The sequence below is a fragment of the Radiomyces spectabilis genome (genome assembly GCF_025331425.1).
Source record: "Radiomyces spectabilis strain NRRL 2753 chromosome Unknown BYT42scaffold_8, whole genome shotgun sequence".
Classification (NCBI taxonomy): domain Eukaryota; kingdom Fungi; phylum Mucoromycota; class Mucoromycetes; order Mucorales; family Radiomycetaceae; genus Radiomyces; species Radiomyces spectabilis.
The window spans coordinates 371,575-1,264,660 of record NW_026251933.1 but is presented as its reverse complement, the minus strand read 5'-3'; the positions used below and the strand labels follow the sequence as shown (position 1 = coordinate 1,264,660).

The following is an 893,086-nucleotide window of genomic DNA, read 5'->3' as shown; positions in this document are numbered from 1 at the left end:
AAAAGATTTTAGCCAATAAGATGACCAAAAATTGGATTTGTTTTTTAACACCCTTTTCGTCGCCTACCCATTTCACAAAAAAAGGCACACCATTCAAGATTATTGGGGACATTGAGATGCAACAACTGCACAGCCCATCTCAAGGAGCTATGACACGTAACCGTCGCGTTCGTTTCTTGGAGTTCCTTGAACCGTTTCGAGTTTAGCATGCTTCAATTTCGCGATGGTTTCTTTTATTCAATGGATAGTGAAAAAAAAAAAACTCAGCTTCTTTGTGTATCCTATGAAAAAAAAAACCATCGCGAAATTGAAGCATGCTAAACTCGAAACGGTTCAAGGAACTCCGAGAAACGAACGCGACGGTTACGTGTCATAGCTCCTTGAGATGGGCTGTGCAGTTGTTGCATCTCAATGTTCCCAATGATCTTGAATGTTGTGTTTCTTTATTGTGAAACGCTAATAGACCAAAGGAGAAATAAAAAAAAGAAACTACGCTGTGGGAAGAATTTAGAGCCATCCTATTGGCCGAGAGTTATTTTGCACCTTCAATTGCAGTGAGTGTCCTGAGCGCTCTTTTGCATTCAAATCGGCGAAACATAGCCTTGAAAAAACCATTGCTAGTTACAAACGATTCAAGGAACTCTGAAGGACGAACGCGACGGTTACGTGTCATAGGCTCTTGAGATGGGTCATGCGATGGTCGAATGTCAATGTTCCCAAGAATCTTGAACGTTGTGCCGTTTCCCGTGGAACAGGTCCCAACCGAATAGGAAAAATTGAGGCTAATGGTATTTAAGGGCGGGTGCACCGAAATAACTGTGCTGCATTTGCATGAACCCCGAGGGATCACTCCGTTGCTTACGGCGATCCGCTTTAAATAACCATGTTAACAATAAAAAGTGATTAAACAACATGGTCAACTTCCTTAAGCCAAGCAAAAAAATACTTTTTTACGTTCATATCGTGTCTCGCGTCCAGAATTTTTTTTTTTTTCGACGCGTCGAGCGGCATTTCAACGTCGTTTTTTTTTTTTTTTTTTTTTTTTTTTTTTGTAATTCTTCATCTATACAGACATTTGGATATCCACTTCTTTTTCTTTATTTTTCTTTATTCTTTATTTCCAGTAAGTAACTTTTGATTGTTGAATCTGGTTTTTCTGAGTGAAATTAACCTCAGTTTTAGAAATGTCGACTATGAAGAAGATGTACGACAAATCACAGGGGAATCCCAGCGCTTACCCTCAGTCCGGGACATAATGCGCCCAACAATCCCACAAAGACGCAGGACTCACCAGATCCCGCCGTTCAGTAAGTTTATTTTTTGGGTTTAGATTTGCTTGTTGTTCTAAATCTTGTTTATTTCTGATGATAGCTCCTGAACTGGCCAGGTACGTTCTGGCGGATCAACGACGGATGGACAGCCCTGACCGTGAGTATTCAGTTTGATTTCTATACATTGATGTTATTGATCATGTTTTCTGCTCCAAGGCGCACGATTGCGTCGAGAACGAAGATTGTGACGACGCATTCATGAAGTCAGTTGCCAGCCGCTGCCCACTCCCCTTCCTTCGCCCGGTGCTCCACCTGTGGCCGCGCCTGTTGTTCCTCCTGCTGTCTCGCCTGCCTGCTGCCTTGCCTTCGCCTCCTGCTTCTCCTGTGGCCTTGCCCGCTCCCTTGCCGTTGTTGTCCGTGTCTTCTTCTGCGTCTCCGTCTTCCTCTTCCTCTTCGGCGTCGTCTTCCGTCTCGTCTTCTTCTTCCTTTGTTTCTGCCTCCTCATCCTCCTCCAAGGTAAGTTTCATAGATCATATATATAATCTGGCCAGCTGTATATTTCCGGATACTAACCATCAGTTCCACGTTTAGCATCTCTCCCTCGGGGCCATTTGAAGCAAAAACTTTGAACAGTTTAAGACGCTGCTGGTAAGTGTTATAATTCCTTCGATTCACCATGCAGTTGTTCGACTTCAAATTTGACAATGATTAAAATATCATATTTGTTTCTGTAGGATAGGAGTAGACTAAATAGGAACTATTGGGGCGAATGATAGCTTATCTGGATATACCAAAAGAACGATCTGTTGCAGCGAATAAGCTTCGGTCGATCGATCATTTTTACTGCCATATGATCCTGATACTGTATTCTTCAACCTTAAAACCATCATATCATTATCAGCTCTACATATACCTCTGAATCGTTTATTCAAGACCATATCAACCGTACCGGTTGTCTCGGTATCTTACAACGGGGGCCCATGCTTGAATACAAACTGTTGCAAACGTCACGGAGATCTCCAGTTTTTTATTATTATTTTTGACATCGCTCAAAAATTTGCCGTGTTCTATGAAAGTACCATTGTTTATTACGAATGAGGACAAAATGTAGGTTGGAGTTGGAAAACCCGTGACAAGGGCAAAAATAGCTAAATACAAAATTGCATATATAGAAGCGGAGAAGCATAGGTTGCCCTGGATCTTGGCATCAAAACAAATTTGGAGTCTATCCCGATGCCTGCAGAAACTAAAGAGAATAATTCACGTGAACAAATATTATCAAGAACAATATAGTCATCTATTCATTTTTGAAGACAATACCATGTTCAACTAGGGGAACATAACATAGAACCATTTCGACAGAACGTATGCTACTTGGACGAGAAAATCTACAGTGGCTCTCCCAATTCATTTCCTCCGACTCCCTTTAACAGATCAACAGTCGATCCAACAAAGCGACCAAATGGTGCTACCTTTGTGATTTATGTAGAGCGGCCATTCTGACATGTGAGCCTCTCCCATCCATGAGCAGCTCGGAATAGTGAGCAAGGTAATATTGCGACACTTGACCAAATAAGTACGGTATCAAGCCCAACTGAAACCATTCGAGTCATTTATTAGTGAAATATTCGTTTCGCACAGATAAAAGGGATTCTGTGATAAACAGTTGCACAGACATAACACAGGCAATGTCAAAATCAAAATGGGTACTGTATCCACTTTATCTGTTCGAAAGCCTTGAATCTGTTGCAAACACAAGAAATCAGAAGAAAAATCTAACGTAAATCAACCTAATTACTTTGCTGTGTACTAAAGATCATTCCGAATTTGACGTCCAATCTCTTCAAATAAAATTTGCGTGGTGCCCGGGCATTCACGCTCCGCAATCTGAAATGCTCTTCGTAATGATTCCAAAGCGGCTTGACTCTTGTGGTTTCGACATCCGGATTGAAGCTGAATAGAAAGCAAAAAGAAAACCATATCCGAGTCAGTTAACACTGTGATTATACACATGCCAAGTAACCTTTTCGCATGATAATGCACTCACCTTGGCAAGCAAAGGCGTGAGTGCCTCTTTGAGGATAGCTTCACTTCGAGCCGCATTAATGTTTCTTGGAGAGAATGGCTTCACTGACGACGCCGCTGTTGCTCCTGGGGCACCTCCATTGGGGGGATGCATGGACGATGCATGTCCGTGATGAGGTTGATGTACACCGTTTTCTGGCCCACGAACCGATGGACGAGTATACTTGTCCGCAGCGCGAATTGTGTCTTGATTGAAGTTCTCACTCGGACTATTTCTTAAAGCCAAATTTTGCATCGTCGACTACAGCAATCCGGGATCAGTATCTATCTTTATCAACCATGATGTTCCCATCCTTTGCTTGAATGTCACACGAATGACTCACCGTTATCTCACTTGAGCGGGCCATGGGAGAAATTTGGTTTTTACTTGCAGATCTTGGAAACTGGCCACCTCCAAGATGCTGTTGTTGCTGCTGATCCATACGACCATGCTGCAGTTGCTGAGGCGATTGTTGTGATTCATTTAAAGAGTATCGACTGTACGTCGATGGTATCGGGGCTGCTTTGGGAGGAACCGGCGCTGAATGACGGACGGTGCCAAAATCCCAACCACCATCATCCTCTACGTCAATACTATCCGTTGTTTTTAACATACGCCATGACATTAAACCGGATAGGGCATTCGTTACTTACTTTGATTCGTCTTCAGAAGAATCACTGTCTTTTCCATTTCCCATGTTGACCCATCGTTCATGTGCTTCAATAAGTTCCGTCAAATAGGCAATCTTCTTTGCGCTCTTTATGAACTTATGCTTTAAAAGATCCTTTGCCGTCGGCCGCTACAAATCATGTCAATCAGCCGCCTTTCGTAATGGGTAACCACGCCCTCCTGTGGGCTGATTTTACATCATTTTGTCAACTTACCTGGGCGGGATCCTTTTGTAAGCATGCATTGATAAAGTCGCGGAAAGTTTTACTGTAAGAACCAGTCAAGGTGGGCGGCTGGCTCTTGGGTATAAGGAATAACACTTTCATAGGATGCAGTTCTGCGTAAGGTGGTTCTCCTTTCGCTAGTTCTATTGCGGTAATTCCCAACGACCAAATATCGGCCTAGTAATATTATGAATTAGGAGATCCGCAAAGTCAGCAATCGAAACAACCCATGTCCAAGCGACCAGAATTTGGCTCTGCTTATTACCTTGTAATCATATCCCGATTGCTTAATCACTTCAGGCGCCATCCAAAACTGTTGATCATATAATCAATATGGAGTTTATCCCGCTTGGTCAGAAATGTCCTTACCGGCGTTCCAACAAATGTATTCTTTTTCGTTAAACTTGCTGTAATCTGAAAAGCGAACTTGATCAATTTCCGCAACTAGGCCGCATCATTTCATAGTTTCACTCACCTGTCCTGACACACCGAAATCCGCCAGCTTGACTATAGCAATAACAATAGAACAAATGCTTGCTTAATGCCCATATCATATGCTGCGATTATCAGTGATATGTACCTTCACCGTTGGCACCGAGGAGGATATTGGCCGCTGTGAGATAAATGTCAGCAATACGATACTTTGGCGAGGTCTGTATTCTATTTTAATAGCGACGTCTTTACCTTTGATATCTATCGAAAAAGGATGAGTCAGTTGAGTTTTGCTTAAGAATGCGCCATGCAAAGTCTGTGTCACCAAATGAAACCTTACCTCGATGTAATTTTCCTTCTGTATGCAGATAATCCAATCCTCTAAGCAGCTCTCTCAGGATGATGGCGATGTATTCCTCTCGAATCACGCCGGCTTTCATCTACAAGAAATAGTGAAACCTGCGATTCAGTTTTATCATATTCTGGATGGTTATATATCGTTTTGCTCGTAGTACCAAGTCACTGCATGATCCACCTGAACAGTACTCCATGATGATCCATAGCCCAGCACCTTTGAGATAGGAACCATAATATCTGCACATGAAAATACACGATCAGCGCTTATCATAAATATGAATGACCCGACAACGGTTCCTTTTCATTGCTCTTACTTTGTAACGTAGGGCGAATCCAACTGGGAAAGGATGGCAATCTCCTGCTGAATATCGTCAATCTCATCTTCGGCGCTTTCCAAATCGATGATTTTTATCGCAACAGGCTTATTCGTTCGTTTATCAATGCTACAAGTTTCCCCGTTCCTTGTCAATACAATAAAGAGCATTTTTTTATCAATCCAATTATCAAACATACCCTTTAAAAACTTCGCCGAAAGAGCCCTTGCCTTTACTGATGGAGTGAGTACAGGCTGCAGATGAACAACATTCCACACAATTGTTTACGTACCAATGCGCTCTTGCTTAATGTAATAATCTTCAGGATCCGCGGAATGACGAGCGACGTTCTAGTATAAAAAGAACCTATCAGTAAGGCAAAGGAGCGGAAGTTGAAGGTCATATGCAAGTGAATATTCGACCTACCATGGTTTCGATATGCGTTTGTTTGACAAGTAGTACGATAATAAATTATAATACGAAAAAAAAATAGAGATCGTGGTTGATTATGGATGTATTTTTTCCTTTTTGTTTTCTGTAAAAAGTCAAAGAACGAAAGACCAGTAAAAAAAAACAGTATGAAAAAGGGACAAAAGAAAATAAGCGATTAAAACAGGATGCTTAAAGGGAAACTACAAATTTTTGAAAAGGAGACAGAGGGGCAAGGAGGAAACTGAAAGTCAGCCATCCAAAAATGGTTATTGGTAAACAGCACATCGTAGCATTTTCGGTCAAGGCACGTGCTTCCAACTTGACAGGCTGCCACTAGGCGATTTCGGCAATCAGTTTTGAAATAACAGACTCGCTGCCAAATCAGGGTTCCCTCCGGACATCTCCAATGCATGGATCGCTTCCTGTAAATACCGTGCGAATAACGTCAATAAAAAGAAAACGCTTACTCAATCTTTTTTTTTCATTTGCAGAAAGCGTGCATACCTGTCGACTCACACCAAGATTGACCAAGACATTGATATCACTTTCTGGATATCTTGTAGTGGTTTGAGATGTGCTCGGAATCGTGGTTCCCGTCGGTGGCTGCAACGTCCCTTCTACACCCTGCGCCGCATTTGCAGCCGCTTGCGTTCCTGCAACTCTTGCTTCACCGGGCATTTCGTCCTCCGCACTTCCATGGACCTATAAAAAAACAACGATAAAAAAAATTGTCATCATCTCCCCGTCTTGCTCGAAGAACCCATTAACTTTTTTTTTTTTTTTTTTTTTTTTTTTTTTTACCTCAATCATGCGTTGTTTTTCAGGAAGTTCATGTTCATTCAAAAATGGTATATCGGCATCATCAAACGTCAGTGCATTTTTCCGAAGATCGATGCATGCCTATATTTGGTACAAGGGTGAAAAATTTTCATTCGATCAGTTCACTGCGTATGGAATGATAATGGACAAGGGATGCCTTACTCTGTGTCTTCGTAACATATCCAAACCAAATAGTAGTTCAGACCCTTTGCCTTCAACAACTATAAAGGAACAGGCCAAAAATAGATCTTTTGATAATCGCATCTGTGCGCTGTGGATGCGACCGACAATTTTGGCGGTACCTACACCCTTTGCAATACCATTGAATCGTGTATCCACTAGACGCATCAATCCACATGTTTCCGCGGTTTCAGGGCTAACTGTGAAGTCTAGTCAGTACCCAAGGTTTTTCTCTCTTTGCACCGAATTCCCCAAACTTACTAACGGTGCTTTGTGCACCAGAGTCTACAAGCGCCACAAGTTTATGCCCATTAATTTCGACATTGATATATAATCTAGTCACCTAAAGTAACGTTGTTATTAGTCATCGCCCAAGCTTGACCATCAGTGACGTTGATATAACTAACTCTAGCGAAAGATTCTGGATTGTATTCCATGGCCGCTTCCAAGTTGGCGGCAATATTTTGTTGACGGATGGCGTCTTCGATGCGCTTTTGTGCTTCGACATCAAAAGGATCGTCATTGGCTGCGACCTGATACAGATCATATTGCATTCTCTGTTAACCTACAATTTTTCCATCCATGGCAGGTTTGAAAAAAAAAAAACAGCATTCTTGGCTTACCAATTGTGTTCGTCGCTGTTCAGCTTGTCGACGACTTTCCTCAATTTGTTGCACCATTGCCGAGAATCGGGCAGGATCGTTCAGAGCTGCTCTGGCCAGCTCGGGATTAGTCTATGAATGATAGTATCTTATTATACCCGTCCCATTAATTCCATCAGTGTGTTCTTCGAATTGTATATTTACATTTGCAAGTTGCTGTAGCAGACGTGGATCGCGTACGACATGTTGGCGCATAAGGTCAAAGTTTGGATTTCCGCTGCCGGCACTAACCATCAGTCAGAACACACGGCTCTTTTCAGCGAAGAAGTCTTCACATCTATTGCCTTTTAAAACACTTTAACCTACTTTGCATTGATGGCTTCCAAGGATGATTTCTGTCGCATGAGGATCAATTCGTCTTGGGTTACGCCATATTCCTCCAATGTCTTTTTAGGCTCCGTCAAAGGCTGCCCGTTGTGATATAGGATTTGCTGCTCGGGAGAGGTTCCTGACTAAAGACATATACATGTACAGAAAAAGAAAGAGGAATGGGCGGGGGGATAAAACATGGTGAGTATATGCATGTATACATGGCCACCACCGTATTTAATCATTGGACCAAGAATATCGCATAGACAAGGTGTTCTCCTAGAATCATCGTACCTCGACTTCGAGCAATGCTTTCAAATCCTCAATGGCCATTTGAGCATCTATTTCTAGATTATAAATTTCGTCGGTTTCGCTAGTGACAATGATTCTCATATTGGAAAGTTTGAATGAAATAGGGATGAAGGAAAGAGACGTCGTCGGCTGTGCCAGGAGAAAACGGGCTGAAAGAGGCCGTCGGAATTTCATCTCGTGACTTGCAAAAACCATCATCAAACTGTTCGGCCTCTGCAGCAGTAACAAACAGCACGTTGGTAGCCAACAGAAAGATGGATAATATTCATAGACACGCTCTGGATTTTTCTTGTGTATCAGTTTACAGTTTATATAACTTTAAGGGTTATGGAACTTGATTATAAGGGTAATAGATCAAATCAGAAGAGGTAGAGGAAATGAAAGCAAAACAAGGGGGATACAAACGCAAGACAGTGAATAGATAGCAAACTTAAATGAAGTAACAAGGGGAGGACGGAAAAAAAAGAGTAAAAAAACAGAAGGGTTTAGAACGGATCAAGCATGAAATTATAAATTTGACCAACGGAATGAGTGAACTTTTGGACGCGGGGTTCGTTGGTGGATAACGTGTAGAGCGAAGACAGCATATTGGTTAATCGGGCGGGAAGAACGGAGGTGACGGACTTGACAGCTGAAGAGGGTATGAAGTCCGTCAACGGTATTCGTACAGCAGTTTCCGTTACGGGACGTGGCCGCAAGACACGGCGTTTGCGGAAAACATCGACCACCGACTGATGTCCCGCTTCCACAGCTAATCGTTCGGCCGTCTTACCAACATGGTTCCGGATCTCCAAATTACTTTTACCAATCAGTATCTTTACCAGCTCCAGTTTGCCAGTCCAGCTCGCAAAATGAAGAGCAGTGAAACCATTGTTGTCAGCCTTATTCACATCGCAACCCAGTTTGATCAACGCCTTCACCAGTCGCGCATAGCCGCAAATCGTCGCCAAATGTAGCAAGGTATGATGATTACGGTTTGTCAGCGTTAAATCACACCGATACCGTGTCGGCATCACCGTCACTGCAACCAGAGCCGCAATGATCTTCTCTTCCAATCGAGGCAAACACAGCGTTCGCGCATTGTAATAAGCCGCCGAAGCCGCTTGAATGGTCAGCATTTCCCGGTAGTCCAGTTGCAATCCTGCGCGACCAAAACTGGTTGTTCCACCTTGTCCTTTACGTTCGCCTTGACCGCTGTTGCCACCACTGTCACCTTGAACGATTCGCATAGCAATCTGTCTAGCATCTTCCACTTTGCCCATCGTTTTTAATCCCACCACTTGAAGAGCCAGTTCCATCAATGCTCGATCACTTTCGTCAAAGTACGTGAACAGGACCACATCTTGACCTTCCAGCATTAGCGGATGCTCTTTGAACGACACTACCACCGGCCCCGCCGTCGCCGCCGGAGGAAGAATACATAAAAGGGTATTGGCACTCCAACAGTGGGTCGGCACCGCCGGATTTTCGCCAAACAAACACGTCAATCCTTCATAGAAATTTGACCCCAACACCGTGACCTCGGCACCACCATAAATAGGTCCCTCGGAAGGAATTAGACGATGAAGTCGTGGTAAATTCGTTGGTTTCCTTTCATCTGCCGCGGCTTGTTGTTGTCTTTGCTGTTGCTGTTGGATTTTCGCGTATATGTTTTGATTGTTTTGCCAAGACTGTTGGGCACCTAAACCACTGCCACCGAAGCGTCGTCGATATAATGCGGTTTGCATAGGATTTTGATTAAAATGAGATAGTATCTGTTGTTGCTGTTGTTGCAAAGTTGCAAGAGAATTTTGCTGATTTTGCTGCTGCTGCTGCTGCTCCTGTTGTCGTTGTGGTTGTGGAAGCGTAGTGGGCGATAGGGATGTCGGTATCATACTGGCATTGGCCATTAATTGTTCCATATTAAGATCGTTTAGGTTTAAAGAGCCGAATAGACAGTCTTGTTGCAGCTGTTGAGTGAATGTGACGGCATCCTGTGCCTGTTGACCAAGATGCGACAGAAGGTTTTTGGAAGACGACGGATGTTTTTCCAGCCCCACCCCTTGTGACGAACTGGGATCCATGGTTTCGTCAAAGGTGGTGGTTGCAGTGGACGTCACTTCTAATTTGGTTGGCAACGGAGATTGTTCGTGAGCTCCATCTTCCCCTTGAGACGTAGGCGTGGCAGGCGTGGACGCCACAGGGCTCGAAACACCAGAATCGGTTTCACCATCAGCGTTGCACATCAGCATTGTACTTGCTTTTCGTTTGGTGTTGACAGGAGGCTCCATTTCCACCGGTGAACCTTCGACTTCGGCTCTGCTTCGCTTTTTACCAGTGGTTTGCACTTTCGAGCTCTTGTGATCGTCGGTAATCATGATAGGTGGGGATCGTCCAGTCGCAATTACTTGATGATGATGATTCTTCAGCGTAAATACAATCCTGAATGCAAAAAAAAAAAAAAGATGAATAAACCGGAACTGATGTGACTAAACAACGGCTACAAAAGTGTACCTGAATCCAACTTTTTCGCTGTGATGACGACAGTAACATGTGACGCGCGTAGGCAAGGTTGCTTCACCACCGTTGAATTCCACGTACTCGGTGCAATTGAACAGTAAAATCTTTCGCCGTTCTTCTGCCATGACTGCCTCGTCCTCCAAATCCGGTAAATCATTGGCAAACAAAGCAGCTACTTTGGCAGCTCCTCCTTCTTTGTTAGCCGCACGAGCTACTTTATTGTCACGCTTCCTCTTTAACCGTTTGCGCTGCAGAGAAGAGTAAAAAAAATTAATATCCTACCATGACAAAATAAAAACGAGAAAGTCTTTTTACCTCTCGATGAACACAGCTGGTGCACATGATAATTTCGTTGTCAGCATGACTATCACAGACCACGGCGGCATCCAAGATCAAGACTTCGGAATCGGTCAATGCAGGTTTCTCTTCCGTGCCGTATTTGGTGTTTTTCCGCTTCAGTTTTTCTTTGGCAACCATATGCTCGGGCAGTTTTAGATGGGACCAATTGGTCGCCAATTCGCCTGACGAGGTGTGAGCCAATTGCAAGCATATCTTGATTTGCGTCTCCACACGAGATTTGGCCCCCGAAGGTGGAAGACCAAGTACACGAATGTGGAACTGACTTTCATATTTGTTCCTATGCAAAATTTCGAACACGTTTTAAAAAACGACTGGTTCCAGCATGCCAATAATTTGGCACCATAAATAACATACATCACCGATCGCTCTTTGGAAGGATCGAGAATCAATCTGTCAGCTGTGCCGTAGTCGTCATTACCCGAGTCCCCGTCCTTGGGACCTAATAACACATTTTGACTACAGCAGAAAAAAACCAGAATGCATGAATATATAATGAATGTTCCCTCATTCATCGCATAAGCATTCAATGAAAGCTTACCCAGGCACGGCAGTCTGTGCCAAGAAATCTTCAAAATTGAGGCAATTTCGGGCCAAGATGGGAATAGCATGCAACAAAGGATTGGTGAAAACCTGCAAAGATTAAAACAATAAAAAAAGCGTCAGTTTTTGCATTATTGATACCATAGCAACATGAATGATTACCTGAAGCAATGAAGTAGAATCTTTGGACTTGGCTTTGCCGTTTTTCTTGGCCGCTGCATTTCCGCCATTAGCGGACGATTGTCTGGCAGGCACCGAAGGGGTTGAAGAAGAAGCGGATGGGGATACTTTCGGGTCTGTAAAATCGATAAATGGTTGAGCGTCGTTCATTGTGAGTTGTGAAAAATCTCGAGATGCTGTCTCCAACTTGGGTCGCTGCTGCGTTTGTTCCTGGACTGCAAGTAGATAAGAAGGATCCAAAACTAAGAAAATTTGAACACAAATGTGAGCGAAGGAGATCGGAAGGGTAGGAAAGGGGAAGAATGGCAATGCCAAAGACTCGCATACCTTGGGGGTTGTGAGGGTCTGCAAGTTTATCATCAAAGGAAAGTTGTTGAGCATTATACTCGGCGACTTGATTTAAAAAGAAGTCCATGACATCGTCGTTGGCGGGGTTGTTCCCGGTAGGATCGGGCTGTTCATGACCCAGCGGATGAGCGGCGGGAGAAGAGAATAAGCAGTCGCGATTATTGTTATCGGCACTGAGGGATCCTACTTTGTCTTGTGACTCCAATGAAGGGGGCATGGCCGTCAAGTAGGATTAGAGTGTAATGGGTGCACAGGATTTTTAAGGAGGAATAGCTGGTATTCGAAAGGCGGCAAAAGTCGTTTCGGTGCAATAAATGTAAACAATGTAAAAATAGATATGACAAAAAAGTTTAAAAAAGTAGGGAAACTATCAAATAAAATGGGATATATAGAGAAAGCCAAAGATGGATATAACTGGCCCTCGTTGCGAAACACTCAAAAAAAAAAAGTTACAAAAAGAAAAAACACTTTTCTTGTGCACAGCCTGTGAAAACACACAATTTCCTGTCGGAGTTTAAATGTCTGGATCGACGTCATTCTAATGGCTCGATTTGTGCCACTCCCTTGACAGAGATGTTTCTCTGGTTATTACAAAGCAATACATTTATTACCACTGTCACGATGCAATGCTACAATAAAGTGCTATTCATTTATGACTGAAAATACGTCTATTTTACGATAATTGAAATATGCTTGGAAAGGTTGGTTTGTTGTGTGCAACCCAAGCATATGAGGACTCATGATCGCATAGTGAAATTTTTTAATTTGCAGTACCTGGTTACCATCTAATGAACACGGCACAGATTGGTTACGCTATGCCGGAAAACTGTTATTTTTTGTTCATTGAATGAAATTCGGATAGGAAACGAAGAAAGCTGCTTGACGCCAATAAGCGACTGTTTTGTTAGAAAAGACTCATTTTGAAATTATCTGAAGCCATCTTACGCTAATCCTATTGTCCCTTGAGATAGCAATTTTCATATGATCCTCACCATTAGGTCAGATGGATATAATTTAATGCCAGCTTGAAATGTGATGACATTTGAAGATTATTTTGTCTCATACGATTTGAAATGAAAGGTTGACTATACAGTAACTGCACAAGTCCAACTTGCGATTACCATTTTTTTATTTCCTTTAGGAGAAACAGACAGTTGACTGCATTCACATCAAATAAAACCACTCTGAATTGGCGAATGCATCAACTTTCACCCATACAGCTGTATGATATACACTGTAATTGACTTGTCATCGACTCGTCAATCATTTGACAACAACAACGTACGCAAGTCCTCGGATAATCCATGAAAAATTTAAACAAAGAGAACCGTGATGTGTCCCCTTTTGGGTGTTTCTGCGCATGAAATTTGAGTCGATGAATTAACTGATGTGATTTGCACGTTAAAGACTTGGATTGGCTTTTAGTGTGGATAACAAAAAAAAAAAAAAAAAAAAAAAAAGAGTAGAATGAGAGAAAAAAAAAAAAGATATTCAAAATGCTTTGTTATTATAAAATTTATGTGCTGCGAGCAAATTCGACCCTCAGAATGAGATTATCATAACCACGACCATTCACAGCGCCCTGAGCCTTTTCAGCATCATCTCTATCGGCGAACGAGACAAAAGCGAAACCTTTGCACAATCCAGTATCGCGATCGCGAGCAAGGAAGACACGGGTAATATGACCGAAACGACCGAATAATTCGCGGATATCTTCTTCCATCACATCTTCCGACAAGTTGGTCACACGGAGCGTAGCGGTGTCATCACGCTTCATATCGCGCATCGATTCTCCCGCAGGAGCAGCACCACCCTTGTTACGCAAATGAACAGGCACGTATTTGCCGGATCCACCAGCAGCAGCGGCGGCGGCACCAAGACCACCAGCGACATCGGCAGTGGCTGCATCGGCCGCTACATTCATCACAATAATGTAAGCACCACTGGCCATGTGAAATATATCCCATGTTTTTCTCATGTTTTCTGTTTTCCATCCCTCTTTCTTACCTTCCAATTTCACAGCCTCCAATGAAGAAGCGATTTCGTCCAATGGTTGTAAAGTATCCTTGTAAGGACACTTGGATGTAAAATGCTCGCCCTTACAGATACGGCACATAATATTCTTGGTGGGTTTGAGTTGTCTACGGAGTTTGTCTGCTGCTTCTTCTTCTGCCGCGGCATCGACGGTCTAATATCACATGCCAATATATCAGTGAATCCGTGCACAACAAGCTCCCCGAATGGAATGTCACTGTTTCCAACGAATATTTTACCTTGCCAGCGGTAGAACCGAGCTTCAATGGGATATTCTCACCAATAGTGGTTGTGGACATGTCGGGACCGGGTTTGTTGCCTTCTTCTTCACCGAATTTGGCCCACTTCTTTCGTTGAGCAACAGCCTTGTTCACATGTTCGGTTACGAGCTTGGATCGGATTTTGCGGGTCACCTTTTCGAACAAAAAAAAAAAAAGGCAATCACATTAGCTATCCATCATTATGGGCCATGCCGTAAGCTACTCATGATCCTACTTTGACTCTCTTGCCATCGTCGTTTTCTCTATAGTCAATGATGGTTTTGATACCGTTTTCGTCAGTGAAGACTTGAGTCTGATAGGCATCTGTATAAAGCAAGTTAGTACGAGACGTTTCGAATAGTGAAAGATCAATCACGGAATGGCGCACACCTTCTTCATCTTCAATCTCGTCAGCCCACGATTGCTTGGACGGTGCTCTATAAAAGCAAATAAACGTTAAAAACGACAATTTGAACAAGGATTGATGGAGTAATGCCGAGTAAAAGAAACTGCACTTCAAGGATCGCAGGATGCCATATCAACGTACCCTGTATCTACAGCCATTATATAACAAGCGTCGTTATTGATCAAAGTCGTGTTCCTGCTGGGCGTATCAAATGTGCTTTTTTTTTGTGATCGAAAAAATCAGAGGCTGAGTTGTTGATGTCATCAATTTGTTAAATGTCCGACTATAAGTCTACTTTCATACTCCGGTTTTTGTGCTTGGTCTTAATGAGCTTATTTCAAAAGCCATATGAAAGCCAAGGCTGGACATGCCAACGCTGACGATTAATCAAGGGAATTTGGTGTGAACTCTTTTAAGATTGTATTTTCTATGGTCTTTATTTCGTACAGAGCATTGATGATTTGATTGAGCAGCATGCCTCAAGAGCAGCAGGTTTACAGTATGCAACCGAACTTGACTCAATTCAACCAACCACCAATATTTGAGCATGCTTTGCTTTCACCACTGTTTGCAAGAGGAAAAATTGATATAAAGCACGATTGGAGAAAATTCAATGACAGATCAAGAAATGAAAAATATAAGCTTTTTACGGGTGTGTACAATTCGGACGTGATGATGTATATTTAAAAAAAATTTGTACAATGGCGTACATTTACAAACTGATAGTCTGCTTTCAGGACTTTAAGGCTTCCAAAGCTTTTTGAGGTATTCATCTAGGAGAGAAAGGGAGAGAGTGATATAATCTAAGGGCATGGGATGATGGTGCTGAGAATAGAGAGAATATGGGCATCGTTGACGTTCTTGGTCTGGTCACAGAGAGCTTTGAAATCTTCAAAGGCCTTTTGGAACTCGGTTTCCGCCAAATGACCGTAACCAAGCTCCTTGCATCGTTCACGGAAGGCATTACGGCCAGAATGTTTACCAAGAACAAGAGCGATATCCGTAACACCGACAGTTTCCGGTGTAATGATCTCATAGGTTTGTCGGTTCTTGAGCACACCGTCTTGATGGATACCGGATTCATGAAGGAAAGCATTGCGACCTACAATGGCCTTGTTGGGTTGGACCATCATACCGGACAGTTCCGAGACCATGCGCGAGGTTTGATAAATGAGCTGTGTATTGATGGTGTGATGGACAGGGAAATAGTTGGGATGGGTATGGATTGCCATGACCACTTCTTCCATAGCTGTGTTGCCCGCACGTTCACCAATACCGTTGATCGTCACCTCTACTTGACGAGCTCCATTCTGAATGCCAGCCAGCGTATTGGCCGTCGCCAAACCAAGATCGTTGTGACAATGGGTAGAGAAACGAACCTAATTTCAATAGAGACGAGAAAAAAGTATAAGATACTGTTTGCCATGGCGCTTTTGCAAAAGACTCTCGTTGTCCTTTCGTCACGTCTTCCCATTCTCCATTGATTTTGTCCGATACCCTATCCAATCCCCTCCCCTCCCTAGTGGGGCCCCTTTCCCAACAAATCCAGTGCATGCTCTCACGTATAGTTTGCATGTCAAAACCGTACCTTGTCTGCGCCAGGGGTGTGTTCCACCAAATATTTGATGAGGGCGCCATATTCCTCAGGGGTGTTATAACCAACGGTATCGGGGATATTCAGAGTAGAAGCACCGGCTTCAATGACTTTACCAAGAACATGGCACAAGAAATCACGATCGGATCGACCAGCATCTTCAGGGGAGAATTCAATATCATCGACCAGCGATTTACCCAGAGTGACAGCGGCAACGGCGCGTTTCACACATTCATCTCGATCGATTTTCAGTTTATATTTCAAGTGGAGGTCCGAGGTAGCAAGGAAGATATGGATACGTTTGCGGGGAGCGTCGGCAATCGCTTCGGCACATTCTTTGATATCGGTAGGTACGGCGCGTGCAAGACCACAGATAGTCTAAAATGCAACCCCATCAGTAAGTCGAATAGAGTCACACCAAGGCAACATGGCAACACCATCGCATTTCCTTTTTGGGGGATTAAGATTTGTGCCCATTAGTTACTCACCATAGGTTCGCCAATCTTTTCGCGGTCGACCATCAGGGGACCGACTTCACGGGCAATCCGTTGTACTGCTTCAAAGTCGCCCTTTGAAGCAACAGGAAAACCAGCTTCCAGAACATCAACACCAAGACGGGACATTTGCTTTGCAATCTGAATCTTTTCGTCTGTATTGAGGGTAACACCAGGTGACTAATATCAACATAAAACCACCATATCCAAGGTTAGTCAATCCATCTTTCAAGTATTTTCTCAATGAGAACATTCGAGCAATAATACTAAAAATTCTCTTCCCATTGACCATTGCAAGAAGAAAGTGTGGGAAAATAGAATCCATCTATATTCCAGTACCGAAAACCCACATCATTTCACCGCCAAACACCAAAAAGCTGGCCATCTTCCCCACAATCGAAGAATATAATAAAATAAAATGCAATTTCTTATCGTTGCGTTGTTCGTACCTGTTCACCATCGCGAAGACTTGTGTCAAAAATGATCAATTTTTCGGTTTGTGCAGGCATGATTGAATTGAGGGGAGTTGTAAAAAATAGAGTAGCTCAGTTAAGGAGGAGAATTGGGGGAAATCCGAAATGCACAGCAGGAGTAATCAATGATATATATATACTGCGAATAAATAATTCAAATAACCAGGGAAATCTGATATGTAAAGAATAAGACAGAAAAGGGCCGAGGAACCATGGACGTTATATAAGAGAAATGGTTTCCCAGAAGATTTTAGAGTCTTCTTATCACAGCCAATCAAATTCAAGGATCTGCAGAACACAATTGTACTCATTTTGGGTCCACGCATGATACGGCCAGCCATGATTCGATATTTCGAATTTCCACCAATCACAATCGAGTTTTCGTCTGTGACATTGTGTGTCAATTTTTTGGCAGTTGAACGCTGGGCATCATCAATAACTTGACGAACGGGGCGATCAAGCTTTATCTACTTTTGGAAACTCTTTCCCATTGGTGCATGAAAAAAATAGTGGGATTATCCATATTTGCTGTAACCATGCCCACATGCCTCACCACACCCGCCCTCACGGAAAAAAAAAAAAGAAAGTGAATTTTTATTTCATGGTGGAGAGTAAAAAATGACTATTTTAGTATGCTAAGCCAAGGTTATCGTTTTGCTCAGGTCGCTAGTGAACGGATAATTGAATTGAAGGAAAAAGGGGTGGTTTGGATACTGTGAAAAAGTAGGTTATTGGGGATTCACCTTCTTTTTTTTTCAAAGCGTGAAGATATCTACCATGGGATGAACTCGTTTGCCTTGTGAACCTCTTCTAGAAACTTTTGCAGAAAGCACTTGTAGAAAGACATAAAAATTAAAAAGGTCAAATCCAACCAAAAGAAATAAAATAAGGAATAAAAATATACTTTTGTTAGTTCTTAAAGACTCTCCTAAAAGTCTTCACGCTATTGTCTCCTTTTTACCAATAAGAAAAAAAGGAAACCAAAAAATAAAAGAGACTCTCTTTTGTTTTTTATCGCTAACTATTCTTACTTTTTCCTTGAACATGCTCCCTAATTCTTTTTAAATATATCGACAGCAGCAAAAGTAGCCAGAAAAGAAAAAAAAAACGTCTTTTGCTTTACTTTGCTTTGCACTATCCTTTTTTATTTCCGTTTCCTGTTGTATACATTCTTTCTTTTGCTTTTCCACTTTTTTTTTTGTTTTTAGCTGCTTAAGCTTCACCTTTGTTTCCCTTTCCTTTCGTTTTCCTTTACGATCCTTTCAATTGCTCCTTTTGCTCTTCTTCCAAGGTAAATTATTACGAGAACAAATCATCAAATTCATTCAAGCAAGTAAAAGAGGGAAAAAAAAAAAGATCGATCCAAACAATTCCTGCTCCACACCTTTTTTTATTGCTCCCCTTATTTCTCTATTAACGCAGCTTGATATATATTTTTTTTCTCTTTGTCTTTTTTTTCTTTTGCTTCCCTTTATATTCATTATTCTATCTGTAAAATCAAGTAGGAGAAAGTAATTGATGGCTTCAAAAACGATGTCGAGACCCAGCTCTTTTCTCCGTCGAGCGTCTTCCCCGTGTCATATGCCTCAGGAACCATCGGTCACCATGGCCAGTACCTCCGTGGCAACTCCACCATTGCCTAGCAACGCCGGTATCGGTAGGGACAGTGAAAATAACCACAGCCGTCCTTCGTCTCCTGCGCTTGTATCGACTGGTAAATCGCCTCTGCTTTCGGTGCCTCATCTCGCCGATTCATCCGGCGCTCGTCGACGCAGCAGTAGTCCTCACACGAGCTTGGAAATTACGCAAGCTTCGTCCATCACTGGTACCTCACCGTCGTCATGTAAACCCATATCTATACGCCCTGCTCGCTTCATCAAGGCAGCCAACATGCCTTCTTCCACTACCCATTTATCCGAATCGATGGCTTCATTTGTGCAAAGTTTCGAGGCTTACTCACACAAGCTGTACATCGAAGGGTACTTGATGCGGCACAACGATCCTGGTAGTAACAAGAAACGCACCCGATGTTTCGTGGAATTATCCGGTCCTACCTTGACCTTGTGGGATGCGGAGCTCCAAATGCCCAGCGTTATGCCGCATTATGTCAATGTGGCCGACGCAAATGTGGTGTCCCTAAAGGAGGGAGAAGTGAAAAAGAAACACGTGTTTTCACTCCAACTCAAATCTCGTACCATCCTCTTTGAAGGTTCGGATGAATCGACATTGCAACGCTGGATAGCAGCTATTCGTCTAGCCGGATATGAATACGTCAAGTTTCATCAGCTATTCACGCATCGCTTGCTCAAGACCTTTCCACCGTCCCTGACCCCAGCCACGGGCACCACTACCACATTATCCGGTTTTCTTCAGGTTCGTTCAGCCGATACAACCGAATGGCAGCGCTACTGGGCCGTCGTTACCGATAAGAAGGACGAACGACGTTTGTTCTCCTCAAAAAAGAGCGTCGTCGCTTCTTCGCCGTCTCCTTCCCTTCACGGTCATACGGCCACCCCGACCCCTTCTTCATCATCTTCCTATATCTCATCCAATCTGCATCACCAGTTACTTTTATACGAGACCAAAAAATCCAAACAGCCCTTAATGACTCTCTCCTGTATCTACCAAGCCTACGCTGTTTACCCCGAAGCACCCCAACTTATCGAAAAATCGTCGATTATGCGTGTCGAGGACCGTGATACCCACCTATTCCTCATGGCCGATACGAGTACGTCTATGCAGCAGTGGTTGCTGGCCATTTACGACGTGTTCAAACTTCACGGTCGTCCGCAGACATTGATGGATAACACCACCGACCCTGCCGCTTTGAACTTTGCTGAACCTATCCAGGGACATGCATTTCCCCTTCAAGCCGACGATGCCTTGCGAAATATGAATACCCACGACTGCCAGTCCCGGCTTGATATTGAACAATTTTTCAATGACTGCCTTCAGTCCAAACTTCAGCAGCCGCTCATCGTCACCTCGCGACCTTCCGCCAACAGTCGCGCTAAAAGCTTGCCCCTTATTACCGTCGCCTGTGAAGGAAACTCTGTGCCCGAATTGGCCGGTCAACCGGATCCAACCGATTCGAGCCAAATTCACCCCACTGATCCAGCCGCCGAAGTCGCTGGCACCACGATGAAATTTGCTCGTCAAGTAGCCGATTCGAGTGATGAAAGTGATAATGATACAGATGAAGAAGACGAAGAGGAGGACGAGGATGAACAAGACAGTGACGATGAACCCATTGGTAAAAAGCAGCCGGGGATGGATCATCCTCTGTTTCACTCCTCTAAGACACCTTCGGCATCCTCGTCCTCCGCGCTGCCAACCAGTGCGGCCGACTCGCTGATTCCCGATTTTGATTTCGGCAATGGCTTTGATGTGTCCGCCGACGAGCGATCGCGACATCGGGCCAGTTCCACCAGCAGTTTTGCCGTAGCCACCACGACCAGCAGTGAGGACGATACACGTAGCAATGGACGACAGCCATCCATGTCGGTTAATCACTCGTCGTCATCGTCATCGGCCGCTTCCACCTCCTTGTTTGGCGATTTTAGCTTATCAACTGATTTTGGAAAGTACCTCGATCAGCCTACACTTCGCAGAGAGTTTCATCGACGACCCTCGGGTGAACAAAGCAGCCGTCGCAGCAGTTCTGGTCACGCCATGTCGTTTGATCGTCGTCGTAGCAGTTGGGCGGCAGCTGATTACGATGGATGGCATGGAGATGGTGGGGATGAGGAGGAGGAAGAAGATGAAGAAGGAGAAGGAGAAGGACATGCTCGTCACCCTTATGACGACGACGAACACAGTTATGAAAGTGATTTTGATGGACCTTTAATTCCTTCGTTGGGCGATCATTTTGCACCTCAAAATTCACTTTTGGACAATTATCTGGGTGAACAATTGAGTGCCAAAGAACAGATCGAGTATGCGCGTGCAACCGGCCAACCGTTGATCCAGGTACCAGCCAAACCAAGTGCTCCCAACGCTGGACTCGTGGGCATGATCTCGCAACGTGAAAAGAATCGAAAAGAAGGAAATGGAGCGCGTGTCAGTGAGCGTGTCCAACAACATCAAGCCGAACTGGGCCACATTCGATTTGAACGTGAAAAAGAACGACGTATCCTTGAACAACGACAACAACAATTTATGAAGCATCAGGTAATCTTATTTTGCCATCTTTTTTCTACGGAATTGTTTTAATTGTGTTCATGCATGTCATCAATTTTCAATAATGGGGCTAACACAAAAATGTAACCATTAGATGATGATGTATGCCAATGGATGGCCTCCTATGGCCATGATGCACCCTGCGTATATGCAAAACATGCCCATGATGCCGTTAGTCGGTCCACCGTCTCCAATGTCACCTGTACCGCCTGCCAATGCAATGATACCATATGCTCCACGGCCAGTGATGAGTCCTTATCCAGCCAATGGTATGAGAAGTCCTAGTTTATCTTCGCCCGTGAGCCCTGGGATCGGTCGACGATTATCGAGACCTTTGGTGATGTTGGATGACGACGAGAATCCTCATTATCACCCAATGGGACGCACCTCGTCGCCAACTTTTCGAAAATCCTCCATACCTTCACCTTCCGGAACCTCCAGTCTTCGTCTGTAAAACCCCATGGTGTGCTAATAAATGAAAAAAAAAAGAAATCGCACACATAATGGCTCCCGATTGTTACATTATTCCTCTCACATCGTTATCCCACTTGAGCCAAAAGCGCTTTTTTTTTTTTTCTCTTTTAGCTGTTTTTTTAATCTTTCACTTTTTTTGAATTTCAAATTATTTTGCGACTTCAAGCTCAAATAAACTATGAAAGTAAACAAAATTCCAATAGCAATAAAAGGAGACGATGGTGCAAACAATTTATTTAACATGAAAATGAAGCATAGCTGAGAGTGTGTCTACCAAGTTATTCGTCTGTGCCTCGTCAAATGAAAAAGTGCTAACAAAAAAACGTCAAATGCGGTAAAATTCTATTTGCTCCGCGAAAATTCGAGCCATTGCGCAGCTTCATTTTGTTTTTCCTTGGTCTCATTTCTTCGTGCTCAAACACGCCGATTACTCCTTGTTTCAGGGAACATTTTTCAAAAATTCACTAGGTCCAAAGTCGTGTGAGCACAGTCAACGGGGTCATGGTCGAATAATGTGTAGTTTCGTGGGGCTTCATGTCCCATAATACAGGCAACCCCTCACTGAAGACGTAAAGGAACAGGCGTGCTTGATGATACAACGCTTGCTGGCGACCAGTTTTGCAAGATCGACTTCAAAATTTAAAATTCACCAAGCAAAAGGTGAATACCGAACTCATTCATATATTTTATCCAGTGACTAAAGAAAAAAGGACGACACATTGCACAGTAACAAGAAAAAAGTCCTTGACAACCATCTGCTACATCGGTAGACGACCAATTTAAGTTTGGTTGTACCATGTGCATCAATGATTTATGGTGCTAGTCGACAAAAATAAAAAGATTCAACCCCAAGGTGAAAGGAGCTAAAAAAGAATCCCTCAAGATTTGCTCATGTTGCGGCACAAAAAAAGCTCAAAAATCAAAAGCCCCTCTTCAAGGTTATTCAATGTAGCGCATGTAACAAAATATTGGAGACCGAGACGTGAATACCAGTCGCAGCATACTGGCTTCATGGGCAATGACAAGTCCATCCATGTTCACGCGGCAAAACAACAAACAGGAAATCCAGTGATGGTGTTCACGCCTGGGCGATACAATGCCTCGCGGTAGGTAGATAACTGTGTTATTGAAAAAAAACTTATTCGGCCTTGGCTTCTGATAAAGTGCTAAAAGCAAAAGGTTCGAATGGGATACCATCACCCATGTAGAATTTGCCATCGAATTCGACCCTGTAAAAAATTGCAAAGGTTTGAGTAAGACCGACATTGGAGAAAGATAGAAAAACATATTTACCAGTGAAGACGAAGCGCGTGAAGGAAAGCAGATAAACCTTCCATCGCCAGCAAAATGCTGAGGGTCAAGACAAACCACATAGAGAATCCAATCACTAAACCAATCACACCAATCACCCCAGTGAAACCGAACCAAATCTTCAAGGTCATGTCCCACAAAACGCTTGACAATTCTGTAATACGTGTGTTAGTCCCGTTTCATTATGACAATTTCAGAAAGTCAAACTTACGGGCGTGAGCAAGCGACAAGGCCCACAAACGCAAATACGAAGCAGTATTGGAGATACAGTTGAGACAGAATTCAATGGTATGGATTGTTTGATGGATCATTTCTTCGCCAAAATCAAACTAGATAAAAAACAAGAGCCGCATTTGAGCAAGTGATGATATGTATATCATTGTGTGCAAGAACTTACTTCTTCTTCTTCTTCATCGTCGTCTTCTTCAGCGACCGTAGATCCAGAGACAGCACGACCGGCTTCATCACTGTCATGATCCTCGTTGCCAACGGATTCATAACGATGCTGACTGTGCTCTCGCTTCAAGTAGTAAGGCTTGGCAAACCACATCCACGGCACGCAGACGACCGCAATCAAAATCAAGACTGCTTGAACAGGACCCTATGAACCAAAATGTCAGTCCCGTAAAGAGCCTTATCATCCTAAATGCGGGCTTACCTGGCCAGGGTACAATTGTTCCTTGGGATCGACTTTGCCGGGCGTCAAGAACATGTAAATGAGCATATTGAGAAGATTGGGTGGAGCATTATGAATGTGATGACCATTTTCATCCAAAGCCCACCAATCGACACTCCACTTGTACATGATACAGAAGATCAGATAGCCGAAAATGCACTCCATGAACAGGATCTGAGGCAAGAATTCAAGCCAAATAAAGACCTTGCGATTGTAATGGATATGGTTGAATACGTTGAGACAAATAGCAAAGGACATCTGTAGGTGACAAAAAAAAGGATATGTCATGTCAGTCCGACAAGAGTATCACTTGCAGAAAATTGTTTGACACGAGACTTACGTGAACCACACCCAAGATGATAGCTTGTTTCATTTTGTACGAATTGGTAAATAGAAGGAAATTTTCAGATCCGTGCCATGACTAAAAGATAAACACGTAGTGAGCAAACTGGGAAGGTCTGTCAAAGAAAGGGTGAATTTACCGGATCCAAACCAAATGCATAGACGTTGCCATTCGGTACACCTTCCACAACGTCGGTCGAATTGTACTCGGTCGGCCAGTCAAAGCCCGACTTGAACATGTTGAGACTGAGCGAAAAGATATCGTTGTAGATAAAACCGGTGAAAATGGAAAAGATGGCCATCAACAACATCATGTAACGACCGGCAAAGAACATTTTAAAGATCTGAAGATGATCAAGAGTCAGTATACAAGCAACCAAGGAAAGAACAGTATGATTTTTTTTTTTTTTTTTTTTTACCTCGCCATTGTTGCTTGCCAGTTTCTTTTCATTCAAAACAAGATACAGGGCAAACAACAGCATCAGGAAACCGTGCCCGATATCACCAAACATGACAGCAAACAAAAACGGGAACGAAATCACGGTGAAAAGACCCGGGTTCACTTCGCGATAACGGGCGGTGCCGTAAGCATTGATGATACTTTGGAATCCTTCCGTGAACTTGTTGGTACGGTGGTAAGTCGGAGGCTTCTTCTTGGTACGAAGCACAGTGAGGATAGAGGGTAAGTTGGTACCAGATGCATCCTAAAAAAAATTGAACGAAGCGAACAGTTTTAGAGACGCCGAGTCAATGGGCAGGATGGTCAAAACTTACAGTAGCATCCTTGAGTGCATGTTGGATTAAAGGGATATCATTGGTTGGGCACCATCCTTCAGCAATGAGGCACTTGCGATTGACATCGTAGTTGAACAAGTTCAATGTATGGTATATGGCCTTTTCCTTGCGAACAATCGTAGTCCAAGCTGTCAAGTTTTCGGAGATCTTGACAAGCTCGGAGCGGCGGGTTTGGCTGGTATTCGACAAGACCTAGTATATGGAAAAAAAAGAAGCACTTCTCAATATGACATTGCTTAGGCGACGAGATGGAGATGGTTTCTTTGTTTCTTACGTTGTTGAAATCTTCAATTTGATTAGTGACTTCCAACAGAGCATCACGACGCTTATCCAAGGAATCATCGATCGAGTAAAGCGTACCGCCCAAACTCTCAGAGATCTTCTTAATCTTGGCAATAATTTCACGGCCGTGAGCAAAGATGGCAAACACGTTCTTGTCCACCACTTCATCGGTCACAGGATCGACAATTTGTTCATCGATTTCCGCCGAGTTCATGTAAAGATTACCACGCAGGGAACGCCACAACACACGTTCAAAGGTCTGCATACGTGATCGAGCAATCACACCGGTCACGTAATTCAAGTTCAAATGGTTCAAATCATAGTGAGCTTGCTCTTCCACATCATGGTCCAATAAAGGTGCGGTAGCATCGTTCTCATCAATGGAGGGACGGATCGTATCTTGTCTGGATTCCACCTAGAGTTCAAAGCAATACTGTCATCAGCAACCGAAAAGCTCAAAAGCATGTTGTTGTTCAGGGGAAGGGATGAAGGATGTCTAAAAGAATGACAAGCCCAAAAGATTGATCAGTGTTGTATTTATCTACCTCTTGAAAGAACACGTTGGTCTCACGCAAAACGTGTCGGAGTTCGGTCAACTGGAGGTATCGTCGTTGAAGCGTTTCATAAGAGCTGTTCATTTGGGACACTCGGATTTCATGCTCTCGGAGTTTCTCTTCAAGGTCATCAATCTCTTGAGCCGACCGCGCGCGACTCATGGATGTTGCTGCAGTCAACGGACGCTGCGGGATATCGGCTTTCGTGATTTGGTTTTCAAAAAAGCCTACAAAAAATTTAGAAACCAAAAAAAGTTTAGCGGGAACTCTCCCGTCATTCAAAAGGATTCAAAGTGTTTCACGTACGACACTGGCGTTCCATTTCGTCCAGTCTTCTAATCTCGGATACAAACGAACGTTGGAAAGCATTGACATCCGGATTAAGCTAAAAAGTGAAGGGTTAGATAAACAAGCGTCAATGGAAGGTTTGCAAGACTGTCTTGTTGTTACAGGGAATAAAAGAAAAAGAGTAATGAGAGATGTCTTACGTCTCTGAATTGGACTTTGCCAAGTTCACCCAACTCGGCAACACAAGGTTGAGCGACCTCTGCAGGAATATAGAGTTGTATTAGCGACATCTCTTCCGAGCGGAAGAGCGTACTCGTTGCTGCCATGGTCAAAAGTAGCAAAAAGATAAGAAAAAAACGGTGCTCTTTTGAGAAAGGGAAAAAAAAAGGGAAGCGAACTATCGACAGCGCCCCCACAGGCACCGAACGGAAATCCAGCGTTTCACTCCCCGTCAGCCAACCAACTCCTCCGAACTCATAAACCATACGTCATCATCTAGAGAAGGCATGTGCGGGCCCACCTGAAGAAATCAGAATGGGCTTGTTCAAGCTTGCTGGATCGACGCGGGATATTCATTTCTTACCCACATTGTACGCTCGATTGACACGCCATTACCAATGTATAATCGAGAAGACAACCAATCTTGAACATTGGGATGCCTGTACCGTTTTCGTGTTTGTATGCAGTAGACCCCATTTCCATCTTCCCAAGAATGTCCTATTGTCTTTTTCTTTTTTTTTTTCACAGACGTTGCGGTCGACCCTGGCAAACGACGCACTGGTGCATCAGGGATGTGAGGTGTTGTTGTAACAGTCGCACCAAGCAAAACCGCGTATCATATCGTAGATACTCGTTGAATCATTTGCGCTTTGGACTTGCCACTTTGACTTGTTTGTGTTGTTCTTGGCAAGGTGTTGTTAATTGATACCATGAGGTAGTTTTTATATCAAGCACTGTGATTGACAATGTGACAGTAATTTTATCAAGTTGTTATGGATGGGTTAAAGAAATCTGGTGTCATACATGTTCTTGGCAAACCATCGATTTAACAAGCCGTACGCCTGCTGTGCAATGGATGCCACCTGCTACTGGACGTCGGCCCTTTACATTGAGCGACATTCGTCAGACAAAAGCCTAACGCAATACGGCATAACCTGGGCGGGACTCTTGGTGGAAATTTGGTATATTAATGTCAATACTCTGGCATACCGTACAGTCATGATTTCCAAACATGTGTGCAGCAGGACTTATTGAACCCCTCAGTCCCGTCCCGCCCAAGGTTATGATGAATGATGTGTGGGAATGTTGGGTATTCAAAAAAATGAGTTAGTAAGCTCTTTGATTGATTCAAATGTCGTCAAGATATTTTACCTTTTTGTTATTCGATGCAGCAGATATCGAGAGCTTCCCGACCGAAAAAAAGAAACGATACAAATATATATATAAAAAGTAAAACAGTAGATGCGTCTGTAAAACCCCTAAAAACCCTGTGGGGAAAAAAAGGAGGAAAAGACTGCAAGAAGGTCTATCGAATAAAATACAAAGTACATACTACAAACCACAAACCACAAAGTAAAATGGTCGGGAAGTAATCCAAAGAAGAGGAACCTGAGGAGGACGGGTAAGCGTTACCGATGAAAAAGAGGGTCACACCACCGACGATGCCCTTTGACGACAAAATCGGATTGGCCACATTTGAGCGCGAACAATGTAGAAAGATTTGGAGGATCGATGGCTTGCCAGGCGAAAAGAAAACGGGTGAGAAAACCAAAAGCTAAGAAAGGATAGAGAAAAAGGACAGGTAAGTTTTTCTTGTAAGAACGGATAGTCACATCACACAAAAGGTACCTTTTTGATATTTACAGAAATCGACTTGACTAGTTACAGATACACGCGCGATAACCATAGTCTAGATGATGCATGATGCATGATGGATGCGGATGCGGGTGAGGATGCAATGATAGTGAGAGGCTTTTCAGGCAAACGGAAAAAAGAGAGAAAATCAATGAAAGAAATTGGGGATAAAATATAATGAGTTCCCATGATGAAACAATAGTCACCCTTATTGATGAATGATGGGCTACACAGATCGAAGCATATTATGTAAAACGGCACACATGTTACTGACAAAGTCAAATTAAATGATGCTACAGAAGAACGCCAGATTGACGTTGACAATAGCCCTTTACAGAAAGCTCTCCCCTTCCATTGAACTTTTCCATAACCTCCAATCCAACATCTTTGAATGAATAAATAACACCAAGCGAAGGAGCTGCCAAATCCATATGATGAAAAGGAACACCATGTGGCTGTTTTTTAGCTCGCAAATTTTGGCGTGCGGCGACTGGTTTTTAGTTTGGCAAGAATTTTAAAACATTAGAGATATGCTCTGATAAACAACCATTTTTTAGCACATTATGCATCTATTGATCTCACTCTTCTTATTAAGGGCTTGGCATTCAGGCAATCATATGTCATTCATCGGCTTGTCAGATCGGCCATCTCACTGATCAGACAATGACTTCAATTTTGTTTTCTGTACTCCTTTTACCTATTCCGATATGTATAGTGGCATTTCCGTATTGCCGAGGCTTCTCCAACATGGAATAGTCTCTTGTGTGCAGCCAACACGTCAAAAATGTGGACATGATCTCTCTTCCTTGTTTGAAGACATGAGACCCCGGCAATAAAGGGTTCTGAGAGAGATGTTGCTTGTATGTATAACAGAATCTGCATGCTTATGCGCAATGTATTTAACCAAATTCGTCCATCACATTATTAAAAGAACGATATCGTGTTGCAAACGTGCAAATACTACAAAGTATAAGGCACCGTGATTTGGGATCGTAAAAACAAAGCCTGTTTGAAAAGATGCATTCAATCATTCAACTGGATAGGGCCACTTGATTGTTTTTGACGAATAGACAAAGCACGGTTGCATCGTAGTCAATGTGCCTTGACGCATTCAGTGACAAAGTTTAAATAGTGCGATACAAATGCCAATTCATGACCCCAAAACGCGGATTTCTTACGATAACTCGTATTTACAGTTTTCTCAGGTTGGACAACACACAATCAGCACGTAGCATCGGCTCATCTGGAATGCCAGATGAAGGAATGCAAACTCATTGGTGACTCAGGATGACATCAACTAAATGATCTTTAGAACAGATTGTACTGAAGAGGAAATGGGCAAAAGCGTGGATTAGGGAAAGCTGTCTGGTCAAGGAAATGCTGTTCAGGGAAATATAAGCAAGGAAGATGACGATGACTGACATTGTTCACTTGGCGCTGTGTAGCTTGTTATCAACTAACATATACGCTATGCCCTATTGATGATGGTCTTGACTGAATGTGGGTGCTCAATAGATTGCTTTTTTTTTTTGTTTTGGTTTTTTTTGATCTGTCACCAAGGTACCACGCGATCCATAGTCTTTTAAAAGCGGGTTGGAGGCAATGCAGTGCCCACTGCATACAGAAGAAGAGGGTACAATATTATGATGCAAGGAAAAAGGATGATCTGATGCTTCTTATGTAAGCTGGGCAGCCAAAGGATGTGGATGAACCATGGTTGGTTTCTTTTCTCGGGAACTTTTCCGCATTTAGTTTCCATGTGACGAGTGTTTCTGTAATTTTTTGGTGGGTTGCTTTTTTGGTTTTTTTGATCGTCCTCCCATCCCCGATCGGCATTAGCTTTACTTATCTTTCCCTTTTTCTCTTTCTCTTTCTTTCCAACCTTTTGTTGGTTCTTTTTTCTTTCCAACCTTTTGTTTTTCATCGTTTTTCGCTTTTCTTTGGATATTTAACGCCTATTCGCGTTCTGCTTAATCGTCGTATATGATCAAAAACTTTGGAAAGTTCAAACAGGTAAAAAGATGGATACAAAGGAGACGCTGGAACAACGGCCAAAAAAATCACTGTGGATACGATCTTGGAAAGAGCTCGTTTGGATTCATGATCCCATGTGAAATACAAGAAGAAGGGACTCTACCATACATACACATCACGAGAGTGTGGTATATTTTTTTTTCTCAGCGGGATTCTTTGGAAATGGAAGAAAAGAAAGTCGAACGGGCTATTTTTTTTTCTTTCTTTCTTTGTCTCGCCCAGTGGTGTCGGAGTTCCCAAAGGCTCGTTGTTCCAGACGCCCCTAATTTAGATCTTCTCGAAATAACTTTTTTTTTTCATCAACTCATTAACACTCATCTCCTTGATGGCTGTTTTTTTTTCTCGATGTGTAGTGGACCGGTGAACGGTTAGGTGGAGCGAAAACCACTCTTCAGACTGAAGATTTTCAACAATTGGAGAACGAAACGGAAGCACGTCGTACCGGGTTTGAAAAGGTTCATGATGCCACGGTCCTGATGCATGCGCAGTTATGCAAGAAGAAACCGTCTCCGGAAGATGGTAAAACGAAATGCTCCCCCATGGCCGCCGTTGCGAACTGCTGGATCAGCCACGGTAGTGCCTTTCCGGAAGATTCAGCTTTAGGTAAGCTTTTTCTCAGATATCTGGGGAAGGAAAGGAGAGGGGGAGAGAAAGAACGCTAGCCACATATGCTGTGCATCTCGATAAAATATGACCAAGGAAAAAATGGAGAGACCGAAAGACTCCAAGGGATACGAAGCAAGTGATTTGATGTATATTGATGTGATTTGCATACAGGAGTTGCATTGGTAAATTACGGCCAAGCCGAGTCCCAAATTTCAATGTTGGGCGATGAATTTGCAAATCAAGTCAAAGACGGTTATATGGCTACCCTGGAACGTGGACTACAAGAATATAAAGAATACTTGTCACTGAAGAAGAAACTGGAATCACGTCGGTTGGACTATGATGCTAAACTGAGCCGTCTCCAGAAATCCAAAAAGGAAAAGCCCGAGTTGGAACAGGAGACTCAGGCAGCCAAAATCAAGTACGAAGAAATTGAATATGACATCATCCAGAAGATGGCCTATCTTCAAGAATACGAGGTAAGCAATGTGGAAGTGGTGGATCTAGGAGCGTGCAAGGTTCGAAAAGCTGATGGGGAACAAAATAGGATGAACACTTTGAAGCGTTGACGCAGCTATTGGAAGCGCAATATGCCTATTTCAGTAAATCGGCCGATCTATTGAATGAAGTGCGTTCCACGTGGGGTCAAGGTGTGGCTTCGGCACCGATTGCTCGTAATATGATGCATACAGTGTTATCGAGAACCTCGAGCTCTCATTCAGCCATCGGTGGGATCGGTGGCATCGCTCCAGTGGGCCGTTCGAGTCGCCAAGGCAGTATGGATGACTACTTTGGCCAAAACAACGATGTCTCCAGCCACGGATCACGATCGCCTGGTAGTCTGCAACAACGTCGCCCTAGCAGCCGTAAACCTAGCTCCGACAGTCTTAGTGTAGGTGGCCCACCTCCAAGACGCATTCCCAGTCGCACCTCCCTTCGAAGCAACCATAACAACAACGATGATCTCATGTCGTCTGGATCCCGTCTTACCCCTCCTACCATTCCTCGACGTCAATGTAAGCAGAAAGAGAGAAACAAAAACTGACGTGTTGGCCTTTAAAAAAGTCATACTCATCATGCCTCTGTTTATTTTATTTTTTTCTTTGATGGACTAGCTCAAGCATCGATTGGGACCAAAAAACGACGCAAGGCCGTGTATGATTTTGAGGGAGCAAGTAGCGATGAGTTGTCATTTGCGACGGGGGATATAATCACTGTCATTGATGAAGTGGATGAAGGATGGTGGTTGGGTGAGGTGGATCACGGCGGTGCAACGAAACGTCAAGGTATTTTCCCGGTGAATTATACCGAAGAATTGGTCGCTCCACCTATGCCTGCCCGTCCATCCACTTCCACCAGTCATACCTCCCAGATTCAAGAATATCCTGTGGAGGAAGCCATGGCCGAAACCGAGTCGCCTTTTGCTGATCATATGACCAATGGAAACACCGATTACGGTTATCAGCAGTGTCATCATACACCTACACGGACGTTATCGACTCACAGTTATACCAGTGCCGCCCCATCACCACCTCCATCCAGCTCGCTTCCGCGTGGCAACTCTGGTGTTCCCGTGAATCTGGCTTCCAAACCGAGCATGCGAACACCTCCACCACCTCCAGCGGCGCGTCAACGTAGCATGTCCAACACACCCAAGCTCGTTCGTACTGCTCCTCCTACGCCGCAATCACGAGCCGCCCCAGATTACTTCCAAGCATCGCCTGTCGCACAACCGGATTGTCAAGACTGTGGGTGCAACGACTTTAGCGCTAATCTTTTCAAAAAGGGCCACTGTAACAACTGCTTCCACAAACACTTTTAAAAAGAAAAACAAAAAGAATCGATTTAGAACAATTTTGTGCAACATTGACCATAATCGCAAATGCACTCATCCAATTGTGTCACAATGTAAACATTAACATTGATATAACAAAGCATTCCCTCACCCCTCCTCTTTTTCCTTTTTCCCGCTCATTAAAGAAGAAGGCCCAGGCTGTCTCGCGAATAGAAAGGACCCTCTACTTACCCCTGACAATTTACAATCACTTTGTCTCTTACCCCCTCCGCCAAGCAATTACACAGCACATTACTCATTTCAACCCGCCTTGATTGCAGTAAAAATGACTCGGAATTGATTCGTTACTCATTCTTTTCGATCTGAGTTATTCGCAACGATGGACAATAACATAATTGATCCAAAGTGAACGTGTCATTACTGTCACAAAAATGTCAGCCGATGAATGAGAATATTCTAGGTGCCTAAATCCTTTTAGGAAATACAGCAGCTCGTGTGTAAACGGTGAACAGCACACTGTTATCCAAATGGATTTCACACTATTTTGATTGCTTGCTGAATCTATAAATACATCTGCAGATAGCGATCGATGCATGGTACGCCAATCGCCAACCGACGGGAAACCCCTAAAACTGAACCAAAAATGTATTGTTGTTTCTGAGCATCCTTAGCTACAACATTGCCTTTACTCACCAACACACATCTTAGTGTGGGGTATGTGAGTGCAAGTGTGAGCAGCAACGACAGGCATACTAATGTTGCAATCAATCCCGTGTCAGTTCTAGCTTTCCATGAACTTGCAATCACTTTGTTGATGTTGTTTCCAAGATGTCAGAACGTATCCACGATATTATTGAGCCATGCACTGATGTTATGAGTATCTTGTTTCCTGCAAAATTGGTGTTTTTTTTTTCCTTAAGTTCTGCTTCATCCACTACAACCAATAAATGAGTGCTCATCATGTGACTGATGAACAACAAGATATATCATCACGTTTTGAAGCACGGCGTTGAGAAAAATGAATGACTAGTAAGTCTCTCATTATGTGTCTTGAGAGGTGCTCTCCGTCTATCGCCCGTGAACCATACGATCGTCCTTTACTAAACATTGGGTAACTGATGGGAACACATTGAAGCCGATTCATACATGAGTACTTCATTAGATTGAAGGAAAGCCAACACCGATCATAAAGTAGGATATGAAAAGTCTCAGGGTGAAAAGTGGCCCGAGCTAGTGACCATCAGTTGAACAAACGTGTGGTGATGAAGTGACAGTGAGGGATGAAAAGCATGCGCGCAATGTGTGACTTAAAAGATCACGCGTCGGTCCTATCCCATCTTATTTCTTTTGTGTAGCCTATCCTTGGTTGAACAATAATAAAAGATTGGGAATCAATAATCACTTTTTGCATTCTTGTCCTACGCTGTAATTCTTTCTGATTCCATGACAGGTCCAGTCCGACCACTGCGCACAATAAACAGACATTGAAAGCGACAGCCTTGCGATTCGATGGAAAAAAGAAAATAACTCACATAACGAGGGATAAATTTTTAAGGAGTTCAAGTAAACTTGCCAGCCAACCATGAAGCTGCAAAATACTTTCGTTAATGTACACATGACAGATAAATAAAAAGGCTCCTTGATAGTGAAGGAGTGAGGCTCTCTGTGCAACCTATCCATGGATACCCTTTTTTGATATTTCGGCTTCTACCAGTAAAGCGATGTGAATGTCGCGCAACTGAGAGACAGCCAAAAAAGACAAAAAAAAAGACAATGACTCAGGGTGGGATAGGGTCACGCATCGTTTCTTAAGACAGGCTCAGGTTTGGGTTACAGGTGTCCTGCATACAATCAACCTATTCCTTTTTCCATCGTGTCACCGCACTCACACAAGCAAAAGAAACAAAGAAGAAAGCAAGGAAAAACAAAAATAAAAATAAAAAGTTAACCCCAGATGCTTTGATGCGCTGGATGAGGAAACGGTGCTCATGACAGAAAACCAAATAAAAAGAGGAAGTTGACGTGAGATGGAAGACTTGACTTGTTGCTTAAAAAATTTGTTGTGCTGGCAACAGCCGTTTCCATGGATGTCAATTTAACGGGGAAAAAAGTTGGTGCAGCAGGCGCTATGGTTATTAGTTGTTGCTAGCTGATCACTATGGCGTGTGAGAACCAGACTTTTTTTCATCTCAAACCAAAAATTTTAGTGTCAAATGGCGAGTGATGTCATTGAAGCTGGGCTTCAATTGGCGGATTCGGGCACTCACTTTTGAGAGAGAATGGGGGGGGTGCGAAGAGAGAAATGAAGCACAGATTGCCCGCGGGGGAAGGGAGAAAAAAAAAAAGAGAGCGTGTCGCGTTCAATAGCAAAGAATCTTTTTTTTTTTTTAGGTTTTTCTTTTTTTGCCGCTCGAATTCTTTTCTTTCCATCTTTTTTATTCTTTCTTTTGGCTTCTGTAGTTTTTTGCTTTGACTTGGGCTTTCTTTTTTGTCTTTTTGTAATGACGGAACGTTTCGAATTTCAACTACCTGACAATATGCCTGCGATACGCACGTCGATTATACGGCGAATTCAGAAACGTAAAGCTGGGTTGAACAAGACGGGATCCAAACGACATAGTTCTGTTGATGGCCATCTCGATAATGGTCTTCCTTCTCCACCCATAGAGACATGTACTTTTGAAGAAGGCCATGCCTACCCACCCTTACTAGAGTCTAGAAGTATGTCCAAACAACCACAGCCAAAAGAGCCATCCCCACCAGCACAGACGTCCGACGTGCACTCGTCTTGTGCTTCACCCAACTCAAGCACCATCTCCCCTCCTTGTTCCACCTCGAGTGAATTAGATCAAGAGACTGTGCGTCAAAAAATTAAGCAACTGCAGGAAGAAAAGCATAAACTATTCCAAATCATGAAAGATCTGTTGTCACGCCCACCTGTTGCTTCCAATCCAGCACCGGCTTCGCCTGCCAGTACTACCACCGCCACGGCGACGCATTCTCCCACCATGGATACCACCGCGATGACTCTTCAATCTCCTCCTTCTCCTTCTCTTCCTTCTAAGGATACTGCCGTGGCTACGACCGTGACCACACCGACCGCGGCTACTGCTCTTGCTGCATCTACCCTTCCTCCTTCGTCCCCCTCCTTGTCCTCCGCTTCACCCTTGCCGTCTCCTGCTCAGTCCGAGCCTTCACCATTCAAACGAGAACGTACTGTTTCTGAAAAGATGGAAGACTATCGGCGTTCCGTGAGTCGAGACCGTCGTCACAGTCGATCCCATAGTATGAGTCAGTATGAATACCGATTCTCGCCGTCATCATCGTCCATGGAGGGGTCTTTCCACCCATTGCCATCTTCCCCATCCCAACGTTATCACTACAATGATCGTTCACGCGCACCTTTAGCATCGTCAGCTTCACGTTACTATCCAGATTATGACAATCGAGTGCCGGGTGCCAGTCGCTATTCTCCTTTACATTCTCCCAATACGTCCACTTCCCATGCTTGGTCAAATCCCGCTTACATGGTATGTTGTTATAACCCCCAAAGAAAAAAAAAAGGGAATAAAATGGTTATGACTAACGTCTATTTTTTTCTTCTCTCCTTTTTCTAGTCTCGTCGACCACCTTCGGGCTTCCCTCGGTCCGGCAGTGGTCCTATTAGAAACAACTTCCGACCCTCCAGACCCCTTGCCGATAGACACATCCCACGTTACTAAACAACAACAGCATGGATTTCATGACGTTTTTCCTTATATTTTGTTTTCTCTTTGCATCTCATGACCTCTATTTAAACATTGTGCATAGTTCCGATATACCATTTTTATTTTACGTTATCAAAAAACTTTGAAAAAAGAGAAATCCTCCACACACACACTCCCCAATTCTCATCCTTTTTTTTTTCTTTGTCGTCCTATAAATAGTGTACATGAGAAACCTTTTTTTTTATCTTCATGGGCGAACCATGATGTTATCTCTGTGAAACGAGTCTCGCTTCGTTTCGTTTTTTAATGATGGTGTCTTTGCTTTCTTTGTTATCATCTCAGTTGAAGGATGACAGGTTTGGGCGGAAGTCGATTTTTTCATGGGGTTTTCCTGCATCGTATCTTTTTTCTCATCTTTCAAAAAGACGGATGAAAAAAAAAAAATCAGACGATTCTCTTTTTTTTTTCTGCACAGTGTTTTTTGTTTATAAATTTTCGTGTGCGACGGTGATGCGTTTATTCCAAGCTTCTATTGCTTTGCTACTTTTTTATTACATGTACAATCGTTATCTTTCCATGACTTCTTCTCCTTCTACCGTGGCGGTCATTGGCAGCGGACTCGCCGGTCTTTCCGCGGCCATTCAAGCTCATGAAGCCGGTCATGTTCATGTGGTCTTGATTGAAAAGGAAAAAAATATCGGGTAAGCAGTACTAAAAAAGATTCGCGCCTTGCTTTCTAGCTGGGAACGCCATGCGAATGATATGATTTTGTTATTCTTCAGTGGCAATTCCATGAAAGCGACGTCGGGTATCAATGCCGTTGAACCTTTATCGAACGATACCGAACAACTATTTGTTCAAGATACACTTCAATCGGGAGGCGGTTTATCCAAAGCAAATCTAGTGGACAAACTCGTTCATGAGAGTGAGGAAGCGGTTGCTTGGCTCAAAGCACACAGTAACGATCAATCATTGGATTTATCGGTTCTGTCTCAATGCGGAGGTCATTCGCGTGCACGAACCCACCGTTGCCCACCGCGACCGGATGGTGGACCCGTGCCGGTGGGATGGAAACTGGTTGATACATTAAAAGGCCATCTTTTATCCTTGGACCATGTGAAAATCTTGACAGAAACGAGAGCTTTGGAACTGCTCAAGTCTGAGGATCAGATAAGCGGTGTCAAGGTAGAAGATGGTCACGGTCAGCGAGAGATCAAAGCCGATGCCGTGATTCTGGCGAGCGGCGGTTTCGGAGGGCAAACAGCGACAACACAACCTGACCAACGACCATCGTTGATGAAAACCTACGCACCACAGTTTCTCAATATCGCCACCACCAATGGTCCATGGGCCAACGGAGACGGAATTCAACTTGGTTTGGGCGTCGGAGCCGCTCTCCGAGACATGGTACTTTATCCTAAAAAAAGGAATATGGCGTGGGTACTGGCAGCAACTGATCAAAATCGTTGTTTTTAGGATCAAGTGCAGATTCATCCTACAGGATTCATTGACCCTCAACATCCCAATGCATCGACAAAATTCTTGGCCCCCGAAGCGTTAAGGGCTTACGGTGCGGTGTTATTGAACGGACAAGGCCATCGGTTTGCTGACGAATTATGGCGACGGGATGCCTTGTCTAAAGCGATTTTTGATCAAGCCAATAAAGTGACTGAACGACCGCATAGTTGGATGACAAAGTTGTCGCTGACAGTTCCCGCCGCCTACATGGTGATGACAGACGAAGCCGTGGAAGGGTTTGGAAAATCGACGCTCGGGTTCTATGCATCCAAAGGATTCTTTATCAAACACGACACCGTGGCATCGCTAGCGACTCAGTTGGATACGGATGCGCAAGAACTACAGCAAGAGTTTAAAGACTACGACGAACATTTCGAAAAACAAACGGCCGACGCGTTTGGAAAGACTCGGTTTCCGTGCCGTTTGTTGCCTGCTCACGGAACCACGTACTGGGTGTCGATGGTGACGCCTTGTGTGCACTATACCATGGGAGGATTACAAATTGATGAAACGGCCCAAGTCATGAATGACAAGCAGCAACCCGTGGTTGGATTATATGCTGCAGGTGAAGTGACAGGCGGTGTTCATGGTCACAACCGTCTGGCCGGCAACTCTTTATTAGAATGCGTCGTCTATGGTCGAACGGCCGGCCGCTATGCCGCCAACCATGCTAAAAAATCCCATCAATCCCCCCAATAATCCCCCACTGACCGAAAATCATACTCATCCTTTCTTATCATTAAATTGAACCTCCACCTTCACAAATGGCTTTTTGTTATATTTTTTGTCCTCATCCATCATGATCAAGATGGTGACGATATTGATAATGTTGATGCTGCTGCTGCTGAGTTTTGGTTAACAATAAGCCGTATCACCGTCCAATTATGATCGAGATAAATGATGACAACACATAATTTGGTTATGCCGAGTCAACGGAAACACGCCTGTTTCAGTCCAAGCTGCGAATGGCGTGATATTATGTTCAAAACTCGCATGATTATTCCATCTGATGACAAAACTCGGTGCTATGTCTGGTAATCTGTAGATACAGTGAGGAAGCTTTTGTGCATGGTTTTCTAATGCATGGATTCGTTTTATCAGCGTAATGTGCCACCTGTTGATACTGCCTTGATTTGTCTAATCAAAACGAATATTCAGCAAAGTCTCTTCTGGTTGCTTGGTTAGAACGGGACCCGGCAGTTCTCCTATTTAGGTGTTATGGTGACAAGTGGTGTCACCAAGTTATATAACAAGTCATTTATTCAGGCACCCTCAAAGATCCCCATACATTTAGACAAGAGTCGTGACATGTCATTCATATTAATGGCCGGAATGAAGGATACGAAATATAACCTTTTTTGAGTTCCAGTGAGCCATTTTAGCAAGTTTGTAAGCAACAGTCATAGTGCATTTCCCTCGGATAGCTAACGACACAGTCATCAAATCAAGTGGAAGCAGAGGTTTCAAAAAGAAAAGTGGACGGAATAAGTTTATATACAATGGTTTGTTACCAGCAAAAAGCGGTGTTATTGTTGGCACGAAGAGAAGAGAGGATCAAATTGTCGTATAATTGCTCTATGGCAGATGGTATCGGTTCAGTGGACGGGGTATATGCTTGATTGGGAATAAGATGTTGATGTTGCACCAACCATGCCAAGGTGTGGCCTGCCAACCACATCATGCTATGTTGATCTGATGCGCTGGGAATAGTAACGGGCTTGGTTTTTTGTTGGATAATTTGATCGATATCCCAGTGAGGCATGACCACGTGTGAGACGAGGATGGAATAATCGGGACGGTAGGTTTCGCTTGGTTTGGACCCACGCACACTGAGATCTTTGTGGAGTGGCGAAGCCATGCGTGGCGAGGAAGGCGTCGCTTTCTGCAGCAGGAGTTGATTCTGCCGTTTCAACGTATCAACTTCCGATCGTAATTGTTTGTTCTCTTCTTCCAGTTTCTCCAACTGATTTCCAAGTTGCTGAGCGTGCTTCTTGTGATCATCGACTTGCGCTTCCAGCGCCGTGATATACTCTAATAGAAGTGTTCGGAGAAAATTAGTGTTTTTGTTTTGACAGTCAGGGGAAAAAAGTAGAGAGGCAATCAGTCATCAAGGGAGAGCGGCAGGGAAGTAGAAAGAGGGAAGGATATCAGGGGAAGGTTTTGGAAAAATGCGGGATCATCATGTATATTTTTTTTTTAGTTTATGATGCCATGAACTCTATGAAACTTGTCTAAAATGAACTATACTATACCCTTTCTACGAACTCTAAAATTGCGAGCCGAGATCTTGTTTCGTAGTTGCCGGCGTTCTTTGGGTGTCAGTCGTTTGATGTCGATGCCGTCCGATTCAGCGTACGCTTCGAGAGACATCATATCTTCGGCCAAGGTCGGTTCCTGTTTGACCTTTTTATCACAGGTAGATATTGACGAGTCAGAAGAAGGACAGGGCGAGGACGGGGGCGGGGATGACTTGATAAGTGATTTCGGTGCAATGGTCTCTGGTAGGGAGGAATCGGTCGCCGGATGGTCGGCGTTGTGAAGGAAAAAAGAGAATGACTGCATGTCGGGGCTGGGGTCAACGGAAGAATCCTGGGGCCATTGTGACTGAAGTTGATCACGCAGAGCCAAGTGCTGCCTCGCAATTTCGATGAGACGTTTGATTTGATCAATGGTGGATAACGACAAATGGACGGGTGGATACATGTCCGTTGATATGGGCGAGTCTTGCTGACCTATGGACGATGGCAAGCTGGATCCTTGGTCGGGTGACACAGCGGAGTCCAACGAAGAAGACCCATGCGATCCAGTGCTGAAATGGTCCCCGTAAAAAGGATCATCACTTGAAAACACGGTATAAGTCGGTTCTTCTTTGATGTACGGTGTGGTATGTGTGCTGGTTGTATGGGCATTGACCCATTCCATATCAACAAGATCTTCAAATTCCATGACAGACCGGATAAGCGTGCAATAAAAGAAAGGAACAAGAAGAAAAAGAAGCTGTTAATGGTACAGTTGACAGAAATAAGGAGACACGAGTGACGATAGCCTGGCCGTGAGTGATACTGGACTCTAAACTAATCTAATAATGAACAGCAAATGAGGATATGAAAATAAGTACCAAAGGAGGTAGAAGAAAAAGAAGAAGAAGGGAAAAAAATTAATCAGATTGGGAACAAGAAGAAGAAAAAAAAAAGGGGGGGGGTTGGGGCGATGAACTACAGAAGGCAAGAAAGAAAGAAAAGAAAGAAAGAAAGAAAGAAACAAGCCAAGCTAGAAATGCAAAGGATAAAGACCGTCGCACACACAAAACAACCACCCACGCACGCACATACACAAGGCACATATACACACGCCTCATCGCTACACGTTTAGTCAAAAACCCCCTTAAAAAACTTTCTTCTCTCATCGTTGCTCTGAAACCATCATCACATTTTTTCTCATCGGATTTGCTTCTTTTTAGAATCATATCGTTTTCTAAGCGTGATACCTTGTAAACCTTGCAGTTTGTATACCATTTCTTGGATTGCCATGACAATTTGATCCACATTATGTATAGAAACGGTTGTGGTTTTTGTTCGGGTCAATGCTGCATGTCCTACCATATCGGTCACCCACCGCCCCACCATCGATCGGCGGGATCGGATGGCGGGGCGGTGCTTTGATTTTTTTGAGTTTTAAGTTGGGTTCCTCTCACGAGTTAGGTTGGGCTGTTTGTCTAATTCCTTTATTTGGGAAGGAAAGCAGTATCAAACAACAGCAGCGATCATGGCGGTAATGCTTGTGCTTGTTGGATTGCCAGGCTCTGGTAAAAGCACCTTTTCCAATAAGCTCATCCAATGTCGACCGGTAAAAAAAGCTCAAGATTTTTGGATACAAACCGCCAAAGGACTGGTTCCGCTCACCCGTTCAATTGACAGGAATGGCAACGAGTGAATCAGGATGATCTCCGATCACGCAAAGCTTGTGAACATGCTACGCGGGAATATCTCAGAAAGGGATACAATGTGGTGATTGATCGTTGCAACTTTGATCCCAAGCAAAGACACACTTGGGTCGCCATTGCCAGAGAGTTTAGGATTCCCGTCTATTGCCTGGTTCTCACCACCACCCCCATGGTAAGTTTGATCATTGGGCAACCCCAACTTCTTTTGTTTTCCTCAAATTAACCCACAGTTACTTGTGTCTTAGGAATGTACTGAACGGATTCACGTTCGTGTGGATCATCCTACCGGCGTGATGGGGGAAGAAGGCGTATTTATTATGCAACGGTTTTTGAAAAACTATATACCTCCTACCGAAGAGGAAGATGAAGGATTTGAGCGAATTGCTTATCTCGACCCAAGTGTTGACATTGAATGCTCGGTAGAACGAATTGATGCAGCTTTACATTTACTGCAGTTGTAAATATTTCAACAAGAAAGGGTTAAAGAATAGAAAATTTCATACCACCAGTTATTTCATTGGCAAAAGAGAGAGAGAGAGAGAGAGAGAGAGACAGAGATGATATAATACAGTTCAGAGACGATGGGTAAAATATTCGAGAAGAAGTAGAAAAAAGAGAGACGGGACGGATATTCAAAAAAGAAGAAGAGTTGGGATTTGTAGAAGGGGGCGCATAAATTACAAAGGAGTCGGTGTGGGTGCCGTCTGGTTCTCACCGACCACGATATTTCCGTCACTGTCACGCAACACCAAATCGGCTTTGACGAAATCTTCAATGCGTGGATACTCTGCTTTTTCATCCAGTTGTTCTTGGCTCCACGCTAGCATTTTCAGGAGATTCGGTAATCTTGGTTCGTTCTCTCTTGACTGGCTCATGAGAATCGCCGCGTTGAGTTCGCCGGCCGTTTTTTGACGTTGACCAGGATGAAGCAAGTCAGATACAGGCGATGCCTGGATATCCTGAAAGGCAAGCAAAGCCATTGTTCGTTCCAATTCTTCCAAGAACTCGGGATGTTCCTCTCCACGAGGCGCCATTTCCTCGGCCGCAAACTCTAAAGCAGCCTCATACTCTCCCTTGCGAATCAATTCAATCAATCGCTGCTGCTGCAAGTGAAAGAACAACTGAGGATTGGTATCTAGAATCTATCAACAACACCGACCATGGTGACCAAATTTAATAACCAAGGGCGTGGTTTGGCGATTACAATAAGACAAGCAAACTTACTTCGGGGTTCAGATCATTGACAAGATCAATGGCAGTGTCTACGTCTCCCGATTGAATAGCATGACGAATATCCATACGATCCTGAATGGATTGAAGATCCACCGAAGGTGTTAACCCGCTTTCCAAGCTAAACTGTTGTGCGGCATCCTTGTAACCTTCCACTACAAGGTAATTCATCACCAGTTGATTGAGATCTCTAAAAAGAGAATTAATGAGTCTCGCGCCCACTTGCCGTAGTAGAAAAAAGGGCAAGAGCATAAACAGTGGAGATGGAACGAGTGCTTACTGCTTGTTCACTTTGACTTTGGCAAGTCGTTGTTCCCATTCTCCCATGCCGATAAACTTTTTCAGGGATGGCGTCGTTAAATTGCTCATTGTATGAACTGAATGGATTCGTGTGCGTCTGTCTATATGAAGTGGCGATAATGAATAGACGGAAAACCCGTTTGATAAATAACCAAGATGTGTGTAGGACTTCACAAAGACCCGGACGAGAGAGAAGCAGAAAAAGAGAAAGGGAAAGCGGAAATTTTTATGCTTCAGTCTTTTGGGGTATGACGGTTTCCTTATTTGGTCAAAACCTTGCAACCCACCATTCAATGGGGGACCCACACGATATGGAGCTTGGAGCCAAATAAATGAGGGATCAGTCAAAGCAAAATTATACATGACATGGTGCATGTTTTCATCGTTGTTTATGAGATACTTTTTGGGATTCTAAATGTTCATATGCTTTTTGAAATAGTTGATGAAAAATGTGGGTGGTTAAGAACGAAGTAGAAAGACAGATTAATAGAGAGGATTAGATCATTTTTTCGGGATAGCAGAGGGTCAAGTTGTCTTCGCCATTGTTGCCGATGACGGTGACAGGTTCGGAATCTTCGGCTTCCTTATTCTTCATGGCAATACGTTCATCACGCGTCAAAGGTCTTGCTCTACCGCAAATCTTGGCACCGACCCATCGCATCCAGTATGGTAATAAGGGTCCGGACAGAGCTGCGGTCCACCAATCTTCGCGTGTGGAGTAATCGGGATGGATACGACCGCCGCTGGCTTTATCGATCAGGTAGACGAGACCATTGATGATCACATACGAAAAGATACCACCAATCACACCATAAGCAATAGAGTAGGTGAATGGCATGACGGCCAACGTAATAAACGCCGGGATCGCATCGCCAGGATAATCCCAGTTGATGTTACGGATACTGCTGGTCATCATGGATCCCACCACAATCAAGGCCGGACCGGTTGACCACGGAGGGAAACTGGCGAAAATCGGAGAGAAGAAAATCGAGATGAAGAAACCAAAGCCTACGGCCAACGCCGTAATACCCGTGCGTCCACCTTCGGCAATACCAGCGCCGGATTCCACAAACGCGGTACATGAAGACGTACCAAAGCACGAACCGATCGTTACACCGATAGCATCGCAAATGAAAGCGTACGTCGAGTGTTCAAAATCGCCCGTCTCGTCCGTGAAACCACCATAATGCGCCATGGAATACATAGTACCCGTCGTATCGAGAATATCAACATATACCAAGGTCACCAAAGCGATCCAAAAATCTTTGGTCGACAGGTCGAAATTGAATCTGCCCAAAACACTGGAGAAAAAAATATTCAAGTTAACATCCATTGACATGCGCATCCCTTTGTCATTGTGAGCACATACTGATCCATTTTGTGTACGGTGACAACCTTTTTGAAAAAGTCAAACATGGTTTGACCCGTTTCGGTGTAGGGAAAGTAGGTCACGGCATTGTTACGGGGCCAGGAAGTGATGGCAATGAAAATAATAGCCAGCAAAATGGCGCCTCGTACACGATACATCAACAGCATGCACATGACAATCAAGCCAAAGATTCCCATATACATGGTACCGGATTCCATGTGACCCCATAAGCATACACCATCGGCGTCTTTTGCTTCGGGAGGACATCCACCTAAAGAGCGACACACGTTTGTCAATCAATTATTTGCTGCAGAAATTTTTATTCTACCGAATCAAACAAGCTCACTTACCCAGTGTGACAAGTGTGGATTTGTCCAAGCTGACCAAGCCAATACCTGCGGACGATTGGAGACCGATAAAGCATAGATATAAACCGATACCGCATCCCATGGCAATCTTGATACTCATAGGAATGATCCTTGCGAGCCATTGACGTAAACCGAGCAATGACAGGAGCAAGAAAACAAGACCTTCAATGAAGACAGCAGATAACGCAGTTTCGTAGGACACTTTGCCGGAACCGTGATATCCCACCACGGTATAGGTGAAATAAGCATTAAGACCCATACTATTTACATTGAAAAATCACACTTTCAGTGAGTCATGCTGTTCATTCGTTCAAAATTTTCTTTTCCCGACCGAGCCCGAGAAAAAAAAAATCAAACAATAAGGAATTTTTTGGATTTAAACTTACCCAGGTGCCATGCCGAGAGGCAAGTTGGCAAAGATGCCAATGAGACAACAAGAGATTAAAGCAATAATGGTGGTGCCCATGATCAGATCGAGTTTGACTTGGTACACACAGTTCATATAGTCCGTATTGAGATCGCACAGTGGGTCGTCGGCGGTGCCTTCGCATACGCAAGTGCCACCACTTTCGCTGATAATCGACGCATTCACCGAGATAATATAAGCCTAATGAAATAGTCATTGTGCGTCAGTTTAAACAATCCATTTGTTTTTATGTGGATTTGCAGGTTTAGAGAATACGGTACCATGGCGAAGAACGTCGTCAGGCCTGCTCGAATTTCGGTCGAAAATCGGGTACCTTTGCGTTCCTTCTTGTGACCCGAGCCTTCAAGCTGGAAGTGTTTGCCGACGCGCGAACGCGCCACAGCATCATCCAGTCGAGCGATCCAACCCATTGCCGTTATGCGTGCAAAAAGAGAGCGAAAAAAGAAAGTGAGGATAAAAAAGCGAGAAAAGATCAAAGAGAAGACATTAGATGTCTAATTTTTTCTTTTTGCACCGAATATAAAAGGTTTAGCTTCTTTTGTGGTACAAAAAATTTTATCGGGATATGTTTATCGCTCAAGTCTGTGTGGGCCCATTTAGCTTATTTTTTGCCACAGACCACTCATGATTGGTTTGGCCGTGATTCATACCCAGATAAAAATCATATTGACGCACAGTTGGCATATTTACTTGTCCTTCTGATAAACATTTGAAAGTCTCAATGGCATGACAATATAAAAAAACAAAAGAGCCGTTACTGTAGCTCCCTTGTGGTTTCAGTTCCACAGCAATTAGATTTACCTTGAATATTTTTTTTAATTCTTTATTATTGTTTCACCAGATGGATCTTTTTCCGTTATGAAACTGGATGCATCGCCGCTCACTGACCGCTGTGAGTAATCCGTCGCTGTTATTATTTTCGTCCTGTCCAATCGACGATGCCCGATAACCGGGTATGGCTTGGTTTCGGAGCCACGGTCCCTACCACGTTATGACTTTTTATATAACAGGTATAGTTAATGGATGGTTTATGCTATGCGGCATTGTTGTCAACCCTCATTCGTTGGAGCATAAGCTTCCACAATTCTCCAACAGTTTATCAATTCATGATTTCGTAATCCTTTCAATTTTATTAAACCATCACTTCACAGGGAAAAATTTTTCCAGATCTGTGATTTTCACTGGTGGGCGGCATACGAAAATGGAATTCGCTTTGAAAATCAAAAACATGGAATCACCCTACAATAGGTAAAATAGATCTTGTCAAAGGCGCCACAAACGCAAAGTGACACCAGGACGTACAACCACACCGCTTCGGTTGCTCCTCGCTTTTCAGTAGATGGTTATCGAATCATCGAAACCGATACATGGATTAAGGAACCCCAGCGACATAACATATGATAAGCAGTAACAATAACTCTGAACACGTGCGCTTTGACACTATTTTCTCAAACTTTGTCAACTTTTGATCTGTCAAATATGCACCTGTCAACGTTCGAAAAACATATCGAGAGTCCAGCGATGATGACTGTAGCATGCTCTATTTAGCCAAGTTCAAAATGGGGCTACAGTGAATGAACCCTTTCCATATATACCTATTTGAAAAAGACTTTCAACGAACCTATAATTTATGCGCACTGTCAATGTCTTACTGCAATGGTTAGTCTTCCTAACGATATTGTCATCCACTGTGGGTTCTCACTTGCTTCTTTTTTAGAGGATCAACGCGAAACTATTTTTTGAAATGCTGGATCGTGCCTGAAAGCTCACATGATCTATCTTTGATTTCATGCGCCCTGGCTTTCTTAGAACTCATTATGCTACTGGACAACGATCCGATCGGTATACTGAATATGCAGACATGGGTCACCCCTCTTTTGGTGAGTTTAGCGGAATAAAGAAGGCATGATTGACGGTTTCACGGTTAGTCTGGATCACCAAAAAAAAAAAAAAAAAAAAAAAAATGGATCATTTTTCATGTCGTCAAAACAATGCCAAATGTACCCTTTCTTCAATTCGATAAACATCATGTTTTCACCCTCCGCTTCGTTGCTTAGAAAAGATAAATGCACACTAATTTCCTCGGCCATCTAAAGGAGGACAACCACGTTCATCTGCACAGCTCAGCCGAGGATCCCGTTGCCTGCATATAAAACAATAGCGTTTCATGAATTCGAAAAACTAGTGGCATGGTGCTACCATGTCGATACTTTTAGTATAGCGCCGGCTTTCATTCCTGCGGTAAACTGATGGATGCGACCGAGTGGTTTTGAAATAGGAGTTTTTGGTTGAACAATGAATAAATTCCAAAATAACATCGTCGCGTAATGGAAGAAGGAGAAGAACAGTAGGAGATGGACGGTTTAGTTCCCAAGCTTTCAACCATTCAAAATTTAAGGGAACAAAAAATCGCAAGCCAAATCTCTCCGTGTTGGCCCACCCAACGTTGGTTCCCCAGAATCCTCCAAATGAAACAACTAACAAGACGTTTCTATTCAAGATGGGAGAATGGACAACAATCGCCTTTGTAGAGGTTATTCGGGGAACCGAACAGCGCCAAATTGTAAAAAATAAAAAAAATAAAAAGACAATCGAATTAGTTGCGCATTTAAAAAAAGCTGAACGCGATAACACCATTGCCATATAATCCTTATCGGAAATAGATGGATTACTTGGTGTCAGGAAAAACTTGTCCGTTGGATCCAAGGCCATGAAATAGGCATTTCAGTCGAGGAGGTCAAACAACATGCGAATGGAATTTCCAATCAGGCACTTTCGACATATATACGGAACCACTGCGCTGCCAACTTAAACCACGCAACAAGCATCAAGCACCAAAATTGCCATGGTCCATTAATTAACCGAATAGGAAATCAAATTCATTGATCTATCTGGAACAAATTGCCTAGAATCAATATAAATACTTGCAAATCCGTTATTGACTTTAACAGCATCAATTTCCAATATGGTGCTTCAAGGTATAAAACCATCCTCGAAAGATGGATTGCAAAATTCTATTGTGCAGTATATTGTTGTTCGGTGGCAAAAAGTACGGACAATATCGCATAGCAGCAAGAAAGAAGTCATCACCGGGAGATGATCGATGTAAGATCGGCTAACCATGTGACTAATGATTTACGGTTCTAATCGATATTACACTTCATTGCAAAGGGCCGATTTTGGCGCTCGGTGTTTCTGCAGTTTTTCCCGAAAATTAACAAGAATTGCTCAGACAAGTCGAAAGAACGGCCAGCTTGTAGTGTTGAGCATTCATGGATATAATATATCAAATTCAATAAAGAAAAACAAGGGTCAACCTAAAAGCAAGCTGAAAGGAGCTAAAGCGTTATCCTTTTAGGTTTGCTCATGTTGAGGCACCAAAACCCTCGAAAAAAGGTCAAAAGCCGCTCTTCAAAGTTCTTTCGGTGTAGCGCACGTCACAAGATTGGGGACCCAAATGTGAATACCTGCCGCAACATGCTGTCTATCGCTGTTTCTGGCTTTATGGGCAATGTTCGGCCATCCAAGTTTATGCGACAAAGAGAAACGCGAATGGATGTGTTTACATCCGGGTCGTACAATGCCTCGGATGGCACATAGAGATTGTGTTTCTGTGAAAGTACAAATATGTGTGCATGGACAATCTTTTGGATGATCGTTTGATTAGTTGTTGGTCGTTTTCTAATCATGGATTATAGGAGCTCTTAGGAGCTGTGTTGTTAAATGAATCCAAGCACCAAGGATCCTTGGGTTTCCCCTTTTATCATCCATTTTTTCCCCTCAGTTCCTTTGCCGCCCTAGTCAATATCGGCCTTGATTCGGTCATTGTGCTTTCTTCACGCACTCTTCCGTTGGGTGTTTCTTATTTTTTATTTCTCTGTCTCTCTTTTTTTGTTGAACGTTCTTATTGTTTGTAGAAAATTCTTTGTCAATATAAATTTAGCTCATCATGGCTGATTCGCCAAAGACGGACCACAGCTATGGCGATGAAAGCGATACCGTCTCTATTAATACCAAACGTCGATCATTGGACGAATCGATTCATTCTACTGTATCCACCACCAGCTCTATTCTCAGTTCGGCCAGTAGTAAGATGGCGCGATTCCCTCATGCGGTGAAATCCACCATTGTGTCATCGGTGAAAGGCATGGTCCAACGATCAGGACGTACGCCATCGCATAGAAACCGACTATTGTCTTTACGACCTCACTCCATGGCCCGTCGTTCCGACGATAGTATGCATCAATCCATGGGATTACCCTTACCGAGATATATCCGTGAGAGACATATCAGGTCTTCCGATGATCAGAAATTTCCTTGCCAACGATCATGCAGTGCCCAACAGCTTCGTACCTTGTTCGCCACTTCACCTTGTCCTTCCATAGATAGTGAGGATCCTTTGGAGTGTGTCTCTTCTAAGAGTAGCATGTATGATCTCCATCTATCAGCTTCTTCCGACGACCGGCTGCATCAAAAGAGTCCTATGGTTGGCCAATTACTGTTTGGAAAAGAAATTGATAAAACCATGGATCTACTCGAACATAAATTCGTGCTCACGCCGCCTTCGCCTTCACGATCATCCATCAAAAGCCGCAATCTACCGAACAATGCATCCTCAGCCGCCGGGGCCCATCCATCTCAGGTACGATCATTTTCATTTTGCTTTTGGTTTCTCATGTTGCGCAATTTGCAAGTACCCAAATGAGAAACTGGAAGCGCCCGGGTGACACCGTTGACGATATAGTTAAGTATCTTTTTTACAGCATCGCGGTCTCACGGTATCTTCCAGCACGGTATTGACGGCAACACTTCGTACATTGCACAGCAAACTGTTAGCTGACTGTGATCAAGTGCGGCTCGACAGTCGACAACTTCCCGTCAAATCTGTCCAAACCATCATTGATCATGTGCGAAAAATGCTGGACATGGTAGCGTGGTCTCGCCACGAAAGCATCTCCACTAAGCAATCCATGCTCGATGAATTGAGAAGGCTAGAATCCTGGATTCGGTTTTCAAGTTCAATTTCGGTCGATGAGCGCTATACCATTGCAAGTAGATCTCCGTGTTTTTCTTTTTTTAATCAATGTGGACAGTCTGAAAATACCAGGGAAAAAAAAATTGAAAATGAGAGACAGACAGACAGAAAGAGACAGGGAAGTGGAATCCTTGTTATCTGGAGGTTCTAAATAAGATTGTATGGATAGATATCTTCGCTGAAACATTTGATCAAGCAATGTTTAATACAGTATTATGAATCGCAAGAACGACCGATAATCGTTGCATGTCCAGACTATTGGGTGGAAGGAAACAACGGTGCGTCGACATTTTTTGGGGCTCTGGATCGTGACCCGGAATGTTATGAACAATGGGGAATCGATCATCAGGACCCACACGCACATTGGTTCAAGACCTATTTTTCCGGTCAACCTTACAGTGCCTATTGCGGCTACAGTGCCTATGGCGAGCCGGTATTGATAACCATGATCAGAGAGAACGACGTCGACCGGGTCATTTTGCGAACCACTCAGGTAAAAATTAAGGCTAGCGGATCCCCTTTGTTACAGAAACACATAGATAACCATGATGGAAACTACAGTCTCCTGATCATTGCACGCTCGCCCATCACGCCAGTTCACATCAAGAAATCCTTGAAGCTGTATGCTCCATGTTGTCCTTTCAACATTTACGCCGCATGGACGTTTCCGAGTCAGTTGAAGCCGACATGATCAAATTGGACGAAAGCACGGTAAACAATCTCCTTCAAACCCTCCTACTGTGTAAATACGAAACGGTACTCAGACCATCGTATTTCCATGTTTTCATCATTTTCTCTGTGGTTGGGGACTGGACGATGGATGCGTTTTTTCTTTTTCTAGGTTCACTCGCGTTACAAATTCGGCGTGTTGTATGTGAAAGCCGGACAAACGAAAGAGGAAGAATGGTTTGGGAATGACCATTCCGACACCTTTGACCGGTTTCTCAATATCATCGGCGAAAAGACCCTACTGCAAGGCTATACAGGCTGGGCCGGCGGCCTTGATGTGAAGAGTATGCATACAATAGCCTGGCAAAAAATCTGATTCCAAAACTCATTCGTGTGTGCTGTTTTAGGTGGCGATTCCGGAGAATACACCTACACGGCAACGTGGAAAGAGAATGAATTAACCTACCATGTGGCGACCTTGATCCCATCGAAAACAGGTGATGTTCAGCAAATTCAAAGGAAACGACATATCGGCAATGGTAGGCGGTGGGGCGTAGGTATATGTTTTTCGCAATAGTATACCAATCCATTTTCGAGTCTAGATATTGTGTGCATCGTTTTTGTGGAAGGAAAACAGCCATTCAATCCGCAAGCCATTCGATCGCAGTTTCTTCACGTATTCATCGTTGTCCAAGAAGATATCATTGAGAATCGCACCGCCTGGAGGTAATATGACATTTTTCAATGGTCTACTTTGTTTACGTGTGGTTCCTGATGACGATTCCCATGTTTTTTTTTCTCGCTGGTGCGATAGAGTTGAGGTGGTTGCAACCAAAGAAGTGCCTATCTTTGGGCCGCCGTTACCGGAACCTGCCATTTTTTTCGATGCGGTTGAACTGAGATCGTTCTTGCTTGCAAAATGTGATTATGAGTCCTACTATCTTTTTTTTTCTCCCTTCACTCAGAGACTGATTTGGATGATTTTTTGCTCGGTAGTGGTAAATGCAGAATATGCGGCTTTAAAATCGCCCAAGTTTGCTCAACCAATGTCGAGAGCACGTGAAGGCATTCTTGCGAGTATTGTACAGCGAGCATGGAAGACTGATCAAACGACAGCGCGCGATATCAGCTGGCCTACCGACCTTTTATCGCCCATGCCTTCCAGATCCAATCTTTATAGAGACGCGGGGACGCCTGGCCACGGTACCCTCAGCGAAGGGAAGGAAAAAACAAGATATCTTGAAGGTATGGCTTCATCATGATGCCAAAACTTTGACAACACAGTTCTGACGCCTACTTTCTCAAGGTGATTCCTATCTTTTGGAGGATGACGCTAGCGATGTGAACTGCACTCGACGACTGACCGCCTCCCAATCCAGTGGTGCGTTACTGAATATTGACAAACCAAAAGAAAGTAAGCCGGTTTTGATTCCTCCATGGTATACACAAGTGTAATATGTACTGACTTTTTTTGTACTTCTGCACGTCCAGAAGGTCTTCGGCAGCGAGCACACAGCATCTTGTCATCCTTTTCCCATACAAGTACACTGAAAAAAGCAACGGAATAGCCTTCGTTATATCAACAAACAGAAATCTAACCGATTTCAAACGTATCATATAAACTGATAATTTTAGAAAGATTACTTGCTAGAACATAAATAGAATATTAGGCACCTTCCGAAAAAAAAAAAAAAAAAATATTAGACAGATGAAAAAGCAGACGATGATTTAAATACAGATGAATGGATGGATAAAGTAGGATAGTGAAAAAAAAAAAGAATCAAAAGTGAAATTAATCAAAGATTTCCAACGGCATGAGCTTATCATGGCCAAAGACGAATTCGTTCTTTTTGTCTTCTTCTTCCAGGAACTGATTGGGCCAAATGACCAAATGTCCCTGAATTTGTTTCAGCAAATCACGCACCGTTTCTCCTGTCTCGTACATGATAACGGGTTCGGTGGTCACCACGGCAGCGGCGGCGGTTGCCTTGGTACCGTCCTTGGCGTCTTTTCTTCCAAGATAGATTTTGGCCATTTTCAGGAATTCGCGATGCTGATCCCAGGAACGTACATTATTGTCAGGTACAACAAGGAAACTTTGACGGAAAAGGTGGGTATTGCGACGCGCAGTAGCATACCAAAAATCTTGACACGCGTCGCTCAGAGGATCCACGAGAAGATTTCGGATCTCCGACGCTGTGTATTGCATGGCCAAACTGTCCACGGGAACACGGCTGTAGGACGATTCGGGATCCACGCCATCCCCGTTATTGTCCGTGTCACAATCCAAAGTTGTCCAGAACGCCGCATGCTGCTCCTTGAGGTTTTTGCGTTTCTTGGACCCAAACATGGACGCGCTGGAATGACGATGTTCTGATTCGGATTTCTCCTCTTCGGGTGAACTGGTACTGTCGCCAGTTTCTTCCCTGGTCACAGCATTGGTTTCCAACGTCGGTGAATTCGGCTGGGCGGCAGCCCCAATGGTGCAGTCAGCGGGATCGTCTACCATGTATTTGTCGGAGGGTTCCTCCTTTTCGGAAAGCGGTTGAACAATGGGCGGGATCGGCTTCACGCGCGATTTGTCCACATGCTTTGTAAACGCGGGCGACGTCGATGGGTCGTCTTCCAGGGTATCCACATCGATTCCCACATGCTCACACATGAGTCGCAAACGCAACGTGTGAGCGAATTTACTCACTTGAGCAGGTTTCCCGTCCACCGTGGAATCGATCATTTCTTGATCCTGCACACAGGCGGCGATTTCCGAGTCTCGGGTGCCGAGCTGCGATCGTTCATTGATATTGGCGGATCCCATAATGACGGTGCGATCATCGACAATCATGACTTTGGCATGAATGTACACTTGTTCGGTGACAAACTCGTTATTCAACTCTCCCCAGTTGCGAAGACCAAAGAAGTTGATGTAGTCATGGGTCCGCTCTATGCCTGCCGCACGCAGTCGGCCCAGAAGCGAGTCGGGCCCACGACAAATCGACAAGAATTGGCAATGCATGATAAGTCGTACCGTGGTAGCCTCAGTTTCTTCGACGTTCGCTTCAAATCCAGGGATCAGCGGAATCACAATAATGGCGCGCCATCGCTTATTTTCAGCCTTGGCTCGAAGGATCCGCTTCACCAACGCATCGCCAATCTTGTTCTCAATGACGGTCATCCCACTCTTGGTCGACGTGACAAAAAACTGATTTTCTAAAAGGGGGAAAGACGGATGAGGGATCATGCAGAAAAGAAAAAAGAGATGACCACGTTGCCTTACCGATATAGACAAAGTGTTCCGAATTTTCAATGGTATCCACGTAAGCGCTGTGAATGGATTGTTCCACATGGTTGAGGTTGCCAATGCTCCATTCAGACACACTACGAAGAACCTGCACGTCGCATTGCCGTGAAGTGTGAGGGTGACAGAGCCGTCGATCGTTCGGATCAATCGTAAACGATGACGGAAGATCCGGTTTAGGCACCAACAACGGTGTAGGTCGTTTTGGAGCGGACGGTTTTCGGCGTCTCAAGAAATTCCATCGTTGAACAAAGTGACGAGCAACATCTCTGGCTGACTGACCGCACAATCGCATGGACACGTCATGCCATGGCATGCGCGGCAATTTGGATCGATCCATATTATCTTCAAATGGTCGATCGAGGGTATGAAAATCGAGAATGCGTGGATTCGAGTAGTCTTTGCCGGGCCACATTTGAGGGTGTCGGTTGTTGGGATTCAGCGTCGGATCGCCTTCATCGACCACGGCATGTGTGGCGGTATCCCATCGACCAAAGCAAAGATCGATGCCTCCAATATACGCAATGTCATAATCTATGACACAAATTTTCTCGTGATGGGCCCAGAAGAAAATGTTGCTTTTGTTGAATATATCCAATGCACGCGATGGATGGCGCTGGACATGGATATTATCCGACAACGAAAGCAAATGCTTCTTGGCGTAATGGGAATACAAAGGAAGCGCCATTGCCACCTAAGAACAAAAAAAAAAAAAAGGAAATCAAATAGTCAATATCCAAAAACAGTAACCTCGATTTTCCTGATATCCGTTTATCACATTCCGCTGCGTACCTCTTTATACATCACAATGTAAATCTTCACGCCTTGATCGGCTTTACGCTTCAACAATTTGTCTAAACGCCATTGGAGATTGTGGGCTGCTGGACGGCGAAGATACTAGAATGCATATCGACCGACGTCAATACTTTATCCATCCGTCTTTTTCAAATGATTTTTGAATCTCACTTACCAATTCGGGGGACTGCAAAGAGCAGAAAAATACCAAAGAAAAATATAGCCATGAATAATAGAACAAGGGACGATGGAAATTCTTTCAACTTACCAGCCACCAATCGTGGATGTAGATGCATTCTTTAGCATTATCCAGGGCTACTGACACATCCCACAGATAATCGCGACCATCAACAAACCATGTGGCTTGAATGTTTTTTCGAATCGGAGCAAAGCTATCGAATCGATGTTGCTGGCACCAAACAGACGACATCATGCGTTTGATGGAATCCTCAAACTGTTTGGCCAAGGTCTCATTCTTGGCTCGTAAATACCATAATCCATGCAAATTCTTCAAGCACAACGTGGACCGGGCGCCTGTCCAATGTCGATTCGAAATCAATTTTGTCCCCACTTGCTTTCCTTTCCGGATATCCGATCGCCACTGCCGCAGGGCCTGATCACTAAAACTCATTCGAGTCACTTCAAATCCACCATCGGCCAAAAACACGTCAAACAAGGTATCCTAATCCAAATAAAAAAAAGGGTATTATGCACCATGAATACAGGTAGTCCATGATAAAGTATCAGATTTTTACCTCGTGAGGCCCTTCCACACAGACTATGTAGCTTTCGCGAACAACAAACCATTTGGGTCGATGCGACGAACCAAGATGTGTGGCAACGACGCGGCAAAGACATCCTTCGGCTATCGTATCGGCGAATTGACGCGAGTGTTTGGGAGCGTGATCGGAGCGAGTCACAATGGTTAGATATCCTTCTTTGCCATGGTACCCATCCGGATTGGTGGCGGCCAACTGAATGCCAATGGTTGAAATTTCCAGGAATTTGCATAATCGATTAATGTATCCCGTAGGCACGACTTTCTGAATAAGGAGTTGAAGATACTCTTGCAAGACTGGTAAATATTCGGTATTGGGTTCGACAAGGATATTCGAGTTGGAAGCTGGCTTGTCCAGCTGAGGAAGATGAATGTCGCTGTCGAGAACCGAGTCCATATGAGACGGTGGACGATCGTCCAAGGACTGATCATCGCCTTGGCCAACCTTTTTCTGCCCAGCATGACGAATGGGTAAATTAGGAAAATGGGGTATTCGGGTTCGCACAATATCATGGCTGCGGTAACGATAATGAAGCTTGACGAAATCCCAGTACCGTCGATGCACCACCCATTTTAGGTTAGGACCGTAAGCAACCGTAATTTTGTAAGTGGTGGGACGTCGTCGTTTTCGAATGGCTGTCATGCCGCGCCGGATTTTCGGTCGTTGCACCGGCGGAGTTCCGTCATGCGGGTCATCGTAGGATACACTGACGGCAATTTGCGACAACAGAACGGGAACACGGGGATTATCATGTTCGTCTCGTTGCAACGAAAGAGCCAAGATCATGGCCGGCAGTAAATTGGCTTGCGCTTGAGCAATAAGAGTGTCCGATTTCGGAAGACCTCCACGATGAGGATCTCGTGGTTGACCACCTCGATCGCGCAATGCCAGCTTCTTGATTTTTTGCCATCCTTCGTAAGGAGCGGTTTCAAGACGGTTGATGACGCGAACCGCCGGTCGAGTGGTCCGTTCCCGAAACGAGGGTTGTGGCGCAGAGAGTTTGGTGGTGGCGGCCGATTGTTGACGTTCACGGAGGGTGGTCGGGAGATTGTCGGTATCACGCAGATCAAAGTTGGATTGGGACGATTGACCCAGTTCAGGTTTGTTGGGATTGATGTTTTTCCACCACTTCAAAAGAAGTGAACTGTTGGAACTGCTTTCTCTCTGTTGCATGGTGGGGCGAGGCATCCTATCCATTGTTCCGTCCGGTGCCTTTTCGTCCTTTACATTCTGATCATGATCAGTAGATATCACTTTCGTATCAGTCGTCAACGTCATGAATAATGATGATCTATTCGGGATCAGATCCGCATACAATACAATTCAAAGAAAAAACGATGGAAGAAATAAAACTACGAAAGAAGTTAAAAAAGAGAGAAGGAAGAAATAACAAATAAGGAGAAGATGGTGCAAACAAAAAGAAAAAAAAAACTAGAACAAAGAAGAGCGTTTAGAGAAAATTATCAACTCCCCTCTAATCATAATCGCACATATTCCCACATTAACACAGGCTGGTTCACCATGAGACTGATCCACCCCGGAAAAGAGAAACACGGAGCATTGCCCAAAGTCACTCTTTTTTTTTGTTGTAGTGCCTTATTTTACTGCCGCCAATCCATCAGAGGGTGGATTTTCGAGTGGATACCAACGAAGTAACATCACATCATCAATGCACCCTGAATGGTTAAATGTTTTTTGTTTTTGATATGATGCCTCTAGGCATGTGAACCTTTAATAAAATGAACGCTTGAAAGGTCCCAAAAAATCTCTCAACAATGACGTTATGTTCGTTGTGTCACAAAAGTTCTTACTCAGACGGGACAGCCAAAACAATGGGTTTTTGAAAGGGTTAAAAATAAACGGAAAAAAAGAAACAAACAGAAGCATTCATTCCTAGTTTTAAGATCGTCGTACCGTTCAATCGTGGCTGTCAATTTGTTTCCTTTTTGTATGACTCGAAAAGTAGTTTTGTTGATAGAATCCATGGCGAGGTGAGGTGAACTCTAATTCACATTGTATCCGGGGAGCCCAGCCATTTGAAACCATCGAAAGATCGATGCACTTCAATGACGAGTCATCGATTGACAGTCATGGTAATGCAATCATTCACACGTCTCTTATTGTTTATCTCTGCAACATAAATCATCCGTGAGTATCTCAACATAAGTTAGGCTTACTTTTACTCAATGAATGGCCTTTTTCGTTGGGCTGGCAACCGGATGGTTCATTTGGTTCGGAATTTGGAATATGAGGTTCTTGCGTTGTCCTGGAAATTGGCAGCTTTTGAGCTCTGGCTTTTTTTTCATGCTTGACGCTTATTGGATGAACCCGTTTGGTGCGCCATATTGGTCCAGGGGAGACCATTGAACCCTTTTTCGATTGGGTGCAGGTAGGATAGCAACCTTACTTCCGTAGCCTGGATGACAAGGAGAAGGTAGGATTCTCCGTGTTTCCATGGAAAAAGGTAAGTTTTTAATTTTTTAGGAGAGGCAGACATTGTCTGATTTGATTTTCTGTAGACTGCACAAGACCTCATAAGGAACGGTTTGCTTGTCATGAAGGCAGAGAGAAGAAAAGAAATGCAAGTCCGCTCGATCCCTTTTTTTTTGTTTTTTGGCAAATTTTTTTTTCTGGGTCAGAAAAAATAAAAAGGCTATTTTATAAGCTTTACCGCGTCTCCAAAAGGACCTTTTTTTTTATTATTGCTATCGTGCGTGTGCGTGAGCTACTGTGTGCGTCTTGCGTCTGTGTGTCTGTGTGTCTATTTCCCAGCGCCTTTTGAAAAGAAACCCTCCATACGCATTTCCTCTTTTTTTACCTTCTTCTTTTCTTATTCCATCCGTCGTCATGGATCAAAACGCCGTTTATCAGTTGTTCGTCGCAACGTACCATCCCGATCCGAACGTTCACAAACAAGCCGAACTCAATATCAGAAATGTAAACTGTTTGTCCTATTTCCCTCACAACAAACGAGTTTCTCCACTTTTTGCCAGTCAATATTGATGCGCCCTTTTGATTCTGTAGCTTGAAACTCATAATGGCTTTGTTCCCGTGGTTTTGCAAATCCTCGCTTCTGAAGAACTCGAATTGGGCGCTCGTCAAGCTGGTACTTTGTTTTTCGCTTAATGGTTCATGTTATTTGATATTGTTGTCATCTCACAAGAATTTTGTCTTGCTTCTTGATAGCCGCCATTTACTTCAAAAACCGTATGAATAAGGCTTGGGATCGATCACGCACAGCCACCATACCTATCAATGAAGAAGATCGTACCATGGTTAAACAAACCATTCTTCAAGCTCTCGTCACAGCACCTAATGCCGTAAAGTAAGTCATGACAACGAACGGGGACTATGGAAGATAAGGAGGTTTGATTCGGTAAGAGTCAGAGTTTCAGGGTAGCTGACCGAGACCTTGTAGGGTTCAATTGACTTCGTGTCTCAACACGATCTTGAGCAACGATTTTCCCGACCAATGGCCCAACTTTGTAAAGGAATTGGAGACGTTTTTGACTTCCTCGGATGTTCGTCTTGTCTATGTCGGTTTGTTGGCTTTGCGTGAAGTGGTCAAAGTGTACCAGTAAGTTGACGGATGGAAATCGCAGGATACGTTGATCAAGTTACTGAGATTGGAGTTGTTGTTTTTTTTGGTGTTTTTTTTATCACAGATGGAAATCCATGGAACGACGAGAACCTTTGCAGCACATCATTCAGTTGACATTCCCTGCCATTCAATCGATCTGCAATAATCTCGTGACCTCGGACAGTTTGGAAGCGGCCGAGATGCTCAAATTGGCTCTTAAAATTTATCACTCGGGTATCCAGGTAAGATCGCCGTTGGTTGTGCGCGGCTCAATGGTATGTGAAGGATGGTGAGGCTGATTTTTTTGGTGATGATCGTGACAGGTGGAACTTCCCAAATGTCTTCAAGATCCTTCGTCTTTGGTGCCCTGGGGCACTTTGTTCTTGCAATTAGTAGATAAGCGGATCCCCATGGAAGCGCTTCCTGCAGATCCCGAGGAACGCGAGAAATACCCATGGTGGAAGACCAAGAAGTGGGCTTATCACTGTCTGAACCGTTTGTTTACCAAATACGGTAATCCTGCCTTGCTCCCTCCCAGTGCGTCCAAATACACAGCTTTCGCCAAAGGTTTTGTTGCCAACTTTGCACCCAATATCTTGCAAACGTATTTGAAACAAGTGGAAGGCTGGATCAAGAAGGAATTGTGGATTTCAAGCAAATGTCTGGCTTTGACAGCCGCCTTTTTTGATGACAGGTAAAAATCGGGATTCATCCGTTTGTTCCCATTTTTCATGTGACTGACAAAATGGTCTTTTTCTTCTTCTTTTTTTCTTTCTTCCAGTATCAAGCACAAGACGACGTGGGCCATTCTCAAGCCTCACACCGAAACCTTGGTGGCACACTTTATCTTTCCTCAATTATGTTTCTCGGCCGAAGATGAGGAACTGTGGACAGAGGATCCCGTGGAATATGTGCATAAAAAGGTGGACCCCTTGGAAGACTTCCATTCGCCTCAGACGAACGCAACCAACTTTTTGATCGATCTTGCACGTGATCGCAAGAAGCATACTTTTATGGGCATTCTTGGATTTATCAACAGTGTACTCAACAAGTACTTGGAAACCCCCGAAGAGCAAAAGGACGGTCGTGAGAAGGATGGTGCTTTGTGCATGATTGCTTGTCTTTCGCATCAAGTCTTGAAGAAGAAATCTCCCGTCGCCAACATGATGGAACCATTCTTTGTCACCCACGTATTCCCCGAATTCAAGAGTCGCTTCCCCTTCCTTCGGGCCAGAGCTTGTGATATGGCCAAACACTTTAGTGATTTGGACTTTGCCAATGAACAGGTAAGCCCTCAGGTAACAGGTATAGGAGGATATATCGTTTTTCCAACCAGAATATCTGTTTTTTGCAGAATCTCGCCATTTTGTATCAAAACGTGCTGGATTCACTTCGTGATACGGAACTTCCCGTCAAAGTGCAGGCGGCTTTGGCTTTGCAACCCATGATCCGTCACGAAAGCGTTCGCAATGCAATGGTGCCTAACCTTCCTTTCATCATGCAAGAATTACTCAACTTGACCAACGAAATCGACATTGATACCTTGGCTTCGGTGATGGAAGAGTTTGTGGAAGTGTTTGCCGAGCAGTTGACACCGTTTGCGGTTCAGCTGTGTACGCAATTGCGCGATACGTTTTTGCGTATTATGGAAGATTTGGCGCAAAGCAACCAAGCCGAGGATGATGAAGAGTTCACAGGTGACATCGACGAACTGAGTGATAAGACGATGGCGGCCATGGGCGTTCTCAAGACCATTGGCACGTTGATCTTGAGCTTGGAAAGTACTCCGGAAATTCTGCAACAATTGGAAAACGCGCTTTTGCCCGTGATCACGTACACTCTGGAGAACTCGATCCTTGACATTTACGATGAAATCTTCGAAATCATTGATTCTTGCACGTTCTCGGCCAAGCGAGTCACGCCCACGATGTGGAGTGTGTTCGAACTGATCTACAAGGCATTCAAATCAGAAGGCATTGATTACATGGATGAAATGTTGCCTCCTCTGGATAACTACATTTCCTACGGCAAGGATGTGTTTATCAGCAACGAAGGTGTTCAGCACATGATGTTTGACATTATCGACACCGTCATGAAGAGTGATCGTTTGGGTGAAAATGACCGTGTCTGTGCTTGCAAACTAATGGAATCCGTGTTGCTGAACTGCCGAGGTCATGTGGATAGGGTAAGTGATGCGATGGTGGATTCTAGGCATGCTTATGTCAGTGATTGATGACATGGATGTTTATTTAGTTGGTGGCGCCTTTCCTCAACTTAGCTTTCCAATACATCTTCACCAACGAGATGAAGACGGTGGAGTTCAAGGTGCACTGTTTGGAAGTGGTCATTAACTGCGTCTACTATAACCCTGCGCTGACCCTTCGCCTGTTGGAAGAAAACCAATGGACCCAAGGCTTCTTCACCATGTGGTTCAACACATTAGACAAATTCTCAAGGTCAGTGAGCAAAGCTAGAAAAATTGAAACTGTTACGATGGAGACTAATTTGGGTGTTACTTTTTTTAGAGTCCACGATAAGAAGTTAGTGATTGTTGCCCTCTGTGCTCTGTTGGAATTGCCTGGTGATCAAGTCCCTGCGTCTTTGCAAGCTGGTTGGTCCCAGATCTTGGCAGGCATCTTGAATGTATTCAAGAGCTTGCCCAAGGCCATGGAGAGTAAGTCTTTTTTTTTTGTTGGCGATTCATCATTTACTTAAGTATGATACTCTATCTAGATCGCGCAAGCATGGAAAAACTGTATGGTGATTTCGATCATGATGATTTCGACGGTGAAGATTTTGATGCCGACGAAGACGAATTGGAAGAAGGAGCAGGTGAGCTTTTTTTATATCTTACAACGAAGATCGACTTTTTCTTCGGATCGAAAAAATAATAGGAGACTTTCTTACATGATCCAACTTTAGATGATGATGATGTGCCTGATCAGGACAACGAGTATTTGGAATATCTCGCTCAACAGGCCGCTACCCATGCGGATGACGATTTCGATGAATACGAAGATGAGATGGAGGAAGAGATCCTGTTCGAATCACCTTTGGATGAGATTGATCCTTACATCAGATTCGAACAAGTATTCCGAACCATGCAACAAAGCAATCCTTCGGCGTACACGCAACTGACCAAGGATCTGGACGCGGACCAACAAAACTATGTCATGTCTGTCTTATCAACGGCTGAACAGCATCGAAATCAACCTGCCGTCTCTACCAGCGCAGCTTAAAAAAGCGACGTACTCCATTTCGATGTTTATTTTTTTTTCTCTTTGTTCCTTGTTCTACATTTGTACGTGTGTGTTTGCTTTAAACGTTTTATAACCTTTCCTTTTTTTTTTTGGTCTTTTGCATTTCAACCTTCCTGTGGCCCATTGAGCCATCTCATGTCTTTTTTTCTCTTTCTTTTCCTTTATTACATAGAGTAGTTTTATCGCATTGAATTTTTCTTCCTTTTTTCTTAGTTTAGTTTCTATTATTCTCGATTCAAATGATGTTAAAAAAATAGTTCTGCCTCTTTAACACTGTAAACGTGATTGCTGTATACTTTTTGGCTTCTTACATTTATGCACAATCAAAGTTTGCGATGCGTTTGCTTGTAAAGAGTACCCACTTTGTTTGAAACTCTCATTAGCTTAATTTTCTTGTATAGAATGCAAGAAGTGTGTTCACTGATGATACAATATTAGGAGGTTCGAATGGCGGTGCCTCTCACTATTTACTTTTTATTCTCTATTGAAACATGGCTTTCTTCAGTCACTGGGATTTTTGAGCCGAAGGTAAGTTTCTCAAGTGCATTGGATGACCTTTCTTTACTGTGCTAATGATACGTAAAAAAATGAGGCATGACCTATCATAACATCTTTTGTGACATTTTGCATGTCAATATATCTTTAACCAGGGTTGTCGGCCTCTCCCCTTTGCTATGGTTCTTTCTCTGTTGTCTGTATATATTTCACCGGTTCAAGGTTCCTTTCTGTTGAGTGCTCTAGCATAGTTTATTGTAGTTGTAGTCTAGTTTGCTTGACTGCCTTTGAACTCTGCTGCACTGGTCCTTCTTATACAATGCGGGGGTTGAAATTGAAAGATGGGGTCTCCTTTTTTGCGTCCACCAATGTGTCATGGTATATAAACATGTCGAATGGTGTCCGCACAGAACAACGATAAACATGAGCGATGAATATTTCTTCTTCTTTTTCCTATTTTTCTTCATCACCACTCTCCTCATCATCATTACCCTCAATAGAGAGTCTAACTGAATTGGCTTCAGCGACATCGACGCTTCCGTACTTTCCTTTCCCACCTATCGTAACCGAGACGAACCCTAGCGGTCCGCTCGACACCAACTATCGTTACGGAGGACCAGCCCCAGTGTATCCACGTAAGTACGCAATTTGGGTTCCTCTGTAAATGCATTCTAAAAAATCCAGGTCATGGACAGCTTCGGTGCCTGGTTCCACGGCCAAGCCGATCCAACCGCTGAGCAGTCCCGGCTTCAACTATTTTTCCAATCATGGTTGCCATCCCACTTATTCCTGGTCAACTATTTCTTTGTTACTGTGGATACTTGTCAGTCATCAACTTTCCAGATCTGTACAACTATTACTATAAACTTAGAGCGCAAGCTGCACTGATTACAACAAGACAAAAAAAAAATTCCGCTTTTGTGGGTCAACGAAAATAAAGGGTTATGAATGATCAGCAGCAAAAAAGATCGAGGTGTGAACCAATAGATTCAAGAAAAAAAACAAGCGACTTTAATGTTGATAATGCTGCATAGCTCGGTTTACTTATTCGATGCACTGCAACTTTGAAGGTTATGACGTGCATGAGAGTAAAAAGATGAAAGAATTTCTAGTCCAAATTGATACACGAGGAAATCACCGTGAAGAAAAAAAAAAGCACCACTGATATGATGGATATTGTCTTTACATGCCTTTGATGAGCATCCAATAGATTAGTTAATGATGTCAACTTTTGAAAGATGATTAAACAACGATTTATTTGATATGTACGTCGAAATGCAGTAGAGCCGAACAATGAAAAGCGTAGAACGTTGTTTTTCTGCTTGTTTTCATGGCTGAAGTTGAAAATCTCCTTTTTTTCTTTTTGTGTGTGTGTGTGTCTGTGCTGTTATTGCATATTTTCAGCTCTTTTTGAATTTGTGTGAACGTCGTTCTGTTTCAACTCACTTTCGCAGAGAATCCAAGCTCCATGCCTTCAGTTGATCATAACGCGATGGAAGAGTCTTGGGTCTTTGACTTTGAGGCACCCGGTCAGGGTTTCCTCAATTTACCGAACAGTGTGATGGAACGCATCTGTCGATCGTTGCCAAGTCAACAGGACAGATTTACCATGTGCCTTGTGCACTCTACATGGGTCACGGCAGCCACGTCCATTCTCTGGGAAGCACCCATCTTCCGTAACCCGCAGTCGTTCAATCTGTTTATGAACATCATTCGAACTCACCGACGATCCGCCCTTTTAGTGCGTCACTTGCGCTTATGTGTCCACGATGCTCAATATGACACCATCTTCCAACCCATCGTACACTCCACCCTCCCACGCCATAATATGAAAGCAAGTATTCTTGCGAATCCGCAAGTCATTCTCATTCTTTCGAGGCAATGTGAAAAGCTTCAAAGTTTGACCATTTACGGTTGGCGAATCGAGCCTGTGCACTTGGAACAACTGAGCAGCATTCTCTATGATCTTCGAGGACTACATATCATCGGAAGTAACTTTTCTCGTACCAATCCATTCACCATGAATCGCATTCTTCCGTCGTTAAAGTCCCTTTGCCTCGATGGCAATTTTCAGCTTTCCCGAAATTTCATGTCCATTCTCACTCACCGAGCGCAGTCATTGACGCATCTCCAGTTATCCTTGGAAGGCATGGACGCCGATGCTTTAGCCTGCTTATGCGACGGCAATCTGTACTTGCACGAACTCACCCTCACTCACGCTGTTCATATTCGCGATTTACACATCTCCAGACTCCTGCAAACGTTTCCCAAACTTACGACTTTCCGCCTTGAAGGTGCAGCCAAAATCACCCCGCGCACCTTCTCCCTTGCCTTGGCCATGTGCCCAAATTTGAAGGACTTGGAAATCCGGTCTTCCCCGACCGCACTGGAGCAACCAATCGACGATTCTTTTGACGTATGGAATGGCGATCATGTGCCTCCTCCATTGCAACGATTGGTCCTGGAAAACATGAATGTCAATGACCAGCTTTTTACCGCAATTGGACATTTCTTCTCCTCCTTAAAGACTCTCGGCCTGAAACAATGTCCACGCCTGTCAGACACATCCATGGATACAATCATCAGAGCAGCACTCGGTCTTCGTGAACTCTGTATCATTCAATGCCCATTTATCGGCTCAGGCACCGTCCAATCCCTCGCTCTGTATTCTGCTCATAGTACGCTCACTAGTTTGTACATCGAATCGTCGGCGCAAATCGGTCCCAGAGACGTTCACGATCTCTGTTGTGCCGGAAGTGATCATCGTCTCAAGCTTCTCCGTCTCGTTGGTTACAAAGATCTTGCTACATCGGTGATTGGCAGCTTTGCCGTTGAACGTTTGGATCGTCCGGATGTGCAACACGCGCATTCCAGTGCATCAGCCCAACCGTTTACTATTACCCTGGATGAAACCGTTATTGACGCTGTGGCCAACCTTGATTCCGCCAACGAACCCGATCTGATGGTGATTCCCGAAAATCGATACCTTTCTGGTTTGCACGTCATTGCACTTGCCAAGGAACTTGGCTTATCGCTCAATACGCTCGAACAGCTCCTAGATCGAATTCAGGTAAGTCGAGATTTAAAAATGCATAAAACCAGCACAGAAAAGGTTAAATCGCTTTTTATTTTAGAAGGATACGGCATATCAGGAACAAGTAAAAGAACCACAACACGCTGTCCCTCCGCGTCTCAATCATGTCACCCCACAACCATCTCTGGCTCCTCCTTCACGTAAATAATATAGCATCTACCTTTGATTGCAAAATTCACTCATTCTATATGGCTTTTTTTTTACATATATATACAGATCAACCTGCGGCTATGCCGAAGAAACAGGATCCACGATTGGCAGCGTTGAAAACTCAGTATCAAGCACGACCTACGACGCCAGCTCTGTGGGCTAGAGCGGATGAAAGTCTGGTAGAGAATTACCTTCACGGCATTGGCAATGGTCCCGTTACGGCGACGGTTCCAGCGATGCCATCTCCAGTGACGACCGTCTCTCCGGTCAAATATGCCGCGCCAATCTCCGAAACTTCGTCTCCGGCACCTTACTCTGAAGAAGAAGAAGAGGAGGAGGAGGAGGAAGAAGAGGATCGTGAGGAATACCATGAGGAAGAGCATGAGCATGAAGACGCAGGGGAAGTGGAAGATGAATCTGAAGTTGGTTATGAAGAAACAGGCAAAGAACATGAGTCGGCTGAAGAATGGCCGGCCGTCGGACGTACACCTGCCAAACCCATTGATCTCGGCGGCTGGGGAACGACCCAAAGTGTGCCTTGGTCGAAAAAGGTGTCTCCTACAACGACCAAGCCAGCGGTGAAACCGGCCCAACCTTGGGCGCCGAATAACCTCGAGCAGGCATGGCAACAGATCCCTCTAGAACCCGGCCAGATCCTCCCCAAGAAGCAGAAAGGTACCAAGGTTTTTACAGTTGAAAACAGTAACTGGGGTACGCCGAAAGCATACGTTCCTTGGGACGATCTTCGAACGCAAGGTTTCGCCCATGATGTCTTGGAAAAACAAAAGAACACTGTCTTTTGGAAATTGGAAGACGGTGTGTGGAAGAAACTGTCAGCGAACGAGACGGTGGAAGATGTCATTGCGCGTGGAGGAACGACCAGTTCAGGAAACGATTTTACCCATCACGTTCCCGCCAAGCCCGCCACGTTCCATCGACCCAGACAATCCGAATCACAATCGCAGGCACACAGCAGCAGCTTGAGTTCCGATAATGAGAGCATTGACTGGGATGACGATGACGGGGTCACCATCATTACACACCCGCAACCGCCCCCCCACGTTGGAGGAATACCCGGCGCCAAACCTCGTCACCGATCAAAGCCCGTGCCATCCACAGGTAAAGTATAGACCTTTCTTTCTTCGATGGTTCATGATATGATTTGACCGATGGTCATGTTATGATGTTCATCTTTTTTTTTCTCAGCGTCCTCAGAGGCGTTACGGGGGGTTGTGGAACATCCTGGTCATCCAAAGTGGCTCCCGCCGGATGAGTGGCGAAGGATGCGGGAGACACGCATCGTTGAACACGGTTTAGATGCGTCCCCGGATTTTGGTCTTTCCAGTGAAGGGTGGGAAAGCGATCATGGTAGCCAGGATGACCAGGATGGTCGGGAAAAGGACCATACTGGTACTGCCAAAGGAGCCGAGGCATTGAACTTTTGGTCGGTTGGGTCAACCAATCAAGTTCACAACGGTCAGTTTTAGTTTGCCTATTTATCAACATCATTTGGTATCCCCTTCTTCTCTGTACCATCCCCTTCCTCTTCTGCAAACCCCCCCCCTTCAAAAAAAAATAGATATGTATGAGATTCTGGTACTGATCGTTTGTCTTTTTTTTTATTCTGTAGACTCCAAGAAAGCAGCTCCCAAATCTCAAGCACCATGGCCCAGTGTCACGATTCCTTCTTCCAGTGAGCACGTAGAGACCTCGTCTTCGGCGACAGCAGTGAACTCTTGGCACGATTTCACAGCGAAACTTGCCAAAGATAACGCGGCGACCAGCCCGATGCCAACCGTGTCTCGTTCGACGCAGTCTACCGTTACCACTAGAGTGGAAGAAACTCGCGTGTCAGTTCCAGAAAAGAAGTCGGTCTCCAAGGCGCACTATGTATGGGATGAGGCTGACGACGAACAAAGTGCTTTAACCACACCCAGTATCTTTGATTCTTCTCCTCCTCATCAACCACCACCATCAGAAAAGAAATCCGATTTGCTCATCGATACAAGCGACGTCGTCAGTCCACAGTTTTTCTCTAATCCCCCTGCGGAAAAGAAAATGCCGTCCATATACGATAATTTGTGGCAATCGATTTCCAGTCTCACACCGGCAGAAACGGAGTCACCCGTCATATCGGCTGCTGTCCTGGAATATACCGACGCGGTGGATGAACAGCAGAAAGAACTGGTGCAAGAGCAAGCATCCAAACTAGCTGTGGGAGACGTTGATAGACCAGAGGAAACCCCTAAAGAATCTTCTATTCCATTGGCCAAAAACGACCATGATGATATGAAGGAATTGAAGGAACTAAAGGAAGAACCACAAGAGGAAAAATCATCATCCATCGATTCTCCCGTTGACTCTGCAACCGCTCCTTCCGCTGCAACACCTTCTGCTACTACATCTTCCGTGGCGACCCCCATTGCCAGTACGCCTGTACCTACCGACGCCGATACAGACGTATCAAAATCGAATGATCCAGGTAAAAAGCTGGTTCAGGTACACATTGAAACATGTAAATACGGTCATCAACCTCTTCGTTTATACGAGGTAAGTTTCATATTTTGGCCAACTTTTTTGCATATTGAGAACTGAATTATTGATATTTCTTGGATATAGAACCGTGATCCTCGCGAGGACGTACAAGCCTATTGCGAACAATACGAGATGCTTGAGCATTACGATCGAATTTTAGAAGCTGCGCTGGAAATATACACACAAAAGAAGACCAAGCGAATCCTTGGCAAGAAGAAGAAGAAGCGAGCCGCTTCCAATGTTTCCACTCCCACTTTAGATGATAAAAATAACTTGCTTTAGATCTGAGGGAAAAAAGGGAAAAGCATAAACCAAAATCATTCATGTATATTATAAAAATTTCATACTTCACCTTCCATTTCAGAAAGTAAAATAAAATCGAAAACACAACACAGCCCAAATACACATAGTACAGTCAATCTGACCTCTTTAAAGAATAAGATCCATGGTAAGTCAGCGATGTTTCGAATAAGCCACGCACCGATTTGGTCTTTTCGTCGTCCGATGGGTGATGTCATTGAGGAGTTGGTACTCCGAATATAGACAACAAACCTAACAGCGGCAAAAATCTCCCTTATTCGTCATTTTTCTTTCTCTTGTGCATTTTAACCCTCAACATGCGAACGACTCTTTTTGTTGCCGGCTTTGGTTCAAGAATTCGAGCAAGAGATCTCGCTTATGAATTTGAAAGGTACTTGCAGAAACGATAATAGACGGAACGTCGGTCGAATACGAGCGTGCTGGAAGTGGTAAATAGAAAAATGAATGACGCGGCTTTTTTTTCTCCACGTTGTCCCTTTCTCTCTTTATTCTTTTTCCCTTTCATCGGTGGGTCCATGGGGTCATCCTATTCGGATAAACCTTGTGAAAGAAAAAGTGGGACGAAAGGAGGAGAAAAAAAAAAGAAGTGAGAAGAGCTGTAAAAAAAACTCATTTTCACATCGAGAGAATGGTCTGCACGTGTCGATCGACGACGAAACGGATTCCTGATCACAACGACTAACGAACCTACTCTCTTCCTCTCCTCTACTTTGACTTCTTTTTGCGCGTTATCCTACGGTATTGCTTTTTGTCATATTTTCCCGTCAACCTTGAACCCTTTCAAAAGATATGGTCGTCTAGTCCGTTGCGACATTCCGGCTCCCAAAACCTATTCATCCAAACCGTAAGTACTCGCTTCGTTGGACCCATTCTCCATCTTCCACCGTCAATTAGCTCACCTGTTATATTTCGGTGGATTCAATAGTTATGCTTTTGTTGAATTCGAAGACCCTCGTGACGCCGATGATGCCTTTAACGAGATGCACGGTCGACGAATTGATGGTTATACCATCAGTGTTCAGGTACTAAAAGAGGCTTGCTTCTTAAGAAGAACATGTGTACTAACAACAAAAAAAAATCACACAGTGGGCTAGAAACGCACCCAGTGCTTCATGGCGTTACGATCGTTCTCCTCGCCGCAGACGTTCCCCCAGCCCTCGTCGACCTATGCCACGACGTGCTTCGTTCGGACGTAGTCGCAGCCGATCTCGCAGCCCTTATCGTGGCGGACTTGATCGTCGTTCGCCTTCTCCTCGTGGTCGATCGCCTCCTCCACCCGGTTATGAACCTCGTCGTCCCGATTCTCGTTCGCGCCCTTTGAGAGGACCTGAAGAAGCCGGAGGTTATCCTCTTCCTCCTCGTTCGAGATCTCGTTCGCCTCTTCCTGAACCTCCTCGTCGCGAATCTCGATCGCCGTCGCCGAGAAATAACCGCACTCCATCTCGTAGCCCCGAGCACTAGATTTGTCTTTTTTTTACATCGCCGGATTTCTAATTGTTTATCTTCTGCATATTATCCTTTTTCCGAAACAAAAAACTCTTTTCAACCCGATCTTCGACGTTCCTTTTCAGAAATAAAAAGCAGAATCCCAAAACGAGACAAAAAAAAACATTATCCACGCACCGCTCCGTCACTTTTACGCGATAGTTCTTGACATTCGACCTCTCGTCTTGTGCAAATCACCTGCCTCCCTCCTTCCCTCACTCCCTGTAATGAGATAAAGAAATACCATACGGATCTCTCTGTTGCGAATAAAACCCTGCATCCACTTAATCCATTCATTTCCCATAAAGTGTTAGGCTCTCTCTCTCTCTCTCTCTCTCTATCCGCTTCTACACAATGCAAATCATTTTCACGTGACTCAGATGATGAATAAATCAAGTTATTTGTTGTTCTTCTTCTTTCCAGGCACAGTCGCTTTACATCCGACGGCCAGATCCACAAAAATTCAGAAAATATAAAAATTTCGAATCGTATGCGTAAGAGGCAATCATGGTTGTTATTTTGTTTAAATCATGGTGATTATGGCCTTAACGTTGGAAACGGAGTGTCTATGATACAAAAAGAGGAGCGTAACTAGCAAAATGATGAGTTGAAGAAAAAAAAGTTAAGCGATTACAAGTGTTTGCTCAATCGTGCCAGATGGTAATTGATGGTATTCTGGCTCTTTGTTTTCTTGACCTGGATAAAGCAAGTACAAAGCAATGGATGAGTACACCAAAGTAAGTTGCTTGTTATTTTTGGGTGCAATCAAACTTACTGGTTTGGCTAAGCAGTCCGTCAGTGATTTGGCGGTGGTCATGCATCGTTTGTCGTCGATACCGGAAACTGCCCAACATTCGAACAAAGCCCCCATTTCCACAAGGCAGGGGCTAGCTTCCATGATCTTTTTCGGTCGAACCTTGAGTTGCTTCAACTTCATATCGGCGGCAAGTAAACAGAAAAAAGCGCTTTCTTCAAGACGGCCCACCCCCAACTACACTCTCTTCTTCTTTCACCAACCCCCGGCATGACTGTTGAACCGGGGTGTGGCTTAGGCTCCGTAGCCCCTCCCCTTTTTCAAATTCAGCCATCCTTTCGGCTTCGGGAAGCCCTGATGAGGATATCAGGACACCCATCATAACCCTCATTAAAAAAAATCACCCAACGTGTGTGACTCTTGTATGGATGTTTTGATGAAATCTCAGGCCTTGAATACCACCAAAGACTAATCTTGAGATAAAGTTCTCTCAAGTGCGCACCTCATGTCGCTGCCGCAGACGCCGTTGCCTTGTCAATACTGCATACAGCGTATCTATTTTATTTGTGGCAATGCAGGTTATCAGTTCCCCTTTGCAATGTTGCGTTGAAGAGTGGCGATCAGAATATCCTCTTCTTTTCCACAGAACTGCTCATTAGTACTCTTGCACTTTCCCTTTTCATAGTTTATGTTTCACGGGGGCAATGAGTCAATCGAAAAGCAGGTAAAAAACAGTTTGCCCTCTACCGATCGGCGAGATTATAAGACGCGAACAAAAAGTGAGAATCTATTGAATTCGTAAAACGTTAAAGACAGCATTGCGAATGACCGTTTTGAGTTTTGTCTAGAAGGGTTTCGGCATTTTTCTGGGCCAAGACCGGTTCCTGGGGCTCATTTACGCTGGAACCATGGAGATAAAAATAGCAGCAACGGGTTGCACAACGTTTTATGGAATTTGTTTCTTTTGATGATGGGATCGGTTCACTTTTTTTTTTCTGTTTCCTCGTCTGGTCAAACAAGAAACAGCTAACCATTTTTTCATTATCAGCACCACGCGGACTAGAAAAAAAAAATTGGCCATCTGTAGATCACTCCGACTTATCTTATGCAACAACAACCTGATTGTTTTTCCATGTTCACCATCGCTTTCGTCGAGGATCGACTTCACATCACATCAGATCACATCAATGGGTATCATTGTATGCTTGAAAACCACACGGAAAATAGGCTGCATGGCTTCATGTGATGCCTGGCCTCGCGATGCTATTAATGAGAAATCTGTGCAGTTTCTGTTCTTCTATAAACCTGTTGAAAGATGACTGTAAAATCGCAGGATATCTATTATTGTAAGTAAAAAATACTCAGCAACCATTGTATTTAGCTCTATAGTCCTCTTTGAATGCAATGCTTTTCACCCTGTGGATGATTCACTGTCCAAACAAAATCCCCTGCTAAAGAGAGAGCTAACAAACAAATCTGATAACAAACTTTATTCAATGAGCGCACTAACTTGACTTGCGTAATCAAATGGTTTTATATAAAGTGCCTTCTCTACGATGCTGTATAGCGCAAAATAAGATCATCGACCTCAAGGTTTGATGGACACAATCCGGTTGACGAAAAAGTTTCTTTTTTCCACCAAACTTTCAATGGTGCCTGTCCCAAATTAGGATTTAGATCGGTGGCGGGGATTTAAGCTATTATTATTGTCTTGGTGACCCGCGTTCTCCGATGTCTTTTTCCTTCTTTGCAACGCACATCACCGGACAGTGTATTTCTCCATGGTGATCAGAGTTAATCGGGTTACATCATCAATAATGGGCCTTATAAAAAGAAGGCACTGATAAATAAAAGAGGAGAAGGAAGAAGAAGGCTGGTTGTTTTGCACTTGTGTCAAAATAGCATATTCGAAGATGGGATAATTAACGCGGTACACCCGCTTTCTCATGTCTTGTGTCACATTAACCTCCTCTTCCCCTTTGGTCATTTTTTCAGCCCCCTCTTCTTTTTTTTATTTTATTTTTATTTTCTGTTTCCTCTTTCGCCTTCTTTTCCTTACTTTTATTCTTTCTTTCCTCGGGTCTTGTTAGCCTTCCACCTTCCCTTCGTCATGAAATTCTCCCTTGCTGCCACCTCTGCCCTCTTATTGACTGCTTTCGCCACGCTCGCCAAAGCAGACGAATACGCCGATGCCATGAAAGAGTGGTGTGATGGTTTGTTGTCAAACTTCTTGTTGACTTTTTTTACTTTGGTTTTCTTACGCCAAATACTTTTCCAATGACACTAGGTTTGACTGTCACCAAGCCCGATGATCAAGCCATGATTGCTGCTGGGGCTGAAACCGATGTCACCGTCAGTAAGTAGCTGCTGCCTTCGCAACTAATGAAATGAAACGTTTGAACTCCAGCCGTCTTACTCATTATTACTTCACGATAGCCCGAGTCCCTAACGACCATCAAAAGACCATTACCGGCCTTGATGTATGTTTTTCCCCTTACCACACACACCCTGTTGTCCAAACCTAATCATACTGACGTGATGTCATTTTGGATATCTAGTTATACTCTGTAGATCAAAACGGCAAAGCCAAATACATCAAGAACGTGTGGCATGGATCGTACGAACTCAACCAACAGTCTACTATCAAGGACACTATCCCCAGCAATGCCACCGCAGGTCTTTACTACTACCGGTATGTAGGCTGTGAACCAATCAGATGCGCGACGCTAAACCATTTTCTGATTTTTTTTTTTTGGATTATAGTGTCTGGGTTACCAATCAAATTAACGGCATGCACGGTCCTGATTGTCTGGAAACTTCACATACGTTCAGAGTATCGACCGCTTCGCATCAGAATGCTGACGGTTCGATGTACTACGCCGAAGATCCCGACGATGTTACCTTTTATCATCCCGAACATTTCAAGGGCTGTTTCGGCCTTTCTGTTGAATATCCTCAAGAAGGCGCTACCGTGAAGACAGGCGAGCACGTCCGTATCAGTGTCAACCGTGACTCCGCATCACAAACCGAGTCATTGCTCAAGGTCGATCTGTACAAATCTACTGAAGCCAACAAGGCTGAATACATTGACACTGTCTGGGAAGGAAAGGAACGTTTCGTTGACGCCTTCACTCTCAAAGATCATCTTTCCATTCCCGATGGCCAGTATGATGCTGATGCTACCTACTATTACACGTATGTTTTTCAGAACCTTATCCTCTGAAATTGGTTCGTTATCGATGTGTCTAATATTTTTGTTTTTTTTTTCTTTTATTACAGTCTTGAGGTTACATCAAACAAGGTCCAGGATGAAACTTGTACCTTCCATTCCCAAGGTTTCAAGGTCCAGAAGAACTAAATCCAGTTGCTCTGTTATCTTTGTTCCTTCCCTTTTAACCTCATGATCAGTAGCAAAAACAAACCCAAAAAATACCACAACTTTTGACCAGTGTTTTTCTTTCCTCCTTTTCTCTTCTATTTTTTTTTTCCTTTTTGTCGTATTTTCTCCTGAATTCTTCTCTTGTATTTCGTATCATTAAATGATGTATGCACCCACAAAAAAGAAAGCCACTTTAGAATCCACGTCGCCCAAAAAGCAATGCAACGATTCTAACCCTACAGTCACCCGAAAAGAAAAAATTGCCATGCTGGCTTACTTTTTTTTCCTGGAATTAGCCTTGGCCTCTTTTTGATTGAATAAAAGTCTTCAAAATTATTGAGCTGTGAACCTCTTGTTGCCGGTCTTTCTTAACGCCGGCCAGTAATACTGTTGGAGTAATTCAATGTATGTGCCGGTTGGCATTATGGGTCCCGTTGCTATAGTGTAAGAGAGCTTTTGGCAATTGCAAACTTTGCAACGTTTCACCTTTGCCTTGCAAGCGTAACTGTTCCAAAATTTCAGACGGCACCGAGAAAGAGCTAAAAAGAACTATTGCTGTATCGCACTTTCTTTAAAAACAGGAATCGATTCAGTCGACAAGATCACCTTAATATCATCAAACCAAGGAGGGTGCAACTCGATGCGATTCCAATTGGTATAATGTGTTATCCACCTCGAAACGATGTGTATCCAAATAGAGAACCGCGTTCAATAATAGGGATATACAATATTCTTTGTATGCTTCTATCTAAGTATTTTATCCGGTATTTTTCACGGGGTCCGTCCCTCTTGGCTGCCTGGCAGAGACCTCTTATTCCAGCTTATGTTTCCCTGGTTTGAAATCATCCATATTTACGAAAAGAGAAGTAAAGATCGCCTCTTCCCTTTCTCGCCCAGTGGGGGACTCACAACCATCCTGATATCATAGTTGCTCCGTGATTTCAGTCCCAGTAGTCCTCTATGTTCCCTTCACCGTTTTCGGCGTTGTAGTTCAATATCATGTCTTGTCTGTACCGCTCCTTTCGGACGTACGAGCAAATAAAAAACTGAGGGCAAGTCCTCCCTACAAAGAAAAATAGATGTATATCCTCAAGTTTAGAGAAATTTTATCTCTCCTGAAATCTAAATCTATGTCTTTGTCTTTATTCTCGATTCCCCGGTTCTCGATTCTCGATTCTCAATATCAAGACTTATCATATAACAGTTCAAGTTGAAAGCTTCTAGTGACACGGTGCTGTTCCGTGCACCATTCACATTGTAGTGGGCAGATCATGCCAAGATGGAAAATATAAATGGCGACTAAATCTACTCATTTCCGGATACGACTATTAGTGTTACAGAGCAATTATCTCTTAACAAGGGCTCCAACTTGCTACGATCTAGAATATTTCCATGCATATTCTGAAGCAATGAAAGCTACAGCTGCAAGCAATGATATTCGCCAGTCGTACTTGCCAGCTGTGCGCTCATGCAATGGCTATTCTCGGCGTTAAAAAAAAGGTTGCTTGGCAGATCTATCTTCTCCTTTTCCTTTATTCCAAGTGGAATTACAGTTCCTTGGATCCATCTTACCCACAAGGCAAGTCTTTTGACCTTATTACAGAGTCAAGGGCCAGAGAATCAAGGCGTCGCCCGAGATTCCGGAATTCCGAAATTCCAAACACCACATTGCAAAAAATTAACGTCATTGCAGCTGCATCCTGCGATAAAAAATTAACATTTTGAAATTTTACCACCATTGTTTCAAACTTGCACTATTTATCCAGCGTTTAACATGTTCATGCTCAAGACCTTTAGACCTCTGTATTTATCGACACGTCATGTCTCTTCGACTGGCTTGCCATTGCTTGCACGCGCTCTCGCCACCCAAGCGTCATCGGACAAATATGCAGAAATTCTGGCCGCCAAACACGACGAACTCAAAGACATGGATAGGTAACTTGCGAAAGTGTGCATGCCTTGCAATTGGAATGGCTCATTCCGCGTGCAGAAAGGAAGTAGAAATCGATGGCCAGAGTATCATGCTCTCGCGACTGAACGGTCGCTATTATGCCACATCCAATTTCTGTACGCATTATGGTAAAATATCTTTTACTCCTATGGTTTGGCTCCTCTATGTCTTTTTTTTTTCTTCTATTGCCTATTTCTTACACCTTGTTACAGGAGGAAAATTGTCAGAATCACCGCTAGCTTCTGATGGCCGTGTGACATGGTAAGCGTCATCGCCACAAGTTTGCGATGCACCGGCTTTTAAGCGACCTAACATGGCTATATTTGCAGTAAACTTCACGGCGCGTGCTTCAACGTAAAAACCGGTCGAGTCGGTGAGTTTGAGTTGGATTCATTCATGATGTATGCATTCATTCATGGTTGAACAATTTAGAGGATGCACCGGCGTTGGATAATCTTAATACGTATGAAGTGTGTGTCAAGGATGACGGTATTTATGTGAAAGCGGATCGCAAAGCACTCAAAGAAGCTCGCCATCTTCCGCCTTATGCCAAACGCGACAGTGAAAGTAAAGAGACCGTTGTTATTATTGGCGGTGGAGCAAGTGGAGCCTCCGCTGCACAGAAACTTCGCGAGGTTCGTGGAACCAAAAAAAAAAAAAAAAAAAGCAAGCCAAATGCCCGCATCTGACCCCCCCCCCTTTTTTTTTTGGTTCAGGAAAATTTCCGAGGACGCATTCGCATCGTATCGCGCGAAAACTATCTTCCCATTGACAGGTATTTCCCTCCTAACGGGTTTTTATTGCGAGTTACTCTGCTCACCCTCTTCATTACTTTTATTCAAGAATCAAAATCACGAAGCAGCTCGGTATCAACGACGTTAACGCTATCACCTTACGATCGCAAGAATTTTGGGATAGTTTGGATATCGAGTTCCAATTGAACACGGTAAGTTCTGCGACCGTCGACTTACACGCTCGATGGCGCATCAAACCTCCATAGCAAGAGAGCATGGCTTCTTTCAAGAAACATACTGAACTCAACAGGTCTCTGTTAGGATGCTGATTCCGTGGATACACAAAAGAAGCAAGTTTTGCTCAATAACGGCGATAAGTGGTCTTACGACCATTTGATCTTGGCATCCGGTGGATGGGTAAATATCAGCCGCTCGTATTTTCAAGCACTGATTAAGCTAATGCATGCTGTTACAGCCGAAAAAACTGGGTCTGGAGGGAGAAAATCTGGGAAACGTGTTCACCATGCGCACATTGGACGATAATCGGAACCTTGGAAGAAGTAATAAGCTTTACAATTATGTAGCATGAGAGGATAAGTTATGCTGACTGATATCTCTGTCATGAAACTTTAGCCATTCACAGTATCAAAAAGACGGCAGGACGAAAACCTCGCGTCGTCATTATTGGATCTTCTTTCATTGGCATGGAAATTGCAGCGGCTATCAGTGGGGAAGCCCAGGCGACGGTAATTGGCAAAGATGCAGTGCCTTTTACCAAGATTCTCGGGGAGCAAATCGGTCAAGCGCTTCAGAAAAAACATGCTTCCAAAGGCGTTCAGTTTATTATGGAAGCCGATGTGAAATCTTTTCAACCAAAAGGTAAGGATTACCGGTCGATCGTTGCCTATTCTGAACCGCTGATTCAAACTATTTTGTGAAACCACCTAACAAGCGGACGATCCCTCCAACGTGGGCAGTGTCATTGTGGATGGCAAAGGAGAAATTGACGTGGATGCCGTGATTGTGGCCGTCGGCGTGGCACCACAAACGAATTATCTGAGTACAACGGATCTTCCAATGGCCAAAGACAAGAGTCTCATTGTTGACGAGTATTTCAGAGTCAAGGGAACCGACAATGTATATGCAACAGGTAAAAAAAAAAAAAAAAAAAAAAAAAAAGGGAAACATACAACACCACGTTTTCTATGGTAACTGAAAAAGGACACATGGTGCGCTTTTTTTGCAGGGGATATCGCCACTTTCCCTTATCAGCATACAGGCGAGCAAACAAGAATCGAACACTGGGGTTATTCCGAGAATACAGGACGAACCGTAGCAATGAACATTGCCAAACACAATGACAAACATCCATTCACGCATATCCCTTATTTCTGGACAGTAAGTACCGCCGGATCTGCAATATTTGTTGATGAGCATTGCTGATCTCTTGCTTTTTACGCTGCTTTTGACAGGTTCAATTTGGAACGACTTTACGATACGCTGGACATGCAAAAGCATTTGACGAAGTCATCATTAACGGAAATATCGATCAAGTCGACGACTATTCTTTTGTGGGATATTACGCGAGTATGTTGAAATCGCTAAGCATCAATCTTGTTCCATGAACTGATTATTTTTGTGCTTTGCGGATTAGAAAATAATGAGATCTTGGCGGTTTCTTCTTATAACAAGGATCCGGTCGTGAGTTACTGTGCTGAATTGGTAAGCTTTTCCCCAAAAGCACTTTCTCTTTCGCCAAACAAAGATTGACTTCCTTGTCTGATGTTAGCTTCGTATTGGTAAAATGCCCACCGCCGCTGACATTCGCAAGGGTATCGATCCTTTGAAAATCCCTCTTGTCGTTTAAATGATTTGTCAATGTTTTCGCCTCGGGAGACTAGGAGATCTGCCTTGTTTGCCTCACACGTAAAATTCTTCTTATTTATTTTCAATACTCGTAACAGCTGTTGTGATGAACCAAATATACATGTACATATTTTTACCGAGATAAAGTTGCGTCGTGTAATTGTATTGAATCCATCCCCGCATCAAAACACATATTATGCGATGCTGTTTTTTGGTGCTGTGATAAGGACGAACGAACATCGCTCATTTCAACCTTGTTTATGGAATCTTCAAGCGACATTTTCAAATGCATTGCCATTAAAGAATTAGTCATTTCGGTACACGATGCAACCAATCAAGCAGACAATGCGTGCCTTTTTCTCCCTACGCAGAAAATTGGTTCTCCAGCTTTTAGACAAATAAAAAAACACATTCCTGTTGATGTGCATCGTATTCTCTCTCATTCTTTTCGGTCTTTTAGCGACCTATCACTCAATAGTAATGTAAATAAAACCAATCGACACTATAATAGGATCACGAAACAGTTGTTAAAAAAAAATCACTCACTTTAGGCAATACGCTTTAAGCCTCTTGGTTTGCATAAAAAAAAAGCTGAATTTACAGATTTTTTCTTCTCTTCTTCAAAAATCACAAATTGACAAGAGACAATACACTTACATCTCCACTAATAAAGTCCATACCTTACAGCATATTAATGCAGCTCTTGAAATAGGCTATAAAGAAGCAATATCAAATAGTTTTTGGGCGCGCTTAATAGTGGTTTTTCTAAAATTTGCCAGTGATTTTTGCCTTGACTATGTGATGTATTGTCAACCAAAATTTTCAACTTCCGCGCAAATAGTTCAATGGTAGAATTTCAGCCTTCCAAGCTGAAGGTCGGGGTTCGATTCCCCGTTTGCGCAGCGTTTTGCATTTTTTTCTCGCGGTGAAATATTTTTTTTTTTGGATTTGTTTCTGGATTGAGCATATTTTTTTGAGCGGAAGCTGAGAAAAATAAGATGTGGGCAATGCAAATCCGTTTTGAAGAGCCAGCGAGACAGATTTATTGGGAATGTCATGCATGACACTGATTTTTTTTTGTTGGAAGTCTATGCGGTAACTGAAAATTAACAAAAAGGCAGGTAATAAGCTTGCAGATGCAAACAGACTTTTATGTTCCGCGTCAACTAGAGTGAGACGACTGTATGATACAGCGAAGAAAGCACGCATATTGAGGACCATCAAGCTTTTACCGATAATTGTAAAGCTTGCTTTATCGTCCGATGTACAACAAGAACCATTGTCTCTACTCTCGAAAACTTACCCCCCCTTGGTTAAATACTGTATGTTTACTATAAATTTCACGGTAGCTGCAGATTGCGCATGAGTCCATTGTTCGATTGTTGCTGTGTTTTGTCTGTAGCTGGCTTTTCCATTGGCATGTCAGGCACACAAGGGTTGGCGGGAAACGAATCAGGTTGTGCATCGGATGAGGGATGAAACACCGCCCAAATTGCATCAAATGTTTGTGCCACTGTTTGTGCGTCAACAGTAAATAATAAAAGGACGAGTTTGAATGACTCGGTTAGGCTGAAGCATCGCTTATCTAGTAGCTTGCATATCGCTTTGGATAGAGCCTCCTTTTTTTTTGATTTCTAGTCGGGTTCCTTTCACCCAGCAACGGAGGGTTTTGCCATAGAAAGCTCAAGCATGATCTAAAGAGGAATCTGCGATTTCAGGCACGTGAAAAGTCCACGGACGATGGACAATGGTCTGAAGTGGTCTGCTCTTTATACTATGTACTGCTGACATGTTGTGTCTGTATTCCATATTGAAGATCGATCACATTTTGGGATTCCTGTGGCAAAACGACGCGCTTTGGATGCTGCTACGGATGAAAGACCGTGAGTAAAAGACGGAGAAAAAAGTAAAAAGATCGAATGGCTTTGGAATTGTAAGTCAAAAGTTTTTCATCGTATGTCACACCAAGTTGCAACCAAATTGTTTAAATTCGGAGCAAGCAGCATCCCGGATGCACCAAGTAAAAAACGAACCTTTCCTTTCCTTCAAGCTTTTCCTCAGTCCTTTTTCACTATGGCGGAACTACCAGCTTCGGCTTTCGAGCCTACTTCCTTCCAACTCGACCAAAATGTGGCGGAACTCAAGATATCGGAACCCAGAACTTCCATGCCCGATAACGCTTCTACAAGCAGCGATGCCAGTGATCCGGCCATGGAGAAACCACCTCATCAGGAGCTTAGCATGGTCATTAGTGCGCTTCAAAATACGGTAGAAACCAACAAGGCAAAAGTAACCCCGGAACCACAGACTGGCGATGCAGAAGATCTTCATACTGGTCTTGACTTCAAGTCAGATGGCGGAAATGACGCCGAATCCCTAACTTATGTTCCAGCCGAACCTGTTAAAGAGGAAACGGTTCTTAAGCCGCTCGATACAAAGAGTTCCATGTCTTCCGTCCCACAGCAACAGCAACAGCATACCAATAAGGAAGAAGAAGAAGAAAACGAAGATATTGCTCCTCCGACACCGGGACCTGTGCCTGATTCCCACGTGGACTCCGGTCGATCCAGTGATGATTACGGCGATATGGCCACTTACAGTGCCAATTTGATCGAGTTGTCTGGCCTCGATCTGAAAGCGATCCGAGAAAATCCTTTATATCCGCGGGAACAAGAGAGAGCAGGTAAAATAAGGGTGGCGCAAACGGGTTCTATGGTTCGAGCGAAAAACCTTATCCATCTTTTGGTTTTTAGATGAGCCTGTTCTTCGTGCAATTCGCCATCTTTTCAATAACCGCTTTATGAAGGCGAAAAAGTTGTTTGAGCGCTATGCTTCATGGTGAGAAGAACACAGGGAATGGGAATGAACGACAATTGCCATCAGAGGTGCTAAATCAAGAGATTACAGTGATCCTTTGCATGCTTTAGGTCTTGGTTCCATGGCTTTTTTCAAAGCAGTCATGGTAGGTGGTGCAAGACAGCAGAAACAAGTCAGACAAGGAAAGTACCGATGACTGAAATGGAATTTTTATTAGACAATGGATGACAAGGTGTCCAAACATGCGATTAGCGTTCTCACCGCAACTTATGGGCTCGCCAGTGCTCAAATCGATGCGGCTACCAAGAAATCCGTGGGCGATTCCGTTGTTCAGTATTTTGCTTCTTATTATCAGTACATCAAATATTCCCGCGGAAATGCATTACCAGCCAGTCCCAAACCCGCCACAAAGGATGCTATCAGAAAGAATAATATCACCTTTGTACCCAACGGCGTATTACGTGCTCACGTAGCCAAAGCTGAAGCCTGTCTACAAATTGCTATTTTGAATCTCCTGCAAGAATCGGTTTTAGGCTATATCAAATGCGGATTGAACCTGCGACGAGGTAACTGCAATCAGCTGATCTCGCTCTAGTCGTCTTTTTGTCTTGCTAACATGCCATATCTCTCCCCCTACCGCATCCTGCTCTTCCAAAAGCATACACCAGTTACAGTCTGGTATGGCAAGAGTACAAACGCATGGGTCAACTTTACAACGATTACATCGATCGAGATACAGTATCCGGTATTCAGTTTGGGTAAGGGGGAACTTGCTTCAATCCGGCTTTTTTCTTCTGCGTGTGATACATCGGACTCATACGTGTGGATGCTACGGTTAGTATTGGTGCCGTGCATTTAGTGTTGTCGACGCTACCTCAAAAGATCTTGCGTATCGTGTCCGCATTTGGATGGAAAGCCGATAAGCACCTTGGATTTGCTTTATTAAAGTTGTGCTTGGAAGGACGACGTATCCGGTCCCCCATGGCCTCGTTAACGTAAGTCATCACTTTGAATGGATTGGTTCTTTTAAACCATGACATATGACTCACGTCAAGCCACCCATATTAGGTTACTCGCTTATTATACTTTCCTTACCTCTTACTGTCCACAGATACTGGCGGATGAATTTACACAGCCAGCTATTGAAGTAAGTCGAGCAGATATATACAGGAACACCGAGGGAGGCATTTTGGAAACCGATGGGGAATGGGCGACTGATACTCTCTACTTGTACAGACATTACTGGATGCTCAACGTGCGTATCCGAATTCAGCATTTTTCCTTTATTTCGCCGGTCGAACATCACGAGCAGCACGTAATCTCACGCTTTCTAATCAATCGTTTATTTACGCCATTGAAACAAGCAAGAACGAGTGGGCCGAAGTAGAAGTCGCTCATTTGTGTAGCTATGAGATCGGATTCAACTATATGATGCAGCACAACTGGGAAGAAGCGATAAAAATCTTTGAGATGCTGCGAAAGGAGCGATATTGGTCGCCGGCGATTTTCCGATACCTTGAAGGCGCGTGCTTGGATATGATGGGCAAACGAACCGAAGCCATCCTGGCGTATGCTGATATTCCTCAGTTGACGGGATCGAAAGCAGCAGGAACAGTGACTATGGAGCAGTATATTGTGCGCAAAATCAATTCCCTACAAGCTTCCGGATACCAGGATATGGACATGACCTTGTGTGCCTTGGAATACTTGTGCCTGTTCAATGCTTTTTCATTCATGGATGCACCACTCCTCGAGCAGAATCTCAAGAAAGCGGATCATGCCCTTGCTCAGATTTTGGAAGCCGAAAAAATCGAGTATGATATCCGCACGCAGGAGCTCCTGCCGGAAACCCCGCCACCGCAGTATTTTGATCAACGAGGTACCCTGTTACTGATCAAGGCATGCATCCAAAATGCAATGGGCCACTACCGCGACTCGATTATCCACTTGAACTGGATTATCGATCATAAAGATATGATTGTGCATGACAAGTGGATTGTTCCTTTTGCCTTTTGGTAAGTCGCCTAAAATTTGGTATACAATATGGTTGGGCATTTAGGAATTGACCGTTCGTCATGTACGGATCTTTAGGGAAGCCGGTGTCACCTCGTGGGGTTTAGGCAACAAAGTTCGCGCACGCTATTTCTGGGAAACCGCGCTTGGATTCACGAAATATGACTTTGAATACCGATTAGCTGTGGTGAGTATCGTTAATTTCGATCACCTGCACTTGAATAGCAACGATGGCTCATCTAATTGATAACTTATTGTATTTTTGGTGGCTTTTTTAGCGGGTCAACTTGGCTATTACCAAAGCTGAAGAACTTGGTGTCGTGTTGCCTGATAAAGAAAACCAGAAGCAACCTCATTCACCAAAACAGGAAATGATGTCAAGCAAAGCATCGTTACCTGAGGCGGAGACTCGTTTGAGTAGCGATTCCGTCACGTCCCCCACGCCGGGTATGAGTTCAAACACCATGCGAAAGCAGTTCTTGCATACATGAAGAACTTGATGCAATAACCGATAATCTCCCAAAACATGAGCTAGAATGCGATAGCGCAAAAGAGAGAGAAACTAAGATTTCTCCTTTTTTTTCCACACTATGATATCATACCATGTCAGGGTCTAATTGGAAAAGAATGGAAAACTCTTGTACTGTATTTTCTTACCTCTAATAAAGATTGATGTGTTCTTTATTTCATTGCAAGGTCATTTAAATTAGTGGATGTTTCTCCAGAGCGATAATATAATAAAGAAGAGAAGCAAAGCAATGATTGGTTGATGCACAGAAAGAAATTCCTGAACCTGGGGTCGTTGTTGCTTTTCCCTTTTTTTTTTGGTCAAGTCAGTTACTTGAATGTGGGATGGGTGATAGGTGTTACATAGTTTATTCTTTGACTAAGCAAAAGCAGCTAGAGCCATGTCTTGAACTCTTTGCCGAAATCTAAAAGGGCCAAGTTGTACACCATCTTGTACACATCATGGTCAGTGTTTTTTTTTATCAAACATTGGGGTATGTCCAAATCGGGTTTAGAGTAACACGGTGTTAATCAATGGGCGAATATGTGCTACCCTGGCGAAACCTGTCATCGAATATTTGGAAACTCTATCTAAGATCAACAGAAAGCGAAATTCGGGGAAACAGAGAGTTGAAAAAAAAGCTAAACTTCGACAAGCTAGTGCTGTAAACGATACTCATGGGTTGAAGTGGAGAATAAGATTACGCAGTTCTCCGATTTACTGGAACCGTTCCCTTAGTCGAAGCTCCATTTTGAGCTTTTCTGTCAACCGTGTCTTGCGATGGTAAACGGAATCCCTCGTGAAAATTGGAACGAAGACTTCCGATAGGTGCTTTCTCTCGGTAAACATGGGATTGAATCGGTGACGAATTCCTACTGGCAATTTCCGATCATTGTTTTTGAACTGAGTTCCTTTTACCACAAGCTGGTAAGCTGGTAATTGAAGCCATCTCATATACTAATGAGAACTAGATTTCGGAACTACAACTGTATAGGATAAACGTTTAGTCGCTCTAACATTTTTTTTATTGCAACTACAATCATGGCAACTTTTTGAGGAGGCCACAAAGGAAATGGATGATGTGTATTATGCTGTTGTTGTCTTTTTGGTTTTTTTTACATAAAGTATTATTTACAAATCATACTGGCGGAAACAGATACTCGATCAACGAAATATCGGGGAGATGATTGAATGACTGCGATTATTGTTGTACAGGAATACATTCAGGAGCGGGGGCACTGGGGGCGGGATGAACCCAAGAGTTGATATTGACATAGAGGGTATAGATCATGATACCAATACCCCAGATAGTGAGGATCACATCGCCGGTTTTCTTCCAACGATTATTGGCCACTTTATAGTGGAACATACCTAAAGAAACAATAGGTTAGAATGATGAGAAATCATGAGAATACAAATGTTGGCGAGTATATTCTCAACTTACCAGGGAAGATGAAGCAAAGTGGCATACAAGCTACAGAGCCGACCAGCGCGACAAACTTGTTGAGACTATCTGCACCGACACCGAAACTGACGGCGGCACAAACAATGGCAATCATGGAACGAACAAAGTTTTTGCCCCACTTGTACTTGAGGGATGTGCGACCGCTGCGGTTGGGACCATAGATACCACGTTCAATGATGGTCAGAGCAGGATACAACATACATGGACAAGTAAGGATCATGGCTATCGCATACAACAGCTGGACAGTGACCGACAACGGTTGTCTGGGAAGATTGGCCACCACGCTGGCTTGAGTATTTTCACCATAGGCAACGTAACCGATGGTGCCAATGAGAATGAAAATGACCGCGACAATCACCATACCAATGTTTAAGACACGAGGGAATTTTTCGGGTTCCTTCATACCTTCAACGATAGGCACGACTAGAGAATAAAATAAAATAAAAGGAATTCCTGTTAGATAAAAGTATGGTAATAAATAGAGCGATTTAAAAAAACTGTGAGGCTTACCCATGCCGACGCCTTCGAAAGAGAACACGGCGGTACCAATCATGAGAGCAAAATCATTTGGATTAATGTTTTTAATATTGGGGCCAGGACCGTTGTGAGCGATTTGAGCCGAGCAGAAGTACAGGACGCAGATAAGACCGAAAAGAATAAAGACATCGGCAATGATCGCAAACCAAGACAGTCGGACAATCTTACGAGTCCAGGTGACAGGGATAACAATGGCAATGACCATCCAAATGTAGTATTTAGCCTCAAAAGGCGAATAACAATTTGACAAGGTTTGGACGGCGAGGCCAATGTTCTCAGAAATGAAAATCAGATACGATGCGACGAAACCCATTTGCGAGAGACACAAAAAGAACTGGACGCAATAACGTAGCCAAGGACCGTAAAGCGCATAAGCAAGGTCACCGTACGAACCGCCCATCAGGCGTTGCACCTTGACGAGAAGCTGGAAAGCAACAAGACACAGACAAGCAACGAATACCATGAGACAGATGGAAAAGATAAGACCACCTGAAACAAATCTGTTATATAGAAAAATTGATGGAAAAAAAAAGATTAATATACGCGAATCAAAGTCATTTAGCTTAAAGTTTTTTTGTTTTTTGTTTTGCTTTTTGTTTACAATAAATCGAGAAGGGAATGAGGTTTACTTACGAGCCAGGCAAGAAAATCACACCTGTACCGACGAAAACCTTCAGTAACATAAACAAGGCTTTGGAGGGCGATCCGGTGCCTTCGGGAACATGCTCAATCTGTTCTTCACTAAAAGATTTTTCACAGTCGGCGGACACTCGATCGTCTTCTTGATGGTGTCGCTCAATTTCTTCTTTTTCAGAGGTCGGCTTGGATCTAGCTGACAGATAACTCTCAATTTGGTGATTACTCTGGACAGTCGGTCGATTATTGGGTATGGATGACATTGTTTTAGATCAGTTGAATGGTTACGCAAGGAAAAAAGGGAAAAGATTACAGGATATGGAAAATAAAAAAAAAAAGTTTCTTTCAAGTTGAAGTGAAAGAACAACAGTCCAAAAAAAATTTACTAGGAAATGAGAAAGGAGCTATTCAAGAAGGGTTTTAAAAGTTCAGGCAAGGGTGTTGTAGGGCTTATATAGAAACAGAAAAAAAAATGGCCCGAATAAAAAGCAGCCTAAACAGCCGCCAATTTTTTTTCAGGCACATTCATCACCGTCAACCCAGACATCTTTTCGTCATTTTTTCTCGGCCGCGACCAACTCCGCTCAGCGAATTACCCGTGGGAAACTTTGGCGGGCTGAAAGCGGGGAAAAGGAAAACAGTTGGAATGGCTGGGATATCCAGAAAAGATTAGAACGGAAAGACGGTAACAAATGATTAGTTTATCATAACAGCATGTGCTGCTTACTCTTGGCAACCTAGGTTACCATGTACGAGAAACATATGCAACTCATATCAGAATACAATCTGAAAATGTCATTTGATTTGCGACATTGAGAATTATTGAATAAGAACAAAGGTGCCTCTTCGGCGGCAGAATTCGTGGTTTGCTGACATTTGAATCCATCATCAATCCGCGGAAAGTGGTGTAGGATGAAATGGATCTTCACTTTATTTTGTTGACATGCCGCGTCTCGGTTTAAGTTGGTTCCATTTCACCAATGATTGGTTATTTTGGATTCTTACATTGGCGCTTAACATATAACGCAAAGAGGCGACAAGTTGCCGGTTTCCACCGCATCCCCCCTCTTTTTTTTCACGATTGTCAGTGATATTACGTTTCACAGTGGCTGCACTATCAAATTTGTGCTAGGAAGGTGCAGTATCGCGCTTCATCCCGGAAAAGGCATCTGATGCATAAATGTATTTCAATGTAGGGCGAGCGAACTAGGATTTCCTAATGTTCTTCATATTCTGTGTCCATTGGTGTTTCGCTGTTTCTTTAACAATCATCAACCAATGAATGACAAGGCCAAATCTGAACGTCTTTGACCATGCTTCAAGCTAAAAATAAAACCAAATGATCTCACTTGAATAAGCAAAACAAAAAAAAAAGCGGAAAAAAAAGACCGAAAAAGAAAAATTGTGGGGAATAGGTAAAGGGACCAATAGGAAATATTATCTGAGTCCAAGTTCGTTTGTCTCAAATGGGATAGGCAAAAAGGGATGCCAGTGGCACATGGACCAAACTGTATCTGACTTTTTTGGGGGAAAGAGCCGCGGGGGGAAAGCAACGGATGTCGAAATCCCCCGATTTGAATCCGTTCTAAACTTTATTTGGAAATTTCTCGCTCCCATATCGTGACGAATCCAACAACACTTCGTTACCCAAATGCAAGGACCTTGTGGGTGGCAACCCACTCCTGCATGAACTCAGAAAATGTGAGCAGAAAAAAGTGGCAAAACAAGATTTGGCATCATTATCAATGTCTAAGAAAAAAAAAAGACATGTTCGTCGCATTCAGGGCTCTCAGATCTTCCCTTTCTGTCGTGGATAGAGACTAGGCGTGGCACAAGTAAACAAACAAATAAAAAGGAAGCAAACATCTTGTATCATTGATCATAGCTTGCTCAATCTCAACATCCGTGCTTTTCTTTTTCCCGAAATAAATTCGATTCGAAAAAATTGTATTAGATGGTAGTTGAAAAAATCACAAAAAGACAAAAAAGAATAAAAGCAACAAAAAAATGGTTTAATTCTAAAATTTACAATGATAAGGGAAGAAGAAGGAGATTATATCTTGCGAAAAAAAAATTACTCTTCCAAGTATTCCTCAGGCGAAGGGCAAGTGCAAATCAAGTTACGATCACCATAGGCATCATCGACACGAGAGACCGAGGGCCAGAACTTCTTTTCGCGAAGGTGAGCCATGGGGAAAGCAGCCAATTCTCGGCTGTAGGGTCTGTTCCAGGTGCTGGCGGTCAAAACTTCAATGGAGTGAGGCGAGTTGCTGAGGACGTTGTTGTCCTTGGGCACCTTCTTGTCAATGACTTCCTGGATTTCTTGACGGATCTGGATCATGGCATCACAGAAACGGTCCAACTCAGCCTTGGATTCGGACTCGGTGGGTTCGATCATGAGAGTGTTGGCAACAGGGAAAGACATGGTAGGACTGTGGAAACCGTAATCCTGAAGACGCTTGGCAACGTCGATGGCTTCAATACCATGGGGAATGAAAGGACGGATATCAACGATGAATTCGTGACCACACTTGCCGTTCTCGTTGGTATACAACACTTCGTAGTGAGGAGCAAGACGGCTCATCATGTAGTTGGCGCTCAACAAGGCAGTCTTGGTGGAATCGGTCAAACCGTTACCACCCATCATCTTGATGTAAGCCCACGAGATGGGAAGAATGGAAGCCGAACCGTAGGGAGCAGCAGAGACGGGACCAGTGGCGTTTTCACCACCAGTGGCAACGAGGGGATGGCCAGGAAGGTAAGGAGCCAAGATGTCGCGGACACCAATGGGACCCATACCGGGACCACCACCACCGTGGGGAATACAGAAAGTCTTGTGCAAGTTCATGTGGCAGACATCAGCACCGATTTCGGCGGGCTTGGTAAGACCGATCTGAGCATTCAAGTTGGCACCATCCATGTAGCAGAGACCACCGTACTTGTGAATGACTTCACAGGCTTCAGCGACACCGCGTTCAAAGATACCAAAGGTCGAAGGGTAGGTAATCATGATGGCGGCCAAGCGATCCTGGTACTTCTCGGCCTTGGCCTTCAAGTCATCCATATCCAAGTTACCCTTGTCATCACACTTGATGATAACGACATCCATACCGGCCATGGCAGCCGAAGCAGGGTTGGTACCGTGAGCGGAGATGGGGATCAAGCACACGTTACGCTTGGAGTCACCGCGAGCTTCGTGGTAAGAACGGATGCAACGAAGACCAGCGTATTCACCCTGAGCACCGGAGTTGGGTTGCAAAGACACAGCATCGAAACCGGTGATTTCTTCCAAATCCTTTTCCAATTCTTCCAACATGATACGGTAACCTTCAGTCTGATCAACAGGGGCGAAAGGATGGATGTTGGCGAATTCGGGCCAGGTGACGGGAATCATTTCAGAGGTGGCATTGAGCTTCATGGTACAGCTACCCAAAGCGATCATAGAGTGGACAAGAGACAAGTCCTTACTCTGGAGGTGGTGGATGTAACGGAGCATTTCGGTTTCAGAGTGGTGAGTGTTGAAGATCTCGTGTTGCAAGAACTTGGAGGTACGCTTCAACTGAGGAGGGAAGGCAACCATACCGTCAGCAATGACCTTGGCAGCTTCATCAATAGTCACGGCAGCATCGGTCTGGAAGACGGAAAGCAAGTCGTTGACGTCGTTCTTGGTAACGGTTTCATCCAATTGAACAGAAACGGTGTGAGCGTTGATGCTGCGCAAGTTGATACCCTTATCAAGAGCCTTTTGAATGATAGCAGAGGCGCTGTCGACCTTGATGGACAAAGTATCGAAGAAAGCACCATCGTTTTCGATGGTGAAGCCCGACTTGCGAACACCTTCGGCCAAGACAGCAGTCATGTTGTGAATGCGCTGAGCAATGTCTTTCAAGCCCTATGAATTCAAAATAAATTTAGACCCATGAACTCCTTTTGTGATTTTTTCCCTTCTCCAATGCTTACCTCAGGACCGTGGTAGACGGCATACATGGCGGACATGTTGGCCAACAAGGCTTGAGCGGTACAGATGTTGCTGGTAGCCTTCTCACGACGAATGTGCTGTTCTCTGGTCTGCAAAGCCAAACGGTAGCAAGGGTTGCCACTGGCATCCTTGGAGACACCGACGAGACGGCCGGGCATGCGGCGCTTGTGTTCTTCCTTGCAAGCGAAGAAAGCGGCGTGGGGACCACCGAAGCCCAATGGGACACCGAAACGCTGGCTGTTACCCAAGGCAATATCGGCCCCAAACTCACCGGGGGCCTTCAAGAGGGTAAGGGCCAACAAGTCAGTGGCAACGGCGACTTGACCACCAGCCTTGTGCACGGTGGCGGTCAAAGCTTCGTAGTCCTGAACGGTGCCGCGGGTGTTGGGATACTAAATTTGTCCAAAAAAGGCAACTCGTGAGTCAAACCTTTGAACTCTGATGCCATCGTTTCCAAGAAACCCAATGGTTTGATCGCCGCATCAAAAAACAAGTTTCGATGGCGAGCGACTCTAACAAATGCGGATAGGGAAATTCTCTCTTTGCTTACCTGCAACAAGACACCGCAAAGATCCTTCTTGTTTTCTTCCCACTTGTAGGTAAAAGCATCAGCAACAACGACGTTGATGTTGAAAGATTCGGCACGCATCTGGACACAAGCGATCGTCTGGGGATGGCAGTTGACATCAACGATGAAGGTGTTCTTCTTGCGGCGACCGGCTTGCCAGGTCATCAACATGGCTTCGGCAGCAGCGGTACCTTCATCCAACAAAGAAGCGTTGGCAATTTCCATACCGGTAAGATCAGTGACCATGGTCTGGAAGTTCAACAAGGACTCGAGACGACCCTGAGAGATTTCGGGTTGGTAAGGAGTATACTATAGATGGATAATTTTCGTCAGCAACGCAATGTCAATCATAAGTCTATTTTTTTCTTCGCTGTGCAAGAGCATGCTTTTGTTTGACATACCTGAGTGTACCAAGCGGGGTTCTCCATGACGTTGCGCAAGATGACATTGGGCACAACGGTGTTGGTATAACCAGTACCAATGTAGGAACGGAGGACCTTGTTCTTGGAGGCGACGGCCTTCAAACGTTCCAACAAATCACGTTCGGTGATGCCTTCACCGATAGCCAAAGGCTTAGGAGAACGGATGGAAGAAGGAATAGCCTGAGCGAGCAATTCATCGACATCCTTGACACCGATTTCCTTCAACATAGCTTCAACATCAGCACCCTTGGGACCAATGTGGCGACGAGGGAAAGTATCAAGAGGAGCGAACGTTTCCTTGGCAGCAAGAGGTTTGGTGGTGTGCTGAAGACGAACAAAGGTCTTGGTGTAGTTGGCAGTGACGGCGCGAGTAGGAGCGAGAGACACCAAGCGTGGTGCTTGCACGGGCATGCGTGCAAGAGCACCCCTTGAACGTAAGGCGATACGGGACAGCATAACGAATGTGAAGCCCGGTATGAAGAAGAAAGAGTGATGAAAAGAAAAAGAGAAAATCTTCAGATCGGCTTCAAGACGGGGATCCTTATATGAGATGCTAATCTACGATTGGCTCCCCGCGTGGAGATGGTTGGCTTCATTGAACTGCCATTACAGGAAGGCCTTGGTCCCGAGTCAATCCACTCTGTCAGAGTAGTCACGGTCAAAAAAATAAAAAAAAGTATGTATTTCTAAATACAGATTCGCTCCTTATAAAATCGACGTGATGTTCAACACATAAATGGCAACCGCCTATTTTTTGTCACTCGTATATTTGTGAAAATTGTCGGCCGTCCGAAGAAAAATCTTTGATCTCATCTTGTATTCGGAAAACAATAAAAGTTTTCATGCAAAAAAAAAAATAAATAAAAAAAAAATAAAGAGGAACCCCACTTGTTTTATTTTGCATCACCATATAATAGCGAAGATCACATTCCCTTTCTGTCTTGTTCGCCTTCTTTATCAAAACTTCGCTTCTCCTCGGGCCTCTTTTGCTTAGACTGACTCATTTCCATCCTCCACTTGTTATTCACATGAACATCTTTTTATTTGTTTATTTGCTGTGGACAAATGTCATGCATTTAATCCACCATGGGTTTTTTTTTTTTTTTTTTTTTTACATATTCCCACCTCTTTTTTTTTATGATCCCATTTATAGGAACATAAGAGAATAACTTAAAAAAGAAATCTAAAGCAAACCGTAAAGAAGGCAGAAGAAGGACCACTCATGGTCCAGTAACTTGGAGGTTCGGAATTCAACTCAGAAACAAAAAAAAAAAGTAAAGATTTCCATTTTCAGGCAGCCGAGCCCTGGCAAAAGAAGACCCCCAAAAGTTACCGGCACATTGTCGAACATTTCCGGTCCGGACTCTTGAGTATAAATTTAAAAAATAGCAAAAGTCGTGCCCCCTGGCTGGATTGAACAACCGACCTTCAGTTTACAAGACTGACGCTACTACCACTGAGCTAAGAGGGCTTTTTTGTAAATTTTACGAATTACGATGATAGCGGAAAATGTATTTTTCAAGCTCCGAAATTGCGCATTACTTGGAACTTACATCCACACCTCTAAACGATGCATCCGTCAACCAAAATTATGCATCCCTGTTTGGTAGTATTCACGCTACATGCTGATGGTTTGGATGCATGTGTAATAATAGAAGTTGAGCGTGTATAGTCGATTTTGTTGTGGCGGAGTTTGATCTTTGGCTGAAGACTGAATGTCCGGTGCGCGAAGCTTTGCGAACGCGAGGGACGTGCAAAACCACATATCATGATGCCAATCTCTTCTTTTTTGAGCGTCTAAATTTCCATCTTTCATTGCGTAATTTCTGATTTAGGACGTTAAATAATAATAATAATAATAATAAGAAAACAACTATGCTTGTACTAATTCTCAAAGTTACGGAAGATTTCGTAAGGAAAAAAAAATACAATTTTGTGAGGAATGAAAAATTGGTAACTTTATTCCCAGTAACCCCAGAAGTTTATCTTCAGGATTATCATCTTTAGCCTTGTAGCGTATTTATGCTTGCCTTTCGGACCCCTACAATATATGTTCGCTTAAATTCCGTACGATAAACTGCGTTATTTACCGTAAATCATGCTATTTCAAATCGCAAAGTTTCTAGACATACATGCGCCAGCGATTTTTGTCTTGTAGAACATTTTTGCGCAGGACGTTGCTAATTTCTCTGTCCTGGTAGCAATTTGACCATAACATGGCTTTTTTATCCACGAGTTCGATGAATCCAAGCTCGCATTTTGCTCCGATATATCTTCAAATACTAGAAAAATGTACATTAATTGTTCTCATGTATTTGATTAAACATTCATGCGTCATTAGGTTCTTTGATGCGTAATTTCTTGAGCGATATATTTTAAAGTCGTTGAGTTCTCTTGAGACACGTTCAACCACGTAAATTACAAAAGAGTACACATATCTGGAAATACCGAAATGCAAATTAGACGCCTTAGAAAAATTGGTGAAGCGCAATGATTTTTTCTCTTGAAAAATTATGCAACGGTCGATCAGAAGGTATTATAGCCGTTTTGTCCTATGGTATAACATCGACATTCGGTCATATTTGGTTTGTCGACTATTTGTAAGCGATGTCAGTGGATCCAATAGCAAATGGCGCAAAGAAATCACAATCAAAGATCACTTGATATGATTACTCCCATAAACTTAAAAGTATGGCGGGCATGATGGTCATCAGAAATAATATCCAGTTGCAGTCTTTTTTTCCGTCATATCTAATTGATTATCGGTATTGTAAGATAGGCGGCCATTTATTTGATAGACCACCGCTAGTTTTTCATGCTCTATGTTTCAACTAATTGTGTAGCAATATTTTGGAATCTGCGAAAAAATACAATGAATGGAGACCGAGGAGCTGTTATTGCGAAAAGTAAGAGCATTATAGTAGCCAATACTCAATACAGAGGGTCAACCTATAGCACTTGACGAACGTCATTAACAAAGTTTTTGACGCTGATCGGCAGTTGTAATGCAAAAAGAAAACGCAGCATGGGATGTTTGGTTAAGCTTTATCCTGCTGCGGCTCAATTGAGAAACAGCACCTTTTTTGTCTTCGCGCGATGTTGCGGAGCCCAAAGAGCCAAGAGTTTGAGCAATTTCAGCAGGAAATGTTATTTCGGCCCTATGCAACGTAGGCAGGCTGCTCCCAAGGTGTAATTGCGTCGGTAGTTCTTTATGCTCTGCATTACAAAGTCTTTTAAAGCACTCCACCTGTTCTGGCGTCTTTCTATTTTAGGACACGGTTCATAGAGTTTACTGCGGCAAAATGGCCAATGCCTAAAATAGCAAATTTTTCTTTGAAGCCATGCGCAAAAAAAAAAGACATGCTTTGACCCGCAGAAAGCCGTCACAAAATCAGGTTAAATGCGCAAAGCGGGTCCAAGCGTTGTGGATTCTTGTTTTCGACCGCAGTAAGAATCTCACTGCAAGCAGCCCACCGCCATGCCAGCCGTTACGCCTGCTCAATTAGCTGTATTGCAGAGAAATACCAAGAATATCCGAAATATTTGTATCCTTGCTCATGTTGACCATGGCAAGACGACGTTATCCGACTCCTTGTTAGCCACCAACGGTATTATCTCTACCAAAATGGCAGGCAAAGTCCGTTATCTAGATTCCCGAGAAGACGAGCAGGAACGTGGTATTACCATGGAATCAAGTGCCATTAGCTTGTATTTTAAGCTTGTCAAAGCAGCGGCTCCCGTTGAAGGCGAAGGTAAGTTGGAGACTCTTTAAAAGCAGTGGAGCGGCATAAACGGTACAGCTTGAACTAATCAATCAACCCACTTCTTTCAGACAAACCGAAACATGTGACGAGCGAATATTTAATCAATCTCATCGATTCACCTGGCCATGTCGATTTCTCTTCCGAAGTTTCCACTGCATCCCGACTGTGTGATGGCGGTCTGGTGTTGATCGACGTCGTCGAAGGTGTCTGCACACAGGTACCTCTTTTCTTATAATGGTTTACATAGTTGGACGTGCGCGGCCCCTCCATACTAAAAATCTCTTGGTAGACAATTTCTGTACTGCGACAAGCATGGATCGACAAAGTACGACCGGTTTTAGTGCTCAATAAGATGGATCGTTTGATTGTCGAACTGAAATTGACGCCGCATGAAGCGTACCTTCACGTCAACAAGATCCTCGAACAAACAAATGCGATTATGGCTACTTTCTTTACGGGTGATCTGATGGCTGACGAAGCTAGAAAAATGGAACTTGATAAGCTTAAACGCTCTCAGGCGGATGCTGAAAAAGAAGATACAGAGAACACAACTTACGATTGGAGCATGGAAGAACGAGATGATTCCGATATTTACTTTGACCCTGCAAGAGGCAACGTTATTTTTGCCAGTGCTATTGACGGTTGGGCTTTCCGGTAAGATCACTACACCATGTTCAGATGCACATAATGCTGATATGCCGCCAATTTCTGATGACAGGGTCCAACAATTTGCTGGTTTGTATGCGAGAAAGCTCGGCTTCAAAGAAGCGGCGTTGCAGAAATGTTTATGGGGCGACTTTTATTTTGATCCCAAGACGAAGCGTGTATTGCAGCACAAGCATCTCAAAGGAAGGAATTTGAAGCCGATGTTTGTTCAATTGGTGTTGGAAAATATTTGGGCCGTCTATGACAGTGTGGTGATTGAACAGTAAGTTGATGCTTGATGGGTAGGTATAAAGATACAGATAGCTTTTCTGACACAACTTTCTGATTAGGAATCGCGAACGCACCGAAAAAATTGTAGCTGCTTTGAATATCAAAGTATTGCCCCGTGATATGCGATCACGCGATACACAGACGCTTTTGAGCGCCATCTTCTCCCAATGGCTACCTCTTTCCACTTGTATATTACTTTCCATCATTGGCCAACTGCCTCCACCCAAAGATGCCCAGCGTATCCGCTTACCAAAGATGCTCCATCCCGATATCCAACAAAAAGATTCCGAACCCCTTGAACCCCAGAATGAAGTGGAACGAGCTCTATACTGCTGTGACACGTCGTCAGACGCTCCAGCCGTGGCGTACGTAAGCAAAATGTTTGCTGTACCAATCGAACTTTTACCAGAGAACCGACGAAAGCAAATGACGGCTGAAGAAATGCGAGAACGCGGTAGACAGCAACGGGCGCTTCGAGCCGCCGCCGCCGCAGGCAGCCCTATCTCGCCCAATGGCTCTGACGATAGCCACGGTATTCCATTGAATCTCGATCAAGCCACCATTTCAGAAGAAGACGATTCCCCCTCGGAAACATCGCCAAAAGAAAAACTAGAGGGTGAAGAGCTCATTGGTTTTGCTCGTTTATATTCGGGTACGATCCGTGTAGGACAAAAATTATATGTCCTTGGACCCAAATATGACCCTCAATATCCTGACAAGTACTGCTCCGAAATCACGGTCGAGAATTTGTATCTCATTATGGGTCGTGAGCTTGAAGCCTTACCTGAAGTGTCAGCGGGTAACGTTTTCGGTATCGGTGGATTAGCGGGACATATCTTAAAAAACGGTACCTTGGCAAGCACCAAAACGGATGTGAAGAATATGGCAGGCGTCGCCATGGAATCCTCTCCCATTGTCCGTGTCGCTTTGGAACCTGAAGATGCAGGTAAGTCAATTGTTCCTATATCTAGTTCTTCACACTTTTTTTTTGGGACTTGCGATGCTAATTAAATCTCTGCAAATTATTAGCTGATATGGATAAGCTCGTGGAGGGTCTACGCTTATTGAACCAAGCTGATCCATGTGTGGAAGTACTTTTGCAAGAAACCGGCGAGCACGTTATTTTGACAGCTGGTGAATTACATTTGGAGGTAAGTAGTAAGCTTTTCGTTTTTAATGTAGTACGTATATATTCAAGCATTATTTTTGTAGCGATGTCTTCGCGATTTGAAGGAGCGATTCGCGAAAATTAATATTCAGGTATCGCCTCCTATTGTGCCATTCCGTGAAAGCATTGTCAGTGCAGGTACAGTTCCTAGTCGTAGAACCCAGTGTTAAAGATGTGACTGATGTTTAACAACACTTCACAGATTTGCCTTTGACTAAGCAAAAGGACGAGATAACGATCCCTCGTGGCACATTGGAAGTCCCAACCACTTCCAAATACGTCAGTATCAAACTACGCACGGTTCCCCTTCCTGCAAATGTCACGGAATTCTTAACGCAGCACGTCAGTACGATCAAATCGATCATTGACCAAAAGCGAGCCAAAAGAAAGCAAAAGCACTCGGAAGATGATAAAGAGAAGGAGGAGCAAGAGGGTCGCACGGATGCCAGTATCATGGGCCCAACTGATAAAGTGATTCTGGCCGATGAATTCCAATCCATGCTCGAAAAGGAATTTGAAATAGCTCGTCAATCGGGCGGTCCCTTTGCACACCTTTGGGATGGCATTGTATCTCAGTAAGTGATAAAATCGCAATGACCAATTTTATCGTACGTTCAAAGACTGACTTAGATGAAATAGAATATGGGCATTCGGTCCTCGACAGATTGGTCCTAATCTTTTGGTGAATCGTATACCGGGCTATATCCGAAAATCGTTCTTTGACATTGGTACAACCAACAAGAGCGACGCCGCAGCAGAAGGGGTATCTGAAGATCACGCAGATGAAGTACTGAAAGTGATTGTGGAAGAGGATGGTTCTTCTAATAACTCCGCGCTCAACATTCTCGATTTCGACTTCCACATTCATACTGGTTTCCAGTTATCGACGCTGACCGGTCCTTTGTGTGCCGAGCCCCTTACAGGGGTGTGCTATATTGCGGAAGACTTCATCGTGAACCGTGAAGAGATGGTCAACGCTGGTGGTGAACCGATTGATGGTAAAATTATTGAAGAACATACAACCAAAGCATGGTGGGCGAAAGACTAAGCATTGCATAGTACGAAGCCGCTTGGGATTAATTCAAGGACAAGTTATTTCGGCCACGAAAGAGGCATGCCGCCAAGGTTTCCTTGATTGGTCACCTCGTCTTTTGCTGGCCATGTATACCTGTGATATTCAGGCTTCTGGTAAGCGCGTAAACGACCATGCAATATCCGCATGTATTCATATCTCTCGTGCTATGTAGCGGAAGTGCTTGGTAAAGTCTATGGTGTGATCTCCAAACGCAAAGGCCGAATCCTTTCCGAAGATCTGAAGGATGGTACTACTTTCTGGCAAATTCGTGCGCAACTTCCAGTGATTGAGAGTTTCGGGTTCTCTGATGGTAAGATCTAGGAAGGAATAAGGGAATTTGCACAGTTTGTCTCTGACATGTATGTCTTTGCACACAGAAATTCGAAAGAGAACCTCTGGAGCAGCTAGTCCTCAGCTTGTTTTTAGCGGGTATGGCGATGATAGGATATATCGTATTGTCTGGGTTGTTACTAACGCGCTTTCGGGTGATGCTAGGTTCGAAATGCTTGATCAAGATCCATTCTGGGTCCCCACGACCGAGGAAGAATTGGAAGATCTCGGTGATAAGGCTGATAAAGAAAATATTGCCAAGAAATACATGGATACCGTGCGAAAGAGAAAGGTGAGCTAATTGTGACTCCTCATTGCGCAAGCAATCCCAGCTAATGTGGAAAATCTGCGTAGGGTATGTTTGTGGAGAAAAAATTGGTGGAGCATGCCGAAAAACAAAGAACTTTGAAGAAGAACTAGACCAGACCGGAGAAAAAAGACTATAGAAACCTACGCAGCAGATCACTGTCGGCTTCTCCTGTAGCATATATACAGTTTATTCGACTTGCAGCTATAAAAAATAAAAATAAAAGTCCACTGACAAAAACTGAAGGTGCAGCATGCCAGATATGAAAAATCAGTGATTGGGGCTGCATCAAAGGAATGTCTCACTGAGTTTCCTCCACAGTTGACATTTTTCCTCTGCTGTTTTAAATATAGCGGTTCCCGTAATACTGCACAGAAAAACATGTGTGGGCGTTTCGCGTGTTCACTATGTCCGGAAAGACTCCGAGCAAGACTGAAAGAAAGTGATATGAGCTCTATCAAGGAGACATGGATGGACGAGGATAAATTCTATCCTAGTTATAACGTCGCACCCCGAAGATGGGTGCCTGTGGTTCGTCAAGATGAACAAGGTGAATGCATTCTACAGACTATGGTGAAGTGACACAAAACCTCCTTTATGCAAGTCGTTCTACAAGCTCATGGTCCTGTTTGTGTACAGAAATGGGGCTTTATTCCGTGTTGGGCCAAGCAGATACCAGATAACCAGGTACTACTTAAGGATACGTTTGGTCCCAGCTGAATCTCATTGACCCATGCCTAGCCGATCAATGCACGAGACGATCGACTGATGGAAGGTCAGTCCATGTTTGATGCGGCCAAAAACAAACGACGCTGTATGGTGGTGGCAGAAGGGTAAACGTACACAAAAGATCGATGATGGAAAGATCGATATTCCTGAGCTGAAAGATACCGTAGATTTTATGAATGGCGAGTGTTATCGGGCGGCAAAAAGATTCCGTACTACACGAAACGCAAAGACGGGAAATTGATGTTATTCGCAGGATTGTACGATGTATCTCATCTGAATGACGGTAAGCAAGGACGTACCGTAAATAGGTCGCATAATTTGGGGGTTTGGAGTTGTATGGAAATGCATCATATTCGCATGGTTCATATCCCTCATGCCATCAACTATCAGAGAAATTGTACACATGCACCATTGTTACCACCAGCCCTTCGGCGGAATTTTCATTTCTGCATGATCGTATGCCTGTTATTTTGGAAAATGGATCAGAAGATATCGAAACGTGGCTTGATCATTCTGAACCATGGGGAAAGAAGCAAGTGAGCATTATGCGGCCGTATTCGGGCGAGTTGATCATGTATGCTAGTGTTTTCCAAAATGAATTTGCGTGATCTCATACTTCTATTCGTTAGCTATCAAGTAACAGACAAAGTGGGTCCGGTCAAAAACAATTCCGCCGAGTTTGTGGTACCTGTGGACGAATTAAAAGGATCAATCTCCAACTTTTTGCAGAAAAAGAAACCCGAAGCAACCGCATCTCCTGTTAAAAAGGAGGAGCCTGATGATGAAAAGAAGCACGAAATCCTTACTGCCGCAAAACGAAAAAGGGAAACTTCGCCAGCCGCCGATGAGAAACGCGATACAAAGCCTGCTTCCAAAGATCCACCTCCAAGTGCAAAAGTTCAAAAGGTTGTTAAAGATGAAAAGGAAGCGACCGATCAGCCCAAAAGCAAAATTACAAACTTTTTCCCCACCAAGAAAGACACTTGATCAAAGCGATCAAAAAGTCATGACTCGTTCACTCCAAATAAACGACACTAATGCACAAACCTTTATTTCTGGGGTATCAAATGGTCTACAGAGTGTCCCAGTAATAATGGTCCATCGTCTTCACATCCTTTGACTCCTCAACGTTCCCCCTGCATTTTACCATCATGTTAAGGCTCTATTGTTGTTTGGCCTAGATCAATCACTGAAGTACGGCGCCACAACGGCTGAGCCCGACTTTGACCAGTTTGCAAGAATACATTGTCTGCTCTCTCACTTGTAAAAAACGGTATTGTGATTTATGGATTTAAATGGAATTTGGGACCTTTGCATTGAATGTATCACATAAATATTGCCACTGTAAATGCTCCTTCATTGCGTATAACGACCTTGCTATTCACAAATGAGTTAATACAACCATAGACGTGTTTTCCTCTTTTACACATTCGACATACGATTCCTCATATTCAACTGTGATCGTTGGGTATTGTGCATTCGCGTCGGGCTCTCCCTGATTGTTTAGTTCCTGCGATGTGCTTGCAATCGCAGCAATGAAGGCTGCTGAATCTGGTTTTGCAATTCCTCGTGCTAGTTTATTGCGTTAGAAACTTGTATATTATCAGCGTGCTTCCGTGATTCTACCTCCAAGACACAAGCCCATGTCGTCAGCCAGCAGTACCCCTTTCACGCCATCTTTATCAGCGCTTCAACATGCAAAACAAAACGGAATGAGTTATTGTAAATATTTCAAAAGCAGAAGCGATAAGAGGGAAACAATGCTTACATCGTATCAAGAAGCGATATCAACCCGGCTTCCATATCAAAAAAGAACGTGAAAAGAAAAAAAGGCAGACTTTTAAACTTGAAGACGAGAAACAAATCGTGTGCATTGCTCACAGTCACATAAGCCAATTTTAATAAACCTCGCCGCAAAAGTTGAGCAAAAGTCTACAGTATCATTGGATCGAAATACACAATACGGTACAGAGCCAACCATGTTTTGCGAATATTCACTGATTTGCATCTTTGGCTTTCCATTTTAGCATACAGTTCAAAAAGAGTGAATATAAAAGAAAAACCTCACATTAACCAATCCACAAAACGTAGAACACGCACCATGTCTCTAACGAGACCAAGACTTATACCTTAAGCACAACTATAACCGAATAGGATAAAGTGGCGGTGAGGTTAATTAAACTCGCTTTAAGCAAACGGCTGGCAATATCCCTTTTCGCAACACCCGATGGCACATGGCAATCATGCATCATTCATCTCCCGCTCGTGTTTTATTGGGTGGATTGGCGCTGTCCGGCCCGGAAATTGATGTAAAGCAGTCACAAATATGAGCCGACACATAAAATTTTTTGAAAATTTCCAAAAAAGGCCCTCTTAGCTCAGTGGTAGTAGCGTCAGTCTTGTAAACTGAAGGTCGGTTGTTCAATCCAGCCAGGGGGCACGTATTTTGGCAGTTAATCTTTTTGTTTTTTCGTTTTTTTTTTTTGGATTCTGCAATCGACGAAGAACAATAACAACCATCATTGGCGGTCTTTTTTTGTATCGCAGATTCAATGAAAGAGGCGGCGCTGTAGATAAAGCATCGAATTGGTACCGTAAAAGTGATAGGAAACCCCAATGATTTAGAATCGTAGCAAATTTTTATGCTGCCCAGTGCATCTTAAAAGAAGTCCGTAATTTTGATGGGTTCTGTCAATGTTTCTTTATCTGTCAATGGGTTTGAAGGAGCTCTGTCTGAATGCAGGACGGGATATCAGATTATTTTTTTCAATAATAGATAGAATAGCGCTCGAAAATCAGTCGATGCACGCAGTGCGATTAATCATCCGCCATGACTGTCGCTGCCATAATGCCAGATATTGACCATGGGTGAACGTATTTCTGTACCTTTGAGCTTCATGTAAATAGATAATAAAACAAACTGCGAATTTTTTATCAAGCGGTATCGGTAGGTCACTTCCCATGGCGCTCACGCCGGAATGAAGCAGCGGCACGATAGATGCAATAGTGTAAGATAAGATTTTTCTAAAAATTACCATCAACCCCATAAGGAAACATGCATTTCTATCCAGTTACTTTTTACGTGCTTGTTTTTATTTGCGGGTAAATCTTCAGAGTCTTAAAAAGATTTCAGGCAGAAGTACAGACATTGATGGAATCGATATGGATTATCCGTGGTTCATTGTATATCTTTTTATTTGCATAATCAAGGTGCCGATGTGCTTTTTTAAGCTTTTATTGTTTGGGCTGAGGTTCCATGGATGAACCCCCTTAATTTGTATGGTGTGATGTATTTTAGCCATTCGGCTAAAACGCAGTATACCTGTTGTCGTCGTGTAAAGATAAACTTTCATTTATTGATTAAGGAGGGTTAGAGATGGTGGTGGAATTCAACGAATGATGGAACATCAATCATGCATACTGCAGTAGGTTAGAGAATTATACTATCCATTCAATATTTGCTAATCATAGGATGCTCTGATCGCAGGCGTGCGCCCTCAGGCAGGACAGTAGAGACGGTACCTTTTCCCCCTTGTTTTTTCCTTGATCTCTTCCCCTAGCTGTCAATTCCCAAAAGAAGTGCTTTTTAAAAAATCCCCTCTCTCCTTTCAGCCAACAGCTCCTCCTCTTAAGACTTAATTCGTCGCGGGATCACTTCTCCTTCTACTGTCATTGCTCTTTCTTTGTTGTTGTCTGCCTTATCATGGAAGCTACTATCAGTGACCCACCAATCCATCCTTCGCTTTCTTCCACGGACACTCAGGAACCAACCTCAACTACCAACTTACCACCTCTGCAGACCGCCGTGTTGCAGCTAGATACTTGCGATGTGACAATGAGTAGATCAAGTGAAAGCAGTAGCGATGACGGATCTCGTCAAGGCCATGGTCATCACGAATTACACTCTGTACTGAGCGCGTTGAAACACAGTCTCTCGTTAAAACAGCAAATACAGCCCGTTGTCATGTCGCCTGCAGACAGTGCGACTGATTTGCGAGTCTGTCACGCCGATGATATTAGACGACCTTCCGATGGCACTTTGGGCGATACCAGCGAATCCGACGGCCGGTTATCCTTGGAAACACCCAGCTCCGGCCACGGCAACGATTCGTCAGAAACAGAAGGCACAGTAGTGGATGAAGAGGTTCAGCCTATCCCCGATCAACAGAGTGTTTCCAATCCTGGCAAAGCCCAGGATAAATACGAGGACGAAATCCTTGATCTGCGGTTCAACAATGCCAACTGTGTAGCGCTCCGATCAGTGGACCTGAAAGACGTCGAGCCCAACCTTCTCAATCCTCGAGAGCAGGAGAATGCCGGTATGGTGATACCTATTTTTTTCCATCTGTAGTTTCTCTTATGTGTAAGCTCACACTCACCATGTATTTTTAGACGAGCGTATTTTGGTCGCCATCCACCACTTGTTCAACAATCAATTCACGAAAGCAAAATGCATGTTTGACAGACAAGCAGCCACGTAAGTGCTTACTTGGTATGACCGCGTCTTTGTTTTCCCAATAACAAATCTTCCATTTAACGCGGATACTATAGCGACCCTCTTCACGCTCTTGGTTTGGGATCCATGGCGTTTCTTAAAGGTAAGCGTTCTTCATCCCTGAATATGTCATGCGATACTTATACCTCCTTGTAGCTGTGATGGCAAGTAAAAAGTAGATAGCACGATATAGCAAGGAGCCAGGGCTGATATAACAATAGACAATGAATAACCAAACAACACAGAATGCGATTGAAGTGTTAATGTCAGCTTACGATGTAGCCACGGCTCAAATCAATGGGGCAACCAAGCGAACGATGGGCGACACCGTCGTACGCTATTTCACCAACTACTACAATTCCATCAAATTCAATGCCAGACGCACAGGCCTTCCAGCGAGCCCCAAGCCGGCTACACACACCAGCTTGGAAAAACACAAAATCACATTTATTCCCAACGGCGTGCTTCGTGCTCATGTTGCTAAAGCTGAATGCTGTCTGCAAATGGCTATTCTGAATTTACTTCAGGAAAACGTCGTCGGTTACATCAAATGTGGCCTTAATATCAAACGTGGTAGGTTAAAATTATTCGTCTTATCGTAGGAATGGATCTAGCTAATGTATCCCATCAGCCTATTCCAGTTACAGTGTTGTGTGGCAAGAGTATAAGCGTATGGGCCAGTTATACAATGATTTCATAGACCACGATACGGTGTCAGGCATTCAATTCGGGTAAGAACCTTTTTTGATGTAGTCAGAAAAAAAAAAGAGCAGCTTATTAACGTGAAATATGTGATAGCATCGGTACGGTCCATTTAGTATTGGCCTCTTTACCACAAAAAATTTTGCGTATTGTCTCCTCCTTTGGTTGGAAGGCAGACAAGCATTTAGGGTTCGCCTTATTGAAACTTTGCTTGGAAGAACGACGTATCAGATCGCCTATGGCGTCGCTCATGTAATCATTACACTTTTTATAAACCAAAAAGTATTTGATGGTCTTTTTTTCTAACGGCGTATTGCGCCATATTATTAATACAGGCTCCTCGCATATTACACTATCTTGACCTCACACTGCCCGCAGATCCTGGCTAAAGAATATACCCAACCTGCCATTGAAGTAAGACCGAAAGAAGGCCGTGTATATTGAATACATTTCATGATGTGCTTATTTTTCTTTTTTAAAGACATTACTAGATGCACAGCGATCCTATCCTAATTCTGCGTTTTTCTTGTACTTTGCTGGGCGCACATCACGCTTGGCCCGCAATTTATCGCTGTCGACGCAATCCTTTATGTACGCTATTGAGATTAGCAAAAATGAATGGGCCGAGGTCGAAGTCTTGCATCTCTGTAGCTACGAACTGGGTCTCAATTATATGATGCAGCATAATTGGGAAGAAGCAGGAGTCCTATTTGAGCAGTTATACAAAGAAAAATATTGGTCGCCTGCGATCTTCCGATATCTGCATGCAGCTTGTCTCGAGATGGTCGGTCTCCACACAGAAGCGATCCTTGCTTTTGCCGAAATCCCTGAATTGGTTGGAGGAAAGACAAACTCAAGCACTGCTGCCACGGAACAGTATGTGCTGAGCAAGGTCAAGACTTTCCAAGCAAGCGGTTATCAAGATATGGACATGTCCCTTTGTGCTCTGGAATATCTCTACATACTGAATGCATTCGATTTCATGGACGATCAACTACTGCAACAGAGCCTGGCACTCACAGAGCAAGCGCTTAATCGCATTCTTGAAGCGGAAAAAATGGAGTATGGTATCCGTACACGAGAGCTCTTACCAGAGACGCCGCCCCCAGAATATTTTGATCAGCGCGGAGCCTTGCTTCTATTGAAATCATCTATCCTAAACGCAATGGGCCGTCATCAAGAATCCATCATCCATTTGAACTGGGTTATTGATCACAAGGACAAGATAGAAACCGATAAATGGATCGTGCCCTTTGTCTTTTGGTAGGTCACGCGGTGAATCTGTATCTATTTAAGAAAGAGTAGCTGCTTACGGTTCGTTCTTGATATTCATGAAAATTGGTGTATAGGGAGGCGGGTATCACTGCATGGAGCCTGGATAACAAAAGTCGAGGACGCGCCTTCTGGGAAACGGCCCTCAAATATTCCAAATATGACTTTGAGTATCGACTCGCAGTGGTAAGGCAAACAAAGAAAATGATGAAGAAATCATTCCCTTTGATACTAACCATCCTTCCTAGCGGCTCAATCTTGCGCTCACACGAGCTAACGAGCTCGGCATCTCATCCTATGAAACCACAGCATCTCCTTTGCAAATGAGAGACAGCAGCGTATCTCAGCCCAACGAAACTGAACCAAGTGAATCATAATTTTCTCATCACTAATAATATTTTACAATATGTACGATAGACATTCTGCATAGGATCTGTTCTTCCTATAGAGAAAAGGAACACATTTTATATACGTTTTTCAGCATCAAGCTTTTTTTTTTTTGGATTACACCATGATATTAAAGATGGAGATATTGGTAATTTCTAAGTGACGAATCGTTGCCAGTGTATTGGTCTTGATGGAGTTTCTAAATGACGCATTTGGTTCAAGGAGGCTAAAGGAGTTATGGATGGTCTACTCAAAAAAGTGTTAACCAAAGACCGCGCCATAAAAATACCCAATGTAGTCTATTACCTGCCATGAGCACATTGAAACGGGAATTGGCATGCTGCCAACGCAGTAATTATATGCTGACAATCGCTTAAAGTCAGCAGATCATTAAACATGATGGCACCTAAAGCCGCATGAGACAATCGCAATATATCCACGTATATTTTCATTGGAATTACCTCGGCAAGCTTTGGATTTTAGGATTTCCATCATACCGTGAGGGCACATCTGCATCGCCATATCTGGAAAATCGTGACCTTCCAGCCAGTAAAGGTATTCTTTGATGAGATCGGCCAACATGTCTTCATTGATGATACATCGATCAGCCACAAGTTGAGGCAATTGCTCTATATAGATCGTGTCCTTTCGACTGTCGTTCACACTGAAATGAGGTGAAGCTTCCGAAGTAATAAAATGACGCGACTGAGCCAGCGAAGTGCGGGAAGTTGACTTGCGAAAGTGGCATGAAAAGTGGATGCCCCAAGTATGCAGGTAGGGCGTAAAGCGTACCAACAGCTCATATTCATGAGACGTCAGCTGAATCTTGATGCCGGGATCAATATGTACAGTTTCTATAGGATCCATTCTGGCCAACATTTTTTCCAGCTTGATTCTTTCATCGGCAGCATGCTGATCCACAATCACCAGATTTTCTTGGCCCTTTAATAAAATAAACTTGCCATCCACTTGACCAAGGACATCGGCTTTCAAAAGATCTTCCCGCGACAGTTTGATAGGCAGTTGTATGCCTTGGAATATCTGTATCAGGTTTCAGTTACTGAACCGCTAATATCAGCAGCATGATGTACCTCATATCTCTCATCCCTCTCATCCATAGTCTCCATAGAGCCGCTCTGAGGGGCCTCTTCTAGCACAGACGTTCTATATGTAAAATGGAAATAGCGAGTCAGCAATACATAACGGGTCAAAACTCATACGCAACAATTGGCACCTATGTTTGACATCTCCCCTTCCTGAGCGTAACGTTTCTTTTCTACGGGGGCATGCGTTAGTGTGAAGAGTCATAACTGCTTTGATGACATTGAGTTGTACAAACATGGACGAAGGAGTGGTTGTTGTGAATTTCTTTGTTCCTTCATGATCATCTGTTGACGATGGGTATCGTTCTACTTGTTTATACTGGGCATCAATGGTTTTCACCAGCGCACGATAGCTGCTTTTGTCAAGAAGTTCAAATCTATGCAAAAAAGAAGCAGTAATACGCTCAAGCAAGCGTTTCAAAGTTGCATGAATCTGTCAAAAGGGTCAATTTTACTTTTTTCATACACCGAAATAGAGGACATATATTACCTTGTGTTCGGTCGTCAGTTTTTGGTAAAAGGATATATCACAAGTTGTCATGGAAGGGTGGTCGATGAAAATGAGAAACATGGGATGTTGTGCCATGAATCGTCCTTTAGCTTTGCATCAGTGACAAGTGCGATTTATCAATCCTTTACTTTGTGCGTTACCTCGTTTTTTACGGCTATCCGACTCGTCATTGTCTGGCAACTACAAACTGCAGGTTGATAGGAAGGATCATCCATGACGCACGACACGCAATTATACCTGTGAAGTGTTACTCGAACTGTAGTTCCATATACTGGTTATCGCTTTGTACAGTTCCGCGGTTGAAATCCACTGTCGATTGATATCTTGAAGGTCATGAGTCAATATTTCCCATAAAAATTATGATGTACTACTTGCATATATACTGGTGGATCTAATAACTGATGCATGAGTAACTCTGTAATACAAAAAGAACCCAACTATCAGAATCGACAACCTTTGTCGGTACGCCATGTACTCCAAAGTATGCATGTATTTTTATAGCATGGTCAGAAAGTGTTATCAACTGCAGCGTCTAGAAGTAAGATTGGTAACTATGGCCGTGAACCGTGATCCATCACAAACATACCCGTGAGAGACTGTCACCAAATACTTGTCGAAAAACATCAGCACTGGAGCCACACTAACCAGAGAATCAATTTCATGCAAGTTCCAATGCAAAGAAAAACTCGTCTTACTTTTTTGACCACCAGTAATTTTGTATTGCGCGATAAATCAGTCAGTGAAAAATTGATTTCGGGATACGGAAGTACGATCTGGACCATGCTTCTCCTTATGGAATCCATAGTAACCTGTGCATTAGATAGATCCAGGTTTCTCTTCCGACGTACAGGGTACTGATGGCACGTTAAGCACAGCAAAATTTGAATCGCAGGATTTCATGGTCGTGGTTACCTTGTAAAACAGGTCTTGCACGGTCACGATTGTTCCTGATCGATACCTAGAATCCAAAGTCCCTTTTGTCTTTTGCATAAGCGCCCCTCCCTGTAGAGTGGCTTTAGCTGCCGTGCTAACCAAAAGTAGAATAATAATGCTAGGATGGTACCTTCCACAGCGCCATGTACGCATCTTTCTCTGGGGCATGTCGCGAAGTGATCTGTAAAATGCTTGCTTCAGCTATGCTTGCTAGAGCTGGAAAAGAAAAAATTATGAGTGTGGCTGCCAAATCTCGCCATTACGCATAATACCTTCGCCGCGGAATCCAAAAGAGTGTGTTGACTGCAGATCCGCTATTGTATGGCACTTGGAGGTGACTGTGCCCATGGTTACCTTGACTGATGTGCAGGATAAATTGTTTACTATTGTTCACGTACCGTATCGTGTGGCAAGCTGATCCAAGTCTTGAGATGGAATGCCCACGCCATTGTCTGTCACTCTCACAAGGTATTTGTTGATATTGACCGCTACATCAATTGATGTTGCGTTGGCGTCCAAGGCTACTTTACAGGTGAGTCGCCTGGCAGGATAATGAGTTTCTTAGAGGACTGTATACCGTTGTAGACGAGTTCTTGTAGACACGCTTGAAGCGAAGTAATGACCAGTGATCTGAAATTGTGACAAAAGTCAGCATTTCAAGAAAAACATATATTCTTTCCAGGTGTTTACGATTGTATTTCGCGGATAACCGAAGGATCAAGATGCCGAACGGATGTCATAGTTGCTACATCATGCTTGGTGCACTTTCCTCGCTGAAGACGATTCACCGGGAATTTATTCAATTCCAAATTGATATTCCGCATGTCATTGCATAGGTCACCCATTTACGACGGTAATCTCTTCGATAAAGACAGGAGGTAAAAAAGAAGGTGTTTTATTATTAGCTTTTTGATTTTATCATTACGTTCACCATTGCCTTGCTACAACAGTTTTGTATGCCATTTAATTATTTTTCAGTGTAAGCTGTGGTAACCATTTAAATGACAACGATAATGTTTGACCGTCTTGCATTGCATAAGTGAGACGTTGCGTCCTTTTTGTGTGGATTCATGTGTCCAAACGAAAAGATCAATATCGAAGCGGTTGACGCTGGTGGTAAGTTGCTGTTTACGGGTTATACCTCCGGGGTATCCACAGCAATGAGCTTCTCGCAGATGGTTTCCGAATTTGTGAAAATGGCTACACTTGACTGTTGCTCATTGTTATCATCCTCTGTGACACATCGTTCTTTGTCGTCCATCATGGTATCGTCCAAATGCAAATAAAACGAGTAGCAAATCAGTAAACCAATAACCTATTAAAGCAGCAGTTAGGAAAGTGATCTGATGTTGTTGGTTGCCTTTTCCGTTTTCATCAAGATGAAATCCGATTTTTTACCTGAATGAATTTCAGTGCCCAAAGAGCAATCCCCCATCGATAAATTGGTTCAGCAAAGGCTTTGGCCAGTTTTGGAAAGCAGGGATGATCATAGCTGGACGAGGTTAGCATTGAGCGATCGGAAGGGGAAAGGAATCCTTGACAGTGCCATTCGCTTTCCAGGTGGCTGAGAACGGATGACTGATCGTACGCTTGTTGCCATGATTGGTTCAACTGATCTTGAACATACATGTCTTTATCCAGTAATGCCCATGTCGCTCTTGATACCTGAAAGCTGATCAATGCGATCAATGGTAGAAAGCACTAAACATAATTCCGTTAAGTTGCCTTTTAAGGAGTAATTAGCTATGTGTGAGAACATACCCAATGCACATGTTTGTTTGATCGTAGACTACTGAGCCCTGAAGCGTATAGTGCTATGGCCAGTAAATGAAGCCATTCCAGTTTGAAGGCGAAGGAAGGGATAATCTTGATATTGTCAGAGGTTGATTCGAGTCCTGACAGTTCTGTCAGGAAAGAAAATGCGTTATGACAGGTGATGTATCGGATTATGAAAGGGATCAGTGAGATGCCGATAAACTAGAGAAAATAGGTTCGCCATTACATTGTGGTTTACGAAGCTTGGTCACAGTTATCAGGATTACCATGGATGTGAATGTTAATATAGGGAGCCATATTCGGTGCTTGGTAGATTTTGTAAGAGTCGATCCAGAGATCTCTTCTTGATCATACGGAAGCCGTATCTTTCCTAGTTGCTGCGATATCATCCTTAATATTTGTACAATCCGTTAAGGAATGCAGATTGGCGAGAAAAGTCCATTTTGAATGATGGAATGGCTTTTATAGTAAAACTTTTTTTTCTCTTTCGTTCCCCTTATCTGAAAAAAAAAAGATCAAGCATGTGCATGATAAAAAAAAATTATATGGAAGCGATCAATTGGATTCAAAGGAATTTACGTCGTTTTATTTTACCATGATTCAATTGATTGATTGAAAACTGGGGTTCTTCTCTTCTTTTTTTCGTCACACAGCTTAACTTAAACAACTCATCCACGTAAATAATACCACAATGGCAATGGAAGATCTCTCCCATCTACTGATCTTCCTCCGAAGCAGGAAGATTCACTTTGGGATTGAATAAAAGTGCTTCACGTCCCCAGAAGAAGTCCTATAACAAACCATCAGTTCGATTCGTCATATGACATCGATCCTCATAACTATTTTTTACTCACCCTAGCTCGCCAATTGATATACTCGTATTTAACCCACTCCTTTGGATGATGAGCAGCATGCTCTTGATGCTTGCGATACAAATTATAGGCGTTGATACCAGAGGCAAGTAGTCTAAAATAGCAAGACGGATTTAACAGCCATGATTTCAAAAACTAACAGTATTATACCTACGCAGGAATGCAAACGAATAACGCAATTTTTCTCCAAGTCTCAGCAGCGTCTAAAGAGATGGTACGATGAGTGAATGGGGTACAATGAGCAATGACGATCAGAAATCATCCTAGCCGCTTTACCTGCAGCGTGATGCTTGATAGCTTCGCGCTCAGCTACGAAATCATTCTTGGCAAGGTTGGTCTGATAACGAACACCAAAACGGCGAGCGGAATGGAGTTGAGTAGTGAAGAAAGCACGCGAAGCCATATTGCAAACTGACAGAACGGAGTGAAAGGCGCGGTGATCCGATGGAGAAGAACAGCGGTGTTCGTGTTTGTATCACGTGGGGAAAAAACCCGAGTGGCTGCGCTGTTTGGCATATTTTGAAACCGCCTTGCACTGGACGCTGAGATTAAATCATTATACAACCAATGCATTCCTGCAACGGAAACAATGCAAGTGTGGAATCACCCACTTGCTTTTTTTTTTTCTTCCACCTCAATCTGAAGCAATAATATCAAATGGGCATTTTTTCTAACAGTCATTGTACTTCATTATTGTCAGAACAATAATGCTCAATCATCAGAAGCATCTGTATCTTTGCTCCCTTCGTTTGAGCATTATCCGACTTTAAAGGGGGGCATATTCGTCTGCTGAATCATCGTCTCAAGCTCTGTCACTCAATCTGGCAAAAAAAAAAGAGTGTATAGGGGACTCAAATACGCTTAGATCCGAGTATCATTGGCACCTCTTTTTATAGGAGTCAAAATATCTGAGGTTGATGAATGGAGAAAGGATCATCTCAGAGTGAAGAACGAGGTCGTATGCTCTCTCGGCCGTTCTTCTATCAAAGTGACATAGAAAAGAAATTCCAGGCGCCCAAACGCTGCCTTTGTGCACAAACTTCTTGCGCTTTGGAGTATGAAGTAGTGTTGTTGGAAATGCCTTGTGACTGAAAATTAGCGCGCATAACTCCCAAACATTTTAATAATGGTAGGTATATGCTCTGTACTTCCAACTGGTTCTGTGCTATTTGTGCAGCATATCCCACTGGTCATATGCCAACAATAATTTAGTCATAAACAATATCGCATAGAATATGACAATTGCAAGCATGAATAATTACTGTGTGATAAACGACAACCTGCAATCGCCTACGTATACCATTCGTTAATTGGCAAAAGGAGGACGGATGGTAGTTATGTTATGCATGAAAAGCGGGAAATCTAGTGCCATCGCTGGTGATCTTTTTCTTTTTTTTTCTCACGCTTGGCATCAATCCCGATTGATTCGGTGGCGAAATTTGAATATCGGAGAACGAATCTTTGGAAGGTCTTAAACAACAACAGTAAAACTTTGTTGGCAAGAGCTTCCTCGATTGGGATATAAATGCTCAGGTGCAAAAAGCAGTATGTGTTATTTTTTTCAAAAAGGATTGAGTATTCTAACTTCAATTTGTGTATTGTGATTTGTGAGTTGGTTATCGCTGTTTCATTCCGGTTTCGGTGGCCAGGAGATAGCCAAAGGAAATGCAAATATGATTGGGTAAAACGGTGGCTTTGATTTTTTCAATGATTCATGGTGAACTCCGTTGCTCGGGAACTCTGGTGCCTGTGCGTTTGGCTTTTCTTCTTTCCCTTTTTGATACAACTAATCGATAATATGGCCACAACTGCCACCGAAGCACTTCCCGTAGGATTCGCGATACCCAAAGTTGCCCAAGATCTCGTTGCTGGCACCGTTGGTGGTTGGGCACAAGTCGTGGTTGGTAAGTTACCGAAGCTTTGGAACTTGAATCTCGGTGTTCCGTCCCGGGCATCAACGACATAGCTCATTCTTATTCTTATAGGGCATCCCTTCGATACCTTGAAGGTGCGTCTGCAAACCCAACCTTCACCACCTATTTATCGCAACGCTATGGACTGTTTCCGCCAACTGGTGGCAAAGGAAGGAGTAAGTGTAGACAACGGTAACGAGTGTCAAAGGCACAGGAATAATAACTTGTTTCAAAGCCCAAAGGTCTCTACCGTGGTGTCGCTTCTCCGCTAGCTGGTATCGGTTTTTGGTAAGTCATCCTTTTTTGTTGGATCAAATGCTCCTACCCAGGGAACCTGCTGATCTAAATATCATACTTTCCCTTTATCAGCAATGCGGTTGTTTTCATGTCCAACGGAGAGTTCCGTCGTATATTGCAACAAGGAGATGCCAGCAAGGTGCTATCATTGGGTACGTAACTCGCTATCATGGAGCGAAAAGGGGGAAAAGGATCGTTAAACAGTGGAACTTTGATATGATAGGTGAGATCGCTATTGCAGGCTCTCTAGCCGGTACAGTGATGGCCTTCTGCAACTGTCCCATTGAGTTGTTGAAGGTGAAGCTGCAAACGCAGGATCCGGCTGGTGTCATTGGTGCTTCTGGAAAGCTTGAACCTCCTGTGAGTTTTAGATTTGCTGAGTCATGGGTCTCGAACTAATTTTTCTTACTTCATCTTTTTGATCCTGATAGTATAAAGGAGTTTTGGACTGTGGTATGCGAACTGTTCGAGCCAACGGACCTCAGGGCGTGTATCGTGGTTTGGGCATCACTTTGTTGAGAGATTCTCCCAGTTACGCTTTTTATTTCGGTACGTAAAAATAGAGTGCACTATATAGCCGCAAGCTCACCAGTTATCCTTTCATAGTCACATATGAAGGATTGAAGCGAGTGTTCCAGTCCATGAAGTCTGATCCAAATGCTGAACTTTCGACGTTGGATCTGTTAATGGCCGGTGGTTTGGCCGGTTTCGGTGCATGGATTCCCGCTTATCCTCAGGATGTCATCAAAAGCCGTATACAAAACGACGTCAGGTAAAGGAAGAAGGAACTTCGTCTGCTTTGGGGAGTACTGCAGAATCTTAACCTAAACCATAGAATCAAATCGGTGTCAGCCGCTGTGCGATCGTTGTTACGAGAAGGTGGTCCCAGGGCATTCTTCAATGGCGTCGGCCCTACCATGGCCAGAGCTTTCCCCGCCAATGCAGCCACTTTCTTTGCATATGAAATGACCATGAAGGCTATGAGCTAAGATGCCGTCGACTAGGATAATAAAATATTAGAATATTTTGAGCTTATATTGCACTGTTAGATTTGCGGTAGTTATATTTTCATTCGTTTGTAACATAGCATCTATAGAACTGAACATCACATTTAAATAGAGATTACCTACCATTCATTACCGTCGATCCCGATAAAGTACTCTGCGACGACCGTTTCGAATGCGGTGTCTCCATGCTTAGTGGCAATATCTTGATAATTTTCCTTACGTCGCCGGGTCTCCGTACTTGGTACTGGCGGCCTAAAGAACTGATCATTCTGGGCGCATGAAATCAATATATGGGAACTGACTCTGTCCGTGATCAACAGATGTTTTTGCATTATAAAGCTTTTAATTTCCATGGCAATACAATAACTCACAGCATGGATGCCACCCACAGCTAGTTGTAAAATATGTTCTAATTACTAGCATGAGAAGCAGAATATTGTGGATGAATATTAGCTTTGCAAAACGACGCCTGAAAGTTCTTTTAGCAGCCAAATTATCATTATATGATTCTCCATATTGTTAGTCGCATGAAGAACCAAGGTTGAACAAAATTTCATCAGGAACATTAGGGATTCAGTCGAATCTTGAGACAGAAAGCGTCGATGACTGTCGCATCAGCATAGTCTGTCGTCAGTGCAATTCCACGACAGGGCAAGTACGAAACTAACAGTCGCGTATATAAGCACGGGCAAGTTCATATAACTTATCAAGGCTAATGTTTAAATTGATCAAGATATATCAGAAAAAGGGGAAGACTGAGAGGCATCGATAGGAAGCTAAGACCGTTGCCTGGATTGTGAGGGTAATAAAGCCGGTTACAGTTCCGAGTGACCAGCAAAAAAATCCCTGAGTCAGCTTACCGAAGGTCTCTTAGATCTTTGAAACAATATCAACTGTGTAGACTCCTGCTCAAAAGTCACCGTAGGAATTTCAAAATTTCTAATTTCCAAAAATAATAATCGAAAATGCAATGATATGTTTCGATGGACAGCGTCCATAATAAAAGGCCATCCGAACAACTCCAAAATTTATAGTTGAGATATCCGATAACCTGTAACAAACAATATTTAATACAACGTTTGACCGCCTTCTTTCTCTATTACAATGCGGCACCTATGGGGCATCTAATCACTACAGAGCTTGCAGGCTTTCTGGTCCTGTCCTGGTGAGGATGTCTTTTTGCTGGTGGCCCCCGTCACGAAGGTTTTTCGTTTTTTTTTTTTTTTTTTTTTTTCCGTTGTCCGCGTTGCTTGCCTGCCCCTTCGGCGTTGCTTCTGTTCCTTCCGGACAACTTTTTTTTTCCTGACCTTGTCTCCCGCTTGTGTCCTTTTCCGGGTGGTCGTGCTTGTGGTCGTGCTTTTTTTTCTCTGGCGTTCTCTCCTGTGTCCCTTCGGTTGGACGTCTGGTTTTTTTTTTTTTTGGGGGGGGGGGTGTTTTCCTCTTGTCGTTCCTGGATGTTTCTTGGTTTTTCCTCGCCTCTCCTGGGCGGTTATCGCCGTCCTCCCCAGGATGCGGACTTCTGGAAGAGGTCCAGAGGTTACGGTAAGTTTTTCAATGAAGTAAGAAAGCTGTATAAGATATACTTTCACTGACGGCTCTTGTTTTCTTTATATCTTCTTCTCTCCCTAATCTGGTCATTTTCCAACACGCGAATTAATTATCTTTTATTTACTCTCATCATTTGATGTTTATGCTTTTTTATGTCTTTTTCTTGTATTGCCATTTCTCTTTTTTCTGTATCATTAGTTTGCATTTTACTTTTATGAGTTTCAAATTCCTACGGTGACTTTGAAATAAACAGTAAGAAGTCGCATTCAGCCGCGAGTCGAACTTTAGATTGTTTGAGAAGAGACGCTCAAAAGACTAGATTTCCAGACCAAAAGTGAACTGTCGTTTATTCATGGCAAGTTATACTTTTGTCTATTCTTCTATTTGATCGGAGACTATCATGAGGCAGGGTTGTTATACTCTGGTAGGCGATAGTCGGAGCTGTGGCTTGGGTTCAGATCCCGATGATGACGTTGATGGGTTCACGACAATGCGACGAGCGCGCATCCCAAAAACGTTTTGCAGAGAAAAGATAATTTGCCGTGATGATGTCACCTTCCCATTTTTTTTAATGTGCAACTTTATGCATTTGGGAAAAACCACAGGATCCTTGGCAGTGGTGCCAGTGTTTTAATTTTTGATTATATTACTTCTTTTCTGATAGCATCTTGATGCGGTTGTCTCCTGCAAGTCCAGAGTATAATGGCATAGCAGCTCTTAATATTCTTTACGAGGCTGGTTCGTTAAAATTTTTGTCCATGCTGGCTGAGTATACCATGGACTCATTTTAATCGCATACGAACGAATAGGCCTAGATGAAAACAATAGACCAATTGTAGTTTTGAGCGCTTGCAAGTTCCCTGATCCTGATGTCGTGGATTATGACCTCATTTTAGAGTAAGTGCTCCGAACTCATTCTTCTCAAGTACAGGAAACTCACATTGGCGCGACGGCAATCAAAAAGCTACCTTATGCAGCGATTGTAGGTCATCTTTGCCTGTATTCGACTCGCTCGGAACCAAAATAAGCCAACTTTAATGTAGGGATCATTTTGTGGAAAATGATTACGTGCTTGTTTTCTTCTCGTCACCCGCTCTCTATCGACCGTCGTGGTTTTGGCTGTTGAAAGCTTATCGTATGCTGGATCGCAAGTAAAATTTCTGAGTGGGAAAAGAAAGAGAGAACGCAAAAAAGGAGAGCAATGGGCTTAAAGTTTTGAAAACTTGCAAAGGTACAAGAAGAATCTCAAGTCATTGCTGGTCGTCCATTTAACTACGACTTACCGAGTTATTTTTGATTTGGCCAATCGAATAGCAAGGTAATTGTACTACTGTTTATTATTCACTTGGGGAGAATGCTCGGGAAACATTCACGCTGACCATTGTCTTCTGATAGTCCGAAATTTGCTCGCAAGTTGCACTACATCTCATCGCTGCAGGAACTTGATGCAATCATCCCCTTGGGGCAACTGAACATTCCACAAGCGGTTGTTGATTATGAACTCCAGTTATCGCCTGTGACCACATCCGAGTCTTCCCGTTCAGGAACCAAGCGCCGAGTCCAAAAGAAGGTGGTAACACCTTCAGTGGCCTTTGGACGATCTTTGGAAGATCTAGCCCAATTGGAAGGTTACACTGCACATCCCTCCGACGATGATCCATTTATTCCTGAATTCGTGCGTCGGATTATCCAGCATCTAAAGGCATCAGGTAACGTGATTGCTTGCTTTATTTTTTGGTTTTGATCTTTAGTTTTATTGCCTTTTTCCCTGTTTGCAGTTGGCTAATATTGAATAATCAGGACTCCGTCAGGAAGGATTGTTTCGCATTCCACCTTCCGCCTCCGAACTGCAGCAAGTGAAACAAGCTTTCAATCGAGGTATGCATTGTCTCAAAACGATAAATGGCATGTGGAACTCTGGTATAAAATACTGCCAAAAAGCAATGCCACCAAGAGTTATTAACAAAGGAGAAAACACACAGTTCATGTGAAAATTATGAAACTCATGCTTAATATTTTTTTTAGGAGAAACTGTGGATTTAGCGAATTACGATATTCATTTATCAGCCGCTTTACTGAAAGTCTTTCTACGAGAGCTTCCCGAGCCACTGTTATCCGCTGATTTGGCCGATAAACTAGAGGATTTGACAGGTATAAAAAAAAAAAAGAAACAAAGGGTCCCTTTTTTAGACGGCGTTTAAACCGACTGAATTTTTTTAGACATGGATTCGTATCCCCAGGAGCTTTTGAAGCGGGTTCATTCGCAGGTGATGGAGGACTGTAGCAAAAGAGCGCATGTTGTGGGATTTTTACAGTATCTCTTCAAATTCCTGAACGAGGTAGTACAGCATTCGAACCGCAACTTGATGACAGCCCGAAATCTGGCCATTGTATTTGCTCCGACCATAATCCGTGCTGCAGGCAGCGACGGATCTCCCGTACCCACCACGCAGGATGCGGCGATTGCGCGTGCTGCTGTTTACATGCGACAAGTGCAACGCGATATGTGTATTATTAAAATACTTATTCAAGAATATCACGAACTATTAAAATGGTGAACAATTGTTTACATCGCTTATTTCCATCCGGTGCTTGTTCCCCAAGAGGGAAAAAGCCAAATTCAAAAAAATGTATACTTTTTTTTTTCTTTTTCATTTTAAAAAACCGCTCTTGGGGGGATTGAAATGCCGATCAGCACCGATGTTTGGGAAGCCTAAAGTTTTTGACTTGCTTTAGGCATCAAGGTTACAATTGTTTTTTTATTCTTCTTTCTCTTCGATTTGTTGTTCAAATCCTCTTCCACTTTTTATTCCTTTTTCCTTGCCTTTTTCCGGTCGCCTCCTTAATTTCCTTTTCTTTATAGCAACACGCTTTATCTTGCCATTTCTTTTTTCATCGTCTGAAATCTTTCTTTTTTTTTTTCTTTCTTTCTGAAGTCCTCTATACTTCTCCAATCTCTTTCAAAGCAACAAAAAAAAAAAAAAAAAGACCGTGAATAGATTTCATCATGGAGCCTTCATCTCCGCCGCCAAGCCAGCAACCCCAGTTGCAAGAGGAGGCCAAGGCTGCTCAAGCGGTAGCCAATGAGGCCATCAAAACAAGCGCTCCCGACAGCAATGTATATACGTTTGATGCAGAACTGTCTCCTGCTCAAAAAGAAGCCCAAGCCGAGAAGAAGGCCAACCTGGGTACAATCGATAAACAGGCGCAAGAAAACAAAGCACCGCCCTTGGCCACGGACCTTGATACTGCAGACACGTCAGATATCGCCGCTGCGATTTCATCGGCTGGAGCCAAAACCGTAGCACCCGCACCTGCAAAAGACCAAGACACGTACGATATTCCCGGTACTTTTACGGAAGGGTACCGCAAAGGTCTTCCAGATTGGTATAAAGTAGGCTGGACCGCATTTTCAGCCTTGCCTAACCCGGGCGATGAAGTCATGATGACCAACCTCAGTCAACACTTGGATGCAGATGCATTAGCTGAAATTTTCAAACCGTCGCGTACAGACAGTGGCGAGAAAACCGACGATCTCATATCTCAGTTCCTCAGCGAAGCTTATTACGGTGAATGGTATCATAATACGGCGGCGATGATCTTTGCCGTCTTCTTCACATGGCTTCTGACTCGATTTGGGGCCGGTTTAATGGGATGTCTTGTCGTGGGTGCATTCTTAGGTAAGGTGTCTGGAGGGGGAAAATAAAAATAAAAGGAAAATAGAAAGTACGGACGTGGATGGAAGGGCGAGATCTATTCCCTTTTGGGAAAGACGTAGCGTAGGACAAGAAAGAAAAACGAAACAACGGTCTTGGCCTATTTTGAGATGGGCGCCATCATTCATGTTACTAATCTTTCCCAAAACCTTTTTTTGCAGCGACGTACTACCAAACATCTATCCGACGACTCCGACGTAATGTTCGTGATGACTTGCAGCGAGAAATGATGACCACCAAGTTGGAAACCGATACTGAGACCGCAGGATGGATTAATCACTTCTTGTCGCGATTCTGGCTTATTTACGAACCGGTATTATCAGCTCAAATCATTGGTATCGCTGATGCCATTTTGATTGAGAATACACCTTCGTTCCTCGATTCCATTCGTCTCAGTGCATTTACTTTGGGCACCAAAGCTCCCATTGTCGAAAGCATCAAAACTTATCCCAAGACAGAGCCCAACGTTGTGGTAAGTGGTTCAAAATCCTTTTTTGTAAAGTGTTGCTTGAAGTTTCAATTGCAAGTGTAACTTAAAAAAATTCTTGGGTTGCCCTTTTAGTGCATGGACTGGAAAGTCTCATTTATTCCCAACGATGTACTGGATCTGACCCATCGTGACTTGCAATCCAAAGTGAACCCCAAGATTGTCCTGACCATTCGCGTCGGTAAGGGTATGATTGGTGCTGGTATGCCCGTTCTTCTTGAGGATCTGGCCTTCAGTGGTACCATGCGTCTGCGATTCAAGCTGTTCAATGAATTCCCCCATGTCAAGACCGTTCAAGCCTCCTTTTTGGAACCTCCCCAGTTTGATTACTCTCTCAAGCCTGTTGGCGGTGAAACGTTTGGTTTCGATATCAATAACGTAGGGCTATTGATTTTTTGGATATGCACAAATGTCCTAGGTTCGCTCAATGCTGTTTTTTTTCATTAGATTCCCGGATTGCAGACTTTTGTCCAAGAACAAGTGCATGCTACGCTTGGTCCCATGATGTATGCACCTAATGTTTATACTCTGGATGTGGCTGGTATGATGGCCGGTACCACTGATCTAGGTAAGCAAGCTTGTGTGAGATAAAAAGTGTCTTTTTTTCTCGATGATAGACTTACAAATGTCCGTTTCGATTGTTAGATTCCGCAAACGGTGTACTGGCTATCACGGTATATTCCGCCTCCAATTTGAAGGCCTCTGATTTATTCGGTACCTTGGATCCATATATCACTTTCCATATCGGCAATGTGCACAACACCGAGTTGGGTCGTACCTCAGCTCACGAAGATCAGAACAATCCTAAATGGGATGAAAGCCATTTCGTCCTACTCAATAACTTGAATGACTCTATTTATTTGCAAGTGATGGATCGTAATTCGAATCGCAAAGATACCCCTGTTGGCGTTGCCACATGCGATTTGAAGGATCTTGCTGAAGCCAACAACGTATTGGAAGGATTGAATCTAGTGGTACTCCGTAATGGCAAGGCGGTCGGAGAAATCAAATGTGATATGCGCTACTTCCCCGTGTCACGACCGGATAAACAAGAAGATGGCACCATCATCCCTCCTGCTGAATCGAACAGTGGTATTTTACGGTTTACGGTCCATGAATGCAAGCAACTCGGTGGAGAGAAGAAAGGCGGTCTTAGCCTTCCTTTGGTGGGAAGCTCGGATGTCAATGCTTATGCGATTGTCCGTGTGAATGGCCAAGAACGTCTACGCACCAAAGCGTTCAAACGTAGTATCAATCCTCGCTGGGACAAATATGTGGAAGTTTTCGTCGCTGATAAGACCATGCTGGATCTTGGTGTGAACATCGTGAACAGCAAAGAATTCAGTGAAGATGAAGTCATCGGTCGGTGGCGCTCGAGCTTATTGGATATGGAAGAACAGTTAGTGAAGCAAGGTTTAGACTGGTGGAGTCTCAAGGATGGCGCTGGCAAGATTCATCTCAGTGCTGTCTGGAAACCCGTCGTCATGACAGGTTTTGCTGAAGGATTGGGTCATGGTTCTTATCGTAAGTATCAGTAGTCTACGTTTCGTTTGCCCCTCATCAGAGGAGCGATCAACAACCTTTTCTACTATATGTCTGTTTGAGCATTGATTGATTGAGGATTGCGGGGTCAATCTTTTTTTGTTTAGGTTCGCCCATTGGTGTGGTGAGAATTAAATTCTTTGGCGCTAAAGATCTCAAGAACGTGGAAGCGATGACGGGTGGAAAATCGGATCCGTATGTCCGTATCTTATCGGGAATGCAAGTTCGTGGACAAACCGAATATATCGACGACAATCTGGACCCTACGTGGGATACGGCCCTCTACGTGCCTGTTCACTCCATTCGGGAAGACCTTATTTTGGAAGTCATGGACTACAATGAGTTCCAGAAGGACAAGACTTTGGGTCAGGCTGATTTGATTCTCAAGGACATTATTCGGGAAACCACCACGCCTGATGGCCAGAAAGTCTATGAAGGCGTACATAAATCACCGCAGGATCGGTAAGTGAAAGGAGAAAACACAACGTTCACCGTTGATGAATGGGATTTTTTTAACATTATTCATAGTCACGCCGATTTACTTAACCATGAGCGTAAGAAGGGCAAGGGTACTTTGCATTATGAAGTGTCATTTCATCCTACCTTGGAGTTGGCGAAGAAGGAAGATGAAAAGAAGGATGAAACTCAAGCTGCTGAAGCCCCTGCAGAACAAACTAATGGAACTACCCCAGCTCAGCCTGACACTGAGACCTCGACTGCTCCTGTAAAAGAAGAACTGCCCGAGAAAGATTTGCATGGTGAGCTTATCAAATATACCGAAGATAAACGAATCGATTTATTGGCCTACAACTCCGGTATTCTGTCCGTCACCATTCACGCTGCTCAGCTGCCGGAAAAGGAAAAGGTGACGGCTGACATCTTACTGGATTCCAATGATGCCCAGTACCGCACTGCCCAGGTCAAGGGTCGCGACTTGCCTTTCAATGAGACCGGTGACGCTTTTGTCAAGGAACTGGACTTCTCGCGCCTAGTGGTTCGTTTGAAGCCCGTCAAGGATAACGACAAGGAAGATTCCTATGTCGGTTTTTGGACAAACCCCGTTCGCGATATTGTGAAGAAACTTCAAACCCGTTCGGCCGAAGAGCAAGAACTGATTGAACTCAAAGGCGAAGAATTCAAGTTGTTGGAATGTCCTGGTGGTACGATTCGCTTGAGCTTCGCTTACCGACCCGTCATCCAGTTTGCTTTGGACCCCAGCGAAAGCCTGGAAAACCAGGGTAACCTCACGGTCACCCCGTTGAAAGCAAGCAATTTGCGTGCAGCCGATCGTTCAGGTACCAGCGATCCCTTCGTGGTCTTCCGTTTGGATGATATCAAGGTTCACAAGACAGAGGTGTACAAGAAACAGCTTAACCCGGTATTCAAGGATGAAGTCTTCACGGTGCCTGTTTTGCGCCGTATTGGTGCACGACTGACCGCTCAGGTCTATGACTGGGACCAGATTGGCAAGGATACGTTGCTCGGTGAGGCGCAAATTCCATTCATGGCGGAGCAACTGGAAAGTTTTGCTGCCAAGGAAGTGGAAGTGGACCTTGGCGAGGGTGCCACGCTCAAAGTTCGCTTATTATGGCAACCACAATTGTTGGCCAGAAGACGTACCGGTACTTCCTTGCTGTCGGCAACCACACGTATGTTTACTAGCGCTCCCGGTGCGGCACTTGGTGGTGCCAAATCCTTTGCTGGTGCCGGTCTTGATGCTGGTCTTGGCGCGGGAGGCAAAGTATTTGGTGCTGGCGGTAAAGTGCTTGGTGGCGGCGTGTCTGTCATTGGTGGCAGTGTATCCGCTCTTGGCAGTGGTATCCGCGGTATCGGACGTCTCGGCAAGAAAGAGAAACCGTCAGCCGCCGATTCTCCTGTCACACCCAGCCCTACCAATTCCTCTATCATTGCTGCCGAAGCACATCCCACTACGAACGGTCAGCCTCTCGTTGAAGCTGCCTCGCCCGTCGCTCCTGCCCCAACGCATATCAGCCGATCGACGAGTTCCAATCTTCAAATGGACCGAAAAAGTATGGATTCCACTATTAGCGGAACAGCGGCACGCTCCATTGTGAATACAGACAGCAGCGGTAAGTAATGGATATAATGTCACATACATGCAGCATGTACCAGAGAAAGGGAAGAAAAGAAAATCTCATTGAGTTTATGGATGATAGATGGGTCTGCCGGTCGCGACGGCACCATCCATGTGACGCTTTCTTCGGCTCGAAATTTGAAGGCCATGGATAGAAGCGGTACCAGTGATCCTTATGTTCGTGTCCGTATTGGCAACAAGGTGGTTTACAAGACCAAACATATCAAGAAGACTTTGACGCCAGAATGGTAAGTTTCAATCGGTCACATCAACGTTTCTGCCGCAGAATGTCTCTCAGCGACGGTGCACTAAACATTGCTCTATTATAGGAACGAATCGTTCTCTTACAGAATCGGTTCCGGAAAATCCGTGATGGATATCAAGGTGAAAGATCACAACACATTGAAAGATGATGTGGATATTGGTGAAATCACATTTGATGTCTGGGAGCGTCTCCAAAATGGACAAACCGCTTTTGATGGTTGGGTGCCTTTGACACCTGAAGGCACGGGCGAACTTCATGTTCGTGTGGAATTGAGCGACAGCCTGGAAAATGGCAGCTCAGGTCGTGGACTGTTTGGCAAACGCATCTAATCTCTTTTCATCCTATTAATGTACTATGGATTTATTATCTTTTTTCTTTCTCTACCTAAAATTTGTACTCTCTATTGGATTATTTCTCTGTAAAACGCAGCCATATTTTGGCAATGGATCTCCAATAAAAAACAATATGATTTTGCGTTCGAGGAACCTTAGGCCTTGAAAAAAGGCAATTCGAAGACCGCCATGGGCGACTGCGTTTTTTTTTGCGCTCACTGTGAATTTCCTTGAAAGCCACCTACATTTTCAAAGATATCCAATTGCAGCTGGTCATTGCTCCACTGAGGCTTTGTTACCAATGTTTATCCTTTCCGAGATTGAGGACACAGTCAAGGTTGAACCCAACGATTTCCGAAAGGATAATCACATTGCCATTACGGATGTGCTGAACGAAAAATACGCGAATAAGGTCGGTAGCGTTAGCAACAGGCCCTTGAAAGCTACTTCAATAGGTTGGATGTCAATATTCCGAAACTAAGCACAAATGACGAACAGATAGTACAAGAGGTTGGCTTGTGCATTTGTGTGTATGATATCTTGCATGCCTCCGATGGATTTATCCTGTATGGTGATGGTTGTAGTTACATCAAAGGTAAGAACCTCGAGCAAGTTTGCATCGATGATGCAAAGTGACAAGACGGTTGGCTGACAGAGTGACAACAGTCCTTTTCCGCGTTGTTGTTTTCCGCCCTTTTGTGGGTGAAATTTTAACAGGAAAGATCAAGAGCTGCTCACCGCGAGGTGTCCGAGGTAAATATTTTCAGAACTGATCATGATGTTGATTTGGTGGTGGATATTGAGTTGTTTTCATTCAGTGACTATGGGATTTTTCGATGATATTCATATTCCCGGAGCGGCATTGCAAGCAGGATCCGAGTTGTAAGTGTGGCGGCAAATAGATATGAATGAAGGGGTTCGTGTTCCTGACATTTTTTTTTTTTTTTTTTTTTTTTTTACTTTGTTTGTCACAGTGATCCGGCTGAACAAGTGTGGGTATGGAATTACGACGGAGAAAAACTGTTTATGGACATTGACGAACCGATCCGATTTCGTGTATTGCGAGAATTCTTTACCGATACAACGCCTACCGTGCTTCCAGCCTCTGGATCTCAACAAAGACGCCAATCCATTGCTGATACCTCGGCAAATAGCGATTTAGTAGCGAACTCCACTAAAATACCTCCCTATTCCTTAACTGTAAGTGAAGGGCAGTGTTGAATCGAGAGGATACACTGGATGCTAACGTCATATCCTTTTGTAGTGCACAATTCAAGAAGATGGTTTAGGCTTATTATCCTGGTGGGGAAGCTAAAAATTGTTTAAATTTGATGTTGTCCTGGTCCTTTCTTCATTTTTCCCACCTTAATTTTGTACATTTAGACATCATTTCTGTTGTTCTTTTCTTTCTCGATCTCTTCATATATCATAATGTAAATCATCTTATTCACCACATGAATATTTAAGCTGTGACATGCACGGACTTATAAATCGGCTTCTTGTGTTTGTGTGTCAAAATACAATGCGGGCTTGCATGGTACAGATCAATATTAACCTGTGGGTTATTGATCTGATCGTTGACTTTTGATAATATTCAGAAAGAAATCTCAAAGTAATTACGAACGACAGCAGAATTGTATGAGCCCAACCCCCTGAACAACACGGACGACCAGATAAGCTGGTTGATCAACAAGTCTTGTCGAAAATCCTACTTTCAAAGCTACACTTGTAAATCTTTAGTCGATTGAAGAAGACAGGCGACAATAACCAGACAGTCTATGGGCGGACAAATCATACAGAAGATTACTGCAATTCATAGCGGCGAAACAAAAACGTAATTGCAAGACTTTCGGTGCCACCTCTCAAAAAGCCCCCCGTTAAAGATTGGTATCAAAACACGTTCATTGGATTTGCCTGGGACTCAAGGCTACGGAAACAACCTTGCAGACCGCTGCTTAACATGGCTCTCAATGTGTTTTCACATCCAAAAGCTGGGTTGTATACATCATAACAATGGGATAGAGTGCTTTATTACAGCATTCAAATTGATTTTGAAAGCACTCACTGCAGCAATTCTCCTATTGACCAAAATGCAGCTTCATTTGCTTTTTGCAGTGAAATCAACATAAGTTCTAAAAGCAAGATCGAGTTTCTTCGATATGAAAATGTATGTTCAATGGATCTTGCAAAGAATAATGAAGATACTGTATTGGATGGTTGATTGTTTCGTTTTATTGTTTTTTTTTTTTTTTTCCTCTGAAATAAAGTTAGTACCGGCGATTGTTGATGATGTTACTGTACAACAACAGACGATCATGTATCACAGAGTCGTGCAACCACTATTAAATGTGTCTTGTCTTTGACATTTGCATCAGAACAAGATCCAACACAGTCATAGTGAATCTGCAGTGGATCTATCCTATGGTTCTGGCTCTCTATTGCAAGTACCACGCACACAGCCGTTCAACAGCAATCCAACCGGCTGAGCCATCCGCAGCAGTACATGTGTTTCTATTCCTGACAGATTCAAGGCAGAATAACCACTTTAGGTTTAATGCTGTTGCACCGGCATATTAAATCAATTCGGTATGCCGAAACTGTTCAGCAACCTTGTGAAATGCCATATCATTAATTTCATACAGCGTCAAAGAGTTGTTTTTTTTTCTGGGGAGAGGGGACGATCCACCAATGGATATTTTCTTTTCCATTTGCCGTACTCTTAATTAATTCTATTGTGCCTTATTCAAATTTCGCCGTTTATTAGCTTATACGGTTGATCCAAATACTCGGGATCAGTCAGCACATCTTCTTGATTTCAGACATCCGGTTTCTGACGAATTATCGGAAAGAAGCAGTATCTGATTTCATATTTCTCAGTGACCGTCTTCACCAGAAACGCGATTCGTAATGACGACAACGAATGCAGGATCGGATCATGGAAGCGATGCTGAGACACGCAAGATTGAGCCTCAACGACATGACTCGGATATGAAGGACCGGTATGAAGTGCCAAATTTGACGTGCGATCACGGTCAGCCATCAAAGAAGGCTTTACCAGCACCCACCGCCAGAAAAAGCCATTCAATGACGGACGTTTATAATGTACCGCCATCGACCTTGCTTTCACTATTTTCGCGCAAGAAAGTTGCGTTAAACAATTATTTAGGCACCACGACATGGACTTCGTTACTGGCTTCGCCCAACCAAGCGTGTGCTCACGAGTTTTCAAGGATAAATGACTGTCCTGCAGGTCATTTTTGCGATGCGACGATTCAAACGTGTGTACCGCAGCATGGGCTCGGTGAACAATGCACACAAAGCTTAGAATGCGCGTCGCATTATTGCCATCACTCTCGCTGTGCATCGCTTGATATCGATTATACCAATAACTTGAAGAGTGGCCAGATTGCCGGCATTGTGATTGGTGTGGTGGCCACTTTATTCTGCTTCCTTTACTTTCTTTTATGGTGCCAAAACAAACAAAGTCGGTTACGACTCCAACGAGCCAAGCAATTCCAGCAGTTTCATAATATTGACAGTGAGCTATACCCACGACGCAAACATGGTGCTAGTACCGGCCAATGGGGCTTTCTTTCCCAGGCTTTTCGGAAACCGGCCGGTTCCAGTGACCCCGAGAACGAAGGTATTGTTCACTCCAACGAGGTGTTAATGCCCGACACCAAGAAAAAAACGGAAGACGAACAACGATCCATCACAGACACAATCTCAACCTATAAACCCATAATGCCACAGTCCAAACCTTCAGATTCTTTTGCATCTGACGTGTACAGCAAATATCAAAACGGACAAACAGCAGCAAAGCATACGAGCATCATACCCATTGGGCAACCGCTCAAACCCACGACCGCCAATACCCCGCCAGAGATGCCCCAGCCGCTTAAAAGACAGAGTTACGACCGACAATCAACCTCCAGACATAGTATCTATAGTCAAGGGTCGTATACAATAGGGCGGCCTGTCCGGCAATCGATGGCCAGCAGTGTCTCTACGATCACTGAACGGACCCTGCATCAAGGCGGACTTTGGGACGATGGCTTGGTTTCCAGTTCAGGGTCCGATCGGCATTACTCACGCTATTCTTATCAGAGCCAACAGCATTCGGTGTGTGCGTACGACGATTGGAGCTATCATGAAGGTCCTATATCGCTTTCTTCTTACACGAGCGATCATGATTTAGCATCCATAGCCAGAAATTCCATCGCTTCGGCAATTACATACCATCAAAAAAGGTACTAAAATCCAATAAAAAGAAAACTCGTTCACATCATCAGTCAAGTTGCACAAGAGGTGACGAAAAAAGAGAAACCCAAAGCAACCAAAACCTAGCACCGAATGAACATGGATACACGGAACACCGTCCGGTGTTTTTCGCTACTTTGGGAGCGAACGCCGAAAAAAACAAAGGAAAAAGCCATTTTGGCAAACGCTCTTTTCTGTTGTCTATTATACGGACGTGGCTTTGCTGAACTATTCAAGCTTTTCTTATTGACTTGTTACTTTTTTCTTTTTCTGTGTTGCCTCGTCATTTCTCGTTTATCGTTTCCATTTCTTCATATACTTCATGAGCGATAGCAATTCCACTTCTAATCCGTTCGGTGGCAATCCGTCTGAAGCGCAAGGAGGGCTTTACAAGGCGATAGGTGTCACCTTAGCTGTAGCAAGCGGTAGCGTTGGAAACATTGACTAGAGACCTATTTTCAACATACTGATATAATATGACGTCTGTAGGGTTGTTTATTGGCAGTAGTTTCGTGTTCAAAAAAAAAGGTTTATTACAGTCCATCGAGCGTTCTGGTAAGTCAGCGTATTCACCGAAAGAAAGGGCAAAATGTATTTTTTGCATAGAGATTAAATACTGGTTTCTACTTCGAAAAGGTGGCATAGCTGGTGAAGGTTACAGTTACCTTAAATCGGCGATGTGGTGGCTCGGCATGATACTCAGTAAGATTGATGAATAAGATCCCGCAACCACATATAAACTGCGCCATAATAATAACGGGCACTATTTTCCTTACTAGTGGTCGTTGGGGAGCTATGCAACTTTGTAGCTTATGCTTTCACGCAAGCCATCTTGATCACACCTTTGGGCGCATTAAGCGTCGTTATCAGGTATGAATATGGCACCGTCGGATTTTGAAACGTTTTCTTTTTTGTTTTGACGATCTACAAATACGGCAGCGCGATATTGTCCTCCATTTTTCTCAAGGAAAAACTTAATTTTCAAGGCAAAGTCGGTTGCCTGCAATGTATTGTTGGGGCTGTGGTTATTGTGCTGCATGCACCGGAGCAAAGTGCTTCAGATACTTCGATTGACACATTTCAGCATCTGGTTCTTTCCGTTGGTAAGACTCCCGACCGTTTTTGTTTTCATTATCCTGTTATGTGTATGGTTCCGTTCAAGTCGATCTGGTCGCTTATGTAATTGTCTAGGTTTCCTGGTCTATGCAGGAATAGTTACGCTTATATCACTGGCGCTTGTGCTGTATTGTGGGCCGCGATGGGGCAAAACGAATATGCTCGTATACATTTCTATCTGTTCGCTGATTGGCTCGTTATCGGTTGTATTCACCCAGGGCCTGGGATCCGCCATTGTTCACTCGATCACGATCAGCAATCAATTTACCCACTGGTTCATTTACCTTGTGATTGCTATTGTCGTTGTTACTCTCATTATTGAAATCGTTTATCTCAACAAGGCGTTGAACCTATTCAACACGGCTTTGGTGACGCCCACTTACTACGTTATATTCACGACGTTGACCATTGTCAGTGCTTCGGTGCTTTATCAGGGATTCGATGCTTCCGGTGCTGATATCGCCACATGCGTTCTTGGATTTATATCGATCTGCTCAGGTATAGCGCTTCTCCATCAAAGCAAGAGTGCACCACCATCCAATGAGAACGTCTCCCTGGGCAAAAAGAAATCCATCCTGCGCATGTTTGATGTGGAAAAGCAAGTGACCCCGCTCGATGAGAAAACAGAGATTGAAGATGAAGGCATCGGTATTGATAAACCTGGTTTGGCTGAATTGTTCCCCGCGCCTTTCACAGGCATTGGCAGATATGCCAGTACGACCAAGAATCGAAGCCGAACAATGTCAGGTTGCTTGCCAACTAGATCACGCACATCTCCGTTGGACGATTTCACAACACCCCATTCAGATACTCCGGACACAGATTTTTACAACGCAGAGGAAAATGTCAAAGAGAGTTTAACATTGGCACAGCCCTCTTCACCATCCAGCCTTGAACCTCTGACTGTCCCCAAATCACGCCAAGGTAAACTGAAATAGAACGATGGCGTTACCAAGCATATTACTTACCAAACGTTCATTATTTTTGATAACAGATGCTGATCACCGAGCCTTTTCGAGCAGTAAAAGTTACAGCCAACCATTACTTCAGTACGAATCAGGCACGTTTGGTCGCCAAGTCACCGATACTTCACCAAATACTCCTGTGACCGATGGTCACAGACCCAAACCATCCAATAGTTACTCGCGGCGGACCCAGCATGATCTCAGCCTATTCAGCTCGTACAGAATGGGTCTAATGGATGAAGATGCTGATGACAAAGAAAGCCTCGTCAAGCATGCTTAGATCGAATGATGTCTTTTCTAGATTATTTGTATTATATTTGCTATATATTTGTATTCTGTATTATTGGTTCACTAAATAGGTGCTCTTCTATGAATGTTAAAGTTGACCCTAGTTGTCACGTCGAATCTCACATATATACCGCTATCTATACACAAAGGAACCATAAAATAAGATGTCGGTTCATCTGATATCACAAAAGACCAGGCTGTGTTTATGTGTGTTCTTGCTCACGTTGGCAGCATTAGTCAGTTGGAACACGAAATTGGAGCGGAACCGGGGTTTTGCTTGTCCAGTATACGTCGTTTACTGGTGGAATAGGGTCGTACAACGACTGGGGACTTGGACATAAAAATCATAACTGATTGGTTGATGATTTGAAATGGAAGCCCACACGACCATGTCCTTTTTTTTTTTTTTTTTTTTTTTTTTAATTCGACTTTCCGACCTTTTTTTCTTTTTTGTGGAGTTTCCAGATCTAGTCCTGTCACCTTTTTCTTTACGATTTCATAGAATTTCTAGATTTATGTTGTCACTCCTCCCAGTCGTACAACAGCTTGATTGTTTATCCATTAAATGTATGGTATGATCATCATTCAACGACTTGTTACACCAATATAAATCGAACCATGTCATCTTATCAGATCAATCTTTAATCATCAGAAAAACTCAAGCATGCCTGATGAAAATAGTGCTCATCATGTAGCGGTCAAGATCGTAGAATGAATCCAATGAAAATATATGAATCAATCGCCGATCCGCGGTATGCATCTGTGTGTTCTAGCGTTTCTTTACAATGAAAGATCCAGGACATTTATGGAGAAAGATATACCCTTGAACAAAATATGACAACTTATGATCTTACTTTGTTACGGTCAGTCGACATTTTTGGTCGTATTTGAGGCGCATTGGATACTACCTAGGTGTTCCATACTTTACTTTTTCTCCTCTTTTGTATACTTCGATTTTATTTTTCCCTTTTGGGGCGGGAATGCGATCTTTTGAGATAACGCTCCATGTGGCGCTGTTTAAGGATGTACAATGTGCGTCCATGGCGTGCATACAAATGTTGACAATCAGATGTCCGTTTCCCCAGCCCTGGAATATAAACTCAGTTCACCGGTGGCACCAGTTGCCTAATTCAACAATACATTTGAAATCATCAGATCCTCGGGAATGCACCATGTTCGCCTGTCCAACGTATCTTAAGTACAGAAAAAGGAAAAAATGAGAATTGAATGGAAATATGTTATCTGATCCTTTTCAAAGTTAAAAAAAAAAAAAACGAATAAGGTGTAATTTTATTTTTAGTGTATTGGGATAAAATTTCTCAACACAAGTAGTATGCTAGTTATTATTGTAATTAAGCTTTGATATTCATAACTTCGTCTATAACTTCTTCCTTCTTATCGCCCTCGCGGTTGACTTGAATAGCACCCTGGCTGTCAACGTAGTTCTTGGCATTTTCAAGTGCAGCATCACCGTCGTCCCATTCACCGGCTTCGGCTCGACGGATGGCAGCGCGCTGGTCCTTGAAATAAATGTAGACGAGTGACAAAGCAACAAAAAGCCAATAAAGACAATAACTGATAATAGTACCAATTGTGGCAGTGTTGTTCCAACCCAAAATGGAGTTGAACACTTGACTAAAAAAAAAAATGGTGTCAGATTTTTCCCTTTTGGGCAGCTTAGTACCAAATATGACACTTACTATCCACCGGTGGCACTTGTCTTTTCTTCAGGGTTACCCCAGGACACATGCCAAACTGTAGAACATCATGATCAGTCATACAAGGAAAAAGAGATCAAGTGAGTAATGAAAAATATTACCAGCTGTGGTGACCTTGTAAGGAATGACGTCGCCACCTTCTTCTGCGGCTTCACCGCCAATGACCTTGTTCCATTCGTACTGTTCAAAGAAACCAACGGCTTTGGCCATCAGACCAGCAGCCACAAGGTACAAGATGACCGTGGAAATAATGAAGAACCAACGTAATCTGAGCATGGAACCACCACGGTAAAGGATGTAACCCACAAGAGCACCACAGATGAGACCCATAATAACAGGGATGGGAATGGCTTTGGCTTGAACGTTAAGTGATACCTAGAAAGTAAACGCGTTGGATGATAAGGAACACGTCGTGTAATGACCATCCACGGTGACATTTTTGCGCTACTTACACCACCAACAAAGACGACAGCTTCCAAACCTTCTCTGAGAACGGTCATAAAGGGAAGAATGAAGAAAGCATAGCGTTGCATCTTGAGCTTCCACGATGACTTTTCTTTACTGTCTTTTTCCATGGCTTTGGCCAATTTGACCTTCCACTTTTCTTGCATTCGTTCGGTTTTCAGCATGGCGATGCCCATAGCAGTGATCATGATGGTAGCGACGAGGGAAAAGATACCTTCCCAAAGATCTTCGGATTCACCCCACACGTCGCGAATAACCGTGTACCAGACAGCAATGAAAGCCGCACCAATGCAAAGGCAGATGAAGAGTCCTACCGCTGAGCCGATCCAGACTTGGTTGCGGAGACGCTTATAGATAGGCGAGCTGGTTTCAAACATCTTTTGCAAGAATGACAGCAACACGGACACGATGATGGCAGCTTCACATGTTTCACGGAAAATGATGAAGAAAATTGGCACGTCAAACAAGTCTTGACCCATGATGAAGAAAAAGGTTCAGACAAAGAACGAATGAAGAAAGAACAGCAACGGAAAAAAAAAAGACAAGTTGAATTGAAAGTATAAAAAAAAAAAAGACGGATCAAATTTTTTTTTTTAAACCAGCATGTATTTTGGTCAGTAAAAAGATGCGTTCCTGATCTATGAATGGTGATGATTGTGTACGTGTACCTTGTCGATCACCCAGCCAAACGTACCCCGACAAAAAATTCAAAGTCGAGTCAGCCAATTATCTGATGGAAACGGCGGTGTTTATCTGATGAAAAAAAATCTAGATCATAGGTTACACCATCAAAACACAGCCTTTTTTCCCTAATTTGACAAGGACCTGGACTTTGTACTACACGACACCTAGCATTGCACCAACTAGAGATCATGTCAACGTTACAATAAAGATTGACAAAGATAAAATGACCATATTTCTTTTTTTCCGATCCACGGCCATCCAGCGGATCAGATTACAAACTGCACGACTCGGTACCACCTCCAGTCCCATCATCTTCTTTTTAGGAAAAACGAATCGACAAATTATTTTTCCTTATATTTAATTTTTTTTTGCTTGCCTTGTTTATTTTTCTTATCTTTCTTTTCATCAAGGTCCAGGTGATCCTCTGCTAATATTTCTTTCCTGATGCGATCGTTGGGAACAGTACTTCTTGGTTTGGCCTCGATCGGTTTGGCTCAAGCCGCTCGCGTGGTGTATGACTGGAACATCACCTACACGACGGCGAATCCCGATGGTCTCTTTGAACGACGCGTCGTTGGCGTCAACGGGAAATGGCCGTAAGTACCTTAAACCTCAAAGAAAAAAAGGCACAAGAGAATATTAACTTGGCTTTGTATTTTAACAGTCCACCCCCTGTGGAAGCCACCCTCGGCGATACTTTGGTGATCAATGTGCACAATAGCTTGGATGAGCCTACCGCTCTCCACGCGCACGGCATGTTCCAAAATAACACTGGCTGGATGGATGGTCCCTCCATGGTCACTCAATGGTAGGTGTTCCTGAACCTGTTTCATTTTCAGATCTTGTGTGAATTGACATGTATTTTGCATGCTCCTGTTAGTCCCATCCCTCCAGGTTATGATTTTACCTATGAGTTCGATATTGTTCAACATGGCAGCTACTGGATTCACAGTCATTACATGGTAAGTCATCGAATCGGCCCATGTCAACCCTGAACTATCATCTCATCCGTCTTTGGTAGGGTCAATACATGGATGGTCTTCGTACTCCTTTCATTCTTCACAGCAAAAACGAAACATACAAGTATGATTATGACGTTACCCTTCCTCTTGAAGGTTTGTTTCAAGATTTTCTCTTTTGATTTATGCTTTTTTGCCTTTCACGGTAATTTTCTCATTCATATTTGTCTTTCCCTATTTGGCGTTATTTTTCTTTTTCATCACAGATTGGTACCACGGCCAAAGTCATGATAACCTCGCTACTTTCTTGAACGTATACAACCCTACCGGTGCTGAACCTGTCCCAGGTACGTACTTCTGCAAACATGCTTCATTCGAGAACGTGAATGTTTATTCTTTGTTTCACAGAGTCCGGTTTTATGATGCACAGCGTCAACTCAAGCCTTAACTTTGTCCCTGGCAAGACTTATCGCCTTCGTCTTATCAACATGTCTGGTTTCTCCATGTTTTACTTCAGCATTGATGGTCACGACCTTGATATCATTGAAGTCGATGGCGTACGTATACTGACTATTGCCATGGTGGCGAACTTTTTTTTGTCTCGTTTACACTTACACATGTTTTCCTATGACAGATTGAAACGAAGCGCAAGACCGTCAAGAGCGTTTACTTGACCGCTGCCCAGCGTGTGTCCGTTTTGGTGACAGCCAAGAACACGACCGACTTCAACTACTACATGCATGCTGACATGAACATTGATATGTTTGACCAGTTGCCTCCCGCTTTGAAGACCAGTAAGTTTGCCCACCGAATGGCAATTATGGAAATTAAAAAAAATTTGAAACTCATTTCTTGTCGCTGTTTAGATTTGACGGCGCCCATTTATTATGATGCTTCCCACAGCAAGTTTGCTCCCAGCGAAGATATTGGCATGGCCAGTGATTTCGACGACCTTGACCTTCCTCCTGTGTTGGTTGAGGCCGCCGTTGAGCCTGATCATCAAGTGAACTTGACCATTGACTTCCAAGTCACCACGGATGGTATCAATCGCGGCATGTTCAACGGCTTACCTTATCTTTTGCCCAAGGTGCCTACTTTGAACACTATGCTTAGTCAAGGTGAACACGCTTTGAGCACCGAAGTGTATGGTCCCCAAACCATTGCCCACGTCCTCAAGCATCTTGATATGGTCGAAGTTGTCTTGAACAACTTGGATGCCGGTGCCCATCCTTGTAAGTCGTGTGTGACGTTATTAAATCTTGTTGCTTTTTTTACTGACGATCACCATTTTTTGGCCTCTAGTCCATTTGCACGGTCACGTTTTCCAGATTGTAGCTCGTGGTCCAGGTGTTTATACTGGTAACCGCAGCCAGGCAGTGTGGTCCCTGGATAATCCTACCCGTCGTGACACCGTGCAAGTCCCTGCCGAAAGTTTTACCATTATCCGGTTCCGCGCCGATAACCCCGGTGTCTGGATTTTCCACTGTCACATTGAATGGCATTTGGAATCCGGTTTAGCCGCCACCTTTATCGAAGCGCCCGATGTCGCTCAGCAACGTATGAAGCTGCCTCAATCCTTCAAAGATCTGTGTGCTGCCAGCAATATCCCGGCTGAAGCCAATGCGGCCGGAAAGCAAGGCTTGGATCTCAAGGGAGCCCCCAGTGGCATCGAATTGATTCCTGATGCCTTTACCGCCAAAGGAAAAGGTGCCCTGGCGGCTTGTGTTATCGCTGCTCTTATTGGTATGGCTTCCATTGTCTGGTTTGCTTTTGCTGATCCGGAAAAGAAGGCTCGCAATATTATGGCGGCTAAACAGCAACAATCTTAAATTGGGTCAATCATGAATGTATGCTTGTACCTTTTGGTTTTATTAATTCTTTTTTCTTGTTCATCTGCTTCCCACTTTTAGACTCTTAATTTTATACTCCATAATTTTTTTTCGTTATAGCTTCATCAATGTTGTACTTGGAGCAAAACCAAAGTCCACGCAATATTACATAAAGCAACTCTCATTTTGTTATCTTTTTTCTTCGTCTTTTTGAATATAATTATTCATTTTATTTAGTCTGTATTTGGCTTGTATATACTATCCGTCATGTAGCGAATTCTCATGTTCAGTCTTCACACGACTGGAACTTGCATTGAAAAAGACGAAGCAGTGAAAAAGACGAATCGGCGAATTAGCGCATTACATATCCCACCGTATGACTGTAGTTCACAGCAAAAAATGCTGGGCATAAACTTGTTACAGCTTGCATAAGCACCAGGGACATCAATAGGCCTCTTGTACACCAAATGGATGCAAACAGCAGCGAGTGATTTTTCGTCGTTAAACATTTAGGCGGAAAATCAGTAAGGGTCATCTCTTGCGTGAACCGGTTACTTTGGTCATTCCGCGGAAAGGATCCTCACATCATGCGTTTCCATTCAGAAAAAAGCTAAAAAAAAGGGAAGGCCGTTCTTTATGGAACCATGTTACCATGACAGCACAGGGTTAATTGACAGTGAACTGCACATGGTAGCCGGCATTGACATAGACGGAAATACAGGCCATAATCTATTCCTGGAAAGGGTATTCATCAATGAAAAGGAAGATGTGGAAGGTTTTTGCGTGATAACAATGAAGAGACGGATACATTGGGAATTTTTCCATTTCATCCGCAGTTGGTGGTTATTGGTTACAGAGTGACCGAGGTTTCACATGCATGGAAGCCAACAATGAAGGAAAAAAAAAGGGTCGAAAAAGGGTCCACTTCTCACGCCTCCGCTGTTAATGCAGATCATCACCTGACTAAATGGTCTCTGTTGTCTCGTTGGTTTGTCTGCTTGCTATTTTGCCCACAGCTTACACCTATTAGGTAATATCATGGATAAGGTGCAGCCACATTGTTGCTATCATGACAATCAATAGTATCACCAGAGGAACAATCGTAAACGGATTTCCAGTGTCTTTGTAAAGACCGATAATGAGTGCCCAACGCATGTAGAAAAAACGCTGGGCATCTGCCAATGGATGGTATGACGCTCCAAAGGAGAGGGCATAAGCGGATATTGAAATCATTTGAGGGTGGGATTATTTTACAGCAGCGATGGTTATGTAAGCTTCTGGGAATTTTTTATTTTATTTTGGGTCGGGGATTTGGGGGGGGGAAAACCTAAAGTTTTCCCTTTGTGCGGCTATACGATGGAAACCATGCCACGTTAAATGTTTCAAAAAAAAAAGTGCAACCAAGAAAGGTTTGGAGTCTCTCAGGTTTTGCTTATGAAATCCAATCGCATGGTGTGTTCTTTCCCCACAGCACGAGTATTTCACTCATGTATTTGCAGGTCAGCTTGTGGTACGACGTCGCCTCTCCCACATGACCGCCCGTAGCCCTCTTCTTTTCCGCCCTCCTCTCAGTCAGGCTTTTGACGAACCCAAAAAGGTGAACCACATGGGGATGAGTGCAACTATGGTATTTGCTCATCAAGCTAACGGGGGAAATTGGTCACAAGGCGAGGAAATAAAAAAAGAGGCAACAAGTAAAAAAAGAGACGAGACATTTTCCTTTTTCGCCTGTAGTGTGAATAAATGGGTGGGTGAAAACGGGACATGCCGTAACCCGAATGAGACCTACCAACCATCAATGGATGATCATGAGACATATAATGAATACCGGAAATCGGACGATGAGGAAATAATCCAATGAATGATGGGCTCAAAGGAAAAAAAAGAAAAAAAAAGGGTTCAAGGCAAGGGTCCACAAAGGGAAGTGGATGGTTTGAAATGCCGCTCAATTTTCTTTTTCTCTGGGACGATTTCCCCGACTGAAAAAAATAACCAGAGCGATTTCCATTGGACCGAAACCGTTTGGGTGATTTTTTTAGGCTGAACGAACGGTTACGATATAAAATAAGAGACATTTACGCACCGGTTCTCCCTTTTGACCCTTGTTTTTTCCTTTTTACTTTCCTTTCCTTACCGACAACCCACATTCTTTTTTAAACTTCTTCAGTCATGTCCGCCGCCGCTGACGCTCTTTTCAAAGATATTGAGAGCCAATTTTTGCTCACCAGAGATCAACTGGCTCCCATCATCAAGGGATTCATTGAAGAATTTAAGCACGGTCTCAAAACCCCTTCCAAGGGTCTCGCCACCATGATTCCCTCTTTTGTGACCAAATTGCCCAACGGTAATGAAACCGGTACTTTCTTGTCCATGGACTTGGGTGGTACCAATCTCCGTGTGTCTGCCGTGCAACTCCAGGGGGATGGCCGTGTCGACGTTCTCGAAGTCAAGCGTGCTGCCACCACCGAGCTCAAGACTGGCAAGGGTTCCGTCTTCTTTGACTGGATCGCCGACACTGTGGAAGAACTCATCACCAAGAAGGCTCGTCACTTGTTCTCCGAAGAAGAAGTTTCCGCCAAAAAGACCCTTAACCTTGGTGTCTGCTGGAGTTTCCCCGTAGAGTAAGTTATATCCAGATATGCTAGCCCAATATTTTCTGTCGTGATATTGAGGCCGAGAACGTTTCCAATGCTAACCTTGTCAATGTTTATAGTCAAACTGCTGTTGATCGTGGTACCGTCCTGAGAATGGGCAAAGGCTTTACTTTGGAAGATGTTGAAGGTCATGACCTGGCTGATTTGATGCACGCTGCCTTTGAACGCAAGGTAAAGTATCTAATGAGAGAAGTAAAGGAAAAGAGAGAGAGAGAAAGTGTGTGTGTGTGTGTGTGTGTGAGAAATAATATGGCGATTGACGAATCAAATTACTCATTAATCATTGGTTGGTTTTTTGTGCCTATAGGGATTGAATGTCAAATTGAACGCCATCTTGAACGATACTGTGGGTACCCTTGTGGCTCATGCCTACTCCAACCCTCGCACCCGTATCGGTTTGATCTTCGCTACAGGCATCAATGCCGCTTACCCTGAACCTGTTGAATCCATTACGAAGCTGTCGAAGGAAAAACGTGATTCCTATCCTGCTGGTACAGAGATGCTTCTCAACACGGAAATCGACATCTTCGGTGGTGACTGGTATCTTCCCTTGACCAAGTACGACAAGATTTTGGATGACAACCATAACCAGCCCAAGTTCCAGCTTTACGAAAAGATGTTGTCCGGTGCCTACATGGGTGAACTGACTCGTCTGATCGCCCTGGACTTTATCAAAGCCGGTGCCTTGTTTGGTGGTCACATTCCCGAAGGTTTCGGTGAAGCCTGGTCTTTCCCTACCGCTAACATGAGCATGTTCGAACGTGATACCACCGTCAACCGTGAGAAGAGCATGGAAATCTTGAGCAACTACCAGTTTGTCAACTCGCCCACTTTGGAAGACATTGCCATCTTGACTCGCATCTGCCGTCTCGTGGCTACCCGTAGTGCCGCTCTTGCCTCGGTTGCCATTGCCGCCATGATTGAACAGCAAAATCTTCACAACAAGACCAACAACGATATTATCGTCGGTGTCAATGGTTCCACTTACGAATTCTATCCTTTCATGGAAGAACGTATGCACCGTGCCCTCCGCGAATGGTTTGGCGTCGAATTGTCTGACCGGATCAGACTCGAAATTGCCAGAGAAGGTGGTAGTGTCGGTGGTGCCTTGATTGCCATGTTGTGCCGCGATTAGATCGGTTCCCTTTGGGTTTCCTTTTTTTTTTTTGTGTATCATTTGTTATTTTTTTACCTTTATCTCTCCTTGTTTTGGTTTGTCTTATTTACTGTAGATAAAAAAGCAAAAAAGAAAAGCATGGATCATAGACAAAACCATGTGTGTATTTTTATACTCATCTCCATGTTTCCACCCTCAATAAATCTTTTTACCATCCTATAATTGATCCTAAACTTTTGGAGTTTGGTTGACTTTTCCGATTTCTGCTTCGATGTTGTCTGTCTTGATGTTCACTCAAGAGACGCCATACAAGAGGTCCTTCAAATCACGGATTCACAAACCCACGTTATGACTCTTCACAGATCGCTAGGGAATCTTTTGCCTTCATTGATCACCTATTTTTTTTTTTTTTTTTTTTTTTTTTTTTTTTTTTGCAGGAGCTTCTTAGCGTCAGGCCACATCGATAGGTGATGGGTGCTCAAAATTGATCTGTTATGATGACCTTTACACTTATGACAATGCAACAAAATGCAAACCACACGATTTACTCCCAAAGTATGATAAAACTGTTAGTATGGTTAGTTGTAAACTATGCGCGCGTTAGTGCGTAATGAATTTTTTTTTCTGGGTTCATGCATGAAAAGTTGGCGGGAAACGGGTTGCCAGTCACCGTTTCCGTGACTCTGAATGGCCGCTTTTTTCCCTTTTTTCCCTTTTACAAGTGTCTTTCCCCCTCCTTCACTGTCGTTTTTTCCTTTTTTTTTTCCCACCATTTCGTCATGTCGTCTCCACAAAGTCAAAATAATGTATTCAGACAGCAGCAGCATCTCTATCGATCCTCCCATTACCTTGCCAAGTCCAAGTCTCCTCCCGTATATACACCGCCCGTAGCCAGTGAAGCGTCATCCGACTGGAATAAAGGTAAGCTTTTCGTCATCCGCTGCGGTCCTCCCCTTCTGCCCCAAAACGACTCATCCGTGCCGTCATTTTTTTTTCTTAGGTCGTAAACGACGTGTCTCCGAGGATGAGGAAATGGGGGGACTCTCCAACGACCCTTCTCCACCTACGGAAGACCGCTCGCTTCTGGAAACTCGTCCCACCATTGATCGTATGCTGCACTTGACAAAACGCAATCGATTAGGCGTTCAGAAACAATTTCCCATCACAAAACTTTTAGGTAAACGGAAGATAATCTCAACCGAACTTACGCTCGTCATTGGGACACTGAATATTAAATCTTATTCTTTTTTTCTCTTTTCTTCCCAAAAGCAACGTTGAACAAGGACAAGCTGATTGAGCTCATCAATGACTTGGTGGATTCCAACCCGCATCTGCAACGTGAAATTGATGCCCATATACCACCTCCTACTACTCAGTCGGTCTCTCTTGTCATTGGCAACCTCGAGAAAAAACTTGCAGACAGCTTTCCGCTAAATAAGAACCCCCAAGGTGGAAAAGACGATTACACGTTTAATCGAGTCAAAGGCCCTCTCATGGACGTTGTGGTAAGCAAGCAAAGTGAAGCAAGGCAACCAACAGGTTGCCAAGATTCGGTTTGGATACTTATCTTCCAACTTGAACATAGAATGCATTATTGGAATATGCCGATCATTTCACCTCATCTTCGGATGAATTTCCTACTACGATCTTCTCCTACCTTCATTATGCGACATGTGTCGCCCATCGACTACCGACATGGGATAACGATGGTACGTGTATAACAAATCTGCTCTTCGAACTAAAGATTGGATTGAATGGCAATCCCTCATGATACACTTTCAAACAGCACATAACCAGATTAAGCGGGATCTTTATTCGAATCTTGTTTCTTACTGGAAAAAAGCCATTGATATCGCTGCGACAAAAGCACAGCAGGGTAAAATTTACGGTCAGCAGATGGTGACAGAATGGGCTAGACAGTAAGTGGTGTTATAAAGATTTATGTATTGAAGAGAACTTGCAGCATGCTCGCCTTAGATAATGAATGCAATTGCTTAGGTTGGCAAGTCATAATGCAGAAACGCAAGGTCTTTTTGATGACGTGATACATGCATTCACAGTTCAACTGGGATGGATCATCGGTATTGAGAAAGGCGTATCGGATCATCATTTGTTTCGCGCCGGTGGCGGATCGGATGTTTCCTCTTCCCTACGTCGGACAATGTCGCCTTCCAGTACTTACACCCCTTCCCATCACTGGTAGCTCACTGATCTTGTTCTCAGTGACTTTATACCTTTTTTGTCTGTACTGTATCCGCATGGTCTCCACACTCTTATTGCTCACCATTACTATGTAGCTTGTAAATAGAAACCACTCTTTATCCCCTTCCGCCATCTCCTCGTTTCTCACAACTGTCACTTTCCAATAATAACACTTTTTACATCTTCAAAATCTTGACAGAAAGAAGTAACAACAGTACACATGTTTAAGACTCAGGATTGATTTACCTTGTTTGTGCGCATGTTAATGACAGACACGAAATAAATAATCCTTGAGTTTTGCCTCATGTGTTGTTGTCCTACCTTTTGATCCTAGAACCAACTTACAGAATCCGTATAACGGGCAACGATCTGATTGTTTCATTATGTGTCCATAGCAAATAGCAAAACGATATCGTTCCAAATGATAAGAAAGCAAGCAAAACTCAAGCAAAATGAACATTGACTGTTCCCTCATCCCAGCATGAATGTCGGATCGTGAATCTCGGAAAAGCGAGCAGTCATGGAGAGTAAAAAAAAAAAAAATTTGTCGCCAGGAAGCCCATTGATTTGAATTAAAAAAAAAGTGCGGTATTTCCTTTGCTTTTTTGCACGCATTTTTTTTTTCTTTTTTCTTTTAAAGCATAGGTCTTATATCTATTCATGGGTGCGCCAGAAAAGTCATCCAGCGACAGTATCACTTCCTGGCTGAGTTCCAGTCGTCCTTCCTCTGACAGTCCCACCAAATCCAGAATGGCTGTCAAAGATATCTTTAAAAATCGTCCTACCCCATATACCAGTGTTACGGCAGTCAGTCCGTCGCGTTCACCGGTTGCTGCCGATCGTTCACCAGCAAGACAAGCATTACCATTCTCTCTGGGTTCACCGCGCAATATGTCATCCTTTGCATCTCGATTGTCGCGTTTCCGTTTGTCAGAATCCCCCACTTCGTCCCCCACACGGTCCATGTCCGTCGACTTGAACCGTGACGATGACGACGATCGTTCTTCTGTCGATTCCAGTTCGCCAGTGGTGACGCGAAAGCTGCGTGAGCGTAAACCGCGACAGCCGATCCAGTTTTCCGATGATTCGGACGAAGATCAAGAAGACAATGTGTTCATGGAAGCGCCGGCCGACGACGATTCTGACGATCAGGCGATCGGTCCCGCCAGGCCGCGACGTAAACGGCGACATATCGCTGACAGCGATGAGGATATGGACGATGACGATGACGATGACGAGGAGTATCAGGAATATGTAGACGATTCGACGAAAAACGAACGCGCGCATGAAGCGTCGACGGCGTGCGATAAAGCTGTGATGCTTCGCAGCATTTTCCCTCATATTAGCTTGGATGCCATCACTCGTGTTCTCAGAAGTACCAATGGCAGTGTAGTGCTTGCCAGTCAATTGCTCGCCCGCAATCCAAGCTTAGCCGCCACGTCACCGGAAGGAGCGTCTCCTGACCGCCCCCGGCCGAGAAAGCGACTTCTTCGAAGGCAGATCGATTTATCGTCGGATTCCGAAGAGGAAGAAATCCGTACGCCGGCGTCATACGATCCTGTTGCAGCGCTTGGCGAAGCGAGAAAAACGGCCCAAACCGTGCGTTTCTACAATAATGCAACGTCGCAGGAAATTCAGGACGTGACAGGCTGCAAACCTGAGCAAGCAGAACGACTCATTACCAAATTACGTCCATTTGTGGACATGGAAGACTTGCGCGAAAAATTACGTCAAGAGCGGGGATTGAGTGAGAAATTCATTTCGGCGTATGTGGACATGATGGATGGTTACTCGGCGGTGGATCAAATCATTGAAGAGATCGAACATGTCGGAGGCAATCTTCGCAAGATCATTGATGTCTGGGAAGACTTGCAGAAACGCAGCCAAAGCGCAGATAGTAGTCGCCAAGGCACACCTTCGTCGGATGATGCGGTGGATGAATCGGCAGGCACACATCTCGTGGAGCTGCCGTTCGCAACCGACGCTGTCGCGGACGTCAACAGTGATGTATACCGAGATGCCATGGACGGGTTCTTGACACAACAGCCCAACTACGTCAGCAAGACAATGCAGTTGAATAATTACCAAATTCTTGGCGTTAATTGGATGCTCTTGTTATATCGCAAAGGGTTATCGGGAATTCTTGCCGACGAAATGGGACTGGGTAAGACGGCACAAGTGATTAGTTTCTTGGGTCGACTGTACGAAATGGGAGAAAAAGGCCCTCATCTGGTGATTGTGCCGGCTTCCACGATTGAAAACTGGATGCGTGAATTCCAACGATTCTGTCCGAAATTGCATGTCGTCGGTTATTACGGGACGCAAGCAGAAAGAGTGTATCTTCGCGATGATTTGTTGGAGAGTCGAGATTACCAAGTGGTCGTGACCACCTATACCATGGCGACGGGCGCGCGTGAAGATCGCAGCTTTTTGCGAAGGTTGGGATGCAAATCGATGATCCTTGACGAAGGACACATGATTAAGAACTGCACTAGCTCTCGTTACACGCATCTCATGTCGCTTCGCACGCCGTTCCGGTTATTGCTGACGGGCACCCCACTTCAAAACAATCTGCAGGAACTGGTGTCTCTGTTGACCTTTATTATGCCCGACATGTTCCTCGGCAACGAAGAAGAAATTCGCAAAATCTTCAAAATCAAAGCCATGGCCACCACATCGTCCCGACAACGCCACGATTCAAAACATTCTGATACAGGTAACATTGCTCAGGTCCTGTCTCGACAACGAATTGCTCGCGCCAAAAAAATGATGACTCCGTTCGTGCTTCGTCGACGCAAAGCCGATGTTTTGAAGCATCTGCCTCAGAAATTCCAAGTCATTGAACGATGCCCCATGACCGCCCTGCAGAAAGAAATGTACGACCGCATCCTGAAAGAATCGCAACGATCTTACAAAGAATCTCTCGATGCCAAAGCAGACAAAGCCAAAGCCAAAGCAGCAGCTGCCGCCGCCAAACGCGCCACGTCGTCTCAATTTGAAAAGTTCTCCAACATTGTTATCCATCTTCGCAAAGCCGCCGATCATCCACTTCTCTTCCGAAACCTCTACACGGATAGCAAAATTCGTACCATGGCCAAGAAAATCATGAAAGTATGTACCCTTCTTTCTGTGGTTTTTTCTTACAGTCCCCGCTTACCGAAAGAATGTACCATTTAGGAGGAGCAATATTGGGATGCTAATGAGGAATATATCTATGAGGTAAACCTTGGAAACTGTGCGATGTTGGCATTATCCACTCAAACTTTTTTTTTTTTGCCATGCTGCTTCTTTAGGATATGAGTGTCATGTCTGATTTCGAATTGCAGCGGCTATGCAAAGAACACAAGGTACTGCCTGCGCGAATGTCAGCTTGTATGTATCTGTTAGTAATACAGTCTTTTTTTTTTCCAGTCGATCCAATCCTATGCGCTGAATAACGAGGAATGGATGGACTCTGGCAAAGTTCAGAAGCTAAAGGAATTATTACCTGATCTCATTCAAAAGGTACCGTTTCTTCCTCCTACTGTCGCTTGAAAAAAGGAAAAATTGGGCTGATAGCACTGATGGCAATTGCAATATAGGGAAGCAAGGTGTTGTTGTTCAGTCAGTTTACCCGAATGCTGGATATTCTGGAACTGGTCATGGATACCTTGGGCATGAAGTATGTTCGTTTGGATGGTGAAACCAAAGTGGCCGACCGACAGCCTCTCATTGACGAATTCAATGAGAATGACGACATCCACGTATTCCTGCTAAGTACCAAAGCAGGCGGGTTTGGCATTAACCTTACCTCTGCAAAGTAAGAAACCAGACACTTCTTTGATCCTGATATTGCTTAGTTGCAATGGACTGACCCCTTCCTTTCATTAGTGTGGTTATTCTCTACGATATGGACTTTAACCCGCAAAACGATAAACAGGCCGAAGACCGCGCTCACCGTAATTTATCATTCCATTAACTGTTCAAGCTATATGATCCCTGTGTAAACTAATACATATCATTGAAATAGGTGTGGGACAAACCCGCGACGTTACTGTCATCAAACTGATCGCTGATCGTACCATTGAAGACGCCATCCTGAAAATGGCCGAAATCAAACTTCGTCTGGATCGCAGCGTTTCCGGTCTCGGCGACGATGACGAAGATGAAGACGAACGAAAAGAAAGCGTACACACTTTGCTCAAGAGTGCGCTACTGACCTCGGCATAGTCAACAAAGAAAGGAAAACAACAAGCCAATCAAAGCATTATTTATCCCAATTTTATTTCTCACATCATACATTGATCTTTTTTCATTTCATTCATTTGATACATTTTTTTTCTTTTTTTTTACATTTAGCATGATTCAATACATTTGTCATTTACCATCATAAACATGTGTCTAATGATTCAGAAATGGCAGATATCGTTTACATTCGTCGCTTTTCTTCTTGCAAATCGTTGATGGCAGTTTGGATTTGTTTGCTGAACCAGACGCGAGTCGTTTCTTCTTCGATAGGAATCACGCGAGTTCGAGGTAATTTGAGATGCAACAGGACACCGTCAATGCTTGATTCGCATGAATCCACGGTTTCCAGGGGCTGCTGCCATTCGACGCTCAGTTTTTGAGTTTCCAGTACAATCACACGATGGTGCGTCAGTATCGCGACATTTTCATCATTTTGAATCGTACAGTGGGCAAGGTAAATCTCATGGAAATATTTGCCCCCTTCCAATTCCTTCAGCCAGATCTGTCCCAAGGCTTCGCGTTGTGAAAACGGCTGTCAACAAGATATCAGTCATACTGAACAGTAAAATAATCCACACGTCATGACATCTACTCACCACAAGGATATCGTCTTTGCCAATATACCGAGGGAGACGTTCTCGACCAATATCGCTTGCATCAAAAATGGTGGTCGTCTCGCGAATACCGGCCGTGACATTGCTAGCAAAATCAAAAAAGCCCACCACTGGCTTTGTCACCATGCTAAATACAAGCGGTAGAGACATAAGTGTTTCTTGTACTGGACGAGAAATTTGTCACTAGCATTCTTACCCTACGACTCCTTTGCCGAGACCGGCTGCAAATCCAACCACTCCGCCCGTCTCTGCACCTTCCATGGGACGTTTCTATAATATGAGCAAGCAGGGATTAGTACATATTTTGACATTGCCTTCTATTCTTTTTAACAGTGCATCGATTCATGCCCTGGGCTACTTACTACCAGACCGGCCACTCCACTGGCAACGCTGGTACCCAAGTAGGTGACGCCTTGGGTCACACCGTACATGGCGTGTCGCGGCTTATTGCGTGTCAAGTTCATGCGACGGCGATCTTGGAATTTCTTATCCATAGTTGCTGCGGATAATCCTTTGCCGAGACTGCCTGTAATCCGGCTCACGCTATCTGTCAAACCAAATACGCTCTTCTTCATGAAGCCGCCTACACCCTAAATATCATGTGTATATCCCGTGAGTTTATCAATGAGGTAGAAAATGTTTCTTTCAAGATGATGTTTACCCTTGCAATGCCAATGCCGAGGTCCTGAGGTCGATCGCTCATGATAAATCCTTGATATGGCTCGTAGAACAGTTCGCCAAATCCGGAACTTAGGTTGCTAAACAGACCTACGGGGTTACCGAGGAAATCGGCGCTGCCCAGGACTTTATGCACTTGATAAATGACTTGATCTCGATAATGGAGCATGATACGGGAAGTTAAATCGGCCGAACTTGCACGCAAGTTGTCTACCATGAGTGCGTTCAACTTGATAGGTGCATCCTAAATTTTGGACGGTGAGCAAACATTCTTTTGCCGCAAATCCTCACGAATTCCTCATTTACATTCACATTGCCGATCGTCATGGTGAAAATGTTGAAGACGTAGCTAAAAGGAGATCCACTTGCACTTTCCCTAGAAAATTCGTTTGTTCCCCATCAATACCCCATGACTTCTGGCAAAAGCTCTATGTTTCCTCTTACGTGGCTTCCATTGCGTTCACTCGCTCTGTTCGCATAAACGAAAGATTTAACCGCATGGGCTGGATACAAAACTCTTCGAAATAGTAAATCGCTTGTCGCGCTCCGATCTCCGGTTCAGGTATCGCTTTGGAAAACACCAATGCATGGCTAAAACAAAACAAAAAAATCAGTGAATCCCCGAAAAATGTCATTCGTTTCATGAGAGTCTTACTTGTCTGGCTGCTGTTGATTTTCCACCGTAGGGAACTGGGCAAATTCCAGCAAGCCGTACAGGAAATCTTCATCCATTTCAAACGTCATTTCTTGCAAAAGGATGGAAAACAGTTTGAAATAAAGTACGCCATGCACTAAGAGTAAAGTCACCATTGAGTCCATGCAATCAATCGTGGAGTAGTTGGTTGATGTTGAACTTACTATCATCCTTCACTTTGTCGAGCGCCATATGGAGTGTGGGATGTACAGAGGCATTGTTGGCATGTTTCGGCAAGGTGGTGGGGAAGAATAAAATTGGATAAGTGGAACCGTGGAACTGGTTATCGATTTGTAGCCATCGGATACTGGTACGGATCGATTGATACATATTGGAATCGGTATACTTGAAGTCGACATCTTTCATGGTCGCAAACGCGATTTCCTATATATAAGAGAACCGTGAATAACCTTAGGGAACACGTACTCGAAAATCATGCTCACTGCTATCCAACGTACCTGAACTTTTTGGTTGACCACAGAGAGACCGATACCGGCCAATTTCAATTCGAATTCAAAATTGACAGTGTGTTCGACATCGACCGTTTCAAACATATCGCGTACGCTTCCTTCTCTGGAACTGGAACCGAGCGTGGACGCCGCCGATGATTTGAGACGGAATAAACTTTGCGTGGGATCGAAATCCGTCAAGACAAGGACTAACGAAGCCTCCCATGCGACAATATCAATCGATAAAGCTCCCGCGCCAATCACCACTCTACCAGTACTGTCCCGTTGTTTCTAGATAGAGATCCGCTTTAGTTTAATCTCATAAGCGACGTAGCATCCTTTAGAGACTTACCCGGTAACGGAAAGGAATCTGGGTACCGATTGCTTGGAAATTGATACTGCGTTTCTTACCGTTGACTTCCAGCATCAACCGTTTATCTCTGGAGATAGGCATATCCCATGAATATCTCAAAGATCGCCCGGGATCTAAGCCAAGTCGTTTGACCGTGCCCAACGCTTTCTTTTGCTTGTCTTTCAAATGATATTCTTCGAAACCCAGCTCCTGGAAAAAAGAAAATTAGAAGCTCTTCCAAGCCTTACGCACACAAACGGAAACTTACCTCTTGGAAAAAGGATACAGGAACGCTGGAATTGTTGATAATCATATAGGGCCATTCCTTGGTCTCTTGGAAGGAAATAAAAAGCGTAGCGTCTTGAAGATGAATGTTGATTTTCACCAGCAAAGGCTCCGATTCGCCTCTGTCGACTTTGATGAAGCTGTTGCCGATTTCTTGCAAATCAAACGGAGCGGACCATGCATAATCGGAATCCTTCAAATGAAGACACAACCATTTGATGGCTGTTTTACTCATATGATACAGTGGCATCTTTTGACCGGGATCAATAGGATGGTTTTCCGTTGAACCAAACTCGCGATATTCAATAGGCAGCGACAGATTATTTTTCAGGATGAATCGAGGCGCAATGGAAACCAATTTGGTAAGCCAGTACTACAGAACGAAACATATCTCTCTAAGCATACCATATTGCACCATGATCTTTTTTGCATAAAGTACACTCACCATGCCTGTTCCTTCTTCAACACGAATACCGGCGTGAATTTCCGAGACATTGCCATCCGTAGCCAAAGTGACTTCTTGTACACTGCCTACGGCTTCAAAGCTCAACGGCTGTCATCGGTAGATTAGAAAGTAAAGTAACAGGATCAGAAAATGTAAATTCTTCTGCATTACCTGACTCCATTTCGATCCATCCATCGACAGCAAGGCGCGATTATGACGATTGAGTTCCGGATAGGAAAACATAATGGGCACAATCTAATATCAACCATTCATCTTAAAGTCAATTCACCGGGAAAAAGTTGGACTTTTTTGACGAGGATGTCCTACCTCATCTGATGCAGAGCCAGCATCATGTATCTCAATGATCGATTTGGCGTTTCGACGTGAGGCGCGAGGTTTAACGGTGAGCGGTAGAGATGTTTTGTTAAGGATCAGGTACGGCGCAAAGATGGTCACCTTTAAAGCGTCGCTCGTTTTTGTCAAACGACTGTGCCACAAAGAGTTGTAAAGTATATTAGAAGTTGAGCTCTCGTGGAAACCAAGAAAAATGACTTACGCTGTATTCATGCATAAATACCACGGTCTTTTCATGTTGTCGAATAGAGTTAGTGGTTGGGCCATGGAAGCGTCGTACGCTTTAGTTTGGATATCAATGGAACCATGAATCTCGTCATCTAACAATCCCATCCGTCAGTGAAGTCAATGAATATACCAGATCTGAAGGTTTTCATTTACCTCCGCATTGTACTTGAATATCGAAAGAAATGTTACTGCCGCTTGTAATGTGGTACATGTGGGTTGTTTCGCCTTTAGGCACATTGGCCTCATAGACACGATCAATATTTCTTTCCTTGAGCTTCAAATCAAGACTGAAGGGTAACAAATTTTCAATCTGAATAGGTGGGCTCAATTGCACAGTCATGAAAGGATATTGCCTAGTAAAACAATGAGCCCCAAAAGTCCCCAAGATATGCCAAGGTCACAAAAGGCAAAAGCAAAGGACCCTTACCTTGCAAGCGAGCTTTTACGATCAAACTTGCCGTACAGCTGAAAGTAAAAGTTGGGCAAATTTGTATCGTGGGGTTCACATACAATGTACTTGGGACACTTTGGATGTGTAATATCTGACCACTGCAGTATTTGTTTGCTCCAGTGATATTCGTCTGTTATCAGTAGAGTCGAGTTTAACAAGGATTTTGGGCAAGCAAGCGAGCGATTCCTCTAATGCTGTACTCACCTGAAGGACGAACAGCGAACCAGTACTCATAAACCATGCCAATTGGCACCGCAAACTCGTCGTGTGCCTCTGATTCATGTGCAACATTATCAGGATTTGATACTCGCCCCGTGCAAAAGAGTTTTTTCGTCACTCACCAATGGTCCAGACCGGCGACATCATTTTGCGTTTGGCATTGACCAGGACCAACTGCAGTGATGCTTGGGTCTGATTTTGAAAGACAAAGCCGCTGCGGAAAATCACCGTTTTCACATGCTTGTCCAAACGAATGTCGACCACTAGACGATGAGCGATGCCGTGCACTTCCGGTTGAATTTTGTAGGCGTGTTCACCCTCTTTATCCACAGCAATATGAGTGAAGCTTTCCCAACCAAATTGTTCCACTTGAATGCCGAGCAAGTTCTTGCCAACATTGATTTTCTATCGGATTTTCATTTTTTTGTCAATAGGTTAATTTTCGCCCCAATGCGCTCACTCATGTTTTTCCAACATGTACCTCTCTGCGTTTCTTCCAGTCACGGAAAGTCCACGGCAAAGACTGGCCAGGATCTAATTGCACAATGCGTGTATCACCTTCTTCAGCATCGTCCGACATGTTCCACAAGCGCAACGGATACCCTGTATAGTTTTTCAAAACATACGGTCGGACCTGTTTCTGAGACGTTTCACGCAACGGTTGCACATCGTTTAGGGTCTCCGAGATAGCCAGAATACTCTCCAGGAACACATGGGTCAAATTCAGATTGAGAAGCGTTTCTGATTCCAGGTTCACGTGCATCGATCGCAATGCAGCATCTTGCCTCAACTTTAGCCCAAAACCCCAAGGCTCCAACAACGGTTCCCAGTGTGAGTTTTTGAAATTAAAGTTGTTTGCATAAATGGAGAAATCCACGTCGGCCACCAGCTAATTTCAAGAAAAAAGCATCATTCAACACGATTGGCTTGTTTCAGTGTCCCCGATGCAAATTAATACTTACTGCTCTCGACCAATCTTTGACCTGAACAGTAAAAGGCTGCATGACAAGATCGATAAACGGCAAATCGTGCAGATCTTCAATAAGGACCAATTGCAATCCTTGGAAACGGGCAATCAACTAAAATGACAACAAATAAAATTCAACAAATGAGCGATGGGCATCGTTTTCAATCCTCTTTTTTTTTTGCGAGCTTACGGATTCTTTGGACATGACAATGTAGGGGGTCACTTCACGCGATCGGCGGGTCGACTGAATGAGTTCCGACGAGTTGGCACCGACTTGCAATGGTGAACGTGGATCGTCGTGAGGGTAATCGGATCCGGAATCACGGTGTTGTAGACCTGACACATCATCGTCATTCATCGATTCGTGCAGCAAAGGAGGCTGCCCGGATGGCTGACTAGCAGCATTGCCCATCAGTTCCATGGCTTTGTTAATAATTTCCATGATCAACAGTGTGTCATGGTACGACAGGCGCAGGATAATGGGTTGCACATCCAGTTGGATCACCATGATATTGTGACCCGGGGTTGATGCGGAGGTTTCCAGCTTCAAGCCCACACCGAACTCTTCCACAAAATGCGACGTCGATTCTTCACGAATATCCATTCGACACAAGACCATACCAATACCAATAAAATCAACACGCAAATCTTGTTGCTGAACAATCGACAGCTGGTCAAAGGAGAAAATCACCGCTTCTGACGATCGTTGCTCGGGTTTGGCCAGACAAATGACTTCCACATCGACAACCTGAACACGGTATCGCAGTTGGGACGCATTGGTACTGGACGAGGGATTGGAGGCCGCACTGGCAGCGGATTGCTGTTGACGTTGTTGAGCCGTTGCCGCTTTCACCTCGGCTTGTTCGGCGGCACGGGCACGGCGAACGGACGGGGTCTCGAGTGCTTCTTGGCGGAATTGTTCACGTTGCAATTCGGCAAACCGCTGCGCATCACTGCGTACGGGGGATTCATCGACAAACGGGGTCATGAAAAACTCTTTAAGCAAGAACAAATAATCGAGCGACAAAACAATTCGAGGGCTATCGACGGCCACCCAGATATCCATCGTCGGTTGGCCGTTTTCCTTGGCAGATATCAGCTTAAACTGAAACTGAGGTCCATCCAGTCGATTCGCCGGTAAAATGTCCCTGAACTGCGAATGCGAATTAACACGGGTATCGGAGAAATTCATCGATAGCATCTGCACTTCCAACGTCATGGATGCATCCGCCATGGTTTGAAGTTTCATGGACGTGTCATTGAATGACAATCTCGACAGTTTCTGTTGATCACGTTTCTCCAGCGGTAATTCAGGTCCCGTCAAGGCTTCAATAGCAATGGTATCGACTTTGACCACCATCTCTAGCTGAATTTTATTGCCATTGTCCGGTTTCGCGGTCGTCGAAGATCGTCGCTCGTCCGAGTCTTGCCGCTGATACGTGCGGCGGGAAGAAGCTCGATCGGTATGCACGCTATGTCTTTCCTGGTCCTCTGTCGTCGTTTGATCTTCCTTGTTTTCTTTTTCCCTGGACGGGAACAAGAAATGCATGACTCGATTGTAAACTTTCAAAAGCGAGCAAAGTTGGTGCTCCGTCAAAGCCATGCCGACATTGGAAACGGTACCCAAGATGCGCGTGGAGGGACCGGGCGCCTTGTCCGATTGCTCACACGTTTGGATGTGGAACGTCAAATCCAGATCTTCAAGAATAGGCAGGTCGCGAACGATCATCGATTGGTTCTCCTTTTGAACGGCGTGATGCGAACGAAGACTGATGGAATAAAGACCACACTCAATGACATTCACTGGCACCGAGACGGAGTGATAATCACGACGCTCTAACTGCTCAATGTCCTTGAAACTGTTCACGGCCCGGATCTCGCCAAGGTAAGCAATGATGGTATCGTCCATGTTCTCATCATCGGCCACAGGGAAAACGACCACGGGACTCTTCACGCCAATGTCAAAGTGGAATCGTGTACTTTGTTCCTGCAACTGCTGCGCTGTCTCGGCCGCGGCGCCTCGCGCTGCATCGTACACCGTTTTCATCTGGAGGAATTCGGACAAGAAATCGAGCGTGGTTTTCGCCGAATCAATGAATAAAAATCGGAAAGATCCCATTCGCATACGGAACTGTTGGTGATAGCCTGGGAAATCAGGCGCTTCAGCATCCAAGGTCTCGTAAGTGAAACTGAGCAATTCGTCGCCCTCGATACTAAGAATATGGGTCTGCGAAGGACTGTCGCTGGTATCGTGATTGTTGGCGTCAATGTCGGTATCATCGACCAGTGAGAAACTTGAGAACTTGCCCATGACTTTCATGGTTTTTGGGAATAGTAGAATGGTAAGATGACCATACGCCAATTGACCTGTCCCCAGTCGCATGCCATTGTTGTTCAGAATCAAATCCAAACTGTCCATCTGCAGGTTCACTTTGATAGTGCCTTGATTCGCGTTGTTAGCTTTTTGTGGAGGTGGTTTTTGTATGGATTTCGGTCTTCCCAAGGACAAACGGCGAGAAAAGAGGCTGGAATGGTCATCGTGTTCGGCGTGCTCGGCGTCTTCCTGGGATGGTGGAGGCGCCGTAAATGTGTTGAGAATCCAGTTATACAGCGTCAGAATGGAAGGACGCGTTACAATGACATTGAGTGTCGATAGAGCGACATCGACCGTTTGATCGAACCCGCCAAAAGATTCTTCGTACAACGGATGCGCCGGGTTGACACGCAGGTACTTGACATTGACGAGATTGTTCTTGGTTTGCTGGGCCTCTCCGCGATGATCAACGACATCCGAAGTGACCAAGTAGTGAAACTCGTCACCGTGTTCCATGTGATCAATCACATTCAAAGTACGCAAGCACACTTCCACTTGCATGTCGTAAGGTCGCGACAGAAACATCAAATCAAAGTTTTCCAACACTAGTTGGCACAGTAACGTATCGGTGGTGGTGGTATCGTGAAACGTCGTCTCGTGAACAAAAGCCGACACTTTATCCACCTGAAATGTAAACTTGAACTGCTCTTGCTGTGATTTCAAGACGGAGGCATTGGACACGGTGGATTTATTCGTTGAATTCGTCGACGCGGCGGTGCTGTGATGACTACGTTCGGTGGTGAAACTGTCTGTATCGGAGAGCAGGAGATCATGCATATCGCTGTTTCCCCACAACCGTTGCGCAAGGGCATTTTCATTTTCGAGGGGGGATTTTTTGGCGACATCTTCACCGTCAGTGTCCAAAGACGAAGTCGGTGCGACAAAAAGATCAATGATCTTCATCAACGTCTTGTACTTGCTGTCCGAGAAATTGATGGATAACAAGGGCAAGTGGCCCGATACTTTGAACTTTGTAAACTGCGTAGCGCCAGGGAGAATGCACAACTCCACCAAAAATTGCATGTCAATGCGTTCAATCACATGGGATTTTCTACTCGTTTCGGTCGGCTGGTCCAATTCCGTCACACATTGCTTTACATTTGTACCGATCAGGACTTTGGTCTGAGTCAAATGAACATTGAACTTGTCATACATAAGCCCTTCCAATTGGCGGTAATCTTCTTCGCTGTACTTTTGATCGCCTTTGGCTTTGAATTCATTCACAAGCTCCTGATTCGCAAGATCACTGTCCACGTTGATATGGCCGGCATCTATCATCATAAAAGGCGAGTTTTCATACATGCAACTAGGGACATGGATTGACAATAGACGATTAGCCATTTTTCTATGGCTTGGCTTAATAAAAGCATGGTCATCGTTGTTACCTTTCGGGTATAATGATAATGGGGGCGTCCATATTGATATCCAATTCGATGGTGGTGTGTTTTTCTAAAGCGTATTCCAAACCGGCCCTGGTTTGTCGTTTAAACACTTCAATTGTATCGCCAGCCACCTCCATCAAAGCATTAATGCTTTCCATGCGAGTTTTGGGGGGTTTGAAGAAAGCAAGGATGTCCATAATCACGGCCGGATTGTATATAATTTCCAAATGACGCATGGTCACCGAAAGCGCATTATCAGCGGTCTTTTGGAGCGGGCGTTTTTCAAAAATGACGTGGAGGAACGGCTCGGTATGGCCCTCCGTGCCTTGTTCAGATGGCGGCGACCGCGCTGCATTTCGCCCAAAGTTTGGCATCTTTCTTGTCTGCAAAATAGATAGCCTATATTTGTAAAAGCTTCCGTTTATACCGTAGCATTTTTGAGCCCTTCAACCAAAAAACTTACTGGTCCTGCGTGGATTTTTTCACACCGATGAGTTGCGGGTACAGTGTATCCTTGGAGGCCCCATCGTACAATTGGATATCGCCAAGCCCGGCTGCTATTTTCAACGATTCGACGTATTGAGTGACACCCACCGTCACCGTGTCAAAGACGATGGAAGCCAGGTTTTCGGGATGCTCCGCATGGGGTCGACGTCGAAGCGTAAAAGAGCCTCGGTTCAATTTGGTATTCAAGATGAATTTCATGGTCTGTTGAAAAAAAAAAAAAAAAAAAAAAACAATTGGCTCGACAAGATTGGTCGCGGGCGGGTGGGGAAATCATCGAGTATTAGTAAAAAGAGACACCTACATCTTTGGGTATATCTACAGTGGCGGCAATGGCCGCCTTTTCTTCATCGTATTCTATTGCGTCGTATAGTTCCCGTTTTTGCTCTTCCGTCATGACCGGTGCATCGTCATCCGTCTAAAGGTTGCAAAGTAAAGTAAATACATCGCCATTCATGGTTTGCATCCAACAAGAATTGGGCACACACCTGCTCAGTATCTGAATCGTTTTTACTACCACTGGACCACCACGAGCTAAACCAGCCTTTGCTTTGTTGCGATTTCTTTTGTTCCGCTGGCACAAATGAAGATTGAGAGTCAAAATGGTGCGTCAATTTTACGAGCAAAAATGATTTTACCTATTTTAATCTTTTCTCTTTTGAGCTTATTCTTGGCGATGCTGCGATAAAAACGAATATCTTCAAAGCTGAGTTGACGTTCCAATTCGTCCAATTGGGTGATCTGCTCTTGAGTGCTTTTCTGAAGTTTACGAGCAACGTAGCAATCAATGTAGGTCAAGCGTTGATCACGTCGTTTTCGGAAATGATCCCAGCTCCACTTGTAGTTTCGTTCATGGATCTCGGATAACACGGCTTTGGCTGCAAATTGGAAGTATTCGCGTGGATTCGTCTTTGGCGTCATTTCTTTCGGCGGATGGAGTTTTAAATACTTTTTTAAACCGTCGCTTCATTAGAAACTGGTCAGTGATGTGAAAGCAATGGGGAATGCTTGCCTTTTGTTTCTTCAGATTGGCATGAAATAAATCGAGCATGAGAATCACATCTCGATATTGGTCATCATCCAAGGCAAAGTCGAGCTCATTGAACAGCAGAGTGACATTAAATTTGGCGGTATCGCGATCGAATTTTTTGTTTAATTGAACCTAAAAAAATGAAATGAGCAACGCTCGTTGATCGAGTGGCCGCAGAGAACGCAGCGTCCTCTTTTCGTATATTTACCTTTCCAGCTCCCGAGACAGGCTTTAGTATGTATTGATGATGTAAAGAAGGGTCATCTTCTCCTGTGGGAATCTGCAGAAAAGACCATTACCCGGTCAAAGTGTCAATATGCAATGTGATGACAAGCCTTGAAAGAGAGAAAAAAAATAACTTACCAAATCGGTAAACACCTTGGAAGCTTCTTCATGCGACTTGCCTGCCAATGACGTGGTATCCGTGTTCCAATACACCGATAAAGATTGGAGGGTAGTGAGCTACGAGAGAATTTACATCAGTGTGAGTGGGGCTAGCAAAGCCGAGCCAAAAAGCGGGATTCTTGAACAGTTTCTCACTTTGTGAATGGTATTGGTGGCCTCATTGATAAAGGTGGGATTCCATTCTCCGTCAGTGGAGACGGCACTCAATTCTTTTAAAGTGATGCCGGCAGCAAAAGGATGACCAGGATCCGAGATACTGTCTTCGTAGCGAATGTGGATATTTTTCATGGAGAATTGCAAATTATCGACAATTTTGGTGGTCAATTGTGATACAAACCCGTCATCTTGAGGTTCGTCTTGATCTTTGGGTGTTTTCTTATCCTTGACTTGAGAACTTTCCATCACTTCGGCCGTTGCCAATCGTCGCATTTTCAATTGTTGCGCTCGCTCTTCTTCTTCTTCCACCGATGTCTAATTGGGGGTGTACGACGATCGTTAGTTTTTTCTGCTGAGACATATCGAGACCCGGCCCATCTTTTCCCCATATCACATACGTTGGCCTCATTCTTTGGCGCCGCAAGCAAATAAACGTGGTTGACAAACACTTTGACGGGCTTGCTCTTCAAATTGGACCAAGGAATACTGAGGGTCAATTCACCGAGATAACCTGGGAACAGAAAAGGTAAGATTTGATTTCATTTTCACGGCACTATTTCGGTAGGAACAAAGCTGAACGCGACAATACCTTCAATGACATCGATAGGAAGGTCCAATTTATCCAAGGCTTCTCTTCTCAGTTTTAGATCCCGAAGGTTTACTTCGCCTACGGTGGAGGTTGGTCATTATCGGTTTAAAAAAAAGAAGTCTACGTGTAACGCCGACATTATGCAAAAACGAGAGGTGGAAGAAAGTATACCATTCCAAATACCAATCTTTAGCTGGTCATAATTGAGGTTGGAAACATAGTTTCCTAGAAATCGATTGAGAATGGAAGCGACAAGCGATTCCAACATGGTAAATGAGGGATGACAGTGGAACCCACTTTTTGGATAGAAAAGAAGATGTTCCTGCACAGACGTCGTTCAAAAAACTGGAAGCGAGCTTGAATTGAATGAAATGTGACGTGCATTGAGCGAGACTTTCCATAAAAGGAGAAACGAACGGTCCTTGAAAATCGACGACCAGCGATCAAAAAAAAAAAAAATACCTTCAAATGAAGACGAATGAATCATTTCTATTGTTATTTTTCTTTTCCTCTCTAGTATCTCTTTTCCTCTACTCATCTTTATATACCTGCTTTTATTAACTTCCCAGTTAACTTGAACGCCTATCTCTATATTTTACGTTTGACTGTTCTATTACATCACAGGCAATGACAATGAATGAAACTACTGCAGCAACGCCTCTGCAACAAGACGCTCTCCGGCAGAGCAACACACAAACTTCTGCAGCTCGTACGTAAGATTCCAATTGCACAGTTGCCTGAATATCTTTGCCTCTCTTTCTCTCTCTTTCTCTCTGTCCCGAGCAATCGACTAATGAATGATATTATACGAATAACCGTACCATTGGAAAATTGGTCATTTTATTTTTCCGTTTTTATCTTTCTTTATAGGCCATGAGCCTTCTACGGCCGATCTGTCGATGAACGAAGCCGTGAATCATGCCTCAAACGAAGATGCAAAAGTGGGTCATGATGATGAAATGTCACATCCAGGCAATGACGACACGTACGGAATTTATCCAAATAAGGAAATGAGCAAGATTTATGGTTTCAGCTCAGCTAAGGTGGCAAATCCCCAATTTTGTTTAGGATCACCCAAGTGAAAGGGTTTCTTCAACGGTTGGGACTCGGTCCGTTGCTGAAATCCGAAGAACAGCGAAAGACGGAAAAAGAACAGCATCGTAAGGATGTTATCGATGCGTCGTCCGTCCGCAGTGTTAGTTCGGCGACTTCCGGTAGCAGTGGAGATTCGTGGAGTAGTGAGTCAAGTAATGCCGAACCGGTCGCATTCACTTCGTCGTCGGAACTCGGCCTCAAGTATCCGACCAACACCCCGATTCACAATGTCCCGTATGTCAAGGTACGACATTTTTAAGCGTCCGCCTCACCACGATCACTCCGTTGATTAATCATCTCTTTTGTTTTTTTTTTTTTTTCTTCTCACGCAATTGGAATCAGATGAAGTCTCACAATAAAAAGAACCGCGCTGGTCTTTCCCGTCTCGTCCAGGTTCAAACATTATCGACGGAAACGGAAACAGGCGAAAGTGATCACGGAGCGATTTGGTCCATTGAATTTAGCAAAGATGGAAAATACATGGCGGCCGGAGGTCAATCGCGCGAAGTGTTGGTGTGGCAAGTACGCAATGCCGACAATCATGACGACAAAGATGCTCCCGACGTAGAAGATTCCATGGACGTCATTAATGAAATGCCCATTGCCCGATACAAAGGTCACACAGCCGACATTCTCGATCTCAGCTGGTCCAAAGTAAGTAGTCGTCAACGTAAGCACAGAGAGTCTTTGAGCCTTTTTTTCTGACAGAATCTCCATAGAATAACTTTTTATTGTCAAGCTCAATGGATAAAACAGTTCGGTAAGGGTCATGAACATGGGACCTGAGTACGCAACAACCGTGGAATTGTTTTTAAATAACAAGTGTGGATGAAAATAGATTGTGGCATGTTTCCAGAAAGGAATGTTTATGCGTTTTCCGTCATTTGGATTTCGTTCCCTCAATCGAATTTCACCCCAAGGTAACAAGACTCAGCCGCAGAAACCCTGCCTGCACACATTAGAAAATCAGATGAATTAAGACATCAGCTTCATAGGATGATCGTTACTTCCTTTCTGGATCGCTCGATGGCAAGATCCGTGTGTGGAGTATTCCTGAAAAAAAGGTGGTGTTCTGGAACGAGTTACCCAAAGAAGATATGGTGACTGCCGTCGGGTTCACATGGGATGGCAAGATGGTTTGCGCGGGTACCAATATTGGCAATGTTTTCTTTTATGATACACACGAGCTGAAGTATCACACCCAAATCGCAGTCAAAGAATCTAGTGTCATTGGCTCAAGAAAAGGACGAAAAATCACCGGCATTCGCGCCATGCCCGGCATGCTTCCCGATGAAGAAAAGATCCTTGTCACCAGCAACGACTCTCGAGTGCGTCTCTATAATATGAAAGACAAGAGTCTCATGTTCAAATTCAAAGGCCCGGTATGCCAGTCCATGCAAATCCATGCCAACTTTAGGTAAAAAATTAGTCAACCTCCATGAAAGTAGTTTTTGGATGAAGCTAACCAGCTATCGTATTGCTCAGTGATGACGGACAATACATTATCTGCGGATCCGAAGATGGCGGTGTTTATTTGTGGACGTCAGAACAAGTGAATTTCTCGCCATTTCATCAGTTGCGAGATAGTCGAATCAAAGCGGCGGCGGCTTTGGGCAACTATGGGGAACAATTGGTCAAGACAGCGATGCAAAGTACGACCGCGGAGGGACAGCCGACGCGTTTGTCGGTATGGTTGAAGCGTGGTAGTGATCGATTGACGAATCATAACGAACACTTTGACGCTCACGACGAAGCGGTCACGGTGGCCACGTTTGCTCCTACGAAAACGCGACAAATCCTTGCACGATCGGGTCGTGATATCATCTACAAGCATACACCGGTTTACGTCCGTGTGGCACAGGATGTCACGACCAAAGTGGATGAACACAACTATGTACACCAGCAGGATTCACTCGATAACTATGTGGAAGCCGACGAAGAAACGCGTAGAAAATACACCTATCCTGACGGCCACATTCTCGTTTCAGCCGACTATCGCGGCACTATCAAGATTTGGCGCATGGATTCCGGTATCTACGAAACCACTGTGGCCCCTGCAAATGATACAGTGATTACTGCGGTGCCTGTCGCGGTGAGCACGCACTCACTGAAATCCAAAGATTCGGATTCGAAAACTCGATTGAGCGGTTTGTTCTCTTCCTTCCATCATTGAAAAAAATCCCCTCGGTTTACTCTTTAGTTCTATTGTTTATTCTTGTACAGTTCATGCTTTAATGATTTTATGAAAAATGTAGCTCTCTCCTTATCCTTTATATACTTTCGTTGCAAATAGTTGCTTGTCAAATAAATATCTGTATAACACATTGTTTCCCAATATACTCGGCCATCTATTCGACGAGTCAATGTGAAAAAATGGTCGCCAACGGCATGATTCACTACTTCCAAGTATGACAATGTCGAAAAGGAAGGTTTGGAAATCGAGTGCTTGTATAATTGATATCAAGTGAAAAATAAAAGAGCGTTCAGTTATAGCCTGGTTTGATATACTCTGGTCAGGGTTTGCCCATGTGACCTACCGTGTTGCGTGGTCATTCCTAGCACAGATTATCATGCAAAAAAACCAAGTATTCCAAGATTTGCAACTCAGCCTAGGGCGCAACTGAGGCACATGGCTTAGGCTGGATTATTGGTTCTTTATGGGGCCCATCGTTCATAGACAGGGACAAAATACTGTCAATAAAAGCAGATATGGTAGAGGAAGATAGTTTGAGGAGGCAGCAAGTGTCATTCTGTGCTTGCTTCTTTTCTCTGCTTTTGGTGAAGATGACCTTTGTATGTGACAAGTCAAGGTTGGTCATGGAGATAATGAATATATGATTTATTGAAATACAATATGGTTGAAAGTGATTTAAAGAAAATAGTCGTTCACTTTCTACAAAGAACGAGTCGCACATTGTAAGCTCGTATATTGGTGACATTGATGTTCATATAAAGATGTACCAGAAAAGAACAGAAACAACGGTGGAAAGTGCATATGGATGAAAAAGCAAAAGGTATAAAAGGAGATGGCAAATGTTCTAAGCAAGATAAAACAGCAATCGAATGTGCTTTATAAAAATGTGGAGTGCATTGAATTTGGTATGATTTGGTTTTCCTTTTTTTGCTCTGTGGTTCCTTTGAACTCGCGGCAAAGAGGGAGGAGACTTAGTGGGCGTCGACCCATTCCCAATCGCTGAATCCGTCGCGAATGAGATCAGGAAAGTTGGAAGGATTGGGGTGGGTGAGGCTGGCGATAATAGAAGCGTCCTGATCCACGAACCATTCAGTGTCCGCCAGACGATTCAGTGGGTTCTGCTTGTGTTTTCCTTGGATAGACACACTGCCACTGGGAGTTGGTTCACCGGTGGAATCCTGCCATATTTCGTCGGCATCCTCTTCTCCGTCGGTTTCCGATGCATCCGTCTCGCTTTCTGCCGTGCCAGTCTCTGTTGGCCCTTCACACCAAACCCATTGGGATTGTTTCCGTCGTTTATTTTGTGCTCGAACTCTTTTCTTGGCAACAATTTGAATACTTTTCTGCAAGATGATATTGGTGTCTTCCAAAGCTTGTGTTTCTTTACGTAAAGAAACGATGGTTTGCCGCAACTCTTTCAGGGTGTCGGATGGCGGAGAGTCGACGACCTCATTTTTGTTTGCGGGTTCTGAAGCATGCACTGTGACGTCCTTGGCATGGGCGGGATGGTTGTCATGAAAATCCGGTTCTTTTTTCACCCACGCACCAGGGAGTCCCCGATCGTCGTTGATGCTACTACGTTTGACAAGAAGACTATCGGCGGGACCGGGAAATAAAACGGAAGAGACAAGTGCCATAGGCGACACGGATTCGGTGATATTGTCCTCCCACTGTCGGTTCTTGGGAATACCGGCATAAGAACCAGGAAGGTGATAGTCCTCGAGAGCTTCAACGACACTCATGCTCCGTAGTTATGAAGAAAAAAAAATAGAAAAGAGTTTCCAAGTACCGCAAGTGCAGAAAGAAACCGAAAAAGAAAGAAAAAAAAAGTGTAGACAAAACAATCAAAAGAGCAAGAGGAAAAGAAAGAGAAACAAAGGAAATCCCAATTACTTTTTTGCACACAAATCAAGCACCAGTCATGAACACGTTGTTCTCAGGAGAAATGGAGTTTTTGTCCAAGGATCCCGTGCCACCCCACTTCAAGTCAGGTGTTTTAAGTAGAAAAAAAAAAAGGGAGGATCATATGGCTCGGACATGCAGTTACCAAAAGATATTTATTTGAATTGATTGTACGCCGCCACTAAAAAAATTCAAACCATTCCGGGATGGGGTTCTTTTTGAGACTTTTAGTTGGCTTCCACTGCGGGGGCTTCAGCGGCAGGGGCAGGGACACCAAAGTCCTGGGCAGAGGGTTCAGTGATGACGGACTCATCCTTGGGTTCGAGGATGGTGACGATATCGGGAAGGGTCTGCTTGGGACCGTTGCGACCGGTAGGATCGCTGTCCAACATGATCTTGACCTTGATACCGAGAACACCCTGACGCATCATGACGTGACGAACAGCGGTGGTGATGAAATCGCGGGTAGGTTGACCAGAGTGGATCATGAAACCATCGCTGAACTTCATGGCCTTGGCACGAGCGGCACGGAGCTTGCCAGAAACGACAACTTCGCAACCCTTGGCGCCAGACTCCATAACGAAACGGACGACACCGTAACAGGCACTATGTGACCGGTCAAAAATCAGTCACTCAAGTTTTCCCCTTCTTCAATCATGAACTGGATTGTGTTGTGTAATTCTTACCGACGAACAGCCAAACCGTTGAGAAGCTTGAACTTGACGGACTCGCACTGAGCAATGGCGCAAAGACCACGGTTCTGAACACGTTCGGCGTAGAGTTCAACCGAGTTCTCAGAGAACTTGAAACGCTTCTGGACAAGGAAGGTCAATTCTCTGATGCGGCGACCCTTCTCACCGAGAACGTTCTGGGTGTGAGTGGCACGGATGATGATTCTAATTATGAATTGAATGATAAGCAAACATCGCCATGTATGCCGAAGAATATTGCTCTTCGTCCTTCCTTTACTTACTCAGTGCGTGCAGGGGTAACACGGACTTCGACACCAGCATAGCCATCTTCGGCAAGCTCGCGGGTGAAGAACTCGTTGAGTTCAGCATAGAAGACACCGTCGGCGACCTTGAAAAAAAGAAGTTAGTCTATCCATTCAAGGGACGTTTTTAATGACATTCATGCCGTTACTTACGAACTGTATAGGGAGGGAAGGAAAAATAGAGTCGAGTATAAACAATCAAAGATAGGTCCATCGTCGAATAAAAAAAGAGGTGCATGCAGATAGGAAGTAGAGAAAAAAAATAAAAAAAGTAATGGTAAGTATATACTGTGCTTGCGTACGGCGTAGTTACACTCTCTCTTCCGCTTTTGCCATTCGACGGTGCCCAATGTTTTTCACACAATTGTATTTTTCCTCTATGTCGGTTGCCGCATCGGTATAAGGATGATCACTGGTATTCTTTATGACCGGCTTCAGTGTAGTAGGATCAATCCATCCATTCCCGATCCATCCATCCATTGGGTGTTTATTTTCGAATCCTCTTTCTCGACGCATCCATCGTGTATGTGTGTGTGTATCCATTGAGTCCATCGTTTGGCAAAGCGTTCACGCACCTTTCTCTTCTTGGAAATTTGAGCGGCCATATTACGAAAGAGGAGGTCTTCTGAGGATCGCAGGTGACCAGGCCACTTGAGAGCGGGCCGTAGCGTGCGTCGTGTGACGGCTTTTTGGCCGCGCTCTCTTTCCGATGCTCTCTGGGACAATTGAGAATCCCAGTGGTGGCTGAGTTCGGTTTCAAATGGTTGCCACCCAATCCATGTATGAGCTGTGCGCGCCACAACTGTTATGAGCCATGGTTGTTATTCCATGTTACGCTTTTGGACAAATTATATTACACGATGAAGATGACTTGAAATTGATCACGATTATTCTTTGTACGGTAACGTATAAGCAAAAAAGCATGAACTCATACAACAAAAAATAAAGAGACTTTTTTTTTGTACACGCTGAGAATCATAAATTTAGCTTTTATCAAAAATGGTACACGACAGTATCAAGAAAGGAGAATTCCACAACAGCATTTGTATTTCTGCTTGCCCGTTGGGTAAAAAGTAAGCTGTAATATTAAAGAATGCTTGCCAACTGGAGTCCATACGCAAAAGAATTGGAAGCACCAAATAAACGAGTCATCAATTTGCAAGTACCTTTGGCGGTGCAAGTTAGCCATGAGAAGAATGAAATCTCGATGCATTGAATGCAAAAGTAACTGCAAATATAGAAACCGATGGTATTCATAAAATGGTGGCGCCCCAGAATGCATCAGCTCGCAGAAACATGGCATCGGATCTCAATTTTTTCCAAGGTGGTCATGCATGCATCGAGGTGCTTTGTTAAACTTGCATATATCCCTTCTTTTCTTTTTGGTTCTCTCTGAATGTGAATAAGCAATAGCCTACCATCAAATTTTGGGAAGCCAAGGAGAAAGATGGCATTCATCGGAAACAAAAGCCCCCCTATGACCCCTTCGGCTACGTTTTTTCTCTGTTTGATGGTATTCTCCCCATTTTAGGGAAACGGGATAAGTCCACTGCAAAAGAAACTTGCAAAACCATTTGTGGAATTGTCGATCACATATACTACACACACTGTTGATCAAATTTCTCACGACTTGCATCTACTTTCATTCTCGTTTCTACTCCACATGAGATTCCATCATAATGAAGAGAGCATAATGGCATTGAATGAAGGACACCTAGCAGTTCAAGTAGTCTCGTTTTTCAGGCAAATGAATTCACTGTCGCAAAGGAGTCTGCGGTCAAGGCCAGGCCTCGGCGGAGTTCCTTTTTCTTTTTTGGCGCGATGCGTGGGCGAGCAAACAGGTGACTGAAAAGAAAAATGTTAAACAGACCACATGGTTGCTTTGTCGGTTGTGGATTTGGTAACTAAACGCCCAGAACATGCTCGCTCAGCATACCAAAAATGGCCTAGATGAAAAAAAGCAATCGTTGAAGCGACAAGCTATAAAAAAAAAAAGAACCGAATACTGTGATCACTATCGCTTTATTTGCAAGACGGCTCAACTATAGATGATTAATATTAGCATAGCATATCAGTATATTGCCACTCTCGTGATAAAAGGAACAACATTGAAGTTAGTCAAGATATCATACAACTGATAATCAAAAAAAAAAAGATGGGTTCATGTGCCCCTCCCACTTTTAGACGTATCTATTTTTGTACAAACGAAATGACGGTTCCTCCAAAAAAAAAATCAGCGTTTATCCATACTGATCCCATCTGTTTTGAAATCAACTCGGTTAAATCGTAACCTATATGGTGAAATATACGATCCATCCAGTCAATCCATGAGGGAAGTATGAAGGCCTCATATAGTGAACCAAATCTTCAATCTTCTTTTTTTTTTCGTGGTCATTTGAATCACTGTGGTAAAAAAAATCCCATCATTGGTCCTAAAACAGCCTATATTCCGCTGATTAGATGTTAACCAATTTACATGGTAAATGAACCATGAATAGGTCACTTGTTCGGTCCTTTTAGGGGGAAGAAAAGGGGAGGATTTATTGAAAAAAAAAAAAGAAATCCATTAAATGTCGGGCAACATGAAAAATAAAGGAATTGACCGACCTCTCAATATCCATGGATACCAAAAGTGTCAAGCCAACTCGATTGTCAAGCCAACTCGATTGATACAGAAGAAAAAATAAAGGAGGACATGACAAATGAAGGAAACAATGGTCATAACGATGGACTGAAAAAAGGAAAAAAAAGAATCAATCCGATGGAGCATCCATAAACATATGACAGGATGTAATACGCTCATCGTTGAAACTGACAAAAAAAAAGAAGAAACGTAAAGAAAGAAAGAGAAAAAGATATGATACATCATCAAGAAAAAAAGAGAAACAAAACGCAGAACTGTACAATACTTTCAAAAAAAAAAAAGAAACCATTTCTGGCTTCACAGATCCAAAGAAAACAACAACCGAAGAAATAGAGTAAAAATACACACCGTAACTCATGTCAAGATAAAAAAAAAAGCATCAGCCAAAAAGAAACCCCTCCTTTCAAGAAAAATGGGACAATGTAGAAACAAAAAGCAAACAACAAATATACAAGAAAGAAAGGGTATTTGAATCATGCAAAAAAGAAAAGAATAAACCAAAAAAAAAAAAGAAACCAAAAGAATAATGAACAAGACAAGTTTCGGTGGGTAAAATGGCATGTGAAGTCAAGAAAGGATTCCCAAAAAAATAAAAAAGATATCGAAACAACTCGTACGTCTTCCTCTTGTCAAGGTGAAGTGGGTGCCATTTTTTTAAGTGGCGGCCACTTGAATATTCAACATCGATTGTAAACCACGCTGGATTTCCGTGAGATGATGGTGTTGATGCGATTCGATATCAGGAGCGGTCGCCATTTTGGAAGGAAACAAGGGCGTGGGATGAGTGGAAGTGGAGGGAGAAGAGTAAGGCATCAAGAGACTCAACAAATCCTTGGATTGATGTTGAAGCGAGGCAGAGGAGGAGAAAGAGGAACCGGAGGACGAAGAATGGAAAGAGGGACTGGTGGTGGTGGCCGGTCCAGAATAGATGAGGGAATCCAAACCAGGGTGATGATGGAGAAGGGAGACAGTACGGGGACGGGATGACACCATGGGAGAAGGTGAGGATGAATTCGAGGAGGAAGTAGTAGAGGATGAGAAAGGATCACGGAAGGCAGGAATGGGCAAAGTACTGGGAGCAGGAGCGTTATTAAACGTTGGACCGGCATACATGTGGTCCACAGCGCTATTGGCCCGACGACGTGAACTAGGTGAAGGTTGTTGTCTGCTAAACCGAAAATGGGGAATGATCAATAAGGGATGTCCTTTTCTCTTTTTTTTTTTTTCCTTCCCCGTTTCTGCTTGAAAAAAAAAGGCTTAGGGGATATAATAATATTTACCTCTTCAAGTCCAAGGAAGATGAAACGGTGTGAACGGATGCGGCTTGAAGGGAAGAAGTCTTGGGAGAACCCTTGGGGCGTTTCGACTGACGACGTGAATGCGATTTCTTCTTTCCGGTATCAGAATCCTCAGTCTCAGTTGTCATGGACGACGAACAACCGGAACTAGTATCCGACTGCATGCCGTCGGGTTCTTGTTTAGTGCGGTCACTACGGCGACTTTTCTTCTTTGACTTGTCCTTCTTTTTACTCTTGCCGCTCTCACTGTCCGAACTCGATGATGAGCCAGTCTTCTTTTTATTGGATTTGTTGCTGGACTTGTTCGAACGGGTGGATTGCTGTTGCTTGGGTGACGACGGCAACGGTTGCGAGGTGAGAGACTCTTTCTTGGGATGAGCGGACTTGGAGGAGGAGGAGGAGGAGGAGGGTAGGGTAGGGAGCACCACTGTTGTCGTGGGAAGGGAAGTACAAGCACTGGTCTTTGGCTTGCTGCTGACGGCAGAGGATGACGATGAGGTAAATGGTGAATTAGGTAACATAACGGATGAACAAGCCATGATATGTGTGAAGAAGTAGTTTTTAGTGCTTAGTTGTGAATAATGCGTAGGCTCTTATTTTTTTAGGGTTTTCTGGAGAAAGGAAGAAGAATAAAAAAAAAAGAGGAAAGGATAAAAAAAAAGGAAAAAAAAAAGCTGTATAAATGATAATGACCAAATAGAAAATAAAGGAAGAAAAAGAAAATAAGAGCAAAAGCAAAAAAAGAGAGGAGGTTATAAATATGCTCAAAAAAGGAGATTCAACCAAAAGTAAAACTGGGCCCACCCAAGCATGCAATAAAAAAAAAGCTTAGGGATTTTTTTTTATAGAAAGCAACGTGCTTTCTCTTGTTCCATGAATATCCCAATGAAATTTTCAAAATTGCTGCGTCCTTATTGGTTCATCAAAAATGGAAAACTGCAATGACATCAATCACAGCAATCACTTACAGAGTTCTATCTCCGCCATTTTTCAGTCCCAGCGGATGAATCAACGTCATTTTTCCCACTCGCCAAACGACGGACCCATCCAGAAAACGAAGACCGATTACCCAACGGAATGAAAGAAGGGTCGCAACTACGTAATAACAAAAGCACATCAAAACGCGCTTTCACGGTGTCCCCTAGTCAGGTAAACACACAGAGCAGTTGGATCGGCATAGAGTATGTAACATACATATTTGGAGGCACAATGAAAATTGGGCTGCACTGGTGATAAAGATATGGTTAGAGTAGGCAGCTGTTTAATTTTCAAGGAGAATCTATAAAAAAAAAAAAAAAAAAAAAAAAAAAGTCTAAACGTAGATCATCAAGTTCTTTATCATCCGTCCACAAGGGAAGAAAAGGGGATGATGGGAAAAGAAAGGACATGCGCACATTCACGCCGATATTACAGAATCATGGAGAAAAAGACTAAAAATGATGGGACCTTTTGGTTCATCTTTGGGTTGGACAAGGAATCCAAAGTGCCTTCTTCATAAAATTGAGGTATGACAATAAAAATATAGTAGCCTTTCATTGCACACCGTTCAACCTAAACTCATCGCCACCCATCACCTTTTTTTTTGTGCACACACACACGCGCAAAAAAGAGAAAAATGAACCCAAAAGAAAAAAAGACCAGACCAGGAAAACAAAACCAGCTTATGCCTGTAATCAAATACCGCATGACCTCCCAAAACTGGATCTTCTTTCAACTCTTTTTTTCACCTTCTTTTTTATTTTTATTTTCCAACTGTCTACTTCTTTAACATTTTATTTTTCTTTTTCCTCTCTTTTCATCCATTTTTCTTTTTCAGTGTGATTTCTTTTCTTTCTTCTTTTTCTTCCCTTCTTATACAGTTGTCTATCAGTGTGTTTTTATTTTTTCTCCAAATCGCCGTTCAACGCCCCCCTTTTCTTTTTTGGTAGTTTTGAAATACAATGTCTAGGTTACCTAGTGCTCCAGGTGTATCCACTGGGATACCGCCTCCGAAATCCAGGTTGGCTCGACAACGGTCCCTTGACTTGAGACATCGCAAGATGCAAGATCAAGCCCCCCCTCCATTGCCACCATTAAAGTCGTCAAAATCAACCAGAGCTTCACTTCGTTCGCGCGCGTCACTTTCTTCTTATGAAGAAGCCGAATCACCCAGCACCTTATCACGTTATTCTCTCTCATCGATCGGGTCTACGCAAACCGCTCTTACTACACCGCGCTCTTCTCTGACGTCTACGAAACCACCCACCAAGCGTCTTTCGTCTGCCAAACCGGCCTCGTTGCCGATGCCACAACAACAGTACCAACCAACGCAGCAGGTCCCACTCAGAATCACAGAAACACCTACCCCCATGTCACTACGTGTTGGTGAACGAGTGGCGGTCGATTCACTGGGCATCGTAGGCACCCTGAAATTTTTGGGTACCACCCAATTTAAAGTTGGTACCTGGGCTGGCATTCAACTTGATATTATCGGTACAGGAAAAAATGATGGCTCAGTGGCAGGGTAAGATCCAACTCAGTATCTTTTCATTTTTTTTTTCTTTTTGGGCTTGGTCTGGCCTATATTTCTTGTTCTCTGCTTTTGCGCGATCGTCATTGCATGCACGGTTTTATTGCGTTGCTGTCACGAGCTTTTTCGCTTCTCCCTTTTTCGCTTAAGGAATCACCATGGTCACATCGCTTGATTACCCTCTAATTTTTTGTCAGTCTTCCTTGAAAAATATCATATGATTTCAAAGAGGAAGTGTTCACTAGTTCCGCTTGTCTGACCTGATTTTTTTTTTTTTTTTTTTTTCAATGACAGCATCCGGTATTTCCAATGCCCTCCTCAGACCGGTTTATTCATTTTGGCGTCCAAAGTGACATCGCTGGATCGGGATTCGGATTCGGTCCGATCGTCCTCGCCAATTTCGCCACAACAGCCTCGTCCAAGATCCGGGGCCTCCAACCGCGCTTCCATGTCCAGTATCAGTTCAGGCTCAAGAGCAGCACGTTACATCGGTATGACCGCTTCTCAGCTTACCCAGCGTCAAGTATCGACCAAAAAGGCAACACGTACACCCTCGATGCAACCCGTGCCAACCCATCCGACAATCCCCCCCGTTCGTCAGTCTCATCCGTCGTACATGGAACCGCCCTCACCCTATCGTAGTCAGGGATCCACCACTTCCCTTCCAGGCGGCATCCCGTCTCCTGCAGTCACGCCTACCAGTAACAGCGTTCACGATACCGATGTCGATGATTACTGTAGTCAGGAACTCTTGTTGAACGGTCACACCAATGACGGAGCAAATCAACCCATGCTCACAGACACACCTCAGCCAATGAATCTGGTCACGTCCAAATCAAGCGTTCCTTTGTTGGGAAGTGAAGGATCTCCTGATCCGGCTCAGCTACAGCAAGACATTGGCCAAGCCATAGCCAACGCCCAGGATGCTACCACCTTGCGTGTGCATCAGTTACGCTTGAGGGTCGAAATGCTCGAAGCCGAAAACAAGTACCTTCAGCTGAAAAATGCGGAAAATACAACGGCAGAACAAATCCTGGAACGGTCCATTGTGCTGCGTAAAAAGAGAACCAAAGGGGAAGGGGAAGCGGACGACGAGGAGGAAGTGGAGTATTTCACCTTGGAAGGTCATAAAGCAATTGTCCAAGAGATTAAGCAAGAACATGCCAATGCGCAAAAGAAGTGGGAATCCGATTCGGAAGATTTGCGCACCTCCGTGCAACAATTGGAATCGCGCGTGAAAGAATTGGAAGCGGAGCAAGCCAATTTGATCAAAGAACGGGACGATTTGTTGCAACAATTCAACGACATGCAAAGCCAAAAAGCACAGATGGAGCGTAAATTGCACGAGTACGAAGAAAAGATTGCCATTGCCGAAGCCAACGCGGCGGCAGCTCAAGCGTCCCGGGCCGTGTCCACGACGACGTCGAATTTCTACTCGGAAAATCCCGAAGAAATGCGCGAACGTCAGATGCAGATGGAAATGGAGATGGAAGAAGTTCATGAAAAACTCGCTTCGCTGATGGAAGCCATGCGTGCCAAAGACATGTTCTTGGGCACCTTGTCGGAACAAGTCGAAACGCATCGCAATGCCGTTGAAGAAAAGGAACGAGAAATCCGTCGCACTCGCGCCGATGCCGATCGTCTCATGCGGGACAAGGAACGGTTGCGCGAAGAACTCAACGATCTGGAAAAGAAGTACATGGAACATCAGGATTGCATCACTCGTGACGATTACGAAAAGATGAAACGCGAAGTGACTCAAGCCAAGGATCAGCTCGCCAAAGAGACCCACGTCGTTGAAGAGTATCGAAAACGCATCGAAGGTCTGGAGCAATCCGTGGATGAACTCAAGCGCGCAGGCATGGAAAGCATTGAATTGTATGAAAGCTCGGTGGAGCTCCATCGCGTTGACATGGAAGCCATCAATGCCCGTTTGATGGATGAACGACGCAAAGTGAGTGTCTTGGAGACCGAGCGGGAAGATTTGCGCAAAGCAGGGTTGGATGCCATTGAAGCGTATGAAACTACCATTGAAGAACTGAAAAAGGAGCAAAATTCCACCGCCGAAGACCATGCCTTCCGTCACAAGGAAATGCAGTCCACCATTGATAAACTCAAACAAGAAATCGCCCAACTGGTGAATGCCAGTGATCACACCGAAGAAGTGGAAAAGATTAAAAGCGTCTGGGAAAGCGAACGCCAACGGTTGGAGGAACAGATGGAGGCCAATTCGCAAGCATTGACCCGTGAACGTGAAGCGCAAGAATCGCTCAAGCAAGAAACAGAAAAGCTCAAAGAGCAATTAAAGGAAACCGACAAGATGACCAAGGAAAAACTCAAACTCGAAGAACGACTCCAGCGGTTGCAAGCCGACTACGACGATCAGCTAACCAACCGCGACAAGTACTTGGACGATGTGCGTCTGGCCGTGGAAAACCAGAAAAAGACGGAAGGCGATTTGCGTCGACTCACGGAAGCCAAGGAAAAAGCCGATCGCGAATTGGCCACCGCTTTGGAAGCACTGAAGCGCGCGGAAACGGAAATGGCCAGCTTACGTGAGCAAACCCCCGTGGATCATGATCTGTTGGCCAAAGAGCGTCAGCAACACGACAAGGATATGGATATCCTTCGTCACGAAATCGAGAAACTGGAAGCCGAGAAAGTGATGCTAATCAAGCAAAAGGAGCAGGCAGAACTGACGGCGGCGCAAACAGCACAGGAACAGGCCAAGACCGACACTTCAGAGGAACTTGCCTCTTTGCAAGCTGAAAATCGCCGGTTGACCACCGAGAACGAGCGGTTGCTTGAATCACAGAAGCAGGCGGAAAATGAATGCTTAAAGTTGATGGAAGAGGTGGAAAAACTTCACTCTGAAGGCGTGCTGATACAGGAAAACAGTGACTTGTTGAACTGTGCTACGGATGATGAACGCATTGCCACCTTGCAACAACAACTCGGTGACGCGAAACGCCAGTTGGAACGGGTGCTTCTCAAACACACCACGGAAACCCGGCAGTTGACCGAGAAGCATGCGGAAGACGACCGAGCCCGTCAGCGAGAAATTGCCGCACTCAACCGCGATGTGTCTGAATTGGAAAGCTTGATCGAGTCCAAAATCTTCAAGGAAGCTGACCTTGAAGAAGCCCTGGAATCCGAACGCAAGCAGGTGAAACGGTTACGCAACGAATTGGGTGATATCAAGGAGCAATTGGACGAATTACGTCGCGACAGACAAGTGCAACAATCGTTGACGAGCAGCAGCACGAGCACCACAAAAAGTTCTCAGGAAACCATGGCAGGTCAACCAGAAACAAAAGACGAAACTAGTGGGTCCACCAAAGAGTCGCTTTACTGTGAAATCTGCGAGGTGTCTGGTCATGATCTGATGAGTTGCAAAGCTGTTTTGACCGAAAATCAAAATGTACATGCAAGCAATGAGGAGTCTCGACCTGTAAGTGGCGATGCATCGACTGGTTCTCTGTAAACGTTGTTTATTGATTGATTGATTGATCTCTATCAGTACTGTGAAAACTGCGAAGAATATGGTTTCCATACCACTCAGCAATGTCCCAATCAAAACGAAACCTATTAAGTCTACCTTGGCTTGAAAAAACGTCCCCTTCCTCTCCTTACCCTATTTCGTCTGTGGCTATTTTCCTTTTCGTGTCTTTATTATATCCCATTGCTTTGTCTGTTTGCTTTTTATTTACCCATCTTCTGTGATATCTTTTGTATAATTCGATACCCCTCGTCCCCCCCCCAAAAAAAAGATGTAGACTTTTTCTTCTTTGCTACATATCAATTTTTCCTTCCCTCCTCGCCCTTGCTTTTCTCTGTATACATCTTTTTTTTGTTTCATAATTTTTTTCCGCCGTTTTTATAAAGCTACTTTTCAGAGTCAAATTCATCATTGTCGACAACTGCTTGCGAAATTATAAACTTGGGTTGCTGGTCCCCTCGGATGTATCTTTTGCTGACTGTATCATGGAGCATGCACATGCCAATATGTAAATACAAGTGATCCATTTTAATTCTTTTCTTTTATCCATACACACATATACTCTATTGAATCATCAAACTACATCAGTCGTCTCCATAAGTCGACCTCTCATATCAGCTGCATCGGCCCAAAAAAGCGAGACACTGCCTTAGCAAACGAATTGGAGGTCCACGTCAATAGGATGAGATGAGCTCAGTTGAGGTCGTTGAGAGTATTTGTCGCGCAAGATATCGCGAATGGTATTCAGCAATTGCTGGTATGATTGATGTGGATTTTCTCGCAGAGCCGCTAAAAAGGATAAAATTATTTCTGAGCTCACCCACAGTATCGCGCTACCCCGCAAGCAAAAAGACTTACTTGTGAAAGCGTGACTCATGGCCCCTGTCGCCTTGCCTGCTTCCTGAGCATCGGCCGAAGTCTGGTCGTCCTTGCATCTGTGGAATAACAATGATTAGCATGACCACGAAATACGGTATTGGCTTTTCCTATTGTGACTAAAGCGTCATTGGCTTTTTTACCCTGAAAACATAATCACATCGGCCGGCGAACTGTTCTTTTCCCTGTTTTCTTCGGCTACATCGCGAGCACTCATCAATTGTTTACCAAGGGACATGATGGATGATAAAGCGCCTTGCTTATCGCCCGTCACGTACGCAAAACCAGCGGATAGTAAGCCAACCCCAGCATCCTTGAACAGGTTCTTTTCTTTGATGACACCTTGCGTAGAATATACATAGGGCAAATCAAGGGCCGTGCCTGAATGACAACTATCAAAAATGGCCGTCAATCGACAGCCTTGGCAGAGGGGTTTGACCAACAGATCATGCATATCCTGTGGATGGAAAAATCAGTTCCAACGATCGATTTGGATTAAAATGCGATTTCATCCAACATACATCATCGATCAGCTGTCCTGAATCCCCTTCGTAATCCGTAAAATCAACAGGATAAATGGTTTCGTCAAATCCATCGTCTTCATCCCCACTGGTATCATGAACCTAGACATCGGCTACGTCAACCACGTCGTAGCGTATAGCATTGTTATTCTCATTGCTTACTCGGCCACCGTGACCACTGTAGTGAAAGAAAAATCTATACAGTCCCGTCAGTGTATCCGTATATCTGTTGTGCCTTTTTTTACTTTCACATACGAATCATTGGGTTGGCAGTCATGCACCAGCCATTGCATTCCTGCCACAATATTGGCGCGAGTGGGAATAAATTTCGGGTCCGTTTGATCATCGGTTAGAATCACCATATCCGCCTAAGTTGCAAAAACATCGTTCCACTTTTGTGTTACCTTCAGCTCATTGACAGACACGAGCTTATCACTTTTTCTGCCTTTTTACCTCGTCAAACCCATACAGGGTGGTCAAAAACTCTTTTACATTGTGAACGTCATTGATACAACCTACGGTTCATCCATCAGTCCCATGCCCAACCTGTTGGTTCTCCTTGCTCTGGGTGTTCTTTTTACCATTCAGTTCATTTGAAGTGCCGAAGTAATTAATTCCAATCAGCAATGCACGCTTCTTTCCTTGACCTGGTTCATACACAGACAACACCATTCAAATTTCTTGCGACGGACAAACTCGTTTGTAGCCATCTCACTTACAGTTTGACAAGCGGAAGTCTGGTGGCGGTTTATCCTTCAGAGCCGGGTGGACGTGCAAGAAGAATTGGCTGTTTGAAGCGTCAGTTTGTCCCTCGCCATATGGAACTAAGTGTCGTTGATATCGGTTTTTAGAGTGGATGACGAAGGGCGCAGACAATTTTCCAAAAAGTGTCACCAGCTGACTTGTGTCCTTTTTTCTTCTGATCTTATTTTTTTTCCACCCAATTTTCCTTTTAACCGACGGGTTTAAACTTACCTGGATATGGAGCGGGATTATGAGCCGACAACGGAGGTTGTGGGTAATTTGGATTGGGATTCTGCATGTCTTCCTGCGTAAACATTGGATCGTAATAATCTGACGCCGGGTCTTCATAACCGTGCGCGCCATTGCGTTGATAGACGTACTATACATTTATTCATGTTTATGCCAGATATACTACCCCATGTCATCCTCGTAGAAGCTTACGTTTGAATCATCCGGGCCTTCACGAGATACTTCTCGGTCAACAGGGTAAGGTGGTGGAGGGGGTGGAGGGGGATAGCCACCAAAGTTCCAGCCTACGTTTTGAGGTGGAGGCGGGGGCGGATAGCCATGATTGTAATAATAGTTTTGTTCGCTCATTGAAAGGGGAAGAAAAAGAAAACGGATGAAAACTGTAAAAGAAGAAAAAAAGTAATAAGAGAGGATAAACTTTTTGATTTTAAACTCTTTCAAATACTATATTTACAGTCACATCAGAAGAACAGATGTTGGCTTTGCTTTTTTTTTAGACTAAATATAAAAAAAAGTAATACTAGGGGATAAAGGTATTCTGGTTATTCATATTCGCCGCTGGCTGATTTTCAGAGAAAAAGGTTTCCCAAGCTACACACAGGCCAAAAATCCCATTGGATTAGCTTTTTTCTCTTGTTTTGCATTTTTAATTGCTGTGCCTTTAAATTTTTTTTTTACCTTGTAAATCAAAACCGTTGGCGTTTTCCGTAAAAGGCGTTCCTGCAGAAGAGAACAGCTGTTGCCAGGTTGCTTGTGTTACCGCCGCCGATGCTGGCAAAGGATCGCCGGTTGAAAGCCATGAAGGCGTAGCCGTGCCTTGAGCAGGCTGAGCGGGTGGCGCGGTGGTGGGGTTGGGTTTCATGGTCGCTGAAGGTTCCTGTTTTGGCCCATCCAGACCAGAAACAAGCTGATGCATACTCATGGGCGAAGCGTTTTCATAATGGGAAGGGGGTTGGCTGATCCCGGAAGAGGACGGGGAAGAGGAGAAATTCGAAGTCTGCGACGACGTCGGTCGGGGTGGGGGCATCGTGGTGTTGTCTGATTTTTTTTCATGTTCCGCCGACGATTTGCCTGAAGCGGGATCGGCACGCAGTAAATTGAACAAGGTCTGCATGAACGCAACAATAGGCGGACTGTAAGGAACATCCTCACACAGCGGAATCATGCACTCATCCATGCTCAGTCGCACATATTCACGCGCCATCGTCGCCACTTCAGGATCCGAACTTGTGCAATTATACACATGAATCAGTGCAGCCTGGAACACAGAGTAAGCTGTCAAACGAGGCCCATTTAAAAAATCCAATCGTCAGTACCATACCCTGGCCTTATTCTGTCTCCTTTAACCTTTGTTTTTTACCTGCAAAATTCCATCCAAATCGACAGATATTGACAGTGGGAACGACGCGTGCAACGTCAATGGAGGCTTTGGCGGCGTTCATGCATTTGCGAACAGACTGAATACACAGTTCTGACTTGCTGTCTTCACCCTCCAGGGCAATGAAGGGTCGTAAAAGTAATACAATCACAGCGTAATAGCACACTGTCAACGGACCTCCTTCTCGCAGCTTGACAGTATCCTGATATTTCTCCGGCTGTCGTCGAATCAACTCGAGATCTTCGGGCGAAATACGATAATTTTCAGGAATTTGAAGGAACCACTCCGTCAGCATACGTTCCAGACTCCACACTGTTTGTTCCATGGCCACGGTCTTGTATCCGTTGATTTTCGCTTTGGGTGAATAGATTCGTCGAAGCACTTCTCCAAGAATTCCTGACAGCTTGGTGAAATTAACAAACACGGTGTAATCCGCATCATTGTTGGCTCCATGAATCATGGGGAGATCAATATCGCAATCGGAATCCGCAATGGCCAACGGTCGTCCCATCACCGCACAACACCAACGATCGGTCAAGTACACACTGTACCACAGCCGTTTTCGTGATTCAATCAGTTGTTCCGATACCTGACACGTCGTCAACGAACGATGCAATCCAAGATCTTGAGCCTAAAAAAACCGATACATATAAATACCGAGGCCCGACACAAAATATTCGTGCGACTTGAAGCTTACCATGCGGACGGCCATGCCAGCTAGAATCCAGTTACGGTAGCCGGTGGTGGAGGAGGTTGGTTGGGCACACAGGAGGACCAAGGCTCGAATATTGGAAATCCGCGGCACCAGATATTCTCGGCGTACCAATTCACTGGTCCGTTCTAATAATGCACGCAAAATGGAATCGCGTTCCACATTGGCTTGGACAAAAATGGGGTTGTCGGAATTTAAGAGAAAGCATGCATACACGGCAATGGCATAGGTTAACAATGGTGATGGAGCAGGCGACGTTCGACCTTCAAAAGCGTCCAAATACTCGTCTTTATCAACAACAGGTAATGTGGGATGAGGCATGCGAAAATACCTATCCATCAGGCAGAGTGTCAATCAATGAATCCCAAAATCGCGGGATCCTGGAATCCCGGGGTCAAAATTATACTTACATATAGACTAGTGCTTCCAGTACGCGGCGGGGTATGACATAGTTGATGGTTTCTTGCTCATTGGAGGCCAACTGGGAGGCGTGTTCTGCATCGGTGGTGTCTCGTACTACCATTAGATCATCATCATAGACATTCATGCGTCGAAGACGGTAGGTGCCCTGATTTGATGGTATTGTGAACAGTTTGGAATTTTCGCCATCCTTTTCAGCCGGAACGGATTGTTGAGATTCCCCCACTGCGGTTTCATGGGTTCCTGACGTGGGAGACTGGCGTTCGGGGCCATTGGAAGGTTCGCCTTCTTTGGAGTTCAGAATGTCACCTACGATATAGAAGCCAGACGAGCTTCCGTGATATCGAATGATTTTGTCTTTTGTTTGTCCTGCCACCGGTGGTTGCGGTGAATGGGTTGCTGAAGACGATGAAGAAGCCGATGGCAGCATGTAAGGTGCGGCTTCGGGACTAGACGACATGGATCGTTGACGTTTATGCGGTGATTCTGAAGTTCCCGGTGATCCATTATTGGAATGCATTTGTTCCACAAGTTGCTCCATCTTTTTCAATCGCGTCTCTAAACTCTCAATGTATCTGTTGCATAGAAATTCATGCACAATTTTTTTCGTTAGCATGGAGCCCACGTGATCTGCATTCTCAACCCATTTCTTTTTTTTTTTTTTTACCCTTTGGGAGGTCCGCGCTTTTTAGCAGTCTAAATCAAGTATGGCAAATCAAAAGCATGAATACCGGTTATGCTCTTTATATATATGAAAAGATCTTACATCGTTGAAGGTGCATTCCCAACCGTATTGCCGGCACGTAGAACAAGGTTGAGAGTCTTTGACATCACATCTAGAAAAAAAAAGAAACAATAAGCGACTTCAGTGGGATACAGCGTGCATAACCAAAACTCCACACTCACTTGATTTTTTTGCGTCGACATATATCACCTGTAACACAACGCTAGTGAGTCCTGAGACCGTCAGGAACATGGACGAAATCAAGCCAACTTACATGCACGGGTAATTCTCGTTCGTTTATTCTTTTCTGTGGGAGCCGGTGGGGGAAGAGGACGAGCCGCTATGGGGATGCCCTGTATCGAGCTACTGCTTGTGGATGCGTAGGGAGACCAAGAAGACATGGAAGGATTGTGCATTGGTAATGGTTCGTTTACTGGCCTCAAGTATGAAAAAAATCTAAATTGCCTCTGTTCTTGGGCTTTTTTTTTTTTTTTTGTGTAGTCTCCCTGTGGAACTGTGGTGTGTATTGTCAAAAAAATAAGGTATGCAATATGACTGGGTCTGTGTTGGGGAAATTTCAAAAAGAGGAAAAGAAAGGGAAAACTGGCCAAAAGACGCTAAAACTATTTCTCCGGAAAAAAACCAGTGGGTTCAGGAAGAAGGCAAATCGGGTGGACCGGAGATTGAATTGATCGTGACTCCGGCCACGGCGTCCCCCCATGTATTAGACCCATTGACGGGCACACCGGGACGCACAGCGTCTTTGGACGATGAAACAGTTTGTGCACTGGAGGAGTTACTGGTTCGTAAACCAAAGGTTGATGGTTTTACTACCATTACTACGGCAACAATTACAATGACCGCCGTTAAACACAGGGTAGCGGCAATACGACACCGTTTCTTCCAAAGATAACTTTCCAAAGGCGACTGAGATCCCACTAGATTGCTGCTACCAATAAACCAAGCCAGAGGACAGAGAAAACCTAGAAAGAACATGTAACGTTCGATGACCAAATGGAAAGGAGACGATGGTGCAGATGCATCATGCGTTTCCGCGGCCACCCGCGGTTCTTGATGAATAACATCTTCTTTGTCAAAGTCATCTTTGAAATTGGGAAGAAGAACGGACGGAGTTTGGAGGCATTTTGGGTTACTCATCGTTTTTTCGCGTAGTTTAATTATTGTTGTAGTGGATCCAAGTTTCTTTTTTTTTCTGCGTCGATTATTAATGCATTGGAAAAAGTGCTAGAAGGTTTGTCTCCTTTTGAACAATCACATCCAAGCATGATGAGCGGAGTCTTTTTCAGTTTTAAAACGTATCCATGATCTCACCCCATGTCTGATCCGTATAAAAAGGAGGCCACTTTTTTGTGACCTCTCACATCACTACAAGTTTTTTTTCCTGTTCTATATTAACTTTAACAATCATGGTTCAAAATAAGCAAGTTATCTTTACCAAGGTCCCTACCACTTTCCCCGAGGACGGCGAACATATGCAAGTCCGTGAGAGTACCATTGATCTTGATGCCCACCTCACTTCGGGAGAGATTATTTTGAAGAACCTTGCTTTGTCGGTCGACCCTTACATGCGTGGCCGTATGCGAGATCCCTCTGTCAAATCGTATTCTCCCGCATTTCCTTTGAACCAGCCCATGACTGGCAGCACCATGAGTGTCGTGGTCAAGAGCAACCACCCCAAGTTCAAGGAAGGCGATCTTGTCTACGGTAACACCGGTATGGGTATCTTTGAAGAATACACTCGTGTCGGCGGAGTATATCTCGAGAAAGCGTATACTGTGCGCAACGAGCCCAAGGAAAACGGATTGCCCATCACCAATTACTTGGGTGTTTTGGGTATGCCTGGTATGACCGCCTATGTTGGGTAAGTGTTAATAATAAATAAAAAATGCATCAAGCCTAACGCACATGCATGGTAGTTTGTTCAAGATTGGTGCCCCCAAGAAGGGAGAAACTTTGTACGTTTCAGCTGCTTCCGGTGCCGTGGGTCAACTGGTGGGTCAAATGGGCAAGGCGTTTGGTCTTCATGTGGTCGGTTCCGCCGGTTCGGATGAAAAGGTCGAATACTTGAAGTCGATTGGTTTCGACGGTGTGTTCAACTACAAGACCGAAGACATTGACGACAAGCTCGGCGAACTGTGCCCCAACGGTATCGACATTTACTTTGAAAACGTCGGTGGCAAGATGCTCGAATGCGTCATCAAGCGTGCCAACAACTTTGCTCGCATTGTCGCCTGTGGTATGATCTCCCAGTATAACCGCGAACACCCCGAACCTATCCACAACTTGATGCAAGTCGTGGCCAAGCGTTTGCGTATCGAAGGTTTCATTGTCGGTGACCATTTGGACATGGAACAAGAATTCAGAGAAAAGGTGACCAAGATGCTCCTCAACAAGGAAATCCAATACAAAGAATCCGTTGCCCACGGTATCGAAAACACTCCCAAAGCCTTGATTGACGTGCTTCGCGGAAAGAACTTTGGCAAGCAAGTCGTCAAGATTGCTGATCTGTAAATACAATGATTTAACCGTTTTAAAATGTATCAAAGCTCCCAAATAAAATTAAAAAAAAAATCATAAAGAACAAGCACATGTAATGTATGAACCAAGAAAGGTGGCTTTCGGGGACAAAGCGTGTATTATGAAGGAAGGAAAAAAATGCCGGATTAGGGTGGAATGCAATTGAACATCAGGACCAGCCTGGGATATCTTTTTTGTGATTTCTATACGAAAAAATAGGGTGCAGTTATTAGGTTGAAACGTAAGAGGGCCAAAACAAAAAGGAAGAGGAGCGATGCGTACAACAGGATAAAAAAAAATAGAGGCGATGAGTAAGAAGATCAAGAGGCCGAACCATTGCTGTCCACGGACGAAAGTAACGCTTCCAATTCATCATCTACACGTTTAAGATAAAATTCTTCCTGCAGCACCGTCGTCAAAATTTCCTTTCGAAACGCAACAAACAGGTCGGCACTAATATTCAAAGTGTGAATTCACTTTTCAGTCGAATGACAGGTGCAAGTCGCTACCTTTCCAAACGTTGCATCAACAGTTCATGAGATACAGCAATGTCCTTGTCAAATAAGGATGCTTCGTTGGCCAACGCCGTTTCAAGGCATTCCGTTACTTTTTCCAACAGTCGATGACCCGTAGCCTACAATATAACGGGAGATCATTCCGCCATTGTAAGACAAAGAGGCTTTTGCGAATGGAAGATGGATCTATGCGAGGAATGAATGCTTACAGTGGTTCGAAATTCGGACAATAAATGACGTCGAAGTTCGTCAAAGGTGCCTTTGCGTTTAAGATGAAGTACGGCGTCTTCCGGAGTCATCAAGACGATGGACCAATGGTGAAAGGGAAATAGGCAAATGAGGAGAAAAAAAAAAAAAAGAGAAAATCACTTGGTTGTATCTCAGCAGCACTGCAGGTAATTGAAGCTCCGAGGAGTTGAGAGTGGATGTATAGAGACAAGCGACAGTTTTTTATTTTTTTACAATTTTTTCATAACTCCTTTGACCATTGAGCGCCTTCAGGCGGTCGAGTACGTCCTTTTTTTGCGGCTGTTCGCTGAAACCATCCTTTTTTTTGTATTTATGGCTGAATTTTTATATTTATTATATTGATATTCCGCAGCCCTGCCAGCTTCAGCCGCCAGAGCGTATTCCAGTTGTGTCGTATTCGAGTCGTTTTTGATAACACCAGACGATTTCAAAAGCGATATCGAAATCTTTGCGCAGTTGTTTGGCAAAGTGCGATTGGGGAATTTCATTTCCTCTGTATGGAGCTGGATAATCCGCGCTATCCATGACAAAGAGTGGTGTGCGGGCGACTCGTCCATGTACCAGTCGAATGGAGCGAGTTGCGTTGCAGCGTGCCAAAAGTAGTTGTACGTAAAGCGTATGATGCGTAACTGCTGTCCCAACTGCGAATGATTCTTTCTTGGTCGACATACGTTAGTATCCTCTATCGCAGCGTTTTCATAAAGCGTTCGACGATACCCCCGAATATGGTAAGGGGGCGTGAAGTTCAACTGGACCTCACGTCTTTAAAGGTGCATTCCCGATAGAAAGAACGGTGTCTTGGTCTGAGGAGAAGATAATAAACGATAGGAAAATTATCCGGATTCATGGGAAGCCCGCGTTCCATGTTAAGTGAGAGGTCGAATGGGTGATGTCCATGATGGATATGTAATTGATCAGGTTGAGATATAACACAGTCGCAAATGGGCTGCACTCTCCTTTGTCGACAACCTCCCGGAGTTCTGCAATGATGTTATTCATGTCTGTCCAGGAATCTGAGGTCTTGATCACAGCCTTCGGGTTCGCTGGATTTACTTTGGTGTCTTGGGTAAGTTCGAAGGACCCGAACGCTTCCTCAAACGAAGTGGACATGACTGCATGACCAGCCCCTGCAAGTATCGCGATGCAAGCTTCCCAAGTGCGTTGGCGCTCGAACATAGCCCGCGCTGTGTGGAAGGTCGCCAACCGCCAATTCCAAATAAAATGAAGACTTTACTGGCTTCGCTCAACTGCAAATGCAATGTACAAGCATTCCGCCATTTGTGTGTGCGAAAAGACGAAGAATTCGAATAACTGGCACCACAATGACAGATGAAATGCGTGTGTCGTTGTCTGTTTCGTTTTTACTCCCTGAAATCTTGCTGGAACTTGGTGCTTCCATGACCACAAACGTGCGACAAAAAAGGCCAACACTTGATATATTCGAAAAATCGAAAGGATTCCCAGAGAACGTCGAAATAATTCGTGTCTTCTGCTTGCAACAACACCACCTTTGTGCTTCAAAACAGCCTTCCTTCTTGCTCTGACGATAGACATGGGCATGAGGTTTGTTTGAACCCTCTTCGTATGGTGGACCGAAAGATGTCTACGCAGGCGCAGCAACTAAAACAGGAAGGAGAAAGAAGACGCGCGGCAAATGATGGTGTGCGAAGGTAAAAACTAAAGTTTCTGAGTGACATCACGTTTAATGTAGTGACATTGATTTTTATTGGTTGCGACATTACTTGTTGGAAGAATTGTATGAAAAAAGATTGGAATGACGAATTGGGATACACTGTTTTATACTAATGACAATAGTCAATAGTCGAGATTAGACGGTAATCTATTGAAGAAAAAGTGGAATCGACAAAAAATATCAAATGAAAAGGGATTGCCAAGGTTGGGTCACTCGGAAGTTCATATTGCCGAAGCAGGACATTAAAAAGGGACTGTGAGTGGATAAATTAGTTCGGCTCGGCCCTTTTCATTCCTTTTTACACAACTTTTTTTTATATCTCCAGTGTGTGTGTGGGTGTTGGTTTTACAAGGCAAAAAAAAAAAGACCACCTGTAAATTTTCTTGCATACAACTTTCTCATACAAACCGGGGTGTTGTTCAATGTCAACTTCAGCGCCATGGTCTAATCAGGCGCGATCCCAAGCACCTTCCACTTCTTACCCTCCTTACACTCAACCGTCCATGTCCAGTCCGACGTCCTCAGCTCAACTACCCCAGTACGATCCGCAGGCCAATATGTATCGTCCTTTACAACCTCAGCCTTACCCCACAGCTCCCATCGCACCTTATCCACCATCGTATCCACCTTATTCATCCGTACCCATATCGTCGCACCCGCCTCGAGAACCCGAACCAGAAAATAAAAGAGTACGCATAAGTCGAGCATGGTAAGTTTGACTGCGGTTAATACATGCCAAAAAAAAAAAAAAAAAAAAAAAAAAAAAACCAAAACCCCCACGGTTGCGTTCCGCCACCTTATATTTTTACCAGCCTCATTATCCCATTTTCGATATATTCATACCCGTCATTGCATTGATTAGTGATGCCTGCCGACGGAAAAAGATCAAATGCGATACAGCCGGTCCCGGTAGTACGTGTAAAACTTGCAAATCATTGAAAATCGAATGCACATTCAACGACAGGCAAGTCACGGACTCTACCTCAAAATTAAAAAAAAAATCCCAAGCATGGCTAACATCACATGCATTTTCAATGGCTCCTTTTTGTTTCCCTTTTTGTTTTATTTACCTTGCTTTGTGTAATATTGAAACACTGCAGTGCCAAGAAACGCGGACCTCCGAAAGGGTAAGTGACCTGTAAAAAACAAGGATCCGACAGTGTGGAGGTTGATTTTTTTTTTCTGTCGTACCATGTTTGTGTATAGGTACATTGAGATATTGGAGAATCGTTTAAAACGTATGGAGAAAATTCTCGGAGGCCTCGCCGAATCGAAACAAGACACCGCCCATCCTGACCATCCAGAACAGCAAATCACCAGCCATCGCCCAGACTATCCAACCTCAGTGTCACCTTCTTCGACGTCCGCCCCTCCTCCGAAAAAAGCATCTTCGTCCGAACCACAGACCTCCCTCGATCCTTCTCCGTCCGCCTCTTTGTCCTCTCCAGTACCACTCCCTCCACCGTCGCGTTCTCCCGATGATCCAGTAACATCATCGAAATCTACTCGTTCTCGATCTCCTCCAGAACAGAAACCGCTGGCCGTCGAACTTTCCTCTTTAAGTACGGAAATGAAAACGCGATATATTGGTGACATGAGCCCCTTGCCCTTTCTGGCACGTAAAGTGGATTTCGAGAACAGTGAATTGTCGTCCCACCTTGGATTCAAAATACGTCGATTTGGACAAAGTCTCGTCTGGTACGAAGAAGAAGATAAATCGGGTAAAGGCGCCAATCACAAGCTATTGGAAATGCTGGGCATGTTGAAACCGGGCGAAACCATCAATACATTGAATGAATGGATCTACAAAGTCGCAGGGTTGGATAAAAGCATGAGCGATCGTCTAATGAAAGTGTAAGTTCTGACTCGTCATCGTTGTCGTCGTCGTCATATACTGATGGATCTCTTTTGGAATGTAGCTATTTCGCGTATATCCATCCTGGACTCCCCGTGGTAAACAAGGCGTTGTTTTTGAAACAATATCGTGGGGAAATTGGGGATTATCCATCGGCACCCTTGTTGAATGCTATTTATGGCGCAGCCGTACGGTATATCGACACATGTCATTTGTTCGGAGGCAAAGTGAATGCGGACGGCACGAATTGGGACATTCCGAAAGGCTGGTCGGAACAATTATTCGATAACCTGCTGACGTATGTTAAAGGGCGTTACAGTCCATGTATCGCTACTATCCAGGCCTTGGTGATTGGACAAAACCATCGTGCGAGTCTCGATGAAAAACTCAACAGCGGCTGGCTATTAAATGCCGCTGCCATACGCATGGTAAGTCCTCATAAAACACACATACACCATTGGCACTGGGCCGCATGATTCGATGGGGCTGTATAAAAACGAGCGCAAAAAACCAGTGAAAAAAGGAGGGCGGGAGAAGGAAAAGAGATGAGGAAGAGAGAAAGAAGAAAGGAAATACAAATTTTTTAAACTCACATTATGTGATTTTTTTTATGCATCCTAGGCTCAGGATTTGGGACTTCATCGATCCAGTGCAACGTGGGACATTCCTGAAAGTGAAAAGGAAACTCGCAAGCGAGTGTGGTGGTCAGTTTATATCATGGATAAATGGTCAGCCGCTGCCACCGGACGTCCCCAAACCGTGTTTGATGAGGTAAATAAGAGGCTGCACATCAAGTGTCAATGTTTTTTCGGCTGTGAACTGACGCGCGATGAATGATAGGACTGTGACGAAAATTATCCAAATGAGAGTGCGAGTTGGGAAGAGGTGATGGATGTCATGGAACGCCAAGGCGAGAATGAGGCTGATGCAGATTACCCGCGATTCCCTTCCTTGGACGAACATGTGGCGGGAAAAATCAAAGGGGAAAAAATTCCCATCTATCAGCCCTTTGTGCAACTCGTGAAACTGTCCGAAATTCTCGGTCGCATCCTGCAGGGATTATACACACCGCTCGCCAAACGTCAAAGCGCCGAACGTGGTAGTGATGCCATTGTCACTTATCTCGATGCCGCTCTATCCGAATGGCGCAGTGCCCTTCCCCCAGCTCTGCAAATATCGAACGTCAATGTACGCCGCCTTGATCACAACGGTCGCACCCCTTTGCTATCCATGTCAGGTAAATTTTGTCTTGGACCCTGTTTTCTTATTTTCCTTGAACAACAATAGACTGACATGTATGGTTATTTTTTCACGTCCAGGGTTAATGTATTTATCGTACTGTACCTTGTTAATATTGCTTCATCGTCCTTTTATTGAAAAGGAAGGAGGCCAGAAAACGCGGTCATCATTGTCGTCGCTCAGTATCTGTACGAGTGCTGCGACACGGTGCGTGGACATTGCGGCCAAGATGCATTACCGCGATTTCTTGCTCGTGTCTTGGAACTTTGCTATTTATCCTGTGTTTACCGCGTCCCTGATTCACATTTATAATGCAGCCAACTCAGATACGATCGTGTCCGATGAAGCCAAGGCCAATCTTATCAAAGCGGCAGCGGTCATTAAACGGCTTTCAAAAATGTCTCAAGCGGCCGGCCGGTTATATGAGGTACTGATGAAGCTCATGGAAGTACGCAATATCTCGGTGGAAGAAATGATCCTAGACGAAGAAGAAGAGGATACGCGGGACGATCCAGAAACCCAAGTGAAAAAGAAGAATAGGAAAAGATTGTTTACCGATCGAGCCTCGGTGATTCAGAAAGAGGCCATAGCCGCTTCTTCGCCAAGCACCGATGGCCGAAAGTTGGACGATCTGACATCAAGTGTATCACCGCGGGTATCGGATGTAGGACGCGGTCAAGCGATGCATCCTCAAAATACGAATGACAACAAATCACCTCAAAGTCTGATGAATATCTCGATACCGAACTACGCAGACTCGGACAAGGGAGGTACGACTGGAAACAGCAGTGCCGGATCCACGCCTTCTTCGGCGGTGAACAGTGATTGGATCAACGGGTTGTATTCTTCCATGCAAGACAGTGGACGCCAAGGTAAGTTTAAATCGCGCGTGCCACGGGAAAATATGCGGCTTCCTGACGGAAAAAATCTTTAGTGAGTGCTGGTACTACGCCGTCGCAAGAGGCAGATCCACATTCGTTGCGACAGTTTGGACTGAGCATGGACCAAATGTTCATTCCTTTGGAGCAGCTGGGCGAGGCAGATGTGCACAGCAACATTCCAATGGAGCAACAAGGTCCACAACCTACCATGACCGATATTTTAATGTCCAACCATCCCATCAACGGTTTCTTGCTAGGATTTCCTCAACTGAATGCGATCCCGTCCTCCACTTCACCTAGTTCTCAACCGCCGCCGGCAGTGACGGTGCCATCGCATGGTATGCCTGTATCACAAGCCATGTATCGTCCAAATACTTCGTCCGAGTATCGAATGCCCGTGGAACAGGCCCCCATGCCTCTGCATGAAATGAATCAAGGGCTTTTCAGGAATCGTCCTGATAATCCTTTCTGGTCTGTCCCGAGTACAATAGAAATGGCCGATTGGACAGCCTATTTAATGCCAGAACAACTTCAACAACCGCCCTCTGGCAATCCACCGTCCTGGCCCAACGGCCATGGCTGGATGTAGTATTATTGACCTAGGAGAACAACCGTCGAGGGAGCCATATGTACGATTTTATTTATTTACCACTATTTTTTTTTTGAACAAAATCCATCATGTATTGTAATTGCATCATTTCACCCAAATTTTACGTTTCATCTTGCCAATCTTGTCATACAGTCTTTGTGACGCATTTGACCTCTTTGTTAAAAACAAAAAAAAAAAAAAAATGAATACTGGAAAGCTCACCATAGAGGACACCAATGGTCACAGTAATGGAGTTGATTATCTTGGCTTATATAATGTAGAAAAAATCACCATTTTTGAAATAATGCGCAATGTGAGAAGAAGACACGTTCCCGAACATGATCGTCCAGTGACATTGGTAAACGATCCGTTTACTGTACCGGTATATCACCCAATTCGGACAGATGGACCTGTTCATATTAGTGCCAAAGATAATCCGGCCAAAGAGATGATCTGTTGTCGGATTCATGCGTGTGAGCCCGACCACGACTACTTCTGATTCGGTCGTATGAGACCAAACAAACCTTTTACTGTCTGATACAGTACATGCAACAATATGTACGTATTTGTTTTAATCAATCGCATGATCGAGAATATTCTACTTCCAAAATCCAAGCGTATAGCTCAACCAAACCGCTGCATGTGGAAAGTTTGGTTCTGATGATGTTGTACTACGGAATTTTATTATTTGAAAGGTTGATGGAAAAAAAAAAAAAGACGAAAAAATGAGATGAAATAGGGCATGAGGGATCGGGTGGTTTGTTTGTTTTTTTTTTTTTTTTTTTTTTCCTTTGAAGAAAGACATGAGGGGATGCAGTGATAGGATCATAAAGGAAGTGAGGGGAAAAAGAAAGAGTCAAATACTATATGTATATACAGGAGAAAAGGTCTATATCAACGGGTCACCTAGACATATAGAATGACATTATGAGCATAACACTCGAAAGGGCAGATTGGATGAGATGACTTACCTAGCATGGGCCAACTGGGGAGGTACCGTCGATCCACCAGAGGCCATACTTGGTTGGCATCGTAAAGCTCTATGAATTGTTGATCCATTGAACGAGATTTCGGATGAGAGAAACGTCTATATTCATCAAAAATGGATGTGTGGCTCCAGTTCTGCAGTTTGCGAAGGCATCCAATGAGACATCCCGTACGGTGCTGTTGTCGAATGATGGAACAAGTAAGTGATCCAATCGCCATTTTATATAGAAAGGAAGCTCATCAAATGCTCCCACGCGCTACTCACCTTTCCCTTGTTACAGTGAATCAACATTGGATGATTTCGTTTGTCTAGACGCTACGTATCAATAACCGCTAGCCAAGACTGCCTACATTTACTCCATAATTCTCATACCTAACATGGCTGCCAGTGCAGCGTTGATTTTATCTTCGGGTACTACGAAACAAAAAATTTCATGCCACCATCAGCCCCCGCGTTCGGATGTTTATATGAATGAACTTGAGACTTACTCTGGACAAACGGTTCCTAAGGGAAGCAAATGGTTTTTAAGTCACAACATGATGATGCAATAATATTTTGGTCAAAGTTACCTTGTTACCGGCGATTCCAAACTGTAAGAATTTGATGCCTTGTTCTTCCAGAAATTTCATATTCTGCTCAGGATACTCTTCAAGAATGAGAGTACTAGACGAAATAGTGTGGGTGAGTGAGTGAGTGAGTTTTTTCTTCTGACGCACTCTTCAGCTTACAGGACGCTTTTTAGTTGCAACTTTTTCAAGAATAAAAAGTGCTTCTTTTTGGGAAACGAGCTGCGGTAAATGTGTTGACAGACCATGTTAAAGTTCTCTGGAGGAATTAGCGCTTCCTGGAAAAGGTCGGCGTCATCGTGGGGATTGAAAGGAGCATCGACAGACCAAGCCGGTTCAGTAACAATAACGGAATGCATGCGTTGAACGTTTTCCTTGTCCTTGTCGTCTATCGGTTGCTGCTGGGCATGGGCTTCAGTGTCAGCCATGGTAGGGGATAAAAACCGAAAAACAACAATGATGCGCGGACTTTGAATGCCAGTTCGAACAAATTGAAGCCGGCACATCCAATTTGCCCAGCTGACGTATAAAAATTGATTATTGGCGTTCTGAGTCGAGAAGGAGCACTCTTTGGGGGGCGCTCACGGTTTTTTTTTTCTTTCCTTTCCGTTCTCTGTATTTCTCTTGGCTTTTTTTTTCTTTATCACTTTCATCTTTCCTTTCCTTTTTCAGTTGCACTTTTTTTTCGTCCCTTTGAGTCTTTTTATTTTCCCTACTTTTTTTCTTGTCATGACTACTCGTTATCAAAAGGTAAACTTCTTTCTTTCTAGTCACTTTACTGCCAATGGAAAAAGGCAAGAACGCTGCGGTGCTAACTCACTCCTGTTTCCATTATAGTTAACTGGGGTAGATGATTCGTTCGATACCAACACACATATGGAAGGAGGGAGTTCTTCGCATAGCCGACGATCGTTTGACCAACGACGCTGTGATTTAGAAGATACATTTGACGAAGTATTGGACGACGACGATAATGACCATCACGAATCGCACCGACTGTTAGAAACCTCTTCGTCTAGTGTGCCAGCCTCTGACGTCAATACCACCCAGTCCACCATACCTGATGCGAATCGACCGGCGGTTTTGCCCGTTACCAACGATGGCGTCTTTTCCAACATGTCGGCCAAACCGGAATCCCACGCTGCCAAGGTCGACGAAACCCCACCCGTAAGTGACAGAGAACATTTTTCCCCGTTTTACCGTATCCGTTACTCATCTTCTCCCTCATTGCTTCATTGCTTTGATTCTTTTTTTTTTCAGGCCTACGATGAAGCTATGGCTGATGCTACCCCACCTTACTGGCAAACCACCGTCATTGCACCGGCAGGCATGGGCGATATGATTTTTGTCGAGGGCATGCCCGTAGGCAATATGCTCAGTTTTGCATGGAATCTTTTAGGTAAGCTGAACCACAAAAGAAACTTGACCTCACATTTCTTTTTTTTTTTTTTTGACGCAAAAACAAAAAAAAAAAAAAAAAAACTGAATGATATTTGTTTTTAGTATCTGCAAGCTTTCAATTTGTTGGATTCATGTTGACATACTTATTACACACATCACATGCTGCCAAGGTAACGAAAAACCTAAAAAAAAGAAACCTTGTCATCCAACAATCTAACTCTATTCATATTTTTTTTTGTCAATAGCAAGGATCAAGAGCAGGTCTTGGCGTGTCGTTAGTTCAAACCGGATTCTATATTCGAAGCCGTAAGTATAACACACACACACACACACACACACCTACAAACCAATCCTGATGACTAAATATATTGCTTTCCTTTTTTCTGTTTTCTAGGAGGTTCATTGGACGATGGGTATTACGATGATGAAGGCGGTAATTCAGATAAAAACGGGTCTGACGAAAGTAGCGGTGATGCCGATATCATTGCGTATTTCCTAATGATGTTGGGCTGGTTTATCATTATTCGAGCCATCGCGGATTATGCAAGAGCGCGTAATATGGAGAAGATTATCGGGGCTGAACCTAATGCTGATGCCATGGTGTAGCTTATTTTCATGCATCTTTTCTGTAACCTTAATCATGTCAAATTCCCTAACCTTATCATCCCCATTGTTTCCCGTCCTTTTTATATGTACACACACAACTCCCCTGTGCTTGCGTATGTGTGCGTGTTATACAACTGTCCCTCTCTCTTTGTTTCGCTGCGTCCCTTTTTTTTTTCTCCTGTTCCTTTTTTCGTCATCCATTTTACCTTTTTACATTGGGTTCCTTTTTTTCTTATTTCTCGAAATTGTAAAGCCATATATTCCTATTTTCGCTCATCATAAATTTTAACTTTTTCTCATCCGTTTTTGATAGTTTGATCTGATACTTCTCCATTCTCCAGTCATGAATCAGTTTGGCTGACAATGGCCGTAAGAAACCCACATCCTCCATTAGGAAAATGGCATTGATATCCATAGAATCAATGTATTCTGAAAATTACTGTGTCGCAAAGGGGGGGGGGGGGAAGAGGCGTGCTGTGAAACACTAATCATTGAATGACCACGGCCTTCTGTGTTGACATCCTATTCTGGTTCCTTCTCCTCTGAACTATAAACTATGCATAAAGAACTTTAATGGAGCTACGTGATGACTGGAGAGACCATGATTAACAAATCATGGTACTGTCCAGGCAAAGTCTGCTGGTATACAAAATATAGACGCACGGTGCATAACAAAAGAAGCATGAATAATCAATTGGCCCTGACCCTTTTGCATAATGGATGGAGAAATATGGCGCATGATGTGCATAAAGGCACCGACCGAGTTGGGGACGCTCATTCAAAAAATGGAAAAAGTCACAAGTTTGGAAAATTTATAATTATCGCCAAACGAATGCGAGTGACAGGTTGTTTTGTGTATCGAGTATAAAAAAAAGGTCAAGATGGACGATACGTTGGCCCAAGTACGAGAAAAATGCGCTCTACAGTTGGAGATGTATCAAAAGTGTGTGGAGAACTATCCTCAATCTTGGGACAAGAGCTGCTTGCAACAGAAACGTGCATTGACCAAATGTTCTGAAGAAAAGTAAGTCTTCTCCGCATGACCAAAGAGACACCAACGGCTCATTCAAACAATCAATGTTTTGCAATAATTAGTGTTGGCATTTTGAAATATGTCAAGCAACATTGTTTGGCTCCCATCAAGGCCTACGACGAATGTCTCGCTGCGAATTCGGAGAATCCCGAAGCTTGCGTCAAAGCGCTCAAAGAACTATACTTTTGTACCGAAGCCACCACTATTGCCTATCGCGATCAACAAGCCAAAGAAAACAAGCAAGAACCATCAGCGGCTGCTGAAGCCAAGAAAGATTAATCCAATGCTTCAATGGCTGTCACAAAAACGAATCACTTCCCTTTTAGCCCATCATTGAATAATACGTCCGTACTTTACGAGTCACACATGTTTAGATCTAGATGCAAGAGTGTGCTTTCCCCCTTTCGACACATCATTTTTTGCTTTGAAGCAACAATACAGTATCATTCATTTAGAGCCACCAGCGTAAATCACGGCATTGACTACGGATACGTGAAACGGCCTATGGTGCCGGGTGCGAATTGACAGAATGCAGAGCGTAGCAAAGGGCGTGGTAGTCATGCATACAGAACTGTTCAAAATTTGCAATTGAAAAACGGATCATTGTTACTTTTGATTATTTTGGGCAATTATGGATGATACAAAAGAAATGACAAGGGCTACTAAAAACAAGAAGGTGATAACGGTGGCAAACAGATGAGCTAGCAATATTGTACAGCTTGATGTGTTCGACTGGGAAACCAAGGAAAATATGACATGTCGTATAGCAAAGAGCATTTAAGATCCTAGGTTTTTCATGCCATCCAACGTAGGGTGGCTCTGGAATAACCAAGTCAACGGTAGTGAGCTTTGCCTCCAATCCAAGATAAATGGTTCAAGTCCAATAGAAAAAGTGGTATCTTTCTGTGCATTACAGATGAATATCTTGAATCCCTTTTTGAGCATAAGTTTCCAACTGTCGCTTTCCTTTTCTCAAAAGATATTCAATAGTAGCAAAGTCCGTTTTGCGGACATTATAGGCACGAAATTCACGACGAATGTAAGCGTAAAAATGAGGTCGATTGGCCTACGACAAAGCATCGATTCAACTTTCATTAGCTACGGCACGATCACTTTTCCTTGTCGTGGAATTTTTCAGAATCCTACTTGAGGTTTCGCCCGTGCGGCACGAAAACATTCTCGATAAAAGTTGATCACTTGTTGCTGTAGCCCGGAGCGCTTCAATGGTCCTGCCATTATTCCAGAAAGAATGACGATTCGCGAACAAGTTTATTCGTCCTTACAAAGCAAAAAGAACTCGCTCGGGCGGCTCTTTGGGCGCAGTCACCGCAGCCGGCAAATCCCCTGGAAAAATGGGACCAACTCCGCTCACTCATGGGCGAAATGGTTAACCCATCTTTGTTGGGCGGCTGCTCTGCAAAAACGAAAAAGTTGGCCCACTGTCACTTCCATCACCTTCTGCTGACTCAGCAGTCGCAGGATTTCCCATTTCCGCCGTTAAGTAGCCATGTTACTGTTTGGTTGCACGGTTCTGGCTAGTGCTTGTCTCACTGTTGCATTGCCACTTCCTATCTGCCCGAAAATGAAGGATCGACGTCATTTTTAGAACCAAGGTTAATGTCATACAGCAAAGGCAGTGATTCGTATTGAACCAATGAAAACCATTGTTGGATTTGTGTTCTCCATCTTTTACATGCCAAATAAATATAGCGCTTTTATGGATTTTCGTGGGGGGGGGTGTGGAAGGAAAATAAAAATTCAGTGCCCCCAAAAGCCCGCTGGCCACAAATAAGCATTTTTCTATTAAAACTTCCTTCTTTTCTAAAAAAGATATGCATTTGTCATTCTATGTCATTCGCATTCTATGAAAATCTACTGTTTATTTGATTGGATGAGCTGCTTAAAAAAGGGGGCGGGGCAGAACAAACGAGGGATGAAATGACTTCTTTTTTTTTAACCCACAAAGATCCCTGCGATGGACACACAGACAAACCCACCGTCAGACAAAAGAGACAGATGACGAACCCAACGTGGCGGACATAAAACGGGATAAGGAAGAGGACAAAGATGGACCATTGGTTACACCATCGAACCAATGTGGGGAAAGATAGAGGGGGAGCATGTTATAATTATTTTTTTTCCGGATTTTTTTTTTTGGTGTTTTTGGTATTGGGATGCGACAAAATATGTATACCGAGGTAAGGCGTATATGAGGGTGTGCGGTGCGTACGTGCATGTGTTGTGTGGGTGGCTGTGTGGGTGGGTGGGGTGTGTATACATGAGATCCTTTTTCTTCCGCATCCGTCATAGCGTCATATCCGTCATCCATGCTTTTTTTTTCCGCCCAAAGCAAGCTCGAATGGATTATTTTACAAGGAGCGAATTGGTAGTCAACTGGATCGGGTCACAGTGAACGATCTGTGATTGTCAACTATTCCATGCGAGTCGAAACGGCATATTCTGAAAAGGTAACGATACGAAATGATCGGTGGCCGGCAAATTGGAAAGGGTATAAAGACGGGTGGTCGAGGCTGACACGATCCCTTTGACTTTGGAGTAGGTGCGCAAATGATCAGCTACTTCGGCCCGCCGAGCAACGATATAAGCTGTAACCCTTGGATCCAAAGGCACCGAGAAATCCAATGTGTCATGAATGTTTTGCAACACTCGACACAGTTCCGCAGCATCTGGACGGTTCTCTGGCCGTGGTTCGAGGCATGCCACGTAAAGCTTTTCGTACCACGCTGGTAAGCCCGGCACAGGTTCAATTCGGTACACGTTCTCCGAGACCGACTTTTTGCTCATATCCAATAAGACGTCCGGTGAGGGGAAAACCACCTTGCTCACCAGTTGCCAAATAATGATCCCCAGACTGTAGATGTCCGATTTCTCGGTGTACACGCCTCGTCGCACTTCCGGTGCTACATAGGGTAATCGTCCATATACGGCTTTGGTCAGCGCCGTCACCGACGACGATTCGCGTGAAGGCGTCGAAAATCGATAATCCACTAAGAAGTAGTCGCTGTCCGTACACATGATGTTGCGCGGGTGCACATTGCGATGACAGGTTTCCGCCTTGTGAAGATCGGCCAAATTCACCGTTAATCGTAGAATGGTGCCTGTGATGGTTTTCAAATCCAAATCCTCCAGCGGCATTTGTTGCATATGATCTTCCAGATTGCCATCATTGCTCATCTTCATCACCATCATCAGATCTCCCGTACTTTCACACACCGTCAAGCCTTGAAAAAGCAGTGGTAAAAAAGCTTTCGCTTGAACCGAGATCTAAGCAACATGTAAGGATAAGTAACTCAAAAAATATCATCATTTCTCTCCCCTAAATTTTTTTCCCTCTACACATTTCCTCTTTCCTCTTTCTGTTATATTATATTCACACGCCATTCCATTATTTGCCACCTTCCCCAAGAAGTTCCCTTCTCTCCCCCCCCCCCACACACACACACAAAGATCCAACCGATGCTCTTTCTCTCATTTCTCTTTTCCCATTGTACACCCCGTCCTGCTGTTCGTCTCTACTCGTGCACCGCTCCTTCACAGCCTCTCCACAAATGTTCCAGAATGATCAAAAGTGTTGCTGTGTTACCTCGTTCAGGACTTTGTCATCGACAATTTTGAGGGCAACTCGTGTGGGCTGAACGTCGTAAGGGGGAATCATCAGTGTTGCGTATACGGCGGAAAATCCACCCGCGCCGATAAATTGCATGTTGGAAAACCATCCCCACGGGAACCATTGCATGTATCGATCCAGATCGTCAATGAACAGTTGTCGAACCGCTTTACTGGCACGAGGATGCGATGTGTTGATCACTTTTTCGATACCGTATTTCTCACCCAGTACTTTGTAAGACAATTGCTGTCGCCAAAGGAACGACCAGTGCTGTATATAAAAGGAAAAAAAATACTCATTAGTGCTCACATGACAACTATTTTTCTGTGGCCGATGGAACAGAGGGAGGTGAGTTGATGGATACGTTACCCAGGCATGATCGAATTCAATAGCATTGTCGTTGTAGTATTCGCAGACTTCTTGGTAAAGTTGAGCGAGTCTTTCCGCTACGGTAGGTTGAAATCGACGAGTGGATGGGATTAATGCTTCAAGACCGAATTCCTGAGGATATAACTCGACGAGTCGGGTGATCGCTTGGCGTGTCTGATGCACAAGCTCGTCGTTTAGTTGTTGCGTGTACAATAATTCCAATTCTTGTTCGTTCATACGCTTGGGGCAGACAAAGAAAAAGAACAGAAATGAAATAAAAGGGAACACAAGAAGAAAAAAAAAAGGAAGAAAAGAAGAGCCGAAGTAAAATAAAAGATTAAAAAGGGTTGATTTGATGGGGGTTCTCTGTAGTGATGGCAACTATATAAATAAAATCGAAAATAGATATGGGATACGAAGATGAGAAATAGAAAAAGATAGATCTGGAAGGACAGAAGAGAGAACCTGACGGGAGTGGAAGAGGGAAAAAAGAAAGTGTGCAACGAGAGAAAAAAGAAAAAAGAAGGCAGGGAATACGAAAAACCTGGCACTGGGATTGGTAAGAAAAATTTAGACCCCCGGACCGCAAAAAAACAACCAATTTTGGGATCGAAAAAAAGAAAAAAAAAGGCGATGAATTGTCACAATCACTGTGTAACGCTTCTCTGATTGGACAATCCGGTTCCTTCGGTCGCTAATTTTCCATGACAAGAACCACACCACATCGGCGGCCTTCCCATTTCAAGTCCATTCATTTGACTCTGTGTTTTTATAGATTGTTATATTTCGCAAGTTATATTTATTATGAGTTTTTTTGAATATTATAAACAGTCGCACTTTTTTTTAGAAATTTTATATGTAAAAAGAAGGGAAATGAAATAAACAAGAGGAAGGAAAAAATCATAAGGATGGAGAGAATAAAACGAATATAAGAGGAAAGTGAAACGTGGAATTGATATGTCTCAGTTACCACTTGAGTAGAATATGAAAAAGGAGAACGGAGAAACTAGAAAACGGAATTTGAGGAGAATCGAGACGAGACAGCGGGGTAGGGATGGGAAGCACAAGAAAAAAGAACAATAAGAAAAAGAAGGAGAAGAAGAAAAGTATGAATATATTCATTGTCCTTCAGCTTGGCTGTCGACCCGCTGACCTTGTTATTGTTATTGTTATCGTTGCTGTTGTTGTTGTTCGTGGAATGTTTCCATAGGGAGAGGATTCATGCATCTAGCATTGAAGAATTGTTTCGAGATTCAAGCCCATATCGAAAGCTCGCTGTCTCAGGTACGTGTACATTTTATATTGTAATTCCAGTAAAGGAGAATCGCGTTTATCCATTCCAGCCTGGGAAAGATCAGCAAGGTACGACTGAACGCCTACAATTAGTCGAAGCAACGAGTCGTTGTTGTAATCGTAACCGTCTAGTAGACCCGGCTCTTCTTCGTCGCCTTGTACTTCATCATCTTCTTCTTCTTCCACCTCCATCATGTCATCGTCTTCTTCGTCACAGAGATAATGGTTCACATAATAATCATTATAGTCAGCTTCCAAAGCGGCGTTCGCCATCGCTCGATCATAATCGGCAAAATAGGCCTCTTCTAGAGCCATGGCGTCGTGATGATCATCAACGTAATAGGAGCAGGGTGCAATAACTGGATGGACATTATTATGCTCGCCGTTCATAACCGTGACTGAAGGAAAGTTACTGATGAAGTGAAATAAGAGAAAGAGAGAGAGACAATGTCCTTGTGTTGTTTATCGTAAAATGATAACACAAGAACAAGGAAGCACTGGAAAGAAAAAAAAAGAAGGAAAGAAGAAAAGAAAAGAGAGAGAAAGGATGAAGAGAAACGAGACAAGAGGAGAAATGATCATGAAATATAAGCCAAAATCCCTCAACAGAACATCATCCCCTCTCACTAGTTTGGTGTGAACTGGGGTTAGAAAAACTCATCCCAGACGTTGCACCAGAATGTTGGACACGTTTTTTCACGTAGGTGAGCCTGACACCCCACCTACCTTTTATGGAGTTCGATCCTGTACGCAATAACAATCAATATCCGTTTTCTATTATGGCTAAGGTGACAACAGCATCATTTTATTTATCGCTTGATTGCGTTACTATCATTGTTTGGTGCGCTGTTTAATTGATACTAAAAATGCATGACGAGTGCACCATGCCGGTGTGTCCAAATGAGGCAACTTCTTTTGTTTTTACTACGCATCGACTCATGACGCTGACTATTTTCTGCAAGTCTAATTCAAATGATCCAGTGGCGTAAATGAGGTATTATCAATTCGCTCCATGCAAGCTGTACGCCACACGTGTTGCTATTATCTGAAAAGTAAAATCATGACAGTTTTTTGTCATCTTTTTCTCCAATCCCGTAATGCCTTGTATCGTCAATTTTGCCTTGGCATCGTGTACTTTATCTCATTGTTCCTCGCTTGCGGGCCTACCAACCCAACTAAAAAGGAAACTTGTTTTGGCCGGCAAATCATTCATCTACCCGATAGTGATCTGTTTTTCTTTGTATCTCGTCAATCCTATCGCGCGATAAGCACGGTATCCTAAGCAACAAACATGCCTATTATGTCTGCGAATGAACCAATCCGCATTGTCAATGAAACGACAGAGATTCGTGTGCTCCATCATGTCGAAAAAGCATTCATTGCAATCAAATGATTGTTCGCGTGGCAGGTCGTCATCATTGAAGCGTGACATGGAGGCGCGGCTACTACATTGAGCGGCAGTGGAATAGTACCGGAGTTTGCAATGTTTAAATTTGAAATCATGATCACGAACAGCGGGTTTGCATAAGGATAAGCCGACAGGTCGGGACAACATAAGCCTTATTTCAAAGCATTCCTGTCCATCGAATAAAATCAGAGTCAGCATTCATTAGTTCTATATTTACGACACACGAGACCGGACCATGTCGTCGTTTTCCCCCCTTGATACAAGGATCGTCATCATTATTCCCATTCAGCGTCCTTTGAAACTCGATGTAAAAATAGGCCCATATTTGCATATCATTCCATGTCAGATATGACACTTGCAAACTAGGCATATGATATATCTTGTCGACACATGCTCGATAATCCTTTTGCAATTCCAAGACCACTAGATCAAGGCAAGCTCTCCAAAAAATCAGTATAGATAAGCATGGTATAATCTCGCGACCCAAAAAAAGAAAATTGCCAAAGCAAAGTTGGTCCAGTCCCAAGGACTGCTTGCTTAATTAAAATGCTCAAACAAGAAAAAAAGAAGTAGGAAAAGGAAGCGAAGATAAAAATAAGAAAATCACAATTGTCCAATGGGGTTTGCTTTTTCAGTTGTATGACAACCAAACAATTTTAAATACTTTTTCGTCACCTTTCCGATGAACAAAGGAGAAGGAATCTTCACAGAATTGCATCGGCAACCTTCCTTGTATGGGTTACTCCCCTTTCAAATATATATAAGCCTTATGGGCATGTCACATAGCAAGTTAACCCATATGATGACGAAGCATTATGGTCCTTTGATACTAAAATGAGGACAATCTTCCTTCTTGCTTGACACCTCGCCCTTCGGCCCTTCCAAAAAATAAAAAAATAAAAAAATATACACTAAGCGTTGGCTTCACATGCGATGATGCTAAATTAACAGAAAATATTGAACCAGTGTGAGATCATTTCGTTGCTCTCTAACAGGTCATGGAATAAGAATACAGCGTCCGGGATCCAAAGTCAACACATTGACCATCAGAAAGACATGGATTCACGCTGTACCTTGGTGCGCGCCCATAATTTCAAAGCAAGAACGTGCGATGCTTCTCACATTTTGAATGGTCCGTCGCACATAACACACGGAAGTCCAACTGACAAAAGGTACAGGAAAGAAAGGTCTAGTTCGAATGCACGGGCAACAATTGGCATAAGGCGCCATGCGGTATCTACAATATGTGATGCATGCCCTATGCACGGTCATTCATGACACCATGGTTTCATAATTTTAAAATTTTGGCATAACCGCATACTGTAGTGGGCGGCATGTATACATCAAAACTATCACAATACACGTTAGAGGTCCTTCCAAAATTGGATCAGCCATGATTCAAGATGGTTTGTTCTTTTCCTCCCAAAAGATTGTTGCTCCAATTTTCTTCTACTTTGTTTATGGTAGAAAAAGAGAGAAAGAAAAAAAAAAGGCAGACAGGAAAAAGCAAAAGGATCAGGAACAATTACAGGTAGAAAAGACAACTATTTCACAAGGAAGGGACTGGATACATGATAAACTGATATCTTACAATGAAGAAATAACAAATAGCAAAGGTAATGAGAGGATAAAGGGGAGGGATTGGAGGTGAGGTATAGGGATGTGTTTGTATATCTCAGCTATAACTTTAATACACGGCCATTTTATTGGCCGTAATCTCTGGATAATCATCGAGATCTCTGAGCTTTTGATGCTGGTTATTTCTCTTGAGGCGGGCGGCATAAGCGCTGATAACCGAAGCGAAATAAACCTAAAAATATCAGGCCAAGCCGTGTCAACAACATTGGATTCTTCATCACCTTGTTTTTATATCATCCATGGATGATGCATCTGGTTTGCTTTTTTTTTTTCTTTTTTTTTTTTTACCTGAAATAAGTTGCCAACAAAGACGATCAAACCGCCGACAATCAGTAGTTGCTTCGCCGCTGTGGCGCAGGACTGGGTAAGATTATCGCCGCCGTTAGGAAGTTGCACAGGCGTGTAATAGGAGGAAGAAGATGAAGCCAATTCTCTGGCCACTTCGGCACAGCTTTCCACCAGAAGATCTCGTTTGACGAGGCATAAAATCCACAAAGCAAATGTGACAATCAGTAACAAAATTGTCACCAACCAATACAAAATCTTGAACACCCCAATCATCTTTCGATTTTGCTAGAAAAAAGAAAAAACAAAAAGACCGCCCCGTCAGATCAGTTCCCGTTCGACAAAAGGAATGAACAAAGGGTAGAGAGACTTACTGTGATGCTGCCAATAACGCCAAATAAGGAACTCACAGCATATAAAGCTATCACACCCACGGCAGTCCAATAACCGGGAGCGGTAGAAGAAAGCATTGTATTGTCATAGCCGAGAAAATCTGTTTTCAGAGACACAGTTGAGTTTTCGAGTGCTGTCAAAAAAATAAGATAGACAGTTACCATCCCGCTTGATCAAGAGGCCGACCAGCCACAGAATGTAAACAATCTAATAGACGGAATCAAGTCGGTTAAAAAAGGGATAAACGAAGACATGGCGACGAGAAAAAAGAACTGGGATTCAATGCTTACGGAAGACAATGACGCAATGAGCAAGACGCCAACACTTGAAAAATGAAAGCATTCATGATGAGTGAGGTGACATTATTACAAAGATAAAGGTTATCAAGGCGTTACCGAAGAGGAATGCAACAACAACAGTGATTAAGGCCCATGGTATGCAGAAACACGGAAGGTAGAAAGGAAAAAGATCCGCTGCAAAAGATTCTGAATTTTTTTTCGGTTCTTTGTTGTTTCGTCCAGATCACGTTGTGTTACGATGAAGCTATTTATACTAGAGAGACGGTATTGAACCGGAAGAAAATCACACAACATCCTCGTCGAACGAAACCCTCCTTTTTGATGAATTTGTCCTTTCATATGTGGAGAACAAATAAACGCACATAACATCTAAAAAGTCAATATCATAAACACCAATTATGGTCATTTTCTGTACCTTGCCATGCTTTCTCCTGACAAAAGAAAGGGACAAAAAAAGGCGCACTAAAAATCCACACTCCTTTTCTGGGCTTGGACCGTGTCACACCATTAACCTTTCCAGCCAGTTGACTTCGCCTTGCATCCCACCCACAGTGATCCATTGCCATGGCTAAGCCTCACCAAAAGAACTACATACAGTTACACTATTATGCCATGCTTAGGATAGGCCTCCTTCATTGACTCTTTTTTTTTCCTAATCACTTGTATGCACTATTTTTATCTGTACTTATCATTCAGATGTGAAGCCCGTCTGTGTCAGCAAGCATACCTCTGTGATTATGCCGGGGAACAGCCAAGACGATGTTTTTAGGTTATAAGGGCAAGGGTGGAACCGCCATCCAACCTAGTTTGTTGCATTATGTTGGGTAATAGTTTCCCATTTCGATATAAAAAAAAAAGGTTCACTCGGACCATCTGTTTTTTATCCTTTTAAAATGATGCATACATACGCTGATTTTACAGGGCACAGCTGCATACGCAAAGCAATGCCCGCGATATTCGATCTTGGTAACTTTTTTGTGGATCTTTGCCACAACAAAAATATGCCACAGAACAATGCACAACAGAACAAGACACAGAATCCTTAAAACTGATTCAGTACAATATAGCCATTTTTGATAAGTCAAATAAGTATTTAGAAATGCCATCATATCTCCTATAGATCTTCATTTCCAGTCGGAACTCCAAGCATTGCCGAATGAAGCACCACCCTCTGTTGCCAACGCAAAAGCGGACACTTAGCGAAGCATGGCATATCCATTGTTATGGTACTCATATGCATCAATTTCTCGTTACTGTGTATCATAGTGGTCGACCAGTGTAGTCTAACAGATGTCTGAAGCATGTAAAAATTGGTATCCTGTTACCCGGAGTTGATACTTCAAAGACCGGAAGAGCGTGTAGAGAGATGCAGCAGATGTACAGATATCGATCTTCATATTTTGGGAGTCGGGTCTCACCTTCTTTGAAAGTCCACTGCCAATAAGATATGGGTGTCGCACAATGTGGCCATTACCTCTGCGACTGATCAGACCTTTCAAAAAGGGGATTTACACGCTGTATAGAATAGAAGAAGCAACGGCATAAGTGTGGCAAGGAGTGAGTACCGTGTCTGCTGTTTTACAATACCACATGAGCGACATGCAAAGCATACTGATCCAAATGGGGCCACCTAGTTACCATAACAAAATCTCACAGTTTCTAATCACTTTTAAAAATTTTAACAGGACCTCAATGACTCTGCATTATCACTGAACCCATAAGAAAAAGCTTATTTGATAGTCTTGCTTGTCAGGCGGGCATGGCGAACTTTTGGATAAGACGACCAACCTGTTCCAAAAATAGCAATGTTCCTTTTTTAAAACTTTTTTTTCACCAAAAAACAAAGCGCGACATTTTTGGCCATTACACTTTATCTGTTATTTTTTTTTTCTTCTTCGCCTTCTTTATCTTTTGTTTTCTTTCTTAACTTTTTTCTACTCTTCATTTCTTTTTCCCTTCTTTCCTTCCATTAAGCTTCTTTGCATTCATTCACTCCTTTTTATTATTTGTCAGCAAAGATACCTTCATATTTTTCTCGATGCGACCATCTTTTCTTCGACGAGGTCTGCTGTTTGCCGCTGTAGGCACATTCAGTAGTACTTGGTTCAACCCAGTGACAGCCCAGTCGACTTCGGGTAAGTTTCTCGTCACCCAACCGTCCCTGCCAATGACCCATGGCAACACCGAATCAAAAACGTGTGTGGTGGCACCCGAGACATATTTGCTTTCCAAAATGCACTGGCCACCACGTGTTGCCGAGCATACTTCGATTAGCCGGAGCCCTATTCGGCCGGATAATCTTTGATGATGAGAAGCTTAGTGTTCGATGTCTCGATGGGTTGCAGGCATTCATTGTAGAAAAATAACAACAATGGACATTAAAAACTTTTTGTTCATCAACTAGACGGAGACATGTCCCCACCGACGACGGATGATCCAGGTTCAGTCTCAGACCAGCTTAATATTTTCCAGGGACTAACCTGACTCTAAAAAATCCAAATACAGACCAGACGGTTCCTGATGTCAGCCCGGACATTGATAGTCCAGACTCCGTTTCAGACAATGGCAACGACGCAACGTCACCTGCCGCCAACGATCCATCGAACGCTCAGGCTGCCCCACCCGGCGATGACGGCCAAGCCGGCAATGGTAGATGATTTCCTGATTTGTGGACCAACAAAAGAAATACCCTACTCATACTGATTCTACCCACAGAATCGCCATCCAATGATGATGCTTCTCATACCAACCAAGATCCGGGTATGCCTCAAGATAACGGAGCAAATGACGGTAACGAAACGCCGGACGACGAAGACGCGGATAATGTGGAAAATGATGATCCTAACAACGATGAACCCTCCTCAACAGATACTGGTAATAACGGTGATACTGGCAACGACGGTAGCACCGGCAACGACGTGAATAATGGCTCTTCAGACGGATCTGCGGACGGATCCAATCCCGACAATGGAAGTGGTGTCGACGACAACACGGACGATTCCTCGAATGACGGTAATACTGGTGATGATGGTGAAGAGGATGATGGCGACGATGAAATTGATGATACAAGTGATGATGATGGCTCTGACAATTCCAACGATCCCACCGATTCAGATGGTTCACAGGACGGTAATACTGGCAATTCTGATGGATCGGACGGTGGCTCTGGCGAAACGAGTCCAACCGATGGTGGTTGGCCTGCGGTGCCGCCTTCAGCAACAGAAGATCCCAATGCTGGTGGCAGCAGTTCCATCGATCCTTCGACTGCCGTCACACCTGTATATTCTGCGACGGATTCCTATACGCCTGAACCTACGTCGTCTTGGATGCCACCGAGCAGCAGCTTACCGAGCGGTACATCTTCGGATATTTCCAGCATTCAGCCATCGTCATCGGCTGACCCCAGCAGCACGCCAACCGGCTCGTCGTCGGGAGACAGTGGTCTTTCATCCCAGAGCAAGGCCATTATTGGTGGCGTGATTGGCGGTGTCGCCGGTGCCGCGATTATTGGTGCCATTATTTTCTTCCTTCTTCGTCGAACCAAGCGAAAACAACGGGCCGACATGGAAGTATTCACGCCTCAGGCTTACGAAGAAGACGACCATCGATCGTCTTGGGCCCAAACCCCCATGTCCCATCAGCCATTGTATTCTGCCGGCTACGAACACCCGCCGCCACCTCCACCTCATAACTATAATTACTAGAAACAGTGGAAACTAGCAATAATCTCTGTATTTCGTGTACTTTTTTCTTTTCTTAGTCTTTCCTTTTCTCGCATCTCTTTTTCTTTTTGAACGGTTTCCGCTCAATGCTTGTAGTGTACACCAAGATGAATCTTCAACCCCCCCCCCCATTCCCCCCATTAAGTTCTTTATATTTATTTTTACGCTTATAAGTTATCTTCATAATAGAATGACCCATTTTCATTTTCTGGTCAAAGGCTCAGTGTCACACAAGGAACTAAGCAAGCACGTTCTCATCATCAAGCTCAGAAAGGAAAAAGGTCAAAAAATAGAAATTCAATGCAGGCCGAAAAACGCTACTTTCTTCATGTTTAAAATGTATTCCTTAGAAAATAACATCTTCATCCTCTTGATCCAAAACATCCAACTGGCCGGTTTCGTGCGCAGCATGGAATTCTGGAACTATGGAACAAAAGCCATCGGTTAGATCATCATTGCAACGAGTAAATGAAAAAAGGTTACCTTCTTCCAATTGACGAGCCGCTTCAACCGTAGCCAAGACTCTTGATGCTTCTTCAGCAGCTGCACGATCCTTCTTCTTGCCTTGCACCTTCTTCAAGCTAAGGAAAATAAAAGCGTGTTACATCTAGGCCTCTTGTTCCATGTAACGATGGATAAGTTTACCGGAAGAACTCTTCTCTGTCCTGCTCATCCAGTTCCGAAATGATATATTTAATGGTATTCTCGTAACGTGGAATGATGACATGCTCGATAGCGTTCACACGGCGGTTGGTGGCCTTGATGACTTCATCTAGAATCACAAAGGCCGTCTACAGGATATTGAAAACAAAGATGAACCGGTTGATGCGCAGGTTTGATGGTGATCTTTTTTTTAAATTCGGTTCTTACCTGTAAACTGGCCAGTTCCACCAAGGTTTCTACTGCTTTCACATATACTTCTTTTGCTTTCTGCACTTGTTGACCACCTCGTCCGAGACCGGTAAACTCGAAAGCTGTGTCACGAGAAGAAGAAAAAAAAAAAAGGTTAAAGACGATCAAGCTCTGGTAGACCGAACAGAATCTCTTACCATTGCCGCCTTCCGAATATTGTTCAAACACAGGCAACATGACACCTGACACATTTTCCTGCTTTGCACGCACACGCAGTTGAGCCGTCTTGGATGCTTCCTGAATTTGATAACTAAGTTATAAATGATAGAAAAAAAAAAAGAAAAAAAAAGGCATGAGTGGTCACCAAGATAAAATTGGTTGGGTAAAACGAGGAGTGGGTTGGTTTCTAACCTGATGTCACCGGTGATGTATTGTACTTCGGCTAGAGAGAAGGAAGCCACTTGCATAACTTGGCCCATTTTACGTTTAAGCTAAAAAGGACAATAGTGATATATGGTTTCAATATATGATGATTCGACGTTACGTTGCATTTTTCCAGGTCAAGATACCTCATCAATTTGTTGAGTGATAGTTCTGAAACGTTTGGTGAGTGCCTCGGCTTTACGTTTGAGGAGCGAATGACCCGTTTGAGCACCCTTCAACTTGGACTTCATGGTGGTCAATGCCCTATTACCAGTAGAAATCAACGTAAATATATCCACTCTGACATATAAAAACAAGATAATATAGGAATAAAACTAGACTCGACGACGGCTGGGTCCCACGATGGAGTGGTGAACACGAGTACAGAAAAAAAAAGTCAGCCATAAAGGAAGTGTGCATTTAAACCTTACATTCGAGTTGGGAAAATGCTGATACGTTGATTAGCCCCGGACATGATGCTCTACTGAATGGTATTTTGAATAGCGAATGGGCTAGATGAGCAGACAAGGGAAAAAAAAAAGAATAGGACAAACAAAAAAGAGCACGCTGCCTGACGGCAAACCACTTCACCGGCGACTCCAAAGCACTCGCCATCACTCAAACTCCGACACGATAGCTCGGTGTGTCCTGATTTTGCACGGCAACGTCATGCTCCTTAAAATTGGCAGGAACCAACCCAGTCAAACACAACACTTTTTCTTTTATTAATATTATTATTTATAAGATGAAGAGGTTTCCATCTTCTTCCACGATTGAAATGGACGCATATTATTATCAGTTATTGCCGCCCTGGAGTTGGCTCCCTGCTGGAATGCGTGCGTTGCCATCACAAGCCAGTGCGTGTACTTGGATCGACCAGCTATTATTATGGCCTCCACGCGCTATTTGATTTTAGAATCTATTCGAGAGTTGACACTGTTTTGCTTGATCATTCTGCTTTTCTTTACACCTGATTATGCCGATTCGGGAAAGAAAAAAAAAGGTCCTCGTAAAATATTCAAGAGTTCTCCTCCCGAAGCCAACATTTTTCATTTTCCAAAATCTACCATGCTTTGGAGTGGCCCTTTGCAAACTTTTGTCACTGTCAAGGCTCCAAGATTAACCGAATAAGGAGAAGGATGCACCATGCCATCTCGGTTCCAGACGAAGTGTAACCTTGGTTGCATTCAAGGCATCCTAACATTCGGTGCCGACGGCTATAGGAGAGTCGACACGACCCCGCACGTATCGCCTGATCTGGGAAGAATAAGAAACCCTGTGAAAAAGAAAACTAGAGATTCTGGTTGAACTCGAGTTACTCCACCCTTCAAAAAGGATGGTCATCACTAGTACGCTTTGTACGTAAGCACGACCGCCCCACTACTATCGGTAGTGTAGCATCTGTTGGACTCCCTCGGCGATGATGATTCACCACATTAGATATCGACCGGTTTGCATCGAGTTCCAGTTACCGTAGATGCCATAGAAAGACATACTTCCTCGCCAAGCAAGGCGAGTTCACTTCAATGCGGGGCGGATTATACATCGATCGGTCCTTCAATAAGATCGCTGTCTGATTGCACGTTCCATTAGAGGTATAAACTACTTGTAGCAGTATCGTCCTTGATGGATAGCATTTGAGTCGTCGAGTCGACGCATACGTGTACTCGGGGGATGTAAGAGGGAAACATATCAAAGTGGCACAAATGACGCCATACATGGCCATCAAATCAGAGAATTTTCACCTGTTGATAATGGTGATCCTTCATTCGATATGCATCGTCATGCTGTGCCTGTAATAATACCCCTTCATGTTGGCTTCAAAGGGAAATCAACAAAAAGGTTATAAAGCTCCTTTGATATTCTTTATATCATTTTGTTGGAAATGTTGACTAAACCTCACGGAAAAACGGTCAAATAGATTCGTGATCCTCTCAAGTACCAAATACCCAGCAGACGATGTCTTGCATAAATGCTAATTTCGACTCACGCATACCGAACAAAGAAAAGCCATACACCGGATGGTAGAAAAACAGTCTACCACAGGTGATTTGAATCAAGATGCTTTGTACCGAGCCGAGGGAAGCGTGGGTGCGCGGCGTTTTTGTTCGTTTCAGTGGCTCGAGGTCCGACACTGGGAATACCAGTGCAACCTGTGTCAAAAAATAAAAAGACAAAAATGCCAAAGAAGTAAACCCTACCAAGCCAACATGGATATGCCCCGAGTTATTATCCTAAGGAGCCTCTGCATTCATAATTGGAACGATTATTTTTGAGTTCCTACTTATCGTTATTTTCCATGTTGTCCAACATTCTCGGCAAAGATTAGACCAGTCTAATCATTCGTGCATCATCCAATGAATTTGAAATCAGCAAGCAACTTGGGGAATCACAGTCCCGTATGACGCAGTGTATAATTGACCTGCCAAAAGTTTCTTTCTCTTTTTTTTTTTTTTTATTTCTGTACCCTTTTTTTCACCCTTTCTTCTATACATTTTTTTCGGTGAAATCATGTCCTGGGATCCTAATTACGCCGAAGATCAAGGCTTTTCTCAGCCTCCGGCCGACAATGGTGGCTTCGATGGTGCTGCCGAGCCCCGATCTCGACGTCCTGAAGGTGGTAACGCTGCTCACGAAGATCGTTTCCGTACCTTCAACTGGGCTTCGAACCGTTCCAGATACGAATACAACGAGAACGCTGTTGGTGAAGATGGTCTCGCCCTCCGTGATGAAAAATTGGAACAGGAACTTTTCGAAGTCGATGCTGCCGAGCAGCAAACCACTTTGGACTTTTCTCGTTACGAGAGTATTCCCATTCGTGTTCAACGTGGTGAAGCCCCTCCCCCAATCAAGAGCGTAAGTTGAGAAAAAAAAAGGAAAGCTTTTTGAATGCCGTTGACTCATAGTTTCGGGTTTATAGTTCGATGAAGCCGATCTCCATCCTGTCATGAAGGACAACGTGCGTTTGGCCAAATATGCCAAACCTACCCCTGTTCAGGTAGGTACAAGCGCCCGTTGCGTTTATAAAAACGAGGGGCAAGTGGTCTTTTTTTTTATTTTTCATTGTCACTTACATATGAACGGTTTGGTAATAGACCTACTCTATCCCCATTGTCACCTCTGGCAAAGATTTGATGGCTTGTGCTCAAACAGGCAAGTTATTTTTACAATTGCGGTTTTCCTATTGGCCAGAGTTTAGTCCAGAAAAAAAAGGGAGAAATACAAATATGAAAAACACTCTTTTTGACATGAGTGGGGAAGATGAGAAAAAAAAATGAAGAAAGAATAGGGGCGCTGACACCACTTTGTTCATTCTGTTTTTCTAGGTTCCGGTAAAACTGCTGCTTTCTTGATTCCCACCTTGTCCGCTCTCTTTGGTTCTGCCAAGGAACTTGCCAAACCTCGCCCTGCTCCTTATGAGTACAGATCTTACCGCGCCGAACCCTTAGTGCTCATTCTCGCTCCTACCCGTGAATTGTGTTCGCAAATTTTCGACGAATGCAGACGTTTCACCTACAGAAGCATGCTCAGACCTTGGTAAGTCTCCTCACCTCTCACTATTTGGAGATTTTTATATGAGAACCAAAGTTTTTGTAACCTGTGAATACGTCATTAGTGCCGTTTATGGTGGTGCCGATGCTATTTCGCAGATCCGTCAATTGGAAAGAGGTTGTGATATTCTGGCCGCTGCTCCCGGTCGTCTTATGGACTTTATTGAACGTGGTAAAATCGGTCTCAACCGTGTCAAGTACCTTGTCCTTGATGAAGCCGATCGTATGTTGGATATGGGTTTCGAAGCCATCATCCGTGCTTTGGTCTTGAAGAAGGGTAAGTCACTAATTGTATTTGTTTTGGCGCTTTGTACCCGTGACTCGACTAGAATGCTAAATGTGTTTTTGTAAACGAATAGGTATGAACCCTGATCGTCAAACTCTCATGTACAGTGCCACTTTCCCTCGTGCCATTCGTGCGCTTGCTCGTGACTTTTTGAAGCCCGACTATCTTTTCTTGAAGGTCGGTCGTGTCGGTGGTACCACCAACTCCATCACTCAAAAGGTATGTTGGCTGTTCTTGTGGATTCAAAACAATTAGAAGGATTTTTTTCTCAACACGCGTGAATTAGGTGATGTATGTCAACGAAGAAGACAAGCGTGAGTCGCTCCGTGCTCTTCTCAACTCCCAACCCCCCAGCCGTACTCTTATTTTTGTTGAGACTAAGCGTAGTGCTGACAGGTAAAGTGTTTGGAATGTTTCATTCAAGGATGCGGTGATGGTTTTTTTTTCATTTTGCTCACACAACGCGCATTAGCTTGGATCAATATCTTTTCGATCGCAGCTTCCCCTCTACTTCCATTCACGGTGATCGTACGCAAATGGAAAGAGAAGATGCTCTTCTCGGTTTCAAATCCGGTCAAACTCCCATTTTGGTCGCTACTGCCGTGGCTGCTCGTGGTATTGATATCCGTAACGTCATGCACGTTGTCAACTACGATATGCCCAACGATATGGATGAATACATTCATCGTATCGGTCGTACTGCTCGTGTCGGCAAGTCCGGTTTGGCCACTTCCTTCTACAACGAACGCAGCATGAACTTGGCTCCCGAATTGACCAAATTGCTCAAGGAAAACAAGCAAGAAATTCCTGACTTCTTGCAAGAATTCGTCACTGATGACAAGTACGTATTTTTTGCTTGCTTTCTTTTTTTGTGCCTGCGGATATATTAATGATGTGCCTTTTGTTTTCTTTTACTTGCAGCACTTGGGATGAAGATTTGGATGATGATAACGTCGAGGCTCCTAGCTATGCTGGACAAGAATATGTTGCTCCTGCTCGTGAAGTTCCTGGTCGAGGTCCTCCTGGTGGTGCTCCTGCTGGCGGTGAATTTGGTGCCGGTGATTTCGGTGCCAGTGGAGGTGCCGGTGGATGGGATGCTGGTGCTGCTGCCAATGGCTGGGATGCTGGTGCTGCTGGCGGTTCCAACGACTGGAACGCTGGTGGTGGTGGTGATTATGGTGCCGATAGTGGTTACGGTGCTACGGATTACGGCAACAGCGGTGGTTACAACGAACGTCCCAAACGTGACGGTGACTGGGATTGCCCCAGCTGTTCTGTTAGCAACTTTGCTAAGCGTACTGAATGTTTCAAGTGCGGTACTGGTCGTCCTGAAGGTGCTGGTGGTTTCGGCGGTGGTCAAAGCCGTCCTGGTGAATGGATCTGCCCCGATTGCGGTATCAACAATTTCTCCCGTCGTACCACTTGCTTCAAGTGTGATGCTGCCCGTCCCGAAGGTATGGGTGAACCCGCCCGTGGCCCTCCCCCACGTCGCGATGGTGACTGGGATTGCTCGTAAGTACAATTATTTGTTGATGCATCTCTTTCGTTTTCGGTTGTTGCGGTTCGACTCATAATTCTTTTTTCTCCTTTTATGAAGATGTGGTGCCGTCAACTTTGCCCGTCGTACCGATTGCTACAAATGTCACGCCTTGAAGGATGGTGGTGATAGCGGTTATGGTGGTGGCTATGATCAACCTTCCTACGATGCTGGTGAGACTTCCAACTTTGGTGCTTCCGGTGGTGATTGGAATGCGGATGCTGCTGCTGCCGGATGGGGTGGCGCTGCTGCTACTGAAACTCCTGCTGCTCCTGCTGATGGTGGATGGGGCGCTTCCAACGACACACCTGCTGCTGCTCCCGCTGCTGGCGGATGGGATAACGGTGCTTCGGCTGCTCCTGCTGCTCCTTCTACGGGCGGATGGGGTGCTTCCAACGACACAACTTCGGCACCTGCTGCTAGCGGATGGGGTGAACCTGCTCAACCTGCTGCTCCTGCTGCTGGCGGATGGGGCGCTTCCAACGATACCCCTGCTGCTCCTGCTGCTGGTGGATGGGGTGAACCTGCTCAACCTGCTGCACCGGCACCTTCATCAGGTGGATGGGGTGCTTCCAATGACACACCTGCTGCTGCACCCGCTGCTGGCGGATGGGGTGAACCTGCTCAACCTGTTGCTCCTGCTCAACCTGCTGCACCGGCACCTTCTTCAGGTGGATGGGGTGCACCTGCTGCTGCTCCTGCTCCTGCTCCTGCTCAACCCGCGGCTCAAGATAACGGATGGGGTGCTGCTCCAGCTGTTGCTGACGGTGGCTGGGGTGCTGCTCCCACTGCTTCCAATGGCATGGGCTGGTAAAAAATCAAGAACATCAAAAAAAAAGAGAGTACAACGACCTAGTTTCTTTTTTACTGTCTCAATACACTTACGGATATAGTCTCATGCATAAAAAAAAGGAAAAGGATCTGTAGGAATTTTTTTTTCATTCTTCTTTTTTCTCTTCTTGTCTAAAATAACTTGTTTCCCCATTGTAAATTACAGAATCCATTATTTCTTGAATAACATCTTGCAAAGGAAGGAGACGAGGTCTGGTCTGGAGAAAGGGTTTTTTACATTGTGGGGGCTTTCAAGTTTTATTGCAAAATTACAGATGAAAATTTTATCAAGCCAAAGATGAGTTTTGGATCCCTCTTTCACTTTCCACTGGGACCAGGTCAGTTCTTCATGTACAATAATCTGTAAAATATAAAGAACAAAAGAAAAAAAAAACTACAGAGTATAATAAGGAAAAAAAAAAAAAAAGAGGATGAAAGATGTGGTTTTTTTTCTCTCGGGCGCGCTTTTTTTTTTTTAAAGAGGATCAAAATGAGATTATTATTTTTTCTTTTTCGTTTCCAAGGATCCATTGGGAGTTTTAATTGAGGATAAAGTTAAGCATTGCTTTACTGTTTCTTTTCTTTTTATCGTCGTTCGTGGAAGCAGGAGAGGGAGCAACCTGTTGCTCAGTCGCGTAGCTTGATGGTGGTGCGGCCGCACTTCGATAATCATTCTCTTGATAATTTCGCGACGCATAGTACGGATGGCCACTGGGATTCATTCTCTCTGAATCGTCCGGAGGAGGCCTTGCATTGGATGGATAATAAGGTGGGGCATAGGTGTGCGGTATCGCATGTTGGGTTTGGTATGGATGCATTGCATAAGACGTGGAGGAATGATACAAAGGGTGTGGCTGTTGCGGTGGTTGTTGCAGCTGCTGTTGATGTGGTGGTGGTGGTGGTGGTTGTAGCTGCTGCTGTTGTGGAGATTGGGAATGAAAACTAGAATAAGGTGTTTCTTGTACTTTGGGTCGATAAACTACGCCGGCATTGGGACTCCGTGACACGGCCGGGATCGATGCTTGGCGAGGATAAGATGAAGATCGAAACGCCACCGGTTTAGCAGATATAGACGCTTTCCACACCCGCAACTGACGACCCCCATTGTTCTCCGTTGCTAATCGCATGTCTTCCGCAGGCGATGCAGATGATTCCGCTGAGACTGCGTTCGGTGGCGGAGCAGGCATCATCGCTGTGACTGATGCGGTAGCGGCTGGTTCTCCAGGATACACTTCTTGGTCATGTCGTTTGATCACAGGTTCACTGTGAGAGCTACTAGGAGGATTGGTCTGAATGTAATTACCCTGAGCATGGTAATTAATGAACTGAACCGATCCTCTTGGCGTTGTCGTCGGATAATTAGGCGTGCCCTGACTTCGAGACGCTCTCACGGGTGCTTCTTGCTCACGCATGGCCACAGGCTCCGCTTGTCGCTTGGTATCGTTACCCCTTTCGTTTCTTGATTGCAAAATGGTCGCGAAATCATAAGGATGCTGGGTTCGCGGTTCCTGTTTTTGCGGCTTTTGAACGGCGGGTACTTGCGGTGCGGAAGAAACACGTCGTTGAGCAGCCGCCGACGCATCAGCGTTCATTCTAGTACTGGGTTCAACGGATGTCGTCAGTAAACTGTGGATATTGCTTGATGACGCGGGCTTTTCCTTCGTCGGGGATTCTTTGACCATCGGTTCCTGGTGTTGCTGGGATACCATCGACGACCGAGAAGCGGGATGATCGGGTATGGAATGAGAAGGATGATGAGCCCTTGAATGAGCAGCGGCAACATGACTGTAGCTTTCACTCAAGGCTCTTCCGTGACCGGATGAAAGCGGCGGTGGATGAGACGCGATATGGGGAGAAGAAGGATGCGACATGGAATGAACATTGGAGGCCGAGAAGGACTTGTTGGGCGTCTTTCTTGCTGTAGGAGATAGACTTGCGTCTGTGGGTTTTGGAAACGGCGCATGTTCTTCGATTTTCCGTAATTTCGGGGACGGCGCGTACGCATCCGATGTTTCGGACCGGTCCATGGTTGTGGCATGATCGCCAGTGGCTTGACTAGCCACAGATGACTTGCGGTATCGCGAATGCTCCACCGGAGAACGCACGGTGGGAGACGGCACCTCGTGCGCCTTGGTAGGGCTCACAGTAGCGGGTTTCACCGCCTCTTCTGTTGCGCTGGTTGGCGCATTGGGTTCTGGTCCGACCGTTGATGCGGTGGTCACATCCGGTCCGGATGGCTCAAAACGAGAAGGCTCTTCCATCTTTGGAGATCGAGGCGACGGTAGCTTTTGTTCTGCAGAGGTAGCATCTGATACCAAAGGAGGCGACACTTCAGAGGGAGAGGCTTCTTCGTGACTGGCTTCTTTGGTCCATGATTTCAGTCGTTTACGATCAATGTCCTCGGTGGGTGTCTTGGCTTCCCGTTTCTGCGCCTTTTCTGAAGCTGTGGTGGTGGTCGTGGTAGCGGCATCCTCGGTCGATTTTTCCTCTTCCTTGATCAGCGGGCCATGAGACTCGATGGAGCTGGATCGCTTGGATGATGATGTTGCTTTGGTGGATTCCAAAGTGTCGGCCGTGGTCTCTTTCCCTTTGGACTTTGGAGCTGATGGAGAAGATTCTTTTTCGGGAGTGACAATGTCGGACGGACGTCGAACGACAGAAGAGCCTAGATCAATTGAACTTTGCCGTGAAGTGATGCCAATGTCGTAAGAATCGGTCTGATGATGATCGCGAAAATAACCACCGGAATTACCAACCGAGGGGGAGGGTAGAATGGATGCTGAAGAAGGGCTGATCGCTGATTGATGATTGGAATTGGTAGACGTGGAAAGGGATAAAGTGTCGGTTGATTTAGAAGTCGTCGAAGAAGAAAAAGATGGCATAGGAAGGCCTTTTTCACGGGCTTTCCATGCTGTACGCACTTTATCCATATGAGCCAGTAGTTGTTCTTTGGAGACGCCATTCCGGATACTTCGCATCGTATTTTTTACCATGCTTTCGTCGTTGGCCGCCCCTTTATCATCACGGAATCGGACAAATCTGGCCGAGTTTTTTTTTTATCGTTAGGCATGTTCCTTTTTTGCCCACCAAAAAAAACACGTAATTAGAAATACATACCTCCATCCCCCTTTTCGTGTGGTAGGTGCATAGCCTTGCTCGATAATGGTCATTTCCCAGTTGGGATCATATCTAAAATGATAGTTTCCATAAGTCATTTCCCACCATAAAAAGCATGTCTCTGTTAGGATGAGCCAACCTACCTGAATTCGGCAATACGTCCATCTGGTAAATGACTTTTCCATCTGCCAAAAAAAAAAAAAAATTAAGTAAACAGGATTTCTTTTTAAAGTAAAAAAAAAATAACGAAAAAAAAATAGGTGTGATTGATTGATCATGACCAATAAGGGTGGAGGTAGGGACGACGAATCAGCTTTTTCATGCAAAACTAAAGGAAAACTTACTGTGATGCCAGTGCCGGTTCCGGTTGAAACTGATCATAAAATTTATAGGTTACACCGTGCGATAATACTTCGAGGGAATAGATCGGCTTGTGTTCTTTACTCCAACGAGCAGAAATTCTAAAATCAACGGTATGATGTTCGGGAGGTTTCCATTTTAGTCTAGTCCAGAGAAGAAAAAAAAAAAAAGATCCGTTAACAGATCATCCTTTCGGCTGCGCTGTGTGTATCCCAGATTTTTCGGTAAAAAGCTTACAGTTTTTCGCATGTGCCTGAAACGTATGGGTGTTTGACAGGTGTAAAGATGACCCCGTCACTTTCGTGTTTCGATTTGGCGACTTGATCAAACACAAGATGCAAACCATACGAACGTTCCATTTTCTTCAGTTCAATACTATAAGAATGGGTTTCCCACACACAAAAAACCACAATCAATCCTCTTGTTTTCCTGTCCATGTCTTGACCTGCTTGTACTTACGTAAACGGGGGACGTGGTACGTGACGCAAACTGGCATTGAAAGGCTGAATAACTTCTTGCTGTGCCATCTAAAAGACAATATTATTACTATCAAAGGCGACTGAGAGAGAACAAAAGGGACTTACACCTAACCGCGTGTTGAATGAACGTTGCGTCACAGGCACGGCATTGATCGCCATGAGATCAAATACCAGAAATCGCCATGATGTCTATGGAGATGCATAAGTTTTTTCTCCATTCCCCTTTCCTCGTCCTGTTCAAGCGACGTCTCTCTCTTTTTGCGTACCTGGTCGTTATCTTTATCCATGACCAATTCCCCATCCATCAGTGTATCTTTTAGGTATTCCTTTTCCCGCCCGCGTAAAGGAAAAACTAAATTGGGGACATAGTACCATATTCGATTGCGGTCAAACTTGGTAGAGTAAAAGAAACAACGATATGAGTGTTTTTGGGGCCCTGTTGTTTTCCTAAAAACCACTTACGAGAAAAGCTGCGGGGCCTTTGGGTGAATGTACAAAGAACAAAAGATATCGTTCACCGTCATTCTTTTCGCAAACGAAATAATCTTCGCGTTCCAAATCTCGTAAATGCTTTGCGTCGAATGTGACAGGTTGTGATCCGGGAAAACTAGAGAATGGTCAATGCATAAGATGAGCTTTCGGATAAATACTGTTTTGGCTGTCAAATATGTTTATTTTTTTTTCAACCCTTTTCTTTCTTTTCCCTCTCTCTCTCTCTCTCTCTCTCTTTCGTTCTCTTGTTTTTCCTTTTCTTTTCACAGACTTATAGAATTCCCCTTTTTTCGCTTTCGTTTTTTCACCAGGTTGTAGAACTGGCAATTCACATACCCATCATGGTGGATTCCGAATATAGACTTGACTTTGTTATGCAAGGTTTTGGAGTAATCTGGATCAACGCGTTTCCCGATAGTTTCTGGTAATGATGAGCGTTCACTGGTGACTGTGTGTTGTGCTGTGGTTGCTTTCGCTTTGGTCGATGATAATTGGCTTGCTGCCATGGGGAGGAAGTTTTTAGCGAGGTTGATTGAAGATGAAGTCGGCGCGCGTAAAGGAAGGGGAAGAGGAATCCACTGTAAAGTTGACGGCGGACGTTGGGTCAGGGATGGTGAAATTCTCCAGCTTGACGAAAGTGACAAGAGTAGCAGGCGGCTGTAATTTGGAGAATGGTAAAAGTGACAACCGTAGACTTGGAAAAGCAGCAAGTCTATACAACCCGACAAGGATGCAAGTAAACAACAAAGCAAAAAGATAAAAAAAAAAGCACTAAAAGCACAACACCGTCAGTATCCCAAAAAAAAAAGTGGGAAATGAAAATTAAAAAAAATTGAACAATTCGCTTATTTTTTTAGTAGGCAGCCCTCTTTTACGTACGTCATTCTTTTTATTTTGGTCCGCCTCAACCCCAAGGCCTTTTTCTCTTTCCTCCCATCCTCTACTTTTTTTTTTTTTTTTTTTTTTTTTTTTTACAAATGCACCATCATATACTACCATTTTTTTTCCCATAATGTTCCTCTTACTGTTTATCTTTATTCTCTCAAGTGACTGATGTTGCTCAACTTGGTCCAGCGTTGCTAACTCGCCGAACTGATGGCTGACACACATCATCACCCACAGTTCCCATACTTGCGCACCTGATGAACTATTTGCAGGCTTCACAAGTTGAGCCCGTAAAGCTTACATGGAGTTGTTGGATACATGATTATCCTTGTACAGCGTTACTATATCTGTGCTGTACCGATGCTGTATGTATGAGTGGCTTTGTATCTTCGTCATGGCAAAGTGTTTTACAGCCATGATACCATTCTTTACTTGTACTTCATGTCCAAACAAGTCAGCAAACATGGACTGGAAGCTCAGTGATGCTCAACTATCATTTCACAAGGGAACGCTTCCATTTCATTTGCTCCTATGAAGAGAACCATTCAAATTGAATGTGTACCCTATCAAGTCAGTCAGTTTGGTTACGTCTTTCTTAAGTAATAAGGATCATGTGGTAATAGACTGAACAAACATGGGGACCATCATTTTGACTTCAATGAACTTCCTTGTATTTTTCTGTAACATGGTGCTCACTCAACAAGAAATTGTAATGCTAATACGCAAAACAGAAATGTTGTCTTTGGCAGAATGTGCTGGAGCGGCTTACAGAGCGTGGTGCAATAGACATGGGTTAGAATATATGCTTGCGATGACTGCTGTGATTGGCTGGGAAAAAGAGATTGATCAAGTACGATTTCTGTTGAATAAGACACGATCTATCCCGACTTCTTCAAAAATGATAGCTTCCTTGCACTTATCGACACGATGGCCGTCTTACAGACTACTGAAACATACGTTGCAACGAGCAATTTTGTTTGATTTTTCTTCAGACCTTGTCGTAGAAACAGGGTTCCTTTCTGGTCGATAAATTATCTTTTGAGAGATAAATGCGGCATGCGCTGTCGTTTCGAGATTATATGAGTAGAATAAGATGACGACTCGTTCTGATCAACCCGTCTGATGTGTGCAGCGGCTTCATTTAGACCTCGTTACTGTATCATTATCAGGCGAGAATAAATTGAACATGATAAAGTCAAACATGGTCTTGTTCGTCATGTATTATATCACATTTTATATCGTGTCATTATTGAATGAAGTTAAAAGTTGTGGAGGCGGACTTCTGACGACCTTTCGTAAATGCCACGCTTCGGTTAAAGTGATTGTGAAGACGAAAGCAGCACGCGACCCACGAGTTTCCAGATCCTGATTGCTCACGTCTAAGGAGCCATATTTTGGTCGTCTCGGCACATCATAAAGTTTGTGCGCGATCGGATCCCTAATAAATGTACTTGCCCAGATAATTAAATGGCCTGTGATGTGGCACTTCACTTCGACATCAATATGTATATCACACTCTGTCACCAGATAAAGTTTATAGAGGATGCTGCATCTATTGTGCACCTGGAATTTTGTTTAACCACGCACACGTTTTTCAATGAAACGACCATCCTTGCGCCACAGACATCATGGTTTACAATGCCAAAAATATCTAGCACAGCATAAAAAAATATCGTTATTAAATAAATATGCTTGTTACTGATGCTTGTATTGTTGCATATGTGGTGAAAGGAAAAAAGACCGAGTCACCCGTAATGGAATGACTGATTTCTACTACTCCTCACCTTCCCCCGCCAAGAAAAAAAAAGGGAGGTGTGAGAACAGCGACAGCCACATATGTGAGCAACTCCCTATTTCTCGCCACAGACTATCCCTAAGAAAAAGTTCACATCGGCCCAGTTGCCCATATATGATACAGAATTTTAGGCAATTTGAATTTTCTATGGCAGTATAAATACATCTTTGCAGCGTGTAAGGGTTATGCGGAAGATTGCTTTGAATTTTTTGTTTATTGGTGATAGTTGTCATAGGTATGGCTATGCTGGCATCCCCATATTAATTTGGCGACTCATTTAACCCATTTTATTTTATTTAAACGATCCTCATTATATTCGCAAATCTTATGTCCACTTATGTACTTGTCGTGGGGTTTGCCATATGCACAAAACTTAAGCTCAATTGTTTTGTTCTGCACAACGTGAAAACGTCATTGGCATTTTGCTTGAAGGATATTTTTTAGCAATTAAAGACAATCGAAAGAGTAATGAAGGCTTAGAGAGGTACTTTTTAGCAAATATATTTTCTATTTTTATTTTTCTTTTGTCGTTCGCTTGGAAACGACCAGGAAACGGTGCTCCAGCAGCTGCTGGGCGGTGGGTCGAGAAGCTATTTTTGACAAGTGTTAGTATTGTCCTTTCACTCAAATGTAAATATGGGCATATAATAAAATACCTGGCGAAATTGCCAATGTACTGGCAAGGAAGTCTTTCGCCTCGTCGGAAATCGCGATGTGCGTCGGAAGCGCAACGTCTTTCACCTGAGCGAAATCCACTTTTCTAAAAAGGCAAACAAAAAAAATGTCAGACAAAAATTTGGTAGGTAAACCATATAGCAGAAAACTTACTCGCTGCCAATCCATAATGATGAGATGTCATCATGGTATCGGCCAAAAAGCAACTTGTAACTATGGTCGGAAGTCAGTATAAATAGATAAATAATACAATGAAGAACGAATAACTTACGCGATGGCCCCAATGGACCAAATATCGGCAGCCTGGTCGTATCCTTTTCGGGTTTTGACTTCAGGCGCGACAAAGTGGGGAGTGCCGCAAACGCTGTAGAGAAAAAAAGAAATGAGTACTCCATCTACTGAGCGTGAACATTTTTGGGACATACCTTGTGCGCTTGTTTTCACGTACGACCGCGGCAAGGCCAAAATCACCAACCTTCGGCTTCAGGTCTTTGTCCACCATGATGTTGCCGAGTTTCAAATCGCGGTGGACGATGTTGCGGCGGTGGAGGTAATCGACTGCCTGCACGATTGCCTTCATGTTCGTGCGGACCAGCCGTTCGCTCATGGGGTCGCGCACCAGGTGGGCCAGCGACTATCATTGTACAATTAAAATAAATAAAAAAAGGATCGTAAGCATGGTGTGTTTCAAATTTAGTGTGTCAGATAATTTACCTTGTTCGCGCACAATTCCATGACGATGTACACGTAGTCATCATCCTCGAAGCATCTACGGAATCGCACGATCCCGGGATGGCTGAGCCGCTGGTGCAGCTTGACCTCCGCATCGAAGCGCTGCTTCTTCATCAGGATGATGCGGTACTTCGGTACGACCTTCACCGCAAACTCTTCACCTTCGTCGTTGTACGCCCGGTACACCTGGGCAGTGGCACCCTAGCATGACAGACAATTTAAAAGTCAGTAAGGGGCGGAAGCATGGCGACGCTTTTTAATTGTACTTACTTGGCCCAACTTCTCGGTCAGGGTATATGTCACCTGACGGCGCCAATCTTCAGCCTCGTGGGGCAGCTTCAGGAAAGGGCGGCAAGCCCGGCGTCGTGCCTCGTCCTTCTTCTTGTCTTGAGCGGTCGGCTTTGCAGCCGGAAGAAGAAGTTTGGTGGCGGAGGACTTGGTTCGCGAGGAGGTCTTTCGGCGAACGGTTTTCGGGGAGCGCTTTTTAGAGACAATCATAATAAAAGAAGGTTTAAACGAGCGGTGGTGAGAAGAGGAAGAGGGAAAGAGATATAACGATCATTACGCGAAAGATCGCGCCTTTTTATATATCATTTCCTCAATCGAAAAAATTTATCGACGCGTCGAAAAAAAAAAATTGGAAAAAAAAAACGCGTTCCGTAAATGAAGTCCCGACTGTCCAAAACCTAGCAATTTTTTTCCTATGGTAGCAAAGCGGTGCGCTGCAATGTTATTGTGTATGTAAAGAAAGTTTAATAATAATAATAATAAAAAAAGACTACAAAAACGTCCCTGAACTACGGACTCCCAAAGCAGTATCATCACCATTGTCTGATTGGAGGTTGACGTTAGATTCGGGATTTTCTACGTTGTGTTACTTGGCAAAACGATCGCCACAAACATTGACTTTGAAAAACGGATCATATTAACTGCGTTTCGGATCAACCGAGACTTGATCCGATGCAATACACCCTATTCCGTTTTCAGTAGGTTACAACAATTGCATCTGCAACACTATAGTAACGATGAATCACATTTTTTGAGCTTAAAATTAGCAGCGGAATGTTTTTGTTAGTCCCACCCCTTGAACGGGACAAGCCATAACTTTCGCCATTGACGTGACATGGAGATGCAACAACTCCATTTAGCATCTCAAGTTGCTATGACACGTAACCGTCGCGTTAGTCCCTCAGAGTTCCTTGGAAACGTTGGAGTAAACATGCTTTCAATATTTCTTTTGATAACTTCTTTTGATTTCCTACCAAAAAAAAAAAAAAAAAAAAAAAAAAAAAAAAAAAAAAAAAAAGCTCAGTAAAAACGGAAAGGAGTATAACATTCACCATTGACGTGAAATGGAGATGCAACCACTGAATTCCGCATGTCAGAACGCTATGACACGTAATCGTCGCGTTTGTCTCTCAGAGTTCCTTGAAAGCAGTAGAGATAACCGTTCTTCTCTCTACAACCTCTTTAATCCCATATATAAGAAATAAAAAAAAAATTTAAAAAAAAAGCTCAGTCAAAACAGAAAGGAGTACAACATTCACCAGTTACGTGACAGGGAGATGGCACCACTGAATTCCGCCTGGCAGGACGCTATGACACGTAACCGTTGCGTTCATCCCTCAGAGTTCCTTGAAAGCTTTCAAGTTACCCACGCTCCTCTTAGACAACCTCTTAATCTCGTACAAAAGGAAACAGGCAGGCAAGCCCCCCCCCAAAAAAAAAACTCAGGTTACACAAGATTCAGTGCGAAAAAATAAGGTGGTGGGCCAATGAATAGTGAACAGATTTTCTGGCAATGTGCCAAAATCCCTGGTGTGGCATCGTCTGTGCAACACTTCCCTTTTTGGCATATCCACCAATCAACGGGTTGTGTTTGCGCACGGATGGATCCAACGGCATTTCCATGACTCCACGAAAATAACATTTATCTTTACATGATCGCTTCGGTCATAACAATTAAAAATCGTCGCAAATAAAAAGCTTACATTGAACCAACTAATAACAAAAAAAAAGAAACTTTTCTGTCGTATATCTAACCTTTTTTATTTATTTATGTATTTATTTTAATCAATTTGGCACAGTAATTGCTGAAAATATTATTTTTCTATGTGTGCATTTTGACAACGGTCGTTTTTCACTTTATTGACAATATCCCCAAATTCATTTTAATTTGCGAGCGAACATCAAGTTAAAAGAAGGTGTCCTATTGATTGTAGAAAACGATGATGGTTTTAGAGATAAAATAAAAGTTTAACAAAATTGGATCGAGAAACCAGGATAATTCGCCAACTGTATCAATGGAAGTGCTACTAATAAGCACAACAAACAGATTGCAAAGGAACAATAACCGACTTTTCAATGCAACAAAGAGGTTTCCTCATGTATTTGTATATCTTCTCACATTTCATATTCAATTGGTTTAGAGTTTCTCACCTTCGCTTGTATAACATGTCCGATTTTTGCTCTATTTTTTATTTTTTATTTCTCATATATGCGATTAAAGAGGTTGTAGAGAGAAGAATGACTATCTCGCTTGCTTTCAAGGAACTCTGCGAAAAACGAACGCGACGGTTACGTGTCATAGCGTCTTGAGAATTGTCATGAGGTTGTCGCATCTTCATTCCACGTAACCAGTGAATGTTATGCTCTTTTCTGTTTTTACTGAGCTTTTTTTTTTTTTTTTTTTTTTTATATGGAATTAAAGAGGTTATAGATAGAAGAACGGTTATCTCTACTGCTTCCAAGGTACTTTGAGAGACGAACGCGACGGTTACGTGTCATAGGGACTTGACATGAGGAATCCAGTGGTTGTTGCATCTTCAATTCAGGTCAATGGCGCAAGTTACCTTTTTTTCCCGTCCAAGGGGTAGAATCGACAAGGAAATTTCGCTTATTCGCAGGCATAATTCATCGTTACTTTAGTGTTGCAGACGCACTGTCAGGACTTACAGAGAGCAGAAAAGGGTCTCTTTGGATCGAATCAGGTCTCGGTTGATCCGAAACACTGTTAATATAGTCCGTTTTTAAAGTCAATGTTTGTGGAGATCGTTTCGTTTAAATGATACAGCCGGATAATCCTGCATTCAACAAGTGATAATTTCCCAATTAAAACAATACTGTGGTAGAGGTCCGCAATATGTAACGCTAAGTAATTTCTTTTTTAATGAACTTGTTGCATAGCCAACAATACCACAGTGCAGCGATTTGCAATGAACAAAAAAAAAACAAAAGACCGCTTTGAATTTGAACAACTGGGAAATCGGAACGCATTTTGTTTTTTTTTACGTTCCTTTTCACCAAAGGAATTGCATGAGAAAAAAAAAACTATTTAATGCCGTCCGATGTTCGCGTCAAGTCGCGTAAACTTTTTCTTTGATCCTCTTCACATTTATCTTACTTGCGGATCCACTATCAATACTTCTTCCTCATTATGGTGTTAACCAGAAAACACCCACCCATTGCAAGCCTCATGAAGAAAAAACCTCAAGCCATGCAACACATTACGTTGCATGCAAAACCTTTGCCGAGTCAAAGTGGCGTCATGCAGACCGCCAGGAACCAGGCGACGGCATGCAAACTTCTACCGAAAACGGAAACAAAACAATGGTCACTCCTTCCAACTGTGCAGGTCACAACAAAAGCGGAATCGAGACGTCGAGATCGTAAAACGTTCTTCGCTTTGCCTCATAAAGCGCATGATGCTGCCACGAACCGCACTTTTACACTGGAATGTAAACTGGGCGAGGTAAGTAATATCATTGCCGTTCCTCTAATGACTCAGTTCTTTGACGAGATTTTGCCTGTCATGGCAGGGAGCGACGGCCGAAGTCTTTCAGGCGTATGACTCTGAGGGTCAACAGTTCGCCATTAAAGTTATTCCCAAGACTCGCATTGCCAACTCGTACCAAAAGGCCCGTTTCTTTGACGAAATCAAGCTTCACCGAAGATTAGACCATCCCAACATTGTCAAGTTTCATTGCTACTTTTTTGATGCAGAATACGCCTACATTGTCATGGAACTATGTGAAAACAAGGTAAATATTTTCAGACAAAATAGGTTTGAAGCATATCATGCTTATCATCCATTTTTTTTAATGACAGACTTTAATGCATTTGTTACGAGAAGAGACCGTTTTGAGTGAACATCAAGTTCACCATTTTCTGGTCCAAATTCTGGAAGCACTTCGTTACATGCACGCTCAGGATATCATGCACGGTGACTTGAAACTATGCAATGTCATGCTAGATAAAAACAAGAACCCTAAAATCGGTGATTTTGGTCTGGCAACTTATGTCTGCGGAGAGAAACAAACGGGGTATGTGTCTGGCGTCAGGACACTCTGGAAATGCAGCACTCATTTTTTTTTCGATCACAGTCTTTGTGGCACCCGCCATTTTGTCGCGCCGGAGGTCAAGAACAAGAAAGGCTATGACAAATCCGCCGATATCTGGTCCATTGGGGCCATTACGTAAGTGGTGAATTCTTTTTTACTGTATTCGTGGTTGATTATGCTGATCTCCTTCTAGTTATACCATGTTATTTGGTCGTTACTACGACGAGAAACGATCGCTGTGGAATGATGGCGTGTAAGTTGACACTATATATTGCTTTTATTCGAGGGAAACGTGTTTGACAGATTTTTTACTCTATAGAAATGTCGGATCGGCACATGTTACTGAGCTCGTCTTCCCAACACACATTCGTATCTCTGATAACACCAAAAATTTCATCTCCAAAACGCTTGTCTTCCGGCCTGGTAAAATCATACGTCCTTCGTTCTTACTCGAGTAAAAAAAAAACTAACACTTGTCTATGGGCTCACCATAGAATTTCGCTGCACTGTTGAACAGCTGTTGCAAAATCCGTTTGTCAACAATAGCCAACTGACTCCCTTGCCGAACAAAAAAAGCGAGCCATCCAGTGACCGCCCTCCTCATGAACGTAAATCATCACCCATCAAGCGTAAGTGATTCTATATTAAAGACCATGGTCTCCTTTTTCTAATGCTGTATGCTGTCATTTTAGCGAAATATACCTACAGTAAGCGAGCGAGACCGATTCATCGGTAAGTTTTGAGAACGATATGTATGGAATTGATCTCTCATAAGCCATGATAGTGAACAAGGGCATTCCCGAAATGACGAAGAGCTGTACGGTCCGAAACGTCAAAAAACCGCTGTATATGAGACAGTCAAACTGTCAAATCTCCGGATTCGTCCGGTCATTGTGGATATGACTTTGTAAATAGAAATAATTATTATGTTGTATTAAAAAGCAGCCTGTTGGATATGTCTTTTGTTAGTGATTTTAACTTTCTTAAAACTGCGTACATGCATGTATGCATGCGCCGGGTGAACTTTGGATTTTTCGCAATCGCATCAATCAGTTTATGTAAAAATTGGTCGATTTTTACCAGGCACAAGCTGGAGTTTTTGGAACATCAGAGCCCAATTTATTCTTCTATGACTCATCTCATCAACAAAATCGAAATCATCACACCAAATGCCAAGCGAAGCCCTGCGTGTTTGGTTCTCTGGAACCATTCAAAGATCAAACCCACAAACGGTGCAGGAAATTGCATAGCAAACGCATTTGTTTCAGTTATTTCTAGCCAACAAGCTACCACTGGCAACGGATCATATTCGATTGCCCATGAAAAGTCGCTGGTCACTGACCAGCAAGATATTGAATAATGATGTGTTTTATTGTGCTGTTGCAGAGTAACTTTTGTGTAACTTAGCGACGCTCCTTCATTGGCCATTTGCAGTTTTGACATCTCCAGCGCAAAGATAAGCTTATCCATTCTAATTTGCATTTAATTTGACATTTGGACCTATGATACTGATACAATCATCTAGGCAAAGCATGACTATTTGTGAAAAACCGATGACGGAATCAACTTTGAACGTGTCAACACAAAACCTTCTGATAACTATAATACACGCTGAGGTAAGAAGTTTCTCTACCCAAACTTCCTCGGAATAGATGTCATGCCATTTTTTCTCACTAAAAGACATCAAACCCAATTCCTTTCTCTTTACGCAATGACGTATGCGCATAATACTCACACAATCCCAAACAGGAAAATGCTGCGATCCACTGAACAGTAATCAGACTCGGTTCACACTATACCATCAATAGTTTATCATGACACCTAAAGCGGTCATTATTTCATGACAAAACGATCTTTGTATCCCCTTTCAACTGCCATACACGTATGCAGCAAATCATATCCCATATATAAAGTAAGAGGTCGACAGTAAAACATTGTTCTGGATTTTGTCTTTTTCCCATTTATTCAATCAATTGATGCGTATCGTTCGCTTAGAACTTCATGTTGTGGGGGAACTGACCCTTGCTGAGGCCAAAGGAAGTCTTCAAGTACTGAGCAAGGAGGGGTTGCTTGGCGATAGCAGCAAGGATTTCCTTGTCAAGAGCCTTCTGATCAGCCACCTTGGATTCGGCAAGAGGAGCCTTCTTCTATAAACCACCCCCCAAAAAAATAATGTCAGATGCTGTACTCCCTTGATTTTTTTTGCTGCAACATCGTCTCCCATCATCATGAAGGATAATGCCGTTTTTTCTTATTGATAATTACCTGTTCACCTTCCAAGAATTCCTTCTTGTTGGAGGAAGCAGCCTTCTTGAAGTAGGCATCGCTCAACTTGTCATCAACCTACGACAAACCCACATGTCAATATCAAATATTCCAATCATGCGCCTATCCAGTCTTTCCAAAATGGTTCGTACCTTGACGGAGGAAAGGTCAATCTTGGTGGAGGTGGCAATGACATAGGCCTGGTTAACACGGCGCAAAGGAACACCGTTAACCTTGAAAGGACCAGTGACCAACAAAAGACCGCTGTCCAATTGCTTCAAGAAGACAACACGCTTGCCGCGGAAGCGACCGGCCAACAAGATCAAAACGGTACCGGGGGTGATGGTGGAACGAAGAGGGACAGCCTTGGCGGACTTGCGAGAGAGCTTGGGCTGGGGAACATCCTCAGCAGGGTAGAAGCGAGGAGCCTTCTGGGCGGGAATGGTACGCTTGCCACCGTTCTTGGCACCCTTGACTTCAACGGACTTTTCGGCAGCGGTTTCCTTGGAAGGAGCAGCGACAGCCTTCTTCTGACGCTTGTGCAAAGCCTTCTTGGCGTACACGGAAGAACGGCTGTAACGGCTGACGCCAGGAGCGAGGAAGCTGTTTCTAGGGGCGTGGACCATTGCAAATGTACACCTCTGTTCAATTCAATTCAACCAAAAAGAATTCATTTAGTTTTTGTCATATTTCAAGGCGATTGATTCAATGGATCGAGGGAGGAGAGCACAGCTTGAAATTGGGTTGAATTGGATGTGTCCATGATGATATCGGCGGCGGAGCTTGCTCATATAATTCCTGTTCATTCATCCATCCGTATTTTTCTCCAGTAGATCACATCGTATCAATCCATCGTTATCCGTTGACCATCTTCTATCCTTTTTGCTGTATGGGCGCTTGATTTCGAACTTATCTCCCCTCCTCTATCCTTGTTATCTGTAGGCATCATCTCACTACTCACCTATTAGGCCGGGGAAAAAAGAAGGAAGATCTCTCACACGCTTTGGCGACACAATTACTTGCTCGGACTGAGACCGAATGCGTACCGGACATTCAAAGTCACATCCGCTCGTTCCAATCCGGTGAAATCTCATACTAACCCAATCGTCTATGCGTCTATCGTTACTATTCTTTCCAATCGGCTAGGTTTATTCTCTGGTAGACAAAACGTCGCAATTTGACTATTTGGTTGTGGACTCAAGCGTTGCGTTCGCAACAAAAAATGTGCCTCTGTAGTTCCATCTCAAGGCTGATTTCTAGTTTTCGCAGTTCAGCAGGAGTTCTTTTGACTACTCCTTCTTGCTTTAATATGCCATAAATTAATCAGTGCACTCAAGTTATTGTCATGCTTAAGCGCCGAGCCATCCTCGCAAGTGCCAAGGTTCAATGCATGAAATAATATGGCAGTTGGGCGGAGGCTTAATTTACATTTGACGTCACAATCCCACTTTTGCAGGTTCTCTTTTTTCTGCTGCCGCTATTCTATTCGTTTTGGTTTTTTTTTAAAGATTCGACTTCTTTGGGCATCGTGAATCCAACCCATTTTGCTTTGCTGACATAACTACAGGATTTACAAATTTTTCGCTAAAACATGTCAGAAAGAGTAGGCATTTCTCGTTTTCAATGTGCCAATAACAAGCTACTCATTTTGTTACCATTTTGTCCATTTGTAGGGAGGTCGCGGTCATTATCACAGCGGAGGACGAGGTGGCGAACGAGGAGGTCGCGGTGGACGTGGAGGAAGTCGTGGCGGTCGCGGCAATTACTACAACAATCAACAACAAGAGAAACCAAAGAAAGAATCTATTTTGGACTTGAGTAAATACATGGAGAAGAAGATCCGCGTACGATTCAATGGCGGTCGAGAAGGTAACTTTTTTTTTTCACCATGCCATGATATATTGTATGATTTACTTATGGAACGGGTTATAGTTGTGGGTAAACTAATGGGATATGATCAACTGTTGAACCTGGTATTGGACGACACAATCGAATATCTTAAAGGTAAAGGCGAAGAAAGATGATGGTGGTGCAGGAGGGGTGCAAGTAACAGCCACTGATTCTTTGATTTCGTGCCAAAACCATTAGATCTGGAAACTGGATATGTTACAAGCCAAACACGAGAGTTAGGATTAGCGGTATTGCGTGGCACTGCTGTCATTTTGATCTCACCTTTTGATGGCATGGAAGAAATCGAGAACCCTTTCGCACAGTAGACCCCCCCAAAAAAAGTTTTTCACTCAACCCATAAAACAAGAACAACACAATTGTATAAAAACGCAATGAAAAAAGAAGAAAGAAACATGATGACTGGTTATCGATAACACGTTTTTTTTACAAGATGCATTTTACGGACTGTGTAGATCTGCTTCTACAGTGGGATATGTTTTTGCTCCAACCAATCCAAAGAGACATTCTCTAAATGTTCGTCGAAATCGTTCACCTTGGTGTAAACAGCCCCACTCATTAAGCCCCGTAGTTTGGCAAAGGTTTCATCATAGGTAAACTTGAATTCATTTCCCGGTGTGAAAGCTTGAGACACGGGTCGCCATTGCTGCTCTTTGTAGATATACGGCTAACATTCATCTCACATTAATAACCACGTTCACTTTTACTTGCCATTCTCGCTTTTTCTTTACCGTGATAGCGCCTTCATTCTTTTCAAGGTTGGCCAATTTTTCGTTTCTGATCTGTGATACAAAAAGGGAAAAAAAAGTTTTCAGGTCATTGGGATGCAGGGTCAAAAGCGAGAGAGAGAGAAAGGTAGTTACCAAGAAGATCAAGGCGTGTTGAGAATTTCGTCGGATGGTGTCCGCCACACGGATGGCATTGGCATGTAGACTTTTATCATCTTCACGTTCATTCGCCTGATACCAGCCTACGATGGTGAGATCTTTTTGCTTGGCGTATAATTCCGCTTGTTGTAAGGCGACTTCAAGCATGGGAGTTTGAGAGGTCCAATGATGAAAGAACGGAATCGCATGCGTTACATCAGTCACACCGGTCGCGCCAAGTTTGCCTAATAATACACCGCATACTTCGGCCCAAGGGTATTTGGCTGCGTGTAATAGAGGAAGAGCGTAGGCAGAAAAGGTTACGTTTGTCATGGTGGCAAGAGCATCGGCTAAAGTGGACCTCGAATGGGCCTCACAAGAAGGTCCGGCGATGTCGGTGATTCAATTGTTATGTTCGCTTCCAAGTGATGCTCAGAGCCAACTCATTAACACCCTGTCCTATTCATTATCAGAATATTCTTCTAGCAATTTCTTCATGATTTCAAGTGATGTTGTAGATAATTATTCTGTACATGGTAGGTTTTCTTTTCTATTTGCAATTCCACGGGGATCTTCCTTCTAGGCTACTTTGATCGTATTCATCATCGTACAAGATAATCAGATAAGAATCCCGGTGTATTTAGCACGTTTATACCGTTGGGACAACTGTGGCCACTGAACGATAAATTCGTCCGCAAAGTAATACAATATCTTGCCTGTCAGCGACAATGTGTGAACCCGAGCAAAGGATTCTACGTAGATGATTTGGATGGCTTTGATACCAAGGTACTATGCAAATTTGAAAATATTAGGGAATCGCATCTCACGTCAATTATTCGACAATACATACTCTGGAAATATAGGCCAGGATACAAATGGGTATACAGCTGCCTGGACCATTACATAAAATCTATGCCATGTCATTATTTTCCATGTTCAGGCAGCACAGTTTTTTTCCACAGAGAAGCCTTACGAGATCGGGCATTTGTCGAAAGAATACAGTGGCTGACTGTAAAACAGCTTTTGCCAACGACCATGGTACGGTTGCCCAGGGCTGACCTACGTGACGAGCGCGAGGTATTCGGTGAATAGCATACTAGAAGCTCTCAAATCAGTCTTTCTTCTTACAGTGTTATTCTTTATTTTTGGTCTACGGTATATCCTTTACCTGGTCAGCGCTGGAACCAAAGTTTGTTTCCTGCATTTTAGCTTTTTCTTTACTCAAGGCGTCCGTGTCGGCAATAATGTAAGAGCGCGGTTGATATCTTGCTGGATCGAGACCTTTCATCATTTGCAACATTTCCGTGGTATGACCTCCTAATGAAGCCAGATGAGCGACAGGCATTCAACCAACAATTGACCTGACCGTTTTTACCAGAACCCAAAACAATGCATGTACTACAGACATTTATGGTTCGTTTCGATTTGTGTGAGGAGGATGGTAAAACTTGCCACAGCCGAGTGATCAGCAAAATGAGGATGGTGGAAAATATCAGATACATGAAGCTGTGAAAATTCACTTGGCGCTGTCAAAAAATTTTATCACCAAAATGCATTATGCTCGAATAAAATGAAATAAAATAAGTATGTCAAGATATGAAACGAACACAGATAATACAAAAATTCAACAACGGAAACGAAGGGCATGGTTTTCCCAAATGAGTACAGTAGCAAAATCGCATAACCACATAGTAACATTTGAATTCAGAATAGTTTTTTCGTGCTGTCCACTGTATCCTATAGAAACTAGAAATAACGGTTAGTTTGTCCTTATAGCCTTTTGATCAAGATATTCAAGCAATCATAGACACCGCCCCGAACTCCCATCCTCTTTTAACCTGCCTATGTTTTGCACTGCATTGTCATCAATCCACAAAATCTGGTTTTTTTTTAATCATCTCAGGTGCTGTGGAATGGGGGAATATTGGCGGAGTGAGGACTAAACTGAGGATGGGTCGATTTGGTTTAATATCGTGATGACAACCACGGGACTTTATTACGAGATTTGTCGATGAGAGCATAAAATTCGGAGATGGGGACCACAAAACCGTTATTAACACTACTTGATTACAAATTGGGAGTGGCGGCTCTTGGTAGATCGTAGCCTGAAGGGAGAAGTATTCTGCTCATTTGGTCCGCCATCACCTCGAAGTCGTCAGTAGCATTACCGTGGTTCCAGAAGCAGGGATCAATGTCGGACAACATATCAAGGTTCTTAAGCGAACAAGTGGAGCTCCGACAGGGAAGAGGCAACGGCCATGGCACCAATTTCGGTCATCGTATACAAGTGTTTGTGGTGCTTACGGAAACGAAGAACGAGATATGAATGCAAGGCGACCACCCAAGCACCATTTTAGATTGCCCTTTCGTCGTGCGATTCCCAGGCGAAGAATGTCCAAGCAAAAACAGTGTTCTCTTGTGGAACTATTTCCAGGCGTGACCTCACCAAATCTAACAGGTTAACCGAAATCATGCTGCATCAGGGTTCATTGTGAATAAAACAATCCTATTTTCAATCTCGCTGACACCTTGGACTTTTACACCTTTGATCCCGACGGATATATCATTGGCTTTCCCCATTGATTTCGTCTTGGCATCAATCCCAATGATGATTCGCGTAATGGTCATGAATTCATCGTCTTTGAGGTGGTTGCCCTCTCTAGAGTCGGTCGTTTCCATCAAATTGTTGAGAACATGGTCACATAGGGAGTGTCATGTCGCTAGGGCAAACCCTGGGACTTGAATGTGATGTCTTCATTCGATGCCAGAAAAAGAATATAAGAAAGAGCCAGGAGTTCTTGCAAGTCATTTTCAATGTTGAATTCCGAGTCGGTTAGGGTTATTCGTTGCTAGTATGTACGAAAGAGTTCAGTGACATTGACGTTGTGAATTAACCATGGAGAGATAGATTCATTGGATGAGGACTCGTTGGAGTTGTCATTGTCCAAAAAAAGCTGCAGATGGTGACGGTAACGAATCGCTTACTGTAATGGTCGCATTGCTGTGGATGCTGATGCTTTTCCTTGTTGGAATTTTCCCAGTTGGTTTCATTCTGAGAAGTGCTTGCATTAGAGGTGGAAATGAAGCGGAAGGAGAATTGTTGCTGCGGTCAACGTGAGGTGTTTTTTCCACAATAATTTGGTCCATAAGAGTTGAACAGGAAGCATGCGTATCCGACATCACCTTTGACCGAACTTGTTCCTTTCAGACATCAGTGCTGTCCATCGATAAATTCCATTGCTTAAGTTCGGCTAACAGGCTAGCTTTGGCATCTTGTTCAAAATATTTTTCAAGAATAGTTCGGTGACGCGTCAGGCAGAAGGCACTGCAACTCCACTGGTTACGGTCTGGCTGCTCCTGTTCTTCATGCTGAATTGTCAGACGAATGGCACCATTGCGCACGGTCGATTTTGCTCTTGATAGCGCAATAAAGACAAGTTATGCGCAGCACTTACCGGACGCGCTCTTCTGCTGGTATTTGGGAGTTGCACACCCTCCTCTTGCTTGCAATAGGCAGTGAAAGGTATTCACCTCTTGCAATTCCGGATCTTGTTGGTTAAGCAGGTAATATCGGAAACCCTCGCATTGCAAAAGTGCTTTTCCAGACGCGAAAGATTATATCTCTACGAGACAGTGCCACCAAGGCGGGATCAAGAGAAACAAAACTTGTAAAGTTATATAGTGAAGAACTTCATCATCACCTTCAGATGGGACAGCTTGTGGATACGCACCCGCAATGTCGTCCAGAGTGGGAGAAAGGGTAACAAAGGTCGCGTCGAAATTCCACCTCACATAACGCGGAGTTTGGGGTTGGACCTAATTCCGCTGGAGTGAATAGAGGCCCCTATTATTTCCCTTCTCTTTATCAATATTTTCTTGACCTACCTCAACAATGAAGATGCTTGCGGCTAGTAGTCTCTGGATGAACGTCCTTGATACCAACCATTGCAGCTGATTGAATTCAGTCAATCATGTTCTTTGACTTGAGTTCTCTTGGGAGGTGAGAGTATGGACTACCTCCAAAAGAGCAACAACAACCGGTTTATGCTGTTGGTAATACCTTCATAGAAAAATCGCAATACTAGAACAGCAACGGCAAAAGAAAAGCACAGTGTTGTACTATATCTTTGCTTTGTTCTCTACAGTTGAACTCTGCGCTATAACCGTTTTTTTTTCTAGGGGGACATCCCTTGCTACCGACACATCCAAACCGAAAATGCAACATTTTATAGCACAGGGACAGTGACAGGCCATTATCTAAGCTTTGTAAAGGCTACTCTCGACGAAATGGACAAGTATCCCGAAATGAAGGGACACTACCTTGTCATGGATAATGCTCCTATTCACAACTCAGCAGACATTGGTAAGTATATCAATTCACGAGGATACAGATTCGTATATCTTCCTCCATATTCTCCTGAACTGAATCCAATTGAGCAGTTCTGGTCAGTTGTCAAAAGTAAAGTTAAGCGAAATAAATTTTTGGAAAAAGAATCGCTAATGACTAGAACTAGTGAAGCATGCGATAGCTTGTATTTGACTGATTTCAAAGGCTTTGTTTCTCATTCTGTCAAATGCTTTGATAAATGTTTAAACAAGGAGAGATTGTGAAGAGTTTTCTTTTTTTTTCTTTTTTTGTGCAGGCTGTCTTTTTTTGTGCAGGCTGTTTGTGTAGACTGTCTTTTTTTTTGTGCAGGCTGTTTGTGCAGGCTGTCTTTTTTTGTGCAAGCTGGTTGTGTAGACTGTCTTTTTTTTTGTGCAGGCTGTTTGTGCAGGCTGTCTTTTCTTGTGCAGGCTGTTTGTGCAGGCTGTCTTTTTTTGTGCAAGCTGGTTGTGTAGACTGTCTTTTTTTGTGCAGGCTGTTTGTGCAGGCTGTCTTTTTTTGTGCAGGCTGTTTGTGTAGACTGTCTTTTTTTTTTGTGTACGCTATCTTTTTTTCTTTTTGTCATCCTTCTTTTCAGCAACCTTTTCTTTTTATCGCGATGGTTACAATCAGCAGAGAACAGGCTATATGCATGTTTTACTGTGAATCGTATAATGAATCAAACGTCGTCAAGTTATCAAAGTTGATTGATGACATGAACAATATCGAAATCTGTTACTCGGACGATCCAACAGAGCCTATGTTAATGTCACTCAAATCACTCTACGCTAGTCCCTTCAAATATCATCAATATCCTGCTTTTCTTAAGGACTGTAAAAAGGACAAGGATAACAATCATGCCAATGGATGAGAGAAAACACAATTCATATATTTTTGTTGTATTTTTTTATTTAAACATACAAATTTTGGACACAATAATAATCTTTCCTACTTTGATCGTTGATATGGCTTCTTCCTGCATTCAAATTTTTTTAACATTTCTGGCTCATTCAATAGCCGATTTCGTTCATAGACATGAATGACGCTCTCGGTTGGCATGGTGTTGATCATGACTTTTTCAAGGTTTGGATGTTGTCTATTACAAAAAGCAGTTAATGAGCTATTCTGATTTCACAGGGTTTCATAACTATCCGCTTACGTCAAGAAGCCGTACAAGTCATTGCAGTTGGTTGATAAGCCGGCGTAGTCCAATGCTACCAAGCAAATTTTTTCTGTATTCGTAATGTACGCCAGCATATCTAGTAAAAAGAAGCAATCAACAAATTTGGATACAATGAGACACTGATTTGCTTACCTTGAGTATTTCCTTCCGCAGATAACTGTGTGAGCAGTTCATCTTTCTGCTTCATATCTCATTCAGCCAACGGATCATTAGCCTGAGAATTATAAGAGACGAACACGTGGTCGACTAACGATCATTCTTTTAACTGTCGACACATGAGATTCAATAACTTGATCCATGTTTTGTGGTCTTCGGCTCCTTCTGACTTTCTTGCATAACCCAATATTTTGAATCTTTGCTTCTTCAAATTTCGAATCTCTGTTTGGTATTCAGTCAGGAATCGAACAATCCTTTTCACGATTTCGGCTAAAATTTCAAAAAAAAAATTAATCCGTTGCATTTGTATTCTTAGAACATATATTCATCCTGTCTTACTAAAATATTCTTTATTTAGAATGTATAGCGACCGAACAGAGATCATTGAATTATTGGCATAACGTTTCCTTTTGGGCTTGCACATCAAAAAGTCAACTTTCTTTGATGAACACCAGTTTCCGAAAGACGTGACACTCTTGTCATTGAATATTTCTGTATGTTGCAATAATGTTGAAAATATGTCGCCATTCGTAACATTTTTCTCTTCATAGAGTTGGTCGCTACCCGGATCATAAGGTAGAAAACATGTATTCAAGAATTGCACAACCTGTTGTTGATTCGCTGTATAAAAGTAACAAGAGTGTTAATATTGGTGTATCTAGTGTCAGCTGTGCTTTCATTTTTTTTTTGTTCACTTTACTGAGAATCATGGGCAAGAGATACCAATAGCCCAGTAGTACAAAGTTCTAAATTTATTTTGTTTCTTCAAAATTTTTTTCTTCTTTTCTTTTCTTCTTTTTTCTACAATATTCAACAAAATGTCATTTTTTAAAACATATGAATCTTTTCTTAGATCTATTACAAATGAAAAAGAAGCTATTAAATAGTTACAAGAATAAAATATCTTAAAAATACAATATTGTAAAAAATGTTTCGAAAAAAAATTAACAATAGGATCAAGAAAAAGAAAATTTAAAGAAGAAGAAGAATATATTGATAAAAACACATATCAAATGTATTGTCATAAACATAATATAGAGAAAGGATTATATGTAAATTCTTTTTTTACATGATCAAAATTAAGACCATTCAAAATCATTGAATTATTATATCTATGATATATTTTGTGTAAGTAAATGAATATATTTATATATATCTCATACATTAATGTAATTTTATTTAGCTTGTGAACTAACCAAAGTCTCTTTATTGACTGGAATTGATAGAAATCATATTTCTTTTTGGTTTCAAAAAATTCACGAAAAAATACATGATCATATTATGGCTGATTTACCTTGATGAATAAAGTTTAAATTATTATATAAATGAAAAAATATCTAAGATGACAAATTGTTTAAAAAGAAAATAGAAAATAATTTGAAGATGTAAATAATAATATTTTTTAAAAACGTCTCTATTTTGAAAAAGAAAGATATATAATAAATATAATTACAATTTTCTACATTCATATTATTTGAAAATCATAAAATCTGATTATATTTTCTGTATTAACAAGAGAATATTTTATAATTTCTGAATACATCTTTATTGTTGGATATTTCTTATTATCTATCTGTTTTTATATTTTTAAAGTATTTTTTTATTTTTTAACTATAAATTATTATCAATAAATATAACTTTTTATCATTCATAAAGGAATTCAAATAGATGAAATAATACAATTACAAATATATTTATCATTTATAATAAACTATCTTCTAAATAACAAATTGTGTTCATTTTATATATTTTTTACAATTTTCGATTATTGGTCTTATACAATTTATGTCTGTTGTAGTTATTTTAGATATAAAAAATTAGAACACAGAAATCAATATTATTTGAGGAACTATCTATATCAAGATAATAAATACATATATTTTTAGATAATAAATGTGTATTTAAAGATACAATTTTTAAAATATTTAAATAAATGATAATTTATTTTTAAAAATATTTAAAAGTGTATCGATAGTTTTTTAATTGTGTTTTTAAATAAATAAATGGTCAGAGGAGGTGTCTGACGTGGGTAGCATAAACAAAGTGTTGCTACTTGTCTATGGGTGTGGTATCATGATGTTGTGTGGTCGTCAACATTCATGATACGTTCTGAGGGTAGTGGCTGTTCCTCTTTGTTAAAATTTAAATTCCATTTATCAAGTTCCTTTTACCCTATATTATTAATGAAATAGATAATAAAGAACATGATTATATTCTTGGAGGTATATATTGTTTTATTGTTTTGTTATTTTCTAATTTCTTATCTTTATAATAGGACTTGACAAAATTGTTGAAATTGACGAATGCTGTATAAGAAAAAAAAAACTGAATAAAAATTGTAAAGGAAGTAGATAATCTCATATATGATGCAAAATATATCTTTTTTTTAAATTATTGTATATTATTATTTAGGAATTTCTGAAAAGAAATGGGTACTTGGTGGATATGAAAGACATTCAATTCTATCAAAGTTTTTTCTTATCCTTATTGAAAATCGTACATCAGTGTCATGACCATTCCTGTGCACACATTGTCTTGGCGATAATGCATGACCATGTGTATTACTGGTCCAAGCACACTTCTTCACTGTTGCCATGCTGGTTCATGCGCTTACCTCTATACTTGCTCTTGTGTTCTTCTCTATCGTTGTCTTTTCTCCTTTTATTGATCTATGTATTACCTTATGTTATGCTCTACATTTCATTTATTTATTTTATTATCATTGTCTCTTCTGTTTTGCATCTTTTAGTATAAATATCTGATCTCTTTTATGAAATAAACCGCAGTCAAGAATTGTGTGTGTTGTGTGTATTCTCTTGCACTACCTTGTTCTCCATCTTGGTCTTGTCCTTGTCTTAGTTCTTTTCCTGTTTCTATTCTTGTTTCGATTTCATTCTTGTTTCTTGTTCCTGTTTTACTGTATTCCTTTTCTTATCTTGTCTTGTCCTTGTCTTGCGAAAGCACTTAACACCACCCTCTTGTCCAGCTTGTACTGATCCTCCTGTAATCAGTGCATAACAATCAGATACTTTGTTAAACCTTATACAAAAACATGTCCATCCAGTAAGTCTCATTATAACAGATTGTTTTTCAAGTTATAATGGTATCAGTACAAAACTACAAATGCGACATATAACCATAAATCATTCAAAAGAATTTGTTCGTGATGAAATAATTTTATACACACTAATTCTATGAGATAATCATAATATATATATAATGATAATAAATTCACTAATGAAATAAAGTAGGGTTTTTGGATAAAATTAAGAAGATGGATACCTAGAACAAAGAAAGATGATGACAAATATGCTCATTATTTTATGGAATTATTATTTAGAAAAAAAATATGATCAATGTTTGATGGAAAAGCTTATTGATATTTTAAAATAAAAGCCAAATTAATGCGTCTGTATTTAAAAATTGTGTGTTACTGGGTTTTAAGTATATCTTACCGAATCATGTGATCCTGAACCATTTCATTCTCTATTACATGCGACGAAATCACATTTCTGCTGATGTACGTTTTGAATTTGACAGGGTTTTGGTTGATTCTTGTTTGACAAAGGAGCATAGGCTCTGTTGGATTGTCCGAGTAGCAGATTTCGATATTGTTCATGTCATCAATCAACTTTGATAACTTGACGACGTTTGATTCATTATACAGTTCACAGTAAAACATGCATATAGCCTGTTCTCTGCTGATTGTAACCATCGCGATAAAAAGAAAAGGTTGCTGAAAAGAAGGATGACAAAAAGAAAAAAGATAGCGTATACAAAAAAAAGACAGTCTACACAAACAGCCTGCACAAAAAAAGACAGCCTGCACAAAAAAAGAAAAAAAAAAGAAAACTCTTTACAATCTCTCCTTGTTTAAACATTTATCAAAGCATTTGACAGAATGAGAAACAAAGCCTTTGAAATCAGTCAAATACAAGCTATCGCATGCTTCACTAGTTCTAGTCATTAGCGATTCTTTTTCCAAAAATTTATTTCGCTTAACTTTACTTTTGACAACTGACCAGAACTGCTCAATTGGATTCAGTTCAGGAGAATATGGAGGAAGATATACGAATCTGTATCCTCGTGAATTGATATATTTACCAATGTCTGCTGAGTTGTGAATAGGAGCATTATCCATGACAAGGTAGTGTCCCTTCATTTCGGGATACTTGTCCATTTCGTCGAGAGTAGCCTTTACAAAGCTTAGATAATGGCCTGTCACTGTCTCTGTGCTATAACCATCAGTCGCACGTCCAAGCTTTCTCTTTTTGATACGCTTTGGAACTCGCAAGCTAACATTAATTAAGCCATTTGAGGATATTGCACCTAAAATCGATGTTGCATTTGCTTTCGTTGTAGGCACTGTAACTATTGCAGGAGTGCCTTTCTTTGACCAAGCCATACCCCGTTTCAAATTAATGTGAAAGGCTGATTCATCAAGAAAAACACAATTTGTTGTGAAATCCAGGTCAGTTTGCTGCCACTTTTGGACCCAGTCATATCTTTGCTGAATCTTTTCCTCACTGTTCCTTTCCACAAGATGAAACTGTGCTTGCTTAATTGAGAGATTACACCGAGTTGTCATAAAGTTGTAAACAGTACTACGAGAAACGTTGAGACCTTCAAAGTTTTGTTTCAAACTTTCCACCACTTCATTGACAACGGCAGAAGGGTTCTCATCAATATTATTTAAAAGAAACTGTTTATGCTCTTCCCCAAGAATCCGATGCCAACCTGACTTATTTTTCTTCTCAAAGATGCTTTCAGGGTCCTCGTAATAACGTTTGACCCATCTCTGTGCTACTCGAATATGAATACCTAATTGCCTTGCAGCAGCAGAAGCTTTCAAGCATTTGCTAAAAAATAAATGAAAAATCTAGTCTTGTCTTCATCAGAGTAAACCGTATAGCGTCGCTTGTTGCATAGTTCTATATCAATATCTTCACTATTCCTCTTATCCATAACTGGATGCATTACAGGATTAGGCCTTTCCGAAGGTTTATTCATTAGGAACTGAGTACGAGAACTTATTGTTTCAATAGCGAATAGCTTCTCATCCACAACAACATCCATCGGCTCAACTCCATTCTCATCAACTACGTGCCCTTGTCCATCTTCATAAAAAAATTGCATACTCATCTTCAATATCTGTAAAATAAATTATAAATAGGAAGTAAGAAAGTAAAATGGACACAGAAATTCGTCTCCCCCTTTTCTTAAAAACAATTGATGCCAAGAAAATTGGATAAGTACTAAGCGACAACTAAAAATAAACGTAAGTTCATAACACGTGAGCACGATTTTATTTTTGGATCAATCGACATCATTGTTGAACGCACAATTTTTTGCACGACATTAAATTCAAAATCAGCGACTTTACTTTCTGAAGTGACTGTAATGGCGAGTTTAATTGTTGAATGTGGAGTGACAGTGCGTGGGTTTGAATTGTCTTCAAAAGAAACTTGGATCGCCGATGTCCAAATAAGGAAGTCCCAGGACCCGTCACAGAAAGTCAGAAAATTTTATCGCACAGATCTTCGTTTTTTCTTTTTTTTTTTTTTTTGATTCAATCCATTGAACCATTGGAAAGAAAAAAAAAAGGATAATAATAGCCCCACCCAAGGACACTAAGCTTTTTTTCTTGAAGCCTCCGAAAACAAAACCCGTGACCGATGGCCAATACATATCAAGTGCCTAGTATAGAAATCCAACCCGTCAAACGAGACGAAACAGTGACTCGGCCTCGAACGTTTTCGCTGTCCTCCCTTGTAGGAAAGACTCGTCGAGCTTATTCCGTCTCTTCCGCTTACCCACCCGGGATTCATCCAGCTCTTGCAGTGCCCGGCCATAAGAATGCCAACGACCACTCGTTATCACCAAGAGATTTCGCCGCCCTGGACAGTGTCTGGCGAGACGGAAAAGGCAAAGGGTTATCCAACCTTACTGCCGCCCAACGTCGCAATTCCGTGGCGGCGGCTCAACGCAAATACGAAGATTTCGAGCAAAAGATGGAAGCCGCTCCCTTATTTGTCCTCGTATCGACCTATTTAAACTATCTGGTTCTTATTCTCTTTGGTCATCTGCGAGACATTTTGGGTAAACTGTTTAAACGAAAAGAATATGCCCACCTGAGAACAAACGAGGTATGCCAACTGTAATGCATGCCTTTCATGTCACTCTTACCCTCGTACTAACCTCCATTGGTATAATAAGGGTTATGCCCCTCTGGTCTCTGATTTTGATTCATTCTATACACGACGCATGTATCTTCGCATTCGGTAAGTCCAACTCTTTCATCTCTCATCGCACGGCCGTGACGACCCCAATGGCCCATGGACACCCTCAGACCCTTGGAGTATTGTTATGCTGATGCCTTGCGTTCGGTAGTGATTGCTGGAATCGACCCATCACCGGTGTTCCGACAAGAAAGACCATGGTTCTTGAGCGGGAATCAAAAGATTTCAACAAGACGTTCAAGTAAGAGAAAGGAATCATTGGGAAGTTGGGCGGGCGCCGTCCGAGCTGGCATATTCATTTTGTGCTGATTCGTAGGTTGACTGGACGAAAAATTGAGACCATCAATTTCGCATCGTATAATTATCTTGGTTTTGCCCAGAATACTGGCCCTTGTGCGGATGCCGTGGAAGAATGCACTCGTGAATATGGTGTTGGCGTGGCGAGCAGTCGTCTGGAAGCGGGTTCATCCGATCTCCATAACAGACTGGAGAAAAAGGTCGCCGAGTTTGTTGGGAAAGAGGATGCCATTATCGTGTCCATGGGATTTGCTACCAATGCAACGACCATTCCATCTCTGGTTGGCAAAGTATGTGGGACATCTGAATTCGCAGTGTACACAGTCATTTTTAAGAGTAAAATTTCTAACTTTGTTTTTGTTGGATAGGGTTGCTTAATTATTTCGGATGAGCTTAATCACAGTTCAATTGTATTTGGTGCACGATTATCTGGAGCTTCCATTCGTGTATTCAAGCATAACAATATGATTGATTTGCAGCAGTTATTACGGGAAGTGATTTCTCAAGGTCAGCCGAGAACACATCGTCCCTGGAAGAAGATCATGATCATTGTGGAGGGGCTGTATTCCATGGAAGGATCCATTGTCAATCTGCCAGAGTTGATTCGGTTAAAACGACAATACAAAGTAAGTGTTGAGGAGTGAGTGAGACGGCTTTGATCGATCTTCTTATTTTGGACGAATGATATAGTTCTATCTTTACGTGGATGAAGCGCATTCCATTGGTGCGTTAGGCGAAAACGGAGGTGGTGTTTGCGATTTCTATGGCATTGATCCGAAGCATGTGGATATTTTGATGGGAACCTTTACAAAGTCCTTTGGTGCCGCGGGCGGTTACATTGCAGGCGATAAGGTTAGCTTTTTGATTGGGAATACAGGATGATATTGACGCGGCCGGATGAACTCATCAATGATATAGGCAGTCATTGATCACCTACGCTTGACTAACCATACATTCTGCTATGCCGAGAGCATGAGTCCTCCAGTGACACAGCAAGTCCTGACCAGTTTGGGCATTATTCAGTAAGTGATCTAATCACCATTTTCCTGCATGGTGTGTACGTCATGCATTTCTGACCAAAATACAATTACAGTGGTGAAGATGGGACAGACGATGGGCGAAAGCGTATTCAACAGCTGGCCGATAATTCGCGGTATTTTGCGAGCAAATTGCGCGAAATGGGATTTATTGTGTATGGAGATGAAGGCAGCCCTGTGATTCCATTACTGCTTTTCAACCCTGCCAAAATCAGTGCATTTTCGCGAGAGGCGTTAAAACGGGGAATCGCTATCTGCGTAGTAGGGTATCCAGCCACCCCCATTATCAGTTCTCGGGCAAGGTTTTGCGTCTCGGCCTCCCATACACGTCAAGATCTGGGTAAGTTCCGAGATGTATACTATTATTCTTGTTCCCAAAAAGCTGACGTAAGGATCGTTCTTTTTCTTATAGATGATACATTGGAGAAACTCAGCGAGATTGGTGACCTGCTGATGCTTAAGTTTAAACGTTCCAGTTAACTACTGAGGCTTGTCATGTTGCTGCCGCTGTTCGTCGACAACCCTTTTTGTCCTTTGATCTCGTTTTGTCGAGATCCTGTACAGACGACAACAGTTTACTATTCCCCTCCTTTTTTTTTGACTTCTCTGTTTTTCACTATACTTCTTCTTAATCCGCATTCTTTGTACTTTTTTATTCAATGACTGCATGCTATTGTTATCTATTAAAATTTACGGTATTGGTTACCTTGATTGATATGATCTTGACCAAAAATTTGTATTCTTGAATATTAGAAATTTCGCCTACCTTTTCGTGATATTGAGAGACACCCCGTGATAAAACGGCAAACATCTTGGCAGAAGCAATATTGAAAGGAAGAATAGATGAGTGGCTTTGTTGATGGATTGCTAAATGGGTGTTCGGCCACGTGAATAGGATCCTTGGTTTCATGCAAATTTGAGTGGTGTTCGTTTTCGTCCCGTTTTACGTACGCCCCTTGGTCCCCGCAACTGCTTCAGCCTCCACAGAGCTTCGTCCCTCCTTTCGACCTCAAAAAATGACGGCTCCTTCTGCATATCCCATTGCGGGGATATTTTATTTTCTTACTCATCCTCAGGTACTGACGATCGATTTCAACGAAAAACCAAACCGACAGTCAACTCAATTCATGATTTAGTTATGGATGAAAGCACTGTGTCCGTTTCTGTTGACTTTGATTGTCGGCATTGTATCTCTTGTGCTGTCATTTGTGTTTCTGTTACCACTGCAAGCCCACGCTTTGATCAATGCGAACTGTCCTGCATGGCTCGCTTGGCTCGTTTCCGTCATCTTTGTCTTGCTGGAATCGGCAATATTTGACTTGATATTCTATGCTCTCATGTTGCCTATTTTCCAAGACGTTCTTTTCGATGCTACTATCAAGGCCCGTGGACTTCAGCGGATGTTTGATACCCGTATTCCAGTATCCGGTCTCGTCCTCTGTTGTCGCGGTGTATCGTCCGGTCTCGTCCTTGTTTACATACTCATTATCGCACAGGTACCTTGATTTTTTTCCCTTACAGAATTCTTTTTCGTCTGTTGTCTTACCAGTGGACTGGGATAAAAATAGATCTTGATCCTGATCATCACAGCACCTTTGAACCTCATTCCCGTGGTGGGTACAGCTATTTCATGCTATATCAATGGATGGCCCGCATGGTAAGGAAAAAAAAGGTTTCCCTAACTGCTAAAAAGCCATACGAGAAAAAACTGATGGTTGGGATTTGTTTTAGTTGGGGGCACCATATTCACTATGATTTGGAATTCCGCGGATTCTCTGTCAGCGATTCAAGACGATGGGCATGGAAAAATAAAGCCGCCTATTGTGAATTTGGCGCTGTAGCTGTTGCACTTGAATTGATTCCCCTGTTCAATCTGTTATTCATGTGGACCAACGTTGTAGGCGCTGCACTGTGGGTGTGTGACACTTACGAAAAGAACGAGAAAGTTATCAGCAAGCAACAACGTCAACAACAATCAGCAGGCTTTGTCGATCATCTATCGATTGGATCCTTTTACAGACCTCATAACAATGTGCCGACTCCAGAAACTTTCTCTCCGCACTCCATACTATCTACCAACAAACAAGGGTAAGCCGATTTCATTTTGTAAAGGCAGATCGATACAACTATTGCTCAAACGTTCTCCAATCACAGTTACAGCCGTATTTAAACGGTTTTCTCCATTGTGTATATCCCCGAAGTGTAACCCCCTTCCCCTTCCCCAAGTCAATTATCACATGGAATATCCTACATGACGCTGCATTTTTCCAAACAAATATATACCACTTTTACCACGATCTCCCGCAGGACGAGTTTGAAGCACTCGATCTGTGAGGAACCGTTGAGACATGTGTTGGCTGGAGTAAATTATTATAAATGCAACAAGAGCTTGTGTGTTTTTGGATGCATTTGTAACCAAAGCCATGAAACAAGGTGGTGACAGGTTTCCATGGGGGGCAAGACTAGGAAATGTTGCATTACTTCTTGCTTCCATTGCACATTGTGGCGATCAAAATGAACTGTGGAAGAGTGGGGTTTTTATCCAATGAAAACTGTTCGTTTGTTCTGCTGGAGCTATCGATTGGATTTTCTCCTGCCTTGAGCGTATCAATTTACACACTATAAATAGTATAAAATAGATTCTAACCCCAATGTTTTCGCCCTGACCTCGTTTTTCCTTTCCCGTCTATCCTTGAAGTTGTCTTGCTGTGCTTTTTCACTAGTAGCATAAAACAAGATTTGGCCGCATTGCAGCATCCTTTTCTCTTTTTTTTCCATTATTGCTCAGCGATAATAAGATACCCACTGTGGCCCTTTTCTTTTGTTCTATTTCAGCGGAGCCATGAGTCAAACTGCCATGTCATCGACGGCTACTTACGCGACGGATACAGTGTCTAGTTCTTCTCACAGTCAGCACGTTGTTCAATCTGTCCCTATGAGCGCAGGGAACAGTACGTCGAGTTACTTGCAGACTGGGCGACAGCGGTCTTCCGTCATTTTTGATACAAATACCACCCTTTCCGGACCGGTGCTTCCGTGGATGAAAACCGAGTCGAGGAGTTCATTTGGCGCATCATCGCGTACGTCCCTCGACACATCCAGTTTTCATGTTGTGAAGCGGTATGCACCTGATCCTTCACTTAAAAAGAAGCAACGATGGACCGCTCATAAATGGTGGCTCCTTCTTTCAAATACAATCGTAAGCTGCGACTTTTTACATGATCCATTCAAAACATACACGCTTACCATCAATGCCATGATTAGTTATTTATCTATGGATTAGCCATCTTATTATTGGGCTTATTAACTATTTTCAAATGCAAGTGGAGAAGAAAAATACCATTGCTAAGCATTATCATTCTTTCTCATATGTTTTTCGTTTAAACTTTATGTAGTTTATTTACGAGCCGATGTCGTTCTTGTAGGACAGCCTATCATTTTAAATCGTAAGTTGCTTTACCTGCATCGAGTGTTTGTGATACAGACAAGTAAATGACCACTTACTCTACGACTCAGTGATCACGGCAACCGGTACTTTATGTCTCATTACATCACTGATTGGTTACGCCGGCATCATGCTCAATAACCGGGCCATTCTTACTGTGTACAACTTCTTACTGTGGCCTTGTTTTGGAATGATTGCTGCCATCGGGTATGCCTCGTACCGAAAAAATAAATGGAATCTCGAGGTATTTAGTTCAACTCCATCAAAATCAATCAAGAATTGCCCCTCATACCATTGACTGTTCCTTATCTGTAGGGCAAGCTATCTTATCAGTGGCATTATGATCTCTCATCCGATGGCCGAGCAAGAATTCAGGCCAATGTAAGTGACTCTAAAAATCAAAACCTATGTTTATTGCAAATGCTACGATGAAATTCTGACAAAGCTTGCATATTGCAGCTGCACTGCTGTGGATACAAGGCATTTTCAGATTATAATGAACGATCAAACAAGTGCTTTCCACGCACATTACTGCCGGGATGCCGATTTAAATATCAAACGTTTACAAGGGAAGCGCTTACCAAGACATACATTGCGGCCTTTTCCATGGTACCTGTCCATTTATTTGTCATGTTCTCAGCGCTGCTCTGTTCGAATCACATCAACCGTCGTTTCAGAAAACGGTTGCCTCCAAAGATGTACCGCCTTGATTATAAGGGGCTCGTTGAAGGCACACCTACAGGAAGCTCTCTGAATGTGCATAAAGAAGGACTCCAGCAGCGTCACAATTAATGGTAAAGTCTTTACCATATAGCACGTTATAAACGTTTGAAGAACTCTTAATAGCCTTTGATCGTGAGCATCTCACACACATCACTCTATCAAAAAATTCACTGGCCCAGTTTGCCCTATCCAGATTTTCAACATAACCCATTACAATAATAAACCCCACATGACATTGCATTTTATCTAACATGCTACTTTTTATACCGTACAGAACGCTCGGCACCAGTAAATCAACGTTACTGCATGGACAGATGGAAACAAAGAAAGGGCAATTGTTTATGAATTTTTTTAGTGGGTTGAGTATCCAAAAAGAAGCTAAAAAAGAAAGGAAGAAGAAAAAAAGACAATTCAACATATACAGCCACAATCGCTAACACATTCATTTTGACAAGAAGAATAAAGAAAAAGCAAAGAAGAAATCCAAGGAAATGCAGAAGAAAGGAAAAGAGAAGAAGCAAAGAAAAAAAAAAGTAATTATAGTTGGAAAAAAAAAGTAAGAAATAAAGAAAAAGAAAGGAAGTAAAAACATATGATGAGCCAAGACGTATCAATCGTCGTTCTGTTGATTGGATCACTCTGATATTTCAGTTCGTTTTCTTTGTTACGCTGACCCAACAGGAGGACGTTCGGTGGAGGGAGACACGGATTCTTTAGTGTTTCGTTCTCCTCCATTGTCAGATGATGAAGCATGCTTGTCATCTGTCTCCATATTGGTATCTGCGTTCGATGCTGACTTGACTTCCCTTGACGGTTCCTCGGATGATGTTGTCTCGTGGCGTTCCTTGACAGGAGAGCCATGGGCTTTTTCAGCCGACGATTCGCGTTGTTGCACATCCGACGCCGATTTAACCTCATTTTGCGCCTGATGATCATCGGATTTTAATTTTTTATGCTCGCCTTCCGCTTCCTGTGAGAAGCTTCTCTTGATGGCGGTCTGAGGAGCGCGACCCATGCTAAGCAATGTATCAGCGACGCTTTCATCATAATCTTCATCGAGTTGTCGCGAAGGAGCTGTAGCGGGTTTGTTAGTTTCCATTGTAGATGATGCGGCAGCAGTGGGTGCTGTGGCGGTTTGTGGAGAAGAAGTAGTAGGTGAAGCACTGACACCTTCCTTTGATTTGGGTGTCATATCATGTTCTTCATGATGCATATCGACCGCCGCAGAAGAAGGTGGAGCTGGATACCGTCGGTAGTCATTGCTTGGCGATCGTGTTTCAGACGGACGTCCATACTCGTGCGATGGAGTCACGGGTCGACGTGCCGGTGGTTCATCTCTCTCTGGTTTTCGCGACTCATCCATTCCTTCCGTCGCCTGTGCCATGGGACCGCTGGGGGCGGGAGCCGGACCAGACACCGATGGTGCTGATTCGGGGTAAGGGCTGGAAGTCGGATATGAAGCTGAACGCGAGGATTCTTCATGATGCATGATAGGTGTACGATGAGGCGACTCTTGAGGAGCGGAGTAAGGTGACACTAACTTGGGAGGATAAGGGGACGACATCTCGGTTGGTCTTCCTGGCATTCTAGGATGAGGCGACGACTCATATTCGCGTGCAGGCGGGAGTGGTCTTTGTTGTGCCGGAGGGAGAGAAGCCGAAGGATGATGGTCGTAGTGGCCGTGGTAAGGATCGCCGTGATGTTCAGGACGAGACGATAAATGATGCTGCGGTCCCTGTTCGTACTGCGACGGAGCCTTCATAGCCGGAGCTGGTATCTGTGGCGGACGGGAAGTGGGCGATTGAGCCGTCAAGTGAGCGGGACTGCGACCATTACGGCTAGTATCCATGTGAGGAGGCACATCGGGCGAACGCATTTCCGGTTTCGCGTAAAGCGACTGACCCACTGACATGGGAGGAAGATTCGCCTGCGATGATGGAGGCATCATGGATCCTGACGATGGTTGTTGGCGATGCTGACGAGCGGCATCTTCCGGATGAACGGGATTCATGGGCGATCGCTCCGAAGGAGTGGAGGCACGACCGCCTCCAATACCTGGTATACGAACATCTTCACGTGGTGTAGGTGTTTGATACTGCGAGTAAGGGCCCGGTGAGTGACGACCAGGTGGACCGCCGCCAAGAGTAGGCAAGTCACGAGGAGGAACACTGCCTTCGTGACCAGGCATGCCATGCTACGTAATGATTCCATGAGCACACAAAGTTTGAACACAAGAAAAAAAAAGAGGGGACACAACTCACATGATTCACCATGGGCAATTGTGGCGTAGGAACGCGATCATCCACAGGAGGACGTTGTGATCCGCCCACCGCAGTATGATAAGCTGACATGCTCGCAGGAGGACCAGAAGGTGCCGACTGGAAATGAATAAAATGAATTAATGACCAAGTAGGGTATGACAGGTTAGATCAAGTGGTCCAACGTACCTGACCATATCCCGCGCCATTCAAAGGCTGAGCATTGGCGCCATTTTGATATTGACTCGGGTTACTGACGTCTTGTGGTACAGGGGCATTGCCAGCACTAGATAACGCGTTAATTCATCGAAAAAAGGTCAATACAGTCCAAGGGTAGAAAAAAATCAATTACGTTTGAGAAGGTTGAGCACCCTGGGATTTGCGAAGTAGTTCAAGACGTTGCTTGATGTGAGGATTGGAGGGATCCAATTCGGCAGCTCGGTGATAGGCATCCAAGGCATCTTGAATTTGATTGTTGCAGGATTCATACAGTGTGCCCAAATCATACCACACTTCACTGATGTAAGGGTTCAAACGAATGGCTCTACTGTAAGCATCCAATGCATCCCGATACTACAACAGAAAACACGATGAGCCGAGAATGAATATGCCAAAAAGAAAAGAAACATACCTGATTGATTTGATAGTAAAGCACACCAATGGAGCACCAGAAAGTGGGATTACGCGCGTCGCGGTATACCGCTTGCTGATAGGCTTCATAGGCTTTATTGTAATTCTGTTCCGCCATGTAGCAGCGACCGAGAAGGTACCAGGATTGAGCATCATTACTGTCTGATTTCAGGGATCGTGTAAGGTATTGAATAGCTAAATTTTGATTGCAAAAGGACGTGTTTTGTTGATGATAAAGCCATCCGAGCTGTTGCAAGACTTTGGCGTGATCAGGATTTTCAGCCAACACGCGTTCATATGCTTCCTTGGCTAATTCATACTGTAACAAAAAAATGATAAATACGTGGTCTTCATCCAAAGATCCATGAAGAAAACGAAATCAAAGTCATACTTCTTTCTGTTGTTCATATACATGACCGGTTTGAAACCAAATGTCGGATTCAGTGAGAGGTCGTGGAGGCGAGTGAAGAATATAGCGGAAGCACTGTAAAAAAAAAAAGAAAAAAAAATCGAAAAAGTGAGAGACATGTCAGAGATGAGGAATGATGAGAGCCTTACTTGAAGTGACAAGTCAAATTTCTGTTGCTGTTTGTATATGATGCCTAATCGGAAATAGATCTCATTTGCCTTTTCAAACTTGGGATCCATTTTCATGACAGCCGAAAAGGCTTCTTCCGCGTGCTCCAATGATCCATAGCGATCATACAAAATACCGATGCCATACCAAAGTTTGGGATCCTGGATTCAAATAAGTCCAATGAGTATCCAGCAATGGATGGCTATCGAGTTACGCTTACCTTGGGATTCGAAAGGTGGTATAGCGCTTGTTGATAAGCATGGTAAGCTTCCTGCAAATTATCCATCATCAAATAGCAATGTCCAAGAGCGGCCCATGTTTCGCCATTATTTTCTTGAATCGATAAGATGCGCTTAAAGTATTCCACAGCCTAAGGAACGAAGGCGTAAGTATGAATTGTCATGGTGACGCTTTTTGTTTTACAAAAGCTCTGTTTACCCTTCCAAATTGTTCGCGGCCTCTGCAGAGTGACGCGATCTGGGACAAGGCAGGTATGGAATAAGGATTATGTCTCAAGGCTGACTCATAGCAATTCATAGCCTTGTCGTAATCCGTCATCATTTCAGCAAGATTACCTAAGATGGGCCATGGTTAGACCAGATACGGGACGAGATGGAAGGGGAAAGAAAAAAATAAAAGCTGTCAAGACAATAATAGTTACCCATAGTGAGCCATGTTTGCTCGTTTACAGCGGCTAGCTTTTGTGCAGCCGATATCTGCTGATGAGGTACGGCAGAAGACATTGTTTGTTTTTGGTAATCTACAAGAACATTCATCTGTGAGTGATCGAATTCAGGTTTGCCCGGAAGTTCCAGTCAAGCATCAAGAGGTCATGAGAAGAAGAAAAAAAAACTGCACTTTCTCCACGACAACCGTATACAGCCTTATTGATACTTTTTCCTTTTTTTCCACATTTTTGTTTAAACGCGATGGCAATTTTTTAGAGGGATTTACCTGGTTCACGAGGGGATGGTCGAATAGAGCAGATTGAGAGAGATGAGATATGTGAAAGGAAGGGTTACAAGGAAGACAGATTGTGAGAGAGTAAAAAAAAAAAAAAAAAAAAAACAAGTGATTATGGTTTGTGAAAGATCAAAGGGTAAGGAATGGGAAGATTCCAAAGCGAAGCAGCATAGACACTCGTACAGACACACACCCTAACACACACACGCACGCACAACACACAACAGCCAAAAAAAAAAAAGCTTGGTCCCGAGTCATGTTTCAGAAACTCCGCATAACAAAAAAAAAAGATCATCGATTCACTCGACTTTTTTTTTTTAAAAAAAAAAAAAATACCGGCACTGCCGAGTTTGGGTTCCAATGTCGGTGAAAATGGTCCATGTCACACAGCATACTAATGCACGTGGCAGAAAAAAAAAAAAAGACGACGACATTCAACTCCCCCTTTTTTCAAAAGAAAAAATAACGTCAGCGGTACACCATTGACGTTTCTATTTTGTATTTGCATGATCTTGTTTATATTTACTGGTTCATACATTTTTTTTTTATAACTTTATATATAAATATCTAAATTTGTTTACTGTTCTCTATCCTCTGTATTTCCATATAATAGAAAAAAGAAAATCCATTGATTTTCCTTTTTATAATATTGTCTTGTACTATGGAAAAAGAAAAAAAGGTGAATCAACCTTTTTTTAATATCTGAACTTGTCTTTGTTTCCCCGTCATTTAGTTGCTCAACAAAAAATGCACCTATTTTAAGCCACTTTGTACATTTGGGTCATTCTCCATCTAATTTTTCCCTTATCGATGACCATTCCATCGAACCTTTGTCCGTCTTTATTTTAGGATGAATAGGGAAAGGCGTACAACATATATTTGGATAGAACCGTGGGCATTGAAGCACAATGAACTTTGTCTTGTGGCTAACAAGCGCCTTTTTTTTCTTTTTTTTTTTTCAACGGGGCAAAATGACCCCATTTCTTTTTCTGTCAGCGGCTTGTGTTACGTTACACATGTATCTCGTAAACCTTTTTTTTTTTCCTGTCCTCATTCAAGGGTAACACTTGTACAAAAAGGAAAAAGCTTACAATAGCTGATCCTTCCTGCCTGGGCTGTACTCCGTCTGAAAAACAATTGCATTATCTGTCATTGGCCCAGAAACAGGGGATAAAAAAATCGCTTATCTGAGAAAATTGAACCTTTTTTTTTTGTTGTTGTTGTCATGGTTCTAACCATTTCATGATGACATTCCGTGCATTTCATTCCACTAGCTCCGGCAGATTTCCAGGCATTGCCTGTCGTACCATTAACGGAAACGTTTCATAATCCAATGACTAATTTTCACATTCGTCACCGGAAATCACACACACACATGCTGTTCCTCCGATTGAATTCGTGGATGTTGATGTATATGGACTTCCAAATTGCCGGAAATGCCCAAAAAGTTAATTCTGCATATCAAAAAGCTTTTTAGAATGCATCGTCCGGTTCGGGCAAGCAAAAAATGGCATCATCATGTTTCTCATCCTTGACAGCTGCGTCCAATCATATTATATCGTTTTTTTTTTTGTTTTTTTTCCATTTGACAATCACCTGCCTGTGGCTGTCCGGAAAAAACCCTTCCTTTGTGTCCCCACACAATGTCGAAAAATATACCTCTCGCGTGTCGGACTTTGGTCCGACAACAGAGTATCTCCTCTGCAAAGAAATGGCGCTAAACCGCAAATGGCATTATTTGGATGTTTCATTTTTGTAGGATGCAGTATGCGGAGAACAAGAAAAATAGATCAAGAACACATAAAGAATGTTAGAAAATCAAAAGAAAAGTGGTGGGTGGGGAAGGGGGGAAAGATAAAATAAAGGGCGAGCTGAACAGAATGAGAACCAGTAACTAAAGAATCACCAAAAAGGAAAAACCAGTCAACACAACTTTGGTGGCGTGCATAAAATAAAGTCAAAAGAGTACTGAGTATAAGAGTAGTAACCGAAAACTCGAAACAACCGTGACAAAATGCTGACTATGCATATTACTTGTCTATGCACCAGTATTGGTAGGATCGGTGCTTCGAACAGGTCCCAAAGTGCGGCACATGGGATCATCAAAACCATACATGACATCGGGACGATTCGTCGTACGCATGGTGTCATTGGCGAAACCCTTGGGTACAGCACCTTGATGCTGCATGGGAGGTTGAGCTTGCGAACCTTCAGGCAAAGAGTTTACAGGTGACAGGCTTTCTGTTAATTCAGGCTGAACTGCCTCCTTTTCATTGGAAGCATCGTCTTTGTTTTGCTTGTTGAAAAATGGTATACGCATTATGAAAGAATATAGAGAGAGAAAAGAGAGAGAGAGGAATTACCAAAGTTTCTTTCACTTTATCGTCACCGTCTTCTGGAGCGTTATTCAAAATTTTGATTGCCAATTGGATCTCCGTGGCTTTTTTCGTGCCACCCGCTTTTGCCTCGTCATTTCCCGAGATTTCACCACTTCAGCCAATGTCCTATGTTTATTGGAAATTTTCGTACCGTAACTGTCCGATCATGGTACTGCGCCCCGCTTCCATCGTTTTTGTCAATATCATATATGATGATGCGACGTATTCCATAGTGACCCACAAAATGCCAATAAATTATTACTATCAATACCCGCGGAATACCTCGTGGGAATGTCAGAAAAGATCACACCGCAACAAATTACGATTTACGATCCGATATTTCATGATCTCTGCGTCCTTATCGCAAAATTTCAGTGATACTGTAGAACTACTCCGAAATCGCTCCATTTCTATTATAAATGTCATACCCGATGTGAACTTGGCAGTGCATTGTCTGGGGCCTCGACTCTTCGGAGGCCATCTTTCTAAACAAAAATTTCCAAAGTGAAACCGACAAGAGCTTTGGCCTTGCATCTCTTACTACCTTGATACTTTCGAGATACCATGGGTTAATTTTTTTTTTTTTTTTTTGAGGAAAAGTATGATTTGATAAATAACGAAACGACCCATCAAATGCAATAGAGCTTTTCATAATAACTGTTCAAAAACAGTTCTAATTTTTGATGAAAACAGGCAGGCACGAGAAAAAAGAAGTGTACGTTGCTGTGAATTATTCTTTGATCCATAACTCGATTTGGCGTGGAAAAGATGACTCACTCGCAAAAAACAATAATTTTCAGAAAGCTTTGGATACTATTTTGTCATTCACCAACCCAAGCAAAATCATATCAGCTTCTGATTATCTTTTGATGAGATATATTGACAAGAATGATCTGTCACAGGCTCAAGTTGGCATAGAGCTGATCGATCGTTTGGCGGATCCATTCGAATAATAGCTGGAGCAGATTAACCAGTCGGCAGCTAATATGCTAACTCTCTATGATGTATCAACAAAAGAGTCGGCTATCTATCATTATGAGCTTGAACATTCATCAGATGCTGCTCAGCCATGGTATACACTTTAGCCTGAGCAGTATCATGCCTTGTTCGGAACCCACAGTGCGTGTTCTTTGTTTGTCTGAATAAAGCGTGCAACAATGAAAATGAAAAGGGCGAATCTCCAATTGGCGGGAAACTCCGCCTTCTTCAGGGCGTGACGTTGCGTGCGACCCTGCGCATCAACTGCGAAATTTTTTTTTACTGTCGCCTTTCAACCTGCTTCATTCCTGAATCTCTTATTCATCGTCAAAAAAAAAACCATGTTTATCCGTCCTACTGCATCGGCATCAAAATTCGTTAGAGTAAGTCCTATTGTGGCATAAGAATTTGGAGCATTTCTTGCTCCTATGTTTGTAACACGCTTGTATCCATGGGAGCTGTCAAAAACTAATGACACGTACTTAGTGCTTTTCGGCTTCTGCCACTCGCGCCAACTGTAAGCATCGCTGAAGCACGTTACATGCCTTGGCCATAGAATTTATCTGTATTATCCTTTCTTTTTTTCTTTTACTCAGTGAACAAGGTCCAGCTTATTGGTCGCGTCGGTGCTGATCCTACCGTGACTGAGGTCGGCGACCTCCGTGTCGTTAACTATACTGTCGCTACATCAGAAGTTCGACCTGATAATGAAGGTAAGCATTGGTTTTGGAATGTCAATAACAACTAGTATTCCTATTTGTGATGCTGAAATATGATGTCGGTGCCTAGGCAACCTTATCAAAAAGACCCAGTGGCATCGCATCAGTTCGTGGAAGTCGGCTGATTGGTTGCCTAACAAGGTTAAGAAGGGGTAACAAACAGCAGCTTTTGAGGGATGGTTGTCATGTGTATTAACTTGATACTATTGTGAATGATTTAGTGATCTTGTGTATGTGGAAGGTCAATTGAGATACAAAGAATTCACTGACAAGGAAGGTGTCAATCGCGTCAAGGCTGAAATCTCCCAATGTAAGTCATTCAAGACGTTGGAACATGTCAATAAAACGAGTATGTGACTTATGACGGTGTACATTAGCTTCCTTCCGATTACTGGCCACTTCAGGCAATAATGAAGAAGTCAGCGAAGAATAAGAACGGTTCTTCTCCTTCATTGATTTTTTAGTGCCAATGGCTACATGTACGATTTATTTCTTTATAAATGAAATTTTCTCATTTTGCAAGTGCGTATCTCCAGATGGATAGAGCATTCAACAAAACGACTGTACGAGTTTTGGATGATGGCAGCGTCAAGATGAGGGACCAAGCGAAATCTATTTGTCACTATTGGATGAACTTGCAAGGAAAATAAGCTAATCAATGCTTTGCTTTATGTTTAAACTTTTTGGTGAAAGACGATGGTTTACTTAAGATTGAATAGTTCACGGGTTGATATCATTCCTCAAGAAAAAAAAAAAGGAGGAAAATGCGAAAGAAAGAGGGGTATATGGCATAAAAGAGGATCAGTGCGTCTTGGAGTGATCCACTTTTTCAGACTCCATTAAACTGCGAGTCCATTTCTCGAGATCTACTTTCTCCTTGGCAGCCGATACCAGATACTCATGTTTCTGCAGTGATAATAATCAAATATGGAAAGGTCAGCTACCGCGAAAAAGAAATTGGTCTGCTTGCATGCCCTATCTTATCTTACCATCAAATCACCAGGTGTGGCTCGGAGCTTCACATCTTTTACCAAACTATACGCGTAATGTCAAATTTAGTAAACCATGCCCAGATCGTGAAGGCCTTCCTCTTTTTCCTTTACCATTCATCGACAAAATTTGTCAGCACAGATGGGAATTTGTTTGGCGGAAAGGTCGGCACCGGTTCATTGACGATGTGTTGCAGCAACTCGAAAATGGACAAAGGCGTGCCATCTGGAGGAAAGGGAAATCGTCCTAAAGCCAATTCCATCAATGTGATACCCAGTGACCATACATCCGACTTCACACTGTAAGGTGACCCCATGATACGCTCGGGCTGTCAAAACGAAATTAAAAAAAAAATAACCCAGTGAGTATCCATGTTTACAAAAATGGCAAGCGGTAACCTGAATACATACACTCATGTAAGAGCTGGTGCCCACAAACGTATCTGCCACCGAGTTGATTAGCTGCCCAGACACACCAAAATCACATAGCTTAATTTGCCCCTGCGAATTAATCAGGACATTGGACGGTTTGAGGTCTAAAGAGTTATCGAATGAGCCTCGCTTTATTTTTTCCACGGACAGTCATTAACCATACTAGAATGATTCCACTTACCGCGATGAATGATACGATGTTCGTCATACAGGTAAATCAGTCCATCCACAATCTGAAAATCACGATTAACATCTGAAAAGAATGGATTCCTTTGAAGCACACTTACCGCATAGGCAATTTTCTTCAGGACATCCAAGGGTATCGGTCCGTATTTTTTGTAAATTTTGTCCAAAGATCTATTTTTTCGTTTATCAATACCACCGTCGTAAACTCATTAGCCGCCGGCCCATTTCTCAGGTACGCTCTATATTGTCCTAGTACACAACTTACCCAACATCCATGTATTCCATGCAATACGATATATCACTGCCATTCATGAACGCTCCATAAAAACTCACAATATGTTTTGAGTTGCAATCGTGCATAAACTGTAATTCTCGCATAATCTGTTTTCGCACTTGCATATTGGCTTCCACATGAATCACCTAACAAATCCACAACAAAATGATCAATCTTTTTCCATCCACTTTGGCAAACTCTGCACCCAGGGGTGGGTCTTGGTTAGCAAAAACAGTCCTCGTACCTTTCTTGCCATGATAGTGTTTGTTCTGATATGTAACACTTTGCAGACCGTACCGCCATTGCCTCTACCGAGTTCATCCACCGAAGTAAAGTCTTCTGGACGCAGATCCAGCCGCAACTCCAGTCCAATCTCCAGTTCGCTCAATTGTTCGCAAAGTTTGCTGTATTCTTCATCTAGACCTTTCGACTTGGTTTTGCTTGAATCAGAGGAAGATGGGCTCACCACGACTGGTGAATTGTCCAACTTCAGGTTTTTAAAATTACGCTTCTTTCGTAAGTTTCCCTTTGAAAGCATCATGTCACGTTTTTAGGTGTGGAGAAAAGCAGACTTATGGGACAAGCAATCACTTAGTCCCTGTCACCCACTCGTGTTCAGAAAAAAAAAGCAAATAGGATAACCCGACATTCATCCTATTTCAAGCGGAGATCATTACAAAAATTGTCGCCCAATCACAGACCATACATCGGAAGCGAAAAGAATTTTCGCAACAAGCGCATTTTCTTGAACCAGTTTCGCGTAGAACGTGGGATTTTACATAATACGAACCCAATGATCGTACGAAGCAAGCAATAAACGGAAACATTCTGTTGATAAAAGTTTCGCCGTTTATCCAACCATTCAAAGTAAATTTTGAGAGACCATGAAAGACTATGGTACATTTAAGGAAAAATATGGCATCAGTTCTTTGTGAACATGTGAGAGAGCCAAATGTTTCTCGACTGTGGCAGGTACGGTTTGTTTTGTTTCAACGTAATCATATACCTAAGCTACATAGTCGCAGGACCTCAGAGAGAAGCTTCTCTCATGTCGGTTCTACTTTTGCTTCAGAATTATTTTCCTGTAACGATGAGAATGATAAAAAAATTCGCCACTGGAACGCCCATTTACGTCGAGGAGGGCCAGTAACCATGGTAGAGACATTGAGGTTTTAGAAAAAGACGCGTCTGTATCTTAGAAGTTTCAGTGATCAAGAGTAAACAGCATATAAAATAGTTTTGCGGACTGAAGCCTGGGTTGTCATTGATACTTCTGCCCCTTGTTTTGGATAAGCAAGTATCCGTACCATCATAATAATGTGAAGGTTTCTTTTATTTCTCTTTCAATATTCTTTCTCGTGCTGCCAAATACTCTTTTTCGCGTTCAGCCAACGTCTTTACAGGCGCTGATGTAGCCGGGTCCTTTCTCGTTCCGGATCCTCGCGGAAAATTGCTAGGCCGTTTCAGAATCTTTATCTAGTGGAGAACCCAAGTCAACGCTTCAGCGTATCTAGGGAATTATTTACCGTTTATTATACCTCTGGTTTATACTCAGTACGCGAAGAATCGGTGCGAATCACAGTTGGTGTAAGGGTCTGATTACTGGATCGGGTTTAATAAGGTTGACACTTGAATCAAGATTCGACCAAGGAATGCTTACGCTTTTTCCCAAAGTTCTTTGCTCTTTTCTTCTTCAGTTTTCTCTTTTCGTGTGCTTTTCACCGGCGCGTTATAATCTATAAGCTTTCACAAACCGTCATTGGACGACATGGGCCATGCACTGAACTATCGCTACTCACACCTGCATCGGCTGCACTTTCCCAGTCATCCCAAGGATCATCACCCATCATTGACAATCGACAGCCAGAAACCCAAACAATGCAGTGCTACAGGGGTTGAATTCGCTTAGGGGGACGATGCACGCTTGCTGTCTGACGCGACCGATTCGCGAGTCAATTTGAAAACAGAAAACAAAAACAGGAAAAAATATAAAGTTTAAATCAACGAATTTTTTTTTTATTCAGCTAATGAGTCTAATGAAACGATCTTTCCATCCAGGCCAGCGCTCAAAGTACCTATATAACAAAATATGGATGAGCATACATTGTTTTACATAAACTGCATCAATCAATTCTATCCGATTCATTGTAGATAGGAAAACATCAGTGTAACTATGACTATATATACGAGGTCATTACACTCTGCGAACCAGAACGGTTTGCAAAATAAGTGCTCCATGTAATGGGTAGATTATCATCACTGTTTTCCATCCTCAACTCCTCGGATAAAAACCTATATTACAAGATGGTACTTACGTGAACTTCAACCGATGACCGTGTCTGCATCCAACGGATGGATGGATGGATGGATGCTGTAGAAACAAGCTTTTACCATGGATGGGGCCAAAAACCTTCCATTTTTATAGACAAAATTCAGCGGGCTTCCTTTGATCAATGTAAATTTAACCGTCACGAAAATTTCCAACGGTGCCTGAATTTCTGCTTTTGTCAATGTCCATTTGCCTCGTAATCCTTGCTTTCATCATGTTTAAAAATATGCTGGTAATGATGCTTCGAATCTATTAAACCTATAATGGGTACAAAATACACGACTTGGATTAAGTCTATAGTATAAATCACAGGAAATAGATTCATTTCGGTGGCGTGTCACACAAAGGCTGAGTTGTGAATTCCCTTTCAGCGGCACCTGTGCATCCAAGCCTCTCGATCTTTCGACTAGTTGAACCTGAAGGTGATTGAAATGCAGATGATCGCCATACTTGGTTCGCCCCAATATGCAAAATGGGATAAAATGATGATAACTACGCCGTGATACAGGGAGCAAACCGTTCATCAATCAACAGGCTCGGCGAATCTTGATGCCAATGGTTACTGAATATCCGTCCAATCCTCAGTTGCAAAGAATTGAACCATTGCATCAAAAACTTGTTGCTCCCACTCCACATAAGGAATCAATGTCTGTCCCAATCATGAGCTGGATGACCGGTCAGGGGTCATAAAACACTGGACATTGGTATCAGGGCAATGGTTGATATACAAACAGTGTGCCATTGTACCCTATATCACTATATCCGCCGATGTGCTTTCTTTTGAGCGTAACTTATTATGCTTTTTCTGTCAAACAAGGATTTCTGCGGCGCCATACAAAAAAAGCCACTGGACTACAGATAATGCAGCGGGATGGAATAAGAAGTTCCACGTGACTCACTGTTGAGGACGGTGTTCGAAAAGGAAACACTGAGTTTCTCTCTCGTTGTTCCATTTCAGCTATTTGCCGTGCATAGCATTCTGTTTTTTTTCTGTTCTTCTTTTTATCCTTTGTCTCCATCCCTGTTGTCTCCATTTCACGTATCATTTTGGAATGCCTGAAGACCGTATAGACCTGCTCAAAATAGCAAAGGTTCGTCGTTGTCTAATATTTGTTCAGACGATCAAATGCATTGATGAAATAACCCATACAAGGTGGAGGATGTACAACTCGAAAAGGGTCAGGAGGTTCTTACCGGCACTCTCCATTTAACCATTCATAATCTCATATTCCATCACGACGATCCGAGCCAAGAAGAACTTTGGGTAAGAATTCAACCTGGTCGCCTGTTTCCTGCAACTCGTTCACATTTATTCATCCTATCATTTTTTTCCTGCTCAACTCATTGTATATGACTCTTATATATGACTTTTTACTTGCTTTTTTATTTGGTTATGATGGTTCCTATGGTTATTAGATTCCTTATCCGATTATACACACCGTTGAACGACGACCGCCGTCACTGCAGACGGGACGCCATCCACTATATATTCGTTGCAGAGATTTTTTGATTGTCACCATATCCATGCTGAAAGGCGGTGAAGCACAAGACGTCTATGATAGTATCCAAAAGCTCACCTGTGTTAGTACGTGAATCCGTTTGATCCATTATTTTTTTCAATGGTCCTTTAACATACTGTTCAATTAGCTTCTACGGAACAGCTTTATGCGTATGCTTACAAACCTCAACCGCCATTCACAGCGCAGGGAGGTTGGCGGATCTACGATCCTACCAAAGAGTATGAACGTATGGGTGTACAGACGACAAATCATCAGTGGCGCTATACAGTGATCAATCGAGATTATACGGTAACTATCTCCTCTCTTTCATCACCAATCTGTATTATCGAGAAATAGTCCTTATTTTCGAGAGCGGGTTTACTTTTTTTCCTCACTTTTTGACGCATGATCTTTGAACTTATTCGGTTGTTCTTTTTCTTCTTTTTTTTTTTTCGTATGGAGTATTCGCCCACTTATCCTCGTACTTTTGTCGTTCCTCAAAAAATCAGTGACAATGTCCTCAACTACGCGGGAAAATATCGAAGCAAAGCCAGAATTCCTGCATTATCCTATTTACATTGGCATAATATGGTAAGGAAAGGTACCCTGGACCGATTTTCCGGCTGGCTTTCATCCGATGCGCCGTTGTTCACCCCCCAACTCTCGCTAGGCGACCATCACTCGCAGCAGTCAACCGTTGGTTGGATTTAAGCAGGCTCGATCCATCCAGGACGAAAAGTTGATTGAAGCCATCTTTGAGTCGAATTTACCCCCGTCACAGGATGGCAAAGCCGTCTACGGATCCACTGCCGCTAACCTGATTGTGGATGCGCGTCCCGTAGCGAATGCTGTAGGTAACCTCGCTCGCGGCGCTGGCACCGAAAATATGGAAAACTATCGTGGGTGCAAAAAGGTTTATATCGCCGTGGACAATATTCATGTCATGCGTGACAGTCTTGCAAAAATGAGTGAAGGTAAAAAAAAAAAAAAAAAAAAAAAAGAGCAACAAACGAATGCAATACGTCAGTGGTTTAACTGAGATGGTCTCTCGGGTTTCTTAGCGATGCAAGGAGCGGAGAATAACGGGCAGGTCAATCGTATAGGGTTACAGCGATCGAACTGGCTTAAGCATCTCAACATTCTTTTGGAGGGAACTTGCACAATTGTGAGAAGCGTGCATGTGTATAATTCTCACGTGTTGGTCCATTGTTCCGACGGTTGGGATCGTACGGCGCAGCTGGTATCGATCAGTGAACTGTGTTTGGACCCGTATTATCGAACGTTTGAAGGATTCATGGTACTGATTGAGAAGGAGTGGATCTCCTTTGGTCACAAATTTGCCGATCGATGTGGGCATCTGTCCAATGAAAAATATTTCGTCAACCTATCGCATACTGGGGGAAATGCCGCAACCAATACGATCAAAGACATGCAGAACAAGTTTTACAAGTCCAATTACTATCAGCGGGAAACCAGTCCAGTCTTCCATCAGTTCTTGGATTGTGTCTATCAGCTTGTTTACCAATTCCCTACGCGATTCGAATTCAACGAACGAATGTTGATCGAACTTCACTATCACGTGTATTCGTGTCAGTTTGGTACGTTCCTGTTCAACTGCGAACGTGAACGCGTGACCCACCAACCGGAAAGCAAGACGTCCAGTATCTGGGATTATTTCAACTCTTACAAAGAAAATTTTGTCAATCCTTTGTTTGATCCAAAGAAAAACGAAGATATTGTGGACGGCGGAGGCGTTTTATTCCCGGATGCACGCAAGATACGATACTGGGCCCAGTTATTCAATCGAAATGATGATGAAGTGAATGAAATGCCCGTCTACGCTACGGTCGGCAATGGACCCTTATAAGTCAGTCAAAGAACAACAAGGCATCGTTGGCATTATCAAAATATCATGTATTTTTTATATCTTTTTTTATTGAATCGCTGAACTTTTTTTTTTCCTTTTCTTATCTCTCACACTCTCTTTCTTCTCTCTCGTCACGTCCGCCCCATTGCACATCCCTCGATCGAAAATATCAAGTCACTGACGGATTATCTTAAAAAAAGAGATTACATGCTGTGGTTTATTAAAAATGCAAAACAAAAAAAAAGAAGGAAAAACATAACAAAAAAAAACAGAGATGTGTTTTTCTAAGAAATTTTTTTTCTTATTCCATGTCCATGGCTTCCGGTTTGACATAGGTGATGGCTTTGGTGGACTTGTCTAAACCACCCCGCCAGAGTTCAGTGTTCCATTTGGGATACATGCGTTTGTACAGATACATCATGACGGTATCTTGCTGCGTTAATGCTCCGTCAAATATACACTTCATGTAACCGTGTGTACCAAGAGACTCTCGAATGTGACCCACACGACCATATTTGGTGACCAGCTGTACCGGCTTGAACCAATGAACATCATCCGGGTTGAAGAACATGTAACGCACAACAGCCGATCGTTTGTGCACTCGGAAAGGATGGCCACTGAGAATAATACGTTTGGCAACGATGCGTTTTACATTGGTATTGACAAAAGTGCCGGTGGAGACGAGAATGGGCTCGTTGATGTCATCGGTTTCCTTGTAAAACATGCATGGTACTTTACCAAACACCACAGGACCGTACACGGTGGCTATGCTGGAACGACCCATTCGCAAGAATCGTTCAAACTTATGCACATTGTTTGTGCTCTTGTTCGTATTCTGGGAATAGATCGGTCGCACAGCGTACCGTCGGAAGCCTACATGCAATACCATGGGATCCTATTGACGTTTCTTAGCAACCTGATATCCGATATAACCAAGGAAAACATTTGTGGCAATTTTTTTTACCTTTGATCTCACAGGCTCTTCGTACGCGTTATCGCGAGTGATCTGGAAATTGAGCAAGGACATCTTGTGCTCGTATTGGAGCAGACCAAAAACGATGTAAGGTCGTTCCACATCATACATTTCTAGTTGTGGTTTCGATAGCCGAGATGAGAATGTCATCCCATTTATGCGTTCTGGTTTCCAATAACTTACCGTAAGCGCCCTTGGGCACATTCTTGATCCACAACGTGATACGGTTACCAGGCTTTACATTACCTACAATGGCCTGACTGACGACTCGGCTCTTGGTGCGGAGGTAATTTTCGAACTGGAAAATGCGAGCATAATCGATAGGCAAATTCTCGTAAGGATCCCACGGTGAGGTTCGGAAAGACTGCAATCCTCGATAACGTGCAAATCGTTCTCTGGCAGCAATGTGCATGGGTGTATCAATTTCATCAGGAAATTCCTTGTGATTTTCGAATTCCTTCTGTCGACTCTTGAGGTATTCTTCATATCTAAGCAAATAACGCAAAAAAAAAAAAACATTAACATCCGGCCCATCATCACACGCCGTCTTTTGCTCACAAAAAGGTCAAGAGCAAAATGCAGAGATATAAGGATTACTCACTGTCGTGCTTCTTCCTCAGCATCGAATTCATCATCGTCATTATTCTTGCCTTCCATTTCGATCTCTTCGTATTCATCGTCATCGGGGAAGGAACTCATGCCTTCGGCAGGCTCCACATCGTCTCCATCATCCATCGTACCGATATCAGCATCGACCATCTCTTCCTCGTCGTCATCTTCGTATTCGCTGTATTCCTCATCCTCTTCATCAACAATCCAAGCCGCTTGGTAGGCTGAAGTACCTTTGGGTACACGCTTGGTCTGTTTTCCCTCTTGGCTACGCATCTGACGAACGCGTTCTTCGGCTTCGGCCAACTCTTCCTCGGTAGGCCATGTCTGTTCATTTTCCATAAAATCAGGTTCATTTTCAGCTACTAAATCGTCCTGTTCTGCAGGATTAGGGGTATCCACAATCTCGGCGTCTTCTTGCATATCACCGGCTCTCGCTTGCAACGGCGATGTTGTAATCTAACGATAAAGATCCCGAGTTCAGAATCCGACCAACTTTCTCTCTATGCACTGCCCTCGTCCTTATGCTTACCTGCTGCAATTGGAAATCACCAAAGTTCTGCAAGTGGACCAAGCGATTGGCGTTGAAAGGATTGCCACGAGCAAATCCAGTCACTTTGAGAGTACCGGTTTCCTGAAAGACATAAAGTAAGTTCCACCATCGATCGACCCAATATCCGGCGGGCCCAATTTCTTTCTTACCTCATTGTCAGGTTCGTATTCTACGTTATCGGCCAGCATATAAGGATGCAGATCACGCCAGGCGAGAGGTTTAGGTCGCTGAGAAGTGATGTGACGAAGTACATTCAATGCCTCGTTGTCATTATCAAGAGAGTAAAGATGTTCTTCCTCGGGAAAGAATTGCTGTGTGAAGGAGACGAGGGATTTCTTGACGGAAGGAGCAAGTTTGGGAGACACACTGTTCAAGTGCTATAAAATCGGGGTTCCACATGAATATGCCGGACGAACAATAAAAAAAAGTCAACCTGTTCAATATTTTTACCTGGACAACGGGAATGACTTTGACAAGACCTTGGTTCAAGACGCCCAATAAACAGTTGATACCGAACTGATCGACCTCGACTTCAGCGGACATGAGAATAATGGCGAAATCGGCTACTTTGAATGCATCCATGACATCGATGAAATTGCGACGAAGAGGAACAAGCTGAAGTTTCTGTTTGAATCGCTCGACATTGAGGACCGAAGCTTGGCCCTTGACGGGAGGTTCGACTCCGAGGGTCTTGTAAAGTGCGGCAATAGCGTCCTCGACATCGCTGTCAGGACAAAGAGGAAGCACAGGAACGATTTTGGGAGCGCCATGTCTTCCTTCAAAGATGCGGTTCACTCGAGTGATTTCCTCTCGCTTCTTTTGTTGCAAAACTTTGGCGGCATAGCGACGATCGACTTTGGACAGATTCTTGCTTCCGGGTTGCTTGACGGAGACTCGGTTCACTTTGCCCTTGGAGATCTCTTTCAAGGTGCCTTTACTAGCGTGCCGAGACTTGAACGGCTTGTTCGACTGATGCAACGATCCAGGTCTGTGTCGATGCATGTTGCTTTCAATCAATCACCAAACAGTAGATCTGCTTTTTTTTTTTTTGAAAAAAACACAGTTTCAAAAATCTCTCTTCTTTTTTTTTCTGATCCCGAATTTAACAGTCATACATCCGTTTCCGGAAAATGCAACACGACAAAATTTTGACAGATTTATGCATTCAGGCAACATCGGACGATGACAACTCTGCGATAGAAAAAGAAAACGGTGAATGTATAAAACTTTTATTGTTGAAAGTGGTTTGTTTTGGTGCATTCGGCGTGTGTCCTTGTCATGTCTGACTTTCTCCTATCATTATTACGGTCGACAACAGAGCCATGGGGACAAATGATCCAGTGCCATTTAAAGCATGCTTGTTTCACGAAAAAACACCAGAGATTTGTAACGCCAAAATGTTCGTCCCTGTTGCCTTGGAAAAGACCAGCGCCTTTGAATGAGATCAAGTATAACAAACTTCGTCTCTTTTAAAACACCGCCTTCAACCAAGAAAAGAAGACCCCGCTCAACTGCAAAATTTCCAAAAGTGGGAGACCGTGAAAAAAAAGTTGACTTTGAACAACCCAGCATGGCAACTTCACTTGTCAAGGTTGGCGAACTGAAAGGCCATCAAGCGTCTGTGTGCTGCATAGAATATGCCAGGCAAAGCTTCTTGGGCGACCATGTACTTGCCTCTGGTTCAGGTAGCAGGCTTGCCCTCCGTAAATGAACCGTGACTGATCCACCGTGCAATGTGTTAGAGGATGCCACGTGCCGCATTTGGGATTTGCGATCTGGCAAGGTGATCAAAGGTATCCATAATTTAAAGGAAGCGGTGAGTTTCTCACAAGGAATGCGTGCCGTCACTTAGAGTGATAATGACCTTATTTATTTTTCTAAAGGTTGGAAGCGTCGCGTTTGCAAATAAACCGGATCTTCCGCACTTTTATCTTGCTTCCGGCAACCAAATTCATATATACGATTTGAGAAATACCGCCATGATTTTAACCACCTCGGAACGGCAATATGAGTTTAGTGGAGACGAGATTAATAGCGTACGTATTTGTAATGGCTCAGAAGTAACCATTGAGCTCACCGTGGGACTTCCATAGATTGATATGCATCCAAAGAAGAACTTTTTGGCCTCCGGTGATGATTGTGGTGAAGTAAAAGTAGGTTAGTATCAAACATTTCAATCTCACGCTTGAAACTGATTGCTGATGCCTTTGTTTTGTTTCACCCTTTTATTAGTGGACTTGGACAATCACAAAATATACAAGCAAATTAAAAAGAAGCATCAAAGTGTAAGTAGACAAAAAGTAGAAAAGAAGTTAGATCATTGGCTGATGAACCATATCTTTACAGATCTGTATGGCTGTAAAATTTCGATCTCGAAAGCCTTGGGAAGGTAATAGAAAAGAATAAGTAGCTTCATTGATGTGGTGACTCAGCAAATGAACAGTATGGTCGGGTGGTCTTGACAGCAAAGTATACAAGTGGGACTTTTCTCGCGGCACACCGATGGATGTGTATGATATGGGTATGTCTTGATCCTTCACCGAGATGAATATGCTCTAAATTATCACTTTTAACTTAGCAAGCGAGCCTGTAAAAGCACAAATGTTCAATCCTCCGTTTGTCTATTCTCTGGAGACTTCTCCTGATGATGCATGGATAGCTGCCGGGTCGGGTGACGCGAGTATCCACTTGATCAGCAATACACGCAATAGAGACGCTCCCACTCAATTAATATTGGAAAATGGCCATACCACCATGGTTACTGCTCTGTAAAGTGTTGATCCGCTGATCAAACATTCTAGCTGCTGTATCTAACCAAGAAAGTTACATGGTAGCGCTTTCCTGGAACCCACCGAAGAATATCCTGTTCGCTTGATTTCTGGATCGGCCAATGCCTCTTTAGCCTACTGGCAAATTTCATCTGCACAAATTTCAGGCGCACCCATCATTGCCAAGCCGCTACAACTGGACCCAACCATGACAAAGCTCAATTCCTTGCAAGTTTATGAACTTGACAACCAAGCTTATATTGCTGCTGCGGGTGTAGGTTCTTCAGCAACTACTGGTCTTATTCATATATATGAATTACCCTGATTTGCATCGATTTAAAGCCCAAAGACGCAATTCTTGTTAGTATTATATTAGATAAAATGAGGGAGAGCGTTGTACAGTACAAGAGAACACCCTTAAAATTTTTGATGCAACCTAGGACGCTGGCGGTGATTGGATTTCACCGTCACGTTTTCGTTGGTTGGGCGGACTATAAAATTTCTGGCAATGGTGCGCTCGTCAAAAACAAAAACAACAAAAAAAGAGTCCCTGTTCTCTTCAATTCCAGGCATCGTCCATACAGAACAATATGCTTCGTAGTGTCCGTGCTGTGCGAAGCGCATTAGTCGTTCCCTCGCGCTCTTTTTCAGCAGCTCCTGCTGTCTTTGCTGGCCGTATCGGTGCGCGAACAAAAAAACCGGCAAAGAAGTACGATGTCGAAGCCATGGAACCCTTTGAGTTCGATGATCAGACGACGATTGGTCACGACTTGTTTAACAATATCCGTGAAGTTCGTCAATATTTGAGAAAGACAAACTACGAATTGCCTAAGCTGAAAGGTACCGGGATCGATGGCCGTCGCCGTCAACCACAATGACAATTTGACAGCTCAAATAACCTCTTTTTTTTTTACTTCCCATTAGCTTTCGCCAAACCATTTGTACCTCCCTCCAGCGACGCTATTCTGAAGTTTAAATCACACAACTATTTGGGCGAAGGCCATCCTGTAGAGAAAAAGGCTGTGTTGTCCGTCAAGGTTTCTGATTTGCAGTTGAAAGATGTCGAAAAACACAAGTTCCTCTTGCTGTGTGGACGTCGGTATCAGGTCGACACCGATGAACTGGTCATGTCGAGCGAGAAATTCCCCTACCGAAAGCAAAACAAAAAGTTCCTCATTGATACATTGAACCGACTGTTAGCAGAGGCAAAGGTAATAAGCATGTGTGTCTTGTGGAAAAGTGTGAAAGCCATCGAATTAATTGCTTTTGCGATTGATATGAATAGGATGCAAAGGACACATTTGCCGACGTTCCCCTTGATTTACCGCAACCCAAAAAGAAGCTTCAGTTCCCCATGGAATGGGCACGACCCGCACAACCCAAATCCGAAGAACAAAAATAAGTTATAATAAAAATGTATCATATAGACACAAGAATAAACACATCAAGCAAACAAGAAAAAAAAACCAGAGTTGGATTATTTCAAAAAAATATTTTCAAACAAACAACACATCGAGGATCGTTTTGGTCTTTGACGATGCAACGTCAAAGGACCTTCGACTTTAAGCTTTTATGAAAGGATGGGCTTCAAATCCGGCTTGAGGTGACGATTGGCATCCAAAATTCCCCATGCACTTTCAATGCCTCCCTTGTAAGGTTCATCGATGGCAGCGAACCAAATCATATCAATATTGCGTGCTCGTACTTTTTCAAGCACATCACGCAGATATCTATGGTTGCATTGATGAAAAAATGTCAGATAGGTGATTTTCTCTTGATCCTTTGTCGCCTGGACAATAACTTACGTGGCTTGATTTTGAGGCGATGGCACTGACTCACCAAAGTTGGGTCCGGAGGTAGGCCATCCAGTTTCCGAAATACGGACCTGTTTACCTTGAGCTTCCGAGACCAAGGAGTCATAGTGCTCTATGAGTTTGGTCGCGCCTTGGTCAACGGTGACACCTTCCCAGTAAGGAAATGCGTTCCTAGTTTCAGTAAGTGTGTTCGTTGTTAATACGTGTGTCGGGTCAAAACCAGGGAAACCAAAAATAAATTCGACGTATTGTTTGTATCTTCTCCACAACTTACATCATGAGGAAATCGATCTGTTTCACCACTTCGGGAGGAAACTTGTAATAGACATCCGCGGTAGCCACAGGAATTTTCTTTGGATGAACCAACTCCTGGGTACGCGAAATATAGTTGACCATTTGTTGAGGGGTGGTTTCATTACGGTAAAGGGCTTCCGACCCAACAATGATACCATCGACGTTGCTCAAATCATGTGTATTGACCAACGATTTGAGGGCCTCCAATTCCTTTTCATACACGTTGGGGTCGCCGCTCACCCACATGCCAAGGTAAGCCCGCATACCAAGCTCTTGGGTGGCTCGCAAAACGAGATCACCTTGTTGACAGGCAACCAGAGTAAAGATACGAACACGGTTCGTGTAAGGCTTCAAGGCTTGAAAATCGCGCTTCACATCTTCCAGCGACGGGCAGTTGACAGTATTCATACCGTAGTTGAGCCCATAGAAGGGCAAGGCCGCCAAGGCCAATGGCGTAAACGCACAGAGCAACAAAATGAAATTCCACATAATTCAATCTGTTTTTAGATCGATGACAGTTTAAACTGCAATAGAAACAATAACAAAGAAAAGACCACCCAAAAAAAAAAAAAAAAGATCCACTGTGCTAATTATATATAGGCCAGACAAGTAAAAAATAAATGGGCTAACGAAAAACATAGCCAATAATGCCTCCTTCAGTTCATTATGAAACCACCAACTTGTCCCATGAAGATATGAAATATTTTTGGTTTGCTTTTATTTGATCTCGGATTTGGCGTGTTTCGGAAGTTGAAAAATTGAATGTTTTTCTTTTACTTCTGGTACGACCAGACGTTCTTCAAGTAGCCATCCTGAGTAGCAAGACGGTTGATGGAGTCATCAGCTTCGGCTTCCTTGCGAACGAAACCGCAGAGAGCGTAGGTGGAGAAGGTCTTGGTGTAGCGACCCTCGGCATCGACATCAGCAACGTTGAGCTGGATGGAAGCGTGGTCCTTCGCGTTAATGAGACGGTTGGTGGCCGAGCTAAAGTAGAAAAATGGGGCTCAAAATCAATCACACTGGGTTCCCTTTTTTTGTCTCTTTTCGTCGTTCTATGTCATCGTCAACGATACGAACCACTTGCGGGGAATGTAGAGATCGACGAGTCTGCCTTCAGAGTTCTCCATGGTTGTTGTGAAAGAGGGGGAAACAAAAACCTTCGCCCGGTAATGTCGATTAAAAAAAAACAAATTTTTGCTAAGCCACTCTCAGAGTTTGCCTTTTTGAAATTCCGACATCCAAAGCCGGTGCCTGCATCATTCCCTGTTTGTCATACAAAGGGAAACACATTGATTTGATTAATTCTCATTCATGAACCTGAGCGCACTCATTCCATTGACTTTGATCATTGCCACTATATTATTTTGTAAACTGTAAAATAGATGAAATATATCCCCTTTCCACGTTGTCATTTCCTGGCCATCGCAGCTGATTTTCGGACCGTGGATATTCTTTACGCAACCAGAAATAAAAAGGAAAAAAAAAGACTTTTGGACTAGTTGAATGGCTGAAAAACCTCGTTCCATCAAACGCGAGTAGCAACATGCTTCAGATTAAAAGCACTTGCCGATGGTTATTCGACAGACCTAAGGGAAAAACAACGGTACATCGCTGAATAGCCGATGCTACGGAATAAGTGGTTTGTGAACGCTTCCGGTTTTATGAGACCAAGACAATTTCACTAACAAGCCGTACACCCGCTGTGCAATGGATGCCACCTGCTACTGGATGCCGCACTCTTACATTGAGCGACATTCGTCAGACAAAAGCCTAACGCAATACGGCATAACCTGGGCGAGACTCTTGATGGAACTTTGGTATATTAATGTCAATACTCTGGCATACCATGAAACACTTTTAATGAACAAAGCAGCACTTATTGACCCCCTCCGTTCTGTCCCGCCCAAGGTTATGATAGATCTACAAAGATGTGTGGGAATGTTGGGTATTTAAAAAAAATGAGTTAGTAAGCTCTTTGGTTGATTCAAATTTCGTTGAGATATTTTACCTTTGATGTTTGATGCAGCAGATACCGAGGGCTTCCCGACCGAAATAAAGAAAGGATACAAATATAAAAAAAAAAGTAAATACAATAGGTGCGTCTGTAAAAACCCCCTAAAAACCCTGTGGGAAAAAAAAGGAGGAAAAGACTGCAAGAAGACTATTCACTAAAATACAAAATACATACTACAACTACAACTACAAAATAAAATGGTCGGGAAGAAATATCGAAGGCGATACCACGGGCAGCAATCCATATGAGAGGAACCTGGGGAGGACGCGTCAGCGTTTCCCAATGAAAAAGAGAGTCACACCACCGACGATGCCTTTGACGACAAAAACCGGTTTGGCCACATTTGAGCGCGAACAAAGTAGAAAGATTTGGAGGGATGGATGGCTTGAATGGCTTGCCAGGCAAAAGAAAACCGGAGAGAAAACCAAAAGCTAAAGAAGGGGTAGAGAAAAAAGAACGTGAGTTTTTTCTTGTCGAAAAACGAATAGTCACATCACACAAAAGGTACCTTTTTGATAATACTCGACTTGACCGGTTACAGATAGACGCCGGATACACCATAGTCTGGATGATGGATGATGGATGTGGATGCGGGTGAGGATGCAATGATAGTGAGGGCTTTTCAGGTAAACGGAAAGAGGGAGAAAACCAAAGGAAAAAGAAAAAATTGAAGACAAAATGAATGAGTTCCCATGGATGAAACAATAGTCACTCTGCCAATGCAAGAATGATGATCAGGTCAACCACATGGGCCAGAAAGTGGAACATTTGCGGTTGGTTTACCTTTAAATCAAACATTGTGCCGAAAGAAAATATGTATACGGACCACACGTAAGCTTCTTCTTCGATGCGGAAAAGAAAATTGCTTGCAGAAACAGTTAAGTGGCGGAATATTTTTGGGGCGGTGGTGTCAGCTTGAGCAGGGCCAAGATATTGATGTGGTCAGAAGTGCCGGTAATTTGGAGCTGGAGGCCAGATATCGATAGTTTTCCCAAGTAAAAATAAAAGAAAATAAAACTTACGTCAGTAAAAATCTCACAAAAAACCCTGTGGCGAAAAAAAGAGGGAAGACTGCGAAAAGAATACTTACATGAAAGACGATATCAAGAGTAGGAATCCAAATGAGGGCAACATGAGGAGGACGCGTCAGCGTTTCCCGATGAGAAAGAGAGCCACACGACCGAAGATGTCCTTTGACGACAAAAACCGGATTGGCCACAATCTGGTGCCCGAACAAAGTAGAAAGGTTTTGGAGGGATGGATGGCTTGAATGGCTTGCCAGGCAAAAGAAAACCGGAGAGAAAACCAAAAGCTAAAGACAGAATAGAGAAAAAGGACAGGTAAATTTTTTCTTGTCGAAAAACGGATAGTCGTATCACACAAAAGGTACCTTTTTTCATAATAATCGAATCGACCGGATCAGATACACGCCATAGTCTGGATGATGGATGATGGATGCAATGATAGTGAGGGATTTCCAGGCAAACAGAAGAGATGCAAAACTAAAGAAGAAGAAAAAATTCGGACAAAAATATGTGATTTTCCATGGATGAAACAATAGTCACCTCACTGATGCATGAATGATGAGCTACACAGATCGAAGCATATCTGCTCCATGTATCATTCGATTACTGAAGAGAATGAAAGGGCATATACAGTATAACTGACAGACAACCCAAATTAAATGATGCTACAAAACACCAGATCGTCGTATCGTCAATCACCTTTCTTCAAAAAAGAGCTCCACTCACATTTTATGTGAACGGCGACGATGCTCTGTTTGACCACAACTGGTGCAAACGGCATCTCGCTGCTGATTGTTTCGCCTATTATCGTGAAAGTGGGCAGCGAGGCATGGTTGAAAGATGAAAAAAAGGTTTAACAGGTCTTGATAACTTAGTGTAGATCATGTGATTTACAAAATCGCTAATTTTTCAAAGATTTTAATTATATAGATAAATGAAAAGTCACTTTAACGAAAAAAGGGAGTCTCTTGGACACAGATTCTTATGACAATCCGTCATCTATTGCCTGGTTTTTTGTACACTGTTTAAATACATATTACATGATATTCGTTTATACGTTATGGCCAAATTTTATCGAGGGATGATCGTGCATTTGTGAGTCGTGGGAACTAACATGAGTATCTTAATTTTGTCAATTTTTCTTTTACTTCATGAAAAAAATTGTAATATTTACAGTGAGAAAAAAGAAAGATAGAGAACAGAAATTAATGATAACCATCGGCAATCCATTGGTATAGAGGACTTCAGCAAAGAACCCCCTATTCGTCACTATACTTTTGAACCGAGTCAGTTCACCTGGGCCAAACGTTCGGTATTTGAAGTATCCATATTTCACGATGAGGATCTGGAGGACGATCTCGCCAAGGAACACGAAGCGATCGAAGTGTCTGTTGTTTTTCAATCCCAGACTGGTGTTCAAGGTAGGATACAGGTGCTGTGGATAGTTGAAACGATACACGCTTGTAGTTTGAATTTGTACTATATCCTTGAAAAGCTCCAGCGTCGGTGAATCCGAGAGCTCCATACAGCGATCATCATATTGTAGGATGAGTTGGCTCCAGTCGTTTAAATGGAAATACCCGATCAAACGACGCACAACGGAATAACCCCAGTTCCGCCATATATTCGCACGAGGCCTCCATACTGCTGCTAGCATAGACAACGCCAATTGATGCTTCTACAATATCGGCTATTTGTTTTACAAAATCGCTAATTTCCCAAAGATTTTAATTATGTAGACTAGTAGCGCCTGTTGATCTTAAAGATCACAAAGTTATGCTCTTTCGGTCTGTAGTTTGTCGTTAATCTGAGGCTAGTGTGGGAATAGTAGCTGATTAACGATGCGTTTGGAATGGGATGCTCCATTTGCAATATTCAGAACTGCGCACTCGAATTTGTGTATCCAAAGGTCTCGCTTGATGGTACTCTAATCCTTTGTCAATAAGCGGTTGATTTTTCGGTAAGATTTAGTTGATGTGCGCATAAATCTTTGCGTATTCAATGGACAACAGAGTGGCACAGTCTCTTTTCCTTTTTTTCCCGAGGGTCTTGCCCCCCCCCCTGACCTACCGCCACATAACGATCATTTTCTTCATTCACGACAGAGGAACAACAGTATGTATGCAAAGTTAGGAACGGAAATAGTCAGTCATCGTATTATATTAAATGGAAGAGACGAAAATAGATAACAGAAAAAATCATTACTTGGGAATACATAGCATAAGGATAAAATCAAAGGGAACATAAGGACAAAAAGCATACAGTAAGGTAGAAGAATAACTTGAAAAATCATAGCAAAGGATGAAAGCAAAGGAGCAGACAAAATACATACAGTAAAATATAAAGGAATAATAAAATCAACAACTTAAGGGTAATGACATAAAATATACAAATGAGGAAACAAAATATAACATAGCATAGTGCGCGAATGATTCAAGGACATCCGTCTCAACGATCCAGCTGCTCGCTCGCAAATACTTCGTTGTACACAATGTTCTTAGTGTAAGCTCCAGTCGATCGATTATTCGCGTCACGGACAATCATGATTTTTATTGCCGACGGCCTGCGCACGCGCGACATAGCAACATAAAGTTGCCCATGAGAGAAAACCGGAACAGCTAGGAAAAGGCCTTCCGTGTCAAACGTTTGTCCTTGCGCCTTGTTGATCGTCATGGCAAATGCGAGTCGGACTGGAAATTGGCGACGTTTAAATTGGATGCCAGTTTCATCGGATTCGTTCGTCAAGGTGATCCGCGGTATAAAGACCCGGTTCCCCACGTTCAGCCCAGTTGCAATCTCTGCCTCAATGACATGAGCTTGAAAAGATCGGCATATTAACCGGGTTCCATTGCACAGCCCTTGCGCTGGATCATATTTCGAAGTAACATCACTGGGCACCCAATCTTGAGCATTAACCGATGTGGAAGTAGGCTTGCTGGGTTCATAGAATTCAGTACCTCCATTTGATGAATGGGTAGGTCTTCTTCTGCATCCATGCTGTCGGCACTTCGGTAAACTCACTTCTCCCGGAAACTTTTCGGTCACCTTTTCATTAAGAAAGGCTACATCGATATTTCTTGGGGTCAAGATAGCACCTCCGGTCAATAGGTCGGTAGGTGGGACATCCTGAAAAGTAACACCGTATACTGCATCGATGATGGCATTCGGCTCCGAGGTTTGTAATAGCATTTCGGCTGGAATACGGATTTCGTCGCTTCGGATACAGGGTTCTTCTCCGTTGCCAATGCGCAAAAGTAGCTGGCGAACTTGTCCAAAACCTCTGCGTCGTCGTTGCCGGTTACTCGTGCCTGTTGGACGCGCATGTTAATGCTCAGGCGAAGGTTTGCGACCGAAGACCAAAAAGAAGCTTTGTTCAAGCATTGCTCGACTGTTTGTGGACGGGTTGCCCTCGGAATGACCGGAAGAACCTGACGGAAATCGCCACCAAAAACGACAGTTTTGCCACCGAATGGTACATGCTGCAGAGCTGGATCTCTGGTTGCCATCAAGTCTTGCAATGTACGGCTGACGGCTTCGAAAACGTATCGGCTCATCATTGTAGCTTCATCCCAGATGATCAACTCTGTCTGGTACATCAACTCCGCTTTTTCGGTTCGCCGCGGGATATGGCACGTGGAGTGCTGGTCCACCTTCAACGGGATTGCGAACTGTGGTAGAGAAGTTATGAAAAATCTGTAACAACAGCGACCTACAAACTGTAAACTGCATCGATTTTGCGCGCAGAAAATTTGTTGCACTGATTCAATTTAGCCAATAAAAAAATTCCGTGTTCTGCAACTGCTGCAAAACTGGCCAAGCTGAGAGGTCGAGGATGTGACCGACTTCCTCATAACTGAGGAAAGGAAAGATTCATTTTTTAATCTTCCCTTATTATTTTTCATTTTCCAAGATTGGGGTACTGCACTGGTGAAGTAGCCACGACACCAACTACAGCAACCATTTAAAACCGCCTTCTAAACTACAGAGAAAAACTAAACTAAAAAACCCAAATCTGAGGACTTTTGTACCGAGACAACAGTGGCCACAAGACCCCATCGCCAAGGACTGCTACTGGCTTACCGATGAAAAAAAAACTGTGAAAACTCAACGGAAAGGCCTTTCTTTTATACCTTTTTTCTGGAAAATGAGCCTAAGCCAAATTTGGGCTCTTGAAGCATCGAAAGCATCATTGGCTGGATAAGGGCAACAAAAAATTCTCACAGTCACAACGCTTACATTAGATTTTGCATCCATGCCCAAAAAAAAAAAATCGCGTTACGGCTGCAATATCTCTGTAACGCTTCCAACGCTGCCAACATCAAGTTAATTTAGTTTAATTCACAAAATAGCTATGTATTGCATACAAGCCGCCAAGTGTAAATGGTACGCTGAACGCTCATTTGCCAAGTATTCAAAATTAACGCGCGTTTCTTGTACTTTCTGTTGGGTAGTGAGTTTCCAGGCTCGCACTGCCCTGCCCCTCATTTATCAGTTTCCCGTTTCTCCTAAAACATTGTATCAATAACGCTATGGCAAAAGTTCGCTCATGTGCCATGGCAATGAATGCTTATGTACCACTGCACGAAAGCAAAGTGCAGATGACGATAAAGGAAAAAGATTTTTCTCGACTGAATCATAGCTTGCTCAAGTGAATGTGCCACTGTCAATACCAGACGACGGCAAACCAGCACAACCGCATGTTTGAACTTGGTTGTGTTGTGGTATAATTCCGCATAAATGGATTGACCTGCAGGATTGGCAAATCATCTCCACTTGAAAATCGGGCTCCTTTCTCCGCTCGATACCATACTTAGTGCGGACGGTTGGTGCTCGTTCAGAATGTTGCATCCTAGCCAATAAGTAAGGTCTGAACTGAAAAGCCCATTGATAAGAATAATAATAAGAATAATACTAATAAAAAAAAAAGGGTAATTGGGAAGGTCGCTGGCGGCTTGGACAAAAATACAAACACACGATCCCTGTCCTGGCCTCCATCACACTGTTTATTATTCACACCCTCAGTTCTGATAGCATGCTCGGGTCGAGAGTTCACACGAAATAACTTATGCTTCAATAACAGAATGCAGATGTCTGGAGTTGGTCGAATCATTTGGGTAGCGGGATTTGTATTTCCATTTGGTTGATGACGACCCCTGTTTCCTCAAAATACTCACGAACAAAATAATCGGTTGACCTTTTCTCTGCATACTCTCACAAACTGTTGTCAATGGACCGAGAATTATCACTTATCTGCTCCGATAATAACTTCGAAGGCGTGTACTTTCCTTAGAGAAGCCGCTTCAATCGTGCTCTCTCATTGCGCAGAGTGCAAGCTTTTCCTGCATATCTCTCACTAGTTGTTACGGATCGGCCGAGGTTAAGCCCTTGACTTTTGGCCCTATTCTATGAGGCGTACTTTCTTATATAACAAGTGTCTTCTACCGCGCAAGTAATACACAATGTCCCCAATGGATTCAGCCTCCTCCGTTTCTCACACCTTGAACACCATTGCTCAGCTCTTCCCGCAAGACGAAGTACGAGCGAGATTCTCCCAACGGATGGCGGACAAACTATTTCTAGAAGCCCTAGAAGTATTTGCAACCAAGCGCTCACTTGAACCTTACGATTATCGGTGTTTTGAAACACTTGAAGGTCAGTAAAATGTTGAGAGAAAAAACAAAGAAGGAGATCTCAAGCGCTGTGTATTAAGTCAACGGTAATAAAGCTATTACTGCCTGTGGTAGCTTCGTCAAGGAGCCATGTTTTAAAGGCCACACATGAACCGGTTCTCTAGGCGTGTCACTGAAAAAGAAGATCTTTTTGAAGCTAGGCAACCTTCACTTGCTACAGACGCGGCTTGGTAATCCTATGGAATCATCGACTGAAGCGATCTGTTGCTATACTGGAACGCAAGATGCAGGGTCGGTTGAATCAATTGGCAAGTCTTGATGGTGGTGCATGCACGCGCTCAAACATGGATTCGAAGTTTTTGATTTGACATGTGCACATGACTTGTGATGACCTTGTATATGGCGTCCACGTACAAGCCGAATATCTGAAAGAGAACATCGAGGAATGGCCGGATCAAGTGAAAAAGCATTCGTTCTTTTCAGCGGTATTTGACGAATGGGATGGCAACAACGTCGACGTCCATGGGAGCAAATGTGTCAGAAATTGGCAGGGCTTTGCGCAAACATCGGTGTATGAAGATATCGTAGCAACTATTCTCAAATGGGAGAGCAATGCGCATGGTGGTATCGCCGCAGTTGGTTGACTCGGCCTAAATAGCTTGACATCGTTTATCAACTTTGAAATCAATCGATCAACGGCTTCATTAGCGGATATATACAGGGGGAAAGTCTGAAGGCATGCTTCGGAATGTATTCGATTTACCCGACGAAGTTCACACAGGTACCGACGGCGGCCTGGTGAAGGTATTCTGGACAGAGCTGTTTCTGAACCAATGCGTCAATGGCGAGCGTTTAGGTTTGCGCCTTGACTGGATTTCTCAACAAATAGAAGTACATAATGCACCCGGATGAAGACTACAGTAATGGAAGAGGATCTCTGGGAACGGATATGGCGAAGATCAAGGCGAGGTTGGGGTCCGGCGCAGTTCTGCTTTCTTTGGTACAAAGGTAGGAGGGGCTGTTGCGAAAGTGATGCATAATGAGGGATTATCCAATATCTGTTCGGGGAGAAGCAGTTGCGAAGTCATCGATAAAGAGCAATTCGCAGGTTAGGCTGTTTGTTTTGACGGTGTATTGAAAATAAATGCGGAATTCAGACATTGTATGCGAGCGCGTTGACAATTAAGAAAATTAAAGCATTATGAAAATGGAAGTTCGCTCTCTTTTCATTCATATTTTCATGATGTTAATTTATAAGTTTTGAAGAGTGTTGGTTTCGGATAACATTTTGATCGATCCATGGACGAAACATGTATGATTGATAATACAAGAGATTGATGTTTGTCCAGAAAACGTGTGATCAATAGCTAAAACTGTATGTCAATATAAGTGATAAAGAGAAAATGGATATATTTATTTATCCAGGAACGGTCGAGACCGTGAATTCAACAGGTCAAATACAAGACAATGTGCCAGATTTTCCCACCCTTTCTTCAATCTGGTTTCTTTGTACCTTTGTGCAGTTATAAATATTCAAAGTTATGTAAAATATCCATACAGGCAAATTGCATTTCCAATACGGTGAAATGATTAGGTAAAGCTCGAATTGAGATTGTTGGAATAAAGGTCTTCCTGTCCTTTGATGCAGTGGTGATTGTTTGGCAATTACTTTTTTATGGCGCTCCTTTTATGGACTGTTGTGTCGGTTAAGACATGCGCATGGACGAACATCAACGACCACATAACATAAAAGTATAACAACATCAAACAAAATAGAATGTATCTTCCACAATGGTTAATACTTTGACCGGGTGAATACACAGTAATATATTTAACAGTTTTATCATCCAGAAGATAAACTCATCGTATCCTTCTCTGATTATTGATAAATGTGTAAAATCTCAGCCATCACCAGGACGGCTGTGAAACGCCGAGAATCAGTTTATGCATGAAATGGCGATGGCATTTTGCAACAGCGATCACTATAGCTAGGATGAAATTGGATCCAATGCCAATAGTGGAGCGGAGAAGTCCCTTTACCTACATGGATCCGGCGCATGCACCATCTAGTTGAACCTTTTACTTTTTCGGCATTTATTTTTCCGTTCCTCCATGCCCCAGTAAAACATATTCAACCAACCATGGTGCTTTCTGACAACAGAAGCTCCTCTCATTTTAGCCCTTTTGTAACTGACATGTGCAATGGAGGTTACGATCCGCCTTGGCAGCTCAGCTTTCCTTAAATCGATGGAGCAAAACATTTTTTTGAAATTTGGCGCGGTTGACTGCCGTGTCGGATACAATCACCGCTCGATTTATTGATACTCGAATTTGAAATATTTTTAACGTAGGAACCACTTTGGGGATTCCCAGTAATACAAGCTACAGTATAAAGTATTCCAACCGGTTTTGGCATCAGGTATCATTCTGAAGCGAGAATAATTCGTAAACCAAGCACGTATGCTTACTCCATATATATTCTTCCCAAATTGACGTCTCCCGACTATCACAACTGATTTTCAAACCATGATATTCTTCCGCAACAACAACACCCCCCCCCCCCAAAAAAAAGACTTTGGGATTCATCCACTAGCCTTGCGGAATGGGTGAGCATCCTCCATGTCTCAAGTATGAGTAGCACGTCAACATGCTTCAAGTTACAATAACAGCACTTACCGGTTATTCAACACAATAAAAATTTCCATACCAACGTCTATGTACGATCTGCGCCCTAGGCATAGTTGTGCAAGCTACCACAGAATTTCATTACCTTATGTTTCTCAGATGAAACGTTCTTTAGCTCTCGATTCCCCAGCATACACATAGTAGCCTAGTTTCATGCCCGGCAAGCTAAGGGAAAACAAGAATAGATCGCTGAACAACCGGTAGTTACGGAAAAGTGTTTTGTGAACAGTTCAACTTTTTGTGACCAAGACAACTGGACCAATAAGTGAAAAGTCGAGCAAGAGTTTTAACGTATGTGCATACAGTAACGGAAAAAGAGGGTCTTCCGGGCACAGGTTCCTATGGCAGCCCTTGATACTGCATTCAAGAACACCTATCGCATGAATTTTTTTAATAAGCTCTTTAAACTACATATAAATGACATTGGCTTGTATATTATGCCCGTATATTTGGTCGTCGGATTATCGTATTCGTGAATCGTGGAGGCCGTCATAAAGTGTTCCAATGCTGAAATCCGTTGCTGTCAGTTGTCATATCTTCTGCAAACATGAGAAAAAGGGATGGGGTTTCGAGTATATACATTATCATTCTTGGCATGCTGTAAACGTGTACTTTACGATGTATCATATGTGTTCCATTTGTTCGGGGGTAAAGTCACGATACTTCATCATGAACGGTGGAAATACTTCAATGTGGTGCAGGATGTAATGCTACAGAGTCAAGGTGTCGTCCGAACAATCGATAAAACATTACCTCAATCGGCTCCACTTGAAACCCGGCGTCAACATATGCTGCACCAAAGAGGGCTTGCAAGATGTTGGAGAATCTTTCTAACATTATGGGAAATTGCCTCTTCAAGGCCTCCATGACATTCATTGCGAGTGCGCCCGACAACCTGGCCGCCTTTACGACACTAGATTTGAATAGCGCGTTGTACGATCCAATGTCCATCGGCAATCCACTGGTATAAAAGACTTTGGCGAAGAAATCGTCATCGAGTACATGGTCTTTGAACTGAGTCAGTTTATGCGGGCCAAACGTTTGGTATTTGAAGAATGCATATTTCACGATAAGGATCTGGAGAACGATCCTACCAAGGAACATGAACCGATCAAATTCTCGATTGTCTTCCAAGCCCCGACTCGTGTCCAAGATAGGGTACAGATGCTGTTGATAGTTGAAATGATACGCGCTTGTGGTTTGAAGTTGCGTTATGTCCTTGGAAAGCTCCGGCGTCGGCGGATCCGAGAACTCCATACAACGATCATGATATTGTAGGATCAGTTGGGTCCAGTCGTTTATATGAAAATATCGATCAAACGGCGAACGACGGAATATTCCCAGTTCCGCCATATATTTGAACGATGCCTCCATACCGTTGCTAACATAGACGGCGCCAATTGATGATTCCACAATATCGGCTAGTTGTTTTGGGATAAATGGTCTGGGTATAGAGTCCACCGTATCTTTCAAGTGGTAATTGGCCCGCATGGCGAAAACAAATGGTTTCCAAGACTGCGCGAAAAAGCTAGTGTTGGCGACGTAGCGCCCCAGGTCGACTTGGACGGCTCTGCGTTCTAGGTATTTGTTCGTTTGCATTGGTTCATAAAGAAAATTCAGATCATCTTTGGGATTGCTGGGATAGAGGACATACACCCATACTGCCGCTGCTACCCGCAGCACAGTGTCTATTAACGTTGGACTTAAATTGAGACGGAGCTCGATTTTTTTTTTTTTTTTTTTTTTTTGATTTCCCGTTGTTTGCTTACCTCCAAGGAGCTCCAGACGTTGGTAATCATATGCCTCTCCTGCTCGTTCAGTAGTGAAGGCTTCTAATAGTAACCGATCTGTTGCTTCGGCGCGGAATTTTTTTCGCACCTCATCGAGAAGCAACAGATGCTCCAATTTATGTAGGATGTGTGGAAACCAGGAAATCGAACCGGGCATCTCGGGCAGCAGGCTATCCTTTGAAGCAGATGAAAGTCGTCGGAACAATGTATTGAACAACTTCTCATTGATGAATGAGTCTGTGTCGAACTCAGCCCTTTTCATAGATGTTACACTTACCCTCCCGTCATTGGGCAAATCAAGAATTCTTTGAAATTCCTCGGTACTGATCGGATTTTCAACGGCATTTGCCATATTGACAAGTTCAATCCAGTCGACAGCCGCTAGCGCTTCATCTATCGACTCAATGGCCTCGATTGGTTCGCCATTGTAGGAGGTCAGAGGAGCCATGAAGTATGGGAAATTTTGAACCAAGCAGAAAAAGTCGTGCTGCGTCATAACTGATAGTAAAGCGATTGTCGCATTGGCTAGAATTTCCAAGCATCCTTTGGTAAAAATCAATGGGTATTTGATGGCCTGTATTGAGACTGGAATATCGTTTTTCCCGGAGGGTATAGTGAAAGATGGGCTAATCGGTAGAGGCTCCCACGTAAAGAGGCATAAGCGTCGCACACGGCGCTGGTTGAATGGACGATCAGGAAATTCTAAGCTGATGATCGACATGTATAGTTGACATATGGCAGATGATGTGGCTGAAATGCCTCGGTTCATTAACTGCAAGGTCTCTTTGTAGCGGATATTTTCTAGACTTTGTCGCTGCTGCATCCAGAAGTTTGGGATATAGATAAGCGAAGACTGCTGCAGGTGTGATAAGATATCGTCCAGTACATTGAGGGAATAAAGCTTTGTACATGCTGACAACACCACTTGGTTCAACGCCACAAGCTCGGACGCCTCTACGTCAGATGATAGTTCGACAAATGGTGCGGAACTAGGAAGCTTCAACGTACAGCGATAGCCACCACCGCTCGGAGAGAACGTGAACAAGGGACCAAGGTTGTGATACCAGCTGGACGCCAATGAGAAACAGTAGTAACGAATAATATCAACGGCTAATTCAGTGCCAATCTGCAAGCCTGATAGAAAGACACACGATGGAGTCCCATGAGGCTGATAGACTGTTGAATCGCCATTTGTCATGTGTGGTTCGATCTTGAAGCTGCGTACCGGATTTAGAATCTGTTTCTCACCGTCTTTCATTCTCATTTCTTCGTACCTTTCTTCGAGCTGTGGATATTCAAAGTTATGGAGAACGTCCATATGGGAATATTGCGTTTTGAATACAGTGCGCTGTTAGGGAAAAAGTTCGGATCTGGATTGACCGAGATAAACTCTTCGTGTTCTTTCGACTGCAGCGATGATTGCTTGGCGGGTATTCATGACGGTGTTTCCTTTTACGGATATGATGTAACGCATGGACAAACGTCACCGATCGCATAAAATGGAGATTACTGCACCAAGCAGAATGTAATAGACCCTCTGTTGGGTAATTCCATTGCTCGGATGAATAAACCATAGAATACTTACCAACGTAACATCTTTGAAGCGTAAAATCATCATATCTCTCTCTGATTAGTGGTATGTGTAAAACCCCATGAACGTCATGGAAACGCTGGGTCAAAAGAAGTTTGGAGATGCAATTCGATTTATTTATTTTTTATACCAAAATGGTCTCATACAATCATTTTTCAGCAATAAATAGTATATGGGTAAAAAGTGGATATTTTGAGAGTAGTAAGAAAAAAAATAAGACAAAACGTGATGACATAAAAAGAGAATATGGAAATAAAAATACAATGTAGTAGTACGTAGAAGCATAAGCCTTGGAGTGGTGTAAAAAAAAAGACTGGCTAGAAGAAAAGAGTTGGACCCCGTATATATACCAGAGATAAGCGCCCAGAGTGTTGTATAGGTTTGTTATCATCGAAGCTATGGGACGGGCAAATCCTTTGATACGAAGATACTCTATTCAAATTACCGTACTCCGCTATGATATATGATCTGAAGAATCGCTGTTTCACGGTTATCCGGAAAGTATTTTCTTAAGGCTAGAATTGCGATCCTAATCTTCCCGGTATGGAACAAATCCAAAGGATGGATGAATACGGCAGATGACAAGGTAATGCTATACCACACAGAGGAATGGGTTGTGCAGGGTGGACCAAGGGTTGTGCTGTTCGATGACCGATACAAGTGTCGTCTGTCAGCATTTTCTTGGGCTATGCCAACAGAACAGTCGATATCTTCGCCCTCATGACTCTCAACTTGGCTGGAGCGTTTTCGTATAAGGCCACGAGTCACCGTTCCTGTCGAACACAAGGCGTTATGCGGCAGAAAAGGAGAGATGGTTCGCAGACATACTGATAAGGCATCACTAAACTCGAGTTCAACTTGGACGCGAACAGTGGACTTGCGAAAGCAAGGAGCCTGTGTCTTCGTAGTTCCAAGAGTAGTGTTTCCAAATATCATACCAGGCGGTGCCCACATGCGATGCCATGACCATCAGTCGATCCACGTACATCCTTGCACCTTCGCCAAAAGGCTTTCAACTCCTTGGCAAAATCGAACGCCTAGAAACTTGTGCTCTTCACTGGACTCCATACCTCGCAGCATTTCTTCCTGCTGGTCGAATCAGGGCCACGAGTATTCTACGGGGAATTTGATCAAGTATTCTGGGTCGATTGGACGATTGGTGTTTTGATCATCGTCGTCGAAAAGTCGTTGGTGGCTCCATAGGTACGCCAATCCAACCCATGATATTGCTCTGCGTTACTTCCGGGGTTGCGCTTCGACTTGATGCAACAATACACAGCATGGGGACCAGATGTCGAAGAATCCTTATATGTGCGCTGGAGATAACGTTGTTTGGTGGTCGGATATAGCGGATAACGATCGTCGGCACATAGTACTTCGTTAAGTGGATCCAATTTTACCGCATGAAAATTACCACCCTGCTCCTGAGAAAGATCAGGGCACGCCCCAGATAAGTCAGTCGGTCTCAGAACACGGGAATCAGCGACTCGTTCTCCAACCGCATCCAAACTTGCTTAAAAGGACGTAAACGAGGAACGTGGGTTGGGATACCAGCTGGACATCAATTGGAAGGAATCTTCGTGTAGACTGTCCACAGCTACTCGAATGCTATGTCTCTACTCTTGAAAGGAAAATGAATGAAGGGATGTCGTTGAAATTGTGAGGCTCGCCATACTCACCAGCAAGCAGTTTCCAAAGTTGTTTCCAATATCGGAGCCAACGATGTGCGTTATGTTCTTTGGAAACAATGAGGGACCATAGAAGCTTGGTAACTGGCAACGCTGCGCTTGCATGAGGTAGAAAGGGGAATCTAACCAGCCAATGAGCTTGCGCATAAAGAAATATCGCCTCGAGCGAATCACTGAGTAACTGTCGCAGGGCCGGTTCACTGATGGAGTCAGGTGAATATAACGTAGAGCAAAACTCCTGGGCGGCGGCTGATTGCACCGTAGACGGGTTAACACGCAGGATACTACGAGTGGTGGAAATGGCCTTCACAAATAGACGGTAACGTTCACCAGATTCGCGGCAAAGACGAACGGCTTCAGTTGCGCAAGTTCAGTGAGTTCTTCTTTAATAATTGGGATCTGCGAAAACGGAGTGGAGTCGGTGTGTGCACGTAAAACGATGAATAAAATGGAATGATGACATAAGCGCGTCGGGAAAATTATGGTTCTCTTGAGTGTCATCTCACGGCATTACAACAAGCATTTATCAGTTATCTGGTAACTTCACGGAATGTTGTCTTTCACGTCTCGCAGTCCACGGAAAAGTAGCCGTAGTCCGGATGGGCTATTTTACATGCTATTCCATCTTTCGATGCGACAAATACGTGCCTTGACAAAAAAGCCTTGAAGCCGATCTCTCGCGATGTGTCGTCAACACCTGCTTCCTTGCGCGCTCATGGGGCCCACCTGTTTTCGCAATGCGGGTCAAGCATGATTTGAAAGTCCGGCGAACTCCTTACCACGACCATTTCTACGGAAACAATTGGATGACATGGCAGAATCATCAATTGGTGTCCGTTTATGTTGACAACGGTATGGAGGCGTCGATCACATACATGGTGAAATTGGGATTGTTCCGTTCTTCGCAGTTTGATGAATATTCGCACGTAAACGACTGGCGCCAGCTGATCGTTCAACATCAGCGCCGTATGGAGGTCTGTGATCCACCACGACCTGATGAGCTGGTAGATATCACGGAAATGCAGGCAACCAGCGGTTACCATTTTCAAAATCTCCAGCATTTATATGCGGTACTGCGCATTGGAAGCAGTTTAAAGTGACTTGAATTCGAACGTTTTGCGTTCCTCGGCCGAATCATTCTGCAGTTACTCGTCACGGAATACTGCTTCAAGAAATATCCAAGATTTGGGCCGAAGAGACTCACTCAATTCAGCAGCTGTGCACTGCAGAACGCATTCTTCGCGGAGGTCTTCTTCGCATCTGCATTACCTCAAGATATAATACAGTACAAGGATTTTTCCAACACCCATAACTTCGCAAAGGTGATCCGGCGTTCAACAGTGTGGTATAGCACTACCTTCTCACCTGTCGTATTCATTCATCCTTTGGAATCCGTTCCATGTCAGGAAGATTGGGATCGCAATTCTAGTCTTAAAAATGTACTTTTCCGGATAACTATGTAAACAGCAATTGTTCATATCATATGCAGTATAATAGTGGACAACGATAATTTGAATAAAGCATCTTAGTCTCAAAAGATTTATCTGTCCTTAATCTTCGATAACAACCTATAGAACAATCAGGAGATCCTCATAACACAATCCGGGCATTGAACATGCACTCTCCAGGGACGATAGACAAGTTCTCGCAGATAGTGCAGGCGCTGTTCAGGGCCGCAGCTTGTAGACCGCAATTTCGAAGTCGAACCGGTCGAGGTGATGTTGGATCGGATACTTTGACGACACCTGTGAATTCTGCAGCATTGCATTTCGCCCGGAATTCTTTGGACTCATCGAAGCGTCGCCGCCCGCATCGTAAAAAATTGTTGAAATTCCTAGGAGGTAAGTAAATAATGAGAGATCGAAAAGAAAAAGCAAGCACCGTCTTATTTAAGTCAAGCGTAATAGATTCAGTGCTGCACTTCGCAGCAGGCGTCTCTGCCCTCATTTCTTACTTTCGTTCGTTAACGCCTCCCATAGTGAAACGCTACATATGAATATTCTCGATAACTTCGTGTTATAGAACATGAACGGCAATAACAAAGTAGAAAAGGGGGATCCCCATAAGATTGTCAACGACTAAGTTTGCACCTCTACCAAGCATCAGATATTTCACGAATATACCTACTATGAACTTGTTTAGAAAAGTTAGTTTAGGCTATGAAAATCTCTTGCACAACTGAATTCCGTCAATGAGTACGTTCTTGCCTTCGTCTTAAATATTCGGATTAGCATCATAATCTGATGCAAAACTACTGCAAATTTATGGTACAATAAGTACCAGAAGGCAGGTGCCGGATCGGCCGAATATTTGGTCGCGCCTTTCATGTGGAATGCGCGTCCCTGACCGATCCTGAATCCGGTCCGGAAAAGTTATTCCAGAAGAATTAGGTTTTCTTTACAACGGTTTATTATTGTGTTGCATTTTGATCATACCAAAGTAAAGTATCATCATTTCCTCTTCATAGATTATAAATTTGAAAGCATACTTGTAATGGCCTTTTCATCGCGGTAGTGATGGTTGGTCTTTGTCGGGATTTCAAAGAATACCAAATAAATGCGAGGCAGAGAGAAAAACAGCATGACGCGCTTCTGTCTTATTCGCCATGCCCAATAGTTACAATCCTATTGTACGTACGGCATTTATCACGCCTCACAAGATCGTAATTCTTTTTCTCATCAAAAAATTCTGCCAATTTCAATTCGACGGTGATATCCTACCAAATGTCGTCGTGTTCCTGGTTGATCAAATTATGGTACGACAGCCGAGCGACATGGCGTGTATCTGCGCGATCATGACCGATCTAACTTGAATTCGACAGGCCACCGAAGAGAATACTGAAGCTTCCTTGGACGATCTATGTATTGAACTTGAACGCATCGATACTACAGAAGCTGACCCGCCATTGCCAGAAGTTATACAGGGAGAGGTACGTAGCAAGCATGTTCGAGTACTGATTGAAGAGCGATCCGAGTAACGCCATGCCTCTCTGTAGTTGGAGAAACTTGAAACTCCCGATGACCTTTTCGATTTTATGCGATGTAAGGCGCTCATTTTCGATTTTATGGGTGGCAATTAATTATTCACAATCCATGCATTAATTATTGCCTTAAAGCTTTAGCGGATGTCGTCGATGACAGCGATGATGACGTAAGTCCACATAGTTGTCCAGTCTAGTTTCACCTTTGCTAATAGACTATTAACAAAGCGAGATGCCGAATCGGATATAACGCCAGTGGTAAGTCGGATAAGAACATCAATGTTTCCCTGAATATGCGCTCAAACTGGGAAACCCCGGTTTCATGATCAGGAAAAAACCAGCATCTTCGGCATATTTGTCCGCCGCTGTCGATTAGAATACTTTCGATGTGCATTTCAGCAGCAATCAGAAATATTTGTTGCATTCCGAAATTACCTTAGTCGCTCGGCAGACGATAGATATTTGGAACGCATTATCAATGAGACTTCATCCTCCGATCGTTCCTTGCGCGTTCCACTTGATCTTGTGGAATCTTACGAGAACGACCATATCGAGGGTAAATATCGCAGCATATTATGTCGCCAACAGTCACCAATAAGCAATGATAAAACTGTAGGATGGATTTGTGATCATCACATCAACAAGTTCTTGGTATCAGAGGCGGAGTCATTGGAAAGTAAGCCACGATGAGAAACAGGAAAAGCGACCACCCACTGATAACCATGCACCACAGAAACTGGGGACAGCTCGCTGCCAGCCGATAAGTTAGACCGTTATTTAGACTTCATCGAACGCCAGGCACCTGACCTCGCACGTATTCATCAAGTCCGGTAAGCAAGCTGACTATATCCAAAATTGTGCTATCTGCGAATTAAAAAGGTCATGTCAATTAATCAATTGATATAGATTTCTAAACTACATTCGGATCGGCGAATATGAAGGCGCGGTGGCCCTTGCGCACCGCTTTTTCGACATTTTCTTATTGAAAGATCATGAGTAAGTAGATTATAGAGCCGAGTTATTGACATGGTCGAACTGACATCTTGTTGCAGGCCTTTTTTCCAATATGCATTACTGCAGATGGGCATCGTGGAAGCACAGTTTGGACATCACGCCAAAGCCAAAGTGGTAAGAGACTGTGGATGAGGAAAAAGGGTAACAGATATTCATACGATTTATGACATTGCAGCTCTTTGAAGAATCGCTTACTATCGCTCGCCAGTTGCAAGACGAAGATTGCTTGAACCAGTTGTTGAGGTAAGGAAAATACAATACCAGACAGTAATAGTCAAGCGGCGATCTTACGTTCCATAAATGCAAAAGTTGGTTGAGGTTCATCGAACGGGAAACGTCGAAAGATACCACCACAAGCAGTTACCCTGCATTTGTACCTAACCGTGAAACAAGCGATAAACACAATGTTCTCTACTTGCAAACAATCGACAAGCTAACTCAAGCACGGGATATGTTACGAAGAGTAAGTTATGTCATTGAACATGAAAGTCACCTTTTCTTTTGGTTCTGATTTCTGCTGTTAGGGAGACGCACCTTCGAGCGTTTTTGAAGCACTGTATCAAAGCGCAATTCAAGGAGCTCTCAATGAGCAACATCATATAACTCAAGCGCAGTATCTTTTGAAGGCGGTTATGTGGAAATACTATGGTTCGTTGCCGTCCTTATTTTTGTTTTTCCAAACATGTTGAATGTACTTTTATTAGGTAACAACGCCCTCTCAACCGCATATATGAAGATCGCAATGGACTTTGAAGACGCACCTGCCGACGATCTCGAGCAAGCTTTCCTTCTCGCATCCAACACGGTAAGCTTGCTTGTTCAAGCATCTTCGTGAGCTTGCGAAAAATAGGCATGAACGCTAATCCAGTTTTACCCAGTATGCGGCGATGGGCGACTATGAGTCAGCTTTAAAGGTGATGCGAAAATTTAGTAACAAGAACAAGGAACGCTACCACCGATCTCTGGAGTGGAAACACATCATGGCGAAAATAGAATACGAGCAAGGACGAGGACATCAAAGGCCCGACAACACCCTTTTGTCACAGTATCACGATATGATCCTTTGGAGTCACCAGGAACCCTCGGATCGGTTCTTCGAAGCTTGGCACCATTTTGCTATGTCCAAGAAAGACAACGATCCAGTTGAGGTAAGATATCGCCTCTTTTTCCTTTTGCATCGCGGACATTTCACTAAGTAACATATAGTGTCAAAGAATACTGCAATTACTTGCACAACATTTAAAGCGAAGAGACAACATGAAGCAGTACATGGAAAATCAAATTGCTCAGGCCCGGCTGCAATCGGTAAGCATAGACGACGATCAGCAGAATCATTGAAACGGTAATTTACGGGCGACTTTAGGATCACGGGCAAACAGTATCCGCTATTCGCCGACTAGAAGAAGTCCTTAAAACCTCTCTGGAAGCCTATGATGCAATCCATTATTACACGGCTACGATCCTTTTAGCCAAGCTTTATGTTCGAGAAAGCACGGCACGAAATGCGGATCAAGCTCTGATCATGATTGAACAATGCGTACCTCAGGTGGGTTACTCATACTTGATCTCGGCTGATACAGTCGACTCATACTCATCTTTTTTCACACTTCAGGTGTTAGCTCTTGGGTCGCTCCAGCTCACATCCCTGCTTTTCTTTACGTATGCAGAGGTGTTGTCGGATCACGGTCTCAATGACGGTTGGTTTCTCAACTCGGACCATATAGAGCAGTGGACTTATGCTTTCTGTTCAGAGGGTAACATAGTTGACATCAGGAAATTTGAGGAAGCTTTGCATTACGTTACAAAAGCTGAACAAGGTAACATCATAACCACCGATGCTGTCACGTTTGTATGAGAAATCTGACCAATTTTAGCAGGGTTTAAGCAAATCAATGATCTTTCGGAACTGAAATCCGCCTTGATATTTAAAGCGGTCGTGCTGGATACCCTGGGTCGGATAACCGAACGCGATGAAATAGCTGAGCAAGTTCAGCAAATGTCCTAATGATCCACTGCAAAACCTACTATCTTAAATCTTAACAAGGCGATGGAACAGCTAGGGAAAATCCAGCACGCATCCTCATCGTCAATCGCATGGTCTAATAACCTTGACCTCCAGTATTATTCTCGCATCTGCATCAACCATACCTAATTTAACACAGCATATCTATTATTAGCTTCCCTACAACTCGCGCATCATGTAGTACAATTTGTAGCATATACTTCTCAAATCGAAAAAATAAGAAGCGATAATGCGCAGCATATCAAAGTTTATTACCATTATGAACTATATTGTTGTTGTCATTTTTACAAGTGCACCACGTGCTACGAACCCTTTGTCTAATTATGTACAGAGAGAAATGATAAAAGCAGAGGAAGTATAGAAAATAAGTAAAGGAATAAAAAGGAAACCAAATATGGTACAAGTGTCCTTTCAATGGTGAGTGGGACTCGAGAGCGAATGAACAGAATAATCTAATTAAGACTGTCATGGGGCATTAGTTCCCATTCCTCATAGCACACTTTGTATGACACCAGAATCCCCTTCCCCCGATACTTACGTGCCCTTGCAACCTGCACTACCACAGAGACATGGAATCTTTTCATTTTCGATTGGGAATTTGTAGTCGTACGTGATTTCTTCACCAGGCTCGATATCGCGATTCGCATAAATAACAATCTTCTTGTGCTTATCCACCGTAATAATTTTAGCGGTACAATTGGGCTAGCAAAAAAATACATCAGTATCACCAAGTTCTCCAATTCAATGATCAATAAGAAAAAGTATACAAAGTATGCATTTACTTACCGTACAACAATGGTTGATAAATCGAGCAATGCTTCCTTTTTTGGTGGCATCAATGACGATATCGTCATCCACACGGAACAAGTAACTACTGCCAATTCCGCAACGTTCGTATTTCTTTTCCCGTTCTTCAGCAACTTGCTGTCGAATGACTTCGCCGACGTATTCAATCACCATATCGTGCGCATCAATATGTTCTTCCGCAAACAGACCCCAGTCATGAATAGGCGATTTAGCAAACCGCAGTTGTTTCTTGCGACTTTTTAGTTGGTTAAACTTGAGAATATCGGAATCGGCCAACGCTTTCTTTTGCATCACCATGCCCACAGCTAAACGACGGTTGTTCACTCGGGTCGTACGTGAAGTCATACGTCCAGCCACGGCCGGCGTATCAAAAACTGCCTTATTTTTGGGCAAGTATGTGGCTTTCACGGCATCGGGGATCGGATAATAGCCACGGGCTCGAGCGCATCCACCCTTTTTGTCCATTGTATCGGCATGCACAGGTTCAATGGCATCTGTCACAAACCAAAGTCAGATTTCAAATTTTTCTCATCAAATAGATGTGCGAAAAGACGAAGCTTACCTGGACGTTCTTCCGCGCCTTCTTGTTGTGGACGCAGCTTTTCCAGTATAACGTTACGCAAAAATTCAAAGTCTTCAATGTCTTGTATTTGGTGGAACGGATCCCATTCCGGATTTTCATGTAGCGCCATCGTCTGATCCTCATCTTTCAGCAATAATTCGTCATCCTCATCATCTGATGCCAGCAACAATTGTTCCCAGGTCGTCTGGTCCATTTCTTCCTCCTTTTCTTCCTCTTCCTCCATGGTGTCATCAATGGGTTTTTCTTCTTCGGTATCCACAGACACTTTTGGTTCCAGAGGTTCCGCGCGAGCATTTTCCTTCATGCTTTCTTTCTTCTTTGGTAAACGACGGGGTTTTACTGGTCGCTTACGTTTGGGCGGCGGAGCGGATGCCAGAATCTCTTCATCGTCTTCGTCAAAGGACTCTTCAAAAGTATCGTATTTTCTGGATTTCACTACTAAATGCTTCTTCTTACGTTTCGTTTCCGCGGGTCGATTGACATCCATATCTTCACTATCATCGATAAATTCACGACGCTCATGATCGCTTGAATCTTGTTCCATCAATTCTTGTCGGTGCAATTCACGCAAAAAGGCATCATGCTGATCTTCATCGTTATCGTTTTCATCGCTGAGATAGTCACGAAGCCGTCTTGGTTGCTGCTTAAGTACTTTTTTGGGTGCAACGGGGGCGGATGGTGTCGCGGCGGCCGTTTCATCGTCACTCGACGATTCAGTTCCTGAATGATACTCGCCCTCTTCTGAGCTTGAAAAAATGTTCTGTAAAGGCGCATGTCGCTTCCTTCGTGGCATCTCGGCCGCGTATTCTTCCCCTTCTCCCTCTTCCGCTGTCAGTTCCGCAGGTCGCTTCTTTTCCGCAATGGGTTCAGGAACCATGGGTTTACCAGGTGTATTCAACTGAGATGAAGACGCGGAAGATGATGTTCGTTTTTTGAACCGTGGCAGATGACTCAATGAGGGTAACGGACCGCCCAATAAAGCCTGCTCTGCGTTTAATGCGGTTTGAGGGGTGGAAACGCTGTTACTACGCGATGAAACATTGTCGGATGGAGAAGAAGTGGGTGGGGAAGAGGTTTCCTGGTCGTTCACAGGTTTTGCATCGGATGTTCGAGATGATGGCTTGGGTTCAGTGGCAGCGGGCTCGGGTTCTCTGATTTCTCGTGCCTTACGATTTGCTGGGTTCAAAAAGTCGTAAATGATAGGGCTCACAATTCGGTTTTTCAGATCTTTGATGAACACATCCGCCAGTTGCTCCAGCAACAATCCTTTGGACAGCTTGATAATGTCTTGTTTCGTCATGGGAGGGGATGCTTTTTTCATCGGAGACGATACAGGTGATTGTGAGGAAGATGCAACCTTTGGTGTGTCCACGGTCATGGGTTCGTTTTCTCTTTCTTTCTCTTTTGTAGGTGTGGTGACGGTCGACGAAGCAGCGGGAATAGAAGTCGTCGTATCAGAAGGGAGATCGGAACGCAGTAATGGTTGTCGAAACGATATTTCAAGGGTATAGCCCAGTACTTGCGTCTTGTCGGTGGCGGCCAAGGCTCGCTTGGCAGCATTCATGGAATCAAATACGATATACCAGTCATCAGCATCATGATAGATCTACACATCAAGGAACAGCCGGTAAAAAGACGTTCATTAATTCCATTTTCAGCTTGCTGTCGAAACCTCCTGTGCTGATCCACTTACATCTATACAATTAAAGTGGTAGAATGCTTTGCGTAACTCTTCAAGTATACCGCGCATAAAAGGTAAGCATTTCCGTGAGATAATGAGTGATGGTTGGGTTTCACTCAAAGGTCTGGACGCAGGGCGCTACAGAACGGACAAAGTCAGCTCAAACAACGTTCCACGGGCAAATAAGATCAAAGAAATGATCATCCTAATATATTACCTCACGCGATCGTCGATCTTCCGACATCCAATAATCGTTTCGACGTCGAGGGCGGTCCCGCTCCCTTTCTCTCTCGCGTTTCCAGTCCAAATCCCTCGGGCGGTCACGTTCCCAACGGGTGGATCGAGATGCATAATCGTTCGGGTAATAGCTCATGGGTTCTCGACTGATACTGCGACTTCGACTTCGACTACGACTGGAAGCATAGCGTTTCTCTGAAGTAATGCTCGGACTCCGTCGGTTTCCCCAAGCGGAAGGCGGTCGATTTATGCGTGGCGCTGGCTCGTAGTGATCGGATTCGATTCTCGAGTTGGATCCATACCGTGAAGGTGGCGGTGGCGGTGGTGGTCCGTAGGAGGGCGCATAGCGATATCGGTCTTCCCGATATCGATGATCGTCATCAAAGCTGCGGTATTCTCCGTATCGATAGTCTCGTGAACGGTCATATCTTATTGACATGGAATCATGGCGTGATCGTCGCGGGGATTCATCATCGACAACTTCACCTTCTTCATGGTGTGGGGATGACGGTCGGCGATGAATATCTACATCGGAGGGACGTTTGAGCAATGTCGATTGTGTGGTAGGAGGGACGGTGGTGGTATGAGTGGCAGTGGTAGTGGTGGTAGTAGGTGTGCCTGATACGGTCAGTGACTGCGTCACCTCGGCTATGGCTGCTTTTAATTTGTCCCCTAAAAGATTTTTTTTTATCAGTTATTCCCATCAGATGAATAAACGTAATTGGCTCCCCTTTCCCCCCAAAACGACAAAGAAAATCTCCCGAAATAATGCGCTTCTTCTACATGAAAAAAAAAGCTTATTGATAATCTTACCAGTTGGATCGAATTCCACTTTGACAGAAGATGAGGACCCCATTTTGCGGCCGTTGCCTTTCTCAACCGCATTACACGCAGCAGTATGACCATTTCCCTCATCATCGTTGATGAACGTTGCTCGAGCAATGCCTAATGAGCCGCCTGTGGCTGGGTGCTTTTCGATCTCTACGCGTTCCACTTGCCCATATACTGAAAGATAGGTGGCAATTTGTGATTCGGTAGCTAATGGTGACAGTTGAGAGAGTAAAACCGTCGTCGGGGGAGCCGGTCCTACAGAATGTTCATCAAACTACAATAAGCATGAGTAAAAAAGTAAAAAAGACAAACGGAATCTAAAAGACCATAGGAAGACAAGATCATCGTTTTCTGTTTCGCAGTTACGATTTCCCTATTCCTTTGTTCTCCTCGCTCATGTGCGTTACCTTCCAGTGGACTCTTTTGAGAGCTTTGACTAGTGGCCGTCTACCACGAATTAACTGTTTGCCATAATTGAGAACAGCTAATCGTGGATCTCGAGGTTGTACTGATTTATCCTATATCGGAAAGAAAAAAGAAAACCTCATCAGGAAACTAAGCTTTGCGCTACCGCACCATTCGGTCTCATTCAGGGCAACAGCATTACCACTTCATCTTCAAATCGATATACCGGTGTGGCGCTTTGTTTGGCATGGCTGCGATCCAGCTCCGGGTCATACACAATACGGTAATTGCGCACCAGTTTAGCTGTGTTGGAAGATTTGCTGCGCTGAGAACCAGGCAAACTCTCAGTGTTCTGTATAGACCTAATCACGGATGAGCTAAATTGTCCTAAAGTCGATAGTCATTGGGCCATGGCTGCACATGGTCTTTTCTCACTGATGCTATACCACTTTGAATCCATGAGCAAAGGCACTAAAAAAAGCTTTGGAAGCTGGCACAACACGATAGTGAAAAAGGAAAATAAAAGTCCGATTAATTGCACGTCAGCAAAAGTGGCGGACGTTTAAATTTTCCCACCTCTATTCTTTTTCCCTTCTTTCTTCCCTTTTTACTCTTTCTTATTTCCCTGCGCACCTCACCGACCTTTCCCCTCTCCCCGGCCTGCTCAAAGAAAAGTAAGGCATGAATACTGTAGGACGGTTAAATAAGAATATATATTATCGGTTCTTTACTTTAAGACATGGAACTCCAATAAAACATTGATAAAGCAACAAGAAGAATAAATAATGATCATCCACCAGCCGAGTCCTTCGGTTATATGATACCCATTCATGTTGACGACAATCAATGTGCTTAATAACACAACGATGAGACCAGTCGAGGAGATTAAAATAGTGGGCGCAATTTCTAGTTCGTAAGGTTTGCCCGTCAGCCAAGTTTGGTAAGTGGATGAAATGCCAACACCTAGAACCATGTCTGTTGGGTCAAAAATAAGTGTCCATGAGTACCTCAGGAAATAGTGTGTACACATAATCAGCATCATACTCACTAAGCAACGGTCCTGCATAGCAAGCTGAAATAGCCATCGTAGGAAATCCCATCTATTGAAACAATAAACGTTATCAGTAAGTTATATGTTCCCAAGGACATCGGCGGAAAAAAAGTTAGGTTATCAGAAATTAAGGCAAAGCTTTTATTGACCTTGGCAATCGCCGTATTAGAGACAAGATCTCCGACGCTGTTTCCCTACAAAAATGATCAGACAAGTCAACAACCCCTTTTTCCCGTAACACAGTTGGCTTGCTTTTTGTTTTGTTCCTACCACTGCAAAAATAGTGAGCCCCATGATGGCATCACTGATATTAAAAATGGTACCCAGGGCCTATCGTCATTTGTCATCCATATTAGAAACTGGGTTTCATCACACCGAAACATAGAACATGTACCTGCAAAAGGCCAACCATTTCATTGGCTAACAGAAAGATCCAAATCAAAGCGACAACGAACCCTCCAAACGACAGCATCCAGTACCACTCTGGAGGTTCGTCCGCTTGAGTCTTCTTCAGTACCACGACCGCACCAATGGCACCAATCACCACACCATATAAAATACAAAGAGCCGAGATGTATCCGTTCACTAATTCGATCACAAGCGATAAGTGACCCAGTCAATGTGTCTCAAAAGGTATTGACACAAAAAATATTACCTGTCATGACAATAAATACAAATATTGTTGCACACATGGCCTGCGTAGCTAACAGCCATCGACACCACGGTTGCGATAATTCGGCAATTTCTTCTTCAATAACAAATTCTGAGCCATTATCTTCCCGGTAATCGGCACCAGGATCGGATCCAGGAACAGATAAGTAGCCCTTGCTGGACATATCCATAGCTGCACTGGTTTCGGGAACAAAATCATCGTGAATCACTTCCATAGCATCGACTTTCAAAACGTCCGCTTCGGCCACCGGTAATGTCAATGTAAAGATGAACACAAGCGGCATGGCCACGATCGAACTGAGGCGGGCAAAAGTCGATTTATGACTCCAGCCCTGCAATGTGGGAAGCAAAGTCTGCCATATACTATCCAGTGTGATTCGGAAGGCTACCCATGCATCGTCTTTGGACTTGTCGTGAAGCAATTTGGCGGCATCCAGAACATCCTCCTCATCTTCATTATTGTCGTCGTGGTCACGGTCGTCATTGTACTGAATCTTGATATTGATCGGTTCATGATGGGAGGCTGGTAAGGGAAGACAGGGAGGTTGGTCATAAGTTGTTGGGTGCGGACTTGCGTAAGGACTTTGCCGTGCAGATAATGCATGCGATGATTCCAAACTATGCGAGCTGTGTGGACTAACAGGTGCCGCTAAGCCTGAAGAGGACGAGTGTGGAGCTGCATCTTTTGGTAATTCAGAGATGGATGTACTGCATTCACTGACAGGATCTTGTGATGAAGACGCAGGCGCAGCAGAGGAAGGGGTATGGTCGATGCCGGGAGGTGCTAGTCGTATTTCGGGGATGGCAATATCATTGTGATCGCTTACTACAGGCCGGTGATGGATGTCTGCTGGTCGGGAACGTTGATTGGTGGAAATGTAGGTAAAATAATCTTCGGCTACACCGGTACTGCTGTGTGTGCTGTCGGGAGTGGTAGCCCGTCGATGGTTGCCAGCAACGATGGGCAAAAGGGAATCAGCCACGGTAGAAGATCGAGGACGATTTTTTGGCCGTGCGGACCACATGCCGCATACGGAATTCTGCGAAGTACGATACCACGTGTGAGGAGGTAACGAGGTATCGTTGCGAGTGCCGGCATCGATCATATGCGAAGAACTGTTATTGCGCCGAATAGCTGTCACCTGTTCTTGAAACTGCATTTATCATTGAGCAGGGTGCGCAGGTATGTTAGCACATCGGTTATTTTTTTATCTAGGTTGCCAAGAATAGAATGAAAGATGATGCGATGTTTACCTCAATCGCGCTAAATAAGGAGGCTCGAATACCGACACGCGGAGAGATAGGACTGCGGTAAAGACGGGATGAAATGGAGCCATTGGTGCTAGTTGTACGTGGTAAATTCAACATAGAGTCCAAGTGCAGGGAAGACCGATAGGAAGCCGATTTCAGTGACACGGGACGAATGATATGACCCATATGTTGTTCGCTGTTGAATGAACAAGGATCGTTGAGGAAGCCATGGTCGGGAATGGCTAGCCGAGGAGGTTTTGGACCTTGTTTGCCTATTCATTCACAGATGAGTCGGGAGAGGCTAGACAAACAAAGAAAACGGTACCCCAAAGAGAAACAAATAAATAAGCAGGTCGAAATGTTTCTTTATTTACCTTGGGAGGCTAAAAGGCGTGATGTTTCGGAAACCAAATCTTCGTTTGTGCTGTGCATGGAGGCAACCGACTTGGGTTCTAATTGGGGATGTATCTCGGTATCGGCAGATCGGTAAGCACCAAAGACGACGGCGAACACGTAGGCTAGGTAGTATAAAATCAAGGCAACGCCATGGTACCAGTAGATGCGTTGATGATAGACAATCCAGGTCAACAACATGATCGCACCAGTCAAAAAGGATGCATCGCGCATGAATGTGATCCGTTTGGATTTGAAAGGACGAATGATGCCCATGCAACCGGATACCACAGACACGATGAAAAACGCGGCCCCAATCAGTTCGCCAATCGCCATCGAGCCAGCCCCTGTGTTCATCGCACTAGCCAAGCCAGACGGACGTTGAAAACAAAATCGAAAATCAAGAAAGGAAATTCGATAGGTTAGACTTGTACCACCCAACATGTAAAGCTTGGGCACAACGGTGGTTGGCTTACCTGAAAGTGCTAAATAAATCAGGACTACCGTTACCAAATGCGAGAATGGTTACGCCCGCCTTGATATTTTTTTTATGGTTAATTACTGTATGTAATGTACAAGGCGAAAAAAAAACTGAAAAAATCATGAGATCATCATACGTACCATGCTTTCCGATAATTGAAGTTTGGATGATATCGTTTGCAAATTCGGACCTATCGATTCAAAACAACTAGAGTTAAAGTTTATGTCTCTTTTTTCTTTTTTTTTTTTTTTTTTTTTTGTTCGGATCTTCGATTGGTGTAACAGTTACAAAAAAAATCGGAAGCGACGACGCTCACTGCACCGAATAGAACCAACAAGCCAGAACACTAGACATTAAAAATAGGAAAGAACATAAGCAAATCCATGAAAGGCTTAGCTGATACGGTTCTTTCCATGTTTGATCCCAAAGACCGAAATAATATACCAGTAGTGTGGCAGAAATGGGGCGCCATAACTCTGAGCAATAGTAAAACCTGAGGTAAACGCCGCTAAATCCACGACATGCAGACTTTACAAAGGCGCATTGATCCTGATGCTGCTCTATATTAGCACACTGCAGCGTGCAAAAATAAAATAAAAAATTGGGAAACGATAAATGAGCCGTCAAAGAAATCACTTGGTCGATAATTATGCACTAGTTATCCAATACGGATCTGGGTGCCTTACAGTTTTATGGTGGCGAGACGTGAATAGATTTATAAAGGCATTTGTTGTAATAGACTGCTGCGGTTGTAAAGTAGTGCCTAGCACTGAGAAGACAAGTAAGACGACAATGAGGGCAATGACCAGCAATCTCAGCATGGTGAGGCGATTCTGTCAAACGTATACAGAAAGCCACAAAAGCAAAAATGGTGCAGAGAAAAGAGCCCGAAAAAAAAAAGAAAGAAAAAGAAGAGAAGCAAAGAGAAAAATGAAAAAATAAGCATTTCATAAAGTGATCGATCGCTCGCCTTGCCCTCACTTTCCTGTGGTAACTTTTTTTGGGATGCATATGATAGTTGCATCAACAACTAATGTCGCAGCCTACAAAATATACGTATCAACACTCTGAATCACACCAATCACAAAACTGACTGCTAAATTTTTGGCTGGATCACAGTCGATTATTACGGATTTTCTATGGTAAATGTAACAATTTTGAAAGACCGGATAGAAAATATTACTGTACCTAAAACCCAAACCAACTCTGAATCACAGATACAGTAATGATGTTTAAAATGTTTCTGCACACGACAATAGGTCGTGCACATCGTCCATGTAGCATAATTTGTAGCATCTAGCGTAACTTTTATCAAGTAATGTTTCATGAAGCATCGGTGCTAAGTGCGTCAATTGAGTTTAGATGAATGCATTGAATGGCACAGTACTTGGCGAAGTAAAAAAAAAATTGTGTAGCACTGCAAGATAAATGTTTAATGTTCTTTTATGTAACAAGCCGTACACCCGCTGTGCAATGGATGCCACCTGCTACTGGATGCCGCACTCTTGCCTTGAGCGACATTCGTCAGACAAAAAGCCTAACGCAATACGGCATAACCTGGGCGAGACTCTTGATGGAACTTTGGTATATTAATGTCAATACTCTGGCATACCATGAAACACTTTTAATGAACAAAGCAGCACTTATTGACCCCCTCCGTTCTGTCCCGCCCAAGGTTATGATAGATCTACAAAGATGTGTGGGAATGTTGGGTATTTAAAAAAAATGAGTTAGTAAGCTCTTTGGTTGATTCAAATTTCGTTGAGATATTTTACCTTTGATGTTTGATGCAGCAGATACCGAGGGCTTCCCGACCGAAATAAAGAAAGGATACAAATATAAAAAAAAAAGTAAATACAATAGGTGCGTCTGTAAAAACCCCCTAAAAACCCTGTGGGAAAAAAAAGAAGGAAAAGACTGCAAGAAGACTATTCACTAAAATACAAAATACATACTACAACTACAAAATAAAATGGTCGGGAAGAAATATCGAAGGCGATACCACGGGCAGCAATCCATATGAGAGGAACCTGGGGAGGACGCGTCAGCGTTTCCCAATGAAAAAGAGAGTCATACCACCGACGATGCCTTTGACGACAAAAACCGGTTTGGCCACATTTGAGCGCGAACAAAGTAGAAAGATTTGGAGGGATGGATGGCTTGAATGGCTTGCCAGGCAAAAGAAAACCGGAGAGAAAACCAAAAGCTAAAGACAGAATAGAGAAAAAGGACAGGTAAATTTTTTCTTTTGTCGAAAAACGGATAGTCGTATCACACAAAAGGTACCTTTTTTCATAATAATCGAATCGACCGGATCAGATACACGCCATAGTCTGGATGATGGATGATGGATGCAATGATAGTGAGGGATTTCCAGGCAAACAGAAGAGATGCAAAACTAAAGAAGAAGAAAAAATTCGGACAAAAATATGTGATTTTCCATGGATGAAACAATAGTCACCTCACTGATGCATGAATGATGAGCTACACAGATCGAAGCATATCTGCTCCATGTATCATTCGATTACTGAAGAGAATGAAAGGGCATATACAGTATAACTGACAGATAACCCAAATTAAATGATGCTACAAAACACCAGATCGTCGTATCGTCAATCACCTTTCTTCAAAAAAGAGCTCCACTCACATTTTATGTGAACGGCGACGATGCTCTGTTTAACCACAACTGGCGCAAACGGCATCTTGCTGCTGATTGTTTCGCCTATTATCGTGAAAGTGGGCAGCGAGGCATGGTTGAAAGATGAAAAAAAGGTTTAACAGGTCTTGATAACTTAGTGTAGATCATGTGATTTACAAAATCGCTAATTTTTCAAAGATTTTAATTATATAGATATAACTAAAACTAACTATGAGCATAACGCACTCTGAGAAAGAAGAAAACCACCATGCTCAACGGGAGTTGAGCTCTGATGCTTTTGGACAGCTTATTCAACGACCGCTTATTTGTTGATCGCCGATTTTCCAGGATATCAGCAGCGTCGACTTCAGTGATCCCTCTTTCGGATGCCACGCCTTCGACTGCGCGAATAATCCGGAGACGAGTATGCAAAAACTGGCGCTCTATATCAATAAATTATATAAGCATGTATATACAGTCCTACCCTCATCTGAATACCCTTGTCACCTGAACGCCATCGGGCTCCATGGTTTTCTTCAAGTTGTCGAATAGCAGCAAGACCAACTGACCATTTCCTCCACAAGTCTGTTACAGTCGTTACAGACCGGCTCATACTGTATATGGAGGGGCGTTCTTCAGAGGCAACAAGGTTAGCGGCTAAAGACCCATTTGGCGTCGACTGCTCTGAAGACAAACTGGATGCCATCTCCAATGACAAAGGACCAGTAACAAACTGGAATGACCTTGCATAATCTGACCCAAAGCAGGAAGGATCTTGCGCACATCTTCTTGAACTTTCTTGTTCGTTTCTTCCGCCTGGGCAACTTTTGCAAGCAAGGCATCGAGTCTATTGCTCACGTCGGGGATCACTTCACGCAAGCGCATTTCCTCGGGTGTGCGCCCTGTAACGCATGCTTGGGTAGAGATTAGCTTCAAATGCCATATATTCTGAGCTCCTGAAAATTTCGTGCCGAAAGATGGGATGGTCGGGTTCAAGTCGTCTCATCATTGCCGATCTTGGAGAAAAATTACCCGCATCGTCTTGATCAACCGCAAAAATCCTTGACCGCAGATCGTTCGAGGGCAGCCATCTTCACGCTCGATTTTTCAAGCCAGCTGTCAGCTTGTGGGAACACTTGCTTCTGAAGAATTTCTGATGAGGTGACCAAACCGCGCTCAAGCCAGAAATGCCCTGGTTCACCAGAGAAACTGTTCATGATACGGACTGATTACGTGGGAGACATGTGAGGTAGCAACGCTCCATGCTCTGCGTATTCGACCGTCCATGCCGGCGCAGCTGGTCTTCCCCGTCGCTCCATTAACTTCGGCATGGCGCGCCCCTGAGCCGCGTCCGGAATGCGTTTTTCTTGCGGCTGTGGATATTGCAAGCTTCAAACGCCTTGTTGACACCTTTCAACTATGTCTCGTACGATATTTCTTGCTCACGGTCCCTTCCTCTTGCGACCTTGATATCGAACCGATCCTATGGTGACTTCTGGAATAAAGTGTAATGGCACTGGCCAACTAAGAAAAGATGACACTATCCAATCAAAGTAAATTCATTTTCCCAATGACATTGTTTCTAAAAAACTATGAATTTATATTTTATTTGCTGTGACATTACTTGTTGGAAACACTCTCTACGAGTTTGATTATTACATGTCGCATTTTCCAAAGTCGCATCGAGAATTCGGTGACCCCAGACGACAGTGACGGAGAACATTGAAGTTCTGCATCAATTATAACGGTTCAGTTGTTTAATCCTGGTTTGTACGATATTCATATCTTGTACTATATTCACAACTTTCAGCATAACTTTGACTGATTACTCGATACTGTAGATTTGATTCTCATTTTACAAATTTGTGAGTCTACTTTCTGTTTGATTGGGACTTCTTGACAGTGCCTTGCGCTGAATTACGGGTCAGGATGACTGAAGTAAATGCTAGCAATCAATGAATTGCTCCCTGTGATGATACGATGAGGGCGATATACATGTATTTAGAATTATTTCACACAACATGCGTCTTTCCCGCTATTGCCTCGCCCAAGCTCCATATGTCCAAGCGTCTGAACGGCTGCAGTTAGCCCGTTGGTCCGTGTCGAACGTGTTGCATTTTTGTTTGTTTTCCAATTTGGCTCGAACTTTTTCGATCCGGCAAAAATTTAACATTCGCAGTTGTCATTGGCCGTCTAAGCATAACGACATCAAGAACGACAAGAATGGCAAGGCCAAACGCTCGAATCACTGATCAGAATGCTCAAAAGGCAACTTCTTATTGGAGGCGTTCCGATTTCCCAAAATCACAATCATTTTGCGACGTTTTTCTTTGGAAATCAAATGAAACATGAAGTGGAAAACTGAAAATGGAGGAGGTTTCAAACTATTTAATTTCAATCCAAAATCGTCTATTGGGTTTGGGGAGTCAAGCGACTGGGGGAATAATTACAAGATGATTTTTAAGAATGGTGTATAGATGTACAAAGAGTTCTAGGCTAAGAGGAGATAAACAAAATATACAAAAAGAAAAAGGAATCAAACTATTATTTATGATGGCGTTGGGCGGGGTTTAAGGGGAGAATGAAAATGGGGAAGGGAAAGCGGATAAATGTTTGTGATTGAATCACTTCCCTTTACTGTGTTGAGCACATTGAGGACACTGTCGGATACCGTTGATGCCAATGGCAGCATCATGTATTCGATAAAGACCATGCTGGTCGCATTTACGGTAACACCGGTCGCAATAATCTTCGGGTGAATTAGACAGAGCTCGATGGCAATAAGGACAATTCCTGCGACATGTAGGACAATCCCAACCAGAACTCAGCACTCGGCCGCATTCACAAATAGCCGCGTCTGGAAATTGATCGTAATTATCGTCGTCGTCGTCATCGTCGTGTTGATCACTTTTGGAGGGATCAGGATTAGGTGATGCTGCAGACATTAATTTCGCTCCGACGTGGCAGTCAGTATAAGACGGCTGCTCATCAATATTGTTCATAGCATATGGATGAAAAAATAAAATATATAGTCAATGTTTAAAGAGTAAAAAAAAAAGTTTCTTTAAATCGAAAATCAGACAGAGAAGATGTACTATATATACAAATGAAAAAAATGCAAAAAGGAAAACGCTGTTTTATCTCGTGGTTTCTGTTCCATGGCTTTGAAATAAACGAAAAAGATAGCTTCGTCTTGCTTTTATTGTCAGCTCAGAAACACAATAATTCGAGAAAATACAACATATTCTTTTGAGATATCCGGGAAGTGTACCTGATGACGGCACGGGTAAAGAGTTTCAATGAAAAAAATAGCCACAATTCCCCAAGTCAAAGATAAAAAAAAAAAAAATGGCGTGAGCGCCAAACCAAATGGAAATGTTTCAAAATCATCAAATCGAAAATAACTTGCGTTGAATTATAAGACAAGTTTCAAAGGGAGCAATGACGGTGGAGGTAAATATTGATAAGGAACATGTTATATCATAGCTCGTATAGCTTACAAATACCTGACTAACAGGCTCTTTTTTCTATTAACCTTAGGAAAATCTTTCCTTTTTGAGAGCATGATCAGGGACGTTGGATTGATTGGTTATGTATGATGAGTGCAATATCTGCGATGTCTTCGTGCCTGTCTGTGCTGTCGACGGTCAGCTTTGCGTTGTTGACGTCGACATTTGCGTTGACAGCGACGTGTCGGACATGTAGATACCGAATCGCCTACCGATTCCGGGTTTACGGGTGGAATGGCGGTGGTAACGTTTCCTTCGGTTACCATTCTAGAAGCTTGTTGCCTTTTATCGACAACTGAGGTTATAATTGACCTCAGGATGCCTAAAAGGCCCGGACGACGACTGGTTGAATGGCTTTGATAAATGGGCTCGCTCGCATATTGGCCGGAAACGGCTGATGTGTGATTGCTCGTATACGCTACTGCGGCTGGCATCGGTGGGGATTCAAGGCGATCGGTGAGAGAAACAGATTCGTAAGGTGGGGGCGGTTGTTCTTCTTCATGGGTCGTCGTAATTAGACTCTCTTTATGATGTGACATGGTAACGAATGAATTGTATTGGGGTTATGCTATCGCCTTTATGGCTTGATCAACTGGGGCTATTTATATGAGTTTAGAAGCCACAGTTGCTTAGCTTCTTGGCATTGCCATTTTGGGCGAGAATTCACCGAGAGTTGTGTGACAGTTTATATTGTGCTTGTTTCTTTTACAAATCACAATCTCAGCATGAAAGTGTCAAGGTGGTACCAATCGTTCAAATCAAACGTTCAACTCACCATTATGCGCAGCCAGAACAAGCTTTCGTCGCATGTGTGAACTTGTGAAATGACGCATGTACTCCACATAAAGCGTATTCCACACAAAGATGAGGCACATCCTAGATCATCACAACAAGAAGCCGATCAAATTCCTTTTTAAATCCAACTCATTTATTGGCTAATTTAAAGTAATGCAGTATGATGATCTTAATTTTGATAATTGAACAAGAGTGCCAGCTGTCGTTGAACATGGGAACAATAAGAAATGAAAGGTAGGTTGCTCAACCTCTTTTTGTGGTACAGATGACGGAATGTCTGAATAGATTTTTTTCCGGTTCCGATGATTTCAAAGCCAACTTTTTTTTGGGGGATGGTTACACAATGTCTGAAAAGTGATGCAGGTCCAAATAAACGAGCAAGGAACAGCATTGATGCTTCAAAAAAAGTGACCGCAGCTGTGAGAACCATAGCAAAATGCTTCATGATGTGATGCCATCCTTTCGCTATTGCGGAGTATTTTCAATAGAACAATATAAAAGCCTCACAACCTGGACTCACTTTTTATCACTCAAGACAACACGTTATCATTTTTCTTATCAGACCTATTTTTTTTTCTGACCCTTCCGTGAACAATGTCGACTGATTTCCTGGACGAATTTCTCTCATATTTCCCTGATGATCCGAATCAACCGAAACTTGGCGCCGATTCAAGCGCAAAGATACCAACCACGGTGAATTGGATGCTGGATGAATTATTCCACGCACATTCCGATGATTTGCCAAAGGACTGTCAGATGCAACCATGTCTGCTGGAAGATGATGATGATGATGACGTCCTGGAAGAAGAACAACAAAACAGTGTGTCCATTGACCAGTTCCCTGGAACCCCTGAGGTTGACCATACCATGAACATCAATAAGCTAGAACGACCTCCAAATATGTCAGCCGACCATGTGTTATCTTCTCTGCATGGAAGAAAAGATTCTTTCTCGTCCGACACAGTCCCTGAGCTACAATCACCCGATAGCGATACGGATTCTGATTCCGATGTGGAAGCCTTGGCCGATTATCCTTACGCCAACGATGCGCCTATTCTCTTGGAATCATCCATTGCCTCCAGTTTTTGTACGTTCGATGATGACCCCGTTCAATGGCCCGCATTCCCAGAGGATAGGCCCTGGTTACGACGATCGAAGCGCAGATCTCTCCTACGTCTCGCAAGACCGTCGCTGCAGAGCCTGTTCACCAAATTCAGTAGCAAAACGAGTGTGCCCACGGTAGCGGAGAAGCCGCGTAAGAGGCTGTCAGCTTCTCAACGACTCACCCAGTTCTTCCGACGTCATTAAGACGCCATGTGCCTCTAGACCCTTTTTCTGAATGGCAAACTTGCCTCTAGCAGTTGCCAATCTTTTTCGTTGTAAATAATAAATATCATTCGCATTTTGTACATCTTTACCAAAACTTCCCGTCCATTAAAACACATTGACGGTCACACGCATAGAACCGATGAAAATAAATCAGAAAGACCATCAAGATTTATTCAAACTTACTGAAAACGTTGCCTTATTTCGATTTTATGACATTGGGCGGTTACGATAGTAACTCCAATTTGGGAAGTATTTTTGAAATCCTATATATGGAAATAACCGCCATCTGAGAAACTGGTTTTTTCCGATGGCGACCTCCCCATTTTGACCAAATTAGCTCCAGACTTAATCAGAAGGATACAGCACGAGTATGGGCACTTTATTAACTATCAATATTGCTTTGTATGCTGCTGGCTCATGCTCTGTATGTATCATTTCACCTTTGATTGTTAATCGTAGGTAAAAGAAATTCTTCCGAGTAAAAGGTTATCTATCATGCAAGTTACCTATATGGCTGCAAATTCAGCACATTTTCCTTTTACTACTGTATCAAGGAAATCGGCTATTCTTCGCTTGCTTCTTGATTCGTCCTGCATGGTGCCCGCGATACATGCACATCGACACTCACGTATTGTATACGCATGTCCTCAGCTTGAACCAAATTCAGTGTCAAACCATTAAGCAAACTCGATCTTTGGAGGCTGGCTGCAGGGATCACTTGTTGACAATTCTGTTTGGTCACCGAGAAAAACAAAATTTTTCGAGTTAGATCGACAGAGACAGCACTGTCAAGCAGCAAAACTTGGAGCATTGTGTTTTACGGATCAGTTATCGTTATTCTCGCAGCAAATTATGACCTCAAAAACGTGGCCAAATATGGACCCTCACCCCTTGGTTTCCTCATAATCTCCATCTCCACTATCATAGCACAATTCTCTAAAAACTAACCAAAGTAAACCAACGAACCGTCTTTCCGAGCCTTTACATCATAATACTATTGTGCCAAAGGAGACCATGATCAGCGTCCACAAAAAGATTTAAGGACTACGATCGGACCGAGCATTTGATGGATTTTTTTTCAAGCTACCCCCATGAAATGTGATACGCTCGTTGAACCGGGCACGTAAAAAAAAAAAAAAAAAAGAAAAAAAATGGTACCACACTCTTCGTCATACCCACGACTGATGGCTCATGCTTTTTTTTTTTCGATCGTCACGGGGCAGATGCCTTGTAAGGATATGCAATGAATGGTCCTGAAACCATGACCCACCATAGTTTTGCGTGGTGTGCATGTGTCACGACCATCGGTTCCACGCGTAGCCGCCATGCGGTTGCGCCACGAACGAGAATGAATCACCGCTTCTGTTTCTTGTCATTTTCCGTTATGACGTTGTCAGCAATCTGGCCCTAGTGATATCATCTTCTATGGCGATCTTTTGGTTTCCAAAAAGTGATTCAGCAAACATCACACTCACAGCAATCATTTTCCGCCCCAGCTTGGCACGCAAGCAACGTCCGCAAATTTCACCTTGACCCAGCCAAGCTCAGCCACTTGTGACTACTTTACAATTCCCGATTGCGCATTGCCGAATTTGTCGCTGCGAAAGGGGGGAAAAATCGAGTTTTTTACATTTCAAGCTTTTCGGATACCTTTTTTTTTTAAATCTCGTTGATCATGTTGCGTACAGTGTAAGCATATATCCACCTGGGCATTACAGATTCTGTTAGTACTAACAAGCATATAGTAAGCCGAAAAACGCTCGTTCCAAACGTTTCTTGAAGAACCGCGAGGCCAAAGTTCATGAGAATCCAAAGACCACTTTGTTTGTTCGAGGTTCAACCACCAGCCAAGTGGTGAATGATGCTTTGAAGGATCTGGTACATATTCAACTTACTCACTGACATTTAGGCATGACAAATACTAATCGACTTGCGATCCTTCGTTTTTAGTATGCTTTAAAACGTACCAATGCCATCTATTTCAACAAAAAGAACGAGATCAAGCCTTTCGAAGACGATGAAAAGATTGAATTCTTCTCACGCAAAAACGATTCTTCGCTCATGGTGATCGGTACTCACTTGAAGAAACGACCGCACAACTTGACGTTCGTGCGCATGTTCAATTACGAAATTCTCGAGATGATCGAGCTCGGTATTGAAAAGATGACGGCTCTGAGCGAGATCAAGGTAAGCCGATTGGGAAGACTGTAGTTATACTTTTGGCTCGGTAGCTAATGCAACCATGGATGGTCTCGGTCATTAGGGAACCAAGAGTTCGCTCGGTATCAAGCCTTTGCTTGTGTTTAGCGGTGACATGTTTGATTCTGATACAACACACAAGAACTTGAAGAATTTCTTTTTGGACTTTTTCAACGGCGAGGCCACCGATGCCGTCAACCTGGGAGGTCTGGAATACGTAATCAGCTTCACTGCCACCCCCGAACGCATTTACGTTCGAAGCTATTTCATTCAAATGAAGAAGAGCGGTAGCAAGACACCGCGCGTGGAATTGGAAGAAATGGGTCCTCATTTTGATTTCGTCGTTCGACGTACCGTGGCACCCAAGTCGGATCTCTGGAAGTCGGCTGTGAGAGTACCAAAGGAAATCAAGGTAACCTATTCATCGATCCCTCATCAGGATATAGAACATAGTTGATGAACTGATGTCTTGTTTTTTCGTTTATTTTTAGCCCAAGAAGGTGAAGAATATCGATACGGATGAAATGGGTGACAAGGTTGGACGTATCCATATGGGCGATCAGCAGTTGCACAAGATCCAGACCAGAAAGATGAAGGGTTTGAAAAAGCGATCTGCGGAAGATGACGATGACGAAACATCTGCAACAAAGAAACAAAAATCGGATGAGACGGATTAAGCTTGTCCTTGACCCACTAACTTTTTGTTAAAAATTTGATACACTCTTTTGGGAAGGAACGATCTACCATTTTTTTCCCAAAGAACCTCCAATACAGCATACACAGAAAGCCACCATTTTTTTCATTTCAAAAGCAACATTTATCTCTTATTCTGTCTATAAAAGAAAAAGCATTATTCTTTCATGGATTCACTTGTATGTCGATAAGAGCGTCCAAAGTCGATGCAAATTTAGCTCCTATTGCGAGGAATATTTTACAGAACACTTCATACACCGTTGTTGTCCTTCTCCAAGATATTGTTTCTTGAATTGAACAACAATAGTTATATTGAAAGATAAAGCATAACAACACGTATTCCACAGGAATAGCATTGTTTCTACTAAAAATGTACATGATTTGTATTTACATTGTCATGTCGACAACGACACGACGCACTCGAAGAGTTGATAATTTTACGGTCTCATGGACAGTGGTTCGTTGGCGCTTGGGAGAATACAGGTGTTCTTCCTCTTGAGAGAACGATTTATCACTACAATATCACCACTTATGAGAGACAATTCCACATGTATCGTTCTTAAGTTTACCTTTGATTAGCTCTCGATCGTTTACTGTAAGTATATTTCGCCACCGGTGTTTTCCATCCTACTGACAGAACTTGTTGTCGAAAAGCTACATTCACAGCTTACAGGATTAGAAAAGAAAAAGCAAAGACTATGAATTTGGAGGGCTTACGTAATGACGCCTTGACACCTGGAGATTGAGGAATTTGCTTTGATCGAACGTCTGCCGGCTCAGACAATGGTGCTGGTGTTGGTATTGAGTTGGTGTTGGCGTTGGCGTTGCCAAGGAAAGGACTTTGAAGCAACTGCTCAACGGTGCAGCGCAATTCTAAGGTGTATCATTCAAGTGTCACTATTTGTACTCGCATGTGAACATTTAATATGTGATTTTACCAGGGCGGAAGACAAGGGTTTTGGATATGAAATTTTTGGCTTGGTTGGAGATGCGGATGTGCGAAGGAAAGACGAGTTCAGTGACCTGTGGAGATCCGATATTTCTACGGACGAGAATACTATGAGACACATTTCCCTCAAATAAACGATGTAGCGCTCACTTACACGCCATCATACCACGCCGATCTTTCCTCGTTGTGATAACGTCCAAAAAGCATGGTATAACTAGAATGGGATCAGCATAATGGACAACGAATACAGTAGAAAAAAAAAATTTCACCACTTACGTAATGGCCCCAATGGACCAGATATCGGCAGATTTGTCGTAGCCTTCCTTGTTCTTGACCTCCGGCGCGACAAAATGGCGGGTGCCACAAAGACTGTGATCGAAAAAAAAAAAAAAAATGAGTGCTGCATTTCCAGAGTATCATGACGCCAGACACATACCCCGTTTGTTTCTGTTCGCAGACATAGGTTGCCAGACCAAAATCACCGATTTTAGGGTTCATGTTTTTATCTAGCATGACATTGCATAGTTTCAAGTCACCGTGCATGATATCCTGAGCGTGCATGTAACGAAGTGCTTCCAGGATTTGGACCAGAAAATGATGAACTTGATGTTCACTCAAAACGGTCTCTTCTCGTAACAAATGCATTAAAGTCTGTCATTAAAAAAAATGGATGATAAGCATGATATGCTTCAAACATATTTTGTCTGAAAATATTTACCTTGTTTTCACATAGTTCCATGACAATGTAGGCGTATTCTGCATCAAAAAAGTAGCAATGAAACTTGACAATGTTGGGATGGTCTAATCTTCGGTGAAGCTTGATTTCGTCAAGGGAACGGGCCTTTTGGTACGAGTTGGCAATGCGAGTCTTGGGAATAACTTTAATGGCGAACTTTTGACCCTCAGAGTCATACGCCTGAAAGACTTCGGCCGTCGCTCCCTGCCATGACAGGCAAAAAGTCGTCAAAGAACTGAGTCATTAGAGGAACGGCATTGATATGTACTTACCTCGCCCAGTTTACATTCCAGTGTAAAAGTGCGGTTCGTGGCAGCATCATGCGCTTTATGAGGCAAATCGAAGAACGTTTTACGATCTCGACGCCTCGATCCCGCTTTTGTTGTGACCTGCACAGTTGGAAGGAGTGACGATTCTGTGATTTCTGTTTTTGGCAGCAGTTGCGTTCGCGTTGCTTGGTTCCTGGCAGTCTCCATTGCTCCATTCTGAATCGCCAACGGCTTTGCATGTAACGGAACGCCTTGCATGGCTTGGGGTTTTTTGTTCATGAGGCTCGCAATGGGTGGGTGTTTTCTTGGTAAAACCATAATGAGGAAGAATCGAGGATAATGTGTTCAGAAAAAAGATAAAATGCTAAAGAGATCAAATAAACAATTACGCGAAAATTCGCGCGGCATTAAATTTTGGACATCTCATTCTGACAACGAAAAAGAAAAAAGAAAGCCAGAAAAAAATAAAGGGAACTCGACATGCACAGCAAAAAGCACAAATTTCACCATTCATGAAATCGAGATCAACAACTGGATTCGGCACCTCAAGAACCCATGACACGTAACCGTCGCGTTCGTCCCTTGAAGTTCCCTTGAAGTACTGAAAATATCCAAACTCTCTTAATAACTTCTTTAACCGCATCTCAACAAAAAATTAGTCGGCTTACACAAAATTCATTCTGTCAACAAGGAAAATAATAAAAAAGGGTGCAAAGCAAGATCATTCCCAGCCACATAAGGCATGAAATGATCCGACGCTTAAAGAGCTTATTTCGTGCATTGAAGAAAAAAAAAAAAAAAAAAGTTCAGTAAAAACAGAAAGGAGTATAACATTCACCATTGACGTGAAATAGAGATGCAACCACTGGATTCCGCATATCAGAACGCTATAACACGTTACCGTCGCGTTTGTCTCTCAGAGTTCCTTGAAAGCAGTAGAGATAACCGTTCTTCTCTCTACAACCTCTCTAATCCCATACCAAAAAAAAAAAAGCGAAAATCGGATATGTTAAAGTGAAGGTAAGAAACCCTGAGACTATTGGAATTATTCCCAACAAAATTGGATATGGAATGTCAAGATATACAAGTACATGAGGAAACGCCTTTGTTGCATTGAAGTAATCGGTTATTCGATCTGTTCATTTGTGTCAACGAATAGCACTCAATTCACACAGTTGGCGGATTGTCTGGTTTCCCGACCGATCTACATAATTTGGTTGAATCCATCATATTTTCTTTTCTAAAGCCGTCATTCTTAATAGAGCATCTTAAGTTGATGTCCGTTCGTAAATTAAAATACACTTGGTGATATCGTCAATAAAATGAAATAGGACAGTTGTCAAATGCAAGCATAGAAAATAATATTTTCAGCAATTACTGTGCCAACTTGAAATAAATAAATAAAAATGGAAGATCAGATATACGGACAGAAAGGTTCCCTTTAATTCTTTATTAATCGGTTCAATGCAAACTTTTCATTTGCGAAAGCGATCACGTAAAGCTAAATGTTACTTTCAGGGAGTCATGGAAATGCCGTTGGATCCATCCGTGCGCAAGCACAAACCGTTGATTGGCGGATATGCCAAAAAGGGAAGCGATGCACAGACGACGCCACACCAGGGATTTTGGCATAGTGCCCAGAAAATTTGTTTACTATTCATTGCCCACCATCTTATTTTTTCGCACTGAATCTTGTGTAACCTGAGTGTTTTTTTTGGGGGGCCTTGCCTGCCTGTTTCCTTTTTGTATGAGATTAAAGAGGTTGTCTAACTGGAGCTTGGGTAATTTGAAAGCTTCCAAGGAACTCTGACGAACGCGACGGTTACGTGTCATAGCAACTTGAGATGCTAAATGGGGTTGTTGCATCTCTATGTCACGTCAATGGCGAAAGTTATGGCTTGTCCCGTGCAAGGGGTGGGACTAACAAAACATTCCGCTGCTAATTTTAAGCTCAAAAAACGTGATTCATCGTTACTATATGTTGCAGATGCAATTGTCGTAACCTACTGAAAACGGAATAGGGTGTATTGCATCGGGTCAAGTCTCGGTTGATCCGAAACGCAGTTAAAATGATCCGTTTTTCAAAGTCAATGTTTGTGGCGATCGTTTTGCCAAGTAACACAACGTAGAAAAATCCCGAATCCAACGTCAACCTCCAATCAGACAATGGTGATGATACTGCTTTGGGAGTCCCTAGTTCAGGGACGTTTTTGTAGTCTTTTTTTATTATTATTATTAAACTTTCTTTACATACACAATAGCATTGCAGTGCACCGCTTTGCTACCATAGGAAAAAAAATTGCTATGTTTTGGACAGTCGGGACTTCATTGAACTGAACACGTTTTTTTTTCCCAATTTTTTTTTTTGCGACGCGTCGATAAATTTTTTCCACTGAGGAAATGATATATAAAAAGACGCGATCTTTCGCGTAATGATCGTTATATCTCTTTCCCTATTCCTTCCCTCTTTCCGTTTTTTTTCTATGCTTCTTCCAGAAAAAATCCACCGCTCAGAAACGCTCACCGAAAGTCCGCCTCGCGAGACATTTGTCCGCGCAAAAAACCGGCCAAGAAGGGCCCCGCCTCGACTGCATCGCGAACCAAGCAGTCGAAGACCACGACGACGAAGCTCCTTCATGTGAAGCCAACGGCGCAAGACAAAAAGAAGGAGGAAGCAAGACGCCGAGCTTGCCGACCTTCCTCCGCTTGCCGCACGAGGCCGAAACTGGCGCTGGCAGACAACTTACACCCTGGATCTGAAGCTGGGTCAGGTACGTTAAACAAGAGCATCACCTCTGATTTGGTCGCTCACTGACACAATTCGTCTGTCATGCTAGGGTGTGACGGCCCAGGTATAGCGGGCCTATAATGATGAAGGCCAGATGTTTGCGGTCAAAGTTGTCCCCAACTACCGCTTAATTCTGATGAAGAAGCATCGTTTCACTGCCGAGGTCAAGCTCCATCGAAAGCTGAACCATCCCGGAATCGTAAAGTTCCATAGATGCTTCCATGATGACGATTATGCGTATGTCGTCATGGAGTTGTGCGAGACCGGGTAAATAATTTCGGATAGAGTATGGGTGAAAACACGACATACTTACCAGCCTTACTTTAAATGATAACGATAGACCCTGACACACATGATGAGCAACGCCAGCACATTGAGCGAGCGGGTGGCTGCTTTGTTCTTGAAGCCAATCTTGGAGGTGCTCGAATAGTGCATCGCGACTTGAAGCCTTGCAAAATCATGTTGGGAAAGGACCTGAAGCCAAAAATTGGCGACTTTTGGTCTTGCAACGGTTGTCCGCAAAGACAAACCCATGAGGTACGTACCAGAAATATTAACATTCAGTCGATGGAGTACTCATTTTTTTTTTTTATCTACAGCGTTCGCGGCACTCCCCCACTTTGTCGCGCCTGAAGTAAAAAACAGGCAAAGCTACGATCAAGCGCCAGATATTTCGTCCATCGGGCCATGACGTAAGTGATCTGTTCTTTCTTGTCCTTCATTGTATGTTTATTTATTCACATTGACCCCGATCATAGTTACAGAATGCTGTTTGGACGCCACCATGATGATATTTCATCATTATGGATCAGTAGCGAGTAAGTTACGCTATTTAATTTTACCTGAGAAATTTGTCTCTTTAGAAAAGTGGAATTCGCTAAAGTGAAAGATGTTGCGCTCCCCTCGCACATCGCGATCTCCGATGCGGCGAAGGATTTCCTTGCCAATACATGGCAATCTCACCAGGTAAACGATTATATGCCTATGTTTCCATTCGAGTGAAAATTCCTTACTGATACTGTACTTGTCAAAAATAGCTTCTCGTTGCATCGTTAAGCAGTTGCTGGACCATCCTTTTCTGGGCGTTTGAAAGCCAAGGTCAAAAGATAAATAAAAATATTTGTTAAAAGCACTTCTTTAAGCCTTCATTACTCTTTCCGTTTTTTCTTTGATTGCTGGAAAATTACATGCTTTCTTATAATGCCTACAACGCCTTGCATGCATGTGACAATGAATTATGTGCGTTCATTTTCTTTAACTGAGTCAACAATTCGTCAAATTTACGAGCGAACATTAAATCAAAAAGAAGCTTCCTGTAACCAAGGAACAAGAGCGACAATTCTCGGCGGTAAGAATATGGGAACGAACAAAATTTATATTTTCACTTTGCCTTGAAATCAACATGCCTTTCGTTCATCAGTCATTCTTATGAATTTCCGTGTAATGCACGATAGGCATGAGAGGATCATTAAGGCCAATCAGTGCATGGAGTACCTGACGCATTACCAGGAGTTATTTCACGATGATCTATCCGAGGCCATAGTCATCAATGCCGGCTCTTCCAAAGGGTACCACGGATGTCACTCTTTAGAGAGAAACTCGTTAAGCTTTTTTTTTGCGAAGGCAATTTTCAAACGTTATGTTACTGCCAGCAAAAATCGTATTACATATCATACTTGCTTGTCAGTAATTCGCTGTAGGTTCACGCTGTATCGTTCAGCAGCTGTTGAATATCCTTTCTTTGTCGTTCCATACCAAGGATAAAAAATAAAAAATAAAAACAAGCACCTTTCTAAGCTTGTATTGCTCTCTTCGGTTTTTCCTTAGTTACTGGAAATCGTCCTTCAAATGAAACATCAATGCTGTTTCCCTATTATGCAAGTCAAAACATTCGAGCTTACTTTTTGTGAGCTTTTTGCATACGGTAGATCGCACGACAAATAGGGGATATAAGATCAGTGAATATGGTTGGGATCGTTTTTTTTTTTTTTTGGAGGAAAAGAAAATGAGCTAAATGAGTCGTCAAATCATATGAGAATGTAATCACCGCCATAGTATGACAATCACCACAATCACCACAAACAAACAAAGGTCAGAAAATTCATCAAAATTCTCTCAGACTGCAAAAATGTAAACTGTAAGTGCTCATCCTTCACTTAGGTAGCCGTTGTTTATGGGAATTATGAGCGTGAACAATTTTCTGAATCAAAACGATATTTGCTTTCCGCCAGTTAGCATCAATTGCTTGGGATTTTCGTGCAGAAATTTTGTGGTATTCGAGAATAGAGACAAATGCGGTGAAGCAGCGGAGTGGAATACTCTCGAGGTATCATTTTCAGCAAAGAGAGAAATTCAGTGTGAACAGGTTGAGCAGCATATCATGGAGTTTTCGAAAACTCGATGCTTTGCAATACTGGCGAGCATCGTATCGTAGCAAATCATTAAGGGGCCATTAAGACTGAAAGGAGATTAAGCAGACGTAACTATGCATGCTCAATGTACCATGGCGACGAGGGTAATCATTTGCTTCATGAAGTGATACGCCAACTGGTTTCCCCATTTGATGTTTTTTCTGTCTTTGACTTGGCGTTCACATTCTCGCTGACCTTTTTTCCCTGTAATCTTTGAACATTCAGAATCAGTGATCCAATTAAAAAAATTTTCGTGGTGTTCGAAGCTGATGGAAACCAGTCGCAGAGGCTGAACCAATCAAGTGGATGATAATGGATGAAATTCAGGAACCCAGCCTGTCATTCCAATTAAAAATCATGTTTTTTTTAGCTCCGTAAATCGTTGTCACAGTGTTCGGTGGCTGAAAATAAGGTATAAAAAGTCGCTCCAAGTAAGCAACCAGGTAGTTCTTTGTCTTTTTATCCTTAAATCGACTGAAACATACTTTCTAGTATGCATTCTGGCGGTGATGAGCTATTGCACGACACAGTTGTAACAGTTTCGATGTTCAGGAGATGTGCTTCGGTACGTTGAATGACTCGGAATTGGTGGCTGACATGCATCCAGATAGCTGAGCCAGCACGATCTTTACATGGATATTTTATCAAATTTAAACAAACCAAAAGTAAATGAAAAAAGGCGAACAGAGCTTCCACGTCAAGTTTTGTGAATGGGAAGTTGTGTGGAAGAAAAGTTCGCATTACGGATAATGCTATCGTCGAATACAATCGAATAATAAAATACAAAAATTTTTAAACATTCATTGAATTGTTTGACTTTTTTACGTCGGCCAGATTGAAGTAGCAGTTCCATCTCGTCAACTTGGTGCGAACAAGCCGCTCATGATGAGTGTACTGTAAACAGAAGATTGGGGAAAAGATGAAAAGTAGGATACCTTTGTTAGCACATGTAACCAAGTAACCAAAAAACCGAAAAAATTTTCGTCTGTTTTTGAAAGTGACTGCATGTATTTTTCATTGGACCTTTGATACAAGAAAAATCTTGGTTGCTCGCTTATTGTGCTATTACGCACTGTGGGAAAAGGGGTTGGCTGCCAAGCGTAATATCAATGAATGAAGCAAATTCGGCATACAATAGGGTTGACTGAGTGGAAAAAAATAACTAGTGCATACCCAATTAGCCGTAAGTGGAGATGGGATCGCAAGTCAAGCGGATCAACTTGGCGTGCCTTCATTGGACATTTTTTCAATGGTCACGGTCGGTGAAGCCCAAACAGGGATAGTTGGAACCACAAGGAGATGATGCACTGGTTGACGGACTTCGAAATTTGGAATTCAGCGTTCATTGGGTTCTCTCCCTTTCCTTCCCCTTCGTCCTTTGCTTACTGTTGCTCACCTTTTGCTGATGGACAATTCTTTTTTGAAGACACCAGCTGAAGTGTGTTCACACTTTGGTGTAGACCCCAATAGAGGTCTCTCCGAAGACAAAGTACGAGACCAACGCAAAAAGTTTGGCCCCAACGGTAAATTGTCGCCCTTTTTTTCCTTTTTTTTTTGACACCTATGACTACATGTCACTGCGGTTGCAAGAGAGGGGTCATTACTAATCAACCTGAAAAACCACGGAAACGCTAACTCTTTCTTCTTTTATTATTCTTTATACTGTAGAATTGCCTGAAGAAGAATCGACTCCATTATGGCGCCTTATCCTCGATCAGTTCCAGGATCAGCTCGTGTTGATTCTGCTCGGTGCTGCTGTTATTTCGTTTGTACTTGCTCTGTTTGAAGAAAATGAAGGATCCGAATCGTCGACTGCATTTGTGGAACCTATTGTTATCTTGTTGATTTTGGTGGCCAATGCGACCGTGGGTGTATTGCAGGAATCAAGCGCCGAAAAGGCCATTGATGCCTTACGTGAATACTCTCCCGATGAAGCCAAAGTGTTGCGTCAAGGTGAATTGAAAAAGGTGCGCGCCGAAGAATTGGTGCCGGGTGATATTATTGATATTTCGGTGGGTAACAAAGTTCCCGCCGACGCTCGTGTGTTGGAAATCTATTCAAGTGTGCTTCGCGTGGATCAAGCATTGTTGACAGGTGAATCCGTCAGTGTCAACAAGGACGTTGAACCTATTCACGATGTCGGCGCCGTCAAACAAGATCAATACAATATGCTGTTCTCTGGTACCACGTGTGTGCTTGGAAAAGCCCATGCCATCGTTGTGCAAACCGGTGCCGCCACCGCTATCGGTAACATTCATACCTCCATCACCTCTCAGATCTCGGAAAAGACTCCCTTGAAGCGCAAATTGGACGATTTTGGTGACACCCTTGCCAAGGTCATCTCGGTTATCTGTGTGCTTGTGTGGCTCGTTAACATTCGTCACTTCAACGATCCTTCGCACAAGGGCTGGATTCAGGGTGCCGTTTACTATTTCAAGATCGCCGTCGCTCTTGCCGTCGCTGCCATTCCTGAAGGTTTAGCCGCCGTCATCACCGCCTGTTTGGCTTTGGGTACGAAGAAAATGGCCAAGTGCGGTGCCATCGTCCGCAGCTTGCCCAGTGTCGAAACTTTAGGATGCACCAGCGTCATTTGCTCCGACAAAACCGGAACCTTGACCACCAACCAAATGAGTGTCTCACGTGTAAGTTTAAGAAAAAGGAATGCATGCAAAACAGTGTGTGTGTGTGATAAAGAGAGAGAAGGAGGAAAGAGAGGCGGAAAGGTCGACGGAGTTAATTAGCATCGTGCATGGGATATTAAAGTGCTAATTTTCTCTTTTTCTTGACTCTTTTAGGTTGTGTCATTGGCTAATACCAGTGGTGGTTTGAACGAATTGTACGTGGAAGGCAGCAGCTATGCTCCGGATGGTTCGGTTACAACCCCTGATGGTAAAGTCGTGACGGCGTTGCCTGCTCAGAATGTCTTGGCTCGTGAAATGGCTTTGGTTTGCTCTCTTTGCAACGAGGCCCGCATCACTTATGATGAGGTAAGCGCAAGTGGTAAAAAAGAGACGAAGCATCGATCGGTTACTGATGGAGTTATTCTTTTTTTTTTTTCAAAAAAAATTAACTCAGGCTACCGACGTATACCAGAATATCGGTGAACCTACTGAGGCTGCATTGCAAGTGCTTGTGGAAAAATTCGGTACCGATAATCACGCTGTTAACAACGGATTGGCTTCTCTGTCGAAACGCGAACGCGTGACGGCGTGCAACGATTATTTTGCTGGTCAATTCAAACGTCATGCTACTCTGGAATTCACCCGTGACCGTAAATCCATGTCCGTCATTGTCTCATCGGATAGTCAACATACTTTACTCGTCAAAGGAGCTCCAGAGTCCATTCTCGATCGATGCGCTTACGTCCGTGTTTCCGAACAAGATGCTCCCGTACCCATGACCTCGGTCCTTCGTGATACTTTGAACAAGAAAATTCTGGAATACGGTCAAGGCCTGTCGTTGCGTTGCATCGGTTTAGCTAAAGTTGACAATGTGAACCCTGCCAGTTTTGATTTGCGTGACCAGACCAAATTTGCTCAATACGAAACCAACATGACCTTCCTCGGTTTAGTCGCCATGATGGACCCTCCTCGTCCCGAAGTGCGCGCCTCTATTGAAAAGTGTAAAACGGCCGGTATCCGTGTGATCGTGATCACCGGTGACAACAAGAATACTGCCGAAGCTATTTGTCGCAAGATTGGTGTCTTTGATGAGGACGAGGACTTGACTGGCAAGAGTTACACCGGCCGTGAATTTGATGATTTGTCGCAAGCTGAAAAAATCGAAGCCGTGAAACGCGCCAATCTCTTCTCTCGTACGGAACCGGCTCACAAGCAACAGTTGGTCGACTTGTTACAATCCTTGGGAGAAATCGTGGCCATGACGGGTGACGGTGTGAACGATGCTCCTGCCTTGAAACGCGCTGATATCGGTGTGGCCATGGGCAGCGGTACCGATGTGGCCAAGTTGGCAGCGGATATGGTTCTTGCAGATGACAATTTTGCCACCATTGAGAAGGCGGTCGAAGAAGGTCGCGGTATCTATAACAACACAAAGCAATTTATTCGTTACTTGATTTCTTCCAACATTGGTGAAGTTGTGTCCATTTTCTTGACGGTTCTGTTGGGTCTCCCCGAAGCCTTGATTCCTGTCCAGTTATTGTGGGTGAATCTCGTGACAGATGGTCTTCCTGCTACTGCCTTGGGTTTCAATCCTCCTGACCACGATATCATGCGTCGTCCTCCTCGCAGTGGCAAGGAAGCTTTGGTCGACGGTTGGTTGTTCTTCCGATACATGATCATTGGTACCTACGTTGGTGTGGCTACCGTGTTTGGTTACGTGTGGTGGTTCATCTTTTATGAAGGAGGTCCTCAGATCTCTTACTATCAATTGGTAAGCTTTTGAAACGACCTGCATTTTATGAAACGTGGATACTAATTGAATTTCTGGTTTTACAGTCTCATTTCCACAAATGCTCAGACTTATTCCCTGAAATCGGCTGTGAAATGTTTACAAATACCTTTTCTCAAAAGGCGACCACCATGAGTCTTTCCATTTTGGTCGTGATTGAGATGTTGAATGCCATGAACAGGTCAGTACAGTCATTACTCTTTGTCTTTGAGCTGTGCGGATTGGTCGCTGACGGTTTTGATTTTGTGTAGCTTGAGTGAAAATGAATCTTTGTTGACGTTGCCTCTTTGGGCAAATCCTTACTTGGTTGGATCGATTGTGCTTTCCATGGCATTGCACTTTATGATTCTGTATGTTCCTTTCTTCACGAGCCTTTTCGCCATTGTTCCTTTGAACTTTGAGGAATGGAAGGCTGTATTGTGGATTTCTTTCCCCGTGATTGTCTTGGACGAGGCCCTCAAGTGGATCACCCGCACCTGGATTGCTCCACCCACTGTTGTGCAAAAGACCAAATCAAAGAAAGAATAATTTATTCTTTGGGCCATTGTAAATTAACCCATTTATTCCGTGTTACGGTTCTCCTCTTCTTTATCATTTAGAATAAACATTTTACACACTCTCTTTTATAACAATATGCTGTCTTACATTGCTGTTTTTGTTAGGTGGAACGAATTTTGACTCTTGAACAACTTTTTTCTTCTATCTAAGAACTTATCCAAGTATGAATGTTAAGACTATTGCTCTCAGTGACCTTCCATAGGATGACAGATGACCAAATATTATTGCTAAGGACTATTTCTGGCAATGGCCTTCTACAGGGTGACAGACAAAGGTTGGATAAAACCGTTTCATGCGGGTTGAAAATTGTCACTGAAAATTTGTGACTTGGCGAGACAATCGTGGATCAAAAGTGTGTGCTTTCGTTTGTTCGCCCAGTGCACAATACAAATACCCGTCCTGTCCAGCCATGTCACCAATAAATAGACAGTTGATTGTGGCAGCACTGGCGGTTGGCATCGATTATGTCTCCACATTTTACGTACCATCAACCGCTCTCATTGAAGATCCAATCAATACACTCGCTGTTGCTGTTCCTGTCTTGTTTTCCGCTCATGCCGTCCTTGTCTTCCTGTCCCTCTTCTCAAGAACATCGCTTAAATCAGCACTGGTAGGTGCCAGTACCCACCCATCTCGTAATAACTTGGATTATTAAACAGCCTCGAAAAAAAAGACATCCCTTGGCAACGCGATCCTGAGTACCCTTTCCATGACCTTTCTTTTGTACATTGTGATTGTATTGTTTGGAGCGCCATTGACCGAGTAAGCCTCTTCAGAAACGTACCAGCGTCGATAAACTGTGAGTATCTAATATGAACGACCTAGGAAACTATTCCAAACCGTCGCATTCGCAGCATACCTATCGATTGTTACTATTATGCCGGCATTTGCTGCATTGGCACCTGCGGAAGGCAAGACTTGGACCACTGTGTTCTTGCAACACTGGTAAGTATGGAGAAGTTTTCGTCGCAAGACTTTAAGAACGATTGGATGAAATGAAAGCGAGTATCAACTATATGTTTTATTACAGTCCACGTACGTCTGCTGAAATCTACGCTTACACACAAACAGTGTGTGCGTTATCCGGAGCATGGATTGGCGCCATTGTCTTACCGCTGGATTGGGAAAGAGATTGGCAGGTATGGGACGAAAATCACGGGATAACAGAATTCATTGAAAAGGAGATGGCTCACAATTATATTTTACTTTTGTGGTTGGATACAGGTATGGCCGATTTCGTGCATTATCTCGACTTTTCTAGGTCATGCCGTGGGCGTCATGGCGGGTTTGGTGTGGGACAGCATCAAATACATTTTCGCCAAAAGAAAAAGTGAATAAAACTCATACTCGATCTTCTTCGATTTTTGGGCCTTTTTCTTTTCTCAAGATGAACAATAACTTGCAACCATAACAAACGTATCCTTGGAAATCAAACGAAGAATGAACGGGATAGAAAAGAATTAAAAGAGAAGAAAGACTACATGTACAGATGAAAACGAACATAGAGAGAGAGAGACACACACACACACACAAAGAGATAGAGAGGGTAATATAGAGATAGAGAGAGGAGAGTAAGAGAGGTAAGAAAAAGGAGAGAAAGAAAGAAACAGATACGAAGTGGTAAAGCGAAGAAAAAAAGAATAAAATAAAAAAGAGGGATCACACATCAAGTAAAATAGTGAGATGACGAATTGATGAGATGAGAGAGCAAAGGCCAATAAAAAAAGAAGAGAAGAGGGAAATAATAGAAACAAAAAAGAAAAGGAAAATATACAATAGGGGGGAAAAGAGAGTCGGCCAATTCATCGTTTTACGATCTGGTGTGTCCTTCGGATGGTGAAGGGTCTTCTTCTTCTCCGTCTGTCTCATAGATGCTCCTGGTAGGCATCACAAGATTTTTATCTTTGAATATCCCTTCCAGCGCATTGATCCACGTCTTTCGTTTCTCCATGGCATATATTGCGTTTTCGGATAACGTCGTTTTCGGCGCAGAGGTTGATTTTCGTTTCTTGGACTTTTGAATACGCTGAAGTAAAAGAAAGCATGAGTCTAGGACGAAGCATGAAAAATGGAAGACCTGCAAAATGTACTTACGAATCGTTTCATATAACACTGATCCACTTGAGCATCGAGATTATCCAGTACATGTCGATACTGTTCGTATTGCAGTTGACGATCCACTACGTCTAGTAATCGTTTTTTCCGGAATTCATTGACCTTCCCCTGTTCCTTTAGTTCTCTTTGCAAAAATCGTAACTCTGCACAGATTTCATCATCTTCACGAGTACTCCAATCCACCTATGTACATTCGCGGAAAAGCTTATGAGTAAAGAAAAAAATGACTTGTGTGCGTATCTTCTCGGTTTCCTCTTACTCCATCTTCACCAAACAAGCCGGCGTATTGCAATTCACGTTTTAAGCGTTCTTCAAAATCCAAAAGATCTTCTGGTGGCTCGCTTGACATTTCGGCAATGGTTCTACCTTCAAAATAGTGATCACTTCGTCCTTCATCGTCACTCAAGTTGCTCTGACGGTCGTCATCGTCGGCACCCATCCCCATCGATACTTCTAATGCATCATCCACTTCTTCAGGAACTAAACTGCTCAACAGTCGCTCCGTCAAAGTGCCGCAGCATAAATCATCGTTTAACAAGTAATCATCCGTCAATGTATCTCCCGGACCAAGGTATTTTAACCGTTCCTGCGATGGACCGCCCAACGTCGAATCATGACTGCCGTGCCGAAATCCAGCAGGTGAGTGGGTCCGACTCTGATGTCCTGTTTCTCGGTCTTCCTCTGCCCATGTTTCCAAATAAGATCGGCCGAGCGCAGGTATTGAAAATAGTTTGGAATTATCTGGCTGTTTGTCCAAAGGTACGAAACAATTCGTTAATTATCATATATCCCTTTCTCCCATTTATTTTCTCTTTTGATCCCACCGTTCTCACCGCTTACCTTCTCCAGCAAGAATTCTCTATCTTCCTCGCTCAACGGACGAAAATAAGGTTCGAGATGAGTCCAGAAAGTTAGGATAGGAATTTGATCTTTGGCTTTCACTCGGACAAAATCCACATCGTTACTGTTTTTGGTGCTGCCTGTGGCGTGATTGGAGGGCTTGGGCTTGTTATGTTTGCCTTGCGATGAAGGAGGATAGCCTTCGTTGATACCGTGCCCTCGTCCTGCAGCAGCAGACGATGACATTTTACTCGAAGATCCCGAGACCTTTTTCTTCTTTAAATAAGTGTTCTACACGGGGAAGATTGTAATGGTCGTTAGTCACTGTTTGGACCATGCATACTTTTCACATTGCAACCTCAATCAAAAACTTACATCGACGGATTTTGGGGTGTGTTTGGAATGACTTTGTGATCGTGGTATGGAGGGTGGAGACATGCTTCGAGAGGTGAGCGAAGGTACGCCTTCAAGCTTTTTGATTTTCACAATGTGATGAGGTGATTCTCGGCGACTGTCTGCTAAGATAAAAGAAAATAGAGAAAAGGCAAATCAATAGGTTGAACAATGAGGAGAAGAGGGCGGAAAAAGAAGGTTTCACAGAGCAATATCAACTGCATGGTTCTCGGCGGTACTTACAATGTTTAAGTTCATCATCAGTTGAATCGACATCTTCCCTTCGTCGTCGTCGTCGCAAGGTTTCCAAGGCACTAGATTGGACAAGGATATATGTGTCAATCACTGATTGCCATGATTTTCATGTCGAATAATACACCGGTTCCCACTTACGCTTGTCTGTCCATCTGACTCTTTGGTATCGAAGGCGATGACGGTGACAGATCCGATGGATCATCTACCATGAAATCAAAATTTAATAAATAAAGAATCAATTCCAGGACAAGGTTGTTGTCACAGAAGAGTAGCCGTCTCCTTCCAATTCTAAAAACAACTTACCTAAACCAGAGGCTTCCTGCTTGATCCGCATTTTTTCCAGCATAGCGTTGACATTCTTTCCGGAAGATGGCTGTTTCTTATGCGTTCCAGTATCTATGATCCGACATGATGAGTTGCGACTGTCCTCTCTCCTATTGCAATGCCTTCATCGCCCAGCTCTCAAAGGTTCTACGGCATAATAAACCCAATTCTGACTTACCATTGGCTTCACGGATTTTCACATTTTTCTCCAGATGATTCAATTCCTTCTTTAGATGCCGTAGTCTTGCTTCCGAATGAGGCAACAATCTTTCCAAATCGGCCTTGATACTTAGCAGTTCCTGCGACTCTGGAATATTGCCAATTTGTGAAGCTACGTGGGATGATGCTGATGACTTGAATTGTCGATAGAGAGCGGCAGTCGATGCCGACACTGGAGTGGGCGAACTGTACTGACGCGTCAAATCAGTATCCATAAAAGTCGAATGAATGGTATTGCAGAATATTTTGTCGCCGGCAAATATCAGTTCATAAACTATTGAATAAGTGTACTAATAATAAAAGACCACACTATTCTCCCCTTGCAGTATGTTCTATGATACTTCTTTTTTTCTTCTATCTTCGTCCAAAAGGTCAAGGAAGAAGTGCCGGCCGATACAAGTCACACGTGACATCACTAATTCCCGGTCGATTTTTTTTTTTTTTTTTATCGCTGGTTTACATTTTACTTTAAATCTCATCCCTTTACGGCTCGATCAATCTATCACATGGCAGCAGTAACAACCGAGAACAAGCCAAAGGACGTGAAAGAAGCAATTGGTGGTGTGGTTGATACCGTGAACAAGCGTGTATCAGGTAAAATTCGAAATCAATAAAGTTTTCTCGCCTGATCGCAAGTGGATCAAAGATGGATCATTAAACGATGATTTGGTTGTAGGCAAGGCATGGAAAATCCAGAAAACACCTACTGTACGAGCACAAAAGGCCAAGACTCTTCGTCGATCGTGGGAACAACGTACGGCGGAACGAACCAGAATTCAGGCTGTCAAGGCGTTGGAGAAACAATTAAAGGACGAACGACAAGCCGAGAAAGACGTAGGTTTTCCATATAAAAGTAGACTTGTTTTTTACTTCTTCTCTCTAAATTCACTTCTCTCCATGAAATAGCGAAAGCGAGCCATCACTTTGGAACGTAAAAAGTTGGCAGAGGAAAAGGAGCGTATGGAACAGTTGGCAGCCAAGGTAAGTTGTTCAAGATCGAGATTATTAATGAGCCAGGTGTTGATCTTGTATGGAATTTGTAGATGTCGGCTAAACGCTTACAACGATTGAAGAAGAGAGAAATGAGAAAGAAAGCCAGAGTTTAATGGAACTATACCGCATATTTTTTCTTCATTACGTTTTACTTTTTTTTTCACCATTTCTCCTCGTATGATTCAAAACATTGTACATAAAATATAAAGCATCTTTTTCTTTTCTTACTTATCATTCAAGTTTATATCAGCTGTTTAGACGTTGTGGCTAGTAGGTAAAAAATGATGGTGGGTGGCAGAGAATGTAGGCTATGAATGTTGCTGCATGATATACACAGTTTGTCTATGCCATCCGAGGATGATGGTGCTTCCATCCCCGTTTGAACTGAGTTTCATGCTCGCCCTGAAATTTCCCCACCCCTCGGACTCTGATAGCGGAGCTGTCCAGTGCTGTCATTGACAAGCGTAGGCATATTCACAAAAAAAAGAGAGACGCATCGTCGATCTGAATTGTCAAGAGAGATCGGTCTGTCATTCTGGTTTGTCCCCTCTTTTCATGGCAACTCACTGTGTCGTAACTCGCCATATTGTATTCGTATGGCGTTTGGTAAAAGACCAGCTAAAGACTTGATCGTCTAATTATGGAATACATGCTTTCGAGCTGTGTGTAGTCGATAAGCTTATTCAACTGACGCTGAGTCTTATTTTTTCACCGATTGAATGGCAGTGTTACGAATCTCTATTTTTTCCCATATCATCCCATTTTCCCCGCCCCCTTTGCTTTTTTTTTTTTTTGCCCCCTGACGATGCGTAACATGGAAACACGGAGAATGAAACCTAGCAATATCAAGCTTTATTCCTGTCAGGGTTCAACGCCATATCGACCATGTCAGCTCAGCGAAAAGGAAAACTTGGCGAAAACAAGGTATTTCATTTGCTTTTGCTGGTTATCTCCAATGAGGGACATCGCAGGTAGAAGAGGCGAATAACAAAAAAAGTAAAAAACAAAAACCTTGAACAAACAAATAGTATCATCTGCAGCCATTGAATTTTTCTCTCACAAATCCATCCTTTTTGATTTATTGCCTTTCGACTGCCCACTTTGACTTGTGCAAAATATAATTAATTGCCACCGTCGATGATTTATCTCATTCTCCCAACCTAAAATGTAAATGCCATGGGGTGTGACAATATAACATAAAAAGAACCAGATACAAGGTTCAAGTGGAAAAAAAAGAAATGATGCTTCATCTTTTACGATGCAGGAGCGACTGCATTGCATGTACTGGCAGCCTTGCGAGAAAAAAATAAAAAATAAAAAATAAAAACGAAAACAGCCACTCGTTCCGTTTCATCCGTCAGTTCTCGCTGTCATCTATTTTGTTTTCTTGCTTTCTGTGCATGCATCGTCATCATTCGTTTTTGGATGAGAAGACGATCGTATCGTAGGTTGCAGTTCCTTATTTGGAGATCAGTCCACTTTGATTTGCTATGTGAGGGCGTGTGTTTATGTTGCTTCATTTCTCGCTCTGTATTTGCGACACAACATCATCTCTCCCCTGGTTATTTTTGTGCTATTCTTTTCACTTGAAATATTTTCATTCTTTTTTCCCTCTCTATCCTCCTCCACAAACCAACCACATTCTTTTGTTCCCCTCGCTTGATTGATAGTAACAGCTTTTTGCTATCATTTTGACCACTTACTTTCCCTTTCCATTCATCCACAAGTTCTCATTTTCGGTTTTCGAAACAAACTACCTATCATTTTGAGCTTTTCTGTTCGTTTTCCATATCAATCCTTTTCAGCTTCCCTCTTATTGGCTAGTCCTAGTGCTATCGTCTCTTAGTTCCCTTCACCAAAAACATATCAATCCACCACCTCGCGTCTATTTCCCTATTCATCATTATAAACGCATTCTCCCTTTCAACAGATATGACTGATAATAGCAAGTTCCTGTTGACCACGGAATATACATCCGATTATACTTTGTCTCAACATCACCACAAGATCCAATTGTCGGATGAATCGTTATTATACCATGGTAAAATTTCGACACACTGTTTCTCTGTCATTTTCGTATCAACAACAGTCTGTCTTCGCGATATCTTATCTAGCTTTTATTTGTATATTTTTTTATGCACTTGATTGTTTCCTGTAGACAATACATTCGATTACAACGCCAATTTATCTGTAGGCGATGTTACGACATCTGCTGCCGCTGCAGCAGCTGCAGTGGCTGCAGCATCGGTGTTTGCCGTGCCTTTGTCGTCGCCCTCCACGACCGTAACGTATCAACCCTGTGACTTGAACGACTTGATGATGAATAGTGATGATGCAAGTAACCCACATCAACCACAACACCACCAGCAGCAGCAATCCCGTGAACATTCTCATCATTCACAGTCGCATCCCTTTTTGGTTCAGCAACAGCAGCAGCAGCAGCCACAGCTTCATTCGCAGGGACAGATGCAGCCACAACAGCAGACATTGATGACGCCAACTTCGACGATGGCTCCCGTCATCCACACATCGACTGTATCCGGTAGTATGGCGCGTCAGCATGAACCTATCAGAAGCCCCGATACCCCAATGTCATGCTGCACGTCTCCCGCGCCTGCCCCTTTAGCCGCCACTCAAGGCGCCGGGAAATCTGCACAATTGACAGGCCAATTCCTGCCTTGTTCTCCGACGTCCCCGAGCGCCTCCCCTTCACCATCCATGCTTCATCATCATGCGTCCACCCTTACTGAAACGATTGCTCGAGCTTCCACTTTACCCGAAGCCTTCTACCCCGAGTTTCTGCAGTATTCCAAAGAAACTTATGAGCAATCTACCAGCCCTCACCGTAAAAAGCGACGATGCAACAATGTTAATAGTAGCTCCCCACCCATGAATCATCATTTGATAGAGCAGCAACAGCAGCAGCAACAGTCATCATCTCATGCCGCAACACGGCAGCCAACATCGGTACCACAGCAACAACAACAGCAGCAGCAGCAGCAGCAACAGCAGCAACCGATGGCTCCCAACCCGACAGATATGATGAAATCAGATGACGATATCCAATGGGAAAATAGCTCGTTAAAGTGTCAGCCACCTTCGATGAACCAGTAAGTACAATGATCCATCATGCAGTCACTTGTGGTGAGGCAAATTATTGATTCATTGGTTATTGTTTCAGTTTATCCAATTCTGAACTTCGTCGCCAAATTCATATCCAATCCGAACAAAAGCGACGAGCACAGATCAAGGATGGTTTTGAAGATCTACGAAACGAACTGCCGAGTTGTCTCAATAAAAAAATGAGCAAAGTTGCTCTTTTACATCGCAGTAAGTGTTTTTCTTTTGCAGTGCATGAGCAAAGGGTTTGTCCTTGGGTGGATCGGGAGAGCTATGATTTGTACTTGGTTTGCATGTGCTATAAGAATGGATTGAGTTGATTCCAGTTGGCATACGTATTCAAATGTATGCGAATCTATGACTAATAAAAATGTAGCTGTGCAACACATTCAGCATCTGAAAAGCACACAAATGACCATTCTCGCCGAACTTGAACGGTTGATCAATGAAAATGAGCAGTTGCGAAAGTAAGACGTTTTTTCAGGTTTTAGCATGCTGTCTGTTGCTTGGATAATGCCAACTAATTGATATTCAGATTTCAAGATAGTGTGCTGCAAAAACAGGCGCTGGAGAAGATGTACCAGATGAACAATATGTGATTTGCGCTTTAAAAACGTCAGATTATATTTCTTTATTTTTCTTGTCAGTATTTCTTTTTCTTATCTCATTTGTCCTCTATGTTGTCATTTTATTTAAGGTTTATTCCCCTTTTTTCATCTTTTTTCTTTTATATGTAAACTCTTCTGACAAGCATTGTAACTCCTCTTGTCCCCTCGATCTCTCTCAACCCCCTTTTTCTTCTTCGCTGTCTCTTTTTTTTTCTACACTTAATGTTGTATATGCATCTCATTATATATGCCCGATTCTTGCAAAAACAAAAGGTTCCCTTTCAGCTACAGATTTTTGTTTCATACAATAGTTTGTTAATATGCAACTTTCAATGATGCGGATTAATTGCATTCGTGCTCAAGAACGAATATACTCTACAAAAAAAAATGATCGTTCTACGTATAATGGTATGTCAGGCAGAAACATCGCCGCTATTGGTAACCAGCCGTTACATAACAGTTACTATCTTCGACATGATAAAGAGAAGGTACAATACCTATGACACGTTCTCCAACTGTCGGAGTGCTGTCACGACATTTAACAAGTTTTGCCGGTGATACTAGTAAAAAGAATGTTGACGCTTTGTTGTTCTTTATTACCGTCCACCCATCCATGAGGTATATGCGTTTTATATTTACAGCTTAAAAAGCACAAACAAGATGTGTCGGGGAGAGGGGGGGGGGGGGCACACAAGTAAAGCGGCCCTGAAGTGGAGATACCGAGGCTGAGTTTGCTCGGTTGTCACCAACCTACTTTCCGGATAACAAAAATATACAACTGCCCTGTGCTTGTGTAACTCTGAGAGCAAGAATAGTTTCCTATCATGACATCCGAAACCAAGCGGATTTGATGAATGCACGTCAAATGAATTACGTTTTCATAGGAGCTGCAGACAATCCGTGACTCCTCCTGACTGTGTCATAATTTACCAGATGTCAGAAAAAAGGGCTGACCTACCTGACAGTGAATAGACCATGGTCCATTCTCTCATATATGGTCAGAATGAGACAGGATAATTCCCAATGGCACATCATCATCCATCGGCGATTTGTTTTCCGCTGAACACAAACGCATGTTTTGAGTTTTTTTTTTTTTTTTTTTTTTTTTTAAAAAAAAAATCATTGACATGAATTTTGGTCGGCAGCATCTCCTATGTTTCCTCTCTGACTTGCTCATTTAGCTAATAAGGACCAAATTCTCTCAGGTTCGCGATAATGTTATAGCTTTTTGGTGACAGCAAGTATCCTCTATATGAAGTTTTATATCCCGGGAGTCGGAGGTCGTTTTTTCACTACATTTCAATACGGTTAATGCCCGGCCATGAGCATGAACTTTACAAGAACCTGATGAGCGTGCGATGAAATACACGACGGCCAGCAGATAAAGGCATTTGCCGAGTTCAAATATATCATTTGGAGACCGACTGTCACAACAATTAGAAGCGGAGTCCTTCCCAGACTGCTTGATTTGACTGATGGAGGGTGGAGCACCAGACTGCACCAAGTAGGATGCAGCTGGTCTTATCGATTCGATGCATCATTTTTCTATGATGACATCAATATATATACGGATGAACGGATAACATTTTATGTCAAAAAATCGAACCATCCTATTACCTTTTGCATAATACATTTATTCGATACAACCTCGGCGATCTAAAGAAGAATGAGTTTATGCTGCTGAAAAAGAAGATGTCAACATTTGACAGCATGAGTCTAATTTTTTTCCCTCTTTTCTTTTCGGGTCCAAGATGGAAAAGGAGGCAGCAGCAAAAAGGAGACTATGATGCGCTGTGTACCACATTGCCTCAATTGTACGCCTTGCGCGTGCTCTTTGTTGGGAAGTTTCGCACACCCAATAATAATCATCGTGGCAATAATAACAATAATAAAAAAAAGAGACCACTCTAGCTTTGCTCCCTTCCTTTCCTCACCCCCCTTTTTTTCTTCTCTGCTGTCCCTTTCTTCTCGCTCACCACTACATCGATTTCGACTGACGATTCATTCCTCACTCGATACGCTTTTTTAAAGAACTCCACCTGCTAATCATCAGGTGACAAACGGACAAAGTAAGCCATGGGCCTCATGCAAACTCCATCTCCAATACTTAGCCTTCTAGCAACCCCCTCAAAAAGAACAAAGTAGTGCGATACTCCCCTCCGTGATACCACCGAGAAGAAAGATAAAAACGAGAGACGCAGCGAAAAAAGAGAAAGAAGTAAAAAAAAAAGTTCAGTAACTGAAAAACTACCGACTACACGAACCCAAAGGGAAAAACGTCATTATTTTTTGTCGACGCTGTCTATATCATGGAACGTATTCCCGAAGACGAAGAGCAGCAACGACTGCCTCCACTTCCCTTTCTCACTAAGCCAGTTCATCCTTTTGAAGCGCCGTACAATAAACAACGTACACCGCTCGGATTGGCTCGACCGCAGCCGCAAGACCCACTAGCCATTCGGTTACAATCCTCACCCCATGGTATGAAGCAATCCTTACCGCCCAACCATCCCTTGGCTGGGTTAATGCATTCATCTCCGCCAAGTGCAGCCGCCCTGTATCAACAACAACAAATGAACCGCTTACATTATTATCATACCCGACCGCCCGTTTATGTCAGCAAACCTTCCTTTGGTTTGAAGGATTTTGAACTGCTCGATACTCTAGGTAAGCTTGCGATCCAACCAGGCTTCCCTCCAGTTCACTTGGTCGACCATGGAGGAGTCATAAATCCTGGTAACGAGGTTCAATAAGAATATCATCTCATCAACGTTGTGTATTATTTCATACGTAGGAACGGGTACCTTTGGTCGTGTGCACCTTACCAAATTCAAACAGACCAACAAATACTACGCTATGAAAGTGCTCAAGAAATCCGAAGTGATTCGATTAAAACAAGTCGAACATCTTTTGTCAGAAAAGCAAATATTAGCGTCCGTTCGTTTTCCCTTCATCGTGGATCTGTAAGTGGGGATCAAAAAATCATTTTCACGGGCATTTTGTCTGCATGGCGAACAGTAGAGGAACACGGCTCGGATCCGATTCGCTGATATTGATGAATGTTTTTTCTTTCAGATTTTGTACCTTTCAAGACGACGTGAATTTGTACATGTTATTAGAGTATGTGGTTGGTGGCGAGCTATTTTCGCATCTACGGCGCGCCGGTCGCTTTACGAACGATATGACTCGATTTTATGCTTCAGAAATCGTATTAGCCATTGAATATCTGCATTCAAAAGATATTATTTACCGAGATTTGAAGCCGGAGAACTTGCTCGTCGATCATCAAGGTCACATCAAAATTACCGATTTCGGATTCGCCAAAAAGGTGGTGGATCGGTAAGTGAACATGCATGTGAAAATTTTTGCCGTCGGAAACGGCATGGTATGATCCTTGGTTTCTGTGAAAGTGTTGTACTGATGGGCGCAATCACCTGTTGTCTGTAGAACATGGACATTGTGCGGTACCCCTGAATATCTGGCACCCGAAATTATTCAGAGTAAAGGTCACGGAAAGGCCGTCGATTGGTGGGCACTTGGCATCCTTATTTTTGAAATGCTGGCAGGGTAAGCTGGACAATGCTGGGAGTCTTGAAAAGAAAAAGCGTCATCACAGGACTGACCATCGACGATGCGGCACAGATACCCTCCTTTCTTTGACGACAATTCGTTTGGCATTTACGAAAAGATCCTTGCGGGCAAAGTACAATTTCCGGCCCATTTTGATCCACTGGCCAAGGATTTACTAAAGCGGCTGCTAGTGGGTGATCGAAGCAAACGATTAGGCAATCTCAAGGTAAGGATAAATCATGATCTCGGAGAAAAAAGACGTCTCCGCCTCGATCTATTTTCTTTTTTTCCACTGAATTAACGCTTTGAATTTTGTGTGACAGGGAGGCTCGGAGGATGTGAAACGGCACAAATGGTTTAGAGGTGTTGACTGGCTAGGTTTACTGGACAAGAACGTGCTGGTAAGTCAAGAATTGGTTGCCACACGGCGATGTATAGGTGATTGATTGTATGTAAAATGGTTACTGGTTAGGCACCGATTGTTCCGCCTTATCATCATCCTGGTGATACCGGTAATTTTGAAAAATATCCAGAAACTGTGGAGATCGAGACCGATGTTCACACGGGCGAGGATCCGTACAAGCATTTGTTTGTGGATTTTTCATCTTGATCTTGTTCCTTTTTCTTGGTGCTTCCTTCTTTTACTGCGCATGCGCTCGTTTCTGTCAACTTTTTGTCTCGTCGTCTTCCCTTCAATCCTCCTGGCGCTCTCTTTCTTTTATCTCCAAAGACACATTACTGTTTTTTATTATCGTTCTTTTACTTCTCCTTTTCTATCAGCACGAACTCATAAAAAATTGGCAAGAGCAAAAAAAACCAACAACCGCCAAAGCCTAGTATCACCCCAAAAAATAATACTGTTTCCATTTCATTCTCTTTGACTTCCCTCGCCCTTTTTTTCCTTTCCCCGTTTCTCAGCATGGATTCATCCTGGTTTTTCTTTTTCCTTTTCCTTCTTTTTCTCATTCGTTATAGTTCATAAATACACATATACCACTCTCTTCTTCTTCTTCTTCTTCTCCATGGTAATTTAAAGGAACAATCTTTCATGTATTTAGCATATCGGACTACAGCAGACCCAATCCGGAGATAAACGATCAACTAGTGTCATGAGACGGTAAATACAAACGGCATGCCATCACTTAACCCAAAAGTTCCGCTTCTTAATGATATGAAAGACTGGATTATCGTCATTACTGGGTCCACTCTCAACCAGCAATGAGAATTTCAAAAAAATATATGGACTACATGCATAAGCTATAGGGTGACGCCATGCATCGCGAGGGACTAATTTTACTGTGTCAATGCGGGCGTAGATTTCGATTTTAGAGATTGGATTATTGCGGGAACTCGTGTTATTTTTCTTATACAAAATATAGTCTACATTAGGTTTTTTCAAGGGATCATTGTAACTTTAGAATAGTACTTCCATTGCGGAGGATTCTTTTTTCTTTCTCTATGACGGTGCATCGACAATGCCGCCATACCGTTGGGATAACACTTGTCGCACGTCCGGAGTCAATGCAGACACGACCGCTTGCCATTGTTCCTCTGGCATCAAGTTTTTATACCCCATTAGGATCTAACAAGACGTGAATATTTTCATTTTTCTTATTTTTCTCAAGTCTGATGTATCGTCGTTTTACCTCGTTGAATTGTTTGAATAATGGAGGCGTGGGCAACTGCCATTGTCCTATAATTTTCATGAGGACAATAATGTCCTACATTTGCCAACGCATACATCGTATCAGTAAGGGTGTTTTTATCGTCCGTCAAATAACCCACCTGGATGCCCGCTTCCGGGTTGGCTTTAATTAATTCACAAAATCCTTGAAAGGCTGAGTCCTTTTCGCCATTTTCTCGTACTGTAAATGATACGGCCAGCCACGGTTTGATAAATTGTGGCAAATGGGCGGCTACAATGCTGGGACAGGCTAATCCAAGTCTTCCAATTGTGATCATTGCGTTTTCACGTAATGAATTTGGGATCTCGGGAGCAACCAGTAAAGGAAACAATCGTTCAAGAAGTGGCTTCACAAATGGTTCCATATCAGCCAGCCATCGTATCGCAATTTCGCCGGCGGCCCAAATGGCATTGTTGCATACGGAAACATTTTGAAAATTGGGTCCAACTTGCTGCAGAAGTTCCGTAAGAAAAGCAGGTAGATAAGATCGAAGTCGTTCAAAACAAGCGATGGCCAAATCGCCAATCAAAGCATATGTTGACTGCAGCACTTCCGTGACGGGGTCCTACGCATACAAGTACCATAATTAGGTGATCAACAGAAAAATGACGGACGGACATATCGGCAAATGGGATGATAGTTTACATGTATACAGACGGCTAAAAGGGACAGGATGGGTGGATCGGATTTTGCGACCAGAGGATCGACTTCAGCCCCCATGCCTTGAACCATGCCCGACAATAGATCCAGGGCAACGACCATGAATCCAACATCGGGCGGTTCCATCATGTGCGGTTGTTGATCAGCAAGGTACGTTTCGTGCAGAGTTGATGCGACCAGTTTGACACATCTTGTAAACACCGGCTCTGCAAAAAGAGCAAATCCAGTGCCCAAGGCTGCGGTGATTGAGGAGAGGCACTAAACGCAAGGTTCGCATATCATTACATTCACTCTTTAGCTTCATTTTTATGCATACCTCAAGCAAGGGAAATAAATCAGTATCTTGATCCGAGAGATCGTTCCATTTGGCAATTAGGGGTGGCATCATGAGGGACAAACATCGTGGGTGATTGAGAGCTGAGCCGACGGATTCTGCCAGGGTGCCGAGAGCATCATACAGGATTAGCAGATTTTTATGTTGATACATTCGAAAAGCGGTGGTCAAATTCACCAGAATAGGTTCGAGATACGGCACCAACTCAAGCGTCGCTTCTTCCTCCAACATGGCAAAAGCAGAGCAAGCAGCTTCTTGCACGCGCTTATTTTTATCCAACATGCGTTGTAATAAACTGTACAATACAGGTTCGAAGAACGTCCCGCGTCCTTCAGGAGTAACACATTGATCGACGCACCAGCGTGAAAAGCGACCAATGGCCCAGCAAGTAATCGATCGAATGAGAGGCTGTTAAAGGACCGTCAATTGGAATAAAAAACAATAGGTTACACTGGATGCTTCCTTTATCATCATCGAATAATTGTCTTACCTTGGTATCATTAAGACTCTGGAGAAGATAAGGCATTAACTGCGGCAAATGAGGCGCAATCGTATCCACTCCTCCTAAAACATTCCAAAACCAATTTTTTCCCCGAAAATGAGAAAAAAGGAAATACAAGGAAGATCAGAACCGTCCTTATGGAGGAGGCAGTCAATGTGAATCATTCCACTGGTTCTACTCTGCTTACCTTCAGCCGCGGCACCCAATGCAAGAATGCCACTTTCTCTTTCTTTCCAATCTTGACTGAAGAGATTTTGATTAAGCAAGGGTAACAAGATGTGGACAACTTTGTCTTTGTAAGTGGAGGTGAGCACATCCAATGCCGCAGCACTGCATTTACGGAGTGTCCATTCCGAGAAAAATTCATCATCTTCCAAATCGTCATCATCATCCTCGTCGTCTTCATCCTCTTCATCCAAGGATTCGTCATCACTCATATCCGAAGTAATGTCATCTTCAGTTTCGCCGGCTTTCAATTCATCTTTGGTCTTATTTTCCTTTTTACTCTGGGTATCTCGTTTCGCCTGACCGTGCTTATACCGATAAAACCGTGGTTTGATGGATTGTTCATCATCTGCCACGTGAGCATCTTCTTCATCACCACTGAACATCAACAGATCCATTTCCGAATACACCATGCGTTTCAGTAGCACAGGTACAATGCGGTCCAGATAAGGTAAGAGCCGATCGTGAAAGTCGCGCACATTGACAAACTGGAGCCAAAAATCGCAGGCTTCCAGTGCGACTTGTTCATTGTCATCCTGGGTGCAATACAGCATGTATTCGACGATGGAGGGAAGCGAAGGGGCTAGTTTGTCAGGACGAGCCTCAAGCACCATGACGAGCGATCGACATATTTCTTGACGTACTTCGGCATTCTCGTCGGTGGCTCGAGCAAACAATCCAGCCAAGAATTGATCCATATGGGTCATGAGCGACTGTGACCGCAGCAAAACAAATTGACTGGTGGCTGCCATGGCTTGTACTCGCAACCTGGGATCGGGGTTGTGGAAAAAGGTGATGAATTTAGGTATCATGTAATTCAGTGGACGATCGCCTTCAATCTCTTGGTCCAGATCGCGGGCAGCGTCTTCACACACCTTGCCCAACGTATCAAAAGCCATCTAAAATGCACGTATAAAAACGTCATGTTATCATGTGCTCTTTCTTTTTTTCTTTCTTTCAATATGACGCACACACCATCCGCATCCGTATCCGCATTGCATCCCCCATTCCTGCGCGCACTTTTCCTTTCCCAGTAACTCGCATCGGCCTAACCCCATGCTTCTTCATGACTTTTACCTCTACTGTGACTGGATCAGGACTGTCAAGCTTTTCCATGAGGATACGTAAAATGTCGGGCCAGTTGTGTACCTGGCCTCGAGTGACAATGGCCGTAATGACAGAACCCACGGTTTTTCGGATATTGACATCGGGATCGGGTTGGTGAAGAGCTTCGATGCAGGATGTTTTGATATAATCGAGGACATGCAAGGGAATAGTATTGAAAAACGATCGGATATTGTTTTTTAGAGTAAGTCCGGCAATGGCCCGTGTATACGATTCTTCTTGAGGCATTTTGGTCAGGATGTAGACAAGATACGAGTTATAATCCGGAATTTCATTGAACGAAGCCAGTTTCTATGTTCACATCAATACAACTCTTTTTGAGAACCAAACTTTTTTGCTCTGTTTTGCTTGTTTCTGGCATGTCCTTTGTAGCAAAAAAGTAGAAGCATTGGGTTGCCAGAGGTGCAAGCGTAGAAAAGATAAGAAAACAAGCAAAAAAGATGTACATGTAACAAAAAGGGCCAAAAAAAAGAAGAAACAGAAATAGACATAAAGCTACTGGAAGCTTACTTGTTGAACTAAAGCTTGGTCTCGACCCTCGGGCTGAATGGCTCCACGAAGAAGAATGAGCAATTCGCGTAAGCCCTGTTGCTGTGGCTGCCAATGGGCCATGGTGCGATCAGACAGTTAATGAGAAAAAACAAGAAAACGCCAGGCTATTGAAAAAGAGTGCAACAAAAGAAGACTGCAATAAGAGTCAAGAAGCGAAAAAAAAGATATACAAAAGTGTACAATAAAATATGTAAAAAAAAGGACAAGGAACACAAGAAATCAAAACCGAGAAGCAGCTAAAAAAGCAATCAAGCAACGGTCGTTTCTTCGTATCTCCACCCCCGCCTCCCCCCCTTTTTTTAGCCTTTGTGTTTGTTTCGGTGCTTGCCATGGTACCCTCACTTTTTTTTGTGGTCATTCCGTTGGACGAAATGGGGAATGATGAAGGTCCTTTCCCACTTTTGTTCACCGCCCCGTGACAATCCACGATTACGTGCAACTTAGAAATTGCAATCCCTCAATTGACTTGCTTTGTGAGATGTGCAGTCAACAAAAAAACAGTCGTTGTCTTTCACTTTCCAAACTCAAAACAATATTTTTCTCTTATCGGCTTTGACTGCTGAGAACGTGCTTTGCAGTTGTGTTTGTGCTTTGCATCTGCGTCGTATGAGACACGAAAAAAACAATGCCCTCCCAACACACAGCCCTGACGTCATACAGAAGAACGGTGGCCGCTTGCTGCTCAATCTTTTTGTGTATCGTCACTCAAACACGCTTTGTCACACAAAGTGACACATAACCTTCTTTCCTCTTGCACTTGACCAACGCCAATAGCAACGGTGACATGATAAGCAGCCTCTTCGTAAAATTCTTTGTTGCCCTCAGTTAAAATGCTATGACAGCAAGATATCAGATTCATCGCTGCCGTGGAGTCGACCAAATTACAAATAAACCCTATATTGTTTCCATGCAAACAGCCCGCCAAAATCGACTAAGCAAATAGAAATTTTTAACACAAAGGATAGCAGCAACCAGTATTCAAGTCTCATAACATGAGCTACAGTACGGCGAAAATGCATTGGGAATAACCAAGATTTAAGAGATCCAGCATTACAAAGCAGGCTATGAGCTGAGATTCAAGTGACATGGCGCACAGACATAGACCATTTCAGATATCCGCTGCTGTGGTCTATTTATAACAAGAACCTCAAAGACGGCATTTAATTTGGTATGGATTTATTTATTTTTTTTATGCTAAATTTTGCGATTTACAAAGATGCATTGAATTCTGAACATCGCGCTAATAAGACAGAAAATGCAAGGTGATCTTTTCCTTACTCTACAGGAATACGGACTGCCTTTTGGATATCTTCTTGTCGTTTAGGGACGGTCACCTTGAGAACACCATCTTCGTATTTGGCTTTGATAGCATCCGCTTGGATACGAGAGGGTAAAGTGAATGCCCTTTGGAAGGAACCGGTCACACGTTCATTGGTCCACCATTGTTGCTGAGGGTGGGCTACCTCGGTAGATGTCGTTGCCTTTGCAGGCACATTTGCTCCAGATGTACCTTCCGTTGCGGTTGCGGTTGCTGATGCTGCGGAAGTTTCGGAAGTGGCGGATGTGGCGGACGCTGTTGCCTCGGTTGTGGGTTCGGACGATTCGGCCTTATGCTGGTCAATCTTGCCACGCAGGACCAAGGTGTGCTCATCGGCCATTTCGATTTCGATGTCTTGCTTCTTCACACCAGGTAATTCAGCATGTAGTTCATAAGCTTCAGGAGTTTCTCGGATATCCGTTGCTGGATACCGCATTAGCGGAGCGTAAGCGGATCGTCGAGCCACATTGAAGATGGGTTCGTCGAACATTGAGAAGGCACGTTGCATGTCGCGGAAAGCTTCAGAAAATAGTCGCTGAGAAAGAGCCATGATAGTTTGTGTGTATTATTGAAAAAGTAAATCTAAAGATATTGTCCTGCCCTTCGTTGCTGTTGTCCTTTTATAATAGAGACAGCCCTCCTTATGCATACCGTGATTTTTTGACTCACTTTTTGCTCGAATTTTCCGGCATTTGCTCGTCCCTTGATATCAGCGGTAATTCAATCTCCGTCAGAAACATCATGCTTGTAATTTCATTGGTTAATTCCCCTGCTATCTGCACTCATTTGGGATGGCTCCGATTTCCGCAGCATTACATTTTTCCAACCAACCACACACCTTTACAAGTTTCCTTATCAATCCACGGTTTCCGGTTCTTTCTCGTGACCGCCAGTTCCTGCCTTTTATGTTCTCTGCAAATTACCGGTTAATTGTCTAGAAGGTTCCCAACAATGCAAATAGTGTGAAAATTGACCAATAGCTGGTGGAAAGGTGTGCCCTTGCCGGCTGCTCTACCTGCATTGCCCCAAGTCGAACACTGGACCTGAACGGACATTAACTCATTGTGAGCTAGTTGGAATATTGTAGGACAAATGGGATATGGTGATCGGGTGTCTTTAATAAAAGTTTTCCAGTATAAGAATTATGAATGAAAACAAAGAGAATGATTATACAAATAACAAGGAACCGCTAGATTTCAGCAATGTACTTTCCAGATCTGACAGACGTTTGTACTTCCATTATTTTAGCCCATAGAATCAAGTTATCCTCCCCTTTGGTTATCTGCACTGAAGAAAACAGTTGCTGCTTGGCTTCAAAACGGATGGCTAATGGATGGGGTGATCCTCTTGATTTGGTAGTAAATCTTGCCTTGAGCACCGATTCCTCGTCACCGTCGAGCTTCCCGATAGGCCACACCATGCATTGCTGCTCGACGAGCCATTCACCAGCAGGAATACTCTGAGCATTTTCGACATCGCTGGTGACGGTTGTCATCAATGTGATGTTCTCGAGTTGCAACGCCTTGTTCTTGGCTCTAAATTTCACCAAAAGACGGGATTGATCGTCATCGCACTTCCACATTGGTTTAACAATCAGAGGGACGTCGTTGACATTGTTTACTAGATATTTCATGCACATCACCGGAATGTCACCGGCGAGATGGAACATGTTTGTATTCAGGCGATACACATCCGTGTAACCCTCCAGTAATGTCACATAATTGGCGTTGGGGCTGATTTGACTAATCATATCCACATTGTCGAGTCGGAAGCACACGGGCGATGCGCTTTCGGACGGTCCCTGATACGTCAGATAAACTTCACCCCAAACTGCGGCTTTTGTTATTTCGCCTTTCTGAAGGACGGCATGCACGGTTTCTGTGATGCGGACTTTGACCTGCGGCAACTCGCCTGTAAAATCGACCGTTTTCTCGCTCGCTCCGCTCGCGTTGACGAGGTTGGAATCGAAATCATCCTCAAATGGCGATACTACCGGAGGTTCCTCCACGTGAGTCGGCAATGGTGTCAACGTATCAGGAGAAGGTGTAGCGTTATGAGGCTGATCCTGTTCTTTTTCCATCACTGGATTCAAAAGTTGCATAGATCGCATGTTCCTAGGTAAGAATAATAAGATGAGTGAGCACCTTTCACACATCAGCATTTCCATTTGACAGCTTACTCTCTTCGACCGCGTGGACGCTTAGGTGTAGATGTCTTTTTCTACAAACAAAGGAGAATATGAGTACATTGGTGTGAAGATGATATGGTGACTGTAACTATAGGAACCTCTTTCAGCAACGATGCTACGCGCGTAAGGGCCACAGCGGCATGTGACGCATCTTCTTCCTTGACCGTTTCATTTTTGATGTCCACCTTTAGTCGTCCGTTGGCCATCATACTATCCACTTTCTTTTTTAGCGATCACTTGTTTCCTCCATAAGCTGAATTTCAATATTACCTGCTACTGTCTGACTCTTCACCATCGTGCAATTGGGACAAAGATGCAATATCCGGCCAAGCCGCACGATCAGGGGGAGGAATTGAATAGCCTTCCGCATCCACCAATACCTTGGGCTGTAGAAAAGCGCATCTAAGCATGAGGTATTGGCTCATTTTTCTTCCGTGTTTCCATCCAACTTACTGGTTGCTGCGATGTGCCGCTCATGAAACTTCCTGTAAAGCTGGGCGCTTTTCTTAGCGAAGGAGGCGTCAGCGACGTCGGCGAGGCGGGTGTATCGGCGTTTACAGGTGAATGCAAATCGCCGGATTGATTTTCGTAACTGAACGCATTGGAATGAATGCTGCTATTATCACCCATACTGCTAGCATGATTCGAATGGTATTCGTGAAATTCGGGAGCCATGGTATCTGCATTAACATAGCCTGAATCAGCCTTGGGTCGACGACGAATGGAGACCAACGTTGATAGAACTAAGACGCAGGTTCATACAGCATGTTAGTGGTGTTATTTTTCCAAAACCAAATGATCCAAACTGGTCTCTGCAAAGATCTCTTTACATTTTCGCTGTTTTTCCGGCTTTTTCAATGACTTGGTATTTTGGAAGCTTGATTCGGAGGTGCTCCGGGGTAAAGAGTCGGATACGTTGAAAGAATCGAACGATTTCATGGACCGAACGGTTTTCGATTGTGTCGATGCTTCAAGCATGGTGGCTTTGTTCATGAGGGCGGTGTGTGCTGTGCCGCAGAAAGAAATAATTTCATCCTGAACGTGGAAGTTGTTGATCGCTGTCAACGTATCACCTGCCATCTGGAATGGTTCAATGATTTTAAGCACTTAGTCAGCATGGAGTGGAGTTTTTTTTTTTTTTTTTTTTTTTTTTTGAAGAAATCGTACCTCGACGCGTTTGAGTAGTTGGTCGTTTTGCAAGGCTTCAAAGGCTGCCATGTACGATTGAAGAGCTTGCCATCGATAATTTTCTACTGCCTCGTATTTCTATTGTATAACTGATTTTAGGAATGGAACAGAAACAAAATTTTCATTATATTGCGCTTCCTGCACAAACTACACAATTTACTAGCACACTTACATACCTGAATGTAATCGGGTGCGGAACGTTTCCATTGAGTTTGAAGTGTGGAGAGATGTTGGGTGTGATCTGCTAGTTTTGATTCTGCATCTTGCTTCTTCTTGCTACCAGCTTTGTCTGCAGTATACTTTTGCTGTAAATAGACTGGTGAATGGAACTGTGGCACGAATCCGGGGACATAGAAGCATGGGGGGAAGCTTACTTTTGCAATTTTCATTTGTGCATCCTCATAATCTTTGACCAATTTTTGGAAATCCAGGTCCATCTAAAGGTCGCAACATCCAACGATTAATTACACCTCCTCAAAATGATTTTTAATTATGGGTGATCCAGTATTTCTTTTTTTTTTCTTTTTGTCCGGGATACTTACAGTTTTAATACTTGCATAATCTGGATTATTTTGAATGCACGACCGTAGCGGACGTTCAATAGTTTCCGTCATTTTAACCGCCATGTCGGCGTGGATGGTGGAAGTTTCGCTGAGTTCGTTTCGTAGCATATCCCACGCAGGGGCAAGACCTCTATCGAGAATTCATCGATGTTCGTGTCGTATATCCACCGATAGCCTTTCCTTGATGAACTTACCCAAAAGCTTCTTTATCAGGCACAAATACTCGCTTGGATAGTTTTGCCAAAGATTTCGCATACTGTTCTTCAACAAGGGCTCTAGAAAATCATTGTCAAACCTATTTAGGCTCTATTTCCTTGGCTTTTATTTTTCCCCCACCAATCCAAAGTATCCGCGTCAAAAAGAAAAATCGTACCTTTCTTTAAAATACTCGGCCAACTCGTCGTTGAGCTTAAATGAACTTCGCAATCGAGCTTGCATGGCTTCGATTCCGTGTTTGGGTCGGTCGGTCTATAAGAATTTCAAAGACGGTGATTGCCAAAAGTCAGAGATGATGAAGTGAACAAGGATGCAAGTGCTTCCATCGGTACCAAAAATGTCCTTAAATACGGACTTGTGTCGTCCATGAGATCGATGGTCATGATGCTGCAATACTATTTTTGGATATGCAGTGGGGTTGGCAGTAGAAGGCTATATACGAAAAGGAAAGCAAAAGAGAGACTCGAGTGGAAAACGCAAAAAAAGTCGGGAAATGGAGAAAACGGTGAGAAAGAAAAAATGAATGGGTGGGAGATGGTGCTAGATGAACCAACAACAATAATAATAACAATAAAAAATAAAAAAACTCGATGACTTCAGATTTCCGCCAAAAAAAGAGAAGGAATCAAGAAGGAGTGCAAGAATTTGATTGGTTAATCAACATATCAATAAAAAGCATGTTGTGAGACGTCCTCGTGTCAATATCGATATTTTTATCACTTGGCAGTTATGTTATATATAAAAATACAAAAATGATTCCATTTATCACACGCAATGTTCCAGATGAAGGAAGAGCAACACTGAGGATACGTTTTTATGTAATCTTCGACCCGCTTTTCCCCATCATTTCAACCCTAGCACACCCGATCCTCGTCAGCGGCGTTCTGCCGGAGTTGATATAAAAAGGGATCGACCGACATAGCCCTTTAGGCAGGAGCCATGACCACAAGACATCAAGCTTGCATCGAGGAGTCTAATTGACGGCTGATAATAGAATGGCAATGTACCAAAATGAGTACAAAACGATGATTCAACCCAGGTTAAAAATGAACAAGAGCTACCTTTGCAAGCATATGGGTTATTGACCCGGAATGACTCTCTCGTACGTTTATTTTTATTTTTTTCAAAGAAAGGTAACGAAATAAACTATAAAATTGGATTGTCCTATTTCATTCATTGAGCTTCATTTTTAATCGAGCCAAGCGGTCGGATCCATGGTAAGAAGTGATAAAGTTAGATAAACACTCTCCCCTCCGCTTCTTTTCCATTACAGTACGAAAAAAAGCCCCCTTTTTCCCCCGGATTTCCTTTTCTCCGGGTCATTGAATTTCTTTTCTTTTTTGATCTATCGCAAATGGATACGGTAGAGTTTAATTTATTTATTTGGCGCACAAACCTCGGCGACTGGAATTTCGAGAGTCCATGCCTGTGATTTGAGCAGACGGTTCTTCTACAGCCGAAGCTATCCGGTAACCTTGGGCTCGGTATTTCGATTGACTATAATGTAGGCTCAGCCGTCGCATTTTATCAATGACCGTTTTGGAATTTCGTCGTACACGTTGAAACGATATCCGTCGTTCGCGTTTTTCAAACTGGGTATAGTCATAATCCAGGAACTCCTCTTCCATGACCTGACGCCACTGAGCATTCTCGGTCACTGGTCGCTCCGCGTCAAAGCTTGTCATCCTCGGTTTGGATTGACGTCGTGATTGGATCAAATCGTCATTATCGGATTCAAGACGATCATTGGTATCTCTTTTTGGTATCTATGCATTCGTTCGTTAGAATTTGATATACAAATCAACACTATGCAAGCGGGAAAATCACTTACTTTATTACAGTGAGGCTGATACGGCGGCGTTACTTGCTTTAATTCAAGTCCTATCCAATCGAGATCGGCAAACCATGGATGCGCAAGAACTTGTTCAAAGCCTGATGCATAACAGCCTAGTCGATGGTAGGGTGATTTGTCCAGGAACTAGTAGTAGCGGAAAAAAAATAGTACAATAGGGTGCGGTTAGTAGCCCAAATTAATGACTTTTTTTTTTTTTTTCTGTTCAGTTGAACCTACTTGACTAATGCCATTGATCCCCTCGGGCGACACGGTTGCGTATGCATGATCGGGAAATAAAACGGGTTGATGAAGAATTTGACGTGTCAAATCTTCGGTAGAGACGCCTTTGAATGGACGCTTTTCAGCCCATCATTTTAAATTGAGAACATGGGAATAAAGATGCCTAAATGAGTACAAGCTTACCTTGCCAAAGAGAAGTTCGTATGCGACTACGCCCAAGCTCCACCAATCTACGGAAACAGAGTATCCCATGCGTCCCAGAGCTTCCGGAGCCATGTAAGCGTGGGATCCTGCCAGGGACCACTGTAATGTTTGCTTTTCATCAAATTGAATGGCCGTATTAAAATCGCTCACGTGCGCATTTCCCCTGGCATCAAGTAAAATATTTTCGGGTTTGATATCTCTGAAATAGAAAACATAAGTCCAATGAATAAGCTTGGAAAAAATAAAAGGCGATTCACTGCCGTCAGCAGTTGCCCAAGACCAGAGAAAGGGAGCACCTAGAATATGAATGTATACCTATGTGCAATGCGATGTTGGTGCAAGTAATTGAGGGCGAGAGCGATTTGGGCAATGTAAAAGCGGGCACGGGATTCTGAGAAAGGGCCCTCAGTCTGCAGAGCGGAATGAAGATCGCCACCAAGCATGAGATCAAGCGCCATGTACAGATTGGTCTCGTCCTGAAAAGCGTAGCGTAAATTGACAATGAGAGGATGGTCTATTGTTTCGAGTAGTCGTCGTTCGGACAGAATATGGTTCGTGGCTCGCTGGTGGATACATTTGTCTTTGTGAATATATTTAAGAGCAAATTGTCGACGCGTTTGTTTATGTCGAACAATGCGAACTTTGCCAAAAGCGCCTTCACCGATCACTTGCAATAACGAAAATTGATCAGGATGAAATCCTATAAAACCGTGTTGTCGATACACATCTTGATAAGAATATCTCCAGTGAAAGCGGCTCATTAAAGATATCAACTAGTACCTTTGATATCATTATCGCAAATAGGTCGTATTGTGATTTTCTGTTCGTCGTCGTCTAGGGTTTGTTTGCAGCATAGAGACCCCATAGTTTTTATCAATAACGATGCAAAACTCAATGAGTGAAATGTGCAATGAGTAGACACCTCAGAAGAAGCCAAGGTAAAGAAAATAACCAACAAATGCCACAAAGATAGAGAAAAGTAATCCGAAACCCTAAAAAAGATCAGACAGAATAAGAAAAAAAAAAAGAAGGAAAAGTGTCTGAACACTAAAATGGTTTCCCAAATTTTCGATGTGTTTGATCATGACTGCAACACGCGATATTTAACAAACAATAGGTTCAGACAGTAACAATCATGACCTTGCTATTCAATCTAAATAAAGCCTCATAAAATAACCCACCTTGACGGTTGTCGGTCATCTCATTTGTCCGTGTTAAAGCCTGACCCTTATTTTGCTTTCATTGTTTTTTTGTTCCTAGAATATGTTGCAGCATGAACTTTCCCATAGGAGACCCAAAACTTCCGATCCAACTTTCATACTCCATTTCGTATCACCTGAATCGCACAGTCTCATCCATCATTTCGTTGCGGCTCTGTGGTCCATTCAACTTATCGTCGATAAAACCTTATTTTTCTCCAATTACCGCCACTTTCTGTACGACATGGCAAGACCCAATCATTCGTTCCTTTGGATTTAATTGGAACGAACCACCAAAGCAAGGTCGATGGAGCTTACCGGCACGACGGTATGTTTTGTGTTCTTTTTTGTTTGCCAAAAGCACTTGTTTTTTGAGAAAGTATAAGTTGAGGCATTCTGAAACTCCAAATACGTCATCAGGACTTGAATTAGTATCGCTAATGAAATGGCTCCTCTATCACTTTCAAAGTGAACAAGTCGTATCGTACTGCTGATCGTACTGCTGAGATTGCTGCCTCAATCTAAATTCAAACATCGATCAGAGCAGCGTTCACCTGCACCTTCTCAGCCAGGCACTTCATCCCGCATCAATGTCCCGCCTATCTATTATTACGTTTTGACGATGGAATGAGGGCTATCCTTCCGTAGTCACTTATCCAATGTATCTGAAACCGTATGGAATATTTACAGTTGCTATGGCTGCTGATTACAAAATGAACGATAGTCAGAATTGTTCACAGGTATCCAGGTGGATAAGGTTACACGACGACACTGTTGGTCTTTTAATGAGCCCACCGCGAGTCTCAGATGCGCCTCGTCTTCGCCAAATGGGCATCATTTTGTCTGTGTTTGGTCGATCAACGAGCTTCCCCTCCAACTTGAGTCTCCCATCAGAGCTACATATCACCGACATGATTCCAAGTCATAATGATTCAACCTTGTTCTGTAAATCAAAGGAAACATCGGCTGCGTTTTTCGTTATTGATTCAAGCTTAAGTGTTGAACATCCATTTCCAAATTGAGAAAGCTACGATTTCCCATGGCGACATGAAACTTCATATGTCAGCATGGATGTGGCGGGTCATTTTCAGACCAAAACAAAGAACATTTACGATATGCAACCTCTCGATCTCTGCTACGATGTACATGTTGTAATAATCAACGTCCATGTATTAGTGCCTTCATTGCGGTGAAATTTATCAACTTTTGCATAGTAGATACATCCGTGGGCCAGAAAGGAACCTTATTGCAACGTTTGCATCTACTGTGATGAGCATTGTCATCGGGTTTTAAAATACGAAATTGGCTGAAAGAAGACCCAGAGTCCAGATCCAATAAACACTGGGAGCCCTCAGTTGAAACCATCGCTCATTTTAGGCTAGCTGGCTTGGAAACTCGCTTGGTAACGAAATTGAAAGCTCCGACAATGGACGCATGAAATAAAGAGGTAATCCCAATGCAAAGCCGTAGTATCCAATGAGTGATGAAGCAATTTACACAAAGGTTTTACAATTAGACTGAAGTAGTTTATGGGAAAAGCGATAATTTTGGCCTTTAGCAATCCATATCGGCGGACCAAACTTTCACCCAGTCGATGGCAAAGGCACCCTTCTTTGTATTGTCCCAGGTATCTATCCATTCATCTCGCTTGCTCCAAAATTTTTCTGCAGCGTCAAGATCATTGTTACGCCAAGGCTTTGAAGGTGAATCTGGCCAATAGCCCGTAGTACCGCCTACCGCGACATCCAAGATCTGTGGGATAAACACCGTGATCAGCCTGACCAATTGCCTGTAACTCACATCGATCTTTTTGGCTTACCAAATAAAACTCTTGATCAAACGGTGCAGCAATTTCACCATCGGTCCACGGATTCATGGACCAGCTCGGAAATTCGCCTCGATTCCAGAATGGCTGATCAAAATCCACTTGAAGCACTGTTCGATTATCAACAGACGTACGTAAACCTTCCATGGACCATTCAAGACCTTATTTTTACGTCGTCAAAACAATATTCATCAGAGACTGCTTTGTCGGTTTTTTCTTTCTTTCAACTGACCATATGTATGAAAATGATCGGCAAATGTGGTATTATCATCGAGAATGGCTTCTGCATGCGTCTGCGCATATCGATTGAGCATTTCATGAGGGCCCCAATGTAAAGTGGAACTGATCATCGTGGTGTTTCCATGCTCGTACTTGACATTCCCCCGCGATTGCAACTAATCATGTCATGAAGTGGATACACCTCGTATGATGAAAAGTTCTTCACTTACAATGTCAATCTCTCCTGGATCAGCGAAGATTCCGTAGATATGTTTGTCAGTTACAATCTTAAAGTTTATGTCGTCTCTGAACTCACCACTGGCAGGCCACGAGCCGTAAACCGAATCTTTGGGTAACATCCAGATGGATGGCCTAGATAATGCATGGTTAGAGAACTGTGATGGATGTCTTTTTACCTCAATTTTTGTATCTTACCACAACCAATCACCGACGGGCAATCGTGCACGGACCTCGACTTTGCCATACCGCAAGTTCATCGACTGACGAGTTCGAAGCCGTGCTGATTGGATACGGTGCTTAGGTAGCGTGTTCGCGGTCGACTGTGAACAAGCTGGGCGAAAGTTTTTGAGTGGGCGTGATCATTCTATTCATGTGAGGAAGAGGTGAACACCTACTTTGGTCACTGGTGTCACTGCAGATGTCAAGCTTTTGTTGATGCGGTAGACTAAGGTATAATTGCATGTGTCAGTTACAGGCATCGTGTGGTGAGTAGAATTGGGATCCAACCTCATATGACTGTGACGTCGTAAAGGCTGTATGGACTCGGCATCGGATGACCATGTCGGTTTGATATACAGAATGCCAGCTTCGATGAAACTGTTGGAGCGGTTATTGGTGAAACTAATAATAGTAGCCATTTTGAGTTTTTGTTTGTGCAACTTATATATAGACGACTTTCAAAGTGGATCGATTCATGGATGATGATCGATTCTTCCTTACGTCTGAAATTCTCCTGTATCTTTTAGAAGCCAAGTTGAGTAGGCGTGCTACCAAGAGTATGTTCAATTGATTCTAGATAATTCTTGATTCTTCACCTTTTTCCGAGGTGACTTCATGTTCCCACTTCTTATGATCCAAATGATTGAAGCCATCTTGAAAAATGAGACAGTGTTGTTTGAGAGTGGGCGGTTGAATCATTTTCAAGTATTCGTCTTCCGTCAGTTCAAAGGCTGATGCGGTAAAGAAGCACCATGAGAGCAGCAGTAATAAATTGATCTTCATGATGAACAACAAGAGAAAGGAGAATTCTTGCGACAACGGTTAGGCACATTTTCTGTTCAACTTGAGAGGAAATGGAATCCATTCCAAACCAAACTCATACCACCAAATCCCAATTCTTTCCCCGCATATGGAAATCTGAGTCTGTTGCCCACAAGTCCACCAGTTCAAATCACACCGCTTTTGCCACTCACTGCTGTTCAATTTCCTTGTCTCTTTTCCTTCTCCTTTATAACCTTTCTGCCTATCTTTCTTACTCTCCCTGCATATTGAAAGATGTCACTTCGGAACCGAAGCTCATCGAAATCGCGCCGTTTTTCTGAAGCGGCCCTTTTACAGTCTCATGACGCCGATCCCAAAGATCGATTCACGGATCTTGCCGAGGCAGCCTTGGATGAAGCGGATATGGAAGAGGAACAGAAAGGTGTAATTCAGGAAGTTGTCGAAGCGTTGATTGCGCGCAGTGGAGCGCCATTAGTAGCTGAAGTCATTTCGGAACAACTGCGAAGCCAAGACGTCATTGAACGTTTAGCGGAATCACACGAAGAACAACGTCAACGTCTCAGAAAGCGACCCAGCTCTCCCGATTCGGTTATCGCTCCCAACATTCTCAAAGAGCCCGTCACCGAACCTATCCCTGAAGAGGCCGCAGCCCACGAAGAGGAAGTGGAACCGGTGGCCTTGCTTTCCGAGTACCTGTGGCGCTTGTTTCGCCTTCTTTTACTCGCCAGCATCGTCGGCTTAATCATCCATTTTGTTTACGCTCATTCTTACGAAACATACGTGTAATTGGTGACGATGACTTTTTTCCTTGGTGGATGGCAGCCAAATTTTATGTGCACTGAAACAACGGGTCCTGGCAGCATTTCATTCAGATGATCATGCACCTGGTTGTTTCGATCGAATTTTTTTTCTTGCTTGTACTCGATGCGACGACTTGCGTACACCCAATGGTGGCCATCGGAGCAGTGCTTTAGCTCTATGCATACAGAAAGGGGAAACGGTTGGCGACCTTTTTCTCCCATATGGATTCGATTTTCATGCTATTTTTTCGGATCTGCTTGCATTCTATGGCATGGAATCTCATTAACCAACAAGGCTTGGCAACAAAGGATGGCTGCATACTACACATTTGAACGTGGGTTTCTTCGCATAGTCATTTCGATTCGGTTTTCACCTTTCCAAATTGGGTAACAATCTTTTGGAGAACGAAGGTTGTGGAACATCATTGACGCAGCGATACACTAACACCACACAAGAGTATTTCGTTCCTAATAAGACAACATTTTTTCTTATCTTTCTACTCTATGGAAAAACTGAATACGGTAAAGAGCGGAAAAGGAATGAAATAAAAATGGGCCTACAGCAGCCGGTGCGTTTTAAGACCGGATTTAGAAATGTCTATTTTGTTTGCTTGCATTACCAATATAACAGACGGAAGAAGCTCGGCAGGCTTTACAATCATGGGGTCGCTATGGTATCTTTAGTGGGTAGCTTCATATTATGTTTTGCAAAAAAAGAAGGAAAACAATACCATATGGATTCATCTGATTTTGAGACTAGACGGATCAATAAGCACTTGTGGCTGCACCTCGACCAGTTGGCAATGAACAAGGCCGGTTCAAACAGGACGGCTGGGACCAAGAAAGTTTCTTCGGGGAGCAATATCAAGTCGAAAAAGATAAAAACTCAATGCTAAAATACACGAATACAAAGAGATGGGGTTAGAAATATTGCTAACCAATTCGATGGATTTATTTGCTCATATCTGTATCATGATGAGTACTCAATGATTCAGTAAAGTTCAGCATCCGATGAGATATAATCGCCTTATACAGTAGATGGATGAATTAAATTGGTGGGAAGGTATTGTATGGTGTTATGATCGATAAAGCTTGAGAATGTTGATTGCATGCAAAAACATACGATGGGTGTCCGAAATGAGAGTGACAATGGACACATGGATAAATTTATCCAGCATCGACTAAAAATATATTGACATCGATGAGCGGATATGCTGAGTATACAACAAAAACGCACCGATCAAACATTTTTATTCAATGAAGCTGTTCAGCAAGTCAACAATAAATGCAACAAACAATGGAAGATTTGATAGTTTACATTGAGCCTATGTTATGCTTGTTTATAAAAGCATTCCTACCATCAAGATGTGCCTTGAATCCAACAACTCAAGCTTCACGAACAATTGCTTTTGATGATAATACAAACCTTAATTTGGTACCACCTAAACTTTATACGGAAGACCTTTCATGTGTGTTGCGCGGATTGTTTGACAGCTGCTTGGTCTTTCCATCAGAGAGAAATCGTACTTCATCGTATCTCGCTCAGTTGATGGATACTGTATTTTATTCATTCATTCGGTCTGAGATACAAAGAGTGTGACTCGGCTTTGATTCAATAAAAAGGGCTTTTTTTTTTCTTTTTCTGCTGCAGAGCTGCGTGTATCCCATACAGCCAAAGTGCTTGTTTTTCTGAATCCACGTGTTATTTTTAACGAGCATTATTACGTCGCGATTCTTTGCAGTCAAATAACGTTGCAAAAGTTATTCAAACGTCTCTGAAACGCGCTCCTGCTATAAAGGTGCGCCGTAGGTCGTCAACAACGTACAACTTGTGCATCCGCTTTCTCAGATAACCCTAACACTTATTTTGATATATCAAACAAACTTCAGCCGACAAAGCAACTCACCAGCGGCGACGACGGAGGCGTACTGTAGATTTCCGCTAGTATATTTTGGAACAAAGAGCAACCTTGCAGAAGCTTTCCAAACATACCGAATTGATTTAACGAATATAACAGGATGGGATTTTCAGCCTTCCTTGGAGTGGTGCTAAGTGTTTCTGGGATGCTTAAACGCAGGAAAAGGTTCGCGGTTCCTAAAGACGCGAATAATATGATCGGCAAGACGAAGTATGAGGAACATGGAACGGAATATACCATTATAGGAAGAAAGGAAGAAAAACAGTGGTTACTGTCGTATAAAACCATAGAGTGGTAACATACCAATAAGCTTCGACGGAGGCGTGCAGTTGAATCGAGTGCACCGACAATAGCGACGTCCAGCACAGTAGTCTTGATCGAGCTGTGATAGACATCTGCCCCAGAAAAATAGCTTTGATCAATCACCCCAACAACATCAACTATTGACATACCTAGGATGAAGTCCCCAATAATGAGGGCACCGTGGTTTAATCATTGCAACAGGGACGTCTGAGAACGGTAGTTATCAGTCCCTCGAGATAATGTGTCATCGCGCGCTTACCTGACGTTTATGATAAAGATCGCATTGTAGTCGCGTCCATGCCGTAAAAGACTTGGTGACAGAGACCTAGCAGGAATTTCGTGAAATAAAAGGTGCCAGTTATGAATTCAATAAACTAATACAATTTTACATTTACTTGCTGGTGCAACTGATCTACGGAATGCTTGGTGAGGATCGCCGATGTAAAGAGCGAGGTCGCCGATTGAGTTGGGACGAAAGGAGACCGTAGGCGTCTTACAACACTGAAGCACATTAAATACGTCCTCCTATGTGATGCATACAGAGACCAGTTCCTAAGCAGCAAAACATCTTCATATATGTATGCCTGAACCTAAACGTCGTCGCGAGGTGATGCAGTGCTATGCCCAGAGGTTCCATCCTGCGAGAATTCCATTCAAGCAGCTGCTGAACGTCTAACCGACAGCTCCCGATCCATTCTCTGCGAACAGAAGAATTGACGAACCAGAATAATATCTCTGACTGCGCCCAACAAACTGCCATATATGGATCTTCAATCAAGCATCAGGGAACGATGGGCGCTTGCATAGCACGCAGCAAGACATACAGAAATCAAACGTATGAGAATAAATCCATGGTTCGCTTGCTCCATAACAATGACTCATAAGACTATGTAGCTTGGTTACGAGCTTCGATGTAATGGACAACATACTTGATGTATCCCTATTTACAGAAGTAAATGCCCTGTCGTTAATAGGCTGTACGCATAATGCAGAATCCCAAAGTCCTTACTTTTGCTGGGTTCCCCATATTAAATCGCCGATTGGTTGGACTGGCAGGCCAATCGAAAGCGACCCATTGAGCTTCGACAGACTGGAACTTTCCAAAGGCGACGCCGTAGTCGTTTTTGCTGAAAAGTGTGAATAAAGGAACAGAAATAGGGTTGATCAAGGGGTTAGTATAATTGATACAAAATGGATAGTAATGGACGATGTTATCTTATCTGTTTTTGTAACGGATGCACCAACAGAAAGGCGAATAGGGGAGACCGGCTGTGAACAAACTTTTCGAAGGCGCAACTAGGCAAGGAAGTCTTGAAGCTTGACTTGAACGAAAAAAACGGCCGGAACGTAACGAAACCACATTAAAAATATAGTGGATTGAAATTAATGTTCAAACAGTAAGGAGGAAGAGAAGGATGCGTACCTGGAGTGGTGTTTTAGTGCGGTTGGGTATGTTCGGGAAGGTTCTGCGTAGGTCGCTCTCCGTTCCAAATATGGTAATGGAAAACTACACCTCGGTCGCCCGTGGTGGGTTGTGTTGTCGTTGGAGCATGTTTCATATTTTAAAATAGGCGTTAGATTGTTTGAAAATGCAAAAGCGCAAGTTTGTACATCACTGAAAACCTACGGCGTGGCTCCACCCTGATAAGTAGCGGCGCGTTTCAGGGTCGTTTTAAGTAACTTTTGACAACTTCGTCGCCGCATAAAACAAGGCTCCGCATTCGAATGCAAAGTTTGGCAACATCGGTGGACCCTTTTATTGAATCCAAACCGAGTCACGCTTTTTGTATCTCAGACCTAAAATATCTATTCGTTGAGCGAGATACGATAAAATACGATTGTAGGATGGCAAGACCAAGAAGCTGTCAAACAATCTGTAGCCTATGCAAGACTTCCCGTATAAAGCCTATAGGTCGTACCAAAATTAAGGTTCCATGAAAATAAATTTTTTCGTTAGTATTTTTTATATTCCGTTTTGGGACAAAATTTCCAATGTGGGGCTCGGATGTCGGGTTCCAAAGCATATGTTAAATAATGATATGAAAAATGCTTTTACCGTCAATTTCAATGTAAACTAGCAGATTTATTGCTGTTGCTGAGGTTACTGTTGGCTCCGTTAACAATCTTACTGAATATCCTATTTGATCGAATGCTTTTTTGTTAATTTTAGCCTATCCGTCGATGTCATGTCAATATCATCTCAATTGCTTTTGGAAAATCCTCCCATGTTCTATTGTCACTCTTGTTCCATCCGATCTCGTTACTCATTATACATTTTGCATATGGTCGTCATCCTTATGGGCTTTTGGCCATACCACCATACGATACTTTCCCATCAGTACTTGGTTCACCCATTTAGTGTTACCTGATACCGACCTTACTAAATCATATAGATACTCATCCAAAGGCATCCAGCCAACAGGTTCTCAATATTTCTTTTTCATATTTTTGTAATCATGTATTTTACATATAACACAAACATTGAGGTAACCATCTATTCCGACTTGATATTCCTTTCCGAGTTCTTGGTAGCGGCCATCTTGTTCGAACCGGCCTTGTTCATTGTAAATTGGTTGAGGTCCAACCACAGACGCGTGAATTGCTTTCTATAAACCCAAGTCAAATGCATCCGTATGATGTACGATCGATCCTGCAGGTCATATAGGAAAATAAATCATGCGAAACAAAAAGATCACAGATAGAAAAATAAAAAGCATATCCTATTGCCAAAAAAAAAATTCGTTACCAGAGTTATCTACTTTACCTTTACACAGTGCATCAGAGACAGTGTTGTGGCTGGGGTTCTTTTTGTAAAACGTATCGACAATATGAGACGTGTGACAGATAATATCCTTATTTGGTAGCTTGGGCGACGAAAGCATATGGCGTCGCATAATTTTTGGGCTTTCATATTATATCCGGTTCCTGATTTTTCTCTCACAAATGTAGCGGCCGTTAATGGCAGTTTATGTCATTATCTCGGTCTGGGCATAAAATCTGCAGACCTAAAAAAGTATAGAGTGTATTTTTCCAGAAAAGATCGCAAGGAATTCTTTGAACGTTCTACGATCGATTATCATGACGACATGCCCTATCAAACAAATAAAGAGTTTATCGTAATTTCCGAAATATTCATTGTCGTTTCTTTGTCTTGCTGTCACGAACCAACCAAAGGCTGATCGTTCACACAAGTACCGAAAATGCCGCCGTCCGACCAACGCGCAGATATACCGAACAAAGAAACACAACCACCGCGGCACGACCAAAATATACCAACCTCCCACCAAAGCCGCCCCACAACAGGTCAAGCGTCACAGCCCTCAACCGAACCATCGCGTAGCAATGCCGCGACAAACATATCACAGCAGTCGTCTGTGGATGATCATGAGCAACATTTGAGACCTACCTCAGCTGAAACTGCTGACACAACAACCATTCCGGCCAAGTCAGGTGATGCCATGCCGGCAGCACAAGAAACAGCATTAGCACGACTTCCTTCCGTCGACGAACTTTCAAGGTCGAACGATCAATGCAATAATAATACCAATACTACTATGACCGATCCCATGACCCATGCTCAACAAGCACACCATTTAACCGACATCGAACAACACGATAGACCCAGTCACCTTGAGAAACAACAAGGCAGCGACTTATCACTCATATCGGCTTGCAATGACAACGATGAAAAAGTTCAGTCTGGCGAAGAGGACGTTCTAGAAGAGCCTCCTGTCGACGGCGAGCCGTCTCACCGCTCACGGGTATCGTTTTATTACACACCACGCAACCGAACGAGTGTTCTTGATCATTCGTCTTCTCCCGGTTCTGACGCCAACCTATCCGTGAATCGTTTGCAGCTCAAAGAAGATTCATATGCGGCCTATTCTCCTCCCCCACCAGCGTTTCAGCGCTCCCGGTTCGCTTCCGTCCCGCTGAAACAGGGTCGTTTGAACATAGATGCTGCATCTGTATCTTCTCCCGAGACAAAAGATATTCCTTCACCATCTCGACAACAGAATACTCATCGTCATTGGTTCCGTTCTGAACGTGATCAACGATCCAAAGAGGCCCCGGCTGCTCTTCCTTCGCGGGCTTCAAGATGGGCTCAGTCACTTACCACTAAACGAAGTCGATCCATCACCATCGCCATGCTCAGTCGGCGAAACCTTCACCGACAAATGAACACTCTCCAGGTCGATCCATCGTTATTTACCCCTTTCGAGCTATCACCGGCTCAGATCTTGACGCTCAAAGAGCGAAGCGAACAGCCTTCTGATACCACCGACGCTGCTACGAAATTCACACATACCTACCCTGATATCTCCCGTATTCGACGCCGACCGCCGATTTTGGAACATGAACGACGCTTTAAATCTTCACACAAGGGCAGCCTTCACGCTATTGCCGCTTGCGGAGAGGAAGTGGTGTTAGGCACGCATCAACTCCGTTTATGGAATACCAATACAGGCGATTGTCATCCGGTTCTGGAAAACATGATCCCAAGTGATGGTAGTGTCAAAGTACGCGCGCTTGGATTTGCACCGCTGTGTCGACCGAACGACAGTGGCCGGATTTTGTGGGTTGGTTTGCAGGACGGTTCTTTGACGGTGGTGAATATGGAAACCGGTGAAACCTTGGGGAAACGCATGGCGACTCATCGCAATGCTGTGAGCTTTATCTTACGGTATCGTAACACAGAACTGTGGACCATCGACGAAGCCGGCGTTCTGAACATTTGGCCCGTCTTGTCTGCTGCACATCAAAATGGCGATAAACCTTACAATCCTCTGGATATTACCATTCAGCGGCATCAAGTGGCGGTTGCTGCACATACCGCCCTCATCATTGGATCGGATTTATGGATGTCGTCAGGAAGGATTCTGGATGTATTCCAACGTCAAGGAAAGAATATGTCAAAATCACCGCATGTACGTATCCTAGGCGATCTCGGCAATATTACCCAGCTAGCCAGCGTCCCCTGCCATAAGAATCGATTGTTTGCTGCGCACGACGATGGCAAAATCAGCATTTGGAGCACAGATACTGTGGAGAGAATACAATACCTTGTGGTGTCGGAAACCAGTCTTTGTTCCATGGTTGTCGTTGGGGATCAGTATTTGTGGATCGGCGACGGCAAAGGCGTCATCACGGTCTACGACACCGCAAGCGATCCATGGGTAGCTGTGAAATCTTGGAAAGCACACGAAGGCAGTGTCACCCATATGATGGTTGACGATTCCGGTTATGCTCGCGATGAAGTGACTACTCAGGTCATCAGCACGGATACCAATGGATGCATCGCCGTCTGGGATGCTTTACTGTCGGAAGATTGGCAAGGTAAGGGGCTTGACATTACGATATGGTTATTACGTTGTGGGCCCCTCATGCTTTTGCTTGCCTTTAGAGCAAGAATTGGGACAGTACATTGATTATTACTGTAAATATCGCGATGTCAAGATCAAAGTTTCTTCCTGGAATGTGGATGCTGTGAAACCCGATAAATTGGAAGATGCGGATCATAAAGCTATCAAGCAATGGCTCGGCGACCTCGATGATCCCGATATCATCATCATTGGTATCCAAGAAATTGTCGATCTCGAATCAAAGAAGAATACAGCTCGTAAGTGATGGATTGAGATCAACATGGATGGCGTGCTCAACTATCTGTAGGAACTTTATTACGCGGATCACGGAAAAAGGAAATGACGGTGAAGGAGTCGGACGAACTATTGACGCATCGATATCTCAAGTGGCACGACTATTTGACGGAAGTAGTGAATCAAAATTACGGAGCGGACAACTATTGCACGATAAAAACCGATCAGTTGATTGGATTATTCAGCATCGTGATTGTGAAAAAGAAGGACATTCCTCGCATATTCCATTGCGATTCCACTGTGGTCAAGACAGGCATCAAGTTGATGAACAAGGTTCTCTATGGCAACAAAGGCGGCGTCGCTATCCGATTACTGTTTGATCATACTTCCTTTTGCTTCGTCAACTGTCATCTTGCGGCCGGGCAGCATCGTGTGGCCGAGCGAAATGCGGATGCCAATGGTATTTTACACACCGCGCGATTTCCTGATCATCCAAACTACCTTGATATTTTCGGCAACGGTGGCGATGGCAGCCAAATTCTGGACCATGAATATTGCTTTTTCAGTGGCGATCTGAATTATCGAATTGAAATGCAGCGAGAAGACGTACTTCGGCAATTGGAAAGCGAGGACTTGTCAAAGGCTAGGGAAGCACTGTTGCGGGAGGATCAGTTAAACCAGCAACGTACCGGGAATCCGTTGTTCCCACTTTTACTTTTCAAAGAAGCGCCAATTCAATTCAATCCTACTTACAAGTATGAACCAGGCACAGAAACGTATGATACCTCGGAAAAACAGCGCATACCGGCATGGTGCGATCGGATCCTGTTCCGGACTCCAGAAAGCACAGAGAATCTGTTTTACCGACGCTATGGAGTGACGGCTTCCGATCATCGACCTATTAGTGCCGCGTTCCTGGCCAAGGTCAAGGTCATTGATGACACTCGAAGGGACGAAGTTCAAGAAAAAGTGAAAACAGATTGGGAGCACCATATTGCCAAAGTACTCCAAAAGAAGAAGTTGCAATACTTATGGAATTACGATTTGTGCGATATGCATGAAGCTTATCAACGCTTGACCGCGGCTCGCTGGAACATGCAAGAAGCACTTTCCGCCTTGTTGGTCGAAAAAATACCCTCCTGATTACACTGGTGATGGCAATAAAAGTCATAGCAGTTCAGAACATCTTTTTTCCTCATTCATGCTTTTACCGATCACTCCATTTGTACAATACTGTTTATCGATGAATTTGATGATGTTGATGGAGTGTTTCAGCTCCAAAAAAAATATTATTGGTTTTTATCAATCTGATCGAAAATAGACATGGCGATGAAGGTAATGATATTGAGCTTGTCTTCGACCCCATATAATAACGCAAGTAAGTTTCACTACAGAGTCTTCTCCCAAAGACCTCGCATCACCTCTTTTTTTTATAGTGTATTAAACAGAGAAAAACGGAAAACTGATGGATGCAAAAAGTTTCAGAGTTAACAAAAATAAAGCAAAAAGGTATTCTTATCTGAAAGTGATTCGTTCTTTCTTTTGGGATTTTACGATAAAAGATCATCAAAAGGGGATTTGGAGGACTTTTGCGAGCCGGCAGCGGACAAGGGTGGAGTTTGATTGGAAGATGCCCAGTTGTTCCAGCCAGCACTGATGCTTGAATTTTTCATGGCATTCATGGAGGGACCTGTGTTAGGCTTGGATTGATTGCTGTTCTTGCCAAGCAAGTCCAACGAGACAAAGGACGACGCTTGAGACCACATACCACTGGGCAAGTCGGCCTTTGGTGTGGTATTGGTGGCGGGGGCGGCTGCAGCAGGCGCCTTGGAGTTCACAGGTGACAATGGTTGGGACGAAGGAGCCAAGCCAGGTGAATCGAGCATTGACGTTTGGAAGAGTGGTGGTTGAGACTGAATAGGGGGTGCAGGTTGAGACGGAGCGACGCCAGGCGAGGTAAACGAATCCTCATCCAAAAGATCAAACAGATTAGCGGCTTTCTTGGGAGCAGGAGCCGCTGGTGCTGGTGCTGCGGCTGACGGCACTGCACTCTGAAAATCATCAAAATCATCTAATGCTAAAGTACAGATTACACATAAGTCTTTCTGCTCCTGCCTCTTACATTCCCCATGCCAAGTTTACCCTTACCGCCACCACCAGCAGCAGACGTGGCTGCAGCAAAATCGCCCCAGTCATCGTCGGCTGCTTTTGCTGTTGCTGCTGCTTGCTTGCTAGAGGAAGCCGGGGCCGGTGTATCATCAAAATCAAACAGGGAAGCTTCATGGGCAGAGGTGGACCGCTTTTTCTCGACCGGTTCGGATTTGGTAACGACTTCCTCCTCTTCATAGAATGTATCGTATTTATTGCCGCCACCGTAGCGGTCAACTCGGTCGTCCTCGTCATAGAAACTGCTACCGTTCATACCGCCTTCCATACCATACATCGAATCACTGCCGAAACCAGAGTATCCAGATGAAGGACCACCACCGATGGCGGTCATGGTTTCGGAACCTACCCCGGTGTACTTGTTTCTGTTTTGTCTTGCTTTTTTACGCTCAGATTTGATAAGATCAGTGTTGCTTAACAGGTCGGCAATCTCTTTGGCACGGTTACGAACTTTTTGTATGGTAGAAAATGGAAGTAGTAAGCATCAGTGTATCCATGGAGTTGATCTTTTGCTGTATTGGTAAAAAAAAGCTTACTGTTGATGCCTTGATCTTTTCCCTTTTCGTCAATGTAATGAAAGTTTCGCATGATTTTAACGGTAGATATGTGTGACCGAGCATCGTCCACGACTCTTTCGGAGCCATTTTTGATCAGGTACTCCAAAAGGACCAAAGCCTTGGAAACGAAAAGAATAAGAACGAAGGACAAATCATACCAATAGTCATGACTTGATATTGATTTCACAATCCAATGTTTAGCTTGTCTGCAATAGCACCTACTTTGTATATTTGTCGCCATTGTCGTGCTTCCTTTTCGGTAAATCGCTTGTATAGCGTTGGCATGATCTCATTGAAATATTGGCTAAAATAGTGTCAGAATAAAAAGAAAAGTCCTTTGTCGCGAAACCAAAAAGAAAGTCCGCTTCTATGCCAACTTACTAGTTGTAAGTGCCTTGTGCAATCTCACGCATGAGGGTGCTGGAAGCTCCCCATGCTTCGTTATTGGTGGCTTCATGCACCTTGGCTTCCATCTCTGTGTAGTTAAGCACCACATTCTTACTAGTTGATAGCGTCATCATCATCAGTCAACTAGAATGCAACGGTTCATTTGAGCGAGTTAGTGGCGCTTACACTTTGTTAATAACGTCCTGTGACAAACAATCCACAGATGTAAGTTGCCATGGTTCATTGGATGGGTAGAGTTCTCAGCAAGATAAACTTACCCTGACTTCCCACATGTCAGGGAGTTGAGACGTAAACTGCGATAACGAGTTCATCTATGGATACAAAAAAAAAAGTCTATGTCTCTCGTTTGCACCTTCACAAACAGCAGCTTCGTTTTTTTTTTTTTTTTCTCAGCTGCAATTTGTCTGCAGGGCCGTTAGGCGGAGAAAAAAACCAAAAAAAATTAGGAAATCACTTTGACGTCAGCACCACCATGATGATTAATTGGCGGGAGTTGAAAGGACGGGCGTACCGAGCATTGATCGAAAATGGCAAGCGGGACGCATGTCATGAACCCGCGCGCCCTGAATAGGTTTTTTTCATTGATCGTCGGCGGAGATATAGCTAAGCCGGTAAACTGCACGAGCGCGGGTCCCAAAAATAAGTATATAAAGGGAAGTGTTTCTAAATTTCTCGCCTTGTTTCCAAATTTCTGCTTTATTCAGTTTTTTTTTCTTCTTTCTTCTCGTCTCGCTCATACATCATGTCGTCCTTTCAAAGAAAGCCTTCTGCCAACGGTGACAGACACCACCCTCACACACTTTCCACCCTCGTAAGTTATTTATTATATTTCGCGAACAAGGGGAACAATAAGCGTGAAACGTCAAATGACGGTGTTCTTATTTCGACACGTTAGGATTTCCAAGGTGCCAGTTCAGCTGCTGCTGCCAAGGCAATGAAGTCCGAATTGAGCAAACTCGGTTCCCACATCACGAATGAGGACCAACGCAAAGTAAGTGAAACGTAGTTTCGCGCTTAAGTAAGAAGGTTCAGCCAATCACTGACGCTGGATGCCCCACGCACGCACCACAGTACTTTGCCCAGGAAATGGATGGCTTCTATATGCTGTTTACACGTTTCCTTGATGAGAAGGCCAAGGGTACCAAGCTGTAAGTTGCCATGGATTTTTTCTAAGAAGGAAAAAGTTCAAGTCTCGGGGAAACCTGGGTTTCCTTTTGATCGATTTCTTTGCAAGGGGTTGAGGAATTTTTTGATTCAGGCGATTAAACTTGTGATTTTTTTTAGGGACTGGGATAAAATTCAATCGCCTTCATCTGAGCAAGTGGTTCCCTACAGCGATCTCTCCGAAAGTCTTTCTTCCAGCGAATTAGATAAATTGGCCGTGCTTAAATTGAACGGTGGTTTGGGCACCACCATGGGCTGCGTCGGTCCAAAGTCTGCCATTGAAGTGCGCGAAGGCATGACCTTCCTCGACTTGAGTGTTCGCCAGATCGAGGTAAGCCTAAAAGAAAAAGAATAGAAAGAAGAACAAGGAAGGTTCCAGCATCGACAGGTGCTGAGGATAAAGCGGGGATTAAAAACTAATCGTCATGTTGGCGTAGTATCTGAACAAGAAGCATGATGTCAATGTGCCGTTTATCTTGATGAACTCTTTCAATACGGATGAAGAGACAAAGCGCATTGTGCAAAAGTATGCAAGCCATAACGTCGATATCATCACCTTCAACCAGAGCCGTCATCCTCGTATCAAGAAGGAATCATTGTTGCCTGTGCCTCGTTCTGCCGATTCGCCTATTGAACAATGGTATCCTCCTGGCCACGGTGATTTGTATGAATCGCTTTACAACTCCGGATTGTTGGATCAGCTTTTAGCTCAGGGCAAGGAGTATCTCTTCATCTCCAACGTTGATAACCTTGGTGGTACCGTGGATTTGAACATCTTACATCATATGGTCGAGAAGGATGCGGAGTTCTTGATGGAAGTGACTGATAAGACCAAGGCCGATATCAAGGGTGGTACCTTGATCGATTATGATGGTCATATCCGTCTTTTAGAAATTGCTCAGGTACCGGATGAGCATGTCGAAGATTTCAAGTCTATCAAGAAGTTCAAGATCTTCAACACCAACAACTTGTGGATCAACCTCAAGGCCATCAAGCGCGTTATGGATGAAGAGGGCATGGAATTGGAAATCATTGTGAACCACAAGACTACCGAGAGCGGTGAAAAGGTGATTCAATTGGAAACTGCCGTCGGTGCTGCCATTAAGCACTTCAAGAATGCCCACGGTATCAATGTGCCACGTACTCGTTTCTTGCCTGTGAAGTCGACTTCCGATCTTTTCTTGGTGACTTCAAACCTGTATTCCCTGGTGCACGGTGAGTTGGTGATCAACCCGAAGCGTATGTTCAACACAGTGCCTCTGGTGAAGCTGGGTGATCATTTTAAGAAGGTCGCGCATTTCCAGAACCGATTTAAGACGATTCCTCATATCCTCGAACTGGACCACCTTACAGTGACGGGTGATGTCACTTTTGGCTCTCACGTCGAACTTCGTGGCACGGTCATCATTGTGGCCAATCACGGAGAACGTATCGATATCCCTTCAGGCTCCATTCTCGAGAACAAGGTTGTCACTGGCAACCTGCGCATCCTTGATCATTAAAACAAAACGGAAACCGGTTGTACTTTCCCTATACTTATTTGTCTAAAATAATATACTGTATGTTCATATCCACATAATTAAATTTTTGGGAAATTAGCGATTTGTAAATCACATCAACACTAAGTTATCAGGACCTGTTGAACCTTTTTTTTTTATCTTTCAACCATGCCTCGCTGCCCACTTTCACGATAATAGGCGAAACAATCAGCAGCAAGATGCCGTTTGCGCCAGTTATGGTCAACAGAGCATCGTCGTCTTTCGAATAAAAATGTGAGTAGAGCTCTTTTTGAAGAAAAGTGGTTGATGATACCACTGGCGTTCTTCTGTAGCATCATTCAATTTGGGTTTTCTGTCAGTTATACTGTATAAGCCCTTTGATTCTCTTCATTTATGATGATCGAGAGGGTGTTCATCTTTTTTTTTCCGGTACACCATTTGGTTCAAAGGCAAGTCCACTTTCTTTTCCTTTGCTATGATGTAATGAACGTATACTAATTCAACGTTTTTCAATGTCATATAATCCAAGTCATGTTAAGCGATCAATGACTATCGAAAACTCAAATAACAAAGGTAAAAATAACTTAACGAAATTTGAATCAATCAAAGAGCTTACTAACTCATTCTTTTTTAAATACCCAACATACCCACACATCTTTCTAGATCTATCATAGCCGCCTGAGGGGGCCAATCAGTGCTGCTTTGCGCGTGTTCAGAAACAAATCACGACGTAAGGGATGCCATAAGGTTGTCATTAATATACCAAAGTCCGTCAAGAGTTCTCGCCCAGGTTATGCCGTGTATGCGTTAGGCTTTTGTCTAACGAAAGTCGCTCAATGTAAGGGTGCGGCCTCCGGTGGCAGGCGGTATCGATTGCACAGCGGGTGTACGGCTTGTTATTCATGATTCAGGCTATTCCACTGAACTTGTATTTAAAGCACAGCTTGCCCGTATAATATATGAACGAATAAATAGATGCACAAGATCTACAGAGTAGGTTGGCGTTATCTATTGCGTGAACAATGATTTTTTCTTTTATTCTTCCCGGTTGCATGAGACGATCCCTCCGATTTGTCCATACTGAACCAGCGCCACATAGCTCACCCACGACGTACAGATTTCGATGCCGATCATTTGGTCTTTCGCATCTTGTAGTGTAGCGGGCAAGATGGCACAGTACTTAGCCTAGTTAAAAAATTGTGTAGCATTGCAATGATAAATATAATGTTCTTTATATAATATAACAGAGCTAAACTGAACTGACTGTGTGTATCACGCACTCTGGAAAAGAAGAAATAACCACCATGCTTAACGGGGCTGAGCTTTGATGCTCGTGTACAACTTATTCAACGACCACTTTTTGGTTGATCGCCGTAACTCCAGCATACCAGCAGCGTGGACTTCACTGATCCCTCTTTCGGATGCCACTTCTTCGACTGCACGAATAATCCGAATACGGGTATGAAAAAATTGGCTTTGCTGTAAGTATTGACGGGTTTTAGGATCATTTAAGATCAGTGCAAGCTGTTTACCCAACGACAGATACTTCTGGATTCAGCGGATTTTTGATCTTGAAGCGTGGTGTTCCGCAGATGTAGGCTTCGTCCAAATCGTTCCGTGCGTTGGTAAACATCATGCACCCATTCGAGCGCATATCGTACTCAGGAGATTTGACGGGATATCGCTCGAGCAGGGCAGCTTTCGCTTTGTAGTTGCTCGGCAACGGCGGAAAGACAACCGGAACATACTCGTTGATGTCTTCAATCAGCTCCTCCATAAAGCGGTGCGGGATCTTTCTTCGGAAAGCACGCTGATGAAGTTTGATGCAGAGCTGTAAGCTTTTCCAACCGGTGCCGTGTTGTGGAGGCTGAAGTCAAATGTAGTCGTGCGGTTGCTGCTGGACCAAGATGACTCCTCGTTGGCAGCTTGCACATTCGGAGTGTCATCGTCCTCTTCTGGGCCGTCACTCTCGAGAGCGCCCCCATCTTCATCGCCGTCGCGTTCGTAGGCTGCATCATCATCGGTGTTACCAGCTTCATCAACCAAAGTATGAAACATCTCTGATCAACCAGCTCATCGTTTGTATTCCACTCCATGTTATCCAACGAATCGTCTTCATTTTCAGCAGGTACTTCGCTTCCAGATTGAGGGGGCGCATAATCATTCACGCATCCCATTTCATCAGCACCAGACACGTATGACTGCAGTAATATTTTTCGCTATTTAAATGGATATTGGGATGTAAGGCCATACACTTACAGCGGGATGGCTGATGAAGTTCAGCGTTTCATCAATCTGTCTATAATTTACTTGGCCATTTCAAAAACACATTTCTTCTTATGTTTCGCTCTTGCGGTCTCAGCATATTTAAACGAGGCGCTGCCAATGGAGCGATAATAATTGGAGCATTGATAATCGTAGCTTTTAGGTGACATGTTTAAAGGTCGACAGCTGAGGAAGGAGTTGAGTTGTACAAATGAAACGGTTGCGCCTTTTTCCCATGGTGACTCACTCTCTATTTGTATCATTTGGGCGTTAAGAATCACTGGCCAGCGGCATTAAATTTTGATTGGTTTATTTTGTTGAAGCACTTCAAGTCTCACCGTGCTTGACATCGCTAATGACCTATACTTACAGCAAATTAACAAAAGATCTTCCTCGAACTGTACCAGTGGTAGATGATACCGACATACTGGGACGAAACAGCTTCCAAGATCATGGATTGGTCAATTTCCGACGATGAAAGTGAGATAAGACTCCGAGCCTCTTCGATGGACACTACTACTGGGCTCATCCGAACAGCAACGGACCATAACCCAATGATAGCCAGCGTCATTAGTCTCACAAAGCGACGAGATACAATGGACGAGCATAATCTGACCCCATGGAAGTGACAACAGATCCCACTGCATCGCATCAAGAAAATTATCCTTATTATAGGCTAAAAGTGAACGGATCTCCTTAGGGGGCCACTGTATCACCGTTGCATGAATGTTTCACAACGCTTGGCCTCCAAATGCTCGTTAAATCGGTTCTTAAAACAAAAGTGATCGCGGTAATTTTGTCTCCTCGTTTTTTTATTTCTTTTCTTCATGAAGATTGTGGTCAAATCGCCCTCAAGCCACTGCCTATTTTACCCTCACTTTTTCTCGTGGAAATTGAGGAATACCTGTCTTGAATGAACAGAAGACCGCTGTACGCCTTTGGAATATTTTGCTCTTTTCCGGATCCATAAAAAACACGCTTGCGTGATATATTTCATCCATGACAACAAAGCACCTGAATTTTTTTTTTTTTTGTTATTTTTAAAAATGGGACTAAGCAAGGTAGCATTGGTATATACAGAGCTACATTGGGCGATAATATAAATGTCGCATGTTGATAAGTAATCGCAAAGTTGAAGAAGTAGAAAGGAATGAAGTAATTTGTATGATGTACAATACAGCGAATCCATGTTCCGCCGGGTTGAGAATGTTTGGTTTTCTTTTTCTTTTTCTTTTTATCGTCTTGCTGCTTGGTTTGCCGTCTGTTTTTTGTTGTCTGCAAGTATACACAAGTATTGGTATTTACTAAGGACGTCGGGCCACAGAGACCGGCCTTCCCATTCGAGCCCCACCTCGCCGCGCCACAGGTCGACTTCGATGTCGATCTCCCGCCTGTCTGGAATCAAGGCCGTTCAAGGGACGTTTGCTTCCCGTAGTATAAGTATCTGTCGATCGTGGTTCTTCTTTGGGCAGAAAATTCATAGGCACTGGTAGTGAAATAGGAAGACCAGGTGCGATCCCCTGAGTGGGTATGGGTTCTTGTTGATGCATGAATGCTGGCTGAACGTTGTCATGAGACGTACTGCCAAAGGGAACAGAGCGCGGTCGTGTTGTGGATACGGATCGGACCATGGCGGGCATCGCACCCGTTTCGCTCAATCGATCCTCCACCCATTGACGAATAACTCTGTAAGATACGGTGTTTCGACTGAATGATTTGTTGGATGGAAAGTGTTCTTTCACATATTTGCGCATGCTGACGAGATCATTAATGTAATCAGGAAGAGTCTGTGATCGTCGACATTGAGATATGTACAATCCAAAACCAAGGAATTCCATAGGCCTGAACAGAACTCGTTCGCCATTCACTTCCATCAAGGGCTTTTGCGCATCCGGATGACGAGCAATCTCCTCGAGGATTTGTACGGTGTGTCGAAGAGATCGTTTCAGTGATTCACTGGGTTGAGCGCCTTCTCCATTCTTGGCGAGCCATTTCGACAAATGTTGGACGGTGGGTTGAAAGTCGGCGGGCCGCACACTGACTAAATAAGCCAGTTGACTTAAACACTGAAATAAAATGGATCGTTCACCAGCGATCAACAATCCCAAATCACGGTATTCTTGTAATAATTCTCGCAGAAATCGTGCCATAGCCGAGTCGTTTGCATTTAGCCGTTCGGCTGGTGTTAAAGATACACCCAACTGCACACGTGAGAAGATTTCTAGCTACCAATCATGATGGATAATATTAATACAAATTGAATATTGGCCTTCGAGAAAATTCTCCATAAAATTATTAGCTCTGAAGCTTACCTCTTGATCATCATCCAAATTTGTGTATTCCACTTTGAATTAGAAGAAAAAATGGTTAACAATGAAACAGTTTGTTGCGTGCGTTGTCATTTATAAATGCTTACCACAAATAATTTCAGCATCGTTGAACCGTCGCAATGTCTCCTCATCCAAATAATGCCGTACTTTGTCTGGATGAACAATGCGTAAATAACATGCGTTCATCTCCGCTCTATGATCTCCTTCTTTTCACTACTTACTGTGATAACCTAGTCGTGAATTTTCCTCCATTTGAACTTTATCTCGCATATAATATAGAGGAATGGACGTTTCTCCTTCCTCGGTGGCTGGTTTGTACGCTATTTCGTTATGCATAAACCTGATCCACATGTCAAAAGGCGTCAAAACAGTGATTTGTGAGTATGCAAAAAAGGAATAGCGATCAAAGTCTATCATTGGCAGTATTTCTTTTACCTTCGTATGGACGTGAGTCGCTGCTTGCCGTCGATGCAGATTCTGACAGTTTTTCCAGTGTCTTTCATTTTGCGTACAGAGAATATGAGTGGTGGAATGTAATAGTTATTCAGGACGGAATCGATGAGCATGGACATTTTTGGAGTCGGCCATACCACCTCTCGCTGATAAGGTGCGTCCTATGATCGTGATTCATTTCAGTCAACTAGCTTCATTTTAAATCTCGATCTGTTGCCCAGACTGTCATATTTACCAATAAAATACCGCCGTTGTCCAGCAGCTCTAAGCAACAAATCAAAGTTATGTCAATCGATCCAACACGTAAAAAGAAAGACACGTTGTTGTCTTTACCTCTCAGGCGCCACATGGATTGTACGCGGGTACTGGGGCTACTTATTACTGCAGCTGAATTCCCAGACATGACGAAAGTGGTAAAAAAAAAAAGGACTCCCGTATTGAGTTCGAAGAAAATCGGTTTGAAATGCTGAAGCGTCATTGGCGGAGTTAAAAATCGTATACAAAGAAATGAAAAAAAAAAAAAAACCGCCCTTTTCCGAGCCCACCAATTTTTCAAGAAAAACAGTCGCCGAACCTGATATCGTTTTGGTTTACGAACCCTTGACGTCTGTATAGTCCTACTTTGTAAGGCTGTCGCTATGACCGGTCAAATGGCGAAAAGAATATCCAACGGTTAGAAATAGGCTTCATATACAATCTTCATGATTTAATAGATCCATTGTCAATTTTTAGGCAGTGTTCACAGTTCTCAGTGCACACCCTGATTTTCGGCTAACGAAATAATGAATTCGGGAACACGAGGCCGATCTCTGTGTATAATAAACAGCATATTATACACAATCTGGTGTCATTCTGCAAGATAGTGTTTTTGTTCATTTGTTTAATATCGCCAATCAAAGAGAACACATAATATAAAACGAAAATGCATGCTCCTTTTTTCCCTCGGTGATGAATAATGAAAAAAAAAAAAAAAAAACGTACATTCAAAATGCCAATACGTTATACAATAAATGGAGAGGAATATCAAAGAAATTTCAGGGAATTATTGTCGTACAATGAAAACACTTATCATCATTTATTGAAAAATAAGTGGACCTTTGTTTATCTTGCTAGCTGGTCGCAGGTAGCTTTTCATAGACAATCAGACACTGTTTCGTTGCCAGTAGTAGTTTGTCGGCAAGCGATAAATGAAACAAGTACGTTTGCTATGGATTTTCTATGCAGTTTGTGGGATTGATCTTTGGCAAACTCCAGAGACACCTGGACAGACGGACTCCGTTTTGTCATGGTGTGATCTTCCGATTCCGTTGACGAGACGATCATGGCAGAAATGTTGACCCGTACAGTAAATTTCAGCTCGTGCCTGATAAAAATCGTCCAGGTTCAAATAAACAATGATTCGTGTGAATGCGTAAAACAAGCACAGATCTAAAGATGGTTGGCGCATGCATGCATGCGTGCATGCTTATCCACGTTTCCTTCGTCATCAACGTTTTCCTCCTCTACCCGTTCCGGCCCAAGACATCAATATGTGTTTTTGGCTCTAAGCAAGCGGCATGATGGATCAACCACCTCCCGCACATGGAAACAAATGCTGTTGAGTGATATGCCATCAATTTTGACGGTTTTCTCAGTAGTTTTTGCATTAAACTTTTAGCTACACTAACTGATGATGCATCTGAAAGTTTCTCATGAATACAGTATGACCCGAAAGAAACTGTCATACTCCTACTCAAAAATACGACGTCGGCCGTATTTCTTCCTCCTCACAAAAAATGCTCTCGGAAAAATCTTACTAAATAGGGTTGACCTGTCTTTGACCCGCGCAAACAGGGTTATCGAATTGCGCTGCAAAGGGCTTAGTTTTGGTCATCATACAACTCGCATAGCTGGTTACTGCATTACTTCTTGCTTGCTATCCTTTTCATCTGCTCATTATTCATTTGAATTGCATGTATTATTGACAAATCTCTGTCAGAGTTCCACATTATCAAAATTAACATGAGAAAGGGGGGAATTTCGCAGCGAACAAGGCCCCACCAGCAACATGACCCAACAATTCAATTTCATGTTCATCAACGACATAATTATGTCGTCCTTTGTGAAAAAAAAAAAAAAAAAAAAAAAAAAAAAAAAAAAAAAAACTGTTGCGTGTCCACCTTTTGACGTCTGTAAAATGAACGGGTAAAAGGAAGAACAAGCAATCAAGGCATTGTTACTTTTTTTATGAATTCAATAATTGTGTAACTTTTTTTCTTGTGAAAGTGAACTAAAAGCGACTTTATTTTTGAAAATATACCATTATTTGTTGGACGTCAAGGTGTCTTTGCACGACATTAAATTTCAAAAATAACGACTTTATTTTTGAAATGATTGAATCCATGATGAACATGTCGGCATTGCGCTTATGTAATCTGTTATTATTTTATTTCTCCTCTTACCGGTGGCAACTATTGTTTTATTGAATTAGTAAGCTGTGATGAGGCATTACAATCTTCTTTTCGGTGGATGGTTCATTGAAACGGTTCTGAGGAGTTTGACATGTGTTGGAAAGCAAAATAAAACAAGTTAAGGTTATGTTGCCAGATATTGCTATTCACACGACGGTACCACGATAGTGCTTCAGCATACAATTATTTGGTATTCACTTGCCTTGCTGTTTCATAAGACGTCCCCAAATCGCTCATCTAATAAATGGCATTACGCTATACAATTCAAAATACGACTGGCAGATTCCGTTTGGAAAGCCAAATAAGAAAAAAAAAAGCCTCAAATCCGTATCGTGCTATAAAAATGATACGCAAGGCTAGATGCTCTTTTTGGTTTGCGCTAGTGATGCGCTGCTAAGATCACCCCATGACTTGAACGCAGTGACAAAAAACGAAAAAATAAAATCACCACGAAAAGCGTGGACCATGCTACTTGTACACTGTTTTTGCAAGAAACGATGTCTGAAATGAAACCCGAAGACTATGGATTGGGAGCACAATGATACTCTTTTTCTATTTCGTCTCATGAGTCCATGACACTTGTGTTCCCATGGATAAAAAATCGCGTCCAAAACGGGTGACACAAATGAAAGGAACATTAACGATATTTCAATTGAAGAGCCGATAACGGTCAAGAAAAGGTACAATCTTACGGGTTGGATGGTCCACCGGAATAACTGTATTACACTCATCTATAAACAGCGGGCTCGTTGATAATAATACATTTTGTTTCTCCTTCTTCTTGTCCTTTTTTTGGTTTTCTTCTTTTTTTCTTTTTTTGTTACCATTTATCTTTGGCGGGGAAGATTCCCTTTTGTGATTCATCTTTTTTAAACGCTTGGTGATTTTCCCTCTCCTCCCCCTTCTTTCTTTAGTTTTAACTAAAGCAAAATAATCCTTTTCTCCCCCCCTTCCATTCTTTTTTTTTCTTTCCTTCCTTCTACTTTGTTAAATTATAATATCACTTGCTCATCTTGTCGTGGTTGTCCTTGTCATGTCGTCGACCAACACCTACGCCCAAGAAGATGGCGTGTCTGCGTTACATACCCCGCAGGAGCAGTTGTGGAAGATCATTAGAGAGCAACGCGTCATGATACAGACTTTGGAGAAAGACAATGCCAGATTAACAGCCCAGCGCGACGGGCTGGTCGATAGAGTTCATTGTCTGGAACGTGATTTGGCCCGAACTCAACGAGCCGCCTCGATCTTGATCACACCTGAAGCCATGAGAGAAATCGCTGAAGCAGAAGAAGCAACCACACCCGTTGAATCATCATCGCCGCTGGATCCGCTGAATATCAGTTTCTCCCCCCTCAGTCCCATGCCGCCTCCACGGTCTCCCTATCGTTCATGTAAAGAAGCTGGTAAACCGCACGAACTGAGCCATGACGGTCACGAACCCGCTCCTTTCAACAAAAATTCCGTGTCGCCATCCACCGCACGATCGAGATCGGCTGGTTGGGAACCATCGGCAGGAGGGGATGACGAAGAACGATCGCCACCCGGTACGCCGGCACCTGGACCTCATACACCAACATCTCTACGAATGACCATCATGGAAAAAGATGCTCAGCAATATGCAAAATACCAATCGTCGACAGCCATGAAATCCGTGAAAAGTAAACCATCGCCCGCCTCCTCTTTACCCGCTCCCATACCACCGCCGCATGGATCCCATCTTCAGCAATCCAATCAGCGAGGCACCATGATGCCCATACCACCTATACCGAGTAAGTCCACGTCGCTGGATATCCGAAGATCCCCACGAGCGCGCGACTCCATGATGCCTCCTGCTCGTGCTATATTGGATCATGATCCGTCCGTACGGGCAGCTTCACCTCCTTTATCGCGGTCAGCCACCTACGTGCCGTATGTCGTACCCAGCGAAAATGCATTGTCTTTGAACGTGCCCATGTCTGCAGCGACCACGCAGCGTAGCAAACGAGAAAGCAAAATGTTTACAGGCCGTTTGGATTTCTCAGCCATGGGACCCAGTGTACCTGACATTGACGAAGATGGGGATGCGCCGATCCAGTCGGAAGAGCCTCACGGCATGTTTAGTCCTTTTGACAATTTTGCCAACATTTCCATCAAAGTGTTGGGATCCAATATTCGGACCAATGACAGAGGCAAAGAGGTGATTTCATTCGTCATCTCTGTCGGTAAAAAGTCCAATGCTCATGAGAAAGAGGGCTCTGACGCCGATTTTGAAGAATTATGGCGTGTGGAGAAATTGTATTCGGATATTCTCGGTCTAGACACCAAGGTACACTCCGTTGCTTTTATAAATGTGACACTTCAATATCGCCGCATAATGCTAATCTTGGCTTATTATTTCTCTGGTTTAGCTGAAAGCCCAGCGCAACCGGGCGGTCACCAGTCGTATTGGCAAATTGCCAGATAAGGCATTGTTTGCCACCAATGCTCCAAGTAAAGTCGATCAACGCAAGGTCAGTGGGCTTTCTATGTGACACGAAAAAAAAATGGATACATTCAAGTCGCCGGTTCTGGTTCAGCATGCGGACTTACGGTACTTGTTTTGTTAACTCTTTATTTATTTTTTGCAGATGGCGTTGGAGCAATACTTGCGGCATGTGGTGATGTTGCCTTTGGACGATATTTCTGATCTTTGCGAGTTCCTCAGCACGAATGTGGTGGGACCTGAATATCGGGTAAGTGTGGCAAGGGAGCACGAAGCACATGTCAAAGAGTTACAAGTCAGTTCCTGATTGGCTCGTTGAATTTTTAGCGTCCAGCGGGCCGAAAAGAAGGTTATCTTACCAAGCGAGGTAAAAATTTCGGAGGATGGAAAACCCGATACTTCGTGCTTAATGGGCCCGTGCTCGAATACTACGATTCCAAGGGCGGCAATTTATTGAGTACCATTCGATTAACGAATGCCCAAATCGGTCGTCAAACTTCGGCCAATAATGTACAAGCCCTGGATGACAGTTTCACGTCGGTGTATCGTCACGCTTTTCTGATTATGGAACAGAAACGGACAGGATCGTCGCATGTGGTACGCCATATTCTGTGTGCTGACTCGGACGAAGATCGTGATGAATGGATTGAAGCGCTGTTCCTCAACATTCGTTTTGATGATACCTTGGATGCGACTCAACCTAAACGGGACGATCGAAACATCCCGCCAACCATCGCGAAACGCAACAAAAAACCAGAAAAGCCGCGTAAATTATCCAAAGGTGAAATTCGCACCGTGTCGGCCGCGCCCATCAAAGACATGAAGCTCGATACGGGGGCCGATCTTCAAAAATTGATCTCAGTGCCTACCATTCATATGGCACCCTCCCCAAGTACAGAGAGCATGCCTGAAGGAGTGGGAATTGCGATTACTGGTTTAACCCCCAGTTTCTCCAACGAAAGTTGTGAATCACTGTCACTTTCATCCTCAGTACCGAGCAATACATCGACCGCATGGTCAGCGGATCAAGCCACGTCTCCCCAGTTTGTCAGTACAGGAAGAACGAGCTTCGATCAATCATCGGTGCGTGGACTCCAGACGCCCAAACCCACCATGGTCCGTCGTAGTTCCATGGTCAATTTACTGCATCACGCCGAAGAAGAGAATGGATCCCGTTCAGGGGCGACCTCGCCTTCGCATGGACGTGAAAGCGACGAATCTTTGGAAGTGCCTGCGGATGTCACGGAAAAGAAAACGAAAAACAAGTCTAACCGCATGACATTCTGGGGCAAAAAGATGTTCAGTAGTAGCAGTAACAGCAACAGCGTTGGCGGGAACAATAATGCGAACGAGACAATGCCTGTGCCTGCCAATCCACGTCCTTCCACGTCCACATCAGCCACCACGTTTTCGGAAGCTTCACGACCAAGCACGACGACGTCTTCTGGTTTCCGCAGCTTTTTATCAAGAACGTCCTGTGAATCTTCGAACGATCGTCAGTCACAGAAAAAATCCATGTCCGAAGAACCGATGCCCAACAAACAAGTGTTTGGTGTACCCTTGGAAGAAGCAGTACGCGTCTCGGGTGTGTCGGAACGATACCCTTTACCAGCCATTGTGCTCCGCTGTATTGAATACCTTGATGCCAAAGATGCGGTGTTGGAGGAAGGCTTATACCGTCTCAGTGGCAGCAATACCATGATGAAATCATTAAAGGAGAAATTCAACCAAGGTAAAATGAAAAAGAAAAATTCATCCTCTTATGTTGATAGACGGAAATGGACTGAATGTTGTTTTGTCCTGTAGATGGAGACTTTAATCTGTTGGCCTCAAAGGAAGAATATGACGTGCATGCTATTGCTGGTCTGCTGAAAATGTGGTTGCGCGAATTACCAACGAGTGTGCTGACACGAGAGCGTCGAATGGATTTCCTGCACGTGATTGGTATGATGAGATGGGCTGCAAACGAAAAAAGACAAAATAGAAGACTGACCGATTTGCTTTACAGATTTGTTGGATCGCAAGGAACGCGTCAATGAGCTTGGACGATTGGTGTCGTCACTCCCGTTGGCGAACTATACTTTACTACGTGCATTGACAGCTCACTTGATTCGGGTGGTGCAGCATGCGGATGTGAACAAGATGACGATTCGCAATGTGAGCATTGTATTCTCACCTACGCTCGGTATACCAGCTACTATATTTAATCTTTTTATGAGCGAGTTTGAGTACATCTTCTGGACTACCGAAGAGGGCGATGCAGCGCCACGGTTGCTGGAAGAAAGCGAGAAAGAAGAAGAAAAACAAGAAGAAGCGGTAGCAGTAGCAGCAGCGAGTGAAGACGAAGGAGGGTCAGGGGCTGCTACAGCCACGAAAGTTGAGAATGGATTCAAACCACTGGGACGCAAACCTACCCTGAAATTACGCGAAGAGCACGGACGCAGTAATCGAAACAGTGTCAATTACATGGACGGCGCACCTGTCGCTATCGTTGATCTGGAAAAGCATATGGATGGTAAGCTTGCTTTTTCGAGTGTGTAGAGTCACGGGAACTGATGGACTCATGTATTTTTTTTTTTTCAGGTCCTCCTGTGCTTGACGAAGAAGTGGACGAGGTGGACGACTTGACATTGACGGTTGGTTTGGAGGAAGAGGCGGATCTATTGATCAATGAAACGAGCAAACAAGGTGGACCAAGCGAGGCATAGATGGCCGTTTTCCTTTTATATAAAAAAATTATGTAGCTTTTACAGTGTGTTTATTTCCCTTCATTTTCAAATTCTTCCTTTTATCTACAATACCTATTAATCTTTCTTTATTTCTTTTTCTTGCCTTTCTCTATTGATATTTATTTCCCTTCGTTATTATTATATTATTTTTTTTAATATTCCATTCACAAAAATGACGCAGATGCACATTACTTGACTCGTATATTTTCACCAAAAAAAAAGGAATGGGTTGCATAAAATAATCAGACAACAGTTTTACGGAAATGCATGATGCAAGGAGATTTTTACCATGCTTGATTTGGACTTGTATTCACACAATGGCATCATGATAAAAATTCATATGCGCTGTAAGTCACATTATTTTTTATCCTTCTTTTTTCTTTGGCCGCTCTCCTTATCTACTCTTTTCAGTGGAGCTAAGGGTGGGCTGATAAACATGTGTGAAGATCCATATTTTCCACGATCCATGCAAAAAGATGTTTTTGACATAGAAAGGAGATTTTTAAATGGCATGATAAAAAAGCGGGAACAAATATTGATCGGTTATACGATGGGCCTTGGATTCTCTTGCTTTAAAAGCACCCTCGGGTTTGTTTTTTTCGTCTTCTCTTTCTCTCGATGTAGGTCCACAGATCATTGCATGATTCTTTATGCTTTCTTGCATTGTCCGAAACATTCAATAACGCAATAATCATTAGGAAACTACATAAATATGGCGCTGGCAAAACCCAGTATGGTTGGAAGAAAGTAAACTTGCATTGCTGATCTTGGAAATCGCCACTTTCTATTTTTTTCATGCTGATCACACAAGTTGACCAATACGCGAGTACCATTCCATCAGGGTATAGTAGATAGCTTGCCATATAAAGTCTGTTATTTTTTTCTTATACAGAGTAGATACGTCATTGTGGCCACGGAAATTGCATGATGAGTGATAAAGTACTACTGGATCATCCATAATTTATCCTTTAGATTACCATAAAACGCTGACACTTGCTTTTTTATTTTTATAGAATAGCCAAAGACATCATGATATCAATTCACTTGAGCGATATGTAAAAAAGATTAAACTGGTGAGGGCTGCCTACGACAGTTTATTCAATTCATTACAGCACGGGATATTTGATGGTTTATTGACAGCATTTACCCGAAGATGGAGACAACCGCTTCAATACACAATAAGGGGGTCTAATCAATACGGAGCAAGGAATCCGTACCGCTTTGCCATCGGTGCCAATAGCGTCGCCCAATCCGCAATTTACCTTGTATATTTTTATACGTCCAGCCTCCTTTTTTTTTCCCTTCTCCATTGGCGAGGCAAAACGATGGATGTGATAAAGCCACCGATTGATTAAAAACGAATGATCCACCCCAAAGAAAAAAAGGCAACAAGAATCGTGGATATTCAAGTGGCAAAAAAGAAAAACAAGAGAATGATATATCTTAAAATGCAGACTGTATGCAGCCAAACATCCGTCCATGATATGGACGTTTTGGACAGGTGAGGAAAACCGCAATTCCATCCAAAAAATCGATGAAAAAGCAATGAGTTATTTCCTTTTCTGCTATTTATACAGTTTTCCCTTGCCTTTTTCTCTCTTTTCCGCTTCCTTCTTGCATATTGCTGGATCTTTTTTTTTCTGTTCAACCATCGTTTTTTTTTTTTTCCTTTTCTTCTTTTTCTTTCCCTTTCAATTGATTCAATTGTTACTTTTTGCTTACTGATTTTCTTTTATTGCTCTTCCCGTTTCTTCATTTTATTTGCGCTACTTCTCTTTTTCGATCGTTTCTGTGTTCTGTTCAATGGCTAAAGAAGACGATGTCACCAACTTTGTCATCGGCATCTTTGTCTCACTAGGTAATGCGTTCGATCGCACGGTCAAAAAAAAAAGAACTTGTCGAAGGCGCAAAAAAATAAATAAACCGAATGCATTCACAAAACACGACATGACGTAATCTCACTGTGGAAGTGGTGTTTTATTTTCGGCAGCTGCTTCATTTATGGACGCCTTGGGTCTGAACATCTTGAAACTGGATCATGTCAGGGCAGAGATGAAAGAAGCCCATGAAAAAAGAGGCGACTGTGGCCGTCCGTTGTGGCATATCGGCCTTTATACTTATATTGCAAGTCAGCTTATTGGTAGCACCATCGCTCTCAGTGAGTCTTCCCATTCTCCGATCCCGCCGCTCGTTATGCAATTCTTCTCATTCTTGTCATCTCTCTGTTTCTTAGATTATCTCAAAACACAGGTAATGAATATCCCAAAACAAAACAAAACAAAATGGAAAAAAACCATCAATGCAAAGCCAAAACAAGAAAATCCCAGTTAAGCAACAAGAGATCATTCAACTAACAAGGAAAAGGAAATTTTTCCTCTTCTTTTTTCGTCTCTGCCGTCCAACTCTTTTGGTGTTTCTCTTTTTCATTTTAATGAAATCAATGATTTACCTTCCGGTAATTCCATCCAATTGTACCCCCTTGGCTTCCACTTGTGGTCTCCTTTTGTGATTTTGCCATGATTCCAGTGGGTCGCCCCTCTCGGTAGTGTCGCTCTCATCTACAATTTCATCTTTGCCAAAATCCTCGTCGGTACCAAAATCACACGCAAAGATGTCTTGGGAACCTTTGTCGTGATAGCCTCAGTGATTTGGATTGTGGTATTTGGTGGCATGTACAATGGAGACGATCGTAAGTGATTTAAACCCATCCAAACCCTGATAAACTACAGCTCACAGACACTTTCTCTATCTAATTTAGCTGAAGAATCCATTTCGCTGGAAAATCTAAAAACGCTATTTGTTCGACCTATTTTTATCATTTATTTCAGTGCGCTAAACATCATCACACTCTCTGGTATGGCTTTTGCGGTTTGGTCTCGTTGGGCACTGGCGGACGATGCGAGGAAACGACGCAATCAGTTGTTCTCGTCCATGAAACCCAAAAAAATGCGGCGTCTCATTGGTCTATTGTTCAGTTTGGTCGGTGGAATGCTGGCCAGTGAGACCTTACTGCTAGCCAAAAGCGGGTAATGACAGAGGGAGAGAACGAGAAAGGGGGCTCTAAAAAAAGGCGGAATATTACGAACAAAAAAAAAATATGGGGATTCAAATCATTTCGAAAATGAGCCTGTGTTTACTCCAAGACGAAGAAGTTAAACTAACGAAACAACCCCACATTTCTACAGAGTCAAGCTGTTCACATTGTCTGTCAGTTCGCAAGTCAATCAATTCACCGACAACACGAGCCGATTTATTCTTTTAGCGTTACTCTTGACTGCTATTATGCAGGTACCGATGCCGATTAATTTCATTTCACTTAAAGCCACCAATTTTTTTTCGTACTTACCATGTTGAATCTAGGTTTACTGTCTCAATTCGGCACTGAAATTGTACAATTCTGTGGTCGTGGTTCCTGTATTCTATGGCACTTACACAGCGCTCGGACTTGTCAACACCATTATTTATCTGGATGAAATTGGCAATTACCCAGGCTGGGCCATTGCCTTGGTATTTGGCGGCATTGGCGCTTTGATCTATGGGGTCTTTTTGCTCAGTTCGAAACCGGATCTGTCGCATCCTATCGATAATGAAGAAGAAATCACTCCAGATCAGGAAATGAATATCCTCAACCTTGATTCCTCCAGCTGGCCTACCGCCAAAGAAGAAAAAGAAGCCGCTAGTGCAAGGTTACCCGGCAGTCTGGGTGAAGCGAGCGGAAGTCACCAGCAACTCGTACCGCCTACGACCGATCGCGATTTCAAAACCAACTCTCACTTACAACCGACCAGTCGAGTGCACCGCTGGTTAGCGCGTATACGCCACGTTGCTGATCGACGATCCATAGATCATTCCAATGATACCTTTATTGGGTTACAGACCAATCAAGTGATCAATGTCACTATCCCAGTTCCCTCCCAAATCGATGCACGGAACATCACAAGCGATGCGACCATTCACCAACAAGAAGAAATATTAAGGCATCGCCACTCATGTCAACCGTCTTCACGAACCTCCGATTCCAACCTTCAACTGCACGACGGTTCTCCGCTTGCCTCCTCCACACCCGATAGCGCCAAGGTGAAGCCTTGATTGTCCCCGTTTCTTCAAAATCACAACACCCAATCATGATGTCTATTCTCCTCTTTTTCGTTACACATATTCATGTCAAACCATATAAAAAACCATTCATTCATCTTGGAATGGAAAATGAATTGTATTATAATGCTAAAAAAAAAGATCTCTCTGCCTTTCTTTCCCCTCATTTATGTGTTTGTTTTGATGTGTTCTGGGTTGTATGGTTTGCGGTGGTCATGAAAACTCGTAAAAGTGATCTTCACCGATAAGATCTTTGATATCTGTATATTCTTGAAAATGGAAAACGACAGGGTCAGGGACATTGTTATGTTTTTTCGTGCGTTCGAAAACGCTGCGTCTATGATTTCCTGGCTTACCCAACTGTTTCAATATCCGCTCCATGTGCGGCATAAATTCACGTCGCGGAATGTAAAGGTTAAATTCAAGATCCGCAAACACGGCAAATTCGTGCTTGTACACATCGTCTGCATCGACATCCAATTCTTCGTCAATGGCCTATCATAAAAACAGTTGTTAGAAAACATGGATCAGTGCATCCCATCCCCCAATCAACCGTATTAAAAAGTGCTTTTTATTGAGTTTACCTCCAACAGTCCACCGCAGTGGGTTCCTTTGGCTTCATTGATTTTATTGGCCAAGAATAAGCAGCAGCCCGCAATGAGTTTTCGGTTCTTTTTGGTCACTACATTCTGTACGCAGCAAGAGTATGTTAAGTGCGTCATAATAGGCAAGAGGAGAAAAAATGACCGAATGTACCTTTATCACGAGTTTTTCAAAGTAAACATAAGCGTGGGCCAAGGTGGATATTTCAAGATCAACCGTTTGACCGATTTCCAACAAGTGCAGTTTGATGGCCCTAATTTTGCTCAACGTAATTTCAGGTGGTATCTCTGGGTGGGCCAGTTTAAATTGTTCGTTTAACTCTCGTTTTAATTCGGAAGACCGGATCATTTGCGGAGTGGATGTATTCTGACGGTTTCGTTTGGTTTTTTTTTCCCATGCGTGAGAACAGATTGGCACATCATTCCATTAACTTGAGCAACACTGTACCAGAGAATGAGAATAATTGGCAGAGATTTGATAGCTGTCGTTATCCAGCATGATGGGATCGTAACTGTCTTTTTGACCCAGTGTCTCTTCCATCGGTTCGCTATCACGATAAACATTTACCAACGACAATTCTCTAAAATTCAGCTCATGGCCACAACTTTTTTACCTTAGAGAACCAGAAGCCACAAGGAATTGAGCATAAGAAAGCGCTTTTCGATGGCGGTGATGATCATGACCCGCAAGCTGCTGGTGTCTAACAACCATTCCATGTTACATCATCAGGTAGGAGGGAGTGACCATTTTTATGGTTGTATCAATAACTTACAGATAGCCGCGATTGACGCCAGAAGGTTCCGACTTTTTCTTTGCTGATTGCTTAATCTTGGATGTGTAGTAGCGAAATACAGAGAACAGACCGGACCCGCCTTGTTCATACTGTCAATGGAATGGGGATCAAAAGTCAGTCAACATAGAAGAACGTAACGTATCATAACGAAAATTAGAGAGAGATAACGTTACATCTTTATCTGTCGGAATGGACTTCTTTTTAATCTTCTCTGAAGCAATAGGGCGTTCGCTGTCTTCGCGCGTCAGTTTATGGTGTTGCACGCTATCACGACTTTCCAAGGAGGCTCTACGTCGATTCGTAGCACTGTCTTCGCGCGAATCGAGTTTTTTGGTAATGAATGAGTCTTGACCGGCAATGAAACCATGGGTCATAAAGGATGAAGCATGGGGTGGTGTAACCTGATTCTTTGAACCCACAGAGGTACCCTGGCGAGTAATATGCTCTTCAAGAGATAAACTGCTGTCGGTTGAATGCAACGATGCAGCTATTTTGTCCAAAAGAATGGAAGAACAAAGAAAAAAAACAATTGGTATACATGAGGTATTAAAAATTGCCAAGAATCAGTAAGCTTCACCTCCAATATAGGAAACATGTCGTCCTGCATCTGCATCGGGTATGGGATACATGGCCTTATTGCTGGATTCCGCAGCCCACGGCATGGTCTGGATGCCAATGTGACTTTGGAATGCATTGGGTTCATTGTTATCTTGATGCGATATGCCTTGTTCATTTCCAAGTGCAATGTTGGACAGAAAGTTGAAGGCTGTGGGTCTGGAAGTATTACGCCTGGTTTTACGACTTTTCGTCGTGCCCATGAGCGTATATGCGAACTTGGAATCTCGAATAAAGCGTTGAGCTATAGAAGACTTTATCTATAATAAAGTGTATTGGACTTGATACTATAGGTGTTTGTCTTTGTTCCGACGAAAATGGTCACCACTATGCATCGCCTGATGGAAAAGGAGCAAACAGGATAACTAAAACAAGCAACTTTTGACAAGAGCGATTTTTTCTTTTTTGTATCTCACGTCACGGAAATTTTTCTGCGGGGATCTTTTTTTTTTTTTCATGCTGCCCAACCTTACGGAGAAACAATTATCCTTTTTTCCTTTGACATGTCGGATATGGTCCGACCCATAATCCATGCCTTATGAATCATAATGTGCTTAAATACATAGGGAACACTTTATAATACCTTTGAACCTAGTACGTTGGCATTGTCAAAGAAAAAAAAGGCGATGTCAAAGGCACTTCAGCAAAGCAAAACTTCACGTGCTCATTCGTGACCAAATTAAAAAAAATCTTGCAACAGAAAAACATTGAGCTTGGGCTGCCCATTTAGATAGACATGCTTTCCTGAGAAAATTATTTCTGTTGCACAATGCATGGAATTTTTCGCTCTCCTTTGGATTTGTCTTGTTGATTATTGTCATTATTTTATTCCTATCGCAATCGAGTGATTTGAACGTCTAGGAGACTGCATGGTGATATATGTACTCTTTTCTTGGCAAATGATCCCGTTCTGCTTACGTACAGGCAGCGTAAAAGAAGCAAGGCCACTATCAGAATTTGCACCATGACGCAAGAGCTGAGTATCAGAGAGCATCATCATCAACGAAGCAAAGCAAACCGAGATTTGACCTAAATAATACAGCAAGACATCAAATAAACATGGCTTGCGGGAAAGAACTAGTCATTTTAGACATCACCTTTGACCGAGAGGTCTAATATTTTTGCCAAAAAAGCAGGACCATTGATATAGTTTTCACTGCTTTTCGATCTTGAACTATCCAGTCCAATGGGCAATGGGCATTAGATTGTATGTATTACGGTCCTCTGTGCCATAACTTTGTCCTTCAATAGTGATGTTCCAGTTTATCTTTGAGCGTAATACTATACTGGACATGGCATGACATTATATTTTGTCCATGTGCGACTTCTGTTAGAGAGGCGATCCCCATTTTTGGGAAAAAGTATAAAATGGGCAAGACCCCTCTCGAAGAGGAGATTTTTGACAAAAAGGAAGCGGATAAAATCACTCTCCGTCAGAAACCCGTGGATGATCCTTCGAAAACTTTGCTGGCGGTGGTTTTTGTTCCTCTAAACTTTTTTTTTGATTTTTTGCTTGCTTTTTCTCACATCAAAACAGACGTATCCAATGAACGAGCAGTCGCCATTATTGAGTTTACGTTCACCAGCAATACCGCAAGCCAAGGCATCGGTTTGGCATGCCATTATTATCATGTTTCTTGTGGCAATGGCTGGCGGGTACGCTATGTTCTTTTGATGTGATCCTCGCCAATCCATGGAATTTAATTTTTTCTTGACATGGACTATTTTCTAGAGCGTTGTATGCTCCACATATTCAATTCTACACGGATATCTTTTGTGAACGGTAGGAGAGACCGAGAAAATTTCAGAAGTTCGCCCACTTATCTCGGTGGACTTTAGTTTTTACGAACAAAATGGCGACATTGCAGGCATGCCAACTCGTGATTGCGCCATTCCCCAAGTTCAAAAGACAGTGGCTCGAGTTCAGGCCGTTATACTGCTGCTAAATTTCGGGTCAAGTACGGAATCGTTCACCATTACTTGCTTCACCGCTTGTACATGCATGGTCATTCATTCGTTCTTGTAGGTCTTGTGAGTGCAGGATTTTACGGGTCACTGTCTGATCACAACGGCCGACGAATTGTACTACGTATATCCGCTGTTGGTTTCCTTATTGGTGCCATTTGCAATATTCTCGTCGCGCAATACCAAGCTACCCTTGGCATCGGTTTGCTTTTTCTAGGACCCTTGTTGCGTGGTGCAATGGCCGGTGACAGTGTTCTTATGGCAACAGTGCAAGCTTACATTACCGACTGCACCACTCCACAAAAAAGGTGGGGCCACTTCCAAACTATCCATACCTTGTCTTTGGCCTGCACAGACATCTTACATGCACTATCGTCTTTAAATAGAACCATCATGTTTGCGCGAGTAATGGCTGCCGTGTTCATCGGAGCTGCCATCGGTAAGCATTTCGGCCTCGTTTCCCTGGTAAATTGTAATGCATGCATAGGCTCAATCATGTTTCTTGCTTAGGTCCTGCAATGGCCGGTGCTATTCTGCGAGTAAGTGCTTTGGATGGTTTAGAAATCAAAAGAAGAAAAAAAATTAACGGGCATGAGCAATTGCATAGAAAACCGACAGTCTTTTGTATCTGTTTTACGTCATCCTCATTATCCAGATAGTGATTGTGCTGTACACACTATTTATACTTCCCGAATCACATGTCCTCAACGACGACACTGACATCAAAGAGAAAAATGTGTGGGATCAATTTAATCTAGTATCTGCGATGCGGATTTTATTCCACAACGAATCTCAACATACCTCTGCCTATGCGTTGCCGCTGATTGCCGCTACTCAGTTCCTCACGTCGATTATCGTTATGCCGCCGACGTTGCTGTATGCCATGCTAAAATTCAAATGGACCGCTTACGAAAGCAGTCTGTATGTTAGTTACTCCGGGTTCATGCGTCTGCTTGTCATGGTGATTGTACTACCGTGTCTATCATGGCTCTTTCTCAAAAAGGTGCGTTTGCCCAAGCCGGCAAGCAGGGAAGCCGAACAACGGCGGATTATTCTGTTCGATCTTTGGATGATTCGTGCGGGAACCGCTATTGACGGGACGTCTCTCGTGATTTCGGGGCTCGTCAGTCATGTCGGCGCATTTGTCGCCGCGGCCGGTTTGCACAGTTTCTCTATGTTGGCGCAACCTTCGTTACGGTCGATTATGACCAAGCTTGTACCTCCATCCCAAGTGGGCCAATTGATGGGAGCCGTGGCTGTGCTGGATTCACTCGCTGGTAAGTCAGATGACCTCTCTGGGGGTCCCAATGGGGAAAAATTCAAAACTAATGATCCACTAACGTTGTCGTATTTAGTCATCATTGCGCAATTGTGCGTTAATACGATCTACAGTGCTTCGGTGGCTACCATGCCCAGTTTGACTTTTTTCTTGTGCGCTTCCATCGCTTTTCTTGCCTGTCTTTGTACGTTGGTCGTGCGCCCCGACATGAAACCGGATCACCGCTCAGCCAATGTCGAGCCATGACGGAAATCATGCAAACCAGTACAAGCTTTGTCATGGACACACTTCCATACCCGTATTACTATTATTATTATCATCTTCATCATTATACCCTTCGACTTCCCGAACTCCCATCATCAGCTGATTTGATATCCATCCATCTACTCTGAATGCAATATCCAAAAAAAAATTGTATCTTTGCCATCTATTTTGTCTAATGCTACAGAGTAAGACATGGAGTTCTGATGTTTATTTATTTCCATCCGTTTCTCTTACAATACGTACATGCAATTCAAGGAACCAAAGGAGCATCAACAAAATGATTGTCCACCTACTGCGGTTTGCATGAATAAGCCCATTCATACATCATGATTGCCGCATTCATCGGTTCCCTTGTTGCTATTTTGAATGTTGCAAAGCAAATAAGACAAAGATAGGATGGGCGCCCTGTGGCGACTGATATGCTGTATTGGTTGTCGCTCGCTTTGAAATGTGTCAATTAATCCAACAAGGCAATGGCGTCTGACTAAACTTGCTCTATCTGGGACGATAATTATACAGGGAAAAGAGAGAGAAAGAGAGAGAGAGTACCAATGATGATATGTTATTTACAAATTTATATATACAGGATTAAGGCGTGCCTATATATAATATACATATATACGGGATGCCGGGTCAGGAACTTGGTTTGTGTGGTTTGAATAGATGGTAAAAAGAGGCTGATGCTCTCATCATGAGAGGTTTTTGGTTGCAAGATGAAAAATTTCCCCTTTCGGTGATTTTTCTGTCCTCTCTTTTGGGGGTTTTGGAGATGGGAATGATGGCAGCATGATGAGTTTACGGATGAAGTACCGCTGTTTGTGGATCCGGTGCCTCTGCCGAGTGGGGGATGAGGAAATTGACGGCCGGGGTAGAGTTGAAAGATTGCTGGGTGGACACTGGTTGGTTGTTCCCACTCAATGCTTTGCCTAAGCCGATCATAATAAATGTCAACGCGATGAGGGTGCCTACGGATATCATCAATACAGCAGTCATCCAGCGACGCGGTGAAGGTTTCGGAACCTCGTTCGGTGGTGAAACAGGTGGGAAGTACGACGTTGCACCAGGTGTACCTGGCGTCAACATCGGCGCTACTGTGGCGGAGGTTTGATTGGATGCCAGATCCTGCACGTGGTCTCCAGCGAGCGAGTCATCCGGAGGGTCGATCTCCTCGTTGCTATTTTTGGTAACCGGATGTAAATCATGTTTCGAAGATAAAGGCATCGAAGTATCGCGATGACACAGCGCTTTCTGAAGTCTGTCAGAGGACTGATGGATCCATGTTTTGAGCCATGAACGTGCCGGTTGATGAGATACACGACATCGAGGACAAAGCGATGTCGGCAATTCACTGACCGCGGGTCGTTTGCTGTCACGACAGAATGCATACGAACATTTGGCGTCGAGGTGCTCTTGGTAGATTTCCGATAGATCAATACGCAAAACGGATTCGGCATATCGTTTAGCGGGATCAACATGAACAGGAATGTAAACCGAAGGAATACTGTTTACAGGAAAGGAAGGACGTTGCAAGGCATGTTTCGGTACGGCAGGTATAAAAGTCAAGTGGTCATTAGAGGATGAAGAGGAAGGAGGCGACAAGGAGGGAGGGATTGCCATAGGAACAGAGAGAGAGACGAGAAATGCTAGAAACCGCTCAATGATGATGAAGATTTGAAATCAAGAAAAAAAATCGAGTTTCTATGAGGAAGAGTATTGAAAAGAGAGAAAAAGAGACAACCGTTGTATTATGGATCTGCAACAAAAAAGGTCTAAGAGAAAACTAGTTGCATCATGTGAAAAGCGGGTAACAAGCAAATGATGAAGAGCGACCGATTAGAAGAATAAAAGAAGAAAAAAAATATGACGGTAATGGATCGACGTTATATAAAAGCAGCAAAGCAAAGTAAAGGAACCAACAGGATCAGTCAAGACTGGGATGAAAGCGTTCCTTTTTTTTTCGGGTTGAAGGTTTTTGGATTTTTTTCACAGGTACATAATTGAACAAAAGCCGATGAAATTTCAAGGCCGAGGAGCAGACCGAACAATAAGAAAGTCTGGGGAAAAAAAAAAAAGGAAAAAGGGAAGATCAGACTTCGAAACTCGCTTTTAATTGTATAAGAGATTGGAAATTAGACGAAGCAGGGACTCCAAAACCAGCAATTAGGAAGCCATCTTCGCATGATTTCTTTAACTCTCTTGCTCATTGCACGTCGTTCGGTTCGTTTGAAGATGCAATCGTCGTCATAGTGATCGGCATTGACAACGGCGAACCTTAGCAACTACGATGACTCGGTAATTCTGGGTTTTTTCCAGCTGTTTCTCCCTTGGGTTTTTTTTTTTTTTTTTTTTTTTCCTTCTCTGTCCTGCAAGATGACTCCTTTTTCATTTAAACAGAGAATTTATTTGAGAAACAGGTTGAACAAGGCATTGTTTAGGTTTTGCCTAACATTGCTGCATAACATTGGCGAAGAAAGAAAGAAGACAAAAAAAAAAAAAAAATAGGCAAACTTGGGTTCATGTTGAAAAACAGAGAAATAAGAGCAAGGCATACACAATATGGAAACGAGAATTTACAAATAGAGGATCCAGCATGAAGTGACCTACGGTCAGATGAATAAAATGCAATATGGTGGATTAAAATTGACAAAATCAAAATAAACACATGAAGGTATATGAAGAAAAGAAAGGTTAAAATCAGTTGGAATAAAATACAGTAATACATTTTTTTTGGGGGGGAGGGGAAGAGGGTAGGAGGGATCATCCCATCGATAGAAGATTGGAGCAGGACCTGCCAGGTTGCCGAAGAAAGAAATGAAGGGATGGGAAAAAAAAAGTTGAGAATGAAAAGTAAAAAGTATCAAAAGATGCATATTCAGAATAATCAGAACTCCTTGTTTTGTTTGAAAAAATTATGATTGGGTGAGTTGTTGTAAGGTCGGTGGATCGACCGTGAAGGGGAAATGGTGGAAATGTCCGACGTGGAGGAATATCCAGAATGACGATCAGGGCGAAATTGACAGCTGAGGGAACCCAATTCCATATTGATGCGTTTCAAATTACGATCCAAACTACGCACTTGTGCCATCAAATCGTCATGAGCAATACTTAGTTCGCGATCGACATCGTCCAATTGATCTTCGGAATCGAGAGGATAAACGGTGTATACGTTCTTCAAGGAGTGGAGCAGAATATTGATCGAGGTCCATTCATCGCGGAGATGATCAAGGACCCCTTGGAGACGATCAATCTCTGCCATTGGAACCGGCATGGAGCGATCCGCGGTGCCAGTTGTCGTGGACACCAAGGATCGGGGGCGTTTTGGCTTGTCACGACTAGGACCGCCATCAGACACGTCGACGGATTTGCGCTTGGACGTCATGGGCGAGTGCGGAGAACAGGTCTTCAAACATATAAAACGATGATCGTCTTTAACCAAGTATAAAATACCGGAAAACATGCAAGATCAACAAATCAAACAGGTCAAAGTCAATAGTTTTTTCTGGACCTCTTTGTCAGAGAAAAAAAAAACGCTTACAACGAAGCGTGAAGATCGACAAAAAAAAAAGAAATTAGACAAAGAAAGTGAAGAGATGAAAAAAGGTGGAACAAGTGGAAGGGATTGGAATAGAGCAGTAGAGAAAGACTAGATAAGAATGAGAAAAGAGAGGTTGTGCTAAACAGATTCAGTGATAATTACCGAAGGGTAGCAATGGTCAAGAGAAAAAAGTAAAGAAGCATGACGTTCCAGAAAATCGGTATTTATTAGGCATCACTGTATCTGGTTTTCACTAGCCACAACGGCGTGGCGGTGCGGATGGGTTCCTGATGCACGCAAATGTTGTGCTTGCAGCGCTTCCAAGGAGACGAGGCGAGTGGTGCATAGCCAAGCAACCCAGAAGCTGAGGTTGAAAAAAAAACTAGACATGGCGGGGGGGAGCACCACCTCCATCCTTCCCCCCTTTCCGCGCCACCTGCCATTTCAAGCATAAACCCAATGCCATTTTCATTGGAGTTTCCGTTAATCTGCCAAGGTCTTTCATTTGTTATGGTGCGTAGTGCTTTGGGTTTGGCTTGTCGGTGTTTAAGAACAAAAGAGAACATGCATGATCTGCTTCTTTTTGCCGTTCTGTTGGGTTTCTTAATATGCCCGTTTTATCTTGCACATCAACATCGACAGAGTCTTGGCAATTTGATCTTTTTCTCTCTTTTTCCGCCACCATGCCTTTTCCAGCAATGGCCCTGTCTTCACCCACATCACATTATTTGCCCATCCTTAACCTTTTTCTACTTTGCGCATATTATCAGGCCACTTTTTCCTCTTCCCTTTTTTACTCATCTCCTGCAATCATTACAAAGTTATTTGTCATGCATCTCTACAGCGTTGCTCTCATTTTGCTTTTTCTGCCCTGTTATCGTCACACCTTGCAGCTACCGCATTTCATTTTCAAGATGGCTTGAGTACCTATCAAAAGAAAGTACCGTAAGGGAAGCAAAAGATAAACAAAGCTACCAACCTTGGATCATCATGGTCCAAGGGGTAGAAAAACTGGAAATGCTCATCTGCCTTCCTCCCACCCCCACACGGCACCGCCCATCGGACACGCACGCTCCGGGCGGCAGTCACAAATTTTGGCCGACCGTCGGTCCACCCTTTTTCCACGCTTGGGATGCCATCGGTTGTCTATTTCTTTGTTCATCGGCCATCATGCAGGAACCGCCCAAAGCGCCTCGTCGCGAACATCACGAAGAACATCAAGTAAAAGCGTTGGAAAAGCATCAAGAGTTACAGGAACATCCGGTGCCTCCCGTATCTCAACTTGCCCGCTCGCAAAACGCTCAAGGACCGCACGACACGGTCGAAAGACGCCATCCGCTCACGGCCAAAGAAACCACGACCGATAAAATCATGCCGGTCCGACGTTCCATACCACCAGCCATTCGCAACTTTTGGTTCGCACGTCAACGATTCCGTAAAAGCAGAGATCCCACCGAAGAAGAAATCAAATACATGGAAGACCTACGTCTTCAAGATCTCCAATTCTTTCAAAAGGAAATCGCCTATTCCCCTGCGTATTACGGTAAGTCATCACAGCAGACAGACAATACGGAAGATTCACAGAAGGACTCACCTCCTTATATATTGATAGATGATACATATGAATACAGGTATATGATCTTTTTGACAGTAGCATAGATGCGATCTGACGTGACGTGACGTGACGCGACGAAAATCACTGACTCTCTTTTTTACAGACACGTTATTCTGCCAAAGGAAATTTCACGCTGGCTACCAAGCATGGACTGTCTTGAGGAATCGGAATGGAGAGAACTTGGAGTCACGAAGATGACAGGTTGGGAACATTATATGGTTCATGGTAAGTAACGGTGACTTTGGTTTAAATCGTCGTGATCATTCACCTTTTGATTTTCCGTATTTTTGCCGCAGCACCAGAGCCGCACATCTTGCTATTTCGACGAGCACGGCAGAGACGAGAAAAAGTAAGCTTTGAATTGGATTTGTGGTATATGAAAAAAGAACAAGGGCGATCCATACTGACGTGTATAATGTAATTAGCCGCCTCCAAAAGAAGCCAATGAAAACGTCGCACCTCCCACTGAAGCCAATGAAGCGACCAACACCACTTCCTCTTAACGTATCCCAACCTTTGTGTATTTGTACAGATAGCTCCTAGCCGATATAATGTTTCCCTCATCATCGTTTTTCATTTTTTTTAACTGAAAGCTGCTGTCAACTCTTTCAACCTAGCCAGTCACTATATTCGCCATCCAATCCCCTATGAATCGTACTACCAAAAAACACGCTGCACACGACCTATCCATGGTCATGCAAAGTGATGTACTCTATATGCCATAAACAGGTTTTCATTCTTTTTTTATCATTGTTGCATTTTGTATCAAACCCAAAAAGAAAATTGAGGATTTTTACGGCACGTGTGTGACTTTCAAGTTGGGCAACAGAAGGGCATTGATGGTTCCGTCCCTGCAAATGAATACTCCTGTCTTGCTTTTTTTTGCGCCCTTCTTTTTTTTTTTTTTCTTATATTGAACCCCTTTTATCACGATGGTGTGCCCTCATTTGGAATCCAATAACTTTACTATTCCCACCGCTCATACAAAAGTCCACAAAGAAGAATGTACTCAGTGCTTCGATAATCAGGTGCTTTTACTTGTTAGAATGACGTAACCACGGGCTTGTTTTAACCTCTCCCATTCCTTCCATAGGATGGTCCTCGAGGTATTGATGTGTGTTTGACGTGCTTCAACGGTGGCTGCAGTGACGCTCCACGTCAGCATGCCAAAACCCATTACGAACTGACTCAGCATCCCCTCGTGGTGAATATTCGGCGGATCCTGTTGGACAAAGCGAAAAGAGTACGTGTGTGTGTGTGTGCATGGGTCGGTTGTATTTGTCCCTTGCAGAAAAAAACCGGTTAAGGAGACGATTCGGTACTGACCTTTTTTGCCGCTAGCCCGAAGACGGGATGCCACCTCAAAAGATGAGCAAACTCGCCATTGTCCCTGAGGACGAAATCAACGAGTACGAATACATTACCACAATACGCTGCTATGCCTGCGCCGGTGAAGAATTCTCTACTGATACGAATCCAGAGGTATCGTAATGGATCAGCAACGTGTTATTTTGGTCGCATTAACCGATGGGAGTGGCCTGGATATTAGGTAGCCAAGGCAGTGGAAGCGGTGCTGGCCGCCATGTCCTCGGCGAAGCAGTCGGAAGTGAAAGCGTGGGAGGAAGAAATCATCGCGTGTGAACATACCGTGTGCCTTGTTCAAGACGAGCCGAAAAAATTACAAGGCCAAGATTTAGCTCACTGTGCCGACTGCGAATTGAAGGAAAATTTATGGTTGTGTCTGACGTGCGGTAACTTGGCCTGTGGCCGACGACAGTACGATGGTTCGGGCGGCAATAATCACGGTTTGGAGCATTTTGACAAGACGGGGCATGCTGTAGCATGCAAACTCGGCACCATTACACCTGAAGGCACTGCTGGTAAGATGGAAATGATGAGCTGCGGTGCAACGGGTAGGAGCCTCGCTGATGAGAAAAGGAAATTAGATATCTTTTGTTACTTGTGCAATGATGCTCGATTGGATAACGATTTGGCCACCCATCTTGAAACGTGGGGAATCAACGTGTCGCAGCAAATGAAGACAGAAAAGAGCATGACAGAATTGGTACTACCCTGATCCGCCAATTCGGAGAGAAAACACGCTGATGCCAACCCTACTGTTGTCTAGCAATTAGAACAGAACCTAAAATTTGATTTCAGCATGACCACCGAGGACGGAAAGCAATTGGAGCCCAAGTTCGGTCCTGGCTATACTGGCTTGATTAATTTGGGAAACAGGTAAACTATTGAAAAGAAACCAGCCTTTAGTTCAGTGACTTGAGCGATTGACCGATTGGCCGATGCCTATTCGTACGATGTAGTTGCTACATGGCGTCGGTGCTTCAAGCTGTTTTCAACATTTCAGCTTTCCAACATCGATATGACGGTCAGCTTCAGGATCATGCAAAGACCTGTACTCGAGAACCCGCCAACTGTTGGTACTGTCAGCTTCACAAGATTGCTGATGGATTACTGTCAGGTCGATATTCCCAACCGCAAACTTCTAACAAGGACGAACCGACCACGCAACAAGGCATCGCCCCCACCATGTTCAAAACGTTGGTCGGCAACAACCATGAAGAGTTCTCCACGATGCGACAACAAGATGCGTTTGAATTTTTTCAATTCTTCTCCAAATCCGTCGCGCAAAAAGAACACGCCAACAAGGCCCAGGATCCCACAAAGTTGTTTGAATTTTTGATCGAACAACGATTGCAGTGTGGCCAGTGCCATAAAGTACGTTATCAAACCGAAAAAACCAGCAGCATCTCTGTCAACGTGCCGGCCAAGAAACTCGAGAGTGATGGCGAAGATGTATATGAACCTGTGACATTTTACGAATGTCTCGATACATTCATTGAACAGGAAGCAGTCGAGGGATACAACTGTCCCAACTGTAAAGAAAGGACCGTCGCTCACAAGTAAGGACTTTGGTGTGCTTGTCACGCATAAAGCTCCCTCTGGCTTACCCACTTCACTTTCCAATGTGGCATTATAGATCCGTCAAGTTCAGTACCTTGCCTCAATATCTCGTCATTCACGCCCGACGATTCGCATTTATCAACTGGGTGCCAACAAAACTGAGTATGTCCGAAATTCAATTTATTTGATCCTTTCGCTTGGTTATTCATTGGTTGGCGATCTAGATATCCAGATCCAATTCCCTGAAGGCGCTATCCAATTGGACAAATATGTCAGTGCTGGGCCTCAGCCGGACGAAGAAATGCTGCCAGAAGATGCACCAGCCATCCAAGGTAACCATCAACACCTGCGAAACCAACTATAACCCGTACTGACATTTTGTAGAACCTGCCTTTGATGCTGCTGCTTTGGAACAATTGATGGCGATGGGATTCCCCGAAAACCGATGCAAACGCGCCTTGATGAACACCGGTAATAACGGTGCTGAAATCGCCATGAACTGGTTGTTTGAACACATGGAAGATCCAGGTATGGATACGGTAACAAAGAGGAAAAAGGCGCCCGTTCTCAGATGTCTCCGTTTATAGATATCGATGAACCGTTGGCTGCTACGGATATTGCCCCCACCGGTGCCTCTGATGACCAAATCAATACATTGTGTGAAATGGGATTCACAGCATCCCAAGCCAAAAAGGCGTTACGGGAAACGGTAAGTCTGTTGCAGGAAGGGGGAAAAAATAAAAATGATCATCTCTAAACACATATACACGTCTCCCATGTGTAGAACAACGATACCGAACGTGCTTTAGACTGGTTGTTCAGCCATCCTGAGGATTCGGGTGAAGAAACAGTGGATGAGCCCATGGCCACAGATCAGCCTGCAGCGGGAGGTCAGTCAATATTGAACAAGGAAATAGGGGCTGTCCAGAGACTGACCTTTTTGATTTATAGATGCCACGCCTCCTTTCAATTATGATGTGGCATCATTTGTTTCCCACAAGGGCACGTCCGTGCATTGTGGACACTACGTGGCCCATGTCTACAAAAACGGTGAATGGATTTTGTTCAACGACAACAAGGTCGCCGTGACTCCCAACCCACCCATGGGCGAAGCCTACTTGTACTTTTTGCACCGACAAGAATAGACCACATGTAATTTAATGAAACGCTATCAAAACAGTAAAAAAGAGAGAATGGTGTATGTAAAGGAGGATGGGATGTAGTAACAAGCCGTACACCCGCTGTGCAATGGATGCCACCTGCTACTGGGATGTCACACTCTTACATTAAGTAACATTCGTCAGACAAAACTAACGCAATAGGCATAACGTGGGCGAGACTCTTGATGGAACTTTGGTATATTAATGTCAATATTCTGGCATACCATGAAACATTTTTAATGAACAAAGCAGCACTTATTGACCCCCTTCGTCCTGTCCCGCCCAAGGTTATGATAGATCTAGAATGGTGTGTGGGAATGTTGGGTATTGAAAAAAAAATGAGTTGGCTCTTTGATTGATTCAAATGTCGTCAAGATATTTTACCTTTGTTATTCGATGGCAGATATCGAGAGCTTCCCGACCGAAAAAAAACAGAAACGATACAAATATATATAAAATAAAAGTAAAACAATAGGTGCGACTGTAAAAACCCCTTAAAAACCCTGTGGGAAAAAAAAGGAGGAAAAGACTGCAAGAAGGTCTATCGAATAAAATACAAATATGCATACTACACACTACAAAAATAAAATGGTCGGGAAGAAATATCAAGACGATGTCATGAGAAGTAATCCAGGTGAAGTCAAGCGTAAGCATTTTCCGATGAGGAAAAGAGTCACACCACCGACGATGCCCTTTGACGACAAAAACCGGATAGGCCACATTTGGTGCGCGAACAAAGTAGAAAGATTTGGAGGGATGGATGACTTGCCAGGACGAAAAGAAAAACCAAAAGCTAAAGAAAGGATAGAGAAAAAAGAACGTGAGTTTTTTCTTGTCGAAAAACGGATAGTCACATCACACAAAAGGTACCTTTTTTATATTTACAGTAATCGACTTGACCGGTTACAGATACACGCGCGATAACCATAGTCTAGATGATGCATGATGCATGATGGATGCGGATGCGGGTGAGGATGCAATGATAGTGAGAGGCTTTTCAGGCAAACAGAAAGAGAGGAGAAAACCAAGGAAAAAAGAAAAAAATGAAGATAAAAATATGTGGATTTCCCATGAACGAAACAATAGTCACCCTACTGATGCATGAATTCATAGATCGAAGCACGTCTGCTCCATGTATCATTCGATCATTGAAAACTGAAGAGAATGAAAGAATATATACAGTATAACTGACAGAAAAACCAAATTAAATGATGCTACAAAGACGCCAGTTTTATCATCAACCACCTTTCTTCAAAAAGGGCTCTACTCACATTTTTATTTGAAAGACGACGATGCTCTGTTTGACCACAACAGGCACAAACGGCATCTTGCTGCGGATTGTTTCGCCTACTACTGTGGAAGTGGGCAGGTCCTGATAACTTGGTGCAGATCATGTGGTTTAAAAATCCCCAATTCTCTCAGATTTAATTGTTTAGATAAATCAAAGTAAAACACCAATATTCGAGGCAACCATTGAATTTCCAATTCACTGAACATAACAATCATAATCAATAGAAAATCGTCATCAGGAGACAAGGAAACATAAGAGTATACTCCACACAATGATATTATATTTGAAAAAAGAATGATTTAAAAGAGAAAAGCAAATGAAAAAGAAAGCAAGAAATGAAACTAATAAACAACGTATTCTACAAGTAATTTTTTTAACCTCTGAAGGTTCCCATGACGAGGGCCAACAGGGCCATTCGGACGTAAAGACCGTAGCGCATTTGACGGAAGTAGGCGGCTCTCTGGTCAAAATCGACTTCAGGTTCGATTTCATTGACGCGAGGCAAAGGATGAAGCACGATCATTTGCGACTTGGCCTTGCTCAACACATCGTTGTTGAGAATGAAAGCGTCCTTGACACGCAAGTAGTCTTCTTCGGATGAGAATCGTTCCTTTTGCACACGGGTCATGTAAAGCACATCGGTTTCACCAATGACTTCATCCAAGCTACGGTACACGTTCTGCTGAATACCGGCGCGTTCGACTTCTTCCATGACATCCTTGGGCATGGGAAGTTCTTCGGGGCACACATAGTTCAACTTGACCTGGTAGTAGGCAAGGATCTTGACCAAACTGTGGACAGTACGACCGTTCTTCAAATCACCAACCAAAGTAATCGTCAATCCGTTCACGGTACCCAATTCTTCACGGATGGTAAAGGTATCCAAGAAGGCTTGCGTAGGGTGTTCACCAATACCGTCACCAGCATTGATGATTGGCACCTTGGAGTACTTGGCGGCCAACTGAGCACTGCCGGGTTGAGGATGACGAAGGACCACGACATCAGCGTAACAGCCAAGAGTACGGATGGTATCGGCAAGCGATTCACCCTTTTGCACCGACGAAGCCGTCGCACTCACAGAGACCACTTGACCACCCAAACGGTACATGGCTGCTTCAAAGGAAGACGAGGTACGGGTGGAAGGTTCAAAGAACATGGTGCTCATCACACGGCCCTGGAGCAAATTGATCGAACCATAGCGTTCCACGAGGTTGCGCATTTCGTGAGCGACACCGAACAACAAGTGCAAGTCGTTGCGATCGAATTGCTTGGAACGCAAGATGTGCTTGCGGTAGAAAGGCGAACGGCTGACGACACGGGCCAACGAAGCCGAGATCTCGTAGGTAGGAGGTTGCAAGGTCACCATTTGCTGATCCATGGCACCGGCCAACTTGACGGAATCAGTGTTGGTGGAACGGGGCATCTTGTTATCGTGAGCAAATTCGGGCACAGGGAGCGTGGCGGCTTGCTGTTCAATCTTGGCGGCTTCCTTGACAATGGGTTGCACGGCCTGGGCTTGGATTGAGACATCGCGACCCATGTTACCGTCGGAACTGCTGGTACCGTCCATGAACACGGTCTTCTCGTTCATCACCACACGATGCACAGCACCAAGAACCTTACGTCCAGCCAAAGGAGACCAGTTGGCTTCATCGTGGGGCCACACGTGCTGACGATCCACTTCGATTTCCACATAAGTATCGGCCTGAGGAGCGAGGTTGAAGATGTGGCGAGGGTTCTCGTAGAAGCGATTGGCAATATCCTTCAACTGGAGACGACCTTCGGACACGGCATTCAACAACAAGGGAAGAGCTTCGTTTATACCAGCGGTAGCCGACACGGGTTTACCGAGTTCAGCAGCCAACTTGGCAGGAGTGGAACCGACGGAGAAACAGTCAATCATGGCCAAGTTCTTCCACAAGGCTTCCTGTTCCTTCTTGGTAGGCAGCAACTTGGTGTTGTTGAATTCCTCGGACGAGAAGAACAAGGCGTACACCGCCACATCGCAGGTCACCTTGAGACCCTTCTTCTTGCTCATTTCGATCAAAATCAAATCGTCCTTGTGCATGACATTGGAAACGTGGATGATACGGTTGTACAGGGAAGCAAGCAACAAGATGGAAGCCAGATCGGTACCCTTGGCATCGGTCACCACCAACTGATCGCTAGGCCATGAAGAGAACACCGAGTCAAACACAGAGACCTTGCCACTGCCAATTTCGTCCGTGTTGATGTACACGGCGGCGGAATCCGAAGCCACAGGAGCGAGGTGAGTGGCATTATCGGCAGTTGCTGTTACGTTCAACAGATAGTCGGTGTGAGCAGCCTTGCGAGCGACTTCACCGAGATGTTCGAGCGAGCTGACATCCTTGACGTCTTGAGCAATGGCAGAGATGGTGGTGAAACCGGCATCCAGCGAAGTCTTGGCGACGGCCGTGAAATCGGCGGTCTTGGGCAAGTAGCTGTTCACGTTGAACAAACCGGGCAAGGTGGCACTGGTATGGCTGGTCTTGTAGTCGACGCCGAGGATATCGAAATCGGTGGCGCGAGCCAATGCTTCAACAAATACCTTGGCACACTTGACGTTGGTCAACAGAGGAATCGAGTAGTCGACGGCCATACGACGCGAACGGTAACCCTTGGACATGTACGAGGCAGGACGGCGGTAACGATTGCGAGAAGGCAAGTTGATATACATGTCAATCAAGTTGTTGGACAAGTGCTGTTGCAAAGAGTACTCGGCCTTCATCTTGTCATCACCATCGCCATCCAAGGTTTCCAAGTGCTTGACGGGGATGTTGTGTTCCTGGATAAAGTCGGCAGTACCGGTGGTAGCGAACAAGTTGTAACCCAATTCGTGCAACTTCTTGACGGAAGGCAACATTTCCTGCTTCTCCTTGTAAGAACCAATGGACAAGAGAATGTTCTTCTTGGGCAACTGGAAACCGGTGGCCAACAAGGCCTTGAGGTAAGCCGAGTATTTGTCCTTGCCGAAACAAGCGACTTCACCGGTAGAGGCCATTTCAACACCCAAGACGGGATCGGCACCGGACAAGCGGCTGAAGGAGAACTGAGGCACCTTGACACCGACGTAATCCTTGGGCAATTCGACCTTGGGGTAGGGCTGGACGGGAAGACCTAACATGGCATTGGTGGCCATTTCGATCAAATCGACACCCATGACCTTGGACACGAAGGGGAACGAACGAGCGGCACGCACGTTACATTCAATGACCTTGATTTCGTTGTTCTTGGCAATGAACTGAATGTTGAAAGGACCGGTGACGTTCAAAGCGCGACCAATCTTGGCCGTGGCATCTTCAATCTTGCGCACGGTTTCGGGGTCGAGATCCTGAGGAGGCAACACCAAGGTGGCATCACCGGAGTGAACACCGGCATTTTCAACGTGCTCGGAAATGACGTGCATGATCATTTTACCGTCCAAAGCAACGGCATCCATTTCGATTTCCTTGGCTTCTTCAATGTACTTGGAGATAACAACGGGATGATCGCGAGACACGGCGGCGGCTTCCTTCAAGTAAGAAGCCAAATCGTCCTTGGAAGAGACCACGTTCATGGCCGCACCGGAAAGGACGTACGAAGGACGGACAAGAACAGGGTAACCGACCTTTGTACAGAAATCTTCGGCTTCATCAAAGCTGGTCAATTCTTTCCACAGAGGCTGATCGACACCAATACGATCACACATGCGCGAGAACTTGTAACGATTTTCGGCATTGTCAATCATCTCGGGAGAGGTACCAAGGACCTTGACGTTTTGACGGTACAAGGGAAGAGCAATGTTGTTGGGGGTTTGACCACCCATGGACATCATCACACCGGTGGAATGTTCGACTTCATAGATATCGAGCACACGTTCCAAGTTGATGTTTTCAAAGTAGAGACGATCGGCTTCATCGTAATCGGTAGACACGGTTTCGGGGTTATAGTTGACCATAACTGTCTTGACACCCTTTTCGCGCAACGTACGAATGGCACGCACAGCACACCAATCGAATTCGACCGATGAACCAATACGGTACACACCTGAACCCAACACCATGATGCCCTTGTCTTCAAAGTCAATATCATGCTCCACAGCATTGTAGGTCATGTAAAGGTAATTGGTGAAGGCAGGGAACTCGGCAGCCACTGTATAAAAAGAAATCGGTGAGTCAACTGATATTAAGCAATGACATGAAGTGAAAAAGTTACCTGTATCGATCTGTTTGACGAAAGGAGTGACACCGTACTCTTGGCGCAAGCGACGAACAGCCAATTCATTGCTATTGATCTTGGTGGCGATTTGACGATCCGAGAAACCGAGTTGTTTGGCGGAACGGATAAGGTTACCGGGCAAGTTGGCCTTGGTGAAACCTTCCAAGCGCTTTTCCAAGTTGACAATACGCTGCAACTTGTTCAAGAACCACTTGTCAATCTTGGTCAATTCCCACACACGGTCGACAGTGTAACCCTTGTGCATAGCATTGGCAATAGCGAACAAACGCTGGTCAGAGGGGTTCATCAATTCGTCATCCAAATTTTCACCATCAGCAATATCATTCTAAACAAGAAAAACGAAGTAAGCCATCTATTTCTTCCAATATCGTACCACTTTCTTTACCTTGCTGAAACCAGGGAAGTTGTAGTCAATGGCACGAATGGCCTTTTGGATGGTTTCTTCAAAGGTGCGACCGATGGCCATGACTTCACCGACGGATTTCATGGATGAGCTCAAGGCAGTGCTGACACGGTTGAACTTCTTGAGATCCCAACGGGGAATCTTGACCACGACGTAATCCAACGAGGGTTCGAAACAGGCACAAGTGACCTTGGTGACACTGTTCTTGATTTCGTTCAAGGGAATACCGAGACCAAGCTTGGCAGCCACAAAGGCAAGGGGATAACCGGTGGCCTTGGAAGCCAAAGCGGAAGAACGCGAAAGACGGGCATTGACTTCGATAATGCAGTATTCCTTGGAGAAGGGATTCAAGGCGTACTGAATGTTACATTCACCGACCACACCCAAGTGACGAATCACATTGACAGCCGTGGTACGGAGCATGTTGTAGTCTTCATCGGACAAGGTCTGGGAAGGAGCGACGACGATGGAATCACCAGTATGAATACCCAAGGGATCAAAGTTTTCCATGTTACACACGGTGATACAGTTATCTTGACAATCGCGAACGACTTCGTACTCGATTTCCTTCCAGCCCTTCATGGAACGTTCAATCAACACCTGAGGAGACGTGGCAAAGGCCTTATTACACAAGGCAATGAGTTCTTGCTCGTTGTTGGCGAAACCGGAACCGAGACCACCCAAAGCGTAAGCGGCACGGCAAATCACAGGGTAACCAATTTCCTTGGCAGCGGCCAAAGCTTCTTCCTGGTTGATGGCCGAAGCGGACTGAGCACACTTTTCGTTGATTTCATACAAGGCTTGAGCGAAAAGGTCACGATCTTCGGTGGTGATGATGGTATCAATGGGGGTACCGAGCACCTTGACACCGAGGGATTCGAATTCATCCTTGAGCTTGATACCGACGTTCAAGGCGGTCTGACCACCAAAGGTACAGTAGATACCATCGGGCTTCTCAAACTGGATGACCTTGCGCACAAAATCGGGGGTCACAGGAAGGAAGTACACCTTGTCGGCGAGACCCTTGGAAGTCTGAATGGTAGCAATGTTGGGATTGATCAAGATGGTGTAAATGCCTTCTTCCTTGAGCGCCTTGATGGCTTGAGAACCTGAGTAATCGAATTCACCGGCCTGACCAATGGACAAACCACCGGAACCGAGAACCAGGACCTTGCTGACATGGACACGAGGGTTCTTTTGCACATTTTCAGCCTTGGTACCACCGGGCATCTTGATGGGCACCAACTTGTTCTGATCGACACATTCCTTGACGGTGTTAATGAAGACATCGAACAAGAATTCGGTATCGCGAGGACCGGGGGTGGATTCAGGATGGAACTGGACGGAGAAAATGGGCAACGACTTGTGAATGATACCTTCGTTGGAACCATCGTTGGCATTGACGAACAACTCTTCAAACTCTTCAGGAAGCGAAGCGGCATCGACGGCATAACCGTGATTCTGCGAAGTGATGTAGCAGCGACCGGAGATCATGTTTGTACAAGGAATGTTCTGACCACGGTTACCGTATTTCATCTTCATGGTCTTGGCACCGGCAGCGAGGGCCAACAACTGGTGACCGAGACAGATACCAAAGATGGGCTTGTTACCGGCCTTGAGAAGAGTGGAAAGACGGTGGAAAGTGGTTTCAACCATGGTTGGGTCACCGGGACCGTTGGAAAGGAAAAGACCATCATAAGAATCCGCGGGTTCCGAAGCGAAATCATAGTCCCAGGGAACAACCTTGAGCTCGACACCACGGAAGACGAAGCAACGGATTTGGTTGTATTTCATACCGACATCGACGGCCATGATACGCAGGGTACGGCCAGAAGCGGTCTTGATGGCCTTGGCGGGATCGGGATAGTACACCTTGGGTTCCTTAATGGAGACTTCAGCGACCAAATTACGCTGGTTGGGATCGACCCATTCGACATCCTGATAATGCTCCATCCAGGCATTTTCGGAGGCAGAATCGGTCTTGGAAGAGCTCAAACCAAGGGCGGCGGCGGCCGAATCCAGAGCAGTCATGGTCTTTTTGGGGAACAAAATTTTAGCCAATAGCACACCTTGCTTGCGGATCTTCTTGGTCAGTGCACGGGTGTCAATGCCGTAAAGGGCGGGCACATCGTTCTCCTTCAACCAGTCCGACAAAGAAGAATGGGCCAAGTAGTGAGAGTAGTCCGCACCATAGCTACCCACCAAGAGACCGGCCACATGGATTTCCGATGATTCAAAGTACTTTGGAATATCCTTCAACAACTCGTCCATCTCGTCACGCGAAGGGACACCATAGTTGCCAATCAAGGGAAAAGTCAACACCAAGATCTGACCACGGTAAGAAGGATCGGTCAACGACTCTGGATAACCAACCATACCTAAACAGATCCTTGGTATAAGCCACAGAAAAAAAATCTCTCATTGCCATGGAAAAAACGAAAATAAAGAAAAATAGCAAAGTAGAAAGAAAAAAAAATTTTCTGGATCTCCACACACGCCAATCTGATCGGACTTGGATTGCACGTCAAACTTCCCCATTTTTTTTTCTCCACTCTTTTTTCTCAAAAAAAACCAAGAGAAAGAAAAACTGGCAAGCAAAAAAAAAAAGAAGAGTCTTACCGGTTTGGAAAACGCATTCACCAGAGATACTCTTGGATTCCGAACCAAAAGAGATACCCTGGAAGCTAGTTCCATCTTGCAAGACCAGAGCCGCGGTAGTGACATCCTTGGTATCCTCCATGGCCGTCACGGGACGGTGGGGAGCCGAAGGCGATCTGGGAGTGCAAGGAACCGGAGTAGCATTAGCCGAGGGAGCAGGAATGTGCTTGGTGCTTGTTCCAACAGCAGGAGCCGTTCCAGCAGCAGCAATAGAAGGGATAGGGAAGTTGGATGCCATTTTTTCTTTCTTTCTTTTGTCGTTCTTAAGATGTTATAATGTACAGTGGAGAGACTTTTTTTTTCTTTTGAGGCAATCACAACAAGGGAAAAAGGGAGAGCACAAGAGAAGAGATTGTTCCGAATTCAGTTAGTCACAAATTCTTTCAAAATGATCCACCTTTTTGTTCCCTTTGCAAAAAAAAAACTCACAAACTTAAAATGCGCGATATGTAAGAATGCTTGAATGTGTGTGTGTGTGTGTGTGTGGAGTATACTTGATTATATAAGCGCGAAGATAATAAAAAGAGATCAACACAATATATAGTAAGAAACTTAAAAGAAAGTAAAAAGAAAAGGCCTTATATGGGAAGTGGAAAGGGTATTCCGGGGTTCGTCAGCCGAAGAAGCTGAAAAGTTCCATGTATCCCAAAAGCACGCTGTATTTATAACGATGTCAGCGTAAAATTTTTCTCGCTGGGGTTCAATTTGACAGGCTAAAAAGCCGATCTACCCAATCACATTGTCGGAACAGGACAAGCTTTTGTGACGCTTCTTTTTGAATCACTTCCGACAGCACACTCGGGGTCGGAAAGGCAACATTGAGGCTCCGTCTGTTATTGGAAAAAAGTTTTTTTTTTCTTGATTCGTATCTAAGCCTGCTTTTTAAAATTGTCAAAGAAATCGGATCAATAGATTAATGATAAAAAGGGATCCTACAAATAACACCATCCGCTTATGTAATAAAGGCGTGCTTATTGTGTGGTAAATCATTACATGGAACGAAATACCAGTGTGCCATTTCATGAAAAGAAACCAAGAAACTTCAACTCAGGCGCGTAAGCTATTTTAATTTTGCGATAGTGTGTTTTCATTGATTGGAGCGATCCGGAAATGGCCATGCTCGCTTATTGAAAGGCTTTTTCCAGCGCGTTCCGAAACATGTCATCATGTCATTGGAGAGACTGAGAAAAAAGATCGATTTAAAGGGTATGAAATCGGTGCATCCCTCTTATCGTTGGACAAATATCCACCTTGGCTTTCACAGTGGACTACACAGATCTATGCTCCGCTGATCTTGTCATATGCTATTCATTTTTTCATTTCACGATAAGCCACCTTGATGTGGTACCAGCATTCACCGGCTTCGGATATTCATTAACGTTACATCAACCCATATGATGTGTATGGGGCAAAAAAGCCTTTCAATTTAATGGCTAAGAATCTTGGAGCACTGGCAAATTACATTGTTGTCGTGTATGCCATTTGACGGAAGGCTTGTTGGAACGCGTAGCATGTTATTTACTTGTATGACCAAAGCATCTTTTTCGACAGTTGCACAGCTGTTATCCTGATGAGGCAATCCGTTGGATCTCGTAATGAGTTTGACAGTTGCCTTTTACGACTTTTTGATAAATATTTGATTTCTGTCAATTGATTTCAGTCCGCAATTGAACATTAATAAGATCATAACATTAAAATTTCATGGACCCTTTTTATCAGGTAGTGTTTTTTCTTACTGGAACTTGTTTGCGACATTTTCGCGTGTAGATCAACTTGTAATTCGCAATTCAGTGTACGCCATAGCATCGTCACATGTACAAATACTGAGGGAACTGTCATGGCACATGCTACTGTATACCTATGACGAAATGTTAGTGGCGTGGGTTTCTCACAGACATCGTTCTTCTTCTAGCCATCAGAGATAAACCAAAGTTTATTGATAATCCCAACCCACAGGGCAAAGATACCTGGTTGGAAGAATTTTCTACTTTATGAACTATGCTCCTTAACATCTATGCACGGCCAATGCGTTACGTTATGCTCAAGGGTTGTCTGCACCATTAATATCAAAAACATTTATTCGGAATAACAAGCCGTACACGCTCTGTGCACTGGATGCTAGGTGGACGTCGCCCCCTTACATTGAGCGACATTCGTCAGATAAAGCCTAACGCAATACGGCATAACCTGGGCGAGACTCTTGATGGAACTTTGGTATATTAATGTCAATACTCTGGCATACCGTACAGTCATGATTTCCAAACATGTGTGCAGCAGCACTTATTGACCCCCTCAGTCCCGTCCCGCCCAAGGTTATGATAGACCTAGAATGATGTGTGGGAATGTTGGGTATTAAAAAAGGAGTTAGTACGCTCTTTGATTGATTCAAATGTCGTCAAGATATTTTACCTTTGTTATTCGATGGCAGATATCGAGAGCTTCCCGACCGAAAAAAAACAGAAACGATACAAATATATATAAAATAAAAGTAAAACAATAGGTGCGGCTGTAAAAACCCCTTAAAAACCCTGTGGGAAAAAAAAAAAGGAGGAAAAGACTGCAAGAAGGTCTATCGAATAAAATACAAATATGCATACTACACACTACAAAAATAAAATGGTCGGGAAGAAATATCAAGACAATACCATGGGAAGTAATCCAGGTGAAGTCAAGCTGAGGAGGACGCGTAAGCGTTTTCCGATGGAAAAGAGAGTCAAACCACCGACGATGCCCTTTGACGACTGAAACCGGATTGGCCACATTTGGTGCGCGAACAAAGTAGAAAGATTTGGAGGGATGGATGGCTTGCCAGGGCGAAAAGAAAACCGGAGAGAAAACCAAAAGCTAAAGAAAAGATAGAGAAAAAATAACGTGTTTTTTCTTGTCGAAAAACGGATAGTCACATCACACAAAACATACCTTTTTGATATTTCAATCGACTTGACTGGTTACAGATACACGCGGGTAAACCATAGTCTGGATGATGGATGATGAATGCGAGGGGATGCAATGATAGTGAGAGTTTATCCCAGTAAACAGAAGATAGAGGAGAAAACCAAAGAAAAAAGAAAAGAAAGAAGACAAAATATATGTGGATTTCCATGGATGAAACGATAGCCACCCCACTGATGCATGAATACATAGATCGAAGCACATCTGCTTATGTATTATTCGATTCATTGAAAAATGAAAGAGAATGAAAGGACATATACGTATAACTGACAAATAAAAATAAATTGAATGATGCTACAGAAGAACGCCAGTCGTATCATCAACCACTTTTCTTCAAAAAGAGCTCTACTCACATTTTTATTCGAAAGACGGCGATACTCTGTTTAACCACAACTGGCGCAAACGGCATCTTGCTGCTGATTGTTTCGCCTATTATTGTGAAAGTAGGCAGCGAGGCATGGTGAAGATAAAAAAAACAACGTTTAACAGGTCCTGATAACTTGGTGTAGATCATGTGATTTACAAATCGCTAATTTCCCAAAGATTTAATTGTTTTGCTGTATAAATGAAGGGACAGTGGATTATTCTGCCAATTTAGGGTCATTTTTATTGAAGAAATTTAGTGCGTACTAAGAGCTCAAGCTTCATAACTAAACGCGAGACAAATTCCTTTATGCGTGCTTCTTTGCTAGTTTTTTTAGTTTTTTTAGTTTTTTTTTTTAAATTTTATTACTACTTTTATGAATAAAATAATGTCGAGGAGATTAAGAAACGCTCATTATTGATCAATTTAGTCGTGCTTTTCAACTTGATTCTGAAGACATGGAGAGTTTATATTTTTCGCGCAGGAAATATCCCCGATGAGTAGCCCATCGCACTTTGACACAATTTAAATGAACACAGTGGCTTAATGAAATATTTGCTTCAAGAGAGGCCGAGATGATTTGTACGACGAAAAGAGTAGAGTGACGCTATTAATTGTTCAAGGTGCCTCCAAGCACCAAGACGCAATTTTTGGATCTTTCTGACTTGGTTGGTGTCGAACATGTTTATTACCAACTTGGCAATATTACTGACTATCATAGGAGTTACTTTTTAGTTTCAGGTGCTGTAGAGGCTTCTTCTGATGGGGGAGACACGACGTGTTGCTCGCAGGCATTAACTTGCATATAAATTAAGTTGTCATTCAGAAATTAGACTCACAAAACGTTTATGCAGTAGATCTAGTATGTAATAATTCAATGATATATTCATCAAAAGAAAGATGTTTACATCTGCTCGAGGTCAATTCTTTTCGTCCTTTTTGCTATTAGATTCGTTGCAGGATAGAGTTTCAGTAAGATTTATCTTGATGACCCTCATTCTAGTATAAACCGTAGCCATTGATTTAAATGGATAAGCGGGAGGGGTGAGAACAAAAATTTCTTCCAACTCTAATCACCGTGCCGTGACAACAAATTTATGCTAAATTAAGTATTCAAAGTCGTGCGACTTTCTGGCCATCCACATTGGATATCATGACTCTTTGACATGGACAAAACAAGACATTTTTTTCTCTAGACAATGTACGTTTTTATTGTGATCAAGTTTCAATTGGGTGGAACAAAGAACAAAAATGAGTCCATTTTTATTCCTTGTCTGTTGTCTATTTTTGGAAAGATCGCCTCCATTCCCGACGGGCTGAGGGACAAGTTTCTTTATTTATTATTCAAATTGGGGGAAAATTAGACACCTTTCAACTTGCAGCCATAAAGAGTGACTATTTTCAAGTGTCAAGAAAAGGATCCACTTTAGTGAGCGATCCTATCGATATATCCAGGAACATGGATTTGTCCAATCCTTTACCTTGTTCTTCCCAGGAGCATTCTGAAGACGCCAGAACCACTCCCTTCATAGGATTTTACCCAAAGTCAGCTATACCCACCAGAAAAAGTACCCTCAAAAGAAACTATACCCGTTCCAAACCCATCAATGTCAAGGAATTCGAATCCGCATTTGAAGAACACGCCTCCACGGATCGCACTCGACAAGCATCAACAACGCCCGCCGCTGAAGTTTCATCATTAACATATCATGGCAGCAATCCGCCTCTTGTGCGAGCTCATTCACAGCCTTTGTCACTGGAAAGCCCAGACACATCTTACTATGCATTGGAAGAAGCCGAGTACTCTGACACGGCTAAATTGACAGCTAACATTGCCGATGTCGCTCGAGATGAATCGCCTCCACCGTCTTTTCAATCATTTCGCCCGTACGAGCCTGCTCCCGTCAGTGCGGACGAAGATTTCAAAAAGCGGCAATCGATCCGTGAACAAGTACAGCAACATCAACCTTTACATACCATGGCTGCCGCTATTCGTCGCTTGTCAAGACGGGTGGTCAATATGAATAATTTGGCCGACGTTTCCCCGCGTCCCCATCGAACATCAATTATGCTGCCGATTCAGGAACCAGTGAAACCGGTATCACACGAAGACCGACTCATTTCAACCGTGGAAGAAGTGATCCCCTTGACCGTGACTTCATCCAAGAGCAGTACCCGACCGTTATTACCCACCAACGATGCAGCACCACCGTCCGAGAATAGAAACGAAAAGGATGCCGCCAAAGAACCCGTGCTTATCAGTAACGAGATCTATCTGGTTGGCAACAGTTGTGGCATCTTTTCTCCCGAAAATCCACTTCGTCAATGGATCGCCCGATTACTCTGCTGGCAGTAAGTGAACGGCAGAAAAACGCAACTATTGTATAAACTCCGGAACATCCGGGTCATGACTAATTGCTTGGTCTATTTTTTATAGATGGACAGAGACATTGATCATGCTACTCATTGCACTTCATGGTACGATCCTATTGGTAGTGGGTTGGGGCACGGATCCCACGCCTGAACCGGCAAAAACATGGGGCGAAACATGGGATCAGTATGCTCTTCTGGTCATCTTTTGCTTGTACACGTTAGTATCGCTGATTTTATTTTTTAAAGCATGATTGTATGTGTGACAGTGCAGCTAAAATCACGAATCTGGGATTTTTTTTTTTTCATGATGATTAGGTTGACCGCCATTGCTCGTATTATCGTTTATGGCTTGATCCGCAATCCTCGTCAACGCAAAGAATCCGCGTTACCGAAAGCGTACTTGCGACACAGCTGGAACCGCATCGACTTTGTCGCGGTGATTTCGTACTGGATCCATTTGGCACTATTATGCACCCATCAAGAAATTGTCGATGAGACACGACGCATCCTGGTGTTCAAAATGATGTCGGCCATTCTTCTCTTACGTTTACTGAATGTCACTGCAGGCAGTAAAGTCATTCTTCACAGTTTGAAAAAGGCCGGACCCCTACTAGTGCGCGTGCTCTTTTTCGTCGGTTTCTTCTTTATCATTTTTGCGTAAGTTCACTCAATGCAGCACTTTTGAAAAACTTGAGCAGAGGGGCCGATCCTTTTTTATTTGATTGATCTAGCATTATCGGGGTTCAATGCTTTAAGGGCTCTTTTTTGCGTCATTGCGTTTGGACAGGCAAGTCCCCCACCCTTGAAGATGTCTCTACAGAACCATTCCTGTATTTACTTTTATTTTTTATTTTTCATCCAGATCCTGAGGATCCATCGCATCATGAAGAATTGCAGCAATACTGTGGCGGATACATGGAAAATGGCCAAGTACAGCCGTTTATATTGAAGAACGGAGAAAGAGGGCCTTGGTCGAAAGGGTTCATCTGTTCCGAAGGATTGGTGTGTCGTGTAAGTTAGCCGAATCCATTGCTAGGTTATTGCAAAAACAACACTGTGTAACATATCATCTCTCTGGATCCAGGAAACCGAAAATCCCTTTGGTAATACCATCAGTTTTGATAACATTTTCTCTTCCATGCTCATGGTCATGATTATTACTGGAGGTGAGTGATCGGTGGCTGTTCCCCTGGCGCGCTCGTTTTTCTTTTTTTCTTAACCCACCGTACGATAGATCAAACGTGGACAGATCGAATGTATGACATGATGGATGCGGATTATTTTGTTGCGTGCCTTTACTTTATCGTGATTGTCATTGTTATGAATTTCTGGCTCATCAATCTGTTTGTGGCGGTGATTAATGAAATGTTTGCCAAAGTACGTGAAGACTCGCAGCACTCTGCTTTTACCACATCGACGTAAGTGTATTTTGAAAAAGAGGAAAAAAAAAAGATTGAAACCATTGACCATGGGCTCCCATTCTTGCAGTCGTCGACCTGTGTTGGCCGATGCAGACGAAGGCTGGTCCTTTGGCGATGGGGTGAAAAAGCAAGTAGAGAAACCGTCGTTGTTTGCCATCGTCGTCACCAAAATGCGTCCTTTCTGGATTGTCCTGGTAGCCGTCGACCTTATTGTAATGGCCTCGAAGAATAACGACATGTCACCCGACTATCTTGAGCTTCTAAGTATGTTCATGAGGACTTGTTTTTTTTAATTGGATAAAACAGAGGGAACTTACATGCGCTACGGTAGGCAAAGTGGAGCTGGGATTTTCTCTTGCTTTTCTGCTCGAGATCCTTTTGCGACTCGCGAGCCAACGACGCCACTTGAAGGTGTTTTTCCAAGATACCATGAATCGGGCCGATTTGTTGATTGCCGTAGTAACCTGCATTATCTGGATTCCTCCCATCCACGATCATCAACTGGTGTATGCATGGTTGTCTGGTTTCCAAGTCCTGCGTATCTATCGCATCGTCGTAGCGATTCCGCGTATGCGTAGTTTAATGGTACAGAGTGGAAAGATCCACGAGAACGCATCGTTGCATACGTATTAACTTCTGTCTCTGCAGTCACGGGTGCTCGGTAGTGTGCACGGTTTAATCAACTTGGTGTTCTTTATTGTTCTGGCGACCTTAATCTGCGCTCTAATTGTAAGTCGATAATGCGGATACAAGGGTTACGACTAGATCGACCCATTGATATGTGGAATCTTTAGGCCTTTCAACTCTTTGAGGGAGTATTGAATGATAGTGACAACGAGATGCGCTTCTTTTCCATTTACAATTCGTTTGCTGCATTGTATCAGGTAAAAAAAAAAAAAAAGGTGGAATGTCTCTTGAAAAATACAAATCCATTAATTAGCACCCCTCCCTCTACTCGCTGTCCACGAAAATAGCTTTTCTCGGGCGAGGATTGGACCACCGTTTTATACGATGCCATGGAAGCCGGCGCACCCACAGGAAATGCCGCTGTTCATGCCACATTTTTGGTCCTGTGGTTTGCCTTTTCCAACTGTAAATAGGATCCAATGCGTTCTGTTGCTCTCACGTCAACTCGTGGACTAATTTAAATTTCGGGATGATTTAGTTGTGCTTGTCAATATGTTTATTGCCATCCTCATGGAAAATTTTGAGACGGCCGAGGAGCAAAAGCGAGAGCGGCAAGTGCAGCATTTCATCCAGACGACCGAGGTGCAACTGGACAGTTCCGATGTGACGAGCCGATGGAACATTTACCGTCATTTCCGTGAACAACCCAAAGGTGTGACCATCAATAACATGCCTACCAATCTTGTTTTACCCGTACGAAAGAACGTCATTCGAGAGTTCATGAATGGCCCCGCAGAAAGTACCGTGCTTTTGGATAAAAAGGTAAGCCAAATGTCCGAAGCGTCGCCTGGATATCAGTCATGGGAAACGAACCGCTCGTTTGTTTTTTAGAAGCCCAAGGATGAACCGAATTCAAAAGCCAAAGAAGAAGAGGGTGGATGGATTGCGAAAGTACGCCACACGCTCAGTCGACTTCTCACGCACAGTCATCGCCATGACAATACGTCCACGGTCTTTACGACGAATAATACGACAGGCGGACGGATCATCAATTCGGATAATCTCAGCGCGTTTGAACTGCTCAGCTTATTTCACGATAATATGAATCGCAGCAATACCAACAATGGATCGCAAACGTTGCGTGACGTTATTTCCAATTTGCAAGAGACCGCCGTCGCACGGTCGGCCGAAACTACCCAGCATGATCTCGAAGAACGGCGTGCGCTCAAGCAAGAGTTTATTTTGAACCATCCCACGTACGACAAGTCATTGTATATTTTTTCGCAAAGCAACCTCATTCGACGATGGTGCCAACTCCTTGTGCCGCCGAGTCGCGGTGAACGAATGTACGGCACGGCGCCTTCGCGTATCGGGAGTCTGATATTTTCCGTCATCATTGTATGCTGCGTTGTGACCAACGTGGTGCTCACGGTGTATAACTCGCCCGTGTATCAATTCGAGCATCGTCATGATCCCGACAAATTGAAACGGCTGGCTCACGCCGATTGGGCATTTACGGTGATTTTTACGGTGGAGCTGGTGGTGAAAATCATTGCGGATGGTGTACTGTGGACACCCAATGCTTATTTGCACAATGGGTGGAATATTCTGGATCTATTCGTGCTCGTTACTCTGTACATGTCCAATTTTGGCAAATTTGCGGCCTCAACCGGTCTCGAACGTGGTTTTCGTGCCTTTAAAGCGTTGCGAGCACTCCGCTTGATCAATTTACTGAATCCGGCCAAGATTATGTTCACGTCGATCCTTGTCACGGGTTTACCTCGAATTCTCGATGCGGCGGCCCTGGGCATCTGTCTGATTGTGCCTTTTGCGCTGTACGGTCAAAACGTGTTTCAAGGTCTGTTTTATCAGTGCAATGATGACGATGATCTCATTGGCAACAAAAGTATGTGCGTCTATGAGGCCATGTTGGAAACTCAGGAACCCATGCCGGACGGATCGGAAATCTACAAACCACGCGTGTGGTCGAATCCGTACGTGTATAGTTTTGACTCGTTTTGGAAGTCGCTGCTAGTGTTATTTGAGATCGCGAGCGGTGAAGGGTGGGTGGATGTGATGGAGACGAGCATGTCGATTGTGGGCCGAGACCAAAGTCCGCAACAGGATGCGAGCCAGCTGGCGGGCATCTTTTTCATGGTGTACAACTTGGCCGGATCCGTCTTTGTGATTTCGCTGTTTTTGGGAGTGGTGCTTGAAAACTTTGCCAAGCGTAACGGCACAGCTTATCTTACGGCGGATCAGCGTCGTTGGTTGGATCTTAAAAAGCTGCTCAACCAATTACGACCTGCGAAACGGCCCAAAGTGATTCCGACCGGCCGATTTCGACGGAAATGTTACGATGTGGTGGTGGAAAAGCGCGGCAAATTCTACAAAGTGATGACGGCTATTATTATCATCAACATTCTCATGCTGTGCACCGATACCGATCACGATGACAGTGTGCCTGGACTCACGGAGATCAAAAGTGAGTTATTCCTCCGTTTCAATGGCGGACCTTTAATCGAGACGTTGCATCAAAGGATTGCAGGGCTAACTTGGATTTTCTTGTTTTTTTCTTGCACGCTTAGGTTATGTGTATCTTGGGTTCATCTTTATCTATTGGATTGAGATTTCCATCAAACTATTTGGTCTTGGATGGAACTCTTTTCGGCGCAACGGGTGGAACTTGTACGACTTGGTGGTAGTGATTGGAAGTGCTATCAGTGTGATTGCAACTCTTGGATCGCAGGTGCACCAAGTCAATGTGGAATCACAAAAGCTTTTCATGACGGCGCTGTGTTTCAAGCTAGTGCAAAGAAGTGATAGTTTGAACCAACTGTTTACGACGATGCTGTAAGTAGTGGGACCGGCCAAGATGAAACACGGTGTGACAAGTGGTTGCTGACGCATAAGGGTTTCCCGATTTAGTGCTTCGTGTTGGCAGATTCTCAACGTGTTTGCAGTTTGGTTTGTTGTGATGACGACATATGCCATCATGTTTATGGAAATCTTTGGTTTGACTAAATATGGCAGTCAAGCAACCACGGAACACATCAACTTTCGAAGCTACGCCAATACCATGACTTCCCTCGTACGCTATTCCACAGGGTAAGCACCTCGTCTTTTTTTTTTTTTCGCCGTATTTGTTTCGTTGCCTCACTTCGTATTATTCTTTATCTGCAGAGAGGCATGGAACTCGGTGATGCATGATTTTACCGTGGAGTATCCCAACTGCCATGTGGCTGATAATTACCTGGATTCGGATTGCGGCTCGCTGCGTTGGGGCTATTTCCTGTTCTTATCCTTCAACATTATCTCCATGTACATCTTTACCGCCATTTTCCTGGCCGTCGTCGCCGACAATTTCTCTTATGTCTATCAAGTGGCCGCCAATTTCTCGCTGGTGAACCGAGATGAAATCAGAAAATATCCTTTTTTTTTTTTGGGAAACAGAGGAGAGAATGGAGGGAGTGGATGTCAAGGGAGATGCTGGATAGGCGGATGGAGCATGTACTTGCTATTATTTGATCCTTAACGATTTTGTTTACGTTCAAGAGAACTTGGGCCGACTTTGACTTGGATCGTACCGGGTTTATTTCATCCAAACATTACATGGCGTTCTGGCGGGTAGGTGGTTTTTCTGGGATTGATCTGACATTTTGGGAATGTATATGCCGACTCACTATTTCATTACAGCAATTGAGTGGCATCTTTTCGGTGCGAATCTACGACCCAGAAATATCATACAAAAATCTTGTGAGCAAATGTATGATTGAGGAAGCGGTGGGTAGTGCCACCGATGATCCCTACCGTATCAAGGTAGATCTGGCAAAACTGAGTGAATTACTACGTCCTTTGGACAAACCCACCATCCATGCACGCAAACGGGATCTCGATATGCTTTATTGGGTAAGTGATTGATCCACCCATTTCACAGCGCAATTGTCTAATAATAGTCTGGGTATCAGGAAGCGGCCATGGTGGAGTCCAGTAAAGGCGTGTCGTTCAATCAGATGTTGCTCATGTTGGTTCAACGAAAACTGATTGTACCTGAAAACGCGCTTGTGTAAGTGATGCAGATGATGACTTTATTTAAAAGTTTACTCATGAAGCATTGCCACAGCGTCGAAGAACTATTGGCGAATCGAATGAAAGATGACACCATCAAGAAACTCATCAGCATCGATCGCGTCATTGGTTTGATCGAAACGGTCGTGTTACGAAAGAAATTCCTGCGACATCTGGAAGCGAAAAAGTCGCAAATGAAAAAGCAGTGTGAGTATCTCTTGTGCCGTGCCTTGTCTCTCGGTATCGATATTGATGAAGTTGCTTCACTGGTTGACGCGTTACGCTTCTTTAGTGCCATCCATTGTCATTGACCATGGCGATGTTCATTATCACCACAGAAGGGAAGCTACGGGTAGTGCTGCTTCTCCCTTGTCAACCTCCATTCCAGGTACCCCATTATCACCTGCCAGTGACGGGAATCCATTCGATCATTTGCACGACGAAACATCCCCACGTTCCTCAAACTACCCGTAAGTTATATTTCATTACCACTGATGCTGTGTGAATGGTTCTTGACAAATTTTGAATGTAGGAGTCCCACCTGGGAACACTTGACGATGGAACCTGATGTGGATGCTGGATATACAGCACGAAACACCCCCGATGATGCTTCCGGACACAGTCTCTGGCATGGTAAGTGGTTGGCTTGGGTGATCTGTGTGGTTATAGTATGCTTATACTTTGCATCCTTGATAGATCTGCTTCAGGAAGAGATTGATCACTAGAAATACCACCTGTACCATACTAAATTAACATTTGTTCATGCCATGTTGCCTGAAGTTGTAAATAAGAACACTATTCGGAACATAAAAAATGAAGCATTCTGGGTGATATCGCATCTTCATGAACTTATTGTAAAAGATGACCTTTCGGTAATAAGTATAATATACCCTTCGGATAGGTCGAAGAAAGACGATTCCGCCCATGTACTACTTTCTTTACGTGGTGTGTGCTTTCACCTTTTTAAAATACAGAATCCCGAGGAATACCGATCATGGGATGAGCTTATCCTGCAATTAAGCTTTTCTTTTTTCTAACTGCGATTCAATGCTCGCGTGGCAAAAAAAATGAAGACCAAGTTCTTTTTTTTTTCGGGAAGAAACATTGAAACTCAGATCAGCATGAAAATGGTGGCTGGTGTCATGAAAGATAACTGGTCACAAAAGCTGGGAAGAAAAAAAAAATCCCAGGCATCAAAAAAAAAGAATAATTTTTCTTGCGAGCATCCGTTTTGGCACAAGTGCATCGATTGCGAGAACTTTTCAACCATGGCGGCCCCTGACAAGAAGCACAATAAGGGCAATTCAAAGGGCAACTCAACGCACCAAAAGAACGACGGTAAACGTTTCAACCGCTCGGAGAAGCCCTCGAAAAAGCAGGACAAGCGTCAACAGCCAAAGAGCGCTCCTGGCAATGACAAGACGTCCCGACCCTCATCCGCCGAGAAATCCACCAAAGCGAAAGCAGACGACGACAAGTTGCTTCAGGAAATTCTTGCCCTGGGCGGTACCAAGGGCGATGTCAAATTCTTGGAATCGATCGATATGGACGATAGTCAAGATCTTGTAACCGCTGCCTCGGGAGATGCTGATGCTGTAAGTGTCCCCCTGTCGGATCCATGTCACTGGTGGGACGAAGTGCTTACAAGGTCTTTTTTTACAGGATGCGCTCAAGAAGGAATTGCAAAGCTTCATTAGCAGCATTGGCTTGAAATCGGATCAATGTGAAACTGTGGATGACAATGAGGTGGAGGCTGCAGCACCAGCAGAGGACGACGACGACGACGATGACGAGGAGGAGGAAGAGGAAGAAGAAGAAGAAGAGGAAGAAGATAGTGAAAATGACGATGATGAGGAAGAAGAGGAGGAAGAGGAAGCGGAAGACGAGCAAGAAAGCCCCGTGACCCAACCTCTGAAACAGCAGACACCGACTCGATCCAATAAGCAATTGGTTAGTACAACGATATGCATTCGGTCGGCTTAAGCGAGTGACTAATATTATTTTCCGTGGAACAGTTGATGGATCCTACACCGCATTGGCACAAGGTCGCATTACCGGCGATTGCAGTGGAAGGTGTGCAACGTTTGCCGGCGAACGAAGTGGCTGTCAAATACGGTTATGCGATGAAGTTGCTGGAAGAGGAAAATGAGAAGGCTGAGAAACATGGACTGCTTTCATCATCTGACCGGTCTTTCATGTCAAATATTTTGACCTCCGGTACTTTGAACGATAAGATTTCGGCCTTGACATTATTGATCCAAGAATCACCATTGCACGCGTTGAAGACCTTGGATACGATGATGACCATGACCAAGAAGAAGGGCCGAAAGGAAGCGGTGATGGCCATCATGAGCTTGAAAGATTTGTTTGTGGGCTCAATGTTACCGGATCGAAAGCTGACTTACTTTGCTGACCGCCCCCTGGCCAGTAACGACGTGCAGGATAAACATCTGTTATTGTGGGTCTTTGAGGATCGTCTAAAAAAGACTTACTTTGAGTTCGTGCAGCAAATTGAGGTAAGACAAATTTTTCAAAAAGGAAACAAAAACAAAAGAAAACATGTCCTGTGATCACGACCATGTTTGATCATAAAGGAACACAAGAAGGATTCTTCCCCCCCAAGAAAAAGGACATGTGGAGTCATGCCGATATTAATGCTCCATTATTTTTGGCTTTTTCATAGGCTTTATCACACGATACATTAATGCATGTCCGATACAGCATGGTGAAATGCATGCATGATCTCCTGAAGGGTAAAGCTGAGCAAGAGCAAAATTTGTTGAAATTGTTGGTGAACAAATTGGGTGATGCGGAGAACAAGGTGGCAGCCAAAGCTTCGCAAATGTTGACCGAGTTACTGGTGGCCCATCCTGGCATGAAGATGTATGTGGTGCGAGAAATCGAGCAACTCCTCCTGCGGCCCAACGTCACGGAGCGTGCGCAGTATTATGCCATCATTACACTTAATCAAACGATTTTGACGGGCAAGGATACGGCGGTTGCCAACAAATTGATCGACATGTACTTTGTCTTTTTCCGACAGATCCTGAAACTCTCGGAAAAGCATGAGAAAGACGCCAATAAAGCGGCGAAAGAAGAGGCCAAGAAACAACAGCAACAGCAACAACAACAGCAAAAGCAAAAGCACGGTAAAAGCAAGAAGAATAAAAAGAACGACACCTCGGCTCCCGTTGTGCAAGTGGATGAACTTCACGCCAAAATGATGGCAGCCATTTTGACCGGTGTTAATCGTGCATTCCATTTTGCCCAAATGTCGGATGATATGTAAGTGGGGAACCTGGGGTCTGCATAAATGAGGCGTGAAATGGCGCCGATGCTTTAGTTTGATGATAATGATGATAATGTACTGACTGGTTTTTTAAAAAAATCTATAATAGTTTTGAAGCCAACATGGAAGTTTTGTTCAAGATTACGCATACGGGATCGTTCAATACGGCCATTCAAGCGTTGACACTTGTATTTGCGATTTCCCAAACGAAAAATACAGCGTCGGACCGATTTTATCGAACTTTGTACGAATCGATGCTGGACCCCCGACTGGTCACAAGTTCCAAACACGCTATGTATCTCAATTTACTCTTCAAAGCGATCCAAGCCGACTCCGACACCAAGCGGGTGAAAGCGTTTGTCAAGCGCATGGTACAAATTGCATGCTATCATCAGCCGACCTTTATTTGTGGTATTTTCTACATTCTAAGTCAGGTAAAGATCGAGGAGAGACTCAAAAAACTAAAAACACAAAAAAGAAGGAGGAGACAAGAGAGAACAAGAGAGAGAGAGAGAGAGAGAGAGAGAGAGAGAGAAAGAGATTGTGTGTGTGTGGAAGGAAATGCGCGGTTGCAGAAAGTCTAAAGGATGCTTTTTTGTTGTTTTTTGTTATTTTTGGCAGTTAATGACACAGCAGCGTGGATTGCGTGCTATGTTAACGACGCCGGAAGAGGATGATGAAGAGGAGCATTTTGTGGATGTTTCAGACGATGAGGAAGCGACAGAGAAGGACCAGAAAACCGAGAAAGATGCCACCACCGAAAACAAGCAAGCAAGCGAAGGTTTCGAGAAGGAAGAATACACGTCTTCCAGCTTAAAGAATGCGTACGATGGAAGAAAACGAGACCCTCGATTTAGCAATGCCGAAAAGAGTTGTCTCTGGGAGCTGGTAAGTCATGCCAAAAAAGAAAAAAAAACCAACCATCGATGGCGGGACGAGGTGTTGATTGGATAGGATGTTTTGGATTGCTATTTTTTTTTGTTGGGGGAGTGAGAATGTGGAGTCCAAAGAAAAAACAAATGCATGGGCTAAGTAGAGGCGGAACCCCGAGATGGACCAAACAGACCCAGAGGATGAAATTGTCCCGATGACTGATCTTGTTGCCTTTTTTTTTTCTTAGATACCATTTAAAGATCATTATCATCCAAGCGTGGCGAAATATGCTGAAATTCTGCTCAAGGGCGAGAAAATTAAAGATCAGCCTGATCTGCATCATCACACGCTGATGCATTTCTTGGACAGATTTGTATACCGTAATCCGAAGAAACAAGCAACTACCAAGGGTTCGTCCATCATGCAACCGTTGGGCAGTCGACGGGACGGCGGAGTCATGTTCACACGCGGTGGTGGTGTATCGCAGACCAGTGTTGCACTGAACTCGGAAACTTTCTGGCGCCAACAAGTGAAAGATGTGCCTGTCGATGAGGTAATGACTTAACTTTTTTTGGGGGGAAAGGGAAAAAAACATACAAGGGGGCAAAAGAGCTAAAAAGAGGGGAGCTGAGTGAAAAAAAAAGTTTACTGGGTTGAATGATTGTTTCTGTTTGATGATGATGATGTCGGGGAATATGCGCCATCTTATGCTATTGTTTTTTTTTTTCTTTTTTCGATCACCAGGTCTTTTTCCATAAATATTTTACACAAAAGGCATCGGGTGCCCCTGACCAGCAAGCGAAGAAAACGAAACAAGGGGGTGATGAAGAAGATGAAGAAGAAGATGAAGTTTGGCGTGCCATGGTGTCATCTATACCCGGTAATTTGGATAATGATGAAGAAGATGATGTCGATGTAGACGAAGATGAAGACGATTATGACGACGAGGAAATGCGGGCTTTAATGATGGAAGACAGTGAAGGAGAAGTCGAGCCTGAAATTGGATCGGAGCCGGAAGGCGAAGACAATGGATCGATGGATGACTTTGAAATGTTGGAGTTCTCAGACATGGACGAAGAGGAGCAGGAAGCCTCGGCGACCACGAAACGAAAACTGATGGATGCCGACATGGAAGAAGTCGAAGACGATACTTCATCACACAAGAAACAGAGAAAACAGAAGAAACCTCGATTACCTACGTTTGCTTCATATGAAGATTACGCCAAACTGTTGGAAGGCGATGAGGATGAGGATTAAAAAAAAAATATGAAGGCCCAACGAAAAACCTAACCATCACACAACAATGTACAGACAGCGACCGATTAAGGGATTTCAGTGTCCGATTCAGGAAAAAAGAAAATAATAAAAAAAAGAAAAAAAACATGGTTGTTTTTTTGATAGAGCGACAGTCAATCGTCGATCGGAGGAGTATGAAGCGGAAGGGCAAAGTCAAGAAAGAACATGGCCAATGACATACCGGTTATGCGGGGTCGATCGGGATGAAACAGACAACTGAGTTCGGGTTGCTAAACTGTCCAATGGGGGCAACGGTTGCCAGACAGAGTTGGACGTCCGACTTATTTCAAAAAAGGTCCATTTCCATCTCCCGCCGTAAGTTTTTTTGTTTTTTTTTTTTTGCGCCGCTCCAAGATTGAATGAATCCCATTCGTACTAGTGTAACGTAACACGGCTAATTTAAAGAGGTTTGAAGCTAAAGAAGAGCATGACATGTAAGGGGGTTTTTTTGATGGCGTGGGTATCTCTTTTTCTACGATTGTTGTGTGGGATAAAATGAAAAATGAGGTATAATACTGGGGAAACAAGTAGTTCATTGAGATTCAAACAATGGATTTCCATGGTGTGTCATTTTGAAATAGAGGTGTAAAAAAGGTTATCACACCATCGTTTGAGATCTGGCTTTTTTGTCTAAATGTTCCTTTTTTCCAATTCCGGGCCCGTAGTTCGTACTACGTTGTGTCACTTTCAAGGCCCTTTTTTTGCTGATGAATATATAAGTCCAAACTTGTCTTTTCCAACTAATTCTTCTCTTCTTTGGCGTTTTTATTTTTTATTTTTTTCTCTTCGCTCTCTACTTCTTATCTTTCACTTTTTTTTTCTTTTTCCACGCGTTTCGTGGGTCTTTTTTCATCCTTCCTCATCTTTTGTCTGGCACAAGCAAACTTTTCGAAAGAATCACAATTGTTGTTTGCGTGAAAGAAAAAACCGATTTCATATCAAGCAACTTATCTCTCTACTATTTCATTTTCTCTCCATCTTTGTTATCATTTGTAGTCTTCTTTTGACATTTGGTTTTTGATTAAGCCGTCTAAACGATTGACTGACCTAAGTTTCATTACTCTTTTTTTTTTCTGTTGTATTTCCGGTTCTTCTTTTCCCTTTTTCTTTTTCCCCTCCTCTCCAAATCAGATACAAGTTTTTATTATCATGCCTGTGTCTATTGAATATAACTCGCTTCGTCGCATGAGCACAATCACCGTGCCTAAACAAGATATTAACTTTGAGTAAGTTGTCTCCTTTCTGTTTTATTTTGGGTCTTTGTTTTGACATCTTTCCAATGTCAAAAAAAAAGCAGAGCTCAAAATAAATTCACAAGGATTTATGTTTTGTTGTCAATAAGGATCACTTTTTTTTTCTCAATGACTCACCATGGTTTGGTTCCTTCTTTTCTCTCTCTCCTCTCACAGCGCGTACGATTTTCAATTGTGTCAACCTCAGAACGATATCAAAAACGCCTTTGAATCGCGTGAATTGGAAGCTACCTTTTGCCGTGATTTTGCCTGCTGCGGTTTAGTCCTGGATGATCTTCACGATCTTTTGCAGCACTATGAAGAGTGCCATGTCCGGTTAGAAGACGATGATGGTAGCTTGTACGATGAATCGGAATACTGGACTCCTTCGTCATCGACCGCATCCTCTGTGAGTGGCGGATCCACCCCTGGTAGCCCAAATTTGAGCATTGACACCAGTCTGTCTTCGTTGGGTTCGGCCGTGTCTCCTGGTCCTTCCACACCTGTCATGACAGAAGAAATCAGTACCCTCAAGAAAAAGGCCGCGGCTTATCTGTCTGATTTGTACAACTCCTCCGCTCCGGCCAGTCCCACCGGTCTTGCCACACCTTCCTCATATGTTTCGGGTCCGCTGTCGCCTCCTTTGGAAGAAGATGGAGAAGACGAGCTGCTTTTGGCCAAGAAACCGACCACCAAGAAACGATCGTTTGGTCAAATGTCCAACAGCAGCACCTCACCGAGCCATGCCTTGGAACTCTTGACTCAATCGGCGGTCAAAAAGTTGGCCTTGGCCACTGGCGATTTGCCTACACCTATTTTGACAGATGAAGACTTTCTGGCCCAAGCCGGGGCTTTGCTGGCTTCAGCCAACGCGAATGCTGCGGCGGATAAACCATACAAGTGTCCTGTCCCCGGTTGCGATAAGGCTTACAAAAATCCCAATGGTCTAAAGTATCATAATCAGCATGGTCACTGCAATCTGGTCACGGATGAAAACGAAAACATGGCTTCCAAACCTTATCAATGCACGATAGGTGATTGTGGCAAGCGATACAAGAATTTGAATGGTCTGAAATACCATATCGAGCATTCTCACATGGCTGCGCTGAACCATACTTTGGCCACTATCGGTTCGTCATTTTTCCAGCAACAACAACAACAAGCGGCATTATCTGCGTTGACATCGCCTACCGAGTTTTCCCCGGAAGCGTCGCCTATCTTGCCTTCAGCTGCTTTGCCTTGTCTTTTCTAAACAGAAGAAAAAAGACCTCTCAACCTTCTCCTACTCCTCCTCCTCCACCTCTCCAATTGCATATTCATGTTTCACTTTCTTCCTTTTTCTTTCATCTCCCTTTTTTCTTCATTATTCATTTGATTTTCCTTCTGGTGCTCCGACAGAAGAAGCCGTGTTTCTCCTTTATCTCATCTCACTGGATATATTGGAACTGGAAAAAGCACTCTCACACAAGCTCGCATATTTTATTTTATTTTTTTCTCTTTTTCTCATTTCCACCATTTCCATTTGTTTCACGAATATTCTCTCTCTCTCTCTCTCACACACACACTCAATCTCTCTATTTCTCTCTGTCAATCCTAAACTTCTTTGATGAGGTTTTCACATGAAAATTGACAACAGCAACAAAGAAAAACAAAAAGCTATTATTTTCTTATTTCTTCTTTTATCATCCCCTTTTTTGTATGTAAATATCCGCTCTGGCGATAGTGTCCTTTGCAAGTGTTGTTCCAAGAACAAGAAAAAAAATGATTCATCAAACTTTGTGGTGGTGATGTCTTTTTCGCTAAACATTTCCTTTTCCTTTTTATAAATATTCTTCCAAATGTAGTAGTTTCGTTTATCATATTTTTTATTCTTATTTTCACTCATCCATGATTATCATTAAAGGAACAATTGCTAATAAATACGTGTAACTTTAACCACTGTATGTCCAAATAGAGTTAAAATGAGGTATAGACGATGGAAACGAATGAATCAAACCATGGTTGGTGGCAAGGCTTTTTTTGGGGGGTGATCAGATCACAGGGGGATTTCGTTGGGTGCGACACAATATTACAAACAACTCCCCCTTGCCGCTTATATTTTTTTGTATATTCAATCACTCAATCACCGACCTGGGTGCCATGCCGCTTTTGTTATTTACAAGTCCGCGGGGTTTGGCTTGCTCTTCAATTCTGAGCCTTCCATCCTGGCTCAGCTTCCCTTTTTTAGGCCTTCTATACGGAGTACGAAAAACCTTTTGAAATCGGCTGTATGTCTGCAAGCTTTTGAGATAACGACGCAAGAGAGCTGTTGGAAAAATACAGGGATAAAAACCAATTCAAAGTTTTGTATGTATTCCACAGTTTAGAAACAAACGTTTACGAATCTCCTGACCATTGCCGTCAGTTTATGCAGCGAATGTCTTGCCACATTGACCGGCCTGGTCCTGAACTCCCGCGCAATATGGAAAATCCTTTGCCATACGCTGCGGGGGGAAGTTTGCAAGTCATATACAGAAGAGCACGAACCAGAGCGCGAAACCATGTGCTTGCACTATTTCGGATCGTACAGCAGCAAGAATATTGCGGCCAAGCGGTAGATGCTCCGGGATCGGGGAAAACGGTCAATCCATCGTCGCCAACAAGTATAACACGACAAAAATGTGTCCTTACTGTGTGCATCATAATTGAACATATCATCGCTATCGCCGAAACCGTAAGCTTGGGCGCGCATCAAAGTTGGTCGTTCACTGCCGAAATCTCGCATTGCCCGGCAAGGCCATTGATTCTACGACAGGGAGTCGTCTTACAAACGATAGTGTCGACACTCTTCAACAAGGCCTTTTCGTTTACAGTCACCGTTGATGGACAGGCGTTGCCAGAATACCGACGGTCCAATCAAAACACGAGATATAAACTCACAACAACAATCTCAAAATACGCTTCGGACCGAGTATGGTCATTGAGTGTCACCGGCCGACACGGATAAAGCAACTTCTTTTTTCTATCTCCGTTGCGTGTATAATAGACCGGTCGGTTTGGAATTCCTAATTTTTTTTCGTTTTAGCACGGTTTTCTTTCTTTAGATTTTCATGAGTAGGTGGCTTGTTCCGACATTGACAGCATTGACAGCTTCCTCGTGTTGCGTGGTTCAGTTGGTGCTGAATGTATTCTCAATTTCGTGTGCCGGATTCGCCGTTTTTACACCCTATCGGTCTCTTTTGACGGCCTGGACGCTGATCTCGGTCTCTTTCATTTTATGGAAACGTGGTGGACGGTCATACTCCGACGTGATCGCGTTGCTCGTTGTGGTGTGTCTGTTGATCAGTCCAGAAATCGTTGAATTCACCAACCGGCATTCCCGCTCGACAATGGACATTCCAGGCACCTTCTACCTCGTTGGAGTAAAAGGCATTAGCTGTATGGCTTGTGCAAATCGCATCAAAAATACCGTGGATAGCCTTGATTGGGTAGACTCCGTCAGTGTGTTCTTTGAAAATAATTCAGTGGTGGTACAAACCGCTCATCCGTACGCTTACCGTTTATTGCCAGAGATGATCCAATCCATCGAACCACTCAAATACCAAGCCGTCATTCTAAATTCATGGTAAAACGACATCGATCCAAGATCGACAGGCAATTATAAGAAAAAAGGGAGCCTTCTTAACCGTGCATCATCATCATCTCAACGAATGGGTGTGCCCTTGTTGCCTCCATCGTTGTCTGTAACACGCTTTATTACGCTGTGCAACCTTGAATAGAAGGATTTTCGCCCCTAAATTATATTGACCAACCTTTTTTTTTTCTGCCCAACCTTTTTTTTTCTCTTTGTTGCTTTCTTTCTTGAGTGTATTCACCACTCTTCCTTTCCTCTCCTTAAATACAAACGACCTTCCTCAGCGGATCTTTTACCCGTTCTATTTCTTCTTTATCTTTTCTCCCGTTCTCTCATTCTTTTCTTCGTTTTTTTTTTTTTTTTGCGCTCACCGGTCTTTCATTTCATTTCTCATTTTCCTATTACTTTGCGTCGTTAACACAAGATGAACAATGAGTCACCATCCTTGGCCTTCATTCTAATGTCAATTGCAGCCGTGATGGGACCGTCACTGGCTGTGCCGTTACCTCTGGACGCTCACATCAAGCGAGCCGAGCCAAGTGAACCCTCCGACGGTGCTGGTTCAGGTAGGCTTTTATTTCGTTGTTCTAATACTGTTCAACGGCACGTTGACAGATCTATTGCCTGTTTGATTTTGCCATGGATACATATAATTAAACAAGGTTTAAATCATTGGCTCTTTGTTTTCTCATTGAGTTTGCCTTGGCCAAGTTTCCTTGAACCCCACTTCCCCGTTCAAACCACGAAAATACATAGGCACATGCTAATTTGATTATATTACTATTATTATTAATTCAAAGAAGATAAAGACAAAGACAAAAACAAAGAACCACCCAAACAACATAAAAACGAGGAGTCTAAACCAGTCGACGATCCCAAGGTTTCGAATAAACCGACTTCCACGGAGAAAAAGACAGAACCGACTTCGAAATCGACAACAAAGAAAGAAAGCTCGGCCAGTCCGACGCACGAAGGTTCCAAAAAACCGTCGGAATCGAATACACAGCCAACGAGCAATCATCATCCATCCAAAGCTTCTACTACTTCGCCCAGTTCCTCCAATGCTTCCAAAGACAAATCGGTCGCCACTCCATCGTCGAGTTCTCCATCCTCATCTTCATCGTCGTCGTCGGAATCTCCTGCAATCATTCCCCCTCCCAATAACTCCATGGACCAACCTACTAATGGCTTGCCCACTCAAAGCTCCGTAGACGCTGATAAAGCTGAAGCCAACCCCAGTTCCGGTCCCTCGGGTGGCGCCATTGGCGGGATTGTGGCTGCGGTCATTATTGCTGTCGCCGGTTTGGCCGCCTTTGTCGTTCTTCGTCGTAAAAAACGAGCAAAGGCACTTCGAGCACGCATGTCCAGTAAGCCGGATCCGTTCACCATGGGTTTCGGAAGCCATGATCCTCCGCCGATCCATGATAACCCCTTCCCGCCTCACACGGCCTATACCGCTAGCATGACCACGCCTCTGCCCCAAACAGCCCCGCAACTTCAATTCTCAGCTCCACCGACGGAACCCATGTCCTCCGCAACGGCCATGCCTCCAGTCGCCTCGGTTCCCATGACGGCGGTTACCGGTGTAGGTGGGGCCGCTGCTACGGCTGCTACGGCTACCGGTGCTATGGTGGCCGCTCAGCAACCGCCAGCGCAAGCGACTCAGCCCGGTTCGCTTGGTGTGTTTACTGTCATTTCCACGTACACACCTACGCTCAGTGATGAGGTTGATATTCAACCGGGAGATCAAGTAGAAGTGCTCGTAGAATACGATGACGGTTGGTGTCAAGGTATTAACCTATCGCGGGGTCACGTTAAAGGTGTTTTCCCCAAGCACTGTGTAGACTATGCAACCACTCCTTCCCACAATGCCCCTCCACCCAACGATGAAGCCGACCGCATGAAACGAGTCAGCTCTATGTACATGGCTACCACTACCATCCCCACCAACTAAAAATTTCCTTTTTTTTTTTTTCTTCCCTTCGATAAATATACTATCAATAATAAACTTTTTTGCGTATATGAGATAACCCTCCCCCCAAAAAAAGAAAAGAAAGGAAAACAGTCCATCAGTATCAACAGAGAAAAGAAACATAGGAAGCATATGCAGCTGATTCAGATACAGACGTTGGACAATGACAAGAGACGGCAAAAAGGACATTGGCATCTGGCCTGGCGGATCGCGAGTGGGTTTTGTTGAAGCACTGTAGCAAACGGTGCTTCTTTGCCTTGGTTTTGTGTGAACCCCGTGAAGGAGATCATGATCGATGGATGTGACATCAGACTACCACTTTCATGAAAATCTCTGATCAATGGATAAAAAAAGTCTTGATTGGCAAAAAAGAAGCAAGGGATACATGGCATGCACTCCTTTTGAAGAAATCAGACACCTGACTTTCCTAATCAGGTAATCATTCATTGTGCATTTTCGTTTATTCTTTGTTTTTTTTCCGCTTCAGCTGTCTCCATTGCTGTTATTCCCAGTCATGCTGTTTTTCATTTACCCAACAAACCTTTTTTTTCGGCATTGGCCATTGTGTGTATGAGTGTTGAATGATGAATTTGTTTTTTCTTGTATGTGAACCTGTGTACCTGAAAGGCAACAGGTGATGGATCACTGGATTTGGGAAATAAAGGAACAAGCAATCCAAGGATTAACTGATGCACTGTATGGTTATTGAATAAGGACAGCTTGAGAAGAAAAGAGGAATGAAAGAAAGCAAAAAAAAAAAAAAAGGAGCAAGTGCACTGATTTCGCCACACACACAGTTTGTGTGATTAGATCAAATAAAGGCTCCATGAATCCCGCGCCCTCTTTCTCTTTTTTTTTGAATCTTTTTTGTCATTCCATTTTCTTTAGTCATTCTAGTGAATCGTATCATGTTCAATCATTTGCCTGATGAAATAGTATTACATGTATTGAACTATTCCCAGACAGATCTCGTCACTTTGTGTTCCCTTGCTACAGTTTCCAGGCGGTTTCGCCGTCTTGTATGTAGTATTTTGCAATGCACCGTGTTACCGGCTATTCATCTGACAACCTCCATGGACCAAGAAGGTCACGGGTGTGCAACAGGGTCCTATTATTTTTCTCACCTTGATCCAGTCTCATTACAAACTACCTTTACAGTGGCCACGCTTTCCCCACGCAGGTATGTCTGTGACAGCAGTATGCAAGCGCCCAGGTTGCGGCGACTTGCCATGATCGATACACGGTCGAACCCCACGTGGTCTTTACGGTGTTCAGCAGACACCCGACCATGCCGTGATAATGATGATGGTGATGATAAAGATAAGAAGCGTCGGTTAGAAATCGTCAAAGCATGGGTAACACGATCCACCAGGGGTCGGTCGTCCCTACGACCTCCCCATTCGGAAAATTCAGTTTGGTTCCCTTGTCAGCCACTCAAGCTAAAAAAACCGGGTGTTCAGGTTTTGCACGTATCTCAGCGATCGTTGCTAAAACGGGAAGCCCAATGGAGTTTTGTCTATCATGTTGGTCTGATGGATACAAAGTGGCGGTGTGATCAGCCACCACCACCATCACCACGACCAGCGGCAACGAGCCGCGAACGACTCACCGCGCAGTACATTATTCCACTTTCAATTATAATCAACTTGACGGTGCTATCTCAAATGCAGCACCCACCACAGGCTGCACCACGAACCCAACGGATCTTGCAGTGGGTCAGCGCCCAATGGCCCGTCATTCAACGTCCGAGACCTTGCTCATGATCGGAGTATAAAAATTATCCAAGGATAGGCTATGCTAACCGATTTTGGTAACGATCACTTTCTCAATAAAAAACGACAACGGCCCGCTTTCTCTTTTAGCTGGTTTTCTTTATTGAATCACACCCTGTCCATGGCATCTTTGACCCGAAATTTCAGAAGATTGTCCAATTCAGAGGGTGATGATGTCGCATTGTTGGAAACCGATCATCGACGATTGGCCCAGTCCGATAGCAGTGACAGCAGCAGCACCGATGAGGAGATCCTTGACGGCTTGCTATCTAAAGTAGGCTATGGCCGTTTCCAGAAAAAGCTATTGGTAAGCTTGCCCCACTACCCACGTCAAGTGGCTATTTTCGTCAGACCCTTTTTTTTCCCCTCCTCCTCCGTGTGTGTTTTGTAAAGAGAGACAGACTGTTAATTGTTGATTGATTGATATAAACGATCCTATAAAAAAAAGATTCTATGCGGATTTGGTTGGTTAGCAGATAATGTAAGTTACTCCAAATAAATTCACTCATACATGATGATTTTTGGAAATGCTAAAAAGTGGAATACTTAGATGTGGCTTCAGGTACGCACGATCATTCTTTGTCAAAGCTCCATCACTCTTCTCTTGTCAAAAGAGTGATGGTCGGTATATTCTCTGCCATCCGGTATTCACCAACTCAATATGCTTTTTTTTCCGGTCCTAATTTAGGCTGTCGCTATCACGCTACCCCGCGTTCAACGTAAGTAGACCGATTTCCTTTTTTATCACGGGAGGGGGGCATATCTATGCAGGCAAAAAAAGCAAGTTCCAGTTGCGATGAAAGGGATGGTGGGATCCTGAGTGGTGGGTCCCATGTGCTGGGCCCAGGTACTGGATACGGGTGGGCAGGAAACTGATGAGTGAGGACCATGTTCTTTTAGGGCATTTCGATGTGTCGAATCAGTGGATCGGGATCTTGTGTAGTGCTCTGTTCACGGGCATGACGTTTGGGTCGTTCTTCTGGGGTACCTACTCGGATTCACGCGGACGAAAGATTCCCTACACAATGACACTGCTTATCACTTCTTTCTTTGGTATCTTGTCCAGCTTTGCTTTCAGCTTCTGGAGTTTATGTGTGTTGTTGTTCTTTCTGGGATTTGGCGTAGGCGGAAATATGCCCACCGATGGTAAGTCAATCACCTTGAGGTTGCATGTTGGACAAGTCTGATTTGATAAATTATATAGGCGCTCTGTACCTTGAATTTCTTCCAAAAGAGTATCACTATTTATTGACCTTCATGTCGGTGTTCTTTTCATTTGGCGCCGTATTGGCCTCTGTTCTGGGGTACATTATTTTGCCGTCCACGAGTTGCCCTGAACCTTCCATCACCGATCCCAATCCGGCCTGTGATGTAGCGACTCAAAATATTGGATGGCGTATTCTATTATTCAGTGTGGCCGTCATTACCATGCTAATGCTGGCCGCTCGGTCTTTATGGCTCAAACTACCGGAAACCCCGAAATACTTGCTCAGCAAAGACCGCATCAATGAAACCATCATTGTGCTGCAAGATATTGCTCGCATCAACGGAGAGACCGTCAGCATTGATCGTTCCGATCTTCCCAATGGGGTGCAGCGAGATAAATCACGCTTACCACCGACAGAGGCTGCCGAAGAAGAGGCGTTCCTGCAAGTGCCACATGCCGAAGGAGGCGAAGAAGGGTTGACTCATCCTCAGCACCGACGATGGTCGTCCGAATATCAAAATGGTGGCTACAACGACCATGAACCTGAAGACGATGATGCGGTCACGGATAAAATGTTATCAGAACTCTACGATACACGGTCAAGGAACAGTCTGGCCATCCTGTTTTCACCGAAATGGCGTCGTACCATTATTTTGGTCTGGTGTATTTGGACGTTTACTTCGGTCGCGTTTACCATGTTCAACGTGCTTCTTCCCAAATACCTCGAAACGCTCGGGTTTGAAGGCGAAGCGGCTCCTACCCTCAAAGACGTCTATTGGGAATACATGATTTATTCCTTGGCTGGTGTTCCAGGCTCTGTGGTAAGTGCCTAAAACAGACAAAGGAAACAGAGAGAAGCATAGAATTCTGATTGACACGAAAAAAAAAAAAAAATTAGATGGCTTCGTACATGATTGAAACACGACTTGGACGTAAAGGCACCATGGCATTATCGGCGTTTGGATCATCATTATCACTAATGATTTTCTCCGCCATTGAATCACGTGTGACCATGCTACTCTCGTCTTCGGCGGTGTCATTCTTGGCGACCTTGCTGTATGCGGTTATTTATGGGTATACACCTGAAGTATTTGACACGTCTGTGCGGGGCACAGCGGTTGGTTCTGCTTCGGGTTTGGGACGAGTGGCAGGAATCGTGAGTCCCGTCATTTCGGGCATTCTGCTCACCATTCGACCTGTATTACCCTTATACGTCAGCGTGGTCGGGTTCAGTATCGTCGGTATTTGCATCTTATTGCTCCCTTACGAAACCCGAGGCAGACCACAAGAAGACTAAAGAGAAAAAAAGACTTTCTCTTTTTTACCATCCTATTGGTGTGTCATCCGACGACGAACGACCCAATTATCCCATTCCTTCTCTATTTCCAGACATGTTGCGTTGTTCGCTACTTTTTCTCGTTTTTCTCTGTCAATATATAGCTTGCATTTGTTGTTTCCTTTGGCTTTGTTTTCATACACTCTGTCTCTATCTCAATAGACCGTTTTCTCTCACTTTTTCGCATGCTCCATCTACTTCTCCTCCTCCTCCTTCCTATATTCGTTATTGTACTTTCTCTCTTTTCCTTTGATATTTTTTTTCAGTAAAATAATAACACTCACAGGCGATTGGGGTTGGTTTTCCCCCTCTCAGCAGACAGTCAAATCTATTTATTGTTGGTTTTATGAATCCATCCAAGTTTTCGTAGTCTTTTCACCAGTGCAGGTGTAATGGCAGCTGTCAATGATAGTCGGAAAGGTAAAAGCAACGTCTTATGGATACCGTAAGCGATAACGAATAAAGATGTGAAGGATGGTTTCTCTGCGGTCGTCCCTGGTTCGAAAGGTTTATGTTCTAATCCAATCCAGCTTTTCACCTTGTAAAAGACCCAATCTTCCATCTGCTTGACACGATCGGCGCCCTTGACACTGATAACCGCCATGGTTAAACTGAGGTCCACTGCGCTCAGCGCCAGATACACCCCCAGTCCAACAGCTCCATATTTTTTCATGAATCCTTTAATCTTTCCCTTTGCGGAAGTCGAACCTGATTCGTTCGTTGTGCTGTAGTATCGAGAGATTATCAGATATCGAGACGGAGGTGACCTCAACAGCAGATTACGGGTGTAAGGAGTAGAAATTCGTTGCACTGGCTTGTCATAATAACGCAGACATCGAATCAACGGTGTATTTAATCTACAGCGAGGTAAAGAGCGCAGCATAGGAAAATGAAAGGTGATAAAGAAAGGGAAGAGAAATGAAGAGAAAACTAACTGCAGGGTTTCAGTGGCTCTCAGAAAAAGGGAAAGCATGACAGCACAGCAAAATTCAAAGACAGCACAAGGATGTGATTTGTTCGGAAGCGGTGAAAAAGCTATAGCGTTGAGATGATGAAGGATAATGACTATATTTGGAAAAAGTAAAAAAAAAAAAAAGAGAACAATTTTCAATACAAAAGAACTATACAAGAATACAATACATTTAAAATGTAATCCGATAAAATGAAATTTAACAACCGGGTCGATCATTCGTTGGCATTGGGGTGGGAGTGGTGTCGGTTTCGGCGTGCAGACTGTTGGGACTTTCTCTTTTGGCGGGCGGAGGAATACCGTTCCAACGAGCCTAACAAGCGCCCCCGTCAGTACTGATGTTGTTTACTCGATCACTCACTACATTTCAACAATTTATACGTACCAATTCCTCTTCCAATCTACCTTCCTTCTTAAGCTTCATACGGCGATCCACCAACACACCCACATTCACCATGTAATATACTACAGATTTTGGAAGACGATTCGTTAAAAATAAACTTTTTGGTCGTCTTATTGTTTGTTTTTTTGTGCGTCTCGGTCCAAGTGGTTTACCTGTGGTGCCAGCAAGGAAAAGCACCATAGACTTTTGTGCGATATCTGCGAATGACGACGAAAGAGGCATAGTCTGTCTGTGTAGGGTGAATAGAATATGAGACCAAAAAAAAAAAAAAAATGCGCAAAGGACACTCTTATTTCCCTTTTTTTTTTTTTGGCGTGGAGAAAAAAAATAAAAGAAACCGTGTGACGCAATGTCTGCAGTGGGAATTGCCCGCCCGCCTACTTTCAATGCGTAAAATTTATTCGCCTTGTATCATTGACACCATGGGGCTTTTTTATCCCTCTCTGCATGGGAGGTTATATCTCTTTAGTCCATCAATGATCCGTTTTCTTATTTTATTAGCATTTGAATGGTATTTTAAACTTTAAGATTCAACTTGTGTTCCATTGCAGCGTGAACATCCAACATATCGGTGGACATGGCAGGATCTAATACAAGTCGTTAGTTATCCTCCTCTTTCTTGTTGATAAAATAAACGTCTTTCTTACCGTTCAGGAAATCTTCAAAGTCAATTGTTTCGTCTTTACCCATCAAAATATCGAGATGCAGATTGGAAGAAGGCAAGACCGGCAAACGATGACGCTAATAAATGCAATACAATATATAAGAAAAAAAGTCCAATCATAGTCTTGCGCGTTCATAGTTTTGCCTACCTTTGATACTGTTTCTGTTTCCATCATCATTTTGATAGGTGCATGCATACCATAGGCTTGTCGTGCCATATTCAGCTTGAGTTCCCATTGTGTTTCTTGCCACTAATCCGCGACTTGTCAGTTACAGTGCTCCATACGATCATTTGGTATAGAAAAGATGAATGGTTTTTACCTTGTTGAGACGATGCTCTAAGGGATGGCCAGGTAATACTTCGGATTTGATAGAACGAGTACCGTACCGAAGAGCGTCGTGATTGCCGAAATCGGCGTGTGTCGTATCGTAAGTGGACTTTACCGAAGTCTCTGGAAGAGCTGCTGGCGCAATACGGAAGGACTATTTATCAAATGCAACAAAGGTAATCAAAGTGTCAATATTTTTCCCTATTTGTTCCTGATCGCTGTGAAGACGGACCATGATAGTGTAAAGATAAGTGAAAATGAGTTATAACAAAGAGACCCAAAGAGTCCACGAACCTGAAGCTCGCTTGCGTGGCTACAAAAAGATAGTCACAGGACTCCGTGTCCAATCATTGGATAAAGTCGCGCGTGTCGGCCGTGCAGCCCCCGACAACGTCAAAAATAAATCCACCTGGTTGTGAAAAACAGCCCAAAGACTTCACAGCATATTCTCCGATGCATAAAGTTTCGTTCTTCCTTCCCGTGAAAGTTATCAAATACACGAATTTCGCACTGGATGGTGGACAAGATATTCAAGTGTAACAAAAAGGTGGATAAAAAGATATCAGTTTTTTAATCTTGTCTCTGCTACTTGCACCAATTTCAGTACCTTTTTGATTGCCAGCAATACCGACTCTTTGATGTAATCCTTTCTGAGTCTTTGGGACAAACATGGGTAGCGTATGTACCAAGTATCGCTTTACCAAGTATCGCTTTACCAAGTATCGCTTTTTATCATTCGGATTTGAGAACCCTTATTCTCCTTTGTTAGGCTTATCTTCTGTTGTAGTCTGAGAAAGGGGACATATCACAAGTACCCCCGAGCGAGGTAAAGACATTGAGGACTACTGTTCGAACGAACAGGATATTGAAATCAAACTATGCTGTAGCTATTATGCATACGCTGTCTCAGCAGGAGCATACATCTACTCTGGATGTGAAACGGTGAGGATTCCTGTGAAGCTTTGCCAGGCTTGGAGCACCAAATATCAATTTTTTGACCCATTTCTTGGCTCCCCCCCGGCGGTCGTGTCTGTTCGTGTACTGCTCCGAATAATCGAATGGCCAGTGAGTTTCAATATCATTTTTGGTGGAGAAGCCTGGCGACCCGGTCGGTTTCTTTCCGCGGTCATGTCATTTGGTGGAGAAGCTGGGCGACCCGGCTGGTCTCTGTCGGCCGTTGAAGAAAGAGCATCTTTTCTGCTAAAAACAAAAAAGGATTAATTTTGATGCCGCATTTGAAAGAAGATCTTGAAACGGCAATCTCATAAGGAAATTGGACATTTCTACATCTGTGAGAGCAACATACGTAAGATTCCGGTGGAGAAAAAGTTAAGCGTTCTAGTCAGACGGCGTGTGCTAGCCAAATATTGCCCTCTCTGAAAACATAGTAATGCATGAGGTCTTCGTTTTCTATCTCATCTCTACTGTATGTTTATTCGCGATGGATCATACTCCAACCCAATGCCAGGACGTTTTTGATTAAGATCTTTTATAACAAAGTCCTGGTACAAAGGCTCATGACACTTTACCCTGACCAGACTGAAGCTTGGTCTTCCTTGTGCAATGACTTTGAATCATATGCTCATTTTGTCCATCCCCAGCTTCTTCAAGCAGCCGTCTCACTTCGAGTGTTGGGTGTCTCCGCTTTGCATTTCGCCAACAGCTCCTCCATAATTCTTGGATTCATTCTACAGCTCTCATCACAATTGTATGCGGTCATTGTACCGCACTCCTATTCACATTCTCCGGAATGCCTAATGGCAATGCAAATACCCGATAGAGCCCGACTTCTTCGGTTATCCTCCCAAGCCACCGCGGTGTTTATAGCCATTTAGCCACTTGTCCCTCAATATTACACATGACGCGCATATAACAATAACTACAGTAAGTACCCCAGTGAATTCTATCGACATCAGTGAACTAATGCCTGTGAAAGCAGCACTTGGCAAAGAAATTATTCAGAGGAGTTTGAATATGCCGATCCGCCCGACTCCCCAGCGAATTTTTTTTGCTTTGTTATAAAGAAACTGTCAACATGGGCCACCTTCTCAAAGCCCGACTACTGTTTTGGTCTGCCATACGATACCGGCAAGCCAAATACAATGCAAACCAGTTTACGTGTGGCGCAGTGTATAGTGGGCGCAGCCGACGGTCTTTGAGCCGTTCCAATGGCCCAGAATGCCCCGTGAACAGCTGAGTTTCGTCGAGGACTTGGTGATGAAATACTTGTGTCTACTTTGGGTGGGCTGGTTGTCCAAGACAGCTTGCATTTAAATGGGAACAAAGATTTACTGCAAAAATTATCCCCCAAAAACCCATATGACCGCGGCTCTTTTTGGCTTCCAAGGCAACGATTCGTTCACCATGGTCAAGAGCTACTTTTCTAGGAAACGACGTGGCGCAGGTTTGATCTGGCCAAGATAACCCACATCTCGGCTTTGACGGATCATTTAGGAAAACCCTTGAGCCTCCACTGGCGAATCACGGTATTACAGCGAGTCTCATTCCGTTGTTTCGACCGAATTCATTGTATACCAGATTAGGGCAATATGATATACAATCACAGCTGTGGCTTATATGGCATAGTTTTGTCAAAAAAAAAAAAAAGGAAAAGAACTCGTCATTATCCCATGATTACATAAAAGCAAAAACATTCATCCCCAAAAAATTGAATCGCGTTGCTGGCAACAACAAAAAAAAAAAAAAAAAAAAAAGATTCATTGGACGATCCTAGTTTCGTGTATTACGTCATACGCTTGCGATTCGGCGGATGAATCATCGACGGGCGTACATTGTGCAAGGTTATACAAGGAATTAATGATCGACAAGCGACATAGGGTCGTACTGGTAAACAATTGAAGTCGGAAACCAAGGTAACAGAGAATTTGTTTTAGTATGCTTTGGTTGTAATTGTATGCATTGGACCATTATATTTTGGGCAAGCTCAAAAGGAAAAAAGGAAGCGTCCAACAGCAAAGCGGGATAGTTAGTCAAGAAGCATTAAGTTAATCCCGAAAATTTTATCCCTGACTCCGTCTGCTTCTTGTTTCTTTTTTTCCTTTTTTTTCCTCTTTTCTTTTCTTTCTTTCGTTTCTCTTTCTTTTTTCGTTTTGTAATTTTTTTCTCTCTCTTGTTACTGCGTCTTGTAGTGTTTTTTTTTGTATATATTTGTTTGATCTATTATCATCACATTTTAGAATCTTGCAAGACTCATTGACATATTTTTTTTCATCCAAGTGACGTCCTTTCCTTGTTTTTTCCTTCATCCCCACAATTTTTCTTTTCTCTTTAAGTGTGCGCACACTTGTTCTTACTCCTTTTCCATTTTTGCCTACCATCACTCATGTCTTTGCCGATACTTGCAACTGGATCACGTCAACGAAAACGACTTCTACTGAATATTCTGAAATGGGCGGTGATTGGGGTAGCCATGGCTCTTTTTTCATTCGTCATCCTGTGCAGAATCGAAATAAATGCTCGTGTCTATGTACGAGACTGGCTTGCGCCTCCCAAAGCACAAATCATCGAACCCTTGTCATCATCATGTTTCCGTAATACATCCTCCTCATATCCTTCCCGTCCGTCCAAATATCACCACAACTTTGTACCGGGGCTTCCCACCTGGGAAGAATACACTTGCTACGATTTCGCCAGCATGTTGTATCCTTCTCGCAATCAATCCATCAACAAGACAACTTTTCACACTTACTGGTCAAAAAATCTGACGTCGTCAACCGCCTTTGGAGAAAAGGAATTTGCTGTCGTACGTTCATTCGTGGCCACCCAAGACGCCGCAGAAACCGACTTAATTATCTGGATAAGTCCCGAAGACGAACCGGATTTGAAAGCTTCACCTGCCTGGCAACATCTCTCTCAAGTCATGGAACGCCTACGCTACGAAAAGCTAGACATGGACTCACTGACAAGCGATACACCGTTAAAATCATACAGTGCTTCTTTATCGCAGTTACGACCGGAAGAAACAGTGAACCTTATTCGGCTTCTTGTACTGTATAACCGAGGCGGTGTGTGGTTCGATTTTAATACCATGTTTACGCGCGACCTCTCACCGTTACTGGAGCATGAATGGATAGCCCAAGGAAGCTGTTTTACGACAATGTTTGGTAACCCTTTTGACGGGGGCTTGCTTCACTTCCGTCCTCAGTCTCCGTACGTGTGTGAGTTGATGGCCGGGGCCAGCGATGTGTTTGAAGCACGAAGACGAAAACAACGAGGATTGTCTTACAACGACCGTTTGCTGGATAAACGGACAAAAGACCCCTTGGGAGCGGGTCTCTACTACCGAATCTATCGGCGATTGCTGCATCATCGTATCACACCATGGAGTGTCTTGCCGTGGTGCTTTACCGATCCTTCTCAGTGTAAACAAGTCAACTCGTTACCCAGTCTGGCCGCCAAAACGTCCTTCCGTCATCAACGAATTACCCAAACCTTTGCTTACCACTGGCACGAAGGATGGTCCTTTAAACCTGGCGATCTGTTTAAATATCTCGAAAGTCTGCACAAAGAAGCCGTCGGTTGGTAAACTGGTGGTCCACCGGCTGTCGGCCGCCGCCGCCACATGTTAAAAATAATAAGAGAAAAAAAAAAGGAGGAAATAATTTCACCCATCCACGTCAACAACCACAAACTCCTGCGTCAATTTGTTTTCTTTTTACTTTTGTTTTGCAGGTTTCTGTTCATACCCTCAACTTTTTCATATTCTGCTTAATACGCTAATTCTACATTCTACTCTTATAATAAACCAAATTCTTCTTTTTTTTTTTTTTCCAAGCCAGTCAATAACCATGGCAATCCAAGATTTCTCTCGTGAGGATGTGCTTACTTGTTTTCGATATAGTGCAGTAGTGTGGTGGGACAGAATTCGGTGGGCGACACAGCTTTATGGATTTTTTGAAGCTCCTCCAAAATACGATTTGGAGTGACATTCCGTATTTGTTTCTTTGCTGGTCTGATTTTGGGGATGGTGCGACTCCAACATTTCTACAATACCATCCCAGCCGTGTATCCGATTGGATTAGCAAAATGAAAAGAAAGACTTGGAACGTTTGAGAATCTGGTATCTTGGGCTGCTTTGTCACAGTTACTACAGTGTGAGAAAGAGGGGCGCTTTTCTTTTTTGTTACTGTATGTTACAGGCCAAATTGTTCCTTTTATGGCAAAAGAAATAGGATTGAATTGACTTTTTTTTTAAGAGTTTAAACCATTCTACTAGTTTGTGCACAATTTCTGCGATGAAGAGTTAAAAAAAACTGAATGATAAATAACAAGTGGTCTGTTTGATGCAAAAAAAAACCCATCCCGTATTCGCTTTAACGTCGTCTTCGACTACGATGGTCACGATCACGGTCTCTTTCCCGTTCTCTTTCTCGCTCCCGACCATGATCTCGCCGATCGTCCCGTCGATCTTCCCGCCGGTCATCGCGCCGAGTCTCACTTCTCCGGTCATCGCTTCGCCGGTCATCACTTCGACGTTCGTCCCGTCGATCATCCGTGCGACGCTCTTCGGTTCGTCGTTCCTCCGTTCGCCGTTCTTCCGTCTTACGTACCTCCGGTCGTCGTTCTTCCGTCTTACGTTCCTCGGGTCGTCGTTCTTCGGTACGACGTGTTTCGGATCGTCGTTCACTGCGATCACGGTCCTCTCTTCTTTCTTCACGTCTATCTTCCCGTCGGTCCTCGCGAACTCGATCCTCTCTAGAAAGCATTATAAATGTGAGTCGTTTCTTGTCATCAAAAAAACAACATATGCAGTGACTTCTTACCTGTTGCGTTTTTCAGCTCGACGATCGACTTCGTGATCATCTTCATCGGCGTGTCGTTTCCGGCTACTTTCTCTGTCGCTGGTGCTACTAGAGGTGGTGGGTCGTCGTTCTCGGCTGCTTCGTGTACTACTAGTTTGTGAACTGCTTAAGCGATCGTCGCGTGATGTGGACATGGATTTGGTTGAAGATCCGCCCACGGCATCACGGCTCGCTTCTTTGCTGGAAGAGGAAACAGAAGGAGGAGCTAACCGTGACGATTCACGCGCCGCTTCCCGAATCGCTTCACGTGCTTGATCTCGTACCCGCGACGATTCTTTGGCTTCGGCTCGACTGGAGGATACCGAGGTTGATTCTTTACTAGTTGATTCACGAGGTGAGCCTCGAGAGGTCGATTCGGTCGATCGATGCGATCGGCTGGTGCTGCTTGCCTCGTGACGACTGCTTAAACGATCTTCATCTGCACTACGAGGCTTCTTGCCCACACTGCTGCTACCGAAATCTTCACGGCCACGTTTACGCTCCGACAAGGGCGAAGAGGCACCATCGGCCCGATCGGCTCGATCGGCTCTATCGGGACGTTCGGGACGTTCTTCTCGACGGGAAGGACTCGAAGGTCGAGGCGAAGCACTTGGAGTCGATCCCGTGCCATGTCGACTGCTACTACTACGCGCCGCCGTCGCCGTCGCCGTCGCCGTCGTTGCCGCTGTCGCCGCGACCGGTTCTGGCTCCGGATCCTCAATCCCCAAAAATACGTTCTTGCTCACCCATCGTGCTTTGCTCTTTTCAATCAAACCAAGATAACTACAATATCACGCATAAATTAGATTGCAAAAGAAGAAGACGAAAAAGGAACGAGCCGTAAGTAGTCTATTCCTTCATTCTCCTTCTCCCCCCCCCCCTTTTTTTTTTTTTTTCTTTATCAAGCGTACCTGCGGGCCAGCACTTTGAGATCGTCTCGTTTTTCATGAGTCGCCAGGGCTTGAGTGGCTTTGACAAGGACTTCGCCGTGTTGTCGAATAGTGGGAAAGTAAGGAATGAATTGGCGAAGGATAAGAAAAGCGTTGCGGATTTGATGGGCTTCGCCGGATTGAAGCGCTTGTTCGAGAGCAATGCTGGCTTTCAGATGCCATTTGTGCATGACGCGTTTGAATTCCATGAAACTAAGCAAGTCTTCCTTGGCCACTTCTTGACTGGTCGACTGGACGTTCCATTTCTTTTGAAAGCCAATCAATCCATCGCCCTGCGCTTCTGCCACATACGTCTTTTCATCTTGATGCCACTTGGACATTTTTGCAAACGTCTTATAAATAAATCGAGCATGAATCGTCGTCTCATAGTCTGTGAACGTCATCAAGGCCGCCGGCAGATTTTCAGACAGCACCTTGTCAAACAGCGTCAAGCTGGAGAAATTCTTGACACCCAGGCGATGCATCAACATGACAAACTCGTAGCAGTACACGGCATCGACTTCGGAAATCACGCTACGTGGTAACAAGCAGTGTTGCATAATGGTCGAAATCAACGTCAATCGATCGGCGTTACTGGGGAACCAGCGGGCTTGCGAGGCCTTTAACATGGTGATGGTCTTTTCCACGGCTAACTGATGTTTCGGTAGATCTTCGCGAAGACTGTCCAAGCACGCTTGAGCATGTCGTTCCGCTTTCGCTACCACCGAAGGTCGGTTGCTCTGGTAAAACGATGAACGGGAATCGCGACATTGAGCAATCATATCGCTGTGTCGTTTCATGGCCGCCTCATAGTGTTCTACGGGACAATGGATATCGTAGAGTTGCAGTTGCCAGAAAATCACATAGAATTCAGGACTGATAACACTGCACACGCCAGTATCCGGTAACAAGGTGGAAATATGATCGACGAGATGCTGGTAAGGTGGAAGCGGACTATCGGTGGCCATCTCGCTTTCCGTCAGTTTCTTCATGGCATACCGCGTCTTGGGTCGAACAATATGCATGACCACATCCGACGGTAAATTGTATTCCTTGACCAGCTCTGTGGCCTCTGGAATCATGGCGTTGTATTCTTCTTCATCAAAGATGGTCACCAGCAGTTCCGAGTATTGCAAAAAGGTTTGATGGACGCGGTCCAGGTTCTGAACCAATTCCGGAGTGCTGACGGAATCTTTGGCGGAACACGCTTCGTTGAGTCGATACAGCAGAATCAAGATTTCCAAAGCCATGTTGTCTTTGGACAAGGTCGCTTTGAGTCGCATCAACACGCGTCGTGTCGCTCGTCGGTTATCACTGGAGATTGGTTGAAATGCTTCGGCTTTCAGCATGTCACTGCATCCGGCCGAGGTGATCTGGTCATCCGTCAAGGTACTGCCGATAATTTCAATGCCGGATAACTTGGTGACGAATTCGTTGAAAAGCACGAGGTCCGGGACCGAGTCATCCAATCGTAGTCGAAACGCCATGTAACGTAACAACGGTGTAGGATCGATGCCTTGTTTCTTGTAAAGCATGCCTGCAAACACAGACAAGGCACGTAACCACGACGAGGGAATGCCGTCTTCCTTGACCTTGATTCGTTTCATGCGTCCAGCGCCTTGCGATCCCGTCCATTTCTCGGTCATCAAGTACCCGAGCACATCGTAGGCAAAACTGCCAATGTATCGACACGCATCGGCCATGTATGGGGCCAAGTTGTCAAACGCTTGCAATTGATCAAGCATGATATTGAAAACAATGGTTGGATTGGAATGCGCCAATTTACCGAGGTCGCGACCGCATTGACGCACATCGTTTTTGGACACTCGGCGCATGACCGACTTGACATCGCGTTCGGTGCGTGCTTTCAACAGTTTGGTTTCGATCGTCTTTTTATAAAAATCGGTAGCCCATTCGCCGTACAGTGCACATCGTTCCTGAAAAGTGAGCAAGTCGAGAATTTCCCAGACTGCCGCCATGGTGCCTGGATTGTTGCCGCTGAAAGAAATGCAAGGGAGCAAGAATTCACGAAGCATCGTCATGCAATGGACTTTGGCCCCGGGCAAATCCGATTCACGTTCCAGCATATTTTGTACAATGATCACCAGCTTTTGATACAAATCGGGAGCCAAGTACGACTTGTACCCGGCAAGACGCATCAGTGGCATGAATCGCTCCGTAAGATGTTCAAACGATTCGCAGCGTGCCAGATTCTGGGCCCAGTCCTTGTAGAAAAACACGTAATGACGTTGTTTGTGGAAATCGCGATGACCGTCCATGAACACGTCGGTTGTGAGCACCGTCTTCATTTTCGGCATGGGACCCACCGTGCCATCGCTGTGCACCGGCAACTTGGCCCTCAATTCAGACTCCTCGGCACATTTGGCAAACAACGTACGACACGCTTTCACTTCTTCGGAAACATATTTCTCGTAAATGGGATCCAACATCACATCGCACAAACGATACAAATCACGAGCCAACTGGGGATGCATATCGCACAATTTGTCGTATTTCGAAAACATCAATTCTGCATGGTACGTGTCACCGATGGTGATGAGAGCTCGCGTGAGTTGATAGATATCGTTTTCCGTATAAACCTTTTCCTGAACATGACACAATCGATTCGTCATTTAATCCTCTGCTCGGCAATAGATGGCGATGCCAAAATCCCCTTTACCTTTTTCTTTTCGACTTCCTTCGGTTTAGCCTCGCCTGTATTGACTTTTTGCGTGGTGCCTTCTTCCCCCAGTGCACCATACATCTACACTTTCACGATCAGTTGGGTCGCTCAGTTATTGTCACTTGCAATTAGAGAGCTTACCGCGAGTGCACCGACGCTGTTGGTCTTGATTTCCTTGTTCATCAATTCCATGTATTTGTTTTTTCGTTCTTCCATGCCTTCGTCATAGGGTCGCAACTGTGCAAGGAGGACCAAAGGGTCAATGAGACGAGAAAATCATGAACGAACGCCGAGGTGGAGATTTACTTACATAAGGAAGCAAGTCGCCCAAGCGGATCAATCCATTGGCGATGAGCAAGGCACACGCATAGTAAAGAGTGGGCGGGGCTGGTTTCACTTGCACTTGTTGGTAATGTTCGAATTTGAAGCCTAGCAAGTGGGCCATCACGGGGCAGTTGTACTGTGGCGTGGGTTCTTTTGCATTGGAAGACCCCTGTGGATGATCGCTAAAGGACAACTGTTGGATCCAGCCCGACTGTTTAAACAACTCCATCCAAAATGTAAAATTGACAAGCAACTCCTTGATGAAAAAGTCCAAAAGAATATCCAGCACACGGTTCGGGTCCAAATGAAAGATACCGATATTGGATGAAATGGTTTCCAAGAACTTTGGCACTCGATCCAACGGCGTCGCTGGAGGATTGCCGTAAGCATCATACTCCAGATCAATGCTTCCTTGCAAAATATCGTTGATCAATGCAGAATAGCCGGCCATATCTTCTCTTGCAAGATTGAACTTGTTCTGCTTGTACCTGAAAATACCGGCCCCGTTCATTAGGTTAATAAGACATATTTGCACACACCCATATATATATTGTTCTGTCGACATTAAAAGAAACGTACAGCATGGACGTGTTTAAGCGGACCAATCGTCGGTCAAACATGGCTTTACTTGGAATGACTCTGGCATCCTCCAAAAGTTGGCTGGAAAAGTGAATTTTGCAATCAGCGTCAGACAGGAGTTTGGCGTCCTACAAAGAAAGAAACGATTGCAATGATTAAGCACGGGGTGACTGAATACAAAAAGAAAACAAAGAGACCATGTGCGATAATTACCAGTAATGCTTTTATCATGGCCACCAGATTGTCTTTGTACTGTTGCATTTCTTCCTTGGTTTCGTCGTCGAGTTGAAGTTCCTGCATGGATTCTTGATGAACATCTTGGGTTTTGAGAGAATTGATAAATAGTAGTCGTGCATCAATATGGTTGGCAGCAAACACGCCGTCGTCGTCTTTGACAAGTGTGTCCATGAGTTTGACAAAACTATCGATCGAACGTCGGCCCGTGTAGGCATGGTAAGTGGACCGAGAGATCAGTTGGCGTAGTCCATTGGTCTTTGTCAACGAATAGGACGCTGCGTCTTCCTTTGCGCGTCGAATCTCGTCTGAAAGCGATTCCATGCGTCTTTCAGAGAGTGAAAAATATGAACGAAAAACTTTAAGTTGAAGAGAAAATAAAAAGGAAAAAGATTCACAGACAGAATGGAATCCTTCACTTGGGCGTTCGGGGTTTAGTTTGCTTATTTTTTCCACTCAAAATGTCAATTCTATAAATCCTCCAACGAGCCAGCCACCACAAAAGCGAACTGCATCCTGACCCGTTATCCGACTTTTTTATATTGTACTCTACGTTAAAATTGGGAGAAAGATTGTGGGATGCATATGTTGTCTTAAGATATAACAAAGACAAATCTGATAGCGCGCTCTGTCCGTGGTAGAATGGCAGCACATCGTTGGACCTGAAATTTGTTACCCTGTCAGTTCTTTGGCCTACAAGCATCCACTAATGAATGCTCAATAAGGCCAATGACTTTTTTAGCCAGAGGTCAATGTAGCCAATAGAAAAGGAATGCAAGTTCTCGGGGAAGTCATAACTTTGGTCAAGGGACAACGTCTTGTGGTTGTTTGTTAAACACTCCATGATAATCCCAGTATAACAAGTTTGGGTCACAAATTTGTGAACTTGGTCACAGATGGTCACAAATGCCGAAAAGCATATTGAATAAAATGTTTCTTTATCAACAGATATAACGATCATCACCGACTATAAGCAGGTATAGATCACAGAACTAACGATTCATGCCTTTATTATCCCACCTCCCCTTTTCTTTTGTTCTTACTAAATCTCGCCTCAACATAATATATACCTTTCTGATTACGATCAATTATAGTTACTTCTTCACCAAACATTTCATTAGAGTTCAGAGGATATCTGGAATATCTTATCACAGACGCAGTTTGCACGGATTTCCAAGTTGCATAATGCAGCTGCTGTTTTGCTTTATAATGCTTCGCTTGCTTATGAAGCTTTTCGCGGTAAATTTATTGCCTCATTCTCTACGTTTGAAGAGATTCATGTAATGGAACAAACCCGTCTTGCCGATCGTTGCATGACTCTTTATTGGAGCCAAAATTGTGAGTATTGCCCATAACGGTGACTGTGTACATATACCGCGCGTCAAGCTCATTGGCTCTTTATTCAGCTAACTGTGCAACGAGATACCTAAAAGGCAGCTTCCTCCACCGGGCCTCCTACATGACCATTAATTGTCAGTCTCACGAAAACACCAACACAGCAGTATCTTGCACCAAGCCTAACTCTATATATAAGCAACCTATGACAATCTCGGCAATTTGCTCACCACAGATCAGCGCAATTGCATGCGTGAATTAGATGTGTAAATTTCAAGCGACTAGTGGCGAAAAGATGTGTATTGAAGAATTTAAACGGTCAAGCATGCTAGACCATGAAAGGCAAATCTTATCTCAATGTTCACTTTTCTGAAGAAGAAAACCCGTCTCTCTCAAACGACGCTACACTTCAAGCGGTCCAAACAGCCCAGGATGAAGAGTGAAGAGCCTGAGCCTGAGCCTGAGCCTGAGCCTGAAACTGAGCCTGAAACTGAATTGAGTACTTCGTCATCTTCAGATTGTGGTGGACAACTTTGACAAAGGAGGATTCTTGTAGGGTTCTTCGAAAGATGTGACCCGGAATTTGTAAACACAATGCGGAGCAAAACAGACTACCTTGGACTTCTTTTTTGAGAATCCAATAAAATATCATAATCCCGGATCTTTTTTCAAAGAGGTGAAGAAAGTGAGGTTTGGGAATTCTGCAGTGCTTGGAAGTGGATCATCCTTGATCCAGAGAGGAAAGAAATAGGGTTTGGAAAAAAATAAGGGGCATTATTTTTTTCCCCATCTGTGATTTTCACTGTTTTAATCAGTAAAGAAGTATGCACTTTTTCCCATCAGTGATTCACATGTTTTAATCAGTAATGGAGCACTGTATGCATCATTTTATCCCATCAGCGATTTCATTGTTCATCAGTGCAGTAGTAGGCACTATTTTTTTCCCAGGGTGATGTCATTGCTCATCAGTGCAGTAGGAGGCATTATTTTTCCATGAGAATGGCATATAAAACGACTGGCATCCAGGCTTTCTCATGTCTTCCGCATTCTCATCTTTCTATCTTCATTTTTTTTCATGCCCCCTAAAAGACGCCGCATACAAGATGAAGATATTCCTCTCCCACAAACCATTGTACCCATTTCGTCGGTTGAAGAAGCACGGCAAGCTCTCTCAAATGCATCCACATCGTTTATTTTGAACAGTATTAGAACACTGGCTATCAAGTATAACGAAAAACACGACGACGATTTTTGGGATGATGTAGAGCGCTACGAGGCGGCTTTAGAGACCTTACTCGCTGATTTTCAACAGAGAAATCATCTGCCCAGAGGAATGTTGCAAGGCATCGAAGACAGAGCAGGTGTTCGACGTGGTTCTTTTCACAGCAAATACCAGAAGTTCGATTTTATCAATATTTGGAGAAATGCCTTGGATCAATTCTTGGAACTCAGTGTGCAAGCCAGGCAGTCCGTTGCTGCAAGCTCTTTTGCCGGAAGTTCTACGGCTGAAAGTTCAGCTGCCGCGACATCTTCTCGACCCCAAGTATTAGAAGAGCAGATCTGAACATGCTCTGTTTCACTACTATCGATATTGCGAGAAGACTTGTCTTCAAATCCCACAGATATCAAATCTGCTTTCGAGCAAAATGACGATTTCAAAGGCCAATTATACAGCGGATCTACGTGTTATTATCAGAGCTATGATGATTCTTTGCGCGACAAATAAATCAGAAAGTAAGTACACAAGCAGAGGGAATACCAACTTGTATACAAATATGCTCATTTTTGCCAAGGCGGGCCTAATTCTCGCATTGCTGCAGCGACCCTTTTATCAACTATCCGTAACAAAGATATGCTGCAGGGCGGATACTTTGTCGCAACTCCGAATACGACGGACGTTCCAACGCTCTTCAATGCAGAGCACATTCAGTATATTCACGCGCGGTATTTTGGTCCCAAAGGGCCTCTTACCCGGAGCAAGAGTATCCAAACTGGGAAGCGCTGCATCGAGAAGAATTCGCGTCTGTTGGAAAATATACAGTTCCGTCGTCCATCACCAGTGCGGCGCAAACCGAAGTAGCCACCAATATCAAAAACATGTGGCAAGGAAAGCTGCTCCGAAAACTCCTTCTAAATGTGCTTCGTCTTCTTCTTCGACTACATCTATCACCAATCTGAGAAAAGAACTATTTTGAAAAGATCCATACCATGAAAAAATAAGAGAGGTGAGCTCAATAGGCATCACAATCGATGTCGAATAATCCTTAACATGGATATTTCAGGTTTCATCGCAACAAAACTCTCGCAATTCACAACGCAACATCGTCCGCCTCGAACGCCACAAGCACCTAAAGCGACTCCGAAAAAACAGGAACGTCGAAGCCTCAAGCAGACGCCTGAAAATGTTTGAAGATAGCTTGGTAATAAATGCAGCATTTTGCATGAGGTGTCCTTTTTCTTTACTTACAATAATCGATAGTTTACCACTTCAAGACAAAGGCATGACAGAAGCGATGTAAGTAGCAATACTCACCGCGATACTTAGTATGATACTAACACAAATGCATAGCTCATCGAAGAACTCGCATCTCAATTGCATTATTTCCCGAAAGCCACAGATGTCGATCTCAATATAGACGATGCTGTCGACGATACCGATGCTGATGACGAAGGGGACACAGTAGAAGAAGTTTCTACTTCCATTGCAAGCAGTTCCAGAACTCGTCCGACACAAGTCTCAGCAAAGGAGCCATCGCGGAGAAAACAACGAGCAATGCAGGCAATCCTTACCCAGCTGCTACTTTCAAACGTAGACGCTGTAGGCGAGGAAACTATCATAAAGCGTTGGGATACTGGTCCTCTTTCTGAGAAGGAAATCCAAGCTATGCTCCTCGTATATCGAACCCTTCGCCCTTTTGTTCCTTCCACGGGAAATACTGCGCCTATTTCCGCCAAGCTACCGCTTGTTATACTCGCAAATTCGATTTTACATTCGGCAGGATACGGGAAATTTAAACAACACATCTGTCCAGAAGTCAAGCCTGGAGCCGTACATTCATTTCCGATAGACAGCGTGGCTATTTATCAGATGTTCGGACCGGTAGAGACTGGAAGCCGAAGGATCAAGTCCATCAACGATGCGCTAGGAAACAAGCGACAGGTTTTTCAGTCGATATTTAACCTGGATCGAATCAATGTTTTTATTTATGTCTGCAGTGCAGCAAGCTGTAGAAGTTCAGGAAATATGTGTAGAAATGAAGAATATGTAGGGGAAGCTACAAAGAAATGTTGTGTAAATGTAAATGGAAACTCACTGTGTACCCAACACGGTTTATCGTTCCGCGATCGTATCACCTACGATCCTTTGGGCATCGCTGTAATCACTGAGTCCTGTCTCCCCGAAAAGCGCCGGCCAGTGTCGACTTATGAAGAACGGAAAAAGCTTCCTAGCGAAGAAACCCATCGACCGACCTACACGCAGTCAATGCTCGAAAAGGTGATCAGTTATTGTGAAGCGAGAATCAAATCGCTCGAAAGCCGTATCCGGTCATCACAGAAAAATGCAAAGACTTTGAAGAGCAAGGTTGTTGAAACAGTGTACCCTTGTGGCAGCAGAAAACAAGCAAGCGCATACCGAAACTCACAAGGCTGCCAAAACTCCATACAACGATGCGCTCACAGCCTATCAATCGGATGAAGACTTATCTCTCCAACGAACGAGCTAGCAAGTATAGCGCACGAAAAGTATGGAAATAAATATATTGTGTATCATAGCAACTTTCTCAAATGATGTATTTAGACTTTGCAAGATATTGACTCGGGAAAGAACAAGAAGAGAAAGAAGGGGAAAGCTAAAGATGTGCCACCACCGTCCGATACATGTCCAACTGTGCGAAAGCCAGGGTGTGAGAATTCAGCGGCACACATGAAGCCCGACCAACTCCCTTCCGACAAGCTCTCATTCGCTGGAACGGATTATGGCATTGTGACTCTTGCCACGACTATGGCTGTCGGACAAAAGCAACACGCGTTTCATCTCAAGCTTTTCAACCACTATGAAATTCTGGAAGAAGAAAAGCCGGACCTAGAGATTGACGACCAAGAGCGTGGATACTTTGTTTTTGACAAGCCATTTACCATTTCCGCCGATCACTTGGATTGGAGGACTCGTTCATTTGAAGCGAGAAAAAAGCGAGAGATGAAGAAGAAAACGGTAAGGATGAGTATCGATGGTTATTGCAAGTATCTAATCATCCAGGCCTTTTTTCCTTTTTTTTTTGGTGCACGATCTGTAAGACAGACAAGGGGAAAGCTGCTGCGAAGATGGAAAGAACGCTTGCGAAGCATTCAATGTCAAATGCGTTATCCGTTGCTAAAGTGCTTGAAAATCACAAGGTACCACATCATACAAATGCTGTATTGAGACTTCTGCTTACTGACTTGGATTTGTATTAGATGGCGCAATCAGCGAGGGATGATTTGCGAGCATTTTATCACTCCTCCGCCGAACGCAAACTGAAGAGATTCATTCGACTTCAAACGACACGTAGATACACGAAGACTGTGCAAGAAGAAAGCAGCTATATTGTTGGCCAACAGAGTGGATACGATTTGCAAGGCATCAAAAAGCTACCCGTTCGTATGATTGACGTTATGGGAACGGGTGTTGGTCCACGAATCGGTGGACATGCTCGTTGCGGTGGCAAGTGGCACAAAAAGCTGGCCTCCAGGTACAACCCAGTGACAATGACGAACGAACATCAAACAAGCCAGCGATGCGTTTTCTGCTATCAAAAAATAGTCCACCCCAAGAAAACGTTCATCAAAGACGGAAAACAAGTCCAACGAACTGTCAATGGGTCTGCCACCTGTATCAATAGTAAATGCATCGCACGACTCAACGGTTTCTCCACTTTTCCTCGCGATGCCATGTCGGCGGTAGCAATATGCCTGGCAGGACGAACAACGATGGAATTCGGAAGACCACTCGCGACTTTCGATCCATCTCGCACAAAAGAAATCAGCCAATCCTATGCTGAAGCTCAAGAAGCACTTGAAACCCGGCCCAATGTGCAAAGATTGCGGCCTGAGGGCACCCATGGTTAATGGGACAACTCCAACTTGCACAGCTTGGGGGTGAGTTCAAAAAGAAACTGTCAAACTTTTGCAAACTCCGCGTTCTTACAGATACCTCTACAGTATCATATACTTGAATTTATAGCAGCCAAGAACACCTTGTTCGTCTTTTTTACACTCACGGTGTACAACACTGAGCGCCTCCAACATGGAGGCAGAGCGGGCAATGGTTCTTCTTTCTTTTTTTTTGCCGTTTATCAACGATATTCAACTCAACGAGGGCATCATTCCGCTATGAATGCTTTGTGTTTGTTACTTGACAACATATCTCAAACGATATGCCTATATAGGATATTATCTGCTTCTAAAAGCTGCTCAAATTTGTCACTGCAGAGCTCTTCTAGCCCAAATAAATCGTTGCGCCTAGATTCTTTGGTGATGTTTTCACAGTCAAGAACGTTCGCCGCTCGTGGATTAAAAACCGAGCATAGCCTTTCTGTGGCTGTTTAAAAAAGATGTTCTCTCTGCCTACTGGCTACTGGCATCCAGCTACTCGTATTCATGTGCTGTGTTTTTCAAGTACTTCCTTCTAAGTGAGTCCAACCATGGGCGATTTTCCAGTTATATGCTCCCCCCTCTGTCATCGATGATTGTACAAAGAAAAGGGTCCGCTAATGTGAAGAAAAACTCAACTTTGAATAAAGCAAAGAAATTTGATAAAATACAGGAATGTGTTTTATTTCAAAGATGTTACAATGATGAAATTGGCGCACGCTGTGTTTTGACCGCCTTTTCTCCTTTTCTTTACATTTTCTTCGCGACAAGTGAGAAACTATTACAGGCAATGAAGAGATGTGTATCCTTTTTTTTTTCCTTTAATCGCAGTTGCCGCAACAGCCATCCTTGGCTTCTTGTTCTTGTTTGGCACAAGCGCAGTCGCTACCGCATTGACAAGCCTTGGCCGAGTTTCTGTGGTCGCCGAGCAAAAAATATTAGCTCTTGTTCCATCTCGCCCACTCCATTTTCTACTTACTCTCCGCAACCACAAGACTTGGCACATTGGCAAGAGGAAGTACTGCACTGGCAGTTGTCAGGTTGGCAAGTGCACGATGATCCACAGCAATCGGGGGCGCCCATGATGATTGATATTGACTTTGGACAGCGAACAAAGAAGAAGAAAGTAGGGGAATGGAACAAAGAGAGGTTTGAAAACCAATTAAGCGCGACGCTTTTGTTTTATAACCACCGAATTGACATTGCGTAACGTGACGAGGATGACTCTAGAAGCATGAAACGTGATGATATGGATGTTAGGGTTCACACTTTATTTTTGATTGGCGGCGGAATGTAAAGGAGACAAGTGACAAGAGAAAATAGACCATGCGATGAAAAAAAAAAAAAAACCACAAACAAACGAAAAAAAAAACAAGTTTCAAGGTTTCTGACCAACGGCTTGTTTACAAGGTGGAGGAATTGGTGCATGCTCGTCGATGGGAGCATGCAATACCCGGCCCACTTTAAAGTACTTGTGATGGTTTTCATAAAACTTCTTCCAATGGTCCACTCCCTAAAGTTGAAAAGATGGATTTGCAATTCCAAGATGAAACAAAAAGGAATGGTTAAGTTTGAATATTTTCTATCGCCGGTTCCTTGAACATTCCTCGTCCAAACTTTATTAGGATACAGTACCTTTAGCTGTTTTTCCGAGAGACCACGGAGATCGTGGGTGAGATGGTCCTGAAAACACCCAGTCACGTAAGCTCGAGCGGCATCCTTCCCAGCAAAGTGATGATAACTCGCTCCCTAACCCACTTTGTCAGAAATTGTTTGTCGACAGCCTTCTATCCAGAGCCAAAATAGACATCACGAGTAAACTTACTAAACCGTACCACATGGATCCCGCTGTCACGTCATACACGTCGCCGCTAAAGAGAGAAAATCCACGTCAATATTTCAAATCTGACAGTGTGTCAAATTGGCAGGAGAACACGTACTCGATGGCTACATAAATCGGCAAATTGGGATTACTGCCGTCATATCTCATCAATTGCTCCTCGGAAAACACCAGTTCCTTTCTCTACAAGACAAAATACGGGACGTTATTTAGTTATAACGGCGGGCCAAAAATCGATCGATGCAGGCTAATGCAGATACTTGCTGGAATGTAGGTATTCAAATTGGTCCATTTGCCTCGATAACCCCAAGTCCACGTTTCGGTAATCAGGTACGATCCCAAGAAGAACAAGATGATGCCCCACAAGAGCACTGTCACCCCCATCTTTAGGACTCCACCAACCGTCACTCCTGGCTTTTTTGACTTGTCAGTAGGCTTTTCCGCTGTGGATGCTGACGATGAGGTGGGTGCTTTTCTTCTATGGATCTCGCTTGTCATACAGTATGCGGAAAGAGAAAAAGGCGATTCAAGCCGATGACCCGTTATTTGCTAAATTCTGATTCCGAAAAAGGAGAGAAACATGAAAAAAAAAAGTTTATCTTGCAAAATCATCGGCCAATGGTTTTGGCTTCCTTTGACGGGCACCGATTCTATAGCATGGGCCGTATGCAAGTCTGACACGAAAAAAAAAGGTACGAGGAAAAAAAAGGACAATATGGTAAATGAAGCTTATATATTGTTTTCTGATATCAGACCAAATACAAAGAAAGAAAGAGAGAGAGACAGTGTGTGTGTGTGTGTGTGTGTGTGTGTGTGTGAAAGAAGAACAAGTGGGTTAAACAACAGGATGACATTAGAGGCCAAAGGGAAAAAGAAAGACACAAGTTGAACAGGAAGCAATTACAATTACACATCTAAATAAAGCTAGCGGTCAAATAGGGGGAAACACATGGGAAAAAGACATGATTACTACAAGGAAAAAACAATAAGTGAACATGAATAAAACACACAGTGAGGTTAACATGGTTAATGGTTTTGAAAAGCGGTAAACGCACTCGATTGGAAAGACGGTACAGTGGGTATCGAGAAATCGCCGCCGATGAGCGGATGCACATCATAGCCTGCAAATACTTTGCTGGTGCTCGATAGAGGGGCCGACAGTGTATTCATGGTCATGGCTCTCTGTGGCATACGTTGTCGTTCCGGGGCTTGAGGGGACGGTGGCGGTTGATACGATTGGGATGGTTGCATTGGCGCGGCCGGTTGGGTTTGCGAAGGTTGCGACTGATGCTGCTGTAATTGTTGTTGATCCCGATTGATTTTGCTGTGAATCCGTTTTCCGTAGGGAGTGTGACGGACCGACGGAAGGATGGGACGAATACATTCAACGAGCTGTGTGTGAGAGAGTTCATCGTGTTAGGGGGCTAAATTCAGGCACCAAATTACAACGGATGTCCTTTGTCTGTACCTTTTCTCGCTGCGACGGTTCGGCATAGTCCAAGGCCGTTTGTACCACATAATTCGCGTATGAATCGTGCAAGAGTTTCTCTAGGCGGGGTTTATCCACCAGTTCTTCAATCAGATGCCTTCGTGTATCAGTTTCGGCGACGCGGATGCACTAATCAAAAGATTCTCAATCAAAACTGGCCTATCAAAGAAGAAAAGGCTTGAATCAAGATCCACTGTACCTTTTCAATTACATTTGAGCTGAACTTTTGCACCGACAGAGCGGCCACATGACCGATAAACTGTCGGATCAACCGGTCGGAAAACATGGCATCGCCGAGATCCAGGACGTACTGAACCACATAGTTACCATACGGATCCAACACCAGGGTCAAACCATGACGGATCACCTCCACTACCAATTGAGTCTATGGAGACGTCAAATCCGTAAGTGGACATTGTCATTATCCATGCTAACTGATGTCTTTTTTTGGTCTGCCCCTTATTTTTAGTACCTTTTGGTGATCGGCTGAGAAATCGATACATCGCTGCAAAACACAGCAACCGTGACGATGCGTCGCCACTTCTACACAAAATTGGCTGACAGCATCATAGATAAACTGCTTATCATCCGTGGATAATCGATGCAAGCATCGTTGGATGACATGGTTGCCATTCAAATCTTTGATCAATGTCACCACATGAGGTGTCAGAGCACCCACCACCAGAGTAATCTACAATATACACACACAGAGAGAGAAAAAACAGAAATAAAAGTGAGTTGATGTAAAATGAATAATAAGTGATAGGATGATTTTGTTACCTGCTGTGGCAAAGTGAGGAATTCGATGAGTTTTTGCATGGCTCGCGTACCATGCATATTGAGAGAGATGGAAACCATGTCTTTGGCAACTTGTTCAACAATCATAGTACGCTGAGTGTCGGTACAGTATTCCAGCAATTTCTGACAGAGGTAGTTGCCAAAGGGGTCTATGCAATGCTCAGGTTAGGGATGAGATCATCATCAATCACCCTGATACCAAAAAAAAAAAAAGAACACCCCTAGGACCAAAGTGTAGCCATCACATATTCCACTTTTTTTCCTTCCTTTTCTGGGGGGGCTCCCGTTGCATTGGGTTGGTGAATAGTCCTACAATGTACCTGTCATGAGTTCTACAAAGTGGGGAAACACTTCTTTAAAGATGACGTCTCGTTGAGCTTCTTGGCGTTCTTCCAACTTGCGTTGGAAAAACCGACAACCATATTGGTCCTTGCATAGGGGATAGATCTGGCCGACGACGTCGTCAAACTGAGCAAACATGAAGCGACTATCGGATTGTTGTTGTTGTTCACTGAATCGACGATTGGGGATCATGGCAGTTTTACGCGTAGGCGAAGGTGGTGTGGAGGCCGGCAAATGGTTCATTTGTCGTTGCAGCATTTGGTTGAGGAACACTGGATTGACTTGGGCACCACCGTACATGGTGGCCAGTGCCGTGTATTGTTGGTACAGCGCCGCATGCTGCATAGCTGGAAGATCACCAAAAAAGGCAGGAAGGACAGGGGTTGTAGCCGCATAGGGCGTTCGGTTAAAGGCGGTGCTCAATGGCGGCTGAGGATACGAGGGTGGTGGGTACCTATCCTGACGTGCATCGTTGTTCTCTCGGAAACGGAAAGGCATCATGCCAATATCGCTCGATCGTCGTGCCGCAGCGAGATCGGGGTTAGAATACGAAGGAGACAACCGTGTACGATAACCGTCCATCATCAAGTTGTGCTTTTTGGTTTTGCTGAGAGCCGAGAAGGACATATCGATGGAGTATTTTCTGAAAGGCACCGAAGGCATTTCTTCCACCAAATCAAGGATATCATGTGCACTCAGACTATTGTCATTCCAATACGTGGTAGGCTTGGCACTGCTGGTGGTATACGCTGGTATGGTCGTGGATTGCTGATGTGAAAAAAAAGGAAGAAAATTTTTTTAAGGAGACAGAAGGGTGGAACGGAGAGACACAAAGAGGAGATGAGAAAGGAAAATGGAATCAGCCCAATGGACTTGTATATTTTTTTTATTGATGTGAGGGCTTACCGAACACGGATAGCTTTCACGACGAGGTGACAAGGTGCCGAAATCGTCTCTGTCAAGCGGTAAACGCATGAAAGGCGGAGGGAGTTTGGTGGTAGGATGAGCCGGATTCGCGTGTTGATAGGATACTGTTGACAAGAATATAAAAAAAGAAAGAGGTGAGTGGTATTGGGGTGAATCCTAATAAAGCAATGGAAACGTACAGGAGGATGGATCGGCGTAAGAGACTTGTGGAGGTTCCAATAGGGTTGAATTAGGAAACAAAAAGAATTGATCCTCATTTTCATGATTGGTCAAGGATGGCTTGAGAGTGTTGGGCGATACCAACCCGTTGCCATAGATGCTACGCATGGTGGCTCTTCTGGGACCAACCAACAAAAACAAAAAAAAAAGTGACACAGAAGTTACACCAAAAGTGATGGTTCGTGTCAAATATGTCTCAATTTTTTTTTCTTGGACAGGTGAACTTACTCGTCGGATGGATCATTTAATATTAAATTGGTGAATGCTTGACCCAGCGAGTGGGCTTGATCGGATTCCAGGGAATCGGTTTGAATGGAAGAAAAACGAGTAGAACACGAAGACGACGACGAAGGATCGGCCGCTGCACCACCGGATGAGTGCATGGGATCGGTTTCTGTCATTTTCAATGATAGATCATCCTCTACGCAAGCAGTTTTGGAGGACGATGTCATAACGGGTTTTTTTCACTTATTATTGGATGATGGATGGGGAACAAAATTAAATAAGTAAACAACGGGTAGATGCTGGTGATGATAATGAAAGGGAGTTGGGAAAAAAATAAAGGAGGAATAGCTTGCGAGTGTGTCAAAATAAGATAAAGAAGAAGAAGAAAAGGTAAAAGAAAGGAAAAAAAAATACAAGAGAAAGAGAGAGAGAAAAACGCAATGGCGAGCGATGAAGGTAAGAAGACCAGGTCCACTCAATTTCTATTGGCGGATACATGATATTCCCCATACAGCGGGCACCCCTTTGGGGGTTTTTTTTTTGGCTTATTTGTCGTATTTGCATCACTTTTTGGCACTGCCCAAGTGCCTTGTGTTTCTCCATTTTTTTTTTGTTGATTTTGCCCTTGTTCCTTTTTGCCTCTTGGTTGCTGTGAGTGGAAGATGGAACCACCCTTATTTTTCTTTCCCCTGACCCTTTCGTATCGCTCCTCTTTTTTTTTCTTATGCTAAGCGAAATTGTCCCCCCTTGTTTTTTTCTGTAGCTTGACTGTGGATCCACACAGAAAACTTGTCAACGTATTTTTAGTCAATGTGGTTTGCATTCATTCGTTTCTCCTATTTCATGCCTGGAAAATCTCCGGCACGAAAATTGAGGATGCTGATCAGCATTCATATTTCTCAGTGACAACAGATAAGCATTTTTTTTCTATTCAAACTTTGTTTTTCCTTTTTTTGGTGGATCTACTATCCTGGAGAAAACTAGAATCAAAAGAATGTGATTGTATTTAAACATAAGCTATGCAAAAAAAAAAAAAAAAAAAAAAAAAAAAACAAAGAAACAAGGTAACCAAAAAAAAATAGAGTTTAATGAATCCCATTATTGCTATTCCTTATTTTGTGATTGTATTGAATGGACGGAACGAGTTCCATGGATACTGAAGCTTGGTGCCATGTTGTTTCTCCATGACAATTCCATTGGTCCTATCGATAGTAACAAATATCCTCTTGCAACAAATTCAGCAACAGCTGAAAGGAGAATCATAAAAATCTCCATTAGCATTGATAATCGAACGAGCTTACTAAAGTCTGGAAAAAAAAAAGAACCCTGCGACAGCGCCTCGTCGAACAGCTTAATTTCTTTTTTTTTCAATTTTCCCCAAATTGTAACATGATGAATGCTTTGCATGCTTCAACATTTCAATGCCGCAATAAAAAAAACTCCGATTTATCGAATGTGTTGTTCTACGAATGCCAAATTCGGTTATTCATGTCAATCTCATTTCACCCTGTCTGAGTACCTGGCCCCCTTGTTTTTTTATATATAGTCATCTCTTGAGTGCTTGTACATACTACGTTACTATTCCGTTTTCAAGCAAACAGTTGGTGCGCAGATCATGTCAAGATCCTACAGTCTGTCATCAAGCCAGCAATGACAAGGTGGCCGAATAGGATTGACATTCGAAAAGCAGGCAGTAAAGGTAGAGATTGAACAGATGTTTGTTAATAAAGAATCGTTGGCACATGTCACCCCTTGCATTTTTCTATGGACTCGTGTAGATAACTTGCAGTATGTATCAAAGCTTATCTGAGCAACCATTTCATAAAGACATAATTCTCAACCAACGACGATCGAATCGCATGGCATGGCATGATTTTTCTTCTTTCGTGCTCGTTATTCATAGTTCAAAGAAAAAAAAAGTAACATCATATCGAATTCTATACAATTTGCTTTCTTTTTTTCTGGGCTCTCTTATTTTTTCTTTTTTCTTTTTTTGGGTGTCAACATCTGATGGATGCAGTACGGAAGGGAAATAAATATAATGTGGGCATATAAACATTCACATGGAAATCAGGGCTTCACATTTGCAGATCAAACTCATTCCAGCCAGATCCAAGGAGTAGAGTTGGATCCAGCATAAAGGAATTAGCGGTGATGTCAATCATGGTTGGCATGGCTGCGTAATTAATCGTATGAAATGAGGAGGACGAAAACAGGTGCTGATGCGGATTCTGTTCATGGTATGGATGGCAGTATCCATCCAAAGGAAGACTTGGATGAGATATCCGACTGATCGACGAAGTGCCACCTCCTCCATGCGAACTCATGGAACGGGTACCAGCACGTTCGGTGGGATCTGAAACAGAAACAGGGTAAGCAACCATGACCACGAAAAAAGCTTTTTAAGTCGGTAGCCTTGATCCACTTACTTTGCAATGACATATTGTACAAGGGCGAATAATTCGCGAGCAACGTATTGGATGAGGATAGAGGAGGATCGGCTACCTTGGGTGCGGGAGTATAAGAGTAGTGAGAAAAATGGCCTTCCGTTGGCAAAAAGGGTTCCCTTGAAGCAGTGTTACTACGCTGATAAGGACGGGTCATTGTTGTGAATGGATTTGATTTTAATGGAGTCATTGCCACACCCTGGGATGGCAGGACGGGTATAGTGGAAAGGCTGTGCTGTGGGACAGAGGAGGTAGCAGAGAATCCATCAGATAACATCCATGTGGGTGAAATGGATGATTTGGGAAGATGTGGTACGACACCCGTTGGGGTCTCCGTGGCAATAGGAGAGTCACTACTTTGAATACTGCTACTGCCACTACTGACACTGTTCGACCGTCGCATTGCGGTGGTTTTGATGACACGGCGTTTGGTTCGCAAAGACGAAGACTGAGTTGACAAGGGCGATGAATCCAGATATCGACTACCAGGCGTAGATTTATCTACAGATACAAAAACCAAAAAAAAGAAGGGCTCAGTAATGAGTGGACGCCGTTCTGGTACGGGCAAGTGACGGTTATCATGTTACCTCGGGAAGGCCCTTCGTCGAGAAAGAGAGGAACACGGAAATGGCGATAATGGAGCAACTCGGTTGAGATCTCCATGGTGGCAAGTTCCGGCGACAATGACGGGGTAGGTAACTTGTCGGCCAGGACATCGTCTTTGTTGTAGTAACTGATGAGGTGTTGTTGCACTCCGCCCATCATGAGGGACATTGACTTTTTGATCAGTCCATTCGTTTTGAACCGGTAACATGGTTTCAAGGAACCTGATGCCGTGCGATCACGTTGTTTTCTGTAGGGGTACGAGACCGAGGTGCATGGTGGGTACGACTTGGCGTCGTCCGAAGACTCTTCATCGACCAGTGGCGTTTTGGTCTCGAGTTCCCGATAAATCAGGAAATTCCCCAGGATACGGGACGGACTCCACAAAAGACCATCGGTCCATCGTTTAATACCTGTTTTGCAGCAACCCATGAGATGATCTGGGGGAAAAAAACATACTTGTCATTTGTTCTTCGCCTTACCACTTTCATTTTCATCAAAGCAAAATACGGTGCCACTCTGTACGAGTTGACGTTCTTTATCTTGAAGTCGTCGGCATATCCGTGGTAACAAGCCTCGCTTGCAAGCCTCAAAAATCAATAGTGAATCCCGAGTGGTTTCAATGTAACCGTGATATGTTTCGACAAGAGTCATCCAAATTGAAAAATGGTAAAAAGATGTGCAACAAACGTTGATGGAATCAAAGACTGGGAAAAAAAAAAAGGAAGCTCCCCTAAGAGAAAACACGACGATGATAAAGAAAAAGAAAAGGAAACACAAAAAAAAAAAAAAAAAGTGAGGTAATGAAAAGGAACAAAATGTAACAAACCGAATTCTTTTCAAGCTTATCCCAAAATATAAACGACATGTTTCGTGTCATGCTTTCCACTGTTGTTACCGATGTGAAAAAAAAGAAAGGAAAAAAAAGAGTGATGATGATGATGATGATGGCGAACCTACTTATTTTCGACGGACCGTAGATCAAAGCTCTATTGGTATGATGACCTATACTGTTCCATACGAAAAAAAAAAAAAAGGAACACGGTATGCCAGCGAAGAAATAGATGCTCAAGTCTGCTAAAATTGTTTGTTTTCCAACTTGAAAAGAGGTCCATCATTTTTTTTCCTGCTAGTCTACATGGGGCCCGGTGGTAGAGCAAGTCTGAATCAATAAGCGTAAGCGCAGTATTTTCCAACCATCACATTAACTCCACGAATGAATCACAGGATACAAAAGTGGTGGCTCACATGTCATCATGCCACGTGCCTGCATGATCCAGCGTTTGGTTCATGGATAAAGAAAAAAAGAACCCGCCACCAGCCATTCCGCAAGAACGTGTGTCATTATTTTCTCCAATTAATGTACATTTGAAACCATGCCATGAAATCGTACAGTGATGCTTTGCTTAGAATGGAAATCGGAGGCTATTTTTTGTCCATCGCTATACATTTCTGTTATGAAAACGATGATCCATAAAAGCTTCATTTACCCATCATTAACGTCTGAGACCAGTTGTACCTGGATGTTTTATTTCTGCATTATGGATGCATCACCAAGTAACACAAAATGCCCCCCACAAGTCATGTTCTAAATATTTCAACATGGTTTTTCCAGCGATCCACGATCATTCGTCTCATCATCCCTCCTCACAAAAACGACTGACGTAATTTTCGGTACACGATAACAAACCCACGGACCCTTTCTCCGGCAATGCCCACCATGATCCGTGCCAAACCCCCTCGTGAGTAGTCCAGGCACCCATGCCTTAATTAGTTTATTCTTTCACTGACGCTTTCTGCAAAGAGCCTTGTTTTATATATAAGAATTAGTAGAAAAGAAGTGGATATAATGGAACAGGCACGTGAGATAAAGTAATCGATCATAACAAATGCCAATTCTACGAGGGAATCACACCCTGGAGATTCTCAAATTATTAGTCTTTGAAGGATGATCATGGATATATAAAGCCTATGCAGACGATGAGCCTGACAGTTGCCCTTGCTTGCAGAGAAGATGATTCAATCAATGGTTGCAAGAATGAGGTACTTACAAACAACAGAAGCATTGCCATATTGACGTTTGTTATGCTATACTGGCTATTAGTGATTCCTTCAATTGCAAAGCGTTTGGTTCACATATGCAAAGCTTTGAATGCTAGAGAGTTGCATTGATCCATTTGGTGGCAAGCTCACTAGGAAAAATCAGACAACGGATGGCTTGTTTCCAATAGCCGGTTCTCCTATCAAGTGTGAAAAATTGGATCATTTTTACAAAACCATGCATGTCATTGCGATTTTGTTTTTCATTATCGGTGAGGATCTGCATAGTGCGGATAAAAGCCATCGGTATGAAAGGTGCATTGTATACAGGCCAAAGAAGCGACAGAAGAATGAAAAAATGCTGATAACCGGGCATCGTGCTACGCAGTGCAGCGGATCCGTTTTGATCACATCAAATGGTTGTAACTCCAATTTATCGCGGATGATTCTACCAAGACCGTCCAAGACGTAACAAGCAAATAAAGACGTCTTTGTCTTTGTTCTTTGCCATGGCCTGGATAGAACGGCTGGGAAAAGGAGAATATGGATATATTATATAGCAAAAAAGTGGGTATTTTGTTTACGCTTTGCAAGTTGCAGTTATTTTCTTTCTTTCTGCAAGATAGTGTGGTGTGAGATGTACGGTTACACAGAACGCAATAAAAAAACAAAAATAATAAAAAATAAAGTCGGATGACGGGGATGATACACGGTTTGTTTGTGCTCTTCTGGTTGGTTTGAAAGAATCGGCCTTTTTTTATTTTATGCCCACCCCACTTTCCACACTCCACTCGTCATGACCAACGCGGACGTCAATGCCACGCTTCTTCCTACTGACAATGTCAACACCATGTCCAAATCTCTCTCCTCACTTCATTTGGCCGATGCTCCGTCGTCAATGAAAACCAAGAAAGACACCGCTTCATCACAGCAGTATACCGTCGCCGATCAAGCAGTTCGCCAACTGCTGTTGAAACTGGACGAGGTACTATTTTTTTTATTGCCTCAACTCATGGACCCATCTGGTCACTTTTTTTGCTCAATCTTGACTGAACTCGATGGATTAGGGAGCACAAACGATTGCCAATTTACGCTCTATTTTGGCACTGAAAACAGCCGAACTGAATGAACTGCTTGCTCAATTAGACATGACCAATCAGGTCATTGTCAATGTAGAGGAATCTACCGTGCAAATTGAGAACATGTTAAAAGAAATGGGCATTACAGACGAAACTCAGGACCGTCAAGCCTTGTTGCTGAATGCCGAAGCCAGTTTGCACTCGGCCATCAAGTCGGCCAACAGTCTTTATGCAGCCGAAAGCGATGCATGGAGTGCGCAGCGTAGGTACGTTTTGCGACGACCTTCTGCGGGAACGAGCAACAGTGGTATCGATCCAGAACCGCGCCAGGTAAATAAATACAGTTTCTATTTTGATCCCAATGCGTCGATCGAACCACTCAAACTATGATTGGTTCCCAATAGCCAACCCACTCCAAGTTCCAATCGAAAATCCGATACAAGCCTGACAGCAAACCTATTCTACGTAAACTCAATGAGTTGCTGCGTCATTTGGAACTCGATTCTGGAAAATTCTTTGAAAGCATTGGCAATATCAGTAAGTTTCCCGTCATTGAACTTACCCAAAAGAAGGAAAAAGAAAAAAACGCCACCGCAGAATAATGGGTCATGCGGATATTAATCCTCATTTTCAACAGATGATGTCCAGGCGTTGCAAAAAGCCTATGTGGATCTAGACATTGCGAAAACCATTTCGTTATCGGCTAAAAGCAACTTTAAGAGAAGAACCATTCTACTTAAAAGTGCTAGAAGACGCAACATCTTGGAAGAAGTCAAAATGGTAGGTTGGCGAACATCAATTGAATATCACACATTTCCGCTCACGTAACATTTTATCATTCATCTAGCTTGGGGCAAAGATAAGAGAAGGCGAAGCATTGTGGAAAACTTATGCAAGAAATGCACCCATGTTGATCGATGGTCAGGATATTATTGCCACCCTTAATCGAGAAGACGAGCTTTTAGCCAAGAACGTAAGTGCCTTTTTGTCTCTCCAAATTTTTCAATTCACCCATGATTGATCATGCTTGCCAAATGGATCAGTTACCTGTCCATCCTTCGCGTCTTTCGTATGACAGTCATGTTAGACGATCCCCTTCCATTTCTTCCTCCAGTCACGGTATGAAACCGAGTCTATCATCACGATCGAACGAATCGACCGCTTCGTCTACACGCACTACTGCTACGCATCGTCCTTCGCACAGTCGATCACCATCAATTCAGTCGGACATTTCGTTGATCCCACCGCCACCGTCTCAAACCGCCTCCCCTCGTACAAGTATGTTAGCCGGTAGCCATAACAAGAAATTGTACCGTCACTCCGTCGGTGCACGGCCAAGTCCGGCCAAGGTGATTGCCACGAACCCGACAGGACCACGAGTAAGAACGACCTCCATAACCGCCCATAAACCCAGTCCCACCACGATCAAACCTCCCACAAGTACAATCACCAAACCTAAAGAGCACATCTCCTCCATCCCCACACCCGTTTCTTCTTCTATCCAACATGACTCAACTATGACCACTGTGGCCAAGAAATCGACCACCGCCAAATCAAACCAGCAACGCGGCCCTGGATCCACACTTCGACTACGAAGTGTGCTTGCTAAACGACAGAATACCCTCGCTAAGCCGTGAGCGTAGAATATGCGGAATATGAAACCACCCAAACAAGGAAACCACCCTTCTGTCTCTTTGGGAAAGGAGACCCAGGGGAGGGTAAAAAAAAAAAGGAAAAGACAAGATATTCAGAAACTACCACAAGAAAGACTTGCATATATCCAACCCAAAAAAAAAAAAAAAAAAAAGACACAAGGACGTTGAATAGGTGGGGTCACGGGAGTCTGAAGGGGGCCAACAAAAAGGAAAAGGGAAAGAAGATGTAATAATCTGGTCACACCTTCTTAAAAAGAACAGGCTGGGTGTGATGTGAATGTCCTTGTCTCTCTGGGAACCCATTCAGCAAAAAAAGTGCCCCTATTATCATTTATCTTATCCTTTTATAATTCACTCTTTTCACTCTTTCTCTCTTACGATGTACAAAAAAAAAAAAAATATCCACTCCTTTTCTCAGATCATCTATTTCTGCAACAGCACCATATTTACTTTTTTTTCTTTTTTCTCTTCATCCTCTCTCTTTGATTCCTCTCTTCCTCTTTTTTTTTATTGTTCTTGCTTTTTTTTTATATACTTTCAATTCAATCGTACCGTTATCCTTTTTGTTTCATTCTTCTCTGCTCTTGTCCTCTTTCCCGACTTTTTTAAACCGTGTAAAAACCCGTACGACAGAAATAAATTCAACGCTCCAAACGAATACCTGACCATCCGTCGACGTTGCTTTCCTCCAGTTAATACAATTTTATTTAAGTGATCCAGCAGATGACCATGTCAAGTTGTGAATCGATATCTAGGCGACCCATTAAAAGTCGACTGTCGTCATCACCACCACATCCAGTGAACACCAAATGTTCAAAGTCACTGAATCACAAGACAACCCAGTCGCAATCCGATACCACCAAGCATACGCCAAAATCATTCCCATCACACGTCAAACGTTGTTCACTTGGGTCGATTACAGGCACCAAAAAGCCGATCTCATCGATTCATCATGCAGAAAAAGTAAGCACCGTCTTCCATCGGATGATCCGTATGACGATAGCATTCGACTACCCATTACTAAAAACGGCAGTATTCACGAAATACCATCCTTATTTTTTTATTTTTTTTTGCATAATCAGACGATTTGGCGCTCACCTGGCCACTGCGAAATTCCAAACATTCTTGGCAACGCTTACTTGCAATTAAAGCCTGTGGAACAACATCGACCGAAGAAAAGCAAACCTTTGCAAGCCGGTCCTACACGGGTAAGTCAGGGTTCTTTTTTCCCCTCTCTTGCTCCATCCTAAAAATAAGAAAGCAAGGGTTGCAGAGTTAAGCGTGAAGATCGGCAATCACGTAATGCGCATGAAACCACTGTTCCCTTGCTTTTTTTTTCTAAAAAAAAAATATTATACTGGCAACCCTAACCGGAGTCCACCCTACTGATTCCAGTTTCCACTCTTGTTTTCTTTTTCTCTGTAGCCACCATGGTATCCTGCGTGTGCAACAGCTCATTGGACCCCACCTCCTTTGGCACCATTAAATAAGCCCTTGGAAAGTTCATTTGAAAAACGACTCAAAAAAGCGATTCCAAAGATTCAATTGTTGAACAATACCAATCCCAAAAGCCGTTACATGGGATCCAAAGAAGTCGGCACCGGGGTGAATGGTGCGGTAGTTCAGGTCACGGTACGTGGACATCACGATATTCGACTTGCCTTGAAACGGTGCAAATTGGACGACGATCGTGAATACCGAGCCGCCATTGTCCGCGAACTTCGAATTATGGCCAGCGGTCACACCAACCTTATTAAATTGAGGGAAGCTATCGTGTTTCAAAATGAAGTTTGGATGGCCATGGATCTTATGCTTTGCAGCGTGTTTGCGGTTCTTTGCCGTCGAAATTTACCCGAACAATATGCTATTTATATTGTGCGAGAGGTAAAACAAAATACACTGAATTCTTTGGGAAAAAGTCGGTGTTTACATGATGGTTTAATGTTGTCATGGTACTTTTTTTTTTCTTTTCTAGACATTGAATGGATTAATATATCTTCACAACCGAGGGTTCATTCATCGTGACGTAAAGTGCGAAAATTTGTTAATTGGCAACAATGGCGAAATTAAACTTGGTAAGTTACGATAGAAAGAACTCATTCTGTAGTTATATTAGAATCAATGCATCAATCTGATGGATTTCTCATGCGTTTGTGCCACTCTTTTTTTTTTCGTTTTAGCCGATTTTGGCCTTGCTACGAGCATGAAACATACCAATCGAGAACGATTAGGCACTGCAAAGGTAAACTCCATCATCCGTACCTTTTTATAAAAGAAAAAGCATATTTACCTTTTACATTTTTTCTAGTGGATGGCGCCGGAAGTAATCCGGCAAGAAGCTTACAATGAAAAAGTCGATCTGTGGTCCCTAGGCATTACTCTAATTGAAATGATGGATCGTGTTCCTCCTCATTACGCTGTAAAGAGAGACGAAGACGTGTTTATTAAAATTCTCGAAGATTCCAGTCCAACGTTCACCTACAGCTATCCTTCCATTTATTGCACGGGACTTGTCGCCTGGTTACTTGAGGAGAACGTTGAAAATCGACCAACTGCCAGAGATGTGGTAGCTGTAAGTATATTTCATCCATGACCTCCTGAACGATTAAGATACAGCACACAACATATGACTCCATGTCACTTTTTTGTTTGCCGTGCTTTGATTGAAAGACTCATCGGGAACCATTTGTATCTGTAGGAATTGGATTTACATATAGAGCAAAAGTTGCTAAAGATGGTCGATGCCAAGGAATTGGCAAGATTCGTCTCAAAGACACTGGCATAAAGGGATCGTTGGATCCAATTTACACACAACAACTATTGTATTTAAGCTCATCATGAGCATTAATCCTTTTTTTTATTATGTCTCTCCCTGCCTTTTTCCCTTACACATATCATACTAATTCATATTGTCCTTTTTTTTTCCCATCATTAGCCACCATGCATTAATATTGATAAAGCATCCTTTTCTCATCATGATTCCTATCAGTGCACATTGATTTGGAAGATACGGTTCCATAAGATGAGTTGACATATCAGAACTTCCAATCACAAATGCTGTACAAGAACGAACGATGAGCACGGTCGGAACAGTAACTTTTTTTGTAGCATTCTTTGATGAAACGAAAAAAGGAAATCCGACTATCTCATTCGACGTATCATGCATAATAATCAGCACCGATTTTGTTTTGTTCGCTTACTTTCCTTTTCTTCCTTTCACTGTTACCTTTTTTCCCTTCATCAAATATACCATTGCCCTGATGATCCTGCTTTCAGCCCACCTTGTCGAGCTTCTTCTATTGCTGTGGATAAGCAATGCTGCAGCGACCATGACCCCTCTTTTGAGTTATCAAGGTAATTTATCATGTGGATATGTGCGTTTCTATAGAACTGTCTATTCAAAGAGTGACCTTGATCACGGCACGATTCATTTCAAGATGGAAATGCTTGTCCTGATTTCACTTATGCATGCCCCGAATGTCCACTGGGTCAACGTTGTGTGTATCCGCACAGTGGCGGGTGTTATCAGGCCGGCATTCCTCGATGTGTATCCAATGATTGTCACCGTGTTCGTTGCCGCGTTAAAGCGCTTCCTTGGTAAGTCAGCCATCCATTGGATAGGTAGACAGCTGCATGGATCATCTTGACACTCACACCTACGGATATGCAGTCCTTCGGAGTGCCAATACTCGTGTCATTACAATGGTCCTCCGTGTTGTCCATTCTTGGGCGAACCTTTCTGCGAACCATGTCAAACCTTTGTTCCTTGTCACGTCGAACCTTGTCCATCCGAATGTCCCGACCGCTGCTTCTATCCCAATGCCGATTATTGCTGTCCAAAGAGCGGGAAGCCAATATGCTATCCGTCAAAAGACAGCAGTACCATTGCCAGTGCATGAATCAATCAACAGCAAGAACAAAACCGTTATTCCTCACCTATCTATTTCTCCATGCCTAAAAATGAGCAATAAATATGACATGTCGTCAGTCACAATTTTCTCTCAAGACAGTAAATGAAATAAAAAAAATATCAAATATGTGGAATATATGCGGTTTTATGTACAGAAACAAGAATGAAATTTTAGAGTGCAGCTTGCCAGGCGCACATACGACCATCTTCGCCTCCCGATAGGATACTCTGAGTGCGTTGATTCCAGTAGAGAGAGCGGACAATATCCGAATGAGCACCTTCCAAGGTCTGGCATAACTGAAGCTGACCAATATTCACATGGAACAGCTGGACTTGGCCTCTGTCAACAACCGATAAGAAAAAGAGTTTAAGCATTTTTCTGATCCGATCCGCGGGTTGGTTTTTTTTTTTTTTTTTTTTTTTTTTTTTTTTGGTCATGCTTTCCAACTTACGTAAGTGATCCTGTCATCAGGTAAAACCGCTGCGCGTCGGCATCATAACTACAATCTATCGCATAGTTCACATTGGTCACTCCAATTTCTCGAACATCACCATAATCGCAAATCAGGTCGCCCTAAGATAAGATGACAGGTACGAGAATGAGCTAATCAGACGATGAAACGAAGTTTGGGTCGCTTGCAACAAACCTCCAAAGTGTGTAGTGAAAAAGTTTCAATGTGGGTGAGGCAGTAGAGATATTCGGCGTTTGGACCAAAGTAGCCTGCTTTGTTGACCGAAGAGCCTGAATTCACTACGGAGATCAAAGCCTCTTCTTCGTCGAAATCCGTTACATCGTAGTTATTGACTAGTCCGTCCGTCGAACACGAAACAAACTGCGAAGGGATGGTAGGATGACATTGAATCTATATTAAAACAAAAACGCGTGAGCACGTCGAATCGAAATGCTAACAAAACCGTATATGGAACTCACTTCGGTAACATCGTCGCTGTGTGAATCCACAAATGTGTGTAAAAGGGAAGATTGGCGCGTATCAAAGAAAGCAATTTCTGCTTGATGTCTCTCAGTCAACAGTTCGGTGCCGACGACGGCCATGGTATCGTTGCAATTAATATCAAATGCGGTAAGAGGCGCATTGTCTATCAAAGGTGGGTTGTTACGGTGGTGAGTGGCGTCCACAGGGTGTTCTCGTGTAAAGAAGAATTACGGTTTTGCCTTACATGCAAAAGTTTGTACTGGTTGGGCTCCTACTCTCAAGTCCCAACGTGCGAGCCTTCCGTCTTCGGAAGCCGAGAAAAGGTATTGGTCATTGTACACTTTGATCTTGGAGATGCGTTTGGTGTGAAGGGCTCCAGTCATGGCGAGTTGTAGCGTGGCAACATCGTAAAAACGAATCAAGTTGTCCGATGCCGAAGCGATGGCGTATTGACTATTGGCGGTTACATCGAATACATAATGTTCGTCTTGCCAACCAAAATCGATACTACGCACCAACTGAAATGGACGTAGAAGACTGCGATCCACTTGAATGTCCACCATGGCCCTTTTGGCTTTGTAACGAAATGGAGAAAATTAAGGACCCAGAAAACAAGAAAAAAAAAAAAAGAAACCCAGCAACGGCGTTCCCGGGTGAACAGTCCACTCACCGGAAGCGGAATTTCTGCATGGATTGATTGACACGTTGCAATTTATGGTTATTTCGAAAAAGAAAAAAAAATCTTTTGAATTCTTTTGTTTCTTTTATATTTTTTTACATGATGCCTGGTCGACCTCGTATATTACTACCACATCAAAAGCTACTGTTGGCTTTATACCCCGTAACCGTCTTCTTATCGTTTCTGTATTCCGTCCTTGCCAAACCAGGCCCCAGCTATTTCAGCAACAAACGGAATATCCTCAACGTAGGCTTCGTCAAGATTGGATGGTTTTGGGTTACCGTGGTCTATTTTGCCTATCTATTGCTTGTCCTGTCCAAGCGCTTGCAGGATAAGCAACGTTTAATGCAAGGTTGTCTTCGCTATGCCGTGGCCACCGTTTACTGGTACATTCTGACGCAATGGTTATTGGGCCCGAGCTTCATCGATCGTGTGTTTGTGGCCACCGGAGGCAAATGTTCGGCGATTGCTGAAGAAGCAGACATTAGTGTTTTTGAAAACGTATTTCAGCAAACCGCATGTCGCAAACTGGGCGGTCAATGGGGCGGTGGTCATGATGTGTCGGGTCATTGCGTCATGCTGATCCATGCTAGTCTGTTTTTGCTCGAAGAAGTACGCTGGCTGTTTTACGATGCACGACCGCTGTCCACCTTGAAACAACGAGATCCCACCGCTTGGAAAGCCGTCGTAGGGGTATTGGGTCTGGTAGCCTTGTGGTGGTGGATGCTCATCATGACCGGTGTATATTTCCATGGTCATTTTGAACTCCTGTCAGGCTGTTTCTTTGGTCTTCTCGGCTGGGCCGTGTTGGTAAGTAAAACTTTTTATTGGAATCATTTCGGTGGCTCTTTTTTGGTTAACTGGTTTTTTTTTTCATTTTACAGTATCTCGGTGTCTTTCCTCGTATTCCCGCCATGGATCGTCCTCCCAACATGTTTTAGACATAGGACCCCTATCAACTTTTTTTTCTTGCGCTAATGTGATTGTACAGTAAAACTCGCCCCTCTACTACTTATACATATATTAAATCACTCACTCACTCACACACACACACACACACACCAATATTTACTCTTTTTCAACAAATCATCCTTTGGGCTGCGGATGAGTGTACGCATAGGATGAATCATTGTCACATGCCTTAGCTCTTTCTTTCATATTCCGACTCTAACGAACTCAAAAGACAGAAAAGGTGTCTATTGGGTTTATTCTTCGCCTACTTTCTTCAAATCTTTCATGTTGGTAGCCTCGACGGGAGATCCGATCAAAATGAGTTGCTGAATCTGAGTGGTTTCCTCATCTTCTTGGTTGTCAGCAATGAATAACTAGAGTAGACCGAAAAAGGATCAGTCAATTTGGTTCAGCTGTGCTCGAATGAAAATAAGTGCTTACCACCAAGTTTGTGATGTTTTGGAATTTGACGAATCTCAAGTTAATAATAGCATCGTCTTCAAAATCTTTGGGTTGTAATTCCAGAGTTTGAGTCTCTTTGATTGTATCGGTATCCTCAAAACCAAGATTTTGACGATTAGCGTACAATTTGATCGTCTTGGGCGCTTGGTCTATACCCCAAACATCACGCATTAGTAAACAGCACAACTCTCTCGTCCCATTGAAAACCTACTTTTGTTCGCCACCTTGATCTTCAACGAGTGCAACTTGACAGCTATTCACGCAGAAGTACGTTTTTCAGTCACGTATTCTCAGGAACCGACAAATCCTATCCATCCTGTTTTTCTCTTACGTTGATTGAAAGGGATACTGATAATCAGCTGCTCATCGACATCACTTTCCAAATACGATTCGTCCGCTTTAAAGATATTTCTGACGCCATGCTCTTCTTGCTGATTCAAGGCATCCATTTGATTGGGGGTGATGTATTCCGTCAAGTCACTCTAAATATCAAGCAGCAGACGCCTCGGTAAGTTGACATGGATTCTTCTACTCCGTTTGACAAACATCTTACGTGTCCAGGAGCAGCAGCAAAAGTAGTATTGCTGCCACTACCGCTGCCACTGGAGGATGATTCAGTTGATCCACTGTGTTTCTTGACGAGTTGCTCCAGCTGGGGAGGATTAGCTCCCTTCATTTCGTCAATCTTGTTGCCGCGCAAGTAAAACTGGAAGGTGGGCCTACAGGTTCGCCCGACACTTTGTCATTTTTTTGTGTTCTGTTTCCATCCCTCCAACCCTCCATCTCATTCATGGCTTACATGGCAGAAATTCCGCATTGGCTGGCCACTTCCTACATCAACTCCACAACGTCAGGTTCTTGCTCAGTCTATACTTTGAACGATGCTCGACCTACCCTTGCTTGGTCGGTATTGATCTACGGTGAAAGAGACCTCACGTTAATCAGGCATTCACGAAACAGGTATATGCCAAAAAACGACGAGAGCAAACAATACCTTGATAAACATGACATCAGGATATTTTGAAGCCAATTGGGTAATGAAAGGTGCAATCACTCGGCAGGGACCGCTATACAGGATAGACCGCGCGTCATTGATTTTGAGTATGGGTTTTCTCTTGACCTTAGTCTGATTTTGCACTTACCACCAATCGGCATAAAAGTCAACGACAATAAGCTTCTGAGTAGAAGCCAGCAACTCTTGGAATTCGGCGGGGGTTTTGGGTTGCTTAGAAAACGACATGATGGATAAAAAGTCAAAGAGAAACGAGTGGTCAAAACGCCTCGTCTCTCCTTGAGCGTCGTCCGCCCAACGATTTCAAATGCCGCCCCAGTCAATATTTTCATCATCACTTTTGCTCACTTCCATGCTGTGCTTGTTTCCATGTATTTTCGGCCATTTCTTCATATACAACTTAACTTCTTCCACGGTTGTTGCCTTGATCATACAGCAGTTTTGCAGGACGTTCGAAATCTGCCTTTTTGCAAATAATTTTGGGCTAAAATTTTTGCATATATGTTGGTCCAACTTTTTTTGAAAACATTTCGCAAATGAATAATGTGAAATCGAGGTTTCAAGTCCGCCAATGGAAAGGGAAAAAATTGCTGTACCATTCAACTCACTCTTTCCAACGCCCCTTTCTGTCTCGTTCCTCTCCATGGCGAAATACGCAGTGATATGTGCCAGTAATCAGAATCGCTCCATGGAGGCACATAATGTGCTTAGGTATTTTCAAAACTTCATGTTTCTTTTTGCAATAAAGGTGACTAATGCGTGTAGGTGATCATAGTAAGAAGGGATTTGATGTCTCGTCGTACGGCACTGGCACCATGGTACGATTACCAGGACCAAGTATTACACAACCCAACATATATCCTTTCGGCACTCCATACGAGGACGTTTATCAAGAGTTAAAAGCCAAAAACGAACAGTTGTATACACAAAATGGTCTGTTAACCATGCTGGATCGGAATCGTAAAGTTAAACAAGCACCACAACGATGGCACGAGAATCTGGACATGTATGATGTGATTATCACTTGCGAAGAGCGCTGTTTTGATGCTGTAGTTGAAGGTAGGGAACGACATCATCAATCAGTGAGGTTTGTAGTAACTCAATGCCTTGAAAATTAGACTTGCTGAATCGAGGTCAAAACTACAACACCAGCACTCACGTTATCAATGTCGAAATCAAGGATAATCATGAAGATGCCTTGCTCGGAGGACGAGCGATTCTTCAGCTGTGTCAAATGGTATGCATTTTTGGTTGTGACTGTTACTGCGATTCTCGGTCTCCATTAACTCCTTATTGTTATCTTAGATTGAGGCATCTTCGGATATTGACGCGGACATGGCCGGTATCATTGAACAGTTCACCGAACGTAACAAGACGCATCCCATTCTTCATACTGTAGCTTATTTTTAATCACACAATATTTATGTATAAACTATTTTCATTCCCGCATATCACTCTGGATGGTTTTTTCTTTAGCGTAGAACATTCGTTTACTAGTGGGTGATGGTGCATGTAGACGAAAAGAGAATGGATGAAAAAAAGTAACTTTAAGTAAAGAATGAATGAAATCAAATTACATGTAAAATACAGAATGCAACATAAACAAGATAATGTAGTAAATTAAAAGAAAATAATAAAATGGCAAACGGGGATTGGATACGGTAAGCGTATGGATGAAGGTGTGAGTGTTGACGATCAGCGATCTTGCATTAACATCTTTGTGACGGCGTCTTCGCCTTTCATTTCGAGCAATCGTTCAAAGGCGAGAAACTTTTGGTACCGATGTTCCGATACCGGAATGAGCCGGTCTTGAGACCCATGCTTCTGATCTTTCAAGGAAGACTCGGTATTGTCCTGGATAAAAAAGCGAGTGTCTTTAAGTCATACAGCCTAACCAAAAGTTGGACGCATCGACTTACATTCACCGCTGCAATAAGCATGCGCAAACGGTCTTGTTGCTGTTCTTTGGAAATCGAATGTACATCTTCATTGCTGGCTTGAAATGAAGCCAGTCCTTCCAACCACTACAAGAAATTCACTGGTCAGACCTTTTTTTTTTTTTTTATCCGTCACAGAGGCGTATAAAAAGCTTACTTGTTGTGTTTCGACCGTCACTGGATATGGCATGGGGGAGGTTTTGTATTGCGAGTCATTGGAGGTGAGCGGGGAGGGAAGGGTTTGATGGTGATAGATGGAGGTGGGCGAAGACGGGGTCGCCACTTCAAGAGTCGTGCTTGGAGAAGAGGATGATCGAGAAGAACACGGTTGGCGTAACCTGGAGAAAGCCATACATTGGGTTAGAAGGTTGCACCGAATGTAAACAATGAGCCGTGGTTTGTCCTACCTTCTCGCATAATCCAAAAAATTTAATTTAATGGCTTTGGCCGGCAAGCGATACACCGTGCCACCGTATTTCCACGTTTGATCTTCGATCCCTGCACCCACCCCATGTCCAGGTACGTCACGCGTCGCCCGAGACCCGTCTTCTTCATTGTCGCTACCATCAATGATATCAATATCGCCATCATGAGCGTGATGCGCACACGTGCATTCGACGGTCCGCGGACGTTTTCGTTTTCGTCGACGGGGCTATAATAGCAAAGATGCCGTTAGAACACTGTCAACAAGTGAGACAAGGTATTTTTGAAAATACTTACCAAGGCATGCTCTACATGATTTGGGCACATCCATTTCTTGGCAATATTGGGCGGGGCGGGCATAGGCGGGTTCAAGCAATCCATGTGCCAATACAAAGGACAATAATCACATGCGATGATGGGTTTCTCCAGCGCGGTTTTTCGACAAGCATAGCACAATATGAAATTGCCATGTTGATCTTTCAATTGATGATAATCAGGTAGTAATGGTTGCCCGTTCCTGATGATATTTCGTCAATGCATTAGCTTCTCCGGACATGACCGCTATGGCCTTTTGAAAAACGTACTTGTACTTTACTGGCTTTACGATGGTGTTGTCGACATACCCGCCGAGCTTGTTGATGGAGACTGCAAGAGAAAACATTACTTGTAAGTCTGATGAACCGTCATCATTTTGGTCAAAATTTATGTTGTACCTCCTTCGAAGAAATTGCGAATGTGGAATGGTAATTGAAATGCTTTGGGATTCTTTGTCTCCAAATCTTCAAACAGACAATGAAAAAGACCTTGCGGGGCGGAAATAGATTGCTGGCCAATGTTTCTGGATGAGCACAAATAGAGATTGGAGGGAATAAAAGACAAAAGGGCTTACATTGGATTGTCGGTGTAAACATTCGTTACAAAACCACGGATCTTTCATTTCGGCCACTTGGTCGGCTTCCATGGGAGGTTCAACGCAAGAAAAATGAAAAGCTTTGGGGCACGCGTCGCAGCAGATAAATCGACCGGTGCCTCCGCAAGTGTCACAATAGTCATTGTTCTACGGATTGAGGGGTGGGGTCAATGCTGGTTCCTTTTTTTTTCGATGTATGTTGGATGATCCTACTTTTTTGATAACCGTAGCTACTGGTTTTGGCGAAGGAGAGGATTTATGTCGTTGGGATCGTCGCACGGTGAACTGAGAATTGGAGGTTCTATATATTCAAAACGGGGTGAGACGAACGGGAGTTCGGGTTGCTATCTCGACAAAAGGTGGGACCATTGGACTCACTGTGTTGTATTGGATGGTTTTCGAGCTGGTTTTTTGGGTGTGGGTGGTGGTTTCGAGTTCCTCGCAGACGATCGTGTTTTTGGATGACGGGCATTGGGCGAATGAGCTGCCGTACTTCTCGTTTGCCGCATAGATGGTGAAAATGGAAAGGAGGATCAAGAAAAAGGAATCGACTCGATCAACTTGGACAGTACGTCGCTGGAAATGGGCATACAAAACAAACTTATAGCGTCGAAGCAGCCAAACAGTTCGAGATGACGTGCAATAACAGAAAAAGAATAAAAAAACAAAAAAAAAACCAGCTGAACCCTAAAAACAAAAGGATAGGATACTAAAGAAAGATGGCTTTTTTTGGGTCTCTATTCTTTTTGAATCCTTTTTTCGGAAACCAGATGCAACACCAACTTTTTCTTTTTTTTTTTTTGCAATGCCCTACTAAATGAAAAAAATTTAGCTCTCTACCATTTTTTTACGTGAGTCCATCTGTTACTGCTATCGATACTGCCATCCCCTTCCACCTTCTTTTTTTTTCTCTATCCACGTTTGATAATTTCATTATTATTTCCAATACTACTACAATTGCTCTTTGTAGAACACGTGTTCCCGGTCAACTGTTTTCCAGCAACCTCATTTCGAACCATGAGTGCCCCATGTTCTTTTTCAACACAAGGGTCATTTCGCCTTTTTGTATTCTTTTCCTTCCTTTCCCTCCTTTCCTTTCTTTGCTAAGCTCTTATTGACTCAGTATGGCCCTATCACTTGCCTGTTATTACAGCCAATTCGAGAGAAAGATAGCAGCCTTAAACGGTGACAAGGAGAGAAAAGTAGCAGATTCACGCTTTAAACAAATGACAGCTACCGCGATTGGTTGAAAATATCCAAAAAAAAAAAAAATTGGCAATCACAACAATAAGAATGACGCTCATTTCGGACATGATCTTGCCCGACAAACCGCTGCAAACCGAAAATAGTGCAGTCATCCAGCTCCACCAAGTGCCCTAATTCATCATTGCCACGTATTTTTGGGTCTGGAGAGAACAAGACTCTTTCAATTATTGTCAAAAAGAAGAGATGCACATGAATATGAGTATCTAGTCAGGCCACGCTTATTCTCAACGGTTCATATGATTGAGTTAAATTCCAATATCCTCAATACCGGTACTCAATCATGTCGTCACAGGATCTGTATTCTCCAATTTATGGAAAAAGAATTCAAGGATTCTTCAGTATTTCTGTACAAGCAAAAGATATGCTGCTCACATTAATGTATTCGTAAGTATGAATTAGGCCTGTTGATTGCGTCAATCTGTGGACGGTGACTTGGTATAAAATATATGAACAAGGCTCTTAATGGAATGATGTGCCAATTGGATAACTAGGCGATTAATCGGCCTTAACTATGAAATTATTATACATGAAGGAGAAGGGTTACATGGATCGTTTCTTCGAGGATTCGCCGGTCGTTCCACGTGATCGTTTAAGTGTTTTCGACGATCCCATACTGGTGGGGGTATCATTGTAAAAGATGGTTTGTTCACCGTACCATATCTTGAGTTTGCCTTGCGCATCGGGCAATTGCACCTTTTGATATGGTTTGATGAGCGAGGACTGCAACGCATCGTCACCGCGCTCTTCTTCGCGTGATTGCCGTGACACACGCACTCTTTCTAATATTTTTCGGATATCCTCTGCCCGTTTCTTTCGCCTTGTCGATTTTTCTGGGTCTTCTTCGTGGGTGACCGAGGATGTCGCTGTAGACAACGTGGCCAACGGTGACTCACTGCGTTCCAACGGAGGTACAGGTACAGGCGTCGTACCATGGGCATGATCTGACGCCATGACCGGTAACGGGCTCTCACCTCGAACACTGTCATTTTCGTGAACCGAAACCTTCTCATCATCGTTGGCATCCGAATCCGAGGAAATCAATTCCTCTTCGTCGATGTGGAAAGGATTATCATCTTCTATTGTGGTGTGCATTGGCCGGTTTTGAAGATCAATCAGTTGGCGGTGTTGATTCTGCGCATCAATATCGTAAGGGAAAAACGCTTCTGGGAGTTTCTGCTTTTCGTCAAAGCAGTGCCGGATCCATAAAGGGGACACGACACGAATATTTCGTTCCAACGCTTGAAGCACGAACCGGGGATGTCTTTGTTTAACGCCATTCACCATACTGGGAGCATGCACAATGTGGGTGAGAGTGGCGTGGTCGATTTCTTCCACCACTTGTGCTCCCAAAGCCAAAGCTTGACGCGATAACCGTTGGCGCTCAATCAATGTTCTATCAAAGAATATGACGGCACCGTTCAGGATCATGGCCAACTGCGGATTGGAAACCACGACTTCCTGATCGCTTTCATCGATGGTAGGTCGTGGCGGTGGACACACCACCTGAGCGGCTAGATTGCGTTTACGACGAACGGGCCTTCGTGCTGCCAACGATCCTCGGGTCCGTTTTCGTGTACTATTGATACCCGCAGTACGTATGGTAAATGATTCCGCTGTAATGACATGAGACACTGGACGGGACATGGCACGGCAAAAAACAGAAAAACGCGAGGAAAAGCACAGGGGACAAATTCTTTTTCCAACAACTAGGCTTTTTTCCTAATTTGGCAATCGCATTTCAACGCGGATGACGTTTCATCCGTCACAAAAGTTCACGCAGTGAAATAATATTGCGTCAAAATGATAAAAAGCATTGAATAATGATGCACACTAGAGGGAAAAAAGACGATGACCTTTTGTCATCGTCAACAAATTTATTGGGCGTTCGAGGATAGCGCTGGTTTTGTTGAAAAAGAATAATATCATCAAAGGCTAGGCCATGATTGGATGGAGCGCCAAGCACTGGTTGGCTACAAATCGCAACATAGATACAGAAAAACGTCATCTTCATCTGGACTGGTCATGTTTTCTGAATGCCAGGACGGTTCAGATGCAAGAAAATAAACTTGTCACCTAGACTTGTCTGGGAAAAAAAAATGTGCCCAAACACAGGTGCGGAAACATTACCGGTTTGCATAGGAGTGTTCCTGACTTTGCAGTCTCAGTCATTTCGCGATAAAAAGGAAATAAAAAGAAAAAGATCATCATCACCTTGTGTGATGTAAATAAAGGCATCGGTGTGTGCACAAGGGTACCTGTAATAAATAATTCCAATCTGACTTGTATCATTATCTTTTCCATTGTCTATGAAAGCAAAGAAAATATATTTGAAATGCACGGACAAGCCGTGTATTGTGGACTTCCATGCATACATCATCTGATGCCTGGAGAGCAAAAAGCAACCTAAAAAACACCGATGCACCCACGCAGCCTTTAGGTAGTTTTGATTGATTGGACATGGCAATTGCACTCGTGACTGAATGGAAAAAAGTGGAAATAGTGAACTTTTAATCGAGCATTCTTTGTCAAGAAATTTACCTGTGAGAGCAGAAGGCAAAAACGAAGCCCAGGACCTAGGACAGAGGATGACAACAAACAATGTAAGTTGGTCCCACTCGAACCACGTGGGGGGGGGAACAGCTTCAAGCTATCAAGATATTGATGCATTGTCATGTCATGCAGAGAACAGAATATGAATTTTCCCGCGTAAATCGTCATAAAACGGTATGTAATGCTTGTGCGTCATGACTACTGTGGGTATTTTAGTCGGGTGTTGTTGTAGGCGACTCGCCTTGTTGTTCGTTATTCTCTTTTTTTTCGAGTTGGAATTGCAATCCACACTGACGTTCACTTTATCACCTGAAGCACCAATGCATTCGTCCAAAGAAGCTATTCCATATTTTCAGAAACAGTACACCAATCCAGTGCACATATCCGGACTCGGAAAGGAAAAAAAAAATCGGGCCCACGGAAGATTCAGAAACTCAACTCAAATAAACTTTTCTTTGTTCTTTTGATGAAAAATAACTACAAGAAAGGTTTCCCGTGTTTTCCCTTTTTCCACAAGATGATTTCCCTACCTTCTCCCCCCCCCCCTCAATCCCCCAGAATGAAACGACTGGTCGAATGATGCTTTTTTTTTCTTGTGTGTTCCCCTGTTTGACACGTCCCCCCCCCCCAATTGTCCGTGCAACTGATACCTCGCTTTCAGTAATGTTTGACGCGCAATAGGTGCATAGACTAACCTTCCATCGGCTGACACGCTGTACTCACCTCACATCTGTATGCAGTATCACTCTTTATCGTGAAAAGGATAAATGAATTTTTAATCATCTTGCTCGGATCTTCTTATCAACTTTAAAAAAAAAAATTAGGTCAGGTCATCCATTCTTTTGCTGTGGTTCCATGTCTCGATGACAAACAAAAGAAGATGGACATGGGTGGTCTTTTGATCTTTTTTTTGTGAACACCAAAGATATTGACATGAGATTTTTGACGACGAGCCACAAACAACAAACGAAATACGAAAAACTTCATCATATGTGAAACGTTACGCTATGCCGGTGATCCGTCATATCGCTAAGCTTTGTCAAAACTGGCCGCCCTTTGTTTTCCTGGAGATAAAAGTGTTATAGCTCCCTTGTTTGATGTCAAGGCAACAATAAAGAGACCGTGTGATCTCTAAATCCAAATGCCATGGCAACATTGGCTCTTGAATTAAAAAAATGGGAACTCTTCCATAAAAAAAGGAAGCTAAAAAGAAATTCACATGCAATGTAGTAAACCAAAAAACAAAAAAAAAAGATTGCTTCTTTACGAACAAGGGAATCCCAGCAAGAGATCATTGAAAAAGGAATAATGGATGACGATACCTTGATATGAAACGTTCACGCAGTATTTAAGGTTTAATAAAACATAGGGTATGAGGTCAATCAAAATCATGGGATTAAAAAGAACGACATTTGAGACCATCCGCTGAAATGAAACGGGAATCCCGAGAGAGGAACACTGTGATGGCTTTGCCATCCTTCTACCTGATCGTTTTCAAACCATCACTGTTCGCATTGATCATGCACAGTAAAATAAGGTAACTTAAAATCATGATGCAGTCCTCCCCTCTTTTGATGTAATCATGTTCTTTTTATCTTTCAGTCATCCCAAAAATAAAAGAAAGAAAAACGCAATGCACTCACCCAGCATTGGAACACCAAAGAGAGAAAGAGAGAGAGGAAGTAAGGAGAGACAGGAAGGAAGAAAACATCAGCACTTAATTTAACCATACTAAGCTAATGGAAAAACAGATAAACAATAAATAATGACTAGGATTTACACTTGGGTTTTTTCCGCCCCCATAAATACTTGGCTTAGCCGCACCTCGTCAAATGCACAAAAAATAAAAAACCAACCGAAGAATCGCGCCATTTCCTCTTTTTTTTTCAAGGCCCTTCTTTTTTTTATATTTCTCCTTGCTTTGATCGACGAATTCTTTTCTTCTTCTTGTATTTGATATCTTTTCTCATGAATCCATCCACCGGAAAACCGATGGCACTTGCCTCGATTATGGCGACTCCTATGTATCCCTTATCGCCACCACCCAGTGACTCGATGACTCCTCCCCATCATCATCCTTTGGAGCCGTATTTCCAGACTCAGCATCGTCGTCATCTTGCTATACTTCGGTCGCCACCCACTTCACCTGCCGAACACGCAAAGACCATCGAAACATCGGCACCTTCATCCCCTCAGTCCTATAGCTCGTCCATTTCTTCCAGCAGTCTACTGTATGCTGCTCCTCCACTCCCTCCTGCGGCTGCCCCGTCCTCCTCTGCCTCTGATCACGGCACCATAGGAGTCGCTGCTCCCCCACTTACACTGCAGGAACGCCGGCAACGAAATAAGACCGCCTCGGCCAAGTATCGTCAAAAGAAAAATCAACAACAGCATGAAATGCGACAAATGATTGGTCAATTATCGGAACAGAATGCCGTGCTGGAACGTCAATTGCAAGAATTACGCATGGAAAACGAAAAACTCAAGGCCACTACCGACCGATTACGCGGCAAAATTGTTGCCAGGAAAATGCTGAAACAGTGGATAGGTCGTCAAAAAGAACCCACCCATGTATCACTGCAACAACAACAACAGCAGCAACCCCATCAACATCATCATCACTCGCTTCCCTCCAAATTGCACTCCTTTCGCCCCTCCCCTTATCCCACCCCATCCACCGCTTCCCAACCCTCGTTTAGATACGTCGATACCGATGATGAAGGCGACCTCGCTATGGATTCCGACAGTTTGGCCTCTGAGTGATCAGCTATCCAATGTTTTCATGACCTGAAAAAAAGTTTTCTTGTATATATTTCTGATATCGCATCCCATCCCCCAATCAAATTCATAAGCACCTAATGATCCCATATTCACACATCGTCCTATAGGACAAGGAAAAAAATTATAATTTCTCACTCGCTTCCCTGCTCGTAGCAGATTTATCTTATTTATTCATGCCATGCCATCTTTCTTTATTGTTTACTATCTTTTTCTTTTTTCTCTCATCTTTTGTACGTTCTCTGAATTTGTTCATCGGTGATAAAGTTGGGTCGTGTCATTTGTTTTTTCTTTTTCCTTTGCAATAAAAAGAAAACGACCCTGTTCATTATGAAGTTCCGTCCTTGACTTATTGTCTGTTTAGTTCTGTTCCGCCATAGTCAACTGAAAAGATCATGTAGCACTGTTTCTTCCTTTTATATTCCTGCTGTTTTTTGCTTTATAGAGGCAATTCTCATTACTGCGCAAAAAAACGCTTTTAGTGCTATTGCATTCACTGGGACAACTCTCTCAATGACGTTGGGAAGATGCATCTGTATCAGTCTCCCCCACGGTCGGATAGTGGTTATGTGACGCGAGGTATCCATACGACATCAACTCATTTTTGTCAGCTTGTTGTAATTTAGGATTTTTTAATTTCTATGGTTTTGAACGCGGCACAGGAAGTGATGGATGGATATTATAAAGAATGTATAGGGAAAAAAGTACGGACCGGGTTATTGGGTAGCGAGTGGTGAATGTCGAGATCCCAATCCAATCTCGGCTCCTGCTACTTGTAAGCACTCTTGGATGAGAGTGACGATGATTGGATCGCCACACGTAATCATGTGGCAAAGAGCAGGATACAGATAAAAGAGGTGAGCTTTAGGACCCGATAACAGTTGATATTTTGCCGTATCTGTGAACACCTGTTAGTCATAACTCACCCTTTTTCTACCTCGTGCAATGTCAATAAAGTACCTTTCACATCCTCATGGAATTCCATGATATCTTCTTTGAGCCGTAGTTGAATGGATTGTTTTAAAAAGAACAGCATTTCTTCTTTTCGTACTCTGCAAATATCATCAAATGTTCATTGTTAATATCATGCTATGACAAAGTTTATCTTGTAGGGAAAAAAAGCAGCAAATCCCAGTTTTTTTGTCTTTGTTTTATGGAGACATCTCACCCCATCAAGTACCTTGGGAAAGGACAACGACCCATCAAAGGTTCATCGGCCGCATAGTTTCGTAGAATCGTCTCGCAACGGTCCAGCAACACTGGGATTGTGATTTGCGCAATACGATGTCGCACTTGAGGAAAGTCTAGCCGGGGATCCGGTTAGCCCACGGCCTTGCGCAAGTGAAAAACAAAATGCATTGAATACTTACCGGTGTGATCGGCCGAACAGAGTCCAAACAACGATTTAAAGGCCGCATACGCAAACGCTTCTTTCATGACAGGCACAATGGTTCCTGTGGTACCGACCAACTCACTCGTCCGTTCCTGAATACCTTGTGCTTTTGTCCCACTTTCAATTGCCAATTGTTTGGTCGGACGTTCATCTTCTGCTTCCGTTTCGGCTTTTCTGTGGGCATCACTGTCATCGACATAGTACAATCGCGAGCTTTCTTTGATGACATGGACCATCTTCTTGATCACTTCTTTCGGAACGCGCGCTTCGCCCATGTAGACCATGATATCTTTCTGAATGATATTCAAAGTCATAATATCGAATTGTTCATCTATATCTAATTCTTCAATCGACAGCGTGGTTGGCGGTGCACTGCGCAAGTAGAGGAATCACATCAGTAACAGTTGCTCATGTTGACTTCCACTTTTGGACCATTCGTTACCTTGGTGATAAGAGACTTCCTTCAAAAATATCCACCAAAGTCCACCACACTCCTGAAAACCGTTCGAGAGGTACGTCTGTTACATTAAAATAAAGAAGCCACGGTGAGTACTCTTACTGTCAACAGATGTTCGAGTTGCCCAATGACAGAACCCTACCTTCACCCAGTGATTGCATGACTTTGAGACCGACCGACAACACGTCGAGTAATCCTGTGGTGGCCATTTTCCACAAAGGCGTCTTATCGTCGCCGTGTTTATACGAAGGAGGGCAATCGTATTTTAGTTTCATGGGCAGGCCGTACGAGCCAATAATCCGTTCAAAGACGCCGTCACTGTAGAGGACCGGGTTGTCGACGTGACTCTTGAATAACTCTGCAACAATGGTACTACATCGTTTGTTGAGAGCAATGTAGGTCACGGTAGAGAATTTGCGTTGATTAGGCGGGATGTATGCTTTGGATTTTTGGGGATCGTCCTGCGGACTCAGGAAGGCGAGGGTCATGTACTCTGATAGATCCATGAGCACCAATGGGGCCACGCCGGGATTTTGCATATCCAAGACTTGGAACACCTCCAGTATGGCTTCCTGAAGTGGGGACAGATTATCGATATCCGGTCGATACTGCGGGCTCGTGGGGTACACCATGACATTGCGTAACACGCCCAGCAGGGATCCCAAATCTTCCAAATTAAAGGTGGGCGCAATCACACGATGAAGCGCAATGAACATATTCACGTAAGCGGTGAGGGTATCTTGGGTAAAATCTTCGGAAATGGGAGAAATGGTCGATGACGACAGTGACAAGGTGAGCGAGTGCAGTTCGAGGTCCACGGGACGTCTTCGCGCCTGAATTTCTTGCAATTCTTTCTCGCTTAATTTCGAGCTCATGATCCCGCCACCGATGGTTTCCCAGGACCCCAAAGCCTGTCGCCACAACTTTGTAATCTTTTCATCAATCTCAAACTCGGGTGACAGTGTCACGATGCTGCGGAAACTCTTTATGCTTGCCAAGGCCACTTCCTGACTCGACTGTAGGCACGAATCTTCCAGGTGCACTAAAAGGAGCGACCATGCTTGCTCAAACCGAGGTAATCGATACAACTGCGAGAGAAAATCGTTGAAAATGCCGGCCATGCCGGTGAGCACCAGCACCTTGGTTTCGTCCCACTGTTTTTCCGCTGTATCACGGGAATGATGGAGCATGAATCCGGACGAATCACGTTCCATGGGTGGCGACGACCCAGCCGATCGCGCAGACAACATCATCCGCGATGCACGAATCGATGACATCTTGACCGCATCCAGCAGAGGAAACAGCACTTGCCACAGACAGGCATTCCAGAGTTCTTCGCTCAGCATATTGCCATTCATCATGATGGTGCGGAACAACGTCTGATTCGCCCCGTTGCGTACTTCGGGCCGCCAGTCCGTGCATGTATGCGAGAGTTGCAGTAACAAGATCATCCAAAGAATATTGTACACTTTCCGACTTTGTTCGTTCTCAATGGGCTGATCCACGTTCATGTCTTCCTTCGCAATTTCGTCTTCTCCTTTGGCGGTCTCACCTGACATGAGTTCCGACTCGGCGTTTTTCACCACTTCCAAACGTTGCGTCTGAATAAAATCCGCCAAATTCCACAACAGTCCTACGGCCGTGAGACTGATGTTGAGATCTTCACTCTGCATGCCAAACGAGCCCAGGGTCGCGATACATTGGCGCAGACAATCCGGTGACAGCAATGATAAAAAGTCGGTGCAGATCAACTGCAAACTGGCAAACGCGACTTTAATGAGCCCGGCCGACGCTTTGATACTGTGCCCGCTCAAGCTGTGACCCGCAGTGCTGGCGGCCATGAGGGAAGACGTCGTCGTATCGATACTGGCACGTTCCCCGCTCTTGCCATCTTCATCCCCGTTTTTACCCTCCAATTCATCCTCATTGTTCGCATAGTCGTTTTGTAAACTGATCGACGTGGTGGTTGCGTGGCGTAACATGTCAAATATCAGTCCCCATCCGCACGTAAAGGAATGACCCGATGTCTGTAGTAGATTATTCAGCGTTTCAAGCGCCATTTTTTGGACTTCGGTGAACGATTTGCCCGTGCCCCATTTATCACTGCCCGCCACTTGACTGGGACGCCGTGATTCGCTGCCCGTGCTGTTATTGATACATTGATTCAGAGCGGTCAACAGTCGCGTTTGAATTCTTTCATCGGCCTCCTTGTATTCGGACAGAACGTGGTCCATGGCGGTTAAAATGATGTCAGAGATGGCTTGGCAGCATTGAGTTCGGATCGGCGAAGGCGTGGTAGCGCAATTGGCGGTGGCAATGAGGTGCGACATAATGAGATCCCACACGGCCGCATCGCTTTGTGGATTGATGAGCCGATTGATATCCAGCATGACAATGTGGCGCAGTTTATCGATGGCAAATGATTTGTGGTTGAATATTTTGGCTTTGAAAGATTTCGTCAATGATGAGGAGGCGTCAGTATCGTGGAAATTCACTCCCGTGAATTCCGCGCTTAGACGACACAACGCCGTGGCGAAATCGATAAAGGCCTGTTCGTTGAGGTATTTGCTGTTCTCAAAAAGTCGGTTCATGGATGTTTGAATCACAGCAATATGATCCGCATCCATCATTTGGGTAGTCGACGTCGTCGTAGGATTGCCGGGCGATAATGCGGGATTCGTGCCAGAATTGCTCTGGGAACTGGTCAAGGTGCGTCGAAGGTTCGGTGTGGTGTTGTTGGGCGTGCTGACGCCGCCTTTAGGGGTAAGACGACTGAGCAGCAAGAGGTCGGCTTGTTGAAGTGTTTCAAGCACCAGGTACCAAGACGGTCCCAATACACTACCGAGAAACATGGCAATGTTCAACAGGATACGTAGACTATACAGATTTTTATCGCTAAGTGTCATATTCGCGAGGATCTGTTGTTGTTGAACGGGCAAATCGGTGTAAGCGATCGCTACAGGAGCAGCCACTGCCATGGACGATAAACTCGATGAACTGGCGCCCGATTTCCCGCCAAAAAATCCTGCTGCCGAGAACACTGAACTGGCAGGGATGGCATTCTTGCACAGATTGGTGAGGAAGGCATCGCGAGGAACGACGAGATTCAGCATGCCGCATACGTTTGTAAAGTTTTGGTACGATCGCATGGTACTTTGGAATAATTCTTCGTCGATATTGGTGGATAGGTAGAATGACATGGCGGCTAGTAATCCCGGCCAAGCATCGTTGGCCATATCGGTAATGAGTTGCAGATCGTCTTTGATGGTGACTTCCTCGGTAGCCGATTCGTCTTTTGCCTTGGAGTCCAAGGTCGCGGAGCGTTGCGTTTTGGACGTCGTCGTGCTCGTGCTACGTCCGTTGCCATGCGAAAACCGCGGTAACGCGTACCCTGCTAATCCGTCGGCGATCGAATTAAGACACAGAAGTGCCAAGTAAAAAATGTAAGTCTCCGGAATAGTCGGAGGATCGGCCTTGTCCAGTTGATCAATACTAACAATTTTCCACTTGTTCATCAGATTTTATCTACATTTGTCTTATTTGTAGTGATTCATTTCCTTACCATTGGATGCGCATCGTCGATGAATTGGCGCTAATGCAATGCTCATTTTGTCCGGGACTGCTGGCACTGGGGTGATTGTACGCGTGAGGCGTGGTGCTGCCACTATGATCGACACTGTCCCAAGCGCCTTGACTGGCCCCAATGAGATGAGGCTTTTCCGAAGCCAAGCGACCAAACGCGGTGATCATGTCGCGAAACACGTTGGTAAAATTATTTTGTCGATCGTACCACTTGTAGATCGAGCACAGCAAGTGACAGTCACCGCACACGCCGCGAAAGATTTCCATCGCAAGCACTCGCTGCCAAAGCGGATTCTCTGGCTCCAGTACCTTGACAAACATGGACAGGAAAATCTCACACTCGGTGATCTAGACGCATTTTTTGGCATCCGTCAATACACCGTCTCGCTCCCATGGATTTCGAGTGGCGTGACCTACCAATATCTCGTTGAACTGTTTGATAAGAATGTAGACGACGCGGGTAAGACGCATGGTTTGAGGAAACTCGTGTTTTTCAGAAAAGATCTTCAGAATGAGCGGACAAACTCGTTCCCTTAGGAGAAATATCAGCTCTTTATGCTATTGAAAACCGATGATAGGAGGTTGAGTCTCTGGTTTGCTTCTTTGCCCATTTTCCCCAAGGTACTCACTTCCGGGAATAGTGTGTAATGATTGGTCAGTACACTTTCGATCAATTCCAGGCCAAATGTCTTTGACAGATGACCTAACCGAAGGTACTCGGCTGGTTCACCACTCGTGAGCAAGCACAAATCTTGGAACAGATAAAACGCATCCTTTGCGCATGGATGCAGTAGAATGGTCTCATCTCTACTGAGTTGCACCTCTATCCATAGCAACCAATATTGCGCTACAATTAGGTTTCCGCACATCCGAGCCCACCGTATCCAGCTTACCATGTTTCGCCTCTTCCTTGCTTAGTTGCGCTGCATCCTCCTTGGCTACTTTATCAAAGACGAAAATCACCAGTTGCCGTAATGTGGCTGCTGCGGTATTATTCACAACGACAATTTTTGAATCTTGCAATCGAAAACATATCAGCAATGCCTAAGGAAACCCTCGGTTAAACAATGACAAAGTTTTGATCCGTCTATCTCTGATCGCACCTCTGCCAGAATATCATCATGAACACTTCGATAGTTTGTTAACAAGGGCAACACTGTTTGTAGTATTTTGAGCTGAATTTCGACACCGTGCACGCTAATATCCACCAAGGTTCTTAGAATGGTTCTCACCGACGTCTAAGAAAAACGATGACTGGTCAACATTCTTGGATAACCTGAATTGCTGGACAGATGGCACTACCTCTGGTATGGCGTGAAAGGAGATGAGCTTTTGAATGCAGCCAATAGCGATGGTTACTAGCTTGACCTGTTTCGTTTCACAGGCCAAGACAAAGGGACGCAGTGCATCTTCGGATTTCGACAATTCTATGACCGTAGGATGAGTGAGACATTGACGTGCTACCATTGGAAGAGATATAAGAAAGGATGGCAAGAGTCCATACCGTTGGCTATGCTGTGACCCGGTCGTTCCTTGAAGCTTCGTAAAATAGCGCTCAGACGTTCAGCTGCCTATTCAAACCATGGTCAAGAAGAAAAAAAAAAGTCAGCGGGTGGAATCGTTTGGACAATGGATGGGCATGCGGCGTTGGAAAAACTTACTTCTTTAATTTCGGGATGTTTCCGTCTTGCTTCGCTTGACAGCGACAGCAACTCGGTTTGCAGGAACGCTGTCAGACCACTCATGTTTCCACTTTCTGACCAAGTGATAACGCAGCAAGCTCAGCAGCTAGTATATTTTACGTGGCTGAATCGAAAACAACGAGTAGAATGTCCTTTTTGAAAAAGAAAAAAAAAAACACAGAAAAACAGGAAAAAGGAAGTATGCGTTCGACGTGGTCTGTCTATCTTGAGCTATTATACAGGTCTCATCACCCGCCCACTCCGCGCCCGACAATGGCCGGCTGAATCCTGACTGACACGTCACGCACGCAGCTTTACCTAATTTAAAATGCCGCTTCATGAATGCAATGCAAAAGGCCTCCTCTAACAACTCGCCATAACGGAGAAGCCTACCTATCTGTCTTGATAAAGGATAAGCTACCTACCTAATGATAATCGTAACTTTTTTCCTATCGTTCACTATGGTTCGGTACGAGTCGATTCAAGCACAAAAAATAAAACATCCCAGCCAGGTCGCAGATCGACTCTATGGCCCAGTGATCCGGTTAGTATCAGTAACGATATGAAAATTGCATATATTTAATTATTTCCAAGTGCTTCCGCAATAAATCGTACAATAAACCACGTAACACATTTGTTGACACAATTGGCTATTTCCTCTTCTCCATTGGGGGATTTCTTCAAGTCTTCCAAAAATAATGTTTATTGTGCTAGTCTTCACTTCCAAAACGTCGCCATACGGCATCCTTATCGTCCTCTTCTTCATTATCGGTATCTTGTCTATCTTCCCTGTCAAACTGTGAGGCATCCACCGATACGTCGCCCTCGTCCATGTACCGTGAATCGGACATTGCAAGTGACTTGTCCTGTTCAAACAGTTGACGCCCTACCCGATTCCAGAAGAATCAGAAAAACAAAAACGCCTCATGTCAGAAATAGCCTATAATGTTGATCGCACGAGTCGTATGTACCTGTGGGTCTGTTCTTTAATTCTCGCAGACGGGCTTTTCTCTCCTCTTCTTCTTGGGTTTCCATCTCTTTATCAAATTTGGCCTTCCATTCCATAAAGCGTTCAACGGTTAGCTTTGTGCCCTTGAATTTCGCTTGTTCTCGTTCCTCTTCCAATCGTCGTTTTTCGGCTTCCATGGCGGCTTGTGTTCGTTGCGATTCGTTCAACACATTGTTCAGCTCCTCTTTCAGCACGGACGCCATAGCAAATACCATGACCATGCCTAATGATTCCTCTCCCTAATTCATGACCACAATTATCATCAAGCGACAATGCAATGTCGATACTTCTGATCTCCCAATCTCTCCCACTTACAGCTGTTTGAACCGCTTGATGCAGCCTTTCTTTTTGAGCCCCCGTAAGTTCTCCAGACACTACTTCCACTTCAGTCTCGGGCAATTCGTCCGGATATTGAGGAGTGTATTTCACGTTCAACGTCAATACAACTATCAAGGAAATGAATAAGACTAAATCCATTCGTTATAAGCGGCCGTAAAAATAAACTGTACCTGGAGCGGCCTCGTCCTGATCATCGGGATGGACAAGAATCTTGAATCCTTCTTCACCAAGATCTAAAGAATCCCATTATTTCCATTAGTGGGCTGCGCCTCATGAATGTCTCTATTAAATCAACACCAGCAATTACCTTCGAATTCCTCGGGATAGATCGATTCAAGTGCTTCCAGTTCGTTTCGCTGCTCCTCAAGGTAATCTAACGGAGGAAGAATAAATAATGAGCAAGAGTTGAGTTTGACCATGGGTGGATGTATGAGATTCGATTATATTATACATTCTCAATAGATCAAGAATGCCAATATCGTGAGAATGCATAGCATTATTCTGGTAGGTGGACGTACCTGTCATTATGGGTAGAAAAGGGAATCTCGAACAAGCTGTTGGTCGAGGCGAACCAGTGCTTGGTTCAACAGGACGCTTGTGACTAACAAATTTTCGCAGCCCAATTTCGGAACCTCGCGCCGTCCATGATTTTTCCCGACAACCAAAAAGCGACCGTTTTATCGAATGCAGCTTTTTTACCATGTTCTACCAAAACATAACTTTTTCACTACATGATGCACAGAGTATATCATTAAAATTCTAATAACAATTTCTTTTGCCTTTTATGTCCTTCAACGAAGGTTAAACCCTGTAAATAAATAAAAAGAGCACCCAAGAACATCATTGATTAACTTGGCAGCTTTTTTATTTCTTTTGGAAAAATCTTTAACAACTTCATGGTTTGATTGGCAAGAGTAAAGTTATCATCTGACATTCCATTCATAAGCTCATACTTATTATGGTTGATCTCTTGCTAATTGTAATGTCAGAATGTATATAATTCTATTCATGTTCCTGATGGAGCTTCAGGACTACGAGGCTAAATACAACGGTGAATGAAGCAAGGATGAAGAAACGAGCCAAAAATCCGAGCCAGGTGCCAAACATCTATCGGAAGACCATCCTCGCGTAGAATGGAAGCAATTTCTGATCAATTGCGCTGACGTGGCTGATCACCTACATCTCACGAAAGTCCTAAAAAAAGTGAGTGCCCGAAGAGATCCTTCGTATCTCTCAATGTTCACTTCCTATTTTTACTGTCGAGAACGGTAAGCTACACTATGATATCGAAATTAAATTATTGGCATAGAAACTGAACTTTTCAGATACCCTTCTATGCTACTTATACGCGGCCCATTGGAACATTACGAGATGTATGGATACCAAGACCGGGAAAATGTCAGAAGTGAGATATTTGAATTTCACTGGGAAGCACCAGAACAGAATCTGAAGAAGAATTGAAAAAATCGGAAACGAAAAGGTTCAGCCGTTACCGACACAAGACCAGCGGTGAGAAGAGCGACAAGCGGTACGTTGGTCCGAGAGGACGCGACTTCAAGGGCCAACAATTCCCGTCCTCACTCCGCACAAAAGGCAACGCCACGCAGAATGCGAAATCAGCACAAGCAGAATCCACTCAACGGTGCATATAACATTTAGGCAACACGAATCGCCGACAAGCAACACGTTCATTATGGAGAATCAAGCTTCGGCAAGCACCAGTACGAGCTCGCGACGACCAACTTCGCCAATGAGCAACACATACATTACACGGAATCCCCCTTCACTAAGCACGTCTGGTTCTACAACAACGCCGCCATCCACTTCTTCGCAACCACAATCATCAATAACATCGGTTTTCATGAGGAGGCTTTTCGCAGGCTTAAGGTTTTCCATATCCATTCATCAAAAACACTGACGCGACGACGCGTATCCATGCCATGCAATTTTCTCTATGGTGCACCACAATGTTTCTGCCATGAGTCACCACATCAAAGATCACCAAGCGTTCGCAATGCCGTCATTTATTGCTAGACATTTTTTCTACCAATCAAGAGACGGGTCTTCGCGGCGTAAAGGATAACAAAAGTGCAAATGCCCGTGCCATAACAAGCAGGCAATGGCGCATACTCACCAATCAACTGTGGCTCATATCTGCTTACTACTATTTTTTTTTCGTCCCCATCCATTCGTTTTGCCTGTGACCCATTGCCAAACGCCAATATCTTTTGGATACTAAATCAGAAGCCACGGTTATTAAGCTACATTTCTTATCTTAACAAGCAAAAATATAAAGCGGGAATGCCAACTCCACAATTATCAACATCGATAGAATATGCCGTCCACAGGCAAAAAAAAAATGCATAAGAATCACCACTGAAGATAACAAAAACCCCACCCAAGATAAAATAACGACAAAAAAAAAATGCAATTGCTCACACCAGCAAAAAGGATCGCTCCCGGGTGGGCTTGAACCACCAACCTCCTGATTAACAGTCAGACGCGCTAGCCAATTGCGCCACAGGAGCTCCGCTGGCACCAAAATTTGGATTACATCTTCATTGCATTATCTACATGCGGAGTAATTAATATCTTATTTAGCAACCACAAAATTCGGTGTCAGCTGAGCTCCTGTGGCGCAATTGGCTAGCGCGTCTGACTGTTAATCAGGAGGTTGGTGGTTCAAGCCCACCCGGGAGCGATCCTTTTTGCTGGTGTCAGCAATTGCATTTTTTTTTTTGTCGTACTTCACTCGGATCTGATATACCGGCAAGATCACCAGAGTGGGAAACAAGAGGATTAGGGATAGGAGAGATAACGCTTTATTTTGTCAATTATAAGGAGATATTTATATGTGCTTATTCGGTCTATGTTCTTAAAGAGGATAATGGCTGAGCGGCTAAAACTTTGATAAAAGGATGATTGTACTTAGCAAGATGCTAAGCTGATTACCATTTTCGGACGTTATCCGCTTCAGCCACGACAACATCATAACATATAGACTCTGAAAAGGGCTAATACCCTTTTGTATAATAGATTAATAATCAGTAAACTAGAGAAAAGATATAAAAGACAGAACAAACAGAATAATAAAAGTCCGTCGTTTTTAGACCTATATTTCTTGGCAAGCCACTTTGGTGATCTTGACTGTATATCAGATCCGAGTGAAGTACGACACGAACGATAGATGAAGAAATAAAATAGAATTGGAGATAGATAATTGATAATCTTTATTCGTTTTGATCGAGGGGATATTTATATGTTTTGGGTTAATCTATAATAATTTTCGTAATAAGGCTTGACAGGATATTTTGGTTCTGAATGCTCAGCCTTTTCGGCCGAGCTGTTCGGGAAACGCTTGTTTGAAGGTGATCAAAGCGTCATTACCAAAAAAGGATACGACAATTTTATCTTCGGTGGTGGTTTTATTCCGTTTTTGCACATGCGTATATGACATTTCTTTTTTTTTTTTTTTGGGTTTAACAATGTGGTGATGGCAGGGCTAGCTTTCTTCGGAGCATGTTACTTTGACAGAAGGATTTCAAGTTTTGTGATATAATCTTCTTATCCAGGATGGCCTTCAATTTTTGTCCTATCGATGCATATATAAAGTTTGCGATTCCAGCAAGATATTGCACAGGATGTATGATGCATACCCAAAGTAGCTGATTGGTCGTTCATTCGATCATTAGGTAGATGCTGTATTACCAATGCGCATAAAGCGCGTAATAGTATAATATTTAGCCTTCTGGCACGTACGTGTCAAAGGCATTCGGTTGTATAAATCTTTGGTTGCGTTGAAAGAAGCCGATAAGCATGTCAAGGCAGTTGAGTGTCTTTACGCATTCGTATCATTGTCTGCAGGTTCGTCGGTTATTTTGGGAAGGCCACGATCAAGTTTAAGGAAACTATGACTTCAGATTCTGACACATTATTCTGGAATAAGTGTGATCTGATTCTCAGGTCAAGGTTCTCATAGATAAATGATGCTACAAGAAGTAATGGATCTCACACTCAGCATGGCGAGTAACGAAAAAGCCATAGGATATGGAAAAATCTCGATCGATCGATGCTTCTGCAATGGTAAAAAGGGCCAAGAATGTGACAGATCCCAAATCTCGTATGAATTCACCATGTGCTTGCGATGCAGAAGATACTTCTTTTATAAGTGGTACATTGAATGGAAAAAGAAACAATAGAAATACCTCAGTGCTGTGACCGATGGATTGTACAAGTGGTTTTATACCCATAGCAACTAGATTCATAAATGTGAACAAGGATGATTGAATTTTCGTCTTTTTATTCATTCCCAAGTCCACGGTTGCGTGTGCTGTTTCTGTCTCTAGATCCATTTTGAATTCTTTTCCGTCGGTTTATTGTTGTCGCCTCAATAAGGGCAGTCGGGTTTGAACGGAAACATGTCCTTCATTGCAAAGCCAGATGTCGTGTCCAATCTGCAATGGATCTCTGAAATGGATGTCAACATTACGCCAGAGGACGGTCGAAAATCTAGTATCATTGGCACCATTGGTAAGTCTTTTGGAATGTCTCTTCCGCACTTTGTTCTGCACGCGTCGTTTATGCGACGCATTAACCGGTGGTGGTGGGCTTGGGATTCAGGTCCCAAATCCAATAGTGTCGAAATGATCACTCAGCTCCGTAATGCTGGCCTGAACATTGTCCGCATGAACTTCTCGCACGGTTCATACGAGGTGAGAGTTTTCTTATTCCGTCTATTTTGCATAATTGAAATATCTATTTCATTTGATATTTCAAGTGCAAGCGGCAAGATTTATTCACCACCTTTTTTTTTCTTGGCTGTGTTCCCTCGACCGTTACAGTATCATCAGTCAGTGATTGACAATACCAGAAAAAGTGTGCAACGTGAGTATCACCCGTGAATAGTCAATTTTCACCAGAGGGCTCATTATAAAGGTATTGGCAGTGTATCCTGGTCGTCCCGTAGCCATTGCATTGGACAACAAAGGCCCAGAAATTCGGACAGGCAATATGAAGGATGGGAAAGAGGTAAAAAGTTTCATGCATGAACCCAGAAAAGCTATACAATTGACCGACTGGAAAAACAACAGATCCCTATCACCGTAGGTCACGAAATGATTTTTACCGTGAATGAGGCGTACAAGGACATCTGTGACGATAAAGTTATGTTTGTCGACTACAAAAATCTCCCAAAAGTCATTGAAGTCGGGAAAAAAATTTATGTCGACGATGGTATTCTGTCGTTTGAAGTTCTAGAAACTGGGGCTAACCACGTACGCGTCCGTGCCATGAACAATGGAAAGCTTTGCTCGCATAAAGGCGTCAATCTACCTGGCACTGATATCGATTTACCGGCGCTGTCCGAGAAAGATACCGCGGATTTGTTGTTTGGAGTCAAAAACAAGGTCGACATCATCTTTGCGTCCTTCATTCGCCGTGGCCAGGATGTTCGCGATATCCGCAAAGTGCTGGGCGACAGTGGTCGTACCATCAAAATCATTACCAAAATCGAAAATCAGCAAGGCGTCACCAACTTTGAAGATATCCTCAAGGAAGCGGACGGTGTAATGATTGCGCGCGGTGTAAGCTACAAAGAAAGGGATTAGAGAGTAAAATGTACTCAGTTGACATCAACCATTAGGATATGGGCATTGAAATTCCTCTGGAACGTGTGTTTATTGCTCAGAAAATGATGATAACAAAGTGTAATCTGGCGGGCAAACCCGTGATTTGGTAAAGTAGTTCGTTGAGCCATGAAAACTTTGTTCTGAAGGCCACAAATATAACATACCATTGGTGTTCTTAGCGCTACCCAGATGCTGGAATCCATGACGGTAAGTGGTTGAATGACACGGTATAAAAAAACAAGCGCCTTGCCAATATTGAATCATGGGAATGACTTTTTGTGTGTAGTATAATCCAAGGCCTACGCGAGCCGAGGTCTCGGATGTGGCGAATGCTATTTTGGATGGGGCGGATTGCGTAATGCTCTCCGGTGAGACGGCCAAGGGCAATTATCCCATTGAAGCGGTGCGGACGATGCATGATATCTGTCTTTTGGCGGAATCGGTGTTGTGTTATCCTGCTATCTTTAACGAGATCCGGTCACTGACAGTACTTCCCACCGAGACGACCGAAACAGTGGCGTGTGCCGCCGTAAGCGCGGCCCATGAGCAGAAAGCGGGAGCCATCATTGTGTTGACGACCAGTGGCCACACCGCTCGTTTGGTGTCAAAGTACCGGCCACGCGCTCCGATTGTAGTGATCACGCGAAATCCTCAAGCAGGACGTCAAGTGCATCTTTACCGAGGCTGCTTTCCCTTTTTATATCCAAAAGGCTCATCGGCGGCGGCGGCTCGATCGTCCATGAGCAGCTCACAATATCTAAGCCCTGCTGATTATATACCATGGCAGGAAGACGTCGATGCACGTATTATATGGGGTAATTGCCTATCTTGATGGTTGTTTCTTCTTTCTCCTCATGCATTCTTGGTTTTTAAAACGTAGGAATGGAACAAGCCATCAAATATGGGTAAGTAGCTGGTGTGTCCTGAAATGTTTATTTCGTTGACCTAATCCATTGCTTCCGCGCGCAAGTTTGGTAGCTCACGGAAAACCTGTAATTGCGATTCAAGGATGGAAAGGAGGATTAGGCAATACGAATACACTCCGAATCCTTATGACACCCTAAAACGGTTCAGTCACTCGGATCAGCGTAACACTACCGACGTTTCTGACATTTCCCAGCGTTCACTAGCAGTCATCCTCATATAGCGCAATGTAGCATTCAAAAAAGCAACACAAGAAAGAGGGGACGGCATCCAGATGTTCAGGGTTTTCCTTGCGAGAATAATAATAATAAAAAGAACCATTTCTTCAGAAAAGAAAGTGAAATAATAATAACCAGAGGATTAGAATTACATGAGTATGAGTAATAAGTTTTGCACTTGGAAGGGGAATACGAAAAAAAAAAGAGAATCTAAATGCCGGTGTGGACGTAAACCTGTTGTAAGCTCAAGACCGAGCCCAAATGAGGATGCACTTCGACCTGGAAAGGTTCGGCCGGTGCATGTTCACCGTCAATCGCAATGTACCCTTTGCGATCTCGTTGCTTAATCGGAGTCAACCGAAAAGCTTTGATTTTGTAATACTCCACCTACAGCAATGCAAAAGGTTCAGTTCAGATCTATTTTATCGCCGGTTTATCTCGCAAAACTTACAATATCAGTATCGATGTGGTTGCCTTTTTCAACTTTGGCAAATATGCCCAACTGTTTCATGACGCCAGGTCGACCGCGCACCAACAAAAGGTCTAGTAGACCATCGTTTGGTAAGGCACATGGATGTGACAACATGCCCCTAGCCAGCCAGGGGACCTTGCTGGTAAGAAAAAAGGCCACATCGTCCTTGATGATCGTCCAATCCGACGGCACCGGTTCGGAAAGGGAGGGTATCGTGCTGTGGGTGTGTTTGTCAACATGATCTGGAGTGTCCGAAGTGGCGGCGGTGCGGCTTGCCCGATATGCCTTTTTAATTTTCTCTTTATCGCTTTCCACAATTTGTACTGCGGCTTCCATGGGGTAAGTATGACGAGCAAAGATCTCTTGCATCAGCCCAAGGACAGTACGAGCATCGCCCATCCATCTAATGGTGATGAAAAATCCATTATTGGTCAGTCTGCGCACACGAACGGAGCAAAATGGTATGCTCTGTGATTGTCGTACCTCAAATGCTCTGTGGCCAGGTCAGCATAGGATGTGATGCCGTAGTTGTGCGAAAGGAAGGAAAAGTAACGACGATGACCATAGGTCACTGAGCACAAATCCAGAGGCATGCGAGTTCCTGGAATTTTTTAGGAGAGTTCGTTGTCAAAAACAGAGATTATTCGTGGATCATCTTTTACGCACCTTTGACGACTTGCAATGCTGTGTATGCAGGGTTAAAACCTAGTTGTTCTCCGGCTAAACAGATGCTGAGGGCATTTCCGGTGCCACCAGGAATGACGCCGAGGGGAACGCTCTGGATGGCTTGTGCAGCATCGGGTCTTTCCAGGAAGCCATTAATCACTTCATGAATCACGCCGTCCCCGCTGACGGTGACAATGGCATCAAAGGCGTCGATATCGAGGTCTTTGGCGATCTGAACGGCATGTCCCTGAGACTCGGTATCTAATTATTTCCGCGATGAATCTTGTTCAATAAGCTTGCTCATCCTTGTTTCACCGTATATATGAATCTGAACCAAAGGCCTTACATTGAACCGACAATTGGCACCCGGCCGCTTCAAAAACAGGGCGTACATGGGATTCGAACGTCTGCTTGGCGAGGCCCTGACCACCAAAAGGATTGATCAGCACTTTTAACCGTTTCTCAGGTTGCAGACCTATAAAATTCGTGCAACCTTTGTATCAGCATCTCGTTTGGGCCAGCCGTTGCACTGTAAAAAATAAAGATATGTACCTTTGTACACATCGTCCATGACTTGGTTGCAAAATTGGACGGCGGTATCCTGGTCACCTTCATTGGCCGAATACAAGAATTTATACGGCTCTAAGCGTGCATTCTTGTTCTTTGAATCGCGGTGAACAAGGGCCCGAATCTGCACCATGTTGGTTCGGTGAAGATGGGTAATGTGTAAAAGGTACAACTTGTCGATAGTAATGCCTCCATTCTTTTCGCTGGTTTGGCCAAACGAGAGACAGCTGCGGGAAGATGAGGCTAATGGGGTAACCATAAATATAATGGCTGAATCAGAAAACTCTTTGGTAATAATATGTACCTTTTTTATCCATCTCGTCTCCTTCTATATGTAACGATTGCCCATCGTAAGTCAAGTGAATGACTTTGGCTCCCTTTTTCAGAGCCAACGTAAGTGGCATGGTGCGAACAGGGAATAAGAGAGAGAGACAGAGAGAGCGGGGGAGGAAGAGAGCGACCAAAAAAAAAAAAAAAAAAAAAAAGACAAGTAGACCCACTTGAGAAACAGGAAAATCTGTCGTTCCGAGGAAAAAAAAAGGTCCACATTTAATTTAACCGTTGGCCGACCACTGTCTTATATTGAGGAAACGCAAAAGCAATAGATGGTTTTTTTTTTTATTTTTTCTCGTCATCTACTTGGCATAACAAAACTCTGGCATCCACTAACTGGTTCTCTTCGACTCTCATAGTTACCACGCCATCGTGGCGACTCAGGATCTTGACTTCCGTTTTCATGGATTCAATAGACAACAACGGTGTGTTCTTTTGGACCACCGTGCCACTGGGAGCCAGAATCTTGAGAATGCGGCATGGCATCGAAGAAGTGTAAGGCGTCACTAAAAGGAATAAATAATGTGTATACATATAAGTGCTCGGCTGACATGTGAAAAAGATAATTTCATATCGTCGTCCCGCTGGGGTTACCTCGGTCATCTTCTGTTTGAGCAGAGGCGCTCTTTAATCGGTCCTGCTTGAGAAATTCGATTTGGTATCCTTTGATAAAATCATGGACAAAAATGGACTTTTCGTTCACATCGTGCACCTGTTCAGCAAGATAAAACAGTTTCTGATGGCCATTGATGCTGCAGCGAAGCAGGCCCTTGCAGCCCATGATACCCTTGGGGCCAGGCGTTTCTTTTCCGAAATCGGTGTCGTAAAGGACAGCCGACAGCGGCAAGTCGGCTTCAGAGGTAGCATCCTTGTTAAATAGCGTGACACCACACTGAAATGCATGCTTGCGTGTGTCGCGGTTGACTTGCAGATGATGATCGTATTTAATTTCCACTTCGTCAGTATGGTTCACAAGGAACCGAGTATGAGCCGGTTTCCATTTGACGTTGCGCCAGTTGGGAGCGATATTGCGCAAATGGACTTGCTGCGATTTGCGAATCGACCAATCAAATAGCATGGCGGCGATCACTTTGTCCTGGACTTCCTCAAGACGCAATGGGTGGAATAAGCGCTCTTTTTCCATATTGATAAAATTGGTGTCAAAAGTGCCCGATTGGAATCGCGGATTGTTCATGATGCTGATAAGGAATTTCTGGTTCGTGGTAAGACCTAAAATGACCGTACGAGCCAACACCGAGGCCATCAGTTGCACCGCCTCACGACGTGTGGGTGCATGAACAATGACTTTGGCAATCATCGAGTCGTAAAATACAGAAATCTCGGAGCCTATAGGATATCGATATGGGGGTTTCTTCTTATTAGAGTTGGCGCTTGCAATCATTCCTGGATCTAGTGCGGCTTACCATCTTCTACGCCAGTATCATAACGAACTCCTGCCATCGAATGAGTGGCATTGGCTGGGCTCCATTTGTAGATGGTGCCGGTGCGTGGAGCAAAGTCGTTGTCAGGATCCTCGGCACACAATCGAACCTCGATAGCATGACCCCTGAAGGTCAAGTTCTCCAGTACACCGAGTTCTTTCAAGTTGACTCCTTGAGCCACAAGAATTTGCAGTTCCACGAGATCCAGGCCGGAAATAGCCTCAGTAATAGGGTGCTCCACTTGCAATCGTGTATTGAGTTCAAGAAAGTAAAACTTTCTGGTTCTTTCATCCTAATTTATTATCAGCGACAGGACAAGGAAAAAATAATATGTAGCCTGCTGAGGCCATGTCGTCCTACCAAGATAAATTCGGCTGTTCCCGCTCCTCGATAACCGAGCTTGCGACCTAATTCGACGGCGGCCGATGTCATGGCTTTCCTTAGTGGCTCATCCACAGCAGGTGAAGGCGTTTCCTAGCAACACCACCTCAGCAATAATCCTCACTTCTGGGTTATTTGATCTATTTTACCTCGACCACTTTCTGATGTCTACGTTGAATAGAACAATCGCGCTCATTGATGTGGTAAACGTTGCCGTGCACATCGCCAAAAATTTGAATCTACAAGTGTGCGCGAGAAGCAGCTAATGAATCAGTGAAAAAACAGGAAAAAAGACGTAATCTGTTTACCTCTACGTGACGGATGCTTTCAAAATATTTTTCAATCAAGAGTTTATCGGAGCCAAAGGCACGAAGTGATTCGCCTTTGGCCGCTTCAATCTCATCGCGTAGTTTACTTGGATCATACACGGTACGCATGCCTTTGCCACCTCCACCAGCGGAGGCCTTTAAAAGCACGGGAAACTCTAAAACCGACATCAAGGTCAGCGTGGCCCTTTTTTGGTTGAGTGTGTCCACATTTTTTGTTACCAATGCGGTTCGCTTCTCGCTCCAATGTGTCGACGCTCTGATCTTCACCGTTGTAGCCGGGGATCAGTGGGATGGATGGTGCATGAGCCTTGATAAATACTTTGGCAGCGATCTACGAAGTCGAGTAATGAAAAAAGGATAAATCAATGATCGACAGGCGATGCCGGTTTAATTTGATACGCACTTTATCGCCAATGGCACGAATGGATTCCGGGGTAGGGCCGATAAAGTTGATGCCTTGATCAATCACGCGTTGTGCGAAATCGGCATTCTCGGATAAGAATCCGTATCCAGGATGCAAAGCGTCGGCGCCCGACCGTAGGGCGACGGCAATAAGTTTTTCGCCATCCAGGTACGACTGCGCCGCTACCGACGGTCCAATATGATACGCTTCATCGGCAAGCCTTACGAAGGGTGCATATTCATCACTAACGCAAGAAATAAAAAGATTTAAGTATACAAGAAGACACGGTTGTTCACTGGTATGCATGTGAGTATCGAGAGGTACCTGTCCGAATATACGGCCACTGTCGCGATACCAAGACGACGACAGGTACGCATAACCCGGCAAGCGATTTCACCGCGATTAGCAACAAGCACTTTCTTGATCATTATGGGCGCCATGGTCAATTGCAGCAATGAAAACGACGGGGTAAAAACGATAAAACCAAAGATAAAAGATAGGAGAAAAAAAGGTCCAACAACCAAGTAAGAAAAACCAAAAGTGAAAGGGAAAAAGAGAGACGACTTACGTTGAGATAATTGGGGTGTGAGAATTCGTCTTTAACGCTGCGATGGATTTCCTTTTTCACTCTATTGCTTATGACAGTTTGGATGCTGAGTGTGTGAGATCCTCAAACCCCACTCACGGAGTTTTACACCAGCATATGAAAATTAAGTGCCTAATTTTTTTTTTTTTTTTTTTTTGGATCTGCACCAAACCATTATCACTTTATTGCCATACAGATTGAATCCAGTCTTTTTTTTTATTTTTCGTATTCACGCATCCTCAAGAGTCATACTATATATATTGAGTTGTTATTCGTCAGACACATGCACTTGTAAATGGATTTCTGAGGGAAAACTTTTACCTTTTTGGCAATCATGCCTTCAGGTGGTCTTGTTTCCACCTTTTTGCTACCAACTTCGGACCAGTTGGTGGAAAGACACGTTCCGTTGCTCTCAACAAAACTTTTCATCATGGCCCGTTTGGTGTCATCGTCGGCATTACTGTAAATCTGTTGGAAGAGCGCGTTCAAAGCCGCTTCGCCTTCCGGTTTATCCTGATCATTGTCAATCTCCTTTACAAGTTTATCCCAGTTCTTGGGTTGCCGTGCTTTGGTCGTCTCGCTCGATGCCACTATGTCGACATAAGTTAATCGGTCCTCTATGCAAACGTTACACTTGATTGGACTTACTAGGTTGACCTTGTCCGTCATTTCCTTCAAGGGCTCCCCACATGATGCCATCCATTTTCTTTTTCAGTCTGATCTCTACTTTGGTGGATAGGATCTTGAAAGAGGAATCTTTGGGAACGATTTCATGTGCCAACGGATCGAGTTCAAGCGAGAATTCTCCTCCCGTAGGCATTCTAATAACCACCGATAACTGAATGATTAAAGGATGGGGTAAGTCTCAAACACCCATTTTTTTTTCATTTTCATATGCAATCATATATGTCTTACAGATTGATCATAAAACTCGACTTGCACAGCGTCTTGTTGAAGGTTCTTGATGAAAATTTCCACGGTTACATTTTTTTCATTTTGGAACCATTCATGTCTATCCAATAAATGAGCGGTATGATCACAATGTCAATTCACATGGTTTTTTTTTATCACGCAACCCCTCGCCACCCTCCTCCCCCTCTTTTTTTTTTTTTTCGTCGAGCCTCAGAGGCCTTATTTTTCTTATCCACCCCTTGACCGTTGACCCCTGTTTCCTGTATTTCATTTTCATGCTGTTTTGTTACCTTGCGCGAATGGATGGCGGAGTTGCGGTAGACGATGGCTGCAATGGAACAATGGGAGGCGTTACTGAATCCCAAGCCGTACAGTTAATCATACATGAACACAAATAACGGATTAAGATGATGTATAATATATACCTTGGGGAATCTTTTCTTGGTTTTTACGAATCCAAGTGACGAGCGTTTTTTCTGCAGGATTGAGTTCTTTCGAGTTTTCAAGATGACGTTGTGCTTCAGCGTATCGGCCCAGTCGATGCAAGACAATGCTATCGTGTATCAAAAGTGCCAAATGTTATTTTCTTGGAACTCCATCCACAGTTATGCATAAAAACGTACCCTTGCTGCAAGTGCGCTCTGGCAAGAAGACTTCGAGCACCTTGGTTCGTTTCCAACAGCGTCAATGCTTTGGAAGCATCACTGAGAGCATGATCAAGTTGGTTCAATTTCTGATAGACGACACACCTGGTATAAAGGAAAAAGACGTTTGAGTTGGAAAGAAACGAAGACGGAGGTCGTGACGATGGAATGAAGAAGGGAAAAAAAAGGGAATCCGCGCGTTACCGTCTTAGTAAAAAGTCGGCGTTGGTGGGTTCCAATTCAATGGCCTCACCGAACAGTTGCAACGCTTCGTCGTAATCGTCGTCAAAAAAGGCATCGTTGGCCTTGGCATAGATCTCGGCCGCAGTGGACATTGTATGGTATTGGTGTGTATGTGTGTGTGAAGAGCGAGTGAGAACCCCTTGGAAAGCGAAAGAAGCGTGTGACTGTCTCCCAAAAGGGTGCTTTCATGCGGCGAAAGAAAAACCCAGACCAAAGGAAACAGCGGAGTTGCAATGGATCCAAGGATCTGCAGGACCCACCAAAAGGGAAAACTCAGGGGCTAAATGTGGGGTGAAGAGTGTGAACTGAGGCATTCAATACATGCCTTTTAGGGCCGCCAAAGAACAAACAATAAGAAATGATTCAACTCCGAAAAAGGATCGTCATTCATAAAAAGCAAAACATGTATTCATGCCATGGCCATGCCCATTTTCACCGTTTCTTTCTCTTCTTCTTCTTCTTTTCTTATCTTTGTCTCACACCATGGTGTTTGATCACAGTATACGTTCTACCAGTGAACATTTTGAAGATATTATTGACACCCTGGGAAGACCTGTACGGCCTTATCTACCCGTCGTCAGCCGTTTCCTCATTGTCGCCACTTTTTATGAAGATGCTCTTCGAATTCTGGTGCAATGGAAATATCAATGTATTTATCTCGAGAATTCACGCCACTTTCCAAGGTTCTTGGCTCAAGCATTCTTGGCACTCAATGTTGTGGTATGTAATAAAAAATTACTATCAAGTCACTAGGAGACCGGTAGTGACAAGTTGAGATGGATGCTGTGGGTGGCCCGCGTATTAACGTTTGTGTGTTTCCAAGGCCATGTGTATCGCTTCAACCTCGATCATTGGTAAAAAATGGGTGGGATCAAGCACCTGTGTCTTGACGTCCGTGATTGTAGCCCAGGCATTGGCCTATGGTCTTGTTTTTGATATGGTAGGCATCCCAACCAAGGTTGAAGGTAACTGCCACTGGATATCAGTATTGAAAATGCCGTTTCCGTTTGTTCTACGTGCGTTAGGCTTTCTTCATTCGTAATTTGTCAGTCACTGGTGGACTGCTCATGTGTTTGTCAGAGTCCTTGCTTCGTCGACGATCCAAGAATGTGTTTGCGGCCTTGCCTCAGTTATCCGAAAGTGAACGTCACAAATACTTTCAGCTCGCTGGGCGAATCATGCTGGTCCTGCTGTTCCTCGCATTCGTCATCAACGGTGAATGGAGTCTCCTGCGTGGTGCTGCATCGCTCATCAGTCTGGCAGCGTGTTTGATGATTATTGTGGGATTCCGCGCCAAATGGTCCGCTACTTTGCTTGTCACCTGTTTATGCGTCATGAATGTACTCGTCAACAATTGGTGGTCCGTGCATCACTCCTACTCCACCCGTGATTTCCTCAAATACGACTTTTTCCAAACCCTCAGCATCATGGGGGGTTTCCTGCTCCTTATTTCTATTGGCCCAGGAGGTTTGAGCTACGACGAAAAGAAGAAGGAATTCTAGAAAAAGAACAATCAAGGGAAAGAACGACGGGTGATTTTCAAATCCTGAAAAGATAAAGAACCTCATCCTCTCTCCCACTCTCTCTATCTCTCCCCTATAATTTTGTATCAATCAATAATAAGTATCCACTAACATAAATAAGCCATTTGATATCATTTGTTGAGAAAAACAAATTGCACCAAATTTACACAAAGGGTTGGGCTAGGATGTTTTAAAGGTATCTGCCACCAACTGGACGGCTTGAAGCTGCGAGTCGGTGGGTTCGTTGGACCACAGCCGTGATGCAAGACCATGGTTCAAAAAGGATTGAGGGGTGCGCTTGGTGAGTATAGGCTGGTCTCTCTTCATGAATCGTTCCAACCATAGTTTCTTTACTTTGAAATCCTCCTTCTTCACCACCAGATCGGACCAACTAGGAATTTGACTCAAGGCAGCACGAACTACGAGTCGAATACCAACGTAGATATGTTCCGACACGAGAACGGTCAGCAACGTGAAAATAGGTGTATAGGACGAGTGAAGGTCAGTGGAAGGATGGAACATGTAACCAAAGGAAGCCATGGTCACGGACGACAGCCATGCCAACGTCTCAAGATTGCCCACCCAAGCACCCGCGTTTTCTGCCCTGTAGGGAATAGGTCGTCTACAAAAAATATTTCCCCAAATGTTATGATGTTTGTGATGACATGATACTTCTCGATGGTATGAACTTACCTGGTGTATCGACACACTTTGATGGCGTCTCCTCGAAGTTCGATCCAGTTATTTACAAGACAGCACAGCGCCGTGAGCGGCCAGACAGTGGAGAACATGCTTACATAGCCAAACTAAAACGCATCATCATGAGAACCTGCTACCATTGAGACATGTATCTAAAGATATCGCTTTACCTGAATCACCATTTCAACATAGTCTGAATACACATTGTAATCGTCAAGCGACACTTGTCTGTATATTGTTTTCATCAAGCGGGCTTCTTCGGGATCGGTCGGCTGCTTCGTGGAAACAAGGGGCGACGTCTGATCGTCTGGTTCTTTGTCGAGCACTTTGTCCGTCAATTTGGTGGCTTTTGGCATCCACTTGCGCATCAGATATGGCACGACCATTTCCGTCAGGAACCCAATGACCTGGCCAGTCATGATAAAGTAAATCAGTTGATCACGTAATCGTTGAAAGTCGACCTTTTTATGCTCATGGCTGATATTGAATTCGGTAAGGTACGGTAGAACATGATCGCCAAACGGAATATAAATCCAGGCAGTAATAAACTAATCACCGCGTCTTAAGTATCAAAAAATGCCAATCACGCAACTTTTAATTCTTTCTGCAAAAATGTACTTACCAGCGACAAGTAGCTCACGAGAAAATTGGCGACAAAAATTTTCTGCGTGTAGTGATACTCCCACGAAGTTTCGGTTTTGTGCATTTCCCAGTTATTCAACAGTCGCACCCATTTGCTGTAGATACCAGACATGAACGGGATCAATAAAACGTAGCCTATCGTGGGTGCGTAGTGCTGCGAAGTATGTCAGTTCATAAAATAGTCCCAAAAGCTCTGTCTATCCGCAGTCTAGATTTTACCAGATATTGCTTGAGTGGTCCATTGTAGTATTCATGCAGAAACAGCTGAATGATGAAAACGAGGGCTACAATGAAGCTGAGAACGATGGCGCCCATGCTGACCCCGGGAAACGTGAGAGTACGACGCACAAAGATTTTCCAGGTTGGACAATACGGCATTTCTTCACCCGTCACTTCATCTCGCACGGTCCGATCGCCTTTAAAATCAAGACGCCGTTTTTCATATTTTGAACAATTGCGGACGCCCCACGACACCGCCAACTGTTGCTCTTTTCGCTTCCACATTTCAATGTACAAAACGCTCCACACCAGCATGCATAACGAGTACCAGCCGCTCAACGTGTTGCTGTGGGTGAGATATACTAACCCGCCAAGCACCGTGGGCACTGTAAGCCACATCATATAATTTTGTAGGAACGCGAAATAAAAGGCAATCTGCGAAACAGCAGTGAATATAAATCCGGAATGTCCCATGAATGCCGTTTTGTTCCAACCCGTACCTTTTCGCCAAACTGATTACGAATCTGGTTCAGATCATCGTGGTTGATATACCATTTCTTGGTCCATAAATGGATCCAATGCTATTCAATGCGTTAGTTGCTTCTGCACAATCACCAAGGGATCGCTCGATAAACGTTACCTTGTTAAAGTCATCGTCGTGAAGGGTCATGATGCTTTGGACATAATTATCCAACATGGGCGAGATATTTGCTCCACCTTCGGATTCCGGTCCGGTTAAAATGTCATAGATAATCCGTAACCTTTCCCCTTCGGTGAGTTCTTGCGGTTGTGCTTGGCTATCTTCCTCACTTTCCACCTCGTTCACGCGGATACCCAATAAAATATCTCGGACTCTGAACATCAAAACGGGGAAACGGTTTTAGTATGAGTATGCATAAGCTGGCATTAAAAAAAAGGGAAATAATCAATGTACCGCTCCCGACGACACGCTTCTTCCAGAGAATCCACGGGACAGCTCACCAGGATGAGAAGCTGGCCTTTGATCTGCCCAGGCCGAACCTGGAAACGGAGATTGACTTTGGTCAACTTGCTTGTCAGTGACTGCAAAGCTTGAGTGACCTTGGTTTCCAGTTGTTCGCGGGATTGTCCCTCGGCTGGCTTGGTAGGGAAATGGAATACAATAACATAGTCAATGCCCGCATTCTTGGCTGTAGTGGTGGTCTTGGCCCGATCGGGTTTGACGGACGACGAAGCATCGTCATTGTACAACGGCGTGTTGTGCAGTTTGTCGAGATTCTCGACATTGGGCGTCGAGACCACCGCCGCAGTAGGAAACTTGTGAGAAAATGTTTTTATTTCTTGGGATATGGTGTTGATATCCGCTGCTCGTTCGCTTGCCATTGCTAAGACTGGTCGTGCTAAACTACAAAAAGCGAAACAAACATGCAAGCCCGGCCACCCGAATTGGAACCCATTGTCTTGGCGATCAAAAACCCGCCAGTCACACAATTGTGTCACTGTGATGACAATCCCTTGGTGCAGCGAAGGGTGGAGCGAATGGTAGCGAAATTCCCGTTTGGGCTTAGCCCCACTGATCTCAGTAAGTGATAGTGTGTATCACACGAAAAAAAGGAATCTATTCGATACATCCAGCGAACAAGTCAAGGCGCTTTGTCCCGTGAAAACAGTGGGGATTTCAGTGAGCGGTCTTGGCTGCATGCGCATTGCATTTTCACCCATGATGTGCATGGGTCCTCTTTTATATGCCAAAAAATAAAAAAGATCAAAAACATAGGAAGCGAAGTGCAAAAGAAGGAACGCACAGTGCCCGTCTCGGTCGGCATAGAATATCTAGGATAGAACCATGGTATGGTTGAAATATTTTACGCGTAAACATGCGAATGCATGCACCATGCTTTTACAACGCAAGAGAAATAACAGAATAACAGCCGCATGAAACAAGGGTTTATATACGCAGCGATCTACCATGATGCGTTCTATCTTCAATGTGGAATAGTCATTGGAGTTCACGGGAAATACGCGCGCTAATCATAACGGTCTCTGAGCGATTCTCTTATGTCGTCAGTGACGTGCCATTCAGGTAATTGCAATTAACGGTCTCAATCACGAGAGGTGATCTTCGGCAGATGACCTAAAAAAATAAGATTGTTTTTATTTCCAACAAACCATCCTATCCCAATCCCTTATCTGCGCTGATTCAGTAGTGCGATCGGTTCCCTTGAATGTGTTTTTCTTTTAGCACGAGTTTTATTTTTAAAAAGATGTTTGTTTCGAGTGATGGTTAATTATAGGTACTTGAGGCATCTGCAAAACATGGCAACGCCTGCATATATCAGGGTGCCAGCATGTACGGTGCCTATCAGAATGAAAATGATGAAAGCTAGGCGTAGCCTAATAAAGCATCGAGGAGAGCGGATTTTCCATGAAGAGTTTACATTGATTGGTAGAATAAAAGGGTTAAACTTTGGCGCTTCCCTTTCTCGCATATCCAAACTGGGCCTTCTCACATAACCAAACTCGGTAATTCTTTATTGCCATAGAATAAAAAGTAAACTTGAACCGCTGTTTATTTTTCACTTTTTACTACTCCCTGATCTCAAGGGGTAGACATGCGGAAAACTTATTCTCTTTATATATATTTTCTTCTTGTTTTCCCAATTTCGTTTTTATTTCATTTTCCCTTTATTTTTTATTTTTTATTTTTTATTCTCTTTATTCTAATCCATTCATTGATCCTTTGTTGGGATCCTTTGTACCAGTAAGTTGATGTTTGAATGCTCTCGCCTTGCATGTTTTAACCGATTTGTGAACAGCCATGTATTATTCTTTTCGCTTTGCTGCTGAGGTAACCCGTTTATGTATGGAAGAGATCCGATGTCGAGGTTTACAGGAACGCAAGATTCTGAGAAAGACTCGTAAATATTTGACCAATCCCGTACACAGCATATTCAACGCAGACGCACTCACATAAGCGATTCCATTATATAGTGCCGGATAGTATACTTTGTACCAGAGTGTTTGGCCAGCGAACTTGCACGCAGCAAGATCTTGCCCACATCAGTATCCATTCCGTGGCTACCCTCATGCAAGACATCCTTTGGAGTTGTCAGGATCGCATTCTGTCGAAAAAGATTTGGCGATACATTAATTACGAAAGTAAGCGTCTCATTGACAACCTATTTTTCTCGTTTCGGCATCATGGTATTAATTACTTTAAATTGCTTTTTTCTTTTTTTTTTTTGCCATCTTTGGCAGCTTGCACGTTGTCGAGCTTGATGGCACTGTTAACGACCCAGGCCGAGCAATTGTTGATGGATATTCTCGATTTCTTGGTGGAAGTTATGCAACACAAAATGGTCAATAGGATGGATGCCTATCATTTGGGAGAAGCCATGGGCAAAGTGACGCTGGGCCCTTACAACTGCGATCAAATTATTGCCGAAAAAGCCAATCATCTATTAACGCGCATGATCATTGAACATTCTAAAATGCGGTACCAACTGCGGAAGAAAAAACCGCAGTTGCCAGTCCCACGGGGACTTCATCGCATCGATTCCGGATTTGCATCCACTCACTTTCGATACAGAGAGTACCGACCCATGACCAAATCCGAAGCGACACATGCAAAGGCTAAATCGTATGATCGGTTGATTCATAAGGTGCGCCAATCCGCCAGTGACTGGAGTACCAACGTGGACGGACTTTATGCTCTTTTGGAGGACGAGTACAATCTAGCGCCTGAACCTCCTGAAAAACCGTGGATCTCCATTTTCTCCACGGAGATGCCGACCAAGAACGATATGGCGGCTTCCCCACTTTTATACCGTATCTTGGTCGAAGCGTGTAAACCCAAGGAAACGGTGCCTGACGATCCGTTTGCTCGATCGTATTTATTCTCCACACACATAGACACAGTTGAGGCTGGCCTCAAAAGAGCATTTAGTGAATTCAGGATCCAGCATACCTTGTCGTCTCCTCCATCTGAAAAACCGGCCAGCCCTTTGCAAAAAATCAACCACTCCATCTCCCATCTCAAATTGAATCTCCGAAGGCATCGGTCGCGGCAGGACTTGCTGGATGAAAGTGGTGACGACGACAGCGACTCCGAGTCGGACGACACCCAGGTCGCGCACGATGATGTCAAGCCAGGCTACAAACCACACTCGGTCAAGGGCATGGTCAAGCGAATGATGAAATTCAGCGGAACTATCGCACCTGGCGCCGTCAAAAAGGATGGTTCAGAGCATAAAATGCTGCATGTGTAATGCCGATCCACCGCTAGATACAAAGTTTTTTTTTATCCCCTTCCCCATCCTTGCCTGTTTCATTGCTTTCTAATTTATGTGTTCTGTTTTTTTTCTTACCGTGAGAAGCGAATAAAGACGAAAAAAAAAAAGAAGGCCATCATCGGGTTCGGATGTAAAAAGTCCGCCTATCAGTTATAGTGAGGATATAAAGACCAAGTGGAGACGCACAGACCGCCCTTGCCACGCGTGGTGGCCAGAGGTTTAAAGATCGCTTTTCATTTTATGGCTGGTCACTATTTTATCAACTATTTCATGACCCATCCGAAACCATGGTGACTAGGGCTTGGTCGTACCCTATTCCCCTCCCCCACACAGGACCCCCAAAACCCGCTCATTTTTTTTTCTCAAGTAATAGCCATTCCCGTCCAATCATGTCTCGGCTTCCACGGCACTCGGAAAACGAGTCTTATCTTGCCATTTCTGGTTACCGTTACGCAAGGCGCACAGGCAAAGCATACACAAAAAAAAAGCCCATCATGTTGCATGCAATCGCCGCTCCAATGTGATTCTATTTTCCTCGATTATTCTAGAGCAAACGGTAAGGCAAAGAGGTTACGTTATTCACACGGTAAGACTGGCCGTTTCTGAATGGTCTAGTTCAGGTAGACAAGCGCGGGGACCTACATGTCATTGGTCAACGCTTATAATAATATTTTAGGCTATCCGATTACACCATGGCTATCGGCCACAAATAGGAAAGGATCATGGGAACATTTTGAGAAAACTCTATCATAGCCATCGGTTCGCGTCGTTGGGAAAAAATTGTTGTTGTATTTGTATACACGCCATAAAAAATGGAATGGCTGCCATTGGCCATAAACATCCATTTTTAAATCGATCCTGAGGCGATATTCGTACTAAGAGTGCGTGACAGTGTAACCTTCAATTAGGATCGAGACAAGACACGTTCACCTTTGCTTAAAATCGACAGCCACTTACTTTTCCAAGCAATGTTTCCCCTGTGATCCTACTTGGAATCTCGAAAAACCAAATAGTATGACATAAACAATAAACATTTGACTCTCTGTTTTCCACAACCTAATTCACCTCAACAAAAAGATTGGCACCAGATAAGTGGTTTCTTTTTTCTTATTTATTTTAACTTTTTGCATGTTCAATGACATAGGCAACCACGGTTTCTATTACTAAACAAAAAAAAAAAAGAGGCGGTCAATAGAAAAAAATGGAGATGGGTGAACAATGAAAATATGTAGCTGTTCGAAAAAAGGGCGGTGCACAATGCGGGGGGTGGAGAGAACAGTGAAAGAGTTAAGGGAAAAGGTGCATAAACAAGTTTTTTTTTTTTTTTTTTTTGTTTCTTTCAAGAATCACCGTGATTGAAACGAAAGTAGAAAACAAAAACATTACCAAAAATTCATTACAGAGCAATCATAAATATCGGAAAAAAAGTTGCATAATAAGTTAGTAGAAAGATAGAATAATCATCAGAGCTTATGGAAGATGAACGGAATAAGGATCTTTTTCACAGATTTCAAGTGTAGGCAATTTCGTTCGTCGGAAAGTCCAGCGGTTAGCGTGTTCATGATAGGTTTCTGATCACCAAGGCAAAAATAGGCTTAGTTTTTGTCTATCAGCCCAGCCAAGAAAACGGTTTCTCATTTATACCTGCAAACCCTTGATGGGCATACGCGTCGAATTGCCTTCGACGTTTTTCTTCTAATGCAATCAGCTCATAGTAAGCCGATGTATCCAATGCTTGGCGCTGGTTTTCCGATTCAAGCATAGGTTGTAAGATGCGTCGTCGGGCGTTGATAAACCAGTTGCTGATTTGATTGACGGTAAGACCTGTGCGATAGGCAAGGTCCATTTTCTCTTTTTCCGTCGGATAAGGATGCTTTTTATGTTGAACCAGCCAGCGTTTAAGAAACTCAGTCACATCCTTTGGAAGGTTGCCGCGACGACGCTTCTGTTTGGCCGTCGAATCGGACGGCAGGAGGCCGCCACTGCTGTTGCTATTGTTGCTGGTGGTGGTAATACTGACAGGAGGGTCAGCGTCACTTCTGATGGACACTTTGGCGGCAGATTCGGTGATGCCGGCAGATATATCAGTGATAGATAACGGTGGCGACAATGAGAGTGTGCGACAAAATGCAGAGGGTTCGTGATGCAAATGCATGATTTTTTCTTGAGCGCTTATTTTACTATGATACAGCGGTGGCGGAGTCGAGGTTCGTGTGAGTGGTTCCAGTGGCGTAATGGTGGGCGAAGTCAACGTCGTTGACAAACTGTCGCCCGATGAAGAACTGCTATTGGTAGTCGAGCTGGTGCTAATGTCGGGTAATACGTCGCTCGTACGAAAATCATTGGAAAAATTCGCTGGGAACAGTTCTCTTAAAACTATTGGACAATCAATATATCATTAATCTCTGGCTTCCTTTTTTTTTTTTTTTTTCGCCAGAGGTAGTTTTACCTGAAGTTTTAAATGAGAAAAGGGAAGCTGTATTTTGTCGTTTCCACCACCACAACTGCGCGTTTTGTTCCAGCATTTCGGTGGTTTTTGCCCGGTGTTCGTTAATCAATCCCCGGTATTGATTGCTTTGCCATGGCAGTGTTAAGCGATTCGAAGGGTAGTCATGGAAAAGAACAAGAGGACAAAATGTACGAGTTTCTGTCTAACGAAACAAGAAGGAAAAAAGAAAGAGATAAGAAAGAATCAGTCGCTGATTAGAAACGTGTTTCCACAAGCCTCATCCTTACATGAGACATTGCCGTTGATATATATTTTGTTTAAAGCAAGAAAAAAGAAAAAGAGAAATGGAAAAACACAAATGGTAAATAAAAGAGTAGGAAAAAAGAAGCACAATGGATCCAAGCCAAGAGTCGAATTTTATAGATTCCAGAAAAAAATTAGACTACGCTAAGAAAAAAAAAAAAAAAAAAAAAAAACGAAAAAAATCACGATTCATCAGTGCACCAAGTCACGATCCCCCAGTTTGGATGGGAGATTTTTTGCCACTTGTCAAGCGTTAGTCAAGCTGCCATACCGTGCTATACCAAGTCAGCGTGGATCACGGGTTCATTAAAAAAAGGCTTATTATGCAAACTAAAAAGAAAAAGAAAGTTGCCTAAATGCGCGTTTTGTACACTGATTCGTACATCAGCTGCCATCTTAAATCCCTACTTTGTTCTCCTCCTCGTGATCATCGTTGCAGATGTGTATAACTGTACTATATTTTTCTTTTTTGGTTTTTTGATTTGGTGACAAACCTAATGTCGCTAGTTTCCAAGTGGAACGCCGTTCCTTTGACTCCGTTTGTGCGATCCGGCGCCGTCGCGGCACCCCCCATCCCCCTTCTTTTTTCCCCCTTGGCTCATTGACGACTTTCATATTAGGCATTTCCGGATACATGGGAAAGCATCGAGCATTTTGCTGCTGTACAACAGCCCATGTCCGAAGTGTTCCGCTTGAGATTCCTTCTATTTATGTTTTGGTACGCAATGAACGGGAGTAATGCATAGACGCAATTTCTTTCAGTGAGAGATCAATACAACAGTATAGAGGATTCAAAGCTTGACCGTACCGTAAAGGAAAGTACCTGTTGACGATAAATGAGAAGCACCACAACAACCACAGCACCGTTGCCGAGGCGATGTCAATAAAAAATAATTACTGTTACCCGTGCACTGACCATATGACAACCCGAGTAGAGTATTAAATTTTTTTTTCTCGTGCGTTCCTTTGACTTTCTATTTCGCCATCTGTGTTGACGCGGTCGCCAGTAATACTTTTTCTTTTTGGAAGTTGGCCAAGATACTGTAACATCGTTCAGTATACAATGAATTTATAGTTTGTCTTGAAACCGCCGATGAACTTGGGCTTATTGTTAGGTCAATGTCCGGTTACCGCTTATGTTCATGTTGTGAAAGGCTAGTTTATTGGGGAGCACAGGCACAAAAAAAAAGATTAGCCATCAATGGATTCCGCTCCCGACTCGCCTATCACACGGAAAAAAAGAGCCCTTTGACTTATTTTTTTTTCTTGTACAACCTTTTTAATCATGGTGCTTTTCCTTATTTCCCATTTACTGCGTACCCCGAAAACTAAGGGCGTGCGCTCAACAATGCTTACGCATCGTCTTTGATTTTTGGATCTTTTCCTGATGTGCATTTCCGGTAAGTAAATTCGCTCAATGATGAACACAAAATTCAAGTTGCACGAAAAATAAATTCGCCTTGATAGGAAATTAATTCGCTATTGTTGTGCTTTATCTGCCTTCATATTCTCCTGAACTCAATCAATTAAAGAATTCTGATCAGTTGTTACAGTAAATAAAAAAGTAACTTCCTGGAAAAGGATGCCTTGATGGCGAGATTCAGTGAAGCTTCTAATAGCTTGGAGCTAATTGATTTTGAAAGTTTTAATGGGCATTCTCACAAATACTTGGACAAATCTCGTAATAAGCAAGCGCTCTGAGGGAAGCTTTCAAAAGAAAAATCATATCATTCACTCGGTTTCACGCGTTTTCACGAGTCACACCACAGTACTTCCCCCCGTTTATATATATATATATCCTTGATGCAGTAGAAAGACACGCAACGAACGATTCGCACATCAGCGTCATCGTCATATGTCCATCCTCACTGCTTTGTTCTTCAAGGAGCTCATGTCACTTATTAGCGGTGACAACATTTAGGAGCAGGATTCATGTCTTGTACTTTTTTTTTTGTATCTATCATTCTCTATGGGACGTGTTGGCCTCCATACCAAAGACAGTCAAGTTGCAGACGTGTTGGCGAAAGGTAATATCAGAAAAGAAAACGAACATGGTAAAATAAGGGGGCCACCATCCACCAACCAAACAAAAATTGTGTTCAGCTAAGGACCAATCAAACTAGGATAAAGAAAGGAGGTGAGCCCACTTGGAAAAACAGTCCAGGAGAAAGAACCATTCGCTTTCACACTTTTCCAGCATTTTCTCTTCCGTGCCAAGGCGTGAATTTTCTAAAGCCAAGCTCCTTTTCAATACTTTATCTATACACATTCCGAAGAAAGACTTCTGCGACGGTCTACAGAAGGTCGATTCTGGATTGGTTACGCCGATTGGAACGCCATAGATAAAGGTACAAAGATAAACGAGATGGGTTGCGCTTCATGCATGGAAGCCAACCGAACGAAACAAGTGGTGCCATTACTCTGAACTAAGTACGCGACTTTTCGAAAGATTAACGGGAGTCAAGACACCTACTTTTGGCAGTGACCGTATATCAGTGGCGGCTACGAAAGCGACGATATAGTATATAACCACAAGTACAACCTGGAGAAAATCGCCAACAATCGCTCTTCAATGGCGTGGACGAGTTTCGGCAGCTCATTCCTTTTCCGCGGAATAGGGAACTGTTCAGTGCCACTTACGATAGGTGGTTCCTAGGTGCAAGGGCTGGCACGGTAATACATCAGGCCGCCAAAGCAGCTGGTAGAAACCCAATAGCCGACCTGGACGAAGAAGGTATCAGAAGCCTAATGACGGAAAGGAGCTGGGAAAAGAGACGACTCTGGCATACGTCAAATCGCGTCATGCATGTTTTGCGGTCATGCCTTTGTCAAGACACATAACAGTTCCCATTTTTGCAGCGTAGTCGACCAGCTGCTGACGTCCCAAGCAGATGGGCTACAGTACACTGCCGCGTACTATGTGCACGATATCGTTGTGATGCTGGAGCATGTAGACGAAGAAGCACTGCAGCTTCAACAACACGATGCAGCAGACGTCTTAAATGAGGCGAGGCACGAACGACGAAGCGACCCGTTTACTTGGGCCCTAGGGCCCATATACGCCGGGCGTGGCTCTAGCCGCCACTTTCTGCTAACTATGGCAATCGACAAGGAGATCGCAGCTGTAGCGGAAGATGACGCAGCACTTGTTGAGGATCCTCCAGCCATCATTGACCATAGAACACGGGACGCGCTGTTAGACCACTTTGAGGATCCGCACATGCGCAGCATCCCTCTGTGTGAAACCACATGTACTCATGACGATGATCCCTGCAACTACTATGTCGTTGGTATTTCTTGTCGATATGACAAGATTAGAAGAACTGATCGAGGGAAGTTCATGGAACAAGAACCCGTCCCGTACAATCGCCAGCATAAGCATTACCGAAGACAAGCAAGGTGTCATCTCAGTCAGAAAATGTATCGATTTCGATTGGCCAAATGGACGACATGGTGTACAGACTATGCAAGACGCCGTAATCCTCTCTGAAATGTCACTCGGCGATGACTGCAAATATGCATACAAAGAAGTTTTGAGTGTCGACATTCCAATCAAATCACTGATTCTGGATTCGAGCAGATGATCAACAAATGGCGAACCCTTATTGGGCAAACACGGAATGCCTTTACGATGTTTTATGATGACCGCCCTGTAAACGAGCATTCAGGGCGCCATAAATTCGGTGTGTCAAGGACCAGCCCAGTGCAAGTTCCAATCCCCGCAAATGGCAACTAGCATGCCCGAACGACAGCTCCGGCGATAAACCGACGCTAGCCTTCCGTTTGTTGCTCATGAACGATCGCTACTACTTACACTGAATGGCTCGTATTTTATAATTTTTTACCTTTTAGTTTCCTGCTTCTGTAAAATGCCTAACGCAAGTGTTTATTTCTAGTCGACTGGTTCAGCCATTCTGGGACACCCTATATTCATGTGGAGCCATTTACTTTCCGCTCCACAATCTGCAGACTTTCTGTCAAAGCCTTATGCAAAACGCCGGATCCTCCGACAACGAGGAGTCACAACACATTGTTCATGCAGACCGCTTCCTCGCAATGCCATACCTGACAAGTCCAAGCCAGTAACCGTGTGCCATCAGCATTACCAGCTGTTTCTGGAATTTTACAATGTTGCGTACGATCAGCAGTATCAACTCTGTTATACCTTGAGGCGAGGCTTGGATACATCTCTGTCAGTCCGGCTATTCAGAAGTTTGCGACCGTCACTTTACAAGGGCAACTTTATCGATGTAAAGAAGCAAAATCCAACCGAGGATTGGTGAATGCAGTTGAAGTGTATGGCAGGAAAAAGATGGTTGACATCCATCGAGAACCATTCGGTTCCCTGAAAAACACGTCCATGCGGGCTTCATTGCCCCCATCAAGATCCATACCCGGACATCTAGCCAACGATGCTCACAAACGCCGATGGAGAAAAGTTGGTGATCGGAACGCAGTCCATGAATACACTGGTGACATCTTCCTTCCGTCTAGACCAGAGATGCCTGCCTTCACTTGGCGCGAAATCGGTGGTTTAAAACTGGGAAAGCTGGACTCGCAAGCAAGCCGAATCTATGTGGATCAAGAGTGCGTAAAAAAGGCAACTGCACCGGCAAAACTCTGCAGCCACAACGAATTAACAAATTCAACACCATCAGCCATCTCCGGCAAGTGTTGTACTTTGTTTTGTACATACCTTGGGACGCCCTGCTGGACCTGTACCGCACACGTTTGTTCTTATTCGCTGGTTCGCTGCGCATCCGACCCAGACCCGACCTTATCTAAGGGCCGGCTTGAAATTTGGAACGACACATCCGTTCTTTGCATAGGGACTCGATTGTACGCGTCATTCGGTTGTTTTCGTCCGTCGCCCTTGCAAGCTTGGAGTCTTCTCGGTCGCGTCAATCACTCAAGATTGAAATCCCCTGCCAGTGGTTGATATCCACGACTCACCCCCATCCGTGTCTTCGTCGGCAGACGTTTCCCCATCGCCACCTCCAGCCACGTTCACCGCCGATCCCCCGACGTATTTGGCCTGCAACGTGGAGATGTATACTAGCACAAGCGGTTAACCCATTTCAAGAGACTTCTCGATGGGACATCTCAGCCCCAGATGGTGAGAAAATGTAAACGCTTCACTTCTCACCAACATCTTCAAAAAAGACAACGTCTTGCTGCCTCTTGTCAACGGTGGAGTACGGCGTCAACATCAAGGCTCGCAAACGTCACTGTTCGCCCCTCTCGTTGCATCTTTGAACGGCTTCGGGCATGTACCAACATATGAGGTATATTCATCATTTGGATGTGCGGCCAGCGGTTGGAAAACCATGGATCTAGAGTAAGGCTATTGGCAACTACCCATGGATCCACGCGATCGGAAGAAAAAACCGCGTTCATTGCTGACGGCTTCCTGTACCAATTTACGTGTCTGCAAGAAGAAGATGGGTTATAAACCCGATATGATTATGCAAGCTGTCCGTGAAGGAAATACGCCGTTGGAATTTGGTGCTTGTGAACGGCGGTCCAATGGGGAAAAAATACAGCTACGAGTCAAGACTTAAACTTCCCAAGACTCTCAAAGGGTGATGAACGGGCCGGCAACTTCATGAGGTTTCTGCCACTTTGTCCTGCGGTGTCGACCATTTATGGGAGGTGCAGCTGCTGCGTGTATCGCCTGTTTCCCTAGCACATGAAGTACCGCCAGCACGTCCATCGCCTGCGACGCGGCGGTATATTCAATGGCGTTTTGCGCTCCATGTCCAACAACAAGAGGAACGTCGACAGCATCGTACACGACGTGAAGGGCACGGTGATGAATCAAGCAGAAGAAGCGTGTCCAAATATTTCTGAAAGAATATGTGCTTGTCAATCAGCGCGTCGATGCAGCAGTTTTAGAGGAGCTTCCGGATGAGACGAAAAGACAATAACATGTTTTTTAAATCAATCATGCACTCAATACCGATCCATTGCAATGTAACTATAATGTCGAACGTCATCGATCACTTGCTATTTTTTTGGAAAATGGATTATGCGCTGACTTTTTCGCAGCAAAGGAATAACAACGTTAATTTCATCATCTAGCTCGATATCATCTAAATTTGGTCGCCTTGATCGATTTGACATATTTCCCTAGGCCATCATAATAAATAAAGTGAGTCCATATTGAGTTCCGTAAAAAAAAAAAAGAAACGCTCCTAAAGTTGCACACGTTGTTGTGTACGGTGGTGCAATGTTGGTGTCACGCAATCACAGTACAACCACCATTGTCCAGAACCTTGTAAAACAAGGGGCATGACAATAGTAATTTTCAATAAGCCCATATGACGTCTTTTATACCACTCTTTGCATCCCATTATTTTTAAAGAGTATAGAGCTTCATGACAGTTACTTTGATCAACCGCCGCTTTTCTTGGCTGAAGCGGACTGTCGCTTGTTGAACCTGCCTTATTGTTTTAATTTTGTCTCTTTTGAGAACAATGAACAAGTCAGACCTTGAACGAATCAAAACCCCGCGATGGACGCAAAATTTCGTCATCTGGCGTCGTTTTAGTCGAGAATGAGGGGAACCTAAAAGTCGGTCAACAAATTTATTACATTGGCTGACACCGCACAGAGGCTCTTGTAATTATGAAGAGCCTGATCAGATGAGAGAACTTTCAGTCCACGCTTTCCCCTTTTTTGAAAATCAGGAGGCGACTGGACATAGGACCTAGGTTACTCAGCTGCAAGTAACGTAAAAAGGAAACACAGATGTCGCAGCCGCAGTAAAAATAATGGTTGAGTTGTTGCTGTAAAGAAACTTACTGATCGTTATTTTTATATGCAGAAAGTTCTTGTCGTTTAGGAACTCTTTGTATAACTTTAGGCCGCAGCATGTGTTTAGAGCAGATGCAGGCAAACCAGTGGATTCTCATATGGAAGGCTATTGAAACACATAAAAAAATCCTTCAAGCATTGGCAATGGTCTAGACAGTTTCAATCATGGGGACACTGATGAAGACAGCGTGCACGTGAGGCATCCAAAAAATTCATCAATTCCGCCCCGTCACGGCTTTGGCGAGATCGTGTTACTCAATGTCAAAAGAGTTGTCCCACTGTCATGCTATTTATCCTTCTCCACGATCCATAGGTTTCTCTTCCCTTAATTATTTGGAATTTCCTAAAAAAAAATCACGGCTTTCCCCATATTCTAAGCTTAAGAATCTGATGTAAAAATCCCACAATATCAAAAGAATCAAGTATATTCCTTCCAGTTTTCTGCACGCTATGGTGTGACTCATAAAAAATCATGCCAGCAGTCGGAACAACCGGTAATGAGCTTTGGTACCATTGTAGATTTTTACTCCATTAACTCTTAATGCGGCAGCGAATATTGGCCGAGATGAAGTGTATTAGGGCAAAAATCCATGTGCTCTTAAGCAAAAGGTCGGGGCTGGTTTTTTATTATTATGTGATGCAAATACATTATGAACAAGTGGCCAAGGTTAAAGGTGTTAAAGGTTATAAGCATACGCGAATGCTGTTGTTGCGATTGGTGTTACCGTTGGCTTCGGGGCTTTTTAGGGGTCGATTTTCAGCCACGTCCAACTGCAACTTCATAGCATTCATTCGTTGCATAAGATCATCAATATCACTTTCAGTCACGCGTTTGGTTGTAGGAGAAACGTCCGGCTGCTGTAACAGTGCGTCTTGCGCATACTGCAAATTCATTTGCAGTTTATTGATCGTCGCATGATGCGCTCGAAGTCCGTGTTGTGCCATAGCCAGCCTGGTCTTGAGCGCCATCAAGTTGCTCTCGTATTGATGGACCAGTTCCTGGCTGCCCAGTCCTTGAAGACTCGTATCGTAATCATGAGTTGCACTGGCATCCGTTGATGACGCGTCGTCCAACTCCTCGTGGCGCGACATATCCGACTCGGAGGACACCGAAAGCGACCGTTGCCGTGGTAATCGTGGCATTGACAGTGCACCCGTTTTGGGCCGCAAACTTTCCCAGGCCATTTCTACCCGCCGGTTTCTCGCCAGTAATGCGTGCACTTCGCTTTGGAATTGTTGCGTTTCAAAGGCCATCTTGTCGCGTTGTTTCAGTAGTTGATGATCCAGTTCAAGCACATGCGCTATCACCTGGGCATCTTGACCGGTAGGATCTTTGCCTTCTTGATGCGCACTTTGCAACTTCTTGATTTCCTCGAGGGTGAGCGATAAATGGCTAGTTTGCTCATGGTACTGTTTCACCAGCTTTTCGTAGATTCCCAGAATCGAGACCGCATCGATTCCTTTGCGCAACTGAAGCACCGACCTGAGTTTGTCATACTTTCGCTTCAAGATGGTATATTCCCGCTTTAACCGATCGAAATTCTTTGCATTTTTGGCGTTTTCGACTTCGATGGCGGTTTCATCGACCGCCGCTCGTGATCCCACCGATTCCGTCTGAGAGGCTTCGTTTTCATCGTCGATTTTCTTTTGTGTATCGCTGAGTTGTTGCTCAAGTTCCACAACGCGATCATGGGCTTCCTGGTATCGTAGCAACACTTCGTCAAGTTCCTTGAGCGATTCACTGTGCTCAGAGTGAGCTTGTTTGATTTCTTCTCGCAGCTCTTCAATCAGTGATGCATTCTTGTCGCCCGTTTCCGCCGACGCTTCCTGCAGTGCTTCCATGTCTGCTTTCAGTGCATCATACTGCTGATTGCGGGTGTCTAGTTCTAAGCGCACACTGTCGAGCTCTTCCAGAAGCAGCTTATGAGCGTGCATGTCAACCACGGGCGGCGATTCAGGGCTTGGCTTGTTGTTGGTGGTGGCCGCGTCTTGCTTCATTGTCTCCAAGGTGCTTTCCAGAGCCGCCTTGGCTGCATTGGCCACGGCTAATTGTTGTTCCAGATCGTGAATATACTTCTCGGTGCTTTCATCGGTTTCCTTGAGTTTCAAAATTCGATTTTTCAACTCGGTCAGCATTTCCTGATCTCGCATGGCCTCTTTGTCGGTGTGGGTCAGTTTCTCTTCGAGTTCGGCAATGTACACTTCTGCCTGTCGTTCCTGATCCTTGTACCTTCTCAGTTGCTGTTCCAATTCCTTGAGGGTCTGTTCCTGATGTTCAATCACGATTTCACACTGTTCCAGCTTGGCCGTCTGTTCCTTGTAACCAATATCTGAATGGTACAGTGCGGCCCTTGACATTTGCAGTTGCGATTCCAGTGACGCCATGCTCTTTTCATACTCTTCAATCACCGGTTCCACGAGGTGCTCAAAATCGACATCGGGTGGCAATGCTCCTCCCTTGCCCGACTGGCGTAACCGGTTGACCTCTTTTTCAAGCCCTCGATTTTGATCGCGCATGTCCGAGGCTTCCATGCGGATTTCCTGAATTTGATGTTGCAAGTCCGAAATGATCAACTGCTGATTCTGATACAGTTGCTCCAGTTCACCTCCGTCAGGGGTAGGTGGACCTATGCCATCCTCGTGTCTCGAGATCAAATGGGGAAGGCTGGATTTCGCTCGTAATTCATTTTTCAGCTTCTCAATCATATTACGTAGCAAGGACACATTATCGGTCGTCATCCATTCCTCGGCCTCGTTTTTCTCCACACGATTCTTGATATTTCTTGCGCGATTCGCGTATCCCAGCGTGTTGATGGTTTCGGATAAATTGTGTTCGGCCGGACTTACACACGCAATCATCAGCGTGGTTGCACTCCCACCCAACGAATCTTGCAGCAAGCGGGTCAGTTTGGAATCGCGATAAGGGACGTGCGTACTTCGTTTGGACGGATCGCCCAACGCTGAAATCACATTGCCCAACGCCAACAGCCCTCCATTGATGTTGATTCCTTCCTTCCTTCGATCGCCCTCAGCGGCCGTCCGTTTGAGCTAAAAAATAGTCGCCGTCGCCTTATTAGTTCTGCATGTCGCTGTATGCCAAATCACCAGCGAGCAACAAATCCCCATTTTCTTTGCTCGTCTGCTCAAACCTGCCCAGACTTACACGTTCACTACCGGCTAAATCGACAAAATGGAATTTGGAGGTCGTGATGATCCATTCGCCGTCCTCGGCTCCTTGGGCCTCGTTGGACGGTGGACGGAAATTAACGGCGCTCAACGGCCGCGGTTTCGGCTGCCTTGGCGGTACAGGGCTGGCCGAACGTGACATGGATGATCCACCCGCAGGCAGCCATCGTTCTTGTCTTAGTGTCACTGAAAAAATAGCGTGTGATCGTGATGATTTTTCATTCATATCCGTAGCACTCGTCGCTCGATTCTGCGTTCCTTGTTGCAAATAGCTAGTGAATAAAAAAAAGATCGTCAGCCGATATGAATTCCACTGAGAGAGGGATTTTCGTTGCTTACAGCAAGACATCTTCTGTACTTGAGACAAGGAGTTCCTTGACCCCTGTCCAGTAAATGTGGCCTTTGGTATCTTCGCGAATTGTGACGGGTGGTTTCTCGGAAGGAGGTGCGGGATTCAGGAGATCGATAAGTTCTTCGTTGTAGATTTCGACAAAGGAAACTTTGACGGTATATTTATACTTGGATGATGATCCGTTGGAACCCGAAGATGAAGAAGAAGACGGTGGCAAAGAGATACGCGAACGCGGATGTAAGGATTGGGGTTTGAGAACGGGTGAGCTGGGGTTGTTGGACGTGGAAGAGGAGGAAGGAGAGGTAGGACTGGGGGGATTCTGAAGACTTTCAAACAGCAACGCCACCGCTCGAGGCACAATGCCTTCATTTTCCATGTCAAATTGTCCGGTGTGCTGGGCGGTGCCCATGGTGTAAGTCTTGCCAGACGAGGTTTGACCCTAAGAAAAACAAGGAGCTTGATTAGGTTTACACTGATCTCAGGAAAGAGACAGACAGACACAGAAAAAGAGATGGGGGGGGGTTTTCTAGTCGTACATAAGCGAGAATCGTCACATTGTAGCCTATTGAACAATTAGTGACTTATTTCAGGCATACAGATTGACCGTAATTTAATAAAGAAACCACCTTGGACAAATTTTTGGATCAAGCGTTGACCCAGTACGGAAAAGATCTCACTCTGTCGGCTGTCCGGTCCAAACACGTAGTCAAACGTGAACGATTTATTGTGCGGCAATACATGCACCGTCTTGTCATGCGCTCGTAAAATGTCGTTGCTCGACTGACCAGCAAAACGAGGTTTGGCGCGATCTCGTTCCGTCAACGGTCGGATACGAAGCGCTATTAAACAAAAAAAAAAAAAAAAAAAAAAAAAGAGTCAACCCACGGTCCATTTTGGTCATTGTCACCATGTCTGCCCTTTTGTTGTAAATGTCATACCTACTTGGACAGCTGCTATTTGACCGTGGCCTTCTTTTGCCATGGTAAAATAAGAACAAGTTCAAGGGGTATATATATATATATACTAACGAAAAGAAAAAAGTAAAAAAGAGAGAAGGAGCAAAAAAAAAGTAGGAAATAGTCAATCCGTCACAAATATTGAATCTTGCCTGAACGAGGCCACTCACAAAAAAAAAAAAAAAAAAAATTACGGGTCAACACAAAAGTTGGTTACACATGCATGGTTCAAATGACAATTCATATTTCGAGCTTTGTTGAATGCACATATAAAAAAAAAATGGGGGGTTTGGCACATTTACCGTGACCGTCATTTAGGGTTATATTGCCAAATGCACACCATAGTTCTGCACATATAAAACAACCATCAACAATCAGAACTTTTCTAACTATCAATAGCTTGACCTCGACGTTTACTGTAAGTACCATGGAAAAAGAGAAGTAATGCCCTAGTGAACATGACCTGAAACATCAGATTGCTGCTGTACCTAATTCTTTTACCTCCGCGGTGTCTCTCGGTGCACTTGAATGCGTAACACAAATGTTTTCTCCCGCGTCTCCTGTCAAGATTCTTCAAATTCAAAAAGATAGATTAATGATTTGGATCGATTTTTCGAGAAAAAAAAAAGACCACCTGGTTTGTACAGAGAGCAAACATCCATCTTTCTGTTAGGTCAACAACTCTTCATATGCCACATTTGTGAAGGTGTCGCCTGTTTGCTAATCAAAATATAAATTGATGTTGTTCTTTACCTTCAAAAAAGAGAGTGGTAAAGGACAGCAACAATTCCATCACCATGGGGAAGACTGAAATGTACAGAGTCAAGGCTTATGAGTTGATCATTAACAAAGCACCAGCGCGTTTTTATGGTTGGGCAGAATTTTAAGATCAGGACCGTGCCATGCAACAGCAAAATGGTGAACATACTATGGACTCATCAATCTCTGCTGCCAACACAGATAAACCTCTCTTCATTGCATTTTTTTTTACCACGTTTGATACACATGTTTTTCGCCCAAATTGCGTTGGGAGGGAAAAAGTTAAGCAAACACTGATCGGCTTGCGATTGTTCTCGCACTTTTTTTTAGATGACAAAAAAACAAAAGACGATGCCAACCTGTTCAAGAAACAGATCAGATCCTTTAGTCCTTTTACTTTATTAAAATGAGAGGATAGATGCGCTTAAGCAGAGTGGAGGGTTTCCAAGAACTTCTTGGAAGCAGCGGTGCTGGCACCCTTCTTCTTGGGCTGAGCCTTGGAGACCTTGCCGGAAGCACGCTTCTCGGAAGCCAAGATTTCGGCACGACGGAGAACCTGGGCATAGGGGTTGAGGCGGTTCATGACACCTTGGTTGCGGAGAGGGTTCTTCTTCTGGGTGTAGGGACGCTTCTGGATCTTGGAACCGGCGGGACGGACGACCGACTGGATTTCGTCAGAGTTGATCAAACGAGCGACATCAGGGTTGGTCATGATGTGAGCAGGCAAGACGTAGTTGCTCTTCAAAGAAGCAGGGGTCTCGTAGGTACCGTAGAGTTCGTCCAAAAGGGCGAAAGCACTCTGGGTCCAGATGATGAAACGACCCAAGTGACCACCGGGAGCAAGCTGCAACAAGTTGAGGCGACGGACGTTGACAAGTTCAACACCGGGCAAGTTGCGGAAAGCCTTGACAATACCGTTGTCTTCGTTGTAGATGACAAGGGGACCACGACGCTGGCGGTGACGACGGTTGCGGAGCTTACCAAGACCGGCACGGAGCTTGCGAGAGTTGGAAACCTTGACGACATCGGCATAGGCGTTGACGGACTTCAACAAGGCAACGGCATCCTTGGTCTTGGTCAAAGTCTGGACACCATCACCAATGACAAGAGGAACTTCCTCAATCTTCTCAACGCGGTGACCACGGGCCATAACCAAAGAAGGAAGAGCAGAAGCAGCCAAAGCGGAAGCAGTGGCGAAACGCTTCTGGTTCAAGTTGGTCTTGATGTGCCACTTGCGCCAGGTCTACAATGATTCGAGAATTTCGGTTTAACCACCTCTTCTTATCTCACTTGATCCCATTTTTGATCTCAATTAAGTTTTTACCTTGGTAGGAGCGAACATACGACCACCACGGCACATGTTACCGAAAGCAGCCTGACCAGCACGGTGAGTACCGGAACCGTTGACACGAGGAATACGGGCAACAGCACGACCAGTACCCCAGGATTCAGCGGAGGTTTGGTGACCAGCCTTCTCAGAGACGGCATAGGGCTGACGCTTGTTCTTGGCCATGTTGGTGTGGACAAAGTTGACAATGTCAGGACGGATAGGGGCCTTGAACACGGCGGGCAAAGGCACAGTGCCGGAGGCACCCTTACCACTCTCAGAGTAAACGTTGATGACGGGTCTGGCAGCCGCGGACTAGTTGACACAAAAAGATCGTTAGTGAATCCATTCTCTGGGCAATTCATGCTCTGCATCCATCCGTTGCAATCCATCCACGAATGTTACAAGAAAAAAAGGACGCAGCTTGTAAGATCTATTCACAATGCCATACCATCTTGATGATCAAGTTGAAAAAAGAGAAAGATAAATTGGCTGCATCCTCATCACGATCCTATAACCGCCTCACCCACCAGCGGCCGCCCCCTTCCCCCGCTCCTCTCCTATTTAACTCCGACGTTATCCGGACCGGACCATCCAACTGCCCCATCGGGTTTCAATGCACGTCCTTTGGGCCCTGACTTTTTTCTCTTTGCGTTTTCCACCAACATTATACTGCCGACTGGGTTCACCAAAGCCATGGCGCAAAGACCCCAATCAACGACCGAGTTGAATGCGTTGGCGGCCATTCAATTCGATTCAAAAACACCTATACGACTCTACTTTCGCTCGGCCGATCTTCTTATCAAGCAAGCTCGTGTCTACAAAGCAGAAAACGATCTTCGTCATGCCTATATATTGTACATGAAGTACACCAAGTAGGCATTGTTCCAGCGTACCTCAACCCATTTCCATGCTCGCTGTTCTAACTGTTTCTATTATCAGTCTGGGCATTAACGAATTGCCAAAGCATGCCGAATACAAACGAAGCGAGAACAAACCGGCCATCAAAGTTATTCGACAGGTAAAATATACTGTAAATGCTCAGGGGGAAGCGCATAATGTTGACACTCGGTTTGTTCAGAATTGCCTTGAAGCATTGAATGCACTGGAGACCATGAAACCGGTTTTGGATGCCGAGTATCGCGCTTATGAGAAAAGAGTTCAGGCCGCTAAAGAAGCCGTCAAACGAGAACCACCGCCGGCAACCTCAGATGAAGGCACTGTCACAGAAGCTCAACGTGAATGGTCACTTCAAGAAGCGCTCAAAGGAGTTGCTGGGGTGGGATATGATACAAGTTGTCGGTACGTGAATGAGGGTAGGTTAGTGTCCCGGGGTGTTCTTGTTCTGATGAAAGGAACGGGTTAGGTCGGGTTCGGTACCTACTGCAGATCATCGAGACCAACCGAGATACGCTTCAGCAATTCATCCAAATCGAAGTGACGGGTAACTTGATTGGCGAATGGGCAATATCAGCGAAAGTGTCAATGTATGTTAACCCAGTTTTTTTCATGGTCGGGGTAGATTTTCGTATCATGCAAGTCCATTGGCAAGTATGCGACAGGGGCCCGTGTCACCGGGTCCAGTGGATCGATTCGAAGGAGCGCCTCTTTTGCCTCCAAAGCCTTCCTTTCAATCCCCTGCTCTTCCTCCGAAAATTGCCTTGTCGAATGACGCGCCAGCATTACCGCCCAAGATCAAACTGGAAGAACCAGTATTACCGACGCCTTCCATTTCGGATACGGCGCCTTCCAGTGGAGGTAACATGCAATGCCATTTTATGAATAGGTGCTCAGGTGTATTGAGTGCATTTGTTGAAACAGCTACGACGGAACGGGGAGAGCCTTTACGCACATTGCTTGTTCCAGAGTCATTGCATCAGCGGTTTCTTCGTATCGCTCAGCCAAATACCAGCAAAAATATAGAAACATGCGGTATTCTCGCTGGCACTTTGGTAAGTTTTCAGCATTTTAATATTTACAATAGACAATCACTGAAAAAGTCGTGGGTAACTTGCATAGAAAAACAATATCCTAAAAATCACGACCCTCATTATACCCAAGCAGATCGGCACGTCCGATACATGCACGACCGAAAACGAAGAAGAGTTGTTTGAGTTTCAAGATAAACGCGATTTGCTCACTTTTGGCTGGATTCATGTATGTCATTTTCTTCGCTTGCTTGGATAATCCCCCCCCCCATGAAGAAAGGGCTCAATGGACTTGTATTTTATAGACCCATCCAACCCAGTCATGTTTCCTTAGTTCCGTCGATTTACATACACACTGTTCATATCAGCTCATGTTACCCGAAGCGATTGCTATTGTATGCGCGGTCACCAAGAAACCAAAGTAAGCATTTGTGCGAGATAGGGTGAGATACGGCAAAGATGAGAAATACTAATGACTGTAATCAAAAAGTTTTGGTATATTCCGACTGACGGATCCTCCCGGTCTGGACGTCATTAGCACTTGTCAGCAACCGAGTGCTTTCCATCCGCATCCGGATGTGCCCATCTATACTGTAAGTCGAAAGCGCTGATTATCGCAAACCGCGTTCAATTTTCTTACGATTTCATTGCTATTCGCAGGATGCACATGGTTTGGGTCACGTCAAAGTGAAGGATTACCACCTTGAAATTGAGGACCTCAGAACATGATGATATTATTTTTTTCTTATATTTTATCGCCGCTTTCATTTTTCCCCCATCTGTAAATATACCTGATGCGAGCGAAAGACACTATTCTTTATTTATATATTATCTTTTTGTAATTCAGAAAGAAACAGCAAACTCAAAAGTAACAACAGCTTTGCCAAGAGTTTGTCAAACAACAACAGTGTATAATTGCTAAATGCTTGTATTTATGCGACATTGAATGGGGTGAAAAGGGTTGGTATTCTAGTAATGATGATTGAGATGCAGTTTTTACAATGAAAAGGGAAAATAAAATTAAAGTCTAAGTGTAGGGGCAAAGACGATGTGAAAATAAAATGTTAGCCTTGGGTGCATCTTCTATTTACCGATGCAAAACTGGCTAAAGAGGGCATCGAGAACATCCTCAACATCCACGCGTCCGGTGATCCTTCCCAAAGCATTGGCTGCTTGCCGCAGTTCTTCAGCAGAAAGTACAACATCGTCCGTGGATAGGCCTACCACAAGAGGAAACGCGTAAGCTTTTTCCGGAATTCATAGGATAACATACACATCAAGACACATACTTAGATAGTTGTTGAGAGAAGCGATACACTCTTGGAGATGATGACGATGACGCACTTGCGTGATCAGCACCGGGCTATTGATATAATCGTCAAACCTAACCAGAATACTCAAACATTAGACAATCCCCATCCTTTCCGTTTGTTCCGACTATCCACTTACTTTTCTTTCAAGAGATCGATCATGTCCTGCAAGAACACATCGACGCCGTGATCCGTCTTGCAACTCATGGACCATACTTTGCGCACTCCGGTTTCACGCTGAACCTTGTCGACCCATCGTTTGGCGTCCACATCTTTGCTGATATCTTCCTTGTTCAAAATCAGGTATGTGTCTTGATCAAGGATATCTCGAAGAATCGGATCAAGGCGTAATTCTTGGTCTCGCGACAGCAGTTGCGAATATGACAGTAAACAGATTTTGATATCTGAAGTTTGCAATCTACAACAGAGAATTCAGTATGATAGGATGATGGTCTTTTTCCTCCTGTATGGGGTTGGCACAATATTTTACCTTGCTTTGGCTCGCCGCACACCTTCCATTTCAATGACGTCGTCTGATTGTCTTAATCCTGCAGTATCGCTCACCACCACAGGATAGCCACCCAGGTTCAGGTTGACCTCGACGATATCGCGCGTTGTACCCGGGGTATCCGAGACAATGGCGGCTTCTCGCTTTGCTGATAATATCAGGCCGAAATGTCAGAGACGATAGTTTATCATAAAATTTCCACCCAATGGTTACCTAATCGATTCAGTAGTGTGCTTTTGCCAGCATTGGGCGGGCCAATAATCGCTACCTGAACGCCATTGCGCACAATTTCACCCACACGGTTATCTTGCAGATGACTTTCCATGGCGTCCCGTAGTTGAGTAATATTCTCATGCACTAAATTAAAAAGTCGAGTTACTCTGACCGACAACGAAAACAGGGAATGGCTATGGCCTCGTACCTTGATCTAAAACACCTTCGTCGATTTGTTCGTCTTCGCCAAAATCGATGACAGCCTCTGTTTGGGCCATGCTGTGAATGATTTGTTCACGCCAACGTTCGTAGGGGATCCTTAGTCCACCTTCGGCTTGACGCAGGGCTAATTTTCTCTGAACTTCTGTCTCTGCATTCAGCAGATCAGCCAATCCTTCCAATTCAGTCAAATCCAATTTATCATTATCAAAAGCTCTACGAAAAACAAGCAATCTTCAGTGACACCAGTGACCTTTTGGGTAGAGCAGTTGATGTTACCTTTTGGCAAATTCGCCCTGTTCGGCCATACGATAACCTTGCAGTGTCTGCAGTGCGTCGAGGACGCTGCGAACCACGGCAGGGCCACCGTGAACCTGAAATTCCACAATATCTTCTCCGGTGAAACTGTGAGGACCCGGAAACCACAGCACCAAACCACGATCCAAACTCTGCCTTGACACTGGATGGCGTATGCGACAAAAGTGGGCTTTTCGTGGTTCACTGGCTGCCGCTTTACTTTTTGTTAATCGATGAATGGCCTACATAGGGACGAATGAGGCTCTGACAAATAAGTGTATTTCGTGCTGTGCTTACCTCTTTTGCCCGGCTACCAGAAACACGAATCACTGCAACTCCTGCTTTTCCGGGTGAAGTGGAAAGAGCATAAATGGTAGGTTGTTCATGCATCATTGTCGTTGTGTACCATTGACGAACAGACGGCTGACACGTCGTGCTGCGGTGAGGCTGTGATCCAGGAATGCTCTTTTTCCATGGAACTGAGAAAGACCTTGGTGGCTGAAGCACATAAAGCGAACGAAATGACAGGGCACGGACGCAAGGTATGGTTATGCTTATCCAGCGACCGAGCATACTAAGCATAGAGTTTCTTGAAACTGATCTTTCCCGTCCTCCTGGTGGAAATTTGCATTGAAATTTTTGGACTGTGAATTTAGGGAGTGCCAAAAGAAATATTCACGCAGCAGCTGCCAAAGAAAAAAGTCAGCCACGGTTCGTTTAAACCATGATGCAACATTGTAGATCGCTCTTGATCGCCGCCGAACATCAATCGGGCCGATGTCTATTTGCAAAACGATCGTCGTCATTATGCTTTTCAACTCGTTTTACATCCACTTCCACGAACACGGCCCCTGAAACACTGTCGAATCGACAAAAGTTCAACAGAATCCAACCACCGTTGAAGCTGTACGAAAAGCTCGAGCGATTGGGGTTTGGCACCTTGCGCACCACCAAACGATATCAAACCGTACACAAGCAAAAGTCTCAAAAGACCAAATCAGTACACTCAGAAGTGGCCCCGGAACCAGAGTACCAGGTACAACCCACACACCATGTAGTCAGCTGTCCCACAGCCTTAGGTAACCCTTTATTTCCTAGTTACCGCTCATGTCATTTTATGCCGGCGCCAAAACTCCAGCCTCTTTCCCTGTTGAGAACGGAGAAGAAGTCGCTTTTGTTGGTAATGTATTTCTTTCTTGCTGTGGTCCACCCCTTTTCAAAAATAGTGGCCCGTGGAAAAGAATTAACAGTTATATCATAGGACGATCGAATGTTGGAAAATCGAGCTTATTGAATAGTCTTGCTTCAACCACCATTGTTCGAACGTCAGATAAACCGGGCCTCACCCAACAAATCAACTTTTACTCCGTGGGCCGCTTATTTACCATGGTCGATATGCCCGGTTACGGGTTTGCCTTTGTCGACGATGAACAGCGACAACAGTGGCGAAACTTGGTAAGTAAAAGGCTATGGCACTGTTTTTCTTGAAATATGGTTGGACTTATGCTTCCGTTACAGATGGAAAGGTATGTTTCGGAGCGAAAAGCACTAAAACGCATATTTGTCGTAATTGACGCCCGACACGGTAAAACATCTTTCTTCAGTCATTGTCGAAAATAAGGAGACCATGGTAATTGATGGGCGACTTTTTTTTTTTTTTTTTTTTTCGCGCGTAGGTATAAAAGTAGCGGATCTGGACTTTCTAAAGATGTTGGAAACGTAAGTTGGTTTATGAAAATGAGGATGATGCACCTTTAAACGCTGGCAACTAATGGTCGATTGGAACATGCAGGAAACGAGTCAAATTTCAGATTATCATGACAAAATGTGATTTGCAGGTGTTACCGACGCTTGCACGGCGGATAATGGTGGTTCAAGACGCTATTCAACCATTTAGGAATGCTGTGAAACATGTCATTGTCGTCAGCTCCAAAACTGGGGCCGGAATTAATCAAATGCGCAAAGAGATGCTCTTTTTGATGGGCCACCTGAAAGAGAAGGAATTTTACCAAGAAAAGGCAAACCCCAAACTTGACAAAAAATAATTGAACGTCCACAACATTTCGTTGTCTATTGTAATTATATAACACTCATCCGGAATAAGAAATAAAGCATACCATTCAATATGTTTTGAGGGTGGAATTTGAAAGTGAAAGCCCAGATCCCAATTAAAATTTTCATGCATGCTCGTGGAGGCTGACGGGACCTGAACAAGCCACTGAAACTGCTTTTCCTCGCCGTCAGAAATGGCCAATTTTTTTTTATCTTGGTCTGTGAGAACCGGAGTTTTTGGGTCCGTTTCTTGTAAATTAGATCATCAGCCATGCCGCAGATCACAAAGAAGAGAAAGCGCAGTACGCCATCGGTATGTTTATATATTAAAAAGGGTATGCAAAGTTATCCCACTGACGTATGTCCCTTCTCTTTCTAGGCTGGCAGCTTCAAAGATGTTCGACAAAAGATTCGTATGCTGGAAGCCAGTTTATCAGACAAGTCGAATCTGAACAATTTGGTGGAAATCCGTCAGTTTGCCCAGAACGACGATGCGCAAATCGTGCATGCAGCTATCCATTCGCTGCACCGTGTGTTTACGAGCCTTATTACCAAAGGCGAAATGAGGAAACCGAAATCGGTCGAACTCACCGCCAAAGACAAAGTGACCATTTGGTTGCGTGAACAGTACTTTGACTATCAAGACCGGCTACGAGCGCTTCTCGCCCATGAGGAACCGGGATTGCAGATTCCCGCTCTCAACATTCTCATGACGCTGCTTAAAACCGAGTCGGAAACATTGACCTTGTATTCGCAACGTTATGCTTTTGCCAACGATTTTTACGGTCCCATTGTGAATGCGATCATCCGCAACCCGAATTTCAGTCAACCCTTGCGCAACGAATTGTTGGAAAAATATTTAAACGTGTATGATGATTTACGGCATTACCTTTACAAAGATATTGCGTAAGTGAAAGGGCACGAGTTGACTTCTTTTAAGAGGAAGACAGGGTGGTTAACGTGTCCCCATCTTGTAGTGAGATTCTTGGAAAAGAGTCGAGAAATGCTCTTTTGGATACCGTCAAGAGTTCGAGCAAAAAACAGAAAACAAGCAAGGGAACCAGCACGAAAACAGAACAATCATTAATCGCCAACAATGCGTTTTCAATCATCGAGGCGATCCGTACCATGCCCACAGACGCATCCGAGATTGACGAATTCTGGACTGGACAACCTGAGGGAGCTAAAAAATCAAAGGGACGAGAGGGGGATCAAGACAATGAAGATGACATGGATGATCTCTTGGGTGGCGGTTTGTTATCTGAAGAGGAAGACGAAGATGCGTCTGACAAGAAAAAGACGAGTGCCAAGTCCAAGCCAAAGACCCATCCGCTTTTGCAGCTTCGAGTCCATCAACGCAGTTTCTCGGAATGCTGGTTGGCAGTTCTCAAATTACCGTTGACAGAAGAGATTTACAAAAAGACATTGCTGATTTTGCATAAGCGCGTGTTACCTCATCTCGTGGAACCCAAGTTGCTGATGGATTTCTTGACGGACTCGTATAATGTGGGAGGCGCCACCAGTCTGTTAGCTCTAAACGGTCTCTTCACGCTGATCACCGAACACAATCTGGATTATCCCGACTTTTACCACAAACTGTACACTTTATTAGACCGCAACATCATGCATGTCAAGTTCCGTTCCCGATTTTTCCGTTTACTAGACATTTTCTTATCCTCTGCGTAAGTTTAATGATGTTAAAAGAGGGCATCATCACCCCGGTATCTAACACATCATCATTCTCTGATTTAAATAGATATTTACCCGCTACATTGGTGGCAGCTTTTATCAAACGGCTAGCACGATTGTCGTTGAATGCACCACCGGCGGCAAGCGTTATCATTATTCCATTCATTTACAATTTGCTGAAACGACATCCCACTTGCATGAAACTTATCCACAGTCATGAAGCGATTGGCCAAGCCGAGGATCCTTACCGATTTGAAGAAGGCAATCCCTACGAAGCCAAAGCCTTGGAATCGTCCCTGTGGGAAGTTCAGACCCTTGCCCAACATTACTATGCCAACGTCGCCACCTTGGCCAAGATCTTTTCCGAGCAATTCTTGAAACCCAAATACGTGCTGGAAGATTTCCTCGATCACACTTATGCCACGGTAAGGCGACCTCATCATGCGTTGAAAAAAAAAAAAAATCATTGGAAACTAATACTTTTTTTTTCTGATGCGTACAGTTTTTCAGAAATGAAATTGATCGCAAGCGAAAGAAGGAACCGGCATTGGCGATAGAAAAACCTGGAGAGTGTGCCTGGGAGATTTAGATGAACATAAAACAACCTGTATTATTACGCTGTTTCCTTTTTTTTTAATGCTGTGGGTCCTTTGGGTTGTGCAGGATGTGCGGGGGTGTGGAAGTCATCTGGGTGATAGTGATGGTTGCAAGAGAAATGAGATACGGTGCTATTTGGAAAAAAAAAGGACAGGTGGGGCGGTTTGGTCAAGGTCACTGGACCGGTGCATCCATTTTCATATGTTGGCATGCAAACAACCAATCATAGGAACAAGGCCATTAGTCAAATTATTTTGTCTGTACGACGTCAACGGCTGCTTAATACGCTTGAGACTCCACCTGTTAAGACGCTTTCACTTGCACTCAACTCCCACATTTCCGTCATGGCCCCTCCTATTGCTACATTATCAGCCGCTATTGGGGTTCCTGCCTTGATCCTGATCTTGACTCACTTGAAATCATTGCCTCTTGCTTACACATTTCGTTCATGGCTGTTACTAAGATCGCTGGTGAAACGGGCCACCATGGCGCAACTGTGTCCTGACCGTACGCACAATAAAACTATAACTGCGTTATGAAATATACTCTAATTTTGACTGGGTATTTTCACTCGAATTAGCCTTATTCACCGTGGTATCGCAAGACTACCGCTGTTTACTCGATGATATTGATTACAATCAGCATATGGTAAGCCAATAAAACATGAATACAGCCAACCATCATTCCATCATTTAACGTCGACGCCCTGTGTGCAGAATAATAGGTAAAACAGTCAATATGACATGATGACACATCCGTTTTGATTGACACCATTTTGTTTAGCACGTACAACAAGATGCTTGATTTCAGCCGTATTCATCTATTGTATGCAGTATTTCCAAAGATGATGATGGAGCCAAACCACAACATATTCGGGCACAATGCTGGCGTGTTGACGTTGTTTAAAAAGGAGATTGCACCTTTTCAGCAGTACACCATCCAGACCCGGGTATGGACATGGAATCAAAAATGGTTGTGGTTGCAACATCGGTTTGTGATTCCCGCTGAAGGCGATCAGACCGAACCGACCGTCGCGTGTGTGGCTGTCAGCAAGCTCGTGTTCAAGCGAGCTTCAGGCAAAACCGTGAGCCCCGCCGAAGTGCTCGAACTGTGCGGACATTTCGTCAACAATCCAACTGTCGAAGAACGTCGCGCACGCAACTGGGAAACCGCCGCCAATCTGCTCAAACTAGATACTCTCTTTACAGACCGCGATTCTTGGGAAAATACATTATGTCTTTCCATGCTCTAATGCCGTTCTCCTAACATAGCCTGGCGCTCGCATTCCACAGCGTTTTATTATATTTGTGAATAAAGATCAGCCAACCATTCGAAAGGGGACCTGTACGAGTACATAGTGTCTGAATGCATACAGACTCAAAGTGTTTTTGTAACTGCTTTGTCTCATTTCAAAGATTTTAGTATGCATCGGCTAATTATCTCGGTTTTGATTATTATAAATACGGGCATCATACGTATACGTTTATCGAGTGTCTGTGAAAGAGCTCAGTGATTGCTTCGTGCGTTACGGTTAGGGCTAGTGCCCACTGTCCAATGATGGCATCACGAAAAGGGAGAGTCATTGAACTAAAACCGTCACAAACAATTGGGCGGCGTGATCATGCATTTTTTCGTTTCCAACACATTATATGGATAAGTCAGAGTCTCATGCTGATGGTGAACCACGCGGGGAACTGTCGAAAAAAGAAGGCCACTTTTCTTTATCTCTCATTGTGCCCTTTCAAAAGCGGAAACCGCCTTCTGTAATGTCACATTCAACGGCGTCATCCACTGCCGAGCCCGTGCCTCGCTCACCTTCCGGCCGATCGACCATGTCATTCGAGCAAATATCCGACTATGCGCGTCATGCATCGTCTTCCAGTCTTCATCTACTTAATGCTGGAGCCGCCATGTTCAACCCAGTCTCCATTGCAAACAGTATCCATTCTCTCGATGAAGAGGAACGATCCTCTCGATTGCAGGAACGAGTGAGACGAGGTAAACATCGCTATTGGATGGGGACATGCTGTGTTGCTTCGCTAAATATTCAACCATTGGAACAGTCAGCACAGGCATGGTGCGAACGCTCAAGTTATCACTCAATGACAGTTCAGTGGGTCTGCATCGGGTCATGGAGCATATCCATCGTAAAGTGCCTCAAATGATGGACAACCGTGCACAGCTGCGTCAACTCGGCCAAACTGTCCAAACCTCCAATGCCGACATTGAAGACGCTCGCAAAATTGTCAATGAATTAGACCAAATGCAAGCCTTTGTTGAAATGGCCAACATGATACACAAATCGCTCGACATTGTCAAGAATACCAAAAAATCGTGATCTCCTTTCGTGTAGGCACATAATCCGTCCTTGCTCATCGAACCAGACGAGTTTCAGCTTCCATACAACCTTGTTCACCTTTCTACAAATACCCGCGAAGACGAAGCTAAATTTCAAAAGTGCTTCCACGACTTGTATACTATATAAACCTAGAAATCATGCCTTCCCGAACCGCAGCATCCGCTATATTCAAGATTCAGGATATTGGATAGTATAGTAATAAAGATGTAAGTTTATGATTAGAATACAGGAAAAAAAGAATATATTCGGTCCATCATCATGCAACCGAAAAAAAAAAAGATAAGGAAAAAAAAAGACGGAAATAATGGACAATAGAAATATAGTGGAATATCAAAGACGGAGATCGTCTTTGCCGGAAAAAAAAAAGGTAAAAAAGAGAGAGTCATCTCCAATATCAATGTGAGGGCCAGCCGTTCAATCCATTCCGGTTTTTTTTTTTTTTTCTTTACCGAGATTATCGAAAAGAGTTTTTCATTTCTCTCAATGTATGCAGCACTTCAACAGGATCACTTTTGCCGGCAATCATTTGTAGCGACTGTTCATTGACCCGCAAAAACGGATTATACAGTTTTTCCTGACCGATTGTCGAAGGCACCGTGATGGTCTTGTCTTGACACCACGCCCATTTGGCCATCAAATTTTCGTTGTGAGGTTCAAGCGTCATGGCAAACTGCAAAATATAATAAAGAGGTTTTCGTCAATGGGTCACTAAATGTCTCCTGTCGTCCGTTTAATCGATCTCGATACTAACCTTCAAGTTGTCTTTGGTATATTCATGACCGCAGTAGACCCAGGTGTCATCGGGAAGTTTGGTGATGATGTGGAATAAGATACGGTACATATCGCGCGCATCGCCTTCAAAGAATTTGCCAATGCCGGCGACAAATAAAGTACTAGTGTTTCATACTTGGTTATCAATCCCAAGCGGTCCATGGCTGGTTTCTTTTCCCTTGAAACTTACTCTCCCGTGAATACTGCCTTTTCATTGGTGGCGGGATCCACGACATAATAACAGACGTGCCCCTTGGTATGACAAGGAGTATGCAATGGCGTGATTTCTAGTGATCCTAGTTTGAATTCCTCATGATCTTTGCACACATAATTGATCTCGGGAATGCGCGCATCCGCACCGTACACGGCCAAACCCGGCTTTTTCGCTTTTTAAAAAGAGAAGAATGAACCATCAGTAACCCCAATCCTCCAAATCCATTTTTTTGAAACTCCATTTTTCTTCATTTCTTCCTCGTTTTCTGTCTTGACCATAAATTTGTAACCGTTTTGCCGATCACAAGAACAACTTACCTACGAGTTCAATATTGCCTCCAGCGTGATCCCAATGATGATGTGTAATAAATACACTAAAAATAAAATAAAAAAAGGTATAAATGGATTGGGACGATTTTTTATGCCAAATGGATGGTGATGGTGAAACACCCAAATTCTTTGTTTTGAAAAAAAAAAGTACCTCGATAATTTGGCACCGGTCTGACTAATGACATTGAGAATCTTTATAGGTTCGACAGGATCGATGACGGCGGCTTCTTTGCTTTTCTCGTCGATCAAGATATACGAGTAATTATCTTCTAAAACGCCAATAGGAATGATTTTCATGATGGAAAAAAACTGGATAAACAAAAAAGGACAGTAGTGAGGAAGAGGATGAAGCGGACGTTTAGAGGGGGGGATGGAAAAAGTTTCAATAAAAAGGGAAAAAGAAAAGGAGGAAGCTGATTGTTGCATTTTATATCAGCGTTGCTCGTTTCTTTGGAAACTTCTTTCTACAGGATTACCTGCCTATTTAAAAGTCCGCAGAATTCATCTTTCTTTTTTTTTTTTAATTCAAACAGTTATGAAGTGCATTTTTTTCTTTCAGGAGCACCTTCTTGGAACTGTTGAAATGACATCAAATGTTTCGTTGTCGCTCTCATAGAAAAAAAGTGTAAGAGAAAATCGATTGGATGAGAACGATCCAATCCTGTAAGTGAATGCCCGCCACGCGCGCACTTTCAAAATATTCCACTGACTTGTAAAAATAACCCAAAAACTGTGTCTTGAATTACAGTTCAATACGGATCTTCTCCCTGTAGTTATGATTGCTTTTATGGAGGTCACGTGAGGCTAACAGCGTCCCAGACCAAAACAAAAAATTTGATCTTCGCCATTTGAATGCCAAAACTGGTACGTTCATTGGGTTACACACACCATTAAATGATTGCACCGCAAAACCATGAAAGGACTAAATGAATTTTTGCACACATCGGTGCATATATAATAACATTTGCACAATATTGATCAAAGGTTATCTTTAATTGTTCCTTTTCATTTTTCGGGCTATGTACAATATATACTCTACATCCAGCTTATTTTAACAGGCAAGGTTTCTCGTTATGATCTCGATATATGTATGACCTTATCTTGCTTGGTGAATATAATACATGAAGCTTATCAGTAAGGAGCCAAAGAATTCATATCCATAGGGAGAGAGAAGACAACATAAGTCATACACCGTACAACGGACAAGATCCAAATACTTCGGACGATGCAATTCTGAAAACCGGACACCGTTCAGCTTCTGTTGAGAAGCACGCTGCTGCAAGGTGGTGGCTGCCTTCCACTGTTCTGCCTCTTGCCTGTTTTCTGCAGCGCTGCCTCTCTCCCAGCTATCAACGTCAAGGAAACCCGAGAAATCGCGTTGAAGGTGGTTACCGGGTACACCTGGGAATGAGCGTTTGCATTTGTAGCAAGCCCGAAATGACCCGATACCTATATTTCGCATGCCGTAAAGGAATTCTACTTGTCTTCGTGTGTCTTCTTCTTATGAGCTTTTAGATGGCAGGGCAAAGTGATATCGGCCATTGCAATTGGGATAATCGCATACATACAGCTATTGTGCCCAAAGACTTTACGATTGAGATGTTCACTTGCATCGATACTAAATTGATTACCCTATGAACAGCCGAGAAATGCCTGAGCATCTCGAATTGTGTATCGAATTTTAAGTAACAATTTTTGTTTTTGCATTCGTATCCCTACATCAACAAGTCATTAGTTTAGGATCAAACTGTTGAATCACAGTAGATGGTACCTGTTCTTTGTAGCTGTGTGCCTTTTTGTAGTTTTATTGTTGAATTTGTTGTCGCACTCACTGTGGCGGCAAGGCCATTGCTAAAGGGACGTTTATCAGTCATAACTTTTAAAAACGGCAGCAGTTTTCTACTAACCTTCAGTAAATTCAGGTGCTTTACTTGTATATGTGTATCAAGAACTCTAGGATCAATGAACGAATCATTGCAATCTTGACAGTAGTATCTCTGGTAGAAGTAATGGATCAATGGATCATTATCATAAACCAACAATATTCGTTTTACTTTTTTGGGTATTTTGTCGTGCGTCTCCTGTTGGTGTCTTTTGAGATGACCAAGCGACAGTAGGTCTTTGGGCATAGTTCGCACGTATACCTCGGCTACAAATAATTATGTTACTGCCGGAGCTCGCGTTACTCACATCATGCAATGCTATTACCTGCAATTTGACCTCCAGTCGAGAAGTACAGAGTCTTCAATGACTCGCTGTTGGCAGGTTTTGATGTAATCGATAAAAATTTTCTGCTCAATGCTGGTGTTTTGGGGTTCTTCAGCCAGAATTAAAGCATCTTTGGTGAATTTGCCGATGTCAAACTTTCGTGTATCGGTAACTTCTGGAAAGCCGGCAAATGATAAAATGTCGTTGACTTCATGTAACTGCAGACAATGAAAGTCTCTGCCACACACACGAAAATCGATAGTTTCACAGATAACCTTATGGATAGGTTAACTTACTGGGCAATAAAACATTGCAGTCGATTTGATGTATTGGGTGCATATTCGATGAACGATAGCTCTCTTGGTCGGCCGAATCGTATTGCGACACCGCGAAATGGGCTTTCCAAAACAGCCTTGATATATTTATGCTTCGGATGCAAATGTTCAGAGCTCAACGCGTTCAAAGCCTCCAGGATCGCCTGGTCCATTTCTGGAGTCCTCAGAATTTTCAATTTGGGCATCCAAGTCCTGTAGTGGCAGATGCTGAGTCTTGTAAAATCGTACCGTTCCAATGCTGCTTTCAACAGTTTCAGGATTTCTTCATCTCTTGATGCAATCTCCATTGACGAATACGACAACAGGCTGCCGATTTCTTTGGTGTAGATGTAACAAGGCCTACTATGGCCGTCTCCAGCAAACCAGAATAGGATGAAAACCATCAGTTCCATTTTGGTGAGGCCGAAAATGAATTTACTTGCTTTTGGAACAACAGCGTTGTGTATTCGGCTGCTTGAGAGCCCAAATTCTTGTCGGGCCAAGTTGATTGCCTTTGGAAGAGAATATTTGGTCGTAATGAACCTAATGACAGCATAAAGTAGGTAACGATATTGTTGACATTGTGTAAACCATCTTACTTCAATATTGGCTCTGAAACGCCCCAATGCTTCAACATTTTGTACAGATGAGGAAAGCATGTGCTTCTGAACGCAAATCCAGTCATATTGTTGGCTTCTTTGTTTAACTCGTCAGCGGCAGAGTTTAATACGGTTAATTTTGGTCTCATCTGAATAAATAACACGTTTCCAGTCATCCAAGATCCAGTTGTGATATTGATAACACCAGGCAAGTCGCTTTTTAGCATTAGTGGCGGAGCCTATATTGCCCTTGTAAGCGGTGTATGTTGACAGTGGGATAAAATTGGGTTTACGGGCCTTGTGTGCAAGATGAGCAAAAGCAAGTCGATCGGTCACCACTGAAATTATGTGACGTTACTGCGGACCTAGAAGTGAATTTTTGATGGCTTCATTCAGGTGACACATTATAACAAGCCGTACACCCGCTGTGCAATGGATGCCACCCGCTACTGGACGTCGCCCCCTTACATTGAGCGACATTCGTCAGACAAAAGCCTAACGCAATACGGCATAACCTGGGCGAGACTCTTGATGGAACTTTGGTATATTAATGTCAATACTCTGGCATACCGTACAGTCATGATTTCCAAACATGTGTGCAGCAGCACTTATTGACCCCCTCAGTCCCGCCCCGCCCAAGGTTATGATAGATCTAGAATGATGTGTGGGAATGTTGGGTATTTAAAAAAATGAGTTAGTAAGCTCTTTGATTGATTCAAATTTTCGTCAAGATATTTTACCTTTGTTATTTGAGTTTGCAATAGCCATTGATCGCTTGACATGACTTGGATTATATGACATTGAAAAAATTTGAATTAGTATACGTTCATTACATCATAGCAAAGGAAAAGAAATTGGACTTGCCTTTGAACCAAATGGTGTTTCCGAAAAAAAAGATGAATACGGACCACAGGTAAGCTTCTTCTTCGATGCGGACAATAGAATTGCTTCCAGGGACAGTTAAGCAATGGATCGGTGGTGTCAGCTTGAGCAGGCAAAAAATATTGACGTGGCCAGAAGTGACGGTAACTTCGAGTTGGATTCCAGATATCGAGAGTCCCCCGAATGAAAAGAAAGAAAAACAAATAAAGTACATGATGATAAAAAAAACAATGGTCGCGTCAGTAAAAACCTCATAAAAAACCCTGTGGGAAAAAAGAGGAAAAGACTGCGACGTAGCCAATTACTTTTCCAAGTGTATGATTTTTTGTCAGATCCTTCAAAAGAGCTCTGAGCTTGAGGTTGAAAACTCGTGCTGTCAAAGGCCGATCAGATACTGTCTGTGAAGCAAGAAGCTCATTCCGAATTTCTGGCCATTTTGGATTACACGTGAATGTAATGAAGAGGTCAGGCTTTCCGAAACATCTGACGATACTCATTGCATCTTGGTACAGCTGTTGCATGTTTCGAGGGCTGCCAATGAATGACGACGGAAGGATGACAGGCTGACCGATGGAATTCATATTCATATTGTTGTCGTCAAGTTGGAGAGCATCTTGTACGCCTGAATACACATCAGCACGCAGTCGGGACTGGTTGAGGCGAAGGTAATTGAGGCGGTTTTGTTCCATCTTGGCATACATATCTACGATATACTGCTGAAAGAGTCGGCCAAAGAGGTGCAAGTGGTGTCCATCATTTCGATACATCAATCTGAAACTGTAGTAGTTCATCACGGTGACTTTCTCGTTTCTGGTCGATCAAGTTTCAATGTTCCACCCAGGGTCGCCTTCAGGAAACATCAGCACGTAATGGAGTGGGTCATACAGGCGATGCATCTCACTGATTGATGTCAGTTGGTTACTACGCGTACAGATCACAATATTCCTTCCAGAGGACTCTGCGTTTTCACCGATAATGACACCAATTTCAGAAGCATTTGGTGCATTATAGCGTCGTGGATCTGGGGCATCGTCAGCTCGAATAATCATTCTGATGTTGGAAGCACCACCATTATCCTGTATGTATTGGGCCATTGTCTTGAAAAGATGGACGAAAGGATTGGTTTCATGCATTAATTGCTGAAGTACTTCCAAGGTGTCTCGCGCGAGATGGCTTGCAATTGCATGTCGATTTGATATTTCGTTGTCAGTATCATGGACGTATATTTGTGCAAATGCAGGTCGTTGGCCATTAGCAGGAAGTAGCGATCCCATCAAGTGGTAAACACTTCCATGAATACGGAAGCAGTAAGCGCCCCGTCTGCCATTCATTACACTTTCGTCTAAATTTACACCAAGAGAAGTAAAACTGAGAGCACTACAATAAGCTCTGATCTTGAGCCGGAAATCTTTTGCTTGCGCCCCAGTCCCTGTCAAAAGCGAGGCAATCAAAGGAGGGGTGGGTTTGAGAGGAGAAAGTACAAATTGACCATTTCCACAACAGAGCTGAAACTTAGGATCATTCATAGTACTTCCAGCAATTTTTTCTCCACTCCACATTCGTGCCTGACAGTGGCTGCAGATGACATTCATGGCTCCTACATTATGAAGATTTGGCATCGAGACATTGGGATCGCTAGCCACATTGGGCCTAGAATTGAAATTTTCTGTATTTCCGTCTTGTAATTATATAGAAGATTTTTTATTTTGGTTTTGGGGAGAAAAGAGGGGAGCGGATGCTATTGCGACCTGCGACAGCCTTTTTATTTACTTGTTGACAGCGTTGAAGTACTCCTGGGAGTCCTTGGGGGAGGGCTTGATGGTGGCAGAACCCTTTTGCCAGTTGGCGGGGCAAACTTCACCATGGACATCGGTGAACTGGAATGCTTCAACCAAACGAAGGACTTCATCAACGCTGCGTCCGACTGGTAAGTCGTTGCAAGTAATCTGACGGACGATACCCTTGGGGTCAATGATGAAAAGACCACGGAGAGCGACACCGGCTTCCTCAATCAAGACACCATAGTCCTTGGCAATACTCTTGGTCTTATCGGCAAGAAGGGGAATGTTCATTTCACCGAGACCACCCTGCTTGCGGGGAGTGTTGATCCAGGCAAGATGAGAGAATTCTAAATAACAAAGCGTGTCAATGAAAATACAGGATATTTTCTATAAAAAACAGACGCGGCAAAACCACGTCTTAAAAGTGTGGAAAACTTACCAGAGTCAGTGGAGGCACCAATGACGGCAGTGTTCAAAGCTTCGAATTCCTTGATACGGTCAGAGAAGGCCAAGATTTCGGTGGGGCACACAAAGGTGAAATCCATGGGGTACCAGAAGAAGACAACGTACTTGCCCTTGTAGTCAGAGAGGGAGATATCCTTGAACTCACCGTCAACGACAGCGGGAGCAGTGAACTGAGGAGCGGGCTTCTGAACCTGAGCGACTAGTGGGGAGGCAAGAGTCAGCATACCATTGTCCTTGCCAATGTCATCTCTTGAAGAGACACGTATGTAAAGGCAAAAAAGTAAACTTACCCATTTTTATAATTATATGACTTGAAGAAGAAAAAAGGAAGCGGGAAATGGAACGATTGGTTTATATACAACTTAAAAATTTCGCGGATGACGGGAGCTACTTCTGAAACGTCCTTGGATAGCCGCTCAAATGGCTTACTAACCCAGGATTTACCCAATCAACGTACTCCATTTTCGAGACTATCTGCGTCCGGTTCGGAACACAGCCTCCGGAGTATCAAAACATACGAGGATATCCGTTCTTCGGACATCCAATCATCCATCCTGTATCACCGAAATCGCACCAACAGCAAGCCAATCAAGCACCTAAAATTTTCTCGATCTTTCTCTTAGTCATGAAGCCTTTGAGTGGTCGAATAGGATTGGCAACACAGTTCGGTATAACTGCGCCATTTATTTTTTTGGTTTTGTCCTTGCTCAACATTTTACCGCAGCATTTGACCTTGCTTTGGGTTTGGCTATACTCAGTATGATTCCAGTGCAAACAGATTTCTGTCGATAAAAAACAACAGGAAATACCCAAGGGTCTCAAAATTAAAATAACCTAGCGACGCCGGTTCGTCGGAGCCAATCATTAAAAATCTATCATGCAAACGCGTGCCAGGAGCCTTTGTCATGCATATCGAATGAATTATCGGCTGCCTTTTGCAGGCAAGCATATTGGTCTGACAGACACAATAAATGTGAAAAACCACAAGGTCCTCATAAAAAGTAACTTTTCGACGTTGGTCCGTCACTGTGATCGCCCAAAAGGTTGTACACAAAATTACCTGTTTTGTTGACTTGTGAGCGTATCACAGGGCATAAATAGGCATTTTTTATCGTATAGAGGGAGAGATGGAGAACATGTGGCATGGAGTATAATTACATTGCTGAGAAGCTTATGCTAAACTTGTATTTAGGTAGTCTGCAAACATATCTGCAACTCGATTGATATCTAGGGTGGTGCGCAATTTGTTGAACGCTATAAACTGTTTGCGGTGGCGCCTTAGTTCTGAAAGTGTCACGATGCGAGATGGGTTGATCACTTTGACCGAGGCGCGAGGCACGACCATGGGCAATCCTCCCGCTCCATACTCTTTTTGACCCTCGACAATGGCATTGATGATTTCCAAAGTCGCTTTATCGAGTTCATACACGTAATTGGTATCCGTCACCGGTTTCTGTTGAGTCATCCCGCATCATGTTAACAAATAAAAAAAAGATCTCAAATTGAATTTATCCTGAACTTACAGTGACAGTGGATAAATTGGGTGGCGGTGGTTTGCGCAAAATCACCGCATCCCAAATCTTGTCTCCAGGCACGGTTTGATCGTCATAAATCACTGTAAATAAAGGTGAATCCCATCGATTGCGTCCATCAGGTTCTTCGTAACGTGCAACAAGTTCATCAAATCTAATCCAGAACAAAAGATCGTGCAATTAGAAACCCACCGCCAAAAATCAGTCATCGTAATAATCATTTACACAGTCTCATCATATCCTTCAGATCCTCTGCTTGCATTCCATTCTTTCGCCATGGCTGCAGGAACTCCCGTATGGACAATGCAATGGGGTGTGCTAATGGCGCGAGCCACACAGTACAGTTGGTATCGAAATCCTTTAATATAGTTCAAATTGTCAGCAATGACAATATCGTCTTTGGACAATAACCGCTCCACGGTTGAAATCAAGCTTCCTCGAGCCTTTTTCTCTTCCCGAGCCTCTGTTCAAATTCAACAAACGAGTCAACTAAACGAGTGTTCAAGAGCGAGAGCCCCATGTAACAATGATTTACCTTTATACGCATCCTTGGCGATGTTGAGAGACTCGTCGTTGATCAAGTGGATGCGCATGGACCGATTCTCGGCTTGCAGCTTTTGCAGCAAGAACTGCTCTATTTCTTTGGCTCGACGCGTTTTACCGCTGGAAGGAAATCCAGTAAGAATGATCAGTGGCATAGTTTGACCTCACAAAAAAAAAAAAAAGCATGCCAATGCCCAAGTTCGGGATGTCTTTGAAATTCCAAGTTCTTTAGTGTGACTGTTTCCTTTTTGACCCAGATCACTGGTTATGAGAGTTTCTTTCACATATAAAAGGGCCTCTTTCACAAGACAGACATGTTTGATGAATAATGAATTGATTATGGGACCGGTTTCTTGAAAATCAGAGAACCCTTCTACCCCTCAGTGGAACATTATTCTTGTAGGCACTTTCTTTTTTCTGCGTTCGCAATTTGAAATGAAGAGGTATTACTGCTTATTTGCCAAGTTTAAGCACTATTTTGAGGAGACATGACCGAGTAGGTTAAAAGCACATCATGTTACATTGCTTACTGTGAATATAACAGGATTATTATTGAATCGGACACTGTTGGAACATGACGGTGTTCCTTCCAGCGGTCTTTTTTTTTTTTTTTTTTTGGCACTAGAGGATTTAATTTTAGGAGCGGGTGCCTTCGTATTTTCTTTTTTCTTTCTCATTTTCCTTAAATATTACTTTCCATTTTTTATTGTGGTTTTAGTTTTATGATCTTGTTGAAAAGCGTCTTTTAATTCATTCGTTTTCGTCATTCCACGTTATGCATTTGGGATTGTTGCCTCAAGAACGCTTGACATTCGATCCTCTCAAACCGATCATTCTTCGTGGACCTCCAACTGAGGACGGAACTTCGGTCTTTTCCGGCAATGTGCTCTTATCGTTGGCTCGTAATACCAAAGTCAGTAGTATTTCCGTCACCTTGAAATGTACAGCCACCACATACTGGCCCGAAGGTAAGGATTTGCTTTTTTTTTGTTTATATTTTTTGATTCGGCCATTTGTACCAGCAAGTCGGTAAATAATTGATCCCGTGAACAAACAGGCATCGGCGCACGTGGCACTCGTCTCAGTCATGAAAAGGTCTTGAGCGAACAGACAGTCCAAGTATTATCTTTCAAGGATGACAAAAAGAAAGGTTATACAAAACTCCCACCGGGCATTCATCGCTTTGCCTTTGTTTTTGTGATACCCAACGTAAAGTAGCTTCCCTTTTTTTTTTTTTTTTACTATGACGGGTTTGATGTCTCTCTTTACTGACATGCGGTTTCTTATTTTTAATTTTTGTTTCATAATTAGTCCATTGTGGAAACTATTGAGGACGTCTATGGCCGAGTAAGACATACAGTGGAAGCTCGGACAGTCGGACCTGGCGTGCCTCTGTTGAACAATTGGCATACCACCAAACAGGTCCTGGTGCTCCGTGCTTACATGTCCAATTCGTTGTTGACCAACAACTCGCTGGAAGACTTGTCACGTACGTTTGAGAAACATGTGGTGACAGGCGATGTACAAGTGGTCGTGGAAGCCGTCGCGTTTTCGTCCGGGGATATTTTCCATCTGCGATGTGTGATCCAACCGCATCGGAAAAGAGCCCGTCTGGAACACATGGAACTTTTTATTACCGAACATCGCCGTTACAACGTTCCAGAAGTGCGAGCCCATCGTTCAGAGTCCGATCATTTCCCCTTAACATATATTGGTTCGAGTTGCATCGTCGACGGAGAGATCAGTCGAGATACTACTGAAGAACTACGTCCCGTGTTCAGCAAACATAATCACGGAATTGAATTGACCGATACCATGGCCTACCGTATCACTTTTGCCACCCCAACGTGTATGCGGAATATCCACCACACCACTTACTACAAAGAAATCCTTTTCCGACATCATCTGGCCATCAATCTCGTTGTTTCTTACGTCGACGATACCTACAAATCCAACACACCGTCCCCTTCCAGTTCAACTACTGATCTCTCCCCGCCTTTGAGTCCTCATGAATCCACAGTCACATTGTCTTCCGGTTCCAGCCACGGTCAAGTTCAAAGTCACAGCAATGGTGCTGAGCGACCATCCATGGGGCACACCGGGTCGAGTCATTCCAATGCGCGATGGTTGGCTCGTTTACGTAAAACAAAGGCGGATAAAGATTTTGATGATACGTTGGGACATCGTCTACGGGAAAAAATTCAGCTGGAGACCTTAGTGACGGTATTTGATTGCCGACTAAAGGAGGATTTTGGAAGACTTCCATCTTACTTTGAACTCGGTGTGACAAAGTCCGTGCCAACGTGCGATTCCAAGGAAATGCACCACGTGGATGACACCTTGATGGGTTCATCCTCCGCCGCCGTGGTTGCCACATCGTCCCTGGAAAATCACGTCTTTCTGTGCTCCTGTTTTCACGCTTTCCGGAAACAAATGCAACTGGCTTCAGCAACCTTCTTTCTACCCGATGACAATGCCATGATACCACTCGACCGAATTCCTTCCAAACCACCCCCAGATTACGTTGACTCTTCCTAATTGCTTTAAACATTTTTCACTTTTTGTACTAATATCCACATCCTGCTTGCATTGAATTCATTGGTCCTATACACGCTTCTTCATTCCCACTTTTATCTTTAGATGAGTTTGAATCGATAACAATCTTTTTTCATTTGAATAGAAATTCACGCTTTGGCTCCGCCTTTTTGCATTGAAAAAAGCCCACATTTAAGGTTAATCATGGCATTGTCAACCGTCCAATATAGCAAGGCTACATACTAGACCTCATCTTTTCGTTTTGACGTTTTTTTGTTTTTTGTTTTAAAATGACGATGTCTTGATTGTTCATTGAGCAAATCTACTCTCACCAGTTACACCATCAATCTATTAGACAAAAGCTTAAAGGAAAAAAAGAAAAGCCAGCCATTTCATTGTCAAATTATCTTCGGGTCTTTGGCTATAAATAACTGTAGTACAAACATTGTTCTCCTATCTTTATCGCACGCGCAAACATCGATTTTCAATCCATGGTAAAGTATTCGTTGGGATGCTCAGCCTGTAACAAAGTGCAATGGGCTCCATTTTTCAATTATGAACCACAGATTGATCGTAACAAGATATTTCTCAAGTGACATCAACGCATGCATCGCGTTGAGATATATGAATTGGTCTATTAAGCAAAGCATGAATAAGCATAAGAGTTCAAAATTAGATAGTCTTTGGAAGGGTTGACAAAGTAGGAGGGTCAAAAATAGACTTGTAATCGAGTTCAATTCCGAGCAAATTGTCAATTCATAAATGCGTAAAATGAACAAGGCCTTTTTCTTTATTTTTCCTTCTGTTTTGAAATTTTTCCCCTTAATAGGTCGAAAAAAAAATGATTCCCAAAGGAACAAGATAGTGTATTGAGGTTGCACAGCGCTCGATCGTATATCGGTAAACGGTATTCAGTTCATTACTGACACTCAGCATTGAATGCCCATTGCCAATAGAAAAAAGAATTTCTAGAATACAAGAAACGGCGATAAAACGGTCTTTTATATCATCATCTTGAAAAATCAATGCGCGTTGTTAATGTCCGTTCGCATGCTAGCGTTACTATTCATGTCACGAATTATTTTCCAAACAGGGTAAAACACTTTATTCATCCTTTTTACTAACCGTTCCTCCATAAAACCCTGTGCCGTCCATTTAATGCCCAGAAAGGCGGCTTCTTTGCGTAATAAGTCACTGATTGCGCGATCACATATAACATGGAGGTATTAAAGACCCTCGAATATAAAAAGAAGTGATTGAATCGCTTTTGTCAGTGACAGATAAAGCCCTTTCTGCGTCCGCGGAGGAAAATGCGAAATTTTCAATGTTACATCAAACTTTGCTTGAACTGGCGGTGTGTGGTATTCAAACAAATGGTCGATCGCTCCTTATATTATCGCCACCCATTGTGCAACCGGTCTACAATTTGCACTCCCTAGCATTTTGAGTCTCCATATCACATCGAGAAACCTTTATAATGTCACCCATTCGGTTGCCTTTCATCCTTGTTTTTCGACTCCCATTCGTTAGATTTCTTTTTCTTTTTCTTTTTTCTTCGTGTATATATGTGATAGAGTATGCAATATCCTGTCGACCATTGTACACCTAATAGCATCCAATATCCATCTTTAATATCACTTTTATCAACCACATCATTATCATCCATGCATCCTGACACGCTCGATTTATCATTCATGAATTTGAACAAAACGTCAATGTACGATTACACATCCATCCCTTATCCTTCTGTACATGCCAAGGAGCCAGCTCCACAGCCACTGTCGGATACCACACATCCACAGCGTAAAAGGACACGAGCCACCCCTGAACAGCTTGCTGTTCTGGAAAATGCATTCAGTGTCAATCCATCCCCCAATAACCGTGTCCGTGTCCAACTATCACGTCAATTGGGCATGTCCGAACGTACTATCCAAATATGGTTCCAGAATCGTCGAGCCAAAATGAAAAACATGGCCAAGCGTTCCGCCGTGTTCCATGATCAAACTTTACGCATGCAACAACTGGCAGCCGCGGCAGCCACCGCCGCATGTCAGGCCAACGCGTTCCAGCAACAGCAGACCTCTCCCAACGGTACCGTCACGCCTAATCCCGACTTGTACTATTACTATTATTACTACTACTACAATCAACAACAACAACAACAGCAACAGCAACAAGCCCAATACGGTCGCGGTCTTTTGCCATCGGGCCCTCCTCCCACGACCGCTTCGCTTGACAATTCCATACCTCCACTGTTGTTCCAAGCACTGCCACCACCTCCACCACCACCTTTATCACTAGCCCTTGGCCCCTCCTCATCTTCCTCCTCCTCATCCATGGGCCCGGTGCCAATGTCTTCCGACAGTACCTCGAGTCAGAGCAGCTATCAGTGGACACCGCCGCCACCTCCTTTGACTGCCGTCAATCTCGCCCCATCAATGTCTACTCCCACCAACAATGGACGGCTTTTACACGGATACCGATCCATGGGCAGTCACGATGGTCGTTTGAGAGCGCACTCCGTGGGTCCCTATCCTTCCTACTCTTCACTGTATCGCAAACAGAATTCTCAGCATGAACGGCACGCCTCTGTAGACCCGTCAGCGTATCACAGGGTTCACCGGTCGTACACAATGGCTTCTCCCGCACCACCAACGGACAGTGGCCATGCGCTTCTCCTTTCCAACAAACAAATAGCCACCGAGAACACGCATCTTCGCATTGACACAACGTTGGGTAATATGAATATGCATTATAACAGCACCGGTATGGATACCAGTCATACCCTGACAAGCACGGGTCTATCCACTTGTACTTGGCCCGAAGAGTATCCAGAGTATCCCCCTTCACTAGCGCTCGGTAAGCAACCTGGACATGGTTTCATGATAAAATTTGGCTGTTGTCTTACAAACAATTGTATCCTTTATTTTGCAGCAACCCCGTTATCTGCAGAGAATACTGTATGCACACTGTACCCGTTATCAACAGAAGCCTTGCAGATTGGTACATGGAGGCGCATGAACCTTGATTCTCAAGACTTGATGTGCTTTTACGATGGGCAGCAGCGTGCTTTTGTCTGGTCGATTCATGACGGTCATCAGAAATTCAAGATGAAAATTGGTCTTCAAGCCATCCAAGGACTCGAATTACATCCTGTCGTTGATCAACCGGGTTACGTCCGGCTCGTGGTCCAGGTGTGGCAGCCCGAAGCGATCGAGTACTACATGGAAGATAACTCCGACGTCTGGATTCAATGTCAAGATTACACTCAAGACATCCAAGCCAGTTTGGTCTATGAGCATCATTTGGAAGGGTCCGCGAATGCTTTGAGAGCAGACATGATCCGGCTGGCGATGCATGAACCGGTGATTCAGTCCATGTTTCTGGATACCACTCTTATTCCTACCCATGAGGACGGACAAGTATCGACGTCCCATCAAGTGTCGTCCAACCCATCAGGCCAAGAACTCGCCCATTCAGCGGAAGATCAAGGACAGCAAGGCTTATTACTTGTTCAGGGCATGTCACCTCAGGGATAGTCAAAGGGGCAGCACAGAATGTCATTGGTGCGGCATTTGTATAATTTTCAAAATCCACGAGAACATCAAATAAAAAAAAAAATAACGAGCCAAAAAAAAAAGCGGCTACCTTTTTTTTTTCCCTTTCGTCGATATTCTACCCTAACATTTGAATCATCGACCTTGTCATCACCCCCCTTTTTTTACTACCACTCGTCTATTCATCTTTGTTCAAACCATGAGAGAAATCATCTCCCTTCACGTTGGTCAAGCCGGTGTGCAAATTGGTAATGCCTGCTGGGAACTTTACTGTTTGGAGCACGGCATCCAACCCGATGGTCACATTCCCCAAGACAATGCGGTTTCCGACAAGTCCTTTGATACCTTTTTCAGCGAAACCAGCTCTGGAAAACATGTGCCCCGTACCGTCTTTGTCGATCTTGAACCGACTGTCGTTGATGAAGTCCGCAACGGCACTTACCGTGAATTGTTTCATCCTGGTATGCACTACTACTAAATGACATGTATTTGCAAAAGGAAAACCAGTGTCACTCAACTTTCTTTTTTGTTCTTTTTTTCGTTAGAACAATTGATCACTGGCAAGGAAGATGCCGCCAACAATTATGCTCGTGGTCATTACACAGTTGGAAAAGAATTGGTGGATTCCGTGTTGGATCGTATTCGTAAATTGTCCGATAACTGTAATGGTCTCCAGGGCTTCCTTGTGTTCCACTCCTTTGGTGGCGGTACCGGTTCTGGCTTTGGTGCTCTGTTGCTGGAACGCTTGTCGGTCGACTATGGCAAGAAATCCAAGTTGGAATTCTCTGTTTACCCTGCTCCTCAGGTCTCGACATCGGTGGTGGAACCTTACAATTCCATCCTGACTACCCACACCACCTTGGAGCATTCGGATGTTTCCTTCATGGTGGACAACGAAGCCATTTACGATATCTGTCGTCGCAATCTGGACATTGAGCGTCCTTCATATGCCAACCTCAATCGTTTGATTGCTCAAGTGGTTTCTTCCATTACTGCCTCGCTTCGCTTTGATGGTTCTTTGAACGTGGATTTGAACGAGTTCCAAACCAACTTGGTTCCTTATCCCCGTATCCATTTCCCCTTGGTCACCTATGCCCCTATCATCTCGTCGGCCAAGGCTTATCACGAGCAGCTTTCCGTGCAAGAAATCACCAGTGCCTGTTTTGAACCCAGCAACCAAATGGTCAAGTGCGATCCTCGCAACGGAAAGTACATGTCCTGCTGTTTGTTGTACCGCGGTGATGTTGTTCCCAAGGATACCAATGCGGCCATTTCCAACATCAAGAAGAAGAACACCGTCCAGTTCGTCGATTGGTGCCCTACTGGTTTCAAGGTCGGTATCAACAACCGTGCCCCTGCTGCGGTTCCCGGCGGCGATTTGGCTACGGTGCAGCGCGCTCTTTGCATGTTGAGCAACACCACGGCCATTTCCGAAGCCTGGGCTCGTCTCGATCACAAGTTCGATTTGATGTATGCCAAGCGTGCCTTTGTTCACTGGTACGTCGGCGAAGGTATGGAAGAAGGCGAATTCTCGGAAGCCAGAGAAGATTTGGCCGCCCTTGAAAAGGATTACGAAGAAGTTGGCTCCGATTCTGTCGAATACCAAGAAGAGATGGACGAGGAATACTAAATTCTTTGTGATTTTCTCTTTTAAAAACCCTTATTAAAACGAAAAGAAAGAACCTTGGCTTTTTTCTAATTTAACAATCCTTCACCTCGGTCTAAAATCCCTCGTTTTCATTGCGAACGATATGCAGCTAGGCATATCGCGTCAGCCACTGTGAGCGCTCACAGCACTTCCCTAGCTGTTGACTCCTTTCTTTTGTTTTTGTTTGTTTGTTGAGCAAATTTGGAGGCTCAATAGCTCATACATCGTATCACAGTTTTTTAGTCCATGGAATGCTTCTGCCATGCTGGATCCCTTTTTGTACATCACACTTTGAAAGTACAAGTTGAATAGAAAAAGATGCAACCTCGCCAAAAAATTCATACATTAATATCATAAGAAAAAAGAAAATAGGACAACTTTATAAAACTTGTGTTTAGAGAACGGACTTCAACTGCTTTTCGACTTCTTCCCAATCATCGGTGGGTACTCGTTGGATGGTGCGTTGGAAATGTTCTTCGATGGCTCTCATTTGTTCCCAGCTTCGCTTATCGTGAACAAAGTTTATGCTGACACCGGTACGTCCAAAACGACCCGTTCGTCCAATACGATGCAAATAGGCTTCGAAATCGGGGTTATTGTTCTGATCCAAAGGCATATCGTAGTTGATCACCAAAGTCACTTGGGAAATGTCAATGCCGCGAGCAAGCACGTTGGTTGTAATGAGAACCTTGAATTCACCGCGTCTAAAGTCATCCATAATTCGATCACGCTCTTCAGGCAACATTTTTCCGTGCAAAGACACCACGGCGTGGCCTTGGTCGGTCATACGTCGAGAAATCTCATCGGCGGTATCACGGCGCTAAAAATGAAACATTTCCATCAGTTCATGACACATTCTTGCGCATCCTTGCACTTTGCGTTCCCAACCAGCTTACCTTGCAGAAAATGATACTCTGACTCACAGTCAACAAGTCGTACAGATTACATAATACTTCGTACTTGTGCTGTTCGCTGTCGCAATCCATGTAAAACTGCTTGATACCTTCGACACTAAGTTCTTCGCGCTTCAAGGAAATCTCATTGGCTTCGGGAGCAAAACGAGCAGCAAATCTACGCACGTTATCCGGGAAAGTGGCCGAGAACAAAACAATTTGAGGCTTGGATTGAATCATGCTGCGAGAATGACGGTTTTTTAGTTTTCTTTCCCAGTCACTTTTCGAAAATCACCATTCATAATGGCACTTACCTCTTGATACGGATACTCTGATCACCCAAACCGGCTTGATCCAACATGTTATCGGCTTCATCCAATACAAAGATCTTGACTTGGTTTGTAGGCAAGAGTCTTCGACGAATCGCGTCGTTCACTGAACCTGGTGTACCGATAATAACTTGAGCCTGCACAGCCTGGTTTTTGATGACGGAATCTTTGACGACAAGCTGAGAGGTGATGCTGGTGAATTTAGACATTTGTTCCACGACTTCCATGATCTGGCGCGCAAGTTCACGGGAAGGGGCCAAGCAAATCGCCTATAAAACAGAGACGTACACCAAGAGTGAGCGGACAGAATAATGGCATATCGTCTTTGATGTCGTGATTTACCTGAGGCAGTTTCATATTCAAATCCAATCGGCTCAACATAGTGAGAACAAAAGCGGCGGTTTTGCCTGTGTATTTCCCCGTGATGAACTGTCAATTAGCAACTTTAACCTTGACGGTTTTTTTTTTTGACAACAACGCCCAATTTAACGCACCTGTACCGCTCTGGGATTGACCAATCATATTTCTTGGGGGGTTAGCGAGCAATAAAGGTAAAGCACGCTCCTGGATCTTGGATGGTTTGTTGAACTTCATCGCATAAAGACCCTTGAGCAGTTCGTCGCTCCTAAATAAATTGACCAAAACCGGTAAATACGCACACACTCTTTTCTGGCCCATAAACTTAAAACTATGATGTACAAGCCAAGTTCTTCAAACGTCTTTGCCGAGTATAAGGGAGAATTGGGGTCAGCTTGCTGATCAGCCAATTTCACTTGCACGACATGAGTGCTGGCAATCAAATTGGATTCTTGGTCAAAGTTAGACGAGATGGGGTTAGCTCCTTTTAATACAAACACTACAGACGATCGGATAAAGAGTGACATATTCTTTTCTTCCCGTCATCGCTGCCCATGGTTGGTCTTTAGTGTAGTTTACCTTCGGGAGAAGAGTCGTCTTTCACAGGAGGAGTGATTCCATCGTCGGCTATTGGATGCGCACAGTTTATCGTCAGTCATGTGTTACACGGAATGCCATTGACAGCCGATGCGCTTTCAAAGCGTCTCCGGTTGGGTCTAACAACGTGGATGGAAAAAAAGTAAACTTACGCTTCGAGGCAGCTGTGAGGTCGCCCAATTTAACGGTAATGGTTTCAAGATCTAAACAATGGAACGTCAGTGGCGAGGCGAAAAAGGGTCGATCGAGGTGGGTCTGTGACCGGGTCGTGTCGAGGGCCGGGGGTACTAGGCTAAGGTCGACGGTGGCAACCATAATAGCGAGCCCCGTTTTATTCAAAAGAGGCGACCAACCAAAGACGGTCCACTCAACGTAGAAGGAATGAAATAGGTAGAAACAAACACGTTACCGTCAGCCATGAGGAATAGGAGTTGCAAAGACTACAGGAAGCAGCAGTTGAGCTGAATGAAAGGACCGTGAAAAAAATAAAAACGGTCGGAGTATCATTTTCAAAGGAAAAGCAAGTCCCTCCTGCTTTCAACCTCCGCCACGGATCTGGTTGATAGAGAGAAAAAGACAGTTACGTCAACCGAGTATTCTCACTACAGATAAGTCTATCAACCACTTTCTCTCATACACCTATCAGCATAAATTAACAGTCTGAAGCATTGAACTGATTGTCTGGTAATTATTGCGTGAAAATTATAAAAAAGAAAAAAAAAAAGGTAGTGCAAAAGGCCATCTTCCTTTGCCGTATTTCCTTTCCAATCCGAATTTTGCATGAGTTGCGTGTGTGGAAACAGGCATTGCAGAATTTTAGTCGTCTGATAATAGTAACATATTGGAGTGCACAAGTATTCTTAGTCGATCATGCGTGCAAAAAGAACTTTTTTCTTTTTGTACACACCCGATTACAGCATGGAGGGAGGGACGGGTTGTTTGACCAATAAATAAGGATGAGATTCCACAACTACTGGCTTCAGCCACTTTAGAGAACCGATTTTCTGGAAAAAGATCTGCAAGGCCATTTGCTGCGGATGCAACATTTGTGCAAAGCCGCAGGTTACGTGAGTCATTGGGGTGAAAGCCCCAGAATGTATGGTGTGCATAGCAATTTTTGGTATTTATCTGATGTTGAAGAGTGTTACGGAAAACATCAACAACGTCGCGAGAAAAAAAAAAAAAAAAAAAAAAAAAAAACTTGGCGCCATTTATTAAGCTTGCCGGCATGGATAGACACTTGCCGTAAAACCGTTGATTTTTACTGGCGGCGGGAAATGGTTTGTTCAAAAATACCGTGATGGCGCGTGAATGTGGGACAAATATGGATACATAGCATTCTGGCGATGAGAGAAATTTTTTCTCTTTCGTCTATTGATCGCGTGGCATTTCTTCCCAACGTATTGCTAATTTGATTTTTGCACATCATTTTATTTCGAATGAATTCATCTGTGTTGGCTCCACTTTTTTTTTTCTTTGCGTTAACCTGTGTACTAAAATAGTAGAAAGCCAATCACCCGATTTGGACAACCGTTCGCCTCATGTATCCTCTTTTGTTCTTAATGCCTGCATCAACCTGTTCTATTCTTAAATCATCGCCATCGCTCGTATATTTTAATTCTTTTTATTTTCTCTTGGCTTGACATCATCGTTTTCTCCTTTTTCCTCTGCTCTTATTAACTTTTTTTTTTGCACCCACTTCCTACCTCAATTCTAATTAATTCACAAGACTCTCTCTCTCTTTTTTTCCTGGACTTAATTATCATGTCAACCTCCACAACAAGAAGAAATCGCACACGTACCGTCTCTGCTTCATTGGACCCTTTTAGTCAATCTCGTCACAATAGTACCTTGGCAACGGCGGTAACGACGGTATCGACGAGTAAAAGTGATCAACGATTGTCTCATTTATCCGCGTCACGGCAACGTCGACAGTCCGTTACCAGAGCCACCGCCTCCAGCTTGGCTAAAATGACCCATGGTCTCGGCGATAATTCCCCTTCAGCACCATCAGCACCGGCAACCGAGAATGGTAAAAAGAATCTCAGGGGTACCGACATGAAATTTCTGCGGCGTAACCGCACTCAATCCATTCGTCCTTCCAGTGAATTGGATGCGACAGCCGCGAAAAAGCAGGCTACATTAGAGTCGCTTCAACGACACATGAAAACCTCTAAACAGAGCACCCGGCTTCAACCAAGTCGGACCCAAAGCACCACTAGCAGTCTTCATCCGTCTTCCTCCTCTTCCTCCTCCTCCACATCCTTGGGCCCCTCTGCTTCCCCTTCCTGGTCGTCATTGACTCGACTTCGATCCTCGATTTCCTCATCGTCTTCCACCTCTTCTGTTAAAACGACATCCAATAAAAAGAAGCCCGTAATTACCATGACCCCCGCCACACCTACCTCCACCGCCGTTGCTCCTACTCCACCGCCACCGTCGCTCGATAGAGGTCCCACCAATCGACGAGATACGTTCGATCATCGTAGCTCAGCAACCCCTGAAGGTCGCAAAAGGAATTCAGGCGGTGAGGTAGTTGCTGGGATTGCAACAACAAGGACACCCAGACGACAATCACATACACCTGCAACCGTCAGCAAAATCCCCACTTCAGCAAGTCGTCATTCCATCGCCAGCCTTCCTCACACACGCCATCACTGCCACGTCCCCAATGCTTCCACAACCACAACCACTACTACGAACACAGCACTTCCGATGCAAAGCATACCAGGGTACATGCGCCCGCCCATGTGCGAAGCATGCAATAAACATGCTCGACCCGTCGCTCCTCCTCCACCACCTGTTCTTCAATCGACCGCTCACTACCTGGGGCGTCGACGGTCCCTACCGCTGCTCAGCCAGGATCGTGAGAGGGGAAGACCCAATTTGTCTGAAGAGGCGCCACGTCTTTCGTTGTTAAGGTTTCAGGCTTCCAAACTGGAATCCTGCAAGAACCAAGCAACTCCTGAACCCAATAACAACAGCCATAGCAACACTTACTCGGGTGTCCCTGCGATATCTCAGGTGCCACCCCTGGAGAGTTCATCCTCGGACGATGATAACGGATCTCCTGTATCTCCCATGTCCACTGCATGTTGGCGTCGTCGTGGCAGCGGCAGTGGCAGTGACGATGACCAGGGCGGATCCGATCGTGGATCGTTTAGTACCGGCGAAGCCGACCGTCCATCGGACTTTGTGCAACTCATTACCACCTGTGTGGCGCAATCGACCAAGTTGGAACGGATATCAGTCGAATTGCTAGGATCGGAAAAACGATTAACGGAGCTCCTCGAGACACAAGAACCATTCGCGTGGGAAGCACGGGAAGCGCGATACGAACAAGGCATACGCGAGTGCAATGCGTTGGTGACGAAGCAAGCGCAGTTGATCGATCGAATGGAAGGCCTGCTGCTTGACAGCCACGGCAAAGTAGCCCCGTCATTCAAGATTAGTGACACTGAAGCTGTCACGGCTACAAGCTCGACATCGGTTTATGTTAATATGCAATCGCAACAGAGCAGCTACTACCATTTGCAACAGTGGCAAGCGTCCGCGACAGCAGAGGATGAGAAACGTGATCTTGCTTTATCGTTACGTTGGGCTATTGGTCAACTGGTCGGCGGTACGACCGGCACAGGCATGGTGGTTGCGCAAAGAAAGGCTCGTCGTGGCAAACCAAGCACTCTGCTTATTGTGGGCAGTTGCACAACCACGGAAGCTGGCGTTTTACCTCCGGTGAGTGCGAAAACGCATCGATTAAAAAAGAAAATACAGAAAAGACTGACGCCTTTTTTCAATTTAGCATCTGACTCGACAAGATAGCCGACGAGAATCGTTATACCATCATCAATATATCATTGAGATTACGGGATCTGATCGCAAAAGAAGATTTCAAAAGTTATCTGGTGATCAATGGGTCTCCGATGACACCGCCAACCATTGTGAATTTTCGGTGAATGCGAGGAAATGCACCACTCAATTTGATTGGTTCAATCGTCGGCACCATTGTCGAAGGTAAGCTCCACAGCCCAAAAGTAGCCCACTATTATTTGAGATCATGTGTGTCTAAACTTTTTCTGTAAATAATCAGTTGTGGCCACCTATTTTGCCATGCTCACAGTTCGAATCGCTTAATTCTCTTTGATCCTCAAGACAAAGATAAAGGCGAATGGTTAAGAGTGTGCGATGGTTGCTTCTATAAACGAATGGTGCCTTTTCTACGTCCTTGCGAATCTTAGCCCACCTTGTCCCTTGTCCTTTATCCTTTCCCCTCTGCACTCAAGAAATCCATTGCATCCTGTCGCATCACCGTACATAGGAACCCTATCCAACCTATTTAAAAAACTACACTGATCGGTTGGCAAACCAGCCCTCGGAATCAAATCACATTGCAAAAAGTTTTATCATCAGCATCCAATTGATTCCTCTTCCCGTCACATGCATTTTCTTTCAAAACTAACAAAAAAGTTTTGTTGCTGATATTCATATCATCATCCATGCCCAACAATCCATGCTGTATTTATCCTCAGGTCTCATTTCCCACGGAAGCAAATGTCCTGATCTGCATTCATTCAGAAAAAAAGCAACTGTAACAAATATACTATTACAAGCATCACCTTAATCCGTCGTAAAACAAGTTCTTATTCATATACATGTCGTTTGGTGCATATGATTTGTTGCAAACCAACGAGATCAAAGTGCTCTTAGAAAAGGGTCGCCGGGGGGGGGGGAGGAAAAGGCGTGTGTGGTTTAACTGACGGCGCTGGCTGCCATGTGTTCGTTGGAAGAGACATTGTCATCGTCGTGGCGGTGTGTTTGCGGTCTGTAGATGGTGCATGTTAAAGGGTACAAATCTTGCAGGGTTAATATGGTTCTTGGATATCGGTGGGTTGGATCAGTTGCTAATGCGGGTGCATAATCTTCATAAGACAATTTTCCTAAAGTCACAAGCCGAAATCCATAATGAGCTTAGATCCATGCAGTAAAAAAAAAAAGGGTATGTTTTCTCCAATTTTTTTTTGTGCCTACCTCGTTGAAGAAGTACCGCGTGCCATCCTGCATTGGCGGCACCCCAGTAGTCCCTACAGAGTCGAAATTTTTAAGCCGCGGGTGGAACAGATGCTGTTATATTACTGAAGCTTACTTTTGTAGATCGTCGCCTATGTGTAGTGCAGCTTCTGGAGTGATTCCTGGTGACGCCAGCGTCAATGCCTTTTGAAAGATGCGTCCATGGGGCTTTTCGAATCCGGCCATGCAACTGGGAAGGATAAAATCAAAGTAATGGTCCAGCCGTAGACTCTGAATCACATCCACTGTGGAATAGAAAGAAAAATTAAACAATTAATACACCGTGTTTTCTTGTATGGAGTGGGTGGTGGTCAATGTACCCAGGCAATCGTCAGAATTGCTTATAACACCCATCTGGAATCCCCGTCGTTTCAATTCATTCAGTGTAGGCACCACATCCGGGAATAGCGCATACCCTTCGGCCGTTCGAAACCGTGTATAAATGGCTTGAAAAAGCTGGTCGAATTTCATATCCAATTCTGTGGTTGCACATCAGTGTCTTTAGTAGTCGTTTTTTTTTTTTTTTGTCTTGATCTTACGTTTTTTTGAAACACCTGCGTCCAGAAATGTGGCATAAACCAGCTGTAAAAAGCATTGAGTTTTTTGTTAGTGGTTTGAATAAGGTCTTTTTCTTTTTCCTGTTGGCAATGGACGTACTTCTTCCCACCAATGCTGAGATGCCATCCCCTTGTGAATGCCGTAAAGAGGTGCGAGCTGCAACTGCCGTTTGTACGCCGAGCCGAAATGGTAGGTAATATCGTGCTTGGACACTCGAATGCCGACATTAGCGGCCTCTTTGGCCTACAACAAACGCTTATCAGTCGGTTTCCCCACAGCATGGCATGTCATGCCTGCTACCCACATATTGTGCAGATAAGCTGCCTCTAGGTTTGAATAGCGTGTTGTAGGCGTCAAAGGTAATAAGTCGAATCCTTGCTGTCATTATTATCGAGGTGAATAAAAGCAAAAAGTGCCAACTAAACAAGATAACGAAAAAAGAAAAAAATAGTTTCGCAGCAGTGAAGGGATGGCGCATGAATATCGGATATCCATCTTTTGCCGACAGTCACGGGCCCACCTTGTTTCAATTCGATCTTTCCTCTATCTTTTCTCATGAGAAATTCAGACTCCATTTTATCAACGCCCGGTCGGCTGCTTACAAAATAATAGAGTGACATGTGATTCAAAATGATACCATGCCATTCAAACCGTCTCTGACAGAATCCATCAAGCCCACGCCATGATTTTGTTGGCTATCCCAGCAACAGATAATGGCCAGCATCGAGAGAAATAACCACGTGGAACCTCTTTGTTGCTGCAGAATACCCCACCGATCGATCAAAGCTGGGTTTATTTTCACTATTATCCAGTCAAAATTTTCGTAGATCTGTTATACTAGTGATAAAGATAACGAATATGACAATGTATACCTTTTTTATCCCCCCCTTTTTTTTTAAATAGAATTATCACCATGACTTTTTTTGGGTCGGATAATCCCGGGGGTTATTGGGAAATCATGGAATTACCTAAAATGGGCGTGGAAATTCATGATCGGATGACAACAGATGAGACTATCCCTGCCGTTTTTGGATTGTTTGTGAAAGTGATGATGACGCTCGAAACAGGGTGACCGATCTTTCACATTGAAGACACCTTGGTCGAGAAGAGTTGTAGTTTTAAGGGCCTCGATGCCGGGTGCGTGAAATAGCCGTCACAGATTGACACACGGGTGATGTGTTGCTTGTTTATGAATATGCGCCTTCTCAAATCGATTTTCGAGCGAAAGGGGACAAATGGGAATCTCAAAAAATAAGCTAGATCAATCATTCAAAAATTCATAAAAAGTAGGATCATGATGTCAAGTTTTCTTCTATCTCTTCTAAATAAGAATGTAATCGCTGGAAATCGATGCCGTTAATAACCATCACGTTGTATATTTCATTAGGCTTCCCACGCAGAACCAAAAATTTACCTGAATTTGGGGGCCATCGATGGTTTCTCGTCCGGCTAATTCAATGACTTTATCGGCAAAAGATAATAGAGATTCTTCCATGTACAGATAAGCCATTTGGGGATTCGACATGATGTTGGCTGATTTACTCGCTGCATGGGCCGGGTCTTGAATGTTTCGACTCGTTTCAATCACAGCCACTGCATTGATGGTTATATCGACGAGTACCAAAGAAAACTTTTCTAAAAGATGCAAGGCTTCTCCGTTGGATACCATGGCGGGTTCCTCATCGTGAAAATCGGCTTGAATGTCTGTTTCTTGAAGCGTATCCAGTGACGAAAGCACGCGCGTCATACTTTCCAGTAGCTGCATGAGTCGAATATCGATGCGAATCGATCGCTGAGCTGCCGGCTTATTCCCAAAAGTGGGTCGGTCCACTTGCAATTTGTTCAGGCCCGCCAAACTGTCGGCAATCCATTGGCCACATATAAGGGCCAAAATCCGACTTTTAAATATCAGAATGGACGAAGAATATCCAATAAATGCAATGGTGTTGCTGGTAAATTCAAGGCCCAATAGTATGCATTCGATAAGCTGTTGTTAAAAAAGTGAATGAAAAAGACCAATCCGTTGCCAACTGTTTTTAGTTATTTACCTTTTCTATGGTGTAGGGTTCAGGGGAGGATTTGTCGGGGGTGCGATTCAGTGGCAGTTGAGAACATGCCAGATGGAGTTCGTTTAGTAAAACATCACAAATATTGAAAAAGTAGCGTTTGACAGCCAGCAAAAGGTCATCGTCCACGGGCAATCCCATGGCTTTCCATTCCAAACCGTGCTGCACCAGGTTATCACCGAATAAATTGATCTTCATTTCCAAAATAGAATGCAGGTACTTGATATCATGCAGCAGATCGTTGCTGCGAGGTATCGCTGTAGCTACCAGGTGATTCATATCTTCGATAGACTATTTACATCACATCGTAAAACAGGTCCCCATTTTGTTGCTCAGCTTTTTTATATTCGTAGTTGGATTTCTTCGTTTTGGCTTACCTGAACGTATGCTGCAATTTTATTGATTCGTCCTTCACACGCTTTCCACTCGGGAAAGATTTCCTATCATGAGACGCCAAATCAGTTACTCATCCATAAGGCGTCGTGTATGATGAAAATATTATTACGGTAAAACACAGTGAATGGTCACCGCTCATTTCGTCTGCGAGTTTAAGGATCTGGCCCAGTTTGGCTTTGATATCGTGAAATCGCTGTCCATCCGCTTGGGAGTCATGCGTCGTGTTTAAATCGGCGAGCAATTGATGTAACTGACTCTGCTTTTCTTCAAATAGTTGCTTATACTCTTGGATGCCCAGACCTTCCCTTTGCGCCTGCAATGCTAACCATTGACTCAGATCGATCGACCGATTGAGATTCATCGCTCCGCTCAAAGAAATACGACGCAACGTAGGTATAGGCGTCAAGTCGGCCGAAGAGGATTCATCCATATGATGGTTATCATCGGATGGCGCGGGCGAGCCACGATTGGAGGACGAGCGGCGTATGACAGGGGAACGGACAATCTTTCGGCAAGTGTAGGACGCGGCGGTGTCGGACGAGGAAGGTTTCATATCAATATCGTCTTCATTGCCGTTGCGTTCGGGATCGTTGTCGGTCATGGACAAGCTCCGGGCGATATCGTTGGCCAGGTTGTACGACAGTTTTTGCGTTTTCTTGTCGCGCAACTCGTCACAGAAATTGCGTTTACGTTTGACGGAAGCAAATCCCATTTCCAGCAGAAATGGCTCTAGGTTCGTAAACGTGCGTAGGTTGAGTTGAGAGTCGACTAGGACAAGGGAAGCACGTCTTTTTTTTTTTTTTTTTTTACCTTTGGTGGATCGTAACAAGTCATTCACGCGATCTTTGCTGTTGTCCATTTCGGGAACCCGTTTTGTCTTTTTGGGTCTTTGCTGATCCTCTTCAAAGAAGCAATCCTCTACAAAAGACGTGAACTTGGTTAAAGCTTGACGAGTGTGAGCCCCAAGTTTCGCCCAATACCAAGAAGTGTGATGATGATATTAGCACAGCGAGCCCATATATCATCGTCTGAGCGTACACCACCGAGCATTTCCTTGTCTGTAAAGACTGAATGGTCCATGGCTTTAGGGCTGTATGTAATCTAGCTGTGAACCGTTTTGGCTGGAAAATAGGCCATTAAAATTATGCGACGAAATCCCGAGTTTTGCCTCAGCTGAGTTCTTTTTTTTTTTTTTTTGATCGCTCATGGCCTCTTTTTTTTTATATACCTATCTTACATGCTGAAAACTCCGAGAGAGAGAAAGCGAAATTTCTAATTTCTGCTATAGTAATAATTCAATGGGGATTGGACTATCATCGTTATTCATGTTCATATCAATGAAGAAAAAAGTCAAGGAGTTCCGTGATTGGTGAAGCTGTTGGCCACTCATCAATCGTCATTGTGGCATGATAAAAATAAATCAAAGCCATGAATGGAAATGACATTGCAAAAGGAAATAACTTGTCACACCAAAAAAAAAGTGCCTCGATGAAAAATCGACTAGTGATAAGGAGACAATGATGGACACCACGTTAACTCTCTTTCAACCTTTACATTATCACACTTGTTAGTATTAAGCTTTTTTTTTTTCTTTTGCATCAAGAAGATTCATTTTCCACTCTCGGTTAATCCGACGGCGCATCCTTTTTCATTGTTCTGACCATTTACGCTCAAAAACTGGCTCTTTACGGCATAAAACTCTCGCTGATCCTTTTTTTTGGTTACTTTATTTTCTTTTATTGCATGACAGCTCGCTCTCCATTTTACAAATGAGTTGTTTTTCCGCATGACAGAACAGAGGGATGGATGACCTACGAGACTACATCTGGCCATACGTGAAAGAGACCGATACGTGATGGTGATAAATGATGGATATAGTCCATTGTTATTGATCATATGAGGGAAACCACATCAGGTAGTCGCGCTCGTCACTCCTCCACAAAGAAAGAAACAAAAAACTTGTTTAGAATACCCTTTTTTTTTTCTTTTGCAGTGAATGAAAGGGGAAAGACAGATCCATTTGTTGTTATCTCATTTCTTTGATGATGACGGAAATTGCCCTTTTATGGTGATTCGGAGAATTGACCAATTCTCTTGTCATGCAGCCTTCTCATTCCCCCCCCCAAATCTCACAACAACACACACATACATACACACACACACAACATAATACAGGAGTAAGTCAATAGGGAGTGAAACCGCCAGGACCACCTCATGCCAAAAAAAAAAAAAGTACAATAAAGAACAAATCGACTGTAGGCACATTCGTTTTATCGAAAGTCCAAAAAAGTGCTACAAACAGCCCACCGTATCAACACCAAGTGCCATGACTGCTACGATCTATTTTTACCCTTGACGTCTCTTATTTTTCCCCAATGCGAGTTTTTCCTCATGGCGGTCTTTTTTCTTTATAGCGAGATGGAGTCGCTGTATTGTTTACAGTGTCAAATGCAGATGGTGCTGCATGTGGACTGTCCGAGCCAGGTCTGAATCTCGGAGACTGACCCCATTAGGATGGGGGATGGCAGAGGCGTTGGGACACGTTGAAAAGATCATTGGTGTGTCACTCCTAAACTAAACATTGATATGCTATAGAAAAAGGAAAGTGAGACGAAAACGTATTCTTTCTTTGGCTGGATCCTATTCCCCTGTTTTGTTATTTCACTCGATGCACCCAAAAAAAGAACATCATTCGCTCCAACACACACACGCACACACATAAACTTCAGCCTTATTTAAGACGAGCCCTTTTTTTTTCTTGGTTGTTTTCGATCCTTTTTTTATATATTTTCTCGATTCACTTGTCCACGGACTTTTCATCTGTTTATCTTTTTCTTCATTTCTTTTTGCATCCATTCTACTCTGTATATTTTCGATTCATATCTCTTTTTTTTTTTTCATCGCCAATCCTCTATTGAACATACCATGACTAGTATCAAGCTAGCCCCTATTATTCACAGCGCTTCCGTCACCGAATTCAACGAACGAGAACAGCATATATGGTACAGCATCAAGGTCATTCCAATGTTGCATCGTGATGCATCAAGGAACGCCAGTCTGGTCACTCCGCTTCGGAAAACATATACCATTAGTCGGCGTTACGAGGACTTTGAAGCGTTTGCGCAAAAATTGCATGACCAATTTTCGTCGAGTGAGGGGGCCTTTTTTTCACGCTCGCGACGGTTCGGCATGACAACACAGTCGCTCCCCATACCGAAAATTAAAACTCGACTAAATCTGTTGCCAGCCCACAAGAAACAAATCCATGTTCAACGACAGGCAGAACTAAACAAGTTTATACATACTCTGCTCAGCTTGGATCCAACCGTCACTCAATCGCTCTGTGTAAGAGAATTCTTTGGTTGGCATCGGGTCGATATAGAGCAACGCATGACAAGCAAAAAGATACCTTTGAGACGCGCTCGCCTGACTCGGTCACGTTCCCATTTGGAATTGCAGGATCGACGGAAAAAGAAACATGTGCGACTCCATCGATCCCTGTCGCAACCGGACCTTTCAATAACATGCCGTGCCGATGACCATCTCGTGAGACGCTCCGTTTCTCCAACCTGCTGGATCCCAACACCCCCCGCCCCCAGTACATCCACTTCTCGTTGGAAACTGCTCAGACCACAGCGCCATCACCCGTCACCCAGCCTGTCCTCTCTCTGTACCCAAGCCGTTCACAAGATCATGCCATGGACCACTCGTCGAACTTCACTACCGTCCTCGGATACTTCTAAGGAACCGATCCCAATGCCGTCGCCTCCACTCCCTTTGAAACGATGTGACGAACCTCGAATGACTGGCATCGATGCTATCAGTTGTGTCAGCACGTCTTCCTCCTCGTCCTCTTTCTCCTCCGCCATCTCCCCTACCGTATCCCACATTGCTTCCGATCGCATCAAGATGAAAATTGTCTACGATATGGACAATATAGTTGTTGTGCAAGTGCCTCGGTCCATTGAACTGCATGAACTACGTCGACGGATTCAGCAGAAATTTTCTGAACCTAATCTTTGTCTTGGTCCTCATTTCAATTTATTGTACCACAACGCACGGTCGTCGGCTTCCTCATGTTGTTCCGAAGGCCAGACCACGGGTATCATCATTTCTCAACCCGAGGATTTGCTTCATGCCATGACTTTTCAATGGGATAAGCTGGAAAAAATCACCCTTCGATGTATTCTTGTATAATCTCTCATGTCTATGTGTACTGTATATAACTATTCTACTGCTACATTCCCTTGTATGAACAACCACAAAAAAGTAAACCTTTAGCTTGTCAAATAAACTTTATAATGTACTCATCATCATCACCATCATTATTATCATCCGCCTGCAATCATGACTCTTTATTTTTTTTATGCAGGTGCACCGGCGGGTATTCAACGTCAACTTGTATGTCGAAAGAAGAAGGAACCCATATTACCAGGTGGCTGGGGTTATTACTTCATGCTTGCATGCATGCAGCTTTAGCAGCCATTTTTTTATGATGATGATGACAGAGGATCGGCTTTGAATCGCTTGTGGTTTTGTTATTGTTGTTGTTGTCAAGTCGACACTAAAAATCTCAGAAAATGTTGCCTACCAATTTAACCATATAAATACAATAATATACGTATGATGCAATTGAACGATGGTCATAAAAAAAAAAAAAAAAAGAAACTAGTTGATGAGCAACTACACTACGACCGCAAGGCTGCATGGCGCAGAATCAATCATCAATGTCACGAAACACATGTGCATAAGGTAAACCCAAACTCTACTCAAAACTTGTTCATTTAGTGGCATGATTAATTGAAAAAAGTGTGCAGGACGTCCCTTTTTTTTCCTTTTAAAAAAAATAAAACGCTATAACATTCGCGAGTAACCCCAATTTATCACGCATCCTCGGACTAGACATAACAAAAAAAAAAAAAGTTCAATCGGGCCCTCTCAGCTTCGTAAATAAAAATACCAACAGTGCTTCTGCAAAAGCGCATGCTTCTGCAAAGCGTAACGCATTTCTAAGAATAAACACCGCATATTTCGGAAATAGAGAGACAGGTGGGTTTGGTGGAGCTCGCTCAATGCAATATCTTTATTTAAGCTCATCGATTCAAAAAGTCCGATGAAGCTTCTCAATATGTTGCTTTGTTTCCACGTTGTATAAAGACCTTAGAAGCTCAGTCTTGCTTGTTTAGCAAGAGTGTATTCACTAACCTTAGTTACGCTTCACAAAATTTGACGTAAGATAGGATATTGCACAACTTATAGTAACAGTAGTTCTCGCGGGACTCATTTCTATCTCCTGCCAGAAATTGCTGCGTGGTTCGTACTGGTTGCAGCTTGTTGCAGCCAGCAATGTTCTCTGGTCACAAATTTGTGAATATGGTCACAACTGGTCACAAATGCCGAACAGCACAATGAATGAAATTTTGTAATCACTCATTCCTCTTGCGAATGATTCTTTTGTCTTTCAAAAGAGCTATCTACAAGATAGATGTCTTTCTTATAATTTTATAAATGCATATAATGATCCATTATTGACTGTAAACAGACATAGATTATAGAACTAATGATTCATATCTCGTATTTTATCCTTCCTTTCCTTTAGTTCTTACTAAAGGTCGTTTCAACATACCTTATGTCTTTCTGATTACGATCTTAACTCCTCCTTCTTCACCAAACATTACATCCTCAATTGCATCGATGACATTGCTACATTATATTTCAGAGGATACCTGGAATAGCTTACCGCAGACGCAGTTTGCATGGATATCTGAGTTCGCATATTGCAGCTGATCTTTGCTTTACATAAATTTCAGTTGCTTAATGTAGCTTTTCCCGGCAGATTTCTCTCCTCACTCTCTATGTTTGAAGAACGCAACTGCTGATCCTCTTGCATAATCTGAGTCCAGAAGAAGATTCATATAATGGAGTAAAATGCTCAGGACTTTGGGACAGACTAGAGAAAAGAGTTCTCATTTTTTATGAGTAAAAAAGAAAGTCGCGGCACTATGAAAAACGTGCTAAAAAAAAAAGATGCAGTGTGACGGCGGTCGCCAGATACGCTCATTATGCACCGAATGAGCAACATGGAGCTAATGGAGCTCATGAACTTCACGTATATTTATTTCACCGGCCGTTATTCTATCCGCAAAAATAGATTAGATTTATTGAAAAAATGGTCCAAAACGACTGCTCATGTTGAAATGGTGAATGCAATGCGATGAATTGCGATGCGATCACCGGGATTTCACAATAATAAAAGCAAGAGAATAGGCTTTTCAAAGAAAAAAAAAATATTCGGACAGTATACAGCAAAAAGCTGCGGTATCAATGGAAACGTGAAAAAACACGGCATAAGTTTGGACCATTTTTTCACCCACTGTGCCGTAAAAAAATGATATGACAACTTGCAGAGTCAAAAAATAGTGTTGTCTGAAGGAACAGATTACGTAATTGTCAAGCATTTGCATACATGATGTTGCCGGTCGTGTGTAATAGGACAAGAAAAAAAAAATGAAGGAAGTCCGGCTAAAATCAAGTTGAACTGGCACAGCTTTGACTGACCCGAATGAACCGACCCCGATAAGGAACTCTACTTGGGGCGAGTGACCCCAATAAAGAATACTGCTTTGAGGGAATCTGCTTTAATTTCTTTTTCACCTCCCCACATACACTCTTTTTATTACTTAGGACACCTTTGGTGATCCGATTTTCTACTTTGGGAAACGCGGAAATGATTAAGGTTCCATCTCCCGAAATCATCTTGACACCTTTACGGATCTGTTCGGTGTGAATGCTGTAAAGTTTATCATGCAATAGTGGGCTACTGATAAACGAAGCGTCTTTATTGTGCAGCTTTACAGTAAACTATGCTAGGATACGGTATATTGCTGGACATTTGTAGCTCTGATGAACTCTGTGGTAAATCAGTGTTCAATTCAAGGTACCAAATCCAATGGACCCCAATTTTTGTGCTTGTACCAATAACTTCCGGCACACTGCAATGCTCATTGTCATGATACGAACAAGCTCATCCTCTTTTTACATCAGCGCCAGTACCGGAATAACTACAAGAAAAAAATATAAATATCCTTACTTCAATCGAAAAGGATTTCGTTTCATTCGCTTTTCCTCGTATCCGCCTGATTCTTTCTCCTATCCACTCAATTTTTCTCGTATCTCGCTCGCTTTTCATATTGACGCCTGGGAGTCATCATAGAGATAGAGGTACAGTAAAAGTTGTAAGCCAAATGAAATAGTTCGTCTTTCCGCCGCCAAGGCTCCATTTTTTAATGTCCGACTTTCATAGTTCTGACAGGGATATGGTGATAACTCAACTGTCATGCTAGGGTTTTATGTGCTCTAAGTTTGATACTGTGAACTACGACGAGTGTACTTGATACAATGCAGGGAAAAAAAAAAGCCACGAGATTTTTACCATGATGGTTAAAGTCATTATTAGTTGATGTGATGATGGACAGTCTATCATTTGGGAGCTGTCTTACTTCCCATTGCAGCCAAAGATAACAATCTATAGGAAAAAAAAGATATGCAAGCCATGGACCAGCTGTTAATGCATACAGACTGAAGGCACAGACAGTGGAGCTGTTTATAATAAACCATAACAAAAAATCTTTCAGGCGTCATAGTCAAAAGATGATCGCATGGATCCAACATGCTTGATGATTTCAGAATTGGGTAAAAAGGAAGGAATAAAAAAGATAAACATGGATCTTCATTGGGAAAATTGAGTGAGAATTGACATGCTACCACTTTTAGACATTATCATCACAATATGAAACAGTCGCATATCATTTAACGATGGAACGTCACATGAAGAAGATCCAGGCCAACTTTGGCGCTGTGGTAAATCATGACAGCATTTCAATGCAAGGGGTGTGGGGCTACTTTTTTTTTTTTTTTTTTTTTTTGGAAGATCAATCATTTTTTTGAGCCACTTTCTTATTTCAATCAATTCTTTTTACCCTTTTTTTTTACCCTTCATCTTTCTGCTGTACCATTCAACCATGATGGATCCTTTTCTGCTCTATGCGCTCCGACAAGCCATGAATTCGTCCGTCAGTGAACCATGTCAGCTATCGTCGTTTTCCACCGAGATGGAAACTGTTTGCCAGATCTTTGGTGACACGATATCCGATACCGCTTCCGATGATCACCCTTGTGTCCCTCTGACAAAAGCCGAGATCCTCTCGCTCGTTTACCATGCGGGTCAGTATGAATTGCACAGAAAACCGAAATTCTTCCCCAGACTAGTCATGGCTCATATCACAGACAATCCTCGTAGACATGCAATGGGTAGACGCCGTACGGATGCTCAAACAAACCGATACCAAGATCAACCTCGACCACACAATTCACTGCATCCATCAACAACAGCGAATTTACCTAGATACTCTTCACCTGTTGCAAAAAGCGTTAGGTTTCGAGCCCATGCGACTTCGGGAGACCGTCTTGTTCGCCTCGCAATCACTGAGAGCGGGTCATCGCATCCGCCATTTGGAAAGCACCGCACGGGACGTTATTGACCATGCCCGGCGACTATGTGAAGCGCTTGAAACTTCAAGGGGTATGTTACGACGCCTGGCGGTCCTATCGCATCGCTTAACGGATCACAAATCAAACACCATCCGAACCTCTTTATTGCATTTGCTGGCACAGTGGAAAGCATTCGAAGAATTACTTTATCAGAGATATGTGCAGAGAGTGTTTGGCCATCTACAGTTAAGCCATGACGTTGTCTCGCCTATAGGCTACGACAGAGACTCGGTGTCGTTACCGCGAGAAATGTTTTGCGATGCATTCACGTCGCTGCTTCCCACCGTACTCGATCGCGCTCTTGCTGTGCGGCTGTTGAGTGCGAGCGATGTCCAGGATTTTGATCCAAAAATATTTATTGCTCTTCCGCGATTGGCGGTGCTGGCAGGTGTAACTTGGCTGGCCCACCGTTCGGGCTGGCGAGGATCATCCTTGCATAAACACCTGGCATGGTTCCCTGGGAGACGTGACGATTTTCATGCATTAGTACGACATGTCGATCGACTGGAGGATGATACCATCCGATCGTCCATCTCCACCTCTCAACGTTACCGTTACCTCTCCATTGTTTCCGGCCTCGAACGAGCGCTCGTATCGCCTTCATCCCGTGACAGCAGTGACCATTCCTCGGAGCAGCCGATATTTATTCTGATATGCGCTTTGGCAGACAGCATTCTGTCCAATGCACATAATGCTCGACCACTCAACATGATCCTGAAGCATCTCTTCCACAGTCGAATCCATCACATCAACACTGACTCGGTCCAGCCCGCCCCCCACTCGGTCCATTTTCAATCCTCCTGCTGTCAAGTTTAACATCTTCACTAGCTTTTCCTCTTATTTTTGTACTGATAGAAAACCGGGGGAAATCGCCTGATACTCGCCTATACTTTTGTTTTTTATAAAATTCACATGCTGCATATTCTTGCTTCTTTCAAGAAAATTTGCATCTATTACCCGGCCAAATATGAGCCCTCGCTCCTTATGCAATAAATCGTCCATCACATCATACTGTGCACATGCAGAATGATGGTGTGCACTGTGACATCTGTTCTTTTCTATCCCACACCGGGTCAATACTTTTGTGAATAGATGAATGGATGAGTAACTGTCAAATTTGAGAATTTCTTGGCTCGAGTTTTTCAAAGTAGCCAGATACCGAAAGTCATGGACAGGTTATGATCACTGATTGTTGTATCAGTTGTTTCCATTTATGCAACGTGCATGTAACGATCCTCACCCATTTCAACTTGCAGATCGTTGTAGAATCATGATTGGAAGGATTATGGCATTCTGACGATGATGGATGGGGAATGTCGGACATTCAGCTTTGATTGTTACACAGACGAGCCAACACATATGAGAAAAGCTTGTCCTGTGCTACGGACGGCATTTCATTTAATTTTTGCGGAATCAAAGAGCCAAGAAATTTTAATTCATTGGTTTCTCTCCTTATCATGACTTGCAGCCATACTTCTTCATCCAACGACCAACCTACGGTTTTATGCTCGGTCGACCATGTGTCGCTCTCCTTTCCGAACGATCAACAACTCGTCAATTTAGGCGATGGACGTCTTGTCCTGTTTATCGATGGGGATCAGCTCGTGGCTCGATTTTTTGACTATTTTGATCGGGAACTTGCATTAATAACGTTACCTTCCCGATCCATGGCCTGGCTTCAATCCGAACATGTACTGATAATTCGTCCTCTTCATTCGGGACCATGGCGATTGGATTTCAGGCAAGTGTTACTGCAAGGGTCTAGTGAGTATTTGCGTCTCATCCTCCTTGTCTTCTTGACAGCGTCGTGGAGCATGAAAATTTCGTCACCCTGCAGGACATGCTCGCTTACTTTATAAAATACGAAAATCGTCACCATCTACGAAATACCCTCGTGATGATGAATACGGCCACTTACAAGGTGACACAAATTATTGCGAAAAATGTGGATATCGATGTTGGCAAACAGCTAGATGAATGGCAATCGGACGACGGTGAAGAACACATTATCAATGAAAGCGAAGAGAAAGCCAACGAAAAACTACCTGTTTACGTTGACGAACAATTTTATGCTTCGGTACGTTCCATCGCTGACTTCTTTCTCCTTTGCACACTAACATGGTTTGAATTCAGTCTTCACACATACCACTAGACTACCGATATCGAGTACGATTATTACGAGAAGGGAGAAAAAAGGAACCGGTCATGTCAGCCAGTGACTGGGCTGTCCATGGACTAATGATGGTCAGTCAAGCCCTCGCAAAAGGAATTCAAAGGTTGGCACTTTTTTTCATGCGGGATCATGCTCCAAAAAGAAAAAGCGTTCTCTAACGCACTGTGAAATGTATTTCTTGTTTTTGTTTTATGCAGTGGAACAAGGAAAATCGAACAAGGCATTGAACCTGCTTCATCTCCACTGGTATTATCCGATACTTCTCGACGATACATTGATTTGGCTTACAATGTGGCATCATTTGTGAAAAGAGGTAAAAAAAAAGAAAAAGAAAAACTTGTATTTCAGACAAACAATGGGGAGAAATTGCAACTCCACTGTGGCAGGAATTCAAAAAAAAAACTTGCCATTTCCGGATAATGCCACTGACGATCCCATTTCTATTATCATGTAGCGGCAGAAAATAGCCTGGAGGGGATCTGGGGTTCCCGGTCCATGGACGAACGAACTGCATCCCCGTCGCCGTATACCCAAAGCACCACGACTAAAATCTTGCGGGGGGCGGCTTTTGCGGCAAGCACCATTGCCGGTACTTCTCGCGAAAGCCTCATTCAGCTCATGCACAAAAAGTATGGCCAAGGTGCCAAGTATCTTTTGGAAAAAGCGTTGGGCCAGAAAGGAATGGATGCAGAAGATACGCTAGTCTATTTTGACGGTCAAGGCATTTCCAGACGAGTGGTGGATTTGTCAGACTTGGAACAGGAAAAAGAAGCGTTGGATGTGCTGTCGAACGATCAACGACAAACGCTGTTTGAAAATTGGCTGATGGAACAGAATGAAAAGGACGATACAGATACCAGCGAAATAGAAACTATATCCCGATGTTCGTCTACTTCGGCTTCTCACAACATCGACTTTGTTCAGGTTTAAGGAATCACATGCGCGGCGATTCAAAAATGACCAAGATGGCCTGAAATTCCGCATTATTTCTTACTCATCTCAATTGGAAATAAACCGCAACTTTCATTTGCATTTTCTTCTTCCTTTTTCTTCTTCGTTTTTTGCTTTCTTTTTAATCTATCACTATCTCCCTACTCTTTGATTCCTGTGCTTTATATGAAGACTTTCACTGTTGAGCAAGTAGCTGAGCATAACTCGGCCAAAGACTGCTGGATTATCGTCGACGGCAAAGTCTTTGATGTAACGAACTTCTTGGCCGACCATCCAGGTGGCAAAAAGGTCATTGTCAAGGTCGCAGGCAAGGATGCTACCAAGCAATTCCACAGTTTTCACAATGACGCTATCATGCAAAAAGTCGGATTGCCCTTGCAGGTGGGCGTGATCGGATCCGCCAAAGACAATCAACAAGAAAAGAAACAGCCAGCCGCCGCTGCAGCCTCTTCCCCCACAGCCACTCCAGCCCCCGTGACAGGCCAACTTGTATCATCTGACCTGTCACATTTTGGTGAAGGCGTACCCTACGGTGATCCCACTTGGTATCAAGACTGGAATAGGTAAGAAGTGACGTCCATTGTTCGATCCCGTATTTTTATGTCGTACTGAATTAGTCTTCCTCTTTTTCTAGTCCTTATTACAATGAATCACATATCAAGCTTCGTAAAGTCATTCGTGAATGGGTGGACAAGAGCATCATGCCTTACTGTCACGAATGGAGTGAAGCCAAGCAGATTCCCAAATCTGTTTATCAGGAAGCGGCTAAACTCGGGTTTTTAGCTGCGGTGACGGGCGCTCCTTCCAGCAAAGACACTGCTGCGTTGATGCCTTATCCTTTGGCGGCCGGTATCAAGCCGGAGGAATTCGATATTTTCCATGAATTTATTTGCGTCGACGAACTGTCACGATGTGGTTCCGGTGGTCTCATTTGGGCCATTCAAGGCGGGTTGGCTATTGTAAGTTCAAAAAAAAGTGAGGGGTTGCCATTGAAACCCCAATGGACAATGTAATCGTCTGACATGGAACGGTTGAAATTTATAGGGATTACCACCTGTCATGCACTTTGCTACACCTGAAGTCAAAAAGAAGGTTGTGACGGGCTGTTTGTCGGGAGAGAAATATATTGCGTTGGCCATCACTGAACCTTCGGCTGGTTCCGATGTCGCCAATCTCGAAACGACGGCCGTGGACCAAGGCGATCACTTTATTGTGAATGGCGAAAAGAAATGGATTACACAAGGTTTATATGCCGACTATTTTACGGTGGCTTGCCGTACAGGTGGTGAAGGCATGGGTGGCGTGTCTTTGATGGTCATTGAACGTGACTTTCCGGGTGTCAGTGTGCGTGCCATGGATTGCCAGGGCATGTGGGGATCCGGCACCTCGTACATTACCTTTGAAGATGTCCGTGTTCCCAAGAGCCATCTCATTGGCAAGCTGAACCAAGGTTTCAAATACATTATGCACAACTTTAACCATGAAAGACTCGGTATCATTATGCAAGCCAATCGCTTGGCCCGCGTTTGCATTGAAGAGTCATTAAAGGTAAGGCACCAAACCCCCACAAAAAAAAGACATCTCCAGAAAACCAGAAACTCACGCGAGACACCGGGTGGAAAAATAGTACTCTACGAAGCGCAAGACATTTGGTCAACGACTTATTGACCATGCGGTGATTCGTAACAAGTTTGGCCACATGATCCGTCAATGTGAAGCTACTCATGCTTGGCTCGAAAATATCTTGTATCAAGTCAAGACGTTGCCGGCCGAAGTGCAACCCGCGCGTCTCGGAGGTCCGATTGCTCTGTTGAAAGCCCAATCCACGCAAACTTTTGAATACTGCGCTCGTGAGGCAGCTCAGATTTACGGCGGTTTAGCCTATACGCGAGGTAAGTTGAACGATGTTGATCCATGGTGAGACACTTGGACAAAGTAACTCATCTCTCCATTTCTGATAATTAGGTGGCCAAGGGGAAAAGATTGAACGCTTATACCGAGAAGTTCGTGCCTTTGCCATCCCTGGAGGCTCCGAAGAAATCATGTTGGATTTGGGTGTGCGACAAGCTTTGAAGCAGTATACCACTAAACAGAAATTGTAAATTATTTATTTTATTAATGAAAACGTGTTTAATTGTTTTTCCATCATATTGAACATGCACAAAAAGGCATTCAAAAAGACGTTGTTTGCAGGACATGTCATAAAGGGCTTTTGAAAAATGCTGGTTGCTTTGGATCTATTTTTCTGATAAGGAAAATGGCTTTCACCCACGCAAATACAATGGTCTGTTATGTATGATTACAAATAAAGAAGAACGGGCAAATTATCAACCTAATGGATATACAATAGGCTATCTGAACTCTAGGTTTTGGCGATCGAGTCCAAGTGAAAAATAATGCTGGGAAAAAAAAAAGGGAACTGTCTGCTCTTCTGTTGTCTGATCGTTATCCGTGTGTGTGTAATGAGTTGTGTTTGTACATTAGGGGTATAGGATTCCCTAAGAATGATAATAATAATAATAATAAAAAAAGATATTTACTCCACATCCATATCTACTTCTTCTTGTCCATCTTCCCCTTCTTCGTCTTTTGCTGATTCATGCGAATTCATGCGCACCCTTGTACTAAGTATTTTCCGCCTTAGATCTGTGAGTGACACCCCCGATCGACGGACAAAACCAGGCACCGGCATATGACGGTAATCAACGGTATCTCGTTGCCATATGAACAAATCTCGCCAATCTTGATCTCGATTCAGTGTTGTGGTTTCAAAATGCTGAAATAGTAGCTTTTGCTTGCTGATGTCTACCGTACGTTCGTTCTATTGAAAAGGTTTGTCAGCTCTTGTGCAGTTTTTTTTTATTCTAGATCCACTTACCAGCATTGCTAATCGCTCTTCTCTATCCTTTTCTCGCTGTGCGGTCATCCACAATATATGCTCCCTGAGAGATACGTTTAATTTAAATACAATATATCAAGGCAAAATTCCACTTACCGTTTTTTCTCTTGCTGTTCCCACATCAGTTGTCGTTCCTTTTCTAGACGCGCTTTCTCTAATTTTTCACGCTGTTCTCGCTCATCGCGTTTCTACATAACGCAAGTATTAGACCTGTCTCGCGAGTCTTTGTAAAGCACCAGACGAGGGGCGCGTGAGATTTTTACCTGCTGCTCACGTATCCGGTTTTCATTGTGAATTTTCTCGTATAAATCATTGATATCGAAAGCTTTGGGTGGCTCTTTGGGTTTTGGCGGTGTTGCTGCCGCTTCTTTCGGCCGTCCATTTCCTCTTTCGTTCTGAGGTGTACTTTTAGCTGCCGAAGAATCCGTACCGGTGGATGACGGAGTCGTTGTGGTAGTGGCATTACTCGCCGGATTGGATGATTGCGCAAGCGCCAACCACTTGTCTTGATTCTGAAGAATAACAGGTGGCTATGTTTGGGGTCGATGAGTCTCCATGCCAATTCCATGAACGGGTGGAGAAATATTACCTTTTTCTCGGCTTGTTTCTGATGGGCTGGAGAGGGGACTTTGATGCCTAAAGCCAGCTTAGGTCGATTTGTCTCCAGCATCGGTTCTCTCGACAAAGCCAAACCCGTGGCCTTGGCGTTTTTCTCGTTGTCCTCGTCCTTTTTCTTTGCGTAAGTCATCCACCAGAACTTGTTTCCATTTTTGTCTTAAAATCATCATACCTCATTCTTTGGTTTAGCCGACAGTTTCAATCGTAAAATCGTAGGTCGTGCTAACGTCGAATAAGCGTGTTAAATTCTTGGGGGGTTTTTATAAATTGCTGTGGTGAGTTACCTGCAACCTCCGTGGCATCGTCCTCGCTTTCATGCCGCCGTTTTCCGGATAACACACTGTAGGGCTCTTTATCTTTGTCTATTTCCCAGATCGCACGTCAGAATGTCGAGGGTTTCTGCCTAATGGAGCTTATTCGCTGTTGATTTTACCTTTACTTTGCTTTTTGAGCTTCTTTTGTAATTCCTTCTTCTCCTTTTCAAGTTGTTGCAGCTTCTTATTGGCTACCAAGTGTTTGTGTGTGTGGAACGTTGAATAGGGTTGAACAGATCGAGTGGGTCAAGTGTTTTCCCTTGTTTTTACCTTTTCCCGCGCTCTTTTTATGCAATTTATCCCAGTATTTATCAAACACTTCCTCGTATTGTTTTCCGAATTGATGAACTGGATGATCTTCGGGATTGTAGACATAGCAGTTCTGGAACATGAGTTTGATGTCGGCAACAAATTCGGATTCGTTGGCGTATTCGAATTCGTTGAGTTTTCTCTCGATCGTCGATATATCCATGGGTTGCGAGATGATGTCGTAGTAATTGGTGGCCCCCCAAGCGACGGCATCAACGGGTTCCTGAAAAGGCCAACTGATATTGGCATATTTTGTCTTTCGCAACTCTTTCAGCGCGCTTTCGCAACGTTTGAACTGATCCTCCGGCATCATATCCATCCCATCATCAATGACCACCGATCCCGCATTCGAAGGTCGTTTTTCACGTTTGCCGACAACGGTATCGGGTTCTGGTTCTGGTTCGACGGGTGTCTCGTTTTCTGGCATCGTCGCAGCTAACGGTTCCGAGGGTATATCGTTGGAAGGGATTTCGGGCGTCGGTTTCGGAGATGTCTAAGCTTATAGGTTCGCAAGTCTTTTTCCTTTTTTCTGGGGGGTGCGAGAGGGGGATTCTCCAAGTGTGTACTTACATGAGCCTTTGGCACTTTTTTCATACAACGAACAAAAACTTCCTCGAGCTTTTTGCCATCGACGTAAACTGGATCGCCGACGTTATTGTAGAGGTAGCAATTGTTGAACATGAGCTGGATATCTCGAGCGAATTCGCCTACGGAACCGTATTCGTTGTTTTTCAGTTTGGCATCGACGGTTCCGAGATCCATGGGATTCTTGATGACGGTAGGGTAATCCGGTATATTCAAAGCCACGGGATCGACAGGTTGAAGAAACGCAAGCGCTCGTCGATGCTTCATGAGCGTTTTGATCGTGTTGGCACAAAAAGATCGTTCCTCTGCCGTCATTTCACGCGGCGGTGTATCGAAATCGTCACCTGAATCGAAAGCTAATGCTGCATGTTCCGGTGAAAGCACATCCATTGATTCACTACAAGTGAGCGAGCCAGTGTTAATAATACGGAATGAAACAAAGATATAAAAAAAAAAAGCCGGTGGAGTTGAGGGGTAACTGCATAAGCTACAGTTTGCGCATCGTACACAGTCACTTGTCATCGAGTACGGAATAGTCGTTAAAAAAAAAGGTGTACGCATTTGACGTACTGGAGACCGATGCGAGAGAAGACAGAAATGCATTGACGCAAGGAGATGATAAAAAAATAAAAAGTATTCACTTGCCTTGTGAATTCCTTTGTAGATTCGGGTGCCAAAGAAGTGGACCCATTATCGGACATGTTCCTTGTCGTTCAAAGAGGAGAAAAAAAAAAAGAAAAAGAATGAAAAAAAAAAAGAAAGAGTATCACAATTACACCAGCGATTCGTGGTTCTCTTTTATTCGTCAATCAACCGGGACCGGACTCTTTTGATGAATAAAGAAGAACAGGACGATGCGAATAGTGGGCGCGACCAGAAAAAAATAAATGCCCAAACTTGAATGCTTTTTTCCCTTTCCAAAATTTGCGTCTGTCGGAGCTTTAAAAACAACCGAATTCAGTTGCACCCTCTTCCAAAGATTTGTCCCTCCATTACAGATTGCGATTCATGCTATTTTACGTCAATAACAGGTTCGCATTCGCACTAAAGCGTAGCCAGCAGGGTAACATATGAATACAAAAATCAAGTTCAAAGCGTCCTTTAAAAGTGGTTTTATCTTTTATTATTGGAGATCAGGTTGGAAGGGGGATATTGATATGAACTCGAGTGAATTGATGTGAACGGAGGACAATGCTAAATAAAATTACATGATAGGGATAAAGATAACTCTGAAAAAGTTAGTGAAGGACCCATACAATCAATGAAAAGGTCAACAACACAGCCCACCATATCAACGTGGAGCTTGTCGCGCTTTGTGGATCCAGTCCAATCCAAGCGAAAGAAGATGTATTGTCCGGTAAAAATCGCGAGTCAGGAATATAGCCTAAAGGGAAAGACGCCGGTTTCCATAGAGTGGCCTCCCACAGCAACGAACGATTGCCCCACACGCAATAATCGAGCTTGGTGACCCCGGTGTTATTGGCCGTAAAATCAAAAACGTACATCGCCGTTGGATAGATACACCGTGGAATCATGTTCCATAAATGGGCAGCCGACACTATATAAAAATAATGACTCCCTGAATGCTGCCATTTGTCTCGATCCGGTTCCACCATGGACCCCGACATGCGATTCTCGCCCGTTGAAGGATCAAACTGAACATTAGTGAATTCCGGGGTCGTCGATGGATCGGCACGCATAAAAAGCCACTGCTGTTTATCGAGACGAATAGCTTCATACGTATTGACATAGCGTTTCATCCATCGTTTCTGAAGAGGACGAGGCGAGGAAGCATTGTAGACTCCTTTGAAGTGAGGATAGATATCGAAATCGGGCTCGTTGCGAGTAACATTATCGATTTCACATTGCCTAGGAGGTATATCCAGAAGAGTTTCAGTATGTTTCTATGGGTCAAAAAGCATCTTGGGAAAATGTACATACCACATGACAGCCGCATCGTCCATGCCTCGATAATGATCCCAGCGAGTTGAGATGCACTTGTCATACTTGACTTTATTGAGATGATGGATCGAGTAATTCTTGTCACCGTGCCATTTCACGGTCCACAATGTGCCGTTGAACACGGTCGAATTGGGTCCCTGGGTCGGCACCACCTGGTTATCAAAATCGATGAATTGCAAATATTGCCCAGTCTCAACGTGTCGAAATGTATAATATCCTGTCTGCGAAAAGATCAAAATGGTCAATACCAAAAATAAAACATACAAAGCGACAAGCCAGATCGTACCGGAATATGGGTTGAATTTTCAATGATCTGTGGACCGACGATGTGGGCCAGAGGATAAGTGCCTTCACCAGCCCACACCGTTCCAATGAACAAGATAAAACATAGGAACAAAAACTTCATGAATTCGTACTCAACATTGAATCACACAGCAAAACAATAAGATATAGTTTATCCCAAAATAAGTTTCCCTTTTATTATTATCATCGTCGGTTCTCATTCGTCGAAGTTCCCATAATAAAGCGGAGATGAAAAAACGGGTTCATCACGTCCATGGAAACTCATGCTCTCTTTTTGTAAGGACCTTGCGACTCTGAACAGCCGCTCTCGCCTGGATCGTGCACAACCTTATTGGAAGCACATCAAAATACATGGATAGCGCTTTCGTTAAAGGACCCTCAATGACTGTCTAGCTCGGTGACACTGGAAGATAGAAAGACCTGCTGGGATTTCATTTGCTATCATGCCTGTACCGCGATGTCCTTGAAAATCAATACATAGTATGCAAATGCAAGTTCTGTTTTCCTGAAAGGTCCGAGTCGAGCCTCTCAACTCCTCTTGCTCTGTATAGCCTGCTCCTTCCTCTGCCGGAGGGCATCTTTGGTTTTTGATACTGAAAAAATTATTCATAGTCTATTTGATACCATATGTAAACTATGCAAAACTTTATATAGGATCTTTTTAATCTTAAAGACCAGACTCCAAAAGAAATCATTCGCAAATTATTGAGAATTGTGGTACATCATTCCCACATGTTTTTCCAATTTATTTCATATGGTGGGATGAGGCACAAAGGCCAAAATGATAATTAGACGATGTGTCCTTCAAGCTTATAGATTCAGGGCAGAGTATCATTCGCGGGTGCCTAGTTCTTCTAACAAGGCTGTCATTGATGGCAATGGCCACGAATCGGTAATAGTGACCTCGTTTAGTGCTTGAAACATCATCACTAGGCGCTTGTCTCCCGTCTTCTTCTTTACATATCTATATGGAAATTCCAACCGCCTTTATTGGAGTTTTTGCAATCTTATGTACACGGTATTTGGATCCCATACTCGACCATTGATGCGAGATCGCTTCTCAATTCTTCCAGTTCTGAACAGGAAATCCCGCCAAAAATGAAAACCGAAACTTTCTTGGTGAAGATTAGTAAAAAGAAACGCAAAGAAAATAGGTGCAAAAAAAAAATCAAAACGGGATTGATGCCGGTCTACCATAAAGGCTTGACTGTTTCCACCCGTAAAAATGTATTTATAAATGAAAGGTATCATCGGTGTGCCAGCAAAAGTCCGTGGCATTGTATGACTACGTCTTCCGGTAATGACAGCTTCAAGGTATTGCAGAGTGCGACCCATTAGCCTTGAAACTGGAGAAAACGGTTTGAATTTACTACCTGTTCATAATCATGGTGATATAACAGCCTGTTCCTCCTGTCTACGGCGCATTCTTTCGTGTATGGCTAGCAATTTTTCGCGTATGGGTCGCATTTCTTCCTCATCTTCCTGGTTGAGGCGGAGTAGGGTCCATTCTTTGTTCCAGTTGCAGCGCTTTTCTTTCGTTGCCAGGAACTTCGAGTTGCTGTTGTGGCAGTTGTCCTGCTGGTTCTTCATCTTCTATAGCGTCTACAGCTTCTCGATCGGCTACTTCATCCACTCCTTCATCACTAGAATTCACGATTATATCATCTGTTTGGATTTGAGAGGGATGGTGAGTCAGGCCGGTTGTCGAGCAATGTTCGGAAAACATTCTCTTTAGGCTGACAACTAAGGTGAGTGACAAAGTTGAGCCTTCACATTCTCCTAGCATCCTGGCGAGCAGCATCACGTGACGCCGAATTTTTGTGGTGCAGGATTTCGCCGGATCAGCAGGATGCCTGCTTTTGCCGTTAGTTTCTGTCATGGATCGTAAACGGGCGAGAGAACAGTATGCGCTTGTTGCTGAGAAAATGGATGAACAGACGTTAGAAAGGGTGATTCCTGATGTTTACGGCAACAAAAAAAGAGCCATACGTAATTTCGTTCAGCAGTATCAAGACCAAGATGAAGACGACGACAATGCGTTCCCCATCATCTCCGACACTGTTGCTGCGGCACAGTTGCTGATTGAAAATCTGGCTATACCATTGTCTGCTAAAGGATCCGATGCCGCGAAAAAGATTCCTCCCGTGTGTTTTGTTCACCAGATTTATAGTGTACTCAAAGACAACACGGCCGTGGATCGTGAACTGGTAAGCCATGGAGCAAAAGAGAATATGGAAAGAGAAAAATTTCCAGTGACTAAAATTGTCGACATATAGCAACAAGCGGTCAAAGAAGGCAGTTGGCGCAAATTCCACATTGTCGGTGCTTTGGAAGACGAGTTTGTGGTGATGCGTATGGACAATTATCTGGCCATGATCGATGAGGCCAAGGAAGAATTCATCAGCGATCAATCGAATAATGTCAGCAAAGACGCTCAGGAACTGGATGCCAATCTGTTTGGTAAGTAAAATGATTCATCTGCCTTGGCCAACTTAGGTCATTGGCTCACAGCATTTACTTGTAGGTCGTTTCAAGCAATTCGTCCAGGATAAACGGTATACTGAAGTGGCCGTTACTCGTAAAGCATTGATGCAAGAGGAATTCAAGTTTACAGAGAGAGAACTCATGTAAGTGTTAAATTTATCAAAGAGGTGCTTTGCTACAGTTGAATCTAACGGTTTGGGATTCCCCAATGCAGCCAGCTTGTAAATCATGGGTTGCTGTTGCCTCACCTGCAATTGGGTTCCTACTGGTTTTCCATCCGCAAACAAGGCTTTTTCATGTCCCACTACACCAAAGGCAGAATCGAAATGCTACGCATGATTAAGAAACGCGCCACTAAAGATATGTTGGAAAAGGTATTCAACGAGTGTTTATTGAAAATGAAGGGCTCGATGTGAAAGACTCACCTCTTTTACTTTCAACCGCCAAAAAAAAAGCATCTGAAAAGTAGAAAACTGAAAAATACAATCTTTGGTCATGACTTTCTGATCCATGATTTGGTGGGCAGCGGTCGTGCGGAAAGGTATACAAGAAAGGGAGAATCATGAAGGCATTATATACAATGGCAAGAAATGGACTGACAAAAAAATGCTATAGACATAAAACGACCATGGGAGATCTTATCCGGCTCACCAACAAGGGTGAAAAAGGCCGATAAAAGCAACGAGAGTGGTCGCTATTGCGGACATCTGCCTTGCGGGGCCTTGTGGGTCATCTTAAACGGTGGGATCCGTTCGCTTCTTCTTCAATTTCCATATTTCGACATCATCATTGCCCACGGCTTTGCACCGGAGCGATTTTTTCGGGATCATGCGGGTTTCGAAGCCAAGCGACTTCGCGTGTTGGACAAAGTTATTCACGACAATATCATCTCGACGTTCCATGGCGATCAATATAATGGTGGTGGGACTGGCCAATTGCCAAATACACATCAACAACGGTCGCACCAGTTCGTTTTCGTAGACACAATCGGCAGCAAGAATGTAATTGTATGGCGATTGGATCCAGCTGCCGTACCTTTTGGTGGACGTCTCGTTGTTGGAGGATTCCAGCAGCCGAAACCAGTCAAGATACTCTACACGCAACCGAGGCTGCGGCAGAGAAGCTTGATAATGCTGAGCTTGCTGAAGATCGTGCCACCACCCGCTAATGTGCCACATGTTTTCGTCACAGTTGGTGCGCAAGACGTTGTCGACTACGTTGGGTAAATCGGTCACGACGGTGTCCAAACCGAGTGCGGCGGCCACCAAGCCGCCCAGTCCACACCCGCTGCCCAACTCTAAACAGGTTTTATTGGATTGTATCTGCAAGCAATTGTCCTTGACGGTGAATGTCGGTTTCTTCAAGGTGTCAGCAAGGTACCATGCCAACACTTTGGCGGAATCCCAGACAGTGGTGCCATGATTCTGGCTATTGTTTTGTTGCTTCATGTGAAGAGAAAGCAATGGCGATCCTAACTCAAAAGTGAATGTCGGCATGGCCTTGGTGTCAGTGGCTACCATGTTTGGCTTGATTTATTTGCCCCCTCGTGCAGTCGTGTTTGTGGGGCGGAAAGGCACAGAAACCAGAAAAATTAAAAGTGAAAGCTTTTTTCCCAACAAAATTTTTTCGTCATAGTTACTTCCTTTTACTTTCTCTCTCTCTGTTTCTCTTTCTCAATATATCCACTTGTCCCACAGATTTGAGATTTTATTGAAACACGCTTTTTCTGTCGTTACAACAAAAACACCATTGCCACGAATGACCATCGCGAACAGCGCGACTGAAGATACATGGCCCACGATCCCCGCGTTCTTCGTCACGATGAATGGAGATTCTGGATTCAGCCGACAAGATCAATGTCAGTATAGTTGGTCGAATTCGTCAGTAGTTGTGCCGTCCTCGCTGGTATTTTGTCAGGGACGATAGTCGGCAATATACTTACCACCAACGTGGGTTGTCCCATACTCTGGAAATTCAACACTGGTGAGGCTTATCCTCTATGGCGTTCCTTGTTCCTGAAACGATACTGAAGGATCGCCTCACCGTGGTAACCGGGTGGAACCTCGGCTTCGTGCCAAGAGCTAAATGGTCTTCCGAGGCTAGTCACTTATCGGGTCTGACAGTACTATCGATGATTTATTTCGCGGCACCTTTCATCAGTCCGGGTGGCAGGCAGGCTTTGGTTAGGCATGGCCCTGCCTTTGGGAGCAGTTCTCCCGCTCAAATGCACGACAACAGAGAGTATACCAGTACAGTTTAATTGAAAAAGATCTGGGTAAAAAAATTTTACAAATCAAAATTTTTTAAAAGAGGCAAGGTAATTGTTGTTCTAAGTAATCAAAAAAGAGAGAAAACCGATCATTCGTTAGTTGCTCGTGGATTTTATGCCACCGCACCAAGTATCAAAAGATATGAATTCCAATAGATCATTCCAGTTCTATCCCTCAGCCAGACAGTCCTAAAGAAGGAAACCCAAGATTTGAAAAATGAAAAACAATTTATTATAATTTCATAATTGCGAGCTGCAAATGCGGCTCGTCTAATTCCGCTGACGGCGGCGGTGGTGGTGGCAGTGGAGGAAGAGGAGGTGGACCTTGCCGTTTCTTTTGCCGGGTACGCTTTCTCTTGCGCTTCTTCTGTCTAGGCTGGTCCAAATATCGTTTAGCATTCAACCTTCAAAATCAACGTGTGGTACGATAAATGACATATCTTTGATCCTCGAGGACCAAGTTGCACCGGGGGCGGGCGCGTTTTTATGGGCTGGTTATAAGATCGTTTAGTATTCAACCTTTAAAAGCAACGTGTGGTACGAAAAACGGCATACCTTTGATCCTTCGGACCAAGTGGGTTGGTGGGCCGTGGACCCTTCGTTCCAAAATGGTTATTAATGATCAACTGAAATCTGAGATGCCTTTTCCACAGAAAACTTCCGTCATATTATAAGCTCGTAAGAATAGACAAAGAAATGTAAATTGGTTGGAATATATGGAAGAACTCATAGAGATAAAGATAATAAGGATCCTTTGCGATTGTTGGCCTGCGTATTTATATTTTTCCTCTAGAGTGGGGGATGATAGTTATCAGTGAGCAGTCTTCTTTTATAGGTATATTTGGACGGATTCATAGGCTGTGGTGTGACAGCGTTGCCCCTATGAAATGATCGGGTGAGAAAGCCAAGTCATGGATGAAGAATCTCACCCTGAGTGGAAACACATCTAAATTCTAATCTTTCCTGTGTTTGGAACACCCGTCTAGAACGGGTAACACCACAAGTAGTGGACAGACCACAATCGGTCACGGATCTCTAACTCAGCTATAACACGGTCCTAAAGTCATGTTGTTGGATTACCGTTATTAACACTAACTCTGTCCGCCCTCAAAGCCCTTTGATGGATAGAGTAGAGACATGCAGTCATCTGCTTAAAGAACTGTGGAATCACCAAAAAATAATCAAGCCTCTTATGCCAATGCGGAAGAGTATCTCTCGTCCTGTGAGCAGATATGCCATAAACAAACAAATCAACGTTCTGTGCAGCACTGCCCCTTGATCTTTCGGCGCTTCTCGTAAATGTAGTACTTAACTGTTGACGCTTGGTTACAAATAGTTTCTCTGGACTCAGTGACACCTGTTTTATGCTTCTGCTGTAAATTTACCACTGATCGCCAACTGCATCTTTCAGGACTTTACGGAAGACACCAAGCTTGAAAGCGGATCTCTCCATTTCCATGAAACATAGCCCCCTGGGCTTGTCTGAAGAAGGGGGTCCGTTACACCCTTTGAACAAAGTTCGATTCCCGTAGAGCCATGCTTAAGGATTGGACCATTCGTTGAACAAAGCATTTCCCTTGGCCGCTCATCATATCCTTATTATCAAGGCTATGTTATATCAGACGATGATTGCAGCTACCATGGCGAATGGAAATCGTATACAATGAAGAAAGAAAAGGCCGGCTGGCTTCCTGTACTGTACGGTTCTTGTATTATTGGCCCTATTTCCACTGTGCATAGTTTTTGAACCTTCCTCATTCGAATGAAAACACAAGATTCTCAAATCGTTTCTTGTATTACCGCCTCTGTTGACGAACCTGCCGAACTTTTGATTTCTGTGTCGCTTTTGCCTTTTATATTCTTCTCCTCCCTGCAATGGCCTACCAGAAGCAGACCAAGCCCTCCACTTTTAATGTTGTTTCCTCTCAAGAACAGCAAGACGAAAACATGATCCAGATGCATATCGTGAGCCCACTTTTGCAAACCCGTGGCTCTGATTCGAGACTTTCGATGATAGAGAAACCAGTTTTCATCATATGATATAAGCAGAAGACTTCTTGCTTCGCAATCCTCTTAGTGCTGACCACCGATTCATACGAAAAACTAGGTATTACTTTAACGAATCGCCTTTTTGTGTGAGCCATTTTTTCATCGGCATTGACAATGCTACAGTATTACTTAACCCTTGGGACAAAATTAATTAATTAAAAATTGCACAAGAAATGCTTTTTTTTCACGAAGCAAGGTTAAGCTCCAGGCTGTTGATCCTGAAGAATAAAACTGTGTGCATTGACTAGATGATTTCATATAATAGTTTATTCAATGCCTCTCCAGTGACAAGCGCTATTCAGATGTCGATATACGGTTTTTTGAGTGAAAAGATAATATGGGAAGAAAGAGCGAAGGGTTTCTTATGGCGATGATGACGATTCGGTTTGGCTGTTTTCGTCTTGGGATACAAGATGAGGCTGAGTTTTCACCGAGGCCAACGTGGTGATATTGACGATAAAAAATCCAATCACTACCAGCACCGCTCCCAACGCGTACTGTGATCCGGGAATGACATGCTTGAACACCACATCGCCCACCAAAGCCAGCGGAATCTGTAAAAGCCATTGTTTTGTTTCTAATTGAATAACACGAGCTTTTGTTTTGGATGCGCAAACTTACCGTCAAAGAAATGCCCAGAGTAACGACCAAAGGCGAGGTCATGAGCATGGCCAACAGCCAGATATAATCGGATCTGTCAATGGCATGGACGAATAAGCAAGCAATTGGTCAATAAAGAAGATAGCCGCTGTGCCCCACTTACAAAAAGGTGCCTATGAAGGCATTGATGAGGATCATGGCCCAAAGCGTTTCTGTCGAAGGTAATTCGAGTGGTTCAAGACCGGTCCAGTGCAAGACAAATAAAAAGGGCCACAAGAGCACCACGTTGAAAGCGCCAACGTATCCGAAAAACAGAGGCATATCGACACGAGTTTCATCGCCAATTTTTAGTTTCAGTAGTGTCGTATAACATCCGTAAAAAAGGGCCCCTAAAAGAGCAAAGATGTCACCTATGATACGCGTGGGGATTGACCAAGAGGATGCAGACGGATCGGCCGAAGAGGGATGGGGAAGCGGCTGCTTATCTGAGAGCTGATCTGAATATGATACTAAAATGATGCCTAGAAAACTAGTCATCGATAACATTGGTTCAGTCATACCATGCTTACTATTAAGCCTTTTTTCATGAGAACATTGACACCACTGGATCTACCTTATGCCTACGGCCATCATCTTGACCATTGTCAACGTCTCGACTTTGAAAAAGGCGCCAATAGCCAAGGTAAACATGCCTACCAGAAAGGAAGCGACAAGGATGGAGAAGATGAGCCAAATAATTTATAGGGTAGGCTAGCAATGGACAATTGGCATTTTACCGGATATTGAGGATAAAATGGTGGTGCTGCCTACGCTGGTATAGGCCAAGCTAGCATTGGTGGTATAGTTGGCTAAGAACCATAGGATGCAAAAACTTAGACTGAGCTTCATGGTCTCCTTTGTCGATAACCGATCGTTAGGTGACGGGGGCTCAGGTACTCCTTCTGATGCATCTTCTTCATCCGTTGCCTAGTCAACAACATCAGAATAGACCATATTTGCAAACAGATACTGAATTTTTTCACTTGCTTCGTTGGTATCCTCGTCCAATAATCGATGAGTGACGGTCATATCCAACCTGTCCGAGAATAAGAAAAAAAAGTGTGAGTCGTCAGAGGATTACTATCACCGTTCTGGTTATTGCAGGGGCACTTGCTCAGCATACTCTTCGGGAACGGTGGCGTTCTTCTTTCGTTTACATAAGAGACTGGGTATCAAGTAGAGACTGAATGTGGCCGTATTGATGTACGTGATCATAAATGGCTTGTTGAACTTTAGATCGCTAAACACGCTCTAGCAATGACCGGATAAGAACAGGTTCTCCTCCTTGGTGTGAGTGAAAAAACACATACATTCATAACAAATGAACTGGAAACCCATATGAGCACGACGGTCAGCAATGCCACGATGCCTCCTAGGTATCGCCTTGACAATCGGTCATTGAGTCTCTTCATAAAGATGGGTGCAAAAAAGAAAAAGCACCACGCGACAACCGTACTTTTTCAATGAAATAATCCGGGTCAACCGACGCCAGTTTTTACCATCAATTTTCCAAGGTCAAAGCACAAATGGCCATTCTTTTGTATACACATCACGTTTTGTAAGGTTTTGTAAGTTTTTGTCAACTTTCTTTTTTCTTTTTTATTATAAAAAACCAAGGGAATCCATAACAAAGCTAATCTACTCTTGGAGACACACAAAAGATTCAATACCTAGCAACAATAGCAGTTAGCGAATTGTTCATCTTTCAATGCTGATGAAGATGATCACAGCATGGTTTCGAAAGAAGGAAATAGTTCAGAGAGGGCAAGTCAAAATTCTCTTCACATATCTCGGTGAAGGTCCAGCGTATTGGACACCTCACCTCTGCAAAAATACTAATCATCTTTACGTATTTCCCACATCTTTCGTGCTGTGACCATGTCCACAAAACTATCGAGACATGCTTACCTTGTAGTATATCAAAAAGAACCAGTGTGTGAAGAAGAAAGATCGAGATTCAAAACAGAAAAGGTGGGACGGACCCCAACCCCTTTATATCCTTTTTTTTCCCCGCAGAGAATAGAAAATTTTTTCAGGGACTGCTGATATTGGCTGTGATTTTTTTTTCTTCATTCAGATCCAGCACACTCAGACGGGGAGACCCGCTCATTGGAACAGGTGAATGTTTTTCCAACTAAAATACATGATGTTCTGTTAGCGCGCGTGGATATGCTTAAAACAAACTCTCGAATGCAGGTTACAAAAAATAAAGTTGAGTATCTTCAGATGGTGATGATGTTTGTGAGCTTGATTGTGGCGAAAATTACGGCAATACAAGCAAGCGTCTAGAATGCAAAAAACTAGAGTGGATGGGATCAACATTTATATGCGAAATGTTTGTCTGACAAGACAACAGAGAGTGCTGAGACTGTTCCATTTGCATAATGTGAGATAAATTGCATTCCCAATTTGGGAATCATTAGCTCTCAGCATACCAATGGTAGATGAATGACAAACGATATGCGTACGCATGGACATCACTACATGATACAGTCCGTGTTGAAATCAACCCCTTTATAAAAACTACCATATTAGCCGCGTCATTCGTCAAATGGAACCCATTTTGACAAAAAGAAAAAAGAAATGATGTCGAAGCGTCGCCAGACTCTGGGCATCCAAATCCTCCTGGGCGCCATCATCCTTATTGTGCTCGGGTATACATTGTTTCCAGATACGTCAGACGAAGCGTGGCAAAAGCATACGGCTCGATTCAGACAGCAGCTACTCAATAAAAAACTGTCGTCTATTCGGCCAGGTGGCAAATCCGGTCAAGTAAAAGCGGCTTTTGTTGTTCTCGCACGGAATGACGAACTCGTGGGCATCAAAAGTGCCATTCAGCAGATGGAAGATCGATTTAATCATCGATTCAACTATCCTTACGTATTCCTCAACGATGACGAGTTTACCGATGAATTCAAGCAAATGACCTCGTCACTGACCAATGCCGAAACCCACTATGGCACCATAGATCGTTCCATGTGGGGTTATCCATCTCACATCAATACCACCCTGGCCGCCGAATGCAGAGCCAAAATGCAAGATGCAAACATCATATATGGTGACAGTGAGTCCTACCGCCACATGTGCAGGTATATATGCATATAAAATAACAAGGCACAGACCACAGTCACTGAATTTGTTATTTTCTACCAGATTCCAGTCGGGTTTCTTCTACCGGCATCCTCTTTTAAAAGACTTTGAGTACTATTGGTATGTGGCAGTGAAAGAAAAATGGGAACCGTTTATTCAAGCAAGCTCACACAATGCATGCATCATTGATAGGCGGGTGGAACCTTATGTCAAGTATTTTTGCGACATTGATTATGATGTCTTTCAGATGATGAAAGACAATGGATACAAATATGGTAAGAGTGACAATGACGTTGTCAAACCATTATGTTAACCCCCTTTTTTTTGGCCTCTTGCAGGATGGACTATCTCACTGACGGAATACATGGATACGGTACCAACTTTATGGAGTACTACCCTGAATTTCATCAACGAACATAAACATCTGATCAATTGGGGAAAAAACAGTCTTTTGGATTGGATTACAGATGACAACTGGGAAACGTACAATGGATGCCATTTCTGGTCCAATTTTGAGGTAGAAAAAAAAACCATAGTCAATGAGAACACAACATACTCAACCAACCGTTTTCATGGATACCCGATGTAGATCGGATCCCTCGAATTCTTGCGAAGTCCTGCCTACACCAAGTACTTTGAATACCTGGACAAGGCCGGCGGATTTTTCTATGAACGGTACGTGCTTCATGGTGGGAGGGATCGAACTTGGGAGTGAGGCTAATATACTGTGAATAGTTGGGGAGATGCTCCGGTCCACTCATTGGGCGTGGCTCTTTTCTTAAAACCTGAAGAAGTGCACTTCTTTAACGATATCGGGTATAAGCACGAGCCTCTAATGCACTGTCCGACCGAAAATTATTTGCAAAGTAGGTGCAGCTGCGATCCCGCTCATAATTTCGGTACGTATTCCCTCCCGGGACTAAAAACCATCACCTTTTTTTTTTTTTTTTTTTTACTTCTTTTCATTGGTCCGTGAAAGACGCTAACGATACATAACGTAACATAGATTGGGATCCATGGAATTGCGCCGCTCGTTACCGAGATCGTATTGATCGTGAATTTGTGTGGGATGAAAAGAAATATCGGGAAAAGACGAACCCTTACCGCATCGATGCAGCATAGGAAATTTACAACATATCATCCAATCATATCGCAATAAAATTCACCACGCGGTCACCTCCCGTTCGCTTGGGCTTCTTTTTTGTCTTTTTTTTTCCTTCCTTTTTTATCCGTTGCTGCCAGTTTCATCATGCTCGATCTGTTTACCATCTTGACCAAAGGTGGTTTTGTGCTTTGGCAACGCAATTTTGCACCTTTAGCAGGCACACCCGTCGACGCACTCATACAAAACGTTCTAATTGAAGAACGCGCAGGCACTGACTATTACATAAAAGACAGTTATGCGCTCAAATGGACATTTGCCAATGAAGTCGACCTCATCTTTATCGTATGTTTATATTGATATCAACTAACCGATGGTATGACTCACGAGATGCAATGTGAGTTAGGTGGCGTATCAAAAAATTCTCCAGCTAGCCTACATCGATGAACTTCTGGAGACCGTGAAACGGCTCTTTACCGATACTTTCGCCGATGCGCTTCAAGTGGATCAAGGCATTCACGGAGACTATTCATCGTTTAATCCTTTATTCAATAAAGTACTATTGCAAGTCGAAGACAAGTACGCGTCGGTAAGTGGAGGCTATTTTCCGTAAGAGCGATCCATGAGGGTCTGTGCTAACCAAATTCAAGAACCGTTCAAGAGCGCCGCGTCGATTCGAGGAAACCAAGAAATACGAGAATACCCTGATGGGATCAAAAGCAAATACAAGTAAGGCCAACATTTTTTGGCTATGCGGGCTTATTTTCTGTGTGATTGGTCTTTTGTTATTGACTTATTTGTTGGACGATTAGATGCTGGAAATGCACCGTCGGTCTTTACAAATACGAATAGATCGGTCGATGAAGATGAGATTACGAAAAATATCAAGGCTCTAAAACTTCAAGCGAGTCCTCGTATGGGTGGCAAAAGCCGGAAATCCGGGAAGGGATCAGCTAAAACAGCTTCGAATGCATCACCTACCTTGTCCGAGTACGTTTGGAAGATGGGAGAAATAAGTATCGACGGTGAATCTAATGTAGTTTGTTGTATTTCTTGGTGATGTAGTGACACTGCCGGGAAAAAGAAGAAATCGCAAAAACAACTACGTGTATGGGATGGACAAATTGCAAAGGGCGAAATGGAAGCATTAGACTATTCTAATTCGGGCAACAACACTGTTAATGCAGACGAAGCAAGCGTCATGGCCCAGTTTGTGGATGAAAGCAAACTTGGAAAAAAGAACAAGCAGGGTATCTATGAAGTTCAGGATGTCGAAGTGGAAATTGACGACGAGGATGACGAAGACAATGATGACGAGGACACACCCGTCCACGAAGCATCCACCAACACCGGTGGCATGTTTTCCTTTCTGAAAAACATTACCGGACAACGGGAATTGGATGCCCAGACCTTGGATCCCGTGCTGGCGACGATGAAGGAACACTTGATCAATAAGAATGTTGCGAGCGACATTGCTGAACATTTATGCCAAAGTGTAAAGACTAGCTTAATGGGAAAGAAACTGGGCAACTTTGAAAGTAAGGTGGCAATCACCAAGTTGGTAACAGTGTCATCTGACGTTTTTTTTTTTTTTTTTTTTGCTTCCCATTTGTCTTAGGAGTCTCCACTGCCGTACGAAATAGCATGGAAGCCGCCTTGAAACGCATCTTGACACCCAAAACTTCACTGGATATTCTTCGCGATATTGAACAATCAAGAGCCAATAACCGACCCTACACTATTACTTTTATCGGTGTGAACGGCGTAGGAAAAGTAAGCAATCCTTCTTTTTAATTGGTATTGGGCAAGATTTATTAACACGGTAAAACCCTCAAGTCAACAAATCTTAGCAAAGTGTGCTTCTGGTTATTACAGAACAATTGCAAAATCTTGATTGCAGCATGTGACACTTTCCGCAGTGGGGCTGTGGAACAGCTTCGTGTCCATGCTCGTAATCTACGGGCCCTTCAAACGAGTGGAGGAGGTATCGTCGAACTCTTTGAACGCGGGTACGGCAAAGACTCGGCCGGTATTGCTAAGGATGCCATCAGTTACGGTAAGTCAGGAAATCTTTCTCTTATTACCAGTGAGAAAGCAAAGGATCCATACTGATGATCCGGATTACATAGCGACTGTGAACCATTTTGATGTGGTACTTATCGACACAGCCGGTCGTATGCAAGATAATGAACCTTTGATGCGAGCATTATCGAAATTGGTGTCTGTGAACAATCCCGACAAGATCATCTTTGTGGGTGAAGCGCTCGTTGGTAACGAGGCCGTGGATCAGCTTACCAAATTCAATCAAGCCCTGAAAGATTTCTCCGGGCTGCAAAATCCGCGACACATCGATGGCATGATCCTCACCAAATTCGATACCATTGATGACAAAGTAAGTCCATGACGCTCGTCAGCAGGGAGAATAAAAACAGTGGTACTTAACACTTAATAATTGCTAGGTGGGCGCGGCGTTATCGATGACCTACATTACTGGTCAACCTATCTATTTCGTAGGAACTGGCCAGACATACACCGATCTTAAAAACCTTAGAGTTACCCATGTTGTGAATAGTCTTCTTCGTCAGTGAGACAAAAAAAAACCAAAAAAAAAAGCAAAACAACATAAAAAAGGACAGGAACTTGTATTTATATGCTTAGTTTTATACAGTATTATTTCGTTTGCTATTACCAAAAAAAAATCTAACCAAGTTGTTCGTTTGTCACTCCTTCTCTATTTCAATTGGGATTAACCATATATCATCTTTCCAGTTTACATCCTTTTGGCTGTACCCTGACTATTGCTGTTTAATTTTCTCAGCTGCGCTTGGCTTTGAATTTTGTATTGATAACCATGAAAGCCCGTCGACAGAAATGCAGGGATGTCGGAGGTTCAAATTAAGCTTGTATTATCCGGATCTGTGGAAAGGCCATTGACACAATTTTTTTTTTTTTTTCAATACGAGCCGGCTGTCAGACAGTTATCGATACAAAATGTGGATCCGATCGAGACATTCAATACAACGGGTAGCTCACTGCTTTAGCAAAAGATGTTACAGTTCAGAAGCACCAAGCAATGTAGTGTCTGACATGACTCGTCGTGGTCTAGTGGCCAATACGACAAGGTAATGAATGGCGATTATTATTATCGAGCAAAAAGGTCACTGGGAAACGGTGAGAACTGACTAGCAATTAGTCCCAATGTAGTCGAAATGACGAATAAACCGACGACTATTTACTGCGGAGTGGATCCTACTGCCAAAAGTTTGCATCTCGGTAACTTGGTGACCCTTATGGGATTGTTCCACTTTCATATCAGGGGTCACCAAACCATTGCCCTGGTAAATTCATACAGCTTCGTCCGTGTTAATGGCCGACCCAGAGTCTCAATTTTTTATTTGATGGATTAGGTCGGAGGCGCGACCGGCAGCATCGGCGATCCTTCAGGTCGTCAGTCGGAACGTGTGCCGCTGACGAGGGATGTATTAAGTCAGAATATTGCAGGGATCGAAAAGCAAGTACACCGCTTCTTCGCCAATGGTGCAGCCTACGCAGAACGACGAGGATTCAACTATGAAACACGAACACCCAAAGTATTGAACAACTATGACTGGTTCAGCAACATGACCGCTTTGGAATTCCTCGGCGATGTGGGAAGATATGCAAGAGTGAATACCATGTTGGCCAAAGAGAGGTAACAGGAAGCTTTTGCTTCAAGACTGCAAGACGTGCTTTTGTTATTTATGCTGAATTCTGTGCCCCAGTGTCAAATCACGCATTGAAAGCACTCAAGGCATTAGCTTTACCGAATTTTCGTATCAGTTATTGCAAGCTTACGATTTCTGGTACCTGTACCAAAATCACCATTGCCGAATTCAGGTATTATTAGAAGAAAGTCAGAGGGAAACATCGCCCAATCTTACACTTGCCAAATACCGATAGTTGGGCGGCAGCGATCAGTGGGGAAATATTACAGCTGGTATTGATTTGATCGGTCGACGAAGGGATGCCGTGTCAGAACCAAACAAGGAAGATCATGCCAAGGATGCCTACGGCATTACTATTCCCTTGCTGTTAACTTCTACCGGCGAAAAGTTTGGCAAATCGGCAGGAAATGCGGTATGGTTAGATGAAACAATGACCAGCATTTATGATTTCTATCAGGTAAGCATAGGGACACACGGCTCTGACAATTAAAAGTTGCACCTTGGCTCAAGTAGGCCATACTTAGTTCTTTATCAAAACGACGGATGCTGATGTTGGAAAACTCCTGGGGATGTTTACACTCTACAAAGAACACGATATCAAGGAAATCTTGCATGAACATGCGGTAAGCGATGGTAACGGTACATCTACCAAGAAAGGCAAGCTAATGTTGGCATATTAGAAAAACCCTGAAAAGCGGTTGGCTCAGCAGGCACTGGCAAACGAAACCACGGAACTTGTTCATGGCTGTAAATTTTGTGTTTTCGTTGGACTTTCAAGGTTCGTTCTTATTAACAAAGGTTCATCTAGTGGATGGTGTTCAGCAAGCGCAAACAGCGACCAAAGTACTGTTTGGTGAAGATCTCGGTGCTTTGAATGGACAAACGATTGTGAATGCCTTTAAACACGATCGATCCCGATTTACCACCTTGGAACGTGCTCAGGTGATTGGCCAAGGTTTGGACACCATTGCCACCTTAGCCAATGCCACCAAATCAAAATGTAAGTGTTACATACACTCCTCGTTTTTCCTTGCATTCATTTTTATCATTTTTTTCTTCAATTTTTGTTTTAGCCGAAGCGCAAAAACGAATCAAGGCAGGTGGCATGTATTTGAACAATATCCGTGTGAGCGATCCAAGACACAAGGTGGAACCGACCGATTTAATTGACGGCCAAGTCTGTGTATTAAGACTCGGTAAATCGTCGTACCACCTCGTTCACGTTATCTAGACCATCAGCCATTAGACTGGCAAAAATCAACACAGAAACATAGACGCCTGTATACTTTTTGCATGCATAAAATTGAACTTTCATATAAATTATCACATGATAAAAAAAAATGCCGATGATGATGGTACAAGAGGAAAAAAATTGAACAAGTGTTGACAAAAGTAAATGAAGAACGGTATTTAGGCTCTGAGTGGCAAAGAAAGGATCCTGAAATCGTCGGGTTTGACAAACACACCCCGTTGTTGATCCGTGTAAAAGTAGCGCACACCGTTGGTAGAACCGTCACTTTTACCCACTATAATACGATAAGTATGAGTCCACAGCCGTTTTTTCAATGACCTAGTAGAAAGCGCCTTACATCGACTTTCAAGTTCGACGCCGACCCATGTACCCTTTGCAAAGTTCACAGGGCCAATGTATTTGATTACACCGAGCGTGGGGAGCGGGCGGCGTAGTAACTCAACCTTGGCTCCGATCACCGGGGTCACCATGGTAGGTTCGTCGTCATCACTGACATCACTGCCACTACCGATATTCCATCTTGATCGGCGAGACGGTTTTCCGGATTTCCGTCCAGAGGAAGACACTTGGCTTGCCACACCGTTGGTAGCAATGTAGGGCGATTTAACCGCGCGAAGGGGAGTAGCTGGAAGGGCAAATTTTAGTCGCGATGGTCGCGGCGTGGTATCATGTGTGGTGGTATCGGCTGCGTTCAATGAACGTGCTGTGGTAGGTTTGGACGGCAAAGTCTTGGACATGATCGGGGGATCCAAGGGTAACAAGGCTTCCACAAGCGAAGAAAGCGATTCTTTGGCAGATACCGAGGAAGATAATACTTCCGGCGGTACAGATTTGGATCGTTCTTGTTTGTACAATCGTGCTTCGGTTTCCAGCGACAGTAGATGAATCAATGGCTGAGAAGACAAGGCATCCACCGACGATTTAGCGACATAGGATCCCGTACTGGGAAGAGCATGTTCAAGTGCGGATTCGGTGGATCGGGAACGAGGACGAGTCATCGATCGTGACGGCTGAGTGGAGCTCGTCCGTGCCAGTGGCTGAAGCGCGCCGCTGGAACGTTGAGGTTTCAAACTTCCAAGAGACAGTCGGCGCGGTGAAGGGTGATGGTGGCCGCCGCCACCATACGCTTTCAATATAGCTGCACCCCCCGTCTCGACTTCCGACATTTTGGATCTCAAAGCCGTTTTAGCGGCTTTGGGTTTGAAGCTGAAAATGGTTGAAAAGTCGGAATCAAAAGGTTTACTCAACGTTCTATAAGGAATACCAGTATCTAATAAATAAATAAAAACGGATCAGTACATACAGGAAATCATACCAACGTCTGTTTGCGCCACCATGTTCTGTTTTCTTTTTCTGGGTGCTTTACCTATGGCCATTTGACGCATGACGTCTTTGTCAATGGTACTGAATCCGCCTTGCGTTTTTACACTGAGCCAGCGACGACAGAGGTAGGAAGCGCATTTGGAACGGGCTTCCAAAAGCACGCCGTCCAACGCGACGTTTTTCACCACTTCTTGACGTCCTACTAGATCCCGAACTATGCCCTGATAGATAATGCCAGCATTGATGTCGTGAATGCCTTCTTCCAAGACCCGCTTGAGAAGAAAATCAAGAAAATCAATGGAAAATCCGAATCCAATCCCGTCGACGCATGACAGTAAAATGGGGTATTCTACACAGTAAAAATCGAAATGCTGCGATACCATCATAACGGCGTGGTGTAGAATAGGATCCAGCAGATCAAGGGTGGGAAGCGACCAGCTGGGAATGGGATCCGCACCTCGAAGTTGAGACAGACATAAATGGAGGGAATGTAACACATGAATTGCATTGTGTTTTGTCACGTTATGCAGAGTGAGATCCGAGATTTTCTTGATCACGGTGTCTGATTCCTGGGTCAAAGCCAAGGTGGAGGAAGCGGAATTCTCGGTGGCGATACTGCTAATCAGGATGGCAAAAGGTTTCTGGGCCCACAACGAAGCAATGGAGTGGACGGGATCCGAATAGTGACTGATGAGTAAAGGTCGCATGGAAGGGATAGAGTTGACGTTATTGTCAGCAAACGACAGCATGGACGGCAATAACGCGGCGCAATCGCCACAGGTGCATTTAAATTGATGACATGTGGCTGCCATGGTGCATAGTGCCGCGACGCTGATGGTATCAAAGTGGGCAAGATAGTCGGCGGCGAAAAATACCTTTTGCAATACACGGAGAATGTGTTTTTTGTGTGACAGACGGCGTTGGGTGGCGCCGGTCAAACGGGCCGTGGTAGGCGATGGTGTGACATGGATGGAATCGGTATAAAGGTAATGCAAGATAACATCCAGTACCACTGGTGAAAATAGATCATCCGTCAAACGAACTTCGGCACAGGTCGCTTCGCTGAAATCACTGCAAAAGAGAGCGTAAAAGTAGGTGGATTGAGCGGCGAGAAGAAATCGATGCGCAGGAAATGATACGATCGTGGACGACGATGACAAGAACGATGTATCACCGAGCTGATTGTACGATGATGATGAACGAAGAATCCCCGCTGGTGTAGCAACGTCTCGGGGAAGCGATAACAGGGAAGAATGATCACGGAATGGTTGCGGTGCCGTGCCTGATAAATTGGCTGCGTCGGATGAATTGGCTGTGTCGGACGAATCGGCTGTGTCTTGTAAATCGGTATCGTGCGGCACTACGGTAATGAGTACATCGGTTGCCAAGTGATGACTCCTCATCTGTGTCAGGTCATGCAGTAATTGATCGTAGTCGCTCTGGTTATCGCCAGGGCGTGGAAAAAGCGGCATGCCTAATCTTAACTCCAAGGCATTGAGTTCGGCCATGATCGATGCGGAAGGATCACATAACGTTGATGTTGGGTTCTCTTTGTCGGGAGACGCCGTCAACGACAAAGGCAGCCAGTCTGCAGTGTACCAAAATCGGAGCAACGCAGCAAACAGAGGTTTCGAGAAGATGGCACTCAGATCAATCTGTAGCACTGACGACGTCGATTGACTGTTATTGGTCAGCTCGGGTAGATATCGTTTGCGAAATGTTTCGGGGGTGCGTGCCAACAGGATAGCTACAAGTTTTTAAGAAGAAAAAAAGAGGGAACATGTGGATCGTTCAGCAAAAACCAGTTGAAAACATGATGGCGTTGATGTAGATTGAAATTGATGGCATTACCGCGATGAGCGCCGAGGGCGCCTGAAGAAAAGTGAAAAGTGACATCAGCGAGATAGTGGTGCGGGTTCTCAAGAACAGTATGCAGCGAGGTTCGTAACGTTGGATTGGGCGGACTGAACATGAAAATGTAGAAGCGAACAGTCTCTTCGAATTTTGTTTAAAATGCGAGAACAAGAAAGACGAAAGGTTACAAATTTGTATAAACAATATATATATAATCGGAAAGAATAGCCAACTGTAACCAAGAAGGATATAAACCTAAATTTTGTTACGTAAAAAGAATATAAAAAAAAGCAAACCAGCAATGAACACAGAAAAAGAAAAAAAAATCCATTACAACAGCTTGCATCGCACAGCCGGAGCGGAGATTCAAGGCAACGCGGGTTTTCCACTCCGTGAACGGATAAAATCCCAAAAGGCATAGGAACCAAGAACCAGTTTCCATGATTTCAAAGTGACAAACTTGTCGGGAATGCGCCACAATAGCATGACTCCATTTATCGTGTCCCCCCCCCCCTTCTCCCCTTTCTTCCCCCCCCCCACCCTTTTGTGTCTCAGCTCTCTCATTGGATACATGAGCCACACCCGATCTGAAATAGTCGTTCCTATTTGCTTTCCAGCAACCGTGGACGGAAACTGAATCTTTTGTGCTGGTTTTTTTTTAGCATGGAAATCGGAGAAAACGATTTTCCTTGATGCCAAGCACAGCAAAAAATGAATGACATAATGGCAAAATTAACTCATAATAATAAAGTTTTTTCTGCCACCCTATGCACAATCATTCATCAGTAGACCCTCATTGAGTTCTTTTCCCAATTTGGAAAACTGTAAAATGAAGCCAGTGTAGCATCATATCACAAAGGGGAAAAAAAAAAGACTCAAATGTGCGCGCTACAGCCAGCAATCGATGCATGATTTCATTTTGATAATTCTGATAAGCTTGCTAGCCTTTGTTGATTTATGTGATAGATTCACAAGAACAGTCAGACTATCCATCATGTCATAACTGAATCGTTTTGTCTAGCGTTTTTTTATTGACTCTTGCTGCTTCTGTTCGTTCCATGGCATCACAGGTACAAACAAACCGTCGTCAAGATTCAAAGGATAATCCAATTTTACTATTGTCGAGATCTTATCATTATTATTTGTTCCCAATTAAAACATCCACAAATTGAATACTGGTATAAAAATAGCCGTTGTGTGCGTGATGTGTGATGTATGATGGAGGGGCGATTGATCAAGGAAGCACTTTGCCGGGATTCATGATATTCTTGGGGTCAATGGCTCGTTTGACGGTTCGCATCAATTCGACGGTGCCTTCGCCCAGTTCTGCAGGCAAATATTCTTTCTTTCCGTAACCTACACCGTGTTCTCCCGTCACTGACCCTTCCATACGGATGGCGCGGGTCAGCAAATTCTTGTTTAGCCGTTTAGCCTCGGCGTATTCTTCAGGTTTGGACTTGTCAAATAAAATAAATACATGGAAGTTTCCTAGGAATTTCAATGTATATAAGCATGGTCTGTTTATGGCTAGATGGGCCTGTTCCTTCATTTGCAAAAGAATAAACTTACCGTCACCAACGTGACCCACCATCGGTGCAGGAAGGCTGGAAGTGGCCAGATCCTTCTTTGTCTCATCAATCAACTCGGGTAACTTGGAAACCGGTACCACGACATCGGTTGTCCAGATCGAGGCATTTTCCTTTAGCAAAGTCGAAGACCACAGACAAATCTACCCACCCAATTTTCAGCCGTTTAACGGTCGGTTCAACGGTAACACTGAATAGACTGACTCCTTGCATTCCTTTTCTTTCCGATACCTCTTAATATGCTCCTTTCCGCCATCTCTTTTTGTTTCTCCACCGCCTGTACTCTTTTCTCATTTATTTTTACCTTGCGCCCTTCCCACAGATCGGCTTTTTCGTGGTCGTTTTTGGCATATCTGAACGTGCCTCCTTGATGGTCTTTGACAATTTTCGATACCAGCTCAATTTCATGCTCAATCTGAGGCTTGGAACCAGAGAACTTGAGGAATAGGGTCGGTCGTTCCTTATGGCCCAAACTTGGGTTGGCAAGATTCACGGCTTTCATCATCAGCTCGTCCAACAACTCTACTGCTCCGATCTGTACGCCGGCTCGGATCAGGTCAGGGACAACCGCGGCCGCATCACGGACCGAGGGAAAATCACATACGGCCACTGAAAAAAACGAAGCCGGATTTTTTTTTACAGTCAACATTTTGTGTTCCTTCTTTTTTTGTCTTTCTAATCAATGATCATCTTACCTGTTTCTTCTGGAGGAATCACGGCCAACTTCAAGGTGGCTTCCGTGACGATGCCGAGGGTTCCTTCCGATCCAATCATGAGACGTGTAAGATCGTACCCTGCAGAGGATTTTCTACAAGCATTCACGCTCGATCAGCAATGTATGCAGCAATAAAATTGACGACACAGGATAACTTACCTTGGCCGTTGTCGAGTTTTAATAATTTGTCCATTGGGCAAGACGACTGTTAAATTCAGAACCCACTCGCGCATGGTACCCCAGCGAACGGCATTGGTACCTGAACATCCCGTACCCACCATGCCTCCGATACAAGCCCTACGATTTTCATCAATACATCTTCGTCTTGGCCCAACTGCCACAGTGCATCTTACCCTGGTCCAGGATCCAGTGGGAAAAAGAGTCCATGTTTCTTCAATTCAGCATTGAGATCTTCCCATCCTATACCAGGTTGTACGACAATATCCATATCCTCTGGATGAAAGGCGACAATATGATCCATATGCTCGGTAAATGAAATGCAGATACCACCTCGAGGAGCTGAAAAATGACCTTCCAATGAAGTGCCTCCTGAAAAAGGAATAATGGGCAGACTATCCAGAGCCTCTGTTAGAACCGAGTTTCTGTACGTCACTTGGTTAGCTAGTATTATGGGCACACCTGAGTTCATTGGCTATCTTGACGATAGCGGCCACTTCTTCGGTACTGCGTGGGAACACGACGATATTGGGTGCGCCTTCGTTATGGTAACTGTTATTGGAGTAACCGTGCTGGTTCAAAATGTCCTGATCCACCGTGACATGCTCCGGAGGTAACACCGCTTGCAGCTTGCGAAAAGCTTGTTGAATCGTCGTATGGCTTGGAACAGTAGGTTCCTTCAACGATGACTGTCCCAGTTGTTGAATTTGTTCGGTGGTCGGTGTTGCCACCGGTTGTTGCAAGTTGGAAGTGCCAAGCCAGTATCCACCGCCAGCGGCTGCCACGGTGCCTGCCAACCACGGGAACAGGGATCGCTTGGGTGCAGCACTGACATTAGCCTGAGTTTGGTAACCACGTTGACATGTCCAACGCACAGAGGAATGGCAAACGCGTCTCATGGAGTAACAGCAAAAATGAGAGATAGTTTGTCAAGAAAAAAAAAAAATTGAAATTGATGCTTGGCTCCAAATGAATTATGCAAACAATAAGAAGAAGGGAAAAATACAAATAAAGAATGGAATGATATAATCTAATCTATAGCGTGGTAATAAATACGGACAAAGGTTGCACTGTGCTCTGCCGGTTAAATAATTAGTGACCTTTTTATAGTTTGCTGGCATGGCCCGACTTGGGCAGCGATGTCTCGGATGATGATCCGGCTTGGTTGGCACGTCGCTCCTGTTCTTTCTTGGATAATCGAACAATGCCTTCCTGAGCCGTGGTGGCAATCAGTGTACCATCTCGACTGTAAATACTACCCAGAACAACTCCCCTTCCCGAATTAGTCCGTGGGCTACGAATATCGTACAAAAGCCTACCATCACATAATTCACATCGCTAAATCAGAACCCCTGCAGTTTTGGCACACATGGATATGAAACATACCATTTATCAGCTCTTGCTGGAGCATGGAACCACATGGAATGGTCCAAACTGGCCATCATACCAATTTGCCGTTGAGGTACTCCGTTGGCTCGAGCGGCCGTCCCGATAAATCCACTGTCCGATGCATAAGCAATGATACACGCATGAAGACGAGCATCATCGCCAAGCTGCCCACGAGTTTTAAACCATCTTCGCTAAACCAGTCACCATCGCCATTAGTCCTGAGCCAGACTATCACGCACATCCTTCTTGAATAAAAAAAAAAAATGCTCACCGAAACTTCCGATGCTGCCAATTTGTCGGATAAAAAGACATCTTCTTGTCGAGCGACATCCAGATCACGATAATCAACCGGGGAGCTCTCTTCGATTCGTTTTTGAATGTATTCGCGCATTTTTGGCGACAACTCGTTATTTGCCAGGTATTGCTGAAGACGTTCGGTATCACTAAGTCAAAAAGTAAAGAGTTGATCGTTAACAAAAAGTTGATGGTTCAAACGGCTGTACAGATCAAATACGTACGAAGGCAGAGTTTCCGGATCGGCTACTTCTGGCATGATGGTCTGAAAAAGAGAAAAGTGTTAATGGACCCAGTTCTACTTTTTTCACTTGAAAGATCCTGTGCATTCTCAAGTGACTTGGGGCGTATTCTTACCTGATGGTTAAGAGAAATGCTGTCATCTTGTTTGGCGAAGCTGAAACTGCAGATAAAAATGGCTCGGCCCTTTTGGGTGGCGGTGACGGATCGTGTAACAAAAGAACGTCCATCGCGAAGTCGTTGAACATGGTAGATCACGGGGATCTCCACATTACCTGGGAGAATAAAATAGCTGTGAAGTGACTAGACATTTGTCATCAAGAATTCGTTCGTTATTACTTTCTGCTTAGCCAACCTCCTGTGACCCCAAAACCTAGCTTACATGAATATGATATTCCTCAGGCACAGTATTAAATGCCGCTCTCAATGCTTGCGCCACAATCTATATTTTTCCATCATCCGTTTAGCATATTTTGAGTTCTGATATGTCCGTGACAACGGTTGCCGCTTACTTGTCCACCAAAAGCACCTCGAGCCCCCAAAGGTAACCAGAGCTCCTTGCTCATGTACAGATTGATATCGATTTCTTGGACATCCACTGCTTCTGCAATGAGTTTGGCAAAGTCTTCTTCGGTATCGTTTGGTTTATCGGTCACAAGGGTGGATTCCTCGTTTCGGTCCGAGAAAGAAATGACAGCAGGAAATGTGGATCGTGGCATGAGGTGAGAAACGGTCTAGGAAAAATAAAAGCAGAAGAGAGAAACAAGTGAAATACAGTGAAGATAGATAGCTTTGAGTAATTTTTTTTATATTATTTTTGTCCAAAATAAGGTGTCTCCGCCATTTTTCGGCTTATATTGTCTGACTAAGGACGTTTCTCGATTTTTTTTGTCAAATAAGAATGACAGACAAACCAAACTTATCAATGGTTAAGCGCCAAAAAACACTCCGCTCTTCCCAAGTCTCCCATCGTTCATATTATCGTCATTCGCACTATCACACAAAACCATCCGACTACATGCGCATAATAGATAATAGATTATTGGCAACGCAGTACACATGACAGCTGTGAGTCACTCCTCGCTTTGTTTTCCATGCCAAAGGGCAAAACAAAGAATATGCTGCAACATTGTTCAAAAGGCAAAAATGTTTTGCCCCGTCTGTCAACGGAACTCCGCCACGCACTTCTTTTCATTTGTCATCGGGAATTGAAATCCAAGCACATCCAATCAACGCAAAATTCTGACAGATGAATCCCTCTCACCCAATTATTTGACGATACTCTGACAAAGGGACGTTCAATGAAAAAAGGAAGTATATGTAACTGCCAAAAAATATGGTTATTTTCTAGTGTTTGATTTTTTTGCTGTCTCTTGGTTGATCTTGGTCATTGGATCGCTTTTGGGCCACTGGAGCGGCTTTCAGCTTCTCCAATGTTTTTACGAGGATTTGCTTTTCACCCAGGCGCACCAAGATGGCATTCTTCTTTGCATGTGAAGAGGAAGATTGTAAAGATACCACATCATCCTGCGGATCGACAGATGGCTAGGTCAGTGTGCGTGTTCCTCGATCAGGAATAAGTGATCTATCCACTCACCTCCAAAGACGTTGGGTATCGCGCCAAGCGTTGCTCCAACAGCTGGATCAACAACTGTTTCGCTTCAGGTGTTAAACGAGGTTTGGGCAATTTTTCCTTCTCTGCCATCTTTTCAAATTCCTCCGCACTGGATCGATATACATGCACTATACACTCATGTCAACCTCAAAGTTTTTCTTTTTTTGGTGGACGAGTTCGATCGTTCAGTGTTTACCAGCAATGATGAGCTCCGGAGGCACGTCGTGGTCTGTATCGATAACAAAGCAACTAGAGACAAACATATAAGTTATGACCCAAAAACATAAAACCCTACATCACCACCGACTTACTCATCCATCACCCCTTCCTCCAACAAAAAATCAGTCTAAAAAGAAAGGGTCAGCTTCTTGATTCCAACTCTCAATGGGCTTGGGTGTGCTTGCGGTACCTTGTTCTCAATTGTCTCAGCGTCTTGGTCGGGAGCACAGACCTCCACCACAAGTTTCCCATCGATTTCACACAAGTCGAATGGATTGTTTTCATCCGCAAAGCCATATTTGCGAAGCAAGTCCGCATTGCACAGATCACCATAAGTGTTGTAAATCTGATCACCAGCAGCGATCGGTTTAATGGCTCGCATCTGCAGCGCTTCTGGCTCATGGAATAACCGAGCATTATTGAACCCGGTTTTATGGTTTAGCATATCAGCCATCGGAACCATGGCTAAAAGCTCCTCGGTCTCTTCCTCCTCTTCATCGCTTTCCTCATCTTCTTCCTCCTCTTTCTTGTTTTCAGCATTTTCCTTGGTTTTCAGCGTCGTTGCTTTGGGAGCCAATTCATCGTGGAAACTGTAAGCCATGATCAACGACCCACAGATGTGGAAAAGCTCGACATTGTGGATCTCGGGGTTAAAGATGTCTGGATGAGCCTATACGCCTCATGAGTTACTGCACATTCTGCGGGTCGGCTGCTTCAGAATATACCTTGATGATAGGTTCAATTTCATCTCGAAACATGGTTTCTGCTTCTGTCTTGCCGATCTTGGCTGTAGCACGAAAACAGTATCAGCAAAAGATGGCATATCAATTACTTTAGCTGGATCCACTTGCCAGGAATATCGGTTCCCTCCAACTCCTTCATCTCTTCATCTTTCCAAAACATTGGAGTGGTGAAGTCTTTTGGCAAAACGTCTGCATAATTATTGTCAGTTCCTCTTCGCTAATCGAATCTACTCGAAATGTACAAACCAAAGTAAGGTTTCCAGAAAGAATCAGCCCGCTGACTTTCGTACATCATGCATAAGATCAAAGGATTCCAACCCGTCAGATTATCCAGCACCTGTGCCATTCCCTCGACTTTTCTTAAAGCCGAGGTCTGTGAAGAGAGCAACTGCTGGCGCGCAATGGAGAACAGCACGTCGCCTTCCTGCAATAAATTGCGTTAGATCCTGCGGGCAAAATCGTAATCACAAAGCTCAAAACATTGTTTTCGATTCTTGCCTTGATGTCCTTGACAGCTACAACACCGCGTCCAGCGTTTTCGTCGCGATAATCCTTGAAAGCAATAGCCGGTGACAAAGTAGCACCGTTGGTCTCCAACCATTCCCAAAACGCTTTTCCTTGTGCTTCAAATGTCTCCACCATATTTTCCTTACTTGCAATGCTCGATCGTTTTGATCTATTTGTTGGCTTTTTCTTTTTTATATGGTGAATTGAGCGGGGCTTAGAAATGCGATGGCTGTCAGAATGTCAGACGGTTGCCAAAATTTTTACAGCAAGACGTTTTAAAATTTTGGTCAAAAGTTACGGGTCTAAAGAATAAGGCAGAATAGCTCATGACACTTTTTTTTTTTTTTTTACTTTTTTTATTATTGTATGACTGAAGTTTTTAAAAACAGAAGTGTGATTTCTTTTTAATTACATTGTAGAAAGTAAGATGGCTAACTAGCAAATTTATGCCAACTTTTCTTGAAGCACCTTGTGGAGCTTGTTGCCATCGGCGGCAAAGTTGCGGATACCTTCTGATAATTTCTCGGTAGCCATAGCATCCTGGTTCATTTCCCAACGGAAGGCCTTTTCATTCTTGAAGTAGCTGACCTTCTCCATCTTCTTGGCGTTGGCCTTTTCGGGGCTCAATTTACGTTCAAGCTTCTTCTTATCCTCCTTGAGTTTGGCTAACAGAGCAGGCGAAATGGTCAAGAAGTCACAACCGGCTAACTCTTCAATTTCACCCGTGTTACGGAAAGAAGCACCCATGACAATGGTCTTGTAGCCGTTTTGTTTGTAGTAGTTGTAGATATTGCTAACCGAGATCACACCGGGATCTTCGGCGCCCTGGAAGTCCTTGCCGCTGGCTTTCTTGTGCCAGTCAAGAATACGACCAACAAAAGGTGAAATCAGAGTCACGCCGGCTTCAGCGCAAGCCACGGCTTGAGGGAAACCAAACAGCAAAGTCAAGTTGCAGTGGATTTGATGCTCCTGTTCGAGGACATGGGCTGCCTGAATACCTTCCCAGGTGGAGGCGATCTTGATGAGGACACGCTTCTTATCCACACCTTCATCTGCGTACATCTTGATCAAACGCTTGGCCTTTTCAATAGTTGCGTCCTTGTCAAACGATAAACGGGCATCCACCTCGGTCGACACACGTCCGGGAACAATCTTGAGAATTTCGCAACCAAAGTTTACCAATAATTTGTCCATAGCCCAATCCGCTTGTTCTTCGGGTTTGCTATCAAGTCAAAGTCTCCATGTTAGTTTCTCTTGCTTCTTTTACGGAAACGGAATGATTGCTTGGCTTACCTGCACTTGGATTTGGCATATTCAATGGCATTATCGATAAGCTTGGCATATTGGGGCTTTTGGCTTGCTGCGAGAATCAGCGAAGGATTGGTGGTAGCGTCTTGTGGTTTGTATTCAGCAATAGCTAGATAAAAAAGTGCAAAGGGTAAGCTCACTCTAGTCTTGTTATCATATAAATTATATTGTCAGCTTACTTTCAAAGTCACCAGAGTCAGCGACGATGGTGGTGAATTGCTTGATTTGATCGAGAACAGACATGATGTGATATTAACAAATTTGAGAAAAGGTTAAGGGAAAAAAAGAAGAAACCGATAATCGCGAGCGCATGAAGTCTGATAAATAAACCAACAACTGAGTTTTTCTGAGCTTTCTAAGCATGAATAAACTGTACGTCATGCTTATATTTCTAGTGTATGATTGGAGGGATAGCCCATCTTAAAAATTCGTGGGTTTCACATTCCCCCAAAACACGACAAAAAAGCGGTACTGCGTTTGCCGACGCGCGATACGCATTATATAATGCAAAGTGATGACCACGACTCGACGACATACTCACCATGATCAATCATAAGCCTATTTTTTTCTAAAATACAGCAGTACAATGAATGATAATAGGAAAAAAGAGACTGCGTTTATATTAGTAAGCCCTACAAAATCGCAGACAATCTGGTTTCCCATCAGCAGGGGATTCGTTGCAAGGGTTTTCAACCCTGTCCAGCGGGAAACAGTGACTCCGACTGTCAGTAAAAGGCAAAAAAAAGTCGTGCAGACTTTGTTTTACAATCGACGAACTTGACCGTATCCGATGGTGGATTCCATGGTGGATTCCATGGCGGATTTTATGGCGGATTTTATGGTATACGGTACACTAGAAGTTTGAAGATGGATTCTTTTCCAAAACTATAGTGATGATTTTTTTTTTTTGATCAATAAATTGTAATGTACCAAAAAGGAATGAATAGACCTATTTAGGGCTGATTAGGTCATCTTTTTTAGGCGCGAATAGGCTGAATTATATTGCCACACTTCCCTTCAAGTACGACTATAGCGAGGCTGCACAGACCTACCGGAACAGATTACATATTCTACTGTTCCGACCTTTCGGTGGCTGTTCAGGCCAATATCGAGGTGATGAACCATCATCATCACCATTAATCCTACTTACTTCATGTTGAAGCTGTCCAACTGATATCATGGGTCGCGACTGTAAAGATAAATAGAAAGAAAACCCATGAACTGAGCAGGTTCTCACCCGATCCGCGTCTCACTCTCAGTTTCTTTTAGACGGGCGCGGATATACGCTGGACTGCGAGCTGACGTGCAGCGTATGTACAATGCTGTGCTTCTTTTGGCAAGCCGGTAATACGTCTGTCCGACTATCATTAGATATAAATCACATATGTATATAAACATAATATGGTGTAACGAGACGCCTCAGGGGGGGGGGGAGGGGAGGGACTGACGTGAATCTTGACCTTAGCATTCCAACCCCAATGACAAGCGGATTTCAGACTGAAGTTGGCACCAAGGATGCAGAGAGCGGAATTGCGCGAATCATGACACTTTTTGTACGTTCGATTCATGTGAAAACGGGGTATTCCTGAACATTTCCTTGGACTTTTATGCCATGTTTGGTATTCAACTTGAACGAGGTCGAAACTGGGCTATCAAAGCTTCTCTAAAATGTATTGCTGATATGTTGCAGGCCGTTTTTCTTGTTGTGTACTTGAAGTAGCGTATTTTAGTGGCGAGATGTGTCAAGAAAGATAGAAAGAGAAATTAACAAACGTGCTACTAATGCCAACGGTTGTGTGATTTGACAGTACATTTTACCACCAACTGCCAAGCATCCCTGATCCTTGGTTCGGCCAATATCGGAGTTTATGTATGCCACTCAGCCCGGTGACGATGGTTCAGGACTACAGCAATCCTTCAAACACATAAATGAGAATAAACATTGGCACTGAATAATGCTGAGTGAAATACTTCCGTCACGTTTGTCATATATTTGTCCAGCATATGCAAAGCTCCACTCTGCTGAGCTTGTTATATGTCAAAATTATGTTGCGGATGCCCAAAAAGTTTCTGGAAATTCCCCTGTTGCCATTTATTTCTTGGCAAACCCGAATACATCGACTGCTGGGGAAGTCAAGCCATTCCAAGATGTGTTTAGTAAAACGGGAATACTCGACTTCATCGTAAATCGATAGAATGGGGCTTCTGTACCAGAACATAACCCTCTGCTGCAGCTCGTCATTTACTGTTTGTCGCTATATCAAGAGCAGTGATAGCTGTAAGGAGCATTGTTTGTGCGACAATGCAAAAGCGCATAAACTGAAGCAGTAAGAAACTTATATGTCAGTCCGACCCACTTGACTGCTGTTGCGAACTTGACTACAGTAAATATCAAGCCCCAACACGGGCCACTTTATGTACAGCAAAGGAAAAACGTCATCTACTCTTGATTCTATAAAAAAAGTCATTATCTTGCGTAATCAATGAATATTCTGCTTTTATGAATAAGGTAGATGGTCAAATAGAGTCCATCATGATGGATGCGGGATAAAAAAAAAAAAAAAAAAAAAAAGGCACATGGTTCTTTTTTATTTTTTATTGATCGGTTTTTTACTTTTCCTGTTTCTATTTTCTTTCCCGCATTTTCTGACTTCGGGAAAAGGATGGAGAAAAACAAACGAAAGATAAGCTGTCTTCCATGCCGTCAAAAGAAAGTCAAGTGTGATGGGGTTAAACCGCATTGCGGTCGATGTGTGCGGAAGCAGTGCACTGACGCTTGTGTCTTCACCGCCCCGGGCACCGCCGGTCGACCTCCTAAAAACGCTGTGGTCAATAAACTTGTGCTGACCGCTCGCCACAGTTCGCCATTCTGTAAACAGTTCATCTTTGAAAATCTCGTTCATCCCAACTATTCGCTCCGTGATCCAGTATGCCATTCGCTGGCCATGAGCCTCCAACAAGTGTTTGCCAACATCTTCAAGAATCAACTGACCATGCAGAAATGGACCCCGCAGGACCAATCGCTCATCAGTGCAGGTTCGACGACTCAGATGCATGATCTGCGACCTTATTTTAGCTTGTTGATTGCCGATGTGTGCTGTCTTATGCTGCGTCGATTGGGCGAGATTTCAGTCAATCACTGTGACGACATGTTGATGGCATCCCGAGGATTGACGCTCGATGCCACGGACGACTTTTTTGGCGGCTCTGTCGGTACTACTGCGAACCCACTTCAATCCTTGTCGCCGCAAGAAGCCCTCCGATTGATTGAAGTCTTTTTTACCGTTCATCCATGTTGCATCCTCATCAACAAAACGATGCTTATGCAAAGCTATTGGACAGACACTGCCGATCCGTTACTGTTATCCGTTATTTGCGGTACAGCCATGCACACCACCCGTCTTTTGGAAGGCAAACCGCTCTGTCTGTGGTACGCAAGCTCATCATCGACTCGCAACCTCTTTTTGGATTATGCCTACACTCTGTTGCATAAGACCTCAGGCAAGGCGACGTTCACTCGATTCCAAGCGGTGGTCCTACTGGCACACTTTGAAACCATGTTTGGTTATCCCAAACGTGGATTTGCTCTGTTTGCCGTATCGTACTCGATGGCGGCAGAGCTCGGTGGGTTCCAGCCTTCCTCATCCGTCAGCAATCCCATTGAAACCGAGTTACTGCAGCTCGCTGTCTGGCTTGTTTATATTTCCACCGTAAGAGGGTCCAGTGAGAGTAAGTCAATCGATGAGATTTATCGATCAATCAAGGAATTCACTCACCCACTTTTTCTTCTCTGATATTGTAGTGGGCCATTTACCACGTCGCATGCTGGTCGAGTGTAAAATACCATTTCCCCCGATGAACATTCATCAAAGTGCATCGTACCAGTTTGATTCGGCCAACAACAATGTGCATTTCATGCGAACCTACCCGTATATTTTGGAGTCATTCTATACCAGTGCCGTGATTTCGCATTTTAGCTGCCAACTATTACTGCTTCTTCCTGCGATGCGAGGAAACATATTTGATACCAACAAGCCTCGGCCAAGTCCACCCGAATCGTTTGAAAAGTTAGAGTCCGGTTTGCATGGCGTACTACATGAATTTGCGGCATTCATCGATAAAACCTCGAAGCAGTGGTCTGTCCAACAGTTGTACACGATCGAAACTGTATGGTTATTATATACCATTCAGTGCCAATTTCTTCGACGAACCCTCCGTATGATGAAGGAGAAAAACGCGTTTGCAGATGGGAATGACGACATTTCGATCATCCTGGATAAAGAATGGTATCAACTGCTCGATCCCATTTACCTAGATCCGGCGGATCCAGATGTGGCGGTGCGAATTCAGAATATCCTCCCAACCGTATTCAAGATGGTCGACAAAACGAACCATTTTCTAGCCTCTCCCGCCCATTACTACGATGATCGCATGCTGGCTCCCTCGGAAATCATTCTATCCAGCATCGAAATGGCCAGCCGTATCTTGATTCTCCGGTATCAGTTTGTACAAGAAGCGCAAGTGCTTCAGTATTTACAGACGCTTCGTCAGTTATCGCTGAATCCCATTTGGACCGGCTGGACGGGAGCCGATTCCGTACAACGGCTCATTCAAGATTTTCTTACTGTATATACTCTTCCCGATCAAGCATCTTTTGCTTTGGATACAACCTTATTCAACACCTACTTGAACACATTGCTACAGACCAACAGTTGGCTCAACCTACCAGGTACAGCGATCCCATCCTATTCAAAGTCCAATTCTACCGTCGGCAGCAGTTCATCCGAAAGTAGTCCATGGCTTCCTGGATCTGATCCTGATCTTTCCTTTTTGAACGACCTTTCTCTCTATGCCACCCAACCATGTCCCGCTCCTACACCCCTGGCATTGGAATGGCCCGCGGATGCATCATCCTCAGTAGTGCCGTTTTGCAATGTATGTTATGGTATCCAAGGCTGCGTTTGTGGTAATCGTACCTATCAGCCTCCGTTGGATCTCACTGAAATTTGAATTGTTTTTACCTATCTTGCCCTCCCCGCTATTCATATTTCCACTACCTCACTATCCTTATTTCATTTTGCATCATATATCCTTTTTACATTTCATTCCTAGCATTATACTCATTATCATTCCAAAAAAAAAAAATCATTAAAGAGACGGTTTGCGAATTAAGACCAACGACTGGGAGTCTGGCTATCTGTCTAATTCGTTTGTGAGCAGCAATGTTCAACGGACTTTGAAATCCGCTGCCCTTGGTGACTATGGCAATGCCACATTTGCATGCTTTTAAAGACCCCAACAAGATGAATAAGCCATTGTAAGCATATGGGTTATTTGTATAGACTTTTTTTACGTTGTTTACGTCGTATCAATGCTAAAATAAAGAATATACACATATTTAGGAGGACAATGATCTTATTAAGGCACCAAAAATAACTGGGGACCTCAACCCACAAGTTGCGGGTAATGAAATTCTATTGTATTTATAAATAGAGAGTTTGGGTGGCTGGGCGTCAAGTCTTCGGACCTCTGACACATATTAAAATTGGAACGATACAGAGAAGATTAGCATGGCCCCTGCACAAGGATGACACTAAACTTCTGAGTTGGATTGGTTCTACGGAACCGCATTTTTTTTTTTGCTTCTTGTCAGCAAGTATCGTATCTTTTCTTGGTATCTAAGGTTCACGGTGTCATTTGTGTTTGTGTTCGTATCTGAGCCCTTTTTTATTTTTTGGTTGAATCGGTTAATGTCCACCTTTGTCGGCATATGATATCAGAGTCGAATTATTTTACAAGCTCCTGGGAACAATCTCGAGCTATAGGTCTGCAGATGGCCTTTCTTTCAAATGGATACGGGATTTTGCTGTTTAGCTATTGGTATTCCAGTTCCAAATCAACAATCATATTTTAGCCATGATGCCGTAGAACTTCTTCCTTCAAGTAAACATTTCGTTTTATGGGCCAGCTCATCCGAAAGCTGACCTCTTTAGCCAAAACTACCCTACCAAAAACCTGCTTTGCAAAATCGATGTGGAATAGCCAAAGACATATTATGTCTCCTGGTCAGAAAGAATCACATGTATCTTCTCTTTTATCACCTATGTCTATTGTCCGTGAAATCCGTATCTAAATAGTTCAGCGAAATCTTGAAACGATAAACTACTTTGTCTGGGCGGCAAAATTGTTGTGCAAAAGCAGTTTTATATGGTGGTCACTTTTCATGCTATCATATAAAAATGACAGCTGTGAGTGATTGAGAGTGCTTCTCACTTTTGAGCCGCCGCAGCTTTTCGTAGTTATCATAACTTCAAGATCGCATCCCACAGATAGCTCGTTCAACGGCTGAATGAAATAAAAGAAAATTCTTAGAAGGATAGTTAAAGACGCTCTATGTGAGAACGGGATAGGTTATTATATGTTGGCGAGACTCGGTCAAATTGCTGATAAATTTTATGGCTGAGATCCGAGAAAAACCATAACAGGACGCAGCCCTTATTGCTGTGTTAGGTTGACGGAAGCTGCCATGTCACACAAAAAAAGGGACTGAGGGGATAATCGTATGACAGAGAGACACGGAAGCCGACAAAGTTGCCACTAGGGCCAAATTGACGAAAGATTCCAGTCAAATATATTGTCTGCGCCGTATGATTACAAATGATAACGCGATTTACCAGCATGATGGTCTAATGACTTGAATACATAGGACCATAGTAGAAGATAGTCTGCATGATAAATCCCCATTCATTCAAAATGTTTATCCTGTCAGTCAGCACTTGCCAAATATGAACGGAGTCCGTAAATTACAAGGACGTTTTATGGGAATACTTCATCACTGATGACTGGATCCGTCACTGGCCATAAACTTTATCGTGTGTAAGAATAGGAACACTCTAAAAAGCATCCCTAATTTATGGAGATCATCTAGTGGCTAATGATCACAACATCAGTCCGAAATAGATAAGGACGTGTATCCCACTTTCGGATGTCAACAGGACAACGGCAACATATCATTCGGGGTTTGATGAAAACCATTAACCAAACATGGTAAGGTTGGAGCAAGCTTTAGAGTTACCCATAATTATGCTGTGATGATCGGCTAGCAAGCTGACTGAGAACCTCAAGTGCTTTTCCATCCACCATCCGCACCGCAGACCATACAGGCATCGAATGGTTGACAGCGTGTCCCTGTGAAACAGCATGGTCTTGGTGAGTCGTGATTAATATGCGGTAATGTGGGAAAAAAAGAAGTCTGCACGGTACATCGATAAAATTTGGACATCTGTGCAGCACAAGTGGCCCACTCAATGTGGTTTGCCAGGTGTAGGCTGTGCGCCTTCTCTGGAGTTAGTTGCCATTTTGACTGCCCGAGCGAGATATTTCCATTTCAACAAATCAACGCCGTTTGCTTTGCGCCATCTCCACTGCACAATTCGACAAAGCCCAGATACTCAGATAGTGGTCTCGATGCGTCCTGCCCTATGCCACATCTCAAAGAGAAAAAAATGAGTCCAGAACTGTTGAAAATGAGATGAAGATGACGCATATCTGCTTTTTCTTGCTTGGTTATTAATAGGTTGAGCTAAGTTATGAATTATTTTTATACAGGATAAAGGCAGCAATTATCGATGCTTAGAGTCCCGAGATCATCGTGACATGGATTCACCGCAAGCTTCCAGATTCTCCATGTTTCCAAACGAGTCGATCCCACAGGAGTGTTTGTTTTTTAAGAATGGGGCTTCCTCGGATAAATCGCTTTACACAGAGTCGGACTTGCACATTAATTACGATTCAATATTTGCTTGTTCTGGCCCCAGCTTTCTCAAAAGAAATTGCCAAAGTTTATCTGATTCGTTCGGTGCAGTTCTCTTTCTTATTTTAGGAGATATGGCTGCATCGCCTAGTGTTCTGTATCCTTTATCTCCAGATATTTGAAGCTATGCGGTTTTCTTGTTTATACATTTACAAGAGCTGATGTGGACTAGATTGGGGATTTATTTTTTGCATGCTACTTTTTTTTGTATTTGTTTTATTTTTACAATTGGGCATAGAGATTAATTTACAAAAAGTACAGTGTGTGTGTTTGTATAAAATGTATGTTACATGAAGTGAGGAAAAATGGATGAAGATGAGAAAATGAGGAGAGGTGTTAGTTATTGGTACACTTTGGTGATGATGTCGGTCAAGAGGTTCGAGAAGAGTCGTAGTTCTTTTTCCGAATCTTGTTTTTTCGATTGCCGATAGAGAATGGCTCGGACGAGATCGAGAAGAATGGTGATTTGGAAATCGATTTCTTCCCGATACAGACGATGTTTTTCGTGCAAGGCTCGATCGGCTTTCAGAGTGTGGAGGCGTTGTTTAGTGAAAAATTCCACGATATGATGATGAGCCATGAGCGCCAGATCTGACGGTGTCAAAAGATCGGTCTGGACAAGTGTGCCCGCGAAATGCACCAATCTTCGGACATTGCGACGCACTGATTGGTTGAGAATGCGTGCTGAAGAAGTGAGTTTCGGGCATCGCGAGCTCAGCAGTTGGTGCTGAGCTTGATGATGGTAAAGGATGGTCAAACTATCGAGATGGCGGTTGAGATGATTGACAAGCAATCGATGATGGATTGAGCTCGCTGGTCCCGTTTCGAATAATGCGGTGAGTGTAGGATACAGTGTCGAAAGAAATTGCGTCAAAAGCTGGCCCATGCGTTTCGAGCAGTACCCGACCGGCACCATGACATGATCCAGAATCAGTCCCAACGTCTTGTCAAGATAAAAATCGAGACACGGTTCCCAATTTTGCAATGGCGTTCGATCGTAGATTTCCACGGCCAACCGGTTGGCCACGCTTTGTAAAGTTGCTTGGTGGATGTGATCGTGGACGTAACCGTACCTCAACAGGTAAGCGATCGCAGAATGCACCAGATGGTTGAAAGCGTTCAAGCGGGGTCGTGTCAAATCAATGTTGTATTTATGCCATATGATCTGATGAGCGATGGACCGGCCGTGTCGGGATACGGTTGCCAAGTACCAGACATCGTCAAAACTCAAATAACTTGACACTTTAAGAAGTAGCTCAAGTGGAAGTCGTTTGAGTAGAATCATAAAAAATGGATGAAAATAATAAAGCAAAGAATAGAAGAAAAAGAGAGAAAGGTCAATCCCTTGCAAGGTAAAAACAAGGTATTTGAATAAAAAAAAGAAAGAAAAAGGAAAGAGAAAAAGAGAGAAAAGAGGGAAAAGGAAAACAGAGCAAGGGAACAAGGGAAATGAAAGCCAAAAAAAAAAAAAAGAATGTGTCGATCCGTATTCGAGACTCTTTACGAATTCGGAAAAAGACACCATCCCAAAAGATCTTGTTTCCCCCTTTTTTTTAACATCAGCCAAAAGGACAGCCTGGGTTAAACCCTAATTGGATATGGGTCTCTTGGGCCCAGAACGTTCCTCCAAAAAAAATTATCAAAACAGCTTTTCGATGGCAGCAACACAACAATATCGATCTGTCTTGTGTATAAAAAGTGTATATTTGTGTGTATATGTGTGCATGTAGATAAAATTAGTATTATTTAAATTGTAATAAAAGGTACGGATGTTCTCTCTCTCTCTCTCTATATATATATCGCTCTCTGTCTCTTTGCCTTTCTTCTTTTTTGACGCCTCTAATGCGCTTCTATCGACTGGCTCCATTTTCGAATCGTGTGAACCACCAAGCCTCTCTGACCTTTTTGCACCTTGAACAAGTCCACTCTTTTTTTTCTTGGGATGGGGTTATTGCGAGGCGTGTGAGGCAACGGAAGCAGGAGGATCGACGGCCATTTGATTCGTTTTGTGAAGATAGGCTTCTTGGACATCACGTTCCATAACAGAGACCATGCTTTTTGACATTTCAAAATCATACATATACGTGGTGGATGATTTGGAGATATCGATGGATTGCTGCAGTCCTTGTCGGGCAAAACTTTGATACCGTTCATCTTCATAGTTGATCATTTTCATATAGATGATATTGGCAAACACAAAACCGAGGAGGGGAATATGGCAATCATCGCGCTGCTTGGTCATTTCTTCCAGCGTGACGGTGATGGAGTTGGCGGCTTCCATGCAAACATGGAGACAGTGGAGCGAGAACTGAGTGGAGGGAAATCGATCGGAAGAAAAGAAGGGTTGATACAAGAGGATGCGGTTAATGTTATAATACATATGCACATATAGCACACAGAATCGGGCAAAGGCCGGGATGTCAACGCAGTAATGTCGTCGATCATCGTCCCGACAGTAACTGTGAGAACAGGATGGGGAGGACATAGGGGATGAGGATAATCCAGAGGAGGTCGAGGATGGCGATCCTGTGTTATTCGGGGTTGGAGGGGTCACACCCGGTTGAGCATGTCGTTGCTGCCGCCATTCTTCGGGCCAGGTATCATAAAATTGCTGGAGCTTTTGTTGCATGACAAGCAAATCTTGGGGTAAGGTCGTGTCCGGTTTGCCCGCGGTTCGAGCCGCCACCAGTCGTGCCATCACATCGCTGCGAAGAATTTGGAGCTGAATAAGGTATGACCACACGGTGGAAACATAGTAGTCAATAATTTTCTGCGACAGAGGGTGCGACATGGACGCGGGCGGATTCGTCAAAGGTAAGGGCGAGGGTACCGGTAACGGTGACGGCAAAGGCGACGATGGGAAAAACAAACTCGACTCGAGCGACCTATCGGAATCGCCTTGCAATACACGATACCATGTATTGAAATAGTACAGACACCATACCAACATGTTTTCTTGATACGTCAGTACACGGCCACTGTCGTAGAGCCCTAGTTCCTGCGCCATGGTGAAGGCGATCCATTCGTAAATGTAAATGACACCAGGATACCCGTTCTGATGGTTGCAGTACGATAACAAGAACGCGGCCTGACAATTGTCCAGCGACGGCTTGTCGAAACATTCCGCCAACAGTTCGCGACCGCGTAAGCAGTAGGCCATAGACAGGGCCTTGCCCATATTGTACTGCGGCGCTTCAAACGACGGGCGTTTGCTCCACACGTGAAGCTGGAATGCATTTCGAGCCGCCATTGCACAAATAGCATAAATCAAGACCTTGGATGGCCGTTTGGTCTTGTCCGGATCACGGTAACGGGCCAGTAATTCCACAGTGTCCACAATGGGCAAACGAATGACGGAGCAACACGGGGTTCGGCAGTACAGCTCGATCAAATTATCGGTGAGTTCTTGAGAAATGTCAATTGGATAATCTTGTGGCAGCGCATGCGTTGGATGGGCCCACGAATTCCAAATCGCGAAAGAAAACGTGGACGAGGTGTGAATGGAGCTTGCATCATCCAGTTCGATGGGTTCGTCGGTCATGAGGGAAGGCGAGCGTTCCTTTTGGGGCGATTCGGGTGCGGTGCGGGATGAAATGGTCATGGACCGTTTAAACTGCTCGACCAAAGTGGATAAATCATTAAATGAATTGACGCTACTTTCTACGGAGAGCCCTTTGTTGGTGGAAGTGATCTTCCAGGCAAAAGGAGGCATCGGTTTCATCTTTAACGAATTGTTGGCGCGTATACCGAGATCGCGTGTTTTCTGAGCAAAGTCTTTGGCCATCTTGTCAATCGACTCTTGCCACTGATCCACGACCTTGTTCATGGTCATGAGTACCTGTGACACGTGGTTGGCTTTGGGCTGCGTTTTCGTGTACACACAGTCGAAATGATTGGCTTCGCAACGGCTGCAGCGAGGTCGAGTTAAATCGCACTGTTGCAGATCCTTGAAACATTTGCTGCAAGGATAGACGGAAAAGTTGTTGGTTGATGCCACACGTCGTGCGGACCGACGACGATGGCGTGACTGGGACGAGCTTGACATGGAATCAGCATCGTCCTCGTCGTAATTCATATCATCTTCCTCGGTGGTATCGGACATGAACGAAGCCAACGAACGTGTATCTTCGGAAGCGCCGGGGGTTGCAACACTTTCTCCCGGTGATACTGGTATCCCGGGACTCGTACGAGCTTGCTGGGCTAACCGTTGCAACGAGATATTTCTCGTGCCTTCTCCAGACTTTAACCGATCGCCAAATTTACGAATTTTGTCGCCCAGGGTTTCCGTAGCTTTCTGAAGCTTTTTCAGCGTCGGTGCGGCTTCCGGATAAGTACAATCGATGCCTCGTCGTTGACATCGTGAACAAGCCGGTCGACGACGATCGCAAGCATGTCTGAATCATTCATCAGTACCTCTGTCCAAATGCCAGGTCATCTATTGCCACATTTCCAAAAAAAAAAAAAGATAGTTACCTGAATCCTCGACATCGGAAACAGGCAGCTGCCAGATTGCTGTTGGACGATTCCTTGGATTCATCAGCCATAAACTGCTGCTTCGTTTACAAGTGGATAATCACGTTTTTCAATCGTATGCAAGAAGTAGAAGAGAACAAGAGAATAAAAGAAAAAAAAAAGTCGTTTATGGTTACGTCTTTCGCAATCTCCTTCCACTCAAGTTGAAAAAAATACGGATGATGAAATGAGGAAAATTGAAAGGGATTTTGAAAGGATTGAGGAATTGACAGAGATGATGAAGAATGTTGAGAAGGCAAAGAAGAAAAAACAAATATGGGTGGAGCTGCACCTGAATAAGAATAGAATAGTCCGTTTCATTCGGCCGGAGTGAATTACTTTTCTTTTGGTTGGCTGAATGTGCTATTTTTTTACCCTCTTTTATTTTATCCGTACAACGGCAGAAAGTTTGTGCGATGTTCATTCAATGACTTCTCACTGTGTGGAAATGCTTGGCTTCGCTTTAATAGCAATCTATTCTGAATACAGTCATGTTGATAAATGTTGGTGTTTATCCGTGTTCCCCAAAAGGAACAACACGGCCGTTTTCGGTGGAGCACCAAATAGGAAAAAATCACAACCCCGTCATCTCATCCCCAAGAAAGCTGTACCTGAGTCATCGTTCGTTTTCCTGTCACACAATACTTGGATGGAAATGCAGCTTGTGTGTTGCCATCCAACATTTTGCATCACCGAATGCCACCTTCACATGTCACTCATACCCCGTTGGACAGTGAGAAACACCACCATTTTACCGCATATGTATTCATTGTTCCTTGCATCTTATGCCCACGCTATTTATTTTTTCAATCGCTGCTTTTGTATTTTTGACAGCTTTCCCTCTCCATCAACCGGACAGTGGTTGAAACCCCGCAATACAGGATTTCAGAATGACGATGAACCAGAGCAATTACTGTAGGCCACTTTTCCTAATGATGTCTGCTCTCTACGCAATAATTTCAGGACTGCCAGTTTGTATGTTTGACTTATTTTATAAGTATATTTTATTTGAATTTTCTAGTCCTTAGTCATCGCCATATAGCGCCATATGACACCATCCTCGGCTGCCATACACATAGCGACACAAATATAATGGAAAAATCGAGAACAAGTTTGCCCGTATATAATTCATTCTAACTTACGTACTGATATTTTTTTTCGAGATAAGAAACATGATATCCCTTTCGACCGAAACCCGCGACGTACTTTTAAGCTATAGAAACCAAAGCGCCGGAGCTATTATGGCTAAACACACTATCTTAATGAGGCCAGTCTCTTCAATAAGTCTTTCTAATTAGAGACTGATGTGAATGGCATGCTCTTGCATTGCGTTAGCGAAAGAAGCGAACCTTGGCAAGATGTTTAATAGGGGACAGTGGAGCCAATGGAAATGGTGCATTGGCAAAGACAGGTTTTTGAAGAACAGGCTCTTCAAAAGATACAGATTGTTCGCAACGAAGCAACGTTAGGAGTGCTGACGCTACATACAGGTTGTTTCAATAGACACAGCCATTTTATGCCTCGCATTCGACGGAGATCGCGCCAACAAGAGAAAGTTTCCCCCTGGATCCCCGCACCGGAAAATGCTGGTCCGATGAACTTTTGACCTCGCCGCTTTTGACACTTCAGGTTAAACACACCTGTCATCTCCGGAATTCGAATTCATACTTTAAACGAGAAATGTTCCGTTGCGGTTGGATAATAGACGAAAAAAGCAAATGAAGGCAGCAGGACTCAGATGAGTTCATAATATACTGCTGTCATGGCCAAAAATACTTGCTTCAGTGTTGTGTCAAAAAGGCGTTCAAGCGATCAAAGGCTGCAAAATGCCTTTGATCCGAAGGCCGATGTGTAACTGTAGGCTGCTGAGTCATCGACGCCCTCGGTTGCACGGCCAAAAAACGTTGTGTAATGCAACCATTCCGCAAGAGAAACTTTCTGAATCATTAATATCATTGCATATACCAGCAGTACCATTTGTATCCGAAAATTGGATGTCGTATGTCGTTACCTTTTCCATTCACCATGTTGGAGATTCTTGTTGAAAAAAAAAAAAGAGAATTAAACAGATCGACCCTTTGATAGAGTGATACCCTAATATTGGAGCGCCGAATCGATTGCAGTACCCAGATCGACTCCACCATTTGATCAACTTGTGTTGCCAGTCTTTTTTTGCAGTTGTTCAAGTGACCCTTTTGTCCATCCTTTAGCAGATTCCATAATCGTGTCATTAAACTGGAAAGTGGTTTTTAATTTCTTTAGCGCATTATATTCAGACTCTCCCTAGTTCCAAAAAAAAGTGGGTAGATATCATGCACGCATGTGCATCATTCTCTAGTCGGGATAAGCTTGAAACTCTTCTTTTTTTTTTCTTCAACTTTCTTTCCTTTTCTTATCTTTCAATTCAAATTTCGACTATTGGCTTGTGTTCCTTTTTCTGCTCTTTTTCTTTTCCCTTTCTTGATCCGACGATCGAGCATGACCGTTTCAAACGAGTCATCGCCATGCCGCGATGCTGCTTCTCATGCGGAGGAGAGACGGCCGTTACTGGAAGGCAACGAAACAGACTGTATTCCTACCAACGCTTACATATCGACCACCTCATCGTCGACACCCGCAGGTTGGTGGGCTGAATCCGCTAGTCCACTCCCCGTCGGTTCACTCGAATCGGCGGGGTATTTCCGCACGTCGCCGCCTAATTATTATGGATCGTTGACTTCTTCCTACTTTGACAATATGAGTCCCTACGACGTGGTCCTTGATGACGGTACTCAGCAGAAACGATCCGTGTCCTTGTCGACCATGGCTCACATCACCAGAGCGACCACCACCGGGAACGGGTAGGTAGTGCAAAGTCGGCCTTCAAATCACGCACACTCGGACAACTTAAACCCCGGTTCTCTCCATTCAGTGACAGTAACAGAGAAAGCCCTCGGTTATCAGATACCCCACCACCCCATATTCCCAAGGAAGACGATGACAGCTCTTCCGATTCAGACGATTCCATTGACAACCGATCTTCTTCCAAATGGAGTTTTCTGGCAGCCATGGATCGATGTCGGAATTGGACACTGTCGCCTGCGCATAAAAAAGTGCTTAAATGCAGTATGGCGTACATGATCGGATCGCTGTTTACGTTTGTCCCCATACTGAATCAAGCTATTGGAGGTAGTTGTGTTGCCAGTCATATGGCGGCTACCGTCACGGTCTTCTTTAGTCCGGCCAAATCCGTTGGCGGCATGATAGAGGCGGCCGGGTTCGGATGGGTTTATGTGTTGAGCGCTTTTGCATTGTGCCTGGCGAGTATGGCAACCACCGATTATTTCATGGATCATCACATGTACGTCGCGTCTTGCATGGTCACGTTATGCGTGTGGCTCGCTGGAAGTACCTTTGTCATTGCGTTTCTGAAAGCCAGAGTGAATTCCCCCAGTATCAATACAGGTAAAAAGTCAATCTCGGATCCCGCGGCGACGGTGGAAGCTCACTTTTTTTAAATGTTAATGATAGCATCGTCTCTGGCATTTCTTATCCTGTTTTCCATTCTCGTGCGAGAAGGATCGTGGAACCGATCAGAGTTTGACACGACGAAAATTGAAGCAACGTTTGCCCTCGTAGCCATTGGCACTGTCATCTCCGTGGCCGTATGCTTACTGGTTTGGCCCATTTCAGCCACTCAGAAGCTCAAGTAAGTCGCATTGTTAGGGCCACATTTTTTTCGATGCAAAAGGAGAAGTCAGCGGTCATTAGTGACCTTTCTTTTTTTTTTACTGGGTTTGTCTAGATCCGATATTCATGCCAGTCTTGAATCGGTGCGCGTACTACTGAAGCTGTTGACCAAGACATTTCTACTGGACGCGGATTTGCCCGAATTTACTGCCAATACCAATCTTAAAAATGCCATTACCGCTCATTCCAGTAGTTTCGTGGCTCTCAAAGTGTCATTGCAAGACGCCAAGCGCGAATTTTACAACCTCCAGGTTCGTCAGCATGCCGAAGGATACGAGGCCATTGTCAGCAGTCTGCAACGTTTAGCACAGCATATTGGAGGGCTTCGCAGCAGCTGTGGCTTGCAATTCGAAGTAATGCGTGAAAAGGCGTCCAAACCACGTCCGGCCGGGGTGGTCATGCAGTACGATCCCGAATTTGAAGGATATCATCCTTCCGACAAGAAACAGACATGGAACGTCAAGACAGATCGCCGGCGAAAACGCTTGGAACAGAAGCTGAGACGTGAACAAACATTAATGGATATTGATGGGTATCTGCAGGAAGAGAAAGAGACCGATCGTCTCGGTGTTGCTGATCGAACCGACCGCTCCTCGCCGGCACCTCCGGCGATTCCAGCACGAGTAAAGAGAACTACGGAGGAACCAGCGGAGACGAAAAGAGGGCCTATCAGTCAATTCATTCGTACCATGCGTCCGCCCATGAAATCGCTGGCTTACACATGCAAGCACACCATTGTCCATCTCCAAACACGACTCAAGGGCCAAGCAGACAGCACGACGCCTTCGTTTGAAATGATGCGACGTAACTTGGCCATGGCCATTGTGCTTTTCGAATCGTCACAGCAACAGGCGCTAGCAAGGATGTACCACCGCAAAAAGAAAGAAATGAATCTAAATGAACTTCACTCTCGTTTGATGAAACAGTTCCCTGCCGAAGACGTCTTTCTGGTCTACTTTTTTGTTTTTTGTCTTTTAGAATTCGCCAAGGAGTTGATGGACCTTGTGGGCCATGTACAAACCATCGACCATCTAGGTCCCGTCAAGTATCCCTGGTTGTCGGGATGGCGTGTCTACATAGCTCGATGTTGTAAGCTCAATTCCTGAATAGTCATAGACGGACTGGTTTTATTGACGTATTCTTAGGCGGACAGCGAACAAGATCGAGTGAGGAGACGAACGGGTCCAAGAAGAATGCGAGCTTCCGTCCCAACGATCGCAACACACACAATACGCTGCATACCCCTGTTCACAGCGGCGGCATTCGTTGGGCTCTCATGCGGGTATGGGGATTCTTTACATGGTTTCGGCAGCACACCGTACGCTATGCGGTAAAGGCGACCTTGACCGCTCTGATCTTTTCTGCACCGGCTTTTATTCCTGTCACCCAGCCTTGGTTCCGCACTTTCCGAATGGAATGGATGTTGATTACGGTAAGAGGAGCAGTTCGTTTGCAAAATAGATCCGTACCGAGATCTTGTCACTGACAAAAAAAAATTGGAAAAAGATTATGGCCGTCATGACGCCCACTGTGGGTGGAACGAATTTAATGGCCATACTGCGTGTGTTGGCAACCATCTTTGGATGCTACGTGGGCGCGATAGCTTACGCTGCTTTTCCTGGCCAGCCGGTGATGCTATTTATCATCACGGGGTTGTTTTCCGTGCCCAGCTTTTGGATGATTCAAAACCACAAGCACGGTAAATTTGGCCAATTTTCGCTGCTGGCATACAACTTGGTGGTGCTTTACACCTACAATCACCGAGACGAAACGACCATTGACGTGTTTAGCATGGCATGGATGCGGTGTATCGCAGTATCAATGGGTGTTGTGATTGGTAAAAGTCGAATGATTCGCAAAGATGGACGGTTACAGAGTGTCTAATTTTACTATTGACAGGATTGATTGTAACCACGTATGTGTGGCCCTACGAAGCGCGAAAAGAAGTACGCAAGGGATTATCTGATCTGTTGTTGAGGATGTCGTGGCTGTACAATCAGTTGACCATGGCGTATGCAGAAACATCGGAAGAAGATCATTATGCACGACTGATAGAAGAAGTGTTTGAGTTGCCTCGTCGTGAAGATGTCATTTCAACCGAAGATTTGATCGAGCAAAACAAGGCCAAAGCCGCGAGTTTCCAGAAAATGGAGCTGGCATTGCAGCTCAACCTGCTGGAATTGCAAGGTCTACTTGTGCACGCGCCCAATGAACCACGACTGAAAGGCCCGTTCCCTATTGACAAGTATCAGGCCATGCTGCAGTCATGCCAAACGATTCTTGATAACTTTTTGTCGATGCGCATTGTGATTCTCAAAGACGTGTGGGCACTTCACGTTCGTCGCGATTTCTTGCGACCGGCCAGTCACGAATTCAAAATGATGACGGGCAATGTACTGCTCTACTTTTATTTGCTAGCCTCGGCATTGCAATTGAAGACGCCTTTACCACCATACCTTCCTCCCGCAGAAGAGTGCCGAGAAAAATTGATGGAAAGACTGCAGACGATGCCGACGGTGATGCACTCGCCGTCCCAGGACGTAGATACGGACGAATGTTACATGGTGTACTATGCTTACGTCGTCCTGATGGAAAATATTATCCGTGAGCTGGACCAGGTGAGCCTCTTTTTTTATACGATTAGATCTGTTTGAATATAGAAGCAAGGTGCTGACATCTTTCCATCTTAGGTGGGACATCATTTACGTGAATTATTTGGCTCCCTGGTGCCAGAGACGCAATGGTCACGTTGTTTTGCAGGATAACCATGGTGATTGTGCGCATGCGATGGATTAAATCGAATACCAATAAACTGCAGCAAGCAATTGGTTGTGATGATTATTGATCGTAAACAAATTGTTGGGGCTTCAATAGTGGGGGTTAATCGATCGTGGGCGAGCCCATTCCCCAGCGAGGACAGACACAGGTTACTTTTCCATGGAGTGGACAAAGATAGTTAATATGTGGTGGAAGAAACGGTAGGAAGGAAAAGGGCTAAAAAAATTTACGTCAAGCTAGCAAGATGGCGGTCGATATCAAAATAAGCTTCGACATGAAAGGTTGAGAGAGAGAGAGAGTAACCATTATATTGAGGAGAGGAGCATTGTCTTTTGGCACGTGACACGATTATCCCTATTGAGCAGAGAAGTGTGCGTGCAAAAATGGATACGCGTTGGAACCAAGAACAAACAAACAAAAGATATTTCGAATCAAGGTTTCGGCGCGTTTTCCAGGATCCGACGCATTCACAGATCACATGCTCCGACGCCATGAGTATGTCATTCCAATACATGCCCAAAATAGATTCATTTTTTGCTCTCTTTTTTTTTCTTTCTTTCTTCTGAGTGTCATGCAGCAACCGTACTCATCACAGCAGCAGCCTTATCCGCCACCATCTCCTTCTCAGAGTCCATACTATCCGCCTCCTCCGCAATCGCAAAACGGTTATTATCCGCCACCGCCTCAAGCACAATCCTATTCACCACAAAAGTCGTACTCACAACCACCGTCGTACGCGCAACAGCCCAATCCGTATTCGCAACAGCAAGCTCCGTCCGGACCTTATGCATCGAATCCACAAACAGCCGAGGATGGCGGTGCAGGCAAGGTCCGTCCATCAAGCGGGTATAAAGACGTGTGGGCCGCTATACTGTGGCTGTGCAACTTGGGCGGCTTCATCGCGCTTTCCGTCATTGGATTAGGCGTTTATCACGGCCGCACCGGTTCGTTTGGCGGGACACCGTCGGCTACCACGTATTCAGGCCTCACATTCGATACTAGCACGTTGGCCATCTTTGGATTTGCCGCGATTGTTGGCTTTGGTATCAGTTTTCTCTATCTCATGCTTGCCAACATGTAAGACTATTTTTTTTTCTTCTTTGTTGAAGGTTCGGCAGCAGAAGTACAGCGGGCTCATCTTTTTATAGATTTCCAAAACCATTGATTTACATCACGCTCATCGGCAGCATCATTGTTTACTTTGGTGTCACCATTTACTATTTCACGCAACACTATTACTCCGCTGCCATTGTGTTTCTGATATTTTCATGCCTGTATTTGTGTACGTTCTGGTGGTGGAGAAGCCGAATACCATTTGCCACAGGTACATTTTCAACCATGGACAGAAGCCCAAATTGATTCATTGATTGATTGATTATCGAATTCTTCATCACATAGTCATGCTACAGACGATCACATCCATTACCCGTCGATATCCTAGCACCATTATTGTCGGCCTCATTTCGCTTATTGTCCAAACCGCATTCAGTATTTGGTTTGCTCTCACTGTGATTGGCGTGTACGAGGCATACTACAGTACCAGTTCCAACAATGCACGTCTCAACGTGGCCATGGTGTTCCTTGTGTTTTCTTTTTACTGGACATCCCAAGTCATTACCTATGTCACGCATGTCATTCTCGCCGGTATCTTTGCGACAGTTTACTTTTTGGATAATTCCGTGAAACACCCAATCTGGGGAAGTACACGACGCGCTCTAACCACCAGTTTTGGATCCATTTGCTTCGGCGCTCTGATTATTGCGTTTGTGAACTTTGTCCGATACTTCCTCAGTGTGGCGCGTGCCAACACGGACAGTCCCATCCTAGGGTTCTTAATCTGCATTGTGCAATGCATTGTGGGATGTTTCCAAGGATTACTCGTAAGCCAAGGACGAGAAATCAATCGGAAAATGACAATGAGACTGATGATGTGAACTGGTATAGGAATGGTTTACGTATTATGCTTTTAGCGGTGTGGCTATTTATGGCATGGGATTCATTCCCTCGGCAAAGAATACGTGGCGCATGATCAAAGATCGCGGTATTGAAGCCATGATTAACGACAACTTGATCGGCAATGTCCTGTTTATGGGTAAGATTATCTGCTTTTATCAACGATTTACAAGGATACTGACTACGGTGATGCGATATGGTGTGATATGTTTTCAAGGTGGATTACTTGTTGGCGTTTTGTGCTCGCTGTTAGGCTTCATCTATCTGAAAGCCGCCAATCCTGCGTACAACCAAGGAGGTGGTATGACCCCCGTGGTTGTTTTGGTATGCTTTTTATTGGGATCTTCCATGTTTTCATCCATTGCTACCGTGATTTCCAGCGGTGTGGCCACCACTTTCTTATGTTTGGCTGAAGATCCTGATGCTTTGCGACGATCCAAGCCTATGCTGTACGAAAAGGTATGTTGTAACTTTTGGCTCACTGGTCTATGTACTCGTTTCTTCTTTTTCGGTTATTCACTGACGATTAACATGTGTGCATATTAGATTCGCGAAACATGGCCTCGCGTTGTCCAAGGTGTCTAAAGCATGCTGTCTATATAATTTCCCCCTAATCATTCTTTCGTTATTTGTCTCCACAACAAAAACTACTATTACATTAATCGCTAGTCGACTAATAACTTCAAAATTCCAAGTAACATGTTGAATTTTAAAGCCTGTTTATCTGAAATCATTGAATGGTAAAGGGTACAAACACTCACCCTTACATCGGTTGCCGTTATTTTTTTTCTACCGCCGATGATGCTTGAACGATCCTTTGACGTTAAGCTAGATCCGCCAACTAGCTTGACTGAACGGTTAGTTTAAAATGACACACTTGATGTACACTGAGAGATATTTATTTCTGTTGCAGGTCGCAATGAAGGATATGGCTTCCCAAACTACCACAAAAACACCAGTCCACAAACAACAATTAAATTAAATTAGGTGACAGTCTGATAAGCGTTCCACACTCTTGCTTCTGCATGACGCGCGACTGATCCCTTTTTTTTATATATATCATGTTGCAAGCAACGCAGACGCAAACTGTGAATTATCAAAGAGAACGTGAAGTCTCCTTGGCGCTTCCGTCCTTTCAGAAAGTGGGCGGCAGCAATGTCGGATCACGAATGACATGCGTGCAGATTCTCGATTATTATATGGAAGGCATTCGTTCCACCACCACCGATTTGTTGGATCTTGTACTGGATGGAGGCAATCTCGACATTACCATATCCTTTTTTTACTGACATTAGAGGCAAAAAGACGATGAGCTCCTGTGCTTCTATCCTTAACTTGGAATGTCGCTTTTTCAATACTTTAGCAACCGTATTAATGGACTTGAATGTGAAATCCACGACTGGATGACCGTATCGTTAATACAGGTAGGCTGAAAATCGCAAGATATACATTGATTTCACAGATCAACCTTGTGCATCCATCAAGACTATGCAATACTGTGGATTCAAGCTCAAGAATATGTGTCACAGCCAAACTGACCGCGAGTGTCAATGTGAGTGCCGCAACACGCCGCATAAAAAGGACCAAGACTGAATTTCAATGACCGCACCCAGCATTGATCTTTTACGTTCCAAAGGCTTTCATCACCACGCCCCTGTCGTATTTGCTGGAAAGATCAGTGCCGCAAGGTCGACTCAAAAGACTTCACATCTATCTGGACTGGGAGACAAAAAATATCCTTTTTTTTATGATACGTGAATGACGTTGTGTGTTTAGCTCTACATGTCTATATTACCCTTGACTATTTTTCTGTCCGTTTTTACAGCTGCAGCCGTTGAGAAGTTTGATGGAATACCCAAATGAAGAGCTGATACAATACGTTGACAATGGATTTTCCATCATATTATGTCAGCGCATGAGTCAAATGTACCCACTCATCTTTTCCAAACTCTACGTTCAAGTAAGTCGGCTATCATCGCTTAGAGTACCCTTGGCCTCTCGGCTCATTCATCATTTTTTTTAACAAGCGTTTGGCGACGTCGACGAAATACATTCCTACCATGGCGCGATCCCTGCAACGCATTGCAGATATTGCAAAGACGAAATCAGCCACTGATTTTTACGCGGACACGCGGGAAATGATTGATGTACAGCTGCATGTGAGCTAATTTGGCGGAGGCTGACAATCTCGTTTTTAGGCGATTGCTTCTCGAACGCGGATGTTGAAACCGGAAGAAGATCCCGCCAACCCCGACTTCTTCTCGAATACCGTCATTGGATTGTATTGTGCTACCAAAAATATGTCCACGCTACGTCAATGCGCCAAGGTAGAACAAAAAAAAAAACCACAAACCCACCCACCGGAAATGGTTTGTGCTCAATCAATGATACAGAGGCCTAAACCACCGGCACTTCATACCTCTACACCGTCGAGCCCACCAGATGCGCATGATACGGTGGCCAATCTGTGGTCCGCTTTCCGCTGTGACGTGGAGCCAATTCCAGAACTCTCAAATTCTCAAGCGGATGCCAGTGAAGACGAAGAGCTTAATATCGATGACCCTTTTATCCATGACTTGTAAACTGTCGAGCAACCATTGTAAAACAGTGCAGAACCTAAAAAAAATAGCCTGACACAGCACCTAGTCGAACCGGAAAATAATGACAGAAATATTTGAATTGGCGAGTTTCTGGGCTTTTTCTAGGATGTTGTCGGGTTTTTCTTTTTTTTTTTTTTTCTTTCTCACACTTGTTATTCTTTGTTTGTTAATTTTATTATGGCATCGATAGCGGAAAGAGGACTGGCTCAGTTAAAGTCATTGTACAGCAGCGAAAAAGAATTATCAAAACTTGGAAACGACCTTCTTCGTCGTTTAGCCAACAAGATTGAGATTAGGTAAAATAATTCATGCTCGTGTTTATGCCAGCAGACCGAAACGGCCCATACCATAATCCACTGAACTATTCCGTCTACACCTTACCTTCTTTCTCTTCCAGTGAATCAGATATCACAAAATTAAAAGTGGATGCCATTGGTAAATAACCATACCATAGAGTAACGAACGAGAGTCATGGGCTGACACGGATTTGTACACTTAGTCAACGCGGCGAACAATTCCTTACTAGGAGGTGGAGGAGGTAGGTCTTGCAGTTTTTGGATTCCATAGATGAATTTAATTTCTCATCACTTGTTTCAAACCGATAGTTGACGGAGCCATTCACAGGTGGGACAAAACAAAATCAATGCACTCGAATGCATGAGTTAAGCATTTAGGGTTACAGGGCCGCAGGACCGAAATTGTTGGAAGAGTGCAGAACCTTGCACGGATGCGCCGATGGAGTGAGTCATCACACTAGACCCTTATTACAACAACAATAACCTTACTAACCGAATGATTGAGTTAGGATGCTAAAATAACAAAAGGTGCAATTACGCAGTGTTTAAACGCACGAAAGCCATCAACTAACACAGAGTTCTTTTTCCTTTTCTCCTATGCTTAGGCTACAATCTTCCAGCTAAACGTAAGTCGGCTGAACCGATATTTGCCACGACAACAGTGAATTTATGTGGGATCAAAATATACGTTTTAGATGTGATTCATACGGTGGGACCACAACAGCAGCAAAAAAGCGTTTTGGAAAGCTGTTACCGCAAAAGTTTGCAAGTGTTGAAAGAGAATGGTTTGCGGTCCATTGCGTTTCCATGCGTAGCTACAGGTGTTTACGGCTATGATAATGAAGACGCGGCCAACGTTGCACTCGGTCAAGTCCGTCTCTTCTTGGAACGTGATGCTCTGGCCAATGAAGATAATGTAAGAAACGTTGTCACAAAAACAGGTCTCTTTCGGGTTATCCAACTCATCAAGCATCATTTTCGCTACAGATTGACAAGGTGATTTTTGTGTTGTTTAACGACAAAGACAAAAAGATTTACAAAGGTAGGTTGACAGCCACACAGTCATCATCACCTATGTAAGGAATGATGAGAGAAGCCTTTCTCCTCTTTTGCTAACTGAGATAATGCGATAGAATTGGTGCCAGTGTACTTTCCTGGATGGCAGCTGAATAAATAAATATGCTGTTGCTTTTTGCTTTTATTACAAAGGAAAGAAAAAAAAATGATTCTAGTTCTTCTTTAATGTCTCTTCGACACCAGGCTATCAAAAGAAAAAAAAAAGCCATAGTTAGTCCTCTGTCGTCCAACCTATCAACTGTCCGCATAACTATGTACTTACGTTGGATCGCGTGGAATACATGCTTTCTACGTTTTTCTTGATGTTGTCAAAATTGTCTTTGACTTCTTCCTTCTTTTCCACTGCTTCCTCCTTCTTTACACTGACTTGCTGCTTCACCTCTCGTTCAAAACCGGCAGCCTGGTTCTTGAGGGCATCGGCGTTTTGTTGGATCTGTTCGCGAAGCTTGTCTGTGTTTTGTTGGACGGTGCCTTTCAATTGAGCGACCGTTGCATCAACCTGCTGACGGAGATCGCACACGGTGTCTTTGACTGATTTATGAGCCGACTGCAGAGGAGGGTATTTGCTTTCGAGCTTTTCCAATTGAAAACACACGTTGTGAGTGGTCTTGGGGAACAAGTAGTACGAAGTGCCGGCAGCCAAAGCAGCAGAAGTGAGGAAACGCAACACGAAATTGCCTAATCCATTCACGCGTGTTTGTTGTGAGTTGATCTACATCTCATCTTGTCATGATTTTTGTTGAAGGAACTTCACTTACGTCTACGGGCAATAATGGTACCAGCCAATCCAGCGACACCGACAAAGAGGACGTTGGGCCAGAGTTCTTCATCTTTTGCGATAGTCTGATCCACGACAGCTAAAAAAAGGTTGAACCATGGAAATCAGACTCCAACCCGGTGGGTATATCTATGACTGCTGTTTCTTGAACATACCGTCCACATCGTTCTCGAACTGGTTCCATCGTTGCTGAATGTTGTTCAAGTGAGACTAACCCGTTTCAGTGCAACGTTAGCTACCATAATCACGGATATGTAGAGCTAATGTACCTTTCCCTCGGCAACGGTTTCGTCAGCATATTTTTGGGCAACAGCAAAGTGTTCTTCCAATTTGGTAGGTGCTTCGATGAGGACCACTTCAGGCTCAGGATCGTCATAAATGCTGAGCTACAGAGTGAGAAATGGTGACCGTATTAGTTTCACTGTCATGGGTGATTGATGATTCGTTTTTCGTGCACAAAGATATTTACTTTGGCGGGTTTACGTTCGTCGGCGTAGACGGGAGACCGGGAAACGGAAGCCACTACGACAGCACTGGCAGCAGCTGTAGCCAACTAAGTCAATAAATCCAGTCAGTATTTTGTCATCAGAATGTCGTTGGTATTTGAGTAACGACGACGGTTACCGATTGTCTCAATGTAGAAGAGAACATTGGATTGTCGTAGAAAAAGCGTGGATGTGTGGAGCAAGCACACAGGAAAAAACACAAGGACCCACCCACCCCGATTTTCGCGCGAATATCGACGTCACATCGTCATTACCGATTAATAGAAGATTGCGCGATTTTGATTGGCTCCATCGGGCCAACGGATGAATCACTGTGTGTGGCAACAGCAGCTTTTTGCAAGACCAAAAAAAAAAAAAAAAGAAAAAAGCCTGTTGTTGACACGGGTGTTGGTTCCTTACGTGTAAACATGGTACTGTCCCCCCTTTAGTGGATATCTCCTGATTATGATCCCGAATGCTTCTTTCTTCTTTTTGGTTCAAGCTTGCGATCCCCTAAAATAGTAGAGAAAGGAAATAGGAAGGAGCGAGGAAAAAAAAAGGCCCACACAGAAACTAAAAGTCTATGTGAGCTCAGTGGAGCTTGCAAAAGAAAACAAATTATGAATCCACCCCTCATAAACTTTCAGATTTCCTCCTTGAATGATCTTTTTGTCTGGTGCTTCTTGTTACTCGTTATTCTCTCTCTCTCTCTCTCTTTCTCTTCCGCTCCCTCATTCGTCTTTCTTATTATTGGGCTTTTTTTATATATATATTGTCCTGCTATTGCCTTGAATTGACTCTCGTTCCAACTTGAGCATCGGCTAAACCGACAGCATATCCACTCTTTTGAACTTACATAAAAAGAAGCTTCCCCCCCAAAAAAAAAAGAGTTAATCTAGCGTTCATGGGCCATTTTTTAAGGTTGACTCCAAGCGGTATTATCCTGTCGCTTTTCTTCCTTCGAGTCGTCTCGTGTCAATACAACGTCAAACGCATGGTAGCAGGTAGGCGCGTAATTTAATGCTATTGTCAACGAAAAAAAAAAAGGGCATTCATCAGATTGACAATTTCCATGGATACCATTGATGTTTTTTTTTCTTACGTTCTGTTACTGTGAAAAAGGTTCATGCGGTCACAATGGGAACTCTGATACTATATGTTCACCAAAAACCGGAGATACTTGGCAAAACGGCACTTGGTATCAAGTAACATGGAATCCGTCGTAAGTTCTTTGAGATTAATATTTTTGCTTCTTCCAAACATACTATTTCTGGCCTCTTTTTTTTTTTTTTTGTTCAAAATGTAATTGATGGATCAATCTTTTTTTTCCCTTGTTTTGCTTCCTCTTTTTTTGTTCTTTGTTTTCCTATATAGCTATCCTACCTACGTATCGGCTGTAAGTGTTTTTTATAATTATTGTTGCTTATTGACAGGAAGGAATAGGGGACATATTTAATGGAACAAAGAACTAACCAAAAAATTATTCATAGTCATCGTTGGATATTTATGCATATTATGTAGAACATTATCAAAATATTCCTGTCAAATCATGGCGCAATGTCAGTGTCTCCAAAGGCAACTACGCACTGCTCGTCGATGACACGTGGTTCTCGCGTCCACTCAAGCCAGGATCGGCGCCTGTAGTGCACGATTGCCTGCTGTACATGGTCGCATCAGGAATTAACCCCGAAAAGGAGATGAATAACTTGTATTCTGATTTCCCATCTCCAGTCCACATCAATATTGCGCGTAAGTGGATCATCCTCTACGGGTCTAAATGTTTCTTATCATGATATTGTGGACTCACTTTTTTATGCATGGCAGAGGTCGCCTCTTCATCTAATACCAATCATTCTACTACTGTACCATCAGACCTTGAATCAACGTCCAATAGCGACGACGTTGGAACCAAAGCTTTACAACCTTGGGTGATCGCCATTATCATCCTCTCCTCTGTTGCAGTTCTCATAGCATGCTTTATTATCATTTGGATTTTATGTCACGTAAGACGGCGAAAGCTCGTATATGACGAGAAAGGAAACGGTAAGCAAGTCGATTCCGTTGTTTTATTCCCCTGTTAACACATCAATGCTTCTTTCCGAATATCTGCATTGAGCGAGTCGATTTGACTTGTTATTGTATAATATCTCCATTGACCCGTGATTCTTTTATTTTTAGATTTATACAGCTCCGTGAGCAGCACTACATTTCCATTGACGCCTATTCAGATTAAAGCCGAGTGTTCTCCTGCCGCGCTCAGCGAACTTCATCCTTCGGATATCGAGTCATTGCCACCACCGATTATGCGTCTTCACCAGGATGCAACCACGTTATCCGCGGATCGAAAAGACTCGGTGCGATTCAAAAATTACAGCCAGCCCTTGGATGAATCAGACAACTACATCATCCGACCGCAATCGGCCATTTCATGCAGCAACGTCTCCAATCGATCGGACCCTCCTCTCACGTCTACCGATGCATTACTTATCGCAGACACCTTTCGACAGCGCATGCGACGTCCCGAGTGGCAACAAGCCCAAGATCCAGCGCACAGTAAAGAATTCCTTTCTGAGGAAGATGCAAGACAGAAACAAGAAGAACAGGAAGAAGAGGAAAGACGGAAAAAGCTGAGTCAAGAATTGCTAAAAAAGGAGCTTGCTGCTGAAGGAACGCTGATGAAGAAAGTGGGCAAGCGAGCCAATCTGAGCGCCATTATTTATCATGCAGATGAGCTGAAATAAAATAAGCCAATCCATTCCTCCTCATAAACCCTTTTCCAATAAAATATACTATAGTGCCAGTTTTTATGTATGCAGTGGGTAAGGTACAAAAAGAAAATATCATGCTTGCAAAGGTGGTCGTGCTGTAGGGGCTACGTGGGGTCGACATCGGTTGGGTGAATCGGTCAACTTTGTGGTGTCTTGTCCATCCCAATCCTGTACTGTGATCATGGGTAAATTTTCGTTCAATGGGTCGCCTTCACTACATACAATTTGAAGAACAGGCGCTGCGGTTGTTGATGCTGTTGTTGATGTTGGCGAACGAACGAGGTTATCATCTAGACAAAAGTCATCATCCAAGTCGTCGTCATCTTCGGTGCTTGCCACGGCGTGAATGAGATCGGATGCTAATACATTTTGATTGGGTGGATCTTCTTCTATTTGCTGCCAGTCATCAAAAGGCGAGCCGGGAGGGGAAATTAGAAAGTTGCGGTTCATATTGGGTACTTGTAGTTGGTTCAGTGCAGGGTCGCTGTGCAACGGGGAATGCTACATCAATGGAGCAACTGGAATGAGTGGATGGATTCTTCCGTGAAACGATGACGGTTGGCATCTTACCTGACCGTAGTACACCCGGATTTCTAAGGGTTCCAGGACACCGCATGTATTGTCCGTCCATGTCACCCACGATCGATCGAGAGCATTTTTGGCCCGCATGGAGCTTAATGTGTCTTCGTAGATCACCATAAACCTTCGAAAACTCTTCATCGCAATAAACTGGTGAAGATCGCCAAATGTGGCACATAGTTCACGAATCTCGCAGATTGCTTCTGGAGACTGGAACACTTCCTTGGGTATATCTGGAATTAACAGTGTATTTGTTGCAATGCTTTCAGCGTGAGGCATCGTTGCCATGTTATTAACAAAAATACAAGAAAAAGTAAAGGAAAAGCAGGGAAGCACGGATGAACCCAAAGAAAATTTAGACCCAAAAAAAATGAGTCTGAAAAAATTAGAGAAACGGTTTCATGGGAATCCCCGCGTTCATGCAGCACACAAGATGACCATGACGATAGAAAACTAACTTTTGTCATTTGTTCTTCTTTTTTTTCAATCATCTTGTTCTTCTTGCTCTTCCTCATTTTCTTCTTCCGCTACTTCTCGTACTTGCTGCTGAAGATATAACGTAGCCAGTAACTCGCTGGTAGTAGCTTCCTCTGTCGGCTTATCATCCCGTACTCTGATAAATCGAGGAAATCGTAAAGATAAACCTCGATCCTCTTCTATACGGCCAATGGCACCTTTATGCACAGGGCTCACCGTAATATCAGCACCTAATCATCTGTGTTACAAATATTATGCGCAGAGAACTACAGCATTGAGATTACCTTTGATCTCCCATACTTGACATGCATCAAACCACACTAATTGAAGCGGTGTGAGATCATACCTCTTTTACAGTAACAACAGCCACCATCCAAGTGATGCTAGTGCCACTTTACCATTGGGTTGAAGATCGGTAACATAGTCATGGCGAGGGGTATTCAGTACGCGGAGATTTTCCTCAGAGTAATAATCCTTCATCTCCTTGTAAAATTTATCGCTGAAACCTACATCCATACCAACCATTCGTACGGCGAAACCATATCAGCACACTATAGAGACCATAAACCGTTATGGGATTCTCCATTTTACCTGACATGCATTTGCATACGCTTTCCAACGTCTCGTTCTCGGGGTTATAGCAGGCCAGCAGGATGGGAGAATACCATCCTGCTTTGCGACCGCTACCGTACCAAGCGCCAATCGGCTACCCGTAATATCATCATTTAGATTATCATAGTTCGGTAATTTCCACTTTGCATTTTCCTCTTACAACAAGATCCAAAGAATCTCCCACACCCTCGACGTAATCTTTCTTCACTTTAAGCCAGCTTTCTACGCGCTTATCTGGAATGGCAATGGGTTACTATATAGCGCTGTAGCCGACCGCTGTATCCGACCACTATAGTGATGCCATCACTTACCAGGTTCATAAGTTGACAGTAACCCTTTTGCTCGAGCGCTCGGTTCCAAAGATTTTGGAGGATGATCCAATAATTTGACCATGATTCCTTCGCCGCCGGATCCAATACTGGCTTTGAAGAAGGCTTGGACCTTGTCCTGGTCCGTCGTAATGCCAGTAGCATCCATCGATTTTACAAAATCAAACCGATGCTTCACACGGACAAATCGTTCTTTCAACAACGTGCGGCGTTCGCGAAACGATAGTTGCAGCAGCGATTCATTGTTCAAGTACATGAGATCTAAGTGTATTCTCGACCATCGTCAAGCTCAGAATAAACGTTGTCACTCAACCCTTCATCCGGGCTTACCAAAAGCTAGTACACACTATTACTGTTTGCTTAACATCAGAGTCTCAGCCAATTCTCTCTATTTGAAAGCTTACCACTGGCACCACGATCGTGTCAAGCGTCACGTTTTTACGCGCTCGATTGCTCAGAGTCTGAAATGGCTGGATTTCTCCCTCGCTATTCATGGCCACTATCTCGCCGTCCATGATAAAGGAAGTGGTACCCTCGGACCGAATCCGCGGTAGAACCTCGACGATATCTGGGTACTTGTCGGTCATGTCCTATTCAAAAACGCCCAACTGTATAAGCATATGTATTGATCTCATCATCCTTCTGTGATGTTTCTGGGTGATTCATGTTTCAATCTACCTCCAAGTGTCGACTAAAAAGCTTGACGCGGCCCTGATTGTCCATGTGAATCTGAGCACGTTGTCCATCGTATTTGTACTCGCATGCAAAGTCTCTATCTTTCAGCTTGATGAACATATCCGTCAAATCTCTTGTGATTTGTCCCAACATGGGTCGCAACGGGACACCTGTCAATAACCGCGTTAAACCTATGCTAATCAAGCCAACGGTCACTATTCGGCTTACCAACGGTGATACCGCATCGTTCGAATACGCGTGAGACATCTTTGCATTCCATGAGCCACGGCACAATCAGATTCCAATCAGGACATTGTGCAAAGCACTCCTTCAATCCGTTTTCGGCTTGTTTCAATTTGGTGGCCAGGACGTCTTTGCTGTCATCGACTTGTCGGACAAGGTCTCCTGAAATTGGCCACTGTCCCACATCGCTCTGCATAAATACACACGCACGGGCCAAGGCGATCAGCACTGTGGTGCGCACGGCACCGATACGCAAATGTGCTACCAGTGTGCGCACGATGAACCGAACCTCCTCACCTACAGCTGAAAGTAATAGTCGTCGAACCAGTCCCGCTTTGGTATCCACGCCTCCTTTGCCCTTGACACCCGCAATTGCATGCAACGTTTGGAACACTTCACGTACAGTCAATGGTTTCGGTTTCACGATTGTCCGCACAGACGCTTTGGCTGCAAATGCCACATCCCCCCAGTCTCCGTAACGCTCGTACAGCTTTCGCAGTTTGGTCTGATTCACGCTCGAGACGCCCCGTAATGCTTTTGATAAAATCTGTGGACCGATCCCCAATTCGAGGCCCTCAAAACTGGGCGCGATCGCATTGGAACAAAGCCATATGGCGGGAAGAATGTCTTGAGGGCTATGCACGATAATAACGCGAAGCATATTACACATGATATTCAGCATTACCGTCCTAGCCGATATCGATGATACCATGGAGAAAACAGACGCAAGAAACGAGTAGGGAGCGCGTCCGTGCCATTGTCCGGTTCCAGGAAACTGTTGGGGATCAAACACCATGGCATCCGACTTGAGACTCTCCATGGTTTGTTGCTCGTTTTCCGGTTCAGGATTCTTGTGGTGAAGAAAGACAAGTGGTTCTGATTCGTCGCCTTCTTTATCTTTATCTTTTTCATCATCTTCTTCTTGTTCGTCTTGGTTGACGGGAGCACTAGATGTCGCAGGGACTTGATCGGCTAGACTCGCGGCAATGGCGGCTGCCATATCTCTGTCAAAGGCCAAAGTAGATTCGGATGGTGATGCTTCGGGGACATTGGACGGTGATACTGCGGTGTCGTCTTTTGGCGTCGACGTGGGTGACGGTTGAGCATCTTGAAGTTGTTTCTTTCGTTGACTCTCAAAAAAGTACTCTAATCCTCTTTTGGGCCCATTGTTCCCCTTTTGTCGTTTCATGATCTGCAACACATAAAGGTTCGGAATTGAGGAAGTAAAAATCAGAAAAAGCAGAGAAAAAAAGAAGGGAAATCGATGGTTGTAAAAGGACTCATTCTTTCAAACGATCGTTGCATTCTTGGCTCTTTTTTCTTTTTTCCTATCGTTTTTGCTAAAGGAAATCCCCCTCCCCCGTTTATCACTCCACAACCAAAAAGTGGCAACACCCAAGTGATTTGATGTTTTAGATTCATGTGTATTTCTGAGCAATTGTGTTACATTCTTTGAGAAAGTGATTTCCAGAGAAGGCTTAAAATGACGAAAGGGTAGTTTACTGATCCTTGACCTTCTTGGTACCACGGAGAAGACCAGTGCGGCGGGCAGCGATCAAACCGACCTTCTGACCAGCGGAGCTGTCGCGAGCGACAGTAGAAGCGTGACCAATGTGCTGATGGTTACCACCACCGTGAGGATGGTCGACGGGGTTCATGGCAACACCACGGGTCTTGGGCCAGCTGTTGCGCTTGACTCTGTACTTGTGGTAGGCACGACCGGCCTTCAAGAGGGGCTTGTCAATACGACCACCACCAGCAACGATACCAATTGCGGCACGGGAAGTGGAGGGAACGATCTTCTTGGCACCGGAGGGAAGACGGATACGGGTCTTGCCATCTTCACCGTGACCAATGACGGTAGCGTAGTTACCAGAGGTACGGGCAAGAGCACCGCGATCACCGACCTTTTCTTCGACGTTGCAGATGACGGTACCTTCGGGAACGGAAGCAAGAGGCAACACATTGCCAACGTTCAAGGTAGCCTTCTTACCAGCATAGATGAACTGGCCAGTGTACATGCCTTCGGTGGCAATGAAGGTTTCAGTGCGAAGCTTGTACTTGTAAGGATCACGGAAGACAACCTACACAAAAGCAAACCGTTAGCACGTTAATTTCCATTTTTATCCGCATTCGAATCCACATTCGTCCGGCGTCTGGTCCATTCTTTCTATCCCTCTTGATTATCAACACCATAACCCGCATTCTCCTCTCCCTGCATCCCTGATTTTTGCTGCTAATAAAGTGCGTAGAAACGGGCCGTCTGTCTGAACTGAACTGTAAGAATCGAAAAATGAGCACTCTACCTTGGCGAGAGGAGCACCACGACCAGGATCGTGAACAATCTCCTTGACAATGCCGCGAATATAACCGTGACGTTCGGCGAAATCAAAGACTCTGAGCTTGGCAGCACCCTTGCGACCGACGGTGTGAGCCTTGAAAATGCTTCCGGCACCCTTTCTCTGAGCACGAATGACACGACCCATGGCTAGTTACTATTGAAAATCGATTTTCTTCGTTAGTATATATGTCGTCTATGTTCATCCATCCCCTGTACAAGGATAACATATCGAAGTCCAAGGATGGCTGATGATCTATAAAGGATGGGCATGGATTTGGTACTTGCCTGCTAGTGGGAAAAAGAGGATGGACGAACTACAAGGTCAATAGCCACTTTTGTTCAGCCGGATGGATGCCCCGCCCCACCGGAGGCTTTCCTCCTCCTTGACTGGACATCTTTCACTAGTCCGACCCGGACCAATTTTCCGCTGCGCGGAGAATGAAGTTACGACATTTTCACTGACAGAAACACCTTTTGCACGGCTTTCTCGTCGTTCTCTACAAGAGGCTGGAAAGGACCGATTGAGTTCTGCTATGCATAGACCTTGAGGAGCTCATAGTTCGCAAAACAAGTTGCTATTACTAGAGTCAAGAGAAGATCATGGTTCGGCACTTGATTTCCCGAATTCCGCAGCAAAAAGTAAAAAGGCAAAAAAGTTATACATGTATCAGAATTTTTGTAAAGAATAATAAAGAACAATGGGAGAATAAAAGAACAAGTCTAGGGGGCGCAAAAAAGAAAAGAAAAGTAATAGTTAAAATGAAAAAGATAAGCACATGATGCTAGAAACTAATAAAATCGATCGTCTCTTTTTCAAAAGATGTCCATTTTCGTTTTTTCTCGCTTTTACTTGGGAACAGGCAAAGTGTAAGCGGCGGTCAGTTCTTCACCATTCTTGATGTCCTTGAGAGCAGTGACGGTGACTTGGTTGTTGCCATCGAAGCTCAGTTTTACGGTAGGATTCTCTTCGGATTGACCAAGGTAGGTGGAAATCTTGTATAAAGCCGCACCGACCGACTTCTTGTCCGAAGGAGTGGCACGCATGTGTTCTTCCGATGTTTCCACTTCCACCGTCTCATCCTCGGCCGATTCCACAGCGTAAGCATTGAACAACAGCTTGCCCTTCAACATCAAGTAGATTTCGTCTGTCAAGAAATCGCTGATACCCTGCACCTTGGGTCCCAACAGATTCTTGAGGATTTCCATCTCTTCTTCCGAGTCTGCCGATGCCTTGGTGTCGAGGTAACGGAATCGATCAACGTGATCCCACAAGTTGTAGGTGTTTTCCGAGGACTCGCCCGACTTGTTCTTCTCCATCTCTTCCGTCACCATGGTCGCCAAGAAACGAGCAATCATGTAAGGATATTTTCTATTCTTGTTCTTTGAGAATTCGACAAAAGCCAATTCCTTTCCTTCGGTATTGGCGTCTTCGGCTTCATCGGCTTCCTTAGGTTCCTGGTCTTCGGAAGAGACCGTAGGCTTGTTCTTTGCACACAGGTATTTGTGATACTCTTCGTTGGCTCGCTTTTCACACTCAGCACTGCAGAAAACGACCTTATCGCAATTAGCACATTCCACCTTGGTCTCCGCATCCACCTTTTTCAAACAGAGATTGCAGTAAGATCCCTAACCATGAAAAAAAAAAATGTTTAGTCAAATTTTTTTAGCTTTATTGCGCATGCCAACAAAATATTCAGCTTACCTCGAGTGCAGGATGTAATGCGGAAACAATGGGGTCTTCTTTGTAAATGACTTCGCCTTCGGCAATATCCTTGTCGGCCACCAAACCGCGACGGACAATGGTCTTGCCTTCAGGAGACGTGCCAACAGGTAATTCTCCCAACTTGACATTGGATTCCTTAGGAGGGAATTGCTCGTAGAAGGCATTTTGACGTTTTTGTTGCTAAGCGATGCATAAAAATTGGAAGATGAGCAGACCATCCTTTTTCTTATTTGTCCGGTCGTCTCCGCAGCACTTACCTCCAAGGCCATCAAGTTCACCACCATCTGGAATACGGGCTCGGGAATGGTCTTTTGATAGATCATGATCAATTCCAAAGGAGCAGGGTACACCTTGAGGGCCAAATAGAAAGGCAACACAGCATCGTTGTAGAATGCTTCACCTAGAAACAATGATTGGTATCAGCTACTCTTTCCGTCTTTTCCTCGCACCCTATTCCATTTGAATTCTTACCTTGATTGCACAAAGCTTCACCGGCAGCTACTTGGCTCATGAAATACTTTTCCTTTTCCTCAGGAGTAGCAGGGAAGGTTTCCTTGGAAGCAGCTTCCAAAACCGTTTCAATAAGCTTGACGGTGCCTTGCTTAGCCTCGACTTCCGCAGCTTTAGCGGCCTTGGCAGCTTTCTTTTTCTCGCGTTCTAAATCATCAGACGAGTCAACGGTAAGTCTTCATGCGCCGTTCGAAAGCGATTTTTCTTCCGTTGTTGCCATGGTCAATAGAAAGACCTGCACTTACTCAGTTTCTTTTTGAGACTAGGATCATTGCGACGCTTATAGTCGAAATAAGCAAGATAAGCAATACCAGCGGTCACGGCCACGCCAGCAGAGACAAGAGCAACTGTTTGTGGTTTCAAACCCATATGGAGAACACAGTGAAGGGAAGGGAAGGAAAAAAAAAAAAAAAGTTAATTGAGCTTTCAAAGAACTGGCAGCAAAAACCCAAGCATTGAGCGGCGTTTTGTGACTGTTTATCATGTTGAAGTCCGTTTTCGCATTTTCAATGTTCAGGGCTCGGCGATGTTTTGAATGATTGGGAGGAAAGAAGGACGATAAGCAGTGAATTGATTTATTATGCGAGGACATTGTATTTTTTTTACTCCACATCAGCGGCAGATCCAGCACCAGCTTGATGTTCTAATTCCATGATTTGAGTAATGGTTTCAAACACGGGGGGAGGAAGCGTCTTTTGATAGATCATCACAAGTTCCATGGGGGCGGGATACACTTTAAGTGCTTTGTAGAACGGCAGAATCGCGTCATCGTAGAAAGCCTCGCCTAAAGGGTTCCCCATTAATATATTTAAACCCGCTGGATCGTCCATCGACATGCATTAATTTTACCTTTACCACACCACTCCTCACCAGCCGCGACATTGGACATGAAATATTTTTCCTTCTCTTCGGGTGAAGTAGGATATTGCTCGGAAGCAGCAGTTTGAAGCACGGTCTCAATGAGTTTGGCCTTGGTTTGCTTGGATTCCTCCGTAGCAGCCTTGGCTTCCTTGGCCGCCAATTTTCGTTCACGTCCTAATGAAGCGCTTTGTTGGTGAGATCCGTTCCATTTTGCTTTTTGATTCATTTGGAATGAGCACTTACTCAAACGTCGTCGAAAGTCGGGATCATTCCTTCGCTTATAATCAAAGTAAACGAGGTAGCCAAGACCCAAGGTGGCAAGGACACCTGTAGTGGCGAGTACAATAGTTTGAGGCTGCATGACCAGAGGAAGTCCCAAAAAAAAGGAAGGAATGAAAAATCAAAGTGTAATTTTCTCTTTTACGTAAATTTCCCAGAATAGAAAAAAATTGCAACTCCAACGCAAGAAGAGCGAATGTATGACATGTCCCGTGTTTTCACGGCCTTTCATCATAAGGAGCCATTCAATATTATGTCGTTATCATTGAAAGCTGGTATAAGTTGATGCTGTTTTAGCAAAGAACTGTTGCACACTCGTCCTCACCAAGCAAAAACTACGCCCAGGCCAAGATCGAGCCGTCATAACTGTAAGCGGGGTTATTACCTTAAAAGGAAATTGACAGAGGAAATTGTGTTTTTTGAAAAAAAAAAAATCCGTCCATCCAGTGGGAATGACGTATAAATTATGTCAGAACTAAAAATGTGAGCGAAACCCAAACGCATAAATACCGAAGTGGGGCGAGAAAAAAGAGCGATGTACCCTGGTTTTTTTCTTTTATCTCTGTTTTAACCACTCACCTACATTACCATGAACAAGCAACTTCTCTCTACTATCGCTCGCGCTCGATTCACCTCTCCTTCCACGGCTGTCGTTGGTCGTCGTTCCATGAGCGCTTATTCCCATATGTCTGATAACGATCCCGTGGTGCTCGAAAGAGAAAAGAGAAAGCAGCAAAACGTTAGTCAACGTGAATGGAATGAAAAGTTGGCTTCTCAGAGTGAAGCAGCTGTAAGTACAATGCATAATCATTGGTAAACAAAAATAGTAAGCTTCGAGAATCATTAACGATGCTTGGCTTGTTTTACAGGTGAAGGCTGACCAACAAGAAGATGAAGATTTGCAATCCTTGCAGCAAAAGTCAGCAGAGCATCTCAAGAACCAACAGGATTAAACTGCACCGAAGCATTGGGCGACTAAGGATTTTCGTAGGATCACGTAATATAAATAGGATATCACACTGTTGGTTGTAGTAGTAATACATTTGTACATGCGCATTAATTATAAACAACCCAAAAACCATCTTTTGACAAGCTGAAAGACAAAATACCCAATGTCGATTGGGGTGGCCAAAAAACGACGATCAGACGTTTTTCAGAACAGAGAAACTGCACTGGGCAGGCATAGGCGGGGCACAGGATGGTTGCATGGGAAGAAACGCAAACTCGTGTGTTTGCAATGGTGGCTAAAGTTGCTATACAACGCAGCTGGACACACGAGTCAACACGTTTCCCTCACACACGCGATTTGTTCGCATCAGCAAATTTACGTAATCCAAGCGGGCGGATGAGCATCCATGTGGGATTGATAGAATAGGCAGGGTGGCCGTAGAAGAAAAATCGGGGCAACACGGATTCTCTTTGCTGTCGAAAAATCTCTCTCATGACGTCTACGTCGCAGAGTGAAACAAAAGCACGACGCATGTCAAAACGGTCTTACTCTTGTTTGGTACCTTTGTTGTCTCTTGGTTGGATTTGGTCATTTGCACTGTCTTTATGCCTTCTTTTTTATTTATTTATCCGGGTTGATGATGCAGTAATGAAGTGGTAAGAAAAACCATATCGTTTTTTAACATGCTTTTTTGTATAGTAAACTTGGCTTTGTTCAGCGGGTTCCAAATGGTCTGTATTTACAACGGTTCCTCTTCATGCACTGGAGACCCTGCTTTCTTCATCTACAGTTCACAGTGAATCAAACATCTGGTAAAGCCAGCAATTTTTTCAATGAACTTACCTTTTTCTCTTTGGCGAGTTTACCCTCCAATTTTGCTAGTCGTTCTTTCTCTTTCATTTCTTCTTTTTGCTTGCGCTTTTGTTCCTTTTCGGCCAACTTTTGCGCCTTGACTTCCATCTTTTGCCGCTTTTTTTCCGCCTTTTCAGCTTTCACTTCCTCCAGTGTTCGTTTGCGTTTGATCTTTTTAGCTTCCATGGCCACCGAACTTCCCGATCCCTGGTTGTTGCCAGTCTCCTTCAGCACTTTGCGACGGGCCGCGTTAATCTTATTGGTGGGCGGGAATCGAGCTCGATTACGACGCCGGTTAACCAAATATTCATCTTCGACCAATGTGTTATTATTCTCTTCCAGTTTCTTGCGGAAAACAGGTTGCAACAACCCGATAAACTCTTTTTCCGATACCACGGGTGCAAATGCAGGTGGTGGCGGATACTTGTATTGAGGTTCTATCATGATTGGGTCAACTTTTTTTATGTTCTCCATGTGAAGAGAAAAACAAAACTTACCTTGATCCGCTCTGTGATAAACAAATAAAGAAAAAAGAGAGAGAGGGACGGTTTCTTCTGCTTTAGTTAAAGTGAAACTACAGACAATGTGACAACGGATCACTTACTTTTTCATTGTATCGGTTGGAACCGCGCCTTTACCGTGCCAAAGACGAGCGGGAACGATGAACGTTTGCAGATCATATTCTTTATCAAGACCTAATTCCTTGAAACCGAAAAAGTCCTCGCCAATTTCGTCACCAAAAGCACCCCTAAATTACACTCGACATAAATTTTCGGCTCCTCTTGGTTTCTTTTTTTTTTTTTTTTTGTCTGCTAAATTGACCTACCGCATGAGCATATCCTCTTGCAACAGCGCTTCGTCGTCCTCCAGTGGCTTGTCGGCCGGAGGACCACCCTACGAGTCAAACCACTGAGTAAGACAAGAACCAAGAAGAACAGCAGGCCCAGGGGTATACCCAAATACTTACTGAAAGCAAATCTTGATACGAAGTATCCAACCTTCGCTGGACATCATCCAGTCGATGGCTGTATCGTTCGATATCATCAGTGATGTAACTTTCTAAATCAGATAACGCGCAAATGCCGTTTTCATAGAGTGTATGTAGAATGATTTCCTGTGAAAAAATGGACGGCTTGAGATTTAAGGATTTTCAACTGTTTGGGTTCCCAGATAGTACCTCGCCATTCATTTCGCGACCATAATCATCCCAGTAGTTACGTATCGTTTTTCCAATGTTGAATAAATAATCCACGAATATTTCGGTGAGTACATTGAGCGCACCAGTGTGAGCTCCCTCAAAACCAGCATGAGCAAGCAACTTGACGAGAGGACGTTGTATTAATTGATGACTAATTTCTTGGTGGATGAGGAGCGGTGGTAAAGAGGTGTGTCGATGAACGGGTAATAAGCTGATGGATGGAATAGGGGTGCCAATTTCTGTATCGAGGCTCGATTCGGTAATCGTCGTGGCAGTATTAATTGTAGTAGAAAGCTAGATTTCAAAACAATACCCAAACATTTAGTTTTCGACAGCAGTCCACAATACAGCACACACCAGTACACAAAAGAAACGGAGACTTACAGGGACGTTGTTGCGAATATTGCAACATTTGTCATACGTTAATCGAATATTGCGGAGGGTTTGAAGGTTGTGATTCATGATTTGATTGACGCCATGGTTAGGAAACGCCACCGACGGATACACATCCAGTGTGATATCACTATATCTAGTGTCCATTTCATATTATTACCTTCAATTCCCACCAGCCAAGAACATTTTTTCCAGTGCTTACTCGTTGTTTCGTTCCTCGACAAGGGAATCGGCGGTTTTCGTTTCCGAAGTGGTGGAGAATCGTCGAATGAGGTTTTGACAGGGCAGTTCTTCAGGTACACCCGGAATTTCGGGTAGACCGGCGGCTGTGACATATTCGGGTATAAACAAATCGGTACGTTCGGTATCATCTTCGTCGGCTCGCGATTTCACTCGAGTGAAGAAAAAGCTGCCATCCAGACTTTCATCGTCGTCGGAATCCAAGTCAAAGGCATCGTATAAGCTGTTGTTCACCCCATGACTTCTTTCCACCCATCGCGAAAAGCTCGCGTCGGAACATCGAATCAGTTTCAACGTCGTTTCAGGATCGCCATGCATATGCTCCATCATGGCAAACCGTTTCATTGCCAGGGGCGTTCGCTTGATCGCTGGTCGATCGCCAAACGAAAATTGATGCTGTTTATCAATATCCGACTAGTCCATACGGTGAGTACATCCTCATCGACCCTGGAATCAAGCCTTTTCTTGTAGCACTTACTGCGATCTTGGCTCGAGTTTTCTTGGTCATATCGCGCCACAGCTGATCTTGTAACTCTACAAGATCTGGATCCAATTCCGCGGTCGGATCCTTGGCTGCCTCATCATCATCAGTGGAGTGGTTGGCCATCCCTTTGCCAGAATACTGTTTACGCTTTGTTGTTTCGAAACCGTCGCGATCCGTTTCCGATCCATGAAAGAAACCATCTGTATGCGACGGTGCGGCGCTTGATTCGCGTGTCATGGAACGCTCGCGTAAGTAATGGTCCTGATCCAAAGGTGTATCATCTCGTTGCGATTTGGCCGGATGTTTTGCGGGCACTTTGGATGAGCCGGATCCCTAGATGAGATGCAAATTGAGCCCTGGTGTCTCGCTTGAAAGCAAGTTCTGTTTTCATTCCTGTACCTTTCCGCCATGTCTCGGTTGATCGTGCTCGCCTTCGTCGCTTACATAGTCTGCATCCTCTTCTAAATCCTTTACGGCGATATCTGGTACATTAGCAAGTAATCGATCGGTTTTCCGCCGCATAGCAATAGCGTGTTTACGATACTCATTGTGCTAAAAAAAAAAAAAAAAGTGAGCAAAGGGTAATTAGAAAGAGGAATGACGGGAGGTGAGCAACTCTTTTTTTTTTACCGGGGCGGTATTATAGGTAAGACAGTTTTCGTAGATCAGGTACAGATCATCGGCAAAGGCCTTTTTAGATTTGTAGATGGCTTGCTTTAATTTCTTGGTGACTGTACCCAAATCCATGGGTCGTTCAATCACTGATGAAAGACGACAAAGAGCGATCATTAATGGCTCTGCATCAATATACTGCATCATCTTTGGCTTGGATGATATACCTTCAAAATAATCCGGTGCGTCCCGTTTGCTGACTTTGTTCAAGAAAGGCATGGAATGCTCCTATCAAAATGGGGATTATTTTATCAGTATGACGGTTCGCACGAGCCCGTTGGGGGGGGGGTTGACAGATGACGTACTGTATAATTTTTTAGGCTGTTGAGCACCTTTTCGAGGGCCTCATACAGTTCTTCTTGTCCGATCTTATCATCACTGGCCTGCCGTTTCCGTAGATGCGTGTAAGCGAGCTTCCTGTATCCCTTTCATTTGTACCACCGACTGAACCTACCCATTTGGATCGATTGGGACGTAAATCCGAAAGAAGATTCCGCAATTCTCGATCTGTCAAGTCCATCTTATCACGATTGGCAGCAATGCCTTGCAGTAAATACTAAGATAAAGTCTTGCGTTAATCCTTTTTTTTCCCGTGGTGCACCGTACGCTTTCCTCCTTACTTTGATGCTAAAGTTTCCATCAGCATTGAGAATTGATAACTGTCAAATAACACATATTAGCAAAAGAGTTAGGCCAAGTTCGTTTTATAAAGGGAGCATAATCCTTACCGATTGGTGTTGCGTGTCTTTGTTTTCTTCATTGATGTCTGATTGCGCTTGAAAATCTTCCAGTTTCTTTTGTTCGCACATGGCGGAATAATCATATTCCAGAGTGTGATAGACATCGGTCAATGGGACTCGATCGTTGACCATTCGTTTCTGAAGCGGGGACGACTGAGCAGCCAGCTCGTTTTTATCGGTGGGGTCTGTAGACGCCGTCGTCAATGAAGGTTCGATCGCGGCATCGGTTGGTGCCGGTGTTGTTCGTTCGACATGTTCCGAGGAGGATATGGTTCGTGCCTGGGAACAGATATACTCGAGATCGAACGGCGAATCGTTGCAGCATGGACGTTTAGACGAATTTAAAAAGGGAAGAATGTACTCAAAGAGCATGGCTCGGACTCGAAAGGCGGCAATGTGAGTGACAGTGAGAGCGTCGAGGGCATTGGCGGTGTGAGGGGTCATAAATTGGGACCATGTGGAGAATGTGGCAAGGGCGGCTTCAAAGTGGTGAATCTCGGACGAGGTAAGGTGTTGACGATGAAGGTTACGGTTGGCTAGTTCTTTTGCCACGGCAAATGAAAGGGGCAGCCAAGGCGGTAAAGGCACCTGGTTCTGTTTCGTCAGTAAGAGCATAAACCGATGTTTTCTTGCAAACAGATAAACGACGAAATTAACAGGAAGACCAAGCTGATTGAAAAGTAACGTGCTACTCTTTGCCTTTGAAGCTTTTTAAAAGTAATCAAGACGGTGCGATCAAGTCAAAAGAAAAAGAAGTCAGCGTGGACCGATTGGAAAAAAGAAGGGAATCAAAGGACCGTATGTATTTCGTTCTTGCAACTGGCTTTGACTCACTGCAAACACGCCTGCAGAAAAGCTGAGGATAAAACAGGAAAAGAGCAAAGAGCCGAAAGGGACGGCCGAGTTGAATAGTCTTTGCTGGCACGGAATCGGCAGTCCGGCACCCTCACACTTATGTCGGCACGTGAAACGTCTTCTCCTCGGCATTTGTTGGTGGACTCTCAACTTTTTTTTTTCTCCACCTTTTTTTTAAAAGCACTATATATTTCATTTCTGCTTTTCCCTTCTTTTTTCTTTTCTCCTGCCTTTTTGTTATTGTTCAAAAAAGAGAAAAAGCCCCTTCTTTGGAGTCCATGTCTTATATTAATTCACTCAATGTGCTTACGGACGAAAGTCCTCTTTCTATTTCGGAGGAACAGTTGAAGGAGGAACTTTCCTTGTGGGCCAATGCGCAGTTCACGTTTGATACGGAGCCTGGAAGCGCGTTGCTGGATGATCTTGATAAGCAACAAACCTCAGAGGACCATCATCAGTACCTCTCGCACCATGACTTTCCCTTTTTTGCTGATATCTCACCTCAACTAGGTAAGCGGAGGGGAAGGCAAAGAAAAACGAAAGTAAAGAGATCAACCCCATATTTCCCAGTTCACTCATCTTACCATCATAGCGGTTCCCGGCTCGGTGGCGTCGCCGGCTCCATATTACATACCGCAACCATCCCATCCAGGAACACCGGTGGCCTTGCCTCGCTTAGCACCGGCGCCTAGCACTGTCATGGAAACGGAACCAAAACCGTCGTCTGCCGCGTTGCCAAAAAAACGCAGAGAGTCTACCAAGCCGCTATCTTCCCACAGACTCGCGGCCGATGAGGATAAGCGGCGACGCAACACGGCTGCTTCAGCTCGATTCCGCATGAAGAAGAAAATGCGAGAACAAGCATTGGAACAAACTGCCAAGGAAATGACATTGAAAGCTGAAGCCCTCGAAAAGCGAGTGCAGGAGCTGCAAATGGAAGCCAAATGGCTGCGAGCTCTCGTTGTGGAAAAAGATCCACAGTTACTGAATGTGGCAGATCGCCCATCGTCTTTTACTGGTTCGAATTAAGGTCAAGCAATCCATTGTTATTTATGAACCCAACTTTTTTTATATGCCAAATAGAAATGAACAATTGAATAAAATATGCACCCATCACGGTTGGTTTATGTCCTGGGATCCTTTTTTTTTTTTTTTTTTTTTTTTTTTTTTTACTCCTGATATGTCTCGCCCATCTCGAATGATGTCTTCAATGTTATTGTCCAAGTGCACAGACGATAAGATCCTTTGAAAATCCTCCTTGTTATTGTTTAGTAATATGGCTGATCTCAGTTCATCCTTGTATCCGATTTAGCGTCTGATAGTAATGCTTGGTTTGACGAGTGTAACAGAAAAAAATAAAAATGTATTATTTAAACGATGCATTTTTTTATATAGTGCATATGGTACCTTTTTCGCCTAGACTTGCGTGATCGGCGCTGATTGATTCCTGATTGGTCGTAATTCATACGGACAGAGATGCGATAGGATAAGTGAATTACCTAACCGATGATTTTACCGATTGCCACGTTTTTCACGTTAGTCGTTTTTGGTACTTATTCCCTTGTGTCATTGTCGCGCTGGAATCCTGCAAACTCCTTTCGCTAACATCGCGTGATCAACTCACGGAACCAACTTGACTGTGACCTTCCGGATACAATAGCGCATATATAAATTGTGAATGTGACGTTCCTTGCTTTGGCGTATTTCCATGTATGCCTTTTTCTTACTTGGAGTAGAAAGCAGCGTTGTGAAATCATGATCCATTTCTTTTTTGCTACCAAATTCGCTGGGTCGCCTACCATTGCCTGTCTATCATCAGCGGTTTCGTGAGCCCAGTTGATTGGCAGATCCCACTCTTTTAACGCTGCAGCTCAATTCGGTACCACCAACAAGATAAGTAACATCAGATCATCCCAAGATCCGTACGACAAAATAAACTTTGACTACAGATCGTCAACGGTTTTTTTTTTTCTTAATCGCCCGATTAGCTCTGGTATATTCACAAGATCTATAATCTACTTTCAACCGATACCTTTTTCTTTTTTTTTTTACACAATAGCAAGGCTTGATGTCAATATATTTTCAGCGTTCTGTAGGCAGCTAAAGATGCTGAAACATCTTTTTCACGCGACAGATGGTTCTATTGGAAACAGCTTCCACCCTTTGGATAAATTCTACACGCATATATGTACGCAGGCTATGGTCCATTCATTCTTGCAAATAATCAGTTCATTGAACAAGTGCGGTGACACGACTCACTTGCCTGTCATCTACTCACTGATCGTGATATAACGTGCTAATTAAGCTTTCGTGAAAACCGTCCACCAACCGAATGCAGGAGACTCGAAAACTGCCAGTGTCAATCACTTTGGCGCGACGTGCGTGTATTAGGTGGATGCAAGCAGAAAGGACTGTGATGGAATTTTCCTGAACCTCTGTATCTAATTACACAGCCACACAATAGAACTAAAATAGTCGCATTCAAAAAAATCCCAGCTTGGTTCATGGAAAGCAAAATATATTGTGCAGCTGTCATTACTAAATCACATTGCTTTGCATATCAATATTTTATACAAATGCCATAGTAAATTTCTGGTTTTTTTCGCAGAGGTTATTGAGAAGGGAATACAGCAGTTGAAATCACAGCTACTGCTACAACAAAGTTCTTGAAAACTATTTAAAAGATCTTTGAAAAGATTTTACCCGCAACGTTGGACATGCCACTGCTGCTGTGCTGCTGCTGCTGAGGTGGTTGTTGTTGCTGCTGAGGTTGAGGGGAACCGTGACCGGCTTGACCCAAAAGAGAGCTAACCATTCCGCCAATGCCACCGCTCGAACCGTGAGATGATGACTGCTGTTGCTGTGCTTGTCCACCGCCCATCAGCATGCCAAGCATATCACCTAATCCTCCACTGCCACCGCTGCCGGAGCCTCCAGACGCTTTTTTCGCCATGTATAACTTCATGGCCATCATGGCAGCTTGCTGAATAGCTTGCGCTTTGCCGCTGTCACCGCCAGCACCGTGACCTCCGCCGCCACTTTGCTTGGCAAACAATTTCGACGCTTCAGCCATGGCCATACCAATAAAGGCATTCATACTATCGCCTTGGCCGCTGCGTTCTTGATTATGCAAAGCTTGCATCGCCGCCGCGTTACCGATATCATTGGGGTTTTGAGTGTTGCCTTGACCGCCACCGTTGCCATAAAACTGCTGATGCGAGTTGTGAGCTTCCTGAATTTCGTGGGATTCGGCTACGGAAGCGTTGGATTTGCCACCTTTGACTTGTTGAAGCACCGAAGAGAAAACGCCGCGATCCTGTTCGGGAGCATACTGAGCTGCATAGCGAGCGGGAGCATCGTCGTCGTCGTCGTCGTCATCATATGCTGAATGTCCATAGCCATGGTTTCCCGGGGCCTGGGCCTGGTAGCCTTGCTGACCTGGAGGAGGTCCGTAAGCACCGTAACCGGTAGCTTGAGGCTGAGGCATCATGGCTCCTCCACCCGCGTTGTAATTGTCAGGCTGAGGCATAGGAGGATAGTTTTGAGAGCCAGGATTAGGATAGCCTGATCCTCCACCTAATAACAAAAAAAGGTAAATACACCAAACTACGTAGAATCTCAAGTAATGACTTTTACCTTGATAGCTTGCGTTTTCGCCTTGGTTGGAATTGTAATAGTTGGACATGGTGAATTGGGAAGACCGGAGACTCGAAACGGGATGAAACACGATTTGGGGCAAAGCAACCTTTTTATTTCTGCGGAGATTCAAAAGGAATGGAACTAGGGCAAAAGGCAGAATCGTGATCTTTCATTGCTCTCTGCACTTGTTGCCCTGATCAAAGACCTTGATGTGCCCTTCATCGCCCTATGCTTCATCCAGTCTGTGCTAATATATGCTTGGTTTGTTCTGTATGTTCCTGAATCCAGCAGGAGAACTATAGCCAAACCCGAAAAAGTGCGAGTCGGAACGACACTAAACTTTTCGGATTTGGTTTTCTTTTTGGGATGTCTGACCCAAAAAAAACTGAACAAGAAAAGCTAACCAAGCAAAATGCATGATTGTTTTCTTTTGGTTACAGCAGCAAACAATCCACACCTGGACGTAGCCTTCATCATCTGATTCCGAAAGCGCGCGTAGCATGCTCTAACTCACATAAGATCTGATACAATACCTTTTGCATGTAAATAAAGGAAAACATACACATGCTCGCTTCCCGGAATAAATGTTCTGCTGAATCTATTGAAAGAGCGGGGCTAGAAAGAATCGTGGCAATGAATACGCGTCTCAAGCGGGGATGATCACTTTCCCTTGGCCATTTACCAACATGCTATTCTCAAACTATGAATACTGTATTCACCTCCAATAAAGATTACATTTTACCAAAAGCTACTTGAACCACATACTCGAAAAATCAGCGTTGATTCTATGTATTCACTGACTGCGGTTTTTGACATAGGCATAATTGACAAAAAAGCACTACCGTAACAGACATTGTTAATGCTTTACTTGTATTTTCTCTGACAAGTGGTAACATGGAACATCAAGAAAGTTTTATTCCATGCTTTTTTATCCACATAAGCTTGTCCATCTAAGTCAGCTATAGGCCCTATAGGTCCTAGCCTTCTCCTCGTAGCTGATAGCGCTGCATATTTTGGCGCCTTACGAACAGATTCATTCGTCAAAGGCACCAGGTTACAATACCTTATTTTTTTGGATTAGAGAAATCTATTTATTCAAGTGTAACCTGAACCACGGCAATCTCTGTTATAAAGTGAAAAAGGTCGCAGGGTCTGGTGATGCGTTAATTGGTTACATGTAAAGTTTTTTTCGGTGTGCCATGGGCAAATAATCTGAAAATGTAGTTCCATGATTTACAGCTCTAGAAAAGGATGAGGGACTTTTTTTTTTGTATTCCTGTACACTGTGGCTGAAGGTCTCATTATCTGGTATTGCACGGTTATTCCTTTGTCGGAGCATTTCACAGGTAGCGAAGGATCTTAACGTGCCAAGAATTCTGAAATGCATGCGGCCAGTCGGCCCGTTGCAAATAGCAATCAGTTACGAATTCTCGGCTTTTTGTCACTGGACAAATAGCTACCAGCTACGGAGGCGGAGACGTGATACATGTTGTTGCTTGCTTTGATAAGCCTGCTTTAGAGGCCACATGATGTCAATATTCCCAAAAAGGTTTAAAGGAAAGATCCCGAGATCGTCGTCCCCTACTTTGCATGAAACAGTTGTATTTACTGCAAGATGCATCGAGTACCTTTTTTTTCTTTTTGTGAAATCATCATCATGTTCGAAAACTATGCTTCAGTTTATTATGTTGCTTAATATGTAACAAATAGGACGATAAAAAGAGTGAGCCAAAAAGGAGATGGTCCATGGTCTAGGTCGTCTGACAGTTGTTGATCGGCATTTGAAAACGACAAGGTTACGCAAATGGCTTGTTAATGTCGAGTTGCATTGAAGGAAACCAACGGCGCCCGAGATAAATTTGGCATTTTCGAGATGCTTTCATTCTAGATTGTTACGCCCGGTCTTCTTGGCTTCCAATATGATTGGTTTCTGCAAATTTTCTCATCAAACAACGACGTGGATCCTTTTCTTTCGAGTTTCGCCGGTGCCACACCAAAAAAAATGCTTTAAATAGGAAGCAGCATAATAAGTCGCGGTTTCTCTTTTTTTCTTATATCTTCTCTTTCTTATCTCTCACTTTTTTGCCAAAAAAAACATCATGCCTTGCGGAAAACTTGCTGTCACTGCCGGTAAGCCCTCCGAATCTTTTGCTTTTTTTTTCTCTCGAATCCTACTCGCTCACCTTACACGCTATTATTTCTTATTCACTAGTCGCGGCGCGTGGATTATCCCAAACTGGATTGAAAGGTACAGAGAGGTTTTACCTTTATACTCGTTACGTTTCCATTTGGCAACATCATACTTATCAAGAGATAAACGTAGATCCCAAAACCTTTATTGGATGTTACATTCAACCGCATGAAAAGCAACGAACAAAAAGCAACCATGGCACCGAACCTTGCTGGAATGAAACACTCCACTAGTAAGCTATAAATAAAATCCGTGGCTGGACATCATACTCACCCACGGTTTTTTATTGAACAATAAGTAATGTCGCTGATACCAACTCGACATTGCATGTGGAGCTGATCGATGAAAGTGCAAGCAACACCAGCCTGGTGGGCAATACTCAAATTGATTTAAGCAAAGTGTTCAAAGAAGGCAATCACCAGGAATGGGTTCAAGTCAAAAATGATCGCGGCGAGCCTATCGGCGATGTCCAACTGGCCATGACTTTCTCGGTATGAACTCCGCTCATTAGTTTTGTGCTTTCTTTTGTCCAGTCCTTTTTTCTCATTGTTTGGGGTTGGTGTGCTTAGGAAGTGAGCGTCCACGAAGAAATCCGCCAAGAGTATCACGAACAGCGTACTAGTTCTGTCTCGGTACACTCGGGAAGCCAGTCCTCGTTTGCCGCGCTCGGACCCGAGACGCCTCTTCCCGAGAACTATGGCGCCGGCACACCTCCTCCATTTAAGCCTCAGCCTCCTGTGTCCTACGTAACCAGCCAATCCAATCTTAGTTCCAGCAACAGCGATGCTGAGCTCGTCTCGCACGTCGAAAGACTTGGCGTGGAAGAAAAGAAGGAAGACGGCACTAACTGGGTGGTAAATTATTCGTCAACTTTTTGAAAGAACAAAGTATTAGAAATTAACTCTTTCTTTTTCTTTGGGGGAACCAGAAATATGGTGGCGCTTTGGCTGGTGCAGCAGCAGCCGTCGGTCTTGGTGCATGGGGTGCATATGAACTCAAGCAACACTATGATGAGAAGAAAGAGCAAGAGGAAAAAGAAAAAGAAAAACACAAGGTCGATGCCAAACCTTTCCATATTCCTGAAGGTTACCTTCAACCTCAGCCTCCGTCGCAGCCTCAGTCTCAGCCTCACTCGGGCCAGCAGCAGCAACACTTTACTTCAGCTCACGTTGAGAAGAAGGACAATGATTGTCATAAGCAGGTTGGCCATAAAGACGACAAACATTGCGAAAGCAAGGAGAAGAAGCATCAGGACAAGGACAAGCACTGCGAAAACAAGGATAAGAAACATCATGATAAGGAGAAGCATTGTAAGGACAACAAGGAAAAGCATTGCAAAGATGATGACAAGAAAAAGGACAAAAAGAAGCATTGCAAGGAGAAGAAGGAGAAGAAAGACAAGCATGGTAAAAGCAAAGAGAAGAAGCATGGTCACAAAGGCTCCGGTTCTGACTCGGGTTCGAGCTCGAGCTCTGACTCGGATTCTGATTAACCGTCTAATAACGTGCAATCATCAACCAACCCCACCTATTCCATACTTTGAATAAAGAAATACCCCGACAATTTTGGTGCGCACCCACTAAAACCATGATTGCATCTTCATCTAATGAGAAACCTCCAGTTGACCCCAACAATTGATAGATGGTTTGGTACTTTAGCAACCAAGCCGCGAAACATCTAATCTGTAACCAAGTGGAGAAACCATGTCAATTGCTCCAAAATGGCCCAAAACGGTCCAATACCAAGTGATTAATGAAAAAGCTTGTTTATGTGAGCAGATAATGGCTTGCATAGCATATTACAGTCATCCGCACAAGACGAACTTTTTATATAGTGGAACTTTAACCATCCTTTTAATTGCAACAATTTTATTTTGGTTTTATCATGGATTTGAAAAGCGAGGACCCCATCGAGTTTGTTGACATCAATGGCGTTCTTGGTAAAAATAGCTAATCGTAGAGTGTCCATGCACAAAGAATGTCTGCCACTGCCATGATACGTCTTGACCTCTTTCCAAGCCACCGCTATCTTGAAATCCATATGTGGTTTTCCGGGAATGACGGCCTCCGGGCGGGTTTTTCCCTTCTCGGCTGAATGGCGTTAGTCCATCGGAGGTGTATGAATTTGCCCAGGATCACCGATCAGCACGGAAAGCATGGGGTCGAAATATGTGTTCTTGCCCTTATCCTTGTCCTTGTACAAAACTTGCTTTCGCTCACATCAGTCCAGTCATTCGATGATGTGGTGACAGTTTTGGATTCTTGAGTGATAAAAATCGGCTTCCCAGGTACGAAGCATGTACTTTTGGTAGTTTCCTTCCAGAATATAAGATGGTACCTGTGGATATCATTCGTTAAATCAACTATATGTATTACCTGACTATAAGCTGTAGGTTACCGTTCTTACCAGCTGATATTGCCCATGATAATGCGCTTTTCGCCATAGTTGAGATGCGTGTACATATGGATCAAGGCCATAATGCTGGGTTCAAGGTCCGGGCTGGTGGACTGGCTGGGTTGGATGATATAGGTATTGATAGCCATATATTCTTCTTGATTGAAATGAAGGCTTCGGGTCAAACCAGAGGTGAGTATGATGCCCGAGTCCGCCGCATATCGTTGATTCTGTTTTGTCGATTCTTCTTGCAACGTCTTTTTCAACAAACGTCATCCCTGTTGTCGATACCGTTCCTTCAGCGTCCACCAAATAAGCGTCGGAATTCGTCACACCACGATTCCCACCAAGGGGCTTCAACGAAGATTTTCGGAGAGGGAGCATCAGTAACGTCTTCGATAAATGTTCCAACTCGCAGTTCAGTCATGCCTTCAGGTTTTGTCTACGGCTTCGTGTAACGGGTTCTGAACCTTCCACTGGCCGATCGAATGGTGTGTGTGCTTGTCATCCATAAACGAGATAAAACGGCGTTTGTTTCGTTGTATTTTGTTCCCCTAAAGCCCGGACGATGGCCATCGCGTCTTGATACCGTTGCACCATCTCGGAGGCCACCCAGAAAGGATGAGGGTAAAATGACCCGGCGACCCACATCAGCAGCCGAAATGTCTCGTCCATTGGATATATCCATTAGCCCATCCAGCATAGCAGTACGCAGCTGTGGTTGCATTTTACTGCGGATATATTCCAGTCGAAGCTGTTCGACCTTCACCCACATGTCGACAATGAACTGTTGGAGGAGCCGGCCGTAAAAAAATAAATAACAGTCGTCCCCACGCTCTTGCAACATATGCGCGTAGTACCGCATAGCAGGCACTGGCGCAGGTGGAGCGACATCCCCAACGTCGGCTGTCATGTTTCTAGGATTATAGGGACATAGCGAGCTTGAAACGTTTTGATGGTCTGTACCGCCACATTGGCAAAGTAGATCTATCGGGATCTCAGAAATTGGAAAATATCCAAGACAAATGTATACAATGCGGCATAATTTTTGAACAACTACTGCCAAGAGAATATGCAAAATACCTTGTTGGGTGACTTGAATAAGCTCAGCAGTTGTATTCGTGCGATTCAACGGACAACGTGAGCTCGTCATTCTTTGGTGATCCGTACGTCCACATTGACAGCGTCTGGTAAGGTCTATCCGGTTCGATAAATCTTTACAAAAAAAAAATGGCTTTTTTGAAAAATTACTTTAAGAGAAATGTGTATATATTGTGGAGAGAAATGAATAAACGGCCGCGCTTGTGCTTCTTGAACAAACGGCTGCACTTGGATAAACCGCTCAGTAAGTGTATTTCTGGAGTTCAGCGGACACAGCGAGTTCGTAATCGATGATCCGTACTTCCATAACGGCAAGGCATATTGTAAATTTACTTTTTAGTTGTGACAGGATACAACCAAATTAAAAATCAAAAAGCAATCTTCCACTTTTATATACTGTCGGACAGTGTATGGGCAACGTCCCTTTTTGGGTAAATTGTTTTTTTACGAAACAGTAATGTGGCAATGGCCCCAACAAATGCAATGTTACAGACTCTTTTTTACAGTGCATGGTAATGGCCCCAAACAGGCAATAAAAAAACCCACAGCATTGATATTTTTCGATTATAAAACCCAAAGAGGCAATGCGACATTGCTTATTTTATTAATTAAGGGCGCTACTTTTGTTGTCGATATTTTGTTGTCGATACCATGCCAAACTGCAAAGATATAAGTCCGGTGCAAATCGCCCGTTCCCACAAATTCCGGGGAGGCTAAGTCCGCACTGCTCCGGCTCATCACGTGATAGTCCGGTAAGCTTTGCCTTCCGAATGATACGAATATCCGGGATTTTCCGGAAAAGGGGGCTTATAGCTCAGCGGTAGAGCGAGGGATTGCAGATCCCTAGGTCCCGTGTTCAATCCACGGTGGGCCCTCTGATTTTTTATCATTTTTGTGCGACGTCGGGAAAACGATTAGCCAATGGAATGTAAGTAAGGTTTGCTTTTTGTTTCCATTGATGTCCTCCATCTTTGAAGAACAGTTCTATATACGTGAGTTGTGGGCTGCTTAAATTTTTATTTTCATGGTCCGAAAAAGTAAAGTTTTCTCTTTTATTGAAGGGTGAGTGAACAAACGTCCGTTGCGGACTATCGCTCGCCCTGGAAACGCGAAGTAAGAGCTCCGAAGTAGTTCTCAATGCTGTGCCATAAAAAATTAGACAATAAAGTTTTTTTGCATCCGATAAAACTTACAGAACTGTAACGTTTTTGTTACGTGGAAAAGGAGCGATTATATACCGCTGGACGTTCTTGGCCGTCAGCCAAAGCGGCTGCGATGAGATGAATGTTACGGCTGGCATTGACATCACACTGCCATAGCGTGTCACAGTTTGTACAATGCTGCACACTATGCATCACTCCGCCGTCGGCAAGCCGCAACTGTTCCAACGTTTTCTGTCCGCATTGCGAGCAAACCTGCCATGTTCAGTCAGTTGTTGCATCTTCATCATCTCTACCCAGCGGAAAACTTACTTTCGAAATATTGTATTCGTCTATACTCACTGTCACCAGCAATCCTTCGTTTCGGCTCGCCGCAGCAAGGCCCGGTACCTGTTGGCAAGTCCAGTAGGTTTGCCGCGCATAGACTCATCGCCCATGGCGATCAACGGGAATTTTGTGGTTTGGCTATAATTGACCTTGCTCCACTTGTTGGACCTAGGAAAGCCCTCGTCTTGTGAGTCTCGACTGTGTATCAAATCCTGAAACAAAAAGGAGAATTCAATGGATGTTACCTTTTGCCTCTTCTGTCCCTTTCCTTCTTTTCCTTTTGCTTGGGAGTGGCGTATTTTTTACCGCCATTTACCATGATGTTCACAAGCTCGCTCTCCGCCTTTTGCTTGCCGATATAGTTCAAGAAACGGAGCGAGGAAAAGCGATCATCGTAAAAATTGAGCATGGAATCCAGATCCTGGGATAACTCTTGGGCATAACGGATGATATTCGCTTTAGGAGACGATTTTCGTGACGGCAAGTCCCGCTCAATATCAGCAATGGATCGCCCATCAGTTACTGTCTGCTGCTTCATTGCAAGCATTTTCGCTGCCGATTCTTAACCCCCAAATTGTGGTAAAATTCGGCCGTTGAGCACCTCCGGATCTGGTGTGTTTGTTGGCCATGTCCATCGCTGGCGACGAAAATTTCCGTGATCCCTGGATCGACTCACCATAGATGGAAAGTTCTGTCGAGTTCAGCGGTAGTAAAATCTTCGATGGCTAGTTGTGGCAGGCTTTCAAGCTTTCGCCGTGTGAAAATACAATCCACACCGTACCCGTCTGTGCGAATGCTCCCAGCAAACAAAGGACGGTTGGGCACCTCGACCTCTTCGTGACTAGTTACATTCATTCTGGTCATTCATATGCTTATACAATTTGCCCCGATTCAAGCTTACCGCAACTTGGCAAAATTGAATATAGCGCTAAACTGTGCGAATGCTGTTTCACGAGCTGGAAGGAGTGGAACGCATGCTCTGAGCAATAATGACCTCAGAGTCTGTAAATCGATCGTTGCATATTGCCGGCGAAAGTGATATATCGGTATCAATGGAAATACTCGGCTTTGTTTGACGAAAGTAGATGACTGGGGGCGAAAATAGGTACTAGTATCGATCGCAGTTGTGCCACGTTCTTGAACGTCTAATAGATATTGTCGTGAATTCGCAATAGCACTTGTGGCTTCGTTGATAGTGCTCCGCAGGATTTCAATAGAGCGTACGGATAGACGTGTGGAAACCAATGGGGCAACTTCTCCAGAGCAGTTGACTTTTGTAACTATTTAACGAACTAAGCGAGAACGATATTGGCGGGGCAGAATGGAAAATTCATCGAGAGTCGTGATGAGAGTTCGCGCCCGTCCGTTGTTTGGCTTCGGTTTGTACAACTTCAACACTGTTGATCTGCTCGGCATTGTAATTTTCAGCTTCACGCAAGATGGCGTGCAAAAACGGTAAGTATTTTTCTGGATGCGCCGAGAGGCTCTTCACATTGATCAGTTTTGGGACGTTTTCAAAAAGCTGGCGAATATCGTCGATTGCGGAATTAAAAGTCTGAACGTTCAAATGGACGATGGTCAGTCTGGCAAATTCGCTGGATCGTTGGACGAATCATAAATGTAGCAGGCGATTTTTTCAGCATTTTTCTTGGTAAGTTCCTGACAAAATATGAATTAATGGCATGTTGAGATAGAATGGTTAGTAAATCTTACTTGAACAGCATTTTGCAATTTAAGGCAAAAAAAAAAAACCGGATGGTTCGATGCTCAAAATCTCAGTGATCGAGTTTACAAAAATTGTTGCGGATTGCTCGGCCGACGAAGCCAATGCGTGCTTGTAGCCGGGTATATGGGTCATGACGCTTGTGGGCAAGGTCCCAAGTATTCCTGTTAGCCGGTCATGCTTTGCCTCGGTATCTTGCTGTTGGTATTGCTGATCTCCTCCCCGTGAATGAGCTGTATACATGCGTAAAAAGAGTCTTGCGAAAAAATGATTGAAGGGAGTTCGCGATGGGCGTCAAGTAAATCCAAGATGTAATACGTTGCAAACGCTTGTGATTTAAGAGCTGCTGCGCGCCAATAATTCACCAAAATATTAATTGGTCTTGTAGTCGTTGCTTGGCTGGTTCCTCCAAGCTCAAAAAGCTCGCAAGTCCGATCTTCTTGACGAATGTTGTCCGATCCCTTCCAAGTAAAAAGTTTAGTCGCTCCTTAGGCGATATACGGTGGTCCGGACAGTGGTGGGATCGTCTGTCTGAGTGGGGTACCTGGTCTTCGTTCCTTCTAGCCACGACGCATGTTGAACAGCGTTTAGAATAGTCCACATTGCGGTTTGGACTTTCTTTCTTGCCTCCCCAACGTTCTTTGCATTTTAGGGCCTGCTTTTCTTCTTCTGATTTTTTCGTTTTTGCCCAGCTCTGGGTTTTGCCGATGCATCTATTTCCATCGATGTTATTCGTCTCGTAAAGATCGAAATGATGACAACATTACTGTACCTCTCTTTCTTTGTTCTTTCTGGGCTTCAGGTTTCAGGCGCTCTTGCTTCTTTATCTTTCTTTCGCGGACAAGTTTTGCCACTGACGCCAGGAACCCTTGATCTGGCTTTTGGTACTTTTTTTTGAAACGCCAGATTTTGGAGACGGTGGAGGAATGGTTTGTACAGTTTTCCTGGTACCTGCGCTGCTAAAGGCAATGGCTGCAAAGCACGGTTAAAGTTTGATGGGCCCGCTTCGCCATATCCATCAGAGCTTATATGTCTTTGCTAACGATTTTTTTGAATGGCAACTCGAAGGTCTTGGCCCTCTTGATCGTTCTCGTCGCTAGACTGTTCGCTTGGAAATGTATATGTAGCTCGCTGTTTTCTAATAGGGCTTTTAATATTTTCTTTACACTTATTTGATATACCGGATATTACCCTTTGTCTTTTAGGTTAGACATAAGGAAGAAGAGTGAGGAAAAGGAGCTGGTATTATTTAATGCGTGGCATTTTATCAATTGATTTTGTTCCAGTCCTTTGTGATCAGGGTGGACTTCATACAATAAACGTTATGATGGGATTCATATCAAGTTTCACGGTTCCAGGACAAATGATCTGTGTTACGATCCACTTTATCGCCTCATTAAGACACATTTTAGCGCCGCCTAATGATTCCTTTCAACGGGTGGCATCTCTGTATTGGCTTTACTCGTTATATCCAGATCAATATAGAAGGCTTAGTTGACCCTGCAGCAGCTGCGACTAATATTGTCTAAACTGGATGTTACTGCATCCATTCTTGTCGCTTCCCTAGACCGGGTTCAATTGAAAATATTGACGTATGTTGTAGTGAGGCCTTGACACCGGTTTGAGTGTATTGTCTCCACAACCATCGAGTTCATCCAGTGATTGCTTCAGTTTCATACATTTTTGTTCACCTACCCAAGCGCACACGTTGCCTAAAATAATGCGCTTCTTTTCCTCAAGCATTTATGCGTGTTAATCGGATAAATGAAAACGCATAAAAGAAAGACGACCCACTTTCAGAATGTATGTAACCGTGGTGATCTTACTCTATTTGTTAACGAAAAAAAGATCGAGAAGATCAGACTAGATAGCTAATGTAGGTCAGGACGACGTTTCGGCAGGGTTTAACTCATCGGTACAGAGTTAGCATTGCATGATAGAACTTACGTAGCATGAAAGTTTCGTGAGATCAAAACAGGTAATGCAATGTAGCTATCGGGTATAAAGGGAAAAAAAAAGCTTTGTGAGCCAAATTTTCAAATTCCGTGGTCCATGGCAACTTCAGCATGAATTTCATGAAATAAAAAAATAATTCATGAACAAATAAATCTATTTATATACTTGTGGTTTTCCCCCAAGATATGCATTGATGAAGACATCAATTATGTTGTTATGATGGAAGGAAAGGGAAAATAAACATGGAAAGATGTACCCTTATTTTGCAGCGAGTCGAGGGAGCAGCGTAGATTATCCCTTGCTGTTGTTTTGTTAGGTTTAGATATTCAGGGTCTTTTTTTTTTATCATCTGTGCTTCTCCTGAGCATTGTACTTTTTCCTTCTCAAGGATTCAGTGTGGGGTGATGCAACACATAAGAAAAAAAAAGAGCGGCAAGTGAGGAAAAATAGATAAATGAAACTGGTCGTCTGTATCGTGAGAAATCGGTTGGAATAAAGATGAGTACTCCACACACCGACTCAGCACGAAGCGAGGTTTTTTATCGAAATGAATTGTTTTTATTTCACATGCAAAAAAGAAGAAACATGATATCAATGTGTATATCAACAATAAGATTGTTCGAAAATCACACCCGCGGGTAGCTGATTCTTGCCTCCTTTGGTTCAAACCATCCTTTGTTAAACAACCGAAATGGTAAAATAAAAAAAAAACCGCAACTGACGTCAAAATACCTTCTTTTTTTTTGTCCTTCCCTCTTTTTTCATAATATATCTTAGGAGTGGAATTCGCTCATATTTGATTATTTCGGTTGTCTTCTCCTCTCCTTTCTTTTCATCGCTTTAAGATTAACCACGTTTTTCTCTTGATCTGAATCATTCGAACTTCCCAACGATTTTGATTTGACTCATTGACTTGCATTGGTGTCATGTTTGCGAAATCAAAACGTTTCCAAGATGGTGAGACAAACCGTTCGGGAGTGCTCCGAAGTGACAGCGGTCATTTTTTATCCTCTTAGTTTTGTTTCTGACGATTCTGTAATAGAGGAGAAGAAAGACTACATTCCTGGCCCTGGCGAATACAATGTCGGTGGCAATGACCTCGGAACACATAAACGATACGGCTTCTTGACCAACACCAATCGATTTTCAGAGAATCTAGGTCAGCTACTTCCACCAAAAAAAAAAAAAAAAAAAAAAGCCAGTGTGGCATTGATTATTTTTATCATTCGATCACAATTGCTAAAATAAGCTTTTTTTTTTTCAATACCATCTCCAGATGCCTCATTTGCACCTGATCTCTGTTATTTTGCAGGCGGCGAGAATTCCACAGCGACTACAGCGTCATCGGTGGATACGAGGTTATCCTTCTCTACCAGCAGTAACAAGACGGATGATGCACGATCCAGAAGGCACGTAACGGAAATGGCTCAGCAATTTGAAAAGTACCGACATGCCATGCAGAAAGAAATCGACCTCTTGCAAACCAAAAATCGCAAATTGGAAGCCTCGCTCCGAACCGTCATGTTGGAAAAAAACGAAACACAAGCATCACTGTTGGCCAAAGATCAGGAATTGGCCGATTTGAGGTCGAAAAATACAATTATCCAAAAATCTGTAAGTGTGTCGCCTTGCCATCCACCGAGAAATGGTTGATACCAAATAATGAAAATGTATTGTTTGTTTTTGTCATAGTTGGCACGCCAGGAAAAGAGTACGGAAAGATCGCCACGAGTCGTCCAACTGGAAAAGAAAATCGAGCAGCTCCGAAAAGAACTGGAGAGCACTCAAGCTGAAACGGCCCAAATAAAGGTCACCGCCATGCAGAAAGAGGAATGTAGTCAGGCATTAATGCAAGAAAAAGAGGCGGCATTGAAGGATCTGAAACAGGAATTGGAACAGCAGCATAGCGCTCATTTGAATCTCAGGAACCAACTGGAAAAATCTCAGGACGCAACAACCACGTTACAGACACAGTACCAAGAAACTCTTCACGCGTTGGATGAAACAAAAAAAGAGCTCAGCCTAGCTTGTGAACGTGCAGAGAGAAAAGATCAAGAAATTGCTGCATTACAAATGCGCGTCGGTGATTTGGAGAATCAAGTCGACCGCTGTATTGAGACTCAGCAGTCGCTGGAAGAAGAAATTCAGCAAACGAAGCTTCATCACCAGGAAGAACGGATCGTTTGGCAGGAAGAAAAAGCCGGTCTTTGTCATCTGACTGAGCAGCTGCAGGTCAAGCTGGCAGACAGCGATCAACAAACTCAAGTCTTGGAACTCCGCCTGTGTGCCGCCCATGACGAATTGGATCGGTGTGCAACCGCGCTAGCCGACAAGGACGACTTGATTGAAAAAAGCAATCGCACCATCGTTCAACTACAGAAACAGTTCTCTGTGTATCGTACGTACATGAACCGCATAGTCATCGACTGTCGTACCCAAGCCCAAAAAAACTGTGAGAAGCGAGAAGCCGAACTGGATCGATTGCTGAAGGAGTTGTATGAAGCCAAGAAATTCATTAATCGCCAAGCGCAGCATCTGGACGGGTTGAAATCGGAAATCCACTGGTTATCAAAATGGAATCGATCCCTGTGGGAGCTCACTCAAGCTCTTGACAAGGACACAGTGGCACGCCAGACGTGGCTGTTGGACCATCTGAATTTGGGCTTCACTGAAAATTTATCATGCACCTCACTCAAACAGATCGTGGCAACATTTTTGAAATCATCCGTCGTTCCGCTTTCTTCCACTTTAAATGCACCGCAAACTCAAGGTACGGTTTCATATTTCCTATTTTATAGGTTAAGAAAATTCATGCTGATGATGTTTTTGTATAGATGGTGTGTACAATGATTCTAGGTTTAGACTGATGAGTTCTGATGTGAAAGAAGTGTGAACATCCATCCGCAACCATCCCCCCCTTCAAAAATCCCCCACAAAACACACCAATAAGAATACTGCGTATCACTTGAGACACACATCAGAGAACTTGTGACAAGATACCCCCCCCCAACACACACACATTGCCGTGCTCATACCCTTGTCAAGACCACCCTTACTCTGTAATCCTTTATAATAGTTAGCGATCCCTTTGGCGATCGACATTTTGATATACCCTTCAAGTTGTGATGATTACTGAATTTTTTTTCAGTTAAAAAAGCCAAGATCTGGTGATACCCTTTCAATAAACAAAGAAGCAAACGGAACAGAAAGAAAATAAAGAAAAATGTATCAATGATAGGCATATTTTTACCCGACATTGCATAAACTAGGAACAAGATCGTAGATTGTATATTGGATAATAGTTACAAAAAAAAGAGCATCTTAAGACGCTTCAAAAACATTATAGGATATAAAAGAAAAAAAAAGACAAAACTGGTATAATTATATGATTTAGCAGGCGCATCCACTCGCTTCCGTACCAGAGTTGCTAAGATTGATTTTTTGCACTAGGAAGATCATATGCAGATTGAGTGATCCCAGCAAAAGCTTGGCAATAAGGATTTTCGCTATTTATTTTTCTCTTGAAAAACTTACTTTGATCTTTCTGGTCGACAGGGTTATTGTTGATACCGGGCAGCGCTTGGGCAATCTTTCGGAAAAGGGTCTTGACGTTATGGCCCGCCTTGGCACTGGTTTCAATAAACATTACATTTAATTCCTTGGCTCTTTTTTCGCCTTCATCCGCAGTGACTTCTCTATGAAATCAGAGTCCCCCAAAAAAAGAAACGCTTGTCAGTATAATCCGAATGCACAAAAGAAGTGTGTCTTGGAACAAGGGATTACCTCTTTTCGTTGAGATCAGTTTTGTTACCAACAAGGACAACAATCGCTTCGTTTCCTCGTTCGGCGCGTACATCATCGATCCATTTGGTCGTGTTCAAGAATGAATCTCGGTCTGTTCAAAAGTCACCGGTCACCTATAATTCTGATAAACATTCACCATGCCAACCTCCATCACCTACTGGAAATATCATAAACAATCACAGCGACCGACGAGTCCCGAATATAGCTAGGAATCAAACTACGGAAACGTTCCTAGTAAAAAATCGAAAATATGAGACTCGAGGCTTTTTTTTTTCTGAGGGGTCCGAATTTTTTTTTTTTGTCCTACCTGCCCGGCGGTATCCCACAATTGCAGACGGACCGTTTTATCCTCAAGATACATGGTTTTGGATAAAAAGTCGATACCAATCGTAGCCTGAGAATTTAATAAATACATGGTTTCTTTCTTTCTTCTTTATCTTCACAGAACCTTACCTGATATGTGTTATCAAAAGTATCATACATGAAGCGGGTAATGAGCGATGTCTTGCCAACTAAATCAGTGCCATGGTGTTAGACTCCTTTTTTTTTTTTGAACCGTGTCGAAAAAACGGTTCCAAGATATATTTACCGCTTTGTTCACCCAAGAACACCAGCTTGTATTTTCTCAAAGGGCTGCTAAAATCGGGGCTGGCCATATCGAAAAAACAACACAAAGCAAAAAGGAGCTGAAAAAGAAAAAGGTAGGTTTTAGAGTTTCGTTGTCAGCCTTGCACCAAAGACTTTCAGAGACTCAACGTTCCTCTTTTTTTTTTCTTGTGTGACTGTTGGGATTGAATCTGTCAGCGTTAGTAAAGAATATGCATGTGCATCATGAGTAAGTATTTATCGCCTTGGAGCTATACAAACAATGCGCAGCGTTATGAATGGATTTCTCAAAACGACCGTTTATTTTTTCTTTTCCGCTTCCCCACTGATCCCCTTGACCATTTGAAAGGGGTCGTGCTGCTCATGTTCATTCTCCGACATCAAAATCAGCGGAGACCGGAAAAGTATTGGAACCCACTGAGGTTTTTCTTTCCTTCTGTTTATGCTAACGTTTTTTAATTCTTGTCCAAATAGCAATAAGTGGTAGAAAATCAAAAAGTAAGAGTATAAAGGAAACAAGGGCTTTGAAAAGATTGAATGAGAGGAAAAGGTCAAAATAGAGAGAGTAGCTAACAAAGTAAAAAAAAAAGGGACAAACTAGCTGTAAATGTATCCATTATATCTGGGGTTCTTTTTAAGCGTTCCAAGGGGATCGTTTGGTGCTTCAAAAAATAATGACCAACAGCATGAATGATTATGTGAACGGGACGTTTTTTTCTTTTTGGCGGTGGAAAAAGGATGTTTTGATTTAATCGGTGGCTGCGTTTGCCGGTTTTAATCCTCGTAATTCGTCGTTGACGAACCCTTCGGCATCGGAAATACCTTTGTTAAAGCCCATCTCGGCGATCGTCACTGCTTTCTCGGCATCCAAACGCTTGGCCAAGAACGAACGCTTGTTGGAACGACGACGAGGTCGGGATGGAGGTGGTCCTTGTGCCTGCATGGCAGGTTGTGCGTATTGGGGATAGCTTTGACCGCCGCCTTGAGAGGTTAACGAAGCAACCGTGCCCAACAAATCTCCCAAGGGACCCAAGTCTCGCTTGGCCATTTCTTCGGTACCACCAGCAGGGTACGAGTCTTGTTGTCCGGCATGCGAAGGGAGTTCGTTGTAAGGTGTAGCCTGGCCGAGCATATCTGCAGCCGCGAACGACGCTTCATTGACGAGATCGGCGGCTTCGCTGTCGACCGATCCGATATCGGCAAAGTCTTGACCGGGTGCACCCTCAGCTGCCGGGTCCAAGTTAGCCGAAGCCTCAGCATCAACTGCAGAAGGTTCTTGGTTGGCTGAAGGTTCGGTGGCAGCAGTAGAAGCAGGGTCCTGGTTAGCTGATGGTTCGGTGTTAGCTGCGGGTTCCTGGTTAGCTGATGGTTCAGTGTTTGCTGCGGGTTCCTGAGTTGCTGATGGTTCGGTAACAGCGACAGGTGTATCTTGCTTCACAGGAGGCTCGGCAGCCGCAGTGTTGGCGCCTTGGGTGGCAGGTGCTTCGGTGGCGGCAACAGCGGCGTCCTGTTTGGCAGGCTCGACGGCTGCGACAGCAGCAATCATGGCCACCACAAGACTGAGTGTGAGAAATCTAGACGGATGCATTTTACAAGATAAGTGAAACTAAAGGGTGGGTAGGTAGGAGAGCCGAGCAAAAGGATCTTTATATGTCATTTTTTTGAGTCTGTCCATACAAGTAGGATGTAGAAACGTGCCTTTGCATTTTTCGTTTTTCTTTTTTTTTTTTTCATTTGAAATTCTTCTCCTTATTGTTCCCACCTACAAAAAGTCCTCCTATGAATCTCCCTAATCAATATGTCCTTCAGGCCTGCGTCTTAGGAGCTAATACATCTCATTTTTTCTCCAATCAATGGGCTTAGATTGTCCCTGAGGGGTACACATGAAATACGTGCTATGCGTCTGTGACGCATCAAGTAAGAAGGAAGGGGATCCTCCCCACCACTCATTCACTGGATCAGACTTACGATACAACGGGTTTCTGCCTGCCTCTTTGTTTTGTTTCCTCTTTTTCTGTCCCTACACGAAATTCCAGTCTGGTCCATCCTCCGCAATGCAGAAAAAAAAAGTTTAACTGACGACGAATGAGTTTGACAGGGAAGATCGCCTAATGTAAGGAGATCAACCGCGTTTTTTTTCTTTCTTTGAGCGCCGTGATCCGATCAGAAATCACATTTCATGCATCCTCATCTCTATAGGAAATTCCGACGCTTCAAGAATGTACACTAATTGCAAGCGCGCGCAAAAAAAAGTAGATTGTGTGCCTTGTTTTCTGCAGTTTAAGGAGACTCAAAAATTCAAAAGTGTGCACAGATGATGATGATGATCTAATTCATTTGAATAATGGAGGAAAAAAAATTCCATCCTCCTAAAGCCACAACAAAAGATCGTCAATTGCAAAAAAGCTACTGTACATCTTTTGAACAATCTTGGCATCATTACTGTTTTTGTAATAACTTGAGGTGTGAAATTCGAGATACAGAATGCAATGATCATCAAAATCCCCACCTCGTAATGAATTCCCTGCAATTACATGAATACAGTCAATCATTGCGCATTTTGATTTGATGATACTTAATATGCATGATTGAATCCCTGGATTGGGACATACCTTGGCTGCTGGCAGGGATCTTTTCTCGTTCTATCGAAAACTCATTACCTACTTGGGAGTATCCATTACGCAATCCATGTAATCACAACACTAGTGGATTCGGAAAGAAAAAAAGTATTCGACGCGTGAGTCATCTTATTAGGTCAATTTTTGAGGAATACTGTACATAATTAAGTTACACCAGCAGGCATACATGGTATGGAAACAGCGATAACTTGACCGGAACCAAGTAACTCTTCCAGCGTTCCTGCTTGACACTACGCCTTGGTCATTTTTCTTTTCAGCTTGTCGATCTTTTATTGTTATCTCGCTCGGTGACTAGACAGGATTTAACGAAATGGAACACCGCAGCAGAACTAGAGCTGCGGGTCGGATGTTCGATTCAAACATACTCTCTTCGAGCCATATATGAGGCTGACAGGAGCTGCACATAAAATTCATGCGTCCCACGGTATGTCTACTTGGGAGTTCCGATTCGCTGTTTCGATCACTCTTCAGCGTCTCTGACTGCTCATCAGACAGTACTTTAATGTAATTATTGAATGCCGTAATTGCCAGTAGGTGCAGGTAAAGTACGGATGCGTTCCGCAGTATACTTTTATTTGCTATCCTCATAGTCAGTCTTGCCGGATTCAACGGGCAAGCTTGGCGACGGCGCTTCGTCTGGGGTTGTTGGGACAATCGCATCATCCCTCCATCATTTATCTCGAAGAGCTGACACCTTACATTAGTATAATGCTTGAATTACAGAGTGTTCTCGATAAGCTGTTCTCTTGTAGAACACCGCATTTGAATGTGATTACTTTTTTGGGGCACTATGCGAAATATTGAATGTATTTCAGGTTCGCTATTTGACTCATGGAACCAAGTATATATGACAAGTAGAAGATAGAGAAGCCAGAAAAGCCCGCAACCAGTATCCTCAAGCGTTCGGAAAAGATTGATTATAAACATATCCGAAAGTATCCATCCAGGATCAGCGCTTCACGATGGACTTGGACACACGGTTTGAAGTCGTGGACGCGTTTCATAAAATAGATCAATGATAATACGTCCTATATTCTCTGATACATAATAGCCTCAATCACGTTACGATGGCTCTCCTTGTTGGCAAGAATTCAGATCGACGATCGATGGCGAACGCATAGTATTTATCCACATGTTAATATGGATAAAGTTTGGATCAGTCATTTTGACCAGCTAATGACAGGAAACCTGCTTGTTAGGCAATCTGGGACTTTTTCCTTTTTTTTTTTTTTTTTGGCAGGGAATCTTGGACTAATTTTCAGTTGATTTCAAAGTAGGCCACAATTTCTTTACTGATATTGACGACCTCTTATGGAGTTGTTGCCAATGACTGGAAACATGTCAGTTATGGCATTTTTTGTGATAATGCATGCGTGCCTGAAGAAAATGACACGACAGGTCTCATATGTTGTATGAGGGAAATAAACAATACCAATGCATCAAGTTATGTGGCACCAAGGCCATGATGCTGCTCATCCTTTGACGCGGCAGGCGTTGGAAGAAGTGCTTTGTCTTGGCAATCAACTAAAATACGCAAGCGCTTACTGTAATGCCAAGTGTGTCCCTTTACCTGGGACCTCTCGTTTTCTGCATGTCCTACTCCACCGATTCTACTCATTTCAGGCAACCATATCAGCATGCGTTCAGTGGTTTTTTTTTCGCCGTCTCGCATCTTCAATCAAAGGTTGCGCAAGTAATTGAAAACAGTGACGAAACGCAGTCTAGGTGATTGTTTAGGTTTTGAGATGTACTGGTAATTACTCTGTACTACGTTCCTAGCACCTGCTTTCATGTCACAAAAACTTTATGCGTAAGATACGGAATGCTGCTCACCTAATTTGCTCGTTTATTTTGGCAGCTATCGTTGCTCATCCTTTCAAACGAATTCTTCCAAAATATTGACGTAAACACTGATTATCATTGCTTTTTTAAAGTCCAGGCAACCTCTTTTCTCCATCATTGCTTTTGTTGATGCAAGTTATAAAAAGGTTGGGCGATTATGCCGGTAATGAGCATAACCAGCTTTTTTTTCCGGCTATTCATCTTTAATAATCCAACCAACGAGCTTTGTTTTGTTGTTGCTGATAATATATCGTTAATTTTTTCTCGCCGTTTGCCTTTTCATGTATCGCTTGAACAACCAAGGATTCCTCTGACGAAAAAAGTCCAAACCAATATTGTGTGCTTTTCCTCAAATCCGAAGTAATCTTATCCGCACGTCCGTAGTAATGAAATGGGTCACCTTTGACCTTTACTCGCATCATCATTTACTCAACGTCATATAATATGATAGAAGCCAAGACTTTTGCTGTGAATTTTTTGACACAAGCCTCGACTAAACTTCATAATTTTCAGTCAAAAACTAAGTTTTCCTAGTCGACGAGCTATTGATCAGCATGGAACAACGCAAGTGGTGCAAACAGGCTACTTCTATGCGAAATTTAAAAAGCTATACTATATTGATTGTTATACGTGGTTTCAAAAGCTTTTAAAAAGAAAACCATGGAGATTGATAATCTGTTTCGAGAAACAGAGACAATTGAATTTATTTCCTAACGATCACTCGCACAAAAAAAGAAAAGGACGGTAATTGAAAGCTGCCGTAATTATCACAAGTATTTTATTAAGGAAAAAGGAACTTTTGTATATGTAGAGTAAGGATTACAGTGGAGTTCTGCATAATCAAACACGGGGGAAAGTTAAGCTGATCCATTGGCACTCTTGATGGTCTTTTCCGCAGTTGCGGCTTGGTCCTTGACAGTGTCGACAGCTTCCTTGCCCTTGGAAACGACTTCATCGGCCTTGGTTTGCACTTGAGTCACGGGGTCCTGAGATGCTTCGGATTCTTCATCGGCACGCTTGGTGTTCTTCTTGATCTGGGTGTTGGGACTCTTGGCACCCACGGAGACCATCAAACCATCAACAACATCGAGGTCATTCAAAGAGTCTTTAACGTTGGCACCGACGAGCTGGTTCTGGTTGTGCTTGCTGTCCTTGTCACCGCCGATGACGGCACGCTTGGTGTTCTTCTTGATTTGGGTATTGGGACTCTTGGCACCAACGGAAGCCATCAAACCATCGACGACATCGAGATCATTCAAGGAATCTTTAACGTTGACACCAACGGCTTGGTTCTGGTTGTGCTTGCTGTCCTTATCGCCACCGATGACGGCACGCTTGGTATTCTTCTTGATCTGGGTGTTGGGGCTCTTGGCACCAATGGAAACGCCAGCACCATCAATGACGTCGAGGTCGTTCGCGGAATCTTTAACGTTGACACCGACGAGTTGGTTCTGGTTGCCCTTGGTATTCTTGTCTCCACCGATGACGGCACGCTTGGTGTTCTTCTTGATCTGGGTATTGGGACTCTTGGCACCAACGGAAGCCTTCAAACCATCAATGACGTCGAGGTCATTCGCGGAATCTTTAACGTTGACACCAACGGCCTGGTTCTGGTTGCCCTTGGCGTTCTTATCGCCACCAATGACGGCACGCTTGGTGTTCTTCTTGATCGAAGTGTTGGGACTCTTGGCACCAATGGAAGCCTTCAAACCATCAATGACGTCGAGATCGTTCAAGGAATCTTTAATGTTGACACCAACGGCCTGGTTCTGGTTGCCCTTGGCGTTCTTGTCACCACCAATGACGGCACGCTTGGTATTCTTTTTGATCTGGGTGTTGGGGCTCTTGGCGCCAACGGAAACGCCAGCACCATCGACGACGTCGAGATCATTCAAGGAATCTTTAATGTTGACACCAACGGCCTGGTTCTGGTTGCCCTTGGCGTTCTTGTCACCACCAATGACGGCACGCTTGGTATTCTTTTTGATCTGGGTGTTGGGGCTCTTGGCACCAACGGAAACGCCAGCACCATCGACGACGTCAAGATCATTCAAGGAATCTTTAACGTTGACGCCAACAGCCTGGTTTTGGTTGTGCTTGCTGTCCTTATCGCTACCAATGACAGCACGCTTTCGATTCTGAGCGGCACCAGAAACGGCTCCGACGGTATCTTGTACTGTGGTGCCAACGGTATCAGGGGAAGCCTGAACACCACTCAATGCTTGGGTGGCAGGGACTTGGCTACCAAGGTTTTCACCAATGGGGGCAGCTTGGGATACGGTTGCGAACAAAAAGACTGCTGCAGAAATAGTAAGGAACTTTAAATGCATTTTCTATAGTATAAATTAAAAAAAAGAGGTAGTGGGTAGCGCTGGAGGATGAAGATGTTGGGGCACTCCAAGGTGTCGCCTTATATATGTCGACCTCCACAAAAAAAACCCAATCCCTTTTTCCAACATCTTCTTACAACGAGGTTCATGCTTCTGAGTTTATTAGCTAGCTAGAAGAAATAGAAAAAAAGGGGAGGTCGATGCATACTCCTGTCGGCGCTGCAGATCTTGGAGGTGTTTTACAGGGGAAGATCAGAGTCAGTGTGCTGCTTGATTTGATGCTTCTCTGAGTTTAGATCCTTTTTTTTTCTACATGTTTTCTATTTGAATCGGGGTCTTTTCTTTTTTCCTGTTCGCTTTGAAGCATCAAACAACATGAAAAAAGAAAAAAAAAGAAAAATTTAATCGTCCGACCCCCGCAGGGACTTGCAAAATAGAAAGATGGAAAAGAAGACTGCGAAGCCATGATATGATTCTCGAAGGATGGTTATTCTTTGTTTCTTTTTTTCTTTTGGTCCCTTTCTCCACCTCAAACGCACCTGGGTTACTTCTTTAAGGAGGTTTATCGAGGGAGGATATAGAGGGAAATGATTCGACAAGACGATTTTTGACGAATATTAATTCACCCGGATACACAAAAGGGGTCGATTGCATTGGGAAGTTTTCATCCAAGAATTCTACGTGCTCCTTTTGTATCACCTCAACAACGTATCATCCGCCATGATGAGACCACTCTTACTATAAACATTTTGAATTTCTTTTTTAATCGTCATGGAAACTGTATTCTCTAATGTGTTTTGTTTACATGTTTAGATGCATAATTTTATTAGTCCATCACTTGATCACAGGATCATCTTCCGAAGACCTATTTCAGTCTTGTTTCAAGACATTAAATAGCATTAAATGGATGCAAAATATAAAGGAAAAAAAAAGAAGCCAGCCTATTACCAAGGGGCAATAAGCAGCGCGGTTTTCATCCTCCTTAACTCCAATGGATGGGAAACTTTGTTCAGCACCTGCGCACCACAAGATAAGGATACTCGATAAAGTGCTTCTCACATTAATACGCGAAAAAATAAAAAAAATAAAGATACAATCGCACCTTTCGACAAAAAGTATTCTGGTTTTTCTTTATTTTGTGCCTTGTTGTGGTGCATCACAGAAAAAACCAAAACAAAATCGTACGGCGAAAAAATCAACATTCATGAACCTTTTTGCTTTTCCTTCCCTGTTGTGTCGCAAACACCTCCACAATAAAGTTCACAGTCCGATGACAGGTTGCTGAGTGCGACTTTTTCCACATCGAAAGCTTGAAAGTATATCCTCTATTTGGGCAATGGCTCAGCCCGACTTGTTTTAGTTCATTGGAAATGACAAACAGGACCGGAATGATGCACGTCATATATCTTTACTTACAAGAACGTGCTTTGTTTCAGGTGGGTAGCAACTAATGGTATTAGCTAACGAGCATGATATGAGCATGATATTGATCATGTAATAAATCTTGGGAGGAGGGAGAAAAGGAAAAAAAAATGCCTTTTCCAGTAGTATGATTCGCGAATTGAGCGTGGCACCCTACAAAAAAAAAGTTAGCTTGTTTTTGCATCAAATATTTTTAGCATCTTCTCTTTTGATGCGTTGATTGCGGCGGCGCGATGAACTCAAATGTCGTTTATTATTTGTTTTGGAACAAAAAAAAAGTGCAGAATCAGTTTTTTTGAACTTGACTTGACATCAGATGGATTAGATATTGAGTGAAAAGAATAAAAAAATTTGGGTTGTATTTTATGTATTCTCCACCACGTGTATCCAATTTTTTTCTAGTTTGAGCCTTTGGATTATGAAGGGAAAAATCAAAAGGGATGTAGGAGCCTTATTCAGGAAGCGGGAGACTAACGCGGGCACTTACAGGTAGTGGATCGTCGCTGCGTTGACCCTTTTAAGGTTTATGGTAGAGACAACACATGATGGCACAGCAAAACATGACGGGAATTGTGTGGGCTTTTTTTTATAATGTGTATGAACAGGGATGGGAAGAAATACAAATGATGATGAAGATGCAAGAATAATAAGAAAAGGGATTAAATGGAGTGGATAATGACAGTAGCAGGGAAAGGATTTAAATTTTAACGGTGGTTTAGAGATAAAAGTGGCGGACATCGCCCACGCCAAAAGATTCACCACAAGACGGACATCGTCGTTGTCTGGTATCTAAACGTGCTTCAATACATTCTTTGCAAAACGTATGCATACATCTTCCCAGAAGACGACTCCGAAAATTGGTTCGACAAGCACTGCATTTCAGAAGGGCCTAAGCATAACATCATCATCCAATTAGGTAACTGTAGGCTGCAACAACACTATCCCTGCGACCCCCTTTTTTTTTTTTTTGGGCCCCGGCCCCCAACAACCCAAGCATACACACGCACACACACGCACAAAAACACTTACTCTGAGTTCTTCCACTTCCGCCGCTAATTCTTGCTCTGCTGGATTATGGCCTTGTGAAATCATATCCCATTTACGTTTCATTTTCTCGTAATCTTCATCAACACGTTTGCGTAGATGTTTTTCTTCCTCGAACGCTCGCGTTTTTTCTTTCAATAGTTTTTGGAGCTAATGCATCAAGCAACAACAAAAATAAAAATAACAATTGCCCAAAAGCAATGTTATGATAAATAAACCCATCTTCTTTTTGAACTTTGTATGTGTGTTTTGGTATCTTTTGGTTACCTCCAGGACACGGGATTCACATTCGTCCAGTGTATTTTTACATTCGCCACATTGCAACGTAACGTCTTCGATCTCCACACGACAATCTTCTACTGCTTTGGCCGTCGACCGCACCTCATTCTCCTTGTCATCCTAAAAACAAAAATGCAAACCACCTTAGTCCATCTCATCCTGCATTTCCCAAAAACAGAGAAAATGCGAAGCAAAATAGGAACACAAAAAGCCAAAACAAGACAGAAACCAGAGAAGTGAAAAAAAATGAGTATCATTACCAGTTGCTTTTCAACCGCTTTTCCGCGTTCTTCCAATTGTCGCAAGTGTTCACGTTGTTGTTCGCTTGTACGCCTTAGAGAAGCTACCGTTGCCATTTGTTTATCTTTGGCCATTTTCAAGGCCGGAAAGGTCTGGGCAAATTTCGATTTCTGATTTTTTGACAGACATGAGTGTTATCAGCCCAGGATCTCTTTCATGCATCCAATGACTTCCTGTAACCCTTACCTCGGCCTGCAGCTTGAGTTTGCACTCCCGCTTGTCGCATTGTTTGGAAATTTTTGCACTTTGCTCGTCTAATTTACCATACATAGCGGCGGCCCGATCAATCTGTTGAAGCAATTGGGTCTCATACTAAGAAAGAAAAAAAAGAGAAAGAGATGAGCATCCCTTTTCCTCCATGCTTGCGGCCTTTTCTTTCTTTTAGACTTACGCTATCATAGAAATCAATCATGAGCTGCAGTTGATTGTACTGGGTGGACAAGTCGTTCAATTGCTTCATCAATGTTCTGATGGAAGTAGGTAGCTTCTCGCCGTCGTCAATCCAGATGCGAAGCTTATTTTGAATACTTTCAACCTGTGACCTGTGTACATGCTGTGCTTCTTGCAGCGATCGCGTATTCATCACATCTTGTTGACTTTGTCTTTTTAAAGCTTCCAGCGTACGTCGTGCATGACTGCAAATCCCGAAAAACAGAATTCCAGTAAGTCCACGGTTGTCCGATCATTAAAGCAATATCTGTCTATTGCCCCCACTTACTCTAAATTGTCTTTCAATTGTGTAAACATCGCCAATTCATTCGCAAGCGGTCCAGCCTTGTCTTGCGATGAGGATGCCATGGTCTCTTGTAATGTTCGTAAATGTAGCTCCAGCTCGTCTACATGTTGCTTTTTCCCATTCGGAAAAAATAAAAGGAAAAAAAAGCAACGCAAAAAGCAATGTTGAGTCCCTGCTTCCTTTTCCCTTTTTCATGCAAGATGTTTTGGTGGATCTACCTTTGCTTCATCGGCTGACAGACGAACTTGATCATTCATGGCTCTGTCACGATTATCCCTGTTCGTCAGTTCGTTGAGCAATGTTTGAAACTGGTCCCGTTGCCCTCGAATACGTGTTAAATCGTTTTCCAGACGTTTCATCTCGGCTTCCAGGGACTGAGTTTGAGCGTTCTTTTCATTTTTGGCCTGATCCATAATTTGACGCCTTTCGATCGAATCATTATCTAGATCCTTTTCCAGGCGCGTTCGCCAATGATCCAAATAGTGAAGACGCGATCGATAATGGTCGATGGATAGCTGCAGATTCTTGACGTACTGGGTTTCCAAAAGCTGTTCATCCGATATGGTCAAAAATTGTGATTTCAAGCTTTCTATATCGGATAACAATTGTTCCCGTTCTCGCTTTAAATCTTCCATTTCCTTTTTCCGTGCGTCCACAATCAGCTGATGTTCGTTCAATTGTGATTGGATGGCTTGGTCAGCAATGGACCCTGGGGTCACCGGTTTCGTCTCTTTGGCAACCGTCGACGTCCTAGCGTTGCCCTCGGCGGGTGGCGAGGATAATTTCCCATTCGCTGCCTGCATTTCCAAATCGCCCAAACCACCGTAAGCGAGTGAGGCGACCACCGCACTTTTCGATCGATCGTATCGTTTTTCCGCTTGCACCAATTTCTGTATACAATCGTCAAATGCTTCCCTCATACTCGTTAACCGATCGGTCGTTGTCTGGAGCTGATTCTTCACGCCGTTGGTCTGTATCGAAAGCGCCTCATGTTGATTCCGCATCTCGCTTACTAATTTATGAGTTCGATCCGTCGACGATCGTAAATCCTTGATCTCGGACTGTGACCATGGCTGTAGTAAATTTTGATGCGCCGCTCCATCTACCACCATAACAATCGTCAGATCAACCGCTTCCCGAGAAACGAACGCCCTCCAAAAAAAAGAAACATTGCTATGCCAAAAATAATAAAGTATAATTACCATTCGTTGCTTTCAAAGCATCTTCCAATGCATTTGCTTTGGTCGTCCAGTTTTGGATAGGCTCCAATACTCGCGAAGCCAAAGCAATAAGCGCTTGACGAATGATATCGAGACTTTCTTGTAAATGTTCACCTGTAATGGCAGGGTCCTCCGGTAGTTCTGTTCATCAAAGCAGTGAACCAAATCAGTTATATGATACCAATGAACTCTCATCAGCAACAATATTTTTTACCTGGAATCAAAGAGTCGTCCACGTCAAACAGCGATTTGCCAGAAAAGATCAGTTCGTCCCGCAGCTAAACAATGTCAAAAATCAAAGAATCAGCTTGATCTGGCCAAAACAGACAAGTCGGTGATATCAACAATTTACCATGTTGTAATGTATTCTAACAATACTTTGACTGCTTTTGGTACGATTCTCATCCTGGGTCATGGTCTCCATTCGATTTTCCAGCAAAGCGACATTTTCCTGTGGGAAACGATTAAATACCGATCTTTCATGTCATTGCTGAGGTAAGCAAGAATCGGCCAGCCACATACCTTGACTTTGCGCATGCGGCGTAACAGTACAGTTTTGGAGACATTCTCGGGAAACTAGCGTGGGCATCGATGAGCAAGAAGCATAGAATGAAGGTGAGGGAAAGCCGTGGCATGATCATATTGATCCGATGGCGATTGGAAGCTGTCATTCCCATCGATCATCTGACATGCCAAGGCTCGGGCAGAAAATATAATTACCGTCAAACTAGTATCTAATTCGTCGGTCTGTACAGTAGGTGATTCCAGTGGGGTTGGAGACGGTTCTGGTGCAGTGGGTTCATTGGATACCGTTGTGGAAGCCGGCGTGTAAGGCGCGGCCGTAGCACTGCTAAAGCCTGTGAATCTTTTCTTGAGCGGCGGACGCGACGGAGAAGAAGAGCCTGCAATGGAGATGGGACTGTCAACGTCGTCCGCCCAAGCACGTTTCTTCTCTTGGGTTGACATTATGGGGGGCCAGGCAGACAAAAATGATTCCACCCTTTGTGGGCGGTGTTTACCAAAAAAATATCGATCACGTGCTTTCGCTCAAGGCAGGACATGCCAGAAGCAGTCCTTTCTGAGCCATTTTTGACAGATTTTTTTTTTTAAATTTGTCAAACTTCTTCCAACTTGGTCCACTTATATTCAATATTCTACTTTCAACTACTAACGGGTAAAAAACTTTTTAAATTATCTACACGAACCGTTCCCTTACTCTCCGTCTCCTCTACTTCTACACTATTCGTTCTACTCCTTTTGAACAGTAACAACCGCGCGAATACTAGACATAAGAAAATTGGAGGTTAAAACAGACCAGTTCATACATTTGTGATAAATGATCACTCACCAATCACCAGAGTGCATGGCATCAAAGGCCTTGTTGAGATCTTCAAAGTCAAAGGTGTGAGTGATGAATTCGTCCACCTTCAAGCTGCCATCAAGATATTGCTGAACGAGACCGGGCATCTCCGTCTTGCCCTTAACACCGCCGAAAGCCGATCCTCGCCACACACGGCCAGTGACTAACTGGAAGGGACGGGTGCTAATTTCCTGACCGGCACCAGCGACACCAATGATGGTGGATTCACCCCAGCCCTTGTGGCAAGCTTCAAGAGCAGCACGCATCACGTTGACGTTGCCAGTACAATCAAAGGTGTAATCGAGACCACCCTCGGTCATTTCCACAAGCACTTCTTGAATCGGTCTATCGTAATCCTTGGGATTGATGAATTCAGTAGCACCAAATTCCTTGGACAGTTTCTCCTTCTTGGGGTTGATATCAATGGCAATGATACGGCTAGAAAGTAGATATTTCCAAAATGAGCCGCTGTATATTTTTAGGAAAGAAAGGGTGACTTACCTAGCTCCGTTGAAAGCAGCACCTTGGGCGACGCTCAAACCGACACAGCCCATACCAAAGATAGCCACCTAGAAGCAAGTACGTTGTTGCATCAATACCGTGGCTCGTTCTACGTCTGCTCATTTTTTTTTTTCACTTACAGACGAACCCTTGGTGACCTTGGCAGTGCGAGTAGCGGCACCGAAACCGGTGGTAATACCGCAACCCAACAAGCAAAGCTTCTGCAAGCTGGGCTTAGGATCCACCTTGACGACGGACACATCAGCGACAACTGTACTTGAGCGTGAGCTTCTGTTGTTGTCCCTAAAAACCATCCTTCCAACCTACCTGTGTATTCGGAGAAGGTGGAGCAACCCATGTAGTGATAGATAGGCTGGCCCTTGCAGGTGAAGCGAGTTGTTTCATCGGGCATCAAACCACGACCCTACGGATCCTCGTGAATATACAATGATTATTTTACATATTACGGCGACAATTTGGTCGTACCTGAGTGGCACGCACGGATTGGCACAAGTTGGTCTTGCCACTGGTGCAGAACTTGCACTTCTTGCACTCGGCGGTGTAAAGAGGAATGACATGGTCGCCCACAGCCACATCGGTCACACCTTCACCAACAGATTCGACAATACCGCCACCTTCGTGACCAAGAATGGCAGGGAAAATACCCTCGGGATCTGTATTGAATATCCACAAGTATGAGTCCTTGTTCACAAATGCAATCATTTTTCAATCCTTATTTACCAGTGCCTGAAAGAGTGTATGCGTCGGTATGGCAGCTGATGACCAATAACCAAAAAAAAAAAAAAAAAAAAAAAAGAGTCAACATATTCCTGTGACCAGTTTTCTCGTCCTACTCTAAACAAATACTTACACGCCAGTATAGCAAATCTTGATACGGACTTCGTTAGCCTTGGGAGGAGCGACTTCGATTTCTTCAATGGCTTTAAGGAAATTAATAAGAAATGAAAAATCATAAATCCAGAGTCCGAGCCAATGGGTTTCAAAAAAGTGGCCAACTTACAAAGAGGTTCGCCCGCCTTCCAGGCAATGGCAGCACGACATTTAATAACCTTTGTATGTAAATCACTGTCAGAGTCATTCAAATAGTCATTTCGAGTGCGTGTTTGTACCTGACCAGCAGTAGCACTTTGAGACGCCATGTTCGTTTTTTTATTCAAAGAGAAGAGCGAGAAAAAAAGACGCTTTTCCACGCTTGCCGAGTTGCAAAAGGCATGTCAATGGCGAACTGTGTGACTGTGAAAAAGCGGAATTACAGCATGGTGGCGGAACATGAAAACCCGAAAAAACACCCACGATTATAGATTGGATCCGATCACTCGGCCTGATCAGCCGAGGATTGCTCATATTCTAACAAGCCGTACACCCGCTGTGCAATGGATGCCGCCTGCCACCGGAGGCCGCCCTCTTACATTGAGCGACTTTCGTCAGACAAAAAGCCTAACGCATACACGGCATAACCTGGGCGAGAACTCTTGGCGGAACTTCGGTATATTAATGACAACCTTATGCCATACGTTGCAACGTGATTTGTTTCTGAACACGCGCAGGGCAGCACTGGTTCCCCCCTCAGTTCCATCCCGCCCAGGCTATGATAGATCTAGAAAGATGTGTGGGTATGTTGGGTATTTAAAAAAATGAGTTAGTAAGCTCTTTGATTGATTCAAATTTTCGTCAAGATATTTTACCTTTGTTATTTGAGTTTGCAATAGCCATTGATTGCTTGACATGACTTGGATTATATGACATTGAAAATTTTTTGAATTAGTATACGTTCATTATACATCATAGCAAAGGAAAAGAAATTGGACTTGCCTTTGAACCAAATGGTGAACCGGACAAAAAAAAAAGATGATACGGACCGCCAGGTAAGCTTCTTCTTCGATGCGGAAAATAAAATTGCTTCCAGGGACAGTTAAGCGATGGATCGGTGGTGTCAGCTTGAGCAGGCAAAAAATATTGACGTGGCCAGAAGTGACGGTAACTTCGAGTTGGATTCCAGATATCGAGAGTCCCCAAGTCTGTTTTGCCGGAGCAAAATCGATGGTAGACCACTCGACGCTTACCTTTTTGAGGATGGTGGTCAATTTAACCAAGTTAGATACACGGGATAAGAATCGTCTGGATGATGGATGCGGATGGGATCTTGATACAATGATAGTAGTGAGGGTTTATCAAGTAAACAGAAAGAGAGAGAGAAAATCAAAAGAAGAAAGATAAAATTGAAGACAAAAATATATGATTCTCCATGGATGAAACAATAGTCACCCCACTGATGCATGAATTCATAGATCGAAGCACGTCTGCTTATGTATTATTCGATTCATTGAAAATTGAAAGAGAATGAAAGGACATATATAGTATAACTGACAAAAAAAACAACAAATTGAATGATGCTACAGAAGAACGCCAGTCGTATCATCAACCACTTTTCTTCAAAAAGAGCTCTACTCACATTTTATTCGAAAGACGACAATGCTCTGTTTGACCACAACTGGTGCAAACGGTATCTTGCTGCTGATTGTTTCGCCTATTATCGTGAAAGTGGGCAGCGAGGCATGGTTGAAAGATGAAAAAAAGGTTTAACAGGTCCTTATAACTTAAGTGTAGATCATGTGATTTACAAAATCGCTAATTTCCAAAGATTTTAGTTATATAGATTAAGCCCTATAGGACACTTTCTTTTCCAGTTGATCATAATTGAATACATATCATAGTATATGTAGGAGATATGATAACATCGATGAAAAATCACTTTCAGAATGGCGTATATGGCCTTCAACTTAAAATTTGGCTTTTATACTAATGTCAGCCAAGTCAATGATCATGGTTCGTTTTGGGTGTAGAAAATATTCCTAATTTTAACCTCCAAGTTTTCGCGCTAAATGATAGTCATTGATTCTGACAGAGTAAAATATATTATTATGTTCTCCCAATGCCGAGATGTTCTCCCTTCTTCGTTTGAATGCAATTCGAAATGACAGCCATCGATCTTATTGCTATATTGTTCTTCCCGAGCCAGTCCGCCAGCCAGCCGTAGTTGGTTCGATTGGCGTGCATGAAAAGAATAGAGATCACCATGATCATCGAAACAAAGTAGTGAGGATGTGAGCGCTTGTTTTTTTCTTGAACTTCCTTTTCGCAACTCAAATGTTTTTTTCCTGCCTGCGAGCGAAAGGTGAATGAAGTGGATTTTCCAGGTCGTGTGTAAAAAAGTCAATTCTTTTCTTTTTTTTTTTTGTGATATCGAAAAAAATGCTGATGGATGAAAGTTTGTCTAAAAAAAAACTGACTTATTTTTTTCCGTTTTCTGTAAAGCATATATATACACACATGTGCAAGGGGAAAGGGTGGTAATTTTTCTCTATAAGGTAATGAAGTTCTTTTTGGGTACTGCGATCAAGGCATCTACAGCTATTTGAACAATGCATGGTGAGCCAACTGATGGTGACGAGCAAGATCAGGAAAAAATGAAACTTACTTGAGGCATGACAGGTCTTGTTTGTTCAGCGGTCATTCTGGTGATAGCGATACCGATACCTTCAATGACGGCCAACAAACTGCCACCGACGACGGCAGATACAGTGGCGGCCTTGACACCACCACGAGCTGCCAACACACCACCGGTCAAAGCACCGGAAAGGATGGAATTCCAGGGATCTTCCTTCTGTCGGATACCCTTCAGACCGCAGTCGAATGTACTGAACAAACCACCCCAAACAGCAAAATTGCCACCCAATACAGGTGCACGAGCCTTCATGGCAGACACTGCACCGAGCATACGTTCACCCTGCGTACAGACAAAATAGATCCGTCAGTGTCCTATTCTTGAAAATCGCTCCATCATGCCCGTTTCGTTTTGCCGGCATGGCTTCATCACACTTACTCTTGGTGAGTTTTTTGCTCCCTTGACCGAGTGCCAGATACCGCCACCCACTGCACCCATAACAAAAGCACCACCCAAATCGTTCAAAATGACCCAAGGGCTTCAGAATAAAACAATAAAATATATGATTAGTTGGACGTCCGATGCTTGTTAAATCGACAGAAAAAGCTGCGCTGTTCACGCTAGGTCCTGTCATTTTTTCCCAAAAAATGCTGATTTGCCATGTCGATAGACTCACCAAGGATCTCTGGTATGATCTTGTGAAGCGTGACCCATATTTTATCAATGTAGATTAACAACGAATCGAAAGAGCTGCAATCGGTTTTCTGTTGTGAGTTGGTCGCTCCAGGCGGTTTGGCAGCTTATTTGTCGGTAACGAAAAAAATACACTTAAAAAAAATTGACTTGGAATAAACAAAGCCGGAATGGAAACCCCACGTCATGTCACGACGACGCTGATTGGCCCACAAATCAAAGGTCAAAGTCCCGCTCTTTACTTGCGCTTTGCACCACCAAGAAACGACTTCTTCCGACCCTTATGTTCTGCCTGATATGCACATTATATTATCTCATCTAACCATATCACGCATAGAAGATGGTTAATCTGCTGTTACTATGTTCTTATCGAAAGTCAAATACATCCGAGTCACGAACCCTATATTCACGTCACAAGCACGTCAAAAATTCTCGAGATTAAAGTAATCATCACCTTTTCTACTGCGTGTTTTTTCTTTTTTTTTTTTCTCGACTTTTTTCAAAGCTTTTAACATGCCACAGCATATTGTTGTCGTAGGAGCGGGTGTCATGGGTGCCTGTACAGCGTATTATCTGTCGAAACGGGCCACGGGCGATGTACGGGTGACCGTCGTGGAGAAAACAGCAGTCGCTTGTGGAGCCAGCGGAAAAGCGGGCGGCTTTCTTGCCCTCGACTGGTACTGTCAACTTTCACCTTATTTGTTGGTCTCACGTTTTTATTTCACGGTTGGACTGACCGTGGCATTCCACCTATTTTGCTAGGAATGACGGCAGCGAAATTGGCGAACTGACACGAGCATCCTTCAATTTGCATGCGGAATTAGCAAAGTCGCTGAATGGAGAACGATACGGCTACCGACGCGTGGAAACCTACTCTGTATATCTGTCGTTTGGCAGTGGCAAAAGCAACAAGGAAATCCCACGAGAAAACAGCACTATTGACTGGTTGGATACCAAGCGTGTGCGTAGTGTCGATACGTTAGGCACCGTGGACAACACAGCCCAGGTGCATCCCGAGCTCTTCACACATGCGCTTTTAGAGGATGCAGTAGCCACCGGTCACGTCCAAGTGCGATGTGGTCAAGGAGTGGCATCGTTGCTGTACGGCGACGACGACCCAACCAAAGTTATCGGTGTTGAATTAGACAATGGCGAAAAGATTGACGCGGACGCTGTGGTGATTTGTATGGGACCGTGGAGTGGCACGTTGCCCATGAAAGGACGACGAAGAAATATGTTGCCAATCACAGGGTCTCGAGCCCATTCCATTGTCATGAAACCCGAGAAAACCGTGCCTGCTCAAGCATTATTTACTGCCATTGCTGATGGCTCGCGAGCAGCTCGCACGTATGAACCCGAGGCAAGTTGGGCTGTTCAGAGGGGGGTTTTTTTTGCGGCTCAAGAAAAAAAGCTGAGCATTGTCGAATTTAAAAATATTGCATAATGTGACTGTCGGACTAACAAAAAGGGCTTGTTAGATTTATCCTCGACCTGACGGAACCGTATACATGTGCGGTCCTACGGATACAGAAGAATTGCCACAGTCAGCCGACCAGGTCAAAGTCGATTCGACGGCTACGGATACGCTGCGAAGCTTAGCATCCAAGATCTCGCCCATATTAGCTAGCGACGGTACCCAAGTAGTGGCGACGCAGGCATGCTATTTGCCTATTTCGCGTGATGGCGTGCCTCTGATTGGAGCCCACCCAAATCATCAGCAATTGTATATAGGGACAGGGCATTCGTGCTGGGGGATTCTGAATTCTCCCATCACGGGCTTGATGCTGAGTGAGTTATTGCTCGATGGAAGAATTTCTTGCCTTGACTCCGAATCGGTGGAAGCAGTTGACCCGAAAAATCGCTGTTCGTAACACAAAAACGCAGCCCCAATTACCCGACCTTTTTTTGAACCAGTGATTTCTATCGAATTTCTTAGGCTTCGCTCTTTTGCGTCTTTTTTAGACTTTTTCCAACAGTTGCTTTCAAATATATAAGAACGGAAAAAGGAAAACCCCATCTTTTCAACTCTACCGTTCTTTACTTGTTCTTACTATCTTTATCCATTCACTGATTTTGACTGAATGTCTCCATGTGGACTTCATGGCATTGGGCATTGATAGTCATATTATGCATTCAAGTCTCTGGATATGAGCTTAACTATTCTCCAGAGGAGGAAAATCCTGGTATTTGGTACGATTTGTGATTTTAAAGTCAAAGTGCAAAATGAGGCCGAAAAACGTGACCATTTTGTATCTTGTAGGGAGGTTCAGGTCGAATATGATCTTTCGATCTCTAATACGTCAGCGAAAGTGGTGCCCGGCACATCTCAAAAAGTTTATAACCGAGGTTTTCAAACGGTCTTTGCGCATCGAGATATACACGGATCCAATAGTGTGAGTTACCGGGAAGACTGTGGAAATGAACAATGATTCAAATCGGTTGTCACCCCGCGGAATGCTGACTGTCAATTTGAATTTCGGTTTATTCAGAGATTGTTAATTGATGTGGGCGATGGGTGCCCAGGGACGACCATTGAAGAGATCCAAGATCGCAACGACCATACTGCGACCAGTCCGTCCATGTCATCGCAGCCATCGATCGCCATCATGAAACGGGACGGAAGGTGCTCTCGTTGGTCCGAAAAGATTAGTACGGTGCAAAGTTTATCCCAGAATTATGGACTCAACATCCAGGCAGCGGTGATTTATGACAATCGATCTTCCGAATTCCTTCCGCAAGTGAAGCAGAATACCACCAATAAGACACGTCCAGAGTGGTACATGCCCTTGCTCTTCCAATACAACATATCCTATATGAACGATAACGATATCGACCTCGGCCAAACATGGATCGCCGTCTACTTTGTCCCCAAAGCCTACGGGGAGAGCTTGTTGCAACAATTGCAAAAGACCTTAATCTCACACAACGATACCAAACAACAATACATACAACTCACATTTCTTTTCTCTGACATTTCCTTTTCCGTGGACGGTGACGCTGCAGAGGAGGACGATCGTCCATCGTCTGACATCTGGGACCTCTTATCAACAAAGAGCGATGTCTTCCTTATTGTCATTGCTGCATGCATCGTCCTCATTTTAGGTATCTATTGCGCAGCAGTGTGGGCCAAAAAAATATCGCGAGTCTTGACCTAATTGAAAAAATGATGTAGGCTTTATTTTATTCCGATGGTATCGAATTTCGCGGTGGCGTCGATCGTCCAACACCACCGAAAACGACCATTTGGGCACGGTGGAACAAGGCGCGATTCCCCTGCAGCCCCGTGCCGAGGTGAAATGCCTGACACATGAAAAGCTCGAAGAATTGTGTCCTATACAGTCCTGCGAACAGGCCAATCCCACCAATACCGCATGTGCTATCTGTCTCGACGATTTCGAACCCGACACCAATTTACGGGTCTTGCCTTGTCTTCATGGGTTTTGCGTTGCTTGTATCGGTAAATTTCATTTTTATTTTTCCACTGGTGAAAATTCAGTGTATTAACGTCATGATTCTTTTTTTTGGGGGTCGGTTGGTTGAGCAGATGTCTGGCTTACGAAAAAGTCGAGTTTATGTCCCATTTGCAAGTATGATTGTCTTCCAAACGAAGAAGACGCCCATCGCAGTCCAACGTCATCAAGTTCTGTCGCTCCGGACAGCAGCCCTGTCACTCCCAATACATTGCCCTCGCAGGACGATCAGGCACGGCGGTAAAAAGAAAAAAAATGGCCGCAATATCCAATCATTCTACACATGTAATTATCCGCCTATCCATATACATATATATAATATACCATACAAATCGTCATGTCTTACATTGTAATCTTGTAAAGTATATGTCTGTCTAAGAAATAGTTCCATTTTACCTCCGAGGATATATAATTTTTTTTGACCTTGTGGTTTGCAGTGGTGAAACCGAAAATGTTTGATCGGCCATGGGGGATTATCATGCTGATCCCTCGTTTAGAGTTGCATTGTTTGTTTGTTTATTTGTTACACTTTTGACGGATAACATGCCGCGTATATCACCTGCTGTTACCTATGCAGTCGCCGTCGTTTTGATACTATGGCTTATTCTCGGTGCTATTACTTTACCAAACGCCACTCGATGGTTTCAAGGTGACGGACCCAGCGTACAACAAGGTCAAGATCACAACAGAGTCATTACATTGACAAGATATAATTTTCAGTGCTGACTTCTTTTCTCGTTTGCAGATGTCGTTGTTCTACCGATCAACGGAACTTCTATTACCAAAGATGCTCAATTTGTCTATGGCGAATGGCATTATCACAGAGGCGTGTCCAGCACACTCAATACGCCTGACGCTCCAAAAGATGGTCTACAGGCAAGTCTCAACAGCAATATATGACAGCCAAAAAAGAATGGGTAGATTAACAATAAGATAGGGTATTTTGTATGACCGAGGCTTATCCTGTAGCGCTCATGTTATTGAAGCCTTGAATCCGCCTCTACCCGATTCCATGGCAGCCAATATCTCCAAAATTGCGCTGGTACGACGAGGTGGATGCGACTTTACAAGGAAACTTCGGTTTGCCCAGATGGATGGAGCCAACGCCGTCATTGTCTACGATAATGTAACTTCGGAAGACTCGGTTAAAACCTATGATATAGTATGTGCGCGCTAGGTTTCATCGTTGTAACTGTAAATCGCAGCTAACCGCAGCAACCGATTCTTTTTTTTCTCGTTCACAGGAAGTACAACCCAATTCCGTTTCCATTCCAGCGTATTTTGTGCACTTGTCCGTTGGTAGTGAGTTACTGGAGCGACTTGGAAATATATCCAAGATGGGCGAAGCAGGCAGCGACTACGGTCCCGTTCAAAAGGTCAATGATGGCTTTCACACGAATCTATTGGCTCGCGTGACCTTGTGGCCTCCACGGAAACCTCTGTTAGATCCATGGCAATTTGCTTTGATTATTATTGGCATCATCCTCGTCACAAGTTTAGCCATTGTTGGTAAGACGTCGTCGTCAAGTTAATTTTTTTTTTTTTTTTTTTTTTGGCTTTCGTATTTACTCAAGCCATTAACCTTGTTATTCATCCCTTTGGTTCCGCAGTGGTCATGCAATGCCATTTATGGCGTCTAAGTCGGCAGAATAGCCGAGACTCGGACGAAGAAACGCATAGCTTAGATGATCGATTCTGGCGAGACCTAATGGGCGATTCGCGAAGTTTGATGGCACGACCACGCCGGTCGCGACTGGAACCCAGTGCTCTTGAAAAGATTCCGACACGAATCTACCCTGGCAAACCGCCCGTATGGCATACTGATCCACCCGCCAGTGAGGATGACGGTCCCGATCCAACGAATATGCACAAAGATGGGACCATTCAGAATGCAGACAGTGCCGAACCTAGCAAGCAGGAACAGACGACCTGTGTCGTATGCCTTGAACCTTTCAAGCAAAACGAGGTGTTGCGCTGTTTACCCTGTGGCCATGAATATCACTGCGAATGCATAGGTAAGCACTCATCGAAATTCCTGTTTTGGATATATAGACACGTAGCAACTCAATGCACGTTTATTTATTTTATTTCATTTTATTTGCACTGAAAAAGATACATGGCTGATCAAGAAAAGTGCTTCGTGTCCTTTGTGCTTACAAATCATTGAAGCTCAAACAGCACGACCAGAGGCGGTTCACATCAACGACGGCGAAGTTCAGCGACGACATGAGCAAACGGATGTCGCTGAAGTATGGCATCGACTGTCAAGTCATCCATCAGCAACCCGAAGGCAGCACCCCAATGCCACAGTGTTACGTAGTTTTTGGATGCAAGGTCAGCAGCAAGATTAAACAAATACATAAATGCTTTTAATATTCGATAGAAAAATAAAGCGTCCTCCTATTATTTTGTGTTGTTGTGATCCCATTAGAGACTATTCGATGAGGACGACGCGGTGGTACTCGGGACATAGAACAAGTTGGTGAGCTCTTCCTCAGTAAAGGCCGGTTTGTGCCCACTGTTTGCGTTGGGTAACAGTGTCTTTATCATTGTGGGGAGCACCCGATTGTGTCTCTGGGGATCTCCTTGCTGGTAAAGGAAGCCCCAGTTGGTCAGATTCGACGGCGTCAGTTCTTCGGTTAAAATGCGATCTAATAAGAAAAAATGACAGGGCAGGAAAAAAGAGAGTTCATACATCTCTTGTTAGGTAAAAAGGGATCCAGAAGGATTCAAAAGGATTTGAATGACTTACCATTGCGCAGGAGATTGGTGGCATCGCTGAGAATGCTTCTTCCGATAGTGTAGGGTAGTCGAAGACCAGTCTGTTTGGTACGTTCGACGATAAGGCCAACATACAGCTCGACCTTGTCTGGCGTGCCATAAAGTTCCTTGAGCGTTTCCTGGACCGATTTGATTTCAGAAAAGTCTTCAAACGTGGTAAGCTCGGTGAGATTGAAGAAGCGTCGGAACTCGTTAAAGTAACAGCATCTCAATGCGCGTGCTTGGTTGATCCCTGCAATCTCTACCGGACGAAGCACTTCAGGAATTTTCAGACCATTGCTACAATAATATATTGAAATCCATGAGTTTCTGCTAAATAGGAGGCCTTGGTTATCATCAACGACTCACCCTAACTCAGAAGCAATTTGGGTGTAACCTCGTCGAAGCATCAGAGTCAGTTTATGGTCGGAAAATAATCCAGTCTGAAGGTCACGATGACCGCCCGCAATAGGTAATCCCAAGGCGAGCTCTTCAGGCGATGCATGGACGAATTTTTCATTGAATTTCTCCCAAATCATATCCAAGACGCCGTGTTCCGTGGTTGATTTACCGCCGTGGGCCGATTCCTTGTCGTCCTTTTGCTGTTGTTTGTAGTGTTGGACCATATCCGCCGGCAAAAGGCTCATGACATCGTTGATCCACTGTTCATCCTTTTGCCCAATGGCCGCGTGCCAGCGGTAAATAAGGTTAAACTCGACAGACACTGCATTGCCGTAAACAGGAGCTTCAGGAGCAGGAAGCGGACTGAATTCAAAGTCAGAGTCTTGAGTGGTGCCCAAAATCGTACGCAGATAATCATGAACGATGATATTCGCATAGCATCCATTATTGATCAGACGCGCGGTTTGAAACAGCTCTTCGTCTTGCTCCTCCGCCGTGGCTAGCGCTTTGCCAGGGCCGTACGAGAACCGTCCATTTTCATTCTTTTCCAACAATGTTTTCGCAATGTAATTATGATTACGCGAGAATAAAACCGCCAAAGCCGCCACACCTGAGGGAATGGGGTCGTCAGTAACCATCATTCTGAAACCCAGTAAACACAACAACAAAATTGACACACACCTGGCGGTTGAATAACAAGGCGTCTATCAAAGAACTGATCTGGTTTCAAAAGGCCATTCTTCATTTGTCGTACAGATTCTTGGTTTTGGCGATTGAAGCCGTAAAGCGGCGATCTGTCAACCACAACAACAACGAGTCAGCCTATACATCACATGCTAAAACCAACGTCAACCATTACAAATCTGCATAGCTTGTGCTGAGATTCCGCTTCATATCTTTGGGATCGGTGTAGAAAAGGTCGTGGGTGATAAGGATTGCCAAATAGAGCAGCAACATGTTCACGCCGGATTTATGCGGTGTAAAGCCATCTTTGGGCCGTTTGAACAGACGATCAAAAATGACTTCAGGTGAAGGAAGGTTTTCATTCATGGGAGCACGCGATGTCACCGTGCGTGTGTAATTGCTACCGGCTTTTCCCTACAAAATCGAATAGATTAGCCCCTCTCCGTCTCTCTCTCACAATGTACGGTTGCATGAGATCCCACTTACAACGTCCGGCAAAGCAACGCTGTTTCCACTACCATCAGCAGTGCGGAAATTGTGGCCGACATAATTAACATATGGTTTTTTAAAGTCGTCCTGTCATTTTTCAAAAACCAAGCAAAGTCGTTACCATTTTGAATCCTCCTTTTCTTTTGAGAATTACAGTCCAATGCGGATGAAAAACATACATGAAATATCTTTAACAACGGTTGCGCAGTGACTTGTACCAGCTCTTTTTGTTCCAGCGATAAACCGCTCAAAATGTTGACGACCGACTCAAAGGTATTGTTGCGATCGTTGATTGGTGCATGCTTACTTAATAGCCTAGAACGAGATGCATGAGATTCAGGCGCAACAATCCATGCATATGCACGGCAAGCAAAACAAACAAATCATTCAAGTTACCTTTCAATCAAACCACCAACCAGGACCAGTTGTTGGGAAACAGGAAGTCCTAGGGCTTCTCTGATGGCGCGGGTGTTGGTAGGCGTCAAACCAAAAATGGATTCAAAATTCTGGATCAAGGCATGCTGGGTCCAGCTGGGTCCCGTCGGTTGGTTGGAATACGATGGCGGAACGTATTTGCCCGCATTGGATTTGCGAGACGACTTTTTCCGTTTGGCAGATTTATCATTATCGCGTTTACCGGTGATGTTGTTGATCAGTGATTCCAAAGCCTTGAGAAGTCCATGTTCGCCCGCTTCGGATTCAATCGCTTTGATGTGGGCATTTAATCGGCCATGGTTGTCCGTGCTTTCCTTTGGATCAGGCACGGTCTAAAACATCACAAAATAAACCAAAAAGACGTTTGTATGATTTTCTTAAAAAGAATGGGCTGTACAAAAGCACCAGCGTTTAGCCACTTACCATGGAAAACAATTGTCCTGATGTGACGAGAATGGTTAAAAAATAAAATGGGAGTGAAAGTGTTGAAAGAACGAGAGAAAGAAAAAAGTTAACAGGAACGGAAGACTATGAAATTATCTCATCTAGTACAAGTTTAACTTCGGTCACGTCTCGGCTTTACATGCAATAGCCTACATGAGGGCGATGCGAGACCAAAAAAAGGGGGAAACTTTTTTAGCATTCCGGGACTGCTTCAGTTACGAAATAAGCATGTTGTCACTGCAGTCAGATTCAATAACGGGCTACCACTTGTGATACAAGAGTTGTTTAAGCATTTGCCGTTGTTGGCATATCAACCATCTTTACCCGTCTAAGCATCGTATATCTAACTGCCATTATCTCATCGTTTTTCATCAGTGCTACTATAGGATTATCACGATGAACAAAATTGGATGCGTACTTGTACTATGCTGTATAGTCATTGTATCATAGGGAGAAGCAGTTCCGTGGCAAGTCTTTTCATTCTTTGCCAAGCCGACGACAGTAGTAAGCGGCAACGAGTAGGTATTGATAAGAGATAAATATGACAGGAATCAGGCTTGGCAGGAAAAACAAACACATTTCATCGTGTATGGCAATAATCAATTAATGTGAGCTTTTTGTTGATGCTCCGGTCAAGGATTTTTGATATTTACAGCGGCTGTAAAGGATTGAAACGATATGCAAATCTTTTTGCCACATACGCCAATTTTACGAACAACTCTTTGTCGAGTGGTGTAGTTGAGTGGGACAAAAAAAATTGACGGGCTCAACCCTTTATCCAGGATACACGATGAAAAAGGCGAACAAAAGAACAAGCCGCCCAGCCTTGAATTCCTAATATGGAATTCATTTGTGGTAGTTGCAGCGCAAGGATTGAGAATTGAGAAAAAGAGAAGAAGATGAACCCATTTGCTGTTCTGTATGCGTACAATTGCCTCAAAGAGGAGACCCTGGGCATGGTCTGTTGTGGTACGAATTTGGATGCAGCCCAAACTCCGAAAAAACGTTTAAAACGAGCAACCCGCTCGAGAATTGTTTTCTGTTTCTACTTTTTTCTTATATACCCACCTCTTTTTATTTCTTATAAGGATGACTACACCGTAAGTAACATTAAGCAAACGAAAGCTTGTTGAATACCAACTGATGATGCTATGGATTGCCCACTTGCCTTTTTACCTCAGTGAAGAGCAGCTTTTGGAACTTACCGGAAAGAAGGAGCTTATTGAAGAAGCTAAAATCGCGAATTTGTTCGATCAACTCAAGCCAGTACAATCAGAATTCATGTTAGGCGATTGGCTCGCAGGATACTATGACACGGGACATATGACTAACAAGGACTTGGCCGAAATGCGCTGGGCCGGCAAGTGTTTCCGTACAGTCAACGACATCGATCCCGTGATGGTGTATGATGACAATGGTAACCGCGTACATAAGAAGGAATTCGGTCAAGCCCAGGTAAGAGAACTTGATTGCTTACAGGATTCTGAAATTTTTCGCTGAATATTCACATGCGCATACTCATAGTTGCGCCAAGTGGAGTACCACGGTGTGGTGTCGGCGTGCATGATTTACGACACGATGCCTATTATGGACCATTTCCGATATCTCAACGAGGAGACTGTGGTTGGCGCGATGGATTCCAAGCTTCATGCGGCGATTCCTAACGTTGGCACTTTTTACTTTTACTTGACCCGAATGAAGTAAGATAAAGACCAACAAGAAGAAGAAGATTGAGGTTGAATAAAAAACATTTTACCCGGGTAATTGTGTAACCATGAACCCCTAAATCAATGATAGTGAGTGAGCGTATTGAATCTGCCAAAATAAAAAAGGATCAAACCCATCCTACCATTAACCCCGACAATGTAATTCATCCATATAAAATTTAATCGAACATCCGTTGCCTGGTCCTTCCTCTTCATCTCCCCCTTTCCTTTTTGATTCAATAATGAAAGCCACTTTTCTCTCGATGCTCGTTTTATGTGCTGTCTCCTTGGTAGCAGCTGCCCCGAACAGCCAACGCTGTCATTTGATGGTCGACGTTCACGCCAAAGCCATGTGCCAAGAATACTGTGGCAAGGGAGGCTACCAACTCGGTGAATGCGGTGAAGAAGGCATCTGCATTTGCAATCATCATTCAAAATCCTCTTTGCAGTAACCGTAAGATATTTCTTCCTCCTACATCCACGGATATATCTCGGCCTCCGCAACTCATGCTGCCGTAAAATCCATCGAAAATCAATATCACCCATGGAACCTTGTATTCTTTCTTCATCACTTTGTTGTTGTTCTCTTGTATCCAATAAAATGAAACGCACAATCGTTGACATGCGCATTATTTGCTTTCGAAATACACAAAACCATCCATGTTCCTGTAAATAGAATCGAAAATTTGTACTGAGTCTGAAACCGTGGTTGTTCATTCGCTCCAGACACACTAAAATAAAGCGACTTGTCGAAACGCTGCGATTTTTTCCAACCCTTGACACACAACGCAATCAAGCGCAAAGAACGTTGATAGCAAGTGATAGCCCATTTCGTTTTTTGTGTGTATAAAAGAGACGAGGCTATCTCTTCTTTAATTATCGATCAACCTTGCCTAGTTCATCTAGAATGAATTTAGAAGCGCGGAATCAAATGAAGCAGCATTCTATTCAAAATTTTCACGTTTTTAAAGGTAAGAAAATGGTTAGTGTCTACGGCATCACTGACTAGGATCTGAAAAAAAATATGTCCGTCGAATTCCTTTCCATTGTTCACGTGAAACAGTTTCTCGCCCAAGAAGCCCAAAATGTGTAAGGATAATGATGTGAAAGAAATCCGTGCTTGCTTTGCATCGGGCGTTCCTCAACAAGCAATGAACCATGTGTAGCCGGTCCGTTCCTGCAGCCAACATGATGGTGGGGTGACAAAACCTGTTACGGATCGATGAAATATTTATTCTCCCTAACCGAGCAAAAAATAGGACTGGCCTCTCTCCAACTGTGCATCCTACGCAGTGGCAAATCCCCATTGCCCACCGGAAAATTTTTTGACCATACTGTCAGCCCTGTTATCCCAAATCACAACCGACTTCATGCATTTTGTTTCCCGTGCACGAGCACACTCTCACCAGGATTGCTATTATTTAAAAAATGCCGCTCTTGGCAGTTATATAGCGTTCGCACACAATCACAGAAAGACGTACAGGAATTGATGTGCCAATACGAGGTTATTTATCAGCGACTCGGGATTTGTCGCCAACAGAAACGTACAAGATGATCGGCTCACACGCTACCACATGGCTGGCAGATCTATTCTCTGCAGAATGAGTTCGTCGGAGCAACACGCTTCAGCGTAAGAGTGATACTTCAAAGCAAAAAGAGCGATTTCGGAACATCTCTCGAAATGAACCGATTTTTTTTTTTGGGTTTTTTTTTGGTTTTTTTTGTGCCTCGTACATCTTTTGGGCGAATTTGTTTCACTTTTTCCCTCCCTTCTTTCGGTGCTCATGTTGCCATGATGCTGATGGACAACCATTGCATTTCCTCTGAAAACTATCCGCTTTGCACCACTGTCTTGCCCGTCGAGGTAGGTAGTTCAATCGCTTTATTCTCCAGTTACACCAGCAAACTCCGTTACGTGTAGGGTATGACATGCCACAGCTGTGTCAATGCCATTACCAATGCTCTCCGCCAACTCGACGGCATTCAGTCCGTCACAGTCAGTCTTACCAACCAAGAAGCTACTGTTGAATATAACCGTATCGTGACAAGTGAAGCCAGCCTTATTGAAACCATCGAAAATTGCGGGTTTGATGTTCCCGTGTCCGACCCACATACCACCACTTCCATCGTGCCCGTGCGCGGCATGACATGCAATGTAAGTCCCGACTAATATTATGCCCGCTCATCACCAGCTCAGTGACTTACCTCAACACGTCGTATTATACCAGTCCTGCACTCAATCCATCTCCTCGGCTTTAACCAATCTTCCCGGCACAAAGACAGTTCATGTGAGCTTGACTGACGAAAACGCTACTATCACACACAATCCTGCCACTCTGTCTCTCGCCACCATCGTTGACGTTATCCTGGACTGCGGTTTTGATGTCCCCTTGCCATCGCGCACTGGGTTGCCAACGACGACGACAACCAGTGTGGTTCCTGTGCTTGGTATGACCTGCTCTTCCTGTACGAATGCTGTCAAGAATGCATTGAAAGAGAAGCAAGGGATTTCTTTGGTGGAAGTTAGTTTAGATAATGAAGAAGCAACAATTGTCCATGATCCTTTGGTGATTTCTCTTCAAGCCATAAGATCGATCATTGAAGATTGCGGATTTGAAGTTTCATCCCGTCAACCACCGGCTAAAGCGGATCAAGACATTATCATGGCTGTGGATGCCGAATTTCCTATGCAGACGGTTTTTGCTGCGGAACATGTATCAACAGTCCAGCTGGAAGTACGAGGCATGACGTGCGCAAGGTAAAATGTGACAAGAAAAGAGACAGACTGGTATCACACGAGGTACTGATTTTTGCCGACAGCTGCGTGAACAACATTGAAAAGGCGGTTCGAGCCCATGACGGGATCCTCAGCATCAAAGTATCCTTGCTGGCCGAGCGAGCTGTCATAGAATACGATCCAACCTATATACCGACCGAAGAAGCGATTGCAGACTTTATACGCGACGCTGGATTTGAAGCATCTATTGTTCAAAAGGGCGGCAAGAACGCGTTGCAGCTTCAAGTGTTTGGCATGACCTGTGCAAGCTGTGTACATAATATTGAACTCGCGGTACAAAAGCTGCCAGGGGTGAAGACGGCTTCAGTGAACCTGATGACGGAAACTGCGAAAATCGAGTATGACGAAACGATGGTCGGTCCGCGGTCCATTGTAGAAGCCATCGAAGCACTGGGGTTCAGTGCCATTGTGGCCGATCAAACAAAACATTCACAGTTAGAAAGTCTGACCAAAGTACGCGAAATCAAAGCCTGGCGTCGTGCTTTATTCCAAAGCGTCATTTTCGCTATTCCGGTCTTTGTAATTGCCATGGTTCTTCCTGAATTTGCTTGGTCACAGCCACTACTGGATACCCTTTTGGTTATACCTGGACTCTACCTCATGGATGTGGTTCAGTTGGTCCTTACGCTCCCGGTGCAATTCGGGGTGGGACGTCTGTTTCTTGTTTCCGCCTATCGTTCTTTACGTCATGGGTCGCCTACCATGGATTTGCTTGTCACTATATCGACCTTGGCCGCTTTCTCATTTTCAGTCCTTTCCATGGTGCGATCGGTTATTACGGCATCGCCACATCATCCCTCGGTGTTTTTTGATACATCCACCATGCTCATTTCGTTTATTGTCCTTGGGCGGTATTTGGAGAACATAGCCAAAGGGCAATCTTCGTCGGCTCTTTCCAAACTCATCTCTCTCGCACCGTCAACGGCCGTCCTGGTGACCATGGACTCGGATAGAAAAGAGATTATCAATGAGAAACGGATTCCTTCGGAACTGATCGAGCAAAACGACGTTTTGAAAATTGTGCCGGGGGACAAAATTCCTACGGATGGCATCGTGGTCTCCGGATCGTCTTCCGTGGATGAGAGTATGGTGACCGGCGAAGTCGATCCCGTAACGAAAAAGAAGGGTGATACGGTGATTGGAGGGACCGTGAACGGGTTGGGCACATTTCTCATGCAAGCGCTTCGTGTGGGCTCCGATACCGCCCTGAGCCAAATTGTGAAATTGATTGAAGATGCTCAGGTCAGCAAAGCCCCAATTCAGGGATTCACCGATGTTGTGGCCGGTTACTTTGTGCCTTCGGTCGTACTCCTCGGTATTGGCACCTTGGTTGGATGGACCGTTCTCGTGGGGATCTTGGGCGTCGATCATATGCCGACCATGATGAAAATGGAGATCGAGCAGGAAGGCAAAGGCAACTGGTTCTTTGTTTGCCTGAAACTATGTATCAGTGTGATCATTGTGGCTTGCCCCTGTGCGCTTGGTCTTGCGACTCCCACCGCCGTCATGGTCGGCACCGGGGTTGGGGCCGAGAATGGCATTCTTTTCAAAGGCGCCGCTGTACTGGAGAATGGCCAAAAAGTCAACAAGATGGTATTTGACAAGACAGGAACCTTGACGACCGGCAAAGTGCAAGTGGTCGCGTGTGAGACCTGGGATGGTCAAGAAACGGCGGGCCATACCATGCTGCTTTTGTCGGCCATTGCCGAAGCCCACAGTGAGCACTTACTGGGCCGCGCCGTGGTGGCTCAGGCCAAACGCTTTACAGGCATCGACATTATGGAAAATTTGGGCACCGTCACTCACTTTCAAAGCGAGACCGGGTTCGGTGTCGAATGTCAACTCACCCTCACAGACGGTGTGGCGGCTATCGCACACCCCGAGATGCGACACAGTGTGCAAGCAATGGTGGGCAAGCCACAAATAATCGTGATTGGCAACCAAAAATGGCTGCAGGATCACCACTACATTGATTTGAGCAACGATCAGCTGCATAGAATCGAAAAACAACACGCAAAAGGTTATACATGTATTCTGATCGCGATCAACGGGGAAGCAACGGGCTATATTTCCATATCCGATGTTGTTCGTCCCGAAGCACAGCAAGTCATTGCTACGCTACACGCCATGGGAATACGTACAGCTATGGTGACTGGCGACAATGAATTGACAGCACAGAGTATTGCATCCAAGCTAGGCATCACCGAAGTGCATGCGGGTGTATCGCCCAACGGAAAGACGCAAATTGTTCAGCGTATGCAGCGCCAAGTATTGAATCCATTCGCCTCGAAACGATTTTGGTATTGCGGACCATGGCTATTTGGAAGACGAGGATCAAAACGCACTACGGTCGCCATGGTAGGCGACGGCATCAATGATTCACCAGCGTTGGTCGCTGCGGATTTAGGCATTGCTCTCTGTTCGGGCACCGATATTGCTATGGAAGCCGCGGATGTGATTTTGATGCGAAGTGATTTATCAGATGTAGTCGGCGCTCTTGATTTATCACGTAAGATTTTCCGTCGTATTCGTATCAATCTGTTATGGGCATGTGTTTACAACGTGGTGGGTATCCCTTTGGCCATGGGTATTTTCATGCCTTGGGGCTACCATCTGCATCCAATGATGGCAGGCTTGGCCATGGCCGCCAGCTCCGTCAGTGTGGTGGTGAGTAGCTTGATGCTGAAATGGCTCTGGCGCAAACCTGCCTTGGTTCCAAGCTTTGACGACACGGACTACAGCGAAGAACCGTCCATGGTACGGTTAGCGATCGTGCCCGAAGTCCCAGCAACCGAAGAAACCGTCATGGACGCCAATCCACACTGGTATCAGCCAACAACTTCCGTTGCCAGAATCGTCTCTCATCTCCGCAGCTTGTTCACTTTTCAACCGTCTCAGGATTATCAACCCCTTCCCATCACTCAAACCTTTGATCTGGAACCCGTCACCAGCCGCTAAGCCTACGTTTATCTTTATCGATATATCCCTCAAGTATCACTTGGGCTCTTTTTCTTTTAGCATGTATTCCCACTTGATGCTAAATCCTTCATATTCTTCATTTTTTTTTTTTTTTTTTTTAACTATTTGGTAATAAAACGAAGTTTCGTGTGATTGGTAAAAAGCAAAGATTCATGCCCGACCTCAGATAAGGTTCATCAAGGACTTGGGAGGGGGGAGGAGGGGACTGAAAATTTTGGCGTTGGTCTCCGCTTTGAGCAACAACAACAGCAACACAATGATCGAATACAGCAACTTATCGGGTAATAATGATCTTTGAGGTGATACGAGAACAAAAACGATAAAGACGTAAACAATGCTGCATGATTATCATGTTACAGCCAGTCCATGAGTTGCTTGTGCGCGCCCTCTCTATGCTGGACACGAACGTTCATCGGAAAAATAAAGGTATCATCGTGCGGATAGCATGGTCAGTAAAAGATGGAAGGAAATGAAAGCGGTTGATCTTGGAGCATTTTTCAATCGTGTTTGTGTAAAGTAAACTAGAAAAAAGCAAGTCATGTTCATCTTTGTACCTTTCCTTGGACCTTTATGACTGTTCAACGTATCCATGACGGGTTCTGAGGACATTGAAAAAAATAAAAATAAAAAAAACTAGAAACAAAAGTCACATTAAATGCGTGCAGTTAAAAATAAAAAGGCCGAGGATCCAGCGATGCCAAGCTGATGCCCGAGCTCTGATTCAGTGGAATGCCCCAGTCATGTCGGACGACGCCATCGAGACGTTTTTGAAAGTATTCCGTGATGAAGATGATCATTGTCACGATGAAGCAGAGACTGAACCGTTCCCGGCCTATTTGGAGGGAATCGATACTACCTTGGCACCTTTCTGTCCGACATCGGCGAGTCGTGTATTGAAGGCACTGAAGATGGCCCAGTTGACAAGGGGCGATCGTTTGCTTGATTTGGGATCGGGCGATGGTCGTTTTGTTACCGCGGCTGCTGCCATGGGCGCGGCACGAGCGGTTGGCGTGGAGACGGATGATGCATTAGTGGATTTATCACAAACACTGGCCGCGCGTGTTCCGAATGGGGAAAAGACCGAATTTATCCAAGGGGATTTACTGGAAATACCGGCGGTGCGTGAGTTCCAATGGACGGTGATTGTTCTCTTTTTGCTACCAGATCACACGGACAAGTTTGCCGATCTCTTGTGGAAGCACTATGAAAATGGAGCGCGCATTGTGAGTCTGGTGTTTAATCTGCAAGAAATCCCAGGATTAGAACTCCAACAGGCCGACGAGCCTGATGGCATTTACGTGTATTATAAACCTCCCGGGAATTTTTTGGGCTGAAAACACTCACGAATCCCACTCCCAATCCCACATGCTCGTGATCCAACAAAAAAAAAATAGCTGTATAAAAAGAAAAAACTATTCATTTCACGTACCTAACCTTATATTTCCCTTTCACTCATTTTACGAGCCATTTATTTATCTCATCTTTTTTTTATTCTTTTCTTTTCCTCTTTTTTTTTTTTTATTTTTTTACCAAAGTCTTATAAAAAAAGACCACTGTCATTCTATTTATTCACGGTTTTCTTTTTCTTTCAACTTTTCGACATGACGCGGAGAAAATCAGTTCAGGAACTCGTTAAACCATTACGAAAGCTTCACATGCTGAATGGGCAGTCATCCAAAAGGTAACCCACCATGACTTACCTGAAACAGTTACTGTCGGCATGACGACTGATGGGGTGTGCAACAAGTGTCCTCTGCGAATATCAACCGTACTAAAAGCTAGCTGTACCAAATAGTGAGTTGAGTTTAGTGCCCGAAAAAAGAGCAGAGGACCATCCACAGCACGATATCCTTAGCCGATTACCACGCGAATTAGCATTGTACATATTTCAACAGTTATGTTTTGATGACCTCGTTACGAGTCAACTTGTAAGTAGAAATGGGAGGGCAAAAATAGATTGCAAGGTTTCATCAAGGTGCCTATGCGTCTGAGCTGTGTGTGAAAATCAGGAAAAGAAAAATTGCAGTGAAAGGAAATAGATGAAAGGGGAGTTTTTTTTGGTTTGCCTTATTTGCGCATGTGGTACATTCAAAAAAAACACACACCCAAGTCAGATATTGTTTGTGATTGGCTGAACAAGTAGGTGGATAGGTTTGTCGTTTATGGTGTCGGATTGCGCAAGACACTTCCATTTGGCGAGCAAGGTGCATTGAGATGTGGCGTCGATTTCCAGATATCTATTACATGTTCACGGGGTCCGGTTCACTGACCATGCCTTGGCAATCCCGTTACTGCCAGTCGATGATGCGACTCAACTGGCGCATGGGTTTTGTGCAACGATCACAAATGATTAGTAACGAAGGCGGGCGCTTGCTTTCGGTGAAACTGAAGGATCATTTATTGGTGACCTTGACGGAGGATAACATTGTACGATTGTATCAATACAACGAACCGCACGGATTTCGATTACGGTCCAAATGGAGTTTTGGTGATGCAACGCAGCGAGCCAATATTGTGGAATGTATTGATATCCTGCCGGAGATCAATACGTTGGTCGTTGCTTTCAGAGGATCGTAAGATTAAAGTTCCCTTGATTTCCAGCCAATGGCAAGACAAAAAGACGTTGGGAAATGTGTTGTTCTAAATCGGGATCTTTTTCCTTTTTTTTTCTCATGTAGAAAATGCATTTTTTATGACATCAATCGAAAGCATAATACCGATCCTATTCAGGTCCTGAAAACAGGGGGTCATCCTTGGTTCGTACCGGATTTTATTACCCTCAACCATGATTACTTTGCTCTTTCCGGTCGCAAACCATCCGCCGTGTTTGTTTGGAATTGGAGAAAAGGTGTACGATTATGCAGCAGGGTAAGTAAACACATGACAAAAAATAACCTGAATCTCTATGGATCAATGCGAAACGCGATAACTGATACCTTTCTTTTTTTTTTTTAAAAAAAAAAAAAAAAAAAAAAAACAGGTCTTTGATAATCAACCGCACAGCGTGTATCTCTCCAATCATAATCTAATCACCATCAGTGTGGATGGTATTGTCAATGTGTTGGATATTTTTGATCCGGGAAAAGAAGCGGTGGCTTGCCGATTGCCACCCTGCAGTATGCCATGTCTAACTTACGATGGTGGCGTCAATATTGTTATGGCCCCCTTTGCTTCACGACGTATTCACCATTTTCAATGGGATGCCTTGCCAGTACCCATGTACGACAATTACGCGTCCACTTCCAATTCTACCCCCAACGAAACTTCAGCCTCCACCACCGCTGCTGCCCCCAACTCCGTGACGCCTTGTCAATCCACTTCGACACCCCATCCGTCGGAAACCAACGTCCCCACTTCCATTTCAACCTCCTCCTCGTCTTCTCTGCTTAGTTCACGCCGTTTATCCAGTACACTTACCACTTTGCTGGGCCGTCACAGCAAAAAGACCAAATCCACTGATCTGTCTGACCATGCCCCTTGTGCATCCACTGAAAAAAAATCAGCGGTACGACTAAGACGGCACTCTTCGTACAACGATTACGGTTATGCCTGTCAAATGCGCACCGCCGAATACATCAGACAGTACAGATCCAATAAGCTGATCAAACCTGTCCACCCCGATTTTTCCGCACGGTTAAAACTTATCAATTCTATCCGCACTACCCCCTTGGGCCGGCCGGCTTTGGAAACGGTCAATATAGCCATGTATCACGATCATGTAGCGACGGTGAATCGGTATGGTGATATCGCCTTGTATGCATTGAATGGTACCACTGCTGCTCGCGTCAGTACACATGATGGACAATGCGAATGGATAGAGAATAAAGCCGACTTGCGGGATGATGACGATTTATCAGATGGATACAACTTTGTTCGCTCTCGCCTTGCCATAGGCAGCCTTGGCATTGTTTACGGTGGTCGCAACGGCCAACTTTGGTGGTTGGACTTTGGCTGCAAACCGAAAAGTATATAACTGAAACAGGAAAATAATGTACATCTTATTGTTCTTAATTGAAAAAAGCTCTTAATGATTAAACCTGACCCACACAAGCGTTTCAAGTTGGTTTACATCTTTTTATATAATAGTTAAATCAGTGTAATTGATACAAGGATTCTGAAGTCTACGCTTCTTTTACATGATTGTTAGTCGGCACAACGGTTCAAACGTTTTGTGATGGCGATATCGAATGTGGCACCATTCCATTGTTTGTGATTTGACATCAAGCATGGTTTGGACGGCATAATATCTGCAGAATAGCAATGCAGATTTTTAGCGTAGGATTACGGTTCCTTTCATGTTACGGAGAAACTTACCGAAGTGGCGCGTCGCCCCATCGATCCCAATAGATCATGTTGGTGTCGTGCACTGCATCGGTCAATTGTCGCATTGGTTCCGAACGCCAGGTAGGAATATGTACAATTTCAAAATTGTTGTAATACATCAGTGGTTGGATCGCATTACGCTCCGCAAGAGTCGAAGGAATGGATAAGCAATTCTTTTGTGATAAAGCCGCACAAGTAAGATCGGGAATTATACTTTGGTGGGACGGATCGCGTCGCCAACGGTCAAAGAAGCTGAGTAATCCGTGAGTAACGTGGCGAGCATCGGTGACGACGGTGCGATAGCCGTATAACAGACGATGGCGACGCATGTATTCAAAAAGATCGACGCTAACTGGAGAGAGAATTTCCGAATCATGATCCAATCGCCAGTAATAGTCCAGATCTCGAATGGCAGGGTGATCAAAGATGTCTTTGAAGAAGAAATGGATCATGTGATTGTAGCCTGGAAAAGCACGACGATTTGTACTTGTCAAGCCGAGTTCATGAGGCGGGTGTCGAGGAAAAGAAGGCGGTAGGTCGAACTCGATGAGATAGAATGTGATGTCAAGCTGAGAAGGCCACATATTGCGATAATGCTTTTGATACTTTGGCGTAAACGGGGATTCGTGGAAAATGAGGATAGGATAAGAAGGGTAATCTTTGCTGAAATTTTCATATAGTGACCAGAGCGATTGATTGAATCGCATCATTTCTCGGTGATTCTCGGCCAACGGACGATCCAGAAATTCTATCAAGAACACGATCGCTGCGTTCACATGGTGATCTCTTGTTGTCTCTCTGGAGACAAGGATGGAGTCTCTGGAAAAGTTGGAAAATGGTGGTTGTCCCTCACACAGGGTTTCATTTTGTATATCCATGGGCAATGGCGGATAATCAGTGACATCGTAATTGTTTATGTGCGCAAGTATCGATTTTCCATCGGATTGAAACGAGGGAAACATAAAGTAGGCATTGAGATAACGCTTGGCCAGCAGAAGCGAGATAAAAGAACCAATGCACAGTAACAGAATCAAGTTTGAAAGTTTGCTAATCATTATTTACAGAAAGGGAAGCATGGATATTAGAAAATAAAGTGCAAGAACGGCAGAGACGCGATGATCAATCTAGGAAAAATAAAAAAAGATCTTCAGAAACCCACTAGAGGGAACAATGACGAATCTTGATGATCGTTCAAACCTTATATGGTTAGTCATGGATCGACACTTGGCATGGATGTATATGAAACTCCGAACACCAGCTTTGTTGACACCAGTGGCAAATGATTCCATGGCTCTAAACTCGCGTTCATTGTTATTCTGCTCTGGATGTTCGTCGAGGCAGAATTAGGATTGAATGGCGAAGCTCACGATTACAGGAAAAGGTGAAATTCAGACGCTACTGCCAATGGTTTTATAAGGGTAACAAGACAACATTTGCTTGCTGTTCACATTACTTTCAAAGGGACAGATGATGTTTTTTGGCGGTGTCTCGGACATGGCGTTCAATCTATACATCGGTATCCCAATTCAGCAACGGCCCGTTTGAGGGTATTTTATCCTTTTTATGATGAATAAAAATAAAGTAGCTCTGTAACGACAACCATCTATTTTTTATTGGCAGTCTTCAGTCACCGGTTCATCTATCTTGAGCTTTTTGGCTTCTTCTTTTTCATTGGGTGTATTTGCTTCCAATGAACGTTTTTGGCCTACTTCTGCATCTTGACTCTGATCCGTTGCATTTTCTTTGTCTTGCTGCTCGGTTTCAGTGTTCTCACTGCCCTTCTCTGATTTAGCAGCTTCCAATCTGGCGGCTTGGGTAGCTTTGACTTCGTGATAGTAGGACTCCAATCCAAAAACCTCACTAAAATTCGCATCCGTCAGGAGTTAGCATCCAAGAAAAAAGAAGGATATGAACAGGTTAATTTACCATAATGCAAGATTCGATTTGGCTTTTTGCATTCGCGCATATCGTTCGGATTTCGTGTGTTTTGGATCGGTGTTCATTGACAATAGGACATATTTGGTGTTTTGGTACATGTTGTCCATTTCCACACACTGAAAGATATACATATCAATAAGTTTGACGATCAAAGGAAAACAAGGATAGCAGGCTAAACTTACGTGTTTCAAGTAGGTTCGGACCGCTTCGTCGTAGGACAAGGGGCCTTCTTTGCGGAATGCCGATGGATTATACTGGGCACCACGCGCCATCATAGCTGAACTGCAACCTACATGCTTGGTCAGTCTCTGTATTGGGCACTGTCGTCTTTTTCTTTTTTCGTTTTATAAACGTACCAGTGAGCCCCTTTGCTCGCAAAAAGTCATTGTAGTTATAAATGTCACCATTTACGGCAACGGGTATGGTTTTCACCGCCTCGACGATATCCTTCAAGGCCTCCCAATTGGCAGGGGTCGATGAACGTTGATCCTTGGTGCTGATATGCGATGCATGGTCAAAATTTGCAGTTTTACATTGTCTAGACTTCCTGAGACACTCACCGACAATGGACGGTCAACAATTTGACGCCAGTTGATTCAATCATTTTGACCAGTTTGATCGTATCTTCCTTGTTCTCCAAAAGTCTTTTCCTGAATATCAGTCTCTATTCCTTGCTCTTTTATGCCAGCAATATTAACGTACCTGATCTTGCAAGAGACAGGCAGACCAGAATGCTGCACAAGGTTAACGAGGATCTGAAGATAACAGATTAATGTACTATCCAACTTGTATTTATCACGACACCCTGGGTGTTCAATTCACCTGCTTCAACTTTTCCGGATTGGACAACAAGGCGGCGCCCATACCACCCTGAACAGAGAACTTTTTGGGACAACCACAGTTGAGATCGACCGCTGCCACATCTTGTTTTCTACCGCCGAGTTAAAAAAAAAAATTCCATATTTCATGGTTCAAGCCCATCATTGAATCCTTACAAAGTAAGCGCTGCCTGCAGCGCCAAGTCAGGATCAGCGGTACCCAGCTGCAAGATCACTTTTCCCTTTTCCTTTTCATGCGTACTGAAACACATGGCGTGGCCCTTCCAGTACTCAATAGCTCCAGTCGCCACTAAGATTTTCCATAAAGCTTTGCATCAGTCTTTGTTCTCCCCGCGTTTTTAACATGATCCATGCGAAGCTTCACCATTCACTTTACGCACGGAGCCAATAATGCGTTTATCAACTAATTCCTCGGTCCAAACAAGATCTGTTATGCATTGTTTGTTAGATCATGGTTATTTACGCAATTGATATGGATTTACCTGCGCCGTAATCGAGGGCGGTCAAGCGCATAGGCAATGTGCCTACTCGCACCTGCAGAGAAACGACGTTAGAGTTGATTGGGGTTAATCAATTTGAAATGAGTCGGTACTCAAGTACCATGGGAGCAAGCACCAGCTTGTTGGCGTAGTCGATAGTTTCTTGATCTGACATGCTTCAAACTCCAAATGCACTACAAGATCACTGCCGCCACGCTTGACGAAAAGAAAAAAAGAGTGGCGAGGCTGGTGGACATTCAAAGTCCGATTCTTAGTGCTAATTTCGGTTCATTGCTTTTCCGACGAAATTAATGAAAATCGCCCCATATTATAAGTTGAAGCATTTGCCTTTGCTGTAGTTAACCAAGCTTAGATTTCTTCTAACAAAAGAGGCACTCGGTACAGTAGAAAGAAAGAAGAACATATAAAAGGCTTTCAAATTACTCACATTGTCCTTTCTTTTTTTACTATGCTACGCCGCAAAGTCTTACAGCCAATTCTTAGTCATGACCGCTTCGACAATCTCTCTGGTAAATTAAAAAAGATTCGTGATATTTCTTCATTTTAAATAAAAGGTATCAATGCAAATTAAAAAAAAAAAGAAGGATTCTACAATTGATGATAATGCGAGGATTGATGTGCAGGTTTAGGCATGGGGTAAACCTCGGATTCCGGAGGATAAATTTCGACTTTGGTTTCCTCGATGGGGCCCTGGGCCATAGGCGACAAAAGATGACCAGTGGTTTCGCTGGTGGCGTACATTTCGCGTTTCTTCCGAGCTTTCAGTTCCATGCGTTTACGTGCTAAGCGGTACGAATCCACACCGCAGCATAAGACATTGTAGAAGAATTCGGGAAGATATGAGAGGTAGCCGTCGACAAATGCTTGCCACGTCGATAATCTTCCTTCTTGATTGAGCGCCTTGTTGATATTGTCGTCGGGACCAAAGAATTTAATCATCACAAACATAATAACACACATACACGCACAGATAAGGATCACGTAAAGACCGTTTTTCACTGCTGCGGCTGGCCAAGCTAATCCATCGCTGGAATGGGTGCCGTCGGTGCCTTTGATGATATGGGCGGTTTCCAAAACGGACAAGAGAATTTCCCCAAAGTAGAAAATCACCATAATGGGACCTTTGACACACCAAAACATACCGTGAGCCTTAATGTGACCGCGTTGCCATTCTTCATGGAAAATCGCCAAGTAGGTGAAAAGAGCACTCAGAATGATGGAAAGTGAGATGAAATTGATGATCACCAAATAGACGTGAGCTCCGTGGAAATTGTAACTCTCACCACAGTAGTATCCTTTGACGGATGCAATGACGGATACCAACGCATCAATGATGGACCAGATAGGGTATTGAAACACAAGGATATCTGTAATAATGCGATAATGCATTCCCCATTTTGATTTTCTTTCAACAAAATAAAAAGCAGAATCCGTGAGTGAAAATGCTCAAAGTATCGGAGCTTCGGTCCCGAAAGCTTGGCAGTCGGGGGATCGGAGAACTCGCCAAAAAATAATCATGGCAATGAAAAAAACAAAACAAAAAACAAAGGAAACCCGGGATACTTACAGATTGACCTTGAATAACATAAACACTTTGGTAGTGACTCCTTCTTTAATGGTTCCTGCTTCTTCTCGGAAAGGCTTAAGATATGCTTGCAGACAAGCATACAAATTATAGACCGCAAAGGCTTCAAAAAGTGTAGCAAAGAACATGATGGTCGTGGAATAATCGTAGCGTAGATAAGAAAACCATGCCAATGTCGCGTAAACGGGAGGGTATAGCAACACACGTAATTTATGGCGTTGGATCTCTGGATCACTAGGCACAACGAAATCATCGGATCAATCTATCAGTCGGACAACGTAGTTGGGTGGTCAAAAATAGACTTACTAGTAGTTCCGCAGATGTTTCCACACGATATACAACGCGACGATCCACGTAATGAGAAGAAGAACCAGACATGCTAACCAACCAAGGACATGCCAATTCTGACTGTAAGAATGGCCAACATGAGTTAGGCATGAGCTTGGATCTCGCGTTGAGTTTTATGTTTTTTTTAAACGTACCTTGGGTGAGAGAGGAGATCTTTGAAATGAAAACCGGGTTGGGAGCTAAGGAAAATTTCACCATAAAAAGGTTAAAAAACAGGGTCTGAAAAAAAAAAGTTTTATAGAAATAATGGAAGTATAACACAAACGTACAAACCACCGTCGTTTCGAAGACCTCCAGTGGTAGGACAGGAATCGCCGGCTCCTTCACTAATAGTACTGTTGTCCATGAGGTATCAGTGTAAAGTACAGTCAAGGACAGAAGGAATTCCACAAGTAAAAAGAGGCCAGCAAGTGAACGATTGGGATAGAAGATAAAGGAAAATAAAGAGAGTCTAAAAAGGATGTGTGCATTCCACAAAGGACGCACTTTATTTTTCTGTGGGCTGTGCCTGAGTCTCAGCTGTGGCGTCGGCATCATCTTTGTGAAACCAACTGGCGGGAAAACAGTTGTGCCATTGCCAAAAGAAAGCCACAATTCTTTTATTTTTCGGTTATGTCATCTTATACACATGTCCTCGGATTTGCACCCGTAGTTGATCATTCTTTTTTCTTTACTCTATGCAATGAGGAATGTTAGATTATTTCACCATCCCAATCCTTGTCGCATTCCCGTGAAACACAATGCAGAGTCAAAGTCAGTTTCATTGCTAGACTACCTTGCTGAACGATGTCCCTCGCTTGTTGGTCACAGCGCCCAGTTCCATCCGTCCCCTTATCTATTCAACGGTCACCTTCAGACTATGTATGCCGCCATGTACAAAGATACAGCGACGGCCGATAAGATCGTCTATGAAAGGTACGTTATCATCGTGATGATATGCTGTGTGCACCGTGCCCTGTGCTGGAAAAACACTTAATTTCCCCCCTTCTGCAGGGAGTTACTGCGCATGGCCAACGGAGGTCAAGTATCATTGGATTGGACCTTGCCTGCTTCGGGTGCACCAGCGTTTACAGACAGCACACCTACGCTTGTGATCCTTCACGGCTTGACGGGAGGAAGCCATGAAGCGTACATTCGTGGGTTACTTGAAGTGGTAAGTAAGAGTTACATTCATGGTTTTGTTGGATGGGATCTGACGCGATTCCATAACCGGTACCAGGTTACTCGTCCTCCTTTCAATTATCGTGGTGTAGTCATGAATGCACGCGGGTGTTGCAACACCGATATTCTTACGCCTCAGTTATTCAATGGGGCATGGACAGATGATCTACGAGAATGTCTCGCTCATTTACAGAAAAAATTGGCACCGGGCACACCGCTGATTGGTATTGGCTATTCCCTCGGTTCCAACATCTTGGTCAAGGTAAAAAAAAATCCGCCATTGAAAGTGTACATGCAGGGCGACTATTTATTGACTTGCAATCAAATCAACCCGTTTTTTTGGCAGTACCTTGGAGAGGAAGGAGATAAGACCCCGTTCAAGGCCGCCATCTCAGTTGCCAACCCATTTGATTTCCTCGTGTAAGCGGTCTTCTCAGTCTTCAAAATACTGTCAGGATACTAAAGTAATAAGGTGCGAATTGCAGGTCAAGCAATGCATTGGAACGAGGGTTCTTGAGCAAACATGTTTATACCCGAGCCATGGCCAATAACCTGAAGCGACTATTTGAAGTGTAAGGATATGATGGATCCAACACAATACCCATGATTTGAGACTGATGACAGAAATATTAGCAATAAGGAAATGATGGCGCAACGGCAGGATATTTCTTATGATCAAGTGATGGCCGCCCAATCGATCCGTGAATTTGATGATGCTTGCACGCGCAAAGTGTTTGGATACACCACGGTGAATAACTACTACCGTGAAGCAAGTTCTAGTCAGTTTATTGAGCACGTAAAGGTACCTTTGTTATGCCTCAATGCGATGGACGATCCTATTGCAACGCCAGAGTGTATTCCTTGGGATGAAATCAAGATCAATCCGTATGTGGTTTTAGCCACGACTGAGCACGGTGGCCATCTCGGATGGTTTGAGCATTTTTATCATCCGTCCCGATGGGTCGATAAACCACTGGCGGAATTCATTGTTGCCATGTTTGAAGCCTACGATCCTCGCTTCAAGTCCGATTCCGCCCTTCTTGATCCCCAGACCATCATGCAGAACGTAGACACTATCAAACAACACCATTGAAAATCATCCCTATTGTATCATTGTATTATTAATTTTTATCTATTTATTAAATCTCTTTTTTTTTTTTTGGTTCATGCAATGACTTTTTCTTTCTTCAGGAGCAACAGGGACGACATTAAATGTTGAACACGTTGTGGAGTCATGAGCGTTAAAAAACGGGCTCAGCGGATAAAAGGTCTCACAACCTTAAATCTTTTTGTTTCTCCTTTGTGCAACCATAATCCGTACTTTATGTGACACAAGCATGGCAGGCCAGAAAAAATGCCACTGGCAAGAAATGATATCTCCTCTTCAAAAAGCATAAAAGGGACGACTGATTCGGGCCAAAAGCCCATCTGATACATCTGTATTTCTGACTGCCTTGATTGTGCTGGTAAAGATAGAGAGGTGATTGGAATCCACTGGCGGACAGTTACTCAGCGTAATAATAATAAAGTTATTGAACATTGTCCCTTTTTCTTGCAGCGTGGTGCGTAGAGAAGGCGTGCGGAAAAATAAAAAGTTGAATCAGAAAAGGATATTTGCTGATGCCGTACACTGCCACTGAGGAAAGATCAGATTTCGCACGTTGGACAAGTAAATATAGCGTGTACCACTGTCATAATTAACCGTACCGCATTGTACACAGACAGGCTTCTTCCATCTTTGTTAATTGATACTATTTATCACCCTCTATGGTGCTGATCTATGGTGACTCCGAATGCAGCCCCTAATAAACAAAAAGACGATGTGAAACTGCCGCCTCCATATTTTTTCTACCATGTGGACTGAGGGAGTGGGAAGAGGATCAAGCAAGTAGCCTATGTCAATATCATTGGCTGCTAAATTGGGGCAATTTAGTCTATCCTGATCCATTGGACAAGTTTCGGTTTTTACCATTTGTCGTGTTTATCGCCAAAGAACCCGCCAAGGATTTTGATGCAAAGAAAAAAAAAGTTAAAAATAAGCGAAACCTGATTCAAATAAAGAAGGATGATTATCCAATTTTTTTGCTGCTTTGGATAAATATTTTACGAAAATTTGAAAGGGCACCATGGGATGCAAACGGCAAGAAATGGCTGTTTGCCCGTTTTATATATGTTATGACATGTGATCAAACACTTCATCGGGGGCATGTCGCGCGATCTGAAACGCACAAGTCGACCCTGACTTATCCTTTGCGCCTCTTTACGAATGCTCAATGCTACAAGCACAGTTGGGATCTCCCAAGATTTTGGGATCCAGATCCCCATTGGGAAAGGGCGCTCAAAAAGCACCCAGCCATGTCGGAGTGTCGAATCATGGCTTGGGCTATATTTGGATAGTGGCTTTGCTGGAGACTCCATTTCCCGTTTGACGAACCATCGTCTATTCTCACGTTACACACGTCTATCGTTTGACTTTTTAAATTCTCTTCTCCGTTGTCTTTCCTTTTTTTTTTTTTTTTTTTTCTCTCTTCATAATCGGGGATCATTCTTTATTTTTTGCCCCTCTTTTTTCATCGCTTCTCATACTCTGAACTCTAACTTTTTTCTCCTTCTTCCCTCTTTTCCCTTTCATCCTTGTTAAAGCGTATCCGTCTTTGCTAGGTTTCTTCTTTTTATTAACTCGCTTAGCTCTATCGGTCTAATGTATCCATCGCAACATCCACCACCGGGGCCGACGCCAAAGTCAGAGTACGATCAATATCCTATGCACGAAACCCAATTCGTGCCGCAACCTATTGATCGCAATTCCCCTTTTGCGGACCCGTATCCGGAGGAGCCCGCGCATCAGCCTGGCGCTTATGACCACCAACCTTTATTACGAGACAACTCGGCGCCTTCGTACCAAGAACCGTATCCTCATCATCAACCTTCGCCCGTCTCACCCGGTGCTGTGTATCCTCAGTTTGCACCGCCATCTCCCAATATTCGATATGGCGAAGCTCCCCGACGTCAGCCACGTCGTTATAAAACAAGTAAGTACGATTTTGAAACTCTCTGCTCCCCTATTTTCCTGTTATCCTTTTTTGGATCGAGTTTTTATTTTTTTCCAAGTCATCCGCCCGTACTAATCAAAATGATTTTTTTTTTATCTTGTTTGAACAACAGCACGAAAGGTTAAACTTACACGTGGTAACTTGGTGCTTGATTGTCCTGTGCCCAGTCGATATTTGCAATCGGTGCCTATTAAAGATTCCAAAGAGTTCACGCATATGCGTTATACCGCCGCAACGTGCGATCCCAAAGATTTCGAATCCGAAGGCTACACTTTGCGACAGCAGTTGCTGAAGCGAGAGACAGAGTTGTTTATCGTCCTGACAATGTACAACGTAAGCTATTCCGTGTTTGGCATCCTTGGAGATACACTGTGTGACACTCAATTTCTTTTTTCCTTCTATTTTTCCTTGTCGACCGTTGTAGGAAGATGAAATTTTGTTTGCGCGTACCATGCACGGTGTGATGAAAAACATTGCTCATCTCTGTACTCGCGATCGGTCACGTACTTGGGGTCCAGAGGGTTGGAAAAAGGTTACGGTCTGTATTGTGTCCGATGGTCGTAATAAAATCCATCCTCGTACTCTGTCCCTTTTGGCCACCCTCGGTGTCTATCAGGACGGTGTGGCTAAAAATATCGTCGGCGATAAACCCGTGACAGCTCATATTTACGAGGTAAGCTTTGGCGGGATGAAATGGGGAACATGGTCTATATGGTGTACATGAATCGGACACGAAGAAAAAAATCGTCAAAGGCAAAAAAAGAAAAATAGGATGGTGGTGGAAATAAGAATTTTTGATGTTTTAGATATTGAAGAAAAAACGCCTCTCCTTTTTTTTTCTAGTACACAACCCAACTGTCAGTGGATCCGGACATGAAATTCAAGGGTGCTGATAAGGGTATGGTGCCGTGTCAAATGTTGTTCTGTTTGAAGGAAAAGAATCAAAAGAAGATCAACTCGCATCGCTGGTTCTTCCAAGCTTTTGGTCCTCTTGTGAAACCCAACGTTTGCGTACTGATCGATGTTGGTACACGACCCGGTCATACTTCCATCTACCATTTGTGGAAAGCCTTCGATATCAATTCTAATGTGGCCGGTGCTTGCGGTGAAATTCGTGCCATGACAGGTACCGCTGGTGTGGCTCTTTTGAATCCACTGGTGGCCGCTCAGAATTTCGAATACAAGATGTCCAATATTCTTGACAAGCCCCTTGAATCCGTGTTTGGTTACATTTCCGTCCTGCCCGGTGCTTTCTCGGCTTACCGTTATTCTGCGCTTCAGAATGATGCCAACGGACATGGTCCATTGGAAAAGTACTTTTTGGGTGAAACTCAGCACGGTGGAGATGCCGATATCTTTACCGCCAACATGTACTTGGCCGAAGATCGTATCTTGTGTTACGAACTCGTTGCTAAGAAAGAAGCCCACTGGGTTCTGCATTATGTATCCAGTGCTTATGGTGAAACCGATGTTCCCGATAAGGTTTGCATCAGTATTTTGCGCTGAGCATGTTCTTTTTACTCATCAATCATTTTTCTCTCATTAGGTGCCTGAATTCATTTCTCAACGTCGACGTTGGCTCAACGGTAAGCTATTTTTGTGATTATTCCCTTGGCATTATCACAGCGCTCATCAGTCATGGTTTTCTAGGTTCTTTCTTTGCTGGTATCTATGCTTTATACCATTGGCGTAAAGTGTGGACTTCCGATCATTCTTTCATTCGAAAGTTCATGTTCATGATTGAAGATTTGTATAATACTTACAATTTAATTTTCTCTTGGTTTGCTTTGGTAAGTGGACGGAAAGATAAAAAGTGCTTTGTTGAATGAACCGAATGGAGACTAACTGCGAGTTGCGATATCTAGGGTAATTTCTATTTGACCTTCTTTATCTTGACAAGCGCTCTTGGTTCCGATACCTTGGATCCCAAACCGTTCTCGGCCGAAGTCGCCAAGATTTTACACACTGTCCTCAATTATGTCTACGTGCTGTTGCTGATTGTTCAGTTCATCATTGCCCTTGGTAACCGTCCTCAGGGTTCAAAATGGGCTTACATCGGCAGTATGGTATTCTTTGCTTTCTTGATGGCGTACATGATGTTTGCAACGATTTGGATTACCGTTGTCGGTGTACGGGCCGTGGTGGAGAACGCGGATGGCTCGGTGTTGTCTATGCTTGGACAATCCACGTTCCGCAACATCATCATTTCCGTGTGTTCGACTTATGTGATGTACTTCCTTGCAAGTTTCCTGTTTTTCGATCCCTGGCACATGTTTACCAGTTTCCTCCAGTACATTTTCCTGTCACCCAGTTATACCAATATCCTTAATATCTATGCCTTCTGTAACACCCACGACGTTTCCTGGGGTACCAAGGGTGACAACACCGTGGCCACGGATTTGGGTGTGGTCAAAGCCAAGAAGGATGCCAGTGGCGAACATACCGTGGAAGTGGAAGTGCCAACGGAACAAAAGGATATCAACGAAGCTTACGAGGACGCATGTCTGGAATTGACCAAGGTCGTGCCACCGGAGAAGGAACATCGCGATGCCAAAACCAAGCAGGAAGATTATTATCGATCCTTCCGTACTCGATTGGTCTTGTCGTGGATTATCTCTAATCTTGCTCTGGTTGTCATCATTACCAATACCGCCATTCTCAACGATTTCAGTACCTTTGAGGAACGAAGCACCATTTACCTTGGTTTCATTCTTTGGAGTGTTGCGGGTCTTTCCGCCGTACGCTTCCTTGGTTCCTGTCTCTACCTCATTTTCCGCATTTTCACTGGCTAAAAAGAAAAGAGGCGTCTGCTCTCATCCATTTATCAGGCAAAACTCCCAGTGCTGTTGTAGAAAGATCCCGTTTGTCTCTATAGCTTATTCCCTCAGAACGTCTTTTTTAAAATCTCTTTTTTGCCCTTTTTTTTTTTATCTCGAAGTATTCATTTGCTATTTTCTTATTGTATATCTCCATGTCAATAAAAATAAGAAAGACAGATACATGTAATATACGCACACAAAGTTTCAACAGGAAACACAAAATTAATCAATGCCTAATGGACTCGCAATCAGCAGTATTCGATTTCTGATTTCGCGCGGATAAACTTTTTCATTTCAGTGCGAGTCTGATGGGCGACGATGCAAAATTGATTCATCTTTACGGAAATAATACAACTTACGAATTTTACGTGACAGAACGTGACAGACAACTTCCACTTTTCCTTTATCAACCAAATCATCCTACATCACATACACACATATCACCATAAAATATAGTACATTATCTACAATTGAATCCGCTGTCGATTTTAGATAGGAGATTGACCGGAAACAGTGGGATTTTGGATGATCTGTAACAGACAACTGTAAGTAGCCTTTTCACGCTTATTATTCTTGTCAAAATTGATATTACCTCAATCCAGTAGTTGTCGGGATCCAAGATGAAAGCAATATGCTTCATCTTACCATCGGTCAATCTCTTCTTGAAGTTGACACCGAGTTGCTCGAAACGTTCACAGGCCTTGTTGATGTCATCGACAAGGATAGCAATATGGCCATAACCTTTACCAGGGTCGCTGTTGCCGTTAGCGTAGGCAAATTTCTCATCATTCTCAGTACCCCAGTTGCTGTTAGATAAACTCTGGTTAGCTTTCTCACAATTACCAACGAGCTAATGTGAAGTCTCAACGTACTGAGTCAATTCGAGAACACCGGGCATGCTGAAGCACATCTTCTTCTTTTCCTCCTCATTTTCGGGAATTTGGTCCACATAAGCCAAGAAATACAAGGTGAATTTGGCTTCTTCGTGATCAGACTTGGTAATCAACCTAAACCACGCCGAGTAAGTTTTTAAGCACGCGCTTTCTCACTCGAGTCACCGTAAAGATACCGCAAATACTTACTTCATACCAAGCACTTCTTGGTAAAACTTCAACGAAGCCTTGGGGTCCTTGACACGGACCATGGTGTGGTTGAAAACATATTTGGAAGGATCAGTCGACATGATATAAAACGAGAAAAAAGGATTGAAGTACGAGTGTTCCGCCTCGCCAGGGATTTTAATTCATGGCTCAACAGTGACATCATAATTTCAACTCCGCCATGCGTCGCTGTTGCAGTGTGTCCCCGCACGCTCTTCATCCTGAACTTCTTCATTTCCGCTTCGATACTATCAATCAATGGGCATTTTTTAAATGGCCCATGATAAAAATTCTTCTATTTGGCGAGGATCAATGAGGAAAATGGCTCAAAACTTTTTGCCTTTTACCAATAGTGGTGCTTTGCAAGATACCATCCATGTCGGATATGCTGGCATTAACTGATGAAGAGGAGTGAGAGCTTGTTTGATATTGCTTCGGTATTCGTATGTCGAATAATTGGATGAGCCCTTTTCCCAAGCAATCGGACAACATTATTAGCAGTATAAACACAGTAGCGAATGTTGCAACTTCTGAAAAGACTGATCTTAACGTTACCTGCAGCGACGGTTGCACTAAAATTAATGCGCCTGAAGGCCGACCATCGGATTACTCGATATACAAATACCAAGCGCTGAGAATCAATTATCGTTCAAAATGTGGAAATTTCAGAGCGATTTTGCAATTTTCAGAGGCATGTCACTGATAACTTGGTATTTGAGGTAATTTACAAATGGAATTATGGAATCACCGGGCATAAATATACGAATCCGACATTCCTGCATCAAATTTCTGCCAGCATCCATCCACTTGATTAGTTTTCGTTCGTTTTCGACGAACCAAATAAATGACAGTTCTTGCTTCGCGTCGATCATACAATGCGTGATTTTTTAATAGACTGGTTTCATGAATTCTTCATGTAGTGTCCGTGAAAATGGTATGCATATACTACTAAGAGGAACTTTGAGTGCTGGATAAATTTGATCATAAAGATGCTGTTTTTAGTGCAGTAAAGAAAAATCAGTCATAGAAACTACAGTATAGTTTTTCTTATCTGCGAAGATGGAAGGAAACATTAGGAATGAGCAAAAAGGTGAAGTATTCAACGGACGAATAAGTGAGATAAACGAAGCCTAATTAATAGTGACTCGTTGCCATATCAGGACTGTTGTACTTTCGGTAGCAATGATTGTTGACAGTTTGTTTTCATTCATAGTTGGCGGAGAATCACCAGGATCGAAGTGGTTGTTTGCATTGGCGCATGATCCCTTCCAACGGTGAATAACGTCTTGAAGTTTTTGTAAGCAAGCTAAATATGAAGGTATCTCTGTAATGGACATTGGTATTTGCATGGGCTACTTCAAACATGATGTACATGAATTTGGTAATATGATCCATCAGATCAAACGTGATGTGATGTCCTAATACTAGATATTTTAGTGCACACCGCATCACGTACGATAGAATAACTACCGATTGCCAAATACGAAAGGCTGTATTTCGTTTTATGACGATCAATGGCGTTTTTTGTTTAAAAGTCCCAGCCGAACAAGGTCAGCTTGAACCACGTGGCGGTTTATTACCGCTTCATGTTGCACTCTGATCACCCCCAGCCCAAGGGGATGCCCGGGAGTCGAGTCTTCTTGTAAACGACTGATTACAGCATCTGGTCGTGCTCCGATCAAGTACACCAACTGCCTTGCGCTCGTCGTCTGTTACGGACGTCCTAATCCTTTTCAAAAGATACATTTAGTTAAATTCGTTTAATTTAAAGTCAACTTTTTTCTCCATACATCTGTCCTTACAATTGATGGACGATGTTATGATCCACATCGTTGAACAGAGGATTAATGATTGGCTGTAAGTATGTTTTAAAAAACTCTGTTTCTTGCATATCAATGTGAGTGATATCCAAGGGTAAACACTCAATCTTACATACAAAACATTTAGCAATTTGAAATTTGCGAGTACAGTAGTCTTTTGTCGGATAAACTTACAGGTTTCGAACGGTCAAAAGTAGTCTGTATATATGACTGTACGATTCATTGTCCACGTTTTTCAGCTATGAGCCTCGTTATGGCGAGGGAGCCACGGGCTCGAGATATTTCACCTTTTTCGACCGACTAAAAGACATATTAGAGACGAGTGATGGTATAAAAGCTGATATCTGGACCAACACAATGTCTTCCAGTTGCATCCGCATTTCAACGCTGAATTTTTGTTGCGAAATTGATGACTGCTCAATAAATGCGGCATAAGCTTCGATTCAGGAATGACCGATCAAGAAATCGATGCAGGTCAGCATGCGTTCTGCCAGGCTCCAATAGCAAGATGGGCGATAGAGCAAACAAATTTTGCACATGTCTCTCCATATACAATGGTTGAGTATTGACCCATGTTTCGACGAAATTTTTCAATATTTATTCGCAAGCAAAGCATTTGAATCCATTGGTTGTTTTGTAGATACGCCAACCATCTTAATGAAGTATTGATGATGCTTAGTATCCTGTCAACAAGGACCTTTCGTGGTATACTTACGAACAGTAACGTACTGAATATGGAAATCGCGGATGTGGTCTTCCTTTTGTCTTTGGATGAGAAGCTATTACCGCATAAAGGGTATGTAACTTGATTTTCGTTTTTTGACATGAAAATAAGATGCAGCAGGGATCCTAAAAAGAAAGGCTCGGTCTGCCGGTATTGAAATTATTGTATGTATTGGACATTCTCGTAATGTCACTTTGTCAATTTTGTGTATCCCATGATCTCACCACTTTCAGTAATGTCCATTTTTACTAATCAAGTATGCACGAATATGAAATCGCTCTGGTTCCACTTCGGCAACGGATCGTAGATTGTCAGAAATGCAACGATTGGACAAACTTTTGAGAGAAATTTCGTGAAGAAATTCGTCCAAGAAGTCTTCCAGTCGAGCGAAAAAGTGATGCAATATCTACATTGACCGCTTTATGTATTTATGAGATTGCTGAACAAGTCTGTCCAAAAAGTCAAGGAAACAGCACGAAATCATCGGCAATCGAAATATGCATGTTGAAGGGTATGACCTAAGTTGGGGCACTCGCTGATCAAACATACAGACAAGCCAAATATCATTCAAACTCAAGCCGTGACAAATTCTTCACGGATATAAATGACAAAAGGAAGACAACTATGTGGCCGACATTCCCATGAATGATCGACTCTTTGAACTCAGTGGACATATGATTTTGCATTTTTGTGTCGCCTCTTTCTATGCCGATTCCTGGTAAGCTTTATTTCATGACGCTTATGTATTTCACTGATGTATGTTATTATTGCCGCTGCCAAATGTAGTACTTGTTGTCCAGTATAAATATACCTCCATCGGTGAATCCACCTCAGTAAGCTTCTCCCGTGAAAAATCAGCTTGCTAAAAGCTTGGAAAAATCTTGATTTCAAGTTTGAAGAAAGTCTCACGAAAAAGTTTTATTTTACTGAATTAGGAAGTTGTGCTTGTGTAACTTGTGATTGATTTATATTCGGCTTTGTCCAATCGAGTAGGCGGAACTTTTGTCACAGTAAAACAATCGTTTTCTTTACCGGATGTTCATGAGCGAGAGTAAGCTAATGGTTGGAAATTCTAATCTTGCTTAGTGAATATCGCCTTCAAATGGTTCGTCTCCATCCCACGCATATATCATGGCCCAGATCTGTTATCCTTGCCTATACAGTATTCTTGATCGAGCGCAAAAAAAGTACAGCACCCAGGTATTACGTCCAGCCTATTTCTTATCTTCTCAATCAAATTATAGCTTGCATACGAACAATTTTATTACACTAAATCAAAAGTAACTCCCGTTTCGTACACATGCTTGGAATCCGCTACTTTCAAGCTGAAGGCAAATACTTTATTTGGATTGGAAAAAGGTGCTCCTCCATTTCATTGTCATTATGAATTTTGACCAGAGTCCTGTACCCGCCAACGTAGTTCTCGCACATGAAGATCTTGGGCATCGTATACTGGCGGGTAACTTTGTTGAGGTACTTCTGGATTTCATTGCCGTTGGCTTTTTTAAACGAATAATGTTAGTTCACCAGCCTTAGACATCCATTCATAAAAGCAAACTTACGCTCCTGGTCCAGATTCACGATCAAAGTTTCGGCATCATAGTCCCCAATCAAGTCGAAAGCATACTTGGTATTCTCTATGCGAAGCTGTTACAATACAAGACAGAATCGGACCTTCCCCGCTCCCACCGGGATCTGGGCTCTGTTCTCATGCTACATACTGCAGGTGGATGTGCCGAAAATAACAACATAGTTGTTTTCAATAATTTGCTTGACAGCCTCTTCGACTGACATGGTAGTGAGAAAAGAGATAACTAAAAAGGCAAAAAATGGATGCCGAGCTGGTGAGTTTTTACATGCTGTTGGACATCGCATTTTCGCTCTTGGAAAGTTAGACTCAGCACGGCGAATGTCGTATACGCACAGGCCCCGATCCATGGCTGCTCAATCCGGAGTTTGGGCAGCTCAACTAAAAAGCATGGAACTACCCATCCCAACGCCACACCTGTAATACTTGACAACAACACTTACCAAATTAATTTGTTGGTTTATGTGATTCACGGTTGATTCCGCAACAAGGAAGCATTTGATGACTATTCTATTACCTACCTTTTGTATATCGGATACACTTTTACAGCGAGACAAGCGAAAAAAAGGATCTCCCGATCTCGGATAGCAATAGTAAGGAAACTCTCACCCACCGAAGATAACAAAATAGGAACTTGGGTTAACGTAAATTTCAAAGGTGAACGCCGAAACAGATAATCTGTGAGAAAAAAAAATGGAAACTAGCCTTCACAAACATTCCTTCTTATCGTACAGAAATATCAGAATTAGGTCGCCCATGGGCCTGCTGACATCCAAGGCCGGGCCGCATAAGGCCCGATACCAACCAGACGTCATTTACGGCGTCTGGGTTTTCCGAATATTGGGTCACCACTCTTGTCCTGCTCATCCGCCAACCACAACTTCCTAGGAAAATAACCGTTTTGAGGCTCAATAGCACAGCCGCGTAGGCTCAAGACAATGAGAACTGCGCTATTCTTTCTATTCGGACCTATCTTTTCGGTTAAGCACAAATTTATCCTCCATCCAAGCAGTCATATTTCTCGTTATTACTTATTGGCATATGTTTATGAATATGAGTGGGATAATCCGTGGTAAATCTGGCGCTGCTCGGTAAAGGTACGCCTCTAAACGTCTCACATTCATTATGCTTATTTCAGAGGCCCACATGTCATATTCCATGCCTATACTGTATATATTATTTTATTGAAATTCGTGCGCGAGCCTAATACACCATTAACTAATTACGGTGAAATCTCAGTCAAATACTTTATCCTAACAGTTACTTATCTGGTTTACAAGTGTGTAAGAGCGATTTATTGAATGCGGTCAAACTTTCATACTCATGGCTAAAGTCGGCTACTATCAATCTTGGCGCAAACACAATACGTGATTGTTAAGCCATGGCGCTTTTTAATTGACCAGTCTGGTGAAGCATCATCAGAGAGTTAAAATCACCAATATGATGCTTCTTAATGAAAATGTTGGGCAAACTTTGCTGGCGGGTAGAATGCATGAGGTAATGCTCAATTTCAGTGCCTTCGGCTTTTTTTTTAAAAAAGAAAATAGTAGTTAATATTAGTTCACTAGTTCTAAACCTTCACTGATCAAACTTACGATCTTGGTCGAGGTACAAAATAAAAGGGGAGAAACCAAAAGTCTCCTCCAACAAACTGACGGCCGGGATTGTCTCGGCTATGATAAAGAGCTATATTAGAATTTTCCTTCCAAGTGGCTCTGTTCTAATGGTATATACGGGAGTCCGCCTTGGAGAAAATAGTAATATGGCGAGTAGCAACAAGTTCTAGGACACGTTCGGCCATGATGGTTAATGTGGAGATAAAGGAAGAATAGACAGAGAAAAAATGGATATCGAGCAGGTGCGTTTTTATACGTTTGCAAGACATCGCGCCTTCCACTTTGGGGGAGTTAATGTCAGCCACGGTAATATACAAACGTCCTGGTTCTTGCCTGCTGAGTTTAGAGCTCACCTGCAATGCACAGAACTGTCCATGCCGACGCCGTATAATCATTTCACTTCACAACATCAGACAGTCATTCTACTGTGTCCAGTTTTTATTAGATTCATATATGATGCGTTTGATATCACAAAAAAGCCTATTCATTTAGATGTGACCATTGAAACGAAGACACATCAGGAAAATCAAACACGTAAAATTAAAGTTACAGAAAAACAGGCTTAATCAAATACAGTAATCAAACGGTATTTGGTATTTCCATATTAGCCTTTGGTCTCCGGCCATAACTGTGCTGATGGAGGTCAAATTATGCAGGTTACTTTTTCATCTTGCATTGGCATCACCGGCTCAATACTGTTACGAAGACCTACTGAAGGAATCCCGCTGCTTCAATCATGGGTCTGATAATTGCCACAGGAACTACGTTAATGACAGTCCTTTGCCGTGTACTGTTGGCCCCGTCTTGCCGATAATCTCAGCCGGCGCGACAAGTATAGTTTGAGCCACTGAATCTAACTTTGGCTGGGAATCCTCATGAAACGCTACTTGGTTTGATCAGCAAACTTGTTCACTCGACAGCCGATTTTTTTCCCATGGATGAACCGGAACGGTCACATCCCGCTCTATGAATGACATAAATGACTGCGGGTTCTTTTATCCATTGGCAGCTGATTTGTTATGCTTTCAATAGAAAACCATCGGAACCATCCTCGATGCAGATGGAGCACTCATGTTGGTAACGTCCATTGATTTAGCTCTTGCGAACGAGGACCGGCTTTCTGGAAACCTGGCCCACATTTTCAGATCGATCAGAAATAAAGGAAGAGTATCGGTTTGAGCGGAGCGTAAAAAAGAAGGAAGCTTTGTACAACGAATCATCAAAAAACAAAGGAAGCTTAAATCTTTGGGATAACTACAAAATATGCGTAAACTGAGTTAGGCGATTTGGGAACACTTTATTAAGAATATTACTTTTTGGAATTCCCAAATGTACGATCCGTATCTGGTGGATTTAGGTTATCAAATCGATTTAAGTGTAATTGAATTTAAGAATCGCTTTTCGTGGTTCCCGGGGTCACTTAAACTGAGTGGTGACGGTACAGTACTGTATATCAAGGTCCGAGCACATTATATCAATGTAAAGCGAAATCCTCTTTGATCCACTCACCTGCCAATTTCTCTATTTACCAAGTCGATCGCTTCCCATTTGTATATGCAAATATTTAACCGGTCAGCGCTCGTTCCTTGTAACCTGTTTAGGGTGACCATGCATCACACCACAAGAACCAACTCAAAGCTTGTTCTCCCAAGCAAGCCCCCTCTAATGATAGGGATATTTCAATCCTCGTCGATAATCCGCACAAAAAGACAACTGATCTTTTTGTTTCTTTTCTTTCTTTGCTACATCAAGGCCATGCATCCATCATGAACTTGCCTTATGTATAACACCTTTACTTAAACAACTCCAGAAAACGCCAATTCTCCGTCTCCAGAAAATTCGTTATGATGTCGTTTCATGAATCTGAATCAGCCACCGTGTAGTTACCCCTCATTACGAGTGTTACCATGGCCCAAAACACTTCATTCTATGTTTATTATTCTCCCCGTTATTGACAAGACTCGTAAATCAACCGTCAAACTGTGTGTAATAAGATACCAGTTCCAAACCAAAAGCGCATGAAATTTAGCCTGACACAGATATTGCACAAGTCGCAAGTCGTTGAACACTCGAAATACAGTACTCAGTTTCAACTTCCTACATGGTCTCTGCAAAGAGTTTATGCTGTTCTAATAAGCACGGTAAGTGTAAAATGAAACAAGTTGTCCAGAATTTCTTGATTTATTACAATATGTGGTAAGTATGAAGTACGATAATCAAACAACCAGTATGACAAAGTATTTCTTCCAATAAAATGAATCACCTGCAAATAACCTGTTTTTCTCTGATAAAGAACATTCCTATCTAGAGTGAACGCTGACCTAACAATAAATCCGGTATCGCTTCACAGGCCATGCCGCTGCTACTTCCAAAACTTAACTTTTAAATGGAGGACAGTAATTTTATATTGGGAGGTAAATGTACATATCGTATTTTACGAAAGCGTAATGCTTAAAAACAATGGATCCTTGAAACCAAAAGCGCCGAGGTTTCACATGGAGATTGGATATTCCTAGACGTCCGGAGCATGCACCAAGTTCCGCTAAACAACTGCTTATATGGTATCATAGGACTCATTATTCATTAGTTCTCATAATTGACAGACAAATACTCCTGAACAGTACTCATCACGATCATCGCGCCAAGTGTATAGCAACAAAGAGGATTGAGAATGAACCATAGTGATATTAGGGCTTTGTATGGCCGTTTCAATGGTACCGACCGAGATGAAAAAGAGTTTAATGTCCAATTAGATCTGTCTTTACAGGATAACAGGGTGACGGGCAATGGTATGTTCAAGTGATTTCTGTCGCTTGAAAATAAATAAACCCTGAGCGAGAATATGTTTCAAGATACTTGGGTAGATCAATGTTAAACAAAAAGGATTAGAGTTGAGACACGCTGTTGCCTTGCTGACAACAACCACGCGCTACGTGTGGAAATCAAACACAAGGTTTGAAGCATCCAGGGCAAGTTTGTTTTCAAAGAGACAACAGCGTGCTGGGTATTGAAGCACTTGCAGAGCCTTCTGCTTCTTTCACGCGAATCCTCACCTTTTCTGCCATCATTGACAACGGCAAAAGAAATACTCCGAAGTCCCAGAACCACCTCTTCGCGGTTTCAACTGTAATTATTATAAAAAGTGGATTCGATGGATGACCATTTTCACTGCTAGATAGCAATCGTTTAGTTGCAGCAAAAATACAATCATCACACAAAAGATATGTTAGTCATTAGGTCGACGAAACAACACAGTTGGCTGGATTAGGTGCAGATCATTTAGAGTTTGTCAATGTAATTTCCCAGGCGGGGAGGCCTGTGCTCTGTTTTTGAAAATTGACACCATGCCGAAGGGAATAATGTATCACCGTATGGTCGTTATGGTTACGCTTACGCAAAACCAAGCTTGCAGTTGGTCGTGCTGCGCGCGGATCAACTGGTGAATTATTAAGAGATTGCGGCAGAATCCATCTATTCTGTTCGTTGTACGATGTCCTTTTTTCAGATCCTTGACCGTTTAAAGTTCAGGGGGTGGTTGTAATCTGTAAAGCTTGTATCTGCTGAATGTGGGTCTGTGGCCAAGCGACGCAATTTTTACCGATGGGGATCAAACGAATTCATCATGCATGTTGAATAAAGGCGGGTTAAATTGATCATCACAGACTTAATATTCCAATCGAAACATTAAGAAAGCGACTACATTATCCCATGGTTTACAAAGTGGGAAATTTCATAGATAATCGAATTTTGGGCTAGGGTTGAATGATCATTCATTGTTACACGGTGACGCTGAAATGGGACCCGTTGTTTTGATTGCCTAATTTGGCGACCCAATGACAAAAAGACAAAACAAGGAGGAGCGCCATTTTGGTGCCGTCCTATGAGATGCAGTAGCTCGGCTAGTGTATCCGCTCCATTCCAACCGGCTCACAGGATCTCGCTCCGAACAGGTAGGACAAACCTCGTCATACTCACCTTTACCCGAGGGTAAAATCGATCGCTGGACCGAATGGAGTGGCGTCAGAAGATGCGTGCCTGGCGCTCACGTCAGATTCACGTCTTTTCATCATTACCTTTTAGCGTCCCTGACGTATCCTACTGCAAAGCTGTCACATTGTCCTTGGAGATCCATTCTGAATTTTGTCGTGAGTCAATGAACCCCGTCGATTTAATTTAATTTTTTCCCCATCTTATTAAAATAGTGGCACGTTGCTTATTCTTTGGTTGATTCTGCCCACAAAGAACGTTGAGATGGATTCTACACAAGGACGTACACGGGAGTCATGGTAACCAAAAATGCAAAAAGGAAAAAATAGGCGCGAGGGGAGGGAGATCGCACATGAACAACACAGCAGTAGGTTGCACTACTGTATCCAAAAATAAAGCCCAGCTGGTGAAACGTCCGTTTTGGCTGGTCTTCTTGAACATCATCCAAGGTTCTCTCTTTTGAAGCACTTTTTTTGAAGCACTTTTTTTTTTCGAGGGTTGGAAACCACGGTCCCAACTTTTTGTATAAATACAACCCCCCTTTCGCTTCTTCTTTGTCAATTCACTCCATCAATTGTGTAGTTCTAGTCTCTTTTTCTTTTCCTTGTGTATTTTTCACTTTTTTCTTTTTTGCACATATACCCAGCTGTTTATACTTCACTTTTCTGTTTGCTCACTCATACCCTGGCTCTTTTGTCATTATATTCCCTTCATCTCCATATAAACATTTGTCATCATGTATGCTTGTAATATTACCAATGAACCCTCTATCCACTTCTTGCAACAAGAACAGCCTTATATGCCCGTCTGTACAACTGCATCTCCCAGTATACCAATTCAATCATCCTTTATGGGCATCCTGTCATCCTTCCCCATTATTCAAGAGACCCCTCTTCTGCATCATCCATCAATAGCATCGCCTTCCTTGAAGAAGAAGACTAGACCCAATGGCGGCGCCGCAAAGCCCTCCAAGACATCCGAACTCAAGTTTAAAATTGAATCCGTTGGCCATCATCCGGAACATGACGATGATTTGGAAATGTGTCCTGCGCGAACACGACCCAACTGGCCGACCCATATCGAGACTTGGTGGAAGGCATGTCATCCTACAGAAAAGCCACCATACTCTTACGCCACCTTAATCGCGCACGCCATCCTCTCCAGCAAAGACGGCCGACTGACTCTCAATGACATTTATCGTTGGATTGCTGAGCATTATCCTTTTTACGTTCTCGGTCAAGGTGGTTGGCAGGTAAAAAAAAATCGAACATTATCACCTTGGTAACGAAACCTTGTTGTGTTAACTCTGATATTCTTAACTGCAGAACTCCATTCGACACAATTTGTCCCTCAACAAGAAATGGTTCATTAAAATTGATCGTTGCCCGACCCAGGCCAATCCTGGCAAAGGCTGTTACTGGACTCTGGTAGAAGGTGTTGAACACATCTTTGTCGACAACCTGTCTCAAGCTGGGGGTCACAGTCGTAAACATCACGATATTGGACTCACTGCCGAACTGTCACTGGGTCACCGTCGCGGCACTTCCTGCTTCCATTCTTCCAAGCACCCATCCGAAACCGAGACCAAGTCACCGAAACCCAGCCAGGACAGCAAGTCCAAACCGGGTCCTGAAATGGTGCCACTGTATACCACTTTTCGTATGGTCGAGAATTTGTCAGTTACCAAGAGCTCAGAAAGACGTCGTAAGCTGAAACGTAGAAAAGCAAGACGCACCGTGGAACCCGGTTCGTATTGCGAGTCAGAATATGATTCAGGTGTGGATGTTGGCAACGAATATGTCTCTGGTTACGAGCACAAGCAAAAAAAGAAGAAACACAGGGCAGACACCAATGTGGATGACAAGACCTCAGGTGACCGCGATGAAAAAGAAGACACGGTGGCCACAGCCACTACTGCCACAGATGATTATTCCCAGTTAACATGGCAAGACTTACTGTCGGTGGATATCTCTCAATTGCAAGCTATACAGAACAATCCCTCGTATGACCCATCCTCCACTGTTTTGGAAGTGCCGACCACCTTTGATTTTTCGCAGCCAGCGACATCCATGTGGTATGCTGAAACTGAAGTACCGAACGGTTTACCAAGCCAAAGTGACATCGTCGCTGCTGCCCTTCAACCCATGGGCTGTCTTGACTTTGGCATCGATGGCCTCAATCTACCGAATCCCAGCGTATCCGAGTCAGCGGCGAATTCTTCCGCGTGCTCTGCAGCAACGAAGCATGCGAACGCACCCATGTTACTGCAGCAGCCTATCACGATCAATCTGGATGATGACGAGTATCAGAAATATCTACATTTTGAAGACGAAGATGACCTGGCCGCTACATACCCATTATCACGGTTCGCGTATCCAAGTGAATGCCTTTTCGGCCCTATGCAAGATCTATTGTATGCCCCTTTTGATGTTATGCATAATAAATAAAATACCTTATCACATTGCTTTATCAAGCCGTTGTTTTTCTTGTTATGTCTAATTCGGGAAATCGCATACCCAGAAATGGTGTTCTCCTAGGGAAAAATCCAGCAAAATGCTACGATGCTACTCCGGGAGAAAAATAAAACAAGGAAAAAAATCCAAGGCAAGCAAAACATCGAAATAGAAACATGACGAACTTTTGCAGCATGGAACAAAAAAATACGGATTTGTAAACAACCAAAAAAAAAGACATGCAACAAAGCAAATGAATAAAGAAAAACTGTTAAATCGCGCATAAAAGCTCAATAAAAAAAGGCCACTACATTTGGGACGAGTTGGTTCATTTCCTAACATTCTACCATTCACGCTGGAAAACCATGTTATGCCTCAAAAAGTTTCATTCCATGATCGATTTTTTTCGTTTCCGCCGATCGTATGGAAAACAGCGTGATTTGCATCATTAGCACCGATGTTCTTTTGGTCTAGATGCGTGATTCTGACGTAAGAAACGATCGTACAACACCGTCGGGAATAGTATACAACGACTTGATGGACCATCAAAGTCATCCTGTCACGTTTGAACTGGTCGTACATGAATTGAAGGACTTTGGATTTCAGAGTCGCCGCCAGAAAATTTTTCCGGCTCTCTGTCTTGCGCGAGTCGCTTCATAAAATAGTCACACTGGTCGTCACAATTTTGATGACGAAGAACGGCGGGCGTGCTCTTTCTTTTTTTGCACTTTGGGTCGACTTTATCACAGACTCTCGCCACAGAAGACGGTATTTATGGATAGGTATTCACGTGGTTACGACGAGCGATATCGAGGGTATTACGATCGTCCTCGTTCGGATACATATCGCCCAGGAGAAGTATATCGTCCATCCGAAAGAGATCGGGAGTACAGAGATCCGGCACGCAACTACTCGCCAGGTCGCTATCCACCGGCCACTTCACGATCACCCGTTCACAGAGGTGGTGATTCGTACCACAGGGAAAGACTCAGTTATTCCGAACGATACTATGGATCGCGAGGTTCTTCACCTGCACGCTCTGATTCGAGATCCCCGAGAAGACCTTCTTATGCGTATTATCGTTCGTCGTCGTCAACATACTCTTACACTTCACGCCGCAGTCCTTCCCCATTAACCCGACGCGATTCTTCCTATGAACGTCAGCGATCATCCTACTCGAGTACTACCGCTGGCTATCCTCCTCCTTATAGTGCTACGGCTTCTAGCCATTATTATCGTTCTCACAGCACATCGTCTCCCAGCGCTTCTTTCCCACCATCTTCCTATCCGCCGCGACGTCACAACCCTGGTACAGCTCCTTATCCACTGCCAACTTCGGCTTCCTCCGATGCAGCGGCTGTAGCCGATGCTGCCAATACTGGTGATGCTGCACCTGTCGTGCATCCTCGATCGTCGTCTTCCAGTGCGTCAAGGAGCGTACCACCTTCACCCGGCAAAGAATCAGCACCAGCGCCCATGACCAACACTTTTCACGCTAGCGCCACTTCCACCACTCCTGCACCTCTTCATCCAGCGGCCACCACCTCGCCTTCTGGATCAACTTATTCATCGCCTTACGGATACAGCCATCATCATTCTTCAAGTTATTCATCGCAAGGTGGACCGCCTCCGCCACCATTGTCACGATCCCATTCCAACACAACCCATCATTACTCCCACTACAGCAGTTATCCATCGTATGCTGGTCATCACTCTTCAGGATCTTCTTTTTCATTTCCTCCTCCTCGACCGAGAACTTCCTATGCCTCTGAACAAGAAAAAGAGGTGAGTCAACGCATCATTTGACGAAAAGATTATATTAGTAGCAAAATCACTGATAAGTTGTTAAAAAACAATAGGTGGAACGCTACGAGGCGGATGTACAGAAATTACGAGATGAAGAATTGGATGTACTAGCAGCTGCGCGCAAAAGCCGGTTTGAACTCAAGTTAATCGACTGGGAAACAACCAAACTGGAACATCAGGTAGAACTGGTACAAAAGCAATGGGATGAAAGCGGGATGGATGAACTTGTGCGCGAAGAGATGCCGCTACGATTGGCAGGGAAATCGTTAAGCAGCGGGCTATCACGTTCAAAGCTCTCCTTATAAAATAGTCCTCATTTGTGTAAATAGTAACTACTAGTGAATAGTCTAATAAAGTAAGATACGCTATCTCTTACATAGACGTAATAAATACAGTATCATTTAAAGCTATCAATAGAGCCATCGTATAAGATTCGCCTTAGCCGCTTACAAGCTGCATTTCATACGCGTTTCCTGTGACAACTATTTCGAAGTCAACCGGGGCTTTTCATTTAGGTTCGTCAATTCTCTCGCTGAAGCAATATCAGCCATCTCAGTCTTTCGTAGACAATGTTATGTCTGAACTTCTATATCATTTTGCTTCACGCTGTTCATAATTGATGATCTTTTTATTTCCAGACATTTGTACAGGCAGTATAAGTGAAAAAATGCGACATGACGGCATGTAAAGGGTGTATGTGTATTTAATCTTTTTTTTTTTTCTTTCCGCTTTATTGATTTATCGTACGGTGCTTTGTTTAATACTGGTACTTTGCTTCTTGTTTCTTAATGAATTGGGTAGAGCGATATTGCGGAATCGTGAATACGGCAGGACATTCAGTTGCGAAAGTCTTCAACATGACGGATGAGTTGGCAGTGACGTTTATCGCGTGAGAACTGGACATATTACTTACAGGGTAAGACACAGGAGCAGGCAATAGTGTTGATCATATAAAGGGTAGACATTCAGCAATAGCACAGTGTTTATTTGTTTATTTCTGTGATTGTATTTTGTGAAAAAAAAAAATATGACAGCTTCTGAAGGACGAAATTGAAGACGTCCACTCGAAAATTTATGTTTCTCGCTTTATTTACGCATAAAGATCATCATCGCCACCTTCTTGACCAAAACCGCTTTCACCGGCGGTAACACCATCCATACCCTGTGCAGAACCAGCTCCGCCTTCAGGGAACTTGAAGGTACCGAAACCGCGCTGCTGTTGCAGATTCTGAGCAAATACTTCGTATCGTCGGATATCGTTGTCGCTGACTGATCGGCGAGCAAAGCGCATAGCTTCCTCAAAATGAGCACTGAAAGAAAAAAAAGAAGTCAGTCAGTATGAAAAAAAAGTTCAAAAAGAAGACGGATAAAGAAATGAATGCTTACCGAGTAATGTAGGCGACGACATCTTCGTCTTCATCTTCTTCCATGCCGACATCTTCACCGGCTTCCTGTTTTGCCTTGCGCTCCTTTTCTTGGGCGATTTCTTTTTCAATATCTTCACGGATGGCCAATTTAGCAGCACGCTGACAGATTTCGGACAAATCAGCACCAGAGAATCCTTGAGTGTGCTTGGCAATGAAAGCCAAATCCACATCAGGGGAAACAGGCGACTTGCGCAATTGGGCCTTTAAGATGGAAAGACGCGAGCTTTCATCAGGGAGAGGGATATAGATGAGCTGATCCAAACGACCAGGACGCAAAAGAGCGGGATCAATTTGATCAGGACGGTTGGTAGCACCGATAACGAACACATTCTGCGGAAATGGAATAAAAAATGAGCATCGATTCAATCAATATCGGCTCTGATCATAATTTTTGCAGAAATAGGAAATCTTACCTTTTTGGCATTCATACCATCCATTTCGGTCAAAATCTGATTCAGAACACGATCACCTGCACCTCCTGCATCACCCAATGAACCGCCACGAGCCTTGGCAATCGAATCCAATTCATCAAAGAACATAACGCATGGCGCAGCTGCACGTGCCTTGTCAAATACATCACGCACATTCGATTCGGATTCACCAAACCACATTGTCAACAATTCAGGACCCTAAACATGGTGATCTTTTAGTTTCCGTGCTGTTGACAAATAAATTTCAAACCGATATGATAGAAATGCATACCTTGATGGAGATGAAGTTGGCTTGACATTCGTTGGCAATAGCCTTGGCCAACAAGGTCTTACCGGTACCAGGAGGACCATAGAACAAGACACCCTTGGAAGGACTCATACCAAACTTCAGGAACTTTTCTGGATGTTCCACAGGATATTGGACGGTTTCCTGCAATTCCAACTTGACATTGTCCAAACCACCAATGTCGGACCACTTTACAGAAGGTACTTCAACAGCAGTTTCGCGGAGAGCCGAAGGATTAGAAACACCCAAAGCGTACTAAAAGAGTAGTTATATCAGCGAGCGAGTCCTTTCTTACGGAAGGAATTGAATATCAGCATCAAAACACTTACTCTAAAGTTGTCCATGGTAACGGCCAGACTGTCCAGTACTTCGGTGTCAATGGTTTCTTCTTCAAGATCGATCAAATCCATCTTTTCACGGATTTGTTGCATAGCCGCTTCGGAACAAAGCGAAGCCATATCGGCACCAACATAACCGTGGGTTTCAGAAGCAATTTGTTCCAAATCAACTTCATCATCCAATTTCATGTTCTTGGTATGAATACGAAGAATTTCAAGGCGACCAGTAGGATCAGGAATGCCAATATCCACTTCACGATCGAAACGACCGAAACGACGCAAAGCAGGATCAATGGAGTTGGGGCGGTTGGTAGCCGCAATCACAACGACATTGGAACGCGACTTCATACCGTCCATCAAAGTGAGAAGCTGAGAAACGACACGACGTTCCACCTCACCGTTGGTCTGTTAAAAAAAAAGAAAAAGTCAATCGTCTCTACCCATTTGTATTGGCATCTGACTCTTAGATACCGTACCTTTTCACGCTTGGGTGCAATAGCATCGATTTCATCGATAAAGATGATGGCGGGAGAGTTCTTTTCTGCTTCTTCAAAGGCCTTGCGCAGGTTGCTTTCAGATTCACCGGCCATCTTGGACATGATCTCAGGACCGTTGATGAGGAAGAAGAAAGCACCAGTTTCATTGGCGACAGCACGAGCAATCAACGTTTTACCGGTACCAGGAGGACCATACATGAGAATACCGCGGGGTGGTTTAATACCAATGGTCTTGAAAAGTTGAGGATGGCGCAAAGGAAGTTCAACCATCTCACGAATCTGAGCCATCTGTTTACGACAACCACCAATATCATCGTATCCCACTTCATTCAAGTTTTGTTCTTCGTCTTCACGCTTGATCGGTTCACCTTCGCAGTGGATGACCGTATCTTGTGCAACCTATGCATAAATAACACTCAGCCAACGGGGCTCCTCTCAAACTTTTCCTTTTTACAACACGGCCATCTTTGTGTGCACTTACAATACAGTAATCATCGGGATCGGTTTCCACGACCTTGAATTCTACTGCACGCATACCACCGCGCACAAGGAATAAGTCGCCCTTGCGGACGGGACGGTAGGCTTCCAAGAAGTAGGGTTTCAAGTAAGTTTCAAACAAGTTGCCGGTCAAGCCTTCAACAGTGTCATCGATAGGCAAAACATGAATACGTTTGCCGTATTTGATATCTGGACATGGGTGAATGCTGATAATATCACCAAGGCGCACACGTAAATTGTTACGCACGACTATGATGATGATAAAAAATTGAAGCAGAAAAATAGAATAAAAGCAGAAAGTTAGCCCACTGCACAGCGATGTATCCGACAATTCTCTACGTTACCTTTGTTAATTTTGGCCTTGTTATCCTCCACGTCATCGTCGGCCAACACGATAAGCACTGTGTCTCTTCTCTTCTTGCCCTTGACAAGTACAGTATCACCGCGGAAAAGTTGAAGTCTTTCCATGGTGGCAGTAGACAAAGTAATAACTGAGTTATCATCATTGGAAGCATCGTCCACCATCAATTTGTTGGGTGCGGCTTTACGGCGCAAAATAGCAGTGGCAGGATCATGGCTAGGATCGACTTCGGGGTCAGTGACACCAGCATTAGGCCTAAAAAACGAGGGAAACGCAACCGATTAATTTTCTGAATGGTCTGATCGCACTTTTGCTGCAGTGGTTACTTACATCAATTTGCTTTTATGATCACTTGTAGTCATTATCAAATGAGATTATTCAATAAGGGTGAAGAAAAACTCACTGGTGGGTGCGCGGAGAGTCGTGAATTTATCTGCTGCGACACGTAATACTTCGATGTCGTTCGCCGGAGCCCCCGATAGGTCCGGTCTGATGACGTAGTTACCTTACGTCATGCAGTCCGGAGGACGACCGGCAGTTGATTTTCTATGCATTATTCAAGCTTCGTTGCTTTTATTCAACTGTGTATTGTTGGGAAGGAATATTATATTTATTTCAACCTGTGTATTGCTACCAGTAGATGAATGACAATGATTAGTAGCGGCATAAATAAAACTGAACTAAGCGTCATTTGGCCCCCAGCAGCCCTATCTTGACCGAATTGCTTCTTCGAAAATATGTATGGACGCAATAGGTACAGAATTGAAAGATATTTTTATGTCCTAATAGCATTTGCAATAGAAAATGTGGATATATGTCGTTGAAGTGAGAGAAAAGTACTGTACTGTACTGTACTTACCGTTCGGTATAGTCTCTGAAATTGTGCAAGTTGAAGGGCACAAGACCGCGCATTAGTCGCTGTACCTGCTTTCAATCGTGCATAGATTTCACTCAGTCAGCTTCCAGCAGCTGGAATCTCAAACCGGAGAAACCCATAGCATAAAATGAAAATAAAGAACAACGCCCATTGAAATTGAATCGGTGAAAGAAATTTAGCGCTTTCATGAAGTTCATGGCGCAAAGATGGTTTGTTCGAAAACGTTGATGACACAGTTCTCTTGCCTTTTACGTCCCTCATGGATAACGGTATCTAAATATTTTGACCCTCTGAATTTCATTTTTTTTTTCCCTCATTCTTCCTCGTTGGCACCGTTATTTATATGTTTAGGGAAACAAATCTCCACAAGATAATTGAGCACTGTCAAGTATGCAAATTGTAGTAGTATGCTTAATCCAACAATTTGGAAGTTCGAGACCAGAAACTGGTCTTCCCAGAAGAAGAAATACAAGATTTTTTTCTTTTTCCCATTGACAATATCGGATCAGTCATCGTAACCGATTGTTCTCCACAAACCAGACGGTCCTCCAAAATTTCGAATACAACAAGTCCGTCAAACCTTTTTGGCGTCATTTTTTTTTTTTTTGTCAAATAGGAAATCCGATACTCTGTCATTTTTTTTATAGAGGAAAGAGACATTCAAAACCGTACATTATTCGACGATCCTATTACTTAGGACGACTTGCGTTCAGCAGCTTCCTTCTCGGCCTGCAAGCGCTTGCGCTTGATCAAGGTGTTCATGTAAGTGCCCAAGACTGGTGAGAAAAAAGAAAAAAAGATGAGTCATGTTGGACAGAAAAGCGCAACAACAGTTTTCCCGTAATTTTCCAAACTTACAGAAGATGACAACGTTGAAGAAAGGAACCCAGGTGTGTTGGGGCAAGTAGTTTTGGGCAAAGATCAAACTCAAGGGAGAAACAACCCAAGAAACTTTCTGCATCGACAATAAACCATTGCGCACAGCGCTTCTAACCTGAGCAAAGGATCGACCACCAGCCAGGATGGTCATTGCAGTAATATAGACTAAAAACAAAGTACAGTTTTCATCAGCATCTCCATTTTTCTTTCTCTCCTGCTATTGACAAAAATATAGAAAAAGAAAGCCTAACCTGTGTTCATGAAGGGCGAGATGATAAGGTTGGAGAACAACAACTGGCCAACCTTGACCTTGGGACCGGTCTTGCCAGCAAACACCTTGGCCATGATTTCATACCACAAGTGGTTTAAAGGACCAGAGATGATCAAGCCTAGATAATGTTCATTATTCGTTTGAGTGCTTCATATCTCGACTAGTTGGTCGTTTTATCGTGCAAAAACAAAGTGTCGTACCATAAGCTGCCATTTGGAAAATACGCTTATCGAGTTTCTTCTGTCCCGACAATTTTTGTGCTGCTGCTTCTTGGCAACCAGAAAGGATACCGCTGGTTACGGCTTTGGTCTGAAGAGGGTAGGCAGCCAGCTGCGTAAGGTACCATGCCAAGAAAGACTGATTCGCGGGAGATACACTCATGGTGGAAATGTGTTGTGTAATGGGAAGAGTGTGGGGTAAAAAAGAGAAAAATAAGAAACCAACAAGTAAGAAAAGAAAAAGATAAAAAAAGGAAGGCCGGTCGTCCGATATATACACAACAAATATAGAGGCGGGGAACAAAGATACCTGTCATTATACGGTATCCGGTATTTAAGCTTGTCGGAGATTCAAAGGAATGACATTAAAGGATCACAGACACAGTGATACTACCGTAGATTCTTTTTTGTTCATGTGGTGTGTATTAACGAAAAAAAAAAATAAGGTAATGATGGATGAAGGGGGAATAGAGAAATGTGGGGTTGCTTTTTTTTTCTTTTTTCTGATGTAACTGTAACATACGATAAAAAAATGGAGCTGGCTATTTCTTTTTATACAGACGAATAAAATATCGCATATTTTGGACGTCAATGGGATATTTTAAGTGGTCAGGATGCCTAAAGCAGCACAGAAGAAAGATCAATCATTCCAAAATTCACAGTAAATTTTGCAGTTAACCTTCTCACCTGTACCACCTTGAATCTTCTGCAACCACGCATTCAAGGTCTTTCACCGCATCCAATAACGTGTAAAGCATGTACGTTTTGCCGCCGATCTGCAGGTGGGAAAACGATCCGGCAGACTCCACAATCTATTTTTCCGACCAAAAATGGAACAGCCATTAGTTTTTTGGTTCAGCATTGGCGTCGGGCAGATAATCTGTGGGGAAAAAAGGGAACCATGATAAAAAGGTGCCACTTACCAAAAGAAGCGCGCCTTTCTTCATGGATTGAATTAAGGTTTGAATCAGTTGCATGGCAGCCGTTTTGTTCACAAACAGTTCATTCATAACGAACATAAAAGTGATCAAGTCTGCCTGGGCGATCAGCTCATTTCTTCGCGATTCGTTCTCTTTGCTCAAAACATCGCCTTGCTCATACACGCATTCCAACTGTTCGGTCGTAAGTTTCCATTCTTGTCGTATGGTGGTTTCAAAACAAGTGAGCACCGAGGACCATGCACCAATATCTTGCATGTTCAACCGGACTTGCTGACGCTCGGCTGGAACACGTGTCATGGCCGCCGCAACACTGACCAACTCAGATCCACTGCCAGATCCCACAGCAAAAATGCGACAAGCTTTGCCTAAAAGTTTGCGTAACTGTGGACGAGAGAAAATTTCAAAGTAACAAAGTGCACGGCCGGGAACATAGGCGGCGCTGTACACTTGAAGATTCTCTTCATCCGTGAAAATACCCTCATAATCACGCTGTACAAAGCTGGCCTTGATACCCTGTAACACTTTTCCCCAGTCGTCTCTTGCAAAGGTATGATAACATGCCCGCCGAATCAGCGACAGTATGCCTAGATTCGCGATGAAAAGACAGTTTTTTTTTTTTTTTTTTTTTTTTTTTTTTCGTGAGATCGGAACTCTTTGACCATATCACTCTTGGTTCATCGTTAAATTATAGAAAAAAGAAAAAAAAGATTACTTTGTTCCGGATCCCGCCCAAGTAGTCGCCACCGTGCTTTCAGCGCTTCTTTATCATATGCCTCCTTTACTTTGGACTTCTCGGGTTTTGGCTGCAAGTCTGTGGCCATGATCAGAGCGAAAACGATGGTCAAGAAGTGCTCCAACTCCAAGCCACGGATCCAAAAAATAAAGACGCCGCTTCAAGTTTTTTTCTTCTTTTTTTGTGCTATTTTTTGCGCTGCGGTTTAAAGTGTCGTCATTTTACTATTATGCCAGAAATCGCTGAAGTAAGCTGTACGGCAACCATGCTGAATAGTCGCATCGGCTGAACATTTATTAGGTGGAATTTGCTCGAAGACAATGCCACCAGCATTGTTTGAATCGAACAATCATTGCTGTTGATGCGGTAAATGGTGGATTCCTCTTTTTGCACAAAGAACGGGCACTGAAACAGGCTCCGCGCCTTATGCTGTGTATAGACACCGGATAGTCTAGTATTTGCTGACACCACGGCCGAAGACTTTGCTGAATCCATCAAAGGGAAAATAGTGACAGATACAAAACGATGGGGAAAGTATTTTGTCTTGAGTGAGTTTCCTTGCCAATTTATGCTCTTCAGTCTATTTTTTTCTAATTTACTTGCAGTACTTGACAAAGGTCCACACATTGTTGCTCACTTTGGCATGACGGGCCAACTTCTTGTACGTGTGTGGCGCGGATGAAAAATAACCTTAGACATTTCTCTGAAAGCCCTATTGGTTTCTTTGTAGGTGAAGCATGAGCACGAGGAAAAGCAAATGACGTGGCCACCAAAGTTTGTAAAATTTATCATTACTGTGCAGAAGAAGGGGACGGACGAAGAGCCGGTTGTCATAGCTTTCTGCGACGCGCGTCGTCTGGGTCGCGTTAGGCTGGTAGACGGCGATCCACTGAAATGTCCTCCCATTTCCAAACTGGGTTTTGATCCTATGCATAATCTGCCGTCGCCTGAAGATTTCACAGTTCTTGTGCAGAAACGAATTATGCCGATCAAAGCATTACTGCTGGATCAAGCTTTTTCAGCGCAAGTATTCGCCTAACTACTCTATACATTATAGATGTTAACTTGGCGGCTTATGCTGACTTGTCTGTTACAGTGGCGTGGGGAACTGGGTGGCGGACGAAATTTTGTATCAATCACGTATCCATCCGGCGCAAAAGGCCAATACGCTGACGATCGAGGAATGTCACAATCTGCGGTTACAAATGGAGAAAGTGTGCCGCATTGCAGTGGAAGCGGAAGCCGATTCATCACTGTTCCCTGAAGACTGGCTCATGATGTATCGTTGGAACAAGGGCAAAGGCAAAGGAGCCGGAGTTCTACCTAATGGACACAAACTGGCTTTTGAAACGGTAATTTACCAAAAGGAGAGGGACAATCAACGACGACTGACAGAGTTTATGTCGTTAGGTGGGGGGACGAACAAGTGCGTTTGTACCAGCATTACAGCGATTGCATGGCTCTATCCTTACAAAGAGGAAGAAGGTCAAGGTCGAGAGCATGGCAAGCGATGAAGAAGCACGTCCCAAAAAATCTCACAGAAAGGCAAACAAAGATCGCTCCAGGCCGAAAGCGGAAACCGTTAAAAAAGAAGATGATAAATCACCCACAGGCGTGTCTCCTCGAGCTGCACGGTATATGCGTCGAAGCGCCTCAACAACATCGTTGCACAATTAAAATGAAACCCAATGTGTTTGACCTGACTTTCATGCATGGTTTATTGTATAAATTAGATTGTCTTTACATTGGAAGTCAGTGCGGAATGGGGCTGTTTTTTGACCTGTGTCCACCATTCCTATGACCTATGCGACCACACGTATATGCAAACGAATCTATTAATGGGATTGCTTTCATTCTGGAAGGGGGGGGGGTAATATCTCAATTTCCCGTGGTCGGATCATCAAATTCATTTCTTGGTATTTCTGTGAATTGATAAAGAGTTTATACAGCGTTGAACTGGGAATACCTTTTGTTAGAAATCTGAGAGTTTCCCGTCTGTATAATGGTTCCCACGGCGCGATGCCAACCCCAGCGGATGTCCGCGCTGTGGAACCATCCAGCTATCATTTACGAATTGATCACATGAATACCATTTGTGAAACCATTGATTGTGAGATGACAGATAACAAGCGCCATTGTGCCAGGGGCTATAACTGCTGTAGGTTTCCTTACCGTGTTGTGACTCTGCACATATAGCTCATCATGTGGTGTGCACAACGCTTTAGAAGCGCTTTCGACAATTTTCCATCTATCACCACCCCATGGCTGATGTCCTTGACATCAATCAGCCTGCATAAGATATAAGTTCTTTGATCATCTTTCAATCATACTACGAAAAGAATCACATATAGGGGGAGAAAAGCCCATATGTATCTGTCATTCCTCGACTCCTTCATATGCGGCGCAAGTGCTTTAAATATTGGGGAGTTCTCATGTGCTCACAGAATGCAGGTTTTAACGGGAACAGTGATTTCCGTATATGTCTACTCTCGCATAACGTCAACCCTCATTCATTTCAGTGGATTACTGCTCACTCACTCCGTTTGCAAATTGATAGTCTGATTAAAATCCGCGATTTTATCAAATGAATAATACAGCTGCTCGAATACAAAGGTAATGACCCTACTGCAGTTTATGTTATCCTGCATAGATTCCCACTATCCAATCTGTATATATCAAGACAAGTACGGAATCATTTAGGTGAGGTTCAAAAGATGTAATCGTGTCGAACACTGACAGTAAGGCAGTGAAAGTGCTAGACGCCTCGCGCGCAGCCGCACAGTGCACGACCTACAAGTTGAAGCCCAGTAATCTACACAAAATTTCTTCAGATACGACATGGCTCAGTTGAGTGGCCATTATGCATCCTAGAAAAAAGGGGGAGAGGGTTCCAAGACTGGAATCGACATGATGTTGCGATATTGAAAATGATAATATGGCAACAGCAAGTTGAGGTGTTGTCAAGATTCGAATGGAATTCATGCTCCGTCATTTTCCATATTTCTTTCAGATTTTTTTTCCTTGTCAGTTTCTTTTTTCATTCATTCACATGATAAGGGACTCGCCACTACTTTTAGCCGCATGTATTGCGTTGGCTACTGCGTATTACATCACGAGAAAAAACGATAAACGTTTGCAGCTCATATCGGCCAAGGATGAACGGGTGGTTATTTTAGGCTGCTCTTCAGGGATTGGCAAGCACGTCGCGTTATCTTATGCTGCCCGTGGTGCGAAGCTCGTGCTATTTGCAAGAAGACGAGAATTGCTGGATGCTTTGAAACAAGAATGTGAACATGCCGGAGCTTCTCATGTCACTGTGGTGGCGGGAGATGTGAGCCATCAGGATGACTTGACATTACTGATGGAGACTTGTCAACGAAGCATGGGGGGTCTGGATACGCTGATCTATTGTGCGGGACTGATTTCTGTGCTGCCTTTTATGGAAGCATGCGGGATGGAGGTCAAGGTCCAGCAGACGGGTTTTGAAGTGACGCAGTCGTCAACGTCAACGAGTGGAGTGGATGATGCGTTGGAACGTATTACGAATGTAAACTATTATGCACCCGTACGGACGGCTCGAGTGTTTCTGCCTATTTTAATTCAGACTTCAAAAATGCCCAATCTGGCGATCGTCTCTTCGATGGCCGGCAAAGTGGGTGCGCCCACACGTGCGATGTATGCAGGCTCCAAGCATGCCGTTCACGGGTTTTTCGATTCCTTGAGAGTGGAAGTGGAGCCATACAACGTCCATGTCAGTCTTGTGTGTCCAGCCACCGTGGATACAGATTTACGCCATTCGGCCGTGGACGGCGGGCTTGGGCATGGAGGCGTGGCGGGATCCACGAGCGGAAAATTGTCGCCACAAACAGTCGCTTTACAGATTATTGCCGCTTCCGATCAACGAAAACGGGAAGTGTATCTCCCTGCGTGGTTTGGCTATGCAGCATTATGGGCCAAACTGTTGGCAAGCCCCTGGGTCGATTGGTTCGCCAAGCGAAAGTACAGCAAGGTCACTAAGTAACATACAAAAAAAAGGAAAAAGTTCATTAAAGAGGTGGTAAAAATTTTTTTTTTTTTTTTTTTTTTTGTCTGTTGACCCATTCATCTTTGATACGGCGAAGGATATAGTATTTTTTATATTATAATATTGTGTAAAGGAATTGACATCATTGATCATGAAGTAATCGAGCGGTTTTTGCGTTTTTCTATTGGCTTCCCTTTTTTTTTTTTTTTTTTTTTTTGAATGAGCAAGTTGGATTGCATTGAAGGTTTGAGACTTAGCATGACCATGTGGGTGACTCGTGGCAACTGAAAAAAAAAAAAAAAAGTTTTTCAATTGAACAGCACGTGCTGACTTTCGCAGCATCTGGCGGAGTTCAACTTACTTCCGCAAGCCGTATTACATTTCACTACGATCCTTTCCATCTCACTGTTTTGCGTTTTTCTTTTTCTCTTTTTTATTTTTTCTATTCTTTTATATCTTTTTTTTTAATCGTTTTCGTGCTGCTTTAGTGATTTAATATACACATAACCATATACATCTTTCGCTTGTTCCATAGTTTTTCCATCCCATGTCACACCATACGATGCTTATCAATAGTAATTATTCCACACCTCCTCATGAAATGGAGGATGATACAAAGCTCGGACGTCGAACATCGCTTGATCCTAATACGCGAACCCTTCAGCCATTGTCATCGTTTCGTCCGCTCGATTATGCATCGCCTAGTCCTAGCAGTTCCAGAAGAGGATCGGCGGTGGAATCCACACTCCAGGGAAATAACTGGTCCTATCATTCAAATACGTCTTCGCCACCTTCTTCGCCCTCGCATCCCGCTGTTATGCGGCCGTCCCCCCTGGACCATCGGCCTGATCTCACAGGACGGTTTCTTCCGTCTCCACCGTTACCACCATCAGCCCCATGGCGACGTGATTCCCTTCCATCTATTGCACACATCACAGGTGGCGATTTCCCGCCCTCTGCTGTTTTCCGAACTCCCTCATCACCAGGATACCTTGACGATTCCATGAGACGCCATTCTATTGCCACCTCTTTCCATCGTGACAGTTCGTCGGCCGGGTCCTCACCTCGTCTGCAGCATACCGATGAAGAACCACGGCCTCGACGAACGAGTACCGTCCACACGCCTTATTCTCGATCACCCGAACTGCGAGTGAGTCACAAGTTGGCCGAACGCAAACGTCGCAAAGAGATGAAGGATTTGTTTGACGATTTGCGTGATTTACTACCGATCGACAAGGGACTGAAAACAAGTAAATGGGAAATTTTAAGTAAAGGTAACACTGCATTTATTTTTTTACCCATTTTCTCCGTTATTTTTTTCTTTTTCTTTTTTTTACTCATCGCCTTATTATCCTGCACATCAGCTGTCAATTACATTTCCGATTTGCATGAACGAGAGAAAAAATTTGCTCAAGAAAAAGAAGAATTGCAGCGCGAACTGACAAGATTATCATAATACTCATCATTTAAGCAAGCAAATCATGATCATCACACCCGAGATGAAGGGAAAAAAAAAAAGAAAAAAGGAAAAACAAGGTTTCCTCCAATGTAGTTTTTTTTTTATTTTTATTTGCATAGTCTTTTTACAAATTGTACTAAAAATTGTTTGATATCTCGTAAGCCCATGCATTTTGTGCCTTTCTCTCTCTCTCTCTCTTTTTTTTTTTGTTTTGTTGATGCGAGTTTGGATGCGTAGTTGGAAAAGACAGCAACAGCGGAGGAGGAGAGTGCGAAAGGTATCCTTTCATGGATGATTCGGTCTATTTATAACATATTGCATCTTTCCCCTTTCTCATCTCCTGTTCTCTTTTCACCACCCCTCTTTCCATTGCTTTCTTTTTTATCCAGTTCATGCTTCGTAATAAATCATTGATCGATCATAAAAACTAGGCCAGTTTCTACTGGAAACTTTGTTCCCTTTTTTTTTATCCGTGTTTTTTTTGCGCTTTGGTTCCTTTTCGCCCTTTTTGTTTCCTATTCAAAACGCTTTCCATGTTTTACGGTTGGTGGATACTCATGGCTGCGATGGCAACCATGGCTCAAGAACTCGACACACCTTCTCCAAGCAACGCAACAGCCTCTCCAGATCTTTTTGCCAATGCCACCAGTTCAAGCGGAGCTATGGTGATGCCTAGTGCCACCGTCTTCAATGCAACGGCAACCAGTTATTCTTTCATGCCATCGCCTACCACTTCAGTGCTTACTCACTTCCCAACACCGGCACATACGGCTTCCAGTTCCTCAATGATGTCAAGTTCCGCTCCTTCTCAATCTGCACCATTCCCCGACGATACCATCGGAAAATACGGCCGTTTACATATCAATGCTGCCGTTCCCAGCTCGTTTCAGTTGCCAGTATACCCATTGTTTATATCATTTTGTTTGTTGATTCTTCTGACTCTGTAGATCATATACCATGCCATATCATCATCATCATCATTAATATCTGCAATCCACAAAAAAAAGATCCTTGTTTTATTCTACCTTATTCTTCTTACCTCCTTTCGCTGCTAATTTATCTATCCAGTGAGCCTATGCATGGATGAGTCGGTTGGTTCATATGAATTTCAAGGATTTTCTCACATTAAAATCATGACGTTCCTTGCCATTGTCCAAAAAGAGAAGGAAAAAAAAAGAAAGAATAGACGCTTGGGCGAATTTCACTGATTTCACGTTTCCCTTTTGATTTTCTGCTGCGTTATTGACTTGCTCTTTTTTCTTTGCTGTTTCACTCTCTCACCAAAAAAGTTCGCATGGGTCAAAGTCAATCGAGCAAGGAGAAAATTCAGGAGCAACGGCGTAAAAGCTCCATGAGTCTAGAAGACTCCACTTCATCCTCGCGTGCACTTCAGCAGATATTCCGGGGTAAACTGAAACGTATTGAAATCAGCGCATTACATCAAGTCTTTCACGAACTAAAAACAAGCAATGACACCGGTGGAGACCGCATTGAAGCAAAAAATTTCCTGGTAACGAATGATAAGCGCATGGACCCTTCTCATAAATGCTGACCTGTCAATCATTTTTTAGGCCCACCTCGAGTTGCCGCTAGCCGTTGAACCCGCCGGTATTCTACTGTTTAAATCGTTTTCCTACCTCGGCTCTTACCCAAACTGTGCAACCGAAGGTCCCGTTCCGCTGTACATGAATGCCTTTCTGAAAGCATTCACCATTCTTACCGGAAAACTGGACACCCAAGAAGAGCCCGTGTTCGAAGACGCATTTTTCGAGTCGCTGTCGATCCTCCCCGCTCCACGTACCGAAGAGCAAGCGGTCGACTCATCCGCATCGGAGCTATCCTCTATTCAATCAGGGACTGGGAACAACGCTTTGGGCGCAGCCGCATCAAGAGAAGACGATGCAGATGAACATGATGCGACCGCTGCCCCGCGTGGACTTTCGTTGGCTGACCTTGGCATCAGCTTTGATGATATGGATTTTGAATCCAGTTTGGAGGATAAGGCGGAGGATAATCCTGGAGCCAAGTTGTCCATTCCGTCCCGTGATTTGGTAGAAATCTTTGTGTTGCTGTTATGGATTGATGAAAAGGAACGATGTGAAAAGATACATGTCGAGACGGAGACAGCAGAGAAACAGATTGATTTTGCCGCCATTCGTCGTACAGCCGATGCCATGGTCACGATGATTCATCGATACGGCGGAACATCTTCCGATGCTGATGATCCGCAACGGCAACGTATATCCCGTCATCATTTCAAACAATGGAAGTCGCGCAACGCTCCTCATCTTTTCCGGACACTCCATTCCTTCCTCTACAACAAATTTGCCATGAATACAAAGCACACAGTTACCCATACCCGCGATGTTGTGCTTGATAAGGATATGATACCTATTGTTGACCAGTCCGATCTTCTGACTGTTTCCTACACAACATTGTTATGCTGGTGTCTGCCGCAAAACTGCTTCGATGCCAAGGAATGGCATCGGTTATATTCAGGTGACGATGACGGATTTTCAATGAATCGGTTCGAAAGCCACGTATTCAAGTACTCGGGGCCGACATTGATACTTATACAAGGCCAGGTACTTTCTTCAACTCATACCAAGTCCGATGCCAAGGAAGGAGAAGTGTCAACTCTCGTTTTCGGTGCTTACATATCGGAACCCTGGAAGCATTCGAAGCACTATTGGGGCGATGAAAACTGTCTTTTGTTTGAGCTGTCGCCTCACTTTGAGGTTTTCCGACCAACCCTACACAATTCACAATACATTTACTGTCACGACGACTTTGGACTTGCCTTTGGTGGATTCAATCAGAGCATGATGACTCCGAAACCGCCGCATCATTCACGACATTCAGGTCCTCCAGCCTTTGTTTTTAGTATGGATAACAGCCTGCAAGCCGGCTTCTACATGCAAGAGAATTATCCTGAAGCGGCCACATTCGAAAAATCGGCCTTTCGAGGCCAATTCGGCTATGCCTTTGAGACGATGAGGATCGAGGTGTTTGGATTGGGAGGAGAAAAAGCGCGGCAGCAGCAAAAACGAGCTTGGTTATTTGAGAAAGAAGAAGCCTTGAGAAGAGCCGGCGTACAAATCCGACAAGAGGGCGGCAACGTTGACAAGGAGATACTTCGTATGGCAGGCATCATTGACGAGCATCGCGAGGAGCGATGAAAAGAAAGAAAATGGAAAAGAAAGGTACTGCCTAATCTGTTTCAACTGCATTCACTAATAAGTACATTATCCACATTTGATTTCAATGCTCTGTCTTATTCTACCTTCCATTCTTTTGTCAATATTGTACATCCAGCACCACAACCAAACAACCAAATTAGTCTTACTCGGGTATCGCATGATTAGCCCTCGGAGTATTGTTTGCGAGCAAAGAGAGGAATAAAAATCATTGTGCTCCAGGACGAAGCACTATTCCTGAAGTAACGGTCGAGTTATCATATTAGGGCTGCCTTTGATGAGTGAAAATAGCTTTTTTGTCCAATAAGTATATTTTCGCCTGCTTCCAAAAGACTTACTCGTATCATTATTATAGTACTAAGCAAGCAATAACTTTTCGCTTTGAATAATATGGCTGATATGTTCGTTTAAGGCCCTGCAGTATCCTTATATTTAAAACTATCGATGTCCTGACAAAAGATAATTGAAGACTAGTAGGCGCCTAGATGATATCTTATAACAACCAGCAGTTTGAAACTAATCAAAACAATTATATTCTTTATCAGTGCATGTTAATCATTAAGGATAGACGGTTTCCATATTCACTCGTGTCACGGTATACATGACATGCATGTCGTTATTCATAGATTCAAGTCCGTAAGACTGCTTTTGGGCAGGATTTCTGGCCGCAAGTCCGACGGTCCACAATTTTCAGTCTTCTTTTGCACCAGTGTCGACGCATTGCACCTGTTTGCATGTCAAGTTACGTCAAATTCACCCCCATCTCGGGTGCGAAAAACGAGGATCCGTTATGCTATCTGTTGGAAATCGATGAAGTCAAGATATTGCTGGATTGTGGCTGGTCAGACCAGTTCGATATGGACGATCTAGTGCATCTAAAAAAGTAGGCCAGCAGGCAAACAGTCAGTGCAGGCACTGTCATTCCCATACTAAAGATCCGTGTTTACAGAATAGCAAAGCAAATTGATGCCGTTCTTATTTCGCACGCTGATTTACCTCATTTGGGCGCGTATCCTTACGCTCGCATGCATTTGGGCATGAGTTGTCCAGTGTACTCGACCGTGCCTGTGGTGAACATGGGCAAAATGTGTTTATACGATATATACCAATCCAAAACTCGAGAAATGGAATTCACGACCTTCTCTTTGGAAGACGTTGACAATGCATTCGACAAAATAACAGCCCTCAGATATTCACAACCATTTGCCCTTCCTGGTAACTTTCTTTGGTGCGAGTTGCATTGAGACGATCACGTTACTTACATGATCTTCTTATCTCATGGACTACAGGAAAATGTCAAGGTATCACCATTACAGCCTATGCAGCGGCTCATACCATTGGTGGTACTATTTGGAAAATCAAACAAGATACAGATGAAATTGTTTACGCTGTGGACTTTAACCACCGAAAGGAATGGTATGAGTATCCTTCATAACAATCATTGACACGGTCCAACTCATCCTCTTTTTGAACAAGTCATTTGGATGGTACGGTTCTCCATTCCGGTGGTGTCGTACTGGATGCATTGACACGTCCCTCGCTGCTGATCACGGATGCGTTGAACGCTTCCGTGGTGCATCCACCTCGAAAAGACCGATATGCTGCCATGTTTGGTAAGCAAGCTCAAGACACATTTCAAATAGTAATGTTTTGCATTGACTCACGTCTTGGTACCAGATACAATGATTACAACCCTCCGCGATTCAGGTTCCGTTTTATTACCTACAGATTCTTCCGCACGTGTTCTGGAGCTTGCCTATCTGCTGGATCAACATTGGGCAAATTATCAATTGTCTTATCCGCTCATCATGCTCACCAATACCAGTTACCATACAGCTCATTTTGCGAAAATCATGCTTGAATGGATGGGAGACGACCTCACCCGCAACTTCTCGCAAACGCGTGAAAACCCTTTTGAATTCAAATACCTGCGTCTGTGTCACAGGTTGGAAGATCTAGAAAACTATTCTGGTCCCAAAGTGGTGATTGCCAGCAATCACAGCTTAGAAACCGGATTTGCTCGCGAACTGCTTTTGCGGTGGATGGACAGCGGTGATCAACAACCAAGGAACACGCTCATTCTCACCGATCGATCTTCTCCCCATTCATTGGCCCGAAAAATCTATGACGACTGGGATGCCAAGACCGACGAAATGGTCGCCAATGATCCAAGTCTCGTCAGCGGAACCAAGAAAGTGCCCGTAAAACCTGCCATCGAATACGAAAACAAATTCCATTTAAAGGTTTTTAAACGAGTACCCTTGGAAGGCGCGGAATTACAGGAGTATGAAGCGGCGCAGCGGGCGAAAGCAGAAAGGGATGCAGCTCAGGCAGCAATAATTGCCCGCAGCAAGACCATCATGGAAGAAGATGAATCCGATATTTCCGATATCGAAGAAGCAGACGATAACATGGAGGATCTTTTAATGTCTCAGTACGATTTATACGTACGTGATGCCGGCAAATCTGGCGGTTTCTTCAAACAGACTCAAAGTTATCGCATGTTCCCGTACCTGGAACGACGAAAGAAAATTGATGATTACGGCGAAGCCATCCAAGTCGAGCATTACATGAAAGCTTCCGATTTGGATCGCATGGAAATGGAGAAAAACATGGGAGAAGGTCCCGATTTTGGAAAAGATGTAAGTGAGCGATTTCGATCGATTTCCCTTGATTTTTTGTTGCTGATACACTCCGTCTCTTATCAATAGGCAATGCAAGTCGATATCGAGGAACCTATACTTCCCCGAAAAGATGAGACACCGACCAAATATATTTGGCACGAGCAGGATGTCCATTTCAAATGCCTGTTACGCTACGTCGACCTTGAAGGACTTTCGGACGGTCGGTCCATGAAGACCATTTTACCTCAGATCGCGCCCAGAAAATTGGTAAGCTTTACTCATTCTAGTCGCAAATTTTCCCATAGACAGGTTGTTTTATTAACCGTGTATTTTGTGTTGATAGATCATTATTCACGGTCCTGGAAATGCCACAGCGGATCTTGCTCAGGCCTGCCAACAAATGGACCATTTTACCAAGGAAATATTTACACCCTCCATTGGCGAAGTTCTCAACGTATCTGCGGCTACAAATATTTACCGTGTCAAACTCACAGATGCTCTCGTGAGCTCTTTGCGTTTTGCAAAGGTAAGTCGTGTTTGTCAATCCTTTCCCTTTCTGTAAGATTGACTTATGTGCTATGGATATATCAGTTGGACGATTACGAGTTGGTACGTGTTTCGGGTCGCATTCATTTTCCGGACGATTCTACTACACCGTCTCTGGGAATTGATGATTCTGAAGTACCATCCAAGTGGGAACCCGCTGTTTTCGTTGGCGATGTTCGACTGACGGAATTCAAGCGCTTACTGCAGAACGAAGGCATCTCGGCCGAGTTCAAAGGTGAAGGTATGCTCGTATGTAACGATCAAGTTGCTGTGCGCAAGGTAAGTCTTTTGATTCCGCTGATTTGCTGGCAGTCATGTGTTTCTTGAAAAGTTAACGCTGGGTATTGCAGACCGGCACAGGACAGCTTTTGGTGGAAGGATTGCTGTCTCCCGACTATTACAAAATCCGTTCCTTGTTGTACTCTCAGCACGCCATATTGTAAATAAAATTCGCGCCAAAAACGACCCCAATCATTCATATAAACGATGAGCTTTCGCTTTGCATACAATAGCCGCATTGGGAATCGCCATCCAACACACTCATATAACGTAAAAATAAAGCATTTCCTTTTCGTGATAACTACGATAGTTCTTTATGTTGCTGTTCTATTCTCAGATTGAGTTTCATAGACCAATTGCGAAATGACTTTATCGACCCATGGATATAATCCTTATAAATATGATACGACATGTAGTCAGACCGCCAGAAACGGTTTGGAAATACTTTCGTGGTTGATTCTTTATCTTATATCACCAAGATAGCACGGAAAAGGGGCATGTGTATCCAAACATTCACTTTTATTGCATAGAATAGTGCTAAAACTTTTCAAGACAGCAAGGCCTCGGATTTTTCAACGAGCAATAGCAGACAACGGACATATTCAACCAAAGCGCTCGTTTGATCTTCGCCACCCAAAATATCCTCCACCGTCCATGAGACCAGCTTGCCGACAGGGAGTTCCAAATTGGATTTGAACGGTTCATTGTGCAGAGTATAAAATACTTCCAGATCATACCACACCTGTCCCTTGCCCGTGACACCCATGATCTTTTCTACACCATAGCCCATCGACTTTTGGCGCTGCAGCGGCAAACGCTCCACGCGAGTGATTTCCACAACGAATGGGAAGTGAATTCGATATTTCGTCGTCTGCTTCAGCAAAATATGAGTGACTTCCAAAAAGTCGGGAATATTTTCATAAGTCATTTGGCGTGTGATGGGGCTAACACAATATCAAGTCATTAGACCACATTGACGAGACTCTTTCTCTCTCTGTTGCGACGCTTACCTGACCGACACCTTTTTGATAAAGGTTGTATAGGGTTTCACATCTGTGCGTCCAAGTTCTTGGGTGGTGAGCGACACTTGGAAATCCAATTTTCTATTCATACAATATTAGGACAAGTGGAAAACGCATCCAGGAACAATTCATCTACTACCAACCTATCAAGCGAGATCCAGTCGATTTCGGTAATTGTATCTTTGCGCATAACCACTTTTTGAAGCTCGACGTGTCCCTGATTCATGTACATAATCACTGGTTTATAGGGCAGAGCCGGCTGGTTCCTTGCGTTTGCATGAATCTCAAAATAGGCGATTTTGCTGAAAGGGCTGGGTAAAATTTCAGAGATGCGAGTGATAGTCTCTTCGGATGCGGTGGTCCTATCATATTACAAAAAGAAAAAGCATATGAGATAGGATTCTCTCACAGGTTTTAGGGCATTGATCACTTACATATTATTAAAAACAGGACGCACTCCCAATTCTTTCACGACGACATCCTTAATCTCTTGGAACTGCCAGATCTTCTTTCGTACATCCGCCGACAAGTTGTCCCACATCACTTTACCAAGCCTATTGATTACAAAACGTAAGTAATCCAATACAGTATCAGATCTCCTTGCTGGTTCAGTGAATACTCACTTTGCACCCAGTTTGATCTCGCCTCTAAAACCGCGAACACCGTTCAGACTGCAAAAAAGGACCATGAGCATTAGAACACAGCCTTTTTTTTTGGTTTCGCAATGGAGATCCTACTTACCCATCTTCAAGTGCGGTCTTCATGTTGTGTAAATTGTACTCTTTTGCCCTATGATTGTGTCACAAAAAACCGGTTATTGCATTATTCAAATTTGAAAAGGATTTCGTTACTTACATTTCTAGTAGTGATTTGGTCGGAGGTTTGGGACGACCCGCTTTCTGTAAGTTGAGACGCATGACACGCCGCTGAAGACCTTGCATTTGGGAAGCCATCGAAGGTTTTTTGGGTGCCGAGGGCAAAGCCGGGAAATCTTCTTGCGGTTTGGCAACGGGCGAAGCTACCGGAGGCGCTGCATGGGATGCATAGCTGTTGCCACTGGAGGGTCTTGGGGTGGTCGATCGTTCCGTCATGAATGTTCTATGCTCGCCCCACAACGGCGTACTATCGGGTGCTATGTTTTGATAATCGACCGGAGCCCATTCTGGCAGTGGCGAGGTTTGACCGGATGGAGTGGAAGGAGCAGATGGACGCATGCTTCCGGAGCCACGCTGCTGCGGCGGCTTGGGCCGAGGTTGCTTTTTGGGTGTTGTCTGCGCGGCCGACATGGTTTCATTCAACATGCGTTGATTGTACGCTTGCTGTTCCTGAAAATGCTGATGTGGCACCCATTGTGGCGCAGCAGGGATGGGGGCCTTGGGCATGGCCGGCGGTGACAAGTCGATCATGTCCTTGGGTTTCTGATACTGGCCCGACGCATCTTTGAAAACGGGAAGAAGAACGTATAACGGCGAAGGTAGGCCTCCTTGAACACCAATAAAGTTTTTATACACGTAACGTTCAATGTCGCAAAAGTAAAGGCCATAGTGGGGTGACTCGGTCGGATAGTGAACGCAAGGCACGATCGTCTTTCCCCTCTTACGACGTTTCTAAAGACGACGGGGTTAGTTCCAAATTACAGTGTGGCTCGCTCTTTTCCACTCACTTACGTAGATTGTTTGCAGATTTCTGAATCGCGAAAGAGCCTCTTGTACATCTTCCTCGCTCGAGCCAACAATATGGACTTGCTACTCCGCCATCTGAGATATCAGAAATCGCATTTGCCAGAGTGAGAGTTGATAATAAACTTACCCTTCCATCTAACCAACACTGTGTGTCGGTGTCATCGCCAACGATCGTGAGGTAATCGGCTTTTTGCATGTTATTCATAGGTGGACCGACCAACACGTCTTGGGGATTAGCAATGTTTTTAGCAAAGGTAAAGGTATCCTTAAAGGTATTTGCGTCCGAATTGTCATCGCTGCCGTCCGAATGGTCGCTATCAGAATCGTCTTTATCGTTATCCAATTTTGAAAGATCCAGCGGTTTGCCAGTGGCACGAAACACATCCGACGAGCTCGATGCTCTTGTGGACGCAGGACGCGACATGGAAGATCGAGACGAAGCGCGAGACATGGGAGATGCCCTGTCTTCCGACGGAGAGCGTACAATCCCCGATGAAACTTTAGGGTAGGTGCCATCCAATTTCATTTCATCAATCTCCTTGTGCTATGGTACAAATCAGGATCTTATCTGTCAAGAGCGAAGAAGAGAAACACAGGTCAGTCTTACCAGGTGAGGCAGTAGTACTTGTACAATAAGCCGCATCCTAATAATTCAATACTCCTTAGACTTTGAGCTTTGATGACCATTGCGATGATAATAAAAGTACGTACGTCTCGTCACATGCTTTTTGGGAACGGCCTTTGATGTCAAAATACTGGATGCCAACATGAATAAATACGTGAAACTCGAAGGGGTGCATTGTTACTTACCTGATTGTCAAAATCAAAGTAGATATCGGTCTTCATGCGCCGTGCAAGTTCGCTAAGTAGGAAAAAGCCGTGGGTCAGTGAGATGTCACGATTTGACAGGTTGACATTATAAACATGCTTACTCTAATTGCGTTGTCCATTCTTGGTAAGTAGCCTCGTTGACGTATGAAAGCGGAAAAACTTTGGCATTAGCTAATTAAAAAAAAGTGTTAATAGAGCTTATACTTGGATGGACTCTTTTTACGATATCCATACGCTGAACCATGCTGCAGACGAGTAAGCGTGAAGAAACAAATTGATTGTTACGGCGCTTGAACCTTTTTTTTGAGAGCATGAAAATGCAGAGTCACTATTGTATCTCCGACTCCAAAATAAGATGATTGACTGATTCCTCACATCAATGCCCGTGTTGGTTTATTCTACGTGAAAAAGGCTCCCCTCTGCCTGCTCTTGTGTTTTGCCATTGGCATAAAAGTGTCAATAGCAAAACTACAGTAGACTTTGTATAAAAGGCATCTCGTTGGTCTTGGTCATTCTCAATGGGGACGGCGTGGTTCCGTGTATTCCATGGCCGTGAGCCTATTGGCAAAACCACTCCGGTCTGTCAATAATGACGAATAGTAAAATACGTAAATTTAATGAAGTTTCATGAGTAAAGTATATTCTTATATGAAGTAACATGGCAACGCATGGGCGCAATGGACTTTATTTGGCTGAATGTGAATTGCAACGATAAAAAGATTGTGACTTGATTGTATTGGAAAACTGACACACATGCACTGACAGCGCGTGATTCGAGTTGAATGTTTTGTGTGTATCATTCTTAATGACAACAGCACCTTCTTGCCGATGCGGTAAACCGGCCATCAGTTTAGAAACGAAAAAGGCAGGTCCTAATCAGGGGCGCTGGTTTTGGAAGGTAACTGCGAAATGGGTTGATCCACCACTATTTCACTATCGAGCTCTTATTAAACCATGGTAGATAGTGTTCAACCGCCAGTTGCCAATTTTTTGCCTGGGATAATACCGCTCACTCATTCATTGTCCATCCTCGAAACACCTACGCACTCGCCTCTCCCGCCAATTCCTACAGGCAGTTCCGCCGTCCATTCGCATCCGCGCCACCAACACCGTCACTCTCAACACCTGCAACAACACTGGGAGTGACAGGCATACCGCGATCGAACCAAATCCAAGTCGAATTCAGTCTTCAATCCCTCGACACTATACGCTTACGCGCCGACTACCATCCGACCCTGCAACCCGTACTACTGGCAATACAAGACACGACATGGGACCCTCAGACGTCGACGTGGTCCCTTCCTGCAACGATCGACTCGTACAAACGCGCCGTTTGTATGATTCCGGTTCATACTCCCAACTTGAACATTCAGCTGAAAGCATTGCCACCTGCGGTGGTGGATTGGTTACAGCAACAATCGTCCAACGAACGTCCTGGAGACGAGGATATTGAATTCAGCATGCAACAACTTGAAACGACCAAATTGGGCCGTGCCCTGAAAGATTTCCAACTGGAAGCCGTACGCAAAGGATTGTTTTTCAAGGGGAGAGTACTTCTTAACGACCAACACGGTCTTGGCAAGACACAGCAGGCGCTCGGCTTATTATCCTGTTATCGTGACAAGTGGCCTGCTCTTGTCATCTGTCCATCTTCGCTTTGCACCACGTGGAAGATTGAAATCAAACGCTGGTTGCAACTTTGCGATCGCCAAATAACCACAAATTTAGCCAAAACGGCGTCCTCAGCGAAACGAAAGCAGACTTCTCAAACAACCCCTCGCAAACGATCAGCCCACGCGGTAGCTGACACCCCACTTGATGACGGGACTGACATAAGCACCGACCAAGATGCAGAAGTGCAGATGTACATTTTAAGTTATGATTATGCGGTACGACATGTGGAAGAAATAGCCGCGCGACAATTTCAATTCATTGTCTGCGACGAAAGTCACCTCGTGAAAAATAGAGAGGTAATATGATCATAAGTATGGTAATAGTTTTTGGTCATCGACTCATCCTTCTTCCACAGCAAAAGAGGCGAAAAACTTTGAAAGCAGCAATCCAGACCATCCCACACATCATTCTTATCACTGCAATGAATTTTTCGAAAAGACCATTTGAACTGTTCACACAACTCAATATACTACGCCACGATCTTTTCCCAGACATCAACCCATTTGGCGTTCGTTATTTCAACGGAAAACAAAAAATTTACGGATGGGATTATTCCGGTTTGTTACTCTAATGGATGGTCTGCTGCTGACTATCGTACTCATCTTTTTTTTTTCTTTTTTTTTTGGTCGGTAGGACGGAGCAATACAGAAGAATTGGATATCCTTCTTAAAGAAAGGTTCGCTGTGGGACGGACACAACGGGACGTTTCATCTTCACTTGATCGACAGTATCGCAAATGCATTCTCACAGACTTGCGTGGCAGAGAAACAGGTGAATTGAAGAAAACCCGAGTGGCTCTCAGCAGGCTCTTGTCTCTCCAACGACAAGATGGCGCGGATAGCGTTGGTATGGCTGCAAAACATCAGTTTTGGGCAAAAATGGTCAGTAGTAGAGAATAGTCCAATGGATGACTATCTCATTCATCGTTATCTACAGTACCAAGAAACCAGTGGAGCCAAGATGCCCTGTGTGCAAAACTATGTGCGTTACTTGCTTGAAATGCACGATAAAACTAAAATTGTCTTTTTCGCCTATCATACATCGATGTTGAATATCATTGAGAAAGTGATCAACGAAAACTCGGTAAATGTTCAAACTTTAAGAAACTCTGCGTAGCATTTCTCTGAATCCTTTTTTCTTCCTTTGCCCTACAGATCAAATTCATTCGTTTAAACAAAGACACAGACAAAGGAACTGCGGATTCACTGTGCAACGATTTTCAAACGGACCGCTCCGTTAGAGCAGCTATTGTGAGCATAGCACTTGCCCATGTTTCACCGCTTGCTTTGGAAGCAGCCAATACAGGTACGTAAAAGAAGAGGACAATGAACAACCACCCAACTTAACACCAAACTTCCTTTATCAAAGTATTATTCGCCGAGCTATACTGGGATCCAAGCTTTATTCTTCAGGCAGAAGCCATGGTTCATGTATGTGGTTCCCCTTCGTCGATTTGATGCTATACTAATATCTGATAACATTTCAGATACCTAACGAAGACTCAGACAATCACGACCAAGATACAAACATACATTACATTTTGGCTCCGAATACAACAGGTATGAATATCACTCATAGATACTACCTGATTCTTGGAGCCCTGTGTCTGATGTTCCGTGTAGATATACTTCAGTGGTCATCACTTGGGAAAACATTCAAAGAAAAAGGTAACATTTACCCCTAATGATACGTTTATACCCGATCCATTAGCTGATGTTCATGGTGCCTATGTACAGATAAGCAGCAACTTGGTGTACAGATGGCTGATGAGATATTGCTTCCATATTCAAGATCCGCTGGCGATGATGTTAACGACGACGACGACGACGGAGAGGAGGAAGATAACTCTCAATCTTTCATCATGAGTGAGGGTGATATTGAAGCCATGATTGAGGCTTCTAGGATTGCCGAAAATGCATTAGCGGATACTGTTTCGTCACAGAATGATTCAGCAGCATCCGCCTCATAAATAGCTGATCGTAAGGGGTGATCAGAATTGGGTTGTTCCTTGGAGCTTGCTCTATGTAAATTTCATCGCACGCTCTTAGTCATGTAAATCGTCACCAACGCAAGTTGTCTACCATAAGCATTTTGTTTGTTTGTATCTTTATTTTTATTCTTTTCTTTGGAGCCTGATTGGTAAATGTATTGTATGCATACGCAGGTCGTTGTTTATATGATGTGGAAATTCTGGACACCATTGAAAGCTTTTACAAAGCGGCCACCCCATCATCAGGCTATTTCTGCTTGATAAAGTTCCATTTGTTGATGGGTTGGATCTAGCGGGAAATCACATACCAAGGGGGCCTGATCATCACGGCATATCAGTCCTGTGCCGCAAGAGCGTACAAGCCATACCCCAAAGTCACAGGTCGCCCATTCAGCCGAGTTGCCACTCGCTACACACCGTTGATGGCCCACGGGAGAACAAGCGGCGCCTGCGGCGATACGATCCGACGACTGGCTTGATGAAACAGGGGAAGTCGGAGAGGAAGACGGGGAGGCAAGCAAAGGCGCAGACTGAGTAGCTTCCATTCTGCGGCTGGAGGATCTCGAAGGATCCGCGTAAACGGAGGAAGGTCGAGCAGCGGAAGCGATGACTGTGCGTGATGTCATGGTCGCTTCAGATGGTGTGCTCTCGTCTTCCACAGTATCACTCTCGCCGTTGGAGAGCGATTCCTCGTTCAACGGGCAACTAGCCGGCTTCTTGCCGTGGATCTCATTGACAACCTTGACCAATTCACCGTTATCTTGATGAAGATCCCTACATACAGTCATTTTGAGTGTCTTCTATTATCGACAAGTGTCAAAACAGAGAGCTCTTACCAAACCATGACACCCGCTAGATCTTCGCAGAGGGCATGTTTCACTTTGACGCGGAGTGACTGAGGATCGTCATACGAAATGAATGTTTTGCTCGAAGGATTAAACAGCCAAGGCGTTTGGGTAACGTTGTCCCAATGGCGGACCCATCCTTTACCCGCGGAAATAAAGTCGTCCTTGATGAGACCTTCAGAACGTAGATTTTTCCATTTCCAAATGCCTATCATTTTCGTGCAGGTTGTTAAGACTACCGCGAATTAACGGTTGATGCCGAAACAAGAAATGACCATACCCGAAAGCCCGTCAATATCTTCGGGACAAAATGGGTCTGCCCAATAAGCATCGTCCGAATCACCCTTTGGCGCGCCAACAACACTTTGTTGATACTGAGATTTCGAAGCCCTCATATCCACGCTCGCCTGCATGGCACGACCATAATAAGCCATGCCAGCCGTGAGTTTTTCTGCAGGCACACCGGCATCCTTCCAGTTTCGAATAGCTAGCAAGACAATAGCTATTGTATCAGCATACACATCTCAAAGCAGGTCAGCCAGATACTTACTTTGCACAAAGGAGTACTGTGCGCCTTTTCCTTGTTCAGCTCGGAAAGGAGCATTGGGACCAGTCAAGTCAGCCCATGCGCCATTTATATCTGTTGTTCATTGTGGTCAGTCGATGCTGAATTCTTTTAACCAGTATGGGGCTTATTAGAATACCGTACCGTAGGCCATGAGGTTGATGTGATCAAAATATGGGACGTATTCGCTCACGTCGGTCATACTTTCGCCATTGCTCGTAAAAGGTTCAACATAAACCGCCATTGAGATTTCCTTATGGTCATCGGGATACTTGGCATCCAAGGCTGCCCTCAATTCTTTCAGCAGCAGTAACAGGTTTTTCGCGTCGTCGTCAGCGTACTCATTACAACCCGCCGCTTGGCGACCAGGATATTCCCAATCTGGTTTGCTTGGGTCAGTACGACGTTTGTCCATCAACGTCACAATGAACACTAACCAATATCGACGCCATCAGTATTGTACTTGTCGATAAATTGAATGTTCCAGTCGATGAATTTTTTGCGAGCCTGCTTCGAAGCGACCATGGGAGAGAATCGCTTGGAACCTGTCCAACCACCAATGGATAGGAGCACCTTGGTATTATCTGCATGCGCTAATTCGACAAGCTTGGGAAACGAGGATTCCACGACCCATTCATCGGCAAACGAAGGAAGGTTGTCAGGGTTATTGAGGATAGCAAAGGCTACAATATTATGCAATATACCAATCAGTGATCGATTACCGAGGACCCTACTGCTTGTGGTGAAGGAAAATACCATAATTGATGTGGGTGTAGTCTTTGAAAGGGATTTGTTCTACGGGATAGTTGGCATAGAGCCAATTGGGAAAATAGCTAACAAGACAAACGGTTTAAATAAGCCAAATACTATTCGCAATCGTTCGAGGGATTATGCTTACCCAATCACCATTTTATCGGTGGCGTGGCATATGCCAAAGACCAGGCATAGGAATATAACTGAAAGTACTTTCAACATGATTGATTTTTCATCCCAAGAGCTTCCCGATTTTTTGGCTTATTTATAAGCCTCGGGTAAAACACAGAATAATGGTGAAGGGTTCATTGACTGGTATGTCGGTACGATTTGAAATGAGCAAATTTCGTTAACATTTCTGGAAGATGGATGGATGTCTAACTTTGCGATCTTCGACCTGACACCTTTTTACCCGTGAGGCCAGGTACACTATTACCCTGTCCCTGTTATTCGCGCGACTGTATTTTCGTATGATTCCGGAACCCTTCAAGGCATTATGTTAACCTTGGTTAATACTGTATTCGACCATTTAATGATACCCAAGTAATAGTGAACCAATGAGCGTTAAAATCAACCTTATTTTTTGTCGTTACTATATGACAACATTTAATGGCAACTATTATAAGGCGCCATGCACTTGTTTTTGCGAGTTATCCGATAATATGAGCTAAGCATCTATGACGCACTTTGGCTTCAGCTCATCGCCGTAAATTGGCGCAAGAAAAAAATAAGTCGCAAAGAAGGCTACGCCGTATCTACGATACATTTCAACTTTTTACGAGTTCGTTCAACAACGGTCAAGTGCTGGTCGGTTAATAGTGGGTTGCCGTAATCCGAATCTCGGTTCCTTTGTCTTTCTACTGCAAAAGCGTAGATGATTATGGAAAAATACGTCCTCGATCAATATCCTCAAGAATGCAAGCTGCCAGTAAATCAGTCTAGTATCACACATTTTTTATTTGTATCTTTGCGGTATTGCAGTAGATCATGACATTACTGCTAAAGTGATGTTATTGAAAAGTTGACGAGGTTTAAGCACGGGATAAGTCGAGGTAAAATGGTTCAATAAAGAGTCATTTTCAAATTTGTCCAATATGCCAGTAAAATGCATACGGTTTCCATGGTTTCTTTCATGTTGCCAATCGATGAAGAAACAATGCGCTGAACGTCGTGACTGTGCAACCTTTTTTTTCCTGCAGTTTTTTGGAAGAGCGATTCTTGGATTGATAGACTTTTTTGGGAATCCGGCATTTTTTTTTTTCTGTTTTTCCATTTTTGAGAGCCATCATGGTCGATCCAGCTGCACCGGTCGTGGAAGAAGAAGAAGAAGATCCTTACAATGCCCGGATCGAGCGTACTGGATGTGCGCAGGAAAGCGAAGATCTGCAAATCTGCTTCTTCGACAAGAAAGACTGGCGATTATGCAAAGACGAAATGTTAAAGTTTCGAGCTTGTTTTCAAGCCAATGCCAACAATGCCGGCAGCAAAGAACTGATCGAGTCGCAAAAAGCTCACATGAAGCAATAAATATCATCGAACTAGGCATGACTAATTCAACCTTTATCCGAGAATCCCTATAATAACATGTAAGAAAAACTTGTCAGATAATCCTGGAAATTGTTGGTACTGAACAGATCTTTAGACACTGTCATTTATTGCTGGAGAACTAGCCAGAGTTATAAAAAAAATATGCAAGTGGACCTTGTGGAAATAGAATGTAAAATACTCATATGCGTCTCTTTTTCTTGTCTCCAATTCATAAAAAGCCAGTATCTATCTAATTGTCAAGCTGCAGCCAAAACAGACGACTTTTTGTTGAGATGCCCGGATCGTGGTTGGCCATAACTAAAGGGCAGGGTTGGGGGTTTGGGGGAGAGAAATAAAGAGTACGGACCCATCACAAAAGCTTGAATCCACGCACGCAATATTTTATATAATGCAAGGATGAAACCATCATAGGGTTCTCCCTAATTTGACAAGACACATGGACAAAGGAAAGAATACAGATTTCGCATTTACAGTTTACTATAGTCAGTGACTTAGAATGATTGTTCCATCATTCAGTGATACAAGAATGGCTCGAAAAGGAATAATTGAATATTATATGTATATGGCTAATTGAGGATGGCAAGACGGATGCTGTATCTTATCCTATCGTTCGGCATCGGGCGCTCACTCACTCTTCGCATAAAAAGCTGGCCTTTCGAATCTCGATATTGTCCAGAATGACGGGCTTCTGTAGACGAGTATACAGCTCAGCGTGGATTGCAAAATTGTAAGCACGAGACAAGACTTGGAAAGCTAAAACGTGCTTGATAACAGAAGCTTTTTTTTTTCACATCATGTCATCAGTTATCACTGTGTACCGTGGTCTAAAGTTTTCGTGCTTACCAGTGATGCGAAACTTGTTGAAATTGACCAGGTGAGTGCACAATCGGGCATTCAGGTCGCTGTCTTTAATCTCACTGACGGTCAAGTTGGCACGAGAATGTTCGATAAAGGTGGGCAATTCAGCATTGAAGACAAGGTCTGAAAGGTAAAGGCCGAGGAAAGGGATGCAGCCTTGGATCAGCGATAGATCGGTAGCATACGTTTTGCTTTGGGTGAGAATGGTTTCAACTGCAGACGATTCGGAAATGTCTTCCGTGGCCTTGTTCATGGCATCCCGCACATTCTTCCAGTTCCGGAACGGTTTGGCCATCTTTTTCAGGTCACCAAAAATTTGAAGTTCATAATGATCCACCCGCTGCCACGTTTTTTCCAGTCGCGAGACTGCAGGGGATTGTAAACCCAACAGGATTTGCATCAACGTACTGTAGTTGCGATGATGGTAACATTTCTAAGTCCTGTGGGTGAGCATCTTTCTAGTATTTTGCTTCTTGATGAACCGGGAAAAAACAAGCAACTTACCAATGCAATGCGAATAAATTTCTCAATCACTTTGACCCGAATTTCGAGCGATCGTGATCGTACAATTTCAGAGGCTACCCATTGGCAAATCTGTGACAAAACAATTTCATATGAGATTCTTTTTCTTTCGACGGTAAACTCCTCGAGATATGCGTATTTACCATGTTGAAGAAATTGATCAACTGTTCAACTCCCTTTTCTTGGTCGACTTGATGAATGACGGTACCATTTCTTTTATGAACCGTGTTCGTTCTTGACCGTTTACGCCACCGCAACTCGGCCAGTTCGTTCCATGTCACTGTTTGCAACATACGTTGCTCAAGAATGCAAAACTGTTGAGCAATCAGTTCCGACCGATAGCGCAGAATCTCGGATTTGTAAAAAGGGGTGTGGAGTAAGTGGGATGCATTCAACGATTGTCGATAAAACGAAGTGGACCGGCGGCGAAGCCGTTGTGGTGTCGGAGTAACCGATGCGTGAGTGGAACATAAAGGAGACACTGGAGCAGAATTGATCCGGTTCGAAAGGGTAGGCGTAGGAGTCGAGGTGGAGAGTCGCGGCTCTCCTTCATAACTATCTCGAGCAGCCGCGGGCGGTTTGGCATCAAAGAAACGGCTCGCGGATCGTAATAAAAAAGAAGATCGTCGCTTCATAGCACGATTACTCAGGCACCGTTCGCATGACAGTTCCGCCTGTGGATGGGTGATGCCATGGAACAAGGATTGACACATGGATGGAACGGTGCGCTTGATGGTTTTGATACTGAAATTCATTTTACCGGACCACGCGTTCTCCTCGTTCACACTTCGATGCGAACTGACGGAAACGCGACGGGATCTGTTCAAAAAGGGCAAGGCAGGGGTTGACATGGACGGTCGGAGATCCTTGGTCGGTAGAGTGTGCGTGTGCATTAATCCAATGGCACTGTCTTTTCGAGAATTGATGCTGTATCTAGGCAACGATCGAATTCGGTCGTGACCGGATGTGATGCCGGATCGATTTGGATTGTGTCGGTTGACATGATAGATATCGTCAAGTGAGGTTGTACTGGTATATCGAAACGGGCTACTGGGATGCGACAGCAACATTTGACTGATATGGTCCTGCTTTTGTGCCAACTTGTGCATTTGTCGTTGTTGTTTAAGTACGTGACGTAGGTTACGAATGATACGTGCATCGCGTGGTGACGCCAGGATCACTGGATGGGTTCGAAGTTGGGTGAGAAACGTGCACAGCATGAATCGAAGCGTACGTGAAGGCATGAAATCATGAGCCCAATAATGAGTGAGCCAGTGGCGAATCACGACAAAGGATCTAAATAAACATGCATCAGCCCCACATATATCATACTTTGTTTTTTTGGATAATGATATCACTAGAATTCATGGATTGGCATGCCGGGCTACCTTATCCGTACCAAACGTCGCTCATCGTTATCTTGCAATAACGCCCAACGAAATCGCAGAATAAGCAATTTGCATAGCTTGATCGGCGTCACAAATTGGCGAAACGTTAAGAAGAAATCCAGCAGGAAATCGGAATCTAATTTTTGAGCCGCATAAAAAGAAGACAAGCTTCAGTGGCTGCAGACTTTTTTAAAAGAAAAAATCGATGTTACGAACCCATTTCCCGAGTCAATTTTTCTACCAGCTTTTCAACGGTGGCAGAGCTGAGGATCATGGTGTTATCGCGTTGGGTATAGTGAATAAAGTGGGACGAGTCATGGTGTAAAAGGTCGAACACGTGAGGATCATTTTCGACGGGAGGCGCAGGCGAGGCTGTCACATTGGATTCCATGGGTGGATCCGTATCGGACTCGCCCATGCCCACCCAGCCCAACGACTGATCGATTTCTGATTCCGACCGATGGGCAGCAGCAATGATGGCCGAGACAATACCTTTGGTGTCTGGGCGTTCGAATTCCGAGTGCCAAGGAGCATGATCGAGTTCCCCGGACGTATCCAGTGGATGAACGCTCAAGGAAGATTCGTTAATACTGTTAAGCCGAGGGTGCGAGGGTGAAGTGGCGAGTGTGAGTGACTTTCGTCGACGACCAAACATACGGGCAAACTTTTTGCTGGGAGAACTGATGGAGCTGGTAGAACCGAACGAACGGGATGCTCGATGAAGTTTTTGTCTGCGCGGTGCTGCTGATGTATGCAAGGGTTCTGCATAAGCTTGCAACAAATCCCTAAAGTTGTTGTAAACAGACAAAAAAAATCAGAAAGAGATTAGTTTAACATCGTGAGACGTCAAAAAAAAAAAAAAAAAAAAAAGAGAGAACGGGCCAAGAAAAACCAAGGGGGACTTTTTGCGTACGTGTGTGTGTGTGTTTTTGGCCTGGGGGGAAGGAGGGGGGATGATTGGAAGAAAAATAAAATTGGATCAGCAATGTACCTTGATAACTTTGAAGGTTGGCTATTGGAAGTTTCGTTGTCGGAACCTTCGGTGGTTCCCCAGCCGTAGATAGTGGCAATTTGCTGACATTCTTTGGTATTGATTTCGACGCAGGAACTGTATCGACGACAGGGCAGACGCGGTGTCCTTGAAGACCAGTGCCAATTTGAGGACGCAGCGGGTGGCGCGGTCGATTGAATATCCTTTGGTCCCCAACATTGAGTTCCATGAGTTAATGGCGTCGTGTCATTGACGGTCAACGATGTCGACAGATCGTCTACGGATTTGGATCGTCGTCTATTGAGCGTCAATGATGAGTCGCGGAGTTTATAAATAGAACGGATCGGATGATGAAAAAAAAAAAATAATTACTTTAGCAACCGTGTACTTTGTAACGAGTTCATTGAATGGTCAGTGGTATGAAAAGGAAGTAGATATAAAAAAAACTTGAAATCAATTTTGGGCTAGAATGAGATCAAAGGAAAAAGATGGATGATCATGGTGGCATAAGAAAATCGCCAAAAAAGGGACAGGCTTTTTTTTAACAAGTCTGATGCTTGTTCCCCCTACTGACTGACCTACGACGGCATACTGGATTGTGAACATGGCGGTGAAAATTTTACGTTGTTTAGTCATTCATTCCCAGTACCCCTTTAAATATGGGTTGCCGGTTTCCCCGATCATGGTCCTTGCGTTGGTAACGTATAGACCGGGCAACTGTGTCAAATGGCAACCCACCATCTGACGAACGTCCTTGTTTGATTGCATATACACGGAGCATTCGGAATATCATGCCTAAATAATCAATGAAAAAATGACCATGAGGGAGACAATGATATTCTAAAAAAAAAAAAAGGAAAAAGTGATGTTAGTCTTGCATGCAGTCATATTAAGGGTCGATGATCCGTGGGATAGGAATGTGAGTTTCTGCTCTTCTGTAATCTTTTGTAGGCAATACATGTCAAAAGAAGGACTCTGCACCAAACAGCGCTTTTTCATCATCATTATTATTTCCAGCCATAAGTGGGCTCTTTGTATCACTTCGTTTGACAATTTTGGGGATCATGCGATAAACGGGCCTAATAGAGAAAAAAAAGGTGCCTCAATGATACAACATGCCGAAATTTTTTGTTCTCAGTTTAAAAACATCAAAGAAATTTCAAAACCATTGTTGCCAAAACGCTGTAATTCTTTCTTACTCCTCGTATGACCACTTCTATCCATGAACGCTCTGCGCTTGCTCAGCGTCCATTTCGCATTCGCAAATCGCTGAAAGAACTGGTGTATAGACCTCGAGTTCAGAAGCATCGACAAGTCTCATTACCATTACCCCCGTTACCTCCTCATGACCATACCAGAGACGAATACGTCTACGACATCTTGTACGAATGTCAACGAGGGTCAGTGAAACCGGTCTAAAACTGACCAGCGAGTTGCGCTTTGGGCGGTTTTAATTATCATTGTAAAACTCACCCCATCTTTTTCCCGTTGCAGCTCATGGACAGTTGGCTACAGTTCGAAAACGCAAGTATTGGCGGTTGTATGATTCAAATGAATTGACAGTCTCACCTAGGTTGTCGTGATTAGTTTGCTTCAATTTGATCCCAGTCCATGGTGCGATGCCGATATGAGGTACGCATGGCTTTTCGTCGGGCGATTCACCACACTTTGCATGAATGCTTATTGGATGATTTAGATACACTCCTATGGATCCAAAGACATACCAATTGCCGGATCCCACGTGGGAATGGGTAAAAAAAAATCACGCAATATCGTTTTTGGTAATACGGTGTATAGCTTATTCATCGATTTCCTCTTTAGGTCAGCAAAGACTGGATGGTTGACATGACGGACGATGTCGATGAAGGTAAAAAAAAAAGAATCTGGTTTCTTTTATCTGCATTGATGATTTTGCCACAGTACGATGCAATGTCGTACGTTATGCAGATTTGAAGATGACCTATGGAGGTTGGTTCTTCATAACTAACACTTTTGAAATAGCTGGGTGGCAGTACGCTCTCAAGTTTCACGGAGCGGCATGGCACGGTACATACATCTATGCATACCCACGCGATTAGCCATCTCGGTTACTAAAGATCTTTGTGTTGACAGGAAATTACAAACATTTTCGATCTTTTGTACGACGGCGCCGGTGGATCCGCCTGAGGCATCGTATTCAACCTCAGCAAAATACCCAACAACAACAGCAACAACCAGAGACAGATAAAAGCATAACTTCCGTGCCCACCAGAACATTGGTCTCTGTCGATCGTTCGGAAGAATCTTGTTCATCTTCGCATGATGATATCCATACCCGTGAACAACAGTTATTTGAACGGATGCATCAGTGTCGATTGGATCGTGAGCGTTGGGATATCTTGCAAAAGGAGCTTTCATCCGCTGGCCCCGATTTTGAGGATCTTATTCTCCACAAAGTAAGCGCTTCGGATTCTCACTTGAAGTATGTATCCAAGTAACGCTCACTCGACCTTGCTTCATGCTAGGCACGCGATTACATGGCAATATTTGATTTTGAAAACTATAAGCAAAAGTTTATTCATGCAAGTAGTCATTTCCTGCTATCATAATTAACGGTACCATAGCTTACTAATTCTGTGCACTTAAAATAGCGACTGTTATCTGCAAAGCATCATACCCCTCATTCATCTACTTCAAGCAGCTCTTCGTCGTCTCGTCCAGTCACATTTTCGATTCCCGAAAAAGAAGCATTAAGATCGCTTTCTTTTTATTCAGACGTTGAATCCATTATTCAAGATCTTCAATCATCCTAAAAAGAAAACAACCAATTCCCCACCGATATTTCTGTTTTTTCATCATTCTTTGCATCATAAACCAATCACAACACAAAATTTTATCATGTCGTAATTTCTTATTCAATGTTTTCATAAATACCTTCATTTTGGCATGTGTCTATTCTGCAGAATAGTCTTCAATGATTACTTTTTTTGTCGACACAGTCGGTGGAACGCTAGTGAGCTATACTGTCACCCATTGATATTGGACGGGGACCGAATTAACCGCTTATCGATTTTTGATTGCCACTTTCGATTACAGTTTATTCAACTTTTGAAGTCACAAAAAAAATCGGTGTTCAAATGACCAATAAAAAAATGGAGAAGCAACCAATGAGAAATCAGATTGAACGAAACAAATTGGGAAAAAGATCATAAGTCAAAAAATGTGGTCAGACAGACGAAAAATAGAAAAACAAGTCAGTATGACTATAGAATGCAGCTGGCTTACCTGTAAACATCTACAGGCCTTCGTTTCCCGGAAAAACCAACCAAGTGGGCCAGGACGGACTACGCAGTACTGTTCAGCGCTTGTCGAACGTGGAGAGCACGCGCCGGAACCGTCGATGGTCGGCCAGTTGAATAAACTATTATAGGAAAATCATATTTAGAATTACAAATTTCTATTCTTAAAGGAATCAACAGCCTTGAGCTTACCTTCACTTCAATGCAAAAAAAAAAGACAACCTCGGAGAAAAAGATGACCTTGAAAGGTAGAATGGAGGTTCGAGGAAAAGGAAAGAACGTTGGCAGACGCGGTGGGATGTCCATTTTATAGACTTTTTTGATGGACTGCTGTTGAGCCAGTCACTGTTGGGAAATCTCGTGAGAAGTATCATCGCATTAGCTGCGATGTACCAAACAATAAGGGGGGGAGTGGTAATAGAGCAGAACTCAAAGAAGCAAACAAAAAACTTTTCATGTCTTCAAACCAAATGTGAAAGGACCGTAAACCTAGACGCGGTACTACAAGAAGCTTTTGTGGTCTCTTGCATCCGAATAAGGAGGCCTCAAAACATCAGCTGCAATGCACAGTAGACAAAAAAAGAGAGAAAGAGAACAGTGTTCCACGGAAGGACAGGAAGCAATCAAGAATCATGATACCATTCTTTAGGATAAGTCGAAGTACAGGAAAAATAGGGACCGGATGATATCAGAATTGAAAGGTGGCATCATCCATGATCGAGAACTTCTGTTCACTTGCCTTTACTATTTGAGTGAAGAGCTGTATTGTTCATTTACGGTACATGCAGTTATGAATGAAAAATATTTTACAGGCGGTGACGACGACGAAATTCGTAGTATGTGAACACTTGCCACTACATCTGCTCACCGCTATGTATCAACTCAATTCTAAAAACATCGCTGGAGTCCACAAAAGTTGCCACTTTTCAACATGTGCGTAACACTATAACAAGACATTCTCCGGTCGTATGCAACGCCGATATCAAAATGGTCAGCCTTAATCGGCTTAGGTGTCATTTTATCCTAAAATAAAAGAAAAATAAAAGGATACTGCTAAAGATCGAAAAGAGGCAGCAAGATAAGCGACTATGCAAAAATAAGAATACACTAAATGAGATGCCTTACCGGACAGCGTGACGAAGCGATGCAAATACTGAACCGATAAAAGTGTGAGACGCGACAAAGGCGAGCAAAGGACGTGTTACAAAGAAATAAAAAATAATGCATCGGATTTGGGAGTTGTGTCCTTTCACTGTCAGGGTTCCGCTGCTGCAAATCTGCTCGACAATATGAACCTGTTGTACCCCACCAAGGCCCTTACTGTTGTATCTAGCTGCTGATACAGTGTGTGCCTCACTAATTCCTCGAGATACTCGGCTCGAAGCATCTGGTACCACGCCAGCATGTCCTCCGCTGAGGAAGGTCGGACGTCCCCTCGAGACAATCGTTTGCATACAATGGCCTTGAGTAGCTCGTAGGAACACAGCGACAGGTAAAGTTCCTGGAACTCGATAGCGGCTTTTCCTGCATCATAGCTGATCGCACCAGCATGTCGAATGGCGAGATATAGGCATCTATCGGTGGCATCCGGACCGTACTGGACGATCGCCAATTCGCCAATATGTGGCGTATAGGAACGTCTGTATGTTGCTATGGATCTTTTGCCGTCGTATATCTGGTCAGTGCACTGAGCAGCGTATCATCCGATTCGGGTTCTTCTTGTGGTGATTCGATCTGATCAAAAAAGTTGATGTAGGCCAGTGAAGCAGGATACCAAGAAGATGCCAACACGTCAATGTGAAAAGTGCTGAACAAGAGTTTTGACATCCCACACAAGAACACGGGACGGACAATACGCAGGTACCGCGAAAGGTACGGTAATCCGATCGTCATGATTTGGGGGATATGCCAAACATATCTACAAAGGCGGGCAGCCGTAGGGAGCACAATAACAACCTTCAATGTGGAAGTGAAGGAAAAGGGAAAAAAAAAGAAGTCAAGTGCTGCACTTCCTCCGATTTTTCGAGAATCTCTGAAAAAGGCCCACAGTCTCATTTCTTGCCAACGTCTTTCCAACATTTTATATAAACAATGGAACTACTGAAATATGCATATACAAATACAACAAGATGAAGTAGAGTGTAGGTTCGTGGATGTAGTGGGTATTGGCTGGATCGCTCGGAAACCCATAGCCTTGCGTTCTATGACAATTTTAAACGAATATATGAACGTCTTTCAAGCGGAATAAAGGTCTGTCAGGCGCGAAAGTACATCTTTGGTGATTTTTTGGTTGCATGCCGACAAACTTTGTCCAGCCAAGTCCGCCATGGGCCCGAAGTTGACAAGATTTGCAAGTACCAACGGTGGAATATGCTGATGCTCTCGCAAGCTTGTTGTAAACTTCTCAAGAGCGCTCCAATTCGAACTCTGTTGCTGTTTTTTATAGCTGCGGGCAGTTGACGCAGTATCATATGCCGTGATTGCTGAACTGAAATTTCCCGGTTTCTTAAACATGACGGCGACAGCTAGAGACTGCAGAAATCGTGATGTCAGTTTGCTGGCTGATGTAGATGACGAGCCGTAGCCATTATGGGGCATATTACACAAATTGAAGACTGTGGCCGGCATCATGGTTCGGCGTCAAATGCTTCATGGCCGCCAGGTAAGTGGATTCGTCGACAAATCGCGAAACCAGTTGCCGCAAGGACACCATATGCGTCGGCAAATGATAATTCCCCGGATTCCGCATTATGTCAAGATAGCGCTGGATTTCGGTGTCACAATAAAAAATCTTGGCTGTCGAAGGGCGAATTGCTTGTGGCGATGCTGAAGTCTCTGGTCCGATGTCAAGTCTATTTTGTGAACGCAACGGAGCCGACATTGTTAGAAAAGATACCATCTTCCTTATAGCCGGCTGAGTTTCGATTTGGATAATCGACAAGTTCGAGCTGTCCAATCTGCATGTGAACCTTACGATGGGAGCCTTGCAGTGGTTCATAAAATAAAATAATGTTGGCTAAAGATGTAGTCGCCTAACAAATTCTCCCAGTTATACTTTTGTTGAAGGATGACATTTGTCAAGAGACGTGGTTATACTATACTGATGGAACAGGTAATTGTTCGTGGTGCACATGCTGTGTTTGAGGGTTACATTGGCTGGAGTGAGATAATTCTGATTACGAGATCTATGAAATGACTTCATACTTCCTGGTATGGTAATATTGCGTGAGGATACCAAGACAGTCATTTCTTAACTTTTGTGGTATGGCAGATATTTGGTCGCAAAATTTCACCCTTACCTTGGTCCTATGCATAACATTGCGATGGTGAAGCAGCGATGCATAGCTGCTATGGTAGAGTACTTTGCAACGCCAGCTGGGTTGATAGTGCCTTCCCTGGTTTGTGATAACGACCAAAATACAATTGAACACAAGCATGAGTATCACATAAACCTTAATGGAGACTTTCTTTTATATTACCCAGAATCCGATTACTCAAGGCACCATGAAATCATGGTAACTGACATGCGCAACTTGGCGAGGCATCGATGTCTTGTATGTCCTTTTACCATTTGTCCATCTACTGGTAGGTGAGCTTACTGTAAGATACGGCTGTTAATCGTTCGTTGTGTTTTTTCTAGATTGTGAAGTTCTTCAGTATTTCTTTTTTTGGCTAGATCTTTTTATACGATGGTTGAATATCTTTGCAGAAAATTTATAGGCGTAAAATAGGAATGACAAAGATACTATTTTCTAGTTCACTCTCTACTTTCTCTATTCGATAGAGAAAAGGATACGTGTGATGGTAAAAGGAAAAAAAAAGACAGTATTATAAAAAGTAACGATGGTGTGTCTGCTCTGCTCACTTTTGAAAGCTGACTAAAGACGTATCGTAATATTATTATGCACGAGGTATACATGATGACCACCTTTATATCATCGTCATAATTCGGGTTACTCACAAACCATCTTGCTTTGTGTCATCTGCGTTCTACGTTTTACCAGGCACCCTTGGTTTGGTGTTTCGCTCACAGAAAAACTGAGCAACAAAGTGAGAAAAAGAAGTGACTTGTTGATAATCCTACAAAATACATCATCCCTCTCCTGAAAGTTGTTCGATTGGATAGCTGACAATGGATTAACCCGACCAAAGTGATGGAATATCCGATGATCAATATATTATAGTCATACTTGTTCAGATGACAATAAATTACAGAATCACGCATCGATTGGCAGGTTGGACGGAACAGCCAAACGACGACGAGAAGCGCAACCGATAAGAAGCAGCGCATGGTTTTCTTGTCGGGTCCTGAAAACCGAGAATGGTCTGGTACAAAAAAGTCAAGTTGAGCTCTCTTTTTCCGCCCCTTAACTCCACCCCACACACACAAATCACATCACATCTTACGTCTCTTTCGAAACACAAAAAGCTCAACTGCGGAAATAAGGTTTCGTTCGACTTCTCGGACCGTTGCCTGCCCTTCTCTTTCTCGTTACCGACCCGTCCACCACTTCATTCGTCATGGCATCTGCAACTTACCAAACTGTTCCTGTCGATGATCAACCATTGCCCGCCACCGACCGACCCAAGCGATCCCGTTCCTTGGTGGCCACTTTTATGCTGGCGGTGTGCATCATCTCTTTTGTCCTGCAGACAGAACTCGCTCAGTATGTGCAGAAAACTACAAGCTATCAAAAGCCATACTTTATTCTGTAGGTTATCTTTGCTTCCTCTTATTTTTTCCAGTATGATTTGATTGCGTTTTTGTGTGATGTGATTTTGCACCTCCTAAGTTCTCCATGTTAGTTATGTCGGCCACAGTTGCTATATTTTCATGCTGCCAATTCAATTCTTTACCGAGTGCATCGTGGCCACCCCAGACAAACCTTTCAACTTGATGTATCACGTCAAAGAGACAGCGGCATCTTGTCGGAAACACATCCAGCGATCCTTGGCCGAACTGCGGCGAGAGCAAGCGGTTTCCGAAAAGTATTCCGATCTTCACTTCATTGTCGTCAAAAGTATCTGGGTGGCGATCGCTCTCACTGTCCCAGCGTACTTGTGGTATGTCAGTGTGAATTTGACCAGCATGTCCAACTTGACAGCCATCTACAACACAAGCTGTTTCTTTGCCTATTTGTTTTCCATATTCATGCTCGGCGACCAATTAGTCGCCTCCAAGATCGCGGCGGTGGCTCTATGCATGCTGGGCGTGTTTGCTATGGCTTATGGCGATGAGAACGACGATACCGACGATCATTCCATCCTTGGTATCCTTGTTGCCCTGTTGGGAGCCGCCACCTATGGATTTTACGAAGTCTATTACAAGAAATACGCTTCTCCGGTCCGATCCACTGTTTTGTTTGCCAACTTTGTAACAGGACTTATTGGTGTCATGACACTTTTGCTGTTATGGATTCCCATTCCCCTGTTACACTTGACGGGCTACGAGCGTTTCGAATTACCTGATCTTCGCACTTTTGTTTACATTCTCGGCGTGGCCTCCATGAGCCTTGTTTATAATGCCAGTTTTATGTGTGTCATTGCTTTGGTGAACCCGGTGTTTGCCGCTGTCGGTGTGATGCTTACGGTCCCCGCCGTAGCCGTCGTCGATGTTTTTGTCACAGGCAATATGGTGCCCACCTCTACCATTACAGGCAGTGTATTAATCCTGATCGGTTTTGTCATTCTCAATCATCGCGTCAAGAAAGAAGAATCAGAACAATAGATATTTCATAGTATTATACCTCTCTCTCTCTTTGTCATGTTTGACAACCCCTCCATTCGTCCCTCTCTGCCCCCCCAAAAAAATAAAAAATAAAGCCAAAATTGGATACGTGTAACACACAGCTTCAATATTTTATTAGGATGCATTGCCTCTTCGAGTTAACAAAGGGACACCAAGATGAAATGCATTTAGTAGAAGAAACCGAGGATCTTGCCACCAGCGTGCTTTCTACGGGCTTCTTCGTGATCCATGATACCAGCGGAGGTGGTCATGACCAAGTAACCGAACTGACGGGAAGGCAACAAGTTGGAGGTCCACTTCTCGAGTTCAGAGACCTTGATGTTGAAGCGGGGAGAGATGACACCGCACTTGTTAAGACGACCGTTGAGCTGGATAACGATCTTGCCGGAACGATGATCATCGACTTCCTCGAATTCACCAATGTAACCTAATAAACATAGTAAAGCATCAGTCATCGTGTTCTCATATGAAAAATTGATTCAACCGAGAAACGAAAAAATGTCTCATTGATTTAAACAAGCCACAACACAGAAACAAGTTGCGCAAGTGTAAGATCTTGAATGTTATTATACCGTAGATTTAAAAGCCATAAACTGTGTGGATAAGCAGCTTACAGCCAGTTATACTACGGAAAGGAAAAAACAACGAAAGTTGTTTTTCCCTCTTCCTCCCTTCCCAAGCAAATAAGAAGAAAACCAGAAATGCATGCTTACCGTGCTTCTGCATGACAGACAAGAACTTGACAATGACCTTGGAAGAGGGACGGATGAGAACTTGTCTCTTGCCACGCTTTTCGGCGTTGTTGATGTTGTTCAAGCAATCGTTCAAGACGGAGACTCTGACCATTTTCGGCTAATAAGAAAGCTGCGCTACAAGGAAAATGAAAAAGAAAAAAGATCATTCATCAGTAAAAAGACAGCAAACACACGAGCTTCCAAAATGAGTGTCCATCCAATAAAGAAGGGATTCATAGAAGCCATCGAATCTCTAGCAAGTAGTCCATAGACTTTTGCAAGTGATGTGTGTGTGATGGATGAATGGATGCCATGGATAGATGCAATGGATGGATAGGTAACCTACCTGATGTGTGCAGAAAGAAGAGGGAAGGTTCATCGTTGCCAGGTCACTGTTCCCTATTGAGCACTTCCCGTGACGGGGATCCAAATCTACGGTGCGCGCCGAAGTCGTTGTGAATAAAAATAACGGTCACGGATGTGGCGCTTTCGGCTCGACAGGTGCTGTGAAGAACCACCGATATTGAAATGCCATTGGGTTACATTGAAACTACGCAACGGACCTCCCACCTTATTAAAATGTTTGGGAAGTTATGCGCGCTAATTCAGTCACAAATCAGCCACGTCGGGTTTCCGCTACATAGTGGGTTTTGTTTGGGTAATTTTAAAACAAATATTTATGATTGATTGAAACGAAATGAATTACATGATTTACTGCGGTGGAGATACCTTTCTAGACCATGATACATCAATTCGATTTAGCAATCTAACAAAACGCATTACACGGCAAGATTGATTCTATTCCGTAACTCTTTTATTTGCTCATCCTTTCAGTTCTTTCAATAAAACACCCTATATTATTCTCAAACGTTTTTTGCGCTTCTTGCAGTCTTCCAGGACATGTTCGCTCGACCTCGAGAAACTATCCCAACAATTCTAGACGCGTCCAACAACCCAATGTTGCTACGACCCAAGGATCGGTAGAAGTTCGTTGCTCTACATGCCAGCAAGTGGGATATCAGCGAAGTAGCCATTCAGCTTTCCCATTGAATCCGAGGAGACTGGCTATGAGGGAAGCAAACGACAATGATACTGCGGAACGCATCCGTAGATTACCTGTATCCACTGATGATACCGAGCTCCCCTGTAGACATACCTTGGGACGCATGAATGTTGTCTGCAATTTCTGTCAGGCACACATGTGGGCCAAAGAAAGCTCATCTGGATCGAACTCCAATCCGCAGTTCCAACTCTGCTGTGCCCAAGGTTCCGTTGTGCTTCTACCTTTGGAGCCTACACCTGCAACCATCGCCCGTCTCCTTCGTAGCGATAATGAAGAAGGACGGGATTTCCGTGAGCAGATCCGCGCCTATAATACGAATTTGAGCTTTACTTCGGTAGGCGCCCAAATAGATGAATTCGTGGCCAACAATCGCAACGGAGCCTACTGCTACCGTATTCAAGGAGGCATTTACCACCAAATCGGTGGTCTACTTCCGCCAACCGAGAGTCATACCCCTGCGTTTGCCCAAATGTACATTTATGATTCCGACACACGACTTGGACACCGACATGCTGTGGCACTTTATCTGCAAAATGCCACCCTTCTCATTCTACGAGGTCTGCTTACCGAAGTCAACCCATTCGTACCGTTGCTGCAGTCAATGGCCCAAGTTTCTGAAGGAGCCTTAGACGTGTGACTGCTCATAAGTGTGGAAGACGCTCCTGATGTTCGTCGATACAAAGCACCCACGGCTAGCGAAGCGGGAGTGATTCTGGTAGACAATACAATCAAATAGTAGCCGCAATATTGTGCTCCGATCGAGAAGCCGTGAGCTTCGACGTATCAGCGAGATGAACCAGTACCATGATGCTCTCCAATATGTCCTGATGTTCCCGCATGGTGATCTTGGTCATAATATCATGGTTATGCAATGGTATAGCTACCAATTAATGATGCGAGAAAACGGTCACGACCTGCTTTTGTACGGACACCTATTCCAGCAATATATTTTTGACATGTACGCCAAGCCGGAGCAGGATCGGCTGGCTTACTTGCGACCCAGCCAGACAAATCTACATACTGAAAAACACTCTCAAAATAGGGTCGAAATATTGGCTATTTTTATATCATAACTGATGAAAAAGGAAACGATTAGTTTTTTTTTTCGATCGAGCTCATACAAGATGTCGTCAAACGACCACCGAATGCCGATGAATGCAAGACGTCGGCGTCCAGTAGCAAGTAGCTTGCCGAAAGGCATTGGGTTAGTTGTTATATGAGGAAAAAGTATGCCAAAACAAAATAAAGAGGAAAAAAAAAATTATAGACTTTTACGCGTCTAGTGGATACCGCCTACCAAAGATTTCTCATATTCACATTGAAACAACCTTGCCGTCTTGAGTGTTTCCAAGGAATCCCTTTGGTCCCTTCATTTTATCGATCGCACAAACGCCAATCTCCGCAGTTTAAGCGAATCGCACTTCCAAAGAAGATGGTCTTGTGACTGTTTTTTATGGCCGTCTCGATTTCTGGCCAACCAAAAGAGCGGGGGCGACGGATCACTTGCGGTCCACACTCCATTGTTTCCGAAAACTGCATGCTTTGCTCATACCAGGTAATTGTAAATTTTGGACAGAAACAACGTAAAGTAATTTATTCAGTTATTTCCCGGCGTGAGTGGAAGAAGTATATGGCCTCATTAGATTATCGAAAAGGACGAGCCTCTTTTACCGTCATGATAATGAAATAACAATGCAATGCAAACCACCTTCAGTACTGTAAATAAACCCTGAACTCCGGATATCCTCATGACCATAAAAGCTATTCAAGCGCATAGTCGCAGATTCCTATAGACACGTGCAGCAATAGGCACCCAAGAGCAACACTTTTAAAAGCGCACTACGTCTGATGAATTAAAAAAAAACTTTTGAGATGCATGGAGATTATGTAAGTATGTCGGCATGGTAAAAATGCTGAAATAAGATTGGTTACCTGTTGGAATTTAGTTTAATTTGTTCGTCAAAGAGACATCGATGGCGTAGGTTTTTGGCCCGCCATGACCTTTTGCCGAAATTTTTTTTGGGTCTCCATGTTTCATCCCCGGAATTTGCAAGCGAAACAAAAGTAATTTTAAGCTTCATATTACACGTCATTGTCTTTTTACACATGCAATAAGACAATTGTGTCCGCAGCCCGCATTATAACGATAGTAAAGCAAAGGCTGTCACACTCCCACTTTTTCGAAGCCTTCCTCCTGTCCAATATCAGAATAAAGATAATGACGCTACTGTTTTCGTTTTTGTGTTACGTCTCCCTGCAGGGATGTCCGTCGCTTATCCGACGATCTGATGGCCAGTTCCGATTCACAGTAATAGACAGCGTGAAAAAGGTATTGGCGGTTCACGGGCCAATGATTCGGAGGACACTCCTGCCTAACGACGGATTTTAAGCTCCGGTCGTTGCTTGGGCTGACGGATAAACCCTTATACGATGGAACGCTCCCGAAAAATGAAATGAAAAAAAATCCGGATCATAGAATATGCAAAGATCTAATTTATATGGTCTAGAGCATTTCGTATAATATATAAGGACGCTGATCCGACAATTGATTTTGTTACTGTCATCTTTAAAAAAAGAAAAGAAAAGACGCACGTCTGTTATCTCATATATCCCTCCCTGATTCACTCACTCCCTCGTTTTCTGCCATGTCTTCATCCCCGGAACCTTTGACGGTCGATATGCATCGAGTGAATTCGACCGAGACAAATGTGAGCACAATTCGTGAGCAAGTACACGACCAGTTACCTCCTGGTATCGTACGGACGCGATCCATCGTACCGTATTCATCAAGGCACACCGATCTCGACCAACACCGCACCCATGATTCGGAAAAGGGAGCGATCGTCAACTATGTCAATTGGGAAGTGGACGATCCCGAAAACCCTCACAATTGGTCTACTGGTTATCGATGGTTGTATACCATGATTGTTGCCGGTCTTGTGGTATCTGCCGCTTTTGGTTCTTCGGTGATTACCGGTCGTCTTCAGGGTGTCGTTGATACCTTTGGTGTTTCCATGGAAGTCTCCACGCTTCAAGTGTCACTCATGGTCTTTGGTTTCATGACCGGTCCTCTGCTTTGGAGTCCTCTTTCTGAACTTTTTGGCCGCAAACCCATCTATGTCATTTCGCTTGGTATATATACCATTTTCAACATTCCCTGCGCTGTCGCCCAGAATGTCGAAACCGTGCTGGTGTGTCGTTTCTTTGCGGGATTTTTCGCTTCCGCTTCGCTGACGTTGGCCGGTGGAAGCATCAGTGACTTGTTCCCCACCGAAACACGAGGTAATGCTATTGCATATTTCGCGGCTGCCCCGTACGCCGGACCTGTTCTTGGTCCTTTGGTCGGCGGTTGGATCTCTGTCGGTACCCAAAATTGGCGCTGGATTTATTGGGTAAGACATAGCAAAAATACTAAAAATGACAAGACACAGACTAAACCAAATTCTTTTGTTCATTTTAGGTGAATATGATTTTTGCTGGTGTGATGTGGATCATTATCTGTTGTATGCCAGAAACATATGCTCCCACCCTGCTCCAGAAGCGTGCCAAGCATCTGCGAAAGGAGACAGGCGACCCCTCGTACGTCACCGTTGAAGAAGAATTCCCTGTGCCGCTGTCAGAACTGATCCGCGCCAACTTGATCCGTCCCTTCCAGATGCTGGTAACGGAACCAATCTTGTTGCTCATGTCGGGTTATATTGCCATCATCTATGCGCTTCTGTATGCCTTTTTCTTTGCGTACCCTATTATTTTTGGCGAAGTCCATCATATGAATGACGGTGAAATCGGCCTGACCTTTATCGGTGTACTCATTGGTGTTGCTTTTGCATTGGTCGCTACGCCCGTTTTGGAAAAAGTCTATCGCCGCGCTGGTGCCAACCGAGCTGGAGGCGTGGCTACACCCGAAGATCGATTGCCGGGAATGATGATCGCCGCTCCTTTTGTCCCTATCTCGCTTTTCATCTTCGGTTGGACATCGTATCCGTGGGTCCACTGGATCGGTCCCACTTCCTCTGGTATCCCATTTGGTTTTGGCATGGTGCTTGTGTATTATTCCGCCAACAACTACATCATCGATTGCTTTCCTCGCTATGTCACCTCGGCTTTGGCGGCCAAAACTGTCGTTCGTAGTGGTGGAGGAGCCGCTTTCCCTCTATTTATTGTGCAAATGTACCATCGCCTGGGAAATCAATGGGCAAGTACTTTGCTGGCCTTTATCAGCCTTGCCATCGTTCCAATTCCTTTTGCGTTTTACCGATGGGGACCTCAAATTCGCGCTCGGTCTAAAACCGCGACACATTAATTTAATATCACTTTTGCATTCATTTACTTGTACTATTTAATGCTATCCCATCCTACACACACATTCACGTACACGATAGCTCCATTTCCATAGATTTAAACCTTTGTACAGCTCTACCATTTTATTTCTTTTTTTAATAGATTCAGCTTTTTACACATTATTTATCATTGTATCTTTTTGGAATCATGAATGATGATGGCATGCGTAGACCTTTTAAATTCTGGAACCACCTCCACCGGGACTCTGTCGGGCACTAGGATCCTTCAAGCTTGTTTCGGCCGTAGTCTCATGTTTGGCTAGAAATTATTCAGAAAGCAAGTGAGACATTGGCCTATTCCCGAGGTTCTTTTTTATCTCTTGTCAACTTACCGGTGGCGGCACGTTCAGTACCCCAGAAAAAGTAAACACCACCTACGACGGCAATCATAGCAGCAGCAGCGTAAAGGCCAGGACCGGATCGCTGTTGTCGGTTAGCCTCTATGTTTTTGAACGACAACATTAGTCTGAGCCAACTACTATCGAAGAAAATCATCGTTATATAATAGAACACGAACCTTCGGGCTCGCCGGCTCTGAGGATGCGAGTGTAGGCTTGTCGGGTAGTGGGGAACAATCGAGCGCTTCGAGAAAACATATTACTGGGGAGAAATTTTTGTGTAGAGATAATGGAACAAAGAACAAAGTGCAAACCCGCAATAGCCCATTCGATTTTTTAAATACGCGTGGTGAGATGGTATGTCGTGAACATGACGAATACATGTTTCGCTTTCCTGATTTGGTAAAACGTCGTCTCCAAACTCCGCGTTACTGGGTGGGAAAATTTTGCAGGAAAGAAAAAGTGAGCAACTCCTAACTCATTGGACCCCTCCTAACCCAAAACTCACGCACGCACCTCCCTGTCATGGATAAAACTACTATATAATAAAGGCAATGTTTTAGGTTTCTGGGGCCTTCGTTCTTTTCTTCAGTGACTCTCATTGACTTGTAACAGACCTACCCTGATGGCCCTGTCATATCATCGTTTACATGATGACGACGTGCTCGTGCCTGTCGATAAGACGATCCCCCGCCTAAGCGTCACGTTGAAAAGTTCGGAATCCAATCAGAATCAAGAACCGATCTTTAGTCAGGGTGATGTCGTTTCGGGGACGCTCACGATTGATACGCCGTGCCCTCTTCAAGTGGACCACCTACGGATTGTATTTTACGGCAGCGCTCAGGTCCATGGCCAAGATTGTGATCATGCTCTACCCATTGGCATTTTTGACTATCTCATCCATAAGCCGGTTATTAACACTGGCATGCGTATTGTGAAAAAATCAAGTTCCGTTCCAACCGCGCTTGAGAGAAACAGCGACGAGCAGAAACGGCTGTCTGTAAGCCACGATGACAAGCACTATCATCAGCTGACAATAACGGGATCCGAAACAGGAAAAGGCGAGGAGAGACATGAAGAAGCGCCCGTCATGTTGGGGAAACATCCTCTCCAGAAGCCGAAAACGGCTTTTCACAAGAAAATTGAAAGTCTTCTTCGACAAGTGGCCAGTAGCGATAGCGTCACGGGTAGTGCATTAGCTTGCTATGAAAACGATTCTACGTGTTTCGAACTGAACGCAGCCACGCATCACATCCCTTTCAGCCTTCGTATCCCATCGCATCGTCGTCTGGCCTCCTCATTCGACCATCCCAATTTCCCTATTCAATACCAAGTAGTCGCTCTTTTACTTTGCAAAGACAAATCCACAGGTATCGATCGTATCGTTTACGCCAAGGCACCGATGAAATTAGTGTCGACGGTATGCGTTGACGATGTGGGTGATAATGGTACAGTGCAAGGCCCCTGGTTCGCTTTTAGCGGCACCGCCTTATTGTCTCGGAGACAGGTGAAAATCAAATGCAAAAACGACGACGTACTGCTGTCACCCCCCAACGTACGATACACTTCTTGGCTGAAGCGATTTTTGTGTGCTACGGGTTTCCTCTTGGACCACCGCAAGTGGTTCCAGTGCTGTGCGCAACTAGCCAAGCCGGCATTTCTCCGAGGATCCTTCATTGATCTTCGCATTCACTTGATCAATGGCATGGCGCGCACTCTTTCTTCTGTCGGTGTTCACGTGCAGTTGGTGAAGCGTATTTTGATGACGGCAGGGATTTCTGAAACGGCCGAGACGACGACCGTCTGTGTATCGGATGTGGTCTTTCAAAATGATACCGTGTCCGACATGGATAAAAACCAATCCGTGTTGGATTACAGGCAGTTGATATTCGATTACAACCACCTGTTGCAAGTCCCCCACGATTGCCCATGCACGATCCCCTCTTCCGACACACGACATGTTTTTGAACTTCGTTACGAGTTGTGGATCTCTTTGGAAGTACGTGAAAGCACAGACCGCACGCCGCGACCACTGAATTATTCTCAGACTCACACATTGGTTGCCAACGACTTTGCCAAGGCGATGGTTTCCCTGGACAACCGAGAGGGGCGTGTTCATCATGTCCATCTTCCTCCTGTCGGTGTAACCATTGGCAACGCATAACGGTTTTTCAGAAAAAATCAAGTGTGATTCTTGAAAAACTGATCAACGCCCATCTCCCTGTCCCCATTATTTATATTACCCTTAATGCAGCTTGTTCTCCTTATTATTATGATAATCTATGATCTTCATCACCATCTTATTATTTGTGACACCCTTCTTTTCTAATGAACTTGTTTTTTGGTCATTATTTGATATTTTACAATGTGTGGAAGAGAGAAAAGAAAAAGAAAAAAACATTCTACAAAAATGGTGACAAGTATTATTGCGACGATGACGATGATGGTTCATCGGTTTTCGGTGATGCCGGTGCGGGGGCGACATAGCCTGCACCGACCACACTCTTGGCACCACGTTCGACGAACTCGGTTTTAACGGGAAGTTTGTGACTCGCGAGACGGAAAGCTTCTTTGGCGATTTCTTTACGCATGCCCGAGATTTCAAAGATGATGCGGTTCAGCGGTACACGGCATGCCCAGTAGTCAAATGTACCTTTGCCTTTACCCATACGGACTTCGTTACCTTTGCTGGTGACAGGTATATCGGGAAACACTCGCATCCACATTTGTGATCCTTTGACAGGTTTGATTTTACGACGGACCGTGTTGTGAACGGCCGTCAATTGTCGGGCGGTTAAACGAGCCCCTTCCTTGATGCGCAAACCGAAATCACCGAATTCCACTGTGGTGCCCTTGGTCGATCCGCCCGTAGGCAACGGAATTTTGCCCTTTTGCGACTTGCGATATTTCGTTCGTCGAGGAGAAAAGTTGGAAGCGTAACGGACAGTGGTGACGGGTAACGCAGCACGAGGGAGAGCCGTGTTCTTGGTAAATACATTGCTAATAACCGACGAGGTCGCCGATAAGGCGCCAAAGAGACCTCCCCTGTTCATGCTCAACATGGCAAAGGTGTGTGTGTATGTTATCCGAACCGCTGCGTTGCAAGGTAACCTTTCAAGCTGGGACGGTCAAAATATCCAAATAAACAAAAATTGAGACTGTTGATTTGCTGGGTCTGAATATCCCCGCGCAAATCCGAACCTTGGGCCCTGACCAAAAAAAAAAAAAATGCCCGTTGCTCTGGCAATCGACGGACCTCAGCGTTCCAAGAATGACACTGCAAATTGGCCCTGTCAAGCTGCTTCTCGTATTTGTTACTCTTACTCATAGCTGATTGTTTATTTTGAATTGAAACCGTTTATCCTAAAACATTGACTTGGCACAGTCAGTTCATTTGGAGGTCATTTGCATACGTCCTCATGCACCATTATAAAACAGCATTGACAAGTGTATCTGATAGTACCATAGTGACAGCATTTTGTACTATTGATGGAGAAAATATTATCTTCCATAGTGCTAGTTTTTCAGAAAATGCCAGATAAGCTACCAGGTTTGAAATGCAAGCTTACACGATCCATCTTGAGGTTGAGAGTTCAACGTATCACTTTCGCGATAGATACTGTCTGCATGCAGATAGGAAATATTGCCTTAATATTGATGTACGATTTAGTATCCTACATGTTGATACGATTTGCCTTAATTAAAAGCTGCTACTCAAGTCGTCTTGTAGATAAGCTGGTCAGTGGCAGAATGTGGCCTTTACAAATTACATTTTGTAGGGGAGACTGGATCCTAAATTTCACGGGTCACCACGTCATTGTGGACGATATTGACAAGGTGACACGTTATGGATTATGTCCAGAAGAGTAAAGAATAACAAAGCTGGTTCATCGGATGACTAGGGGTTGGCCTATGCGTCTTTCCGAAGCTTTGAGCATGGATACCGTAGGTATGGCAGCTTGAATGGAAATTTGACAGAAGATCAATCGTAATATGGGCGAGAAACCTTGATCAACAGAATTGACACAGCCCGTTTACGATTATATGTACATAAAAAGCGAGTTTCTCTTTTTCTCCAGAAGCAACTGACATGCTTGCTCAAGGCGAAACAGGATAGGATGAGACAATGCTGTATTCAGCTCTGGTATGAGTGACGGTCAACTACATAATGAGAACCATCCCCTTTATTGAAAGTTGTGGATTTTCGAGGGCTTATTCAGCACTATATCATTTCAGATGCTGAGACTCAGAGCTAATGTCAATGTCAATTAATACAGCAGGTGCAGGTGCTACCATGGCAATTATGGACAATATTATATTAGTGAGACAGGCGCAGGAGTGCGAACGATAAAAAGAACCTACATGGAATGTAAACTGAATAACATCATAGGATACAATGAACGACGAGGAACCGAACTAAAAGGTTGACCATCTTGGAAGATGGTTGATTATTCATCTCGCTTGACATTCAATATTTGATGCCCGACAAAATTTGTCCATCGTAATTAAAACGGGTCCTTTTGTTCCTGAAGTGAGAGCGTTGCATTGACATGAGAGACTAAGGACTTCCCAGTTACTATTGTCACGAGTTGCTTGGATACATACAGCTGATTTATAATAGGAAATATAGAATGGATGCAGCTTTCGAATTGTAAAAGAAGTTGTAGCATATTCTCTACAGAAAAGCTTTAATTCTACCATTTTTTGTTCGATAGACGTTCTGGAAGCAGTTTGTTGATACAAGAGACCAGTAGTGAGGTATTGAAATGCCGATTTACACAAAGTTTGTGATGCCACATCCAATGAAGTACGAGTAACTTTATGTCCCGGAAAGAGTTTTGGCTTATTGGGCCAATAATAACATTGCGATCGCTGAAAATCCTCGATGGCCATGCCATGTTTCTCTAACTCTAAATGGTCCTACACTAATGATTCATTTGTACCACTACACCAAGCGTTATCGCGTAACGTCTGATCCTGGCATTGGCCGTTTGAATACCATGGAGACATTTGCCGTTTTCGTCCAACATGGGAATTCTAAATGAACATCGGTTTTTTTGTCATCTCGCCCGCAATTGTTCTGTCTTCGCGGATGAAAAGCCCCGCAGCGAATCATGTCACAATACAGCATTGAATAGTTTTTCCGTACTTCAGTAAATATCCTTTAGAACTTTTTGGAACCTTTGGAAAACAAAAAGTGCATCCTCAGATTTCAAAAAGGTTAGGAACCGAGCTATGATAATTCATAACGCCCATCCTGGTTTTCCAATGCTTCGGAACATCGTTCGTAATATAATCAATCATAAGATGCTTGCATCACTAACCGTTTACATTCAATGAACAGATGATCTAGATCTAGTGGTTCATGACGTATTATTTACCGGGAAAATGGGAAAACAATTCCATATCTCGAAAATGGGGATTCTGAACAATCAGCATTTTTTCCACTTGCACCTTTCAAGACACTTGCAGCAGCTGGAATCATCAGGTGCATGCTGATTTTTTGACAGCTAAAGTGGCAGCCACACGCTCATCAGCCGTAGATATTGTACTATAAGTTACTGTAATTCCAAGTTCGCCGAGACTTCGGTCTCTCATATCCGATGCAAAAAACACAGAGCACAAATACCCAACATGGTGTGTCCGCTTACTCGTTCGTGTTTAGGTTAGTGTAACTGGTAGAAAATGGTTTGTTTCCTATCAAGGGCGAGCCCATTCTACTGAAACGAGTCTGAATGGCTGGATGAAGCAGTAGTTTCTTATTTAACATTAACGAATGCATCACGATTCGATTGTTGGATACTGATTATTGGTGATAAAAAGTTGAATGGATGAAAGGCATGAGTTTTGGGACGGGCAGATACGGTGCCGGGGGCGACGGAAAACAGAGAATTAAGGTATGGCATTTTGACCGTAAATAATGGTGTCATTCGTGAATCTATGCTTTTTCGGGATAGCTTATTTTAGATGGCTGCGCAATGACGTTGGGACTTTCCAGCGACAGTGCAAAATAGTGCCATGCTATTTCAAAAATGTAAAAGCTTATTGTCCAAGGTGCATAATGATAGATTCCCGAACGGTCAATGACAAGTGAGATGCGTTATTTTTTCAGGCAAGGGTGGGGAGGTAAAACTTTAATATTACTTCATTCATCAAAGCCGGAAAATGTTAGGAAAATCAGCGCTGCTATTTTCAAAAGGACGTTTTTAAGAAAAAAAAAAATACAATATATCGGTGATACTAAGGATACATAAAAAAAAACAATCAGCTACTGTACAGTTTGATCAGCTGTGTTACTGGCAAGAAATGCTGTTCGTTGGCACTGTGGACCAGCCACTAGTGGTATCCATGAAAGCGTTGTCGTTATTACGCAAGGGAAAAGCTAAATTATTCCAATTGAACATTAGCCTTGAATAAAAAAAAAAAACGGGGTTGGATGCCGGGATGGGAATTTTTTTTTCTTTCACTTACAGTACAGGTCAGGGACCAAAGGATCGGTAAGCGATGACTCTTCAGGCATCCGGTAATAGTCTAGTGCGCATTTGGAACGTTGCGTCAATCGCGGTCTGTACTTGATATTTGTACCTTTTATCGGATTTACCTTTTTCGGAAGGCTGGAAATCAGCCTTGCTTTCGAGAAGATGAGTCTTTCGTTTATCCATGGGATTCTCGAGAAGATCGGGCTTCATCATCAAATCATCCATCAGGGGGTATGAAGTCATGGCTAACCAATTGTTGTAGGGCAAGGAAGGTGTAGAAAGAGAAGCTTCCTGAGGCGTGGGAGAACCGGAATGAGTCGCCTTGCCTAATTGCGCCTGATTTTCTTCGTGAGCCAAAAGTTCGGCGAGTAGTCGCTTGTTTTCTTGCTGCAGTTGAATGATCTGGTATCGATAGCGTTCTTCTTTTGACAAGCTTTGTTTCACCCAGTCCAGCGCCTTTTCCACGATCACACTTTTGGAAGGACGACGATAACTTTGAAGATTGGGTAGCGCCAGCGCTAATTGATGGAATTTGCTATTCAAAGTTTCTCGTCGAGCTCTTTCGATAGCATTATGCTCCGCCCGTCGTTCGGCCTTGCTTAAAACTCTGCACGATGATAACAAAAAAGAAAATAAATCGAGTTAGCACACATGTTTTTTCTTATCAGTCAATAAATATAAAAGAAAAGGGCAAAGGAAATGAAACGAAAGTCATACTTTTTAGCCGGTAAACTACTGAAATCTTGATTATTATTGATGAGTTCTTGATCGAAAAGATCTTCCGTTGGGTATTTTCTCATCATGGTATTGGACGATAGAGCTTGTTTATCGGTCAAGTCGGCTTGTGTAAAAGGGAACCGTCCAAATGTCATGCCCATTGGATGATAACCTTTCTTTGCATAGAAATCAGATAACGTAAAGGATCTTCCATGCAATCCACAACGTTGAGACATCACGTAAAAAAACAAGTAGGTAAAATAAATATCGGTGATAACAGAAAGAAGAAAAAATCAAGAAAATGGAATGATAATGATAATAAAATGATATATGGGCAATAGTTTACAAATGTGAAAAAAAGAAGAAAATAGCAAGCAAAGAAAGAGTGATGGAATGCCAAGGAAAAAAATCATCCGCCTTTTTATACTGAATGTCAGCCAATCTTATTACTTTTATAGGTAAAAAGAAAAATAATCAGAGAGCGGCATTAAAAGATCGCTTAGCCGCTTGAATGTCAGCCACACAGTGAGTGGACGTGACACATCAGTTCTCCATGAGCTTCTGTGCTAGGTTGTTACGGTACCCGTGACCCTAACGATGGTGCTACAAAAGCGCTTTTTGCTCGATGACTATGTCTTATTGATAAGAAAAAACTGTCCAATCTGTCATTTAACTTTCATTCCACCCCACCACAATCGAGCTAGCACAGAGGACGGGTAAATGTAAAACGATCGCATTGTTGATCATTTGCCTTTTTTAGTCTTTTTTTCTTCACTGAAAGGCCGACTGTTGTCATGAAACGGTTTGCAGAATGAGTACAAAGTACCAGGGCCATGATGTGACAGCATCTGTCATATCAACGCCAAAGATCTGGGCGCTTTTTCCACGTGAAAACGGCTCAACTCGACAGAATAATCGTCATTGCAAAAATGTTGCTTCGGCAGAATCAATCCATTGGATTTGCATGAATCAATTAGACTACGAGTTCAATTGACAAAATGCATTAAACAATCAGTTGGAAGATGTTTCAGCTAGAACCCATCCATGGAACATTAGAGATGGTTTCTCTACACACGATGAATTCATCATCGCCCTGCATATGTGATGAAAAATAACAACTGCACGAAAACAGAAGCGTCTCCAGCTTGTCATTTGCCTTTTTTGAATTATCGTAAAAAATCTACGGTTCCTCTAGATTCAAAAAAACCCGACGGACTTTCTACAAAAGCTCAAAAGAAACGTGGATAGGCACAAAATTATCTATAGCAGGCAAAAGATACGATCGGTGACCTCCAGTTTCGGGGACACTGAAACTGACAAAAGGCATCTGGTATTTTCCGTTGGTGTGCCAACCATCGATCGATCGTTTTGAAAGCCAAACGGTGAGATTTTCCGATCACGGACCTTGGTCGACTCCATTTTTTTACAGAAACCATGAACTTTTTTTTTGTCAGCGATCGTGAAGTCTGTTTTCTCGTCTTTTGTAAGACGTCTGTGTGCCTTTAATTGAGTCGGTACCTGTGCTATTCTTAGGCGAATATATCACCATGCGCATTTTTGGGACACATAGAATTCTTGGTCCCAGAATTTTGGATACGTTGCTGAGATGTCCAAAAACTTGGGGTTTTGGGACCCAAGAGATCGGTAAATTCATCTGCGCCAATGGGACCTGAAAAAAAACCCCCCCGTTTTCTTTATCAATTGCTGCAAAAGAAATCTTTTCTCAAAACCACAATGCACAAAGTAACGCGCAAATAAAAAAGAATAGCTAGTTTGGCAGTATTATTCAAAAGAGGGCAATTGTTGTCAGTGGTGAAAAATTAACTTGCAGTATTGAAATTTCGCAAAGGTGGGAAAATAGGCAAAAGGCACTAAAACCACGCATTTTGTGCGTGGATTTCAGTATTGATTCCCCGCCAGGAGTCAAAAAAATCTAGGAGTCTCGCCATTGTTGTCCTGATGGATGTAGTACATTACGTAAGTTTGACAACATGAGCAACCTGATATTTACATTTTGAGTAAACATTAACACAGTGTGCCCATACCGACTTGGATTTTCCAGTCGAGCAAGTAAAAAAAATGCACATAACAAATAACCTTTTTTGGTCACCTCTTCATTTCAATCCCAGTCAAGCAACCTAACCTTATTTTCGTGTCCCGAGGTTACGCAATCCCAAAACTGGGAAGTCAGGTCATTTCAAAGAAAACCAAGTCAAACCGGCTTTCGTGTATTTGCAGTCGCTCCAAACACCCATGTCTCTTGATCCAGAAAATAAAGTCGGCGCGTCATTTAAAAAGATGGGATTTTTATACTTTATTTTATTAGAGCCGGTAAATTGTCAAAAGACAAGTCATCGTCACATGATGAAAAAGCGCGGTTGCAATGCAAAAAGTTATAGCTTGCCGTTAAAACTGCCTAAGTTGAACGTCAATACTTCAAGAAACCTTTTTACCGTTGTCGCTGGTTGAGAAAGTAACTTGTTCAGTATGATACCAGGTTATATTGCATCAGCGTTTTATTCTCTTATAAATTATCATTTTTCAATTTTCAAAAACTCAAATATGGCAGCACCATCATGATACATCCTCCATGAAGAGCGATTAAAGAAAAATAATGAGATGTGGTATATTCTATTGTAAGATTGCCCTTTAGACAAGTAGACAAGAAATTCTAGGCATCCGCTTCGGTATCTTTGCTCAAGGCAAGGTCAGACGAATGAGCGGTGTGATCTTCGTGGGCACTGTTGGAGTGGAAACTGGTATTGCTGGAAATGGATGTGGAGCGTTGGTGATGTGGTTGGTTGTTTGGATTTTGAAAAGGCAAGACAAAACCTCCTGGATCGGCCCGGTTTGCAGAATCCATGCTGTTGCTGTGAGCGTGATGGCGATAGGCTGGTGTAAAGACAGCATGAGGACTCAGCAATTGGGCCATCTCCTCATACGGCTTGGGCGGGGTATAGTTTTGGTAAAATTGGTAAAGCTTTTGATGTTCTGGGAGCCCAAGGTAAATAGGCGAGAAGCCGCCGACATTGGGACTATGAGGCGAGAGTAAGGGCGATCGTGGCATTCCGTGGGATTCTTCGGATACGGGGCCCTGCGGCAATGGTGAAGAAGGTTCACCAGTTTCGTGCTCGCGGACGTCATCGGGCTTGTAAAAAGAAGTTTCGCTTGTTACAGGGGAAGGAGCGACTCCAGAAATGTCCTCCTCGGCGGTGGTAGATGGATCGTCGACGGTATCTGACGCGTCAACACCATCAATATCTTCATCTTCTGCCACAGTCTCCTCTTCCGCTGTTTCATCAGCAGTTGTAGTCTCATTTGCCGTCAACTGTTCTGAATCACTGACGGACTGTTCGTGCTCGGCGGCCGTTTCTGACGATGGCAAAGGTGTTGGCGGCAGGTCTTTCTCGGTGCCATTTTCCCGTTTCTTGCGACGCGTTAGCAAAGGATTGCTTCCGTGATGAGATGTCAAGGTGCGGCGAACTTTGGCACTGTCGGGTTTCCAGTCTTGTATCGCTTGACAGGCATCCTCAACGACACGGTTTGTTTGTTCCGTGCCTGTGTTACACATACTATTTAGAATTTTTCTTTTTGCGCTTCCAAAGAGAACCGATGGAAAGAAAAATGATCAGTTACCTTGATAGGGCCGTCGTTCGTTGTTCGATTTTACAGGAGTCACATCCAACTCGTCGACAATGTATTTACCAAAGGAGGCAACGATATCCGTTTTACTAGCCATTTCATGCATGCCATTGAGCAGTAAATAGAATGCTTCACGAGCGGCTATACGTTTAAAATTGGCCATTTCCACTTCATCCGGTTCGGTAAACTGTTCCAATTCGGCAAGTTGCGACTTTAGATCCATGAGCTTGTCTACCGCGCCGGGATGGTTTTCCTCCAATTTCTCAATGCTTTCCTGTAAGCGGCGTTTCTTCTCTCGACTCGGATACAATGCGCTTTCGCGTTCGGCAATCGTTTTCATGGTAGCCTGATACTGTTTGTAGCTGTCTGTAAGCAAGTTGGAATATGAGATTGGGGTGGCATATCCCTGAACGAATGTTTCCGCCCACAAACCTGAGAAATCGATCATGATATTGGACCATTGGATCAACAGGTTGCCTAGCTTTGTTGTGACGTCCTGAGAATAACACATGAACCATTAGTATGTATAGACATAACTCGAGTCATAGCAAACGATGATTTACTGTCAGATCGTCGCCTAATGGGCGTCCGTAGGTCATGAGCTGATTAGCAGACACACGACGACTGTGTGCCAACTGCAGCCACTGGGAAGCGACTTTGGACTCGGACTCCAACAAGTTGGTAAGGTTCTTGTCTTCTTGTGTTTTGGCAGGACTTGCAAAATGGGTAAACGGATTGAAAGAGAACATGATGCAATAAAGTGAAAAAAAAGGTGAGGAAACACACAAGAAGCATCCAGGTACGACTTTCTTTTTATTGACTATGCTCTTTTCGGAAATCACTTGCCAGCTCGGACCTGCAACCATTTTTGGCCGCACCTGTCATGTCTGGAAACTTGGCACTATACTTGTATATCATCATCTTTCTTTCTATTTATAAATCAAACATTCTAGATATTTCTTCCATCTTTAACCAGGAATTAATAATAACGAGATCACATCTCTGATATCTAGGAAGCAACCCATTTTGAAATGTGCCGTCCCGCAACAACACCAAGTATGCTAACTCTCGCAGCAATGATCATTCCGGAACAGCGCCAGCACGAACATATTTCAGCACGCTCAAGGCGATGTTCCTTGAATCAAGACAAATTCTGCCTGATGGGCCATTTTAGGTGAACATGACAGTTGAAGTAGTTCTTTAATGTCAGCTCTTTGGGCTGAGCGCCGCCCACAAGGCAATAAATTTTTTTTCTCCCTCACTGTGAGTTCCCGGCAACGCCCGCCATGTCAAGATTACCATCCAGTAATAAGTGGATCCAGTACTGAAGCTCATTCTGCTCAGGTTTAAACAAAATGAATCGAAAGGATAATGTCATCTCACCTTCCCGTTCCAGAGGAAAGCCAGCTTCTTATACTGAAACTATACACTTCAAATTCGCGTCGTCTTGAGGAGTGACATTGAGACGCAAGAATTCGGTTGCCCTGTCGACAAAGAAAAAGTTGGTAGGCAATGGCAAAGCCTCAGGCGGGGCAGTGGGCTACTGTTGTGATTGGGATGGAGTCGTACGTAAGTAAAAAGATCAATACGAAATTCACTGCATAAACTGTCGGCAATGATCCTCAAAGATTCATAATAAACGCTTTCTGAACTGTAATACAATATAAAATTATGCTCCGCCCTCTATTGTGTTGTATCGCAAAGCGTCCTGGCCAGACAGATAGAGATCCCGATTTCAGTTCTGTAGGCTTTTCATACAACTGTACGGATAAAACGCCTAAAAAGGGGAATTTAGCTCTGATTGGTTGAACCCGTAGAAAAGAGGCTGCTCCCGGGGAGGGGGGAATGGGGCATTACTTTTTTTTTCTGGTCATGCAGCGGCCTCCTTCCTCGTTTGTTCTTTGTTATTGTTCTTCATGGCGGTTTCGTTGCTCACTTACGTGATCACTTTCTTCGTCTTTATCTGCAATTATGCACTCACGATCACTTCACTAGCACTTCCAAAATGGTAATTCCACATTATCAACCCACACCATGACAACTTCCCCGTTTTCCCCCTCTAATCACCTTTCCTACACTAACAAACAGGCTTACATTTGTTACTCCTGTGCCATTTTACATGGAAACCAACTATGGACTCTTTCGTCTCTGCCGAAGGTAAAGAAACCAACCAAGTCCCGTCCATTCCTTCAAACACTAAAAAGGGATCACTAGTTTCACTCGTGAGTGCCGTGTGTTTCCGTCCAACGACTACGGAGACTGCAGTGAAGGTAAGCATCGGTGACGTCTCTTATTAATGTCTCAATATTGACCGCATCGGATCTACTTTGTCACAGACGGATTTTGCGAGTTATGGTACGTAGTGGGGTTTGTTCTTTTCGATGCATAATTTGTAATGCATCGTTCGTTCTTTGTAGGCGTGCGGCGTCAGCAGGCATGTTGGTTTCGGCTATTCTGGGGGCTCTTGCGATTGTGGCTTTGATTGGCACCATGTGCAGTAGCCGTCGAAAGCGAGCAAAGGCGTGGGTCACCGTCGCAGGGTAAGTTGCCTGGTTTATTTTTGCACCTGAATCGTTTATTAATGCAATATCAATGTTTAGACTTTTTGCTTTACATGGTATGGTTGCATTCAAGCATAGGAAGAGAGTCGTACTCACGGGAAATCATTGCTTATTCACCTTTCTTTGCTTCCTTTTTGTAGCTATTCCACAAGCATTTTCGATGGGTGTTATGGCCTACCTGTTCAATCACAGTGCCACGTTCTATATGGGTACCCGCTATGACGTTTCTTTCATCCTTTGCACCATCAGCTGGTGTCTCAGTATTTTCCTTGCCGTGTTATTGTCGTTGATAGCCGTATTAAGCCCACCCGAATACTCGTATCAACCGCTTAACTAAAGTATATTCTTTGGATATCAAATAAATATATCTACCGACGTCTTTGTCTCGTATTCGACATAAACCACTATTACTTTGACGTGGGAACTCAGTGTCCAATTTGTTGGCGACATACCATGCCCACCTTCAAGTGATGCAAAGCCTACATAGGCGACAAGGTAATCAGGCTGTTACGAAGTCTTTGTTATTCAATGCGCAATAGACGTTCGTCATGTTGCTGATAATGAGAGCGCTCGGGCGTGCAGGCATATGATGACTTGTTTCAAGTTGAGCGGCCGCAAGAACCTTTGATTTCATGCAATAAATTATACTTTTTGAGTTGGAATTTTTTGTTTTTGAATAGGCGACCTGACATGCAAAACCGTGTTCAAAAAAAAAAGTTCCCATTATGCAGCCACCTTCGCCCCTTGAAAGCAAAAGGCACCGGAAATCAGAATCGGTATTTTTTGTATTTTCATTCAATGGTCGCACTTTGTTGCAATGGAGAATCCATTGGTTGATATGACGTTGGATAAATTCATTCAACTGACCACGCTGGCTTGTTCATCATCAGGTTAATACATTTCCAAAGACAAAAAGTTCAAAGCACATTGTAACTGACACATGTTTAGACGCAGTTCATAATGCGAAGAAAAATGTATGTACAATATAAGAAAACCTTAAAATCTAAATGCACCCTCATGAGGTCCAAAAAAAAGAAGAAAAAACTGCAACTAATAAGAATGGAAATCGGAGTTTTATTCCGTTTGCTTGTTGGAGTCCGTGGAAGCTCGCTCGCCAGAAGCATCTGGAGAAGAACCCGGTGTGCCATACACTGAATTGGAGCTTCCATTATCTGCACGATCATTCACAAAACCTGCCTCTTGATCGAATGAAAACGAATTATTAGCCGAACCATCCGTGTCATGAGATGCTTCGCGGGTGTGAGGATGGCTTGGAGGAGGAGTGCTTTGAGTGCCATCGGCCTTGACGACAGGTGCTGGCGATGATTGTGATTGTGGTTGTTGTTGCTGTGGTAATGTCTGCGACTGTTGCGACTGAGATGTTTGAGTTTGTTGCGCCAGCGGCTGTTGTTGTGGAAGGGATACTTGTGGTTGCTGTTGTTGTTGTGTGGCTGCTTGATTTCCTTGACCCGACTGATTATTGTCGTTACGGTTCAATACATCACTGCACAACTGCGAAAGGATATTCAATTTGGAACCTTCATCGTCTGAATCGGTGGTTTTAGGATTTTCGGTAGGCGTGGCACTACCGGTGGGTGTAGCTTCAGCGGAACGATGTTGCTGCTGCTGTTGCTGCTGTTGCTGTTGTTGCTGTGGATGAGGAAGATTGGGAGCTTGAGGCTGCCCTTGTTGAGGATTCATCATGTTCATGGCCGCTTGATAAGACAAGACCGGGTTGTTGGACGGATACATCTGCTGAATGGCGGCCGGCACCATGTAGGCTTGAGGAAGAATTTGGCCGTTCTGATAATTGACGTGGAATGGATCATACCGTTCGCCCGCATAGGTAGGATAGGGGTAATTCATTGGTCTAGGCGGCATATTACGACCATAACCTTCGGGCCATTGAACCATACCAGGAGCAGCGGGAGCACCGGTAGTCACAGCAGCAGTTGCCACACCACCATTTTCATTAGCGCCTAAACAAAGAAGATCAGTCATTTTTGAACTACTCCCATGTGCATCGATAGACTAGGACAAAAAAATAACATCGGTCCATGGTCATGAACAATCAGTTTTTTACCTTGCTTTCTCTTTTTATAGGGACCTCGTTTAATACCCTTCTTTCTTGGAGTACGCACCGAGCTTACGCAAGTATCGGCAAGACCATGCTTGACACAGCGAGCACAAGGTCTACCGTCGTCACATTTTTTGCAAGCCTTTTGACAGTTGGCTAATTCCGAGGAGTGAGTCTTTTTTTTTTTCGCTCCTGCGCAAATCGTATAGACAGAAAAATTAAAGAGAGAAACACTTACTGCAGGCATTTTTGACCTGTTGTCTCTTGGGACGTGCTGATGCTGAGTTGGCCATGTCCGGAGCCGGCATGGGTTGGCCTGGATGGGCCTGCATGGTGGCAGCTGTACCGGACTGCTGTGCTGATGGGTTCACGACGTAACCGGGGAAATAAGGGGGAACAAACTGCATAGTCTATTAATTTTATGATGAGCACTTGGTTCCCGCCACACAATCCCAGTTTAGGCTCAGCTTTAATATGATCAAACCCACTTACCTCGAAGAAACACGTAGGACAACAATAACCAAAAGTGCTGAAGTTCGGTGTACTAAAAACTGATTACAAGGAACAAGGCACGACAATCTTCACAATTCAAAAGCGCAATGAAACTAGACAAGAAAAACAAAGTTGAGAAAAAAACAAAAAGAAAAAACAAACGAATGAAGAGAAAAGCAAGTTGGAGATGATCGTACAGTGAAAAACAACTGAGGAGTGGTAACGAACCGTAGAATAAAAATAAAGTGGAACGCCTTTTACACAGACTTGGTTTCGAGAACAGAAGCTCTTGATAGGGCAAAAACCGTAATGTGGTGAAGAAAACTATCGGAGCACCAAAGGAGTTAAAGGGAAAAGGGAAAATTTTTTCTGGCCACGATTTTAAGGCCCAACATAAACAGTCCTATCCGACAGTCATCTCAGCACAAAGCCACGTGATTCGTTGAATGGGGGACCCTCGCTTCGGAGTTATATTTTGCCATGTCCTCTCACCACACAATAACAACAGTCAAAAGCTCAGAGTTTCTACAAATTTCTACGTGCTCCTTCTATCAGACCAAGTACGTTTCTCGCTTTTTTTTTTTTATCGTGTTAAACTCGTCAACAATGCAAACCCTCGATTTTGGATCTGCGCAAAGGTCCGAAGTAGAATACAGTGTCCGTGCGGGGAATTTTTTGATCTTCGACCCTTAATTATATTTTGAAACATGGCCAAAACCATGGGGACTTTGGAATAGTTTCGACATAACATATCATCCAAGCAAGTTTCTTATGATGTAGAGGAAGCGTGGCTACTCGAGGCATACTGTAGTACAATAACCAGTGCTAAAATATTCTAAAATATCAAATGAAAGGTAACCATCGAAAATGTTTTGAAATCCGGAAAAGTGTCTATGATTGTCGTCATGTTTTTTCGTACCATAGAACTCTACCGAAAAACGTTCCTGGTACGATATTTTCACTCGTAACATCATTGATGCCTGCACTAGAGAAAATATCCACAAATGATGAAAAAAAAGTTTTTACCATCAAACAAATGGAATCTTTTAGGATGAGCATTCTATTCTCATGGTACACGATAGAACGTATTACAGTACTCATACAAAAAATAAATGTGGAGAATGATGTACAAGGAACTTGTCATATTCCCTTTAAAGAGTTTATTGAGATGGCACGAGAAGAACTAAATCGCGGTACTTTTTACGTATAGCGAATTTCATCGATTCCCAAACTTCGGCGGACCTGCATAATAGCCACGAGTTCTTTGATACATTCTTCGAGGATGACCACGTTGTTGAGCAACATGGACAAGGTAATCTCGGTGCTCTTATCCATTCGTCGTGCTTGAGAAGGATTGGCAGCTTTCGGTGCAAAGGTATCTTCGTCTTCCGCATCCAAATCCAGAATCGGTTCTTCAGGATCAGTGACAAAACTCGAAGGGAATAATGGCTGGATACGGATGTCCTGCGTTCGGCGTGCATGCACGGCAAAGGGAGAGAGAGGATTATTCACAATATGATTGGTATTCGGTAACGGTGTCGTTGCTGGAGTCATCACCGATCCGGCAGCAGCCATGGCGGCAGCCGTCGTGGTCGATGACAAGGATTTGGACGGGTTCGGTGGTAATCCGTTCGGTTTGGGTACGGTCGGATACGGAGGAACTGAGGGAGAAGAAGACGGTCGAAGGATAGACGGTCGCCGGCTTTGTCCACCACCAAATAGACTCATACTCGATGATTGCACGGCTGCATTCATGACGGGGTCATTTTTCACCGGATGAAGTGATCCTCGTCGTGTGGATGTCGAAAGAGAAGGGGTGGTCAAAGAAGAGGGAGGTGTTTCAAGTTCACCAAAGATCAAGCCTTGCCATCGTTCTTCCAATAACGCATCAAACCCTTCGACTTCGGAACGATAATAATCGATTTGCTGCGTTAATGTGCGAAACAGTGTAAAGAAAGGGGGAAACGATTTGAACTGGGTGGGCACCGTCATATGGGCCGAGTTCCTTTCCACGCCATAGTCAATGGACCGGTCGTCGTCGTCGTCGTCTTCATCTACTTGGCTGGTATCAAAATGGGCATAAATATCCTGGCTGCGGATCTCGTTTTCGCGACCAATCTGTAATTGTTGTATTGGATTACCCGACTCGCTGTCCAGAACCAGTATATCGTCGGGATTCGTTCGATCGCTTTCGCGAAACGTGATCCAGCCTTCCAAGCTGCGATAAGGGCACAGCGCCAGCGAAGAGATCACCGACGTCAAAGCAAGGTTGAGCTCGGATGATTGCGCGAAGAAATGGCTCAATAGACCGAGCAAGATCTGAAGTAGAGGATCGGTCGGTTTGATATAGTGTTTATACGTTTGCTCCGTGCGCGGTTTGCTCTGTATGTGCGAAGGGATCCTGCCCTTGTGTTCATCCAATCGTCGACCGTACTTGAAGCTTCGGCGTCGTTCGCTTTTCGGCGCATGCTGTCGTCGGGTCCCTGAACGCAATCCTTCGGTGTGAAGGGTCGGTGGATAACCCCACTCGCTGTCAATCAAGGCTTCCATATCCCGTAGGTACGCTTCATAGCCCGTGGCTAGGATGTCATCCGCATGCACCTGGTCGATGGCCGATATTAGAGAAAAGTAGAGCTCGATTTCGCGAATATGGTGGGAAATAATCGTGCCTGACTTCTTGACCAAGGGAACCAATGGTTCTTCCTGGAACTCGACCGAAAGCAACTTTAACGAGTACCGATAGTGTTTGCTAATCAATGTTTTTAAAAGTTTGAGGGTGGCAATGACGGTGGGCTGAGAGCTGGATTTCAGCCGGCTAAAAATCAAGTCGCGCAGTGTAAATCGTTCGGCGGCGGTAAAATAAGGTGAGCTTTTGAATCGATCTAATTCCACGCCGGCAAATATATTCGCTTCCATTGTCGCGTCTTCGGGAGCTGTCGATGCACTAGCAGCAGGACTATCTTCATCCATTAAAAAGCCCACCACGACGTCCGACAATTCATCCTGCTGCAAAGTTTGTAAAATGAGATCAATGTAACTAATGACCGCGACAGACGATCCGTCAATATCCGAGCATTCGAGAATGGAAGGGTACAAAATATTGGAAAGGAAAATCGTGCGAATGTTCTGCAGCAACGCCACCGAAATATTCACATTTGGACACCGAATGAGGACATCCTGGCAAAACTCCAACAGTTTTAGAAATGAATCGAGTTGATATCGAAATTCCGGCGAACTGGATACTTCGACGCCCATCCCTGATGGCATGGTGCGCTGATCTAGATCTTGGCCCAACAAATAGGCGGCCGAACTTGCACTGAGTTCGCCTTCGTCTTTGATCACTAATTTTCGAGGCAGCTGCGAGTACAAGGCGCCGAGGCCGGCGGCCATGATGGTGGCAAAATCGGATTCCAAGATGAAATCGCCCAGTTGATTGGTGGCCATCTCCATCAAAAATAGCAATCCGGTTCTTGCAAAGTCGCCCGAACGTCCCTCACGATGCACAAATCGTAAAAGGTAAGTGAAGAGCAAAAACTCGTATTCAGGCTTTTTTCGTTCATTCGTGGTTTCCGATTCGAGTACCGAGGTTTCTGTAGAGGGTGGTTGCTGTGTTTGGGGCGGTGGTGGCTGCTGTTGTTGTGGATGTAATTGGGATATACGATGCGGTTTTTGAGGCGTGGTCAACCACTGTTTATCGTGAAAAAAGACATTGAGCAAGGCGGGGAATCCGTGAATCTTTGAGCAAATGATATACATGAGATCGACGAGATCCTCATGGTACAGTTCGCTCTGTCGTTCGTCCAGGACACAAAATCGCAATAATTTCACGGTCGGTTTGTGAACCGCATTATGCACGAGAAATCGATCATCCAATAAATCCACCATACTGGCAATGGTTCGAATGGACTCGCCTCGAATGCCGACGGGATAGTCGGCTTTTTCAGACACATTGACAAGATACTGCAACACGCCATTTTTCAAAAAGTATTCCATACACACACCCGTGGTGTTATCCTCTTGCCGAGCTTCCTCATCCACCAGCATATCCACCATCTGTCGAAGTTTGTCAGGAATCTCGGTTTGTTCCACGTGCATATTCGTCTTGCGATCATCGCCCACAAATATATTCTAAGTTCAAACAACATACGCCATTACTTCCAAGTTCATCAAAAAAATGGTCATTCATAAGCACAGCATCTGGGCCGCCTTTTTTTTTTGCCCCCGAATCGGGTCTTCAGGCACCACTCAACACCCGCTGAGACCAACGGCTTACATGAACATAATCCCAGCACTTATGGAACTTGGCGAGCTGCATGGCACTCGTCGGTTGAACCTTGGGAGGAACAATACGTTTCTTAAACTTGGAAAAGTAGTCCATGGCCGATATTCATAAACATCCAGAAAAAGAAAAGAGATGGCGGAAAGAAAAGAAAAAAAAGTTAGGGAGACTCCAAGCACCCACAGCTCGCTTTCAAGACACACTGGATCCCCGCTTCGTTCAAGCTCTAAACCTTACATTCATGATTGGTTGCATCGGCTCACATTTTCAACTCCGCGTAACAAGGGGAAAAAACAAGACGTGGATGATACATGTCAACGTTTTTTGGCCGACGCAACATCCCATCTCGTAGAAACATAAACACACAGTAAAAGAAAAATAGTTGGAACAAAAATGCACGAGTATAATCAAAAATGAAATCGAAAAGATTGATTGAAAATGTTTTTGTCTGTTAATGAATGAGTGTCTAAAGCAAAATGGATGTGTATTTTTATGCAGTTGTAATGCTGTCTACCAAGCCGTCGCCGAGTCGTTCAATTTCGGACAGAATAGCAGCAAAGTTGGGCACGGCCAGTTTGGAGACCTCTGTTGCGCCTTTAGCGGGTTTCTGTCAAAAAGACAAAATCGTTAGCGAAATGTACGCACACACACACACACACATCAACGCATCATAATGCAACACCTATTGGTTGCGAAAATAATGCTTACCAAAACACCGGTTGTACGCATATCGACAGGCACCGTATTGAAATCCGAAATAACTCGCCATGGTCTGGCCAAAGTCGCTGCTGGCTCCCACACAATGGCAATGGTATGACCACCATACTTGTTATAGAAAACCATCATGATATCACCATAGAGCAACTGGTTGAAAAAAGGGAATCAAACAAAAAAAAGGACGAAATAGTGAGACTCGTGATTTTTTTATCATGCCACACGAGGGTGTTTCCCTTTACCTCGAGCTCCTTGACAAACTCCGACACGGGATCGAATTGGGCATACGCTTTGTCTCCCAACTCGGACATTTTAGAACCGGTCGTTGACAGATATTTCGATTGAGGGTGTAAGTTTTGGTAATAACGCGTGCAATGCTCGGGTTTCAGATGAATCACTGCACTGTAGTCCTGCATAGGTGTGACAAAGATACGCTATTCGAAATTTCGAAACAATAAACATCTCAGAGTCACATCTTCACCATCGACAGGATGATCAAATAAACCCATACCTTGAAATCCTTTTCCGCGCCTGATACCACTGCTTCGTTCAAGACACTGCAAGACGCCTTGGCAAGGGCTTGAATACGTGCTGCAATCGGCATGGAAGGTTTGTATTTCGACCACTGTTGACCATCCAAATCCTTGGCAGTGGCAATCACCATGGCACCCATGGTCATTTTCGGGTTCTGGCCACGATGCACGGCAAAGTTCTTCATAATGGTATCACGGTCTTTGGCCGTCATCTCGCCTTCAATATCGACCATCAACGGTGTGGTTTTCCAATCCCATGTGGCCAATAAGTGAAGCACACGGTTAAATCCAGCAAACGCGCTTGCGCAAGACACCCAGGGATGAGACTCCAAGAAGACGTAGGCGCAAATCAGTTCAATGAATTCTTCAGACACGTGCGACGATAACAGATGGGATCCAAACCATCGCTTGGCAAGACGCACCGTGGCTGAAAAGGCCGGATAACGGGCACAGATGGCTTGAATGTAAAACGTGTGCATTTGTCGACGACGGAATTGATATTCATACTTTTCCAACGCATTGGCAGCCAACAGTTTCTTTGTCTCGGTTTCCTTGGTGCTGTTGATCAAATTCTTCAAGATGTCACCTTCTTGTTCCAAGTAAATGTGGCAGCGGAACACGTAGCCGTAATAGTAGACATCCAGATAACCACGGATGGCCAGTTCGTTCTTTTCACGGACATCATCCACCACAACCGATGACACGCCCTGGTTCGCCTTTAATTCGGAAGCTATCTTGAGAAGGAAGGCATGCTTGACCTTTTGCATGGCCACCAGATCATCCGGCCATTTGCTGGATCGTTCCAACTGCACAATCACGTCAATGGCATCAAAGTAACGCATGGTCGTGGGATAAGCTGTGATGTTGGCGGTGTCGACCGGGTGCGGTAAAAGTGCCGACGTGTATCGCAGGCTGGGAGAAGCCGGATAAACGTTGCTGATCAGTAAAGGTAAAGCAGTATCCACGGCGCGCAAATGTTTGGCAAATTGTCCATAGGCATTCATGACGGTCTGGAAACCCGTGATTTTGAGATTCGAGCTGAAAAGGGTGTCAGGCAATAATTTGGAAAAGTTGAGGTAAGAGTAGAATTGACCGGCATAGTAGTGAACGGCTTCATGTATGTCAAAGTGGAACTTTAACAGGTATGTAATAATCTTTTGGACAATGAGCGTTCGATTTTCGTAGCCCTGAGTTTCCCACACCACACTTTCAAGAATGCTGCCATCTTTGAATCGACGCAATTCCGATTTACTGCCCCAGAATTTTCGGAATTTATCGCCAGCCTCTTTATCTTGAGCATCGGGACCTTGATCAACCAATCGAGGAGCGTGATCAGGATTTAATACCAAACCCACAGTCATCTTCTGATCGACGGCATGCATTGGCATCTCATCGCCAAGCGACCAAGCGGGTTGCCCACTGTATTGCACGGCAATCAGATCGACACGGTTCGTCAGACCTTGCTTCAACAAGTTGGCCAATGATCGGGCAAAGAACGCAGTATAATCAGGGCAATCGGCTCGTGCCATGCTGTCGTATTGCTGGATAGGCTTTTCCCCGATTGGAAGACTACCAATTGTTAAATGAGCGTGAGAAAAATGTCCCTCTTGGTTATACAACACCGTTGAGGTAGGTCACTTACGTGAATACATTGTCAAATCTCAAATAGACATCATTGACATTTTTCAAAAAGAGGGCATCGAATCGATCTACCGAGTCATTGAAATAATTCATGGCCAGACGGGCTTCGTGTTGCAATTGAGCCAAGCCAGAGGAGGACATGAGAGCAGCGAGATTGACAGTGCCTGAAGGATCCACAATCACGACATCGTAATGCTTTTTGAACGCTTCTTGGGAAAACTAAAAAGAAAAAAGCCTTTTCTGTCAATAAACTCCCATCCATCCGAAAATGACTAACAAATCAATGATACATCACCTCTTCGTTATCGGAGCGACCAATGAAAACAGGTTCGTTGACGAAATCGTGGAATGCAAGGAAATCCAGAGTTCCTCTCAAGAGTTGATACGAGCTGTGCACGGCCGACAGCTTCTTGCCTTCCGCGCCAATACCACTTTGCAACAAATAGCCCATGACCATAGCAAACAGGAAAAGATTGAAGCCAGAGTGTGTGGACTCGACGGAAGCTAAACCACGTTGATGTAACCAGATTTTGGCCAATACAAGCGCATCTTTGAAAGCTGGACAGGCCTTGCTGTGTTGATAAAGAAATGCCAGGTTGGATGTGTAGGATGTATCAGCAAGGAGAGACGCATTGTACTGAGGCGTGGGTCGCAAAGTTTCCGATTCATCTTTGGCACGAACATTGTTGCGACCCGGTGCAAGACGCTGGACAGGGAAGGGAACCGCCGCCAAGCATGGAATAATACGAATCACACACTTGGTTTTTGAGAAATCAAGCTCGGATTTATCTACGAGACGAAAAAAAAAAAAAAAAATGAATATCGTTGCCATTCAGTTCAATCAAACAATTGTTGGCATTTACCCCCAGAGGCCTTTACAATAAGCACAGGCTTTCGGCTGTCGTCATTGACGGTAGAGAATTCCAACTGGAAGCCCTTTTTTGCATTATGAATAGCGTTGGCAAGTGTTGCAAGATAGCATGCACGCTTGTAAAAGTAACGGTAGTTGATGTGATCTTTTTCTTGGAAAATACTCTGCGGATACAAAAAAGAAATAGAATGAGTGATGCATTCGTTGTCTGCAAAAAAAAAAGAAGGGAACTTACCGCTGGCATCTCCACTGCCAGATCCACCGTAAAAGGTCCCTTTGTCTTCGCCACTGATTTTAAAGCATAGCTTCCTACGACATGAACACCTGCGGGTTTTTCAAATTTGAACTTGTAGTTGGCATCGGTAGGAGGTTGTGGATGCGGGAAAGGCGTGATGATATTGTGCTTCTTTTCCATTTCTGATTTGAAGTTGTGGAGCTATATTATATTCAACATTTCCATGAGATCTTTCTCATCCCACGGAAGAAACACGATTCCAACTGAACAGGCACTTACCAAGGTCTCCTGGCTTGAAGGGATCTTATCAAAAATGGCCTTTAAATGATGGAGGGCCTTTTCCAAAGCCTTGTGTTTATCATATTTCACTGCCACTTCACCAAGCAATTCATCCAACTATAACACAAGGCAGTCAATAAAAAAAATGCGGCTACAGCTACGCGGCCTCGATCCCGATCCGATCTTTACTTACCTCGAGCTTGAAAATATTAGATTTGTATAATTCGGCGGTTTCACGAAGTCCTTCCAATTCACCGGCGGCCACTTCGATCTTCTTCTTCTTTCCACCCGATTTCGATTTGCCAGTGGCATCATTGTTGTCTTGATCGTCGTCCTCGTTGTCTTCATCGTCTTGCGATTCCCATTCCACATCGTCATTCTCGTCAGAATCGTATTTGCCCGTCGCAGCAGCTTCCATCAAATCTTCAGCATCGTCTTCAATTTCAGCTTCCTTTTCCTCGACCACATGTTTCTTGGCCTTTTTCTGTTTGGCCAATTTGGCGATCTATTTCCGGAACAGAAAACAAAAGAGAATCGAGGACTGTCAATATGCACGATTCGTGAGTTTGATGGATATTTAAAAGAACAAAAGGTACCTTGGCGTTATACTCCCGAGACGAAGGCTTAAACTTTCTCTTTATAGCAGGTGACATGAAAAAAGAAGACAAAGCAAAACGTTCAACGCAAGCAGTCCCAAAGCGACTTTGATTAAAAAAAAATTAAAGCACCCAGCCGAACAATAAAAAAAAAATGTAGTCCTGTCGGGATCCGAAATGGCCACCTTCAAGCAAAAAAGCAACTTTTTTTTTTTTTCTTTTTGGGAGCGCGCCCAGGGTGTGACGGTTTTTCGTGCGGTCAAAGTGAAAATGGCTTAGAGAGCAAAGAAAAAAAAACCGTCGTTGGTGTTTTTTTATTTTGTCACCCCGCTTTTGCCTTTATCAACTTGGCTATTTCTTCATCACCATCACCATGCTTGTGCTTTATGAGACCGCGGCGGGTTACGCCCTCTTCAAACTTGTAGGAGATAAGAAGCTCGAGAAACCCGAAAACCTTTGGAAAGACTTTGAATCTCCTGAAGCAGCCAACAAAGCGTAAGTGGTCGATGGATGCACAAAACCCTTTTTGACACCGAAAAACCATCACGGATCAAGACAACTCACATAACTTTTTTTTTTCCGGGGGATCCTTATAGTGTCAAGTTGCAAGCTTTTACCAAGTTTGAAAACACCACCGATGCTCTCTCGGCTGTCACCGGTCTCGTTGAAGGCAAGGTGCCCAAGAATCTCAAAAAGTTCTTGGAAACCGAAATCTCGGAAAAGGACATGAAGAAGGAACAACTCATTGTCTGCGATCCTAAGCTTGGTACTTGTCGTTCTCCTTTTTATCACTTGTTACATGATGATAGGTTCCATAACTAATTATGACTCTCAAATTTTACAGGTAGCGCTGTCAACAAAAAGTTGGGCATCAAGGTGTTGTCCGATTCGACCGTGATGGATTTGTACAGAGGCATTCGTGAACAATTCGAGTCATTGGTTTCTGGTCTTTCTCATTCCGATTTGGCGGCCATGTCTCTTGGTTTGTCTCACTCGTTGTCCCGTTATAAACTCAAGTTCAGCCCTGATAAAGTCGATACCATGATTGTCCAAGCCATCGCTCTTTTGGACGATCTTGACAAAGAACTCAACACTTACGCCATGCGTGTCAAGGAATGGTACGGCTGGCATTTCCCCGAAATGGGAAAGATTCTCGTCGATAACTTGGCTTACGCCAAGGTCGTCAAGGCCATGGGTTTCCGCACCAACGCCCACGCCACCGATCTCTCGGACATCTTGCCCGAGGAATTGGAAGCCGAAGTCAAGGAAGCCGCTGAAATTTCCATGGGTACGGAAATTTCGGACGAAGATATTGAAAACATCCACGCTCTTTGCGACCAAGTGATTTCCATCACCGAATACAGAACCCAGCTTTATGAATACCTCAAGAACCGTATGAACGCCATTGCTCCCAATTTGACCGCCCTCGTTGGCGAGCTTGTCGGTGCCCGTTTGATCGCCCATGCCGGTTCCTTGATCAACTTGTCCAAGCAGCCCGCTTCCACCATCCAGATTCTCGGTGCTGAAAAGGCGCTTTTCCGTGCTCTCAAGACCAAGCACAACACGCCTAAATACGGTTTGATCTACCACGCTTCGTTGGTCGGTCAGGCTAACCCCAAGCACAAGGCCAAGATCGCCCGTATGGTTGCTACCAAGGCCGCCATCTCTCTCAGAGTCGATGCCATGGGTGAAACCGACACGCCTGATCTCGGTATCGATGGTCGCACCAAGATCGAAACCCGTATCAAGATGCTTGAAGGCCGTGTCTCTGCACGTGTCAACAAGGACAAGACTGTTCAGAAGCAGCAAAAGTTCCAGTTCAAGAAGCAGACCCAATACAACGCTCAGAACGATGTGGTCATGACCGAAACCGCTGCTCCTGAACAAAAGGAAGAAGAGGTTTCCAAAAAGCGAAAGGCCGAAGACGCTGTCGAAGCTACCACCGATGGTGCAGAAGCCAAGAAGGCCAAGAAGGAGAAGAAGGAAAAGAAGGATAAAAAGGATAAGAAAGACAAGAAGGATAAGAAGGAGAAAAAGGAAAAGAAGGAAAAGAAGTCAAAGAAAGAAGAAGAACAGTAATTTAGACTGATCCATCTCGCATAGTTATTTTTTCCCTTTCTATTTCTTTTCTTTTTGTTTATCTTCGTTTGCGCTGTTTTTTTTTATTTCTCTGCTCTCTTTTTTTCTATCATTCCTTTTTTTTACTATTTTCTTTTTATTGATTGGCAAGATCATATGATATTTTTTTCAACTGTACCCAATCATCTCTGCATAGAAGCCAATCAATTCTCGAAAACACTTGATTAAATAAACCTGTACAGATTCTTAAATCATGACATTAAAAAAACAATGAATCATACGAGACTCAACTCGTCTCAGGGGCCTTAACCCAACTGAAGTGCCCCAACTTCGGCTCAACTTTCGACAATGATGCATCATACACTCTTGTTCAGTCACCAACAGTTACTGCGGTGAATGCGAAGGTTTCTCCGTCACGTACTTTTCAGGCAGTAAAGATAACCACGACGATCAGGACCATTTGTTTGCATAGCCATTGACACGCATCAACTACTACTACTACAGAAGATCTTGACGAAGCGATCCATATCACGCATGATCGTAGGCAGTGCCGCAAAAACCGCCTCAAGTTACATAGAGCATAGAACACATGAGTTGCACAGCTTGATTTATCTAATTTAAAACGCTGGATAGTTGCATTTAGATAGTATGTATACAAAAATAATAGAAAGAAAGAGAATACTCTTTCAGGGAAGAAGGTACTATGAACGACGACGAAGCGGGTTCATCATGATATCGCTGTCGTTGACAATGGTGGCTTCGGACTCGGGGTTGAGATGATTAGAATTTTCATCGGACGATGGATCGTGAACAATAGCGGCAAACCATGATTGGAAAGACGATAACCTTCGGTCTGAACTTCGTCGTCGCGAAAGCGATGCGGCGGGCGGTAATGAAATGAAAGGGTTCGGATCCGATTTACGTGGTTCTTCTGCATCTTGCACCAAAAACGTATCTAGGGTGCCTATCGTCATTCCGCTTTCACGTCGATCCAGTAGATGCCTTGAAGTGATGCCGCTGTCTGATAGTTTGGCGGCGGCATCCAGTCCGTGATTACCCTTGTCGTGATGGCCAAGCTGCTGAGACCCGGTAGCGCATGTTTGCCCTGAAATATCGTCGCAAGACGATCCACCACCATGAGCATCATTGAACCAGATGTGCCACTGTTCCAAGTCGGAGGCATTGGCCACTTGAATCAGGATATCCGATAATCCAAGACCATGGACTTTGAGAACGTACGCTTCCGGAACACATGATGCGATCGACGCCCGAGAGTAACCAAATACACTGCCTTTGTGCGTTCGTTCCTACCGATGAATTAAATAAGCTGATGCTCGGTATTGGTTGGACATTGCAGCAAGCGCCACTTACGGAAAAGTAACTGAAATATTTGATCCCAGGCATGAGCACAATCTGCTTCATGTCCCATGCTGCCATGTAAGGGAAATATTTAAAAACGAGCTGGACTGGCATCTGCGCTTCATGCGCTTCCAACATCACCCCCTGGGCTTCGGCTTGATGTGGATGAACGTTATTGCCCAGAGGATTAGGCGAAGACAGCATCCGGTTCAGGCTAATGAGCTCGCCATAGGTTTCTTTTTGTGCTTGAGAATCCATTTTGTTGATGTGATCTGAACGTCGACGGCCTGAAAGATCGGATGCTTTGCCTGACGCCTTGTTGGAATCGGAAGGAAAGAAGAATTGATGTAATTTGGGAACAAATAACGCCAACAGTGAAAATGTGGTGGCCCACACAATCATCATCGCCGTCAAGTAATGGCGTGTATAGTAATCGCTGGTAGGCATGAAAAAAATGATGAATCCAATCAAGGCTGAAAAGAAGATATTACTATACACAGAGATCAGTACAACCGTGACGGAGGACGCCATGGAAGCTTCTTGAACCACTTACTATACAGACAACCCAATCTGTTTATACTCGCTGTACTTTGAGTAATTTTTCCCAACTGAGCGTGTTTTGAAGGCGAGAAAGGTAGCAAAAGCGAGCTGGGCCGCAGCAAAAACGGTCAGCAGCGAAACAAACACAGTATGCGAGGAGCCGGTGTAAGAGCATCCCACGTAATACGCTGTACGTGATACCGGTACATTGACGGTCTGCACCTTACTGAGGCTGAGCCAAACAATAAGTATGATCTAAAGAATCAAAGGTATAACAGTCAATGACTGATCCTCATATGATCCGACTAATCATTGACAGATAGAGAGAGACATACCACATCAACGAGCAGAATGCCTCCGGAAACTTTCAATAATTGGAAATCGGTCACCACCGTTCGCGTGATAAAGATATTATTAAAGATACGATAAATCCGGTAATTTTTCGCGATCAAATTGCTTCAAGTTTCAAAGCTTGATTAGTATCTGCGGTGTGAGTGAAAAAACGCTGCGCATCGATCATGCACTTACCCTAAAATAAGTGAATAGCCTAAATGAAAAGTCAATGGCACCATAATACAGTTGAGCTGATTTCGCAAGGCCGTAAAGAAGAACACTGAAGCATAAGCTAGCAAGAACCCCAGCAGTTCAAGGACACAAAACAAGGGACTAACAATATGAAAAAAAAAATCAGCCAACCGTTTGACCCTGCACCGGGGAACAGGCATCCCAAATTACCTCGATGCTTTAAACACGTCGTGTTTTCTGTAAAACAAGACAAGTAGCATGGTCATTAGAGCAACCAAAGTCCCGAAAGAGGCAATGCAAAGAATGACAATCGACATGGGAGAACTGTAGCCTGGATTAAGTGAAGTAAGTGCTGGAATGCCGGTGGGTGCCTACTGCTTTGACATGAACACGCTTTCTTTCTCTTTTTCTGTATTGCAAAAAAAAAAAAAAAAAAAAAAAAAAAAAGTAACGAGAAGCAAAAGAATATGAGATATAGTCACCTTGGTTGTTCCATCGTGGAACATTGGTAATGCCGTCAGATTGAGGGTGCCGGCAAGAATATTGCCAATCTCGACCTGGAAGCCGTTTTGAAGGTTAAATACTCGAAAATTGCCGTTCATGGTATCTCCGTTTTGATCAAGCACAATAGGCCCGGTGGGCCCTTCAAAGCTGGTATTAAAAGTGGCCGGGGTCATGAATTCTCCCAATTTCCCTGCCGCTAGTTCGTCAAGGGCCCTGTCTGGATGAGAAGCGTTCCGTAACACTTGATTGAAACCTTGAGCCATCACCATCATACAAGAATAGGCTAAACTAGCAGCAGAGTCACAGCATGAATAAAGATCATCGATCTCGAGAAGCCAAAATCTGGGTTCATCTTACCCTTCGTTGCTGCTGATGTTACGCTGACCTCCGTAGGGATATCTGAAAAGAGGTGGAGGCAAAAAAGAAAACGGATCATCAATCAGCAACAACACATCATGGTATGGAATGTACAGCCCCCGGGGAGGGCAATCTTACAAGGAAGGATTGAGTTTGAGCCACTTTTCCAGAAATTGATCATAAGGTGGGTAGCCTGGTAAATTCATTCGTGCTTTGAACATGAATACACCTCCGGCAAAGGTCGAGTTGTAATGAATAGGCGTCAAGTCATTGGTCATCTGAGCCGCGTATTCAATGGGATCGATAGTTTTTTTGTCTTGTGTATCGTTGGTTACTGTAGGCACGATTTTGGCATTATTGTCCAGGCGACGATGTAACACCGCATTAAAGCGTTCGACGGCCGAAACAAGTCGGCTTGTATTTTCGCCTACGGTGATCCAGACCGTATCGTTGGCAATGTAACCGCTGTGAGCCGCCACCGTCAAGGCCGTCATCTGTGCATCTTCCTCGGCCGCCACAAGCACAATTTTGACCCCGGTGCCCATCAGTGTATCGATGGAAGATTTTACATCACTGGTAGGTCCGTCGTCATAAAATGATTGATAGGCTTTGACGATGATACCGTTCATGCGCGCCTTCATAATAGCGTTTTCCGAGACTATCACCCATTTTGCAAAGTCAAAAAAAAAATCTGATCACATCAATGTACTCGGACACGAATCCACTCACGCTGTTGGCCGAAATCGTCGTTGGAATACAATACACCGAGCATGGGCCAGCCTTGGCTTATGATAAATGATAAAGCCGCATCGGCATAAAGTAAATTAGTAGGAATCGTACGAAAGAAGTAGCCGTATTGTGTTTTATCCGATAACGAATCTAATAACGGTACGTGACAAGAGACAACCAATCAGAAAAAAAAAGTATGCTTCATTCATTTCAGAGAAACACTTACTTGCAATGGCGGAAAAGGAGCATTGTGGAATTTGCAGTGTACTTGTCATGAGGGCGGAGAGCGATGTCCATGACGAAGATACATCGCCAATGACGCCAATAACACCATCCTGTATAAGCGAAATGGCGGAAAAGACGGCTTGGGTGATGGCTGCTTGGCCTTCGACGGGTTTGGGGTATGAGTCTTTTTCCACTAGAGTGATATAAGCACCAGGAATCAATCGTTTCGCATTGATTTCAGCGACCGCCATGCGAATGGCGGAAGCACCACTGCAGATCGTTGAAAAAAAAAAATTAAGTGCTCCCTCATTCACTGATGTGAAGTTTTTTCCAACCTCCCAGACAAAAATAAGATAGAGATAAAATATATCTACCTTAATGTGATAATCTTTGTCCAATTGTTATCATGTTGATGGAAAGGAAGGAGCACGCCGACCTTGAGTTCGGTTAAATTGCCCACATTTTGCGGTGAAATGTAAGTGGTGCTATTTTTGTGGTGGATGGAAAATGTGATATTATTCAACGCATCAAAATACTCTGTTAATGGAGCATTACTCTGGATAGACATTTCTTTCTTTTAGTACAAAAAGAGAGAAATATTGACGAATGACTTTTTTTTTCTTTACAAGAATAACGTAAAGATACAACGGAAAAGAGCAGAAAAAAAGGGGAACCTACAGGGATGAAAGGAAAAATAAAAATTCCACTAAAAAAGATAACAGGCCATGATTATAAAAAGGAGCACGAAGGGGCAAAAAAACCGTTCACTCAACATGGATTACAATGAGTGCAGTCTACCCTAAACTTGTACGATTGAGAACACCAAGGGAAAGGGGGAGGGATCTCTCTTCCACCGGCTACGTAACAGCAGCCAATATGGTAAAAAAAAAAATGAACGCTCCTTGTTAAAAACAAAGATGTTGACAAGGGGACAATCTACTTGCTTCTACAATATTATGCCATTGCCCTTGCGTTATACATACTGATATGTAGAGAGAGGCTAGCTGGATGACATTTCCAAGCTGCACCTTTTTGGACAGTATTCCAGTATTTTAGCACAAGAAAAAACTCTGACTTGTATCAATCCCGCTCTCAAAATGATATATCATATGCAAGTCAGCACACGACACGATGCTCTCATATTACACGTTCTATTGTTCCTGGTCATGGTAGCGCTGCAATGTAGTTACTTGTAGGTCTGGCATACCCCACTTTTTTTAGTTCAGGTCAGCACAAGCTTCAAGTAAAAACCATGATACGCAGTGTTGAGGTTTAAAGAAAGTTGAAACATGATTTTTTTTTCAGAATGATACATGAACAATAAAGCATAAAGGTTATGATACAAGTTGGATGGTTACTAAAGGCAAGAAAAAAAAAATCAAACACACAGCGATTGTGAAAAAAAAGAAGGAGACAAGAAGGGGAATCGCAGAGGAGAGGGCGTCGCTAAAATAAAAATAATAATAATAAAAAAAGGTCCAATAAAAATTGCTTAGGGAGCTGAGAGATAGATACAAGAAGAATCAAAAAATGTGGATGCGGAAGCGTGGTGATGAGTTGAAGAATCTTTGGAGGGCGGCTTGGGATGATCGGCCAAGTTCTGCAACCTCGGATGCTTTGATTGGGTGTCACAGTAAAAGCACATATTTTTGCCCAGATCCAGTCCAGGTATTGGTAGAGGCTCTTCCATGTCAGACTCCAGCTGCGGTGTGTGTAATCCCCATGACATTGTAGGGCTGATATCCGTGGTCAATGTTGGTGACAGCACCGGGGTCTTTAACATCTTCTCCATTCTTATATTCGCCAAAGGATATCGCGCAGAGGGACTCTTCAGGAATCCCTGAAATTCAGAAAAATCATACCCTAAAAGTGGATTCTTATTCAGAGCATCCGCTTGAAGACAGGCTTCAGAACAATACAACGATTGCTTTACATACGAAAATACAAATTGTCAGATCTTTGCTTTTGGTTCCTTCCTTTTTCATTTTTGAAGCCAAAATGCAGTGGGTTAACACTTACACAATCCGGTGCGATGGCCGTATCACAGACAGGACACCAATTTAAATCGCACATACTAAAATCAAAGCTGTACCACTCAAGTAGAATGGGAAGAGAAAAGCAAGAACTGTTTTTGCAAAGCCAAAGAAAAAGAAAGAAAATGAGAGAATGCACAAGGTAAAAAATAAAAGAAAGAGTACCTTGCAGGTTATGAGATCTCCGACTCCCTCCCCTTTCCTTCTTTTGGTTGACCCTGTGAAAAATTTCAGTTCCAAAAATTTCCATGACTGCTTGTTGCCTAGATCTAAAAAGTCAGATTATAATGTGATGGCATTAACGAATATGGCTTCTATTTTCACAGAGAATGAAATGAGGACGATACGTGGCCAATTTTAGAAACCCTTTCATTACTTTCAAAGAGTTTAATCTTTTGAATCCAGAATGATCTATTCAATGAAAGCTTGTGCTAGGAAATTTTTCGCATTTGATAAGCTCGGTCCGAAATGGCTGCGGGCAGCAGACATCGGAGAAGATCACTAAATCATGGTCTTGGCACATGGATACACACTTAATGAATTGCATCATTACATCTTTTGACGCAAAATACATTCGGCTTTTTAAAATGTCGAAATCGATGACTGCAAATATTGTGATAGAGGTAAGTCTCCATCAGTAACACGATTATTGTATATGACATTTCCACCTTGTCCTCAAATTAAAAAGATATTCCAATTGGCGCTTGATCGGAAATGCAAATATCAGTTTTGATATAAGAATCCGCCGCGTCTTGCAACAGTACCTCCACTCTGAGATCGACTAGGCTCTCGACCACAGCGCTCGGTGGTGGAAGCCCTCTGGAGTCTCTTTGTTAGGTCCCCGTGAGCAAGTCGAAAACCTTTCTGTGATGATGCTCCATTTTCACTTTGGTTGACGTGCACTTGAAAACCAATGGTACCCTTCTCTTTTCTGTTCTCGCATCACATACAGCAAGAAAAATGAAGGACATAGAAGGGTTTGATCGCAACATCGTTATCATGATTAGAAAATCCAATGTATCAATCATTCTTGGTATTTTTTTATTGTTCGTCCATTTTTTTATCGTCATCCGTAGCGGCGGTCGAGGTCGTGGCCTGGTTGTAGATGTTACTTGCCTATTTCATAATCATCATGTTAGTTCCACCATCGCTTCAAGAGAGCCTGAGACACGTTTTACCATTTGCCAAACTTGCACAATATTGTCTTCAGCCGTGCTGGCAAGAACCCAGGGTTCTGCAGGATTCCAGCCAAAATCAGAAATCTTATTTGTGTGGCCACCGTGCATGAACTTTTGAAACAGGAAATTTTTTAGAAATTTTGTTGCATGAGGTTTTTTTCTTCCCACAGCCGTGGACATTTGTCTTACCAAAAGTTCAGGTGGGCCATCTTCGGCATCATCAGCCGACTGTTCGCTGTCAATCCTTGACAGATCCCATACCAGAATCCTTCGATCGTTGCTTGCCGTGGCCAGAACACCTTCATGATGGGGCGACCATGCCAGTTGAAGAATTTCCGATCGATGTGCTTTCAATGTATGCAGCTTGGTCTTTAAGTTGCGCAGATCCCACAAAGCCGCCGTCTAATCCATGCAGAAACATACTCACGTGTGAATGTGGCGGCCACAGTATCAAACAAAGATCGACCACAGCTTACCTTATCACCTGATCCTGTCGCTAAAATCCATTCGCTTCCAGGGGCAAAGGCAACGCAATTGACTTCAGCCTCGTGAGCCGCGATATCGTGAACGGGCTTATCATTCGAATCATTACGAGAATCCCAACTGGAGCAAAGGAAGCAATTAATTTGGTCATTTCCGGCTGTGATGGCGGTTCCCCGCACCGACAAAACTTACATCATTAATTTTCCATCATCGCCCACCGATGCGAATATAGAGTCGTATTTCGTATGCCATGCCACATCTTCCACCCCAGAGGCATGAGCCGTATAAGTACGCACCGGTTCCAATTCCTTGTTTTCACCGGCTGAACCACCAATATCCCTAAAATAAAAATAACAACCGTGTCAGATCATTTATCCATATACCAATTCTTTTGCTTCTTAGCGTTACCATTGACAGATTTTGGAGTCAAAGCCGGAGCTCAACAAGTGACTGGATTTGGCGGGGGTGGGATTCCATGCAAGGCCGTAACTAGAATTACGATGACTGCGGTAAGTACGTGCTGAATCCACCGCAGAGTTTTGCCAAGAGTAGAATTGGGTTTACCCTTCATTGGTGTGGCCTTTGAGTCGTAATGTGGGGTTGAATTGCTCATTTTCCTGTGGCAAAGCTTGATACGTAGTACGATCAAAAATGTAGACTTCGCCTGTACGCGATTTGGTGGCAATGATGTTAGGGTTTTCGGGTTGGTATCGCGCGCGGTTCACTTCACCGTCATGCAGGATTTTTTGTGTGATGGTAATGTGCGTATTCTCCTTGTTACTGTCTTTGGCTTCGTCTACACACAGTATGTTATTTCATTTCCATTCACCTGTGGACACACTCATCGTTAACAAATTATTACCATTTTCTTCCTTGATATCGCACGGTAACTTTAGGGAAGCGATTTGTAAATAGTTGGGCTCATCGTCGTTGGTGTGCGTGCCCAACAGTAATTGTTGTACGGTGTAATTGTCCACTCTACCAGATTCAAAAAGAGTCAGCCATTATCCTTTCCTTGAACAATGTTATTCAAAATAGTATACGTACTTTTCTCTGGTGGGAAACCATTGACACGTCAAGCTTGGCCATTCCAGCGCGTGCGTGACCACCAAGTCGTAGAGAAAAGGCGAATTCTTTTTCCACATCTTGTATTCCTCATTAACGAGCTTTTCGTTTTCCTCTTCGGATCGGTTGCTGTTTTCCATGTCTATGTAGTTCGTACATCCAATTCAGTAAGCCCATTTATAATGTTTCATTGGTTATTGTTGAACGTTACCTAAATCCATCAAAGAAGTCAAAAGAAAGTCCCAAAGCTGCCAACAGGAATAAAAATTGGCGGGCAGTCGATTTCGCGAATTCCCGAGCCTGCATCGATTTGTGACGTCAGATTTGGGACTTCCACGCCCAGCTCGGTTTGCGCTTCACAATGCATAATAGCCCGTTCCTGCACAATACGAACACAAAAGTCTCTATAGAAAAATACATTTATGGCATGCAGCATTTTTTTTGTCGAAAAGAAAACAGTTACTGTCTGTAACAATATAAAGCAAGCTGGTTAATAGGTATGTCTAGGGTATATGTAGGCCTTTTTCATTTATTTTGCTGCAAATGCATAAATGACCGTTGGTCATCGGACGCCACATTACGTCTTTTTTCACAAGGCACTTGAACAAGTATTTGTGTGCGCGTGTGGGAGGAGACCGTATGCTTGATACATAGTGAGCATCCAATAAATAAAAAGAAAGAAGAAAATACTAAAAAGGGCTATTCAGTCGCATTGATTGACCAAGAAGTAAACCACTGTACAAAAGTTGGTGCCAAACTTGATCTGAATCGCAGTGTGCCTTGCTTGATTTTCCAATCTTTCAACCGTGTCACCACCAAGCGGCACAGTTATCACAACTTTTTTTTTCAATCCCAGCAATGAGCGAGTCCAGTCACATCCATCCCCAAATTGGTTCCAGCAGGAGTCCGCCGAGAAGATCCCATGATCGATCATGGCTCTGAGGAATGCATTACAAGGATGGAGTTCCGTCCCCGGGCATACATTTTTGCAACAAAACATGAACACCGTAACTAGCCTACGGACAGGTGCTATACGCACCATGGCGACTCAATATGGCTCGAAAAAGAACTTGATCGGTTTGTCTCTGCAAGATCTGCAGCAGGAATTAGCCACTGTCAAAAATATCAAAAAGTATACAGCCTTGCAAATATGGCAGCACATGTATCAAAAAGGTACGACACTAAGAGTGAGCCACAAAAGCAAAGAAAGACTGACGTTCCTGGATCCGATAGGTTGTACGTCCTTTGATGAAATGTCGACATTATCCAAGGATCTGCGATCACATCTCAAAGAGTATTACATGATCCATTACGGTGATGTCCAAGTAAGTGGCCATCAGCGTTCTTCTAATACGTTAAATATGCTGATACGCAAGAAAAGCTGGATAGGACGGCCAAGGATACCACACGAAAATTTCTGATTGGTTTCAACACCAGACAGGATCCAGGAGCGATTGTGGAAACTGTCATGATCCCCGAGAGCCGGCGAGTGACACTGTGTGTCTCGTCTCAAATCGGTTGTTCACTGAAATGCAGCTTTTGTCACACCGGGACACAAAAGTTGCTGAGAAACCTGACAGCGGCCGAAGGTAGGATTGTCCTTGCAACCCTCAAGATTTTTGCATAATGCTCACATCCCCTTGTTTTTCTCTTCCTTGACAAGTGGTCGGTCAATTTATGATTGCTGCCAGTCGGGCAGGTGATTTTCCTTTGAGAGACGATAGGAAGCGCATTGTTTCGAATGCCGTGTTTATGGGTCAAGGCGAGCCGGGTTATAACTGGAGGTAAGCCCATCCTAGATGGCGATCGGATCTCTACCCAGCAAGTTATATAACTTTATATCTCACAGAAACGTAAGTAAGGCGATCAAGATTCTCACTGATCCCCAAGGATTGGACTGGTCCAAACACAAAATTACGATTTCCACCTCCGGCGTGGCACCGGTGATTCCGAAAATCGCCTCAGAATTAGGGGTGTCTTTAGCCATCTCGTTGCATGCCACCAATAACCAGTTACGCAACGAATTGGTTCCCCTGAATAAGACGTATCCTCTCGACACCGTCTTGGCAGCGTGTAGAGAATATGCAGCCAACATGGGCAAAAAAGGTCGCCGAATTACGTTTGAGTAAGTTTCTTGTTTTTTGGCATGTCGGCCTAAAACAAAGTGTCATTGATGTCGGGATTTCTTTTAGATATGTGATGCTTCGCGGTGTCAATGACTCGGCGGGCGAGGCACGCGAGTTGGTCCGTCTGTTAAAACAGCTTCCGGCTCATGTCAATTTGATGTAAGCAATTTCTAAATTTAGCTCCACTACATGATTTCTCGTCAAACTCACCAATGTGGACTGCAGACCCTTTAATCCCTGGCCAGGTTCTGGTTATCAGAGTTCGACGGCGGAACAAGTGCAACGATTTGCAAATATTGTTATGGAAGGCGGAATTCATTGTACAGTACGACGGCCGAGAGGTCAAGGTAAGTTGTTTTCCAATCTGTTTTAAATGATCTTGTCAATGATTATTAATAATGTATGCTTTCAGATATCCTAGCAGCATGTGGTCAACTAAAAAGCTCGCTGATCCAATCCAACCGACTTGGATCCAATGCATAAACACTTACTCTTTTTTTTTCCGGACAATATAAATGTCCTCAAGCTTTAGATTCTTTCATTCTGTAGAATTCAGGGCATGAATGATGCGGCAAAATGATTAGCGGAAAGAGTAAAAATAAACTCTTTTGATTTTTACGGTCGCTTGCACAAAATAGAGTAATGTGATACATGCAATCGGATGATAAACATGCAAGGATCGGCCCCGCTTTCATCCTAAACTTCCTATTTTCTACTGAGGACCCACTTGCGTATCTCGTCTCGCAATAACACATCACAGAATCTAATATACCTTGTTCAAGCGGAACCAATATGTTGATATCTAAAGCCGTGTTGGTTCAACTTTTGATGGTCATGGAATGTATCGCTGCTGTAGGTCCACCGATCACTATCGTATTGATTCTACCCACCAAGTGGCGTGAGTGCATAGGGAAAACATGCAACTCTTGTTTTTTGTTTTCTTTTGGCCATGTTAAACTTTATGTAACAAGAAAGTCAAAAATACAGACACACCATATGCAAGTAGGAGAGCACCTGAAGTCTGATCAGGACGGTGACATCACGTTTGTGTTTCATTGATCTTTGCTTTCTTTTTTTTCATTTTACACCTTTTGGGTTTTTTTTTTCACTTTCCTTTTTTCCTTTCATTTTTCATTATCAGACGTTTGTGAATAATATTTTTATAAACACGTAATTTTTTATACTATTTTTTATACTATTCTTATCACCGCTTTTATACATACATACATACATATATACATATATTTCTATTCATAACCTTTTAAATGTCACTGCAAGAAACAAGCCAAAGGCTTGCTTTACTGAGTATCTTGCATTCCTCCCATCCGCTTGCTGGCAGTGACATTCCTCTCCCCGAGCGGACCGTAACCCCGACGCTGGACGAAACAATACATACCGACGAAGGCTACATTGAACAGCGTTTCGAACCACCCAAATTCATGGCGGAATGGTCAGATGAACAAAAAGCAGGTAAGAAAAAAAAACGACCCAATGAGGCAAGCCAAGGAAGAATAAGAAAGGAAATACGGGGAACCCATAGGCCAGTCATACTAGAATAGGGGTGATTTTCCCTGTCTCGGTTCTTAAAACGGCAACCATCCCAATGGGTTCGTCACTTGGATCTCTTAACCATCCCCCCCTTTCCTTGTAGAATTTGCCTATCAACTTTTACTGACGGTATCTACCGAGAACACGCTTCGTGTTGTGGATCGTCTGGCACCATTGTTACACCGCGATCTTTTGAGTGTAAAGCATTTTGAATTTATTTTTTGTTGGTGGTGGGATTCGGTTGGATTAGGATGAGATATCGGCGTTGAAGATGATTCAATGTTACTGACATTGATGCTGTGATGGATGACTACTAGTTGCTCCCGTGTGAGCTGGCCTTGCATATCTTGGGTTTCTTGGATGCCGCTTCGCTGCTTCAGATGACGTGTGTGTCTCGTCACTGGAAGCTGTTGAGCGATGATCAACGATTGTGGCGTCAGCTTTTTCATGCAAATGGATGGAAGTCGAATCAAAAAGCAATGGAAAATTACCTGCGATCATCTTGCCAAATATCGAAACCTTCCCGTAAAGAACTCGACGCCATCCATCGGGGTTTTTCCTCGATTCCTTTAGCACGCACCACCCCTTCAGGGTACGACGTCGCTGCGTTCTCGGCCAGAAACGCGGCTCCTTCTCTGTCCATGTCCGGACGGATACGACCCTATCGTGCTCCGGATGATTTGTTGCTACGTATACGGCAACGACGAGAAAATCATGCCTCCTCTTTATTGCTTCCGCCCCGCGATCCAATGTCCCCTTCCACTTCCTCCTCTTCGGCGGCCGATGTCACCTTTGACCCCGAACACAATGATTTTCATACCGTTTCCCATATACCATCGTCGGAGGCCTACACGCGACTTCTTGCCTGTGTGCCCAAAGGCCCCTCTTCACCCTTACCCTCGGCTTCCTCGTCAGGCACTGCTGTCGCCGCTGCCACGTTATTTGCCTCTTCCGCCGTGAGTCCTTCGTCTCATTCGCGCTCCCAACCTTTATTAACGGGCTCCATTCGCGACACATCGTCATCCAGTTTGTTACTGCGTCGGGATACCTCCATCCGAAATAGTTCGTCCACTCACACACGATCGCACGTTTACGAAGGAACCACCTCGGATTATCGATTCAAAAATTGTCCTCTTCCACGCCGTTTCGAAATTTACGACGAATCGGCTCTGTACCACTACAACGACGTCAAAGACGAACGGTTTATCAATTGGCGACGATTGTACCACAATCGAACGTGCATTGAACGACGATGGCGCGAAGGCAAATGCAAAATGCGCGTGTTCCCGCCCGAGAATCATCGAGGGGATATGCACATGGAAGGGATTTACTGTATTCAGTACGACAATGATAAAATCGTCAGTGGAAGTCGCGATCACACCATCAAAATCTGGGACATGCGTACGGGTGAATGCCGAAAAACGCTGTATGCCCACACACGGAGTGTGCTGTGTCTCCAATACGACGACGAATTTCTGTTCAGCGGCAGCAGCGACACAACGATCATTCAATGGAACATCCGTACAGGCCAAATTGTACGAACCTTGCGAGGGCACAGCGAAAGTGTGCTGAACTTGCGATTTCAAAAAGATCAAATGGTCAGCTGTTCCAAGGATAAAACCGTCCGGATTTGGAACTTGAAAACCGGTACCGTATCGCGAGTGCTGCGCGGACATCGTGCGGCGGTCAATGCGGTGCAGTTCAAAGGTAACCGCGTGGTGTCGGCGTCCGGTGATCGAGCCATCAAACTGTGGGATATGGTATGTGCCCTGGCTCTTTTCTATTTTCTTTTGCTGGAGCCAAGATAAAAATTAACGTGCAAGTGAATCATGGTGATGACAGGAAACGGGCAAATGCTTAAAGACGTTTGATTCTCACACTCGCGGGATTGCGTGTGTGGAATTTAATGGGAATCACATCGTAAGTGGTTCGAGCGATCAAACCATCAAAATATGGAACGCAGCCACGGGCGAGTGCTTGCACACGCTCATTGGGCACATGGCTCTTGTCCGGTCTTTGCAAGTAGATGCCAATACGGATCGCATCGTGAGCGGAAGCTACGACAGCAGTCTCAAAATATGGAGCTTGAAGCAAGGATGTCTGGTTCGCAGTGTGAGCCAAGCCATCGAAGGCCGGTAAGCCCAAAAACTTCGAGAGAAATGACAGGGTGGATTGTAACTGATGAAATCTATGTAGCATTCTGAATGTGCAGTTTGATTTTGCAAGAATTGTCTGTTGTTCCAATCTTGGCAAAATCGTGATTTATGACTTTTCGCATGGTATAGATACCCAATTTCTATTGTAAACAAAAAACCCGACATTTTTATAAAGTATGGTGCACGTAGCCAAGCACAAGGATGAAAGACTTTTTTACAGTAGCATCCATTCAAATAAACATTGTAGATATGCATTTACATCACTTACTACGAGTCGTCACTTCATAACCATGGAACTCTAAAACAGAAACGGCTTCACCGGGGGTCAAACCGCGGTGTATGATCCGACGACGCCCTCGGATGAGACTGCTAGATGGACAAGAATGCGAATTAGGCACGTCGCGGTGAACAAAAGAAATCAATATGTCAGAGATGGAAACCCGCGGAAGCATGGAATAGGTGACAGGAAAAACGATGTTTTTGTTTCATGGGATTTTTCGTTGGTCGGGGAATGGAATATTTTATGGATTGCTAATGAAAAATTGGTCTTGCAAGAGCAGACAGGAAGAATTAGGCCATCAAAAAAGATGAGATGCATGTGCATAGACCGGGTACGGGAGGTGCCAGAATGCTGTATTTGGGAATCTGGGAGAGCACAGAATGACTTGGAAAATGTCATTTAAAATCATTGGTTGCACCGTTCACCGGCCCATTTTCTTCTTCGCATAAGCAACTCAAAATGGACAACCCAACAACAAACCTGCGTCTTCAACCGTAACGCCATCTTGCATGGATATCTTTGTGAACATCCAATTTGCCACTGCCACGGAATGGCCGATTGACCGCGTGCCAACGAATATGCACTTTTTGCGCGGTGCCATCCTTTTGAGGAATAGCGCTTACGGACTCCCCGGAGCGGAGTTTCATCGTTTGAGACAAAACGTTTACCAAGTATTGAAGCCGAGGATGGAAGGGTAGAACGATCAGGGCCAACCCGGCAATGGGTTGAGCAAGTGGATGTAAAGGCGTGTCAAGAGGTGAATTATGGGTGTAGTAATGGGATCAAAGGACCAATATATACAAGAGAAAAAAGATGAACAGACGGAGCAATGACCAATGATGAGCAATGACTCATTTTGGACAAACAAAAAAATTCCTGTTGACTGCTTTTATTTTTAGTTCGAGTCGTTATTAAAACTTTCGATAGACGCTTTTGTTTGTTGACTTTCTTTTTTTTTTTTTCTATTCTTTAAACCAAACCATGGAAGATCTCCGTATTACCGGCTACAACGCGTTGTTGACTCCTGCTTATCTTCAAGAAGAATTCCCGGCTGTGAGTATTTATTTCCCCATTGATCATGCTTGAAGCGTGACAATATAATGCAAGAAGTGACGGGCAGAACAAACAAAAGCTCATGCACTATTTGCACCCTAGTCGAAAAATTCGGAAGAGACGGTGTCCAAAGCTCGTCAGGAAGCCCAAGCCATCTTGAGCGGTAAAGATGATCGTCTTTTGATCATTGTGGGTCCCTGCTCGATCCATGATACCGAAGCTGCCAAGGAATACTGTAAGTTCATCTTCCACTCCATGCACGGCAAACACGTTTCGGATGAATAAATAGAAAAGCTGATCCAAAACGACTTTATTTGATCATCTAGGCCAACGCTTGCTCAAGGTCAAGGAACGTCTTCAGAACGAAGTGTTGATTATCATGCGTTCGTACTTTGAAAAGCCTCGTACGACTGTGGGTTGGAAGGGTCTTATCAACGATCCTGATATCGATAACAGGTAAAAAAAAAAAAAAAAAAAAAAAAAAAAAGTCCCGTTTTCTTTGGTCGAAGAAAATGTATTGCCTTTTTGAATGAAGCTGTTCAATTGACCGTGGATGTTGTAGTTACAATATCAACAAGGGTTTGCGTGTCGGTCGCAAGTTACTGTGTGATTTGACAGATATGGGAATGCCCGTCGCGGTGGAATTGCTCGACACCATCTCTCCTCAATATCTTGCCGACCTCATGTCGTGGGGTGCTATCGGAGCACGAACGACCGAATCGCAACTTCACCGTGAATTGGCTTCCGGCGTCAGTTTCCCCGTGGGTTTCAAGAATGGTACCGACGGCAACGTGCGTGTAGCCATCGATGGTATTGGTTCGGCTTCCGCTCCCCATCACTTCTTGGGTGTCACCAAGAACGGTACCGTGAGTGTGACGCACACCGCCGGCAATCCCGATTGTCACGTTATTCTCCGTGGCAGCAATGATGGCCCCAACTATGAGAGAGAACACATTGAAAAGGCCAAGGCGCAACTGGTCAAGGCCGGTTTGCGACCCAACATCATGGTCGACTGCTCTCACGGCAACTCCAACAAGGATCACCGCAACCAACCTAAAGTGGCGGAAAACCTGGGACAACAGATCAGTGCTGGTGAAACAGCGATCATGGGCCTGATGATCGAATCACACATCAACGAAGGCAAGCAGAGCGTGCCCAAGGAAGGTCCCAGCGGTCTGAAGTACGGTGTGTCCATTACCGACGCGTGCGTCGATTTTGAAACGACCGAAACCATGTTGGACGAGTTGGCCCAGGCTGTGAAAGCGCGAAGAGAAGCATTACAAAAGGCATAAATAGATCGAATCATACACTTTTTTTTTTTAAACCGACGCAACAAGCCCCCAAGGAAAAGACCAAATTTCTCGACTCCAACATGCATTCCATTCATTCGTTTTTTTTTTTTTTTTTTTTTTTGATTTTATCCCTTTGTACTTTTCATCATTCACAACCACAAAAAAAATTACATGCACAATAATATATATGTTCTTTTGTAAAAAGCATGCTCACCAAAAAAAGATGCTTATTTTTCTTATCACTTGGCCAAGTTCCTGTTCAGTTGTTCGAAGAAGCTCAAGGAATTGATACATTTTGACATCCGAGTGATGCGTGCACAAAAAAAAAAGTGATCGCATACCATATCAAGTCCGATTGGGCTAAGCCACCATTTCTATTAGCATGATAAATCGAGAACCGGAATTCCATTCTTTATTTCTCAACAACTGCAAAAAAAAAAAAGCATGGTAGCGGCCGACGAGAAGAAAACGACACAAGCACCCGTGTCAGCGGATGCTTTGGACGATGGTTTCGATTTGGAAGAAATCTATTCAGACAATGAAGAGGTGGTAGCTGAAGATGTCACGGGTACCAAGCGAAAAGCCCCTTCATCGGCTGAAAAGAAAAAGAATGACAAGAAAAAGAAGAAAAAGGTAGAGAGATCGATTGTTGGGCGACAATTGGATCAGGGACCAAAGAGTCAAACTGACATTGTTCTTTATTCACCGATAGGCTAAAATCTCGGATGATCCATTTGGACATATGAATATCTGGACAGAACCAGTGTCCACTCAATACCAATACGTGCTGGATCGTCAAAAGAAAGCGTTACCCGATCTGTCTGCGGTGGAATTGGAAGGCGATCAAGCCCTTGTGGAATCAGCATTTGTCGATAATGAAAAGTTTACGCAGGAGCATGTCCTGGAAGCGCTTCCCAACTATATCAAGTTTGGTGTAGCTCGTCACAAACGATTGACAAAGGCCCCCACCGTGAAAGCCAGTCCTACTGCCCTTGTCATTACCCATGCCGCCGTCCGAGCGGTGGATCTGGTTCGGTAAGTCCAACAAGCCAAGTGTGGAGTCATCGGGTGGTCAGCGCGCATACACACATACTGATCTGATCGGGGTTATTTTATTTTAGGGCTCTCAAGGAATTCAGTACCACGGCCAAAATCGCCAAACTGTTTGCGAAACATTTAAAGGTGGAGGAACAGATTCAGTTTCTTGATAAGCAAGCGGTGCATCTGGGTGTGGGGACGCCAAACCGTATCAAGGCTCTGGTGGAAAGCGGGCATCTGAAGCTGGACCAACTGGAACTGGTTGTCATTGATACCGAACGCAACGCCAAGAGATTTAATATCTTTGACAACGATTCGGTGCGGAAAGATTTGTTCTCGTTCCTCGGTGAACACATCGCCTCACGCATGCAAAACGGTCAGACCAAATTGGGATTATTCTAAATTATCATATACAAAGTTGATTGACTTTGTCCACTTTTTTATGCTCATTCCGCGATTTCTTTTTTCGTTTTAATTTCATATTTTTTTTTTTTTTTTTTTTTTCAAATGCTGGTTTTTTTTTTTTCTTCTTCATTTCCCGATTTCCCCCTCTTTGTTTCTTCTGTCAACATCTCATCGTAACGCCTTCATCATTCAATAAATAGAAATAGAAGAGAAAGAAAGAAAAGGGGTTAAGGAAATGCGGGAATCATGGTTCTGGTTGAAAAGGGGGAGTTGCTTGTTTCTGATTTAGTTGCGTGTGGCAAGAATTTCGTTCTTGTGGTCATTAAGTTCGGCGGTATCCATTTCTCGGAATCCACCCGATGTGCTGTCGTTCTTGACTTGGAACACGGCCGGGCTTCGATCCAACAATTTCTCCAAGTCTTCGTCTGAAATTACTTTATCACCCTGAGCGACAATTTGTATCCGTTCCCCATCTTCCGATGCCAGGATTTCGGCCAACTCACGCACCGTCGTTTCCTGTTCCTTCTTGGATCCTCCCATACTAGAAATTGGCGTCTTGAATTTGCCTGCACCAACAACGTTAGTAAACCACCGTTCGTTTGTATCGGAATGCTTTTGTTTTCTTACCTTTGTGAATCACCAATTTCTCCAGTCGTCGCTTGGCAGTGGCGCGTTCGAGAATCTTGGCTTCCACGGTATTGGCGGCGACCAAGCGATAGACAAGAACAGGTTTGGTTTGTCCGATACGATGGACGCGATCCTGCGCTTGGAGATCCATTTGCGGATTCTACACCCCACTCAAGTCAGTAGGTGCATCATTTGCCGTTTGTTTCATTTCCACTTACCCAGTCACTGTCAAAGATAACCACGGTATCTGCTGCGGTCAGGTTAATACCGAGACCACCGGCACGAGTGGATAATAAAAAGAGTTTGATATCACTGCTGGGATCGTTGAATTCATCAATTTGCTGTCGTCGCACGTCCTGTTTCACGCTGCCGTCCAAGCGACAGATCCGCCAGCCCTTGAGTTCCGTAGCCCAGTCTTCCAGAATATCCAGCATTTTCGTCATCTGACTAAACACCAGCACTTTATGTCCGCGATCGAATAAAGCAGTTAACAAGCGATCCAAAAGCAGCACCTTGCCCGATTGCGCAGCCAGCTCGTTACTCAGGACAGGTTGATTGGTCTTTGGATCGATGGGCCAATCAAATAGGAAAGGATGATTACATACTTTACGCAGTTGCATCACAAGGTTTTGTAAATGAAGACTATTCACATGCTTCACTAAAATACGGGACACACGATGAGCATGCCAGGGAATCCCAAAAGTTATAAATGCAGTGGTTTTTTTTTTCTTACCTGCTTTGGAGACGAAATCTTGTTTTCCAGCCGCTGCAATGGCCGTATCGGTAATGGCAACGTTATTGTTGGTCTTTTCCAAGTCCTTGAAGTATTGGCGATCAGATGTTTCCTTGTAACTCAAGGTTTTCAATGGTCGGCCCGTTTTACGCTTGCTGTCGTTGGTGTCCACCTCTTGGTTTTCATCGGCATTAGTATTTTCTTCATCGTCATCCGTCTTCGTCTTGCGCTTGATCAAATAATCACGCAAATCACGTTTGAGAATAGCATCGTACAAGTTCTTTTGAGCTTGCGTCAAAGGAGCATGCAGCAGATATTCTTTCTTTTTTGGCAATGAATGCTCGACTAGGAAAAAAACACAGTCAGTCTACGATACTCCTCACAGACATCCTCAGCATCTCTTTTTTGTTGTTTCCCCTTACCATCAGTTTTAAGACGTCGCAATAAGAATGGCTTTAAAATGGTATGTAAGCTGCTGACGATATTGTCTTCTTCTTCTTCTCTCATAATGCGATCTTGGCCACTCTTTTGATTGATGTCTGAAAAATCGAACCTATAAAAAAAATGGAGCATGACGCGTTACCAAGATACATCAATCAACAGCCGTTCCGTCCCAACGTCCCCAGAATCACGAAAACTTACCATGATTGAAACATGTCCAAATCATCAAAGATATCCGGCAATAAGAAATTGAGCAAACTCCACAGTTCTGCCAGATTGTTCTAATGAAAAATCGTTGAAAAAGCTGAGCCAATGGATCCACCCTTTGTATTTTGCATCAGTACCTGCAAAGGTGTGCCGGTGAGCAGCAAACGGTTGGCACTGGAATACGACTTTAGCTCCTTGATGAGCTTGCAGTTGAGATTCTTGATACGGTGACCTTCGTCGACCACGATGTATTTCCAGTTGTAACGTTGCAAATGTTTGCGATCATTCATAACAATTTCGTAACTGGTGACCACAATGGGGAAATCGAAATCGGTTTCCTTCTTCTTGGGCATTTTGCGATTCACCATATGTTGTCGTTCCTCTTTCGATCCGTGATACAGAATCACAGAAATCCCAGGCGCAAATCTTTTTTTAGATTCAAGGTATGAGTATTTTTCGCATTGGATCCGACCTGGTTTCTTGTTTGGTTTACCTTTTGAATTCGTTGACCCAGTTTGCCAGTGTCGAGAGCGGAGTGACAATCAAGTAGGGTCCAGACACATTCATCGCTTTCAAATGAGCAATAAAACTGATGGTTTGCAATGTCTAGTCGTCATTGTCAATTGAGTGTCATGCCTTTCACTCATGTAAAAAAAAAAAAAAAACTTACTTTGCCAAGACCCATTTCGTCGGCCAGGATACCGTTGAGACCGTTTTCCCAAAGACTGATAAGCCATTCCACACCCGCCAGTTGGTAATCGCGCAGCACACCACCTGTCACCAGCAACGGTTGACGCGCAGACACGGTAGGCTTGGTTTTGGTCTCAACGTCAGTCTGTCGAAGATTCTCCTCTTTAATGGCCTTGCCAATGTTGCCGTCCGATTGCTTGCGACGTTTCACTTCCTGTCAATGGGAGAAGGGTCAGATTTTTGGATCGTTGACAACCGCATTCCACAAGGGAAAGACAAAAAAGATACTTGCATCTTCGTCAATATAATCGCCAAGACTGTATTCGGCATCGTTAGCTTTACGTTTACGCGAAGGCTGCTGGCGTTTGGTTTTGGCGGTGCTGGCTTTGGTTGCGCTGGCTTTGGGCGCGTCTTGCTTTGCTTTGGTGGCATCGACTTTGGCGGCTTTTTCACGCGCTTCTTCTTGTTGCTTGGCCAATTTCTGACCAAGGATAGTGGCATACGCACTGGATTTGTCCAGCAAAAAGTGCAAACGCTTCATACGTTGTTCCTTGACCGTTGTGTCAAATTGAACTTGAGCCTACAAAAGACAAGGGTCGTTGGTCGTGGTCAGCATTAGGGAAACAGCAGAAAAACTGCGTGATCTCCTTACCTCTACTTGAATGCGTTCTTCTTCTTCTTGCTTGGTGGTCTCTGCAAGCTGCGATTCCTCCTTCACCATCGATTCGGTCACGCCTGCATCGTTGGCCTGTTCTTCGCTGATCGCGTTACCCTACAAAAGACGGTTAGAACACCCATGTCGCAGTGGCAAAGGGGGGATTGTCACAGTTAATATTTACGTTCAAAGAAGGATCGATGGGAGTTTCCGTTCCAACCGTCTCCATGGTTAATCAACAATGAGATGTCACGATGCCAGAAAAAGCAGAAGGGCCAAAAAAAAAAAGGGTCGTCAAAAAATCGATCAAAAAAAGCGGGATCAGGCTTTTGGTCCGATTTTTTTTTTCAAGCCACTGCATCGGACACCATCTGTCAAAATTTCTTGCTCCGCCAGTCATTTCATCCACATCACGAATCCACCACGTCGACAAGGCAATAAAAATAGCACTAGTGCCAAAGGGGTAACTTTTATGAGTAAGTTCAAGTTACTATAAGCCTTCTACAGCAGCATGGGTTGGAGACGCAGAAGAGTGCTCATCTTTACTATCCGTGGAAATATACCTCAATGGTTCTATGCTTGAACTTTACCGTACATTAGGTTGTATATGTTTCATGTCATGGCACCCCATCAATCATCTGGAATAAATCAATCAAGCTGATATAATATCATTCGTTATTTATAAGAGCTATTTTTTGTGTGCTTAGCCATACTATTAGTTGCTTATCAGGTATGAAAAAACGCACAGAATCCCGTTATTAAAAGAATCGATGCAACGGTCACAGCTTTACATTATTTATATTGCAAGACTCTTATACAGATATCTGATTTGAAAACCAAAGTTGCCTGGCTACAGACTCTGTGAACAACCAAAGTGTAAATGTGTGGGTGCTCTCATCGCTAATAGTTTAAAGCCTTGGGGTCAAGTATAAGCTTTTCACCTTTACTCTATCCCATACATCAACCTTGGTCCGCAGTTTCATCCATGGTAACGATAATCATTTTTTAATTTGGATAGACCAAACGGACTCGCAAGAAGACCAGCCACTCATCATGATTTGTCTGACTTTGAAGATAAAGCAACAGTGACTTCCATCGTACGAAATGCTGGCGGCATAATTTGAGACCTTTATATTTTAAATTGCCGCCAAGCACGTATACCGTCGATTATCGGCAGTGCTTCCTGCAGGGACAGGACAAATACTATAGACAATTCTTGCTTTTATAAGGACATCCTTGGATTCTATATCTCTGTGGACTTTGGTATGAAGAAAATGGTTGACGAGCATCACCTCGTTTCTTCAACACGTCCCACGCGGACAATGAAATGCGCTCATCCTGCCATTGCAGCAGAGGCACGGAAGCATTTGGAAACAATGGCAAATTAATAAGACTAGTAAAGAATATGCACCTGTAACAAGGTCAACAAAATATACTAGCTCTCTTAAAACTGTTCCAAATGTCTTCTACAGAGCTTTATCATCTGCGAAATAATACTGCGTCGTTCATGAATCTATCCTGCGGATGTAGCAGGTTTGACGTAGTTTGGGTTATTAAAAACAGACTGAAAAATATGTGTGCACCATGCTGCAAGATGAAGACTCGATTATTCGTTGGGTGTCTGAAAATGTCTACAATTCATGCGCAGATGCATTGATTTTTTTTTATCTCATTGTTACACATGAGAGGGGCAAGGTATAATGCATGAACAAATTGTCTAAACTGAGCGCACAAAGGAAATGAAAGTCTCAAAATACATTTTACATGCGTTTCATATTCTGAACAGTAATTACAAAAAGTCAAGTGACATCTGGATCAACATGACGAGAAAAAAAAACCGGTTCAAACAACTGAGTGGAAAGAAGGACTGCGTGAAAATCAACACGAGCTTGAGACACTTTTTAAGTTTTATGGCAACAAGGAGCTTTTTGAATTCAACCGTGATCCATCCGTGAAACGCAGGATAAACTTTCAAAACGTTCATCAGTTGCGGAATAAATGATGATGGATTGAAAAATAAAAATAGAAAAAGTCGACCTGAACTGCAAAAAGGGAAAATTTAAACATTATTAAATCCATGTTTACAGTATCAGAGATTATGTGGGATGTAATTTAGATGATGTGATATTCTATTCTATTAAAGTGTTTACGGACATTACACAAGAGAAAGGGAAGAAAAGAGACCCTGCAAAGAAGGATTTATCCCCTTCTTTTTTTTAGTTTGTTCATCCCTTTGTCTTATGCTCTCCTTGCGAAATTCAACTGATGCTAAAGAACAAACTATCCAATTGAAAAGTGGCTCCTGGTGATTAGTGCCCGCATCAACGTCCAACATTGATTTTCATAAGTGAACCAACGTCCTTTTGGGTATACCGTAAAATCATCGCTGTCAGCAGACACCCTGCAATATTTTATTGAGATTTGACCCAATGACAGAATTTACAGGTAACGCTGATCGGTCGATATAAATTAAGCAGGTCAAAATTGCTATGCTGCGCTTATTTTATCCAAGTAATAGCTGCAGATACATCGGTTTAATACAAGGACAACAAATTGATTGAAATTATGATGGCAAAGCAGGGAAAAAAACAAATAAAACAAAAAGCTAGAGAAAGGGAAAAAGAAAAAAACTATCGCTAATCAGGTCAATAGTGGAAGAAACGATAAAGCCGATAAAATAAATAAAGAAAAAAAGAATAAAATATCACGCATAGCATGGGAAAAGGAAGAAAAATAAAAAAAAAAGCATCAATGATTATTAGAAAATAGCGGGTTCCCTTGAATAAAAAGAAAAAATGATGAATGAAAAAAAAAAGCAAAACAAGTAAAAACGAAAAAAAGAAGAGCGGATAAAAGAGATTCTCGAAAGCGGGATGAATGTGAGTTTTTTCATGCGTGAGGTGAGATGGGTGCGTATGGTTGATGTGAAGGTGACTTTAGGTTAAAATGAAGCAAGTGAGAAGATGGAAGGAGAACGGTGTCGTGTATAACTATCAACAGGCCCGCACAGCCCATCCTTTTTTTTCGTTTGATTTTTTCATCTTTCAATTCTATTCGCTCCATTATCATCAAAGATAATTTTGCACAAAGCTGGTGAAATGTGGATTCTCAGCGGCGTGAGTGGATGGTTTGGTATCTTTGTTAACGCTATTGTTACTGTGGCGGTGAATGCGAATATGTTGATTCAAATTGTCCGATCGTGAAAATCGCTTATTGCAACTTTGATAAGGGCACTCAAAGGCTGGAAAAGAAAAGGATATAAAGTGGGTCGTTTGAGATTCTCAGTGGAAGCACGCATCGATTTATGATACTTACGTTTTTCCAAGGTGTGGATGGATCGAATGTGTCGTTTTAAATGCTCGGATCTTTTGAATACCTTGCCACATCCTTCCGCTTTACAGGTGAACATGCGTGCTCCGTTGCTGGGGACATTGGAAACTCGTCGACCGCGCGACCGTGGCGCTTTGGACTTTGGATCATTGGTGGATTTTTCCGACAACGAAGGCAAGGTCCGACGTCGCCCGTCATTGAGCCCCGACATGCTAAAGACGGATGAAAAACACAAATCATTCATCATATCCTGATTCTCGTCCTTGGGGATCCCACTGAGACCGTTGGGTGAAAGTGACATTAGGGAGGACACAGGGGTGACAGGGCGAGAAGTGCATAAGTTGGCAAAGCTCTGGATCATCGAGGTGGCAGGGCTGGCGGCGGGGCGGGGTGTTGAATGATTGGGATCAAATAAAGGCCCCGCACCTCCACCACCACCACCACCACTGGGGTGACTGAAACTGTGATGCCGGTGAGCGGAAGAGTCGTAAAAAGAGGAACCCAGATGGTGCGATGCCGGGGCGGCAATCGAGTGACGGTGTTGTTGATGAGGATCCATCAGTGACAGAGGGGTCATGGCAAATGGATGCATGGACGAGAACATGGGACCGGCCGAACTGGTCATGGTCGGCATGGGCAATGTGCTGGTAGGATGAGTGGTCGTGCATTCCGACACGTTGGGAGGTAAATGATGCTGGTGCGGATGCTGGTGTTGGTGCTGGTGAACGTCAAAGGATGACTGGACACTGGCCGCGGCAGCAGCAGCAGCAGCAGCAGCGACGGCGGCTGTGGAGGGATCGATGAACGACATTTGATCCTGCTGGGTGGTACTCACCGAGGTATCACTGCGACTGCTGCGTTGATAATCGTCGCTGTCATTGGAAGGCGAAGAAGAGGACATGGCCATGTAGCAGGAGTCGTTATCGTAAGTATGGTTCGTTGTTTGTCCAGACAACAAGTCGGCATAACTAAAACGACGGTGAGGATCTTCGACTTCCCTTGGTTTCATGGCAGGAATATATGAAGAGAAATCGTAAGAGGAAGAAGAAGTGGACGAAGAAGAATTATTGGAAGCGGCGGAAGCAGCGGCGGAGGCGGCAGTGGACGTAGAGGTAGAGGTGGAACAAGATGTGGAGGAGTGGAAAGTAGGCGAGGATTGGTGACTGAGTGAGTTGGGATTCACGAATCTCAAAACATTATTCTGTGAATCGTGTGCAAGAGGATCCGGAAAGGATTGAACGCAGGGAGATGACATGACTTCAAAAAAAAATTATGAAGAAAAAAAAATAGGGAGCGGAAAGGATAAGGATAATGACAGTGGTTGGAAATGAGAAGTAAAAAAGAGAGCGATGCGAAATGCAAGATTTGCCAAGCGACCTTGTATTTAAGGGAGTTGCTGTCAAGTCTGCCAAGGTGATTGGTTCGATGCAAGCGTCCCAAAAAAAAAAAAGTAAAATAAAAAGTAAAGAGAGAAAAAAAAAGACTTTAGTAAAAGCTGATAGCTTCAGAAAAACCGGGATAGGGAGCAAGGTTCATTTTAAAATGATTGAAACGAATAAACTGTATAAGAACCATAATGAGACGGTGAGATCGAGACCAAATGTCAATTTGAGAATATAACAAAAAAGGTTTTTTATAAATTGTGGTTAAGATCATGATAGTAACGATGACGACGAACCCACCATGATACCCAAAAAAAAAAGTTGTTCTATTTTCACAGACACCGTATGCAAGTAATAAAACTATGAGGAAAACATTGGATCCACATTAGATGCAGACCCAAAGAAAAAAAAGAATCAAGGATTGGAAACAGTGGTAGGGTGATTTTTTTTGGTCAGTGGAGATAGGAGAACACGAGGGAGTGAGGGAGCAATGATGCAGTAAAACTTCAAGCAAGCGAGCAAGCAAGGCAACTAGAACTCTAGTTACTCACGTTCATCATACGATATATCCAACTTGGAAATGGATGCTTCTTCATGCATTTAACCTGGTTGATGCGGTACATCAACTCCAGCAGTGAATCGTTTGAAGCGAGAGCAAGTGGTACTGGGTAAACTGGTCAACATTGTGTTCTGTGGTCCCTCTCAACCCCTCAATGAGGGAAATAGGTGATCCCTTCAGCACGTTTTTCCCCTTTTTTTTTGGTTTCTTTCTGATGGCTGATCGTTGCTGTATATGATGAAGATTCATAACTTTTATTTTTTAAAAGGTAGTAAGTATCTCGTGCCCATCTGGTTTGCTGTTGCCTTTCGTGTAAAAAAAAAGCGTTGGACTAGTGAGAAAATACCTAACCTCCCGAACCCTGGATTTGGGTCGTTAAGCTTGCAAGCCAATCACCTTTTTTTTTAAGGGTCGTTTACAGTTTACGAAAAAAAGAACCCAAATGAGACGCCCTCGGTTTTTTGAATGGAAGGTTGGAAAATGTCAAAAAACCCAACATTCATAAAAAGGGTCTTTTTGATCCAGATTCATGCTCAACATGGAACATTCGCAACTTGTTTGGGCGAAGATCACATTGCCGGGATCAGGTCACACCAAACAATCTCGATTTTTCTGCATCCGCAAGAAACGATGATGTAACCTTGGGTTTTCATTCCCCGTCTTCATTCTTTCTAGTTCTCGTCGTTTCTAAACCAAAAATGACAAAAATACACATCGTCGGCTTCACCACTTGGACACACAAAAGAATCATTTTTATAGCTTTGACCGCTGTTACTTTACCCCTTTTAACACCCGACAGTTTGGTTGGTTTTTCTTCTTATATATCGGTTCTTCATTTCTTATAAATTGTTCTGAAACCTCTACCCTCATCCGAAAAATCTCCGTTCGAAAGGGAAAAGAGATAGAAACGCAAAGAACAATGGAGAAGAAAAATTGCCCAAAACCGTTCAAATGGTCATTTTTGCCCATCTTGAAAAACAAAAATGGGAAAAAGCAACTTGTGAAAAAGAGGATGAATCCAAGGTTTCAATGAACCGATAAAAAGGTTAAAGAAAAACGTACACTCGTCCTTTTTTTGCGCTCTTTTTTGGAACCCAAAAAAAAAGGTGTTTTTTTTAAACTTGTATTACAGTATGCTGATAGTCCACAGGGTAATTTTGACGAAAGAAAGAGAAACTGGCTAACTTTTTCCACCATTTCCCTTCTGTTGAATCATTCCACTTTTTCTTTTTCTTGATTCCCTTCACTTTCCCTTTTCATTTCCTCGCCGCGTTTGTGAATCACACGGACGACGAGTGCTCTTGTTTTCATTCCCTAACTCGAGAAAAAAAAACAACAAAGAACCGCATGTCACCCGCGACATTGCATGGCTTGTTTTTTGAATCGCTTACTAGTCACTTGTTTTGTCGTGTCTAACCACGTTCGTCCTTTAAGAGTATGACGCAACCATCGGCGTCCCAGAAAAATCCAGACCTACCTCCCGATTCATCACAACATAATATCGCTGACGAGCAAGATATCATCCAATTTTTCCAATCCCATCATTTGTCGCAATATACCGACCGGTTCCTCGAGGAAGGATTCGACCAAATACGATCGGTAAACTACCCCCACCTCACTTAAAAAAAAAACATCAAACGTACACTACCACCCACCTGTTACAAGCTGACGCGTCTTCTTTTTCTTTCTATTCACATGCCATCTTTCTTCTCACCATCCTATCCAATCCATGCAAAAAAACACCATTATTGACCTACTTGCCATGCATGCCATTGTATAGTTGTACGAAGTGACTGAATCCGATTTAATTTACATGGGCGTCAAACGAGGGCATCGACGGGTAAGCGTTTTTCTTCTTCCATCATCTCGGATGTACTTTGTTGCCGCAAGCTGAATCGGTTCCTTCTCTCTAGTTGATTCAACGAGCCATTGCAAATGCGAAAGGCGTGCCACCCATGGCGCCTTTGATTATTGATTATGGTTTCGGTGTAGTAAATGATCAACCTTGTAAGTGGGAGTATCCATTTATATTGATATAACGTGAAAAAAAACAGCAACAAGAAAAGGCAAATGAAAAGAACAAAAAAAAAGGGACAATGAAAAATGGGGAAACATCAGAAAATAACTCGTCATTTTTAATCTGAATGCAACAATATTTTGTTGTTTTGTTGTATTCTATTCTTTTTTCCATTTTTTATTATAACTATAAGATGGAAATCCCATTGTCTACGCGAAATTCAATTCTCAAGTCGAGCAAACGCCTCCACCGGCCGTACACACGACAAGCAGCGGGTTATCTTCCAATGAGGACGATGGGAGTGCTGGTGAAAGTACACCATCTCGGACGTGGAAGAGAAAGTATCAGCGACATCCTAAACCGGATCAGCACGCGCCTGTCAAACCGTCGTCCGCCTATGTCATGTTTTCCAACCAAGTGCGAGCGGAATTAAAAGATCAGAACATGTCGTTTACCGAGCTGGCGAAAATTGTCGGCGAGCGATGGAAACATCTCAGTCCTACCGCCAAAGAACGTTACGAACGCAACGCCATGCTGAAAAAAGAAGAATACATCATTGCAAGAGCAAAATACGAACAAACCCAGGAATATCAGGTGTGTCACCGGCCATCCTTTCGGGCTGGCTCATCATGCACTTACCTATATCCTAGGCCTACCAAGACTACCTGGACTCGTTTCGTGCCAAACATGAAGGATCCGGCCGTTCAGGTAAAACGAGAACTTCAGCTTTGTAAAAGAAAAGTGATGGTTCAATTTGGAACCGTGTCTTCTCATCGTCTTTTTTTTTTGTTTTTTGCTTTCAATTCGCTCTTCAGTTCCACCCCGTCTAGCGAAACGGAAGCAGCCATCGCAAGGGTTTTCGACCATGCATATTTTTGACAAAGGCAGTCGATCAGGGCGTGAATCCACCAGTTCATCCACTACGCTTTTTCGCGCCAACCCAGACCCTGTGGCTGAATCCAGTTCGGCCCCTCGCATGCGATCGCCTCAATGCGCCGCCGATTTAAGGTTTGACATTCACTCGTTGATTCTTCCGGATCCTTCGCCATCTTCCCCAACATCAGCATCAGCAGCAGCAGCACGTCCATCGCAAAGCATGAGCATCGAATCATCTAGTCAACACACCACGCATGATCCATCCTCTTCAAAAGCTAATCTATCTATAGAAACCTTGCCACCGCCATTAATATCACCACCTCTGCAGCCATCCTCACGTCCGCCGTCCACGTCGTCTTCCTCTTCCTTTGCTCCGTCATCCATGGCACCATCAGCAAACGATTCATCCACGTCTCATCCACGGCCTACCAATTTTGAGAGATAGTTACCGATCTCTTGTCCTTGTTTCTTTTTTTTTTTTTTTCTCCTCATTGAAAGAGGAAAAAATGTATGTTTATATCTAGACACCAACATATTATACAGTCTCCGTGTGGATCGGCCGTTATTCCCATCCTTTGCCTTACTCGTCCGGCCAGCAAAACAAAATGAAAAGAAAAATAATATTCATGTACCATTTCTGACTTTCTGTAGCCCGTTATATTTTATTTTATTTTATTTTCGTTCCCCCTTTTTCTTTTTACTTTGTTTATCATTTTTCAATGTTGGCCCGCATCCACAACATCCTTGTATTTGAAATTCTCGAAAAGAAAGAAATAAGAGTCTCAGGAACTTGGCATCATTCCCTCATGTCATTGCTGAAACAATCAAGGGAAAAGCCGAAAAAAAAGAGATGATGGCGACGGGTGGATCCCTGTTGATTTTTCCCTTTTTTTGTGCGCCCTTGATAACACGGTTGGGAAATCGTGGGTGTCACCAATGGTCACTTGCCAATCTCACTTGCCTTTTGTCGCTTTCCAGCGCGATCATGGGTCATATTAGTCATTTTTTAACATGTAAAAAAGTAACGAATAAACTTTAGTTGATAAAAAATAAAAAACGCTTGTGATCATGTATATCTGGGAGATTTGGCTATTGTATTTACAGTGAGTTATTTGTACGGTTGTCTGCACCCAATGAGGACGTTTATGAGACTCGGGATGAAATAATGCGATAATGTTCATGCCCATGACGACGGTGGTGGTTCCAAGTGGCGTTGGTAGGGTTATCGGTCATGGTGGTGATGGCAGAGTACGAGAGGAGCGATAACGAGGGGGAACGTGAACAGAGAGAGGCGGGCGAGGGAAAAAAGATGGGTTGGTTGGGACTGGGTGGAGTGTGGTTGGATGCTTCTGGTGAACGTCGTTCGTCCCATGCGTCCGGTTGCATGACTCGCGATAATCGATATTTGACTCCCAAGTAGCTGAGATAGTTTGTCTTTGGAAATACGCGGACGCGGTTCACGCCTGGAAAATGGGAATCCTGGATATCCACAAACGTGCCACCCAGACTCAACGTCTGTTCTAACTTCCACTGATTTTTCGCATCAAAAGGAACCCACTTGGTTTGCATGAAAACAAGCCATGTGAAGTTGTTCTCAATATCCTTGCTTTGGCGTGACATGATCTGTAGTCCGCTCTGTTGCAGCACTTGTTCAAAATGATAAGGATGGTTACGAATATTCGTTCTTGTCATGATTTTCAATAACCACGAAAAGTAAAAGAAAAAAAGGCCCTCGTTTGGATAAACAGGAGATAAAAAAAAAGGAAATCACTTTTTCGTTTCACTGATCAAAATAACAAAAAAGAAAAATAAAACAAATAGACGAGATAAAAGGTAGACAAAGACGACAAAAAAATGGCGCGCTTAAGAGTAGAAAAGAGTTGGGAAAAGAAGACAAACAAAAGAGAGAGAGAAAGTGTAAAAAGGCAAGTTATTCAACTTGCAAAAAAAAAAAAAAAAAATTAAAAAACAACTTGTCGTACAATCGGGCCCCCTCCATGAGATTCAACGTATGATCAACCCCATCGTGAGAAAACCGTCTCAACGTCCAGACCGCTTTCCTTTTTACTTGGTTTGGGTCGGCAATGGAGGTGGCACCTGCGTATTATTCGACGTATTCTCTTCTTCTTCATCCACATCCACCTTGTGGCGTAACACGTTGCCCATATTGTAGTGCATTGCTCGTTTCTTTGCAAATTCTTCATGCTGCTTCTGGGCTGCGTTTCAGAAGAATCAATGGCCATTCGATGGAAACGAAAAGAAAATATATAAAATGAATCAAGGTCTTAAAAAATACTGGGTCGCGCGTGGTGTGGCTATGTTGGCCCCGAACAAATGGGCCGTTGGGTTCGGTCCTCAACCTTGACTTACCTTCAACGTCATCTTCGGGTTCCATATCCTCGTCAGATTCCCAATCGTCTTCACTTAGCGACACCCGTCGAGCCTTCTTGCTGCTCGATGTACTGGATCGATCCGACTCGTTTCCAGCGTCCAACGAAAAGTCATCCAAACCCTGCATACCACCCGGTGCATCTGATAAAAAAAAATCCCCCATTCGGTGTTATAAAACGGTTACGCATAGACTCCCATTTGGCTTTTTTTTGGGGGGGGGGGAGCCAATCCGTCTTTTCGCAAAACCCACCTGGTGGCATATTGAGCACTTGATCAGTTTCGGCATTGTAACGAATGTAAGGTGTCTTTGGTTCATCAACTTTCATAGTAGAATCCTTTTGCGCTTCCGTCAGCTCCAAATTGGCTTCATCCCATTTTAAACTTGACAAAAAGTACGTTTTTTTTTTTCCGTTAGCATAAAGAAAAGCAACATGGCTATATACAATCATACGCCATTGTTCTGAACAAAGATGCTCGATGAGTTTACTTACTGAGATTCGGAGGCTGATGTGGCGTTACTGGGTCTTTTCAAAATACCCTTGATGGGTTTAGCCTGCTGTTTATGGTCACTCATCGTGAGACTTCTCGATGGTTGTAAGAAAGAAGGAAAGGTTCGGTGCAGAAAAGAGAGGTCACGGTCACGAAAATTATCGAATTGTATGCCGCGTTGTTTTTTGCTTTATTTTCCCCCTCTCTCGTATCCTCTCCCAGACGTCACCTCAACGTTTTATATGCTCCATACAGTGAAGTTAAGCTTTTAATACCGCTCTTTCCAATTGTTTTTCTTGTCGTCATGTTTTCTTCCACACTCGCGCTGGGGTATCTAAGTGTGCCAGTGACCGTGACTCACACCATGTATACGGGCGATCAACCGGTTCATCCCGAACCCTGGACACCTTCGACGCCTCTGTCTATTGCATTTTTTGTCAAACGGCCTCCGACCATGAACCGAACGATTGCCAAACATCTCATTAAACTGGCTTCTCCTACCACGATTGCCGATACCGACTTTATCCATCTTCTGTCGGGTGCATTAAACGATGCCAAAGAACCGATTCACGGCATTGTGGAATTGGGAAACGATACACTGGGAATTCTAAGTGCCACCGAACAACCCGATACCCTATTACTGCATATTGTTGAGCGGCCCCCTACACCGGCTTTACCAAGCTTCCATCGTCAGGCTCCGACGTTTGGGCCGAGTCTACAGTTAGACCAACTGGCAGCGCGACCTTCACATATTCTGCAATTGTGTCAACAATGGCCCGCCCCGGAAGCGGCCAATCATTTGCGAATGTTGGCCAACGATACCTATCACACCGCCACCCTTTATGGTTACTGGGACATGTGGCGAGTTTTAGAGGGCATTTGCATGCGATTTAATATAAACCCCGAGCAATTGATCACTATGTCGTCGTCACTTCGTCATAGCCCCGCCTGATTTATCTCGGGCCGGTGATCAGTGCGCTGTGTAAATAAACAACATACTACTGTAAATAATACTAAATAATGAAAAAACAAGTCCCAAGAGAATGTGGAAAGTAGGAATGCATGACAAAATGTTAATATCATTGCATAAGAACGAATTAGAACGAAAAAAAAGGGGGACCCTAAAAAAGAAAAAAAAAGCCCTACGCAAAACAATACAACAAGGTACTCTCATTAGTATCCGATCAGGGAATTTTTTTTTTTCATAAAGCAATACAAAAAGTGACGCTTTGGCTTTACTTCATAATCGTACTCTTTTTTCTTCTTCTTTTTCAACTTTTCCCCCTTGTACATTTTTCCAGTTTGTATATATCTTTAATTTTTCTTTTGTTACCATGCCTCGATCGATGGAACCTATTACTCTTGCAAGAGATCCTTTGCCGCATGTTCAACTATCCACGGCACCCAAGATTAAAAAACGTTTCTCTCCCCATTTTCTATATCGTCCACGACCATCTACACCTACAGAGGAAAAGGCGGCGACACCCAAACTGGAAGAAAAGACGGCCTCTTGGGAAACCACTTTAGAGCGATGTATCAAGAGCATCGTGTCCATCAAAGCCACCCGTGTGCGTGCTCTCGATACAGAAACACCCGGGGTGTTTACCGCCACAGGGTTCATTGTCGATGCTGAACGAGGCATCCTTTTATCCAATCGTCATGTCGTATCGGTAGCGCCCATTGTGGCCCAAGCCGTTTTATGCAACTACGAGGAAATCGAACTGACCCCCATCTATCGCGACCCAGTGCATGATTTTGGTTTCTTCCGATACGATCCCAGCAAAGTCCAATTCGTTGATATTCCCGGCATCGAGTTGTACCCCGAAGGTGCCGCGGTGGGCCAAGAAATTCGCGTGGTCGGGTAAGTAAAACATGATTCGGTAACATTGTTGTGGGGGACGCATGGTGGGCTGACACCAAATGTGTGTGTTTTTGTCTCTTATGGTAGCAATGATGCCGGTGAAAAGCTGAGTATCCTTTCCGGTACCTTGGCCCGCCTTGACCGTGAAGCTCCAGACTATGGTCTTGGTAGTTACAACGATTTCAACACATTTTACCTCCAAGCCGCTTCGGGTACTAGTGCCGGGTCGAGTGGAAGCCCGGTGCTCGATATGCAAGGTCGTGCGGTCGCGTTGAATGCAGGTGGCGCTTCACGGTCTTCTTCCAGTTACTATTTGCCCTTGGATCGGGTCAAACGGGCGCTTCAACTCATTCAACGGGGTGAACCGGTACCGCGAGGCACTTTGCAAGCCGAATTCCAGTTTCGCTCTTATGACGAACTGGCCCGACTGGGGTTGGAAAAACACATGGAGCAACGTTTGCGATCGCGGACTTTATCGTCGGGAGAAACCAACCAAGGTCTGTTGGTAGTCAAAGCCGTGACCCCCAAAGGACCGGCGCATGGCCTGCTTGAACCCGGTGACATCCTTCTGACAGTGCAAGGATGCATTGTGCCGTACTTTTCAGGGTTGGCCGACCTTTTGGACAATGCCGTCGATCAAAAGATACACGTGGTCATTGCCCGTGCTGGACAGCTGTGCGAGAAACAAATGACAGTACAAGACCTTCACAGTATTACACCGCATCGGTACCTTGAATTTGGGGGCGGGATGCTGAGTGATTTCTCGTATCAGATGGCCCGTTCGTATGGGCTCGCCGTTAAGGATGCGGGCGTGTACGTCGGCAGTGCGGGTTATATTTTGGGCGCCGCTTACGCGATGCGAAAATCGGTTATTGTGGGTCTGAACAACCAACCGGTGCATAATTTGGACGACTTTATCCGCATCGTGCGCGATCTTCGTCAAGGCGATCAAGTCCCCATTCGTTATTATTCACTATCGCGCGCATTGAAAGACAAAGTCATGATCGTTCTCATCGATCATCGATGGCACAAGTTTCGACTCGCCACCCGAAATGGTAAGCACAGAACAATTGCAGTTTTATCACAACCATCTGCTGAAAAAGAAAGGTTAGATGTGACAGGGATGTGGGACTATACCGATCTGGGTCAACCCAAGCTGCCTTTGGAACCAAAGATTGAACTACACGGAGCGTCCAGTCAGTCCAAAGTGATGAACAACAACGTGTACAAGAGCGATGCACAGCAACATGCAACGGAAACGGAGCAGGGGCCCATTGAAAGACTAACAAAGTCACTCGTCTCGGTGGATTGTTTTCCACCGTATGTGATTGATGGCTTGCAAAATTCACATTCGTTTGGTGCCGGATTTGTTGTGTCCCTGGATCCACCCTTGATTATTTGCGATCGTGACACTGTCCCGGTGGCGATGTGCCGCATTTCGTTGACGTTTAACAATGCGCTCAAGATCCCAGGGGAGCTTCTGTTCCTGCATCCATTCTACAACTATGCCGTTGTCACGTTTGACATTACACAGTTGAACCAGGCCGCGATTGAAGTCCACCCGGCTGAATTCAGTGATCAACCTCTCACCCAAGGATCCACCGCGCACTACATCGGTCTCGGTGGCGATGATTTACCTATCATGAAGGAAGTGACCGTTTCATCCATCACACCGGTACGCACCAAGGAGGCCACCCCAGCACGTTGGCGAGCGGTGAATGTGGAAGCGGCGCGGGCAGGCGATATTGGTGGCCAAGGCGGATTGTTGGCCGATGCGCAAGGCAAAGTTCAAGGCTACTGGATGAGCTTTGCTACGGAATCCGAACTCAACTTGCCGACCAATGTCATGGCAGGGTTGCCTTCGGAACTGATGGTGCCTGTGATTGAGCGGCTACGATCGGGTCAGTCACCCAGTGTGCGTGGGTTACCCATTGACTGTTGGACGATGCAGCTGGCCAACGCCCGCTTATTGGGCTTATCGGATATTTGGTTGCAGCGACTCAATCGGCACAAACACGTGGTGTACGTTATGGGGTTAACCGATCTGTCGAGCGAGTGTGCCAAGTTTCTGAAAACCGGGGACATTATCCTGGAAATCAATGGCGATCTAATAGTTCGCATCTCGGATCTCGCCAAGTATTCGCAGGAGCAAGAATTAAATATGGTAAGTGCATGAAAAATAAGCGCCCCAACCGAATTAATTCATTGACAGTATCTGCTTTTATTTGTGTTCACAGACCATTCTACGTGACGGCAAAGAAATGACCATGACCGTGCCTACCACGCTGTATCCTGATCTTGAGACGACGCGCGTCATTGGATGGCAGGGAATGTATATTCAGGAGGCCCACATGGCCGCAAAAGAACAATTGCAAGAAGAGATTCCCGAGGGCGTGTACGTTTCCTGCTGCCTTTTTGGTTCCCCGGCCGAGGTGTCACTGATTCCGGGTATCTGGATTACCGAGGTGGATCAGCAGCGTGTGAAGACCATGGACGACTTTTTAACAGCGATACGACAGCATCGATACCGTCAAAAGATTGCTGAAGCTCGTGCTCCGCTAGCTTTCGAAAAACCGCAAAGCAAAGAAGCCATGTGGCTCCTGGCGCCGGCGAAAGAAGACCAACAAGTCGCCAGCGTACATCATGATCCCTCCCACATTCGCGTAAAGTACATTACCCGAAATAACATTACCCACGTCAGTGCCCTCAAATTAGACCGTCATTACTGGCCAACCTGGCAAATTCAGAAAGATCCCTCCAATCCTCTAGGCTGGCGATACGATTACGATATTGCCTAATTACCACGTATAATAAATTATTATTTTGTACACTTTTTTTTTTGGTAACAGGTCTTTTTTCGCCGTGTTTTGAGTGGACGTCGACCGTGTTTGCCACCGAAAATAGGGTAGACAAGAAAAATGAAAAGGCTAATTAGATTATTGGAACCACCGTGAGTCCGACAATACGGCGACATACACTTGTTGATGATAAGAGAAAAGAAAGCCACGAGCCAAGGCATGAGTTTTTTGTTTTTCCGAGAACAGGCTGACAATACAACAGGTTAACTAGGAGATACTGTGGGTAAATGGATCAATCAAATGTAATTGTCAGGTTACACTTGCTTAATTAGGAGACAAGTCGTATCTGCCTAAATACATTTCAGTTTGAAATGTCGAAAACCGCGAGAAGCACAAAAAGTGTGCCTAAATCGAATTTGCTTCACCACAATGCTATAATAAAAGTGACGATTGAAAATACCAGAAAGTGGTTTCCAAATTGAGCAATGTCATTAAGTTAAGTTTCTCTCGCACAAATGGCAGCATTTTAATCGATCACGAAAAAGTCCCAGCCTGATAACCTTGGAGAGAAGCGGAGGAGAACTCAAATTTTCAAGAGGAGATTAACGCTGGTCCTGCAAGTCAAATCAGTTTATGCATGTTACAAATGGCAAGCAACCGGTGGTGTTACTGCGCTGATGCGTGTTTTTCATCGTTTACATATCCATAAGAGCATCTTTTGGCGCAGTCAAAGTCGTTTTTTTTTTTTTTTCAACGGACACGCTCACATGGGTCCGCCATGGCTTTGGTCATTGCGCTCTCTCTTTGTCCTGTCGCCATTGCAACTTGGCGCACTGACGCCTAACACCTTGGTTTTGTGAAGTATTGAGTGTTTATTGTCACAGCAACGTTGAAAACACGGTTTCAAAATAAAACTGGTGCAAAGGGGCAGGGCAAAGTAGGGAAACTTGCTAACATAAAACAAGAGAAAAGTATGTGTAAAGCCTGAAGCATGTGGCACTCAGGAGTCAACTATAGTTTATACTGCACGCCATATAATAATTGAAGAGGAATTTGGTTGCTGATGGCAGCATGAGTGACATAGCGCAATTCCTCTTTGCATCGCTTACGCGAAAGAAGTGTGAGGCGCCGAATTTCGCGAGTTTTGTTGCGAGAATCGAGCCAATGAAGTGCATTCGCGGTCATAAACAGGGTCACAAATCGAAGGTCCGCCGAAAGATATAAAAAGAGGGCGTTTCTTCTCATCTTTTTTTTTTTTCTTTTGTGCGCCAGTTCGGAATCAGGGGCTGCTAGGCTGGTGGTCACTGGTAATGATGAACGCTCCGGTTTTTGGTAAAGCATTCGGGGTATGGCGAAAAATCCGAAAACCATCTTCTAATGATAGGATTGGCCATCCTCTGAAGAAGATTGTTTTCGTTCCCGTCGGCTCTTCCCTTTGGGCGCCTGACTAGTCATCAGCGCGGTCATTGTGGAAGGTACGTCGGTGGGTTTGCTTTTTAATAGCAACAAAGGTAAATGAAAAAAAAAGAAAAGGCTTTTGCCTTTATTATTCTCTTTTTGTCAACCTTTTTATCGGTTGAATAATAAAATAAAAAGTGGGCTTAACGTCCTGTGGACGATCACACGCCACTTCATATAGAAAGAAAAATAAATGAAAAACACCTTAATTCTCCTTTATATTACGGTCATTTTCATTTGATGCCCAAAGCGACGTTCAAAGCGGTCTGTTTAAGAACAAAATGGACGGGCCAAAAAAAAAAAAGCAGATAGATGAAAATGAAAAAGAAACTAGCTTAGCCTAGAAAGACATACAACAGGATAGACCTTTTTATTTTGTTTGTCGTTCATCTGTTCTCCGTTCAATATAGACGTCCAATAAACTCTTCTTGTCAAAAAACCGTCCGTTTTCTTCATGTGTTCTGCCTGCCGCAGCTCATTCTCGACCAGGTCACTTGGCTCAGTTAACATCAATATTGACCCAACAGAGCCGATTGCCTTGAATTCAACTTGTGGTGATTGTGCTCATCGTGTTGGCGTTTTTAGAGCACGGTGATTGCATTGTAAAGATAAAATATCAGGTTTGCAAAAAGGCGACACAACGAATTGAAGGTGGGGCCAACGGCTGCTGAATAGGGATATAGCTTTTAGTAGTGTCTGAGATGGCGCTCAAAAGAATGATCAGCTGCAGGTCTCCTAATGATCGTCATTCCGACGAGAGACGCGTCTCATCAGCAATTAATACCAAGTCAACAGGGCAGCGAGTGAGTACAGACTATTCGAATAGCTTAAAAAAGTGGCAGCAAGCTGAACCAGGCAGTTTTAAGCTTCGATATGTGTATGTAGAGGAAAAAAAAAAGAATAAAAAAGGGAGATGAGTTGAACAACAATAGTGTGGGTATCCTATGAATAACGTATACATACAATGCAGAAGAAGAGAGAAAAAAAGAAAAAATAGCTGTGAAAAAAAAGACGACGAGATATGGAATGCGTTTTCTTTTTCTTAAACAAGAGAGGAGAGTAGTGTGGTGGAAGAAGGAGTGAAGCTAGCGCGCTGATTATCCATGTGCGAAGTGGATTTGCAGAGATGATCCAACAAATGAGCGAGCTCGGCTTTGGCTTCTGGATTATTCATCAAGGAGACCGGGGTAGTGGTGCTACGACCTCGCCCCTTTGGAAGGGCGGCATCCTGACTGGACATACGACGTGCTTCCAATCGATCGACCTTTTTCCATAAACTGTTGATAAAGAGATGGCGTTCCTTCCGCGGCGAAAGTTCGTACCGTTGTTCAGCAAAACCAGGGCGGTTCAGCGACTTATCCAGCAAGTCCAACATACTCGTCATGTCTTGCAACAATCGTTCTTCAGGGGAAATATAGTCCTGCAATAAAATAAAAAAAAATTCAGCGCCATCACAGATGAGCTTATCTTTTTTCTATGGCTCTAAAAATAGAGGGTTATTCTTTTCTTACCTGATTAACAAGTCGACCGCGATCAATGCGATCGAGTAAATGGCTCAATGCAGCAACGTCCAATTTTCGTTGCAAATCGGCTCCCATGTGCACTCGTTGGTTGTCAAAGGTTCGGGAGGCGGATTTGCAGATTTGACGAAGGAGATCGCGCAGCATATCGTGCTTAGATAATGGAGGCAACGATGCTCGCTGATTGTCCATACGTCGCTGGGATAATCGTTCCAAGGATTTTCCAAAACTGGCGGCGGCCAATTCATCGGTTTGACGCTGGGTCATGGTCACCCGTTGGTTGCTTAGCTGGGGGGCAATGGTGGTTAATCGATCAATGGCTGTCAGCAGATAATCCAAGTCGTAGCGCGATTTTTCCCCGAGAACGCAGCCGTGAACGGTGCTGTAACGGGGTGGCGATTTTTCGCAGGTGCCCACGTTCAAGCCTGGAGCGGTTGCAACCGTGGTGTAGGCGGGCGGAGGAAGGTCCGACTGACGGCGTTCTTGGACAAGCTGATTGACGACGTTCATGAGGTGTTCAAGTTGGTTCCAGAGCATCGCAATTTCAGCGGAAGCGTTGGATTCGATGGTCACAAGCCCCGCGGCTCGGTCACGTTGAAATTGAGCGACTTCTTGTTGCAACTGGACATACACATGATCGGTGGCAAGGTTCGGGGGTGGACAAGCGGGCGATGCTTCGTCCAGAGTAAATTGACTGAGTTCCAACATTCGATACACATCGCGAAGCAGAGTGGCCAGAGCACAGCACAGACTGTAATCGTTGTTGGCATCGGCTATCCATGGCTGGTGCTGATCCAGTAGACGTTGAATGTCGGACATGGTATTGGCTGGCATGGATTCACTGCGTTTCATGGCAACGGAGCTCTTATCGGTGTAAATCGAGGTTAACCGAGTGGTATTGTAGGTGATGGAATCGAGTAGACGATGGTGAGGATGAAGTTGAAGGGAAGAGTCCGACAATCGTCTCGTTTCCCGAGTGGTTGAAACCGAGGGATCGGGTAAATCAATGACCATTTTGCGGAGCAAAGAATCCAGTGCAACAAGACAGACCTGTTTCACGGACTGCAGTGATTGCGCCACCTAATTTAGGAAATCAATGCCACGTTCTTGTGCTTGTCCAGCTTTTAAGACTATTCCATGTATGCTAATGGGTCTGTTCTGCAGGCGGGAAAAAGAAAAAAAAATTGAAATCGATTCGTACCTCTGAAGAAAGAGCGCCTTCCATTATCACTGCCGCCGACGACGAAGCAGAAGGGTTATCGATGCCATCATAATTGACGGTCTCTTCCATCAGTTGCTGAATTACATCATCCGTTGAAACTAATGGCATTGGTGGGGACGAAGGTGGCATGCGAACATACGATTGAGACTATCACAGGGTAGAATGGAAGTGTCAATTCAGTGTCTATGCGCGGAATGGCGGGTGTGGTGTTTTTCATAATTTTATTTATTTTTACCATGCTTCGCTGTCGTTTGCTTGACGGTTTCTCTAAAGTGGTCATGGAATAAAAAGAAAAAGGAAAAAGGAAGAGGATAAGAAAGAAGTAGACAAGAGAGAACAGAAAAAGGCAAGAAAGTACTGATTTCGTGCGAGAGCCTATATACAAAAAACCACGACAAGCCTTTTTTAAGTGAGCTAGGCTTTTTTTTCTTCCTTTTTTTTTCGCCACTCCTTAAACCAGTCTCCTTACAACTGTAAGTGTAAAAAAACTTGGATCGCATGCATCCAAAAATTCACTCCTTAAAAAAAATCATACACATCCACCGTTCTGTTCATTTGGGTTACAATTATCTCAAAAAAACATCATGCCATTATCTTTTTTTTTTCACTTTATTATCCATTCATTTACACAACCGATAAACATCGGAGAACCATCATCCGGACCGCCGTGGGGTATCACTTTTGACAATCATGAGCCTTGATCAGTATAATTTTACCTCGGAAGACAACTTAACCCCATGTTCCCGATGTTATGCAGACATGTTTAGTCAGAAAAAAAACAACGACTAAACAATAAACCGGGTTTGGTTTTGAGTTCCATAAACTTCTTTGGTTGGATCGCAGGTTCATACAACCCAACTAAAACCCCAATCCCTAATGTGACTGGTCTGAGGACGTGAAGCGTTTGAAATGACCCATGGGAGGGGTGATACCTTGGGAATCGGTTGAATTCCCGCTCGATGCCGTTTACACTGCCGTTACAGGTAACGCCACCAAAAGCGACAAAAAAAGAGTTTTTGATCCTAATGCCACCACCTAGTTTACCAGTGATCATTGATGTTTCCACCCCCTTGAAAGTTTTTTTTTTTTTTTTTTATGTAACAGACGGTTCTCCCTCAACGGTGGTGGCCCCCCTTGAAAACTGTCACTTGCCGATCCACGCACTCCAATCTTTCTAAATTTATTCCCGCCCGCAGTTCCCTATAGGTGATCATTACACAGAATGATCTGCCCCACGATTGTCGACTCTTTTTGTTATTGATTTGTGTAAGAACTGAAAAACAGGTAAAAAGAAATGGTGAGATCCCAAAGCATCGAAAAATGAGAATTCTCGAGAAATCAAGTCACAAAAAAGACGTCCGATGGGTTTTCGATCTTTGCCTATTTTATGCATCGTGACAAATTGGGGTCTGATCGTTTTTGTATCACCTGAATCATGTTACGCTGTTGGATCTTTCTGTTGTATCCTTCCTTCTTTGTGCCATCCATTGATGGTTGGTCGTTTGGTTGGTCATTGTGGAACAGCGAATTGAAGACCACTCAACGCACAGACACTCGTGGTTGGCCCACAATTTTATTTCTTGATCTATCCACTGGTTTGACTCAAAAGAGAATGATCTCTTGCAGAAGACTGGCTTACCATCAAGGCTACCACCGAAGAACATATTCTACTTGATCACGGCCTTCGTAAAAGACTCGTTTTTACTTCAAGAGGAACGGCGTCATGTATAGATGATTCATCTTTTTTTTTTCTACGTTACGCTAGAGCTGCTCGACATGCTTCAATACAAGGAACAAGATTGCTTTAGGCGTTCAGCGCTTTCTCTCAGGAAAGGATGCCAAGCCCTTTCCCTGACAGAAACAGACACTATTCGATGTAAGCTTGGTTGGGTGACTTGTTTGTACGAGCTAACCATGATTTTTATGGTTTTGATAGACGCTGTCCTGTTAACGTTATGTGAATTGTCGACCGCCAAAATTCCCATTCCTCAACAGTGTCAACACGCTGATAGTTTATCTGATAATCAACTTGAATCATGCATCATGTACGAAATCGGATATCATAAAATCTCCTCGTTCTTTGCCTGATTTTCCAATCTTCATTAGGACATTCGCAGCCGTGCCACAAATGTGGACTTCATACAGCGGTAACAAATTTCTTCAAAGTTGGGCACTGGTTCCATTCATACTCATTTTTTATATATTCATATCAAGGATACTTTCGTGATGTGGGTAAGACGGAGCATGCAACCAATAGAATTCATGCATGATGATCGTTGGACGCTAACATATTGAATTTCGTCGATCCCAACTGCAGTTTCCATGTGTTTCGCTGTTCGTTATCCCATAGAGCGCGGTAAGGATGGGAGTATTTTTAGGATCCGCATTCTGTTCACACATATTAGAATTGTTGGAGACGTTGCATGAAAAAATTACCATGAATCAGCTCAAGAACTATGAATTGCTACGTGCCCAGCAGCAGGATTTAAGCGATTGGCATCAACAGGAAACGGAACAAATTCATGTCATCCAGCATGCTCAGAAGCAACTTCACCAAGACCTTGTCGATATAGGGGTAAAGAGCAGAATAAATTTACCGGAAAAAAAAACCAAGATCTAGTCGCTGATCAAAAAGGTCCCATTTTAGTCTATTCAACAGCGGGTTTTCCGTAATATCTCTGAGTGGATGCAGATGATCGTGGTCCAACAAGAACAAGCCGAAGCTGTGTGGAAAGAGCATGATAAAACGATGCGTCGTCATATGGAGGAAGGGGAAGCCGTTCTAGAAACCTTTATGAATCATGCGGAACAAGCGATGACAATGGTAAACACCATAAATACATGACTCAAAACGCATTCTTATATTGCAGTGACTATTGTGTAACAGATTTTCATCACCATGGAGCGTAATATGGCGCATCTGCATGCAAATGCACAGTTAACCCTGAAGCTTCAAAATGACGCCTTTAATCGATGGGAACAGTTTGAGGTAATTGGTTTTGAAAATGGATTGTACCTGCAAGAATCATGGGGAAGACTCATCTGGATTTTTCGTCTAGACGATGCAATCTGTATTTGCGTCCCGCGTCAAGGATGACGTCCACATGGTGAATCAAACATTATCCGATTTATTGAACGAAACAAGCCAGGAGATCCAGGACATGCAAAAGGAGATGGAATCATTGCATACCCAGTTGTCTTTCGCTTTTGCGCCCGTACAACGACTTGTCAAAACTCTTAAATTCTCGTATGATGTGGTGCGAACCTGGTTCCGTAAGAAAAATCTTTTCGGTTATTTTGTTCGCTTGGTTTGTTGTTGATTTTACCCACCGAAAATAGGTTTCCGGAAACTATGGATCTCTGTCTCATCCATGCTCTTATCGCTTGGATGTATTCGGTTGCCGCTGCATCTTGGCATGATAAGCTACGTTCTTATTATCGGTCTAGGCAAGTTCAGATCCTCATGGGGACGGGAGAAAACAAATTTTCTGAATTGTGAGTGTAGGCATGATTGTGTCCAATACGATCAAGCTCCATTGGTATTTGAGTCTCTCTGCTTGGATAATGGTAAGCCTCTGTTGTGTCAAAAAATAAATACGACGTTGATCATACTACTGTATCCAGCTCTGCTGTCGTTTACTGCGCCATCGTATACGACTGAGAAATCATTTGTTATTGACGGCGCTGCAACGGGTTCATTGTTATCTGCCTAGCCTAAAGTAAGTGGCATCATTTATATTGTTTCCGCCTTTGGTTTCTTTTTTCTTTTTTTAACCTGGTTTGTTTTTTAAGTCGTATCCGGTTTCATCATGCCATGCGACGAAACAATCAAACCGACACGCTGCAAAGTTTTCATGTTTACTATGATATGATTAGCATAGACCATCATGATCTGTAAAATTGCTTCTTCTGTCAATGATTAATCCAAAAAAAAAAACCATGAATATTTCGACTGTCTCGATGTTCTGGTTCCTTGATGTTTTCCCAGCGACGGGGTTTTGTCCAAATTTTTTTTTGGAGCAGCGACACCACAAGTCACAGCAAACCCAAATTTTTGGATTGAGTTCAAGCACCACCACCCAAAAAAAAAAAAGGCAGCCGAAAGGATTATACAAGGAAGGTCTTCGTCTAAATCACTCATTTATCACCATGAAGTTGGATGCGAAAGCTCTTCGATACATGTCCTCGGAGGAGTTTCGAGTATTGACTGCGGTGAGAACTTGATACAATGCTTGGCTCGATCTTCCTGATCCAACCCGATCTGATCTTTTTTTTTTTTTCTTCTTCGCTTAGGTGGAAATGGGATCGAAAAATCACGAAGTTGTACCGACCTCGTTGATTGCTCAGATTGCTCAGTTACGCCATGGTGGAAGTCATAAAATTGTGGGCGATCTTGCCAAACGGAAATTGATTGCGAGAGTCCAAAATATGAGCTGTAAGCAAAGAAAAAGGCAATACGAATCGGTCCAAAATCGAGGTCTAACAATGCTTTATTTAGATGACGGTTATCGTTTAACTTATGGTGGTTACGATTACCTTGCATTAAAGACATTTGCCAAACGAGGCTCTGTCTATTCCGTTGGCAATCAGATCGGTGTTGGTAAAGAATCAGGTGAGTCTCCGCGAGCTGTCAGCCCTGTGACGATCCCGGAATTGACGACAGCGATATCATAGATATTTACTTGGTGGCGAACGAGGACGAACAGCAGTATGTGCTGAAATTGCAACGGTAAGAAGGGCAAATGGGATAGAATTTGGAAAGTACAGGATCGATTGATTCGTGAATGAATTATTTAGTTTGGGTCGTGTGTCTTTCCGAACGATTAAATCAAAGCGTGATTACTTGCAAAAGCGAAAGTCGGCTTCATGGATGTACATGTCACGATTGGCCGCCATGAAGGAATTCGCTTTTATGAAAGTCCTTTACGAAAACGGATTTCCTGTACCAGAGCCCATCGATATTAGCCGACATTGTGTCGTCATGGAGTTGATCGATGCCTTTCCTCTGTAAGTGGTACATAACCCCTTCGATGCAACGGCTTTTTTCTCTTATCAACGGAAACAACATAGTCGACAGGTGGAGGAAGTGGCCAATCCCGGAAAACTGTATTCCGAATTAATGAATTTGATCATCAAGTTGGCGGACTATGGTCTTATTCACGGCGATTTCAACGAGTTCAATTTGCTCATTAAAAGCGATGGCACCCCTATTTTGATTGATTTCCCCCAAATGGTGTCTACTTCGCACATTAACGCTGAATAGTACGTCCTTTTCTTTTTTATTTCGATGTAAGCATGATGATTGACTCATTTTTTTTAGTTACTTCAATCGTGACGTCGAATGTATTCGCACATTTTTCCGTCGTCGGTTCGGTTACGAGAGCGCATTGTATCCCAAGTTCAAGCTGGATGTGAATCGAGAATTTAGCTTGGATGTCCAAGTGGCCGCCAGTGGTTTCAGCAAGAAGATGCAGGATGAACTGGAAACGGTAAGTAGGCTAACCAGCAAGACAAGAAGCCCAGTTATACTTAGCAATAAGCATGTTAGTATCAAGAAGAATTGAAACAAGGAGAAGACGATGGAGAAGAAGAAGAAGAAGAGGAGGAGGACGATGATACGGATTACGACGAAGACGAGGCATCGCATGTCAATAATGGCCACGTTGACAAAAAGTCATCGCCAACAGAGATACCCGCTCCTCTGAGCGAAGAAGACAAACTTCAGGTAAACAAGCGGATAAAGTAAAAGACGAGTTTATACATACTCATTATGGACGCATTTGTATTTGGGATTTTTTCAGATCAAGCTTCAGAATATGCGTCTTGGCAATACCGAGCCTGTAGAGGAAGAGGAAAGTGAAGAGGAAGAAACAGAGGAGGACCGTGATTACTCCGAAGAGGAAGAAGATGAAGCGGAAGGGCATGATCGCGGTTCATTTGATGACGATGGAGAACCGGTTCGTCTGAACAACCGCGAATATCAGGCACACCGAGACACGGAATCGAAACCGCGCAAGAAGACGACGGGAACGGCATTGACGGAGGACGCTATCAAGGACCGTGTGTCTCGATCGTTGCGCAGCCAGGCCAATCGACAAAACTATAGACAACACGTACGAAGGAACCAAGTGAAAGGCAAAGAGAAGCGAAAAAATAGAGATATTGTGAAATCTGCCAAAGGCGGCAATGGCGGTATTTTTGATTAAGCTGCACCATAGCATTTTGTATTTCATTTTTACTTCATTGATACAAGTTTTTCCCTTTTTCTTTTTGCATGTCATTCTTTTTTTTATGGTGCTGTATTATTGTCTTGTATGTAAACTGTCGCAATAGATATCGATTCGACAAGTAAAGGATGATCCTATTATTTTCTTTCTGGCAGAACAAAGAAGCGGAGATTTGGCGTGTGAAGAGGTCACGGCAGCCACCGGAAAAGGGTCCAAAAGGGAAAAGAAAAAAAAAATACCATCAAAAACTCGCATAAGTCTTTGCTGCCTTTGTATCGACTTTTTTTTTGTATATAATGAGTGAAACGATGGGTTCTGGTCAACAGCCTCTGGGCCCACGTGGGTTATCGTTGGAGCAACAAAGAGCCATTGCGGCAGCCCAAGCTCAAGCGGCCGCGCAACCTTTTCAATCGACGGATCGATCTCCATCATTTTCGCGCGATCCCAACAACTTCCAACCCATGTCACTGTACGTTGGTGAACTCGACTCGACCGTTCAGGAAGCCCAGTTGTATCAACTCTTTGAAAAAGTCGTCCCTGTCGAAAGCATCCGTGTTTGCCGAGACGCCATCACTCGTCGCGGACTAGGCTATGCTTATGTTAACTTTCGATCCCATCTCGACGGTAAGCGGAACATCCCGTGACCAATCCCCATTGTTTCTATTGTAGTTTTTCATATTGGGCTCGATGAAACAGGAGCCAAGGCATTGAAGGAGTTGAATTACACATTGATCAATGGCAAACCATGTCGTATGATGTGGTCAGAGCGAGATCCTTCTCGACGCAAAGTGGGCCAGGGCAACATTTTCATCAAGAACCTGTCACTGGACGTGGATACCAAGTCATTGCACGATACCTTTTCCCAGTACGGACCCATTGTCTCATGTAAAATTGCCTTGGACGAACGAGGCTTCTCCAAGGGCTTCGCCTTTGTACAATACGAAACCCCTGAAGCAGCCGAACGTGCTATCCAAAATACCAACGGCATGACCATTTTGGATAAAGAAATGTACGTTCTCTTGACCCTCACCCTATTTTTCTCATCGGTGATAATATCGATTAGTGCCATTGGAGAATCAGGGACTAAAATAAAGCTTATAATAGTTATGTCGGACATCACATTCCCAAAAACCAGCGCCAACCGAAAGCGGAGGAAGTCAAGCCATCTTTTACCAATGTGTATCTCAAAAACTTGGGTCTGGACGTGGATGAAGCAGAGTTGAAGCGATTGTTTGATCGCTTTGGCCCCATTTCTTCGGCCGCCATTCAACGTGATGAGCATGGATGTTCCAAAGGATTTGGGTTTATCAATTTTGATAGACATGAAGATGCCGAAAGAGCGGTCAATGAAATGCACGACACGGAATATCTCGGTCGACGATTGTTCGTTTCGCGCGCGCAAACCAAAGCCGAGCGCGAGGATGAACTTCGCAAGCAACACGAGCAAGCCCGTATGGAGAAACTGCAGAAATATCAGGGCGTCAACCTGTATGTGAAAAATCTTCCCGACGATATGGACGATGAAAAACTGCGCGAAGAATTTGCCAGATTCGGCGTGATCACCAGTGCCAAGATCATGAAAGATGACAAGGTGCGTCCTTGATACTCACACCAACGTCCTGGGAAAAGATGGAAATGCGAAAATATTGACATGTGTTTTAAATTCATAGACTGGTATCAGTAAAGGATTTGGTTTTGTCTGTTTTACCTCGCCCGATGAAGCCACCTCGGCTGTCGCCGAAATGAATGGACGCATGATTGGTGATAAACCCATGTACGTCGCTCTCGCCCAACGCAAAGAAGATCGACGAAATCAACTTGCCGCGCAAATGTCACAACGCCAACAAGTGCATCCTCTCTATTCACCCGTAAGTGGCTCCTTAGATAAAACTGAATATAACGCTCGCTAGAGAAGCCGTTGCTGATTTTCTCTTGTTGGTAAAAAAGCCAACCGCCTACAATGCTCCTGCAACGACAGCGACGATCCCCACTTATCGCGGATCCCCCGCAGCGTATCCGGCCGCAGGTGGTCTGGTTCAAGCGCATCCCAAATTCTCGCGTCCCACGTCTCCCGCGGTTCCTGTGTCGCCTGCGGTGCCCGTGGTTCCAGCATCACCAGTGACACCGGCATCGCCCGTCACCACATCGCCCGTATCAGTGCCATCCACGCCGGTGATCCGATTGGCGGATATTCAACCCATCGATGTCAAGCCTACCCCGGCGCCTGCACCTGCACCTACGCCTGCACCTGTGCAAAAGGTCGCGACGCCTCCGTCTCAGCAACCGTTAACCATGGAATTACTCAACACATACACCCCTGAAATGCAACGGCAGACATTAGGCGAACGCATTTATCGCACCATGTAAGTAGTGCTTATTGAAAGCGTGAAATGCTTGGTACAACGATGTAACTTTTTTTTAAATTTTCCGCAGTCAATCCACGTATCCTGACCTTGCAGGCAAACTCACAGGCATGTTGCTTGAACTGAGCAAGGACGAGGTCGTTTTTCTCATTAACCACAAGGAAGCATTACTAGCCAAAACCGCCGAAGCGGCTAATGTGCTAAAACAGCATCGTGCCGCCAAAAAATAAAAAACTCAAAAACGTCCCTGCATTTCTTGTTACTGTCACCAAGTAGGCCACCGCAGCAAAAAGAAATGAGACCATGCACACTATGAGGATTGCTCATGGAATCGTGACACTAATGGAATATGACCGGTTCACTGTTAGACGCTATTGACAATCTTGCATTGTGTGCTATCCTGACTGTCAGATTTAAGTTATTCTTGAGTAACAGGAAACCATCGTTATTTTATTTCTACGATATGATAATTACCCTCCGCACTGGCCAAAACAACGTTGTTAAAGCTAAAGACTGCAGAAAGCGCAATGCAAGTTAGCAACAGATGTTGCTGAGGAGCCGTAGCCGTGGTTGTGCGGAATATTACAGAGGGTGACAGTTGACGGCACGGTGAACCCAAGTGATCCGCCGTCGAAAGACCCGGTTCCCCACGTTCAGCCCAGTTGCAATCTTTGCCTCAATGACATGAGCTTGAAAAGATCGGCATATTAACCGTGTTCCATTGAACAGCCCTTGCGCCGGATCGATATTTCGAAAACATCACCGGGCATTCAATATTGAGCATTAACCGGTGTGGAGGTAGGCTTGCTGGGTTCATAGCCAATTCAATGAATGAGCTGATCTTCTTCGGAATCCATGCTGTCGGCACTTCGGTAAACTCGCACTTCTCCCGAAAACTTTTTCGGTCGTCTTCTCATTAAGAAATATATTTCTTGGGGTCAAGTTAGCACGTCCGGTCAATAGGTCCGCGGGTAGGACATTCCGAAAACTAGCACCGTATACTGTAGGTATTCTTTTGTTATATTATTTATATCTTGCATTTAATATTTATATAATAATCAATATTCATCATTTCTATTATTATATTTAAACAAATTACATTTCGATGATGGCGTTCGGCTCCGAGGTTTGTAATAGCATTTCTGCTGGAATATGGATCTCGTCGCTTCGGATACAGGGTTCCTGTCCGTTGCCAGTGCGCAAAAGGTAGCTGGCGAAATTGCCCAAAATCTCTGCGTCGTCCTTGCCGGTTACTCGTGTCTGTTGGACGCACATGTTAATGCTCAGGCGAAGGTTTTCGATCGAAGACCAAAAAGAAGCTTTGTTCAAGCATTGCTCGACTGTTTGTGGACGTGTTGCCCTCGGAATGACCGGAAGAACCTGACGGAAATCGCCAGCAAAAACGACAGTTTTGCCACCGAATGGTGCATGCTGCAGAGCTGGATTTCTAGTTGCCATCAAGTCTTGCAATGTACAGCTAACGGCTTCGAAACAAAACATATCGGCTCATCATTGTAGCTTCATCCCAAATGATCAACTCTATCTGGTACATCAACTCTGCTTTTTCGGATCGCCGCGGGATTTGGCACGTGGAGTGCTGGTCCACCTTTAACGGGATTGCGAACTGTGAGTGGGCGGTTCGGCCACCATGCAACAACAATGCAGTAGTACCAATTGAAGCCAAAGCACGAGCTATTTTGCCTTGTTGACGCACCGCAGTAAGGACGCTGTTGAAAAGGAAAGTCTTGCCTGTGCCACCAGGACCGTCAACAAACAACAAGCGGGCTGATTCGTTGCTTCCATGTGAGACACTCTGGAGAAGTGCGTCGTATACGGCATGTTGATCACGGTTTAGGCAAGATCACTCGTTGCCCGACGCTCTGAAGGTCGTTGTCGCCGAGTTCCACCGCATCTACGACACCTCGGTACAATTCCGGGCGCAGATTTGCCTGGTTTAGCCGCAAATACGTCAGCTGACTCTGCTCCATTTTGGCATACATATCAACTATGTACTGCTGGAATAGACGTCCGAACAAATGGAGATCATGACCGTTATCGCGTACCATGAGACGATAGCTGTACCACTGCATCACTGTAATGGTTCGACCGTCCGGGAAGCGTGCGTGGATATTCCAACCGAGGTCACCACGTGGGAACATCAAGACGTACTGGAGAGCATCATAGTGCTGACTCATCTCGCTGTACGTTGAAGCCCATGGCTTCTCGATCGGAGCACAATATCGCGGCTACTGTTTGGTGTGATCATACCGTCTACCAGGATCACTCCGACTTTCGCTTGCGGTTGGTGCATTGTACCGGCGAGTATCAGGTGTGTTTTCCGCACTTATGAGAAGTCTCACATCTACAGCCCCGTCCGACTCACGTAAAGCTTGCGCCATCGACAGCAACAGCGGAACAAACGGGTTTATTTCCATGAGCAGATCTTCGAGAGTGAGCAAGGTTGCATTTCGCAAATATGGAGCCACAGCGTTTCGGTGTGCCAATTGGGTGTCAGAGTCGTATATGTACAGTTGAGCAAATGCAGGAGCCTGGTTATCCGTTGGTGGAAGCAGGTCACCGATCCCATGATAAATGGCTCTTGGATGCGGTAGCAGTAAGCTCCACTGCGATTGTTGGCCACTGACTCGTCTATTTGAGCATCTACGGAAGTGAAACTGAGATTCGTATTGTAGCCGCGGATCTGTTCACGGAAATCTCTTCCTTCTTTGGTGTTGTTGCGAAGAAGACGCGCAATCGTTGGAGGTGTAGGCTCGACAGGCAGAAGCACAATGGAACTTTGGGCACAGCAGAACTGGAACTGTGGATTCGAGATGGATTCAGACATGCGCTCTTTGAGCCACATGTGTGCCTGGCAGAAATTGCACACGACATGAGGCGCCCAAGGCATGTCTACTGGGGAGCTCCAATTCACCAGACTCTGTATTACCAACAGATGCAGGTAATTTACGAAATGCGTTCTCCAGCGTCATTTTCATCAGCTTCTCTTAGGGCCAGTCTTGTTGGATTCAATGCGCAAGCTATATGACTGGTACGCTGGTGTCCCAGTTGATGACACGAAGCGCAACGGACTTCTCCCGATCCTTGAATCGTAGCAACAGTCGGTTGTTGGGCGCGTTTTGTTGGGGCAGCTGCGAATGGTTTGATTGAGCATGGCCTGGCACCCGACAGGAAGCACAGACAATGATTGACGACGACAGTAGGGAAAATTTTTTGAACTTGAGCAAATGGAATAAAGAAAGGAATTGGACCTAGATAATATCAATACAGCGTGCTAACTAAGCAAATCGTATAATAAATGACACGGTCCTCTCATGCATAAAAAGGGAAGTGCAGAACATGAGCAGACTTGGTGCGTCCGGTTTTTACACTTCGTAAATCATGTGATCCATTCTGTTTTAGCCAATCAACAGGCTTTCAGCACTAGCCACAAAAAAAAAGTGTGTTGCGCTCACATACAAAATGGCTGGCAGGCGGTGTTACGCTCCGCACTGGCCAAAAAGGTGTTGCTCTTTTTTCTCTCATACCCTGGATTTCCTCTTCAGCTTGTTGCGATGGAAGAGACTAGCGACACAGAATATTATGAACACAACGCTTGCTCAGAATCCATTACTGAAAAGAGCACGGGCGAAGAGGGGGTCAATAAGTGCTGCTGCACACATGTTTGGAAATCATGACTGTACGGTATGCCAGAGTATTGACATCAATATACCAAAGTCCCATCAAGAGTCTTGCCAGGTTATGCCGTATTGCGTTAGGCTCTTTGTCTGACGAATGTCACCAGATGTAAGAGTAAGACATCCCAGTAGCAGGTGGCATCCATTACACAGCGGGTGTACGGCTTGTTATCAAAACAGGACGATCATACATGGAGCGAAAACGTTCGCGATATTTGAGCATTTGGCAAAATATAAAGCCAGCAAGACCTTTTATCCTTTTTCGCCACCGGCATTAATCCAAATATCATGCAGTTGAACTGGTCTTGGGGCGCTGTACGGAACCAATTATATCTTTATAAAACGGCATATTTCAAAGATTGTATCGAATGCTTAAAGGCTAGCCTGATGAATTTTTATCCAATTCCCACACTCAAACGCTGCCAGCTGGTATCCATAATTTCCTATTCCCAAATTCACATGAAAAGGCAGTTGGCAAGGTCTTAACCGCTGGGAATTCAGAGTTAAAGCTTCAACATTCAAGTCCCACATTGACAATGGCGTTGATTGCTTAAGAATAGGAACGATGAATCGCATGCTGTAGTTGCCATGACCTTTTTTTTTTTTTTCGTTAAGAACGGAGTTTTGCTGACGACGCATCACGTCAAATTTTATGTCTTTCGCTGACAAATAACGTCATTTTTTGATTCCGCGGTTTTTTAAAATTTAAAAGACTTAAAGTTCGAATATAAGCGAATTAGTCAGATTCCATTTATTTTCTTTACTATTCGTTCTCTTTTACACAAATACAATACAATGAGCCTTACTTACGTTGTCACTGGTGCTTCTCGCGGCATTGGCCTTGAATTCATCAAACAATTGTCTTCCAAGGGCCACACCGTGGTCGCTTGTGCTCGCGCTCCCGAGAAATCCGAAGGTCTTAAGCAACTCGTCGACAACAAAAAGGTTTATGCTGTTACTTTGGATACCGTCAACGAAGCCTCCGTCAAGGTAAAATAAGAATAACGCCCTTTTATTGATGATTGACTAAAAATGCTCGCGTTTTTTTCCCCCTCTTGACGTTGTAGTCGGCTGTGGAAAAGATTACCGAGATTGCCGGTAATGGCGTGGACGTGCTTATTAATAACGCTGGTATTAGCGGTGACAGAAAGTACTCTTCCAAGGACAGGTAAGAAAGCAATGAGCTATGAAAGAAAAGAATGATGGTTTTTTTTTTTTTTTTTTTTTTGCTGACATATTTTAGCCCTGCTTCGGAATACATGTCCGTTTTCGAGACCAATGTGGTAGGCACTTCCAATATCACTCAGGCCATGCTTCCTCTTCTGAAGAAGAGCCAGACTCGTCATATCATCAACATCTCTTCCAACATGGGCTCGCATGCCAACACCACCTCGGGCAACTTGGCCGCTTACCGTGTTTCCAAAGCCGCCGAAAACATGTTGACCAACGTCTTGGCAAGTGACCTCAAGGACGACAAGTTCGTTGTCGTCTCCGTTCACCCCGGCTGGGTTCAAACCGACATGGGTGGTTCCAATGCTCACGTTACACCTCAGCAATCTGTCCAAGGCATCTTGGCCAAGGCCGATACTTTGGAAGTCAAGGACAACGGCATCTTCTTTGACTATGAAGGCAAACCCATGGATTGGTAAAAGCCCGAATGTCACTTGGTCACACACTAGTCACTCAAAACAAAATAATAACGAATAACGAAAAAAAAAAAAGAAAAGCGACTGTATCCATCAAATGATGATGAACTGAAATATACGAATTGTGAAATAAAGGCGAATCTACGTAAATAACGAAAAAGAAGAGAAAAAAGACAAATGCATTAGATGATATGAAATGAAGTCAAATGAGCGAAAAACAAATACAAGGATGAGAAAGGCGATTATTTTTTCGACTGTGGGAATGATTTAGGAAGGGTCGTTGGGAGGAGAGTGAGGCGTCGGGTCTAGAGGCTGCAAGTTGTAGGTCAATGCCGGTTTGTACATGGGCCGATGGTCTTGCGCGTAGCGTTGCCACGAAGACCGGGTATCGTCGTTTCGCATCAATGGCTGAGCCACGGCGGGATCGTCGTCGTACGCATACTCCAATCGTGAGCGAGATGTTTGAGGATGGAGAGCCAATGTCCAATCGCCAGATGCTGAGCGATGAGAAGGTGGGGACGGTGGACGTTGAACGGACGACGATTGGCTGATGCCGCGATGATGGCCGGGAACGGGAAGTGGAGGTTCAGCAATGACGTCGATCGGTAAGAGTGAACCTCGTGAATCCATTCCGAGCGAACCGCGTTCCTGCATCACGACCGTGGGGAGCGCGATCGATGGATCCTGGGTATGGGCTGGGCCCCATTGACTTTTCCACAAGGGCGCTTGATGGTAGGTGTACTCCTCGGTACCTAATGCGCTGAGTAACACCACCACGTTCTTCACGGTTAGCAAAAACATCAAGAACAGTGCAACACAGTGTAAGAGCACCTGCAGGTAGCCAATGTACTGTTTGTCGCGTTCCAGCACCCCCAGACCATCAATGTAGACGAGGTTAAAGATGGTGATCACGACGCGAAAGGCGGCAAAGATGACTGAGTACACGTTGATGTGACGATCCACAAACGGCCATCGGAGGTACAGTGCCGCGAGCAAGGCCAGTTCACACAACAAGACGACGACTACTTGAGCGACACCTTCCGACTGGAAAATACCAAGCATGGCACTCACAATGACTTTGCATACGAGGAAGGGGATAAAGAAAGGGTAGTGATCCTCTTTGAACAGATTGTATAAAGAACCGTAACGGAGCAGCATGGTGATGTCCGAATACATCAAGGACGACGGTCGGATATTGAAGAGCACAATCGCCACGTATCCGTAGAGCAAAAAGATGGGAAACACGACAACGATCGACGACACAAACAGCATGTACCACGGTGAAGGAAGCATCAGTTGATAAAATGACAGCGTCGCCAAAGGCACATAGAATAATGTCAGCGCACGTAAAAAGATACCTAACAGAAACAACCCATCAGCCGATCAGCCACCCACACGATGGTGAAGCTAAAAAAACCCCTACCTAACGAAAAATTGCCCAATTTCCTCGATTGACCGGCATATTTGTGAGGCCAAATCATACTCAACAACTGAACCGAGGCCCACAGTACCGCGCATAGGATGGCACAGACGATCATGATAAAAGCAAACACGATGATGCAGGTAACAAAGAGGCCTTTGTAGTCCAGATGGATGTTGTGTGCAAACTGACGCATGCCGGAACCTGACAACAAGGGGTCAACAACGTGGCGGTAGATGGAAGTGGAGTTGCTGCCGACGGTCATATTGGCAAATGGGCTATTCTTCAGGTAATCTCCTTCAATGGACGTAACAACGTTGGTCATCCATGAAATAGGGACCAATAAAAAGCTCCAGGCAAAATTGGCGGTGAACAAGGGATAAAACGCAGGATAATGAAGATTCATCAGACCACTCGTGACGATAAATTGCGCGTAATAGATGAAATCAAAGAAACTGGGGGTTTTCAAGCGTTGAATGGCTGGTGGCATGGCATAGTTGGAAGTGAAAATAAACAAATCCTGGGCATCGCCTTCAGCGGCCGTAAAGAAGGAGATGAGAAACGAACTGAGGGCGGCAAACACGGTAAATCCTACGGGCAGCCAGAGAAAAATGGCTTGCCAGGTAGGGTGCTGATACCCAATCGGGGCCAAATTAACGCACATCCATCGGCGCTGATCCACCGTCCATGCTGCATATCGTCCAATAAGATCGCCTAATGGAATAGCCGTCGGAGGCAGCTTCACGGTCTATAAAAACGAAAAAAAAAAAGTTCAATGATTCATTTTTATCCGTGGGAGAACCGGTTTTTATAGCCGAGAATCAAATTACCTTGTAGAGAGAGACGTTGACGTTGGGTTGAACAGGGCACCCGGTGTTTATGTCGGGACACAAATGAAAATTACTGTTAATAATGGTAGAAAATCCTAACACGAGCTCCAAGCGTGAAGCGGCCGATACTGGCGAAAAAAGCTTATATTAGTCGAAAGTGAAACGGAGGGTCATGGCGAAGGGCAAAGGGCCGAAAAGCACTCACGTGTTTGGTTTTGATTGAGGCTGTTGACGAGAATGTCTGAAACGCCGGTGATATTGACGGTGTAGTTTTGAGAGACGGGATCATAATATCGAGAAGCAGCCAGTGTCGTAAAATGATGTTCAATGTCGCAAACGGAAAAGTTGGTTCGACCAAACCCGGTTTCGTCCAGTGCAACAAGGGCCGCTTGAACTGGTTGTTGCAGTAGGAAACAGCCACTGAGCAACACAGCAAAGCATTTCCACATGACGAGGAAAGAAGCAATGAGCAAGGGAAAGGTTTTGCAGGTTATGGCCCCAACTGATCCTCGCCAAGGCAAAGAAAGAGAAAAAAAAATGAAAAAAAAGTAAAAAAGAGGTCACCTGGTCAACGTCAGGGCCATTGTTATTTTTAAGCATCCCAACTGGGCTTCACTGAGCGACGAAGCCCTGTTCGTGTCAAAAAAGCTATGGTGCCACAAAAGGAGCACTGGCTTTCTTTTAAGAAGCCGCAAGATGGGAACGCGTACGGTATCAACCTGCCAAGGAAAAGACGGCTCGTTTTCCACAGTGCATTGACTGCGGTAGTGGATGGATCAACCGTGTCCTTGGGTATGGCCGATCCAAAATTGCATGATACAAGAGAGCAATGATAGGAAGGGAGTTTCACGATTCATCATCATGTCCCAAGCATTCCGAATCCCGGTATCCATATTCGTATGAGCGTAACACGGGCTAAAAAAAGGTTTTTTTGCTGAATATATTTTGTTATGCCAAAAATACTCACAAGCAGTACACGCATTGACTTTCTTTTTCTTGTCCTTTGTCTTGTACGATGTGAATGCCACTCCATACTATTACGGTTATAAGCTGATACGGTTGAAATAATGGTATGGAAGGAAGCAGCCGCAGCTTATCGAATACCTTCCATCCCATAATTTGACTACCTGGCATTGTATTGATGGGGCCACGTTGTAGATGAAAACGACTTCATCTATTTATCCAATCAGGAGAGGACTGTGAGAGAAACCTCTGATATCACACTTGTTACCCGAGAGAGTGTTGGATTTCAATCAAAGCCTTACTTCATGCTCTCCAGGAGTGGAGACATGTCTATTTTCACGGTGCACCTGCCTGAGGAAACTGATGCTGTAGCAAGGCAAGATCGATTGATTCACATTCTAAGCATCAGCCACAGCAAACAATGCTGCAAACAAATAGTGCACTCCTAGTCGCCAAAGCCGCTTTACATGATTATTTCCATCGCTGCGGTCAGACAACCCATCCTTTTTTTTCCGCCAGGTTCTATTACACACAATTGACATCAGCAATCCTCCGTTTTACTTTGATTGACAGTCAGAACTTCTTTCAAACCGAGCTTTTTGCTAGAGGATCCAGAGGAAGCCCAAAATTACTTTCTAAAGGAAGATGCGCCATTTCCGAGGTTTTTACTTAGCCGGATGAATAAAGTGCTTTCAAATTTATCCGCATGATCGATGAACCGTCCGCATTCGTGGATTTGCGTGCATGTGTATTTTTTTCACAAACGATGGACTCCTCTTTTTTCTGAGATTGAATTCGATCACCCACACTGAAAAGGCTCTAGTAGAAACAAAGGTCACCGTACTAGTTATCGTTCAATTCTTTGATATGAATTATCCCATCAATTACTATGTAAAGACTACAGTCATACTTCCCTGGCCAGGGACACAGTACCGTGTTGGACGGGCTGTACTGCGAGTAGTAGAAAGATTTCGAAAGCTTAAAAAAAATTGCATTTGAATCAAATTAGTCTGAAAAGGGTTTCTCCAAGGTTCCAAATCAGCGATCAGCGATCAGCGATGAAACAATAGTTTCTCTTGAACCAAATCACAGATTACAAGATAATGAACAGATTGCTTCTCGCCCCTACGTCGCAGCCCACCAAGAGGGCATTAGACTGAATGAGCACGCTGTCGAAAGGAAAGTAATTAAACCAGCTCGGGTGCCATTTTTTATGATCTGTAGATATGGTTGAGAACAAGACCTAGTTCTCTTCCGTCCAAGGCTAATCGTCGCGGGCGGCCCTTTGGTCAATCAACGAACCGACTACCATTGGTTAAGCTATGTACAAGCTGAGAACGCGATCAGAACGCGAGTTAAACAGCATACGCTGGCCACTGAACGCACATGAAGGAGATCGTCATCTGTTTTGTCACTAACTATCGGAAAATAGTGGATCTTTTTGTGATCTTGACTGTTAATGCTTGGACCTGAGAGGGGAACCTGGCGGCGGAAAATCATTGAGTGATCGTTTCGTTGACGGATCGAATCAGGGAGACGAAGGATTGAAATTGGACATTCTTTGTTCGAATCAAAATTTATCACCGATCCATCTCACTGGATTGCTTTCAATGAAGGTAAGGGACATGTTGTCAGCAGTTTGTAGAACATGCAATTTTATATAATACGAATGGAAGAAAAAAAAACCTGCAATGTCTCCCCCACATCGCCTGTGTTTTTGGGGTAAGTGCGCAGGGGGTTCATCGCAATGTCAATTATATAAGATGCGATTGGCAGATATAAGATAAACCCCTCACGAAAAACGGGGATAGTAAAGGGTCTGATCGCATTTACCAGCTCCAAATACAGCAACAACAAAGTAGAGCGGGCTGCAAACCACATGATGCATGAGGTCCTAGACAACTTGCACCGCGCCGCGTTGCGTTGGGAACAATGGGATTTCTTTTTACAGCAATCAATCTTTGATAGATTTCACTGTCGTCATGGCGAGACATTCACTGTTGCCATTCTATATCGGTCCTTTGCAGGCAAAAAAAATCAAGTATGACCGATTCCGAGAGACCCTATGGGGACGGTGATCCTTTGTTGACTTCATTTTGTTCTTCGTTTTCCTTTTGTCATATGAATCATTTACAATGTGGCGGCTGACTGTAAATAACTCGTTGTCAAGCAAAATTGTCGTATCATTTATTCTTGACTGACCATGTCACTCGAACCCATTGGGAAGAGTAATGAGGGTCATTGATAGCTTTTTATTTTCCTGCTCCTTCTCCTCTTTTGAAAAAAGGCCTCTTTTCGTTTTATCAAGCGCGATGTATCTGGTTGGAATCTGATTGTTGTGTCGGTCCTGTTTCATTTGAAAATAAGGAGGTGAATTTTGATTGGAAGAGAGCCGCAATCCCTTGTGCAACATTTTCCTTTTCGTGGTTGTGACATTGCTTTTTTGGAACAAGGTCAGAAAAATGGAAAAAAATCAGCCCACTCATGGAATTGCAGATCCGAAATTGGTAATCATGTCCAATTGATGAGAAACATGGATGAAAAAAAACAGTTGGTTATATTTTTTTTCCTTCGTTTCGAGAGGTTTGGTCGGACAGCCCTTTTTCCCCGATCTCGCTTTTTTTTTGGATTTGCTATTGTTGTTTTTTTTCTTTCTTGGTTCTTCTGCTTCTTCTTCTTTTTCAAGATTGCCAATTTTTTGAATTTCCAGAAAAAGAAAGTTAAAATAGACTAGCATGAGTAGCTTTATTCCTCCCGATATGTCGGCGGACGGTGGCTATGACGACGACGACAATAACATGAATCGGGTGCACTATCCGTTGTCACAGTTCGACGTCGAATTGCAACAGCAAGCGCAATTAGCATTGCAACAGGAAGCCGATGCATGGCAGGACTTTGAGAATTACTTTCCTTTAGTGGACCCGTTTTCTTATACTCCGCCCGTCACCGCCTCTTCCACCCAACAACACACCAAATCGGCGCCTTCCGTCGTCCAGAATTTGCCAGACACCAATGCAACACAATCACTTTCCACCCCCACCGACATCCCCATGATTGACGGCGCATGCTGTTTACTCAATGGTCAAATTGTCGATCTCGTCAAAGGTACTGTTATACCGGTCGATCCCAACCAATTTCACCTGGACTTGCCTTCGCCCGTCAAGGAAGTCAACCTGTCACCGAGCCCTTCGTTGCCGACGCACAACCCTAGTACGTCTTCTTCACCTTGGCCCGTTGCAGCGGATCATTCAACCACCACCCCACG

At 43.8% G+C, this 893,086-nt stretch overlaps 315 protein-coding genes and 6 non-coding genes across 321 annotated transcripts; 155 read left to right on the top strand and 166 right to left on the bottom strand.

Annotated features, from left to right (window-relative positions):
* Positions 1–1,529: 1,529 nt before the first annotated feature.
* On the top strand, positions 1,530–2,044 carry BYT42DRAFT_547025 (uncharacterized protein; the record flags this gene model as incomplete). The annotated part of the gene is made up of 3 exons (XM_051565922.1): positions 1,530–1,787; positions 1,905–1,919; positions 2,006–2,044. 3 exons carry the CDS (start codon positions 1,530–1,532, stop codon positions 2,042–2,044), a joined length of 312 nt encoding a protein of 103 aa, XP_051422468.1.
* A 1,404-nt stretch (positions 2,045–3,448) lies between these two features.
* Positions 3,449–5,937, bottom strand: BYT42DRAFT_383674 (kinase-like domain-containing protein). Its single transcript, XM_051563315.1, has 14 exons — positions 5,759–5,937; positions 5,625–5,682; positions 5,532–5,562; positions 5,333–5,461; positions 5,177–5,255; positions 5,002–5,101; positions 4,914–4,922; positions 4,810–4,842; positions 4,705–4,736; positions 4,599–4,643; positions 4,495–4,542; positions 4,221–4,406; positions 3,990–4,135; positions 3,449–3,929 (listed from the first exon to the last, which is right to left on the bottom strand). The coding sequence occupies exons 1-14, from the start codon at positions 5,759–5,761 to the stop codon at positions 3,614–3,616; spliced, it is 1,215 nt and encodes a 404-aa protein (XP_051422467.1). The 5' UTR covers positions 5,762–5,937; the 3' UTR covers positions 3,449–3,613.
* Positions 5,938–5,967: 30 nt separating this feature from the next.
* BYT42DRAFT_383706 (uncharacterized protein) lies at positions 5,968–6,692 on the bottom strand. Its single transcript, XM_051563316.1, has 3 exons — positions 6,566–6,692; positions 6,269–6,466; positions 5,968–6,186 (listed from the first exon to the last, which is right to left on the bottom strand). Exons 1-3 carry the CDS (start codon positions 6,572–6,574, stop codon positions 6,115–6,117), a joined length of 279 nt encoding a protein of 92 aa, XP_051422466.1. The 5' UTR covers positions 6,575–6,692; the 3' UTR covers positions 5,968–6,114.
* Positions 6,693–6,898: 206 nt separating this feature from the next.
* Positions 6,899–8,195, bottom strand: BYT42DRAFT_383719 (ubiquitin-related domain-containing protein). Its single transcript, XM_051563317.1, has 6 exons — positions 8,029–8,195; positions 7,732–7,877; positions 7,570–7,651; positions 7,387–7,497; positions 7,025–7,296; positions 6,899–6,963 (listed from the first exon to the last, which is right to left on the bottom strand). Exons 1-5 carry the CDS (start codon positions 8,125–8,127, stop codon positions 7,099–7,101), a joined length of 636 nt encoding a protein of 211 aa, XP_051422465.1. The 5' UTR covers positions 8,128–8,195; the 3' UTR covers positions 6,899–6,963; positions 7,025–7,098.
* Positions 8,196–8,320: 125 nt separating this feature from the next.
* BYT42DRAFT_517234 (uncharacterized protein) lies at positions 8,321–12,419 on the bottom strand. Its single transcript, XM_051565230.1, has 7 exons — positions 11,953–12,419; positions 11,608–11,867; positions 11,444–11,535; positions 11,260–11,361; positions 10,861–11,182; positions 10,540–10,793; positions 8,321–10,467 (listed from the first exon to the last, which is right to left on the bottom strand). The coding sequence occupies exons 1-7, from the start codon at positions 12,188–12,190 to the stop codon at positions 8,532–8,534; spliced, it is 3,204 nt and encodes a 1,067-aa protein (XP_051422464.1). The 5' UTR covers positions 12,191–12,419; the 3' UTR covers positions 8,321–8,531.
* A 1,015-nt stretch (positions 12,420–13,434) lies between these two features.
* Positions 13,435–15,021, bottom strand: BYT42DRAFT_574274 (eukaryotic translation initiation factor 3 subunit G-domain-containing protein). The gene is made up of 5 exons (XM_051568824.1): positions 14,977–15,021; positions 14,815–14,889; positions 14,503–14,704; positions 14,247–14,420; positions 13,435–14,161 (listed from the first exon to the last, which is right to left on the bottom strand). The coding sequence occupies exons 2-5, from the start codon at positions 14,829–14,831 to the stop codon at positions 13,490–13,492; spliced, it is 1,065 nt and encodes a 354-aa protein (XP_051422463.1). The 5' UTR covers positions 14,832–14,889; positions 14,977–15,021; the 3' UTR covers positions 13,435–13,489.
* A 301-nt stretch (positions 15,022–15,322) lies between these two features.
* On the bottom strand, positions 15,323–17,411 carry BYT42DRAFT_574269 (uncharacterized protein). The gene is made up of 4 exons (XM_051568823.1): positions 17,211–17,411; positions 16,756–16,941; positions 16,262–16,645; positions 15,323–16,052 (listed from the first exon to the last, which is right to left on the bottom strand). Exons 1-4 carry the CDS (start codon positions 17,268–17,270, stop codon positions 15,477–15,479), a joined length of 1,206 nt encoding a protein of 401 aa, XP_051422462.1. The 5' UTR covers positions 17,271–17,411; the 3' UTR covers positions 15,323–15,476.
* Positions 17,412–18,252: 841 nt separating this feature from the next.
* On the top strand, positions 18,253–21,528 carry BYT42DRAFT_574267 (uncharacterized protein). The gene is made up of 2 exons (XM_051568822.1): positions 18,253–18,525; positions 18,740–21,528. Exon 2 carries the CDS (start codon positions 18,753–18,755, stop codon positions 21,444–21,446), a length of 2,694 nt encoding a protein of 897 aa, XP_051422461.1. The 5' UTR covers positions 18,253–18,525; positions 18,740–18,752; the 3' UTR covers positions 21,447–21,528.
* A 1,497-nt stretch (positions 21,529–23,025) lies between these two features.
* On the bottom strand, positions 23,026–26,425 carry BYT42DRAFT_594265 (V-type ATPase, V0 complex, 116kDa subunit family; the record flags this gene model as incomplete). The annotated part of the gene is made up of 13 exons (XM_051570756.1): positions 23,026–23,116; positions 23,181–23,352; positions 23,410–23,527; positions 23,596–23,799; positions 23,857–24,132; positions 24,215–24,295; positions 24,357–24,560; positions 24,636–24,920; positions 24,991–25,203; positions 25,286–25,708; positions 25,839–26,074; positions 26,154–26,232; positions 26,336–26,425. 13 exons carry the CDS (start codon positions 26,423–26,425, stop codon positions 23,026–23,028), a joined length of 2,472 nt encoding a protein of 823 aa, XP_051422460.1.
* A 3,781-nt stretch (positions 26,426–30,206) lies between these two features.
* On the top strand, positions 30,207–32,621 carry BYT42DRAFT_383275 (uncharacterized protein). Its single transcript, XM_051563314.1, has 4 exons — positions 30,207–30,626; positions 30,801–31,108; positions 31,177–31,645; positions 31,745–32,621. Exons 1-4 carry the CDS (start codon positions 30,500–30,502, stop codon positions 32,449–32,451), a joined length of 1,611 nt encoding a protein of 536 aa, XP_051422459.1. The 5' UTR covers positions 30,207–30,499; the 3' UTR covers positions 32,452–32,621.
* Positions 32,622–34,841: 2,220 nt separating this feature from the next.
* Positions 34,842–36,343, top strand: BYT42DRAFT_574245 (uncharacterized protein). Its single transcript, XM_051568821.1, has 2 exons — positions 34,842–35,954; positions 36,042–36,343. The coding sequence occupies exons 1-2, from the start codon at positions 34,926–34,928 to the stop codon at positions 36,144–36,146; spliced, it is 1,134 nt and encodes a 377-aa protein (XP_051422458.1). The 5' UTR covers positions 34,842–34,925; the 3' UTR covers positions 36,147–36,343.
* A 364-nt stretch (positions 36,344–36,707) lies between these two features.
* Positions 36,708–38,348, top strand: BYT42DRAFT_615096 (FAD binding domain-containing protein; the record flags this gene model as incomplete). The annotated part of the gene is made up of 3 exons (XM_051571922.1): positions 36,708–36,832; positions 36,914–37,538; positions 37,608–38,348. The coding sequence occupies 3 exons, from the start codon at positions 36,708–36,710 to the stop codon at positions 38,346–38,348; spliced, it is 1,491 nt and encodes a 496-aa protein (XP_051422457.1).
* An 808-nt stretch (positions 38,349–39,156) lies between these two features.
* Positions 39,157–40,595, bottom strand: BYT42DRAFT_498232 (uncharacterized protein; the record flags this gene model as incomplete). Its single annotated transcript, XM_051564552.1, has 4 exons — positions 39,157–39,680; positions 39,902–40,052; positions 40,230–40,381; positions 40,490–40,595. 4 exons carry the CDS (start codon positions 40,593–40,595, stop codon positions 39,157–39,159), a joined length of 933 nt encoding a protein of 310 aa, XP_051422456.1.
* An 828-nt stretch (positions 40,596–41,423) lies between these two features.
* On the top strand, positions 41,424–42,053 carry BYT42DRAFT_498174 (P-loop containing nucleoside triphosphate hydrolase protein; the record flags this gene model as incomplete). Its single annotated transcript, XM_051564546.1, has 3 exons — positions 41,424–41,495; positions 41,567–41,764; positions 41,838–42,053. The coding sequence occupies 3 exons, from the start codon at positions 41,424–41,426 to the stop codon at positions 42,051–42,053; spliced, it is 486 nt and encodes a 161-aa protein (XP_051422455.1).
* Positions 42,054–42,269: 216 nt separating this feature from the next.
* BYT42DRAFT_498109 (CTLH/CRA C-terminal to lish motif domain-containing protein) lies at positions 42,270–43,191 on the bottom strand (the record flags this gene model as incomplete). Its single annotated transcript, XM_051564541.1, has 3 exons — positions 42,270–42,734; positions 42,817–43,012; positions 43,103–43,191. 3 exons carry the CDS (start codon positions 43,189–43,191, stop codon positions 42,270–42,272), a joined length of 750 nt encoding a protein of 249 aa, XP_051422454.1.
* A 270-nt stretch (positions 43,192–43,461) lies between these two features.
* BYT42DRAFT_574236 (permease family-domain-containing protein) lies at positions 43,462–45,768 on the bottom strand. The gene is made up of 5 exons (XM_051568820.1): positions 45,547–45,768; positions 45,246–45,466; positions 44,842–45,119; positions 44,492–44,762; positions 43,462–44,423 (listed from the first exon to the last, which is right to left on the bottom strand). The coding sequence occupies exons 1-5, from the start codon at positions 45,694–45,696 to the stop codon at positions 43,619–43,621; spliced, it is 1,725 nt and encodes a 574-aa protein (XP_051422453.1). The 5' UTR covers positions 45,697–45,768; the 3' UTR covers positions 43,462–43,618.
* A 5,406-nt stretch (positions 45,769–51,174) lies between these two features.
* Positions 51,175–52,252, top strand: BYT42DRAFT_498521 (uncharacterized protein; the record flags this gene model as incomplete). The annotated part of the gene is made up of 4 exons (XM_051564569.1): positions 51,175–51,334; positions 51,398–51,529; positions 51,593–51,716; positions 51,805–52,252. Coding segments are annotated over 4 exons (864 nt in total), but the record flags the coding sequence as incomplete, so codon positions are not given.
* A 530-nt stretch (positions 52,253–52,782) lies between these two features.
* Positions 52,783–57,032, bottom strand: BYT42DRAFT_498917 (uncharacterized protein; the record flags this gene model as incomplete). The annotated part of the gene is given in 6 exon segments (XM_051564594.1): positions 52,783–54,166; positions 54,255–54,979; positions 55,078–55,182; positions 55,256–55,336; positions 55,349–55,762; positions 55,836–57,032. 6 exon segments carry the CDS (start codon positions 57,030–57,032, stop codon positions 52,783–52,785), a joined length of 3,906 nt encoding a protein of 1,301 aa, XP_051422451.1.
* A 1,487-nt stretch (positions 57,033–58,519) lies between these two features.
* Positions 58,520–63,059, top strand: BYT42DRAFT_574223 (armadillo-type protein). The gene is made up of 12 exons (XM_051568819.1): positions 58,520–58,796; positions 58,884–58,965; positions 59,046–59,184; positions 59,278–59,436; positions 59,525–59,681; positions 59,763–60,133; positions 60,221–60,725; positions 60,794–61,624; positions 61,693–61,895; positions 61,965–62,113; positions 62,173–62,271; positions 62,362–63,059. Exons 1-12 carry the CDS (start codon positions 58,707–58,709, stop codon positions 62,676–62,678), a joined length of 3,102 nt encoding a protein of 1,033 aa, XP_051422450.1. The 5' UTR covers positions 58,520–58,706; the 3' UTR covers positions 62,679–63,059.
* Positions 63,060–63,630: 571 nt separating this feature from the next.
* BYT42DRAFT_574222 (uncharacterized protein) lies at positions 63,631–63,975 on the bottom strand (the record flags this gene model as incomplete). Its single annotated transcript, XM_051568818.1, has 2 exons — positions 63,631–63,829; positions 63,890–63,975. 2 exons carry the CDS (start codon positions 63,970–63,972, stop codon positions 63,715–63,717), a joined length of 198 nt encoding a protein of 65 aa, XP_051422449.1. The 3' UTR covers positions 63,631–63,714.
* Positions 63,976–64,544: 569 nt separating this feature from the next.
* Positions 64,545–69,369, top strand: BYT42DRAFT_645951 (uncharacterized protein). The gene is made up of 6 exons (XM_051572669.1): positions 64,545–66,264; positions 66,329–66,428; positions 66,505–67,557; positions 67,645–67,914; positions 68,069–68,988; positions 69,058–69,369. The coding sequence occupies exons 1-6, from the start codon at positions 64,663–64,665 to the stop codon at positions 69,253–69,255; spliced, it is 4,143 nt and encodes a 1,380-aa protein (XP_051422448.1). The 5' UTR covers positions 64,545–64,662; the 3' UTR covers positions 69,256–69,369.
* On the top strand, positions 69,370–71,118 carry BYT42DRAFT_574215 (uncharacterized protein). The gene is made up of 4 exons (XM_051568817.1): positions 69,370–69,664; positions 70,082–70,138; positions 70,220–70,316; positions 70,381–71,118. The coding sequence occupies exons 1-4, from the start codon at positions 69,591–69,593 to the stop codon at positions 70,753–70,755; spliced, it is 603 nt and encodes a 200-aa protein (XP_051422447.1). The 5' UTR covers positions 69,370–69,590; the 3' UTR covers positions 70,756–71,118.
* Positions 71,119–71,409: 291 nt separating this feature from the next.
* BYT42DRAFT_499023 (uncharacterized protein) lies at positions 71,410–71,716 on the bottom strand (the record flags this gene model as incomplete). The annotated part of the gene is made up of 2 exons (XM_051564605.1): positions 71,410–71,475; positions 71,555–71,716. The coding sequence occupies 2 exons, from the start codon at positions 71,714–71,716 to the stop codon at positions 71,410–71,412; spliced, it is 228 nt and encodes a 75-aa protein (XP_051422446.1).
* A 1,684-nt stretch (positions 71,717–73,400) lies between these two features.
* BYT42DRAFT_574208 (uncharacterized protein) lies at positions 73,401–75,260 on the top strand. The gene is made up of 6 exons (XM_051568816.1): positions 73,401–73,746; positions 73,821–73,889; positions 73,970–74,013; positions 74,092–74,225; positions 74,297–74,728; positions 74,813–75,260. Exons 1-6 carry the CDS (start codon positions 73,644–73,646, stop codon positions 74,889–74,891), a joined length of 861 nt encoding a protein of 286 aa, XP_051422445.1. The 5' UTR covers positions 73,401–73,643; the 3' UTR covers positions 74,892–75,260.
* A 1,166-nt stretch (positions 75,261–76,426) lies between these two features.
* BYT42DRAFT_574203 (uncharacterized protein) lies at positions 76,427–79,635 on the top strand. Its single transcript, XM_051568815.1, has 15 exons — positions 76,427–76,847; positions 76,903–76,991; positions 77,076–77,124; positions 77,193–77,236; positions 77,296–77,498; positions 77,580–77,638; positions 77,707–77,809; positions 77,919–78,014; positions 78,073–78,157; positions 78,231–78,476; positions 78,550–78,747; positions 78,844–78,995; positions 79,070–79,184; positions 79,252–79,319; positions 79,387–79,635. Exons 1-15 carry the CDS (start codon positions 76,687–76,689, stop codon positions 79,462–79,464), a joined length of 1,746 nt encoding a protein of 581 aa, XP_051422444.1. The 5' UTR covers positions 76,427–76,686; the 3' UTR covers positions 79,465–79,635.
* A 659-nt stretch (positions 79,636–80,294) lies between these two features.
* Positions 80,295–80,365, top strand: BYT42DRAFT_t93. Its single transcript has one exon. It is a non-coding gene; the product is annotated as a tRNA-Gly (tRNA).
* Positions 80,366–81,908: 1,543 nt separating this feature from the next.
* BYT42DRAFT_498959 (uncharacterized protein) lies at positions 81,909–84,784 on the top strand (the record flags this gene model as incomplete). Its single annotated transcript, XM_051564598.1, has 10 exons — positions 81,909–82,146; positions 82,217–82,301; positions 82,371–82,425; positions 82,498–82,846; positions 82,939–83,038; positions 83,120–83,275; positions 83,349–83,427; positions 83,517–84,295; positions 84,372–84,480; positions 84,572–84,784. The coding sequence occupies 10 exons, from the start codon at positions 81,909–81,911 to the stop codon at positions 84,782–84,784; spliced, it is 2,163 nt and encodes a 720-aa protein (XP_051422443.1).
* A 1,024-nt stretch (positions 84,785–85,808) lies between these two features.
* BYT42DRAFT_574193 (transmembrane amino acid transporter protein-domain-containing protein) lies at positions 85,809–87,852 on the bottom strand. Its single transcript, XM_051568814.1, has 4 exons — positions 87,437–87,852; positions 86,777–87,303; positions 86,246–86,689; positions 85,809–86,172 (listed from the first exon to the last, which is right to left on the bottom strand). Exons 1-4 carry the CDS (start codon positions 87,700–87,702, stop codon positions 86,003–86,005), a joined length of 1,407 nt encoding a protein of 468 aa, XP_051422442.1. The 5' UTR covers positions 87,703–87,852; the 3' UTR covers positions 85,809–86,002.
* Positions 87,853–89,353: 1,501 nt separating this feature from the next.
* BYT42DRAFT_574191 (glycine dehydrogenase) lies at positions 89,354–92,911 on the bottom strand. The gene is made up of 4 exons (XM_051568813.1): positions 92,388–92,911; positions 91,969–92,295; positions 91,400–91,810; positions 89,354–91,331 (listed from the first exon to the last, which is right to left on the bottom strand). The coding sequence occupies exons 1-4, from the start codon at positions 92,862–92,864 to the stop codon at positions 89,514–89,516; spliced, it is 3,033 nt and encodes a 1,010-aa protein (XP_051422441.1). The 5' UTR covers positions 92,865–92,911; the 3' UTR covers positions 89,354–89,513.
* Positions 92,912–93,806: 895 nt separating this feature from the next.
* On the bottom strand, positions 93,807–93,879 carry BYT42DRAFT_t89. The gene has a single exon. It is a non-coding gene; the product is annotated as a tRNA-Thr (tRNA).
* Positions 93,880–95,612: 1,733 nt separating this feature from the next.
* Positions 95,613–100,238, top strand: BYT42DRAFT_382453 (uncharacterized protein). Its single transcript, XM_051563311.1, has 14 exons — positions 95,613–96,160; positions 96,241–96,389; positions 96,462–96,826; positions 96,891–97,100; positions 97,168–98,054; positions 98,138–98,259; positions 98,321–98,414; positions 98,479–98,851; positions 98,916–99,274; positions 99,336–99,464; positions 99,524–99,661; positions 99,729–99,780; positions 99,847–99,973; positions 100,036–100,238. Exons 1-14 carry the CDS (start codon positions 95,887–95,889, stop codon positions 100,099–100,101), a joined length of 3,345 nt encoding a protein of 1,114 aa, XP_051422440.1. The 5' UTR covers positions 95,613–95,886; the 3' UTR covers positions 100,102–100,238.
* Positions 100,239–100,369: 131 nt separating this feature from the next.
* Positions 100,370–101,455, top strand: BYT42DRAFT_474263 (uncharacterized protein; the record flags this gene model as incomplete). The annotated part of the gene is made up of 6 exons (XM_051563593.1): positions 100,370–100,561; positions 100,628–100,675; positions 100,730–100,821; positions 100,885–101,000; positions 101,108–101,291; positions 101,347–101,455. Coding segments are annotated over 6 exons (741 nt in total), but the record flags the coding sequence as incomplete, so codon positions are not given.
* Positions 101,456–101,973: 518 nt separating this feature from the next.
* BYT42DRAFT_574168 (uncharacterized protein) lies at positions 101,974–102,914 on the bottom strand. Its single transcript, XM_051568812.1, has 4 exons — positions 102,486–102,914; positions 102,344–102,405; positions 102,157–102,289; positions 101,974–102,094 (listed from the first exon to the last, which is right to left on the bottom strand). The coding sequence occupies exons 1-4, from the start codon at positions 102,518–102,520 to the stop codon at positions 102,043–102,045; spliced, it is 282 nt and encodes a 93-aa protein (XP_051422438.1). The 5' UTR covers positions 102,521–102,914; the 3' UTR covers positions 101,974–102,042.
* Positions 102,915–103,084: 170 nt separating this feature from the next.
* On the top strand, positions 103,085–103,157 carry BYT42DRAFT_t94. The gene has a single exon. It is a non-coding gene; the product is annotated as a tRNA-Thr (tRNA).
* Positions 103,158–103,261: 104 nt separating this feature from the next.
* On the bottom strand, positions 103,262–103,901 carry BYT42DRAFT_574165 (uncharacterized protein). The gene has a single exon (XM_051568811.1). It carries the CDS (start codon positions 103,762–103,764, stop codon positions 103,513–103,515), a length of 252 nt encoding a protein of 83 aa, XP_051422437.1. The 5' UTR covers positions 103,765–103,901; the 3' UTR covers positions 103,262–103,512.
* Positions 103,902–104,654: 753 nt separating this feature from the next.
* BYT42DRAFT_382412 (uncharacterized protein) lies at positions 104,655–107,763 on the top strand. The gene is made up of 10 exons (XM_051563310.1): positions 104,655–105,036; positions 105,110–105,194; positions 105,269–105,321; positions 105,434–105,785; positions 105,844–105,943; positions 106,011–106,166; positions 106,250–106,328; positions 106,396–107,177; positions 107,264–107,372; positions 107,435–107,763. Exons 1-10 carry the CDS (start codon positions 105,031–105,033, stop codon positions 107,561–107,563), a joined length of 1,851 nt encoding a protein of 616 aa, XP_051422436.1. The 5' UTR covers positions 104,655–105,030; the 3' UTR covers positions 107,564–107,763.
* Positions 107,691–110,987, bottom strand: BYT42DRAFT_574154 (uncharacterized protein). The gene is made up of 19 exons (XM_051568810.1): positions 110,811–110,987; positions 110,698–110,750; positions 110,519–110,641; positions 110,393–110,458; positions 110,251–110,336; positions 110,100–110,189; positions 109,883–110,041; positions 109,774–109,827; positions 109,642–109,719; positions 109,563–109,578; positions 109,425–109,510; positions 109,328–109,367; positions 109,167–109,270; positions 108,913–109,109; positions 108,808–108,849; positions 108,665–108,737; positions 108,035–108,614; positions 107,880–107,979; positions 107,691–107,819 (listed from the first exon to the last, which is right to left on the bottom strand). Exons 1-19 carry the CDS (start codon positions 110,963–110,965, stop codon positions 107,729–107,731), a joined length of 2,193 nt encoding a protein of 730 aa, XP_051422435.1. The 5' UTR covers positions 110,966–110,987; the 3' UTR covers positions 107,691–107,728.
* Positions 110,988–111,117: 130 nt separating this feature from the next.
* On the bottom strand, positions 111,118–112,193 carry BYT42DRAFT_615075 (uncharacterized protein; the record flags this gene model as incomplete). The annotated part of the gene is made up of 5 exons (XM_051571921.1): positions 111,118–111,174; positions 111,262–111,435; positions 111,519–111,821; positions 111,882–112,024; positions 112,163–112,193. The coding sequence occupies 5 exons, from the start codon at positions 112,191–112,193 to the stop codon at positions 111,118–111,120; spliced, it is 708 nt and encodes a 235-aa protein (XP_051422434.1).
* Positions 112,194–112,455: 262 nt separating this feature from the next.
* Positions 112,456–113,237, bottom strand: BYT42DRAFT_574147 (cytochrome c oxidase, subunit VIa). Its single transcript, XM_051568809.1, has 4 exons — positions 113,045–113,237; positions 112,923–112,971; positions 112,751–112,862; positions 112,456–112,686 (listed from the first exon to the last, which is right to left on the bottom strand). The coding sequence occupies exons 1-4, from the start codon at positions 113,169–113,171 to the stop codon at positions 112,612–112,614; spliced, it is 363 nt and encodes a 120-aa protein (XP_051422433.1). The 5' UTR covers positions 113,172–113,237; the 3' UTR covers positions 112,456–112,611.
* Positions 113,238–114,566: 1,329 nt separating this feature from the next.
* Positions 114,567–115,967, top strand: BYT42DRAFT_594253 (mitochondrial carrier domain-containing protein; the record flags this gene model as incomplete). Its single annotated transcript, XM_051570755.1, has 8 exons — positions 114,567–114,672; positions 114,754–114,857; positions 114,917–114,969; positions 115,051–115,130; positions 115,202–115,338; positions 115,410–115,527; positions 115,585–115,750; positions 115,814–115,967. The coding sequence occupies 8 exons, from the start codon at positions 114,567–114,569 to the stop codon at positions 115,965–115,967; spliced, it is 918 nt and encodes a 305-aa protein (XP_051422432.1).
* A 2,179-nt stretch (positions 115,968–118,146) lies between these two features.
* BYT42DRAFT_574141 (Rho GTPase activation protein) lies at positions 118,147–120,121 on the top strand. Its single transcript, XM_051568808.1, has 9 exons — positions 118,147–118,271; positions 118,343–118,430; positions 118,498–118,515; positions 118,577–118,684; positions 118,765–118,851; positions 118,929–119,242; positions 119,334–119,411; positions 119,559–119,684; positions 119,754–120,121. Exons 1-9 carry the CDS (start codon positions 118,205–118,207, stop codon positions 120,089–120,091), a joined length of 1,224 nt encoding a protein of 407 aa, XP_051422431.1. The 5' UTR covers positions 118,147–118,204; the 3' UTR covers positions 120,092–120,121.
* A 382-nt stretch (positions 120,122–120,503) lies between these two features.
* Positions 120,504–126,129, top strand: BYT42DRAFT_574136 (C2 domain-containing protein). Its single transcript, XM_051568807.1, has 9 exons — positions 120,504–121,213; positions 121,411–121,721; positions 121,812–122,114; positions 122,184–122,304; positions 122,382–123,260; positions 123,386–123,740; positions 123,807–125,368; positions 125,456–125,621; positions 125,703–126,129. Exons 1-9 carry the CDS (start codon positions 120,541–120,543, stop codon positions 125,965–125,967), a joined length of 4,635 nt encoding a protein of 1,544 aa, XP_051422430.1. The 5' UTR covers positions 120,504–120,540; the 3' UTR covers positions 125,968–126,129.
* A 93-nt stretch (positions 126,130–126,222) lies between these two features.
* On the top strand, positions 126,223–127,480 carry BYT42DRAFT_574133 (DNA-directed RNA polymerase III subunit RPC8-like protein). The gene is made up of 6 exons (XM_051568806.1): positions 126,223–126,382; positions 126,469–126,565; positions 126,637–126,723; positions 126,789–126,852; positions 126,945–127,170; positions 127,235–127,480. Exons 1-6 carry the CDS (start codon positions 126,272–126,274, stop codon positions 127,283–127,285), a joined length of 636 nt encoding a protein of 211 aa, XP_051422429.1. The 5' UTR covers positions 126,223–126,271; the 3' UTR covers positions 127,286–127,480.
* A 1,305-nt stretch (positions 127,481–128,785) lies between these two features.
* On the top strand, positions 128,786–130,333 carry BYT42DRAFT_382049 (uncharacterized protein). Its single transcript, XM_051563309.1, has one exon. The coding sequence runs from the start codon at positions 128,878–128,880 to the stop codon at positions 130,225–130,227; it is 1,350 nt and encodes a 449-aa protein (XP_051422428.1). The 5' UTR covers positions 128,786–128,877; the 3' UTR covers positions 130,228–130,333.
* A 219-nt stretch (positions 130,334–130,552) lies between these two features.
* On the top strand, positions 130,553–132,591 carry BYT42DRAFT_615068 (magnesium transporter NIPA-domain-containing protein; the record flags this gene model as incomplete). The annotated part of the gene is made up of 7 exons (XM_051571920.1): positions 130,553–130,655; positions 130,720–130,785; positions 130,867–130,932; positions 131,010–131,100; positions 131,170–131,333; positions 131,422–132,270; positions 132,341–132,591. 7 exons carry the CDS (start codon positions 130,553–130,555, stop codon positions 132,589–132,591), a joined length of 1,590 nt encoding a protein of 529 aa, XP_051422427.1.
* Positions 132,592–133,881: 1,290 nt separating this feature from the next.
* On the bottom strand, positions 133,882–135,351 carry BYT42DRAFT_574128 (high-affinity iron permease). The gene is made up of 4 exons (XM_051568805.1): positions 134,770–135,351; positions 134,419–134,692; positions 134,300–134,354; positions 133,882–134,234 (listed from the first exon to the last, which is right to left on the bottom strand). The coding sequence occupies exons 1-4, from the start codon at positions 135,259–135,261 to the stop codon at positions 133,952–133,954; spliced, it is 1,104 nt and encodes a 367-aa protein (XP_051422426.1). The 5' UTR covers positions 135,262–135,351; the 3' UTR covers positions 133,882–133,951.
* A 513-nt stretch (positions 135,352–135,864) lies between these two features.
* BYT42DRAFT_534589 (Cupredoxin) lies at positions 135,865–138,454 on the top strand. Its single transcript, XM_051565459.1, has 9 exons — positions 135,865–136,062; positions 136,131–136,274; positions 136,347–136,428; positions 136,488–136,581; positions 136,692–136,772; positions 136,834–136,982; positions 137,060–137,219; positions 137,292–137,657; positions 137,728–138,454. The coding sequence occupies exons 1-9, from the start codon at positions 135,911–135,913 to the stop codon at positions 138,252–138,254; spliced, it is 1,755 nt and encodes a 584-aa protein (XP_051422425.1). The 5' UTR covers positions 135,865–135,910; the 3' UTR covers positions 138,255–138,454.
* A 1,969-nt stretch (positions 138,455–140,423) lies between these two features.
* Positions 140,424–142,043, top strand: BYT42DRAFT_499015 (uncharacterized protein; the record flags this gene model as incomplete). The annotated part of the gene is made up of 3 exons (XM_051564604.1): positions 140,424–140,875; positions 140,968–141,079; positions 141,216–142,043. The coding sequence occupies 3 exons, from the start codon at positions 140,424–140,426 to the stop codon at positions 142,041–142,043; spliced, it is 1,392 nt and encodes a 463-aa protein (XP_051422424.1).
* A 610-nt stretch (positions 142,044–142,653) lies between these two features.
* On the top strand, positions 142,654–144,485 carry BYT42DRAFT_574122 (Cut8 six-helix bundle-domain-containing protein). Its single transcript, XM_051568804.1, has 6 exons — positions 142,654–142,946; positions 143,026–143,202; positions 143,295–143,530; positions 143,611–143,734; positions 143,812–143,944; positions 144,024–144,485. Exons 1-6 carry the CDS (start codon positions 142,658–142,660, stop codon positions 144,226–144,228), a joined length of 1,164 nt encoding a protein of 387 aa, XP_051422423.1. The 5' UTR covers positions 142,654–142,657; the 3' UTR covers positions 144,229–144,485.
* A 1,518-nt stretch (positions 144,486–146,003) lies between these two features.
* Positions 146,004–148,436, top strand: BYT42DRAFT_594247 (SNF2 family N-terminal domain-containing protein; the record flags this gene model as incomplete). The annotated part of the gene is made up of 7 exons (XM_051570754.1): positions 146,004–147,338; positions 147,405–147,446; positions 147,521–147,574; positions 147,639–147,731; positions 147,809–148,026; positions 148,098–148,165; positions 148,237–148,436. The coding sequence occupies 7 exons, from the start codon at positions 146,004–146,006 to the stop codon at positions 148,434–148,436; spliced, it is 2,010 nt and encodes a 669-aa protein (XP_051422422.1).
* An 824-nt stretch (positions 148,437–149,260) lies between these two features.
* BYT42DRAFT_594245 (uncharacterized protein) lies at positions 149,261–160,898 on the bottom strand (the record flags this gene model as incomplete). The annotated part of the gene is made up of 34 exons (XM_051570753.1): positions 149,261–149,338; positions 149,431–149,658; positions 149,730–149,990; positions 150,053–150,122; positions 150,191–150,337; positions 150,402–150,537; positions 150,605–150,824; positions 150,899–151,180; positions 151,242–151,451; positions 151,510–151,899; positions 151,972–152,079; positions 152,143–152,226; positions 152,299–152,458; positions 152,528–152,645; positions 152,707–152,906; positions 152,981–153,134; positions 153,209–153,277; positions 153,346–153,628; positions 153,705–154,112; positions 154,186–154,302; positions 154,381–157,870; positions 157,950–158,096; positions 158,240–158,329; positions 158,410–158,654; positions 158,755–158,868; positions 158,939–158,994; positions 159,167–159,398; positions 159,463–159,612; positions 159,689–159,760; positions 159,844–159,942; positions 160,021–160,356; positions 160,491–160,552; positions 160,631–160,708; positions 160,802–160,898. 34 exons carry the CDS (start codon positions 160,896–160,898, stop codon positions 149,261–149,263), a joined length of 8,991 nt encoding a protein of 2,996 aa, XP_051422421.1.
* Positions 160,899–161,143: 245 nt separating this feature from the next.
* On the top strand, positions 161,144–164,116 carry BYT42DRAFT_574118 (WD40-repeat-containing domain protein). Its single transcript, XM_051568803.1, has 7 exons — positions 161,144–161,615; positions 161,699–161,969; positions 162,068–162,379; positions 162,445–162,485; positions 162,564–162,645; positions 162,721–163,142; positions 163,211–164,116. The coding sequence occupies exons 1-7, from the start codon at positions 161,530–161,532 to the stop codon at positions 163,896–163,898; spliced, it is 1,902 nt and encodes a 633-aa protein (XP_051422420.1). The 5' UTR covers positions 161,144–161,529; the 3' UTR covers positions 163,899–164,116.
* Positions 164,117–164,890: 774 nt separating this feature from the next.
* BYT42DRAFT_615060 (uncharacterized protein) lies at positions 164,891–165,661 on the bottom strand (the record flags this gene model as incomplete). The annotated part of the gene is made up of 1 exon (XM_051571919.1): positions 164,891–165,661. One exon carries the CDS (start codon positions 165,659–165,661, stop codon positions 164,891–164,893), a length of 771 nt encoding a protein of 256 aa, XP_051422419.1.
* Positions 165,662–166,048: 387 nt separating this feature from the next.
* BYT42DRAFT_594243 (40S ribosomal protein S3) lies at positions 166,049–167,420 on the bottom strand (the record flags this gene model as incomplete). The annotated part of the gene is made up of 4 exons (XM_051570752.1): positions 166,049–166,427; positions 166,508–166,717; positions 166,795–166,901; positions 167,391–167,420. The coding sequence occupies 4 exons, from the start codon at positions 167,418–167,420 to the stop codon at positions 166,049–166,051; spliced, it is 726 nt and encodes a 241-aa protein (XP_051422418.1).
* A 2,545-nt stretch (positions 167,421–169,965) lies between these two features.
* Positions 169,966–171,598, bottom strand: BYT42DRAFT_381690 (uncharacterized protein). The gene is made up of 2 exons (XM_051563308.1): positions 170,740–171,598; positions 169,966–170,627 (listed from the first exon to the last, which is right to left on the bottom strand). Exons 1-2 carry the CDS (start codon positions 171,294–171,296, stop codon positions 170,114–170,116), a joined length of 1,071 nt encoding a protein of 356 aa, XP_051422417.1. The 5' UTR covers positions 171,297–171,598; the 3' UTR covers positions 169,966–170,113.
* Positions 171,599–177,414: 5,816 nt separating this feature from the next.
* BYT42DRAFT_534567 (caspase domain-containing protein) lies at positions 177,415–182,884 on the bottom strand (the record flags this gene model as incomplete). Its single annotated transcript, XM_051565458.1, has 18 exons — positions 182,664–182,884; positions 182,572–182,599; positions 182,432–182,501; positions 182,333–182,361; positions 181,656–182,240; positions 181,231–181,576; positions 180,516–181,164; positions 179,834–180,430; positions 179,444–179,535; positions 179,138–179,285; positions 178,882–178,986; positions 178,744–178,809; positions 178,616–178,677; positions 178,418–178,530; positions 178,325–178,358; positions 178,163–178,264; positions 177,785–178,098; positions 177,415–177,700 (listed from the first exon to the last, which is right to left on the bottom strand). The coding sequence occupies exons 1-18, from the start codon at positions 182,803–182,805 to the stop codon at positions 177,415–177,417; spliced, it is 3,768 nt and encodes a 1,255-aa protein (XP_051422416.1). The 5' UTR covers positions 182,806–182,884.
* On the bottom strand, positions 182,869–183,899 carry BYT42DRAFT_574100 (uncharacterized protein). Its single transcript, XM_051568802.1, has 2 exons — positions 183,858–183,899; positions 182,869–183,796 (listed from the first exon to the last, which is right to left on the bottom strand). Exon 2 carries the CDS (start codon positions 183,545–183,547, stop codon positions 183,041–183,043), a length of 507 nt encoding a protein of 168 aa, XP_051422415.1. The 5' UTR covers positions 183,548–183,796; positions 183,858–183,899; the 3' UTR covers positions 182,869–183,040.
* Positions 183,817–184,921, top strand: BYT42DRAFT_498160 (uncharacterized protein; the record flags this gene model as incomplete). Its single annotated transcript, XM_051564545.1, has 2 exons — positions 183,817–184,271; positions 184,327–184,921. 2 exons carry the CDS (start codon positions 183,817–183,819, stop codon positions 184,919–184,921), a joined length of 1,050 nt encoding a protein of 349 aa, XP_051422414.1.
* Positions 184,922–184,968: 47 nt separating this feature from the next.
* Positions 184,969–185,796, bottom strand: BYT42DRAFT_574097 (uncharacterized protein). The gene is made up of 3 exons (XM_051568801.1): positions 185,652–185,796; positions 185,437–185,561; positions 184,969–185,380 (listed from the first exon to the last, which is right to left on the bottom strand). The coding sequence occupies exons 1-3, from the start codon at positions 185,739–185,741 to the stop codon at positions 185,248–185,250; spliced, it is 348 nt and encodes a 115-aa protein (XP_051422413.1). The 5' UTR covers positions 185,742–185,796; the 3' UTR covers positions 184,969–185,247.
* A 2,362-nt stretch (positions 185,797–188,158) lies between these two features.
* BYT42DRAFT_574091 (fungal-specific transcription factor domain-containing protein) lies at positions 188,159–192,143 on the top strand. Its single transcript, XM_051568800.1, has 7 exons — positions 188,159–188,362; positions 188,455–189,238; positions 189,304–189,667; positions 189,861–190,010; positions 190,080–190,476; positions 190,559–191,350; positions 191,413–192,143. Exons 2-7 carry the CDS (start codon positions 188,577–188,579, stop codon positions 191,946–191,948), a joined length of 2,901 nt encoding a protein of 966 aa, XP_051422412.1. The 5' UTR covers positions 188,159–188,362; positions 188,455–188,576; the 3' UTR covers positions 191,949–192,143.
* Positions 192,144–192,714: 571 nt separating this feature from the next.
* Positions 192,715–193,947, bottom strand: BYT42DRAFT_574085 (tyrosine phosphatase family-domain-containing protein). Its single transcript, XM_051568799.1, has 7 exons — positions 193,665–193,947; positions 193,506–193,599; positions 193,425–193,440; positions 193,309–193,350; positions 193,201–193,244; positions 192,920–193,112; positions 192,715–192,854 (listed from the first exon to the last, which is right to left on the bottom strand). Exons 1-7 carry the CDS (start codon positions 193,928–193,930, stop codon positions 192,838–192,840), a joined length of 672 nt encoding a protein of 223 aa, XP_051422411.1. The 5' UTR covers positions 193,931–193,947; the 3' UTR covers positions 192,715–192,837.
* Positions 193,948–194,032: 85 nt separating this feature from the next.
* BYT42DRAFT_517130 (uncharacterized protein) lies at positions 194,033–195,891 on the top strand. The gene is made up of 6 exons (XM_051565229.1): positions 194,033–194,252; positions 194,340–194,669; positions 194,763–194,901; positions 195,006–195,073; positions 195,149–195,209; positions 195,298–195,891. Exons 1-6 carry the CDS (start codon positions 194,232–194,234, stop codon positions 195,507–195,509), a joined length of 831 nt encoding a protein of 276 aa, XP_051422410.1. The 5' UTR covers positions 194,033–194,231; the 3' UTR covers positions 195,510–195,891.
* A 550-nt stretch (positions 195,892–196,441) lies between these two features.
* On the top strand, positions 196,442–196,821 carry BYT42DRAFT_498973 (uncharacterized protein; the record flags this gene model as incomplete). Its single annotated transcript, XM_051564600.1, has 2 exons — positions 196,442–196,533; positions 196,605–196,821. 2 exons carry the CDS (start codon positions 196,442–196,444, stop codon positions 196,819–196,821), a joined length of 309 nt encoding a protein of 102 aa, XP_051422409.1.
* A 316-nt stretch (positions 196,822–197,137) lies between these two features.
* Positions 197,138–198,213, bottom strand: BYT42DRAFT_574081 (uncharacterized protein). The gene is made up of 2 exons (XM_051568798.1): positions 197,689–198,213; positions 197,138–197,608 (listed from the first exon to the last, which is right to left on the bottom strand). The coding sequence occupies exons 1-2, from the start codon at positions 197,776–197,778 to the stop codon at positions 197,453–197,455; spliced, it is 246 nt and encodes an 81-aa protein (XP_051422408.1). The 5' UTR covers positions 197,779–198,213; the 3' UTR covers positions 197,138–197,452.
* A 756-nt stretch (positions 198,214–198,969) lies between these two features.
* BYT42DRAFT_498869 (kinase-like domain-containing protein) lies at positions 198,970–200,776 on the bottom strand (the record flags this gene model as incomplete). The annotated part of the gene is made up of 3 exons (XM_051564592.1): positions 198,970–199,827; positions 200,147–200,440; positions 200,621–200,776. 3 exons carry the CDS (start codon positions 200,774–200,776, stop codon positions 198,970–198,972), a joined length of 1,308 nt encoding a protein of 435 aa, XP_051422407.1.
* A 537-nt stretch (positions 200,777–201,313) lies between these two features.
* Positions 201,314–202,435, bottom strand: BYT42DRAFT_574077 (uncharacterized protein). Its single transcript, XM_051568797.1, has one exon. It carries the CDS (start codon positions 202,220–202,222, stop codon positions 201,767–201,769), a length of 456 nt encoding a protein of 151 aa, XP_051422406.1. The 5' UTR covers positions 202,223–202,435; the 3' UTR covers positions 201,314–201,766.
* A 2,196-nt stretch (positions 202,436–204,631) lies between these two features.
* BYT42DRAFT_574068 (uncharacterized protein) lies at positions 204,632–205,974 on the bottom strand. The gene is made up of 4 exons (XM_051568796.1): positions 205,718–205,974; positions 205,538–205,656; positions 205,167–205,451; positions 204,632–205,050 (listed from the first exon to the last, which is right to left on the bottom strand). The coding sequence occupies exons 2-4, from the start codon at positions 205,631–205,633 to the stop codon at positions 204,928–204,930; spliced, it is 504 nt and encodes a 167-aa protein (XP_051422405.1). The 5' UTR covers positions 205,634–205,656; positions 205,718–205,974; the 3' UTR covers positions 204,632–204,927.
* Positions 205,975–207,893: 1,919 nt separating this feature from the next.
* BYT42DRAFT_615043 (uncharacterized protein) lies at positions 207,894–209,559 on the top strand (the record flags this gene model as incomplete). Its single annotated transcript, XM_051571918.1, has 4 exons — positions 207,894–207,990; positions 208,260–208,295; positions 208,361–208,504; positions 208,571–209,559. 4 exons carry the CDS (start codon positions 207,894–207,896, stop codon positions 209,557–209,559), a joined length of 1,266 nt encoding a protein of 421 aa, XP_051422404.1.
* Positions 209,560–209,813: 254 nt separating this feature from the next.
* Positions 209,814–211,662, bottom strand: BYT42DRAFT_381027 (D subunit of V-type ATPase). The gene is made up of 8 exons (XM_051563307.1): positions 211,284–211,662; positions 210,999–211,116; positions 210,841–210,920; positions 210,627–210,739; positions 210,448–210,551; positions 210,223–210,368; positions 210,061–210,158; positions 209,814–210,000 (listed from the first exon to the last, which is right to left on the bottom strand). The coding sequence occupies exons 1-8, from the start codon at positions 211,325–211,327 to the stop codon at positions 209,924–209,926; spliced, it is 780 nt and encodes a 259-aa protein (XP_051422403.1). The 5' UTR covers positions 211,328–211,662; the 3' UTR covers positions 209,814–209,923.
* Positions 211,663–213,320: 1,658 nt separating this feature from the next.
* BYT42DRAFT_638460 (uncharacterized protein) lies at positions 213,321–217,040 on the top strand (the record flags this gene model as incomplete). The annotated part of the gene is made up of 10 exons (XM_051572509.1): positions 213,321–213,708; positions 213,773–213,850; positions 213,948–214,005; positions 214,179–214,389; positions 214,469–214,680; positions 214,763–214,908; positions 214,976–215,085; positions 215,162–215,530; positions 215,611–216,201; positions 216,287–217,040. The coding sequence occupies exons 1-10, from the start codon at positions 213,364–213,366 to the stop codon at positions 217,038–217,040; spliced, it is 2,874 nt and encodes a 957-aa protein (XP_051422402.1). The 5' UTR covers positions 213,321–213,363.
* A 2,480-nt stretch (positions 217,041–219,520) lies between these two features.
* On the bottom strand, positions 219,521–222,380 carry BYT42DRAFT_380709 (mRNA capping enzyme, catalytic domain-containing protein). Its single transcript, XM_051563306.1, has 11 exons — positions 221,842–222,380; positions 221,476–221,620; positions 221,280–221,405; positions 221,119–221,202; positions 220,994–221,061; positions 220,772–220,909; positions 220,519–220,677; positions 220,318–220,359; positions 220,175–220,246; positions 219,810–220,096; positions 219,521–219,736 (listed from the first exon to the last, which is right to left on the bottom strand). Exons 1-11 carry the CDS (start codon positions 222,009–222,011, stop codon positions 219,723–219,725), a joined length of 1,305 nt encoding a protein of 434 aa, XP_051422401.1. The 5' UTR covers positions 222,012–222,380; the 3' UTR covers positions 219,521–219,722.
* Positions 222,381–224,698: 2,318 nt separating this feature from the next.
* BYT42DRAFT_615039 (kinase-like domain-containing protein) lies at positions 224,699–226,090 on the bottom strand (the record flags this gene model as incomplete). Its single annotated transcript, XM_051571917.1, has 7 exons — positions 224,699–224,775; positions 224,842–224,945; positions 225,014–225,073; positions 225,132–225,224; positions 225,286–225,494; positions 225,575–225,793; positions 225,863–226,090. The coding sequence occupies 7 exons, from the start codon at positions 226,088–226,090 to the stop codon at positions 224,699–224,701; spliced, it is 990 nt and encodes a 329-aa protein (XP_051422400.1).
* A 2,692-nt stretch (positions 226,091–228,782) lies between these two features.
* BYT42DRAFT_574007 (kinase-like domain-containing protein) lies at positions 228,783–230,953 on the top strand. The gene is made up of 9 exons (XM_051568795.1): positions 228,783–229,343; positions 229,411–229,632; positions 229,700–229,914; positions 229,975–230,067; positions 230,126–230,185; positions 230,252–230,355; positions 230,427–230,561; positions 230,625–230,664; positions 230,717–230,953. Exons 1-9 carry the CDS (start codon positions 229,029–229,031, stop codon positions 230,841–230,843), a joined length of 1,311 nt encoding a protein of 436 aa, XP_051422399.1. The 5' UTR covers positions 228,783–229,028; the 3' UTR covers positions 230,844–230,953.
* Positions 230,954–231,692: 739 nt separating this feature from the next.
* On the bottom strand, positions 231,693–232,838 carry BYT42DRAFT_574005 (translation protein SH3-like domain-containing protein). Its single transcript, XM_051568794.1, has 2 exons — positions 232,350–232,838; positions 231,693–232,275 (listed from the first exon to the last, which is right to left on the bottom strand). The coding sequence occupies exons 1-2, from the start codon at positions 232,821–232,823 to the stop codon at positions 232,159–232,161; spliced, it is 591 nt and encodes a 196-aa protein (XP_051422398.1). The 5' UTR covers positions 232,824–232,838; the 3' UTR covers positions 231,693–232,158.
* An 840-nt stretch (positions 232,839–233,678) lies between these two features.
* On the top strand, positions 233,679–234,499 carry BYT42DRAFT_574001 (uncharacterized protein). Its single transcript, XM_051568793.1, has 4 exons — positions 233,679–233,800; positions 233,871–234,066; positions 234,130–234,201; positions 234,286–234,499. Exons 1-4 carry the CDS (start codon positions 233,789–233,791, stop codon positions 234,411–234,413), a joined length of 408 nt encoding a protein of 135 aa, XP_051422397.1. The 5' UTR covers positions 233,679–233,788; the 3' UTR covers positions 234,414–234,499.
* Positions 234,500–235,412, bottom strand: BYT42DRAFT_573999 (uncharacterized protein). Its single transcript, XM_051568792.1, has 3 exons — positions 234,969–235,412; positions 234,837–234,887; positions 234,500–234,772 (listed from the first exon to the last, which is right to left on the bottom strand). Exons 1-3 carry the CDS (start codon positions 235,302–235,304, stop codon positions 234,569–234,571), a joined length of 591 nt encoding a protein of 196 aa, XP_051422396.1. The 5' UTR covers positions 235,305–235,412; the 3' UTR covers positions 234,500–234,568.
* Positions 235,413–235,589: 177 nt separating this feature from the next.
* BYT42DRAFT_594231 (oligosaccharide biosynthesis protein Alg14 like-domain-containing protein) lies at positions 235,590–236,271 on the bottom strand (the record flags this gene model as incomplete). Its single annotated transcript, XM_051570751.1, has 3 exons — positions 235,590–235,760; positions 235,945–236,067; positions 236,140–236,271. The coding sequence occupies 3 exons, from the start codon at positions 236,269–236,271 to the stop codon at positions 235,590–235,592; spliced, it is 426 nt and encodes a 141-aa protein (XP_051422395.1).
* A 3,119-nt stretch (positions 236,272–239,390) lies between these two features.
* On the top strand, positions 239,391–239,567 carry BYT42DRAFT_483129 (uncharacterized protein; the record flags this gene model as incomplete). The annotated part of the gene is made up of 1 exon (XM_051563712.1): positions 239,391–239,567. A coding segment is annotated over one exon (177 nt), but the record flags the coding sequence as incomplete, so codon positions are not given.
* A 386-nt stretch (positions 239,568–239,953) lies between these two features.
* On the top strand, positions 239,954–240,205 carry BYT42DRAFT_498070 (uncharacterized protein; the record flags this gene model as incomplete). The annotated part of the gene is made up of 1 exon (XM_051564539.1): positions 239,954–240,205. One exon carries the CDS (start codon positions 239,954–239,956, stop codon positions 240,203–240,205), a length of 252 nt encoding a protein of 83 aa, XP_051422393.1.
* Positions 240,206–240,282: 77 nt separating this feature from the next.
* Positions 240,283–240,704, bottom strand: BYT42DRAFT_615033 (uncharacterized protein; the record flags this gene model as incomplete). The annotated part of the gene is made up of 3 exons (XM_051571916.1): positions 240,283–240,430; positions 240,494–240,593; positions 240,650–240,704. 3 exons carry the CDS (start codon positions 240,702–240,704, stop codon positions 240,283–240,285), a joined length of 303 nt encoding a protein of 100 aa, XP_051422392.1.
* Positions 240,705–240,998: 294 nt separating this feature from the next.
* Positions 240,999–244,388, bottom strand: BYT42DRAFT_497920 (uncharacterized protein; the record flags this gene model as incomplete). Its single annotated transcript, XM_051564533.1, has 3 exons — positions 240,999–241,294; positions 243,288–243,328; positions 244,174–244,388. The coding sequence occupies 3 exons, from the start codon at positions 244,386–244,388 to the stop codon at positions 240,999–241,001; spliced, it is 552 nt and encodes a 183-aa protein (XP_051422391.1).
* A 963-nt stretch (positions 244,389–245,351) lies between these two features.
* Positions 245,352–245,844, bottom strand: BYT42DRAFT_573997 (uncharacterized protein). Its single transcript, XM_051568791.1, has one exon. It carries the CDS (start codon positions 245,813–245,815, stop codon positions 245,522–245,524), a length of 294 nt encoding a protein of 97 aa, XP_051422390.1. The 5' UTR covers positions 245,816–245,844; the 3' UTR covers positions 245,352–245,521.
* Positions 245,845–246,244: 400 nt separating this feature from the next.
* BYT42DRAFT_534526 (pyridoxal phosphate-dependent transferase) lies at positions 246,245–248,924 on the top strand. The gene is made up of 9 exons (XM_051565457.1): positions 246,245–246,819; positions 246,890–246,954; positions 247,064–247,153; positions 247,229–247,499; positions 247,578–247,835; positions 247,900–248,061; positions 248,128–248,231; positions 248,303–248,586; positions 248,659–248,924. The coding sequence occupies exons 1-9, from the start codon at positions 246,349–246,351 to the stop codon at positions 248,724–248,726; spliced, it is 1,773 nt and encodes a 590-aa protein (XP_051422389.1). The 5' UTR covers positions 246,245–246,348; the 3' UTR covers positions 248,727–248,924.
* An 88-nt stretch (positions 248,925–249,012) lies between these two features.
* Positions 249,013–250,911, top strand: BYT42DRAFT_573992 (uncharacterized protein). The gene is made up of 5 exons (XM_051568790.1): positions 249,013–249,322; positions 249,383–249,742; positions 249,815–249,903; positions 249,978–250,334; positions 250,401–250,911. Exons 1-5 carry the CDS (start codon positions 249,263–249,265, stop codon positions 250,414–250,416), a joined length of 882 nt encoding a protein of 293 aa, XP_051422388.1. The 5' UTR covers positions 249,013–249,262; the 3' UTR covers positions 250,417–250,911.
* A 270-nt stretch (positions 250,912–251,181) lies between these two features.
* BYT42DRAFT_498112 (uncharacterized protein) lies at positions 251,182–252,483 on the top strand (the record flags this gene model as incomplete). The annotated part of the gene is made up of 5 exons (XM_051564542.1): positions 251,182–251,445; positions 251,511–251,569; positions 251,731–251,935; positions 252,007–252,072; positions 252,151–252,483. 5 exons carry the CDS (start codon positions 251,182–251,184, stop codon positions 252,481–252,483), a joined length of 927 nt encoding a protein of 308 aa, XP_051422387.1.
* Positions 252,484–254,567: 2,084 nt separating this feature from the next.
* On the bottom strand, positions 254,568–256,622 carry BYT42DRAFT_498646 (uncharacterized protein; the record flags this gene model as incomplete). Its single annotated transcript, XM_051564576.1, has 8 exons — positions 254,568–254,792; positions 254,862–254,958; positions 255,025–255,245; positions 255,304–255,621; positions 255,861–256,040; positions 256,100–256,249; positions 256,318–256,454; positions 256,541–256,622. The coding sequence occupies 8 exons, from the start codon at positions 256,620–256,622 to the stop codon at positions 254,568–254,570; spliced, it is 1,410 nt and encodes a 469-aa protein (XP_051422386.1).
* A 1,822-nt stretch (positions 256,623–258,444) lies between these two features.
* BYT42DRAFT_573983 (uncharacterized protein) lies at positions 258,445–259,188 on the bottom strand. Its single transcript, XM_051568789.1, has one exon. The coding sequence runs from the start codon at positions 259,160–259,162 to the stop codon at positions 258,881–258,883; it is 282 nt and encodes a 93-aa protein (XP_051422385.1). The 5' UTR covers positions 259,163–259,188; the 3' UTR covers positions 258,445–258,880.
* A 1,306-nt stretch (positions 259,189–260,494) lies between these two features.
* BYT42DRAFT_645895 (uncharacterized protein) lies at positions 260,495–261,350 on the top strand (the record flags this gene model as incomplete). The annotated part of the gene is made up of 6 exons (XM_051572668.1): positions 260,495–260,581; positions 260,685–260,715; positions 260,795–260,911; positions 260,988–261,069; positions 261,139–261,227; positions 261,295–261,350. The coding sequence occupies exons 1-6, from the start codon at positions 260,540–260,542 to the stop codon at positions 261,348–261,350; spliced, it is 417 nt and encodes a 138-aa protein (XP_051422384.1). The 5' UTR covers positions 260,495–260,539.
* Positions 261,351–262,016: 666 nt separating this feature from the next.
* On the bottom strand, positions 262,017–263,336 carry BYT42DRAFT_498413 (kinase-like domain-containing protein; the record flags this gene model as incomplete). The annotated part of the gene is made up of 6 exons (XM_051564561.1): positions 262,017–262,235; positions 262,318–262,442; positions 262,520–262,571; positions 262,626–262,695; positions 262,790–262,944; positions 263,043–263,336. The coding sequence occupies 6 exons, from the start codon at positions 263,334–263,336 to the stop codon at positions 262,017–262,019; spliced, it is 915 nt and encodes a 304-aa protein (XP_051422383.1).
* A 669-nt stretch (positions 263,337–264,005) lies between these two features.
* Positions 264,006–264,799, bottom strand: BYT42DRAFT_573979 (uncharacterized protein). Its single transcript, XM_051568788.1, has 4 exons — positions 264,598–264,799; positions 264,459–264,541; positions 264,337–264,400; positions 264,006–264,274 (listed from the first exon to the last, which is right to left on the bottom strand). The coding sequence occupies exons 1-4, from the start codon at positions 264,646–264,648 to the stop codon at positions 264,131–264,133; spliced, it is 342 nt and encodes a 113-aa protein (XP_051422382.1). The 5' UTR covers positions 264,649–264,799; the 3' UTR covers positions 264,006–264,130.
* A 1,281-nt stretch (positions 264,800–266,080) lies between these two features.
* BYT42DRAFT_573976 (protein-tyrosine phosphatase-like protein) lies at positions 266,081–268,702 on the top strand. The gene is made up of 7 exons (XM_051568787.1): positions 266,081–266,218; positions 266,281–266,391; positions 266,544–266,712; positions 266,775–266,935; positions 267,089–267,217; positions 267,297–267,600; positions 267,688–268,702. Exons 1-7 carry the CDS (start codon positions 266,180–266,182, stop codon positions 268,491–268,493), a joined length of 1,719 nt encoding a protein of 572 aa, XP_051422381.1. The 5' UTR covers positions 266,081–266,179; the 3' UTR covers positions 268,494–268,702.
* A 92-nt stretch (positions 268,703–268,794) lies between these two features.
* On the bottom strand, positions 268,795–271,630 carry BYT42DRAFT_498260 (uncharacterized protein; the record flags this gene model as incomplete). Its single annotated transcript, XM_051564553.1, has 7 exons — positions 268,795–269,388; positions 269,458–269,579; positions 269,650–269,954; positions 270,068–270,534; positions 270,608–270,709; positions 270,778–271,005; positions 271,079–271,630. The coding sequence occupies 7 exons, from the start codon at positions 271,628–271,630 to the stop codon at positions 268,795–268,797; spliced, it is 2,370 nt and encodes a 789-aa protein (XP_051422380.1).
* A 555-nt stretch (positions 271,631–272,185) lies between these two features.
* Positions 272,186–273,901, top strand: BYT42DRAFT_573972 (WD40-repeat-containing domain protein). Its single transcript, XM_051568786.1, has 9 exons — positions 272,186–272,313; positions 272,371–272,444; positions 272,512–272,664; positions 272,722–272,785; positions 272,861–272,913; positions 272,975–273,017; positions 273,072–273,149; positions 273,207–273,396; positions 273,463–273,901. Exons 1-9 carry the CDS (start codon positions 272,199–272,201, stop codon positions 273,719–273,721), a joined length of 1,029 nt encoding a protein of 342 aa, XP_051422379.1. The 5' UTR covers positions 272,186–272,198; the 3' UTR covers positions 273,722–273,901.
* Positions 273,902–273,936: 35 nt separating this feature from the next.
* BYT42DRAFT_573968 (mitochondrial ribosomal subunit protein-domain-containing protein) lies at positions 273,937–274,872 on the top strand. Its single transcript, XM_051568785.1, has 3 exons — positions 273,937–274,236; positions 274,321–274,607; positions 274,682–274,872. Exons 1-3 carry the CDS (start codon positions 273,987–273,989, stop codon positions 274,796–274,798), a joined length of 654 nt encoding a protein of 217 aa, XP_051422378.1. The 5' UTR covers positions 273,937–273,986; the 3' UTR covers positions 274,799–274,872.
* Positions 274,873–274,909: 37 nt separating this feature from the next.
* Positions 274,910–276,079, bottom strand: BYT42DRAFT_573966 (glycoside hydrolase superfamily). The gene is made up of 3 exons (XM_051568784.1): positions 275,485–276,079; positions 275,202–275,381; positions 274,910–275,126 (listed from the first exon to the last, which is right to left on the bottom strand). The coding sequence occupies exons 1-3, from the start codon at positions 275,991–275,993 to the stop codon at positions 274,967–274,969; spliced, it is 849 nt and encodes a 282-aa protein (XP_051422377.1). The 5' UTR covers positions 275,994–276,079; the 3' UTR covers positions 274,910–274,966.
* On the bottom strand, positions 276,057–276,635 carry BYT42DRAFT_573964 (30S ribosomal protein S21e). Its single transcript, XM_051568783.1, has 2 exons — positions 276,582–276,635; positions 276,057–276,488 (listed from the first exon to the last, which is right to left on the bottom strand). The coding sequence occupies exons 1-2, from the start codon at positions 276,629–276,631 to the stop codon at positions 276,278–276,280; spliced, it is 261 nt and encodes an 86-aa protein (XP_051422376.1). The 5' UTR covers positions 276,632–276,635; the 3' UTR covers positions 276,057–276,277.
* A 2,634-nt stretch (positions 276,636–279,269) lies between these two features.
* Positions 279,270–279,636, bottom strand: BYT42DRAFT_573954 (uncharacterized protein; the record flags this gene model as incomplete). The annotated part of the gene is made up of 3 exons (XM_051568782.1): positions 279,270–279,405; position 279,564; positions 279,601–279,636. Coding segments are annotated over 3 exons (173 nt in total), but the record flags the coding sequence as incomplete, so codon positions are not given.
* A 7,845-nt stretch (positions 279,637–287,481) lies between these two features.
* Positions 287,482–289,966, bottom strand: BYT42DRAFT_615017 (uncharacterized protein; the record flags this gene model as incomplete). Its single annotated transcript, XM_051571915.1, has 4 exons — positions 287,482–287,568; positions 287,612–288,546; positions 288,628–288,865; positions 288,926–289,966. The coding sequence occupies 4 exons, from the start codon at positions 289,964–289,966 to the stop codon at positions 287,482–287,484; spliced, it is 2,301 nt and encodes a 766-aa protein (XP_051422374.1).
* A 4,456-nt stretch (positions 289,967–294,422) lies between these two features.
* Positions 294,423–298,191, top strand: BYT42DRAFT_573936 (anaphase-promoting complex subunit 5-domain-containing protein). Its single transcript, XM_051568781.1, has 20 exons — positions 294,423–294,682; positions 294,749–294,856; positions 294,923–294,968; positions 295,043–295,077; positions 295,136–295,165; positions 295,238–295,463; positions 295,524–295,583; positions 295,641–295,737; positions 295,814–295,903; positions 295,960–296,035; positions 296,097–296,164; positions 296,231–296,384; positions 296,446–296,569; positions 296,626–296,726; positions 296,800–297,069; positions 297,128–297,226; positions 297,285–297,467; positions 297,534–297,618; positions 297,673–297,738; positions 297,799–298,191. Exons 1-20 carry the CDS (start codon positions 294,533–294,535, stop codon positions 297,924–297,926), a joined length of 2,196 nt encoding a protein of 731 aa, XP_051422373.1. The 5' UTR covers positions 294,423–294,532; the 3' UTR covers positions 297,927–298,191.
* On the bottom strand, positions 298,177–303,104 carry BYT42DRAFT_573933 (uncharacterized protein). Its single transcript, XM_051568780.1, has 10 exons — positions 302,935–303,104; positions 302,691–302,850; positions 302,491–302,601; positions 302,066–302,357; positions 301,233–301,924; positions 301,028–301,153; positions 299,314–300,940; positions 298,731–299,245; positions 298,483–298,646; positions 298,177–298,406 (listed from the first exon to the last, which is right to left on the bottom strand). The coding sequence occupies exons 1-10, from the start codon at positions 302,946–302,948 to the stop codon at positions 298,397–298,399; spliced, it is 3,711 nt and encodes a 1,236-aa protein (XP_051422372.1). The 5' UTR covers positions 302,949–303,104; the 3' UTR covers positions 298,177–298,396.
* Positions 303,085–307,576, bottom strand: BYT42DRAFT_573927 (Sodium/calcium exchanger protein-domain-containing protein). Its single transcript, XM_051568779.1, has 14 exons — positions 307,554–307,576; positions 307,023–307,478; positions 306,781–306,909; positions 306,625–306,682; positions 306,477–306,526; positions 306,332–306,390; positions 305,837–306,216; positions 305,466–305,734; positions 304,195–305,365; positions 303,934–304,124; positions 303,810–303,869; positions 303,689–303,733; positions 303,537–303,588; positions 303,085–303,463 (listed from the first exon to the last, which is right to left on the bottom strand). The coding sequence occupies exons 2-14, from the start codon at positions 307,155–307,157 to the stop codon at positions 303,216–303,218; spliced, it is 2,847 nt and encodes a 948-aa protein (XP_051422371.1). The 5' UTR covers positions 307,158–307,478; positions 307,554–307,576; the 3' UTR covers positions 303,085–303,215.
* Positions 307,577–309,199: 1,623 nt separating this feature from the next.
* On the bottom strand, positions 309,200–309,587 carry BYT42DRAFT_499037 (transcriptional activator of glycolytic enzymes-domain-containing protein; the record flags this gene model as incomplete). The annotated part of the gene is made up of 2 exons (XM_051564608.1): positions 309,200–309,409; positions 309,459–309,587. 2 exons carry the CDS (start codon positions 309,585–309,587, stop codon positions 309,200–309,202), a joined length of 339 nt encoding a protein of 112 aa, XP_051422370.1.
* Positions 309,588–309,631: 44 nt separating this feature from the next.
* BYT42DRAFT_615013 (uncharacterized protein) lies at positions 309,632–310,191 on the bottom strand (the record flags this gene model as incomplete). Its single annotated transcript, XM_051571914.1, has 2 exons — positions 309,632–309,930; positions 310,026–310,191. 2 exons carry the CDS (start codon positions 310,189–310,191, stop codon positions 309,632–309,634), a joined length of 465 nt encoding a protein of 154 aa, XP_051422369.1.
* Positions 310,192–311,470: 1,279 nt separating this feature from the next.
* BYT42DRAFT_573915 (uncharacterized protein) lies at positions 311,471–312,063 on the bottom strand. Its single transcript, XM_051568778.1, has one exon. The coding sequence runs from the start codon at positions 311,974–311,976 to the stop codon at positions 311,599–311,601; it is 378 nt and encodes a 125-aa protein (XP_051422368.1). The 5' UTR covers positions 311,977–312,063; the 3' UTR covers positions 311,471–311,598.
* Positions 312,064–312,276: 213 nt separating this feature from the next.
* Positions 312,277–313,126, bottom strand: BYT42DRAFT_573914 (uncharacterized protein). Its single transcript, XM_051568777.1, has one exon. The coding sequence runs from the start codon at positions 313,020–313,022 to the stop codon at positions 312,564–312,566; it is 459 nt and encodes a 152-aa protein (XP_051422367.1). The 5' UTR covers positions 313,023–313,126; the 3' UTR covers positions 312,277–312,563.
* A 680-nt stretch (positions 313,127–313,806) lies between these two features.
* On the top strand, positions 313,807–314,769 carry BYT42DRAFT_573912 (uncharacterized protein). Its single transcript, XM_051568776.1, has one exon. The coding sequence runs from the start codon at positions 313,873–313,875 to the stop codon at positions 314,584–314,586; it is 714 nt and encodes a 237-aa protein (XP_051422366.1). The 5' UTR covers positions 313,807–313,872; the 3' UTR covers positions 314,587–314,769.
* A 1,238-nt stretch (positions 314,770–316,007) lies between these two features.
* On the top strand, positions 316,008–317,666 carry BYT42DRAFT_573908 (Brix domain-containing protein 1). Its single transcript, XM_051568775.1, has 5 exons — positions 316,008–316,296; positions 316,353–316,485; positions 316,558–316,794; positions 316,871–317,218; positions 317,298–317,666. The coding sequence occupies exons 1-5, from the start codon at positions 316,283–316,285 to the stop codon at positions 317,481–317,483; spliced, it is 918 nt and encodes a 305-aa protein (XP_051422365.1). The 5' UTR covers positions 316,008–316,282; the 3' UTR covers positions 317,484–317,666.
* A 598-nt stretch (positions 317,667–318,264) lies between these two features.
* BYT42DRAFT_379654 (kinase-like domain-containing protein) lies at positions 318,265–320,102 on the bottom strand. Its single transcript, XM_051563305.1, has 6 exons — positions 319,457–320,102; positions 319,167–319,388; positions 318,885–319,099; positions 318,725–318,817; positions 318,438–318,662; positions 318,265–318,372 (listed from the first exon to the last, which is right to left on the bottom strand). The coding sequence occupies exons 1-5, from the start codon at positions 319,769–319,771 to the stop codon at positions 318,599–318,601; spliced, it is 909 nt and encodes a 302-aa protein (XP_051422364.1). The 5' UTR covers positions 319,772–320,102; the 3' UTR covers positions 318,265–318,372; positions 318,438–318,598.
* A 5,902-nt stretch (positions 320,103–326,004) lies between these two features.
* On the top strand, positions 326,005–329,694 carry BYT42DRAFT_534491 (Ca-transporting ATPase). Its single transcript, XM_051565456.1, has 6 exons — positions 326,005–326,175; positions 326,321–327,294; positions 327,448–327,639; positions 327,728–329,044; positions 329,110–329,243; positions 329,314–329,694. The coding sequence occupies exons 1-6, from the start codon at positions 326,058–326,060 to the stop codon at positions 329,588–329,590; spliced, it is 3,012 nt and encodes a 1,003-aa protein (XP_051422363.1). The 5' UTR covers positions 326,005–326,057; the 3' UTR covers positions 329,591–329,694.
* A 592-nt stretch (positions 329,695–330,286) lies between these two features.
* Positions 330,287–331,119, top strand: BYT42DRAFT_379550 (phosphatidylinositol glycan, class F). The gene is made up of 4 exons (XM_051563304.1): positions 330,287–330,382; positions 330,446–330,565; positions 330,651–330,759; positions 330,845–331,119. Exons 1-4 carry the CDS (start codon positions 330,330–330,332, stop codon positions 330,956–330,958), a joined length of 396 nt encoding a protein of 131 aa, XP_051422362.1. The 5' UTR covers positions 330,287–330,329; the 3' UTR covers positions 330,959–331,119.
* Positions 331,120–331,192: 73 nt separating this feature from the next.
* BYT42DRAFT_379534 (histone acetyltransferases subunit 3-domain-containing protein) lies at positions 331,193–334,174 on the bottom strand. Its single transcript, XM_051563303.1, has 9 exons — positions 333,726–334,174; positions 333,527–333,619; positions 333,362–333,425; positions 333,212–333,282; positions 332,951–333,093; positions 332,576–332,866; positions 331,995–332,480; positions 331,715–331,918; positions 331,193–331,646 (listed from the first exon to the last, which is right to left on the bottom strand). The coding sequence occupies exons 1-9, from the start codon at positions 333,979–333,981 to the stop codon at positions 331,431–331,433; spliced, it is 1,824 nt and encodes a 607-aa protein (XP_051422361.1). The 5' UTR covers positions 333,982–334,174; the 3' UTR covers positions 331,193–331,430.
* Positions 334,175–334,272: 98 nt separating this feature from the next.
* On the top strand, positions 334,273–334,672 carry BYT42DRAFT_497885 (uncharacterized protein; the record flags this gene model as incomplete). Its single annotated transcript, XM_051564531.1, has 2 exons — positions 334,273–334,360; positions 334,443–334,672. 2 exons carry the CDS (start codon positions 334,273–334,275, stop codon positions 334,670–334,672), a joined length of 318 nt encoding a protein of 105 aa, XP_051422360.1.
* A 1,590-nt stretch (positions 334,673–336,262) lies between these two features.
* Positions 336,263–338,834, top strand: BYT42DRAFT_573891 (uncharacterized protein). Its single transcript, XM_051568774.1, has 5 exons — positions 336,263–336,800; positions 336,918–337,869; positions 337,941–338,089; positions 338,256–338,346; positions 338,415–338,834. Exons 1-5 carry the CDS (start codon positions 336,692–336,694, stop codon positions 338,476–338,478), a joined length of 1,365 nt encoding a protein of 454 aa, XP_051422359.1. The 5' UTR covers positions 336,263–336,691; the 3' UTR covers positions 338,479–338,834.
* Positions 338,835–340,970: 2,136 nt separating this feature from the next.
* On the top strand, positions 340,971–342,667 carry BYT42DRAFT_497976 (camp-dependent protein kinase 9; the record flags this gene model as incomplete). Its single annotated transcript, XM_051564536.1, has 7 exons — positions 340,971–341,154; positions 341,282–341,450; positions 341,563–341,826; positions 341,935–342,054; positions 342,130–342,283; positions 342,381–342,458; positions 342,530–342,667. 7 exons carry the CDS (start codon positions 340,971–340,973, stop codon positions 342,665–342,667), a joined length of 1,107 nt encoding a protein of 368 aa, XP_051422358.1.
* Positions 342,668–343,513: 846 nt separating this feature from the next.
* On the bottom strand, positions 343,514–347,200 carry BYT42DRAFT_546933 (armadillo-type protein; the record flags this gene model as incomplete). Its single annotated transcript, XM_051565921.1, has 9 exons — positions 343,514–343,639; positions 343,704–343,778; positions 343,843–344,307; positions 344,388–344,660; positions 344,719–345,144; positions 345,227–345,300; positions 345,426–346,362; positions 346,541–346,879; positions 347,099–347,200. The coding sequence occupies 9 exons, from the start codon at positions 347,198–347,200 to the stop codon at positions 343,514–343,516; spliced, it is 2,817 nt and encodes a 938-aa protein (XP_051422357.1).
* Positions 347,201–347,822: 622 nt separating this feature from the next.
* Positions 347,823–349,008, bottom strand: BYT42DRAFT_615000 (HSP20-like chaperone; the record flags this gene model as incomplete). The annotated part of the gene is made up of 2 exons (XM_051571913.1): positions 347,823–347,973; positions 348,419–349,008. The coding sequence occupies 2 exons, from the start codon at positions 349,006–349,008 to the stop codon at positions 347,823–347,825; spliced, it is 741 nt and encodes a 246-aa protein (XP_051422356.1).
* Positions 349,009–349,538: 530 nt separating this feature from the next.
* BYT42DRAFT_573864 (Muniscin C-terminal mu homology domain-containing protein) lies at positions 349,539–353,239 on the bottom strand. Its single transcript, XM_051568773.1, has 13 exons — positions 352,946–353,239; positions 352,771–352,865; positions 352,592–352,672; positions 352,377–352,527; positions 352,209–352,271; positions 352,011–352,139; positions 351,814–351,912; positions 351,477–351,726; positions 351,100–351,389; positions 350,917–351,032; positions 350,745–350,856; positions 350,638–350,678; positions 349,539–350,572 (listed from the first exon to the last, which is right to left on the bottom strand). Exons 1-13 carry the CDS (start codon positions 352,994–352,996, stop codon positions 349,648–349,650), a joined length of 2,403 nt encoding a protein of 800 aa, XP_051422355.1. The 5' UTR covers positions 352,997–353,239; the 3' UTR covers positions 349,539–349,647.
* A 514-nt stretch (positions 353,240–353,753) lies between these two features.
* Positions 353,754–356,105, bottom strand: BYT42DRAFT_379018 (kinase-like domain-containing protein). The gene is made up of 7 exons (XM_051563302.1): positions 356,073–356,105; positions 355,672–355,883; positions 355,207–355,591; positions 354,871–355,090; positions 354,685–354,804; positions 354,445–354,591; positions 353,754–354,379 (listed from the first exon to the last, which is right to left on the bottom strand). Exons 2-7 carry the CDS (start codon positions 355,754–355,756, stop codon positions 353,993–353,995), a joined length of 1,344 nt encoding a protein of 447 aa, XP_051422354.1. The 5' UTR covers positions 355,757–355,883; positions 356,073–356,105; the 3' UTR covers positions 353,754–353,992.
* A 1,197-nt stretch (positions 356,106–357,302) lies between these two features.
* On the bottom strand, positions 357,303–359,535 carry BYT42DRAFT_573846 (concanavalin A-like lectin/glucanase domain-containing protein). The gene is made up of 10 exons (XM_051568772.1): positions 359,190–359,535; positions 359,095–359,113; positions 358,882–358,995; positions 358,770–358,819; positions 358,570–358,705; positions 358,451–358,506; positions 358,365–358,378; positions 358,148–358,310; positions 357,910–358,076; positions 357,303–357,842 (listed from the first exon to the last, which is right to left on the bottom strand). The coding sequence occupies exons 1-10, from the start codon at positions 359,374–359,376 to the stop codon at positions 357,645–357,647; spliced, it is 1,104 nt and encodes a 367-aa protein (XP_051422353.1). The 5' UTR covers positions 359,377–359,535; the 3' UTR covers positions 357,303–357,644.
* A 114-nt stretch (positions 359,536–359,649) lies between these two features.
* On the top strand, positions 359,650–360,162 carry BYT42DRAFT_498692 (uncharacterized protein; the record flags this gene model as incomplete). Its single annotated transcript, XM_051564579.1, has 1 exon — positions 359,650–360,162. One exon carries the CDS (start codon positions 359,650–359,652, stop codon positions 360,160–360,162), a length of 513 nt encoding a protein of 170 aa, XP_051422352.1.
* Positions 360,163–366,891: 6,729 nt separating this feature from the next.
* On the top strand, positions 366,892–369,138 carry BYT42DRAFT_498943 (Endonuclease/exonuclease/phosphatase; the record flags this gene model as incomplete). The annotated part of the gene is made up of 3 exons (XM_051564596.1): positions 366,892–367,735; positions 367,803–368,018; positions 368,069–369,138. The coding sequence occupies 3 exons, from the start codon at positions 366,892–366,894 to the stop codon at positions 369,136–369,138; spliced, it is 2,130 nt and encodes a 709-aa protein (XP_051422351.1).
* A 117-nt stretch (positions 369,139–369,255) lies between these two features.
* On the bottom strand, positions 369,256–371,543 carry BYT42DRAFT_573836 (uncharacterized protein). Its single transcript, XM_051568771.1, has 6 exons — positions 371,292–371,543; positions 371,100–371,219; positions 370,941–371,022; positions 370,698–370,836; positions 370,144–370,611; positions 369,256–370,072 (listed from the first exon to the last, which is right to left on the bottom strand). Exons 2-6 carry the CDS (start codon positions 371,189–371,191, stop codon positions 369,546–369,548), a joined length of 1,308 nt encoding a protein of 435 aa, XP_051422350.1. The 5' UTR covers positions 371,192–371,219; positions 371,292–371,543; the 3' UTR covers positions 369,256–369,545.
* A 276-nt stretch (positions 371,544–371,819) lies between these two features.
* Positions 371,820–374,003, top strand: BYT42DRAFT_573835 (UTP--glucose-1-phosphate uridylyltransferase family). Its single transcript, XM_051568770.1, has 5 exons — positions 371,820–371,937; positions 372,022–372,117; positions 372,198–372,274; positions 372,411–372,621; positions 372,728–374,003. The coding sequence occupies exons 1-5, from the start codon at positions 371,869–371,871 to the stop codon at positions 373,790–373,792; spliced, it is 1,518 nt and encodes a 505-aa protein (XP_051422349.1). The 5' UTR covers positions 371,820–371,868; the 3' UTR covers positions 373,793–374,003.
* A 916-nt stretch (positions 374,004–374,919) lies between these two features.
* On the bottom strand, positions 374,920–376,224 carry BYT42DRAFT_546924 (uncharacterized protein; the record flags this gene model as incomplete). Its single annotated transcript, XM_051565920.1, is given in 5 exon segments — positions 374,920–374,974; positions 375,322–375,656; positions 375,820–375,990; positions 376,049–376,088; positions 376,100–376,224. The coding sequence occupies 5 exon segments, from the start codon at positions 376,222–376,224 to the stop codon at positions 374,920–374,922; spliced, it is 726 nt and encodes a 241-aa protein (XP_051422348.1).
* Positions 376,225–376,873: 649 nt separating this feature from the next.
* Positions 376,874–379,259, bottom strand: BYT42DRAFT_645862 (uncharacterized protein). The gene is made up of 7 exons (XM_051572667.1): positions 379,171–379,259; positions 379,073–379,101; positions 378,820–378,998; positions 378,606–378,724; positions 378,471–378,536; positions 378,367–378,398; positions 376,874–378,279 (listed from the first exon to the last, which is right to left on the bottom strand). Exons 1-7 carry the CDS (start codon positions 379,238–379,240, stop codon positions 377,359–377,361), a joined length of 1,416 nt encoding a protein of 471 aa, XP_051422347.1. The 5' UTR covers positions 379,241–379,259; the 3' UTR covers positions 376,874–377,358.
* Positions 379,260–382,025: 2,766 nt separating this feature from the next.
* BYT42DRAFT_645861 (uncharacterized protein) lies at positions 382,026–386,813 on the top strand. The gene is made up of 7 exons (XM_051572666.1): positions 382,026–383,592; positions 383,675–383,776; positions 383,894–383,998; positions 384,076–385,480; positions 385,555–385,692; positions 385,757–386,263; positions 386,332–386,813. The coding sequence occupies exons 1-7, from the start codon at positions 382,321–382,323 to the stop codon at positions 386,454–386,456; spliced, it is 3,654 nt and encodes a 1,217-aa protein (XP_051422346.1). The 5' UTR covers positions 382,026–382,320; the 3' UTR covers positions 386,457–386,813.
* A 57-nt stretch (positions 386,814–386,870) lies between these two features.
* On the bottom strand, positions 386,871–387,877 carry BYT42DRAFT_573823 (uncharacterized protein). The gene is made up of 4 exons (XM_051568769.1): positions 387,618–387,877; positions 387,491–387,550; positions 387,375–387,416; positions 386,871–387,319 (listed from the first exon to the last, which is right to left on the bottom strand). The coding sequence occupies exons 2-4, from the start codon at positions 387,506–387,508 to the stop codon at positions 387,050–387,052; spliced, it is 330 nt and encodes a 109-aa protein (XP_051422345.1). The 5' UTR covers positions 387,509–387,550; positions 387,618–387,877; the 3' UTR covers positions 386,871–387,049.
* A 259-nt stretch (positions 387,878–388,136) lies between these two features.
* BYT42DRAFT_573821 (uncharacterized protein) lies at positions 388,137–390,660 on the top strand. The gene is made up of 7 exons (XM_051568768.1): positions 388,137–388,335; positions 388,468–388,635; positions 388,711–388,727; positions 389,004–389,166; positions 389,236–389,503; positions 389,663–389,765; positions 389,838–390,660. Exons 1-7 carry the CDS (start codon positions 388,281–388,283, stop codon positions 390,564–390,566), a joined length of 1,503 nt encoding a protein of 500 aa, XP_051422344.1. The 5' UTR covers positions 388,137–388,280; the 3' UTR covers positions 390,567–390,660.
* Positions 390,661–390,665: 5 nt separating this feature from the next.
* BYT42DRAFT_573815 (uncharacterized protein) lies at positions 390,666–392,977 on the bottom strand. The gene is made up of 9 exons (XM_051568767.1): positions 392,546–392,977; positions 392,142–392,455; positions 391,948–392,057; positions 391,789–391,875; positions 391,623–391,722; positions 391,329–391,541; positions 391,157–391,261; positions 390,929–391,067; positions 390,666–390,841 (listed from the first exon to the last, which is right to left on the bottom strand). The coding sequence occupies exons 1-9, from the start codon at positions 392,784–392,786 to the stop codon at positions 390,786–390,788; spliced, it is 1,365 nt and encodes a 454-aa protein (XP_051422343.1). The 5' UTR covers positions 392,787–392,977; the 3' UTR covers positions 390,666–390,785.
* A 3,909-nt stretch (positions 392,978–396,886) lies between these two features.
* Positions 396,887–398,134, bottom strand: BYT42DRAFT_605844 (uncharacterized protein; the record flags this gene model as incomplete). The annotated part of the gene is made up of 1 exon (XM_051571134.1): positions 396,887–398,134. Exon 1 carries the CDS (start codon positions 397,706–397,708, stop codon positions 396,887–396,889), a length of 822 nt encoding a protein of 273 aa, XP_051422342.1. The 5' UTR covers positions 397,709–398,134.
* A 791-nt stretch (positions 398,135–398,925) lies between these two features.
* BYT42DRAFT_573801 (uncharacterized protein) lies at positions 398,926–399,798 on the bottom strand. Its single transcript, XM_051568766.1, has one exon. The coding sequence runs from the start codon at positions 399,546–399,548 to the stop codon at positions 398,973–398,975; it is 576 nt and encodes a 191-aa protein (XP_051422341.1). The 5' UTR covers positions 399,549–399,798; the 3' UTR covers positions 398,926–398,972.
* A 1,520-nt stretch (positions 399,799–401,318) lies between these two features.
* On the top strand, positions 401,319–401,662 carry BYT42DRAFT_498229 (cyclin-dependent kinase regulatory subunit-domain-containing protein; the record flags this gene model as incomplete). The annotated part of the gene is made up of 2 exons (XM_051564551.1): positions 401,319–401,466; positions 401,538–401,662. Coding segments are annotated over 2 exons (273 nt in total), but the record flags the coding sequence as incomplete, so codon positions are not given.
* Positions 401,663–402,130: 468 nt separating this feature from the next.
* On the top strand, positions 402,131–405,468 carry BYT42DRAFT_573797 (uncharacterized protein). Its single transcript, XM_051568765.1, has 13 exons — positions 402,131–402,269; positions 402,335–402,484; positions 402,583–402,723; positions 402,791–403,121; positions 403,188–403,306; positions 403,370–403,479; positions 403,563–404,162; positions 404,240–404,325; positions 404,388–404,495; positions 404,548–404,691; positions 404,751–404,872; positions 404,948–405,053; positions 405,115–405,468. The coding sequence occupies exons 1-13, from the start codon at positions 402,174–402,176 to the stop codon at positions 405,306–405,308; spliced, it is 2,307 nt and encodes a 768-aa protein (XP_051422339.1). The 5' UTR covers positions 402,131–402,173; the 3' UTR covers positions 405,309–405,468.
* A 1,398-nt stretch (positions 405,469–406,866) lies between these two features.
* BYT42DRAFT_378462 (uncharacterized protein) lies at positions 406,867–414,537 on the bottom strand. Its single transcript, XM_051563301.1, has 4 exons — positions 413,876–414,537; positions 411,239–413,634; positions 410,830–411,178; positions 406,867–410,766 (listed from the first exon to the last, which is right to left on the bottom strand). The coding sequence occupies exons 1-4, from the start codon at positions 414,150–414,152 to the stop codon at positions 406,988–406,990; spliced, it is 6,801 nt and encodes a 2,266-aa protein (XP_051422338.1). The 5' UTR covers positions 414,153–414,537; the 3' UTR covers positions 406,867–406,987.
* A 2,022-nt stretch (positions 414,538–416,559) lies between these two features.
* Positions 416,560–416,912, bottom strand: BYT42DRAFT_573777 (uncharacterized protein; the record flags this gene model as incomplete). The annotated part of the gene is made up of 2 exons (XM_051568764.1): positions 416,873–416,912; positions 416,560–416,758 (listed from the first exon to the last, which is right to left on the bottom strand). Coding segments are annotated over exons 1-2 (214 nt in total), but the record flags the coding sequence as incomplete, so codon positions are not given.
* A 1,777-nt stretch (positions 416,913–418,689) lies between these two features.
* BYT42DRAFT_498325 (uncharacterized protein) lies at positions 418,690–431,138 on the top strand (the record flags this gene model as incomplete). The annotated part of the gene is made up of 30 exons (XM_051564556.1): positions 418,690–418,920; positions 418,978–419,582; positions 419,668–419,820; positions 419,919–420,260; positions 420,335–420,614; positions 420,688–420,769; positions 420,838–421,021; positions 421,092–421,288; positions 421,356–421,609; positions 421,819–421,908; positions 421,999–422,116; positions 422,190–422,473; positions 422,546–424,136; positions 424,240–424,504; positions 424,580–424,759; positions 424,835–425,161; positions 425,209–425,278; positions 425,348–425,560; positions 425,620–425,717; positions 425,775–425,906; positions 426,840–427,314; positions 427,397–427,669; positions 427,735–428,235; positions 428,403–429,004; positions 429,186–429,196; positions 429,228–429,442; positions 429,630–429,707; positions 429,777–429,896; positions 430,129–430,434; positions 430,626–431,138. 30 exons carry the CDS (start codon positions 418,690–418,692, stop codon positions 431,136–431,138), a joined length of 8,790 nt encoding a protein of 2,929 aa, XP_051422336.1.
* A 420-nt stretch (positions 431,139–431,558) lies between these two features.
* BYT42DRAFT_378349 (uncharacterized protein) lies at positions 431,559–432,339 on the top strand. The gene is made up of 2 exons (XM_051563299.1): positions 431,559–431,611; positions 431,843–432,339. Exons 1-2 carry the CDS (start codon positions 431,605–431,607, stop codon positions 432,196–432,198), a joined length of 363 nt encoding a protein of 120 aa, XP_051422335.1. The 5' UTR covers positions 431,559–431,604; the 3' UTR covers positions 432,199–432,339.
* Positions 431,938–433,661, top strand: BYT42DRAFT_534437 (uncharacterized protein; the record flags this gene model as incomplete). Its single annotated transcript, XM_051565455.1, has 4 exons — positions 431,938–432,403; positions 432,587–432,822; positions 432,925–433,042; positions 433,136–433,661. Exons 1-4 carry the CDS (start codon positions 432,327–432,329, stop codon positions 433,659–433,661), a joined length of 957 nt encoding a protein of 318 aa, XP_051422334.1. The 5' UTR covers positions 431,938–432,326.
* Positions 433,662–434,532: 871 nt separating this feature from the next.
* Positions 434,533–435,505, top strand: BYT42DRAFT_378298 (uncharacterized protein). Its single transcript, XM_051563298.1, has 2 exons — positions 434,533–434,755; positions 434,814–435,505. The coding sequence occupies exon 2, from the start codon at positions 434,817–434,819 to the stop codon at positions 435,393–435,395; it is 579 nt and encodes a 192-aa protein (XP_051422333.1). The 5' UTR covers positions 434,533–434,755; positions 434,814–434,816; the 3' UTR covers positions 435,396–435,505.
* A 2,174-nt stretch (positions 435,506–437,679) lies between these two features.
* Positions 437,680–437,949, top strand: BYT42DRAFT_486752 (uncharacterized protein; the record flags this gene model as incomplete). Its single annotated transcript, XM_051563761.1, has 1 exon — positions 437,680–437,949. A coding segment is annotated over one exon (270 nt), but the record flags the coding sequence as incomplete, so codon positions are not given.
* Positions 437,950–438,871: 922 nt separating this feature from the next.
* On the top strand, positions 438,872–439,841 carry BYT42DRAFT_573760 (uncharacterized protein). Its single transcript, XM_051568763.1, has one exon. The coding sequence runs from the start codon at positions 438,903–438,905 to the stop codon at positions 439,755–439,757; it is 855 nt and encodes a 284-aa protein (XP_051422331.1). The 5' UTR covers positions 438,872–438,902; the 3' UTR covers positions 439,758–439,841.
* BYT42DRAFT_573757 (major facilitator superfamily domain-containing protein) lies at positions 439,842–442,630 on the top strand. Its single transcript, XM_051568762.1, has 6 exons — positions 439,842–440,247; positions 440,317–440,328; positions 440,455–440,485; positions 440,667–440,912; positions 440,971–441,794; positions 441,872–442,630. Exons 2-6 carry the CDS (start codon positions 440,317–440,319, stop codon positions 442,268–442,270), a joined length of 1,512 nt encoding a protein of 503 aa, XP_051422330.1. The 5' UTR covers positions 439,842–440,247; the 3' UTR covers positions 442,271–442,630.
* On the bottom strand, positions 442,631–443,219 carry BYT42DRAFT_573755 (uncharacterized protein). The gene has a single exon (XM_051568761.1). The coding sequence runs from the start codon at positions 443,190–443,192 to the stop codon at positions 442,638–442,640; it is 555 nt and encodes a 184-aa protein (XP_051422329.1). The 5' UTR covers positions 443,193–443,219; the 3' UTR covers positions 442,631–442,637.
* Positions 443,220–443,354: 135 nt separating this feature from the next.
* On the bottom strand, positions 443,355–443,995 carry BYT42DRAFT_573752 (uncharacterized protein). Its single transcript, XM_051568760.1, has 3 exons — positions 443,835–443,995; positions 443,665–443,744; positions 443,355–443,592 (listed from the first exon to the last, which is right to left on the bottom strand). The coding sequence occupies exons 1-3, from the start codon at positions 443,902–443,904 to the stop codon at positions 443,479–443,481; spliced, it is 264 nt and encodes an 87-aa protein (XP_051422328.1). The 5' UTR covers positions 443,905–443,995; the 3' UTR covers positions 443,355–443,478.
* Positions 443,996–444,062: 67 nt separating this feature from the next.
* Positions 444,063–444,949, bottom strand: BYT42DRAFT_573748 (proteasome maturation factor UMP1-domain-containing protein). Its single transcript, XM_051568759.1, has 5 exons — positions 444,907–444,949; positions 444,667–444,828; positions 444,495–444,596; positions 444,330–444,423; positions 444,063–444,269 (listed from the first exon to the last, which is right to left on the bottom strand). The coding sequence occupies exons 1-5, from the start codon at positions 444,907–444,909 to the stop codon at positions 444,199–444,201; spliced, it is 432 nt and encodes a 143-aa protein (XP_051422327.1). The 5' UTR covers positions 444,910–444,949; the 3' UTR covers positions 444,063–444,198.
* A 69-nt stretch (positions 444,950–445,018) lies between these two features.
* BYT42DRAFT_378185 (uncharacterized protein) lies at positions 445,019–445,982 on the top strand. The gene is made up of 4 exons (XM_051563297.1): positions 445,019–445,221; positions 445,297–445,352; positions 445,444–445,500; positions 445,562–445,982. Exons 1-4 carry the CDS (start codon positions 445,189–445,191, stop codon positions 445,893–445,895), a joined length of 480 nt encoding a protein of 159 aa, XP_051422326.1. The 5' UTR covers positions 445,019–445,188; the 3' UTR covers positions 445,896–445,982.
* A 2,122-nt stretch (positions 445,983–448,104) lies between these two features.
* On the top strand, positions 448,105–449,220 carry BYT42DRAFT_546907 (uncharacterized protein; the record flags this gene model as incomplete). The annotated part of the gene is made up of 1 exon (XM_051565919.1): positions 448,105–449,220. One exon carries the CDS (start codon positions 448,105–448,107, stop codon positions 449,218–449,220), a length of 1,116 nt encoding a protein of 371 aa, XP_051422325.1.
* A 1,500-nt stretch (positions 449,221–450,720) lies between these two features.
* BYT42DRAFT_378122 (transcription factor/nuclear export subunit protein 2-domain-containing protein) lies at positions 450,721–455,638 on the bottom strand. Its single transcript, XM_051563296.1, has 8 exons — positions 455,204–455,638; positions 454,991–455,118; positions 454,398–454,899; positions 454,229–454,324; positions 454,085–454,168; positions 451,387–454,010; positions 450,886–451,258; positions 450,721–450,814 (listed from the first exon to the last, which is right to left on the bottom strand). Exons 1-8 carry the CDS (start codon positions 455,546–455,548, stop codon positions 450,812–450,814), a joined length of 4,155 nt encoding a protein of 1,384 aa, XP_051422324.1. The 5' UTR covers positions 455,549–455,638; the 3' UTR covers positions 450,721–450,811.
* Positions 455,639–457,634: 1,996 nt separating this feature from the next.
* BYT42DRAFT_546905 (uncharacterized protein) lies at positions 457,635–458,123 on the top strand (the record flags this gene model as incomplete). Its single annotated transcript, XM_051565918.1, has 1 exon — positions 457,635–458,123. One exon carries the CDS (start codon positions 457,635–457,637, stop codon positions 458,121–458,123), a length of 489 nt encoding a protein of 162 aa, XP_051422323.1.
* A 1,071-nt stretch (positions 458,124–459,194) lies between these two features.
* Positions 459,195–460,663, top strand: BYT42DRAFT_378064 (uncharacterized protein). The gene is made up of 2 exons (XM_051563295.1): positions 459,195–460,303; positions 460,359–460,663. Exon 1 carries the CDS (start codon positions 459,333–459,335, stop codon positions 460,254–460,256), a length of 924 nt encoding a protein of 307 aa, XP_051422322.1. The 5' UTR covers positions 459,195–459,332; the 3' UTR covers positions 460,257–460,303; positions 460,359–460,663.
* Positions 459,871–461,085, top strand: BYT42DRAFT_377992 (uncharacterized protein). Its single transcript, XM_051563294.1, has 2 exons — positions 459,871–460,303; positions 460,359–461,085. The coding sequence occupies exons 1-2, from the start codon at positions 460,229–460,231 to the stop codon at positions 460,980–460,982; spliced, it is 699 nt and encodes a 232-aa protein (XP_051422321.1). The 5' UTR covers positions 459,871–460,228; the 3' UTR covers positions 460,983–461,085.
* Positions 460,664–461,829, top strand: BYT42DRAFT_377984 (uncharacterized protein). The gene is made up of 2 exons (XM_051563293.1): positions 460,664–461,695; positions 461,759–461,829. Exon 1 carries the CDS (start codon positions 461,015–461,017, stop codon positions 461,663–461,665), a length of 651 nt encoding a protein of 216 aa, XP_051422320.1. The 5' UTR covers positions 460,664–461,014; the 3' UTR covers positions 461,666–461,695; positions 461,759–461,829.
* A 681-nt stretch (positions 461,830–462,510) lies between these two features.
* On the bottom strand, positions 462,511–462,772 carry BYT42DRAFT_614969 (uncharacterized protein; the record flags this gene model as incomplete). The annotated part of the gene is made up of 2 exons (XM_051571912.1): positions 462,511–462,604; positions 462,669–462,772. The coding sequence occupies 2 exons, from the start codon at positions 462,770–462,772 to the stop codon at positions 462,511–462,513; spliced, it is 198 nt and encodes a 65-aa protein (XP_051422319.1).
* Positions 462,773–463,067: 295 nt separating this feature from the next.
* On the bottom strand, positions 463,068–463,913 carry BYT42DRAFT_498484 (cytochrome b5-like heme/steroid binding domain-containing protein; the record flags this gene model as incomplete). Its single annotated transcript, XM_051564566.1, has 5 exons — positions 463,068–463,202; positions 463,325–463,438; positions 463,515–463,560; positions 463,630–463,710; positions 463,750–463,913. The coding sequence occupies 5 exons, from the start codon at positions 463,911–463,913 to the stop codon at positions 463,068–463,070; spliced, it is 540 nt and encodes a 179-aa protein (XP_051422318.1).
* Positions 463,914–464,555: 642 nt separating this feature from the next.
* On the bottom strand, positions 464,556–466,350 carry BYT42DRAFT_594196 (armadillo-type protein; the record flags this gene model as incomplete). Its single annotated transcript, XM_051570750.1, has 6 exons — positions 464,556–464,921; positions 464,998–465,147; positions 465,218–465,403; positions 465,491–465,709; positions 465,799–465,965; positions 466,137–466,350. The coding sequence occupies 6 exons, from the start codon at positions 466,348–466,350 to the stop codon at positions 464,556–464,558; spliced, it is 1,302 nt and encodes a 433-aa protein (XP_051422317.1).
* A 4,220-nt stretch (positions 466,351–470,570) lies between these two features.
* On the bottom strand, positions 470,571–471,209 carry BYT42DRAFT_467979 (Gti1/Pac2 family-domain-containing protein; the record flags this gene model as incomplete). Its single annotated transcript, XM_051563534.1, has 2 exons — positions 470,571–470,992; positions 471,062–471,209. Coding segments are annotated over 2 exons (570 nt in total), but the record flags the coding sequence as incomplete, so codon positions are not given.
* Positions 471,210–473,415: 2,206 nt separating this feature from the next.
* Positions 473,416–475,335, top strand: BYT42DRAFT_546901 (uncharacterized protein; the record flags this gene model as incomplete). Its single annotated transcript, XM_051565917.1, has 6 exons — positions 473,416–473,604; positions 473,687–474,028; positions 474,103–474,235; positions 474,336–474,478; positions 474,546–474,671; positions 474,742–475,335. The coding sequence occupies 6 exons, from the start codon at positions 473,416–473,418 to the stop codon at positions 475,333–475,335; spliced, it is 1,527 nt and encodes a 508-aa protein (XP_051422315.1).
* A 531-nt stretch (positions 475,336–475,866) lies between these two features.
* On the top strand, positions 475,867–476,773 carry BYT42DRAFT_377824 (uncharacterized protein). Its single transcript, XM_051563292.1, has 3 exons — positions 475,867–476,316; positions 476,436–476,561; positions 476,619–476,773. The coding sequence occupies exons 1-3, from the start codon at positions 476,077–476,079 to the stop codon at positions 476,721–476,723; spliced, it is 471 nt and encodes a 156-aa protein (XP_051422314.1). The 5' UTR covers positions 475,867–476,076; the 3' UTR covers positions 476,724–476,773.
* On the top strand, positions 476,511–478,319 carry BYT42DRAFT_534414 (kinase-like domain-containing protein). Its single transcript, XM_051565454.1, has 5 exons — positions 476,511–477,237; positions 477,329–477,428; positions 477,534–477,595; positions 477,662–477,925; positions 478,052–478,319. Exons 1-5 carry the CDS (start codon positions 476,932–476,934, stop codon positions 478,136–478,138), a joined length of 819 nt encoding a protein of 272 aa, XP_051422313.1. The 5' UTR covers positions 476,511–476,931; the 3' UTR covers positions 478,139–478,319.
* A 702-nt stretch (positions 478,320–479,021) lies between these two features.
* BYT42DRAFT_498820 (uncharacterized protein) lies at positions 479,022–479,252 on the top strand (the record flags this gene model as incomplete). The annotated part of the gene is made up of 1 exon (XM_051564589.1): positions 479,022–479,252. A coding segment is annotated over one exon (231 nt), but the record flags the coding sequence as incomplete, so codon positions are not given.
* Positions 479,253–479,434: 182 nt separating this feature from the next.
* Positions 479,435–480,761, bottom strand: BYT42DRAFT_498728 (WD40-repeat-containing domain protein; the record flags this gene model as incomplete). Its single annotated transcript, XM_051564582.1, has 5 exons — positions 479,435–479,603; positions 479,716–479,837; positions 479,911–480,126; positions 480,195–480,361; positions 480,443–480,761. The coding sequence occupies 5 exons, from the start codon at positions 480,759–480,761 to the stop codon at positions 479,435–479,437; spliced, it is 993 nt and encodes a 330-aa protein (XP_051422311.1).
* A 138-nt stretch (positions 480,762–480,899) lies between these two features.
* BYT42DRAFT_573717 (inositol phospholipid synthesis and fat-storage-inducing TM-domain-containing protein) lies at positions 480,900–482,003 on the top strand. Its single transcript, XM_051568758.1, has 2 exons — positions 480,900–481,687; positions 481,762–482,003. The coding sequence occupies exons 1-2, from the start codon at positions 480,977–480,979 to the stop codon at positions 481,816–481,818; spliced, it is 768 nt and encodes a 255-aa protein (XP_051422310.1). The 5' UTR covers positions 480,900–480,976; the 3' UTR covers positions 481,819–482,003.
* On the bottom strand, positions 481,856–483,707 carry BYT42DRAFT_573712 (PITH domain-containing protein). Its single transcript, XM_051568757.1, has 9 exons — positions 483,433–483,707; positions 483,285–483,357; positions 483,185–483,205; positions 483,090–483,121; positions 482,844–483,009; positions 482,622–482,772; positions 482,502–482,543; positions 482,270–482,439; positions 481,856–482,202 (listed from the first exon to the last, which is right to left on the bottom strand). Exons 1-9 carry the CDS (start codon positions 483,528–483,530, stop codon positions 482,083–482,085), a joined length of 873 nt encoding a protein of 290 aa, XP_051422309.1. The 5' UTR covers positions 483,531–483,707; the 3' UTR covers positions 481,856–482,082.
* A 238-nt stretch (positions 483,708–483,945) lies between these two features.
* On the top strand, positions 483,946–484,712 carry BYT42DRAFT_614961 (RNA polymerase II subunit A C-terminal domain phosphatase SSU72; the record flags this gene model as incomplete). Its single annotated transcript, XM_051571911.1, has 4 exons — positions 483,946–484,013; positions 484,078–484,361; positions 484,421–484,539; positions 484,608–484,712. 4 exons carry the CDS (start codon positions 483,946–483,948, stop codon positions 484,710–484,712), a joined length of 576 nt encoding a protein of 191 aa, XP_051422308.1.
* A 738-nt stretch (positions 484,713–485,450) lies between these two features.
* On the bottom strand, positions 485,451–487,186 carry BYT42DRAFT_377549 (uncharacterized protein). The gene is made up of 8 exons (XM_051563291.1): positions 486,951–487,186; positions 486,786–486,873; positions 486,552–486,719; positions 486,376–486,487; positions 486,247–486,307; positions 485,960–486,179; positions 485,748–485,891; positions 485,451–485,577 (listed from the first exon to the last, which is right to left on the bottom strand). The coding sequence occupies exons 1-8, from the start codon at positions 487,079–487,081 to the stop codon at positions 485,524–485,526; spliced, it is 978 nt and encodes a 325-aa protein (XP_051422307.1). The 5' UTR covers positions 487,082–487,186; the 3' UTR covers positions 485,451–485,523.
* A 1,192-nt stretch (positions 487,187–488,378) lies between these two features.
* On the bottom strand, positions 488,379–489,482 carry BYT42DRAFT_546893 (uncharacterized protein; the record flags this gene model as incomplete). Its single annotated transcript, XM_051565916.1, has 1 exon — positions 488,379–489,482. One exon carries the CDS (start codon positions 489,480–489,482, stop codon positions 488,379–488,381), a length of 1,104 nt encoding a protein of 367 aa, XP_051422306.1.
* Positions 489,483–489,579: 97 nt separating this feature from the next.
* BYT42DRAFT_573704 (uncharacterized protein) lies at positions 489,580–489,909 on the bottom strand. Its single transcript, XM_051568756.1, has one exon. It carries the CDS (start codon positions 489,847–489,849, stop codon positions 489,634–489,636), a length of 216 nt encoding a protein of 71 aa, XP_051422305.1. The 5' UTR covers positions 489,850–489,909; the 3' UTR covers positions 489,580–489,633.
* A 2,534-nt stretch (positions 489,910–492,443) lies between these two features.
* BYT42DRAFT_499030 (uncharacterized protein) lies at positions 492,444–493,151 on the top strand (the record flags this gene model as incomplete). The annotated part of the gene is made up of 1 exon (XM_051564607.1): positions 492,444–493,151. The coding sequence occupies one exon, from the start codon at positions 492,444–492,446 to the stop codon at positions 493,149–493,151; it is 708 nt and encodes a 235-aa protein (XP_051422304.1).
* Positions 493,152–493,725: 574 nt separating this feature from the next.
* On the bottom strand, positions 493,726–500,503 carry BYT42DRAFT_573702 (uncharacterized protein). Its single transcript, XM_051568755.1, has 14 exons — positions 500,260–500,503; positions 500,103–500,169; positions 499,901–500,025; positions 499,702–499,836; positions 499,492–499,642; positions 499,228–499,421; positions 499,016–499,156; positions 498,579–498,946; positions 495,159–498,508; positions 495,002–495,077; positions 494,537–494,931; positions 494,335–494,470; positions 494,127–494,218; positions 493,726–494,064 (listed from the first exon to the last, which is right to left on the bottom strand). Exons 1-14 carry the CDS (start codon positions 500,341–500,343, stop codon positions 493,883–493,885), a joined length of 5,496 nt encoding a protein of 1,831 aa, XP_051422303.1. The 5' UTR covers positions 500,344–500,503; the 3' UTR covers positions 493,726–493,882.
* A 334-nt stretch (positions 500,504–500,837) lies between these two features.
* Positions 500,838–502,266, bottom strand: BYT42DRAFT_573698 (ubiquitin-conjugating enzyme/RWD-like protein). The gene is made up of 6 exons (XM_051568754.1): positions 502,147–502,266; positions 501,936–502,001; positions 501,799–501,861; positions 501,605–501,735; positions 501,252–501,528; positions 500,838–501,166 (listed from the first exon to the last, which is right to left on the bottom strand). The coding sequence occupies exons 1-6, from the start codon at positions 502,151–502,153 to the stop codon at positions 500,991–500,993; spliced, it is 720 nt and encodes a 239-aa protein (XP_051422302.1). The 5' UTR covers positions 502,154–502,266; the 3' UTR covers positions 500,838–500,990.
* A 1,816-nt stretch (positions 502,267–504,082) lies between these two features.
* On the bottom strand, positions 504,083–504,156 carry BYT42DRAFT_t88. Its single transcript has one exon. It is a non-coding gene; the product is annotated as a tRNA-Asn (tRNA).
* A 99-nt stretch (positions 504,157–504,255) lies between these two features.
* BYT42DRAFT_t95 lies at positions 504,256–504,329 on the top strand. The gene has a single exon. It is a non-coding gene; the product is annotated as a tRNA-Asn (tRNA).
* Positions 504,330–505,920: 1,591 nt separating this feature from the next.
* On the top strand, positions 505,921–508,497 carry BYT42DRAFT_573695 (pyruvate kinase). The gene is made up of 10 exons (XM_051568753.1): positions 505,921–506,158; positions 506,249–506,340; positions 506,470–506,512; positions 506,574–506,656; positions 506,719–507,210; positions 507,270–507,361; positions 507,435–507,462; positions 507,542–508,070; positions 508,136–508,160; positions 508,226–508,497. Exons 1-10 carry the CDS (start codon positions 506,047–506,049, stop codon positions 508,317–508,319), a joined length of 1,590 nt encoding a protein of 529 aa, XP_051422301.1. The 5' UTR covers positions 505,921–506,046; the 3' UTR covers positions 508,320–508,497.
* On the bottom strand, positions 508,498–510,557 carry BYT42DRAFT_573692 (ATP-NAD kinase-like domain-containing protein; the record flags this gene model as incomplete). The annotated part of the gene is made up of 7 exons (XM_051568752.1): positions 510,407–510,557; positions 510,088–510,345; positions 509,882–510,010; positions 509,536–509,796; positions 509,353–509,470; positions 508,849–509,272; positions 508,498–508,784 (listed from the first exon to the last, which is right to left on the bottom strand). Coding segments are annotated over exons 1-6 (1,151 nt in total), but the record flags the coding sequence as incomplete, so codon positions are not given.
* Positions 510,558–510,649: 92 nt separating this feature from the next.
* BYT42DRAFT_573689 (carbamoyl-phosphate synthase L chain, ATP binding domain-containing protein) lies at positions 510,650–513,676 on the bottom strand. The gene is made up of 10 exons (XM_051568751.1): positions 513,559–513,676; positions 513,315–513,405; positions 512,991–513,234; positions 512,807–512,918; positions 512,567–512,742; positions 512,408–512,497; positions 512,238–512,351; positions 511,860–512,169; positions 511,030–511,782; positions 510,650–510,941 (listed from the first exon to the last, which is right to left on the bottom strand). Exons 2-10 carry the CDS (start codon positions 513,365–513,367, stop codon positions 510,721–510,723), a joined length of 2,073 nt encoding a protein of 690 aa, XP_051422299.1. The 5' UTR covers positions 513,368–513,405; positions 513,559–513,676; the 3' UTR covers positions 510,650–510,720.
* Positions 513,677–513,735: 59 nt separating this feature from the next.
* On the bottom strand, positions 513,736–515,514 carry BYT42DRAFT_573685 (SGS domain-containing protein). The gene is made up of 8 exons (XM_051568750.1): positions 515,337–515,514; positions 515,112–515,237; positions 514,914–515,041; positions 514,779–514,842; positions 514,492–514,588; positions 514,225–514,414; positions 513,898–514,166; positions 513,736–513,827 (listed from the first exon to the last, which is right to left on the bottom strand). The coding sequence occupies exons 1-8, from the start codon at positions 515,465–515,467 to the stop codon at positions 513,816–513,818; spliced, it is 1,017 nt and encodes a 338-aa protein (XP_051422298.1). The 5' UTR covers positions 515,468–515,514; the 3' UTR covers positions 513,736–513,815.
* Positions 515,515–515,858: 344 nt separating this feature from the next.
* On the top strand, positions 515,859–516,877 carry BYT42DRAFT_499051 (SURF4 family-domain-containing protein; the record flags this gene model as incomplete). Its single annotated transcript, XM_051564610.1, has 3 exons — positions 515,859–516,095; positions 516,199–516,315; positions 516,401–516,877. 3 exons carry the CDS (start codon positions 515,859–515,861, stop codon positions 516,875–516,877), a joined length of 831 nt encoding a protein of 276 aa, XP_051422297.1.
* A 201-nt stretch (positions 516,878–517,078) lies between these two features.
* BYT42DRAFT_546884 (calcium-activated chloride channel-domain-containing protein) lies at positions 517,079–519,820 on the bottom strand (the record flags this gene model as incomplete). The annotated part of the gene is made up of 8 exons (XM_051565915.1): positions 517,079–517,502; positions 517,592–517,704; positions 517,768–518,145; positions 518,220–518,393; positions 518,459–518,893; positions 518,959–519,039; positions 519,099–519,312; positions 519,393–519,820. The coding sequence occupies 8 exons, from the start codon at positions 519,818–519,820 to the stop codon at positions 517,079–517,081; spliced, it is 2,247 nt and encodes a 748-aa protein (XP_051422296.1).
* Positions 519,821–521,087: 1,267 nt separating this feature from the next.
* BYT42DRAFT_573681 (uncharacterized protein) lies at positions 521,088–522,936 on the top strand. The gene is made up of 3 exons (XM_051568749.1): positions 521,088–521,355; positions 521,429–521,596; positions 521,696–522,936. The coding sequence occupies exons 1-3, from the start codon at positions 521,256–521,258 to the stop codon at positions 522,703–522,705; spliced, it is 1,278 nt and encodes a 425-aa protein (XP_051422295.1). The 5' UTR covers positions 521,088–521,255; the 3' UTR covers positions 522,706–522,936.
* Positions 522,937–523,977: 1,041 nt separating this feature from the next.
* Positions 523,978–525,638, bottom strand: BYT42DRAFT_573673 (uncharacterized protein). Its single transcript, XM_051568748.1, has 3 exons — positions 525,466–525,638; positions 525,179–525,380; positions 523,978–525,105 (listed from the first exon to the last, which is right to left on the bottom strand). The coding sequence occupies exons 1-3, from the start codon at positions 525,472–525,474 to the stop codon at positions 524,339–524,341; spliced, it is 978 nt and encodes a 325-aa protein (XP_051422294.1). The 5' UTR covers positions 525,475–525,638; the 3' UTR covers positions 523,978–524,338.
* Positions 525,639–528,287: 2,649 nt separating this feature from the next.
* Positions 528,288–530,310, top strand: BYT42DRAFT_614947 (uncharacterized protein; the record flags this gene model as incomplete). The annotated part of the gene is made up of 4 exons (XM_051571910.1): positions 528,288–528,841; positions 529,524–529,616; positions 529,679–530,072; positions 530,140–530,310. 4 exons carry the CDS (start codon positions 528,288–528,290, stop codon positions 530,308–530,310), a joined length of 1,212 nt encoding a protein of 403 aa, XP_051422293.1.
* Positions 530,311–530,841: 531 nt separating this feature from the next.
* BYT42DRAFT_614946 (uncharacterized protein) lies at positions 530,842–531,331 on the top strand (the record flags this gene model as incomplete). Its single annotated transcript, XM_051571909.1, has 2 exons — positions 530,842–530,992; positions 531,168–531,331. The coding sequence occupies 2 exons, from the start codon at positions 530,842–530,844 to the stop codon at positions 531,329–531,331; spliced, it is 315 nt and encodes a 104-aa protein (XP_051422292.1).
* Positions 531,332–532,604: 1,273 nt separating this feature from the next.
* On the bottom strand, positions 532,605–536,954 carry BYT42DRAFT_516955 (P-loop containing nucleoside triphosphate hydrolase protein). Its single transcript, XM_051565228.1, has 7 exons — positions 536,774–536,954; positions 536,462–536,674; positions 536,372–536,397; positions 535,842–536,274; positions 535,461–535,741; positions 532,848–535,345; positions 532,605–532,791 (listed from the first exon to the last, which is right to left on the bottom strand). Exons 1-6 carry the CDS (start codon positions 536,814–536,816, stop codon positions 532,982–532,984), a joined length of 3,360 nt encoding a protein of 1,119 aa, XP_051422291.1. The 5' UTR covers positions 536,817–536,954; the 3' UTR covers positions 532,605–532,791; positions 532,848–532,981.
* Positions 536,955–537,878: 924 nt separating this feature from the next.
* BYT42DRAFT_516953 (ribosomal protein L4 domain-containing protein) lies at positions 537,879–539,525 on the bottom strand. Its single transcript, XM_051565227.1, has 3 exons — positions 539,329–539,525; positions 538,875–539,192; positions 537,879–538,793 (listed from the first exon to the last, which is right to left on the bottom strand). The coding sequence occupies exons 1-3, from the start codon at positions 539,329–539,331 to the stop codon at positions 537,975–537,977; spliced, it is 1,140 nt and encodes a 379-aa protein (XP_051422290.1). The 5' UTR covers positions 539,332–539,525; the 3' UTR covers positions 537,879–537,974.
* A 3-nt stretch (positions 539,526–539,528) lies between these two features.
* On the top strand, positions 539,529–541,686 carry BYT42DRAFT_534381 (uncharacterized protein). The gene is made up of 10 exons (XM_051565453.1): positions 539,529–539,752; positions 539,820–539,898; positions 539,959–540,179; positions 540,244–540,321; positions 540,400–540,635; positions 540,699–540,829; positions 540,897–541,034; positions 541,111–541,226; positions 541,296–541,398; positions 541,466–541,686. Exons 1-10 carry the CDS (start codon positions 539,574–539,576, stop codon positions 541,532–541,534), a joined length of 1,350 nt encoding a protein of 449 aa, XP_051422289.1. The 5' UTR covers positions 539,529–539,573; the 3' UTR covers positions 541,535–541,686.
* Positions 541,687–541,888: 202 nt separating this feature from the next.
* BYT42DRAFT_498580 (uncharacterized protein) lies at positions 541,889–543,742 on the bottom strand (the record flags this gene model as incomplete). Its single annotated transcript, XM_051564572.1, has 8 exons — positions 541,889–542,025; positions 542,095–542,189; positions 542,255–542,533; positions 542,606–542,771; positions 542,837–542,980; positions 543,045–543,271; positions 543,335–543,594; positions 543,650–543,742. The coding sequence occupies 8 exons, from the start codon at positions 543,740–543,742 to the stop codon at positions 541,889–541,891; spliced, it is 1,401 nt and encodes a 466-aa protein (XP_051422288.1).
* A 334-nt stretch (positions 543,743–544,076) lies between these two features.
* Positions 544,077–545,397, top strand: BYT42DRAFT_614941 (P-loop containing nucleoside triphosphate hydrolase protein; the record flags this gene model as incomplete). Its single annotated transcript, XM_051571908.1, has 6 exons — positions 544,077–544,388; positions 544,451–544,532; positions 544,614–544,807; positions 544,871–544,937; positions 545,029–545,071; positions 545,145–545,397. 6 exons carry the CDS (start codon positions 544,077–544,079, stop codon positions 545,395–545,397), a joined length of 951 nt encoding a protein of 316 aa, XP_051422287.1.
* Positions 545,398–545,633: 236 nt separating this feature from the next.
* Positions 545,634–547,818, top strand: BYT42DRAFT_516944 (CBF/Mak21 family-domain-containing protein). Its single transcript, XM_051565226.1, has 4 exons — positions 545,634–545,717; positions 545,784–546,310; positions 546,382–547,086; positions 547,161–547,818. Exons 1-4 carry the CDS (start codon positions 545,676–545,678, stop codon positions 547,648–547,650), a joined length of 1,764 nt encoding a protein of 587 aa, XP_051422286.1. The 5' UTR covers positions 545,634–545,675; the 3' UTR covers positions 547,651–547,818.
* Positions 547,819–547,902: 84 nt separating this feature from the next.
* On the top strand, positions 547,903–549,081 carry BYT42DRAFT_573636 (uncharacterized protein). Its single transcript, XM_051568747.1, has 4 exons — positions 547,903–548,197; positions 548,271–548,338; positions 548,407–548,414; positions 548,474–549,081. Exons 1-4 carry the CDS (start codon positions 548,035–548,037, stop codon positions 548,940–548,942), a joined length of 708 nt encoding a protein of 235 aa, XP_051422285.1. The 5' UTR covers positions 547,903–548,034; the 3' UTR covers positions 548,943–549,081.
* Positions 549,082–549,329: 248 nt separating this feature from the next.
* Positions 549,330–550,306, top strand: BYT42DRAFT_605806 (uncharacterized protein). Its single transcript, XM_051571133.1, has 2 exons — positions 549,330–549,688; positions 549,754–550,306. Exons 1-2 carry the CDS (start codon positions 549,340–549,342, stop codon positions 550,026–550,028), a joined length of 624 nt encoding a protein of 207 aa, XP_051422284.1. The 5' UTR covers positions 549,330–549,339; the 3' UTR covers positions 550,029–550,306.
* On the bottom strand, positions 550,307–551,824 carry BYT42DRAFT_573633 (beta-lactamase-like protein). The gene is made up of 5 exons (XM_051568746.1): positions 551,515–551,824; positions 551,352–551,407; positions 551,011–551,206; positions 550,801–550,942; positions 550,307–550,719 (listed from the first exon to the last, which is right to left on the bottom strand). The coding sequence occupies exons 1-5, from the start codon at positions 551,787–551,789 to the stop codon at positions 550,504–550,506; spliced, it is 885 nt and encodes a 294-aa protein (XP_051422283.1). The 5' UTR covers positions 551,790–551,824; the 3' UTR covers positions 550,307–550,503.
* Positions 551,825–552,934: 1,110 nt separating this feature from the next.
* BYT42DRAFT_376715 (uncharacterized protein) lies at positions 552,935–553,707 on the bottom strand. Its single transcript, XM_051563289.1, has 4 exons — positions 553,572–553,707; positions 553,271–553,512; positions 553,135–553,214; positions 552,935–553,078 (listed from the first exon to the last, which is right to left on the bottom strand). The coding sequence occupies exons 2-4, from the start codon at positions 553,490–553,492 to the stop codon at positions 553,045–553,047; spliced, it is 336 nt and encodes a 111-aa protein (XP_051422282.1). The 5' UTR covers positions 553,493–553,512; positions 553,572–553,707; the 3' UTR covers positions 552,935–553,044.
* BYT42DRAFT_376720 (uncharacterized protein) lies at positions 553,708–554,730 on the bottom strand. Its single transcript, XM_051563290.1, has one exon. The coding sequence runs from the start codon at positions 554,542–554,544 to the stop codon at positions 553,864–553,866; it is 681 nt and encodes a 226-aa protein (XP_051422281.1). The 5' UTR covers positions 554,545–554,730; the 3' UTR covers positions 553,708–553,863.
* A 2,269-nt stretch (positions 554,731–556,999) lies between these two features.
* BYT42DRAFT_573619 (thioredoxin-like protein) lies at positions 557,000–557,919 on the bottom strand. The gene is made up of 3 exons (XM_051568745.1): positions 557,903–557,919; positions 557,587–557,811; positions 557,000–557,494 (listed from the first exon to the last, which is right to left on the bottom strand). The coding sequence occupies exons 1-3, from the start codon at positions 557,904–557,906 to the stop codon at positions 557,133–557,135; spliced, it is 591 nt and encodes a 196-aa protein (XP_051422280.1). The 5' UTR covers positions 557,907–557,919; the 3' UTR covers positions 557,000–557,132.
* A 707-nt stretch (positions 557,920–558,626) lies between these two features.
* Positions 558,627–559,847, bottom strand: BYT42DRAFT_573617 (chromatin associated protein KTI12). The gene is made up of 4 exons (XM_051568744.1): positions 559,680–559,847; positions 559,370–559,607; positions 559,136–559,298; positions 558,627–559,065 (listed from the first exon to the last, which is right to left on the bottom strand). Exons 1-4 carry the CDS (start codon positions 559,840–559,842, stop codon positions 558,784–558,786), a joined length of 846 nt encoding a protein of 281 aa, XP_051422279.1. The 5' UTR covers positions 559,843–559,847; the 3' UTR covers positions 558,627–558,783.
* A 615-nt stretch (positions 559,848–560,462) lies between these two features.
* Positions 560,463–562,225, top strand: BYT42DRAFT_594175 (uncharacterized protein; the record flags this gene model as incomplete). Its single annotated transcript, XM_051570749.1, has 3 exons — positions 560,463–560,655; positions 560,745–560,896; positions 560,999–562,225. The coding sequence occupies 3 exons, from the start codon at positions 560,463–560,465 to the stop codon at positions 562,223–562,225; spliced, it is 1,572 nt and encodes a 523-aa protein (XP_051422278.1).
* Positions 562,226–563,886: 1,661 nt separating this feature from the next.
* On the top strand, positions 563,887–565,761 carry BYT42DRAFT_614933 (uncharacterized protein; the record flags this gene model as incomplete). The annotated part of the gene is made up of 2 exons (XM_051571907.1): positions 563,887–565,081; positions 565,157–565,761. The coding sequence occupies 2 exons, from the start codon at positions 563,887–563,889 to the stop codon at positions 565,759–565,761; spliced, it is 1,800 nt and encodes a 599-aa protein (XP_051422277.1).
* A 105-nt stretch (positions 565,762–565,866) lies between these two features.
* BYT42DRAFT_516922 (tubulin alpha-3 chain) lies at positions 565,867–567,693 on the top strand. Its single transcript, XM_051565225.1, has 2 exons — positions 565,867–566,240; positions 566,325–567,693. Exons 1-2 carry the CDS (start codon positions 565,979–565,981, stop codon positions 567,407–567,409), a joined length of 1,347 nt encoding a protein of 448 aa, XP_051422276.1. The 5' UTR covers positions 565,867–565,978; the 3' UTR covers positions 567,410–567,693.
* BYT42DRAFT_573608 (P-loop containing nucleoside triphosphate hydrolase protein) lies at positions 567,682–570,066 on the bottom strand. The gene is made up of 9 exons (XM_051568743.1): positions 570,013–570,066; positions 569,756–569,806; positions 569,586–569,633; positions 569,349–569,457; positions 569,144–569,274; positions 568,992–569,056; positions 568,635–568,918; positions 568,324–568,561; positions 567,682–568,247 (listed from the first exon to the last, which is right to left on the bottom strand). The coding sequence occupies exons 1-9, from the start codon at positions 570,020–570,022 to the stop codon at positions 567,822–567,824; spliced, it is 1,362 nt and encodes a 453-aa protein (XP_051422275.1). The 5' UTR covers positions 570,023–570,066; the 3' UTR covers positions 567,682–567,821.
* A 1,301-nt stretch (positions 570,067–571,367) lies between these two features.
* On the top strand, positions 571,368–573,841 carry BYT42DRAFT_614930 (uncharacterized protein; the record flags this gene model as incomplete). The annotated part of the gene is made up of 3 exons (XM_051571906.1): positions 571,368–573,338; positions 573,406–573,617; positions 573,724–573,841. The coding sequence occupies 3 exons, from the start codon at positions 571,368–571,370 to the stop codon at positions 573,839–573,841; spliced, it is 2,301 nt and encodes a 766-aa protein (XP_051422274.1).
* Positions 573,842–574,742: 901 nt separating this feature from the next.
* Positions 574,743–575,255, bottom strand: BYT42DRAFT_497892 (HAD-like domain-containing protein; the record flags this gene model as incomplete). Its single annotated transcript, XM_051564532.1, has 3 exons — positions 574,743–574,915; positions 574,991–575,149; positions 575,210–575,255. Coding segments are annotated over 3 exons (378 nt in total), but the record flags the coding sequence as incomplete, so codon positions are not given.
* An 885-nt stretch (positions 575,256–576,140) lies between these two features.
* Positions 576,141–579,055, bottom strand: BYT42DRAFT_376430 (uncharacterized protein). The gene is made up of 8 exons (XM_051563288.1): positions 578,919–579,055; positions 578,671–578,811; positions 578,501–578,608; positions 577,800–578,419; positions 577,672–577,734; positions 577,277–577,585; positions 576,643–577,215; positions 576,141–576,568 (listed from the first exon to the last, which is right to left on the bottom strand). The coding sequence occupies exons 2-8, from the start codon at positions 578,768–578,770 to the stop codon at positions 576,521–576,523; spliced, it is 1,821 nt and encodes a 606-aa protein (XP_051422272.1). The 5' UTR covers positions 578,771–578,811; positions 578,919–579,055; the 3' UTR covers positions 576,141–576,520.
* A 1,381-nt stretch (positions 579,056–580,436) lies between these two features.
* On the top strand, positions 580,437–582,011 carry BYT42DRAFT_573585 (uncharacterized protein). The gene has a single exon (XM_051568742.1). It carries the CDS (start codon positions 580,616–580,618, stop codon positions 581,885–581,887), a length of 1,272 nt encoding a protein of 423 aa, XP_051422271.1. The 5' UTR covers positions 580,437–580,615; the 3' UTR covers positions 581,888–582,011.
* Positions 582,012–585,627: 3,616 nt separating this feature from the next.
* On the top strand, positions 585,628–587,259 carry BYT42DRAFT_573575 (uncharacterized protein). The gene is made up of 2 exons (XM_051568741.1): positions 585,628–585,913; positions 585,990–587,259. The coding sequence occupies exons 1-2, from the start codon at positions 585,712–585,714 to the stop codon at positions 587,054–587,056; spliced, it is 1,269 nt and encodes a 422-aa protein (XP_051422270.1). The 5' UTR covers positions 585,628–585,711; the 3' UTR covers positions 587,057–587,259.
* Positions 587,260–587,656: 397 nt separating this feature from the next.
* On the top strand, positions 587,657–589,447 carry BYT42DRAFT_573574 (uncharacterized protein). Its single transcript, XM_051568740.1, has 5 exons — positions 587,657–587,981; positions 588,044–588,317; positions 588,374–588,516; positions 588,611–588,726; positions 588,868–589,447. The coding sequence occupies exons 1-5, from the start codon at positions 587,698–587,700 to the stop codon at positions 589,341–589,343; spliced, it is 1,293 nt and encodes a 430-aa protein (XP_051422269.1). The 5' UTR covers positions 587,657–587,697; the 3' UTR covers positions 589,344–589,447.
* Positions 589,438–591,667, top strand: BYT42DRAFT_376277 (acyl-CoA dehydrogenase/oxidase). Its single transcript, XM_051563286.1, has 5 exons — positions 589,438–589,927; positions 589,999–590,323; positions 590,409–590,912; positions 590,992–591,256; positions 591,330–591,667. Exons 1-5 carry the CDS (start codon positions 589,530–589,532, stop codon positions 591,464–591,466), a joined length of 1,629 nt encoding a protein of 542 aa, XP_051422268.1. The 5' UTR covers positions 589,438–589,529; the 3' UTR covers positions 591,467–591,667.
* Positions 591,668–591,731: 64 nt separating this feature from the next.
* Positions 591,732–594,983, bottom strand: BYT42DRAFT_376227 (Bromodomain-containing protein). Its single transcript, XM_051563285.1, has 11 exons — positions 594,735–594,983; positions 594,075–594,486; positions 593,466–593,997; positions 593,315–593,386; positions 593,166–593,243; positions 593,054–593,103; positions 592,853–592,990; positions 592,527–592,793; positions 592,360–592,451; positions 592,243–592,306; positions 591,732–592,185 (listed from the first exon to the last, which is right to left on the bottom strand). Exons 1-11 carry the CDS (start codon positions 594,788–594,790, stop codon positions 591,901–591,903), a joined length of 2,046 nt encoding a protein of 681 aa, XP_051422267.1. The 5' UTR covers positions 594,791–594,983; the 3' UTR covers positions 591,732–591,900.
* A 189-nt stretch (positions 594,984–595,172) lies between these two features.
* Positions 595,173–596,483, bottom strand: BYT42DRAFT_573566 (uncharacterized protein). Its single transcript, XM_051568739.1, has 3 exons — positions 596,338–596,483; positions 596,031–596,272; positions 595,173–595,958 (listed from the first exon to the last, which is right to left on the bottom strand). Exons 1-3 carry the CDS (start codon positions 596,455–596,457, stop codon positions 595,328–595,330), a joined length of 993 nt encoding a protein of 330 aa, XP_051422266.1. The 5' UTR covers positions 596,458–596,483; the 3' UTR covers positions 595,173–595,327.
* A 1,716-nt stretch (positions 596,484–598,199) lies between these two features.
* Positions 598,200–599,488, top strand: BYT42DRAFT_376188 (serine-threonine protein kinase 19-domain-containing protein). The gene is made up of 5 exons (XM_051563284.1): positions 598,200–598,561; positions 598,631–598,814; positions 598,879–598,981; positions 599,053–599,212; positions 599,294–599,488. The coding sequence occupies exons 1-5, from the start codon at positions 598,232–598,234 to the stop codon at positions 599,402–599,404; spliced, it is 888 nt and encodes a 295-aa protein (XP_051422265.1). The 5' UTR covers positions 598,200–598,231; the 3' UTR covers positions 599,405–599,488.
* An 84-nt stretch (positions 599,489–599,572) lies between these two features.
* BYT42DRAFT_546855 (putative methyltransferase-domain-containing protein) lies at positions 599,573–600,358 on the bottom strand (the record flags this gene model as incomplete). Its single annotated transcript, XM_051565914.1, has 1 exon — positions 599,573–600,358. The coding sequence occupies one exon, from the start codon at positions 600,356–600,358 to the stop codon at positions 599,573–599,575; it is 786 nt and encodes a 261-aa protein (XP_051422264.1).
* Positions 600,359–603,518: 3,160 nt separating this feature from the next.
* BYT42DRAFT_546854 (uncharacterized protein) lies at positions 603,519–604,446 on the bottom strand (the record flags this gene model as incomplete). The annotated part of the gene is made up of 4 exons (XM_051565913.1): positions 603,519–603,710; positions 603,778–603,850; positions 603,920–604,285; positions 604,370–604,446. 4 exons carry the CDS (start codon positions 604,444–604,446, stop codon positions 603,519–603,521), a joined length of 708 nt encoding a protein of 235 aa, XP_051422263.1.
* Positions 604,447–606,372: 1,926 nt separating this feature from the next.
* BYT42DRAFT_645796 (nucleotide-diphospho-sugar transferase) lies at positions 606,373–608,071 on the top strand. Its single transcript, XM_051572665.1, has 7 exons — positions 606,373–606,884; positions 606,949–607,005; positions 607,078–607,160; positions 607,224–607,402; positions 607,475–607,560; positions 607,621–607,784; positions 607,892–608,071. The coding sequence occupies exons 1-7, from the start codon at positions 606,379–606,381 to the stop codon at positions 608,005–608,007; spliced, it is 1,191 nt and encodes a 396-aa protein (XP_051422262.1). The 5' UTR covers positions 606,373–606,378; the 3' UTR covers positions 608,008–608,071.
* A 1-nt stretch (position 608,072) lies between these two features.
* BYT42DRAFT_516907 (signal recognition particle, alpha subunit, N-terminal-domain-containing protein) lies at positions 608,073–610,738 on the top strand. The gene is made up of 9 exons (XM_051565224.1): positions 608,073–608,332; positions 608,394–608,576; positions 608,638–608,716; positions 608,800–608,977; positions 609,053–609,525; positions 609,606–609,760; positions 609,824–610,043; positions 610,117–610,379; positions 610,447–610,738. Exons 1-9 carry the CDS (start codon positions 608,135–608,137, stop codon positions 610,573–610,575), a joined length of 1,878 nt encoding a protein of 625 aa, XP_051422261.1. The 5' UTR covers positions 608,073–608,134; the 3' UTR covers positions 610,576–610,738.
* Positions 610,739–610,950: 212 nt separating this feature from the next.
* BYT42DRAFT_573544 (tyrosine-tRNA ligase) lies at positions 610,951–613,023 on the top strand. The gene is made up of 9 exons (XM_051568738.1): positions 610,951–611,109; positions 611,181–611,325; positions 611,395–611,678; positions 611,749–611,863; positions 611,927–612,148; positions 612,216–612,314; positions 612,372–612,438; positions 612,500–612,691; positions 612,765–613,023. Exons 1-9 carry the CDS (start codon positions 610,979–610,981, stop codon positions 612,920–612,922), a joined length of 1,413 nt encoding a protein of 470 aa, XP_051422260.1. The 5' UTR covers positions 610,951–610,978; the 3' UTR covers positions 612,923–613,023.
* On the bottom strand, positions 613,024–616,417 carry BYT42DRAFT_573536 (uncharacterized protein). The gene is made up of 4 exons (XM_051568737.1): positions 616,118–616,417; positions 614,310–616,013; positions 613,281–614,213; positions 613,024–613,217 (listed from the first exon to the last, which is right to left on the bottom strand). Exons 1-4 carry the CDS (start codon positions 616,236–616,238, stop codon positions 613,102–613,104), a joined length of 2,874 nt encoding a protein of 957 aa, XP_051422259.1. The 5' UTR covers positions 616,239–616,417; the 3' UTR covers positions 613,024–613,101.
* A 717-nt stretch (positions 616,418–617,134) lies between these two features.
* Positions 617,135–619,555, bottom strand: BYT42DRAFT_573531 (uncharacterized protein). Its single transcript, XM_051568736.1, has 7 exons — positions 619,061–619,555; positions 618,775–618,993; positions 618,581–618,718; positions 618,402–618,514; positions 618,011–618,315; positions 617,690–617,849; positions 617,135–617,608 (listed from the first exon to the last, which is right to left on the bottom strand). Exons 1-7 carry the CDS (start codon positions 619,495–619,497, stop codon positions 617,355–617,357), a joined length of 1,626 nt encoding a protein of 541 aa, XP_051422258.1. The 5' UTR covers positions 619,498–619,555; the 3' UTR covers positions 617,135–617,354.
* Positions 619,556–621,611, bottom strand: BYT42DRAFT_573528 (HotDog domain-containing protein). The gene is made up of 7 exons (XM_051568735.1): positions 621,034–621,611; positions 620,904–620,963; positions 620,639–620,824; positions 620,506–620,546; positions 620,259–620,430; positions 619,985–620,178; positions 619,556–619,913 (listed from the first exon to the last, which is right to left on the bottom strand). The coding sequence occupies exons 1-7, from the start codon at positions 621,238–621,240 to the stop codon at positions 619,703–619,705; spliced, it is 1,071 nt and encodes a 356-aa protein (XP_051422257.1). The 5' UTR covers positions 621,241–621,611; the 3' UTR covers positions 619,556–619,702.
* A 126-nt stretch (positions 621,612–621,737) lies between these two features.
* BYT42DRAFT_573524 (uncharacterized protein) lies at positions 621,738–623,913 on the bottom strand. The gene is made up of 9 exons (XM_051568734.1): positions 623,597–623,913; positions 623,345–623,522; positions 623,207–623,287; positions 623,081–623,142; positions 622,546–623,025; positions 622,448–622,482; positions 622,333–622,385; positions 622,119–622,264; positions 621,738–622,048 (listed from the first exon to the last, which is right to left on the bottom strand). Exons 1-9 carry the CDS (start codon positions 623,738–623,740, stop codon positions 621,869–621,871), a joined length of 1,359 nt encoding a protein of 452 aa, XP_051422256.1. The 5' UTR covers positions 623,741–623,913; the 3' UTR covers positions 621,738–621,868.
* Positions 623,914–623,927: 14 nt separating this feature from the next.
* Positions 623,928–625,185, bottom strand: BYT42DRAFT_573522 (transaldolase). Its single transcript, XM_051568733.1, has 3 exons — positions 625,093–625,185; positions 624,899–625,022; positions 623,928–624,827 (listed from the first exon to the last, which is right to left on the bottom strand). The coding sequence occupies exons 1-3, from the start codon at positions 625,154–625,156 to the stop codon at positions 624,050–624,052; spliced, it is 966 nt and encodes a 321-aa protein (XP_051422255.1). The 5' UTR covers positions 625,157–625,185; the 3' UTR covers positions 623,928–624,049.
* Positions 625,186–627,517: 2,332 nt separating this feature from the next.
* On the top strand, positions 627,518–630,088 carry BYT42DRAFT_516890 (uncharacterized protein). Its single transcript, XM_051565223.1, has 2 exons — positions 627,518–628,642; positions 628,716–630,088. The coding sequence occupies exons 1-2, from the start codon at positions 627,577–627,579 to the stop codon at positions 629,921–629,923; spliced, it is 2,274 nt and encodes a 757-aa protein (XP_051422254.1). The 5' UTR covers positions 627,518–627,576; the 3' UTR covers positions 629,924–630,088.
* A 2,978-nt stretch (positions 630,089–633,066) lies between these two features.
* On the bottom strand, positions 633,067–634,011 carry BYT42DRAFT_594173 (uncharacterized protein; the record flags this gene model as incomplete). The annotated part of the gene is made up of 1 exon (XM_051570748.1): positions 633,067–634,011. The coding sequence occupies one exon, from the start codon at positions 634,009–634,011 to the stop codon at positions 633,067–633,069; it is 945 nt and encodes a 314-aa protein (XP_051422253.1).
* Positions 634,012–634,299: 288 nt separating this feature from the next.
* BYT42DRAFT_573517 (uncharacterized protein) lies at positions 634,300–637,436 on the bottom strand. The gene is made up of 2 exons (XM_051568732.1): positions 637,200–637,436; positions 634,300–637,120 (listed from the first exon to the last, which is right to left on the bottom strand). Exons 1-2 carry the CDS (start codon positions 637,268–637,270, stop codon positions 634,675–634,677), a joined length of 2,517 nt encoding a protein of 838 aa, XP_051422252.1. The 5' UTR covers positions 637,271–637,436; the 3' UTR covers positions 634,300–634,674.
* Positions 637,437–639,278: 1,842 nt separating this feature from the next.
* On the top strand, positions 639,279–643,800 carry BYT42DRAFT_573507 (Fusaric acid resistance protein-like-domain-containing protein). The gene is made up of 8 exons (XM_051568731.1): positions 639,279–640,078; positions 640,150–640,682; positions 640,749–640,926; positions 641,023–642,056; positions 642,113–642,399; positions 642,474–642,804; positions 642,867–643,585; positions 643,658–643,800. The coding sequence occupies exons 1-8, from the start codon at positions 639,717–639,719 to the stop codon at positions 643,730–643,732; spliced, it is 3,519 nt and encodes a 1,172-aa protein (XP_051422251.1). The 5' UTR covers positions 639,279–639,716; the 3' UTR covers positions 643,733–643,800.
* Positions 643,801–644,297: 497 nt separating this feature from the next.
* Positions 644,298–646,417, top strand: BYT42DRAFT_534315 (plasma-membrane choline transporter-domain-containing protein). Its single transcript, XM_051565452.1, has 5 exons — positions 644,298–644,822; positions 644,894–645,069; positions 645,144–645,625; positions 645,690–646,157; positions 646,245–646,417. Exons 1-5 carry the CDS (start codon positions 644,317–644,319, stop codon positions 646,281–646,283), a joined length of 1,671 nt encoding a protein of 556 aa, XP_051422250.1. The 5' UTR covers positions 644,298–644,316; the 3' UTR covers positions 646,284–646,417.
* Positions 646,418–646,611: 194 nt separating this feature from the next.
* BYT42DRAFT_573497 (uncharacterized protein) lies at positions 646,612–648,324 on the top strand. The gene is made up of 6 exons (XM_051568730.1): positions 646,612–647,122; positions 647,184–647,250; positions 647,312–647,433; positions 647,524–647,658; positions 647,726–647,845; positions 647,897–648,324. The coding sequence occupies exons 1-6, from the start codon at positions 647,039–647,041 to the stop codon at positions 648,278–648,280; spliced, it is 912 nt and encodes a 303-aa protein (XP_051422249.1). The 5' UTR covers positions 646,612–647,038; the 3' UTR covers positions 648,281–648,324.
* Positions 648,325–648,449: 125 nt separating this feature from the next.
* BYT42DRAFT_516881 (uncharacterized protein) lies at positions 648,450–649,773 on the top strand (the record flags this gene model as incomplete). Its single annotated transcript, XM_051565222.1, has 10 exons — positions 648,450–648,594; positions 648,696–648,733; positions 648,798–648,836; positions 648,904–648,922; positions 648,981–649,038; positions 649,104–649,122; positions 649,200–649,220; positions 649,290–649,510; positions 649,582–649,636; positions 649,728–649,773. Exons 1-10 carry the CDS (start codon positions 648,476–648,478, stop codon positions 649,769–649,771), a joined length of 633 nt encoding a protein of 210 aa, XP_051422248.1. The 5' UTR covers positions 648,450–648,475.
* On the bottom strand, positions 649,774–651,294 carry BYT42DRAFT_573485 (apolipo protein O-domain-containing protein). Its single transcript, XM_051568729.1, has 7 exons — positions 651,074–651,294; positions 650,919–651,002; positions 650,719–650,835; positions 650,605–650,659; positions 650,430–650,528; positions 649,934–650,349; positions 649,774–649,855 (listed from the first exon to the last, which is right to left on the bottom strand). The coding sequence occupies exons 1-7, from the start codon at positions 651,098–651,100 to the stop codon at positions 649,823–649,825; spliced, it is 831 nt and encodes a 276-aa protein (XP_051422247.1). The 5' UTR covers positions 651,101–651,294; the 3' UTR covers positions 649,774–649,822.
* Positions 651,295–652,090: 796 nt separating this feature from the next.
* On the top strand, positions 652,091–652,727 carry BYT42DRAFT_498392 (uncharacterized protein; the record flags this gene model as incomplete). Its single annotated transcript, XM_051564559.1, has 2 exons — positions 652,091–652,139; positions 652,456–652,727. 2 exons carry the CDS (start codon positions 652,091–652,093, stop codon positions 652,725–652,727), a joined length of 321 nt encoding a protein of 106 aa, XP_051422246.1.
* A 309-nt stretch (positions 652,728–653,036) lies between these two features.
* On the top strand, positions 653,037–653,891 carry BYT42DRAFT_375570 (uncharacterized protein). The gene has a single exon (XM_051563283.1). The coding sequence runs from the start codon at positions 653,238–653,240 to the stop codon at positions 653,673–653,675; it is 438 nt and encodes a 145-aa protein (XP_051422245.1). The 5' UTR covers positions 653,037–653,237; the 3' UTR covers positions 653,676–653,891.
* Positions 653,775–654,569, bottom strand: BYT42DRAFT_614902 (Calcipressin; the record flags this gene model as incomplete). The annotated part of the gene is made up of 2 exons (XM_051571905.1): positions 653,775–654,203; positions 654,273–654,569. 2 exons carry the CDS (start codon positions 654,567–654,569, stop codon positions 653,775–653,777), a joined length of 726 nt encoding a protein of 241 aa, XP_051422244.1.
* A 195-nt stretch (positions 654,570–654,764) lies between these two features.
* BYT42DRAFT_498416 (ATP-dependent DNA ligase) lies at positions 654,765–657,413 on the bottom strand (the record flags this gene model as incomplete). Its single annotated transcript, XM_051564562.1, has 10 exons — positions 654,765–654,988; positions 655,043–655,078; positions 655,157–655,264; positions 655,350–655,464; positions 655,531–655,604; positions 655,682–655,960; positions 656,030–656,045; positions 656,104–656,289; positions 656,378–656,544; positions 656,603–657,413. The coding sequence occupies 10 exons, from the start codon at positions 657,411–657,413 to the stop codon at positions 654,765–654,767; spliced, it is 2,016 nt and encodes a 671-aa protein (XP_051422243.1).
* A 468-nt stretch (positions 657,414–657,881) lies between these two features.
* On the bottom strand, positions 657,882–659,396 carry BYT42DRAFT_375330 (60S ribosomal protein L2). The gene is made up of 3 exons (XM_051563282.1): positions 659,244–659,396; positions 658,924–659,112; positions 657,882–658,701 (listed from the first exon to the last, which is right to left on the bottom strand). Exons 2-3 carry the CDS (start codon positions 659,101–659,103, stop codon positions 658,117–658,119), a joined length of 765 nt encoding a protein of 254 aa, XP_051422242.1. The 5' UTR covers positions 659,104–659,112; positions 659,244–659,396; the 3' UTR covers positions 657,882–658,116.
* A 408-nt stretch (positions 659,397–659,804) lies between these two features.
* On the bottom strand, positions 659,805–661,560 carry BYT42DRAFT_546835 (uncharacterized protein; the record flags this gene model as incomplete). Its single annotated transcript, XM_051565912.1, has 5 exons — positions 659,805–660,584; positions 660,661–660,861; positions 660,939–661,081; positions 661,153–661,338; positions 661,437–661,560. The coding sequence occupies 5 exons, from the start codon at positions 661,558–661,560 to the stop codon at positions 659,805–659,807; spliced, it is 1,434 nt and encodes a 477-aa protein (XP_051422241.1).
* Positions 661,561–661,681: 121 nt separating this feature from the next.
* BYT42DRAFT_573464 (mitochondrial outer membrane translocase complex, subunit Tom20 domain-containing protein) lies at positions 661,682–662,450 on the bottom strand. The gene is made up of 3 exons (XM_051568728.1): positions 662,296–662,450; positions 662,041–662,226; positions 661,682–661,975 (listed from the first exon to the last, which is right to left on the bottom strand). Exons 1-3 carry the CDS (start codon positions 662,411–662,413, stop codon positions 661,794–661,796), a joined length of 486 nt encoding a protein of 161 aa, XP_051422240.1. The 5' UTR covers positions 662,414–662,450; the 3' UTR covers positions 661,682–661,793.
* A 428-nt stretch (positions 662,451–662,878) lies between these two features.
* BYT42DRAFT_573461 (uncharacterized protein) lies at positions 662,879–663,426 on the top strand. Its single transcript, XM_051568727.1, has 2 exons — positions 662,879–663,121; positions 663,201–663,426. The coding sequence occupies exons 1-2, from the start codon at positions 662,921–662,923 to the stop codon at positions 663,282–663,284; spliced, it is 285 nt and encodes a 94-aa protein (XP_051422239.1). The 5' UTR covers positions 662,879–662,920; the 3' UTR covers positions 663,285–663,426.
* A 593-nt stretch (positions 663,427–664,019) lies between these two features.
* BYT42DRAFT_614896 (uncharacterized protein) lies at positions 664,020–668,474 on the bottom strand (the record flags this gene model as incomplete). The annotated part of the gene is made up of 17 exons (XM_051571904.1): positions 664,020–664,064; positions 664,124–664,555; positions 664,630–664,640; positions 664,771–664,880; positions 664,959–665,026; positions 665,100–665,246; positions 665,310–665,624; positions 665,715–665,853; positions 665,926–666,377; positions 666,442–666,780; positions 666,847–666,999; positions 667,078–667,208; positions 667,287–667,347; positions 667,425–667,502; positions 667,574–667,675; positions 667,740–667,778; positions 667,848–668,474. The coding sequence occupies 17 exons, from the start codon at positions 668,472–668,474 to the stop codon at positions 664,020–664,022; spliced, it is 3,249 nt and encodes a 1,082-aa protein (XP_051422238.1).
* Positions 668,475–668,883: 409 nt separating this feature from the next.
* BYT42DRAFT_573453 (uncharacterized protein) lies at positions 668,884–669,873 on the top strand. The gene is made up of 2 exons (XM_051568726.1): positions 668,884–669,221; positions 669,304–669,873. Exons 1-2 carry the CDS (start codon positions 668,993–668,995, stop codon positions 669,741–669,743), a joined length of 669 nt encoding a protein of 222 aa, XP_051422237.1. The 5' UTR covers positions 668,884–668,992; the 3' UTR covers positions 669,744–669,873.
* Positions 669,874–671,218: 1,345 nt separating this feature from the next.
* BYT42DRAFT_573449 (uncharacterized protein) lies at positions 671,219–672,426 on the bottom strand. The gene is made up of 2 exons (XM_051568725.1): positions 672,351–672,426; positions 671,219–672,290 (listed from the first exon to the last, which is right to left on the bottom strand). Exons 1-2 carry the CDS (start codon positions 672,397–672,399, stop codon positions 671,392–671,394), a joined length of 948 nt encoding a protein of 315 aa, XP_051422236.1. The 5' UTR covers positions 672,400–672,426; the 3' UTR covers positions 671,219–671,391.
* A 2,026-nt stretch (positions 672,427–674,452) lies between these two features.
* BYT42DRAFT_638192 (C2 domain-containing protein) lies at positions 674,453–676,432 on the top strand (the record flags this gene model as incomplete). Its single annotated transcript, XM_051572508.1, has 6 exons — positions 674,453–674,483; positions 674,566–674,601; positions 674,677–674,776; positions 674,843–675,035; positions 675,114–675,398; positions 675,473–676,432. The coding sequence occupies 6 exons, from the start codon at positions 674,453–674,455 to the stop codon at positions 676,034–676,036; spliced, it is 1,209 nt and encodes a 402-aa protein (XP_051422235.1). The 3' UTR covers positions 676,037–676,432.
* BYT42DRAFT_475190 (uncharacterized protein) lies at positions 676,429–676,632 on the bottom strand (the record flags this gene model as incomplete). The annotated part of the gene is made up of 1 exon (XM_051563603.1): positions 676,429–676,632. A coding segment is annotated over one exon (204 nt), but the record flags the coding sequence as incomplete, so codon positions are not given.
* On the top strand, positions 676,435–677,615 carry BYT42DRAFT_573440 (uncharacterized protein). Its single transcript, XM_051568724.1, has one exon. It carries the CDS (start codon positions 676,911–676,913, stop codon positions 677,394–677,396), a length of 486 nt encoding a protein of 161 aa, XP_051422233.1. The 5' UTR covers positions 676,435–676,910; the 3' UTR covers positions 677,397–677,615.
* Positions 677,616–678,842: 1,227 nt separating this feature from the next.
* BYT42DRAFT_t96 lies at positions 678,843–678,914 on the top strand. Its single transcript has one exon. It is a non-coding gene; the product is annotated as a tRNA-Cys (tRNA).
* Positions 678,915–679,842: 928 nt separating this feature from the next.
* Positions 679,843–681,250, bottom strand: BYT42DRAFT_573429 (uncharacterized protein; the record flags this gene model as incomplete). Its single annotated transcript, XM_051568723.1, has 6 exons — positions 679,843–680,058; positions 680,094–680,163; positions 680,203–680,311; positions 680,358–680,359; positions 680,428–680,592; positions 681,240–681,250. Coding segments are annotated over 6 exons (573 nt in total), but the record flags the coding sequence as incomplete, so codon positions are not given.
* A 3,280-nt stretch (positions 681,251–684,530) lies between these two features.
* Positions 684,531–686,503, top strand: BYT42DRAFT_374834 (uncharacterized protein). The gene is made up of 3 exons (XM_051563281.1): positions 684,531–684,819; positions 684,898–685,975; positions 686,040–686,503. Exons 1-3 carry the CDS (start codon positions 684,628–684,630, stop codon positions 686,096–686,098), a joined length of 1,329 nt encoding a protein of 442 aa, XP_051422231.1. The 5' UTR covers positions 684,531–684,627; the 3' UTR covers positions 686,099–686,503.
* BYT42DRAFT_638180 (ras-like protein rab-6A) lies at positions 686,145–687,665 on the bottom strand (the record flags this gene model as incomplete). The annotated part of the gene is made up of 7 exons (XM_051572507.1): positions 686,145–686,651; positions 686,740–686,900; positions 686,989–687,100; positions 687,168–687,240; positions 687,317–687,403; positions 687,463–687,521; positions 687,599–687,665. 7 exons carry the CDS (start codon positions 687,663–687,665, stop codon positions 686,596–686,598), a joined length of 615 nt encoding a protein of 204 aa, XP_051422230.1. The 3' UTR covers positions 686,145–686,595.
* A 305-nt stretch (positions 687,666–687,970) lies between these two features.
* Positions 687,971–689,312, bottom strand: BYT42DRAFT_374757 (uncharacterized protein). Its single transcript, XM_051563280.1, has one exon. The coding sequence runs from the start codon at positions 689,201–689,203 to the stop codon at positions 688,364–688,366; it is 840 nt and encodes a 279-aa protein (XP_051422229.1). The 5' UTR covers positions 689,204–689,312; the 3' UTR covers positions 687,971–688,363.
* Positions 689,313–692,953: 3,641 nt separating this feature from the next.
* On the bottom strand, positions 692,954–694,426 carry BYT42DRAFT_546824 (uncharacterized protein; the record flags this gene model as incomplete). Its single annotated transcript, XM_051565911.1, has 1 exon — positions 692,954–694,426. The coding sequence occupies one exon, from the start codon at positions 694,424–694,426 to the stop codon at positions 692,954–692,956; it is 1,473 nt and encodes a 490-aa protein (XP_051422228.1).
* A 2,137-nt stretch (positions 694,427–696,563) lies between these two features.
* BYT42DRAFT_614885 (uncharacterized protein) lies at positions 696,564–700,393 on the bottom strand (the record flags this gene model as incomplete). The annotated part of the gene is made up of 13 exons (XM_051571903.1): positions 696,564–696,737; positions 696,878–697,042; positions 697,160–697,291; positions 697,432–697,581; positions 697,658–697,783; positions 697,863–698,106; positions 698,190–698,317; positions 698,426–699,309; positions 699,410–699,568; positions 699,642–699,705; positions 699,780–699,878; positions 699,950–700,003; positions 700,148–700,393. The coding sequence occupies 13 exons, from the start codon at positions 700,391–700,393 to the stop codon at positions 696,564–696,566; spliced, it is 2,625 nt and encodes an 874-aa protein (XP_051422227.1).
* A 110-nt stretch (positions 700,394–700,503) lies between these two features.
* Positions 700,504–702,478, bottom strand: BYT42DRAFT_573408 (S-glutathione dehydrogenase-like protein). Its single transcript, XM_051568722.1, has 10 exons — positions 702,419–702,478; positions 702,310–702,358; positions 702,160–702,229; positions 702,030–702,064; positions 701,775–701,962; positions 701,616–701,712; positions 701,429–701,559; positions 701,289–701,356; positions 700,776–701,225; positions 700,504–700,709 (listed from the first exon to the last, which is right to left on the bottom strand). Exons 1-10 carry the CDS (start codon positions 702,446–702,448, stop codon positions 700,676–700,678), a joined length of 1,152 nt encoding a protein of 383 aa, XP_051422226.1. The 5' UTR covers positions 702,449–702,478; the 3' UTR covers positions 700,504–700,675.
* A 1,841-nt stretch (positions 702,479–704,319) lies between these two features.
* Positions 704,320–705,924, bottom strand: BYT42DRAFT_573399 (mitochondrial inner membrane translocase subunit Tim17/Tim22/Tim23/peroxisomal protein PMP24). The gene is made up of 5 exons (XM_051568721.1): positions 705,902–705,924; positions 705,431–705,765; positions 705,193–705,292; positions 704,788–705,096; positions 704,320–704,720 (listed from the first exon to the last, which is right to left on the bottom strand). Exons 2-5 carry the CDS (start codon positions 705,466–705,468, stop codon positions 704,715–704,717), a joined length of 453 nt encoding a protein of 150 aa, XP_051422225.1. The 5' UTR covers positions 705,469–705,765; positions 705,902–705,924; the 3' UTR covers positions 704,320–704,714.
* A 36-nt stretch (positions 705,925–705,960) lies between these two features.
* On the top strand, positions 705,961–707,318 carry BYT42DRAFT_594149 (FAD dependent oxidoreductase; the record flags this gene model as incomplete). Its single annotated transcript, XM_051570747.1, has 3 exons — positions 705,961–706,124; positions 706,210–706,783; positions 706,926–707,318. 3 exons carry the CDS (start codon positions 705,961–705,963, stop codon positions 707,316–707,318), a joined length of 1,131 nt encoding a protein of 376 aa, XP_051422224.1.
* A 66-nt stretch (positions 707,319–707,384) lies between these two features.
* On the top strand, positions 707,385–709,360 carry BYT42DRAFT_573389 (uncharacterized protein). Its single transcript, XM_051568720.1, has 5 exons — positions 707,385–707,637; positions 707,708–707,840; positions 707,937–708,549; positions 708,620–708,904; positions 708,992–709,360. Exons 1-5 carry the CDS (start codon positions 707,537–707,539, stop codon positions 709,159–709,161), a joined length of 1,302 nt encoding a protein of 433 aa, XP_051422223.1. The 5' UTR covers positions 707,385–707,536; the 3' UTR covers positions 709,162–709,360.
* Positions 709,361–711,300, top strand: BYT42DRAFT_605754 (uncharacterized protein). The gene is made up of 6 exons (XM_051571132.1): positions 709,361–709,590; positions 709,663–709,793; positions 709,855–710,079; positions 710,162–710,426; positions 710,528–710,932; positions 711,030–711,300. The coding sequence occupies exons 1-6, from the start codon at positions 709,383–709,385 to the stop codon at positions 711,266–711,268; spliced, it is 1,473 nt and encodes a 490-aa protein (XP_051422222.1). The 5' UTR covers positions 709,361–709,382; the 3' UTR covers positions 711,269–711,300.
* BYT42DRAFT_374468 (heme peroxidase) lies at positions 711,185–714,438 on the bottom strand. The gene is made up of 9 exons (XM_051563279.1): positions 714,111–714,438; positions 713,649–714,019; positions 713,374–713,567; positions 713,250–713,308; positions 712,939–713,177; positions 712,761–712,873; positions 712,047–712,689; positions 711,670–711,977; positions 711,185–711,568 (listed from the first exon to the last, which is right to left on the bottom strand). The coding sequence occupies exons 1-9, from the start codon at positions 714,111–714,113 to the stop codon at positions 711,345–711,347; spliced, it is 2,154 nt and encodes a 717-aa protein (XP_051422221.1). The 5' UTR covers positions 714,114–714,438; the 3' UTR covers positions 711,185–711,344.
* A 782-nt stretch (positions 714,439–715,220) lies between these two features.
* On the top strand, positions 715,221–715,835 carry BYT42DRAFT_614880 (uncharacterized protein; the record flags this gene model as incomplete). The annotated part of the gene is made up of 3 exons (XM_051571902.1): positions 715,221–715,231; positions 715,313–715,586; positions 715,656–715,835. 3 exons carry the CDS (start codon positions 715,221–715,223, stop codon positions 715,833–715,835), a joined length of 465 nt encoding a protein of 154 aa, XP_051422220.1.
* On the bottom strand, positions 715,775–716,615 carry BYT42DRAFT_374304 (uncharacterized protein). The gene has a single exon (XM_051563278.1). The coding sequence runs from the start codon at positions 716,552–716,554 to the stop codon at positions 715,919–715,921; it is 636 nt and encodes a 211-aa protein (XP_051422219.1). The 5' UTR covers positions 716,555–716,615; the 3' UTR covers positions 715,775–715,918.
* An 878-nt stretch (positions 716,616–717,493) lies between these two features.
* Positions 717,494–721,735, top strand: BYT42DRAFT_573377 (uncharacterized protein). The gene is made up of 4 exons (XM_051568719.1): positions 717,494–717,701; positions 717,759–717,992; positions 718,066–718,595; positions 718,658–721,735. Exons 1-4 carry the CDS (start codon positions 717,519–717,521, stop codon positions 721,590–721,592), a joined length of 3,882 nt encoding a protein of 1,293 aa, XP_051422218.1. The 5' UTR covers positions 717,494–717,518; the 3' UTR covers positions 721,593–721,735.
* Positions 721,736–722,353: 618 nt separating this feature from the next.
* On the top strand, positions 722,354–722,947 carry BYT42DRAFT_614878 (S-adenosyl-L-methionine-dependent methyltransferase; the record flags this gene model as incomplete). The annotated part of the gene is made up of 1 exon (XM_051571901.1): positions 722,354–722,947. The coding sequence occupies one exon, from the start codon at positions 722,354–722,356 to the stop codon at positions 722,945–722,947; it is 594 nt and encodes a 197-aa protein (XP_051422217.1).
* Positions 722,948–724,070: 1,123 nt separating this feature from the next.
* Positions 724,071–724,478, top strand: BYT42DRAFT_485516 (uncharacterized protein; the record flags this gene model as incomplete). The annotated part of the gene is made up of 2 exons (XM_051563745.1): positions 724,071–724,186; positions 724,292–724,478. Coding segments are annotated over 2 exons (303 nt in total), but the record flags the coding sequence as incomplete, so codon positions are not given.
* Positions 724,479–724,550: 72 nt separating this feature from the next.
* Positions 724,551–725,665, top strand: BYT42DRAFT_374199 (uncharacterized protein). The gene has a single exon (XM_051563277.1). It carries the CDS (start codon positions 724,732–724,734, stop codon positions 725,584–725,586), a length of 855 nt encoding a protein of 284 aa, XP_051422215.1. The 5' UTR covers positions 724,551–724,731; the 3' UTR covers positions 725,587–725,665.
* Positions 725,666–725,690: 25 nt separating this feature from the next.
* On the bottom strand, positions 725,691–727,043 carry BYT42DRAFT_645753 (nucleotide-diphospho-sugar transferase). The gene is made up of 2 exons (XM_051572664.1): positions 725,928–727,043; positions 725,691–725,860 (listed from the first exon to the last, which is right to left on the bottom strand). Exons 1-2 carry the CDS (start codon positions 726,989–726,991, stop codon positions 725,746–725,748), a joined length of 1,179 nt encoding a protein of 392 aa, XP_051422214.1. The 5' UTR covers positions 726,992–727,043; the 3' UTR covers positions 725,691–725,745.
* A 392-nt stretch (positions 727,044–727,435) lies between these two features.
* On the bottom strand, positions 727,436–729,407 carry BYT42DRAFT_573371 (uncharacterized protein). The gene is made up of 11 exons (XM_051568718.1): positions 729,314–729,407; positions 729,196–729,247; positions 729,078–729,140; positions 728,870–729,002; positions 728,697–728,805; positions 728,577–728,629; positions 728,435–728,518; positions 728,231–728,370; positions 728,057–728,163; positions 727,863–727,990; positions 727,436–727,796 (listed from the first exon to the last, which is right to left on the bottom strand). Exons 1-11 carry the CDS (start codon positions 729,365–729,367, stop codon positions 727,547–727,549), a joined length of 1,173 nt encoding a protein of 390 aa, XP_051422213.1. The 5' UTR covers positions 729,368–729,407; the 3' UTR covers positions 727,436–727,546.
* Positions 729,408–729,780: 373 nt separating this feature from the next.
* Positions 729,781–731,822, bottom strand: BYT42DRAFT_374079 (organic solute transporter Ostalpha-domain-containing protein). The gene is made up of 5 exons (XM_051563276.1): positions 731,416–731,822; positions 731,281–731,325; positions 731,105–731,206; positions 730,781–731,032; positions 729,781–730,618 (listed from the first exon to the last, which is right to left on the bottom strand). Exons 1-5 carry the CDS (start codon positions 731,490–731,492, stop codon positions 729,802–729,804), a joined length of 1,293 nt encoding a protein of 430 aa, XP_051422212.1. The 5' UTR covers positions 731,493–731,822; the 3' UTR covers positions 729,781–729,801.
* Positions 731,598–733,542, top strand: BYT42DRAFT_573363 (Alpha/Beta hydrolase protein). The gene is made up of 6 exons (XM_051568717.1): positions 731,598–732,061; positions 732,140–732,299; positions 732,366–732,569; positions 732,654–732,727; positions 732,793–732,879; positions 732,941–733,542. Exons 1-6 carry the CDS (start codon positions 731,829–731,831, stop codon positions 733,398–733,400), a joined length of 1,218 nt encoding a protein of 405 aa, XP_051422211.1. The 5' UTR covers positions 731,598–731,828; the 3' UTR covers positions 733,401–733,542.
* Positions 733,543–735,008: 1,466 nt separating this feature from the next.
* BYT42DRAFT_498830 (chitin synthase 1) lies at positions 735,009–738,152 on the top strand (the record flags this gene model as incomplete). The annotated part of the gene is made up of 7 exons (XM_051564591.1): positions 735,009–735,339; positions 735,473–735,693; positions 735,785–736,033; positions 736,204–736,842; positions 736,907–736,946; positions 737,011–737,150; positions 737,226–738,152. The coding sequence occupies 7 exons, from the start codon at positions 735,009–735,011 to the stop codon at positions 738,150–738,152; spliced, it is 2,547 nt and encodes an 848-aa protein (XP_051422210.1).
* A 515-nt stretch (positions 738,153–738,667) lies between these two features.
* Positions 738,668–739,362, bottom strand: BYT42DRAFT_614871 (lactoylglutathione lyase; the record flags this gene model as incomplete). The annotated part of the gene is made up of 4 exons (XM_051571900.1): positions 738,668–738,709; positions 738,772–738,985; positions 739,052–739,186; positions 739,262–739,362. 4 exons carry the CDS (start codon positions 739,360–739,362, stop codon positions 738,668–738,670), a joined length of 492 nt encoding a protein of 163 aa, XP_051422209.1.
* Positions 739,363–743,087: 3,725 nt separating this feature from the next.
* On the bottom strand, positions 743,088–743,617 carry BYT42DRAFT_614870 (uncharacterized protein; the record flags this gene model as incomplete). The annotated part of the gene is made up of 4 exons (XM_051571899.1): positions 743,088–743,148; positions 743,232–743,322; positions 743,386–743,460; positions 743,545–743,617. 4 exons carry the CDS (start codon positions 743,615–743,617, stop codon positions 743,088–743,090), a joined length of 300 nt encoding a protein of 99 aa, XP_051422208.1.
* A 990-nt stretch (positions 743,618–744,607) lies between these two features.
* BYT42DRAFT_573331 (uncharacterized protein) lies at positions 744,608–745,313 on the bottom strand. Its single transcript, XM_051568716.1, has 3 exons — positions 745,146–745,313; positions 745,007–745,084; positions 744,608–744,934 (listed from the first exon to the last, which is right to left on the bottom strand). The coding sequence occupies exons 1-3, from the start codon at positions 745,294–745,296 to the stop codon at positions 744,786–744,788; spliced, it is 378 nt and encodes a 125-aa protein (XP_051422207.1). The 5' UTR covers positions 745,297–745,313; the 3' UTR covers positions 744,608–744,785.
* A 4,437-nt stretch (positions 745,314–749,750) lies between these two features.
* On the top strand, positions 749,751–751,461 carry BYT42DRAFT_546807 (uncharacterized protein; the record flags this gene model as incomplete). The annotated part of the gene is made up of 2 exons (XM_051565910.1): positions 749,751–750,266; positions 750,340–751,461. The coding sequence occupies 2 exons, from the start codon at positions 749,751–749,753 to the stop codon at positions 751,459–751,461; spliced, it is 1,638 nt and encodes a 545-aa protein (XP_051422206.1).
* Positions 751,462–752,137: 676 nt separating this feature from the next.
* BYT42DRAFT_599049 (uncharacterized protein) lies at positions 752,138–753,680 on the top strand. Its single transcript, XM_051570975.1, has 2 exons — positions 752,138–753,252; positions 753,327–753,680. Exons 1-2 carry the CDS (start codon positions 752,242–752,244, stop codon positions 753,576–753,578), a joined length of 1,263 nt encoding a protein of 420 aa, XP_051422205.1. The 5' UTR covers positions 752,138–752,241; the 3' UTR covers positions 753,579–753,680.
* Positions 753,681–754,189: 509 nt separating this feature from the next.
* BYT42DRAFT_573323 (transitional endoplasmic reticulum ATPase) lies at positions 754,190–757,519 on the bottom strand. The gene is made up of 9 exons (XM_051568715.1): positions 757,442–757,519; positions 757,095–757,366; positions 756,734–756,999; positions 756,232–756,651; positions 755,747–756,160; positions 755,403–755,672; positions 755,114–755,329; positions 754,660–755,030; positions 754,190–754,583 (listed from the first exon to the last, which is right to left on the bottom strand). The coding sequence occupies exons 1-9, from the start codon at positions 757,471–757,473 to the stop codon at positions 754,364–754,366; spliced, it is 2,481 nt and encodes an 826-aa protein (XP_051422204.1). The 5' UTR covers positions 757,474–757,519; the 3' UTR covers positions 754,190–754,363.
* Positions 757,520–758,478: 959 nt separating this feature from the next.
* On the bottom strand, positions 758,479–759,574 carry BYT42DRAFT_516820 (uncharacterized protein). The gene is made up of 4 exons (XM_051565221.1): positions 759,339–759,574; positions 759,119–759,256; positions 758,847–759,032; positions 758,479–758,764 (listed from the first exon to the last, which is right to left on the bottom strand). The coding sequence occupies exons 1-4, from the start codon at positions 759,517–759,519 to the stop codon at positions 758,682–758,684; spliced, it is 588 nt and encodes a 195-aa protein (XP_051422203.1). The 5' UTR covers positions 759,520–759,574; the 3' UTR covers positions 758,479–758,681.
* A 366-nt stretch (positions 759,575–759,940) lies between these two features.
* Positions 759,941–761,226, bottom strand: BYT42DRAFT_573319 (uncharacterized protein). Its single transcript, XM_051568714.1, has 3 exons — positions 761,010–761,226; positions 760,280–760,881; positions 759,941–760,168 (listed from the first exon to the last, which is right to left on the bottom strand). The coding sequence occupies exons 1-3, from the start codon at positions 761,116–761,118 to the stop codon at positions 760,040–760,042; spliced, it is 840 nt and encodes a 279-aa protein (XP_051422202.1). The 5' UTR covers positions 761,119–761,226; the 3' UTR covers positions 759,941–760,039.
* Positions 761,227–765,127, top strand: BYT42DRAFT_599045 (uncharacterized protein). Its single transcript, XM_051570974.1, has 8 exons — positions 761,227–761,277; positions 761,331–761,396; positions 761,470–761,578; positions 761,636–761,691; positions 761,761–762,053; positions 762,127–762,382; positions 762,441–762,552; positions 764,108–765,127. The coding sequence occupies exons 1-8, from the start codon at positions 761,260–761,262 to the stop codon at positions 765,049–765,051; spliced, it is 1,854 nt and encodes a 617-aa protein (XP_051422201.1). The 5' UTR covers positions 761,227–761,259; the 3' UTR covers positions 765,052–765,127.
* A 277-nt stretch (positions 765,128–765,404) lies between these two features.
* On the top strand, positions 765,405–766,560 carry BYT42DRAFT_573312 (uncharacterized protein). The gene is made up of 2 exons (XM_051568713.1): positions 765,405–766,328; positions 766,419–766,560. Exons 1-2 carry the CDS (start codon positions 765,602–765,604, stop codon positions 766,508–766,510), a joined length of 819 nt encoding a protein of 272 aa, XP_051422200.1. The 5' UTR covers positions 765,405–765,601; the 3' UTR covers positions 766,511–766,560.
* Positions 766,561–767,070: 510 nt separating this feature from the next.
* Positions 767,071–767,460, top strand: BYT42DRAFT_614862 (uncharacterized protein; the record flags this gene model as incomplete). Its single annotated transcript, XM_051571898.1, has 1 exon — positions 767,071–767,460. One exon carries the CDS (start codon positions 767,071–767,073, stop codon positions 767,458–767,460), a length of 390 nt encoding a protein of 129 aa, XP_051422199.1.
* A 404-nt stretch (positions 767,461–767,864) lies between these two features.
* BYT42DRAFT_498289 (TLD-domain-containing protein) lies at positions 767,865–769,692 on the top strand (the record flags this gene model as incomplete). The annotated part of the gene is made up of 2 exons (XM_051564554.1): positions 767,865–768,023; positions 768,085–769,692. The coding sequence occupies 2 exons, from the start codon at positions 767,865–767,867 to the stop codon at positions 769,690–769,692; spliced, it is 1,767 nt and encodes a 588-aa protein (XP_051422198.1).
* Positions 769,693–770,396: 704 nt separating this feature from the next.
* On the top strand, positions 770,397–773,455 carry BYT42DRAFT_573307 (beta-lactamase-like protein). Its single transcript, XM_051568712.1, has 8 exons — positions 770,397–770,593; positions 770,660–770,925; positions 771,000–771,126; positions 771,187–771,323; positions 771,388–772,352; positions 772,422–772,601; positions 772,678–772,860; positions 772,926–773,455. Exons 1-8 carry the CDS (start codon positions 770,445–770,447, stop codon positions 773,205–773,207), a joined length of 2,289 nt encoding a protein of 762 aa, XP_051422197.1. The 5' UTR covers positions 770,397–770,444; the 3' UTR covers positions 773,208–773,455.
* Positions 773,456–773,651: 196 nt separating this feature from the next.
* Positions 773,652–776,944, bottom strand: BYT42DRAFT_373527 (uncharacterized protein). The gene is made up of 13 exons (XM_051563274.1): positions 776,796–776,944; positions 776,674–776,725; positions 776,575–776,618; positions 776,471–776,507; positions 775,991–776,407; positions 775,849–775,926; positions 775,037–775,788; positions 774,923–774,970; positions 774,805–774,852; positions 774,616–774,735; positions 774,325–774,543; positions 774,170–774,262; positions 773,652–774,103 (listed from the first exon to the last, which is right to left on the bottom strand). Exons 2-13 carry the CDS (start codon positions 776,707–776,709, stop codon positions 773,707–773,709), a joined length of 2,289 nt encoding a protein of 762 aa, XP_051422196.1. The 5' UTR covers positions 776,710–776,725; positions 776,796–776,944; the 3' UTR covers positions 773,652–773,706.
* A 442-nt stretch (positions 776,945–777,386) lies between these two features.
* Positions 777,387–780,316, top strand: BYT42DRAFT_373553 (uncharacterized protein). The gene is made up of 10 exons (XM_051563275.1): positions 777,387–777,592; positions 777,660–778,664; positions 778,724–778,925; positions 779,002–779,249; positions 779,305–779,451; positions 779,523–779,673; positions 779,737–779,798; positions 779,855–779,884; positions 779,991–780,035; positions 780,105–780,316. Exons 1-10 carry the CDS (start codon positions 777,500–777,502, stop codon positions 780,231–780,233), a joined length of 2,112 nt encoding a protein of 703 aa, XP_051422195.1. The 5' UTR covers positions 777,387–777,499; the 3' UTR covers positions 780,234–780,316.
* Positions 780,317–780,588: 272 nt separating this feature from the next.
* Positions 780,589–780,933, bottom strand: BYT42DRAFT_573301 (uncharacterized protein). Its single transcript, XM_051568711.1, has one exon. It carries the CDS (start codon positions 780,901–780,903, stop codon positions 780,601–780,603), a length of 303 nt encoding a protein of 100 aa, XP_051422194.1. The 5' UTR covers positions 780,904–780,933; the 3' UTR covers positions 780,589–780,600.
* A 257-nt stretch (positions 780,934–781,190) lies between these two features.
* BYT42DRAFT_534237 (glycoside hydrolase) lies at positions 781,191–782,737 on the bottom strand (the record flags this gene model as incomplete). The annotated part of the gene is made up of 7 exons (XM_051565451.1): positions 782,667–782,737; positions 782,525–782,601; positions 782,206–782,451; positions 781,913–782,149; positions 781,754–781,843; positions 781,484–781,690; positions 781,191–781,411 (listed from the first exon to the last, which is right to left on the bottom strand). Exons 1-7 carry the CDS (start codon positions 782,675–782,677, stop codon positions 781,191–781,193), a joined length of 1,089 nt encoding a protein of 362 aa, XP_051422193.1. The 5' UTR covers positions 782,678–782,737.
* Positions 782,738–783,765: 1,028 nt separating this feature from the next.
* BYT42DRAFT_516803 (uncharacterized protein) lies at positions 783,766–784,411 on the top strand. Its single transcript, XM_051565220.1, has 2 exons — positions 783,766–784,107; positions 784,164–784,411. Exon 1 carries the CDS (start codon positions 783,809–783,811, stop codon positions 784,046–784,048), a length of 240 nt encoding a protein of 79 aa, XP_051422192.1. The 5' UTR covers positions 783,766–783,808; the 3' UTR covers positions 784,049–784,107; positions 784,164–784,411.
* Positions 784,412–784,697: 286 nt separating this feature from the next.
* On the bottom strand, positions 784,698–788,232 carry BYT42DRAFT_614855 (ras guanine nucleotide exchange factor domain-containing protein; the record flags this gene model as incomplete). Its single annotated transcript, XM_051571897.1, has 8 exons — positions 784,698–784,822; positions 784,913–785,360; positions 785,432–785,521; positions 785,593–786,745; positions 786,838–786,973; positions 787,054–787,622; positions 787,829–788,125; positions 788,201–788,232. 8 exons carry the CDS (start codon positions 788,230–788,232, stop codon positions 784,698–784,700), a joined length of 2,850 nt encoding a protein of 949 aa, XP_051422191.1.
* An 802-nt stretch (positions 788,233–789,034) lies between these two features.
* BYT42DRAFT_546794 (uncharacterized protein) lies at positions 789,035–790,416 on the top strand (the record flags this gene model as incomplete). Its single annotated transcript, XM_051565909.1, has 8 exons — positions 789,035–789,228; positions 789,416–789,460; positions 789,525–789,579; positions 789,650–789,695; positions 789,776–789,796; positions 789,830–789,874; positions 789,941–790,263; positions 790,333–790,416. 8 exons carry the CDS (start codon positions 789,035–789,037, stop codon positions 790,414–790,416), a joined length of 813 nt encoding a protein of 270 aa, XP_051422190.1.
* A 492-nt stretch (positions 790,417–790,908) lies between these two features.
* Positions 790,909–792,999, bottom strand: BYT42DRAFT_605729 (uncharacterized protein; the record flags this gene model as incomplete). Its single annotated transcript, XM_051571131.1, has 4 exons — positions 790,909–791,228; positions 792,232–792,401; positions 792,428–792,746; positions 792,932–792,999. The coding sequence occupies 4 exons, from the start codon at positions 792,997–792,999 to the stop codon at positions 791,021–791,023; spliced, it is 765 nt and encodes a 254-aa protein (XP_051422189.1). The 3' UTR covers positions 790,909–791,020.
* A 130-nt stretch (positions 793,000–793,129) lies between these two features.
* BYT42DRAFT_573293 (uncharacterized protein) lies at positions 793,130–793,824 on the bottom strand. Its single transcript, XM_051568710.1, has 2 exons — positions 793,710–793,824; positions 793,130–793,638 (listed from the first exon to the last, which is right to left on the bottom strand). The coding sequence occupies exon 2, from the start codon at positions 793,618–793,620 to the stop codon at positions 793,342–793,344; it is 279 nt and encodes a 92-aa protein (XP_051422188.1). The 5' UTR covers positions 793,621–793,638; positions 793,710–793,824; the 3' UTR covers positions 793,130–793,341.
* A 1,525-nt stretch (positions 793,825–795,349) lies between these two features.
* On the top strand, positions 795,350–796,950 carry BYT42DRAFT_573290 (uncharacterized protein). Its single transcript, XM_051568709.1, has 2 exons — positions 795,350–795,818; positions 795,913–796,950. The coding sequence occupies exons 1-2, from the start codon at positions 795,628–795,630 to the stop codon at positions 796,832–796,834; spliced, it is 1,113 nt and encodes a 370-aa protein (XP_051422187.1). The 5' UTR covers positions 795,350–795,627; the 3' UTR covers positions 796,835–796,950.
* Positions 796,936–797,957, bottom strand: BYT42DRAFT_573286 (40S ribosomal protein S22-A). Its single transcript, XM_051568708.1, has 3 exons — positions 797,936–797,957; positions 797,569–797,724; positions 796,936–797,282 (listed from the first exon to the last, which is right to left on the bottom strand). Exons 2-3 carry the CDS (start codon positions 797,699–797,701, stop codon positions 797,023–797,025), a joined length of 393 nt encoding a protein of 130 aa, XP_051422186.1. The 5' UTR covers positions 797,702–797,724; positions 797,936–797,957; the 3' UTR covers positions 796,936–797,022.
* Positions 797,958–801,330: 3,373 nt separating this feature from the next.
* BYT42DRAFT_498037 (major facilitator superfamily domain-containing protein) lies at positions 801,331–802,955 on the top strand (the record flags this gene model as incomplete). Its single annotated transcript, XM_051564538.1, has 2 exons — positions 801,331–802,044; positions 802,113–802,955. The coding sequence occupies 2 exons, from the start codon at positions 801,331–801,333 to the stop codon at positions 802,953–802,955; spliced, it is 1,557 nt and encodes a 518-aa protein (XP_051422185.1).
* Positions 802,956–803,168: 213 nt separating this feature from the next.
* Positions 803,169–803,588, bottom strand: BYT42DRAFT_614848 (uncharacterized protein; the record flags this gene model as incomplete). The annotated part of the gene is made up of 3 exons (XM_051571896.1): positions 803,169–803,251; positions 803,325–803,432; positions 803,510–803,588. The coding sequence occupies 3 exons, from the start codon at positions 803,586–803,588 to the stop codon at positions 803,169–803,171; spliced, it is 270 nt and encodes an 89-aa protein (XP_051422184.1).
* A 70-nt stretch (positions 803,589–803,658) lies between these two features.
* On the top strand, positions 803,659–805,598 carry BYT42DRAFT_573278 (uncharacterized protein). Its single transcript, XM_051568707.1, has 3 exons — positions 803,659–803,761; positions 803,847–803,868; positions 803,952–805,598. Exon 3 carries the CDS (start codon positions 803,956–803,958, stop codon positions 805,492–805,494), a length of 1,539 nt encoding a protein of 512 aa, XP_051422183.1. The 5' UTR covers positions 803,659–803,761; positions 803,847–803,868; positions 803,952–803,955; the 3' UTR covers positions 805,495–805,598.
* A 155-nt stretch (positions 805,599–805,753) lies between these two features.
* Positions 805,754–806,392, bottom strand: BYT42DRAFT_594130 (ribosomal protein L16p/L10e-domain-containing protein; the record flags this gene model as incomplete). Its single annotated transcript, XM_051570746.1, has 1 exon — positions 805,754–806,392. One exon carries the CDS (start codon positions 806,390–806,392, stop codon positions 805,754–805,756), a length of 639 nt encoding a protein of 212 aa, XP_051422182.1.
* A 3,035-nt stretch (positions 806,393–809,427) lies between these two features.
* BYT42DRAFT_573276 (uncharacterized protein) lies at positions 809,428–810,916 on the bottom strand. The gene is made up of 4 exons (XM_051568706.1): positions 810,527–810,916; positions 809,932–810,416; positions 809,802–809,861; positions 809,428–809,712 (listed from the first exon to the last, which is right to left on the bottom strand). The coding sequence occupies exons 1-4, from the start codon at positions 810,760–810,762 to the stop codon at positions 809,624–809,626; spliced, it is 870 nt and encodes a 289-aa protein (XP_051422181.1). The 5' UTR covers positions 810,763–810,916; the 3' UTR covers positions 809,428–809,623.
* A 2,281-nt stretch (positions 810,917–813,197) lies between these two features.
* On the bottom strand, positions 813,198–814,917 carry BYT42DRAFT_546786 (Eisosome component PIL1-domain-containing protein; the record flags this gene model as incomplete). Its single annotated transcript, XM_051565908.1, has 4 exons — positions 813,198–814,084; positions 814,163–814,534; positions 814,601–814,664; positions 814,732–814,917. 4 exons carry the CDS (start codon positions 814,915–814,917, stop codon positions 813,198–813,200), a joined length of 1,509 nt encoding a protein of 502 aa, XP_051422180.1.
* Positions 814,918–816,039: 1,122 nt separating this feature from the next.
* BYT42DRAFT_645723 (uncharacterized protein) lies at positions 816,040–817,146 on the top strand. Its single transcript, XM_051572663.1, has 7 exons — positions 816,040–816,176; positions 816,257–816,325; positions 816,383–816,438; positions 816,505–816,523; positions 816,586–816,708; positions 816,769–816,785; positions 816,870–817,146. The coding sequence occupies exons 1-7, from the start codon at positions 816,085–816,087 to the stop codon at positions 817,064–817,066; spliced, it is 573 nt and encodes a 190-aa protein (XP_051422179.1). The 5' UTR covers positions 816,040–816,084; the 3' UTR covers positions 817,067–817,146.
* A 383-nt stretch (positions 817,147–817,529) lies between these two features.
* Positions 817,530–819,633, bottom strand: BYT42DRAFT_573267 (uncharacterized protein). Its single transcript, XM_051568705.1, has 5 exons — positions 819,496–819,633; positions 819,299–819,411; positions 819,045–819,216; positions 818,813–818,962; positions 817,530–818,708 (listed from the first exon to the last, which is right to left on the bottom strand). The coding sequence occupies exons 3-5, from the start codon at positions 819,211–819,213 to the stop codon at positions 817,804–817,806; spliced, it is 1,224 nt and encodes a 407-aa protein (XP_051422178.1). The 5' UTR covers positions 819,214–819,216; positions 819,299–819,411; positions 819,496–819,633; the 3' UTR covers positions 817,530–817,803.
* Positions 819,634–820,411: 778 nt separating this feature from the next.
* BYT42DRAFT_573261 (Retinoic acid induced 16-like protein-domain-containing protein) lies at positions 820,412–823,798 on the bottom strand. The gene is made up of 3 exons (XM_051568704.1): positions 823,572–823,798; positions 822,881–823,426; positions 820,412–822,844 (listed from the first exon to the last, which is right to left on the bottom strand). The coding sequence occupies exons 2-3, from the start codon at positions 823,391–823,393 to the stop codon at positions 820,499–820,501; spliced, it is 2,859 nt and encodes a 952-aa protein (XP_051422177.1). The 5' UTR covers positions 823,394–823,426; positions 823,572–823,798; the 3' UTR covers positions 820,412–820,498.
* Positions 823,799–824,067: 269 nt separating this feature from the next.
* Positions 824,068–828,268, bottom strand: BYT42DRAFT_498341 (Nrap protein; the record flags this gene model as incomplete). The annotated part of the gene is made up of 10 exons (XM_051564557.1): positions 824,068–824,184; positions 824,286–824,441; positions 824,534–824,725; positions 824,803–826,393; positions 826,467–826,684; positions 826,761–827,254; positions 827,329–827,500; positions 827,572–827,772; positions 827,851–827,967; positions 828,044–828,268. 10 exons carry the CDS (start codon positions 828,266–828,268, stop codon positions 824,068–824,070), a joined length of 3,483 nt encoding a protein of 1,160 aa, XP_051422176.1.
* A 551-nt stretch (positions 828,269–828,819) lies between these two features.
* BYT42DRAFT_546781 (uncharacterized protein) lies at positions 828,820–830,525 on the top strand (the record flags this gene model as incomplete). The annotated part of the gene is made up of 3 exons (XM_051565907.1): positions 828,820–828,941; positions 829,043–829,212; positions 829,291–830,525. The coding sequence occupies 3 exons, from the start codon at positions 828,820–828,822 to the stop codon at positions 830,523–830,525; spliced, it is 1,527 nt and encodes a 508-aa protein (XP_051422175.1).
* A 328-nt stretch (positions 830,526–830,853) lies between these two features.
* Positions 830,854–835,405, bottom strand: BYT42DRAFT_534211 (uncharacterized protein). The gene is made up of 12 exons (XM_051565450.1): positions 835,139–835,405; positions 834,766–835,034; positions 834,540–834,689; positions 833,949–834,468; positions 833,811–833,852; positions 833,432–833,741; positions 833,160–833,320; positions 832,953–833,090; positions 832,760–832,880; positions 832,438–832,679; positions 831,897–832,374; positions 830,854–831,832 (listed from the first exon to the last, which is right to left on the bottom strand). The coding sequence occupies exons 1-12, from the start codon at positions 835,330–835,332 to the stop codon at positions 831,227–831,229; spliced, it is 3,231 nt and encodes a 1,076-aa protein (XP_051422704.1). The 5' UTR covers positions 835,333–835,405; the 3' UTR covers positions 830,854–831,226.
* Positions 835,406–836,577: 1,172 nt separating this feature from the next.
* On the bottom strand, positions 836,578–836,837 carry BYT42DRAFT_485003 (uncharacterized protein; the record flags this gene model as incomplete). The annotated part of the gene is made up of 2 exons (XM_051563739.1): positions 836,578–836,691; positions 836,784–836,837. Coding segments are annotated over 2 exons (168 nt in total), but the record flags the coding sequence as incomplete, so codon positions are not given.
* A 1,001-nt stretch (positions 836,838–837,838) lies between these two features.
* On the bottom strand, positions 837,839–839,603 carry BYT42DRAFT_594125 (WD40-repeat-containing domain protein; the record flags this gene model as incomplete). Its single annotated transcript, XM_051570745.1, has 9 exons — positions 837,839–837,913; positions 837,976–838,086; positions 838,165–838,377; positions 838,452–838,578; positions 838,651–838,797; positions 838,867–838,947; positions 839,023–839,254; positions 839,321–839,436; positions 839,506–839,603. The coding sequence occupies 9 exons, from the start codon at positions 839,601–839,603 to the stop codon at positions 837,839–837,841; spliced, it is 1,200 nt and encodes a 399-aa protein (XP_051422173.1).
* An 852-nt stretch (positions 839,604–840,455) lies between these two features.
* BYT42DRAFT_546777 (ribosomal RNA large subunit methyltransferase N) lies at positions 840,456–842,132 on the top strand (the record flags this gene model as incomplete). Its single annotated transcript, XM_051565906.1, has 8 exons — positions 840,456–840,696; positions 840,757–840,848; positions 840,905–841,112; positions 841,187–841,307; positions 841,373–841,648; positions 841,716–841,808; positions 841,875–841,996; positions 842,062–842,132. The coding sequence occupies 8 exons, from the start codon at positions 840,456–840,458 to the stop codon at positions 842,130–842,132; spliced, it is 1,224 nt and encodes a 407-aa protein (XP_051422172.1).
* A 212-nt stretch (positions 842,133–842,344) lies between these two features.
* BYT42DRAFT_573248 (uncharacterized protein) lies at positions 842,345–842,757 on the top strand. Its single transcript, XM_051568703.1, has one exon. It carries the CDS (start codon positions 842,442–842,444, stop codon positions 842,706–842,708), a length of 267 nt encoding a protein of 88 aa, XP_051422171.1. The 5' UTR covers positions 842,345–842,441; the 3' UTR covers positions 842,709–842,757.
* A 347-nt stretch (positions 842,758–843,104) lies between these two features.
* Positions 843,105–845,502, top strand: BYT42DRAFT_594123 (WD40-repeat-containing domain protein; the record flags this gene model as incomplete). The annotated part of the gene is made up of 6 exons (XM_051570744.1): positions 843,105–843,119; positions 843,515–843,722; positions 844,392–844,957; positions 845,040–845,089; positions 845,123–845,332; positions 845,394–845,502. 6 exons carry the CDS (start codon positions 843,105–843,107, stop codon positions 845,500–845,502), a joined length of 1,158 nt encoding a protein of 385 aa, XP_051422170.1.
* Positions 845,503–846,592: 1,090 nt separating this feature from the next.
* Positions 846,593–848,092, top strand: BYT42DRAFT_573234 (3-deoxy-7-phosphoheptulonate synthase). The gene is made up of 4 exons (XM_051568702.1): positions 846,593–846,686; positions 846,789–846,921; positions 847,013–847,142; positions 847,249–848,092. Exons 1-4 carry the CDS (start codon positions 846,615–846,617, stop codon positions 847,976–847,978), a joined length of 1,065 nt encoding a protein of 354 aa, XP_051422169.1. The 5' UTR covers positions 846,593–846,614; the 3' UTR covers positions 847,979–848,092.
* A 301-nt stretch (positions 848,093–848,393) lies between these two features.
* BYT42DRAFT_573233 (U3-containing 90S pre-ribosomal complex subunit-domain containing protein) lies at positions 848,394–849,520 on the top strand. The gene is made up of 3 exons (XM_051568701.1): positions 848,394–848,611; positions 848,691–849,013; positions 849,100–849,520. Exons 1-3 carry the CDS (start codon positions 848,423–848,425, stop codon positions 849,416–849,418), a joined length of 831 nt encoding a protein of 276 aa, XP_051422168.1. The 5' UTR covers positions 848,394–848,422; the 3' UTR covers positions 849,419–849,520.
* BYT42DRAFT_573231 (SNF2 family N-terminal domain-containing protein) lies at positions 849,486–853,060 on the bottom strand. The gene is made up of 12 exons (XM_051568700.1): positions 852,959–853,060; positions 852,772–852,891; positions 852,412–852,699; positions 852,100–852,333; positions 851,923–852,035; positions 851,567–851,855; positions 851,424–851,503; positions 851,204–851,334; positions 850,782–851,126; positions 850,267–850,706; positions 850,049–850,208; positions 849,486–849,987 (listed from the first exon to the last, which is right to left on the bottom strand). The coding sequence occupies exons 1-12, from the start codon at positions 853,001–853,003 to the stop codon at positions 849,707–849,709; spliced, it is 2,526 nt and encodes an 841-aa protein (XP_051422167.1). The 5' UTR covers positions 853,004–853,060; the 3' UTR covers positions 849,486–849,706.
* A 2,878-nt stretch (positions 853,061–855,938) lies between these two features.
* On the bottom strand, positions 855,939–856,210 carry BYT42DRAFT_474407 (uncharacterized protein; the record flags this gene model as incomplete). Its single annotated transcript, XM_051563595.1, has 2 exons — positions 855,939–856,015; positions 856,090–856,210. Coding segments are annotated over 2 exons (198 nt in total), but the record flags the coding sequence as incomplete, so codon positions are not given.
* A 3,272-nt stretch (positions 856,211–859,482) lies between these two features.
* BYT42DRAFT_498799 (high mobility group box domain-containing protein) lies at positions 859,483–860,796 on the top strand (the record flags this gene model as incomplete). The annotated part of the gene is made up of 5 exons (XM_051564587.1): positions 859,483–859,644; positions 859,826–859,864; positions 859,959–860,052; positions 860,256–860,656; positions 860,713–860,796. The coding sequence occupies 5 exons, from the start codon at positions 859,483–859,485 to the stop codon at positions 860,794–860,796; spliced, it is 780 nt and encodes a 259-aa protein (XP_051422165.1).
* A 1,156-nt stretch (positions 860,797–861,952) lies between these two features.
* Positions 861,953–862,700, bottom strand: BYT42DRAFT_573207 (uncharacterized protein). Its single transcript, XM_051568699.1, has one exon. The coding sequence runs from the start codon at positions 862,628–862,630 to the stop codon at positions 862,082–862,084; it is 549 nt and encodes a 182-aa protein (XP_051422164.1). The 5' UTR covers positions 862,631–862,700; the 3' UTR covers positions 861,953–862,081.
* A 425-nt stretch (positions 862,701–863,125) lies between these two features.
* On the top strand, positions 863,126–863,856 carry BYT42DRAFT_372581 (uncharacterized protein). Its single transcript, XM_051563273.1, has 2 exons — positions 863,126–863,625; positions 863,723–863,856. Exon 1 carries the CDS (start codon positions 863,273–863,275, stop codon positions 863,600–863,602), a length of 330 nt encoding a protein of 109 aa, XP_051422163.1. The 5' UTR covers positions 863,126–863,272; the 3' UTR covers positions 863,603–863,625; positions 863,723–863,856.
* A 6-nt stretch (positions 863,857–863,862) lies between these two features.
* On the top strand, positions 863,863–864,850 carry BYT42DRAFT_372440 (uncharacterized protein). The gene has a single exon (XM_051563272.1). It carries the CDS (start codon positions 864,123–864,125, stop codon positions 864,768–864,770), a length of 648 nt encoding a protein of 215 aa, XP_051422162.1. The 5' UTR covers positions 863,863–864,122; the 3' UTR covers positions 864,771–864,850.
* A 216-nt stretch (positions 864,851–865,066) lies between these two features.
* On the top strand, positions 865,067–868,512 carry BYT42DRAFT_516755 (uncharacterized protein). Its single transcript, XM_051565219.1, has 4 exons — positions 865,067–865,679; positions 865,767–866,734; positions 866,792–867,843; positions 867,917–868,512. The coding sequence occupies exons 1-4, from the start codon at positions 865,153–865,155 to the stop codon at positions 868,475–868,477; spliced, it is 3,108 nt and encodes a 1,035-aa protein (XP_051422161.1). The 5' UTR covers positions 865,067–865,152; the 3' UTR covers positions 868,478–868,512.
* Positions 868,513–870,977: 2,465 nt separating this feature from the next.
* Positions 870,978–873,069, bottom strand: BYT42DRAFT_645704 (uncharacterized protein; the record flags this gene model as incomplete). Its single annotated transcript, XM_051572662.1, has 4 exons — positions 872,913–873,069; positions 872,657–872,824; positions 871,447–872,535; positions 870,978–871,355 (listed from the first exon to the last, which is right to left on the bottom strand). The coding sequence occupies exons 1-4, from the start codon at positions 872,955–872,957 to the stop codon at positions 870,978–870,980; spliced, it is 1,680 nt and encodes a 559-aa protein (XP_051422160.1). The 5' UTR covers positions 872,958–873,069.
* Positions 873,070–874,292: 1,223 nt separating this feature from the next.
* Positions 874,293–876,091, top strand: BYT42DRAFT_372334 (uncharacterized protein). The gene is made up of 10 exons (XM_051563271.1): positions 874,293–874,363; positions 874,443–874,553; positions 874,614–874,722; positions 874,784–874,824; positions 874,892–874,909; positions 874,995–875,033; positions 875,083–875,252; positions 875,325–875,501; positions 875,565–875,666; positions 875,737–876,091. The coding sequence occupies exons 2-10, from the start codon at positions 874,454–874,456 to the stop codon at positions 875,995–875,997; spliced, it is 1,017 nt and encodes a 338-aa protein (XP_051422159.1). The 5' UTR covers positions 874,293–874,363; positions 874,443–874,453; the 3' UTR covers positions 875,998–876,091.
* A 735-nt stretch (positions 876,092–876,826) lies between these two features.
* On the top strand, positions 876,827–878,883 carry BYT42DRAFT_614822 (RIO1 family-domain-containing protein; the record flags this gene model as incomplete). The annotated part of the gene is made up of 9 exons (XM_051571895.1): positions 876,827–876,889; positions 876,971–877,112; positions 877,176–877,289; positions 877,352–877,406; positions 877,475–877,684; positions 877,748–877,939; positions 877,998–878,166; positions 878,226–878,402; positions 878,479–878,883. The coding sequence occupies 9 exons, from the start codon at positions 876,827–876,829 to the stop codon at positions 878,881–878,883; spliced, it is 1,527 nt and encodes a 508-aa protein (XP_051422158.1).
* Positions 878,884–879,154: 271 nt separating this feature from the next.
* Positions 879,155–881,529, top strand: BYT42DRAFT_573181 (uncharacterized protein). The gene is made up of 6 exons (XM_051568698.1): positions 879,155–879,528; positions 879,601–879,913; positions 880,009–880,495; positions 880,575–880,772; positions 880,852–881,267; positions 881,338–881,529. The coding sequence occupies exons 1-6, from the start codon at positions 879,201–879,203 to the stop codon at positions 881,495–881,497; spliced, it is 1,902 nt and encodes a 633-aa protein (XP_051422157.1). The 5' UTR covers positions 879,155–879,200; the 3' UTR covers positions 881,498–881,529.
* A 4,085-nt stretch (positions 881,530–885,614) lies between these two features.
* BYT42DRAFT_573164 (uncharacterized protein) lies at positions 885,615–886,694 on the top strand. Its single transcript, XM_051568697.1, has 3 exons — positions 885,615–885,952; positions 886,030–886,130; positions 886,206–886,694. Exons 1-3 carry the CDS (start codon positions 885,758–885,760, stop codon positions 886,609–886,611), a joined length of 702 nt encoding a protein of 233 aa, XP_051422156.1. The 5' UTR covers positions 885,615–885,757; the 3' UTR covers positions 886,612–886,694.
* A 181-nt stretch (positions 886,695–886,875) lies between these two features.
* On the bottom strand, positions 886,876–889,307 carry BYT42DRAFT_546763 (uncharacterized protein; the record flags this gene model as incomplete). Its single annotated transcript, XM_051565905.1, has 4 exons — positions 886,876–887,966; positions 888,032–888,776; positions 888,859–888,986; positions 889,064–889,307. 4 exons carry the CDS (start codon positions 889,305–889,307, stop codon positions 886,876–886,878), a joined length of 2,208 nt encoding a protein of 735 aa, XP_051422155.1.
* Positions 889,308–893,086: the final 3,779 nt, after the last annotated feature.

Bases quoted from the DNA above. Each gene is read 5' to 3' on its own strand.
- BYT42DRAFT_383674 (XM_051563315.1), bottom strand. The intron at 5,462-5,531 runs GTATGTTTGATA...GGAAACTTGTAG, and splicing joins TTCGGCGAAGTTTTTAAAGG to CATTGATAAACGAACGAATA. The intron at 4,737-4,809 runs GTACATATCACT...TTATTGCTATAG, and splicing joins CCTCGGTGCCAACGGTGAAG to TCAAGCTGGCGGATTTCGGT.
- BYT42DRAFT_383706 (XM_051563316.1), bottom strand. The intron at 6,187-6,268 runs GTATGCACGCTT...CGGTATTTACAG, and splicing joins ATCTTGGTGTGAGTCGACAG to GAAGCGATCCATGCATTGGA.
- BYT42DRAFT_383719 (XM_051563317.1), bottom strand. From the start codon at position 8,127: ATGAGAATCATTGTCACTAGCGAAACCGACGAAATTTATAATCTAGAA. The intron at 7,878-8,028 runs GTACGATGATTC...ATATGTCTTTAG, and splicing joins AAGCATTGCTCGAAGTCGAG to TCAGGAACCTCTCCCGAGCA. The intron at 7,652-7,731 runs GTAGGTTAAAGT...ACTGATGGTTAG, and splicing joins TTGGAAGCCATCAATGCAAA to TGCCGGCAGCGGAAATCCAA.
- BYT42DRAFT_517234 (XM_051565230.1), bottom strand. From the start codon at position 12,190: ATGCCCCCTTCATTGGAGTCACAAGACAAAGTAGGATCCCTCAGTGCC. The intron at 11,536-11,607 runs GTAATCATTCAT...TAATCTTTGCAG, and splicing joins ATTCTACTTCATTGCTTCAG to GTTTTCACCAATCCTTTGTT. The intron at 10,794-10,860 runs GTAAAAAGACTT...TCTTCTCTGCAG, and splicing joins CCAGCTGTGTTCATCGAGAG to CGCAAACGGTTAAAGAGGAA.
- BYT42DRAFT_574274 (XM_051568824.1), bottom strand. The intron at 14,421-14,502 runs GTAGGATCATGA...TTGTTCGAAAAG, and splicing joins ACGATGGCAAGAGAGTCAAA to GTGACCCGCAAAATCCGATC. The intron at 14,162-14,246 runs GTAAAATATTCG...ATGTGATATTAG, and splicing joins TCGGTTCTACCGCTGGCAAG to ACCGTCGATGCCGCGGCAGA.
- BYT42DRAFT_574269 (XM_051568823.1), bottom strand. From the start codon at position 17,270: ATGCCTGCACAAACCGAAAAATTGATCATTTTTGACACAAGTCTTCGC. The intron at 16,646-16,755 runs GTGAGTAACTAA...GTTGCATTTTAG, and splicing joins AAAAGATTGGCGAACCTATG to ACTATCTGTGGTCTTGCACG. The intron at 16,053-16,261 runs GTACGGTTTTGA...TATTGAAATTAG, and splicing joins ACACCCCTGGCGCAGACAAG to GTTCGTTTCTCTACCCATTG.
- BYT42DRAFT_574267 (XM_051568822.1), top strand. From the start codon at position 18,753: ATGGCTTCAAAAACGATGTCGAGACCCAGCTCTTTTCTCCGTCGAGCG.
- BYT42DRAFT_383275 (XM_051563314.1), top strand. From the start codon at position 30,500: ATGCATGCGCAGTTATGCAAGAAGAAACCGTCTCCGGAAGATGGTAAA. The intron at 30,627-30,800 runs GTAAGCTTTTTC...ATTTGCATACAG, and splicing joins TCCGGAAGATTCAGCTTTAG to GAGTTGCATTGGTAAATTAC. The intron at 31,646-31,744 runs GTAAGCAGAAAG...TTGATGGACTAG, and splicing joins TACCATTCCTCGACGTCAAT to CTCAAGCATCGATTGGGACC.
- BYT42DRAFT_574245 (XM_051568821.1), top strand. From the start codon at position 34,926: ATGACGGAACGTTTCGAATTTCAACTACCTGACAATATGCCTGCGATA. The intron at 35,955-36,041 runs GTATGTTGTTAT...TCCTTTTTCTAG, and splicing joins GGTCAAATCCCGCTTACATG to TCTCGTCGACCACCTTCGGG.
- BYT42DRAFT_574236 (XM_051568820.1), bottom strand. From the start codon at position 45,696: ATGGGTTGGATCGCTCGACTGGATGATGCTGTGGCGCGTTCGCGCGTC. The intron at 45,467-45,546 runs GTACCGTATTCT...CTATTTCATTAG, and splicing joins TGACGACGTTCTTCGCCATG to GCTTATATTATCTCGGTGAA. The intron at 44,424-44,491 runs GTATGTGCTCAC...TTTTTTCTCCAG, and splicing joins ACCGTACACAAAATGGATCA to TGTTTTGGGCAGATTCAATT.
- BYT42DRAFT_574223 (XM_051568819.1), top strand. From the start codon at position 58,707: ATGGATCAAAACGCCGTTTATCAGTTGTTCGTCGCAACGTACCATCCC. The intron at 58,966-59,045 runs GTACTTTGTTTT...GCTTCTTGATAG, and splicing joins ATTGGGCGCTCGTCAAGCTG to CCGCCATTTACTTCAAAAAC. The intron at 62,272-62,361 runs GTGAGCTTTTTT...ATCCAACTTTAG, and splicing joins CGAATTGGAAGAAGGAGCAG to ATGATGATGATGTGCCTGAT.
- BYT42DRAFT_645951 (XM_051572669.1), top strand. From the start codon at position 64,663: ATGCCTTCAGTTGATCATAACGCGATGGAAGAGTCTTGGGTCTTTGAC. The intron at 66,265-66,328 runs GTAAGTCGAGAT...TTTTTATTTTAG, and splicing joins AGCTCCTAGATCGAATTCAG to AAGGATACGGCATATCAGGA. The intron at 66,429-66,504 runs GTAAATAATATA...ATATATATACAG, and splicing joins ATCTCTGGCTCCTCCTTCAC to ATCAACCTGCGGCTATGCCG.
- BYT42DRAFT_574215 (XM_051568817.1), top strand. From the start codon at position 69,591: ATGCGAACGACTCTTTTTGTTGCCGGCTTTGGTTCAAGAATTCGAGCA. The intron at 69,665-70,081 runs GTACTTGCAGAA...CCCTTTCAAAAG, and splicing joins CTCGCTTATGAATTTGAAAG to ATATGGTCGTCTAGTCCGTT. The intron at 70,139-70,219 runs GTAAGTACTCGC...TGGATTCAATAG, and splicing joins AAAACCTATTCATCCAAACC to TTATGCTTTTGTTGAATTCG.
- BYT42DRAFT_574208 (XM_051568816.1), top strand. From the start codon at position 73,644: ATGAAATTCTCCCTTGCTGCCACCTCTGCCCTCTTATTGACTGCTTTC. The intron at 73,747-73,820 runs GTTTGTTGTCAA...CAATGACACTAG, and splicing joins CATGAAAGAGTGGTGTGATG to GTTTGACTGTCACCAAGCCC. The intron at 74,226-74,296 runs GTATGTAGGCTG...TTTGGATTATAG, and splicing joins GCAGGTCTTTACTACTACCG to TGTCTGGGTTACCAATCAAA.
- BYT42DRAFT_574203 (XM_051568815.1), top strand. From the start codon at position 76,687: ATGTTCATGCTCAAGACCTTTAGACCTCTGTATTTATCGACACGTCAT. The intron at 76,992-77,075 runs GTAAAATATCTT...ACCTTGTTACAG, and splicing joins CAATTTCTGTACGCATTATG to GAGGAAAATTGTCAGAATCA. The intron at 78,996-79,069 runs GTAAGTACCGCC...TGCTTTTGACAG, and splicing joins ATATCCCTTATTTCTGGACA to GTTCAATTTGGAACGACTTT.
- BYT42DRAFT_574193 (XM_051568814.1), bottom strand. From the start codon at position 87,702: ATGTCATCCATACCCAATAATCGACCGACTGTCCAGAGTAATCACCAA. The intron at 87,304-87,436 runs GTAAGTAAACCT...TCTATATAACAG, and splicing joins GTGATTTTCTTGCCTGGCTC to ATTTGTTTCAGGTGGTCTTA. The intron at 86,173-86,245 runs GTAAGTTGAGAA...TTGTTTCTTTAG, and splicing joins ACTTTGCTTCATCTTCCCTG to GTATGTTCCACTATAAAGTG.
- BYT42DRAFT_574191 (XM_051568813.1), bottom strand. From the start codon at position 92,864: ATGCTGTCCCGTATCGCCTTACGTTCAAGGGGTGCTCTTGCACGCATG. The intron at 92,296-92,387 runs GTATGTCAAACA...ATCCATCTATAG, and splicing joins ACCCCGCTTGGTACACTCAG to TATACTCCTTACCAACCCGA. The intron at 91,811-91,968 runs GTAAGCAAAGAG...GGACAAATTTAG, and splicing joins TTTGCGGTGTCTTGTTGCAG to TATCCCAACACCCGCGGCAC.
- BYT42DRAFT_382453 (XM_051563311.1), top strand. From the start codon at position 95,887: ATGCCAGCCGTTACGCCTGCTCAATTAGCTGTATTGCAGAGAAATACC. The intron at 96,827-96,890 runs GTAAGATCACTA...TTCTGATGACAG, and splicing joins ATTGACGGTTGGGCTTTCCG to GGTCCAACAATTTGCTGGTT. The intron at 98,260-98,320 runs GTAAGTAGTAAG...TTATTTTTGTAG, and splicing joins CTGGTGAATTACATTTGGAG to CGATGTCTTCGCGATTTGAA.
- BYT42DRAFT_574168 (XM_051568812.1), bottom strand. From the start codon at position 102,520: ATGGAAGCCGGGTTGATATCGCTTCTTGATACGAT. The intron at 102,406-102,485 runs GTAAGCATTGTT...TGCATGTTGAAG, and splicing joins ATATCGCTTCTTGATACGAT to CGCTGATAAAGATGGCGTGA. The intron at 102,095-102,156 runs GTATGTCGAATG...ATTTGTGAATAG, and splicing joins ACAGTTGAATATGAGGAATC to CAAGGTCGTTATACGCAATG.
- BYT42DRAFT_574165 (XM_051568811.1), bottom strand. From the start codon at position 103,764: ATGGGGTTGATGGTAATTTTTAGAAAAATCTTATCTTACACTATTGCA.
- BYT42DRAFT_382412 (XM_051563310.1), top strand. The intron at 105,786-105,843 runs GTAGGTTAAAAT...GTATCCCATCAG, and splicing joins TGGCCTTAATATCAAACGTG to CCTATTCCAGTTACAGTGTT. The intron at 107,178-107,263 runs GTAGGTCACGCG...ATTGGTGTATAG, and splicing joins ATCGTGCCCTTTGTCTTTTG to GGAGGCGGGTATCACTGCAT.
- BYT42DRAFT_574154 (XM_051568810.1), bottom strand. From the start codon at position 110,965: ATGGGTGACCTATGCAATGACATGCGGAATATCAATTTGGAATTGAAT. The intron at 110,751-110,810 runs GTAAACACCTGG...TCACAATTTCAG, and splicing joins GTTATCCGCGAAATACAATC to ATCACTGGTCATTACTTCGC. The intron at 110,642-110,697 runs GTATACAGTCCT...CCTGTAAAGTAG, and splicing joins ACAAGAACTCGTCTACAACG to CCTTGGACGCCAACGCAACA.
- BYT42DRAFT_574147 (XM_051568809.1), bottom strand. From the start codon at position 113,171: ATGGCTTCGCGTGCTTTCTTCACTACTCAACTCCATTCCGCTCGCCGT. The intron at 112,972-113,044 runs GTAAAGCGGCTA...CCATCTCTTTAG, and splicing joins TATCAAGCATCACGCTGCAG to ACGCTGCTGAGACTTGGAGA. The intron at 112,687-112,750 runs GTGAGTAAAAAA...GGTTTGTTATAG, and splicing joins ATATCAATTGGCGAGCTAGG to GACTTCTTCTGGGGACGTGA.
- BYT42DRAFT_574141 (XM_051568808.1), top strand. From the start codon at position 118,205: ATGCGGTTGTCTCCTGCAAGTCCAGAGTATAATGGCATAGCAGCTCTT. The intron at 118,272-118,342 runs GTTCGTTAAAAT...ACGAACGAATAG, and splicing joins TAATATTCTTTACGAGGCTG to GCCTAGATGAAAACAATAGA. The intron at 118,685-118,764 runs GTAAAATTTCTG...AAACTTGCAAAG, and splicing joins TATCGTATGCTGGATCGCAA to GTACAAGAAGAATCTCAAGT.
- BYT42DRAFT_574136 (XM_051568807.1), top strand. From the start codon at position 120,541: ATGGAGCCTTCATCTCCGCCGCCAAGCCAGCAACCCCAGTTGCAAGAG. The intron at 122,305-122,381 runs GTAAGCAAGCTT...TTCGATTGTTAG, and splicing joins GGCCGGTACCACTGATCTAG to ATTCCGCAAACGGTGTACTG. The intron at 123,741-123,806 runs GTAAGTGAAAGG...CATTATTCATAG, and splicing joins CATAAATCACCGCAGGATCG to TCACGCCGATTTACTTAACC.
- BYT42DRAFT_574133 (XM_051568806.1), top strand. From the start codon at position 126,272: ATGTTTATCCTTTCCGAGATTGAGGACACAGTCAAGGTTGAACCCAAC. The intron at 126,383-126,468 runs GTCGGTAGCGTT...AATGACGAACAG, and splicing joins ACGAAAAATACGCGAATAAG to ATAGTACAAGAGGTTGGCTT. The intron at 127,171-127,234 runs GTAAGTGAAGGG...ATCCTTTTGTAG, and splicing joins TACCTCCCTATTCCTTAACT to TGCACAATTCAAGAAGATGG.
- BYT42DRAFT_382049 (XM_051563309.1), top strand. From the start codon at position 128,878: ATGACGACAACGAATGCAGGATCGGATCATGGAAGCGATGCTGAGACA.
- BYT42DRAFT_574128 (XM_051568805.1), bottom strand. From the start codon at position 135,261: ATGGGTCAAGACTTGTTTGACGTGCCAATTTTCTTCATCATTTTCCGT. The intron at 134,693-134,769 runs GTAAGTAGCGCA...TTTACTTTCTAG, and splicing joins CTGTCGTCTTTGTTGGTGGT to GTATCACTTAACGTTCAAGC. The intron at 134,355-134,418 runs GTAATATTTTTC...GATGTTCTACAG, and splicing joins TTACAAGGTCACCACAGCTG to TTTGGCATGTGTCCTGGGGT.
- BYT42DRAFT_534589 (XM_051565459.1), top strand. From the start codon at position 135,911: ATGCGATCGTTGGGAACAGTACTTCTTGGTTTGGCCTCGATCGGTTTG. The intron at 136,582-136,691 runs GTTTGTTTCAAG...TTTTCATCACAG, and splicing joins CGTTACCCTTCCTCTTGAAG to ATTGGTACCACGGCCAAAGT. The intron at 136,983-137,059 runs GTACGTATACTG...TTCCTATGACAG, and splicing joins ATATCATTGAAGTCGATGGC to ATTGAAACGAAGCGCAAGAC.
- BYT42DRAFT_574122 (XM_051568804.1), top strand. From the start codon at position 142,658: ATGCATGAAAAGTTGGCGGGAAACGGGTTGCCAGTCACCGTTTCCGTG. The intron at 143,203-143,294 runs GTAAACGGAAGA...TCTTCCCAAAAG, and splicing joins TCCCATCACAAAACTTTTAG to CAACGTTGAACAAGGACAAG. The intron at 143,735-143,811 runs GTACGTGTATAA...ACTTTCAAACAG, and splicing joins ACCGACATGGGATAACGATG to CACATAACCAGATTAAGCGG.
- BYT42DRAFT_574118 (XM_051568803.1), top strand. From the start codon at position 161,530: ATGAACGAAGCCGTGAATCATGCCTCAAACGAAGATGCAAAAGTGGGT. The intron at 162,486-162,563 runs GTAAGGGTCATG...GGATGAAAATAG, and splicing joins TCAATGGATAAAACAGTTCG to ATTGTGGCATGTTTCCAGAA. The intron at 163,143-163,210 runs GTAAAAAATTAG...CGTATTGCTCAG, and splicing joins CAAATCCATGCCAACTTTAG to TGATGACGGACAATACATTA.
- BYT42DRAFT_381690 (XM_051563308.1), bottom strand. From the start codon at position 171,296: ATGGCTTGTTCATCCGTTATGTTACCTAATTCACCATTTACCTCATCG. The intron at 170,628-170,739 runs GTAAATATTATT...TTTTCGGTTTAG, and splicing joins TCTTCCTTGGACTTGAAGAG to CAGACAACAACCTTCACCTA.
- BYT42DRAFT_574100 (XM_051568802.1), bottom strand. From the start codon at position 183,547: ATGAGTAACCCAAAATGCCTCCAAACTCCGTCCGTTCTTCTTCCCAAT.
- BYT42DRAFT_574097 (XM_051568801.1), bottom strand. From the start codon at position 185,741: ATGACTCCGGAAGACGCCGTACTTCATCTTAAACGCAAAGGCACCTTT. The intron at 185,562-185,651 runs GTAAGCATTCAT...GTTATATTGTAG, and splicing joins TGTCCGAATTTCGAACCACT to GCTACGGGTCATCGACTGTT. The intron at 185,381-185,436 runs GTAGCGACTTGC...TTTGAATATTAG, and splicing joins TTGATGCAACGTTTGGAAAG to TGCCGACCTGTTTGTTGCGT.
- BYT42DRAFT_574091 (XM_051568800.1), top strand. From the start codon at position 188,577: ATGTTTGTGTATAGGTACATTGAGATATTGGAGAATCGTTTAAAACGT. The intron at 190,011-190,079 runs GTAAATAAGAGG...GATGAATGATAG, and splicing joins CCCAAACCGTGTTTGATGAG to GACTGTGACGAAAATTATCC. The intron at 190,477-190,558 runs GTAAATTTTGTC...TTTCACGTCCAG, and splicing joins CCCTTTGCTATCCATGTCAG to GGTTAATGTATTTATCGTAC.
- BYT42DRAFT_574085 (XM_051568799.1), bottom strand. From the start codon at position 193,930: ATGGCTGACACTGAAGCCCATGCCCAGCAGCAACCGATAGACGACAAG. The intron at 193,600-193,664 runs GTAAGCTGAAGA...TATTTCGTCTAG, and splicing joins TTGCAACTAAAAAGCGTCCT to TACTCTCATTCTTGAAGAGT. The intron at 193,245-193,308 runs GTATGAGAATTA...CGTAGCGTCTAG, and splicing joins TGCACTGGCAGCCATGTTAG to ACAAACGAAATCATCCAATG.
- BYT42DRAFT_517130 (XM_051565229.1), top strand. From the start codon at position 194,232: ATGACTACTCGTTATCAAAAG. The intron at 194,670-194,762 runs GTAAGTGACAGA...TTTTTTTTTCAG, and splicing joins AGGTCGACGAAACCCCACCC to GCCTACGATGAAGCTATGGC. The intron at 194,902-195,005 runs GTAAGCTGAACC...ATTTGTTTTTAG, and splicing joins TTTTGCATGGAATCTTTTAG to TATCTGCAAGCTTTCAATTT.
- BYT42DRAFT_574081 (XM_051568798.1), bottom strand. From the start codon at position 197,778: ATGGCAGGACCATTGAAGCGCTCCGGGCTACAGCAACAAGTGATCAAC. The intron at 197,609-197,688 runs GTAGGATTCTGA...GCTTTGTCGTAG, and splicing joins CCGCACGGGCGAAACCTCAA to GCCAATCGACCTCATTTTTA.
- BYT42DRAFT_574077 (XM_051568797.1), bottom strand. From the start codon at position 202,222: ATGAACGGCGAGCATAATAATGTCCATCCAGTTATTGCACCCTGCTCC.
- BYT42DRAFT_574068 (XM_051568796.1), bottom strand. From the start codon at position 205,633: ATGCTTTCTTCTACCGCTCCCGGTTATTGGACTGCCGTGGGTGTGATA. The intron at 205,452-205,537 runs GTAAGTCTCTCT...TCTTTTTTCTAG, and splicing joins GCGTTATTGGCAGCATCACA to CAAAATCGAAAGATGATTGG. The intron at 205,051-205,166 runs GTAAAAAAAAAA...TGATATTTTTAG, and splicing joins TTGTTGGCAACTTATTTCAG to GTTTATTTCGCTTCGGTTAT.
- BYT42DRAFT_381027 (XM_051563307.1), bottom strand. From the start codon at position 211,327: ATGTCCGGGGCTAATCAACGTATCAGCATTTTCCCAACTCGAAT. The intron at 210,740-210,840 runs GTTAGAAACCAA...TTTATAACTTAG, and splicing joins TACATCACCGGTGACATCAG to TTATCAAATTCAGGAAGCAT. The intron at 210,159-210,222 runs GTAAACTTATCC...TATTTTCCTTAG, and splicing joins GACAGAGAAGAGTTCTTCCG to CTTGAAGAAGGTGCAAGGCA.
- BYT42DRAFT_380709 (XM_051563306.1), bottom strand. From the start codon at position 222,011: ATGGCAGCAAGCCAATTATCATCGACCAAAGCGAAAGCAACCACAGCA. The intron at 220,360-220,518 runs GTAAGTTTTCCT...TTTTTTTGGCAG, and splicing joins GAACCGGCACTGGCATCACA to ATGGAAAAGTCATTTACCAG. The intron at 220,247-220,317 runs GTAGGTTGGCTC...CTATCATTTTAG, and splicing joins GGACGTATTGCCGAATTCAG to ATATGATCCCAACTGGGAAA.
- BYT42DRAFT_574007 (XM_051568795.1), top strand. From the start codon at position 229,029: ATGGTGTTAACCAGAAAACACCCACCCATTGCAAGCCTCATGAAGAAA. The intron at 229,344-229,410 runs GTAAGTAATATC...CTGTCATGGCAG, and splicing joins TGGAATGTAAACTGGGCGAG to GGAGCGACGGCCGAAGTCTT. The intron at 230,068-230,125 runs GTAAGTGGTGAA...ATCTCCTTCTAG, and splicing joins TGGTCCATTGGGGCCATTAC to TTATACCATGTTATTTGGTC.
- BYT42DRAFT_574005 (XM_051568794.1), bottom strand. From the start codon at position 232,823: ATGGTCCACGCCCCTAGAAACAGCTTCCTCGCTCCTGGCGTCAGCCGT. The intron at 232,276-232,349 runs GTACGAACCATT...GGTTTGTCGTAG, and splicing joins TTGACCTTTCCTCCGTCAAG to GTTGATGACAAGTTGAGCGA.
- BYT42DRAFT_574001 (XM_051568793.1), top strand. The intron at 234,067-234,129 runs GTAACTTTTTTT...AACGGGTTATAG, and splicing joins ATTCAATGGCGGTCGAGAAG to TTGTGGGTAAACTAATGGGA. The intron at 234,202-234,285 runs GTAAAGGCGAAG...CAAAACCATTAG, and splicing joins CACAATCGAATATCTTAAAG to ATCTGGAAACTGGATATGTT.
- BYT42DRAFT_573999 (XM_051568792.1), bottom strand. From the start codon at position 235,304: ATGACAAACGTAACCTTTTCTGCCTACGCTCTTCCTCTATTACACGCA. The intron at 234,888-234,968 runs GTAACTACCTTT...TTTGTATCACAG, and splicing joins AACACGCCTTGATCTTCTTG to ATCAGAAACGAAAAATTGGC. The intron at 234,773-234,836 runs GTAAAGAAAAAG...GATGAATGTTAG, and splicing joins AGAATGAAGGCGCTATCACG to CCGTATATCTACAAAGAGCA.
- BYT42DRAFT_573997 (XM_051568791.1), bottom strand. From the start codon at position 245,815: ATGAGTATGCAATTTTTTTATGAAGATGGACAAGGGCACGTAGTTGAT.
- BYT42DRAFT_534526 (XM_051565457.1), top strand. From the start codon at position 246,349: ATGGCCAATACATATCAAGTGCCTAGTATAGAAATCCAACCCGTCAAA. The intron at 247,500-247,577 runs GTATGTGGGACA...TTTGTTGGATAG, and splicing joins TTCCATCTCTGGTTGGCAAA to GGTTGCTTAATTATTTCGGA. The intron at 248,232-248,302 runs GTAAGTGATCTA...ATACAATTACAG, and splicing joins ACCAGTTTGGGCATTATTCA to TGGTGAAGATGGGACAGACG.
- BYT42DRAFT_573992 (XM_051568790.1), top strand. From the start codon at position 249,263: ATGACGGCTCCTTCTGCATATCCCATTGCGGGGATATTTTATTTTCTT. The intron at 249,323-249,382 runs GTACTGACGATC...TTCATGATTTAG, and splicing joins ATTTTCTTACTCATCCTCAG to TTATGGATGAAAGCACTGTG. The intron at 249,743-249,814 runs GTACCTTGATTT...GGATAAAAATAG, and splicing joins ACATACTCATTATCGCACAG to ATCTTGATCCTGATCATCAC.
- BYT42DRAFT_573983 (XM_051568789.1), bottom strand. From the start codon at position 259,162: ATGCGTATACCATTTTTCAACAAGCAAAACAAAGACGATGCTTCCAAT.
- BYT42DRAFT_573979 (XM_051568788.1), bottom strand. From the start codon at position 264,648: ATGATGGGTGATGATCCTTGGGATGACTGGGAAAGTGCAGCCGATGCA. The intron at 264,542-264,597 runs GTGAGTAGCGAT...GGTTTGTGAAAG, and splicing joins AAAGTGCAGCCGATGCAGGT to CTTATAGATTATAACGCGCC. The intron at 264,275-264,336 runs GTATAATAAACG...GTTCTCCACTAG, and splicing joins GTACTGAGTATAAACCAGAG to ATAAAGATTCTGAAACGGCC.
- BYT42DRAFT_573976 (XM_051568787.1), top strand. From the start codon at position 266,180: ATGCCTGAAGACCGTATAGACCTGCTCAAAATAGCAAAG. The intron at 266,219-266,280 runs GTTCGTCGTTGT...AACCCATACAAG, and splicing joins ACCTGCTCAAAATAGCAAAG to GTGGAGGATGTACAACTCGA. The intron at 266,936-267,088 runs GTAACTATCTCC...TTTCGTATGGAG, and splicing joins TGATCAATCGAGATTATACG to TATTCGCCCACTTATCCTCG.
- BYT42DRAFT_573972 (XM_051568786.1), top strand. From the start codon at position 272,199: ATGGCAACTTCACTTGTCAAGGTTGGCGAACTGAAAGGCCATCAAGCG. The intron at 272,314-272,370 runs GTAGCAGGCTTG...GCAATGTGTTAG, and splicing joins TGTACTTGCCTCTGGTTCAG to AGGATGCCACGTGCCGCATT. The intron at 273,018-273,071 runs GTAATAGAAAAG...GCAAATGAACAG, and splicing joins ATCTCGAAAGCCTTGGGAAG to TATGGTCGGGTGGTCTTGAC.
- BYT42DRAFT_573968 (XM_051568785.1), top strand. From the start codon at position 273,987: ATGCTTCGTAGTGTCCGTGCTGTGCGAAGCGCATTAGTCGTTCCCTCG. The intron at 274,237-274,320 runs GTACCGGGATCG...ACTTCCCATTAG, and splicing joins CGAATTGCCTAAGCTGAAAG to CTTTCGCCAAACCATTTGTA. The intron at 274,608-274,681 runs GTAATAAGCATG...TGATATGAATAG, and splicing joins GACTGTTAGCAGAGGCAAAG to GATGCAAAGGACACATTTGC.
- BYT42DRAFT_573966 (XM_051568784.1), bottom strand. From the start codon at position 275,993: ATGTGGAATTTCATTTTGTTGCTCTGTGCGTTTACGCCATTGGCCTTG. The intron at 275,382-275,484 runs GTAAGTTGTGGA...TACTGAAACTAG, and splicing joins CAGATCGATTTCCTCATGAT to GAACGCATTTCCTTACTGGG. The intron at 275,127-275,201 runs GTAAGTTATTGT...ATGCAACCATAG, and splicing joins TCGCCTCAAAATCAAGCCAC to ATATCTGCGTGATGTGCTTG.
- BYT42DRAFT_573964 (XM_051568783.1), bottom strand. From the start codon at position 276,631: ATGGAGAACTCTGAAGGCAGACTCGTCGATCTCTACATTCCCCGCAAG. The intron at 276,489-276,581 runs GTTCGTATCGTT...TTTCTACTTTAG, and splicing joins CTCTACATTCCCCGCAAGTG to CTCGGCCACCAACCGTCTCA.
- BYT42DRAFT_573936 (XM_051568781.1), top strand. From the start codon at position 294,533: ATGCCCAATAGTTACAATCCTATTGTACGTACGGCATTTATCACGCCT. The intron at 295,464-295,523 runs GTAAATATCGCA...ATAAAACTGTAG, and splicing joins CGAGAACGACCATATCGAGG to GATGGATTTGTGATCATCAC. The intron at 297,739-297,798 runs GTAACATCATAA...CAATTTTAGCAG, and splicing joins CGTTACAAAAGCTGAACAAG to GGTTTAAGCAAATCAATGAT.
- BYT42DRAFT_573933 (XM_051568780.1), bottom strand. The intron at 301,154-301,232 runs GTAATATATTAG...TCCGTTCTGTAG, and splicing joins AAGATCGACGATCGCGTGAG to CGCCCTGCGTCCAGACCTTT. The intron at 299,246-299,313 runs GTAAGCTTCGTC...GGTTTGTGACAG, and splicing joins AGGCGCGGAAGAACGTCCAG to ATGCCATTGAACCTGTGCAT.
- BYT42DRAFT_573927 (XM_051568779.1), bottom strand. From the start codon at position 307,157: ATGCTGAGATTGCTGGTCATTGCCCTCATTGTCGTCTTACTTGTCTTC. The intron at 305,735-305,836 runs GTAAATAAAGAA...GTGAATGAATAG, and splicing joins ACGCCTTTTAGCCTCCCAAG to GCAAACAAGGTCCAAAACCT. The intron at 303,734-303,809 runs GTAGGAACAAAA...TCATTTTTGTAG, and splicing joins GGCTCACTATTTTTGCAGTG to GGAAACAGCGTCGGAGATCT.
- BYT42DRAFT_573915 (XM_051568778.1), bottom strand. From the start codon at position 311,976: ATGAACAATATTGATGAGCAGCCGTCTTATACTGACTGCCACGTCGGA.
- BYT42DRAFT_573914 (XM_051568777.1), bottom strand. From the start codon at position 313,022: ATGTCACATCATAAAGAGAGTCTAATTACGACGACCCATGAAGAAGAA.
- BYT42DRAFT_573912 (XM_051568776.1), top strand. From the start codon at position 313,873: ATGTCGACTGATTTCCTGGACGAATTTCTCTCATATTTCCCTGATGAT.
- BYT42DRAFT_573908 (XM_051568775.1), top strand. The intron at 316,486-316,557 runs GTACATATTCAA...CTTCGTTTTTAG, and splicing joins ATGATGCTTTGAAGGATCTG to TATGCTTTAAAACGTACCAA. The intron at 317,219-317,297 runs GTAACCTATTCA...GTTTATTTTTAG, and splicing joins GAGTACCAAAGGAAATCAAG to CCCAAGAAGGTGAAGAATAT.
- BYT42DRAFT_379654 (XM_051563305.1), bottom strand. From the start codon at position 319,771: ATGGTTTTACCAAGAAAACACCCACCCATTGCGAGCCTCATGAACAAA. The intron at 319,100-319,166 runs GTAAATATTTTC...TTTTAATGACAG, and splicing joins TGGAACTATGTGAAAACAAG to ACTTTAATGCATTTGTTACG. The intron at 318,818-318,884 runs GTATGTGTCTGG...TTTCGATCACAG, and splicing joins TGCGAACAGAAACAAACGGG to TCTTTGTGGCACCCGCCATT.
- BYT42DRAFT_534491 (XM_051565456.1), top strand. From the start codon at position 326,058: ATGGACAATTCTTTTTTGAAGACACCAGCTGAAGTGTGTTCACACTTT. The intron at 326,176-326,320 runs GTAAATTGTCGC...TTTATACTGTAG, and splicing joins CAAAAAGTTTGGCCCCAACG to AATTGCCTGAAGAAGAATCG. The intron at 329,244-329,313 runs GTCAGTACAGTC...GATTTTGTGTAG, and splicing joins ATGTTGAATGCCATGAACAG to CTTGAGTGAAAATGAATCTT.
- BYT42DRAFT_379550 (XM_051563304.1), top strand. From the start codon at position 330,330: ATGACCTTTCTTTTGTACATTGTGATTGTATTGTTTGGAGCGCCATTG. The intron at 330,383-330,445 runs GTAAGCCTCTTC...TGAACGACCTAG, and splicing joins TTTGGAGCGCCATTGACCGA to GAAACTATTCCAAACCGTCG. The intron at 330,566-330,650 runs GTAAGTATGGAG...GTTTTATTACAG, and splicing joins ACTGTGTTCTTGCAACACTG to TCCACGTACGTCTGCTGAAA.
- BYT42DRAFT_379534 (XM_051563303.1), bottom strand. From the start codon at position 333,981: ATGGATACTGATTTGACGCGTCAGTACAGTTCGCCCACTCCAGTGTCG. The intron at 333,620-333,725 runs GTAAGTCAGAAT...GTCGGATCATAG, and splicing joins GAAAATCCGTGAAGCCAATG to ATACTGGAACGCATAAGAAA. The intron at 333,283-333,361 runs GTAAGTGGGAAC...TGTCCAATCTAG, and splicing joins AGTCAGATGGACAGACAAGC to TGCCTTGGAAACCTTGCGAC.
- BYT42DRAFT_573891 (XM_051568774.1), top strand. From the start codon at position 336,692: ATGACTGATAATAGCAAGTTCCTGTTGACCACGGAATATACATCCGAT. The intron at 336,801-336,917 runs GTAAAATTTCGA...TGTTTCCTGTAG, and splicing joins TGAATCGTTATTATACCATG to ACAATACATTCGATTACAAC. The intron at 338,090-338,255 runs GTAAGTGTTTTT...ATAAAAATGTAG, and splicing joins AGTTGCTCTTTTACATCGCA to CTGTGCAACACATTCAGCAT.
- BYT42DRAFT_573864 (XM_051568773.1), bottom strand. From the start codon at position 352,996: ATGACCATCGATCTCATGGACGACACAAGTCCGTATTTAAGGACATTT. The intron at 352,528-352,591 runs GTAAGTTCATCA...AATTCTCGATAG, and splicing joins CCTGATAAAGAAGCTTTTGG to AGGTCTTGCCCCTGCGTGGG. The intron at 351,033-351,099 runs GTAAGTTGGATG...GCTTTTCTACAG, and splicing joins GCGGCACATCGCAGCAACCA to CCCAAGGTATTGGTGGATGC.
- BYT42DRAFT_379018 (XM_051563302.1), bottom strand. From the start codon at position 355,756: ATGGGGTCTCTATGCTGCAAACAAACCCTAGACGACGACGAACAGAAA. The intron at 355,091-355,206 runs GTATACATTCAT...TTTCTATTTCAG, and splicing joins CAACATCGCATTGCACATAG to AGATATCAAACCCGAAAATA. The intron at 354,380-354,444 runs GTAAGTGATTTT...ACGAATGCATAG, and splicing joins ATCAGCCTCACTGTAATAAA to ATACCAAAAAGAGATACCAA.
- BYT42DRAFT_573846 (XM_051568772.1), bottom strand. From the start codon at position 359,376: ATGAAGATCAATTTATTACTGCTGCTCTCATGGTGCTTCTTTACCGCA. The intron at 358,820-358,881 runs GTTGGATCCCAA...ATTATACCTTAG, and splicing joins CGACGTCACAGTCATATGAG to TCTACCGCATCAACAAAAGC. The intron at 358,706-358,769 runs GTAGGTGTTCAC...ACTTTCGCCCAG, and splicing joins CAGTGACACCAGTGACCAAA to CTTGTTCACAGTCGACCGCG.
- BYT42DRAFT_573836 (XM_051568771.1), bottom strand. From the start codon at position 371,191: ATGGAAGCCAAGGTGCATGAAGCCACCAATAACGAAGCATGGGGAGCT. The intron at 370,837-370,940 runs GTAGGTGCTATT...TTCGTTTCCAAG, and splicing joins AATGGCGACAAATATACAAA to GCTTTGGTCCTTTTGGAGTA. The intron at 370,073-370,143 runs GTAAGGGTAAAC...TCTGTACTTTAG, and splicing joins GTCTGCTGCTGGTGGTGGCG to CATTAGATGATTTTGATGAT.
- BYT42DRAFT_573835 (XM_051568770.1), top strand. From the start codon at position 371,869: ATGTCGTCCTTTCAAAGAAAGCCTTCTGCCAACGGTGACAGACACCAC. The intron at 371,938-372,021 runs GTAAGTTATTTA...TCGACACGTTAG, and splicing joins CTCACACACTTTCCACCCTC to GATTTCCAAGGTGCCAGTTC. The intron at 372,118-372,197 runs GTAAGTGAAACG...CACGCACCACAG, and splicing joins CGAATGAGGACCAACGCAAA to TACTTTGCCCAGGAAATGGA.
- BYT42DRAFT_645862 (XM_051572667.1), bottom strand. From the start codon at position 379,240: ATGTCTGGGAATTCAGCTGCAGTAATAAGTAGCCCCAGTACCCGCGTA. The intron at 378,725-378,819 runs GTAAAAGAAATA...CATGTGGATCAG, and splicing joins CGACTCACGTCCATACGAAG to GTTTATGCATAACGAAATAG. The intron at 378,537-378,605 runs GTAAGTAGTGAA...TTGTTCATCCAG, and splicing joins TTCACGACTAGGTTATCACA to ACAAAGTACGGCATTATTTG.
- BYT42DRAFT_645861 (XM_051572666.1), top strand. From the start codon at position 382,321: ATGTCGTCGACCAACACCTACGCCCAAGAAGATGGCGTGTCTGCGTTA. The intron at 385,481-385,554 runs GTAAAATGAAAA...TTTGTCCTGTAG, and splicing joins AAAGGAGAAATTCAACCAAG to ATGGAGACTTTAATCTGTTG. The intron at 386,264-386,331 runs GTAAGCTTGCTT...TTTTTTTTTCAG, and splicing joins TCTGGAAAAGCATATGGATG to GTCCTCCTGTGCTTGACGAA.
- BYT42DRAFT_573823 (XM_051568769.1), bottom strand. The intron at 387,320-387,374 runs CTACTCTGTATA...TATCTACTATAC, and splicing joins CCGTGGCCACAATGACGTAT to CCTGATGGAATGGTACTCGC.
- BYT42DRAFT_573821 (XM_051568768.1), top strand. From the start codon at position 388,281: ATGGCTAAAGAAGACGATGTCACCAACTTTGTCATCGGCATCTTTGTC. The intron at 388,336-388,467 runs GTAATGCGTTCG...TATTTTCGGCAG, and splicing joins CGGCATCTTTGTCTCACTAG to CTGCTTCATTTATGGACGCC. The intron at 389,167-389,235 runs GTAAGTGATTTA...TATCTAATTTAG, and splicing joins CATGTACAATGGAGACGATC to CTGAAGAATCCATTTCGCTG.
- BYT42DRAFT_573815 (XM_051568767.1), bottom strand. From the start codon at position 392,786: ATGGGCACGACGAAAAGTCGTAAAACCAGGCGTAATACTTCCAGACCC. The intron at 392,058-392,141 runs GTAACGTTATCT...TTCCATTGACAG, and splicing joins CCATTCCGACAGATAAAGAT to TATGAACAAGGCGGGTCCGG. The intron at 391,542-391,622 runs GTACAGTGTTGC...CGAAACCGTCAG, and splicing joins CCAATTATTCTCATTCTCTG to AATACATCCACTCCGCAAAT.
- BYT42DRAFT_573801 (XM_051568766.1), bottom strand. From the start codon at position 399,548: ATGTTTTCCGGTATTTTATACTTGGTTAAAGACGATCATCGTTTTATA.
- BYT42DRAFT_573797 (XM_051568765.1), top strand. From the start codon at position 402,174: ATGGTGTGCCCTCATTTGGAATCCAATAACTTTACTATTCCCACCGCT. The intron at 404,496-404,547 runs GTAACCATCAAC...GACATTTTGTAG, and splicing joins AGATGCACCAGCCATCCAAG to AACCTGCCTTTGATGCTGCT. The intron at 405,054-405,114 runs GTCAGTCAATAT...TTTGATTTATAG, and splicing joins AGATCAGCCTGCAGCGGGAG to ATGCCACGCCTCCTTTCAAT.
- BYT42DRAFT_378462 (XM_051563301.1), bottom strand. From the start codon at position 414,152: ATGGCATCCAACTTCCCTATCCCTTCTATTGCTGCTGCTGGAACGGCT. The intron at 413,635-413,875 runs GTAAGACTCTTC...GGATCTGTTTAG, and splicing joins TGAATGCGTTTTCCAAACCG to GTATGGTTGGTTATCCAGAG. The intron at 410,767-410,829 runs GTAACTTTTTCA...CTTTTTATACAG, and splicing joins CGTCAAACAGATCGATACAG to TGGCTGCCGAGTTCCCTGCC.
- BYT42DRAFT_378298 (XM_051563298.1), top strand. From the start codon at position 434,817: ATGCAGCGAATGTCTTGCCACATTGACCGGCCTGGTCCTGAACTCCCG.
- BYT42DRAFT_573760 (XM_051568763.1), top strand. From the start codon at position 438,903: ATGTTCAATCATTTGCCTGATGAAATAGTATTACATGTATTGAACTAT.
- BYT42DRAFT_573757 (XM_051568762.1), top strand. The intron at 440,486-440,666 runs GTAAGTAGACCG...ATGTTCTTTTAG, and splicing joins CACGCTACCCCGCGTTCAAC to GGCATTTCGATGTGTCGAAT. The intron at 440,913-440,970 runs GTAAGTCAATCA...TAAATTATATAG, and splicing joins CGGAAATATGCCCACCGATG to GCGCTCTGTACCTTGAATTT.
- BYT42DRAFT_573755 (XM_051568761.1), bottom strand. From the start codon at position 443,192: ATGCTGCGCTCTTTACCTCGCTGTAGATTAAATACACCGTTGATTCGA.
- BYT42DRAFT_573752 (XM_051568760.1), bottom strand. From the start codon at position 443,904: ATGCCTCTTTCGTCGTCATTCGCAGATATCGCACAAAAGTCTATGGTG. The intron at 443,745-443,834 runs GTAAACCACTTG...CAAAATCTGTAG, and splicing joins TTTCCTTGCTGGCACCACAG to TATATTACATGGTGAATGTG. The intron at 443,593-443,664 runs GTACGTATAAAT...GGCGCTTGTTAG, and splicing joins GTAGATTGGAAGAGGAATTG to GCTCGTTGGAACGGTATTCC.
- BYT42DRAFT_573748 (XM_051568759.1), bottom strand. The intron at 444,597-444,666 runs GTAAAAACCATT...GTCGCGGATTAG, and splicing joins TAGAGCATCGTCTCAACAAG to TGGCAAGAAACACAATGGGA. The intron at 444,270-444,329 runs GTAAGAAAGACG...GACTTGTATTAG, and splicing joins CTTTGAAGATTTCCTGAACG to ATCCTGCCATGTCCACCGAT.
- BYT42DRAFT_378185 (XM_051563297.1), top strand. From the start codon at position 445,189: ATGGTGGACAAGATATTCAAGTGTAACAAAAAG. The intron at 445,222-445,296 runs GTGGATAAAAAG...TTTGATTGCCAG, and splicing joins TATTCAAGTGTAACAAAAAG to CAATACCGACTCTTTGATGT. The intron at 445,501-445,561 runs GTAAAGACATTG...ACTATGCTGTAG, and splicing joins CACAAGTACCCCCGAGCGAG to CTATTATGCATACGCTGTCT.
- BYT42DRAFT_378122 (XM_051563296.1), bottom strand. From the start codon at position 455,548: ATGGAATCGCTTTCAGACGAGATTCGACGCGCAAAGGAAGACGCAGCG. The intron at 454,325-454,397 runs GTAAGTAAATCT...CTCCTTGCACAG, and splicing joins TGGGCGACTTGCTTCCTTAT to TTGCGACCCTATGACGAAGG. The intron at 451,259-451,386 runs GTACGCTTGATA...GTGATATTGTAG, and splicing joins CTCAAAGTGCTGGCCCGCAG to TTATCTTGGTTTGATTGAAA.
- BYT42DRAFT_378064 (XM_051563295.1), top strand. From the start codon at position 459,333: ATGCAGGCAATCCTTACCCAGCTGCTACTTTCAAACGTAGACGCTGTA.
- BYT42DRAFT_377992 (XM_051563294.1), top strand. From the start codon at position 460,229: ATGCGCTCACAGCCTATCAATCGGATGAAGACTTATCTCTCCAACGAA. The intron at 460,304-460,358 runs GTATGGAAATAA...TGATGTATTTAG, and splicing joins GCAAGTATAGCGCACGAAAA to ACTTTGCAAGATATTGACTC.
- BYT42DRAFT_377984 (XM_051563293.1), top strand. From the start codon at position 461,015: ATGGCGCAATCAGCGAGGGATGATTTGCGAGCATTTTATCACTCCTCC.
- BYT42DRAFT_377824 (XM_051563292.1), top strand. From the start codon at position 476,077: ATGACCATGTCAAGTTGTGAATCGATATCTAGGCGACCCATTAAAAGT. The intron at 476,317-476,435 runs GTAAGCACCGTC...TTGCATAATCAG, and splicing joins CGATTCATCATGCAGAAAAA to ACGATTTGGCGCTCACCTGG. The intron at 476,562-476,618 runs GTAAGTCAGGGT...TAAGAAAGCAAG, and splicing joins TGCAAGCCGGTCCTACACGG to GGTTGCAGAGTTAAGCGTGA.
- BYT42DRAFT_534414 (XM_051565454.1), top strand. From the start codon at position 476,932: ATGGGATCCAAAGAAGTCGGCACCGGGGTGAATGGTGCGGTAGTTCAG. The intron at 477,238-477,328 runs GTAAAACAAAAT...TTTCTTTTCTAG, and splicing joins CTATTTATATTGTGCGAGAG to ACATTGAATGGATTAATATA. The intron at 477,596-477,661 runs GTAAACTCCATC...CATTTTTTCTAG, and splicing joins AACGATTAGGCACTGCAAAG to TGGATGGCGCCGGAAGTAAT.
- BYT42DRAFT_573717 (XM_051568758.1), top strand. From the start codon at position 480,977: ATGATGCCTGGTCGACCTCGTATATTACTACCACATCAAAAGCTACTG. The intron at 481,688-481,761 runs GTAAGTAAAACT...TTCATTTTACAG, and splicing joins TTCTCGGCTGGGCCGTGTTG to TATCTCGGTGTCTTTCCTCG.
- BYT42DRAFT_573712 (XM_051568757.1), bottom strand. From the start codon at position 483,530: ATGTCGTTTTCTAAGCAACCCAAAACCCCCGCCGAATTCCAAGAGTTG. The intron at 482,773-482,843 runs GTAAGATGTTTG...CTTGATATTTAG, and splicing joins TTGCTGCTGCTCCTGGACAC to AGTGACTTGACGGAATACAT. The intron at 482,544-482,621 runs GTAAGAGAAAAA...CTGCGTGAATAG, and splicing joins CAGTATCCCTTTCAATCAAC to CTGTCAAGTTGCACTCGTTG.
- BYT42DRAFT_377549 (XM_051563291.1), bottom strand. From the start codon at position 487,081: ATGCGGCAAACGAGAAGTACGGCAGCTCATTCGCCCAATGCCCGTCAT. The intron at 486,488-486,551 runs GTAAGCCCTTTT...AACATTGGCCAG, and splicing joins GTTTACACCGACAATCCAAT to CAATCTATTTCCGCCCCGCA. The intron at 486,308-486,375 runs GTACAACATAAA...TTTCTCTTGCAG, and splicing joins TCGCAATTTCTTCGAAGGAG to TCTCCATCAACAAGCTCGGC.
- BYT42DRAFT_573704 (XM_051568756.1), bottom strand. From the start codon at position 489,849: ATGAAGATGACGTTTTTCTGTATCTATGTTGCGATTTGTAGCCAACCA.
- BYT42DRAFT_573702 (XM_051568755.1), bottom strand. From the start codon at position 500,343: ATGAGTGGTCTGACAGCGTTCCTGCAAACCGAGTTGCTGTCGCTGTCA. The intron at 499,157-499,227 runs GTGAGTACCTTG...GGTTTTCAATAG, and splicing joins ATTACACACTATTCCCGGAA to CATAAAGAGCTGATATTTCT. The intron at 498,947-499,015 runs GTAGGTCACGCC...AAATGCGTCTAG, and splicing joins AACAGTTCAACGAGATATTG to ATCACCGAGTGTGAGATTTT.
- BYT42DRAFT_573698 (XM_051568754.1), bottom strand. The intron at 501,862-501,935 runs GTAATTGCTGGT...GGGATTCTTTAG, and splicing joins CTATCCCGAGGAATTCGAAG to ATCTTGGTGAAGAAGGATTC. The intron at 501,529-501,604 runs GTAAGTGGGAGA...GTCATGAATTAG, and splicing joins ATCAAGCGGTTCAAACAGCT to GGAGAGGAATCATTAGGCAT.
- BYT42DRAFT_573695 (XM_051568753.1), top strand. From the start codon at position 506,047: ATGTCCTTCATTGCAAAGCCAGATGTCGTGTCCAATCTGCAATGGATC. The intron at 506,513-506,573 runs GTGAGTATCACC...AGGTATTGGCAG, and splicing joins TACCAGAAAAAGTGTGCAAC to TGTATCCTGGTCGTCCCGTA. The intron at 507,211-507,269 runs GTAAGCTACAAA...ATCAACCATTAG, and splicing joins GTGTAATGATTGCGCGCGGT to GATATGGGCATTGAAATTCC.
- BYT42DRAFT_573689 (XM_051568751.1), bottom strand. From the start codon at position 513,367: ATGCGTACCTGTCGTCGTCTTGGTATCGCGACAGTGGCCGTATATTCG. The intron at 512,919-512,990 runs GTGCGTATCAAA...TCGACTTCGTAG, and splicing joins TTCGTGCCATTGGCGATAAA to ATCGCTGCCAAAGTATTTAT. The intron at 512,743-512,806 runs GTAACAAAAAAT...TGTCGGTTTTAG, and splicing joins GCGAGAAGCGAACCGCATTG to AGTTTCCCGTGCTTTTAAAG.
- BYT42DRAFT_573685 (XM_051568750.1), bottom strand. From the start codon at position 515,467: ATGTCCACTGCGGCCGAGATCTATGCCAAGGCCAACGATGCCTTTTTT. The intron at 515,238-515,336 runs GTAACGCGCGGA...CCTTTATACCAG, and splicing joins GCCGACTTTTTACTAAGACG to GTGTGTCGTCTATCAGAAAT. The intron at 514,167-514,224 runs GTAAGTCCAATC...ATGTCGACATAG, and splicing joins TGACGGACAAGGTCAACCTA to TGGCATCGAGCGAGACGACC.
- BYT42DRAFT_573681 (XM_051568749.1), top strand. From the start codon at position 521,256: ATGTATTATTCTTTTCGCTTTGCTGCTGAGGTAACCCGTTTATGTATG. The intron at 521,356-521,428 runs GTAAATATTTGA...TCCATTATATAG, and splicing joins CAAGATTCTGAGAAAGACTC to TGCCGGATAGTATACTTTGT. The intron at 521,597-521,695 runs GTAAGCGTCTCA...CATCTTTGGCAG, and splicing joins GCGATACATTAATTACGAAA to CTTGCACGTTGTCGAGCTTG.
- BYT42DRAFT_573673 (XM_051568748.1), bottom strand. The intron at 525,106-525,178 runs GTAAAACTACCT...ATTGTCCAATAG, and splicing joins TTTCTCATTTAAAACTTCAG to TTTTAAGAGAACTGTTCCCA.
- BYT42DRAFT_516955 (XM_051565228.1), bottom strand. From the start codon at position 536,816: ATGGCAAAAGAAGGCCACGGTCAAATAGCAGCTGTCCAAGTAG. The intron at 536,675-536,773 runs GTATGACATTTA...TTTGTTTAATAG, and splicing joins AATAGCAGCTGTCCAAGTAG to CGCTTCGTATCCGACCGTTG. The intron at 535,346-535,460 runs GTAAGTCTGGGC...ACTATTTTTTAG, and splicing joins ATTTAGCCGGTAGTGAACGT to CTCAAACGGACGGCCGCTGA.
- BYT42DRAFT_516953 (XM_051565227.1), bottom strand. The intron at 538,794-538,874 runs GTAAAAACTTAA...GAATCATTGTAG, and splicing joins GTATGTTCGCTCCTACCAAG to ACCTGGCGCAAGTGGCACAT.
- BYT42DRAFT_534381 (XM_051565453.1), top strand. From the start codon at position 539,574: ATGGCGCAAAGACCCCAATCAACGACCGAGTTGAATGCGTTGGCGGCC. The intron at 541,035-541,110 runs GTATGTCATTTT...TGTATTTTATAG, and splicing joins TCACTTTTGGCTGGATTCAT to ACCCATCCAACCCAGTCATG. The intron at 541,399-541,465 runs GTAAGTCGAAAG...TGCTATTCGCAG, and splicing joins CGGATGTGCCCATCTATACT to GATGCACATGGTTTGGGTCA.
- BYT42DRAFT_516944 (XM_051565226.1), top strand. From the start codon at position 545,676: ATGCCGCAGATCACAAAGAAGAGAAAGCGCAGTACGCCATCG. The intron at 545,718-545,783 runs GTATGTTTATAT...TTCTCTTTCTAG, and splicing joins GAAAGCGCAGTACGCCATCG to GCTGGCAGCTTCAAAGATGT. The intron at 546,311-546,381 runs GTAAGTGAAAGG...CCCATCTTGTAG, and splicing joins TACCTTTACAAAGATATTGC to TGAGATTCTTGGAAAAGAGT.
- BYT42DRAFT_573636 (XM_051568747.1), top strand. From the start codon at position 548,035: ATGGCCCCTCCTATTGCTACATTATCAGCCGCTATTGGGGTTCCTGCC. The intron at 548,198-548,270 runs GTACGCACAATA...CACTCGAATTAG, and splicing joins GGCGCAACTGTGTCCTGACC to CCTTATTCACCGTGGTATCG.
- BYT42DRAFT_605806 (XM_051571133.1), top strand. From the start codon at position 549,340: ATGGATAAGTCAGAGTCTCATGCTGATGGTGAACCACGCGGGGAACTG. The intron at 549,689-549,753 runs GTAAACATCGCT...CCATTGGAACAG, and splicing joins GCAGGAACGAGTGAGACGAG to TCAGCACAGGCATGGTGCGA.
- BYT42DRAFT_573633 (XM_051568746.1), bottom strand. From the start codon at position 551,789: ATGCAACAATCAGCTTCCTCCTTTTCTTTTTCCCTTTTTATTGAAACT. The intron at 550,943-551,010 runs GTAAGTTTCAAG...ATGAAACACTAG, and splicing joins AAGGCAGTATTCACGGGAGA to TACTTTATTTGTCGCCGGCA. The intron at 550,720-550,800 runs GTTAGTATCGAG...TATATTTTGCAG, and splicing joins ATACCAAAGACAACTTGAAG to TTTGCCATGACGCTTGAACC.
- BYT42DRAFT_376715 (XM_051563289.1), bottom strand. From the start codon at position 553,492: ATGCCCAAAGACCTACTGTCGCTTGGTCATCTCAAAAGACACCAACAG. The intron at 553,215-553,270 runs GTTAGTAGAAAA...ACGTCCCTTTAG, and splicing joins AGCACCTGAATTTACTGAAG to CAATGGCCTTGCCGCCACAG. The intron at 553,079-553,134 runs GTACCATCTACT...TTGTTGATGTAG, and splicing joins CACACAGCTACAAAGAACAG to GGATACGAATGCAAAAACAA.
- BYT42DRAFT_376720 (XM_051563290.1), bottom strand. From the start codon at position 554,544: ATGCTTTCCTCATCTGTACAAAATGTTGAAGCATTGGGGCGTTTCAGA.
- BYT42DRAFT_573619 (XM_051568745.1), bottom strand. The intron at 557,495-557,586 runs GTAAGTTTTCCA...TTTGTTATTTAG, and splicing joins TGGTGCCTCCACTGACTCTG to AATTCTCTCATCTTGCCTGG.
- BYT42DRAFT_573617 (XM_051568744.1), bottom strand. From the start codon at position 559,842: ATGCCACTGATCATTCTTACTGGATTTCCTTCCAGCGGTAAAACGCGT. The intron at 559,608-559,679 runs GTAAATCATTGT...GAATTTGAACAG, and splicing joins CGCCAAGGATGCGTATAAAG to AGGCTCGGGAAGAGAAAAAG. The intron at 559,299-559,369 runs GTAAATGATTAT...GTTCTGGATTAG, and splicing joins GAAGGATATGATGAGACTGT to ATTTGATGAACTTGTTGCAC.
- BYT42DRAFT_516922 (XM_051565225.1), top strand. From the start codon at position 565,979: ATGAGAGAAATCATCTCCCTTCACGTTGGTCAAGCCGGTGTGCAAATT. The intron at 566,241-566,324 runs GTATGCACTACT...TTTTTTCGTTAG, and splicing joins CCGTGAATTGTTTCATCCTG to AACAATTGATCACTGGCAAG.
- BYT42DRAFT_573608 (XM_051568743.1), bottom strand. The intron at 569,634-569,755 runs GTAAGTTTACTT...CGCATCCAATAG, and splicing joins CCTCACAGCTGCCTCGAAGC to CCGACGATGGAATCACTCCT. The intron at 569,458-569,585 runs GTAAACTACACT...ACTTTGACCAAG, and splicing joins AGACGACTCTTCTCCCGAAG to AATCCAATTTGATTGCCAGC.
- BYT42DRAFT_376430 (XM_051563288.1), bottom strand. From the start codon at position 578,770: ATGGACCATTCAGTCTTTACAGACAAGGAAATGCTCGGTGGTGTACGC. The intron at 577,735-577,799 runs GTAATAATATTT...GTCTCATGATAG, and splicing joins ACCATTCACTGTGTTTTACC to GAAATCTTTCCCGAGTGGAA. The intron at 577,586-577,671 runs GTAAGCCAAAAC...TGATGTAAATAG, and splicing joins AAATTGCAGCATACGTTCAG to TCTATCGAAGATATGAATCA.
- BYT42DRAFT_573585 (XM_051568742.1), top strand. From the start codon at position 580,616: ATGACTAGTATCAAGCTAGCCCCTATTATTCACAGCGCTTCCGTCACC.
- BYT42DRAFT_573575 (XM_051568741.1), top strand. From the start codon at position 585,712: ATGATGGATCCTTTTCTGCTCTATGCGCTCCGACAAGCCATGAATTCG. The intron at 585,914-585,989 runs GTCAGTATGAAT...CAATCCTCGTAG, and splicing joins CTCGCTCGTTTACCATGCGG to ACATGCAATGGGTAGACGCC.
- BYT42DRAFT_573574 (XM_051568740.1), top strand. From the start codon at position 587,698: ATGACTTGCAGCCATACTTCTTCATCCAACGACCAACCTACGGTTTTA. The intron at 587,982-588,043 runs GCAAGTGTTACT...TCTTCTTGACAG, and splicing joins CCATGGCGATTGGATTTCAG to CGTCGTGGAGCATGAAAATT. The intron at 588,517-588,610 runs GTTGGCACTTTT...TGTTTTATGCAG, and splicing joins CTCGCAAAAGGAATTCAAAG to TGGAACAAGGAAAATCGAAC.
- BYT42DRAFT_376277 (XM_051563286.1), top strand. From the start codon at position 589,530: ATGAAGACTTTCACTGTTGAGCAAGTAGCTGAGCATAACTCGGCCAAA. The intron at 589,928-589,998 runs GTAAGAAGTGAC...CTCTTTTTCTAG, and splicing joins TGGTATCAAGACTGGAATAG to TCCTTATTACAATGAATCAC. The intron at 590,913-590,991 runs GTAAGGCACCAA...GTGGAAAAATAG, and splicing joins GCATTGAAGAGTCATTAAAG to TACTCTACGAAGCGCAAGAC.
- BYT42DRAFT_376227 (XM_051563285.1), bottom strand. From the start codon at position 594,790: ATGTCCGATAATGGGTCCACTTCTTTGGCACCCGAATCTACAAAGGAA. The intron at 593,998-594,074 runs GTAAGTACACAC...CTATAAGCTTAG, and splicing joins AAAAAGTGCCAAAGGCTCAT to ACATCTCCGAAACCGACGCC. The intron at 592,307-592,359 runs GTAAGTGGAATT...CGTATCTCTCAG, and splicing joins GAACAGCAAGAGAAAAAACG to GGAGCATATATTGTGGATGA.
- BYT42DRAFT_573566 (XM_051568739.1), bottom strand. From the start codon at position 596,457: ATGAAGTTTTTGTTCCTATGTTTTATCTTGTTCATTGGAACGGTGTGG. The intron at 596,273-596,337 runs GTACGATCTGGC...ATCTTTTCGCAG, and splicing joins AAAATTCAACCCATATTCCG to ACAGGATATTATACATTTCG. The intron at 595,959-596,030 runs GTATGTACATTT...TATACCTCCTAG, and splicing joins GACGATGCGGCTGTCATGTG to GCAATGTGAAATCGATAATG.
- BYT42DRAFT_376188 (XM_051563284.1), top strand. From the start codon at position 598,232: ATGGATCGTAAACGGGCGAGAGAACAGTATGCGCTTGTTGCTGAGAAA. The intron at 598,562-598,630 runs GTAAGCCATGGA...GTCGACATATAG, and splicing joins CGGCCGTGGATCGTGAACTG to CAACAAGCGGTCAAAGAAGG. The intron at 599,213-599,293 runs GTATTCAACGAG...CCAAAAAAAAAG, and splicing joins CTAAAGATATGTTGGAAAAG to CATCTGAAAAGTAGAAAACT.
- BYT42DRAFT_645796 (XM_051572665.1), top strand. From the start codon at position 606,379: ATGATGTCGAAGCGTCGCCAGACTCTGGGCATCCAAATCCTCCTGGGC. The intron at 606,885-606,948 runs GTATATATGCAT...ATTTTCTACCAG, and splicing joins TCCTACCGCCACATGTGCAG to ATTCCAGTCGGGTTTCTTCT. The intron at 607,006-607,077 runs GTATGTGGCAGT...CATCATTGATAG, and splicing joins AAAGACTTTGAGTACTATTG to GCGGGTGGAACCTTATGTCA.
- BYT42DRAFT_516907 (XM_051565224.1), top strand. From the start codon at position 608,135: ATGCTCGATCTGTTTACCATCTTGACCAAAGGTGGTTTTGTGCTTTGG. The intron at 609,526-609,605 runs GTAAGGTGGCAA...CATTTGTCTTAG, and splicing joins GAAACTGGGCAACTTTGAAA to GAGTCTCCACTGCCGTACGA. The intron at 609,761-609,823 runs GTAAGCAATCCT...AAAACCCTCAAG, and splicing joins GTGTGAACGGCGTAGGAAAA to TCAACAAATCTTAGCAAAGT.
- BYT42DRAFT_573544 (XM_051568738.1), top strand. From the start codon at position 610,979: ATGTGGATCCGATCGAGACATTCAATACAACGGGTAGCTCACTGCTTT. The intron at 612,149-612,215 runs GTAAGCATAGGG...GGCCATACTTAG, and splicing joins GCATTTATGATTTCTATCAG to TTCTTTATCAAAACGACGGA. The intron at 612,315-612,371 runs GTAAGCGATGGT...TTGGCATATTAG, and splicing joins AAATCTTGCATGAACATGCG to AAAAACCCTGAAAAGCGGTT.
- BYT42DRAFT_573536 (XM_051568737.1), bottom strand. From the start codon at position 616,238: ATGTTCAGTCCGCCCAATCCAACGTTACGAACCTCGCTGCATACTGTT. The intron at 616,014-616,117 runs GTAATGCCATCA...AAAAACTTGTAG, and splicing joins CGCCCTCGGCGCTCATCGCG to CTATCCTGTTGGCACGCACC. The intron at 613,218-613,280 runs GTAAGGCGCTTT...ATCGTATTATAG, and splicing joins CGTCGAACTTGAAAGTCGAT to TGGGTAAAAGTGACGGTTCT.
- BYT42DRAFT_573531 (XM_051568736.1), bottom strand. From the start codon at position 619,497: ATGAGACGCGTTTGCCATTCCTCTGTGCGTTGGACATGTCAACGTGGT. The intron at 618,994-619,060 runs GTGTGCCCATAA...GGCTCTGGATAG, and splicing joins AAGATAGCCAATGAACTCAG to TCTGCCCATTATTCCTTTTT. The intron at 618,316-618,401 runs GTAAGATGATCA...CGTTTTTTTCAG, and splicing joins GATTCCTCCAGAAGAAACAG to TGGCCGTATGTGATTTTCCC.
- BYT42DRAFT_573528 (XM_051568735.1), bottom strand. From the start codon at position 621,240: ATGCCACGATCCACATTTCCTGCTGTCATTTCTTTCTCGGACCGAAAC. The intron at 620,431-620,505 runs GTACGTATTTGA...TTTTTGACTTAG, and splicing joins GATCCGGAAACTCTGCCTTC to TGATACCGAACGTCTTCAGC. The intron at 619,914-619,984 runs GTATGTTTCATA...ATGTGATGGTAG, and splicing joins CCAGCAAGAGCTGATAAATG to GCTTTTGTACGATATTCGTA.
- BYT42DRAFT_573524 (XM_051568734.1), bottom strand. From the start codon at position 623,740: ATGGTGGAGACATTTGAAGCACAAGGAAAAGCGTTTTGGGAATGGTTG. The intron at 623,026-623,080 runs GTATATTCTGAA...TGAGGCGTATAG, and splicing joins AAATTGAACCTATCATCAAG to GCTCATCCAGACATCTTTAA. The intron at 622,049-622,118 runs GTGAGTGGATAG...GTCGATCCGCAG, and splicing joins GATACCCAACGTCTTTGGAG to GATGATGTGGTATCTTTACA.
- BYT42DRAFT_573522 (XM_051568733.1), bottom strand. From the start codon at position 625,156: ATGTCTGTTCTCGATCAAATCAAGCAATTCACCACCATCGTCGCTGAC. The intron at 625,023-625,092 runs GTAAGCTGACAA...TTTTTTATCTAG, and splicing joins TGACTCTGGTGACTTTGAAA to CTATTGCTGAATACAAACCA. The intron at 624,828-624,898 runs GTAAGCCAAGCA...TTGACTTGATAG, and splicing joins TATGCCAAATCCAAGTGCAG to CAAACCCGAAGAACAAGCGG.
- BYT42DRAFT_516890 (XM_051565223.1), top strand. From the start codon at position 627,577: ATGGAGAAAAACAAACGAAAGATAAGCTGTCTTCCATGCCGTCAAAAG. The intron at 628,643-628,715 runs GTAAGTCAATCG...CTGATATTGTAG, and splicing joins CGTAAGAGGGTCCAGTGAGA to TGGGCCATTTACCACGTCGC.
- BYT42DRAFT_573517 (XM_051568732.1), bottom strand. From the start codon at position 637,270: ATGGCTGATGAATCCAAGGAATCGTCCAACAGCAATCTGGCAGCTGCC. The intron at 637,121-637,199 runs GTAACTATCTTT...TGAATGATTCAG, and splicing joins TTCCGATGTCGAGGATTCAG to ACATGCTTGCGATCGTCGTC.
- BYT42DRAFT_573507 (XM_051568731.1), top strand. From the start codon at position 639,717: ATGACCGTTTCAAACGAGTCATCGCCATGCCGCGATGCTGCTTCTCAT. The intron at 640,683-640,748 runs GTAAAAAGTCAA...TGTTAATGATAG, and splicing joins TTCCCCCAGTATCAATACAG to CATCGTCTCTGGCATTTCTT. The intron at 643,586-643,657 runs GTGAGCCTCTTT...TTTCCATCTTAG, and splicing joins TTATCCGTGAGCTGGACCAG to GTGGGACATCATTTACGTGA.
- BYT42DRAFT_534315 (XM_051565452.1), top strand. From the start codon at position 644,317: ATGCAGCAACCGTACTCATCACAGCAGCAGCCTTATCCGCCACCATCT. The intron at 645,626-645,689 runs GTAAGCCAAGGA...GAACTGGTATAG, and splicing joins GATGTTTCCAAGGATTACTC to GAATGGTTTACGTATTATGC. The intron at 646,158-646,244 runs GTATGTTGTAAC...TGTGCATATTAG, and splicing joins AGCCTATGCTGTACGAAAAG to ATTCGCGAAACATGGCCTCG.
- BYT42DRAFT_573497 (XM_051568730.1), top strand. From the start codon at position 647,039: ATGTCGCTTTTTCAATACTTTAGCAACCGTATTAATGGACTTGAATGT. The intron at 647,434-647,523 runs ATCCTTTTTTTT...CCGTTTTTACAG, and splicing joins TGGACTGGGAGACAAAAAAT to CTGCAGCCGTTGAGAAGTTT. The intron at 647,659-647,725 runs GTAAGTCGGCTA...TTTTTTAACAAG, and splicing joins TTTCCAAACTCTACGTTCAA to CGTTTGGCGACGTCGACGAA.
- BYT42DRAFT_573485 (XM_051568729.1), bottom strand. From the start codon at position 651,100: ATGTTCTCTTCTACATTGAGACAATCG. The intron at 650,836-650,918 runs GTAAATATCTTT...CTCACTCTGTAG, and splicing joins ACGAACGTAAACCCGCCAAA to CTCAGCATTTATGACGATCC. The intron at 650,529-650,604 runs GTATGTTCAAGA...ACCTTTTTTTAG, and splicing joins GTTCGAGAACGATGTGGACG to CTGTCGTGGATCAGACTATC.
- BYT42DRAFT_375570 (XM_051563283.1), top strand. From the start codon at position 653,238: ATGCGTCTTCACCAGGATGCAACCACGTTATCCGCGGATCGAAAAGAC.
- BYT42DRAFT_375330 (XM_051563282.1), bottom strand. From the start codon at position 659,103: ATGGGTCGTGTCATTCGTGCTCAGAGAAAGGGTGCCGGAAGCATTTTC. The intron at 658,702-658,923 runs GTAGAGTGCTCA...GCTTTTGTGTAG, and splicing joins GTGGTGCTCCTCTCGCCAAG to GTTGTCTTCCGTGATCCTTA.
- BYT42DRAFT_573464 (XM_051568728.1), bottom strand. From the start codon at position 662,413: ATGCAGCCTCAAACTATTGTACTCGCCACTACAGGTGTCCTTGCCACC. The intron at 662,227-662,295 runs GTAAGTGCTCAT...GCGCTTCATTAG, and splicing joins CGACTTTCGACGACGTTTGA to GACGTGAACGAAAATTGGCG. The intron at 661,976-662,040 runs GTAAAATTAATG...GGAACCCTTTAG, and splicing joins TGAGGAGTGGTGTGGTAAAG to GCGAGGCTTTCTACGATGAC.
- BYT42DRAFT_573461 (XM_051568727.1), top strand. From the start codon at position 662,921: ATGAACAAGCAACTTCTCTCTACTATCGCTCGCGCTCGATTCACCTCT. The intron at 663,122-663,200 runs GTAAGTACAATG...CTTGTTTTACAG, and splicing joins CTTCTCAGAGTGAAGCAGCT to GTGAAGGCTGACCAACAAGA.
- BYT42DRAFT_573453 (XM_051568726.1), top strand. From the start codon at position 668,993: ATGTCTTATATTAATTCACTCAATGTGCTTACGGACGAAAGTCCTCTT. The intron at 669,222-669,303 runs TAGGTAAGCGGA...ATCTTACCATCA, and splicing joins TGCTGATATCTCACCTCAAC to TAGCGGTTCCCGGCTCGGTG.
- BYT42DRAFT_573449 (XM_051568725.1), bottom strand. From the start codon at position 672,399: ATGTCCAACTATTACAATTCCAACCAAGGCGAAAACGCAAGCTATCAA. The intron at 672,291-672,350 runs GTAAAAGTCATT...TTTTGTTATTAG, and splicing joins CGAAAACGCAAGCTATCAAG to GTGGAGGATCAGGCTATCCT.
- BYT42DRAFT_573440 (XM_051568724.1), top strand. From the start codon at position 676,911: ATGTATTACCTGACTATAAGCTGTAGGTTACCGTTCTTACCAGCTGAT.
- BYT42DRAFT_374834 (XM_051563281.1), top strand. From the start codon at position 684,628: ATGGCTCAGCAATTTGAAAAGTACCGACATGCCATGCAGAAAGAAATC. The intron at 684,820-684,897 runs GTAAGTGTGTCG...TTTTTGTCATAG, and splicing joins ATACAATTATCCAAAAATCT to TTGGCACGCCAGGAAAAGAG. The intron at 685,976-686,039 runs GTACGGTTTCAT...GTTTTTGTATAG, and splicing joins AAATGCACCGCAAACTCAAG to ATGGTGTGTACAATGATTCT.
- BYT42DRAFT_374757 (XM_051563280.1), bottom strand. From the start codon at position 689,203: ATGCATCCGTCTAGATTTCTCACACTCAGTCTTGTGGTGGCCATGATT.
- BYT42DRAFT_573408 (XM_051568722.1), bottom strand. From the start codon at position 702,448: ATGGCGTCTCAAAGTGCTACTGCTGGTCAG. The intron at 701,560-701,615 runs GTAGGTTGGAAG...GCTCAAGTACAG, and splicing joins CACCTTCTCCGAATACACAG to TTGTCGCTGATGTGTCCGTC. The intron at 701,226-701,288 runs GTAAGTCACCCT...TCTACTTTCTAG, and splicing joins GCTGCTTTCAACGGAGCTAG to CCGTATCATTGCCATTGATA.
- BYT42DRAFT_573399 (XM_051568721.1), bottom strand. From the start codon at position 705,468: ATGGGTCACGCTTCACAAGATCATACCAGAGATCCTTG. The intron at 705,293-705,430 runs GTGAGTCTATCG...TTTATTCTGAAG, and splicing joins GATCATACCAGAGATCCTTG to CCCTTGGGTCATTTTGAACG. The intron at 705,097-705,192 runs GTAAGTGTGATG...GTCTGTACGCAG, and splicing joins GAGCAAAAAACTCACCAAGA to GGTGAACGTATGCTCGGTGC.
- BYT42DRAFT_573389 (XM_051568720.1), top strand. From the start codon at position 707,537: ATGTGGACTTCATGGCATTGGGCATTGATAGTCATATTATGCATTCAA. The intron at 707,638-707,707 runs GTACGATTTGTG...TGTATCTTGTAG, and splicing joins GAGGAAAATCCTGGTATTTG to GGAGGTTCAGGTCGAATATG. The intron at 708,905-708,991 runs GTAAATTTCATT...TTGGTTGAGCAG, and splicing joins GTTTTGCGTTGCTTGTATCG to ATGTCTGGCTTACGAAAAAG.
- BYT42DRAFT_605754 (XM_051571132.1), top strand. From the start codon at position 709,383: ATGGGGGATTATCATGCTGATCCCTCGTTTAGAGTTGCATTGTTTGTT. The intron at 709,794-709,854 runs GCAAGTCTCAAC...ACAATAAGATAG, and splicing joins CTCCAAAAGATGGTCTACAG to GGTATTTTGTATGACCGAGG. The intron at 710,933-711,029 runs GTAAGCACTCAT...GCACTGAAAAAG, and splicing joins ATATCACTGCGAATGCATAG to ATACATGGCTGATCAAGAAA.
- BYT42DRAFT_374468 (XM_051563279.1), bottom strand. The intron at 712,874-712,938 runs GTAATGGTTGAC...TGTGGTTGACAG, and splicing joins AGCACAAGCTATGCAGATTT to ATCGCCGCTTTACGGCTTCA. The intron at 712,690-712,760 runs GTGTGTGTCAAT...CCATTCCCTCAG, and splicing joins CCTTGTTATTCAACCGCCAG to GTGTGGCGGCTTTGGCGGTT.
- BYT42DRAFT_374304 (XM_051563278.1), bottom strand. From the start codon at position 716,554: ATGAACAACCACGGTTTCAGACTCAGTACAAATTTTCGATTCTATTTA.
- BYT42DRAFT_573377 (XM_051568719.1), top strand. From the start codon at position 717,519: ATGAACCGATTTTTTTTTTTGGGTTTTTTTTTGGTTTTTTTTGTGCCT. The intron at 717,702-717,758 runs GTAGGTAGTTCA...CGTTACGTGTAG, and splicing joins CCACTGTCTTGCCCGTCGAG to GGTATGACATGCCACAGCTG. The intron at 717,993-718,065 runs GTAAGTCCCGAC...GTATTATACCAG, and splicing joins TGCGCGGCATGACATGCAAT to TCCTGCACTCAATCCATCTC.
- BYT42DRAFT_374199 (XM_051563277.1), top strand. From the start codon at position 724,732: ATGCCATGTCTAACTTACGATGGTGGCGTCAATATTGTTATGGCCCCC.
- BYT42DRAFT_645753 (XM_051572664.1), bottom strand. From the start codon at position 726,991: ATGATTAGCAAACTTTCAAACTTGATTCTGTTACTGTGCATTGGTTCT. The intron at 725,861-725,927 runs GTAAGTTTCTCC...GCTATTCTGCAG, and splicing joins TGGGGCGACGCGCCACTTCG to ATATTATGCCGTCCAAACCA.
- BYT42DRAFT_573371 (XM_051568718.1), bottom strand. From the start codon at position 729,367: ATGTCAGATCAAGAAACTATCGACTACGCCAACAAGCTGGTGCTTGCT. The intron at 728,630-728,696 runs GTGAATTGAACA...TGTTATCTTCAG, and splicing joins ATCCGGAAAAGTTGAAGCAG to ATCCTCGTTAACCTTGTGCA. The intron at 728,371-728,434 runs GTGAGTGTCTCA...ATCGCATATCAG, and splicing joins TTGTTGACCGTCCATTGTCG to CACCAAGGATCAACGTTCAT.
- BYT42DRAFT_374079 (XM_051563276.1), bottom strand. From the start codon at position 731,492: ATGGACAACAGTACTATTAGTGAAGGAGCCGGCGATTCCTGTCCTACC. The intron at 731,326-731,415 runs GTACGTTTGTGT...AATTTTCCTTAG, and splicing joins CTTCGAAACGACGGTGGTTT to CTCCCAACCCGGTTTTCATT. The intron at 730,619-730,780 runs GTAAGTATCCCG...TTTTGTTGAAAG, and splicing joins ATGTTATTCAAGGTCAATCT to AAAATCAAAATGGGGAATGC.
- BYT42DRAFT_573363 (XM_051568717.1), top strand. From the start codon at position 731,829: ATGAGGAATGTTAGATTATTTCACCATCCCAATCCTTGTCGCATTCCC. The intron at 732,300-732,365 runs GTAAGTAAGAGT...AACCGGTACCAG, and splicing joins TTCGTGGGTTACTTGAAGTG to GTTACTCGTCCTCCTTTCAA. The intron at 732,728-732,792 runs GTAAGCGGTCTT...TGCGAATTGCAG, and splicing joins AACCCATTTGATTTCCTCGT to GTCAAGCAATGCATTGGAAC.
- BYT42DRAFT_573331 (XM_051568716.1), bottom strand. From the start codon at position 745,296: ATGTCTTGCAAACGTATAAAAACGCACCTGCTCGATATCCATTTTTTC. The intron at 745,085-745,145 runs GTATATACCATT...TCTTTATCATAG, and splicing joins TTTCTCCAAGGCGGACTCCC to CCGAGACAATCCCGGCCGTC. The intron at 744,935-745,006 runs GTAAGTTTGATC...TTAAAAAAAAAG, and splicing joins TTTGTACCTCGACCAAGATC to CCGAAGGCACTGAAATTGAG.
- BYT42DRAFT_599049 (XM_051570975.1), top strand. From the start codon at position 752,242: ATGGATAGGTATTCACGTGGTTACGACGAGCGATATCGAGGGTATTAC. The intron at 753,253-753,326 runs GTGAGTCAACGC...AAAAAACAATAG, and splicing joins CCTCTGAACAAGAAAAAGAG to GTGGAACGCTACGAGGCGGA.
- BYT42DRAFT_573323 (XM_051568715.1), bottom strand. From the start codon at position 757,473: ATGACTACAAGTGATCATAAAAGCAAATTGAT. The intron at 756,161-756,231 runs GTACGGTATCTA...TTTTTTTAACAG, and splicing joins TTGCACCCAAGCGTGAAAAG to ACCAACGGTGAGGTGGAACG. The intron at 754,584-754,659 runs GTAAGCATTCAT...TTTTTCTTTCAG, and splicing joins GTCGTCGCCTACATTACTCG to TGCTCATTTTGAGGAAGCTA.
- BYT42DRAFT_516820 (XM_051565221.1), bottom strand. From the start codon at position 759,519: ATGAGTGTATCTCCCGCGAATCAGTCTTTCTTGGCATGGTACCTTACG. The intron at 759,033-759,118 runs GTTAGGCTTTCT...CTTTGTTTTTAG, and splicing joins CTCGCCCTTCATGAACACAG to TCTATATTACTGCAATGACC. The intron at 758,765-758,846 runs GTAAGTTTGGAA...TTTTCTCACCAG, and splicing joins CTTCAACGTTGTCATCTTCT to TCTTGGGCACTTACATGAAC.
- BYT42DRAFT_573319 (XM_051568714.1), bottom strand. From the start codon at position 761,118: ATGGCCACAGACTTGCAGCCAAAACCCGAGAAGTCCAAAGTAAAGGAG. The intron at 760,882-761,009 runs GTAATCTTTTTT...TCGCGAATCTAG, and splicing joins TGGGCGGGATCCGGAACAAA to GCATACTGTCGCTGATTCGG. The intron at 760,169-760,279 runs GTAAGTGGCACC...TCGGAAAAATAG, and splicing joins AGAAAGGCGCGCTTCTTTTG to ATTGTGGAGTCTGCCGGATC.
- BYT42DRAFT_599045 (XM_051570974.1), top strand. The intron at 761,692-761,760 runs GTACGTGTGTGG...GTTTCTTTGTAG, and splicing joins GCATGACGGGCCAACTTCTT to GTGAAGCATGAGCACGAGGA. The intron at 762,553-764,107 runs GTCCCAAAAAAT...CACTACTTTTAG, and splicing joins GGCAAGCGATGAAGAAGCAC to CCGCATGTATTGCGTTGGCT.
- BYT42DRAFT_573312 (XM_051568713.1), top strand. From the start codon at position 765,602: ATGTCACACCATACGATGCTTATCAATAGTAATTATTCCACACCTCCT. The intron at 766,329-766,418 runs GTAACACTGCAT...CCTGCACATCAG, and splicing joins ATGGGAAATTTTAAGTAAAG to CTGTCAATTACATTTCCGAT.
- BYT42DRAFT_573307 (XM_051568712.1), top strand. From the start codon at position 770,445: ATGTCAAGTTACGTCAAATTCACCCCCATCTCGGGTGCGAAAAACGAG. The intron at 771,127-771,186 runs GTATGAGTATCC...TTTTTGAACAAG, and splicing joins TTTAACCACCGAAAGGAATG to TCATTTGGATGGTACGGTTC. The intron at 771,324-771,387 runs GTAAGCAAGCTC...TCTTGGTACCAG, and splicing joins CCGATATGCTGCCATGTTTG to ATACAATGATTACAACCCTC.
- BYT42DRAFT_373527 (XM_051563274.1), bottom strand. From the start codon at position 776,709: ATGAAGACCGATATCTACTTTGATTTTGACAATCAG. The intron at 776,619-776,673 runs GTAAGTAACAAT...GTTGGCATCCAG, and splicing joins ACTTTGATTTTGACAATCAG to TATTTTGACATCAAAGGCCG. The intron at 776,508-776,574 runs GTACGTACTTTT...TTGAATTATTAG, and splicing joins CAAAAAGCATGTGACGAGAC to GATGCGGCTTATTGTACAAG.
- BYT42DRAFT_373553 (XM_051563275.1), top strand. From the start codon at position 777,500: ATGACAACAGCACCTTCTTGCCGATGCGGTAAACCGGCCATCAGTTTA. The intron at 778,926-779,001 runs GTTTGTTACTCT...TTTGGTCGGTAG, and splicing joins TTACGGATGGGATTATTCCG to GACGGAGCAATACAGAAGAA. The intron at 780,036-780,104 runs GTAACATTTACC...GCCTATGTACAG, and splicing joins GAAAACATTCAAAGAAAAAG to ATAAGCAGCAACTTGGTGTA.
- BYT42DRAFT_573301 (XM_051568711.1), bottom strand. From the start codon at position 780,903: ATGGAAGCTACTCAGTCTGCGCCTTTGCTTGCCTCCCCGTCTTCCTCT.
- BYT42DRAFT_516803 (XM_051565220.1), top strand. From the start codon at position 783,809: ATGGTCGATCCAGCTGCACCGGTCGTGGAAGAAGAAGAAGAAGATCCT.
- BYT42DRAFT_573293 (XM_051568710.1), bottom strand. From the start codon at position 793,620: ATGTTTAAGAAACCGGGAAATTTCAGTTCAGCAATCACGGCATATGAT.
- BYT42DRAFT_573290 (XM_051568709.1), top strand. From the start codon at position 795,628: ATGGCATCTGCAACTTACCAAACTGTTCCTGTCGATGATCAACCATTG. The intron at 795,819-795,912 runs GTAGGTTATCTT...TCTCCATGTTAG, and splicing joins CAAAAGCCATACTTTATTCT to TTATGTCGGCCACAGTTGCT.
- BYT42DRAFT_573286 (XM_051568708.1), bottom strand. From the start codon at position 797,701: ATGGTCAGAGTCTCCGTCTTGAACGATTGCTTGAACAACATCAACAAC. The intron at 797,283-797,568 runs GTAAGCATGCAT...TATGTTTATTAG, and splicing joins GTCTGTCATGCAGAAGCACG to GTTACATTGGTGAATTCGAG.
- BYT42DRAFT_573278 (XM_051568707.1), top strand. From the start codon at position 803,956: ATGGCCCTGTCATATCATCGTTTACATGATGACGACGTGCTCGTGCCT.
- BYT42DRAFT_573276 (XM_051568706.1), bottom strand. From the start codon at position 810,762: ATGTCTCAACGTTGTGGATTGCATGGAAGATCCTTTACGTTATCTGAT. The intron at 810,417-810,526 runs GTATGACTTTCG...ATCATCGTGCAG, and splicing joins AGTAGTTTACCGGCTAAAAA to AGTTTTAAGCAAGGCCGAAC. The intron at 809,713-809,801 runs GTAAGTGAAAGA...GGAATAATTTAG, and splicing joins TTTGGTCCCTGACCTGTACT to CTTTTCCCTTGCGTAATAAC.
- BYT42DRAFT_645723 (XM_051572663.1), top strand. From the start codon at position 816,085: ATGGCGGTTTCGTTGCTCACTTACGTGATCACTTTCTTCGTCTTTATC. The intron at 816,177-816,256 runs GTAATTCCACAT...ACTAACAAACAG, and splicing joins TCACTAGCACTTCCAAAATG to GCTTACATTTGTTACTCCTG. The intron at 816,326-816,382 runs GTAAAGAAACCA...AGGGATCACTAG, and splicing joins CTCTTTCGTCTCTGCCGAAG to TTTCACTCGTGAGTGCCGTG.
- BYT42DRAFT_573267 (XM_051568705.1), bottom strand. From the start codon at position 819,213: ATGCAGTTTGTTCCCCCTTATTTCCCCGGTTACGTCGTGAACCCATCA. The intron at 818,963-819,044 runs GTAAGTGTTTCT...CCTCGGAATTAG, and splicing joins ACAGGTCAAAAATGCCTGCA to CCAACTGTCAAAAGGCTTGC. The intron at 818,709-818,812 runs GTAAAAAACTGA...TTCTTTGTTTAG, and splicing joins CTATAAAAAGAGAAAGCAAG to GCGCTAATGAAAATGGTGGT.
- BYT42DRAFT_573261 (XM_051568704.1), bottom strand. From the start codon at position 823,393: ATGCACGTGGAACAAACCGAGATTCCTGACAAACTTCGACAGATGGTG. The intron at 822,845-822,880 runs GTACTCGAATCG...GAACGAAAAAAG, and splicing joins CACCCTCTACAGAAACCTCG to CCTGAATACGAGTTTTTGCT.
- BYT42DRAFT_534211 (XM_051565450.1), bottom strand. From the start codon at position 835,332: ATGTCTATCCAGAGTAATGCTCCATTAACAGAGTATTTTGATGCGTTG. The intron at 832,375-832,437 runs GTAAGTGGTTCA...CTCTGTGTATAG, and splicing joins CAGATTGGGTTGTCTGTATA to TAATATCTTCTTTTCAGCCT. The intron at 831,833-831,896 runs GTAAGTGGCGCT...ATTCATCGGTAG, and splicing joins AATATTTCAGTTACTTTTCC to GAACGAACGCACAAAGGCAG.
- BYT42DRAFT_573248 (XM_051568703.1), top strand. From the start codon at position 842,442: ATGTTGATATCTAAAGCCGTGTTGGTTCAACTTTTGATGGTCATGGAA.
- BYT42DRAFT_573234 (XM_051568702.1), top strand. From the start codon at position 846,615: ATGGAAGATCTCCGTATTACCGGCTACAACGCGTTGTTGACTCCTGCT. The intron at 846,687-846,788 runs GTGAGTATTTAT...TTTGCACCCTAG, and splicing joins TTCAAGAAGAATTCCCGGCT to TCGAAAAATTCGGAAGAGAC. The intron at 846,922-847,012 runs GTAAGTTCATCT...TTGATCATCTAG, and splicing joins CGAAGCTGCCAAGGAATACT to GCCAACGCTTGCTCAAGGTC.
- BYT42DRAFT_573233 (XM_051568701.1), top strand. From the start codon at position 848,423: ATGGTAGCGGCCGACGAGAAGAAAACGACACAAGCACCCGTGTCAGCG. The intron at 848,612-848,690 runs GTAGAGAGATCG...ATTCACCGATAG, and splicing joins ACAAGAAAAAGAAGAAAAAG to GCTAAAATCTCGGATGATCC. The intron at 849,014-849,099 runs GTAAGTCCAACA...ATTTTATTTTAG, and splicing joins CGAGCGGTGGATCTGGTTCG to GGCTCTCAAGGAATTCAGTA.
- BYT42DRAFT_573231 (XM_051568700.1), bottom strand. From the start codon at position 853,003: ATGGAGACGGTTGGAACGGAAACTCCCATCGATCCTTCTTTGAAC. The intron at 851,504-851,566 runs GTACTGATGCAA...ATTTTTCATTAG, and splicing joins TCACCGGCACACCTTTGCAG to AACAATCTGGCAGAACTGTG. The intron at 850,209-850,266 runs GTAAGTGGAAAT...AGTGGGGTGTAG, and splicing joins TTATCTTTGACAGTGACTGG to AATCCGCAAATGGATCTCCA.
- BYT42DRAFT_573207 (XM_051568699.1), bottom strand. From the start codon at position 862,630: ATGACAAGAACGAATATTCGTAACCATCCTTATCATTTTGAACAAGTG.
- BYT42DRAFT_372581 (XM_051563273.1), top strand. From the start codon at position 863,273: ATGGGCCGTTGGGTTCGGTCCTCAACCTTGACTTACCTTCAACGTCAT.
- BYT42DRAFT_372440 (XM_051563272.1), top strand. From the start codon at position 864,123: ATGTTTTCTTCCACACTCGCGCTGGGGTATCTAAGTGTGCCAGTGACC.
- BYT42DRAFT_516755 (XM_051565219.1), top strand. From the start codon at position 865,153: ATGCCTCGATCGATGGAACCTATTACTCTTGCAAGAGATCCTTTGCCG. The intron at 865,680-865,766 runs GTAAGTAAAACA...CTCTTATGGTAG, and splicing joins CAAGAAATTCGCGTGGTCGG to CAATGATGCCGGTGAAAAGC. The intron at 867,844-867,916 runs GTAAGTGCATGA...TTGTGTTCACAG, and splicing joins AGGAGCAAGAATTAAATATG to ACCATTCTACGTGACGGCAA.
- BYT42DRAFT_372334 (XM_051563271.1), top strand. From the start codon at position 874,454: ATGCTTCAATACAAGGAACAAGATTGCTTTAGGCGTTCAGCGCTTTCT. The intron at 875,034-875,082 runs GTAAGGATGGGA...CACACATATTAG, and splicing joins TCGTTATCCCATAGAGCGCG to AATTGTTGGAGACGTTGCAT. The intron at 875,667-875,736 runs GTAATTGGTTTT...TTTTTCGTCTAG, and splicing joins ATCGATGGGAACAGTTTGAG to ACGATGCAATCTGTATTTGC.
- BYT42DRAFT_573181 (XM_051568698.1), top strand. From the start codon at position 879,201: ATGAGTGAAACGATGGGTTCTGGTCAACAGCCTCTGGGCCCACGTGGG. The intron at 879,914-880,008 runs GTACGTTCTCTT...AGCTTATAATAG, and splicing joins ACCATTTTGGATAAAGAAAT to TTATGTCGGACATCACATTC. The intron at 880,496-880,574 runs GTGCGTCCTTGA...TTAAATTCATAG, and splicing joins AGATCATGAAAGATGACAAG to ACTGGTATCAGTAAAGGATT.
- BYT42DRAFT_573164 (XM_051568697.1), top strand. From the start codon at position 885,758: ATGAGCCTTACTTACGTTGTCACTGGTGCTTCTCGCGGCATTGGCCTT. The intron at 885,953-886,029 runs GTAAAATAAGAA...TTGACGTTGTAG, and splicing joins TCAACGAAGCCTCCGTCAAG to TCGGCTGTGGAAAAGATTAC. The intron at 886,131-886,205 runs GTAAGAAAGCAA...GACATATTTTAG, and splicing joins AAGTACTCTTCCAAGGACAG to CCCTGCTTCGGAATACATGT.